We start from the raw sequence: 973,730 nt of genomic DNA, 5'->3' as shown, positions 1-973,730 counted from the left end.
ATGCCAATGCACAAAACACACACACACATATAGCAGAGTTTCAGAAGTGTTATTTTAGTTGCCCAAAAACATTTACTCTATTTTAAAATATATTTGGCTTTAAATCATGCTCTCAAGAGACAAAAATAAGCAGACTTCTTTAAAAGTAATATAGTTGATTTACTCACAAACTTCATGCATTCTGCATACAGGTACTTTGCTTATCAATTCAGTTACAAATAGGATTTGAAGTAGTTTCTCTGTGTAGGTAACACAGAATTAACAATCTTAGAATTAACAGTCCATAATCTAATGCATCTCTGGTCTGAGAGTCTAATAGAGTCTCTGTTTCTAATTGAAAGTTGAATGGCTTCTGTACAGATTCTGTTCCTACTGACTTCTTAAAGCATACATCTGTTTCTACTGAAGTCTCTAAACCAGTGGTTCTCAACCTGTGGGTCCCCAGGTATTTTGGCCTACAACTCTCGGAAAACCCAGCCAGTTTACCAGCTGCTAGGATTTCTGGGAGTTAAAGGCCAAAACATCTGGGGACCCACAAGTTGAGAACCACTGCTCTAAGCATATCTTCTACAGTCTTACAAACTGCATACTGTTTCTACTGACTTCTAAACTGTACTGTTTCTAAAATGGAGTCTGAGTCATGAACAAACCCAGATCTGATCACATGGTGTGCAGCCCCTCCGCAACATAGAGTTAAGGTAAAACACACATGCAATATAGTAAGCAATCTGAAATATATATGTAACAAATAACTAGTGGAGACTTGAAGAAGGTTGCTATTTTCCACAATATCTTCTTTAAGGCTTCAACTACAATGAGAAATGGGTTCACCACTCCATTGATGTGGAATCGCTGCCACTGGACTGAGCAATTACAAGGCCACTGGTTTTCTGAAATGCCCCTTTCCCATACTTGGTTTCATTGATTCATTTTGTTGACTTATCATCCCATTTATGTGTGCATAACTCCCACTGAACTCAGTGGAATTTGCTTCTGTTTAAACATGCATAGTGTTACACTGTTAATTTGAGTCCACCCTCATAGAACATATTTTAAATCTCTATGCATACATTGAATAAAACATTTCTGTCTTTTTCACATCCCCTGCTCCTCCATAAGAAAGAAAGGCAGGCACCATTGCCTCATTCCACAGTGCTTCGGGTTTTAAAATAGGACTTCATGAAATGCTGCACTTTGGTTTTATGTGTTTAATGAGCACACTTTCATCACTGCCCTTTCTTTGAAGAAGCTTTTAACACAACATCTCACAAATTAAATGAGCTGTTAAAGGAAGGCTTCACAAAGTCTTTAAGTGTTTTATTTTTTTAAAAAGATATTGATCTACTATCTACAGTGATGCTGTTCTCCATTCTCGGTGTGTGGCAAAAGAAGTGGCCATTTTTATGTGCATGACATTTTGAAATTCCCACGAGGCATGAAGTGTTCCAGGAAAAAACTAAAAACAGCCTCTTAGTGGACTCCTGATTTATTTCTCTTGCTTCCAAGTCTCATTTTGTTGAAACATTGACAAACTGAAACATTTTGAAATGAGATGTACTACAATACAATATCAGGTGTGACCAATGACCATCAATGTTCTTTCATTCTTATACATTTATTCTGCCAGAATAGAAGGAGAGGGGAGCTCCTTCAGGGAATATGAGCCATTGTCCATGCCTTGTATTTAAAGGGAATCATGTTTCCTGACTAAAGCTGGAAAGGAACTTTGATTTCTAATGAGTTACTTTGATAATTAGTTATTCCTCATAGAAACAAGGTGGAACTTCTTCTTTGTAACACGCAGAGTGCAATTGATTACTTTTTGAAAAATTGTGATAGGTTTTCTGCCTATTATTACTTACTCTGTACATTCTGAGTCATAGGAAAAGGAGGATCAGGAATCGTGCTGCCAGCTACCTTCCCCTCTCTCTCTGTGCAGCTCATAGAAGGCAGAGTAAGCAGTCATGCCTTTGGTGATCCATTTTGACTAGTGGTTTCCAATCTTTTTTTGACCAGGGACCACTTTGACCATGGACCACTCTCCAACATTAGTGCCAAAAAGGTTATGAATAAGTTTTTGTCAACTTTAAATTTGGTATAGTTATTTGGGGTGCTGATTCAGAAAATTGCCTTGGATAGACCACATCAGCTCTAGTTTCTGATACAGAACATATGCCATCCAATAGTCGCTATCTGCTCATCCACAGAAAACCATATTTAATAATCTAGAACTAATATGGGCTTTCCAATGAACTTTTCTGATTTAGCACCTCAGATAACCCCAGGAACAGGCCTAAAAATGAAGACACCAAGGGCCACATAGAATAATAATAATAATAATAATAATAATAATTTTATTCTTATACCCCGCGGCTTACATGGGGCGGCTTACATGGGGCCAAGCCTGGACAGAACAATATAAAAACAAAACAATAAAACAAATCATCAGACAATAAAAGCAAGTCATAAAAACCACATACAAGATAAAGTGATAAAATCATGGATTGGGTTCAAAGGATGGCTCAAAGAATGGCTCCGCTCAGGGGGAGCGAGGAGGAGGAGAAGCAGCAGTCAGGAGGCTTATTGTCTCGCCTTTCGTGGGTTCTCAGCCTCTCCCCTCCTGACATCCCCATTGCTTTGGCACTATAAGAGGGTTTCACGAGACCAGTCACTCTCGTTGCAACGGTGTAGTAACAGTGAGGCCAAGGACCATACTTTAGTTCTTGGAGACCACTGGTGGTCCACAGACCATAGGTTGGGAAACACTCATTTAGACAGTGGACATCCAGCGATATTAAAGGACGAAACTAGAAAAGTCACCTGCAATGCACCCTTTGGTTAGATGGACTTTTTTTTTTAAAAAAAAATTATGAACCTACTGTATATGCTCATGTATAAGTCTACCCCATGTCTAAATCAAGGGGAGATTTTGGAGTCCAAACTATAAATTATGATATGACTAACAAATGCTGTTTTTTATTTCTGTCTAAACTCTGCCAAAGGATCTAAATGGACCACCACAAGCATTACATTTGTTTTTTAATGCTATAAAATTCCTAACCAACAGCAAAAGAATCAAATTGAAACTAAACAGTCAGTTGTTTCACCTATAGTAGTTTAATCTCTAGCTCCATTGGGAAGGTTTCATAGCATTAGAAAGGGATTTCCAATTTTTGCTGATCTACATAGGGAGGGAAATCTCTGAATGTCATCCAGTTTATGTGTACTTCACATGTTGGTTTGGCAAAGACATCCATTCAGATTTGGCTCTGGTCCCCTCTTCTTCTATTCTGGACATCTTTTCTTATTGACACTTTAAACATTCATGCCACCTTAATTTGATCCAATTCATCTCGTGCTTTTTGTTTTTTTCATATGTTCTCTTTGTTCCAGTTGGCCCATTCCGTAAGTATTCATTTCATCTCATACCTCTGCTGCATGCTGGGATGGATGAGGGTTGGCACCCATTGGTCAGTTTTGTGCATGTGATTTTGGGGCTTTTACTTTACAGAAGTCTGTGTCTAGATCAAATCAATTGGTCTTAAGAATTACCAAACAAATCTGATTAGAAAAACAAAAAATTTCTTCTGACTGTCTTTCAGTAAAGCACAATTAAGTAGCAAATCCAGTACTGGAAATGACTTAAATTACAGTTCAGTTCCCTGTATAGTTTCTCAGAAGTTAGTCCCATTAATAGAACCTATTTTCAGGTAAGTGTGTATAATACAGTATAACATTGCATTCTCAGCCCTTTGATATTTTTTTTGCAATTCCAGAATCCTGCTGCATTAAGAACTGGACTGCATTTCACCATTTTATGTTTGTAAAGCCTGCCAATATTTGTATTTAATGGCCCTTGGTCTTGTCTCCTACAATGTTTATAATGCTGTCTTGGCTCTTTGAACTGCTACTTGGTACCTGATACTGAGTTTATATAGTAATGTCTCCTTGATGACACAATTGCCTTACCTTTATTGTATATTGCTCTTTGAAACTAACATTAATGAGTACAGTATATCTCCTAACAGTCTGAAGCAGCTCCCAAACTTTTTCATTTCTGGTTTTTCATTGAGTGATTTCTCCTTTGTGCATTAACCACTTGGAATGGCATGTTCTGCTTTGTCATGAATAATTATTAGAGAAAACGGAATATGTGGACGTCATGGATGAGCAGATCCCTGAAGGTCGAGTACTTTATTTGGCTCTAGTTCGTGCACTATACTGTCACCTAGTGACAGAACACAAGTATTACGCAATATTTCATGGTTAAAATACCGGTTTACAAAGGAGCAATCTTATGCGTCTATCCAAAGAACAAGGGGTCAAAAGAGCTCCAAACATGGTGAAAATGCCCCCCCCCCCCCCGACATAGTTTCTGAGCATTTCAGAGCCAAATTTTATGAACGTTTTCTTCTATGGCCCATATGTGAACGAAAGTTCTCACTTTGCCACTCCTGCCATAAAGCAAATCATTCTCCCCCAAGATGGAATAGTACTTCCCCTCCATGGCATCTATCCTGAAATTCTGCAGATTTCATAACTGGGGCTAAATCTGTGGTATTAATCATGTTCATAATAATTGCTACAAAAGCAGAAGGAGAAGCATATCCTTACAAGATGTTCATTACATTTTTACCTCGACTTTCTTGTCGTTTAACAAGATACTAATAGTAGTTATTTACTAATAGGCCATAAATTGATACATTATAAAAGTGCACTGATATAAAACAACTACAATAGAGTCTCACTTATCCAACATAAAGGGGCCAGCAGAATGTTGGATAAGCGAATATGTTGGATAATAAGGAAAGATTAAGAAAAACCCCATTAAACATCAAAATAGGTTATGATTTTACAAATTAAGCACCAAAACATCATGTTATACAACAAATTTGACAGAAAAAGTAGTTCATTACACATTAATGCTATGTAGTAATTACTTTATTTACGAATTTAGTACCAAAATATCACAATGCATTGAAAACATTAACTACAAAAATGCGTTGGATAATCTAGAATGTTGGATAAATGAGACTCTACTGTACTACTAACAAACAATTAAATGTTGCTTATATTAAAGTAAATCAAAATAATAGGATGCATTTAAAAACATATCGATGCGTGATTTCGAAGCCATCTCTGGATTCCTCACCTGTGTGTTTCCCTTGACATGAATATTTCTGCTCTGAGTGGGAAACTTGGAAGGGTTTCCAAGGACTATCTAATCCAGTCCACAAACCACACAGTCATAACCATTTAAAAGTTCTCTGCTAGGCAAACATTATAGGTAAGGTTTTCCCTGACCTTAGGTCCAGCCGTGACCGACTCTGGGGGTTGGTGCTCATCTCCATTTCTAAGCCGAAGAGCCGGCGTTGTCCGAAGATACCTCCAAGGTCATGTGGCCGGCATGACTGCATGGAGCACCAAACATATCTCTGATAAAATCCATCAATGACACAAATGACACTACCTTCCAGGTTACTGTATCCCACTGTCAAAATATTAGGAAATTATGTCTGCTTCCCATACATTTGTCTGGTTTTCATATCTCCAACAGCCTGAAAAGCTGTGTCCTCTTTTTTCATTGGAGTGCAGTGTTCTTGCCAGATCTCTTTCCCTTTTTGTGTGATGTTTTGCCTCCCTTTGTTTTTGGCTAATAAATCACCCCAGGACAAAGCCATCTCTTTTCTTGTAGCAGGGAAGATAATAGCCCCAGAGGTACATGGGGAGATGATAGGAAATGCTACTTTCTCCTGGTTTTTCATTCTTTTGTGAGCCACTAGCAACAGCAGTTCAATTTCCTGCCTCGGGGAAGATGGGGAGGTATTGCAGTGGCTGTTTCTACCATCATCTCTTATCTGCATGCTGGATTTGTGGGCGGCAGGAACATTTCCTAGGGCGCCCAAGGTCATTCTTGCCATCATTTTATCTTTTTTCCCTTTGAAGTGGGAAAGGCGAAACCAGAGTGAGGCTGTGGTGGAGGGCGGCAGTCATGAATTTCCAGAATCACAATATCCCTTCCATCATCCAGACTCCAGTCTTTGAAGTGATGCCTGGTGTCTGTGCGTCACAGAGAGAAAGAAAGGAAAACTTGGGAAGGGGGCTTTCCCGGCAATCATTAACCAAAGAGGCAAAAATTACTGCCTTCCTTCCTGCCCATTTACATCTTGATTTGATTATGAAGCAGGTGGCAGGACCAAGACAACAAGCTGTTGCTCGGGCAGATCAGAGGTCACTCCGCCTGCATCCAGACGCATGTCTGCATGCATCTCCCCTTTCCCCGCACTCACTACTCTATGCAGAATTGGCCCAAGGCAGCAGATCTCCCATTGCAATGACTATGTAATGGCTCTTCCTATTGCTGCTGGCTTTCCAAGCTTCACAACCACATATGCGCATACAACCTCCCCACCTTCACCAATCACTTAAGCCACAGGGGACAAAGCCTGACCTCTGGCAAAAGAGGGGTGGCCTTTTCTGGACCCCAAGGAAAGCCTGTCAGGTTGCTGTTTTTTTTAATTGCCTCTCTTCTTGAGAATTTATGGCCACCCGAAAAAGCAATTGCTCCTTAACGCTGTGGGGAATGCAACATGACTCAAAGCCTCAAGTTACAAACTCAAACACGCACTTGCCGAAATGATCCTGGCCTCAAGCTTTGATAATTTGTGGACTGTGGAAGGAGGGGGTGGATTTGGTGCCCCATGGGGCTCATGCCACACATATCAGGAAGATAAAATCAAGGAAGGAAATATCCTAAGCACCTGATCATCCCAAGATTCCAATAACAGCTCATGAGACGTTCAAATGTTACTTATATGGGACTATAAGGGTTATATGGGTTAGGATTACAGAAATGTGTGAGTTCTGAGACAATGTGGGGACTTTTCTCCCTAGCGGTTAATTTTTCTGTAATACAAAGAACTGTGTGAGCCTTCATTGTTTATGTTTTTCCCTTGAAGAAGTCCCCAAGCTTTCTAGAACTCTTACTGGAATCCCGAGAAAGGCTAGTTTCACTAAGAAAGGGTAGGAGCATCTAGTAAGATATATTTTCCTTTTTAGTGAGGTTTTTTTTTCATGTCAGAAGCGACTTGAGAAACTGCAAGTCGCTTCTGATGTGAGAGAATTGGCAGTCTGCAAGGATGTTGCCCAGGGGATGCCTGGATGTTTTGATGTTTTTACCATCCTTGTGGGAGGCTTCTCTCATGTCCCATGGAGCTGGAGCTGATAGAGGGAGCTCATCCGCGCTCTCTCTGGGTTGGATTTGAACCGGCAACCTTCAGGTCAGCAACCCAACCTTCAGGTCATCAGTCCTGCTGGCACAAGGGTTTAACCCACTGCGCCACTGGGTTAAGATGCAAGGTCTGGAAGAAAAGAATATATTAAATCAATCTTTAGGGTGGCGGCTGAGAAAAGCGGTATATAAAATAAATAAACAAACAAATAAATACCAAAAATACTGTGGCTAGTGTTGGGAATCACCCTGGACTACTCAAGTCTAAATGTAGTCAGATAAATGATAGAGTTAGATTGAGGGAATCATTTCCCCTTTTCCAAAGCATGCCTATATAGGCTTTACTGTGTTTCACCCTATCCTGTTTACGTCACATCCCTTACTTTGAAGTTAGTAGAAATGTGAATCTTTAGGGACACTAACTTCTCATTGGTCAGAATGTCTTTTATGGCCCCAATAAACTGGACCATGAGGTTGGAACCATTTTGGTTCTCTCTCCCTTTGTTCTTCTAGCTAACAAGCAGCATCTTGCTGTCTCTCCTGGCAAGATGTAACTATGTAGATGTTTGTTATTTTTGCTTTCTTATTTTTCCTTAGAAATCAGTCTAGAGTAGACTAGACAGCTCCCAAGCCTTTCTATCTATAATGGAATTCTTTTTACCTAAATAAATGCTTTTTGAACTTTTACTGAGACTCTGCAATCTATTGCCATCCTAAGCTGAAAGGCTACTCTTTGCTCACCGCGTGTAAGTAACTGCTGCATTTGAAAGTTTTGCTTTTTGCTACTCTGCTACATTTTGGTGGAATCTCCCCCAGAGAGGGTTAAATTGAGTCTAACCGCTCAGAGATTACCACAACAGCTAGAACTCTAAAGACACCACTGAACATGATAAGTAGTGTCTTCCCCACAGCCAACTCCCTGCTTTACTATCCATCAGCCACATGGAGAGAAGCAGGTCCATTCTGCTGGCTATCGAAGCACAGGTGGATGATGCTACCCAACATGGGTCCCCCACCACCTAAAGGGATCCTGATCCTGATTGTTGCAGCTTCACTTGATAGCGGGAAAAGGATGGATATGTCATCCTCCTGTGACCCAGTCCCCAGAAGCATGACCTCCCTTCTTTTCATACCCCTGATGCCTAGTACAATAGTTTGAGGAGGGGCAATTAGGTTACTTGTGTCTGCATGGAGGTCAGGGTGCGTGTTGGGTGGGTTTCTTCAAACTCCATCAATCATCTACTCCAGCACCCTGATGAATTGGTTGCAATCGTCTGCCACACCAATTCCTCTGTTCAATGTTAGACTCAAAGACATCTCTAGTCTAAAGTCCAAACATTTATTTAATATCTACAAACATATTTACAAAGCATAGCAAAAGCCATCGCTATGAGCTGGCATTTCTCTTAAGCCTCTTCGCTTGGCAAGCACCAACTCAACACACTCAGAGATAAGAAAATACATTACTCAGTCTGAAGGAAGTTCCGACCTCCAAAGCCAGAAATCATGCCTGATAGGTCATAGCAGGCTGTCAGTCAAAACTAGCCTGCTGTTAACTGTTTCATTGCTGAAACACACACTCTTGCACAACAGCAGAAAACACTTGATTTACATTTCATATACATACAACCATAATCCAACAACTTGTGCCACACATCCACAGTATGATATTGAATTCCAGCCCATCTCTGAATATCTACCTGTTCCACTGTACTTTTTAATATTAAATTAAGACTTTGAATTGGATTTATTGCTAAACTGTTTTTTTATATAGTAGCCTTTTTGCAAACTTGGCTTTGCACCACACATGTTTTTTGCTATTTTTTAACTTGCATTGCAATATGTGGAGACAGATATTGGTTTTCCAGTAGCAAAACCTTTGTCCATCCCAATTTGGTGGTTTTTTGGTAAATACTGTCAGGCGTAATCACTTTCTGTTCCTGACATCTGGCAGCAGATAGCAGTCTCATAAACTTTTCTACCTTCTATTCTCTGCAGTTCAACAGTTTGACTTTCAGCCAGCCTGAACACTGGAAGGAGAAACCACGTTGGGCCTGGGCAGCTTCCAATTTCAAATCCTACCCCTGTTGATCTCTCCCTGCTCTGTCCCACTGTTGTGCCAATCAATAAATGTTGCACATCAGCAGGCTTTTCTTTTCATTCCGTGGAAATTCGGCAGGGAAAGACAATTTGGGGGACAGGCAGGAGAGCTAAAAAGCAGGCACCCGCTCGCTCACTCCCCTCTCCCAGTTTAACATGCGGGTAACCTGGCAATCTCTAACTTCATTAAAGTGAAGCTTGCAGTGATCAGCATGACAATGGCATACCTGAAGCTCCTTTTTAGAGCAGCCCTGTGACCCATAAATTCTTTGCAGCTCTGCCTATTGTCTCTTTGCTGCTTTAGGTAGCTTGAAGAGCCAAGAAGAGATAAGGCAGATGATTACCATTTTTTATAAACCATCCCCCAATGCCATTTATCTTGCATTGAGTGCAGAGGGAGGGAATCTAAACCAGCCAGAAGTGTTCAGGGAGGAATTTAAATCCAAGACATTATTTTTGGTCAGGTGACTGATTTCGGGAACTTGTTCCTTTCTTGTCTGCCTCATTTTATACATTTGTGTGATAGCGGTCCTTTTCAATGCCGTGTCTTCTCTTTCTTTATTCAAGTTCTGAATCATCCCCTTTTTATCATCTCCCTTGCCAAGTCTTCTGGCTAGTATTGTTTCTAAAACCTTCTGGATTGCAGCAGTGGGAATACATGAAGCAAAAGTAGACATTACTATTATACAATGCCATAGGATATGACTATGTATGAATTTAGACTGTTAGCTTAGTATTTTCTCTGTTTTGTTTTTTTTATCATGTCAGAAGTGACTTGAAAACTTGCTGCAAGTTGCTTTTGGTGTGAGAGAATTGGCCATCTACAGAGATGTTGCCCAGGGGATGCCCAGATTTGTTAGCTGTGAGGCTTCTCTCATGTCACTGCAAGATAGAGCTGACAGACAGGAGCTCACCCCATCTCGCATATTCAAACTGGCAACCTTCAGGTCAGCAACCCAACCTTAACCTATTGCACCATCACAACTCCCACCCTGTCTGATAGTGACAGTTTAGGATTTTGAGAAGGATTTTGGGAAATGTCTTTCCCAGGAGCAGATTGTGGCATAAACCATGTACTACTAAAATCAAAAGTTAGAATAAGGCTAGAGAAAAACACAAAATTGTCCACCGTGCTTAAATACAATCTGAAAATAGAATTTGAAGATAATGTGAAAAAATATATTTCCACTATTAAGCTTAATTGACAGGAAGCCAGAACTCTAGACAAAGCCAGGAACATTGTGAGGGAGAAATGCAAAATAATACTATTTGTAGCCAAAAAGAAAGAGACGCCCTAGCAATGAAACTCTTCAAGCAGGTAAGGACCTGAAAAGCAAAGATTAAAGAGGTCAGAAACAGAATCAATCCCTCAATGTGACTCTTAAATGATTTGAGCACAGGAACAAGGAGAGCTACTGTATACAGAGAAATAGATATTGATAACAGAAAAGGACCTCTTCCACAAAATCTGGGAAATAGAATCTAAATCAAGAGTGGGGATGCTTTATGATCAGCAGGGTTAATCTGTCTTTCTCTTTCTTCCATCTCTTCTTTTCTCTCAGTTCCACCTCAATTAGTGACCCGTCCTCGGGATCAAATTGTAACCCAAGGCCGAACTGTGACGTTTCAGTGTGAGACTAAAGGAAACCCCCCACCAGCTGTGTTTTGGCAAAAGGAAGGGAGTCAAGTAAGTATAGGGTGACTTTTTGGGGGGGGGTTCCTGTATGCATGTAAGTTTGTGTGTGTTGTTGCTGTATTTATATCCCGTTTTATTTCCAAATGGAGATTCAGTGTGGTTTACGACAGTTCAAACAAACATAACTTAAAAATGTATAGCTCACAACAGTTTCAAATGTAATTGAATTGAACTCAAATGCTTATTGAAATGGAAATGGAAAATCAGCTTGGGTCCAGAATGTTTGAATGGCCATGTCTCCCTATATGTGCCCAGTGGATTTCTAAGTCATCTGATGAGACCTTTAATAATAATAATAATAATAATAATAATAATAATAATAATAATAATAATAATAATAATAAGTTTATTTATATCCCGCCTCCATCTCCCCCGACGAGGACTCAGGGTGGCTTACAGCAAAATCAAAATACAAGCAATGATAAAATATGAAACATCAAAGGACAAAAACAAAAACCAGTAATAAAATATACACAATAGACGAAAAGACACAACACAGAATTAACACATCAAATTAAAAACAATGAGGTTGCAATAGTGTATAAGCAAGGTGCACATTATGAGTAACAAATTCATAAATAGATAAAGTGCATTGGAATCATTTAAGGTCACATTAGGTAGGGAAGAGTCCTGAATAATATCAAACAATCAGGAATCAGGGGAAGAGCGACCAGTACAATAGGTCGAGGAGCATAATAATTGTGATGGAAAAAGGCGATCTTAACCAAAGGCCTAGATGAAAAGCCAAGTTTTCAGACTCTTCCGAAATGCCATCAAGGTGGGTTTCTGTCCACCCATTGAATGCTATCACTGGGGAAACGGTGAGCTATGGATGAATCAGATATAATCTAAAGTACATTATGTGAGGTCTGCTTGTGGAGCCAACTCTGAGATCAAGGAATACATTCAGGTATGAGACAAGAATCAGCTGTATTAAAAATGCCGCAGTATCCTGTTTCTTAAGCTCATGAGCTGCTTTCTTTGTCACAGTTCTGGTTTTAGGTTTTAAAACAACTAAAACACAAGAAATAATATGGGAGAAAGTGCTCTTTACTGTAGGTAATTCATCCTGAATCTCAGACTTCAGAGCAAGAACTGAGATTTTATATCAGTAGTATTTCTAAGCCTGAAAAGCCATAGTCTGCCAACTAGAGTGAGTGGGATGCAGGTATGTCCCCAGAGAGACCCACTTCCTTGCAAGGAACAATTGGCATTTTCTAAGATGTCTTTAAATAGCTCTGGGCAATTACTGTGTCAGTTACTCGTATCCTGAGAGAGTAAGTGATGGAAAGACAAGAAAAAAGAGATACAGATATACTGCAGCGCAGATCTTCATGACACACAGCACATGTAGACGCAGAGCTTGGAAGTAACTCATTGTTTCCCAGTGGCATAATTCAGTTCCATTATGATTGGAATGTTTCAAGGGATAACTTCCCTTCCTTTGCAGAGTAACAATAGCTGCATTAGTTACTTTCATAGTTGAAGGTTTGTGAAATTTGCTTTGTACCATATGCCCAGTAGCCGATATCATTCTGATCCTTTGAAAAATAATGGAAAGTGTCTATATTAATTTCCTTTTTATTCAGAGCAAGCAAAGGCCTAACTCCAGGTCCAGGTAGGACAGACAAGTTAGATCCCATTATATTCTCCCCATAATGAATATGGACATTAAAAAATTTAAAAAGCTATTGTGTCCCAGCAAGAGAGGCATTATGGGAAATGATTACTCTGCAAAATGTTGGTAGAAAATTGATTTCCACTGAGGTCAGGAGCCAGTGACGATTAGTGGATAGTTGATTTAAAAACTCAGATTTAATTTTCAAGGAGCTTTCCAAAATGCTGGATGGGAATATAGAGAGTGGGATTCAGCACCTTGGATAGCTCCACGAAAGCTTAGTTTGGCATATCAAGCTTTTTTTATTTCGTGTCAAAAGCATTGCATAATAAATAAGTTTAAAAGTGATAAAATAAAGGAATCGCAAACAGCTAAATAGTTTTGGACCAAAAGCAGGCAACAGCAATCGCATTGTCGGAAAGAGCATCCTCGAAGACTGAGTAAATCCAGTCGGGCGTCCCCTGGGCAACGTCTCTTGTAAACGGCTGATCTTTCCAACCCAAAAGCATTGCATTGCTTTTAAACATTTTTTTAACATTTTAAACGTGTTTTATCTATCCACAAATGGATGAACACCAAAGGTCTTTATCAAGACCATTGCTGACAATTATGTCTATTAATATAGAAGGTTTGTCACTTGCTAAGGAAGAGCTATTAGCCAAAATGTCTGAGGACATCTCGTGTGACATTTTATGTATACAGGAAACACACAGAGACACCACAATGAGAAGACCAAAAATTCTCGGAATACAACTGGCAGTGGAACGACCTCACAGGCAATATGTTAGTGCCATTTTTGTACGATCTGGTATAGCAATATCTGCAACCTCTCTCACAGAAGTGAACAACATATCAAGCTGATTCACTGCCATACTAATATGGAAGCAACTAGTTGCCTTTGGGGGGATTTGCAGTATTCCTCCTGCACACAAAAAAGTTCTTGTATGTTTTCAGTTCGTTGGGGACTCAATATATCTTGTTTTTTCAACTTTCTTTCCTGTAGATCCTTCTGTTTCCCAGCCAGCCCCCTCAAGCTATGGGCCGTTTTTCTGTATCACCAAGTGGTGAGATGACAATCACAGATGCACAGACCTCTGACTCAGGCTACTACATGTGCCAGGCAATCAGTGTGGCAGGAAGCATCTTGGCCAAAGCACTTCTGGAGGTGGAAGATGGTGAGCTATCTGTCCTATGCCAAAGCAGAGTTTCAACACTGCAGGGAAACCTGACTGATAGGTGACAACAATCACATAAGAAGCTATTGGAGAGAGGGAGGTGTCTCTTGTAGTAATAATATTGTGGAGGTTGAGGGTGAGTGGGCATAGATTTCACTGAAAGACCTGTCTGAGGTCATGGAAATGAGGGCAGAGGAAGAAACTTCATGAATCAGACCAAGGATCCATCTAGTTAAGGGGTGGGCAACTACAGAGGGTGTGGGGACCAATATTGTCACCCCTTGGCTTTTCCTTTGGAAATTCCCGCTTCCCCACAAACATTATAGTTACACTTTTCAATCTAGCAACTTTATGCATAATAAATAATAAGAGTTTTCTGTGGGGCCCAACATGGTATACTGGTTTGAGTGTTGGATGGAGATTTTGAGGGACCAGGGTCCTGCTCCATTGTGGAAACGCACTTGGTAACTTTGGGCAGATCACGCTCTCAGCTTCAGAGGAAGGTGAAGACAAGCATCTTCTAAATCTTGCCAAGAAAACCCTGGGATAGAATCACCGTAAGTCAAAAACAACTTGAAGGAACACAACAACAAAAACAACATGGTGGAAATGAGAACTTTTTCCTGCATCCCTCTACCTAATAATAGGACTGTTTGTAAAGGCAGGAGGTACCAAGAGCTGGCCTGGCCTGTGGAGACTCTCAGTTTGACCCAGTGCCCACTTTGTCTCTTTTTATGCCCAATAGGCCGGGTGCCTTGGTGAACTAGTGACCTGGAAATGAAAAGCTTTGTACTGCCTTCTTTCACTGTCCCCTGCCACCCACAGAACTTCTCCCTAGAGACCAGCCCTCTTCCTTTGATAGAGTCCTCCCCCCTCTCTTTTTAATGGCCACACCTGATCCATTGGTGGCAAACAATTGGGAGAGATTAACATCACAAAGAAGGTTGTAACCCTGAAATCCTCATTTAGTCCCAGCATCATCAGCTGGGTTTCTAGGGCAACAAGCACACTTTTCCAAAACTGCCTGGGCGCGCCCCTTCTTCTTTGTCTATGAGTGCATGTCACCAAGTGACACATTTTCTCCCTTTTGGGTTACATTATTGATCACCCGGGTCTACCAAGCAGGTCTTAGCAAGTGGACAAGGGTGTTGTCCACTCACCATGTCAACAAAGAGGTGCTTAGGTGGGCTTCTGGTCTTCAGTGCTCCATGACAACACACAGAAGTAAGGAAGAAGGCAGCTGAGGCTTGCGAATCCTCCTGGCAGTTGCACCCCTGATATGCCATCAAATATGATGTCAAGTGGTTTTCTCTGCCACGTTGGGATGATTTGTCTTCTGCCGAAGTGATGAGCAGGGGGCCCTCATGCTGAAAGCCTGGCAGCTGCGACAGATGATTCCTATCTGAATCCAGCTCCTTTGCTTTGATTGATTTTCTCCCTCCCCTTCCCTGCTTCCCTGTGTGTGTGCTTTTGCTGCTGATTGTTACTGGGAAATTCAATTGTGTGTGAACTCTTGAGCGCCCTTTGTCCGTTTGTGGCTTCCTAGTCGATAGAGAGTAATTAGGGCCGTAAATAACGGGCAGCGCCTGCGAGTTCCCTGGGCTGCTGGACAGGGAGGTGAAGCTTAGCTGCCTCTTGGGTTTAGTTTCAGAGTATTAGAAGGGCACTTCTTTCAGATAGGCGGCACACTAATCCAGCTCTGATGTTCTCTCCCTTTGAGTCCTGCTGCTAAAGAGGGCAGTAGTTCAAGTGAACTGCTTATATATTAGAAGGAGGGACGGGGAGGTCCATCCCGCAGGACATGATGTCACTCTGGGTAGGCTTTAGCCTTAGCCAGCTTACAGGCTTAGTCCCCTCTACAGCCTAAGGATGGGGAAAGTTGTGTTTATTCTGGTTCTTTTTTTAGTGATAGAGGACAAAAGCTAAGTCCCACTCATAAATTTGTGACTTTAATCACATCAGCAACAGTGGGTAATGACTGCTACATCAAAAAAAGCATTTGCTTTTGACTATCTCATTTCTGAAATTACATTCCAACGACACTAGAATGAAAATGGGCCTCAATCAGTATAGATTTATCTATCTGTTTTATCTGTTTAATAAATGGCAGACTAAATTCCAAGGTCAGTACAATACCTATTCCAATTCAGTAGGTAAATGGCCTCAATGATGGGGGTGGGAGTATTAAGAAGAGTGAGACTTGCAACCTTCTGGGGATTTACCAGGGAATAGGTGCTATTGGAGTCTGAGTAGTGCAAGACAGGAGTGTAAAGAAACACTGTTAATATGTGGTTCATCATAGCCCTCTTAAAAACCACCGGCTATATTGTTGATCAGACTGTAGAACTGAAAGGATGTTCTTCATAATTGGATGGTACATATTAAACTGTTTTCAGTGTGGTTAATGCATGGATTTCTAAAAACTCCATATCGTTATTGAGGTCTTGGAAGAGCTATTCCTTCTCGTCTGTGAATGAAGGGCTGCCTCTTCTGAGTCAGAAAACAACTCTAGAAATAACATTTCTTAAGGAAAGGGAATTGAATTAAAACAGCCCAATGGGGCTGAACTTGCTTCAGACAACGGATGAATGAGATGGAATATCTTGGAAAAGGTTTTGGCTGGTTGGGTGAAGTTTGGACCTAAGCCACTTCCCTCTTTATTATAACATATTATGGTAGATTCTGTTTTCTTCTAGCTCTGCATTTTGTGTTCTGCCAACCAATAATCAGGGCCTGCTTCACTGCCAGTACATATGAGTGTCATGTTAGATGACGGTCGGAAGTCAGATGATATTTCAACTTCGATTAATGGCTGTTTCTGTAGCTGTCAGAGCAGGGATGTCCTTTGCCTCTTCCTTGCCCTGCTCATTGGCCTCTCACTCCTCACCCTTCTCCCCCATTTCCCTTTCCTCCAGCTGCCTGCTCCACTTGGTGTGTCTCCATTCAATACGGCTGTTATTTAGTGTCATTTCTCATATTGTCAGAGCATGCTCCCTCCAGCATATCTGATCAATGGCATTGATCCACAATAAAACTGGCACCGCCGTCAAGTGTCCAGAGAAGCACAGGGCAGGCAGACTTGTGGAGAAGCTTAGTTTGCTAACACAGCTGCAAGCTTTCTCAGACAAATGAACTACAGCCACACTAATAATAATTCCTTTGGCTTAGAAGTCTGTATTTGAATTCAGCTATGCAGAACTGGTTTGTTATTAAGAATAGATTTGGTGGCTTCCAGCCTATGTTTGAAAAACAGTAAATCCACATTCTGGGATTATTTTTTTTTGGAAGGGTGGCAGTAGGATGGGATTTTTAACCTCTTCCAAACCTCTATTCACCCAGTCTAACCTCTGAACAGCTTGAAGAACGAGGGAAGAACACACAGGGCAAGAGAAACAAAATGCACTCTGAGGAACAAATTCAGTTTCTGAGAAGTTGATAGGGAGTATTTACATGGTAGGTTAAAATTAGGATTCATTCAGGCTACACAGGGAGTGTTATTGTTCTGCTTTAACTACTGAGAAGCCCTGGCCCTTGAGCACTCTAAACGGAGGTCAGCTGTGACCAGCAGTGCTGTGGAATTTGAAGAGGCACAAATGGAGCGTGAAAGGGAGAAAAGTGGAAGGCACGTCAAGCCAACCACAACTGGGACTGCATTCCACCTGGAAACCGATGCCCTCACTGTGGAAGAGCATGCAGGTCAAGAATGGGACTCCACAGTCAACTACGTATCCACCGCCAAGACATTATCCATCATTCTTGGACAACGAGGGATTGCCTTAGTAAGTGTGGAATCCTGGAATCCTAGAGTTTGCCATGTAGTCTGCAAATCAATATATTTCAAAGGATGAAGCAATGAGAGTTACCAAGAAAGCTGATTTCCATAGATCCCATAATTCAAAATGCTCAGAAAGAAGAGAGATCATGGTGCATGGGCGTTTCTTAAGCAAGCAACACATGTCGAAACGCCCCCTTTGGCATTTTAAAGCATATGGGTTTGCATGTATTTTATTCCTCTGAAAAGTACCAGAAGCATTGCTGATATGCTAATTTCTGAAGCAAGGCACACTTTCTTGCAGTGAGTCTTTGGAGGTGTGAAATGGATACTTTCATTGATAATCTTGTCTCCAGTAAAATCATTTTTATCCCTAATTCAAAACACTGCTTTCACGTTGTTTCTTCATTCTGTGTTTGCCAGTATCTCTAGTGTAAACAAAGCAGCAGGCAAAGTATTTAATAACAGCCTGATTGATTTCTCATTACTAGGTCACTTCTTAACATTCCATTATCACTGAACCGATATTCATTTCTCCCATTGTGTTAAATAATAGGCAAGTCTGTAGGAAATGATTTATCGTGTTCTGCCATGTTAATTCCACATGGGCACCTTGTCTCTGAATAAGAAATCTTTTAACGTATCTCCCACTCTCATAACAAGCAATTTCTGTGTAAATCGCCAGCCAGTAATGGCTTCACTTTGTTTTGCCCTGATAGATGGGGTTGACAAGAGATGAAAAAGAAAGTGAGAATGATACTTTTCAGCATCATTGTAAAAATGAGCAGTGTGTTGCCTTTTTTGCACACATCCTGCTTTTCGGGATCCTCTTTTGTTTAAGGTGCCGTTGGCAGATGCAACTGTATTGCTACTCACCAAGCCTCTCATGTTTAATACCGCAAAAATAACTCATACGTACAAATGTTCCTCCAGATCAAGCAGAAGATCCAGAAACCCTTTAGAGCAGTGGTTCTCAACCTTCCTAATGCCATGACCCTTTAATACAATTCCTCATGTTGTGTTGACCCCCAACCATAAAATTATTTTTGTTGCTACTTCATAATTGTAATTTTGCTACTGTTATGAATCATAAGGTAAATATCTGATATGCTGGATGTATTTTCATTCACTGGACCAAATTTGGCACAAATACTCAATACACCCAAATTTAATACTGATGGGGTTGGGAGAGGATTGATTTTGTCATTTGGGAGTTGTAGTTGCTGGGATTTATAGTTCACCTAAAATCAAAGAGCATACTGAACTCCACCAATGATGGAATTGAGCCAGACTTGGCCCACAGAACTTCCATGACTAACAGAAAATACTGGACGGGTTTGTTGAGCATTGACCTTGAGTTTTGGAGTTGTAGTTCACCTACATCCAGAGAGCACTGGATGTGGATTCCAAACAATGATGGATCTGGACCAAACTTGGCACAAATACTCAATATGCCCAAATTTGAACACTGGTGGAGTTTGGGGAAAATAGACCTTGACATCTGGGAGTTGTAGTTGCTGGGATTTATAGTTCACCTACAATCAGAGAGCCCCTTGAACCCCATCAATGATAGAATTGGGCCAAACTTCCCACACAGAACCCCCCCCCCCCATGACCAACAGAAAATACTGGAGGGAATTGGGTTCCTAAGACCATCAGAAATATGTGTTTTCTGATGGTCTTTGGTGACCCCTCTGAAACCCCCATCACGACCTCCCCAGAGGTCTCAATCCCCAGGTTGAGAAACGCAAATGACTGGATCACTGGTCACTATTGCTCACTATTATATATGTATTTCTGAAAAACTTGATTTTTCCAGTTTATTGTTCTCTGCCATTGCATGGTTAGTGCTGTTTTGGTTAGATAAGCATCAGCTACTCAGAGTAGAAAGAAGCAGCATGTGTAGTGGCTTGAGCATTTGAGTACAACTCTGGAGAGCAGAGTTCAAGCAAGTCGCATCTCCCACAGTCAGTGGCAAAGGAAAAACCCCTCTGAACATGTCTTATCAAGAAAACACCATAGATCAGATATTACTCGAAGAGATATAGTAATTTCTTGAAGAGATAACAGCAGTCACCATAGGTCAGAAATTGCATCTCAGAGCTGAACATCTGCATTAGAGAGAATGGTAACAAGAAGCTGGAGACAAATGGATGTTCCTCTTAAGAGAAAGCCAACCTTGTAAATAAAATCAGGCCTGGTCTGACAAGTCTCTTTGAATGTCCCCTGTGATATGCCAAGTGGTGCTGGGTTGTAACTAGCCTGCTTTTTGTAAGAAACTGCTCTGCCTTTCCCGCATTACATACAGGAAGAAAGCTTCCATCTTTCACTATGTAACTTGGCAAAATTATTTCTCTCCTTTCAGAAGAGGGAAATGCCAACATAGCTAAAAGGTGTGCCTTGACACATTTACTGCTGCCTGTAGTTTTCAGGCAGTACATCTCCAGGTAATCAATTAATGCTCGCCTTTAATTGACTATTTAATTGCGCGTTACTAAACAAGTTGATGGGTATAAGTTCTGCTACCTGTAGCTCTCGTGACAGCAAAGAAGCAATTTGTGTTCCATCATGGAATAAGCTTTTAAGATGCTGCAGAAATCAATTTAATTCCCCAGGAAATGTGGTACCAGAGAGAGGGGGAGAATGAGAACGAATCTTCTTTTAATGTCAGGAGTGACTTGAGAAACTGCAAGTCGCTTCTGATGTGAGAGAATTGGCAGCCTTCAAGGACGTTGCCCTGGGGATGCCCGGATGTTTGATGTTTTACAATCCTTATGGGAGGCTTCTCTCATGTCCCCGCATGGGGAGCTAAAGCTGACAGAGGGAGCTCACCCACTTTCCCTGGATTCAAACTGCAGACCTGTCAGTCAGCAGTCCTGCCGGCACAAGGATTCAACCCATTGTGCCACCGGAGGCTCCAAGAGAATGAATGAACAGTAAGGGAAGCATTTTAGCACAGAAAATAGGGAGGAAATCCATTTGATTGAAATAAAGTTTTAAAGTTCTCAGCTTTCTTTCAAAGTGGACTATTGGAGGAAACAAAAATGATATTAGTCATCTCCAAGGTGCTATTGTTGATATGTTGTTGTTGTTTTGAGAGTGGGGGCATCACAGAGAATGAGATAGTCTCCTTAGGTGGTAGGCAGTGGGACATGGCATCAGGATTTTGTTCCCTCTAGTGCTCTTTTAGCTACAGTAGAGTCTCACTTATCCAACGTTCTGGATTATCCAAGCCATTTTTGTAGTCAATGATTCCAAAACATTGTGCTATTTTGGTGCTAAATTCGTAAATACAGTAATTACTACATAGCATTACTGCATACTGAACTACTTTTTCTGTCAAATTTGTTATCTAACATGATGTTTTGGTGCTTAATTTGTAAAATCATAACCTAATTTGATGTTTAATAGACTTTTCCTTAATCCCTCCTTATTATCCAACATATTCACTTATCCAACGTTCTGGCGGCCCATTTATGTTGGATAAGTGAGACTCTACTGTACTTTCAGGCATAATATTGGACATTGTGCCATTGCTAGTGATGAAGATAGATTCAACTGACACTTAGATTGGCTTTTAAATGGGGCATAGAAGGGGTGACATTTTGGTCTTCAGCTAAAGTAGCCAAATAGTTTGGATGAGCTTTGTTTGTGAACCGCTTTGAGTCTCCTTGTGGAGAGAGAAAGTGGGGTATAAATAAACATCATCATAATAACTCTTTGTATAGTTGACTAGAAGGAGATGACAAAGCCTAGAGGTGATGGTACTCTTGGTCTGTGAGCTTGTTAAGAGAAATGATTTTATTTATTTACTTCATTTTTATCCTACCCTTGTCTCAACCCTGGAGGGGACTCAGAGCAGCTTATGAGGCACCAACATTGAAAAAGATGCAGATGACAGTTAGGGTTGGCACAAGGCCTCTTCATGCAGTCGGTCTTGCTATAGATAAGAATAAGTGAGAGGAAAATGAAAAAAAACTGAAAGCAAGCTGAAGAAAATTCTCATTTAAGAAGGCTGGGAAGGAGTTTTCCTTGGGCTTTGATCAATGTCTGCATGTTCACAACTGTGTTTTGACATGTTCAGAGATTGCCTCATGCAAACACAATACTCATACTTGTGGTGTTTTCGACATGAGCAATGTAATGTGGAAGCAGCAAGCTCCCATGACAAAGAAATAAATAAGGGAATGAGCCCCATTGTTAGTCACTGGGGACTTGTATGGGGGAATTGCAAACCTGCAGTTGTGGTCATGTCATGCTTATAGGCTTCTAAGAGGTGACTGGCTTGCTGCAGTTTTAGCAGACTGCAAAGCCAGAGAACTTTTTAGTTTAAGCCAGTAGTTCTCAACCTGTGGGCCGCAAGAACAAAACTCTGGTCCGCAAACCTCCTTCCTCTTTATTTATTTATTTCTAGCTGTAAACAGAAGGTCAGCTCCTGCCTTCTCCTCCTTTTTGCCTCGTGCTAATTTGTATTGTATTTTGAAATGGTCATATGAATGGTCAAATAAATAAATTATTATTAATTAATTAATTAATTAATTTTATTGTATTTCCGCTCCTTTCCACAGAGCTGACTATTGCATTGGATAGACCACATCAACTCTAGATTATTAAATATGGTTTTCTGTGGGCGAGCAGATGTCGACTACTGGATGGCATATGTTCTGTATCAGAAATTAGAGCTGATGTGGTCTATCCAAGGCAATTTTCTGAATCAGCACCCCAAATAACCAAATTTTTGGAGGAAGAATGGGGGGATAATCAACAATCTATATACATAAAAGGGTAATGAAATTTCAGCCTAGGACAAAACAACAAAACTACACATCCCATAAACACTAAACTTGGCAGCACAACCTCTCATCCATGCATCTACATTCATACAACAAAAATAAAAGAAAAATAAAGTCCTAATTAGAGGACTTGTTTTTATCCAATTGCTGCCAGTTAGAAGGTTAAGCTCCACCCACTTGGTCTCCTAGCAACCCACTCAGCCCAGGGGACAGGCAGAGTTAGGCCTCACAAATGAGAGTAGATGAATAGCTACTGCTCCGGCGGGAAGGTAACGGCACTCCATGCAGTCATGCCACATGACCTTGGAGGAGTCTACGGACAATGCCAGCTCTTCATCTTAGAAATGGAGATGAGCACCAACCCCCAGAGTCAGACACGACTGGATTTAATGTCAGGGGAAAACCTTGACCCTTTACCTTAACTACCACCAGTTCCTCAATACTTTATTTCCCATACCACCATATTTTGCCACAGCAACGCATGGCCGGGCACAGCTAGCAAATAACTATATTTATTCAAGCACCAGTCTAGAACTTTTAGTGAAAACAAATTGTATACCTTAATTCTTATCAAAAAAGGAAGCATCCCCTTTTCTGAGTAGCATAGTCAAAGATTAAAGCTTAGTTGGTCTTAGAAAAATGTTTAAAAAGCACAAACGCATTCTACTCTCACTGTTGCGGCTGTGCTTCTGGACTTCTTGTATGCCTGGGTGGAAAAATGCAATAGATGTCGCTGGCCTCTCTGCAAAATCACCCTCACCTTATATTTGGGTCATATCACCATCTGTTGTTTTGATCCCTAAACCCACCCTTGGCTTTCACATGAGGTCAATTCATACACAAGTATCTACAGTAATTAATAACAAAGCAGATAAGTATTATAACAACCTGACAGATTTTAAAAAATATGTTAATGATCTTTATATGCATTTCCGCACCCTTTAAAAGCTGTTTTAACTTTCTTCTATTATTTATTTATTTATTTATTTATTTATTTATTATTTACAGTATTTATATTCCGCCCTTCTCACCCCGAAGGGGACTCAGGACGGATTACAATGAACACATATATGGCAAACATTCAATGCCAACAGACAAACAATATATATATAGACAGACAAAGAGGCATTTAACATTTTTTTTCCAGCTTCACGATTCCGGCCAAAGGGGGAGGTGTTGCTTCACTGTCCACTAGTGGCTGTACTTCCTCATTCCTTTCCTCGTCTTTTGCTGGCAGTTTTATGATGTTGTAAATTAGTTAAATTAGCCTCCCGCATAAAGCGTACCTAAATTTCCCTACTTGACAGATGCAACTGTCTTTCGGGGCTGCATAGGTCAACAGTAAGCCAGGCTATTTAATGGTCGGGGGCTTAACCCGACCCGGGCTTCGAACTCATGACCTCTCGGTCAGTAGTGATTTATTGCAGCTGGTTACTAGCCAGCTGCGCCACAGCCCGGCCCTATACATCTGAATCCCAATTGACACCTGTGATAATTGCCTGTATTTCTGTATAATTAGTTGTAATTCATTGCAATTATTTATACACCCAATTTATATTGTCTTTTGTCCTGTCTTGCCTAAAGTGACATCTGACCGTATTCCACCAATCATCCGCCGTGGACCAACCAATCAAACACTTGCGGTAGATTCTACAGCCCAGCTCCAATGTCATGTGAATGGGAATCCTCTGCCCAGCATTCAGTGGCTGAAAGATGGCGAACGGATTGTGGGCAGTGACCCAAGAATTAGTCTTTTGGACAATGGAACGCTACAGATTATGAATCTACAGGTACATTGCTCACCCTCCATTACTGTCAGATGAAATATCTCATATTTTGTTAGTTCTTTTAATCTTTTACAGACATGTCCTTTCTGTGTATGTAAAAAAGGCTGAATGGAAGGAATGCTTCTGTATTCTTTGTATTGCATTTCTTACTAAGGGAATCATTTGGCTTAATGATATGTAGTCACATACCTGGCATGGAAATGAATGAAAGAGGCCATCATTCATACACACACAAACACACACACACACACATATATAGATCTGGATCACCAAAACTGAAGCAGTATGGATTGGCTCATGACTTTTTGCTACCTGAAGCAATATATATATATTGCTTTGGGCGGCAAAGTGTCATGAGCCAATCCATACTGCTTCAGTTTTGGCCATCCAGATCTCTTTTTTGTCAACAACTCCTACCATCCCTAGCTAACAGTGAAGGATTATGGAGTAAATAATCCAAGGTGATACTTCTGACAAAACTCCTACAAACATGAGGAGATGAATGGGGTTTTTATGACCTTTTCTTTTATCCTGCTGTCATGATTTTACCTGTATAATTCGTGATTGAATCTGCTTTTATTTGATTGTTATACTGTTATTGTTATTGTTATTGTTTTGCTTTATATTTTAACTTGTTCATACCTTGTTTTCTTCTGGGCTTGGCCCTATGTTAGCCACCCTAAGTCCCTTCGGGGAGATGGTGGCGGGATACAAAAATAAGCAATAAATAATAATAATAATAATAATAATAATAATAATAATAATAATAATAATAATAATACAGTCCTAGACACTTAAGAAGTGTTCGACTTGTGATTTTGTGATATGAAATCCAGCATATCTATCTTGTTTGCTGTGTCATACAATTATTATTATTATTATTATTATTATTATTATTATTATTATTATTATTATTATTGGGAAGAATGGTGTCTGACATTCATGAGCCATTTCTTTTTAACTTGCTCCCTCTGCCTCTAAGATATATCACATTAAGAAAAGAGACCCCAGCAAGAGTTAAATCCATCACCGTGATTTTAGAAGCATCACCATGCATCATTTCATCACAAAATGTCACCGGTGATGCTAAACACATTGTGTGTGGCAGGAGAATGGAGCGTTATCATAGGCAATGGGGAAGGATGGCCTGTGCGGATTCCCCACTGATCCATCCTAAAGCGCATCTCTTGTCATCTTCACAATAGGACAGTTCTCATAACCAACTTTTGCTCAGTTAGACAGACCCCCCTTCATCCCATGGAGTTTAACACGTTGAACCATTTTTATCAATGCTCTAACATATCTGCAGGCTATGACTCAATACATTTTGTTAAATTCAGCCTTTCTAGTGTGCAAGCAGAAAGCAAATGAATTCCACAATGTTGTTAGGAGCTGAATGGCTTGTTTTCGTGATTGCAAAATTGCTAAGTAATGCATTTATTTGATAAAAGGAACGCCTGTAATTGCCTGGTTCAGAACGTGAATAGAAATACTCCTGAAAGCCAAGTCAGAGAGTGGACCCAGAAGCGACTGTGTATTTATTAAGAAATTAATGCTGTTAACAGGCAATATGCAATTTCTTTGGTTCAGTGGCAAAAAGCAGCTGAATGCAATTTTCCTGCTCTTAACAAAGTGACTATCAATAAACAAAAAGCCAAGCCAGCCAAATCAGTCCCTCTGCAACACAGCTGGGTCTGAAAAGCCACTTTGCCGCTCATTCCATTACAGGCAGCGTTATACATACATAACTTGCCGCCGAAAACTCGGTCATAATTAGCTCTCTTTATGGGAAGCTGTCAAAGTCGCAGCTCACTTTGTCGGTTTCTTTACCAATGATCTTTCAGCCTCCTTTCAGAGATGTAGCGATGCATCCATGTCTTATTGTGGTGCCAGTTAAGAAATAAACCTGTTGTTTAATTGCTTGCTGCAGATTAATTGTTTATTTATCTCAGTTCTGTCGTGTCCTCTTCCTACACATGGGGCTCACTATTAAATAGCAAACCGAATTAAAACAAAATGAATAAAAACATAACAGAATGTAAAGGTAGCATTTACACAGATCTATCAATTGATCTCACTCTGTCTATCTATCTATCTATATATACAGTAGAGTCTCATTAATCCAAGCCTCGCTTATCCAAGCCTCTGGATTATCCAAGCCATTTTTGTAGTCAATGTTTTCAATATATCGTGATATTTTGGTGCTAAATTCATAAATACAGTAATTACAGCATAACATTACTGCATACTGAACTACTTTTTCTGTCAAATTTGTTGCATAACATGATGTTTTGGTGCTTAATTTGTAAAACCATAACCTAATTTGATGTTTAATAGGCTTTTCCTTAATCCCTCCTTATTATCCAAGATATTCGCTTATCCAAGCTTCTGCCGGCCCGTTTAGCTTGGATAAGTGAGACTCTACTGTGTGTGTGTGTGTGTGTGTGTATATATATATATATATACACACACACACATACTAGCTGTGCCCGGCCATGCGTTGCTGTGGCAAAGTGGTGGTGGTATTGGTTAAAAATTGTTGTGTAATTTTTATTTGACGTTATTTGTATTTTTTAATTAATTTTATTGTAAGTTATCTTTTTATTTATTATATTTTATTATTTTCTTGTATAATTTTTAGGGTTTTTTTGTTATTATGGTATTTTATTGTATTAATTTTTTAGTGTTTTTAATTGTTTTTTAGTGTTTTTTATTATTTTTATTGGGTTGCTAGGAGACCAAATTGGAGGAGCTTAGCCTTCTAACTGGCAGCAATTGGATAAAAGCAATTATTCCTTTCTCTCTAATTAGGACTTTATTTTTCTTTTCTTTTTGTTGTATCAACCTAGAGGCATGGATGATGGGTTGTGTTGTCAAATTTCAAGGTTGAGGGGGCCTGTAGTTTTGTTGTTTTGTGGGTCGCCGTGATGCCATCACTCTTTTATATACATATATACACACACACACACACACACACACACACACACACACACACATACACATTCATTTTCTTCTGCTATATATATGTATGTGTGCTTTATATCATACCTTTCTTCCAAATGGGACCCAAAGTGGCTCACTCACGAGATAGAACAAGATACATGAATTTCCCACTGTTTCAGTGAACACTTCCTAAACATCTTCGCACAATCTTGCCCACAATAAGGTTATTTATGTATATTTATAATATAGTAGGGAAGGTGGGGTGTTTGTGTGTGTCTTAAAGATGCATGGAGATGTGGTGGTCCTTGTTCCAGTGGGAAATCAGAGCTGTAAGCAACACTGCTGTTATAAAGGCATTGCCGTAGATGTGATACATACATCACCATGTAATTGCTAGATCACCAAGAAAACCATTACGGCGCACGAAAAAGACAAATACGAGACCCATAGAATTGGCCTTCATACTGTTAACACACTGCACTGAAACCTGATTCTGCCACAGAAGCATATGTCAAGGAGCCATTTTTCGCATTGTTTTGTGATTCCTTTAAAAGCAACATTTTATTATGACACTAGCTGTGCCCGGCCACGCGTTGCTGTGGCGTTGTCTGATGGTGTTGGTGAAAAATTGTTGAGGTAGTGGTGGCATTCCTTTTACCATGCAGGAGGATACAATCCAAGCACTCCTGACAGATGGCCATCCAGCCTCTACATAATAATGATGATGAAGATGATGATGATGATGATGATGATGATAATAATAATAATAGAAGCATAGAATCCAAGAGTTTGCAGAGACCCCTAAGGGCCATCCAGCCCAACCCTTTCTACTATGCAGCAGGACACAATCCAAGCATTCACAACACATGGACAACGTATAAAAACTATACACTACTACACGGGGACATAGACCCCCCCTCTACCCTCACTACTTACACAGTACACAAACAACCAAATGCATACTAAACATAAAGACAACCATACAACAGACATTGAATACCATCACTACCTCAACAAGTTCTCACCAACACCACAGACAATGCCACAGCAACGCGTGGCCAGGCACAGCTAGTAAGATTATAAATGTGTAATATAGCTGTGTGGAAGGGCCTTGAGTCTACACTGCCATATAATCTAGTTAAAATCAGATAATCTGTATCTTATAGGCAGTGTGGAAGAGGCCTGAGGCCTAAGTCTGCCTGTCCCCTGGGCTGAGTGGGTTGCTAGGAGACCAAGTGGGCGGAGCTTAGCCATCTAACTGGCAGCAATTGGATAAAAACAATTATTCCTTTCCCTCTAATTAGGACTTTATTTTTCTTTTCTTTTTGTTGTATCAACCTAGAGCTGTGAATGATGGATTGTGTTGTCAAATTTCGAGGTTGGGGGGCTTGTTGTTTTGTCCGGTGCCCTGATTCCATCACTCTTTTATATATATAGATAGGCATTAATAGACTAGAATCCATGACAAAGTTGGCCTTAATCCATGAAAACGAATGCCATAATTAATCTGTTACTGTTTCTGCTATCGTTCAAACTCTTGTTTGTTTTGCTTGAATGCACCTGCTTTGGAATGCAGTCTTCTAAGATAATAACTGGAATGGGGGAAGGCATGGCAGGGAGGACTGTGCATTGCTGCAGATCTCAAAAGAATTGCAAGTTTTCCTAGGAGACGTTGGGTGCATCTACACCAAGCATAGGCAAACTTTGTCCCTCCAGGTGTTTTGGACTCCAACTCCCACAATTCCTAACAGCCGGTAGGCTGTTAGGAATTGTGGGAGTTGAAGTCCAAAACACCTGGAGGGACGAAGTTTGCTCTTGCCTGATCTACACTGTAGAATTAATGCAATTCAACACTATGGTTCAATGCTATGAAATTATGGGAGTTGTAGTTTGAGGAGGCACCAGAGAGACTGAAGGCAATGTAAAACTACATCTCCCCCAATTCCATAGCATTGAGTCATGGTATCAAACTGCACTAATTCTACAGTGTTGATACACTCCTGATAAGTGAATGAACAATAAGGAGACCAGGACATTAATCTTCACCTGCTTGAGTGCATTCATGGTAAATTCCTGCAGATATGTTATAATGGCGTGTATTCAGTTGCTCCCAGATGCGTCTCTGCACTTCCACATGCTCCTCTTTTGACCCTAGGTTTACAACTTGATGTAAAGTCATGGCTCAGGGGGTTCCAGTTGCTTTCTCTGCCCAAAGCCATATTCTTCTACAAAGACATTTCTGTGAACTCTTGGGTCAAACTAGATCTGGTGTTACTGCTTTCAATTAATCTTATCCATACAACACATGTATTGTGTCACTGAGTGATGGTCCTTTCTCAGCTCTGGGAATCTTGCTCATTGCATGGTACAAAATTAAATCCTACTCCAAGGTATACAGAATGCAGAAATCCAGACTTATGGACCTGAGATCCATCACAAGGCAGAATATCTCAGGTGGAGCCTCGAAACTCAGTGTGTGGATATCACAGTCCCAACCTGGATGTGTCCGACTTGCCCTTTTGCTGCACTGGCGTCGCATCCAGCAACGGGGTAACGTGGAGGTTATTCATGAATTACTTATCAAAACACGGGGCTCATGCTAAACATTTGTTTAAAAATTGATGCTAGCAGTCAGCAGGGAGTGAAATATTTCACGTTAGTTTTGTGCCTTCATTGTGTCAGAGTCAGGAGGTTAATGCATCTGCAGGGTCCCAGTGCGCCTAATAGCATCGTTTTATAGCAGTTGTGGCTCTCTGCCCAGGAAAAAATTAGAGCTGTCAGGTGGATTGGAGGACTAACATGAGTTAATGGTCCCTTGGGACTGGCCGCCTCATCAGGCCAGTCTAGATTCATGGGGAAACTGGGCCAGCAGCCCTCCCTGAGTCGCATCTCAGAAGCCCACCTGGTGGGGACATTAAAGCAATCCTCTCACTTCCCTTCTGCCGCCCCATAGCACGACTGTTGCCATAATGAGCCTCATACCATTTTCCAATCCCCTTTCAACACCTTTGCACAAAAGGTTCAAGAGGAACCATTGCTTAATTACGGAAGGTGGTCAACCTAAGACCCCAGAGCTTGGAAAAGTTGCTTTTCTGAACTACAGCTCTATAAATCCTTCTGCCTACTAGTCATACGCAGAGGTTAAGTCCAAAAGGTAGCTTTCCCAAACTTAGCCTCCCTCTTTGGAATCTCTAGAGCAGTGGATCCCAACCTTTGGGCATCCAGGTGTTTTGGACTCCCAGAAGTCCCATCCAGCTTACCAGCTGTTAGGAACCAAAACACCTGGAGGCCCAAATGTTGGGAACCACTGCTCTAGAGGATCAGGTAGTGGGTAGAAGAGGAAGCAGTTCTGGAGAGCTGCTGCCATGGGGCCACATTTGGGACCTGCTATGGGCCAGTGTAGGAGAGATCTTTTTTCAGAAACAGGTGGTAGAATAGTATGTTGCCTCCTGGGCCTAAAAAGACCTAGAGTGGTTTCAAATATATGGCAAAAATGCCACTTCAAAAGCATGGGGGTTAAAGTTGATTAGATGATGATGATGATGATGATGATGATGATGATGATGATGATGATTCAAAGGACAGAAGACTTTGGGATGGGCCTCCAAAGTCGCCCCTGAAGAATAATCCAGATAATGCAGCACAGAATTCTTTAGCAATAGATCCATTACAGAAACATTTCAGGACTAGAGTCTGTGCCATCAAAGATAGGAAAATAATGCTTCGTTACCAGGTATTAGAACTCAAGAAAGGTACTTCTTAGGACTACAAGTCCCAGAATCCCTTCAGCCAAGGTGGTCAGTTATACTTTAAAAATATAGCTTTTCCAATTAGATGATAGGTAAGAACAGCTGAGAAGCTGTAGCCAGTCAATCCTAGGTTAGATGGATTGTATGTCTTCTAGGAGCATTGCAATGAAAACAGTACAGAGATGAATGCAGCCGTTGCCTGTTGACTTGCTTTGAACCACACCACTCATTTTTCCCAGGGATCCAGGAAAAAATTCCCTTAAGCCAGCTGCTCTTTCTTTGTGATTGTCTTTCTTCCTCACAAGAAGATCTGTAGAACATCGAGTTTTAGAGACAAGAATGGGAGAAACTCCCAGAGTTTACTTCGAGAGTTGCAACAAGTCATGGGTGGAGAAGAATAACATGCTCCTTTCTTGAATGTTTCAGATTTCAGACTCTGGCTTGTACGTTTGCATCGCTACAAGTTCCACGGGCGAGACAAGATGGAGTGGATTTCTGGCAGTGCAAGGTTGGTCATGTCAAATGATGGACAGGCATTGAAATGTTGGGAGAGCACTCTTCTTACTCCAAGAGTGTCATTTTATTTGGCCTCGCCTTCTTGGGTGTGCTTGCTTTATTCTTTTGCAGGGTGACTTTTGAAACAGATGCAAAGCAGCTAAATAGAGCTTGTGACGTGTTTGTTTCATTAGTTCTGAAACATATGCATGGAGGACCAAAGTAATATATCTGCGTTCATGGCATGAGCAGTGCCATGGACAACGCCCACTCTCCCATGACTACTAGGATCTGAATCATGTTCAGCTTTCCTTTTCTGAGACTTTTTTCATGGAGAATAAAGGCAAAGATCCTTTTACAAGGTTAACATCTTTTTTGACACTCAGTCTTGTGTTTTGGAGCCAAGAGTTGGCATCGCCCCATTTCAGTGAACATCTCTGCATTCCAGAGGAGAAGGCCGGCTTGCATCCTTATATAAGAATGGCTCATTTTAAAAGCAACAAACTGTCCTCTGAGTTCTTGCCAGCAAATACATTCTTTGCTGCAAAACCAAACCAAGCAATTTTAAAAAATGTAAAAGGGGAAAAAAATACCACAAAGAAAAACTGATGGTGAGCCAGATTTCCTGAAATCTGTGTGGTGGTTTAAGAAGCAAAGGGTTTTTTTCCTACCATATTGGCATTGGAAAAGTCATAGCTAGGGTGTGGAAAAGTAAATTATGGGATCTAAAGCCCTTGTATCCCTGGGCCATTTTGGCTAGAGTTTTCTGGCAGTTTTAATCCAGAAAAGTAAGATGGTAAAAAAGCAAATCTGCTAGGTTCCCTGTTCTTATCCAAAACTTTGGAGCTCTTGCCCATTTATAAACCTGCTAATTGCAAAACCAATGTGAGCAGCTCTTAGGGTTGACTCTGTTCCCAAGACTAATTCCAGAGTCTCGTCTCTTGGCAGGTTAACAGGCCTAGGCAGAAATAAAGGCGCAGACCTTCCTTAACCCTGCCCTGCGGCAGCTGGTTGATTTGGCTTAGCGGAAGGAAGGCTAGCATGAAGGAAGCGCTGCTTGATGAGCTAAGCCTTCCTGCCTTTTCCAGTCAAAGGAAAGGCCAAAAGGGATTAAAAACAAACACAGAAACTCCTCTTGGGCATATTGCTGTTTTTAGCACAATAGCTTGACCTCTTATTAGGAAGTTAGGTCTTTGCAAACGAAATTACAGTTGTGCAAAGTTGAATTGCATCACTGTGCAACGTTTGCATTTTTGAGAGGGGTCAGAAATATAGCTATGCCATTGGGACTACTGCACAAGGAGTACCAGCAGCATGGCTATTAGACATTGGTCCCAATGCATAACACAGTCCCCAACCAAAAAAAGTCTTGGTGTCTTTGTTTTTGGGCCTGTTCCTGGATTATTTGGGGTACTAATTCAGAAAATTGTATTGGCTATTTTATTTATTTATTTACAGTATTTATATTCCACCCTTCTCACCCCGAAGGGGACTCAGGGCAGATCACATTACCCATATAAGGAAAACATTCAATGCCTTAACATAGAACAAAGACAGAGACAAACGCAGGCTCCGAGCTGGCCTCGAACTCATGACCTCTTGGTCAGAGTGATTTTTTGCAGCTGGCTAGACCACTTCAGCTCAAGTTTCTTAGATACAGTTATCTTTATTTTCTGTGGGTGAGCAGGTGGTGACTGGTAGATGGCATATGTTCTGTCAAAAACTAGTACCAATGGGGAAAACTGGTGCCATTTTTGAAATCAGTAGGTCAAATATACCCAGAAACAGGGTTAACATTTGAGGCACCAAAATGTGTGTTGTTCAGTGACTCTATCCCAATGCAGAATGTGTCTCTATGCACAACAGAGCATCTTTCACAGTGTCACTTTGTGCATCCATTGCTTGTAAATGTTTGTTTGTAGATGTAAAGGACATAGGCTAAGGTGGATGACATGTAGGTGCTTCTTAACATTAGTTTTCCCAGGCTATACTGGCTAGAGGTCAGATGAGAGTTTCCTGTCTATAGCATCTGGAGAGCTACACTTCATCCACTCCGATGTAGGCAAAGCACATGGATGTTTATTTTGGGAGAGCAGAGAGGAAACCATGTAAAATCGAGTTCCTCCTTCATCTAGTATAAAGCTTTCCATGACTGATTTGATCCATACTTCTCGAGGTTCACTGTTGTTCTCATGTTCTTGTCCCAAACATTTTTCTCTCTCTAGAAAATGGGGGTGATCTCCAAATACAGCTTCCAGAGTCAAACCTTCTCCCTGGACCCCCCTCTGCACCTTTGGTCACGGATGTCACCAAAAATAGTGTGGCTTTGATATGGAAGCCAAGCCCTGTGAGTGGGGGTGCTCCTGTCAGTTCCTACATAATTGAAGCTTTCAGGTAAGTTGTATTTTCAGAGGTAAATCAAAAAGATGATGGGAAAGAGTTTAATCCAGCTTAATCCAGGTATAGATAATGAACGGCCCTAGGGTATACATGAGGCTAACTCTTCCCTTTTGTTCAGTAGTGTCTCAGCAAAAACAAGGCAGCCTACAGAGAAGTAATATTTTGAGATATATTTGGGGTTTGAAGTTTCAGAGCTATAATTGTGTTGTTAAGACAATGCATTCAATCAACCAAATCAGGAGAAACTGTGTGCCTGTCCACCTCACCTCATAACTGTTGTATTTTATTTATACAGGCAGTCCCCAAGTTATGAAGAAGATTATATCTTCTATCTATATAAAAGGGTAATGAAACTTCGGCCTAGGACAAAACAACAAAACTGCACATCCCAGAAACACTAAACTTGGCACAACCCCTCATCCATGCCTCTACGTTCATACAACAAAAAGAAAAGAAAAATAAAGTCCTAATTAGAGGGAGAGGAATAATTGTTTTTATCCAATTGCTGCCAGTTAGAAGGCTAAGCTCCGCCCACTTGGTCTCCTAGCAACCCACTCAGCCCGGGGGACAGGCAGAGTTAGGCCTCACTTAGGCCTATAAAATACAGATTATCTGATTTTAACTGGGTTATATGGCAGTGTAGACTCAAGGCCCTTCCACACAGATATATAACCCATTTATAAAGCACTTAATGTCAGGGGAAAACCTTTACCCTTTACCTTAACTACCACCAATTCCTCAATATTTTATTTCCTATACTACCATGCTTCGCCACAGCAACGCGTGGCTGGGCACAGCTAGTGTGTGTGTGTGTGTGTGTGTGTGTATGTATATATATATATATATATAATTTAGCTTTGGATAGCATAGGAAAGGGGTTAACACTCTTGTGGTGTTTGCTTTGCTATCTGTGGCCCTGTTGAGAAGATTTCACCTCACTATCTGTTCCTGTGTCAATTGTATTTTGAAAAAACTGGCTTTTTGTGGAAACAAGGATTGGTAAGAAAGCTTCAGTGGACACAACTTTTCACCATGATAAGTCTTGCAGGAGTGAATTTCCCTTCTGAGGGGTAGATTTTTCTCACTTCCTGTTGTCTCACCCCGTTCCTAACTGTGAGTCATTTGTAAGACAGATGTTTGCAACTCAGGGATTGCCTGTACACTCTCATTCCCCGAGGTTGGTAAATATACAGTCTTTCATTCCCATCATCCCTAGCTAATTTAGCCAGTGCTGAGAGATCCTGGGAGTTATAGGTTCCTCGGGTCTGAAAAAGTCAATTTTCCAAGTTCTGATAATAAGGCTGTTTTCATTAGTGAGTGGAGTTTACCAGTCCCTAGAGCAGAGTTGGAGAACATCCATCCCACAACCCAACCCAGTAAGTCTGTCAGCATGACCATATCTGCAGTTGCTCCAAAATTTGCAGAAATAGAAGAGGTATAATATTAGGCTGGACCCCAAAGACTTTAGGCTACAGCCAGTAGTATCTCTGGGCAAGATATGCACTATATGGCACATTTTGAAAGTAACTATCACACGCTACCAGAATGTCTTGATGTTTTCCCTTCTACCTGGTTGGATTTTTGGCCCTTTGAATATTCTTGCCATATGTTAGGGAAGAGGTGGAGAAACCTGTGGCCTTCTCAATATTATTCGATTGCACCTCCCATTATCCATTACTCTTGGCTGTGTTGGCCAGGGCTGGCCGGAGTTAGACTCCAGCATCTGAAGGACCTAGATATTCTTGTTCCTGTCCCAGACAAACACTGTGACCTGTAAACGACCCAGAGATAGTTGGACAGGTGTCTCTGCTCCACAGTCTGGGACTTCAACTTCTAGTTTTGGAGAGAGAAGGAAGGCTTTGGTCTTGAAACAGACTAGATCTCTTTTCTGATTTGTCAGTTCTGCCAAGTCTGTCTGAAACTGGGCTTCCAGGGGTCAAGGGAGCAGACCTGCGCAGCTGTGTAAATGCTTTGCTGTCAGCATGTTCTTTGGCAGTGGATCACCCCAGCTAAGCTTCTGTTTGTGATTCCTGCCTACAGCACGCCACCAAACTCCCCTGGGCTCAGATTTTCCCTTCTTATATCCATGTTGCTAAGATGCCTCTCCGGTGAAGACAAGCCCTTCTTTCTCATGCGGTTTTCAGGCCCCGGCAAAGCTTACCTTGAAGCCATCTGCTTTGGTGATCTGCAGGGAACGCAGGTGGCCTGGCAATTCAGTTAGCAGTGAGAAGTTCTGCAAACAGCCAGACTATGCAGTAAATCACTAGAGAGCAGACTCTGTATTTGTGCATAAGTCTAAGACCGGGGATATGGAGGGGCAGGTTTAAGCAACAATGTGACATCTGCTGCCGAATCACCTTGAACGTGGGTTTGTATGTCTGCATTCAGAATAGCTAAGTCAGTTTGATACCTCAGTTCAAGATCCTGGTGCTTGTCTATAAAACACTCAATCTGGGTTGGCAAATATTTGACATGCCAAATGTCTTTGAAGACAACTCCCCCAATCCCATGCTGGTTGAAACTTCTGTCCAGAAAACCTGGAAGACCAAGACCTCTGCATCCCTAGATGGCTTCAGGCCAGGATCTTATTTATGGTGCATAGAAGAGGTTCTTATATGAACCTCCATAGAACTTAATGACTGGCATCATTTCAATGATATATCTATATATATAAAAGGGTAATGAAATTTCGACCTAGGACAAAACAACAAAACTACACATCCCAGAAACACTAAACTTGGCAGAACCACCCCTCATCCATGCCTCTACGTTCATACAACAAAAAGAAAAGAAAAATTAAGTCCTAATTAGAGGGAGAGGAATAATTGTTTTTATCCAATTGCTGCCAGTTAGAAGGCTAAGCTCCGTCAGGGGAAAATCTTTACCGTTTACCTTAACTACCACCAATACCTCAATACTTTATTTCCCATACCACCATACTTCACCACAGCAACGCGTGGCCGGGCACAGCTAGTCTATATATATAAAAGGGTAATGAAATTTCGGCCCAGGACAAAACAACAAAACTACACATCCCAGAAACACTAAACTTGGCCGCACAACTCCTCATCGATGCTTCTACATTCATACAACAAAAAGCTCCAGCTACTCCAGAAAACTGCCAGGCTTTGAGACTGCAAGGCTATTCACTGCTATTCCACCTGGTCAACAAAGGATTCCCATAAGTCACAGCAACGCGTGGCCAGGCAAAGCTAGTACATTATAAGGGAACATTCCATTTTTTGTTCGGAGGGATTCAGCACTTCCATCTGCAATGGCCTTCCATGCTCTGTACTTGGTGCAGCAGTGTTGCCACCTCCAATGGCCTCCAAGTGGCCATGAGAAGATGTGGGGCAGGCAACATCTGGCTGTGTTCCTTCAGCTGGATGAAGGGAGAAGGATGTGCCCTCCAGGATCTCTTGGGGGGTGACTTTAGAGACTTTCAGGTAGATCTTCAGCAAATGTGAACACTTCCTGGCTCTCTGCATCACTCTCTCCTGGCCCGTAAAAGGTCTCACAGGATGACTAGGCTGCAGAAAATGGGAGCAAAAATTGCAGGGAGGGGAGACAGAATGGAGTTATACCTGGTGAGTCTTTACTCTCTGCCAACAGGATATAGGATCTCAGCCAACGTTTTTCATCTGAAGCCTGGCACAGAGAGGTTGGTGGGGAGCCAGATAGGACCTTCTGTGTAGCAGAATCCCAGTAGTGCTCCCTTCCTGAAACATTATGTCAGATCACTTATTATTAGCCTTTAGATAGTTTCAGGGAGGGGAATAGTATTTTTCCTCTAAGTTTTACTAATTAATACTGTTCTTTGATTTTAGAAGGTCTCATGGTGCCCTTTTGTATTTTTGTTCAAAATATGTGGAGGTCCCCATCCCATCTGTAAGTTATAACCTGATTTTAAATCTTGGCTCAGCCCCTTGCTGACTACAACCCCGCAATGAAGAATAGCTTTCTTCGTTCCTCCCTAGTTATGGGTCACAGGGAGGTGTACATCCCAGAAGGAGCAGCAAAAGCTTCAAGAGGGCATTATTATTTGCATGTACAATTGTAGAGGACACTCCAACCCGTCTATAATAACTTGACAGCCTGATAATGGTTTGTTGAACCCTTTCTGGATGTATGAAACCATGTAGATGTCCAATGTGAAATGGTAGTAATGACCTTGTCTTCAAATGTTATATACTTTCTGGTTGTAAGTCAATCCTTATCGCAGGTCAAACCAGAGCGTTTTCAGTTGCTTCTGTGTTTAACTGGCTAAGTGGCCATCCTGTACTGTACTATGCCTCTGGAACTACATCATGTGGTCTCTCAATGCTCCCTTCTTTCCTTTTCTGGTCTGTTGCAGTCAATCTTCAGGCAGTACTTGGCAGACTGTGGCAGACAATGTCAAGTTGGAGAAACACACAGTCAGCGGCTTAAACCCTAACACCATTTATCTCTTCCTTATACGGGCTGTCAACACCTATGGCCTTAGTGATCCCAGCCCTGTTTCTGAGCCAGTTCGGACACAAGGTGAGATTCCCATATGCTGGTGGGTTGGAGTGCAGTGGTTTGATCTATAAGATAAAAGGAGCTCCCAAGAGTGGTTCTGCCCATAGCTTGAGAATCTACATTTGGGGATTGTAACTCCCTGGTTTCCAGAGCCAGTCTTGCCGCTAGTATATAGTGTGTGGCCTGGTCCTTAGAAATATTAGCAGGGAGACCTAAGTGAGGATGAGTGAGTAAACTTGTGGGTTAAGATATATACCAATCTATTAGATCTCTGTGTGTATAAACTTTGCAGTTTATTATATGGATGAAGGTCTAGTGGCACATAGATTTTGTATAACATTTGTAGATATTACACAGATTCTCCTTCCTACATTAGCAAAGGATTGCTTTTGGAGATCCCTTCCAACTATATAGTTTTATGAATATGCAGACTGTCGTGCAGCAATATTGTCCAAACCAATCACATGCACTTTGCAAACAATTTGAATGCAACTGCTGAATTAAAAAAAAAACAGTGGAGATAGGTTAAAAAGAGCATTTAGTACCATGCTATGATGTCAAGGATTAACTCTGGTTCTAGTGTTGTTGTATGTCTTTCGGGTTCGCAACCTCTGAGGATGCCTGCCATAGATGTGGGCGAAACGTCAGGAGAGAATACTTCTGGAACATGGCCACACAGCCCGAAAGACATATAACAACCCTGTGATCCCGGCCATGAAAGCTTTTGACAACACAACTCTGGTTCTCCTCCATAAGAATGTTATTCTTTTCTTCCCTCGCATTTCATGCTTTTAACAGATGTGAGTCCCACTAGGCAAGGGGTTGATCACCGGCAAGTGCAAAGGGAACTTGGTGAAGTTGTGGTTCAGCTCCAGGATCCCATCGTCCTCACCTCCACCACCATCCAAGTGACCTGGACCGTGAGTATCAACAGGATCACTGGCAGTTCTTGAAACAGCAAGCCAAGAATATAGAAGTAGAATATCTGGAGAACAGGATGTAGGATGAATCAGTTTAAGCCCCAATCAAACTGATATTCTTGCACCATAGAGGGCTCATTATCTATTTTTTGCAGCTATCTGGGATTTCTAGTCCAAAAAGTAATTGGCTCCCAGAAATAAAAGGATGGAATAGATGCTATAGATAGGTGTGATGCAGAAATGAGATGGGGATGAAGAAAGACAGTCAAAGGAATACAAGAAAAGAGCAGAATCAGAAGCAAGAGAAGCAGAGAAAGGAATTAGGAATCAGACAGATAGGCAGTTGTTCCAAGCAGCGTATATCATTCCTAAGAATTTTGTGGTATGTCTTTTCTTGCTCAGGTTGATCGCCAAGCTCAGTTCATCCAAGGCTATCGAGTAATGTACCGAACCAGGGGCAGTGCCTGGCTGGTGCAGGATGTAAAATCGCCTACTGAACGTAGCACTATTCTAGTTGATCTGAGCAAAGGCCAGGAGTATGAAATCAAAATTCGACCTTATTTTGATGAGTTCCAGGGCATGGACAGTGAAGTGCTGCTGGTGCGTACCCCAGAAGAAGGTAAGTGTGAGATGTTCAGGATGTCATGCACATACGTACACCCTGCTTCTTTTCCATATCTCATTACCTCCGCTTTGTTTTGTTTTTTTCTTTTGAAATTTGTGGTTCCTCTGTTTTCAGCCATACTCCATGCTGGCTAACCTAGTCCCGCAAGGAAAGTTCAAGAGCACCATGAAGCCTGCAACTTTCAGTTAAAAGAAAATCTGGACTGCAACTCTGATCGGCCCTATGCAGTGTAGCTAATAATAATAATAATAATAATAATAATACTTTATTTATACCCCACCACCATCTCCCCGTGGGGACTCGGGGTGGCTCACAATGTTACAAAAGTAACAGCGCAAATACATTAACAATATACACACTTTAAAACACAAGAAGATGATAAAACAGAAGTTAAAACAAAGGTTTATACAACAGTAATACTATCAAACAACCACCAATGCAATTCAGTCAACTTCAAAGGTGGGGGGGGGGGGACTATAGCAGCAATATGAGATAAAATCATTAGATTGAAATACCCCGATGAAAGAAACCTAATAACATTCAGAATAGAATTATAATGAGGCTGGTCATCCAATAGCTGTCTCTCCAAAGGCCAGCCCAAACATCCAGGTTTTCAGTTGTTTCTTAAAGGATGGTAAAGGATGGCAAGAGATCATAGGATTTGCAGTCCAGAGGACCTCACAGGTGCCACTCTTGCTGTAGTGTATTCCTAAGGCCAATTAACAGGAGAAATGGTGCAGAAGGAGGCTAACATTTTGTATTCTTGGCACAGCCTCAGAGTCTTTCCAAATCTGAAAATACCTAAGCACCCGATACTACAGAGTCTTTGTCTTTGTGAGAGAGCTCTGAGCAAATACATGCTTTATTTCTTCTTTTTTCCAGTTCCCAGTGCTCCTCCTCAAGCAGTTACCGTGGTCATGTTGGGGACCAGCAACAGTACCAGTATTAGCATATCCTGGGAGCCACCTCCACCTACAGAGCAAAATGGGATCATCCAGGATTACCAGGTAAGTCCTTCTGAAGTCACAAAAGCTGCCATGTGTGCTCTGAAACCAGGGGGGAAAATTCTTTTCTGCACTGGCATTGAGTATTTTCAATCATCTGCTCTCATGTTAGATTTGGTGTCTTGGCAATGAGTCCCGTTATCACATCAATAAGACAGTGGATGGCACAGTGCACTCAACAGTCCTGCTGGGCCTGGTGCCAGGCATGGTCTACCGCACCGAGGTTGCAGCAGCCACCAGGGCAGGCGTGGGAGTGAGGAGTGCCCCAGTCACCATACAAATCAGTGAGTATCCAAGCCTCTTTCAAACAGTGACGTGTGCCAATAAAACCAGTCTTTCTCACCCATTGGTCTCAGCTGGGGAGCCCTTCTTATTTTTTCAACCATTGTTTATTATCAGGCTTGGTTATGGAGCATCTCTCTGGTTGAGAAACATATTCCATTTTAGAAAGGCTCCCAGGAACTGCTTTCCAGTGATCAGCATGGCCAAAGGCAGCAAGGATTTGGGAACTAAAACCATCAGCATAAGCTAGTTTAAAACCCAGATTTGAAATGTGGTACTCAGTTTCATCACCCCTAGTTTAATTATTATTATTATTATTATTATTATTATTATTATTATTATTAAAATAATAAAATAATAATTAAATAATAAAAAACAAAGTATGGATTGTCAATGTTGCAATCCCAGGTGACAGCAGGATTGAATTAAAACAACTAGAAAAGCTGGCACGATATGAGGATTTAAAGATCAAATTGCAAAGACTGTGGCACAAGCCAGTCAAGGTGGTCCCAGTGGTGATCAGCACACTGGGTGCAGTGCCTAAAGACCTTGGCCTGCACTTGAACACAATCAGCGCTGACAAACTTACCAGCTGCCAGCTGCAGAAGGCCACCTGACTGGGCTCTGCACACATTATTTGCTGATACATCACGCAGCCCTAGACACTTGGGAAGTGTCCGACGTGTGATCCAGTACAACAGCTAGCAGAATGTCTGCTGTGGACTCATCTTGTTGTGTTAATAATAATAATAATAATAATAATAATAATAATAATAATAATAATAATAATAATAATAATGGCATTTGGAGTGGCTCACAATAGTTGTTGATGTGATGGGACAGTCCTCCATAAAATTTGCAGAAAAACGAGAAGTTGGGTACTAGAATTCCCCCTACTAGATGTCAGGGAAATTGGTTTTGCTTTAGGATTTGGGACCTGGGGCAGGGAGGTACTTGGATTAGATAGTTTTCACCTTTTTTCTCATCTTGATAGCAATTAGCATCTCTTGTCATATTTATCTCCTCTGACTGGATACTTCTTCCTCCCCTGCATGGCGCAGAGCCTTTGCCAGACCAGGACACTGTGTCTGTGAGCAACGGGGACAGTGTGAGCCTTGCTGAACAGATCACAGACGTGGTGAAACAGCCAGCCTTCATAGCCGGCATTGGAGGAGCCTGCTGGGTCATCCTCATGTGCTTCAGTGTGTGGATCTACTGTCGTCGGAAAAAGAGGAAGGAACTAAGTCACTACACAGGTGAGACAAGACTTCCTATCTCCTCCTTCCTCTTCCTATCAGGAAGGAAAGTGTTGCTTGGCTGCCTAACTGCCCAGCCATGTTCCCAAGTCCAGGGAGAACCTTAGAAGGCAGCACCATGGAGAGCTGCCTGTCCAAAGATAGTGAGAGTGACTGAATGCCTGTATTCCTTGAGGGGCAAACCACTAATGCCATGGTTCACCCATTCTTTGCGGAGTGGAGGACCTTAAAAGGGCAGATCTTCAGTCTGAAACCTTATCTCCTCTGTCCTCCTCTTCCTCCTCCTCCTCTTCAAAGATTCAGTTCAATCTCCTTCATACTGTTGCTGAGAAAATGTGAAACATTGGGCCCTTGATATGAAAGTTTAGTTCCCTGTGTGGTGCAAGGACTTGAAAACCAGATTCTAGAGGTCTTCGATCAAGGCTTCTTGCTTCAAAAGTCAGAATCCTTTAGGCTCGGGTTGGGTCACAACCTGAAGTCTAGCTCTTCCATTGTTACTGACTGAAATGAACATTGTCAGGCATTATTTCTCCAGAATGTAAACCTAGGCTGCTGCTCAGTAGTTTTGACACTGAGTCAGGCTGTTTGTCCATCTAGTACTGGGAATGATCTTCCTGGGCCCCATCATTTGGTCTTTCCAACCAGTAGTGATATGGTTATGATTGCATGGTCTTTTGCATGCCATGCTTGTGCTCTATTGCACAGCTACAATCCCCTCAGCTGCCTTAGGTTCTTCCCCACCGCTGCTGACCACAGGCGTGACTTGTTATGAGCTGCCTCACTCTTTTGCTTGTTTTCTTTCACAGCTTCCTTTGCATACACGCCAGCAGGTAAGGCTTCTTGTCTCCAATTCCATTACATTGCTTTTCCCTCTGCACTCCTCGCCAAACCAATCTGGGTCAGGAAAGTGTCACTGACCTGATGTGGATCTTTTCTTTCAGTGTCTTTCCCCCACATGGATGGGGCCTCACGGAGCAGTGGCAGGTGGGTGCAACAGAGGGAGGGAGGGAGGGAGGAAAAGGGTGGCTCAGTTTTCATTGTGTTGTAGCCTTACAAAATTCACAAGCCATGACTAAAGTAGGCCCATTAAATCAATTGGATCTACCCACAATTCAAGAATTGATTCAATATGTAGTAGCAGACCTTTGAACAAAATCAGATGACAGACCAGAAAAGATATAATCTTGATTTTGCATCTCTCCTCCAGCCGGCCGGGCATGCTTGCCATGGCCACCAGTGCCTCCAGCTATCCATGGCTGGCGGAATCATGGCCAGGCCCAAACCTACTGAGAAATGGGAAAACAAAGGAGCCTGGAGTGACCTGCTGCCCAGGAAACCACAATGCTACCGAAAGATACTACAATGGTAAGGCTCCATCACATTAGGAGTGGTGAGCAGAAGACATATATGTTTGGTTTGTAGATAGGACGTTTGGACATTACAGAGTTTGGGATGAAGAGATTCAAGTAAGAGGTTTAATCTTTTTGTGTACACAAAATAGGAAACTGCTGAGACTACCAAAGCAGGCTTCCAGGTCATGACCTCCCCCTAGTTTAAAGAGGAAGGCAGTGGGACTAATCCTCCTCCCCTTCAAGAATGGATTAGTAGAGGGAATTCTTGAAACCCACAAGTGTGGGAAGTGCTTAAAGTCCAAGCACACAAAATCTGCTCCTGCTGAAGCAGAAGACCTAGGAAAGCACAATTGTGACATTGACTCCTTGTTTGCAGATGCTGGGATTTCCAATTACATTGCTCAGACTGAGAAATTTGGGACAGGTGTGTCCGATGGGCCCATTTACAGCACCATTGACCCTGCCAGTGATGACATGAGGACGTTTAATGGGGGCTTTTCCCAGCATACCACCCCGTATGCCACAACACCTGTGATGCCATATGGTGCTACCCATCTCCACTCACCTGATGAAGAGGAGAGCCAGTGGATCACCCAGCCTGGGATCCCCAGCATCCAGTACGCCCAGCCTGAACGGAGCAGGGCTGAACCTGGTAGGAATTATCAGCAGAAAACACCTCGTTTATGAAGAGGCTAGTGATGAGAGTATAAATCTAGAATTAAATTGTAGGAAGACACACAATTGGCAGGGATTAATGTGAGACATTGCAAACACATATCTTACCAAAGGATCATTATTTCATAGTGAAAGTTTCAGACTGACTCTCTAAATCAGTGGTTCTCAACCTGGGGTCCCCAAATGTTTTTGGCCTACAACTCCCAGAAATCCCAGCCAGATTACCAACTGTTAGGATTTCTGGGAATGGAAGGCCAAAACATTTGGGGACCCCAGGTTGAGAACTACTGCTCTAAATAAACATGTTTCTTTGAGATGCTGCTTATCAGTGTAGACAGCAAAGTGCTAGATAGATCTGATTCACAAGTGTAGTCCAACAGATCTTGATGGTACTTGCTTCTGAATATGGGATTTTCCATAATCAAACAACATCTAGACTAACCTTTCACTGTGCTTGAGAGAGTCTCTTTGACTTCCATCTGTCTTCATAGTTGCTAAACCAATGAAGCAGAAATCAATGGGGAAACCAGTGAAAACGCCATCCCTGAACTGGACAGAAGTGCTTCCTCCACCACCGTCTGCCAGTGAGCTCAGCCAGTATGTGGAGGAAGAGGAGGGAGAGGAAGAGGAAGAAGTTGAAGTCAGGTAAGAGTTAAATGAAAGACAGCAAATAACATTTCTTAGAATGTTAGTCAAGTTGGGAGGGCAATTGTGTAGCATCTCATGGTGTCACGCTATGGACCTTTTCCAGTACAGATTATGTTGCAACATTGGAGTTAAATACCAGAAAGTTTGACAAAATCATTGACTATAGGAAAAAGCAGCATCAGTGGAAACAGCATTGTGTTCTTGTAGAGCATGCAGGCAAAACCAAGCAATATGGGGAAATAGATTCATATATAAAATAGATTCATGCTTTGCTACCAACATTTTTTCTAAATTAAACTAACCCATAACACATGTGATTTTGTGTTTGATGTGCTTTTAGTGAGAAATAGAGAATTCTTGTGCTACAGTATCCTATTCTGGTCAAATTGCTTTTCAAAACATTAGTAGGAAAACATGTAAATTGGGAGAGGGGGTGTCCTACATTTGAAAGAACTTGTGTCAACAGATGTTCTTAGAAATGTTGCCTTAGGACAAGCAATTGATGCATTTTTCACTGAAAGTCTGTCCACCCATACAAGCTGCTACAACTTTTAGGGCAAATCTCCTTACTCTTTGCTCAACAACATACACACACGTACAATTAAAAGATGTCACAAGAAACACCAGTGTAAGGGTTACAACACTCAATACTAGGTCTATGACCTTCTGCTTTGCCCAATTATCTCAAAAGCACTAGATCCTGTCTTATTTTTGAGAGTAAGTAGGGTCAGCACTGGTTTGTCTTTGCATGGGAGACTGTCAAAGAATACCAGGTGCTATAGGCTATATTTCTGAGAAAGCTGTATTTCCCTGTTCTGAGTATCTCTTGTCTAGGAAAACCTTATGAAAGCCATGGGACTATTACTACTGGACAGGTGTCGCCCCCTCGGATGCTGTCACCTGGCAGAGCCCACACCCCATGCACCCCACTGGTGACAACACTGGACAGAGAGCCTAATATGCCCCAGTCAAAGTATCTCAATCATTTTGCAGCTCAGAGGTGGGAGAGTGGTGTCCGCCTCTGCCAGAAAGGACTTACCTGATGGAGAACATCCAGGAAGAAGCGTGTCCTCCACCTCCTCCTCGAGGCGATGCTTCCTCTCCTGCGAATTCATACGGGCAGCAGTCCACAGTTACATTAACGCCCTCACCCCGGGAAGAGATCCGAGCTTCGGAGGATATCCCAAGACTGCATCACTTTGAGATCCCACATCTACCAAGGTATGAACCTTGTTTGGTTACAATGCATGCAGTCTGCCCGTGCAAAACTATCTCACATACTACCCTTAAATTCCTTGCTTTCCTAAGGTCCTATTGGTTTTTTTATGTCACCATTGTGCCAAGTTTTGTTTTGATCAACATCCCCAGATTTTCAGATTTAAATGAAGATGTCTAGTCCCCATGATAGCTATTGGAAATTTAGAAATATTTACACCATCATCTGGATAAGCAAAATCCAGCTTTTAGAACATTGGATCTCTTACAAGACACTGATCCTGACATTTAGAGCTCGAAATGGCCAAGGACCATTATATCTTAGGGGCTGCCTCATTCCTTTCTTCCATCAGTGGTCACCTCGATCCTCCCAGGAAAATCTCCTATACGTACCGGGCCCTAGGGAGGTACACCTGGAAGCTACAAGGCGTAGAGCCTTTTCGACCTATGCTCCAATTCTGTGGAACTCATTGCCTCCATATGTTAGAGCAATATCGGAGTTGCGACCTTTTGGAAAAGCGCTCAAGACTTGGCTGTTTGGTTGTGCATTTAAGTAAATCAGATCTAATTTGCCAAATAGTCACTGTTGAATGTTTTTAGGTTGAATGTTTTTATATTGTGGAATGGTTTTTAAATTGTAAGTCACTCGGAGCACTCTAGTGGAGAGCGACTAATTAAGAAATAAAGTGAAGTGAAGTGAAGTGAAGTGAAGAAGTGAAGTAATGCAAAAATAAGAGCTGATTTGACACTGAATTTTGCTTTGATTTTGAGTGCAAAGGATAAATAGAACCATGCAAAGAGTTGATTTTGCCCCTTTGTCCTCCCTTCCCTCATGACTGCCTTCCTGCTTCTTATTTTCAAGGCGGCAACCCAATGGCTCAGGGCCATTCCCGAGGGCCTCAAGTCCTCCTTTGACTCAGTCAAACCCAAATCTCAACATGCCTGAAGAGGGACCTGAAGGCATTACTTCCCGGCAAGGTCATCGACGTAACCTGAGCCAGACCCCAGGGCACAATGCAGAGAATGTGGACTCCTCAGGAATAGGTGGGTGCATTTTCTCCAACAAGCAATTCCTGGTCATGCACAGCCATCTAATCCTTTTAAGAATGAAGAGTGACAGAGTCTAGCAGGGGTTATTCAGTGTCACATTAGGGTTGTGGAGACCAGAGTTCAAATCCCTGCTTAGCCATGACATTCTCTGGGTTTCTAAGCCTGGTCTGCTTCACATAACAGATTGTTGTCAAGCTCAAGTAGGCAGGGGATGGGATTGTGCACAATTCTCTTAGCTTCTTAAAGGGAAGATGGGGCAAAAACATATTTAACACGTGTCCCTGTCTTTCATTGAGCAAGAAGGGCTTCTAACCTTGGTTAGCTGCCCTAAAGAATCTCCAATATAGTTGTAACTCTTCTTTTTCTCCATCCATCCACCAGAATAACTGCTAGCCTTCACCAGAGCTGAGTTTTGGGTAGAATCAATAGTAATTATGTTGATGTTTTATTATGGCTGTATCTGTATATTTTTGTGTTGGTAATTGAATGTTACCTGTGTTGGAAACCGCCCTGAGTCCCTTTGGGGAGATAGAGCGGTATACAAATAAATTATTATTATTATTATTATTATTATTATTATTATTATTATTATTATTATTATTATTATTATTATTATTATTATTTGATTATGACACAGCAAACCAGATAGATATGCTGGATTTCGTATCACAAAATCACAAGTCGAACACTTCCCAAGTGTCTAGGACTGTGTGATGTATTTTCGGATGATGCGTGCAGATCCCAGTAGGGTGGCCTTTTGCAGTTGGCAGATCGTAATGTTGTCAATGTCTATTGTTTCCAAATGCCGGCTGAGATCTTTTGGCATGGCACCCAATGTGCCGATCACCACCGGGACCACCTGCACTGGTTTCTGCCAGAGTCTTTGAAGTTCAATCTTGAGGTCCTGATAGCGGCTGAGTTTTTCCTGTTGTTTTTCGTCAATGCGACTGTCACCTGGGATGGCAACATCAATGATCCAACCCTTTTTCTTTTCCACAACTGTGATGTCTGGTGTGTTGTGTTCTAGAACTTTGTCAGTCTGGATTCGGAAGTCCCACAGTATCTTTGCGTGCTCATTTTCCAATACTTTTGCAGGTTTGTGATCCCACCAGTTCTTTGCTGCAAGGAGGTGGTACTTGAGGCATACGTTCCAATGAATCATTTGGGTCACATAGTTGTGCCTCTGTTTGTAGTCTGCCCATGCAATTTTCTGACAGCATCTTACTGAAGATATGATCAATGGTTTCGTCGGTTTCCTTGCACAGTCTGCATTTTGGGTCATCAGCTGATTTTTCAATCTTGGCCTTAATTGCATTTGTTCTGATGGCTTGCTCCTGGGCTGTAAGGATTATTATTATTATTATTACTGAATCAACAAAATTGCTGACTGATAGCTTCTGATTCAAATGTTGGATTTTTACTGACAGGGAAACCCCATCCAAACCTAGGGGATATGCCTCTTCCTCCAGGAGAGAAAGGAAAAGGAAAGAAGAAGTCCAAGTCTAGCCACTACCGCCGAGAGAAGAAGCAGGGAGGTAAGCACAAAGCCAGTTGCATTCTTTCTCAGAGCAAATGATGTGGGGACTTCCTGAGGAAGCCCTGTGAGCCTTGTGGAATGAGGCACTGACTGCTCCTCCCTCTCCGTTCTGCTTGCAGACCTTCCACCACCTCCTTTGCCGCCTCCTGAAGAAGACCTTGGCAGTTCTGCTCCCGACAGCACTTCACGATTGGACTGTGACCCTTCTGCCCTGGAGAAGGATCTGAATGGCTCCTTTGCTATGGAGAGGAAAGTTATCCATCGCACAATGGCAGGCCAGCACTACCACCAGCACAAAGAAGGTAATGCTAGCTACAGTGATCACTTTCCCGTGCTGGGGGTTTGTTATACCTGAAACCAATTTATGCAACATTCATTATGGGGTACTTGCTAAGGCATCCCGTTACCTTCTGGAAGTACCAAAATTTTGGGGATTAGGAGTCCTCTGTCATCATGTCAAATCCCCAATGTCCACATAGTCTCAGTGGGAAAGTGCTGTTGACAGGGATAAGCAGTAAACCCTCTGCGCTCAGTTCCTTGTAATGCGTTCTAAGGACTCCCAGCACTCTCAATTGCATTTCTGCCTAGATAAACCCTTATAATTATTCCTCGGTGTGTCTAGATGATGATCGATGATGATAGATGACTTAACCTGCCTGGGCTTCCATCCATTAACACACAGGCAGCTGCTCTGAATACCAAATGACAGCACAGCATGGGTGAAACCACAGCCTGTTTTCGTGTTGTGTATGCTTTTTTCTCTCTCTAGCAGAGGAGGAAATCATCCCCTACAGCAAGCCCAGCTTTCTCTCCAGAAGCCAGATGTCAAGCAATTGCTCCACAACAGGAAGTTCTTCTTCCAGGGGGTCAACGGCATCTCGGGGTCACGGGTCAGGGCGCAGCCGGACAACAGGCGAACGCAGTGAGGTGATGCTGTAGCCCTTCCTATGTTCAGTCTTATTTCTTGCTTTTGGCACAGAGAACAAGAGGGATGTTAGTTCTAGGAGATGCATCAACATGTGCCTGGAAATAGCACATGAAGTGCTCCAGTGCAACAACAGGGAAATCTTGGCCCTTCAGATATTGTGGACTGTAGACCTTTACTATGCTGGGATCCTGGAAGCTGTGGGCCAAAATATCCCTTAGCCCTTCTTTCCCAGCTGCCAAGGCTTTAAGGGCCAACACTGCAGACCTTGATTTGACTCAGGACCAAGGTTCAGGGGGTGAGGAATAAATCCCTTTGGTTGTGCTAGTTCCCTAATCCAATTGCTATCCCATAGTGCCTGTTCACTATGAAGCAAATATTTTCTTAACTGCATGCAGACAAAAACAACATGATTTGCATTACTCATAAAATCTATTGCTATGAAGAGGATATCAGGGAAGCGGGTAATTTTAATTGGGGGGCATTGTGTCAAACATTGTCATGTCACAACAGTGTGCCTCTAAGGGGCAGTAATCAATTCAGGTGGCTTTTTTCGTGTCAGGAGCAACCTGAGTTGCTTCTGGAGTGAGAGAATTGGCCATCTGCAAGGACGTTGCCCAGGGGACACCCGGATGTTTTGATGTTTTACCATCCTTATGGGAGGCTTCTCTCATGTCCCCGCATGGCGCTGGAGCTGATAGAGGGAGCTCATCCGCACTCTCCCCGGGTGGGATTCGAACCTGGCAAAGCTTCAGATCAGCAACCCAACCTTCAAGTCACAAGGCTTTTATCCCCTAGGCCACTAGGAAAAAGATATACAAAGTTAAGCAGAGAAATTGAAGTGGACAGTGAACAAGCGTCGATGCTTATTTATTTATTGGTTGCTAAAAACTGGCAGGAGGATTAAAGGTAGAATGAGGGAAAGGTAGAGTCAGACTTTCTGATGTGTTGTCCCCTTTGTCCTTTCAGGAGAAAAGATGAAACGAAATGGAGTTGGCATGAGAGCTTACGAAATGGCCATCTGTGGACTTTGGGCTGGGGTGGGATAGAAGTCCCATGCTTCTAATTTATGACCTTTCATAAGGAACCATGCAGCCCAGGCCCTTGTATATAAGTTTGTTCCCTGGCTGTCAGCAGTCTCTGGAAGCCATGGATAGCTGTATTTATAAATCAGGACAAAGGGATGCTCCAGTCCAGGGCCACTCAAGGCCTATGGAGGATTGTTGGTTTTGTTTTGTTTTCTTTCTTTGGCATTACTGCAACTGAAGAGCCCGTGCCCAGTGGGAGGAGGGTGGGATTGGAGAAAGTGGTGGGGAAGAGGGTTTGCCTTTGGTCATCTAGCTCAGGATGGGCATTGAGGAGCAGCCTCCAACATACTAAGCACACGCTCAGATATTGCCCAGGTGCTCAGCCCCAAAGCAGGCGACACTGGGGTGTTCTTTGGTTGCTCATGAATCATTTTGTAAAATGACCAATAAAGCTGTTTGTTAACCTGGATCTGGCTGGTTTCCCTTCACTTCCTCCTTGGAACTGGACACAGAGGGAATCATGGAGAGCACAGAAGAGCATACAGGAGAGTCTGTTCAAAACCAGAACTTGGAAAAGATACTTTCCCATGAAGTAAAGTAAAGCATGCTGGCTGGAGGATTTTTGGAGATATAGTACAAAATATATTAACATTTCCAAAATCTATTTGGAGAAGGCACCTTTCCAGCAGCAGCTGCTATTGACATAAAGAGCTGCTTCACAGCAGAGCAGACTGCCTCAGTGGGTGGCAGGCTGAAATAGGTAGAGGAGTTTTTAAAACTCAGGTTGACTAGACATCTGTTAAGGATGTGTGGATTTCCTGCATCAAAAGGAATTGGACTAGATGCCCATTGAGATACCTTCCAACTAGCGTTCCCAAGTGAAATAAGGGACAGGACTCCTGTGGTTTAAATTGTTGGGCATAACAACTTTGAAAGTTGTTAATAAAGCTACAAAAGCCCTGTCCCTTATTTTACTCAGCAGCCCTACATCCAGTTGTATAGATAGATTATATTTTTGTATTGCACCTGGATTTGAAATAATGGACAGTATATCACGAGCCACAGCTCTGCATACAAACGGAATAGTCCAAAATCACAGCAGTACAAACCTGAAAGGAAAGCCAGTTCCTGTCTAATAGCAGGTGCTGACAAACATTGGCAAGCCCGCCATGCAGCCTTGGGTTTCAGCCCAGCACAAACGATGACCGGCTGCCCAGTCAGTCAGGTTATTTGCCCATAAATGGAGGTTAGTTTGGCATGAGCACAGCAAGCCAAATGTCAGTGTGTGTATGTTAGCACTGCGGGGCTTTAGAAACACTTGACAGAGGACACGGATCAGGTGACACAGCTTAACCTGCAATTCCTGTGCCGCTGAGCACACAGAGGTACAACTGTCCCCAGACCTTTAATTAAAATAGCTGCTGCTGAAATAGTGCCATTATTTGGTCCTGCATCTGAGTTGGAGGGGATGGTCATCCTTTAATTCTGATTCTCCATTGTTAACAATCTGTCAGCTGCTTAGCATGTACAGTTTGAGGCACATTTCCTGGTGCAGGGGATACAACGGAGGTGCAAAAGCATCACTAGCTTCATTTTGACAGGTTAGCCTGCTGTTCATTGAACAGATGGGAGCAGGTATAGGAGAGATATTACTACCCTTGCAGCTCTCTTATTTGTTTCCATCAGAGCTGCAAACTGATGAAAGGGGGTCTTATAGTTAAACCCTACATGCTTTTTATGCAAAGTCTCACTGTGCTGCATGTGGCTCAATTCTTGGGAAATAAGTTTAAGACTGCAGAAAACAAAAAAACAGGGGCGGGGAGATGTTGCAAAGCAGCTGCCCAGAATTAAAGACAGGTGAGTGGCTCCATTCCCTTGGTGTATTTTCCTTCTTTCTTTGTATGTTTTTTCCCCATTCATGTCTCCCTGGGTATATATTTACTTGTTATGCTGCCACTGCTCCAGTTTGTAAACTGCTCCAGTTTGTCAGCTGATTTTCCTTATGTTGTAGAAGTGGGCATTTCCTGGCCTTTCTGGCTGTGCAGATCCATCTCTTAGTCCCTAGCCCTCCCAAGAGACATGTCTTGCAACACGAAAGAACTAAGATCCAAGGAGGTCATAATGGATGCAGACCTACGGGCAGTATAGTAATGTAATTCTGTAATAACATATATTGTTATATGCTTTATGTACCGAGAACAACCATATAATAACCATACATGGAGCTTTGCAGCCCCGAGCTCTGTAATCTCACCTTGCATCCTTCAACATAGCATAACAAGGGCAGAGGTGTTTGGAAAGCTGCAGGACGTATGAGTTTAATTATTTCCCTGGCTCCAAAGTTTGCTTTAATGAGCGGCACAACTGTCTGGTTCTGAGTTCAGGGCTCAGGGATGGTCTAAGACATTTGCTGCCTGAGGCCATTTAATCTGCCTTCAAGCTCTCTGGGTGGCCTTGAGCCAGTTGCTGTCTGAGCCACATGTGTCTCCCATTCTCACTGCTTTCCCATTATCTTGCCCAAAGACACATATGCAGTCTATGTATGATTCGTTTCTTAAAAGATCCATACGGGAGTTTTCCCACCATTTCCTAAGATGTTTGTTGCAATTTTATACAAAAATGGCAGATGCTCAGTATATATTACATCCAGAATGCTTTTAAAAATCTTAAACTTCATAGCATTCTCCAGCCAATAAAAATGTAGGAGATTCTGGGTGGGTTTTGTTTTTTTTGTTTTTTTGCCAAAACAGTAGCTTCAGGTCTGCAGTTTCCCATTGCCTAGCTGAATTGGGAGATACCATTGGCCGAATGTTGGCTGTAGCCCAGCTCCAGTTTCTAATCTAACCCTGCTGACTCCAGATTCAACAAAATAATTGACTTCATTCATTGATGACAGATGTCCCAAAAGTTTCAGTCACATTGTCTTAAGATCACAGATGCTAAACTCATCACCACCGCAGACTGCATTAGACTTCTATTCAGAAGATTATGTAATATATATAGTCGGAAACAAGGCCTCAGCCACATTTCAGGGACACAAAAGGGTTGGTTTCCCCAAACTCCCTGCTGAACAGCTGCCTGTGTTTATTTAGCCTCTCTCCAAGAGGAAACCCCTCTGGAGTTCCCTGATTAAACCAGAAGGGGCCACAAAGGCTGCCAAGTGGCTCTGAACACCTGGCAAAGGACGGGCAGGAGGCCACAAGGTCATTTGCCTTGTTCGGCTCTAAGTATTCACTGTACCAGGATGCACACTTTGGATAACGTCCTCCTGGGAAGCCAACTGTCCCATTTCCTCCTGTGATGGCAACTGAGGGTTTTCGGCAAGTAGGGCTGTATGTAAGGATAGGCAGAGGGTAGCCCTGAGGCCAAAGGCAGTCAAAACACTTTTCTTTTCATCGCCAAACTCCTCATAACATATTTCTTCTGCTCCCATCCTCAGAGAAGTTGGTGTCCTTTCAAACAGGTTGTATCTTTTGAATAAAGTTCCCTGTTCCAACATTTCATGGGACACATGTAGCCAAGTGTAAAGAAGTGTGTTTTATTTTGATTTATAGATGTCATGTTTGGTTTCATTTTGAAGGTCATGTTTAACTATGTTTAAAAGGGTAAGTATTAGTTACCAGTGCATGGGGGATTGTAACCAGCTCAGCATCCTGAGGCAGGTTGCCATAGTAATGAGGGCGGAGCCAACCGCCGTTTGAAGGAAAAGGAGGGAATGTTTTAAAAAACAGTTTAGTCTGTGATTTTAGTCACAGGGAAGACACTGGTTCCAGGTTAGGGAAACCAAGGAAACTCAGATCTCTAGTGGTGTTAAATTAAGCAAGTTAGGTGACTTGTTTAGGTTTATTTGTAGAGTCTGAGTAGGAAGGGAAAGCAATCCCAGTTAGATCCAAAGTGATCAGTTAATAACTTTGCAACCATTATCTAAGTGCCTTTAAAGAAGTTACTGTAACCACTAAGCTCTGTGCCTGAATAAACTTTTTAGTGTTCTCCAACATCCAAGCCTCTGTCACCTATATTCAAAACTAAGTAACGCTACCATCTAAAGTGAATAAAGAACAAAGAAGAAATAAAAATTCCCCTCTGCCTGACATCTCCACAATTGGTGGCAGCGGATATATAGTTAAATATATAATAATATAATTAATAAAAAGATTCTTCCCTGCCTCATCTTTACAATTGGTGGCAGCAGTGGGATAAAAAGATTCCCCCCTGCCACATCTCCACACCAAGCAACATCAAATTGGCCAGGATTGCAGAAAGGCTAAGGATTGCAGCAGCGTACAGCGAAGAGTATGTTTTTTGCCCTCTCCTCTTTTCTGAATGCAAATGACTTGCATGTTGAACTCAGCTTGCAGGAGTTGACATTTTGGTGGAGGGGGGTATAGGTCATACTATCTGTGCAAATTAAGCCTGAGCTCTTCTGAGGAGCCAGGATGATGCCATTGAGACTATCATATCTTGGCCATATCAAGATGACAATAGTGCTTAATAAGGCAGAGAGCAGCAGGAAAAAAGGAAGGCTGCTTTACAGATTAATAGTTTCCACTTGTCTTATCTTTGGGTCAATATAAATACTGTACCTTATATTTTTACATGAACTTTTCTTTTAGTAGAGTGGTGGAAAGTGATAATTTAGGGTGGTTCCACACCGGCATTAAATTGCTGTTTTCCACCATAGAGAGAGGAAGTAGCCCTCAATAAGCCAATGAGTTGCTGCAAAGCAGGGGAGACCTGACAGCCAAGCATCTGGTACCAAGTGGTAAGAGATGTATTTAGCTAATTAGGTCAGGCTGCTCACATACAAAGGTGGAAGCCTGTACCTGGCTCAGCCAATGTCCTGAAATGCCAAATCCAATTAGCTCATCTTCAGAAGGCAAAGCTCTGCTCATAAAATTATCATTGCAGTCATAAAATTATCCATCCCTGTTTTCAAACTGAGCAAAAGCACTTAACTCTCTGCCCTTGCCTGGCTCACCGAGTACTCTAAAGCTGACTGGAATACAAAATGCTATAGCCCAACCATTGCTCAGCCTTAACTTTTGGCCAGGGATTCTGAGACTTGTAGGTAAGCCGGATTTCAAACTTGTATCAAGAATGCTAAGAATGAATGATTTGAAGTAAAACCCACAAGCCACTAGGTTAGCATTCTGTAATATGAACCATGTTAGATCAAACCAAAGGTCTAACTGGTTCATCATCTTGTTTCCCACTGTAGACAGCCTTTGAAAAAAGTTTACAATTTTTGGAAAGTCCACAGTTGAGATATGGATACAATAGCACCTGCCTGCTCATGTATTTCAGCATTTGGTGTCGCATGCAGCATCCCACACAGATACAAGAAATGCACATAGGGGATACAGTCATGAGTGCCACTTTTAAAAAGATGACCTCTTTTTGAAGAGATGTTAGAAATCTTTCTTAAATATGAAGGGCTTTCCAATCCAAGACCAGTTTAAGAGAAAGACCCATAAGAGTAGAGATCTCAAACCTTGAAGTTGCTCAAAAGCAACACCAGGACCAGACCTTGGAAAGTTATATTTTGAGAAGAATGAATCCTCTTGTTGACTTAGGTCCGGGTTAAGCAAGGATTTTTTTTTCAGACACCCTGCAAGGAGTTTATCCAGTTATCTTCTTGCACAATGCTTTCCCTTTGGCTCTGCAATGGCACCAGGGTGACACAAGGGTAGAGCTCTAATCCTCACACCAAGGAACAGGACAATGAGTGCCACTCTGGAAAACTTTCCATTTATTTACACAGTAAGGCCATACACACAATGGTTAGTAGCAGTGCCACAATCTGGCAAAATTAGTACAGCAGAAGTCTGAAAGGAAGAAGGCCTTTCCCACAACATGGAAAGTTCACTTGAAGAATGCAAAACAGCAAAAGGGGAAAAAAGTTGACCCAACCATCTTAGAAAAATAATTAGCCAGTCATCCCCTCAGCATATATTTTGGAGATAGTTTCTTCTCTCCATTTTTGAAGAGAAAAGGCTGTTTCCTTGTGTGCAGGACAGATTCCAATCCAACCCCTACGAATTCACAACCTTGCGTAATGGTTAAATATTCGATCAGAAACAGCGAGCTTCTCCTCTGCATCACAGAAATGCCCTTGGAAATTGGCAACCCAGATGGTGGCACAGACTGATGGATCCTGGGAGGGAAGCCAACAATGAAAAACCCAAAGGATTGTTCTTCATTATCCTGACACTGATCTCCACCTCAGAGGCGATTCTGATGATCAGGCCTCTGTAGAGCTGCCAGCCGACGAGAGCAAGAAAAATTAAAACTGGTCTGGCTTGCATTTATAGTGTGTTTAACATGCAAAAACCTAGAGATGATACTCTTCTGGTGCACAGCTACGGAGATCATCCATTTGGTGTTGCAGATCAAATTGTTGTGGGAAAGGCTACAGAAGCCTTAAAAAGGCATCAGCCGAAAGTGATGGAAATGTTAGAGAAAATAGTTGCCATCTCTGATAGTGACTGTCCAGTTCTATGCATATTTATCCAGTCATGAGAACTGAAATTTTTTTTAACTGGGGAATGTGTAATGCTCCAAAACAGAAGACATCAGCTGCTTTGCTGTTCTTTCCTCATTAATTGATTTTTTTTTCCTTCATGGAAGCAGTGTTGGGAAAATATAGGAAGATTATTAAATGAAGATGAAGACATCTGGGCATGGTGATTGCCTGGCAAAACATGATTTGGAAACACCCAACATCCCTCATGTTGAGCAGCTTACTTCTAGGTTCAAGCAGACTGGCTGTGTAATATAGTCTGAATTAGTTGCAAAGCTATCTAGCAGAAAGTGATATAGGCATGTTCCTTTTCTTGTGAGTACTATAAACAAGGTTAGGGAAGAATAGGAGAGAAAAGTTGTTTTTCTTTTTCCCTGCGATAAGGCAGTCACAAGAGAAGAGTCCAGTTGCAGTTCTGAGGAGTTAGTTCACTTTGCTGATGGGCATAGAATCAGTTGGAAAACAAGTCATTCCCCTTCCTGGCCCAGAGCCATCCACAGAAGTCCTTTGTAACTGGAAGAAGGAATGCAATCGAATGAGGCTCCTTGATTGATGGCAGGATAGCAGGAGATGTTAACAGTTTAAATCCTGGTTGGCTCACCCCAGCAAATCCCTTTTGAGGAAATACTGGAAGAAGCCTGCTTAGGGCACAATTGGCTTTGCTTTTTGTACACCATTACTACTTTTTGATCACTGCCATACTTTTCAATGTTTTCTTTCTCTAGCCCTTTATTTTGCACACTGAATCATTCCATTGCTTGGTCCTTGTTTCCATTCACAACGGGAAAGGTTTCTGGCCCACGATCCGGGATATTTGCTGGAGATGGCTGAGTGGCACCAGGTACCGTGGCTGGATAGTTGATCACATTAGACACACAGGTCCCTGAAAAGAACCAAATGGTTGCAATTACTTTGGGAAAGAGATGGGAGTCTTCATCCCACACAGAAAAAGAGCCCTTGTTCCTGCCCACTGATATGCCAGGACCAGGAAGAGAAGCTTCAGGCAAAACCAAAAGCTACCTCCTGACATTTGTAAGAGAGGAAAAATCCTTTGCTTACATACTAAGATCTTTCAACGCCAGATGTCCTTTAGGTCTGCTTCAAGGGCAGGGAATACGGCTTTCCTCTAGTTGAGGGTTTTGCGTTCTATTGGCCAATGGATTAGCCCTCCCAGAAGCATGGATTCCCTCACTCTTCGCAGAATAAAACCTCAAATTCCCAAACAATCACACCTGGTTAGGATCAAACGTTAGCACATCTTTTATTATTAGGGGACTAATAATATAATATATTGTATATGCATATAATATTAATGGGAGTCCCCGGTGGCGAAGTGTGTTAAAGCACTGAGCTGCTGAACTTGCAGACTGAAAGGTCCCAGGTTCAAACCCCAGGAGCAGAGTGAGTGCCCACTGTTAGCTCCAGCTTCTGCCAAGCTAGCAGTTCGAAAACATGCAAATGTGAGTAGATCAATAGGTACCGCTCCGGCGGGAAGGTAACGGCGTTCCATGCAGTCATGACCTTGGAGGTGTCATTTCAGCTTAGAAATGGAGATGAGCACCAACCCAGACATGACTGGACTTAATGACAAGGGAGACCTTGACCTTTACCTTATAATATTAATAATATTATAATGTAATACGATATAATAATAATAATAATAATAATAATAATAATACACTATTATAATGGTATATTTATATTACATGTAATAATATAATATATTGTATGTACATATGACTTGTAAGCCACCCTGAGTCCCCTTCGGGGTGAGAAGGGCGGGATATAAATTTCGCTAATAATAATAATAATAATAATAATAATAATAATAATAATAATAATAATAATAATAATAATAATAATAGATTATATAAAGCAAAGTGAAGAACCTGCTTTGATTGAAGTCAAAAATCAGAAACTCCTCAAAGCACAGCAGACAAAAAACCAGTACAAGAAAACCACACTACAAACTAGAGCTGACAGCTTGCACAACAAAACATTGCATGGAAAGTTCCTTGACAAAATTGAAGGAAAAGCTGATAAGGAGAAGACCTGGCTATGGCTCACGAATGGGACCCTGAAGAAGGAGACAGAAGGCCTGATCCTTGAAGCCCAGGAGCAAGCCATCAGAACAAATGCAATTAAGGCCAAGATCGAAAAATCAGCTGATGACCCAAAATGCAGACTGTGCAAGGAAACCGACGAAACCATTGATCATATCCTCAGCTGCTGTAAGAAAATCGCACAGACAGACTACAAACAGAGGCACAACTATGTGGCCCAAATGATCCATTGGAACTTATGCCTCAAGTACCACCTTCTAGCAGCAAAGAACTGGTGGGATCACAAACCTGCAAAAGTATTGGAAAATGAGCACGCAAAGATACTGTGGGACTTCCGAATCCAGACTGACAAAGTTCTGGAACACCACACACCAGACATCACAGTTGTGTAAAAGAAAAAGGTTTGGATCATTGATGTTGCCATCCCAGGTGACAGTCGCATTGACAAAAAACAACAGGAAAAATTCAGCCGCTATCAGGACCTCAAGATTGAACTTCAAAGACTCTGGCAGAAACCAGTGCAGGTGGTCCCGGTGGGGATCGGCACATTGGGTGCCCTGCCAAAAGATCTCAGCCGGCATTTGGAAACAACAGACATTGACAAAATTACGATCTGCCAACTGCAAAAGGCCACCCTACTGGGATCTGCACGCATCATCCGAAAATACATCACACAGTCCTAGACACTTGGGAAATGTTCGACTTGTGATTTTGTGATACAAAATCCAGCATATCTATCTTGTTTGCTGTGTCATAAAATAATAATAATAATAATAATAATAATAATAATAATAATAATAATAATAATAATAATAATAATAAGGTTGTTGTATGTCTTTCGGGCTGTGTGGCCATGTTCCAGAATACTTCTGGAACATGTCCACACATCCTGAAAGACATACAACAACCCTGTGATCCGGCCATGAAAGCCTTCAAGAACAACAAGAACAACAACAACAACAACAACAACAACATAATAATAATAATAATAATAATAATAATAATAATAATAATAATGATGATGTCCCCAAGTGCCCCTTATTTTAAGGATATCCCTTATTTAATGGTCAGAAACCTGCCCCTTAGAGACAAATGTTCCCTATTTGAGGACTGAAACGTTTTTCTTTTTACATATATATGTAATGTGCAAGTTGACATCATTTATAAGTCATGTGTTGTGGCCCAAATAATAGCTTTTCTTTGACTCACAGACATTGTAAAAGTTAAATGCATATAACAAGGAAATATTTTCGTTCCTTTAAAAAGGGCATAGTGGCCCCTTTAAAAAAAAATATCTATCACGATCTCTCTACAGAGAAACTTATTCAGAAAACCCACTGATGGACTTGCCTTGGTTCATGAAAGGAATCTCTCATCTCTACCTTCAGGTGTGGGAGGCCATCAAGGCCCCCATCAGTCAGTCAGAGCATTGGAAATCAATACCCCCATATGATTTGGAAGCAGCTTGCATATGCTGACTTAAAACCTATTGAGCATTTGGGTGTTCACAGATCTACATAGGCCATTTGTGTAAAAGGAATCCCTTTTGAACAATATCCAAGAAAGCCAAGTGTTGGCTGAAGTGATGACGATCCAAAGCCTTGAAAGCATCCCACTCAGAGGGTCTCCATAAAGCAAACTTTCAAATCTGGGTCAGGGAGGATAAGAAAAGGAGAGGCCACAGGAAAGAAATAAGCCCTCCCTTCAAAAGAAAGATATTTGAAGCAAAATCCCGATGCAGCAAGTGAAGGCGTGAAAATTACCTAGATCTCTATGAGTCCAGATAGGTCAGAGAGCCAGATTTCAGTTCTGGGTCAGACAAGGTAAAAGCTGTTGCAAGAGGCAACAAAGTTCATGGACCGGACCGTTAATTACCAAAGAAAAAGGCTACAGTTGTGTCAGCTTGCCAAGTCCCAGTGCTGTAGGGATTTGGAAAGTGCCACCTGCCACAGTTCTTTTGTTAATACACTTCCCAAATTAATAAAAATCTCTAATCCTGAGCGATTGATTATCCCAGACTACTGAGTGTATCAATGATGTACCAGGTACAAAAGAAGCCAAAGCAAATTATCCCAATGTGAGTAGATCAATAGATACCGCTCTGGCGGGAAGGTAACGGCGCTCCATGCAATCATGCTGGCCACATAACCTAGGAGGTGTCTACGGACAACGCCGGCTCTTCGGCTTAGAAATGGAGATGAGCACCAACCCCTAAAGTTGGACATGACTAGACTTAATGTCAGAGGAAAACCTTTACCTTTACCTATAGTTGAACAAAAGGATTTGTCTCCAAGCTCTATGACCTGTCAACCACAGGTCATTGATTGGTCTCAGGTGAGAAAGACTGGAAAATGTTTTGGATCCAATGAGCTCATCTACCCCAATATTATCCAATGTGAGTTACTAAAACCCACTGTCAGAAAAAAAACAATTATTTACATTGCCAACTATTAAATCATTTAAAAACTGGAGTGGTTCAGCTTCTGAACTATAGCCCTTCCCCAAAGTCAGACTATTTCTCTTTCTTGTCCAACCTCCTCTGCTCCTAGGCTGGATTGCCTATCAATGGGCTGCAACCCAATCCATACTCCATGAGGAAGGCCACTATTAGGAATGATGACAGTTATCAGTGAACCATGCATCCCTTCACCCCACATTAAAGCACACATGAAATGGGCTACTGCTGTGCAGAAGTAGTCAGAATTATTGGATATCTGAAAAAAAAAAACCCTCGCTGTCAAGAGAAGAAACAATACCAAATGACAGATCTCCCTGACCCTGCTGAAACATAGTCTGTTACTTCTGTCTATTTAGTTGCTTCATGTATTGATTTTTAACCCAACTAAGGTAGAACCAGACACATGCTGAAATCCCTTTTTCTACACTGGAGAAAGAACAAAGCAAATTCTCCATGGTGGAGGCGGAAATGCGCATACAAATGTGTAAATTGCGGGACCGTGTGTGCCCAGAAACACATGTGAATGTGCATACATTGTTGTGAGGAATTTTAAAAGCGTGGATATTGTTATAGGATAGGATGAATCTGTTCTTGAAAAAGAAAACAGGTAGATTTCTTCAACTTGGATATAGAGCTTGCAGAAGTCACTATAGTTGTTGGTGGTGTTCCTTCATTCCTTCCCAATCTGCAGTGTGTTCTCTTTCTTTACCAGAGTAACAGCACTTGAGGGCCACTCCCATGGGTCGGGGTGAGCTCCCACTGTAAGCCCCAGCTCCTACCAACCTAGCAATTCAAAAACATGCAATGTGAGTAGATAAATAGGTACCACTTTGATGGGTAAAAGGTAAAGGTTTTCCCCTGATGTTAAGTCCAGTCGTGACTGACTCTGGGGGTTGGTGCTCATCTCCATTTCTAAGCCGAAGAGCCAGCGTTGTCCATAGACACCTCCAAGATCATGTGGCCGACATGACTGCATGGAGTGCCGTTACCTTCCCACCGGAGCAGTACCTATTGATCTACTCACATTTTGCATGTTTTCGAACTGCTAAGTTGGCAGGAGCTGGTGCTAACAGCAGGCACTCATTCCGCTCCCGGGATTCGAACCTGGGACCTTTTGGTCCGCAAGATCAGCAGCTCAGCGCTTTAACACACTGTGCCACCAGGGTCGCCAACTTTGATGGGAAGAAGCAATAAAAATGCTCCAAGCAATCATGACGGGCACACGACCAGGAGGAAACAACACAGGCTCCTCAGCTTGAAAATGGAGAAGAGCAACTCCCAGAGCTAGTGATGAACACTTCCTCCAAAGCCGGAAATGAAAGGAGACGTCTATGCCTTTGTCTGCGTTGTGTGTCTCATTTATATATGTAACTAAGGCATTGAATGTTTGCCCTTGTCTGCTCTTTATGTACGATAATCCACTCTGAGTCCCTTCGGGGAGAAGGGCGGAAGATAAATAAAGTGTATTATTATTATTATTATTATTATTATTATTATTATTATTATTATTATTTATTAATTAATTACTTGCCATTTCCTCCTTGTACGGCAGAAGTGGTGAGGGGCTGGGCCTCTCCCAAGGCTGCCATCCTTCCCTTTACCAGTTTGGGAAGGCTGTTCCAGTTCTCAGCTTCCTGTGAATACTTGCTTTCCATCTCATCCACCCAATCTGTGCTCCACTCCCACACAGAAAGCGCTTGCGAGCCTGGCTTCTGTTGCACTTCCTCTGAGCTTCCTGTGGAAGTGTATGGATGCAGGAGTCCATTGAGAGGAGAGGCAGAAGGCAAAAAGTCTGCAAGAAAAGAAGAAGAGCAAGACTTGTCATTACTGTCACAGTGAAGCACGCCATTCAAATGGCAAAGACAGTCCCTATTAATTTTCTGCCATCCCATTTTTTTACTGCCTTTTTAATGTCCCACTTTCTCCCTTCCTCCCTCTTTTCTTCTGTCCTTGGCTTATTCTCATTGGGGTAAATGGAATTCAAAGTGTAAAAGTACAGTAGAGTCTCACTTATCCAAGCTAAACAGGCCGGCAGAAGCTTGGATAAGCGAATATCTTGGATAATAAGGAGGGGTTAAGGAAAAGCCTATTAAACATCAAATTAGGTTATGATTTTACAAATTAAGCACCAAAACATCATGCTTTACAACAAATTTAACAGAAAAAGCAGATCAATAAGCAATAATGTTATGTTGTAATTACTATATTTACGAATTTAGCACCAAAATATCACAATATATTGAAAACATTGACTACAAAAATGGCTTGGATAATCCAGAAACTTGGATTAGCAAGGCTTGGATAAGTGAGACTCTACTGTAGTTTGCAAACTTTGCATTCAGTTCAGTAAGGCCAAAATCTTGCCCTTGCTTGTATACTTGGACAAAAGCAAACTGCAGCAGCCTCTCCTAGCTTGACTGTTCTTCTTCATTCATTACCTTTGCCATCTTAGCACAGTAGGTTAAACCACTGAGCTGCAGAACTTGCTGATCGGAAGGTTGGTGATTCGAATCCGTGGATGGGGTGAGCTCCTGATGTTAGCCCCAGCTTCTGTCAACCTAGCAGTGAATGTGAGTAGATCAGTAGGTACCACTTCGGCGGGAAGCTAATGGCGTTCCATGCAGTCATGCTGGCTACATGACCTAGGAGGTGTATATGGACAACGCCAGCTCTTCGGCTTAGAAAGGGAGATGAGTGCCACCCCCCAGAGTAAGACACGAATCGACTTATTTCAAGGGGAAACCTTTACCTTTAACCTAATTTTCACATCCAGAATCAATACCGTATGTGGATTAGAATACATTTATCCTTTATATTGCAGAGACCTATCTGGAATATCATGGTGCAATATTTGGCACAAAAACATATGCACATAAAAAATACTGTATATTTGAGAAGAGAGTATTTTCAATTTAAATGTGCTTCCAATTCATGATCTTTTTTCAAAAGAGAAACCTGAAATTCATAGACTGTAGCTGGCACCCTTTACTGTAGTGTATAAATTTGTATCCTAGAACTGCAGCCCTTTAACTGCTTTGTATTTAATAATACTATGCTGGAAATGCACCCTTAATAGCAACTTAAATGCAATAGCCCCATTAAGCACCACCATTGAGCAAAGGAGATCTGTTCAGCTGCCAATGGGAATGCTCTGATCTGCGTCCCCTTGATCTGGTCATATAAGTGTTATTTATTGTTATAATTGTATTATTTTATTTTGCTTAATAATGTGTTATTATGTTGTTATGTAATGTTTGTGTTGTTTTTATGACTGGAAACTGCCCTGATCCCATCCAGGAGATAGGGTGGTATATAAATAAAGTTTTATTATTATTATTATTATCATCATCATCATCATCATCATCATTATTAATGCAAAGAGGAGAAAGTTTCCTATTCTCTCCTACAATTGGAAGAAGGACCCTGCTGCAAATTTTCTTTTGCTCAATATGGCCAATGGCCATTAAGGTTGGTTAGGAAGGCCCAAAGGATGTTACTTAGTTACATATTTATAACTAACTATGTAGCCAATGTAGAGTATCAATCAATATTTTATAAGAACTTCTAAATCAGGGGTCCCCAAACTTTTTCAGTTCACGATCCTTCGGATCATTGGAGGGTCGGACTATAGTTGGCTACCGAGCAATAATAATAATAATAATAATAATAATAATAATAATAATAATAATAAAAAAAAAAAATAATAAGAGGGTTGGAAGAGACCCTTTGGGCTATTGTGTCCAATCCCCCTTTGCCTTTGTGCACCGAAAGCACAAGCAAAGCACCCCTGACAGATGGCCACCCAGAATCAATGTTAATAATAATATTATTATTATTATTAATAATAATAATAATAATAATAGTAAAGAGGGTTGGAAGAGACCTCTTGGGCCATTTAGTCCAACCCCCTTCTGCCTCTGTGCACCATAAGCACAAGCAAAGCATCCCTGATAGATGGCCACCCAGCCTCAATGTTAATAGTAATAATAATAATAATAATAATAATAATAATAATAATAATAATAATAATAATAATTGTGCGGTTTTCTGGCATTGTATATTTTTGCCGCTTCTGTGACTGTTCATTTGGGTTTTGATGATTCCATAGCCCACTTGTCGATGGATGTCCAGAATCAGCAGCATCCACCGCGGTCCTTTTTATCCTGGGTGACGACCGAGCCAGTATAGACTTCGTTTGGGTTTGATTCTCCATAATGCTAATGGGTTAGGTGCTCTTGGTTGTGCTCCTCAGCTGAGGCCTCTCTGGCTTGGTTGGACCTGCCGGTAGTTACACTACTGCCAGCACAGCCCTCAGTCATCATTGGAGCAGCTAAGCCCCCCCCCACCACGTCAAGGTGGCACCTGCGGGGGAGCAGGTGTGCACAAATGCAGACTGTGCAAGGAAACCGACGAAACCATTGATCATATCCTCAGCTGCTCTAAGAAAATCGCACAGACAGACTACAAACAGAGGCACAACTATGTGGCCCAAATGATTCATTGGAACTTATGCCTCAAGTACCACCTCCCAGCAGCAAAGAACTGGTGGGATCACAAACCTGCAAAAGTATTGGAGAATGAGCACGCAAAGATACTGTGGGACTTCCGAATCCAGACTGACAAAGTTCTGGAACACAACACACCAGACATCACAGTTGTGGAAAAGAACAAGGTTTGGATCATTGATGTTGCCATCCCAGGTGACAGTCGCATAGATGAAAAACAACAGGAAAAACTCAGCCGCTATCAGGACCTCAAGATTGAACTTCAAAGACTCTGGCAGAAACCAGTGCAGGTGGTCCCGGTAGTGATGGGCACACTGGGTGCCGTGCCAAAAGATCTCAGCCGGCATTTGGAAACAATAGACATTGACAAAATCACCATCTGCCAACTGCAAAAGGCCACCCTACTGGGATCTGCGCACATCATCCGAAAATACATCACACAGTCCTAGACACTTGGGAAGTGTTCGACTTGTGGTTTTGTGAAACAAAATCCAGCATATCTATCTTGTTTGCTGTGCCATACAACGTTGTTGTGTTGATAATAATAATAATAATAATAATAATAATAATAATAATAATAATAATAATAATGGTTGTAAGAGAAGAAGGGGCCTCTTGGGTCATTTAGCCCAACCCCCTTCTGCCCTTGTGCCGTGGGGGCCGGATAAATGGCTTCGATGGGCCGCATCCGGCCCCCGAGCCTTAGTTGGGATCCCTGTTCTAAATATTTCACATTGTTTTGAGAAGATGAAAATCTCTGCACTTCTCACATTGCTCTTTCCAAAGTAGTTGTGAAAAAATTGGAAATGGTAGAGGGGCCAAAGGTATGTATCCTTGCCCCCTCCCCAAAACCTTCCTCAATGTGCTAATGCCTTGAAGGCCTTAGAAAGAAGTGGAGCCCGAGGTAAAGCAGAGATTTGGCTGAGGGCCAAAGAGGCCCATCTAGGTCAAACACACCAAGCCTTGTCCGACCTCAGTGTAGTGGCCTGTTTGGAGGAAAGGAGAGTCTGCCTCTCAGTCACAGGATTAGTAAGAACTCCAAAGGAATTGGTTGGGGCAAAGGAGGGAGCAAAAATAATATTGCGGTCTGGATGTTTGCTCTGGGATTCTGGGCATGTTTGTGCCTAGAAGATTTCCCTCCTTTCTGCATCTTTTAGCTCGCTCCATCAATTTTGTCATTTACGACTCTCAAAGTTTGCTATACAGGGAGAAAGCTGGAAACAAAAGCTTCATTCTAACGGCAACAGAGAATTACTGCAGTGATAAATCATGTTGCACTCTCCTGGCCCTCTGCCTGATTATGAGGAACAGAGATTGAATGGAAGTGCCCAGAACATGAGCAGCGGATACAAAATAAATCAATTTGTTTGTCGGGTCTGAAGGACAGGGTGCGGATTCTACTTTGGCAACTACTGGATTCCACTGTCCTGGAGACAGCAGTCAACTGGTTACATAAAATGATCTCCTACCATCATTTTTTGCAAGTAGCATACACTTTTGTGTCTTGGTGCGCTAATGTGGCTTCCCAGTCTCTCTAACATAGAACACATGGTTATCCTACTGTTGAACAATGCTGACTCCTTTCCAAAAAGTACATAGGTAAAGGTATAGGTTTTCCCTGACATTAAGTCTAGTCGTATCTGATTCTGGAGGTTGGTGCTCATCTCCATTTCTAAGCCAAACAGCCAGCGTTGTATGTAGACACCTCCAAGGTCATGTGACCGGCATGACTGCATGGAATGCTGTTACCTTCCCACTAGAGTGGTACCTATTGATCTACTCACCTTTGCATGTTTTCAAACTGCTAGCTTAGCAGAAGCTGGGGCTAATAGCGGGAGCTCACTCCGCTCCCCAGATTCAAACCGCCAACTTTTCGGTCAGGAAATTCAGCAGCTTAGGGGAGAGCAGTGGGAGACCTCTCCAGACCTTGTCAAAATACATTTTTGGTCAACAACATCAAGCGTCTTCTAAAAAAAAGGTAAAGGTTTTCCCCTGACGTTAAGTCCAATCGTGATCGACTCTGGGGGTTGGTGCTCATCTCCATTTCTAAGCCAAAGAGCCGGCATTGTCCATAGACACCTCCAAGGTCATGTGGCCGGCATGACTGCATGGAGCGCCGTTACCTTCCCTCTGGAACGGTACCTATTGATCTACTCACATTTTCATGTTTTCGAACTGCTAGGTTGGCAGTGTTTATTCAGCGCTTTAACACACTTCACCACCAGGGGCCCCTGGCGTCTTCTAACCCAGCCAAAAAATATTGTTTCTAAGAAGTGTCCAAAAGCACACTTTTCAATTATGTTATGTTTGGGTCAACTTCAAACATACTTCAATGTTTGCAATGGGCACAGTCCTGTTTTACATCAGGATTAGCTGAGGAAAGCAAAAGGCTGCTGTTACCTGTCAGTGCCTTGTCAACCTCTCTCTGAGTCAGCCCAAAACAGAAACTGTCAACCGCCACAGCCAAAGCCTGGGCAAAACTGGCATCCATGAGAAAGGAGCCATCGGAAGAGCTGATCAGGCTGCAGCGGGTGCTGGTGCCGTTGTCCTCCGAGACAGAGCCCCATCCGTTCAAGAGGGAGCCACCCAGTGAGGCTTCGTCTTCACTCAGGCTGGAAGAAGGCGTTCGGCAGAAACCGCGGAAGAACTTGGTGGCACGGCCTCCACCGCCCTCCATGTTGGGGTCGTCATCATCATTTTCAAGCAGCTCTGAAGCCAGTGGGCTGCAAATATAGCCATAGGTATCAGACGAAGCGAAGGTATGTGGAGTAGCAGGCATGCCGTCGTTGTGCTGCCTTGAGGGAAAAAGGACAATGCTGGCATTAAAAGTGAACAAATACAATTCCATTATTATCGTGATCCTTCCAGATAATTTAGTCTTGAACTCCAAAAGTCCTTGATCACTGGGTATAGTGATATGGAGAGAGCCACATTTGGAAATACCAGATCTAGACAACTTACGAGGCTTCCTCCAAATCTAAGATTCTAAGGCCCCTTCCACACAGCTGAATAAAAATCCCACATTATCTGCTTTGAACTGGAATATATGGCAATGTGGACTCAGATAACACAGTTCAAAGTAGATATTGTGGGATTTTCTGCCTTAAAATTCTGGGATAAAGGGCTGTGTGGAAGGGCCCTAGGACCGGGGCCGGGCTGTGGCGCAGCTGGCTAGTAACCAGTTGCTATAAATCACTACTGACCGAGAGGTCATGAGTTCGAAGCCCGGGTCAGGTTAAGCCTCCGACCATTAAAAAAAAATAGCCCCGGCTTGCTGTTGACCTAGTAGCCCCGAAAGACAGTTGCATCTGTCAAGTAGGGAAAATTTAGGTACGCTTTATGCGGGAGGCTAATTTAACTAATCTACAACACCATAAAACTGCTCACGAGGAAAAGAATGAGGAAGAACAGCCACCAATGGACGGTGAAGCAACAGCTCCCCCTGTGGCTGGAATCGTGAAGCTGGAAAGATGTTAAAATGCCTCTGTGTCTGTCTAAAACTGAATGTTGTTTGTCTGTTGGCATTGAATGTTTGCCATATATGTGTTCATTGTAATCCACCCTGAGTCCTCTTCGGGGTGAGAAGGGCGGAATATAAATACTGTAAATAAATAAATAAAATAGGACTATCTGATTAATCCCCATCTAAAACACTCCAAATGCTTAAAGCTTCTTCTGTTGGAAAGATGCTCCAGTCCCAACTATGTCGCTATTCTGGTTGTAAATGTCTGCATCTTCTCTAGTTTCTGCAGGACCCCCAACTTATGTGGCTCTCATCCAAGAAAGGATCAAGCAGAGGTCTTCTTAGGACTTAGCAAAGCAGCAGTAGCAGCAGGCATCCTCAAAGCATTTCTCTATGCCCATCTGTCTGCCTGGCCATTAAGCCCTTTTACAAAACACACATAAAATCCCTGACAGATGCAAATTTTCCTGTGGTGGAGCTCTGCCATGGATCTTTTTGGTATTTTGGGGCAAAGTGGAATGCTGCCATTTGTCAATGAGTAGTTCAAGAGGGAAGGGCTGCTGAAACCACCGGCTCTGTTGGAGACAGCCAGAAAGGGAAACCAGCAATACAGAGGGTTTCATTTAATTAGCAATTTGTTTGTGATTCTGCATTTCAGGGATATATTGGCCCAGTTAAATTGCTGGATCAACCTCAGCACTCATGTGCACACAAACCTCCAGTTAGCAAGTCTTGCTATGTTTTTTCCTGCTTCACCTTTCTCCCATTTTCCAGTCTCTGGCTGAACTGAATCAATTTAGAGTAGATCCACTGAAGCATGCCTTTCAAACATCTCAATTTAATAGGGACAATCCTTTCTTGACCCACCCTTTTAGGTGCTTTTCAAATGTCCAGTTTCTCTTTCCATATCACATTCCTCCTTTGTACTCAGCTTTCATCATTTGGTGCAAACTGAATTCAAAATGCAAAGTAGTTTGCATTCAATTCTGGGGGGGGGGGGGATAAAAGGAGAGAGTTTTGCCCCTTCTTATAGGCTCAGGAAAAAGAAAACTGCTGCAGCTTCTCCTGGCTTCTGCATTTTTCCTCATTTTGCTATCTTGACCACACTTTGATGTTGCTTGGACACACATATCCTAGCTTACATCTGAGTTGGAGGTTGTGTGGAAGTCAATGACATTCACACTGGTCTTGATAGAGCTGCAGTTGCACAATGGGTTAAATCTGGGCCGGGCTGTGGCGCAAGCTGTTGAGCAGCCTGCTGCAATAAATCACTCTGACCATGAGGTCATGAGTTCGAGGCTAGCCCATGGCGGGGTGAGCACCCGTCAATTAAAAAAATAAAAATAGCCCCTGCTCGTTGCTGACCTAGCAACCGGAAAGATAGTTGCATCTATCAAGTAGGAAATAAGGTACCACTTATAAAAAGTGGGAAGGCAAGTTTAACTAATTTACGATCTGGAATGAGGAAGTGCCATCAGAGTGGATGATGAAGCAGCTGCTCCCCCCTGTGGCCAGAATCGAACATCCCCTCAGAAGAAGGTTAAATTGCCTCTGCATCTGTCTATCTCTGTCTCTGTTTGATGTGTTTATGGGCATTGAATGTTTGCCCTATGTGTGTATAATGTGATCCGCCCTGAGTCACCTTCGGGGTGAGAAAGGTGGAATATAAATACTGTAAATAAATAAATAAAATCCTTGTGCCGGCTGAATTGCTGACCTGAAGGTTAGGTTGCTGACCTGAAGGTTGGCGGTTCAAATCCACGAGATGGGGTGAGCCCCCACCTGTAAGCTCTAGCTTGAGGGGACATGAGAGAAGCCTCCCAGCAGGATGGTAGCACATCCGGGCATCCCCTGGGCAATGTCTCTGTAGATGGCCAATTCACTCAGACCATAAGTAACTTGCAGTATGTTCTCAAGTTTCTTCTGACATGATAAAAAAAACTAGTCTTGATTAACAAAGTTCGTTGGTTTCAACTCCAGTTGGAGGCAAAATGAGTTACAGTTCTTCGCTACTCCACTAACAGTCGCTTACCATATTAGCAATGCCTTCTGCCCACATATTCCCACTCCCAATGCACGGTAATTTTAGATTCTGAACTCAATGGATTAAAACTCTCTCAATGGTAATATGCATTTTGTTACCCAAAATGTGGTAAGCCAGCCTTACTGTGCTTGAGGTCTCTCTTGCTAATTTTGTTGATTGGGACCCTGGACTTTTGCCCACAATCCTTCTCAGCCCTACTATATCCTTCAATTCTGGGCACTCACACCCCCCACACAATTCTGTTCCATTTTAAGCTCTATCAAATCCCACAAAATCCAAGCTGAATGCAGCAGTTTCTGATGGAGGGATTTATTGACAGAAGAGCTGAAGCTGGTGAATGAATCTTGGTGACACTCCAGAAGTATATTCGTGTGGTTTAGAAATTCTATTCCTTATATATCTATAGGGTATAATGTATACATGCATAAGTGCTGGTTCTTTGCCCCTCTTTAACCGCAGCTCATTCCAAATGTTCCCCCAAGGAATTAGAAACATTCTGCAGGCAGCCTAAATGCAATTGGCTCAGGATCAAAAACTGTGGTCAACCCACATCCTGCCCTAAGGCCTCAAGGTTTTGGGGGGGGAAAAGCAGCCTAGAATTAAAAGAGGGAGAGGCAAAATACCCTATGAAAGCCACCTCAGACATGAAATGCATTTATAAAACTTTAGTCGATTGGGGCTCCTCTCCACAGTGCAATGGGCCAGCAAAGCAAAACTTGGAAAGTTCCTTTTCAAAGCTACTTCCAGAAGCAATTTGCTAAAATGTAATAACACGTTTAAAATATGACTCTTGACTTTCCCAATTTCTAAAAGTAACTATATTTTTACTCCTGCTGATGCTAAAAGCTGCTAACACACAGTACAAAACACACTATCCTCTCATCCATTTCATTTGCTGCAACAACACAACAGAGTACAAAGCAACAGTGCAAGTCAATGCCTAGAATACATAATGGATGGCTGTGATGATTGGAGTTGCAGTTCAAAGAGCTTGCTGTTGCTGTGTGCCTTCAAATTGTTCTGTCTATGTTTTTAGTAAGTAAAACTGTTTTCTTCTTATTAATTTTAAACCCTGCCAATTCGCCAAATTCTTCAATTTTCCTAAGCCATTTCTGTATATTATCTCTTGGATTTTCAATTATACATATCACAACATCCACATAGGCTCTGATTTTATACTCTTGTTTATCAATCTTGATTCCTTTTCATTCTTGATCTTCTCTTACATTTCTTAATAGAATTTCTAAAGCAAAAATGAATATTAGAGGTGAAAGGGGACAACCTTGTCTTGTCCCCTTACTAATTACGAATTCTTCAGAAGCATGCTCATTTATTAGTATTCTTGCTGTCTGTCGTTGATATATTGCCAAAATTGCATTTTGAAACTCGAATCCCATATCCATTTCCTGAAAGAGTATTTTTAAAAAATTCCAATTTAAATTATCGAAAGCTTTCTCTGCATCCAGAGAAAGCAAGGCCAGTTCTTTTTGATGATAATTTTCATAATGTCTATGGCAGCTCTAAGGTATACCTATCATGGGATTTTCTTGGCAAGATTGTTCTCAGAAAATTTTCTTTTGCCTTCCTCGGGGTCCGAAAGAGAATGACCTGTTAAGTTGTCACGACCCAGGCTACAGAGCACCAATAACCATACGCAGAGACCAGATTCTATCTAATATCTTTATTAAGGAAATATATAAAGTTAATAAAAGCAAATGTAAAAGTTAGTCCAGAAGCAGACCTTTCAGGAAAGGTCAAAATTAGTCCAAGGAAACAATGTCCAATATGAAATATTAAGGTCCAAAGTTGTAATCCAATAACCGAAACACTCACTTTGCCAGGCAAAGTGAGGGGAGATGACAAGGTCCTTTAGTCCATGAACTTGAGCAAGGCTAGGAAATAACTTGATACTTGAAACAAGGCTTGAATCGTGGAACAAGGTAACGAGGAACAAGAACAAGGTCCGTGGAATAACTTGGTAAAATCCGTGAAACAAGGCAAGGTTTAGTCCTGGGAATCAAGGCAAGGTCCGTAGGTAAACAAAGGCTGGGAAACAGGAGCGAAGGCTGGAAACAAGGACAAGGCTTGAGCAGGAACGAGGCTTGAAACGGAGCGCGCTGTCCAGACACAACTCGCTCCGGAGGCTGACGAATTGACTCCGCGAAGTTACTTCGCGGGTAAAACACCTATATAGAGTCTAACTTTCCCGCCGAAGCAGTTCTCTGGGAACCAGAAACGAAAGCTAAACTCTGAGACCAGATGTTTGACTCCTTAAAGATTCTCACGAAAAGCAGGCTTAATTGGCTACATTCTTAGCTGCTATTCTAGCACTCCTGCGCGAAGCTGCTTCCAAACCCCTCTGTTGTTTACAAAACTCATGGCGAGAGAACACGGGAGATGTAGGCTCAGGATTTGTTTGACATACTTCTGGGACACAACTTTCTTGCAGGTGCAAGGTTCCCAGATCTGCCTGGGAAAGATCTGGCTGAGAAGATTCCAGTTCTGACTGGGAAGGTAAAAAACCCAAGTTTTCTTCTTCATCAGGCATTACAATGTCATGAGCAGGACTACAAGGCCCATGAGTCATCACACTATCCCCCTCCTCAAGGCCCCTCCCAAACTGGGACTCTCTCCCCGAGGCGCGAGGTCGCGGCTTGGCGGGATAGGTTTGATGAAAGCGACGGGTTAGATCAGGAGCATGGACTGTGGAGGCGTCTTCCCAAGAGCGTTCCTCAGGGCCAAAACCCACCCAGTCAATGAGATATTGTAGGCGGCGGCGGTGAAAGCGAGAATCCAAAATGTCCTCAACCTCGAACTCCTCCTCCCCATTCATCAAAACAGGAGGGGGGGCCGGCTGGTCTGTATCAGGACGCACACCATCCGCCGGAAGGAGCAGGGAGCGGTGAAACACTGGGTGAATGCGCATTGAACGCGGAAGTTGGAGTTTGAAAGTCACGGGGTTTAATTGCGCCACCACTGGATAGGGACCAATGAAACGGGCATCTAACTTCCGGCAAGGGCGATGGGAGGGCAAAAAGCGAGTGGACAGAAAAACCCGATCTCCTACCTTGATTTCGGGGCCCGGTTGGCGATGTTTGTCCGCGTGACGTTTATAGTCCTCCTTGGCTTGGTCTAGTTGTTGGAGCAAAAGTTGTTGCACCGCTGTGAGTTCCTGCAGCCAATCCTCTGCTGCGGGAACTTCTGAAGTTTCAATGACAGGGGGAAAGAAACGTGGATGGAAGCCGTAGTTTGCAAAGAACGGCGTTTCTTTTGTAGAAGCTTGAACTCCATTGTTGTAGGCAAACTCTGACAGTGGTAACAGAGAAGCCCAATTGTCCTGTTGGTAGTTTACATAACAGCGAAGATACTGTTCCAAAGTGGCATTGGTGCGCTCCGTTTGCCCATCTGTTTGGGGATGATGAGCTGAAGATAAACGAGAGTCTATGCCCAATAGTTTTTGTAGTGCCTTCCAGAAACGAGAGGTGAATTGAGATCCACGGTCTGTGACCAAACTCTTGGGCAATCCATGTAGTCTGAAAACATGTTGAAGGAATAGATCTGCAGTCTCTTTGGCCGTGGGGAGGCCTTCACAGGGAATGAAATGGGCTAACTTGGTGAAAAGGTCCACCACCACTAGGATCGTGGTGAATCCACAGGAAGGTGGTAGGTCAGTGATGAAATCCGCAGAAATTATTTCCCATGGGCGAGATGGGGTAGGAAGGGGGTGTAGAAGCCCTGAGGGCTTCTCCCTTCTTATCTTGGAGCGCTGGCATACTGGGCAGGTGTTGACATATTTTTCCACATCCTTGCGGATCTTGGGCCACCAGAAATCTCTTAGGATCAGATGCATGGTTTTAAATAGTCCGAAATGCCCTGCTGGTTTGCAGTCATGACACAGACGAAGTGCTTTTTCCCTGCCCGGTCCGGGTGGGATATAAACATGATTTCTATAGCAAAGCAGTCCATCTTTAAGCGAAAAGGGAAAATGCAATCCTTGACGAAGTTGGTCCTGCGCCCAGGCATCTGCTTGCTGACTAGCCCTGATTTCTTGAGCACAGATGGGTCCTGGAGTAGAGGGAGTTGAATCAATGGGAGTGGATTTGGTGTTCCCCACTGTGAGCGTGGCAAAGTTCTCGGGTTGTAGTAGTTGGGATTCAAAGGTCTCCTTGAGTCCTGCAGCGTATTCCGGTTTACGTGACAGGGCGTCTGCTTGCTTGGTTTGGGCTGGGGTCACATAATGAATCTGGAAGTTGAAACGTTCAAAGAATAAAGCCCAACGTTGCTGCCTCTGATTTAGCTTGCGGGCAGTTCTTAGATGTTCTAGATTCCGATGATCAGTGTGGACTTCAATGGGAAATTTGGCCCCTTCTAGCCAATGTCTCCAAGTTTCAAAAGCTGCCTTTATGGCTAATAGTTCCTTTTCCCAAATGGTATAGTTCCTCTCTGGTGCGGTTAGTTGACGAGAATAATAGGCACAAGGATGAAGGTGATCTCCCACCGGTTGTAGGAGCACAGCCCCAATTGCCACATCAGAGGCGTCCGCTTGCACCACAAAAAGGGTTTCAGGATCTGGATGCTGAAGGATTGGCTGGGACGTGAATAATTTCTTTAGTTGCTGAAACCCTTTCTCTGCTTGATCAGTCCAGCGGAAGGGCTGTTTTCCACGGATGCAGCTAGTGATTGGGTCAGACCAGCGGGCAAAATCTGGAATGAACTTGCGGTAATAGTTCGCGAACCCCAAGAATCGCTGCACCTCCTTCTTGTTAGTTGGCGCCCGCCATTCCAATACTGCTGAAACCTTGGCTGGATCCATGGAGAGCCCTAGAGGCGAGATACGGTATCCAAGGAAATCTACCTCTTGTAGATCAAAAGCGCATTTTTCCAGCTTGGCATAAAGTCCATGATCCCGCAATCGTTGTAACACCATTTTGACGTGGTTCTCATGTTCTGATTGTGATCTAGAAAACACCAAAAAATCGTCCAGGTAGATTATCAAGAACCTATCTAGATAGTCCTGAAAAATGTCATTGACAAAATGCTGGAACGTTGCGGGAGCTCCGCATAATCCATAATTCATAACTCGGGACTCGAATAATCCGAATTTAGTCTGGAAGGCGGTCTTCCACTCGTCCCCTTCTCTGATGCGAACTAGATTATAAGCCCCCCGTAGGTCCAGCTTGGTGTAGACCTTGGCTCCTCGAAGTCGGTCTAGTAGATCCGAGATTAAGGGCAGGGGATAGCTGTTCCGCTTAGTGATATTGTTCAATGCTCTGTAGTCCACCACCAAGCGTAATTCCCCTGACTTCTTCTTCACAAACATCACTGGGGAGGCGGCTGGGGATTGAGAGGGTCTGATGAATCCCTTGCGAAGGTTTGTCTCTATGAATTCCCTGAGAGCTTCTTGCTCTGGTTCAGTCAGGGAGTAGAGATGCCCTCGCGGGATCGGGGCCCCCTCCACCAAGTCGGCTTCTTTTTCATTGAATACATCCCAATACTCGGAGTACTTCTTTGGCAAGGTGATAATGGGCTCGGTGTCTGTGGCATGGCAGACCCTGGCTACGAGGCAATGGTTTTGGCAGTACTTTGAAGCAAACTGCAGTTCTCTGTTGGACCAGGAGATACTTGGGTCGTGAAGTGTCAGCCATGGAATCCCCAAAATCACAGGGAAATGGGGAACCTCAGTAACAAAGAAGGAAATCTCTTCCATATGTTCCCTTATCCACATCCTGGTGGGTTCCGACCACTGGCTTACGGGGCCCGTCTTGAGAGGACGGCCATCGATGGCTTGCACCACACGGGCATTCTTGAAGTCATGATATTGTAATCCCAGAGAGTCGGCATACTCTCTATCAATGAAATTGTTGGTAGCTCCTGAGTCTATCATGGCGTGGATCATGACGGGTCCCTTTTTTGCTGACCATAAGGTGACCACTAGAAGGAACAGGACCCCGGTTGGCGGCTCTTGAATGGGTTTCTTGACCGGGTTGGCGAGCCTCTCTACGCCCGGTCGTTGGCTTCCCCCGCCGGCTGTGTGCCAGCCGCCTCAGACGCCTTCGTCTCCGTGGAGGACGCCGCCGCAAGACGGGCGGCGGGCTTCCCTTTGGCTGGGCACTCTCTGGCGAAGTGGCCCCCATTCCCGCAATACCAACAGAGATTTAGGCGTTGGCGGCGGGCCTTCTCGGCGGCGTCTAATCTGGGACGCACATTGCCCAACTGCATCGGCACCTCCTCGCTCCCTCTGGGGTATGGGGATGGTGGTGGGGGTCTCCACACTGGGCGCGGCTGAACGCTGGCGGGAGCGGGGGGTTTTGCCCCAGCTCTACCGCTCTGGCCTCGTACCCACTGTTTCCTGTTGGCAATCATGACTTCAGCCCGTAAACATTGATCGATGAGTGCTTCAAGCGTTTGGGGAGGATCCACCTTGGAGATTTCCTCCAGCATTTCAATGTTGAGACCCTCCCGAAATTGTCCTCTGAGGGCAACATCGTTCCAGCCGGTGTTGTGGGCCAGCACTCGGAACTCGGCTATGTACTGAGACATGGGTCTGTCTCCTTGGAAGAGGCGGCGGAGTTTGTGCCCGGCTGCCTCCAAATTGTCCTCGATTCCCCAGGTCGCCTTAAGGTGGTCCAAGAAATGTTGCGCTGACCTTAGATGTGGGGAGGCTTGGTCGAACAGAGCCGTCGCCCAGTTAGCCGCTGGCCCGTCTAGGAGACTGTAAATCCACGCCACCTTGATGTCTTCCTGGGGAAACTCGGCATCACGGGCCTCTAGATAAGCTTGACATTGGCGACGGAAAACATGAACCTTAGAAGCTTCTCCAGTAAACTTGGTTGGCAACGCCATGGCCGGAAGACGGATTCCGCGTTCCTTCAAACCCTTTATTTCCCCATCCTGTGCATTGAGCTTATCACGGATTCGGTCCACCTCATCCTTGTCGATGGTGTAGGTAATCGGCTGGCCGCCCGGCACGGTTCCGGTAGACATTCTGGCCTTGGTTAATTGGTGCTTATGGGTGGCGGAGTCAAACTGTCACGACCCAGGCTACAGAGCACCAATAACCATACGCAGAGACCAGATTCTATCTAATATCTTTATTAAGGAAATATATAAAGTTAATAAAAGCAAATGTAAAAGTTAGTCCAGAAGCAGACCTTTCAGGAAAGGTCAAAATTAGTCCAAGGAAACAATGTCCAATATGAAATATTAAGGTCCAAAGTTGTAATCCAATAACCGAAACACTCACTTTGCCAGGCAAAGTGAGGGGAGATGACAAGGTCCTTTAGTCCATGAACTTGAGCAAGGCTAGGAAATAACTTGATACTTGAAACAAGGCTTGAATCGTGGAACAAGGTAACGAGGAACAAGAACAAGGTCCGTGGAATAACTTGGTAAAATCCGTGAAACAAGGCAAGGTTTAGTCCTGGGAATCAAGGCAAGGTCCGTAGGTAAACAAAGGCTGGGAAACAGGAGCGAAGGCTGGAAACAAGGACAAGGCTTGAGCAGGAACGAGGCTTGAAACGGAGCGCGCTGTCCAGACACAACTCGCTCCGGAGGCTGACGAATTGACTCCGCGAAGTTACTTCGCGGGTAAAACACCTATATAGAGTCTAACTTTCCCGCCGAAGCAGTTCTCTGGGAACCAGAAACGAAAGCTAAACTCTGAGACCAGATGTTTGACTCCTTAAAGATTCTCACGAAAAGCAGGCTTAATTGGCTACATTCTTAGCTGCTATTCTAGCACTCCTGCGCGAAGCTGCTTCCAAACCCCTCTGTTGTTTACAAAACTCATGGCGAGAGAACACGGGAGATGTAGGCTCAGGATTTGTTTGACATACTTCTGGGACACAACTTTCTTGCAGGTGCAAGGTTCCCAGATCTGCCTGGGAAAGATCTGGCTGAGAAGATTCCAGTTCTGACTGGGAAGGTAAAAAACCCAAGTTTTCTTCTTCATCAGGCATTACAATGTCATGAGCAGGACTACAAGGCCCATGAGTCATCACATAAGTCCACCCAGTGGGGTTGTTGTATGTTTTCCAGGCTGTATGGCCATGTTCCAGAAGTATTCTCTCCTGACTTTTCGCCCATATCTATGGCAGGCATCCTCAGAGGTTGTCAACCTCTGAGGATGCCTGCCATAGATGTGGGCGAAACGTCAGGAGAGAATACTTCTGGAACATGGCCATACAGCCCGGAAAACATACAACAACCCTGTGATCCCAGTCATGAAATCCTTCAACAACATCTCCACCCAGTGGGTTTCTCTGGCTAAGGACAGATTTGAACCCTGGTCTCCAATTGTACCCCAGTGCTCAAATCACTCCACCGCTTTGCCACTACAGGCTGGGAATAGACTATGAGAGGAATAATATGAACTATAAAACAGTAATTAAACCAAAATATAATCCATGTATTACTAACACACATACATACATAGAAAGTAAAACTCTATATTCAGAGTTTGTGAGTCCAATGCCCACCAGAGTTCATGTTCCACATGGAGGACTGTATAAATAACTAATTGTGAGTCCAAATTTAAACGTCCAAGTAAGTGAATCCTTTTATGAAATCCAATGTTTTAAACAAGTCCAAGGTTAGTCACCATCCATGATCGGTTTCGATTGTGTAGTCTTCTTCAGGTGGTGGTTATGCAGGTATGGAGAACCTAAAGTAGTCAATTCCTGCTTCTCCTGTGCTTGCCTAAGGAATCAAACCAGTAGCAGAGCACCTCTGTAGAAGAGTTTATGTAGGAGAGTTATGTCCACTCTGTCATTGATAATGACACATTGAAATTAAATACTTGAAGAATGGAATTGACTACTTTAGGTTCTCCATACCTTCATAACCACCACCTGAGGAAGACTACACAGTCGAAACCAATTGTGGATGGTGACTAACCTTGGATTTGTTTAAAACATTGGATTTCATAAAAGGATTCACTTACTTGGACGTTTAAATTTGGACTCACAATTAGTGATTTATACAGTCCTCCATGTGGAACATGAACTCTGGGAGGCATTGGACTCACAAACTCTGAATATAGAGTTTTATTTTCTATGTATGTATGTGTTGGTAACACATGGATTATATTTTGGTTTAATTACTGTTGTATAGTTCATATTATTGGATTACATTTCTAGCTATAGTGGCCTCTTGCCTGTGCATTTCAGGGAATCCTTTCTTTGTATTATGATAGGAATAAGCCAGTACTCCAGATGTTGCTAAACTACAAATCCCAGTATCCCTCACTGATGACTATGCTGGGATCTGCAGTCTGAAAAAACTTCAAGGCCACATGTTTCAAACCCACCCCTATTTGGGTCTGTGTAGGCAATCAACAGGCTGGCAAGCTATCCTAGGACAAATCAGTTTCTTCTGTGTCTAGTTGAGGTTAAAATTAATCCCAGATGCCGAGTCCCAAAGGAAAAAATAATTATTGTATATATTTTTGTTCGAATGTGGTTTAGGTCAGCTGGCATTGCTGGGCTGGTTGAGCCTTGTTAAACACCATGGGGAACATATTAAGCTGGCAAGCCGTCAGCCCGCCTAGGATCCGAATGGATCTGTAATTATCTTAGTGGGATCAATGTGCTTCCCGTAAAATCAACTACTCAGTGTCCCAGCCCCAATTACAAAAGTGTAAAGAGTCAGCCTTGAGGGGCAAGCCATCTTCAAACTGCAAAGGCAGCAGTTCAGGCACATTAGCTAATTGTGGCCAGCTATGCTTTTGCTGGCAGTGGGACAGACATGGAGCCCTGCGTTAAATATAGCTGAACAAGCATTGGGTGGAACACAAAAGAGGACTCCAGTCCACAGCGATCACTCATCTATCTCTGAGGGAGATGGTAAGAAGAGACAGCTGGGGGGGTTTGTCAGTTTGAACATTAGACTCATATTCCAGAAGTGGATCAAGATCTACCGAACTATGAAATCTACTGGACCGGTTACTCTCTTTCAGCCGGTCTTACACCATCCAACTTTTCACAGCTGAAAACTGGAGCTCATACAGCAAAGCAAAATTAGAGTGTAGTCAAGATGACAAAGGTTTTTAATGAAGGAGAACACAAACTGCAGCAGTTTTCTTTGGCCTGAGCATAACTTTTGTCCCCTTCTCTACCTTCTTGCCGAATTAATTGAGTGCAGACTACTTTTGGACCTTGAATTTGGCTTGCAGCCTCTCCTAAAAGATTGTTTTCCTTCAGTCTCCAGATTTCTAGGACTGGAGATGGTGGTAATGAAAATCGTTCACACCTCGAATGCATATTTACTGCGTTCATATTTCCTGAGTTTGCTCCTTTTCCTTGGATGCTTAAATTCTGTTTCTAAATATGCAGCTGAAGGTTTCAGTAAATGCAATGCAAAAAAAAAAATTGGGAACCAATGGAGAATTTAATGTAGGGAACTAACGTCTTGCAGGAAATGTCACATCCTTCAACTACCTCAATTTATGACAGTTCTGAGTCTGTTTCCCTTTTCTCCCAGTCCACTACTTTTAAAATGTCTCAATTTCTCTCTCTTCCTCCCACTTTTCCCTTACTTCACTCACCAAGTTAAATGTCCAAAAATATGTTGTCGAAGGCTTTCATGGCCAAAATCACTGGGTTGCTGTGAGTTTTTAGAGCTGTATGGCCATGTTCCAGAAGCATTCTCTTCTGAAGTTTCACCCACATCTATAGCAGGCATCCTAAGAGGTTGTGAAGTCAGTTGGAAACTAGGCAAGTGGGGTAACACCTCTCAACAAAGGATTCTCCCAGGCAGGAAGAAGCCAGGCTTTGAAGATGCAAAACTTTTCAATGTTAATCAAGCTTGCTAATTGCAACATTCACACTTGCCTCAAGCAGACAAGAGTTCTTTCTCCCACCCTGGACCTTACACAGACATATAAACCCCGCATGGCTAGTTGCAATTAGCAAGCTTGATTAGAATTAAAAAGACTTGTAGCTTCAAAGCCTGGCTTCCTCCTGCCTGCGGGAATCCTTTGTTGGTAGGTGTTATTTATTTATTTATTTATTTATTTACAGTATTTATATTCCGCCCTTCTCACCCCGAAGGGGACTCAGGGCAGATCACATTACACATATAAGGAAAACATTCAATGCCTTTAACATAAAACAAAGACAAGACAAACATAGGCTCCGAGCTGGCCTCGAACTCATGACCTCTTGGTCAGAGTAATTTGTTGCAGCTGGCTGGCTGCTCACCAACCTGCGCCACAGCCCGGATGTTACCCCACTTGCCTTCTTTCCAACAGACCTCACCTCTGAGGATGCCTGCCATAGATGTGGGTGGAACATCAGGAGCAAAAGCTTCTGGAACATGATTATACATCCCAGAAAACTCACAGCAACCCAGTGTCCAGAAATAGTTTGCACTCAACTGAGCAGAGTGGAGGGAGAGCCTTGCTTTTTCCAAACAGACTTGGATAAAAGCAAGCAACATTTACCTATGATGTTCTGCTTCCTCGCTGAGCTCCAGGTACTCTGCCACGTCTTCTGGGGTGAGGACTGTTTCTCTGTCTTCATTAAGTGATAGAGAGATGGAGGCGGAAGAAAGGTGGCTGTACGGCAGCGTGGGGATGGTCTGGCTTCCTTCCCGGGACTCACTGGCCGCTTTCTGGGAGACTTCGTCCTGGTGCTGGGATGCCCGATCCATGTCAGGATCCAAGTAGCAAGTGCAGGTACATCTGTCAACCACAGAAACATCCCACCAGGCATATTGTGAATGACTCAAGCAACAATGTTTCTCCTATAACTGAATCAGAGGATGGTATATTGTATCTGAAGCTAAATATCATCCAGGAGCAGCCTGTGCTAAAACCCTTGATGCAGGCTGGGTTGTGTTTGATCTTGGGGAAGAAGGTGTTGGGATTCATCCTGGACTACTCAAGTCTAAATGTAGTCAGATAGATGATAGAGTTAGATTAAGGGAATCCTTTCCCCGTTTCCAAAGCATGCCTAGATAGGATTCACCATTGTTTCCTGCTTCCTATCCTATTTAGGTCAGCCCACCCTTTGATGTTCCTAGAAATGTGATCTCTCCTAGGACTTTGACGTAACTTCCCCAATTTGGTCCTTTGGAATGTTTATGGCCCTAGAGAAGAAGCGACCCACGAGGCTGGTCACCATTCCAGCTTCCTGCTTTGTTCCAGAGAGGACGCACCTCTATTAGTCAAGATGTAGTTATCTATAGAGCTGTGTTATTTTAATCCGTCTATGTGTATTAGAACAGGATAGACTAGCTAGATAGGTCCTAACCCTTTCTATCCTTCAATGGATTTCTTTTTACCTCAATAAATGCTTTTGAACTTTAAAGCTAACTTTGCATCCCTTTTGCCTTCCTGATGACGCAGAGGCCTTCCAAACTCACACCCGTAAGTCTCACGCTGCTGCAATTCTTTACTCTGCTATTTTAATGGGAATTTACCTCATAAAGAGTGTAATTAGAGCTTTACGGCTCTTCCATTCCCAACAGAAGGAAGCTGGAAAAGATGGCCCTTGAAAGAGGTAGATGGCCCCTTTCTGGGCTGCCTCATGAAAAAAATATCTTTGCCAATTTGATTTGCATCCTCTCTTCTGTGTTTTCAGCAAAGACCTTCCTTCCTTTTTAAATAGGCCTTCGGTACAGGGGCATACAATGACAAGGGCTGTATGTATTATGTATTCCGTGTGCTTTTAATTGCTAATGTCTTCAAAGCCTTAACTCCATTGATGTATAATGCTTTTTAAAACTTTTGCTGTTCATATTGTTTCAGATGTTCTGTTTTGTACTGATATTGCAAGCTGCTTTGAATTCCATTTGGGAGAAATATGGGATGACAAGCAAACAAACAAATAACAAAAGGCAGTTACTTTATGGGCTTTAGAACTAACTGCAACACATTATTTTTAAACTAACTTTCCAAGTTTTGGTGGCAGACTATCTAGGGCCAACCCAATGTGTATTTCTTAAAAACAATGCAGAAAAACTTCTATCTTCTCCCTTTTGCTATAAAAGTATTTAATTATGCATTAGATTTTTGTATCTAATATTTTCTTAAAGATCTACTTCCACTTCTCCCCATTTTATCATCACACCAACATAATAAGGATGGCCAGGCTATACCTGTGCATCATTGGTTCAAGGTAACACAGTGAATTTCATATTTCAATTGGAATGAAACTCAGGTCCCTCAAATCCCAGGCCAATAAATTAGCCCTGACCACACAAAGGTCTACAGCAGGGGTCCTCAAACTTTTTAAGCCGAGAGCTGGTCCACAATCCTTCAGACTGTTGAGGGGCCGGATTATCATTTGAAAAAGAAATACAAACAAATTCCGATGCACACTGCACATGTCTTACTTGTAGTGCACAAACAACAACAACAACAACAATGAAAGAACAATACAATATTTAAAAATAAAAACAATTTTAACCAACATACATTGATCAGGATTTCAATGGGAAGTGTGCTCCTGCTTCTGGCCAATGAGATAGTCAAGTTAATTAGGGTTGTTGTTGTTGTTGTTGTTGTTGTTGTTATTGCTATTGTTGTTGTTGTTGTGTGCCTTCAAGTCATTTCAGACTTTGGGAGAGCCTAAGTCTAAAATTTATTTATTTATTTATTATTTACTGCATTTATTTACTACATTTGTATCACACCCTTCTCACCCCAAAGGGGACTCAGAGTGGCTTACAAATTATATGTACATACAATATATTATATTATTAGCATAGCACAATATTAGCATTATATATTACTATATTGAACTATACCACAATACTGTAATATTATTAGTAATATTATATGTAATATAGAATATATAATTAATATTATTATATGGTATTATTATTAGTTTTATATTGTATTACATTATAATATTATTATCAATGTTATATGTATATACAATATATTATATTATAAAACTGAGGGCGGGGGCCAGGTAAATGACATTGGAGGGCCGCATCCGGCCCCCTGGGCCTTAGTTTGGGGACCCCATGTCTACAGAATAGCCATGGTAGCTTACAACGTTTCCAGGAAAGTGCCTCTACCCTGCTGTGTCTCCACTTCAAGTGCACTAATGGAGTGCATCCTGGACTGGCAGGACTCCAGTTTCCCAAGTGACTTTCTCCAAGCTATGCTTCCATCTCTTGCACCTCTGCCAAAATGTCCGAGTGATTTCAACAAATGAGCCAAACCCATTGCTGTGCAGGGAGCTCTTTCATCATTTCTTCAGTGCCTTCTCTCATCTCCCGGCTCCCTCTTCCACTCCCAACTTTGGAGAGTTTCTGATAACACTTGACTCTTGCATGTCAATGGATGGTGCCTGCCTGCCACCTACACATTAAACCCATCTTTCTCCTCCAGTGACAAAGTGTGAAACACAAAAGGAGAAAAAAAAAAGTGCCTCCACATCTTTTGATGGCCAAAGGTGACTTTAGCAAGGTTGTAGCTCAGTAGCAGAACACACGCTTGGCTTTTGGCATGCCAAAAGTGTCAAATTCAATCCTTGGCATTTATGATGACAACAATGTACCCAGGAGCAAATATTTCTGGTGCAGATCAGTCAGAAGAAACTATTCTTGCTCAGATGTGGAGAAATAGCCTTGAATGGCCCATGGGAGCTTCATAAACGCCTGATTAATTTGGCACATTATGCACTTCATTTGTTCTTTGGAAGGATGTGATAAAATCACATCAGCATTCCCAATCTGGATCCTTAGTTTTAGATGACAGCTCCCAAAACCATGACTATTGCCCATTCTGACAGGAGTGACAGAAATTGTAGTATCAACATGTAGAAAAGGGTCTTCCTTCCCTTTTTGGGATCTGAAAACCATCCAGATGGTTTCCAGATCCCAACCTCAGCAATTACATTTCAATTTGGAGAGTTGCTGCCAATCACTGCAGCCACTAGTAAGGTATGCCAATTAAAGATCTAACTTTGAGTAAGGCAACTTCCAAATATTTAAAAATAATCCTTTTAGGAATCACTGCAAAGGAATATAGGAAGCTATGATATATCTTAGCAATATCTCCAATTTTTGGAAGTTACTGTCCATCATTAGGAGACAAAAGCTTTTTCCTGTCCTATTTGGATGACAAGGGCTGAACCCAAGACCTTCTATAGATATAGCATGGACTTTGCCACTGAGATTTAGCCCAGTGCTGTCTAATGTACTGTCCTTCAGAGACTGGGCATCACCTGTCATTGGCCTCATCTGGCATGGGCAATGACCAGGTTTCATGGAAGTTGTAATCCAAACATTCACATAGAACCAAATAGGAGAAGGCTAATATTATCTTCCTGAACAAGGGGAAGGCAGTGCTGTGACAAGAACAGTTTGCTGATAATAGTTTTAATTTGCAGATTTCTGGGCCCATCTTATACCCATTCTGATGTTGTGGATGTCCCACCAAAGGAAAGATATCTTTATCCAGGCAAACTGGCATTTAAAATATGAGATAGCAAAGGATATACAGTGTGACAAGTTCTCTTCTGCAACTCCAACCCCAGCCAGTCTTCTCTGCAACAAAATGCATTTTCAATTGAGGGACCAATTATTGTGTAATTGCCCATAAATTCAGAATGACACTGAAATTATTTCATGCACAGATCCAAGGACGTTTCCTCTCTATGAATGTGGAATTCAAGGGACAGCAAAAAGAGGATAGAGTGAGCTGATATTTCGCTAATGGATTGATTTACTTTCCTGGAATGATAATTGTCCATTTACTTAAATAGCTGGGCACTTGTACAGAGGCCTGCCCTATTAAGTGAAAAATGCTCCCTCCCTGCAAGGCACCAGAGTGGCAGCATGATTTGTAGCTTTTTAAGTGCAAAGTAGGTAGAAGGTACAGTTGGAATTCATTTCCCATCCAACCCCACCCCCTTAGAGATGATCCATCATACCACTGCCAGCGGATAATATGCAAAGTAGTAGGTCCTTCTTCTCAGTGCCAGAGGGGGCATTGGGCAATTTATTCTGAGCAGCTGGCACAGCTGGAATATGAGTCAGCATAGAGATAATGTGGTTGCCTAGTGTTTCTCATTGGAAGCTGTGCAAGTACAGGAAAGGATTTCAAACTATGGCAGAATGCCACTGCTGTAGATGAATGTGAACCTCAATCAATCTCATGAGCTCAGAGAAAAAGATCCAAACTCCAGCAAAGCATTACTCTCGCTAGACAGGGCTGAGAGCCTTCTCTACTATGAACAAATGAATATGACTGCACCATTTGACCAACAATACAACCTTGGAGAGTCATTGCCAGTCAGTGAGGGCACTATTAAGCTAGACCTAAGAGCATTCCAACTTAGAATCATAGAATCATAAAGTTTGAAGAGACCTCATGGTCCATCTAGTACAATCCCCTGCCATGCAGGAAAAGCACAACCAAAGTATCCCTGACAGATGGCCATCCAGCCTCTGTTTAAAAGCCTCCAAGGAAGGAATTTCCACCACACTCCGAGGCAGAGAGTTCCACTGCTAAACAGCTTTTCTTATAGTCAGGAAGTTCTTTCTAATGTTTAGGTGGAATCGCCTTTCCTATCGTTTGAACTCATGGCTCCACTGAGTCCTAGTCTACAGGGCAGCAGAAAACAAGCCTGCTCTCTCTTCTTTATGACATTCTTTCACATATTTCTACATGGCTACCATGTCTCCCTCAACCTTCTCTCCTGTAGGTTAAACATGCCCAGCTCTTTAAGATACTCCTCATAGGGATTCATGGTCTCCAGACCTTTGATCATTTTAGTTGCCCTCCTCTGGACTGATATTTAAAAGGTTTTCATAATTTAGTATGCTTTTAGATTCTTACATTATTTCTTATAGTTTTACATTATTTCATATTGTTTTCAGCTTATTTCATCTATATGGCACACTGAGATTCTATTATGTAGGGCTGAGATAAACATTTTGACAAATAAATATGCCAAATGGGGGGCAGGCTGTTTGTGGTTGGACTGCAACTCCCATCAGTTCCCATTACTTCCATGGTGGCTAAGCCAGAGAAAATGCAAGCCACAAGTTACATTCCTCCCTCCGCCCACGTGCATTATTTGCAAAGGAGAAAGAAGGTGAATGAAAGCAAACATTTGAACTGTGATAAAGTTTCTTCAGGTTCCCCCTCTTACTCTTGCAGGATGTTGTGCTCTTGGGGAGCTTGAAAGCCTGGAGGGATGGGTGGCGGTGGTGGCAACAGCAAACCAGCAATGCTCTTTGAAGCACTGTGCTGCAAAAACCTTGGGGAGCTGTGGTTTTTTTTCACTACCTTTTTAGTTTCCCCTAGGAAGAAACAAAGACATGGTTAGCTGCTTCCAATACATGCACAATTTCAATTATCACAATGACCCAGATGTGTCAGAAATCCCACTTCTCTAGTTAGCTGAATATCCCACCAACTCTTAAATACACTTCAATCTATCCATCTCTTACTCAAGACCTCACAACCTGATAGTAAGAGTGCTACTACACTTAGGAAGGAAGCTATACCCAGAAACAGAACACATTATTTTCATGCAGAAGGTCTTAGGTTCAGTCCCACCACCCTCAGATCTCCATGCTCCAATGTGATGTCTACTATAGTTCATTTTCCTCCTCTGCTCTCTTCATTGTCTCTATCCAACATTCAGTGCCATCTTTCCAGATTCTAGCACCTCCTCAAAACACAGCAGTTAGTACCTATGTATACCTGTAACTTTTTGTCTGGAAAGCTCACCTCTCCAGATTTCCACTTAACACTTGGATTGCGACATCTGTGCCACAATGTAATTATAGTGATAGAAGCTAGCACAAAAGACACATGAAATCTGGTGCCAGATTAAACTCTCTCACATATTACTCCGATCAATTTGCACAAAGTTTATGGAGGTGCTCAGATTCTGGTTTTTTGTCCCAATCCCGTGGCTACAGTGGGACTCACGAGACATCTGGTTCACCCAAAGCTTAGCATGACTACTATGTCCATATCCCCCTTACATTAGGTTTCTCTGCTTGACATGCACAAAAAGGGGAGTTGCGCCACCACTCATCTTGGTCTTGATGTGTCTGTTTTCCCTAGACTGGTGTTTGGTGCTTTTAATGGCTTTTAAAGGCAGGCTCTCTTTGTTTCTTGCCAGTTCTCCATCACTCCTCTGGAAGATCTGCATTCAATAGAATCATAGAATAGTAGAGTTGGAAGAGACCTCATGGGCCATCCAGTCCAACCCTCTGCCAAGAAGCAGGAAATCGCATTCAAAGCACCCCCAACAGATGGCCACCCAGCCTCTGCTTAAAAGCCTCCAAAGAAGGAGCCTCCACCACAGCCCGGGGGAGAGAGTTCCACTGCTGAACAGCTCTCACAGTGAGGAAGTTCTTCCTGATGTTCAGGTGGAATCTCCTTTCCTGTAGTTTGAAGCCGTTGTTCCGCGTCCTAGTCTGCAGGGCAGCAGAAAACAAGCTTGCTCCCTCCTCCCTTTGACTTCCCCTCATGCATTTGTACATGGCTATCATGTCTCCTCTCAGCCTTCTCTTCTTCAGGCTAAACATGCCCAGTTCTTTAAGCCGCTCCTCATAGGGCTTGTTCTCCAGACCCTTGATCATTTTAGTTGCCCTCCTCTGGACGCTTTCCAGCTTGTCAACATCTCCCTTCAACTGTGGTGCCCAGAATTGGACACAGTATTACAGGTGTGATCTGACCAAGGTAGAATAGAGGGGGAGCAGGACTTCCCTGGATCTAGACGCTATTCCCCTATTGATGCAGGCCAGAATCCCATTGGCTTTCTTAGCAGCCGTATCACATTGTTGGCTCATGTTTAACTTGTTGTCCACGAGGACTCCAAGATCTTTTTCACACGTACTGCTATCTAGCCAGGCGTCCCCCATTCTGTATCTTTGCATTCCATTTTTTCTGCCGAAATGAAGTATCTTGCATTTATCCCTGTTGAACTTCATTTTGTTAGTTTTGGCCCATCTCTCTAGTCTGTCAAGATCATTTTGAATTCTGCTCCTGTCTTCTGGAGTGTTAGCTATCCCTCCCAGTTTGGTGTCATCTGCAAACTTGATGATCGTGCCTTCTAACCCTTCGTCTAAGTCGTTAATAAAGATGTTGAACAGAACCGGGCCCAGGACGGAACCCTGAGGCACTCCACTCGTGACTTCTTTCCAAGATGAAGAAGACGCATTGGTGAGCACCCTTTGGGTTCATTCGCTTAGCCAATTACAGATACACCGTAGTTTTGTCTAGCCCACATTTTACTAGTTTGTTTGCCAGAAGGTCGTGGGGGACTTTGTCGAAGGCCTTACTGAAATCCAGGTACGCTACATCTATGGCGTTCCCTGTATCGACCCAACTCGTAACTCTATCGAAAAAAGAGATCAGATTAGTCTGACATGACTTGTTTTTGGTAAATCCGTGTTGGCTATTAGCAATGACCGCATTTGTTTCTAAGTGTTTACAGACCACTTCCTTAATGATCTTTTCCAGAATCTTGCCTGGTATCGACGTGAGGCTGACCGGACGGTAATTGTTTGGGTCATTCTTTTTTCCCTTCTTGAAGATAGGGACCACATTTGCCCTCCTCCAATCTGCTGGGACTTCTCCCATTCTCCAAGAACTCTCGAATATGATTGCCAATGGTTCTGAAATAACTTCAGCTAGTTCCTTCAATACTCTTGGATGTAGTTGATCTGGCCCTGGTGACTTGAATTCATTTAGAGCGGCCAGGTGTTCCAGGACAACTTGTTTCCCTATTTGGGGTTGGATTTCTCCTAATCCTTCATCCATTTCATGTTGCTGAGGTAGAAGATGGCTTTCTTTTTGTGAGAAGACCGAGGCAAAGAAGGCATTAAGCAGTTCTGCCTTTTCCTGTCATGTCCCCTGTCGCCATCACCCCATCTTCTCCTCGCAGAGGCCCTATCACCTCCTTGTTCTTCCTTTTTCTACCAACATAAGCAAAAAAGCCTTTTTTGTCATTTTTAATGTCCCTGGCAAGCCTGAACTCATTTTCCGCTTTAGCCTTGCAAACCTTTTCCCAATGGTAGTCACTTTGCCATTGATTTTTTTTTCTTGGCTACTTCTGTCTCTGCTTTGCCAACTTTGTAGACAACCCTTGCTATTGCTTGATGAACATCACCATTTGCTTGACCATTCCATTTCATCCCATTCACCAGCAACTCAAAATATTATTTAAATATTATTTCTCCCCAGGCTTCGCCCCTCTTTCTTCCTGATACTGGATCTTTTGGAGGAATGATCTTAGCAGATCCTGGCTAGGTGTTCATTTCCCATACATCTGAGAATGAAAAACCAATCCCTCTTCCCAGCATCACCAGCTGTATCCCATCACCCAGTGTTACAAAGCACATGCAAAAGCACAATAAGGCAGAATGGCAGGACTGTGACCCCGATAAATCCTGGACTTGATCCTAACTAATATGGAGGAGTTGGCACTTAGAGTATTGAAGTGCTTGATGAAAGCTATAGACTTCATGGTGCTTGCATACCATATGAATTAGAAGACTTTGTGTGTGTGTGTGTGTGTGTGTGTGTGTGTGTGTGTGTGTAATGTGTGTGAGAGGCTGTCAGTGGCATCGGCCTTCTTGTAGGAAGCCAGGAATAATGTTCTCCTTGAAAGTCTCATTAAGTGGCATCTCATGACCCCTGCATATGACAGCTAGATCCAATTCAGATTAGAGTAAAACTTAATGCATGCATCAGAAAAGGCAGGGTGGGGGCGAGGAAGAACCTAGATAAACATTAACTGCCTGACAGAATCTCAATGGACAAATTGATCAGGCACTTAAATTTCTTCAGCTGCGGGGATGTGGAATGGAGATTAGAGCAATAATGCTCCCCGGCATCTATCACAAGTCACAGCAGATAGAGTTGTTCCTTCAGATTTAGTGGCTTTCTGCAGGTCAAAGCACTGAAGAGGGTATTCGGGTCAGCATTTGTTTGTGAGTCCTGATAATGTTATTCATAGACACTTGACGTATGTAGGTGCTCCAGCACCTGCAAGAGTGAGAGCAATGTGTGCTCCATGCTGCAGAGCTGAATGCTGGTCACTGCTTTCTTCCTGCTTGCTCCAGAGTCACTTATTAAATTGACTTCTAAGACCTCTTGCATATTTGTTTTCTGCACCATATGTGACACGGAGCCAACCTTATAGGTGTGTTATGCAGAAGAAGAAGAGGACCCTTCCTTTGTTAAGAGAGTCTTTGTTTAATGCGCAGGGAGTGCCCTCAGCTTTCACAGTGGAAGAATTGGGATGGATAGATCAGTCTATTGCTTTGCCACTCCATGCCAAATGTATATAGTCACCATCAAGCTTGTTCTATCATCTTCCTCAATTCTTCTTCAATCTGCCATTAAAAAAAAAGTCATGCATGTAATGTGTGAATATTTGAAGGGGCCCCAGTGGTGCAGCAGGTTAAACCACTAAGCTGCAGAACTTGCTGACCAGAAAGTCGGCAGTTCGAATCCACAGGATGGGGTGAACTCCCATTGTTAGCCCCAGCTTCTGCCAACCTAGCAGTTTGAAAACATGCAAATGTGAGTAGATCAATAGATACCACTCCGGCTGGAAGGTAACAGTGCACCATGCAGTCATGCTGGTCACATGACCTTGGAGGTGTCTATGGACAATGCTGGCTCTTCAGCTTAGAAATGGAGATGAGCACCACCCCTCAGAGTTGGACTCGACTAGACTTAATGTCAGGCGGAAAGCTTTACCTTTATGTTATGTGAATATTTATTACTGAATACAGTAGAGTCTCACTTATCCAACACTCGCTTATCCAATGTTCTGGATTATCCAATGCATTTTTGTAGTCAATGTTTTCAGTACATCATTATATTTTGGTGCTAGATTCATAAATACAGTAATTTCTACATAGCATTACTGCATAATGAACTACTTTTTCTGTTAAATTTGTTGTATAACATGATGTTTTGGTGCTTAATTTGTAAAATCATAACCTAATTTGATGTTTAATAGGCTTTTCCTTAATCTCTCCTTATTGTCCAACATATTCGCTTATCCAACATTCTGCCGGCCCGTTTATGTTGGATAAGTGAGACTCTACTGTATATGTTATGATAGTCTAATCTTTGCTATTTGTTTTAGTAGGGACTTATACTGTGAAACCTTGACCTCCTGCATGCAGATCAGAATGGAAGTTCTCTAGGAAATGTGCACTTCACTAAATTTTGCAGGTTGAATAAGATCACTTTGAACTACGAATGGGGGGTAGGGAAGCATAAGACTCAAACTTCTCTATGGGAGAGCATTCAAACCAAGCAAGTTCCTTCCTGCAGCCTACTATAATCCAGAAAAGCTTCACTGTTTGCTCCCATCTTAACTTCCAAGCAGTAGAACAACTCATGTAGCAACAGCCACTAACAACCTCCCTGCTTCGTAATCCATATCGAGGCAGAAACCATCCAATTCTCTTTCCCCCCAGAATGTCCAATTTAGCCACACAGCGCCTTCTTTGCAGACACTACCTCATGAATAACTGAGAAGGATTTATGGACATAGGGCACCAGGGAGAGGTGTGGTGGAGGCCGAGGCGTGCATAGTTTACAAGGAGAAACAAGGAGAAACGGTCTCGGCAGCAGCAACACTGCCTCATTAGGCCTTTGAAAGAGCTTCAAAGAATCACTGCCATTCCAGAGCCAGGAATGTAATTCGGCACAATTCAATTCCTTCTCACCGACAATTCAAGAGCCAAGCTTACTATGACAATTCAATATAATGTACATCAGTGTAATTGTTTCTAAAAGGACTGGAAACTAAACCTTATTGAGTGAACTGAACATGTTTACCATGCAGAAGAGAAGACCGAGAGATGATAGTAGAATGATATTTAAGTACATAAAGAGTTTAAATGTGAAAGGGAGAATAAGTTCATTTTCTGTTGCTCTGGAAACAAGTGTTTCTCAACCTGGGGGTCAGGACCCCTGGGGGGGCGGTCCTGAGGTGTTGCCAAAGACCACCAGAAAACACATATTGATTCACAGTGTCCTCCAGAGGTAGGTGAACTACATCTTCCCTAAATCACTGTCAATTCCTCCCAGATCCTTCCAGTATTTTCTGTTGGTCATGATGGTTCTGTGTGGGAAGTTTGGCCCAATTTTATCATTGATGGGGTTCAAGGGGCTCTTTGATTGTAGGTGAACTTCACTTCACTTCACCTCACTTCACTTTATTTCTTAATTAGTCGCTCTCCACCAGAGTGTTCCGAGCGACTTACAATTTAAAATATCATTCCACAATATAAAAAACATTCAACATAAAAACATTCAACATAAAAAACTATACATCGCAGCAACTACAATCTCAAATGTTAAGGCCTATTTTCCGCCAGTGTTCAAATTTAGGCATATTGAGTATTCGTGCAAAGCCTGGTCCAGATTCATCATTATTTGAGTCCACAGTGTGCTCTGGATGTAGGTGCACTACAACTCCAAAACTCAAGGTCAATGCCCACCAAACCCTTCCAATATTTTCTGTTGGTCACTGGGAGTTCTGTGTCCCAAGTTTGGTCCAAATCCATTGTTGGTAGAGTTCAGAATGCTCTTTGATTGCAGGTGAACTATAACTCCCAGCAACTACAACTCCCAAATGACAAAATCAACTCCACTAGCTTTCAAATTTGTGTGTATTGGGTATTTCTGCCAAATTTGGTCCAGTGAATGAAAATATATCCTGAATATCAGATATTTACATTATGGTTCATAACAATAGCAAAATTACAGTTATGAAGTAGCAACTAAAATAATTTTATACTTGGGGGTCACTACAACATGAGGAACTGTATTAAGGGGTCACGGCATTAAGAAGGTTGAGAACCATTGCTCTGGAGGGTGGGGCATGTGTCAATAGATTCAAATTACAGGGAAAGGAAATCCCAGCTAAACATTGCAAGTTTAGCCCTTCCCTCCCTAATCACAGTCATAACAAAGATCCATGTTTTTATTAGTTCTTGTCATTTGTTTTTATTGGCTAATGTTTAAATTTTTATAATTGTGCATGTTTTTTGTCTATTCTTGTGTTTTATATTGCTATTGTTTTTATTCGGGCTTGGCCCCATGTAAGCCGCCCTGAGTCCCCTGTGGGGAGATAGAGGCGGGGTATAAAAAATAAAATAAAAATAAAGTTAACAAAGGCCATCCCCACATAAGCAAATGCACACAATGGCATCACCCATGAGGATCACAGATTGGAGTGACACCGGGGAACATCAAAAGAAGCACCAATGCTGTGAAATGCCTCCTGCTCCCAGGAGGACAGTAAAGGATATGTGGTTACACTACATCCCAATGCCTAGGAAAACCCAAGTCCTTTCAGGATTGCTGAGCATCAAAAATGTTTAAAGGGGAAAAAACCCAGGAATAGTTAGAAATTAACTATTCAGGCAGCAAAACATTCTGTGCTCAAGACTTAACATGATGTTTTGATGCCCTCTAGTGTTAAACAAAGAAATGAAATGCCATTTGAAGTAGAAACAGCAAGAATGTGAAAGAAATATGGAATCTATCAACTTCAAAGTTTTTTTAAAGAAAATAACTCCTACTGAATAGCATTCTGACATTATCATTTGGCCGTAGGCTTGTGAAGAAGCAAGTCCTTCTCCTACCATGGAGTCTTTGTTGCTTTCTTGAGCTGGGACTGCTGCCTTGGATGCCTTGATGGTTCCAGTCTCCTGAGAAGCTGGGCAGTGGCATGGGAGTGCTATGCACTTGCTGCAGCTCTGGAGGAAAGGGAAAAGGACATTCTCAAAGACTCATACAAGTTAGATATGCTCTGCATTTAAACTGAACCATACATATGGGGGGGGGGGGCACAAAAGGACATATCCAAAACTAGGTGATAAACAAGTTGTTGAGGCAAAGGGTCTCTCAGTCCCAAATAACAAGACTTGGATGTCTCTTCCTAGCCAAAAGGAATGGAAACAGCAGTCATGAAAGCAGAAAACAACTAGGACTTGGAAGGATAGCTATTAGGAAATTAGACAAGATCTTGAAGTATCAAGATATTTATTTATTTATTTATTATTTACAGTATTTATATTCCTCCCTTCTCACCCCGAAGGGAACTCAGGGTGGATCACATTATACACATATAGGGCAAACATTCAATGCCCATAAACACATCAAACAGATACAGAGGCAATTTAACCTTCTCCTGAGGGGATGTTCGATTCTGGCCACGGGGGGAGCAGCTGCTTCATCATCCACTCTGATGGCACTTCCTCATTCCAATGTCGTAAATTAGTTAAATTTGCCTCCCCACTTTTATAAGTGGTACCTTATTTCCTACTTGATAGATGCAACTATCTTTTGGGTTGCTAGGTTAGCAACGAGCAGGGGCTATTTTTTTAAAATTTTAATTGACGAGTGCTCACCCCGCCACGGGCTGGCCTCGAACTCATGAGCTCATGGTCAGAGTGATTTATTGCAGCAGGCTGCTCTAATACTAACATTAGAATTGTCCATGCCATCGTATTTCCAATTTCTATGAATGGTTGTAAAAGCTGGACAGGGAAGAAAGCCAATAGGCATAAAATCAATTCATTTGAGATATCCTGAGTTACCATGTCCATTCTCCATTCATTTAGGATATACTGAGTTATCATGCCCATTAATTTGCCTTTTTAGCAGTCCATAGTATTCATAGTATATGGCATGGTAACTCACCCCATAACAGAGAGAATGAATTATTTTTTGTACGAGCAGCTGGAATGTAAACACAGAGACCCATGAAAGTGATTCATTCTAATGGACCTTCTGTGTGTATTTTCAACCTTTCTAGGAACCAGAGAGCGTCTTCCCCTAATTGGCTGCAGAGGCAGGAGCCCTGACCGGAATGCAAAGCGAGGAGGAGCGCGGGGACCGTGGTTGCGAAGGAGGACCCTGCGGACAGCGGGTGATGGCGGGGTGCCCTTCTGAGCTGCCAGCCTTGTTTCCCGGCAACCCAGCCCCTGCCGTGTTTCGACGAGGCAGGCGCCTCACTCTGCATCACTCCCGGCAATTAGCAGCTTTGGCAAGCAAATTAGGTTTTCTATTAGATTCCACAAAAGTCATGGTATTCAATTTGTACCTGAACTTGGAAGTAATTCAATTACGTCCTCCTGTGAACCCCTGCCTCCCTGGTGCGATGGAAAGGGGGAGGCAATGTCGCCAATTGGAGGGGAGGAGGGGAGGCACATGGAGACTGAGCTATGGTTGTTCCCTCTCTTTCTGACTCCGCTTAACTAACTGTTTCTGAATACATAGTTGAACCACATAATTCATTTGTTCCCAATCAAGGTAGGGCTCATCAATGTTATTTTTTTCTGGCAAAGCTCCGACAGCTTCGTGACAAACTGTATCAGGTAAGATGGATCCCCTTCTTGCTGCCTGCACACTTGGATTAGGTCCAGCTACTAAATTTCTTACTGCTATGTAGCTATTAAAATGGAAAAAAGGTCACCAGCCTTACTTTCAGAAACTTATTCAGGCTACATATCATTTTCAATTCCTTATTGAAGCTGTAGAGGCATCTTACCTTTCTTGCTGTATTTATCCCAGGGTCCCTGGATTATGAGATTTGGGGGCAGAAGAGCAGCTGTCTTCCAGGACTCTTTTTGAGCTCTTCCCCTGACATCAGTGTTATTCACCCCCAAGTTCGGGGCACAAAGTGTGGTGAGGCTCTGGCCAGCAGCTTGTGTTGTTTCCATAGTAGGCAGGCTGGAGCTGGAAAGGGGAGGTGGCAGCGAAGTGCCATAGAAGGTTTTGGGGTCTTTTGCTGGAAGGTCCACATACAGGGCTCCATACAAGCTGCTGTTCCTGCTGTCAGGCACCAAAGGGACTGTCTGGCTGTGAGAACCTTGGCTCTGTCTGTCAAAGGATACTGCTGTCAGGGGAAAGGGAAGGTCAACTGTGAAAAGGATGTTGAGAGGAAAGACATCACCTTTCCCCCCAACGCTGCCTTGAGAATCACTTCTCAAGATCTAATTTATACGTGATGCTTCGCAAATGAAGTATTGCTGAGAAGCCCTGAGCTGTTGCCAGGATTTTCTTACCATTAGAAAGTGTGAGACAAATGTTTCAAGTGACGAATGCTAAGAGGGAAACAGTATCAGCTGGCCAAACATTCCTCCTAAGTCCTCTGGCCATTTCCTTTTATTGGAGGATGAATTTGTTCTGCGCCCCTTAAACCAGAGTCAGCTCGTGGTGTCCATATCAATTGGATGAAGAATTAATAGCAGGATTTAGGCCAGTGGTTATCAACCTGTGGGTCCCCATTTTGGCCTAAAACTCCTACAAATCCCAGCCAGTTTGCCAGCTGTTAGGATTTCTGGGAGTTGAAGGCCAAAACATCTGGCGAACCACAAATTGAGACCACTGATTTAGGCTGACACTCAAGGAGCTATCCAAAGTTCTGAAACCATTTTGAGGATAGGAGTGGTACTTGGAGAGGCTTTTTTGAAGTTCAGACTAAAACTGAGCATGCAAAATTGACTTGGATGCCATTGTTTGCAGGGTTCCACACTAATCCACTGTCCTCAGAGGAGACACAGTAAAATCCAATGGGCAGTCTGGTTTGTTTCTGTATGTGGAATGAGGTCTGGTGCAGGAGCAATCCACTTTGTCCATTGCATCGGACAACAAAAAGGTTTGACAGTGTTCCACACGGCTACCATGACTTTGGAAAGGCCATTTACCATATTTATTTATTATTTATTTATTTACAGCATTTATATTCTGCCCTTCTCACGCCAAAGGGGACTCAGGGCGGATCACATTACACATATAGGCAAACATTCAATGTCTTTTAACATAGAACAAAGACAAGACAAACATAGGCTCCGAGCGGGCCTCGAACTCATGACCTCCTGGTCAGAGTGATTCATTGCAGTGATTCATTGCAGCTGCTCTCCAGCCTGCGCCACAGCCCAAGCCCACTTATACACTTTGATGTATTTACACTAGAACACTATAGCAGTTTTATGGCATTTTAACTACAATCACTTCATCTTGTGGAATTCTGGGATTTGTTGTCATTGTTATGCCTTCAAGTCATTTTCTGACACAGGGAGATCCCAAGGTGAACCTAGCACTGGCTGCATAGTGTTTTAATTATTTTAACTCTTTTAATGTATTTTAAGTGATTTTAACTAACCAGCAAGTTTCATTTTTATATGTTGTAGATTTTAAATTGCTTTTAAAATGTTCTGAGATATGTTGTGTCTTAATCAAGAAAGAAAAATGGGGTGTGAATGAATAAATATAATGGGGATGATGATAATAATAGCCAGCATCACCACCATTCTAGTATCCCAAAACCCTAGTCCAACAATCAAACTTTGACACCACACTGGCTCTGGATACTTACTAGATTTGTGCAATTCCTGGCTGTCTTTGGGCTCTGTCCACAGAAGCTGGCTACTCAAGCTGCTGCTGGTGCTGTAATTCTTAGAACCTGATGTTGATTTCCAAGTGTTTGAAAGCCAAGGAGAATCACTGGAATCCACCCTATAGGCAAAGGAGAATAAATATGATTCTACGGGTAGAGATGTAGTGATGGCAACCGGGAGGAAATGCAGAAATGTGTCCAGATCCCTACTAAGAAATGGGCAAGAAGAACCTACATGCAGAAGACAGTAGAGCAGATCATGATCTAAGGCAGAGGTGATCTAAAGTAGAGGTGGCCTTCCCCACAGCAAACCTAAATGCCTCACAACCTCTGAGGATGCCTGCCATAGATGTGGGCGAAACGTCAGGAGAGAATGCTTCTGGAACATGGCCACACAGCCCGAAAGACATACAACAACCCTAAATGCCCCTGTTTTTAATTTGCAGTCTCTTCCAAAATAATTGCATCAGGTGACATCTCTTCATCACTTTGAGAAAAGCAGAGGTATCTGGGAGTAACACAAGGTTCTGGAGAGCCTGTTGTGGGCAAAAATATTTTCATATTTTGAGGAAATTTTCTGCATAGCTTGGGGGCATAAATGCCACTTTGGGTCTCACTCCTAGGAGTAAAGCAGGACGATGATGACAACAACAAAAACAACAACACATGTGCACAGAATAGAGAAATTATGGCTTGTTACTACAGATCAAACCCATCATTATTCCTAGACCCTTGGGAACAGCCCGATGTTCAGAGACAAATCCCAGACACTTTGACCTAATGTGCATGTGTGCTGTGTTGTTATGTACATGTAATCTGACTAAATAATAATAATAATAATACCCCCAAATTCATGCCAAACCATTTTAGATAGAGTGTGGGAAGTTTTTGGTGTCAAGGATTTCAAATCTGAATCCAGCAGCTGCACTTAGGTCCATAAACTGCAGTACATCTAAACCCCAGGACCTAACAAGATTAAATCCAGCATTTAAACTTCTTTTAGAGTGAGAAATGGACTGTGAAATCAAGGAATGGTCTCTAACAGCTCTGTTGCAAGCTTGAACATTCATGTCCAGAATATGTCTTCATTTACACACACAGGATTACTGAGCTGCAGAATTTTATGGCTTGGTGCTACAGTGCGTATCCCCTCTTATTTTGCAATAAAAATAGCACCTGTTTTGATATCAGTGGAAACTTATGGAGTACTTTGATGATTTTATACCAGTATCACATTCCAAAAGTGTGACATAAAGGGTAAAATCAGAACACTACTTTTCTCTAGAAATGGTGATCGATTGCCCTCCACTCACCTATCCAAAGGTAAGTGAAATGGGCACCCGCCCTAAGGTTCTAGGAGACTACAACATACCTGTGTTTGATGATGGTGTCATCACTTGCATTCCTATATAAACCTGAAAGGAGTGAAATGTATATTTACTTTTTAATTGTGCTTTTATATTTAAATTAGTACATACTAGTACTATGATGAAACCAGCAGCAAAACTGTAAAACATGCAGCAATGTCTATTTTGCCTTCCCCATAGTTACACCTCTGACATGCACTTCACTTCATTTTGTGGAAAAACTGGACAAGACCTCAGGGGAAGACCTGACATTCTACATAGAAGAGTAGAGGATGTACTCCATTAGGTAACCTGGACTTAATAGAACACAGTTAGATGTTACTGCAAGATATTATTCCCTTGTGTGTCACAGCAGCCAACAAGATATCTTCATAAGGGAATATAAACATTATATATTGATCCAGTTAAATTTTAAAGGAAACAGGCTGCTTGTATGAGGTGACCACAATGCAAAAAACCAACCAGGATAGGGTATGTTTCTCTACTGTTGTCCTCGTGGACAACAAGTTAAACATGAGCCAACAATGTGATGCGGCAGCGAAAAAGGCCAATGGGATTCTGGCCTGCATAAATAGGGGTATAGAGTCTAGATCCAGGGAAGTTATGCTCCCCCTCTATTCTGCCTTGGTCAGACCACACCTGGAATACTGCGTCCAATTCTGGGCACCACAGTTGAAGGGAGATGTTGACAAGCTGGAAAGTGTCCAAAGGAGGGCGACTAAAATGATCAAGGGTCTGGAGAACAAGCCCTATGAGGAGCGGCATAAAGAGCTGGGCTTGTTTAGCCTGCAAAAGAGAAGGCTGAGAGGAGACATGATAGCCATGTACAAATATGTGAGGGGAAGTCATAGGGAGGAGGGAGCAAGCTTGTTTTCTGCTGCCCTGCAGACTAGGACACGGAACAACGGCTTCAAACTACAGGAAAGGAGATTCCGCCTGAACATCAGGAAGAACTTCCTCACTGTGAGAAGGGCTGTTCGGCAGTGGAACTCTCTGCCCCGGACTGTGGTGGAGGCTCCTTCTTTGGAGGCTTTTACGCAGAGGCTGGATGGCCATCTGTCGGGGGTGCTTTGAATGCGATTTCCTGCTTCTTGGCGGGGGGTTGGACTAGATGGCCAATGAGGTCTCTTCCAACTCTACTATTCTATGATTCTATGATTCAACACAAGGGCCATCCAGTCCAACCCCATTCTGCCATTCAGGAGCACACACTTAAAGCACCCCTGACAGATGACTATAGCTTCTGCTTAAAATGCTCCCAAGAGGGAGACGGCCCCATTTATCAGATACCATGTGTTGCTCTGCCCGTTGGTCATGTGTGCACCCAAGTCTAATGTAACACCATTGAATGTTACCTTTTTTTATCCCTACGTTCAGACTCTGTAGCTGTCTCACCTTCACCAAGGGCATACTGCCGCCTTGCACTGTATTGCCTGGCTTCCTGCTGGCAAACGTAAACAGCCAGCACCATCAGCATGATCCAGAGAGCCGAGCCCATGCTGGCAATGAAGACAGGCTGGCGCACCACTTCCAGGATGTAATTGCTGGCCAAGGTGTCTGAGGTCTTTGCCATCTTCCCCACTGAAGACTCTGGATGGGAGCAAGATGATGGGGCCATGAAAGCTTCATAACAACAATGCACTCTGAATATACTGAGTCAGATTTCCCATTCAGCAGGAAGAAGGACCTTGGCTCAGAGGTAGAACATTGTGCAAAACCCCAACGTGATTTCAGCATAACTTAAAAATCCACTAGTGGAGTTGCAACCCCTATACTGAACACCAATGGACTACGGAATATGTGGATCAGTGTTCGATGAACTTGGCTACTCTATCTTCTTTAATGTCTTGTGCATGTTCCATGTTTCTGAATGTGCAACTCTGCTTACAGCACAATCAGTTAGTTATGACTATTAAGGTAAAGGTAATTTATGTGACTATTACACATTGGATAAAAAGTTCACTCTGCATGTGTAGCACAACTTAGAGCTGTGTAAATCACAAAGATGATGCCCTCGCAGACATGACAGGCCCACTGTATCTTTAATGAATTAATTCATAAAAATAACATGCAATGGATGTTATAAAAATAACATGCAATAGAGCCAGGCTGTGGCGCAGCTGGCTAGTAACCAGCTGCAATAAATCACTACTGACCGAGAGGTCATGAGTTCGAAGCCCGGGTCAGGTTAAGCCCCTGACCATTAAATAGCCCGGCTTGCTGTTGACCTATGCAGCCCCGAAAGATAGTTGCATCTGCCAGTTAGGGAAATTTAGGTACGCTTTATGCGGGAGGCTAATTTAACTAATTTACAACATCATAAAACTGCCAACAAAACACGAGGAATTGAATGAGGAAGTACAGCCACTACTTGACAGTGAAGCAACAGCTCCCCCTGTGAACGGAATCGTGAAGCTGGAAAAAAATGTTAAATGCCTCTGTGTCTGTCTATATATGTTGCTTGTCTGTTGGCACTGAATGTTTGCCATATATGTGTTCATTGTAATCTGCCCTGAGTCCCCTTCGGGGTGAGAAGGGCGGAATATAAATACTGCAAATAAATAAATAAATAAATAAATAATGGATAAGAGGCCTCTGTTTTTACTTGTGATTTATATTGTCCAATAAGGAAGCTGTAAAGGAATTTAGTGTATCTGAATCCTAAGAGATTAAGTACAAAATACCATCTCTGACCTGCTGCACTGCATACTGGATTACTAGCCATGCCAATTCCTGCTCCGTTGACTGCTGCTACTTGGACGCAGTACTTTAGTCTGTTAATCAGTCCCGTTGCTTCCAGGCTATGTGTTCCTGCATCGACTGTCTTATTGAATCCATGATGAGTTTCATTGCCCAAGACCCAGACCTGTAAACAAGGAGCAATAAAAAATCACTAGATTTTAAGCACTCAGAGCAGTGCAAAACAACATTTCAACAAAACAAAGAAAGAAAACCAATATTATTTTTGAGGGCATGCAGCTAAAAATGTTGTAGCACGTAGTAACAAAGCCAGCAATGGCTGGAGGCACCCATAATAATGGGATGGTCAGCCCAGTATTGGTTTAATTCAAGTCTGAAAGAAACTCTCCAAGGTGCTGAATTTATCTGGGGGATGTGAGCTCAACTTGCTCACCTAAAAGTAGACAGGCGTTAAATCCCAGGTTTTCTGTTTTAAACTGGATTATATGAGTCTGAACTGCCAGATAATCTGGGATAAACAGAAAACCTGGGATCACATCCTGGGATATAGGGCCCATCTGGAAGAGCCCTAAAACTCAGAATCAGTTCATTGCTTCACTGACAGTCAGGACTGTATAAAGCTAGTTCAACACTAGAACACTAGAACTTTAATAAATTCAGTCAATCCACTGGATTCATATGTGTAATATAGACATAACAAAACTGAAGGACATTCACTGGCTATCAGTTGAAGTGCTGCAACTTTGGTTTGCTACATTTCTCCCATCAAACTTTCTTTCTCACCTGCCTTTGATTTTGTGCTGTAAATAATCTTCCTAGAGATTCCTTCAGTTCTAGGTGAGGGCCAGAATTCCCCAAAGTGAAGCAGAATAAGCCCTAGTTAGTACTTGGATGGGAGACAGCTAACTAATACTATGTTAGCTGTAGACTGGAAAAAAAACTATAGACACAGTTGCTATAATTTTCCTACTACTTCCAGAGTCCGTACCGTGGTGTTTTTCTTTTTCTTTTTACGTTCTCCCTTATAGTTGTATAGATAACCATACATTTGCATGAACATGAGTCAATGGGAGGAGTTATGGATAAAGAAATTAGGATATGTATATTCAGTAGAGATCAAGGAGAATTGGTATAAAATGTTCTACATGTGGTACTTGACTCAGAAGAAATTGGCATTATATAATAAAGGAAAAACGGATGAGAAGTGTTGGAAATGTGGAAAGAAGACTGGCACTTTCATCCACATGTGGTGGGAGTGCAAAAGGGTAAAAAAAATTGTACGAAGTGTATAAAAAATGATGAACATTCTACAAAAACAATTTGAATTCAAACCTGAAATTTTCTTATTGGGAATTACAGATCACACATAGATAAAAACACAGATAATGTTATATTCTATTTTACGACTGCTGCTAGAATTATATTGGCACAGAGATGGAAACTTGAGGAAACTCCCAATACTGAACAATGGATCTCTAAAATATTGGACATTATGAACATAGACATTCTTACACAAAAATGGCCCAGTACAGAATAGCAAGTAATAGAACGAATTGGAAACCACTGATAGATTACTTACAAAAAGAAAAAATAAATATGTATATAAAGTTGGATTATCGAGAACCCCAGGGCGATTCTAAAAGGCAAATGTATGCTTATGGCAAAAGTGTTTCTTACATTTCAAAACACCCCTATGAAATCCATGGGGGTCATCATAAGTTGATAAGTGACTTGAATGCACATACACACATACAAAGTGCTTTCCAACTTGTGATTTGCACAAATGTCTCTTTACCTGGTAGGCTTTAATGATGCCATTGTGTGTTTCATGTGGAGGAGGTGCCCAGTGAATTATCACCGTCCCATTCCCATCTTGAAATGTAGTGATGCTGATGCTTTGAGGAGCACCACTAGGCACTAAGAAGAAAATAAATGTTCATTTAAAACTTTTCACAGGAAAAAAAACCAATTGCTACATAATTGCTGGAGTTACAGCTGACCCTAATCAATCACTTGTCTTATATTCCAGCTTTTCTCCAAGAATTTGGCTCAGTGCAGCTTACGGGATGAAAACAATATGTGCAAAAGCACATATTGGTAAAAACATACAAAAAGTTAAGATTAAATTTGTTCCTGCACTGTATAACCTTTGCAAGTGTATATTCCATCGGCTTAGTCTTGAGAGACTGCATCCGAACCCAAAAGCTGCCCATATATCCAATAATGGGACCAGATTTGATTGATAACCAAAACTAAAAGAACCTTTGGAAAGACCTGGAGCTACAGAAATCTTCGGGAGATTTTTTAAAGAAAATAGGCTGAAAACAGTGCAAATAAGCAGTATGAAGTGTTCTTTTTTGCTAATCACATACAGTAGAGTCTCACTTATCCAAGCTAAACAGGCCGGCAGAAGCTTGGATAAGCGAATATCTTGGATAATAAAGAGGGATTAAGGAAAAGCCTATTAAACATCAAATTAGGTTATGATTTTACAAATTAAGCACCAAAACATCATGTTTACAACAAATTTGACAGAAAAAGCAGTTCAATACGCAGTAATGTTATGTTGTAATTACTGTATTTATGAATTTAGCACCAAAATATCACGATATATTGAAAACATTGACTACAAAAATGGCTTGGATAATCCAGAAACTTGGATAAGCGAGGCTTGGATAAGTGAGACTCTACTGTACATGGCTTTTAGATTCACTATGCTACTTCAAGATAACTTTAAATGTGACCTACGAAATACAGTAGAGTCTCACTTATCCAACACTTGCTTATCCAACGTTCTGGATTATCCAACACATTTTTGTAGTCAATGTTTTCAATATATCGTGATATTTTGGTGGTAAATTTGTAAATACAGTAATTACTACATAGCATTACTGCTTATTGAACTACTTTTTCTGTCAAATTTGTTGTATAACATGATGTTTTGGTGCTTAATTTGTAAAATCATAAACTAATTTGATGTTTAATAGGCTTTTCCTTAATCTCTCCTTATTATCCAACATATTCGCTTATCCAATGTTCTGCTGGCCCGTTTATGTTGGATAAGTGAGACTCTACTGTACCCTCAAAAGCATTTAAATCAATTCATGAAGGTTACACTCACATATCTAATTGGTCTATCATCCTTGAATTTGTCTCAATCTCCTATTTAAAGTTTCCTGATACAATGACCATTGTGTATCTTGGAGCAGCAAAGTCCACAAAATAAATTACTTGCTGTTTCATGAGTGCTTCTGTGAGCCATGATAAGAGAAAATATAAGCGACAGCAGCTGTGATGGGCACCGAAAGAAAGATTGTCCTTACAGACACTTCACAGTTCTTTTTTGGGTTGGGCACAGACAGCGGAAGATTCATCCTTTTAAGAAGTGAGAGATTAGGGTCTGCATTTGCAGCACAAATTATGGACCTTTTGGCTTTTCCGTCAAGCAAGACCAAAATGGGGGAGTCTTCTGCCGTCCCATTTTGGTCTTGCAAAAAGCAACAGCAGACAGCAATTCCATACAGTGAGATGGGGAAACTTCAGCTTATTGGACAAATATCATAGAATCATAGAGTTGGAAGAGACTACATGGGCCATCTAGTCCAACCTCCTGCCATTAGAAAAGGCACAATCAAAGTATCCTGAGAGATGGTCATCCAACCTCTATTTAAAAGCCTCCAAGGAAGGAATTTCCATCACACTCCGAGGCAGAGAGTTCCACTACTGAACAACTCTTACAGTCAGGACGTTCTTCCTAATGTTCAAGTGGAATCTCCTTTCCTGTAATTTGAACCCATTGCTCCAAGTCCTAGTTTCCAAGGCAGCAGAAAACAAGCCTGCTCCCTCTTCCTTATTATATCCTTTCATATGCATGGTTATCATGTCTCCTCTAAACCTCCTCTTCTGCAGGCTAAACGTGCCCAGCTCTTTAAGCCGCTCCTCATAGGGCTTGTTCTCCAGACCCTTGATTTTTTGAGTGGCCCTCCTTTGGACACATTCCAGCTCTTTAAAAACGCTCATCATAGAGCATAGTCTCTAGACCAGGGGTCCCCAAACTAAGGCCTGTGGGCTGGATGCAGCCCTTCAAGGTAATTTAGTTGGCCCCCGCCCTCAGTTTTATAATATAATATTTTTATATCAGTTTTAATAATATAATATTGTATATACATATAATATTGATGGTAATATTATAATGTAATACGATATAATACTAATAATAATACCATATAATAATATTAATTATATATTATATATTACATGTAATATTAATAATAATATTACAATATAGTGGTATAGTTCAATATAGTAATATATAATGCTAATATTGTTCTATGGTAATAATATAATATATTGTATGTACATATAAATTGTAAGCCGCTCTGAGTCCCCTTCGGGGTGAGAAGGGCAGGATATAAATGTAAATAAATAAATAATAAATAAATAAATTTTTGACTTAGGCTCGCCCAAAATCTGAAATGACTTGAAGACACACAACAACAACAATCCTAATTAACTTGACTATCTCATTGGCCAGAAGCAGGTCCACACTTCCCATTGAAATCCTGATCGGTTTGTGTTGGTTAAAATTGTTTTTATTTTTAAATATTGTATTTTTCTTTCATTGTTGCTGTTGTTGTTGTTTTTGCACTACAAATAAGACATATGCAGTATGCATAGGAATTTGTTCGTTTTTTTTTTTTTCAAATGATAATTCAGCCCCTCAACAGTCTGAAGGATTGTTGACCGGCCCTCTGCTTTAAAAGTTTGAGGACCCCTGCTCTAGACCTTTCATCATTCTACTTTCCATCTTCTGGATATGGCCCTTAATCTTCCATACCTGACCCACAAGCAGTTTCTGCTGTTGTGAATGGACACTATATGACTAAATACGCTCAATCATCTCAGTTTAAGAACTTCCATGGATTCATGTGTGCCTTGTTGCCTAAGAAAAGTAACTGACTGTTCACCATCAAGTCATTGTCTTAAGCATATTGAATTTACTACAGTTAAACAGAGGAGGTATTGGAGTTTTCATACCTTCTTCTGGGATCCAGAGGTGTCTCATGTTGCTGTCCAAGCCATGGCCTTTCTCTGAATATGGTCGCACCTTGAATTCATAGGTATAGCCTCTCTCAAGTCCTGCAACAATAGTACGGTGGTCTCTTGGCACATTCCATTCAGCCCAATCTGTGATCAGAGGCAGCAGAGAGCGGTAGAAGACCACAAAACTTTCTACATTCTTGATCTGGCTGGTAGGGATGAGCTTCAAAGCAATAGATAGGAAATGTGGTTTTATGTCTAAAGTTCGAGTAAGAGAGAATACAGACTACAAGCCACTGAAAGATCTGTTACTCAGCACCATATAATACAATCTGAAACTGCATTACATCTTCAGTATAGATTCATATAATGCAGTCCAATGCAGTTTAACTGCATTATATGAGCCTAAGGTAAAGGTAAAGGTTTCCCCTGACGTTAAGTCCAGTCATGTCTGACTCTGGGGGTTGGTACTCATCTCCATTTCTAAGCCAAAGAGCCGGCATTGTCCGTAAACACCTCCAAGGTCATGTGGCCGGCATGACTGCATGGACCGCCGTTACCTTCCCGCCGGAGTGGTACCTATTGATCTACTCACATTTGCATGTTTTCGAACTGCTAGGTTGGCAGGAGCTGGAGCTAATAGCAGGTGCTCAAGCCGCTCCCGGGATTTGAACCTGGGACCTTTCGTCTGCAAGTTCAGCAGCTCAGCGCTTTAACACACCGCCACTGGGGCTCCGTATGAGCCTACACTGACCATATAATACAGCTTCAGACTGTTAAATGGCAGTAATAATTGGGACCATAGTCTCTTATTTCATTCAGCTTCTCATTTTGCCACTATGAAGGTCTTTCTAAACTTTTCTCTAATAGATTCAGAATAATTATTTGCATTTATTTTCCCTATCCAATATGGTTACTAATCATACTAACTGGGAGAGTCTGAGAAGTTTTGTACAAGCAATAACTTTTATATGCTCTGGTTAGAACTGGGTGCAAGATAATTGCTCGCCTTCAAGATTCATTTTAACTCAGTAAAAATTCAGGATAGTTTAAAAAGCAATTAATAGTTCTTGTTAGATCTAACACACCTTCCAGTGCAGATGGGCTGCTGGAGCAGAAGGGACGGCAGTGACATTAATGAGGTAAACTCTGGCACCCGTTGCTTCCTTTGGGGCATCTTTTGATGCATCCTGCTCCCTCTGACCGGTGTCCAGTGGATCTAGAGACCAAGAAACAAATCGTAAACGTATCCTTGGAGAACCTGATTTTTCTTCTAGTTACATACGCTCCAACATTTCATAGATGTGAACTATGAAGCTGCTTTCAGTCTCTTTTGTGGAGAGAAAAAGCAGAATATAAATAAACATCATTATAACAACAACAGCAACAGCCAGGGCTCCTATGGCTCAACAATTTCAAATTGTGATCAGATGGCAAAAATTATTAAGGAGGAAGACCATACAAGCTGGACGAGGCTAACTGTTAAAGTGGAATCATAATACCGCACTTTTCTATGCTATACTATATTATACTTAGAAGAAGCAGTAGCATAATATTTACAGCCCTCTGCTGGGACACATATTTTGACAGGTGCCAAACAATGCCAAATCTTAGTGCCAACCTTTTCGAGAGTTAATACTGCCTTAGTTAATCCTGTAAATAAAGTTTCTTACCCTCAACTGTTAAAGTTGCTTTGGCAGAGATCATTCCTGCATCATTATGAGCAGTGCAGATGTATTTGCCTGCATCATTTATTGTCAGCTCGTGAATCTGAAGGATGTTTTCTTGGCTTACTTCATACCTGCAGGTAAAGATACAAGATGCTTGGTTGTCACATGTCCACCCAACACTGCAGTGATTGGGGTTGTTGTATGTTTTCCGAGCTGTACGGCCATGTTCTAGAAGTACAGCCTGGAAAATATACAACAACCTTGTGATCCCAGCCATGAAAGCCTTCGACAACAAACTGCAGTGATTACCTAACAGAAATGCATATCTTTACACTTTTGGGGGTAATAGAGCAAGCATAGGTCATATGCCACATCAAATACTAAACTCTGGGTTCAATAAGCTAATACATCATTTTCTAGAGCCCAAAATTCCCATAGTCTCCAACCACTGATGATGCTGACTGGGGCTGAGAACAATGGTTCAAACCATATAGAGCAGTGATGGCCAACCTATGACACACGTGTCAGCGCTGACACACCTAGCCATTTTTGCTGACATGCTGCTGCATGCAGATTGATTGGATTACTATGTCTTTTGTAGCCAAAATTGGTGTGATTTGGTCCAGTGGTTTTGTTGTTTACTCCATGGGAATTATGCACATTACACACACACACACACACACACACACACACACACACACACACACACACACACACATATATATATATATATATATATATATATATATATATATATATATTCTATTATTATTTTATTATTATTGTAGTATATTATCATATTATTACTATTATATTATTATATTATTCATTGCTCATGACTACATTGAAACTAGAATAGAGAGAAATCAGCATGGAAACTGCAAGAGGTACCATAGATTGTTGTAAATGGAAATAATGGTAGTAAATAGTTTTTGATTTATTGAATACAGCTATATATTACAATTATATATTTTTGTTATTTAAACTATACATATTGCGAAATTATGGGTTTTTTCTCGAAGTGACACACCACCCAAGTCATGTTAGGTTTTTTGGTGAATTTTGACACACCAAGTGCAAAAGATTGCCCATCATTGATATAGAGGCTTAGGTTGTCCAACCCTGTTCTGTGCAGAGATTATAGTGAGTGCTCTCCATCTCCTCATCAATATTCCTAATCCATTGTAGAAACCAACTAAGTGAATGCTTTGACCATTCTGTGGCATCTAAAAATTTTATATCCAGTTTCTGCTTTCACAAGTCATGCAAAATTAGTAGCTGCACAGAAAGAGAAAGAAATTAAGAATGCAACAAATTATGCTCACCTTCCTGCAGGCAGGTCTCCATCCTCCTTGTGCCATTGTGCCACTGGGGTTGGGTCTCCATGGATCCCACACATGAACTGCACCGTGCTGCCAGGTTTGGCTTGAACATCATTAGGTCGTCGGCTGAATGTTGGTTTTTCTAGAAAGGGAGATTGTTTCAATTCAAGCAAAACAAATTGTGTCTCATCTTGATGGCAGTTCTCAATAATGTAGGAATTAAATTGAGTCCCTTTTCATGGATCTTAACCAGCAGAAATCAAGATGAATCAACATGGATTGTTGTCGAAGGCTTTCATGGCCAGGATCACAGGGTTGTTCTATGTCTTTCGGGCTGTGTGGCCATGTTCCAGAAGTATTCTCTCCTGACGTTTTGCCCACATCTATGGCAGGCATCCTCAGAGGTTGTGAGGCATGGATAAACTAGGCAAGGAAGGTAAATATATATCTGTGGAGAGTCCAAGGTGTGACAAGAGTCCTTTGTCAGTTGGAAGCCAGTGCTAATGGGTGACTAACTGAAACATTAGCGCTGGCTTCCATCTGACAAAGGACTCTTGTCACACCCTGGACTCTCCACAGATATATATTTACCTTCCTTGCCTAGTATATCCATGCCTCACAACCTCTGAGGATGCCTGCCATAGATGTGGGCGAAACGTCAGGAGAGAATACTTCTGGAACATGGCCACACAGCCCGAAAGACATAGAACAACCCTCAACATGGATTCATTTTCATCCATGTTGCCACCTGGATAGTATCCTCTATTTTTTTGTTTCTGGGTCCACTAAAACAATGGATCCTCTGGAGATGCCAGCCACAGATGCAGGTGAAATGTCATGCTACAACATGGCCATTCAGCCCAGAAACCACACAACACCCCACTGTTGCTGTTGTTATTGACCATCATCAACTGCTCTGGTCAGATTTTGCAATCCCCATTTAGTGCAGTGTTGCTCTTTTCCTACTGCCTCTCATTCTACCAAATATTATAATATTACCCATGCATTGTTTCATCTCATGATAGGTCAAAAGTTTGCAGAAACAGAAGTGAGCTAAGGAGAAAGAGGAAAAGTAGGAGGAGGGAAAAACTAGGACATTTTGGCATCTGAAAAAAATGTGTTGACAGAAAATGAATTGGGGTAACAATTTTTGCCAGTCAGTCCTAGATATCTACTACTGTTTGATAAAGCTACTGTTTTAGATTACAGATCCCATTATGGACTTGTTGGACTCTGGGAACTGTAGGAGTTGGAGTTCATTGCAATCTCTTGTATTCATTTATGGTTCATTTATGGAAAGCGTAGAAGGAAAAGATATGGGAACAATCATTGGACTGCTCACCCCAGACAGAGACCACTGCTTCTCTGCTAGCTCTCTCTCCTGCTTGGTTGCTGGCCATACAAATGTATGTTCCTGAATCACTCCTCAGAGCATGGGACACCAGAAGCCTTCCTTTGGCAACCTATATAAATGGGGAGAAAAGAAAAGTATGGATCTCCAGAGGGGCTACTTTTGTTTCTCTGGACAAGTGTATTTTCTCAGAAGATAATTTAGCTCTGATTTATCTGTATCCTTCCAATATTTTTCAGCAACAGTACCCAATGCAGCTGTTTTGTAAAGAGATAACAGAAGATGTTTGGGTGAAAGAGTACACATGGAACCATTTTAACCAGTGTAAAAAAATTAAAACTGGTTAACAACAATTAAAATAATTTAAAAGCATGTACATGAGAGGGCTTGTGTAAAACCAAGTCTTTCGTGAACAGCCGCATTTTCAACATTGCCATCACATTGCCAGTGTGATGGCAATGTTGGTGCTAAATGGCCTGCAAAGGGAAGGTATTCCACAACTGTGATGCCAAATGTAAAGGCTAGATATAAGTATTGTTATTCATTATTACCTCATAATGACCACTTTCCACATTTATTGGAACTCCATTCTTCTTCCATGAGATGACTGGCTCAGGATGTCCCTTTGGGGGCATGCACTCTAGCAAGAAACGTTCTCCAGTTGTTACCGTCAAGTCACTGGGATGAAGCCGAAACTCTTCCTGAAGTGCTAAAAGGCAAAACAAATACTCTAATCAAACAAAAATTTTGATGGGAGGATTTTCACTTTGCCATCATATTTCTTTGGTGCAGCGGATTGAACCGCTGAGCTACTGAACTTGCTGACCAGAAAGATTGGCGGTTAGAATCTGGGTAGCGGAGTGAGCTCCTGCTATTAGCCCCAGCTTCTGCCAACCTAGCAGTTCGAAAACATGCAAATGTGAGTAGATCAATAGGTACTGCTTCTGCAGGAAGGTAACGGCACTCCATGCAGCCATGCCGGCCACATGGCTTAGACAATGTCTATGGACAATGCTGGCTCTTTGGCTTAAAAATGGAGATGAGCACCAACCAATTTGGGAGAGCTTTGATTTTTAAGCACACTGCCTTTGAACATAGAGGTCTCATATAGACTTCAGAAGTTAGGAATTTTTAATTTTGTTGTTGTCTGCCTCTACGTCACTTCCAATGTATGGCAAACCCTATCATGGGGATTTCTTGAACATTTATCATTGCCTTCCTCTAAATCTGGGAACATGACTTGTCTAAGGCCACCCAATTGATTTCCATGGCCAAGAAGGATTAGAATATTTCAGAGACCTAGTCCAAAATTCAAACCACAACATCTTGACGGCTGTCGAAGGCTTTCATGGCCGGGATCACAGGGTTGTTGTATGTATTCCGGGCTGTATGGCCATGTTCTAGAATACATACAACAACCCCATCTTGATGGCTCTCTGATGTGCACTTTCCCATCCTTTATTAATTGGCCAATTGTGGTTTTCCCAGTGTTGTTGAGCTACAACTCCCATTAGCCCTAGTGAACACAGCCAGTGGCAAAGGATGAAGGGAGGCCAGCAATATCCAGAGGGTATGCCCGATGCGTTCTTGCAAAATGACCTGCCACATACTGCGCCAGTGAAGCAATAACATGTGGCTATATATGGGAAGCTGCTTTAATTATTTCTTCTCCTTTGAACATAACAATTGCCTTGACAGCCTTAAAATGGAAACACAATCAGATAGGAAACCCCGCAGAGAGCAGAGAGGGCCGTCTTTTCCCTTCCTATACAATCCACTGCCTGTTTCCTGCACCTATTCTGCCAGGAGGATGTGGCTCTATTTCTGATACAATCAAAACTCCAGGAGATGAGTCAAGTGCTTACATGTAGCAGCTACAAGATCATAATATAGGATGTTATTGCTAGATATTTTTAGACTTTCTGCTCCTCCATTTTAATGGTTTCCACGGAACTGTATCTATCACATTATAGTCCAGGAGAAACGATTTTGTGATTCTCTTACAAAGCAATACAACTTGCTTTGCCCCCAAGAAAGAAAGGTGCTATAGGATTTTGCTACAGTGATTATCTCTTACTGCAGACCAGATTTCTAAAACTTTGGTTAAAACTTTTGACAGTCCACGGATGTTCCCAGGAGCAGAAAATTGCCCCCAGGTAATGCTGGGAGTTGCCGAGCACCTGGTCTGCAATACAGATGTCTATCACCTCATTTTGCCTATTTGGCTGATCGGCTCTTAGACACATTTATGCTTGAAGCAAAAGGCCAGATCATCAGTTCCCTGCTGACTTTGCTTTTGTGCTCTGTAGAAATGCAATGCATCATGGAAGACTAAACTCAGTTAACCAGGCTGAAGTATTCTATGTACAGTTGTGAAAACGGGATATTGGCGAAAGTTTATAGAGAAAAAGTAGCAACCCATGTCCATACTTTTAAATATTTTAGCACAGCAGGTTAACCACTGCAGTAAATCTTACCAACTGAAAGGTTGAGTTTGAAGCCCGGGTCGGGGTGAACTCCTGGACTTTAGCCCAGCTTCTGCCTACCTAACAGTTCGAAAGCAAAATGTGAGTAGATAAATAGGTACCGCTTAAAAGCGGGGAGGTATCAAGGCACCCATAGGGAAATGCCAGAAAAAATGCTGGCGATTCAATCAAGGAGGAAGTTTACGAACAAAAGCTCTTTGGCAGGGAGATTGAGTGACAGCATCCACTGTGGCATGAACCGAGCACAAGTCTCCAAGATGTCAAAGATGGAAAAAAAGCCGATATATATACCTCTATCTATGTACACACCAGGTTCAAATCCCGGGAGCGGAATGAGTGCCCGCTGTTAGCCCCAGCTCCTGCCAACCTAGCAGTTCGAAAACATGCAAATGTGAGTAGATCAATAGGTACTGCTCTGGTGGGAAGGTAAGGGCGCTCCATGCAGTCATGCCGGCCACATGACCTTGGAGCTGTCTATGGACAACACCAGCTCTTAGGCTTAGAAATGGAGATGAGCACCAACCCCCAGAGTTGGTCACGACTGGACTTAACGTCAAGGGAAAACCTTTACCTTTTTATCTATGTACAATTGTCAGTCTTGTCAATGTATAAACAGCACTGAATGTTTGCCATATATATTTGTATATATATATATTTATATATATATAAATATATATATTTCATCTCGGGGTGAGATGGGAGGAATATAAACACTTTAAATAAATAAATTGACTGCCAAAATGCCAATAAATTGATTCAAGATCAAATCAACCTGGGACTCTCAGAAGTAATTGAAGATAAATAAATTGTGTCTGCCTGATTTTGCATATATCATGAGAGGATATCACTCATTAGAAAAGATAATAATGTTTGGTAAGATAGAGGGTAGTAGGAACAGACTCAATCAAGAAAACCAAAACCTGAAGTTTGGAAGACCTGAACAGAGCTGTTGAGCACAGAGTGACTTGGGGGTTTCTCATTTGTAAGATTGCTGTAAATCAAAGTCAACCTGACATGAATTAACAACAGAGCAATAGAGGTGGGCTAGAAATGGAGAAACCTCTCTGTGCATCCTTCATGGCACTTCATGGCAAGGCCAAGGCAAACAGACTTCCAAGGTAGGAAGGAAACTATTTGTAAGGAAATTCTTGAAATGCAGTGTATGGTATACTTAATTTAGCACTGCCAATAGAAACATTTCCCAAACCCCCTTTTTTCTTTTATGAATATTTATAGCTGCCAAACAACATCACAGGCATTTATGCAAGGCCAAGAGAACTGAGCAGAGCCTGATCATTAATGAAGTGTTAATTGCAGAATCTCTGGGCCTGCATATTAAAAAGGATTTTTAATTGTATCAATAATTAGTGCTGTTCAGCCTTACAAAAACAACACTCTAGATTCAAAGCTGGAGGAGGCAGCGCTGTCTTGGGACACCTCGTGGGACGTGGCATTTTGCATCCCAGCATCCCCCTGGAAACAGAGTGCATGGGGTTTGAGCCAGGCAAGTCGGAAGAGAGCAAAGGTATTCATGATGCAAAACAACAATACAAAAGATACAAACCAGCCTCACAGGTATGATCTTAATGAGCACTCTCAAGCAGCAAATTTGCCATTTTTTCTTGCTATTTTTTAATCTCTGTGTCTAACATTTCATTTATTTATACCATGTGTTATATCTTTGATTTTCAAAACAGGGAGAAGGTAGAGAGAAAGAAGAAGGTGGTTTACACAATGTAATAAGCCTTGCTATGCCTACTTCTGTCCCATCATTTGCCTTTTGGAAAGCCTTCTTGAACAAAATATTCAGCTTGTATTACAGTAGAGTCTCACTTATCCAAGCTAAATGGGCCGGCAGAAGCTTGGATAAGCGAATATCTTGGATAATAAGGAGGGATTAAGGAAAAGCCTATTAAACATCAAATTAGGTTATGATTTTATAAATTAAGCACCAAAACATCATGTTATACAAAAAATTTGATGGAAAAAGTAGTTCAATATGCAGTAATGTTATGTTGTAATTACTGTATTTACAAATTTAGCACCAAAATATCATGATATATTGAAAACATTGACTACAAAAATGGCTTGGATAATCCAGAAGCTTGGATAAGCGAGGCTTGGATAAGTGAGTCTCTACTGTACTTTCTCATAAAAGTGCAAGTATTAAAGTCCGGGTCATTCATTTTTCATGCATTTGATGGAAAGACAACTTTCAAAAACTCAAATGTGGGAGAAAGCTCAAACAGGACACCGTTATAATTCCTTTCCTGTGCTGCAAATGAAGCTACTTTCTAAACATTTGATGAGTTGAGATGATCCCAGAGCCTTACCTTCTACATAAAGTGAAGCATTCTTACTCACAGCTGTACCAAGATGGTTTCTGGCCAGGCAGCTGTATATCCCTTCGTCCGATTTTCCTTTCTTCTGGCTGAGGCGGAGGAAGAAGAGGGATCCATCGAGCAGGAGAGTGCGCTGGGAGGTGGCATCGTCTTTGTTGGTTTTCACATATTCCCCATTGCGATACCACTCAATCGTGGGCACTGGGTTCCCAGCGGCGCGGCAGCGCAGGGTTGCCGGCTGGTCCCAGCGAACCACAAGGTCAGATGGGTGATCGAGGATCTGCGGCAAAAATTCCTCAGAGCGAGACCTTGAACCTGAGAGAGTGGGATAAAACAAGACAAAACAAATTATCTTACTTTTGTCCTTACTTTCCATCTTGCCCAGGCTCAGGTAGAAGCAAACTGTTGCTGCCTCTCCTAGCAAGCACATTCCTCCTTATTAAAAATTGTTTCCACCTTGATATTGTGTAGTGGGAGAAGGCATCAAAGCTTGAAAAGGCCACCTTTTGGAGTACAATTCCCAAAATCACTGTTGTGAATGGGTCTTTTGAGGCTGTGAGTGATAATGGAGGGATCAGGAGAGGAAGGAAGAACCCTCGCAAGGAGGGCTCACTGGAAGATTTACACAAGAAGAGAATCAGGGATATTGATGGGGAGTCTTCCGAGGAGGATTCATGTGGGGACTTGGGAGGGGATCTTGAGGTGGAAATGGATGCTGAGGAACCGGTGGTGAAAGGGGAAGTTGGCATAGATTAGGCACGGACTCCGGAGGATCTGGGGGAGGAATCTGGGTCCATGGATGCTGTGGATGCTGGAGAGGCTTGGGTATCTTCAGAAGCAGATCCCACATGGTCTGCATGGAGGAATAAGGGTAGTTCCACAGGTGCAGACAGAGTTGGGTGTGGGCAAGATGATGTTGATTCTGATGAGGAGCTTGGGACGCCTGATCCTAGGGCGTTGGCTGTTTAGAGCTCAGATTCTGATGAGGAACTTGGGACACCTGACCCTAGCGCGTTGGAAGTTTGGACGCCCAAGGAAACCTAAATAAATTGGGGATTTTGGGCCACTATTCTTTGCATGTGGCAAGGTGTTGCTGGGCGCCATTGGGTTTCCTGTACGTGATTCTGAAGACTGGCTTGGGAATTTGCAACAGATGTAAGTTTGATCCGGGTTATTCTTCAACAGAGGGCTGGAATTGTGTGGGTTTTCCTGGACTGCACTGTTATTGCTATTTTCCATTAGCTGCTGTTCGCCTTTGTTGTCTTGGTTTTTTGTGCCATCCCATGACGTGGACCTTCTTGTGACAACTTCACCCTTTGGACCTTGGACTGAATCTCGACTTGGCTTATCTCTTCGCTCCCAAACTCGGCTTGGCTTCGTCCTCATCTCCATGGTTGTCTACTGTTGCTGACTACTGGCTTCGTTCCTGACCCTGACGCTGTTCCCTTATCCCGGCTTCGGACCGGCTTGACTTCACTACAACACTACGTTCCTTTGGCTCCTGGCCTGGTTTTCAACTCTGCAGCAGCTTGCCGCTAATTCCTCAGCATTTTCCAGTTTCATTTGTTTGTGCTGCATTCGGCGAAGAGCTTTTGGCTCAGTTTGGGTTTTTGCTTCAGTTTGGAATCGCTGCTGGGTTTTGCGGAAGCTTTTGGGGCTTCGTAGTGATTTACCTTTGTTTTGTCATTTTAAGCCCGTTTTGTGCTTTTGGGCTGAGTTTAAGTACTTCATATGTTAAATCCGGATTATATCTCTGGTTAATCTGGATTATATGCCAGTTTATGTTTTTGGCGTTTTTTCTGTTTTAACTGCTTAATAACACTGAAGAATAAGTGTTTTAAGCCTCTGACAATTTACTGAGCTGTTTTTGAGTTATTACTTAAACTATATTTTGCTCTCAGTTGGCGTCTGACCTTTGACAATCACACTGGCCATACTGGGAATAAATGAGGATTGTAGAGCAAATAAAGTAGTGCAAAAAAGCGTTTCCAAACTCTGAAAATAAACCATGTAGTTGCTTTGTTTTTCTGTCCTACTGGAGAAATGATCAACTAGGTCATATAAAGCACATAAATATAAATCTATGCTGATGATCACCACTCAAGCACAGAGCTTTGAAATGGTTGAACAGAAGCTCTTTGAAGCTTTAGGTGCTCTTACTGTCTATTACCAGGAAAACCAGCTGATTCCTAATCCATCTAAAATACAGACAGTATGATGCCAAGTTTTTAGCTTTGTAGTTTTTCTACACATTTTAACTGTATTCTCAATTTCCTTCTGACACAGTAAGTAAATAAATAAATATAAAGCACAAGTATCTAAGTCATCTTTATAGTCTAAATCACAGGGGTAAGTTGTAAAAAAATGTTTTCTGAACACTAGTTAATCTGAGGGTTGTTGTATGTCTTTCGGGCTGTGTGGCCATGTTCCAGAAGTATTCTCCCCTGATGTTTCGCCCACATCTATGGCATGCATCCTTAGAGGTTGTGAGGTTCCTTGCTTAGTTTTTCCATACCTCACAACCTCTGAGGATGCCTGCCATAGATGTGGGCGAAACGTCAGGAAAGAATACTTCTGACGTTTTACACAGCCCGAAAGACATACAACAACCCTGTGATCCCGGCCATGAAAGCCTTCGACAACACTAGGTAATCTTATCACATCTTAGAAGAGTTAATTTGGGCCACATTCCCCTAGACTGCATGGCCAAGGAGGCTTCTGGGCGTTATTATCTATCATCCATTTTTTGTCTTTCAAAGCTTTGCAAGTTATTTGTCTCAGTAAGTGACAGCTTTCCTTTGAAGTCAGAATAAATGGGATAATCTTGTACAGAGCTATTTATGACCATGTCTGTGTGTGGTGACTATTTACTATTCTAAAGTGCTAAACAATGATGGTAATAATTCAGGATCTATTTGCCAATATATGTTAAGGACGGGTATTCATTTTCCTGTCTTCCTGCTCAGTATGAGAATCAGATTTCCCAGACTACAGGCATGTTTTAGGGTTTAATATGGCAAAAGGCCACCACATCCTCTTATTGAAATTTAATATAATGGCTTTCTCCTGATCTACACCTCCGAGAATCCAACTCATTTTTATTGTTGTAATGCAGAGTCATTCTTCCAGAATTTCCTGTGCAAAACTTCCTGACATTGTCTGCTCATATGAGTCAGAATGCCAAAAAGCTTGAACTGCAAGGAATGGAATCTGCAGACCAGTAAGTCCCCAAACAACCCTTTCATATATCATACCCCTATTTCCCAGTGGCAGCCTTGGTTTTCTTGGCTTTCCCCTCTCTGTGACTACTTCTGTCCCTTCATCTGGCCTTTTGGGAATCCTTCTTGAACCAATAGTTACATACGAATTACATACAAGTTACATACAAATAGTTGTATACAAATACATACACAACCTATCGTGGGTTGTTGTGAGTTTTCCAGGCCATATTCCAGAAGCATTTTCTCCTGACATTTTGCCCATCTCTAGGTACCTTACAACCTCTCAGGATGCCTGCCATAGATGTGGGTGACACATCAGGAGAGAATGCTTCTGTAACATGGCTATACAGCCCAGAAAACTCACAGCAACCCAGTGATTTTGGCCATGAAATCCTTCAGCAGCACATAGAACCTATCTTGTTCGTAACTTGGCGACTTCCTGTATACGGCAATCAATTGCAGAAGAAATGAAAAATAGTTGTCAATTTTTTAACCAACCCGTCATTCTGCCTTCACCAGCAGCGTTGAGCACAGACACACAAGAAATGTCAAGGAAGCACCCAACCAGCTAGGAAGGAAACTACATTCAAAAGACCAGGCTTCAGTTTTCAAAAACTTTTCAAAGGCAGTCCCAGGTAGAGTACATTGCAGTAGTCAAACAAGATATAACGAAAACATATAACATTGTGGCTAGGAATGAATGCACTTCAAGTTCAGATTTGAGTCCAGGAAGCCACCCTAACTGCGAATCTGTATCTCTTGGGAGACTAGCCCCATCTAACAAGGGCTGAATCCCTATTCCCTTATTCTGGGAATTAAATCCGGAGAACCAAAGGCTCCTCTACCCTATGAGAATAGTGCTATAACTGTAACTGTGTAGTTTGAAGGGGGCCCTTGAGCCTGGCTGAACTCACAGGGTTGTGGTGACATGAAGTGGTGAGAAAGAAGAGAAGCTTCTATGCTGCAACGAACTCAGAGGAAGAAAGGCAAGATATAAATATAACAAAACAATCAAAGAATTCTATATAAGAAATACCAAAGAGCCAAAGAAAATGACCCCAGAATAAAACCAAACAGGTTAGTTAGCAATTGACTGAAGCAATTCCATTTTGCATCAGACTGAGTAATCTTTGAAGCGTGAGGTCTCAGATGGTTTGTAACTACTTGCACTAAGGGAAATTCTCAAGACTAAATGATGAGGATGAGGATGACAAGGAAGGTTAGTCATTCTTTCAAGGTATCTTACCAACTGACCCCTTCCAGTTTCTAACAGACAAGTTGTATAGAGCTCTAACCTAAATAAAATATTCTTCCAATCCAAACTGTTCACTCACCTTCCATTAACAGAAATGCTGCCCAAATCAAGATCCTCCGGTGCACTAGCTGAATTAATCTTCCTCCTTGCATGCTTATCTTGTTGCTGAAAGTTCTTCTTTCCAAGACTTTGGAACTAAAGAGACTGACCAGACTCCATTTGCTTTTCTCACTGTTCTGTCATTCAGTATCACAAGGGCTTTTCATCTCTCTGCTCCAATGCTTACACGAACTCCAAAGAGTTTCCTCAAGGCAGCCCCAGCCCCCTTTGTGTCTGTGCGTATTTTCCTGGACTGTGCACAGGATACGGGAAGAGGTGGGTGTGAATTTCAGCTGTATCCCCTGATTCCAAAATGAAAACACAGCGGTCTAAAGGTTCACCCCTTTCACACACAGACATGGTCAAAATAGGGGGCTGTGTACAGCATTCTCTAATTTATTCTGGCTTCAAAGGAGAGTTGTCTCTTCCCGAGCAACACAATAACTCCCAGAAACCTCCTTGGCCATACGGAGTAGGGAAATTGTGGTCCAAAATTAAGTTTCCCAAGCTCTGATAAAATTAACAATTTACAACTTTCCCCAATTATTCAGACTACAGAGATGACTTAGATACTTGTGCTTTATATAACCTAGTAGGTTGTGACTGGTTTCATGGGAAGGCTCAGACTAGCTGACATTATTGTGTTTCTGCATACCTTAAGGTCTTCCTAAATTTTTCAACTTGTTCATAGAGGGTTCTGTTTTGGTGACATAAGGATCCATAGTCAAATACAGTAGAGTCTCACTTATCCAACACTCGCTTATCCAACGTTCTGGATTATCCAACGCATTTTTGTAGTCAATGTTTTCAATATATCATGATATTTTGGTGCTAAATTCGTAAATACAGTAATTACAACATAGCATTAATTGGTAATGAAGTACTTTTTATGTCAAATTTGTTGTATAACATGATGTTTTGGTGCTTAATTTGTAAAATCATAACCTAATTTGATGTTTAATAGGTTTTTCCTTAATCTCTCCTTATTATCCAACATATTCGCTTATCCAACATTCTGCCGGCCCATTTATGTTGGATAAGTGAGACTCTACTGTAATGAGTTTGCTCTTGGTCCACAGGACTGCGGAAATGTCAATATGATCATCATGTTATTTTCATAAAACAACATGGCAAGTGGTCTGATTTGTGTGCCAACCTTGCTTTCATAAAACTACATTGCAAGTGATTTGTGTGTCAACCACTGGGTGTTTGGCATGATTGATGGTAGTGGTGGTGAAGGTAATGATGATGGGCAAATACGTAGATATCATTGTCAGGTTAAAACTATGCCAACCCTTGAGATTTCAGTACGCAAACCAGAGACTGATGGATGTAACAGATGTTGGTTTTAGATCAGTGTTTCTCAACCTGGAGGTCGGGACCCCTGGTGGGGTCACAAAGGGGGTTCAGAGGGGTTACCAAAGCCCAGTATGTTCTGTTGGCCATGGGGGTTCCGTGTGGGAAGTTTGGCCCAATTCTATCATTGGTGGGGTTCAAGGGGCTCTTCAATTGTAAGTGAACTATAAATCCCAACAACTACAACTCCCAAATGTCAAGGTCTATTTTTCCCAAACCCCACCATTGTTCAAATTTGGGCATATTGAGTATTTGTGCCAAGTTTTCTCCAGATCCATCAGTGTTTGAGTCCACAGTGCTCTCTGGATGTAGATGAACTTCAACTCCAAAACTCAAGGTCAATGTCCACAAAACTCTTGCAATATTTCCTGTTGGTCATGGGAGTTCTGTCTGCCAAGTTTGGTTCAATTCCATCTTTGGTGGAGTTAAGAATGCTCTTTGATTGTAGGTGGACTATATATCCCAGAAACTACAACTCTCAAATGACAAAACCACCACCACCACCACCACACCAGTATTCAAATTTGGGCATATTGGGTATTTGTGCCAAATTTGATCCAGTGAATGAAAATACATCCAGCATATCAGATGTTCACATGACAATTCATAACAGTAGCAAAATTACAGTTATGAAGTAGCAACTAAAATAATTTTATGGTTGGGGGTCACCACAACATGAGGTCATGGCATTAGGAAGGTTGAGAAACCACTGTTCTAGATGATGTTGCAAGGATGCCATTAGAAAGGTAGCCCAAGCATAGAGTGTGACATGGAAACAAACAAGTTATTTTAGCGTGGGGATATATACTTTTTTTCAAGGCAATGCTCTTACCTTGAGATTCTTCTTCCTTACCCATAGAATCTGAGATGAAGGTCCCAAGATTTGGGATCCCTATAAACTGAAAATGCCCATGTAATGTGCTGGTATATGTAAACCACAGCATTGCTTTTACAATTCTCTTCAGTTGCAAAAGTAGTTTATCATGTACAGTAGAGTCTCACTTATCCAACAAACGGGCCGGCAGAACGTTGGATAAGCAAATATGTTGGATAATAAGGAGATATTAAGAAAAAGCCTATTAAACATCAAATTAGGTTATGATTTTACAAATTAAGCACCCAAACATCATGTTATGCAACAAATTTGACAGAAAGGGTAGTTCATTACACATTAATGCTATGTAGTAATTACTGTATTTATGAATTTAGCACCAAAATATCACAATGCATTGAAAACATTGACTACAAAAATGCATTGGATAATCCAGAATGTTGGATAAGTGAGTGTTGGATAAGTGAGACTCTACTGTACTAAGTATAGTTAATGACTGAGAAACACATGTCCCATTTTCCCCAGCAAGGCAATTTTTTCGTATCTGGAGTTTGTTGGATGAAATTATTTTCTCTAATTCAAGCACTTTGAGCAAAACCATAGTGCATCACGTTGGAATATACAATATTACAGTCTACTTGAGTTTGCCAAAAACATGCAACTGGACAATAACAGGATATTGCGAAAGCAGCAGGATGTGCTGTGAAAAATAAACCTAAACAACAAAGGCAACACACTAAATGAGAATACCATGAAAGGCCAGCATCGCCCAGGCATGCTGAGATGGAGGAAAAAGATTGGAAGTGAGCATGACCATGACCACAGCCAAAATGTGGTCCCTCTCGTACCAGGTGAAGGGCAGACCTCTGGAATTTCAAACACATCTATATATATAAAAGAGTGATGGCATCATGGCGACCCACAAAACAACAAAACTACAGGCCCCCCCAACCTCGAAATTTGACAACACAACCCATCATCCATGCCTCTAGGTTGATACAACAAAAAGAAAAGAAAAATGAAGTCCTAATTAGAGAGAGAGGAATAATTGCTTTTATCCAATTGCTGCCAGTTAGAAGGCTAAGCTCCTCCAACTTGGTCTCCTAGCAACCCAATAAAAAATAATGGAGCCCCCAGATGGCGTAGTGGACTAAGTGACTTGAAGGTTGGGTTGCTGACCTGAAAGCTGCCAGGTTCGAATCCCACCTGGGGAGAGTGTGGATGAGCTCCCTCTATCAGCTCCAGCTCCATGCGGGGACATGAGAGAAGCCTCCCACAAGGATGGTAAAAACATCAAAACATCCGGGCGTCCCCTGGGCAACGTCCTTGCAGATGGCCAATTCTCTCACTCCAGAAGCAACTCCGGTTGCTCCTGACACGAATAAATGAATAAATAAATAAATAAATAAATAAATAAAAAATAATAAAAAACACTAAAATTAATACAATAAATTACTATAATAACAGAAATAACTAAAAATAATACAAGAAAATAATAAAATATAATAAATAAAAATATAACTTACAATAAAATTAATAAAAAATTGCAAATAACGTCAAATAAAAATTACACAACAATTTTTAACCAATACCACCACCACTTTGCCACAGCAACGCGTGGCCGGGCACAGCTAGTATGAAAATAAATGTTGGTCTTGAACACAGCCCAGTATTGTCTACAACTGGCAAATGCTCCACATCGTAGGCAAAAGTCTAGTTAACAGTGTTCCACTAAAGTGGTAATAGCAAAATTTGGCTTTTTTGCAATGTGGAGCAGCTGTTCTGCTATTGAGCACTGGTCCCTTCCTAAACATTAGAGGAATAATTTCTCATGTATTGTTTGTCTCTGCAGGAGTGGAAAATTCATCACCCAGATACCGCTTGTTGGGAAGGTCCCAATTTAAACTTAACTTCCTGCCTTTTGGTTCCAATACAGAATAGTCTCTGGAAAATGAAGAAGAATATTATCCCACAATTGACATAATAAGGTGGGAAGAAATAAAGCTTGTGTCCTGGATCAAACAAGGCATGGTCCCAAATGGCAGTTGGAAGCTCTCATGCCAGTGAAGCAGTGACTCTGCTAGGAGCCGTGGTGGAGCAATGAGTTAAACCCTTGTGAACTGCTGACCTGAAGGTTGGGTTGCTGATCTGAAGGTTGCCTGTTTGAATCCCCTAGATGGGATGAGCTTCCATCTGTCAGCTCTAGCTTGCGGGGACATTATAGAAGCCTCCCAATAACACCTCCGAGCATCCCCATGGCAACGTAGATGGCCAATTCTCTCACGCCAGAAGTGATTTGCAGTCACTTCTAACATGATAAAAAGCAACCCTACTCTGGTTTTTAGTCTGAACTTTAAAGAAGCTATTCAAGGTTTTGAAATCTTTTCCAAAACAGATGAATTATTTGGATAGTGGCTTGAAAATTCAGGCTGAAACTTGGAGTGGATTCGCAGTCACATTAAGTTGGGAGCCACAATCTACCACTGATGGTCACTCTGATCCCTTTTTTTTTAACAAGAAGACTTGTCCTCTGGTTGAAAGAAGACTTTAATCCATTCATTCATGGAGGACGGGAGCCTTGACAGTCACCTTTATGTGCTGTAAGTGTAAAAGAAATCATAAAGTGAAGCGGCAGAGTGGTGGGGACATGGAACATTATCAAAAGTATTAGCTTTTACTTTGGGGGTCCAAATAGTGATAAAGGACATTACCGCACACTTGCTAACTATTTTTCACAGTTCCAGCAATGCAGGTTAGTGGTAACTTATTGTCAGAGTGATGGGTAGATTTGCATGGCCATTGGCATCAAGAGATTACGATGCAATGGGTATCACATGATGTTGTGTGACAGGGATCATCACCAGACGTGACAGTCCTACTATTGCGCTTGTTGGCCACCTCCATGCAAAAAATTCTCCCAAGAGACAGAATGTTCTACACTGCAGTTTGCCTAGGAAGCCACCAGATGGCATTTTGGAGTTGGCGCAGAAACCATAGAATCTCCCTTTGGTTCTCATTTAAACAAATCCACAAGAGGTTTCTTCTTACTTATCAATCACCTGGCTCTATGGATTCAAGAGGTTTTTGCAAAGTCTGCAAAGATTTAGAATATAGGCCAGTTTAAGAATGTAAAATTAACTTACCACATGATTGTTTTAGTTGTTGCAAAATCAAATTTGTTGAGAAATCCTGATGCATCTTGCTACAATTAAACTTATACCAGAATTTTCTCCTTCCCATTTAGTCTCAAAAGGGCCTCGGGGTTCCTTTATGTCTTTTAATGGAAAAGTGCACTGTAAGCATAGCAATGTTCCCATATTCTCCTGATATCGGAATCCACATCTAGACTTGTCAGTGCCAGATAGTAAACATTTGGTGTTGGACTGCACAATCAAACAGCTGCAGAATTGCAATGCCTTGTTCAAAGTCTCTGAATATAACTTTGAAACCAGAACCATGGAGCCCAGCTATTTGATCCTGTAGCATAGAGTAGGTTTGGAAATGGTTACCTGTAGCAAAGCCATAGGTAAAAGATAAAGGTTTCCCCTGACGTTAAGTCCAGTCATGTCCGACTCTGGGGGTTGGTGCTCATCTCCATTTCTAAGCCGAAGAGCCGGCGTTGTCCATAGACACCTCCAAGGTCATGTGGCCAGCATGACTGCATGGAGCGCCGTTACCTTCCCGCCGGAGCAGTACCTATTGATCTACTCACATTGGCATGTTTTCGAACTGCTAGGTTGGCAGGAGCTGGGGCTAACAGCAGGCACTCAAGCCGTTCCTGAGATTTGAACCTGGGACCTTTCGGTCTGCAAATTCAGCAGCTCAGCACTTTAATGCACTTCGCCACTGGGGCTCTAGCAAACCCATGCCTATGTGCAATTGAGTGGAAATAATGACTACAAATTTGGGAAACAGGCTGGCTGTGCATTCAGTTCATCAGTGAGTTGGTCCAGATTTTAGTCCACACTTTAAAGATGTGCAAGATATAGAACCTGTTTTGGGGAAAGAGTTCAGCATTTTAAGCACCTCCTTTCAAAAACCAGTCTGGAATCTGGAGCGGATTGACCACTGATTTAGGAGCCTCCAACTGGTACTGCAATAGACATTATTTTCCAACTTCCTTAAGCCAAGATGAGCAACAGCTAATCCTACAATCTCTCATGCATAGGAATGTCCACTATTTCTATGAATTAGGCTTGCAAATTAAGGCTCTCAGTATCTGGATGCGAGGCCCTGTCTTTGTTGCATTCTGTCATTCAGGCCTGGCTCAATGGCATGCCTTCGGCAGCAAATCTCAACAAGAGGCAGAAGGCAGAGTGTCCAGAGGAGCGGCGCATCCATGGCCTTTGCTCTTTGATGCACGTGACACGACACTGATTTCTGAAGGTTAAATGTGAGAGAATTAGGTTTCTCCCCAGAAAGTCATGAGTACTCTTTCTATGGACATTGCTTTCATCCTGTGTTTCACAAAAGCCGATTCTATACTTGTTTTTCTGTACTGATGATCATTGTGTTGTTGAAAGTTTTCATGGCCGGAATCACTGGGTTGCTGTGAGTTTTCTGGGCTGTATGGCCATGTTCCAGAAGCATTCTCTCCTAACATTTCATGCACTTTATTTACTGTCCTGATTTTAGAGGTTTTTTTTATTACTGGTAGCCAAATTTTGTTCATTTTCACAAATAATAGAATAACACTCAAAAAACAGGGGAATTCCAGGCAGGACGCAATCAGGGCCAGCTAACACCTCCCAACAAAGGATTCCTCCAGGCAGGAAGCAGCCAGGCTTTGAAGCTGCAATGCTAATCAAGGTGGCCAATTGCAACATTCACACTCGCCTCAAACAGATAAGAGTTCTTTCTCCCACCCTGGACCTTCCATAGATATATAAACCTCACTTGTCTAGTTTCCAACAGACCTCTGAAGATGCCTGCCATAGATGTGGGCAAAACGTAAGGAGAGAATACTTCTGGAACATGGCCATACAGCCCAGAAAACTCACAGCAACGCAGTAATCCCAAACATGTTTTAGTAAATGCAACGGCTTACCTAGATGGGATAATTTGCAAAGCAAAACCAAACTGTTAAGTCAGACTCTTATGCTTGAACATGTCTCTCAAAGGACACCCCTTCACATAGCTCTCTCCTTTTCCTTTTCGCCTTCTTTTTCTCTCAGAGAAAGAATGGAAACTAAATTTATTCTGCTCATATTTTCACATGAGACAACAGAATGTGCATTTCCTGAATAAATACATTGGTAATGCATGTCTCTACAGTGAAAAAATGTGGGCAGAAATATGTAAATCAGACACATTTGCATAGAAAAAGTCACCCATTAGAGACAAGTGCTTACCACGAACACATATATTAGGCAAAACCATGTGCAAAACAGCATACACATTTCCGGGCAGATCGGAAATGAGATGGACCAAAAGAGAATGAAAATGTAGTAGAAGGTTTTTTAAAAAACCAGTCTCTGAACAAAGTAACCTGACTTCAGGTAGGATCAATAACTGAATGAACGTAGAGTTTTCAAACATCTGAATGCACATAGCTCAGGAGTGAAGACTCGCTTCTATTTGTTTGCATTCGTTCTTTATGCCTGTTGAATACCTGAAAGTGGCTTATGTTATCCAACGCAGGCTGTCAGTCTCCCTTTGTTGCAGTTTTTAAAAATCCCACAAAGGGCTATGGACCTACAGAATGCAAAGGTCAATTTCAATGACGTTATAAAAAAAGGAAAAGGGGGAAGGAGGGATGTTGCAGCACTTGGCATACGCTTTCATGGACTCCAGTCTAGTTCCTCAGATACAAGCAGTTTGTCACAATAGAAGGAAGCTAAGCCCAAAGGGGGAAAGAGCGAGGAGGAGGAGGAGGAGGAGGAGGAGGAGGAGGAGGAGGAGGAGGAGGAGGAGGGCAAAATTAGAACATCCTCAAAGCAGCTGAAAATGTATTCTTAATCGGAGAAGCATTGCCAAATTGGGGCAGTTGGAGGATAGGCAAGTTGCTGAAGGAATTTATAGATATATCTTCCAATGTAAGAGGCATAAGTTTGGGAGGAGCCATCACAACTCAAATCTCAAGAGAGTCAGGCGAAACTCAATATTCCCTAAGAAAGGAAGAGGAACCCTGCTGGATCACATCCAGCTAGTCCAGACAGTATTGTCTTTCCATACCTGGTTGATCAGGGTACATATCCTATCCTCCAACTAGCAGAAATTATCCTGATACGTACCATGTTTCCCTGAAAATAAGACAGTGTCTTATATTAATTTTTGCTCCCAAAGATGCTCTAGGTCTTATTTTCAGGGGATGTCTTATTTTTCCATGAAGAAGAATTCACATTTATTGTTGAACAAAAAAATGAACATTTATTGCATTGAATTGCATTGGTGGTTGTTTGATATTATTACTGTTGTATAAACCTTTTTTTAACTTCTGTTTTATCATCTTCTTGTGTTTTAAACTGTGTATATTGTTAATGTATTTGCGCTGTTGCTTTTGTAACATTGTGAGCCGCCCGGAGTCCCCACGGGGAGATGGTGGTGGGGTATAAATAAATTATTATTATTATTATTATTATTATTATTATTATTATTATTATTATTATATACTGTACAGTAGTTATCATAAACCAGCATAACCAGACAAACTGTGAATCCTATCAAGAATTTCTTGTTACTACCAATATTTCCATGTACAACACTCTATGGTACGTACATTTACTGATCCTGCATGCTCTGGTGTTCTGTTTGGCAGGCATGCTTCCAAACAAAAACTTTGCTAGGTCTTACTTTCAGGGGAGGCCTTATATTTAGCAATTCAGCAAAACCTCTACTAGGTCTTATTTTCTGGGGATGTCTTATTTTAGGGGAAACAGAGTAGCTCATATGTTGCCCCATTTTCTAAGCAACTTGCCAATTCTAGCCTTCTAAGTTTCACCAATTTCCAAAGGAAATGCGTTCAGCTAACTTAGGATGGATCCATTTCATTTCCCAGTGCTTATGAGATAAGATAAACAATGCTCCACACATACAAAGGAAAGAAACAAATTCAAAGCACTTCAGAATTAGTATTTATTCTAAACAGACATAGGCAGGAAAAAAATAAAAATACACAGCTATTCTCTAGCTGTGTAAATATGTAAATATAGTAAATAGTAAATCCCCACCCTCAACATACTTTTTCGGTTGGCTCTACCTGCCAAATACAGTAGAGTCTCACTTATCCAAGCTAAATGGGCTGGCAGAAGCTTGGATAAGCGAATATATTGGAAAATAAGGAGGGATTAAGGAAAAGCCTATTAAACATCAAATTAGGTTATGATTTTACAAATTAAGCACCAAAACATCATGTTTAACAACAAATTTGACAGAAAAAGCAGTTCAATATGCAGTAATGTTATGTTGTAATTACTGTATTTACAAATTTCACACCAAAATATCATGATATATTGAAAACATTGACTACAAAAATGGCTTGGATTATCTAGAGGCTTGGATAAGCGAGGCTTGGATAAATGAGACTCTACTGTAATGCAGTTTCAAATTGGAAGTTAGCATTAAATTGGATTATATGGTAGTGTAGACTCATATAATCCAATTCAACTGCATTCTGAAACTGCCTTACTTGGCAGTGTAGATCCAGCCTCAGGACAGACAAACAAAATCTACTCCACATCACACAGCTCTCTTTCTGTTGTGAAAATAGTACCTTCCTTACCATGTCCTTTCCTCACCAGTCATTCCTCCCTTAATTATATCACTGAGATACCTTTTTTAAAAATGTGCTTGAGGGAAATGCTGTTTGTTTGCAAAACTGCCCTAAAACAGAAACAACCACAACAGGATTTCTGCCTAGAAAAGTTAAGAAACAGATAAAGGATCTGACTGTTCTCCAGAAAAAAAAAACAGTGATGGCAATGTTCTCAATGAAAACCCCTTGTAAAATCTGCAAGTTGTGAACTGGCCCTATCCTTTGTGTTAATACTGTTCTGTCAGAGGGTACAAATCTTGCATAGTTCTGCACAATATCACTGGGAAGCTTCCCTCCGGAAAAAGAAACACACACAAGAAAATGAAAACCATCCAAGTTGGTCCAAGAGATCTTGCTGCCTGAAGCAGAGGAGCAAAGGAGGGCACTCCTCACCCCATCCCACTTCCCAAGTCAAGGGGCAGAACATGCAGAATCAGGCCAGTTTTTTGGGCACATGCAGGAGAAAATCCAGTGGCCACCTGTAACTGTCTCTAGCAAGGAAAATGCAATGGGAGAGAAGAAATAATAGCCAGTTAGGGTGCCCTTTCATGACATCCAAAATGTGCAGCCTCTTTTCAAAATGAGGGTAGGTCCAAATGTAAGAACTCTCGCAAGCTCATTGAGGGTGCTGCTGAATCAACTCGCTCCTCTACATTTGACTGTTCTAACTGAATATTTCCTTTTTGTTTCTGCCCTGAAGACCTTACAGCCTATTTCAAATCCTGCAGGACAACCAGAGACACATGCAAAAAAATATGCCTCCTCATGCCATTCTTAGTCACTCTCTTGGGGCAACATGTATTTCTATATTTTCCTGATTTTGAGTCAAAGACGCCTCTGCATTAGAGTGCAAGATCAAGGTGCAAAACTCAAGTCCACACACTGAATATCACTCTTCACAGAGCCACAACGTCTCCTTGCATAGAATCATAGAATAGTAGAGTTGGAAGAGACCTCATGGGCCATCCAGTCCAACCCCCTGCCAAGAAGCAGGAAATCGCATTCAATTCCTTGCCACCAAAGCCATCGTTTTTAGAAAGTGCCAACTGAATGAAGGTCAAGTCAGTAATATAGATTCAACCTTGCCTCTTATCTTGGCTTCCAAGCGGAGCAAGATGTGAAGTGAAACGAAACAGGTAGAGATGCCACCGTGGCAAGACACCTCTGGGCTCCCCATCATTATGACATGCATCTTAATAATTATTTTGAAGAGATGTTTGGGGTGTTTCTTACCTCTCAGCCTGTGCCTCTGCCTAGGTGGGTGGCTGTGCCGCAGGTGCCGGCTCTGCCTGCGCGGCGAGACCTGCAGGGCCTTTTCGGCGGGCTCCGGGAGGCAGGTGCAGCGGCATTGGCACCTCGGAGAGCCCCAAACCCACGGGAAGGACGCAAAACCCAGCAGGAGGACCCCAGGCAACATCCTGCGGTGAAAAAGGCGCCAAGGGAGAGGTGGCTGGCTCAAAGGGGGGGAAAGCCCAGCTCCCCTCTGGTAGTATTCAAGGCATCGAAAGAAATTCTTGTCCAGATGCCCAAGAAGCCTTGGGGGCAGGTTTGGCCTCCCCCTGTTTCTTATTCTCTCTCTGTCTCCCTCTGTGCCTGCACAGCTCTCCCTCTCTGCTTAGCTCAAGCCCTTCTGTTTGGGAAATTATTTGGAATTTGTTATTAAGCATGTTTTCCAACTGCTTTTGTACTTTCTCCCTTCTTTTTTAAGGGGGCAAACAATGGGGGAGGCAAGCATATAGGCCCCATGCTGTGAGCAGGCTGCTCCTCTGCACCATCTGTGACATCAGAAGGTGGGGAGGGGGCATCGGTGGGTAGGGTCCCCCTCTTTCCACCCCTCACACGCACATACACAATATTGTGAAAACTAGACTCAGTGATCAATGGAGAAAAGAGAAACTTTCTTTGCAGCTTCATTCTTGAAGGCCAGGCACTTTCTCCGTTCATGCCTTCTTGCCTCATTCTCCTTTCCTTCTTTCTCTCTTACATGTATCTACTTATTTTAAAAAGCTTCTCATGAAAAATACCTTCTCTCACACACTTTATCCCCCCCCCCTTTTTTTTTTTTGAGACCAGGCAAGGAAAAAGTTGAGTTCCAGCCATCCTGGTGAGGGGAGATTGACTGCATAAAAGAAAGCTCGCTGCTTTGCAAGGGGTTCTGGGTGGGGATGGAAGGGGGAGAGAAAAGAGTGTTTTCAAACAAAATTGACCATCCCCTGATAGATTTAACCGCTTGTCGGCTGCTCCTTTGTCAACCTGGCCGAGGGAAACTGCGCGCCTTGAAGGGGGCCTGCGACATTTTCATTTGTCACAAAGGCACAATGTGCTCGGGATGGTTACAATTACATTTATTGCACTTGGTGCCAATTATTTCATCACTTTGGTGCAGAAAATCCCCCTGTCTTTATTGCTGCCCTCCTTGCTGCCGTTTTGCTGTCCTCTTGTCTCCCGCCCCACTGCGCTCCCCACTTTTCTCCTATTTGTTTCCCTGTGCTTTTTTTAATTGACTCAAACAGATTTAACAAACATCATTAGCCCTGAAGAAATGTGTTCCCATTGAACTGGTGAACACACCAGCCATCTATCATTCCTACTCCTTGTTAGTGGTGCTGCCCATTTAGCATCTCCTCCTCATTAAGCACAGCCTCTTTCCCATCCACCAAGCAGCTAACACACATAGCCAGAGCAGAACTGAGAACTCTCCATTTCCAAGAAAGCACCTCCATTTCTTCTTCTCCTTTCTGGCTGGCAAAGAAAGTAAAGACATAAAATCAGTTGTCAAAGAGAAAGTCATTTAAATCTGTTGCAGCAAAACAAAATTGGAGCCCTCAGTGGTGCAGCGGATTAAACCACTCAGCTGCTGAATTTATGGTTCAAATCCGGGGAGTGGGGTGAGCTCCCACTCTTAGCCATGCAGTCATGCCAGCCATATGACCTTGGAGGTGTCTATGGACAATGCTTAAGCGGCTGAGAGGGGAAAAAGAAGGGGCTTGAGGCTGTTAGGAATTGTGGGAGTTGAAGTCCAAAACACCTGGAGGGCCAAAGTTTGCCCATGCCTGGTCTTCCCTCTAAGATCTTCCCTCTTTTCCTTCTGCAAGGACTGACAGAGAGGAGTCAAGTGCACCAAGGTGATCTGCAAGAGAGGACGAGTTGTTCAGTTGTTTTGGCTTAAATATCCTAGACCAATGATGGGCAAGCTTTTGCGCTTGGTGTGTCAAAATTCACCAAAAAATCTAGCATGACTTGGGTGGTGTGTCACTTTGAGAAGAAACCCATAATTTCGCAATATGTATAGTTTAAATAACAAAAATATATAATTGTAATATATAACTATATTTAATAAATCAAAAACTATTTACTACTATTATTTCCATGTACAACAATCTATGGTACCTCTTGCAGTTTCCACGCTGATTTCTCTCTATTCTAGTTTCAATGTAGTCATGAATAATGAATAATATAATAATAATATAATAGTAATAATATGATAATATACTACAATAATAATAGAATAATAATATAATTTATATATGTGTGTGTGTGTGTGTGTGTGCGTTGCTGTGGCTTATGGGAATCCTTTGTTGGCCAGGTGGAATAGCAGAGAATAGCCTTGCAGTCTCAAAGCCTAGCCGTTTTCTAGAGTTGCTGGGGCTTTTTGTTATATGAACGTAGAGGCATGGATGAGGGGTTGTGCTGCCAAGTTTAGTGTTTCTGGGATGTGTAGTTTTGTTGTTTTGTCCTAGGCCGAAATTTCATTACCCTTATATATATATATATATATATATATATACCCACACACACACACACACACACACACACACAATAGAGTCTCACTTATCCAACATAAACAGGCCGGCAGAATGTTGGATAAGCGAATATGTTGGATTAATAAGGAGGGATTAAGGAAAAGCCTATTAAACATCAAATTAGGTTATGATTTTACAAATCAAGCATCAAAACATCATGTTATACAAAAAATTTGACAGAAAAAGTAGTTCATTACGCAGTAATGCTATGTAGTAATTACTGTATTTACAAATTTAGCACCAAAATATCACGATGTATTGAAAACATTGACTACAAAAATGCATTGGATAATCCAGAACCTTGGATAAGCGAGTCTTGGATGAGTGAGACTCTACTGTATGTAATGTGCATAATTCCCCTGGAGTAAACAACAAAAACACTGGACCAAATTACACCAAATTTAGCCACAAAAGTCATAGTCATCCAATCAATCTGCATATGGCAGCGTGGCATCAAAAATGGCTAGGCGTGTCAGTGCTGACACGTGTGTCATAGGTTGGCCATCACTGTCCTAGACATATATCTTAATGTGTAGAGAGGCCCTTTGGAGCAAAAAAAAGGTCAAGCATTATGTCTTCTTCCAAGGAAACTTCTGTAAGCCCATTGTAGCCCTTGTGAGATGATGACCATTTGTTCCTGAAGAGCTTCACCACCAGCCATACCCATCATAAAGAAGCATGGATTCCCATTGGAGGTAAGAGAGTTGCCACAGTGTGTTTTGAAGCCTCCTGACCGGCAGCCCCAGGCCCTGCTTCTTCCTCAGGGACCCTCCCAATTGATAGATGTGGGAACCGAGGCTGCGGTTGTGGACAGGAGGTGACCCCCTCTCTTTCATGCAGCACCTCTCTGTCCAGCTGGGTCGCATAGAGGGAAAAGGTCAACATGAAGGCAGGGTTTCTGCAGCTCCGGGGCGACCCTAGGGGCAGAGGGTCAGGTGACAAAGAGGTGCTCAGAAAACCCAGGAAAGATTAAGGGCTTGAGCCTTTTCTCTTGCTCGGGTTCAGCTGTGGGGTCAATGTTACGGCAGCAAGCATGAGGCAGCAACAGAGATACCAAACTGACGTTCGATTTCAACTTTGGACATTTTCCAGACAAATAATTCTCACATATTTTCCCAATAGTGTTGTTTATGCTAGTTTATACTAAATTTAGGTCTGATCGGGTGTGTCAGGACACAGACCCCTTTGAAAAGGCCACACACAAGAAAGTAGGTTAACAAATGTTTATTACATTATATTCTGAACCTAGGAACACTTAACTTCAGTGTTTCTGGTAAAAGTAAATATCTTTAGCTTCAAGAAAGGTAAAAAATGCAGGAACAGAAAATAATCCAGATTATCTTGCTTGATAATCGGTTTTAACTTCAGCCAAGAGTTACTACAGCTGCGGCTATGCCCAACTGCATTGTGGGAAGCCAAGAGAGAGTCAAAGGCACACCCGTAGCAAGAGCAAGCATCGCCAATGTCCAAAAAGCCAAGCCAAATTCAGGAACCACAAGAACGCCAACCAGGAGTAGCAACGCCACCGTCAGGAGCCAAACCGAATTCAGGAACCAAGAGGAAACTGACCAGGCGTAGCGACGCCACCGTCAGGAGCCAAACTGAATTCAGGAACCAAGAGGAAGCCAACCGGGAGTAGCGTTGCCGTCGTCAGGAGCCAACCGAATTCAGGAACCAAGAGGAAGCCAACCGGGAGTAGCGTTGCCATCGTCAGGAGCCAACCGAATTCAGGAACCAAGAAGAAGCCAACCGGGAGTAACGTTGCCATTGTCAGGAGCCAACCGAATTCAGGAACCAAGAGGAAGCCAACCGGGAGTAGCGTTGCCGTTGTCAGGAGCCAACCGAATTCAGGAACCAAGAAGAAGCCAACCGGGAGTAACGTTGCCGTCGTCAGGAGCCAACCGAATTCAGGAACCAAGAGGAAGCCAACCGGGAGTAACGTTGCCATCGTCAGGAGCCAACCGAATTCAGGAACCAAGAAGAAGCCAACCGGGAGTAACGTTGCCGTCGTCAGGAGCCAACCAAATTCAGGAACCAAGAGGAAGCCAACCGGGAGTAGCGTTGCCGTCGTCAGGAGCCAAACCAGATTCAGGAACACGAAGTTGTACAGCCAGGACCCAAGCTCAACAGAAGAATAGGCAACGACAACCCAATGTCCAAAATGACACCTTGCCTTCTGCAGAGTCTTTGCTTCCAAAACCATTTTATCTTACACATCGTTATCTGATGATGATGATGAGGCCTCCGCCCTGTCATCATTATCCACAGCAGATCTTGATCTCACACGTGAACCTTGCCCATCATCCCTCCAGTCCCTCCATCTTTGTTCAAGACTTAGATCTCTCCATGTCCCTGGTGTATCAGTAGCTTTCCAATCCCTTGATGCATCCCCAGAAACTGACTCTGCATCCACCTTTACTTGAGTCCAATCTGCAACACTTTCCATCTCACTCCCAGACCCATCATTCCCAGAAAAGCCCTCAAATGTTTCATCTTCCATGGGAGCAGTGAGTAGATCCCAGATCTTCTTTCTTTCCCTTTCCTCATCTGACTCTTGCTCCCGAGTTGTCCTTTTAGTACCTCTACTCTCTGTTAACCCATCTTCTTCCATTATTGACTCTTCATCGCTAGGGAACCCTTCAAACGTTTCATCCTCAGAAGGAGCCATAAGTATTTCCCGGAGCCGCTTAGTTTGCTGTTCCTCATCAAACACCTGCTGACCATTAGCTCTTTTCCTCCTACTAGCAACTCTACTACTAGTAGTAGCATTGTTCCTTGGCCCAACTACGACAGGGTGCCAGGGGAAAATAAGGGCTGTAGCTATAATGTAAAGCATGGCTGCTCATGCACCACCTAGAAAAGGAAATACATTACCAAGACGGAGGCCATATTTGCAGAAGATTTCCTTATGTTAATGTGATGTGGTGGAGCTCTCTGTGGCACAATGGGTTAAACCCTTGTGCCAGCAGGACTGCTGACCAGCGGCAGTTCGAATCCAGGGAGAGTGGGTGAGCTCCCTTTGTCAGCTCCAGCTCCCCATGCATAAGAGAAGCCTCCCACAAGGATGGTAAAACATCAAAATCCAGGCATCTCCTGGGCAACATTCTTGCAAACGCCCAATTCTCTCACACCAGAAGCGACTTTCAGTTTCTCTAGTCACTCCTGACACAGAAAAAAAAACATTTGGTTGTGTTCCTTCAAATAATTCCAGCATATGCCTTGGGTTTAAGTATAAGTTGGAATATGCCCAGTGGATAAATATCAAGAGGCTCAAAAGTTTAGAAACAATGCCCTATGAAGAAGAACTTAAAGAGTAGTAGAAAACAGAAACTAAGACATGAAAAAATGGATTCAGATTTCAGGAATAGTAATAATGGATGTTGTTGTTTGACAGTGAAACAACCTGCTTCGCAGGGTGATGGGCTCCCCTTCTTTGGAAGTCTTTGGACACAGGGTGAATGGGTGTCTTTCAGGAGTGTTTTGGTTGTGTGCCTGGCAATGGGGTGAACTTGATAGTCTTTGTGATCCCTTCCAGCCTTATGATTCTGAGATCCACTGGGTTCCTGTACTGCTTCCTAGAGGCAACTAGTTGCATAAACAGAATGCTGAGTTTGATAGATCTTATTATAGTCCATCGGGGCTCTTTTTATGCTGCAAGACAACCATAAGCGCAAGTGCATTTTTAAAGGCTCTCAAAGTGTATTCCGATTGCTATGTGATTCTCATTTGGATGTAGAGCTGTTTTATTCCTTCAAAATTTGTCTGAGTCCGCATTTCTGGGATATAACAAATGTTATTACTGTTGTTGTTGTTTTTTACAGCTGACCTGAAACCCATCAAACCTCTCCCCAACACAGGGCCTCCTTTAATGACACATAATATGGCCATTTTCTATAGCAAACGGAGGTCAGTCCAGTAAAGGATTTACTGCCTTTGTGGGAGTTTTACTGCTTTTTCATGCTATTGACAAAAGCATTTACATTTCTTTGGCCTCCGTTTTAGTATGAGGTGGTTCCCTGGATTTATTTTCCTTTTTTGCAGCCCTTGGCTTCCCCTTCTGCTCATCTCTTACAATGTCACCTGCATTCACAAGCATTTCCCCCACCAGTTGCCATTTGCCCTCAGCATTGTGCAAAATGACTCATCTTCTAGATTCGGTGAACAAGACTTCACCTGATGTTCCAATAGCTGCCCATAAAGCCACTGCTTCTATTTCCTGAAGACTCTGCTAAAACGTTTCTGCAAAGAAAAATAATTTACGTTTCCTTATAAGACAAGTCGGGAAGCACATTTTCACATTTTGAATCTTGTAAATTATTGGCATTATTTTTTGAAATCAGCTAGGTTCATCTCCTTGTTCAGGAATAGTGCATGACACCGACAGTACAACTCTATGAACAGGCAATTCCACACCATACAATTATAGTGCTACTATTGCACTTCAACTGTCATGGTTCTGTCCTATAGAATCCTAGGATTTTCAGTGTATGGAGGGGAATTTAGAATTCTTACGAGCGTCCCACCAATCTACAAACCTTAGGATTCCATAGGATACTGTCATGGAAGCTAAATTGGAATATAGTATTATCACTGTCACAATGATAATACACAATGACACTGTGCAATGTGAGAGCAGCATCTTTATGAATAGGTCAGTTGAAGGGCTATAGCAAGCAGAGTGCCAGGATGGCCAATTGCGGAGGATTAGGGAACTGCATTAACCTGGAAAACCCATTTTGCCCCTGCATTCTGATTTTTTAAAATTCCCCCACAAAATGTTAAATAGTACACTGTGATGGCTCCATAGTATGTTAAGTCACAGTTCCCCAACTGATTGCTTTCTGGATGTTTTGGGTGACTACTCACCCAATTCTTGACTGCTGGCTATGCTGATAATGGTGGGAGTTTGTTACTTTGTTGACTTTGTATCCTTCCTTTCTATTTGCACAAAATGATACTCACAGCATTTAAAAAGTACCATCTACATCAGTGGTTCCCAAACTTATTTGGCCTACCTCCCCGTTTCCAGAAAAAATATTACTCAGTGCCCCTGGAAGGGGGGCATGGCTTAGAGGGGTGGGCATGGCTTCTGCTCAAGAGGGCGGGGCTGAGCCTCTCCCCTAGTCCAATATGAAAGGCTGGGAGGGGGAGGGGGCGGGGCCACAAATGGACGGCCAGGACTGGGATGGGTGGAGTTATGAGCTCTGAGGCAGGGCTGAGCTTCTATCCCTATCCTGCAGCACTTGCCAGGACACAGGGGGTGGGGTTAGAGGAGGGGCGGGGCCTCTTCCCAAGTGCCTGATGGGGCTGAACCTCTACAGAAGCTCAGCCCTGTCTTGCGCTCTTGGGAAGAGGCCCCGCCCACACCCCTAACCCTGGCCTTTAGTCCTAAAAGGCCTCTCAGGAGCGGTATTGAGGCTCAGCCCTGTCTCGGGCTCTTGGAAGGAAGCCCCACCCCCTTCCCTAGCTCTGCCCTCTGTGTCCCAACAAGCGCCTCAGGAGAGGTATAGATTCTCAGCCCTGTCTCAGGCTCTTGGGAAGAAGGCACGCCCACTCCTCTAACTCCACCCCCTGTGTCCTAAAAGGCGCCTCAAGTGCTCAACCCTGTCTCTGGCACTTGGGAAGAGACCCCGCCCCTCCCCTGGCCCCTCCCCTGGCCCCACCCCCGTGTCCTAATAGGTGCCATCACCACCACCCTGGATCGCTGCAGCGCCTACTAGAGGGTGGTAGCGCCCACTTTGGGAATCACTGATCTACATAGATCACTTTCTTCAGGACCAGTCTGGAGTGGCAATACTCAAGATTGCTCCAGGGCTAGCTATACTGCATGCCTCCTTCCTGCTGTGCCCATGGAATAGAGCTATGGATGTCTAGTTAAAATAACAGTGGTTGTTGTAGTTCAGCCCATGATTGTACCTGCTCCTAATGCCAATGATGAAGTGGATCATGGGATTTCTGGGCTTGCTGGGCCTGCGAACCAGCAGGAGATTTTAAGTCCTGAAATTGAGCAGTCTGTGTCTAGCCACATTCCAGAGAGGGGCCCAACTGCTGAGAAGTCTTTCTCTAGGGAAGCAAAGTCAGAGGCTGAAATGAGCTCAAAAAATGAGATCCCAGGTGGAGAGCATAATAAGCGGATAGATAGGAGACTTTCATAAACTCTGGGCCGCGCAGCAAAATCTTTGAAGATCAAAGCGCTTGTTAGAGAAAAAGCCATCAGGTTTTCAGGGAAAACGTCATGATTTCATGTCTGTATTAGTGAGGCCAGAGGGATTTTCCAGCAGTCTGGTCCACGTTGGTTATTGAGGCTACATCTCTGGCCAAGTCTTAATCAAGGCTGCTAAGGGAATATCTATGTTTGTTCATGTTTCATGCTTCCAATCTTGAAGGATGGTTCCTGGATTTTTGTACTGGATATCCTGCCTTGTTCTTTTGTATTCTTGTGTTTTTTAATCTACTCTTGTGCCTTCTCTTGTGGACTATTCCATATATTTAGACTTTGATGTTTTTACTATTTTTGATGAACTCCCTTTTATATATAATCTTCAATAAACTGATTTGCTGATTTACCTTGGACCTTGTGGTGGTGAAGTACAGAGGTATGCAACAGTGCTGGACATTTGAAGGAAACACCTCTTCCTTACAAATGGAAGTAAGGCCTTTCCTTGGCTGATTTTTACTTATACCCTTCTCCTTTCCTCCACAGCTCTGCAATGGCTGTGTCTGCAAACTCTGTGCCTTCCCTTGCTTTTCACCTGTGAACCCCAGCCCAGTGGGAGTTGGGGCGACACACTTCTGCCTAGCAGGCAGGTAGTTGCGGCACAACTGTGAGCAGCGTGGGCCTTTTTTCCTGCCAAAGTGACCTTTAAATTGGTCCCTAATCATCCCAACAGGAGGACGGGGCTTTTAAAATGCCTCCTGAGGAGAAGCCATTTTCTCCTCCCACCACGAAGACCTTTGTTTGAGTCTCCTTTTTCTTCTTCTTTTTTGCATTCCAGGACCCTTTGAAGCCAACAAAGTGGGAAGTGGAGCACAGCAAGGCCTGTAACCTAAAAAAAGGAAAGGAAAGGGGGGGGGGGGAGATCCCCTCTCAACTTCATGTCCCCATCCACCCTCCCCACCTCCTCTGTGCAGGTGAGCCATGGCCTTCTCTGTATTGGGGTCTCTCTCACACACTGACAACTCTTTGCATGACCTCATAGCAACCCTTGTACCCTAACCACCACCACCTCCTTTATCCAGACCCATCTTTTCCTCCCACCTTCCCATTCCCCCTTCAGCACTTTCAACCTCTTGGCTGCCAAGCCAAACTCCCATGAAAGGAAAGATAGAGTCTGCGGATGTTTCCCTGAGTTAGTTAAAGCAGAAAGTACATCTCATTTGCCGGGCTGGCCCAATGAAAGGGAAGCCCATCAAGGTTTGGGGAGTGGGTTTTGTTGTGTCACATTAAAGGGGGAAAGAGAGGGAGGGAGGAAGAAGAAAAGAAGAGGGCTGAGAGACGAGAGCCGGCTTCTGCTTGACTGCAGCTCAATGGAGGGAGCCTGGCTGCAAGGGAAAGGGGGTTTCTCTTTGTAACTCATTCCCAGCTGGCAGTGGACAAAAGCAGAGCTGCCCAGAATCCCCCTCAGTCTAATACTGATCCAGGCCCGCTTTGTTCCAGTTATTTTCCCACTCTGTGAGGAGTGATTCGGGGTGGGGGAGAGATAAAGAGAAGGTGGGAGAAGGGGAGAGGGACTGCTTTTCAACACACTCAGTGGAAGATGGAGGAGACTCTAGGAAGAGCTTAAAACATGCTGTTGTTGTGTGATTTCCTTCACTGACGAGGGTCCTGTCTGTGTCGGAAGCAGAGCACTCTGCCAGCTGTTTCCTTCTGGTTGGGGGATTCTGGGAATTGTAGTTTCCACTCAGACATTGAGTGACCTTGGGCAAATCCCATTCACTCAGGCTCAAAGGAAGACAATAGTAAAACCTCATGTGAACAAAGCTTCCAAGAAAATCCCATAACAGGTAGACATTGTTTGTATATATGTGCCTTCAAGTCGTTCATCGACTTATGGTGACATTATGAATTTCATAGGGTTTTATTAGGCAAGGAATATTCAGAGGTGGTTTGGCCTGTTCCTTTCTCAGAAATATAGTCTATAGCACCTGTACTGATTGGTGGTCTCCTACCAAGTACTTTCAGAACCACTGGCAATAATCTTGGAGAATTCTTGGAGAACAGGAGAAGCCCCAGGAGACTGGAGAAAGACAAATGTTGTACCTATATTCAAGAAAGGGGAAAAAAGGACCCCACCGATTTCCATCCAGTTGGCCTGACATCAATACCAGAAAAGGTTCTGGAGCAGATCGTTTAGAAGGCAGTCTGCAATCACTTAGAAAGGAATGCTGTGATTACTAAAAGTCAACATGGATATCTCAAAAATAAGTCATGCCAGACTTGTCTCTTATCTCTTCTTCCAATAGAATTACAAGCTTGGTAGATTCAGGGAATGTTGTGGATGTAGCATATCTTGATTTCAGTAAGGCCTTCTACAAAGTCCCCCATGATTTTCCTGTAAACAAACTAGTCAAATGTGGGCTACGTAATTCTACTATTAAATGGATCTGTCATTGCTTAAGTAATCAAACCCAAAGGGTGCTCACCAATGGTTCCTCTTCATCCTGGAAAAAAGTGACCAGGGGAGTGCCACAGGGTTCAATCTTGGGCCCAGTTCTGTTCAGCATCTTATTAAGGACTTGGGTCAAGGGTTAGAAGGCATGCTTATGTTTTCAGATGACACCAAGTTAGGAGGGAAAGCTAATACAACAGAAAGCAGGATCAGAATTCAAAATGACCTTAACAGATTAGAGAACTGGGCTCGACAATAGTGCATGTAAAAAAGTTCTTGGAGTCTTTGTGGACAACAAGTTGAACATGAGCCAATAGTGTGATGCAGCAGCTTAGCCAGCAGAATTTTGGGCTTCATCAAAAGGGGTACAGTGTCTTGACTGAGGGAAGTCAGGGTGCCTCTCTATCCTGCTTTGGTTGAACCTCACCTGGAATACTGTGTCCAATTCTGGGCACCACAGTTTAAAAAAGATATAGACTCTACACTGGAAGGTGTCCAGAGGAGGGCAACTACAATGATCAAAGATCTGGAGACCATAAATAATCTCTCTGAGGAGCATCTTAAAGGGTTGGGTCTGTTTAGTCTGCAGAAGAGAAGGTCAAAAGGAGACATGATAGACATGTATAAATCTTTGAAAGGGTGTCATAAGAAGAGGGAGCAGGCTTGTCTATGGACAACACTGACTTTTCGGCTTAGAAATGAAGATGAGCACCAACTCCCAGAGTCAGAGACAACTAGACTTAATGTCAGGGGAAAACCTTTACCTTTACCTACTAATTGATGGGGACCTCCATCATCATAGTTACAAAGAGAGTGCAGGATTTCAACCTCTCATTCAAGTTTTCCTTGAATTCCCCAGGGGGAAAGTGGCATAAAAAGAAGGAATCAACTAAAGTAAACCAAGTATCTGTTTACGTTAGTCCATAAACAACAAGGGTTTGCCCAAACTCTCCGCTTTACTTGAAAGTTCACTTAAGTTTAACATGCATGTTGCTTTTAGCATATCAATCTGCCAAAATCCAGAATAATTTTTGGTCCAATACAGGGATTTTTTTTTGTTTCTTTGGGGCACAACTGGTCTGACAAATACAGAAGCTGAGATCTGTGCCAGGACTGTACTGCCAAGAGACAGACGTGCTTCCCAGCCAGATCCTGGGGGATCCCAGGGGACATATGTCTGTGAAAGCGGACATGCCTGTCTTATCCTATCACCACGGCCATGAAATACAACTCTAGCTAATGTTGCCCCCCTTCGTTAGACCACCCGGCTGCCATTGAATTTGTACTTCATCTTGCAGATGGAAAGCTGCTCAGCAACATCTCAAGGCTCCTCAGGATTTCTCTAAAGCATAATAGCATAAGGACAAATATATTACTCTGTTGAGTTGGATCCAGGTTCCCTTCGTTGAGCTTGGTTCTATTGAAATGAAAGGGGCAAGTCATGGTTTCAATAAGACCTACTCACTTAGAACATACAATTGAAGTCCTGCATTCTGTCGATTTCTGTGAGCAACTGGCTGGATGGTTTTTCAAAATTGCATTGCCATCTTCTGTTACTTAGACTAATAGCTGAGCACTGGTTAAAATTGGTTCTCCATAAGGACGTTCTGATTAAGTAACCTCTCTAGTTGTGAAGGAAGCATGAAATTGTGTATATACATGTATCAGCAGTCAAGCAACCACAGCAGCTCCTGTTGTAGGTTCTTGCAGTTCTTCAACAAACAAAACATCGTGAGAAAGAGTTCAAAGATACCACCATATCAGTATACAAAAGGATCTTGTCACACCTTTGAGACCAACTGAAAGAGAAAAATTGGTATCATAAGCTTTCATAGACTAAAGGCCACAAAACTTGTAACTGTGAATTAGTATCTAGAGCAGGGGTCCCCAAACTAAGGCCCGTGAGCCGGATGCGGCCCTCCAAGGTCATTTACCTGGCCCCTGTCCTAAACTTTAGACTTAGGCTTGAGCTAAGTCTACCTGGTCTTTGGAGGTCTCTTTGCTTACCTATGGTCTTATGAGATCATCTAGATAGTCTTTGAAGGTCTCTTTGCTTAGCTATGGCCTTATGAGACCATCTAGATGGCTTTTGGAGGTCACTTTCCTTACCTATGGTCCTATGAGATCATCTAGATGGCCTTTGAGGGTCCCTTTCCTTATCTATGGTCTTCTGACGGCCTAATGAGATCATCTAGATGGCCTTTGAGGGTCTCTTTGCTTACCTATAGTCTTATGAGATCGTCTAGATCAGGGGTCCCTAAACTAAGGTCCTCCAAGGTCATTTACCTGGCCTGTGTCCTAAACTTTAGACTTGAGGTTGATCTAAGTCTGAAACAACTTGAAGGCACACAACAACAACAATCCTAATTTTGGACTATTTCATCATACTCCGGGCCCCCAACAGTCTGAGGGACTGTCAATTGGCCCTCCACTAAAAAAGTTTGAGGACCCCTGATCTAGAGATTTGGGGCTTTAATCTGACTTTGTCCCACTTTAGACAACACCTGTCCAGATGGAAACCTCTGCCATCATCCTTTCCCAGAAGTGAGCTGAGCAGGAAAGAGGATGGTTTGTTCCCTCTTGCTGCTCCTCCCCATCACCCATGAAGGTCCATTTGAGCACTTTGCTGTCGTATCACATTTGCTGATGTGACAACCAAGTTGTCTGTGCAACCAGAGGAGAGATTGACCCCATCCTAGTTAAATGGACTCCCTATTCTGACTTCAGCACATGTGAAGGCAACAGCCAGGTGCTCAGTCAGAGCTCCATAGCAAGCTGGATTGGCAGCACGGCATGGAAAGGTAGTCTTGACAACAGCCCCAGATTCAACACTGCTCTGGGTCAGGTTTACACTGCTCAGTGTAGATGCAAAATCATAGACTATCAATATCATCAGATGTTGCATATGAAGTAGATTCCCCTATGGAAGTGCATGCTACCAGATTCTTTCAGTTAATCTCAAAACTGCATGATATATTATTCTTCTATATCCCTCTGTTAACCAAATGATGCCATACTGCTTGGAAATCCTGACTATTAGTATTACTACTACTATTATTACTATTATTATAATATATTCCAACTGTTGTACTGGAACAACAATGATTGTTTAGTTTAACTTTAACAGTTTTTGGCAGTTCTTTGTTAGAACATTACCAATGTCAGCTGCTTCTAACCTAGCGATTTTACTCAAAGTGTTTAATGCCAGTGCTAATGCTTTTTTGCTTTTGCTTTTTGGTGTGTTTCTTTGCCAAGTACTTTTGCATTTTTATATATCACCATTTGTTCATATATGTATGTGTGTGTGTGTGTATATATATATATATATATATATATATATATACACACACACATACACAGACACAGACACACACACATATACAGTAGAGTCTCACTTATCCAAGACTCGCTTATCCAACATTCTGGATTATCCAACGCATTTTTGGAATCAATGTTTTCAATATATCATGATATTTTGGTGCTAAATTCATAAATACACTAATTACTACATAGCATTACTGAGTATTGAACTACTTTTTCTGCCAAATTTGTTGTCTAACATGATGTTTTGGTGCTTCATTTGTAAAATCATAACCTAATTTGATGTTTAATAGGCTTTTCCTTAATGCCTCCTTATTATCCAACATATTCGCTTATTCAACATTCTGCCGGCCCGTTTATGTTGGATAAGTGAGACTCTACTGTATATATGTATACTTTATTTTTGTTTTTGGTTTTTGTTTTTTTTTCTCTCTCCCTTTTTGATCCTTTTTAATCGCAGTTTTCCTACTTTCTATACAATCAAATGTTCTCCCTTTTTTGATGTTAATTTACTCTATCTTATAAGGTAAAACTTCAATAAAAAATATATTTTTAAAAAAGTGCTACAAGTTCCCTTTGCATGGTGAGAAAAAAAATATAGAAACTTGAAATTAACTGTTGTGTAAAACTAACATGGAAGTACAGGATGTGCCAGTTGGTTGGCAATACTACCTAACAAAGGTGTGTATATTACTGAAAGTTAAATGACTTACGTAATGCTCCCCAATGACTCAGTGTGAGATGAGCAAAACCAAGGGTGCATCTGCATCTACACTGTAGAAATAAGGTAGTCTGACATCACTTTAACTGCTATCATGGTGATTCTAGTTTGGTGAAGTACCAGCACTATTTAGCAATAGTGAAGGCTAAAGAGCATGTAAAATTACAGCTCCCATGATTCCATTGCACTGAGCCAAGGCAGGTAAAGTGGTGTCAAGCTGCATTAATATTCTACAGTGTAGATGCACCCAAGACCTTACCCACTAGACCATGTTGCTTTTCTGTCCCATAGCATCAGCAAATGGCTCTGCTTTCCCGCATCCCCATCTCATTGCTGCAAATGCCTCCTCCCTTTTTCTGCCTCTACCTCAAAGCCATACAGGCCGGAACTAATAGGATTGACTCTGTTTCATTAATTCCCTTTCATGTGGTCTGGTTGGATTTCCACCACACATAACACCATCTTTCCCAACATTTATCATGGATTAAGAAATGCAATGAGCTAATGTGAATGCCAATACACTCCTCAAACCCAGGCACAGGAAAGGAGGCACTCAAGTTTGCAAAGACATTTTTTTTAAAGGAAAAGATTAAATACTCCACCGCCTCCTCCCCCTCCCACCCTGATACTCCCTTCTCTCCCACACAACAGTCTTTTCATAAGAAGTTTTAAAATCCCCTTGTCATCCATGCTCTCCACAGTGGAGCATTTTGTAAAGCAGGCAGGAAATTTTGAGGAGATGAACAGCAGGTGAGATGTGTCAGCCTCACAGATAAGCAGGGACCCAAAGCAAGCACTTCCTACCCCAGCATCAAGGAAGATCTGAAAACAAATATTGTTTTCTAAAAACCAATAACTTGGTTTTTTTTTGGGTATGTATTTGCATGCATACATACCATAATATCTCAATTCAATTTCAAAGGGACAACACAGTTTGGATGGTTTGGGACCATAATACCCACAATCGCTTACCATGAGCCATGAAGACTGAGACTTCTAGGAGATGAAGGCCACAACATCTGCAGGACTAATTTATCAACAGTTTATTTGCTCTAGTGGTCAATATTTGTTGGATAGTATGCCTCGGTATTTCGTATTTGGCTGTACTGGATGGCTGACATGCAATGCTAATTAGTTTTCGTCCATATGATATATAATGGTGTTTACTGTTTGGGAGATGACACACAACACATCCTTGCATCTGATAATTGTTAAAATATTATGCGCATAATATTCACATAATATTTTAATAATTATTTGAAGGAGCTTTAAGTGTGGTTTTATATAATGTATGCCTAATGTCTTTATGTACGATGAAAGTTAATTGGTAGGCTATGTCATTATTTAATTTTTATAATAATTTTGTTATAGATGTTGCTTCTTTTTTGAGTGGTTTGTTACTGTACTTTGTATTTTTGAATGTATCTGGCATTGACTGTTTGCCATTTATTTGTATTCCACCCTCGGGGGGAGAGGGCAGAATACAAATAAAGTGTTTTTTTTAATTATTATTATTATTATTATTATTATTATTGATGCCAACTAAAATCAAAACATAAAAACTCTGATATTTATTGTCTTCTATGAATCCCTGGGATCTGTAGCTCATGGGAGTTCTAGTTTTACAAGGCCTTTAACCTTCTCTCCAAAAGACTGCTGATGCTTCACCAAACTACAACTCCCAGGATTCCATTTCATGGAACCCTGGAAGTTATAGTTGTATCATACTGTATTAATTCTACAAGGCAGATGCCTCTTAAGAGGCTGAATAACATTGAGCATCACTTTGTACAACATTGCCACCTACTGTCACCAACACTGACTTTGCAAATAGGCCAGAGTATATGTTTGTCTAAATACATTTAGAGCTGGAAAAACAATTGGTTTGGACAACAGCTGCTAAAATCCTCCAGCCAGCATGGAGTTGTAGACCAAAAAAGCAGTTATTTCAAGCTATGGAGAAATTAAATTGAGAATCCTACTTAAGCATCTGTGCAAGAAGCTAGGAGAGACAAAAAGGGCTACATTTGACAAAGAAGGTTCAAAATTCATAAAAACATGTTCCAAAACAGATCTATTAGTCTTTAAGTTGCCCTGTGACTTTTTACAGTGTTGTTTTCCTGTAACAGAAGACTGGATACTGTTGTGTAACTGGCCACTGAGAAACAAAGGTTCCAAATAATGGATTTATTGTGCAATTGTCTTGCCCATTTCACTGAATTTTATCAGGGGTCCAAACAAGTGGTATCTTCCATATGTAACTTTCCCGCATTTTCCTTACCATTAAAGAGCAAAAGACAAAAAGCTCCACAGTGCCTTTGACTTATTTTTAACTTTTTTTAAAAAAAAATGTCATACTGGGTTAAAACAAACTGACCAGGTGGGCTGATTTTAAAACTATCTGGTTGTATTATGAGCTTAAAGAAAATGTTCTATGATAATCTCCAAAATAAAATCAAAAAGTATCAGAACAAAATTTGGGATTTTATGGGCTTTTTAATAAATCTGGATATGCCAGTGGATAAGCCTTTAAAATCAGCCTTTAAAATCTTCAAAGAGATATTGATGTTGAAGACAATCTTGAAGACCACTGTAAGCTTTGGGACAGATGAATTCCCACTGGGTGCATTCTCTCACTCATGATGGACAGAAAATACTGGGCTTGATAGGAATTAGTGGGGCCTCACTCTCAGAAGGAAAGGTTTTAGTAACACCTGTGTGCTACTTCTTGGATGTTACAACAATTGCAGGTTAGTGCCTTTAACAATGTACAGAAGTAGGAGCATTGAATCTATAGTAAACCTTGCAAAGCGGGTCCAACCAGCCAATAGAATGCTGTGTGATGCCCACCTTTATCTACAAGCGGAGCCCAGGAGTCTCCCCTATAACATGCATTTGCATGTGCAAAAATGCCCAGGGCCAACCCAAAGCTACCCCCAGAAACATTCACAGGCACGGCAAGGCTTCCTTGCTATATACACAAATGTACACAGTAGTACAAAGACTGCAGACAGCCTTCATGCATTGATTTCCACTGTGCTTCCCTCCCCTTGCTGTTCCCGGACGATATGAACCCCAGCAGTCCGCACCATACGCGTGGTGTTTGGGGTGCGTCCCGGTGAGTTGGGGGACCGAGTGGGGGATATGTGTGTTCTGGAGCTGGCTGGAGACCGGACTGGGGAGCGGTGGTATCTACGCACAGACCGAACGGGCAGTCCGGGCGACCTCCCAGGAGGAGGCGGAGAGCTTGAGTAGCTGGGAGGAGAGGGTTCGGCTGCCTTTGGGGAATCAGGACGGGGTTCCTCGTCACCTTCTGGAGAGTCCTTTCATGGGAAACAGAGATCAAACAAAGAAGTCAGGTGCTGGGAGCAAAAATCATAGTCCATACCAAGACATTTCAGTGACCACTGAAAAAGCACAAATGGAAAAGTAAATGTTATTGTTTTATGGACTGCGGTCTATTTCAAATTTTCCTTTCAGAGTTTTGACAGGTGCTCTTGTTCTTACAACTGTTGCTTTAAATGATCACTGCATGAACCACTGTTGAGACTATATACTACAGATACAGGGTAGAATGAAAATATTTTAACAAACTGGTCTAGGGATGTGGGGACATCATGCCCTCTTGCGGAGACACTAAGGCAGTGGTTCTCAACCTGTGGGTCCCCAGATGTTTTGGCCTTCAACTCCCAGAAATCCTAACAGCTGGTAAACTGGATGGGATCTCTGGCAGTTGTAGGGGACCCACATGTTGAGAACCATGGCATTAAGGGGTGACTCTGTCTCTGGAGTGCTGCTGCAAGGTTTGGACTCTCTTCTGACAACAAATCAGCTTTGTATCAGAAATGTGGCAGGTCCTACAAGACTACCATGTTTCCCCGAAAATAAGACAGTGTCTTATATTAATTTTTGCTCTCAAAGATGCACTAGGTCTTATTTTCGGGGATGTCTTATTTTTCTATGAAGAAGAATTCACATTTATTGTTGAACAAAAAAAATGAACATTTATTATATACTGTACAGTAGTTGTCATCACAAGCCAGCATAACCAGACAAAATGTGAATCCTATCAAGAATTTCTTGTTACTACCAATATTTCCATGTACAACACTCTATGGTACGTACATTTACCAATCCTGCATGCTCTGGTGTTCTCTTTGGCGGGCATGCTTCCAAACAAAATATAAGGGGGAGGCCTTATATTTAGCAATTCAGCAAAACCTCTACTAGGTCTTATTTTCTGAGGATGTCTTATTTTAGGGGAAACAGGGTAGTATTTTCACAGGAGTTTCATGGCCATAAATACTCTTCTTCAGATGCAGTGATGAAATAAATAACTAAAACTAGTCTGCAGTGACTTGAAGGCACTCAACAACAACAAACATATGAAAAAGGCAGTCCATCAGTTCTCCTGAACCCAAACCATGTAGAGCTTTACAGGTCATGACCAACACTTTGAACTGTATTTGGAAGCAAATTAGAAACCATTATAGTTCTTATAATGCAACTCTCATGTGGTCCTTACAAGGTGCACCTGATACCAAGGTGCCACATCTCTTACAAGTTCAGTACTTGGGACTTACTTTGTCTTTCAGGATGTACAAAGCCACTGGATTTTTGCGCTCGTGTTCTCCACTTCGAGGAACAATGTCAACTGCATCAAAACAAGAAAGGTCAGTGTTCTGCTCGTAATCCAAATAAAAAAAGATCCTGAGCATGGAAGAGACAAGGATGCTGAAAGAGTCTGTCAGGCTCAAGGGCCTAACTAGATTGGGGGGGAATCTTGTTTGCTTTTTCATTTTGTGAATTCTATATTTTTGTAAGAAGAGTTTAAAGCAGTGATTCCCAAACACTAGTCCTCCAGTTTTAGGGCTTCAGTGCCTAGAATCCTGAGTTGTCTTGGCCAATTATAAATAATTCTGGGAGCTAAAGTCCAAAACATCTGGAGGACCAGTTTGGAAGACCCTGTAAGTCAGAAACAGCACTGGGGAAAACACATTCTCCATTCTCTTAGATGAAACCAGCAGTTGGATTTAGCCTGGAATGATAATAGCTTAGGAATGAGGGGTCCAACATTGGCAAGAATGGTTTACCGTCATGTTTTAAATGTTCTTCGTTCTGATCCACATATTCCAAGGAGCTTTGCTTCTCCATTTTCCGCTTGTTCCTAAAATAAAAAGCCCCAAAGGGTGCGTTACTCTACCGAGTTTTGAAAGCCAGTTTGTACAAAACACAATCCTTCCATTTTGGATCAAAAGATATTACTACAAGGGAACATTGTTTTGGGGATTTGTCTTGGTTTGGTTTTGCATGTTTACTTAGAAGTGAGGAGCGGGGCACCGGAATTGACAATGACATCATTCATGCAGAGAGAGAAAACATTTAAATGATGGCATCAAACTGTAAATGTGAAAAGGATGTGATAGAGAATATTAAAAAAAAAAAAAACAGTTACTCTCACAAACCCAGTAAGCCAAGAAAAGTCCATTTTGAAAGGAATAAAATGGCTTAAAAGAGATCAATGACATTTTGACTGAGCCAGGCCACACTAGCCAGGGAAGTTATAAATCCAAAATTAATGTTTTCAAGTTCCAAGCTAACCCTCTTGTCAGAATCATTCGTCCTACCAGGTTTCCAAACATGCTGTGTACATGTTTTGTGTGTTAGATAATGGAGCATGCCGGTCTTTGATAGAACTGGAATTGTTTATTGTATGTTACGAGATTTATAGCCAGGTGTATAGGGAGGAAATGACTGTCATGGCTAGAATCTGCTAAAGCCATTCTGGTGAAAGAAAGCGTATGGAGGAGGAAGAGAGATCATTCCTGTAAAAGCTGAATGTTTTTATTTGCTAACAAATGGGAGTAAAGCTTGCATTTAAATATACTTTATAACTGTATAAACCTTCAGTCCTAACAGCACATGTGTTGTGATTAACTTTATTTTCTAAATTTTTCAGAGCTTTTTATTTGTTTTGAACTGGAGTTGGTTTTTCCATTGCTCCTATAGCGAGAGTAGCAGTGACCAAATAAATACTGATTAATGAGGCCCTGTGCTATCTAAACTGCATCTATGGATGATAATGGGGCACCTCTTTGACTTTGCAGGTACTCAACTTGGGGACAAGAACCACTATGAGTGTGATACCTCAGGCACCTTTGGCCCCTGACCCTGTGGCCATTGCTGACCAGGACGAAGAAGACTTTGGTTTTCTTCCACGTCAGCAAGATTCAACTCCTTTCCAGATGCCTTCTATTGACATTGCTGAGCCAGTGCCAATTAAGGATGCCCTTGAAACAGTGCCGGCTCTCCCAAATTCTCCTGACGGGTTAGTGTTTGATCGCAGGGCTTTTTTGAAAACAGAGAGATCGCAGAGACAAAGCTTGAGGAGAAGCGCCAGATTAGCGGAGCATGGTGACTATGGCTAAGCTTAGTTCTCTTAGGAAGAATTAGGGAGTCAGGTACCTGGCGCGGTGACTATGGCAAGCTCAGTTCTCTTGGGAAGAATTAGGGAGTCAGGCACCTGGTTTGGTGGAGCTTATGGACTTCAATAAAAGTATTGCGCTGGGAACTTTCCTTTGCGGTGTCAACGTTACTTCTCACTGAGAAACATCATCATCTCTAGCTCCTGAATCCCAAGTGGTCTGATGCCGCGCTTACTCCTGAGTAGACTGGGCTCTGGTCTACCTTCTTGCCCAAGTTTGGACTGCGTTTCAGCTCCAGTACATCTAGCTCGTGCCTTGCCTTGAAATCTTGCTTTTGGACATTCACTCCAGAGAACTCATCTGTGCTACCTTGCTCCTTTTCCCCACTTAATCCTCAAATTGAGGTTGAATGTGTTTCGGTTTCTGGACTTTGGACCTTAATATGGGACATAAGACTTTCACTTATTGGACTAATTTTGATCTTTCCTGAAAGGTCAATTGCCTGCTCAACTTTTCTGCTTATTTTCTTTTGGAACTTTATTTGCTTCAATAAAGATATTATATTGTATTGGTCCCTGTGTTGGTTTTCAGTGCTCTCGCTGCCAGGGGTGTAACAATGAGTAAGCTCAATGGCTTAACCCATTGTCGTGGCAGCGCAATGGATTAAACCATTGAGCTGCTGAACTTGCTGACCGGAAGGTTAGTGGTTTGAATCCACAGGATGGGGGTGAGCTCCCACTGTTAGCCCCAGCTCCTGCCAACCTAGCAGTTCAAAAACATGCACGTGTGGCTGGCTATCAATAGATACTCCCTCGGCGGGAAGGTAAACAGCGCTCCATGCAGTCATGCTGGCCACATGACCTTCGAGGTGTCTACAGATACTTTCTTTGCCTCTATCTCTAAATAAATGGGCTGTATTTTTGATAGCAGATTGACACAAAAATATGTTAAAGCTCTTACTTCTTTGATGGCTTCCAACAGGCACAGACAGTCACTAATGTAACTAGAAGGAAAATGCCTCCAGTAGAGAGGATTATGTAGAGGGAACTCCTTCCTAGAGAAAAGAAAGAACAGAGAAGTCTTAGAGGATAGGGAAAACCTGTTAGCGGTGTAAGGTTCTTGCTTAAGTTTGGTCCTGATTTCAGGATTTAATCTTTTCCTTCCCAGTTGGCTTAGGCAAGAGGAAGCTGCTGCATCCTCCCCGAGCTCATCTTTATTTCCTCATTAATAACGTTTGCCATCTTGATTACATTATGACGTTGTCTGACCACAGACGTCCTAGAATCTGTGAAATGTTGAACAGTATGCTTTTTCTAAGTGAAAAGGCTTGGAATATTTTAAGTTCCGAAAATCTTAGCATTACAGAGCTAGTAAGGTTCAACAACTGTGTTTATAATAATAATTTTTTTAAGGGATGCAACACTCAATAACTTTCAGCTAGCAATAGGTCTGCATTGACTTTGCTGGCTGAAGGCTCTTGGTGTCATAGTCCAAACTTTTGTGAGCATTGGTCACAACTACTTCATAATGTTATGAAAAAATTCCTGCAGCAACCAGTAGTTCACAATGTGGGGAATCGAGGGAAAACTACTGCTGAGCACCATCTGAATACATTCTGCACAGACAGATTCAGCCTCAGCCGGCCCGTGATTGATAACTACAGCTTGAGTTTTATAGGCAATATTTCAAGTGATTGTTCTGAAGGATGCCATGGAGATCCTTCTACCTTCCTTGGCATTGCCTGCCCCTTGCCAGTCGGAAGGGCTTGGAGCTTCCAAGTGCAGCTGAGCTGACCCATTTCACATGACCCTGCCCAAGATCAAATTCAAGCTCTTGAGCCAGTGGCAGAAAAGACATTGGTCCTGACATTGGCAGAGTGGGGTGATTCCCTGACTCCAGGAAGTGGAGTGCGAACAAATGAAAGAGGGCTGCAATGAGCTGAACACCCCACTGATTTCAACAACATGTGGGACAGTCTATCATGGGCTCTGTCTCTTTTGGCCAAGGCAACCAGATGGCCATGGGATATGTGCCAAAGGAAGGTGATACAGAAAACAGCATTACATTTGAATAGACATAAGGCTTCAAATGCAGTCAGTGGTGCAGCGGATTAAACCACTGAGCTGCTGAATTTGCTGACTGAAAGGTCAGCGGTTCAAATCCATGGAGCAGGATGAGCTCCCACTGCTAGCCTCAGCTTCTGTGTACACATGCAAATGTGTACTGCTCCGGTAGGAATATATATATATATATATACATACAGTATATATATACAATAATTTATAAATATACAATATATTGTATGTACTTATAATATTCATAATAATATTATAATGTAATACAATAGTATACTAATTAATAATATAATATAATATTAATTATATATTAAATGTAATATTACTAATAATATTACCATAAAATGATATAGTACAATATAGTAATTTAATTGCTTATATTGTGCTATGCTATTAACATATTGTATGTACATTTGATTTGTAAGCCGCTCTGAGTCCCCTTCGGGGTGAGAAGAGCGGCATATAAATGTAGTAAATAAATAAATAAATAAATAGGAAGGTAATGGCGCTCCATGCAGTCATGCCAGTCACATAACCTTGGAGGTGTCTGCAGACAACGTCGGCTCTTCGGCTTAGAAATGGAGATGAGCACCACCCCCCAGAGTTGGACACAATTAGATTTAATGTCAGGAGGAAACCTCTACCTTTACCAAAGGCTTCAAAAAGGCATCTATCACCAGGCAGCAATCATTCTATCCATTGCATCAGCGCCGGTGAAAGACCAGGGGTATCTTCACAGTTGTTAATTTTATTTATACCTTTCCTTTCTTCCAGTGTGCTGTCCACATTGAAGTTACAGTAGAGTCTCGCTTATCCAACATAAACGGACTGGCAGAACGTTGGATAAACAAATATGTTGGATAATAAGGAGAGATTAAGGAAAAGCCTACTAAACATTAAATTAGGTTATGATTTTACAAATTAAGCACCAAAACATCATGTTATACAACAAATTTGACAGAAAAAGTAGTTCAATACTACTTAGTGCCATGTAGTAATTACTGTATTTACGAATTTAGCACCAAAATATCGTGATGTATTGAAAACATAGACTACAAAAATGCGTTGGATAATCCAGAACGTTGGATAAGCGAGTCTTGGATAAGTGAGACTCTACTGTATATCCATATGGTTCCACTTTAACTGCCATGGAAATACCCCAGGGAATGTGGGGATTTGTAGCTTTGTGAAAGATCTTTAGAAATCCCAGTGACTCACGAAGCTACAAACTTTTGATACTCTTCAAATAAATAAAAATAAATGATTGAATAGTGCTATCAGCAATGCCAGATAGGTTTGGGTTTGCAGATTTCAGAACTTTTCACACCACCCAATAGTTAATAAGCAAAGAAACCCCAACTTTCCCACCAATCCTAGTTTCCAACATTGGGCCCCATATCGTCATTGGCTATACTTACTGTATACTGTCAGTTTTACAGGGGTGCTGCGCCCATAACTTATGGGATTCTCCACCAGACAACTGTACGTGTCATCGTCAGCCATGAGGACTCTGGTGAAAGTCAGTACCTTCTGGTCATGCGAAAGGATCAGTCGGGAGTCATTGCTCAGGGGCTTGTTATCCTTCAGCCAGGTGTAGGTGGGCTTGGTGCCGTTCTCATGGGTGCAGTTCAGAGTGAAATATTCACTGAGTTCCAGAACAGTAGAAGACGCCAGGGCAACGTGAGGCCTGGACACTGGAACTGCGAAAATAAAGAAGCCAACTAAATTCCTAGCAAAGGGAACCATAGGATATCATTTGATGCTTTTCTAACAATAGCACCCTATTGGCTTCCAGCTAAAGTCCACAGGTATGGTTTGATTAATGCAATATAACAGTAACACTATGTAACACGATTTTTGTTCCTGGGTTATAAATGTCATTTCCTAATTGGCTCTATCATAAAAACATAAGAAATGTTTCTTAAACTATACATCTTTGTTTTGCAGGACATCCTAAAACACATTTTGCTATAGTTTTTCAATGACTATTTCATAGAGTCTCAACCAATTCAACATAGTTTGTGGCAGCCACAAAAACGAAGTTTCTGGAGTAGAACGTCTGGAGTAGAATGAAGTTTCTGGAGTAGAAGTAAGGACCACACGGTAAACAAGAAATAACACTTTCAAACCAGGAATAATTTTTTTCAAATTTTGTTACCTAGTGTAATTTAGTGAAATTTATTGAGACCATCATGATTGGACTTTAAAAGAAAAAGATTTATCAAGATAAATGGTATTAAAATTTAGAGCAAGGCTGTTCACACAGGCTTTTCAATAAGTACCACCCACTTGAATGTTAAATTCTTGTACAAATTGTTATCCTTGATCGGTTGCATCCACATGGGTAATTTCTCTATATAGCCTCAGCGTTCAACTCACTTTTGGGTTCTCCCCCATGTTCTTATAGCACTTTTAACTTCCTCCATGTTTACAAGTCTCACTTAATGCACTTTGATCAGCCCATCCTTATGTTTTATTGCTGCGTTTTAACTTTGTCTTATTAATGGTTTGATTTTAATCGTATGTTTTAATTTTTCATTTGTGCGTTTTCGGTATTTGATGTTTTTGTATGCATACTCTTTTGCATTTGTAAGCCGCCCTGAGTCCCTGCGGAGAGATAGAGGCGGGGTACAAGAATAAAATTATTATTATTATTATTATTATTATTATTATTATTATTATTATTATTATTATTATTGCATCACAGCCATCTACCAACAGAGGAACCTTTGAGTGGGCCATCATTGCAATTTTTTACATGGCTGTGCCTTGTGTTAGTGACATAGCTTTGTCATTGTGATGTTTTGCCTGCAGGACGATCCCTACCAATGTTTGAGACATTTCCAAAGCCACACTTACCATCCACTGTAAGGTTAATGTTCATCTCCCCTGTAAAAGTGTCATCGGTGATGGAGATCTCCACTTCATACGTCCCCTCATCAGACAACTGCAGCTCATGAATCAACAGGGAGCCATTCTCAAAGACTTTAATCCGATCTTTGTACTCTGGACGGAGGTTACCAATGATCCCAGTGCCGATGGACTGCACCACAGTCACGGCCTTGTCACGTTTCACCTGCCATTTGATCACAGGCTTATCTCTGCTGGTGCTGGTGTATCTGACGGACAACAGGGCAGGCTTGCCAACTGTCCCATGAATTAGCAGCACTGGGCTGGTGATATTGACTCCTTCAAGCATCTCTAGTAAGAAGCAAAATGATGGGGAAATCAGTGGATAAATGCTCCAGATTAAGCAGCAAGGGATGCATCACATGTAGGAACTAGTAGTCATGCTGCCAACTGAGGCATTGTCTGAAACCAACACTAGCCTGATCAAAATGTAGTTGGGCATGTTTTAATCCCATTGTAACCATGTAGAAAGTTCACAATAATGACTAATAGTGGGCCGGGCTGTGGCGCAGGCTGTTGAGCAGCTGCAATAAATCACTCTGACCATGAGGTCATGAGTTCGAAGCCAGCCTGTGGCAGGGTGAGCACCCATCAATTAAAAATAAAAAAAATAGCCCCTGCTCGTTGCTGACCTAGCAACCTGAAAGATAGTTGCATCTATCAAGTAGGAAATAAAGTACCACTTATAAAAGTGGGAGGCAAGTTTAACTAATTTACGACTTGGAATGAGGAAGTGCCATCAGAGTGGATGATGAAGCAGCTGCTCCCCCCTGTGGCCAGAATCGAACATCCCCTCAGAAGAAGGTTAAATTGCCTCTGCGTCTGTCTGTCTCGGTCTCTGTTTGATGTGTTTATGGGCATTGAATGTTTGCCCTGTATGTGTGTATAATGTGATCCGCCCTGAGTCCCCTTCGGGGTGAGAAGGGCGGAATATAAATACTGTAAATAAATAAAAATAAATAATAGTGGAATCCTAACGATCTGATAAATAATATAATAACATGGGAACATGGGAAATTATAATGAAAAAAGACCAAAAGTTAATAAAAATATTATATCAACAACTACTAAAATGGGCAACAGAAGAGGAATACATAAAAGAATGTATGATAAAATGGGCAAAAGATTGGAAAGAGAAACTAAAATATACAGCTGCAACGGATATTAAAGAAAACTGGTACAAGATGCAATACAGATGGCATTACACCCCAGAAAAATTATCAAAACTTAATAAAAAGAAATCTAATATATGTTGGAAATGTGGGAAAAAATTGGGACATTTTATAATCAATGGTGGACTTGTGAGAAATTAAAAGAATTTTGGAAGACAATACATCAAATAACACAGGAAATCATAGGAATCAAATTTAAATTAGAACTTGAAATGTATTTACTAAGCTTTACAAATTCAAATTTTTTTAAAAATGAGAACAGAATATTTTTCTACATAAGCACAGCAGCCAGACTAACAATAGCGAAAGTCTGGAAAGGGAAAAAACGTCCTACTCCTGAGGAATGGTTAATCAAAATCTTGGACATGATACAAATGGATAAGCTAACATAAAAAATAAGAGAGGGTAAAAATAAAACAGACTGCACAAACTTCATAAAATTCATGATAAAAAGAAGAATGGACTTCACAATAGACTAATCTACAATATAAAATGGTTCAAGCAAAAAGAGACAACAGGAAAATACCAATATGTAATCAACGAAAAAGAAAACTCCGAGGTCAAGATGGGAAGTCAACCAATTTTTTTTCTTTTCTTTTTTCTTTCTCCCCCCCCCCTTTTTCCGGTTTTCTCTCTTCACCTATTTTCAGAACCCTTTCACCTCCCTCACTTTCCTATCAATATATTGTTCCACCACTTTCAATGTATTATGTTTCTTTATAAAATAAAAAATAATGACATTAAAATAATATACTTTATTTATATTTCATCTCCCCGAGGGGACTCCAAGCGGATTACAGGTACATATATGGCAAACATTCAGTGCTGTTATACAATTGACAGAGACAGACAGTACATAAACAGAGACAAGGTGCTATCAAGCTGTGCTCGACTCAGCCATGGGGAGGTGCTATTGTTTCATTTCCCACACCAAGGAGCCTGTTGTCCATTGTCGGATTTTTGCCAGCATATCTGTCAGGGTGCCTTTTATCTCCCCGCCAAAGTGGTACCTATTTATCTACTGACATTGTTGTTTTCGAACTGCTAGGTGAGCAGAAGCTGGGTTGATGACAGGAGCTCACCCTGACCTGGGCTTGAACTGCCAACCTTCCAGTCGACATGGATGGCGTTACCATGGATAGTGTTATCATGGGTGGGTCACAATAACACTCTGGGACTGATTTGGTGTGTGGCATGCTTGATCGGACCCAGTATGGGCCATATGGGGAGAACTTCCAACTCCCCACCCCATCCCCATGGAGTTTTCCTGGAAAAGAGTGAGTTTGACATTGCCTTCCTCTGTGGCTGAGAGAATATGACTTGCCTAAGGTTACCCAGTGGGTTTCCGTGACTCAATGGGGATTTTATTTATTTATTTATTTATTTACAGTATTTATATTCCGCCCTTCTCACCCCGAAGGGGACTCCGGGCAGATCACATTATACACACATAGGACAAACATTCAATGCCCATAAACACATCAAACAGAGACCGAGACAGACAGAGGCAATTTAACCTTCTCCTGAGGGGATGTTCAATTCTGGCCACAGGGGGGAGCAGCTGCTTCATCATCCACTCTGATGGCACTTCCTCATTCCAGGTCTTAAATTACAGTAGAGTCTCACTTATCCAACATAAACAGGCCGGCAGAATGTTGGATAAGCGAATATGTTGGATAATTAAGGAGGCATTAAGGAAAAGCCTATTAAACATCAAATTAGGTTATGATTTTACAAATGAAGCACCAAAACATCATGTTAGACAACAAATTTGGCAGAAAAAGTAGTTCTATACGCAGTAATGCTATGTAGTAATTACTGTATTTATGAATTTAGCACCAAAATATCACGATATATTGAAAACATTGACTCCAAAAATGCGTTGGATAATCCAGAATGTTGGATAAGCGAGTGTTGGATAAGTGAGACTCTAGTGTAGTTAAACTTGCCTCCTCACTTTATTTATAAGCGGTACCTTATTTCCTACTTGATAAATGCAACTATTTTTCGGGTTGCTAGGTCAGCAACGAGCAGGGGCTATTTTTTTATTTTTAATTGATGGGTGCTCACCCCGCCATGGGCTGGCCTTGAACTCATGACCTCATGGTCAGAGTGATTTATTGCAGCTACTCAACAGCCTGCGCCACAGCCCGGATTCAAACAGGCCCGGGCTGTGGCGCAGGCGGGAGAGCAAACCAGCTGCAATTAACTGCAATGAATCACTCTGACCAGGAGGTCATGAGTTCGAGGCCCGCTCGGAGCCTATGTTTGTTTGTCTTTGTTCTATGTTAAAAGGCATTGAATGTGTAATGTGATCTGCCCTGAGTCCCCTTTGGGGTGAGAAGGACGGAATATAAATGCTGTAAATAAATAAATAAATAAATAAATAAATAACATGGGTCTCCAAATGTCTTGGTCCAACACTGAAACCACTATGCCACTCTGGCTCTTATATCACACTGGATCAAACACACTGGGGATGATGTTATTACTCCACTTTAACTGTCATGGTTCGATCCTATGAAATTTGGGATTGACAGTTTAGGGAAGGTATCGAGAATTCTCTGCCAGAGTTATACTGCCTCACCAATCTACATCAGAGTTGAATAATGAGCTCAAGGGAACCCATTTGGGGCTGGGACCCACAGTTTAAAAAGCAGTGACCTGGTTCACTGCACCTGAAAACAGCACAGTTCAGCTGGACTGATTAAATTATTCAAACCCTAGTTCTAAATGGCACAGGTTCAAGGAGGATGCAGGCTTTACATTAAAAAGACACAGGCAAAGTGATGGGAGTACAGCTTTCTGACCTTTCCGTTCCTTAGCACCAGAAGACTGAGAATGTGAAGGGCTGCTATAGTATCACACTGTTAATACAGAAACATGTCTCTGCAAAAGAATGAGTTCATTGGCATTTAGATTAACACTCGAACAATGAAAAAACAGGGCAAAATAGGGCAGCAGGATCAGTCTTGGTTAAAAGCAGCAACATTTCAACTCTCAGCATTGAGAGCCCAAAGAGCCTACATACAGTAACCTGAGGTTGGGTTTGCAATAGCAAATTCTAATTAGCCCCAAAGAAACCAGAAAGTGGCACCACACTCTCAGAAGAATGGGCTTTTTTATCTTACAATCCATCATATGCCTAACAATTGTCTACACCCCAAAACAAAGTAGACCGTGTTTATATTTAAATTATAAAAATCACTTTTCATTGTGCCTCTATGCATATAAACTAGTACATGTGCAGTATTTAATGGAGGTCAACATCATCCTTTTTTTTAAAGAAATCACCTCTTTAACCTAAAGCAGTGGTTCTCAACCTGTGGGTCCCCAACTGTTTTGGCCTACAACTCCCAGAAGCCCCAGCCAGTTTACCAGCTGTTAGGATTTCTGGAAGCTGAAGGCCAAAACATCTGGGGACCCACAGGTTGAGAATCACAGACCTAGAGGTAAGATGCTGAGATCTGTCCTGCCTCTCAGGTTAAGAAGTACTCTCTTATGTATAGAGTATAGAGTATAAAGTATTTCCCTATAGGCACCAGACACATACATACAAGCAGTATGATCACCAGCCATGCTGTCAAGGAAATTGTGGGAACTGTAATCCAAAACAGTTGTTTTAAGTGTTTTCGAAGGCTTTCATGACCAGAATCACTGGGTTGCTGTGAGTTTTCCAGGTTGTATGGCCATGTTCCAGAAGCATTCTCTCCTGATGTTTTGCCCACATCTATGGCAGGCATCCTCAGAGATTCTGAGGTCTGTTGGAAACTAGGCAAGTGGGGTTTATATATCTGTGGAAGGGCCAGGGCCAGCTAACATCTCCGAACAAAGGATTTCCCCAGGCAGGAAGCAGTCAGGCTTTGAAGCTGAAAGGCTTTTCAATGCTAATCAAGGTGGCCAGTTGCAACATTTACACTTGCCTCCAACAGACAAGAGTTCTTTCTCCCACCCTGGACATTAGACAAATATATGCCTTGTTTCCCTTGCCTAGTTTCCAACAGACTTCACAACCTCTGAGGATGCCTGCCATAGATGTGGATGAAATGTCAAGAGAGAATGCTTCTGGAATATGGCCACACATCCCGGAAAACTCACAGCAATCCAGATGTTTTAAGCTCTGCTCCTGCAGCCGAATTCTTGTAGATGGGGAGTTCTTGTTATGACTTCGCAATCCGAAGTCAAGAAGGTGGGCTGTGTGAATGCCAAACCAGGTGCAAAATAATAATAATAATAATAATAATAATAATAATAATAATAATAATAATAATAATATAGGATGCGCGCTTTTGGCAGGAAGGTTAAGAGGAGAGAACAAGTCCTCAGTATCACAGAAGCTGCTTCCAAATGACTTTGGCCTACAGCCTGAGTGCTGAGATCTGAACAACACTAGTATTGACATGCTGCAGAGGGGAGCATGAATCAGCTGGGTGATAATTAAATGTTAGATGTGGAGTCGTACACAGAGCCACAAGAAAGAGCTTAAACAAGCCCCAAAGTCATGAGATCTATTAGTATGCAGACCATTCTCTTTCTCCATCCCTCTTGTTCACTTTCCTTCCCTTCTCTTGGGACTGGTGCAAATGGAAGGGAAAACATACCATCAAGAATGACGAGGTAATTTTAATAGAATTTTTAATTTAACTTAACATAATATCTGAGTCAAGATGGATGTAACATTGGATATATGTGGCCTTGTCATTCTATTAAGGTAAAAGCAGCCCTACATGGGGATGAAGGGGTTTTGGGACACAGCTGGCAAACATCAACTTTCGTTTGCAGCCATGAACACTGTCTCTTCACATTCTCCATAATGTAGCTTCCACTCCGACTAATCTCTTCCTCTCAAAGTTCTGATGTTTTGTCTTCTTATCCTTATTAAGGATGCATTGGCACTCACTGTGAAGGAATGGCATCCAGCTTTGTCAATGCCACCATCGCAGAATGCCTGTCATCAAATTTCTGTTACCAAAACAGACATGATAATTAGGGCACCAATTCCATCCTTTCTCCAAAATGGGCTTCAGCCTGGTTCATAACTCTATCAGAGATATTTGGAGTTTTTCCAATTTTGCAGAAGATCTACACACCTAATTCTCATAAAGGGGAGGAACAACTGTAGTTCAAGACACATAGAAAAGATTTTCTTAGCAGAAAAATATTGACATGAGTGGGATATGTGCATTTTTCTATACACACATGCCCACAAACAGGTAGGCAACTTAGAAATGTTACATCTCCCAGAGTTATGTTAGATGGAGAAGTCTGGGAATTGCAATACAAAAAAAAAACTTTTTCAAGTTCTGTACAGTTAACAAAGCCTCTGCTAAAGAAATGCCTTTTTATAAAGTATTTTAATGACCACAGCCTCCTTTCCTCCTTCCCCTGTGTGGCTATGACAACCTGCTCTTCCAAGTAACCACAACACCCTTGTGGCAACAGTGGGGGTCCCGGGCACTGTGGAAAATCCGACATGGCAAGCCCCAGGCAACACTGAAAGGGAAGCTTTGTGGGGATTCAAAATTGCAGCTTACAGACCCAGGGAAAAGCATCAATGCCGGTGAGTCCTGCTGGGGTACCAAAAACCCAGCCATCAGCTGAACAAAGGCCTGCTAGAGTTGCAAGGTCTGTCTGAAATGGCTAAATCTGATGGGGAGGGAAGAGAAGAAAGATGGGTGGTCCCCTCTCACAGCAGGTGGGTTAGACTAGATGTTCTTTTGTAGCCTTTTCCAGAGCTAGGGCACTATGAATAGCATCCCAAAATCTCTTGTTCCTTGCTAAGGGGTGGGTGGGGGAGTAGGCATTGGCAGCTAAAGGTTGAGTTCCTTTTTAAAGTACATTCTGTATCTAGGGTACAGTAATTCCCTGCAGGAAGGGGGTTGGGGGTGAGTGGGAATTGGTCTCCTAGGCACCGGCTCCAGCTCTTGGGGGGCAGAAAGGAGACTGCCAGGAGCCAAGGACAAAGCATCCAGTTGCTGGCCTTAGTTCCTTCCTGGCACAAGTTTAAAAGGCCACGGTGTAAGGAACATCAGTGTTTGTGATTCAGCAGGCTCCATCAAGGGGCTGGCAAAGAGAGGCAGCAGCAGCTGGACAAAAGCAGCAAGAGACAGTGGAGCCTTCCCAGTCTTGGTTAGTGGGGCTTCTGGTTTGGCACAGAATCAGTGGAACCCAGAAGATTTCTTTGGGATGGCCCTCGCCTTGGAAACTCAACCCAGCTATCGTCAGACACCACTGCTGAAAATGTAGCCCAGGGGTCCCCAAACTTTTTAAACAGGGGGCCAGTTCATGATCCTTCGGACCGTTGGAGGGCCGGACTATAGTTGGCCACCGAGCAATAACAACAACAACAACAACAACAACAACAACAACAACAACAACAACAAAGAGGGTTGGAAGAGACCCCTTGGGTCATTGAGTCCAATCCCCTTCTGCCTTTGTGTACCGAAAGCACAAGCAAAGCACCTCTGACAGATGGCCACCCAGCCTCAATGTTAATAATAATAATAATAATAATAATAATAATAATAATAATAATAATAATAATAATAAGTGTTGGAAGAGAAGAAGAGACCCCTTGGGTCATTTAGCCCAACCCCCTTCTTCCCTTGTGCTGTGGGGGCCGGATAAATGGCTTTGATGGGCCACATCTGGCCCCCGGGCCTTAGTTTGGGGACCCCTGATGTAGCCATAGTATTGGAATGTCTAAATCAGGAGGTGTCTGCAATCATTTAACACTTTAATCTACTTTTAGGGATCTTGACAACTCCTTCATACACTGACTGGGACCCTGGTGCAGAAGTCAGGGACCCTGGTGCAGAAAATGATCTTGACAGACTAGAGAGATGGGCCAAAAATAACAAGATGAAGTTCAACAGGGATAAATGCAAGATACTTCACTTCGGCAGAAAAAATGGAATGCAAAGATACAGAATGGGGGACGCCTGGCTCGATAGCAGTACACGTGAAAAAGACCTTGGAATCCTCATGGACAACAAGTTAAACATGAGCCTACAATGTGATGCGGCTGCTAAAAAAGCCAACGGGATCCTGGCCTGCATAAATAAGGGTATAGTGTCTAGATCCAGGGGAGTCATGCCCCCCCCCTCTATTCTGCCTTGGTCAGGCCACACCTGGAATACTGCGTCCAATTCTAGGTACCTCATTTGAAGGGAGATGTTGACAAGCTGGAAAGCGTCCAAAGGAGGGCAACTAAAATGATCAAAGGTCTGGAGAACAAGCCCTATGAGGAGTGGCTTAAAGAACTGGGCATGTTTAGCCTGCAGAAGAGAAGGCTGAGAGGAGACGTGATAGCCATGTACAAATACGTGAAGGGAAGTCATAGGGAGGAAGGAGCAAGCAAGGAAACTACAAGAAAGGAGATTCCACCTGAACATCAGGAAGAACTTCCTCACTGTGAGAGCTGTTCGGCAGTGGAACTCTCTCCCGCAGAGTGTGGTGGAGGCTCCTTCTTTGGAGGCTTTTAAGCAGAGGCTGGATGGCCATCTGTCGGGGGTGCTTTAAACGCGATTTCCTGCTACTTGGTAGGCAGTTGGACTGGATGGCCCATGAGGTCTCTTCCAACTCTACTATTCTATGATTCTATGATTCTATAAGTCTCTGCAGGGTTGAAGCATCAGGGCTTTTTGAGAAGCAGGGATAATAATAATAATAATAATAATAATAATAATAATAATAATAATAATATACTTTATTTATATTCTGCTCTATCTCCCCGAGGGGACTCGGAGTGGATTACAGAATTCATACATGGCAAACATTCAATGCCATTATACAATCAACAACAAAGACAGACAGTACATAGACAGAAGCAAGGCTTCCTTCGTTTTCATCTCCGGCATTTGGAGGCTGTGCTCGACTCGGCCATGGAGAGGTGCTGTTGTTCTATTTTTCCATGCTGAGGAGCCTGTTGTCCATGGACGGCTTCCTGATCAAATTGCCGGCATGTCTTCAGGGCGTCTTTTACCTCCCTGCCAAAGCAGTACCTGTTTTTGAACTGTTAGGTAAGCAGAAGCTGAGGCTGACGGCGGGAGCTCATCCCGACTCGCAGCTTGAACTGCTGACCTTCCGGTCAACAAGATTTTCTGTAGCTAACGGTTTAACCAGCTGTGCTAACCGTGACCCCTAATCGTGATTGGGAGTATCATCGGCCCCTGCCACCCTGTGGGAGATGAACATGAAACATGGATTTTCTTAGCAACTATGAGTTGTATAACACTTGCATAAGCCCCTTCTACACTGCTATATAAAATCCAGATTATCTGCTTGGAACTAGATTATATGGCAGTGTAGACTCATATAAACCAATTCAAAGTTGATAATGTGGATTATCTGCTTTGAAAGTCTGGATTATTATTTTTTTGTATATATTTTTTATTATGAAGTTTATAAGCAACTTGCACATTTCTTGTTACAATAATAATTCTCTTTTTCTCAATATAATAAAATACATACATGAAGTCAGGGTATTGGGGGGGGGGGGAGAAAGAGTAGGTAACTTCGACATAAAGGAATTCATTGACATAAAAAGTGAATGACAATATTGAAGCAACAGAAAGAAAGAAAAAAGACCCACAACAACAGCTTGGGATATACATGTATACAGTTGCTTTAATGTCCTTGTTACTTCTGGATTATACGACAGTGTAGAAGGGGCCCTAGACACATTTTTACATATAGATGCAATTTTTTTGAAATAACGGCTATAATAGTGAAGTATAATATATATGAAAAGAACTGTGACTGAAGGTCGGCATGTGTCCTGCTTCTGTCTCCTAATCGGGCCAACCTCATAAATCAGACTGTTTTCGTGCAGTTTTAGAAAAGTTTCAAAAATGTACATGTAACTTCAAAGTTCAGTTTGCCATATGCATGTAAAAAACTTGTTCCTTCAAACTGTTTTTTACATTTGAACAACAGGATTGTAGTGGTTGTTCTTGTTCAGAGGGTGTGGCTTCCCCATGGTAACTCAATGGGCTTTCATGTCTGAGTGAGAATTCGAATCCTGGTGTCCTGTGTAAATTTCAAAACTACAGTAGAGTCTCACTTATCCAACACTCGCTTATCCAATGTTCTGGATTATCCAACACATTTTTGTAGTCAATGTTTTCAATACATCATGATATTTTGGTGCCACATTCATAAATACAGTAATTACTACATAGTATTACTGCGTATTGAACTACTTTTTCTGGCAAATTTGTTGTATAACATGATGTTTTGGTGCTTAATTTGTAAAATCATAACCTAATTTGATGTTTAATAGGCGTTTCCTTAATCCCTCCTTATTATCCAACATATTCGCTTATCCAACATTCTGCCGGCCCGTTTATGTTGGATAAGTGAGACTCTACTGTATACCGTAAATATTTGCAAATGCGAGTGGCATTGAGTTCTACCTGAACATTTCCCAGCCTCATCACTTCTCTGTAAATATTCCATGGACAATGATGATGGCACACGCTTGTGGCTTTCCCTCCTCTCAAATCTGAGTGCAATGAACTGCCACCCCAAAAGATGAATGGCTCTATTCACCAACAGCGCATTGGCTTGCATGCGTCTTTATGGCAGGGCCCAAGGAGTCTTAATACTGAGTGGCAACCATAACGCATCTGGCCGCACCTATTCATGACTTCATGGGAACGAACAAACAAGGGGAGTACCTTGAATAGCAACAGTGGCCACAGACCAGGCATTACCGAGGCAACAGTAAGCCCTGGAAGGCAGAGGATGTAGTAATGGGGAAACAAAATACTCTAAGGCTAGAGAAGGAATCGGATGGATTGGCAATACAATGTCCATTCCATTGTTCGTTGTTGTTATACTCCCCACTATTACGCTGGCAAGAAAAATTCAAGAGGGTGTTTTGGGATAAATACTTACAGAAGTAAATCTACAAAATACTTGTGAGTGCTCCAGTTACATTGCCTGCCAGTAGAAACGTTGTTATACAATACAACTCCCATATCTGTGGGAGATACATTGCAAGAACCCTATGGACGTTTGAAATTGCATATACAGTAGAGTCTCACTTATCCAAGCTAAATGGGCCGGCAGAAGCTTGGATAAGCGAATATCTTGGATAATAAAGAGGGATTAAGGAAAAGCCTATTAAACATCAAATTAGGTTATGATTTTACAAATTAAGCACTAAAACATCATGTTATACAACAAATTTGACAGAAAAAGTAATTCAGTACACAGTAATGCTATGTAGTAATTACTGTATTTATGAATTTAGCACCAAAATATCATGATGTATTGAAAATACTGACTACAAAAATGCGTTGGATAATCCAGAATGTTGGATAAGTGAGACTCTACTGTAATAGCAAACTCTATATTTTGGGCTATACCAAGCTAGAAGCATACCATAAAATAGTACTGGAGGACCTAGAAAGGCCCACAGACATTCCCAGGAAGGAGAATATTTATGGACCATGGGTAAGTAAAACCTTGGATATCGAGTCTGTGGATAAGGTGATCATACTGCATTGTTTAGGTGTCTAATTTTTTTATCATGTCAGAAGGGACTTGAGAACATACTGCAAGTCACTTCTGGTGTGAGAGAATTGGCCGTCTACAGAGATGTTGCCCAGGTGACACCCAGATGTGTTACCATCCTGCTGGGAGGCGTCTCTCATGTCCTCACAAGCTAGAGCTGACAGACAGGAGCTCATCCCGTCTCGTGGATTTGAACCACCAGCCTTCAGGTCAGCAACTCAACCTTCAGGTCAGCAGTTCAGCTGCCACAAAAGTTTAACCCATTATGCCACTGTGGCTCCTGGGCGTTTAATCAAAGCCATTGAGTGGCATCTCTGAGCTTTTTGCATATTAGATTTGCTGATTTTATAGACTTGGTCAATATGTTCAGCAGGACATTATGGCAGAATAGACTCCAGATTGCAGGAGAGATTAAAAAAGCTACAACATTATCCTATAGATAGAGAAATAATATAGAAAACAGGCCTGAGACAGAGGTTTTCTCCCTAATGTACTATTTTGTTATTTGTGTAGAATTTTGCAGATGGGCTTGTGATGTCTAGATATCTCATGTTACATGGAAGATGACATAACTAGACATCACAAGTCCCTATACAATAATAGGACTTTGATCCCACTTTGGCTGCAAAGTCTCCATAGCTTGGAGAGACACTAAGTCTCTGTAGCATAGAAACAAAAATTAAAAAACTACAAATCTTAGCATCTCAGAGGATAGAGACATAGAAATGAAAGTGCCATTATTATACTCTAACATAGTGCATTCCACACCGCTCTTGATCATACTCTGCTCCTGAGACAGTTGATTTAGTAGCTGTTTTATACATCCCATAATTCAGGTAGAATTCACACCTAAATTAATATAAAGCAGGCAATATGTAGATTAGCATGCATAGGGCAACAACATTATTCATAATGGAGGCAGGGTCATCTCACAGAGTATTTGAAGTCTTGTAAACAAAGGGGAAAGTTCACATAAAGGTTTCCCTCTTCTAACTCTTCTGATGAATTCTAATTAATTCCTGGACAGAAGCACCAACCGGGTAAGAACTGCATTCTCTGCAAAGTAGTTTTTGCGTGAAAGGATTTGTAGAGATAGTTTTGAAATCAAGGAGGCACTAAAGACGTCCTGTTCCACAATGAGAAACATGGCTTCTTTCAGCATCAGGCAGCTGAAACGCCGGGGACAGAGTGTCCCAAGTATGCTCACTGCACAATTGCTGACAAACACGCACAGACTGCTGCCACTGCCCTGTGTTCAGTGGAGAGAAAACACTGGCATGAGCGCAGCACTGTGCCACGGGGAGCCCTCTCAGAGGTAAATCAAACGAGGGACTAGAAAACCCGGCAGCTGAACTTCTCCAAGTCTGTGAACAATGCATAGTAAGGATGGGGAACCTACAGATAGTTCAATGTGTTGTCGAAGGCTTTCATGGCCAGGATCACAGGGTTGTTGTATGTTGCATGAAGTATACTTCTGAAACATGGCCATACAGCCCAGAAAACATACAACAACCCTACAGATAGTTTGTACTACCCTTACCACAGTCTATTACCATTCAACACACTGGATAAGGCTGAGGAAAGCTACACACAAAAACAACTGGCAAGTCACAGGCTCACCATTGTGGTATATAATGACAACATGCTCTCTGAGCCGAACACAATGAATTTCAACAGGGAGAAATGTATGATATTACACTTAGGCAATAAAAATTAAATGCACAGGTATAGGATGAGTGACACCTGGCTTGAAAACAGTCCATGTGAAAGGGATATAGGGGTTTTAGTAGGCCACGAACTGAACATGTGTCCACAGTGTTATGCAGCAGCTAAAAAAAACAATGTGATTCTGGACTGCATCAAGAGGGGTGTCAAGATCAAAGGAAGTTATAGTCCAACTCTATTCTGCTTTGGTCAGAATTCATCTGGAATACTGTGTCTGGTTCTGGGCACCACAATTTCTGACTGATATTAACAAGCCAGATGGTGTCCAGAATGGGGTGACCAAAATGGTACAAGCTTTAGAAACCAAGCCTTTTGAGGAACAGCTGTGGGAGCGGCTGTGGGAGCTTCTTGGAGAAAAGAAGGTTGAGAGAGGATATGACAGCCATTTTTAAGGATTTGAAAGGATGTCACATTGATGAGGGGGCAAGCTGGTCTTCAGTTGCTCTAGAAACCAGGACACAATGGAGCAATGGATTCGAATTGCAGGAAAAGATATTCCACCTAAACATTAGAAAGAACTTCCTGATGGTAAGAGAGCTGTTCATCAGTGGAATAGACTGCCTCGCAGGGTCGTGGAGTTTCCTTCTCTGGATTTCTAAGCAGAGGCTGGATGAGTATCTGTTGGGAGTGCTTTAATTGTGTGTTCCTGCATGGAAGGCGGTTGGACTGGATGGTTCTTGGGGTCTTTTTTCAATTCCATGATTCAATGGCTCCTTCCACACAGCTGAATAAAAACCCACATTTTCTGCTTTGAACTGGAATATATGCAGTGTGGACTCATAAACTCAGTAAAACGCAGATATCGTGGTATTTTCTGCCTTGATATTCTGAGTTATCTGGCTGTGTTGAAGGGTCCTATGAGGTGATGATGAGAACAAGAAAAGGGGCCATGTAGGTCCGTTTCAGACACATACCCACTTTGCAACCTGGGACCTTATAAGATGGAGGTATAGACCCCAAAAATGCTCCATTGTAGTCTTCAAAATTAAGAGAAAAAAGGAGAGCCAATAAAGTATATTCTGCCACTGGAACCTGCAAACCAAGCATGCCAGTGTGCATGAAAAAAATGCGAAAGATGCACCACACACTGCAGGTTGCTTGGTAAATCCCATCATATCTTTGGGAACTGACTCCTCAGGTTCCACTACTAAAAACCTTCAATAGGAAGAGCAAGCCCCTCCTGCTGGACACCATAGATGTCAGTTCTGAGTAATTAAAATAAAACTTTAAGTACAAAATGAGTATTTTATGAGCATCTCTTTACCAAAATACCAAAATCAGAAATCTAACTGATTAACCATTTTGTTTATTTGGGTTTTTTATTTCTAGCATCCAGGCCATTCCATTTTCACTACTGTCAAAACAAAACAAAAAGTTGTGTAATATATTTAAGCAATCAGCTTCACTATAAGGAGCCCCCGGTGGTGCAATGGGTTAAACCCTTGTGCCGGCAGGACTGCTGACTTGAAGGTTGGGTTGCTGACCTGAAAGTTGCCGGTTCGAATCCAGGAAGAGCCCAGATGAGCTCCCTTTGTCAGCTCCAGCTCCCCATGAGGGGACATGAGAGAAGCCTCCCACAAAGATGGTAAAAAATCAAACATCCAGGTATCCCCTGAGCAACATCCTTGCAGACGGCCAATTCTCTCACAACAGAAGCGACTTGCAGTTTCTTAAGTTGCTCCTGACACACAAAAAGCTTTACTATTAGGTACAAACTAAACCCACCCTGATACTTTGTATGCACCAAGGGGCAATCCATATGCAAACAGATATTGTTGGAGAATCCAGTCCATGTGAAATACAGTATAGTCTCACTTATCCAACCCTCGCTTATCCAACGTTCTGGATTATCCAACGCATTTTTGTAGTCAATGTTTTCAATACATCGTGATATTTTGGTGCTAAATATGTAAATACAGTAATTACTACATAGCATTGCTGCATATTGAACTACTTTTTCTGTCAAATTTGTTGTCTAACATGATGTTTTGGTGCTTAATTTGTAAAATCATAACCTAATTTGATGTTTAATAGGCTTTTCCTTAATCCCTCCTTATTATTCAACATATTCGCTTATCCAACATTCTGCCGGCCCATTTATGTTGGATAAGTGAGACTCTACTGTATATGGGAAGTGGTTATATCTAATGGCATAAACCAAGGCACAATGGGAAAAAACTTTTATATTGCAGCATAACATGCTAAATCATAATGGTGGCAATCCGCAACCTGAGAGTAACCTTTTTTCTAACCCAAGTGGAGCTATGCAATAAAAATGAAATAGTGAGAAAAACGCAGCCCTCCTTGCGCCCGAACCCTGAACAAATAACAGAGAATATTAAAATATTCATCCAGTTTTACAGAATTGCAAATCCTCAGATGCAGCAGGATGTTTTCGCTAGGCAGGCTGCAACTGGCACACAATCACTTACAGAATGAATGAGGTACATTACATAACAGGAGCAAGTAAGAAGTAACCATAACTATCTGTACAATCCTATATGTGTCTCCTTAAATGTATGTTCTACTGATGTATGTTCTAAAAACAGGCATGGGCAAACTTCGTTCCTCCAGGTGTTTTGGACTTCAACTCCCACAATTCCTAACAGCCTACCGGCTGTTAGGAATTGTGGGAGTTGAAGTCCAAAACACCTGGAGGGCCGAAGTTTGCCCATGCCTGCTTTAAAGCAATGGTTTAAAATGGCAAGTTTGCTTTCAGATCTGCTTTAGTATGTCAAACCTGAGCCTAAAAATTAGGACCGGCATTCAAAGCACAGGCTCTTTTACTGACATGTTAAGCATTGCAATGCTTTTCTGCAAAGCACCATGGAATGATGCGCCTCTCTCCTCTGGCTCTACTTCTCTTGCCACAAAGATGTTGGATTAACTTGTGCCTTGTTTTAAAAACTTAGCAGAGCAGAACAAGCAAGCACTTAAAAGGCACAAGGTTCAAAGGGCTCCCGGGATTTCGGAGGCACACCGATCAATAACCTGCTCCATAAAGAACGGCTCGGTTAAGTCCTTTCTCGCTACATTGAAATGCAGTGGAAGGCTTTCCTCTCCCAGTGCCAGAGAGACCCTGATATAGAAAGTATTTGAGGTCATTGCTCGAATGAGTCTCACCTCTTTGCCTAGGAAATAGGCAGCTTGCAGATAGGCATTCGGCACCCGAACCAAACCCTCATCCTTTCGCAGAATATCTCTCTGCCAAGCCTCAAATGCTTTGAGGAGTTCACTTTTCCTACCTGTATAGTAGAGTATAAGAAGGCAAGCGACGTGCACAAAACCCGGGATGCTGAGAACTCTGGACAAGACTTCCCTTTCTCTCTTCATTTTGGGTTTAGTTTTAGATCCTTCTCGCACACAATTAGCATGATTTGTCCACCCGGGGCACGTCCCTTCGTGCCGCTTGGAGTGGTTCCGCCACCACCGATCTCTGCCAAGTCCTCTTTCAATAGACAGAGCTCTGTGTGTTGTTGTTGAGAGTTGTTTCGCTTTGTTTTTCTCCTCTCTTTTGCTCAGACCTGATGTTTTCTGGCTTCATGAGCCCTGCGTCCTGTGTCAAAGGATTAGATCACTGCCCTTGGAGATACAGCAATATTTCCAAACTTCCCAAGGCAACCTTGCAGCAAAGGTCTGGTTTGAAGCTCCTTGGACGAGGCGGCTCTCAATTCCAGATGACTTCTTTGTAACTTCTCCCACAGTTCCTAGGGAGATTGACGCCTGCCACATCATACCCACAATTCCCCAAAATGAGTGATCTGCCAGGCAAGTGCTAGGAATTATGGGAGCCTTCCTACATTTCCGGGCCTTGAAAAGAAGTTCTGTCCTTTACAACGGCAATTCTGGCTTCCAATTCGCTTCCTGGGTTTTTACTGCTCAATGGAAACATTGCTTCTGTTACCATAGCATTGGGAGGAAGGGAGATTTCTGGAGAGGATGTAGAATTACAGTGTGTGTGGTTTCATTATAAACATCCCAACAAAGGATGGTTTTCTCCCTATACTTGTGTGTTTTTCCTTCCCTCCAAAGCAGTGATTCCCAAGCTTTTTTTGACCAGGAACCACTTTGATCAGGGACTTCTTGACCAGGAACCACTTTGACCAGGGACTTCTTGACCAGGAACCACTTTGATCAGGGACCCTTTGACTAGGAACCACTTTGATCAGGGACTTCTTGACCAGGAACCACTTTGATCAGGGACCCTTTGACTAGGAACCTCTTTGACCAGGGGCCACTATCCAACATTAGTACCAAAAGGGTTATGAATCAGTTTTTGGCCAACTTTAGATTTGGTTTGGTTATCTGGGGTGCTGATTCAGAAAACTACATTGGATAGACCACATGAGCTTTAGTTTCCGATACACATGCCATCCAGTAGTCGCCATCTGCTCGCCCACAGAAAATCATATTTAATAATCTAGAGCCGATGTGGTCTATTCAATGCAATTTTCTGTATCATCACCCAAAATAACTCCAGGAACAGGCCTAAAAATGAAGACATCAAGTCACCCCCACTTCCAGGCACCACATGGAACGGCTCTGCTCAGGGGGAGAGAAGGAGGAGGAGGAGAAGCAGCAGTCAGGAGGCATGTTGTGCCTTTTTTGAGTAGTCAGCCTCTCTCCTCCCAGCATCCCCAAGATAGATAGATAGATAGATAGATAGAATAGATGGATGGAGAGATAGATAGATAGATAGATAGAGTGCACCTACACTGTTTCTGGGTGCACCTACACTGTAGAACGAATGCAGTTCAGCACTGCTTTAACTGCCATGACTCCATGCTGTGAAATCATGAGAGCTGCAGTATTACATGGTCCATCAGGAGAAGTGAGTAATAAATAAAATTTATTATTATTATTATTATTATTATTATTATTATTATTATTATTATTATTATTTTATGACACAGCAAACAAGATAGATATGCTGGATTTCGTATCACAAAATCACAAGTCGAACACTTCCCAAGTGTCTAGGACTGTGTGATGTATTTTCAGATGATGTGCGCAGATCCCAGTAGGGTGGCCTTTTGCAGTTGGCAGATTGTGATTTTGTCAATGTCTATTGTTTCCAAATGCCGGCTGAGATCTTTTGGCACGGCATCCAATGTGCCCATCACCACCGGGACCACCTGCACTGGTTTCTGCCAGAGTCTTTTCAGTTCAGTCTGGAGGTCCTAAGTTTTTCCTGTTGTTTTTCGTCAATGCGACTGTCACCTGGGATGGCAACATCAATGATCCAAACCTTTTTCTTTTCCACAACTGTGATGTCTGGTGTGTTGTGTTCCAGAACTTTGTCAGTCTCGATTCGGAAGTCCCACAGTATCTTTGCGTGCTCATTTTCCAATACTTTTGCAGGTTTGTGATCCCACCAGTTCTTTACTGCTGGAAGGTGGTACTTGAGGCATAAGTTCCAATGAATCATTTGGGCCACATGGTTGTGCCTCTGTTTGTAGTCAGTCTGTGCAATTTTCTTACAGCAGCTGAGGATATGATCAATGGTTTCGTCGGTTTCCTTGCACAGTCTACATTTTGGGTCATCAGCTGATTTTTCAATCTTGGCTTAATGGCATTTGTTCTGATGGCTTGCTCCTGGGCTGCAAAGATCAGGCCTTCTGTCTCCTTCTTCAGGGTCCCATTTGTGAGCCAGAGCCAGGTCTTCTCCTTATCAGCTTTTCCTTCAATTTTGTCAAGGAACTTTCCATGCAGTGTTTTGTTGTGCCAGCTGTCAGCTCTAGTTTGTAGTGCGGTTTTCTTGTACTGATTTTTTGTCTATTATTATTATTTTTATTATTATCGTCATCGTCGTCATCATCATCATCAGTATTATTAGCCTTCTCAGCAAAAGAGTGGTTGGTGCCTCATTAAACTACAACTCTTACGATTCCGTAGCATTGAGCCATGGCAAATTAATCTACAGTGTAGGTTAGGCATGGGCAAACTTTGGGCTGTCCAGGTGTGTTGGACTTCAACTCCCACCATTCCTAACAGCCTCAGGCCCTTTCCTGAGGGGCCTGAGGCTGTTAGGAATGGTGGGAGTTGGAGTCGAAAACACCTGGAAGGCCAAAGTTTGCCCATGCCTTGTGTAGATACACCCAAAGACCACCATAGCCACAGTCTGCTTGAGATGCTATTATAATTGACTGGGCATTTGCCAACTCCAGATTTAAAGTCTGATGGAACAGCAAACAATCCCAAACTGGTTTCGGCAAATTAGCAGTTCCTTCCGTTGACTCTGCTCCCTTTCCATTTTCGCGGAGCCTTCCTGCATTGGATCCCAGCCCTCCGGCCCTGTCCTGTCCTCTCCCTCCTCCATCCGCCTAACTAGGCCAGCATTCCAGACTTGAAGTGCCAATTAGTTTGCTTTTGTTGTCCTCCTGGACCTTCTGAATAAGACACGGTTTACCAGGCAGAGCCAATAGCTGAAACAAGCTGAGTGCTTTTACATTACAGTTCCAGCTCGGCTGCCATTAATAAAATCCAATATTTACAGTCAAAGTTCCAGTTGTTCTCTAACATGCAATTACAGCAGTGGCAAAGTGCATTGTTGAAATACCCCCTAAATACCCTTAATTTCTTATCAAACGGTCATATTGCCTTTCTTCCAAAAGCTTGACAGTAAAAGCTCTTCTTATTGGATTTTTAGAGCGGGCCAAGGTCTTTGATGCTTCCTTAAAACAATTTTGATGTGTTTTGATCAATCCTTGTGAAGCCTTTGGGAGGCGGCTTGGCAAGCTTTGTTTTCTTCCCTGAGAATTTCCTTTTTCTAAACTTTGCTGCTGCTGAAGATTTTGGCTTTGCTTCCACACAGTGCAGACTCACAAGCAAAAGCTTTGTTTTCCATAAGAGAAGCTGGTGTCTTGTTGAACGCTGGAGGACTTTGATTATTTTAAACAACCATTTTTATTAATTCACTAGCTTGGGTAACCAGCATTGCCCAGGTTATTGTGATAAAGATGTATTGGGAAAATATAATACTTGTATTGGAAACTATATATTGAATGTAATCATATTAAAAATAGGAATAGGAAAAATGTAATCACAAGCAGAATTGTGTGCATATAGCCCCAAAATACACTCTGCTCAGCAAATAACTGTCTTCCCATAAGCAGAAGACCAAAGTTCACCCTAAGTGCCAGAGACATATGTTAAGTGTCAACAAGAATAGATAAGCTAATGGACAAGAGACAAATTAAGGCTTTTTGGGATGTCAAGATAAGACCTGGTGACAAGCTAAGGTAGGGAGGAATTCCTTAATTAATGGATCCCTGAGAGCCTAGATGAGAATTCCAGAGATAAGGCCTAATGGAGGGTCAGAGGTCTTGAAAGTAGTCTATATTTTAGGGAAATGCAAAAGTAGCTTTTAGTAAAGTGCAAAGTAAGACTTTTTGACACTAATTGGTGATGGATAATGCCTAGATGACGTAGGTAGATGGAGGGAAAAGGGTATATAAGAACCTGTGTTTCTTTGTTCCGTACCTTCGCTTTCCTGATTACAGGAGGTTCTTTTTCTTATTGCTTATTCTCTATGACCACTGAAAATAAACGTCTTTTTTTCTACAGCCACCAGAACTCTCTTTGTCTCATTACCTCAAACCTTTGTCTGCCATTTCAATTGAAAAAGTCAATGTTTTAATTGTACAAAATGCATTAGGTTTAACTACAACTCACATCATGCCAGGTTAACCCCCAGAAACTCCATCAGCACTTAAAGTTTGTTATGTTGGGCAAGTTTGCTCTAGATGCATCATCGGTGGGGTTCAGTGTGCTCTCTGGCTGCAGGGTAAACTACAACTCCCACTATGGTGACTCAGTCCCTTCAAATCCCTCCAGTAGGTTGAGTTAGTCATGAGGGTTTGTGTGCCAAGTTTGGTCCAGGTCCATCATCAGTGGAGGTCACAGTTTCTCTGGTTATGGGTGAACTACAACTCCCAGAAAAGAAGGTCATTTCTCACCAAACCCTTCCAGTAATCAAATTTCAGCATATCAGGTCTGTGTGCCAAGTTGGATCCAGATCCATCGATGTTTGGGTTCACAGTGCTCTCTGGATGTAGGTGAACTACAACTCCTGCAAATCAAGGTCAATTTCCTCCAAGGACCTCTAGTATTTTTTGCTGGTCATGGGGACTCTGTGTGCCATGTTTGATCCAATTCCATATTTGGTGGCGTTCAGAGTGCTTATTGATTGCAAGTGAACTATACATCCCAGCAACCCTAAAACGCCCAGGCCAATTCCCCTCAAAACCCACCAGCATTCAAATTTGGGCATATGGGTATGCATGCCAAGTTTGGTCCAGATCCATTGGTGTTTGGGTTCATAGTGTGCTCTAGATGTAGGTGAACTACAACTCCTCTAATCCTTCCAAAGACCTCCAGTATTTTTTTTCTTGCTCGTGGGGGTTCTGTGTGCCAAGTTAGTTTGAGGTCCAACGTTGGTGGAGTTCAGAGTGCTCTTGGATTGCAGGTGAACTATATATCCCAGTACCTAGGTAAAGGTAAAGGTTTCCCCTGATGTTAAGTCCAGTCGTGTCCGACTCTGGGGGTTGGTGCTCATCTCCATTTCTAAGCCAAAGAGCCAGCGTTGTCCGTAGACACCTCCAAAGTCATGTGGCCACTGGCATGACTGCAGGGAGCGCCGTTACCTTCCCGCCAGAGCGGTACCTATTGATCTACTCACATTGGCATGTTTTCAAACTGCTAGGTTGGCAGGAACTGGGGCTAACAGCGGGCGCTCACTCTGCTCCCCGGATTCGAACCTGCGACCTTTTGGTCCGCAAGTTCAGTAGCTCAGCGCTTTAACACACATCGCCACCGGAGGCCCCAATACCTCCAACTCTTATAAATCATGGTGAAATCCCCAAAGCTTTCCAATATGTTCAGTTGCTGATTGATTCCTCTGTTTGCTTTGTGCCATAGAAAATAATAGGAAAGGGTTAAGGGAGAGGCAGTGGGCGGGATCATGCAAATTTCCCAGCAATGGAGAGAGTCGAAACACTGAGATGTCTGTGGTGGAGGAAAAACAGAAGTCTGAGACTTCTGACATTCCTAATACATAAAATGCTTCTCTACTAATCTTTCTTTCCCATTCCTTCTTTTCTTTTCTTTTCTTAGTTTCTTTCTTTCTTTCTTTCTTTCTTTCTTTCTTTCTTTCTTTCTTTCTTTCTTTCTTTCTTTCTTTCTTTCTTTCTTTTCTTCTTCCTTGCTTCCTTCCCCAAAGGGGTATAAAGGGCTGCAGTCTCCCGATTTGGCCTTTAGGTGGCGGCAAAGGACTGTATATTTGGAGCCGCGGAATCCTGGGCTTTAAGGAAGGAGCTGAATTTTAGAGGGTGCGATTTCCGATGTGTCCACAGGGGGGCGGCAAGGGGACCGGCCATAACGAAACGTATGGGAATACAGTATAAGACAAAGACAGAGCCAAATCCCGCCTTCTGTCACATCAAGACGTCCGATTGGCCAGCTGAGGGTTAGAGGGGCGTGGCCATGCGTTAAGGGTAAGAGAAGTACAGTACCAAGCGCGCCTGGGGGAGGGACGTGCTCTGTGACGTCATCGCCTCTTCCTCGCCTGGATTGGCTGCCTGGCCGAGGAGGGGGTGGGGCTACAAGGCGGCGAGGGCGGAAGAAGACAGCCGCGCGGCATTTCAAAAACGGCGGTTGGAGACGAGACAAGGGAGTGGATTGGCTCCTTCGTGTGCTTCCTGGGCCAAACACGGATGAGGCCTGGAAGGGTTGCCATGGCTACGCTGCCCTTCGCGTGCGCTAGGCCTCAGTGAGGCAGGTATCCACGGTTACCATGGCTACAGAGCCAGGCTTCTGGGCCTTTGCTTGAGAAAGCCGGAAGGAAAGAAGGAAGGCAACTAGGACTCGAAGGGCTCCGTTGGCCTCTGAGGAAGGAGCGATTGGAGCCCTTCTCTCCCCCCTTCTCCGGGTAAAGCCCCCAGAGGTGCCATTATTATTATTATTATTATGTATGTTATTAACCCAATTTCGTCCTACTCTTAACTGCCATGGGAACTGTTGGGAACTAGGCAAGTGGGGTTTATATATCGGAGGAATAATGCCTAGGGTGGGAGACCTCACAACCACTGAGAATGCCTGCCATAGATGTGGGCGAAACGTCAGGAGAGAATGCTTCTGGAACATGACTAGACAGCCCGGAAAACTCACAGTAACCCTTCTACACTGCCACACAATGAAGGAGAACTACAACTCCCAGAATCCCATAGCATTTAGCCATGGCAGTTAAGAGTAGGACCAAACTGAGTTAAACAGACACATGGCCAGACAGCCTGGATGAAGGTGGTGTAGTGGGTTAAAGCCTTGTGACTAGAAGGTTGGGTTGCTGACCTGAAGGCTGTCAGGTTCGAATCCAACTCAGGGAGAGAGCAGATGAGCTCCCTCTATCAGCTCCATGCGGGGACATGAGAGAAGCCTCCCACAGGGATGGTAAAAAACATCCGGGCGTCCCCTGGGCAACATCCTTGCAGATGGCCAATTCTCTCACACCAGAAGCAACTTGCAGTTTCTCAAGTCGCTCCTGACACGAAAAAAAGCCTGGATGAAAGCCTTCGACAACACATAGAATTCATCTTGTCTGTAACCCAAAGATTGCCTTTACACACTGATTTCATCTGCAGTTATTTTTTACTACAGTTGTTGATACTATTTACTACATGGACAAATAACTTCTAAATGTTTAGTTTCTGAGTTTGCAAAAGAAGTTGCAATATATACATTGAGAAGGCATATGTCTCAATGATGGCAACAGCAGAATAATAGTAAAGAACTGGATCCACACTGCCATATAATCCAGTTCAAAGCAAATAATGTGGATTCAGAAACTGAATTATATGGCAGTGTGGATGGGGCCATGGTCAGTAAACATCTCCTTGTATTCCTCTGCTAAATGAAGCAGAAACAAAGGGAGGTTGTGCCTGCTGCTTCTTTTCTCTTCCTGTAGTTCAGCAGAGATTCCTTCCAGAGCCTTGTCTGTTGAAGAGATGTTACCACCCAAGAAGGAGCTGCAAGAGCAGCATCTCCAGAGAACAGCTAAAGTGAAAAGGAGACCACAGTCAGTGGTAGTAAACTGGAACGTCTTGGCAGAGAGGAACCAGCAGGTGACTCCTGTCGGAGCTTGGGTGGAGAGTACCCAAGATGATGCCGAGCAGGAGGAGAGCCCGGCTTTTGTAAGTACAGTACTAAGAAGGAAATGTTTCTACTCTCTACAAAACTTTAGTCGTACCTCTGCTTGGTTTTTTTTTTTCCTGCTGAGCCATCAAGTTTACCCAGTCTCATCTACTGGCTGGTGTCTCTGTGCTTTTCAGACATCTGGAATTTTAGATGCTAGTGATTCAGTCTGAAACTTGACATCTGAATGGAAAACATGCTCTCTTCCTAAGCTGTAGATTTTGTAACTTCAGAGTTTGTGCAAATTAAAATTAAAAAATAGAACCCATAACTTATTGCACTATTTATCTGATATTTCATTTAAGAGATTACCATACTAAACTTTACAGAGTAGGTGTAAAGCGTCATAGGCTATTGCTTGTGACTGAGTGCGATTGTCTTCCAAGTGTGGAGTCTTGGTGGTGGGTCCATAAGTGACAGTAGAGACCTATTCTGGATCCGCATGGTTTTTTGCAGTGAAGACATTCATTTCCATATGGAATGCAATCCCAACCAGGGTTTGCATGATACACCTCCCTCTTTGCACGTTTCTCCCCACAAACCCCAGAATTCTGCAGAGGTAGCCACAGGATTTAAAGTGGGATGCACACTCTGTACCAGGCAAACTGAGGCCCGGGGGCCAGATGCTGCCTCCTGGGCACTTACCTCAGGTCCTCCTCATTTTCCCTGTTCTCTCAGCATAAAGACACAGTTGCTCACTGCATCCTTATGCAGAAAGGGCAAGGGAAGAAGGCACACAGCAATTGAGAGCCCTCTGGAGCGCTCTCAGCCACAGTATGTCTCGCCCTCCTCCCAGCATAAGGGTGGTGCATAATTGGGCTATCCTTATGCCAAGAGGATGGCCCGAGGCTAAGAGCCCTCTGAAGCACTCTCAGCTGTCGCTTGTCTCGCTTTCATCCCGGCATAATGCTAGCCCTTTTCGACCTGAAATTGGCCAGTGGTTAACAGATGCATTGTAGTTGATGATCTACTACTTCTACCCTGAACTGTTGGGTCTTTCTTATTTAGTCTATAGCAGCTCAAGTTGAACAAGAATACAAGGAACAACAAAAAGAAAAAGAATGGATGCTAAAACGTTTTCAGGAAGAAGTGAAACACAGGGTGAACCAATGTGTTAAAATGCGGAGAAAGCAGCAGCTGCAAAAGTCCTATGAAGCAGTAAGACAATGTTTTTGAATATTTGGTCTCACTATTTGGAAATGTACAGCTCGCCCTCTCTGCTTGTGTAAACTTTTCAACCTCCAATGCAAAGCTTTCCATTAAAACCTTGTGAGATAATCTTCTCTTTTCACATCTTGTTTTTCTCATCTGCCAGGAAAACAATTTGCTATCAGAATCAGAAATTTATTGTAAATAAGAAATTATTTTGACTAATTGTGCAAACTGCCTCATCTCTTAAAGGAAGTTTTACCTTCAAAGGTTTACTTCATTGTGACCAAAACCATTGTCTTCCGACAAGCTTTCAGTGGATGAAAAACTCGGGGCTATGTCTGTTTTTATTGTGCTTTTATTGTTGTTTTTATTGTTATTTTAAAGCCAAGTGTATTGTTTTAATCTATTTTTGTAAACCGCTCCGAGCCAAACTGGGAGTAGCGGTATATAAGTTTAATAAATAAATAAATAAATAATTTTCTTTATTGTGTTGAGTAAAGCTTGGCTGTATCTATCCCTCTTATTGCCCCTTTCTTCTTCTTTTGCAGGCTCTAAAAGAAGGTTCTGTGATGACAGGATTTTCAGAATCTGCATTACAGTTGACCCCTAAGAAAAACACATGTTTATACAGAAGCAACACCGATTCTACCATCTGCAGGTCTGGTAGTAGAGTCCCCTCTGTGGAAGGAGCTAGATTTATGGTAGAAAGGGGAGAAAACCCACAAGCCAAAACTGTGAGTATTTCTCATGGTAATGTATGATTTTGAATATTTATTCTTAACTGTCAGCAACATCATATTTCCCTCAGTTGGACCTCAGGATCTTATGCTTAGCATCCAAGAAAGAGCAGAGACTTTTACTAATGCTCAACTGTTACATATGCAGTCATACTTATGAAAATATATTGTTATGAAATAGAGGAGGAAATCCAGACAAGGTATAGAAGTGGTGGCATAGGATTTGGCTTTTGTAGTTTTAGGGTAACAATATAAAACATTAACATGAAATGAAAATTCTCTAGGAAATAGGCTGCGCTCATATTGCAGTTGCCCAGCTATTATTTCGCTTTTATATGCGTTAGTCCATTTTGTCCATCCACACGAATTAGTGTGTATATATATTATATGATCAGACTCACACCAAGTATGGCATGTTATCTAATGGGACCTAGACAAATTTGTCAGCTACTCCTGGCATTAGCAAACACTTTTGATTTCTATATATTTTAAAAAAACATTTTTACCTTAATTACTTCACATATATATGCAATCTTCAGCATAAATAGAGGTAATAATGGATCTGTTTCCTGGATACTTATAACTCATCAACAAACCTCTTAGTAGAGTCTTCCTGATGGCAAGTTCATTTATGCCACTTGAAGAAGGCCATATCCCTATGTAAATTTGGCCATTTCATTTTGGCACATCAAGTCAGCAAATAATGCAAGTGGGATATTTTTCCACAGGTTACAAAGACTGTGCAGCAGACTATCCGTCACAAACTTGCTTCACGAAAGGCTGCGCCAGATGCGATTCCTCCAGAACTTCCAGGAGGTCCTTGGGAGAGCTGTCCAGATAAAGAGGTGATGATAAAGACAATTTTCTTCATTTGCCTTTCTTCTGAGCTCAGATGCCTACTATGGTTGGATAGTCTGTTTTGCTTTTTTTCCAATGGTGGTGCTTCTAATCTTCTAGTCTGTTAGTTTTGAATTTGTTTCATGTTTGAGAAGATTGGGCATTATCTACAGAAGGGTTTAGCTCTCCAAGCTTCCTTATGACTTATTTATTTATTTATTTATTTATTTATTTTTCAAACTTATATGCCGCCACTCCCCTAGGGCTCGGAGCAGCTTACAAGAACCAGCTAAAATCAACAATTTAAAAAACATCTTAAAAACATCTTTAAAAACATCTTAAAAACATCCTAAAGCACCTTTTAAAACATCAACAACAGAACTCAAAAGCCTGTCGAAACAGGTGTGTCTTACATGCCCTGCGGAAGGCCAACAAGTCCCGCAAGGCACGAACTTCAGGTGGCAAGGTGTTCCAGAGAGATGGCGCCACTACTGAAAAGTTGCTGTTAGACGCAAGGTCTTAAAACTGGGGACCTCCAACAGGTCTTGGTCCTCAGAACGGAGGGATCTCTGGGGTTTGTAGGGGGTGAGGCGGTCCCTCAGGTACATCAGCCCTGGACCATGTAAGGCCTTGAAGGTAAGCACCATCACTTTGAAAGTGATCCGGTGCTCAATTGGTAACCAGTGCAGCTGCTGTAAGATTGGTGTTATGTGGCATCTTATCAGGACTCCCGCAAGGAGCCGGGCAGCTGCATTTTGCACCAATTTGAGCTTCCGGATCACTGACACAGGAAGGCCAATGTAAAGGGCGTTACAGTAATCCAGTCTTGAGATGACTGTAGCCTGGATCACTGTAGCCAGGTTGTCCCTAGACAGATAGGGGGCTAGCCGTCTAGCCTGCCGAAGATGAAAAAAGGGGGTTTTGCTAACGGCGGAGACCTGGGCCTCCATCGTCAATGAAGGGTCCAAGAGGACTCCCAGACTCTTTACCAGTAAAGACGGGCGTAGCACTTTGCCATCCAGGGTTGGCAACTGGATATCCCCACTGCCCGGTCGGCCCAGCCATAGGATCTCCATCTTTGCTGGATTCACCCTTAACCTACTGGAACGCAACCATCCAATAATGGCCTCGAGGCATTGATGAAAACTTTCGGGTACAGACTCTGGTCGGCCTTCCATCTTTAACACAAGCTGAGTGTCGTCAGCATATTGATAACACTCGAGCCCGAAATCTCGGACCAGCTGAGCAAGTGGTCGCATATAGATGTTAAACAACAGAGGGGGGAGAATGGCCCCCTGAGGAACCCCACAATGTAGAGGGGACCTCTCAGAGACCAGGCTTCCCCTCTCCACTCGCTGTCCACGGTTGTGAAGAAAGGAGGCCAGCCAATTTAAAGCTGTCCCCCTAACTCCAGCAACGGCAAGGCGGTGGGTCAGAAGATTGTGATCAACTGTGTCAAATGCTGCTGTGAGATCCAATAACACAAGCAACACCGACCCGCCCCGGTCAAGCTGGCATCGGAGATGATCCGTGATGGAAACCAATACAGTCTCTGTCCCATGCCCCTCACGGAAGCCAGACTGGAAAGGATCCAGTCCGGCTGTGTCATCTAGGAACTGCTGCAGCTGCACCGCTACTGCCCTCTCAATCACCTTGCCCAGAAATGAAAGATTCGAAACTGGGCGGTAGCTGGAGGGAACCGAACGATCTAAATCTGGTTTTTTCAGCAGAGGAGAGACCACCACCTCTTTTAATCCCTCTGGAAAGACTCCTTGCTCAAGGGAGCTGTTTATTATCTTCAGCAGCGGGTCACGTAATCCCTCCAGGCAGGATTTCACCAACCAAGAGGGTTCACTTCTTTGGGATTTTTTTTAATTTTGGGGGGTGACTTGTTATATGGATCTGTTGTCAATCTACACCCCAAAACAGAGGCAAGATTCAAGTCCTGTCTCCTGTTACCTTGTCTTTGTATTTAGTTTGCATATGTATACATCCTGTTTTGACACATTCTTGAAACCATTTACATACTTTAACATGGCTTACACATGTGTCTCAGGAAAGCAAGCTCCCACAATACACAGACTTTGGAAATAATAGCTGTATCTGTCTTAGTTGCCAGAATCTTGCAAGACAACTTCCGTAAATGCAGAAGATGAAGATTTCCTTCTTACAGGACATCATGACCTCCCTGCAGAACTGCAAGATCAAGAACAGGAGCGGTGGAGAAAGGATGGGGATTATATCATAGAGTTTAAAAAAGTAAGACTTCTCCAACCAAATGGGTCTAGCTGGACAAATATGTTTTTTTTGGATTAGTAGCATTAGTCGTATGTTCCCATCTCATGCATTATTGACAAGCCTTGTTTCTTGGTGTCTTCACCTTGTGTAGGTTAATAGTGAGATACTGAACGGAACCTGCCCAGAGGACTATGCAGCATCTGGCACCAAAACTTGGTCTCCTCAGATACTTTGGCCTGGAAGAGAGAGAGAAGAGTCGAAGAAGCAGGTATGACCCTTTAGGGTAGGCATGGGAAAACTTCAGCCCTCCCTCCAGGGTTTTGGACTTCAACTCCCACAATTCCTAACAGCCATGCCTGCTTTAGGGAATCTGGTGGCTAGATAGGTAATTCTGTTGTATCACATACAGTGTAGAAGACATTTAATGTTTTAATACTGAAAGGCAATTTTACAGCTATACCCTGATATACCTGATTCCTCCAGGACACAACCTGAATTACTAGGCTTGTGGCTCTCTTTAGGTGAGGAGGCATCAGCTTAACTGCACAGCTGGATTTACTGTAATCAGGCTCGGCATGAATTTAGCTCTTTAAAAGTTGTTTATGTACTGTAAAACATATCCAGAGCAAACAATGAGATGGTACTATATAGCATCTCAGTTGTGATATTAAACAGTAGCCATTATAAATTTCATTCAATTGTAAACAAATGCACAGTGATGCATTTCTGAATGTTTGTTTTTCATGAATTGAAGTTGAGCAAAATACATAGTAGCGACTTAATCACTGACTAACAGGGATTTCTGTTCCTTCTTAGTAAAGTGTTACAATGAATTGTAATGTTATTATTCCAATTGCAGCATGCAGAGAAAATGTAACAGTTTTTCCTGTGATGTATAAGTATGTCTTGTAAGGATGGAAGACAGAAAATAACGCGCTCTAGCAAATTCTCAAACTGTGAGATCGTGTGATACAATGTACAGGAGGAATGCAAGAGGACTCTTCCCTCATTGACATAACAGACTGTTTGGAACCCCAGACCATTAACACAATCAAGTGATTTGATTAAAACTTATATCAAGTGATTGTGGATTGGTTAATCTGTTAAGGATTTGAAAAGGGCTTTAGGCATTACAACAGATAAGAAGTTAAAGTTCAGGCCACAGGTGTACAACCTGATAGACATGGATACTTCTCCCCTAAAAATCCCAATGGATAGAGGGAAATGGGGAAATGAGCAGATTTGTCACATATTAATATAGCTGTGTCAGCTCACTACAGCCGCTCCTGAATGAACACACGAGACTCTCTGTGATATCACCAGAAACTTTACTGCAGGAAACATAAACATCAGAAAAGCCAAGAATGGGAGGCTCCGGCCAACCATCCTTTATATACCCTCCCCCTCATTTGAAAAGTCTCTTCCCGCTCAGCAAAACCCCGCGCAGATTCCCCGCCAAGTCCAGCAGCCGTTTCTTCTCCGAGTCCTGAGACGCAGGTGTCTTATCAATGTCAGTGACCCTGAAACTCAGAGCCACATCCAGGCTCTAGTAGCAGGGTTCTGACAGCTGTTTCGTGTGTAGATGAAACAGCCAATTGCAGGTGAGTATTCTGGGAAAGGGAGAGTGAAGTAGTGGCTGGTCTAAGATGAATCAGTGATAAGGGAACTGGAAAGGCATTGCTGTAGTCTGGTGAAGCAGTAGCCAAGAGATCCTGTGTAGCATTTTAACAGTGATACTTTTCAGTGCTAATTCCAAGTTTTACCTAACACTAGTTTAAAACTCCTTTTTTCCTGTAGCGTCAAAGTCAGTACCTAAGATACCGGCGACTATTCATGGATATTGAAAGAGAGCAAGTGAAGGAGCAACAAAGACAGAAGGAATGTCAAAGAAAAATGGATAAGTGTGTATTCTATGTATTGCCATCCTTTCGTCTTTAATTTATTAGAGACAATAATTTAGAAGAATTTGCTGAAACTAAAAAGGTAAAAAAATGAACCTAATTTTTCAGGGTATGTAGTTCAATAGAAACTCTTCGAGCATTTCAGGCAGCCTGGTGAACTATTTATTTATTTACAGCATTTATATTCCGCCCTTCTCACCCCGAAGGGGACTCAGTGCAGATCACATTGCACACATAAAGGCATTCAGTGCCATAACATAGAACAGAGACAGAGACGAGACGCAGGCACATGCTGGCCTCAAACTCATGGCTTCTTGGTCAGAGTGATTTGTTGCAGCTGGCTTGCTATCCAGCCTGCGCCACAGCCTGGCCTATCCACGTTCATACATAACAATGAGTGAGGGAACTGCAGATCATTTCATCTTGCATTCAATCCAGTCTTCAGAGGCAGTTTATTTTCATGTTTTTTTTTTCTTGGAAAAAAATAAATTATAAAAAAATTCCAGACATTTTAGTACAGAAGCTCATTGTACTCATAAACAGCTGTGATTTCAGATTCTTCTCTCATTAGAGATACTTGCTTTCCATAAGTTGTTCGAACTTACTTTGCTGTTGAGTTCTTCACAAACATGGGAGCAAGGCAATCTTCTTCAGGTTGTACTTTAGTATCAACTTGTCCTTGCTCCCACAGACATATCTTAGTGAAACCTTTATGGTGCTGTAGTAAAATCTGGACAAATATTGAATTTCAAGGAGATTGCTGGAGGGGGAGAAGAGAGCTATCAAGTGGATGTCACATTTCTTTGGCACTGTAGTTTGGTTAAGTAAATATGCTTCCCTTTTTAAAAACTCCTGTACTTTTCCTCTCAGTTTGAACAGCTTTTGTCTCAGAAACTAGCAAAGGTTATATGGTAGTATCCTGTATTTCAAAGGAGGCAGTCCTATTGGATCAGACTAAAAGTCCCATCTTATCCTAAAATGCTATCCTACAATGCATGGCTCGAGAGCTATAGCTATCCCTGTGAAACTTGTATTTGGAAGCATATTTCTTTTATATATTGACACCTCATTTAATTCTCAAAGCTAATAGCTTCTATAACACACCCCATAAGCGTATTTAATTTTTTCCTGGAAGCAATTAGAAATCTATTTATATTTGGTGATATATAATACCTGGAACACCCTGATAGGAGGATTTAGATTCACACCCTTGTGAATAGTGTTGTCTGGTTCATTTCTCTTTCTAATAAGCTTCTGTTTTGTACCTTGTAGATGTCTATCTTTCTAATTTTGTGTTACTTTCTTCTTTTCTTGAATGTTTATTTTAAAAATATTGTTTAACATTTGCCATCTATCTTATTTTCTTTTACTGATTTCACACTAAATGTTCGCTTTATGGAGCTGTTTTTCTCATTCTTGAAACAATCAACAAGTTATTTAAATCAGGTTAATAACTTTCGATGGTATTATCTCACTCATTTCTCTTTCCAGGAAGCTTTTGTTTACTATTCTTCTTAATTATATATTTCTCTCCTGGTGGATACCTTTCTTGATAGTTATTCTTTAAGCTTGCTTACTGTTTCATATTTTTATTGCTAAATACTTTAAAATATTTGGTGGTAGAAATCCTACTTGTAAATTAAGTAACATTATGCAGTTTTGAACAAATCATATTCAAACTGTGCTGTTTTTAATAATTGAGAAATATTATCTCAGTCATCTTTAATCCTCTCTTCTAAGGTAATGTTATCTCAAACAGTGGAGAAAGGATGTGTTGTGTATGAAGAGAGGGATGGAATGAGGTATTGCAAGAGTAGCTTGCATAAAGTCTAATTAGAAATTAACTAGCTTCCTAGCTCACGGTGTATTTCCCTAGCTCCCATCTTATAACAGTCTGGATCTGCATTTTTCTTTTGGAGTATAACTGTTAAAAATCTGAAGCTCAGGTGAGACTTTCAACTATGTTTTATTAATAGGTGTTTTGCTGTCCTACTGTAGATTGCTAGCCAGAAAAAATAATAAATTAACAATACATAAAGATGTTATTTTAATGTGCAGTATAGTATTACAGTACAAAATGTTGGGTTTCTATGGTCAGACAGTGACCGGTTCCCAGAATTGGAGCTCGGTGTTCAAATCACCGCCCCACTTTGTTCCCTACCAGGATTACTATGCTGAAACCATAAGAATGCCCTTTGAACCACTGTTTACAATCATCAGTTTATTTCATAGGGTACTTAACAGCAGGATTGAGCCTTTATTGTGGTCAACTTCTAATTCCTTTTAAGTAGTTTAAGCAAGTGGCTTTTTAAAAAAAAGATTGAACAAAATTCCTCTTCTGCCTACAGAATAAAGAGAGAAAAAGAGCAACAACGTCAGAGAGAGGAACAGAAGATCACGGAGAATCAAAAGGCAAAGGAACCAGCAACACAGGAACGGCTCTCCCAGGGGGGTGCTAGTTCCAGGGAAAAGGAACATCTTAAATTGGAACATCTTAAACTAGAAGACACAGAAGAGAGGAAAGGGATCATGGAAAAACAGCAACGGTGTAAGGAATATGCTCGGTAAGCTTGAATGTTCAAAAATATCAGATGTAGGAACTAAGATCACAATTTATACATCCTGTGGGGTCAGATCAATGTACATTTGCCCCAGTCTCTTTTGGGAGATACACCAGGAAGGCAAGAGCCTTCCCTTGTTTGTCCTAGACATTATGTACAGAAATAAGATACACTGCATTGAAACACCACAGCAAAAGCAGCTTAACTGTTTTAAATCATGTTTCTTAACAGGTATTATCCCACCAACACTTAGAAAGAGCCTCCAGTGGCCTAGGGGATAAAAGCCTTGTAACTTGAAGGTTGGGTTGCTGACCTGAAGGCTGCCAGGTTCAAATCCCACCCAGGGAGAGCGCGGATGAGCTCCCTCTATCAGCTCCAGCTCCATGCGGGGACATGAGAGAAGCCTCCCACAAGGATGGCAAAACATCAAAACATCCGGGTGTCCCCTGGGCAACGTCCTTGCAGACGGCCAATTCTCTCACTCCAGAAGCAACTCCGGTTGTTCCTGACACGGAAAAAAACAAAACCAACACTTAGAAAAATAGACTATGTGGAATGAGAGGACCTTATCAGCACTGACAATATAGTTACATATGCCTTCCACTGATAGGTTGAGTATCAATTATTCGGATGTTTTTCCAATTTTTTGAAAACCACTGGTTATTGGCCTGTTGCATTTGTTTGATTTACTTGTTCCTTTGTGGTTTTAATTATGTTGGAGATTCTTTAACTGTGTTACCATGGTTTGCCTGCCCTTAACAGGGACATCGAAGCGAGTTCTTTTTGCCTGTGTTTTGTTTTTCAGATATGCAGAAGCACTACGCGCCCAGATGCGGGAGAAAATCAAAATGTACAATATCAATTTGCCTCCATTGTGCTTCTGTGGGTCAGATTTCTGGGACTCTCATCCAGATAGTTGTGCCAACAACTGTGTGTTCTATAAAAATCACAAAGGTACCCAACTTCCCTCTTGAAGTTCACATTAGTCTCTTCTAAGCTAGGAAGTGCCAATAGTATTCTGCTTATGAATATTAAAGGTACAATTAATTGTGGAGTCTGCAGAAAATGCCACATGAAGAGCTTTAAAAAGTTACTTGTTGCGCCAAATTCCCAGAATCCACCAAAGAGCATAATAAATTCCGAGAGCTAAGATTTTTTAAACATCCTTTTCTAAGCTGCAACTATGAGTGCTTCATTCTCAGACGTACCATTCTAGTGTAATTTTCTATCTTTAGGGATTTCCCACAGATTCTTGACATGACAATTGTTAACCTGGTGTCAATACCTATCTTCAGAAATCTTTTAAGTACAATCCCTGTATCCACAGGGGATACATTTCAATTCATTTTGTGGATATCTGAAACTGTGGATAGTAGCAAACTCTATATGTTAACTACCTGAGCTAGAGACATGCCATAAGTCTGCACTAAAGAGGTCACAGCAGGTGGGGGATATTTTTTGAAGCATGGGTAAATTAAACTGGATATTAAATCTGTGGATGTCACAGACAGAACGCCACCAAATAAGGTTCAACACAGTTTATTAAAGTTACAGAACCAAAAATGCCCGTAAGAAACAAAGGGCTAGGCAAACACTTGCCTTCAATGTGAAAAGATACAAAAAGACTTTGCTGGAACTAAAAACGGTTTAAAAGATAAACCGGATTAAACAGGAGTTTAATCCGGGTTAAATCAAAAATGCTTACTTCAGCCTGGCACTTTAAACAAACAAAAGTTGATAAACAAAGGTTCAATGAAACACAAATAACTGGCAGCAGATTCCTCTCTGCTACTCAAAAGCTACGATTGAGTAACTAAGTTGTTACTCCTCCGTGCAACGAGCGAACTCCGGGTCCAAACACATCAATCAGGGTAGCAGCGGTCAGCAGGGTCCCAATCCGGTCCAAGGTCGAAAGCCAGGTACAGACGTCTTTAGTTCACCAGTTCCACCGATAGCCACAGAAGGGATAGTCCGAGGTCGCAGTCAGTCAGTCAGTCCAGCGTCAATCCAGAGTAGACAATTAATGTCCGTCAAAAAGACGACGGAGGTCCAAGCTATCAAGATTAAACACAGGTTGCACAGCAAAAGCCCACACAGTTCCTCCCGCCGTCTATGCCCAGTGTCCTTGGTAACTTACGTATTCAGCAAACGAATCACACCCGTCTTCAGGAATTTCCCCAACAAGAGCCCAAGCGTTCGTCCAGATTACCTTGCCCAACGCAATTAGCCATTGATTCTAAACCCCATTTTATGCCAGTTCATAACTCCTCATCACTATCAGCTGCTATCCTAATTCCAGGTGCCTCATCATCATCATCCTCATCAGAGCTAAAACACCTTTGACTACGCCCCACAGCATCCCCAGCTGTGGATCCCGTTCCATCCCTCCAGCCCGTCCACGGGTCCGATCCTGCAACCCGCCAGTCGCCTCCCATGCTATCATTGCCGGTGACACCCAAATCCTCCCTCACACGAGTCCATTCCATGTCATCCTCCTCTGAGCTAACCATCTCTTCCTCCATTCCCTCGGTAAAACCCTCAAAGGAGTCTTCGTCTGTTGGTTCTGCAAATAAGTCTCGGAGCTGTTTCCTTTCGCGCTCCTCAAGAGAGTCTGACTCTCGAGGAGTCTTACGACCTCGTCTCCCAGTATCGGAGCCATAAGGCTCAACCATAACAGTGGATAAGGGTGTAGTTTCTTTTAAACTGAAAAGTTCTTAATCTACAGTGGCTGGAGAGCTAAATTTTTTTGAAAAGTAACTGGATATGTTAATATCTTTTAGATTTGTTAAAACGACATAAAGAATGTCTTCAAGCAGCAAGGATTTGGTTTCCTATAATTTCCAGACATTTAACACTCAGTGGCAAATTGTGGCCTATCTATAAGTATTCAAGCTCTGTGAGCAAGAAAGCTTGAAAGTTAACCCTGGCTGGTTGTAAACAACTAAGGAATGTTGCTATTCAGAGAATCTGCAATTGGAACACAAGACTACAAATCCTCAGTCTGCAAACGTTCATTATAGACAAAGATTCTTTTATGAAACTTGTTTGTGGGTATTCTTCATTCAGAGCATGGTAAAGTAGTTACAATACCTGTACTTTAAAAAAAAAAACAGAGGCCAAATTATCATACTGAATCAATGACTTATGTTAATGACAGGCAGAAAAAAAAACGTTTTCCCATTACATCTGTTTTGAAGCCTGTTATTCTATTTCCATCCCTTGTATATCCCCCCCCCCCCTTTTCCCGGCCACCGCAAGTTAATACAGAACCTAACACTGTTTCCTTCTTTTTCTCAGCATATGCCCAGGCGCTGCAATCTGTCATCTCATCTTGTAATGTTCTTGATGGTGGTTCAAACACAAGACTTGCTGTTCATACTTTTGCTACAGTATACGCTCGTTCAAAGAATTCATGAAAAATGACTCTTAAGATTTTTGAAATACTTCCCAGAATCTCCTGGTTGCTGGATTGTATCAAAGGTTTCCCTCCTCAAATGTTGGTCATGCAGGAAAGTTCTTTCAAAGACTTGAAGTGACAGGACAGCATTATTGGTAACAAAGCTGCTGCTAAAATGCAGAATTTGTTGAAATTCTTACGTTTAAGGAACTTATGTGAAATTATGCATCTTAACACATTCCTGGGTGAATCCTAGTAAATACAAAGAAGTCTATATGGGAGAGTTTTTTTTTATTGTACCTGGACAATTGGAAACCTAGAAGTATGCAATCACATCTTGAGAGGGTAACATTTTCTTTCTCATTAATATGAATTCGTATTTTAAGCAGGAATGCTTTTGAGCACCTTCTCTATTAAGAGATAACTCTAAAATGTAGCTGTTGGCAAAGGGTGGTGTTATGAGATACCAGATTCATTTGACACTCAACTTTCCCATATGTAAATGCTAGTATTTATAGTTAAAACCATATTGTTTTGAGTAAGTTGCAGGAAGATTGTTCATTGCAGTTGACCAATTCAATAAAGATGTTTAATTTATATATAGATATAGATATAGATATATATATATATTTGTCAGCTCTGATGGTCCGGGTTACACAAACGTCATCTCATACACAAAATTATTTTTAAAATATTATATAAAATTACCTTCAAGTGATGTATATATGAAACATACATGGTTTTCATGTCTAGACTTAGGTCCCATCTCTATGATTATGAATGTATATGGAAATACAGCTATTCCAAAATCCAAAAAATTCCAAAGCATTTTTCAGCCAAAGCACTTTAGATTAGAGCTACTCAAGCTGGCCCTGAAATGTGAATTCTGTTGTGTCTGTTTTTAATGGATTCATTTTGAAAAGTGTGAAATGCTTTGTGGTATCTTAAGGCTGGGACCAGCCTAAGGGATTGCTGTGGTTGATATATTCAGATACAGAAAGGTGAATGCATAGTGTACAATAAAATTGATGGGAGTGCACAATCCAGTGACCATTAAGCAGCTTGAAACATCTACAATGTCCAGGCCTTATGTTTCCCTGGACATCAACTTTTCTATTTGTTACCTTGTTTGGCTTTAAACAGCATAAAATCTTAAACTGTGTTTGAATATAAGTGTGGGAAAATGTAGGCTCCCCAAGAAGTAACAAGAACTATAATGTTTAAAGAAGACTAGGTTCAAGATATAGAGGAGCTGGAAAAAACTGCTATAGTGCCTGTATAACATAATAGACAACACAAATAACACTGGCAATACTGTGTTTAAGATGGAGATATATGGAAAGTTCATGTTACAGTGTATGGGATTTATGGTTCAAGTACGTTTTCTAAGAAATGGGCCTATCCCCAATCTTAGCTTACCTGAGATAGCCTTACTGGGTGCGGCCAGGACCTGCCTGTTTTTCTTCATCAGCGTAAATGGTCACTTGATTCAGCATGTAGAAACTTTGGCTAAAGTTATATCTTAACCTGCTAATGAAACCGATATGTGCTCGCTCATTAATAGTAGTGTCCAATAAAAATAAGGCTATTTTATTCTTTGAGGGGCAAAGGTGTCTTTTTCATTACATAACCTATAATTTTCTTAGAATTGCCAATCTGCTGTCATATTTCTTTTGTGTTTGGACAGAATAATATGGTCTTTCAAAAACACCTCATCTTATTTCATATAGGGCTCAATAAATCACAGCTGCTTAATCTGTGGGTCTCAACCCCCAAATGGGGTTCCCCTAGCTGAATGTTGGGGTTCCTAAAAGTCGACAACAATAAAAAATTCTGAATGCCCCCTAGTGACTGTTTTGGACATGTACATGAACCTGTTGTGCAGTTTTTGCAGTGGACACTACAGAAGATGTTTCAGCTGTACTTCATCAAAAGGAAAAACAGTCTGTTTAGCAAGCTTTGCAAATGCTAATTAATCATTAGAAAATGTCTGGCTTTTATACCTATTTATATACAGTACCTATATATGCAGGGTCACATAAAAAAATCACCTGGAAAGCAGTTGTGAGCGGAAAGGTTTAAGAAGCCTTGCTATAGATCATCACCAGTGCTTTGAGTTGCATCCAGAAACTCAATAAAACTGTGGTAATTAGTGAAGTTATTTTTATCTTCATTCTGGTTAGTAGTCTGGCATTCTCGCCAAACAAAATCTCTAAATGCTTTGCCAAAGCAGGCCAACCTTACCTGCATCCAAATTGATTGTAAAGCACTTGTCAGCTCAACAAAATATATACTGATTATTGCCATCTAGCTCCAGTACTGAATATATGCTAGTTAAAAAATCTCAGTCTTCAGAGAAAGTGTAACTCCATCCAATACAAGCTGAATTACTCGTCTGTGATCTCCAAACAGATAATCCATCATGCTGCTTTCGACTTGGGTCCAAGCATATAGGCAGGCTCCTTTTATGAGCCTCTCCAGACCCTTTGAGGACAAGGCTTTTAAGAAAAGGGCTGTAAGATGGTGTTCTGTTGTTTTCAATTGTTTTGGAGTTTTTTTATCTTTGAAGTATATGCTATACATTGTTTCAATATGGTTTAATAAAATAGTTTAATGTTGACTTTTCGTAGTCAAACTTTGAATAGTCAATCAAACCTTGAAGTTTTGCAGTAAGCTGTATAAGCCAGTGTTCCGAAAAGTTATTTTTTTTGGACAACTTGGAAGTGGAAAGTTGTTTTAATTCTCAGCCAAACCAGACTCAGAACTGTAAAATATGGGCCATTCCTAACTGATGGCATTTTACATGTTCCCACTTGTATGTTTGGGGCTGTCTGGTTTATGTACTACTCTTCTGACTCTTCCAAGTAATATGTCATATGTTTATATGACAAGCATCAACAGGCAAGATTGGTGAGCCAGCATACTCTTAAGCCAATTTTATGAGTTTTTACTGTAACTATGTTGAATTTGATGCTGTTAACCTCGAGTTTCCTTTGCGGAAATCACAGATGAGGATTAAATTGGATTAAGAAGATGAGTTTCTACTGCAAAATGCTGTTCACATTTGATGTATCTGATTTTAACACTCTACCTTAAATGTTCAGGTTTTCATAGAGAAAAGCTTAATCCACATTTATTATTTGTTGCCGAGCTTGAAGAAATTACTTTGTTAGATTACATCTTCCAGAACCCTTTAGTAAGTATGACTGCTAGAAAAGGTAGCCGTGACATTCTAGGCAATGTAGCCCAAATGCCTTACTTTTCCAAGGTCTGATTTTGCTCTATTTTTACATGAAAGGGAATGAAATGCCTCTCTTTTCTTAAACAGAGTCCAAAGGTAGCTACAGGTATCCTTAATCAAATTGTAATTTTCCTTGTAACCCTTTTTGAAGCTTGATTTCGATTGCTCTGTTCTCGTGTTCAGTCCGACACTAAGAAATCATTTATCTCTCTAATAGGGTTCCTGAGTGCCACTAATTAGCCGATAACTTTGGCGATTTGCGTCAGTAGAAGCAACAAACAGCTAATAAAGTATTTAAGGTACACAGGGACAATCCTTTTCTTATGTAGGGACAATTCTATTAAATCTTGCCTTGTTCAGGTCACACACTTGACAACAAAAAAGGACTTTAGCGCAGCCTGGAACACAGAGACATGCTTTAAAGAATTGTCATGACAAATTGATTGGTATCATAGTTCTAAGAGTTCACATACTTATAATGAGTTTTAGATACAGTATTTTCTGTTTTGTTTTCAACAGACCCTTGATTTATTGAAGTGTCTTCATTCAAACTGATAAGTGCCATAATAAACCAGTCAAGTTGAAAACATTTTTTTTTCAAATATACTCCAGTATATAACTTTTTAATTGTTCATCAAATAGCTTCCAGGAGGCACTGTTTTTTATAAGCCATGTGATAAAATTGGAACGGCTACCCCTTGCAATGAGTTATAGAAGGCTTTGTTATTTAAAATTTGATAGGAAAAGCATTCAATGTATTTTTTTAAAGTCATGGCTCCTGGGATTAAATGAAGCAATTACTCTTATCTGTATAGGTCCGTGTGGAGTTTTAGTAAAATGAATACCCATTAAGGATGGAGAACATGGCAGACTGCCACTTTCCTCATCCAATGTTGACTAGAGCCAATGAATATTGGAGCATCCAGAGAGTAAACAAATCTCTATCCATAATGGGTATTATGTAGTGGCCAGAACTGGTCACACATCTCCTCCGCAAATGGATGCACATTTCATCCATACTGGAGGCACACTTTTCAAATAAAAGGAATAATGGGCACATGCAACCACACCTTGTGTTTCGTACAAAATTGTGATGTCTTAGGTCTGACAGTTACAAACAAAGCCTTCTACAGCTAGGTATAGTCATGTTTCCTAAATTAAGCAATGCCTCACGTGTCTATGTGGAATATAGAAAGATAAGAGGATCTGGGAAGAGGGCATGTAGTGACTTTCAGTAGGGTCACTCAAAACTATATTACTCAAGTTATTGCTGAAGATTATGAGTGTGATTTCATTTGGTCTCTGAGGAACAAAATAATAACTTGGTCACGTTATACAACCAACCTCCTGTCCTCATGAAACCTTATAAATTTAAGAGTTACAGTAGGCTAAAACAAAAGAAGAGCTATAAAGATAATATGCCAGTACTTTACTTTGTAGATAGAATAAACATTGTTACAATGGGAAGTTCCGCAGCCAGCACTTTTTTTTTCAAGTCCTCAACTTCAGGTGGCTATCATCGGGCCAGTGGTTCCCAAACAGTTTCAGTCATGGTACCCTTAAGAAGACATTTGAACCCTATCCCTAATTTGTTTAATCTTTAGGCAGAGTGAGGCAATCCCTGATAATGTCAAATGCAACATGGTAACAAGCCCAGCAATCATTCTTCCTTAGCCCTCTGGTCATTGAGAGAAAGAATGGAAAGTTACTTTTACAATCCACCGTGTTGTAAATTCTAAACCTTTTTACAACACTCTCATTCCCTATTATGATGACTGTGAATCTTGAAGACAGGTATTGAAATCTGATTTGAACATAAAAGTTTGTGGTATTCAGATAATTCAAGGCCAAATTTTCTGCTGCTGCAGTATGATATTAATAGCCCAACAAGGCTGGAGAACATTATAGGCAAAGATGTTTCTGCTAAATAGCCAAAAATGCCACCTGTCACAGAAAGGGTTGTTAGAAAAAGTATATATTTTGGCCAGCTTGGTGAATTTTGTTAAGATTATTGCTTTAAAATTATTATTTTTGGTCAAGATTCATATTGATATTTGGTGTTTGCATTTCTGCATTTCCCTAGGGCTGCTAGAGGGCATTTCCTAACCTTTGCCATGATGTCTACTATTGAGATCCAATCAATTTGTTTCTTTCTTAAGACAATTATCGTCTTGACATTATCGGAATAGTTTCACTGTGCAGCAGGCGTTATTGACTAGAGTTTCACACCATCCATACCCTCTTTCCCCAAAAATAAGACATCCCCTGAAAATAAGACCTAGAAGAGGTTTTGCTGAATTGCTAAATATAAGGCCTCCCCTGAAAGTAAGACGTAGCAAAGTTTTTGTTTGGAAGCATGCCCTACAAACAGAACAACAGAACATGCAGGATCAGTAAATATACGTACCATAGGTTGTTGTACACAGAAATAATGGTAGTAACAAGAAATTTTTGATAGGATTCACAATTTGTCTGGTTATACTGGTTTGTGATGACAACTACTCTACAGTATAAAATGAATGTTCATTTTTTTTTTGTTCAACAATGAATCTGAATTCTTCTTCATGGAAAAATAAGACACCCCTGAAAATAAGACCTAGCATATCTTTGGGAGCAAATAATAATAAAAGACACTGTCTTATTTTTGGGGAAACACGGTATGTTCCCTGTTTCCCTGAAAATAAGGCCTCCTCTGAAAGTAAGATCTAGCAAAGTCTTTGTTTGGAACAGGGTGCAGAAGAGCTATCATAGCACTGCATGCCACAGATTTAGTGCTGCTAGAATAGATGTGCAAGTACCTTGTTGCAATGTGTGTGCTGTGCTGGCAAATTTCTCTTTGTCGTCAGTAATAGCAACTTTAAATCTTACATTTAAAAAAATAAACCCTGCCCATATAACTTTATTGGAGCTTATTAAGAGTACCTGAATGTTCTCAATAGCCTAAGATAACGGAATAAAAGCCTTGCTTATAAAAATCTGACCCCAAGCACACTCCTCATGGGATACCCATGCTCAGTTTTACATGGCCTGATACCTTCTAGATCAGTGGCTCCCAATCTTTGGTCCTCCAGGTGTTTTGGACTTCAACTTCTAGAAACCCCAGCCAGTTCACCAGTTGTCAGAAATTGTGGGAGCTGAAGTCCAAAACACCTGGAGGACCAAAGGTTGGGAACCACCGATCTAGATGCATAGGAGTGCAATTGCTAACATATATGGTTTCATGGAAATGGCCTGTTGCACTCAACTGCTAAAGTGTGTTCACTTGGAATCCGAAGGAAACCCAAGAAGAAAGCCATCATAGGCTCCTTAAGGAAGGAGTCTCAAGTCAGGAGCCACCAAGTGTACCTGGGGATAATGGGCTTTGTTGCTAGACTTGCTCCCTCCTTGTTAGCAGCTACATGGGTTGTGAATACAAAACAATTCCTTCTGCATTTGGCATTGCTGCACACATTGAATTTGGCCTATGCAAATGGATGGTTTTTGCTTTGGTGGTTGTTATTTGGCCTGGTGCAGATTTTTGGAGGTTTTGTTGTTGATAAGAATGCACTAAATTTGACACATTTATTATAAATATGAGGAGCCCCAGTGGCGAAGTGCGTTAAAGAACTGAGCTGGAGACCAAAAGGTCCCAGGTTCAAACCCCGGGAGCGGCGTAAGCGGCCGCTGTTAGCTCCAGCTCCTGCCAACCCAGCAGTTCGAAAACATGCCAATGTGAGTAGATCAAAAGGTACCGCTCCGGTGGGAAGGTAACGGTGCTCCATGCAGTCATGCCGGCCACATGACCTTGGAGGTGTCTACGGACAACGCCCGGTCTTCGGCTTAGAAATGGAAATGAGCACCAACCCCCAGAGTCAGACATGACTGGACTTAACATCAGGGGAAACCTTTACCTATTATAAATATGATTCCAACAACTTCTATATTTTTTAAATGAATGTACAAGAAAGAGAAACAGACACGTTTATTAATCCGTCTCTTCTTCTTCATTCACACAGTCGTTTCCAACTCTTCATGACCTCATGGACCAATACAAAAGGGTTCTCACCCTTTTCTGTATCCATTACAGGCAACTATAGAAAAAATGCATATTTCTTCATGTCTCCAAAATGGAAACACAATTGTATTCCTCTTCTATAAACCCAACAGCAAGGGCTTGAGTTTCTTTTTCAAGCTAGTAACATTGGATGATTTATTTCCAAGGGTGACTGAGATGTAAGAAAATGATACACCAATGCATTAAAGATAAGAAAGTCAAATATTGTTTCTTTTCTTTTTCTCAGGGAAGGGGTGATGGCAGTGGTGTGCATCTGGACAAAGAATGGGGCCAAATGGGATCCAATCTAGCTGTCCACATGGTTACTCACACTCCAAAGTATTCAACAACTTTGCATACTGTGAGGCAAAATCTGGTTAAAGAGGAAAAGGTCTGAAATCTGCCCAGAAGTCACTGTGCATTGTGAAAACTATTAGCAGCTTTGTGGTGAGCATGGTATGTTTATTCACGTAGACTTGCTTTCACATAAATCTCATTGATGCCAGTGGGTATGGCTAAGGATGCATCAACAACGACACGTGATATTATGTTATATAAGATAACATAATTGCACACACATTTTTGATCACATTCACTTATATACAATGACATTTAAAGGATGAGTGACTGAATGAACTGTGCCCTGTTGAGTCTGGCAAATCTGGCAATCTACGCTGGCAATTCATTTGTTCTGATAAGCAGAGAAGAACAGCCTTGAGAATGGGAGAATAACATGGTAGCAAGCTAAAGATTACATGGTAGCAAGCCATTTGATCTCTTTAAAAATGTAATACACAAAAATAAAAAAGTAGCCAGGATTCTTTTACTTTGATTTTCAGTGCTTTTTTCAGTGTGTATAAAAAAAATGCTCGTTCTGACTTTACATCCCAATAAAACATGAATATAAAGCCTTGGAAAAACAATGTAAAATCAAATGAGCCGCAAATAAAAATTGGAGGAAAGACTTTATGTCAAATCAGGTGTGGACCTGGAATCCACTCAGGTGGATATGCTACAGGTAGCACTAATGTTCTTGTTGCTTAACAACAATTTCCTCTGCTACTGAACTATGCCCTTTACCCTTTTGTTACTTAATCATCTTTTATCGGTATTGTTATCACAGTGTTTGGGGAGATTCAGGTGAGCTAGCCTGCCTTTACCCATGGCCTCTTGCCAGTTACTTGTGAGAATAAAAAATGTTTTCTCCAAGATTTATTGTGAGCTGTGTTTACCTTTTTTTTACCAGGGTCTTCCCAAACTCTGGTGTTATCCTTTTCAAGTAAAGTTCAGCCCATGGAAAGGAAAGGCCAGTGTGCAGGAAGGAACCAATTCACCACAACTTCTCTAAGATTATAGTCAGATATATCTGCTGAATTTTTCAATACTTTTGGATGAGGTTCAAACAGGTACTGGAGATCTGAGTTTTCATTTAAAGTAGCAAGCTGTTCCTGTTCTTTGGCCTGCAGCCCCTTCGCTGTGTTCCTTATGCTCATCTCATCAGGCTGATCACTATTTTCCTTTGGCAGGAAGACAAAAGCAAAGCAGTTGCTGGGCAATTCTGCTCCCACCATCACTCATGAGTAATTGCCCTTTTCTTCCTCTTGCAAAAGCTGCCCATTAATTATTTTTAACCTCTCTCAAAAGTCTGGGCTCAATATGAGTTTAACGCATACACTGTCAAATCAATGCAGTTTGACACCACGTCACCTGCCATGGCTGAATGGAATCGTGGGAGTTGTAGTCTAACAAGATCGCCTTTGCCAAGGAGTGCTGGTGCCTTACCAAATTACAACATTTTCTGTGTAAAAATACATTTTTTCCTGTGCAGTCTCATTGCAGAGAATGCTTATTTACTTGTGCACAGACAAATACAGTAGAGTCTCACTTACCCAAGCTAAACGGGCCAGCAGAAGCTTGGATAAGCGAATATCTTGGATAATAAGGAGGGATTATGGAAAAGCCTATTAAACATCAAATTAGGTTATGATTTTACAAATTAAGCACCAAAACATCATGTTATACAACAAATTTGACAGAAGCGATTTCCTGCTTCTTGGCAGGGGGTTGGACTGGATGGCCCATGAGGTCTCTTCCAACTCTACTATTCTATGATTCTAAAGTAGTTCAGTACACAGTAATTGCTGTATTTACGAATTTAGCACCAAAATATCACGATACATTGAAAACATTGACTACAAAAATGGCTTGGATAATCCAGAAGCCTGGATAAGCGAGGCTTGAATAAGTGAGACTTTACTATACTCTCAAAAGAATCTCACTGGCTGCCTGTCTTCTTCCCAACAAGGTTTACGGAGCATCAGGAAACCCCTTTCTTGGTAGAGAAATGAGCAGCCAATAAATATTTTTTCCATTGCTAATCTCAGATCAGTGGGAAGATAGTAGGCTTGATCGATCCACGAAAAATTTGATTCTAAACTCGTTTCAAAACTAGAGGGGGGCAGAATTTCGTTTCTGAAGGTATTTCCGAATTTTGCCCCCCAAAAAATTCGAAATTAACGAAAATTTGTTATTTTCTAAATTAATTCGTTAATGGCGGACGCGCATGCGCAATTCCCAAAAACAGCACAGAGGGAGGGGACTTTACAGGACTCTCCCACCCTCATTTTTTGAGTGATCTTCTTCAAACTTGGTACAGTGGTAGAACACATTTAACACTGCTAGCTCACCAAAATTTGGAACGTTTCCCTTATCCTCTGATTTTTGGCGAATTTTCATAGCTTTTATAATAAACCATTTTTTAATAATTGCAGAAATCTGTTCCTGGTTTGAAAGTCTTATTTCCTGTTAAATTGGGTTGTCTTTACTGTGAAAGTCATTGTTCTACTTCAGAAACTTTGTTTTTGTGGCTGAAACTTTGTTAAATTGGTGTGTGTGTGATATATACTGTGTGTATATATATATATAGTCCCTGCATATGTGTGTGTGTGTGTGTGTGTGTATATATATATATAGGTAAAGGTAAAGGTATCCCTTGACGTTAAGTTCAGTCATGTCTGACTCTGGGGGTTGGTGCTCATCTCCATTTCTAAGCCCAAGAGCCAGTGTTGTCCATAGACACCTCCAAGGTCATGTGGCCGGCATGACTACATGGAGTGCCATTACCTTCCCGCCAGAGCGGTACCTATTGATCTACTCACATTGGCATGTTTTCAAGCTGCTAGGTTGGCAGAAGCTGGAGCTAACAGCGGGCACTCACTCTGCTCCCGGGATTTGAACCTGGGACCTTTCGGTCTGCAAGTTCAGCAGCTCAGTGCTTTAACACACTTCGCCATCGGGGCTCATGTATATATAATATACATACACATACACACAATGTGGAGAATATGTGGAAAGGTAGATAGATAAGTTGGGAGCCACAGCGAAGGCACCTTCCTGGGAGCAAGGTCTAATAATAATAATAATAATAATAATAATAATAATAATAATAATAATAATAATAATAATAAATCCCTTACAATATCCAAGATGGCTCACTGCTACAGAATCTTGGGAGGTTTAGTTTGGTATGGTACCATTATTGGCAGAGAAAGCCAAGCTGTAGGAGTTGAAATCCAATCATTTATCCTCCCTATAGAATCAATTTTATATGCATTTTTAGCTACAGAAAAGCTAAAATCAGGACAGTAAAAGAACAACACCCAGAAAATGGGAATTCCAGACAGGAAACAATCAGGGCCAGCTAATACCTCCCAACAAAGGATTCCCCCAGGTAGGAAGCAGCCAGGCTTTGAAGCTGCAAGGCTATTCAATGCTAATCAAGGTGACCAATTGCAACATTCACACTTGCCTCCCACAGACAAGAGTTCTTTCTCCCACCCTGGACCTTCCACAGATATATAAACCCCACTTGCCTAGCTTCGCACAGACGTCAAAACTTCTGCGTATGTCTGCCACAGATGTGGGTGAAATGTCAGGAGAGAATGCTTCTGGCACATGGCCATAGAGCCCGGAATACATACCACAACAGTGTGATCCCGGCCATGAAAGCTTTCGACAACACAACCACAGTATCCATTCAAGTTCATGTAGCGTGGTATGGAGACCTGTATTGGGGGGAGGGAGGGTGCGAATCTGGGCCCCTGGGAGTCGTAGTCCTCCCTCCCTCCCTCCCCGGGAGCAGCCGAGGACGGGCCTGGCCCACACCCCCTCGCATCCCGGGCCTCTTCCTCCTCACCGCCGGGCCCCTCTCTGTCTCTCTCGGTCTCTCCATTCCCGGCTCCATCCGCCGCCTTCTCGCCTCACAGAGAGACACCAGGCCTGAGCTGAGGCGAGGCGGCGGCGGCCATTTCCCCCCTCCATCTTCCTCCTCCTCCTCGGCCTCCTTCCCCCTCGCCCCCTCCCATTGGCTGAGCCCGTGACGCCCCTTTTGCTGAGGGGCAAAAGGAAAGGGCCTGAATGGTGGGAGTTTGGGTGATTTGCAAAAGCTTTTTTTTCCTAACGAAAAAAACGACGAAATAAGAAAAAACGGCCTCTCGCGATTCGAAACCGCGATATCCAGACGTGTGGACAATCAAGGCCGTATATTGCTTCAAAACTAACGAAAATAACGAATTAATAATGGGTAACGGGGAAATCGAATTATTTGAGCAAGCCTAGAAGATAGCAACCAGGTTGAGCTGTAGATCTTCTGATTGGTTGGTTTTGAACCAAGGTAAAGTAAAGGTAAAGGTTTCCTCTTGACATTAAGTCTAGTCATGTCCAACTCTGGGGGGTGGTGCCCATCTCCATTGCTAAGCCAAAGAGCCGGCGTTGTCCATAAACATCTCCTAGGTCATGTGGCCAGTATGACTGCATGGAGCACTGTTACCTTTCCACTGGAGCAATACCTATTTATCGACTCACATTTGCATGTTTTCAAACGACTAGATTGGCAGAAGCTGGGGCTAACAGCAGGAGCTCACCCCACTCCACAAATTTGAACCGCCGATCTTTCAGTCAGCAAGTTCAGCAGCTCAGCAAGTTCAGGAGCTTGCCACCGGGAGCTCCTTTGAACCAAACAGTCATTCAAATATAGTATCAAGCCTTCAAACAGGGTTATGCAAACACAGTTGGATTGGTTCATCCCCAAATGTTTATAACATTGTAAAGGGGGAAACAAAGCATTCTAGTTCATTTATCCTCTTGCACATAAACCAAGCTGAGGTTCTCCGAAATGGCTGGGGATAAGTTGAAAAACTCTCCTTTATCCTCAACTGTCTACGAATGGAAGAAATATTTGCAAATAGCTTACCAAAGAACAGAATGGAGAGCATTCACTTTATCTCCAGATCTGCACAGAATGCCTATTAATGGATCAGAGGGGATGTTAGGACACTGGAACATGGCAGCATGAGACTTATAAATAAAAGGAAGACGGGAATTAGAATAGCTAAGAAAACAGTTAAGGGAGGGGGAATCGCTCAGTTAGGGATTGCAGTCTTGGTGTCCAAATGTTCACTTCCTTATAAAGTGGAGGGCTCGTATACTTCTCTCTAAAATATATCGGATCAATTTTACGATCTGCAGATACCCATGTTCATGTTCATTCCTTCCTAGCTTTAAACATCAATACTTCCAATCAGATGCTATTTCAGTTCTGTTAGCAGTGCTGATAACACAATTGTTATTTTTGTCCCATAAGATCTTCCATACGGAGTAAAAGAAGAATTAATGGATTTAAGGGAGGTCATGCCATATAATCTCCTTTGACTGAAAGCCTACAAGACATGCTTATTTCTGAGGACACACTTATTGGAGAGGATACACTGATGAATGCTGGAGGTTTAGTCAAAACAGTGGAAAGGGCTATCCAGGGTTCTGACCCTAGTTGGAGCATTGGGTTCAGCATCTTGGATTTAGTTCAAACTAAAACCCAAGGTGGGTTCATTTCCTCAGTGACATTTGGGACACCAGCTGCTACTGCTTCTCAACAAAGGGACATGGTTGTTGTGATGACAATGATTAAAATGGCCACACACCCGGAAAACTCACAGCAACCCGATAATTCCAGCCGCAAAAGCCTTCGACAGCACTATGATTAAAATTATCATGAAAATATTTATCACACCCTCTGTCTACAGATTTCAGGATAATATCAAGTTGATACATTACACAGCCCAACAAAAGCATTCTTATCTTGATGTCTTGGTTTTTAGGCCTGTTCCTGGGATTATTTGGGGTGCTGATTGAGAAAAATCCATTGGATAAATTTATTTATTTATTTATTTATTTATTTACAACATTTATATCCCGCCCTTCTCACCCGAAGGGACTCAGGGCGGCGTACAAATTGGCAACAATTCAATGCCTGCACATAATTAAAACAGCAATGAAAATCCAATAAAACAATTAAACAATAGAAAAATATAAAACATATGATTAAAATCCATTCCTCCAAAATCCTCGTGCTGTAGCCGTAAATCAGTCCAGGGTCGTCTTTTATCATTTAATCTTTGAAAGCCTGGGCACATAGCCATGTTTTCAGGGCTTTTCTAAAACTCAGAAGGGTTGGGGCGTGCCGTATTTCTCTGGGGAGGGTGTTCCACAGCCGGGGAGCCACCACCGAGAAGGCCCTGTCCCTCGTCCCCACCAGCCGTGCCTGTGAGACAGGCGGGACCGAGAGCAGGGCCTCTCCAGATGACCTTAGGGATCTTCCTGGCTCATAGGAGGAGATACGTTCGGACAAGTAGATTGGGCCAGAACCGTTTAGGGCTTTATAGGTCAAGACCAGCACTTTGAATTGGGCTCGGTAGCATATCGGCAGCCAGTGGAGCTGGCTTAACAAGGGGGTGGTATGCTCCCTGTAAGCTGCCCCAGTTATTAATCTGGCTGCCGCCCGTTGTACTAGTTGGAGCTTCCGGGCCGTCTTCAAAGGCAACCCCACGTAGAGAGCGTTGCAGTAGTCCAAACGAGCTGTAACCAGAGTGTGGACCACCGTGGCCAAGTCAGACCTCCCAAGGTATGGGCACAGCTGGCGCACAAGTCTTAGTTGTGCGAAGGCTCCCCTGGCCACCGCCGAGACCTGGGGCTCCAGGCTCAGCGATGAGTCCAGGAGGACCCCCAGACTGCGAACTTGTGTCTTCAGGGGGAGTGCGACCCCGTCCAGCACAGGCTGTAACCCTATTCCCTGTTCGGCCCTACGACTGACCAGGAGGACCTCTGTCTTGTCTGGATTCAGTTTCAATTTGTTCACCCTCATCCAGTCCGACACAGCAGCCAGACACCGGTTCAGGACCTGGACAGCCTCCTTAGTGACAGGTCTAGTTTCTTGTCATGATTTTCTATGGGCCAGCAGATGGTGATTGTTAGATGGCATATGTTCTGTTAGACACCTTTGCTTCTGTCTGCTTTGAGGAACTCTGGGTTTGTGTGGTTTTTATTCCAGGTCTTTTTTTATTCTGTTTGACTTCATGAAGAGAGAGAAGGAGAGAGCAAGAGAAGGAGGGAGGCTAAAATGAGTACAGTATGAATAAGAAAAGGTATGGTTCCATTATATGGGCAGAGGCCACTAGGGGGTGCTAGAGAGAGAAAGATAGTCCGTTTTATGGGGCGGGGTGAGTTGAAAGAGGAAAACCATTTTCCAAGTTTTCACTGGTTATTCTCCTTCCTCCCTTCCCATATTATAAATGAGGGTTGTTCCCACAACAGGGGACATAGGTGAGGGGAATAACAAGAGCAGCCTGCTGCAATAAATCACTCTGACCATGAGGTCATGAGTTCGAGGCCAGCCCGTGGCAGGGTGAGCACCCATCAATTAAAAATAAAAAAATAGCCCCTGCTCATTGCTGACCTAGCAACCCGAAAGATAGTTGCATCTATCAAGTAGGAAATAAGGTACCACTTATAAAAGTGGGGAGGCAAGTTTAACTAATTTATGACTTGGAATGTGGAAGTGCCGTCAGAGTGGATGATGAAGCAGCTGCTCCCCCCTGTGGCCAGAATCAAACATCCCCTCAGGAGAAGGTTAAATTGCCTCTGTGTCTGTCTGTCTCTGTTTGATGTGTTTATGGGCATTGAATGTTTGCCCTATGTGTGTATAATGTGATCCGCCCTGAGTCCCCTTCAGGGTGAGAAGGGCAGAATATAAATACTGTAAATAAATAAAATAAATAAAAACAGGGGGAAGCTGTTTCCTTCAACTCCTCCTGCCCCATAAAATGGACTATCCATCTCTCTCTAGCACCTCCTGGTGGTCTACGCCCGGAATTCAACTTCACACTGTCCAAGTCTGCAATCCTCAATGAGGAGTAGTTATTTAGCTTAGGTAGTAGCATGAGGGTGCCTCTTCCCCCCCCCCCCCAATTTTCTGAATGACAGTTGGTATGGATCTATTTCTTCTCTCTGTTTCTCATTCTGATTGGTTATGTAGAATGGATACTTTGCATATGCTTGCCTTTTGTCTTTGACTTCTACCTTTACATCTTGGTGTGTGCTATGTGTATTGGTGAAGTGATTGGAGATTTTCTCCTCTCTTTTGAACTCTCGAGCAGTGCTTCCCAACTTTTATTTTTTCTAGTGCCCACTTTGACCAGGGCTCACTTTACAACATCAGTACCAAAAGGGTTACGAATCAGTCTATGGTCAACTGTAGATTCGATTTGGTTATTTGGGGTGCTAATTTAGAAAATTGCATTGGATAAATCACATCAGCTCAAGTTTCGGATACAGAACATATGCCATCCAGGAGTCACCATCTGCTCACCCACAGAAAACCATATTTAATCATCTAGAGCTGATGTGGTCTATATTTAATATAGACAGATTTAAAGATGGGCTTAAAGCCAACCTTAAAAACTGTGGCATAGACACTGAGAACTGGGAAGCCCTGGCCCTTGAGTGCTCTAATTGGAGGTCAGCTGTGACTAGCAGTGCTTCGGAGTTTGAAGAGGCACGAATGGAGGGCTTAAGGGAGAAACGTGCCAAGAGGAAGGCCTGACAAGCCAACCCTGATCGGGACCGCCTTCCACCTGGAAACCAATGTCCTCACTGTGGGAGAACATGCAGATCAAGAATAGGTCTCTTCAGCCACCTAAGAACCCACCCTCAGGACCCCACAACTGGAAGACAATCCCTTGAACTACGAGGGATCGCCTAAGTAAGGATGTGGTCTATCCAATGCAGTGATCAGCTCTGCAGAAAGGAGCGGAAATAAAATAAAGGAGGTTCGCAGTCCGAATTTTTATCTGGGCCCTGGCCCACAGGTTGAGAACCACTGCTCTGGAGAGATAGATGGAAGCTCAGACTTAGTTTTTACTATTAAGAAATGTAGACAGGGAGCTCTGGTGGAGACTGGTCCATGAGGTCACGAAGAGTTGGAAACATCTGAACGAATGAAGAAGTTATTATCTATCTATGGACCCACAAAGAAAATCCAAAAAATGCTCTCTCCTCTGCAGGAGTCTACCGGATACCATGCAGCTGTGGACAAGTCTACATAGGGACCACCAAACGCAGCATTGCCCAAACAAGAGTCAAAGAACATGAAAGGCACTGCAGACCAATTCAAACGGAGAAATCAGCCATAGCAGAGCATTTGATGAACCAACCTGGACGGAGCATATTATTTGAGAACACAGAAATGCTTGGCCACTCCAACAATTATCATGTCAGACTACACAGAGAAGCCATTGAAATCCACAAGCATGTGGACAACTTCAACAGAAAGGAGGAAACCATGAAATGAACAAAATCTGGCTACCAGTATTAAAAAACTCAAAAATCAAAACAGTAGATGGGAAGCAACAGAGGAGCCCCAAGGACGGCTAATGACTCTGAACAAAGGATGCCCCCCAGGCAAGAGAAAACCTTTCCAATGCTAATTAGGGTGATTAACGGAAACATTAACACTCTTGTCACACTCTGGACTCTCCATAGACATCCCCAAAAAATAAGTCCTAGTAGAGGTTTTGCTGAATTGCTAAATATAAGGCGTCCCCCGAAAGTAAGACCTAGCAAGGTTTTTGTTTGGAAGCATGCCCAGCGCCCACCAAACAGAACACCAGAGCATGCAGGATTGGTAAATGTACATACCAGTTGCATATGGAAATAATGGTAGTAACAAGAAATTCTTGACGGGAGTCACAGTTTGTCTGGTTTGGTTATGTTGGTTTGTGATGACAACTACTGTACAGTATAGAATAAATGTTCATTTTTTTTGTTCAACAATAAATGTGAATTCTTCTTCATGGAAAAATAAGACATCCCCTGAAAATAAGACCTAGCACATCTTTGGGAGTAAAAAATAATATAAGACACTGTCTTATTTTCGGGGAAACATGTTATATATTCCTTGCCTTGCCTAGTTTATCCATGCCTCACAACCTCTGAGGATGCCTGCCATAGATGTGGGCGAAACGTCAGGAGAGAATACTTCTGGAACATGGCCACACAGCCCGAAAGACATACAACAACCCTGTTATTATTTTTTGTAATTTTAAAGAGGGAACTCCTAAGCTCTAAATTCTTTTCCAACACATGACACTTCACGCGCTGCTTGCTGTGAGCTGAATGCTCAAGGGTGAGTATCCTGTTTTTGGATGCTCTGCTGTGTTTTTTTTTTTGGGGGGGGGGGAGTCTTTCTTAACCAAGTGGCACAGGACCCTGCTTGGTGACAGGCCCCGCCCCCTATGTCCCTCCCCCCTCCCTTTGCGGGGGGGCCCTGATTCAAACAAATGGCACAGGACCCTGCTTGGTGACAGGCCCCGCCCCCTATGTCCCTCCCCCCTCCCTTTGCGGGGGGGCCCTGATTCACGGGCGGCACGTGCCGCATCCCGGGGCATTTAAACGCCGGCCGGCCTCCCGCCCCAGGAAGGGACTAGACCCGCCTCCTTCTTGGCTTTCTCCCTTCTCCTCTCTCTCTCTCTCTCTTTCTCTCTCTGCTGGAAAGGAAGGGCCGGCTCCGCCATGAAAGCCATCCCTGCGCCCGGGATCCGCTTCCTCCGCTCCTTCTCCAGGGACAGCTGGTAAGCAAGGCTTTGGGGCGGGAGGCGGGCATCTCCACCATGGAATTAACGCGCCCTGGCTCCTTGTTATGGGTTCCACGGAAGGCTCAAGCATCGAGTCAGGGCAGGGGAATGGCTAACCAGCCTTAGCCATTGTCAAAACCCGGTGTCACCCGGTCCACTTCGGGAAACAGTCTTTCTCTGCTTCTTCCCTGCAAACCCTCCCTTTTGTTCTCCGCCAAAACAAAGCGCTTCTGTGCGGGGGATGCTGCCGGCGGTGGGAAGCGCCTCCGCCGATCCTCTCTGCGCATGCGCCGCCAGGGCCAAATGTGGGCCATCTCCAGGTTTGGGCATCTCCAGTCTGCAGTGTTTTGGGCTGTTTGATTCTCTAATCGTGATTATTGCTGAACGTCCATTCCAATGGAGACCTAGAATCATAGAATCGTAGAGTTGGAAGAGACCTCATGGGTCATCCAGTCCAACCCTCTGCCAAGAAGCAGGAAATCGCATTCAAAGCACCCCCGACAGATGGCCGTCCAGCCTCTGCTTAAAAGCCTCCAAAGAAGGAGCTTCCACCACAGCCCGGGGCAGAGAGTTCCACTGCTGAACAACTCTCACAGTGAGGAAGTTCTTCCTGATGTTCAGGTGGAATCTCCTTTCCTGTAGTTTGAAGCCTTTGTTCCACATCCTAGTCTGCGGGGCAGCAGAAAACAAGCTTGCTCCCTCCTCCCTATGACTTCTCTTCACATATTTGTACATGGCTATCATGTCTCCTCTTAGCCTTCTCTTCTGCAGGCTAAACATGCCCAGTTCTTTAAGCCGCTCCTTACAGGGCTTGTTTTCCAGACCTTTGATCATTTTAGTTGCCCTCCTCTGAACACATTCCAGCTTGTCAACATCTCCCTTCAACTGCAGTGCCCAGAATTGGACACAGTATTCCAGGTGTGGTCTGACCAAGGCAGAATAGAGGGGAGCAGGACTTCCCTGGATCTAGACGCTATTCCCCTATTGATGCAGGCCAGAATCCCGTTGGGTTTCTTAGCTGCCGCATCACATTGCTGGCTCATGTTTAACTTGTTGTCCACAAGAACTCCAAGATCTTTTTCACACATACTGCTGTCGAGCCAGGCATCGTCCCCCATTCTGTATCTTTGCATTTCATTTTTTCTGCCGAAGTGAAGTATCTTGCATTTGTCCCTGTTGAACTTCATTTTGTTAGTTTTGGCCCATCTCTCTAGTCTGTTAAGATCATTTTGAATTCTGCTCCTGTCTTCTGGAGTGTTAGCTATCCCTCCCAGTTTGGTGTCATCTGCAAACTTGATGATCGTGCCTTCTAACCCTTCGTCTAAGTCGTTAATAAAGATGTTGAACAGAACCGGGCCCAGGACGGAGCCCTGTGGCACTCCACTCGTGACTTCTTTCCAAGATGAAGATGACGCATTGGTGAGCACCCTTTGGGTTCGTTCGCTTAGCCAATTACAGATCCACCTAACCGTAGTTTTGTCTAGCCAACATTTACTAGTTTGTTTGTCAGAAGGTTGTGAGGGACTTTGTCAAAGGCCTTACTGAAATCTAGGTACGCTACATCCACGGCAACCCCTATATCGACCCAACCCGTAACTCTATCAAAAAAAGAGATGGAAGACAATAGAAGAGATGGAAGACAAAAAGACAAGAGGGATCCTCTCTCCTCTGCAGGAGTCTACCGGATACCATGCAGCTGTGGACAAGTCTACATAGGGACCACCAAACGCAACAGCATTGCCCAAACACGAGTCAAAGAACATGAAAGGCACTGCAGACTAACTCAACCAGAGAAATCAGTCATAACAGAGCACTTGATGAACCAACCTGGACACAGTATATTATTTGAGAACACATAAATGCTTGACCACTCCAACAACTATCATATCAGACTACACAGAGAAACCATTGAAATCCATAAGCATGTAGACAACTTCAACAGAGAGGAAGAAACCATGAAAATGAACAAAATCTGGCTACTAGTATTAAAAAAACTCAAAAATCAGAACAGTAGATGGGAAGCAACACTCTGAGGGCAGAGGAGCCCCAAGGACGGCTAATGACTCTGAACAAAGGATGCCCCCCAGGCAAGAGACAAACCTTTCCAATGCTAATTAGGGTGATTAATTGCAACATTAACACTGGCTTCCAACTGACAAAGGACTCTTGTCATACCCTGGAGTCTCCACAGATATATATTTACCTTCCTTGCCTAGTTTATCCATGCCTCACAACCTCTGAGGATGCCTTCCATAGATGTGGGCGAAACGTCAGGAGAGTATACTTCTGGAACATGGCCACACAGCCCAAAAGACATACAACAACCCTGTGATCCCGGCCATGAAAGCCTTCGACAACAGATCTGGGTTTGTCTTCTGGCCTCTTTCATGGTAAATCAGGCTGAGCTGGAAGAGGGGGTTTACCTGCTTTTATAGTGCTGCCCCATGCAAGAAGTTAAGAAGGCAGGCAACCGGGTTGCTGTGAGTTTTCCAGGCTGTATGGCCATGTTCCAGAAGCATTCTTTCCTGTCGTTTCTCCTGCATCTATGGCAGGCATCCTCAGAAGTTGTGAGGTCCGTTGGAAACTAAGCAAATGGGGTTTGTATATCTGTGGAAGGTCCAAGGTAGAAGAAAGAACTCTTGTCTGTTTAAGGCAAGTGTGAATGTTGCCATTGACCACCTTGATTAGCATTGAATAATAGCCTTTCAGCTTCATCAGGACAGTAAATAAAGGATAATACTTAGAAAACGGGAATTCCAGGCATGAAACAATCAGGGCCAGCTAACACCTCTGAACAAAGTATTCCCCCTGGAAGGAAGCAGCCAGGCTTTGAAGGTGCAAGGCCATTCAGTGCTAATCAAGGTGGCCAGTTACAACATTCACACTTGCCTCCAACAGAGAAGAGTTCTTTCTCCCACCCTGGACATTAGGTAATGTAAAGGTTTCCCCTGACATTAAGTCTAGTCATTTCAGACTCTGCGGGTTGGTGCTCATCTCCATTTCTAAGCTGAAGAACTGGCATTGTCCATAGACACCTCCAAGGTCATGTGACCGGCATGACTGCATGGAGCGCCGTTACCTTCCCGCTGGAGCAGTACCTATTGATCTACTCACATTTGCATGTTTCTGAACTGCTGGGTTGGCAGAAGCTGGGGCTAACAGCGGAAGCTCACACCGCTCCCCGGATTCAAACCCCTCACCTTTCGATCAGCAAGTTCAGCAGCTCATCGGTTTAACCCGCTGTGCCATCGGGGGCACCTTTCACACTTTCCTCCAACAGAGAAGAGTTCTTTCTCCCACCCTGGACATTATTCCACAGATACATAAACTCCACTTGTCTAGTCTCCAACCCATAACCTCTGAGGATGCCTGCCATAGATGTGGGCGAAATGTCAGGTGAGTAATGCTTCTGGAACATGGCCACACAGCCCGGAAAACTCACAGCAATCCACTTCATTGGACACTTTTCCCCATGGTAATAACTCTTCCAGGAGTGAATTTCCCTACCTAGAGATAGATTTCTCTCCCTTCTTGTTGTCTCAACCTCGTTCTTAACTATGATTTGGTTGCAAGACAAATGTTTTTAACTCAGGGACTGCTTGTAATAGGAATCTTCTGCCCAAAGGCCAGATGCAGTTGCGAAGCCTCCCTGTCTGGCTTGCCCTCCTTTTTCCAAGACTGTTTTGTGCTCTCAACCCTCACTTCCTCCTTGCTTCTCAGTTTAGCAGCAGGAAAATAGCTGACATATAGAGGGAAAGGACCCACTTTCCTGAACGTTGTGGTTGCTGTCATGTGAGTAGAGCATGAGAAGGATTGCCCAGGGTGTGCTTCTGGATTCAGGGAAGAATTTGACAGCAAAAGGCAGTTCTTTCCTTTACCCAGATCCCTGTTTCTGTTTCTCTAAGGGCCTTTCCAGACAGGCCCTATATCCCAGGATCTGATATCAGGTTTTATGTTTTAAACTGGATTATATGAGTCCACACTGCCAGATAATCTGGGATAAACAGACAACCTGGTGCTGGGATATAGGGCCTGTCTGGAGGGGCCCTTAGAACTGTTTCCAGCACTATTAATTGCAATCCATAATGCATTGATTTAAATGCATTAAATGGAGCCCCCAGATGGCACAGTGGACTAAGTGACTTGAAGGTTGGGTTGCTGACCTGAAAGTTGCCAGGTTCGAATCCCACCTGGGGAGAGTGTGGATGAGCTCCCTCTATCAGCTCCAGCTCCATGCGGGGACATGAGAGAAGCCTCCCACAAGGATGGTAAAAACATAAAAAAAAAAACATCCGGGCATCCCCTGGGCAACGTCAATGCAGACAGCCAATTCTCTCACTCCAGAAGCAACTCCAGTTGCTCCTGACACACACACACACACAAAATGCATTAAATCCTTCATATTTCGATTCACACGAAGGAAATACATATTGCACACATGTTGCTCTGAATCCATCCATCTATCACGTTATTTATATGCCATCTTTCCTCCAAACTAGGAATTTATAAAAGGCAGAAAATGCTAGAAAAACCCATATATGTGAACTGCAAAATTCAGGTTGCAACAACATTAAAAAATGTCAGCATCCAAACCATTTCAAATTTTATATTTAAAACAAAGATTATCAAGACAGCACCATAAAGAGCCATTATATATTTTAACGTCCTTTGATTAATCTCAGCAAAAATCAATTTATTAGGAATAGGGTATTGGAAAATACAGTAGTGTCTCACTTATCCAAGCTAAACGGGCCGGCAGAAGCTTGGATAAGTGAATATCTTGGATAATAAGGAGGGATTATGGAAAAGCCTATTAAACATCAAATTAGGTTATGATTTTACAAATTAAGCACCAAAACATCATGTTATAAAACAAATTTCACAGAAAAAGTAGTTCAATACACAGTAATGTTATGTTGTAATTACTGTATTTACGAATTTAGCACCAAAATATCACGATATATTGAAAACATTGACTACAAAAATGGCTTGGAAAATCCAGAGGCTTGGATAAGCGAGGCTTGGATAAGTGAGACTTTACTGTAGCTCTACAGTTAGAATGGATTGTCAAGATGGCTTATAGAGCAAATTAAAATAACTCAACCAAAAAGCCAAAATGACTCAAAACTGTTTCATGAGAGATATACAACAGAAACACAATCTGACAACCTCTGAGGATACCTGCCATAGATGTGGGTGAAATGCCAGGAGAGAATGCTTCTGGAACATGCCAGACAGCACGGAAAACTCACAGCAACCCAATGATTCCAGCCGTGAAAGCCTTCGACAACACATTGAATTTAATAATGCTTGGTAAAGTATGAAGCAATCAGAAAAAAAGGAAGAATTCATTACAGGCGGATAGACTCAATAAAAGAAACCTGGATATAAGGCTGCTGATGACTGAGTGTCTTGGAAGTTTATGGTTCATAAGTTGCATCTGACATGATGGCAATTAATAACAGAGTAAATGCATTGAATCCTCCTAGGTCTTACTTTCGGGCGATGTCTTATATTTGGCCATTCACCCAAACCTCTACTAGGTCTTATTTTCAGGGGATGTCTTATTTTCGGGGAAACACCGTAGCAGTCTGCTTCCTGCTCTGTCTGAATCTTGCAACTACAGAGGGAAAGTTGTGACACACTAGCATATTTCAGTGTTTACAAGACTGAAACCTTGCACCTCCTGTCTATCATTATATAGTATCCAGGTCATCTCATCACAGCACGGTTCAGTGTAATTAATGAATCAAAGTTCTAATTAATGTATGTGTGTTTACGTGCCTTCAAATTACTTGTCACCTACGACAACCTTGTGGATTTCATCTGATTTTTCTTAGGCAAGGAGTACTTAGAGATGGCTTTGCTATATTTCTTCTGAAATATAACATACAGAACCTGGTATTCCATGGTGGTTTCCCATCCAAGTACTAGCCAAGATGGATCCTGCTTAGCTTCCTAGTTAATAATTCTATGATCTTATATGTGTAAATGAGCACTGTAAAGGAAGCATCACAGAAAGTACTTCCATATCATCTAAGACATTTTCTGGATGGTTAAGTACTTCTGGAGGTTAAGTACTATTTCAATGATGGGCAAGCTTTTGCGCTTGGTGTGTCAAAATTCACCAAAAAACCTAGCATGACTTGGGTGATGTGTCACTTTGAGAAAAAAATATGTAAAAAAATTGCAATATGTATAGTTTAAATAACAAAAATGTATAATTGTAATACATAACTGTATTTAATAAATCAAAAACTATTTACTGCCCTTATTTCCATGTACAACGATCAATGGTACTTTTTGCAGTTTCCACGCTGATTTCTCTCTATTCTAGTTTCAATGTAGTCATGAATAATGAATAATATAATAGTAACATATATATATATATATAATATAATATATAATATACTACAATAATAATAATAGAATTATATATATATAAAAAGAGTGATGGCATCACGGCGACCCACAAAACAACAAAACTACAGGCCCCCCAACCTCGAAATTTGACAACACAACCCATCATCCACGCCTCTAGGTTGATACAACAAAAAGAAAAGAAAAATAAAGTCGTAATTAGAGAGAGAGGAATAATTGTTTTTATCCAATTGCTGCCAGTTCGAAGGCTAAGCTCCTCCAACTTGGTCTCCTAGCAACCCAATAAAAATAATAAAAAACACTAAAATTAATACAATAAAATACTATAATAACAGAAAATAACTAAAAATAATACAAGAAAATAATAAAATATAATAAATAAAAATATAACTTACAATAAAATTAATAAAAAAATGCAAATAACGTCAAATAAAAATTACACAACAATTTTTAACCAATACCACCACCAGTTTGCCACAGCAACGCATGGCCGGGCACAGCTAGTGTGTGTATATATATATATATATATATATATAGATAGATAGAGTAACTAGCTTTGCCCGGCCATGCGTTGCTATGGCTTATGGGAATCCTTTGTTGGCCAAGTGGAATAGCAGTGAATAGCCTTGCAGTCTCAAAGCCTGGCTGTTTTCTGGAGTAGCTGGAGCTGTTTATTGTATGAATGTAGAGGCATGGATGAGGGGTTGTGCTGCCAAGTTTAGTGTTTCTGGGATGTGTAGTTCTGTTGTTTTGTCCTAGGCCGAAATTTCATTACCCTTTTATATATATAGATGTGCATAATTTCCATGGAGTAAACAACAAAACCACTGGACCAAATCACACCAAATTTGGCCACAAAAGACATAGTCATCCAATCAATCTGCAGGCAGCAGCGTGTCAGCAAAAATGGCTAGGCGTGTCAGTGCTGACACGCGTGTCATAGGTTGGCCATCACTGTACTATTTCTTGTATTTGGATGGAACAAAGGCTCAAATTATCCTTTCTTGTTGTTATGTCAGTTCAAGATAGCTACAGCTCATGGTGACCCAAAAGGGAGCCAACCAGGGAGTTTCCTTGGCAAGATTTGTTCAGAGAAGCTTTGCCATTGATCCCTTCTGAGTCTAGGTTTGACTTGCCTCAGGTCACCCAATGGATTTCTATTACACAAGGGTCTGAAGAAGACAGATAGTGTTAAAGGAACCAAAACATGAGCTTCTTGCTTATGTTTACATGTAATCTCCTTTTTTGTAATTTTTACTCTTTTGGTTGAGGTCCTAGTCTTGGGAGGGAGAGAAAAAAATGAATGTGCCAATATTAATCAAGGAAGTGTGTGGCAACCTTTGAGTGATTGAGATATAACTCAGAGTTTGCGGAAGCTGGCCCCATAACAGCAGATGTGCGCTCTCTGCATCGCAGACTGAGCTGCTGAAGCGTTGAGACAGATCTATGACATTTCTGAGTCAAAGAGGGAGTATTATTTGCTATTGTTATGTAGAAAGAAGCTCAGGATCTTTCAAGGTCTGGAGATGTCAAAACCAGAGTGGGGACATCTGTGTTGTCTTTGATCAAGACTGTGACCGTCCTCTTTCCCAGTTAAACACCCAGAGACCTACCATGAATGTCTCTAAAAGCCAGTCTTTCTGGCCTTATCTTTACTGCCTTCTCCCATTAACTTAGACTGTATTTCATTTTGAATTGGGGATTTGCTGCATTGTTTACTCTCCTGTTCATTGTCTTCTGAACCAAGAACCAAATTCTAGGGATCTCTTCTGTCTTATCTACATTTCAATAATGTTTCAGAAAAGATTTCCTAACTCTTGCCTGATACTGACTCTATGATACTTCTCTATGAAAATTCTGGCAAGATTTAGTGCTGCTCTTGCAGTTGATTGCTTGCAGATGCACCTATCTAATCTAACTATAGTATCGTTTATATTTAATCTATTTGAATTGTGTTGAATATTTAGTTATACAAGATCTACATATTCTATGTATTTTGTGTAGTGCTTTGATGCAGCATGGTTCTTAATAGTTTTATAATGCGACAGAATTTCCTGTTCCACATACAGTAGAGTCTCGCTTATCCAACGTAAACGGGCTGGCAGACTGTTGGATAAGTGAATATGTTGGATAATAAGGAGAGATTAAGGAAAGGCCTATTAAACATCAAATTAGGTTATGATTTTACAAATTAAGCACCAAAACATTATGTTATACAACAAATTTGACAGAAAAAGTATTTCAATACATAGTAATGCTATGTAGTAATTTTGTAAGTAGTTTTTAACTTTGTTTGTGGTTTTTCTATAATTGTCTTCACAATTCACTTTTGACATGATAAATATATAAAATAAGAACTATACATGCCCATATCACCGCTCTACTGATTTGTATGTATCTGGTTGTTTAAATATTCAGCAGGTTTTGTTTGATATTATAATGTTGATTGTTGAGCATATAATGTCTCTGTATGATGAATGAGTCAAGTGAATGATAAATAAGACATGGTACTTTTCTTCCTGACATCAAATTCCTGAGTGATGCTTTAACTGGGAATGAACTTGTAATTTCTTTATATATATATATATATATATATATATATATATATATATATGATTTTTATTACGATTTTCTAAACTTATACAGCGGAAGAGTGAGAACATATATTGATAGGAAAGCAGAGAAAAGAACAAGAAAACCCCCAATAACCCTCCCTACCAACCCGCCCCCCCCCCAAAAAAAGGAAGAAAATAAAAAATAAAAAAAATAAAATAAAATAAAAATTGACTTCCGTTCATTTTCCTTTATCTCAAAGTTGTCCCGTTTCTATACATCTCAAAAGAAATATAAATAAAAGAAAAACTTTTCTTCTATCTTCCAAAGAATATTCTTCCTGTCTTCTTTCATTTATTTTGGATTTGTCTTTATATAGCTCTCAAACATTGTCCAGTCCGTCATCTTAATTCCTTTTCCATTACTCTGTCTTAACATATATGTTAATTTGTCCATATCTTTAATTTCCATGATTTTATCTATCCAATGCCTTTTAGCGGGGGTTATGTCTTGTTTCCAAAGCTTGGCAAACACAATTCGGGCAGCCGTTGTAAAAAAAGTAAATAACTTGTCTGTATTCGAATCACCAAAGAAGTCAAAATCAAACATTCCTAAGAGATAAATTTCAGGTTTCATTGGGAAGTCTTTTTTAAATATATTTTTACATTCGGTGTGTATTAATCTCCAGAATTCACCTGTTTTTCCACATGTCCACCACATGTGGTAAAACGTACCTTCATGTAGTTTACATTTCCAACATTTTTGATCTGAATTTTTATACATTATGCCTAATTTTTTTGGTGTAATGTACCAACTTGTAATTTCTAAATGGCCCTGCTCTTTCCAAACTCTTCTGTTTACTGAAAGATAGCACATTTTAAAAAAACAAATGCAAATTTTATCAATAGAGAAGTTTTTATACAAATATAACAATCTCATTTAAAAGCTCTTGGACACTAGCCAGCTGAAGCAAAGGGAAAGGATAATTGGAGATGGCAATGCTAACGAGGCAATAGATAGGACTGTAACATTTTTAAATAAATTACTTGCAGGCAGATAGAATTTCAAAGAAGTGTGTGCATTTTTAATCAGCTTCATAGACTTATTGCCAAAAAACAGACATGACTACCATGGTATTTAAACCTAATGCATATGTGACTCCGAATCCTACATCACCCTTAATAGGCCTTATGCATGGCACAATCAATATAGTGCTCTGCATGTTAACGTATTCTGAAAAGACATAAAATGCAATTGACTGTGAACAATCCCGAAATACAAACATACATGTCTGCTCTTGAAAATCTCACCTTTATTTCTCTCCTAATGATTTTACCCCTCTGAGATGCCTATAGTTCACTGTTGTTTGGAAACATAAGTCACTAGATTGAGATTGTCATCCTGTTAAGCATTTATATCAGCATAAACTGACTTACAAGCACATGAATTAAAAGGGGAATTGTGATAATGTGGCATATGTAATGTATTATTGGGAGAAGAACACTTGCATATCAAGTCATAGACGTAACATCATGACAAAGTTAGAAGTTGTCGCCACTGATGCAGGAACTTGGCTATAGGAAGCAATATAGGAAATGAGATTGTGGAAATAGGGATGTTGATCATGCCCATGATTTGTTATTTGGATAGTTAAGTGTTGTAACAAAATCTTGAATAGTATTATTATGTAGGTTAAGGTAAAGGCTTTCCCCTGACATTAAGTCCTAGTCATGTCCGACTCTGGGGGTTGGTGTCATCTCCATTTCCAAGCCGAAGAGCTGGCGTTGTCTGTAGACACCTCCAAGGTCATGTGGCTGGTATGATTGCATGGAGCACTGTTACCTTCCCACCAGAGGATCTACTCACATTTGCATGTTTTCAAATTGCTAGGTTGGCAGAAGCTGGGGCTAACAGTGGGAACTCACCCCGCTCCCTGGATTTGAACCGCTGACCTTTTGGTCAGCAAATTCAGCAGCTCAGTGGTTTAACCCGCTACACCACCGGGGGCTCCATTATTATGTATACAGGAGAGTCTCACTTATCCAACATAAATGGGCTGGCAGAACATTGGATAAGTGAAAATTTTGGATAATAAGGAGGGATTAAGGAAAAGCCTATTAAACGTCAAATTACGTTATGATTTTACAAATTAAGCACCAAAATATGTTTTACAACAGATTGACAGAAAAAGCTTTCCAAAACATGGTAACAATATGTAGTAATTCCTGTATTTATGAATTTAGCACCAAAACATTGCAATATATTGAAAACATTGACTAAAAAAAATTGGCTGCTAATAAATTGACTACAAATAAAGATAGAATTGTGTAAAATGAATTTACAGTAGCAACACTGTCGGAAATTAAATCCATAAAAAGTTCAATCCTTACTGCCTAGAGAAACAGTGGTGGATCGAGGTGGGATGCAAACTGCGTTGGATAATCCTGAATGTTGGATAAGTGAATGTTGGATAAGTGAACGTTGGATATGTGAGTCTCTACTGTAATTACATTTTTATTATATTTATTTATAACATCTGTTTTCCCCAGTTTGTGTCTCAAAGCAGTTTACAGCTTTTAAAACTCAGATTCTGATTGGGGAACATGTGATCCGAGAACTAACTTTATCCAAGCTTTGTTCCTGGTTTCTGTGCAGATTTGTTTTGGCAGATTCTGATGTAGCTAGTACCCAAGGCATGACCTTGCTAAACTGGAGTGCAGATGGCTTGGCTGTCTCATGTAGTCCTGATAAGCGAGGTCTTGTGAGATACTGAAATCCTTGTTCCCTTTGAGGATGGAAGAAATGAACTACAAAAATCAGAGCAGAATTACTCATATATGATTTAATTTCTATCACTGCTCACATATGACTTGGAAAACGTACTCATTTCTGGGGTGATTCACTTGTTTTGCTGAATGGAAAAAATGTGGTTATGAGAAAAGGGGAAGCAAAGAGAACCAGCTGGCGAATTGATGGCATCTTCTCTTGAGGAGGGAATGTAGAATATTACATGCAGAATATCTCAGATTTGATCATTTGGATCTCCAGATCAGGTTGGGAAAGGATCCTGCTTGAAACCTGTGACAGCTGTGGTTTTAAGTCAGTGTTGATACAAATAAGCTAGAGTAGACCTTTGAAGCTGCAAAGGCAATTCAATGCTGATCAAGGTGGCCCATTGTAACATTCACACTTGCCTCAAACAGAGAAGAGTTCTTTCTCCCAATCTGGCCTTTCCACAGATATATAAACCCCACTTGCCTAGTTTCCAACAGACCTCACAATCTCTGAGGATGCCTGCCATAGATGTGGGCAAAACATCAGGAGAGAATGCTTCTGGAACATGATCACTCACAGCAACCCATTGATTCTGGCCATGAAAGCCTTCGACAACACATTGACCTTTGGAAAGTTAGCCTTTTTGGACTACAATCTCCAGAATTCCAGCATAGGTGGATATCCAAGACTGGATGATTCTAGGAGTAAACATTACCAAGCTCTAAATGAGATGGAGTAACCAACAGTGAAACAGATCCTTCTCTCCTATTCAGCCCTCCTCTTTATTTTTTTATTAAATCATGCAGCCCCGCTCCTCTTTGTGTCTGTGCTTCCACCTGAGCATACACATCTGAGAGTCGCCTGTTCGCTTGTGGTGAACCCATGAATTTTGCAAGATTTTCTTAGGCAAGTAATATTTAGAAGTGGTTTACCATTTCCTCCCTCTGAACTGTAGGCTTTAGTACCCAGTTTTCTTTGGCAGTCCCATCACAACCTGATGCTGCTTAACTTTCATGACGAGACAGGAACCTGTGCCTTTTTTTGGGAAGTTAACTTCACCCTTTTGAGTGGCATTTTCTCCTAGGTCAGTGATGGCCAACCTATGACACGCATGTCAGCACTGACACGCCTAGTCATTTTTGCTGACACGCTGCCGCATGCAGATTGATTGGATGACTAATGTCTTTTGTGGCCAAATTTGGTGTGATTTTGTCCAGTGGTTTTGTTGTTTACTCCATGAGAATTATGCACGTTACACACACACACACACACACACACATACATATATATATATAATATCATTCTATTATTATTCTATTATTATTGTAATATATTATTATATTATTACTATTATATTATTATTATATTATTCATTATTTATTACTACATTGAAACTACAATAGAGAGAAATCAGAGTGGAAACGGCAAGAGGTACCATAGATTGTTGTACATGGAAATAATGGTAGTAAATAGTTTTTGATTTATTAAATACAGTTATATATTACAATTATATATTTTTGTTATTTAAACTATATATATTGTGAAATTATGGGTTTTTTCTCTCTCGAAGTGACACACCACCCAAGTCATGCTAGGTTTTTTGGTGAATTTTGACACACCAAGTGCAAAAGGTTGCCCATCATTGGCCTAGGTGAACATGCATAGGAATGTAATGTTAGTTTCTTCTCTGACCGCTGATATTAGATACTGTAATCCTATCATTTTGAAAACTCGGGGCCAGGCTAACTAATCATACTTTTTTATTGGGGAGAGTCCAGATGACCAGGAATAGTAGACAAACTCCTTTGACAAGTAGCATGCCCACTTATGTATGACTCTCCCTCTAAATGCACAGCCTAAGAGGAACACTGAAAGTCTTTTATAGCAGATGAACAGTAAGATCAATAATCTAGGAAATCTGCAATCTTTCACCATTTTCGGTCAAGGAACATTCAGTACATGAAATAGGCCAAAGGTATGTTGGGTAGATTGCTGGGGGATGACAGTAATCAGACTTTCTGACTCTTGGTTGTTTAAGAATAGGGAAAACAAAAACACTTCTATATCTTAACTATTCCCAGTTACGTAACTGAAATCCCTGTGTTGTAGTAACATGGATATAGATTTATAAGGTAAAGGTTTTCCCCTGATGTTAAGTCCAGTCGTGACCGACTCTGGGGTTGGTGCTCATCTCCATTTCTAGGCCGAAGAGCCGGCGTTGTCCGTAGACACCTCCAAGGTCATGTGGCCGGCATGACTGCATGGATCGCCGTTACCTTCCCTCCGCAGCGGTACCTATTGATCTACTCACATTTGCATTTTTTCGAACTGCTAGGTTGGCAGAAGCTGGGGCTAACAGCGGGTGCTCATTCCGCTCCTGGGATTTGAAACTGGGACCTTTCGGTCTGCAAGTTCAGCAGCTCAGCGCTTTAACAAACTGCTCATCTTTTCCCCAGCTCAAGACTGAAAGAGGCTTACAATAAATTAAAAATCACTTATGACAGTTTTCGCAGGGCAAACGTGTATCTAACCTTTGGGGTTAATCTTCAGTGTTAATGTTAGGTGTTCAGTCTTTCTCTTTTATGGTCTTTCCTAGGTATCGGGGACTGATCCTGGTGTTGACGTTTCTGTGCTATACCACCTTCCATCTCTCACGGAAGCCTATTAGTATTGTAAAGGTAAGGAGCATAAATCCTGGAAAGTCAGGAGTTGTATTCTTGATCCAAAGGAAGCCCAAGCCTGCAATCCAAAGAGTGTGGAGCCTTCTGGTCAACAGACCTCATTGGATTGCAGGTACCATCAGCCCCAGCAAGCATGGGTGATGGGAACTGTAGTCCAGCATTGTCTGAAAAGGCGCAAATCTCTCATGTCTGCTATACAATGAATACTATTGAATACAGGGAGATTTACATCCAAGGAAATGTTCATAGGGATATTCTGAATTCACAAGTGAGCTGGATGCCTATGTTTCTTCTTTGAGTGATTGAAAAAGTTTTACCCTGCCCTGTATCTAGGGATCTCTTGGTGTGAGATACAGATAATAAAACAATTAGAAAACCATTTTAAGCAATCCAACACGAGAAAATTGTTTCTTCTTTTTCCTATTCTTTTCCTTCCTACCTTGGTTGAGGGTTCACTAGAGCAGGGACTTGGTTTCTTATCCATTTCAAAGTTGCCATGTATACAGATAGCATGATATAACCAAAATCATGGTATTATTCCTGATTCTTTCTACTGTCGTTTTTTTTCTCTCTTTTTGCCAGAGCGAACTACATTACAATTGTTCCTCCCGTGGAGGCAATCCAAACAATGAGTCCAATAGCACGACATGGTGCGACTGGAAGCCTTTTGGTAAGACTTGGTTTCCTAGTCTGTTTCACTGAAGGACTCAAAGGTTGTAAAGGTTTGTTTGCCGTACAACTCCTAGAGTTCTCTGTTTTGCTTAAAATATGGAAATACATTAAGTGTACATACTATACTTCAGAGCTGGTGACAGCTGCAGTTGATCAGGGGACAATTGTTTCCCCTTTCTTGTATACAAATACCAGCCTCTTCGTTCTGAAGCCTGTGGTGAATTTGGATATATGTGTTGCTTTGTTGTACTCTGTTGAACCAAAATCTTAACCAGTGCCGTTCATTCTTCCAGACCAAGATAACTATAAGGAACTGTTTGGAGCACTGGACAATGCTTTCCTGGTTGCCTATGCCATAGGCATGTATATCAGGTATGTATCTAACATGCAAGAAGGATGGGGATATAGAGTGATCTCCTTATAATTAGGAATATGCAGAGAAAAGATATGCAACTAGCCTTTTTTTGCAACATTAGTCTCCTACATAACGGGGTCAAAAGGGTGTATTCAAACATCTGCATCATGAAATGATGCACACAAGTAGCAGTTCCAGCATACTATTTTGCTGTTTGTCTGAGCCTGTTCACTGTGACTTCCACACATATACTGAAGTGGTATAGCCTATCAGGTATTGTACCATGCAGTTTTGGTGACTACCTAGATTGATTATCATGTAGCTAAGTTCATAGAAATCAGGATGGGATTTCAGCTGGTAAAATGACTTGACTGATGCATAGCAGAATGAATGGAACCATTTCAGAAGGCAGATGGATGATCTCATCGTATATATAACCCCTATTTCATTGTTATCCACAATTTAACCCTCCAGAATCAGGAATCCATATAGTCCCAAAATCCCAGTTCCTCCATCACTCCTGAAGGCACTGGATTAATTTATAGAATGGAAGACCAGCTGAGTAAGACACTTAAGAGACTCAGGGAGCTTCCAGACAGCATCAAAAAAGTTTAAAAAGTGGGGCAAAAAATCTCGAGATCTGACAGCAAGTCTACACACAGACCTGTCAGTCCTAGGAAATGCTCCCCTGCCATCCCTACGTCTTCTTTTGAAGTGGAGTTTACAAGTACGCAAGATGGAGCAGGGACGGGGGACATCTGGCAGAAATTTTTGTTTAAGTCTCTCCGAGATGCTCTGGACCTCATATGTGTCCATGCAGAGAGCCTAATGTACACAAGCAGATTTCTTATCTCTCTCTCTTCACCCAGTTATAAATTCAGGCTCTGTTTAATATTATAAACATTAGAACAAAGAAATGGTTGCAGAGAATTCTAATTGTCATTGCTTTCCAACTCTGCTTCTGTTTAGCCACCTGTGTGTCAGTGGCTCCATTTTTGACAGCCCAATCAGCTGTTTTGGACTTTTAAAATGTTCAAATGCTCAGGAGCAATTAACACCGGGGTATAGGAAGGAACCCACATGTTTTTTATGACTGCAAGAATATACAGTCATGCGAAGCTGAACATTTTTTTTGGGGTCAAATCAGATTTTAAGTACACCTTTTAAACACGTGCTTTTCTTCTGTTAACTCGATTCCACCCACACTTTCCCCAAATGTCATTTAGCCTCCCCCTTCACACATACCAGTTTCTTCCAGGTTTTTAGGCATGTGTAGAAGAGCCCTCAGAATATATAGCTGAGGGGACTTTTCTCACAGTTCCTGCGGACATTGTCTTGCTCACACTAATAGTGAAGTTTGTTTTGGCTTTTACAAAATGGGCTTTTAGACTACTGGCCTTTCAGTGGCCTTTTGGTGATTCTTATTATCTTATTTTTACCAGTTCCTCTGCCATTAGCAATTTTGATTCGCTCTTGGTTTACCTTCCTTGATAAGGTTTATCTTCATTGTCCGCAATCTTCACCTGATACAATTTGTCACAAAGGATATCAGCAACTTGACAGTTTAACATCCTGGCTTAAAAACACCCACAAGTAATCCAAGAGGTGCTTTTAGGACAAATCTATAGTATTTCATTATCCAGGCACAATGCGTCAAGAGCCAGTCACACCCAGAAAGCAGTCAGCCTGCTTCCCAACTAGGCAGAAAGCCATTCGTAGAGACCAAATTCCCATAACTTATATTCATGATGGCTGGGCGATAAGAAATTGGTTAATGGAGGGCTTGTGTTGTCGATAGAAAGCGTGTTCAAATGATGAATTCTGTTTGTTATGAGCCATAACCAGCTCTTTTGTCACCTAAGTAGCTATTAAAGGGCTTTGTTGGGTTATTTTCAGGACTGCTTCAATGCCAAAAGGACAGGAGCAAAAAGGTCAGCAGCTCCATGATCTTACTCAGTGGAGTACGAATGGGAGTCATATGGCTGGTCTTTCCCTAAAGGGAAAGAATTATATACTGGAGCTAAAAAGGAGTCACTTTTCTTAGATATGCAGTTCTACTCGATGCAAGATGTGCCTCCAATTTTTGGCCAAACATCACACACACACATACAACTTTTTAGCCTTTTCCAGTTGCATTTCAAGGGGCTGATGTAGCCTGTAGCAGGACTTGGAAGTAAAAATATCCTCATGATGATTTTTGAATAGGTGAGTCAATGTCAGTCAGAGCCTGAAGCACTGGGTAAACCAAGAGTGAACTAGTGATGGACTAATCTTTACCCTTCTGTAACATAGCTTCAAATTAAGCAGCAGTGAGGAATACCTGGCATTCCAGATGTTGTTGGACTGCCATCCCCATCACCTTTCATTCGTGACCCTCCTTTCTGGAGCTGATGGTAGTTGCAATCCAACAACACCTGGAGTGCAATCACTTCCGTTCACCTTTCATCTAATTGCACCGGGAACCACCTTCTTTCTCACAATTTGCTAATGAGTCTCACAAATGACATGGCAAACAAAGGTGGATTAGATAAGACAGATTGTTAATCATGTCAGAATAAACTATTAGACCACAAAGTGTTCAGTTTGCGTTATTAAATACAACTTATTTTAGAACTGAAGTATAAGAACCTGATAAACTGTCATCTGCAGTTTCTAAGAAAAAGCATTTAGATACAGTCTATAGTTCCAGAGTTCCCAGAAAATAAGTTGGTCTAAATAATGGCAAGACTTTTCAGTCGCTGTGTGGGCAGTGGTTTGGGGACTGGTAATGGGAAGAGGTCAACGTTTTCACTATCACTGAAATCAACAGTATGGAAAAGTTCCTGTTTGTAATGATCTGTTGAGAAGAGTCATGATCACATCATGCTGTCTTTAATCCTGTCATGGGAGAAAGACAGGACATTAAATAAATCAAAAAACAAAGTCTTATCTGGTGAAATGAGAGACTTGGAGCATGTCTTGGAGCCCTTTGTATAAGCCAGTGACAGCATCATTCAAAGGTAGCCATTCAACATACACTTAAATACTGTCAGAGGAGAAGTCCCAACTTCTTGCAGAAATCATCTCAGCTTCTCTTGCATTTCAAAGGGGAGAACCATATCACAATAGAGGCATTTTTCCTATTCTTTTCGACTTGTTGTGCAAAATCCCAACTAGCTAGTTAGTCCCAACTAGAGTTGGCCCTTTTCTTTAAATGGGGCATGTTCGTCACCACTTATGTAAACTTTGTTGATTCCAATTGTTCTATTGTGATTGTGAGTAAAATTTAATCTGTATGTCATCCATAAATAACATTTATGTATTTACTCTTTAAAATGCAGTTTGACAGTACTTTAACTGCTGTGGTTCAATGCTATGAAATCCTGGGAGTTGTAGTTTCATGAGGCACTAGCACTTTTTGGCAGAGAAGACTAAGGACCTTGCAAAACTACAACAACAACAACAACATTTTATTTGTATTCTGCCCTATCTCCCCAATAGCATTGAGACATGATAGTCAAACTGAATTAATTTTACCATGTAGATGCATGCTCAGACTCAGAAAGGACAAATGAGTAGATTTCCCCACCAGAAAAAATAGACAGCGTATAATTAACTTATGAATCGTTTACAACTAGGCTGATGATATTAGGGATTGAACCTAGGACCTTTTCCATGCAAAACAGTTGTGTCCTGAGTGTTTATTTCTGCTCAGTGATGCCATAATTCCAAGGTGGAGCTTTTTGGGAAGAAAACTCTTGTGTTTCATATGCTGTTTGCTTCTCTCTTTTGCAGTGGCATTTTCGGTGAGCGCCTCCCATTGCGATACTACCTCTCTGGAGGCATGTTGCTGAGTGGCCTGTTCACGTGTTTATTTGGTTTGGGCTACTACTGGAATATCCACCAGCTTTGGTACTTTGTCCTTGTACAGGTATGGAAATCAATTGTGTTTGCCCATGACATTTTTATAGTACGGAGCTTTCTGTGAGACCTAGCATTTGGTCTGTTGAATTTCCCCCAGTGGTCCAGTGCCATATATTTTGGGAAGTTACAATGGTAAACACTACAAGAACTGTGGCCACTGTGGAAGAAAGGAGGCTACCACAAGGGAATTTGCCAAGGAACTCCTCTGCCCACCTCTATTCTTTGACACTTTGTGCAGATATCACATTTTGGTGCCTCAAATCTTAGTCCTGTTTCTGGGTATGTTTGACCTACTGATTCCAAAATGGCACCACTTTCCCCCTATCAGCTCTAGTTTTTTGAGATACAGAACATATGCAATATAAGTAAAGGTAAAGGTTTCCCCTGAGGTTAAGTCCAGTCATGTCTGACTCTGGGGGTTGGTGCTCAGCTCCATTTCTAAGCTGAAGAGCCGGCGTTGTCTGTAGACTCCTCCAAGGTCATGTGGCTGGCATGACTGCATGGATCGCCGTTACCTTCCCTCCGGAGCGGTACCTATTGATCTACTCACATTTGCATGTTTTCGAACTGCTAGGTTGGCAGAAGCTAGAGCTAACAGCAGTTGCTCATGCCGCTCCCAGGATTTGAATCTGTGACCTTTCGGTCTGCAAGTTCAGCAGCTCAGTGCTTTAACACACTTCGCCACCGGGGCTCCTTTATGCAATATAACATGGAGTCAAATGAGTTTCTTATTGGAATTAAGTGGTATGATGCATATGGTTGTAATATTGCATATGGTATATTCCATCTGCTTGCTCTCATTTGTTTGCCCACAGAAAACCATGATAACCATATCTGATGTGTTCTATCCAATTCAATTTTCTGAATCAGCGCCCCAAATAACCCCAGGAACAGACCTAAAAACCAAGACACCACAAATTGCTTTGTGTTGGGCTGTGTAATAGAACTTAAGTATATGATGTTAATTACACGGGGAGGACAGGTAGTCCCCTTTATAGGGTTGACCTAAAATGGCTAGAGATGTGAATTTCTAGTGTCCTACCTGCCTCATTTCCAGGGAGTCAAATGAATTTCTTATTGGACTTAGTTCCACCTCCCGGGGAATAACTCACACTGCAAGGGCCCCAAAGTTCAGAGCCCCACATAAAGGAGAAGGGAAGTTAGTCACTTCTCTCTACCATTACAGATTTCCATTCTTTCTTCCATAAGTGCCACTGCTCAACATTTCAAAGTATAGTTATCACTTGGATATGTCATCCTTGGGCTTGATCTCAGGTTAAAGGATCTTGAAATGACATTTTAATTTGGTTGCTTCAGAAATGAATATGAAGCCCATAGCAAATCAGAATTTCTTTGTAAAATATCGAGTTTAGCGGATACTGATTTGGTTTCTTACATGGTGACCTCTTTATACACCTGGAGTGTCTAGAGAAGGTAAATCTAGACCTCCTTGGCAATAGATAGGCAAGGATAATTGATTTTCTTGTTCTTTTGCAAAAGCAACAAGAAAAAGACCACCACTCTACACCTCAAAGCTATGCTGCTGAATTGTAGAAAACCTGGGGCATTCAGGATATTTTTGCATAGAAGGATTGTGACATCTGTTCATTTGGAATACAGAACAAATCCTGGTCTCGGAGTTATTTTAGTCATTGATTCTGTTTTTTAACATTTAGGATCTAGTTGTTAGATCCAGGAGTTCTGTATCTTTTCTTGCATGCCTCTATAAATCAGCTTTCTCCATTATGGTAACCTCAAGATATACTGGACTACAGCTCCTATCATCCCTGACTGTAGACTATGTAGAGGATCATCTTGAAGAAGGCTACTGTAAAAGGGTGGGAATCCTGATGAAATCCTGTAAATAATAATTATCCAATGTACTTCTGTCAGGGTTCACTTTCTCAGCAGCCCTCTCATAAAGTCTCATTGATGAGATTTCTTTTCCTGAACTTCCCTTGACTTTTGTTTGCCCCATTAAGCATTGTGTGGGTGTTTCCTACTCCTTGCTCCATTTGTCCCGTGATGGGAAAAAACGTTCCATACGTTCAGGCTGGGCAAGCATATTTAGCCACTGGAAAAAATAGAAGAGGATGCAGCCTATTTTTCCATCCTTGTTGTGTCTGTCTGGATGTGTCATTGCTGTCAAATGAGAGATTATTGGGTTTGATGATGCAGGAGTTACTGGGGGAAATGTTACTAGATATAGTCTGAGCAGCCTGGCCTCATGTTTCTGGCTCATAAACAATCTGTGATTCAGTAAGATTCCACCTTAAGACTCTGGAATTTCTGAGAAGGGTTTGGATATATGATTTTATTTTCCTATCTTGTACTGCAAGCATTTGGAATGTGCAAATAAACATTTTTTCACAGAGGGAAAAAATGCAGTTCCAGAGTAAAAAAAGATGCAGTTCCAAAAGGCTATCAATCTGTGTCGGTCTGAAATTCAGCCAGGAAAAAAGTTGTATTATGTTAGTTCCTTTTAAAGTTATAAATAGTAATTTCAAAGGAAAAATGGGCAGTCGATGATACTTTACAACCAGATCCTGGTATATACATTCCTTTCTCCAGATTCCACTGCTATTTTCTGATGTTTTTTTTTTCTGAGATAAAAAAAAGTGACAGGGCAATGAGCCCTGTTTTCAACATCTGAGAGAGAACATTTAGCTTCCCAAAGTAATAGTCTTACAGCAACAAAGAGGCCGAGCCTTCGTCTTCAGTTGCAGAGTGATCTGGATTCTGTTGTGGAGCTTTGTCCAAACCAGATCTTGGAATAGTTACTTTTCAGCCCTCAAAATCCACTGGGTCACACAAACTGAAAGATTCAGCTGCTTCCACAGAAGAATCAGTAACTGGAGCTTTCATGTCAGTGAGACACTGCATCTGTTCTGGACTTTATCCTGAACATTATGAATTGAGTCAACGAAGATGCTTATCACTGTCCCCAAAATAGGTCAAGCACTTTGGATGGCTCATTTAAAGTTCAGATTAAAATGTGGAGCTGATTTGCCACCTCACTGACAGGGGAAGCACCACAATTCCTCCTCTTTTGGGAGGTATTCTACTTCTTTCATCATTTTCTAGGTCAATTACTTTGTATAACTACAAGGAAGTGGACTCTGTGTAAACTGTCAATTGAAGAGCAGGACAGCTAGAGCATCTCCTCTATGTTTGTAGGCTGGAGATCAAGAGTTTCTCACCACGCCCACTGTGTTTCATTGCATGGGACTATTTTTGTAAGCAGTTAGGCAAGTCGTCTGGTTGTATTTTCCACCTACCCACTTCCATCCATTACTTGAAACTGTGACAAATCAGGGATGTGTGCCTTTCCCTCACATCAATGCTTCAAGCTTCCCAACTCGTTTGTGCAGTTGGTTTGGCAAGGTTTGTTCATAGGGAAACTTGGAGCAGGGAGATGGGGTGGAGCAAATAGGCGTTGTGTCCTAGAAACCTCCCTGTTTCAGGTTAGAGATTGCGACACAAGATCTCAAGGTCACTGGATCCAATAACTGACAAGCGAGGAAGAGGACTTTGCAAATCATTTGGGATAGGTACAGTGAGTTCCAAAGGATCCAAAGTCATTGTTGTTCTGCTGCTATATTATCTGCAGGTAACCTGGTCCAAGGTTCATCACCAGCGCTTTGAATTGTGCCTGGAAATGGATCTTTGGAGCATAGCTGGGGCCGGACTGTGGTGCAGGCTGTTGAGCAGCTGCAATAAATCACTCTGACCATGAGGTCATGAGTTCGAGGCCAGCCCGTGGCGGGGTGAGCACCCGTCAATTAAAAATAAAATATAGCCCCTGCTCGTTGCTGACCTAGCAACCCGAAAGATAGTTGCATCTATCAAGTAGAAAATAAGGTACCACTTATAAAGTGGGGAGGCAAATTGAACTAATTTACGACATTGGAATGAGGAAGTGAGGAAGTGCCATCAGAGTGGATGATGAAGCAGCTGCTCCCCCCTGTGGCCAGAATCGAACATCCCCTCAGGAGAAGGTTAAATTGCCTCTGCGTCTGTCTGTCTCGGTCCCTGTTTGATGTGTTTATGGGCATTGAATGTTTGCCCTATGTGTGTATAATGTGATCCGCCCTGAGTCCCCTTCGGGGTGAGAAGGGCGGAATATAAATACTGTAAATAAATAAATAAATAGCTCAGAAATGTTTCTCATTTGGATTACCATAAATTCCAGCCAGGATGGGCCACAACATGCTCCATGCCGGTTACAGGATTCTGAGATTGTAGCCTTTGCAAGTAACTCTTTTGAACTGTTCTAAGAAACCATAAAGAAAATGAAATGTAATAGATGATATCCTGAACAAGAAGCACTTCGTACTGCAGCATTTTGTTGCAGGTCTCAACTTGTGTTCTTCCAAACGCAAAAGAGACAGGCATCTAGCATTTTCTAGGCCAATTTGTTGAAATACAGGGAAGTAGATTGTGTGTCTTAGTAGTTGTGTGGGCTGATTGTTCAATTACTGTTTCTCAGACACCACTCTGAGTGGTTATGAACTTAGAAGTATTGCATTTCCACATCCCTTTGGCCCTTGAATGATTCTGCAAATATGCCCTATAGTTTCCCTTACTCTGCTTCTTTCCTTCTCTTGTCTTTCCTCTAGATATTCAATGGCTTGGTGCAGACAACTGGTTGGCCATCAGTGGTTACATGTGTCGGCAACTGGTTTGGAAAGGGGAAGTGAGTCTGGTTTCTTAACATCTGCATTTTGTAGGTTTTTTTTTTTAAAAAAAATTCCTTTCAAGTAAAGTTCTAATTGCTTAATCTGTGGAGGAAGTATCTGATTTATTCCCTCACTGGAACGGAAAATATAATGTGGGACTGAAAAATGAATTAAATATATAGCGTCTTCATGGAGGTAACTAGTCACTGCTAGTTGAATTCTGCATTATACCATCCCGAATCTCCAATTATCACTGTCATTAAGCATGTTGATTGGGGATTCTGGGAGATGTAGTGCTGAGAGTAATTTTTTTTTCTAATCTCAGAATTTGTGTTTTAACATCAACCTTTGGCTCCATGTCTGAACGTCTAGCATGTTTCTTTCTGGCCCAGAGATTGATCTGCCCCTTTCTGTCGCCTTCTCTTCCCAGGCGGGGCTTCATCATGGGCATCTGGAACTCACACACATCGGTTGGAAACATCTTGGGGTCCCTGATTGCTGGCGCATGGGTCTCCAGCACATGGGGTTTGTCCTTCATCGTGCCCGGTATCATCATAGCTACCATGGGCGTCATCTGCTTCTTGTTCCTCATTGAATGTGAGTATTAGGAGTTGTGTTGGGCCAAAACAGCTGACAGACCCTGCCCCCACAGCATGTTGCAAAGATGGGGAGAAATTGGGTAATCTGGGGTACAAACAGGTGAAAAATGTGGGACAAAATGGATCAAATAGTAATTACACCCAGATAAGGTTTGTGAGACAGTGTGGTGTAGTGGTTTGGCATTGGACTACGTCTTTGAAGACCAGGGTTTGGGTCCCCACTTGGCCATGGAAACTCACTGGGTGATCCTGGGCAAGTCACATTCTCTCAGCCTCAGATATTGGGAAAGGCAAACTTTCTGAGCAAATCTTGCCAAGAAACACTCCATAGGTTTTCCATAAGTCAGTCGGAAATGACTTGAAGACATACAATAACAGCAACAAGATTTGAGAAGTATAACTTTCCCCGTTAATTTACCAGGCATAAGAATAGGAGTGAGGGATATCAGGCCCTTGGCTTTCCAGACTGCCGTGACCCCTTCCCTCCCCATAACAATACTGCTTGGTGGTTTATTGTTAAGATATGTCTTAAGAGTTTCTTTAATGGCAAAAAGTGGTATCTGGTGCTGGGATAATGGCATTTTGGGTACTTTAAAAAATATTAGAAACTACAGTAACAAATGCTTCAACTTCCCAGTCTGTTTGCCTTGTTTGGAGGAGCTTTTTAAAAATGCATTGGCACATTTCTGCAGGAATATCTGTGCAGCATTCCATACACAGATAAACCCATGCTGCCACCTAGTGGCTGAAAACAGTATAATTTATCATATCTCCATGATTTGTTAAGACAGCAGTGTCAGAGATGCCTTCTGTTTTTTAATTCTCAAAGGCAATTTCAGTTGACTTCATGTATCCTTCTTTGGAGGCTTTTAAGCAGAGGCTGGATGGCCATCTATCGGGGGTGCTTTGAATGTTATTTTCCTGCTTCTTGGCAGGGGGTTGAACTGGATTGCCGATGAGATCTCTGATTCTATGAAACCACTTTTTGCAGCTGTTGATGTCCACAAATCCCAAATCAGAACATATTGGCAAAACATCCCTTCTGGCTATAACTCACTCTGAAATCAAGATGTTCTTGCCCAATGCAATTTCTTTCTCTTTCAGATCCAGAAGATGTTGACTGTAGTCCACCTCTCCACCATGTGAGTTTCAAGTATAATTTTCTCTGAGTTTTGGACAACAGTTTATAGAATCTGCAGTCTAAAAAAGTAAATAGCTCCCACATTTGTGTTCCCTGTGGCTTTGTTACCAGAAATTGTAAACAGTACTTTGGGACTATACTTTGCAGTAATCTTCCAGCTAGCCATGACCATTAGACAATGGTCTCATTAGGACTGGGATTATTCAGTGCTGTTTTCTCACCCCATATCCCCAAGTGGTGGTGCAAGGGTGGAATGGGGTATTATTAAAAAGGGTACAGCTAGCCAGGTCAGCTGAGAGAATAAAGTATGCTGGAAATTGATACATTGGCTGGCAGGTACTACTTGTGTAAAATAATTACGGGATAGCACTGTTTATCTTTGGCCTCTGACAAGTTTCTACAGTAAACCAAGAAGTCCTTCACAATATCTCCATCTGAATTCCTGAGATGTTTGATTTTCTCCCAGGTCTCCAATCCGGATGAGAAAGGCCTGGAGGCAGGACATTCCATCAGTGACGGGAGCCTCAATGTCTCCACCCACAGCAGGGAAAACATCATAGATGTAGCAGAAACCGGCAAAGAACCACCAGAGGATCGGGAAGCCATCAGTTTCATAGCTGCTCTCCGAATACCGGTGAGCTTCCCTGCAGGAAACACTGCCAATGTGCTGGTTTTAACACAGAACCATTGAACCTTTGAGTTTTAAGGGCTATAAGGGCCATCCAGGGGTGGTTCACCCTTAAGGCAATCTAGGCACTTGCTTGGAGTGCCATCTTTTGGCAGGCGCCTCCAAGTGCCCTAAAGCCAACTTTTTGTTGGCACGCACCGCCGCTTCCGGCGGAAGGCTGCGGAGGCCATCCCCGGCTCCTTCTCCTTCGGGCTGGCGTGGACCTTCCGCCCAGTGATCTGCCTTCTGCCCTGCGCTAGGCCTTCCGGTGCCCGTGCCGGGCCTTCCGGCTGGCGTGGGTGCGCCCTCGCGCCCTGCGGGCCCACCTTTGGGGTCTTCAGAGATTGTGAGGTCTGTGGGAACTTGGAAGCTAGGTAAGTGGGATTTATATATCTGGGAGGTGTTAGCTGTCCCTGATTGTTTACTGTCTGGATTTCCCCCATTTTCAGAGTGTTGTTCTTTATTTATTGTCCTGATTTTAGAATATTTTTAATACCAGGGGCTAGATTTCCTTTTGGTGGCCTTTTAATTATCTGTCTTGATATTCTAGGTTATATGGCTGTGTGGAAGGACCCTCAGGGCTCTTCCACACAGCCATATAACCCAGAATATCAAGGCAGAATAACCCACAATATCTACTTTGAACTGGGTTATCTAAGTCCACACTGCCCTATATCCCTATTCAATGTTTGGTACTAAATTCGCAAATACAGTAGAGTCTCACTTATCCAACATAAACGGGCCGGCAGAATGTTGGATAAGCGAATATGTTGGATAAGAAGGAGGGATTAAGGAAAAGCCTATTACACATCAAATTAGGTTATGATTTTACAAATCAAGCACCAAATATCGTGTTTTACAACAAATTTGACAGAAAAAGTAGTTCAATACGCAGTAATACTATGTAGTAATTACTGTATTTACGAATTTAGCACCAAAATATCATGATGTATTGAAAACATTGACTACAAAAAGGCATTGGATAATCCAGAACATTGGATAAGCAAGTGTTGGATAAGTGAGACTCTACTGTATAGTAATTCCTACATAACATTACCATGTAATGAACTGCTTTTTCTGTTGATTTGTTGTAAAACATGATGTTTTGGTGCTTAATTTGTAAAAACTTAATGCAATTTGATGTTTAATAGGCGTTTCCTTAATCCCTCTTTATTTTCCAACATTTTTGCTTACCCAACGCTTTTATTTTTCAGTGATTGGTTTGGGGGGGGGGGGGCACCAAAATTCTGTTTGCCTACATTTGAAAATTACCTAGGGCTGGCCCTGGGGCCATCTAGTCCAACCAGCCTCGTCAATGGGCCTTACGCTCTCATCACAATGGCAGTGTCAGCTGATTTGGTGGAAACTGTATCCAATCATCAAGGTCTTTGGGGTTACTTATATTTTGATTAACTTTAAAAGAAAGGGAACTGAAAACAACAACATGGCCTTTTGTCATTGCTTGGTGATACTATGTCATCCAAGAGATCTGAGGAAAAAGTAACAAAACAAGTTACTTTAAAAAAGTAATGTTCCCTGCTCTGGCATATGATCAGGGAAGCTGTAGGAGATATCATCATATCTGTTTTGGCCTTCCAGATAATTTTTCCAAACTGTTGTTGATGGATTCCCTTCCCCTTCCCTCTCCCCTCTTCAGGGTGTGGTGGAGTTCTCCTTGTGCCTCTTGTTTGCCAAACTAGTCAGCTATACTTTCCTCTACTGGCTGCCCCTCTACATCGTGAATGTGGGTAAGTTACGAGAAATTATATGATATCACCAAAAGTTCTTATTACTTTTGCCCTCACCCCATCACCATTCCTGTTTGCTGTCAATAGGATTTTCTTCCAAAGCAAATAGTGAGTGTGAATGGGGACAGATTTCAATTGGTTCCAATTTCAAATGGTGGTGGTTGTTATTATTATTTATTATTCTGCTTTCCTGTCATAAATGAAGCTCAAAACAGTTACTACCAGCCATTCTCTGTTATGTACATACATGTTCAGTTGCTAGTTGCATGAACTGCATTACATCTTACTTTGGCAATCTTTCTACATCTTTTTAATGGTTGAATGTGAAGAGCTGCTCCAGATCATGTCAGGTTACTAACTGATGGATCTAGCTCACTGCTATCGATTCTGGCTTTGCTGACTGTCTTTTTAAATGACTGGCTATGCTGAAAGTTTCAGTCGGAGATCTGTAAAGGATGTTCTCTGCATTTCTCCACATTGCCTTTGGATCCTTTCTGCTCCTAATACCCTTTTCTTGTGTTTTTCTTTTCCACAGCTCATTTATCTTCCAAAGAAGCTGGAGATATGTCCACCCTCTTCGATGTCGGTGGCATAGTTGGTACGTTTGATTGATTTTCATATGTGCTTTTCATGTACGTCTTGGAGGAGAGACATGAACCTGTGGAGATGGATGAAGGAGCTAATCTCCAGTGGAGGAGGCTCTTCAGTGGCTCTTCAGAGCCCACATTTGTGTTATTTAATCTATATTCTACTTTTTTCTAAACATGGGACGAAAAGTAGCTTCCAACATAAGTTAAAACAAAACAGCTAAAACAAAATATGCCACAAAAGTTTAAAATCTATTAAATAACCAATTTACTTTAAAACATTGTGGAAAATGAAATGTGGTTTTGTCATGCAGGAGGCATCTTAGCTGGTCTCATCTCCGACTACACTGGCGGCAGGGCCACCACATGCTGTACGATGTTGGTTTTGGCTGCTCCCATGGTGAGTATCTTCCAGCTGTGTGCTTAGGATTGCCGGGTGACTCTTATGAGGAGAAACACACACACACATACATACACATACACACACATTTGATGGTTGGAAAGTTTTCCTTTAACATAGACTGAACAACATTCTAACTACACTTGCTTTTAGTGGTACATAGATGAACCACTAGAGAGAGCTAGCACTATAGTAGCCAAGTTATTCCAATAGTATCCTCAATCTCTCTTTTTAGAATATATTGGGAATATATTGGGAACTGAGCTATCGAGAAGAGACATCTAAATACCTTCCCAAACTTAACAATTCCAGGATCCTATAGGCTGGAACTATGGCAGTTCTAATAGTATGAAACAGTTATATAAGTATCTAGTGTAAATGTTCAAGGGATGAACTGTGTAGCTACTGATTTTCTATGAGTGAAGAAACATTTTTAGGAAAAGCTTGAATCTCCATAGCTCTTTTGGAGATTAATTGGCATTCACACTATTTGGAATAATCATAACTATTTTGTAAAGTATGACCTTCCTAAGAAGAGTTAAATACTCGTTTGAGTGAATTTTCTCCTTCGTGGTAAATATCCACTAGTATTCATGCAAGGCAAATAGGCTTCTCAGTTGTTAGACTGATATATTTGATTTTCTCTCTAAACTGTTAGGAACAAAGATATGCCAATGCACAAAATATATAGCAGATCTTCAGAAGTGTTATTTCAGTTGCCCAAAAAACATCTACTATCCCATAAAATATATTGTTTTTAAATCATGCTCTCAAGAGATCAAAAATAAGTAGTCTTTGTTAAAAGTAACACACATAGTTGATTTACTTACAAATTTCATGTATTCAGCATACAGGTACATTGCTTATTGGTTCTAAGTTTAAACAGTCTGTTCTCTAAATCATTCTGTTTTAGTCTCTTCTCTGTTGCATACAGACTAACAATCTCTTCAGTCTCATACATTACTGAACATTGACTCAATAAAGACTGACTATTCACTGCAGCATACTAACACTACCAATTGCATACTGTACTAACTGACTTCTAAACTGGAGTCTCAGTCTGAATAATCCCAGATCTGGTCACATGGTCTGCAGTACCTCCCACAACCTCAGACAATATAGAGCTAAGAGAAAACTCGGGCTGTGGTGCAGGCTGGAGAGCAGCTGCAATCAATCACTGCAATGAATCACTCTGACCAGGAGGTCATGAGTTCGAGGCCCGTTCGGAGCCTATGTTTGTTTGTCTTTGTTCTATGTTAAAAGGCATTGAATGTTTGCCTATATGTGATCTGCCCTGAGTCCCCTTCAGGGTGAGAAGGGCGGAATATAAATGCTGTCAATTTATTTATAGTTTATTGTATATCAGTGTAACGGCATCAATTGCCACTTGTAAGCCGCCCTGAGTCCCCTCGGGTGAGAAGGGCGGGGTATAAATAATTGAAATAAATAAATAAATAAATAATACATTAAATCATATACATGCAATATAGTAAGCAATCACAATTATATCCATAACAAATAACTAGTATAGGAGGCAAAAAAAACTTGGAAATTCTTAACTTGCTGCTCTGCTTTCTCTTTTAGCTGTTCTTATACAACTCTATTGGACAGAATGGATTTGCCACATCCATAGGTAAGACAGGCCATTGAACATCCTCATACCCTGCTGCAGGGCTTGCCCTTGGGTGCATAAACACATAGTTTAAATAGTTGTTAATGGGAACACAACTTGCTCAGCTGAATTTTCCTCTCCCCTTTTGCAGTCATGCTGATTATCTGTGGTGGCCTTGTCAATGGGCCTTACGCTCTCATCACAACGGCAGTATCAGCTGATTTGGTAAGAACTGCATCCAAGCATCAAAGCCTTTGAGGTTACTTACATTTTGATTTATTTGAAGATCAAGCAAGGCTTCAGCTTAATCCATATCCTGCTTTTAATTAATTACAAACACTTATCTATAATGCAAGGAGCCCCGGTGGCGAAGTGTGTTAAAGCACTGAGCTGCTGAACTTGCAGACCGAAAGGTCCCAGGTTCAAATCTCGGGAGCGGAATGAGTGCCAGCTTCTGCCAACCTAGCAGTTCAAAAACATGCCAATGTGAGTAGATCAATAGGCCAGTTACCGGGAAGGTAACGACGCTCCATGCAGTCATGCCAGCCACATGACCTTGGAGGTGTCTATGGACAATGCTGGCTCTTCAGCTTAGAAATGGAGATGAGCACCATCCCCCTTAACATCAGGGGAAACCTTTACCTTTACTATAGTGTAGTGGGGGATGAGGCCTTCTTCAGCATGAATGGGATGAATCCTTCCTCCTCTTGTAAGTGTGAGATCCAGTTAGCAGGCTAGCAGAGTATAATACATTGCATCAGTGTATTTACATTAAATATATTGTAGAAATCACTTATTTTTCCTAATTCTTGTCTGGATGGGCAATAGCAGTGAGCATACATCTGTCTTTCAAGCCATGATTAATGGCAGATACGGTGCGAGTCCTCTTTCCTATGCAGGAAAGAACCCACCGCCCCTCAAGGACACCCAGAAAGTACCCAAGTGCTGGCTGAGAGCAGATGGTTCTTGGAGCTGTGGCCCAGAAACCTTAGACTTGTTGTGGTATTCATTGGCAGTCTTCCATCCAAGTCTTGGCTGAGCCTGACCCTACTTAGTTTCAAAGATCAGACAAAATTTGATGCCTTTAGGGCTAGAACTGTGTAAAAACAAACAAAATTTCTGCAATTGTTGTCAAAAAGTATGAAAAGTTTAAAGATAAAAGAACAGAATTTTTCCTCAAGCATTATCAGTACAGGATTTCATTTACACTATATTACTTGGAAATGTGTAAGTGTACTCACCTACGTACACACACACAGAGCATATTAAAATGTGTGTGTATATATATATAAAATTTGCCTGGAACTTTATTAATTTTTTCTTCTGCTCCAATACAGGGCACTCATGAAAGTCTCCAAGGAAATGCAAAGGCCCTTTCCACCGTTACAGCCATTATCGATGGAACTGGATCTGTAGGTCAGTTGCTGGAGAACATGGGAGCTGCATTGGCAGCTGATGTTTTGGAGCCAACTGTTTTAAGAAGCTTTAGGGCAGGCATGGGCAAACTTTGGCCCTCCAGGTGTTTTGGAATTCAACTCCCACAATTCCTAACAGCCTACCTGCTGCTCCTCTCTTGCCTGCTTTCTTGCTGAGTCTTTGCATTGTTCTCTTTTTGTTCTGCAGGTGCTGCCCTTGGACCTTTGTTAGCAGGTGTGATTTCACGTTCCAGCTGGGACAATGTATTCTACATGTTGATATCGGCAGATGTCCTGGCTTGCCTAGTGAGTTCATTTTGCTAAGCTGTCTGTATCAACATATTTTTGCTCCCAGTGATTCCTCTTGTATGTTGCCTCAGGTGCAAAGTACCTCAGGTGCTTATGCCACTGCTGGTCCAGCTTCAGCTTCTATTCATGGCTTCAATGCCCAGGGAGACTGTGAGCCTTTCACAAGAGCAGCCACAGAGACTAATTTTGTGTGTCTTCTGCTTTCAGTTGCTGTCACGTGTGGTGTTCAAAGAAATGCGAGGATGGTGTGGCAGCTACACAAGGAAAAGAGGGTAGGTGTTGACAGAACCACAAAGCCTTGGAGCTCTTCCAGGAGTTGTTTGCAATAGAATAGAATAGAATAGAATAGGATAGAATAGAATAGAATAGACTAGACTAGACTAGACTAGACTAGACTAGACTAGACTAGACTAGACTAGAATCTGTTTTCAAGGCCTAATTAATACATCAGTAATTCAAAACATCCAGTCCAATTTCCCCAGCTTGGCCTTCTCCAACCTAATACACTACATATCTCTGTCCACGCATTGGTTGTGTGTGATGTTATCTGTAATCCAAAACATTTGGCATGGGGAGGCTGCTCCATAAATGTATCCTTCCGTTAACTTATTCTGCCATTGCTGCTGCCACCTTGAATTTTACTAAATGTACTTGGTAGTTTTACTGAGCTGCTTTAGGAGATACTGTATTGGAGTTGGGATGTGGTGGTCTTGGATTTACTTGCCTATGCCAAATGTGACAGCTAACATGCGCAGGAAATTCCAGGGAAAGAATACAGTGTTCCAGAGGAGGTTTTTAAAAATTTGACTGATAAACATATCAGCACATCAACTCGAAGCAATGGAGACTACAACTTACTTTCTGTATTACGTCTAGTTCCTGTACTAAAATGTCTCAGTACAAAAAGTAACTTTTCTAAACGCTGTTGTAGCTACACAATCCCTTGCCATGTTCAAAGCCAGAGCACCAAAGTGAAGATTTGACCAGGATGCTTAAAAAAAGGTTGACATCTCTAAAAAAATAAAGACCACTCTGCCGTGTTTCCTTAACCAATACTAACAGCAAATCTCTCCTGTATGTGCCTTTGTAGCTCTTGTGTGGCCTTAACTCACCCAGTAGTGTTGGATACAAAATAGTTTGCAGTGTGAGTATGTCATCCCTTCTGTGTATGTCCATCCTTCTATTTAACGTAGGGAAAACATCCAAATTTCAGTCTATGATTTTTTGTCTGTCTCTCTCCTGATTTCATCCTCCTTTGTGACATCTGTGAGCTAAGTGGGTTATTTCTATAGCGAGGTATGAGGACCCAACACATAAGAATACAATACAGAATTTCTGTGAAAGGAACAGAAAAGGTCTTCTTTATCTCCAGTCACATCTATACTTACTCGATTAGTACTGTTTGAAGTACTGTTTGGAGCATCCGCAGATCCCTTTGGCCATCCATTTGCCCAGCCAAGAAAGTGCCCATCTACAGCTTCAAAACTTTGGGGTCAATCAGAGCTTCTTGGAGTAAATCCTGTGTTCCTTTGATCTGGATTGATGGCTGGAGGCAGCCATTCTAGACATGCATCATGTAGACTCCCCGCAGCAGCTGAGCTATGAGTCTACTTTGTTTTGGCCATATAGACATGGCCTCATTCATTGCACAGTTAAAATTAAAGATCACCTATCTCTTGGGAAGGAGGAAAGCTTTGAAAACTTCATTTATAATTCCCAAAACCTTGGTGATGTCAACAATTCAAGGCACTCAACACGCTTCAAATAAGCTCAACCATCAGGAGTGTGAGCTAAGTGGCTCTAATCCTAAAAGCATGCCAATAACCATTCGTTTCTTACACAGTAGTTTTGTATAAGAGTTCTTTAGGGGACACTGTGCAAGACAGAGGAAAATCTCCACAAGCAAAAAGAAATAATTCTTTTAAAAGAGCAAAGCACCAGGGCACTGGAATGCTAGATGTCTACACAAAACATTTTGTGGTGCTCAGTCAGGACCACAGTACATATAGTACCCCAGGCAGACATATTTGTAAAGCAACACAAGTCTCTACGTGTTCTTAGGTTGCACCTCCATAACCCATAACTTTGGGCTAAACAGGATTGACTGGAACTGTAGAGCCCAAAACGACAGGTTCCCCCTCTGCTCTGAAGCAGCGAAGAGATTTTGGACATGTTAAAGACATTTTACTTCTCATAAGTGCAGGACGCTAACTGGAGTAGATCCCAAACTTTCAATGCTGTATTTCTCTGTTCCTTATTGTATCCTAGTGCCCACCAATGCTTCACTTCCTGTGCCTTTTAATGATTGGTAAATAATAACAAAAATGATTTCTAAAGGAAGAAATTTCAAGACAATCACATCTTGGAACACAATCAGTCCTGCGGGAGAACTGTTTTGTTCCCATTCCCAGTCTTTCTCTGCATCTCTGTAGTCCTGTATCAAGCTTTGTGGGCTGATGAATCACCTGCCCAATCAAATGGTCATAATTTAAAGTGCTGGTTCTCAAAGATGGCAGTAGATAAAGGTGTGCTGTAACACATACACCCCAAACCCATGTACACTCTTTTGCTTTATCTTAAGAACCTCGGTACCACTACATGTTGGTTGTATTTACAGGTCAAACACCTCTTTTTGAGTACACATGCTCTGGGTCCAAAAGTCACGGTAAGTCCATAACACTACTGCAAACCCATTGATAAGCCTCCTGGTTTCTGGTCTCTTTGGTGCTATTGGTTCAAAACTTCATAATTCTTTTCTTGTCCCTCTGCCATCTTGGATAGATTACACAGGGCTAATGGGCTTTAATCTCTTTTCTTGGTGATGTTTGTCTTCAAGGGATACAAAACGTTCAAGTCTTAAAAGAGAGCACTGTGCAATCATTTAATTTGTACTCTTCTCTTGGCTTCTTGGTTAGTATTTGTATTGACTTCCCTTAGTATGAAATGGGGTAGGGTGAACCGAGAACAGGGAGTGTAGGTGGTAATATAAAGTTATGATCAAGATGTAAAGTCTGAGAGCAACATGCTCTCATTCCTAGGTAAGCAAAATAGCTCAACAGAGGTCTCACACCAGGTCTTTATATTGTGCTTACATTAGGGGCATGCATTGCTGCAAAACCCAATGCTCCTTTTTAGGGTCCCAACCTGCCAGACTCACCCTTTTACAGAATATGCAATTCTCTTCCACCCACCTATTTTCTGTTAGTCTCGACTTCATTTCTAACAGTCAAGAAGCATTTCATGGCCACTGAGTATACACAGTCTCATTGATATGTTGGGACATGTTACCTCCCAACTTATTGAAACCTCTGCAAATCTTGGGAGCCCCCCGAAGTCTTGTGATACCTCTTAATCACTGATGTTGCTATTTCAGCTGCCTAAGGATGATAAATTAAAAAAATGTACACTTTTGGCATGGCTGATTTTTGTTGGGAATCACTGCACTAGATAGATAGATTGATAGATAGATGAGATGAGATACATTTACATATGTAAATAGGTTCATGGTTGCTAATATTATTTCATTTAGAGTCACCTTAAAAGCTTGTAAAGAAGCTTATATAAAATCTATACAACACACAAAACTGTATCATTTTTAATGTGAGATTTTCAGCGTCCTCCTTATTTTTGAAAATGCTCCAAGAGAGTATCCAAACCCCAACATCTGCCATGGAACCATTCTGAATATGTACCTGTGTAGGTCCAGCCTGAGTTCAGAGAAGGCAGTTGCTCCCTCTGTGTAGGGCTGGAGTCTGAGATGATGGTATTTCTAACAGATCTTCTCGGTTCTTTTAGCTTTAAGGAATTTTGACGTGATCCATCTGACCAGAGGAGGAGCCCCTTGGAAGCAACAAGGAAGAGTATGGCTGAGAGGGTTAGTTTCATTTCATCGCTCCCTCTCACAAGTCCACAGGAGGAATTCATGGAGCCAAAATGGATCATGAACCAGAAACAAACTGAACTCTCATTCCAAACATCAACCAAGCTGATTGCCGGCCGCATTTCCTATTTTTTGTTTTTAAATGATGGGCAGAGGGGAGCAGGAAGAATGATGTAGCAAGTTCAGGATGAAAGGAACTGTTGTCTTTTGTTCCCAAGGCCTCGGTTTTAAATCAGTTGCCAGCTGCATCCTTTTTATTACTGTTCTTTTTTATTATTACAAATGGTGCTGAACCAGTTGGTTGTTGGTGTCTGTCTGCTTAGGTGGAAGGAAAGAAACTATGTTTAGGATCCCATGGGAGATTTGGGGATCACTGCTGCAGTTTCTCAGGGTGGAATTCTACATTGTTTGTAACTCCATGACTACATTTTGGGAGAATTTTTAAAACTTGTCTACTAAAATGACACATGGGAGTAGAAAAATCAATGCAGGAGAAAGAAAAGCTTTTTGAACCTCCTCCTTTTGTGCTGCTGTCTTCCCTTGCTGAAAATCACATAAGAAGCCTTTACTGACTGCTGTTACTTAATTCCTTGTTAAATTTCTTGGGAACTTATATATCCTTAGGAATAATGTGGTCCTCCAGCTGTTTTTGGACTGCAGCTACCAGCTAGCCATAGGCTATCCATATAGGTGTTAGTACTTAATAGGCTTATTTAGGAAGACTGTTATTTGGAGTGTTGGATTACAACAGCATTCATCATATCCAAAAGAACAAGAACATTAATGGGTTGAGTGGTTTTTAAATTAGCAATACACAGTTAATCAACATCTGTTTGACCTGGAGCTGGACCCAGAATTTGACAAAATGACTACAAGTCCCAGCTTCCCTTATCTTCTTGCCATTTTAGTCCAAATAATAACATTTCCAGGTTTTGGTAGAACATTGTTGTTGTTGTGTGCCTTCAATTCATTTCCATGTATTGTGACTCAAATGCATACTATCACAGGCTTTTCTTTGCAATTGTGAAATATCTGATTTTTAAAAAAAGGAATTTGAGGGGAAGACTTTATTGTGTGTGTGTTTGGGGGGGGGGGTTGTGGCTTCAATGCACTTGTGGACCGACAACAGGTATCACACCAACATCATGTGATAAGGATTCCGGTGCCTGTTCCCACCTCTGTGCAATAAAGTTCTAAGATTTCTTTAATCAAGTGAGATAGTCCAGAGTAAAAACTTGGTGGCCAGGTCTTTTGGTTTCACTGTCTCTCTCTAGCAAGGAAAGCTTTAGCCTTATGGAAAATTTGTACTCAGACACAGTTGGGCTATAATGTTAGAAGTCCAATGGAGAGCACTAGAAATTTTCCTTGTGTATTAAACTACACCTCACTTTGTTAAGCTAACCTAATCAACATGATGGAGCTTGGATCCAGATAGAAGCCTTGGTCGCCAGAGCTGGCCATTTCCAGGTATCCATCTCTATTGACAGATCCCAGCTAGCTTGCTTTCTGAGACTTTGATTTGTCTCACTCCTTATACACCCATCATGGGAAATCCCCCAACAGGAATCCAGAATTTCCTTGACATACTATCCACATTTTATTTGATTGAGGTTTGGTATACTGAGATCTCTATCCAGCTGGAACAGCTAAAGAGCTTTACTTTTATTGCCTGTAGTCTGTACTGCCATCAGAGTGAACACAGTGCCAAAAACCGCCCTGCTACACAAAACTAAACATAGAATTCCACTGGATCCTGTCTCCACACCAGTTAAGTGTACCAAGACCCATGTGCCCCAAAACTCAAGGAAATCCAACCTTCACAACTAGTTGAAATGGATACCTTGGCAGAGAACCACATTTGATGTTTGGCTATCAGTCAGTCCAGAGCCATGCCTGTTAATTAGTAAATACATTGCAACCAGATGTGCAACAACCAACCTGTTCTCCAGATGTGAGCAACATCCTTGTAAAAAGTTCCATGTGTGTCTGTGGGGAGGGGGGGTTCAAAAATAATATATACTGGAAATAAATTAATCTTTTTAGGGGTTCTTTGGCTGAAGACAGCCCAATCTTTTCTCTAGCAAATAAAAATATGTGCCAAGATTCCTGTTGGCTAAATTGCCCAACAGATCTTTCCATAGGTATTACTAAGTGCAGTGGTGCCAAGTGCAGTGTTTATGTACAGTATAAACTTGCAGTCTAATTGACTTCACCTCCTTGGAACTTAACACACCAAGAAACATCTGTGCCTGATGTTATTTTATGAAGTGCTGATTCCACCAGTAAAGACACAGGAAAGAAAGGTGGCCACAGAAGAGAAAGTGCAGATTCTGTGTATTGCAGAGAGCTTTTAGCTGCAACTCTTTGCACACAGAGTAATCCTTATTGTATAGCCAACATAATTTCTGTATCTCCACGTGTTGCATAACTATGGATATGAAGCAAACCCAAAGAGCTGTAATTGAGTTTTTGATCACAAAAGGATATCTCCTGACCATCTCAAGCCATTTGCTTGCATCAAGAAGCAACCTTCTAGTGATAAACTCCCAGGGAGATATTCCATCTGTCCCTTCCTAACAAAGAGGGGTCACGAAGAGAGCCTTCAGCAGTATCCCATGCCTCTTCAGTCCAAACTCCCAAATCCCCATACCAGGGATAGAAAAAGAAACCTTTACAAATGTATTTACCAACTCGCCCACTAAGTGGCACTGTTGATGTGCAAAAGATCTTGCATCATTGTCAACTGAACTGGAGAGCCTCCAAATACAAAAACACAACCCTATGCTAACGATATGATATAAAAAGAATTATTTTCTTTTGTCTCCCCTGAATCTCTTATGCATTCATTTCCTTGTGTGTTCACAAGCTGAAGTATGACAAGAGAGTAAGCACTGCTGCTTGGTCGTTTAGTCGTCTCTGACTCTTTGTGACCTCATGGACCAGTCCAGGCCAGAGCTCCCTGTTGGCTGTCACCGCCCCCAGTTCCTTCAAGGTCAACCCAGTCACTTCAAGGATACCGTCTATCCATCTTGCCCTTGGTCGGCCTCTCTTCCTTTTTCCTTCCATTTTCCCCAGCATCGTGATCTTTTCCAAGCTTTCCTGTCTCCTCATGATGTGGCCAAAATACTTTAGCTTTGCCTCTAATATCCTTCCCTCCAGTGAGCAGCCACTGGGCATTATTTCCTGGAGGATGGACTGGTTGGATCTTCTTGCTGTCTAAGGCACTCTCAGGATTTTCCTCCAGCACCAGAGTTCAAAAGTGTCTATCTTCCTTCGCTCAGCCTTCCTTATGGTCCAGCTCTCGCATCCATAGGTTACTATGGGGAATACCATTGCTTTGACTATGCAGACCTTCGTTGCCAGTGTGATGTCTCTGCTCTTCACTATTTTGTCAAGGTTGGCCATTGCTCTCTTCCCAAGAAGTAAACATCTTTTGGTTTCCTGGCTGCAGTCTGCATCTGCAGTGATCTTCGTGCCTAGAAATATAAAGTCTGTCACTGCCTCCACGTTTTCTCCTTCTATTTGCCAGTTATCAATAGGTGTAGTTGCCATGATCTTGATTTTCTTGATGTTTAACTGCAACCCAGCTTTTGCACTTTCTTCTTTCTTTCCCCTTGGTGATAAGGCTCCTCAGCTCCTCCTCGCTTTCGGCCATCAGAGTGGTATCATCTGCATACCTAAGGTTGTTAATGTTTCTTCCAGCAATTTTAACTCCAGCCTTGGATTCCTCAAGCCCCGCATGTCGCATGATGTGTTCTGCGTACAAGTTGAATAGGGAGGGTGAAAGTATACAGCCCTGCCGCACTCCTTTCCCAATCTTGAACCGGTCTGTTGTTCCATGATCTGTTCTTACTGTGGCTACTTGGTCTTTATACAGATTTCTCAGGAGACAGACAAGGTGACCTGGTATCCCCATACCACCAAGAACATGCCATAGTTTATTGTGATCCACACAGTCGAAGGCTTTAGAATAGTCAATAAAGCAGAAGTAGATGTTTTTCTGAAACTCCCTGGCTTCCTCCATTATCCAGTGGATATTGGCAATTTGGTCTATCGTTCCTCTGCCTTTTCTGAACCCAGCTTGGACATTTGGCAACTCTCGCTCCATGTATTGCTGGAGTCTACCTTGCAGGATCTTGAGCATTACCTTATTGGCATAGGAAATAAGTGCTACTGTACGGAAGTTTGAGCATTCTTTAGCATTTCCCTTTTTTGGTATGAGGATATAAATTGATTTTTTCCAATCTGATGGCCAATCTTGTGTTTTCCATATTTGCTGGCATATGGCATGCATCACCTTGATAGCATCACCTTCCAAGATTTTAAACAGCTCAGATGGGATCCCGTCGTCTCCTGCTGCCTTGTTGTTAGCAATGCTTCTTAAGGCCCATTCAACCTCACTCCTCCGAGCAAGCACATCATCTCTTTATTGAATTTCAGCATAGAATGCATGAACCTTCCCCAATGTGTAATTTAGATTTTTTTTAGACTGCAACTCCCATCAGCTCCAGTTAAATAGGATGCTGGGGAAGTCCAAATTATTAGGTAAGCATATATAATCCTTTTAAAAGGAAGCAGTGGTTTTGGCTCATAAGAACAAAACAACATACAAAGTCCAATGGTGAGCAATTCCATAATACTATCTCTAGTGAGCTGGACTTCTACCAGGCAGGTGGACTTTTGGGTCCTTTTAGCATCATAACCAAATGTCAATAACTCTTCATTTATATCAATAATCTTGCGGGATATTTTTTTACATCTGCGATTTGAGGCTAGAAAAAGATATAAAGCTTGAGAACAGGTTGGGGGAATGTATTTTTCTGTTGGAATTGATTTCCCATTGATTGGCAACCTGGATGACTAACTTGCCGATGCCTTTGCCCCACCAGGCACATCGGTTGCATGGAAGAATATCTATGTAACTCACCATGTCCTCCTTGGGAGACAGGGAAAAAAGTCTTCTAAACCTCCCACATCCCTCTTGGCCCTTGCTTTCCACCAACTTCATAGCTGTGCCTCTTAATTGAATCTATCCTTTTAATTCAACACCTATAAATGTTAATGGACCTCTTTAAAGCTCCCTTGCTGGAGCTCTCATTGTGTGTAGTAACCAGGGCAATCACATTTTTATTGGTTTGGCCCTTCTGAAGGAATCATGGAAATTTCCAGTGAGGAGCGATGGACCTTTGAGGATTGGCATTAGTGATACTGGGGCAGTGGGGAAAGTAAAATATGTTGAAAGATTCAGGTCCCTCCACCAAATGAATATGTAACATACATTAGTGGGAGAGGTTTAATTCAGAATAGTAGTGGAGTGGAGCATATTTTTTGAATTAATTTTTGAAAACGGAACTTACTGTGGAGCTTTTCATTCCCTAATTCATCTCTCCCCCTGCCCCAATAAGTGTCCCCGGATGGGGAGATAGTTCCCACAGGCATGACTCTATCACTAAAATCAGACCTTTGTGACTATGAATTAAATGATTAGCTAATGAGCTGAACTTTCATTTTGCTAATTCCAAATTAAATGCACAAAGTAGCTCTTCCATCAAATCCTTATTTTCCACATGTCGATCCCTGTATAGACGTAAGAGCACCACTAGCAAAATAGAAGTCTCAGAGTTTTCCAGAAGATTAAATATATGTTTTCACAAAGAACAAAACAAATGCTAAATAATATTAAGTGACGAAATAAAACATAGCCCAACAAGGTCTGAATGTACTTTGTGGGCATGAAATACTAACTGGTAGGAAGATGTTTGGAATGGAATTTCATTTAACAGTGATGTGAGGGAACAGCAAATGATTCTTTGACCCAGCTGGCAAGATCTTTTTGATGGGCCGGCTGGACCTGGTAGGTGGTGGCCTTTTTCGTGTGTGAGATTCCCAAGGCACCCTTCTTGAGATTCTTGGTTGGGCTGTGAAATCACTTTAACCATTTTGATTTACACAACTTCCCAACAAATTTGGACACTCCAAAGCAAACTGAAATGGTTCCATCCCTGGAGAGTCAGGCTTCTCTGACAATCCAAAATGTGGTTGCCTGTTAAAGATATCAAGGCTTGTTCTTTCTGCTGTCCTTTATGGGAAGCTTTATGTCGCTTCTGTACAATCCATTACGCTGTGAACAGCCTCTGGATACACATTTGCACCTCAGTTTTCTTTGCCATTTGGGCCTTCCTCTGAGCTGTTTATTCTGCTCATCTTACTGCAGAGGTGCTTCCTTTGGGTTCCCCGAAGTGGATTTTCAGCTACTTGCAGCACTTTATGGGCATGGGAAGCCTGTATAGCCAGGTATTCTTTCTTGGATGCATGAAATCTCAAAAGTGGATGGAAATGGAACCCAAAAGACCAGATATTTCTTAACTTATTATTACAGATGGGGGCAGAACCAGAATTGATAGCCCTGATTGTTACTTAATTGAAGTTGTGAAGTTTCTTTGTATTTGTATATATATTTTTTTACAATAAATATTTTTCTGGAGATACCATCTCACCAAAGTTTGGGAATAACATGCAACAAGTAACATACTTAACAGCACTTAGTTACTTTTCTTGGTAAAAAAAAGATGAAAGGAAACTGTTATTGTTGTTGCCATTTACAAACAAATTGTTTAGCCCAGGGGTCCCCAAACTAAGGCCCTCCAAGGTCATTTACCTGGCCCCTGCCCTCAGTTTTATAATATAATATTTTATATAATTTTTAATAATATAATATATTGTATATACATATAATATTGATAATAATATTATGTTATACAATATAATACTAATAATAATACCATATAATAGTATTAATTATATGTTATATATTACATATAATATTACAGTATAGTGGTATAGTTCAATGTAGTAATATATAACTACATTGCTAATATTGTGCTATGCTAATAATATAATATATTGTATGTACATAAAGCTGCTCTGAGTCCCCTTCGGGGTGAGAAGGGCAGGATATAAATGTAATAAATAAATGTAGTAAATAAATAAATAAATAATTTTAGACTTAGGCTCGCCCAAAGTCTGAAATGACTTGAAGGCACACAACAACAACAATCCTAATTAACCTGATTATCTCATTGGCCAGAAGCAGGCCCACACTTCCCATTGAAATCCTGATAGGTTTATGTTGGTTACAATTGTTTTCATTTTTAAATATTGTATTGTTTTTTTTTTGTTGTTGTTGTTTTGCACTACAAATAAGACATGTGCAGTGTGCACAGGAATTTGTTCGTTTTTTTTTCTCCAAATGATAATTCGGCCCCTCCACAGTCTGAAAGATTGTAGACCGGCCCTCTGCTTTAAAAGTTTGAGGACCCCTGGTTTAGCCAGTCCATCCCCTCCAGAGTCGAGAGTCAGGGAGATCTGAGAAGTCTCTCACTTTGTCTGCACAACCAAACACAGAAAGACCTCAAGCCAGGGGATCTCAGCATGCCTTCCAACATTTCACAGATAAACATCAGGACCCTTGTGACCAAACAATGTCACCACGTGGTTAAAGGGACAACAATTATTAATGAGAAAGAACACACAAGAAGGAGAATCTGCAAAAGTTTGCTTTTGCCTAAGTCTACTGTGAAAGGCTGAGTGTAAACTACCTTTGCATTTTGAACTCAGTTTGCAGCAACTGGAATAAGCCAAGGAGAATGGAGAAAAGTGGGAAGAGGAGAGAGAGAAAATGGGACATTTCAAAAACAGGTGAGAAAGCAGGATAACAGCTTAATAATGGATCTGTTCCTGCAAAATTTGGAGCCTGGACACTTAGGAGTCTCACTGGCACCTGAAGCAGCCTGGACACAGGAAGAATTTCTCCTGCCACAGTCAAGCCATTTCACTTGGGAAATGTGGGAACAACTCCTGAGCAGTCTAATTTCCTTTCCTGGCCTACTTCGTGGTAGTTTTGAGTCAGTGGCTAACCAGCCAAAAATCTGTAGTCCAAATTCCAAACATTGTGGATAATTATGGTTTTCTTTGAAATTCAACTATTACCATAAATATCAGAGCCACAGTGGTGCAATGGGTTAAACCCTTGAGCCGACTGGACTGCTGACATAAAGGTTGCTAGTTTGAATCCACAAGATGGGGTGAGCTCCTGTCTGTCAGCTCTAGCTTGCGGGGACATGAGAGAAGCCTCCCAGCAGGTTGATAACACATCCGGGCATCCCCTGGGTAACGTCTCTGTAGACAGCCAATTCTTTAATACCAGAAGCAACTTGCAGTATGCTGTTGAGTTGCTTCTGACAAGATAAAAAAAATGTTAATAAAAATAATACTATCAACAAAGACCTATGCAATACAGTTCACTTCTGTACAGCTGCCCTCCCACTCACCCATTTTATTGGCCCTTTTAACACCATTTTCTTCTTGCCTTGTAAGCATCTTAGCTTCTGTTTTCAAAGCTTTCTCTGTGTGCTTGCTTTAAAAATGGCTTTTATTGATTCAGAACTTGCTTCATTTAAAAAAAATAAAGTAAAGCAAAACTTTAATTCCTTTTCCTTAAAAAAGGTGGTAGTGGTAAGGAGAGCACATGAATTCTTCCTCTAATCACTTGTCCCCAGCAGCAGGGGCTTAAACATACCACCAAATATCATGAGACTTGTGATAAAATCTTTAGCATTGCCTCCGTCATGGAGGGGCCCCTCTAGGCTTCCTCCACATAGGAGTCCTGTATCTCCCTTCAAAGCGAGAGGAAGAGAAACCTCTCCACTGTCATTTGCATAAAACCAATTTCTTAAGATCTTTAATTAAAATCTTTGCAGATTAAGGTTGCCAGGTAAATGGAAGTGTGTTGTTTAGCTGCTGGCTGGCAGCTGCTTCTTTCCTTCTGAGTGGACTGTTAAGAAGCCTTTGCTTCCTGACCTTAGCCTTCCCATGCCTTTCTTTTCCTGTCCACTTGACATTTGCCTTTCTTGCTATTTTGTGCTTCTCTCTGCTTTCTTTGTACTTTTATGGGCTTGAGCATCCCTATGTTATCTCATGGAATTTTATGGATAGTCAGGAACCTTGTGTGGCAACAGAGTTCCTTCACCAATGGATTCCCAACTTTTCCTCTTAAACATACAGGAGGAAATGGTCTTATGAAAGTGCCAGTTCTCAAACGTAAGAAGTCGTTTCATTGGTGTAACAGCCAACATCTTCTACTGAGAGTTACCTTTAAGGGACTGTTTAGGCATTTTATATGCCATTTAATAGGATTATATCAATTTGATTCCATTCTTGTAGTGGTTTTGAGAAGAGGAGTAATAAACACAATGAAAAGGCAATACAGCAACATTGAAATGAGTAGGAACAATTTTTTTTCTCAAATGCTAAAACAAGTAAAGGGAACCTTTTAGTTTTAAAAACTCACTATCCAAGCATTTTTGCCATTTTATACTTCTAAATGAACTATTCAGCTCGGCATACTGGGCATCTGTGACACTGGCAGAATGAGTATGATCTGGCTGCAATAAGTGAAAGTGCATGCCAGTTGGGTTAGCCTTCCAGTACAGCCATATTTAATGGAAGGCAGATTAACACCTTGCGACTCATTATGGAGACCTGGCAGATATCAGCACTAATGACTTCGGGCTCTTTGTGCTGGGGATGCAGATGGCCTGTGTGCTACTCTGTTAAGCCAGGGTTTCCTCAACATGTTAATCCCTGCCTTACTCATGAAGCAAGAGATATACACCGAAAATAGAATGAACGCATTCTTTGAACTGAAGCAATGAACGGTGATGGTCGCCAGTGAAAAGTCTGGTTCTGCAGGTGTGTCTCTTCACGTACTTGAAACAAGGCCACTTTTTCCACCAAAGGTAGTTGGTTGGCAGCTCCAGTCTCAGGGGGAAACCAAGGTTCTCCAGTCAAGATGCAACACCCCTTTTCCATATCCTCCAATAACTCACAAAATGGACAAAGTAATTGATCAGGAAGAATGAGGAGAGATCGCAGCAGGGAAGGACAAGGTCCCATTGCTTCCATTCCTTCCCTCCCCATTACGTTGATGGCAAAGTACTTTTGCACATTGAACTCTGTTTGCAGCAACTCAGGTACATTGAAGATAAAGGGGGGAAGGGGGAAGAAGTGAAAGAAACGGGGGACTGGAACAGTCTCTACCAAATTGGAACAGCTGGAGAGCCCACTTTGAACTTGATTGTGCTTCTTTCTTTTTGGCACTAGTAGGGATGTCTAGTGATTGGGAAAGGTACCATTCTCCAGCTTTCTGCAAGCCACACAGCTCCAAAAGCCATAGGAGACCACAGTCAACCTATTCTGAAATCATTAGTGGAAATCCTCAGACACAACTTGAGTGCTAAAATATGCTATTACTGCCAAGGCTAAACTCCAAACATCATTCCTCTCACCTAGATGGGGAAGATGTAGATCTCTGGATACGTACTGATATATTTTCCACTGACCATGCAGGCTAGGACTGATGGAAACTGTCGCCCAGGAGCACTCGAAAGGCCACGATTTCCTTACTTCTAAAAAGGTTACAATATTTGTCCGCCTGAACTCTATCCGTATAGGATTAAGATGATCTTGTTGAGCTTAACTGGATATTTTATCTCCATTAATGTGCATTAAGTCCAAGTTCCAAATCCTCAAAATGTAGGAAGTTGGAAGGTTAAGGAAAATTATGAAAAGTGTCATTTTGAAAATGATGGCAGTGTAATACAAAGGATGAATTATCTTGAAAAAGGCGGAGGAATTAGTAGAGTACAATCTAAAATTTACTACTGTCTTTTATCTCTCTTTTGTGGATTAAAGATTTTGTTGTATTTTGCTGTATGGTCATGTATACATAAACTCTAGTGTTATAGTCATAGAATCACAGAATCGTAGAACCATAGAGTTGGAAGAGACCACATGGGCCATCTAGTCCAACCCACTACCATGCAGGAAAAGCACAAAGTACCCCTGACAGATGGCCCCAACCTCTGTTTAGTAATAAAGTTGTGTATTTCGTCTTGGATATGTCACTAGATGGAGCCAGAGTAAGAACAACCAAAAGCATAAGGCCCTTTTCTGTAGTTTCCCTTATTCCTACCAGATCCAAAATAATTGGATTTTGGCTCCCACTTTCCCTCCCTAAAACATTAAGAGAAATTGCTTTCTATATGAAATGAATATAGAAAAGCGGCATTATTTTAGGAAATACTATTTTCCATGAAACTAGGGTTGGGAAACTTTTGGCTGCTCAGATGACTTGCATATCCAGATTCATAGCTCCTTGCCATTAGCTAGTCGCTGGGGTGAAGTGCAAAATATCTGGAGGGTCACAGATTTCCAACCCATATTGAGAATGAAAGGCTAAAGGCCAGAAACTTGCAGTATTTGAGCTGGAACCATCTGATGTGTAAACTACACATTTCTCAGGTCACACCACCCATCCAATCTCTCTGAAATGACTAAAAAGAATCAGAAGTCAAGCATTGCAACCTACTAATAATGTTTCTCAGAGGCCACGTTGTTCAAGTAGAAGAGGCCATATTCCTGTTGATAACATAGGTAAAGGTAAAGATTTTCCCCTGATGTTAAGTCCAGTTGTGACTGACTCTGGGGGTTGGTGCTCATCTCCATTTCTAAGCTGAAGAGCCAGCGTTGTCCGTAGACACCTCCAAGGTCATGTGGCCAGCATGACTGCATGGAGTGCCGTTACCTTCCCCCGCTGGAGCGGTACCTATTGATCTACTCACATTTGCATGTTTTCGACCTGCTAGGTTGGCAGGAGCTGGGGCTAACAGCAGGCGCTCATTCCGCTCTCGGCATTTGAACCTGGCGCCTTTTGGTCCACAAGTTCAGCAGTTGCACAGGGAAATATAATCACCATCTTCTTGCATAATGTCTCCTTCCCTGTGCAAGGCAGCTTCACGTGCATCACAACCGTTTATGGCTGTGTATGTTCAGGAGATGTTCAAGCAACATCCAGCTACAGTTTTACAGCAAAACTAACAGGAGATTCAAAAGGCAACATCTGAATTGCCATAGGGAAACTGACTCTGAGGGAAGAGAGACAGCCCAGTAGAATTCAGCCAATGCAGGTGTGGAATCTCATCAAATACATGTAAGGCAGAATCTTGATCAGCATGTCCTACTTTAAAGGGAACGGCACTCTGTTTGAAGCTTTGTCAGATGATACTCCTCTATTTGAAGGATCTTCAAGATAGGTACTGTGGGTTTGTTCTTAAGCTGAATTTAAATGTAAGTCAGAACAGGTATATTTTTCAAGTGTAACTCCAGCCATATAGATCTATCTGTTTATCTATCTTAGCTAAGGATAGCATAGCAAAGATGCTTGTTTTTCTGTCTGTGCCCCTGTTCAGAAGATTTAACCTCACTTTCTGTCCCTGTGATATTTGGATTTGACTTGTGGAAACAGGGATTGAAGATAAAGCTTCAGTAGAGACACCTTTTCCCCATGATAACTCTTTCAGGAGTGAATTTCCCTTTCGAGGGGTAGATTTCTCTCACTTTCTGTTGTCTCATGCATGTTCTTAACTATGAGACATTTGTAAGTAAGATGTTTGAACTTTGGGATTGCCTGTACTATTAGGTAACAGTACGTACTCTATAAGAAGAATAGAGAAGGTTGGAGTTGCCCACCAACAGTTGGCATCTGTAATAGACAATTTACCTGCTGATGTTTTTCCTGCTACAGTACACAGTTTTTCTATTTGATTTATGGTATTTATAATTTACACTGACTGTGCCACTGGTAGCATATACCATCCTTTCTCGCCTTCTCTTCCAGGACGACTAATGGAAACAGCCATTAAGTGACCTGCACTTGCTTGGCCCAGTTTGTTGAGGGGTTTATTGATTCCTTAAGAAGCTTCCATGTTTTCCAGCAAAGGTGATATCACATAAATTGCAGTCACCATGATGAGATAGAAAAAGTATGTGTGTGTGTGTAGGAATTTTGGAAGGATGGGAAGCCTAAACCACAATGTTTATGGATCATTTTCTCTGATTTGGGGACAATTTGAGTTTCACAAACACCTCAAATTGACACACATACATGCACAAATAGTAAAAATTGGCTAAGGTTCAGTGGATTTGAAGGGGCCACAGGAGTGTGGTCCTCTCCTGACTCCTGCTCAAGGATCTGGAATCAGATTAACACCAGGAGAGCCACTGGGGAGATGCAATATAAAATGCATTCTGCCCTATATGTTTAAGAATCTCATATACGCTAACACTTTCTCATAATATTCAAAGACATAGATGTGTTAGTCTGTATTGCTATATAAAGGGACCTTTACATACATTCCAGCAAAGCCCAGTAGGACATTTGCAGAGGCCAAGTGGGCCAGTCACTTTGTAAAACATAAAGACAGCAAGATGGAAGCATAAAAATGAAGCACTGGAGCACTTCAGGCTACCTGGATACCCTGGGTCTGACTTTAGGGTCTGCAAGGCTTAAAACAGAACTAGTTGACAAATTACAGCAGGAGGTTGAAGAATTAACACATTTAATTAAATCTCTCTGGGGTGAAAAAGAATTTTATGCAATGTGTACCAATGGGGAAGGAGGAAGGAATGGAATGGACACTTCTGCCTGGGTTATAAGTAGGCCACAACTTAAGAAAACTTATGAGTAGCTGGACAACTTAGAAAGAAGAGGCTTAAGCAACAATAAACTCTGGACTATTTTTCTGTTGATGCCCTGTGACTTGGGACAGAAAAGGTCCAACTATAATATGTGGTCAGGGAATGGCTTTGTGTTTCTCTCTCTGCATCTGCAAAAGGAGCAGAAGTAAAGCCAAGAATGAATTGTGGATCCATATAGATTACAAGTGAATTGTTGCTTTGTGAAATGAGAATGATTTTGACTTATGGCTATGAGATTTGCAAAAAGTCCTATAATTAACAACTTTAATAAGTGATAAAACCCAGAGTCATGGCTTCCTTTATTTAGTAAATCCATTGCCAGTGTGGTTTTCCTCTTTTCTTACGGCTTTTCACTTTTCCAAATATTACTAATACATTTTAATACATCCAAGGTATGACAGCACACTGCGAGGTATCCATATACAAGCAGTACCCAAGTTACAAACATCCGACTTACAAATGACTCATAGTTAAGAATGGGGTGAGACAACAGGAAGTGAGAGAAATCTACTTCCCAGGAAGGGAAATTCACTCCTGGAAGAGTTATTATCATGTGGAAAAGGTGTCTCCACTGAAGAACCTACAGAACCTATCTTGTTCGTAATATGGTGAAATATGGTTTGTAATATGGAGATTGCCTTTATTGAGAAAATGTGCACAGACACATTGGTAGGGAAAAATTGAGGAAAATATTTAAGATAAATGTGTAATAAATTCCATATGAGAAGGAATAATATTTCTCATAATGCAGTATAGAACTCAAACAGAACAAGGACTCTGGCAGGATTAGGGGAAACACCATGGAAATCACATCTGAGATTTTTCTCAACCTCACTCATCTGTGTTGTATTGTGGCAATAATTGCCTAAATTGCTGGATCATCATCAATATTCAAGATGCTGCGTTGTTAAGGATACTTCAATCCATTGGTTTAAATATGCTCAGAGTTCTTACCTTGTTGCTGAATCTTAACTAATGCACTTTTTATTAAATGGCTATTGTGCTACATTACACCTTTTAATTCCCAAGCTAAACTTATATTGTCAACCTTTTCTCCGTAGAAATGAAACGATGACTTTATTACCTTACATCTGTGTCTATATGAATCTTTTTAAAAAATCAAGCACACTCGCAACTTTATATCTTGTACGTTCTTGCCACCTCCCCAGGTTTTTATGGCTTCCTAATGGACTGTTGCCTATTAATATGTGATATGGAAACACTGACAATCTATTTAAGGAAGCTTTACCTGCATGTGCTGGGTTTTTAAGCATTCCTTAGCCAGCCAATTACTATCCTGCTTATTCCTCTTGTTAAAAAGGTTTGGCTTTTTAGAATTTTTGTGGGGTTTTTTTATTCACTTGTAGGGCAAGCAGTTTTAATAAAGTTAGAAAATGTACCTACAATCTTGTTAGAAAGAGCCCTTTGCTATCTCACATATCTCTTTCGTTAGGAGAAAAGGGGGCAGTTCTCCCATTTCAAGTTTAATTTTTTTAGGCCAGATGAAAATTTATCCACAGCAAAATGGAAGATCACAGTCCAGGGGAAATTAGAAATGTCTGCGGAGAGAGGATGACTGAGCTGGAATGAAGATGAAAAGCCAAAGCAAAGCAAAGAATCGATTTAATATCCATAAATTATGGAACCAATGACACCCCTCCTGCATCTAGTGAAGACCTGAGAAAAAGATCTTCTTAGGGGACATTCATCCTAAAAATATGCACAGCTAGAATGGCACACACTATGTATTCTGTGCAAGGGCAGTGAAGCTATTTCCAGTTACTCGGTTCCCTCATTTCCAATAATGAGACATTGTTAGCATTATGGTATTTGCCATTAGACTATGCAAATATGGAATTTGGAATTCAGATCCTTGAGGAAACCAGACTTCCATTTTCTTTTTAAAATTAAGTTTCTAGCCCACATGCCTATGATGATGAATGAAAAAATTGGGGGCAGCTAAATCATACCCCAGTTCATTGATTTCAGTACAATAAGCTGTGCACACAAGTGATCAGGAAGTAATAAAGAGATTGGAAATTATACATATTTTCATATTTTTTATAAGTTATTATTTTTGTGACAATCAAAAGCAATAATAAACTGTATACAATGTAGAAATTTAGAAATAAAGGAAGTTCTCATACTACTGATATAAGACAAGGAAGACCGAGCAAATTCATTGATGGGATACAGCAGAAGTAGTTCATTTCAACAGACCTCACTATTAATCACCGTTTCCTGTTTCCACGGTAAGTTCAGAACATATCCCATGCAGACACATATCCCTTTTCTGAAATGCTGGGCACAGAAGTGTTTAGGATTTTGGAATATCTACACTGCATATGCTCACATAATGAGAGGTCTTGGAGATGGGCCCTCCTAGGTCTAAATATGAAATATACATGTTATATTAATAGTCTGGAGGTAATTTTATGAAATATTTTAAATAATTTTGTGAACCATCAGAATGCAAAGATGCCACTATCTTAGCTGTGGACGATTTTGCAATATTATGGACGAATTTGGAATATTATGGATTTTGGAATTCTGGATAAGAAATCTTCAACTGTATAGGGGCCATATTGTATATACATATATGATGGAACACATGTATACAGTCGGCCCTCCAAATTTGCAGGGATTAGAGGTGCAGGATGCCGGCAAAAATGGATGAATTACAAATATCTTAAGTCCTGCTCCCCGCTTATTTAACACAGAAAAAAGATAGTACACAGTCCTGTGATTTCCAATCATTTAACTTTGTGTTCTTGTCTCTATTATGACAGGGCCAAAGAAAAAAGGCTAGGCTTGCAATGCATGGTAATGTGATTCATGACAGGTCTGTCAAATCCAAAATCCAACCTTGAACTTTAGTCTTCATAAGAATGTGTGTGTACATACATAAACACAGGTTAGAGTTGTGTCTCACACATTTAAACATTACATTCTTCCAAGTGTGTGCATGCAGATATGGGAGTGACTCATAGAAGAAAGAAAGGCAAAGTGGGATTCATTCCAGAGTGAATACTCCCTTGACACTTTTAAAAAGCGGACAACAATATTTTGGTGACTAAGAAAAATGATCTCTGTTACCATTTTGTCCTCTTTAAAAAAACCCAGACAAGTGACTTCTCAGAGGGACTCATTAGCATCTCTCACCTGTGTCAAGAGGAGCAGGAGACAATAAATAAGCCCTCTGGGATCCATTAAATTAAATCTATTAAATACAGAAGGTACTATAAAAACTGCACATGCTAGGTTTCTCTGTAGAAAGCAAACAGGAAAACAGAGGCTGGCCAGAGTCAAATTAATACTTTTGAAAACTTTTGAATTTACTAAATAAACTGCTACAACAAAAGGGGGACCCATAACTACCTACCGTTACAGCTAACATGGTATCAATACACTTTACCTGAGCAAATGTATCTTTGTAGAAAACTGTTTTCCAAGGAAGATGAAGATGAATTCAAAGTGGAAATAAAGTCTTAGAACCAATATTGCCATCTCTTACTAAGCCGATTTTGCAATGTTTTGTATCCTGCAAAAATCAGGATATCACATAACAAAGATTTTATAAATAGTAGCAAATTTTATTGAACCACAGGTACTCTTGTCCCGTTCGTTACAAAGAAGAGTCTGTTTTCAAGGCCAGAGCTTTGCAAAGTGATTTGGGGGACTGTTTATCGTCTCATGAAATGGCCCTCATGGGTTTGGCATAGACAGGTTGCAAAACGTGGTGGATCAAAAGTAAGAACAGACATCCAAGGAAAACCAAAATCAGGATGGCGAGTAGGACAAAACGGCCAAGGAAGAACGTGTCTACAATCTGAACAAAAGATATAGTTTGCAGATTATTCATGCAGTAGAATAACTCCATAATGTCAGTCTTAACAAGCAAACAATTTCAAAAGACCTGAAGTGACGCTTATTTCCGTATCACCCACACTCCACCCGCTGAAGCCACTGGCAGAGGACCTTTCCCAGGTGCCATTGCCAAAGTGATCACTTAGAATCATAGAGTTGGAAGAGACTTCAAGGGCCATCCAGTCCAGCCCCTGCCATGCAGGAACACACAATCAAAGCACTCCTGACAGATGTTCACAACAAGAATTAAAAGACATAATTTGACAATACATCTGCTTGTGTCGCCAAGGTTCTGGTCAATATAGCAAAATTTTAGGCTCTGCCAAGATGATGTATCACCAAATGCAATACATTTTACTCATTCACAACAGTATTTTTCATTCTTAGAAAGTCTATCTCAAAATTGTTTGGAAGTTTCCTGCCATGTTTATTATTGCTTAACTTTTACAAAGGCCTTGGGTCTGCTAGGGACATCAGATGGATGAATGTTGGCTATCCTGCCTTGTAACTGCTCTGTCCACACAGATATCACTGAACTACAGTGGATAGTCTATCCACCAAAGACATGTAGGAATGCATGCCAGGACACATAGGAAGATGTGAGGTTAAAATCTGGATCCCTATGGCTCTGAACAGCTATGATAGCAACAACAGAAAGAATATAGTTGTGAGACATGCAATCTGCTCTTCCCATTCAATCAATAAGACATGGATTCCAAAACTATTTTCCCAGCTCCTGGGACTCTTCAAGACACTCATCTTAAAGCTTCATGAAACAGCATTAGCACAAACTTGACCTTGCCTTTGCTACAGAACAACTCTCCTGTGGGTGCCATGTTTTCTCGTTCGACACGCTTCACTTTTTAATTAGCTAATTAGCAGGCTTTGGGTGCTGAAAGCACAGGGCATGTATTATTGATACCATATTGTGCTGAATTGCTGCTGAGGTTAGTCCTCAAAATCCTCACAATAAACTCTTTTTGTTGCACAGGTCTCTTTCTCTCTGTTTCCATGTAGTTTCTGAAACTGATTCTGCAACACTGATCAACGTAAATCCAAAAGGAATACATATGCAGGATAGAAAGAAATGGAGGGGGGATATTGCTAGGGTTCAGATTTCAGAGATACCTGGACATGAGCTATAGAAGGCATGGGCAAATTTTGTCCCTCAGGTGTTTTGAACTTCAACTCCCACAATTCCCAACAGCTGATAGGCTGTTAGGAATTGTGGGAGTTAACGTCCAAAACACCTGGAGGGCCAAAGTCTGCCCATGCCTGAACTATAGGGTATTGCCACAGCATATTACTGCTGGTGTCAATGTTCTGATTTTAGATTACTGAAGGTCTCAGATAGCACAACATTGAGGGTTTTTTTTTACACATGTGGTTATTTTGAATGCTTTATTTGAGCTTTAATTCGTTGCTTACAATTCTTACTCTATCACCCACCTCGAGCAAGCTTTGCCTTGGAAAGCAAGACAAAAATATTTTTAATGACTACCAGATAAATGTTGTGAGCAAAATGCAACAGGAAATCTACATCTATTGCAGTAAAGGCACATTATTTGTCCTAGAAACTAAAAGACAAGACAGTTCTTTCCAAGAAAGGTACAGCTGTCTTAAGTGGCCAAGACAACTTCCCTTGCTATTCAATGTGCTGACAGCAGGGCTTTGCATGGAGGAATACGTCCAGGAAGGGGCCTAATGTTAGAAGGCTCAAAACATCCCCAGTACTGAGGAGAGGAAAAGGGGGAAGGTTTTGAAATGAATGGGGAGTTTAAATAATTAGGAGTGGGGATCTCTGGGAAGAAGAGGAATTTCCTCTGAAGTATATTTGTGAGGAAACCATACTGTGGGTAATGAACATTCAGATCATTTTGGAAGGTTAAATCTAGCAGCAGAGAAAAGGCCTTGAGGAGGAACGTGTGATTATCAGTGAAATCTGCTGGAGGCAGCAGCTGCAAGGGTGTTTTGGGGGGAAAGGGGAAGGATTACGGTTGCCCCTGGAGAAAGGGCATGGGGTGGGAGAAAATGAAGCACTTTTAATAAGCAGCCAAGTGTCAGCACCAAGAGAGAAAGAAAAACAGCTTCTGGGATCAAGGATGTGATCATTGAAATTAAAATTCACATCTTTACTGCCAGACATTCACATAGCAAGAAACTGACTAAACCTCATGTTACTGGATTTTGGGCAATTAAAAAAAAACCTCCACAGAGTAGGACATCAGAGTCTCAAACTTGTTTGATGATGATGACTGAGGAAGACAATGTGAGAGATTAGGTCATATTCAATATGACTATTTTTTTCTGATTTGCTTTATTGCTTATTTATGCCTCACTGTGCTTTGTAGTTTTGTTAGAAGTTTTCTATAATATCAATTAAGTATGTGTTTGTTTATTTAATATACTGTAGTCAATAAAAATATTTTTAAAGGAATACAAAGTTTCCTATGACTATGCAACAAAATAAGAGTTACAGACTTGGATGCTTATGTGTCTACTTATAAGAAATATACACGTTTGTGTATCTTCTCATGGAAAAGTTATTTCCCTAATGAATGACCCTGTGGGGAAGCAAATTCACTCTGCAAACAAACCTCAGTGTAAAAGCATTTCCCCTCAGAGGGCTGCTTTATGGTACTTAATATAGTAGTGACTTCAGTGGGAAAATTCAACATTCCTTTCAAGGCTCTTTCCAGTTCAAACTCTTTACATTTTTAAACTGGCTTTTTCCATGTGCCTGGCACAGATGTATTTTAACTCTGTGTATCTTGTTATATATTTTCATAGAATTGTGTCTCTTGTTTTAATTATATTGTACCCCTCCTTGAGCTGCAGTGAGAGGTGGGTTGTCGTTATTTCATTTCAAAACCGGAGAACTGTGTGTTCACACAGGACTGGTACTCTGAGGTAAAGCTGAATTATTTTAAAAGTATGGATTCAGACTTAGGCTTCTATCAACTTTTGGAGGCAGAATAACTAACTCCTCATCTCTTTCTCCAACCTCCACCCTTTGTGCAACTCTGGTAAGCACTTGTCTTCATCTGGGAAATGGGCAATTAGTTGACCACTTATAGTGATGTATTTTATGCAACACTCTTCTGGGTAAACTCTGATCACTTGAGCAACATAGCGTTGTCAATTTACAATGCAACCTAGATTAAAAATGCTTAGTAAAAGAAACTATGAACGGAGAGAGCCAGGGACTTAGAACATCTTTACCTTAATTTCTGTACTTGGGGTTGGCAGCTCACTGGCACGAGGAAAAAGCAACAGAGCCAATGTAATTATGACAGCAGCAAAGAAAACCAAAATGACAGAAAACCTGGAAGGGGGTGACGGAGAAAAATACAATAATCATAAATTACTGAAGTCACACTTTCTTCAAATAACTTTTGATTATAACATGAATAAAATCATAAGGTTTCATGATCTAGAAAGTGAACATATCCAGGTGTTCCTAGATAAAATGGATTATCTCAAGATGGCTTCAGGCCTAGTTACACAACAGAGCCATTTTTTATCACTTTGGTAGAACACCAACACTTTGAGCTGAGTGAAGAATGTGTCCTTAACTGGTTTTTCAGGAACATTCTGTGGCTTTGGATACCATCGACCATAATATTCCCTCTCTGGGCCACTTTCTAGGATGGGACTTAGAGGCAATTTTACAACTGTTCCCGTCCCTCTTGGGAGGAAAAAAAACCCTATGATTTCATTTAAAAAACTTTTTTTACCTGAGAGAACATATCTCTAGGAATCTCTAGGTCCTCCAGCATAACTTTATGGTCAACTTCTGCTGGTGGAAGTCAGCCATACAGTTGTGCAGGAGGACAATGAGATTTCTAGAAAGAATATGTTAATCAAATCCACACAAGTGAAAAGCACAATGGGGAGGGCTGACTGCACTTTTTGTAAAAAAAAATTCTGTGTAATTGGAGCATCATTTCCACAAATAAAATTTTTACTAATAAAAACCGCTAGAATTGATTAATCCAACTCATTGATTAAGCAATGCCGCTTCCATTTAACAAAATGCATTAATGACATCTTAACTTCTAAAAATAGGTGCTCTACAATAAAATGCCTGCTGTAAATATATATTCAACAAAGATAGGAATGATTTCAGTCTGTTTTTGCTTGCCACAAAAACTCAGGTTAAGACTCTCTTGTAAGTAATGCCACTGAAGGAAAAGAAATTAATGTAGTGGATTAATGATAAAACCCAGCCACCCCTAAATCTATAAAGGATAGAATCATAGTTGGATGGAGAAGGTCTTGTAGGCTGTCTAATTCCAATTCCTGAGCAGTGCAAACATTCAGAACTAGATCAGACCCAATAGATGACTATCCAGTCTCTACATTATGATCTGCAGTGGGAGAGAGCCCAGCCTCCCTCCAGGCAATTGGTTCCTTTCTTGGGTTGCTCTTAGCAGCAAGAGGTTTCCTCTTAATGTGTGCCTGAGATTCACATGGTTAGCAGTTTCCCCTCCAATTACTTTCTCAGCAGGAGAAATCACCTTACCTAGTGAGTCCAGAAGCTCTGGATAACACCACGCAAAGCAGCAAGGTCAGTACCCAAAGCAGTGCTAAAATGAATACTCCTGGCCCAACGCCAAGCACTGTGCCAGACATCCTGGAAGGCAAGAGAGATCATTCAACCCCCAAAAACCTCTCCCAATCAAGACTAGAGCTTTGATGTCTGTGAAGTTTTGATTGCTTATCATTGAAAATAATTTTTACTAGGACCTACCATTCAGGGAAAGGGGCAGTATTTTTAAAGGATATACAGTAGTCTGGGAAGGGCTGGTACTGGAAGATGGTGTGTTTTCATTGCTACTGTACTTATATATAGGCCACAACACAAACTATGCTAAAACAATTTGTGGCCACTTCACTGCAGGAATTCCAACAGCGACATCTACACAAATACATTGCCAGTAGAAGGAAGAGGAAAAGGATGCAGGAGGAGAAGAATGCAGAAAAAGATGGAGAAGGATGCAACAGAAGAAAAATGAAGGATGCAGAAGGATGAAAAAAGAGAATGATGCAGAAGGAAAAGGATGCTGAAAGAGAAGAAGAAGCAGGATGCAGAAAGATAAGGATGTAGAAGAAGGATACAGAAAGAGAAGGATGCAGAAGGAGATGGAGAAGGATGCAGAAACAGAAGAATGCAGAAGGAGAAATATACAGAAAGAGAAAGACACAGAAAGAAAAGGAAGCTTAAGAGGAAGGATGCAGAACATGAAGGATGAAAAAGGATTCAGAAAGAGATAGAAAGATGCAGAAAGAGATTGAGAAGGACACATATAAACAAGGATGCAGAAGGAGAAGGATACATAAAAAGGATGGAGAAGGAGATGAAGAAGGAAACAGAAACAGAAGTATGCAGAGGAGAAGGATGTAGAAGGAGAAATATACAGAAAGAAATGGATGCAGAAAAAGAAGGAAGCTTAAAAAGAAGGATGCAGAAGAAAGGTTTGGAGAAAGATGCAGAACGAGATGGATGAAGAGGGATTCAGAAAGAGATAGAGAAGGATGCAGGAGAAGGATGCAGAAAGAGATGAAGGATTCAGATAGAGAAGGGTGTAGAAAGAGATAGAACGCTGCAGAAGAAGATTGCAGGAGATGGAGGAGGAGGATGTAGAACGAGAAGATGCAGAAGATGCAGAAAGAGAAGGATGCAGAAAGCAAAGCAGAAGAAGATGCAGAAAGGGAAGGATGTAGGAAAGAAGCCAAAGAAGCACTAGAAGGGGAATGCAGAAGTCCTTCTTTGGCCATTATGGAGATTGCCATTCCCTTCTTCTCTCCAAAGTGCCCAAGGTTCCCCAGCCATGTCATTCTGCAAAGCTCTGAAGCTTCCTCACACATCCATGATGTGCTTTGCAATGAGCAAGATGAGAAATGATCACATCAGAGCTGAAATCCCCCCAGGATCCCAGGAGTCTTCATCACGATGTTATTATACCCCCTATTTGTAAAACAGGAAAGATGTCATCTCCCCAACAGAAGGCTTGCCACTTTCCCCCACCTCTGTGAAGGTCTGCATACTTTTCTAAGCAGCCTAGCAGCCTAGGGCTGGCTCTACACTGGAGAATGAATCCGGTTTGATACCACTTTAAGTGCCATTGCTATGGAACCCAGGGATGTGTGGGTTGGTGAGGCTTCAGAATTCTTTGACACAGAAGGCCAAGGACCTTGTCAAACTACAACTCCTCTGCACAAACACTGCAGGGGCGGGGGGCCTACCTCACAGGCCTGTGGTGGTGTCTGCGCATGCGCGGAGGCGTCGCAGGCTACCTCAGTGTTATGTCAAACTGAACCGCTTTGCAAAGCGAAAGCGCTCTTCAGACTTCCGATATAACGCGGAGGCGAATGGCAAAGCAAGGGAAGTACCTGTGGGAGAAAGAAGATGGGAAAGAGAGCAACTCCCTACCCGCAGCCGGGCCCGAAGCAACCTAAACGCCCACTTCCCTCTCGCCAAAAACTGCAAACAGAGCCCCCTTCCATCCCCGTGGCCTTTTATCCAATCGCAGAAAGGCTTTTATTTATAGTACTCCGATAAACCCAATAAGCGTTTTCCTTTCATTTCTTTCCCTACGTCGTATTGGCGGTTGCCATGGTCAACAAGAAAGTCTTTCAGGAATGGGACCCGGTGATTGGTTCGTTCGGAGGCGGCCCTCCACCAATCCCCTGGGCCCGGCCGCGCGCTGAGGTAGGTGGGCGGGACCTCTCTCTCTCTCTCTCTCTCTAATCAGAGGAAGCGACAGTCAGAGCCAAACACCCATTGATCACATGTAAACGTATGCAGGTCTGGCTAGGTGGAGGATTGGTTGTTGGCAAGCTATTTTACCTCAGCAGATTGAAGGCCAAAACCAAGGTCACAACAACATCTCTTATAGAACTCCAATATCCTGATGATAATGTAGTCCGTACGCATTCAGAAGAAGACCTACAAGCCACTCATTGCAGAAGCATAGGAGAAGCTTGGCCTCTCATTGAACATCGAGAAAACCAAAGTGCTTTTTCAGGAGTCGTCAGCAAATCCAGAAAAACAGCTCAGTGGTGTAACATTAGAAAATGTTGGCCATTTCTGCTCCCTTGGCAGCCACCTCGCCACAGAAGTCAACATTGACACTGAAATACAACACCGCCTGAGCTCTGTGAGTGCAGCGTTTTTCTGAATGAAGCAGAGAGTGTTTAAGGATCAGGACACCCATAGGGACATAAAGGTGCTTGTTTATAAAAGCTATGGTCCTCCCAACTCTGTTATATGACTGCAAAATGTGAACTGCCTACAGACGTCACACCCAACTCCCGGAATGATTCCACCAGTGTTGCCTCCAAAAAATCCTACAAATCTCTTGGGAAGACAAGCGAACAAATGTCAGCGTGCTGGAAGAAGCAAAGACCACCAGCACTGAAGCAATGCTTCTTCGCCATCAACTCCACTGGACTGGCCACGTTGTCCGAATGCCTGATCACCGTCTCCCAAAGCAGTTACTATGCTCCTAACTCAAGAATGGAAAACGGAATGTTGGTGGGCAGGAAACGAGATTTAAAGATGGGCTTAAAGCTAACCCTAAAAACTGTGGCATAGACACTGAGAACTGGGGAACCCTGGCCCTTGAGCGCTCTAACTGGAGGTCAGCTGTGACCAGCAGTGCTGCGGAATTCAAAGAGGCAAAAATGGAGGGCGAAAGGTAGAAACATGTTTTTAAACTTTGTTTTGTACCCTCAGTTTGCTTCTGACACGATAAATAAAATAAATTATGCACCAAGCTGTTTGATTTGGCTGCAGTTCAATGCAGTTAAACTGCATTCTGAAACTATTATATGGCAGTGTAGTTCACTTTTAAATAGGGCTGGATCTACACTGCCATATAATGCAGTTTCAGAATGCAGATGAACTGCATCAAACTGTTTTATAAGAGTCTACACTGCCATATAATCCAGTTCTATGCAGTTAATCCAGCCTGGGTTCCAAGAAGCTCCTGCACGCACCGTATGGTGCCAATCCCTGCAGTACTGATGCTATTTGTCTCCAAATTCCATCAGCATCTGTATTGTTTTAATACACAGTGTGAAGTGCTTTGAATCCTATATGGGAGAAAAGCAAGGGGAAAGGAGAAAAAGAAAGAAAGAAAGAAAGAATAGATCAAGAAGGCTACATCTTTCCATTCCTTCTTTATTGAAATCTGATTCCGGAAGCATTCAGCCTTGTGTTTCTTTCCTTGTTGTAATGTGAGCTCAAGAGGCTCTTTCCTTGATACATAATAAAACATAGTAATCTGAACAGCAACAGCTATTGAACTATACATAGCATTTTATTACTTGCCTTGACATCTAATCTTTTCCTTCACAGAACCCAAGGCAATATTATTTCTGCATCACCTGCCTTCCAAATGCAAACCCAACCCAAGTTGCTGTGCCCAGAGCCTTCAGACAATGCCCTGGGTCTCCCTTCCGCACAGGGCAGCGGAAACAGCCCTCTTCCAGGCCTATGAAATTCATTTTAATCTAAAGCTGCCAAACGCCCATTAGCTGGGAACAATTTATAGCCTCTACTAGGTGGATCTGGCAGAAATTCATAAGAAATGCCCTAAGGTATCTCGTTCCTGCTAAATGCTAATATTTCGACAGCTTCCAGAATAAGGCTTTTCTTTGTGTCAATGAAAGATCATTTTGACCTTTTCCCCCTCAAGTTTACATAAGCAGCGAATTGCCCTATCTGACATAATAGTCCTGCTCACTATTCTTTATGTTTCAAGGCCTGTTCAAAAATGAAAGATTTGTGGATTTCCTGTTGACAGGTCATATTTTCTGGAGTTTTCTCATCCCCTCATTCCTGGAGAAATAGCACTCAATTTACACCTATTAAAAGGGCTCAATATATCCACTCCCTTTTCCAAGCAGTGTATTTTTAAACTAAATCAAAAAAAATCTCTAAAATATGCAGGGTGAGCCCTATGGGATACATGAAGCCCCTGGACCACACTTTTGTGCCCTCTGGTGCTCTCTCAAAGCCCACAATCCTCCACGTTTCTTTTAAAAGATCCTTAAATGAATGAAAATATTGGCCTAGGGATCCCACATTGTTGCCTATCTTAAGCATCAAAATATTGTTCAGTTACATTTCCTGTCATTCTTCATCAGTGGATATGTTGGTTCGAGTGGATGGAACATGAAACCCTATCACATCTGAAAGCAACTGATGCTCCATCTACACTGCTATATAATCCACTTTCTGAATCCATATTTGAACTTGATTATATTGTTAATGTGGGATTTGTGTATTGATAGTGTTTAAATGCAATTTGTGTCTTGCCTGTATTGCATACTGATTGCATCATCCAGAGTGTACTATAGTCTGGAAAGAGTTAATTACTAAGAAGCTGTGATGACCTTATGTGTGGCTGGAACCAGGGAGTGTCCAGACACAAGTGTTTTGTGCATTATTGATTGCATCAGTTCAGTTCAGTTCTGAGTTGAGTTGAGTTCTGTCTGCCTAGAGTGAGAGTCAGTCCTGTGTTCGTCTGCAAGTCTGTTTGTCTTGATTATTACTGCTTATAGTAAAACTTTGTATATAGTTTTACCATTGTCTCTGATGTCACTTCGTTCTGCGCTGCACTGATTCCATCCAACTACTGCTGCGCTGCTAATACTCTGACATATATGGCAGTGTATACTCCTATAATTCAGTTCAAATAAAATCTGGATTTATAAACTAGATTATATGGCAGGGTAGACTCAGCCTGACACATAAAAATCTGTCTTTGTCAATAGCTGTTGAAAATGCATATACATTTACCTTAATTGGCTCTTTTACTCACTGCGTTTCCCCCTCCTACATCCAGGGAAGAAGGCAAGGGGCTTTGATGTTGCAGTCTAATCTTGAAAGTTCCTTCTTTTCTTCCTCTCCCACAGGTAAGACAATTAAAAAACTCCCCAAAACTTGCAAATCTAAGGTGCTGTCAATTGTAAACTCATCCCATCTTTGGAGCTATTGAAACAGGAAAGCATGTGCCTTACAGTCAGTGAAATACAATACAGTAGAGTCTCACTTATCAAAGCTAAATGGGCTGGCAGAACCTTGGATAAGCGAATACCTTGGATAATAAGGAGGGATTAAGGAAAAACCTATTAAACATCAAATTAGGTTATGGTTTTACGAATTAAGCACCAAAACATCATGTTATACAACAAATTTGACAGAAAAAGTAGTTCAATATACAGTAATGTTATGTTGTAATTACTGTGTTTAGAAATTTAGCACCAAAATGTCACGATATATTGAAAACATTGACTACAAAATGCATTGGATAATCTAGAACCTTGGATAAGCAAGTCTTGGATAAGTGAGACTCTACTGTACTTTCATTTTGTATTTAGGTAGAAAGCAAACTTCTAAGGACTTTATCACACGAAGCAGGCAAACCAACTTTGTAACTGGATCCTCACCTATTACACTGTGTGCATCCTACCAGTGGTTTGCTTCCCTCCAGTGATTCTCCTATCAATAACTCCTCATCCTGCTATGTTCCCACTATTCGCCATAGTATAATGCATCCCTTCCACTTTTGTGCCAGCATGCCAGCAGTAACATGATAGTGGACAGAATTGTCAGCTTTTCTCTTCTCCTAAAGTGCTTACTTTGCATTTACTTTATATCTATCTATCTATCTATCTATCTATCTATCTATCTATCTATCTATCTATCTATCTTTTTCATTTTCATAAAAATATTAACAATACTAAAAAATAAATTAACTGCTAGGTACCCTGGGTAGAGTACAGAAGATGGGTTTATGGGAGAAGACTTACTACAGGGCCATGGATTGGTAAAACAATGCAATTGCACTACTGAAGAGAAGAGCTATATTGAATATATTCATCTTGGCATATATCTATTATCTACACTAAGATGACTATTGCGGCATAGTGGATTGGAGTGATAAAGTCCTAAATAGATGCTTCTTGGTTGTCAACCCTGCATGTCTTTCACTGCTATTTGGAAAGCCTGCCAAAATTATGGGTATAGTAAAGATACAGCATAGCCTTACTATGACACAATGCTAGGAGGAAGAGTATGTAGGAAAGGAAAGCATGATGCCGTTTTCCTATGCTGGCCCAACACAGATTTATATATGTATTTTCTTTTCTTATAAATGGAAGGCCAACTCTTGGAGGAATTATTTAGTAGATGTTTGAGGAAGCCCTCAGATGGAGAAGAGTGAATACACACATGTTTCCATTTTGTTCCCGTTCCCACACTGGGAGGCATGCAAACATGCAATCATAATCAGGGCAAGGTGATCTAAGAGCTGGTTTAATACCCTGCGATGGATGCTTTAATTAACAGGAATTGTATAAAAAGAAAGTGAGTTGGACAAAAATAGCAAATTGCATTGTTATCATCTAAGCTGCTTGCATTCAGGGGAACTGCTTTTGATGCCCAACAGGAAGACGGGAGAGAAAGAGATGCCATTGTGTGATGCTGGAAAGCTCCATTCTTGCAACTTTTTTCGTTTAATAAATCGTTTTCTATAGTCAGAAAAGGGAGGCTTTCCCCCCACTCCTTCATAATGTAGGGCTGACAAAAAAATGAGGCAGGAGGGCCGGAAATCAAACCGGCAAACCTTCTCCCAGCTCTCATTGTGTTTAATGAAAGCAATTTTAATACCAGGGCGGGATGGAGGGTGGAGGGATTCATTGTGATAGTTCAAAGTCAAGCAAAAGTTCTCTGCTGTTCCTCCAACGCTTGATTTCTTTGTTCTTGCAAGCTATCAGCAGATTTTGAAGAGTGACAATGCATTAACCATTTATTGTAGAGGAGGGAACTTCATGTGTTTTCTTTAGCAAGGTTAAGGAGGGGAAGCTCCATGTCCTCAACAGTGGAAAAACGTAAGAGGTGTATCATAGGCAGGTCATACATCCCATGCTGGACTATAACAGAAACAAAGATTCCCTGTTAATTTAGTTGGAGATCCCTTTTAGTTCTGTCTTTAGAATGGAAATGCAAGGTCCTACACAGTATGTGGTTATTTATTTATTTATTGTGTCAAAACCAAAAACAATTGGGATAAACAATCCAGGACAGCAACAACAACAACAACAACAACAACAACAACTTTATTTTTATACCCCGCCTCCATCTCCCCAAAGGGACTCGGGGCAGCTTACATGGGGTCTAGCCCAAATAAAAACAATAACAATATAAAAAACATCAAATGAAGAAAAGACATGCACAATTATAAAATTTAAACATATAAAGATAAAATAGTAAAGGTAAAGGTTTTCCCCTGACGTTAAAGTCTAGTCGTGACCGACTCTGGGGGTTGGTGCTCATCTCCATTTCTAAGCCGAAGAGCCGGTGTTGTCCGTAGACACCTCCAAGGTCATGTGGCCGGCATGACTGCATGGAGCACCCTTCCCTTCCTGCTGGAGTGGTACCTATTGATCTACTCACATTTGCATGTTTTCGAACTGCTAGGTTGGCAGGAGCTGGGGCTAACAGCGGGCGCTCATTCCACTCCCGGGATTTGAACCTGGGACCTTTTGGTCTGCAAGTTCAGCAGCTCGGCGCTTTAACACACTGCGCCACCACCAGGGGCAAACTTAATAAAACTTAATAAAACATGATTTAAACATGGAAAGGTTATAAAAACAGACTTCTGTCCTTGCTAATCTTTGCACTGCTGGCTTGGGTTTATAGGAACTGAGCTGGAATAATGTTAGGAGAACACATATCCACCCCCTTCCCAATTTCTTACTTTTAAAGTGTGGGAAAGAAGTGTATAATATCTATGGGAATGGCTTTTCTTCTCTCCCACCAGCCCCGTTTTTTTTAAACCTGGGAGTTTTACAGTTTTAGCCTATTCATTCCAGCTTGAAAATCAAATATTAGAACGAGAAGAAACAAGCACTGATGCAAATAAAGAAATATTATGCTGCCGGTTTAAGGACTAGCGAATTGATAAATATTTTTATTAGCTGCTTGCTGGAACTAATTTCACGGCCTGTAGATAGCGTGGTTAAGTGGGAAGTAGCGTTAAATTATTCTCTTGTAAAAGGCAGGCACAGTCTTTGTTACCATAAGGTAACCGCTAGATGGCATGGGCTTCTTGGAAAGGTAAGAGGTAAAGAAGGCATTTCTCTTAGGTGGCATCTGTCTCTGAATTGGAGAAAAGGTAGAGAGAAAAAGCAGGATTTCTCTTCCTCAAAATGAAGCACTTATTTTAACATGACTATTTCCCCCACATTGTCTTCTACAGTTTTTCTCATCTTCCATGAGTTGTCTCAAGACACACCAAAACCACCAATTTTCTGTGGGTTTTTTTGTTTTGTTTTGCATCACTGTTTCTCCTTCTCTTTCATCTAAGAAGCTCAGGAAAGGTATACAGGGATTTTCATTTCATCCTTGCAGTGGCACAATGGGTGAAATCCTTGTACCAGCTGAACTGCTGACCTGAAGGTTGGGTTGCTGACCTGAAGGTTGCCAGTTTGAATCTGTGAGATGGGGTGAGCTCCTGTCTGTCAGCTCTAGCTTGCGGGGACATGAAAAAAGCCTCCCAGCATGGTGGTAACACATCCGGGCATCCCCTGGGCAATGTCCCTATAGACGGCCAATTCTCTCACACTAGAAGTGACTTGCAGTGTGTTTTCAAGTCGCTTCTGACACTATTAAAAAAAAAAACCCAGCCTTGTGGGGAAAATTATGCCAGGGGAGTGTAATTTCAGGTTGGCATTTTGGTGATGCTTATCAATGAGCCAGAACTGGGGAAAAGTCATTTTGGACAACAATTCCCCAAATACCTTAGACTGGAATTCAGAGTTGTGGTTAAAAAATATAGCATTTGCTATTTCTAAATTAAGCGGAGCTTTGAGTGTAACCAAGACCTCTTTAGCATTTTGCAGGGATTTTAAAAATGTAATTTAAACTCTTTTAACTTTTGCATCCATGACATAAACATTTAGGGTTTTTTTAACTTTGTGTATGTATGTGTGTGTGTATATATATATATATATATTTGCCTTGATTTTTAAAATTCTGTTGTGTTGTGTCATGTTATTGTGAGGCACCTGGAGACTCTTTACTAACTCAGGGTGCAACTGCTACAGCAGTGACAAGGAGACCTCCCTGATGCAGCAGACAGGTGGGGCGGGGGGGGGGGGGGGCTTTGTGTTCCTCCTTCTAAGTCTTGTGACTCTGGAAGTAAGATGGGCATGTCCCCTTTCCCTCCTTCCATTGCCCTTTGTGAATCACAAGACACAGAAGTGATAATCAAGAAACTAAACCCTCAAATTATGGAATATATAATGAAATGTATCAAAGTATGAAATAGAAGTTACTGATCTTCCAGACCAAGTGAGCGTATGCCTGTGCCTCACCTAAAACCTTTGTTATGAATTGCCTTTGGAACGTTGCTTGGTCGCCCCCAAATCCCCTTCCTTTAATTTCCATAATCCCCTGACAATGATACGGGAGGTGGGGATTATTCAATGAATGTACACCAGACTTCTTCGGGTCCATTTCCTGCTCCCTTTGATAAGATTGGAGCTATCTGTGGTAAAGATGTGGCACCTATGTCTCATACTAATAATAATGTACTATAATAATTGTATATTATATATTACATTTAATATTACTAATAATAATTTGCACGTTTTCAAACCTAGCAGTTCGAAAACATGCAAATGTGAGTAGATCAATAGGTACCGCTCCAGCAGGAAGGTAACGGTGCTCCATGTAGTCATGCCGGCCACATGACCTTGGAGGGGTCTATTTACAACGCTGGCTCTCCAGCTTAGAAATGGAGATGAGCACCAACCCCCAGAGTTGGTCACGACTGGACTTAACGTCAGGGGAAAACCTACCTTATTGCAGTATAATGGTATAGTACAATATAGTATTATATACAGTAGAGTCTCACTTATCCAACGTTCTGGATTATCCAACACATTTTTTTTAGTCAATGTTTTCAATCTATCGTGATATTTTGGTGCTAAATTCGTAAATATAGTAATTACTACATAGCATTAATGTGTGATGAACTACTTTTTCTGTCAAATTTCTTGTATAACATGATGTTTTGGTGCTTAATTTGTAAAATCATAACCTATTTTGATGTTTAATAGACTTTTTCTTAATCTCTCCTTATTATCCAACATATTACTTATCCAGCATTCTGCCAGCCCGTTTATGTTGGATAAGTGAGACTCTACTATAACTGTATTGCATCCACTGGAGCCAGACTATTAAACTCATCATGAACCCATTACTTAGTATTGCACCACATTTTGTTCAAATCGCACCCCTCTCAAAAGTAGACCATTAAACAGACTGACATTTCAAATGCTCCAATAACAGTTTATTGGATTTCCCACCACCATTGAGAGCCAACCAGTAAAAACATCTGACAGAATACTGAATCTATCAGGACATAGATCCTAGCCGGACTGTTTTCAACCAATCAGGAGTGGGTTTCTTGAATGGTTGTCAAATTAAATAAAAATGCTCTGAATTCATAATTGTCATAATTGTATGTCAGTACTTTGGAGCACATTCTCTGCTGACATCCTCTTTAGCCATTGAGAATAAACCTCTGTTTTTTGCCTTCTACTCTTATGTGTCTGATTTGGCCTTCTTCATTAGATAGACATGCTGGGCTTTTGAACCCATGGCTGAAATTACTCAACAGAAGGAGGACAATGCCTCCAGCTTAAGGGAGAGAAAGAGAGAGAGAGAGAGAGAGAGAGAGAGAGAGAGAGAGAGAGAGAGAGAGATTACTGTCAAGAAACCTGCAGCCAGTTCTGTGTAGAAACCATCCTCAATTGTCTGGACTGCCATAACTCAAGGGACAACCTGAATCCTGCTGCAGAATTCCCCTGAGCTACTGTATATTATTACTCAGAAGCAGAGAAATAGGTCAAGTGATACTTGCTATATTCCTTCCTCTTGCAGAGAATTAATACCTATGGAATATAAAGATGCCTCTAGTTTACATTTATACCCTTTAACATGATCCATTTTTAAAACGTTGCAGTGTTTTAAGTACCGGTCTATCTCATACTCTTGCTACATCATTTGAGAGACTTTTGCCAGACGAGGCTATAGTTCTAGAAAACTATCAGTTTTTTTTGTTTTTTAAAAAAAACACCTTTAAAATTACTTCTTACCTCCGTTTATTATTTCTGAACCTGCAGGATTTTGTTCTATTTGACGTTTTACATCCTCATTTCCTGTCAGTTCTATTAAAATTGATTTCCGCCATCAGCACAAGAAAGATAATACAAGATGCATGAAGAGTGGTAAAATAGTTATCCCCACAGGAGCCATTATAACCCCTTATATTATTTAAACTTTCTTTTTTGTTGTTGTTCTCCCCAGAAAAAGGACAACGAATCCTTCAGCTAATTATAATGCAAACATGTGTCTCAAAGAAGCTGGTGAGAAACACTTTGCCTTGGTGGTTTCCATTACAAAAACAGTAAACATGATGGTATATTTGACCATTGGCATGATGACGGAGAACTGATTAACAGTTGTCTACATTACACAACCCAACAAAAAAATTCTTGATGTCTTGGTTTTTAGGCCTGTTTCTGGAGTTATTTAGGGTGCTGATTGAGAAAATTGCATTGGATAGACTGCATCAGCTCCAGTTTCTTATAGATGTTTATCATGGTTGTCTATGGGTGAGCAGATGAAGATTGGTATATGGAATATATTGTGTATCTCAAAAAATAGAACTAATAGGGGAAAACTTTCTCATGAAATTGTCCACATGCTTGTGGATTTCAATGGCTTCTCTGTATAGTCTGACATGGTGGTTGTTAGAGTGGTCTACATAAGGTAAAGGTAAAGGTTTTCCCTCATGTTAAGTCCACTTGTGTCCAACTCTGGGGGTTGGTGCTCATCTCCATTTCTAAGCCGAAGAGCCGGCATTGTCCATAGACACCTCCAAGGTCATGTGGCCAGCATGACTGCATGGAGCGCCGTTACCTTCCTGCCGGAGTGGTACCTATTGATCCTGACTGTGAGAGCTGTTCGGCAATGGAACTCTCTCCCCAGACTGTGGTGGAGGCTCCTTTGGAGGCTTTTAAACAGAGGCTGGATGGCCATCTGTCGGGGGTGCTTTGAATGCGATTTCCTGCTTCTTGGCAGGGGGTTGGACTGGATGGCCCATGAGGTCTCTTCCAACTCTACTATTCTATGATTCTATGATTCTATGATCTACTCACATTTGCATGTTTTCTAACTGCTAGGTTGGCAGGAGCTGGGGCTAATAGTGGGCGCTCATTCCACTTCCGGGATTTGGACCTGGGACCTTTTGGTCCGCAAGTTCAGCAGCTCAGTGCTTTAACACACTGTGCCACCAGGGGCCCCATGTGGTCTACATAGGGACCACCAAATGCAGCATCCAAACACGAATCAAGGAACATGAAAGGCGCTGCAGACTAATCCAACCAGAGAAGTCAACCATAGCAGAGCACTTGATGAACCAACCTGGACGCAGCATATTATTGGAGAACACAGAAATACTGGACCACTCTAACAACCACCATGTCAGATTGGTTCCAAGAGATATCACAACCTCTAAGGATGCCTGCCATAGATGTGGGTGAAACATCATGAGAGAATGCTTCTGGAATATGGCCATACAGCCCGAAAAACTCACAGCAACCCAGTACTGGTAGTTGCCACCTCAACCCGGGGCCAATCTTTCGAAAGTGAAAGGCTCTTCATTGCCCATTCAAGACGAAACCTCCCCCAAATACTTTGCTTTTCAACAGGAAAGCTATTTCCCTCCCAGTGACTGTGATGATTGCAGCTCAGCTTGTAGGCAATTGGTGTTGCTCATCTGATCCCTGTCGCTCAGGAGTTGTGCTCTGTGTGATGTTGGCTCTCATCTCAACTGTGATCTACATGATTAACCCTTGTGAGGCCAGCCAGATTGTCCTCCAAGTGAAAAGCTATTTCCTTCCTTCCTTCCTTCCTTCCTTCCTTCCTTCCTTCCTTCCTTCCTTCCTTCCTTCCTTCCTGACATTCCTGTACTGCTTTTCAGTGTAGCCATATGATCCCCCATCTCATTTCATCCTTCCAGCCAATCATGTGAGGTTTGTTAGCAAAACTGAAGAATCATGACTCATCTTGGAACTGCAGACCCAATGCAATTCTGGCCATAAGGTCTAAAGAAGAAATAGGGTGGAAATGCGCATTACTAATCGGAGGGGGAAACAATGAGGTAACATTTGCATAAATTTCTGCTCGTGCAACATGTTAGGCAAAAAAAAAAAAGATAACTGCAAGCTTGTATGTAGAAAATGTTATGGCGAAGGTACATAGTAGGGTGCTGAATCACTGAAGCGGAGCAAGAACATAAACACAGATATCCTAATCAAGTTTAAAGGGTTGAATTTCTACTAGGCAAACAATTCAGTAAAATATTGCCTACACAAATTTACTTACACATTTACCTCTATTCTATTCTGGTCAATTGTTGTATTATTGAATTATGATTTTCAATGTTTTATATACTTTATGTATTAATTTTGGGATGTAATTTTATGCTATGTATCATTGTGTTTTTAGGGCTTGATCCCCATGTAAGCTGCCCCAAGTCCCTTCGGGGAGATGGGGTGGAATATAAGTATAAATTTATTATTATTATTATTATTATTATTATTATTATTATTATTATTATTATTATTATTATTATGACACAGCAAACAAGATAGACATGCTGGATTTCGTATCACAAAATCACAAGTCGAACACTTCCCAAGTGTCTAGGACTGTGTGATGTATGTTCGGATGATGCGTGGAGATCCCAGCAGGGTGGCCTTTTGCAGTTGGCAGATCGTGATTTTGTCAATGTCTATTGTTTCCAAATGCCGGCTGAGATCTTTTGGCACGGCACCCAGTGTGCCTATCACCACCTGCACTGGTTTCTGCCAGAGTCTTTGAAGTTCAATCTTGAGGTCCTGATAGCGGCTGAGTTTTTCCTGTTGTTTTTCGTCAATGCGACTGTCACCTGGGATGGCGACATCAATGATCCAAAGCTTTTTCTTTTCCACAACTGTGATGTCTGGTGTGTTGTGTTCCAGAACTTTGTCAGTCTGGATTCGGAAGTCCCACAGTATCTTTGCGTGCTCATTTTCCACGACCTTTGCAGGTTTGTGATCCCACCAGTTCTTTGCTGCTGGCAGGTGGTACTTTAGGCATAAGTTCCAGTGGATCATTTGAGCCACATAGTTGTGCCTCTGTTTGTAGTCTGTCTGTGCGATTTTCTTACAGCAGCTGAGGATATGATCAATGGTTTCGTTGGTTTCCTTGCACAGTCCGCATTTTGGGTCATCAGCTGATTTTTCGATCTTGGCCTTAATTGCATTTGTTCTGATGGCTTGCTCCTGTGAATAGATTTTATTTGCCTCGTTATGAACAAGCCACCAAAATATTTGTATTATAATATGTTTTAGTTCATCATAATATGAACAATGCAAGTTTCAGATAAACCAAATGAGATTCTTGTTTAAGGAAGGTGGCATTTGACATAATTACCTTGAATATTTGATAGCCTTGAATCCTAGCCCATCACCCCTAATTAACACAGGTGGTAGTCAAGGATAGTGGGAGGTGCAGTCCATCAACACCTGGAAGATCACATGTTCCTTTCCCTGTTATAAATAAACTGGGTTTGTATAACAAGATAGGTACTATACTTTTCACTAATCACAGCTTTCATTTGGCTTTATTTTTATATCCATTTAAAGACATTGCTCTGTCCAGGCTCTTTCCAGGCAAAGCCAGTTAGTTTCAACTCAGCTGGGTTGTGAATGCTCTCTCCCCTCCCTCTCTCTCAGTTCCATGAAATTCAATAAAGGGAGATCTATTTCCTAAACTATGGAGCAAATTCCATGCCCCAAACGCATGGCAAATGCTGTCAGGTGGCAGCATCCAAACTGAGTTCCAAGGGAAGCCATCCAGTCACTAATAATGAAACTCAAATACTTTGCTGTAAAGTGGGTAATCATCATTAGTTCCTTTAGTATTCCTCATAATGACATTAATCATGGCATACTCATTAGATTTTAATAGGCCTGTAATATGTTAATCCATAGTAATTCTGTTACACTTCAGCATTAGCTAATGCCCACTTATTGGAAAGTATTTTGTAAGTCTGTTTGATAATAACGCTTATGAACTGGATCTGGATAAAGAAAAGGGGAAAAATAAGTTTTACTAAATGTGAAGGCCTAGGGAGCAGATGGGAGTACAGCCCAGTCCTGTTGCCGAAGCCAAGGAATGCCGGAGGATATGGTCACATACTTGTTGAGGAGCAGCATAATTTCAAGCTATTTCATGGTTATAATGGCGCACTAGCATGAATGTATTATGCTGGCTCAGTTCCAGTAGTCAATGGCAAAAGCATCGTTACTTAAAACTGAATACTATGTTTACACATTATAGCTGAAGTTTAAAAATGTATAAGAAAATGCCTTTGTCCATCCTGGTGATAGGAGATTAAGTCAATCCTAGCCACCATAAAAAGTAAAGGTTTCCCCTTGGCATTAAGTTTAGTTGAGTCCAACTCTGGGGTTTGGTGCTCATCTCCATTTCTAATGAACCAACATTATCCATAGACGCCTACTAGGTAATGTAGCTGGCATGACCGCATGGAGCGGTTACCTTCCTGCCAAAGCAGTGCCTATTGATCTACTCACATTTGCATGTTTTTGAACTGCTAGGTTGGCAGAAGCTGGGGCTAATAAAAGGAGCTCATCCCATCCCAAGGATTCAAACCACCAACCTTCTGGTCAGCAAGTTCAGCAGCTTAGCAGTTTAACCCGCTGCACCACCACAGCCCCTAGCCACCATAGTAACTGCATTTTGTGTGTGTGTGTGTGTGTGTATGTATGTGTGTGTGTGTGTGTGTATATGTGTATGTATGTATGTATGTATGTATAGATAGATAGATAGATAGATAGATAGATAGATAGATAGATAGATAGATAGATAGATAGATAGATAGTTGGGTCATATAAGTATAGGGCAGCATCCTAGAGACACCATTCTACTAACATAGAGAAGTTGATTCCAGAAACAGGAACGGAATGAATGGCGGAAAGAATTGAATGAATCTATACAAGTAATCAAATGCATTCCTTCCAAGACATATAGTCACACCAGAGGCTCTTTTAAAAAAAGTCAAAATTCAATCAATATAAACTCATATAAGCCGCTCTGAGTCCCCTCGGGGAGAAGGGCGGGGTATCAATGCATGTAATAAATAAATAAATAAATAAATAGATATAATTTAAGCTGTGATAAAAAGTTACTCTAACCTAATATGTAAAGCTACTAAAAATTCAAAGTTTATAGTCCATCTGTCTCTATGCTTCAGGAAGACGGTATTAAATTTATTGCTAAATAAAACAAATAAGCCTAGCAAAAGTCAGTACCGAAATCTGCATACTCATAAGAGAATTAGCAGAATTCTCTTGTTATGATGGCTGATTCTCAATTTGCATCTTTAAAGAGTTGTGACCATGTCTAGGTTTATGCCTTCCTAGTAATATTGGAAGCAGGGTGGTCTGATGGCTTTGGAGCTCCGCACAATTGCTCCCTGAGCAGTTGCTGGGTATGTTTGGGATTCTGCAACAGGGACTGAGAACAAAGATAGAAATGTAAGAATCAATAAATAAAATATCACCCCACTCTGAAACCCTTACCAAGAGGTGGTGATGCTACACAGGACAGGGGAAAGTGTAATTATTGGGTAAATACCAGCATGAGAAAACCACTATAAATACAGGGAAAATAGCTTTATGTCATTGGAATGAAGTGTATGTTTTCTGAACAGAAAATAAGGATGCCGAAAGTCATTTTTAGTGTGACAAACCACCAGTTTAAACATTCCCATAGCATTTTAAATGCCCTGATTGTTTCATTTCCATATTGTATGTTTGTATAGCCTGTAAATGTGCCTCTGTATATCCCTGGAGACATGGGAAGGCCAAAGTTTGCCCATGCAGACAGGTGCTTTGGGTACATCTATTGGAACTGCCTCAACGCTGGTATCTAAGTTGGAGAGGATCTGAGCGACTTTGTCTGCAAAATGATGGGTGAAATACACGGTTGCTTCTTGTTTATATTATTTTTAAATTAAAAATACATTACTATTTAATAAAAATTGATCTGATTTACTTTTGCCCTCTCAATAAATTGTGTTGCTTTTATATGTACATGAGAAGATATATTCTAAAGTAGTTCCATAAATATTTGTGGTTGGATTGATTTTTTGTTGGAGCTTCTAGTGGCGCAGTGGGTTAAACCACTGAGCTGCTAAATTTGCTGACCAAAAGGTTGGTGGTTCAAATCTGGGGAGTAGGGTGAGCTCCCACTGTTAGATTTAGCTTCTGCTAATCTAGCAGTTCAAAAACATGTAAATGTGAGTAGATCAATAGGTACCGTCCTGGTGGAAAGGTAATGGCGCTCCATGCAGTCATGCCGGCCACATGACCTTGGAGGTATCTATGGACAACGCTGGCTCTTCGGCTTAGAAATGGAGATGAGCACCAACTACCAAAGTTGGACACGACTAGACTTAACATCAAGGGAAAATCTTTACCTTTTTAACTGAATTTTTGTTGATGTCTATAGTTATGAAGACAGATATAAAACCTATAGCCCATGAGAAATTATTGAACTGCAACTCCCATGACTCATGGCCAGCATTGCCATCTGTGAGCAGTTGTTATAACAGTAACCTAACAAGCACTGAAGTTGAATAAATCCATGATGTAAAGTATTATTGTGTTTAGATGGGGAAAATGCAAGCTTTTCTTCATTTGAAGAGTGACAATAGACAACTCCATAATAAAAATGCAGCACTGTTTTGAACATATATTGTTAAATAATTTACTTTGCTCCAATCTTATGTATATTTAAAATGATTTTTCCCATGTTCATGTTCACATAAACCTGTGAGCATTAATTTCCCATCGCAACCTGCCATACTTGTCTTGGAGAAATTGCACATCAGCAATAATATAATCTTGTAAACAGAATTTAATTATTGATGCAAAAGTAGTGAAATGACTTTACAATCAAACTGAACGGAGTTTTAGATCATTTGTTTTCTCCCCTAAGCCTGTTATGTAAAAGTGTAAATATTACAAATTATCCAGGCTTCTTCACTTATAGGGTATTTAATATTTAACAAACGTAAGGGGATTTTTTTTTGTTATTGTCATCAACACCATCACGGTTATTAAGCTCTTCTTTTAGTAATGAATGCATAGGGCATGCCAATAACGCTTTCACAATAAATTCCTTTAATATAGTGAGACTGAAGTAAGTTGTGTTTTGGGAGCCAGATATTTGCAGGGCAGAACACAGTGAAAGATATCTATATGGGGATTATAGGATTCCTCCTCTGCCCATTTCCAAATTAATTTTGCACTGATCCCACACTTTTTCCCCCTGGGGAAAAATATTCACATATGCTTTTTTTATGCACACAGGCATACATGTTAACAAATCCTCTGATACAGAAGCTTCTTTTTGAAAAGTCCTTCACATCTCCCAAACTCCCCTTTTCCTCCCCATTTCCTCTCCAGCTGGGAGTTTTGGGATATTGGCACTAGATGGAGAAAGAAGGCTGGAAAACAGTGATGTTCATTGTCAGTTTTGCAGTGGCATTAAATAACCCAATAAAGAAGATTTGGGGAAGAACGGGACTGTAGCCAATCCTATTGTAGTTCTATGGGCCTGTCTAAACAGGTTGGACAAACATTAAGAAGGACATTGGTTAAGCCTGTCTCAGGTTAAAAATTGTATTCTTTATATCTAGAAAGAAAGAAAGAAAGAAAGAAAGAAAGAAAGAAAGAAAGAAAGAGAGAGAGAGAGAGAGAGAGAGAGAGAACAACACTCAGAAAACAGGGGAACTCCAGACAGGGATCAATCAGAGCCAGATAAAACCTCCCAACAAGGGATTTCCCCAAGCAGGAAGCATCCAGGCTTTGAAGCTGCAAGGCCATTCACCGCTAATTGAGGTGGCCAATCACAACATTCACACTTGTCTCCAACAGACAGGAGTACTTTCACCCACCCTGGACATTATTCTACATATATATAAACCCTACTTGCCTAGTTTCCAACACACCTCACAACCTCTGAAGATGCCTGCCACAGATGTGGGTGAAACGTCAGGAGAAAATGCTTCTGGAATATGGCGATATGGCCTGGAAAACCCACAGCAACCCAGTGATTCTGGCCATGAAAGCAATACATATAAAAATTCAACAAAACATATAAAAATGAAATTTATTTATTTTGCTGTGGATTTCTTTTCTTTTGTTTTCTGTTCAGTCTCAGACAATGAGATACAAACTTGTGTTATGGGTAGGAAGGTGGAAGTTTTATGCTTGTCCTTATGTATCTATCCGCTTCCAATTATGATGTCTCCAAAGGCCAGAATTCTTCTTCCCTTTCCTTTTTTCTTTTGTCTGGCACCAAATCCTGCTGAAACAACTTAGCACCAAAGACAGTTTTATAGCTCCTTGTCTTCCATTGCTCTTGCGGAATAATAATGAGTATGGGAGGACCATCCCATTTTTTGATTTACAAGACACTCTAAGGTCTCTACTGTATTCCCAGCCCAGAATAGGAAGGGGGGAATGATCGTAAATCATCGGCTCCCCCAAAAACCTCCAAAGGCGCCCTGATGGAGAGGGAGAAAACGGAGTCGCTCCAAGTCATCCCTCGAATAATGTTTGTCACGCTGACACGCTGTACTGATAGCAATCTGGCTGTGTCTTGCAAAGAAATCTTCTCCATCTGTCTCATTGGCTGAATAATATCCCTTTGATTTACAGTAGAAAGGCTCCGTGCAATATCAAGGAGGCTGTGTCAAAGCTTAGCGGTGCAACTGCGGTGTCAGGACTCACTGACCTGGTTCTTCTCAGCTCTGAGCAAAAGGCAAAGACTAGTCTCCTTGCACGCATCTGTCTGCTGAGCCGGCCTCTCTCCAGCCACTTCTATGTAATATCCATGAACATGGGTCAATTCTTCTGTAACATTGCCTGGAGAGGAATGAGCACTGAGCCTCATATAATGTTTAATCAGGATTTGCTATTCTTAGATACCGTGGGTTACCATATCTTAAACATGTACGACAGGTTACTCCATCTTTACTCATCATCATCATCATTATCATTCTTGAATCAATTGTGCTAACCAAAGGACATGGCAAATACATTTTAAAAAATACTCAATTCTTTCACCATAAAAATGCAAATAGCACAAAGAGCTTTTACAAGCAGTAACAAGAGTTGTTGACAAAGCTAAAGAAGATTGAGAATTCAGAATTAGAGGTAAACTTATAAATGGCCAGCAATTAAAATCAAATGCACGCTTTGCATCTCCATGACAGTTTGAGGCAAATTTATCTCTTGCTTTTCAATCTTTTTTGCACCCAAAGCACAACAGCCATTGACATTGCTCAAAAGAAATGGAAGCAAAACCACAAGAGGCTACTCACTTCCATACCTCAGTAAGGGTTTAAAAAACTCATTTTCTTGGATTGTTATAGAAAGGTCAAGATGATTTTGTTAGATTCCACAAATTTAATCCTATTTTAAATGAAAAGTGATTTGAGGTTATTGGTGGGGAGGATCTAATACAGGTGAAGCCAAAAGTGACATATTTTTGTCCATTCAGACCCAAGATGTTATTTCCCCGCCCGACCCCTCTTTTATTTATTTATTTATTTATTTATTTATTTAATTTATATACCGCTCTTCTCCCCCAGGGGGACCCAGAGCGGTCTTACATAATGGCAAGATTAATGCCACATATAATACAAAATATAGTAAAACAAACGATCGTAAAAACACACTTAAAAACCAATATTATACCAATATCTTTTCTGGTAAATTTGAATCCATTGGTAATGCTGTCCCAACGACATAAGGAAAGGTGAATAATTCCAACCTCAGATAGGAACAAGATTATTTCTGTAAGTACAAAATGCTGGCATTTTCCGTGTTTTTTATGTTATCCTGTTACTGTAACTAATACCATGGTTACAGTAGAGGCAAAATGTTGCACTCTGTGCACCCTTGGGACGAAAATGCTTGAAGAATCAAATATTTGCAGATGTGAACTGGCTCAATTCACTCTTCTAAAGTAAAAAGAAAATCAGAATTCAGTTGTCCTTTGTCCAACTTTTGCACTGTACTTCTCAGTTCCAAAAATGTACCCAAATATGCTTAAAAACCTTTAAGGAAAGTATTTACATCAGTGGTTCCCAACCTTTTTTTTTTTTTGACCAGGGACTACTTTGACCAGGGACCACTCTCCAACACACCAGCTCTACTTTTTGATACAGAACATATGCCATCAAGTAGTCGCCATCTGCTTGCCCACAGAAAACCATATTTAATAATCTAGAACTGATGTGGTCTATCCAATGCATTTTTCTGAATCAGCACCCCAAATAACCCCAGGAACAGGCCTAAAAACAAAGACACTAAGGTGCCCCCACTTCCAGGCTCCACAAGGAACGGCTCTGCTCAGGGGAAGGAGGAGGAGGAGAAGCGGCAGTCAGGAGGCTTGTTTTTGCGCCTTTTGTGGGTAGTCAACTTCTCCCCTCCTGATATCCCCATCGCCTTGGCACTATAAGAGGGTTTTGTGAGACCAGTCACTCTTGTTGCAATGGTGTAGTAATGGTGAGGCTGCAGAAAAATTGTAGTTCTTGGGGATCACTGCTGATCCTTGGGCCACAAGTTGGGAACCAGTGATTTAGAAATATGCATTTTGTGAGACAAATGGGGTTACAATACTCTTTAAGCAGGTCAAGGCTAGGAAGCCTATTGCCTTCAAAGTGTTTTTGATTACATTGAGAAGAAACTAGGTTGCCCACCCATGACCTGTTTAAGTGACTTCCAAATGTTTTTGATTATAGCTTTCATCAAACTGTGTCAGCATGTTCAATAATCATGGATTATGAGAGTTGCAGTCTAAAAGATCTGGTAAGCCCCAGGCTACCTACTCTTAATAAAGGATGTTAAATTGAAATTGTGACGCAGATTTTGTTTTTTAAAAAATACATTCTCAATTTACTATAGAAATAAGACAGAAGAGTCTTACGAAGTAACACATGCAAAAGCATGAAAAGCAGTAGGCCGATCCCTCCATTTCTTCTCAGGAGATAGCATTTTGAACTCAATGGAGCTTATTTCTGGCTGAGAGAGGATAACATTGTAAAACTATTCAGTTTATTAATGATCTCCTGTTGCAAAATGTCCTCCAAAAGAAGTCCCTCTGTTTAATGGTGAGTGTGTTTCTAAACCCATTATATCTTTTATTTGACTGCCTCCAACTGAGACACATTCTGTTATTGTCAGTAATTCTCAAAACTAGACAGATGCCCAGAGGCACTGCCTCTTGAGTTTAAAAAGATTGGTCGATAACTTTATTGCCGTGGCCCAGAAAATGTCATGACACTTTGGCGCAATCATTGTCAATGGGCTCCCATAAAGCTGATGTAGGGCTCAATCCTTTAAGAAACCCCATTCCTGAGACAGCAAAAACACAAAGAACAAAGCAATGCTACAACAAAAAAAGAGATGAAGTTTAGCTTGCACTTTATCAGAGCAGCTCCACAGTTAAGAGTTCCATTTGCTTGCAACAACTTCTTTGAATCAAAGCCTTTTGAATATGTTGTTCACACTAAGATAGATAGATAGATAGATAGATAGATAGATAGATAGATAGATAGATAGATAGATAGTATATGGGGAGAACAGCCTGGATGAAGGTGACTAGTGCCCTGTCTACATGAACAAAAGAAATAGTATTCACTTTGTAGCAGCCACTATCCTGCCATACGATGCTTGTGATGATTCACATGGCGTGCATTTCTTTGATCCTTAAACCATTCTGGTCAAAGATCTATATGAGTTCAAGAGACAGGTTAGGGGTTGGTGGAAACTAGAAGAAGCACCAAAAATAGAAGAATGGACAGTAAAAGTAACTGAAATAGCTGAAATGGACATTTTGACAAGATGTCTTCAGATAAAAGACTCTTCAATAGTCAAGAAATACCAGGAACTCTGCAAAAAAATTCCTTGAAGAAAATAAATTTTCAGCATGGAGATTTTTAAAATGTTAGTCTATTACATTATATTCTATACATTGAGTCAGATGATATGGAAACAACCCACCAATATTCAAATTTGGGTATATCGGGTATGCATGCCTAGTTTGGTCCAGAGTCATCCTTGTTTGGGTTCATAGTCTGCCCTGGATGTAGGTGAACTGCAAATCCTATAAAATCCCTTCAAAAATCACCAGTATTTTTTGCAGGTCATGGGTGTTCTGTGTTCCAAGTTAGTTCCAGGTCCATCGTTGGTGGAGTTCAGAGTGCTCTTAGATTGCAGGTGAACTATATATCCCAGTACCTACAAGTGCTATAAATCAAGGTCAGTTCCCCCCAAACCTTTCTAGTATGTTCAGTTGCTGACCAATTCCTCTGTTTGCTGTGTGCCCTAGAAAAGAACAGGAAAGGGTTAAGGGAGAGGCAGTGGATGGGGTCATGTAAATTCCACACCAATAGCAAGAATCAGAAACACGGGGATGTCCGTGGTGGTAAAAGGTAAAGGTTTCCCCTGACGTTAAGTCCAGTCATGTCTGACTCTGGGGGTTGGTGCTCATCTTCATTTCTAAACCGAAGAGCCAGTGTTGTCCGTAGACACCTCCAAGGTCATGTGGCTGGCATCACTGCATGGAGCGCTGTTACCTTCCCACCGGAACGGTACCTATTGATCTACTCACATTGGCATGTTTTCGAACTGCTAGGTTGGCAGAAGCTGGAGCTAACAGCAGGCACTCACTCCACTCTCGGGATTTGAACCTGAGACCTTTTGGTCGTGGTGGAGGAAACATAAAATCTAGGATGAAATTGTCCCTGTATGAAAGCCCTCACTTGGGTAGTGGGCAGTATGGTGTTAGTGGAGAACATTGGCAGGGCATGTATATGGTGTAGATGTGCCCTGAAATAATTCTCTCTATGCAAGTTTTGTTCAAAGGAGTTTTACCATTACCTTTCTCTGGGGCTGAGAGAGTGTGACCTGCCCATGGCTGAGTAGCAGTTAGATCCCTAATCTTCTGTGGTCTTAGTTCACCACACTTTCTGTACACATTTGTCTTTTTATTTTTTGTTAGCTGGTATCGATCTCATATATTCCTGAAGCTGTAACTCTTCTGGCAGAGTAATCATCAGCAGGCATTGTGCCTCCAGATCCTCTGTGATCCCACAAGGATTGTGCCTCCAGATCCTCTGTGATCCCACATGGGGAGCTTTCCCTGCCCTTCTTACCTTGCAGACTGATAGCAACTTAGATAGCGAAATGCCTGGGACAGTGAGCAAGTCTTCCTTTCATTCCACCAGCCTCCAAAACTTTGCCTGAACCCTCAAAATAGCCCAAGCAGAAACAATTTCTGGCAGGCTTTGCCCACAAATGGCCACTTGTCCTCCCTCCTCCGCTCCTTCTGTTGTCTTTTTTCTTCCTTCCTCTTCTTTCTCCATCACATAAAAGGGTTTTTTAAAAATTGAAAATTGGGCCATATGGTACTCTTGCTATCTAAGCAGGACTATCTTTTTTAAATCCTTTGAGGAAAACCAGTGGCAAAAGAAGCCTTGTTAACACTGATAGTTATTAACAGCATTCAAAAAAGTCCACCCACCCCCAACCTTGTTACACTTGTAAATAGATTTGGTGGGATGCTTTCTGTTGGGAGGGGTAGAAGAGAAACTATTTTAGGCTGCAATCTTAAACCCATTTACCTGGAAGTAAGCCCTGTTAATTTCAGTAGATTTTTCCCAGTAGGATGAGCTTTTTTTTCTTTTGCAGATTTTAATTTGATTTCAAATTAATCTATCTTTTGGAAGGGAAATCCATGGTTGTTTTGGATAGATAGATCGATAGATTGATTTTTCTTTTGCATTTCTGCTTTCATTTTTCCATGACAGCTATTTAAACATCTCTTGATTGACATGTTGCAGTAGGTAGCTTTATCTAGAATGCATTATTGGTTGTTGTTGCTGTTGTTGTTCTTGTTGTTGTGGTGGTGGTGGTGTTAGTGGTCTCCAATGTTGTACTTGACCACAGCACCATGCTGATTTGCCTAGAGTATGTAACAACCACAAAAGTTGGGGCCGGGCTGTGGCGCAGCTGGCTAGTAAGCAGCTACTATAAATCACTACTGACCGAGAGGTCATGAGTTCGAAGCCCGGGTCGGATTAAACCTCCGACCATTAATAGCCCCGGCTTGCTGTTGACCTATGCAGCCCCGAAAGACAGTTGCACCTGTCAATTAGGGAAATTTAGGGACGCTTTATGCGGGAGGCTAATTTACAACACCATAAAACTGCCAGCAAAACACAAGGAAAGGAATGCGGAAGTACAGCCACTACTGGACGGTGAAGCAACAGCTCCCCCTGTGGCCGGAATCGTGAAGCTGGAAAAATGTTAAAAATGCCTCTGAGTTTGTCTAATGTATGTTGTTGTCTGTTGGCATTGAATGTTTGCCATATATGTGTTCATTGTAATCCGCCCTGAGTCCCCTTCGGGGTGAGAAGGGCGGAATATAAATACTGTAAATAAAAATAAATAATAAAAGCATAATCTTCATTGTGATCTCCTTAATAGGAGCCTGAATTGCAGTGATGGTTTTCTCCACCTGTAATCTCCAACTTGCAAAACTTTAAATTGTGTTTCCTCACATTCCACAGATATATAAACCCCACTTGCCTAGTTTCCAACCAACCTCACAACCTTTGAGGATGCCTTCCATAGACGTGGGCAAAACATCAGGAGAGAATGCTTCTGGAACATGTCTATATAGGCCAGAAAACTCACAGCAACCCAGTGATTCCAGCCATGAAAGCCTTCGACAACACATGTATTGCTTCAGTTATAGAATCATAGAGCTGGAAGGGACTGCAAGAATCCCTTAATCCAAACCTCTGCCATATAGAAATACAGTGGGTCTGCATATCTGTGGAGGTTTGCTTCATGTGAGAATATCATGGAGGACCTTGTCATAGCCCTTATTGAAGTCAAGATGTGCTACATCCAGAGCATTCTGTTCATATACCACTATCAAAAAAAAAGAGCTAAGATTCACCTGGCATGGATTGTTTTTGAGGAACCCATATTGCTTTTTAGAGAGCATCGCATTGCTTTCTGAGTGCTTACAGACTGTCTGTTTAATGATCTGCTGTAAAATCTTTCCTGGTATTGATGACTGGGAGGTAATTCTTTGGTCCTTTTCCCCCCTTTATGAATATGGGAACAACACTTGGCCTTCTTCAGTCTTCTGGAATTTCTCCTGTTCTCCAGGACATCTCAAAGATGATTGCCAACAGTTCTGAAATTACTTTTGCCAGTTCTTTCAGTACTCTTGGATGTGATTCATATGGCCCTAAAGACTTGGAATTCATTTGGAATATTCAGGTATTTCTATACTGCATTTTTACCTATTCCCCAACTGCATCATCTGCTGTATTATCTTTAAATTTAGGAATACAGTAGAACCTCGGTAGTCCGAGTTAAATGGGCGGATCTCAGCTCAGTCAACCCGGATTACTCGGATTACCAGGTTTCCTCTCCGTTCGGCAGGTGCTTGGTCCAAGCACCCGCCAAACGGAGAGGAAACTTCTCCCTTCGGCAGGTGTTTGGGCCAGCCATTGAGCAGGTGAAGGAGCAGGGCCGCAAAAGTCCTCCCCTTTTACCCGCCCGTGTCTCGGCTCCTTCATCACACCGGTGGTCAGGAGCACCAGCGCCCGGCGTGGCGAAGGAGCCAGCCATGCGTATTGCTAGGTAGCTTGCTATCTACCTAGCAACACTCACACCTAGCCAGCCAGCAAGCAGGTGAATGGGGAGGGCCGCAAAGGCCCTCCCCATTTACCCGCTTGGATTGCATGGAGACTCGGACGAGCAGGGCTCGGACGAGCGGGGTTTTACTGTATTTACCTTTTGGGAGGAGACTGAGACAAAGAAGGTGTTGAATAATTCTGTTTTTTCCCTGTCCTCTCTCAGCATTTTGCCATCACCTGTATACAGTGGCTTTACCATTCCCTTATTTTTCTTTTTGCTGCAAACATAACCCAAACATAACAAAAGCCATTTATATTATTTTAACCTCTATAGCAAGTCTAAGTTCATTCTGCACTTTGGCTTGTCTAACTTTCTCCCTTCACATGCTGGCTATTGGTTTGAATTCTTTTTTGGTAATTTCTCCTTTTCTTTAAAACAGTGCTGTTGAAGCAATAATAACTAATGAGGTGAGTGTTGTTATCTCTTTGCGTCCAACCACCTCATGGTGATGAAAGGTGTTTAGGTGACCTGAGAAGAAGCCAAGAATGACTAATAGTCTATTAAGGAGCATTTTCAAATTAGGATTATAACCCATCTCAACGTTAAAAAAACAGTAATGTTTCACATTAGCTCATTTCTAAATTGCATCATCTAAAAAAGTTGGCAAGGAATTAATAAGAGAAAATGTTTCTATGTATCTGACCACTTGTCTTAATAGGAACTCTAATGTTTGACAGAGGAAAACCAAGCCAATCTTGGCCAAGCAACATCAGGCTGTGATAGTAATGCGGAAGAACACACAACCTCAAAGAAGCTTCCAATTAATGTAACAGTAATGGCGCCAATATGTGTAGATTCAGACCTAGATCACCACAGAGTGTACATGGCCATTAAAGACCATTCTAGAAAACACATTTTATCTGATGTTACTTTTCATTCCATAGGTTTGCAATGGACAATTTCAACTTGAGGGAGCCTTTCTCTTAATGGCCCTTCAAGCTAGGGAAGCAGCTAGGGTAATAGTTCTCAACCTGTGGGTCTCCAGATGTTTTGGCCTTCAACTCACAGAAATCCTAACAGCAGGTAAACTGGCTGGGATTTCTGGGAGTTGTAGGCCAAACAACTGGGGACTCACAGGTTGAGAACCATTGAGCTAGGGAGAAACAGCTGACTTCAGCACTTGGAAAGGTTTCACTTATTGGACTGTAACTCTTTGTTTTCCCAGCCACCATGACTAGCCCTACCAGCTGCATCTATTGATTTCTTCACTGATACTTCAAGTACAGAATTCCTGATCTCCATTCTCTTGGGAATTGGCCTTCAACTGATGGGGAGTTTTTCCGTGATATCAGATTAGGTCTCCGCATGGAGGAAGTGAAGGCCAGATTAATTAGGCATTCAGAAAGACTCTGTGAGAAGTCCTTGAAACCCATGTGTGTGAGGCATGATCTCATGGCTTCTTGATTGGGCTTGGGCTAAAATTAAGTGATGTTTACGTGGTGTTTCTCAGAGCAGACAATGTTGCTAAAAGGTTCAGGTTCCTGTCTCAGCTCTCGAGTTCACAATTCAAGTTTCCTGTTTTTGCCTATGTTCCTGAAAGTGTTTTGCCTTGGGAAAAGTTCCTGCTTTCATGCTTATGGATTTATGCCTGTGATCTTATTGCACATTTTAATTGCATATTTTATGATGTAAATGTGACTGATTGGGCTTGTCCCCATGTAAGCCACTCCGAGTCCCTTCAGGGAGATGGTGGCGGTATACAAAAATAAAGTAGTTGTTATATTATTTTATTGTATGACACAGCAAACAAGATAGATATGCTGGATTTCGTATCACAAAATCACAAGTCGAACACTTCCCAAGTGTCTAGGACTGTGTGATGTATTTTCGGATGATGCATGCAGATCCCAGTAGGGTGGCCTTTTGCAGTTGGCAGATCGTAATTTTGTCAATGTCTATTGTTTCCAAATTATATTGTTGTTGTTGTTGTTGTTATTATTTATCTTACCTACCTTGATTTCATGTACCTTGCCATTTTTGGACTACTGATCTTTTGTATATGGATTACGACTATTTTCTACTGCTATTTTGGAAAATGCCTTTTCCCCTTTATATATGCTTTTCTTGATAAACTGTTGTAGTTAGTACTACTGGACTCTGGTGTGGTGCTTGGTGAATAGGTGTCTTAAGGCTAGATTGCAACAAGTATGGGCAGTCGTCAGGACAATCTCCGCTAAGGAGACATTAAAAGTGAAGACAGTGGTCTTGCTGATCCATACAAACATATAAATTCTAGCTGCATCCATCTTCACCAGCGAGGCATCTTTGTAAAGCCAAAAGTGTTTGGACGCCTATTTGACAGTAAGCTGCCCCTCAAATACTTCACAAATAATAATACTAACATTTTGTGATGATAGTAACCATTGTAATATATATTTTGACTGGTTCACAACAGTACCTTGATACTAATATCTTTCCCTCTTCCCCCCATTCATGCTGCAACAGTGAGGATTAAAGCTGAGCTCAGGGAAACCTGAGGGGGGCGTCATTAGCAGGACAGATTCATTTGCTAATTTCTGCAGTTCAAGCTGCTTTTGTATATGAAACACAGAAAGAGTTCTGTTCTAACTTCCTATCGTACAAAACCTGGGGTGGCTTAATAAAATAATAAATAAATAAATCACGCCACATTCAAATAATTTAAAACATGACACTAAATCCATGGAAACAGTATGCACAAGCGGCCAAATTGAAACATACCAACAACAACTGCCTTTAAAGTGCTTATCCTATACAAACATATGCAACCTTGAGTCGTGAGTAAGCCCCATGAAACAGCATGAGACTTACTCCTGAGTAAACTTCCATGTGGTTTCTCTGTACGTTGCTTAACAAAGGCACACAAAGGAGCCTGGTAACTTGGCAACCCTATAAAAGAGAAGCCTCGGTGACCTTTTCCTTAATATTTAGGAAAAGAGAAAATAAAATATTTTTGGAAGAAACTAAAGGTCCACATTGAAGAACCTTGAAGCCACAGAAGACTTGTCTTGCATTTATTTATTTATTTTTAAAAGAGCTTCCTGATTTGGAGATAAGAGTTATGGAAATGTTGGGATGGTTTTGGAGTGTTTCACACATGCCGATCCCGAAAGCAAGGGGGAATCTGAACAGACAATTTGTCAGAAGAAGAGGGCACAGGGACAGAGCATTTATGAACGGGATTTTAAGAAATGCATAGCATTCATGAGAGGAACAGCATAAATATGGTTGGCCATGCACCTTAGAATTTATGTGCATGAACAAAACAGTTGGAAGATGTGCATCGCAGCTTCCAAAATGCCTCAGTGTGCAAGGATACAGGTCATACAGATGGAAGGATTCTGTGAATTGTAGTTCAAAGACAGTAACCATTCATTGTAATGTTAAGTGGATGGGGAGGGAAGAACAAAGATGGTCAGGAGTCTTAAATCTAATGCTCTCCCAAACTTTTTCCGAAGGCTGTGCATAATGCAGCATTTTAACAGGGTTGTTTTTCTTCCCATCAGAGTGGAAAGTAAGCTAGTTCTTTGGAAAAGCACCTAATAATACAAAGGAGAAGGATGTGCTTTTGGACTGCAACTCCCATCAGCCTTCATCAGCACATTGCACTGGAGTCACAAGAGCACAAGACGCAAAAAGAATGTACTCTTCCCACCCTTTTTTTTTTTTGCTGACATCTCTAAGCCTATTTCTATTTCTTGAGAATTTTAATAAGAACACTAAAATTTAATAGGGCTGTCACTGATTACAGAGTTTTCCATTGATTGATTTGTCTGCCTTTTGACAGATTAATTGTTAATTAAATTTAAATACATTTGCATATTGCCAAAACTCAGGGTTTTTTTTAATAGGGAGGCATGAGGGGGAGGCAGGATGATTGATAACTGAAGAAAACCTGCAGGTATTAAATTCACACCAAAAGTTCTGGATCACATGCCACAGGTGCAGAGTTACAAATCCCATTATCCTTGACCACTGGGTATGACTGGGGGTGGCAGCCCAAAAAATCCAGGATGAGGAAAAGTGGACCCTGATACGATATGTAGGGTTTCCCTCTTTCCATAACATAGCAACACAAGAGAAGCAGAATAACTTTGTTTACTTGCATTGAAACAACAGCCGAATGGGACATTACAGGACCAAAAACAACCATTACTTGGTAGACTTCATGTCTGCCATGGTTCAAGAAGGACTCAATAGGGGAGGTTTTTCATAAGCTTTGTCCATAATTGTTGTTGCTGTTGTTGTTGTTGTTGTTGTTGTTGTTGTTGTTGTTGTTGTTGTTGTCTGCCTTCAAACCATTTCTATATTATGGTGGCCTTATGGCAGGAGTATCAAACTCATTTCAATTGAGGGCTACAGCAGCCTCCAAAGAGCCATTAAATCAATGGATGGGGAATCTGTGGATAGAGTGGGCCAATGATAGATAGATAGATATATACACACATATATACATATGTACACACATAGTGGCCAGTGCTCTTTAATTTTTAACCCAATTTGGGTCCCAGACATTACTGAACGACAACTCCCATCACGTTCCATTATTATCCACCATATGGACTGTGGATAATAATAATAATAATAATAATAATAATAATAATAATAATAATAATAATAATAATAATTTATTTATGCCCCACCACCATCTCCCCAAGGGGACTCGGGGCGGCTTACATGGGGCAGTGTTCCGTCTCCCAGGGGTTTGATTTGCATTTTCCCATGGTTGTAGGGAATAGCACCCTTTTTTGCATTTTTCCAGGGTTGCTACAGACTCAACAACTCCCTGACAGTTAACCATTAGCAGAGATTTGTAATCATTTTGCAAGGCCTTTGCTGCTGAAAGCTTGCAAAGTATCTTTTTGTTCTTGAGGCCGCCCCTTTTCCTGGGGATGAAATCTCCATTTTGAGAAGCCTCATTTGCTTTTTACAGAAGAGAAAAGAACTCAGATGTGCTTGTGTGGCCAAGCAGGCCAGCTCAGACAAGCCATCGTAAGTACTGACCTCTGGTGCTGAGCTCAGATAGGGAAAGACCTGCTCTTTCTAATATAGCAACTCAGCACTGGGGCAGAGAATATCTCAGGATTTCTCTGCCATTGGAAGAAGCTCCAACTACTTCGTCTCCAAGCTAGCTTTGAGCTTTGATAGGGAAAGACCTGCTCTTTCTCATATAGCAGCTCAGGGATAGGGTAGAGATCATCTCAGGATCTCTTCGCCTTTGGAGGAAGTTAGCCCAGCAGCTAAGGGGAAAAGCAAGAAAGAAACATCTGCATGATTTTATAAGTTGACTGTTTATATTTGTAACCTTAACTACGTGTGCCAAGTCTGTCAAGGACTTTGAGAAAATAAAAATCTTGTTTGATGTTCAACTTGAAGTGGCCTTGGTTACTGGGACTCCTGAGCTTCGAAGTAAGGCCCCGCAGTTCACCCGGGCAAAGAAAACAGCACATCTTAGTTTATCATAGATGCCCGGGTGTGACGGCATAGGCAGAGCCCGAACAACATAATTAAATAAAAACAACATACATACAATTCACAGTATAACAAGATAAAAACAAAATACAATATAAAACAGAGATATTATAATAGTTAATAATAACAGTCAACCACCAAATACAATTCTGTCACCTACATAGGTGGAGGAACTGAAGCATCTATGCAAAAGTACAATGATGAGATAAAATGCATAGATAATAAAATAGGGACCTAATAAATACCGTATGGGGTTTGTTAGCTAATGCTTGTCTCACCAAAGGCCAACCGAAATATCCAAGTATTTAGCTGTTTCCTGAAGGAGGATAATGGGAATTGCAACCCAACAGCACTTGTGGCTTTGAGGTTGGGACAAGGCTGAAGATGGATAAACTGCAACCTTACAGATGTTACTGCATCACAACCCCCATCAGCTCTAGTCATGATGCCTAATGGTACAGGAGTTGCATTCCAGGATCTGGAGGGCTGCATAAAATGACACGGAGGGCCTTCCTTGAATTTTAACACAGATGCCCTTAAAGTCAACCTGTCATGGGTTTTTCTACCGTGTTTCCCCGAAAATAAGACAGTGCCTTATATTAATTTTTGCTCCCAAAGATGCTCTAGGTCTTATTTTCAGGGGATGTCTTATTTTTCCATGAAGAAGAATTCACATTTATTGTTGAACAAAAAAGTGAATATTTATTATATACTGTACATGAGTTGTCATCATAAACCAGAATAACCAGACAAACTGTGAATCCCATCAAGAATTTCTTTTTACTACCAATATTTCCATGTACAACACTCTATGGCACATACATTTACCGATCCTGCATGCTCTGGTGTTCTGTTTGGCGGGCATGCTTCCAAACAAAAACTTTGCTAGGTCTTACTTTCGGGGGAGGCCTTATATTTAGCAATTCAGCAAAACCTCTACTAGGTCCTATTTTCTGGGGATGTCTTATTTTAGGGGAAACAGGGTAAGCAGGGAGCATGTGGTGGAAGCTCCTTCCTTGGAAGCTTTTAAAGAGAGGCCGAATGGCTATCTGTCAGGGGTGCTTTGATTGTGCTTTTTCCTGCATGGCTGGGGATTGGACTAGATGGCCCATGTGGTCTCTTTTAACCAAGCCTGTAGCCAAGGGAGCTGTTTAGGGGTTCAAACCACCCCTGAAAATGTTACGTTAAAAAATATTTATTTATTTACTATACTTTTACCCCACCCTTCTCACCCCGGAGGGGACTCAGGGTAGTTAACAACATGGCCATAATTCAATGTTGTTTAAAACAATTATAAAGAATTACAAAGAATCCCCAAAAAGTCATTTAAAATACACATTAAATTACAATAAAACACAATTAAAACCATTAACATTACGTTAAAAATATCTTTGTATTCATGTGTATTTAACTGGTTAACATGCCAAGTCTATGAGAAGCAAAAATTAGAGTACCTCCAGAACAACAAACAATATCTCAACGAAATGTTGATTATTCAAACAATCATTACCTACCTTTCTTCCAATTTACATTGCAATAGAAACAATAACTGTCATAGTGGAAGCAACCATAGTGGGAGCTGCCAAAATGAAGTAGCTGGCAGGCAAAGCCTAAGGCTCCAGACTGGGGTGGGTGGTGGGTGCGGGGATTTGACCTGTATTGCAGGGGAAAACTGAGGAAACTGGTTAAACTAATCCAGTGTTCCCAAACTTATTTGGCCTACAGCCCCCTTTCCAGAATAAATATTACTCAACGCCCCCTGGAAAGGGGGTGTGGCTTAGAGGGGTGGGAATGGCTTCTGCTCAAGAGGGCGGGGCTGAGCCTCTCCCCTAGTCCAAGATGCAGGGCTGGGAGGGGGAGGGGGAGGTGGGCGGAGCCACAAATGGGTGGCCAGGACTGGGATGGGCGGAGTTATGAGCTCTGTGGCAGGGCTGAGCTTCTATCCCTGTCCTGTGGTGCCTGCCAGAACACAGGGGGCGGGGCTAGAGGAGTGGGCGGGGCCTCTTCCCAAGTGCCTGACGGGGCTGAACCTCTATATCCTGCCCCTGTGTTCTAACAAGCGCCTCAGGGAGGTATATAGAGGCTCAGCCCTGTCTCGGGCTCTTGGGAAGAGGCTCCGCCCCCATCCCTAGCCCCACCCTTTAGTCCTAAAAGACCTCTCAGGAGATGTATAGAGGCTCAGCCCTGTCTCGGGCACTTGGAAGGAGCCCCCCCCTTCCCTAGCTCCACCCTCTGTTTTCCAACAAGCGCCTCAGGAGAGGTATATAGAGGCTCAGCCCTGTCTCGCGCTCTTGGGAGGAGGCTCCGCCCCCATCCCTAGCCCCACCCTTTAGTCCTAAAAGACCTCTCAGGAGAGGTATAGAGGCTCAGCCCTGTCTCGGGCACTTGGAAGGAGGCCCCGCCCCCTTCCCTAGCTCCACCCTCTGTGTCCCAACAAGCGCCTCAGGAGAGGTATAGATTCTCAGCCCTGTCTCGGGCTCTTGGGAAGAAGCCACGCCCACTCCTCTAGCTCCGCCCCCATGTCCTAACAGGCACCTCAGATGCTCAGCCCTGTCTCTGGCACTTAGGAAGAAGCTTCGCCCCCCCTGGCCCCGCCCCCATGTCCTAATAGGTGCCATCACCGCCCCCCTGGATCGCTGCAGCGCCCACCAGGGGGCGGTAGCGCCCACTTTGGGAATCACTGATCTAATCTAAACAATGGAATAGGAGCAAAGAGAAGACGCTGTTTCATTGGTCTTTATATGAACAAGACTGTTTCTGATGACCAAATGAAAGCTCAACTAGTGCAAAATCCACACATTCCATTGCCAGGATCTGTATTTATTTATTGTGTCAGAAGCAAACTGAGGGTACAAGGTGTAATGTATTTGAAAACACAAAGCTTAAAAAACACACAACAACAACAACAACAACAACAACAACAACAACATGGCATTATACTAAATGTCCTTTGACCAGAAGAAGCTGGCCACTTGGAGTGCCTCTGGTATTGTTGTAAGAAGGTCCTCTATTGTGCATGTGGCAGGGCTCAGGCTGCATTCCAACTCTACGATTCTATGACTCTGCCATGGTCTCCCAGTGGGTTTCCGTTTTGCACACATCTGTGGCAGGCATCCTCTGAGGTGGTGAGGTCTGTTGGAAACTAGGAAAAGAAAGTTTATATAAAGAGCAACACTCACAATCTCTGAGGATGCCTGCCATAGATGTGGGTGAAACGTCAGGAGAGAATACTTGTGGAACATGGCCATGCAGCCTGGAAAACACACAACAACACTGTGATCCCGGCCATTAAAGCCTTCGACAACAACACTCAGAAAACTGGGGGATTCCAGTCAGAAAGCAATCAGGGCCAGCTAACACCTCCCAACAAAGGATTCCTCCCAGGCAGGGAACAGGCAGGCTTTGAAACTGTAAGGTTATTCAGTGCTAATCAAGGTGGCCAACTGCAACATTCACACTTGCCTCAAACAGAGAAGAGTTCTTCCCATTCCACAGAGATATAAACCCCACTTGCCTAGTTTCCAACAGACTTCACAACCTCTGCGGGTGCCTGCCATTGATGTGGGAGAAATGTCAGGAGAGAATGCTTTTGGAACATTGGGGCCGGGCTGTGGCGCAGGCTGTTGAGCAGCTGCAATAAATCACTCTGACCATGAGGTCATGAGTTCGAGGCCAGTCCGTGGCGGGGTGAGCACCCGTCAATTAAAAATAAAAAATAGCCCCTGCTTGTTGCTGACCTAGCAACCCGAAAGATAGTTGTATCTATCAAGTAGGAAATAAGGTACCATTTATAAAAGTGGGGAGGCAAGTTTAACTAATTTATGACTTGGAATGAGGAAGTGCCGTCAGAGTGGATGATGAAGCAGCTGCTCCCCCCTGTGGCCAGAATCGAACATCCCCTCAGGAGAAGGTTAAATTGCCTCTGCATCTGTCTGTCTCGGTCTCTGTTTGATGTGTTTATGGGCATTGAATGTTTGCCCTATGTGTGTATAATGTGATCTGCCCTGAGTCCCCTTCGGGGTGAGAAGGGCGGAATATAAATACTGTAAATAAATAATAAATACTTGTCCGAACGTATCTCTTCCTATGAGCCAGGAAGATCCCTAAGGTCATCTGGTGAGGCCCTGCTCTCGGTCCCGCCTGCCTCACAAGCGCGGCTGGTGGGAACGAGGGACAGGGCCTTCTCGGTGGTGGCTCCCCGGCTGTGGAACACCCTCCCCAAAGATATACGGCAAACCCCAACCCTTTTGAGTTTTAGAAAAGCCTTAAAAACATGGCTATGTGCTCAGGCTTTTAACAAATAAAAGACAAAGACGGCCCAGACTGATGTATGGATAAAGCACGAGGATATTGTATGAACGGATTTTAACCATATGTTTTATATTTTATACTGTACTAGCTGTGCCCGGCCACGCGTTGCTGTTGCCTTGTCTGGTGGTGTTGGTGAGAAATTGTTGAGGTAGTGGTGGTATTGAATGTCTGTTGTATGGTTGTCTTTATGTTTAGTATGCACGCTAAAGTGGATTATATGGCAATGTGGAGTCAAGATAATCCAGTTCAATGCAGATAATATAAGATTCTAAATGGGTTATATAGCTGTGTGGAAGGGCCTTGAGTCTACACTGCCATATAATCCAGTTAAAATCTGATAATCTGTGGAAGAGGCCTAAGTGAGGCCTAATTGTGCCTGTCCCCTGGGCTGAATAGGTTGCTAGGAGACCAAGTGGGCGGAGCTTAGCCTTCAAACTGGCAACAATTGGATAAAAACTATTATTCCTCTCCCTGTATCAACCTAGATTGTTGTATCAACCTAGAGCCGTGAATGATGGGTTGTGTTGTCAAATTTCGAGGTTGGGGGGCCTGTAGTTTTGTTGTTTTGTCCGCTGCCCTGATGCCATCACGCTTTTATATATACTGTATTTAACTATTTGTAATATATTTTATATGCTGTTTGTTTTAATGATGTGTCGGCATTGAATTGTTGCCAATTGTATGCCGCCCGGAGTCCCTTGGGGTGAGAAGGGCGGAATATAAATACTGTAAATAAATAATAAATAAATAAACATGGCCATACAGCCCGGAAAACTCACAGCAACCCAAAAAGGATCCCCCTTGTTGAGCAATGCATCTCCAGGAGCTCAGCGTGGAAAGCGTCCGCTAGGGGGAGACACGGAAGGGGAAAAAAGCCGCGAAGGGGGCGTGGCGGCGAGCGGGGAGGGGGCGTGGCCTGCCTGACGCGCGCCGCGGCCAGGCAGTGAGTATAGGCTGCGCTGTCAGGCCGGTGTCAGTCTGATGAAGATTGGCATGCAGGTAAGCTGTCATTCAGGGGAGGCCGAGCGGCGGCGCGTGGCGGGCGGGCGGGCTCGCAGGCAAGGCAAGGCAAGGGAAGGCAAGGCAGGCAGGGGCGGGCAGAGCGGGCTCCTCTCGTCTCTCCGCGCTCGGAGCGGCAACGGCAATAGCAATAGCAATAGCGACGCAGCAGAGGCCATCGCAAGCAAGGCAAAGCAGAGGAAGGACGCTTCGGGTGGGGAGGGGGCGTAGAGCGGCATCTCTTGTTGTGATCCTTCTCTTTTTTAGTCTTTGCACGATTTGCGCTTTGCAGGACGGCCAAAAGGGAAGAGGGCGGAAAAGGGGCGCCTGCCTGGGCGGTTTGTTTTGGGTGGGTGGCTCGGAAAGTTGAGGAAAGGGAGCGTCGGGAAGCGGAGCTCGCCCTTGGTTCTGTTTTCTGTCCTTCCTTCTTTCCTCCGGCCGCGGAGGAGACAAAGGGACGGGGGCGCGGATACGGGGGCGCGGATAGGGGGGCCCGACCCCGCACCGGAGCCCCCTCCCTTTCCCCACGGATTCCCCTTCCTCAGAACCCTTCCTGGTTGGCATTGACAGCACTGGAGGAAACTTTCGCTCCGTGCAAGAGGCGGGCTTGAATCTCCCCCCTTCCCCAAAAGGCGCCTTTTCCGACGCAGAAGAGTTCTTCCTTCCTTCCGTCCTTTTCACATTAGTCGAGCCCTGCGAATGCCTTCCCGCCTTGGACTGACCCCTTCCCATGGGAACCTTGGGGTGTTTACTGTTTATTATGTCTTGATTAGTTGGTAAACACTGCTGGCTTTGCTCTTCTTCTTGTCATCTTGCACCATCCACTCCAACCCCATTCTGCCCTGTAGGAGGAACACAATCAAAGCTCCCCCGACAGAGGGCCATCCAGCCTCTGCTTTAAAAAGCACTCTAGAGAAGAAGACTCACCAGATTTGCAGCATGTTGCATTTTATTGTGTATTTTATTGCATGCTTATTGTGGCTTGGTCCCCGTGTGAGCTGCCCCGAGTCCTTTCGGGGGAGATGGGACAAGATGTAAGAATAAATTATTATTATTTTATTATGACACAGCAAACAAGATAGATATGCTGGATTTCGTTTCACAAAATCACAAGTCGAACACTTCCCAAGTGTCTAAGACTGTGTGATGTATTTTCGGATGATGTGTGCAGATCCCAGTAGGGTGGCCTTTTGCAGTTGGTAAATCGTAATTTTGTCAATGTCTATGGTTTCCAAATGCCGGCTGAGATCTTTTGGCACAGCACCCAGTGTACCCATCACCACTAGGACCACCTGCACTGGTTTCTGCCAGAGTCTTTGAAGTTCAATCTTGAGGTCCTGATAGCGGCTGAGTTTTTCCTGTTGTTTTTCCTCAGTGCGACTGTCACCTGGGACGGCAACATCAATGATCCAAATCTTTTTCCTTTATTATTATTATTATTATTGGAGATCCCGGTGGTGCAGCGTGTTAAAGCGCTGAGCTGCTGAACTTGCGGACCGAAAGGTTGCAAGTTCGAATCCAGGGAGCGGAGTGAGCGCCTGCTGTTAGCTCCAGCTTCTGCCAACCTAGCAGTTCCAAAACATGCAAATATGAGTAGATCAATAGGTACTGCTCCGGCGGGAAGGTAACAGCTCTCCATGCAGTCATACCTGTGGCCACATGATCACAGGTGTCTATGGACAACGCCGGCTCTTCGGCTTCGAAATAGAGATGAGCGCCAACCCCCAGAGTCAGACACGACTGGACTTCATGTCAGGGGAAAACCTTTACCTTTACCTATTATTATTATTGTTATGATTACTCCAGTAGTTCTCAACCTTCCTAATGTCGCAACCCCTTAATACAGTTCCTCATATTGTGGTGATCCCCAACCATAACATTATTTTCGTCACTACTTCGTAACTGTAATTTGGCTACTGTTATGAATCGCAATGTAAATATCTGATATTCAGGATGTGTTTTCATTCACTCGACCAAATACCCGATACGCCCAAATTTGAACACTGTTGGAGTTTGGGGAAAATAGACCTTCACATTTGGGAGTTGTAGTTGCTGAGATTTATAGTTTGCCTACAATCAAAGAGCCCCTTGAACTCCACCAATGATAGAATTGGGCCAAACTTCCCATACAGAACCCCCATGACCAACAAAAAAATACTGGAGGGATTTAAAAGGAATTGACAGTGATTTAGGGGAGATGTAGTTCACTGTTATCCGGAGAGCACTGTGAACCCAAACAATGATGGATCTGGACCAAATTTGGCACAAATGCCTGATATGCCAAAATTTGAAGGCTAGTGAGATTGGGGGGTATTGATTTCGTCATTTGGGAATTGTAGTTGCTGGGATTTATAGTTAACCTACAATCAAGAGCACTGTGAACCCAGCCCACAATGGAGCTACACCAAACTTGGCACACTACCTACATGACCAATGTTGAATACTGGTGGGGTTGGGGGGGGGGGGCTCTTTTTCAATTCTGGGAGTTGTAGTTCACCAATGCTCAGAGAACATTCTGTACCAAACTGGCAATTGAACTAGCAAAGGTGACCCCCTGAAACCCCCCTCACAACCCCCCCCCAGGGGTCCTGACCCACAGGTGCAGGCAAACTTCGGTCCTCCAGGTGTTTGGAGTCCAAAACACCTGAAGGACCAAACATTGCCCAAGCCTGCTTTACCACCAGGAGTTCTAAAAATGTTTTCCTAGAGTTTGAATGCATTGCTCTGAGAATCCTTCCACATTGGACTTTATCCCAGGATCTGATCACAGATTATCCTATCCCAGCTTATCTGGCAGTAAGGAACCATATATTCCAATTTAAAGCAGATAATCTGGGCTGTGTGGAAAGGCCCTGAGTCCTAGTCTCCCTCAGTGGCGCAGTGCTGAGCTTCTGAATTTGCTGTCCGAAAGGTCAGTGGTTAGAATCCGGGGAGCGGGGCGAGCTCCCACTGTTAGCCCCAGCTTATGCCAACCAAGCAGTTCGAAAACATGCAGATGTGAGTAGATCAATAGGTACCGCTCCGGCAGGAAGGCAACGGCGCTCCATGCAGTCATGCCAGCCACATGACCTTGGAGGTGTCTATGGACAACGCTGGCTCTTCGGCTTAGAAATGGAGATGAGCACCAACCCCCAGAGTCGGACACTACTAGACTTAATGTCAGGGGGAAACCTTTACTTTTACTTAGTCTCCAGAAATGCTTTTCCATTTCTCCTCCATGTGACATCCTTTGGATAACTACAACATCTCCAACGTCCCGTTCTCTCTCTCAGCCTCCCCCCTCCCCCCCCCAAGCTAATCAGATCCGGCTCCTCCAGCCCTTGTTCCTCATGAAGGGCTTTCTTTGCAAACCCATCTCTTTGCCTTGCATTCCCTCTCAGTTCCCAGCCCCAGTAGGCCACATTTGGCCAGGATTGAGAAAGTGCTGGTGGCAGAGAGAAACTAGGAAATAATAATTGGAAAAATAGCCTGGATGTTTTCAGAGTGTACAGCCAGCACTCCCAGTCGACGATCATGTTCCTCTTCTGGGTCTGTTTCCTGATCTCAGCGCAGTTTGGACGCACAGTGTCTCCCTCCCCTGTGGCTTTGGCCGCATGCCATCACCATTTAAACTGTGGTTCCCCTTTGCCTCCCCAAAAAGCTGCACTTGATCAACACCAAACCCGCTTGCATCGCACATTCAGGAGCCATAAGAACACATTTGTGGTGAGCAGGTGATGAAAGGAAAGGAAGGGCTTGCGCGTTGCTTTGTCCCTGTGGATTTGAACAGAAGATATGACAAGAAGAAGGGAAAGGGGAGCAATTAAAAACAGCAGTAACAAGGAGACATGACACACTGGCAGATATGATCTGCTTTGGGCTAGATCTCTGAATTTCAGGCTGCATCGAACTGGATTATATGAGTCTACACTGCCGTATAATCCGGTTCCATGTTGTATTATATGACACTGGAGTTGGGGCCTGGCTTGAGGGGCAAAGAAAGGTAAAGTGGATGGAAATGCAAAAGGAAAGCAAGTCAAGACAAAACCAATAGCAGTGTTGTCGAAGGCTTTCATGGCCGGAATCACTGGGTTGCTGTGAGTTTCCCGAGCTGTATAGCCATGTTCCAGAAGCATTCTCTCCTGATGTTTTTTCCCACATCTATGGCAGGTATCCTCAGAGGTTGCGAGATGTTGGAAATTAGGCAAGTGGAGTTGATATATTTTGGAATAATGTTCAGGGTTGGAGAAAGAACGCTTGTTGCCTGGGGCAAGTGTGAATGTTGCAATTGGCCAGCTTGACTAGCATTGAATAGCCTGGCAGCTTCAAAGCCTGGCTGTTTCCTGATTTACATTTACATGATACTTCTGCGCACCTTTAATTTTTTTAAAGGCACAGGCCTCTCTGACATGGAAATCCAAACATGACAGCGAATATATGAACGTGAATATACCTCCTGTGTTGTAATGTTTGTTTTATTACCTTCCCTACGGTGTTTTTGTATTTTGTATTTTGTGCTTTTAATTCGCTTACTATATCTGAGTATTATGTTTGTTACTGTTTTATATTGGTTTTATCTGTCATATTTTGTTTTTGTTTGCCCTTGTCCCATGTTAGCCGCTCTGAGTCCCTTTAGGGAGATGGTGGTGGGATAGAAGAATAAATTATTATTATTATTATTATTATTATTATTATTATTATTAATTCTTTGCATAAGATTATTTCCTTCTTTCCCATCATCTTTCTTCTTGTTACATTTTTAAAAATCCCGTCTTGTCACTAAAGCGGGTCTAGGCTGCCAGATGTTTCTCGACTCCTGTCGTCCTTCACAGCTGGGGATGCTGGCTCAAGCGGATTGGGAGTTGCAACATCTGGAAGGCGACACAATCCGCAGAAGTAAAGGTTTTGTGTGGGTACAAGTTGCATCGTTGACTCACACAAGATGAGCTAGTGAATGGCCAAAAGACTTTCTAACCCAATGGATCTCAAACTCAGCTTCTCCTGGAGGGCTGAAGTTTGCCCATGCCTGGTCTACACTCTAGAATTGCTGCAGTTTGACACCCTTTGAACTGCCTTGGCTCAGTGTCGTGGGAGATGTAATTTTGCAAGGCCCTTAGTATTTTCTGCAAAAAAGTGTTGGCACCACACCAAATTATGAATCTCTGGACTATATAGCATTGAGCCATGGTCGTTAAAGTGATGTCAAACTGCATTAATTCTGCCACGTAAATGCACCCTGAGATATCAGTTGAGATAATCTGGAGGGATTTCAGTGCAGGCATAGGCCACTTCCCTTACTGGCTGTGTGAGAACTAGAAACAAAGAGCAATAAAAGACATAATAAAATGTCAACTCCCATTAGCAACAGAAAAAAAAATAACTTGCCTTGAGAGCCAGATCTCTCTCTAAGGGTGATGGGAGCAAACGTTTGTCATCAGTTCATGGAAAGGAGAGAAATTATGAGTAGTGTTGTTCTTCTTCAGTTGGATGTAGTTTTGGGATATTGGAAAACTGCAAAGGAAGGTAGCATGCTTGTTTGTTTTACTTCACGAACGTAGGCAATGCATAAACATTTATACAGTGGGGCCAGAGTATTTGCTTTGCCCTGAGAAGACGGTCCCAGTTTCAGTTCTTAACATTTGCAGATAGAACTGAGAATGAATCCAACCTGAAACCCACGGAAATTGTTGCCCATCAGTGTCAATTGTACTGGGCTAGAAAGATCAACGATGCAAGGGAGCTTTCTCTGTTTTATACTCACACCAACCCTTTGATGGCTCGAGTTCTGATATCAGTTTGACAGGGCCAGTGTCTTTCTGCTTTTTGTATAGGCAAAGTCTGCACTGAAACTCTAAGAGGGATAATTTGAAACACACTGCTCCGCATGATCTGGATCTCTGCCTTTTCAGGGCTGATGTGTTAATTGGTTTGCCCAGTGTTAGGATGTTTGTGATAATCCACAATAATTGTTTGTGAATGGACAGTGTTCACAATCCTCAGGGCTTGCACCTTCTGTATTTCGTTTCCCCTTTCCTTCACTGTTTACTATTCCCAACCAGCATCATCTTGTAATGCGGGCTAAGACTCTCTGCATTTGATGAAGTGGACTGTAATCAAAGAAAGCTTAGACCTAAATAAATAAGTCTGTGGGGAGCCACATGATTCTGCAGAAAACTTTCACAACTTCTCCTCTGTTGGAAATTATTTGTATTTTGATGCTGTTTTGAGTTTTTAATGTGACATTCATTGGTGTATTTTTAATATATATGGAGCCCCCAATGGCGCAGTGGGTTAAATCGCTGAGCTGCTGAACTTGTTGACCGAAAGGTCGAATCTGGGGAGTGTGGTGAGCTCCCACAGTTAGCCCCAGCTTCTGCCAACCTACCAGTTCGAAAACATGCAAATGTAAGTAGATCAATAGATACTGCTCTGGCGGGAAGGTAACGGCACTCCATGCAGTCATGCCAGCCACATGACCTTGGAGGTGTCTATGGACAACGCCGGCTCTTTGGTTTAGAAGTGAGATGAGCACCAAACCCCAGAGTTGGACGCGACTAGACTTAATGTCAGGGGGAAATCTTTACCTTTACCTATGGTTTAAAAAACGTTTTCTGGTAATTTATTTACTCAATAGTTAGCCTGACTTATAAAGCAGTTTCAGGCTGGATCTACACTGTCATATAATCCAATTTCTGAATCCAGATCATCTGCTTCAAACTGGATTATATGAGCCTACACTGCCCTATAATCCAATTCAAAGCATATAACCTGGATTCAGAAACTGGATTATAGGGCAGTGTAGGTGAGTCTTCAGCGTGATTAAAGAGACTACCTAAACTAACTACCTAAACTACCCCTTGATATAATGTATCCATTAACAGATGCAAAAAGAATCAGGAAAGCTGTAATGGTAACTGTAAATTCAGCTTCCCATGTAGCTATGGACTTATCTTTAAAAGCGAACAGGAAGAATATTTTTTAAAACAGCATTTGTTTCTAACACACATGGATAATGTGGGGAGAGAGTTTATATGGGAAGTCGAAATGTGATGGGGACATTCACAGTTACTAGCACCCCTTTTTTAAAAATCTCCCCATTGCAGTTTCTGCCAAAAATATTAACTGTCCATGTGTATATTTGCACGCACACACACACACACACACACACACTTGTTTTGAATGCACTTGCATTCAAAATAAAGTGTGATATGAGGTGGTGATTGACAGAACAAGTGTAATTGTTGAGTTATTTTGGAAGGTAATTTCTTCACAAGTTTTGTTCACATTGGGAGGGGAAGTGAAGGGTAGTATTCTGGTATATAACATGGAGGGGGGAAACAAGGTTGCCTTGAGTACTTTAGATCTAGTACTTGACTTTGACCTTTCCATCATATTTTTAGAATAAGCATTTAACAGGAAAATTGTCTTTAGTAGACATTAGACAGTGCGGTGTATGTCTTAGTCGGGGTTGCTGCCAGAAACCTTAAGTATCTCTAAGGTTGACTTTATCAGACAGCAGAGATGTATTATGTTACCCTTATCAATTGATCCCGAATATTGGGAAGAAACATTGCCAAACAACTGATCAACTGGTTGGAAAATCTTTGGCCTTCCATTGCTCTGGACAAAAATCCCCTTAATATCTCACCATTGGTCATTCTGGTTGTAGCACATATGAAATGAAGCCCAGAACAGCCCCAGTCCCATGTGCAGCGTCACTCCATAGACTTGGTGAAAAGCCCTGGTAATTTTAATCGTTTCTGCCTAGGGGTTGAAATCATGTGGTCCTCTAGCTGTTCTTGAACTATAACTCCCAGCAGTCCTGTCCAACCAAAACAATGATGAGGTATGGTGGGAGTTCCACTCCAACAACATCATTCCCACAACTATGGAAATGCCTAGGCTTGAACCTTGGACCTTTTCAATGCAATGTGAATCTTTTATTCCAGAGCTATTGCATGGAAGTTCTGTAGAGAAATACATAAACTACTGTTCTGCTCCCCTGCTTTTGTCTCAGAGTCTGATAGAAGTGGCATGTGCTTATGGGCAAACACAGAGCTCTCTTGTGTCCCATATATCTTACTCTTGTGCAGAGCATCAAATGTATCTGTGTGAGTCCATTCCCCTCTTCTTTTGTTTATTCTGCTAGATGGCAAAAAATCCCTGAAACCTTTTGAACCTCATGGAAATTGGAGTGCTACTCAAGGTCAAAGAGCACACTTAGGAGAGATTTAACAAAGTATCTGTGCCTCTTTAAAAATGACAAGATTTTTTTTCTACAGTGGAACATGTAATCAATACATAAAGTGCATGTGTGTGTGTTTAGCTCTATGGTCCTCGGCAGATCTGCTGTGGGAAGTACCTAAAGCCTTCTATGTTTATGTTGTGTTTGTCGATGTACTTTCCTTCCTAATTTCTTGCTGTTGTTGTTGTCGTCTGCCTTCAATTTTTAACCGATGGGAACCTTATCAAGGGCTCTTTTGGGCAAGTTTTGTTCAGAAGGTCATTTGCAAACATTGCCTCCCTCTAAGGATGAGAAAATATGACTTGCCCAGCAACACCCAGTTGGTTTCCACAAGTGAGTAAGGATTTGAATCCAGGACTCTAATAACTATTGCATTATGCTGACTCTTTTCTCACATACACCCAGTAGCGTATTTAAAACATTCTCTGCAGAGCAAAAACTAAACAGTGGAGCCAATGGTTCATGAAAGCCAAGAGTAGCAGTGGACCATGATATCTTCTTTATGAAATCAAAATGTATACAGAATAGCGAAACAGTGGCTCTATTCACAGCAGCTGTCGCCAGAACTATCTTTTTCGCTCTTCTATAGCATGTAGCCACTAGAGGGGGATGAGAAGCACTTTGCTCAAAAGTTGCATACTTGTTTGCACTTTTACAAAAATATGATTTTGGGAAAGAAAACTACACACATAACATTATAGAATTCCTGTGTGATCGATTCAAGGCTGGTGGTGTATTTTAAATGTTTTCTTTACTGGCAACCTTCGTGTTTTTGTACCAGATCTCTCTCATCCCTTTATCACATATCTCTCCCAATTTTGTGGTTTTTTCACCAGATCTTGCATCTGCAGCCTCTGAACCTTTTTTGCATTAATGCCAATCTGAAGGCCAATTCAGTCTTCTGTGTTGGGCCACTATTATGAGGTTTCTTCTTCTGAGAAAGGGAAATCAAAACCATTTTTGCAGCCAACTTCCATGAACAAATGAGGGTCATTCCTGACCTGGGTTACATGAGATAAACATTGCTTTTAGCCACTGTCATCTTGCCAGAACCCTGCTTCGCATACTGTGTCTGGTGCATATTATCTAGCTTCATTTTTTGTGGTTGAAAACATACTTTCATGCTTTGAGAGATCAAATAACTGCTATTATATTTCAAGTGAGGTACTAGATAACAAGAAAGTAGAACGCTACAGAAATACACTTGAGGAATTATGAATCTGAGAACTTGATGGCTGTTTGTTTTCCCCCTACATCCTTCAGTGGGGCATGGGAGATATCAAGTCACCATGGAAGAAGTGTTTAGAAAGTTGTTGTTGTTGTTCTGTATATTCATTTATATGTCACCTTTCTCCTTATCACAGAACTCATGGTGGCTAACAACAACATAGGTGAAAAGCAATACAAAAGTAAAAGCAAATTTATAAAGGATAAGATTTTAAAATAATTTAACAAAGGTGATATTTGTTACACACAAATAATTGTTGTTTTTGGAGATGATGACTATATGCAATTACTGGAGTATGTTTTGATTGATATTATAGGCCCTGTCATTTGTGAAATAACAGGCAGGAAGATAGAATGGATCTTTTTAGGCCGTTTCACCACAGCTGTAGAATGTTTTCTTTTCTACAACAGATGTTGGTCTATCTATCATCTATCTGTTAGAGCAGTGGTTCCCAACCTGTGGTCCATGGACCAGCAGTGGTCCCTAAGAACTAATGGTCTTACCCTTACTACACTGTTGCAACGAGAGCGACTGGTCCTGCAAAAACCTCTTATAATGCTGAGGCAACTGAGATGTTGAGAGGGGAGAGGCTGACTACCCATGAAAGGCGTGAAAACAAGCCTTCTGACTGCTGCTTCTCCTCCTCCCTCCCTCCTCCTGAGCAAAGCTGTTCCATGTGATGCTTGGAAGAAGGGGCGCCTTGATGTCTTCATTTTTAGGCCTGTTCCTGGGGTTGTTTGGGGGTACTGATTCAGAACATTGCATTGGATAGACCACATCAACTCTAGATTACTAAATAAGTGGGTGAGCAGATGGCAACTACTGGATGGCATATGCTCTGTATCAGAAACTAGAGCTGATGTGGTCTATCCAATGCAATTTTCTGAATCGGCACCCCAAATAACCAAACCAGATCTAAAATTGACAAAAAACAAATTCGTAATCCTTTTGGTACTAATGTTAGAGAGTGGTCCCTGGTCAAGTGATCCCTGGTCAAAAAAAAAAAAAAGGTGAGAATCACTGTGTTCGAGTAATTAGAAGATGTGTTTGGTAATTCTGCATGCACTTGTCATCTGTGTTGAATCTGAAGTTCTATTGCATTCTTAGATCCCCTTTTCATCTATTGATATGTGTTATAATCATTATTATTGCTCTAAAGTAGACTAATCCAGGTCTTGGCTTTGTTGTTGTTGCTGCTGCTGTTGTTATTGTTGTGTCCTACACAAAACTAACTTTAGTTTTGTGCCATTCTTCTCCGTTATAAAACTGTGGTAAAATATCTGGCAGAAATTCTCTGGATCTAAGAGAAAATTTTAAACATTTCAGCTCTTAAAAGGTAAAGGTTTTCCCCTGACGTTAAGTCCAGTCGTGACCGACTCTGGGGGTGGGTGCTCATCTCCATTTCTAAGCCGAAGAGCTGGCGTTGTCCGTAGACACCTCCAAGGTCATGTGGCCGGCATGACTGCGTGGAGCACTGTTACCTTCCTGCCGGAGCGGTACCCATTGATCTACTCACATTTGCATGTTTTCAAACTGCTAGGTTGGCAGGAGCTGGGGCTAACAGCGGGCGCTCATTCCGCTCCCGGGATTTGAACCTGGGACCTTTGGGTCTGCAAGTTCAGCAGCTCAGCATTTTAACACACTGCACCACCACCAGGGGCCCATTTCAGCTCTTACAGGACATTTATATTATTAAATGGCATTTTCTCTATCTCTCTATCTCTCTATTTTCTTTCTGCAGTTGAATTCCAAAACTAAGCCCTATCCATACCATCTCAGTGATGTTTTGTCAGGCCAATGAGTCATTCCAGAGGTGATATTCATAAAATGATGCCTTCCAACAAAAATGATCCCCCATTGACCCTGCTGAGTTAAATCAATTTGTTACCCCAAGAACACGCATGAAAACAAATGGCTTTGCCATTTCTTTTGGAAGCCTCCTCCAGGATCCAACACTTCTAGGAATTTGAAACAAAATGTCACAGAAGTTCAGTTCAGTGTTGCATTTAAGACAGAAAGTTTATGTTATGGTAAATTAATAAAGTATAGCAAAGTATACTCCTCGCCCTTTGTGTTTTATAGAGATGGATGCTAATACAGTGTATTTAAAAGCATGTTGTATGTGAGTTTTTTAAAAATGCGACATCTAACATATTGCTTCTAAGCTCTGTCTCTTACAGATGGTTGTTCCATAACAACATTTAATAAAATAAAATAAAAAATGGTGGCTTAAAATGCAAGAGTGTCCATTTTGATTTGTTTTTCAGTTACACAGATATGCAGATGCCTCTATATAAAAGTTTTAGACGTGAAAGCTTATTCTGATAGTGTCAGGGAGAAAGGCACCATCACATGGACTCATTTCACAGGGTTTCTACAGTGATACTCCATTTATAAATACAGTAGAGTCTCACTTATCCAAGACTCGCTTATCCAAGCCTCTGGATAGTCCAAGCCATTTTTGTAGTCAATGTTTTCAATATATCGTGATATTCTGGTGCTAAATTCGTAAATACAGTAATTACAACACGACATTACTGCGTATTGAATTACTTTTTCTGTCAAATTTGTTGTATAACATGATGTTTTGGTGCTTAATTTGTAAAATCATAACCTAATTTGATGTTTAATAGACTTTTCCTTAATCCTTCCTTATTTTCCAAGATATTCACTTATCCAAGCTTCTGCCGGCTCGTTTAGCTTGGATAAGTGAGACTCTACTGTAGTTTTATAAAACTGCAGCGGCATTGACATCATTACTGCTGCCACAGGTGCAACTTCAGCAGACTTTGCAAAGTGTTGCCTTGTAGAGATTGCGTGTCCATCAGTGTGCGTGTGTTTATGTGAGTGTTTGGACTGCAGCAGAGCTGGCTTTCCTTGGTTTCTGGTTACACGAAGCTCCCATGAAAGACCTTTATGCAAAGATCTGTCTCACTAAAAACACATCCCTTCGTGTAACAAGAAACCTTAGACCAAGCAGGATATTTTAAAACCGAATCACTGAAGATTAGATTAACTCTCCTCCAAACCTTCTGTTATTATTTTTGGCTGGAATGTGGAGGAAGGCAGCTGTCTCCAACAAGGGTCAGGAGAGTCAGTTTGGGTTTCAAATATGAGGTGGAACTGCATGTTTCCCCCTTGTTGTTTTTTCTTATTCTTGGAAAATAACCATTATCAATTCTTGGACATGTGATAACAAAACAAAACAAATCTTGAACAGTACTGTTATGGAGAGCAGTTTGGTTATCCAATATTGTCTTTTTGAGAAGGTGTCATGCCTGAGCAGGGCTGAGTGGCATGCGGTTCCATGAATGTTCGGGATATAAAGCTCATCTTTCTATGTTGGCTAGCATTGATGGACATTGTAGCTGCAAAAGCTTTGGATGGCTACAATTTGCCCACCTTGGTGGACTAATAAGTATAAGGAGAACATGAAGGAAATTGACATGTTTGGTCTGTCATTCCCAGTATAGCCAGTGATGAAGTTGCCAGCCTCCAGTAGGTTTCTAGGAAAGAAAAACAAAAGAAACATTTGTAGACATTAGGCACATAGAATGGAACCTCAACTTAAGAGTGTCCCAACTTAAGAGAATTTGAGTTATGAGCTGTCATTTGGCCCAGGTTTTGCTTTGACATAAGAGCAGCATTTTGAGTTAAGAGCTAGCATCAGAGGGAGCGCTACCGCAAGAGTCCAGGGCTTTAGAGCTACAAGGGAGCAGCCTCCTTGCCTCGTGCTTTTGTCTGCTTTTGGAGATTACTGTCTGCTTTGCTCTTGTCCGCTTTGAGTTGTAGTTGATTTTGTGTGGTTTTTATTCCTGGTATGTTTGGCTTCATGAAGAGAGAGGGCCTGTCCAGACAGTACTTTTATCCCAGGAGCTCCCGCATCACAATGGAAGGTGGCCAAATGGTGTCCCCTGAAAACATGGGAGCTATTGCTCCAAACGGCAAAAAACGTGAGATTTTCAGTTGTGGAAATATCCCAGTTCTGGCTGGAACATGCAAATATTCAAATCTCTGTATGTCCCTACACTCAGAAAATACGGGATCAGATAACTTTGGCAGCGGTAGTTTAATTCCCTTTGCCTAATGTATGGGATATTATAGAGCATCCAGCTGACCTCAGTTTCCTCCCCCCCCCCCCCCGCATTTTATTTTCCACTAGTGATTCTCCCATATTTTACCATCCCTCCCCTTTCTTACTATGGAAAATCAGTTATGGAGGGAAAGAAGGAGTACTCGCCTGGTGTCTTTTGATTGTTAATGTTTGGAGCCAACTGTCTGGGAGCATCCATAAGCAGGTGGACTTGCTTGACAAACCTGTGCAAATTGCTTCCCATAAGTTCTATTAAGTTCGCTCATTAGAAACTACTCTTGTGAGATCGTGTTATCTCTACAGTTTCAAAAGCAGTCCTTCTACTCCAATTTATTTAAAAAATTAATATGTGATTCTGAAGTTTTAAAAAAAGCTTTGCTGGGCTTCAGGCAAATACAAATGTTGGTGACGTCACTAGAATTAACATACAGTCATCAAGATTTTGAAGGAAGACAGAGAATTGGCTTTACAATGAGTTAACAAGAGAGATGCTGCTTCCTGACTGTGAAGCCCCATTTCTCAGTAGCTGCACTATTGATAATAGAGGAGCTGCCAGATTCTGCTTTTGAGTGTGAGAAAGAGAACTTCCTACTTAGGCTCCCTTTTACTCATAAGTGCTAAAACCATGACCTATACAGCAAGATGAATTCCGACTTTAGTTTGACAAAATGAAGTGGATTAGCATTAAGAGCCAGACATCTCACTGAATTAAATATTTAACGTAAACTGTTATGGCAGAGTATTAATGCATTATATACTAAAGCCTTTTAAGTGCATGGTTTCGTCCATCTGCTGCTGCAGAAGTTCTCGATAGTTGGCAGAATAATGGTGTGTTGCAGGGCAGATGTCGGGAGGAGGCTCAGCTCAAAACCAAAATGTGATCTGTAGTACAAATAGTGATAATGTCCTGAGTTTGACATATAATGCTTTGGGCAAAAGTTATATTCACTTTTTTAATGTTGTGCTTGAAGGAGTAGCTGTCTGGAATGAGTTCTGTGGGTAACATTTTTAAAACGAAAGGTATATATTGGGGTCCTCCATTTATCTAAACTTCTACAATTACAGTAAAGTCTCACTTATCCAGCCTTCGCTCATCCAATGTTCTGAATTCAGTATGAATTCATTTGTTCTTCACCCCGCAAGTGTGCAGAGAAGGGATCTCCTCGCATTGCAGCAATGCAGGGAAAGTTGCAACACTGCCTTATAGTTTCTGATCTTTTTAATTATATGAGCCGCCCTCACCCTTCATTTAGTCTGACCAAGCAGCAGAGATATTCACAATGAGCGCCTAAGGAAGATTGAATCTCCCCGGAGCAGGAGCAGCCGAGTCTTGACTGTCATGAAGCCTTAGCGCCAAGACAAATCCTAGACATGTTTCCCCAGTTGCCTCCTATCACAGCTCCGTAGAAGTGATAGCGTAATGTTGATGTTTGGGAAATTGTGTGGCAATAAGGGGTGACATTTTCAAAGGGGAGAACCATAGGAGAGAATACAGTATAACAAGTATCATATTTTTCTATTATTATGAATATTCAACTCGTTGCACACTGGTTGCACTTGGAGACATGTTTGTGACGCAAAATCCGAACTGTAGCTGGAAGTAGCTGTAGAGATCCAGCAGATGGCAACCTTCATTCTGAATCAGTAGGAGACCTGTCATGTGCCAGACACATGCACAAACAAATAAACACACAAACACAATTAATTAATAAAGTCCCCAAAACCATCTTACCAATCTTTCATCCCTTTTGGTTTTGCTAATATTTAAGGTGTTAACTTTCCAGGACATAGCTGGAAAGAACACCAGTCCCATGTCCCCTCATAGTTGCTAGCTACTTTTTTTTAAGTTTTGTGAAAGTATAGGGAAATCTTTAGTGTTAGTGTTTCTGCTTCTGTTGCACAAACCCTTTCCTTCTATGTTCTTATTGGGAATTTCCCTTGTTCATGGAATGTGTCTCGCAGTTCTGGCTTTGCTGCTGCTGCTCTCTGGCCCAGACACAGATACATTCCAGACAAGGGAGAGTTGCATTCTGCCACAAGTTAAGTATAAGTGTATATATATCTATGTTTATGAGGAGAACCTGGCAGACATCCTATGGCAACACACATTTTTTTGTCATGGGCATATAAACAATAATTCCTCCCAGGCTGGAATACTTTGCAAAACAGTGTCTTAAATCCCAGCTGCTGGTATACTTCGTAAAGTTGAATTTTCAGGATGTGTTTTGTGATGTTTCTCATAATATGCACCGACGACACCACAGTAAGATGCCTGGTTGAAGAGAGTTGGTCTGCAACAAGACCTGCCTTTGTTTTTGATGATAAAAATATACTGCATTTGTAAAAGGCTTAGAATAATAGAATCAGAGTTGGAAGAGACCTCGTGGGCCACCCAGTCCAACTCCCTGCCAAGAAGCAGGAAAATCGCATTCAAAGCACCCTGACAGATGGCCAACCAACCTCTGTTTAAAAGCCTCCATAGAAGGAGCCTCCATGACCCTGGGGCAGAGAGTTGCACATCTGAACAGCTCTCACAGTTTGGAAGTTATTCCTTATGTTCAGGTGGAATCTTCTTTCCTGTAGTTTGAAGCCATTGTTCTGCGTCCAAGTCTCCAGGGCAGCAGAAAACAAGCTTGCTCCCTCCTCCCTATGACTTCCCCCCATCAACTGATACATGGCCCTCATCAGGTCTCAGCCTTCTCTTCTGCAGGGGAAAACATGCCCAGCTCTTTAAGCCACTCCTCATAGGGCTTGTTTTCCAGACCCTTGATTATTTTAGTTGTCCTCCTCTGGACACATTCCAGCTTGTCAACATCTCCCTTCAACTGCGGTGCCCAGAATTAGACACAGTGTGATTCCAGGTGTGGTCTTACCAAGGCAGAATAGAGGGGGGAGCATGACTTGCCTGAATCTAGACATTAAACTCCTATATATGCAGGCCAAAATCCCATTGGCTTTCCTCCCTACACTTTATTTCCTAAACTTCCTTAGGCAATGTGGCTCCTAACATGCTAGCTGGGGATTTGAATGGGATTTTTGAAACATATCCATGATATTGTTGCAGAAGTGTCCTGATTTGGAAGGGTCACTTCCAATTAATCATCTGCTGTCACATTTTAAGCTGTTTTTAAAATGTACTTGTTTCTCTTGCTGTGATTTTTGTGAACATGTTAAAGAGTATGCTTTGAAGATAATACTTGGAATGCCTGCAATATTTCCTGAGTTGGCAGAAGGGTATCTTATACCTTCTGCTCTTTAGATTCCCCTGAACTTCTAATTTAGTTCAGAGGCAAGCTGAAGTCTTGTTTCTTTCCTTCTATTTACATTTCGAGGATGTTTCCTGAAAGATGAGTTTGTAAGTCTCAGGAATGTAGTTCCCTCCCGTCTTTAAAGCAGGCAGCTCCTCTCTCTCTCTTGAAAATGTCAGGAAACATTAAATCAGCTTAGACTGACATCCCCATGGGCAAGTCCTATTTGTCAATTACTATTTCCTTGGGAAATAGCAGCGAGTGTTGGAGCCTTGCTACTACATGCATTTGTAGATATGGGAATAATTCTCTGTTTTTCAACACTTCTTCCTGCATAACATAGTCCATTGTGTTTACATAGAAAACAGTCCTCCAAATCTGCATGGTTGCAGTCACATTCAGTAGAAGGAGGAAATGGGAAAATATTGTGTTTGGTTTTATTATTATTATTTTTAAAAGTTCTGTAGACTGCTTTTCAAGACAAAAAAAATACCAAGTGGTTTCTAAATATAAAATGGTATTTTAAAAATATTACAAATGCTTAAAAGGTTAAATTAACTCAGAAGTATAAAATAATTTAAAATGTGATGGTGCTTCTAGTCCATAATGATTAATCCACAGTAGTGATGTAAATATATGCTTATTTTGTTAACAACATGAGAGGCATATTGCACATAAGGTAAAGATAAAGTTTTCCCCTTGACATTAAGTCTAGTGGTGTCCAATTTTGGGAGGTGGTGCTCATCTCCATTTCTAAGTTGAAGAGCTGATGTTGTCCGTAGATGCCTCCAAGATCATGTGTCCAGCATGGCTGTATGGAGTGCCATTACCTTCCTGCCAAAGCAGTATTTATTGATCTACTCACATTTGCATGTTTCCCAGAATTACGAGAAATAAAGAAGAAGTCTTCTGCAACTGTCATAAAAAGATTCCTGGTCTGAAATTGAGGAAGATGTTATTTGTATAAGGCTGCTGTTTTTTATTGAAATTTCCTGTGTTGACCTGCAAATTGAATTTGCTGCTGAACTTGCTGACAAAAAGGTCGGCTACTCAAATCCGAGGAGCGGGATGAGCTCCCACTGTTAGCCTTAGCTTCTGCCAACCTAGTAGTTCGAAAACATGCAAGTGTGAGTAGATCAATAGGTTCTGCTCCGGTGGGAAGGTAACGGCACTCCATGCAGTCATGCCAGCTACATGACCTTGGAGGCATCTACGGACAATTCTTGCTCTCTAGCTTATAAATGGAGAAGAGCATCAACCTCCAGAGTCGGACACACTAGACTTAACACCAGGGAAAAACCTTTACCTTTACCTATAGTTTCTTTGCTTTGTTGGTCACTTCAACCATAGATGTTATAGGCAGAATAATCTGTGTATTGAATTCCACATCCTACATAATGTGTTCCTAGTGCAGCATTATGTCTGATATGCTGATGATGGACAAGAAAGTCAAGCTGAAGGATAAGTATTGAGATTGAATTATTATCCACCAGAACATGAACATGTCCTGATTATAGGTTAGTCCTGTTCACCCTGTAAGATGTTGACCCATTGCTGATCCCTGACTGTTCTATTTTTATAATCACTTGGGAAATGATCCTTTTCAGCACTTGATGGCTATGGTTTGCTTGTCACGGAGTGAATTTATTTAGTGCATGGCTTCCTTTGGTTAAGAAGGATCCTTCCAAGGTCTATGTGCTGCTTCATATTTTCAGTGCTTCTGTCTCTTATCTCATTTATATATTGCTTCTAAATCTAAGTAATAGTTATAATCAACATCAGATCTTATTGTGAAACAAAGATTTATTTGGATATATTTATTGTTTATTTAAATATTTATATTTGAATAGGCTAAGCAGCACCTTAAATTGGAAGTGGCAAACCGGGAAATCATTCGTGGTGCCCAAAGGCTACTGGTTTCACAAATCTAGGATCTACCTAGAATTCCTCTGTCATTTTAATTTTTGTTGAATGGAACATGGTTATACTTTTTTACCTTCCAGAGTAACATGTTGCAAAGTAATGCTATTGTTTGTAAGGTGCTACTTTGAAGCACTCCCTGGAAATCATGTTCATATAAATTATTTGGAATTGATCATCAAACTGTATCGCAGTTGTTGGAAAGTGTTCTCATAAAGCTGTAGGTAGATTATATAAATGAAATATTCATATACGTTGTATGGAAGGCTTTACTCCAACAGCAATGGGACCCTCCTTAGAACAAATGCTCTCTAATCTGGGGATATATATATATATATATATATATATATATATATATATATGGTAAAGGTTTCCCCCGACGGTAAGTCCAGTCGTATCCGACTCTGTGGGTTGATGCTCATCTCCATTTCTAAGCTAAAGAGCCGGCGTTGTCCGTAGACACCTCCAAGGTCATGTGGCTGGCATGACTGCATAGAGTGCTGTTACCTTCCCACTGGAGCAGTACCTATTGATCTACTCACATTTGCATGTTTTCGAGATGCTAGGTTGGCAGAAGCTGGAGCTAACAGCGGGTGCTCACTCTGCTCCCCGGATTCAAACCTGTGACCTTTTGGTCTGCAAGTTCAGTAACTCAGTGCTTTAACACACCGTGCCATTGGGGGCTCCATATATATATATATATATATATATATATATATATATATATCACTGCACCATTAGTTTAATTGTCAAGATTTCAACTTTAATAAATATTAGATGTGAAGAAAATAATTGCGAGTCCTGAGAATACATCAAAGCTCATTCCTAAACAGAGAGAACTTGTGTACAAACTATGAAAGCTTCTATATATATATGTCTATGCGCCTTTATCTTTCCAGAGGTACTGCTGTATTAGATCTGGACATAGCTAAAGCAATTAATAATCACATTGACTCTATTTCCATTGAAGCGTGATATGTGCTGATATGTCACAAGGTTACTTATTTGTTCTGCTATATTCTCTTGATCATACTGTTTACCACTTACTAACAGAACTACAGCCCTGTTCTGGATAAAGGCATTATGAGACTGATCGATCTGAATTCCTATCGACATAAAGAGAAAGTTTAGAAAAGCCAAAGCACAGAATGACTCATGGATTTCTTATTCTCATTCATGGGCCATCTCGTCCAATTCACTGCCGTACAGGAAATGCACAAGATCCAAGGAAGGAGCTTCCTTGATGCAGAAGATACTCTGAATGTGATGCTTTTGCAGTTACACAATTGCTTTGGGTGTGAATCTAAAGCCACTTTGAGAGTATGACTTCTTCATCTCTTCCATGAGTGTTATTATTGTTCTGACAGTGGGCGCATGAAATTGCCTCTCGCTGGGAATACTGGCCTGTAAAGAACCAAAGTGCTCTCCTTACGACCACTAGTTTTATTAAAACACAGAGGAAGCGGTTCTAATGGGAAATCTCTGCCTCTCTTTCAAGCCTATCTTAATGACAGCTGCTCTGTGGAGAGGTGTATTTTCTTATAATTTACTCCCAACATTTGGCCACAGGCTAATGGAAGCATATGCACATATGGATGTGCATCTTCTTGGATTTCAGGCACTGCATGAACTCAAAGAAGGGAAAGACCATCACGAAGAACACTTGAGTTTTTGTATGGGAGGTACTGTAATGAAATACAACTTCAGTAGATTAGACAAGTGCCACCAGTAATTTTATACATGTAGCTTTCAACTTTAATAAGGTGTTACAAAACCTATGAAAATGCAAGTAACCAAAACCACATTTTTTCCCAGTTAGCACAGCCTCTGCTCTTATTTTACCTCAGTCACAATGTGGTGCTTTGTACTATTAAAACAGAAAGGGAGGAAGAAGTTGTTAAATCTAATTTTTAAAATTGGTAATTGTACAATCTGTTGGTTCCATAGTAACTTATGGAAACTTTTGACCATTTTTACCAAGTAGGTAGGTCTGTGCCTCATCATAACTATAGAAAGTTTTTTTAAAAAAAATAAATAAATTGAAAAATAAATAAATTGGATAGGCTAACATATTTATTAGCAAATAATCACGGCAAGCCAAAAAAGCAAACAAACTGGGACTCTATCAGGACTACTTAAAGAGTGTGAATGTTAAAATTCTGTTTTAAAATACAAATTTAGAAAACACATACAATGGCGGAGGCTGGGTGTAATGTACAAGACAAATTACTATTTAAGATATAAATCGGTAAGGTCAGCAGGATTAAGATGGAAGTCGATATATATGTACACGGGGGGGGGGGTAAGGTGTATGGCATGACATATATATATATATATATATATATATATACACATATACACACACACACACACACACACACACACATATATATATTCACACATTGTCAATACATGTAGTCTTGTGTTTCCATCCATGGTCTTGCTTTCCCTTATTTTTACTTTTTTTTTTGTCCGAGGTCTGTTTTTTTTTCTGTTTCCTGTTTTGCTTTTTATATTTATATATATACATATATATATACACACACACACAAATATATATATATATATATGTCAGAACCCTGCTACTAGAGCCTGGATGTGGCTCTGAGTTTCAGGGTCACTGACATTGATAAGACACCTGCGTCCCAGGACTCGGAGGAGAAACGGCTGATGGACTTGGCGGGGAATTTGCGCGGGGTTTTACTGAGCGGGAAGAGACTGTTCAAATGAGGGGGAGGGTATATAAAGGAGGGTTGGCCGGAGCCTCCCATTCTTGGCTTTTCTGATGTTCATGTTTCCTACAGTAAAAGTTCCTGGTGATACCACAGAGAGTCTCGTGTGTTCATTCAGGAGCGGCTGTGGTGAGCTGACACTAAGCCAAGAATACGGACACCATCCCGCTGTAGCGGTGAGGTGTAACATGCAAGTGGAGGATGAAGAGCTCTTGGGCGCCGGAGGAGGAAGGTCGGAAAGGGCCACTCCCGAGACGGACGCTGAGTTCCACCAGCTGGCGGCCCTGGCGTCATCCACCGCTTATGCCCAGCCAAATGGGGTAACCCAGAGGCGCGGAGTGGTGCGGGGAGATAGCACCGGAGGAGAGGAAGGTTCACCTTCCCCAGGCCCGCAAAAGATGGTGTTTCTGGAGGAGAGGATGTCGGCGATGGAGACCACCCTGGCAGTGATGTCGAGGGCGATGGAGCGCCTGGCGGTTTTGGCGGAGCCGGAGCGAGGAAGGGAACTCCGGGCTAGCTCAATGTGGGACGTGAGCATGGGAAGCAGCCAGGGCTTTGCAGACCTCCCAGCACCGAAGGGAAGGGAAATGCGAAAGGAGCCCGGTGCCCGGCCCAAGATCCAAACGAGCCTGACGCGGGTGGAGGAGAGTGACGACGAAGGGGAAAAGCCTCCGAGAATCCCGGCTACGCTCCCAACTGAGACCCTGGTGCCCCTGGCGAATGCCGGGCGTGGCACAGGACAAAGGGAAGCAGCAGCGGGGCCCACTGGGCCGCAAGGGGGCTTGCGACGGGCGGAGAATTGGGGATTGCCACCACAGGGACCCCTACCGAGACGAGAGGAACTAAGGATCGAGTTTGGGGGAGAGTCCTCTGAACTGGATTTTTTCCTGACCACGGTGAGGGGCTATATGGAGGACAATGCCCACACTTTTAGAACGGAATCCAGCCGGGTACGGGCCATTGGTGCAGTGTTGAAGAGGGGAGCGGCCAGCTGGTACGTTCAACTACACGCGCGGCGCGACCCATGTCTGGGGTCACTCCGACGCTTTATGGGGGCCCTGGAGACCCGTTTCCGAGATCCACTGGAGCAGATCCGGGCGAGGGAGGAGTTGAAGACCGTCTCCCAGGGGCAGAGGTCGGTATCTGAGTATGCGGAGGAGTTCCAATGCCTCGCTGAAAAGGTGCCGGAATGGTCTGCAGTGACAAAGATAGAACTCTTCAAAGAGGGGCTCAGGCGGGAGATCCTCTCCTGGGCGGTGCATCGTGATGAGCCTGACACACTGCGCGGATGGATTCAGCTGGCGGGGCGCATCGAGACATCGCTGGCCCAGGCGAGGAGGCACCGAGGAGGGCTACAGCAGCGGCCGCAGATGAAAGAGGGGAGCCGGAAGGAGGGATCAACCCCAGCCGGGAGGAGAACGGAGCCGACAGGGAACGTGAGCACCAGCAGGAGGGGCTGCTTCGTGTGCGGCCGTTTGGGCCACAGGGCTGCCGAGTGCTGGCAGAGAAAAGGGGAAGGCGGAGGCCCGCCCAAACCAAGAGCCGTGGCAGGGAAACGCGCCGAGGAAGAACCACCGATGAGGCACCACTCGGGGGGGTTGGTAAGTCAGGACAAAGCCATGATAGTGGTCCCCATTCAGCTGGAAAGTGGCAGCAAACAAGCAACCTGCAAAGCATTTGTGGATTGTGGATGTTCCAGGAACATCATCTCCCCTGAATTAGCCGAGGGATTGGGATGCGAAAGAACGAACCTAGAATCCCCAATAGCTTTTTCGCAGTTGGACGGATCCACAGCATCGGGATCATTAGCTAAGTACAGTGCCGAAGATGTAAAGTGTAAGATAGGGAGTTGGGAAGGAAAGGTGTCATTTGTGATATCACAAATAGCCAGCTATAATGTTATACTAGGCATGCCATGGCTGGGGCAGGCCAACCCGCAAATCAACTGGGAGGATAAGAGCATGATCTTCAGGATGAAGTTGGAAGGAGGGAGCCAGGAAGTGGAAAGGGAGCCGGGGAAAAGGGGGGAGGAAGACTCTATTAGGATAGCAGAACTGGCAGATAAATTACCCCCAGAGTATCGGGATTTTGTGGACGTATTTGATGAGAAGGAAGCAGACAGTTTCCCACCGAAGCGGAGAGTTGAAGTGAAGATAGAGCTAGTCCCAGGAGCAGAGCTTCCTAAGGCAAAAATATACCCAATGTCGGCTAGGGAAAAGGAGGAACTGAGAAAATACATTGATAAAAACCTAGCGAGGGGTTTCATAGAGCCTTCAAATTCCCCTCTAGGGGCGCCTGTGTTGTTCAGGCGCAAAAAGGACCAAACGCTGAGGCTCTGCATTGACTACAGGGGCCTGAATGCAATCAGTTCTGGAAATAAATACCCCCTACCTTTAGTGAAGGACTTGATCGCCCAGTTATCGGAGGGACAGATATTCACTAAATTGGACTTAATTGAAGCGTACCATAAATTGCAGATTAAACCAGAGGACAGGTGGAAGACGGCCTTCTCCTGTGCATTCGGATTATTCAACTATCGTGTGCTCCCTTTCGGTTTGTGCGGCGGAGGCGCCGCGTTCATGCAATTAATCAACGAAGTGTTGCATCCATTGTTGTACAAGGGAGTCTTTGTTTTTTTAGATGACATATTGTTAGTATCTCGGACTAAGGAGCAACACATAGAACTAGTCAGGGAAGTCCTGCAAAAGTTGAGAGAAGCAAAACTGTATGCGAAGCTTGCCAAGTGCGAGTTCAATAAAGACCAGATAGACTTTCTGGGGTATAGGATTTCCTCCCAGGGAGTGGCGATGGACCCTGCGAAGGTAGAAGACGTGAGGGGGTGGGAAGCCCCCAAAACACGGAAGCAGCTGCAATCCTTCCTAGGGTTCGCAAACTTCTATAGAACATTTATCAAGGACTTTGCGCGCCTCACTTTGCCATTAACGGATTTGTTAAAGACTAAAGGTAGGGGAGAAACAGCCAAAGTGAAGGCCCCAGGGGCCAAACTGACCTGGACAATAGAATGCCAGGAAGCTTTCGAAGCCCTTAAAAAGCGTTTTACTGAGGAGCCTGTCCTACAGCACCCTGATATGTCTAAAGCCTTTGTATTACATTGCGATGCGTCAGACCGGGCATATGGGGCAGTTCTGCTACAGAAAGACGAGGGGGGGAACCTGAAGCCATGTGGCTATCTGTCAAAAAAGTTTAGCGATACAGAAAAAAACTGGCCGATTTGGGAGAGAGAAGCCTTAGCGATTCTAAAAGCACTAGAGTGCTGGAGACACTTTCTGGAAGGAAGTGGAACACCGTTTGAGGTGTGGACTGACCATAGAAATTTACAGTATCTAAGATCCCCTCGTAAACTATCAGCGAAGCAAATTAGATGGGCCCAATATTTCAGCCGTTTTGATTTCAGACTCAGATTCTTCCAGGGGAAACATAATATACTCGCTGACGCTCTCTCTCGGATGCCTCAGCACGGGGGAGGAATTCAGGAATCTGAAGGGAGTATTTTTCTTGATAAGCAATGGGGCCTGGCAGTACTAACTCGAGCACAAGCGGCCAAAGAAAACAAACGTACTGCCATTTCCACGGGGGGAGGAGAAATATGGGAGGAAGAGTTGAAGCGAGCGTATGGAATGGACAAATGGTTACAAACAAACAAAGAAAAGGGAGAATTGTGTGGGGATTTGGTGTTTGTAAATAAGAAATTGTATATTCCTGAATGTTTAAGACGAGAAATGTTAAGGAAGTACCATGATAACAAGGGTGCGGGTCATCTAGGCCCCACCAGGACTATTAAACTGTTGGCCAAACAATGCTGGTGGCCCGGAATGAGGAAAGACGCCAGGGGATACGTCACGCAGTGTGAATTATGTGCAGAGGGAAAAACACCACCGGGGAAGCCCCAGGGGCTATTGCAGAAGGTGGTGGAGCCCATGAGGCCATGGGAATGCGTAGCCATGGATTTTGTAGGCGAACTACCCCCCAGCAGAGGCCACAGATACATTTGGACAATATTGGACCTATTCTCAAAACAGGCACACTTTGTGGCTCTGCCAAAACTCCCTTCAGCTGAAAAACTTGCTGATTTGTATGTGAAGCATGTATATCGCCTACATGGGTGTCCCGACAAGATAATTAGTGACCGGGGAGTCCAATTTACTGCAAAATTTTGGGGAAAATTCTTACAGCTGTTAGGAGCAGAAAGGAACCTGAGCTCGGCCTTTCATCCCGCGACCAACGGGGGGGTCGAACGTACCCAACAGACACTGTGCCAATTCTTAAGGATGTACACCAATTATAGACAGGATGATTGGGCGGACCTTCTTCCGTTTGCTGAGATGGCTTTTAACGGGGCCGTACATTCGGCCACAGGTCGTGCCCCATTCGAAATAGTATACGGACAGGAGGTGGCACCTTTCCCCAGGCTACCCGAGTGGAAGGAAGGGGAGGGCCAGACCGACGAGGAATGGCCGGCCAAAATCAAGCAAGGGTGGCAAACCGTGGTAGAGGCATTGCGGGAAACACAAAAGAAGTACAAGCTCTTTGCGGATCGTAGGCGCCGAGAGGGGGACAAATTGGGCGAAGGAGATCTGGTTTGGCTGAGCACAAAAAACCTGAAATTGGGGTTTCCATCCAAGAAATTGGCTCCACGCTATATAGGGCCATTCAGGGTAGCAAAAAGAATAAACGAAGTGACCTATGAGCTGAGGCTACCAAAGGACCTAGGAAAGGTACACCCGGTATTCCATTGCAGCCTGTTAAAAAAGTATAAAGGAACTCTGGACAGCGGAGAACAATAGTTGTGTTTAATCTTTTCCTTCCAGGACGAAGGGGAGGAGGACGCCATGTCAGAACCCTGCTACTAGAGCCTGGATGTGGCTCTGAGTTTCAGGGTCACTGACATTGATAAGACACCTGCGTCCCAGGACTCGGAGGAGAAACGGCTGATGGACTTGGCGGGGAATTTGCGCGGGGTTTTACTGAGCGGGAAGAGACTGTTCAAATGAGGGGGAGGGTATATAAAGGAGGGTTGGCCGGAGCCTCCCATTCTTGGCTTTTCTGATGTTCATGTTTCCTACAGTAAAAGTTCCTGGTGATACCACAGAGAGTCTCGTGTGTTCATTCAGGAGCGGCTGTGGTGAGCTGACATATATATATATATATATATATATATATATATATATATATATATATATATATATAGTTTAAGTCACTGTAGGGAGCACATAGTCTATGTTTGTCACTGTTCTTATATGTACTCTTTTATATTTTCAATTTCATCTGTGTGTCACTTTTCTGGAAAATCACTAATAAAATTTATTTAATAAATTGAAAAATAGTATTTTGGTCTTTTTAAAAAAGCATTATGCAGATTCAGAAAACTGGTCTATAATTATTTCCTGCACAAGTATTAATGTGAGAAGTTAGCTGCATCTTTTGGAATTAAGGATTTTAAATGATTTAGGGCTTAAGTCTTTCTAGGTATCTTCCTGCTGTCAGGAAAATTGGTGGGTGTTTTGGGAAGGAGATGAAACTGGGAAGTTGAAATTTTTTTGGGTGAGGGAAGGGTCTTGTATTCAAAGTTGTGAACAGCAGCAGGGCTGAATGGCATTCTAGGCCAGGAATAAGCAGCCTGGTGTTTTCCAGTTGTTTGGACTAAAATCCCCGTTAGATTTGTTAGATGGATGTGTAATTGGTTAAGTGAAAAAAACCAATGGGTGCTCATCAATGCTTCCTCTTCATCCTGGAAAGAAGTGATGAGTGGAGTGCCATAAGCAGGATTCAGCCCTAGGCCCGGTTCTGTTCAACATCTTTATTAATGACTTAGATGAAGGGTTAGAAGGCATGATCATCAAGTTTGCAGATGACACCAAATTGAGAGGGATAGCCAATACTCCACAGGACAGGAGCAGAATTCAAAACGATCTCTAATCTGAGAGATGATTGGCCAAAACAAACAAAATGAAGTTCAACAATGTGATGCGACAGCTAAAAAAGTCAATGGGATTTTGGCCTGCATCAATAGGAGTCTAGTGTCTAGATCCAGGGAAGTCATGCTACGCCTCTATTCTGCCTTGGTCAGGCCACACCTGGAATCACACTGTGTCCATTTCTGCAAGGTCAGCAGCTCAGTGCTTTAACACACTGCGCCACTACCAGGGGCCCATATTATATATATATATATATATATATATATATATATATATATATATATATATGTGTGTGTGTGTGTGTGTGTGTGTGTGTGTGTGTGTGTGTAATGTGCATAATTCCCAGGTTCAAATCCCAGGAGCGGAATGAGCGCCCGCTGTTAGCCCCAGCTCCTGCCAACCTAGCAGTTCGAAAACATGCAAATGTGAGTAGATCAGTAGGTACCGCTCCGGTGGGAAGGTAACGGTGCTCCATGCAGTCATGCCAGTGGCCACATGACCTTGGAGGTGTCTACGGACAACACCGGCTCTTCGGCTTAGAAATGGAGATGAGCACCAACCCCCAGAGTTGGTCATAACTGGACTTAATGTCAGGGGAAAACTTTTACCTTTACCTGTATTATATATATAATTTCTATTATTATTCTATTATTATTGTTGTAGTATATTACCATATTATTACTATTATATTATTATTATATTATTCATTGCTCATTACTACATTGACACTAGAATAGAGAGAAACTATACATATTGTGAAATTATGGTTTTTTTTTCTCAAAGTGACACACCACCCAAGTCATGCTAGGTTTTTTGGTGAATTTTGACACACCAAGCGCAAAAGGTTGCCCATCATTGGTTTACACCGATGGAAGAAAGGAAGTTGATGAAAAAAGGCGAATGTGGAGGAACAGGAACAAACATTTTTTAAAATGAGGCTGGATTTACACTGCCATATAATCCAAATTGTCAAATCAGATAATCCACATTATCTGCATTGAACTGGAGTATATGAGTCTAATCCAGTTCAAAGCAGATAAGATGGATTTTATATGGCAGTGTAGAAGGGGCTTGAGACAAAGATTTGACCAGGACTGCCCCTATCAAATCAGGATGATTGGTGTGTGTGTGTGTGTGTGTGTGTGTGTGTGTGTGTGTGATGTCTTGTGACAAAGTACATACTCTTTCATTAATGGGCCTAATTTCTGTTTATTTCATGTCCTTAAGAAGTGTGACCATGACAGCCTCCTGAAAGTGAAGTGGATGGCTTCCCAAATCTACCTGTGGGATTACTATACACAGGTTCTGTACGTTTCTGGAAACTAGCACTTAAGAACCCCAACCAGCTGAAATTCATTCCCTTTCTTTCTTTATTTTGGAGATAATTCCCTTAATCCCTTCAAAAATTATGTTTCATTTCAGTAGTATTATTTATGAGCACCTTGCATTATAATGATCAGTAGTGTGTGATTCCCCCGTCTCCAGTTTGTTGGGAGATTAGTCTCTCTTTCTCTTTAAAGATATATTACATTTAGGTTAGTTGGAAGGCACTTTATAGCTTTATAAAATCCTTAAAATGTTTTTAAACACTACTTGAAGCTTATAGGGCTAGTTTTAGAATTGCAATTACAAGCTTCCTTATCCCCAAGCAAATTCCCACTGTGATGGTGTATGTAAACTGTTTTAGAAATTTTAATGCTCCTGAGCAATAAATCTGAAAAGGGAGAAAGCAAATACAGTACCTCCATTTGTGAAAATGAAAACGTTGTGTCCTAATTTATGCAGTATATAAAAACTCTGTGAAGTTGTTTGGTCTCTTTTTGTGGTGAAGTTTATATGTATATATTTTTAATTGTTTCAAGCTGTTATTTTTCCCCCTCATTTGGATGTTGATGTTTCCCGCAAAACTTGTTAGAAGGGAAGATTTCTTTTCTTTCTTTTCTTACCTCTTTCTTCTGGATGTCATTGCACTACACTGCAATCACTTTGGCCATTGACCGTGATATCTCAGGCCAATGGGAGTTATAGTCCAACACAACCCAGAGGACCGTGTTTTCTAGCCCAGATCTACATTGCCTTATGATCCAGTTTCTGATTCCAGATTATCTGCTTTGAACTGGCCCTCCAGGTGTTTTATTTATAGTATTTATATTTCGCTCTTCTCACCCCGAAGGGGACTCAGGGTGGATCACATTATACACACATAGGGCAAACATTCAATGCCCATAAACACATCAAACAGAGACAGAGACAGACAGACGCAGAGGCAGTTTAACCTTCTCCTGAGGGGATGTTCGATTCTGGCCACGGGGGAGCAGCTGCTTCATCATCCACTCTGATGGCACTTCCTCATTCCAAGTCGTAAATTAGTTAAACTTGCCTCCCCACTTTTATTTCCTACTTGATAGATGCAACTATCTTTCGGGTTGCTACGTCAGCAACGAGCCGGGGCTATTTTTTATTTTTAATTGACAGGTGTTCATCCTGCCATGGGCTGGCCTCGAACTCATGACCTCATAGTCAGAGTGATTTATTGCAGCAGGCTGCTCAACAGCCTGCGCCACAGCCCGGCCTCAACTTCAACTCCCACAATTCCTAACACAATTCCTGTTGATTGTTAGGAATTGTGGGAGTTGAAGTCCAAAACACTTGGAGGGCCGAAGTTTTTCCATGTTTGGTCTACACTACCATATAATCCAATTTAAAGCAGATAAGATGGATTCAGAAACTGAATCATATTGCAGTGTAGATAGGGCTACACTTCTCTATTTGAAGGCACCTCCTCCTCCCCCTGAGTGGAGTTGTTCCATGTGGCGCCTGGAAGCTGGAGCGCCTTGGTGTCTTCATTTTTAGGCCTGTTCCTGGGGTTATCTGGGGTGCTAATTCAGAAAATTGCATTCGATAGACCACATCAGTTCTAGATTACTAAATATGGTTTTCTGTGGGCGAGCAGATGGCGATTACTGGATGTCATATGTTCTGTATCAGAAACTAGAGCTGATGTGGTATATTCAAAGCAATTTTCTGAATCAGCACCCCAGATAACCAAACCGAATCTAAAGTTGACCAAAAATTGATTCATAACCCTTTTGGTATTAATGTTGGAGAGTGTTCCCTGGTCAAAAAAGGTTGGGAACCCCTGCTCTAGTCCAAATATTGTTGGAATATAATGATACACAAAAAGGGAAGGAAGGAGTCAACTTGGAGTTGCCTGTGTACAATATGATATTCAGCAGACATACAGCTCATCTGGTCAACCCTATGATGAGATGTGCTATGTTCTAAATTTGCACTTCTATGTGTCTATTACTGTATGCAAATTATATGTAAATTTGGGAGCCTTTTCATATCTGTGTGTGTTTTCATGTGTGATTGAGATATATAGAAAAAGGAAAGAAATTAAAAAACAACAGCATGTTGAAAGTCATGCTCTAACCTAATCTGATTTCTTTTCTTCTTCTTTTTACAGCATTCCAAAACATGGATGCTATTGCTTCTAGGACTAGTCGGAAAAAAGAAGCATAAAGCATTGTCGTTGGTAAGTCAATTCTTGATTTAATCTGCAATTATCATGTCTAATAACATTTTAAATCTCAGTTTAAAGTAGACACTTTAAAAATAATTCACCATGCTTGCAGTTCAAATTGGTTTGGTTGGAGTTCTCTTTGATCTGGTCAAGTCCTTATCTGAACAGATTCACTTTAAAGAAGAGCAAAGTATAACCTTGCCCTTCAACCTCTCCTTCCATCACCTTCTGTCTGTAGGAGGTGACAGGCTGAAGCAGAGAGCATCTGGCGTCTTCTACACTGCCATATAATCCAGTTTCTGATCCCAGATTATCTACTTCGAACTGGATTAGATGGCAGTGTAGATTCAGCCTGCCTTTTTGACCTTTCCTCCAAGCTTGGTAAACGCATTTCATTGAGTATAACTGAATGGAGCTAACGTTGGTCCTGAAATGCTAGGGGACCTTTGAAGAAATCCTACTCCACTTCTGTAATTCAGGGACTTGTTGTCCAAGTACAAGATCCTTGTGTGGCCTCCAAAGGCATGACTGTGTTTGTGGATGCAAGAAGGAACAGTGCCAGTGGAAGGAGCAAAGCCAGATGTAGTGGCAGTGATAAGGAAAGGATGCAAAAGAAGTGTTGGTGATAGCAGTAAACGTGAAAAGAAAAGTTGGATGTCTACCTGTTTCTCAAATGCTTGGCTTAAAGGGAATGATGTTGCATGGAATGGAGGACATATGGGAGGAGTGGCTTAGACAACTACTTAGTTTGTGGCTTCTCTGCAAAAAGCAGTTAAACCACTAGTGGACCTGCTTTGGGAGAAAACAAATATATCTCTGTAGTATGTGAACAACTTGGTGTATTTGTGGTGTATTTATTTATTTCCAATATTTCTATCCCGCCCTTCTCACCCGAAGGGACTCAGGGCGGCATACAATTGGCAACAATTCGATGCCGATACATCATTAAAAACAACAACATATAAAAATATATTACAACCAATTAAATACAGTGTAAAATATAAAACATAAACATATGCTTAAAATCCGTTCGTCCAATATCCTCCAACTTTATCCATATAACAGTCTGGGTCGTCTTTATCATTTATTCGTTAAAAGCCTGGGCACATAGCCATGTTTTTAAGGCTTTTCCAAAACTCAAAAGGGTTGGGGCTTGCCGTATATCTCTGGGAAGGGTGTTCCACAGCCGGGTATTTGGGCAGGGAAGGGCACAAAAGTATTTTTTTTCTGTAAAACCCATCATATATTTCTGCCCTTAATAATTTTTCTGGATCTTTTCAGGACATTTGGTGAAATGTATTGAAGTACTCTTTCTTTTTTTGATGGCATAATGACGTATTCCTATTTGTTCCATTATTTCTACCTTTGGTGCCAGATTTTCTATTAAAGATGTAATGTCTAGGAAATAGGTAAAGGTAAAGGTTTCCCCTGACGTTAAGTCCAGTTGTGACCGACTCTGGGGTTGGTGCTCATCTCCATTTCTAAGCTGAAGAGCCGGCGTTGTCCATAGACACCTCCAAGGTCATGTGGCCGGCATGACTGCATGGAGCGCCGTTACCTTCCCGCTGGAGCGGTACCTATTGATCTACTCACATTTGCATGTTTTTGAACTGCTAGGTTGGCAGGAACTGGGGCTAACAGAGGGCGCACATTTCGCTCCCGGGATTTGAACCTGGGACCTTAACGAAGGTTAATTGCATTCTCAATTTGTCTTTAATGCACTATAATGATTAATTCTTGAGGATCTTGTACTTTGGAGTGAAGATGTAGCCCCGAGGATCACAAAAGCCTCCCTTAAGGCTGGCAGAAGATGCGGTCCCCCAACATCTGTGAGGCCACACACTGCTATCCATGAATTTGGATGCAAGGCAATGTGGCAAAACAAATCATATCCATGAAGCTAATGGAAGCAGAGATAAGCAATGTAAATTAGGTATGGTAGTACTGTATTTACTCAAATTTAATACTCACCTTTTTTGGCTAAATTATCTTCCCAAAATTTGGGTGCACATTAGATTCGTGCAATATGGTAATCTTAGTTCTGAGCCAAAGCATCTATCACTAAATGGCCACGGGTGAATGTCATGCAATGCTGGGATATGTAGTTTGATGAGCCACCAGCATTCTTCAGCAGAGAAAGTTCAAGACATTGTAAAACTACATGATTTCATATGATTGAGCTAGGGCAGTTAAAGTGGATTCATTCTACAGCATAGATGCACCACAAAGTTTTCTTTTCAGTTGCTGGTGTTCTAACACTTTTGTTTTTAAAGAAGGAATTTTAAGCATGCGAAATTACAAAGAGTTCACTTTTTGCTGCTGCGCATTACATTCGCCAGCAAATACTTGTTTTGGTTTCAGGGTTTTGAAAATTGAGGTGCACAATCGATTCGATGGCGCATTAGACTTGAACAAATACAGGTAGATTTGAAAATCTACTAAATATTTCTATACTGATTTTATATGTATTTCTGAAAAAAATATCTAATATATTAATGGGATAAGTCACTTCAGAGCTTCCAGGAAATTGGTAATTGGAACAAGTGTGATTGAAGCATTTTCCTAGTAAGGTTTTAGAAGCCAAGAAGCCCAAATCACCTCTTTTGTGATGAAGACCACCCCTTGGGATAACAGTTCTGAATGTCATAAGAAAAGAATTAACTGCTTTAGCTTTTTTAGACAGGCTCAGAGTGGCCTTTGACCTTCTGCTTCTTCAACTGTTCTGGTTTGGCAGGGATAGTCCTAATGAATCCTCTATTATCATGTCTAGCTGTTTCCCTCTTGGTTCTCAGCTTATTTCAACTGATGAAAACTGAGTCCAAAGTGTAAAAGTGTGCTGGTACGGCTGTACCAGAAGCTCCAACTTTATTTTCTTTCTGCTAATGTTTGCAGTCATAGGGCAAACTGCCTGTCCATCATCATTAAGTTTGGTTCCGCCCCTTGTTCAGGGCTCTGGGAGGGAAGGAGCCATTTTTAAGTCAGTCTCACTTAAGGAAGCTAAGCTATAGGACGTAGACCATCTCGTCCCAAAGAAAAGCTTCATATCTCAAGAACATCCGGAGATATAGAACATCCGAGGAACCATAAACAGAAATTCCAGGGGAAAGGTCCCAAAGGTTCTGGCTAAGAGCTCACAGCCTCTCAGCCTCACAGCTCCTGAGGGATAAAGCCCTAAAGTTTCCAAAGAAACCTCGGAGAGGGAACAGCACCACAGATCCACAGAACCCCAGCTGAAACATTTGCAAGCCTTGGTTGGTAGGTCCACTCGATACCCAGACGCATTTGGAATTGGTAGTGGGTCCCACATCAGCTAGGCCCATATAATAGACAGCCTGGGGGAGGTTATAAGGGGTTTTTCTTCTTATAGAGAAAGCACAGTTATCCAAAGCCAATTGCCTGTCCCCTGGGGACAAGACGGAAAAGACCAACAGTTTATTAAGGAAAGCTTGAAGTGTTATTTGCAATAATAAAGACTTTGTTATCTCATTAAAGACTCAAAGGACTATCCTTTTCAGGAAAATCCTCAAGAACCTCTCTTTGAGGTGCCCTGGCTTCCCGCTGGGCATAAAGTATACATCCTATACAAAGACAATACTTACAGGCCCAGCACATGACAGAACAAAAAGGGAAATAAGACAAGAGGAAGCAGAATCATTCCCTTCTTTCAGGAAAAAGCAAACTGCTGCAGCCATTCTTCACTTCTCTGTTCTTCCCCTTATGTTTTTGCCATCTTGACAAGCCTTGACGTTGCTTGGCCAAATGTGTCCCCGTTTTAATCTCTGTGATGTTGGAGGGTACATTCCAACTTTGGGTGGGTATTTCATCTTGAAGAGGGGATCTCTACATTTGGAAAGACTCTTTGCTACAAGACTTTGCACATAAATACCATTGTTCCTTCAAGACATTCCCCATTACCACCTTCATGCTTACAGAGCCACTTTGCATCATGCTGAATAATCCCTCTCCATCCTCCACTGCTGGTAGCTTCACTTTTTTAAAAAACAGGAAAGCATCCAAACCACTGATTTACCTTTTCTCTCTCTATCCCTATCCCGTCCTCCCCTGGCACTAAAGTCAAACATCTCAAAATTGGAGACTCCTAAGGGAATAATGTATGCTAAAAGCTCCCAATAAAGCCGTTTCACTAGGGGGTATTTAAGTGAACAATCTGGCTTAGTCGCCAAGCTGGCAGAACACCTGGAAAGTAGCCAAGGTTAGCTCAAGGTAGGTCATTGTATTGTTGTCCCGTAACAATTTATGTTTGGATTTTGTTACATAGAGGCAGTATTCTTCTTCTCTCTTTTTTTTTACAGGTTGATATTACTGGGGAAATCTGCTCTTATCTCTGTGTGAATTACAGCAGCCTTTTCACTCAGAATTAATTGTACCCTTAGAGGGGCTTAGTGCATAATCTCTGGTCTATGATCTTCACTTGTCAAGTCGAGGTCCCAGTGTGCCGCGAGGAGTTTGGAAGGCTCAGCTCAAGTGGGAGTTTCCTTCTGCAGAGTCGGTCGGTATTGTTGCAAAATTTGGCACAAGGCAGAGTGCTCTCTCTTCGGAGGGCAGGCCGATTACTGCAAATAGAACAGAGACGAATACTGTACACACGCTGTCTTTGCAGACGGGGGGCCTTTTCATTTTAGGCTTAAGTCAATTGCTAGGATTCTGCCAGGAGGCTGTCTCTGTAGGGGACGGGAGTCACTCTGTGCTATGAGTCAGGGAGGAGGAAAGACTGTCCCAGTTTGATCTCCTTGATAGTCACCAACCCTTTATTTTTAGAAGTGAAAACAAAGTCAGCCTTGTGTGAGCTCTAGAGAAGTTGCACCTACATTGCAGGGTGAGTTCAGGTTTGCTTTTATTTTTTCAGAATGTTTGAAAGGCAATTTCTCCCACTCTCTGATAACTTTTCAGGAAGCAACATCAGAGCCGAAAGGACTGGACTGTTTCTGTACTCATCCCCACCAGTGCCCTATGAATCATCCTCGTAATGTGTTGTTAGGATATAGGATATAAAGATTTGAAAGAAAGAGGAAGGTTTTCTTCATTTTTGTAAGTCAAAAGCTTAGACAAGTGGCTCCCACATCTCTTTGGGTGGTCATATTTTAAGTGCGACAGAGATTTTTTTATTTATCGTGTCAGAAGTGAATTGTGAATACAGTTATAATGTATAGAAAAATTAAAAACAAAATTGAAAAACTTGGCATTATACAAAATTTCATTTGACCAGAAACTGGTCACTTTGAGTGCTTCTGGTGTCACTGTGAGAAGGTCCTCCATTGTGCATGTGGCGGGGCTCAGGCTGCATTGTGGTGAGTGGCGTTCTCCGCACTCGCAAGTCGTGGACTGCTTTGTAGCCCCATTTCTTAAGATTGGCTCTGCATCTTGTAGTCCCAGAGCAAAGTCCATTCAGTGCCTTCCAAGTTGCCCAGTCTTCTGTATGCCCAGGAAGGAGTTTCTTATTCAGAATCAACCACTAATTGAGGTTCCGGTTTTAACCTGCCACTTTTGGACTCTCGCTTGCTGAGGTGTTCCTGAGAGTATCTCTGTAGATCTTAGAAAGCTGTTTCTTGATTTAAGACATTGGCATGCTGGCTGATAGCCATACAGAGGATGGGCCAGAGATATCCATACCTTGGTTCTTTCATTACAGAGATTATTTGACTCCTTCTTTGGTGGTACAGAAAACAACAATCACATTCAATGTTTTGCAGATTTCTAATTTGGGGGTATGCATGTGTGAATGGTCAGGGTTTAACCCTTCCATCCCTAGGCATAGTTTGGATGAATTGCTCTTTGCTTGGGAAAGCTCCAGTTGGCTGGCTTCTGTGCAGTGGAAACCATTTTTGATCCTTCTGGTGAGGATAAAGGCTTCCTCTCTCTCGCCTTGATTCCAAGGAAAATGCAACCCCCATTTTCTGTTATAAATGTCTTGGTTTCTTTAACTCAGTTAGTGCTACACCTCATTTGACCTTTAAATGTGTAGTGTTATGAGGAAAGTGAAAGATTTGTAGTGGACAAGTGTTGAATGCTCGTATTTTTCTAAGGAATACATCTTTCAAAATCCGTTGGTAGGCTTGGCTCGCTCCCTGCTACCACATGATGAGAAGGGAAGCTGTTCTTGCTTTGTTACAAATTTGCTGATGTTTTTCTCAGCTCACAAATGTCGGAGGATATGCCTGCTGCTATCTGCCAGTACCTGCCACTTTGTCCATTTGTAGCAAATCACATTCTTAAATGTGTGGTTTCTGATTTCTGCTAGAACATTGCACAGCAGAGGAATCACGGCTGGTGTTTGCTTGGTGGACTTTTGACAATGCAGACATGGATTGTGTTGTGCCTTAGGTGGCTCTTGGATATGTTTTCCTGCTCAGCCATTTCTCAGAGATCAGTACATCCAGAACTTGGTCCACTGCTCCTCAGGGAAGAGTTTTTCAGTGTGCATTTTGTTTTCCCGCCAGGGATTTCCTCTGCAAAATAATGTGATTACTTTGCCTTTTGATTTAATTGGGGGGTGTGGGTGGGAAGCACCATTTGTTATTTCTCTCCAGGCTGAAGTTGTCTGGGTTTATCCTGTGTTTTCTTGTCTATTCAGCCAGTCCCCACGTTATGAACGAACAAGGTTTGGTATTGAGTTGAATTTGTATGTAAATCCAAACAGGTACATTTTTAAATGTAATTCCAGCCAAATATGTATATTTTTTAGCTTCAGAGAACATAGGGAAGGGTTAACACAACAAAATATAAAATAGAAACTGGGGAATAGTTGTATCCAAAATCAACAAAGCAATAAATCAGTTTGAAATAAATATATTGAGAGGGAAGGATAGATGCTACTAGTGAAAAGGCCCTCCCCTTAGTATACAGTCACTAAACTTGATTCATGTATTAAGTGCAAGCAGAGAAAAGACCCCCAAAATGACTATACCGTAGTCTAGGGAGGAAGGTGTATAGAGGTGGAATCAATTCTTCAGATGAGCTGCAGCACTTCACACCATGGAAGGAAACAGAAACAGTGATATTTATTATTGACTATTGCTTGCTTTTTGAAATCTGCATTCATTTGCACATGAATGAACAGTTCAGGAAAGATATTCTTTCTTGAATATCTGCAAAATGATGTTATTATTTTGTCTGTATTGTTGCTGCAGAAGGGGTTTTAGAAAATGGAGTTGCTATTATGGGAGAGGAAAGTGGGAGTAGGTCCCTTTCTGAGGTCTTTTTTCCCCAATGCACAGTGGCAATATTTTGCTGTCAGTTCAACAACGATGGCTCCATCCTATGGAATCCTAGGAGTCACAGTTTGAGGAATTATTGGTTTTTAGAATCCTTTGCCGGAGACCACTGGTCTAAGCTACAAATCCCAAGGATGAAGTCATAGCAGCAAAAGTGGAATGATATAGATATAATTGTGTGGTGTGAATGTGACCTGAATTAGTTGTATTCAAACAATCCAAACATATTTTAAAATTGGTCAGTCAATGTGGGGGGTGCTGTGTATTTCACATTATACACACACACACACACCACACACACACATATGCGTACATGAGAGAGAGAAGGGGGGGATGGATTGAATTCTCACTCCTGTCTGAAAGCCTGGGTCAGGTGGAGGAGTAAAATGAGGTGTGGGCTGGATGTGTGCCATACAAGAAGTGGCTGGCCTTCCCAAGGTCTCTGTGTTCCCAGCCAAAATGCTGGGTAGAATTAATCTAAACTCTAAAGGAAATATTTATGGCTCTGATGCCATTCCCCAAATAGAGCTCACCTCTCGGAAAGCTCCTTTGAAGCTTGGATTAAAACCCAAAATAGATTCATGGCCCCACTGGCTTGGAGTGGTCCTAAATATCCTTAATACCTGGAATACACCACATCTAATCTTGGAAACTATGTAGGGTTGGCGCTGCTTGGCACTTGGATGGGAAATCACCAATGAATACCAGGTGCTGTCAGCTATTTTTCAGAGGAAGGAATTGGCCAAACCGTATCTGAGTATTCCTTGCCTCAGGAAACCATTGATGGTTCAAACTACATGGATCCATAGTAGAAGGCAGTTTCTTTGTTCAGAATGGTCCTCAGTTGCTACTAGTTCTAATAACCCCTGACTACACACACACACACATCCAGCTTTGTCAAGTGACCTGCATGATGGAAAGATGGACTCAAACTCCAAATAATCTTAACCACAGTATATAGATCAAAATAAACATCCATGCGAACTTTCCATTTTGGGGCCAGAGGGGTAGGAACCAGAGTTGTTTTAAATGAGAGGTCTTCCAGCGAATCCATTGAAGTGGCTTAAGGTTAGGTCCTCCTGGAGCCCTGCAGCCGGTTTTGCTGTGCTGCAGTTTAATAATTGGAGGTGTCGTTTGCAATGTGCTTTGGCTGACTTGATGTGTCATTGTATAAGTGGCTGATACCATTTTGATTTGGGATTAGTGTGTGGTGCAGAACCAGCATTCTTCCTTTCCCAGCACATTGCTTTGCATCTGTTTGTTTGTCTTTCAGTGCTCTCTGATATTTCTCTGCATCTGCTTTGCCAGTTTCCTGCTGTGCTGGTATTTGGAGCTGGTTCACAGGCTGCCTTCCTTCGCTGGCTCATTTGTGTGTGTGTCAGAGTGCGTGAGCCTGCTTGGATATATTTATTCTTTAATTTGTGGGGAGCGGAGGGGGTCTGGCGAACGGCCCCATTGCTGCTGGCCCAAGAAACTGGCTGGGTTCCAGCTCCTGGCCATGACATACAGCACCCTTCATGAAACCAGACAGAATTAAACCCTTTGTTTCCTGTTTGCCTGGCTGGCTTCAGAAAAAAAGCCAGGAGACTGGAGCTCCCAACAAGACAGTCTTTGTATTAATTTAATTAATCCATTTAGTGGAGGATTGGGGAAGAAGATGAGAGTTCATGCAATAAATGCATGTTTTCCCTACGATCTTAAGACAGTTCATAAAGAGCCTCATCTGTGTCTCTCCTTGCTTGCTAACCTCAATAGATTCATAATCTCTTCTTGTGACTCATCCCAGAGTAAATTCCATAAATATTATCTCTCAGTTTGAAGCTGTTGATGACTTGAGGAATTTGTATGTTAAGACTCCAGAGGTGAAGTGCGTTTGTGTAGAGTACTTGAGAAAATAGCCTTCTATTTGAAGGGCTGCTAAAACACAGTCTTCTGTTTGAAGCACTATCTGTTCCAATATAGACTTGAAGATCAAGACTAACAGAAAAGAGAGCAGCAGAGACCTTGAAGTTTGCCATCAACTCTTAAGTCCCAGGAAGACAGGTGGGGCAGGAGATACAGTTGTCTGATTTGAGTCTTTTGCATTATTTGTTATGGTTTGTGCCTTTAAGTCATTTCTAAGGAGATCCTAGGATTTTCATGACAAGATTTGTCCAGAGCAAGTTTGCTGCTGCCTTCTTCTGAGGCTGCAAAGATATGACTTACTGTGTCTAAGGTGACATCCTCTCAGTTGACTTTCGATGGCCAAGTGGGAAGCAATTGCCTAGAAAGATGGTAATGTCTCTTTCTCCAGATATGCAAATATTGTACAAATATGCAAATATTATACAAATGTGTGTTCATTTGGTGATACACTTCCTCTCTTGTTGCAATTTTATTGTGTCATAAATGACTTGAGAACATACTGCAAATCGCTTCTGGTATGAGAGAGCTGGCCGTCTACAGAGATGTTGCCCAAGGGACGCCCAGATGTGTTAGTTGGGAGGCTTCTCTCATGTCCCCGCAAACTTGAACTGACAGAGGGGAGCTCACTCCATCTTGTGGATTCGAACTGGCAGGCTTCAGGTCAGCAACCCAACCTTCAAGCCAGCAGCTCAGCTGGCACAAGGGCTTTATTTATTTATTTACTTACTTCATTTGAATACCGCTTTTCTGCCCCAACAGTGACTCAAAGCGGTTTCCAACATAATAATTGAAAAATTAAATGCCTTACATACAAAGACCTAGCACAATAATAGTAACAGACAAGAATAAAATAAATCATAAAACAACAACAATAATGTTTAACATTAAAATGTAGAATTAAAAACCTATCAATATAACATTAAAATCACATAATCCAGTGCCTATTGTACTGTGTCCAGTACCTTTTTGCAGTGAGTAACTGGCTACTCTAATTGTTGATGGATGTCAATAAACAAACCAGTTGTATCTCGTCAGTGACAGTTGTGATTTGTATCTAATTTGTATTCTAAGGCCACTCAATTCAATTTCAATACCGTTTTGCACCTAGAATGAAGAATTCCCAGAAAAAGGTGCCTTCTATTTTCTTGTGCAGTTTTTCTTAACAAGAACACCTTTATGTGGCAAGCCTTACTATGGATCTTTCCAGCCAAGAATTGCATTGCAAAATTCAGAAAAGTGAGGAATAGTTGTGTCTGTGTTCTAATCTCCTTGTTAGTCTGGAAAGTGTGAGTCAGGTCAATTCACTTAGAATGCAGAAGAGGTGATTTTCCCCCCTGAGTGTATCTAATGGCCCAAGAATTTCTGCTGCCTGAACTAAGGATAACACACACACACACACACAGATCAGTCTGAAAGAAAACAAGAAAATACACATGTTGATTCTTAAAGTTACATAAATGATCTTCCTGAAAATTACTTCTGAAGAGCTGGCAGTTTTTCTAATCCTGCTTTTCTGCAAGAAGTATCCAGAGCAGCTTACAAATAAGAGATAAAATAAATCACGAAGAATGGGAACAAAATTAAAAACAGACCAGTAAATCACATGAAAACAAAATGTGCATTAAAACAAGTTGAACCATTTCAGCAACAGTGATAAAAGCTTAAAAGCTGGCATTTAGCGATGAATTGAAACCTACATCGAATTGTAAAAGCTATCTGGAATAAAACATAAAAATGTCATTGAGCAGTCATCTGAAAATAAACAAAGAAGGAGTACAATGGAACATGGCTTAGCAGGGTTTTAATAATCTTGGGGCCCTGGGCAGGTTTGTCATGGAGCAGGATGAAGCGACTTAGATCTTTGCCTCCTTGCATTAAGACAAACTCCCCGCTCAACATTGAAAAAGATGTAGGAAGGTGGTGGGCTCTTTTACCATTAGAGATGTCAAAACAGGACCCAAATGGCCATCAATCAGGAAGGATGTAAGAGCAATGGACTGGTGGATCCGTTCTTTCAGCACAGTGGATTATATGCTCAATCTCAAAATTACACTTTGGTGTACCCAGCTTAATGTGTATCTTAAGCGTTCCCCTCCCTTCTTAATTCCTATGCAATTTCTCTCTATTCTTAATGTTCTACTCCACTTGGTGTAGGCTCTGACTGTGTGTATATGAGTCACATTCATACAGTGTCCTATGTTTTTTCGATTCCTGAAAGCCTTGTGAAATAATGGATTGCCAGCGATTGCTGATTTGTGCATAGTAAATTGGAAGCAAAACTGATAGATTTACTCATCACTGAAATGGGATCTGTAACAAAATGGAGCAATGAGGTGTGGTCAGTGAAGAAATTGGAAAGTACAAAAAACTAATTTACATGTAACTGGTGTTTTAAAGAGGGTGATTATGATGGAACAGAATGACGTTACATTAGAAGTGTAATAAGTACAGAAGAGTCTCACTTATCCAACACTCGCTTATCCAACGTCCTGGATTATCCAACGCATTTTTGTAGTCAATGTTCTCAATATATCGTGATATTTTGGTGCTAAATTCATAAATACAGTAATTACTACATAGCATTATTGTGTATTGAACTACCTTTTCTGCCAAATTTGTTGTCTAACATGATGTTTTGGTGCTTCATTTGTAAAATCATAACCTAATTTGATGTTTAATAGGCTTTTCCTTAATGCCTCCTTATTATCCAACATATTCGCTTATCCAACATTCTGCCGGCCCGTTTATGTTGGATAAGTGAGACTCTACTGTAATGGCTTATTCTGTTTTGAAATATGAATTTTGATAGGATTGTCAATGTATTGTCGAAGGCTTTCATGGCCGGAATCACAGGGTTGTTGTGTGTTTTCCAGGCTGTATAGCCTTGTTCCAGAAGTATTCTCTCCTGACGTTTCGCCCACATCTATGGCAGGCATCCTCAGAGATTGTGAGGTATCTTCTAAGGATGTCTGCCATAGATGTTGGTGAAACGTCAGCAGAGAGTTCTTCTGGAACATACAGCCTGGAAAACACACAACTACCCTGTGATAGGATTGTTTGTTTGTTGCCATCTCTCCTCCATCACATAAAATAACAGTAGAAGCAATAAGCAATGTAACACACTCCCATTTTCTCACTGCATTTACCAACACAAATAAGATGGGTTGTTGTGAGTTTTCCAGGTGGTATGGCCATGTTCCGGAAGCATTCTCTCTGGACATCTTTCTCTTCAGATTCAACAAGTCATCTGCATGTTCTCCTTCGATGTGTGAAACAAGTAATCAGCATTAGGTGCTTGTAGAACTTGTCCAGTCCTCTTTGAGCAAGTTCTTTAGGGAGAGAGGGAAGTTCTTCTGGATTTTGTAAAAAAAAATAATCTGTGAAACTTGGGGTTCCTCAGAGCATGCTGACACCGCTCACATGTACTTGGGTGGTGCCATTTTTACTTCATGCAGATCCATATTTTGGAGAAAGCATAAGTGGAATGAGAAAGCAAAAGTGCCATTTTAAAAAATTGTGTCAGACGTGATTTGAGAACATATTGCAAGTTGCTTCTGATGTGAGACAATTGGCTGTCTACAGAGACGTTGCCCAGGGGATGTCTGGATGTGTTACTATCCTGCTGGGAGGCTTCTGTCATGTCCCCGCAAGCTAGAGCTGAGAGATAGAAGCTCACCCCATCTCATGGATTCAAACCACCAACCTTCAGGTCAGCAGTTCAGCCTTCACAAGGCTTTAACCATGGAAGACTGCAAAAGCACGGTGCCTTATCACCAAATTTGAATTCCATCTGGGCCATGCTTATTATTTTGTGTGCCCTCACATCTTTGTTTATTCTGATACATGTATCTCTAAAATTGTTTCTATTTGCCAGCTATTTGGATGGAGAGATGGGTATACTCCACTGATTCTCACCCGTATTAGTTCAACGCATGTTCATCCAGAGGCTTGCTGTGTTCTGCTTCCTACATTCATTTATTCATGTTTTTAAAGTTTGTATCTAAATGTAAATTTAAAAACTCGATTAAATACACATTTCCCCTAAAATATGCATATAAGTACATACCTGGTTGCTTTTTTGAGCCAAGAGCTATCATAAAATTGAGATAATGTTATAATTCAGGGATGGGGCTTACGGTTAGGCAGAACCAGAAGACCATGTTAGCCAGATGTTGAGGGAGAATAGTCCTCTGGTCATTTCCCCTTTGTTGTTTTGGCTTGGCTACTGGTTCAGGCAAATATTCAATTAAATTCCAGCTGGTGACCTGTTCCATCTGTGGCGCTGCCCTTTCCCATGCAGAAATGCCAACTTGCTCAAGTGCTAGCGTTCTTACCTAGATATGGGAATCTTTGCCTGGTATTACGAGTAAGTGAACTATCAAAAGACAGAGGTGAAACATTGAGACCAATTATCTCTGCAGGCAGCTGAAGAACGTTGGCCTAGAAATTGATCCAGTTTCTTTTCTTCTTTTTTGGAAGGGTGCACTGTTTCTCATCACCATCCTTTTCTTTTCTTTGTTATGTGTTCTGTCATGACATTTCAAAGATAAATGGGGAGAGAAACTGATTGTAAGCTGTGCATTTACAAGTATTTGTGCAAAGTACTTGTGTTTGGGAGAGAGTTGTTGGACAAGCAGGTGTAAAAGGGTTTGTAGATTATGGGAGAGTCTGTTTCTTTTGGATATTAGAGAAGATTTAGATCAGGAATCAGAATGGAATTCTTTCCTGTTTCTGCTGTTGTATCCGTGAGCAGGTCAGGAACATATGGATCCCTGTTGTCTTAGGTTAGACAGGTGTGCCCTGTCAGTGTGGGGGTCAGGGTGCGTGCTTGGTGGGTTTCTTCAAACTCCATCAATCATCTTCTCCAGCACCCTGATGAATTGGTTGCAATCGTCTGCCACACCAATTCCTCTGTTCTATGTCAGACTCAAACACATCAGTAGTCTGAAGTCCAAACATTTATTTCAATATCTATAATACATAATTTCCAAACATAGCAAAAGCCATCGCTCTGAGCTGGCATTTCTCTTCAGCCTCTTGCCTCGGCAAGCACCAGCTCAACACACTCAGAGATAAGAAAGAAACATTCCTCAGTCCGAAGGAAGTTCCAACCTCCAAAGCAGGAAATCATGCCTGATAGGTCATAGCAATCACAACAGGCTGTCAGTCAAAATAGCCTGTTGTTAACTGTTTCATTGCTGAAACACACACTCTTGCAAAACAGCAGAAACACTTGATTTACATTTCATACACATACAACCATAATCCAACATGCCCCTCCTTCACGATAGTGTTGACTTTAGTTGCCAGAAATTGAGAGAGTGGTGCTTGATTTGCAATCACTGCAATGTGCCCCTATGAAATGTCCTCTCTGCCATTGTCAGTAACCACCCATTCACTGGTTTCTCCACTAATGGTATTACAAATTCCATAACCGATTGCATATGCTACTAGAAATAACTGCACCTGGTCTATGGGCACATATCCTTTTGGCAAATGTGAATCTCCATGAATATGTGGGGACCACCTTTTGAAAACCACTAGTCAAGAAAAGCATGACCTTGTTAGAAGTCAACTCTATGAACAAGAGACATTCATTAATGTAATGGACACAAAGTAACTCAGCTGTTAAACTGAAGAACCATGTCTTTAAACTGCCAAGGATAAAGACATGCCGATACAAACATATATTTGGTTAGCAGAAGATGGTTGTTTTGAGGTTGCCCAAAAGATTTACACTCCCTTGAAACCTCTTAGTTTAAAATATGCACTCATAGATAAAAAAACAAAGTCTTCTTTAAAAAATAACATATCTTATTTACTCATAAACATCTTGTTTTAATTCACCATGCGGGCACATTTCTTATTAAAGTTCAGTTACAAATAGGATATAGCTTATCTGTGTTGAGAAAACAGGGTATCATTCTTAATCAATTGTCCATAGTCTTTGAGTATAGCTGTACTCAAAGTATAGTGAAAAGCAGAGACATCACACTGGCAACGAAGGTCCGCATAGTCAAAGCAATGGTATTCCCCATAGTAACCTATGGATGTGAGAGCTGGACCATAAGGAAGGCTGAGCAAAGGAAGATAGATGCCTTTGAACTTTGGTGCTGGAGGAAAATCCTGAGAGTGCCTTGGACCACAAGAAGATCCAACCAGTCCATCCTCCAGGAAATAATGCCTGGCTGCTCACTGGAGGGAAGGATGTTAGAGGCAAAGTTGAAGTATTTTGGCCACATCAAGAGAAGACAGGAAAGCTTGGAAAAGATCATGATGCTGGGGAAAATGGAAGGAAAAAGGAAGAGAGGCCAGCCAAGGGTGAGATGGATGGACGGTATTCTTGAAGTGACTGGCTTGAACTTGAAGGAATTGGGGGCGGCAATGGTCGACAGGAAGCTCTGGCGTAGACTGGTCCTTGAGGTCACGAAGAGTCAGAAACGACTGAACAAATGAAAAAAAAATAGCTGTACTCACTGAAGTCCATAAGTATACATATCCATTGAAGTCTCTAAACATCAACCTTCTCTACTGAAATCTAAACAGATACTTGCATGGATCCACCTCCTCTGAGGTCTGATGCAAGTCTAAATAGATACTGAATACAAAATAGAGTCTTGAGTCTGCACGTGCTCAGTACAATCACATGTCTATTACTCCTCCCACACCAAAGAGGCAAATCAATATACACCTAGAATACAGGTTAGGAAATACAAATAAATAGTGAGAGGCTTAGGAGGTTGCTATTTCCAACAAATGGCAGGTTACTTCCAAGTCAGTGGAGCAGGCAATCTGAAATTTAAGGCACTGTCCAAGGTGCTGAACCTGTTTGTGGGAATAGGGCTCAGAAACCTGAACAGCTTCTTTGAAGTGTGAGCTAAACTCCACAGCAGGTTTCCCAGTCCCCTAGCAGTTTTTCTCTGCCTGGATGGACCCAAGTCACAGAACTACCCAGAGGAAGGAAAGAAAGAAGGGCAGAGGGCCAAAGAGCTATGGGCCTCAGCCCTCCATGGGACAGGAGCAAATACCTGATGCTGCTGATTGGTGACATTGGTCTTGCTCAGGTCTACTTTTGTGTGGCAGTGTAGCTAAAGTATTCTGGAATTTAGCTTGGAAAACCTGTACAACTTCAGAGAAGGGTTGTCCTTGGATTATAGTTGGATTTCCTGTATTACTTTGATGTCTCAGGTCTGAATAACAGACTGGCTTGGAAGAAATTGCCTCTTTAAAACACCACTCTGCAAATATTAAAGCCAGCTTGGACAATGCAACAGAAATCAGGATCCCTCCAAAAGTAACCTTTCCAAGTCCTGGCAAGAATTGATAGAAGATCAACAAATCTGGTGAGCTGTAAATTGCTCAGCCTTATGCTAACAGTTGCAGCAATAAACTCTGCAGAATGCGACATCTGCAGCTCAGTCTTCCACAGCCTTCTGAGTAGCGACTGAAATAGGAATGCTGAGCCGAATGACCTGTACTTGCAGACCAGTAGGGTTTGGGGACCATTCTTAGGACAGAACTGCATGGTTTTACATCTGCAAGTATTCCCCAAACAAGCAGAAGATCTTGCAAGAGCAGAAAGAACAATTCTCAGTTTAAACAGGCAGTGGAAGGAAGAGAGAAAGATATTTAATTCTGATCAGGTAACAAAGATGCTCTGCCTTTTGTCCTCCTGCAGTCTCACTGAAAGGCCTCTGCTGTGTTGTGTGCAAGAAAAATTGTGGAAATTGCATGCACACACAGGAATTCTAGATCTTCTTACTTGTAGGGTTTTGATAACGGAACAAACATAAAATTGCAAGGAGATGTCTGCTTCGCCCAATAGTATGCTTTGACCTTGCTGCAGTCAAAGCATACAGGAAAAACTTGAATTTCAGTAGATAAACACATAACCCCATTAATTCCCCCAAGCATCTCCATTTCCAACGGGACAATTTGATAATATTCCAGCACATGCTAAATTTAAAAACCATTGTATTAGAAAGGTTCTTCTACCAGTTTGGTATAAACACTAGCCAAGATAATATTAGTCACCACTGAAGGAAGCATTTTTCAGGAAAGAATGGGTTAAAATTTTGGAGATTTTGTGTGTATGTTTGTGTATGTGATGACCTTTTGTACTTTGAACAAGACATCTGGGAATTTTGGTCAAGACAGATGCTTTTTAAGGAAGACAAAGATCTTAATTTGCCAGTAGACAACCTAGAGATCCATCTAATCAAGATAAGAGAGATCTAGTTATAGAAATGTGAGAAAATGAGTTTTATTTGTAGTTGTGTAAACAGGATATCTGTGTAATTTAAAAATGATAACAAATGTCTTTTGAAAATACAGAAGATAAATTTGTAAAAGAGTATAGCATAAGGTAGGCTGCCAGATTTTGGGCAGAGTATTCAAATAGATGTATTAGCAAACGTGGTCAAAAGATATAATTTTCCTTTGTGGAGCATTTTAAAAGAAGCCATGCATAAGATGATGTATAGATGGTATCTAAGCTCCATATAAGCTGTCAAAAATGCCTACGAATGTTTTAAATCAGTGTTGGGGATGTCAAGAGGAGGAGGGATCCTCTTTCTCTATTAAGTGGACTTGTAAGACAACGAAAATTATTGGTCTGAAGATTTATATGTTAATGCAAAAATGTCAAAGGTAGATTTTATAATGTCACCAAAAATATATTTGCTGGGCATTATGTATAAAGTGTTGGATTACATTTTGATATATAACAGCAGCAAGAACATTGTTTGTTCAAACTTGGAAATGGATTGAAGCCCTGATTACAAAAAAGAACAGAGTGTTAAGTTTGCTGAGTTGTTTGCAGATTCTTGCGTGTTGGATGCTCAGGTAAAACTTGCAACTTCCCTTTGTGAACAGGATATTGTTTGGGTCGCAGCTCCCATAATCCCTCTGTATTAACTATGGGGGTTGCAGTCTAGCAGCATCTGGGGTGTTGCACATTCTTTGGGTTTAGTCTCAGCCCTGTCTGATGCCAAGCACTGAATTCTGCAGATCTCACTACTCTCAGCCACCGTCTTTCTTTCTCTGATGCAAGAGTTTCAACCAACTCTCCATCCCCCTCCCTTCTTATGCTGCATTGCCAAGTAAGTTCAGGTTGAAACCTCCAAGAGATGGAACAGGTTTGTGCTTATACCTTAGAGACCACTTAAAATAGCCTTTTCAGGGGCACAAAGATTGTAGAAAACCATGGCTCCAATTGACCTTTTCTGTCACCGATCCATAGAACAGGAGAAAAATGGCACAGCCTCCCATGCCCAGAGGGAATATAATTTGAGCTTCAGAAGTTTTGCAAAGAAGAAGGCTATCGGTCACCAGGCATTGCTTCTTCAAGGCTGGATTAAAATGCATGGTGGATCCATAGAAGGAATAGTATTCTGGGATTCCACACTTCTCTCCCAGAGTTTTCATGGACATTAAGTCTCAGTTTAAAAAGAAAGTTGGGCTTTTGTAATAATAGCAGCAATCCAATAACTAATTGGTAGCAAGTAATTACAAATACTGATTTATTTGTAGTTAGTTTATTTTCCTAGCAATTAACATATATAACTAAATTGTGTATGTGCAGTTTAAGAGGGATAATGTTGTTGTAGATGATAGGAGAGATAACACCAAGAGCGATCCTTTGAGCGGCCAAAAAGTCCGGTTTATTATTTTCAGCTAAAGACTCTGGATGTGGAATTTCTTCCAAAAGCAAACCAGAGCCCCGATCAAGGCGTTGACATTGCCTTTTATACATTTTCAGACAAAGAACATGCTTCTACATACATCTCGTCATTAGTACATCACTTCACATGTTTACATACATGGGCATAAATATGCACGATCGGCATTTTCCTATCTAAGCACTCTAAAAGCCTGTAGCAAGTTACAGATACTAAGAGAGATCCATCAAGAAGCCTACTCTTGACCTGTCAAAAGGGAGGGGGAGAAGTCAACTTTCTCTCCATTCGCATACCTGGCACCATCTCATACTGGAATGTATAGATAACAGGTCCCCCTTTCCCCCCCCCCCTCCTGTCAGCTTGTGCATCCCTAAAATCTAACACAGAGGGAGCCTGATTTTTCTACATTTCAGTGCTTCTAATGTGCAAACAATATATGTCTAAAAATCTATATTTTCCAGTTCCTCATCAATGTCACATATTTTGCCTTATCGTAGTAGGGATTTGTGGCATATGATACTTACTTCAAAGCCGAATACTGTTCCATTATCCGGATGGAGGACATTAGGGGGCGTTAGAGAGAAGGATCGTCCATTTTATGGGGGTGGAAGGTGGGTTGAAGAAGTAAAACCATGGAGAGAGGGAATAATAGGGAGAAGTGTTTTTTCTCCTTTAACTCCCCCCCCCCATAAAATGGGCTATCCTTCTCTCTCTAGCCCCTCCTAGTGGCCTCCGCCCAGATAATGGAACAATACCCAAAGCAGAGACTTGTAGAGTTTGGTCCTTCAAAAAAAAGACTAAGCAGGATCACGTTATTGTCTGCTCTGTATTCCCTTCTCAATTCCACAGCTCTCATGTAGAACACAATAAAAATAATGGCTTGGTTTTTTATTACTGCCAAGCTTGCCATTTCTTACAAAGCCGCCTTGCGTCATGCCCAAATTGCTGGTTCCTTTAGCCAAGAATTCTTGGCTCCAGCTGGTTGTAGCTCTCCAAGTTACCGTGTCAAGGTCTTTGCCAGCTTTGCTATCTGAGATCCTTTTTTAGTTGGAGACAACGGGTTGAACCAAGGGCAGCTCCCATCCAGGGCATGTGCTCTACCAGTGCTCCTTGACCCCTTCCTTAGGGCAACACATTACACAGAGTAGTAGCTTCTATGTGCCTCTTAATGTTGGATGATGTCAATGTCAGTGTGTTAGACAATGTACAGGAAACAGAAATGGTCTGGATCTTTAGACTCTAAACTGAGAAGGTGAATGACCTGGGCTCATAGCAAGTTGCTGGATGAGAAAGACGTTTTACCTTTAGCTTTTGGTGATTTTTTTAAAAAAAATATTGCATGCTCACAAATGTCTGTATTTTCTTTGTAACATGGATTTATTTAAGAGTTACACTGCAATCATATTCATATCTCTTCAGAAATCAGTCCTGTCCATTTGGTCTTATCTCCAGGGAAGTGTGCACGGGATTGCAATCTTAAGTGCACCACAACACTGAAAGCTGATACAAAGTGCATTATCTCACAGTGCTTTCTCTTCCCAGCTGTTCTCCAAGAGTGGGTCCATGTGAGCAGCCATTAAAAAAAATATAAGATAATTTTCTGGAACATTCCCACCTATGGTTTTTGCAACCAGAGAAAATTGAATAATATAATGTAGCACAGTGTGACCTCTATTCCATTCTTAGTCCTGACTACATCAGACTTGCTGAATCAATAGAACTTCCAACATTCCATTTTATTCAACGAGTTTATTCCAGTTGGGCCTACAAATTGAACTAAGGCCTCAATATTTACAAGTTACATTTTTGGACAGTGCCCAGTTTAGGTGGTGAGCAGCAACAGGATCATAAAAAGACAATATAATCGAATATAATAAAGTTTTTAAAATTAACCCTGCAACCAATAATATGTTAAAAATAATGTGGCCAGTATACAAAATTAAGGTAGTAAAATATTAATTAAATGGTAACATATTGAAAACTGGCAACGTTAAAGGTGGTTTGAAACAGATGGAAAGCCTTTTTGAATATTGCTAAGGAATTGGTCAACTATACCTGTTTTGAGTCTGTAATATAAGAGAGGGCCTACTATGGTATAGTATGTAGTATGTAATATGTTGTATGGAATCCCCTGGTGGCGTAGTAGGTTAAACCACTGAGTTGCTGAATTTTCTGACCGGAGAGTAGAGTGAGTACCTGCTGTTAGCCCCAGCTTCTGCCAACCTAGCAGTTCGAAACATGCAAATGTGAGTAGATCAATAGGTACTGCTCTGGTGGGAAGGTAACAGCGCCCCATGCAGTCATGCCAGCCACATGACTTTGGAGGTGTCTACAGACAATGCTGGCTCTTCGGCTTAGAAATGGAGATGAGCACCAACCCCCAGTGTCTGACACAACTAGATTTAATGTCAGGGGAAAATTTTTTGCATTTGCACATTGAATCCAAACCAATGCCCTATTTTGGTGGGTAATGGTCAGTACGCACATGACTAACCTTGCGGTTTCTGGATTGCAACTCTGGCCAATCTCCTAATCCCAGACACATCTCTTCCCCTAATTCTTTGAGAATGAAGAATTTTATATGTTTCTAGTAATGTGAACTCTTTAGTTTTGGAGCTGCTTTTCAAAAATGGCCCAAACCAAGCCTCGTCAGAAGGGAATTAAAAATAGCATGCTGCTAAAACTGTTTTGAGTAGTTTTTGTAGCTACTTAGAGCAGCAATTTCTTACATTGTGGCATTTCTAGAGCTAAATTGTGTTTATTAAACACAGCACAATAGAAGATCTTTCCTTTGTTGCAGTTCTTTGGGTGGTTGCGATAATCTCATTGCTTGTTCAGTTCCTTTTATGTCTATTTAAACTACACAATTACTCATTGATATTTGCCTTCCCCAGTGTTGGAGATAGTAACTTTCTCAAGCTTCCACCAGTTGTTTGTTGTGTATATAGTTCAGATTGCTTACTGTATTGTATATGTGTGTATTGGTTTGCAGTTTTCTTTAACTCCATGCTGCGGGAGGGGCTGCAGACTATGTGATCAGATCTGGGCTTGTCCAGGACTCCATTTTAGAAACAGTTCAGTTTAGATTTTAGTAAGAACTGTATGCTTCAGACTTCAGTGCAGGAACAGTATGCTGTAGAGAAGCCATTAGACTCTATTGGACTATGGACTGTTGATTCTATTGTTTATTTATTTTATTTACCACACTTGTACCCGCCTTTCTCACCTCAAAGGGGAATCGGGATGGTTTTACATAGTCCTTTGCCATTGCCCCTGAAACTATTCATAGCATTTAATGGACTAGTAGGTTTTGGGCATGATAGCTTTTTTTATTATGTCAGAAGTGACACACCACAAGTCGCTTCTGGTGTGAGAGAATGAGCTATCTAAAGAGACGTTGCCCATGGGATGTGTTAGCTGAGAGGCTTCTCTCATGTCCCTGCAAGCTTTAGCTGACAGATGGGAGCTCACCCCATCTCGTGGATTCGAACTGACAACCAACCTTCAGGTCAGCAGTTCAGATGGTACAAGGGTTTAATCCATTGCACCACCGCAGCTCCTATGAGTGGCTGAATGTAGAAAGAAGAAATGCATCAGATCAGCCAAATCAGATACCATACTTCAGGATGACATTTTCCCAACTGTATAGACCAGGGATCCCCAAACTAGGCCCGCGGGCCAGATGCGGCCCTCCAAGGTCATTGACCTGGCCTCTGTCCTAAACTTTAGACTTAGGGTTGACCTAAGTCAACCTGGTCTTTGGAGGTCTCTTTGCTTATCTATGGCCTTATGAAATCATCTAGATGGTCTTTGAAGGTCTCTTTGCTTAGCTACGGCCTTATGAGACCATCTAGATGGCTTTTGGAGGTCACTTTCCTTACCTATGGTCCTATGAGACCGTCTAGATGGCCTTTGGGGGCCCCTTTCCTTACCTATGGTCTAATGAAACCATCTAGATGGTCTTTGAAGGTGCCTTTCCTTATCTATGGTCTTCTGATGGCCTGATGAGATCATCTAGATGGCCTTTGAGGGTCCTTTTCCTTACCTATGGCCTTATGAAACCATCTAGATAGTCTTTGAAGGTCTTTTTGCTTACCTATGGTCTTATGAGATCGTCTAGATGGTCTTTGAAGATCTCTTTGCTTAGCTATGGCCTTATGAGACCATCTAGATGGCTTTTGGAGGTCACTTTCCTTACCTATGGTCTTATGAGACCATCTAAATGGTCTTTGGAGGTCTCATGGTCTTATGAGATCGTCTAGATCAGGGGTCCCCAAACGAAGGCCCTCCAAGGTCATTTACCTGGCCTCAGACCTAAACTTTAGACTTAGGGTTGACCTAAGTCTGAAACAACTTGAAGGCACACAACAACAACAATCCTAATTTTGGACTATTTCATCATAGTCCGGCCCCCCAGCAGTCTGAGGGACTGTGAATCGGCCCTCCACTTAAAAAGTTTGAAGACCCCTGCTATATCATTTCATTCCAAGCTAGTGATTGGATTGGAAGATTTGTATATATCTAGAATGCTGTAGATTGGGGAAAGCACCTTAAACTTCTAAAAAAATACTTAAGAAAGAGCCCTCCAAGAGTTATATACCATTTGATGATTTTTAGTGTTAGTACCAATGATGCACATAATGGAAAATCAACAAACAAACAATACCTGTCTGCTCCCGGATTTGTACAGCTCACCAACTGTTAATAAAAACCTTCTAAGACTTTTCTGTTAACATTCCAGTCTCCAGTTGTATATATAATGTTGTAATGAATCGATGGATTCTCCAACACAGTAACTGAATGGACATTCAGAGTAGTTTTTCACTGAGCTGTCTTTCACAGGACAGAATCATTTGACCTAGATTTATGTTGGCCCTTTTGCAAATGGTTCACATGTGTGTACATGCCCCATTCTTGGTTTTTTTTTTCTTTTTCCAACAAAGATTTTTGTGATGTTCAGGGTTTGTGGGTTGGATACCATGAATACTGGAGAAAAGAGAAAAGCCTATGAGGAACTGCATTGACAAAATTAAGTTTTTTCCTGCCATAGAATATGGTGTGTCATGTAATATGCTTCCTATGTGCTTCCCTGTAGAGCACTTCTTGGCCATTTAGTTAAATGCAGAAAGTCACATACAAAAAATCTTACAGATGATCAAAGCTCCTATATGTTAATATTTGACAGCCTAACTTAGGCATGGGCAAACTTTGACCCTCCGGGTGTTTTGGACTTCAACTCCCACAATTCCTAACAGCCGGTAGGCTGTTAGAAATTGTGGGAGTTGAAGTCCAAAACACCCGGAGGGCCAAAGTTTGCCCATGCCTGGACTAACTGGTGAGCATAAGCATATTTGGTTTAGAAATATTAAAACTGTTTGAAAAACAGCTTTGAAGCATAAGAAATGTGTGCTGTGCAACTCGTGACAGATTTCCATATTCGTCCTGTCAAAACACCAGCTAATAGGACTGGGTTAAGTAAAAATAAAAGATTTCAACAATGAATAAATTAGTACGACAAATTAGAACTCAATAGGGTTGTTGTATGTCTTTCAACTCAATAGTTGGGGGAAGCAGAAAATTAATGACTTTATGGAAGATTTAGGGGCAGGTGTAGGACTCTTCTACACTGCCATATAAAATCCAGATTATCTGATTTGTACCGGATTATCTAGGAGTGTAGCCTCAAATAATCCAGTTCAAAGCAGATAATTTGGATTATCTGATTTGATAATCTGGATTATATGGCAAAGTAGAAGGGGCCGGAGGGCCCATCCACACAGCCATATAACCCAGAATACCATGACAATATCTGCTTTGAACTGGAATATATGACAGATACCCTAGTTCAGATAACCCAGTTCAAAGCAGTTATTGTGAAATTTTTCTGCCTTGATATTCTGGGTTATATGGCTGTGTGGAAGAGCCTTTAGACTGGGGGGCCTTTCATGCTGCCATATAAAATCCAGATTATCCGCTCTGAACTGGATTATATGGCAGTGTAGACTCAGGCTGGATCTGTACTGCCCTTTATCCCAGGATCTGATCTAAGATTTATCTGCTTTAAACTGAATTACAAAAGACAACACTGCCACATAATCTGGGATAAGCATTTCTGGGACCAGAGACTGCCATATAAAATCCAGATTATCTGCTTTGATCTGGATTATCTGGGAGTGTAGAGTCATATAATCTAAAACATTACCCACTTTGATAATCTGATTTGTTTGGCTGTGTAAATCCAGCCTCATATAATCCAGTTCAAAGCAGATAATGTGGATTATCTTCTTTGATGATCTAGACCAGGGGTCCTCAAACTTTTTAAGCCGAGGGCCGGTCCACAATCCTTCAGACTGTTGAGGGGCCGGATTCTCATTTGGAAAAGAAACCCAATTCCGATGCACACTGCACATGTCTTATTTGTAGTGCAAAAACAACAACAACAACAACAACAACAAGAACAATGAAAGAACAATACAATATTTAAAAATAAAAAATTTTTTAACCAACATACATTGATCAGGATTTCAATGGGAAGTGTACTCCTGCTTCTGGCCAATGAGATAATCAAGTTAATTAGGATTGTTGTTGTTGTTGTTGTGTGCCATCAAGTCATTTCAGACTTTGAGTGAGCCTAAGTCTAAAATTTATTCATTTATTATTTATTTATTTACTGCATTTATTTACTACATTTGTATCACACCTTTCTCACCCCAAAGGGGACTCAGAGTGGCTTACAAATTATATGTACATACAATATATTATATTATTAGCATAGCACAATATTAGCATTATATATTACTATATTGAACTATACCACTATACGGTAATATTATTAGTAATATTATATGTACTATAGAACATATAATTAATATCATTATATGGCATTATTATTAGTATTATATTGTATTACATTATAATATTATTATCAATATTATATGTATATACAATATATTATATTATAAAACTGAGGGCAGGGGCCAGGTAAATGACCTCGGAGGGCCGCATCCGGCCCCCGGGCCTTAGTTTGGGGACCCCTGATCTAGACAGTGTAGCTCTACCCTGGATTAACCTGCCCAATGTAAATAAACCCTGTAATGTAGCAATTCTGAAATTACTGTATCCATTTAGTTAGCAGTTCCTCTTTCTCCACTTCTCTCTTGTCCCCACTTTGCAAAAGGATTAGGTTTGTATCCTTGTTTTGCATGAAAGCAAACGACCATGTGGAAACAGAAAAGACGCTCATGGAGAGCCTAGAGGTTACATTCTGCCCTCGGAGCAATCTCAGGAGACACGGCAGTTGCTCTCAGGGCCAGAAATGCAAAGATGGAAGAATGGATTTGACTTTGCGCTACGTTTGGGGGAAGCACAAGTGTCACTTTATTCACACACAAAGGTTCAGTGTTGTAGTGAGACCAACGAACAATGTTGCAGTGTCTTGCAAGGTTGAAACAGCAGCGCGTTTCAGTTGACACGTGCCGTGATTGCATCTACCTCACCCCCAGATTCCTCTCTTCCCACTGAGCTTCACTGCAGCCGTCATGGGACCTGGGGCTGCGATGGAGGGGGGCATAGCTAATTTATTGACTTTGGGTGCAAGTGTTTCTTCCAAGGACAGGGAAAGAAACACCTGGAAAACCTTAAGATGATATGCACATGGATTTGTGTGTGTTCACATGGACAAAAGGAATGAGAGAGAAATGGCAATGGATCAACACAGCTGCCTGGATTTTGTACTCTCTTTGAGGGGGTTCCTATGCCGACTATACAGATGAGCACCTGCACTTTGGCATTCACTACTATACAACGGCAAGGGATTGAGCACCAAACCCTCCCATAGGGATTCAAAGTACAGTACTAGATTCTTTGGGGAAGCTGTATGGCCTATTTTAGTGCTCAGGCTTGTATCCAAGGAGTGGTCAAGAGGAGAGTCCGCTGTTTCTTTTTTTAATATATCTAATTTTTATTGTAAATAATGCAACATAAAATTATACAAACATTCAGAACATTTTCCATTAGTAACACATGTTTACATTCTTCCCCCTTTTTCTCCGTCCCTCCCCTCCCCTTTCCGTATGTATTACGATTGTTCGATCATGAGGATAATCTTGTTTAATTTCTTATATTTGTCTTTCCCCTTTATTCTGTAAATTAAGTCTTTCCATTTTGCCTCCTATGTCTTTCTGATTTGGCCCATTCTATAGTAACTTTTCCTTTCGCTAATGTAGTCTTGGAGGAGGTAGTCTGCTAAATATTTATACCATGTTTTAATGTCCAATTTCTTTTGGTCCTGAGTCCACTATTTCAAGGCATCTTCTATTTGCAGGACTTGGAAAAGTTGCTGTTTGGATTACAAGTCCAGTGTCGTCCAGGCCGAATCTGTTTTAAAGTTGGAAAAACTCAAGGACAACAAGAGCCTTGAAATTCCCATCTACCTTTTATAGCATTTTAGAATGCCATGTATTTGATCACAGTCTTCTCCAACAGGACGAGATATATTTATATTTAACAAAAGCCAACAGCAACCCATTTGCATTGTTTGCAAAATGAAATTCTTCCCAAGGATCATGTTTGAGAAAGAAGGGAGAGTTTGGAAAAATTCAGAAGGAAAGGACACCACTACTAAAAAAATGTGGCAAGCTGGACTTTCCTTCTACCAGGCCAGAAAGCAAAGATTCAAATTTTAATCTAAAATTTTGGATAGTGTCATGTCTTAGGTATATATTCAGGCTCAATGGATTTGGAATAAGTCTTTGATTGTTAATTTATTTGCTTTAATGTTTCATATTATTACTTTAGATGGACTGGTGTGTTTGCAGGTTTCCTTCCTCTCAAGGCACATTTCTCTCTCTCTCTCTCTCTCTCTCTCTTTTTAACACCCCTTTGTCAGCTCTCTTTCTAACTGTGGCATGATTAATGATGAAGTCTACTGATGAGTGAGGTAAACCAGTTCAGTTTTCATTAAGCTGCTGATCTAGGAAGGTGCCATAATATGGAGAAACAGAGGTGCCTTGGATTGTTATTGACCACGTGGGCTCTTTAATAGTCCAGTAAAAGAAACAACTCAGTAATCCTCCCACTTGTTGCATATTTGAAATATGGATTTTGCCATTCCTCCAAATATTATACTGATTATAGCACTTCCAAAAAGTACTGTAGATGTCTATGGAGATTGGGAGCCATTTCTCAGGGATACTGTAGCAGTTGGTTGGATTACGCCCCCTTCTACATTGCTATATAAAATCCATATTGTCCACTTTGAACTGGATTATATGGCAGTGTAGACTCATAATCCTGTTCAAAGCAGATAATGTGGATTATCTGCTTTGATAATCTGGGGCCCCTTCTACACTGCCATATAATCCAGATTATAACATCAGATAATCCACATTATCTGCTTTGAACTGGATTATATGAGTCTATGAGGTTGGGTAAAGTTTTCCCTTGAGATTTAAGTCTATCTAGCTTTGCCCGGCCACGCGTTGCTGTGGCTTATGGGAATTCTTTGTTGGCCAGATGGAATAGCAATGAATAGCCTTGCAGTCTCAAAGCCTGGCCGTTTTCTGGAGTAGCTGGAGCTTTTTGTTGAGGCATGGATGAGGGTTTGTGCTGCCAAGTTTAGTGTTTCTGGGATGTGTAATTTTGTTGTTTTGTCCTAGGCCGAAATTTCATTATCCTTTTATATATATAGATTGTGTCTGTCTCTGGGGGTTGGTGCTCATCTCAATTTCTAAGCCGAAGAGCTGGCATCGTCCATAGGCACCTCCAAGGTCATGTGCCCGGCATGATTGCATGGAGCACCGTTATCTTCCCAAAGCAGTACCTATTGATCTACTTACATTTGCATGTTTTCGAACTGCTAGATTGGCAGAAGCTGAGGTTAACAGCGGATGTTCACCCCACTCCCTGGATTCAAGCCCAGTTCAAAGTAGATAATCTGGATTTTATATAGCAGTGTAGAAGGGGCATAAGTGACCCTTCTGATTTCATGATCCTAGGATTTGGCTTCCAACTCATTGTTTCCAAACAATAGCTGAGATATTAACATTCTGGACTTCCACTCCATAATAAACAGGTAGGGATGTTTTACCGCTGCCCATCCCCTTTCAAATACCAAGGTGCCTGCATGATGGAATTGCCATTTTAATAGAAACTCTGTTTATTTATTTGGGGACAGAGACTCTCTCCTAGCAATTATTCATACTTAAGATTCAGATTTGTTATCACTTTGTCATCAGTGGAGTGAAATCCTTCTGAGCTTTGGGGGGGGGGGCACCAAAGTTCACTTCTTATAATACCATTTTGTAGATAACGTCTGTAATCTGATCCATTCCACAATGCAGTTGCGGATATTGAGGATCGTAGCCTCAAGCGGGCTCATTCTCGGGGAAGCAGGATGCCATTTTAGATTAAGTGTTTACAAATAAGTTGCTTTTTCTTTGTGATAAATACTTTTAAAAACCAATTTAAGGCAGAAGTCTGTGTGCATTTACCTGAGAGTAAAGACTCACTGAACATAATTATTATTATTATACACATTTTTTAAAAAAAATTAGTGTCAAAAACATTGCATAATAAATAGGCTTAAAACTGATAAAATAAAGGGATCACAGGCAGCTAAATAGTTTTAGACCAAAAACGAACAACAAGGACTGCATTGTCTGTAACGTTAAACAGTTCTTTTGCTATGCATGAGGCAGGTCATTGTGGGCAAGCATACAGATGCGGAGCTGTCTCCTCTGCTCCACAGTTGCCCAAGCTGGAGGATTCTTCTAGGAAGTGCCATTTTGCCAGGTTGTCTTTTGATCTGTCCACTCCACTTCTGAGTCTGTTCAGGGACTTCCACGTTGCCCATTCTTGGTTTGTCCCTGGAAGAAGACCCTCGTGGGGGCCATCCAGGTGGAATTGCCTGATCTTGCTGCCCACAGGGATATTCTTGCTGTTCCTGGAGGAACATTTAGAGGAGTTTTTCCTTGATTTCCTTGAAACTTTTCCTTGATTGAAGTCTACTGGGAGGAGGCTGATAGCCATGCAGTGGGTGGCTTTCACAGTGTTCAACCTTATTTCTCTTGCAATTGGCAGCAACTTCCCATCACACATCCGGGGAGGGGGGCAATGCTTAGCTTATAGAGTCTATCAACAGGAGTAGGTTTAAGACATCCTGTAATTATTCTACATGCCTCATTCAGTGCTATATTAACCTGCTTCGTGTGGGCAGATTTATGCCATAATATACTGTAAATATCTGAATTGGCACTTGGGGGAACCAGGGGACATTTTTGCATTTTCCAGCGGTAGTAATCTTGGTGACTTGTGAGTAAAAAGTAACTTAGGCTGGATCTACAGTGCCATATAATCCAGTTTCTGATTCCAGATTATCTGATTTAAACTGAATTATAGGGCAGTATAGACTTACCCTGTTTCCCTGAAAATAAGAAATCCCCTGAAAATAAGACCTAGTAGAGATTTTGCTGAATTGCTAAATATAAGGCCTCCCCTGAAAGTAAGACCTAGCAAAGTTTTTGTTTGGAATTATGCCCACCAAACAGAACACCAGAGCATGCAGGATTGGTAAATGTACATACCATAGATTGCTGTACATGAAAATAATGGTAATAACAAGAAATTCTTGATAGGATTCACAGTTTGTCTGGTTATGCTGGTATGTGATGATATCTACTGTACAGTATATAACAAATGTTCATTTCTTTTGTTCAACAATAAAAGTTAATTCTTCTTCATGGAAAATTAAGACATCCCCTGAAAATAAGACCTAGCACATCTTTGGGAGCAAAAATTAATATAAGACACTGTCTTATTTTTGGGGAAACACGGTATATAATCCAGTTCAAAGCAGATAATCTGGGATCAGATGCAAGTTTATATAGCAGTGTAGATCCAGCCAACTACCCAAAAACAGCAGAGCATCCAACACAAAGGCCATAGAATGCATCAGATGTCATCTCTGACATGTCTCTCTAAACCAGAGGTTCTTAACTTGTGGTCCTTGCAGAGGAGGTCCAACCATAAGGCGAAATAGGCATTTGCCTGTGGCGCCATCGTCCCGGGGGCACCATCGTCCTGGGAGGAGGGCACCACTCTCCACCTCCTTCTCTTTCGGGCCTTCCAGCGGCCGCGCTGGGCCTTCCGGCCAGCGCAGACCCACCTTCACACCACGCAAGCCCACCTTTGGGGCCTTCAGAGATTGTGAGGTCTGTAGGAACTTGGAAGCTAGGTATGTGGGGTTTATATATCTGTAGAAGGTCCAGGGTGGGAGAAAGAACTTTTCTTTGAAGCAGGTGTGAATGTTGTAATTAATCACCTTGATTAGCATTTAATGGCCCTGTGGCTTCAAGGCCTGGCTTCTTCTTGCCTGGGAGAATCTTTTTTTGGGAGGAGTTAGCTGTCCCTGATTGTTTACTGTCTGGATTTCTTCTGTTTTCAGAGTGTTGTTCTTTATTTATTGTCCTGATTTTAGAGGTTTTTTTTTTTAATACTGAGGGCTATCTGGGTTATCTAAGTCCACACTGCCCTATATCCCTGTTCAATGTTTAGTGCTAAATTTGCAAATATAGTAATCCCTACATAACATTACCATGTATTGAACTGCTTTTTCTATTGATTTGTTGTAAAACATGATGTTTTGGTGCTTAATTTTTAAAATCATAATGTAATTTGATGTTTTATAGGCTTTTCCTTTATACTTCCTTATTATCCAACATTTTCGCTTATCCAACGCTTTTATTTTTCAGTGATTGGTTTGGGGGGGGGGGGGCGCCAAAATTCTGTTCGCCTACACTTGAAAAATACCTAGGGCCGGCTCTGGGTCCTTGCCATGGATAAATTTCAAAGATCTGTAGTCACTTTTGACCCCCTCTTGGTTTCCTTTCAATTACTTTGAGTTGTGTGTTTTCTCCAAGTAGGAAGTTTAGATGTCAGTTTTGCAAAGGTTAAGAACCACTGCTTTAAAGAACTTTAGTATGTGAAGCAAGCAGAGCAATCATTCAGTGCAGTCCATAATTGGTGATGCTGCTGTACTCTATCTAGCCTCACTGTTAATGTTCTAATTTGATGTGACCACATGGAAACCCATAGTAGTTAACCATATATTTAGGCTGATTTTCCCTCTTACTACACATCTGCATTTCATAAGTGTCCCAGAGAGGCAGGTTCAGTTATTTTCAGTGCCAAATACTGAAGTAGTGCATCCAAAATAACATGCAGTTGGATCATACTTTGGCCTTGCAAAAAGGCTTTCTTCCCGGCTCTAGCCCACCATTCTCTCTCCAGATTTGCCTGCCAAGGAGTTAGGTTTCCAGGCTACATACCAATGGCTCACTTGCACAATGTTTGTTAAAGGGCCAGAGAAGCTCTGATGAAGATCTCATGCTCTATTCCTGGCTCTTTTTCTCCCCTGTGTTGCCTCTGGACTGGATCTTGCGGGTGTTACTACAGCTGTGCATGTCGGTAATGATCCTTACACTAAATGTTTCCGGTCTGTTGTGTTCCCCGGAGGATCTTGTGAGCTTCAGCTGAACAAGGTCTCCTTTATGAGTGATTTAGCATGGTGTATGCAATCTGCATGGATGGTATGCATGAGGGGGGGGGGGGGGGAGAGGAGCTGCCGTTGGTGTCACGTTATTTTATTAGAATTTCGAAGCCGATATTAAGTGGACATGATTTTTTCCTACGGACCATTAATTTTGTTTTATTGCTGGCCTGATGGCCATTATCCCTTCTTGCCAATACATCCCTCCATTAGGCTTGTACAATTAACAAAATATGAGCTGTTGAAGGCGTTGCTTTAAACAATGGGTCACTGAGAAGTAGGACTGGGAGTGTGTGCGGAAGGGCTTTATAGGGGCACTTTGTGGCCATGGGAGATAGGCATGGGATGTTGTTATGTGGCGATGGGAGGAGAAAAGATTTGTGTCTCTTGCAGATCAAGTGCTGCCTCTCATCAAATGTTTTGTATTTAATAATAATATTTATTATTATTATTATTATTATTATCATTATTATCATTATTATTATTATTATTATTATTATTATTATTATTATTATTATACCCTGCCACCATCTCCCCAGAGGGACTCGGGGTGGCTTAGAGATATAAAACAAGCATACAGTGGTATCAAATACAAAAACACACACATAAAATTAAAAGGCATAAAATAAAATCACACTCATTGTAAGACACATGTTAAAACACAGCTATAAAATCATAAAATGAATTGGGCAAAGTGCACTGAGTGAAACTTGTAAACATGAAGGAAGTTAAGGTGCTATAAGATCATGGGGAGAACCTTAAACTTTTATTTGGGATAGATGGGCAAAAAAAAAAAAAAACCAGAATAAACACCATGCCAGTGCAGTGTTCATAATAACAATCATGTGTAGTACAATTGTCCCAATGTTCCTCTGAAAATCAACCCAAGACCCTTTCTATTCTATGTGTATTTACAAATACTAGCAGCGCTTTCATATGGGTAGGGCTGATAGTCTTGCCTGAGATCTTATTGATACCTGCACACCTTCCATAGGATTAAAATGTGTGCACTTTCTACTGATTTTCAAGAAAAGTGTACATGAAAGATAAGGGGCCCTAACACAGAGGAAGCATTCCATTTTGTGAACCAGAGATGCTTTTGATATTGCATTTTTATTCAGTACTTGTATTTTAAATTTCTCCACTTAATCTGGCAAAAAATTACTTTCCTCTAGCCCAGTAGTCCCCTAGAACTAAAATATGGTCCACAGCCTCACAGTTACTACACCATTGCAATGAAAGATACTGGTCTCGCAAAACTCTCTTATTTTATTTATTTTATTTATTTATTACAACATTTATATCCTGCTCTTCTCACCCAACAGGGGACTCAGGGCGGCTTACAATAAAACACACATATAAAAACTGTACAGTACATTATAAATCAGATTAAAAATTATTAGCTTACATCAACATTCATAGACACATTCTAAAATACAGATGGGCGTGTTCAAGTTCAAAAGACTGGGTGTGGGCAATGGAGATGTTGGGAAGGGGGAGGCTGACTACCCATTAAAGGTGCGACAAGAAGCCTCCTGACTGCTGCTTCTCCTCCTCCCTCCCTCCTCCTGAGCGGAGCTGTTCCATTTAACGCCTGGAAGTAGAGACGCCTTGGTGTCTTTCTTTTTAGGCCTGTTCCTGGGGTTATTTGGGGGTGCTGATTCAGAAAATTGCATTGGATAGACCATATCTGCTCTAGATTATTAAGTATGATTTTCTGCGGGTGAGCAGATGGCGACTATTGGATGGCATATGTTCTGTATAAGCAACTAGAGCTGATGGAATCAGCACCCCAAATAACCAAACCAAATCTAAAATTGACCAAAAACCCATTTGGTATTAATGCTGGAGAGTGGTCCCTGGTCAAAGTGGTCCCTGGTCAAAAAATGGTTGGGAACCACTGGGCTAGCCAAATATATATGCTAGACCAAATATGGGGAAAGTGTAGCCCTGGGCTGTTCTCCAGAAGCCAATTTTTGTTTTTTAAAACATCAACAACAACAACATCAACGACAGGATGATGTTGAATTGTTTCTGGAATTCCCCTACAGTGGCAACATGTTTAAGAGATGGTCAAAAAATGCCATTCCTCTTTATGCCCAAAAGTAAGTGGTGGAAGTCCACATCTAATAATAATAATAATAAAACTTTATTTATACCCCGCCACCATCTCCCCAACGGGGACTCGGGGCGGCTTACATGGGGCCATGCCCAAGACAATACAATAGACCATAACATAATACAATTAAATAATACATTACATAAAATAAAACAGTACAACATAAGATCAAAACAGCAATATAACACGAGCGGGCCGCATGAATACTACATTTAAAAACTAGATTAAAAATTAAAACTCTGGGTGAGAAAGGGATCAGAATAAAACCTCGAGGGACGGGACATCAGATAGTGATCTAGTTTCGAAAAGCAGAATTTTTCAATGTTAAGCAGCCTGTACCTGTTATTCAGAGAGCCAGTGTGATGTAGTTCTGGATGATTAGGGCTCGGCCGTGACAACTCTCTGAGTGCCCTTGGGCAAGTCACACTCTCAGCCTCAGAGGAAGGCAAAGGCTCTCTGAACAAATCTGGACAAGAAAGCCCTATGTTTGCCTTAGGGTTAGCACAACACAGAAATGACTTGAAGCCACACCACAACAATAATCTGTTTTTTGTACCATATTTAGACTTCCAGCTTCTTCTAAGGGATGAAGTGGACATTTTGGCAGTCATTTGACTCCCTGGATCATCACAAAGCAGAATATTACCCCACTTGTCCATCTTGAGATTTCCTGCTTCTTGGCAGGGGGTTGGACTGGATGGCCCATGAGGTCTCTTCCAACTCAACTATTCTATGATTCTGATTCTATGCAGTACGCATGACTCAGTTTTATAGCTTTACAAAATATCTGTCCAGAAAGGACCATGTTGAATCAGTGTTTACATTAATGCTTTAATCATGGGGTAGATTTTCTGCAAACTGAATGCCAAGTATGCAATAAAATTGCAGGAGATGGGGTGAATGGCTGTGCCCAAGGTCTGATTGCCTTGTGCTCAAGGTATTCAACTGATTGATCAATCAACATGGCGCGGTGATTAGCAGCTTAAGAACTTGAAGGTTTCTTCATTCAAGGTGGTGTGATTTGAAGCAAAGCTGGATGTAAAGGCACTATTAATACATTCTTTGGTTTTGCTTCAATGCCTTTTCTATGTGTTTGAATTACCACTTGGCATCCCTGTCTTTTAGACATGTAGGAGCTCTAAGAGGTTCAGTAAACAATTATTTGCACGTCTGCTCATTTATATAACTGTGCCCTTTCTTTAGCCAAGATATAGCATTCCTTTAGTAAAACTCTTTTCAACTGACCAACATATCCTTATGGCCCATTGAGCCCCAGTAGACCTTAGGGTCACCATAAGTCAGAAATGATATGAAGGCCACAACAAAAACAAAGACCCTGTGATTCAAGATCAAGTTCTGATATCTGGGATCCTTTATGTCCACCATAGGGTCCTTTGCCTCAGGCAACAAAATATACAAAACTTATTCCAATTTTCACGTGCATGAAATTTTTGATACAGGCCAAAATTGAATGTACCTCCTTGCCTAAAAATTACATTATTTGTCCATCCTAGAAAACAGAGTTACCTGAATGTCAAGTTTTCACAAAGCTCCGTCTTGGCATTCTGTTCATTCCCTTTTATTGGTTCTTCATTTAATGGTGGAAATCTCCTAATCTGAAGGTATAAATGGTATAAAACCCATCCATGTTAAAGTCAGCCATAAAACAAAATTCCTCTCTAGCAAATGCAGCTGTAAAACTAGTTTAACTTTCAAAGCTATTGGGACATGAAATGAAACATGAAATGTAAGGACCAGATCCACTTTGTTCTTACAATAGCCCCATGTTTCTTTTCACCGGCTGCAATTTCGTGATGAAATTTTCTTTCTTGTAAATTGAGAAAGAGGGTTACAATTGGACTTCAAATTCTCCCTTCACTGTCTTGATTTGACTATTCAAATTGGTGGAATGAAAAGAGCTGGGGAAGTGGATTCACTTTCACCCCCTCACCTTGAGGCAAGCTTCACAAATGGGGAAGAGCAGTTGGTATTTTCTGGATTTGTTCTGGACTTGAAATAGGAAACCCTCAAGCAACAGGCTAACTTAGAGAGTGCAGAGCAGGCTGCATGGCACTGATTCTGTTTTCCAACAGAACACAATGGACACTGGATCTCAGGATGAATTGGAGTGGAAGAACTATTAGGACTCTCCTCCTAGCATTTCCCACATGAGATGATCCCTTCACTCTGCTCTTCAGGGTGCCAGCTCTGTCTGGAATCAGTCTTTTTTCATGTTATTTAATTATCATCAAGTGAGATTCAACCCATAGCTACCTAATGAATAAAAGACCTCTGATACTTCATGTTATTAATAGAGTCCTGTCAAGATTGTGCCAACTCAGGGTTGTGGTTTCCTTTACTGAGTCAGGGCTTCTGTAATGTGTTTTCCTTGGTTCCTACTGCCTTCCATTTAACCATTTTATAGGATGTGTTGTCAAAGGCTTTCATGGCCAGAATCACTGGGTTGCTGTGAGTTTTCCTGGTTGTATGACTAAGTTCCAGAAGCATTCTCTCCTGATGTTTTTCCTGTATCTGTGGCAGGCATCATCAGGTGTGAGTTCTGACCTCACACCTCTGAAGATGTCTGCCATAGATGTGGGCAAAACATCAGGAGAGAATGCTTCTGGAACATGGCCATACAGCTTGGAAAACTCACAGCAACCCAACTTTTATAGAGTTGCTATAAGTTGAAGTCAACTTGACAACAATCAACAACAACAACAACAACAACAACAACAACAACAACAACATGTTGTCTCATTATATGCTCAAATTACAGTAACCTCATTTTAGAGGTTTTGGCTCTAGAAGCAGTTCAGGCGTGATCTGTGCTACCGTGTTTCCCCGAAAATAAGACAGTGTCTTATATTATTTTTTGCTCCCAAAGATGTGCTAGGTCTTATTTTCAGGGGATGTCTTATTTTTCCATGAAGAAGAATTCACATTTATTGTTGAACAAAAAATGAACATTTATTATATACTGTACAGTAGTTGTTATCAAAAACCAACATAACCAAACCAAACAAACTATGACTCCTGTCAAGAATTTCTTGTTACTACCATTATTTTCGTGTACAAGTGGTATGTACATTTACCAATCCTGCATGCTCTGGTGTTTGTTTGGCAGGCGCTGGGCACGCTTCCAAACAAAAACGTTGCTAGGTCTTACTTTCGGGGGAGGCCTTATATTTATCAATTCAGCAAACCCTCTACTAGGTCTTATTTTTTGTGGATGTCTTATTTTCAGGGAAACAGGGTAGGACCCATTCGTTTAGATTTTTTTTTTGGCAGTCCATATGTGCAGAACTATCCTTCAGCACCACATTTTGTGTTTGATTTTCCTCTTGTCAGCTTCCTCACTGTCCAATGTTCACATCCATACTTAGACACTGGAAATACTATGACATGGATACATTCCTTTTCTTACATTGTGTATTTATTATATTACTAGGCACCTTCTGGAATAGGATCTTGAAGTGTCTGCCTTTCAAGCCAAATTGTTCAACAGGAGTTCCATACCGTGAGTAGTTTTGCGGTGGTTTTTACTGTCTTGGACTGTTGCTCGAAATGAAATTTCATGTGCAAATGATGGCTTTGTCTTTTTTGCAACACCCCATATATTTGTGGGGTACTTGACAACAATGGTGTTGGTGTTTCTGAGACTAAGAAAAATGGCTCTCCCTCTGCTCTGACATGGACTAAGGATATGCATCTGTTTTCCATCTCATAACCAAGGCATCTTACTGCCTGAGGCAGAGCAGCAAATATGGCGCCCTTCCTTTCTGAAGTCAAGGATACAGTACCCAAGGCCAGTTATTTTATTTTGACATTGAAGCTGGAAAATCCCATAGGTACTCTGCTTAGCAAAGAAAATAAATGACACCTTGCTGGTGTTTCTTCACCATTAAAATATTCTCCTGAAGCAGCCAAGCTCCAGATGTTGTTGAAACACAACTTCCAAGAACCCTCATTATTCTGGCTAGGGCTTCTCCCAGAGCCTTCATGGGAAAAGTGTTGCAGCTTTTGAAGCTGGCAGGTCTAGAAACGAAGACAGTCGAGCTTGCATACTGATCGGGCCCATCAAGCCAATTTTGCAGGGATTGGGTTTCATTTTAATTATAATTCATCTCCTAACCAATTTATGTGTATATATCATTAACTGTTATCAGAAGATATCATCCCCCTCCTTACAAAAATAGATCGAGATGAGTATTTGAATAAATCATAAGAACAACTAACCTGATACCCCATAACATCATGCAGTTGGCTGAGCAAGGAATGTACTCATCCTTGACCCTGCATAACTCACAGCGTTCAGTGCTTGCTTATAGAACCGGTGCTTCGCACAGGCAACCTGTTTTTTCCTACCGATTCCTCTTTATCTGGCCCACATTGCAGCCATGAGGACCTCTTCGGCCATCTATATTTAACATGCCTTGCTGGATAAAAAAATATAGGAAGTGGCTCCTTACACAGACATCCCTGTCTTCCAGCATCTTGCTGTTCAGAGAGGATTATATACTTGTTTTGCCAACAGATGTTGTGGAATGAACCTCTACATCAGGCATGGGCAAACTTGGGCCCTCCCGGTGTTTTGGACTTCAACTCCCACAATTCCTAAGAGCCTCAGGCCCTTTCCTTTTCCCCCTCAGCCGCTTCTTTTTTTTACAGCTAGATAACATTGAAAGTTTAGGTTTTGACCATGTTTTTCATCCATTAACATGCTTTCCACCCATGTTTTAGGCCATTTTTGAGGGGAATGGAAAATTGGCACTCCTCTGGATGGCATAAACATAGACCTAGTAAAAGTAAAGGTTTCCCGATGACATTGAGTGTAGTCGTGTCCGACTCTGGGTGGTGGTGCTCATCTCCATTTCTAAGTCAAAGAGCCGGCATTGTCCATAGATGCCTCCTAGGTCATGCGGCTGGTATGACTGCATGGAGCACCGTTACCTTCTCACTGAAGCGGTACCTATTGATCTACTCACATTTGCATGTTTTCAAACTGCTAGGTTGGCAGAAACAGGGGCTTACAATGAGAGCTCACCCCGTCCCACGGATTCGAACTGCCAACCTTCCGGTCAGCAAGTTCTGCAGCTTAGTGGTTTAACCCGCTGCACAACCATAGCCCCATAAACATAGACCTATGATTTGTTATTTTCCTTTGTTTTCATGAAGTTCAAAAAAATGAACATTTGGCATTATTCTATATTGTTGCAGGCCACATGAAGTGATTTCGTTGTTGGGATGATAAACTGGAACCTATGGGTCTAGCTTTTCTGTCGCTGGAAAGGATAGCTGGCGCTTCTGTTGTTTACATTAAGACTGCAAGGGCAATATGCATTTACTTTGTATGTGTACGTGTATGTGGTTCTAAAATGAAAAGGAGATGGAAATGAAGCAAGCATCAAAACAGCACTGAAGGCAGTTGACCAATTGCATTTCTGCCTTGCCATAACGTGATGGGGACTGGATGCTTGGCAAAGCCATTCTGTAGTCATCTCCCAAACAGACACCATTGATGCTTGCTGATTAAGCATTGCGGATTCTGTCGCATTTTGCACTCAGAACAGGTGACCATCTAGTGGCCAGTTTTCATTAACCCTGGCACTTCTGAATCTGGGCCAGGGATATATTTAATGCCAGCAGAATGGTAACACTTTCCTGCGCTTCCTGCTCAATTCTGCAGGCAGGTGATTTGTATGACAGAAGACCTAAAGCATCTCTGGAGAAAATCCTTTCTTATTTTTTCTCCCTCCTTGGAGGCATCGATAACCATTCTGTTTGCATGTGTTTTCTCCTGTTCTTTCCCTCCCCCTCCTTCTTGTTATTGATCTGGGAAAAGTGAGCACACATTTCTCTGAAAGCATTGAAAACCAGGCTCCCTTTGAAAAGAGCAACTCCATGAGACCAGCCAGCTGATGGCAGGCGCTCTTCCCCCGGCTTTCTGCAATTGGCTATGACCCTTTGATCATCTCCACAGACCACAGATGCCAAAGGTCAGGGTGGCCTTAAAGATGGCCAGAAAGACTTTTAAGATCGATCAAGTGCAGCATAGGGGGCAAATGTAATGAGAAGAACCTTGCCTAAATTTGAGAGCATTGTGTTAATTGAGTTTTGTATTCCGTTGTCCATGAGAGATTTTTTTTAAAAATCCTTCAGATTTGCATCTGCATTCACCAAACCACTTTGCATTCATTCATATAGTAAAGTTAAAGGTTTCCCCTGACATTAAGTCTAGTCATACCCGACTCTGGGGGTTGGTGCTCATCTCCATTTCTAAGCCAAAGTGTTGTCCGTAGACACATTCTAGGTCATGTGGCCAGCTTACTGCATGGAGTGCCGTTACCTTCCTGCCAGAGCGGTACCTATTTATCGATTCACATTTGCATGTTTCTGAACTGCTAGGTTGGCAGAAGCTGGGGCTAACAGTGGGATCTCACCCTGCTCCCTGGATTCAAACTGCTGACCTTTCGGTCAGCAAGTTCAGTAGCTCAGTGGTTTAACCCGTTGCGCCATCTGAGGCCCCATATTCTCTCTCATATATATATATACATACATACATACACACACACACACACACACACATACATACATACACACACACATACACACACACACACACACCAAGGAATGTCAGCATAGCTATACACTTCTAAATATAGCTGGTAAAGGTGAACAATTTGACTTCTAAGGGAGTTGAAAGGAAAATGGATAATGTATTGAATATCCTATGGAAATTCTGGGCAGGGAGGGAGTCTCTTAGGTTACCTGTTTGTGGTTTCCTTTGTTAAACAAAAGAGGAATAGAAGGTGACAGTGGAACAAGTGGTTTAAAAGTCTACAGTTGTTTCCACTGGTTTCCCAATTCCAGAGGATTCACTTTAAGTGACATCAGGTAAGCAGGTTTCATCCGCTCTTGTGCTGTTACTGCTTTGATAAGGTGATGGCAGGGTCTGCGGGAGTAGAAGTGACAGAATGTCATGTTGGCAAATGGTGCGGCTATCAGTCTGCCTCATGTGCATAATATGATACCTTTCCCTCCCCACCCCTCTGAGTCCCTAAAACCACTAAGACAAAGCCATTCTGGCTGACGTTGAAACGCATGTCGCAGTAGAATCTGTGAACAGCAGGAGAGCCCAAGGGCTACAAAGTGACTGTCTTCATTTTTCTTTCCTTTCTCCTTTTGGTTTTGTCACATGATTGATTCCTCAGTTGCTTTAACACCTCTTAAGCTTCCCAGAGGGTTTCCCTTTTTGATCCTGAAAGCATGCACATCTTTCTTAATGATAAGCCTGTGCTGTCTGGTTTCCCTGGGCCATGCAGAATCCTTTCCTTCAACTCTCCTTTTGAAAGGCAGTTCTCATTGCTCAATGCAAGGAAAGGGGTGGCAGGATGGGGGATCTCACTGTGAGAGCACTGGGCTAAGGGCCCATCTACACTTAATGCATTTAATGCAATGCAAAGTTAGCTTCAAACTAGGCAACAAATTCCTACAAAAGTGTGTTAAAGAATGGCCTTAGTGTGCTTTGTGGTTTGTGTCTTCACCATCCAAGACTCCAACTGGACCCAGGATTTCTTATGTAATCATCTGTACAGTGAAACTACTTTTTTCAATACCATTTTGAAACTGCATTAAATGGTCAGTGTAGATGGGCGGTGTGTGTGTGTGTGGGGGGAGATGGTGTGGCTTTGTCCTCCTTCCACTTCCCTCCTTTATTCTCAGTTTGCATTCAATTAACTCAGAAGGGCGGGAAGTCTTGTTCTTTCTTGTATGCAGAAGCAAACTGCTGCAGCTCTGTTGGCTGTTGTTCCTCATTAACTTCTATGTTGATAGTCCCCATGTGTCTTAACTTTCATCTTTTGTGGGAAGAGAGAACCCACTGTTTTTAATAATAATAATAATAATAATAATAATAATAATAATAATAATAATAATAATAATAAATTGCACAGACTACAAACAGAGGCACAACTACGTGGCCCAAATGATTCATTTGAACTTATGCCTCAAGTACCACCTTCCAGCAGCAAAGAACTGGTAGGATCACAAACCTGCAAAAGTATTGGAAAATGAACATGCAAAGATACTGTGGGACTTCCAAATCCAGACTGACAAAGTTCTGGAACACAACACACCAGACATCACAGTTGTGGAAAAGAAAAAGGTTTGGATCATTGATGTTGCCATCCCAGGTGACAGTCGCATTGAGGAAAAACAACAGGAAAAACTCAGCCGCTATCAGGACCTCAAGATTGAACTTCAAAGACTCTGGCAGAAACCAGTACAGGTGGTCCCGGTGGTGATGGGCACACTGGGTGCTGTGCCAAAAGATCTCAGCCGGCATTTGAAAACAATAGACATTGACAAAATTACGATCTGCCAACTGCAAAAGGCCACCCTACTGGGATCTGCGCGCATCATCCGAAAATACATCACACAGTCCTAGACACTTGGGAAGTGTCCGACTTGTGATTTTGTGATATGAAATCCAGCATATCTATCTTGTTTGCTGTGTCATAAAATAATAATAATAATAATAATAATAATAATAATAATAATAATAATAATAGATTGAACTTCAAAGACTCTGGCAGAAACCAGTACAGGTGGTCCTGGTGGTGATGGGCACACTGGGTACCGTGCCAAAAGATCTCAGTCGGCATTTGGAAACAATAGACATTGACAAAATCACAGTTTGCCAACTGCAAAAGGCCACCTTACTGGGATCTGTGCGCATCATCCGAAAATACATCACACAGTCCTAAACACTTGGGAAGTGTTTGACTTGTGATTTTGTGATACGAAATCCAGCATATCTATCTTGTTTGCTGTGTCATACAACGTCGTTGTGTCAATAATAATAATAATAATAATAATAATAATAATAATAACTTTATTTTTTATGCCGCCACCATCTCCCCAAAGGGACTCGGACCAGCTTACCACCATAGCAGTGCCTGCTGGAGAATGATTTGAGTGATAGCCCATGACCTCATCTCCAGAAATATGTCCTTCCTTGTGGGCAAAATAGCATCACTTATCCTTGCCTGGAGAGATTTTTGTCCGCATAGTGAGCTGCCATACTCACTTATTCACTGGTCCATTTTTTAATTTCGTTTCCCTCTCCTCCTTGAGCTAGCCATAGTTTATTCTTTCCTCCTCTTCTGCCTGAGTTAATAATCTTTGCTGGGTTGTCTGAGTCAATAGGCCAGCCCAATAAAAGACAGGAAACTGAGGGTGGGGGAATCTTTGACATTTAAGGTTTGCCTTCATTTAATGTTACCCATATAGGTTTTCACTTCCCCTCCTGAGATTCTTATGTGAAATTTTTAGTAGACTCAGATTACAAATCAGAAATCATTTCACTTTTGAAGACTTTTTATGACAAGATGAAATACATTTTTATGAATTTAATATTAATTAAATAATCCACTTCCAGATTTAAGATTTAAACAACCCAGAAAGGCATACCTTGAAAGCCTTGGTTGATTTGTTTTCAATTGGTTTATGCTAGAATCTACCTTCTCTCTAATGCATTTTTGCCAGCATGGTGTCTTCCAGATCTGTTGGTCCACTGTTCCCATGACCAGTTGGCCATGGGAAGCTTTTTCTCGGTACTTTGGAGATAAAGTCTGTTCCGAACTGGATGTAAATTTGAATATAGTTTCCATGGATGAATCGGGCACCTGCTTGTCCAGTCTTTTCCGTTTGTTCATCCGGAAGACGTGGACAATATCTTTAGGGATGTGAGGCCTGCCATGTGTGTTCTGGACCCCAGCCCTTCCTGGCAAGCCAGGGGGAGGCGGGGGACGGGTACTGGCAGAGTGGGTGAGGATGATGGTAAATGCCTCATTGAAATTCCAACAAGTCTGAAAGAGACAGTCATGAGGCCATTACTAAAAAAGCCATCACTGGATCCCACCCAAATTAACAATTATCGGCCAATATCAAATCTCCCTTTCCTGGGCAAGGTTCTTCAGCACATGGTGGCCTCACAATTCCAGGGATTCTGGAAAGAAATGAATTATTTAGATCCTTACCAGTCTGGCTTCAGACCTGTCCATAGAACAGAAACAGCTTTGGTCACCTTGGTGGATGACCTCCACAGAGAGCTGGACGGGGGGAGCGTGTCCTTGTTTGTTCTCTTGGATACCTCAGTGGCTTTTGTTGCCATCGATCATGGTATCCTTCTGGGCCAGCTCTCTGGGATGGGACTAGGAGGCATGGCTCTGCAGTGGCTCTGGTCCTTTTTGAAGGGTGAGGCCCCAAAGGTAGTGCTGGGGGGCTCCTGTTTGAACCCCTGGCCTTTGTCCTGTGGGGTTCCTCAGAGGTCTGTTTTATCCCCCATGCTCTTTAGCATCTACATGAAACTGCTGGATGAGATCATTTGGAGTTTTGGTGTGTGGTGCCACCTCTACGCAGATGACACCCAACTCTAGTTTTTTTTTTTACCACCCAATTCCAAGGAAGCCATCCTGATCTTAAACCCATACCTGAAGGGAGTAATGGATTAGATGAGGATGAACAGAATGAAACTCATTCCTGACAAGACACAGGTTCTTCTGATGAGTTGGAAGGCTGATCAGAGTATAGGGTTACAGCCTGTGTTAGATGGGGTTACAGTGCCCCTGAAGACACAGGTCCATAGTTTGAATGTTGCCTTGGATTCATGGCTGACCCTGGAGACCCTGGTGTCAGCAGTGGCCAGGGGAACCTTTGCACAGTTAAAACACATATGCCAACTGCACACATACCATGAGAAGCCTGATCTGTCCATGGTGGTCCAATGTTCTCTATGTAGAGCTGCCTTTGAAGACTGTTTGGAAGCTTCAGCTGGTTCAAAGATCTGCAGCCAGGCTTTTTACTGGAGCGCCGTACAAGGAACGTTCAACCGTACAAGGAGGGGGCCGGGCTGTGGCGCGGGCTGGTAAACAGCTGCTGCAATAAATCACTCTGACCATGAAGTCATGAGTTCGAGGCCAGCCCATGGCGGGGTGAGCACCCGTCAATTAAAAATAAAATATAGCCCCTGCTCGTTGCTGACCTAGCAACCCGAAAGATAGTTGCATCTATCAAGTAGGAAATAAGGTACCACTTATAAAAAGTGAGGAGGCAAGTTTAACTAATTTACAACATTGGAATGAGGAAGTGAGGAAGTGCCGTCACAGTGGATGATGAAGCAGCTGCTCCCCCCTGTGGCCAGAACCAAACATCCCCTCAGGAGAAGGTTAAATTGCCTCTGCGTCTGTCTGTCTGTTGTCTCTGTCTCAGTTCGATGTGTTTATGGGCATTGAATGTTTGCCCTATATGTACATAATGTGATCTGCCCTGAGTCCCCTTCGGGGTGAGATGAGCGGAATATAGATACTGAAAATAAATAAATACCCCCCCCCCCTTGTTGCGGCAGCTCCACTGGTTACCAGTTCGTTACCTGGTGCAATTCAAGGTGCTGGTTTTAAGCTTTAAAACCCTGAACAATTCAGGCCCAACCTATTTGTCCAACCGCATATGAGCCTGCTGAAGCCCTACAATCTGCTGGGGAGGCCCTGCTCTTAGTCCGACCCTCATCTCCAGTATCGTTGGTGAGAATGAGGGACAGGGCTTTCTCAACAGTGGCTCCTCGGCTCTGGAACTCCCTCCCTAAGGATATCAGAATAGCCCCCCCCCCCTGCTTTCCTTCAGAAAGCAAATAAAAACTTTTATCTGGAGGGAAGCTTTTGTGGAAGACAATGAGCAATGAGCAAGCATATATGGCAGTGTGAGGGGTCCAAAGAGAAGAGCAACCAAAATGTTCCACTTTGAATCTCATGCTGGGAATTAAATCAGAACAAATATCTGGCCTCAATATAGAAAAGAAAGTGGAATATTTAGGAATAACATTGTCAAATAAGAATTTAAAGCTATTTGGAAATCACTCTGCTTAAATGTTGGAGTGAAATTAAACAAGATCTAATGAGTTGGGATAAATTTAAATTATCTTGGCTGAGTAGAAGAACGTTCTTCCAAAAAGGTTGCTTTTGTTTCAAGCAGTGCCAATCTTGCTCAATGATATCCCTTTCAAAAGGGAGTGGGGGGGGGGAGATATAACTAAATTTATATGGAATGGGAAAAAAACCCAAGAGTGAGACTAAATATATATCAGTGTTCAGACATGGAGAAGGTCGTGGCTTACCAAACCTAAAAGCATATTTCTCTACATGTGCTCTAGTGTAGTTAAAAGAGTGGATAAAATTAGAAAATGAAAGGTTACTCTGGCTAGAAAAGCACAATTTAAGATTTAGATGGCATGGGTACCTTGATAAAATTAAAACTAATGCAGTTTTTAACAAGCATTACATTAGACATACTGCATTGAGTATCTGGATTGAGAACAAACTCAGATTTATGTCACAGATCACCTTTGCGGATCTTGGCTCAAGAAGCTTTTCCAAAACTGGACAAAATAGAAAACAAAAATGTATAACTTATTATGATCTGCTGGCATTCGAAAATGACCACTATAGATTCAAGGCATTTGAAGAATTACAAGGAGAGGAATGCACTTTAGTTGGTATAGATTAGTGGTTCCCAACCTTTTGTTGACCAAGGACCACTTTGATCAGGGACCACTCTCCAACATTAGTACCAAACGGGTTGTGAATCAGTTTTTGGGCAACTTTAGATTTGTTTTGGTTATTTGGGGTACTGATTTAGAAAATTGGATAGACCACATCAGCTATGGTTTTTGATGCAGAACATATGCCATCCAGTAGTTGCCATCTGCTCACCCACAGAAAACCATATTTAATAATCTAATGCTGATGTGGTCTATCCAATGCAGTTTTCTGAATCAATGCCGCAAAGAACCCCAGGAATAGGCCTAAAAACAAAGACATTAATTAATATTAATAACAATATTTATTTTTTATTATTATTTATTATTATTATTACTAAAAATGAAGACACCAAGGCGCCCGCGGTTCCAGGCACCACATGGAATTGGGTGAGCCAAGTTGAAATGAGAAACTTTCTGTGTGTAATCTATCTTTGTAATGAAAGGCCCCCTAAGTGATTTGTATGCTTGTGAGGATATGGCCATTACAGTTCTGGAATCAGCCTTATATAATGCATGCGGAAGCCTCGTTTGTACAGTTCCTAACCTCACCCCACCCCCAGCTGCAAATCTGCCTGCTAAATGCAGAATTTCTCTGAAGTGGGGCTCTTTTTTCAAAAGTTTAAAAATGGCTTGTTCTCCATCTCTTATCTCCTGCAATAGTAGATTGCAATTTACATTATGCAAATGCACGTTATGCAATCAAGCCACTTTAACCGAAATCTAGCAAGGAGAGCTTGCTTGATGAGATGGTTCATAAACACACACGCCGGAGCCCTGATTTCCCCCCTTCCCCCATCTTCTGAAAGCTTGGAAGGGGAAAACTTTCCATTAAACTGAGAAAAGAGTCTACTCAACTCAACCCTGAAGAGGTAAAAGGAAGCCGGGGCAGAGGATGAATGGAATCACTCAGCTACTGAAGCTACTTTTTCAATTAATGGCTTTGTTTAATCATACCCCCTGTCCAGAGGAGGATTGTCTTACGGATAATTTCGTTCGCCTAACGAGATTTCGCTAATTAAATCTCCTTTTGGTTGGTGTGACTCTCCCTGCAGGGACAGAGAGAAAACACGTTGGTGAATCCTTCTCCACTGCTGGCAAAATAAACCTTTCCACTCCACTGTGGAAGAAGCCAAGGAAAGGGAGTGAAGAAACTCAGAACAGCCCAGAAATTCCTGTCTCCAAACACTGGTTTGGAAATTAATTAGCTTTGGAGAAGCTCCTAAAAGGATGCTTTGTTATATGTAGGTGAGGGTGCCTCCCTAACAACATTGCTTGTCTTACAGCAGACTTTAAAGCCAGACAGCTTTGGAGAGCCGTCCTGCTGTTCCAGCACGTTTGCTGCTAAATCAGGTAGCAGCAGCTGTTTTCTCTGCAAATGTTGTTGTGTTTTTTCCTTCTGTGCAAGCAAATGTCCCTGCAAACACAGGCCCTGCTATAACGATTCACACAGAACACAGCTGCAAGCCAGGACTGGCATCAGTTGCCAAGTGATTTGGCAAGCGGAATCCCAGCATAAACGCTGGAACTAAATCAGGAGCTCCTTCGCTTCCCAGGATGGCTTGTATGATGTTAGAATAGGATACAGGTATACCAGAGTAGGTAAGATCCTGGGCATCCAGTTTTGAACATAAGCTTTATTACTAGAGACATAAATAAAATGAAAAGAATAGGAAAGAGTTCCTACATGATGAAAAAGAGACGTTCAACATATTTCAGCAGACTTTTTAAAATCCAAAATGACCAAAACGACCTTAAAATTAAGCAGCAAGGTTAGGTAAGCCCTGCATAAACAAAGGAAAGCAATGTGAACCTTCTCGAGTCCACATGGAAATTTATTCCAAAATCCAGAAATAATTTTTCCGCATTTACCAACCTCTCCTTTTGTTATGATATCCATTTGGGTGTTCAAATTCACAGAGCTTTCCTTCATTTCGACCTTATTGATGATACTTGCTCACCTGACTTTTCCAACTACAGTAGAGTCTCACTTATCCAACATAAACGGGCCGGCAGAACGTTGGATAAACGAATATGTTGGATAATAAGGAGGGATTAAGGAAAAGCCTATTAAACATCAAATTAGGTTATGATTTTACAAATTAAGCACCAAAGCATCATGTTTAACAACAAAGTAGTTCAATACACAGTAATGCAGTAATTACTGTATTTACGAATTTAGCACCAAAATATCACTATGTATTGAAAACATTGACTACAAAAATGCGTTGGATAATCCAGAATGTTGGATAAGCGAGTGTTGGATAAGTGAGACTCTACTGTATACAGTTAGTGAAAAGAATGAGAAAATGAACGGCAACATCTTCAACTTTCTTTGCTGTCTTCTTTTTGGTGATGGTTCAAATTGGGGGCAGGCAAGTCAGAGATAGCAGATGACTCCTGTAACAAGGAGCCTGTCTACACTGAATCATAGAATCATAGAATCATAGAATAGTAGAGTTGGAAGAGACCTCAAGGGCCATCTAGTCCAACCCCCCGCTAAGAAGCAGGAAATCGCATTCAAAGCACCCCCGACAGATGGCCATCCAGCCTCTGCTTAAAAGCTTAGGGTGGTTCTTAACTGGAATAGCAGAATCTAATTTCATTTCTAATTTCACTGAGCAGTTGATTAGATTTATTTCTGTGGGAGTGGTTCAAGGTCTGTATGATGATTAATTACACAACCACAGAGGGTGGCCTCAAACTGATGCCACAATCTGCAATATCTGTGGCTTAACAGCCGCAGATAATGCATTTTTTTCATTTTCCATTCATTTCCCTATGCATTTCATTTCATTTATTTTAAGTGTGTCAGAAGCAACTGAGAACATACTGCAAGTTGCCTCTGATGTGAGAGAATTGGCCGTCTACAGAGATGTTGCCCAAGGCGCCCGGATGTGTTACCATTCTGCTGGGAGGCTTCTCTCATGTCCCTGCAAGCTAGAGCTGACAGACGGGAGCTCACTCCACCTCACGGATTTGAACCAGCAACCTTCAGGTCAGCAACCCAACCTTTAGGTCAGCAGTCCAGCCAGCACAAGGGTTTAACCCATTGCACCACCACAGCTCTTCTCTCTGCATGAATGTGCATGTATGCATCAGTGGAATGCTTCAGATGTCCACACAGTAATTTTTATTTTGCAGAGTCACTAGAGTATACTGATGCACATTACAAGTTCTGTTTTGGAGTAACCCCCAACTTTGCTTATCTTGGTTTAAAAGGCTTAAAGCACATTGCAGCATTATTTCACTACATGCGTTTAATATCCACTGCACTTTGAAGCTGACTCCTAGTTGCATTAAATGGTCCATGTAGATGAGGACTAAGGAGATAGTGAATCCACATTTGATTTTTGTCTGAACTTTAAAGTAGACATCCAACGTGATGAATCTATTTTTACAGTGAGAGTAGAAATAACGTCATCATCTTGAATAATTTGTTAAAATACGGAACAGATTTACTTCCTCACTGACATAGTAGACACCAGCTGCCTTTGGAGCAAATGAAAGGGGGGTTGTGGCCTGTGTTCAAAACATTACTTTTGGGGATGACCACTCCCAGAATCGTATTACAATTGTCATCCAAAAATAGAATGCTTACAAAGTCTTATAGAGTCAGTGGGTTCCCTGTTAGTGGGGTGGCAAGTCCACTTTTAAAATCTGAATATTAAAGCAGCCATCAAAGATATTGAGCCCATTTCAGAACCTTAGCCAGGTCCTTAATGTTCAGATAAAAATACAGAGTAAAGTTAATGCCCCACTACTATAGAAGCCAAGGCTTGTGTTGCTTATACATAAGGTTTATGCGTTTGGGAGAACCAATTTCAGAAGCTTAAATCTCTGCAGTCTTCGCATAGTTGAGCTGTTCGCAGATCTGTGATGGAAGATGGATCTCTCCCAAAGAGTGATGGTGTTGTGGGCTGTCACCACATTGGGAGGGAAGGGAAAAAATGGTGTGAACCTAACCCGAGTATATATAAACCAAGAGTCCAAAATGCATGCAATGTGTTTACTCTCTAATGTCTTAATGAAGTTGGCCACTTCAGTGGTTAACAATATTTATGCTCACCCACAAGCTCTTGCTGCTGTCAGTGATGAATCCCTGATATGGGCTGCAGTAATTTGTGGCAATGTAAATCATCACTAACAGGTTAATGAACTGTAACTGGACTCTGGATAAAGTTCTGCCGCTCTCCCCTGCCATCCTCCATTTGCCATCCTCCTTTTAAATCAGTTCAGTGATACTTCACTTGAGCGATGAGTAGCAGAAGAATTGGCTAAGCATAAAAGGGATCTTTCATTACTACTGAAATGAATCATATATTCAGCAAAGCATTAGAAGCTTTCCACAGAAGGAGGAAAATAACACCTTGGATTTGTTCCTTTAATGTAGAGCTTGGGAAGTTACATTTAGGATAAATGACTAGCATAATAGGCTGGAGGCATCCATAACTGAGCAGGAATAGGATGAAGCTCTGGCTCCCATTTCTAAGTTATAGGTAGCCTCAACATCTCATTTGTCATTGGAGTGACTTTCCAAGCCATCCACTTCTGCAAATTTGTATTGTCTGCCTAAAAGAATTACAACAAGACCATCCAATAGTATCCATTGCCTTACTGTAGACCCCAAGTATTTATATGAGCCCGATAAGAAGCTGCTTTTAAAAAACATCTTAATTGTCACTGTAGTTCCAAAAGTAGTTACTATTAGATTCCAGAAGTAGTTACGGTTGTAGTTATAATTTTAACGTAACACTTTGCTTTCTTATTTTTGAAAAATAACGTACATTATTTACTTTCGGTTTTTTGAAATTCTGGCACGAATAAAACTTGTTCCCATCCATTTTGCTCTTGCCTTGAAGCTCGGATCAGAAAGCAGAGTAGGAACATAAACAGCATTTGAACCTTGGGGTTGTCCTTCTCCACATTTTAGCCAGGCCAATGTACCTCATAACTATAGAGTTAAGAATGTTGTAGTAGAGGAGGATATACAAATAACAGTTATAAATGTAACTAAATTACGCTTTCCTTATGTGGCAAAATATTTATTTACAAATAACTATATTTGTAATGAAAACCAGTGTGGTGTAGAAGTTTGAATGTTCAAAAGAACGAAAGTCGATTGTGTCTACGGGAGAAAGACACAGGTCCAACTACAGAAGAAAACACATAAAGGAGGATTCTCACATTATAGAAGACAGTCACACGGATGTATGAATGTGTGATGACCCATGGGCCTTGTAGTCCTGCTCAGGACATTGTAATTCCTGATGAGGAGGAAAACTTGGGTTTTTTACCTTTCCAGTCTGAACTGGATTCCTCTCAGCCAGATCTTTCCCAGGCAGATCTGGGAACCTTGCACCTGCAAGAAAGTTGTCTCCCAGAAGTATGTCAAACAAGCCCAGAGCCTACTTCTCCCGTGTTCTTGCGCCGGGAGTTTTGTAAACAACAGAGAAGTTTGGAATCAGCTTCGCGCAGGAGTGCGAGGATAGCAGCTAAGAATGTGGCCAATTAAGACTGTTTCTCGTGAGAATCTTTAAGGAGTTTAACATCTGGCCTCAGAGGTTAGCTTTCGCTTCTGTTTCCCAGAGAACTGCTTCGGTGAGAAAGTTAGACTCTATATAGGTGTTTTGCCCGCGTAGTAACTTCGCGGAGTCAATTCGTCAGCCTACGGAGCGAGTTGTGTCTGGACAGCGCGCTCCGATTCAAGCCTCGCTCCTGCCCAAGCCTTGCCTTGCTATCCAGCCTTCGCCTTGCTTCCCAGCCTTTGTTTATCTACGGACCTTGCCTTGTTTCCCAGGATCAATCCTTGCCTTGTTTCACGGATTTTACCAAGTTATTCCACGGACCTTGTTCTTGTTCTTAGTTACCTTGTTCCACGTTCAAGCCTTGTTTCAAGTATCAAGTTATTTCCTAGCCACGCTCAAGTTTTATGGACTAAAGGACCTTGTCATCTCCCCTCACTTTGCTTGGCAAAGTGAGTGTTTCGGTTATTGGATTACAACTTTGGACCTTAATATTTCTTATTTGACATTGCTTTTTTGGACTAATTCTGGCCTTTCCTGAAAGGTCTAATTCTGGACTATTTTCTACACTTGTTTTTATTAACTTTATATATTCCTTCAATAAAGATATTAGATAGATTCTGGCCTCGGTGTATGGTTATTGGTGCTCTGCAGCCTGGGTCGTGACAGTTTGACTCCGCCACCCTAAGCACCAATTAACCTCGGCCAGAATGTCCACCGGAGCCGTACCTGGGCCGAGCGGCCAGCCGATTACCTACACCATCGACAAGGAAGAGGTGGATCGCATCCGCGACAGACTCAACGCCCAGGATGGAGAAATAAAGGGCTTGCGGGAGCGCGGAGTCCGCCTCCCGGCCATGGCGTTGCCCACCAAGTTTACTGGAGAAGCTTCTAAGGTTCATGTTTTCCGTCGCCAATGTCAAGCTTATCTAGAGGCCCGAGATGCCGAGTTTCCCCAAGAAGACATCAAAGTGGCGTGGGTTTACAGTCTTCTAGACGGGCCAGCGGCCAATTGGGCGACGGCACTGTACGATCAAGCCTCTCCACACCTAAGATCAGCGCAACACTTCTTGGACCACCTCAAGGAGACTTGGGGAATCGAGGACAATTTGGAGGCAGCCGGTCACAAACTCCGTCGCCTTTTCCAAGGAGACAGACCTATGTCTCAGTATATAGCCGAGTTCCGAGTGCTGGCCCACAACACCGGCTGGAACGATGTAGCCCTCAGAGGACAATTCCGGGAGGGTCTCAACATTGAAATGCTGGAAGAAATCTCCAAGGTGGACCCTCCCCAGACCCTCGAGGCACTCATTGATCAATGTTTACGGGCTGAAGTCATGATTGCCAACAGGAAACAGTGGGTTCGAGGCCAGGGCAGTAGAGCCGGGGCAAAACCCCCCGCTCCCGCCAGCGTTCAGCCACGACCAGTGTGGAGACCCCCACCGCCAACCCCATACCCCAGAGGAGGCGAGGAGGTGCCGATGCAGTTGGGCAATGTGCGTCCCAGACTAGATGCCGCCGAGAAGGCCCGTCGTCAACGCTTAAACCTCTGCTGGTACTGCGGGAACGGGGGCCACTTCGCCAGAGAGTGCCCAGCCAAAGGGAAGCCGGCCGCCCGTCTTGCGGCGGCGTCCTCCACGGAGACGAAGGCGTCTGAGCCGACTGGCACACAGCCGGCGGGGGAAGCCAACGACCGGGTGTAGAGAGGCTCGCCAACCCGGTCAAAAAATCCATCCAAGAGCCGCCAACCGGGGTCCTGTTCCTTCTCGTGGTCACTTTATGGTCAGCAAAAAGGGGACCCGTCATGATCCACGCTATGATAGACTCTGGAGCTACCAACAATTTCATCGATAGAGAGTATGCCGACTCTCTGGGATTACAATATCATGATTTCAAGAATGCCCGTGTGGTGCAAGCCATAGACGGCCGCCCCCTCAAGACGGGCCCCGTAAGTCAGTGGTCGGAACCCACCAGGATGTGGATAAGGGAACATATGGAAGAGATTTCCTTCTTTGTTACCGAGGTTCCCCATTTTCCTGTGATTTTGGGAATTCCATGGCTGACTCTCCACGACCCTAACATCTCCTGGTCCAACAGAGAACTGCAGTTTGCTTCACCGTACTGCCAAAACCATTGCCTCGTAGCCAAGGTATGCCATGCCACAGACACCGAGCCCATCATCACCTTGCCAAAGAAGTACTCCGAGTATTGGGATGTATTCAATGAGAAAGAAGCCGAAAAATTACCCCCACATAGACCTTATGACTGTGCCATTGACTTGGTGGAGGGGGCCCCGATTCCGCGAGGGCATCTCTACTCCCTGACTGAACCAGAGCAAGAAGCTCTCAGGGAATTCCTAGAGACAAACCTTCGCAAGGGATTCATCAGACCCTCTCAATCCCCAGCCGCCTCCCCAGTGATGTTTGTGAAGAAGAAGTCAGGGGAACTACGCTTGGTGGTGGACTACAGAGCATTGAACAATATCACCAAGCGGAACAGCTATCCCCTGCCCTTAATCTCGGATCTACTGGATCGGCTTCGAGGAGCCAAGGTTTACACCAAGCTGGATCTTCGGGGGGCTTACAACTTAGTTCGCATCAGGGAAGGGGACGAGTGGAAGACCGCCTTCCAGACCAAATTCGGATTATTCGAGTCCCGAGTTATGAATTTCGGTTTATGCGGAGCTCCCGCAACGTTCCAGCATTTTGTCAATGACATTTTTCAGGACTATCTAGACAGGTTCTTGATAATTTACCTGGACGATTTTTTGGTGTTTTCTAGATCACAATCAGAACATGAGAACCACGTCAAAATGGTGTTACAACGATTGCGGGATCATGGACTTTATGCCAAGCTGGAAAAATGCGCCTTTGATCTACAAGAGGTAGATTTCCTTGGTTACCGCATCTCGCCTCTAGGGCTTTCCATGGATCCAGCCAAGGTTTCAGCAGTATTGGAATGGCGGGCGCCAACTAACAAGAAAGAGGTGCAGCGTTTCTTGGGGTTCGCGAACTATTACCGCAAGTTCATTCCAGATTTTGCCCGCTGGTCCGACCCCATCACTAGCTGCATCCGTGGAAAGCAGCCTTTCCGCTGGACTGATCAAGCAGAGAAAGGGTTCCAGCAACTAAAGAAACTATTCACCTCCCAGCCTATTCTACAGCACCCAAATCCTGGAACCCCTTTTGTTGTGCAAGCGGACGCCTCTGATGTGGCAATTGGGGCTGTACTCTTACAACCGGTGGGAGATCACCTCCATCCCTGTGCCTTTTACTCTCGTCAACTAACCACACCAGAGAGAAATTACACCATTTGGGAAAAAGAACTACTGGCCATAAAGGCAGCCTTTGAAACTTGGAGACATTGGCTAGAAGGGGCCAAATTTCCCATTGAAGTCCACACTGATCATCGTAATCTAGAACATCTAAGAACTGCCCGCAAACTAAATCAGAGGCAGCAACGTTGGGCTTTATTCTTTGAACGTTTCAACTTCCAGATCCATTATGTGACCCCAGCCCAAACCAAGCAAGCAGACGCCCTGTCACGTAAACCGGAATACGCTGCAGGACGCAAGGAGACCTTTGAATCCCAACTGCTACAACCCGAGAACTTTGCCACGCTCACGGTGGGGAACACCAAATCCATTCCCATTGGTTCAACTTCCCCTACTCCAGGACCCATCTGTGCTCAAGAAATCCGGGCTAGTCAGCAAGCAGATGCCTGGGCGCAGGACCAACTTCGCCAAGGTCTGCATTTTCCCTTTTCGCTTAAAGATGGACTGCTATGCTATAGAAATCATGTTTATATCCCACCCGGACCGGGCAGGGAGAAAGCGCTTCGTCTGTGTCATGACTGCAAACCAGCAGGGCATTTCGGACTATTTAAAACCATGCATCTGATCCTAAGGGATTTTTGGTGGCCCAAGATCCGCAAAGATGTGGAAAAATATGTCAACACCTGCCCAGTATGCCAGCGCTCCAAGATAAGAAGGGAGAAGCCCTCAGGGCTTCTGCATCCCCTTCCTACCCCATCTCGGCCATGGGAAATAATTTCTGCGGATTTCATCACTGACCTACCACCTTCCTGTGGATTCACCACGATCCTAGTGGTGGTGGACCTTTTCACCAAGTTAGCCCATTTCATTCCCTGTGAAGGTCTTCCCACGGCCAAAGAGACTGCAGATCTATTCCTTCAACATGTTTTCAGACTACATGGATTGCCCAAGAGTTTAGTCACAGACCGTGGATCTCAATTCACCTCTCGTTTTTGGAAGGCACTACAAAAACTATTGGGCATAGACTCTCGCTTATCTTCAGCTCATCATCCCCAAACAGATGGGCAAACGGAGCGCACCAATGCCACTTTGGAGCAGTATCTTCGCTGTTATGTAAACTATCAACAGGACAATTGGGCTTCTCTGTTACCACTGTCTGAGTTTGCCTACAACAATGGAGTTCAAGCTTCTACAAAAGAAACGCCGTTCTTTGCAAACTACGGCTTCCATCCACGTTTCTTCCCCCCTGTCATTGAAACTTCAGAAGTTCCCGCAGCAGAGGATTGGCTGCAGGAACTCACAGCGGTGCAACAACTTTTGCTCCAGCAACTGGACCAAGCCAAGGAGGACTATAAACGCCACGCTGACAAACATCGCCAGCCGGGCCCCGAAATCAAGGTAGGAGATCGGGTTTTCCTGTCCACTCGCTTTCTGCCCTCCCACCGCCCTTGCCGGAAGTTAGATGCCCGTTTCATTGGCCCCTATCCAGTGGTGGCGCAATTAAACCCCGTGACTTTCAAACTCCAACTTCCGCGTTCAATGCGCATTCACCCAGTGTTTCACCGTTCCCTGCTCCTTCCGGCGGATGGTGTGCGTCCTGATTCAGACCAACCGGCCCCCCCTCCTGTTTTGATGAATGGGGAGGAGGAGTTCGAGGTTGAGGACATTTTGGATTCTCGCTTTCATCGCCGCCGCCTACAATATCTCATTGACTGGGTGGGTTTTGGCCCTGAGGAACGCTCTTGGGAAGACGCCTCCACAGTCCATGCTCCTGATCTAACCCGCCGCTTTCATCAGACCTATCCCGCCAAGCCGCGACCTCGCGCCTCGGGGAGAGGGCCCCAGTTTGGGAGGGGCCTTGAGGAGGGGGATAGTGTGATGACCCATGGGCCTTGTAGTCCTGCTCAGGACATTGTAATTCCTGATGAGGAGGAAAACTTGGGTTTTTTACCTTTCCAGTCTGAACTGGATTCCTCTCAGCCAGATCTTTCCCAGGCAGATCTGGGAACCTTGCACCTGCAAGAAAGTTGTCTCCCAGAAGTATGTCAAACAAGCCCAGAGCCTACTTCTCCCGTGTTCTTGCGCCGGGAGTTTTGTAAACAACAGAGAAGTTTGGAATCAGCTTCGCGCAGGAGTGCGAGGATAGCAGCTAAGAATGTGGCCAATTAAGACTGTTTCTCGTGAGAATCTTTAAGGAGTTTAACATCTGGCCTCAGAGGTTAGCTTTCGCTTCTGTTTCCCAGAGAACTGCTTCGGTGAGAAAGTTAGACTCTATATAGGTGTTTTGCCCGCGTAGTAACTTCGCGGAGTCAATTCGTCAGCCTACGGAGCGAGTTGTGTCTGGACAGCGCGCTCCGATTCAAGCCTCGCTCCTGCCCAAGCCTTGCCTTGCTATCCAGCCTTCGCCTTGCTTCCCAGCCTTTGTTTATCTACGGACCTTGCCTTGTTTCCCAGGATCAATCCTTGCCTTGTTTCACGGATTTTACCAAGTTATTCCACGGACCTTGTTCTTGTTCTTAGTTACCTTGTTCCACGTTCAAGCCTTGTTTCAAGTATCAAGTTATTTCCTAGCCACGCTCAAGTTTTATGGACTAAAGGACCTTGTCATCTCCCCTCACTTTGCTTGGCAAAGTGAGTGTTTCGGTTATTGGATTACAACTTTGGACCTTAATATTTCTTATTTGACATTGCTTTTTTGGACTAATTCTGGCCTTTCCTGAAAGGTCTAATTCTGGACTATTTTCTACACTTGTTTTTATTAACTTTATATATTCCTTCAATAAAGATATTAGATAGATTCTGGCCTCGGTGTATGGTTATTGGTGCTCTGCAGCCTGGGTCGTGACAGAATGGAAAGACTAGTGTACTCTCGAATAAGTGTAATTTAAAGAAATAAGAGTAATAGGGAATCTGAAAAAATTTGTAAAAAGCTTGTTGGATCATTCCTAAGGTGATTAAGTGGACCAATTAGAGAAGTAGCCAGTGCTTTGGCTATCAATTATTTTCAAATTAATCTTAATATTGAGGAGCTTCTGCTATTTTTGAGCTGTTCATGTAATTTTTTTTTTTTAACATCGTAAACCTCTTTTGGTTCCGTAAAGACCTTAATATTGAGGAAAAAGACTTCCCTAGGGGGAAAAAAAAATATGGCGGGAGCAAAACAAAAATTTGATAAAGATATTAGAGACTACAAGGGTCTTGGTAGAAGAGCCTCCCAAACAGAGGAAGTAAATCTTAAAGATATCATGCGGGAGATTCAGAAACTAGCAGAACAACAAATAGAATTTCAGAAAGAATCTCAATTGAAGTTAGACAAGCAAGCTTTACAACAAAGAGAAATGTGTCAAGAGATGTTGGAAATGAAGAGAGAGATTAAGGAGGAGATTGGACTGCTGAAAATGGAAATGACAAAAACTAATAAGGAATTAAATGTGTTGAAATCTGATAACCTAAAAATGTCTAAATTACACTCCAAACTCCAAAAAAGAGTAGAGGGGTTAGAGGACAAAAACACCAAAATTGAAAAATTACAGGAGAAATTAGAGTTAAATGAGAAGGACTTTCAATTGAGATTTCGTAATATACAGGAGGAAGCAGGAGAAAACATAAGGAAAATTGTAATAAAAATGCTAGCTGAATTACTCCAGAGAGAAGAGGACTATGTAGAAAACGAAGTTGATAGAGTATTTAGAATTCAAACAAACTTTTCAAGAAGAAATCGAGCAACACGTGACACTATCATAAATTTTGTAAAAAAAAAGGGTCCGCGATGAGGTCCTGATGAACACTAATAGGAATCCTATAAGTTACAAAGGCAAGAAAATAATTGTACTAAAAGAATTCCCCCAGTCCACTTTGGACAAAAGGAAAAAGTATTTTTTTCTTACGGATGAACTCAAAAGACAGAAAGTAAGATTTAGGTGGGAAAGGAATGAGGGAGTGATGGTAACGTGGTATGGAGAGAAATTTTGGCTTACTAATGTAGAAAAGGCCAAAGACTTCTATCAGAAACTAATAAAAGAGAAAAAAAATAATCCTCCCGAATCCTCGCCGCCCTCGTCCACTAAAAGGAAAGAACCCAAAAGAGCTAGGCTCCTCTCGCCAAAACAGATAGAAGGGAATAAAGATGACACACATAGGGTGACACCAGAACAATCAGATAGAGAAGATGCAGAAGAGGAAGAGGAAGAGGCAGAAAGTGAGGTGGAAAGGGAACCGGTGACTGCGTCGGAGAATGAAGAGATAATGGAAGAAGAAAGAGGTATTCAGGAATTAGACGACGGAGAAGAAGCTTGCCATGGATAGAGGTAATATTTCTAGACAATTAACGTTTTACTCTAACAATGTGAATGGCTTAAATTCACCGAGTAAGAGGAAAGAAATAATGCTACAACTAAGAAAGGGAAAATTTGATGTTGTAGCATTACAAGAAACACACATTTCGCAAAAGCAATGCTCTCATTTGATAAATAGATCTCTTGGTAAAGAATTCTTCTCTTCAGATATTAAAAAAAAAGAGGGGTTGTATTATATATAAAGGACAATATCCCTGCGACTTTACAATTTAAAGATCAAGAAGGAAGAATGCTTGCGGTGCAAATCATTATTGAACAACAAAAGATACTTGTCTGTAACATTTATGCCCCTAATGGCCCACAAACTAAATTTGTGAAGGAACTTAGAGCAAAAATTACAGGGTCAGAATTTGACCATTTAATTATTCTAGGGGACTTCAATGGTATAATGGATATGAAAAAAGACACAAGTAAGGTTACTAAAAACAAAAAAGCGGAAAAGTCAAGACTAATCCCACAAAATTTTAGGAAGTTGAAAGAAGAGTTTGATCTAAAAGATGTTTGGCGGATGAACAATTTGGAAACAAAAGATTTCACTTTTTATTCCCATAGGCATAGAACATGGTCGAGAATAGATATGATCTGGCTTTCTAACTCTTTGTGTACAAAAGTAGAGGAAATCAATATTTTACCCCGTGACAGATCAGACCACAGTCCTTTACTTCTGAGAATTAATCAAAAAACAGGGAGGCATAGATGGAGATTAGATAACAATTCGCTTAAAAAAGAGGAAGACATCATTAGAAATAAAAAATTGACAAGGGAATATTTTGAGTTAAACACATTAGGGGAGACTACAGACCAAGTGGTTTGGGATGCCTATAAGGCGGTAATCAGAGGCCACCTTATCCAGCAAAAAATTGTGAAAAACAAAGTGAAAATGCAAGAATTAAGTAAGATTAATGAAGACCTAAATAACGCTGAGAGAAAATTAAAAGAAAATCCAACAAATACCAAACTAGCCAATCAAATCAGAGGCTTGCAAAACAATAAAAGAAGCTTGGAAATAGAACAAACAGCCAATCAACTGAAATTTATAAAACAATATAACTTCGAGAACGCTAACAAACCGGGAGTGTGGCTAGCACGGAAGATAAGAAAAAAAAAGCAACAACAATTAATTACAAAAATTAAGAAAGAAAAGACGATTTTGACGAAAGACAAGGACATCATGCAGGAATTTGAAGAATTTTATTCTAATTTGTATAAAGAAGAAGATATTAACCCTGAAAAAATTGTGGAATACTTAGGTAACCAAAAGCTCCAAAAAATCTCGGACTACCAGCGAGAGGGATTAAATAAGGAAATAACACAAGAAGAAATTAGGAAGGTGCTGAAAACAATGAAACCGAATAAAGCACCAGGGCCAGATGGCTTTCCTATATATTTCTATAGAATCATGGAAGATGAACTTTTACCTTGGCTAGTGAAGATAATGAATGATGCTCTGAAGGAGAGGAAAATCCCAGAGTCATGGACTAAGGCGGATATAATAACAATACCCAAAGATAAAGGAGATGAACTAGAAGTGCGTAACTACAGACCTATCTCGCTCTTGAACACAGATTATAAAATTTTTACAGCTATATTGGCAAATAGATTTAAATTTTTTTTGAATGAGTGGATTGGAATAGAACAAAATGGCTTTCTACCAGATATAAACTTAAAGGATAACATGAGGTGCATAATCAATGCGATTGAATATTATGAGCTTCACCACCAAAAAGAAGTTGTGATGTTATCTTTAGATGCCGAAAAAGCCTTTGATAAATTAAATTGGAATTTCTTTAAGTTATTGGGTAGAGAATTGGATTTAGGTTATTACTTCATAAACGCGCTAGAGTCAATTTACAACGAACAATCGGCTAGAATACTAATAAATGGACATGAATCGAAGGAAATAAAAATTAGTAAAGGAACGAGACAAGGGTGTCCACTTTCACCCTTAATCTTTATTTTTGCAATTGAAATTCTAATCAGAAATGTCAGGCAAGATGACAGTTTGAAAGGATTGAAAATTAGGAATCAAAACTTTAAAATAAGGGCTTTTGCGGATGATATTATGTGTATAATTGAAGAACCCAGAAGTCAAATACTACAATGGTTACAAAAAATTGAGAATTTTGGTCAACTAGCGGGTTTTTATATAAACAAAGAAAAAACAAAGATGCTTAGCAAGAATATGAGCAAGATCAATCAGCTGAAACTACAAGAGATGACAGATATAAAAATTGTACCAAAATTGAAATACTTGGGTGTTTGGATAACAACAAAAAATGCTAAACTACTGGAGAACAATTATTTGACGAAATGGAATGAAATCAAAAAAGATTTGAACCAGTGGCAATTCTTAAACATTTCTCTATTAGGTCGCATCGCGATCATAAAAATGAATGTGCTACCCAAATTACTTTATCTATTTCAAAATCTACCAATAATTAGAAACATTAAGATTTTCAAGGATTGGAATAAAATGCTAGCTAAATTTATCTGGAAAAATAAAAAGCCAAGAATCAAGTATACTACTTTGACAGATCTGGTGAAAAGAGGAGGTTTCGGTCTACCAAATTTGCAATTGTACTTTGAAGCTAGTGCACTACAATGGATAAAAGATTGGGCAACTTTAGAAAATGTAAATATACTGACCTTAGAGGGTATGGATCTAAGACGTGGATGGCACGCATATATTGGATATGATAAAAGGAAAATTGAAAAAAATTTTGGCAACCACTTTATTAGATTGGCTTTAATAAAAATCTGGGAAAAATATAAATTACGGTTTTATAGCAATAAAATTCCATTATGGATCTCGCCTTTGGAAGCTGAACATAGAAATATATTAGGCTGGACAAAGTGGCCAAAATATAAGGATATACTGAATAAAAATAAAGAGGGTTATAAATTGAAATCCCAAGAAGAAATAAAGGAGAAATTTCCGGGTATATCATGGTTTCAATATGCCCAAATAAAGGAACAATTTAACAAGGATAATAAATTAGGTTTCAGTGTGGCAGACAGTGTATGGGACAAAATTATGACAAATAGGAAGAAAACAGTTTCTAGAATTTATAATATATTATTAGAGTGGGCAACAGAAACGGAAGAAATAAAAAACTGTATGATAAAATGGGCTATAAATATTGGACGACCAATCAAATTAATAGAATGGGAAGAGATTTGGAACAAAAAGTTAAGATATACATATGCTTCTGATTTAAAAGAAAATTGGCTGAAAGTATTTCATAGGTGGTACATGACACCAAAAAAATTAGGCCTAATGTATAAAAACTATGATAATAGGTGTTGGAAATGTAAAACCCAGGAAGGCTCGTATTATCATTTATGGTGGCTATGTGAAAAATCAAAAAAATATTGGTAAATGATCCATCAAATGACACAGTCAATATTACAAATGAAATTTCCATTAAAGCCAGAATATTATCTATTAGGGATTATAGATAATGAATTTAAATTAGATAAGAATGATGATATTTTATTTACATATTGTGCTACAGCTGCTAGGATGGCCTTTGCGAGAATGTGGAAAGCGGAAGAGACTCCAAAAAAAGATCTCTGGTTATCTAAACTAGAAGAAATTCAAAATATGGACAAACTTACGTATCTCTTGAAAGACTTGAATAGGAAGCCAACTAGAAGAACTAACTGGAGCAAACTGGAAGAATTTATTAAGAAATCGGATTTGTAATAGTTTAGTTAAGGATGTGAATTAAGAGTAAGCTAACTTTGAATACAGTGCTATATATTAAGGTAATTGTGGAAGCATGTAGTTCCCTGTAATTATACGTTGGAAATACCTTCGGTATTGTATTGTGTGTCCCCTTTTTCCTTGTCCCTTGTCCCCTTCTCTACACTCCGATTTATTTCCTTTTTTTCTTTTTCTTTTTCTTTCTTTTCTCTTCCCCCCTTCTTTTCTCCCCGTCCTTCATGTTTCCTGCACTTGTCCCCGTTTTTAATTGTGCACTGTATTTGAAAATCAAAAAAAATTAAAAAAAAAAAAAAAGAATGTTGAACTCTGGAGACCAGGATTCAAATCTCCAGTCAGCTATGGAAGACCTTGAGCAAGTCACATTCTCTTAGCCTCAGAGGATTTCAAAGGCAACCCTCTCTTTGAAGAAATCTTGCCAAGATTATCCCATGATAGGTTTGCCTTAGGGCTGCCATAAATCTGAAATGACTTGAAGGCATACAACAATAACATCAACAACATGTTTATAACTAGTTACTTCCAAGCTCTAGGGCATGGTCATATAGAATAAACTCTAGCAGATGGACAGTATGTCTACCATATGTATTCATTCTAAAAGGTATAATATTTATATTTGCCTTAAGGTAAAGGTTTTCCCCTAGTCTAGTCATGTCCGACTCTGAGGGTTGGTGCTCATCTCCATTTCTAAGTCGAAGAGCTGGTGTTGTCCGTAGACACCTCCAAGGTCATTTGGCAGGCATGACTGCATGGAGTGCTGTTACCTTCCCACCAGAGCGGTACCTATTGATCTACTCACATTTGCATGTTTTTGAACTGCTAGGTTGGCAGACGCTGGAGCTAACAGCGGGCGCTCACTCTGCTCCCCTGATTCAAACCTGTGACCTTTTGGTCAGCAAGTTCAACAGCTCAGAGGTTTAACTTGCTGCATCACCAGTTCCATAATACGGCAATGACCTAAAGGCACAGAACAACAACAGCATCAACCATTTGCATGACATACTGGTCCTGTTCAATCACCATAGTGAACTATGGTCTTAGTAGAACATCCACCAGCAGGAGTGAGATGCAGTGGCCCTTGAGCTGGCAAAATTTTGGAAACTTTGGATTTTGTTTGACTATAGTGCTTCTCCCACTACCCAAAGAAACAGGGTAGCTGGGATGCAGGGGCACTAATGTTTGATCCTCAGCCGCACATGAAAAGGTTATGCTCTCTCTGTGTGTGTCTGGCACATAAATACCTGCTCATTTGGTGGGGAAAATATGGACTGCCAAGGTTTTCTAAGCACATGCATACCAATAAATGGGCTATGATGGGAATGTGTGCATGAATGTGTTACTTTTTGGCTGTGATTTTTCTCATTTTTCTCCTCTCATCCAGCATGCATTTCCCTGCCATTTTATTCTTAATCGCAAGCTTGTTGCAAGGGTAGAGACAATGAGCTGCAAAGGGAATTCCCCAAAGCCACCCCAATTATCCCGGGCTTCCATCCTTGCTTCCTGTGGAGCCGGGGTCACGAATGCCATTGCTGGAGGCCAGCGCAGGAAGCCAGTGCCTCCTTCCTCTGATTGGCTCCTGTGTTTGTTTTTTCTGTCTTGCGAGCCCTGAACCGGCCTAAGAGCGCGGCCCCGGCTCCTCCGGCCCCTCCACCTCCAGCAATGGCATTCTGGGCTCCCGGCCAGATGTTTCTCACTAACGCAGATTCAATAAGGCTGGGGACTCTCCAAGTGTTGGGTTTCTGGCCACCTGTTGGGATAGCTTAAGTTGTATTTTTGAAGGTATTTGCTAGAGCTCGGACATGGGTAGGGTTGCTTTTATTAGGCAAGCAAAGAATTCAGTGAGGTTTTGTGTAGCTGCGCGTCTTCTTTCAAACAAAGCATGCTGTGGGAAGTAGAGCGAGGCCCCTGCCATCTCCAGAACAAAGCCAAACATTGATGTTGCTGGTAGCTCAGCTGCGAGCATTTCTCGTCTTCCTCTTCCAAAGGCAAGGGGAGTCTATTTGGCATGAATATGTATGCAGAAAGTGTACATGGTACACCTTCAAGTCACCTGCAGCACCATGAATATTATAGGCTGGTAAATTTTTCACTTCTTTCCTCTGAAATATAGCTGACAGCACCTGGTGTTTCTTGGTTGTCTTCCATCCAAGTCCTAACCAGGATCAGAAAGGATCTGGTGTCTTCAGGAAGCTATTGATTTCATACATTTTGCTTTCATTCCACGGGTATGCAATGGCTCAGCAGACTTTATAGGAAGACACTAAATGTGAAATTCTATCCATTCTGTTTTCATTACATTCTCACAATCTCACTATAATTGTCATCTTGCTCAATTACCATGTTAGGTTTTTGTTTTGTCTTACATAGGCAGGTAGGTAGATCTTTTCACATTAACCGCATTAATTCCGCATATCACGCATCCTCATGTCTGCCTTTGTATCAAGTTCAAAGACACTTCCCCTACTTCTATTTTGGGGCATTTCCTAAAACGCACCTCTTATTGAATTGTTTTTCTACATTCTCTGCACTGATTTGAAGTGTGCCTGCATTTTTCAAATGCACTGTACACATGTTTAGTTAAGGCATATCAGTTGCATTCATATATTTACAATGTAAAGTTTACCATGTTTATACTGGCTAGTTCCCTAATAAGGTTCAGAATTGCAATCATAATGCATATAATTAATTGCATGTATGTGTGTGTGTGTGTGTAGGTAAAAGTCATATTTATTTACAATTTTGATTTCATGAGCCTAGGTGTGTCATTTTCTTTAGAAGAAAAAGAGGAGCAAAATCCCCTTTGAAAATGTTTTGTTACTTTGAATTTTTGAGCATCAGTGATTGTGCCCACCAAAGCTTCTTGAAATATATATTTAGCATTACAGATGTCTCTCCCTAAGCAACCTCATATACAACACATGTCCCAAGGGCTAAACTTAACTCCTGATCTTCTTTCATCAAGAGCCAGGGTTTCTACATTCAAGGAGTTTTTGAAAGGCTGGTCGGTTTTTCATGCTTCGTGCAATGATCCGAACATCCATCTAAAATCCCAATGCAATAAGTAATTCTTCTAATCCCCTGACACTGATTTGCCTGCCTGCTGCCACCGAGATGCTAAGAGGCATCAAACTTCCTCAGCACATTTTGTGCAAATATCAGTTGGACGAAGAATCTGGCACTCTGGCTCTAGAGATCTGTGCCTGTGTGGAAGGGCCCTAGGACACATATGGAATAATAATCCCTGTATTCATGGGTTGGTTATTTTCGTTAAGGTAAAGGTAAAGGTTTCCCCTGACGTTAAGTCCAGTCGTGTCCGACTCTGGGGGTTGGTGCTCATCTCCATTTCTAAACCGAAGAGCCGGCATTGTCTGTAGACACCTCCAAGGTCATGTGGCCGGTATGACTGCATGGAACGCCGTTACCTTCCCGCCGGAGCGGTACCTATTGATCTACTCACATTTGCATGTTTTTGAACTGCTAGGTTGGCAGAAGCTGGAGCTAACAGCAGGCGCTCACTCTGCTCCCCGGATTTGAACCTGGGACCTTTCAGTCTGCAAGTTCAGCAGCTCAGCACTATAACACACTGAGCCACTGGAGGCTCCTTGTTCAGGTAGCAAATGCAAAATATGTTACTCTGACTTCAGAATGGAAACAATTTTAATGAGTGATTCAGTTATATCTATGCATTATCAGTGTAGGAAGGCTGCCCGTGACACAAGTTGGTGATGTTTGGATCCTGACCAAGGATAGCCGCTTGTTTGAAAGCACCCTCTATTCGAAAGAATGATCAGATTGATTTGAAAGCAAAGGAACCCGAGAAAAGTAAACTGGGCTCTTGAAGTTTCTTGTCACCAAATGCATACATTTCATAGATGAAAACTAGGACATGTGACCAAGCAACATCATAGTGTGGGCAAAATAGCAATACAGTAGAGTCTCACTTATCCAACACTCGCTTATCCAACGTTCTGGATTATCCAACGCATTTTTGTAGTCAATGTTTTCAATGCATTGTGATATTTTGGTGCTAAATTCGTAAATACAGTAATTACTACAAGGCATTAATGGGTAATGAACTACTTTTTCTGTCAAATTTGTTGTATAACATGATGTTTTGGTGCTTAATTTGTAAAATCATAGCCTATTTTGATGTTTAATAGGCTTTTTCTTAATCTCTCCTTATTATCCAACATATTCACTTATCCAACGTTTTGCTGGCCCATTTATGTTGGATAAGTGAGACTCTACTGTAATTATAAAGATGGAAGAACATACAAGCTAGGAGAAACTACAGCATTTTTCTTTTGCCTTAGTCTACTACTTAGCCGAACTAAGGACTTCATCCCATGTGTGATAGGGAAAAGAGGGGGAAAGTGGAGGGAACCCTCTTTCTCTGTCCTCTCCCGTCTTTTCCCATCTTCTGGGAGGACCAACCATCCCACATCCTTTCTTTGCTGACAGCCATCTTTGCTTTCTTCTGCTTTCTTCCATTTGGAGTTGGATAACACCCAACTCCTGAAGACAGCTTCTAGACTCCATTAACTGTGGAAATGGAGCTCCACAGAGTCCCATTGGAAGTGCCCTTGTGTCATGTGATGGCCTCTGTGAGACTCCCATGTGGCTATTCTGGGCTATTATGTTTGTATTTGTTATTGTATTGAAGCATTGAATGTTTACCTTTTTTATTTGTTGGGATCCACCCTGATCCGCCCTTATTATATTATTTCCAAAACTCATGGAGCCTTCTAGCCTTGGGATGAAGTCCTAAGACAGTTGGAGGGTATGCACTTAGCCCCTGGATAGTAGACTTAATAGTAAGAATAAGGGTGGCTTGATTTCAATATTCAACTCAATGGAGGCATCACTGCATTCTTATTTAAAGCATACTGATTATGTTTAATTTTGTGCCCATGCATATAAATGAACATTTGCAGATTTTATGCAGATTAGTGTCTTCCTTTGTCCTTATTTTTTTGGTGGTGCATTTTCTCTTCTTTGCCAATACATAAGGGGTCACATTACTAGAAGCTCTGTAGATTGAACTGAAGCCTGAAAATTAACAACACAAACTTTCAATCAACAAATAATACAAAACTTCATACATTCAGGGGGAAATCATATGAAAGGAAATAGAGCTCATTGATTTTTTTAAAAATAGTCAATTTATGTGACTACTGAATGGAAAGGATTTACAAGTGATGATATGTAAAGGAGGTATGGACTAGATATAGAATGTTATCGCATGGCCCTCGATAGTTCTATAAATGGAAGTGCTTACCATCACAGTGGGGTCATCCTATATCCATTCCAAAGCAGTGTTCAACTCATCTGTAAACAGTGCTTTTTTATTATTTTTTTAAAAAGGGGGATTCCTCTTTTTAGGGAACTGGAAATGCTTTAAATTTGTGTTTCATCAGTGAGTTTCGTGTATATGACATGCCATTGTATGTGTTGGAGGCTTCCATGGCCATAGTGCTCGTCATTTTACTTTTGGCACTCAGAATGGGAGGCTGCAAAACTGTGCTGATACGGCTGTACCAGAAGCTCCAACTTTATTTTCTTTCTGCTAATGTTTGAAGTCATAGGGCAGGCTGCCTGTCCATCATCATTAAGTTTGGTTCCGCTCCTTGTTCAGGGCTCTGGGAGGGAAGGAGCCATTTTTAAGTCAGTCTCACTTAAGGAAGCTAAGCTATAGGACGTAGACCAGCTCGTCCCATAGAAAAGCTTCATATCTCAAGAACATCTGGGGATATAGAATATCCAAGGAATCAGAAACGGAAATTCCAGGGGAAAAGGTCCCAAAGGTTCTGGCTACGAGCTCACAGCCTCTCAGCCTCACAGCTCCTGAGGGAAACAACCCTATAGTTTCCAAAGAAACCTCGGAGAGGGAACAGCACCACAGATCCACGGAACCCCAGCTGAAACATCTGCAAGCCTTGGTTGGTAGGTCCACTCGATACCCAGACGCATTTGGAATCGGTAGTGGGTCCCACATCAGCTAGGCCCATATAATAGACAGCCTGGGAGAGGTTATAAGGGGGTTTCTTCTTATAGAGAAAGCACAGTTATCCAAAGCCAATTGTCTGTCCCCTGGGGACAAGACTGAAACAGCCAACAGTTTATTAAGGAAACCTTGAAGTGTTATTTGACTCCTTGAAGATTTATTATTTGTTCAATAATAAAGACATTGTTATCTCATTAAAGACTCAAAGGACTATCCTTTTCAGGAAAATCCTCAAGAACCTCTCTTTGAGGCGCCCTGGCTTCCTGCGGGCATAAAGTATATGTCCTATACAAAGACAATAGTTACAGGCCCAGCGCGTGACAGAACAAAAACCATAAATGTTCTCTTTCACCCTGTTTGTTTCCTTGCTCTCACGAGGAAGTAATTCTTTCTACCGTCCATCCAGCAACATTGAGCATGTCTGGTTGTTTCCCCAAGCCTTATTTTTTAGTAACTCTTCCTCTAGGCACACAAAATTTAGCCCCAAAATTTAGGTTCCATTTTTATCAAAGTTCCAGTTCTGCGAGCCACCTTTCAGATTCACTTTGGCAGAGATACAGAGAAGCCTGCAAATACAACTCATGGAGTGGCAATGGCCCAGACACCACGCCTCATTTTAATGGGTTGCACAACATTCTCATGTGGATTCCACTATAGAAGCTAAGTGTGTGGCTCACAGCATTACAATTTATTGGGTCGCAATTGGTAGGCCCCAGTGCCCACCAAATGTCTGCCAGCCCCAGTGAAATCAGCTCCAAAAAAACGTCCTACTAGTAAGTAGATCTATGTTGTTCCCCCCATTTTGTTCTATGGATGATGGTTGTCTGGGTGAGTAATGGTTGCTCTTCCATACCTTTCAGATGATGCATGCTCCCAGGACCTGGATGAAACACTGATCACTTTGAATCATGTGGTCATCCCCCTGATATACCATTACAGAATGGGGACCAGGGTTACAAGGATGCTTCTGAAGGAAGGAGCATCCCTGCATGTTTGTCCATGACAGGCAATCTCTTTAAATGCTTATTCTGGTCTCAGTGCCAGCAGAGGTGGACATGGCTGATTGCTTGAGAGTGCACTCCACATCTCAAATGATAGCACTGCTTCATCGGTTAGAATGGGAGAGAAAAGAGTCCCTCAAATATAAGTGGAAGGAGGATATGCACAAGAGGATTGAGGATGAACTTGACAGAAAGGATCGGCAAAACCTTACCAGCTGATTGAGGTGCAGACTGCCCTGCTTAGCAGGCTTGTAAACCTCATAGAATAATCTCCCAACAGGAAAAGAGGGATGAAGGCTTTTGACCAACAGTCTAGCATTACAGAATTGCTCATGTACAGGAATCAGAATTGGAAGAGACCAGGCAGAAAAAAAACCTGAAACACCCATCTACCCAGCCAGGAAGGGAGAGAGGTTCTCAGTTCCTTTGATGGGCTCACAACTGGCTCATAGAAGGGCCAGGCAGCTTGGCAGATTTGGTGTCGGTCAGCAGTCCTGCCGGCACAACTGGGGGCTTTACACGGAAAGAGGCCTATGTCTCCTTTTTAAATTGAGGTCCAAGGTGATGCGACCCTGGTAAGTGGCTGCCAGTTTGTGATGGCACGAGTGACGCCATCTATATGTGGATCTGTAAGTTGCAAGATTTGAATTGTTGTATCAGGGCCGGTCGGAGATAAATTTAAATATTAAGCGGGGGCGCTGAAAAGTGCCCCCCGCCGGCCCCGCCTCCTGCGCCCTGGCCCCGCCTCCCAACCAGCGTGCCCTGGCCCCGCCTCCCGCGCTGCATGGGAGGCGGGGCCAGGGCACGCTGGGTGGAAGGCGGGGCCAGGGTTGGCCCCGCCTCCCATGCTATTCGCCCTGGCCCCGCCTCCCACGCAGCGTGGGAGGCGCGGCCAGGGTTGGAAAGAGGGAGGCTTCGCCGCCCGGGGAGGGGAGGAGGGATCGCCTCCTCCCCTCCCCGGGCGGAGAAACAAGCAGGCTTCGCCGCCCGGGGAGGGAAGGACGGATCGCCTCCTCCCCTCCCCGGGCGGAGAAACAAGCAGGCTTCGCCGCCCGGGGAGGGAAGGAGGGATCGCCTCCTCCCCTCCCCGGGCGGAGAAACAAGCAGGCTTCGCCGCCCGGGGAGGGAAGGAGGGATCGCCTCCTCCCCTCCCCGGGCGGAGAAACAAGCAGGCTTCGCCGCCCGGGGAGGGAAGGAGGGATCGCCTCCTCCCCTCCCCGGGCGGAGAAACAAGCAGGCTTCGCCGCCCGGGGAGGGAAGGAGGGATCGCCTCCTCCCCTCCCCGGGCGGCGAAACAAGCAGGCTTCGCCGCCCGGGGAGGGAAGGAGGGATCGCCTCCTCCCCTCCCTGGGCGGCGAAACAAGCAGGCTTCGCCGCCCGGGGAGGGAAGGAGGGATCGCCTCCTCCCCTCCCCGGGCGGCGAAAGAAACAGGCTTCGCCGCCCGGGGAGGGAAGGAGGGATCGCCTCCTCCCCCTTCGCCGCCCGGGGAGGGAAGGAGGCGATCCCTCCTCCCCTCCCCGGGCGGCGAAAGAGGGAGCCACAAGGCCAGGGCGCACTGGTCGGGCGGCGGGGCACCGTCAGAGCGGTGCCCCGCCTCCCTCCCAGCCTGACGGCGCCCCCCGGGACCTGCGCCCGAGGCGGCGGCGTCACTGGCCTTTATGGTGGGGCCGGCCCTGTGTTGTATCATGCCTGATTTTGCCTTTACCCTGTAAATGTAGTTGGATTGGTTATTTATAGCTGTCAATCAATGTTGTTTGCACCAATTATATCGCTCCCTCAGCTCAATTGATTGACTCTACCCTTTCCTGGAGTGGGTCAGTGTTTCCTTTTCATTCCACCATCAAGCGCTCTACCAGATGGACGTGAGAGAGAGACTTGGCTCTAAAAGCCCTTGATTAAGTTACCTCTCAGCACCAATTCTGAGGTTCATACCCTTGAGACTTACGCTTCATGTTCAGGGCCAACCTGAACGACATTGAGGAGTCTCAAGCGCCTTCAAATCAGTCATTTGGCAACAGAGGAAGACTGTGTCTTCAAACATAGGCCATTTGGACTGAGGCTGAGGTTTGCTCCGGCATTCATAGCCATTGAGAAAGAGGGACTTGGAAAAGCTTCTCAGCTACAGAGCTCCTTGGACTTAAAACAACCAAAGACTGTAATGTATATTTTTCTTTACCCCTTTGAAACTTCCAGCTTATTGCCTTAAAAGGATAATCTTTTGTGAACCATAAAACACAGTTTTGAGTTATCAACAGTGTTTTGGTCCTTGGGAGTTCCAGTTTCCCTAAAGGAGGGCAAGAAGCCCTCCTCCTGGAGAAAGATGTCACGTCCATGCCTCTTTCGCTAAGAGTTATAGCCCCAGGCGCAATGGCACACAGTTAGAGTAGACAAAACTGGGCAAAGCCAAGGAAAAGGCAGCTTCTTAGATTGTGGAGAGAGTAATCAAGACAGAAGACTGCATTCCACAGAGAACAATAGAACATTTGCATTATTGGTGGTGTTCAAGTTTAACCATGGTCCTTTAATTATCCAAGTATGTTAGTCTGGCAAAAATTTGCTTTAAAATTGACAGAATTTCTTGGAGTAATTTAGGGGGGGAAAGAGACAAATGCGACCGATCACCTGGCCCTAAGCAGCCACTCAGAGCCTTCCTCTGATATTGCTACAGCTGCGGTGCTGCCTTAGAAGGCTCCCAAATATTTAAGGGTTAAATTCAGGAATGCTGAGTGCAGCAGAAAGGGCCCAGCATGGGGGAAGAGGTTACTTGCTGTGGGTGGAAAGGTGAAGAGGGCTTGATCTTTCCACTGTGCCCTCTGTTTCCTTGGAGTTGTTTGTATTTCTTCCTGGTGGCTGGCATAACTTAGGGAAAATTGAACAAATTTCCATTCAATATAGAAGCTCAGTAGCCATGAGTGCGCTGTTTGTGGGAAGCGGTGTAGAAAGACATGAGGGGCCAGACTTTAGATTCTGTTTGTGTTTCTAGTAATGGAGAGACAAACACACAACCCTGCCCTCTGTGCTGATTCTGGCACACTTGGCTCCAGTGTTGTCTGAAAGATTAGCGTTCACAGACCTGTAGAAAAGCGACAGTAAGGCCAAAACGAAGACATTTTCTGTGCATTTCCTAACCATGGATCGAAACAGATGTCTTGGAAAGACTCCTTAGCATTTAAAATTGCTACCAGTGGTACATATTGAGTCAACATTCTACCCTTATAACTATACATAAGCACATTTCATTTGAAAATGAAATAAAAATAACTGGTTGTAGTGCCAAACTCTAAGGAGTTATGGGAAATAGATAGTAGCATCTTTGCTACTATCTTTGGGTTTCTTTGTTCTCAAACCAAGATTATTTCTCTCCCCAGTCATAGAAAATATTTTTTTCTTGAGCCATGATTCCTATTCTGATCCTCCATCACCCCAATGTCTTACAGAAAATATATTCCTATAGGGCAATGCTCTTTCAAGTATATTTAAAGCCGAATACTGCAGTGGAGAACTTTCCAAACATTCATGTTGGTGTGTTGCTGTGAGTTTTCCAGGCTGCATGGCTATGTTCCAGAAGCATTCTCTCCTGACGTTTCGCCCACATCTATAGCAGGCATCCTCAGATGTTGTGAGGTCTGTTGGAAACTAGGCAAGTAAGGTTTATATATCTGGAAAGTTCAGGGTGGGAGAAGGTACTCAAAACCTGGCTGCTTCCTTCCTGGGGGAATCCTTTGTTGGGAGGTGTTAGCTGGCCTTGATTGTTTCTTGTCTGGAATTCTCCTGTTTTCTGAAAATTGTTCTTTATTTACTGTCCTGATTTTAGAGTTTTTTTTAATACTGGTAGACAGATTTGTTCATTTTCATGATTTCCTCCTTTCTGTTGAAATTGTTCACATGCTTGTGGATTTCAATGGCTTCTCTGTGTAGTCTGACATGATAGTTGTCAGAGTGGCCCAGCATTTCTGTGTTCTCAGATAATATGCTGTGTCCAGGTTGGTTCATCAAGTGTTCTGCTATGGCTGACTCCTCTGGTTGACTTAGTCTGCAGTACCTTTCATGTTCCTTGATTCGTGTTTGGGTGCTGCAGCTTCAAAGCCTGGCTGCTTCCTGCCTGGGGGAGTCCTTTGTTGGGAGGTGTTAGCTGACCCTGATTGTTTCCTGTCTGGAATTCCCCTGTTTTCTGAGTGGTGTTCTTTATTGACTTTATTTACTTCGTTCTTTATTTATGTTACATACTTTTTAAACATGCATCATTTTGCGACACAGTAATTCAGTTTCACTAGCAAACCAGAGGTTAAACCCCTTATAAGAGATATGGACATATACATAAACTGTAATAATAAAATGTACGGGGACACAATGTATTTCATGGAAACCTTTCATTCATATATATTTTTAAATATATGATTTTATTGCTTGTTTCACATAGAGTCGGAGGTTTCTCGTTTCATTTGTGTGACACAGCTACGCACTGTGGCCAACACACTAAAATGTCATGACACACAGTTTAGAAAGAACTGCTAGAATAGGTTTAATAGGTTTCAACAATAAGAGAAATGTATTTTCCTTACAGCGGAAGGAGATGTGATTAAATACAGATAGCAAAATAAGTGAAGGCCAAAGCTGTCTTACTCATCACACTGGGCCTCCAGGGTGTAGGACAATGATGGGCAACCTTTTGCACTTGGTGTGTCAAAATTCACCAAAAAACCTAGCATGACTTGGGTGGTGTGTCACTTTGAGAAAAAAAACATAATTTTGCAATATGTATAGTTTAAACAACAAAAATATATAATTGTAATATATAACTATATTCAATAAATCAAAAACTATTTACTACCATTATTTCCATGTACAACAATCTATGGTACCTCTTGCAGTTTCCACGCTGATTTCTCTCTATTTTAGTTTCAATGTAGTCATGAATAATGAATAATATAATAATATAATAGTAATAATATGATAATATACTATAATAATAATAATAGAGTAATAATAGAATGATATTATACACACACACACACACACATAATTCCCATGGAGTAAACAACAAAACCACTGGACCAAATCACACCAAATTTGGCCACAAAAGACATAGTCATCCAATCAATCTGCATGCTGCAGTGTGTCAGCAAAAATGGCTAGGCATGTCAGTGCTGACACGCGTGTCATAGGTTGGCCATCACTGGTGTAGGATATCCTACTTGACTTCTTTGGTTTTGTTCTGTAAGATGAGTCCTTCTCTAGTTTTGCTTCATCCGTTGATTGTAAACAAAACAACAAAATGAAACACTATGTCCAAAGTAGAGGCAAGAAAATCTCTCCGTTTCATTTCCCCCTGCTGTCAGATTATTTTAAATCCTGGGTTCTTTCTGTCCTCAATAGGAAGGAAGTGTGTAAATCCCAAATAAGAGTGCATTTCTCTTCTTTAAGCTACACGCACAGGCAGCTGCAAGGCAGATTTGTGACCGAGCTTTTAAAGGGAGGTCTTTGTAATCATTTGGGCACCTTGGCTCTTTCCTGGACAGACAGCGTCTCTCTCCTCTTCCTCCTCCTCCTCCTCATCGTGGCAAACTGCTTCTCTAGGGGTCATCCTAGTGCTGAGATCTGAAGATCCAGTAAATAATCGAGTTCATTTCACTTTCCCCCCTCCTCTCCCTCTCCTGCCTGTATGCATTGAACACTTGCCACCCTGCTGTCTGTTTTTCCTTGCCAAGGTTCAGTTCTAATTATGTTGATTTTCTTCAGCCCACCCCCTCCTGGAAGCTTATTAGGGTGAATATTTTTATTTATTATCATTTCGCCCAACTCCTGCCAGCATTTCCAATTACTCTCGCCGCTTCCTTGTAATTGTCTTTCTGTAATGGCTCTGAAACAATTGCGCTAAATGAGGTGTCTCCGGCAAGATGAGAGTTTCACTTCATTAAAGGCTAATGTATTCTCAGCTCCTGCTCTGTGGGGCTGGCTTGCAAAGGAGACATTTAAACAGCTTCTTTCTTTTCTTCCACTCTTCCTCCTCCTTTTTTTTTTTTTTTTTTTAGGGAGCAACTTTGTGGCAGGCAATGCTTTGTTTGTGCATGTGCATGTTTATGCGCATGCATGCACACATTTTCACATGGAAAAATAAAAGAAAGACAGCAGCAGGTTCTTCTTCCTCAAGAGTGTTATGGTTCCTTCTGTTTAAGGATGGCTCACATGCAGGAAAGAGCATATGTCGGCTCCCTATACCTCCAGGCAGAGGTACGGTGCTTGGCATTTGTGTATATGTATTTTAAAAAAAAACAAACAAAACATAAACCAGTCTATGGCTCTTTCAGTTCTCTTGGCAGCTGCCTTGCAGGATTATTTTTACAGAATATGAAGGAGATGACGTGAATGGAACCCCATTACTAAGCATTTTGGGTGCTCACTGCATATGTTTACCCAATGGCAATGGAGTGACTCGAAAGTGGCTCCTGGCTCTGAGCGTGTCCTTTATGAGTTGTGTGCGTGCTTATTGCATGCATTTTATACAAGCAGCCTCTCAAAAGGAGATAATTTTAAAGCATCAATTAGAACGCATGCGATCTTAGTCCTCTCTCATATCCTACCTTTGTTCCATCATAGAATGCAAGGATCCCCAGATGGTCTCCCACTTAGCCACTGATGAGCCCCAGACCTGAATACGAGGAGGGGTTTCATCATTTTGCTCATATTTTATGCAAGCCAAGGTAATATTCACTTCTCAAATTAATATACAGATTAGAATACAGTTGTCCTTTTACTTTTGTCATTTCTATAAATTTATCTGATCTGCCCCCCCCCCCCCCCGCAAAAGGCATTACAATACATACCATGGAGAGAGATTGCATACAAAAACGTATGCTCTAGGGGGGAGTGCTTACAAAACTGCACACAGGTTTTTATGCTCAAACCAAAAAAAAGCATGCATTAAGGTCCAGAAGAGTTATAATGCTTTTGTCAATTTAGTAACATACTGCATCTACAGGGTTATTGCAGAATAACTGAGGACCCATCTACACAAGTCTGAAAATCTAGAAGAAAGTGGAATAAAAGGAGTTGATAATGAGTGCTTTTCCATCACGGAAAAGCATAGAACATAGGTGATGAAAAAGTTCAAATAAAATCTGATATCGGGTAAAAATGTGCTGCCCCAAAAAACAAGAGTTCCTTGTGTACCTTGTGCTGGTGTAGACTGCTTATCCTTATGTAAATGGATGGAGCCATAGACACACAGGTGGCTAAATGGAAGCACAAGATGAAAGCAATTCCCATGAGAACTCTCTACAATCATTCCTTGATTCTCATTTCTGCCAAAGCGTTTGCAGTTCCATTCAGTCCACATTTACCAGACCTTTGTGGATGCTGAGACTAATGGATCCGTGTGTGGACTTTCCTTGAGGTACTGGGATTTATATGTGCACGTTGTTACTCCAGATTGTTGAATATATTGCACAAGATTTATCTAGCCTACAATGATACATTTTAATATATTGGGTTTATGGTTACCGTCCCCTTGATCAGGTTGTGTAAGTGTTATTTATTACCATATAATTGTAATTTTGTTTTACCTTGCTTAATAATGTGTTATTATGTTGTTATGTAAGGAGCCCTGGTGGCGAAGTGTGTTAAAGCGCTGAACTGCTGAACTTGCAGACCGAAAGGTCCCAGGTTCAAACCCCAGGAGCGGCATGAGCGGCCGTTGTTAACTCCAGCTCCTGCCAACCTAGCAGTTCGAAAACATGCCAATGTGAGTAGATACTGGTCCGGCGGGAAGGTCCGGCGCTCCTGGCACATGACCTTGGAGGTGTCTACGGACAATGCCGGCTCTTCGGCTTAGAAATGGAGATGAGCACCAACCCCCAGAGTCAGACATGACTGGACTTAACATCAGGGGAAACCTTTACCTTTACCTATGTTGTTATGTAATGTATATGTGGTTTTTATTATTGGAAACCACCCTGAGTCCCATCCGGGAGATAGGGTGGTATATAAATAAAGATTATTATTATTATTATTATTATTATTATTATTATTATTATTATTATTATTATTATTATTATTATTAAGCAGCTGTCTGAAAGGGCCTTGAATCAGGAAAGTGGCAAGTTCAGCAAAGTGAATTGGGGAAACTGGAACTGACTTTGGTATATTTATTTATCATGTCAGGAGCAAATTGAGAATTCAGTTATAATGTATTTAAAAACACAAACAAAGGTAAAAACTTGGCATTACACTAGATTTCCTTTTACCAGAAGCTGGCCACTTGGCATGCCCCTGGTGTTGTTGTGAGAAGGTCCTCCATTGTGCATGTGGCAGGGCTCAGGTTGCATTGTAGTGAGTGATCTGTAGTTTGCTCTTCTCCACACTCGTATGTCAGGGACTCCACTTTGTAGCCCCATTTCTTAAAATTGGCTCTGCATCTCGTGGTGCCAGAGCAGTCTGTTCAGCACCTTCCAAGTCGCCCAGGCATCTGTGTGCCCAGGAGGGAGTTTCTCATCTGGTATCAGCCATGGATTGAGGTTCCGGGTTTAGCCTGCCATTTTTGGACTCTCACTTGCAGAAATGTTCTTGTGAATATCTCTGTGGATCTTAGGAAGCTGTTTCTTGATTTAAGGTATTGGCATGCTGGCTGATATCTGAACAGTGGATGGGCTGGAGATGTCAATGCCTTGGTACTTTCATTAGAGGCTGCTACTTCCTGACGGATGTCAGGTGGTGCAATGCTGGCTAAACAGTATAATTTGTCCGGCGGTGTAGGGAGTAGATAGACATCCTGTGATAATGCGGCATGTCTCATTAAGGGCCACATCTTTGGTATGAAAATTGAGATATTGCAAGTACTGATTCTCACACTACACAAACACACTTCATCACTGAGAGATGAGCTGATCCACCTGGGCAAATTCACTGTGAGGAACTGTATACAAGTTCACTTCTGCGTTGTGACCCATCCCATATCACAGTACAGAAGCTTAATGTAACGGCTGTATTCCTACTGGATTTATTCAATTACCATTTCAGCAATGTCTACACAGCATGTATCCCTGGTTTTGTTTTGTGCGGCTTGGATATGCAAAGCTTACAGCACGATTACAGCATGTTCATCCTAAGGTTATTTGCTGGCTCAAATGGGCTTCCCCTAGAGGTCTGTGAATGGGTTTCCTGGCTGACTGCTCAGGTGGACCTTTTAGCAAGAGACAAAGCAGTATGTTGTTATGGACTGATTAATTGTATGGCTGCAGAATGCATGAGCAAGGATCTTTGAATTAAATGTGGTGACTTTCAGTAAATAGAGGAAAAGTGCTTATTACCACATTATGATGCACTCTTCAGGCATTGAAGTGAAGCAACGGAGCCCTTTTCCAGCCTGAATGTTAGATTCTTGGAATTTACTCTTCAGTACATTTTAACTTTTGTTTGGCAAATGCAGCTAAAGCCTGGAAGCACTGTGGTGACATTTATTCCTTGTGATGTTTATCCCTTTGCGTCTGTTTACTTTTGAGCCTTAAAAACTGCTCTTGGCAACTTGGCCCCCTCCAGATTGGATTACTAACCATACCTCTAGAAATATCTGGTATACGTAATTCAATAAATTAATTAAATATATGCAATGAATCTCAGAAGGCTGAACTTTGACATCACAACACATGGAGCGCTGTGCTTCTCTTTGTGTCTCTTGTTATGCAGAAGTCTTTGGAGAAAGTTCAAAAATGTTTCTTTTTTAATTGATTGATTTTTATCACTAACAACCTAATATGCAATCAAAATAATGTACATTAAAAGGATACAGAAGGAAGGGAGATTAAAAATCAAGACATCATAAATATAACTAAAACACAGCAAGGCTCTGACTCGTAAATCCTAACTTTGATGATGATGATGATGATGATGATGATGATGATGATAATAATAATAATAATAATACCACCACTACATATCCAAAGGGATAATCCTACTGATTATTAATAATCATAACTACTTCATATTGCTCAAATTGTCAATGAATTATTTTTAGTCTTTCAAAAAATCTTCCTTTATCTTTAAGTCCCATGTTAATTTGGCAACCCATTTTTCCATTCTCAGATCTTGTTTACAAGATCAAGCAAATGTTGATCTTGTTGTTGTTGCTATTGTCATTGATAAAGACGTGATCCATATTTACTGTCCAATTCTTTTTCCATAATGATGAACAGAAACATTACAAAATTTATCTTTAAGAAAATGAAGTAACATATAAATCTTAGGCTGGATCTTAATTTAAATCTGCATTCTATGCTTAGTGTAGATTCATATAATGCAGTTCAGTGCCATTTCAAACTGCATTATATGGTGGTGTAGATGCGGCTGATCATTACCCTCATGCACAGGGCTTGGAAAGTTGAAGAATTATCATATGGCATGATGAAACCATCCAGAACTGACCAGTGGTTGAATAATATACAATGAATTATTTATTTATTTATTTGCAGTATTTATATTCCGCCCTTCTCACCCCGAAGGGGACTTAGGGAGGATCAGAATGTACATATACATGGTAAATATTCAGTACTATTAGACATATGACATACAGACAGAGACACAGAGGCTATTTAACATTCCAGCTTCCGGCTTCATGAGGGTATGCTTGATTCTGTCCACAGGGGAAGCTGCTGTTTCATCATCATCTGTGACACCGAGTCCTTGGTGGAGTACTTCCTTATTCTTCCTCATGCACGCTGCTGAACGTTTTTATGGTGACATAAATTAATTAAATTAGCCTCCCCGCATAAACTTGACAGATTCAACTGTCTTTTGAGTTGCTTGGGTAAACAATAAACTAGGCTATTTAATGGTTGGGCACTCAATCCAACCTGGGCTGGTTTCGAACTCGTCACTCGGTCAGTAGTGATATATTGCAGCTGGCTACTAACCAGCTGCGCTACAGCCCAGCCCTGTATCTATACTGACTATTTAATGCAGTTTGATGGTAGCTAGATTTGCAATAGCTATGCTGCAGCACACTTTAAGGAGTTGAATATGATTTAAACTAAATTGGTGGAAAATCTGAAACAATGCACTACAGCGCACCTGCAATGTAAACATTTCAGGTGAAATCGACTCCATGAAATGCAACGTGCATTGTGGACAATGAAAGCGCTGATGTGCATTGTAAAACCCAGACCACAGCTGATTGATTAAAAATGCCTGCAAGCATGGCTGGGCAGAAAGTCAATTGACCCCCTGGAACATTTTATTGAATATCTTCATCTCTGATCCTCCCTTTCTTGACTGGGAATTGGGATGGGGGTGCCTTCTCTCTGGCTGTCAAGCTGTGGATTCTACAACTAGTTTGAAGCCACCTTCTATGGTTAATGTAATCATCATCTTGGCACCAAACCTGTTCCAGAAATGGCAATCTAATAATTCACACAGTGACACCAGTTTCTGCCAAATTGGTTTCGAACCAACCTAAGTGGTTAGTATAGATGAGCCCTGAGTCTTGAGCCAATAAAACTGATTCAGTTTCCTTTGGGGTCAGTTTGGGGCTGCTAAGTGCTCTTTAAAAAAAAGAAAAAAAAAGAAAAAAAAACGCAATTGGCTGGAGGCCAGGGGATGCCAGAAGCAATCTCCTCTCATACAGTCCCACCCATAATTTGCAAATCTGCACCAAGGATCCCATTTCATGTGCCACCATCACATCACGAAAGATCGTGAGACTTATAAAGTTGGAATTTTTATGAGTTAATCCCCTGACACTGGAAATCTCTCGAAATTGGAAGCAATTGGATCGGAAACCCATTTTGGAGATTTTGTAGGAGAAAACAATTTGAGTATAAATACTGCTTTACAGACCATGTTTTCTCACTTTAGGAACACCAGTTGTATTTTATATAATATGTGTTTGGCATTAAATTGTCATGTTTGTTAAAATAACATGCTCTTTGTGCAGACATTTATTGCAGATTGAATTCACCTTTTTATATTGGTGTCTTTTGTTATAATTGGAGGCACTCTTTTACCTGAACTGTAAAGAACCTCTTGCATTTTTTGAAGCAAGTAAAAATGAAACAGAAGTCACCTTAATTTTACTAAAATGAAAGAAAATTATTTTGTCTTCTCTGATTCACCATAATGTCAAGCAAACGAAACACACCGTCTCTCATGAGAACTATTGAGAGAGAAAACAAGATTGGGATTCTGTACATCGTCTTCCGTAAAATATTACCTTCTACATAGGCTGCATCTACACTATAATACTTTTTTTGTCATGTCAGAAGCATCTTGAGAACATACTGCAAGTTGTTTCTGATATGAGAGAATTGGCCGTCTAAAGAGACGTTGCCCAGGGATACCCTGGAGACTTCTCTCATGTCCACACAAGCTAGAGCTGACAGATGAGAGCTCACCCCCATCTCGTGGATTTGAACCAGCAACCTTCAGGTCAGCAGTCTAGCCGGCACAAGGTTTTAACCCATTGCGCTACCGTGGCTTCACTATAATAGAATATAGTTTCAGAATGCTGATTAACTGCATTGAACTGGATTATATGAATCTACACTGCTATACAGTATAATCTAGTTCAATGCAGTTAATCAGCATTCTGAAATATAGTAGAGTAGATCCAGCCATAGTTTTTAGAAATAATTTTAATGGAGTAAGTATATGAAAATCTTGCTGTCTGTATTTTATTCGTCATTCTAAAATAAAATATTCCATAATCAAAATTTCAGAAATGCTAGAAGAAAGTCCTGCCAAATTTTCCTAATTTCTTTCTAGGCCTCTATGTCTGGTTCTGTTCCATATCCAACACATTTCAAACAGGTAGTAAAAAAAAATTGTGCATTTGTTGTAGACGGATTTTGACATTTTTCTTAGTAGTTGGTTTTCATATGTGATTTTTCTCCTGTTGCTCTGTTGTGTAATCCTGCTCAGTTTGATTAGATCACTGTATTGCTGTTTTAAATTAAATTTAAATTTAAATTGTACATCATTTTGAGTTCTCTGGTAAGTAGAAAAGTATGTATTATAAATGCTTATAATAAATCCATAATCAGTATTTATGTGAGAGTCGTAGATACATATTTCTACAAATGTTTGTATTGAAATAGACTTTTCTCTTGTTCTTTTCCTAAAGCCATTCCCCTGCTTTAAATCTTTAAATTGCCACAACAGGAGTTCTCAAGACAGAGGAATTACTTCTGAAAAGTCCAATGAGGAAACAGCCCTAACTATTCACACCTTTAAAAGTCTTATTTCCAAAAGCAAGCTATAATTTGAAGCATTAATACCGTTGACTGGACCTTGAGTTTTAATGAAAACTGAAAAATGTTTTGGAGCATTTTATAAATTCCGAAAACACAATTTCTGAACCATCCAGTGCAAGGAGACGCTCAGTTGCTCAGTTTCTTTCTCATTTCGCAACTTAGTTTTCCTTCTAAAGGAATTCAAGAACTACTGAAGCACGGGATGTTAAAAGTGAATTTTGGGTGGCGGAAAAGTAATGGTGTTAAATCCAAAAAGTTTAATAATCTACTTCATTGATAGAGACAGCTTATGAAAATAATTCTGACATTTAAGCCTTCCTTTTGAGCTTTTCACTGTGCTGATACAAAAGCAGTTTTACAGCAAGCTGCCATGAATTCGGTTTCTGCATGCTTTCCTGTCAATCCTTTTCCTTAGACAATTGCTGTGCCTGAACTGCAGAGCAGAGTCTTGCAAACTGAGCGCCGTTTTCCCTCTTTCCTTAAACCTGAAAATCCCTTGACCTGCTTAGTGGCGCCGTCTGTGCTCCAGCATTTTCTGGAGTCCCCCAGTTCTCTGAAACCGCACAATTGCTGCAGATATGATCCTTGACAGGTTCCATATAGTTGTATAGATTGGGAAGGGAAGCCTCTCCCTTGGGGGTCTCCCCTGGAATTGCTAAATTCCACAAGGGTAGCCATGCTAGCCTTTTACAGAGTCCCAGGGCACTTTAGAGAATATCAAATTCACTGTGGTAGAAGCTTTTGAGGGGATCAAATGCCCGCAGTGTTAACTGCTGCTGGTATATCTATTTCTGCCAGAGAGCGAGAGAGACAGAGAGAAACGCAAACAAGCCACTATATATTCTATACTTGTCTTTTATCTGTAGGTCATATGCATCTGCACTCCTGCCAGTTGAAGCTAACAGTGCCTGCATCCAACAAAGGTTTGGATTCCAACGTTGATCTGCTTAGAGCAATGATGGGCAACCTTTTGCACTTGGTGTGTCAAAATTCACCAAAAAACCTAGCATGACTTGGGTGGTGTGTCAATTTGAGAAAAAACCCATAATTTCACAATACCGTGTTTCCCCCAAAATAAGACAGTGTCTTATATTATTTTTTACTCCCAAAGATGCGCTAGGTCTTATTTTCAGGGGATGTCTTATTTTTCCATGAAGAACAATTCATATTCATTGTTGAACAAAAAAAATGAACATTTATTCTATACTGTACAGTAGTTGTCATCACAAACCAACATAAATAAACCAGACAAACTGTGACTCCTGTCAAGAATTTCTTGTTACTACCATTATTTCCATATACAACTGGTATGTAAGCCGCCCTGAGTTCCTCTGGAGAGATGGAGGCGGGGTATAAAAATAAAATAAAATAATAATAATAATAATAATAATAATAATTATTATTATTATTATTATTATTATTATTATGTACATTTACCAATCCTGCATGCTATGGTGTTTTGTTTGGCGGGCGCCGGGCATGTTTCCAAACAAAAACTTGGCTAGGTCTTACTTTCGGGGGAGGTCTTATATTTAGCAATTCAGCAAAACTTCTACTAGGTCTTATTTTTTGGGGATGTCTTATTTTCAGGGAAACAGGGTATATATAGTTTAAATAACAAAAATATATAATTGTAATATATTACTGTATTTAATAAATAAAAAACTATTTACTACCATTATTTCCATGTACAACAATCTATGGTACCTCTTGCAGTTTCCACGCTGATTTCTCTCTATTCTAGTTTCAATGTAATCATGAATAATGAATAATATAATAGTAATTCTATAATAAAATACTACAATAATAATAGAATAATTATAGAATTATATATATATAGGTAATGAAATTTCAGCCTAGGACAAAACAACAAAACTACACATTCCAGAAACACTATACTTGGCAGCACAACCCCTCATCCATGCCTCTACGTTCATACAACAGAAAGAAAAGAAAAACAAAGTCCTAATTAGAGGGAGAGGAATAATTGTTTCTATCCAGTTGCTGCCAGTTAGAAGGCTAAGCTCTGCCCATTTGGTCTCCTAGCAACCCACTCAGCCCAGGGGACAGGCAGAGTTAGGCCTCACTTAGGCCTCTTCCACACTCCCTATAAAATACAGATTATCTGATTTTAACTGGATTATATGGCAGTGTAGGCACATCCACACAGCTATATAACCCATTTATAATGGACTTAATGTTATGGGAAAACCTTTACCCTTTACCTTAACTACCACCAATTCCTCAATACTTTATTTCCCATACCACCATACTACGCCACAGCAACGCGTGGCCTGTCACAGCTAGTGTGTGTGTGTGTGTGTGTGTGTGTGTGTGTGTGTGTGTATATATATATATATAAGAGTGATGGCATCACGGCGACTCACAAAACAACAAAAGTACAGGCCCCGCAACCTCAAAATTTGACAACACAACCCATCATCCATGCCTCCGGGTTGATACAACAAAAAGAAAAGAAAAACGAAGTCCTAATTAGAGGGAGAGCAATAATTTTTTTTTATCCAATTGCTGCCAGTTTAGAGGGCTAATCTCTGCCCACTTCGTCTCCTAGTAACCAACTTCTAGCAAGCCAAGGGACAGCCAGGGTTCAGTTAGGGGACAGGCAGACTTAGGCTATCTAATTTGCACTTGATTATATGGCAGTGTAGACTCAAGGCCCTTCCACACAGCTATATAACCCATTTATAACCTTATATTATCTGCTTTGCACTGGATTCTCTTGACTCCACACTACCATATAATCCACTTCAGTGTGCATTTTATACAGCTGTGAAGAAGGGGCCTCATATAATCCAGTTCTAAGCAGATAATATAAGATTATCAATAAACAGTAGACTCTCACTTATCCAACATAAACAGGCCGGCAGGATAAGTGAATATGTTGGATAATAAGAAGGAATTAAGGAAAAGCCTATTAAACATCAAATTAGGTAATCGTTATACAAATTAAGCACCAAAACATCATATTATACAACAAATTTGACAGAAAAAGTCGTTCCATACACAGTAATGCTATGTAGTAATTACAGTAGAGTCTCACTTATCCAACACTCGCTTATCCAATGCATTATCCAATGCATTTTTGTAGTCAATGTTTTCAATATATCATGATATTTTGGTGCTAAATTCATAAATACAGTAATTACTACATAGCATTACTGTGTATTGAACTTTTTGTTCAAATTTGTTGTCTAACATGATATTTTGGTGCTTAATTTGTAAAATCATAACCTAATTTGATGTTTAATAGGCTTTTCCTTAATGCCTCCTTATTATCCAACATATTCGCTTATCCAATATTCTGCCAGCCCGTTTATGTTGGATAAGTGAGACTCTACTGTACTGTATTTACAAATTTACCACTAAAATATCACAATGAATTTAAAACACTGACTACAAAAACGTTGCTTATGAAAAGGCAGACTGCGTTGGATAATCCAGAACATTGTATAAGTGAATGTTGGATAAGTGAGATTCTACTTTAATATGAAATAATTACTGGGATAGAATAATGCAGAACAATATAATCTCTAAAACCAGGACAGTAAATAAACAGGGGAATTCCACACAGGAAACAATCAGGGCCAGCTAACACCTCCCAACAAAGTATTCCCATCATCAAAGTCTGGCAAATCCTCTGTTTTCTCAGGGCCACAGACAGTAGAAGCACATAAAATATTCCAAAGAACACCACTCTGAAAACAAGGGAATTCCAGACAGGAAACAATCAGGGCCAGCTAACACCTCCCAACAAAAAATTCACTCAGGGAGGAAACAGCCAGGCTTTAAAGCTGCAAGGCCATTACATCCTAATCATTTTTCCTAATTGCAGCATTCATACTTGTCTCCAACAGAAAAAAAAACCATTCAGAAATATTGTATATTCACAACCTTTAAGAAATAATATCCCCTGATGGTGCAGCGTGTTAAAGCGCTGAGCTGCTGAACTTCTGGACCGAAAGACCGCATGTTTGAATTGGGGGAGCGGAAAGAGCCCCCACTGTTAGCCCCAGCTTCTGCCAACCCAGAAGTTCAAAAACATGCAAATGTGAGTTCATCAATAGGTACTGCTCTGGCGGGAAGGTAACGCCGCTCCATGCAGTCATCCCACATGACCTTGGAGGAGTCTACGGACAACGCCGGCTCTTCGGCTTAGAAATGGAGATGAGCACCAACCTCCAGAGTCAGACATGACTGCACTTAATGTCAGGGGAAAACCTTTACCCTTTATCTTAACTACCACCAATTCCTCAATACTTTATTTCCCATACCACCAGATTTTGCCACAGCAACGCGTGGCCGGGCACAGCTAGTATATATATATAAATGTAATGTGCATAATTCCCATGGAGTAAACAACAAAACCACTGGACCAAATCACACCAAATTTGTCCACAAAAGACATTAGTCATCCAATCAATCTGCATGCGGCAGTGTGTCAGCAAAAATGGCTAGGCGTGTCAGTGCTGACACACGTGTCATAGGTTGGCCATCACTGGCTTAGAGACCTATAAAAATCAGTCCTCAAATGGGTATTGATTTCAGAGGATCTATGGTGGGAATGTTGCCGGCTTTTTATTGTAAGTTCCTTTGGATCCCATATTGGGGGAAAGGTGAAACATGAATCAAAGAAACAAATAAATAAAACCACACAAAATGAATATGCACTTCCATGCATATTTTTCCATATGTATCCATTTTTATTAATTTATAATTTATTTATTAACTGCATTTCTATACCGCTTTTCTCACCCCTGGGGGAACTCAAGCGGTTTACAACATAATAAATGGCAAAATTCAATGCCACACACACACACACACACACACACACATATATATATATATATATATAAAATTATATCACATATGGACATGTTAACATACTTTTTTTTAATATGGGCATTTTGAAAACAGTTTTCCCCAAACATGTTTTTATTATTTCCAGTAATATGTATGTATTTTCTGTGTGTATTTTCTTTTGGGTGTGCAACTTTGTGTGTGTGTTTTAAAAAAAAACCAAAAAAACTGGAGACCTGTATTACAAACTTTGGAGAAGTTTGAATGTGAAAGGATAACTGTAATTTTGCTTCCTGTATTGGTTCAAAAAGTTCAAAAATAGATCCAAACAAACCTCCTACCCATTTTTGCCAAGGCAAGGAGAAATTCTAAGTTTATATCACCCAAAGGACAGCATTTGATTGAAGCCTTTGACTAACTTCCTTCCCTAAGATATAGAATAGTAGTGTCGAATACCCCTCTGACTCCTTCAAAGGATTGTTTGTGTATTTTGAGTCAAAAAACAATTAAGTTGCATTTCTGTGCATTGTTTGCTCTTTCTAAACTAACTGCCATTCCACAGAGGCTAATCTTGGAGTTGGCATGCCTGTTTGTAATAAATTCTTCATTATACTTCAGTTGCAATTTTAATTTTAGTATTACATCTTCATCGATACTGTGCATTTCTCTGCCTTTGAGTTTAGATTCCTGCAGAAAGAACTGTTGGCTTAGAGACTTGATTGTTCCCTAGAAGAGAATAGATATTAGAATTGCAATTGGTGTCTTTTTCTATAACTCTGTATATGGAACTAGCATTTTTTGGTACTTAGACCTGTGTTTGGATTGCTGTTACAAACACCAAAAAAAAAAAAAAAATACAGATTCATTGAGAATCTTTTCAGATTTTGGGTTTCTCCGGATTTTGGAATACCCATATTTGCATATACATAAAATACAGTACAGGTGATCTCTGGGAAGTCTGAAATTTCCTCCTGTCCACATCTATCCATAAAAAGTTTTCTTTTGACATTGCTTTTAGTCTGTTTCAGACATCAAACATAATGCATAGTGCAGGGAGCATGCTCACACGTTGTATGCCGCCACAATTTATTGCCAGTATTTATTGCTATTATTGTGCTATGCTAATAATATAATATTGTATGTAAATTTAATTTGTAAGCCGCTCTGAGTCCCCTTCGTGGTGAGAAGGGCGGGATATAAATGTATTAAATAAATAAATAAATAAATAATAAATTTCACGGCATCTGAAAGAAATCAGGGTTGAAATTCACAAATCAGTATACTGTTATGTATGTCTTTGGCCCCATTTAAACTGCCATATAAAATCCAAAGTATCTGCTTTGAATTGGATTATATGGCAGTGTACCCGCATATACTTGGTGGTTGATTGATATTATTACTTGGTGGTTGATTGATATTATTAATTCTTGTTTTATTGTCTTACTTTGTTTCATTTTTTGTATATTGTTCAATGTATTTATGCTGTTGTTTTTGTAAATTGTGTTAGTCGGGCCTTGCCCCATGTGAGCCGCCCCGAGTCCCCACGGGGAGATGGTGGCGGGGTATAAATAAAGTTTTATCATCTATATATATAAAAGAGTGATGGCATCAGGGCAGTGGACAAAACAACAAAACTACAGGCCCCCAACCTCGAAAATTGACAGCACAACCCCTCATCCATGCCTCTAGGTTGATACAACAAAAAGAAAAGAAAAATAAAGTCCTAATTAGAGAGAGAGGAATAATTGCTTTTATCCAATTGCTGCCAGTTAGAAGGCTAAGCTCCTCCAACTTGGTCTCCTAGCAACCCAATAAAAATAATAAAAAACACTAAAATAATTTAAAACACTAAAAAATTAATACAATAAAATACCATAATAACAAAAAATAACTTAAAATTATACAAGAAAATAATAAAATATAATAAATAAAAAGATAACTTACAATAAAATTAATTAAAAAATACAAATAACGTCAAATAAAAATTACACAACAATTTTTAACCAATACCACCACCACTTTGCCACAGCAACGCGTGGCCGGGCACAGCTAGTATAGTATAATATAAAGCTTATACTTTTCTACCACCCTTTTCTACCACTGATGCCCCTTCTATACTACCATATAATCCAGATTATCAAGGCAGATAATCCACATTATCTTCTTTGAACTGGATTATATGAGTCTACACTGCCATATAATCCAGTTCAAAGCAGATAATCTGGATTTTATATGGCAGTGTAAATGGGGCCTGTGAGCTTCATAGCTCTGTTGAGAATGTTGGCTCAATACCTCAAAACTATGAAGCAAAGAGAGTTCCGTTGCGGATTGAGCTGAATATTTGTGCATGATGATCTCATGCCGCCAAATCAGAGCATTTGGAAGAGACATTGTCCCTCTCCTAAACAAGCTTTTTATCACAACCCAACAAAAACAAATCTTGGTGTCTTGGTTTTAGACTGGTTTCTGGGTTTATTTGGGATGCTGATTCAGAAAATTGTATTGGATTGACTGTATCAACTCTAGCTTCTTATATATGGTTACGGCTAGCACAGTGAATTAAATTTCCAGCTACAAAAGATCTTGCCAACCGGAAGGTTGACAGTTCAAGCCACGGGTGGGGTTGGCTCCTGCTATCAGCCTAGCTTCTGCCTAGCTAGCGGTTTGAAAACAGCAATGTGAGTAGATAAATAGGTACCACTTTAACGGGGAGGTAAAAGGTGCCCCTGAAAAACATGCCGGCGGTTCAATCAACTGACACTTTGGCATAGAAGAATGGAACAACAGCACCCTCCATGGCCAAGTAGAGCACAGCCTTCAGATGCCAGAAATGAAAGAGGGCAGCCTGCCTCTGTTTATGTATGATCTGTCTTTGTCAATTGTACAATGGCATTGAATGTTTGCCATGTATATGTACCCATACTCCACTCTTGAGTCCCCTCGGGAAGCTAGAGCGGAATGTAAAAAAAGTATGTTGTTGTTGTTGTTGTTATCATGCTTTTTTATGGGTAAGCAAATGGTGACAGATGGCATTTGTTTTGTATCTTAAAGAACTAGAGCTGATGGGGGAAAAGTGGTACCATTTTAGGAATCAGCAGATCAAATATACCCAGAACCAGGGCTAACATTTGAGACACCAGAATGTGTGTAGGCCAATGTATTAGATTTGATTGAATGGATATATGGACTGAATGGCCGGAATCATGAAGCTGGAAAAAAATGTTAAATGCCTCTGTGTCTGTCTATATATGTTGTTTGTCTGTTTGCATTGAATGTTTGCCATATATGTGTTTATTGTAATCCGCCCTGAGTCCCCTTCGGGGTGTGAAGGGCGGAATATAAATACTGTAAATAAATAAACAAAAATAAATATATCAGAAAACAAATTCAGAATAAGGACAATATGACCTGACGTTCAATGAAATGGAGAAGAGCCCTTGCGTAGTTTTGCTGATCCAAACATCGATCAGATGCAATGTTGTGTATGTGTCTGGGAGGAAGGGTAGGTCACAACCTTAATCCCAGCTGTTTTTGTTTCCGCCCTAGTCAATTTGACTGATGACCCCTACATTTTTCTACATATGTAGGGCTTTTTAGGCTTTTATAATAATGCACACATTGGCTCTCCACAAAGGCAGAGCTTTTTGTGTACATTTACACACATTCTGCAACCTCCATTCCCTCTCCCCCCCCCCTTCCCATTATCTCTAACCCATATACTTCAGGAAGTTTAATTTGTTCTTGGTAGTAATCACCATTAAATAGAAATTGTTGTCTTCTGTGTAAACACGTCATTAGTGAAGCCGGCTTCTGCAGCGTCCAGATCTCATTTTTATTAAAATGAAACCCTTTTTAGGCTCCACACTGTGTCCAGGGCGAACAGTATAATTTAACCCATTGGGCCGGCCACAGATAATTGGGCTGGCATTTGATTGGACGATTAGAGAAATATCTCCTCTTCCTCCCCCTCCCGCCACACAGCATAATTTGCATTTTCTACTACTTCTCTGGATCTCTGTCATGGTTTTCTACACAGGCAGCTTTAATGAGCATTATAAATCCTAATGAATATATTTTCCTGTTCATTTTATTGGGTTGTTTTTATTGCTGAAGATTGAAAAAACAAGTCCAGTTAAAACTCTGTGGGTGATATGATTGTACAGTTTAGGCTAATAAAAGCCACCATATTTTTTTACTTCTCCTTTTTCTTTAATGAGGATCATTGCAAAGAGAGAAAACCTTCTGATTTATGCAATAAGGGAATGGTATTTGTCAGCTCTGCACAAAACAAGGAAGCTGTTTGATTTTTCTGAGGCCCAGGGAGAAGAACAGAAAGCGTTCTCTCTTTAATGAGGACATCAAGACTTTCGGGGAGAAAAATAATTCCTGGAAAAGCAGCTTTTTCTGTGTTGTTCACTTCAGAGGTCAATGATCCACATTCTTGGTGTTCCATAGGATTGCCATTGGAACATAGAGCATTTCACTGCCATGATGATGATCCACACCAGGAATCTCAATCTGTTTCTATTTATTGAAACCATTTTCTGATCAAACTGTTAACAGCCTTGGCTTCAGTTTTTGGGGAGGAGCCCCCCATCCCAGAATTTTATGCTGTTTGGTTCATCCACTGTAGTAATGACGCCACTAAGGTAAAAGGTAAAAGTTTTCCACTGACATTAAGTCTAGACTTAATTTCAGGGGAAAACCTTTACCTTTGCTTTAAGTCTAATTGTGTCTGACTCTGGGGGTTGGTGCTCATCTCCATTTCTAAGCTGAAGAGCCGGAATTGTCCGTAGACACCTCCAAGGTCATGTGGTTGGCATGACTGCATGGAGCGCTGTTACCTTCCCATCAGAGCGGTACCTATTGATCTACTCACATTTGCATGTTTTCGAACTGCTAACTTGGCAGAAGCTGGGACTCACAGCGGGAGCTCACCCCACTCCCCAGATTCAAACTGCTGGCCTTTCGGTCAGCAAGTTCAGCGGCTCAGTGGTTTGACCTGTTGCACCATTAAGGGCTCCATAATGATGCCACGACAGCCACCATTCTCTTCCTTGTGCTTTTGAGCTTAGCCTACAATACACTTCTTCTTAGTCTTTGCTGTCCCAGATACGGTGGGCTTCAACCTCTAGAAGCCACAACATATATGGCCAAAAGGCCAGGGAGTTTGGAAGCTCAAGTCCAAAATATCTGAATTTGGAGGCTGAAGTCCAAAGCACTACCAACATGAAGGGGATGGTCATTGGTCAGCAGTTGTTGGCTCCTGCCCACTATCTCCTTGACAAATCAATGTACCAGTTAATCTGGGGAGGAAGAGAGGCTGGGAATTGCAAGAACACCATCAGCATTCAGGCCTTGCTCAAGTCCCTTGTTTGTTTTGGATGGGCTACTGGAGTTATAATGAAACAGTCCTATATATGTTCCTTCTTATGATTAAGACTCCCTTAAGAGCAACGTTGGCAAGATGGAGCTGCCACATGTCTAGTGACAGCTCCATCCCATTTACCTATATAGGGATTGGAGATGGAAGTCTACTTTTCACATGAAATCTGCATGTTTGAAATGACATCCGTCAGCTTTCTCCCTTTTATTTCATATGAACAAGATTTCCAAGAGTGCTTGGAGCTAGATTCAAGAGTTGAGCATGCAAAAATGAAGCCAGATGTTACTCAGCTCCCACAAAATACAAAAAGAGCATCTTCAGTTCATGTTACCAAAGAATTTAGCCTGCTGAGAAAATTGAAATGTGGTCTTGGATATGTGTTGGGGTGATAAGCTAAAAATGTCTTGCTCTTATTTTATTTTAAACACTTTGCCTATGATTTTGATGTCTGAGAAATAGGCTCTGCCAGCTCTCCACTTAAGGTGTTGTCTTGGCTCCTTCTTAACCAAATAGGTCCCTTCACAACATCCTCAGAGTATCGGGAAGATCCTATTTGATCCCATTGCTTAGCACCAAATATATATGACATCATTTTTCCCCACCTGGTTCCAAAGCTCTATCATGGGAATCCTGTCCCTCACCTTGCTCCTGTTCCCCCAGACATCCCCTTTCCATTCCCAACTGGCCACAGAGTTTTGCAGTAGGTCCTGGACCCATGCTGAGGTCAACAAAGGCACCTGCGTAACCAAGAAGGCAGCATGGCTTTGGCCCTTTCTCTCTTTCTGGCCATGTGGGCACCTCTCCTGATGTCAGAATGGTGTGTCCATTATATCCAGGAGCTCATATGAAACTCTGCTGCTGGCTGGAACTGACAATGGGGACACTGAAGGTGAGGAGAGGATTCAGCTGTACTATGTGGACTCCCAACTGGTGCCATAGCAGGTTCAGTGGGGTGGGGTGTGGGGGATGTGTGGCCATCTCAAGGATAGTCCGGAGTATTTTTGCTCTATATCAGCCCCAGATTTACCAGTCAGTGAAGAATCACCCAGAGACTGTTTTAATACAACATCAACAAATGGTTTATTAAATGCAATTGAACAATATATTAACCTAGTTCTCAACCTGTGGGTCCCCAGGTATTTTGGCCTACAACTCCCAAAAATCCCAGCTACCCTGTTACCCTGAAAATAATTCAGTGTCTTATATTAATTTTTGCTCCCAAAGATGCGCTAGGTCTTATCTTCAGGGGATGTCTAATTTTTCCACAAAGATGAATTCACATTTATGGTTGAATTTTTAAAAAATGAACATTTATTATCTACTGTACAGTAGTTGTCATCGTAAACCAGCATAAGCAAACTGTGAATCCTTTCAAGAATGTCTATATCATATTTTATTGCTATACTGTTTTTAAATTACTGTTTTAAATTTCTGTTCGTATGTAAATTTATGTTATTGTGTAAGCTGCCCTGAGTCCCTTCTAGGAGATGGAGGTGGGATACAAGAATAAAGTTATTATTATATTATTATTATTATTTCTTGTTACTACCTTTATTTCCATGTACAACAATCTATGGTATGTACATTTACCGATCCTGCATGCTTCCAAACATTTACTAGGTCTTACTTTTGTGGGAGGCCTTATATTTAGCAATTCAGCAAAACCTCTGCTAGGTCTTATTTTCTGGGGATGTCTTATTTTAGGGGAAACAGGGTAGTTTATCAGCTGTTAAGATTTCTGGGAGTCGAAGGCCAAAACATATGGGGACCCACAGGTTGAGAACCACTGCTATACAAGATACAAGTGGCCACTAGCTTTAAAAAGGGATGTGATAAATTCCTGGATGTGAAAGCAACAATGAGCCATACTAAGTTAGTTATGCAACATCCAAATTCAAAGGTTCTGTGTTTCTGAATAGAGTCTGGGAAGTTCTGAATAGAGTTTGAGCTACAAAGTTGCAGCTGTTTGACATTCTCCTGAATACGTGCAGTACCGGGCCCGGGGATTATAATAGAAGAGAAGAATTATCTTTACTACCAGCTCCTTAAATTTTGTTGGCTCTTGTGGGCCCTTCCACGCTGACCATATAATGCAATTCAAAGCCAACTCAAGGCCGTGACCACAGAATACACACTGGAAATGCATGGAATGAAACTCCCAAACCAGTTCCAAGCGGCACAGTAGTGTCAGTGTAGAAGTGCCCTGCATCCTGGATGAGATTGCCTTGTGGCCAGAGCTTAGAAAGTTACTTTTTAAGGGTAAATTTTCATATAGCTACTGCTAGTTATAAAGCTCCTCCTGGTAATTCATCATCATTACTGGCATGGCATTTTGTAATACACCCATTATGTTAACATTATTTGTTGTTTTTAAGAAAAAAATATTAACAAATCTGAAATTGATTGATTTCTGCATTCTTCATTAGTTAACACCTGCAAGGAGTCTGTTCTGAAGGCTTTAGTCAAGGTTTAACAGACCCGTTTGAAATCTTCCAAATACAGTAGAGTCTCACTTATCCAAGCCTCGCTTATCCAAGCTTCTGGATTATCCAAGCCATTTTTGTAGTCAATGTTTTCAATATATCCTGATATTTTGGTGCTAAATTCGTAAATACAGTAATTACAACATAACATTACTGCGTATTGAACTACTTTTTCTGTCAAATTTGTTGTGTAACATGATGTTTTGGTGCTTAATTTGTAAAATCATAACCTAATGTGATGTTTAATAGGCTTTTCCTTAATTCCTCCTTATTATCCAAGATATTCGCTTATCCAAGCTTCTGCCGGCCCATTTAGCTTGGATAAGTGAGACTCTACTGTACTGTATTGTAAAAACAAACACAAATGTGTTGGCCAGTCTTCTCCATATTTGTGCACCAGGTCCATAATAATAATTCACCAGAAAAGAGACCTGGTTGTCAAGAACTTGGTTATCAAATCCAGCCATGCATTTAGTACAACTCACCTTCTGTTGTTAAAGTGGTTTCGGGAGTGCTTTTCCTTACAATGTTGTTTGCAGACCCTTCTAACAGTCCTGGTTTTATGTTACGGTGCTAAGCCAAAACCTTGTAAATCTGCCCTGCAGAGAGCCTATAAAAAACAACAACTGTTTTTAAATATCAAAAGCCAGTAAAATATAGACTCAATGTAGAGCTCCTGAAATTAAATTGAACAGATTGATTATATCTGTCATCCACCCTTATTTCCACTTTTCTTCACAACTTCTTCTAAGTTCTATCTTCCATAATACCTTAAGTCAAGCAGATGTTTTTACACACAGAACTGATGCAGATCTGTTTTATCTATATATCCATTGATAGGTATTCTCTCACATATAAGTAACTAGGTAGTTCTGGAATGAAATGAAACCAAATTATGTGTTGCAACACATATTGATTGCAGTGTGTAGGTGCATCGCACAAACCTAACAAGAAACCTTTGAGTCTCCAATAGGCAATACCAACTTGCATGCATTTTTTTAATACAGCAGAGATATATTATTATCTTAGGTAAAGGTAAATGTTTCCCCTGACGTTAAGTCCAGTTGTGTCCGACTCTGGGGGTTGGCGCTCATCTCATCTCCATTTCGAAGCCGAAGAGCCAGCATTGTCCGTAGACACCCCCAAGGTCATGTGGCCACTGGCATGACTGCATGGAGCAACATTACCTTCCCACCGGAGTGGTACCTATTAATCTACTCACATTTGCATGTTTTCGAACTGCTAGGTTGGCAGAAGCTGGAGCTAACAGCAGGCGCTCACTCCACTTCCCGGATTCGAACCTGCGACCTTTCGGTCTGCAAGTTCATCAGCTCAGCAGCTCAGCGCTTTAACACACTGTGCCACCGGGGCTCCATTATTATCTTACAAAGCATATATTTTAAAATATGTATAAATTAAAAGTTTTCATATGGCAGTTTGTGTCTTAAATACATTTTGTTATTGCAATTTAGATATGTGTCTGTATCTCTCATAAAACATTTCCAGCCTTCCTACATGGAGTTCTGACTCCTGTGACCCAAGTCTTTCTCCTACTCTTCCTGTATCGCTCATAACAGCTTGGTTTATTCTGTTTTGCTAATAAAACTGAATTACTGTATCACAAAGTGATGCATATCTAAAAAGTGGATTCACAAGCCACTTCCTTGATGTGTGGAGTCAGGAAGCGGGCAGCTGGTCCATGATTTTCCAAAGGTAAAGATTATTTTTTTTGGATTCAGAAGCAATAAACACACTTATCATTAATAAAATGACAAGATTTTATTAAGAAGCAAGAAAAGCAACAAAGACAAAAGCGAGGAATACCCCACGCCAATCTGCAGATGTAAGTCTTCTGTGCAGTGTTAGGTCAAATTGTCAAGGTTTTTATAACCGCCTCAATCAGTTAACCACTTTGTTTTACTCAGGTGTCTTGTCACCCAGGTGTGTAAATAATACACATTTTCTTGCATCATCCAATTAGTGAAATCAAAACATGATAGATAAACCAGCCAAGAGCTGACTGAGTGGACAGCGGCCAAACGTGGGGGTGGTATTCTGCTGCGTTCCAAGACGATACTCTTCTATACTTGGCTCTTGCTTTGAAATATATTCAGCAAAACACTCCTTAAATAAGATTTAATCCTTAAGGCCTTTTAGGGGAATGGATAAAACTGTGGTGACACATCAAACTTATCTCCAAAGTCTTCTACAGTGTTTCTCTTACAGTCCAAAAAAGTTCCTGTTAGTTGTAAATATGCCGGTCTTTTTGTCGTTTTGATGCAATGGAAGGCCACGTGTTGAATTTTGTATTGGGAAGATGAAAGATATTGTGCATTCAAATGAAACTGAGGGAACTTGGTATGATTTCTCTTATGAGGAGGAGCAGGAGACGGACTTGTGTAGCAGCAATCAGCGCTCCAAAGGCTGGAACTGTTTAATGTGTAGGAGTAAAACTGAATAATTGAATGAAAAGGAGGACAAAACTTGTAGAATGGATGACACTCTGCAATCTGTACATATCTGATGACTCTGAAACGGCAGTGTTGTGCAAAAATGTGCATTTCACATATTTATTCAGAATCCGAGTACAGATTAGCCTGATCAGAGCTCAGCTGCTTTCTGTTCCCGCAGAGTGTCCCTTTGACAATGTATTTCGAAGAACACTTGGGGAGAAAAGGATTATGGGATGGCAGAAAATGACTAGGTGAAACCAATTCTCCTCCTTCCCCCCTCCCTCAATGGCTCCATGGTGGTGTCCGATATGGAACAATTTTCTACTTAAGCAGATTGTTTTGATACACAGGCTTTTGAAATCAGAAACATTACATTTAATCAAGCATCTGCCTGGAATAAACTCTAAAGACAGAATTGGTTCTCGTTGATCCCCCTCCCCTGCTATGCTTATGATGTCTTGTTGAGCCGATGCTGCACAGAACAAGGATACAGGTGTGTTTGTCTATGTATAGGATTTCTAAATATATTTTTGTCAACATTTCCCTGTTCACACTTTCCAGACTGTCTGTGGGCCACACACGGTTTGCATTTCAGATTTCACACCATTGTCGAGGTAGGAACAGGATCTTTGGGGCCATCATGCATTCCTACTGCAGAAAACATACTGAAAGGATCTTCTAGATATGCAGTGGAATAGCAAGCGGAGGAGAATCTCTGCTGTGCAGTGAGATATATTGAAAAAGATATACATCTCCGCCCAGGGACATAGGAAATCTCTTGTGGAGATGATGCGTGCCCCTAAATGCAAACCACAGGCACACAAACCAGATCCCTTGGTTGCTGTGAGTTTTCCAGGCTGTATGGCCATGTTCCAGAAGCATTCTTTCCTGACATTTCATCTGCATCTATGGCAGGCATTCTCAGAGAATGTGAGGTCTGTTGGAAACTAGGCAAGTAGGCTTTATATTTCTGTGGACTGTCCAGGGTGGGAGAAAGAACTCTTGTCTGTTTAAGGCAGGTGTGAATGTTGCACACCTTTATTAGCCTTTCAGCTTCGAGGTCTGGCTGCTTACTGCCTGGGGGAATCTTTTGTTGGGAGGTGTTATCTGGCCCTGATTGATTCATATCTTGAATTCCTCTGTTTTCTGAGTGTTGTTCTTTATGTACTGTTTTGATTTTAGAGTTTTTAAAAATACTGGTAGCCAGATTTTGTTCATTTTCATGGTTTCCTCCTTTCTGTTGAAACTATCCACATGCTTGTGGATTTCAATGGCTTCTCTGCGTAGTCTGACAGGAATCAATCAGGGCCAGCTAACACCTCCCAACAAAGGATTCCCCCAGGTAGTAAGCAGCCAGACCTAAAAGCTGAAAGGCTATTCAATGCTAATCAATTGTAATGTTCACACCTGCCTCAAACAGACAAGAGTTCTTTCTCCCACCCTGAACATTCCACAGAGATATATGTCCCACTTACTGTATATACTCGAGTATAAGCCTAGTTTTTCAGCCCTTTTTTAGGGCTGAAAAAGCTCCCCTCAGCTTATACTCGAGTGAGGGTCCTGGTCGACTTCTATTCAGGTCAGCTTGTACTTGAGTATATAGGTATTCAGAGTTGGACAGTCTTATCTTATTAAAGTCTTAAAGATAATTATTATCTTAAATTACAGTTTTGTATAAATATTCAAAAACATTTAACCCAGTGATGCCTCAAATAATGCAATTTTATTAATATCTATTTTATTTTTGAAATTGACCCGTAGCAGCTGCATTTCCCACCCTCGTCTTATATTCGAGTCAATACGTTTTCCCAGTTTTTGTGGTAAAATTAGGTGCCTTGCCTTATATTCGGGTTGGCTTATGCTCAAGTATATACAGTACCTAGTTTCCAACAAATCTCACAACCATTGAGGATGCCTGCCATTGATGCGAGTGAAACGTCAGGAAAGAATGCTTCTGGAACATGGTCATATAGCCTGGAAAACTCACAGCAACCCAGAGATCTGGTTTGTGTGCCTGTGGTTTGCATTTAGGGGCACACATCGTCTCTACAAGAGATTCCCTATGTTCCTGAGCAGAGATGTATATCTCTTTCAATATATTCCACCGCACAAGAGATAACTCACAGAAATCCAGTGATTCCGCCCATGAAAGCCTTTGACAACACATTCAACCAGATCTACCTATCAAGACACGGATGCCCGTGTTTATCTTCAGTTCCTTGTGTTATCTTCAGCTCTAGCTATGAAAGCCCTGTGCAGCCAGTTATCTGTGTAGTGACCACAGAGCTGCTTTGAACAATGCTCTTTGCCTCCTGCATGGCTTTCCTTTTCTGCACTTTTGACAACCGCACAGGCCACAGACAAAGCTCCATTCATCCCCATCCAAGGAGGGTCCTGGGCCGGCAGCAGTGGGATGCGGGTGGAGTTTTCTTCCTGATGCACACTGGTGGGTCTCCCCCCATAACAGCTGCAGTCCAGCTGCTGGCAACCCTGCTGCGGCGAGTGCTAAACCTCTCAAGGGTCAGAACTGTGGTATGTCGGTCTCCATAGCAACCAGCCAATGGGCTACTTTCTCAGAACAATCCCCCTCCTCAGGCCGAGTCGGGGAGAGTTAGCTCAGCCGTTGGGTATGCGTCTTGGGGAGCGCTGGGTTAGCCAGGTCTAAGGGGGCGTAGCTTTCCAATTTCTCCTTAACCCTTAAGGTAAAAGTGGGGGGGGGGGAGATAAACAGTGATGAAAGGAAAGATAAACAGTGAGTGATTGTTGCACACTCTCTCTTTTTTGGCACTTATTTGCTACATTGGATGAAGAGATTTCAATGGAAGGAGACACACACAAGCTGCGCCTATGTGTGTGTGCTCGTGCTCAAAAGGCTAACTGCAATGGCAACTGTGTTTGACCTTTGAGAGGCACCTGGATAGCAGTCGAGCCAGTGACCAGCAGTCAAATATCATGAAAAACCCTAAAATGGATAGCATGATAATTATAATAATAAAACTTTATTTATATACCGCCCTATCTCCCGGATAGGACTCAGGGCGGTTTACAGTCATAAAAGCAACACAAACATTACATAACAACGTAATAACACATTATTAAGCAAAGTAAAATAATAGCAATAAATAACACTTACATGACCTGATCAAGGGGACAGGAACCATAAACCCAATATATTTAAATGTATCATTTTAGGCTAGAGAAATCTTGTGCAATATATTCAGGCCCAGAAATCGGTGGTATTCCAATGTAATTATTCAAAAACCTGCCGACACCACCAAGTTTCCAATTCCTTACAGAAATTGGATAATGTAGGGGATTGCCTGATCTCTTTTGGCAGTGCATTCCAGAGCCGGGGGGCCACTGCCGAGAAGGCTCATCCCCACCAGCTGCACTTGAGACAGTGGTGGGAGCGCGAGAAGAGCCTCCCCGGATGGTCTCAAGGTCTGCACTGGCTCATAGGAGGAGATGCAATCACGGAGATAGGTAGGGCCCAAGCCGTATAGGGCTTTATAGGTCAAAACCTGCACCTTGAATTAGGCCCAGCAGTTTATAGGCAGCCAGTGGAGCTGCTTTAATAGGGGCATTGTGTGCTCCCTATAGCTGGCTCCAGTTAGAAATCTGGCTGCCGATCTTTGAACCAGTTGGAGTTTCTGGGCCATCTTCAGGGGCAGCCTCACGTAGAGAGCATTGCAGTAATCCAGTCTGGATGTAACTAAGACATGGACCACCGTGGTCAAGTCAGACTTCTCGAGGTACGGTCGCAGCTGGCGCACAAGTTTTAAATGTGCAAAGGCCCTCCTGGCCACCACCGACACCTGGGCATCAAGCGCCAGAGATTAATCCAGTAGGACCCCAGACTGCGGACCTGCGCCTTCAGGGGGAGTGCAACCCCGTCAAGCACAGGTTGCCACCCAATACCCCGATTGGTCCCACGACTGACCAGGAGGGCCTCTGTCTTGTCTGGATTAAGCTTCAACTTGTTAGCCCCCATCCAGTTCGATACAGCTGCCAGGCACCTGTTTAGGGTCTGAGTGGCTTCCTTGGAGTTTGGTGGAAAAGAGTAGTAGAGTTGGGTGTCATCTACATAAAGATGAAGTGCAATGCACTTTGGCATCCCTCTCAATTTAGTTTAAATTTGCAACACTCAATATTTCGTTTGAATGTACCACACCACAATTACATACCTTCTGGCTTTTTGGCATGGCCTATAACAGTATGCTGCTGATAAAAGGTTTGGGAAGCCAAAGAAACCAAAATGCTTTTCCAGACTCTGCCAAAAATTGTGCACCTTTCTCTAGGATAAAGGATCGCAGCATGAGCGGTCCCCAGGCCAGCTGCCAAGGCGCATTAGATATTGGGTTCAAATCCCAGGCAGGCCCATAAAGTTTATGTAGTCTCCTTGAGGCAATTACATCTTAGTCTGCTTCACTGTATTGTTGGGTCAATAAAAGCACGTGGTGAGAATGGAATCGTGTATAACACTTTCGGCTTTAGTAAGGTAAGGTAAAGGTTTTCCTCTGACATTAAGTCTAGTCATGTCCGATTCTGGGGGTTGGTGTTCATCTCCATTTCGAAGCTGAAGAGCCAACGTTATCCGTAGACACCTCCAAGGTCATGTGGCTGGCATGACTGCATGGAGCGCCATTACCTTCCTGCCGGTTACCTATTGATCTACTCACATTTGCATGTTTTCGAACTGCTAGCTTGGCAGAAGCTGGGACTAACAGCGGGAGCTTGTTCCACTCCCTGGATTCGATCCATTGACCTTTTGGTCTACAAGTTCATCAGCTCAGTGGTTTAACTTGCTGCGCCATCAGGGGCCTCCTTGGCTTTAGTAGATGAATGCAATTAAATTACAAATACACACACACAGATACATATCTAGTGGCATAGCGAGTTAAACCTCTGAGCTGCTGAACTTGCTGACTGAAAGGTCAGCGGTACAAATTTGGGGAGCAGGGTGAGCTCCCGCTGTTAGCCCCAGTTTCTGCTAACCTAGTGGTTTGAAAACATGCAAATGTGAGTAGATCAGTAGGTACTGCTTCTGCAGGAAGGTAATGGTGCTCCATGCAGTCATGCCTGCCACATGACCTTGGAGGTGTCTACGGACAACACCGGGTCTTCGGCTTAGAAATGGAGATGAGCACCAACCCCCAGACACAAGTCAGACACAACTAGACTTAATGTCAAGAGGGACATGATTTCTTTACAGGGCTGAGTCCCTTCGGGTGAGAAGGGTGGGATAGAAATGAGGGAAATAAATAAATAAATAAATAAAAATAGTGGATAGATCATAACTCCATGTTCTCCTGCACTTGTCAGTGGTGCTCATCACTTATCATACGGCACGCTGTTGCACTATCTCAGTGGGTCTGCCCCTGACATTTCAGTAGAGTATAACCCTGATGAATTCAAAAACAATGGGAAGATTTGAGTGTCTAAATGATGGTGTGTGGGTGTGTTCTTGCCTTTGCAGTTCATACTGTCAAGCTTTTTCACAACCTCACAGTACCAATTTTATAGAATAATTGCAAGATGTCCACTAGCTATAGTGTGTTCATGAAAATGATATCCAAATTATGTTGATTACATGCAGCTAACATATGCAAATGAGCCACATTTTCTATGGCACGTAATGGTAGTTTTCTGATGAGTCTCTCAGGGGTTTAACAAGTTCCTTAAATATAACAATTTGGCATCTACTAAAACTATGGTAGAGGTGGACCTCCGTACTCTAGGGTGAGAGTTGGCAGTTTTCATGAAATTATCCAGAGGTTTAAAAAAAAAAAAAGCTTGAAAAAGCCACTGCATCATAATTCTCAGAATTGGGATTCTAGGAATTGTAATTGAAAACATAATTTCTCCAAACTCAAAAATGATGATGATGATGATGATGTTGATGATGGTGATGATGATGATGATTTGGAACCACTCTTGAGGAAAAAAAGCCAGTCTCCTACAAGGAGATCTTTGGAATATGTGAACTAAACAAAGTCCAGTGGAATGATATGAGTGCTGTTATAGCAGATTCTTAAGGGTGAGCATTTGGAAGAGAAGGAAAATACAGATCGTATATTTAGTCATGGTGATTATCTTCCACAAAAGATCTTAGCTGAAGCTCCTCTTGCAATGCTGTGACAAATGCTGCCGGTTGCAGTCAGACACCATGTAAAGAGGTTAATATCAAGGAGCAGAAGGGAAGTTGTATACATCTGGATTATTGCTTCCACACTGCTGTGTAAGGAAGTTATGATATTAATGTCTTCTTCTCGAATAAGTAGGTTAAACAACGATTAATGTTGAAAACAGTCACCAACTATGGTGATATATTAAAAATGTACTGTGCACTACGGCTCTTGTCCAGAACTTGGAAATGTTACTCCTATAATCCCACAATCAACATGGCCCGTGCATACCCACCAACATTTCAAAGATGGAACAGGGACTTGTGTGGCAAAAAACAAAACACCAAACTGCGGTTGAGATGGCAAAAGCAATTTGCTTTTGTTTGACCCTTCTGACAGGTGCTAGATTCCATCCCTGCCCTTCTTCCCCCCCCCCCCCCCCGCCTTTTCACTTTGAACTCACGTCCCTGCTACACTGCCATATAAAATCCAGATAATCTGCTTTGTACTGGATTATATGTCAGTGTAGACTCAGGCCCCTTCTAAACTCGTCTATATCCCAGGATCTCATCCCAGATTATCTGTTTTTAACTGGATTATATGAGTTACCACTGCCAGATAATCTGAGATAAGGAGATAATCTGGGATCGGATTCTGGGATATAGGGGCAGTGTGGAAAGGGCCATAGATAATCCAATTTAAATAAAATACTCTGGATTATCTGATTTGATAATCTGTATTATATGGCAGTGTTGAAGGGGCCTCAGTTTGTAGCAACTGAAATAAACTGAAGACAATGGGAGGAGAGAGAAATTGGGACATTTTAAAAACAGCTGAAAAAGTGGGAAGACAATGAGCTAATTGTCCCTGTCAAACTGGAACATTTGGAACATATTTCAGTGAAAATTTGGAATTCAGCTTTACGCTGTCTCCAGTGCCCACAAGGTCTCAACCCTGATGCAGTTCAGACATTAGCAGCAAGCATTCAGAGAGTCGCAGTTTGGTAGAGAACCCATCATCCCCACCCAGGAATCTCTTATCTTTCGTTCTCTTTCCCCTCGCTGTTGTTCTTCTCTTTCTATCGTTGAGGGAACAGCTTGGAAACAGAATACATCCCACAGAATCCCTCAGCCTGTGTGTCCATTTGGTGAGGTTCTTCAGGTTATAGGCCAAAAAAACAATGTTTCCAAGCTCAACACAGCGCTGGGCTGTGGCGCAGGCTGTTGAGCAGCCCACTGCAATAAATCACTCAGACCATGAGGTCATGAGTTCGAAGCCAGCCCGCAGCAGGGTGAGCACTCATCAATAAAAAATAAAAAAATAGCCCCTGCTCGTTGCTGACCTAGCAACCCGAAAGATAGTTGCATCTATCAAGTAGGAAATAAGGTACCACTTATAAAAGTGGGGAGGCAAGTTTAACTAATTTACGACTTGAAATGAGGAAGTGCCGTCAGAGTGGATGATGAAGCAGCTGCTCCCCCCTGTGGCCAGAATTGAACATCCCCTCAGGAGAAGGTTAAATTGCCTCTGCGTCTGTCTGTCTCTGTCTCTGTTTGATGTGTTTATGGGCATTGAATGTTTGCCCTGTGTGTGTATAATGTGATCCGTCCTGAGTCCCCTTCGGAGTGAGAAGGGCGGAATATAAATACTGTAAATAAATAAATAACTCTTCCAGTAGAAAAAAAGGAGAACATGGTGGGAAGTAAGGGGATTTTCTGTTGTACCCTGAACACACACAGCCAAGTGTTGCTGTTTGGTAAACCAATCTTCTCCTGATTCCTTCAGTAGCTAAGTGGTTGTGGCAGTGGGGGATGCTTGGTTTACCTTTGTGGCTGCAGGCAAAGCTTACAACCTATTAGTCACAATGTGTAACATTGGTGTGGCTGAGATGTGGTTAGCCTAGATCTCTCTGGAAACTGGGTGTTTTATTTTTCCTAAATAGTGTAGTTAGTTCCTTTGGCAAAATAGTTGCTGCTCCTATTTCTTTTATATTGGGGAAGGAAAGCATTCTAAGAGGTATTTTTCATCATCCCATCCATAACCAAGTGGTACAGTTTTTTCCCCCACCTCATTCTGCCCCATGAAAAAGACCCAACTTTTTATTCTCAATTGCAGGGAAATGGGAAGATAAGAGAGATGAAGTCCTTGCAAACAGGGTGGCTCAATGCAATGAGAGAACTGAACTTACTCCATGGTGTTCAGGGATGACAGCTTGCTCCTGACAAACCTTGAGGCTATTAAGAGTCAGTTATAGGAGTTAAGAGTGTTAATCTGGGACTTGGCAGATCCAACTTTGAGTCCTCCAATGAGCCATGAAACTCACCGAGCCAGGCGTCCCCTGTTTTAACATCTGTCCTTTTCTGCCTGACCCACCTCACAGAGTAGGTCTGAGGATAAAGTGAGAAGGACCTTAAATGTATTGGAGAAAAGGTGGAAGATCGAAAGAAGGAAGGAAGCCTCCTTGTACATATCCCATAAAGCTCCTTTTGCTCTCCAGCTGGAAAAAAAAACAGTAGTGTTATGATATCTGCAAAGTTAAGGCTCAAGTAGCTCAGATCGTGGGATACATTTCCTACTTGCCTGTGTGAAAATTTCTGCTTCCCCAGAGAAGGTGGCAAGTAACACTTTGCATTGAATTACTTATCTGTCTACAAGATCAATTTTCCATCTTTAGTTCTTATACTAACTACAGAAAATATTAGAAACATTCGAGCTGTGCATTAAGTGTTCATAGACACAAGCATTTTGATAAAGTTTGAGGTATGGTGAAGCTGAAATATGGGCTGTGGTGGTGCAGTGGATTAAACCACTAAGCTGCAGAGCTTCCTGATCAGTAGTTCAAATCCATGTGATGTGGTGAGCTCCTGTTGTTAGCCCCAGCTTCTGCCAACCTAGCGGTTCGAAAACATGCAAATGTGAGTAGATCAATGGGCACTGCTTCGAAGGGAAGGTAAAAATGCTCTGGCCACATGACCTAGGAGGATCTATGGACAACGCCAGCTCTTTGGCTTAGAAATGGAGACGAGCACCACCCCCCAAAGTTGGACTCGACTAGACTTAATATCAAGGGGAAGCCTTCACCTTTATTGTGACACTAACATACCATACTAGAAGTCAGTTTTATGCATTTTCAGAATATGTCTCAACACTCACCATTGACTCGTACTCGTACTGTATCTCCTTAACTAGTGTCATAATGAGATCATTGCTTTTGGCTTAGACCAAAGTTCAAAAGGGGCAAGGCCTTTTCTTTTTCAGCTGTTTGCCTTCAGTGTTTCCCAGCTTTTGACTATTTTTGGACATGAATTAGTATGGCTTGTTTTGCATGACATAGCACAATGCTGATCATTGCTGATCTTGAAAGCTAGAAAATGGAATAAGCAACTGTGATGTAGAAGAAATAATGGCATAAAGGAAGTGGAGTATGGAAGAGAGGTGAGAAGAAAAAGGAAAAATGAAGGGTTATCGAAAGGGAGAAAAACAAAGGGCAAGATGATTAAAAACAAATACAAGAAAACCAAAACAATGGGTGGAGGCAGAGGAATCTGGATTTACTTAGAAGATAGGATTCTGCCTCTTTGACAATTCATTTAAGATTCAGACTAAAACCTGGAGTGGATTCACTGTTCCTTGAGCATAGACGTCCCTAGATGCCTGGGCAGATATATTGACACTGTATGCTTGTTTTAGAGTAGTGGTTCCCAAACTGTTGTCTGTGAATTACCAGTGGTCCTCAAGAACTAAAATATGGTCCGCAGCCTCACCATTACTACATCGTTGCAATGAGAGTGACTAGTCTCACAAAACCCTCTTATAGTGCCGAGACAACACGGATGTCAGGACTACCTACAAAAGACTTCACTTCTTCACTTCTTCACTTCTTCACTTCACTTTATTTCTTAATTAGTCGCTCTCCACCAGAGTGCTCCGAGCGACTTACAATTTAAAATATCATTCCACAATATAAAAACATTCTACATAAAAACATTCAACAGTGACTATTTGGCAAATTAGATCTGATTTACTTAAATGCACAACCAAACAGCCAAGTCTTGAGCGCTTTTACAAAAGGTCGCAACTCCGACATTGCTCTAACATATGGAGGCAATGAGTTCCACAGAATTGAAGCATAGGTCGAAAAAGCTCTACACCTTGTAGCTTCCAGGCGTACCTCCCTAGGGCCCAGTACGTATAGGAGATTTTCCTGGGAGGATCGAGGTGACCACTGATGGAAGAAAGGAATGAGGTGGTCCCTAAGATATAATGGTCCTTGGCCATTTCGAGCTCTAAATGTCAGGATCAGTATCTTGTAAGAGATCCAATGTTCTATTGGTAGCCAATGCAGTTGTTTCAGAATCGGTGTAATATGGGATCTTATAGATGATCCCGCTAGCAGCCTGGCCGCCGCATTTTGGACCATTCGGATCTTCTGGGTTTTTGTCTTTGGAAGGCCGGCGTATAAGGCGTTACAATAATCCAACCTAGTGGTGACTGTTGCATAGATTACCGTTGCCAATGCTTCTGTCGAAAGGTAGGATGCCAATTTCCTTGCCTGGCGAAGATGAAAAAAGGCCTGCTTACTTGTGGCAGTGATCTGGGCCTCCATTGTCAGCGATGAGTCCAACACAACCCCAAGGCTTTTAACAATAGCAGACGGAACCAGAACTTCCCCATCAAAATCAGGCAGTGACTGGATTAACTCTGGTGGCTGGCCGGGCCAGAGTATCTCAGTTTTTGCAGGATTCACTTTTAGTCTACTCGCTCACAGCCAACTCATTACTGCTACCAAACACAGCTTAAAGTTCTCAGGAATCGTGGTTGTCCCAGGTTCGAGACGCAAGAGTAGCTGAGTATCATCTGCATACTGGTAGCACTCTAGGCCAAAGCTCTGCACTAGTCCAGAAAGTGGTCGGACGTAGATGTTAAATAACAGGGGCGAAAGGATAGCACCCTGGGGAACTCCACAGCAAAGGCAGGAGCTGTCACAGCTTTGGCCTATCCAATGCAATTTTCTCTTTGTGGAAGTGGGAGCTTGTCTGTGTCAGTGGACACCCCAGCCACACACATACATCAATATTTTTACTTTTATTATGTGTATAGATTATAGAGTAAACATTGTCACTCTACTGTACATATGTTTTGACCTATAGATTAATGGCAGTCCAATTAAAAAGTCACAGAAAGTCTCTAATTGCTTCTTAATTATGAGAAGTATGAAATTGAAATGAGACATTTGTACTGTGAGTCCTTACTTTGTAAAAACAACTTTCCAAGGTAGTTGATGGAGTGTGTTGATAATGAGGGCATCGAAGAACTGGGGATCTCCGATCCTCTCATCTTTTACATTGCTTCCCGATCTGTTAGCAAAGGCACCCCAAACAACCTATTTCCTACTAAAGAGAAATCTGTTCCATATATAACAAATTCCTGAAGTATGGTACTTGAAAACGATGCTGGATTTTGGTAGCCTTTAGCCATGTGAACTATAAAACTTGTATATTTATTACATTCTCTGAAATTGTACCCAGAGAGATGTAGTATCTGAACCAAAGGTTATCCTGAGCCCAATGGTTGGAGCCCGATTTTTTATGATCTCTCTAATGAAACAGATTAGTCCATAATGTAATAATAGTGATCCTCTCTATTAACCAATTGTATTTGTACGCATACATGCTCATACCATAAATTTGAAGGCGATGCCCAGATTGGTCATTGGTTTGGCCGTATCAAACAGACACTAAAGAATATCGGCTTTGCCCTCATTGATATGTTGTCGGTATTAAATGTGTCACCAAATGCCACAAAATTAAGAATTTCCCCTCCCCGGTGCAGTATTTTGTTCCTGACTGAATTGAACAATGCTGTTGCCATAGAAACAGCCTTTCCGGAAAAGGTCACTTGCAAGAAACTGTGTTTTAGGTGCAACTCAAGGAGATTATGAAGGATTAGCTAATTTATATATATATTTCTTTAAAGGAAATATTACGAGCGAATAATATCCAACTGAGCTGGAAGGTTCGCTCAGTAAATTAAAAACTCTGCGATAAAAGCTTTATTTTTTGTCCTTTTTTTGCAGAGAAAAAAAATCTTGGAATGCAGCAGAGTGATATCTGAAATAATGATTGTGTGTGTGTGCGTGCGTGCGTGTTTTAACTTGGTTTTAATTAAACCTCAGTCAAGGCTGAGAAATGTGGTGAGAGGAGATAATTGCCATATTCCCCATGCAGTTTTTAAACTCTGGCTTTTATAGGGATCTCCTGATAGGCTTGAACCTTTTTCCTTCAATGGCTCTGGGGTGAACTTGTGCCGCGTTTCTTCCTCTGTCCTTTGAGAGAGAAGGCCAAGGGAAGGATGGGAGAATGGGGCAGAGAGGGTCTGAGCTGCAGTGAGTTTTCCTGGCTGTATGGCCATATTCCAGAAGCATTCTCCCCTGACGTTTCACCCACATCTATGGCAGGCATCCTCAGAGGTGGATGCAGTGGGTTAAACCCTTATGCCAGCAGGACTGATGACTTGAAGGCTGACCTGAAAGTTGTCAGTTTGAATCCAACCTGGGGAGAGTGAGGATGAGCTCCCTCTATCAGCTCCAGCTCCATGCGGGGACATGAGAGAAGCCTCCCACAAGGATGGTAAAAACATCAAAATAGCCGAGCATCCCCTGGGCAACGTCCTTGCAGATGGCCAATTTTCTCACACCAGAAGTGCCTTAGGTTTCTCAAGTCACTCCTGACACAAAAAAAAATCCTTAGAGGTTGTGAGATCTGTTGGAAACTAGGCAAGTGAGGTTTATATATCTGTGAAATAATGTCCAGGGTGGGAGAAAGAACTCTTGTCTGTTTGAGGCAAGTGTGAATGTTGCAATTGGCCACCTTGATTAGCATTGAATGGCCTTGCAGTTTCAAAACTTGGCTGCTTCCTGCCTGGGGGGATCCTTTGCTGGAAGGTGTTAACTGGCACTGTTTGTTTTTTGTCTGGAATTGCCTAGTTTCCAACACTTGCCTGATTTCCAACAGACGTCACAACATCTGAAGATACTTGCCATAGATGTGGGCAAAACATCAAGAGAGAATGCTTCTGGAACATGGCCATATAGCCCGGAAAACTCACATCAACGCAAATATGTTCCTGTCTTTGTAAAACTGCATAAAGGGAACTTTCTGTATTTCATCACATAACTCTGCCCAACACACATTTTGGTGCCTGTTTTTGGATATATTTGACCTGCTGATTCCAAAAATGCCACAATTTTTCTCCATCAACTCTAATTTTTGAGATACCGAGCATATGCCATATACCAGTTTTCATCTGCTTGCCCATAGAAAACATAACTATATCTAAGAAACTAGAGCTGATGCGATCTATCCAATGCAATTTTCTGAATCAGTGACCCAAATAAATAGGAACAAGCCTAAAATCCAAGACACCAAGAAATTTTCTTGTTGTTAGGCTGAGGCACCTCCTGGACTCCTTGCTTTATATCACATAAACCCTGAATTTCGACCTTGATGTTTTCCAGATCTGTTCTCCCATGGTAAAGAGTGGCTTGAACTCAAATCCTGTCCACCACGTTGTTTCCAGTCCACATCAAGCTGTCCAATTTTTCAGACTTGACAAGCTGCACATCAGTTTTGCATCGTATCCACTGGGCTGCATCTGGGCCACCACTGTGTTCCGAGGGATTGCCATTACTACCTCTTGCCAGCTGAAGAACAATCCATTTAAAAGTACGCTTCAGGTAAGAATCTTCAGCTGAGTCTTCGTTAATGTGCTCAGGAGTGAAAAGTAATAGTATCATCAACCACTTTTATAGAACTAATAATTTAGAAAGATCCTGCTCTTCCTATTTGCACCTGAACTAGAAACTTAACCATTTTATGACCCCAATTAATAATACTCCCAATTAAGCATCAGGAGATCCAGACATAAAAAGACTGATGTGAAGTCCTCTTTTTTTTTCCTTTTTTTCAGACTGGGTTAATGCCTGTTCAGTTTTATAGCTGTGCAGCAGCCTCTGCTTAAGTGTGAGTCTGCGCCTGTGTGTTTTCTTGCCTTTATAGGAGCCTTTTTGTAGGCAAAAATACACTACAAATAATAATAATAATAATAATAATAATAATAATAATAATAATAATAATAATAAACACACCAGACATCACAGTTGTGGAAAGGAAAAAGGTTTGAATTATTGATGTTGCCATTCCAAGTGACAGTTGCATTGACGAAAAACAACAGGAAAAACTCAGCCACTATCAGGACCTCAAGATTGAACTTCAAAGACTCTGGCAGAAACCAGTGCAGGTGGTCCCGGTGGTGATGGGCACACTGGGTGCCGTGCCAAAAGATCTCAGCCGGCATTTGGAAACAATAGACATTGACAAAATCACGATCTGCCAACTGCAAAAGGCCACCCTACTGGGATCTGTGCACATCATCTGAACATACATCACATAGTCCTAGACACTTGGGAAATAAGCTGCCCTGAACAACGTGTGACCCTCCAGATATTTGTTGGACTGCAACTACACCATCTCTGAGCATTTACTGGTCTGCAGAGAACTGATGGGAGTTGTGGTCCAAGAAAATGCTAGACGGCCACAGTTGTAAGTTGTGTTGGTTCTTGTTGGAGTCTGCAAAGCACCCATAATGATATTCAGGTAGATGGTGGAAGAACCAGATGGTGAATTCATTGACTGCATAGTGTTTTGCATTTTGAATTTAGTCTGCAGAAATTGAAGCAAGCTGACGATAAAGAAGGACAGTGGGAGGAGGAAAGAGAAACTAGGGCATTTTAAAAGCAGCTGAAAAAAGAGAACAGCAGAAAACTAATTGGGACTGCCTCTGCCCAAATGCCACATGTTGAAAGATACATGCAGGATCTAAAACCGTTAAGTGAATCTGTCCTGAGGTTACACCAATTCATTTTCCAACTATTCTCCCACCTAAATCTGAGACCAGGGGGCTTCAAAACTATGTGTGAACTGTGAGAACAGCTGGAACCCTGAGTAAGCTGCTGAGAGAGAACTCTTAACTCCCTCCGAAGTGTGCAGCCTGGTGTTCCTTTTGTTTATACTGCTTTGACTCTCAAAGCCATTCTGGCAAGAGGTCATGCTTTTGTTTCCTCGTGTAAGCATCACTGTCAAGTAAACAGGACATGGAGGGAATGCTTCTAGCTGACAAAGGAGCAGAAAACAAAACTCGTGAAGTTGTGAAGTTGTGTATGTGCCGCCTAAGCCTTTAACCCCGTCATAACTATTCGAATTGCAGTTGCTTGAGAACATGAAGAAAAAGGAAGAGGGTGAGGGCCTGGAAGTATCTATATCCATTTCCAAAGAAATGCCCATTAGTGCTTGTATTTGTTGACAGCATGTTTGATTATTTCCTTTGCCCAAAAGAACAGGGGTGCACATTTTCCTAAGAGGGAGGCACCTTCGACACTACCATGTAAAATTCAGATGATTTGTTTTGAATTGGATTACATGGCAATGTGAGCCCCGGGTGGTGCAGCGGATTAAACCGTTGAGTTGCTGAATTTGGCGGTTTGAATCCGGGGAGCAGGATAAGCTCCTGCGTTAGCCCCAGCTTCTGCCAACCTAGCAGTTCGAACACATGCAAATGAGAGTAGATCAATATTTACCACTCTGGCAGGAAGGTAATGGCGCTCCATGTAGTCATGCCGGCTACGTAACCTTGGAGGTGTCTACAGACAATGCCAGCTCTTCGGCTTAGAAATGGAGATGATGGACAAAAATAACAATGCACTTAAGAGGAGAACCTTTAGAGAACTTTGTTAATGAATTGCAACCAATGATCCAACATTTCAGTGTAAAATTAATCTAAAAATGTACATAGAGGAAGCTAATAGACTGAAGGCAAGGAGGAAACGGATATAAATTTGGAACGTATAGTATTTTTATATGTACTATACAAATAGAAGCCTGTGACCTCTTATTGAAAATATATTGTCTGAGAAATGATTATGAAAGACTAATAGATGAAAGTATTACACTGTATGCAACAAACACCTGCAATGTATGTATATTTGAATGAATGAAAATAAATAAACATTATATTAAAAAAAAGAAAAAAAAGAAATAGAGATGACCTCCAGCCTCCAGAGTTAGACACTACTAGACTTAATATCAAGGGAAAACCTTTACCTGTACCTTTTTCATGGCAGTGTAGACTCAAACAATCCAGTTCAAATCAGATAATATGGAATATATAACAAATGACAGCATATCCAGTTTATTTCATATCTTTTGCTTGGTGATGAAGTTGTCAGGTTTGCTTACAGACATTCTGAATTCCTTTCCCAGAACCCTACATTGGCTTATATGGCCACAAATTTTCGAAACTGCCATCCTTCAGTTTGCACTTACAATGTTGGTATAATTTTATGATCAAAATAGCCATTCTATCAAATCCTGTCATTTCGTACTCTCTGATTGTGATCCTGTATTGCCACTCTGTGCTTGCTTAAGGTTTTATTTGAGGAGATTGTGAAGTCATGCTCCCATCTTTCTTAGTTAAACTTTAGCAATTTTATTTCCAGGAAAGCTTTATTTAGTTACATATTAATGTTGGTGCTATCATCACAATTATTTTTTATTTATACCCAGGGTCTCTAAGAGGTTGCATAAAAACACACAGTCAAAACCACAGCTGACCAATATTTAAAATCCCAAATTCTGTGGCTATAAAATTAGGGATGTCATATTGACATTAACTCTGAAAACAGAGAGGCACACTCAAAATATTTAATGCATTTGGAACAAATAGTTTATGATGAAGTAGAGAGAATTCAGAGGAGTAAAATTGCTCATCATTCCAGGGACAACAGGAGATCTGATGCAAAAGAGCACTTTTGCTCACAGGAGTTCTTCTAGAAAGTGAAGAAACCACTTGGGCGAGCGTATATAGAATTGTTCAAAGTTCAGAAAATTACTATTCAAGATAAAATTGAGAGCAAGGAACACAAAGAGACAGAAAACATACAAAGAAAAAGAATAAGTGGATAAAAATGAATGGGAGACTGTCTGCTCAGGATGCTTAAGATTTCATTTGGGGCTGTATTTTATAAATAAACAGATACAATACACATTTTCTGGACATAGGCCAGAATGCTTCATGTGTTTCCATTTTTGCATTTCTCCTAGTTTTGAGATACTACTCTCAACTTTAAAATACACGAGTATAAGCCTAGTTTTTCAGCCCCTTTTTTAGGACTAAAAAAGCCCCCCTCGGCTTATACTCGGGTGAGGATCCTGGTTGGCTTATATTTGGGTCAGCTTATACTCGAGAATATATATGGTACATTTATTATTTTTCTCTATTATTATTGATATTATTACATTTATTATTTTACTCTATTATTATTACATTTATTATTGTACTCTATTATTGTTGCTATTATTACATTTATTTTACTCTATTTTTATTATTATTAATAATACATTTATTATTTTACTCTGATCTTATCATTATTATTACATTTATTATTCTACTCTATTTATTATTACATGTATTATTTTACTTTATTATTATTAAAAGGATACATAAGCACATTTACATTGAAGAAGATGGGAATAATGATTTAATCAGAGGTAGACAGTCTTATCTTAAATTAGAGCTTTACGTAAATATTCAAAAACATTTAACCTATTGATACCTCAATTAATGTAAAAAATTTGGTATCTATTTTTATTTCTGAAATTTCCCACCCTCGGCTTATACTTGTGTCAATGATTTCCCAGTTGTTTTGTGGTAAAATTAGATGCCTCAGCTTATATTCGGGTCGGCTTATATTCGAGTATATACGGTATGTAAAGTATAGTGTTTAGACTAAAATGGGTACAAAGATGTGTCTTTATATATTTTAAAATAATATGAATGTGTGTGAGCATATGGCTTGAAGTGGGTTAAACCGCTGAGCTGCTGAACTTGCTGACCGAAAGGTCAGTGGTTTGAATCCAGGGAACAGGGTGAGCTCCCATTGTTATCCCCAGCTTCTACCACTAGAAGTTTGAAAACATGCAAATGTGAGTAGATCAATAGATATCGCTCTGGTGGAACGGTAATGGCACTTCATGCAGTCATGCCGGCCACATGACCTAGGAGGCATCTACGGATAATGCCAGCTCTCCGGCTTAGAAATGGAGATGTGCACCAACCCTCAGAGTTAGACATGACTAGACTTAATGACAAGGGGAAACCATTCCCTTTACTTATGGCTTGAAGCAATAGAACAAGCATAGGAATGAATAGGTGTAAAATGAGCACAGATGAGATTGATTTCTGAAGTTGGGAGTAGCCCTACCATTTGGCAGAAGGAGGCAATGGCTTCTAAAGCAGGCATGCGCAAACTTCGACCTGACTTCGTACATCACCAACTACTTTACAGTCCACCTCTTGCTAAACTTCATAACAACCAGAAGGGTTGGGGGAAACCACTTAAGTGCTGATTTATTCGTTTTTGAGACAGTAAGAATGATTTGCATGCAGATGATTCTGGCATCTTTTGAACGTCAAAATCCATTATAATTTTTCAAGGCTGTTGTAATCCACCATTGAAAAAGGTGAATGAACATTTATGTTTCTAAACTACCCATACTGAAGTCATCAGGATTTGAAAGCAAAAGCTCTCCAGAGCTGGTTGTAATTTCCCAATCACTGTTATTTGTCACCATACTATCCTGCATGTGCAAGCATGTTGTAACTTAGCGCCACAAGTTGAAGAATATTCTGTTTCAGTTTATTAATTTGGTCAAAAGATTTCACAATAAGGTACATACATCAGGGCAAGCAAAACACATTTTGTTGCATGAGGAGAAGGACAAGATGCCAATCCTCTTCGTTCTACTTAATAGAAACCAACTCTGCTAGTAACTACATTCATCAGTGTAGTACTTCACCTTACCTGAGGCATTTTAAGCTCAATGGCATACACTGATGGGGAAAAGGGTAGAAGGTCAACAGATAGTCCCACAACATTTGTCATTTGAAGACATTATTTCACACTGTCTAATGGCAAGGCTGGCCCTATGTTCAGCACAGCTGGGCAGAGGAGAGTCCCTGATGTGACTCAAGGAGCTCCTTTTGGGCTGCCAGTTAGACTCGATCTAGCATTTGGGTTGCCAGATCGAACCTGCTTCACTTGTCAGTGTAGATTACTGCCCATAGTCATCACATGCTGTTTTGAATTTGTCTAATCTATGTTTCAAGCAGGAACACGTAGGTCTCCAAATACTGTTTGGACTATGGACACGTTCATCTACACTGACTGCAAGTCACTTCTGGTGTGAGAGCATTGGCCGTCTGGAAGGCTGTTGCCCAGGGGACGCCTTGGTGTTTTGACATTTTACCATCCTTGTGGGAATAATAATAATAATAATAATAATAATAATAATAATAATAATAATAATATGGTGCTTGACTACTGATTGGGGTTACTGTCTATGTTTTAAGTTATTTTAACTTTTGTAAGATGTTTTATTATACTGTGATTTTATTGTGTTAATGTTTTTATTGATTTAATACTGTTTTGGGCTTGTCCCAGTGTAAACTGCCCCGAGTCCTTCGGGAGATGGAGCGGAGTATAAATAAAGTATTATTATTATTATTTTATTATGACACAGCGAACAAGATGGACAATGCTGAATTTCGTATCACAAAATCACAAGTCGAACACTTCCCAAGTGTCTAGGACTGTGTGATGTATGTTCGGATGATGTGCGCAGATCCCAGCAGGGTGGCCTTTTGCAGTTGGCAGATCGTAATTTTGTCAATGTCTATTGTTTCCAAATGCCGGCTGAGATCTTTTGGCACGGCACCCAATGTGCCAATCACCACCGGGACCACCTGTACTGGTTTCTGCCAGAGTCTTTGAAGTTCAAACTTGAGGTCCTGATAGCGGTTGAGTTTTTCCTGTTGTTTTTCATCAATGCGACTGTCACCTGGGATGGCAACATCAATTATTATTATTATTATTATTATTATTATTATTTCCAAATGCCGGCTGAGATCTTTTAGATGGAACCTACATCTTCCATTAAGCATAGCCACCTTCTAGGGGAACCCCACATTCCTTGTCCCTGATTGAAAGCCTTTTGTAGTAGCACTTAGTCAATGGTAGTAAGTTTTGTATACAGTATTTAAAATTACCTAAAATTTGCCAAACATCCCTGTGGACAGAATGCCCCCCTCATGTCACCTCTCCAACTCTGGGTTGATTTCTTGGCCTGATTTGGTTTTGTTCTGATCTTTCTTTCTATTTGAATTGATTAAAAAACAAAACTAGACTGAATTGAGAGAGTTAATCACAATAGTTTTTTACACAACTTGCTTTGCCCTTTCTTTTTTCCCTCCTCTTCATTCTTTCCCTTATCTAGCCTTTGTGTATGTGCGTGTTTCTCGGAACTTAGAAATATATTTTTTCTGCCTCCCCTTCCCCATTTTGCCTGAACGAACGTGCGTCTTTGTCTCTTTGCGATGCAGGGTATTAACATGAGAGCAGCGGCATTAATATTGATGTGGACCTCCCTTAGTAGAAGCTTCGTTTCAGAGAGTGCCAGTTAGCGTATAAATAGTATTACTGGGTAATTAGTGAGCATCAAGCTGTGATCTGATTTATCAGGATTTTATGTTTCAGTCCTTTCCCCTCCTCTTGGTTGCCATAACAGATTGTGCCTAAAGAAACATTGGGCAATTCTCCTTTGCGGCTGAATTAGAATGAATGGGGCCAATTCAAGAGCATGCATGCAGCGTCACAGGGCTCCCCTTTATCTCAACAGATCTTGTCAGGGACTTTAAAAAATTAGACTATAAGAAGTAACTGCAGTTACAGTTCCAAAGTCAAAAAAGTAATTAGTTGTCATTATGCATGAACTTTTTAAAAAGTTCACAGTGTACTTGCATTTCTCCAAATACGTCAAATAGATTCTTCTAAGTACTTTTGAAAAACATTCAATGCTCATAGAAATAGAACGCTAATACAAATCATCCTTTTTTCCTGTGTACCTCATTGTCGTCCCAGAATATAAAGCAGCATCATAGGGCAGCTATTTCTTCTCTATTATACCCGCATGAAGATAAAAGCAATTACACATTTATTTGTCATATTAAAATTAAATTTACACTACAAAAGGAGTGAAGTCATCCTTAGTTGGCTATGTTTTAGGCTCCTTCTACACTGCCATATAATCCAGATTATCAAAGCAGATATTCCACATTATCTGAACTGGGTTATATGAGTCTACACGAGTTCAAACCCCGGGAGCAGCGGGAGCAGCCGCTGTTAGCTCCAGCTCCTACCAACCTAGCAGTTCGAAAACATGCCAATGTGAGTAGATCAATAGGTACCGCTCCGGTGGGAAGGTAACGGCGCTCCATGCAGTCATGCTGGCCACATGACCTTGGAGGTGTCTATGGACAACGCCGGCTCGCCGGCTTAGAAATGGAGATGAGCACCAACCCCCAGAGTCAGACATGACTGGACTTAACGTCAGGGGAAACCTTTACCTTTACCTACTGCCATATAATCCAGTTCAGAGTAGATAATCTGGATTTTATATGGCAGTGTAGAAGGGGCCTATGTTACAGTGAAAGAGAATGTATTACAAGTAACTGTTTTAATTAGATACCTTCTAATGCTTACATACAGATTTCAAGTGCTAGAACAGAAATCGGGATGGCAACTCCCATCATTCCTCACTTTTCACCATATTAGTTAGTGTCCAAATGGCAGTTGTGGTCCAATAGCCTCTGGAGGAATGTATAACACGATAGCCATGTTTAAATATCTGCTGCTCCAGACTCCAAGACATGGAGCAATGGATTCAGATGGTTTGACAGTGGAATACATTGCCCGAGAGAGGGGAGGGAGCTCCTTCTTTGGAGGTTTTTAAACAGAGACTGGAGGGACATCTCTCAGGAGTGCTCCCTCCCCAAAGGGCACAACAGCACCGAGATGACAGCCAGGTGCACCCCATGGCCATTAAGTTGAGAGTGCCCTGCTGTCCATTTGCACCCGGAGAAGAAAGCACTACTTTTACCCTCTGGACCAGCAGCATAGGTATTCCGGTGGAGATTTATGCTCTGCTAGCATTCAAAAGAGGATTTTGCTGACATCATCCTAGAATCACCTAGGATGCACCAGGCTGTGGTGCAGGCTGGTAAACAGCTGCTGCAATAAATCACTCTGACCATGAGGTCATGAGTTCGAGGCCAGCCTGTGGCGGGGTGAGCACCCGTCAATTAAAAATAAAATATAGCCCCTGCTCGTTGCTGACCTAGCAACCCGAAAGATAGTTGCATCTATCAAGTAGGAAATAAGGTACCACTTACAAAAAGTGGGGAGGCAAGTTTAACTAATTTACAACATTGGAATGAGGAAGTGAGGAAGTTCCATCAGAGTGGATGATGAAGCAGCTGCTCCCCCCTGTGGCCAGAATGGAACATCCCCTCAGGAGAAGGTTAAATTGCCTCTGCGTCTGTCTGTCTGTTGTCTCTGTCTCGGTTTGATGTGTTTATGGGCATTGAATGTTTGCCCTATATGTACATAATGTGATCCGCCCTGAGTCCCCTTCGGGGTGAGAAGGGCGGAATATAAATACTGTAAATAAATAAATAAATATCATAGAATCATCAAATTGTATGAGATCACAAAGACCATCTCCCTGAGGTTGCTTTACTGTTGGCAAGGCAGCACAGAAGCAGAAGAGACCTATCACACCAAATAAGAATACGGAACATTGTTGGATTTGGAACGATCATGGGGTGGGCCTTTTTGGCTGCCATGCAACACTGTTTACTCATGTTCAGCTTGTGGTCTAATAAGACTCCTAGGTCCCGTCTGATACGATAAAGTGCTCTCATCCTTTCCTTGGGACTTGGGCTGGCAGTTTTCAAGCTTCATCTAAGGATGTTTCTGACATGGAGTAGAAACAGATTGTAGCACTTCATCATGTTTTACAGGAGAAAGTCTGATGTATGGAGAGCCACTGGAAGTATGTGTCAAGCTCCTGGCCTGTGCCCCCAGCTCACTTGATATACAGTTTGCTCGGGCTCTGTCTCAGTAGGAGATCTTAAAGTTTTATCCAGGTGCTCCTGGGGTATTCCAGGAAATTGGGTTAGTACTGTTAATCTGTCAGAGACGTGGCTAGAATGTCCGAGGGATGTGTGGCTATACTGCTATCTAGTGGCGAGGTTGATGAGCTACTGAATGAAATGCTTGTAGGTGAAGTACCTGGGGTTGTCTTTCTAACTATGTCGGGGTGTGTGTAGTACTCTCTATGTGCCCCTTTTTTGTGTCCTCTTTATGTAATCAAATGGGAAATGATTTTCCTTTCAAGTAAAATAAAAGGCAGAACAGAGGTGATAGTCCTTTAATACAAGATGCTCACTTTCTCATAAGTTTGCGGTGGCAGTGGATTCATATTTAAATGCCGTGTGAATAATTTGGAAATATGTGTAGTCGAAGGCTTTCATGGCCGGGATCACAGGGTTGTTGTATGTCTTTCGGGCTGTGTGGCCATGTTCCAGAAGTATTCTCTCCTGACGTTTCGCCCACATCTATGGCAGGCATCCTCAGAGGTTATAAGGTATGGATAAATTAAGTAAGGAAAGGAAAGAATATATATCTGTGTAGAGTCCAGGGTGTGGCAAGAGTCCTTTGTCACTGGGAAGCCAGCATTAATGTTTGGAGATATTTTACATCTTTTAAACACTGGAAATCCCAGGTAACAGAATTTCTCCATAAGACCAGACAGTAAAATAGAGAACTATATATATATATATGTGTGTGTGTGTGTGTGTGTGTGTGTGTGTGTGTGTGTGAGAGAGAGAGAGAGAGAGAGAGAGAGAGAGCTTCAAAAGACAGCACTTTGTGGACATAGTTTTGTTTTTTGGAAAGTGATTAAGGCAATCTTTATTGCTTGTATATAAAATCGATTCCCTCATGATACAGAAGTTATTGTAGCAAGCATACAGTTTGTTCAGAGAGGTAGATTGTAAGAGTTTGACAACAGTAAAAGTATTCCTAGATCTAAATTGGCACAATGATGCAAAGTTTCAGTACGTGTTCCCAGTTGCTTCGCTTTGCTTCGACAGATATCGTGTATATAGTTAGGGAAAGTTGTAAGAAAGTTATGAAAAGTAGCCATATATTTCACAAAGTCAGAGAAATGAGCAGACTTTCTGTGGTCTAAATGGATTTGTACTTGAAGACACCCCTGTTAATAAAGGATCATGATGTACATTCTGCAGACAAAACTGCTTCAAATCAGCTGCAGCTTGTGAAACCTCCTTCCTTTGAGAGAGGACATCGTTTTGATTCTACCGCCTGGCGGTGTGTGGATAATAACTCTTGGAAAACAACTGTGGAGAATCAAGAATGAGAAACCAAAGCAAACTCACTAACAAAGCTGGAATGTGGTTATGCATCACCACTGTAACTTGTAGCATCTGCCAGCATGCCAATGTTTTCACATTAACACTCCCATCTACAGGAGATGGTAGATGCTGTCATGGAGAACTCAACACCATGGGTTGTGTTGACTGGTGGTTGCACACATTAGGATTCTACCAGGGGTAAATTAGTGTGTGGGTTGGAGGGGGGCTCATTCCCAGTGGGTCTCCCCATGATGTTGTTCGCATGTGCTCTGAGCTGTAAAGACAATGACTAGGGAGTAAAGATTTAAAGACAATGACTAGGAAGTAAAGAAGTAAAGTTTTGACTCTGCTAGTAAATATCTTCAACACATTGTGAATGAAGGAACATAGAACTTTATAGACCAGATGGTTACAAAGGACAACAGAACAATTTTCTCACCAGAATTTGATCCAGTCCAGGAATGGTCTTCTTGCATTCTTATAGACATACTTCACATCCTTGACTGATTTCTCATTCATAAAACAAATGAATCTCCAGAAGTTTTTGTTCTTAGCAGCTGCTAAGCCCTTTAATGTATCCGAGTCATTTACAATTTGTGATGGAGCAGCTCATGGCGTGATATAGGCAGTGGAGGCAGCAGGAGAACCTGAAACACTTAAATACTTTTTGTTGTTGTTTCATTTTAATTTGTTTGTGTTTTTTTTAAAAAAAAAATCCTTCCCCAGGGGCAAAAAGCTGTGCTTGGCATTTGTCATTTCTGTGTCCCTAGCCTTTTTATCATGTTGATGGCAGTGTAGGTTGAACGAACTGAACGACCGCCCACCCAGGGGGAATTGCAGGATTGCTACCAGGTTTCAGTTCAAAGTACCTGCCTGCGATATGAAACATGCCATAAAATTAACGCTTTCCAGATGTCCCCAAGAATTCTCCAACATCCATTCCACCTTCGTGAAATGTGATTGAATAGGAAATTTCCCCCCTCCCACCCTTCACCTCATTGTCCTTCTTTGCTAACACCCAGCTCACTGATGGATTTACTCACGACTAAAATGTATAAGCTCATTGGGGTAGTATATTCTTGCCAGCAGCAGTACACGGTTTTCTGTTTGTTTGCTTTTACAAAGCAGCTTTGAATATTGATTTGGTAGCCCTTTCTGCTACTACTGGGTTATTGGGTTGAGTTCCTATTCTTACAATAAGGTGTTTTTCTTATTGTGTCAGAAGCAATTTGAGAACATACTGCGAGTTGCTTCTAGTATGAGAGAATTGGCCATCTACAGAGACGTTGCCCAGGGGACACCCAGATGTGATAGCTGGGAGGCAACATCTCTGTAGATGTCACGACCCAGGCTGCAGAGCACCAATAACCATACACAGAGGCCAGAATCTATCTAATATCTTTATTAAGGAAATATGTAAAGTTAATAAAAGCAAGTGTATGAAATAGTTCAGAAGTAGACCTTTCAGGAAAGGTCAAAATTAGTCCAAAGAAACAATGTCCAATATAAAATATTAAGGTCCAAAGTTGTAATCCAATAACCGAAACACTCACTTTGCCAGGCAAAGTGAGGGGAGATGACAAGGTCCTTTAGTCCTTGAACTTGAGCAAGGCTAGGAAATAACTTGAAACAAGGCTTAATACAAGGCAACAAGGAACGAGGAGCGAGAACAAGATCCGTGGAATTACTTGGCAAAATCCGGAAAACAAGGCAAGGTCCGTGGAGGTAAACAAGGCTGGAAACGGGAACGAAGGCTTGGAAACGGAGCGAAGGCTTGGAATCAGGAACAAGGCTTGAAACAGGAACGAGGCTTGGAAACGGAGCGCGCTGTCCACACACAACTTACTCCAGTAGCTGACGAATTGACTCCGCAAAACCCCTTTGTGGGTAAAACACCTAAATAGGGTCTAGTTTTCCCACCAAAGAGCAGTTCTCTGGGGAACCAGAAACGAAAGCTAATCTCTGAGTCCAGATGCATGACTCCTTAAGGTTTCCCATGGAAAGCAGGCTTAATCAGCTGAATTCTTAGCAGCTATCCTAGCACTCCTACGAGAGGCCGCTTGAACTCCTCTCTGTTGTTTACAAAACTCGTGGCGAGAAAACACAGGAGATTTAGACTCAGGGCTTGTTTGACAGATTTCTGGAAGACAAATCTCTTGCAGGTGCAAGGTTCCCAAATCTGGCTGGGAAGGTTCCAATTCTGACTGAGACGGTGAAAAACCCAAGTTCTCCTCTTCATCTGGGACTACAGTGCCATGAACGGGACTACATGGCCCATGACTCATCACACTATCCCCCTCCTCAAGCCCCCTCTCAAACCGGGACTCTCTCCCCGAGGCGCGAGGCCGCGGCTTGGCGGGATAGGTCTGATGGAAGCGGCGGGTTAGATCAGGAGCATGGACTGTGGAAGCGTCTTCCCAAGAGCGTTCCTCGGGGCCAAAACCCACCCAGTCAATGAGATATTGTAGGCGGCGGCGGTGAAAGCGAGAATCCAAAATGTCCTCAACCTCGAACTCCTCCTCCCCATTCATCAAAACAGGAGGGGGGGCCGGCCGGTCTGTATCAGGGCGCACACCATCCGCCGGAAGGAGCAGGGAGCGGTGGAACACTGGATGAATGCGCATTGAACGCGGAAGTTGGAGTTTGAAAGTCACGGGGTTAAGTTGCGCCACCCCTGGATAGGGGCCAATGAAACGGGCATCTAACTTCCGGCAAGGGCGATGGGAGGGCAAAAAGCGAGTGGACAGAAGAACCCGGTCTCCTACCTTGATTTCGGGGCCCGGCTGGCGATGTTTGTCCGCGTGACGTTTATAGTCCTCCTTGGCTTGGTTTAATTGCTGGAGCAAGAGTTGTTGCACCGCTGTGAGTTCCTGCAGCCAGTCCTCTGCTGCGGGAACTTCTGAGGTTTCAATGACAGGGGGAAAGAAACGTGGATGGAAGCCGTAGTTTGCAAAGAACGGCGTTTCTTTAGTAGAAGCCTGGACCCCATTGTTGTAGGCAAACTCTGACAGCGATAACAGGGAAGCCCAATTGTCTTGCTGGTAGTTCACATAACAGCGAAGGTATTGTTCCAAAGTGGCATTGGTGCGCTCAGTTTGCCCATCTGTTTGGGGATGATGAGCCGAAGATAAACGAGAGTCTATGCCCAATAGTTTTTGTAGTGCTTTCCAGAAACGAGAGGTGAATTGGGACCCACGGTCTGTGACCAAACTCTTGGGCAATCCATGCAATCTGAAAACATGTTGGAGGAATAGATCTGCAGTTTCTTTGGCCGTGGGAAGGCCATCACAGGGAATGAAATGGGCTAACTTGGTGAAAAGGTCCACCACCACTAGGATCGTGGTGAATCCACAGGAAGGTGGTAGATCAGTGATAAAATCCGCAGAGATTATTTCCCATGGGCGGGATGGGGTAGGGAGGGGGTGCAGAAGCCCTGAGGGCTTTTCTCTTCTTGTCTTGGAGCGCTGGCATACTGGGCAGGTGTTGACATATTTTTCCACATCCTTGCGGATCTTGGGCCACCAGAAATCTCTTAGGATCAAATGCATGGTTTTAAATAGCCCGAAATGCCCTGCTGGCTTGCAGTCATGACACAGACGAAGTGTTTTTTCCCTGCCCGGTCCTGGGGGGATGTAAACATGATTTCTATAGCAAAGTAGCCCATCCTTAAGCGAAAAGGGAAAACGTAGTCCTTGGCGAAGTTGGTCCTGTGCCCAGGCGTCTGCTTGCTGACTAGCCCTGATTTCCTGAGCACAAAGGGGTCCTGGAGTAGGGGAAGTTGATTCAATGGGAGTGGATTTGGTGTTTCCCACTGTGAGCGTGGCAAAGTTCTCGGGTTGTAGCAGCTGGGACTCAAAGGTCTCCTTGCGCCCAGCAGCGTATTCCGGTTTCCGTGACAGAGCATCTGCTTGCTTGGTCTGGGCTGGGGTTACATAATGAATTTGAAAGTTAAAACGTTCAAAGAATAAAGCCCAGCGTTGTTGCCTTTGATTTAGCTTGCGGGCAGTTCTTAGATGCTCTAGATTTCGATGATCAGTATGGACTTCAATGGGAAATTTGGCCCCTTCTAGCCAATGTCTCCAAGTTTCAAAGGCTGCCTTTATGGCCAATAGTTCCTTTTCCCAAATGGTGTAATTTCTCTCTGGCGCGGTCAATTGACGGGAATAAAAGGCACAAGGATGAAGATGGTCTCCCACTGGTTGTAGGAGTACAGCCCCAATTGCCACATCGGAGGCGTCCGCCTGCACAACAAAAGGGGTTTCAGGATCTGGATGCTGAAGGATTGGCTGGGACGTGAATAATTTCTTTAGTTGCTGGAACCCTTTCTCTGCTTGATCTGTCCAGCGGAAAGGCTGTTTCCCACGGATGCAGCTGGTGATTGGGTCAGACCAGCGGGCAAAGTCTGGAATGAACTTGCGGTAGTAGTTCGCGAACCCCAAGAATCGTTGCACCTCTTTCTTGTTGGTTGGCGCCCGCCATTCCAATACTGCTGAAACCTTAGCCGGGTCCATGGAGAGCCCTAGTGGTGAGACGCGGTACCCCAGGAAATCTACCTCTTGTAGATCAAAAGCGCATTTTTCCAGCTTGGCATAAAGTCCATGATCCCGCAATCGTTGTAACACCATTCTGACGTGGTTCTCATGCTCTGATTGTGATCTAGAAAACACCAAAAAATCGTCCAGGTAGATGATCAAGAACCGATCTAGATAATCCTGAAAGATGTCATTGACAAAATGCTGGAACGTTGCGGGAGCTCCACATAATCCATAATTCATAACTCGGGACTCGAATAATCCGAATTTAGTCTGGAAGGCGGTCTTCCACTCGTCTCCTTCTCTGATGCGAACTAGATTATAAGCCCCCCGAAGATCCAGCTTGGTGTAGACCTTGGCTCCTCGAAGTCGGTCTAGTAGGTCCGAGATCAAGGGCAGGGGATAGCTGTTCCGCTTAGTGATATTGTTCAATGCTCTATAGTCCACCACCAAGCGTAAGTCCCCTGATTTCTTTTTCACAAACATCACTGGGGAAGCGGCTGGGGATTGAGAGGGTCTGATGAATCCCTTGCGAAGGTTTGACTCTATGAACTCCCTGAGAGCTTCTTGCTCCGGTTCAGTCAGGGAGTAGAGATGTCCTCGCGGGATCGGGGCCCCCTCCACCAAGTCAATGGCACAGTCATAAGGTCTATGTGGGGGTAATCTCTCAGCTTCTTTTTCATTGAATACATCCCAATATTCTGAGTACTTCTTGGGCAAGGTGATAATGGGTTCAGTGTCTGTGGCATGGCAGACCTTGGCTACAAGGCAATGGTTTTGGCAATATTTTGAAGCAAACTGCAGTTCTCTGTTGGACCAGGAGATGCTTGGGTCGTGAAGTGTCAGCCATGGAATTCCCAAAATCACAGGGAAATGGGGAACCTCGGTAACAAAGAAGGAAATCTCTTCCATATGTTCCCTTATCCACATTCTGGTGGGTTCCGACCACTGGCTTACGGGACCCGTCTTGAGGGGGCGGCCATCGATGGCTTGCACCACACGGGCATTCTTGAAGTCATGGTATTGTAATCCCAGAGAGTCGGCATACTCTCTATCAATGAAATTGTTTGTAGCTCCTGAGTCTATCATGGCATGGACCATGACTGGCCCCTTTTTTGCTGACCACAAGGTGACCACTAGAAGAAATAGGACCCCGGTTGGCGGCTCTTGAGTGGGTTTTTTGACCGGGTTGGCGAGCCTCTCTACGCCCGGTCGCTGGCTTCCCCCGCCGGCTGTGCGCCAGCCGCCTCAGACGTCTTCGTCTCCGTGGAGGACGCCGCCGCCAGATGGGCGGGGGGCTTCCCTTTGGCTGGGTACTCTCTGGCGAAGTGGCCCCCGTTTCCGCAGTACCAACAGAGATTTAGGCGTTGGCGGCGGGCCTTCTCGGCGGCATCTAACCTGGGACGCACATTGCCCAACTGCATCGGCACCTCCTCGCTCCCCCTGGGGTATGGGGCTGGTGGCGGGGGTCTCCATACTGGACGCGGCTGGACGCTGGTGGGAGCGGGAGGTTTCACCCCAGCTCTACCGCTCTGGCCTCGGACCCATTGTTTTCTGTTGGCAAGCATGACTTCAGCTCGTAAACATTGATCAATGAGTGCTTCAAGAGAGTGGGGGGGATCCACTTTGGAGATTTCTTCCAACATCTCGATGTTGAGACCCTCCCGAAATTGTCCTCTGAGGGCTATATCATTCCATCCGGTGCTGTGGGCCAGCACTCGGAACTCGGCTATGTACTGGGACAAGGGTCTGTCCCCCTGAGAGAGGCGCCGGAGTTTATGGCCGGCTGCCTCCAAATTGTCTTCGATCCCCCAAGTCGCCTTAATGTGATCCAAGAAGTGTTGCGCTGATCTTAGGTGTGGGGAAACTTGGTCGAACAGTGCCGTCGCCCAGTTGGCCGCTGGCCCGTCTAAAAGGCTGTAGATCCACGCCACTTTGATGTCTTCTTGGGGAAACTCGGCATTGCGGGCCTCTAGATAAGCTTGGCATTGGCGACGGAAAACATGAACCTTAGAAGCTTCTCCAGAAAACTTGGTTGGCAATGCCAGGGCCGGGAGTCGGATTCCGCGTTCCTTCAATCCCTTTATTTCTCCCTCCTGCGCATTGAGCTTATCACGGATGCGGTCCACTTCCTCCTTGTCGATGGTGTAGCTGAGCGGCTGGCCTCCCGGTCCGGCTCCGGTAGACATTCTGGCCTAGGTTAATTGGTGCTTAGGGTGGCGGAGTCAAACTGTCACGACCCAGGCTGCAGAGCACCAATAACCATACACAGAGGCCAGAATCTATCTAATATCTTTATTAAGGAAATATGTAAAGTTAATAAAAGCAAGTGTATGAAATAGTTCAGAAGTAGACCTTTCAGGAAAGGTCAAAATTAGTCCAAAGAAACAATGTCCAATATAAAATATTAAGGTCCAAAGTTGTAATCCAATAACCGAAACACTCACTTTGCCAGGCAAAGTGAGGGGAGATGACAAGGTCCTTTAGTCCTTGAACTTGAGCAAGGCTAGGAAATAACTTGAAACAAGGCTTAATACAAGGCAACAAGGAACGAGGAGCGAGAACAAGATCCGTGGAATTACTTGGCAAAATCCGGAAAACAAGGCAAGGTCCGTGGAGGTAAACAAGGCTGGAAACGGGAACGAAGGCTTGGAAACGGAGCGAAGGCTTGGAATCAGGAACAAGGCTTGAAACAGGAACGAGGCTTGGAAACGGAGCGCGCTGTCCACACACAACTTACTCCAGTAGCTGACGAATTGACTCCGCAAAACCCCTTTGTGGGTAAAACACCTAAATAGGGTCTAGTTTTCCCACCAAAGAGCAGTTCTCTGGGGAACCAGAAACGAAAGCTAATCTCTGAGTCCAGATGCATGACTCCTTAAGGTTTCCCATGGAAAGCAGGCTTAATCAGCTGAATTCTTAGCAGCTATCCTAGCACTCCTACGAGAGGCCGCTTGAACTCCTCTCTGTTGTTTACAAAACTCGTGGCGAGAAAACACAGGAGATTTAGACTCAGGGCTTGTTTGACAGATTTCTGGAAGACAAATCTCTTGCAGGTGCAAGGTTCCCAAATCTGGCTGGGAAGGTTCCAATTCTGACTGAGACGGTGAAAAACCCAAGTTCTCCTCTTCATCTGGGACTACAGTGCCATGAACGGGACTACATGGCCCATGACTCATCACAGTAGACTGCCAATTCTCTCACACCAGAAGCAATTTATAGTATGTTTTTAAGTCGCCTCTGACACGAAAAAAAACTGCATTGAACTAGATTATATCAGGTCTTCTTTTAAAAAATTATTAAAATTCCCACCAAACACAACCCACCAACCATAGCTGTAAAACAGGGCAATCATAAATGTATATCAAACCAATAAGAAAACAAATTGTAACTTTGAGCCAATCAGAACAAAGCCCATTGTTTTTGAAGAGTTATGATAGGCTGATAGTTATGATAGGCTGATAGTTATGATTGGAAAGACATGTCAGATCTGCGATTCTCTTTGATCAACGAAGCAATACAATCGACCTCTGATTCTGCCTCCGTCTCTGTGTGTCCTGATTGGGAACCATTGGAGCCGGCACACCAGAAATGAACCTCAGGATTCAGGACAACAGCCTTATTCTCCCTTAACAGGGAATTGGACAAAACACTTCATATTTAAATCATACAAGGCCCTCTTCCAAGGATTGTAAACTTATATCGGTTCAGTCTTTAATCCCCTGCCATGTACTTTAGGCAAAACTAGAATTTCAGGCTTTCCTAGTTGCTTACCTCCTCAGAGTTTGCGTAATCTATAAACACACACAGGCAATGTTCTGTCACGCGCTGGGCCTGTAACTATTGTCTTTTTGTATAGGACGTATACTTTATGCCCAGTGGGAAGCCAGGGCGCCTAAAGAGAAGTTCTTGAGAATTTCCCTGAAGGATGGCTTTTTGAGTCCTTAATGAAATAACAAAGTCTTTATTGATGAACAAATAATAAATCTTCAAGGAGTCAAATAACACTTCAAGGTTTCCTTAATAGACTGTTGGCCCTTTGAGTCTTGTCCCCAAAGGACAGGCGATTTGCTTTGGATAACTGTGAAAACCCTCTTATAACCTCTCCCAGGCTGTCTATCAATATGGGCTTAGCTGATGTGGGACCCACTATCGATTCCAAATGCATCTGGGTATCGAGTGGACCTACCAACCAAGGCTTGCAGATGGTTCAGCTGGGGTTCCGTGGATCTGTGATGCTGTTCTCTCTTTGAGTCTTTAAAAACTTAGGGCTGTTTCCCTCGGGAGCTGTGAGGCTGAGAGGCTGTAAGCTCTCAGCCAGAGCTTTTGGGACTTTTCCCCTGGAATTTCTGTTTCTGTTTCTTCAGATGTTCTATATCCCCGGATGTTCTTGAAATATGAAGCTTTTCTACGGGACGGGCTGGTCTACGTCGTATAACTTAGCTTCCTTAAGAGAAACAGACTTAAAAATGGCTCCTTCCCTCCCAGAGCCCTGAACAAGAGGCGGAACCAAACTTAATGATGATTGACAGGCTGCCTGTCCTATGATTGCAAACATTTGCAGCAAGAAAACAAAGTTGGAGCTTCTGGTAAAGCTGTACCAGCACAGGCAAATACATTCATTTCAAAGATATATATGTACATGTATGTATGTGTACGTGTGTGTGTGTATTCATATTATTTTATGAAATAGCTTGCACTTTGGTATAGCTGAGAGCCAGCATAGTGGTTTCAGTATTGTGCCAGGTTGCTGGAGGCAACAGGGCTTCTTTCTTTGCCTCCTCTCCCTATTAATTTGTTTGCTGTTGTTTTGTTATCCAGTTACTTGATCAGGACTAATATTACAGTATGGGCAAAGGGGAAATTGTATCAGTTAGATTACAGAAATGATGGACTGTACTTAGTCTTCAAGGCTTTCAAGTTGTAATCAGATCTGCTGGGCCGCTGGATGTCGTTAGCTGCTGCGCAGGTGAACCATTGTGCATCCTCTTCTCAGAGGGATATTGCACGTCTCAAGCGTGCTCGCAAGGTGATTCAGAAGAACAGAAGCAGGTGATTGGGTAGAGGGGATCTCAGAGAAATTACTATTCATTGTAAATATGTTGTTCCATACTGCTAATTAATTTTTAAAGGGGCTCACTAGGGACCTCATTGCTAAAACATGACGATTTATCCTCTGGCACAATAATTGTTAATCCAAAACAAAACAGAAAAAGAACACTCGGCAGGCACAATCTGCTCGGTTTTTACATTAAAAAGTATTAATGGAACTTCAAAAGATTTTAAGGTTTTAGGCAATGAAGCTTCCAAATTTGGAAATGAACCAGCACGCTTGAGAAAAAAAATGATTAGGAGAAAAAAATGGAAAGGATGTATCTTCCCAGAGTACAGAAAAGAAAAAAAGCCAATCTGGATGCAGGCTGGTATTTTAGCAGGTGCCCCTTGCTTATATGGGGAAGAATTAAATCAAAATGCAATGATTCTCAAAAACCTTGGTGTCCTTTTGTTCACATTGGAATGGAGATTTGAACCTTGTGAACAACCCTTCCGAGTCTCTCGAGGCCAGGAGACAGTTTATGTGGATTCAGTATCACCAGATCCTCAATTTATCATTTATTATTTATCCTGCAGAAGCGAATTGAGAATACAGTTATAGTGTGCACGAAAAACCACAATGTTAAAAACCTGTTATGATACTAAATTTCCGTTGACCAGTAGCTGGCCACTTGGAGTGCCTTTGGAGTCGCTGTGAGAAGGTCCTCCATTGTGCATGTGGCAGGGCTCAGACTGCATTGTAGTAAGTGGTCTGTGGTTTGCTCTTCTCTAAACTCGCATGTCACAGATTCCACTTTGCAGCCCCATTTCTTAGGTTTGGGTTTGCATCTCGTGGTGCCAAAGCGCAGTCTGTTCACTGCTTTCCAAGTCAACCAGTCTTCTGTGTCCCCAGAGGGGAGTTGCTCATCTGGTATCTGCCACTGATCGAGGTTCCGGGTTTTAGCCTGCCACTTTTGGACTCTCACTTGCAGAGGTGTTCCTGTGAGTGTATCTGTAGATCTTAGAAAGCTTTTTCTTGATTTAAAGCATTGGCATGCTGGCTGATATCTGAACAGAGGATGGACCGGAGATGTCGGTGCTTTGGTCCTTTCATTACAGGCAGCTACTTCCTAACGGATGTCTGGTGTTGCAATGCCAGCTGAATACTATAATTTCTCCAGTTGCAGAAGTGACTTCAATTTATCATGCCTAGCACTGCTCAGTTGGAGGGGTCACCAAGTCTCCAGAGTCATAGACCCACTTTCAAACTGCTATACCACACTGGCATTCATTTGTGATCTGTAATAGTATCAAAGATACCAGCATTGCACAACCTCAAAATTGCTATTTATACTAGCTTTTCTCTTCCATTTGTCCATTGCAACAACAAAGCAGAACTGAGCAATAAATGTTGTGCCAAGGAAGTATGTTCTAAGCTGTGGCCCATTCATTTCTTCTTCATCATCCCTCTGGACTTCTCCCAGGGCTCTTTTCACCTCGGCTTGCTGTGTGTGCCATGCTTGTTTTATGTTTTCTCTCTGTGCTCCCACAGAAAATCTATTATTAGTCTCCAGGGTGAATGTCACTGACTAGGATTATTTATACATGTAAATCAGAGGACCGGGGGATTGAAGTTATAATGACAGGCTCCTCCAGTCTGATGCAGGTGATTACAGCTTGGCAGATTTGGTTCAGTCTGCCAGAATCCATGTACCAATAGAGGCGATTTACTGTTGGTGCAGATGGGAGCGCTGGGTTGTAAATCTGAATGCTGGATGTGTCCACTTGCTTGTTTCTTAGGTTCATTTTTTCCCCTGGTAGTAAATCAAACACCATGCTCCTTGAAAAAGAAAAAAAAATGAGCTTAATGTGCTTACAGAAAGACTTTGGTATTCACAAAGGAAAGAAATAAGGCAGACTTATTGCTTTCACCTCTTCTTGGCATCCTTGAAAACACATCACAGGAATGATCCACTCTCTTATCGTTTCCACAGATCAGCTTTTGTGTAGAGGTCAGAGTCTCACAAGCCGGCCCAAAAGTAGCACTTATAAGTCCTAGTTACATGCAGAATATGTTTACTGACAGGAACAGAATACAATTATGCTCATCAAAATGTGGGGGAAAGGAGCCTAAATATCCTAAAGAAACCTGACCCTGGAATTTAAGTAGGGTCAGCCTTGGTGAGTACTTGGATGAGAGACTCTCAACAAAGACCAGGTATTGCAGGCTGTATTTCAGAAGGAACGGGCAAACCCACCTCTGAGTATCCCTTGCCAAAGAGGACCCTTTGAGATGCATGGGGTCACTATAAGATAGCAAGTGACTTGAAGGCACATGCACAATTTATTCTGCAACCACTTTGGGATGTAAACTAATTAAATAAATTACAATAAGGGAAAAAAGGTAAAGGTAAAGGTTTCCCCTGACGTTAGGTCCAGTTGTGACCGACTCTGGGGGTTGGTGCTCATCTCCATTTCTAGGCAGAAGAGCCGGCGTTGTCCATAGACACCTCCAAGGTCATGTGGCCGGCATGACTGCATGGAGTGCCGTTACCTTCCCGCCGGAGCGGTACCTATTGATCTACTCACATTTGCATGTTTTTGAACTGCTAGGTTGGCAGGAGCTGGGGCTAACAGCGGGCGCTCATTCCACTCCCCAGATTTGAACCTGGGTCCTTTTGGTCTGCAAATTCAACAGCTCAGTGCTTTAACACACTGTGCCACCAGGGGCCCCACAATAAGGGAAGCTATAATAATAAATAATAATAACTTTATTTTTGTATCCCGCCTCCATCTCCCTGAAGGGACTTGGGGTAGCTCACATGGGGACAAGCCCAATCTAAGTTTGCAAAACCTGAGCAACTGGAAGACAGTGGAGTGATTTCAATATAGGTACAACATACCCAACTCCTAGATGTTCCTATGGCTGCCATGTTTTGAATTATTTGCAGTTTCCAAACTTAGTACGGAAGTAGACCAATGTACAGCGCATTTCAGAAGTCCAACCTTGATGTTACCTTACTTGCCTCAGCAGCCTGTCCACAACAGCAGTGATCCAGTGTAGTCTCATTCACAGAGTTGCTGGACACCCTGTTATCGACTTCTGTTCCAATGATTTCATCAAAGTTGGCTCTTATGTGAGAGTTTTTATCTGCAAAATGGTCCTTAAAGGCACCCCAGTGAGCTACAGAAGGTTCTAGCAGCAGGTTCAGAGGGGAGGGTGTCTGTATTAAAGTAATGAACAGCTTAGTTGGATGTGAATTTTTAGGTGAAATATACAAGAGAAGAAAGGTTTAATATTGCCATCTTATAGGAACAAAGATATCCTCCATATTGTATCCTGTCACATAGAAGCTGGGTTTTCCACCATCTGCACTCTATTCTTAAGAAAAGAGGAATATATGGATAAGTTTATGAGGAAAATTGGTCCCTGGCCCCGATACAGTTGCCCACCCCTGAACCAATAAATGGCTCTGAGACCATGGTAACAAGTCTGGAGTGGAACAATAGGACTTCACCAGAATTTGTATGTGGTTGGCTTGGCATTGGTTAGTATCTGCATCCATACTTGATTAGCAATGTGAAGATGTGGACTGAAAAATAAAAGCCACAAATCATAGTGGTAATCCTAACTGGATTAGACTCATTGAATTAGTTGGCTTTTCATAAGTGTTGACTCATCATTCATCAACTTATTCCATGGGCCACAGTGGCACAATGGATTAAACCCTTGTGCTAGCTGAACTGTTGATCTGAAGGTTGAAGGTTAGAATCTGCAAGATGGGGTGAGCTCCCATCTGTCAGCTCTAGCTTGCGGGGACATGAGAGAAGCCTCCCAGCAGGATGGTAACACATCCGGGCGTCCCCTGGGCAACGTCTTTGTAGACGGCCGATTCTCTCACACCAGAAGTGACTTGCAGTATGTTCTCAATTCACATGTGACACGATATAAAAATAAAATTCCATTGGTCTGCTGTTGTTGGGACTACCAATAGGATTCAAAATCCTGGAGCAAAGGAAGGTCACCAAGATAAACATTTCTAAACATTTGAATCACAGGATGGTCTTGCCCTGTTCCATGATGTGAACAAGGAAATGTTTGTTTGAATTGATGCCCAAAAAGCTATCTGGTGAGATTCAAATGTGGTCCCATGAATGTAGTGTATGGCACGAAGAGGGGAGAAGAAATTGGAAACTCTGTGAATTGAGGGCCAGGGGGATGGAATAATGATTCCTTAGTGTCTTGCTAGGAAAGCAATGGTTCCTTTCAACGCATGACTGTTGCAGCCCCATCAGCTATTATTGAGGTTGACATGCACAACATTAAGACTTACTTATATATTTGCTTTATGGGGTTCAGTGATTTTTTGCATTTGCAAACGGAATATGGCATCTGGTTTCACTTCCAATAGCTGGCAGATTGAAGACTATATTTTGTGTTGTGCAGAGCGAAAATGAAATAGTGTTGAATTATTTGGCATTATCAGGGATTTCTGCACCCCAGGAATCCTGCATAAAGAGATGGAAATTCTAGTCACCAAAGCCAAGAAAGAAGCAAAAATATATGCATTTATTACATTTTATCTCATTCTTCTGCAAGCAGGACTGTAAATATCAAAAGATCATCTATTGTTCCATCATTTATAAAGTTTTCTTGTTTTGTTTTTCAGCTGTAACATTTTTTTTGATGTATTGCTTCTTAGGAAAATGGAGAGAAATTAGAACGGAAGATAGAGACAGGCACTGATGCTGGGTGAACATGTCATTTTTCTGGCTGCAGAATTGCATGCATTTAAATTTCTCCTATTCCAATTCTTAATTTAACAAATGTAATTAAGGCCGGGGTAGGTACTCCGATTATTCATTTACTCCAGATGGAAAAATTAAATTGAATGCAAATTTTTATAATCAGACACGAAGTTCAGAATGTCGGGTGTGATGGGAAAATGGCAGCAACTTAATAGGGACCTACTTTTCCTAAACAGCAGAGCCCAAGTTTAGAGGCTGGAATTATTTGAATAATTGGGGTGGCATTTGTTCAAATAGCTGGTTGCTGGTATCTTTGTTAAAATGAAATCCTTGTAATTCTTCACCAAGAGGGTTAAATCTGGCCACAGGGCATTCCAAGGAGAGAAAGTTCAGTGGGTTCAGGAAACCCCGTATCTTGTCAGACCCTAAAGAAGTTGTACAAATACTTCAGGAAGCAGGATAGTCCTCCAGTTCAGTTCACAAGGATTCTTCTTATGCTGTCATGATCCTTAAGAGAAAAAGATTTAACAACACTGATGAGATTGGGTTGTTGTGAGTTTTCCGAGCTGTGTGGCCATGTTCCGGAAGCATTCTCTCCTGTCGTTTGGCCCACATCTATGGCAAGCATTCTCAGAGGTTGTGAGGTTTGTTGGAAACTAGGCAGGTAGGGTTTATATATCTGTGCAATAATGTCCTAGGTGGGAGAAAAAACTCTTGTCTGTTGGAGGTAAGAGTGAATGTTGCAATTGGCCACCTTGATTAGCATTGAATGGCCTTTCAGGTTCAAAGCCTGGCTGCTTCCTGCCTGGGTGAATCCTTTGTTGGGAAGTGTTAGCTGGCCCCACTTGCCTAGTTTCCAACAGACCTCACAACCTCTGCCATAGATGCGGGCGAAACATCAAGAGAGAATGCTTCTGGAACATGGCCATACAGCCCTGAAAACTCACAGCAACCCAGTGATTCCGGCTATGAAAGACTTTGACAACACACAGATGAGATTGTGAGCTTCTTTTCCCGCCCCATATATATATATATATATATATATATATATATATATATATACACACAGTCGAGTCTCACTTATCCAACACTCGCTTATCCAACATTCTGGATTATCCAACGCATTTTTGTAGTCAATGTTTTCAATACATCGTGATATTTTGGCGCTAAAAATTCATAAATACAGTAATTACTACATAGCATTACTGCGTATTGAACTGCTTTTTCTGTCAAATGTGTTGAATAACATGATGTTTTGGTGCTTAATTTGTAAAATCATAACCTAATTTGATGTTTAATAGGCTTTTCCTTAGTCCCTCCTTATTATCCAAGATATTTGCTTATCCAAGCTTCTGCCAGCCCATTTAGCTTGGATAAGTGAGACTCTACTGTATGTATACACACACACACACACACACACAAATACATATATACACACACATACACACACACATTGGATAATACTGCGTATTGAACTACTTTTTCTGTCAAATTTGTTGTATAACATGATGTTTTGGTGCTTAATTTGTAAAATCATAACCTAATTTGATGTTTAATAGGCTTTTCCTTAATGCCTCCTTATTATCCAACATATTCACTTATCCAACATTCTGCCGGCCCGTTTATGTTGGATAAGTGAGACTCTACTGTATATATATAATATACACATACATACATATACATACACACACACACACACACACATTGGATAATAGCTAAGGCTATGCTTTTTAAAAAATCCAAGCAGTATTTGAGTTCCACCCAAGCAAGAAAAGAAGTTTTCCCCAGGAACGTAAATCACTTTGGATAAGTTGGGTGTTATCTTAAGGTTTGCAAATTGCTTGTTTGCTTTTTCCAGCTGGAGCTGTTAATTCAGAACAATTAACATGCAGTTTAAAACTGAAATGAAGCATATGGAAGTGGTCCCAAAGAAAAGAGTCTCTCTTTTTTTTACGGTGTCTCTTTAGTATCAGGGAGGGAGTCTGGAAAACAGGCTGCTTGCAGCAGGAGGGAGGAGAACAGGTCTGGGGCTGCTAAGGAGCAGGTGCAGCAGGGTTCACTTTCTTCAGGGAAATAGCAAATGCATGGCACAAATGCTCCAGTGCTATATCTTCATTTTAAGTACTTGATTGATCTCAGCTCAGCATAATGGAACATAGAAGTAAATGTCTTCCTATAAACTCAACACAACGTGTTCAGGCTCCCTGTGCCCAATAAAAACTCACTCATGGAAGATCCTGCCAAGGCCATACCAAAAATGCTCAATTTAGCACCAGTGATCAATTTATTCCCACCCTCCTGCTGAAACAAACCATTGATTGATAGGCGTTTCCAGCTTCTATGCTTCTCGTTGCGCCCCCTCCCCTTCTAGACTTTGTGGGGTTTCAATAAATCCCATTTTAAAGAACTTGAGTGGTTTGCAAGTTGGTTCAAAAATATCAAAATTATGTTCGGACTGTGTCTGTATATTATTTTACCACTGTTTATTTCTGTGGCAGAAATAGAAATAAAAATAGGAATAGAAATATTGTGGACTATATGTACATTTAATTCTCTCCCCAAAACCACAGCATAAGTATAGATGTTACTGACAGACAACACCTCATCTTAGGATCATATCATTTCTTATTTCAGTTTTTTAATGATAAAAACCAGTGGTGTTGTGGTACATTTTGAAGGCCTGACCGGCCAAAATGCAGGTAGCTATGTTGATCCAGATCAGCAAACCAGTTATAGCAGTTTTGTAAAACTGGGTGGTCCTAATTGTGCATTCAAGCCACCACCAAATATTTTTATTACGTGATTACTGCAATATATTGTATTATTATTTAATAATAATTAATTATTACATAATAATACAACATATTGCAGTAATCCTGCCTGCTGTGGCGCAGGCGGGAGAGCAAGCCAGCTGCAATTAACTGCAATGAATCACTCTGACCAGGAGGTCATGAGTTCAAGGCCCGCTCGGAGCCTATGTTTGTTTGTCTTTGTTCTATGTTAAAAGGCATTGAATGTTTGCCTATATGTGTAATGTCATCCGCCCTGACTCCCCTTCGGGGTGAGAAGGGCGGAATATAAATGCTGTAAATAAATAAATAAATAATGACATATGTACTTAAAGAAATATCAATAAAAACAACATACCAACATCCAACTAATCATAGCCCAAAGGGAGGTTGAAATCCTTTCACAGAACATAACTTCCAGAAGCCGCTTGACCAGTGGTTCCCAACCTGTGGTCCGTGGACCACCAGTGGTCTCCAAGAATTGAAATATGGTCCGCGGCCCCACTGTTACCACATTGTAACAACAAGAGCAACTAGTCTTGTGAAATCCTCTTATAATGCTGAGGCAACAGGGATGTTAGGGGAGAGTCTGACTACCCACAAAAGGCCCGACAACAAGCCTCCTGACTACTACGTCTCCTCCTCCTTTCTCCTGAGTGGCACCTGCAATTGGGGGTACCTTGGTGTCTTCTTTTTAGGCCTGTTCCTGGGGTTATTTGGAGTGCTGATTCAGAAAATTGCATTGAATAGACTACAACAGCCCTAGATTATTAGATATGGTTTTCTGTGAGCGAGCAGTTGGTGACCACTGGGTGGCATATGTTCAGAAACTAGAGCTGATGTAGTCTATCCAATGCAATTTTCTGAATCAACACCCCAAAGAACTAAACCGAATCTAAAGTTGACCAAAAATTGATTCGTAACTCTTTTGGCAATAATGTTGGGAGTAGTCCCTGGTCAAAGTGGTCCCTGGTTAAAAAAAGGTTGGGAACCACTGCGCCAGACAATGAGGCCTCCACCTATTGTCTTTGTGGAAGTTGCATTCCAAATACAGTAGAGTCTCACTTATCCAACATAAACGGGCCGGCAGAACGTTGGATAAGCGAATATGTTGGATAATAAGGAGGGATTAAGCCTATTAACCATCAAATTAGGTTATGGTTTTACAAATTAAGCTCCAAAACATCATGTTATACAACAAATTTGACAGAAAAAGTAGTTCAATATGCAGTAATGCTATGTAGTAATTACTGTATTTACAAATTTAGCACCAAAATATCATGATGTATTGAAAACATTGACTACAAAAATGCGTTGTATAATCCAGAATGTTGGATAAGTGAGACTCTACTGTACATGCTTTTTCCAATTCTTGGTTGTACCATTCAGCTCAGATATGAAACGCCTGCCTAAATAAAAGGGGTTTTGCCTTCCTGGAGAAGGACAGCAGGGACAGTGGAGTTATAGAGCATAGGAGCAACTTGACATAATTATTTGTAGCCAGATTGTCTATTGTCACTGAATATCCTAAAAGTAATTTTGCCCATGTTAGAGGGAGCGGCTGGGTCATTTTTGCTGCCTTTCCCCTCCACCTCTGGGTGTGTTGTGCTGACACTTGTCAGCCCTAACTACTGTAAACTGATGTTCGGCATCCAGATTTTACTAGCAGTGTCAAGGGTTAAGCAGCACTCTGTCTAGAAGAATAATGAAATGATGTAACCCCCACACGCACGTGCAAGCATGGAGACCCGGCCTGCCTATAATGGAATAGTTATGACACTTAATGGAAGCTAGGGGCAGATAAAGAACAAAGCCATAAATTCAGACTTTCCTTCTTTCTTCTTCTTTTTTTCAAAAAAGAAAAAAGAATTATTCCAGAGGTGAGAGACATAAACCTATTTAAAACGCTTCTGCATGTGGGGAGCAAAGATCCAAGATCATTATTTTTGTGTGAGGATATAAAATACTAAACACCATCTTTATTAAACCTTTTATGAAAGTCTGTATAAAATATGTCTACTTTTAAAGGTTTTTTTCCCTCCTTCCCAGAGTGGAATGAGAAGCACTTTAAATGATTGCACAGACTTCTCTGGAGAGAGACCCCTGAGCTGAACAAAAGAAGCTGCCTGTTTCAGCAATGGGTTTAAGACATTTCGTTGCTTCCTTTTTCCTTGCAGAGTCAGGTTCCTAAAGCAATACAGTATATGGCGTATAAGCACAGAAAACATATACTTAGGAAACTGTCTTCTTTTGACATTCAGCAGTTCAGCAACAAAAGACGGCAAGGGCTGGAAGTGCCTAGAGGCGCTTAATGCAAGACCTGGAGTCTGCTCTGTCTATGGCTCTTTCCAACCTGGCCTGGGAGAATGGGACATTTACGGTTGTCCCTACTAAGGCCACTCCTACCGAAATCACATCATCAGAATGTAAGGCAAGGTTGAGGAACATGTAGTCTTCGAAATGGTTGACTCCAACAACCCTAGCTTAACAGTAACTAAGGCAAAGTTGAGGAACATGTAGCCTTCCAACTGGTCAACTCCATCAATCCTAGCTTACACAGTAACTAAGGCAAGGTTGAGGAACATGTAGCCTTCCAAATGGCCGACTCCATCAACTCTAGCTTAACAGTAACTAAGGCAAGGTTGAGGAACATATAGCTTTCCAAATGGTCGACTCCATCAACCCTAGCTTAACAGTAACTAAGGCAAGGTTGAGGAACATGTAGCCTTCCAAATGGTCGACTCCATCAACCCTAGCTTAACAGTAACTAAGGCAAGGTTGAGGAACATGTAGCCTTCCAAATGGTCGACTCCATCAACCCTAGCTTAACAGTAACTAAGACAAGGTTGAGGAACATATAGCTTTCCAAATGGTCGACTCCATCAACCCAAGCTTAACAGTAACTAAGGCAAGTTTGAGGAACATGTAGCCTTCCAAATGGTCGACTCCATCAACCCTAGCTTAACAGTAACTAAGGCAAGGTTGAGGAACATATAGCTTTCCAAATGGTCGACTCCATCAACCCTAGCTTAACAGTAACTAAGGCAAGGTTGAGGAACATGTAGCCTTCCAAATGGTCGACTCCATCAACCCTAGCTTAACCGTAACTAAGACAAGGTTGAGGAACATATAGCTTTCCAAATGGTCGACTCCATCAACCCAAGCTTAACCGTAACTAAGGCAAGGTTGAGGAACATGTAGTCTTCAAAATGGTCGACTCCAACAACCCTAGCTTAACAGTAACTAAGACAAGGTTGAGGAACATATAGCTTTCCAAATGGTCGACTCCATCAACCCTAGCTTAACCGTAACTAAGACAAGGTTAAGGAACATTTAGCCTTCCAAATGGTTGACTCCATCAACCCTAGCTTAACAGTAACTAAGGACTTCATCCCATTTCTTCTAGATGCCCAGCCATCTCCTGTCCTTACCGTGTCAATACCTGTCTTTCCCCTGCTTTCTCCCACTTTTCTCAGTCCTGAAGATGGATTTAGGGCTCCATTTCCAAGCAATGTAGAAATGGAGCCCCATGGAGTCTCACCAGAAGTGCCCTTACATCATACCATGGCCTCCATGCGACTCCCATGGTGCTCCATTTCCTATGAGCATGGAAATAGAGCCCTAAACCCGTGGGATTAAATCCTTAGAGGAGAAGATAGGACACTCCAATAGTGTCTTGTGTGGGGACATTTTCCCTAGCTAATATATATCATGAGATATACAGATCAATTGTATTTCTGGATTTCTTTCTGCCTTTTTGTATTTCTAATTTGTTTTTATTTCTGTAATATAAATTGTTAGTTGGTTTGGTTATGACTGAAATAGTGCCATGTCTTAGCTGTTTGTTAAATTCATCTTGAAATGATGTGTTTGTATGTGCCTTCACATCAACTTGTGGCAAACCCATAAATTCCATATTTCCTATGTGAGGAATACTCAGTAGTAGTTTTGCCAGTCCTTATATTTTGTTAAATACAGTCTCCTGATATCATGAGAAGTTTTGAGAATGGTTTCCTATGGGAAGGGGCCATATAAGTCAATGGGTGATGGCAACACGTTGGTGATGTCTCTAGCAAGGTGCCCCAAGGCTCTTATGAAGTTTATGCCCAAGCTAATGAACCCATGGTAGGTGCTCTTCTCCATAGTAAATGGTGGTGTTACCTGAGAAAAAGTTCATAAAAATGTTATGTCCACCATAAAAACTGTAATATGGCATTCTGCATGATCCAGGCATTAACATTTCCCAGACAGTTATTGTGAGATAATGGTCCTAGCTATAACTCAGCTCTAATGTTCCTTCAAGCAAATGTTATGGAGGAATAAATGACTTCCCGATTACATTGAAGGGGAAAGCATCAGAAAGTTCTTTGGCTGTAAAATTCATATGGCAGTGCAAAGAGGCTGGAAGAGAGAAAGAGGTGAACATTCATAACAGTCATGTATCCCAGCTGGTCCATATTCCCATTTTTCTGATGCCTGCACCTTGCAAATTGTGGGACTGATTTAGGCCTGCTTAGAATCCAGATTTAGGCCTGCTTAGAATAACAAAAATCAACAAAATCAATGGGGTAAATGAATCCTAATGACTGACTCAAGTCTCATTGATTTCAGTTGGTTCACTCTAAGCATAGTAAATCTATTTTTGCAACCCTCAGGTTAGCAACCCAACCTTCAGGTCAGCAGTCCAGCCGGCACAAGGGTTTAACCCATTGCACCACCACGGCTCTTTTGATATAGATATTGATTGATATAGGGACTGCTTCTTGGGTGGGTGAATGGAAGAAAAGAGAAAGAAAGGGCTGTAAACTTAAAGAAAGCTAGTGTGTGTTGGCGAGATAGACACAGAAGAAAAATCTTCTGTGCCATTTGTGTAGAACCTTCTTTTTTTATCCCATAATTCTAAACTTTGGTTTTCTACACTCTTTCAAATACATTTCACAGTGCTGCTGAATACCCATTGCTTCCAGGGTTTCCCTCACTTATGGTGACCATTGAATCCCATTTGATAGCATGAGACTTATATATTTGTCCAAGTGGTGGGTTAATTTCCAATAAGGAGATTTAGCATACATTGGGGTTTTATGGGCTGTTGTCTAGCAGAAGCCAGGATTTAGAGTGATGTGAATTCACATACTTCATTGTTATTTTTTTAATTGTTACCTCTTATCCTTTGGGGGCAAAGGGGGCGGGGAGAGACAATGGGAAATCATTGCTTGGAGATGCTCTACCTGTTCTCCATAAGGTTTAAATAGTTGAGAGAGGCACCGCGTTGAACCTGAAAGGTATTTCTCTGCTATGTAGGCGCTGGCTTGAAAAACAAGAAGTGGGATGGGAAGGAATATATTTACTGTATTTTTCAAGAACTTCTTTTTACATCCTCCTTCCTCCCCCCTCTAGTAGGATGGATTGAGGCAATGTGAGGAAATCTGAATAACTAATCAGAGTCCTCATTAACCCCCTGCTGAGATGCTCAAACATTCACTTTGCTGTTTATGAACCAGGGAAAAAATCTGCATTAAAATTGATGTGTTATTAATCCCACTGTTCTAGACCTTGTGGGCACTGAATTCCCTTCATTTTGCCTGAGGCTAAACAGTATGGGGGCCAGCTTCTGCGGGGCACGGTGACTTTCTATTATTTATTGGACCAGTGCAATGAGCCATATTTCACATTGAGCAATTGCCTCAAACCTAATCATGGGTCCTTTCATACCGGCTGTACACATGGAGACTATTTTCTCTCCTCCCTCCTTCCTTCTCTCTCACATATACGTACAAAGACACAGGTATTCCTGTTTATTTACACATAATGTTATTAAACTGTCCAAAAATGACTCACAGACTCTCAGATACCCACCATACAAACACACATAAGCATCAACCAACAGCCTTGCTGTCAATTCCAGAATTTCACAAAGCAAGAAGAATGCCTTATAGAGTTGCCAGAGTAAAAAATGGAGAGGGCTCCTTTATGTTTAATAGCTGGATAGAAGAGAACATTTCGGCAAGTGCTGTTTCTGACTTGGTCCCTATTAACAATATATACAATCATGAAATGGCCCAAAGAGGCTTCTCTAGTGCTGAATTTGGAAACTTTAGATACACAGTCTTTGAACTTTTGGGGTATTTGTGATATGGTTTGGATTCAAACTTGCTTAGACTACTTAAGTTATTTGTTAGTAACATAACAGTAGTATCACCATTTTTAAAAATTCCAACAAATTGATTTAATAGCATCCTCTCATATACTTTATATAGATGACATAAGAGAGAGATTGGTCAGTAGTTCCTGGCATTGAAGGCATCTTTACTAGGTTTTAAAATGGCAATGATCTTCATTTTCCTTTATAGTCTGGGAATCTGTTTGTATGCCAAGCATTGATAGTAAAATTTCAAAAGCCAGTTTTCAGCTCTAGGGCCCAAGTGTTTGATTTGCTCCATCATTAAGTCATCTAGGCCAGGTGCTTTACCAGTTTTACATCATTTAATATCTTCTCTGAATTCTTTCAGATTTAGGAGAGATGACAACTGTGGGTTTCAAGGTCTGGCACCCTATTGATTTTCACCTTTACTCCGCTGTAGTTGATATTCCTGTTCTGAATTAGCCGGTGTGCTATCTGGTTTGGTGTTACCTTTGCATGACCACAGTTGACCAGAGGGTCACTGTCCAGGTGTCTCAACAACTGTCAGGCTCTTTGGCTACTCTTGGACATATCAAGATTCTCAAGCACCTCTATCCAGTGGTCTTTCTTAACATTAGCTATGGTTGTAGATAATTTTCGGCCTGCTACTATAGTCTCGTCGCTATATGGATTCTCTTGAAATAGTCTGAGATATTCCTGTAACTGATTCTTCATTTAGTTCTGGTAGGTAGCTTGTGTGACAGCCTCTAGGGATTGAGAACCTCGAGGATCTTTTCATAGCTTCAACAAACAGGTCATAGCCTTCGATAGAAGGTTCTATATCAGAAATAGCTGCTTCCAAGTTCTCTGTAAACTTTGTCCAGTTTGTTGTTGTTTATTTGTTCCGACTCTTTGTGACCTCATGGACCAGAGCTCCTTGTCAGTGGTCACCGTCCCCCAGCTCCTTCAAGGTCAAGCCAATCACTTCAAGGATACCATCCATCCATCTTGCCCTTGGTCGGCCCCTCATCCTTTTTCCTTCCATTTTTCCCAGCATCATTATCTTCTCCAAGCTTTCCTGTCTTCTCATGATGTGGCCAAAGTGCTTCATCTTTGCCTCTAATATCCTTCCCTTCTGTGAGCAGCCGGGCATTATTACCTGGAGTAATAATGTTTGGATCTTCTTGCAGTCCAATTAGCTTTATTGAAATTAGCTTTATTTGTCCAGTTAGCTTTATTGAAATTATATCTTCTGTGGAAAGGGACACTTTTTAGTCCTACAGCTGCATATGCTAGGAAGCATATTGGTCTGTGTTGAGTGTTAGGTATTGGGTTTAATACCCTTTGAATGCATTCGTGGACTATGTTTTCATTTACAAAAATCGGATCAGAGTTATAACCATGCTTCCAATGGTCACTATTAAATGATGGTGGTAATTTACTGTCATGGAGGAGGCTCATTTTACTATTGTTGGCCAACATTAGAACTGCTTCGCCATTTCTAACATCTTCGTCATAGTCCCAGACACAGCTATGACTATTTAAATATGCCACAATTAAATGCCCAAAAGCATTGCTTTACAACATTCCAACAAATAACACTTGATATGTTTAGGTCTGATCCTCAAGTCCTGATGTCTCAGTCCTTGCTGTCTTCTGAATGAGGTGCCGGCACATTCAATCTCTTTGCAAAGTATGCTCAAGCATGTGTTGTGGGCAGCTCTCCTGAGGGATGGATATGTAAAACGGAGGCAGTTTGATAGAGTTTGCACAGAGACCAATTTATTAGTGGATTCAGGCTCCTTCCCTCCGCCCCCGTTTGCCAGTCCGCTTACCTCCCATGGTGTCCTAGTGCAGCCAGGCCTGTCTGTTAATTAGGTGTTTGGGGAGACTCAGCATGAGATCTGCACCACTGACCATTCGCTTGCCTGCAGGCCAATTGACTGGAGGGGGAACAGGTTAATCATAAATCTCTTCAGACTCTTAAGAGACTTTTTACATTGGATTAAATTTGGAAACTATCTCCAGAATTATATATTTTTTTCACAAGAAAGTTATTTCGGCAACAGCAACGCCATAAAAGCAAAAGCAATTGGAAGGTTGAGGATTGGCTCACACCTTATAGTTCAGTCTCACCTAGGGTTCAGATTACTTGCTATGCTTGTATTCCCTCCCAGTGTTGAAGGCTGCACTTTGTATATGTAGGACAAAATGCAAGATGGGAACAAAATTCAGAAAGGAAAAAAATGAGATGAGTAGGGCCACAGTGCCGTGTGGACAGAATAATAATCATCATAATCATCATCATCATCAGCTGATGACCCAAAATGCAGACTGTGCAAGGAAACCAACGAAACCATTGATCATATCCTCAGCTGCTGTAAGAAAATTGCACAGACAGACTACAAACAGAGGCACAACTATGTGGCCCAAATGATTCATTGGAACTTATGCCTCAAGTACCACCTGCCAGCAACAAAGAACTGGTGGGATCACAAACCTGCAAAAGTATTGGAAATGAGCACGCAAAGATACTGTGGGACTTCCGAATCCAGACTGACAAAGTTCTGGAACACAACACATCAGACATCACAGTTGTGGAAAAGAAAAAGGTTTGGATCATTGATGTTGCCATCCCAGGTGACAGTCGCATTGACGAAAAACAACAGGAAAAACTCAGCCGCTATCAGGACCTCAAGATTGAACTTCAAAGACTCTGGCAGAAACCAGTGCAGGTGGTCCCGGTGGTGATCGGCACACTGGGTGCCGTGCCAAAAGATCTCAGCTGGCATTTGGAAAAAATAGACATTGACAAAATTACGATCTGCCAACTGCAAAAGGCCACCCTACTGGGATCTGCACGCATCATCCGAAAATACATCACACAGTCCTAGACACTTGGGAAGTGTTCGACTTGTGATTTTGTGATATGAAATCCAGCATATCTATCTTGCTTGCTGTGTCATACAATAAAATAATGGAACATCTGATCTTATGAATCCCTCAAATGCAGTATGCACCCATGAGACAGGTGATCTTATGACATCTATCAGACCTTGGTCAGTGTTCAACTATTTCCAACTCTGCTCTGTTCTGAAAAAGATTTCACCAGAGTGATCTCGGCTTATTGTAACCCTGTAGATCCTTAAGAAGCAATAGCAGTAGCAATTAGTGATATATTAAAAATTTGTAAACGCCAACTTCTCAAAATTTGTGCTCTCTGGAGAATTCATGCTCAAAATCGGTGCTTACTTGATTTTGGCACAGTTCCCAGTTTCCATCATTAGTAAGTCCCATCGAGTGTTTGCCATGGCCTGTTAAATGTTGAACTCCTACAAATGTTTACATTGGGGAGGAATAGAATATAGGTCTAGGGCAGACGTAACCATGGTTTTCTGTTATGAAAACAAATTAATGTTGAGTTTCGTTGAATTTGAGGGAAGGAAGTATAACATGTTGCTGTGTTGTTTGGAACAAACAACTATTTTTTGTTGCATATTAATATAGGAAAGTGTGTTTTCCATGAACCAGAATTCGTCACTGTAACTGAGGGTCAAATCACACTATTAGACATCACCATAATCCCCAAACCTCCTGCTCATTTGTACCCTGCCTTTCTCCTGATAATGGGACTGACATGACAAACAAATGAATGCACATGTCACTGTTTTGTCTTTATTCTCATTTACCTGGAAGCAGGGATGGGCAAAAAATTGTCATGGGCTACCAGCTGTTAGGAATTGTGGGAGTTGAAGTCCAAAACACATGGTGGGCCGAAGTTTGCCCATGCCTGGTGTATACCAACAAATGGCTCTCCCATTTTTTGTTTTTCACCACCATCTATGAAGAAGGGAAATGGGAGAGGCATTTGTTGTATACCCATCTAAGTATTCTTCTCTTTGCTCTGTGTAAAATAAGTGATGACCCTTTGTTCTCTCTCTGTCAAATGTTGGAGGATACGGCCTGCCATCTAGTACACAGCAGCCCATGAAGCTGCCAGAACAGTGCTGTAAATTCAGGCAGCTTGACACAGACCCCAGTTTCCTCATTCTCTCCTTCCTTTTAGTTTTGCCTCTCTCTTCTTTCCCTGTCATATAAATAGTTGCACTTGCACTTCAAGGTATGGCTTATTGGCGGAGAAAATGAGATTAGGTGGGATATTTCAACCAGAAAGCTTTCTTTGGGCAGTCGTAAGGAAAATGAAAACAAGATGAAGCATTAATTATGGGGAGAAAGTCTGCTTATTTCCCCAGGCTCGAGAACATTGGGGTCTATCCTGTCAACTGAGATGCTCCCTTCTATTTTAGAAGGGGTTTTATTAATCCCTGGTTGCCCAGACTGCATACAGCTGCAGTGTAAATATAGGCTGTCTTTGTGACACAACATGGCACAGCATATTTCTTTAATAGAAGGTTGCATATGGACTTGCAACAGTAAGGGATTTTCACATCTTACCCATCCAAAAAAAAAAAGAGAGAGAGAGAGAGAGAAAGTCTGGCAAGCGGTTTGTTTCTTGAATGCTCCTGCAGGATGTTGGGGTAAATTCTAGCAACCTTCTTCTCATATAGAATTTGGACACTGTAATGTGGTTTATTGTTGCACTTTTCATGCTAAGCCTTTTTTAGGCTAAACTCATGAAATGAGAAAGAAAGAAAAAGGGATGGCATTGTTTGAATCAAATGTTGTCCCTGCTGCAGTTTGCTTCTAATATGTAACATGATGATTTTTACAAAAGGAAACTTTTCCTCCAGTTCCCATTCATCCATGACCAGAAGCGTGTTGATTAGGACTTTTTTATTGTGTCAGAAGCAAGTCGCTTCTGGTGTGAGAGAATTGGCCGTCTACAGAGATATTGCCCAGGGGACGCCCGGATGTGTTACCATCCTCTCATGTCCCTGCAAGCTAGAGCTGACAGATGGGAGCTCACCCTGTCTTGCAGATTTGAACCGCCAACCTTCAGATCAGCAATCCAGCCTGCAGGTCAGCAGTTCATCTGGCACAAAGGTTTAACTCATTGCACCACTGTGGCTCAATTACGACTGATAGGAATTCACATTCTGCAGTATCTGGAGGGCCACAACAACAACAACAATTCTTTATTGATTAGTCACTTTTGACCGTATCAAAACATGTAAAACATACAATATGTACACACTTACGCATACACACAATAAAACCATGTAAAGATACAAAACATCCCGACCTGCTGCCTAATAACCCGTTCCTAGACAAATACAGAGTAAAAAGGTTAAAATTAGTAATTTCCTAAGGTAAGGTTTGAACGAGGACAGGGGTAAGTAAAACTAGTGTCTTGTCCATAGTAAATTTTAAGTTTGGATTTTGTTAATGGCAATAATGTATCAGCTCTCAGCTTCCATCTTCTCACGAATGGCCAGCGCTTTTTGCGTAAAAAGGGCCAGTTTTAAAATAGAGTTTTTATCTGAACCCTGTAGAAGGATATGCAGTTTCTCCTTATTCTCTAAGTGAGTATGGTTCTCCAGCAGAGGGTCTAGAGAGATCGAATCCTGGTGTAGTAGGGGCATTTTAAGAAAAGTGTCCTGAGTCCTCCACTTTTGCATCTACCTCACGACACCCACAGGTTCTCTTCATATAGGGGATATTCTGATGTCTACCTAGCTTGGACTTAATGTCGAGCTGCTCGAATTTAGCCTGGGTAAAAAGTTTTCTAATATATAATGGAAGAGTCAAGAAGAGGTAGGTTTCCATGCCCACGTTGCATTTAAATTTGGCCAGATATGGAGTGGCTCTTGCTTGCGCTATGATCATAAGATCATTTTGTGCAGCAGTGTCGAGGGTATACAATTGAGCACACTTTAGCCCCGAAATTTATTAGCTTGTATGGGGCAAAACCTATCTTACTGACCGTGTGACCGAGTCTGCTTAGCCATGATGACCACTCTTTGTGGTTTTCTTGTTCTAATAGGCATATGGCTGGGAGTCTATGTGGTTGCATTTGTCCTATTTTGTACCACCAATTGATCTGCCTCTTCAGGAGGGCCACAGGTTTCCTCTCTCTGTTCATGCTGGCCAATAATTTAAATTGTGGGAACTCTTGTTCTTGCAAAATAGCATCACCAGCAGTATGTATTAACTAAAGGAAGGAAGGAAAGGCAATTATATTTCAGAGACAAAGGAAGAACTGATGTGTTCTATGACAGTTGTGTGCCCTTATCCTATTTGTCTAGCTCAAGGTGTGTGTATTTGTGTGTTGAATCTCGAAAAAAAAAAATAGATAAACAACATGCACCCCACCTTGTTTCTAGGATTGCAATCAGGGAGCATTTTGAGCCTCCAGCCAGTGGGATTTCTGAAGCGCTGCATGGAAATGTGCAGAGTTTATGGCTTATGTTGCTTTCACAGGCTGCTGTTTCAGGAAGAATTTCTGCTGCAAGGAAGCTTTCCCTTCTCTCCAACTGATGGTTTTATCTGCCTCCTTTCAGGTGGCTCTTCTCTGGCTGGGAAAAGTGGCTTTTGTGTTACCAGCAGAGAAAGGGCAGAGGGGAGAGTTTCAAAAGACAGGCAGCTCCCAGAGCACACTCCTTAGTAAGCAGCACATTTCCACCATCTCCCATACAAAACAGCAGAGCAGGTTGATTTCCATAAATCTCACAGACAAACAAAAACCTACTTTGCCCATGAAGTGATATTGACATTTGATAAGACAGAAGATCAAATATATTATTGAGTGGACAGTGCAATAAGATGGCCTTCAAAAAACTCTGCATTTGGAATATGTGCCGATTCAGGACTATGATTTTAACCTTCGTTGCCTTCCATCTGTGTGCACACATTGTTTGGTCCGGGGGGGGGGGGGGGGGGGGAGGGGTGGATGTTGATTTAGGAAAAACAAAATAAAAGAAATCTATTAGGAATGGAAAATGTTCAAATTCAAAGCAGTTTCCTTCTGTGCTGAAAGAAGTAATTTAAAGACACTTTAAGGGTATTATGGCTCCAGGAAGAAATCTCTTCCTGTGGCTTTTAACAATTTAACTGATTAGTTTTTAAAAAGCATGATACTTTTAAAAAATTGCAAAAGCATTTCTCCCTCCTCCCTTAAAAATCTCTTAACAGAACACACATTGTTTCCAAGGGAGATGTGGGATTCGATTTCCTAATCTCTCTCTTGTCCGCAGGCGGTCCTCCTCCTCCTCCTCCTCCTCCTCCTCCTCCTTCTCCCTCTTTGGGCCCAGAGTTGGCACCAGGCACAGCCATCCCTGGCTAAGTGCTGATGTTAGTATGGATACAGAAAGCAGGCCAGGGCTTCAGATCGGGGGCTGGCATTGGGAGAGCCAATACGGGATGCTTGCCAAGGCCCCCAACTCAGTCGAGATCATACCGTCAGCCGCCCAAACTTGGCATGGACCGTCCCAAGTAATCCTCTCCCATACCACTTCTTCATCTGGCTTAAACATGTCCCAGTTTATCCACACCTCACAACCTCTGAGGATGCCTGCCATAGATGTGGGTGAAACGTCAGGAGAGAATACTTCTGGAACATGGCCACACAGCCCGAAAGACATACAACAACCCCATGTCCCAGTTTCTCTCCTCTCTTTCTCTTCAGTTTACCTCTGCTACTGCAATCTGAAAAGTTCAAAAGTAATTTGCTCTCGGCTCAGGAAGAAGAGGAAAGGGCAGAGCTTTTGCCTTTCCCAGTAGATTCAAGCAAATGCAATATGCTGCAGCTTCACTTCGCTTATGTATTTTGCCTCATTAATAACTTCTGCCATTTTGACCGAACTCTGATGTTATTTGGTCACAGTTTTCATCTGAGAAATGTTGGGGAATATTGTTGATGACACACATTTTAGACATGTATTATTTCACAGCACAGTAATTCAGTTTGACTAGCAAACCAAAAATTAAACCAATCATTTATAAAAGATAATGGCATGGGCATAAACTGTAATCATGAAATATATGGGGATACAATATATCTTATGAAATAAGGAGATTCCATTTGAACATTAGGAAGAACTTCCTCACTGTGAGAGCTGTTCAGCAGTGGAGCTCTCTGCCCTGGAGTGTGGTGGAGGCTCCTTTGGAGGCTTTTAAGCAGAGGCTGGATGGCCATCTGTCGGGGATGCTTTGAATGTGATTTTTCTGCTTATTGACAGGGGTTTGGACTGGATGGCCTATGAGGTCTCTTCCAACTCTATGATTCTATGTGTGTGTGTGTATGAATGATCTATTGGTTATTTCACATAGAAGTACATACCCACACACTGCAACCAACACATTAATGTGTCACCATACACATCTCTGGAGATTTCTGGCTTCACTCCTGTTGCTTCCTTCTCTGAGCACAGGAGGACTTTGGATCTTTCTCTGGGCAGTTTTGCAGGTAAGGCACACGCGGACTGGGCTGGTGAATGGGAAGCAGGACCTTGTTTGTCCTCAGAGCCCAATGCTGGCTAAGTGTTGCCTTTGAGAGCTTAGTAGTGGTCCAGTGAAAGTAAGCTGAGAATTGTTGGCTGCTTGACAACAATCTCATTTATTCCAATTTCCACTTGGCGTGGCTTTCATTAGTGTTCCAAATTATCCCGCAGTACGTTGGATCGAAATGGATATCAGGCTGATAGTGTGTGCTTAAGTTAGGGTGCCCATTTAGAAAACTTAATACACTGTTTCAAGTAGGAGTCTGCCTCAACGATAGAGGCAGGTTCCCAGCAATTCCGTGCTTGTCTTGCGTTGTTTTACTGTTTTACATTTATAACCTTAAATTTTGGTTTAAGGGAATGTGTTCCTATTAGACAAACTATCCCTAGCTAAAGCTGTTTGTGAAAGCATGGAGAAATATATACATTAGAAGACAGCATTCATTTGAATATGTATTCAAATATTAACTTTTTCACATTTTTTAAAGTGATGTTGATTGATTCGTCCATTACTGAAGATACACTGAATAATAGTATGGGCTGTAACATTTCATATTGTTTGCTTTGTAACATTTCTAGATTTAAATAAAATATGATATAAGAACCTGGTCTTCAGACTTACAGTTTGCAGCTTAGTAACACACTGGCCATTATGGGAGCTCTCTTTCCATACATCTGGCGTGTACTAAATAATTGAAGGTGGATATAGTGCCAACTTCTGAACTGGCTCTGCCCACACAAACCTATTCAGACTCAGGGCTATGAAAATCTTCCAATCCAGTGCGGGATGTTTCCTTGCTGTTATTCCGCATGGTCTTTTGTCCTGTCTCCCTAGTTTGACACCTACTAGCTATCCAGGGCTCAGCCATGAAGAAGATGAGCACATTTCAACTAAATTGGCTCCAAGTAATTACTTTTACAAGTTAAACACTGCTTGAATTTGGTCAAAAAATACTTTTTGGACTTTTTATAGTGTCAGAAGCGACTTGAGAACATACTACAAGTCACTTCTGGTGTGAGAGAATTGGCCATCTACAGAGACGTTGTCTGGGGATGCCTGGATGTGTTACCATCCTGCTGGGAGGCTTCTCTCATGTCCTCACAAGCTAGAGCTGACAGACAGGAGCTTATCCCGTCTCACAGATTTGAACCGGCAACCTTCAGGTCAGCAACCCAACCTTCAGGTTAGCAGGCCAGCCAGCACAAGGATTTAACCCATTGTGCCACCGTAGCTCCACTTTTTGGTCTACAACTCACTGAATATTTCAGTTAGCAGAACTGGTGGCAATTGAAACTTGTCAAAATGTCTCTGAACATGATGACTGAGAGTAACTTGTCTAAGCTGTGCTGTAGACAAGATACTAAAAGAGAAAAGACATTCCTTAAGGTCACTAGTCCCCACCGTTAGCTGTGTGGGAAGACAATTTTCCTTTTCACAGCAGCAACATGCTTTTGATATGCAAGGCAACTGGGTGCCAAAAAACATGAAAGTCCACCACAAGGATTGGTGAATGGATTAGAATGGGTTGTGGGTTCTCTTCCACCTTAAATTGTTTTAAAGAGTCGAGCCAGACACTGTGGTACAAGCGCTACAAAAGGTAGTGAATTTTGCCATCAAAATGCAGGAAACCAGGCAGGAAAATAATGAAATATTCAACTGCTATTTACGGAATTGATTTGAAGATCAAGAAGTTACGAGCAGCTAGATGAAAAGGATTAAGTAGGAAGCGTGAATGGAGGGATACTATGGTGCAGAATTAAATTGGCATTTCAGCTGTTCAATACTTTATGTGGATTTTATGAACAAGGAAGAGAAGGGCATGGGTGTGCTGATGTGGTGAAAACAAAGACCATGAGTTTCAAAGGTTGAGGTGATCTTTCTGGCTAGTGGAGACACACAGATTTCTCCCAGCAACTGCAGACTCCTTTACAATATCTCTTTGGGCCTCACTTTTGTTTCTGCGAGGGATTGTTGGTCTAAATTGCCCCTTGACCTTTCCCCACCAAAACAATACACAGAGAAGTGTGGGCTTACTTTAACTGTGCTGTTGGGTGAAGCTTTTAGGTGGCCCGTAGGGTTTTCTGTTCCATCACTCCTTAGTATTTCTGTCCTGGACTGAAGCCATCTTTGTGCTTATTTGAAAAATCCTACCCTTTTTATTGTCATGGATTACAACCCATTTCCTTAGAAACATGGAGTGTAATCTCCACCATGCATCATGTACTGCATTGCATGCATTTGAAGTGGATTGTAATTCACAAAAGCTTGTGCTATATATAATTATAAATCTCTTAGTCTTAAAGGTGCCACATGAAGCATTGTTGTTCTGCACTGGTAGACTCACCATGCCACCCCTTTGAACATTACTTTTATTTCGGACTCTTCTTTGATCAGTTCATTTCTATGTACTCATTCACTCGACACAGAGAGGCTTGGAAACAGAGAAAGGTACCTTATGCCAAACTGATGGTTCGTTTAGCCTAGTGTTATCTACTTTAACTGGAATTGGCTTAAGCAGAGAGGTCTTTTCCATCACCGAATGACCAAGACATTTTGTCATTAGGTGAGGGAGATAATATTCAAAACTTCATGTTGCAAACCTTTGGATGTCTTTTCTTCTTTGGAGAGGATAACTCTGTGGGAAATGAAGAACACTTTCCCCTGCTGACCTAAAACAAGATAACATCTCCACATGAGCCTATATAAAAAGCTGTCTTGTTGGGTGCTGCAGATTTTGCAGGCACCAAGGCTAACACTAAAAGTGCACATGTGCATGCATGTAGATGTGCATGCTTGTGCACATGTGTACAAGTGTGGAGATTCAGAACAGATAAAAGGAAGTAATTATTCATAGACTACATGGAAATGACACCCTCAAAATATATAGCTGCAGAATAGAGCCATCTTGGCTACTAGCCAGGATGCAGGAATAGATATAAAGAGTCATATTATAAATCAGAAGAAATTGTGCCATTAACTGTATGTGTTTATTTCAACATTAACATAGTATTATATTACAGTAGAATCTCACTTACCCAACCTTCACTCATCCAACGTTCTGTATTATCCAGCGCAGTCTGCCTCCCACCCGGATCCACATCTGTTTCTCTAGGCAGCAACGCACAGTGGGCCAACACGTCCAGCAACAATACAAGTGCAGCCACGCTCCCAAACAAATGGCAGACGTTGTAAAACATCATGTTTTGGTGCTTAATTTGTAAAATCATAATGTAATTTGATGTTTAATAGGCTTTTCCTTAATCTCTCCGTATTATCCAACATTTTCACTTATCCAACGTTCTGCCAGCCCGTTTATGTTGGATAAGTGAGACTCTACTTTGTGTGTGTCAGACCATCTACAAGCCCATGGAAACTAGCCTCCTTTTTCTGCTTCTTAGTCAGGAGTGTTGGGATTCATCCTGGACTACTCAAGTCTAAATGTAGTCAGATAGATAATAAAGTTAGATTGAGGGAATCCTTTTCCCGTTTCCAAAACATGCCTAGATAGGATTCACCATTGTTTCTTGCTTCCCATCCTATTTAGGTCAGCCCACCCTTTGATGTTCCTAGAAATGTATTCTCTCCTAGAGCTCTGACGTAACTTCCCCAATTTGGTCCTTTGGAATGTTTATGGCCCTAGAGAAGAAGCGACCCACAAGGCTGACCGCTTTTCCAGCTTCCTGCTTTGTTCCAGAGAGGACGCACCTCTGTCCTCTATTAGTCAAGATGTAGTTATCTATAGAGCTTTGTTATTTTAATCCGTCTATGTGTATTAGAACAGGATAGACTAGTTAGATAGGTCCTAACCTTTTCTATCCATCAATGGATTTCTTTTTACCTCAATAAATGCTTTTAATCTTTAAAGCTAACTTTGCATCCCTTTTGCCTTCCTGATGAAGCAGAGGCCTTCCAAACTCACACCTGCGTAAGTCTCACGCTGCTGCAATTTACTCTGCTATTTTAATGGGAATTTGCCTCATAAAAGAGGGTGATTAGAGCTTAAGGGCTCTTCCATTCCCAACAAGGAGGGCCACGTATTACTTCCAGTTCCAGAGGTAGTGTGTCTTGCTACATCACAGTTGCTGGGGGACACAAGTAGGGGTGTGTCATTGTACTTGCGTCTGCCTTGCAGGCTTTCCATAGGCATCTGATTGGTTGGGACCATTTTACTTCTGGGAATGTGTGTCCTCACTGCAAAAAAACATGTGGATCCAGAGTAGAGTTCTACAGTCACTTAGAGTCCCATTGCCATGACTCTACTTCTGGACAACAATCATATTCGGTCACAAGGGATCCTCTACGTTCTTTTTTGTGTCAGGGTCAACTTGAGAAACTGCAAGTTGTTTCTGGTGTGAGAGAATTGGTCATCTGCAAGGACGTTGCCCAGGGGATGCCTGGATGTTTGATGTTTTACCATCCTTATGGGAGGCTTCTCTCATGTCCCCATATGGGGAGCTGGAGCTGACAGAGGGAGCTCACCCACTCTCCCTGGATTTGGACCGGCCTCCTGTTGGTCAGTAGTCCTGCCGGCACAAGGGTTTAGCCTATGTTGGACTAGATGCACTCCAGTCCAGCAATGCACACCTTGATGTCAATCCTAATAGTCATCCCAATTTGAGAAGACCAATTGAATCAATGGTCTTTACATGTGTGTTGACTCAACATTAACATATCATGGGTCTACTCCAAGTGGGATCCTGGCCCCTGTGTTCTAATGTGTGAGTAGATGAAGGAGTGAGAAAAATACTACAATACATTATCAACTATTCAAGTGGCACGTTTTTCAAAGCAACACCAAAATGTGTTTGCACTCAGCTCTCTTAGCAGCACTTTCCTCTGAATGATTCCACATCTTATGTTCCAGCTGGGTTTTCTTTCTGCCTTTTGGTTTCATGAAGTCATGCCATTAATCAGCAAAAACGAAACACAAAATGGGTCTGAGGATCCTTTCTCTCACTGCTGCCATTTCTGGAAATACGGAGTTCAGAGCATGAAAGGCTCTCTGAGGTCACTTTTTGACTGAATCTCAACAACTATCAGTTAAGAGCTGTGGACTTGGTCAGCCAGATGTATTTAAAAAATTGTTACTTTTCTGGAAATAAATGTTTCCGCCTCGATAGGAAATATTGCTTTTGTTTGTCTCCTCTTGGCTCTTACAGCTTATGTACTGAAAAACTACATTGTGGCTCCAAACCTTCTGGCTTTTCCCATGTGAAAAGAAGGGCAGGTTTGTAATATCCTAGTGATATTATGAAGGATCACTTTCAAATCCCACACTGCAGTGTTACATAAAGATTCTGTATGCACAGACGCTGACTTTCCTCAAATCAATTTCTTTGTCCATCTATTCCATTGCTGACACTTCTGAATAACTGCAGTTCTTCAGACCATTATCCTTTACCTATTTTTTAATATAGCTTGGAAACCCAGTGTTGTCCGGGTTATTTGAAAAAGTCAATTTTTAACTATACAAAATGCATAAGGTTGTGGGTTAACTCCAACTGACATCATGCCAGGTTAACCCCGAGAAACTCCATCAGTAGAAACTTGAGAACATACTATTAGTCGCTTCTGGTGTGAGAGAATTGGCCATCTACAGAGACGTTACCCAGGGGATGTCTGGATGTTTTGATGTTTTACATCCTGTGGGAGGCTTCTTTCATGTCCTCCCATGGGGAGCTGGAGCTGACAGAGGGAGCTCACCCACTTTCCCTGGATTCGAACAGCCAACCTGACATTCAACAGTCCTGCTGGCACAAGGGATGTGTTAGCTGGGAGGCTTCTATCATGTCCCTGCAAGCTAGAGCTGACAAACGGTAGCTCACCCCGTCTCGCAGATTTGAACTGGCAACTTTTAGGTCAGCAACCCAACCTTCAGGTCAGCAGTTCAGCCAGCACAAGGGTTTAACCCATTGCACCACTTAAAGTTTATGTTGGGCAAATTTGCTCTGGATGCATCATTGGTGGGGTTAAGTGTGCTCTCTGGCTGTAGGGTAAATTACAACTCCCACTATGATGAGTAAGTCCCCTCAAACCTCTCCAGTAGATTGAATTAGTCATGGGGGTTCTGTGTGCCAAGTTTGGTCCAGGTCTATAGTTGCTGGAGTTCAGAGCGCTCTTAGATTGCAGGTGTACTACACATCCCAGTACCTACAACTCCTATAAATCATGGTGAATTATCCTCAAACCTCTCCAGTATGCTCAGTTGCTGATCAATTCCTCTGTTTGTTGTGTGCCGTAGAAAGGAATAGGAAAGGGTTATGGGAGAGGCAATGGGAGGGGTCATGCAAATTCCACACCAATTGAGAGAGTAAGAAAGCCTGTGGTGGAGGAAAAACAGAAAATCTAGGATGAAATTGTCCCTGTATGAAAGCCTTCACTTGAGTGGTGGGCAATCTGGTGTTTGTGGAGGACATTGGCAGGGCTCTGGACATGTTTACGATGCTCTCTATAACTTGCAATGTCATTGCAGGGAGGGCTATTGGTGTCTTCTGTGTAGTGGAAGCTGTAGCTCTTTGTGGAAGTGGGAGCTTGTCTGTGTAAGTAGACACTCCAACCACATGCATATATACATATACACACACACACACACACACATACAGTAGAGTCTCACTTATCCAACATTCGCTTATCCAACGTTCTGGATTATCCAACGCATTTTTGTCGTCAATGTTTTCAATACATCATGATATTTTGGTGCTAAATTTGTAAATACAGTAATTACTACATAGCATTACTGCGTATTGAACTACTTTTTCTGTCAAATTTGTTGACAGATGTTTTGGTGCTTAATTTGTAAAATCATAACCTAATTTGTTGTTTAATAGGCTTTTCCTTAATCCCTCCTTATTATCCAGCATATTCGCTTATCCAACATTCTGCCGGCCCGTTTATGTTGGATAAGTGAGACTCTACTGTATATATATATATATATATATATATATATATATATATATTCACTTTTATTATGTGTATGGATAACTGGAGATGCCTTCGACATGCAAAATTTACTATATCATTGAACAATAGTTCCTTCCCATCCTATATTTGTTTCATTTGCAGAAGCCTCACTCACACTGATATGTAGTCAAAAACTGAATTGGGTTATAATGCATAAAAACATATGCAATAATTAATTTGTTTATTCTTCATGATGCTCCAAGATGCTTTGGTGTCATTCTACAACATATTATGCCCAGAGTTGAAAGCATCCTGCAATAGCTGCAGTGGATGTCGTGGATATTGTCTGCTACAAGACCTATTACTATTCACGCCTGTGCAAATATAGCAGAGATTTAACAAGGCATCCATTCCTCACTCTGATTTTCCTATGGCAGCAGAAATAGCCATACTTTGAAGAATGACAATGCTAACAAGACTTCCGGAGCATCTCCCATAAGCAAAAATAGAAAATAAGAACAATAATTTGCTAAGGGAATGGTCCAAAGAGCAGTCTCCCCTGCTTATGTTGTTGTTGTTCGTTGTATTTATATCCTGCTCTTCAGCCACAAAGGCCCTGAAAGCAACTTACAGATAGTTAATTTGTTCCTAGGCTTACAATCTGAAAAAGATGTGACAGAGAAGGAAAAGGGAATGACAGTAAGGAAGGGGATTATGTTGCATAGATACTGATGCCAGAGCAGTAGCTGTTGTGACGAATGGAGAGTCTTTGATTTAATAATTAATACATTAATTAATTAGGAACCATGGATCTTATATGTGATTCTACTAATATCGTTTTAGTTGAGAATGTCACTCCTTTTCTGCAGCCAGTGAATGATCTGGGAGGAGATATCTAAAGCCTTGTTTGGAGAGTCAGCTTTTCCAGATGCAATTTATCAGAAGTAGCTGCAATAGTATCTAGCTGACTGTAGAGTAAATTCCAATGATAAAGATCAGAGATGAATCTTTCAGTTAGGTTCAGAGCTGCTCAAGCCATAATTCTCCCAACATGTGGTTTTCAGTTGCTCTTTCCAAGGTCACAACTCATCCAGTTGTTGCATAACCTAGCCCTTATTTCCAAAACTATGAAATTAGGATTGGGATGGTTTTGTTGCCTAGAAAGAGGGCAGCAATCTTTTGGAACCATGGCCACTGAAAACAGATATGAAAACTGGTGGCTGCATGGAAAGCTGATGCTTTTTGCAGAGTCAGGAAGACACTAACAAGAGAACAAGTAGTTCATAATTACTCCACCAATTCTGAATTGGAGAAAGTCATGTACTCTGTCATGTTGACATACAACAGACATGATCCATCATCATATCAGTGTAGTATAAATATGCAAAGATATAATTTATTCATGTCAGGAATGACTTGGGAAACTGCAAGTTGGTTCTGGTGTGAGAGAATTGGCTGTCAACAAGGATGTTGCCCAGGGTATGCCCGGATGTTTTACCATCCTGTGGGAGGCTTCTCACATGTCCCCGCATGAGAAGCTGGAGCTGACAGACAGGAGCTCACCCCACTCCCCAGATTCAAGCCACCAACCTTTCGGTCAGCAGTCCTAACAGCACGAGGGTTTAATCCATTGTGCCACCCGGAGCTCCGGTGGCGCAATATAAAGATATGCTATGTGAACATTACACAATCCCTATGCTGTACAACACATTTGTGTAATGGATGTCAATGGCTAGGAGACATTGTGCCATGAGCTATACATGATGCACAACTGCAATGCAAAGCATACGATACAAAACCATAATGCAATTTATTTTATTATTCATTAAAATATTTATATCATTGTCCCAAGAGCCCAGACTTTAAAAGGCTAGAAAGATATTAAACAATTTAACTAGTTCAAAAGCTTCAAACACTGGACCAGGCTGATCTCTGCAAACATGAACTCACGCACAAAGATGCACAGTTCTTTTTTCTCCGTAATGGATTTTGCAGGAATGTTTGTGTATTTTTTTCTCCTCTGTATACATCCATAGAGCCACATGAAATCCGTGACAGCTTTACACCATTATTTCAAGATTCATAACTGTAGGTTCCCAGTGAGAGAGCGAAGGAGAGAGAGCAGCCCAAATCTTTTCAACAAACAGAATGTTGTTCCCGGCATATTTATTGCCACTAAATTAATTTGTGTCCCAAAGATAAATATAGTGTTATCAGCAACAGCTGTCTCTCATTTTTAGTTGTTTTTATATTTGACCATAAGTTCAGTTCTCTAAAAGCATCCAGAGTTGTAAATCCTATGACAGGCAGAGCCGGTGATTTAATGGCTGCAATGCTCAGGGGCTGTGATTTAGGGAACACATTTATGATACGCAAGACAATTAAGCAGTATGCCATAGTGCCGCCCTCCAAGATATGCAAAGCCCAAAATGAGGGAAAGGTAGCAAACTATTTAACGGAGACCATTTATTTTATTACTCAGTTAGCTACTCTCAGCATTTATTTTTGTCATCTCCTCAGATCTATAGATTTAATGACTTCTGTCCTATATTAGTGATAAACATATCAAAATTTAAGCACGACATGGTTTTATAACTCTGTAGTTACCGATCTATCATTCCCAACCATAAATGGATAATCTGTTGATTTCACATTCTCTTTCTTTTTATTTCCAATCTTAATTTCACCCAATTTTGAGATTATTTTGTGAGTTGAAGTCTGCACCAGGTGTAAGTATCATGTCTCATTGTTGAACTGCAGCTCCCATCAGTCTTAAAAGAATCCTGGGAACCACAATTCAACAATGTCCACAGGAATGGACACTTCCTGCCCTTGATTTGCATGAAATTCTGTATACACTTTGAGCGCACAAATTTTTGCAAACAATCTCTCATCATTTTTGTACACTTTTAGACATTTTGTGCACATTTTTTCATGGCAAAACTATATTGCAAAATTTGGGACAATAATTTAAGTCTGTATTTGAAAATCTGAATAACTATGAGAATGACATAGGCCCTGGCTGTGGCGCAGGCGGGAGAGCAAGCCAGCTGCAACCAGCTGCAATGAATCACTCTGACCAGGAGGTCATGAGTTCGAGGCCCGCTTGGAGCCTATGTTTGTCTTGTCTTTGTTCTATGTTAAAAGGCATTGAATGTTTGCCTATATGTGTAATGTGATCCGCCCTGAGTCCCCTTTGGGGTGAGAAGGGCGGAATATAAATGCTGCAAATAAATAAATAAATAAATAAATAAATGACATTGGTAGCATAAGCTTTTGTAGACTAAGGCTCTATCTACACCAGTGGTTCCCAACCTGTTGGCCATGGACCACCAGTGGTCCACAGGAACTAAAATAATCACCGTTACTACACCATTGCCTCAAAAAGGGTTATGAATCAGTTTTTGGTCAATTTTAGATTTGGTTTGCTTATTTGAGGTGCTGATTCAGAAAATTGCATTGGATAGACCACAGCCGCTCTAGATTATTAAATATGGTTTTCTGTGGGTGAGCAGATGGCGACTGCTGGGTGGCATATGTTCTGGATCAGAACTAGAGTTGATGTGGTCTATCCAATGCAATTTTCTGAATCAGCACCTCAAATAACGTTTTGGTACTAATGTTGGAGAGTGGTCCCTGGCCAAAGTAGTCCCAGGTAAAAAAGGTTGGGACCCACTGATCTACGCAGAGCAAAAAAAATCCATATTCCCTTCTTATTGGCCACTAGTCTGCTACACAATATTCGTGACAATAAACATGTCAACCATTCTTTGTCTGCTTTGCCTATAAAAAGAGGTGCTTAATGACTGAGGAGGAAAAGGAAGGAGCTTGAGGCTGTTAGGAATTGTGGGAGTTGAAGTCCAAAACGCCCTTACCTGCATCAGACTGACTAGTTTATCTAAAACTAATGCTTTGGTTCTTTTTCACTAGAGTTTATAAACTTAGTACAAACACATTATAAAAGTTCAAAAGATATATTCAGAATATTTTAAAGCAACATTCAAACTGGTAATGGAAAACCATGATGCTACTTGCTGTAAACTAGTAACATCACAGGAAAATAAAATACCGTTAAACCTGATTCCTAAATGCTCAGAGAGATTTTAGACCCCAAAATGGGCATTTTAAGGAAAGGCATCCCAAACTGTATTGGATGAGAAATATGTCTTTGAGCGCCAAGCCAAGAAACATTTTACTTCCATCTGTTTATGTCACTATTCAGAATGCTGGCAACAACATTCACGATAGTAAAACAAAAGGCATTACTCAACATTACCCTGGAAGAGATGTCTACACTGGAGCCCATTCATCGGAAAGCTATATTTTTACTGCAAGACTCTGTTGGGATAAAGAGTACTCCATGCAAAGAAATTGGTTTTTCTCTGTTTTTCACAGTGCTCCAATAAGAAAACCCAAAGGAAAAACAGTTTCTGAAAACTAGAGACATATAGAATACTATCTGTTGTATTAACTTGAAGGAGATTTCTTCTAGTTGAAATATGCTTCAACCCCATTCTCTTTCATTTCATTTGTGTTCATTTTTCAGCCTCACTACATAACGTATTGCCAAGCAGATAAGAAATAAGATTGTCTGACTTCTACCTTTTTCCTTTTAGCATGAAGTGGTGTTTGTTTCTCGCAGTTCTTTTATCCCAGTGGCCTCCTTCCCCTCCACTAAGTAAAAGGCAATGCCAATTTTGCTATTTCTCACTTTGAAAAAACCTTAACGTCTTCCCTGAGATTTGAAGACCAGGGTTTCTGAAAATTCCACTTTGTAATTTAAAGTATCACTTCATGGCCTCCATTCACTTATTATAAAGAAGAGGTATGAATAGGCAAAGTTTATTAGATGCTGTTTGCTGCAACAGGCCGAGCTGTGGCGCAGGCTGGTTAGCAGCCAGCTGCAACAAATCACTCTGACCAAGAGGTCATGAGTTCGAGGCCCGCCCGTGCCTGTGTCTGTCCCTGTCTCTGTTCTATGTTATGGCATTGAAGGTTTGCCTTATATGGGCAATGTGATCTGCCCTAAGTCCCCTTCGGGGTGAGAAGGGCGGAATATAAATACTGTAAATAAAAATAAATAAACAGTTGGCTATCTGTGAATTCTAATTCTCTTCTGTTCGCTTTCCAATCTTAAGTTTATGCTATTCCATTTCCATGTTAGACTAAAATTTTCAAAACTTGACCATTTTTTCATGAAAATTAGTATCTGTGTTTGTGCCACTTTCCTCTTGTAGTGTGCATCTTGCCTAATGTACACATTTCTTTAGCTGGGATGGTCACAGTGAATCCTCTGTCATTCCACTTTTTCAACTGCTTTTAACATCCCAGTTTCTGTCTTCTCACTACCTTCTTAACTTACTTCAATTCCTACGATAGAGTTCAAAATACAAAAGTTGTTTACACTCAATCGACTCAGCAGGAGGAGAGGAAGAAGCCTTGCCCTTCCTTGTATAATCCCTGCGTATTCAAGCAAAAGCAAACTGCTGCAGCCTCTCCAAGTTTGTGTGTTAAATAAATGCACTTTAATTATATTCCGCTTTTCTCCCTGGAGGGGAACAGAGCGGATTACAGTATGCATATAGGCAAACATTCAATGCCTTTTTACATAACGAACAACGACATGCAATACACAGATAAGGTAAAAGCCTTCCCCTTTTCATCTCCGGCATCTGGAGGCGCTGCTCAACTTTCAGCCATGGGTAGGTGCTCTTGTTTCATTTTCCATGCCAAGGAGCCTGCTGTCCGTAGACATCTTTGCTCTTTGTGCCATCATGTCTGCATGTTGTTTAGCATGGGGTGCCCGTTACCCTTCCAACTGAGGCAGTACCTATTGATCTACTTGCATTGCATGCTTTCAAATTGCAAGGTTGGCAGAAGCTAGGGCAAACAGTTGGGAGCTCACCTTGACTGGCGGCTTTGAACTGCTAACCCTCCGGTCAGCAGTTTTTTCCTACAGCTAACAGTTTTATTCTCAAACTTTTGCCATCCTTGTCTCACATTGACCTTGTTTGGTCAAATGTCCTAATTTTCATCTGTGAAATGCTAGAGAACCAGTGATGCTCATTGGACAGTAGTACCGTACATTTCTCCCTGCTGAAATTCATTTTGTTAGTTTTCGCTCAGCTCTCTAGTCTGTTAAGGTCATTTTGGATTCCAATCCTGTCTTCTGGGGCATTAGCTGTCCTTTCTAATTTGGCGTTGCAAAGAACTCAGGCAGGGGGGAATCCTTTTAAATCCCACCACTGCCACCAAATTGCAAAGATGTCAGAAAGGGGGAGAAATCTTTTTAAAAAATACCACCTCTGATACCAATTGCGGAGATGTGGAGATGGAGGTTGTTTTTATTAATTAATTATATTTATATTATTGTTATATATTTTATATCCGCTGCCACCAGGTGTTAAAGATGTTTTTACTTAAAAGCTGCCACCAAATGTCAAGGGGATCATCAACTCTTGCCACCACTATAGGAATACGTAGCCACTAGCTACTTAGAGAAGAGACTTTTAAATCTTGGTTTTTCTTTCTTCTTGTTGTTTATTCTTGATGAATATGTGTATATGACAGAGACTGATATGTTTGAGAGAACAATAACACATTTATTGAGGCACAAGCTTAATGGTTACAATTCTCACTTAGAGGCACTTTGATTGTCAGTTGCAAAGCTAGAATGAGGTGATTCAAACTTCCTAAAATGTCACTTCCGTCTCCACTGCTTTAACCTGCAGTCATCCTGTGAATTTCAGTCACATACTATCTGTTCCTTATCTGGAAACAGGCTACCTTAAAATAAGTCACCAAACTTATTTTAAACTTGACTCAAAATCCAACCTTTGAGCGACCCTGATTCTCCAACTGAGAATTAATCTTAACTGCAATTCCTCCAATTACAGACTACCTTAAAATAAGTCACCAAACTTATTTTATCCCTGATCCCCTAACTTAGGATCAGCCTTCCCTGAGCTTCAACAGAGCACAGACTAAAACCAACCTTCCCTGTGGTTCTCTGACCACACACTGAGTTTCCCTCCAAATTCTACGCTCTCTTCAGCTAAACCAGTTGGCTCCGCCCCCTTCTCCATGGCAACCAACTCATGGTGCAGAGCAACTGAAATATTAACCCTTTTAAAACAGTTAAACATGGCTTCTATAACTTAAAAAACTAGTCCATTTTTTATTCGCCTTTTATTGATAGTATAATTTGTAACCCTGTCAAAGGCCTTACTGAAATCAAGATATACTATATCCACAGCATTCCCTACATCTACCAAGTTTGTAACTTTTTAAAAAGGAATGATACGGTTTGTCTGGCATGACTTGTTTTTGAGATCCCATGTTGATTTTAGTGAGTATGGCATTCCTTTCTAAGTGTGTACAGATTGTCTCTTTAATGATCTGCTCCAGAATCTTTCCTGTCATTGATGTCAGCCTGACTGGATGGTAGTTGCTTGGGTCCTCTTTGGGAAAAGAACAGCTTGTTAATGTAAGAAATCACAATTTCCCATAAACCTGCCACTTTAGCATTTTTCAAAGCCAGATTGACATAGTAGCTAGAGAAGGGGATAGGCCATTTCCTAGCTTGCCCCCTTCTCTAGTTGTGTTGTGGCCTACTACTTCCAAAGTTTTGGGTTTCAAATTTCCATGTAGAAATAAAGGAATCTGGATCATACTAGGCCAGTCCTTCTTACCAAGCCTCACCTACTTCAAAGGATTGTTGTGATAATAAAGTGGAAAACAAATGGGAACAAAGCACCCAACCCCAGGCATGGACAACTTTGGGCCCTCCAGGTGTTTGGGAGTTGAAGTCCAAAACACCAGGAGGGTCAAGTTTGCCCATGCCTGCCCTACCCCTATATCAACAGGGTAAGAATGGAGTCAAACTGTTATAATGTGTATAATTATTTTACTGTGCAATGCTGTTTGAATCAAGAGTGCTTTTTCGCCTCCCCTTGTGTTTTCCTTCCCTTCGTTTCTGAGTTGTCAACCTTTAGCAGAACTTGGCTTTATTTAATTATATACAGGTTCTGTGTCCATGGAAGAGGCTATTTAAAAATAATGAACCTTCAACCATTTTTAACAAAGAAGGACAAAGAGTTGCTCTTGCTAGAAAAAAATTAAAACTTTAAATCAGCAGGAGCAGGTAATTTAAATTTGACTCTTGAGGGAATAATCCTGAAGAGCTTTGGTACCCTAGATATTAATTAAATCAGACCTTGGAAGCCAGGGAGATTTCTCCTTTGTCAATGAAAGACAATGAAGTCCCAATATTTTATTCTACCATCATTCTTGCAAAAAAATTATTAGAATGAATAACTTGTGGGTCTCACAAAATATTGGACTAAATGTTACACTACTCTGTAAATCACATCAGAACTTTGACTACTAAGCGTTCCATGTTAGATGTGATGCCACACAATGTAAATGTTCATTTACCAGTCAGATTACGACGTTCAGGTAAACAATGCTGCACACATTTGCCAAGTTCCTACATGGCTTCAATGAAGTGTAAATATTTGCCAGCAGATTTACGTACATTATACAATTCCCATACTGAATACACTATGTAAGTGGATCAATAGCCAGTGCCTATGGTAGTGCAGAAAGGGAATAAATGCATAGAGGCAATGTGCATCACATGACATTTTATTTATGTATTTATTTATTTACTAGATTTATATCCTGCCCTTCTCACCCCGAAGGGAACTCAGAGAGGCTTACAAATAATATTTACAGTAGAGTCTCACTTATCCAAGCTAAACAGGCTGACAGAAGCTTGGATAAGTGAATATCTTGGATAATAAGGAGGGATTAAGGAAAAGCCTGTTAAACATCAAATTAGGTTATGATATTACAAATTAAGCACCAAAACTTCATGTTATACAACAAATTTGAAAGAAAAAGTAGTTCAATACGCAGTAATGTTATGTTGTAATTACTTTATTTACGAATTTAGCCCCAAAATATCACGACATATTGAAAACATTGACTACAAAAATGGCTTGGATTATCCAGAGGCTTGCATAAGCGAGGCTTGGATAAGTGAGACTCTACTGTACATACCTTGTATTATATCACTAGCACAGCACAACACTAGCATTATATACCAGCATATTGCACCACACCACTATATTGTAATAATACCAGTAATATTACATGTAATAAATTATATAAAATTAATATTATTGTATTATTATTAGTATTATATTGCATTACATTATAATATTATTATCAATATTACATGTACAGTAGAGTCTCACTTATCCAACATAAACGGGCCGGCAGAACGTTGGATAAGCAAATATGTTGGATAATAAGGAGAGATTAAGGAGAAGCCTATTAAATTAGGTTATGATTTTACAAATTAATCACCAAAACATCATGTTATACAACAAATTTGACAGAAAAAGTAGTTCAATATGAAATAATGCTATGTAGTAATTACTGTATTTATGAATTTAGCACCAAAATATCACGATGTACAGTAGAGTCTCACTTATCCAAGACTCACTTATCCAATGTTCTGGATTAGCCAATGCATTTTTGTAGTCAATGTTTTCAATATATCGTGATATTTTGGTGCTAAATTCATGAATACAGTAATTACTACATAGCATTACTGCGTATTGAACTACTTTTTCTGCCAAATTTGTTGTCTAACATGATGTTTTGGTGCTTCATTTGTAAAATCATAACCTAATTTGATGTTTAATAGGCTTTTCCTTAATGCCTCCTTATTATCCAACATATTCGCTTATCCAACATTCTATTGGCCTGTTTATGTTGGATAAGTGAGACTCTACTGTATTGAAAACATTGTTTACAAAAATGCGTTGGATAATCCAGAATGTTGGATAAGCGAATGTTGGATAAGTGAGACTCTACTGTATATACAATATATTAATTATTATATACACTTTAATGTACTAATGCATACGTAAACAACTCCAGTTTGTGTCAATCTGAGCTGGATATGGCTTGTGCCTTGTCTAGTAACAATCACTCTGAATTTGTAAGTTATAGATGTAGGCATATGTTACTTAACAGGTTGCTAGCTATGTTGTGATAGATAGACATGCATGTATTCACTATTATATACATGATGAGCGTGTCACTTCAGGAAAATATCTTTTAAAGAAGTTCCTTAATCCAAGCTGAATTTTTGGTTGCCAACAGGTTCTAGATGTGAATCAACCCCATGATGCAACATGTCTCCCCAGCACCAGCTCTGACAATGATGGCCACACAGACTGTGCCCCCTCCGCCATACCAAGAAACCCAACAGGTGAGTCTGTTATTAAATTCTGTTCCATTCCTCTATATTTGGTGACGGACCTCCCGGATGTTGATATTTGGAAGAACACCTTTGTGTACTGCTCTGCAATAGAAAAGCAGCAAAGAGCGGCCATGTCTCTGACAGTATATACCAGGCATGGGCAAACTTTGGCCCTCCAGGTGTTTTGGACTTCAACTCCCACCATTCCTAACAGCCTCAGGCCCTTTCCTTTCCCCCCTCAGCCGCTTAAGCGGCTGAGGGGGGAAAGGAAGGGGCCTGAGGCTGTTAGGAATGGTGGGAGTTGAAGTCCAAAACACCTGGAGGGCCAAAGTTTGCCCATGCCTGGAATATATGTTCTACTTCTATACTTATTTGCTTCTCTACAGATTTACTTACATCCTATTGCTAGTCCCAGTTAGACTAGATCTATTGAATCAATAGAATTTGCACAGAGGTCAACTCACTATCTTACAATTGATGCCATGGATCATTCTATAGTTGGACTGAACCAATAGGGTTTGGGACACTGAAACATTTTAAAATTTTAATAAGTATTTAATTGGCTTGCTGTGAGTTTTCCAGGCTGCCTGGCATTTTCTCCTGATGTTTTGCCCACATCTGTGGCAGTGGGCCGGGCTGTGGCGCAGCTGGCTAGTAACCAGCTGCAATAAATCACTACTGACCGAGAGGTCATGAGTTTGAAGCCCGGGTCGGGTTAAGCCCCCGACCATTAAATAGCCCGGCTTGCTGTTGACCTATGCAGCCCCGAAAGACAGTTGCATCTGTCAAGTAGGGAAATGTAGGTACGCTTTATGCAGGAGGCTAATTTAACTAATTTACAACATCATAAAACTGCCAGCAAAACACGAGGAGAGGAATGAGGAAGTACAGCCACTAGTGGACAGTGAAGCAACAGCTCCCCCTGTGGCCGGAATCGTTAAGCTGGAAAAAAATGTTAAATGCCTCTGTGTCTGTCTATATATGTTGTTTGTCTGTTGGCATTGAATGTTTGCCATATATGTGTTCATTGTAATCGGCCCTGAGTCCCCTTTGGGGTGAGAAGGGCGGAATATAAATACTGTAAATAATAAATAAATAAATAACCTCAGAGGTTGTGAGGTCTGTTGGAAACTAGGCAAGTGGGGGTTTTATATCTGTGGAAGGTCCAGGTTGGGAGAAAAAACTCTTGTCTGTGTGATGCAAGTGTGAATGTTGCAATTGGCCACCTTGATTAGCATTGAATGACCTTGCAATTGCAAAACCTGACTGCTTCCTGCCTGGGGGCATCCTTTGCTGGGAGGTGTTTGCTGACCCTGGTTGCCATAGATATAGGTGAAACGTCAGGAGAAAATGTTTCTGGAACATGACTATACAGCCTGGAAAACTTACAGCAACCCATCGATTCCGGCCATGAAAGCCTTGGACAACACATTGATATAATTATTTACAAGCCATTCAGGCTGATGAATTGATTAAAGCTCGCCTATTAATTATTTACTCCAGCCAACCTAGCAGTTCGAAAACATGCAAATGTGAGTAGCTCAGTAGCTCCGGCAGGAAGGGAACGGCGTTCCATGCAATCATGCAGGCCACATGACTTTGGAGGTGTCTACGGACAACGCCGGCTCTTTGGCTTAGAAATGGAGATGAGCACCAACCCCCAGAGTCGGTCACAACTGGACTTAATGTCAAGGGAAACCTTTACCTTTTTATTAATTGTTTAAAAGTTGTCTGATTAACTAATTGAAACTTTTCAGAAAAATCATCCCTACGGAAAAATTCTAAGGGGTGTTCATTGATGGCTGTTTGTTACTGGCCCCGCTTGTTCTGATCATTGAACTAAACCTGCTGGATCAGAATATACACTGAGTCTGAAGAAACACTGAATATCTTCTGTGTCCTGTGTCACATTTACACAATTCACACAATGCACATGAGGAGCAGAGAAGAGGTTTAAAGGTGATTCCTTTCTTGTATTCCCCCCACTCTACACATCTCTCCATCCTTATATGAAAAAGCCAGTCATCCGGTTTTGTTCCCATTTTAAAATACAGAACTGGAGCTTCAGAAGCAGTTTCTTTCCAGACATCAGTGTGAATAGAAAAGGCATTCTTTGATTGGCATTTACATTACTTGAGAGAAAACAGCTCAAGAGCAGAGAGGGGGTGGAGGCTGTCCAGCTGAAAGGAGATACTGCTGCATTCCCAAGTTAATGCTCTTCTTGGAGAACTGTAAAAGATACGAGCCTATAAAAGACAGCTGTAGTCTCTCAGAGACTGTGACACATACCTGCAACAAACCAAGAAGATCATGGCAAAGCCCTTTGTGCCACTGACTTTCTAAGGTCTCCGTACTTTTTATTCCCAAGGTTAAGAGCAGATTCTTGTGATAGTTTGGGATCTCTTTGAAGTTCAGAGTCTTATGAACATGATAAAATTTTTGGAAAAGGGAAATCTCCATAAGCTTTTGGAGATATTATGATCTTTGGAAAGGCATGACCATGTTAGAAATCATAGCCTTTTGGGAAAATGATGCCAAACCTTTTGGGAAAATGGCATTCATGCAAGGTGATTAGGTTTCTCAGCTGTTAAACTGGTGTACCTAGATATCTCTTTGAACTGTTAGGGACAAAGATATGCCAATGCACAAAAACACACACACACACATATATATATATAGTGGAGCCTCTGGTGGCATAGAGGATTAAAGCCTTATAACTTGAAGGTTGGGTTGCTGACCTGAAGGCTGCCAGGTTTGAATCCCACCTGGGGAGAGCACGGATGAGCTCCCTCTATCAGCTCCAGCTCCATGCGGGGACATGAGAGAAGCCTCCCACAAGGATGGTAAAAACATCAAAACATCTGGGCGTCCCCTGGGCAACGTCCTTGCAGAAATCTTGGTTTAAATCATGCTCTCAAGAGAGAGACTTTTTAGAAATAACATAGTTGGTTTACTCACAAACTTCATATATTCAATGTACAAGTACTTTGCATATCAATCCAGTTACAGACAGGATTTGAATTATGGTAGTTTCTCTGTGAAGGTAACACGGGGCATCTCTCTTGTCTGAGAGTCTAATAGAGTCTCTGTCTAGTCTGAAAGTTCAAAGGAGTCTATCTCTACTGGCATCTGAAAGCATACATCTCTTTCCACTGAAGTCTCTACGCATACTGTTCCTACAGTCTTCTAAAAGCGTACTGTTTCAAAAATGGAGTCTGAGTCCCGAACAAGCCCAGATCTGATCATATGGTCTGCAGCTTCTCCCACAACAAAGAGTTAAGGAAAACTGTATACCAATGCACACATATACAATATGGAAAGCAATCTGAATTATATACATAACAAACAACTAGTGGAGGCTTGAGATGGTTGCTATTTGCAACAGAAATCAATCTTGCCATGTAGGTTCAATGACTATGACAATCACTGGGAAAATATTATGAAAAAAGATTTGCAGCCATTTTTCGAGAAATTTATTAAAGTTGAATTGGAAGGTTCTGGAAGGGCAATCTAGTCCAGCCCACTGCTATTCTGGAACTCACAACTAAAGCAGTCCTGAAAGATGTCAATCCAGAAGGAGAGTCCACCACTCTCTGAGGCAGTCTGTTCCATTGTAGAACAGCAAGGAACTGACTCAAGCTGCATCTGAAATTAAACAACTTCTTCAGATTGTAAGAAAATAGCCCATGCAAATCTTAGTTATTACAAAACCAATCAGATTAACCAAGGAAGACAACACACCAAAGAAAGAAATGACTACAACAGGACTGGATAGATAAAAAGAAACATGTGGACCTACACAGACAATTTGAGACACCATAATTTAAAAGTATCAATACAGATATGTCTGAAGGTTACAGGCTTGAAAAAAGGGAAAAGGGAAGAGGAAAGGTGGGAGAGGAAAGTCGGTGAGGGCTTGGTTAACTTTGAGTCTAACATTTGTTTTTGATTTGTTTTTTATTGCTGAGTTTTATATTGTTTGTTGCCTGGGCTTGGCCCCATGTAAGCCGCCCCGAGTCCCCTTGGGGAGATGGGGTGGGGTATAAAAATAAAGTTATTATTATTATTATTATTATTATTATTATTATTATTATTAAAGTTATAAAAGCCAGTCTAAAACCCCATCTTTTGGGGGTTTTTTAAAAGGCAAATTTAAACTCAACATTTTTTCTTTCACATTCCTGTTTTTTGTGTTTTTTTGGGGTTTTTTGTGGGTTTTTTTTTTTTTTTGCCATGCCCATGCTTCCAATGTGAATAGGTCCAGATTTATGCAACATTCAGCTTTACAGCTGGCCTTTGCCTGCAGCCAGAGCCTGGTTCAGGCTCAGCCCCAGAAGCTGTTTGAAATGGCACAGGTTCAGGAATGGAATATATGAAGCAATGTCAAGGAGGGAGTGCCCAGCTGTCTCTCACTCTGAAAGTGTAACACTTGATATCCACCAAACATTTAAAAATAGGGCACAGTTTTCCAAACCAGAGGATCTAACTACTGAGCAGGCATGATACTTTTTTAGCGATTCTGGATGGGTCCTAGAAATGACCTACAACAAAGACAGGTAAAACCAAAGTCCATGTCCTAAAACTGGATTGCTAGATAACCTTGGAAGTTTGCTATCATGGTTACCCTTCCTGTTTGATTGAACCCTGTATCTAGTATTCAAAGGTATTGACCTGACTATGGAGACTCAATTTACTATTGAAGCTAATGGTTCGCAAAGTAGCGCTCAGCAGTCAGTTTCACAAGGCCCTCTGTCACTTAGAAAAACACAAGGAGGATGCACACTAGCCTTATTTCTGTCCACCATCACTTATGTCACTGTGCTCACATGAGGAGCATTAACCGTCCCATTTGGCAGGAATAGTCCCGATTAATCTTCCATTGTCCCACTTCGTCAGGTTCTTCCAAAATGTCCCAGTTTCTCTCCTCATTCCCTTTTGGTTCTTACAATAGTCTCCATTTGTGGGGTTATTTTTAAAAGATTTCTTTCTGGCTCAAAATGATTAGTAAAACATGACAATTTATTAAACCATTTCTAACTTTGTCAGAGTAATTCGCAGCGTAGCAGCAGTTTTATGTTGTCAATGGAGCGCAGAAACGAAGAGACATCAGAAACGATGTTAAAAATATATAAAAAGCTTTACTTTACAAGACAAACAGACTTGCAGACGAACACAGGCTTGGCTTTAACTCTAGGCAGACACAAACTCAGAACAGAGCAATATCTCAACTGACGCAATCAGTAATGTACAAACACACTTGAGTCTGGATACTCCCCAGGTTTCAGCTACACATCAAGGTCAACACAGCTTCTCAGTCATTAACTCTTTACAGACTATAGCATACTCTGGATGATGCAACCTGTATGTAATACATGCCAGACACAAATTTCATTTAAACACTACTAATACATAAATCCCACATTAACAAACTTTTTGTGTAATTGTAACATGTTGCCATGGTGAAGTATATTCCTTTGAAGTTGGGTACATCGCTTTGAAACATTCTGTATCATAAAGTTTTGCATGGCTTTAGCCACTTTTAATGGGGTTTTTTAAAAGAGGGGAACCACCTGGAATCCAACTTTGAGGGAAAGGCAAGGTATAAGTAAAGTAATAGATGGGTGATATTCTGTGTAAGAAGATACTTCTGATATCATAGAAGGGGCAAAAAACCCAAGAGCACTAGCCATTTCCAAATCTCTGTGCTTTCCAAGAGGCCAGATGCTGACTGATCATGCTGACTGATCAAAACTACTGTATGTAATTGGTTTGCCCTTCCCAACACAAGACATTATTGCTGATATTTCCAGTAGTGCAGCCTAAAATGTGAATATTATTGTCACCATGGAGAGCACAAGGAAGCTGGAGGCTAAGCAATGGAACATGACTTTCTGGCTAAGCCTTATGCTTCAGCACATAACCTGAATGCCTCCTTTCCTGTTAATTAAGGCTAACAGCTTTCAATTGGCGAGTCTCGTTTTATTTTAGAAGAGCCTAACAGCTTTAGGATTAAGTTTACTGGCCCCAAATTGTTGGAATCCCTCCATAACTGCTACAAGCCAGCAGCTGGGAGAAGTTTAGGGTTGAAGGGGATTAGCTGCTAGCTGCATAGGAAACCTCTGGAGTTACAAAAGAATGCAGATTGAGGGTTAGTTAAGTGTGAAGAGCCTAATTTAATTCACATTATACTATGGATCAACAAATCACAGCTGCTGAAAGGAGCCCCATGGCTAGTCATTGGACCAAACACTTTCATGTCCCAAGAGAAAGTAATCACTGCTTCAAACATTCATTTCTGAATTGGCCAAGGATTTGCCAAATGCACGACCAGCATTTCGGTGAAGGAGCTTTAGAGTCTCGTAACAGATCTATTGCAAATAGCTGTATCACTGGAAAACTATGAAGAAATGCTAGGTTGTTAGGAAGAAATGTGATTCCCTCCCCAGGAGGAATGAGATTCATTTTCCTCGAAAGCTCAACAGCTAATGCACACACTAGTAATGATGGGTCAAGATAAATTGGAAGTGAATTTGGGAATATACCTTGAAGTAAACGTGATGGCTTTGCCAGATGTTGAAGACGTCATTTTGCAAAACAGGCATTTTAGCAAACCTTGGAAAGTTGTCTCGGCTTGCAGTAGTGCTAATAAAAGGGGGGCTATTTGTGTCCGTATTGAGCAAAACTGGAATTTGCCGTGCTCCACAAATCTTTCTCATTGGATTATTATAAGAGCAGTTTATACAATGTGAATGAAGTAGCAGGTCAATCCCAGCAAGTATCACCTTGTAGAGTTGTCATTGGAAGCTTCCTTATACCAAGTTAAGCTTAATATCTATCAGGCTTAATAGTATCTGCACCAGGCATGGGCAAACCTGGGCTTAAGCGGCTGAGAGGGGAAAGGAAGGGGCCTGAGGCTGTTAGGAATTGTGGGAGTTGAAGTCCAAAACACCTGGAGGGCCCAGGTTTGCCCATGCCTGATCTACAGCTCTCCAAGATTTTAGACATTTGAATTCTGTGATGCAGTCCCCTGATGGTAAAAAAAGTCTACCAAAATGTATACAGCTGTTTATGGTGATTGTGTTGATGTGAGTACTAGCTGTGTTGTGTTGATGTGAGTACAAGCTGTTTATGGTGATTGTGTTGATGTGGGCCGGGCTGTGGCGCAGCTGGCTAGTAACCAGCTGCAATAAATCACTACTGACCAAGAGGTCATGAGTTCGAAGCCCGGGTCGGGTTAAGCCCCTGACCATTAACCTATGCAGCCCCGAAAGACAGTTGCATCTGTCAAGTAGGGAAATTTAGGTACGCTTTATGCGGGAGGCTAATTTAACTAATTTACAACATCATAAAACTGCCAGCAAAACACGAGGAAAGGAATGAGGAAGTACAGCCACTAGTGGACAGTGAAGCAACAGCTCCCCCTGTGGCCGGAATCGTGAAGCTGGAAAAAAATGTTAAATGCCTCTGTGTCTGTCTATATATGTTGTTTGTCTGTTGGCATTGAATGTTTGCCATATATGTGTTCATTGTAATCTGCCCTGAGTCCCCTTCGGGGTGAGAAGGACAGAATATAAATATTGTAAATAAATAAATAAATAAATCTGGAAAAGAGCATAGGAAGAATATTTTTTCAAAGAAATACATTTCACCTTAAAATGATATTCAAAAAAATTTTTAGAGCTCAGAAATTCTGATATTTGTAATGCAGACTTTTAAAGAAATTACAAGTTGATAGGGGAACATAGTGGAATAAACTGGAGTGTGCAACAAATGCAAATATTATGGAAAATGAAATAGATTGGTCCATCCCTGCCTTCTGCCCCTACGAAAGCTATTCCTTGTGTTCAGTGTTGCCTGGAGTGTGTTTTCACAAGGACATTTTTCAAACACTTGGCAAAGGAATGCCTGGGGGAAAAAAGCAATAGGCACAAAAAACAGATATATTTACTGACTAATTTGGCCTCGTGATCTGTGTGTATTTCTGCTGGGTGGGCAGCAATAAAAAATTATTGATTACCTCCTTTGTGTACATATATATGGAAGCCTCAGATTGTCTGTCATTGAGCATTTCATTTCTGTGCATTTACTTTAAAAGATCCGCGCTCTGCATAAATTCTGCCCTTTGTATTTGAGCCATGTCCTCTGATGCTCTGCGGATTCAGGCAGAACTATATATTAATAGCCTTGAGTCATTTGAAATCCTCATGGAAGCCTCTAACTGACAGGTCCATTCTAGCAAATGCTCAATTATAACTTAAGTGTTTCCTTAAAGGTTCCCGAAATATGTCTAAATACAAGCCCATTCTCATTTATTTCAGGAAAGTTCATGCCCCACTGACCATTTAATGCTTCTTTTTTAGATTTAACTTTTATTGTTATTATCGGCACTGAAAAAAAGACTGCACTAAGCTGCCAATCTGAATCTACCTAACTAAGCCATTCCCACTTTAACACGTAGATCTTTGTATTATATTATGTGGCTCTGTATAATTATTTTTATGGGAGCCCCCAGTGGCACAGTGTTTTAAAGTGCTGAGCTGCAGAACTTGCGGACCAAAAGGTCACAGGTTCGAATCCAGGGAGCGGAATAAGTGCCAGCTGTTAACCCCAGCGTCTGGCAACCTAGCAGTTCGAAAACATGCAAATGTGAGTAGATCAATAGGTACCGCTCCGGCACTCCATGCAGTCATGCTGGCCGCATGACCTTGGAGGGATCTAAAGACAATGCCGGCTCTTTGGCTTAGAAATGGAGATGAACACCAACCCTCAGAGTTGGACACAACTGGACTTAATGTCAGAGGAGAACCTTTACCTTTACTTATATTTATTTTAGCATAGTTCTTTGGTCTTCACAACTGGTGTGTATATCTAGTTAATCATAGCTATGAAATACTTGCTTTGTGGCAGTAAGGAGTTGAAACAGTTACTATTTGGCTATAATTCACTACTTTTCAATGGCCTGGGAATGAGTTGTTCGGTCATTGTTTTTCATTAGTGAGTCTGCCTTCTGACTTAGTCTAGCAATAAGAGGGAAAGGGCGACAAGGTGGTTGCCTTTTGCTGCTCTTGGAAGGATTGCTTTGCAAAGCCTTCAGATTTTTCTCAGATTTTCCAAGTTTCGGTATCTTAACTGTCCCCTTGTGGGAACCAAATAGTATTTTCCTATATTGCAACAGGAACGGTAACATGTTAGTAACAAGTAACTCAACAAGTTACCTTACCTTTCTGGACTGCAAACTGTGGCAAGTAATACCCTAGTAAAGGTTTTCCCCTGATGTTAAGTCCAGTCGTGACCGACTCTGGGGGTTGGTGCTCATCTCCATTTCTAAGCCGAAGAGCCAGCGTTGTCTGTAGACACCTCCAAGGTCATGTGGCCGGCATGACTGCATGGAGCGCCATTACCTTCCCGCCGGAGAGGTACCTATTAATATACTCACATTTGCATGTTTTCGAACTGCTAGGTGGGCAGGAGCTGGGGCTAACAGTGGGTGCTCATTCCGCTCCCAGGATTTGAACCTGGGACCTTTCGGTCTGCAAGTTCAGCAGCTCAGTGCTTTAACACACTGCGCTACCACCAGGGGCCCCAGTAATACCCTATTTCCCTGAAAATAAGACATCCCCTGAAAATAAGACCTAGTAAAGGTTTTGCTGAATTGCTAAATATAAGGCCTCCCTTGAAAGTAAGACCTAGCAAAGTACATAACATAGATTGATGTACATGGAAATAATGGAAGTAACAAGAAAGTCTTGATAGGATTCACAGTTTGTCTGGTTATGCTGGTTTGTGATGACAACTACAGTATATAATAAATTTTCATTTTTTGTTCAACAATAAATGTGAATTCTTCATGGAAAAATAAGTCATCCCCTGAAAATAAGACCTAGTGCATCTTTGGGAGCAAAATTAATATAAGACACTGTCTTATTTTTGGGGAAACAGGGCACCTGTAATATGGAAAGTAACATTCCAAACTTTGCAATCAACATTATAGCCCCATGTGTGTCTACACAAAAATCTCATTTTTCTTTGAGTTGGAGATTTGCAGTTTCTCAAGTTGCTCCTGACACACACAAAAAATTGAGGAAATGGTTAACTGCACCATTATTGAACTATAATTGATTAATCAGTGAAAGGGAAGGCCATCAACTAAGTTTTTAAAAAAAAAAAATCAGAAGACAACTCCATATCTTGGTAATAATTATCCAAGAAAATTTTAGATGTTCGCCACTTGACAAGTTATCAACCACTTTACCTTTATGGAGAGGGCGTGAAAGACAGTTCTGTCTTTTTTGAATAGCTCCAAATGAAAGTTAATGGGGTCTGTGAACTAAAATCCTGAAATAGAAACAACGGGTCAAGCAGTTTAATGGTTTTTAAAGGAGACAGATTTTCGCTTATACGCCCATACATCTGCTTTCGTATATATAATTACTCTGTAAACATGTTAACAATAACTATTGGGAAGGGATCATAGAAAGTTTTTGGACTGCAGCTAACTGAAAAACTAATTGAAATCAGTGACATTAACTTCCATCAGATTGTGTGACAAGTAATTGGATTGTGCAACGCTGATCAGGAGATGCTGGGCCCAACTATGAGAAAGGAAAGTGTTTCTAATAAGAAATGAGCTAAATTCTCTGGAAGACGAGAGGCTGGTTGCACACAGTTCTGTCACATTCCTATGAGAAATGCCACAACAGCTTTGGAAAGTTACTTTTGGGGTTATAGCTTCCATAATCCGCCCAAGTCAGCATGGTTTCTGATCATACTGACAAGCAGATTCAGAGAACTAGAATCCAAATGCTTACTTTTCTATGTCTTCTCAGTGTCCCGTTCCTTTACTATATATTTTCTGAAAGTTTACCGTGTGCCAATTTTCTCTGAACTGTTGTGATGTTAAAAGAGTTAAAAAAGTACTGGAGCAGAAATCGGGTCCATCTTTTTGAAAACTCTGCTTAATGAAGGAGAAGGAGATAGAGAAAGTGAGAATGAGTACCTAATGGTCTTACTTCTGTCTTTTTGAGTTATGTGGCAAGGTGCTGTTCACTAGAGTGCAAAGGCTACTTTGGCCTCTCATAGGGGAATATCTTGGATAGAATGAAATCTTCCTGTTATGAGCCACTTTCAAAGTCACACGGGCCTCTTTATCTTCATCTCTTAAATGTGTCCCTCTGGTGAGAAAGGTCACTTTGCACAAATGATACCTTGGTGGGGTTTTTTTATGGCTCCTGGAACTTCTGTGTCATCGTTTGTTCGCTTCGCTGCTCCTCCGGGTTCCTTCCTTCACCACTGCCCCTCCACCCCGCTTTAGCTCCAAGGCGCCAAGTGGAATGGATGTGGAGTTTTATAAAAGGCAGCTCCCTTTCCTATTAGATGTTCCTTGAGTGTGACTTCATTCCTGCTTAGGCAGCTGAAACTGGAGCCAGAAGGAGCCAGCAGGGAAATGGAGTTAACTGTTCATTCCTAAGGGAAATTTTAAGATTTTTTTTTTACACTAGAAGAGCTTCATCACTGTCATTCTCTTCCACCAAAAGGTGTTCACATTACTCTGCTAGTCCAAAAAAACATGGTGGAAGAACCCTGGAAAAACCTAAGTAACAAGCAATGGCAGACAAGATGTGCACATTCCTCCCCAGCTCACATCAGTCAGATTGGCTCTGAAATAATACCCAAAAATAGAAAATAGTTCCATAGGCAAAGGTAAAGGTTTCCCCTTGACATCAAGTCCAGTTGTGTTCAACTCTGGGATGTGGTGCTCATCTCCATTGCTGAAAGCGGCATTGTCCACAGACGCCTCCTTGATCACGTGGCCTGCATGACTGCATGGAGCTCTGCTACCTTCCCACCAAAGGGGTACCTATTGATCTACTCACATTTGCATATTTTCGAACTTCTAGGTTGGTAGAAGCTGGGGCTAACAGTGGGAGCTCACCCCGCTCTCCGGATTTGAACCACCAACCCGTTGGACAGCAAGTTCAGCAGCTCAGTGCTTTAAACCACTGCACCACCAGGGGCTCCATAGTTCCATACCTTCCAAAAATCCATACTTTCCAATACTGTATATCATAAGTGAAAATGGGGCCACTTATTGCCAATCAGAGTATGGTCAAGAAGGCGAACATTATTAATGAGAAGACATAAGTTAGGAGGGAATGCAGCTGTTTACTTTTGCCTGAATCTCTTGAGAAGGACAGGATCCCACCCCGTCTCTCCTTTCCCTGCTTAGTTTAGTGCAAATTCATTCTGCAGCAACTGAAATAAGCTAAGAACTAAATGGGAGACTGAGAGAAGAAGAGAACATCTGGGACATTTTCCAGCAGTTGAAAAGTGAGACAACAGAGAATTAACGGGGGCTATCCCTTCTAAGTCAAAAGAGTGGGAAGTTACTTTCTAAGTTAACTATCCAAGTTAGTCACACTCTTCCTTCTACCACCCTGATATCCAAAATGTTCTCACTGGCTGGATCTACACTGCCATACAATGTAGTTTGAAATGGAATTATATGGTCAGTGTAGACTCATATAATGCAATATTTGGGTCTGCTCCAGGTATGGGCAAACGTCGGCCCTCCAGGTGTTTTGGACTTCAACTCCCACAATTCCTAACAGCCTAACGGCTGTTAGAAATTGTTAAAGTTGGAGTCCAAAACACCTGGAGGGCCGAAGTTTGCCCATACCTGGTCTACACTGACCATATAAAGGCATTTCAAAATGCATTAAATGGCAGTATAGATCCAGCCACATTCTACCAGCACTGCCTACCTTGGGGAAGCTACAACTCCTGAAGACCTCTGTGTCATTTTTGTCCTGGAGATTAAAGAAAGAAAGACATTCAACTTCACTTCTTCCAGTGTTTGCGGCATCTCAGCTGAGCTCAGATAAGTGCTTCAAGCTGGTTTATATGACGTAATGTGGGCATCTCTTCGCTAAAATAAAGAAAAGACGAGTTTGGAAAACTAGTAGAAAGGGGATTGGAAGAGAATCACCAAGATTTTTTGGCCACTTTAGAATTTAGCCAACAATCAGGAGCATAAAATAAAATAAAATCTGGAAAGGAATAGTACTCCTCCTTTGCGATAAACCCTGTGAATTCAGGAAGCTGATATCTCAGACTCCTAAACTGAAGAAACGAGTAGGTATGCTAAATTAAAAGAACAGCAGAATCATAAAATATTTGGAGTTTGAAGGGACCACAAGGGCCATCTGTATGGACTGAAACTTTTTTATTCCCCAAGGCCTGGCCATGCTGACTGGGGCTGGTAATTGAAAAGATCTTCTGGGCACCAATTTGTCTTCTTCTTCTAAATTCTCTGTAATCTAGACAAATGTCTGTGAATGGCTAAGGTATCTCAGCACATGAGTTGGACTAAATGACCTTGAACTACCTGTCTCCCCTCATGAACTGCGATTTTGTTCTTCAGAGGCCTATCTATTTGGAGCAGACTGTGCTGAAAAGGTTCCTTTTGCACAGCTTCTCCGGGAGCTTAGCATAAATATGCTTCTTCGCCAACTGAAAGACTCTTTGACAGGGCTTTTCAAAGAGCAACAGAACTGACTGCCATAGAAGAAGAAGAAGAAGAAGAAGAGGGAAAAGGAGGAGGAGGAGGGGGAGGGACGGGATTTATGAAAATAAAGAGGAAGCAATGGGAAAAACATCCTTTGAGAGCAGAGTAACTGCTTTAATAATCTCCTAGTTCTGCTAGGGGCCAGTAGTGTTGAGCATAATCTCTTCAAATGCACAGGAGGGTCGGTCTTTTGAAAATTGTGAATCTGCATAAAAATCCTGCACTTCGTGTGTTACTTTATAAGAAATTAAAGCCTTTCCAAGTGAAGTTCTTTCTCCGCTATTTTGTCCTTGAAGTTCTCGGAATAAAATTCTGAAAAGTGAATGCGAGCATTAAATATGCAACACCTTTTCAAATGTGTCATCAACAAAGGCTAGTGATACTCAGCCTACGCAACTTTTACACTTGTGTAAAACCCAGAACTTGGGAAGCTATTTTTAATAGTTCCATAAACAGAGCTATAACTGTCATTCTTAAAACTCACTTTTTGAAGTAACATCATTCAAAAATTCCTGTTATATTTGCTTTAGACATTCTTCTTATTATTATTGTTATTGTTGTTGTTACTATTTTGTCATGACCCTAAATCTTCAAAGGGCTGTACAAGGTGAGACACGTTATTTAGATCTTTATTGTGATCAGTTAGTGCTGATGTGTGAAAGCAAGAAATCCTTGGATTTAAAATGTTCTTCTTGTTACCTGTATAGTAGCAAAGATCTTACTTTAATGTATAGAAGCCTCCAGTGGCACAGTGGGTTAAATCCTTGTGCTCGCAGGACTGCTGACTTGAAGGTTGGGTTGCCGACCTGAAGGTTGCTGGTTCGAATCCAACCCAGGGAGAGTGCGAATGAGCTCCCTTTATCAGCTCCAGTTCCATGCGGAGACATGAGAGAAGCCTCTCACAAGGATGTTCAAAACATCTTGTCCTCCTGTGAGCTATGTCCTTGCAGATGGCCAATTCTTTCACACCAGAAGTGAATTGCAGTTTCTCAAGTCACTCCTGACACCAAAAAATCCCCATAATGTATGTAGTGTGCCATGAAACCATTGTCTAAATTTGAATTTGAGAATATAATTCAATTCAGCTGTTTCTCTCTTCCTTTGTAATTTCCTTGTTTAATGACTGAAACCTTTAAATCCCATACTATATGTCCCGCAAAGCTGTTCTGCAGCTGGTTTTGGGGCATTGCCATTTCTATTGTCAGATGGGTTTTGAGGTTATGTGAAGATTACAGCTTGGCTTTCTATATAGTCTGCAAAATATTTTGGAGTCATTGCCACGTGGATTCTCCAAAAGATCTATTGCATTGCAAAATTTGGTAATGTGTTATTTTTTTATATGTTGCTCTTTTCAGGTAAGTTACATACTTTGCTATATTTTCAGTCCCAAAATCTAATTTTCTGCCCCATATTTATGGGGCCGCAGTGGTGCAATGGGTTAAAACCTTGTGCTGCTGAACTGCTGACCTGAAGGTCAGCAGTTCGAATCCCCGGGATGGTGTGAGCTCCTGCTGTTATCCCTAACTCCTGCCAACCTAGCTGTTTGAAAACATGTAAATGTGAGTAAATCAATAGTTACAGCTTTGGTGGGAAAAGGCAAAAAGATGTTCCAAGCAGCCCTGCCGGCCACATAACAATGCAGTCTCCTCAATTTGAAAACAGAGAAAAACACCTCCCCAGAGCCAGAGATGGCCACTGCCTCCAGAGCCGGGAATGAAAGGAGAAGCCTTTGCCTTTGTATTTGTATCTCAGTGTATGTCATTGTAACCAGGCACTGAATGTTTTGTTTTCCTGTGTCTGTGCATATGTTGTAATCTGCTCTGAGTCCCCTTAGGGAGAAGGGTGGAATATAAATAAAGTGTTATTATAATATTATTATTAAAATAACTATGGGGATGAGTCCAGATGCATGTAGTCCATGTGCCAAAGTTTGTGATTATTTTAAGCTGCTGCGGCTTTGATCCTAAATTGGACTATTTTGTTTTATGCTTGTAAGTTTTTAACTCATATGTAGCATGCCCCCAGGAATATCACAGTGAAAGGTGATTGTTAAAATTTAATGATGAATACAATATATTCTGGACCCACTGCCAATTCAAGTCACTTGTTATATTTATTATTTTTGGTTGTCCACCCCCTTTTTAAGGGAGGCTTTTGAGCTGGAAAAGGCTTGGAGAGCACCCAGAGAGGAGTGCATTTGCAACCAGCAAGTCTGTGCTTGGTTCAATCATTAGCATCAGCCTTCTGGTTTAATTAAGTTCAAAGACTGTAAAGAAGGGAAACCCATCCTGGATGGTTCACATATAGAGCTGAGTTGTAATGAATTGCTGCTCACTTTACATTCCTCTCATCTTTCGTAAAGGCTTCCAAATCTCTTGCATTACACAGACCTCTGGCCACTTGGCTGTGAAATGCATTTATTCCCTAGCCATGGTGCTAATACAATTGGTCTTAAATCCTATTTAGAATTTCCAAACACCTTTTGGAATCCTTTAGTGATTCATTAGCCTTGTCCACACCAGGCGCAAAAAGGGACAAGACGGAGTTTTACAGTGCTTTCTACTTCTCTTTTCCTCCTCTGAGAGCTTGTCTACAGTCATTAAAAAAATTATACCCACCTTGTAGCTGCCTTGATCTTGACACACGACATATGACCCTTTTAGCAGGGAAGGCACTTCCTATAGGCTTTAATGCAATGGACCAAACTTCACTTCTTGCTCCGCAGTTTCCAAGACAATTTGGTCTGTTGCTTTCTGTAGATCAAAGTGGTTTCTGGAGAAGGGGGCAGGACAGGTTGCTGGGTGGCAAATGTCATCATTTAAAAAAAAAATTCTACTTGTTGGAGTGTGTGCTTTACAGATCCTGATAATTTTTGTGAACACCACAATCCTGGCTCAGAGCAAAGAAGGGATAGTTTACTTAGGAGTAAACAAGTAGAGGATCATCCCCTTGCTTTTTGCCTACTCCCAGTCCTTTTGTTACTCCAGATATAGGCAAATATAGTATTTCAAATAATTTAATCTAGGTATATCTGTTACTTTACTAATACTGTATTTCTAGTATTAGACATTTTAACAATCGTCCTCTAGATCAGAGCTTTCCAAACTGTGTGTCATGACACATTGGTATGTCATGGGAACATAACAAGAAACCTCTGACTTTGTGTAGAAATGTATGCTATTCTCTTACGAACTATATATATTTTAAAATATCAATGACAGGTTTTCATGCATTTTTTTGTCTCCATACATTTGTGTTGATACCATTTATGAACGTGTCCATATCTACACAGTCATACATGCCCAAAAGAGAATGCCTTGTTTGTACACAATCAGCTATCCCATAAAGCTGCATTTTATGCAGGAATATAATTTGCAGAGTTTGGGGGGTATGTTTTTGAATGGGAAGCCCCAGAGCTGGTCTTGTAAGCCTGCTGGAGACAAAAGCAGTTGTTCCATATTGTGCCATTTTGCAAAGTGGCTGGTTGGAAACACTGCTCCGGTTACCAGCTCTTCTTCATCACTTGGAAACAACATACATTTCCCTTTCAACCTCTTGCTTTCTTGTTCTTCCTTTGCTTAACAGATGACTGCCGCCACGCAACAGCCAGCTAAAGCCCAGTCCGTCCACCTCAACCCGCCTTCGGCAGCCGGCAACACTCCTCTCCCCAACACTCCCATCGATCCTCAGGCACAGCTGGAGGCCGACAAGCGAGCCGTCTACAGGTACAGAGGGGTTGTGCTCCCACGCTGCTCTTTAATGTTGTTTCCTCCATCTTTGTAGTGGCATGTTGAGACATTACTGGAATTTGGCCTGGGGCTAACTTGTCAGTGAGGTTGCACAGAGGCTGTTCCTCAGCTGGTCTTCAGCAATAGACCAAAAATGACAGGTTTGAGTGTGTTCAACTAGGTGAGCCTCAAGGCAGAGGCCTTAAAGAGGTTTCCTTTCTTTATTAGAGTTGTGTTACAAGCAATACAGCTTGATGAGTTTTCAGTGAATGTTCTGGTTGGGAAACATCTTCCATCTTATGCAATTTCTTTGACAAGGTGTTTACAACCAGGTTCCATTTGCTCCATGCAACGATTTTATGGACTGAAGATTTGCCAGGCCATCAAAATTTGGGACTACGTCTGTGCTGGATACCTTAGTCAGTTAAGGTCTTCAGCTTTTACTTGCTTAGAAGAGCTTAGGTTAAACCCTTGTGCTGGCAGGACTGCTGACTGAAAGGTTGGCGGTTTGAATCCAGGGAGCAGAGTGAGCTCCCATCTGTCAGTTCCAGCTTCCCATGCGGAGACATGAGAGAAGCCTCCCACAGGATGGTAAAATATCTGGGTGTCCCCTGGGCAACGTCCTTGCAGATGGCCAATTCTCTCACACTAGCGACTTGCATTTCTCAAGTCAGACCTGACACAAAAAAACTTGCCTAAACTTGCATAGGTTTGCATAAACAAATAAATAAACAAATACAACCAATGAACAAACATACTACTTATTTTTTCATGTGAACATAGGGAGCAGAAATTACATTAGAAGCAGGAAACAGCACAGAAGAGATATTTTTCTTTTTTATATGGAAGAACAATTTCTCTTCCAAGATGGTCTCTGAACATTCCAAAGTTCTACCTATTATGCCCTATAATAATTGCTTAATAAATAATCGGCTGTCAATTTTTTGTTTTGTTTTAGGAATTGGCATATCTGTCTATCTTGTTTTTCACAGGGAAGGACAAAATTGTATTATTTCCATCTGTGTATGAAGAAATGCACAAACGTTGACATGTTCTTATCCAAAAATGAATATAATTAGATCCTCACCTGCCCAGGCCAAACTCAGTAAGTTCAGATATTCCCAGTATGGAAAAGTTTTTGCTGTATCCGCCTGCCACACAGATGGCAAAGATGAAGAGTTATCAGTAAAAAGATATGGCAGCAGAATTTAGCATCCCTGACATGGTTTCCTATCTTGATACAAAGACAGAATGAAAGACTGAAATCTCAAAGAATGAACAAATTTCCAGCTTTGCTTTTTGTTCACCTTTTAATAAATAAACCACATTCAGAGGTTTTTAAAGTCAAATTACGTCCGATATTTCTGGGCCCAGTTATGAACAATCAAAGGAAATCTCCTGTGTGAGCACACTATCTTGTGAACCACTTTAATTGCGTAATGTATAGTAAAGGTATTTGGCTTTCTGTACAATATTATATTCTGTATTTTCTTTTAGTTTTTCCAATTCTATAAGACTCTTTGTTAAAAATTGACTTTTCTCTTTGTATACATTTAACCCAGCTAATTCCGCGAAGTTTGTCAGGTGATTGTTTAATTCTTTCGCTTAATCATTGGGGTTTTCTAAGATTAACACAATATCATCAGTGAAATTTTAAAATTAAAATTTTAATTTGAAGTTGTTAAGTGGTGCAGGAATACCAGTGGAGACAAAATGGGGGCATTATTAACAAAAAGGAAGTATCAGCATCAGAAGGGCGAGAAGTTACTTATATGGTTGAGTCTCAGTGCTTTGGCCTTTTTCTCTAATATTAGAGGAGAAGGGGAGGAATCTCAGTACAAGGATGCACGCAAACACATATATCTTACTAATTTGGGTTTTCTTTTAATGTGAATGGCATGTTCTGTTCAAAGGTGGCTGTTGCTTTCAACAAGATGCTTAAAGACATCATGGGGGTGGTTTTTTGTAACATCATCAATAACTTGTAATATTTTCAGAGTTTTCTCCTGTAACATCACAAGGGGTTTTTCTTGGGTATCCTGTTTCTCTAGAAATAAGACCTAGCATGAATTTTCAGGATTTTTGAGGATACTCAAAATATAAGCTCTACTTCAAAATAAGCCCTAGTTACAGTTCATAAAAATCATTTTAAATAATGTCCAATTCATATAAAATTAATATATGATCCTGTATTGTTTTGGTGGAAAGTGTATTGGTGCTGAAATCTCAGGTCTAGATAGTCCTGGCCTGTCATCTCTAATCAGTATCCAAGGAATAATTCATTGGTCCTTGTGCATTCCTTGTTACTGCTGCATCCAGATAGATGGATGGATGGATAGACAAAGGAAATATCTTTCACAGTTATAGGTTTCTTTAGGGGCGGATACTTAATTCTCAGGAAAGGAAACTGATCAATCAATAACCTTGGAGAAGTTGATCAGGAAACATCTTGTGATTTCATAGGTCTCTAATTAACACAAGGCTGACTCATGGGGACATGTTGTTATCGCTACATATCCAGTTACTGCTCTAACATGTAAGCATGTCAGCATTCCTGATGGGAATTTATGAGGCCAGTCTCTAAGTGCTATAAAATTGCTCTGTATATGAGCTGTCTGGGCCTATTTTGATTCCAAACTTTTCATGCAGCACATTAGCAGGTTGATGTTGTGTATACATAAGAAAGGAGCTGAGAGAAAAAGAAGCATAAGCTTTTTTGCTGGATGGAACTGGAGAAGGTATGGGGGAGAAAACAGCCAAGAAGATGAAGAAGAAGAGTGTTTGAATTGCAGCCTTGTATATCACACTGAGTGCCTAGAGGAATTTTTTTTAATTAAAATTTCTTGCCTCTGGGTAGAATGACAGTTCAAGACTGCATTGGGGATTTTTCATTTCATGTCAATAAATTTAACAAGGACCCATTCAATTCAAATTAATGCTTAAGCTGTAGCTTTTATGCTCTTCTCTCAGAGAGCACAGATAAAAAGAAAAATACACATGTGGCATTTAATTTGTTCACACACACACCTGCATTCTGCTGCATCCAAACTGAAAGCGGTATCACTTTTGATGCACATTGCAGTTCAAAACCGACTCGAGGGTGGGCTGTCCACAAAATGTACACCCCCAATGCATGTTGCAATGTGCATCAAGTGTAATACAACATTTTTTAATTCCCAAGAAAATCTGAGTTCCATGAAAAAATACACTGCAGTCACAGGACGAAATTGGCTCTGCAAAACGTGGAGTGCATTGTAGACAACTGAACCTCTGTTGAAGCTCAGTAAAAGATCCCAAATGAGGCTGCCAAAAATGTCCCAAAAACATGGCTGGGCAGCAAGGGCTAATCAAATTGATTACGTCTACTTCTAGTAAGAAGGAGCTGCAGTGGCGCAATGGGTTAAACCCTTGTGACGGCTGGACTGCTGACCTAAAGGTTGGGTTGCTGACCTGAAGATTGATGGTTCAAATCCACAAGATATGGTGAGCTCCCATCTGTCAGCTCTAGCTTGCGGGCACATGAGAGAAGCCTCCCAGCAGGATGGTAAGACATCTGGCCATCCCCTGGGCAACGTCTCTATACACAGCCAATTCTCTCTCACCATCATGTGGATGAAGAAAGAAGCAGGTAGGGTCACCCTCCCAAAAGAAGTCATAGATTACCAAAAAAATAAGACAGCAGAGGACAGAGATATGCATAAAATTTGCTAAGTCATATGAAGAAATGCAAATTTAGATGTTATTTTTGTGGTAGTTGTGTGCTTTCAAATTATTTCAGACTTGTGGTGTCCTTAATATGAACTTATCACAAGGTTTTCTTGGCAAGATTTGTTCTGGGGGTTCATTATTGCCTTCTCCTAAGGCTGAATGTGATTCCCAAGGATTTCCATGGATTACCATGGCCGAATGGGGTTCTTCTTCTTTGTGGTTTCTGTCATTCACATAAATGGTTTTTTGTGCCTGCACAGAGAATCCATGGGAATGTTCTAAAGCTAAATGGCTTCAGAGGAATCCCCTTCCAACATAATGTGCATGTTCTCACTACTATCTCCTTAATTTCTCTCTGTCCATTGAATGAGGCACTTCTGCAAATCATGTATCAATGACTATCTCCAAGTGCTAGGAAAAGCTGAAACCAACATCTTGGGGATCAGTTAGGCACATATCTGTATTGAAGCTGACCATGGCCCAATATGCTGTCCTGGCTTACAGATATACCAGTAGCTAGTGCCTACAGAGTTTTCAGTTTCCTATTGCTCTACCACAAAGTTTGACAAAGTTGCTGAAGATCCATCTGTTTCTACTTCTTCAGCCCACTGTAGCTTGAAGGCAACAGATAATAGGTGTCATATTCTAGACGATAGGAGGAAGGAAGAGAAGACGACAAAGGCAAAGGGAGATGTCAACTTTTGGTTGAATCTTCTATATCTTCCCCTCTGATATTGGCAATTGAGGCAATCACTACTACATCTCTTTCAGTACCACTCCCAGCATTTCTTCTGATATCAATTCTGATTACCGTATATACTTGAGTATAAGCTGACCCAAATATAAGCCGAGTCCTATAATTTTACCACAAAAAAACTGGGAAAACATTGACTCCAGTATAAGCCGAGGGTGGTACATTTCAGAAATAAAAATAAATACCAAGAAAATGACATTAATTGAGGCATCAGTAGGTTAAATGTTTTGGAATATTTACATAAAGCTCAAATTTAAGATAAGACTGTCCAACTCTGATCAAATCATTATTCTCATCTTCTTCAATGTAAATGTGCTTATGTATCCTTCTAATAATAATAGAGTAAAATAATACATGTAATAATAATAATAAATACAGGAAAATAATACATGTGATAATAAATAGAGTAAAATAATAAATGCAATAATAATAATATAAGATCAGAGTGAAATAATAAATGTATTAATAATAATAATACAAAATAGAGTAAAATAAATGTAATAGTAGCAACAATAATAGAGAAAAATAATAAATGTAATAATACCAATAATAATAGAGAGAAATGGAGCCCCGGTGCCGAAGTGCATTAAAGCACTGAGCTGGAGACCGAAAGGTCCCAGGATCAAACCCCGGGAGCGGCATGAGCAGCTGCTGTTAGCTCCAGCTCCTGCCAACCTAGCAGTTCAAAAACATGCACATGTAAGTAGATCAATAGGTACCGCTCTGGCGGGAAGTAACGGCGCTCCATGCAGTCATGCCAGCCACATGACCTTGGAGGTGTCTACAGACAACACCGGCTCTTCGGCTTAGAAATGGAGATGAGCACCAACCCCCAGAGTCAGACATGACTGGACTTAATGTCAGGGGAAACCTTTACCTTTTTAATAGAGAGAAATAATAAATGTACCATATATTCTTGAGTATAAGCTGACACAAATATAAGCCAACCAGGACCCTCACCCAAGTATAAGCCGAGGGGGGCTTTTTCAGTCTTTAAAAAAGGGCTGAAAAGCTAGGCTTATACTGGAGTATATACAGTATATCTTAAGCTGAGCTGTTGTTTCTCAAGAGCAGCAAGTGCCCTCTCCATCAATCCAAGTAATACAATCCTCAGTTGCTTCTCTGTCAAGATATTGTTGTTAGTACTACAGCCATCTCCCAGGCAAGAATGATCTCCATTCTGTCGAGAATGAACCTTTTATCATCTTCTATCCCCCCCCCCACCCTCCACTTTTCAATTTGAAATACATTAGTTGCTATGGAAATCATTTGGGGAGGGCCCAAGCAAAGCAATTTAATAACTGGTGGATTGAGTTGGAAAGTGCTCTGGATTACTTAAAACCATTCCAAGTGCTTGTGTGTCGTCTGTGTACATTCAAAGGTGCATTCTGTAGGTGCATTTGTGAATGCGACTCCAAGATTGTTTAGGATAGGGAGAGAAACGTAGCACTGGAATTCTTACAACCAAGCACAGTTTTACTTTATTAATTTACTTTAAATTTTAATTTATCTGGGCATAATACAACTATAATAAAATGAGCACACACATTATACAGTAATACGATTATAAGGGAGGGGGGACTACTGATCTACTGTACTGATCTACAGTACAGTACAACTAAATATCTACTATAAATGACAACACAAAAAACCCACAGAAAATAAAACAAACTAATTCACAAAACATCCACACTAAAACAGGACTAACAAACAAACAAACAACAAAATTATCTACCGCCCTCTCGCTCTCTTTCTGATGTTTTTTTAATTCTAACACATATCAATCATTGTTCAGGTTCATAGTACACTCTGGATGTAGGTGAACTACAACTTCTATAAATCCCTCCAAAGATCGCCAGTATTTTTTGCTCATCATGGGGGTTCGGTGTGCCAAGTTAGTTCCAGGTCCATCGTTGGTGGAGTTTAGAGTGTTCTTAAATTGCAGGTGAACTATAAATTCCAGTACCTACAACTCCTATAAATTATGGGAAATTCTCTCCAAACCTCTCTAGTATGTTCAGTTTCTGATCAATTCCTTTGTTTTCTGTGTGCCACAGAAAAAAATAGGAAAGGGTTACGGCAGAGGCAGTGGGCGGGGTCATGCAAATTCCACACCAATGGAAAAATTAGGAAACACTGGGATGTCTGTGGTGAAGGAAACACATAAAAACTAGGATGAAATTGTCATTGTATGAAAGCCTTCAGTTGGGTGGTGGGCAGTATGGTGTTTGTGGAGGACCTTGGCGGGGCTCTTGGACATGTTTACGGCGCTCGCTATAACCTGCAATGTCATTGGAGGGAGGGCCATTGGTGTCTCCTGAATGGTGGGAGCTATAGCTATAGCTATAGTGGAGGTGGGAGGCTGTCTGTGTAAGTGGACATCCCAGCAACACACATAAATACATATTTTCACTTTTATTATGTGTATAGATTAATCAATAAATTCCAAATATCTCTTCAGGTTAGGCAAACATTTTACCTCTGTCAGTCTAATCAGGTCCATTTAACCATCAGTATAGATGTGCTCCTAGTTTCTCTTCATTGAAAGGTACATTCTTGGTGATATACGAGATAAAAAAGCTCGGAACCCACAGAAACATTCTAGATCAGGGGTCCCCAAACTTTTAAAACCGGGGGCCAGTTCATGATCCCTCAGACCATTGGAGGGCCAGACTATAGTTGGCCAGGTGGTCACCGAGCAATAATAATAATAATTATTATAATTATAATTATAATTATTATAATCCAGCATATCTATCTTGTTTGCTGTGTCAGACTGTGTCATTGTGTCAATAATAATAATAATAATAATAATAATAATAATAATAATAATTTAGCCCAACCCCTTTTTGCCTTTGTGGACCAAAGCACCCCTGACAGATGGCCTCCCAGCCTCAATGTTATTATTATTATTATTAATAATAATAATAATAATAATAATAATAATAATAATAATAATAATAATAATAATAATAATGTGGGTTGGAAGAGAACCCTTGGGCCATTTAGCCCAACCCCTTCAGCCTTTGTGCCATTGGGGCCGGATAAATGGCTTCAATGGGCCGCATGTTTGGGGACCCCTGTTCTAGATGATAGCATCATCAAATCAAAAGTCAATCCAGAAAGTGAGAAATGTGAGCAAAGATTAGCTAACTGCACCTGTTCCACCTTCAAAAGCTGAGGTTTCGCTTTGGGCACATCGTCTTGGCAGGGAGAACCACGGACAGAGCCACCCTTTCATTTTTCACTTTTCCTGTCACTGCAATTTCACCAGTATCTGAAGTTCTTTAGTGTGTGTTTCAATTCGTGCTAAAATGCCTTTTCAGTTACATTTTAAAAATAAACATTGGCATATTCACACAGTAGGAATTCAATGTAAGGGTGTTATAGCACTAATTAAAACCTGGTCTTTGGAAGGAAAAATGTTGCTGCCTTTGAGTCATTGTTATTTTCACTATTTCTCATTTGTGATCAAATGACATGTAACATTTATAAATGTCATTCTAAAAGAAATCTGGAGTAATTGCCCCAAGCTTTTAGAAAATGTATTTAAAACATTCAAAAATGTACTGTATGCCCAGAAAAATCATCCAATTATTCTTTAATGCGTTTTTAAAAAAAGTTCTGTGGCACTGTTTTAGTTTTTTTTTTAAAGGGTGCTCAGGTGAATTGTACCTTCAACACAAACACAGCTGTTTCACGGCTATTGTGTGAACTTTTGTAAATTGCTTTTTTCCCCCAAAAAAGGAAATTCTGCTTGTAGCTACGAACTGAAATGCACGGTTCAGGAGAAGGAGGCATTTGTTTGGAAAGACTCTGAATATGAAACAAGGAGTTTGTTGTTGTTGTCATTCCACTTTTTGAACTGCTTTAATAATATCCCAGTTTTTCTCTTTTCCTAGCCCCTCCTTTGTTCTTGGCTTCCTTCAGTTGTTGCATACTGAAGCAAAGTGCCAAAGTAGTTTGCATTGAGGCCTCTTTCACACAGCTGTATGAAATTCACATTGAACTGGATTATATGGCAGTGCGGAATCCCATTCAAAGCAGATATTGTGGATTATCTGCCTTGATATTCTGGGTTTTATGGCCGCGTGGAAGAGCCCTTGGTTAACTCAACAGTCTTTAGAAGAGGAGCTGAAAGAATGCCCTTCCCAATAATAATAATAATAATAATAATAATAATAATAATAATAATAATAATAATAATAATATATTATTATTATTATTATTATTATTATTATTATTATTATTATATTAAAAATATTAAAAACTCAGCCGCTATCAGGACCTCAAGATTGAACTTCAAAGACTCTGGCAGAAACCAGTGCAGGTGGTCCCGGTGGTGATGGGCACACTGGGTGCTGTGCCAAAAGATCTCAGCCGGCATTTGGAAACAATAGACATTGACAAAATTACAATCTGTCAACTGCAAAAGGCCACCCTACTGGGATCTGCACGCATCATCCGAAAATACATCACACAGTCCTAAACGCTTGGGAAGTGTTCAACTTGTGATTTTGTGATATGAAATCCAGCATGTCTATCTTGTTTGCTGTGTTATACAATAAAATAACAACAACAACTTTATTTTTATATCCCACTCCCATCGCCCCAGAGGGGACTCAGGGTGGCTCACATGGGGACAAGCCCAGTTTCAACATACAAAAAATACAGCATAATTAAACCAATGTAAAACAGGTAAAATAGTATAAACATACAAACCAGCATAAAACATCAACATCAAAACATTAGAACATTAGAGTCTGACCATTATATACAAACTGTAAGATAAAATTCAGCAGACTCTACAACAGGGAATTAAGGATCTCATTACAGAGTTCAATCAAATAAGAGTGGGGTGTGATAAAGTGCAGTAGTTGTGGCCACTAATAACTAACCGGACTAGACTCAGGCCCCATTTATGGTGCTGCACAATCTAGATTATTTGCTTTGAACTGGATTATATGAGTCTACACTGCCATCTGGGATCAGATACTAGATTGTATGGCAGTGTAGAAGGGGGCCCAGCCTCAGGCAAAATCAAACTGCTGCGGTGTCTCTAGGGTGTGTACTCTTTCTCATTCATCATTTTTGCAATCCTGATCACATTCTGGGATTACATGGCTTTCCTCTGTGAGAAGTTGGAGGGTGCAGTTAAATTCTACTCTGTTCCGTATCAAATCACCCTCTGAGGATGCATAGGATGGGGGTTTCTCAGCAGTGACATTCAACCTCTATTATTCTTCCCAGATCTTGGTGGAAATGGCCTCTCAAAATTCTATGGTAAACGAAAACAGATAGTCCAAAATTCCCAAGGAGGTGGGGAAATTCTTCAACACACTAAGGGCTCACTATTGAAAGTGACACTTGTCCATCTTTCTTACCAACAAAGCTTTCGTTTCATTTTAGTTTTGAAACCGTTTGAATTCTTGGCAATTTCAAATGCGTTTGCAGACTAACCACCATTTTCTGCCCTTTATAATGCCTAAAACTCACTGATTTAATTTACTTTAACGTATGGGCAACTTTTTCCCAACATGGGAGCCAAGACTGTTTACAACACTGTGTGCTTTCATTTCATATTGTTTCTGATTTATGCCAACCCTAAGGCAAAGCTGTCATGGAGTTTTCTTGGCAGGAGTTTACAACAAGAAGATGTTTGCAACCGCCTTTCTCTGAGGTTGAGAGAGTGGGATTTCCTTAGGGTCATCCAGTGCACATCCATCAGTAAACGAAATTAAATAAACAAACGTTGGGCAAGAAAACGGCCCTAGCCTTTATCTGACAGCTTCGCAAAACTTTCTGATTTTCCCTTTTGGCATGTTGCTTGCAAGTAGCTGTCTTTGCAAATAATGCACATGGCATTGATTTACGGTGAAAAAAGGAAGGTGCTCAGAGAATCCTTACCTTTGTGCCAACTGTTTTAAAGTTCCGGCTGCCGCTAGATCAGGGGGAGGGAGCAGGTCAGGAGAGTTATACTTCCAAAGCGACTGGTAGGTAAAAGGCATCTTCTAGCTTTTGAACTAAATTTCAAAGTTAATGCCCTGCTAAATTATTTTTCTCCCCTCTGTGTTAGCGATGGCTGTAAAAACGGAGCTGCGGAAGCTCCTTGCGGTCGGTAGGGGCTTCCAAGGTCGCTCCCGGGGAAGGCGAGAGGTACCTGGCAGTCAGATGGAGGCACAGTTGGTTGGGTCTGTAATTGAGGTCTGCTTTCCCAGCCAAGGTCACTCTGAAGAAAATGGTTGAGTGGCCGTGAAGTTACTGCTCGGGTTTATAGTAGATCAGGAATTTTATCACCCATAAAAAGAACTTTACAAAATTATTTCTTCCCCCTTGCTCTACGACCACAAAACATGTTTCCTGAGCCCTGCAGTTCAGTGAGCTGGCTTTCCGTTTTCTCATGCATAATAACCCCGTTCTGCCTCATACCCTGTTTCGCATTTTAGAAGCTGTGTTTTGGGTTTTTTTCTTGTCAGCTGGAGCAAAGGAGGAGCAAAAATGCTGTAACGGTTTGATAAAAACAGTGTAAACCACAATGTGTCTGTTTCTCTCTAGAAATGCTGCAACACTTTCCCGAAATTATATAAAAACACTCCTACTCTCTTTCCAGACATACATACATACATACATACATACATACATACATACATACATTAGGAAATGCTACTAGTCCATAAGTGGTGGTACTCAAATGCCTGAGGCACCAACATTACATAATAATAGCACAAAAGACATAAAAAGATGTTGACCAAAGGGACACATTATTGTACTTTCCATTAAATATTTCCCAATAGCTCTAACATAAACACGTTATTTAGTATTGCTTCCCTATGGATAGATGTCAGTTAAGGAAACACTATTTTATTTATTGATTGGTTTATATATTTATCCTAGTGCTAGTCCATTGGAACTATATAGCCTGTCATGCACAGACTAAGCTATTTTGCAATTAGTTTCGAACAGAGGGACTATTCAACCAAGGGTCTAAAGCAGTGGTTCCCGACCTGTGGTCCATGGACCACCAGTGGTCCTCAAGAACTAAAATATGGTCCGCATCCTCACCGTTACTACACTGAGTGACTGGTCTTGCAAAGCCCTCTTATGATACACAGGCTTATTAAAATGGTTTTCTGTGGGCAAGCAGATGGCAACTACTGGATGGCATATGTTCTGCATCAAATATTAGAACTGATGTGGTCTATCCAATGCAGTTTTCTGAATCAGCACCCCAAATAATTAAACCGAATCTAAAGTTGACCAAAAACTGATTCGTGGCCCTTTTGGTACTAATGTTGGAGTGTAATCCCTGGTCAAAGTGGTCAAAAAAGGGTTTTGGAATCACTGGTTTAAAGCCAATAAGGGATGAACTTGCCTTGCATTCAGGCCATAGTGTTGGAATGGATTCTGTATAGGGACTGTATTGCTTTTTTGATGTGAACCAAATAGCCAATTTACTAGATTTCTCACAATGCAACCACTATTTTATATTTATTTATTTATTTATTTATTTATTTATTTATTTACAGTATTTATATTCCGCCCTTCTCACCCTGAAGGGGACTCAGGGCAGATCACATTATATATACATATAAGGCAAACATTCAATGCCATATACACATAGAACAAAGACAGACGCAGAGGCAATTTAACCTTCTCCTGAGGGGATGTTTGATTCCGGCCACAGGGGGAGCAGCTGCTTCATCACCCATTGCGACGGCACTTTCTCATTTCAATGGCAGCAGGATGATTTTTTATAGAGTTGTTAGGTCAGCAACGAGCAGGGGCTATTTTTTATTTTTAATTGTCGGGTGCTCACCCTGCCACAGCCTGGCCTCGAACTCATGACCTCTTGGCCAGAGTGATTTATTGTAGCTGACTGCTCACCAGCCTGCGCCACAGCCCGGTCCCTACAATACTACATTAAGAATCCCAGGATATTGTGGGAAATTGAAAATGGCTGCTCATAACTATCTGCCACAGAAGAGACAAAGGTGGGCACCAATGCCCAACCCAATCTAATCCTAATGTTCATAGATGAATTGAAGGCAACCCAGGAATCAACAATATTTGGAGAAAGCTCTTAACTCATCCATCTTCTATGCTCAAATAATAATTTAAAGTCAACATCGATTGATTGGTTCCTACATATTAACCTAATTTGGCTCACAGCGGAAACCTGCAGGTTCAAACATAGGGCTGTTATTTCTAGTGAACGGAGTTCTCATTCCAATTAAATAACAAACAATAAATCAACAAATGTATGTGAAGCTCCAGCAGCCTTGTTCAAACAGGCATTAATTTGTTATGTCAAGATAATGCCCCATTTTGCCTTTAAGAACACCTCCATCCCAACTCTCTGAAAAAAAACATTGCTTATATATCACCAGTCACAATATTTTAGGTTTTTATGGGATGAAGGGCTCCGTGTTGTCTTTATTTTTGCAATCTGGAGAATGTCATGTCCTGTCTGAGGCTCCTTATAGAACATAGGGAATAGAGGTATATGCTGGTATTTCCAACTCCTGAGTCCCAACTCCCTCCATATCGTATACTCGAGTTCCTCCCCTCTCTCCCTCCCCTGACAGCTCTCTCTCTCTCTCTCTCTCTCTTTCCCTCTCGGCAGTTCCCCTCACAGGCAGAACAGTGCTGAATGTGCTAAATTAGGCCATTAGAGGAATTCATTTCTCTTTATTAGCCTGTGTCAAATCCTTTTTATTAGTGGCTGAAAACGACCTCTCTTCTGCAGTAAAATGTCAGGCCAGTTCAGCCCTTTTATTTGTTCTGCATTGACGAGGATCAAACTTTCCCTGAATTAGTGTAGAGAGATTTATTCCTCCGAATTTTGAATGGCTTAAAGGTGAAAAAAGAGAGAAGGAGAGAAGGTGTTGCAGGAGGGAACGAGGAGTGATGGCAGTTGGTGGTCAAGCATAAGCTCTGCTCAACTTTACTATAGGTTTCATCTACTTAGACTCTTTCCTAATGATCTCTTTTTTACATGCATTTATTCATGCCATAGTGAGCTGCAACTATAGTCCCATGCCATGAAGAAAGATGACTTTGATGGAAGAGATAGTTCCTTGGGTGTTTAGAAAACAAAATTGTTGTGAACATTGGAAGACATCCACAGGTGTACACAGTATGGAACTTGAAAGTTTCATGGACTTCAGCAGAAGTGAATAATAATGATGATGATGATGATGATGATGATGATGATGATGATGATGATGAAAAGCTGATAAGGAGAAGACCTGGCTCTGGCTCACGAATGGGACCCTGAAGAAGGAGACAGAAGGCCTGATCCTTGCAGCCCAGGAGCAACATCAGAACAAATGCAATTAAGGCCAAGATCGAAAAATCAACTGATGACCCAAAATGCAGACTGTGCAAGGAAACCAACGAAACCATTGATCATATCCTCAGCTGCTGTAAGAAAATTGCACAGACAGACTACAAACAGAGGCACAACTATGTGGCCCAAATGATTCATTGGAACTTATGCCTCAAGTACCACCTGCCAGCAGCAAAGAACTAGTGGGATCACAAACCTGCAAAAGTATTGGAGAATGAGCACGCAAAGATACTGTGGTACTTCCGGATCCAGACTGACAAAGTTCTGGAACACAACACACCAGATATCACAGTTGTGGAAAAGAAAAAGGTTTGCATCATTGATGTCGCCATCCCAGGTGACAGTCGCATTGACGAAAAACAACAAGAAAAACTCAGCCTCTATCAGGACCTCAAGATTGAACTTCAAAGACTCTGGCAGAAACCAGTGCAGGTGGTCCCAGTGGTGATCGGCACATTGGGTGCCGTGCCAAAAGATCTCAGCCGGTATTTGGAAACAATAGACATTGACAAAATCACGATCTGCCAACTGCAAAAGGCCACCCTACTGGGATCTGCACGCATCATCCGAAAATACATCACACAGTCCTAGATGCTTGGGAAGTGTTCGACTTGTGATTTTGTGATACGAAATCCAGCATGTCTATCTTGTTAGCTGTGTCATAATAAAATAATAATAATACATTATTTATGTTCCTCTCTATCTCCCCAAGATGACTCAGAGTGGATTACAACATACACAGATAGGCAAACATTCAATGCCTTTAATACAGTAGAATAACAATGGCATATGAATGCACATAACAAAGGTAAAGGTTTCCCCTTTCATCTCTGGCTTTCTGGAGGTGGTGCTCAGCTCTGGCCATGGAGGTGCTCTTGTTCCATTTCCAAACCGAGGAGCCTGTTGTCCGTAGACACCTCCTGTTTATGTTGCAGGCATGGCTGCATGGGCACTTTTATTACCTTCCTGCCAAAGTGGTACCTATTGATCTACTCACATTTGCATCTTTTCAAACTGCTAGGTTGGCAGGAGCTAGGGCTAACAGTGGGAGCTCACCCCACCCCGTGGCTGTGAACTGCCGACCTTTAGGTCAGCAAATTCATCCGTTCAATGGTTTAACCCTTTGCGCCACCGCAATCGGTACAGTAGCGGTTGAGCTATAAATCTAAACATCGAGGTCTTGTTTCTGCCTGGAATTTGACATGGAGTAGCCTTAGCTATCATTGTAGGCCTCTACTGCAGATCTCCAAGCCAGAATGATGACTTGGATTATGCCTTCCTAGAACACATGACCACATATTCAGAAAGGGGAGATGAAGTAGCAATAGAAGATTTTAATTATCCAGATATTTGTTAGAATTCAAACTCTGCCAAAAAAATAACAAATTCTTCACCAGTCCAGAAGGTAGAAGAGGCAACCAGGGGATCTGGCATTTCGGATCTGTTCCCAACCAGCAGCAGTGGACTGATTAATATGCTGATCTGTGGGATAAATGAAATTTTTTGAAATAATTAGCATAATGGAAATAAAAATGTAGTCTCCGCATAGTAGCCAAGACTGTGGCCAAGTGATGTGTGGATCTTCTCAGTCTGTTGGAGGTGCTACATGTGGATAGGAAAGTTTGATGTTTTTCCTTTCAATTCTTGTGGTTCTTCATCTTTACTAGTCAGCCATTCAAATGGAGCGCATCTTCTGACATCAGTCTAATGACAGTTCTTCAAGGAGAGGAATGTTCTCTGCAAAATTTCCAACCCCTATAGTAGCAATATGGGCATTTTATCTTTTTTGCTTTGTGAGATTTTGTGTCCCCTTGTGCCAGGGGTCGTCCCCACAAGACATGTCCCTTTGTGCCAGAAGTTTACAAAACCCTGCTTTCCCTCCCTTCCCACCACTACACTTTAATTTGTTCCTAACATTGAAAAGGTATTTGTGCAATGCGCAAAGGTTGGAGGTGCGTTCCTGAACTCGTACCACCTGGCATTACTGCTTAGATTATTAGTTCCTAGTAATTTAGTGCCCTTGCACAGGGTCAATTTGTGCTTTTCATTTCTAATTGATCTAGTGTCTGTTTAAATGGCAGCAGGCATCTGTTGAGAGTATGAAGGTTCATAAGGCGAAATAATTCATAACACCGTCTGGAATTTGCCTTTCATATCCCTCAGCTAAGCCTCAGCAGGGCTGCCTAAATTACAACTAGGGAGGTTTCCCCCCTTGCTTTCTGCTCATGGCTTGGAAAATCTTGCATTAAACTGGGATCAGTATAGATTAGACTGTAATATGCTGCAGTATTAGTGGCTGCAAATGAAGACTTATACTAGAGTTTAACCCCTTCACCTGCCTTTCTCTTTGTCTTCGTCCGGGAAGGCTTGGCTAATCCATTGGTTCCTCTGATTTGTTGATGTGTAAAATAGATCTTTCGGTTCACAGGGCTCCTGAGATAGGCATTAAAGACAATAGGCATTAAAGAAATTTAAGCACACTTGCTTTGATTAAATAAAGAGTGACTTTCATCCCTTAGTGGAATGGGCATATGGTATTTCCAGTTTCTCACATATTTGAAGACAAGAGGAAAATATCATCTCTGATATCATGACAGGTATCCCCATTACCAAGTCATTGTATAGAGGTATGGAGTGCTTAATTTATTTGTAATGCACTTTTGGGTGGGACAGGTGACTTAGTAGAATAGCCAAATAAGACGTACTATTGACTATGTAGCTTATTTATTTTCTCAGCTAAACCTTAAGAAATGACTTTAATTTCTGAGGCAATAGATGTTATTATTATTATTATTTATTCGTTATGAAGAGTAGCAATTCGCTTGAGGTATCTTAACTGGGCAAATCTATTTTTGCTTTTACTCTTGGCCATTTTAGAGCCAGATATCTGATTAAGCTCAAGCCACCGTCCTTAAGAATTGCCTTTACTGAGCTGCGATTCCAAGTAATGCCTACCGCAGTGTTAGATGGTCGCTATCATAATGTGCCATGGGAAAATAGACTATGTATCTGCGGCCAAAGTCAGGTAGAAGACACTGTGCATTACATGTTAGTTTGGCCATTGTATAGTGCCCCAAGAGAAAGACACCTGGAACCCCTGCTAACTCATGGTAAAGGGAATTGCTTAGCAGAAATGGTGTATTTTCTGCTGAGTGACACAAACAACTATGTAACTCACAAAGTAGCCCTGTTTGCTCTATCTGCAAAAAAGATCAGAAAGATAGAATTAGATAAAATTGCCATCAACTGCCGAGGAGACTCAAAGGATTAAGTGGACTCACAATATGCATCTATATGTGAACTCTTTTGCAATATTTTTTTTTAATTACTGTTAACTGTCATTGTTTTAACTCCTTGCGGGAGCACGATTATGGCTTCTGCTCAGTATCATTGGAGTCTATTGCTCCAAGGGTACTATTGTGTGCATGCGTTGCTTTTTGTCATGGCCTTGGGCCCGTACAATAAACTATTTTGATGATGATTATTTATTATTATAATAGCTTGGGTCCCCGGCGATGCCCGGGTTATTTGAAAAGGCCCAGATCCTTCACTGGTGTGGTTCAGAGTGCTCTCTGGATGCTTTCAGAGTGCTTTTTGGATGCAAGGTGAACTATAACTCCCACCCTGGTGAGTGAGTCCCCACCACAAACCTCTATAGTATGTTCTGTTGGTCCTGTGGGTTCTGGTGAACTGTAACTTCCATCCTGTTGAGTCAGTCCCCCAACCCTCTTCAGTCTGTTCAGTTGCTGATCAATTCCTCTGTTTGCTGTGTGCCATAGGAAAGGGTTAAGGGAGAGGAAGTGGGTGGGGTCATGCAAATTTCACACCAATGGAGAGAGAAAGGAACACTGGGATGTGGCACTCGCTGTATCCTGCAATGTCATTGGAGGGGGTGCTTTTGGTGGCTCCTCAGGGACTGTAGGTTGTAGCCATTTGTGGAGGAGGCAGGAGTTTGTGTAAGCCACATACACACATACTCACGTGCACACATACAGATTTTTACTTTTATTATGTGTATAGATGGATAGATAGATTTATTTATTTATATCCCGCTTTATTAATTTTTTTATTGGGGTTGTCCTTTCAAATCATTCTGGGAGCATTGCAAATCCTTCAGCCCTCAAATCAGCCGCAGTCCAAAACTGTTCTATCCATCAAAAAAATAGAACTGCCATTGGTGAATTGCATTTGTCTCTGAACTGCTGTTGCATTTTCCTTTGTCCTTAGGCATCCCCTTTTCCCCCTCCTTACACTGCTGTTTGAGAAGTGTGAGCAGGCTACGCAAGGCTCGGAGTGTATCACTTCTGCCAGCTTTGATGTTGACATTGAAAATTTCGTCCATCAGCAAGAACAAGAGCACAAACCATTCTTCAGTGATGACCCTGAACTGGACAACCTGGTAATGTTTTGGCCTGGACCAGTCAATCCTATCGATTGATACTGTATTTAACACGTCTCTAAGCAAACTCCCTCCTCCCTCTGCGCCATACTTCCAGACTTTACTCCAGAGCAGAGTTTAGAAAAATTATTTGGGGGAATTCAGGGAGTGATCGCACAGAAAGAAACATTTTCCAAGCTCTACAGCTGGAGACATGTCTGTCAAGGTTCACACCAAAGAAATCCAAATTGTTCCGCATGAGTAAGTTAGGACAATTACGGGAAAGCTGCACATGTTCTATTTTGCATAACAGAGCCCACTTCCAAGCATTTTCCACAGCCATTCATGGTGGATTTTTTTTTTACAGCTGTTGACCCAGGAAGATGTGATCATCTGTCACATTAGAGCAGTTTGGGGGGTGCGATTACATTTGGGAAATGACATTTTTTGAGAATGAAATAACCAATATAGGGAGAGAATACTCTTACCTAAGGGGGAAATGCTTCTGACATTAAGGAAGGTTTCAGCTTTAAAATGTATAAAACCATAGTAGTTTTTAATCATATCAGAAGCAACTTGAGAACATTCTGCAAGTCGCTTCTGGTGTGAGAGAATTGGCTATCCACAGAGATGTTGCCCAGGGGATGCCCAGATATGTTACAATCCTGCTGGGAGGCTTCTCTCATGTCCACACAAGCTATTGCTGACAGACAGGAGCTCACCCTGTCTTGCAGATTCAAACTGGCAACCTTCAGGTCAGTAACCCAACCTTCAGGTCAGCAGTTCAGCTGGCACAAGGGTTAACCTTTTTTGCCACTGCGGCTCCAAACTATAGTAGTGACAGATATCCTAGATGCATGCATTGGGCTGGCATTTATTTATTATTATTTATTTACTTACAGTACTTATACCCCACTCTCACCCCCAAAGGGAGACTCAGGGCGGCTTACAAACTATGGCAATAATACAGGGCCAGATTCAGATAATAACAATATCAATAAAACACAATATTGTAAAACTGTAAAAAAATACATATCAATTAAAAAAGTCTTTCAAATGATTAAAACATACTAAAATATATTAAACATATCAAACTGACATTGCATTGAGGCATGATTACAGGCATGGATTGATTGATGGATGGATGGGTCAATAGAATTATGCTATTGTATAACATTCATATGGGGCCTCTGGTGGTGCAGTATGTTAAAGCGCTGAGCTGCTGAACTTGTGGATCGAAGGGTCACAGGTTCGAATCCGGGGAGCGGAGTGAGCGCCCATTTGTTAGCCCCAGCTTCTGCCAACCTAGCAGTTCGAAAACATGCAAATGTGAGTAGATCAATAGGTACCGCTTCGGCGGGACGGTAACAGCGCTCCATGCAGTCATGCCAGCCACATGACCTTGGAGGTGTCTTTGGACAATGCCGGCTCTTCGGCTTAGAAATTGAGATGAGCACCAACGCCCAGAGTCAGACACGACTGGATTTAACGTCTGGTTTGCAGTAGAATCCCAATGGGTATCATTGCAGATCACTAAAAGAATTGTGTATTGTGCCAGGATGTAGCTATATCAGTGTAATGTTATGCTTTATAGCAGGCATGGGCAAACCTTGGCCCTCCAAGTGTTTTGGACTTCAACTTCCAAAATTCCTAACAGCCGATAGGCTGTTAGGAATTGTGGGAGTTGAAGTCCAAAACACCTGGAGGGCCAAAGTTTGCCCATGCCTGCTTTATAGCCTCTGATATAAGGCACAGTTCAAAACAATATATAAGAAAGCTGCCTTGAGTCCCTTTTGGGGTGAGAAAGGCGGGGTATAAATAGGGTAAATAAATAAATAAATACTATATCTGAAATCCCAGAGCATGGTTTTGATATAAGCCTTTTACTGAAGCTAAAACAGGGCCTAAATAGTCCTCAGTGCCAGGATAAGGGGCTGCCTTGGAAACCCACCTATGCCACCTTGTGTTCTCTCATGGATAAAAGGCAGGATAGAAATCTACAATAAATATAGATATTCCGCACCTTTTAACATTTTTCTTAAAATGCTCTTGGTAGTTATGGGTGTTCCCTATACCTTGATAGGTCATGGTTGCGTGGTTTGCATAATTAGTGTGTAGTTATCTCTCTTAGGTGCTTATTATGCAAATCCATGTATTGTGATTGGCCAGCCCCATTATTACCCAAATGGAGCATGTAGCTTTGAATAGTTATAATGTTGTTATAGCTCAGTAACCACACTGTGCCTGTGCTGATATCATTCCTCTAACTGGCCAGTATAATCTTGTCTTCCTGGCTGCTTTGGTGTCTTTTGGATATGACAGCATGTGCTTGCCTTAACTTCTGTGCCCTCACAGAAATGTTAATTTGACTTTGGAGTATAATAAATGCATTTCTAACTCAGGAAAGAAACTTGAAAAATATTAGAACTGACCACATAATGAGTCCAAATATGCAGTGGCCTGAAATAATCTGCGAGTAATCAAATCCATGAAAGTGAAACATGCAAAAGTAGAGGGATGACCGTAGAAACAATTATGTAGTTCATTAAGAAAACATGATTTTGTAGAACATCTTGGAGCCCCTGGTGGTGCAGTAGATTAAACCGCTGAGCTGCTGAACTTGCTGACCAAAAGGTCGGTGGTTCAAATCCGAGGAGAGGGGTGAGCTCCTGCTGTTAGCCCCAGCTTCTATCAACCTCGCAGTTCGATAACATGTGAATGTGAGTAGATCAATAGGGAAGGAAACGGTGCTCCATGCAGTCATGCAGGCCACATAACTTAGGAGGTGTCTACAGACAATGCCAGTTCTTCAGCTTTGAAATGGAGATGAGTACCAACCCCCAGAGTCGGACACGACTAGACTTAATGTCAGAGGAAAACCTTTACCTTTACCTATTTTATGCCTTATCCCTGTTTTGAAGCAAACAGGATCAAGATTTTGGACTTAGCCTTGTTTGCTTCACTTTGCACAAGGGAATTAGTCTCTATTGTGGCCTGAAGAATTAAACAGGAAGAGTTTTGAAAGGAGATCAGAATGTGTTAAATTCCTTTGTTTCGTAAGTTTGTCCGCAGCATTAACCAGCTTGTTACAGCCGCCTCCTACTATTTTTGCACAGATTATATTAAAGTTCACCGCTCTAATATCAGGATCCTGTGTCATTTATCTAAGGGATTCAATGTCAAAGTTAAATTGAAGCCAATGAATTCTGAAGCATGGCAAGGTGCTGGTGTCTTCCCATGAGGCGGAGAAGTGACTTGACCATACTGCCATCCCTCTGTCATTTGAGTGTAATTAAATCCAATAAAAGATGAAATACTTCCTTGCCTAGAAAACAGGAGATTCTATCTTTTCCCCAGCTTCCCAGTTCAGCAATATCAGCAATTGCACCAGGATGCTGAAGACAGGAGTTGGGCACAATGTAAGAGCCCAAATCCTCATGCATGCCTAGACCTACTCAAATGCCCCATCTGGCACTTCATACTTTAAAAAATAACCAACCTACCAAAAACCAATCCAAAAATGTATCCTCCTTAAGCCTTTAATGTTGGAAGCTAGTAGTTCTATGCAGTGACAATTCATCGAATCATCGAGTTGGAAGAGGCATGCAATCCAAGCCCTTGCCATGCAGGAACACCCAATCGAAGCACCCCCAACAGATGGCCACCCAGCCTCCAGAGAAGGAGGTTAATCCACTCCAAAGCAGCATATTCCATAATCAAACTGCTCTTACTGCCAGGATATTTTCCTGATGTTTAGGTGGAATCTCTTTTCCTCATGTTTAAATATTTGAGAGGATGTGTTGATGAAGACTTTCATGGCCGGAATCATTGGGTTGCTGTGTTTTTTCTGGGCTGTTTGGCCATGATCCAGAAGCATTCTCTCCTAACGTTTCACCCACATCTATGACAGGCATCTTCAGAGGTTGTGAGGTCTGTTGGAAACTAAGCAAGTGGGGTTTATATAGTGGCCAATTGCAACATGCCTCCAATAGACACGACCTTCCACAGATATATAAACCTCCCTTGCCTAGTTTCCAACAGACCTCACAACCAATGAGGATCCTGCCATAGATGTGGGTGAAATGTCAGGAGAGAATGCTTCTGAAGCATGGCCATACAGCCCGGAAAACTCACAGCAACCCATTTCAGAGGATGTCACATTGAGAAAGCAGCAAACTTGTTTTCTATTGGCACTACAACATGGAACAATGCATTCAAATTTCAGGAAAAACAATTTTCCTGTTATCTTTCTGTTTTGCTGTACATTCATGTTCACTAGTAAGTAATTCTAGAGACAGTTACTGTTACTTTGCCTGTTGTAGGCAGGCACAGACAGCTAGAGCAGGATGGGCTAAAAAGTATCCCATTCTTTCCCAGCTACAGCTATATTGTGCTTTGTACTGCTTCAGCAATGTGGCAGTTGAATGTCTGTGTTTCTTCAGTCCTTCAACACACACTAAATTTCCAGCTACCTTATCTTTTTGCTTTTTCATCATCTTCAGTAAAATGCAGGCACTCATCATAATAGTGTTGATAATCAGAGCCCTAAAAAAGAATCCAAAAATGCAGACAACTATATCAATCCACACCATGTTGTCGAAGGCTTTCATGGCCAGGATCACAGGGTTGTTGTGTGTCTTTCGGGCTGTGTGGCCATGTTCCAGAAGCATTCTCTCCTGACGTTTCGCCCACATCTATGGCAGGCATCCTCAGAGGTGTGAGGTACCTCACACCTCTGAGGATGCCTGCCATAGATGTGGGCGAAACGTCAGGAGAGAATGCTTCTGGAACATGGCCACACAGCCCGAAAGACACACAACAACCCTGTAATCCACACCATCATCACCAGGAGCAGGTTCTTTTCTAAAGCTTCTGGGGGTTCAGTTTCCTATCAAGAAATGACCCCAAAGCTCTTTGCAAAACAACAGGGATAGGTCATAGCAGAATCTTGTTGCTTGTAAAAATCAACCCCTTGCTGCAGTTACTGTAAAGAGATGCAGCCAGGCCCATGGCCAAAAATGCTGAGCTGGGTTGGCATTAATAATGCTAGCATAATGAGGGTGGCCAACAGAGTTAAATGAAAAGTGATACTTGTAAATGCATTATTAAATAGGTTCTGCATCCTTTACCAGGAAATAAATATGTATGCAAGAAGGGCAAGCATAGCCTGGTGACATCAGTTCCCATTCTGTACTGGATGGGACCCCAGGCATTTTTTTCCCCATGTCAAGAGCGACTTGAGAAACTGCAAATCGCATCCTGTGAGAGAGAATTGGCTGTTGCCAAGGGGACGCCCAGGTGTTTTACCATCCTGTGGGAGGCTTCTCTCATGTCCCCACATGGGAAGCTGGAGCTGACAGACAGGAGCTCACCCCAGTCCAACCTTTTGGTCAGCAGTCCTGCCAGCACAAGGGTTTTTGCTCTACCGGGGTCTCCTACTCCAGTGATTAGAGGATAGCATAACTCAGGAAAACAGAGAAGCCTGACTTGGGTTATGTCATCTAATAACCCTAAGCCTGACAAAGGTCATTGTTCCTGCGAATCAAAGAGTCCTTTAAGCCTGTACCACTCACACAAACCATGACCCCATTGCAGTTCTTTATTTCACCCTTTACCAGATGTTACAGGCTGGAGAAATCCAGATTCCATCCATTAATCTAGGAATCACTTACTTGCCATTGAATATAGTGTCACTTTTTGTAATTGTGATGTTATGATCTTGTCTGTTGTTGTTGTTGTTGTTGTTGTTGTTGTTGTCTCCACTTGTATACCATTTTTCTCACCCCAGATGGGGGACTCAAAGCAGTTTCCAAACATATTATGGCAAAATTCAATGCCTAGACAACAATAATAAAATAAAAGTATCGACTGAGTCATAAAAACGCAGTAACATTAACATTAAAACATAGAGTTAGAAACATATTAATTTAAACATTAAAACATTAAAATATCATTCTATAGCAATATCATTCAGTCTGGACAAAATCCTACATTGATCCATGAGTACATTGCAGTTGCTGCTGCTACCACTACTATATCCTCCAACATTAAATAGATGACAACTTGGACTTACACAACTGAGCCACATCAGAGTGACATTGAGAGGATATGACCAGGCAACAAGAGGGCAAACTTTATTAAGAAAAACACACAAAATTCTGGTATTTATGTTCTGAGTTTAAGAAGGGCAAAACAGAGTCTCTGGGCCCTTCCACACAGCCATATAACCCAGAATATCAAGGCAGAAAATCCCACAATATCTGCTTTGAACTGTGTTATCTGAGTCCATATTGCCATGCATTCCGGCTCAACGCAGAAAATGTGAAATTTTATTTAGCTGTGTGGAAGGGGCCTCTCTTTTCTTTTCTACTGTGTTAATGGAGCACAAACTTTCTTTTACTTTGAATTCAGTTTGCAGCAAGTAAGCTAAAGATGAAGAGGGAAAGTGGGAGGAAGAGAGAGGAGTAGGGACATTTTGAAAGTAGCTAAGAAGATGGGATAGTAGAGGATGAACTAGAGCTGCCTCTGCTAAACTGGGACAGTTGGAGGGTATTATGTTGCTAATACCAGCACCATACCTATTATGATTAAGAAATTATTATGATTGTATTATGCATGATGCCATGCTAAGCCATTGCAACAAAAGCAGGTAAGAATCCCACAAGATCCTTTGTTCTTAATATATGAATTGCACTCACACAGACATATATATGAAAGAATTCCATTCTCTCATTCATATATATATATATATATATATATATATATATATATATATACACACACACACACACACACACACACACACACACACAGTATATGAATATTCATATATATGTGTGTGTGTGTGTGTGTGGAGCCCCGGTGGCAAAGTGTGTTAAAGCGCTGAGCTGCTGAACTAGCAGACCGAAATGTCCCAGGTTCAAATCCCAGGAGTGGAGTGAGCGCCCGCTGTTAGCCCCAGCTCCTGCCAACCTAGCTGTTCGAAAACATGCAAATGTGAGTAGATCAATAGGTACTACTCTGACGGGAAGGTAATGGCACTCCATGCAGTCATGCTGGTTACATGACCTTGGAGGTGTCTATGGACAAAGCCAGCTCTTTGGCTTAGAAATGGAGATGAGCATCAACCCCCAGAGTCAGACATGACTGGACTTAACGTCAGGGGAAACCTTTACATACATATATATATATATATCCTTGATCTTTTTAACCTTTTATGGTCTTTTTTTCTTCTTCCTGACAGTGGTATAGCTTGGTAGGAAACCTAAGAAGAAGCCCTTCAATATCTCCCTCCCAAACCTGCCCAAAGTTTGTTTGTTGTATCTACACAATTTCAGTGCTACTAATCCTATGTAAATTGTCCACCACTGCTGATGGCAAAGAGGAGATGAAAAGGCCAGCGACATTAACCATCATTAGAATAAGAATCATGTATTCCTCACAGGCGAGATGCACATAATTAGAAATTAGAAAAAGGTCAGATCTCGCCATTATCAACTCAATCAGCTGCTGAGTGCCACACAGTCAATTAATTCAGCATCTGTATTTTTTACAACCCTGTGCACGTATTCCGTCGGACTGTAACTCTTTATCTGGACAGATATACTGCTCAGCGAAGCGGGGACATAAAATGAGAGACCCCAAGCAAATGAGCTGAGATAATTGAGAGATTTATTTTACACACACACACACACACACACTCCCTCACACACACACATGTATATGTCAAGTTTCGTGTCTTTGCCCTTGAATGCTGACTTTCAGGGATGCAGCTGTTGGAAGAACATGGTGACCTGGCACAACAGGATCCAAGCATATTTTTTATTATCATCAATGGATATACATACACATATACAGTAGAGTCTCACTTATCCAAGTTTCTGGATTATCCAAGCCATTTTTGTAGTCAATGTTTTCAATATATCGTGATATTTTGGTGCTAAATTCGTAAATACAGTAATTACAACATAACATTACTGCGTATTGAACTGCTTTTTCTGTCAAATTTGTTGTAAAACATGATGTTTTGGTGCTTAATTTGTAAAATCATAACCTAATTTGATGTTTAATAGGCTTTTCCTTCATCCCTCCTTATTATCCAAGATATTCGCTTATCCAACATTCTGCCGGCCCGTTTATGTTGGATAAGTGAGACTCTACTGTACTCGTATGTAAGTCAAACTCATGGCAGGACAGGTTTTAGAACCAAAATTATTGGTTTTGGTGTAACCCATAGATAAATTGAGGGTCATTCCACAGGGAACCAAAGCATTGGTGCTGCTCAAGCGACCAGCTGTCTCTGCTTACTGCCATTCTTTTCCCACCAGATATTTAAAGAGTCCAGAAATTGTGCTGGGATGGAGAGGGTAAAGGGGTTGGTGCTTTCTCTCTCTCTCCTTCCACTTGTTCCCCCTTTTCCTCTTCTTCTTCCCTCCCTATCCTTCCCTCTTCTCACTCTCGCTGACACATACATTTCCTGCCATGGCTCAAAAGGGCTCTTTAGGCTGCTCTGACCCTGCATTCGGTCCCAAACACTTTAATCTTATTCGTTGTCAAAGGTTTTCATGTCCTGAATCACTGGGTTGTTGTGAGCTTGCTGGGCTATATGGCCATGTTCTAGAAGCATTCTGTCCTGATGTTTTGCCACATCTATGGCAGGCATCCTCAGAGATGGTGAGGTGTTGGAAATACGCTGTGTCCAGGTTGGTTCATCTAGTGCTCTGCTATGGCAGACTTCTCTGGTTGAGTTAGTTTGCAGGGCCTTTCATGTTCCTTGTTCCTGAGCAATGCTGCTGCGTTTGGTGGTCCCTATGTAGACTTGTCCACAGCTGCATGGTATACGGTAGACTCCTGCAGAGGCGAGAGGATCCCTCTTATCCTTTACTGAATGTAGCATTTGTTGGATTTCCTTAGTGGGTCTATAGATAGTATGTAGAGTGTGTTTATTTATCAGCTTCCCTATGCGGTCATGTATGGTAAGAACACTTCTCCTCTGGGTAGATCTTTATCTTTACTCTCATGGACACAGCATATTATTTGCGAACACAGAAATGCTGGACCACTGTGTCAGACTACACAAAGAAACCATTGAAATCCACAAGCATGGGAACAATTTCAACAGAAAGGAAGAAACTATGAAAATAAACAAAATCTGGCTAGCAGTATTAAAAACCTCTAAAATCAGGACAGTAAATAAAGAACACCACTCAGAATCATAGAATCATAGAATTGTAGAGTTGGAAGAGACCTCATGGGCCATGCAACCTCTTGCAAGAACAAGGAAAATCTCATTCAACGCAGCCCCAACAGATGGCCATCTAGCCTTTGCTCAAAAGCTTCCAAAGAAAGAGCCTCCATCACACTCCGGGGCAGAGAGTTCCACTGCTAAACAGCCCTCACAGTGAGGAAGTTCTTCCTGATGTTCAGGTGGAATCTCCTTTCCTGTAGTTTGAAGCCATTGTTCCGCGTCCTAGTCTCCAGGGCAGTAGCAAACAAGCTTGCTCCCTCCTCCCTATGACTTCCCCTCACATATTTGTACATGGCTATCATGTCTCCTGTCAGCCTTCTCTTCTGCAGGCTAAACATGCCCAGTTCTTTAAGCCGCTCCTCATAGGGCTTGTTCTCCAGACCTTTAATCATTTTAGTCGCCCTCCTCTGGACGCTTTTCAGCTTGTCAACATCTCTCTTCAACTGCGGTGCCGAGACTTGGACACAGTATTCCAGGTGTGGTCTGACCAAGGCAGAATAGAGGGAGAGCATGACTTCCCTGGATCTAGACATTATACCCCTATTGATGCAGGCCAGAAGACAGGGGAATTCCAGACAAGAAACAACCAGGGCCAGTTAGCAACTCCCATCAAAGGATTCCCCCAGGCAGGAAGCAGCCAGGCTTTGAAGCTGCAAGGCTATTCAATGCTAATCAAGTTGGCCGATTGAAATATCCACACATGCCTCAAACAGACAAGAGTTCTTTCTCCCACCCTGGACATTATTCCACAGATATATAAACCCCACTTGCCTAATTTCTAACAAACCTCGCAACCTCTGAGGATACCTGCCATAGATTGGGTGAAACGTCAGGAGAGAATACTTCTGTAACATGGCCATACAGCCTAGTAAACTCACAGCAACCCACTTTCACTTTACTCCCTCTAGATAACTTCCTCCCTTCCCTCTTCCTTTTGTCCACTGCAATGACTCATAGAAGTGTTTTGCCAGCTCACATGAAGAAAAATTAAAGCCTCACCCTAGCTGCAACTGAAGTAGTCTTTGCAGACTTTTTTTTTTGCGGTGTGCGGGAGGTGGTGGTGGAAGGGGATGCTCAACAATGGCACCGTGACTGTAATCTCACAAATCCTCCTGGGGAGGTGGGGAGGCAGGAGGGATGTGCCCCCTGTTTGCCCCTGGATTGCTGTGCTTCTATTAACCTTTTCCTTGGTGTGTTTATCAACTACCCCCCTCCCCTCCTCTGTGCCCTTTTCTCCTGCTTCCTATGTGATTTGCTTAGGAAAGCTTTCATAGTCCATTAAGAGAAACAAATGCCTCTATAAATGAAATTATCTCAGTAGAGTTTTCCAGAGGTGCTTCTACTACTTTTAAAAATAGACATCCACCAGCAAGCACCAGAAGTGGATCTTTTCCTTTGTATCCAATGTCTAATGCAATGATGGGCAACCTTTTGCGCTTGGTGTGTCAAAATTCACCAAAAAACCTAGTATGACTTGGGTGGTGTGTCACTTTGAGAAAAAAACCATAATTTCGGACTATGTATAGTTTAAATAACAAAAATGTATAATTGTAATATATAACTGTATTTAATAAATCAAAAACTATTTACTACCATTATTTCCATGTACAACAATCTATGGTACCTCTTGCAGTTTCCACGCTAATTTCTCTCTATTCCAGTTTCAATGTAGTCATGAATAATAATATAATAGTAATAATATGATAATATACTACAATAATAATAGAATAATAATAGAATGATATAATGACAATCTCTCTCTATATATATATAAACTAGCTGTGCCCAGCCACGCGTTGCTGTGGCGAAGTATGGTGGTATGGGAAATAAAGTATTGAGGAATTGGTGGTAGTTAAGGTAAAGGGTAAAGCTTTTCCCCTGACATTAAGTCCATTATAAATGGGTTATATAGCTGTGTGGAAGGGCCTTGAGTCTACACTGCCATATAATCCAGTTAAAATCAGATAATCTGTATTTTATAGGCAGTGTGGAAGAGGCCTGAGGCCTAACTCTGCCTGTCCCGTGGGCTGAGTGGGTTGCTAGGAGACCAAGTGGGCGGAGCTTAGCCTTCTAACTGGCAGCAGTTGGATAAAAACAATTATTCCTCTCCCTCTAATTAGGACTTTATTTTTCTTTTCTTTTTGTTGTATGAACATAGAGGCATGGATGAGGGGTTGTGCTGCCAAGTTTAGTGTTTCTGGGATGTGCAGTTTTGTTGTTTTGTCCTAGGCTGAAATTTCATTACCCTTTTATATATATAGACTAGCTGTGCCTGGCCACGCATTGCTGTGGCGAAGTTTGGTGGTATGGGAAATAAAGTATTGAGGAATCGGTGGTAGTTAAGGTAAAGGGTAAAGCTTTTCCCCTGACATTAAGTCCATTATAAATGGGTTATATAGCTGTATGGAAGGGCCTTTAGTCTACACTGCCATATAATCCAGTTAAGATCTGATAATCTTTATTTTATAGGCAGTGTGGAAGAGGCCTAAGTGAGGCCTAACTCTGCCTGTCCCCTGGGCTGAGTGGGTTGTTAGGAGACCAAGTGGGCAGAGCTTAGCCTTCTAACTGGCAGCAATTGGAATAAAAACAATGATTCCTCTCCCTCTAATTAGGACTTTATTTTAATTTTATTTTTATTGTATGAACGTAGAGGCATGGATGAGGGGTTGTGCTGCCAAGTTTAGTGTTTCTGGGAGGTGCAGTTTTGTTGTTTTGTCCTAGGCCGAAATTTCATTACCCAATGAAATTCCAATGAATCTGCATGCGGCAGTGTGTCAGCAAAAATGGCTAGGCGTGTCAATGCTGACACGCGTGTCATAGGTTGGCCATCACTGGTCTAATGGCTTCTCTCCTGACCATATCCCTGTGTGCATCTTGTGTTTGTATAGGCAAGGTTGCCACCCTGGGACTAATAGTTTGTAAAAGTGGCCACTAAAATTAGCAAGTTGAAGAGGTGCTTTGAAATTTAAAGACTCTTTGTGGCATTTCTTAAAAAAAAAAAACCGAATTACTGCCCCGCAGTGTAATAGCTAGGATTTTATATATTATTCAGGATCTTGAGCCAGGGCTGTAAAACATAAGGTCTCAGTTCCATGCATGGAATGTTTTATGTGTAAATTTTTTGAACGTTTATGGGGTATATTTTACTGAGGCCAAGGCTTTGCTCAAGGGAGAGCTTACAGGCATGTTTCCACTCTCCGATCTTGTTAGGAAGAGCGGCCAGATGAGAATAACACTTTTACATAGAACACTTCTCAAAAGCACTTGAGGAATGAAAGGCCAGTATTTTGCAAACGGAGCTTGTGGTGCTTTTTAATCTGCTGATGTAATAGTGGGTTCCAGTGTAGGACATTCACTTTGGATAAGATATCCATGGAAAAGCATGGTAACTGTAAAGCCTTATGCACTCTTCTGCATGCCAAAAGAGGGGGAAAATACTTTTCAATATGTACACTTTCTAGACATAGCTTGATGTTTGCTCTTTATTTAATCATCTCTAGATGGTGAAAGCCATTCAGGTCCTGAGGATTCATCTACTGGAATTAGAGAAGGTGAATGAATTGTGCAAAGACTTTTGTAATCGTTATATCACCTGCCTCAAAACTAAGATGCACAGCGACAACCTACTCAGGAATGACCTTGGAGGGCCTTACTCCCCAAACCAGTCCTCCATCAACCTACACACACAGGTAATGGTCGGAACATCTTCAGTCTAACATAGTTCCTTAGAAGGGAATTAGCTTTTCTTCTAATATTTTCATATTTCCATCTAAAAGGGGGTTATATGACTTCTTTCTTTTTTGTAGTGTGTTCATTTTGTTTATGGATTAGCCAAAACTGTAGAGGAAATGGGGAGTCTCAGGACTGATATCGTATGTGCTTTCTGATGTCTGCTATTTAAACATTTGGGTTTTGATTGCAGAAATGTGTGCATGTACCTATGTGTCTGTGTCAAAATTTAAGAGAGATCAAGAACTCTGTCTGCAATCAGATGGATACATTGCGAATAAATACCGTTGAACATGAGGGGAAACTCAATGAGAATAAGATCCAGCTGCAGCATTTCGATCCTTTTATTTATTCCGAGTATTTTTTTCCACTGGAAGTATTCTTGTGATGTAAGGTCCAAGATCACAGCACAAAGCTCCTTCCATCTCACCCCATGCCAAAAAGATAAACTGATTTTTAACAAATAGCCTCACTGAAAATGCTACACAGCTCTTATAATAAAATCTTCTTTTCTGTGTTGTTTTTTTGTTTTGGTTAAGACCTGCCTTTTATGTGGATTCCAAATAGAAGGGGAAATTGCTTTTTAGCATTATGTTCCTGAGCCCTGGAGACAAAATAAAATAATTCTCTCTTGCACCTTACTGCCAAGAAGAAGATTGTTTTGGAGGGAGCAAGAAACACACACCAAACTTACCACCTCTGTTCCCCTGAAGAAAAGATGGCACATTGAAACAATGGCTTGAAAAGAGGAGGATAATTTCTTTAGCTCCAAGCAGCCACAACAAAAGAACATCTCCATGGAGAGTTTTATGGAATTACAGTAGAGTCTCACTTATCCAACATAAATGGGCTGGCAGAATGTTGGATAAGCGAATATGTTGGATAATAAGGAGGGATTAAGGAAAAGCCTATTAAACATCAAATTAGGCTATGATTTTACAAATTAAGCACCAAAACATCATGTTATACAACAAATTTGACAGAAAAAGTAGTTCAATACGCAGTAATTCTATGTAGTAATTACTGTATTTACAAATTTAGCATCAAAATATCATGATGTATTGAAAACATTGACAACAAAAATGCGTTGGATAATCCAGAACGTTGGATAAGCGAGTGTTGGATAAGTGAGACTCTACTGTATCTGTCCCTCCTTATTTATTTTGTATCAAAAGCATTGCATAAATTGCATAAAAGCATTGCATAAAACTGATAAAAATAGAAGGAGCACAAGCGGTTAAATACCTTTCGACCAAAAACGGAAAACTGTGACTGCATTTTCTGTAGCCTCAAACAATTCTTCCCCGGTGCATGAGGCAGGACATTTCGGACAAGCATTCAGATGTGGAGTTGTCTGTTCTGCTTCACAGTCGCACAAGGTGGAGGGTTCTTCTAGGTAGTGCCATTTTGCCAGGTTGTCTTTTGATGTGCCAGCTCCACTTCTGAGTCCGTTCAGGGACTTCCAAGTTGCCCATTCTTGGTTTGCCCCTGGAAGAAGACCCTCATGGGGGGGGGGGCATCCAATTGGGATTTCCTGGTTTAGTTTCCCAGAGAGATATTCTTGCTGTCGCTGGGAGAACGTTAAAAGGAGTGGTGGTTCTCATTAAGCTTTTCCTTGATTTGAGTCTACTGGGAAGAAGCTGATAGCCATGCAGTGGGTGGCTTTCACAGTGTTCAACCTTATTTCTCTCATAGTTAGCAGCAACTTCCCATCGCACGTCAGGAGGGGCAATGCCAGCTAGCTTGTAGAGTTTATCAACAGGTGTAGGTTTGAGATTATTCTGCATGTTTCATTCATTGCTATGTTCCATCTGCTTTGCATGGGCAGACTTGTGCCAAACAGACTTGAGTAAGACAAGGCCATGGATGATGTTCTGTCTCTCCTGTGCCATTTGGGCACTTCCATTGCAACTAAAAATAGTTGTTGTTGACCTTTTCTTTATTTCATAGACTAAGGACCCATCCACATTACCAAAATTGCAGGGTAGGTGACGCATTAGATTGGGGCATCCAAACAACACACTCAGGCTAATGCATAAAGAGATAAACCTTTTACTGCAGTTTACATCTGGGCTAAAGAAAATACCTGAAAAGATCTGGATCATCCAAAAATCATCCAATGTGTATTACGAATGATAACAACAACAACAAAAACAGTTGTTGCAATCCTAAACCCAATTCCTTGAAAGTATATTCAATTAAACTCAGTAGAGTTTACTTCAGATTAGTCTCAAACTAACTCATTTGTTCCAGTCATGTATTATTGGTAATATGACTTGAGATTTCTGATGCATGTTTTTAATCCATCTACGTTTAAGATATCTAAGGTATTAAGCTAACATCTTTCTTTCTCTGTGGCTGAAACATGCCATGTGAAGGCTATGGTGCCCAAATGCAGAGTTTCCCAACAGGAGAAGGCAAATGATTGTAAAAGTTTATTTCCCATTTAGCTTTACTGGAATATCTAAATCACTTAATCATTGATCTTTCTTCTTTCTATTTTTTAAAGCCAGCCTATGCATGTTTTCAAATATTCTCCAGAAATGGACTTGCTATTCCTTTACTGCTTTATTGTAGTTTCCCTTATGATCAAAATTAGCAAGAAACTTGCATAAAGGAGAACAATAATTGCTCAACGAGCATCGTTTGTAATTTATTAGTTTCTATTATTGGGAGTCGCCATAGCAACGCCTCGCATCCCGGGTGATGAGAGAGATGTTAGATATGAGCCGACGAGGCTCCAAGTCCCAGCAAATGGAGATGCACATTTTTATCAGTAATTTTCATGAAAATAATATGTGGAGGAGTTAATGAGATGGAAAGCCGTCCTGTGGCTATTGTGAATTTTTTTAAAGTGTTGATCTAATTAGAATGCGTCGGTCAGGAAAAGTAATGAGGATTTAGCGCCTCACAAAGATGTGAGGATCATATCAGAAAATTAGCACCAGTCTTTGGAAATAATCAGGCCCTTAGAGAGGCCTGAAACCCCTCCTTCCCTCAACCTGACATTTTGCAAGGAATTCTTCTGCTGGAGAGGAGAGCTCGGCTCTTCTACTTGTGGGGCTGCTCCGATGACACATCTCGCCAACTGTTGGGGAGAAGTTCACACGTTTTGGCTAAAATTAGTGAAACGTGTTGTTGGCTCCTGCAAAGGTGTTGTGCTGGAAGGCTGAGAGGAAGCATCATATTTCATTATAACCAAGAAACAAACAGCTATATGTTGTCGAAGGCTTTCATGGCCGGAATCAGTGGGTTGCTGTGAGTTTTCTGGGAATTCTCTCCTGACGTTTCACCCACATCTATGGCAGGCATCCTCAGAGGTTGTGAGGTCTGTTGGAAACTAAGCAAGTGGGGTTTACATATTTGTGGAAAGTCCAGGATGGGAGAAAGAACTCTTGTCTGTTAATGTAAATGGTACAGTTGGCCACCTTGATTAGCATTGAATGGCCTTGCAGCTTCTTGATGAAACAACCTGGACGCAACATATTCTTTGAGAACACAGGAATGCTGGACCATTCTAACAACCACCATGTTAGACTACACAGAGAAGCCATTGACATCTACAAGCATGTGGAGAATTTCAACAGAAAGGAGGAAACTGTCAGGACCCAGGCTGCAAGGCACCAATAACCATACACAGAGGCCAGAATCTATCTAATATCTTTATTGAAGGAATATATAAAGTTAATAAAAGCAAGTGTATGAAATAGTCCAGGAGTAGACCTTTCAGGAAAGGTCAAAATTAGTCCAAGAAAACAATGTCCAATATGAAATATTAAGGTCCAAAGTTGTAATCCAATAACCGAAACACTCACCTTGCCAGGCAAGGTGAGGGGAGATGACAAGGTCCTTTAGTCCACGAACTTGAGTGTCAGGCTTACTTCAAAGGACCAGTCTGAACGCAGATCAAAGACAGCTGCTCTCAAACACAATCTTTATTGAAGAATACATGACTTTGGAAAAGTCGAGAATGACCTAATGTTTACATACATCTAATTTTATCACTTCTGATGCAACGTAACATCACACGCAAATATCATCATCAAACCCCACCTTCTGGATCACATTTCCACCAAAGTTTCTATCCCCCCCACACTACAGCAATTATAATTGTTTATACTTTCACCCCTGAGTTCCCAGGCTCATTTTATCTTCTCCCGCCAGGTGCTCGCATGTTTATGTTATGAAGTCAGATTCAGGGCTTGGAAATTCAGCCCTGGGATCTGGCTGCATGACATGGCGCCCCCGTTTTCTTCGTCCTCCTCTTCGGTTCTTCTTTCACCATAATCCTGAAACAAATCAAACAATAACTCTATGGGTCCATTTTGTCTAAAGTCCCCATATATTTTTTCAGCAAGCTGCGATGGAAGACTGGGTGTAATTTCCCTAAACTTTTTGGCAATGCCAATTGGAAAGTCACTTCATTGATAACACCCTGTATTCTGAATGGTCCAATATATTTGGGGCCCAGTTTTCTTGAAGGTAACCCCAATTTGATGTTTTGGGTACTTAACCACACTAGATCTCCTTTATCTAATTTATCGCCTTCCACCCTCTTTCTGTCTGCGAACGTTTTATACTTTTTGTGTGCTTCTTTTAACGAAGCAGTCACTTGATTCCAACATTCCATCATTTGCGTTTTCCATTTCCCTGCCTCTGTTCCTTCATTTTCTGTCCACCTCGGCAACTGGGGTAAAGGTTGTATTTCATACCCGTAAACTACTTCAAAGGGGGTTTTGTTTGTTGCTGAATGTATAGTTGAATTAAAGGCTAGTTCCGCAAACGCCAACCACCTAGACCAGTCATTTTGTCTCATGTTAGAGTACATTCGAAGGAACTGCCCAAGCGTTTGCTGAGTACGTTCTACCGCCCCGTTTGTCATGGGGTGAAAAGCAGAACTTAAACTCCTTTCTGCTCCTAGCATTTCCAAGAATTTTTCCCAAAATTTTGCTGTGAATTGTACTCCTCTGTCACTGACTACTCTACTTGGACATCCATGTAATTTGTAAATATGGTTTATGTACAATTCAGCTAGCTTCTCAGCCGATGGTAGCTTCGTCAGTGCTATAAAGTGGGCCTGTTTAGAAAACAGGTCTAATACTGTCCAAATATAACGATGTCCTTTGCTGACTGGCAGTTCTCCCACAAAGTCCATAGCTACACATTCCCAAGGCCTGGTAGGTTCCGCTACTGTCTGTAACAATCCCATAGGCTTCCCTCCTCCCGATTTATTTCTGGCACAATCATCACATTGGACAACATGATTCTTTATGTCCTTCCTCATTCCTGGCCACCAACAATGTTTTGCTATTGCCTTTGTTGTTTTGGTAATTCCTGTATGACCAGCGCTCTGGTTGTTGTGAAAACGATGCAGAATCTTAATCCTTAATATTGCTGGGATATACAGTTTCTTGTTTACAAACCAAAATCCCCCCTTCTGGTCCCCCTTTTCTGCGTTGGACGCGATCCATTGATCTCCTTTATAAGACTGTTTTAGTTCATTTCCCCAGTTATCTTCCCCGCCGAGTTCGACAAAAGCCGTGTCCTCCTTTTGGGTTTGTGCTCTTGTCCTGACAGCTAAGCCCCATTGTTTGTCAGAGAATATTGTCCCCTCCTTTGCTGTGGTTAGGCCTTCGTGTTGAGGCATGCGTGAAAGAGCATCTGCCAAGACATTCTGTTTCCCTTGAAAAAACTTTAATTGGAAATCGAATCTGCTGAAGTATTGCGCCCATCTGATTTGTTTGGGGGACAATTTTCTAGGAGACTTTAAATACTGGAGATTCTTATGGTCAGACCAAATTTCGAATGGGATTCCGCTTCCTTCGAGGAAGTGTCGCCAGCATTCTAAGGCTTTTAATATGGCTAATGCCTCTTTTTCCCATATTGGCCAACTTTTTTCAGTTTCGCTGAACTTCCGTGACAAATATCCACAGGGTTTTAAGTTCCCATTTTGATCCTTTTGCAATAGCACTGCCCCGTACGCACAGTCTGAGGCATCGCAATGGATTATGAAAGGGCTCCTGATATCAGGGTGTTTTAGGATGGGTCCTTCAGTGAAGCATTCTTTTAAGGTCTCGAATGCCTTTTGGCATTCTGGCGTCCAACTCAGTTTGGCGCCGGGAGCTTTCACTTTTGCTGTCTCCCCTTTCCCTTTTGTTTTTAAAAGTTCTGTAAGGGGTGCGGTTATTTGTGCAAAGCCTTTTATGAAGGGTCTGTAAAAATTTGCAAACCCCAGAAATGATTGTAATTGCCTCCTTGTTTGAGGCACTCCCCATTCTTTCACATCTGCTACTTTAGCCGGATCCATAGCTAACCCTTCTGGAGACATCCGATATCCCAGAAAGTCAATTTGAGTTTTATTAAATTCACATTTGGACAGTTTTGCGTACAGCTTTGCTTCTCTTAGTCTCTGCAAAACTTCCCGGACCAATTTTACGTGCTTTTCCTTATCTTCAGAAATGATCAAGATATCATCAAGGAATATGAACACCCCTCTGTACAATAACGGGTGTAGTATTTCATTTATAAGCTGCATAAAGCAGCCGCTTCCATTTTTTAACCCGAAAGGCAAAATTTCGTATTCAAAATGGCCGAATGCGCAGGAAAATGCGGTTTTCCAAGTATCCTCCGGTTTGATCCTTAATTTATGATACGCTTCAATTAAATCCAGTTTAGTAAATATGCTCCCTTTCTTCAATACGGTAATTAAATCCTTGACTAAGGGCATAGGGTATTTATTGTCCTTGGTAATTGCGTTTAAATTTCGATAATCAATGCACAATCTTAGGGAATTGTCTTTCTTTCTCCTAAATAACACTGGAGCCCCGAGAGGAGAATTAGATGGCTTAATGAAGCCTCGAGCCAGGTTTTTATCAATGTATTTTCTCAATTCCTCCTTCTCTTGCACAGACATGGGATACACTTTTGGTTTTGGTAAGTCTGCTCCCGGGGTTATTTCAATCCCTACTTCTATATTTCTTTTGGGAGGCAATTTACTGGCCTCTTTCTGATTGAAAACATCCGCAAAGTCTCTGTATTCAGGTGGCAATAGCTGTGGGTCTATTTCCCCTGCTTCGTCTTCCTCGTCCTCCTCTTCTGCAATTTTGCTTATCTCCCATTGCATCTGCTGTTCTTTAAATGCTAAGCTTTTTCCTCTCCAATCTACTTCAGGATTTGCTTGTTCGAGCCATGGTATCCCCAATATTACATGGTATGTGGCAATAGGGGCTATCACAAAGGATATTCTTCCTCCCCATTTGCCTATTTTGCATGGAACTCCCCGTAATTCCTTTGTAGATACTTCCCCAGCAGCGACTGATCCATCCAGCTGCGAAAATGCAATTGGGGAGTCAAGTGCCATCTGCTGGCATTTCAGCGCTCCTGCTAATTCTGGGGTTATAATGTTCCTAGAACACCCGCAGTCTACAAACGCCTTGCAGGTGGCCCGATTTTCTAGCCCCGAGAGGCAAATTGGTACTACTATCATGCGTTTGTCCCGACTCACCAATCTTTCCGAAGATTCTGGGGCCTGCACCTCTTCCTCCGCACGCCTCCCGGTTGCTGGCTTGGGCTTTGGGGCTTTTGGCGGCTCCCCCTTCCGGGCCCAGCATTCCGCTGCTCGGTGGCCCGTCTTCCCACATACAAAGCATCCCGGTTTAGGTTTGTTGTCGTCTCCTCTGGAGGGAATCCCCGGCCTCCCTCCGGGTCTTTCTTGCTTCCTCGTTTCTCCTCGACCTCTCGCCACCGGTCTTTGCTGGCCGCTGCTGCTCCTGAAGCGCTTTACTTGTGCCAGGGTAGATTCGACGCGCCCCGCTAGTTGAATCCATCCCTGGAGCGTCTCGGGGTCGTCTCTGTGCGCTGCCCAGCTGAAAATCTCGGGGCGTAGTCCCTCTTTAAATAGCTCCACTTTGGTTACTTCAGACCACTCCGGTACCCTTTCCGCGAGGTGGAGGAATTCCTCTGCGTACTCGGGCACCGTTTTGTCCCTCTGTTTTATTCCTTTCAGCTGGTCTCGAGCCCTCAATTGCTCTAGCCGGTCTCTGAACCGGTTCTCCAGTGCGGCGAGGAAGCGGGGCACTGACCTCAGGCATGGGTCGCGTCTGGCATGCAATTGCACATACCAGCTGGCTGCTCCTCGCTTTAGTGTGTTGCCGATGGCTCGAACCCTGCTTGCTTCGGAGGGAAATGTGTGTGCGTTGTCTTCCATGTATCCTCTAATGCTAATTAGAAAAAAGTTCAGTTCCTCTGATTCCCCTCCGTATTCCAGCTTGAGATCTTCCCTTCTAGGCATCCATTCTGCAGCCCTTTGATATTGTCTGGGCGGCATGGGGAAGGGTTGCATCAGGTTTCCTCGGGTGGCTCCTTGGAACACGCCGCGCCCCACTCCGGTGGTCATTCTGCGCGGCTCCTGGAAGTCTGCCGCCGCTGTTGGCTCTTCCGCCCATCCGCATACTGGCCTAGCTGTAGCCCCCTCATCTCGCCTTTCCTCGTCGTACGGCACATCCTCCTCCTCTTCCTGGACCCCCCGCTCCTCTCCGCCTTCGTCTGCGAATCCACTGGACCCGATCCCTGGCCCCAGTGGCCTTTCCACCCCGACGCCCATTCGGGGGGTTGGGAGCTCTGTTGGAGACGGCGGCCTCAGGGTCCCCAGGGCTCGCTGACGCTCCACTTCTCGCGCCATGCTGTCCCGGAACTGCAGCTCCTGCCAGTATTCCTCATCTCCCTCGTCCCTTGCCGCCACGGGGCTCTGCGTTGACGCCCGCTGGCCCCTCTGGCTCCAATCTCCTTCTTTGCTTGGTTCTCTCTCGGCGCCATATCGGCTGGCCTCCTTCTGGAGATTCTCTTCCAGTAATGGCACCAATCTCCCCACGGTTTCCGACAGCCTGGATAAATTAGTTTCCAGGATGGATAACCGCAGGGCCACGGTCTCCGGCATACTTCCTCCAGATCCCCAACTGGTTTCTGCAGCTGCAGAGACGCCTCTTCCGAGCCTGGGAATTCTCTGGGTCACGCCGTTCGGCTTGGGGTACCCCGTAGAGGAAGCTATGGCTTGCAGCGTCTCTTCTCTCTTCGGCCGGGCCCCTTGCAAAGGCCTCTCTGCCTCATTTGGGCTTTGATCTTCTTCCTCGCTCATTATCACTTCACTGCGAATTCCGCAGGAGGGTGAGAAATGGGATTCTCGACTTTAATGTCAGGCTTACTTCAAAGGACCAGTCTGAACGCAGATCAAAGACAGCTGCTCTCAAACACAATCTTTATTGAAGAATACATGACTTTGGAAAAGTCGAGAATGACCTAATGTTTACATACATCTAATTTTATCACTTCTGATGCAACGTAACATCACACGCAAATATCATCATCAAACCCCACCTTCTGGATCACATTTCCACCAAAGTTTCTATCCCCCCCACACTACAGCAATTATAATTGTTTATACTTTCACCCCTGAGTTCCCAGGCTCATTTTATCTTCTCCCGCCAGGTGCTCGCATGTTTATGTTATGAAGTCAGATTCAGGGCTTGGAAATTCAGCCCTGGGATCTGGCTGCATGACACTTGAGCAAGGCTAGGAATTAACTTGATACTTGAAAACAAGGCTTGAATCGTGACACAAGGTAACGTGGAACAGGAACAAGGCCCGTGGAATTACTTGGTAAAATCCGTGAAACAAGGCAAGGTTTAGTCCTGGAAGGCGAGGCAAGGTCCGAAGGTAAACAAGGCTGGGAAGCAGGAGCGAAGGCTTGAGAACAAGGACAAGGCTTGAACAGGAACGAGGCTTGGAACGGAGCGCGCTGTCCAGACACAACTCGCTCCGGAGGCTGACGAATTGACTCCGCGAAGTTACTTCGCGGGTAAAACACCTATATAGAGTCTAACTTTCCCGCCGAGAGCAGTTCTCTGGGAACCAGAAACGAAAGCTAATCTCTGAGACCAGATGTTTGACTCCTTAAAGATTCTCACGGAAAGCAGGCTTAATTGGCTAAATTCTTAGCAGCTATTCTAGCACTCCTGCGCGAGGCCGCTTCCAAACCTCTCTGTTGTTTACAAAACTCATGGCGAGAAAACACAGGAGATGTAGGCTCAGGGTTTGTTTGACATACTTCTGGAACACAACTCTCTTGCAGGTGCAAGGTTCCCAGATCTGGCTGGGAAGAATCTGGCTGGGAAGATTCCAGTTCTGACTGGGAAGGTAAAAAACCCAAGTTTTCTTCTTCATCAGGTATCACCATGTCATGAGCAGGACTACAAGGCCCATGAGTCATCACACTATCCCCCTCCTCAAGCCCCCTCCCAAACTGGGACTCTCTCCCCGGGGCGCGAGGTCGTGGCTTGGCGGGATAGGTCTGATGAAAGCGACGGGTTAGATCAGGAGCATGGACTGTGGAGGCGTCTTCCCAAGAGCGTTCCTCAGGGCCAAAACCCACCCAGTCAATGAGATATTGCAGGCGGCGGCGGTGAAAGCGAGAATCCAAAATGTCCTGAACCTCGAATTCTTCCTCCCCATCCACCAAAACAGGGACGGGGGCCGGCCGGTCAGCATCGGGGCGCACACCATCCGCCGGAAGGAGCAGGGAGCGGTGGAACACTGGATGAATGCGCATTGAACGTGGAAGTTGGAGTTTGAAAGTCACGGGGTTAAGTTGCGCCACCACTGGATAGGGGCCAATGAAACGGGCATCTAACTTCCGGCAAGGGCGATGGGAGGGCAAAAAGCGAGTGGACAGAAAAACCCGATCTCCTACCTTGATTTCGGGGCCCGGCTGGCGATGTTTGTCCGCGTGACGTTTATAGTCCTCCTTGGCTTGGTCCAGTTGTTGGAGCAAAAGTTGTTGCACCGCTGTGAGTTCCTGCAGCCAATCCTCTGCTGCGGGAACTTCTGAAGTTTCAATGACAGGGGGAAAGAAACGTGGATGGAAGCCGTAGTTTGCAAAGAACGGCGTTTCTTTTGTAGAAGCCTGGACTCCATTGTTGTAGGCAAACTCCGACAGTGGTAACAGAGAAGCCCAATTGTCCTGTTGGTAGTTTACATAACAGCGAAGGTACTGTTCCAAAGTGGCATTGGTGCGCTCCGTTTGCCCATCTGTTTGGGGATGATGAGCTGAAGATAAACGAGAGTCTATGCCCAATAGTTTTTGTAGTGCCTTCCAGAAACGAGAGGTGAATTGGGATCCACAGTCTGTGACCAAACTCTTGGGCAATCCATGTAATCTGAAAACATGTTGGAGGAATAGATCTGCAGTCTCTTTGGCCGTGGGAAGGCCTTCACAGGGAATGAAATGGGCTAACTTGGTGAAAAGGTCCACCACCACTAGGATCGTGGTAAATTCACAGGAAGGTGGTAAGTCAGTGATAAAATCCGCAGAAATTATTTCCCATGGGCGAGATGGGGTAGGAAGGGGGTGTAAAAGCCCTGAGGGCTTCTCCCTTCTTGTCTTGGAGCGCTGGCATACTGGGCAGGTGTTGACATATTTTTCCACATCCTTGCGGATCTTGGGCCACCAGAAATCTCTTAGGATCAAATGCATGGTTTTAAATAGTCCGAAATGCCCTGCTGGCTTGCAGTCATGACACAGACGAAGTGTTTTTTCCCTGCCCGGTCCTGGGGGGATATAAACATGATTTCTATAGCAAAGCAGTCCATCCTTAAGCGAAAAGGGAAAATGCAATCCTTGGCGAAGTTGGTCCTGCGCCCAGGCATCTGCTTGCTGACTAGCCCTGATTTCTTGAGCACAGAGGGGCCCTGGAGTAGAGGGAGTTGAATCAATGAGAGTGGATTTGGTGTTCCCCACTGTGAGCGTGGCAAAGTTCTCGGGGTGTAGTAGTTGGGATTCAAAAGTCTCTTTGCGTCCTGCAGCGTATTCCGGTTTACGTGACAGGGCGTCTGCTTGCTTGGTTTGGGCTGGGGTTACATAATGAATCTGGAAGTTAAAACGTTCAAAGAATAAAGCCCAACGTTGTTGCCTCTGATTTAGCTTGCGGGCAGTTCTTAGATGTTCTAGATTCCGATGATCAGTATGGACTTCAATGGGAAATTTGGCCCCTTCTAGCCAATGTCTCCAAGTTTCAAAAGCTGCCTTTATGGCTAATAGTTCTTTTTCCCAGATGGTATAGTTTCTCTCTGGTGCGGTTAGTTGACGAGAATAAAAGGCACAAGGATGAAGGTGATCCCCCACCGGTTGTAGGAGTACAGCTCCAATTGCCACATCAGAGGCGTCCGCTTGCACAACAAAAAGGGTTTCAGGATCTGGATGCTGAAGGATTGGCTGGGACGTGAATAATTTCTTTAGTTGCTGGAACCCTTTCTCTGCTTGATCAGTCCAGCGGAAGGGCTGTTTCCCACGGATGCAGCTGGTGATTGGGTCAGACCAGCGGGCAAAATCTGGAATGAACTTGCGGTAATAGTTCGCGAACCCCAAGAATCGCTGCACCTCTTTCTTGTTGGTTGGCGCTCGCCATTCCAATACTGCTGAAACTTTTGCCGGGTCCATGGAGAGCCCTAGAGGCGAGATGCGGTACCCCAGGAAATCTACCTCTTGTAGATCAAAAGCGCATTTTTCCAGCTTGGCATAAAGCCCATGATCCCGCAATCGTTGTAACACCATTTTAACGTGGTTCTCATGTTCTGATTGTGATCTAGAAAACACCAAAAAATCGTCCAGGTAGATGATCAAGAACCGATCTAGATAGTCCTGAAAAATGTCATTGACAAAATGCTGGAACGTTGCGGGAGCTCCGCATAAACCATAATTCATAACTCGGGACTCGAATAATCCGAATTTAGTCTGGAAGGCGGTCTTCCACTCGTCCCCTTCTCTGATGCGAACTAGGTTATAAGCCCCCCGTAGGTCCAGCTTGGTGTAGACCTTGGCTCCTCGAAGTCGGTCTAGTAGATCCGAGATTAAGGGCAGGGGATAGCTGTTCCGCTTAGTGATATTGTTCAATGCTCTGTAGTCCACCACCAAGCGTAAGTCCCCTGACTTCTTCTTCACAAACATCACTGGGGAGGCGGCTGGGGATTGAGAGGGTCTGATGAATCCCTTGCGAAGGTTTGTCTCTATGAATTCCCTGAGAGCTTCTTGCTCCGGTTCAGTCAGGGAGTAGAGATGCCCTCGCGGGATCGGGGCCCCCTCCACCAAGTCAATGGCACAGTCATAAGGTCTATGTGGGGGTAATTTTTCGGCTTCTTTTTCATTGAATACATCCCAATACTCGGAGTACTTCTTTGGCAAGGTGATAATGGGCTCGGTGTCTGTGGCATGGCAGACCTTGGCTACGAGGCAATGGTTTTGGCAGTACTTTGAAGCAAACTGCAGTTCTCTGTTGGACCAGGAGATGCTTGGGTCGTGAAGTGTCAGCCATGGAATCCCCAAAATCACAGGGAAATGGGGAACCTCAGTAACAAAGAAGGAAATCTCTTCCATATGTTCCCTTATCCACATCCTGGTGGGTTCCGACCACTGGCTTACGGGGCCCGTCTTGAGAGGGCGGCCATCGATGGCTTGCACCACACGGGCATTCTTGAAGTCGTGATATTGTAATCCCAGAGAGTCGGCATACTCTCTATCAATGAAATTGTTGGTGGCTCCTGAGTCTATCATGGCGTGGATCATGACGGGTCCCTTTTTTGCTGACCATAAGGTGACCACTAGAAGGAACAGGACCCCGGTTGGCGGCTCTTGAATGGGTTTTTTGACCGGGTTGGCGAGCCTCTCTACGCCCGGTCGTTGGCTTCCCCCGCCGGCTGTGTGCCAGTCGCCTCAGACGCCTTCGTCTCCGTGGAGGACGCCGCCGCAAGACGGGCGGCGGGCTTCCCTTTGGCTGGGCACTCTCTGGCGAAGTGGCCCCCATTCCCGCAATACCAACAGAGGTTTAGGCGTTGGCGGCGGGCCTTCTCGGCGGCATCTAATCTGGGACGCACATTGCCCAACTGCATCGGCACCTCCTCGCTCCCTCTGGGGTATGGGGATGGTGGTGGGGGTCTCCACACTGGACGCGGCTGAACGCTGGCGGGAGCGGGGGGTTTTGCCCCAGCTCTACCGCTCTGGCCTCGTACCCACTGTTTCCTGTTGGCAATCATGACTTCAGCCCGTAAACATTGATCAATGAGTGCTTCAAGAGTGTGGGGAGGATCCACCTTGGAGATTTCCTCCAGCATTTCAATGTTGAGACCCTCCCGAAATTGTCCTCTGAGGGCTACATCGTTCCAGCCGGTGTTGTGGGCCAGCACTCGGAACTCGGCTATGTACTGAGACATGGGTCTGTCTCCTTGAAAGAGGCGGCGGAGTTTGTGACCGGCTGCCTCCAAATTGTCCTCGATTCCCCAGGTCTCCTTAAGGTGGTCCAAGAAGTGTTGCGCTGATCTTAGGTGTGGAGAGGCTTGGTCGAACAGTGCCGTCGCCCAGTTGGCCGCTGGCCCGTCTAGAAGACTGTAAACCCACGCCACCTTGATGTCTTCTTGGGGAAACTCGGCGGCACGGGCCTCTAGGTAAGCCTGGCACTGGCGGCGGAATACTTGGACCTTGGAGGCTTCTCCAGAAAACTTGGTTGGCAACGCCATGGCCGGGAGGCGGATTCCGCGCTCCCTCAACCCTTTTATTTCTCCATCCTGCGCGTTGAGTCTGTCACGGATGCGGTCCACTTCGTCCTTGCTGATGGTGTAGCTAAGTGGCTGTCCACCCGGCACGGCTCCGGTAGACATTCTGGCCTTGGTTAATTGGTGCTTATGGTGGCGGAGTCAAACTGTCAGGACCCAGGCTGCAAGGCACCAATAACCATACACAGAGGCCAGAATCTATCTAATATCTTTATTGAAGGAATATATAAAGTTAATAAAAGCAAGTGTATGAAATAGTCCAGGAGTAGACCTTTCAGGAAAGGTCAAAATTAGTCCAAGAAAACAATGTCCAATATGAAATATTAAGGTCCAAAGTTGTAATCCAATAACCGAAACACTCACCTTGCCAGGCAAGGTGAGGGGAGATGACAAGGTCCTTTAGTCCACGAACTTGAGCAAGGCTAGGAATTAACTTGATACTTGAAAACAAGGCTTGAATCGTGACACAAGGTAACGTGGAACAGGAACAAGGCCCGTGGAATTACTTGGTAAAATCCGTGAAACAAGGCAAGGTTTAGTCCTGGAAGGCGAGGCAAGGTCCGAAGGTAAACAAGGCTGGGAAGCAGGAGCGAAGGCTTGAGAACAAGGACAAGGCTTGAACAGGAACGAGGCTTGGAACGGAGCGCGCTGTCCAGACACAACTCGCTCCGGAGGCTGACGAATTGACTCCGCGAAGTTACTTCGCGGGTAAAACACCTATATAGAGTCTAACTTTCCCGCCGAGAGCAGTTCTCTGGGAACCAGAAACGAAAGCTAATCTCTGAGACCAGATGTTTGACTCCTTAAAGATTCTCACGGAAAGCAGGCTTAATTGGCTAAATTCTTAGCAGCTATTCTAGCACTCCTGCGCGAGGCCGCTTCCAAACCTCTCTGTTGTTTACAAAACTCATGGCGAGAAAACACAGGAGATGTAGGCTCAGGGTTTGTTTGACATACTTCTGGAACACAACTCTCTTGCAGGTGCAAGGTTCCCAGATCTGGCTGGGAAGAATCTGGCTGGGAAGATTCCAGTTCTGACTGGGAAGGTAAAAAACCCAAGTTTTCTTCTTCATCAGGTATCACCATGTCATGAGCAGGACTACAAGGCCCATGAGTCATCACAGAAACTATAAAAATGAACAAATCTCTGAGGATGCCTACCATAGATGTGGGTGAAACATCAGGAGAGAATACTTCTGGAACATAGCCAGACAGCCCGGAAAACATACAACAACCCAAAATGAACAAAATCTGGCTACAGTATTAAAGAACACTAAAATCAGGACAGTAAATAAAGAACAACACTCAGAAGATAGGAGAATTTCAGACATGACTCAATCAGGGCCAGCTAACATCTCCCAAGAAAGGATTCCCCCAGGCAGGAAGCAGCCAGACTTTGAAGCTGCTAATCAATGCAGACAATTGCACCATTGACATTTGCCTCAAGCAGACAAAAGTTCTTTCTCCTACTCTGGACATTCCACAGATATATAACCCCACTTGCCTAGTTTCCAACATCTCACAACCTCTTAGGATGCCTGGCATAGATGTGGGCAGAACGTCAAGAGAGAATGCTTCTAGAACATGGCCATACAGCCTGGAAAACTCATAGCAACTTAACTACATTTTCTGCTTTTGGTTTGACTAAGGGAGCATTTACAGTGTAGAATTAAGGCAATTTGGTATTAGCATTAGCACTGGCAGAGAAGGCTAAAATCCTTGTAAAACTATAACTTCCATCATTCCATAGCATTGAGCCATAACAATTTAAGTGGTGTCAAATTGCATCAATTCTACCTTGTGTAGATACACCTAGCCTTGAAGATTCCCCCAAAGAGAAAGTGCATAACATATGTTTATAGTAATTTATATTTATTTCTGTAACTGAAATCCAAACGTAGTATATGTTGTCACTGAGAGGGAGACTATGACCTGGGGTTCATTCAAACTACAGTATGTATACTCCTATAGTGCTGTTATTCCACTTCAACTGCCAGGAGTTAGTCCTGTGAATCCTGTTTGGTTACTTATGTGTCAACCCATTGATTCAGCATGGAGGACAACATTGCCCCATAGGTAGGAAATGGGGTTCAGCACTTTGGATAGCTCCTTTAATGTAGAAAACAAAACTTTGGATGGCTTCTGTGCATTTTGTGTGTTGAGAGAGCTCAGACAAGGACTCTTTATACAGTACAACCCCTATATCAGTGTAGGATATGTTCCTGGACTCACGGTGGAAATCCAGAACTCTATCTAGAGTTGGACAGTGGACAAAGCAATTAATGCCAAACCAACCTACCTGTGTTCATTTTCAAGGACTGTGTTGGTTTGAAGGACAGGAACATGACTAGTTGTTAGAACATCATTGAGTACCTTTCTAATAGTCGAAGCTGACTTCCTCAGAGAGAATGAGCTCTTATTCACTGAGAGCATTTAAGTAATAGCAGGATGGCCATCTGTCAGGGATGCTGTAATTGCATATTGCATTGTTGATGCTGCACTGAACATCAGGTGTCCATGCTTACTGAAGATTTTAGGTGTTATAGTCTAGGAAAATAAGTTTTCTACACCCTCGACTATATACCGATTTTGGTTAGAAGTTCATATTGCAATCCCAACACAAGTGCATGCAGTGAATGCGTTGGGAGAGTCTTGCACATTGATGTTCAAATGATGAGACCTTGGGAACACCTGGCAATTTAGTGTCCAAGCTTCATAGGTCAGGCTTTCTTTCTCCTCATCATTCAAAATCCCAGTGCTGAAGAGGTCACTGGGCATTTATTTGATCATTAAAAGTTCAGAAATGTTAATTATTCCCTCTCAAAACCACATGACCTTTCAAAGATACTCCCAGTGATGGGTGCTGAGCAAATGCTTATAATAATGAGGAGCAGTAGTTTCACTCCCAAGAGACCAGCAGCTTAGCACTTCCAGCTGCCTGTTCTGGCCTCCTTATCTCGCTCATTGTTCAGCTCGTATGATAGTATTCTAGAGAGAAAAGTTGATACAAATAAATAGATAAAACATTGCAATAAATCAGCAACAATTTTATACTGTAAACAATACTACAGCCTGTTTTCCCATTCTCAGGAGTAGTCTGAGCATAGTTATAGCTGGACACCTATGGAGAGCTCATGCTCCAGTAGGCCCACTGGAAAGGCCCCTGGCAGACTTCTTGTTCCTCTAGCCTGGACAATGCCTATAGTGAGAAAAAGAAGAACCATTAGATGCTTTCTCATTCTATCAACATTATGCAGTTATAGCAATTTGATACACTTGTCCATCAGATTTCAAACCTGGAATTTGTAATGTGGTGTCACCCTGAGAATTCTCTGCAAGAAGGCTATGTAGTTCACAGTATAAAAGAGAAGTGGTTTTCAAACTTTGACCTTCCAGATGTTTTGGACTTCAAGCAACCTATCTAATGGTCAGGGGTTTAGGAAACTGAAGTCCAAGACTTCTGAGACAGCAAAGATTAAGAACTACTGGGCAATAATCTCCAGTACAGAAAGCTAAATAGTAATAGTAGCAGTAGTAACTCATGCTGCTGCTATTACTTTGCAGTTAAAGTGGTATCAGACTATTACAGATGTGCAGTGAAGATACATTTCAACACTCCGCCTAACAAGGGAGCAAGTTTTATTTATTTTATGTCAAAAGCATTGCATAAGTAAATATAAAACTGATAAAAATAGAGGGAACACAAGCGGTTAAATAGTTGTTGATCAAAAACGAGCAACAGCAACTGCATTATCGGCAGCTTTTCACAATTCTTCCTCTGTGCATGAGGCAGGGTAGTGTGGACAAGCATACATATGCAGAGTTGTTTGCAGTAACATTGCATTCTGACTTCTGTTCATCTCACTTAGCTGGCCGGCCCACCATCATGGCCCCCTTAATCAGAGCCGGCCCTAGGTATTTTTCAAGTGTAGGCGAACAGAATTTTGCCCCCCCCCCCCAAACCAATCACTGAAAAATAAAAATGTTGGATAAGTGAAATTTTTGGGTAATAAGGAAGGATTAAGGAAAAGCCTATTAAACATCAAATTACATTAAGATTTTACAAATTAAGCACCAAAACATCATGTTTTACAACAAATCAACAGAAAAAGCAGTCTCGACTGCGCCCCCGTATGTTTTGCGCCCGAAGCAACTGCTTAATTCGCCTCATTGTTGCACCGGCTTTGCCCTTAATCTAGGCTAGAGCCCTGTCAGCTTGTGAGGAATCATATATATTCCTGTGCAGAATGATTCCCTAAAACACTTTGAGACGTGTGAATAATATCTGAAAAACTAGTATTCTTTATTCTTCTCCCTGACTGGGTTTCCGAGCAATGCCTAGTATTTAATACCATGGATTTGCTGCCAACATTTTACTTCTTGGAAAGTACTGACAACATTGGTTCATTGTGCTTCTTTCAAGCACTGTGGGAATCTTTCTTCTTTTAATTTTCCATCTGTGAAATTGAGATACAATCTTTAAAAGCAGAGTTTTAAAAAACAACATTGAGAGTGATTCAACCTAAATACTCTTGATAAAAGCATGAAGTCATCTCCAGCTGCTTCAGCCATTGAGGACAGAATGCATGAATTTGGCAAAGGTATACTTTGACCCTAGGTTTGCCCCTAAAGTCAGCCAGGGAAGAACGGGGAGCTAATTTCGGCTTCCACATTTTGCAAGCGAGGAAGGGGCTCCAGAAAGGGATGGCCTCTCAAGTGGAGCTGGGAACACAGCAAATGGAAAACTCAGGTCAGGGATCTTTCCGTAGCAACTAGGTATGGAGTACATCTCTTTGGAGGGAAGGAGGGAGACAAGAAAGAGGAAGAGGAGAGAAAGCAAGAGTGTGAAATTCTCCATGGTTCAGAATTAATCCTGGCAGCTTGAAATAGAAGAGGCATCATCTCTACTCATGGTGAGCATGCTCTCTGCTGGAAGATGATACAGCAGGATAAAAATTCCGCTTCGCTGCCAGCTTTGTTGAAGGCAGCTTGCTAATGTTTTTCTCAAGTTATTAATTACTCAGATTCATGTTACAAAGGGAGGGAGGAAGAGAGGAATAAGTTGTCTCAGGGAGAGAGAAAAATGCATATTAAACCCCATGCTCAAGCCTGGCTCCAGGATGTTGGGGGCTCTCATCTTCCCAACTGCGTCAATTGAACTAGGCAGCCTCCATTTCGTAGCATGCAAAGTATCTAGCTAAAAAAGGATTTGGCAAAGAACATTGGAATGAAGGATGTCGGATTCATTTGCACGACTGATTTGGCACTAGGAGTTGGGGGTGCCATATAACATTCTCGTTCCCTTTGAGACGCTATCTAGTATAATCTGTATTGTCGTCAGTACTGTGTTCCTTGCTATTTGAAGAAATACATGCCTTCTTCCCTAAACCAGTACTAGCAATGAGCTTAATTAGAACTCCCTTTAATTAGGTTATTGCTACAAGCACATTTGATCAATGGAGAGCTGACAGGTCCACATACTACAAGGACTTTACTGGTTTCACAGAAGGGAGAACCCCTCTGAATATTTTTTTCTTCTGGTAGGATTTTCCCTCCTGGGAAACTTAGAATGGGGAGTGTAAAAACTGGACTGTGTGAAATCCCAGCGTGGTGAAAAGGCAGGAATCCTTGTGTTAAAGGAAACATTGAAGCAGCCTTCTTCAATCATGGGACATCAGATGTTGCCAGGCTAAATAAAGCTCTAACTATTCCAAGATACTTCACCAATGTTTGGGGTCATAGGCATTGGTAGTTTATCAACATCATTTGAGAGAACTAACCTTTGGATATATTTATTTATCATGTCAGAAGCGAACCAAGGGTACAGTTGTATTTGAAAACAGAAACAAAGTTAAATTCTTGCCATTATACTAAATATCCTTTGACCACTAGCTGGTCACTTGGAGTGGCTCTGGGTGTTGCTATAAGAAGATCCTCCATTGTGCATGTGGCAGGGCTCAGACTGCATTGTAGTAGGTGGTCTGTGGTTTGCTCTTCTCCACACTCGCATGTTGTGGACTCCACTTTGTGGCCCCATTTCTTAAGGTTGACTCTGCATCTCATAGTGCCAGAGTGCAATCTGTTCAGCGCCTTCCAAGTCACCCAGTCTTCTGTGTGCCCAGCAAGGAGTCTCATTCAGTCTGAACCATGGATTAAGGTTCCAAGTTTTAGCCTGCCACTTTTGGACTCTTGCTTGCTGAGGTGTTCCTGCGAGTATCTCTGTAGATCTTAGAAAACTAAGAAAAAAAGAGGTCCATTGGTTTGTTTGCTTGCTTGCTTGCTGCAAGTCACTGATGAATTCACTTATGACGATCTGCAAACCTTTGGATAAAACTTGAGGATAGACCCCACACTTAGCAGCAGTAAAAGAGAAATTAACTCCAATATCTATAAAATGTGGAAGTTCTACTGGCCTCTAAGTCAAAACTGGGTAAAAAAAACTCCTCTTAAGATTTTCCCCATCTATTGTTGCCTTCTGTCTCATCCAACATGCCAAACAGTAAGGAAATGTATGATTTTAGGTCAAAACTTGTGGTCCTAGTCATTCTGACAATATAAAACAATACCTTTATATATGCAATAATCATGTTATCTCCCCTTCTCTCTTTACAGATCAGGAGTTGTTGTTAAAATTAGCCCTTCCATTTAGCTTCACTGTTGCTTCATGAGACCATTTTCAAAGACTCTCTTCTCCCCCAAATCTTATTATGTTTGCGTTCCATTAACATTTGAATAAGCATGTTTGTCTAGTGTGCTCATTCACAGAATATTAAACTCAGCCTCTACATGTATTTACACTTAAATCTAGATATGTCTGCCATCTTCTCTCAAGCAAGTGAACAATATAAAAGAGGAAATGTAGTGTACCGGAGGTCTTAGATTAAGATAGACATACGTGCGCCAGAAATATCAGTCTGGAAATTCTGTATCTCGTTCATCTGTAGTCCTGTTGCATGGAAAATGAATCAGCTAATATAAATTTCAGAGGACTCCAACTGCACATCAGTTATTGCAACAGTATCCATTCCTCACCATAAGTAAAATCCGGGAAGTACTATAGACATATATTTTGCCTCCAGTTGCAGTACCTTTTGGTTTTGCATTTGGTAAACAGCAATTGTGCTGGTACAGCTGTACCAGAAGCTCCGACTTTATTTTCTTGCTGCAAATGTTTGCAATCATAGGACAGGCCGCCTGTCAATCATCATTAAGTTTGGTTCCGCCACTTGTTCAGGGCTTTGGGAGGGAAGGAGCCATTTTTAAGTCTGTTTCTCTTAAAGAAGCTAAGCTATAGGACGTAGACCAGCTCATCCCATAGAAAAGCTTCATATCTCAAGAATTTCTGGGGATATAGAACATCTGGGGATATAGAACATCCGAGGAATCAGAAACAGAAATTCCAGGGGAAAAGGTCCTAAAAGCTCTGGCTGAGAGCTTACAGCCTCTCAGCCTCTCAACTCCTGAGGGAAACAGCCCTAAGTTTTAAAGAAACCTCAAAGAGAGAACAGCACCACAGATCCACAGAACCCCAGCTGAAACATCTGCAAGCCTTGGTTGGTAGGTCCACTCGCTACCCAGACGCATATGGAATCGGTAGTGGGTCCCACATCAGCTAAGCCCATATAATAGACAGCCTGGGAGATGTTATAAGAGGGTTTTTCCTTATAGAGAAAGTACAGTTGTCCAAAGCCAATTGCCTATCCCCTGGGGACATGACTGAAAGGGCCAACAGTTTATTAAGGAATCCTTGAAGTGTTATTTGACTCCTTGAAGATTTATTATTTGTTCATCAATAAAGACTTTGTTATTTCATTAAAGACTCAAAAGGCCATCCTTTTTAAGGGAAATCCTCAAGAACCTCTCTTTCGAGGCACCCTGGCTTCCCGCTGGGCATAAAGTATACATCCTATACAAAAGACAATAGTTACAGGCCCAGCGCGTGACAGAACAGCAATCATTCTGCAAGAATGAAGCTTTGTCATGTAAAAGGTTGAACAAGTTAAGCATATGGGTGATTTGGACCTTTCTGGAGTTATGATACAGGAAATTAGTGCATGAGCGATGATATTGTCAGGTTGAGTTCTCATTGGGTTACTTTGGAGGTGTCCCCCTTTGTAGGATTTGATATCTTTCTGCCTACAGCTCTTGGGGTTCCCTGGACATGCTAACACCTCCCACTTGTACATGGGCAGTGATGATTTGATTGCACAATCAAGCAAAGAAATAAAGGAAATGAACCCTCTTAATATTTATAATATTCATGGGACATGCATGCCCCAAAATATCAATGTGTAGCCAGGATGGCAAAGTTATTAATGAGGATGAAATGCATCAGCAAGGAGAGGCGGCAATCGTTTACTTTGTAACCTTAATGCAGCCTTGCTCTGGATTACACAAAGTTGGGGGAAAGCATTCCCCAGAGGTTTGCCCTGACTTAGGGGCAGTGGAGATGTTTGGGCCAGTTCCCAACCAGAAACAGACACAACTATCCTGACTGCCATCTCATGTTCTGTAAGATCAGGTGAGCTAGGGACATGGAATGGCAATCCGGCAGCTAAAAAAGCCAACGGGATTCTGGCCTGCATCAATAGGGGTATAGCGTCTAGATCCAGGGAAGTCATGCTCCCCCTCTATTCTGCCTTGGTCAGACCACACCTGGAATACTGTGTCCAATTTTGGGCACCGCAGTTGAAGGGAGATGTTGACAAGCTGGAAAGCGTCCAGAGGAGGGCGACTAAAATGATTAAGGGTCTGGAGAACAAGCCCTATGAGGAGCGGCTTAAAGAACTGGGCATGTTTAGCCTGCAGAAGAGAAGGCTGAGAGGAGACATGATAACCATGTACAAATATGTGAGGGAGGAGGGAGCAAGCTTGTTTTCTGCTGCCCTGCAGACTAGGACGCAGAACAATGGCTTCAAAGTACAGGAAAGGCGATTCCACCTGAACATCAGGAAGAACTTCCTCACTGTGAGGGCTGTTCGACAGTGGAACTCTCTTCCCCGGACTGTGGTGGAGGCTCCTTCTTTGGAGGCTTTTAAGCAGAGTCTGGATGGCCATCTGTCGGGGGTGCTTTGAATGCGATTTGCTGCTTCTTAGTGGGGGGTTGGATTGGATGGCCCATGAGGTCTCTTCCAACTCTACTATTCTATGATTCTATGCCCTGTTCCCCATATCCCCATGTTGCGGCACTCCCAAGCCACAATACGGCACCTATTTTTCCCCATCTCTTGATCTGACATCAGGTAGCATGAAGGGGAGTTTGGGGAAGAAAGGAGGAGAGGGGATTTCCTCACCCCCCCCCCACCCTTTTTCAGCACCCCATCGCCTTGACTGACATCAGACTAAGTGCCATGTCATGGTTGGGAACTACTGAAACTAGGGGAGCAGGAGTCATGTAGGCTTCTGCCTGGTGGTATCAAACTGTGTTTGCAGCTGCTGCATGGTGGGGCGTGGGGACTCCTTCTCTTCTCCATGGCAGCTGAGGAGGTCCCTTTGAAGACTCCTGCTGAGCCTGTTCTGGCATCCAGCATGTCACATCAGGCCCAAATTCCAGGTTAGTATAGATAACCCTACTCTCTTCTCTGCTTAGTCCAATGGTTCTCTACCTGTGTGTCCCCAGATGTTTTGGCCTTCAACTCTCAGAAATACTAACTGCTGGTAAACTGGCTGGGATTTATGGGAGTTGTAGGCCAAAACACCTGGGGACCCACACGTTGAGAAGCCGCTGGCTTAGTCACGTAGGCAAACTACTTTTGTGCTCTTAAATCATTTTGCAGCAACTGATCAGAAAGTGGGAATGGGAAAGGCTGAGAGACAAACTGGGACATTTTAATAGTAATTGAAAAAGTGGGTGGCAGATGATTAACTATTTATTTATTTATTTATTTACAGTATGTACATATAGGGCAAACATTCAATGCCCATAACACATCAAACCAAGACAGAGACAGACAGACAGACGCAGAGGCACTTTAACCTTCTCCTGAGGGGATGTTTGATTCTGGCCACAGGGGGGAGCAGCTGCTTCATCATCCACTCTGATGGCACTTCCTCATTTCCTCATTCCAACGTTGTAAATTAGTTAAACTTGCCTCCCCACTTTTTTTTTTATAAGTGATATCTTATTTCCTACATGATAGATGCAACTATCTTTCGGGTTGCTAGGTCAGCAACAAGCAGGGGCTATATTTTATTTTTAATTGACGGGTGCTCACCTTGCCATGGGCTGGCCTCGAACTCATGACCTCATGGTCAGAGTGATTTATTGTAGCAGCTGTTTACCAGCCTGCGCCACAGCCCGGCCCCTAGGACTAGGACTGCCTTTACAAAATTTGGGACAGTGGAAGGGCATGTCACAATTTTAATCTGGAAAATGCCAAGTGAGTCTAAAATGTGACTCGTAAGAAGCAGCCAAGCAACACAACTTATCATCATGGGTAAGCCAGGCTAGATATCTATGGGATCTCATCTCTATAACAAATTCATGGATATTAAAGAGAAGAAAAGAAATTAAAAACCAATCCAAAATGTGTTTGTGCTGGCTTGTTTGCTCAGGCTCTTGCATTTTTCCAGGCACTGTTACGTTGTTTACTATGTGCGAGCGATGATGTTGAGAAAGTAATGTCATGCCGTATGGGTTTACTCAGATAAGACAAATATTTAATCATCTACGAAAAAGTGTTAATTGAATGCTGACCTCTTATCACAAACAATGACAAGAATGTCTTCTTTAATAATTGAATCATTCTATTCTGCATCGTTTGCTTTGGGGCTTTCCCAACACTGCAGAGCTGTAAACTGATAGTGCCACCAGCTCCTGGTAGAGAATTTCTCACTGTATATTTAGTGTGTCTTGGCAAGAGGTGTGTCTTGCCTGCAAGGCCAATGGCAGCCAAGAGGAGCAGATGGCTTTTAATACGTGTGTGCCTTCATGTCACCTGTCGGCTTAGGGTGACCCCATGAATTTTTCAGAGGGTTTTCTTAGTCAAGAAATACTCAGAGGTGGTTTTGCCAGTCCCTTCTTCTGAAATATGCCTACAAAGCACCTGTTCTTCATTGGCTTGTACAATGTACTAAACAAGACTAAAGTCTTAGTCACCAATGCCATATTGTGGGAGCTGAGAAGAAGTCTTTGGAAGCAGAATTTTCTAAGCAAGAGACTCATAATTTCCCAAGCCTGTATCAAGATTACAATGGCATACCATAGGGTTGTCGTGGGGTGGAGTAGAACATGGGGCCTATGCTGGGCAAAAGCTAGAATATACATTAAATAAATACATGCCATTGATGTTATTGTAGGAAATGTGAGATATAAGTGTAATTCATGATTAAAATGTATTATTTTATTATGACATAGCAAACAAGATAGATATGCTGGATTTCGTATCACAAAAATCACAAGTCGAACACTTCCCAAGTGTCTAGGACTGTGTGATGTATTTTCGGATGATGCGTGCAGATCCCAGTAGGGTGGCCTTTTGCAGTTGGCAGATCATGATTTTGTCAATGTCTATTGTTTCCAAATGCCGACTGAGATCTTTTGGCACGGCACCCAATGTGCCGATCACCACCGGGACCACCTACACTGGTTTCTGCCAGTCTTTGAAGTTCAATCTTGAGGTCCTGATAGCAGCTGAGTTTTTCCTGTTGTTTTTCGTCAATGCGACTGTCACCTGGGATGGCAACATCAATGATCCAACCCTTTTTCTTTTCCACAACTGTGATGTCTGGTGTGTTGTGTTCCAGAACTTTGTCAGTCTGGATTCGGAAGTCCCACAGTATCTTTGCGTGCTCATTTTCCAATACTTTTGCAGGTTTGTGATCCCACCAGTTCTTTGCTGCTGGCAGGTGGTACTTGAGGCATAAGTTCCAATGAATCATTTGGGCCACATAGTTGTGTCTCTGTTTGTAGTCTGTCTGTGCGATTTTCTTACAGCAGCTAAGGATATGATCAATGGTTTCGTCGGTTTCCTTGCACAGTCTGCATTTTGGGTCATCAGCTGATTATTATTATTATTATTATTATTATTATTATTATTATTATTATTATTATTATGTGCTGATCTATAGGATTGTGTATTATGTTTGCGTAGCTCAACACAAGAAAATTGCGATGGACAGCCTGTCAAGGTCTTTTTCTGTGTCTGCTCCTTTCTAGGAGATGCTGCAGAATTCTCCTAACTCCATGACTGCAGTATCCAGCAACCCCCAAGGAATTGTGGTACCTGCCTCAGCATTGCAGCAGGGGAATATCTCCATGACAACGGTCAACTCACAAGTTGTGTCAGGTGGGCGGCGTGGAGCATACGTCATTGACCATGTTAGTTGCGTCTTCTGCATGCTTGGTATTTTTAACTCCAATAACAAGATATGAACAATGCATAATTCAGGATGGAAATCTGAAAACTAACTCTGATATTTGTGTGTACATATGTGTCTCTTTTCCATGTCTTTACTTGTTCCTTCTTCTGCATATCCACAGCTCACTTATAACTTGTTCAGACCCCTTTCAGCATTATCAGCCATGTGCAGGTATTTAGTACTCCGTGGTTCTATTAACCAGAGGCTGGATGGTGATCAGTTGTGTTTTTCTGCGTGGCAGGGAGTTGGACTGGATGGCCCTTGTGGTCTCTTTCAACTCTATGATTCCTACCAGAGGGCTAAAAGTGATGGAGCTAAGTGCAGACATAAAGCTCCTGGATAGCTGAATGCCCCTAAAAACAATCGAATGTTCAGTATGAAGGTGCACTTGTGGTTTATAAGCACATTCAGCTGAATGCACTTACCAGCTACTTGAAAAATGAAACTGTTATCTTATCAGGCTTGCTAATTGCAGAAATGTTTCTAGGTATGTGCTGACAAATGTGCTTTCAATTCCCTACAAACCTTCATGTTGAGCCATAACTTAAAGGATCTGGAAAATAATTCATCATACACTGTGGTCAGAAGCCATGCTATCTTTGGGAAATCTGGGAGTCCTAATCTGAAAACATAACCTCTCCAAACACTATACGCTGCAGAGAAAAAATATATACAGTGTTCTCTCACTTATCACAGGGGTTAGGTTCCAGGACCATCTGCAGTAAGTGGAAATCTGCAAAGTAGGGACACTATATTTATTTTAATATTTATACATTATTTTAGTAGTTATACACTATTTTAAGTCTTTGTCAACCAATCATGTGTTGATAAATCTCCTCCTCCTGTTGCCGCTTGGGCTCCTTTTCTCTCCCTTCGGCTTCTCCTTCCTCCCTTCCTCAGGCTGTAAATTATATTTTTTATGATTTATAATATTATTTTAGAGTTTATTGAAAAACTGCAAAACAGCGAACTTGCAAAAAGTGAACCGTGAAGTAGTGAGGAAACACTGTAGATCTTTGCATATGTTTGCTCTAGATGAGTGTGAGCCTACACTTGCCACACTTTTAATCCTCACATGTGCAGCATGAACACCTGAAACAGTTATTGCTGTTATAAGAAATAACTATATAGCCCAACAAAATTCTTGGTGTCTTGGTTTTGAGGCCTGTTCCTAGGGTTATTTGGGGTGATGATTCAGAAAATTGCATTTGATGGACCACATCGGCTCTAGTTTCTTAGATATGGCTATCATGATTTTCCACGGAGGAACAGATTGCACCTGTATCTCAAAAACTAGAGCTGATAGGGGAAAACTGGTTTCATTTTTAGAATCATCAGGTCAAATATACCCAGAAACACGGCTAACTTTTGTGGCACCAAAATGTGCTATCAACCATCTTTTAATAAATGAGTTTTTCATCAGATGGGAATCGTCCGTTTGTTCAACAGTGCCAAAGCCTTATGTAGCACTCAACTGACATATTACTTTTTCATTTATGAACAGGTTCTAAATATGCTGTCAACCATTAACAAAACAGAGTCTGCTGTGTTTGTCCTAACCCAACGATGGGCAACCTTTTGTACTTGGTGTGTCAAAATTCACCAAAAATCCTAGCATGACTTGGGTGGTGTGTCACTTCGAGAAAAAATAATAATTTCACAATACATATAGTTTAAATAGCAAAAATATATAATTGTAATATATAACTGTATTTAATAAATCAAAAACTATTAACTACCATTATTTCCATGTACAAAAATCTATGGTACCTCTTGCAGTTTCCATGCTGATTTCTCTCGGTTTTACAGTAGAGTCTCACTTATCCAACACTCACTCATCCAACGTTCTGGATTATCCAATGCATTTTTGTAGTCAATGTTTTCAGTTCATCGTGATATTTTGATGCTAAATTTGTAAATACAGTAATTACTACATAGCATTACTGCATATTGAACTACTTTTTCTGTCAAATTTGTTGTATAACATGATGTTTTGGTGCTTAATTTGTAAAATCATAAGCATGATGTTTTGGTGCTTAATTTGATGTTTAATAGGCTTTTCCTTAATCCCTCCTTATTATCCAACATATTCACTTATCCAACGTTCTGCCGGCCCATTTATGTTGGATAAGTGAGATTCTACTGTAGTTTCAATGTAATCATGAATAATGAATAATATAATAATAATATAATAGTAATAATATAATAATATACTACAATAATTGTGTGTATATATGTGTGTGTGTGTGTGTGTGTGTGTGTGTGTAATGTGCATAATTCCCATGGAGTAAACAACAAAACCACTGGACCAAATCACACCAAATTTGGCCACAAAAGACATAGTCATCCAATCAATCTGCATGTGGCAGTGTGTCAGCAAAAATGGCTAGGTGTGTCAGTGCTGACACACATGTCATAGGTTGGCCATCACTGTCCTAACCCTTTGAACACTGTGTGTGTATCAGGTAGAACGATCTTTGTTGGAGGCAGACGGATGCTGTTTCTGGCTCATCTATCTAAACACACTGAAGTTAAAGGACAAGACAGTGATGTAGTAGATCCAGCGTTTTCTGGCTGGCCCTTATTTGAAAGACTATTGGGTTGCATATGAGATCATATAGCCACAGATGACAATGTAGTAGTTTTCTTCCAATATATGTTTCTCAGGACCTTAAAGGAAATAGATCCTGACTAAACAAAGTCATCTATGGCTATTATTAAGAGAGGACTTGTTGTGTGCCTTCAAGCCATTTCCAAATGATAGCAACCTGAAGATGAACCTATCTTGGGGTTTTCTTAGATGTGTTCAGAGAGAGTTTGCCTTGCCTTCCTCTGAGGAACGTGTCTTGTCTAAGGTCTCCCACTGGGTTTCCATGGCTGAGTGGGAATTTGAACCCTCATCTCCAGATTTGTAGCTCAGTGTTTAAACTGCTGCAATAGTCTAGCTCTTGGATGAGGGATGGTCAACAAATCCTAGGTGCCATGGGCTCTATTTCAGATGAAGGAACTGGCAATATCTCTTTGGACTATTCCTCGCTTAGCAAAACTCTATGAAATTCATGAGGTCATGACAAGTTGATAGGCAACTGGAAGAAGGTGCATGCGTTTCCTTCTCAGCATACAAAGACTTGAGAATCAATAAAACATGTTTACTATTACGCAATTGATTGCTGTCCATAGATTTCATCCGTCTCCCTAAAATTCTGTTGTAAAATCTTATCTCTTTGCCAGGCGGAGCCCTTTACCAGCCTGTAACGATGGTAACGTCTCAGGGCCAAGTGGTCACCCAAACAATCCCGCAAGGGGCCATTCAGATCCAGAACACACAGGTAAGGCAGGGAGGGGGTTAGGGTCTGGTTTATTTTGACGTGTTCGAAATGAGAGTCCAGTGAACGTTGTGGCTCTCAAGATGGGAAGATCTCAAAGGGAGGAATATGGTGAATTCAGCAAGATATGAAAGGCCAATTCCAAAGCAAGGCTATTTCTCAGCATGGCATGACCTTTTGAAGAATATATGTAGACAGAACTACCTTGGAATGCAAGATGCACATGTGGATTTATCCCCTCCTTTCAAGAAAAAAAATCTTCAAACAAGACTGGATTGGAATTGAGCATCTCACTTGGAGTTCTTTACTGCAGAAGGAGGCATCTGGGATTTGTCATATATGTTCTTCTGCTGCGGTGTTGTTCAGGATTCCCTTGCATATGCATCCTCCACCTGATTCTTCCATACATTCTAACAATAGAAGGTCCACCACTAAGTTGACGTTCTTCAAGTCAGATGTATTTCACAAGACGTTTCCCTGTCTTCTGGTAATCAAGACCCAAATTACAATTTTCCACATATCACATTTTCCACCTTATTCATTAAGAGCCGCGCAATGGGTTAAACACTTATGCTGGCTAGACTGCTGAACTGAAGGTTGGGTTGCTGACCTGAAGGTTGCTGGTTCGAATCCAGGAGATGGGGTGAGCTCCCATCTGTCAGCTCTAGCTTGTGGAGACATGAGAGAAGCCTCCCAGCTGGATTGTAACACATCTGGGCGTCCTCTGGGCAACGTCTCTGTAGACAGCCAAGTCTCTCACCGCAGAAACGACTTGCGGTATATTCTCAAGTCACTTCTGACACGATAAAAAAAAACCTTACTCACTGCTAGTGTAAGAGTAAGATTACAGTATGCCAATGGCTAGCGTGCTCAGGAAATAAGGACTCGTCAGATTCCGTTGGTCTGGAAAAAAGAGGGTTCAGCTGGGAACAAAACTTTGTTGCAAACCATCACAAAGTTTGACGCTGTTCTGTATCCTAGTCTCTGCTGCCATGAAGACAATGGCTTCAAACTACAGGAAAGGAGATTCCACTTGAACATTACGAAGAACTTCTTCACTGTGAGAGCTGTTCAGCAGTGGAACTCTCTGCCCTGTGATGTGGTGGAGGCTCCTTCTTTGGAAGCTTTTAAATAGAGGCTGGATGGCCATCTACACCTCATGTAGATCAGGCATGGGCAAACTTTGGCCCTCTAGGTGTTTTGGACTACAACTCCCACAATTCCTAACAGCCTACCGGCTGTTAGGAATTGTGGGAGTTGTAGTCCAAAACACCTGGAGGGCCAAAGTTTGCCCATGTCTGACGTAGATCCACCCAGAGGTGATGTTGGGATGAATGTGCAAACCAGTAACAAAGTAACCATAGTAGTATTACCATGTTGGTTTTTAAAAAAATAACAACAAATGGTTATCTTTGTTAACATTGGAGAGGTATTGAAGAATTGAGATCTCCTTGTCGCAAGGAATCGCCTCCACTGCTAGTTTCTCCATCAGCATTGTGCATGTGAAAATCCTTGCCTACTTCTTGAAAATGTGTCCCAGATATTCTCCCCTGTCCTATTTGATATTAATGAGAAGCAAATCATATAGTGCTTGCTGCACACACTAAGGGTGTTTTGAAAAGGAGAGCATGCATTGATGTGCCGGCATTTCCGACTGAGTCAGCACTTGTGGGAATGTCATTGCACCCTATCCGTTTCTGTATCCTTTTTGAAATCTCCTTGGCCCTCTCTCTGAATTATATTTATTTTAAAATGAATTTCAATATAGATAGATAGAAAAAAGGCACTGCCAAAATGGTCCTGTCCCTGATTCCTCACCGTCTTCTGAGCAGGGATGAGGAGGCAAAACCCCAAACCCGAATCTCCATTCTTTTTAAGGTGTAAAAGCTGTTGGCAGCTCAGATCTTAGAGTGAAATTGATCAGATCTGTTGAATACAAGTATGCTGGGAATATTTGGGCTCTGGCGAAGCTCTGAACAAGCACTCCTAATGTTATTTCTGTATTGCCTGGGTAATTTATTCAGCCTAGGCCTTGCAATACATCCCAAGCAGCACCTGGGGGAATCATTTATACCTGACACAGGGCTGCCATCCTGATGTTTAATTCATGCAGAAGAAATGTTTTTATGAAGGACCTTAAAAAAGTGTGTGTGCATTAAAAAAAAACCTTGACGTTGAGATTCCAGTTTCCTGCAACCTCATTAAAACTTCTCTCTTTCTGCTTCCCAAGACCTTTGAATCTTCTTTTCTTTTTATCTGCTGCTCTTTTTTCAAGACAACAAGAAGATGTTTCTTTGCTGTCTTGTGAATAATCCTACTGAGAATTGCATATTTTTAAAACCGATTAGCAGGCTGAAGGGTGTTTTAAGGCTATTTATTAGAATGAAACTTCTTCTGAAATCAAAGGGACTAGAAGTTGGTTTGCATTAAGTGAGTGGCGCAGAAGCATCTTTCCTGGGGTTGCCGCTTGGCTTTGGCAACAGCTGGATAGTGATAGCTGGGGCAGAAGGAGGGTCAAGAGATAATTCTTTGTTTGTTTCAATGTGACCTCTAGTTGAAGGGCTGCCCAGTTTTAAGTCCAGGCTTCAGATTCTTGAGAAAGCATTTTCTGCAGAGTCCACTGTAAATGCTGCATGCTGTTGCTAATGGATTTGTGTAAATGGGCGGCAGTCTAAAATCTTTTACTGGTGCCAAATTTTTCGTGATCCCAAGACTGAGGTCAGGGGACCCCATTTGGAGTTGGGACCCACAGTTTACGAAGCAGTGGTCTGAAAAAAAATATATAGAAGTACGTTCAGGGCACCACAATCTAAGGGAGATGTTGACAAGCTGGAATGTGTCCAGAGGAGGGTGACTAAAATGATCAAGGATCTGGAGAACAAGCTCTATGAGGAGCGGCTTAAAGAGCTGGGCATGTTTAGCCTGCAGAAGAGAAGGGTGAAAGGAGACATGATGAGGACCATGTATAAATATGTGAGGGGAAGTCATAGGAAGGATGGAGCAAGCTTGTTTTCTGCTGCTTTGGAGACTAGGACATGGAACAATGACTTCAAACTACAGGAAAGGCAATTCTACCTGAACATTAGGAAGAACTTCCTCAGTGTGAGAGCTGTTCAGCAGTGGAACTCTCTGCCTTGGAGTGTGGTGGAGGCTCCTTCTTTGGAGGCTTTTAAACAGAGGCTGGATGGCCATCCATTTCCCTTAATATTTCTGTTATACAAAACCAATTGATGTTATCAAAAGCTTTCTCTGCATCTAGAAACTGGTTTATCTTCAGATCGTATAAATCTTTCACCCACGAGGTCTCTTCCAACTCTATGATTCTATGATTTCGGCTTTCTGGTCTTAGACCAATAAACCTGGAACTCAGCCTTTGTAAGTAAATGCACCTTTATCCCCCGAGGATCATTTTTCATAGCCATGAGTTTGGGGCAACTATAGGCCTGATGTGGCCCTTGTTGAAAATGAGTTTGACACTCCTGATCTACACTCTGCTTGTGCAGATCTATGATGTCATCTTCCCTCTTTCTGAATGCGTTTTTACTTTAGTTTAGGCACAAGAGAGGGCGGTATTGATCTGTTTTTCTAAAATCTAAGTAAACATCACAGCTGATCATAAGTTAGGATTTCACTTACCTCCAAATTGCACACAATACTTGCCGCGATAACTTCATGGAGCCGCCATGAAATTGGACTGACGTTGTGAACTCAGTCACCATAGCAACTCAGGCTCTTTTTCTTTTCTTCTTCCTTTACCTGCATTGTTGTTTAAGCTTTTCTCAGTATCTCCCTCTCTCTCCCTGCCCTGTAGGTTAACCTGGATCTGACCTCTCTTCTTGACAGCGAAGATAAAAAGTCAAAGAACAAACGGGGAGTCCTGCCGAAACACGCTACGAATATCATGCGCTCCTGGCTTTTTCAGCATCTTATGGTGAGAGAAGTCAACAAGTGTGTCTGAGAGATTAACCCCTTGGGATTATTTTCCATTACAGAGGCGCCAGTCTTGAAGGGTGCTCGCTGTTTGTGTTTATGAAGTGCTTTGCTTATCTGGGATCGTAAGCGCAAAACCTCTCCACAATAGTCAGGAAAGAGGATGCAGGAAGGCTTAAGGCACACGCCGGGTATTCCTTGCGGATTTGAGATTAAATTACGCAGCTCATCCACTCCAATTGTGCGGCAGGACAAAAAATGACTTGCGCTGCCGCAGCACACATAATCCCAGCAAATGGGATAGAGGTGGTTTGCTCTGGGAATTTGTAAGGAACACAATCTCAGTTTGACATTCAGCATTTCTACAAGTCAGGAATCTTCCCATTAATGTCCATCTGCAGGAAACAGGTTCATTTGAAAAATGCTTATGGTTTATTTATTTATCGTGTCAGAAGTGAACTGAGGGTACAAGTTGTAATGCATTTGAAAACACAAAGTTAAAAAACAACAACAACGACAACAACAACAGCTTGGTATTATATTAAATGTCCTTTGACCAGTAACTGGCAACTTCGAGTAACTCTTATGTTGCTATAAGAAGGTCCTCCATACTGTATGTGGCAGGGCTCAGACTGTATTGTAGTAGCTGGTCTGTGGTTTGCTCTTCTCCCCACTTGAATACTGTGGACTCCACTTTGTAGCCCAATTTCTTAATGTTGGCTCCACATCTTGTGGTGCCTTCCAAGTCGCCCAGTCTTCTGTGTGCCCAGGAGGGAGTCTGTCATCCGGTTTCAGCCACTGATTGAGGTTCTGGGTTTTAGCCTGCCACTTTTGAACTCTTGCTTGCTGAGGTGTTCCTGCAAGTATCTCTGTAGATCTTAGAAAACTATTTCTTGATTTAAGGCGTGCTGGCTGATACAGCAAACAGGGGATGGGCCGGAGATGTCAATGCCTTAGTCCTTTCATTGCTGGCTGTTACTTCCCGGCAGATGTCAGGTGGTGCAGTGCCAGCTAAACAGTATAATTTCTCCAGTGTTGTGGGCCGTAGACATCCTGTGATGATGCGGCATGTTTTATTAAGAGCCACATCCACTGTTTTAACGTGGTGAGATGTATTCCACACTGGGCATGCCTATTCAGCAGCAGAGAAGCAAAGCGCAAGGCATGTGTCTTCACTGTGTCTGGTTGTGCCCCCAGGTTGTGCTAGTCAGCTTTCGTATGATGCTATTTCTAGTGCCCACATTTTGCTTGATAGTCAAGCAGTGCTTCTTGTAAGTCAGAGCATGGTCCAGAGTAAATCCCAAGTATTATGCATATGCATATGGTAAGACCCCCCTTATCTAAAGACTCAGAAAAGTCACATCCAGTCTCATACAGTATTTTAGATAATGTTTCACACCAATTTCCATTAAGTCCCTTTTGTTGTTGTTATTTGGGAGTGATTGACAAAGTGCTTTAGCAATATTACACTAGATTGTTGTGAGTTTTCCGGGCTGTATGGCCATGTTCCAGAAGCATTCTCTCCTGTTTCATGTCTGGAGCAGTGGAATTCCAGACACGAAACCATCAGAGCCAGCTAACACCTCCCAACAAAGGATTCCCCCAGGCAGGCATCAGCCAGGCCTTGAAGCTGCAAGGCAATTCAATGCTAATCAAGGTGATTAATACAACATTCACACTTGCCTCCAACAGACAAGAGTTCTTTCTCCCAATATATGTGAATAACAGACTCCAAGGCTGAGACTTCAGAGAACAACACCCTTTAAAAACTCTTCTGCTTTACCTTTTTAAGAATAGTATTACAGAAAGGAAGCCAAGGGAGGTGCTTTAACTCGGGAAAATAGTTGTTGATAAATCTTGTGAATGTGACAGTGAATTATTTTTACATGAGAGTCATAAAGGTGATTGAACACCTAGACACATAGAACTTCTTGGCTTAGAGGCAAAATGTACTGCTGCAATGAGTATTGCAAAGCAACATCCTCATAAGCCAGCAGATCCAGAAAAAGTACGAAGAAATGAGTATTAAGTAGGAAGGAAGCCTCAGTCCCAAGAGAAGCAATTACCTCCACCACTGAAGGGCAATTCAGACAAGATGCATGGAAATAAACCCTCAGACGTTATAAGCAGTAATTCATGCAAAAAAAAAATTGTGCTGCCTTCACTGGGGGTTCATTCACACAACTCATCCCATGTCTACACAGGCAAAATAAAACATATTTCAAACTCACTGTGAGCAACCCACACAATGGTGCAATGGGTTAAACTTTTGTGCCGGCTAAACTGCTGACCTGATGGTTGCCAGTTCGAATCCAGGAGATGGGGTGAGCTCCCGTCTGTCAGCTCTAGCTTGGAGGATATGAGAGTAACACATCCGGGCATCTCCTGGGCAACGTCTCTGTAGATGGCCAACTCTCTCACACCAGAAGCGACTTTCGGTATGTTCTCAAGTCGCTTCTGACACAATAAAAAAAAACTACTTCCAGCCATTGATCTGGCCCAAAAAGAGTCACAGGTGACTCCAGAGCTTTCAGGAAACCCCCATTATTTTTGACAAATGAATTGCTGGATCAGGCCATATCTAAGACAACCCAGTATCTAAATATCAGAAAGATGCCTCCTTTTGTGCTCCTGGAGATTGCTGTTGCCACTGTTTTGCCAGCCAGAAGCAACACAGCTTTTTCTCCCCCTGTGTTTGGACACACCATTGTGGCATCACCACCCAGTCCCTGCCAACAACAGCAATCCCCAGGAGGACAGGAGGACAGTGCCAATACGCATTCAGCCTGGCAGACCATGTGGATGCCCAAAGGGTTTCGAGTAGGTGTGGACTCCCTGTGCTGTGTGCAGGGCAGTTCCAGAGAACACTACTGTGTAGCATTTGTCTATGCAGATGCAGCTTCAGTTATGGTGTTATCATTCCACGTTAACTACTATGGCTACATCCTTTATCATCCTGGGGATTGTGGTTTAGAGCTCTCCACCTGAAAATTCGAATACAATGAAATGAAAATGCAATGAAAATCACCCAAATCCACTGGATGAAACCCTGCACCCTGATTACCAACAGAAAGGGAAAAGCTCCTGTCTGGGAAGTGGGAGGGGATGTGCCCAGATAAGTTACTTATTTATGTATTTTAACTAAGTTGCCATAGGGGGGGGGGGGGGGTGCAGTGGCACAGTTGTTTAAACTGCTAAGCTGCAAAACATGCTGACCAAAAGGTCGGCAGTTCAAAACCATGGGACAGGATGAGCTCCTGTAGTTAGCCCCAGCTTCTGCCAACCTAGCAGTTCGAAAATATGCAAATGTGAGTAGATCAATAGGTACCACTTCAGTGGGAAGGTAACGGCGCTCCATGCAGTCATGCTGGCCATGACCTTGGAGGTGTCTAAGGACAACACCGGCTCTTCGGCTTCGAAATGGAGATGAGCACAAACTCCTAGAATCGAACTCAATTAAAGTACAGTTAAACTCCTGCTTTGTTAGTCCATGGCCAAGATACATACTTGTTTAAAAAGTCCATTGTATCTTTATTTACCAAACTTCGGCCCTCCAGGTGTTTTGGACTTCAACTCTCACAATTCCTAACTGGGGAAACTTTTAGTTTCCTAGGGGAAACTTTTTTCTTAACAAAGTTGCCAACATAGAATAGTGGCCACTGTTTTTAGCAAGACTGTTTTTTAGCAGTTCAGTATTGTCCAATAACAGCCGTGATTGGAAATATTTTTCTTCCTGAGTTTTTAAAAATCAAGTTGGTATAACACCATGACAGATTTCTGCTAACAAGTGTCTGTGCATAAAGTTTCAAGGTCCCCCAAAGGTGAAAGAAAGCGGAGTGGGCCAAGAGATTTCTTTTGGTGTCTTCCAGGCCTTGCTATACTAGAATGCATAATTGTTGTAGACGCCCACCAACAACTGTCTTCCTGGCAAATCCCCAAATTACCAATTCCTCAGCAGTAAGGGAGTGTCAGTAAATCATAACAATATGTTTGCATTATCAGAAATTCCTAGAAATGTGGGGTTTTGAAGCCGTTCCTATTTTTGGAAGGGAATTTGTCCTTACCGTCAAGATGATTTGTTTGGGAGGTTGATGCACAAAATATTGGACTTTTATCTCCTTCAGCCTTCTGTTGCCTAGTCTACTGCCTCGGACTAGTCTAAGAAATAGAACCAGTGGTTGAGAAAACACTTAGTGGATAAGAAAACATCATTACTCCTTATTCTATTGCTGTTATGCAAAAGTTTGTAATTTTTGCACAATCTGGGTTTTACAGTGTATTCCTATAGACAGAAGTTCCCATTTCTTTGGGAAATTAAACTAAGTAGACCTGCATCCATGTAGACAACTCGCATTTTTTTCATGAACTAAGTGAGATAGTTGTTCAAACCATGCACTCCTTTACACCTTGCCCCATTTGCTTCAGTGCAACATATCTGTCCTACTTATTTCTGGGTCAGACAGAGAAAACACCGTTCTTAAGCTGATCCAAAAATTGCAGCGAGGGGGGGGGGAGCTAATCTCTTTTCACTCTTTAGCACCTATTATGTCTATGTTGATAAGACATAAAGCGTGCCCAGATTTTATAACGGCTACCAGACTTTCTGCATTGAGAGTGCTATCTCCCCTTCCACTAAGCCCCCCACTATTACACTGTTTGGGATGAAAATACTTGGATGGAAGGAAACTGAGGAATGTACAGAAGAAATTTGTATCTCTATACCGTATTTTGTACTTTGTCTGCCATCTGGTGCCCAAGAGACGAACTCCTATCAAAATCATTCCATTTTCAGAATAGGCAACCTTACACACATCAAGCTGAAGAGAGCATTCACTCCTGGCCATGTCCCCAAAGCCCCCTGATCTTAAGAGTGACCGTGCTGCCAAAGCAAATCTGGGTTTGGGCTTGTGTGGACAAGCCCTAAGATAAGTAGCAAAAGCTGAGATGTTGTGATGAGAAGGAATTCTACTGTATGTAGAATTCTACTGTATGTAGGGCCGGGCTCTGGCGCAGCTGGCTAGTAACCAGCTGCAATAAATCACTACTGACCGAGAGGTCATGATTTCAAAGCCCGGGTTGGGTTAAGCCCCTGACCATTAAATAGCCCGGCTTGCTATTTAAATTGCTAGCCACAGCTCCCCCTGTGGCCGAAATCGTGAAGCTGGAAAAAAATGTTAAATGCCTCTGTGTCTGTCTATATATGTTGTTTGTCTGTTGGCATTGAATGTTTGCCATATATGTGTTCATTGTAATCCGCCTTGAGTCCCCTTCGGGGTGAGAAGGGCAGAATATAAATACTGTAAATAAATAAATAAATAAATAAATATGTGTTGTTGAAGGCTTTCATGGCCAGAATCACTGGGTTATTGTGCATTTTCCGGGCTGTATGGCCATGTTCCAGAAGCATTCTCTCCTGAGGTTTCACCCACATCTATGACAGGCATCTTCAGAGGTTGTGAAGTCTGTTGGAAACGAGGCAAGTGGGGTTTACCTCTGTTGACCTCACAACCTCCAAGAGAGAATACTTCTGGAACATGGCCATATAGGCCAGAAAATGCACAACAACCCAGAGGGAATTCTGTTTCATTTACGTTTTCCTTAATTGAAATTTCCCTTCTACAGTAGAGGCTCGCTTATCCAACATAAACGGGCGGGCAGAACATTGGATAAGCGAATATGTTGGATAATAAGGAGAGATTAAGGAAAAGCCTATTAAACATCGAATTAGGTTATGATTTTACAAATTAAGCACGAAAACATCATGTTATACAACAAATTTGACAGAAAAAGTAGTTCAATACACAGTAATGCTATGTAATAATTACTGTATTTACGAATTTAGCACCAAAATATCACGATGTATTGAAAATATTGACTACAAAAATGTGTTGGATAATCCAGAACATTGGATAAGTGAGTGTTGGATAAGTGAGACTCTACTGTATCTACAAATTTCTAGCATTGCATAACATAACATTTCAGTTGATTATTTAGAGAGTTGGACATCAGAAGAAAAGGGACAGTAAAGGTCCCTTTACTACAAATAGAAGAGTTCTAGATGTGAATGTTTTCCAGTATCTCTTTGCAATGCCAATAATTTGGATCCTAAAGGGAAAGTTACTTCTTATTTGGAAAGGCAATGCCCGCATATCACACACAACCCTTGGAGCCACATCGGCTAGAAACTGGAGAGGCTGTAAACTGTGATATAGAAAGAAAATGTGCATTAAGCGTGGTGGGGGGTGTATGTGATCTTGCATGGTCTATCCTTCTCAATGACTCATTTCTTTCATTTATAAGTATACCATAGGTTACTATCCTAGATGTAGGATAGATGTTGCCTTGAGGGCTGCATTTCCACATCATTCATTCACAACAGTTGGCTCCAACTTCAAATAGAATTTAAAGGCATTTGGCAGGTTTTTCTGAGTACTATTTTGCACTGCAATTAATAAATATTCATGCAATTAACAGTGTTAAAAGGAGACTCTGGGGTATTCTAAGCTTCTTGTCCCAATTATCCCTGAAGCTGCAGGGCAAGGTAGCGATGGTACAGTTTCCAAATATTTCTCAAATTCGCATTTGAAGAACATATATGTGTGTATGTGCATGTGTCCATTCATTTAACCTGGCCTGTTTCTCATAGTGGCAATATTGTCTCTTTTCCCTATGCCAGACAGATATTCCAAAAGAAAGTATTATTATTATTACTGTTATTATTATTATTTTATTTATACCCCGCTTTATTTTTCTCGGGGGAGATTCAAAGTGCCTTAACATAAACATGAAATGAAAATGCTCCAGATGTTAATCTTGCAGGAAATTTTCACAATTTTTTTTTAAATCCATAAAACTATACACTGTTATTTCTGTATCTAATCAACAATTATGATATTTTAACTCAATAGTGTCCAATTTCTGGCAGTGATGACATTTGAAAAAAGTCCATGGCATATCATTTTCAAACAAAAAATGAATGTATCAAATTTGCCTATCTCTACACGAATGTCATGACAAAAACATAACCTTCATCATTTCATACAAAAACAAAACTGGGACACATGAGGACAAGCAACATCAAAATGTGGTCAAAATGGCAAAAGTTCTTCATAGGGAAGATAAGCCTGGAGAGGTAGCAGCTTGCTTTTGACCAAACCTTCTGGAAAAAGGCCAAATTCTGCTCCTCTTCCCCTGCTGCATTAGTTGAGTCCAGGCATCCCCTGGGTAACGTCCTTGCAGACTTCCAATTCTCTCACACCAGAAGTGACTTGCAGTTCCTCAAGTCACTCTCGACACGGAAAAAACAATTAGTTGAGTGAAAACTACTTTTAGACTTTGAATTCAGTTTGCAGCTTTGCTCATAAGGAGAAAGAGGGAGGAATATAGAGAAACTGAGAGTTTAGATTAGGGCAGGTGGAGAATATGCTGTGAAAGATTGCAAGATCTCTCTTTATTCATTGCAGAACAGGAGTGGGTCTAGTGTGGTCCATGGAATGCTTTTTCATGGGTGCTGCCATAAAATTTTGTAAATGGGGAGGTGCACGGTGGTCATTCCACAAAAGCTCATAAGTCCTTGCCTTATGTATTCTCCGACATCCCACAGGCTGGAATTCTTCCAAAAACATTTCCTTAAAAAGTTATCTCTCCCTATTGATTCTGCCCCCCCCCCCTTCTCTCTCTCCAGCCAGTGATCAGTACATTTTTTTCTCAGTTCCTCGTATGTGACTCACTGCTTAACTGAAATGGTGGTGGGCACATTTCCCAAATTATTTCTGTTGAGCTCTTTACATGGACTACATGTGGCCCCTGGACTCTCCTAGTGTGACTCTTGAAACTTGAAGTCCCACACCGCCATCTGAATTTTTTATTACACATTTCAGATAATTCTCCCAAAACCATGCAGAAACCCCATAGCTGAGCCATGGTGGCACAGTGGGTTAAACCCTCGTGCCGGCTGAACTGCTGACCTGAAGGTCGGTGGTTTGAATCCACAAGACAGGGTGAGCTCCCATCTGTCAGCCCCAGCTTCCCGTGTGGGGACATGAGAAAAGCCTCCACACATCCAGGCATCCCCTGAGCAACATCTTTGTAGACAGCTTATTCTCTCATACCAGAAGCGACTTGCAGTATTCTCAATTTGCTTCTGATATGATAAAAAAAACCCATAGCTATGTGAAAAGATTCTCATGACCTACAAGCACCTCTGAGCCCAGTATGTCCTCCACATACCTTTGTTTTCCTCTGCAATGGCACCAGTTAGAAGCCTGTTTGAAGCCCATTCTTGTTCTCCCTGAACTTGTTTTCCTGGAAGAAGATTTATACTTCCCTTTACAAGGCTATAGCTTGCTGCTTCAGGGTGAAGGGAGAGTACTAGCAATACATCTTTCTGTTCTCAAAGCACTGTGCCTGTTAATTAATTAGATCACGCTGCAGGTAAATAACTATTCTTGTTTTGTTTTGTTTTTTTGTTGAATCAGAGGGAAAAACGGGTTGCCCAAGATCAATGTTTGAGTCACTGTTAGGGTCCGCGGTGTATTTCTCAGAGGGACCTGGGTGTAATGGAGACTAAATATTTTAGCAGTAAACGAAAATATCTTGAAGGCAGACAAGAGCAAGAGTCAGCAGAGGAAGATAGTGTTATTTTTCCGCAGAAGCAAATCTTTGGAGACATTCTTGGTATTGCTTCATTCACACTTCTTTCACATCCTTGAATGCCAACTAATAAGGCCAAGACTGGATTTAATGAGCAACCGTGTATATTTATGTATATGGATATCCGTTTGTGTATAAAGCAGGTTGAAAGTTTATACTTAAATGGAATTTTTAAATGTGGCTAACAAAAAGTGTTAGGAAAAGCTGCCCAGAATAGACTATTTCAGTCCTGTTCTAGGCAGTGAACCTTACTATGAATCTACCAACACATCCCCATAGACAACTTCCTTACAAAAAGAAGGAGGAGGAGGAGGAGGAGGAGGAGGAGGAGGAGGAGAAGAAGAAGAAGAAGAAGAAGAAGAAGAAGAAGAAGAAGAAGAAGAAGAAGAAGAAGAAGAAGAAGAAGAAGAAGAAGAAGAAGGCAGCGAAGCATTCCATTAAGCCCCAAGAGATTTTTGATTTGGCTTTGTGTGCTGTTTCTTAAATTTCTCAGTTCTCAGCTTGCAGCCGAGGAATTTACTTTAATGCAATAATAACTCAAGCTCTCACTGTGGGCAATGGCTTAAAATGCCCAATGAGCACTTTTGTTTTCTGCCTAGACAGAAATAACCCATCAGGAAAGCATCACGGGGAAGCAAAATTGCTCCAATATCACTTGCCATAGATTTTTGCTTATATGCTGTAGCTTCTCTGGAGAGCTATAAATCAAGGGCAGCTTTTATTAAGCGTGAGTCCCTTTAATAAGCTTGCATTGCAGAGGTTGGTTACTAAGGCTGTATCTGCACTGACAAATAATGCAGTGTGGGTATCGCATTAGCCTGGTGTGTCCACACAAGGCATGCAGGATAATGGGATTTAATCCCCGGTAAGCCATTTCCAGGCCCCTGGTGGCGCAGCATGTTAAAGCACTGAGCTGCTGAACTTGCGGACCAAAAGGTCGCAGGTTTAAATCTGGGGAGCGGAGTGAGCACCCGCTGTTAGCCCCAGATTCTCCCAACCTTCTGTTCAAAAACATGCAAATGTGAGAAGATCAATAGGTACCGCTCCGGCGGGAAGGTAACGGTGCTCCATGCAGTCATGCCGGCCACATGACCTTGGAGGTGTCTACGGACAATGCCGGCTCTTTGGCTTAGAAATGGAGATGAGCACCAACCCCCAGAGAATATGGTAGAATTATACCTGTAACTTTCCAAGCACTGCGGCTCAACCTAAACTGGCCAGACTATTCAGTATGGTTGAATGTGCCCTTTAATTGAATGTGGTATCTATATCAGGCATGGGCTAACTTGGGCCCTCCAGGTGTTTTGGACTCCAACTCCCACCATTCCTAACAGCCTCAGGCCCTTTCCTTTGTGCCCTCAGCCGCTTAAGCGGCTGAGGGCACAAAGGAAAGGGCCTGAGGCTGTTAGGAATGGTGGGAGTTGGAGTCCAAAACACCTGGAGGGCCCAAGTTAGCCCATGCCTGATCTATATTAATGCTGAAATTATTCATTTAAAGCTTGACAGAAGAATCTCTGAGATTTTCATGGTGGTGAGTTCTAAATATGATAATCAGCCTCAGTAGGTAGGCATTAACATCAATAGTGTCTTCATCCCAAATCAAGCCAGCTCACTGCTACCCTCTCCTGTTGAAAATGTAGAATCAACTTGCTTGTGGAAAATCGTTCAAAGGGGCTCTTCCAGGCTTGTTTACAGCAGTGCCATTTCTTTTCATATAGACCCTACTAGCTGTGCCCGGTCACGCATTGCTGTGACGAAGTATGGTGGTATATATTACAGTAGAATCTCACTTATCCAACATTCGCTTATCCAATGTTCTGGATTATCCAACGCAGTCTGCCTTTTAGTAGTAAATGTTTTGTAGTCAGTGTTTTAAATTCATTGTGATATTTTGGTGGTAAATTTGTAATACAGTAATTACTACATAGTATTACTGTGCATGGAACTACTTTTTCTGTCAAGTTTGTTGTATAACATGATATTTTGGTGCATAATTTGTATAATGATTATCTAATTTGATATTTAATCGGCTTTTCCTGAATCCCTTCTTATTATCCAACATATTCACTTATCCAACATTCTACCGGCCTGTTTATGTTGGCTAAGTGAGACTGTACTGTAGATTTATAATCTTATATTATCTGCTTAGAACTGGATTATATGAGGCCCCTTGTACACAGCTGTATAAAATGCACACTGAAGTGGATTATATGGCAGTGTGGAGTCAAAATAATCCAGTTCAAAGCAGATAATATAAGGTTATAAATGAGTTATATAGCTGTGTGGAAGCGCCTTGAGTCTACACTGCCATATAATCCAGTTCAAATCAGATAATCTGTATTTTATAGGCAGTGGGGAAGAGGCCTAAGTGAGGCCTAACTCTGCCTGTCCCCTGGGCTGAGTGGGTTGCTAGGAGACCAAGTGGGCGGAGCTTAGCCTTTTAACTGGCTGCAATTGGATAAAAACAATTATTCCTCTCCCTCTAATTAGGACTTTAATTTTCTTTTCTTTTTGTTGTATGAACGTAGAGGCATGGATGAGGGGTTGTGCTGCCAAGTTTAGTGTTTCTGGGATGTGTAGTTTTGTTGTTTTGTCCTAGGCTGAAATTTCATTACCCTTTTATATATATAGATAGCAGTGGTTCCCAACCTTTTTTTTTTTTTTGAAGTATTTTTTTTTGCGAACATTTATAATGTTGTGATTTACAATGACATGACATAAATGTGAAAAAACACCTCACAAAAACAAAACAAAACAACAGAAAAAAATAAGTGTAGTCTTCCCAACACCCATTACATAGTTTCACGATAGAGACACACGTTTATTAAAATTGACTTCCATCTTATATCTGGTGTTCTTTATATTGGTTCCCTTGGTATTTCCAATACCTTCCATTCTCCTATCTTGGTTCTACCTCTATTCATCTTCCTTTAATCTGAGACATGTCTATTGCCCTTCTTACTCGTCTAAGGATAATTTATATTATTACTTTACATTTTTCATTTCTTAAGTAGCTTTTAATCAGTTCCCAATCTGTCTGGTTTTTTTTTGTTTACCCTGTGTGTCAGATAGTAAGTATGTTAGTTTGTCCATATTTATAATTTCAAGAATTTTATTGAACCAGGAATTAATATCTGGTCTATTTTTAGTCCTCCATTCTTTTGCGTATATTATTCTTGCCGCCGTTATTAGGTAATTAAATAAGATTTCTTTATTCTTGTCTTCTAAATCTAACATCCCTAGTAGCAGAAACTTGGGGTCTAAGTTGATCTAAATTAACAGGATCTTTTGTACTCTTTGGTGTATTTCTTTCCAAAACTCCTTAGCTCTCTCACAGGTCCACCAACAATGATAATAGGTGCCTTCATGATCCCCGCATTTCCAACATTTGTTGGAGGGTTTTTTTTGTATGTTCTGGAGAGTTTTTGGAGGGTTAAATGCCACCTTTTTTTGACCAGAGACCACTTTGACCAGGGACCGCTCTCCAACATTAGTACCAAAAGGGTTATGAATCAGTTTTTGGTCAACTTTAGATTTGGGTTGGTTATTTGGGGTACTGATTCAGAAAATTGTTTTGGATAGACCACAATAGCTCTAGTTTCCGATACAGAACATATGCCATCCAATAGTCGCCATATGCTTGCCCACATAAAACCATGTTTAATAAACCTCGGCACTATAAGAGAGTTTCGCGAGACTAGTCACTCTCATTGCACGGTGAGGCCACAGACCACATTTTGGTTCTTTCACTGATGGTCTATGGACCACAGGTTGGGGACCACTGCCCTATAGTAAGGACAGAGAAGTATTAACGAGTATAGCGGAATCCAGCAGCGTCCAGTTAACACCATGTGCAAAAGACTCACACCAGGCAGAGGAATTGAAAGAACAAAAGAACTTTACTCTTACTTGTTGAGTTGAAATATAAAACAGTTCTGCAATCGTACAATGTCCATGTAGTTGCATAAGATCAATAACATCAGCATTCTATTTACAGCATAGCATATTCAAACTGCTACTTGACCGTAGCTAGAGAGCTTCTCCATTTCTGTGCTCTCCCCGCAAGCTCAGATTACCAACTGACAAACCCAGCCATCTGCCAGCAAACCGATACATTGTTTGAGGCGTGGCTTGCCTCTGCAAAAGCTCAGCTCCCTTTTTGCCGAGATCTTTTGCAAGCAACTTTGCAAGGATTTCTTTACACACACACACACATAGCAATTTGGCGCAATAAGAAGGGCTTTGTGCACTGCAGAGAGGGAAGGGGAATATCAACCTTCTCAGCACCCCAAAAAGAATGTGCGGAGGCAAAATGATGCATGTGTGTATGATTGTGCTATGGACAAGATGGCAGCCTTGGTATTATAAGGTGGCTCTATCCAGACATTTATCCTGGGGCCGATCCGGAATGATGAATGCCTGATCGCAACAACCAGAGGCAGGAGAGAGGCCTGACCATCCACCGGCTATTAGTTGTCACAGTGGCCAATGGGTGTAATTGTGTCCATACAGTCCATTATTCATTGCCTAGAGCAGGGGTCCCCAAACTAAGGCCCGGGGGCCGGATGCGGCCCTCTAAGGCCATTTACCTGGCCTCCACCCTCAGTTTTAGACTTAGGCTCACCCAAAGTCTGAAATAACTTGAAGACACAACAACAGCAATCCTACTTGATTATCTCATTGGCCAGAAGCAGGCCCACACTTCCCACTGAAATCCTGATAAGTTTACAGTATGTTGGTTAAAATTATTCTTATTTTTAAATATTGTAATTTTTTTTCATTTACCAATATTTTAAATGAAATATTATAAATGAATGATATGGTAATAATATAATATATTGTGTATACATATAATATTGATAATAAATATTATAATGTAATACAATATACAGTAGAGTCTCACTTATTCAACATAAACGGGCCGGCAGAACGTTGGATAAGCGAATATGTTGGACAATAAGGAGGGATTAAGGAAAAGCCTATTAAACATCAAATTAGGTTATGATTTTACAAATTAAGCACCAAAACATCATGTTATACAACAAATTTGACAGAAAAAGTAGTTCAATACTCAGTAATGCTATGTAGTAATTACTGTATTTATGAATTTAGCACCAAAATATCACAATGTATTGAAAATATTGACTACAAAAATGTGTTGGATAATCCAGAATGTTGGATAAGCAAGTGTTAAATAAGTGAGACTCTACTGTAATATTTATTTATTTATTTATTGCAGTATTTCTACCCCGCCCTTCTCACCCAATAGGGGACTCAGGGCGGCTAATAATAATAAAACAATATAATAATATTGTATAATATAATATTTATTATATATTAAATGTAATATTACTAATAATATTACAGTATAATGGTATAGTACAATATAGTAATATATAATGCTAATATTGTGCTATGCTAATAATATAATATATTGTATGTACATACAACTTGTAAGCCGCTCTGAGTCCCCTTCAGGGTGAGAGAGGGTGGGGTATAAATGTAGCAAATAAATATATAAATAAATGATTGTTGGTTTTTTTTTTTTTGCACTACTAATAAGACATGTGCAGTGAGCATAGGAATTTGTTCATTTTTTTTTCAAATGATAATTTGGCCCCTCAACAATCTGAGGGACCATGAATTGGCCCTCCACTTAAAAAGTTTGAGGGCCTCTGGCCTAGAGTGACATCAGCCTGACCCCAAGGTTGCTGGTTACTCTAGATTCAGAACGACCCATGACTTTAGTTAACATGGTTCATGGCTGTATTAATCCAAACCAGGGTTGTGAGGTTGGCAGGCAACCTCTGAGGATGCCTGCCATAGATGTGGACGAAACGTCACGAGAGAATACTTCTAGAAAACAGCCCGGAAAACATACAACAACCCTGTGATTCTGGCCATGAAAGCCTTCGACAACAAATCCAAAACAGCTTCATGCATTTCAGGATAACAGATCAGTGTAGATGTGCCCATAGTGTAGTAGTGCCATTTCAGTGATGTCCTCTTCTTTTATTTATCTATCTATCATGTCAGAAGCTAGTTGATATAAATACAGTTATAATCTAGACATCCTGTGATGATGCGGCACGTCTCATTAAGAGCCACATCCATTCTTTTAATGTGATGCATGCGTATTCAGCAGCAGAGTAGCAAAGGGCAGATGTATTGACTGTATCCCCAGGTTGAGCCAGTCAGCTTCCATATGATATTATTTCTAGCACTCATTTCTTGCATGATAGTAAAGCAGTGCAACTTGTAAATCAGAGCAAGGTCCAGAATGACTCCCAGGTATTTTGGCGTGCTGCAATGCTCAGTTGGATTCCTTCCCGGGCAATCCTCTGAGCTTGAGATGCTTGTCTGTTCTTAAGATGAAAAGCACACGTCTGTGTTTTAGATGGATTAGGAATCAGCTGGTTTTTCCTGTAATAGGCAGTAAGAGCACCTAAAGCTTCAGAGAGCTTCCATTTAACTATTTCAAAGCTCCTTGCTTGAGCGGTGATCGCATGATCGTCAGCATAGATGAAACTCGCAGTATAGAATCCACAATCAGCATGTAGACACTGCGAACATAAAACTGGAAGCTGAGCCAACAATACAGACATTGAAAACATTGCCGCTTACCAGATGAAGGGTTAACTGAAACTGGAGTAAACCTGGGAACCAGTAGTAAACAGCTTATGTAAACAGCTTACTTCGGCTCACAGCCAGCCACTCTAAAATAACATCTATTTGACTGGGCTTCCTGGCTGGGAACAGCAACATTTGTTACGAACTGAAGCTACGGCTAATTGGCTGCATTTACACTCTGAGGAGTCCTATAGAACTACTCCAAGACTACAGAGACTTTGATTTGTTTTGACTCCAAGCCAGGCTAGAGCCAATTGATTTGTACACTGATGTATTGAGTTTTACAGCATATTACATGCCATTTTGAAGAGACTCAATGTACACATACTGTGCCGCTAACAAACTTTAGTTGGAGTCTGGTTGATATGTCTGATATATGTTTTATACTGAAAACTGCTCTGTGTAGCAATTAAATCTGGATGATTGCAGTCTATAAATTTTATACTCTGTAAGTTGTGACTGTGTGCCACTACAGCTGACAGAATTTGATCATCAGTTGTATTATTATTTGTATTATTGTTAACATTCTTATGTATATGATGCTCTAATATGCATATTGTGTTCTATGTTTTGAACCTTTATTGTGGTGCATATTTTTCAGATAGTGGCTGGCATTAGCTATTTGTGTAACTGTTAAACTAAAGCAACATACGTTTTTCTTTACAAGTCTTTAAAGAGGGAAAGGGGATTTTTTGTGTTGTTCTTATTAACATCAGGACTAAAAATAAACCCACTTCAAGATCGGGATAATATGTTGCAGTGTGAATTGCTAGAAAACCATGTAGGACTAAAATGTGGATACTTTTTTAAAAAGTAAGATCCACATCTACGGAATATATGCAATTTCCAACCACTCTAACATATTTGCTTTATCTGGATGTGCCCAGCAGTTTGCAGACTAATTCAAATAACATTGTTTAGCACTTAAACAGAAGATCTCTAGGTGGCCTTCAGGTTGCCTGAGGTATGATTGTAATGGTCCTTCATTCTCTCTTCAGCATCCTTATCCAACAGAGGATGAGAAAAGGCAAATAGCAGCACAGACCAACCTCACGCTCTTGCAAGTCAACAACTGGTAAGTGACATCTTGATCTCCACCTTTTCAAGCTGAATAGCACTCAAGGTAGAAAAGACTGGTTTATCTACAGAAGAGCAGCTATTCAGATCACATTCCCACTCATATTATTGGATCACATTTCCATCTGTAAATGAACATTTGAATGGAATAAGTTTTGGATGTGGGAGAAATTTGTTTGTCTTGCATTAGCCTAATTGTCTACTTTCAAATATGCCATTTAAACCAGGCGTTGCCAACTATGCAGTTCAAAAGGCAGTTATGCTTTGACATTCAAGCTTTTGTGGCTGTGAAAGGAAATTCTCCAATCATGAACATGTGGGTGTGCAAAGATACGTTGGAATGGAAGATGTACACAAAAATGCACATATTCCTAAAAATCATAAAGGAGGTAACTACTCCGAATATGCCGGCCTTCCAAAGACAAAAACCCAGAAGATCCGAATGGTCCAAAATGCGGCGGCCATGCTGCTAGCGGGATCATCTAGAAGATCCCATATTACACTGATTCTGAAACAACTGCATTGGCTACCAATAGAACATTGGATCTCTTACAAGATACTGATCCTGACATTTAAAGCTCGAAATGGCCAAGGACCATTATATCTTAGGGACCGACTCATTCCTTTTTTCCATCAGTGGTCACCTCGATCCTCCCAGGAAAATCTCCTATACGTACCAGGCCCTAGGGAGGTACACCTGGAAGCCACAAGGCATAGAGCCTTTTCGGCCTATGCTCCAATTCTGTGGAACTCATTGCCTCCATATCTTAGAGCAATGTCGGAGTTGCGACCTTTTGGAAAAACGCTCAAGACTTGGCTGTTTGGTTGTGCATTTAAGTAAATCAAATCTAATTTGCCAAATAGTCACTGTTGAATGTTTTTATGTTGAATGTTTTTATGTTGAATGTTTTTATGTTGAATGTTTTTATGATGAATGTTTTTATATTGTGGAATGATATTTTAAATTGTAAGTCGCTCGGAGCACTCTGGTAGAGAGCAACTAATTAAGAAATAGTGAAGTGAAGTGAATAAATAAAAGATAAAAATAATAATAAGCATTATATTTTGAAAACAGTTCAGAAAGAAATGTGCATGCCATAAAACTGAGTCCAAATATGCAGTTCTTGCAGGAGTGCCAGTTGTGCTGGAGCAATCTACCAGGGAATAGTGCTGACTCCTATGGGCAAGGCAGCCAGATCCAGGTTCAATCTACACTGTGATGTAATCCAGTTCAAAGCAGATAATCTGGATTCAGAAACTGGATTATATGACAGTGTAGATGGAGCCCCAGATAGAGTGAAGAAGCTGAGAAGTCAATTGAGGGTCACAATAATGGCTATAGCACCACCATGATGACTATGGAACTGTTAAGAAACATGGCATAATCCAGAAGGCCAGCCTGTTTTTGCATTGTGACAATGAAACTAGAATTGTTGAATCAAGATTCCAGGAAAAGAGGGTTCCACAACTAGAGAGCCACAGCCAAGAAGCACAGCCGATTGCAAAGTTCTTACAAGCATTCAGGGAAGTTCAATTGACTTGAACCCAACTGTGAGGTCTTCTCCACTGTTTGCTACTGGCCATATGTGTTGAAAGGCCTTGAGAACAATGTCACGTCACGTCACACTTCCAAAGCATTCCAAAAGATGCAGCCGGTAGACATTCACATGACATCACTCCCAAGGCATTCTAGAAAAAGAGATCTCCAGACATTCTGGAAGATGCAGCTACCAGCCATTTGCGAGTGAAGCTTACACCTCTGTGGCTTTCGTGGAGGTTCTTTAGAAAGTTACAAGCCAGGAAAAGAAATTGAAAACAATCATAAAGTTGAGTGTGGCAAGTTGCACACACTCTTTCAAATTGAAATTTGAATTACCACACATACACAAAAATCTGTTTTTTTTTTAATGGCTCCCAAATTCAAAGATGAGAACTATTTTTAGGAAACTTAATTGGAAGAGAATTTTATTCCAGCTGTAGTTATTTCTCGCTATATTATGCCTTGGGGCAAGAGACACAGTTTATGCAGATTTTCAGATTTTCAGTTCTGGATCTAGCCACATGGAGGCATACTTGGAAAAGAAATGCATCTGCACAAAAAAGAGAGGGAAAGGCACCTGTGGAAGTGTAAATAAATTCTGCCACAAATGTAATATGTGTGGCTTTATAAAGTGATGTAGTCAATCAAAAATCTCAGACTAGCAATCTTTCCACCAATGCTTCATTGTTATTGTTCTGCATCTTCAACCCATTTCTGATTTATGGTGACCCTAAGGCAATCCTATCATGGGGTTTTTGTGACTAACTGTGTATCCATGATAGTGCTTCCATTCTTGTAGTGCTCTTCAATTTCCAGTTCCATGTTTTTAATGTGCTGTTTCTGGCTTGATGTATGCTACAAGTCCACGTTGAATGTGTACGTTTTCTGAACACCTGCCCTTCATCCAGCTTTGAACTGTGTTATGTGGTCTGTGTTGATGGTCCTGAGACACCCATAATGATTCAAACCCAAAGCTCAAAACCTTTAGCATGTTGCCTTTCCTTGTGCTTCTAGAAATCTAGAATCATACAGTTGGAAGAAACCACAAGAGCCATCCATGCTTACAAGATCCAAGAGGTCCATGAAAATACCTTTTTTTCTGAGAGACAACTTTTGAAACATTACCACTTTGAGCTGCTTTGAGGACCCTTTTACACTCCCATATAAAATCCAGATTATCTACTTTGAACTGGTTTATATGGCAGTGTAGACTCACATAATCCAGTTCAAAGGAGATGATGAGGATTATCTACAGTGATAATCTGGATTATGTGGCAGTGTAGAAGGGACCTGAGACTCTTTTCAGAGAGAGAAACTGGGATATAACTATATTATTAGATAGATAGAGAGAGAGAGAGAGAGAGAGAGAGATAGATATTACTTATAAATAATTTCCAGACACTGCTGCTTGGTACATATTTTGTGACCGCTCAAAAGTGAACTGTGGCAGAAAGAGGTGTGGATTATTTATTTATTTATTTATTTACAGCATTTATATTCCGCCCTTCTCACCCCGAAGGGGACTCAGGGCACATTACACATATAGGCAAACATTCAATGCCTTTTAACATAGAACAAAGACAAACAAACATAGGCTCCGAGCGGGCCTCGAACTCATGACCTCCTGGTCAGAGTGATTCATTGCAGTTAATTGCAGCTGGCTTGCTCTCCCGCCTGCGCCACAACCCGGGATTACATGAAGTCATAATTTGATATTGTACCTGCATCTATCACAAACAGAATTCTAGCCTGTATCTCTAGTACTGATTAATATTAGCAATTACAAACAGAGAAATAGTATACTTGTTTTTAAAATCAAAATTATAGAAGAACCTACTAAGCGAGTCTGAAGTGAAAAGAGATGCACCCATATCCTTTTCTTCCCTCTCCTTGCAAAGGTTCATCAATGCCCGGAGACGTATCCTGCAGCCGATGCTCGATGCAAGCAATCCAGACCCAACCCCTAAAGCCAAGAAGATCAAATCCCAACACCGACCAACACAGAGGTTCTGGCCCAACTCCATTGCGGCTGGAGTGCTGCAGCAACAAGGAGGCAACCCTGGCACGAACCCTGATGGTAAGAATTGGTCCCTTGAATAGGCTCAATATACACAGATTATCTGAGTTTAGCCACAACTCTCATAAGTAGCCATTTTCCCTCTTTCCCCAAAATCCACTGGAAGAAGAGGAGGTGCATGCCTTTCGCTGCCACTGCAATTTGCTTCCACATATAGAAACATAGTGCTAAATGCAGCAAGGACTGCAAAAACAAAGGCTGCACGTGGGGGAACTCATCCTCAAATATTTCATCTTTGCAAGGTTAAATAATTATAATAATTTTCTACCTTATAGTGGAAAAATAACCATTCCTCAGGATTCTCCCTCTATTCAAATATGAAGGGAATTATTCCAAAGAGGAAAACATATCTGGCAGCCTGTTAGGCGGTTCTGGTGTCATATACTAGGCTTATTTATGATTGTGGCACCCCCAAATCCATGTCTAGCACCCTCCCTCCAGCAAGTGGCAATGTGACAGGATCCTGCAGGAGTCCCTGCTTCTTCTTATTACAGTGTGCCCCTGCAGAACAGTGTACAGAATGAAAGACAGATTGGGAAAAACCGCCCTTCTTTCTATTTTGGAGGAGATTTGGGCAAGCTGTTTTTTCTGGGAAAATCTTTCCTGTCGGGTTTGGAGGGCTCCAGACAATCAAGATTAGCAACCTTGGTTTATCATTGTCAATGATCTCTTAGAAGATTCTAAGGAATCCTAACATCCTTCAAATCACAGTTGGAAAACATCTGACAATAATAATAATAATAATAATAATAATAATAATAATAATAATAATAATGGGGCCAGGCTGTGGCGCAGGCTGTTGAGCAGCTGCAATAAATCACTCTGACCATGAGGTCATGAGTTTGAGGCCAGCCCGTGGCGGGGTGAGCACCCGTCAATTAAAAATTAAAAAAAAGCCCCTGCTCGTTGCTGACCTGGTAACCCAAAAGATAGTTGCATCTATCAAGTAGGAAATAAGGTACCACTTATAAAAAAAAAGTGGGGAGGCAAGTTTAACTAATTTACGACCTGGAATGAGAAAGTGCCGTCAGAGTGGATGATGAAGCAGCTGCTCCCCCCTGTAGCTAGAATTGAACATCCCCTCAGGAGAAGGTTAAATTGCCTCTGCGTCTGTCTGTCTCGGTCTCTGTTTGATGTGTTTATGGGCATTGAATGTTTGCCCTATGTGTGTATAATGTGATCCGCCCTGAGTCCCCTTCGGGGTGAGAAGGGCGGAATATAAATACTGTAAATAAATAAATAAATAAATAAATAATTTATATTCCACCCTTCTCCCTGAGGGGACTCAGGATTACAGCATATATAACGGACACAGGCAAACATTCAGTGCCTTGTTACAATAACATACAGTGAGTCATAAATACGCAGAATAAGGCAAAGGCTTCTCCTTTCATTTCTGGCTCTGGAGGCAGCGGTCATCTCCGTCTATGGGGGAGATGCTGTTCTCCGTTTCCAAGCTGAGGAACCTGTGTTGTCTGTAGACACCTGTAGATGCCTTTTCCTGCCAAAGTGGTACTTATTTATCTACTCACATTTGCCTGTTTTCAAACTGCTAGGTTGGCAGGAACTAGAGCTAAAATCGGGAGCTCACCCCACCCTGCAGATTCGAACTGCCAATTTCCAGGTCAGCAGTTCAGCAGCACAAGGGTTTAAACCATTACACCACCGTACACCATACTAGCTCCAAACTTGAGTCAGATTTGGAGGGGAGCTGCATTATCAGCATAGTTTTGTCCCAATTGCTCATGGATGTGTATATGAGCCCACTACCCAGTTCTGTTCTCACAGCATTCCTTTTCGTATTGAACTCCCTGGTGCCAGTAAGTGGGGTCCTGAGTGAATCACGACACCAGCTGTTTGCTTTCCTTCCTAGGCTCTATAAATATGGACAACCTCCAATCCCTCTCTTCCGATAATGCTACCATTGCTATGCAGCAGGCCATGATGGCAGCTCATGATGACTCACTCGATGGGACAGATGAGGAGGAGGATGAAATGGAAGAAGAGGAGGAGGAAGAGGAGGAGGAGGAAGAGGATCTGGAGGAGGATGCCGAGGAGCTCCAGACAACAAATGTTAGCGACCTTGGCTTGGAGCACAGTGACTCACTGGAGTAGAGTCGATGGCGGAGCAGTTGGATCGGCTTGCCAAAACCATTGGCCTAAGGAATTGTAGAGAGAGCCTGAACTTGAACATACAAGCCCCACGTCCCTTTATATAGAATTAATTCAGCAACAATATCCTTATGGAGTGTCCTGCTTACCTGGTCTCAATTGCAGGAATGGACATAGCTGCACGTTGAGGATCCCTTGCCAAATGTGCAAACCAGTTATTTAAGTGAAGGACACATGTTTACAAGGCACATATTGTGGCCAGTTCTCCCCCCTCCCTCTCCAACCCCTTTGTTTTTGATAATAACAACAACCGAATTGTTTTTAGGGTAAGCTGTTTTCTGTATGACTGAATGTTTTATGGATGTTCTGATGCAATGCCTTTTTTGTGACACGCAGTCGAGAGGCAAGCCTGTTTTCATTTTCACTGCTTTTATGAGAGATTTATAGATGCAAAACAAGAGAGAGAAGAGATCAATGGTTTTTACAACAAAAAACGTAAAAAGACTGCAATGGTTATAAATATTTACATGTAGAAAAAATAAGAGTTTGCAAATTTTGGAGAAAAAAATGGCAATGTGGGAGAGTTTAATGCTGGACCCAAATTGACTCGTAGCTGTTTCTGCAGAACCGGGTTCCAAGTCATCACGGTTTCATGGGTCCAGATCCCAAGAAGTACAGAAAAGTCCCATTTTTCATAGTTAATGTGACAAATACATTCTGCACTGCAACATGAACCATTCTGGGAGGGGAAACTGGGGAAAAGTTTAACCTTCCGAATGGGGTGTCATAACAGTTATGTCTGGTTTAGTTCCCTGCTTCAAGAGGTAGCTTCAGGTAATCCAGTAAGAATACCCCTGAATAATTATGTTAATTGTTTAGAGGATTATACACTAAGAAGAAATGATAAATGGTTTTCTGCATTGGTTGAATATGAACTGGCTCAGGTTTCCAAATGTTTGCACAAGCAAAGTGAAAAATCCTTACAGAGAATTCACAGATTTCCAAGGAAAGGGGGGGAAAATATTCTGAAGCTCCGAGGAATTGCTGTCCAGATGGTGAGATCAATGCCCTTCCCACAATCTGATTTTCTCACCTGCCACCTGTCGCCTCTAAATGAAAAGGCTTCCAAAGAACAAAATTCAGCTCTATGTGTTTTATACATTCAGAACAGAGAACAGAAATCTTCAGCAGCACCCTCTTTCCCCTCCTGACTTCTTTTTATCAAGGGCACGGCTACTGTCACCCATGGAGGTTGCTTTTATGTCCTTCCGTGCCGGATCTTGGGCCAATTGCACCCAACAGCTCATTACTCGGCTTGTGCGATATTTGCCATCCTGCTGTGGCCATGTTTTTTTAAAAACCCAAGTTTAGCCTTGTGCGGGGGAGGCATCCGCCAATCCATGTAGTGAACTGCTGTGCACGAACAGCTTACCTTGTGATGACACTTTAATGCGGCTTCCATGTGTCAGGTGTAATGTTAACACGAGCCTTAAGAATGCATTTTTGTTTCTCAAGGTACACACATATTGACACATTTTATTTTTTTAAAATGCTAGAATGGTAGCCATTGGACAAGATCCAGCAAACACACTGATTTCTTGGACCTCTACCAACATATTTAGACCATCTTCTGTGGCAGGGGGGGTGGGGATGGCTTATAGTTGGGATTTATAGGTGCGTCTCCATCTCTCTGGCAAATGGCAAGCGTTTGATGCAGATCCAGGAATATTCTGGCTCTTCCAAGGAAAGAAAGAGCCATCTGCTCCCTTCCTTCCTTGGGAAATGGTGGCAGAATTTTCAAGCCCCTCACCCCCAAACTGGAACAAATAACATTCTGAAAATCCAAATAGCAATATCCTTTGCTACAATATCATATTATGAAAGGCGGTAGAGAATAGCTCCTTCTGCAATATTCTGATCTGTGACCAGAATTTGTACATTCAGTCTTCTGAAGTGTCATTCATATTCATATATATATATATATATATATATATATATATATATATATATATATATATGCTGGCATAACCAAGGATTTTCCAATTTCTGTTGTTGAGAAGATTCTAAGCATTGCATTCACATAGTCTGGTTAACATGCTTGTGAATACATATGCCTGTTCCCCAGGAATCTAAATGTGTAGACAAGCTCCTTTTCTTCTCTCTTCACTTCAAACAGTCAGTGTGGATTTAAAAATAGCAAAGGAGGTATTGTCGAAGGCTTTCATGGCTGGAATCACTGGGTTGCTGTGGATTTTCCGAGCTGTAGGACCATGTTCTGGAAGCACTCTCTCCTGGCATTTCACCCACATCTGTAGCAGGCATCCTCAGAGGTTGTGAGGTATATCAGAAACTAGGTACATGTGGTTTATACAACTTCACAATCTCTGAGGATGCCTGCCATAGATGTGGGCAAAACATCAGGAGAGAATGGCCATACCACCCAGAAAACTCACAACAACCCAGGAAAGGAGGGTAACCAGATGTGTAAACAGATGCACTTCTCTCGTGCAAAGAAAAGCCACTCCCACATCAGAAAACTCGGTGCTTGGTTTGTTCAGGCTGACATTACATCTCAGGTTGGATCTACCCTGTCATATAATCCAGTTTCAGAATGCAGATTATCTGTATCGAACTGGATTATATGAGTCTACATGGCCACATGCAATCAGAAGCTGGATTATAAAGCAGTATAGATGGGGGCTCGGTCCTTCTGTTGCACCTTCTGGGAGGAGGTGAGGAAGAAATGTGAGCTGATTCTCTCAAAACATTAAAATGCATCCTTTAAACTCGGTTATGAAAGTACAGCCCAGCATTAGAGAGCATTAGAAAGAGCCAAGACTCAGAAATGAAAAAAGGTAGACCATCACACACTGCACAAACACTCCTGTGCCCTCCGGCATCACCCCCAAGATAACTGTTATGGGAATTTACTGCATCCCGTCTGGCCACTAAACAGCCATCGTACTGTCCCAAGGCCAAGCAACTGTTGGGGAGAGAGCAGGGAACGTGCCGGAATCACTGGGCTGTTGTGAGTTTTCCGGGCTGCATGGCCATGTTCCATGTTCCATGTTTAGGAATTGTGAGAGTTGAGGTCCAAAACACCTGGAGGGCCAAAGTTTGCCCATGCCTGCTGTATATGACTGAGTCCACATCTGCCTGCTTCTGTCCAAATGCTTGCTTTTCCTCTGGCCTTCATTTCCGGAGGTGCGGGGAGCAAGAGAACATGACTGATTCTTCCTTTCAAAAAGAAAGGCTTCAGAAAAAGGAGAAAACTCCAAGAAACTGGGCTTTAGCTCTCTATAAGCTGTGCACCCACAGTTCCCCTACTTTCCAGTAAGAGGCAGTTATATCGCAAAGTGTTTGGACCCAAACATCTGAAGCTCTTGTTATGCTTAGGAATGTCCGTTGTCCATTCCTGGGTGGTCCTCGGCACATGCAGTGGTCCTTTTGAAGCCATTCTGGAACTGTCAAGCCAGCAGGGACGAATTCCACGGAAGCGAAATGAACTCTTGTCTGCTGTCCATCCAAATTATTCCTCTTGGTCATTCTTGTCCACTTCCTCCCGCTTGAGAGAGAGAGTGCCACTTTTAAATTGTGATCCATTTCGTTTTGTACATTGTGCTCAGGAAAATGTCTCCAGTGTACAAAAAAAATATTTTGGGTGACCTTGTTTATCAGATTACTATGAACAACGGTTGGGACTGTCTGGATTTACAGGTTGTCTACTTTCTGTGACTTGAATGTATTTCTCCCTGGAAAAAGCAAGTGTTTGGTGTTTCCGTGTGAGGATCCAATAATCTTTGGCTAGAATCCTGTATAGCCATTATGAATGCATACCTTTATAGTATTCAGAATCCCTACACAACCACTAGTTTAGGGCCTATGTTAAGATTGTGACGGTCTCCCAATATGCAATGACTGGGAAGCAGCCACTGCAAGCGATGGGCTTCTGTAATCCTGTCGTTCCTATTCCCTACTCAGCATGAAGGGGAATTGTGAGAGCAGTCCTTTGTCTCTTTTTCCAGACTGGATATTGCTCACAGCAGGAGATGGAAATGGCAATCTGCTGCTTCCAAAGGGGAAAAAAAGGAACAGATCCCCATTGACCGCAGGGACTGCTTCCCGGTAAGTGAGGATTGAGTGGGTTAGGCCTAATTTTACTGCATAGCACCACAACTATATCCATATATAAGGCCTATATATCAGATGTGTCTAACTCAAATCTGGCCTGCCAAATCATTTTATGTGGCCCTCCAGGTGCTGGACTACAACTTCTGTATTCTTCATCATAAGACATCATGACTAGAGCTGATGGGATTTGTGATACATAGCATCTGTAAGACTGCAGTTTGACCTGCTCATACAGGAGAATTGGGTATGAATGCAGATGCAAGGCTTGTGGATATGATGTCCTTTCACCAACCTCAGAACCACAATTGCTGTTGAGTTTCAATTTCCATTATCCACAATCAATATGGTGGATGATTGAAAGTGATGGGAGTTGTCATTCAATAACATCTAGGGACCCAAATTGGGACAAAACTAAAGAGCACCAACTAATTAAAAATATTATAGTTGGCCTTCTATCCACAAATTCTCCATCCATGGATTCAGAGGCCCTTTGAAGGTAACCATAAGATGGATGTGGTCTTGGTGAAAATTAATTTGACACCCCAGCTATACAGAATTCCAGCCAATATTTATAGTATATGCTATTTAGCCAATCTGGATTTCTCTCTTTCCTTTTGATGGTGAAATTACAATGGAATTCACTTTCCTCATGAACTGATGCAGGTGATTTCCTCTGTTCAGTCTTGTCTTCCGAGTTAGCCAAAGGAAACACACAGCTGCAGACCACCAGCCCCTTTCAAATGCTTCACACGCCTTCCTCAGCCCACCAGTCAAACAAATCCTGGACTTCCATGATGAGGGTTTTCTTGCACGTTAAAGCTTTATTTATTTCAAACGATTACTTTCTTCTCGCTCACAAAGCACAGTTTTCAAATTGCTCCTTCTTTTGGAGTCGAGAGGTTTAAAATCGATCACTTTACATTAAGAGTTGAATTGATAATTCCTTGGGAATGTATTGGCGTAACAGCGGGCATTAAAAAAAAGCCCCCCGTTTTGAATACTGATAATGGCATGAATGTAATATGTAATTTCATAGAAAATTCATTGTAATTTAGTATTAATTCATATCCATTTATTATAAAGTGCTACCAGATGAGGTTTTCCAGCTTTATTTCATTGTGTTTATTTAACATTTTGTTATTTCAATATACAGTAGAGTCTCACTTATCCAATACTGGCTTATCCAATGTTTGGATTATCCAACGCATTTTTGTAGTCAATGTTTTTAATAAATCGTGATATTTTGGTGCGAAATTCATAAATACAGTAATTACTACATAGCATTATTTCGTATTGACCTACTTTTTCTGTCAAATTTGTTGTATAACATGATGTTTGGGTGCTCAATTTGTAAAATCATACGGTAATTTGACGTTTAATAGGCTTTTCCTTAATCCCTCCTTATTATCCAACATATTTGCTTATCCAATGTTCTGCTGGCCCGTTTATGTTGGATAAGTGAGACTCTACTGTATATATATAGGAGCCGCAGTGACGCAATGAGTTAAACTCTTGTGCCGGCTGAACTGCTGACCTGAAGGTTGGGTTGCTGACCTGAAGGTTGCCAGTTTGAATCCGTGAGACTGGGTGAGCTCCCGTCTGGCAGCTCTAGCTTGTGGGGACATGAGGGGGACATGAGAGAAGCCTCCCAACAATACATCCGGGCATCCCCTGAGTAATGTCTCTGTAGACAGCCAATTCTCTCACACCAGAAGCAACTTGCAGTATGTTCTCAAGTCACTTCTGACACTATATACACACACACACACACACACACACACACACACATATATATATATATATATATATATATATATATATATATATGTATATATAAAATTAAAGAGGTAATAAAGATCACTGGAGAGACATCAAGTTGCCTCCGTCACAATGTCATGTGCGCAAAGAAGTTGGATTTCCACCTAAGCCACCTAAGCCATATTTCTTGGAAGTAAGCCTACCAGGCTACTCTAAACAGAGATAAAGGGGAAAGTGCTTGAAATTGCAGTATTGAACAATGAATCTGTGAAATGTTTTGCTCCACATTGAATGAAAAAAAAAGGTATAACGCTTCTTGTCTGTAGACTTCCTAATTACCTACTCTGCCACTGCATTTTCCTATTTATAAGTGTGTGTTTGGGTGTAAGTGACTAACAAAACAGAAATTTTAAAAAGTGTTACAGCGCAATATTTTGGCTTCTGCCTTCATCATCTGCTGTGATGCGAAGAATGCTATACACAAATACCATTATAATGCAGTAGGTGAAATAATTCAGAGTGGATCAATGAGGCTAGATCAGTTGTTGTTTCCCAATGGGTGCTACATGGAGATAGGTTTATACATCTAGAGCAGGCATGGGCAAACTTTGGCCCTCCAGATGTTTTGGACTTTAACTCCCACGGAATCAGTGGGTTGCTGTGAGATTTCTGGGCTGTATGGCCATATTCCAAAAGCATTCTCTCCTGACATTTCATCCACATATATGGCAGGAATCCTTAGAGGTTGTGAGGTCTGCTGGAAACTTGGAAAGGTGGAAAGTTGGAAAGAGAAATAACTCTTGTCTGCCTGAAGCAAGTGTGAATGTTGCAATTGGCCAGCTTGATTAGCATTGAATACCCTTGCAGCTTCAATGCTTGGTTGCTTCCTGCCTGGGGGAATCCAGGACTGGTTTTGTTTCTATCAAATAACCAATGAATTAATCCCTGGATAATTACCGAGTCGAGCAACTGGACTCATTATTTTCAAGAAATGAACCAGCTCTTCAAGAAGTGTGACAACTTTTTAATAAACTTTTAAATGAAAGTTTATTTCAGTATTCAAATTAGTTTCAAAGCTACTTGGGGGAAAGATGGGCTGAAAATACATGATGAAGGCTGCTGTACTGCTTCCTCCAAGACAGAGGTGGCAAAGAGAGAGGGAGGGACAAGCAGCCCTTGCATTCAAATATTTACTATGACTAGAAACTGACAGCAAAAGAAGGGGGTTCTGCTCATGTTTAATCCAGGTTAATACTATACATCTTTAAATACACAATTCAAAAGTTTACATTATGTCATGCAGTCCCTGGGATGGAATGACACACTGGCCTTGTTGTCTCCAGTTGGTTTCACGATGCTCAGAGCAGGGAACTTAGGTAGGACAGAGAACTGGAAGGAAAAGGAGGGGGAAAGCAAGACAATTCAAGACATCAGTGTTTATGGTAAACTGGATATTTATTTATTTGTAATAGTAAGAGCAGAGCTTTCATGAAGGCCCCTAGCCGCTGCTGCTCAGCAACCCTTCCCATCTTTCTTTGTTGGAACAACTACCTTTGCAACAATATCTAGTACAGTAGAGTCTCACTTATCCAACATAAACGGGCCGGCAGAATGTTGGATAAGCAAATATGTTGGATAATAAGGAGAGATTAAGAAAAAGCCTATTAAACATCAAAGTAGGTTATGATTTTACAAATTAAGCACCAAAACATCATGTTATACAACAAATTTGACAGAAAAAGTAGTTCAATACGCAGTAATGTTATGTTGTAATTACTGTATTAACAAAATTAGCACCAAAATATCACGTTATATTAAAAACATTGACTACAAAAATGTGTTGGATAATCCAGAACGTTTGATAAGCGAGTGTTGGATAAGTGAGACTCTACTGTATTAACGGACACTGGACAACTGACTTTCCCCGATTCATAATAGCCTGGTGCCTTTCATGAGCTTTGCAGCTGATCATGCTCCAACTAATATGGACAATGGCAAGGGATCAGGGAAATGAATTCTGAAAACACCTGGAAGATACCATCTTGAGTATGATTTCTACTATGTATTGCTCTGCTATACCCTCTACCCAGACGACGGTCCAGCTCTTGACCAAGTAGCACAAAAGGACAAGTAGCCCAAAGCGAAGTCCCAGTCCTAGCTCCAGAATCAGTCCATCTTGGACAGAAGACACTGTTGTGGTGACACCTGATCTAGGACATTTCTGTTGGGCTAAAAAACATGGGACTAATGGTAGCATAGCTAGAGGACACTGTAAGCACCCAATTTCCAGGACCCAGCATTTTTCCCTATGGTCTTCCTAGATCTGGCACAGCCCTCACACAACTGTAATAAACACTGGAAACAAATTAAGAAAGGCAATGTCTTAGTGTGATAAATTAAAAATCCTTTGTAACAAAAATGAATGAAAATAAAAAAGAGACGGATACTTTCCATGGACCAACTGTCAATGGCATGCCAATCTGTATAGCCTATTGGTTCCATCCCTTGTCTAATCATATCTTTGGAAAGGGAATTTCATAAATGAGGCCAGTACTGAAAAGTCCCCCTCCATCATGTTTACCAATTGAGTTGTTGCTGATTAAGGACCAAGAAGCAGGGCCCTGTCCATGACCCTAATGCTTATGTGAGTTTGTATGGTTATAGAAATTTGGCTGTGACCCTGCAGAGCTCCTGCCCGCCAGAGCAGTGGTGCCTGTGGACCAACGGCCTGACTCAACACAAGGCCGATCCCCTTGTTCCTGTTCATAGTTACCTTTTAAAATGTAGTCAGTTAGCAATGTAGGGACCTTCTCGTTGTCTTCCTTCATTGCAAAAAGAACTGAGGATGGAAGTTGAAAGGAATGAATTAGAGGAGACAAGGGCTAACCTACACAGGGAAAATAATCCATTTTTAACTTGATCTCAATTCTGGAAAATCACAAGACATTCTTCCCAATCAAGATCTTATGCATCCCTGAAGGCTTTGAAGCAACTTGAAAACATATTCAGGATTCGTTATGATAACAATGCACCAAGACAAAAGCCTGAAACCTGTCAGTCATCTTCATGGCTTTCTAAGCAAAGTAGTTAAATTCACCACGTCTGAATGGTGTTGTCACTTTTTATCATAATATGGACCAGGCTTTAACAACGACCAGTTGGATGAAAAATCTCATTACAATTTGGGATAGAATCATAGAATAGTAGAGTTGGAAGAGACCTCATGGGCCATCCAGTCCAACCCCCCGCCAAGAAGCAGGAAATTGCATTCAAAGCACCCCCGACAGATGGCCATCCAGCCTCTGTTTAAAAGCCTCCAAAGAAGGAGCCTCCACCACAGTCCGGGGGAGAGAGTTCCACTGCCGAACAGCCCTCACAGGGAGGAAGTTCTTCCAGATGTTCAGGTGGAATCTCCTTTCCTGTAGTTTGAAGCCATTGTTCCCTTTCGTCCTAGTCTCCAGGGCAGCAGAAAACAAGCTTGCTGCCTCCTCCCTATGACTTCCCCTCACGTATTTGTACATGGCTATCATGTCTCCTCTCAGCCTTCTCTTCTGCAGGCTAAACATGCCCAGTTCTTTAAGCCGCTCCTCATAGGGCTTGCTCTCCAGACCTTTGATCATTTTAGTTGCCCTCCCCTGGATAGTTCAATAATCACCTGGAATTCCTACAAATCTTTGTTTTGATATCCTTGGCACATTTAAATGGGTATTTTGAGATTAAAATGTGCATCTAACCACATATTTAAATACAATAACAGTTTTGAAATTTGAAAAATTGTATTGATACTCCAAATTGAAATATATAGAAATGAAACAGACCTTGTAGTAAAGCTCTATGCAGAATGTGGGAAAATAAAACAATTCCGATGTTAAGTCACATGATTTCATGCTCTGTTGGTAAAAACATGGATACTGACGATAGATGGGGTTTTGTGTTTTGAGGGGTTGCTTGGTCTTTGATTCTTATTCAAGGACATTTCTTCCAACTCACTATCTGTCCTGCTTGCATAATAGTCTGATGCAGCTTTGCACACCACTTAATTACGATGGAGAAACCCAAAAAACCAGCCCAAATTTATGACTGGCTCAGTCTTTGCCTCAAGACACAAGTTGTCACGCACAAAACTCGCTCTGTGCACAAAAACAGCCATTCATGGCCTTTCACTCTTTTTCAAGGCGGCATTTGTTCCAGTCAGTTCAAAACACAGTTGCCATAGAGACTCAAAGAGAGACGGATGATTCTCCCCGAATGCATGGAAACCTGTCACAACGTCTCAACCTTTCCTTTTGGGTTCCACAAATTGTTCCGTCAGAGAGTTGGAGGCAAAATCTTCTAGATGACAATCTTGGATGTTTATGAGAATTTTTTTTCCTAACCCATGAAATGTTCTAGAACACGCTGTGGGCTTTTTCAAGGCAGAAGTCCAAACGTCAGGAGTTAAATTTCATTCTTTGCTCCCACTGCAGTCCCAGTACAAATGCCCACCCCGAGGACATTTCCCATTGCAAGTGTCAGAACTACAGGAAATATATGGCGCAGACCGGGTATGTGCCCCCCAGTCACTGCTAAGATGCACCAACCATCAAGGCACATTCCCCAGTACTTAGGAAAAGCTTTTAAATTTTACAAGCCATATACTAATAGTACAAGCCATTCAAGGAGATTAATAGATTCCTTCCTTTTTCACGTCTCTTTTTAAAAAGAGGTCAGTTTTTAAAAACTGAATTTTAAGTAATGTTTTTGGACCCACTCTATTTCTAATCTTTATCTTCACCTTAGGGCCCTTCCAAACAGGCCCAGTATTCCAAGATTTGATCCCAGGTTTTCTGCTACAAAGTGGAGTCCACAACATGTAAGTGTGGAGAAAAACAGACCACTTATTATAATGCAACCTGAGCCCTGCCACATGCACCATGGAGGACCTTCTGACAGCGACACCAGAGCCACTCCAAGTGGCCAGCTTCCGGTCAAAGGAAATCTAGTATAATGTCAAGTTTTTAACTTTGTGTTTTTTTAAATTATAAAATAATCTTTATTAGTTTTAACAGAATAATAAAAAGCAAAATCCCAAATTGGGCAAAAAAGAAAAGGAGAGAAAAGGTTAAGAGAAGAAAGGAAGGAAATGTAAAAAAGAAAAAGAAAAAAAGATAAAAAGAGATTTTAGAAAGTGAATATAAAAATGACTTGGCTGATAAAGGTGCTTGACATACGTAACATGGACAGGCTGACTTTCTTACTAGCAAAAAATAAAGGAGAACCAATCAAAGAAACAAATTGGGACAGAATGATGGAAAACCTAAAACGGATAGATGAGAGAAAGAAGCAAAAATAGATGATAAAGGAAAAGGAAAAATAAAATATAAAGAGAAAGAAAGATAACCTCAACAGAAAGGAGAAGGAAATAAGAAGAAAAGGAGTTAAAATTTAAGGAGAAATTAAGGAAGAAAGAAAAGGCAAAGTACCTTGAAGAAACTGCCAAGTAGTCATTTTTATATTCACTTTTTAAAATCTCTTTTTATCTTTTTTTCTTTTCTTTTTTTTACATTTCCTTCCTTTCTTCTCTTCTCTTTTTTTTATTCAACTTTGTATTTTTAAAAATACATTATAACTGTACTCTCAATCTGCTTCTGACATGAAAAATATATTGAATGCAATGTAGATACAAACTGTTACATCTTTAATTTGTTTATGTATTTCTTCTATAAAAACAAAAAGAAATGAACTGGATTTCCTCCCTAAAAATAAAAAATATGTAACTCTTGGCAATGAAAGCAAGTCACATCAAATCTCTTAACAGCAATTTCGGCCTTTTTCCCCTGTACCCCTGTAAGACTAACTCATCTCAGTGAAACTTAGATCCAAGTAGTCCCTTAAGGAAGAATGCTGTATTTCTTGAAATGGTAATTAATTATATCAGACATCCAAAAAGTAACCGAGTCCCCTCGGGTGAGAAGGGCAGGGTATACATGTTGTAAATAAATAAATAATAAATAAAATATGTTTTGGAAAGAATGGATTGCAATGCACACAACATGTCATGGTTAAGAACTTACTGTTTGTAAGTATTTGTAAGTCTTCAACTGAGAGAGGCACTCCGTTCTTCTCATATGGAATCACTGTGTTCAAATACTGGAAAGAAACACCACCGTCAGTTCTTAATCCAATCCATCCGGAAGAATCCTCTACCACTTCTTTTGTTCCCCAAAGCAAAGGATAAAAATGGTTCAAGAAACTAGTTTTTGGTTTCTTTGGGTGGCTTCCAGTTGGGAAATTATATCATTGTAACCAACTTACAATGTGAAGTTGAAATGCATCATAGCACAATATTCGCATCCTCAAGGGGGGAAATATAGTTATACCATTGGGATCTTTACACAAATGAATCCAGCATTGGGACCATTGGGGCCCATGTCCCATTGCACAAGTGTCCTGATGCACAATGTACTCTGGTGCACATATTACTCCTTGCATCTCTATTGTGTGTTCTTATAACTAACTAGCATGGTTGTGTATCAATTACTGTGTGCCGTCATCATTAAATTATGCATCATAGCCTCTGCTGCAGAATCTTGCCCACTGGGTGTTTTGAATGTGCTAGTGTATACATAAGTTGCTCTCTTCAGTCAATGTGACAAGTTGAACTATGCCTGTAAATATTTTGACATATGTTTAGAGATACATGTCAAACCACGTGATAGATGTTAATCCAAGCAGGAATCACTCAACAGAAGGGATAGGCAGGGTCCCCACCTCTGTTTTCCTTGTATTTGTCATAGATGAGGCACGGTAATCTGCAGTGGGTATCTTCAGGTAGGAGTGTGGGGATGATTGTTCTCCTACATACATATTATCCCCTGAAAAGCCCCTGTTTTCCCTGTCCTGCTCAACATTTTAACTATCCTCTCCATTTACAAACAGCCCTCCAGAGCAAAAACATTCAACTGAGTCGTGCTGTTTAAGATTCTATTTCATACGTATCCTTTGTTCCCCAGTTTTCCATCTCTTCCCTTCATAGGCAGTATAACAAAAAATGTTGAACATACAGTTCTACAGATAAACACATCTCATTAATAATTACACTCACCTGCTTATCTGCTGCTGAGTTCCCAAATGTCTGTCGGATGCCAGTCTGCAGAATGTTTGAGATACCTTCCATACTGAACCGCTGCATGGAAAGGAAAACAGAACGTGATAGAACATCCCCCACAGGCCATGGGATCATTGTCAAGCCCTGTGAACTGGAGAGAAGGGTCTGCTAGCACACCAGGTGTCTGGGACTTCAATTTCCTGACAATCCAGTGAACGTGAGCAATGGTAATGGATTATGGGAGCTGAAGGTGCCGAATGTCTAGGTCAAAATTGCTAATCCATTGTTTAAATCAGATCTGCATAACATACGACCCATGGGACTCATGTGGCCTCCCAAAGGATTTCAGGTGACCTGAAAACCTATAAACGTGGGTCTCATGTGGCCTCTCAAAGGATTTCAGGTGACCTATAAACCAGTGGCTCAGTGTGTTAATGTGCTGAGCTGCTGAACTTGCAGACTGAAAGGTCCCAGTTTCAAACCCAGGGAGCGGAGTGAGCGCCCGCTGTTAGCTCCAGCTTCTGCCAACCTAGCAGTTTGAAAACATGCAAATGTGAGTAGATCAATAGGTACTGCTCCGGCGGGAAGGTAACGGCGCTCCATGCAGTCATGCTGGCCACATGACCTTGGAGGTGTCTACGGACAACTCCGGCTCTTCGGCTTAGAAATGGAGATGAGCACCACCCCGCAGAGTGGACTGAACTTAACGTCAGGGGAAACCTTTACCTTACTTTATAAACTTAAAGATTTCCATCTTTTTTTTAGTATGTTTTTATTGTAAATATCAGTAGAACAACAACAAAATCCATCAACATATACATCCAATCACATATTCTCTGTAACATTACACTTGCTAATTCCACTTTTATCTCCCATTTATGTCAAGTAGTTTTTCACCCCTCCCCCCCTCCCCCTCCCTCTGGGAACAGTACTTTCTTTCGTTCAGATATTATTTTAATTGATCAATTGTAAGTAGAGAATGATTCAGTTCTTTATATTTTCTTTGTCCTTTGACTTTATCTATCAAACTTCCCCATTTCAGATCCCAATTCTTTTTGATTCGGCCTGATATATATTTAGTTCTCCTTTCAAATTTAAACAATATAATTCAATTAAATTATAACCATTTATGGAAAAAAGTAAACAATCAAATTTGTAATTAGAATAATCGGAACTGGGATATGTCAAACAAAATTAAGATAGTCAAAATGATGGTTCTCCCCAAATTTCTATTCCTATTTCAAGTCCTTCCATATAGTGTCCCTAGTAAAATAATTAAGAAATGGGACAATTCAACAAAAACCTGGATAACAGGTAGAAATAAAAATAGAATTCCCAATTCAGTATTCTATTCCTCAGAACAGAACGGAGGATGGGGGGCACCCAATCTACAAGTCTATTATGAAGCCTGCCAATTAACAAGATTGTTAGAATTAGATTTTGATGACTCAAGAAGATGGGTCAGAATAGAAAAAACAATAAAAGATTTCCATCTCAGCCTTCTCGGTCTGCTTCTCCCACCCAACTGCCCAGCTCATAAGGACCTTGCCTACATTTTGCTTCTGCACAGGAAGAGCAACACACAGTACAAAATGACCACCATCAGGTCTTGCAGTGGAAGATCTTTTATGTTTTTTTTACATTTTGCACTTGGGATGAATTGTACCACCGACCCTAGTTATGAGTTCACAAAAAGCAAAAAGCATGGCAAAGACTATACTGCCCAAGAAGCAGTACGAGTGCCATGCTGCAGGTGAAAAAATACCAACCGGACGATCAGCTTGTGGCCATTCATTTGGGGATTTTTGAACAGCATTTTCGAGGTTGCTTTTGCAACACAAATTCAGTACAGTAATGTTACCTTAGAATCAACCCCAGCCCTCTACTTACCAATAGAAAACATATTCTGCAATGTTTCACACACCTTGAGAGGCATTTGGGTTGCCCTTTCTATCCGGCTGCCCTGTAGACTCAGCCCTTTCTCTTTCCGCCTCCTTTTCATCAGCTCTCTGTGCTCTTTCTGCTTGTTCTGGACTTCCATCAACACTGTGATGAAGGAGTTCTTCACCTCCTTCTCAAATTCCAGCTCATCCCGCCGAGCCAGCTGCTGCACCAGTTCCTCTGAGTAGTCCCGGATGGCCCCCTCGACTTGGTCCAGGAGCTCGGAAAGCTCCGAGGAGGACATGTGGCCCAAGCCTTTGGAGAATGGGAAGAGACAGGCACACAGGTCAGTGTCAGTGGGAGCACATGGACAAAGGAGAGCGGGTGGATTTAGGAAGACAGGGCTGACCCTTGATACTTTGCCTTGTGAAACATAGAAGCAAAGGGCTCTCCCTGCCCAGAGAAGGAGACCCCACTACCTCTCTAGGCAATTAGTTCTACTGCTGAACTGCTCTAACTGCAAAGAAGTTTATTCCAATATTTGATTGAAATCTAGTCTCCTGCAACTTAAAATCATTACACCTTGCCCTATCCTCTGGGGCCTTTACACTGCCAATTAATCCAGATTATCAAAGCAGATAACCCACACTATCTGCTTTGAACTGGAATACATGAGTCTACACTGCGATATAATCCAGTTCAAAGCAGGTAATATGGATTTTATATGGCAGTGTAGATGGGACCTCCGTCTTCTTTTCACCAAGTTGAACATGCCCAGTTCCTTCAACCTTTCCTCTTATATTTTGCTCTTCATGCCTCTTCACATCAGTATTCTTCTCTAAACCTGCTTCCATTTGTATCCTTAAAATGAAGCACCAAAAATTGAACACAGTACTCCAGATTAGATTTAGCCATCACAAAACACAACAGAACTATTACTTTTTTAAAACTAAGGTTGGATCTACACTGCACTATATTCCAGGATCCAATCCCAGATTATCTGATAAGGCCCCTTTTGTACTGCCATATAATCCAGATTATCAAAGCAGATAATATACATTATCTGCTTTGAACTGGATTATATGAGTCTACATGGTCATATAATCCAGTTCTAAGAAGATAATCTGGATTTTATTTGACTGTAGAAGGGGCCTTAGTTATAATCAACAGGTGACCTTTTGCCTTGGTTTAGTTTTTCACACCAAGAGCTAAAAGCCTCGTCAATGGGCTAGAAGCAATGACTTGTGATTCTATTGACTTGTATGTTTCACTCAGGCAGACTGTTTGTTGGTTTTAAGAATTGCAACTCACCCCAGGCTCTAGGGATGGGGCAGCCTACAAATAAATAAACCAGTGTTAAAGGACAGTACAAATCAGACTTTTGAATTCACATTATCATTATTTATGAACGTGTTTGAGATTCTACCAGAATGGGACAACTACAAGAACATCTCACATTTCAGAGCACATTAACAAAATCACATCCTATTCAATGATAGGTAAAGGGACAAGACATTTGTGTCCTTCCCAGAAATGAACAGTAACTCCAAGCAACTGTCAGAATTGACTATATGAACTAGGTCTGGCAAGAGATGTGGTTCAGCAAAATCAGAAAAGAGACAATTGCCCATGATCTAGTACTGAGTGGCCCTAGATTGGCGTTAACATCTTCGGTATTCAACATCACGAGGAGAAACTTGAAATGGGATTTCAAGGCTGAACAAAATGAAATGCCGGAGATCTATAATCAAGTCCCACAGTTCCTTTCCAATTGTTGTGTCTATGGAGGGAAGTACCAATATTATAATATTGATAATAATATTATAATGTAATACAATATTATACTACTAATAATATAATATAATAATATTAATTATATATTATATATTAAATGTAATATTACTAATATTACCATATAATGATATAGTACAATATAGTAATTAAATGCTTATATTGTGCTATGCTAATAATATATTGTATGTACATTTGATTTGTAAGCTGCTCTGAGTCCCCTCCAGGGTGAGAAGAGCGGGATATAAATGTAGCAAATAAAATAAAATATAAATAAATAAATATTGGACCTTTTCTTCCTTTTTTTTTTTTTTTTTTTTTGCATTGCCACCATTTCCAGTCCCCTGCACTGTTTATTTCTTTGCATAAGTAGGACAGTAAATAGAGGTGGAAATGCCATGTGGTCCTGTAACAGATGAAAAAATGTGACGGCTGAACCCTTACCGTTACAGCCATCCGGCCAAGCCGAACAAGCAAGATTGGTCGAAGGTAACCAAACACTCCGAATCTATGCACAAGCCTAATGCAGATCAGCAGGACAAAGTTTTCCCATAGGGCCTTGGTATTGAAATTATGGCAACTATTCATAAATTAGTTTTCCAGATCTCTCTGCTTTTTGGTCCTTTTCCTAACTGATACTTTGCATTCATATTTACATCTCTACCTAGAGATTAAAAAAAGCAATTTGGCACAAATTTACCATTTTCACCAGGATATTTGCAATAAGAATCCAACAGTGGACTTTGTTATGATGTGGAGATATTGCATTCAACCTGTCTAATAAACCTCAACCCTAAGGTGTGTGTCTCCCTGCAGTTTGATATCTTCAAACAAAAGAAGGTGGGTCAGCTACCCTACTGCTTTATTAAATGGAGAATACATTGAGATATTCAGTAGACTCAAATGGCAAATGTTTCCTTGAACTGTACCATGTTAAACAGTGATAGAGAATTACATATGTAAATACTCAAGGTGGAGTTACACAAAAAAACACTGCATTCTACACATACAGAGAAGACTGGACACTTCTTCTTAAAATAGTACTGGGAGAGGCTATGCAGACGGACATTGATGGAGAGCACTGATACATTAAAATCCCTCCAAACTTAACATTAGGAAAAACCTAAAGAAACCTGAGGAAATATTGCACTCCAGAAAAGACTGGCAATGGGACAGATAACCGGGCTTTGAAACAGCAACATATTCCTCTTCCATAGACTTCCTGCCCTCTCCAGACAACTTCACCTTCATGGGACCAGTTGTTGTTGAGGGTTTGTGACAAAGCCTGCATCTCCTGCAGAAGGACCGAATCAGCCTGGCTGCTGGTTTCTCCGCCATCGTCTTCCTCCAGAATCTCTTCTTCCTCCACAGGGTCTGGTGAATTTTGCATCATCTCTTCAATTTCTTCAATCACCTGAGTGGAGAAAAATCCAGAAGCACCAAAGTCACTCAAGGATAATGCCTGGGTTTGGCACTTTTGAAAAAACATGTTACTATGGAAACACAGCGTTTGAAGAGCACCCGGGCAAAACTATCTGGCGTATCTCTAAAGATGTACAAATGTTCGTTTTTAAATGCTTCACTCTTGGCTTTGTAAAAAAAAAATATTCAGGAATCTGATATCCAGTTTCAAAAAACCATTAGTGAACATCAAAATAGAGATTTGAAAAAGCCAACATTATGGATCCCTGCGCCTCAAACAGCAAAAGATTAATGTCACGCAAGACAAGGAAGTGTTTGTTATTGTTGCTTTTGACACGCCATCCGCGAGAAGATGGAAGCAGACAGCTGTGATATTAATGCCAATAACAAAATCCAAATTTAACATTTTACTATGGACAAGCCACTAGTTTTACTTACCCTTGTCCCCGCTTAAACCTTACCTTAAGGGAATAATTAATCTTAATTTTAATCTTTTTATTCTGTACTTGCACAACTACCAAGGAGTGGGTTGGTAGGCTAGTAGGCCAGGATGCCTTGTTTTTACATGGTTTTACTGTTTTACATGATTTTACTGTATGTTATGGGTAAGGGTGTACGTTTTGTATGTTTTACATGTTTTGATATGGTCAATACTGACTAATCAATAAAGAGTTGTTGTTGTTGAATTCCAATAAATGATTACTTTTGACACTAAGGTCTGATTGTTGGGCATCACAGTCCACCACGGAGCAATGCCATAAGGATTATATCTGGATTTTGTAGAAAAATCAACAGGCAATCCAAAGGTTCTGTGGCAGCATTAACCACAAGAGTGTTTTCATCTTTCACAGAGAGAATTCAAGGCTTAGTATTAAGATGTTCCCATGAGGAAGAGTAATGGGCTCCTGTGTTTACTCTTAAATGTGTTTTTATCTGGTTTTAATTGTTTGTCAATGACTGTTTTATGTATGTATTTTTTTATTACTGTGATTATCTGGGCTTGGCCCCATGTTAGCCACCCCGAGTTCCTTCGGGGAGATGGAGGGGGGAATATAAAAATAAAGTTGTTGTTATCATTATTATTATTATTATTATTATTATTATTATTATTATTATTATTATTTTATTATGACACAGCAAACAAGATAGATATGCTGGATTTCATATCACAAAATCACAAGTCGAACACTTCCCAAGTGTCTAGGACTGTGTGATGTATTTTCGGATGATGCGTGCAGATCCCAGTATTTATTTATTTATTTATTTATTTATTTCAATTATTTATACCCCGCCCTTCTCACCCGAGGGGACTCAGGGCGGCTTACAAGTGGCAATTGATGCCGTTACACTGATATACGATAAACTAAAACGATTAAAACAGTTTAAAAAGTCATAAAATAGTCATAAAATACAATATACAAGTTTAAAACAATGCAAAGTGCTTATGGGTGGCCTTTTGCAGTTGGCAGATCGTGATTTTGTCAATGTCTATTGTTTCCAAATGCCGGCTGAGATCTTTTGGCACGGCACCCAATGAGCCGATCACCACCGGGACCACCTGAACTGGTTTATTATTGTGTTGTCGAAGGCTTTCATGGCCGGGATCACAGGGTTGTTGTATGTCTTTCGGGCTGTGTGGCCATGTTCCAGAAGTATTCTCTCCTGACGTTTCGCCCACATCTATGGCAGGCATCCTCAGAGGTTGTGAGGTATGGATAAACTAAGTAAGGAAAGGAAAGAATATATATCTGTGGAGAGTCCAAGGTGTGGCAAGAGTTCTTTGTCACTGGGAGCCAGCATTAATGTTTCAGTTAATCACCCTAATTGGCATTGGAAATGTTTTGTCCCTTGCCTGGGGGCATCCTTTGTTCAGTCAAGTCCTCATTGTGTTGGTTCCCATCTACTGTTTTGATTTTGGAGTTTTGTAATACTGGTAGCCAGATTTTGTTCATTTTCATGGTTTCTTCCTTTCTGTTGAAGTTGTCCACATGCTTGTGGATTTCAATGGCTTCTCTGTGTAGTCTGACATGATAGTTGTTAGAATGGTCCAGCATTTTTGTGTTCTCAAATAGTATCCTGTGTCCAGGCTGGTTCATCAAATGCTCTGCTATGGCTGATTTCTCTGGTTGAATTAGTCTGCAGTGCCTTTCATGTTCTTTGACTCTTGTTTGAGCACTGTGTTTGGTGGTCCCTATGTATACTTGTCCACAGCTGCATGATATCTGGTAGACTCCTGCAGAGGAGAGAGGATCCCTCTTGTCCTTCGCTGACCGTAGCATTTGTTGGATTTTCTTTGTTTCCTTTCCTTACTTAGTTTATCCATACCTCACAACCTCTGAGGATGCCTGCCATAGATCTGGGCGAAACGTCAGGAGAGAATACTTCTGGAACATGGTCACACAGCCCGAAAGACATACAACAACCCTGGTTTATTATTATTATTATTATTATTATTATTATTATTATTATTATTATTATTAATAATAATAATGATTTTGTGATAAAGAGAATTTCAGCAGCTAATACTTACATTGGTCAACACACATTTTGTTGCCTCAAATGTTAGTCCTGTTTCTGGGTATATTTGACTGACTGATTCCAAAAATGTCTCCATTTTTCTCTATCGGAGCTAGTATTTCAGATACAGAAGATATGCCATGTACCAGTCACTATCTGCTCACTCATAAAAAACCATTGTAACCATATCCCAGAGACTGGAGCTGATGTGGTCTATTCAGTGTAATTTTCTTAATCAGCGCCCCCAAGGAACCCCAGAAACAGGCCTAAAAACTAAGACACCACAAAAAAATTATTGGGCTGTGTTATATAATAAGTTATATACACTGACATGGCTCCTTCTGCATGACATCATCCCCCCCCCCCCATGTAAGTACCATCGTTTGAACGTTTGACTGTGAAAAATGCCAATGTGGTGATCAACATTGTGGCTGTTCAACGTTGTTGTGTTTTTCAAAATAACTCAATCAATCCGAGCACGCTCACTGCAGAAAACACCGCCTGGAACAGCAGGGCACCGTAGCCACTCAATGAACTGGATATCATTACCATGGAAACCAACAGAAATGCACGGATGCATCAAAAGAGCTGCACAGTATGGAATAAGCTTCCAATATTAATGGCTCGCTCACTCCAAAACCTGAGAGAAAAACAACAGTCCCTCAGAACCATGCACTAAGCATTACATGTGAGCAAAATGATGTGCTATTCTACAGTTTCTGTTATTTGGCCCATTTCTGTCTTAAATCTATCAGGATTCATTGGATAAAAGCCAACACCTGTGCAATATTTTCTCTATCAAAGACTTAAGAAGACTTCTTTTCCTTATACCAGTTCCCATCCTTTGTCCATCTAGTCCAGCACTGCCGAAATTAGGTTGGAAAAGTCACTTTGTTAGACCACAACCTGCCTGGAATGCCACAGCCACAATACTAGATGAAGGACATGGTAAGATGGAGACCAAACAAAATACATTTCCCACAGTGTGGAGTCACTCCAAAGTCTTTCCAAGCATCACATACCCTTGAACCTTCTAAATAAGAGCCCTGGTGGAGCAAACCAAAGGCCTATCTAATCATAGAATCAAGAGTTAACCTTAATAAATGGGACTACAAAGTGGAGTCCACGACATGCGAATGTGGAGAAGAGCAAACCACAGACCACTGACTACAATGCAGTCTGAGCCCTGCCACATGCACAGCGGACCTTCTCACAACGACACCAAAGGCACTCCAAGTGGCCATCTTCTGGTCAAAGGAAATTTCATATAATGCCAAGTTTTTAACTTTGTTTATGGTTTTTCAACATATTATGACTGTATTCTCAACTCACTTCTGACATGATAAATAAATAAATAAATAAATAGAATCGTGAAATCATTGAATCAGAAGACGCTGCTAAGTTTATCTCACCCAACCCCTTGTCATGCAACAATTTACAACCAAAGCATCGCTGAAAGATGTGCATTCGATATCTATTTAAAGACTTCCAAAGAAGGAGAGTCCGCCACTCTGAAGTAGTATATTCTGATGTGGAACAACTCTTACTGTCAGGAAGCTTTTCTTAATACAGTAGAGTCTCACGTATCCAACATAAATGGGCTGGCAGAATGTTGGATAAGCGAATATGTTGGATAATAAGGAGAGATTAAGGAAAAGCCTATTAAACATCAAATTAGGTTATGATTTTACAAATTAAGCACTAAAACATCATGTTATACAACAAATTGGACAGAAAAAGTAGTTCAATACGCAGTAATTACTGTATTTACGAATTCAGTACCAAAATATCATGATGTATTGAAAACATTGACTACAAAAATGTGTTGGATAATCCAGAACGTTGGATAAGTGAGTGTTGGATAAGTGAAACTCTACTGTATTTAGGTTTTAATATGAAGGTTTTTTTTTCTTGTAATTCCAATGTGATGGTTCATGTTCTGGGTTCTGGAGCAGGAAAAAACAAGCTTCTACATGATAATGTTTCAGATACTTAAAATGATTGTCAAAGCACCTCTCCATCTTCTCTTCTCCAAGCTAAGCATATGCAGCTCCATATTCCTTAAAGCTCTTGGTTTCCAGATGTTCAATCTTCTCTAAACATGTTCCAGATTGCTACTATCCTACTTAAACTGCTATCCGCAAAACTGAGTGCTTCAAGTGATTGCAGCAATGGAGTGATGACCTCTCCTACCTAAATGCCCTCAAACCTGATGGAAATATCATCCACCCATGCACCATGACCCATGTCCATAGGATGGAATTTCTTTGTATTTTGAACTCAGTTTGCAGCATTTAACTAAACTGAGGGCAAAGGGATAAAGTGGGCTGAGGGAGAAGTTGGGACATTTTAAAAGCACCTGAAAAAGCTGGGATGATAGAGAATTAATCAGGACTATCTGAGCCCCCAATGGCGTAGTGGATTAAAGCCTTGTGACTTGAAGGTTGGGTTGCTGACCTGAAGGCTGCCAGGTTCGAATCCCACACGGGGAGAGTGCTGATGAGCTCCCTCTGTCAGCTCCAGCTCCATGCGGGGACATGAGAGAAGCCTCCAACAAGGATGGTAAAAACATCAAAACATCTGGGCGTCCCCTGGGCAACGTCCTTGCAGACGGCCAATTCTCTCACACCAGAGGCAATTCAGGTTGCTCCTGACACACACACAAAAGGACTATCTCTGTCAAGACACTTGCGGGGAATAGTAGTCATCTGATAGAAGAATGGAATTTCCAGAGAATTTCCTATTTTCAATCTGGGAAAAGCCATGGGAGAGCAGGTACCTGATCTGCTGTGAGTAGAGGCTCCTCATTGATACCGGAATCATTTTCACTCTTCTCATTGAGCTCATCCTCCTCCTTCTCGCGGATCTGAAGGAGGGAAAACAGCCTAAACTTCATGCTGATTCCCTAGGAAGAGTGGGCTGCATTTGGATTTCTGGTTCATTCTCTTTTTTTACTATGTATATATATACACACACACACATAATAAAAACAACAGTTCACATAAAACAATAAACACATATCACATAAAATCATATATGTACCTATTTTATCTAAACTACAAGTATTCCCATTGGATTGCTGTCAATAACACCTCAAGAGAGAAAACAAATACTAAAAGGGAAAATGGGCAGATCTGTCTTGTTCCCCTTTGTATTTTACACAAATTTGTTAGCTTTCTGTTAATCATAATCTTCTGTTTGAGTCTCAATCTGTGCCAATTTTTTTAAAAAATGTTTCCTATAATGCATTTTCTCTTTTAAAAAAGCAAAAGGGGGAGTTCAAATTATCCAAAGCCTTTTCTACATCTAAAAATGTTAACACTGCTTGCTTCTTGTTGTGCTGTTCCAAATACTCCACAACATCTAAGACAGATCTTATGTTATTTTATAGCAAAACAATTTCGTCAAAATCTGTTTTGCTCTTCATATATAAACTCTGGTAGAACATTCTCAGTCATTTTGGCTAAAACTGAAGTAACTATGTTGTAGTCATTATTCAGCAAAGATAGGTCTATAACCCTTCGTCCTAGTCAGGTCTTGACCTTCTTGGTTATCATTGCTGCTTCTCAAATATCTTTCTGTAAAGTTGGATTAAAATTCTGGTGTAATGGGACTAGAAAATGTCATAATAATAACAAAAACAAGCAACAGTTAAACCATCTAGTCCAGGAGCTTTACCTGTCTTTAGCTTGATGCAAAGGTCTATTGTACTACCATAGCGACTAACTGTGAGAACGAAGATACACTTTTATATACCAAGGTGCAAATACACTGTTTGACATTAGTTTAACTGCCATGGCTCAATGCTATGGATTAATAGAGATTGTAGTTTGGTGAGACACCAGCTATCTTTGGAAAAGAAATAATGATACATTACTAGTTAGTTTAATTAGTTATCTGCAAGTTCTCTGGCCTACTACCCAATACATTGGCCAGGGCTGAGGTCTGAAACAATAACAGGGAACTCTAAAGCAGAACTCATCATATTTATTTCATATTATCATAGAGTCCTAGAGTTGGAAGGGACCACATGGACCATCTGGCCCAATCCTTGCCATGCAGGAACACAAAACTAAAGCACTCCTTAAATGACAGGCTATTCCATTATCAAACAGTTCTTACAGTAATTATGCCCATCTTAATATTTAAGTCAAATATTTCCTTGACATTTAAATCCATTGTTTTTCATACAAGCCACTGGAAAGCAGAGAACAAGCTGGCAACCCCAAATGCCAGGAAGTCTGTCACTCTTATTTCCCTTTTATTTAGAAAGGCAATCAATATTTGTTCGTCTCACTGTTTCACTGACTCCAGAAGATACTGCAACGGGCTGATGTAACTAACATTATCTGTTTCCTGCAGCTGATATTGCATAACTTCACTGGTCACAGAAGAAGAAATCACTGCTGCAATGTTTATAAAAAAAGGATTGTCAAAAAGCCCTTCACGAGAACATCTCACAAATGATGACTCCAAAAACAACCTGACCTACATGACCACTGGCTCTGAAGAACAGTAGCATTCAGAGTTGCAGTCCAAAGAATTAATATTTCCTACTTCTAGGTTCAAATAAGGATCATGAATCTTGGGTGTTTGGACATCCATGTTTTCATTTATTCTGTATATAAATGTCCTGTCTCCTCCCTGCAAAAGGTACTCAATCAAATCAAATACAGATAAAAATCAGAAATGGGGAGAAACAATTACGTACTCTTCAACATTTTGCAGATGAAACCCGAGACACGTACGGCCAACCAATAGAGATGGCAAAAGTTATTCATGAGGGAGCATACAAACCGGGAGAGGTCTTAGCAGTTTTCTTTTGCCAGAATCTACACAGACAGGAAAGATCTGCTCATCCTCTCCTATCCCCTCTCTGCTGAGTTAATTGTATACAAAATACTTTTGTATTTTCAACTCAGTTTGTAACAATTAAAATAAGCTTGGGACAATTTTTGTACACATTTTGTACAGATTTGTGCTTTTGAACAAATTGGAACAAAATGTGGGAAAGACCTATGCTTAGCTGAAACAAACTAGAGACAAATTAATACATTTCTAGGTACCAGCTAATGAAACCAATATCAAGTCCACAATGACGATCAGTACTACAAACAGTTCTGCACCCCAGTTACTAGGGTTGAGACTCAATAACATGACAGGCAGGCATGAAACAGGAAATGAAGACATAATGATGAAATAAAAATATATATGTTGAATGTCTTTCTGATATGGGGAGAGGAGAAGTGTTGTCAAGGAGTATATGGCAGTCCTCAATCTCCCCTTTGCTTTTCAACAACCTGTAAGTAATTGAGGACCACCCTGATGTAATCATTTGAGTGTTAGACCTATTTTTCATCTGATAAAGGCCCAAAACTTTAACCAGAATTTGAATCTCCACTTAGCCATAAAATGCACTTTTTATCATGTCAGAAGCCAATTGAGAACATACTGCAAGTCACTTCTAGTGTGACATTGCCCAGGAGATGCCCAGATGTGTTACCAGCCTGCAAGGGGCTTCTCTTATGTCCCTGCATGGGAAGCTAGAGCTGACAGATGGGAGCTCACCCCGCCTCATGGATTCAAACTGCCAACCTTCAGGTCAGCAGTTCAGCTGACAGAGGGGTTTAACCCTGGGGTCCCCAAACTTTTTAAGCAGAGGGCCGGTCCACAATCCTTCAGACTATTGAGGGGCCGAATTATCATTTGAAAAAAAATACAAACAAATTCCTATGCACGTGTCTTATTTGTAGTGCAACAACAACAACAACGAAAGTATACAATATTTAAAAATGAAAACAATTTTAACCAACATAAACCTATTAGGATTTCAATGGAAAGTGTGGGCCAATGAGATAGTCAAGTTAATTAGGATTGTTGTTGTTGTTGTTGTGTGCCTTCAAGTCATGTCAGACTTTGGCTGAGCTCAAGTCTAAAATTAATTATTTATTTACTGCATTTATTTACTACATTTATATCCCACCCTTCTCACCCCGAAGGGGACTCAGAGCAGCTGTATGTACATACAATATATTATATTATTAGCATAACACAATATTAGCATGATATATTACTATATTGAACTATGTAATATATAACATATAATTAATATTATTATATGGTATTACTATTAGTATTATATTGTATAACATAAGATTATTATCAATATTATATGTATATACAATATATTATATTATTAAAACTGATATAAAAATATTATATTATAAAACTGAGGGCAGGGGGCAGGTAAATGACCTTGGAGGGCCGCATCCGGGCCCCGGGCCTTAGTTTGAGGACCTCTGGTTTAACCTATTGTGCCACCGCGGCTCCATAAAAAATGCACTGAGTGACCCTGGACAACTAACATCCTCTCAGCCTCATTGGAAAACGAGACCCTTCTAAACCAGTGGTTCTCAACCTGTGTGTCTCCAGGTATTTTGGCCTACAACTTCCAGAAATCTCAGCCAGTTTACCAGCTGTTAGGGTTTCTGGGATTTGAAGGCCAAAAAATCTGGAGATCCACAGATTGGGAGCCACTGCTCTAAACAAATCTTGTCAAGGAAACCTCACAAGCCAATTTTGAGTTTGCAATCTTATATTAGGGACAACATTTTTACTATGCCATTATTTATTATCGGATTTGAGCATCCATGGATGTGGATATCCACAAGGGTCTGGGAACTAAATCCCAGCCTATTCCGAAGGTTCATTGTACAAGAAAAGAAATTCACCAAGCACGAAGAAGACTTTCCTGACAGTAAGAGCTGTTCAACAGTGGAATACACTATTTCAGGATATGTCGGAGTCTTCTCTGGACATTTTTCAAGAGAAGCAAGAGTTGCTTTGATTGTTTATTCCTGCATGAAAGAAGATTGGACTGGATGGCCTTTGTGTTTTCTTCCAACTCCATGACTCTGATTCTATGATGTACTCAAGCATTCTGTTCACACAATGGCCAAGCTGTTGCATATACAGGGAGAAAAATACTGACTGCCAAAATCCTACCAAAAATGATATTACATGCTTCTCAGAACTGTAATATTCCATTGGAGGGATTCTGGATTATCAGAAAGTTTCCACTGCCCACTGAAAATAACATCTGTTATCCGTGCTTGATTAAATTAGCTTTTCACTCCAACAAACCCATTAATATTTTAAGACCTAATAAGTTATTGTTGACTGAACAAAACAAAGAAGCCAGTGGTGAACACTGCAATTTTCCATGAGAACACCTACAAAAGTGACACATATATTATTGTAGGGTTTGGAAATATGGAAGGTGAAAAGCGAGAAAGGATCCAATATTTCTTTTCTATTGGGCTCTAACATGGAGTCAAACTGAGTCTTCAGATTCGGATGTTGAATCCTGGAATGATGACAGGAGAGATGGACATTTCTCTATAGTGTAGCCAAAATAATGTATTTGAGAATCCCACATTGGATTCCCTGCACACTCCAGATGTTTTTAGACTATTAATTTCTATCCATCCCAGCGAGAAAGTACAATTACATTGCTATAATATACCATTACTTTTCATTTCAATATATTTTATGAGGTTCCTAAAAACTATGGCACTTTCACATCACATAATTACACATTTTAACTGATAAGGTTCTATCCTTGTTTTTATTGTTCTTCTGATTTTGCGTTGTAATGTATATTATCATTTATTGTATTGTTCAATGTGTTATGATTTGTTGCTCTTTTTATATTATGTCAAATTGTATTGTTCTGGGCATGGCCCCATGTAAGCCACCCCGAGTCCCCGTTGGGGAGATGGTGGCGGGGTATAAATAAAGTTTATTATTATTATTATTATTATTATTATTATTATTATTATTATTATTATCCTGTGTGGTGAGAGCCACGGTGGCACAATGGGTTAAACCCTTGGGCCAGCTGAACTTATGACCTGAAGGTTGGGTTGCTGACTTGAAGGTTGCCGGTTCGAATCTGCAAGAAGGGGTGAGCTTCCATCTGTCAGTTCTAGCTTGTGGGGCAACGTCTCTGTAGACGGCCAATTCTCTCACACCAGAAGCAACTTGCAGTATGTTCTCAAGTTGCTTTTGATACGATTAAAAAAATCCTGTGTGGTCTTGGTAGCTGTACTTTAAGGAGGGGTACTTAGAATTCTCAACCAAATAGGTCCAACGTCTAACCAAACTTCAAATCCCAGGAGTCCACAGGTTGCAACCATGGCTGTCTAAATGGATTCATAACACTACAGTTATGTAGCATGAAAAGTCCCCTGGTCTTTCAACAAATCCTGCAAAAGCACAAGGGCCTGATGGGGTCTCATCCACATTCTGCAATGTGTGTCCTTTGGGCATCAGAGTCACCATTGTTCAGAAGCCCAGCAGTCTCCGCATTGTTCCAAATGTGTCAGGGGAGAAGGCGGTACAAACATCGTCAATGTCAGTCTCAGAGGGAAAAAATGGCCTGGATGACAATGCTTCCTTTTAGATGCACACACACCAGGCTGTTTTACTCTCTCTTTCTCTTTATACAGTTCTCTTTCTTACCAAGAGAAGTTGGCCATAATTCAAGGAGTGCTGGGAAATCTATTCTGCTATCGAGCAGGAACTTCATTCTCCCACTGATATTAGTCCTGCTTTGTGGAATAGCAAATAGCAGCGATTTTGCAGGCATTAATGGGGCTGCTTAATCACTGCCTCCTGTTCAAAGAAACGCTTCTGCATACGTTTGCCAAATATTCACTCTTATGATTCATGGAGGGGAATGGGGAGGAAGGAATCCAGGTAAAGAGTACCTCTGTGTCGGAGATGTTTCCATTTAACACCTCAATGTTTGGATCTCTCCAGTCCTCGGAGATGGATTGGATGTAATTGTCGGTAAGAGCATCCCAAACCCTGGGAGGAGGGAAAAGAAAGCATGAGTATGTTAATGGAGGGAAGCAGCCTTGACAACGGGGGTGCTCCTCTCAGGGCAATTTTCTCAGCAGGCAGGATTAAAAACAGAGCATGAAGCAAACCAGGAATGACAAAGCTGCTGCATCCTCTTCTGCTAAATGACCTGGTTAAAAATAACAAAACCATTTATAACATTTAAGATAAATGTGGCAGTGGAGATAGTAGTTCCACTCTGGAGACCAGGGTTTGAAGGTATATTTCTGAGGAAGACAATTATTAACTACGGTGCTTCTGAGTATTCATTGCTCTCATGCAGTGGTTCCCAACCTGTGGTCCATGGACCACCAGTGGTCCACAAAAACCAAAATATGGTTTGCGGCCTCACCATTACTACTACGGATTATAACACAGCCTGTTCCTGGGGTTATTTAGGGTGCTGATTCAGAAAATTGCATTGGATAAACCACATCAGCTCTAGATTATTAAATATGGTTTTTTGTGGGCGAGCAGATGGCGACTATTGGATAGCATATGTTCTGTATCAGAAATTAGAGCTGATGTGGTCTATACAATGCAATTTTCTGAATCAACACCCCAAATAAACAAACTGAATCTAAAGTTAACCCTTTTGGTACTAATGTTAGAGAGGGTTCCCTGGTCAAAAAAATGCTGGGAACCACTGCTCTAGAGTCTATTTACAGTTTATTTATTTATTTACAGTATTTATATTCCGCCCTTCTCACCCTGAAGGGGACTCAGGGTGGATTACAATGAACACATATATGGCAAACATTCAATGCCAACAGACAAACAACATATATAGACAGACAAGAGGCATTTAACTTTTTTTTTCCAGCTTCACGATTCTGGCCACAGGGGGAGCTGTTGCTTCACTGTCCACTAGTGGCTGTACTTCCTCATTCCTTTCCTCGTGTTTTGCTGGCAGTTTTTATGATGTTGTAAATTAGTTAAATTAGCCTCCCGCATAAAGCGTACCTAAATTTCCCTACTTGACAGATGCAACTGTCTTTAAGGGCTGCATAGGTCAACAGCAAGCCGGGCTATTTAATGGTCGGGGGCTTAACCCGACCCGGGCTTCAAACTCATGACCTCTCGGTCAGTAGTGATTTATTGCAGCTGGTTACTAGCCAGCTGCACCACAGCTCATACTACATGTCCCAAATATCACAGAATGAACCCATGACAGTGAAAGTGGAATTACAGTACTATAATTCTGTAGTGTAAATGGGCCCCTGGTAACAAGTGATTAGAAAGACCTGTATTTCAGTTTTCAAATTAGCATCCCAGTAAAATCCACGAAACTAGCTTTTTATCTCCTATACCACAATCCAGACATAATTATCTCATTCCAACCAGTCAAGATGCAGGCACCTGAACATGCATCAGCGCACACAGTGTTTCTGGTAAGAGCCAATGGGAGCCAGAGAGCATGAAGCAAGATTTGACTCTCTCAGGGCAAGTCCCAAATATTTTGATATCAGTCATGTTGCCTTTTCCAGATTACTTGATGTTTGTTGTTTTCTACCAGAACAAAACTAGCACTATGTTGAAATCTAGTAGAGCAGGATATTTGGCATAAATGGCTTTTGGAAAGGTAAGGCTTTGTGGAGAGACATCTTTAGAATACTAAACAATGTTTCTATTCAGATAAAAACACAAGCCACATTTCTGGGATCAAGCCAAGAAAAGATGGGGAGGGGGAAATCCTACCAGCTGCAGGGGACTAAACATAAACAGGAGTGGAACAGAAACAACAGCAGAAAGAACACAAATCCTGGAAAAATCTGGTCCTTGTAAAGCAAAACAAAGAGAAAGTATTCTTCTGTCCATACAAGAGATGCAGGGTTTCTTTTGCCTGTCAACAAAAGAAGTTTGCTGATATCTGCCCCATAGTTTGCTAATATCTACTGTATTATCACCACCTGACATCCGTCGGGAAGTGGCAGCCAGCAATGAAAGGACCAAGGCATTGACATCTCTGGCCCATCCTCTGTTTGGATATCAGCCAGCAAATCAACATCTTAAATCAAGAAACAGCTTTCTAAGATCCACAGAGATACTCGCAGGAACACCTCAGCAAGTGAGAGTCCAAAAGTGGCAGACTAAGACCCAGAATCTCAACCCATGGCTGAGACCGGATGAGAAACTCCCTCCTGGGCACACAGAAGACTGGGCGACTTGGAAGGCGCTGGCATCATGAGATGCAGAGCCAACCTTAAGAAATGGGGCTACAAATTGGAGTCCGCAACATGCAAGTGTGGAGAAGAGCAAACCACAGACCACTGACTACAATGCAGCCTGAGTCCTGCCACATGCACAGTGGAGGACCTTCTCACAGCGACACCAGAGGCACTCCAACTGGCCAGCTTCTGGTCAAAGAAAATTTAGTATAATGCCAAGTTTTTAACTTAGTTTATGGTTTCTATGGTCCTGGTGAAGGTGGCACAAAATAAGGGGAAGGGAAGAGGGGGGAAAGGCATAACAATAATAAATAAATAAATAAATAAATAAATAAAACCTGTATAAGTAGATAAAAAGGTGTAGTAGAGAGATATGTAGTAAAGTTGTAATGGAAAAGTCTAAAACTGATAAGAAATATGCATAAAGATGTTTTGATTCTGATTTTTCTTTATTATTGGATTGCATACAATGTGATATGTCTGGGATACTGTAAAATGAGGAAAGAATGTATACTTATACATTTTGAATTATAAATTAATAATAATAATATTGAAAATAAAACATGTATAGGTAGATAAAGGGTGTGTAGTGGAGAGATGTATAGTGAAGTTGTAATGGAAAAGTTAAAAGACTGATGGGAAATATGCTTGGGGATGTTCTTGATTTTTTTTGTTGTTGTTGTTGTCGGATTGTATGCAACATGATGTGTTTGAGATATTGTAGAATGAGGAAAGTGTGAGCTTGTACATTTGGATTGATAAATTAATAAAAGCATTTTTTAAAAAATACAATGCAGCCTGATCCCTGCCACATGCACAATGGAAGACCTTCTTACAGAGACACCAGAGGTACTCCAACTGGCCAGCTTCTGGTCAAAGAAAATTTAGTATAATGACAAGTGTTTAACTTTGTCTGTGTTTTTTATATATATATCAAATTAAAACCAAGTTTTAAATTGGTTTTAACGCTTATACATTTTAATTGCCAGAATCCTATTGATGAGGATGGTATGTGGAGACATAATATGAAATTGTACTTGCATATGTCTTTTAATTGTTGTTACAGATGGACATATTCAATGTTCTTTACTGACCAATCCAGTATCTAGAAGAAGCTGTTGTGACAACACATTAGTAAAGAAAGAGGGCAATGAGAAGAGAAAAAACAGAATTACTCCTAGTGGATCTAGTATCCTGGCTAATGTTAACCTTCTATATGTTTTAGCTACACACTACATTTGATTCAATTTGTAATCCTATCTATGACCTCGTTTATAGGGGGAAGTGGGTTATAACTAAAGTTAACAACAAATAGAGGAGGAGGTGAAGGGTAGTCTTCCTCCAGACAGGTTCTCTGTTGTCCAAAGAAAGCATAACTATGGGGAGCTCGCTCGCTTCCTTCCTCCTTTCCTGAAACAATAGCTATAAAGAACTTTGCAACAAGAACCAGTGCCTGTATTTCCTTTTCCCCAATTTCCATTCTCTTTTCTTCTTGTTTTTGAGAACAGTCTTACTACTGACCTCCGTAATCAAATCTGGGCCATTTTCCGATGAAGCGCGGGACACAAATTCTAAGAATAACTACTACTACTCACTCCTCATCTTGTAAATTTTCCTCCTCTTCTTGTATCTGAAGATGGTTTTTCACAGGGGCCAAGTTCTCCGTTTTGGCATTGTAATTCCGAAAGCAAACGTTGAGCTTCTCGTCGAATTCATTCACCAAGTCTTCCATGGACTTGAAGCTGATGATTTCGGAGGAGAAATTCTCAAGCTCAGAAAGCAAGGGGTCTTCCAGGAGAGGAGAGGAGCCATAGAAATAACACGATTTCTCTTCCCTCTCCTCTATGTAGCATGGCCTCAGGTCTTCAAACTCTTCATCCAGGCTCACCAGAGGGGCCTCCATTGTAGCTTGGCTGGTGGAAGAAGGATGACCTCTGAAATTACAAAGAACATCAGTGAGTTGCTGCAGTGCTATATGGTCAATCCATGCACATATCCTGGGTGTGTGTCATTTGTACGATCAGCTCTAGCTCTCATTTATTCTTAGTGCTTAGCTTTCTGGAATCTCCAAATTGCAACCAATTAGGACTTTTCTTTCCTGTTATTGAATGGGTATATAGCCTTTCAGTGCTGAAAATACAGAGGCGGGTAAAGAAACAAAGGCCCGCAAGGGATCCGACAACAAACAAGGAAGGAATATGAATTAGCCACAGACACAAGTCTGACATGGCAACCGGAATTTCAAGACCTTCAAGAGCCAATTAGATAAATCAGGAACAGCAGATATGCCAAAATAAATAGGAAGTGATCCAAATGTCTATACATATCTAAACATAAACCTATTGAATCTTAGAAAAAAGGGTATTGGTGTAAAGGGAACATGGTTAAAAGGCACAGAATCAATGCATGATATGTAGGCCCGGGCTGTGGCGCAGGCGGGAGAGCAAGCCAGTGCAATTAACTGCAATGAATCACTCTGACCAGGAGGTCATGAGTTCGAGCCCCGCTTGGAGCCTATGTTTGTTTGTCTTTGTTCTATGTTAAAAGGCATTGAATGTTTGCCTATATGTGTAATGTGATCCGCCCTGAGTCCCCTTCGGGGTGAGAAGGGCGGAATATAAATGCTGTAAATAAATAAATAATAAATAAATGTACAAGTGAGGTTTCCTGGCTGGATCAACAAATCAGATTGAATTGAATTGGCAATCCATAATTATAATTATTAGTGGTATGGAATACTGGACATTTTTAATTCAGAATCATATGTAGGTAAAGGTAAAGGTTTAAGTCCAGTCATGTCGGACTCTGCGGGTTGGTGCTCATCTCCATTTCTAAGCCGAAGAGCCGGCGTTGTCCGTAGACACCTCCAAGGTCATGTGGCCACCATGACTGCATGGAGCGCTGTTGCCTTCCTGCCGGAGCAGTACCTATTGATCTACTCACATTTGCATGTTTTCGAACTGCTAGGTTGGCAAAAGCTGGAGCAATAGCGGGCACTCATTCCACTCTCCGGTTTCAAACCTGCGACCTTTTGGTCCGCAAGTTCAGCAGCTCAGCGCTTTAACACACTGCGCCCCCAGGGCCCCATCATATGTATGGCTTTGATATACATGCAGGCAGACAGATGTTGTTGGGTTCCAAATCTCATTAACATCAGCCAGCCTGAGAAATATAGCAAACACAGTTGTTCGTCATCATTTGTAGGATCACTGGTTCCTCTTTTAGAGATAATAAAAAAATCTCTTCTAATAACTTCTGTGAGTTATTTATGAGTGAAAAGAATCTGCTTCAGCCAGAATTTCATTATAGAAGAATCTGTCAACATATCTGCCTCCTAAAACAATCTGTTAATGCCCCCACTACTCCCTGTGCTATTCATTCCCCATCCCTACTTGCCATGCTGTTCCAACAATAGCTCTGCTTCACTCTTGACCTTGCTACACCAGGGGGTTTTATTATTCTGGTCCTGAACTCTTTCACACATTTTCTATGGAGAATAACAATAGCACCTTAGTTCTCCATGGTTAAGCACAGAGTCAAGACTTTTAAAAAACATGAAAGCTCCAGGGCTGTCCTCCCCTTCCCTCCCCCTGCCAATCACTATCCTTTCGATCCCTCTGCACTGGATTTTCACTGTTGTCATCTTGAATTCCCTTAAAAGAATGCAGTCTCCTGTAGCAAGAATGACCTCCAATTCCAAGAGGACACCCAGCTTCTGGGCAGACAGCAATGGCTTCTGATAGCTGCTTCATTTAACATGCAGAGTTGGATTCCCTTTGGCCACACACCATGTGACAGAAGCAGATGAAGATGGGAGTCAAAGGAAAATGGGGAATTGGAAATGAATGGCTGAGGAAACCGTCGCCACCATTCAACTCTGCCCTTCGCTTCAACATGCGCACAACTCTGCCACCCCTCTCTTGAAGGTTCCCCAGACTTTTGCTTCAAGAATCCTCATCTCTTTTTAGATTATTATAGCAACCTACCTAGAAAGATGTGGCTCCTTTTTAGAAACTCTGATTGGGATGCTGCTGATCCATAAACAGTGCTGGTAGCAGCCACAAAGGAAGGAAAAACACTGGAAAAAACAGCTGCTCAGATACAGCACATTTGGGCTGCCTTCCCTCACTATCTATGAAATACTACCCTGTTTCCCCAAAAATAAGACAGTGTCTTATATTATTTTTTGCTCCCAAAGATGCACTAGGTCTTATTTTCAGGGGATGTCTTATTTTTCCACAAAGAAGAATTCGCATTTATGGTTGAATTTTTAAAAAATGATCATTTATTATCTACTGTACAGTAGTTGTCATCACAAAACAGCATAACCAAACTGTGAATCCTTTCAAGAATTTCTGTATCATATTTTATTGCTATACTGTTTTTAAATTTCTGTTTTAAGTTTCTGTTCGTATGTAAATGTATGTTGTTGTTGGGCTTGTCCCTGTGTAAGCTGCCCTGAGCCCCTTCTGGGTATACAAGAATAATGTTATTATTATATTATTATTATTTCTTGTTACTACCTTTATTTCCACGTACAACAATCTATGGTATGTACATTTATCAATCCTGCATGCTTCCAAACAAAAACTTTACTAGGTCTTACTTTCGGAGGACGCCTTATATTCAGCAATTCAGCAAAACCTCTACTAAGTCTTATTTTCTGGGGATGTCTTATTTTCAGGGAAACAGGGTAATGGTTATAATGGTTAAAGCCGTATGTGCCTTTTGGGTTCTTTGGTGCCTCCGCACCCATAAAACCTACATGGGAGCATTTTCGGTCCAAAAAATCATCCTTAAAAGGGTTTAAAACAGGCATGGGCAAACTTCGGACTTCAACTCCCACAATTCCTAACAGCCTCAGGCCCTTTCCTGAGGCTGTTAGGAATTGTGGGAGTTGGAGTCCAAAACACCGGGAGGGCCAGTTTGCCCATGCCTGTTTTAAATGCTGCAAAATACAACAGGCTTGCTCCCACTCACCACCAATTTAAAATGTGATCAGAAAACAGCAGGAGGCCAACATGGAAGTGATGTCATGTCACTTCTGCTTAAAGCATGGTGGATGTAATGTGCCTCCCTGAGGTCTTGGCCTGTGAAAAATGGTCTCGCCTCCAGTCCAGCTGCTCACCTTTCGTTTACAGCAGTGGTTCCCAACCTGTGGCCCGTGGACCACCGGTGGTCCCCAAGAACTAAAATATGGCCACCATTACTACACCACTGCGATGAGAGTGACTGGTCTCACAAAACTGTCTTTTTTTTCTTTTTTTAAATATAATTTTTATTCAAATTTTCTTTCGTGTACATACATTAAAAAGAGTGGGATAAGTGAATATTAAAACAACAAAAAACAAAAAAAAGAGAGGGAGAAAGAAAAGAAAAGGGGGGACACATCAATTACATAAATTAAGAACATAAATTAAATAATAAAAGGGGGTTAAACAGGAAAATAAAAAATAAAAAATTATGTTTGTCTTTCCGCTTTTTGTTCTTTGTGGTTTAGTTTTTATTTCTTTTCCTTTCCCCTTTTTTTAATAGTCTGGTCTAGTTCTGTAATATCTTTTCTTCGGGTTCTCCTTTTGCTTATTTTTCCTTTAACTTTTTCTTATATTCTTCATATTTTTCCCAGTCTGTTCATTTTATTACATTTCCTCTATTTGCTTTCATTAAATATGTTAGTTTATCCATATCATATATATCATCCAATTTCTCCAGCCATTGCTGTTTTGTTGGGATATCTTTTTGTTTCCAGTGCTTAGCAAAGGTTATTCTTGCAGCTGTCACTGCATAGGTAAATATTTTGTCCTCATTCTGATTTAAATTTATTGTATTTTCCGTCAGTCTAAGTAAATAAGATTCTGGCTTCATTGGGAATGATTTTTGTAGTATTTTCTGTGTTTCCTCATGTATTCGCAAAACTGTCTTATAGTGCTGAGGCAATGGGGTTTTCAGGAGGGGAGAGGCTGACTACTCACAAAAGGTGCGACAATAAGACTCCTGACTGCTGCTTCTCCTCCTCCTCCCTCCCCCTGAGTGGAGCCGTTCTATATGGCGCCTGGAAATGGGAGCACATCGATGTTTTTGTTTTTAGACCTGTTCCTGGGGTTATTTGGGGTGCTGATTCAGAAAATTGCATTGGATAGACCACATCAGCTCTAGATTATTAAATATGGTTTTTTGTGGGCAAGCAGATGGTGACTATTGGATGCCATATGTTCTGCATCAGAAACTGGAGCTGATGTGGTTTATCCAATACAATTTTCTGAATCAGCACCCCAAATAACCAAACCAAATCTAAAGTTGACCAAAAACTGATTTGTAACCCTTTTGGTACTAATGTTGGAGAGTGGTCCCTGGTCAAGGTGGTCCCTGTTCAAAAAAAGGTTGGGAACCAGTTGTTTACAGAAACCAACCACAGACAGTCTGACTACAAAAAATGCCAAGGCAAGTTGGCATGGCCATATTTACCTATTGATGCAAGGCTCCAGCAAAGAATCCACTAGTATCAGGAACTTCCTGCTTCTCCTCTTTATCCTGCATGCCTCAATGCTATTTCTGGCAAGTGAATGTGTGGCAGAAATGGAGAAGGAGAGAGGAAGGAGGAGGTGGAAGGGAAGCAACACCAAGAATGGTGACCCACTGAAGGTCTCGTGCTCAAATCTCTTCCCGCATATCTGGAGGCTGTTTTATGCCAACTCCTTAACCAGGAACTTGCAATTTTGGCACACTGAAGCACAGTTAGAGAGGGCTATCTGTGATACTGTGAATGAAGAAACAGTTTCAGGTGACTCTCATGGATGAACCAAGTCATTAGGAGAAACAACAAGCCCTCCAACCTCATTTGGACACTCTTGAGTCTGTTTAACAAAGTACGGGAATTCATTTGAAGCACTGTTAAAGGAAATCTTCTTTTCCAAGGGCTGGCCAATTTAAGTCTATGAGCATTTGCAAAAAACAGAATGCATAAAATGCACTTAATTGAAAAATATGCCCAAAGACAGTTAAATTAATCAGAAAAATCCTAACAAACTTATATTAATATGGTAAATAAATGAATAATAATAAATTAAATAAAAAGAAATTTTCATGTGTGAAAATTAAAAATAGAGGGCTTGAAACCAGATATAAACAAGGTTAGGATTAGAGAATGGAAATTATGTTCAGAGTAATGTGTTTGGGACAGAGCACTGTAGAGTTGTGTGTGCACATTTGTGTTTTCAAGACACCTTTTAACTTATGGCAACCCCATGAATGCCATCGGGCTTTCTTAGGTAAAGAATAACTGAGGTGGCTTTACAGGTCATTCCTGTGTCCGCAACTTTAGCATTATAACATATACAAAATACTAACAATAACATCAAATAAAAATAAATAGAAGGACAAAACAGAAAATATTAAGGACAATCTTTCCAGATAAATACAGGCAGTTAACACACATCTGATTTGCATTCTCTCTGTCTTTCTCTTTTATATTCATCAAAGTTGAAAAGCATGGTGAGAGTAAGAACCTCATCATCCTAGAGCTTGGATCCACTAGATCCACCTTAAATCCACCCTAGGGAGGAGGCTTTAAACAGCTCAGCCAAACAGGTCCTGGGCCTCACCAAACTATAAACCCCAGGAGGCAGAAACCATATTTAAAGTAGATTCATGCTCTAGTGCAAAAGGAATATTGAAAAATGATTGAAAAATATGTTGCAAGCAACCCTAGCAAAGAGAATCCAGAATGCAGGAAAATGTGCCTGTTTGGTTCCGAAGATGCATAAAACTCACATGTGGTTGTTTTGAATTGAAAAAGCAGTTTCTGCACAGAAACCTGCACAGAAAAAAAATCTGTTTTCTGCATGAAAAAATCTGTAATAGAGAAATTATTTTGCACAAAAAAGTGTTTAGGAGATTTGTAAAGAACATAGCATTTTCAGCACAGAAACCAACAAGAACTTTATTTTCTATGCAGAAAATACTATTTCCTGTGCAGGGAATGCAATTTTCAAAACCAATCAATCACATACAGATTCTGTGCAGAAGAGTTTGCAAATTGCACATCAGCTTTGAAAACTAACTGGTACTAACTTTCAAGGCCTTACATGGTCTGGGGCCAGCGTACCTGAGGGCCCACTTATCCCCCTACCAACCCCAGAGATTACTTCGGTCCGAAGACCAAAATTTGCTTGAAGTCCCTAACATACGGACTTACCATTTGTCTTCTACTAGGCAGAGAGCCTTCTCGATTGTAGCCCCTCATTTATGGAATGCCTTTCCAGTTGAAACTCGAACCACCCGAGACTTACTTGCCTTTCAGAAAGCCTACAAAACCTTGCTCTTCCGACAAGCTTTCAATGGGTGAAAAACTCGGGGCTATGTCTGTTTTTATTGTTGCTTTTATTGTTGTTTTTATTGTTTTTATTGTTATTTAAAGCCAAGTGTATTGTTTTAATCTATTTTTGTAAACCGCTCCAAGCCAAACTGGGAGTAGCGGTATATAAGTTTAATAAATAAATAAAAATAAATAAATAAATAAATAAAACTAGCTTTAAAATGCTTTCCATGGGATGATAGGATTTGCAGTTTAGAGAGGGGCATTGACAATTCTCAGCCAGGGAGTGGTAGCGCACCACCAGATCACCAACCCCAGGATTCCATAGGATGTTAAAATAGAAGTTAAGGTAGGATCATAATGGCATCATTATGTACATTGTTGGCAGAGTCCACATTTCCTCACTGTGACAATTTGTGAGAGATATTAATATGGAAGCTGTGCTCAGATGTTTCAAAGCTGTTCATGCACATGTTTTGGACTTCAGTTCCCAAAAGCACCAGCCACCATGGCCAATGGACAGGGATTCTGGGAGCTGTAATTCAAACCATACAGACAGTTATAGCCTGACAGCTATTGCCTCTGAACACTGGATGGAAGGAAAATGCAATGAAATGCAAGCATCAGCAGCAGGCCTGCCAGGACAAGGAGCCGTCAATAGCTGTGCAAGGATGCCAGATGCTGACAGGAGCTCAGGCCATTGCCAGGAGGGCTGTGTTTGCACTCTCTCTAGGCCTCCCTGCGGAGTCACTATCAGAGCTACACTGTCACGGTAAGAGTGCATTAGAGGTCACCTTGCTTTGTGAGCCAGTTGGGAAGAATCCTTTCCCCCTCACTTGTCTCCTAACAAAATAAACAAGGAAACAGAAATGCAAAAATTGTGTCCAGAATGACCTCTTCTTGCTTCCTCCCTTCTTTCTAACCTGTCCATAGGAGCAACCTTGTGCTCACACCACAAGCACAATAGCAATGCATTAGACACCCAGCCATCATTCCTTGGAAATCACACAAACCAAGTTCTCTTTCTCTCTCAGCCCTGAATCATGGATACAGAAATGCTTCAGAGGCCAAGCACAGTGGTTTCCTTCTCAGAGTCAAAACAATTGTAGCACATCACCATTTTCCGGTCATGCAGCAGCACACCCCAAAAATATCCATACTCAGTTGTAAACTGCTTGAGCATCAGACATCTTTCCTACTATGAAAAAGCAAACAAGCCACCATCAACGGTCATACTACATGCAGTGTCATGAATAAAAATCTATGCCCCTGATTCCCAGCACGATCCCCTTTGTCTCACCCAAACACACAGTCATATCCTCCATGCTTTGTGTTGATGTTTGCCATCCACCTCTTTGGCAGTGATGCACATGAGCCACCTGTACATACAAAGCTTCTCACAGAGCCTGTCTCAGACACAAAAGAAGCTGTGTGTATGGGAAGTATCTATGACCCAATCCCAAAGAAGAAATTGTGTGTATGTGGTGTGTGTATATCCCCTTCCAAAACAGGCAAACAATCATCAGATACACAGACATACCCACACAAGAGGACTCTCAGATGGCACACTGTGTACAGTGTTCAATGCCAACAAGAGCCACCATAGATATGCAGCTGCACTGCCTCTTCTCTTCACAAATGGCAAAGGGACACAGCAAAGCCATTTCTCATGTTAGAACAGCAAGCAGCTCAAAAAGTGCCATCAGCCAGGCCTTTTGCAACAAACAATAGGAAGGGGATGCTTCTAAGCCCTCGCATGTGAGTGACGGATGCTGCCTTGCCCCGCTAATCCCCCACCACACCACCCGTCCTAGGGATCACAGACACCTACCTGAGTATAGCAGAAACTCTGCTCTTAGCTCAGCATCCCATCCAGTATGTTCCAGTGATGGAAAGAGGGAAGGAAGAACACCAAATCCCGGATCTGTGATGGGAAGCAGCAGCAGCAGCTGCCCGCCTGCCTTTACAGGAGAGGAAACACAGTGCCGTATTCCCAGCCGCTCCACTGCCTCCCCTTTCTCTGCAGAGCACTTGAACAATCTGTGGGCTCAGCCTTCCTCATCAATATGCATTAGCTCCAAGACACTGACACCAACAACAATAACACCATAGTGGCTTTGAATCCAGATGCCAGGCCCTTCCAAAGACACAGGAGCCCCGGCACTCGAACAAGGGGTGCTGCACAAAGGGCTGCCAGTGTGGGAGAAGGCTCTCCCTTTTTTCAGATATGAAACCCACTCCTGATTATAGTCCGTCTACAGCCATCACATCTTCCAGTCCCAGAGAATGGATGGAATCTTTATAATACAAAGGAATATTTTTCACAGCGCCAGAACTGAAACATCTGCTCCAAGTGTGTTCCTTCCAAGGCTCTGGGAATGTGCCATCCACACTGCAGTGTTGTTATGCCATCTGTTAGTCAGCCTCCAATAAATACATTAATAAATAAATACAAAGCCTGGGAGAAGGCTGCAGAGTCAATGGAGGACATCGCAGGTAGCGTGCCACAAGCTCCATTTGGTGATATTTCAGTGACCATCAGATGCTTCCCCTTTCTGCTTTTTGTCCCTTACGGGGAAAAAAACATTTGATTGAGGAGACTGGCTTGGTAGAAGTGTCACATTTTTCTTTTCATTTAGTTTTCTTTTCTTTGCAGATTTTGAGACATGTTTCAGTTCCAGGCATCACATGTTCAGAGAGAGGTTTTGAAAGCTTGACTGCTTGATTGGTTTTCCCGTCATCCCAAGGATGAGACACAAAGGGTCTTCCAAACATATAAAACATCTCAACAAACTTAAATTTTTGCAATGATTTAAAACATCAAACTACTACATTTTAAAACAGGCCCACTTAGTTGAATTAGAAAGGCCTTTGTTGGCCAGTGGAAGGACAACAGAGATAGTGAAAGCCTAATCTCCCTGTGGAAGGCATTCTTGGAGGCCTTCTTCTGAATACCCTAGAGACCGTGGGTCTGAGACAAAGCCCTCTCCCATGGATCTTAAGACTCAGGCAGACTCATATTGAGAAATCTCTTTAGATAACGTTCACTTCAGCAAAATGACATATATCTGTTTGTTGTATCTTTAGAGATGTTGCTGTTCTAATATCAAGAACAACACATGTGCTGTACTTTGGGTTCCATACCTCTGGTGATGTTGGCTAGGGCCTTTGGGTTTGTAATCCAAAACATATAGCCGGCCAAAACTTCACTATGCCTTCAATCAAAAACACAATTTCAAAACATCTGGCTAAAGAGGCAGATAGCTTCTCAGTCTTCCAAGAACCTTCCTAATGATATTAGCACTGTAATATTATGTTGTAATACAAGTAGGTTGTTATTTGTAACTACTTCTGGTTTTTGTAACTAAGTTCTGGTACTGTTGATTTAGAGCAGGGGTCCCCAAACTAAGGCCCGGGGGCCGGATGCAGCCCTCCAAGGTCATTTACCTGGCCCCCGCCCTCAGTTTTACAATATAATATTTTATATCAGTTTTAATAATATATTGTAAAGGTAAAGGTAAAGGTTTCCCCTGACGTTAAGTCCAGTCATGTCTGACTCTGGGGTGTGGTACTCATCTCCATATATTGTATATACATATAATATTGATAAAAATATAATGTTATACAATATACAGTAGAGTCTCACTAATCCAAGCTAAACGGGCCGGCAGAAGCTTGGATAAGCGAATATCTTGGATTATAAGGACTGATCAAGGAAAAGTCTATTAAACATCAAATTAGGTTATGATTTTACAAATTAAGCACCAAAACTTCATGTTATACAACAAATTTGACAGAAAAAGTAGTTCAATACGCAGTAATGTTATGTCGTAATTACTGTATTTACGAATTTAGAACCAAAATATCATGATATATTGGAAACATTGACTACAAAAATGGCTTGGATTATCCAGAGGCTTGGATAAGCGAGGCTTGGATTAGTGAGACTCTACTGTAATTCTAATAATAATACCATATAATAATATTAATTATATGTTATATGTTACAGTAGAGTCTCACTTATCCAACACTCGCTTATCCAACGTTCTGGATTATCCAACGCATTTTTGTAGTCAATGTTTTCAATATATCATGATATTTTGGTACTAAATTCGTAAATACAGTAATTACTATATAGCATTACTGCGTATTGAACTACTTTTTCTGTCAAATTTGTTGTATAACATGATGTTTCTGGTGCTTAATTTGTAAAATCAGAACCTAATTTGATGTTTAATAGGCTTTTCCTTAATGCCTCCTTATTATCCAACATATTCGCTTATCCAACGTTCTGTCGGCCCGTTTACGTTGGATAAGTGAGACTCTACTGTACATATAATATTACAGTATAGTGATATAGTTCAATATTGTAATATAGAATGCTAATATTGTGCTATGCTAATAATATAATATCAATAGCTTTTGATGAGTAAATGACAAATGTGACATGGCCTGATTTAAGGATGAAGCACGAGGACCTCGGATAAATGGAATTAATTATATATACGTTTTTAAGGTTTTTATAATGTGTTTTAACAATGTTATTAATGGATCTGTTTATATTGTTTTGTTTTTATGATTGCATTTTGGGCATTAAATTTTGCCAATTTTTGTAAGCCGCCCTGAGTCCCCTCGGGTGAGAAAGGCAGGATATAAATGTTGAAAATAAATAAATAATAAATATAATATATTGTATGTACATATAGCTGCTCTGAGTCCCCTTCGGGGTGAGAAGGGTGGGATATAAATGTAGTGAATAAATGTAGTGAATAATTAATTAATTAATTAATTTTAGACTTAGGCTCACCCAAAATTTGAAATGACTTGAAGGCACACAACAACAACAACAATCCTAATTCACTTGACTATCTCATTGGCCAGTAGCAGGCCCACACTTTCCATTGAAATCCTGATAGGTTTATGTTGGTTAAAATTGTTTTCATTTTTAAATATTGTATTGTTCTTTCATTGTTGTTGTTGTTTTGCACTGCAAATAAGACAGGAATTTGTTCGAATTTTTTTTCAAATGATAATTTGGCCCCTCAGCAGTCTGAACGATTGTGGACCGGCCCTCTGCTTTAAAAGTTCGAGGACCCCTGATTTAGAGGGTCTCATAATTAACTGAACAGAACTGCTATTTGGGATAGCTTTGCTCCACTAACCCCCACGCATACTAGTTTCTTCCTGTCTCAAAACTGAAAATAGTATTTAGAGAAGTGAGCATTTCCTCCTAATGAAAGAGAGTAAGAACTTCTCTAATGAGTAGAACATATAGCACTAAGAGAAAACTCTTGGAGACAGAGAATATGTTAGCCATATCAGCAGCAAGCATGTCAGTCCAGTGGTTTTAGATCTACTTAATTTTGAACAGAAGTAGACTTCAAAAGTTGAATGGTAGGGACAATTTTGCTGTTGTTTATTCATTCAGTCACTTCCAACTCTTTATAACCTCATGGACCAGTCCACGCCAGAGTTCCCTGTCGGCCTTCAACACCCTCAGCTCCTTCAAGGTCAAGCATACCATCCATCCATCTTGCCCTCTCTTCCTCTCTTCCTTTTTCCTTCCATTTTCCCCAGCATCATGATCTTCTCCAAGCTTTCCTGTCTTCTCATGATGTGGCCAAAGTACTTCAGCTTTGCCTCTAATATCCTTCTCTCCAGTGAGCAGTCAGGCATAATTTCCTGGAATATGGACTGGTTTGATCTTGCGGTCCAAGGCACTCTTAGAATTTTCCTCCAACACCACAGTTCAAAAGCGTCTATCTTCCTTTGCTCAGCCTTCCTTGTGGTCCAGCTCATCCATAGGTTACTACAGGGAATACCATTGCCTTCGTCCGCAATACCAAGATCTATATTATAACTCCAGGTATATTTACTCAGAAGCAAGTTCCACTACATTGGACTTTCTCTGCATGGTTTATGTTAAGTCTTTTTCAACAAGGGACTCTCCAGATGTCTGACCACAGCTTCCACTGTCTTAAAGACAACTGGCTGTGCTGGCTGTGGATGACAGAAATTGTTCTCCAATGTGCATTTGAGAGTCATTATGGGGAAACTTGGTTGAGGCAGAGAAATCTTAAGTCATATCTGTTCATTGAATTATGAAACACACTGCTTATAGACTTAAAAGCAATTACCGGTATTCGCCTTCTCACAAGTCTTATATATATAAAAGGGTAATGAAATTTCGGCCTAGGACAAAACAACAAAACTAAACACCCCACAACCTTGAAAATTGACAGCACAACCCTTCATCCATGCCTCTACGTTCATACAACAAAAAGAAAAGAAAAATAAAGTCCTAATTAGAGGGAGAGGAATAATTGTTTTTATCCAATTGCTGCCAGTTAGAAGGCTAAGCTCTGCCAACTTGGTCTCCTAGCAACCCACTCAGCCCAGGGGACAGGCACAAGTTCGAAAACATGCCAATGTGAGTAGATGAATAGGTACTGCTCCGGCGGGAAGGTAACAACGCTCCATGCAGTCATGCCACATGACCTTGGAGGAGTCTACGGACAACGCCGGCTCTTCGGCTTAGAAATGGAGATGAGCACCAACCCCCAGAGTCAGACACGACTGGACTTAATGTCGGGGAAAACCTTTAGCCTTGACCTTAACTACCACCAATTCCTCAATACTTTATTTCCCATACCACCAGACTTTGCCACAGCAACGCGTGGCCGGGCACAGCTAGTATGATATATTTATGGTGTTGCCAGGAGAGCTGCTCTTCACTTGTAAATGGCGCCTATCCATAAAATGATACACCTGCACATATGGTAAATTTTGAAATGAATTATATCCAGAAATTCATTGTAACTCACATAGTTTGGAACTTGGGTTGGACAAAAGAGACATAGACATCGTGGGGTTGAAGATTATAATATGTTTAATGGGAAAGCCTCTCATCAGCCAATTTTTACATATAGCTGGTATGCCAGAAAGGATGTCCAAATGATATTGTCACAGTAGGAAATGAGTCATTAAGGAAATTACATGACAGTTGCCATTGTGTGGCAGCTTCCACTACACAAGATAGACATTCAAAGCCTTCAGTCACATGGTTAGCCTAGAAGTACCACTTCAACGACCACCAACAGCCACACAAAAATCTGGGATTGTGGTAGAATGGGGCGAGGACAAGACTGGATGTATCATATGGTTGGAGGCTACAGATTGCTTAAGTTCAAAGTTACAACCATGATATGGTAAATGTTTAAATAGTGAGTTTTCACTGCTGGTTTTGTTACCATACTCAACAGCATACATGTTGGATAGTTGCAACATCAAGATATCTAGTGGTTCTTATTGACGACAACTCATTAAAGAAACAAAAACCAGGTTGGTTGATATGTCACAGCAGGTACACATTGACTGAAAACCGATGTTTCCCAGTTGATAGAACATAAGGATTTAACAGCTTTTTGTCTTATATATTTCTACAAAAAATCTAATTGATGGAAATGTAGGCCCATGACAAGCTTTTTGTTGTGCAGCAGCAGTTCAAGGCTCACTATAGCTCAGATTCAGCAATGCGTAAATACAGATTTCTTAGCTCATTCAACTGATGTTGTCTTAAACCCTGGTAACTGGGAGAATATTTTATTTTCAGGGTACAATAGGACTTCAGAGAAATCAGATGTACATTCCTGCTTAAAAAGAGGGCTGGGATGAACGGATCCTGTCCCAACTGCTCCATTCTGGAAACTGGAGTTTGCCCTTGATCCGATTCCATCTCCTGGGGTTCCTTCTGCAACTGTTTAATGACCCTGGCCTCAAAACTGAAGCCTTGCACATCTACTTTAGCAGAATTTCAAGCACTTCAGGATTTCAAGCACTTCAACAGCATAGCCGCAGAGCCCCTGGTAGATGATATCAACTGGCTTTATCGATTAATCATGTACAAAGACTGGAGTGTCCGTTTGGATCCAAATCAGCTCTCTTGTTCTCTCTCAACTGGCAGATCACCTATTCCAGTAAATGTTAACCCTTTATTGTCGGTGATAAGAGAGTTTATGTTGGAACCAAGAACTTCTGAAGCATGGGCTTGGAAACCATCTTCCCCTGCCAAAACAGTACACCCATTCATATACATCTCCAAATGTTTCAGCAATTGCTTTGGGTTCCTTTTGGCAAACATCTCCAAGTCTATAGAGAAAAAAGAAACAAGAGAATATAAAAGCGCTGAGATCTTTATCTAAAGGACCATACTCTCCCATAGGAACCTACCTGCATTTTGAGATCTTCAGATGAGGTCCTTCTCTCTGGACCATACTCAACGCTACATGTTTTTAATGATTATATTTTACATTGCAATTAATATTAATATCTTATTTTTTGTGTGTGATGTGAATTGATCTGGATGTTTTGACTTTTGCAAACTGCCTTGGGTTATCAGGATTAGGAAAAGGTGTACAGTGTTCCCTCACTTATCGCGGGGATTAGGTTCCAGAACCACCCGCAATAAGTGAAAACCATGAAGTAGGGACACTATATTTATTTTAATATTTATACATTATTTTAGTAGTTATAGACTATTTTAAGTCTTTATCAACCAATCGTGTGTTGATAAATCTCCTCCTTCTCCTCCCGTTGCTGCTTGGGCTCCTTTTCTCTCCCTTTGTCTTCTCCTTCCTCCCTTCCTTAGGCTGTAAAATGTATTTTTTTATGATTATGATAGTCTCTTAGAGTTTATTGAAAAACCGCGAAACAATGAATCCGTGAAATGTAAACTGTGAAGTAGTGAGGGAACAATGTATAATCAAATAAAACTTCTAAACCTGGGCTATCAAGAGGATAGCCATGACCTATGGTTTACTTTCCCTTTAGGAAAAACACATCTGGGATATATTTTAAAAAACCAAATGTAATATGAAGGAAAGATGGGAGGATATCAGTCCTTCATAAAATACACACGTTATGGCAAAGGTGCAAATAAAAAATGGTTAAATGGGATCAGGTTGGGATAAGATATGGTGGCGCAATGGGTTCAACTCTTGTACTGCTGAACTGCCGACCTGAAGGTTGGTAGTTCGAATCTGCGAGACGAGCTAAGCTCCTGTCTGTCAGCCCTAGCTCCTGCGAACCAAGCAGTTTGAAAACATGCAAAATGTAAGTAGATAAATCGGTAAAGGCAAAGAGACCCTCCAAGCAATCTTGCCGGCCACATGACCAGGAGGTGACAATGCAGGCTCCTCAGCTTGAAAATGGAGAAAAGCACTTCCCCCAGAGCCAGAGATGAGCCCTGCCTCCAGAAGCTGGAAATGAAAGGAGAAGCCTTGCCTTTGTGTTTGTGTGTCTCATTGTATATGATTGCAAAGGCATTGTATGTTTGCCTGTGTTTGCTGTAAATGCTGCAATCCGCTCTGAGTCCGCTAGGGAAGAAGGATGGAATATAAATAAAGTGTATTATTATTATTATTATTATTAATTTTTAAGAGAGAAAAAGCAAGATATAAATAAAAAAGAATAAATAAAATAATTAATAAATATTTTCCCTTTTTGGAATGGACTGTGAACTTCAGAATCACACAGCGCAATCATTCCACAGGGATCAGGGAACCAATTTTTAAAAGTTGTTCAAGGTTTATAAAAGCTATGAACAGAAGAATATTTTCTAGACCCATGAAGACATTTCACATAGTAGTCATTTCATAATGTGATATATACACAAAGAAAAAGCAAATTATGTCAGCTATTGAGAGGAAGACTAGAAAAGCTCACCTTTAAGAACAAAACCAGAATCGCAAATGGTCTTTTGTTGGGTTTTCCAGATATTGAAGAGGCGTAAAAACACAGCCACATACAAGTCATTTAGCACTGCAATCACTTGCTGTCTTCGATTACATTCTCTGAAAGGGACAAGCATAACATATTCTCTCATTGATGAGAAGGAAGAAGAACTTGAAGGAGGTTGTTTCTGATACTTAAGAAAATTAGGAAGCGGTTTTATTCTAAGATATGCTTTTGGTCCACCTGCTCTAGGAAATCATGTAACTTTTAAGATGCCAATTGACTGCAATGCCCAACATTCCTTATCAGTAACTATCTGTTGGCCAGAGAAGGAAAGATTGTCTCCAGTACCTAAATGGGGAACTGAATTAAGAAGACAGTTCAACTGCCAGACATGTGGCCTATTCCAGCCAAGCAGAGGAATAGGCCCATGCACAAGAGATGCAGAAAAGCAACTCATGAGAAGACTTAGATCCTACAGACAAGAAAAAATCAGGGTCAGCTAACACCTCTCTACCAAAGATTCCCCCATGCAGGAATTAGTCAGGCCTTGAGCTGCAAGGCCATTAAATGCTAATCAAGGTGATTAATTACAACGTTCACACTAGCCTCTAACAGACAAGAGTTCTTTCTACAACCCTGGACTTTCCAGATATATAAACCCCTTTTGCCTAGTTTCCAATAGACCTCACAACCTCTGAGGATGCCTGCCATAGATGTGGGCGAAACGTCAGGAGAGAATGTTTCTGGAACATGGACATTCAGCCCAGAAAACTCACAACAACCCACTGTCTTCTGTGTAAATTTAAAATCTCTACAAACCAAATTTTATCAAAGATGTCTGTTTGAGGATAGCGGGCAAAAGTGTAAATATATATATTGTTAGAGAGAAAGGCCTTCTGAAATAGTCTTTCTATACACATATTGTAGAGACACATACAATCAAAACAATCTCAATAAAAATTTCCTTTTATTTGGAGCCCTCTGTTTAAGGTTCCCCTTCACTGATCAATCTAATTAATATGCCAATTGAACTGTCAATTAAAACGTGCAGCCCTAGATCAGCCACATGTAGAGAATAAAAGGGCATAAAGTCACTTGCCACAAACTCACCTAGAAAGGCGTTCTTCCCTTAGAACTTGGATTACGATGCGAGTAATATTCACAGACATCACACAAAAAGGGAAATTCTTTAAAGGAAGCAGAAGGAATTCAGAGAAGTGTATTTCTCGGGAATTTGCTAATGAGCATATATATTCCACATAGGATACAACTGGTGACTTTTAGAGCAAGATCTAAATATGTCCCTTGAAATCTTTATTGCAGACACCTGCAGACAAGGATTTAGTCTATTTGTAACTAACAGGAAATCAGGTTGCTCGAGTGATTTCTACCACAACCGTGCAATAACAGCATTTTAATATCCAGAGCCAAAACAAAAGAGAGGAAACATGCCTGTGTTTCATGATGGGAAAGTCTGAAAATCTCTCGAGCTATAGGTAATATCCGAGAATCCATTACAAAATATAGTATTTGCATCAATCCTAACAATCCAGTCCCACGGAGATCTGTGCCTGGATCCAACCCTAGGTATAAAAAGACAGAGAAAGCCTGCTGTGCAAAACTAATACAGGCTCTTATGCTGGTTATACTTATACATTACTGCTTGTATAATGTTACATTTGAGGATTGTTAATTGCCAAACTAGACGGCATGCAACCTAATGAAAGAAAGTGTAGTGTTGTCCCTACTGAACAAACAATAAAAGGCATCTTTCTATTCAATAATTATAACAGGCTGCATCCACATTTGAGAAAATAATAATAATCATATGTGAAATTATCTGAAGAATCACCCATTACTATATGAATTTGCTCATTCTATAAAATCCTCTGCAGTGGCCCTCCTCTGAGAGCCCAAACCTCCTGGAGACAAGAAAGATGGCAAATTGTAAATTTTAAAAACCTTGAACAGGATATTTTTGCCATACCTTGAAATCCCAGATTCTCCCAATGGGATCCATATCGGGCACAATCAAATCGTGAGCCTGTTAGTTTCTTGTAGATTGTCTGCAGGATTCGCATGTGCACTTTTTCATTATTGTCCAAGCCACCTGTACACGGAATTGCTGGTTAACATCTTATATGTAACTGGGAACAAGAGCTAGGGCTTTGAGTTTTCTTTTTGAACTACAAAATGGAGTAACTTTTACAAACTGAAAAAGCAGGTCCTTTTAATATGCAGGGCTCAAGTAGGATCTTGGATAATAATAACAACAACATCAACAACAACAACAACAACACTTTATTTATATTCCACCCTATCTCCCCAAGGGAACTCAGGGCAGATCACAATACACAAACACGGCAAACATTCAATGCCATTTGGACAGACAGGATAGATCGGAACAGACAGATAACTAGGTGTGAAGTAGAAAAAAAATTGTTCAAATCCTTTGCAAAATGCTACCAAACTAAAGAGTACCAGGCTAGATCAAACCAAAATCTGATATCACTCTGTGAGTAAATAAAGCTGTCTTAGGGCTTGTCTACACCACCAAAAAAGGTCCTTATTGGTGCTGCATTTTCTCATTCTGTGCAGACTCGCACTGCAATTAGTGCCACACAAAGCACACATCAAGGCGAATTTAGTGGCCACACATGTCCCACGAGTAAACTCACCTCAATGTTAGATGTACACCAATAATCTGCATTATTATCGGTCACATAGCAGTGGGCACTTTGTTTTTTTTCACCTTCCCATCAAACATGTCCACTTAAGTTGCCATTAGCCAATGGCATTCCTTCCCGCCTTGCAAAACAACTTACCAGTCATACAATTTCATAGCCACCGTTGTCATAGACAGTCACCTATTAGTAGTTACTACTTAGTGATTACTTTGGGTAATTAGTGGCATAACGGAGGCCACCTTGAAATTACAGCACTTTTAGACTTGCTGCAAGCCACTATCACTGCAAGCACTTATAATCACAAGGGCAAAACTGAATGACAAAGAGCTGCAGCAGTACACTTCCAGATAAACTATTCAAACATCATTTTGCATCTTTGTAGGGCTCCCTGCATTAGTTCTGGCCATTCTACCCATTGCTACAAAGATTCATCAAGGAGCAGGGCAGATTCATCATTGGTGGGTGGACCAAAGCAGCAAGTTGGTGCCATGTTGGTGTGGTCAAATGAACAGTGGTTCCACTTTCTTCAAAACCATGGAAACATTTCATCTAGAAGTCCAAGAAGCAAGACATCATCATGAACAGGGTCATTCCTGTGGACGAAAGGGTTGCTACTACTATTCCTTGACTCCTGACATTTGACTACTGCATTTGCCATCCGTCAGTTCAAAATTGGCCAGTCTACTTCCATGAGGGGATGATTCTTGCAATTGAGTTGATTCCTCAACCTCACAGTCTTCTTTGGAAATGCTCCGGATGTGGGCATTTAATGGCCGTGATGCAAATTGTGTATCATACAATATTCAGATATGCACATAGTTTGTTATTTTTTTGCTTCCACTCCCATGCTTTTTTTCTTCTTCATATTTAGATATTGTCATTGCAGCCCACTTTTCTTAAATGGAGTGTTTGTGGCATGTATTCAGATATTTCCATTAACGGTCATTTTCCCATTAGGACTAGCTGTGTTGTTTATGGACGTACACTGATTTAATTGGGTTTTTTCTTCCTTCTCCTTGTACACTATAACAAAAATGCTACCATACAACTGCTGTTGGTGTTGTTGTTCTTTATTAAAACTTTACAAGTACTAATTAGAACATGACAGTTCAGGGCAGATGCACACATTTGCCCATTACACACAATAGCAGAAAATAGAATACAGAAAATAAAATCAGACTGTGCCAGCACAAGAAAAATCAATACAAATTAAGTGGGGTGCTCAAAACATAACTGATGCATATAAAATTGTAAAAAAAAGCCCACAAAAGGGATAACTGCAGCAGAGACAGAGCCGCGATGGCGAAATGGGTTAAACCCTAGTGCCGGCTGAACTGCTGACCTGAAGGTTGGGTTGCTGACCTGAAGGTTGCCGGTTTGAAATTGTGAAATGGGGTGAGCTCCTGTTTGTCAGCTGTAGCTTGCGGGGACATGAGAGAAGCATCCCAGCAGGATGGTAACACATTCGGGCGTCCTCTGGGCAACGTGTCTGTAAACGGCCAATTCTCTCACACCATAAGTAACTTGTAGTATGTTCTTAAAGTCGCTTCTGACATGATAAAAAGCGGCAGAGACTATGAGCATGCTATTAATTGATCAGACATGTCCTTGCCCATCTTACATGCTTTCCTTCTCCTGTGTTCAGCAAGGTGAACCATGGGAGGGAGCATCAGCACACGACACAAACAATTACTATTAATGCAACGTTATTGTTAATTGCTTGGCACTTTGGCAGAGGATAGGTGTTTAAATGCATTTCCTGTCATCTCCTATCAAAAGACTAACAAGAATATGTCAAATGTACAAATGTGCATATATGTTATCATTTAAAACAGGGGACCCACCTTGCTCGTCTCCTCCTAACTCCACAGCAACTTACAGCTGGACTCTGCTGCTGCATAGACTGCTTCACTTGAGCATGAAGCATTACTTGCTATGCACGAATATGTAGGGATGCTTCTTCTTCCAGATGAATCTGTGGAATCCTGATGGCGTTTCAGGAGATAGATCCATAGGATACAAGGCGATTACCATTTCCTTGAGGTCCTGGGAGAAGGCATCGCCCCAAAATTATAAAAAACAAACAAACATTAAGGACCGAGGCAATCACCATCCATGCCCTCCTTTATATTTCTTCCTACAAAATGGAGAGGAACACAAGATGGAAGCAAAACATATATCTACCTGATTTGCAATTTCCACGGGGAAAGCATAACTTTCTGGATGCTAGAATCCTTTTCGATTGGGACTTGAATTGTAGTGCTGCGAGCCACTTGCTTTGGGTGTATGGTGATATCCACATGGAAAATGTTGCACGCCTCTTTGCAAAGAGGCATGATGGCTATACCATTGTCACTCCACCAGCTGTGATCACAGATTTCTTTGTATCTCTGCTACAGGACAGATTGATGAAAAACATCCAGCATTCCTCTGCCATCCTTTTGTGGCCCTTTGCCCTCAACTATGCAGCAATATTTTCAAAATTATCAATATTTTTGTGTGGTTCTTTAAGTTGGCCCTCGGCCATCTTGGGAGACGAGGGTCCAGTTTCTTCCCAGCAACATGAGAATCCTCTGCCTTTTTTCCCCACAACTCAGAATGGCTGCAGTTATCCTGTTAAGAGGAAATGTGCTGATATCTGCATATGTACCCTTACGTAGACGGGAGGGAAAGAACTCAGCAAACCACGCCAGCAAATTCAAAATTCAAACCAACAGAGCCACTTCCTGGGAAGAGTGATCACACAACCCAATTCTCCTTCTGCCAATATGATACCACCTCTTGAGGATGTTTGGATTGTTAAGCCAAATTGTAGGGTTTTGTAAGAGCCCATTTTTGGACCACAGAATTGCATGGCATGCAATTTGCCACCAATATTTTATGTCAAGATGACAGCAGCTACAAAGTGAGGATGGTTCTTTTTGTGTGGGTAGACGAGCCCTAAGTCAGATTCCTGACCAGTTAGAAGTTTTCAAGCTTTCACACAAGAGTCTTTCCAAGCCCTACTTAGAGATAGTCAGGGACTGTATCTGCTTGGAAGGCATATAAAAAGCTGTTCAACCAAAGAGTCTCCAAAATCTACTTTTTTGGATTGCAACTCCCAGAATTATCATCTAGGATGCGATGGCCACATTCTTAATGCGGTGGCCCAAACCAGTAATTATTCCAAATTACGGCGATAATTCAAATCTTACCGAATGTTCAAAGTAGGGTGATATCAAGCAAGTTGGAGTTCAAACTGAGTAGGTTGCTTGCCTTTACTATCAGACCAATACTCACACTGGGCTATTGCCAGGGCCAAGTCCCTCTCACTTTGCAGTTGTTGATAGAGGCGGGGAGGACCAAAGAGGAAATGGGCAATAGCAGCCAGTCCTCTTCTTTGAAGTGTTGGTTGAATCTTTTTCTGAAATAAATATAGGTAAAAGGAATAGAGGTGTTTGAGAATAGCCCCTTCTGGCAGCATCCATGAAAAAACAACAGAGCTAACTAACCCCTTATACAACTACAAAGGAAACAAAATAATTATACTGGGTTGTTGTGTGTTTTCCGGGCAGTATGGCCATGTTCCAGAAGCATTCTCCTCTGACGTTTTGCCCAATCTATGGCAGGCATCCTCAGAGGTTGTGAGAATGCTTGCCATAGATGTGGGCAAAATGTCAGGAGAGAATACTTCTGGAACATGGCTATACTGCCCGCAAAACACACAACAACCCTGGGATCCCGGCCATGAAAGCCTTCGACAACACAATAATTATACTACTTATCATACTGACAAACTAGTCCTCAAATCCCACTTTGACAGCTCTTGAAGCCTTAGCCAGTTCCCTCAAAATTCTCTGATTCTCAAAATATATTTTATTTATTTGTTTGGGGGCGGGGGGGGGGTGTCATTGCCATCCTCTGAGGATGAGAGTCTTTAACCTGCCAACGGTCAACCAGCGGGTTTACAGTGCCAACTGTGGATTCAAATTCTGATCTCCAAAGTCATAGTCCAATGCTCAAACCACTATGTTATGCTGGCTCACATGGAAAACTTGGTGGGTCTAAAATTCAGAGTTCAAAGTGAGATATTGTCTGTGGAAAAAGTATTTTCCAAATTGTGAATGAATACATATATACATATACACACACACACACACACACACACACACACACACACACACTCGTTTATCCAACACTCACTTATCCAATGTTCTGGATTATCCAACCCATTTTTGTAGTCAATGTTTTCAATACATCATGATATTTTGGTGCTAAATTCGTAAATACAATAATTACTACATAGCATTACTGCGTACTGAACTACTTTTTCTGTCAAATTTGTTTTATAACATGATGTTTTCGTGCTTAATTTGTAAAATCATAACCTAATTTGATAGGCTTTTCCTTAATCCCTCCTTATTATCCAACATATTCGCTTATCCAACATTCTGCCAGCCCGTTTATGTTGGATAAGTGAAACTCTACTGTATATATAGATTCGATGGGAGAAGCATTTTGAGATGGCTTGCTTCCTACCACTGTTAGGATGGACCAGAATTATCTGTGATAGCATACACTAGAAACTCTGTGTAGAAACTCTGGGATGATGAGGACTTCCCATTAGAGTAAAATCATGGTAATTTCAGCTACTGGCTGAGTAATTCTACCTCTCTCTGCCAAAATGAAATACAAATAAGAGTACTCACGACCAAACAATAATTGTCAGCATTGTCAATACCTAAAATATTTCACTAGTATGACTCTCAAAGCAATCCTGGCTGGCACATACATACCCTGCAGTCTGAGAGATCTGTTGTTTGAAAATACTGCAGTGCTTCATTGAAAGAGATTAAGGGTATGGGGCCAAAAGACTTTTCCAATATTCCTACAAAAAAAGAAAGCATTATTTTTTCTACCTATGAATGCACAAGGCAGTTTGCAATAAAAGAATGAAAAAAAGCTCAATATAACTAGATTTTAAAGCAGGGGTCCTCAAACTTTTTAAGCAGAGGGCCGGTCCACAATCTTTCCGACTGTTGAGGGGCTGAATTATCATTTGAAAAAAAAATACAAACAAATTCCTATGCATACGGTACATGTCTTATTTGTAGTGCAGCAACAACAACAACAACGAAAGAACAATACAATATTTAAAAATGAAAACAATTTTAACCAACATAAACCTATTAGGATTTCAATAGAAAGTGCGGGCCTGCTACTGGTCAATGAGATAGTCAAGTTAATTAGGATTGTTGTTGTTGTTGTGTGCCTTCAAGTCATGTCAGACTTTGGCCGAGCCTAAGTCTAAAATTATTTACTGCATTTAGTTACTACATTTATATCCCACCCTTCTCACCCCGAAGGGGACTCAGAGCAGCTGTATGTAAATACAATATATTATATTATTAGCATAACACAATATTAGCATTATATATTACTATATTGAACTATACCATTATACTATTATATAATATGTAATATATAACATATAATTAATATTATTATATGGTACTAGTATTATATTGTATAACATAAGATTATTATCAATATTATATGTATATACAATATATTATATTATTAAAACTGATATAAAAAATATTATATTATAAAAGTGAGGGCGGGGGCCAGGTAAATGACCTTGGAGGGCCGTATCTGGCCTCCAGGCCTTAGTTTGGGGACCCCTGTTTTAAAGTATGATACTTAAATCTATGTTGTATTTATATCTTTATTGTTCATACATGATCTTAGCTTAGGATGAGCACTGAAATAGGTGTTAGGATTTTTGTGCTAGGGAAAACTCTCAAAAATACAGCAGAGCATCTAAAATACAAAAACGGGATTCTTATGTGGAGCTTTTAGCTCACAGCAAGCAGAGCGTGAAATATTGTGGCTGTAAATAATTTACAGCTTAGGAAGCAAACATGCAGAGTTCAATCTTTAAGATTAGAAAAGGTTTATTTACAAAATAATATATACATTAACTTAATAGTAAATAACTGGGTCTGAGCTACTCTAACTCCATCTCTCTAGGGTTCAAAAGAGAGGGAAACATCTCCAAGCACACATATCTCTTGACACACAAGCAAAGAGATGTCTCAATACATACAGCACACGTTAAGGTAGAAGTCAGAAGTAAAGGCTTGTAGTAGAAAAGTATCCATTCTACATAACCAATCAGAATGAGAGCAGAAACAGAGAGGAGAGAAGAAATAGATGCATTCTGTCATAAAGGAGTCGGGGGGGGGGGGGGAGGCCTATTCTAAGCTAACTAACTTGCTCCTCATTCAGGACTAGAGACTTGGGCAGTGTGGGGTTGAATTCCAACAACAGGTACATTAGGTTGCTGTGAGTTTTCCCAGCTGTATAACCATGTTCAGAAGCATTACAATAATATTAATAACTTTATTTTTATACCCCGCCTCTATCTCCCCAAAGGGGACTCAGGGCGGCTTACATGGGGCCAAGCCCGAATAGAAACAATAGTAATATAAAACACAACAATAGACAAAAAAATGCACAATTATAAAAATGTAAACATTAGCCAGTAAAAACAAACGACAAGAGCTAATAAAAACATGGATTAAAATGGAGAGGTTATAAAAGTAGACAGGGTAAGGTGCACCATATAAATATTGTAAACACGAGGTGACTGATAAAGTGCTACAAATTCTTGGAAGTGCAAATTGGGATAGGAATAGACCCTGTGTCTTTATCAAGTTGACATAGGTAAAAAGTGTAAACCGGTACAAGCATTGTCTCCTTACGTTTCGCCTACATCTAGGGCAGGTACATTACTTTATGAAACCAATGGTGAAGATCTCCAAAATGACTCCATATTGGGTGACTGGGTTCGAAAAGTGTGCCCATTATGCAATGAAATACAGTGTGTTGTGACTGCATGCAAAGTAAGATCCTACACTGAATGGGAATTTTGTAGTATCTATTAGGATTGTTCTGCTCTTATTTCTGAGTAAACATGGATAGAATGAGGTTATATACACACAAAGGGAAAGAAAGAATGCTAGATTCCCTTATTCCCAATTAAACAATATATTTGTTAAGTAATCCACTACTTCCAAGCCATTGTCCTTGCCTAGAAGAGCCAGTGAGATTTCGGATGTTGATCTTTTAATGTACACCATAGTATCTTATGCAGAAAGCCTTGCCTCAATCTCATTAAGGCTGCAGTCCTTAATCTTTCAACTTAATCTTTAATTCTGCATTTAACGAGTAAAGCATATTTAACTCTTCAATCCTTTACTCACAAAAAGCAGAATTCTAGCTGAATACTAATGTTGCTGGATCCCTGCTCTGAAATTCTGGCATCCATGGCAAAAAACAAAAATCCTGCCATCCTTCCAGCAAATTGACCACACTTTCCAAACTGAATTAGAAAAAAGTTGTGGCTTTATTGAATCATATTTAGAACGTTTTGCTAATTAGCTTTCTGTAATCTTTCAAAGCCACATGATATCATTTTTAAAGGAAAAATCCATTTCAAGTTGATTAATTTCAGTGTGATAATCCACTCTTGTTCCATTTGAAATCAGAATATAGGCTTTCTGATCTCAGTAGCATACAGTTTTTATCTTAATTATGAACACTACAAATCCTATGAGACAGAACAACTCCCCAAATGAACGGAGGGACCTCTCTGCAAATCCAAAGATGGGGAAAGACAGCAGGCAAAGCCATTGCATGTCTCCAGTTTAACAACATTTAAAATGAACTTTTTTCACTTGAAGGAAAAAGAAAAGATTTGAGGGAGCATAATTCCAATGCAACTCTTAAGGCTTATCCTCTAAGTAGGGTTCCAACACAAAGACATTTCATGGCTCCCTAAATATGAAGCACATAGTCCACATGTGTGCATACAGACTCACACACCCCTAGTACAAATATGACTACACTGCACACTCCTTTGGTTTCATGACCACTTTTGTTACATTCTCACCATGGTGCTAAACAACATGCTTAAAAATGAAATACTGAACTTATTCAAAAGAAAAATGAAAGCATTAACAACACGCACAAGCATTAATATTAGCATTTGCAGAATTCATGACATCCATGTCTAGACGGAAATCCTTAGGAAATGTTTCTGTGGTACCGTTTCTTGATTATCGTCCATACTAATGAATTTTAATGCTTGATAATAGCTCTCAATCATGATGGAAGATTATCATACCTCCAGGAAGTACATTTGCCACCGTATCCCACTCGTCCCTGGCTTGCAAGACCTCTGCACTAACATCTAACAGGAAAGAGAAAGGGAATGATTGGAAATGAAATACAACAGAGGCAAAATTATAACCCAGGCATGGGCCAACTTTGGCCCTTCCTCCAGGTGTTTTGGACTTCAACTCCCACAATTCCTAACAGCCGGTTTAATATCGCTGAAAGCACCTTAATTTTTTTAAGTTCCTTTACACACAAAAAACAGCTTCCTGCTCTGTGGACTAAGAGTAAAGCGTGGAATACCTGCAGAAGAGAAGGCTGAGAGGAGACATGATAGCCAGGTATAAATATGTGAGGGGAAGTCTTAGGGAGGATGGAGCCAGCTTGTTTTCTGCTGCCCTGGAGACTAGGACGCGGAATAATGGCTTTAAACTAAGGAAAGGAGATTCTACCCGAACATTAGGAAGAATTTCCTCACTGTGAGAGCTGTTCAGCAGTGGAACTCTCTGCCCCAGACTGTGGTGGAGGCTCCTTCTTTGGAGGCTTTTAAGCAGAGACTGGATGGCCATCTGTTGGTGGTGCTTTGAATGTGATTTTCTGCTTCTTGGACAGGATGGCCCACAAGGTCTCTTCCAACTCTATGATTCTATGATTCAGAAGATGGAGCTGGGCCACTAATCTTCAGCATTCACCAGGTCTCAATGCTAACATCTATATGAAGCCACTAGAAATCATCCAAGGATTTTAGGGTCAGGTATCTCCAGGTGACCGAAAGGTCCCAGGTTCACACCCCAGGAGCAGCGTGAGCAGCTGCTGTTAGCTCCAGCTCCTGCCAACCTAGCAGTTCGAAAACATGCAAATGTGAGTAGATCAATAGGTACCGCTCTGGCGGGAAGGTAACTGTGCTCCATGCAGTCATGCTGGCCACATGACCTTGGAGGTGTCTACGGACAACGCTGGCTCTTTGGCTTAGAAATGGAGATGAGCACCAACCCCCAGAGTCAGACATGACTGGACTTAATGTCAGGGGAAACCTTTACCTTTACCTATCACCAGAATACTGAAGCTACCCAGATCCCTCTCTCTGTTTTTTCTCTTTACCAAGGAAGCTATCACTGTCCGGATGCAATAAATGATTGGATGTGGGTGAATAAACTGATATTCTCCCAACTTTGTCCAATCAGAGAGCTGCTTCACATTGGATATAGGTGTAGTAAAGAGAGAGAACAGAAACAAGGTCAGCTTTACTGATTCAGTTGAGAAGCCAGCTCTGTTTGGCTCCTTCTTTCTTTCAACTGCCATCTGTCATTATTCTGATAAGGATCATTAGGGGAATGACAGCAATCTTTTCAGTGGGCTCAAAGGGATATGACTTAGTCACTGATAGTAGTGATGGCTACAGCTCTTCAGCATCCTGTCTCACCAGAAAGAAAGAAAAACACAACAGGATTTAATGTGTTGCATTCAGTTAAATGGTACACTACCTGCTTCTCTGCATCCATTGGGTGTTGCTGACAATGACTGCAGGAGTCCATTCTGCTTCAGAGCAGAGATCTAAAAGAGGGAAAAACTATCAGAGTACAAGACAGGGGCTGGGCTGTGGCGTAGGTTGGTTAGCAGCCAGCTGCAATAAATCACTCTGACCAAGAGGTCATGAGTTCGAAGCCAGCCCCTGCTCGTTGTTGACCTAAGCAACCCGAAAGATAGTTGCATCTATCTAGTAGGAAATTTAGGTGCCACTTATATGTGGGGAGGCTAATTTATAACACCATAAAAATTACCCAGCCGCCGTTGGAATGAGGAAGTGCTGTTGCAGTGCATGATGACGCAGCTGCTCCCCCTGTGGCCGGAATCAAGCATACCCTCAGGAAGCTGGAAGCTGGAGGTTTAAATTGCCTCTGTGTCTGTGTCTGTTTCTGTTCTGTGTTATATGGCATTGAATGTTTGCCTTATATGTATACAATGTGATCCACCCTGAGTCCCTTTCAGGGTGAGAAGGGCAGAATATAAATACTGTAAATAAATAAATAAACCTATTGGCAGCCCTTCTGCAGACTTTCATCAAGGCTAACATATTTTGAAACTTCCAAAATATGTGTGTTTCTGTGTAAACCAAATATGATTTTTCACTCTGAACCAAACCCAATGCCACAATGGCTTGGGGACATCTTGAACGTATGGAATAAGGATGAAGAGAAGGAGGAGAAAATTGCTAGAGACAGGTTTGGAGAAGCAATGGGACCTGCTTATAGGGACTATAGCAGAGGGATGGGCAAATGTATGCCATGAAATTATAAAATCTACCTCCCTTCACAATAAAGGCGAGTTTTAGGAAGAAGGAGAATAAGGACACAGTTTCCTTTCTCCAGTATTTCCTGTCCCTCTCCTGCTATATAACAAAATCTGCTCAATTCTTCTAGCAATGTATAGCAGAGAGAGGAAGCTTATAAACAGGGAGCAAGATATTTTCTTCCTATTCCACAAAGTATGATAAACGGTGTTGTCAAAATGATAAACTACTGTTTACAGAAACTGAGTCAAATATATGGCAACATCTTGTTGCAGATTGCACTTCTGAGAACAGAAATACAAGCCTATCATATAGAGATGTATTAAAGATCATTGAAAAAAAACATGATGATACAGTTATTGAGTCTTAAATGTATTTAAAGCATTTCGACCCTGTAGACAATGTACAGTTGCAACCAGTGAACCAGAGGAATGAAGTAAAATAAGATGGAGTATCCCCCAGTTCTCGAACTTGGCAGATGGAATCCCAATAGGTAAAAGGCCATATACCCACAATCATCCACCATTATGGTATTTTTCTTCTTGGTGGATGATTATGTACTTGCACAAATGGGATTAACATCTGCCAAGTTTGAGAACCGAGGGATACTCTTTAATCCTATTTTGGTGGCTAAAAGTGCAGTTTACTCCATTCCCACTGGTTCAGTGGTTGTACATGATTTGTCTACAAGGTCTAAGGCTCTAATACATTTAAGATTCAATAACTGTAATGCATTCTGCAACTGAAATGGGCCACCCCTGAAGAGGACTCAAAAGCACTAGCCAGCACAAAAGACAGTAGCCAGAACTGTAACTAGTGCATCCAGGTGGAATCATATTGCACCACTTCACTGGCTGCCAACACATTTCCAAGTCTAAGCCAAAGCACTGGCTATTACCTTTAAACCTCTAAGTAGCTTGGGACTAAAACATTTGAAACAGTGCCTCTTCCAGGATAAGCCTGCCTGGCTTTAAGACTATAAGCAGAGGCTCTGTCACAACAAGGAAGTGAGCCTTCTCTGTTGTGGCAGCTTTATTGTGGAACTCCCTCCCCACTGGGATATAATGGCACTTACATATATTATTTCCACTGCAAGATCAAAACTACTTGCTTGCCCAGGTCTTTTAACTCTCATCCAGAAAAGAAGGCCATGTTAACTCCCCCCAAGAGTCATATCGTGTTGCAGAATCCACTCAGAACTGCAAAGATGGACATTTAACCAACTCTGGAATACTTTAATTCACAGAGAATTATGAGTTTAAAAAACAAACAGAAAATGCCCAAACAATTACTTTGCATATATAGATAGATAGATAGATTATATTTTTGGCAAATACAAAAAGCTGGTAACTACACAAAAACACATGTCCCACCTCAGTATTTGGGAACTGGCCCTTGATTCAGCACCACAAATATCCCAGTGGATATGAAACATTTATGTATCCCTCAAATGTGTGGCAGTGAGGAATATATCAGATTAAGGCCCTCAAAACTTTTAATTCATCTGTCTGGATGGGTGTCAAAACAGTTTATCTTTATTTTTTCAGTTCTGTATTTTCGCGGCATGGCCCATTAGGATTTTTGTACTCCTCATAGGTTTCATAAGACAAAGTGCAGTTCAAAAGCATTTCTAATTAAAAATTATAAATGTTGTAGGAAGATAGTTATGAATACTGATTTGAGAACTCGGCAAAATACTTTAAGTTTACAGTATAATGGCTCTATTTTCTTTAAAGTCATAGTTTGCAGTACTCTTTTATCCACATCAGTGGTTTGATTTGATATTATGTATCTTTTGTTCCTATTTTTGTTTGAGGTTTGTGTATTTTAACTGTTGCAAGGTACCTTGAGAGTTTTCTGGAAGTGCAACAACAACAGGCCACTGAGATGTAAGTAAGCAGAATACTCACATGAACAGATTTGTAACCTGGATACGTGACCTGCTGATCTTCATGTTGGCAGTAGTTGTCTGTGCTACATCGGTTCATCCCCTAATGGAAACAATGAAATCACAGTCACTAGTGAGCATATGAGTCTCAAAGTCTCCTAAGTACAAAGGAAGAGAAGACATGTGAGGAATATATATCTCACAACCTCTGAGGATGCCTGCCATAGATGTGGGCGAAACATTCTGGAACATGGCCATACAACAACCCTGATATACAAACTTGAATGTGTTTGGCTTCAAGGAATGCAGTATAATAAAGACCATCATAGGAAGCCTTCGGCACTGCCGTATGGAAGGTGTTCAATATCTACGTTGTGTCCAAATAAATTATTTTATGACAGCATATGCATGTGTCCGTATCTCTTATAGGGGGTGCAAACTGTTGTGGCACGTTTAAAATGTGTGTCACCAACAGGAAATATATGGAAAGCTCTGCCCTGACCAATAAAGACCATCCACTCATACCTCAAGTCCCGAATGCTACAGCTCCTCCCTCTTGATCCCAATCCAGAGCTTGTCAAACTTTTCATGTTGGTGACGTGCTTTATTAGACATGCGTCATTTCGCAACATCGTAATTCAATCGTATTAGCAAACCAGAGGTTTAAACAAACCCCTTATCAGAAATATGGACACAAACAGAAATCGTAGTAAATAAATGTATTGGGACATTGCATATCCCCCTAATCAATAAGGCCCGCCCACCAACATCTCATAACTGGCATGGCTCCGCCCCCTTGATCCCCAAACCAATAAGGCCCACCCACCATTACCTCATCACTGGTATGACTCCACCCCCTTAATCTCCCTTACAAATAAGGCCCGCCCACCAATACCTCATCCCTGACATGACTCCGCCCCCTGATCCCCAATCAATAAGGCCCACCCACCATTACCTCATCACTGGTATGACTCCGCCCCCTTAATCTCCCTTACCAATAAGGCCCACCCACCAATACCTCATCCCTGACATGACTCCGCCCCCTGATCCCCAATCAATAAGGCCCACCCACCATTACCTCATCACTGGTATGACTCCGCCCCCTTAATCTCCCTTACCAATAAGGCCCACCCACCAATACCTCATCCCTGACATGACTCCGCCCCCCGATCCCCAATCAATAAGGCCCACCCACCATTACCTCATCACTGGTATGACTCCGCCCCCTTAATCTCCCTTACCAATAAGGCCCGCCCACCAATATCTCATCCCTGACATGACTCCGCCCCCGATCCCCAATCAATAAGGCCCACCCACCATTACCTCATCACTGGTATGACTCCGCCCCCTTAATCTCCCTTACCAATAAGGCCCGCCCACCAATACCTCATCCCAGACATGACTCCGCCCCCTGATCCCCAATCAATAAGGCCCACCCACCATTACCTCATCACTGGTATGACTCCGCCCCCTTAATCTCCCTTACCAATAAGGCCCGCCCACCAATACCTCATCCCTGACATGACTCCGCCCCCTTGATCCCCAAACCAATAAGGCCCACCCACCAATACCTCATCCTTGACATGACTCCTCCCAGTTGATCCCCCTAACCAATAAGGCCCGCTCACCATTACCTCATCCCTGACATGACTCCGCCCCCGATCCCCAATCAATAAGGCCCACCCACCATTACCTCATCACTGGTATGACTCCGCCCCCTTAATCTCCCTTACCAATAAGGCCCACCCACCAATACCTCATCCCTGACATGACTCCGCCCCCTGATCCCCAATCAATAAGGCCCACCCACCATTACATCACTGGTATGACTCCGCCCCCTTACTCTCCCTTACCAATAAGGCCCACCCACCAATACCTCATCCCTGACATGACTCCGCCCCCGATCCCCAATCAATAAGGCCCACCCACCATTACCTCATCACTGGTATGACTCCGCCCCCTTAATCTCCCTTACCAATAAGGCCTGCCCACCAATACCTCATCCCTGACATGACTCCGCCCCCTTGATCCCCAAACCAATAAGGCCCACCCACCAATACCTCATCCTTGACATGACTCCTCCCAGTTGATCCCCCTAACCAATAAGGCCCGCTCACCATTACCTCATCCCTGACATGACTCCGCCCCCGATCCCCAATCAATAAGGCCCACCCACCATTACCTCATCACTGGTATGACTCCGCCCCCTTAATCTCCCTTACCAATAAGGCCCACCCACCAATACCTCATCCCTGACATGACTCCGCCCCCGATCCCCAATCAATAAGGCCCACCCACCATTACCTCATCACTGGTATGACTCCGCCCCCTTAATCTCCCTTACCAATAAGGCCCGCCCACCAATACCTCATCCCTGACATGACTCCGCCCCCTGATCCCCAATCAATAAGGCCCACCCACCATTACCTCATCACTGGTATGACTCCGCCCCCTTAATCTCCCTTACCAATAAGGCCCACCCACCAATACCTCATCCCTGACATGACTCCGCCCCTTGATCCCCAATCAATAAGGCCTACCCACCATTACCTCATCACTGGTATGACTCCGCCCCCTTAATCTCCCTTACCAATAAGGCCCACCCACCAATACCTCATCCCTGACATGACTCCGCCCCCTGATCCCCAATCAATAAGGCCCACCCACCATTACCTCATCACTGGTATGACTCCGCCCCCTTAATCTCCCTTACCAATAAGGCCCACCCACCAATACCTCATCCCTGACATGACTCCGCCCCCTGATCCCCAATCAATAAGGCCCACCCACCATTACCTCATCACTGGTATGACTCCGCCCCCTTAATCTCCCTTACCAATAAGGCCCACCCACCAATACCTCATCCCTGACATGACTCCGCCCCCTGATCCCCAATCAATAAGGCCCACCCACCATTACCTCATCACTGGTATGACTCCGCCCCCTTAATCTCCCTTACCAATAAGGCCCGCCCACCAATACCTCATCCCTGACATGACTCCGCCCCCTTGATCCCCAAACCAATAAGGCCCACCCACCAATACCTCATCCTTGACATGACTCCTCCCAGTTGATCCCCCTAACCAATAAGGCCCGCTCACCATTACCTCATCCCTGACATGACTCCGCCCCCGATCCCCAATCAATAAGGCCCACCCACCATTACCTCATCACTGGTATGACTCCGCCCCCTTAATCTCCCTTACCAATAAGGCCCACCCACCAATACCTCATCCCTGACATGACTCCGCCCCCTGATCCCCAATCAATAAGGCCCACCCACCATTACCTCATCACTGGTATGACTCCGCCCCCTTAATCTCCCTTACCAATAAGGCCCACCCACCAATACCTCATCCCTGACATGACTCCGCCCCCTGATCCCCAATCAATAAGGCCCACCCACCATTACCTCATCACTGGTATGACTCCGCCCCCTTAATCTCCCTTACCAATAAGGCCCGCCCATCAATACCTCATCCCTGACATGACTCCGCCCCCTGATCCCCAATCAATAAGGCCCACCCACCATTACCTCATCACTGGTATGACTCCGCCCCCTTAATCTCCCTTACCAATAAGGCCCGCCCACCAATACCTCATCCCTGACATGACTCCGCCCCTTGATCCCCAATCAATAAGGCCTACCCACCATTACCTCATCACTGGTATGACTCCGCCCCCTTAATCTCCCTTACCAATAAGGCCCACCCACCAATACCTCATCCCTGACATGACTCCGCCCCCTGATCCCCAATCAATAAGGCCCACCCACCATTACCTCATCACTGGTATGACTCCGCCCCCTTAATCTCCCTTACCAATAAGGCCCGCCCACCAATACCTCATCCCTGACATGACTCCGCCCCCTGATCCCCAATCAATAAGGCCCGCCCACCATTACCTCATCACTGGTATGACTCCGCCCCCTTAATCTCCCTTACCAATAAGGCCCACCCACCAATACCTCATCCCTGACATGACTCCGCCCCCGATCCCCAATCAATAAGGCTCACCCACCATTACCTCATCACTGGTATGACTCCGCCCCCTTAATCTCCCTTACCAATAAGGCCCACCCACCAATACCTCATCCCTGACATGACTCCGCCCCCGATCCCCAATCAATAAGGCCCGCCCACCATTACCTCATCACTGGCATGGCTCCGCCCCCCTTGATCTCCAAGCCAACCAGGCCCGCCCACCAATGCCTCAATTCAACACCATTATAGCCCCGCCCCCTTGGCCCCTAACGGATAAGGCCCCGCCCCCAATGGCCCAATTCCCCAGTTATAGCCCCGCCCTCTGGATCTCTAAGGAATAGGTCCAGCCCACCAATATCTCATCAATGCGATATCGAGGCCAAGACTCGACCCGACCCTCCCTCCGGGGCTCGCCCACCCCGCCGGAATGTACCCAAGGCGGCGTCATCCCCGGGCAGCTCGGCTCCTTCGCCCCTCCGCCGCTCCAGCTCCTCTTCCTTTACTCACCCACCCACTTGCGATACGGCGCATGCGCGGCGCTTGATATGCCGGGAGTTGTAGTCCTAGCCGGGCAGAAAGGCGCATGCGCGTCACCAGTTCATTTCCCTCATTGCAATAAGAATTTGCCTGTCTGTTGAAAAGAACTCCCTTGAATCCCGGGAGAGTGATGACTCTACCGTATCCAATGCAGTTTGTATTGTGTTGTATTCAGTGCATTCTAGGAATCTACACTAACCAAACGATGCGGTTCCAAACTGCATTACAAGGCAGTGTAGATGCGGCTTGTGCCATCACTATCACTGATGATGTGTATGAAGGGACCCTCCGGGGGTCATCTAATCCAACCCCCTTCTACCATGTAGGGAAAGCACAATCAAAGCACTCTCGACAGATGGCCATCCAGCCTCTGTTTACAAGCCTCCAAAGAAGCAGAAATTGTGGATTATCTGCCTTGATATTCTGGGTTATATTGCTGTGTGGAAGGGCCTGAGTTCATACTACCATATAGTTTCATGTGGACGGTGGATTTTCTCCTCTGGACCCCTTCCATCTTAGGGCGCTTCCATGCTCTGGACCCCTTCCATCTTAGGGCGCTTCCATGCAGGCCCTATATCCCAGGATCTACTTAATAATAATAATAATAATAATAATAATAATAATAATAATAATAATAGCTGACACGATACGAGGATTTAAAGATCGAACTGCAAAGACTCTGGCACAAGCCAGTCAAGATGGTCCCAGTGGTGATCGGCACACTGGGTGCAGTGCCTAGTGCTTAAAGACTTTGTCCAGCACTTGAAAACAACCGGCGCTGAAAAAAATGACCATCTGTCAGCTGCAAAAGGCCACCCTACTCGGATCTGCACACATTATTCACTGATACATCATATAGTCCTAGACACTTGGGAAGTGTCTGACGTGTGATCCAATACAACAACCAGCATAGTGATCTTGTTTGCTGTGTACTAATCTTGTTGTGTATCTAATAATAATAATAATAATAATACTAGGATCTGCACACATCATCCAAAAATACATCACACAATCCTAAAGGCTTGGGAAGTGTTCAACTTGTGATTTTGTGATATGAAATCCAGCATATATATCTCATTTGCTGTGTCTTTGTGTCAATAATAATAATAATAACAATAACAACAACAACAACAACAACAACAACAATAATAATAATAATAATAACAACTGACAAAGTTCTGGAACACAACACACCAGACCTCACAGTTGTGGAAAAGAACAAGGTTTGTATCATTGATGTTGCCATCCCAGGTGACAGTCGCATTGACTGATGATGATGATGATGATGGGTTTCCAAGTGTAGTGTCTTGGCGGTGGGTATGTATGTGACTGTGAAGTCCTATTCTTGATCTGCATGTTCTCCCGCAGTGAGGACATCGGTTTCCAGGTGGAAGGCGGTCCGGGTCAGGGTTGGCTTGACGCTCCTTCCTCTTGGCACGTTTCTCCCTTAAGCCCTCCACTCGTGCCTCTTCAAACTCCACAGCACTGCTGTTCACAGCTGACCTCCAGTTAGAGCGCTTAAGGGCCAGGGCTTCCCATTACCTATTGATCTACTTATAATTTGCATGTTTTCGAACTGCTAGGTTGGCAGAAGCTGGAGCTAACAGCGGGTGCTCATTCCGCTCCCCGGATTCGAACCTGTGACCTTTTGGTTTGCAAGTTCAGTAGCTCAGCATTTTGACACACTGCGCCACCGGAGGCCCCTCAAGACAACCACAGACTGTCATATATCCCAGTTCAAAGCAGATAATGTGGGATTAAGGTAAAGGTTTCCCCTGACATTAAGTCCAGTCGTGACCGACTCTGGGGGTTGGTGCTCATCTCCATTTCTAAGCCGAAGAGCCAGCGTTGTCCATAGACACCTCCAAGGTCATGTGGTCAGCATGACTGCATGGAGCGCTGTTACCTTCCCGCCGGAGCAGTACCTATTGATCTACTCACATTGGCATGTTTTCAAACTGCTAGGTTGGCAGGAGCTGGGGCTAACAGCGGGCGCTCATTCCACTCCCCGGATTCGAACCTGCAGCCTTTTGTTTATTTATTTTATTTATTACATCATTTCTACCCCACTCTTCTCACTCCCCAGGGGACTCAGGGCGGCTTACAATATGAGCATATACATCAAAACAGTTTATATCACGTTTAAAAATCCATTTAGATTAAAAATTACATTAAAATTAGAAGCTTACATTAAAAACCTTATATATACATATAAATATACATTCAGGCACATTTCAAGTCCAAGTGGGGGCTATCAGTGAGTCGTATAGTTATCAAATCTCATTTCTGCTGCTACTTCTACTCAAAGGCCTGGTCCCATACCCACGTTTTCATTATGTTGTCGAAGGCTTTCATGGTCAGGATCACAGGTTGTTGTATGTATTCCGGGCTGTATGGCCATGTTCTAGAAGTATTCTCTCCTGACCTTTCGCCCACATCTATGGCAGGCATCCTCAGAGGTTGTGAGGTGTTTTCATTCTTTTTCGGAAAGACAGGAGGGAGGGAGCCTGTCTAATTTTGGTCCGCAAGTTCAGCAGCTCGGCGCTTTAACACACTGTGCCACCGGAGGCCCCTCAGACAACCATAGACTGCCATATATCCCAGTACAAAGCAGATAATGTGGGTTGCTGCTGCTCAGTCGTTTAGTCGTCTCCAACTCTCCGTGACCTCCTGGACCAGTCCACACCAGAGCTCCCTGTCGGCCGTCACCGCCCCCAGTTCCTTCAAGGTCAAGCCAGTCACTTCAAGGATACCGTCCATCCATCTTGTCCTTGGTCAGCCTCTCTTCCTTTTTCCTTCCATTTTCCCCAGCATCGTGATTTTTTCCAAGCTTTCCTGTCTCCTCATGATGTGGCCAAAATACTTCAGTTTTGCCTCTAATATCCTTCCCTCCAGTGAGCAGCCATTGGGCATTATTTCCTGGTTGGATCTTCTTGTGGTCCAAGGCACTCTCAGGATTTTCCTCCAGCACCAGAGTTCAAAAGCGTTTCTCTTCCTTCGCTCAGCCTTCCTTATGGTCCAGCTCTCACATCCATAGGTTACTATGGGGAATACCATTGCTTTGACTATGCGGACCTTCGTTGCCAGTGTGATGTCTCTGCTCTTCACTATTTTGTCAAGGTTGGCCATTGCTCTCCTCCCAAGAACTAAACGTCTTCTGATTTCCTGGCTGCAGTCTGCATCTGCAGTGATCTTCGCACCTAGAAATATAAAGTCTGTCACTGTCTCCACATTTTCTCCCTCTATTTGCCAGGTGTAGTTGCCATGATCTTGGTTTTCTTGACGTTTAACTGCAACCCAGCTTTTGCACTTTCTTCTTTCACCTTTGTGATAAGGCTCCTCAGCTCCTCCTCCCTTTCGGCCATCAGAGAATCATAGAATCATAAAATCATAGAATAGTAGAGTTGGAAGAGACCTCATGGGCCATCCAGTCCAACCCCCCGCTAAGAAGCAGGAAATTGCATTCAAAACACCCCCGACAGATGGCCATCCAGCCTCTGTTTAAAAGCCTCCAAAGAAGGAGCCTCCACCACAGCCCGGGGAAGAGAGTTCCACTGTCGAACAGCTCTCACAGTGAGGAAGTTCTTCCTGATGTTCAGGTGGAATCTCCTTTCCTGTGGTTTGAAGCCATTGTTCCGCGTCCTAGTCTGCGGGGCAGCAGAAAACAAGCTTGCTCCCTCCTCCCTATGACTTCCCCTCACATATTTATTTGTACATGGCTATCATGTCTCCTCTCAGCCTTCTCTTTTGCAGGCTAAACATGCCCAGTTCTTTAAGCCGCTCCTCATAGGGCTTGTTCTCCAGACCTTTGATCATTTTAGTCGCCCTCCTCTGGACGCTTTCCAGTTTGTCAACATCTCCCTTCAACTGCGGTGCCCAGAACTGGACACAGTGTGATTCCAGGTGTGGTCTGACCAAGGCAGAATAGAGGGGGAGCATGACTTCCCTGGATCTAGATGCTATAGCCCTATTAATGCAGACCAAAATCTCATTGGCTTTCTTAGCAGCCGCATCACATTGCTGGCTCATGTTTAACTTGTTGTCCACGAGGACTCCAAGATCTTTTCACATGTACAGCTGTCTAGCCAGGCATCGTCCCCCATTCTGTATCTTTTCATTCCATTTTTTCTGCCGAAGTGAAGTATCTTGCATTTGTCCCTGTTGAACTTCATTTTGTTATTTTCAGCCAATCTCTCTATTCTGTCAAGATCATTTTGAATTCTGCTCCTGTCTTCTGGAGTGTTAGCTATCCCTCCCAGTTTGGTGACGTCTGCAAACTTGATGTTCGTGCCTTCTAACCCTTCGTCTAAGTCGTTAATAAAGATGTTGAACAAAACTGGGCCCAGGACAGAACCCTGGGGCACTCCACCCGTAAACGTCTTCTGATTTCCTGGCTGCAGTCTGCATCTGCAGTGATCTCATGCCTAGAAATATAAAGTCTGTCACTGCCTCCACGTTTTCTCCCTCTGTTTGCCAGGTGTAGTTGCCATGATCTTGGTTTTCTTGATGTTTAACTGCAACCCAGCTTTTGCACTTTCTTCTTTCACCTTGATGATAAGGCTCCTCAGCTCCTCCTCGCTTTCAGCCATCAGAGTGGTATCATCTGCATACCTAAGGTTGTTAATGTTTCTTCCAGCAGTTTTGACTCTGGCCTTGGATTCCTCAAGCCTTGCATGTTGCATGATGTGTTCGCATGACCTTGGCAGCCACCTCTCCACAAAAGTCAACATTGACACTGAAATACAACACCACCTGAGCTCTGCAAGTGCAGCATTTTTCAGAATGAAGCAGAGAGTGTTTGATGATTGGGACATCCGTAGAGAGACCAAGGTGCTTGGTTATAAAGCCATTGTCCTCCCAACCCTGCTCTACACCTGCGAAACGTGGACAGTATACAGACATCACACCAAACTCCTGGAGCATTTCCATCAGCGTTGCCTCAGAAAAATCCTGCAAATCTCTTGGGAAGACAGGTGGACAAATGTCAGCGTGCTGGAAGAAGCAAAGACCACCAGCATTGAAGCGATGCTCCTACACCATCAACTCTGCTGGACTGGCCACGTTGTCCGAATGCCCGATCACCATCTCCCAAAGCAGTTGCTGTACTCCGAACTCAAGAATGGGAAACGTAATGTTGGTGGGCAGGAAAAGAGATTCAAAGATGGGCTTAAAGCCAACCTTAAAAACTGTGGCATAGACACTGAGAACTGGGAAGCCCTGGCCCTTGAGCGCTCTAACTGGAGGTCAGCTGTGACCAGCAGTGCTGTGGAGTTCAAAGAGGCATGAATGGAGGGCCTAAGGGAGAAACGTGCCAAGAGGAAGGCCCGTCAAGCCAACCCTGACTGGGACCGCCTTCCACCTGGAAACCGATGTCCTCATTGCGGGAGAATATGCGGGTCAAGAATAGGTCTCTTCAGCCACCTACGGACACACCCCAAGATCCTGTAATTGGAGGACCATCATCCTCGGCCTACGAGGGATCACCTAAGTAAGTAATCGGCTAAGCAAACGAACCCAAAGGGTGCTCACCAATGCGTCGTCTTCATCTTGGAAAGAAGTCACAAGTGGAGTGCCGCAGGGTTCCGTCCTGTGCCCGGTTCTGTTCAACATCTTTATTAATGACTTAGACGAAGGGTTAGAAGGCACGATCATCAAGTTTGCAGACAACACAAAACTGGGAGGGATAGCTAACACTCCAGAAGACAGGAGCAGAATTCAAAACGATCTTGACAGACTAGAGAGATGGGCCGAAACTAACAAAATGAAGTTCAACGGGGACAAATGCAAGATACTTCACTTTGGCAGAAAAAATGGAAATCAAAGATACAGAATGGGGGGCGTCTGGCTAGACAGCAGTACATGTGAAAAAGATCTTGGAGTCCTCGTAGACAACAAGTTAAACATGAGCCAACAATGTGATGCGGCAGCTAAGAAACCCAACGGGATTCTGGCCTGCATCAATAGGGGTATAGCATCTAGATCCAGGGAAGTCCTGCTCCCCCCCTATTCTGCCTTGGTCAGACCACACCTGGAATACTGTGTCCAATTCTGGGCACCACAGTTGAAGGGAGATGTTGATAAGCTGGAAAGCGTCCAGAGGAGGGCTACTAAAATGATCAAGGGTCTGGAGAACAAGCCCTATGAGGAGTGGCTTAAAGAACTGGGCATGTTTAGCCTGCAGGAAAGAAGGCTGAGAGGAGACATGATAACCATGTACAAATATGTGAGGGGAAGTCATAGGGAGGAGGGAGCAAGCTTGTTTTCTGCTGCCCTGCAGACTAGGACACGGAACAATGGCTTCAAACTACAGGAAAGGAGATTCCACCTGAACATCAGGAAGAACTTCCTCACTGTGAGAGCTGTTCGACAGTGGAACTCTCTGCCCGGAACTGTGGTGGAGGCTCCTTCTTTGGAGGCTTTTAAGCAGAGGCTGGATGGCCATCTGTCGGGGGTGCTTTGAATGCGATTTCCTGCTTATTGGCAGGGGGTTGGACTGGATGGCCCATGAGGTCTCTTCCAACTCTACTATTCTACGATTCTATGATTCTATAAAAGAGAAACGTGCCAAGAGGAAGGAGCGTCAAGCCAACCCTGACCGAGACCGCCTTCCACCTGGAAACCGATGTCCTCATTGCAGGAGAACATGCAGATCAAGAATAGGTCTCTTCAGCCACCTACGGACACACCCCCAAGATCCTGTAACTGGAGGACCATCATTCTCGGCCTACGAGGGATCGCCTAAATAAGTAAGTAAGTCTGCGTACAAGTTGAATAGGGAGGGTGAAAGTATGAAGCCCTGTCGCACTCCTTTCCAAATCTTGAACCAGTCGGTTGCTCTGTGATCTTTTCTTACTGTGGCTACTTGGTCTTTATTATCTTCCTTGATTTTCTGGGTTGTATGGCTGTGTGGAGGGCCCTGGTGGTGGCGCAGCGTGTTAAAGCGCTGAGCTGCTCAACTTGCAGACTGAAAGGTGCCAGGTTCAAATCCCGGGAGTGGAATGAGCGCCCGCTGTTAGCCCCAGCTCCTTCCAACTTAGCAGTTCGAAAACATGCCAATGTGAGTAGATCAACAGGGGAAGGTAATGCCGGCCACATGACCTTGGAGGTGTCTACAGACAACGCTGGCTCTTCGCCTTAGAAATGGAGATGAGCACCAACCCCCCAGAGTCAGACATGACTGGACTTAACGTCCGGGGGAACCTTTACCTTTACCTTATGGCTGTGTGGAAGGGCCCCCAATCTCTCAATGGTAGGACCCAGTATTGAACACAGTGTGAATCCAGGTAAGGTGAGCCAAGCCTGCTACAGCAGCCCTACCATTGGTAAGCCTCATTAGGGAGGAAGTTCCAGAGCCGCGGACCACCACCAAAAAGGCCCTCTTGTTCCCACCAACCACGCCTGCAATGGTGGTGGGACCGAAAGAAGGGCCTCTCCTGCGGATCTCAGGGCTCAAGTGAGTTGGTAGAAGGAGATACAGTCCTTCAAGTAGGCTGGGCCTGAACCATATAGGGCTTTGTAGGCTAAAATCACAGGTGCAGCTGGCGGGGACGAGAGACAGGGCCTTCTCAGTGGTGGCTCCTTGGCTGTGGAACTCCCTCCCTAGTGACATCCGGCAGGCTCCATCCCTTTTGAGTTTTAGAAAGAAAGTGAAGACCTGGCTATGTGAGCAAGCGTTCAAAGAATAAGTTTCGTTGGCTTCGACTCGGTCTGGACTAAGGTTTATGTACCCTGTTTCCCTGAAAATAAGACATTCCCAAAAAATAAGACCTAGTAGAAGTTTTGCTGAATTGCTAAACATAAGGCCTCCCCCGGAAGTAAGACCTAGCAAAGTTTTTGTTTGGAAGCATGCCCAGTACCTGCCAAACAAAACACCATAGCATGCAGGATTGGTAAATGTACATAATAATAATAATAATAATAATAATAATAATAATAATAATAATAATAATAATAATAATAATAAGTGAATAAAAAGTGAAGAACCTGCTTTGATTGAAGTCAAAAATCAGAAACTCCTCAAAACACAGCAGACAAAAAACCAGTACAAGAAAACCGCACTACAAACTAGAGCTGACAGCTGGCACAACAAAACACTGCATGGAAAGTTCCTTGACAAAATTGAAGGAAAAGCTGATAAGGAGAAGACCTGGCTCTGGCTCACGAATGGGACCCTGAAGAAGGAGACAGAAGGCCTGATCCTTGCAGCCCAGGAGCAAGCCATCAGAACAAATGCAATTAAGGCCAAGATTGAAAAATCAGCTGATGACCCAAAATGCAGACTGTGCAAGGAAACCGACGAAACCATTGATCATATCCTCAGCTGCTGTAAGAAAATCGCACAGACAGACTACAAACAGAGGCACAACTATGTGGCCCAAATGATTCATTGGAACTTATGCCTCAAGTACCACCTCCCAGCAGCAAAGAACTGGTGGGATCACAAACCTGCAAAAGTATTGGAAAATGAGCACGCAAAGATACTGTGGGACTTCCAAATCCAGACTGACAAAGTTCTGGAACACAACACACCAGACATCACAGTTGTGGAAAAGAACAAGGTTTGGATCATTGATGTTGCCATCCCAGTGACAGTCGCATAGATGAAAAACAACAGGAAAAACTCAGCCGCTATCAAGACCTCAAGATTGAACTTCAAAGACTCTGGCAGAAACCAGTACAGGTGGTCCCGGTGGTGATGGGCACACTGGGTGCTGTGCCAAAAGATCTCAGCCGGCATTTGGAAACAATAGACATTGACAAAATCACCATCTGCCAACTGCAAAAGGCCACCCTACTGGGATCTGCACGCATCATCAGAACTTACATCACACAGTCCTAGACACTTGGGAAGTGTTCGACTTGTGGTTTTGCGAAACGAAATCCAGCATATCTATCTTGTTTGCTGTGCCATACAACGTCGTTGTGTTGATAATAATAATAATAATAATAATAATTTTATTTTTATACCCCACCTCCATCTCCCCAGAGGGACTTGGGGCGGCTTACATACCGGTTGTATATGGAAATAATGATAGTAACAAGAAATTCTTGACAGGAGTCACAGTTTGTCTGGTTTAGTTATATTGGTTTGTGATGACAACTACTGTACAGTATAAAATCAATGTTCATTTGAATATGAATTCTTCTTAATGGAAAAATAAGACATCCCCTGAAAATAAGACCTAGCGCATCTTTGGGAGTAAAAAATAATATAAGACACTGTCTTATTTTCGGGGAAACACGGTACAAGGTTTTGTGGATGAATGGCTCAAATATTTTGTATTATTATTATATATTCAAGGTGCAGACTATCATCTATAAAGCCCTAAACGGTTTGGGACCCACCTACCTCCATGACCGTATTTCCTTTCATAAACCTGCCCGATCTTTACAATCATCCGGGGAGGCCCTTTTAGCACCACTGTCTTTATCCCAGGCCCGCCTTGTGAGTACAAGGGAGAGGGCCTTTTCTGCTGTGGCCCCCCGATTGTGGAACTCACTACCTACTGAAATTAGGCAAGCTCCCACGCTGTTAGCTTTTAGGAAAGACTTGAAAACATGGCTCTTCCGCTGTGCCTTTGGTGAGTAATTTCTGTTATTTCTGTGTTACTCCCACCCCGAACATCTATCCTCTAGATTACCCCACTTCCATATGTCCCTGCCCGCAGTGGAGTACCCCTATGTCCCTCTCACCCCAGGTTTTATCTTTGTGTTCACGTGGCCTGCCCTTGTTTTACTGTTTTTTGATTTCTTGATGTTGATGCATTTATTGTATTTTTAATGGTGCTATGTTATGTTGTTTTATATTTTGTTATATTGTATTGCTCTGGGCATGGCCCCATGTTAGCCGCCCCGAGTCCCCGTTGGGGAGATGGTGGCGGGGTATAAATAAAGTTTTATTATTATTATTATTATTATTATTATTATTATTATTATTTTAAATCTGCATTTAATTGCTTATGTTTTATTCTTTTGTATTGTTGTTTATTGGCATTGAATTCTGCCAGTTTTGTAAGCCGCCCTGAGTCCCTTCGGGTGAGAAGAGCGGGATAGAAATAATGGAAATAAATAAATAAAATAAAATAAGCGGCTGAAGGGAAGGATGCTGAAGGTGTGCCACCTGGCGATAAGGCAAAGGGCGGGCGTGCCACGGCTCTTGCTCTTTAAGGGGCCGCCCACGAGGGAAAAGCAAGAGGGGGCGGGGGAGACGAGCCTTAGTCGCCGGCGCTCTTCATTCATTAGCTCCTTGGCTCTACCCGGCGGCGGGCGGGCGGGCGCTCATGATGGGGCTGTACCTGTTGCTGGGCGCGTTGCTGCTCCTGCTGCTGCTGCTCCTGGGCGCCGTGCTGGTGGGCTTCCCGGGACGGCCCTCCAGGAGCCCCTTCCAGGAGGATGCCCGGCGGCCCCCGGAGCCCCTTGTGACCGACAAGGAGGCGAGGAAGAGGGTCCTCAAGCAAGGTGAGGCGTGGAAGGAGGCAGGCAGGGAGGGATGCTGCCCAGGTGAGGCGCCTTTTCACCAGTGGCTTCTCTTGGACACAATGACAGCCCGCTAAAGCAGGTCGCCATCCCATAATAGAACCCCCAGCCTGCGACAATTGCCCTAGTACAGAAAGGATGCGACCAACTCACACTCCTTGCCCCATTGCACCTTGTCTTTATCAGGACTTGTTTTTATTCAGGATTGAAGAAAGAAATAAAGTTGGTGGAAAAGAACTCAAGACTATCCCAAAGTGTAGGTGTCAGGGCCGTAGCCAGAAAAAAAAGGGGGGGGGGAGCGGGGTTTGAAACTTTTAAAGCAAATAATAATAATAATAATTTTATTCTTATACCCCGCCCCATCTCCCCGAAGGGACTCTGGGTGGCTTACATGGGGCCAAGCCCAGTCAACAACAATAAAATAACACCATAAAACAGATTAAAAACAATCAAAACCAGTCATAAAAATTCACATATAAAGACAAAAGGTAAAATCTAGATAAAATCAGGAGAAACCTGGGCCAAAGTGCTAATTACAGTAGAGTCTCACTTATCCAAGCTAAACGGGCCGGCAGAAGCTTGGATAAGCAAATAACTTGGATAATAAGGAGGGATTAAGGAAAAGCCTATTAAACATCAAATTAGGTTATGATTTTACAAATTAAGCAGCAAAACATCATGTTAGACAACAAATTTGACAGAAAAAGTAGTTCAGTATGCAGTAACGTTATGTTATAATTACTGTATATACGAATTTAGCACCAAAATATCACTATATATTGAAAACGTTGACTACAAAAATGGCTTGGATAATCCAGAAGCTTGGATAAGCGAGGCTTGGATTAGTGAGTCTCTACTGTATGTCGAAATCATCAGGAGGAGGTGGATTGTCTAAATTATCGTCACCTTCAAGGTGCTGGAATTATGAAGAGTATGTCCATAATGCGAAATAATTTAGAAATCTGGCTCCATCGATAAACTTCCGTCGGCACTCAAGACAGATAAACTTCAAAATAAACTAAAACTAAAGATATATTATTTAATTATTTGGTGACAGCGGCCAGAATTGTTTATGCAAAGAATGGGAAGATCAAAGAATCTCCTACATCAGAAGACTGGATCATGAAAGTATTAGATATAATGAAAATGGATATTCTAACCTATCAATTGAAAGATACACAGGGAATCCAAAAAAAAAAAAAAAAAAGACTGGACTCTAATAAAAGATTATCTCAATGCAAACAAGGAAAAATGAATTCTTAGACTAAACTATAGAAACACTTCTGGAGAAGAACCAGATGTGGAAACGCCGAAAGGGAAACCAGAAGAACTAAATGAAATGGTATTTATAAAACCAAAGTTATATAACTTGAAGACAGAGGAAGGAAGTCAACAGATTTCTCCTTATATCCCCCCCTCCCGGGTTTCCCCTTTCCAATCACCTACCTTACCTTCCCATATCCCACACAAGCCCAGACCCAATCTTTTCACATATCCTTCCCTTCAATTCCCCCCCCCCCTCTCTCAGTCTCTGGAAAATCAATAAAGATAATTTTTTTAAAAAAGACAGATAAACTTCAGTGGACACTCATAGGGATTCAGTTAATCGGTTAAGATTCATGAATAAACCAGGTTTTTTTTAAAAAAAAAACCCTGAAACATTTTTTGGGGGGTTGAAACTCTAACCCCCCCCTTAGCTACAGCCCTGGTAGGTGTTCATACCTGCTGTAATAAACACATCCTAGACACCCAACTACTACGGAAAGGAACTCACACTTGTTGCATTGCTCCTTTTTATTATCATTAGAAGGAGTTGGTTTTAGTCAGCACTAAAAAAAAGGTTAGGAAAAACACCCAAAGACTATACCAAATAGCAGGTGTTCATCATATATAACACTGCTACATCTACAAGAATGCCACTGAACACAAACACACTGATCTAAGGCATATCTGCTCTGATAAACACATCCTAGGCACACAACTACTACGGAAATGAACTCACACTCGTCTCATTGCTTCTTATTATTATTAATATTATTATTAGGATGAGTCATTTTTGTTCAGCACTAAAAAAAAGTTAGGAAAAAGACCCAAAGACTATACCAAAGAGCAAGTATTCGATCTATGCTCCAATTCTGTGGAACTCATTGCCTCTATATGTTTATTTATTTTATTTACAGTATTTATATTCCACCCTCTCACCCCGAAGGGGACTCAGGGCGGATCACATTATACACACACAGGGCAAACATTCAATGCCCATAAACACATCAAACAGAGACTGAGACAGACAGACGCAGAGGCAATTTAACCTCCTTCTGAGGGGATGTTCGATTCTGGCCACAGGGGGGAGCAGCGGCTTCACCATCCACTCTGACGGCACTTCCTCATTCCAGGTCGTAAATTAGTTAAACTTGTCTCCCCACTTTATAAGTGGTACCTTATTTCCTACTTGATAGATGCAACTATCTTTCGGATTGCTAGGTCAGCAACGAGCAGGGGCTATTTTTTATTTTTAATTGACGGGTGCTCACCCCGCCACGGGCTGGCCTCGAACTCATGACCTCATGGTCAGAGTGATTTGTTGCAGCTGCTCAACAGCCTGTGCCACAACCCTATATGTTAGAGCAATATCAGAGTTGCGACCTTTTGGAAAAGCACTCAAGACTTGGCTGTTTGGTTGTGCATTTAAGTAAATCAGATCTAATTTGCCAAATAGTCACTGTTGAATGTTTTTAGGTTGAATGTTTTTATGTTGAATGTTTTTATGTTGAATGCTTTTATGTTGAATGTTTTTATGTTGAATGTTTTTATGTTGAATGTTTTTATGTTGAATGTTTTTATATTGTGGAATGATATTTTAAATTGTAAGTCGCTCGGAGCACTCTGGTGGAGAGCGACTAATTAAGAAATAAAGTGAAGTGAAGTGAAGTGAAGTATTCACCATATAGAACACTGCTACATCTGAGAGAAGGCTATCGAACACAAATACATTTACCCAAGGCATACCTGCTCTGATAAGCACATTGTAGACACACGACTACTACAGAAACGAACTCACAGTCGTCTCATTGCTCCTTTTTATTCAGGATTAAAGGACTGGAGAGTTAGGAAAAGACAATACCAAAGAGCATATGTTCATCATATAGAAAACCGTTACATCTGAGAGAATGCCATCGAACATAAATGCACTGACCTAAGCCATACATAAACATGTACTAGACACACAACCACCACAGAAACTATTCTGTGAACCTCACACTTCTTGTCTCATGGCTCCTTTTTATTATTACCATATTACCATGTATTATTACTCACATTGTAACACACCACTGATCCTAAAACGAACCCTAATTTCAGTACAACCACCACCAACAAAAATAATTAAGACATGCCTGTGATTCTAAGATGCACCTGATTTTGAGAGATGTTTATCTAGGGAAAAAGTGAGTCTTAGAATTGAAGGAATAGAGTATTAGTCGTAATTTTTTATTCAGAACCAAAGGAAAAAGTCATACAGTAGAGTCTCACGTATCCAAGCTAAACGGGCCGGCAGAACCTTGGATAAGCAAATATCTTGAATAATAAGGAGGGATTAAGGAAAAGCCTATTAAACATCAAATTAGGTTACGATTTTACAAATTAAGCACTAAAACATCATGTTATATAACAAATTTGACAGAAAAAGTAGTTCAATACGCAGTAATGTTATGTTGTAATTACTGTATTTACGAATTTAGCACCAAAATATCATGATATATTGAAAACATTGACTACAAAAATGCCTTGGATAGTCCAGAATCTTGGATAAGCGAGTCTTGGATAAGTGACGCTACTGTATATAATATAAGTAATATATAATTAAAAACTGCTACATTTAAGAAAACTCTTTCCTCTGACATGCACACTAAGCTCAGACATACCTGCACTAATGAACACAGACTAGATGCACAACGGCTACAGAAACTATGCTACTATGCTCATTGCTTTACTGCTCCTTTTTCTTAATAGTTGTAGAAGCAATTTTCATACAGAACTAAAAAAAACATTAAATTTATCATATATGACATTGAAATGGTTACATTGAAAAAAACTCCATCTAACACAAACACACTGACCTAAGACGCATTTGCTCTAATAAACTAAATCTAACACAAACACATTAAGCTAAGACGTACTGCTCTCATCAACATATACAGATGGATTTGGTTCCTTTTGGAAACAAACTCCATGTTCAGTATCGATTGTAATCTGCCAGTAAGGCATACAATATATACATACACTTTGATAACTAAAAGTGTACATTTATTTCACAATATTTTTATTTATACCATTTTCCACTTTTATTAAAAATATAAGTCATTTATTTCTTATAAAACCTTATTGTTATGAGTGAGTCCCAGTTGTCTTCCGAAGACCAATTCTGCCACTTGTTGCTCTGTTTAGATCAGGACTCCTTAAACTTTTCCCCTTACAACCCCTTTCAATTTGAGAAATATTTACGCGATCCCAGGTATATAAAAGAGGTATACTGATACTAAATCAGCACTTCAAGTCTTGCTAAAGAAGCTGATTTTCCTTTTTGTGGGGTTCGTCTGAAGCAATTTCTGACAAATCCACTGTAAACACTGCAAATTGTTGCTCACCTATTTGTGTAAATGGGTTGCATTCAGAAACCTTTTACTGTTGTCACATTGGGGACCCCATTTGGGATCAGGATCCATAGTTTAAAATCCAGTGCTTTAGAGAACACTATATAAACACACTTCCACTTTTAATAACATTCCTCTAATTGGTGCAATGATTCCCAATCTATGGTGTAAATCCCACGAAACGTCATAGGTTGGCTTCTGAGCAAGCAAGGGCTCTCCGTTCTACAAGGAGCTTTCTCTCATGTAAACGTGTCCAGGATTTTCATCTCTGTTGCTAGGGAGAACTGGAGATCACTCAGTCTGTGTCTGATAGCTCAAGTTTTGAAAAATCATATACTTAGTAGGGTTGTGCTTTTCGGGTAAACCTTGACACGTTTCGTGTCCCGGCTTTTGGGGCCCCAATCTGTTTTTTGGGAGCCTCCAAAAAACAGATATCTGTTTTTGCTCTGAGGTGCCAAAAGATCCATTTTCTATCAGCACATTATGGGGGGGGGGGGGGGGGGGGGCTTCCCAGGCTCCTCATCCTGTCATTTTAAGCATTGGGGCTGTTTTACTGTACAGTGTTCCCTCACTACTTCGCGATTTGCTTTTCGCGGATTCGCTGTTTTACAGTTTTTCAATAAATTCTAATATATATATATATATAAGAGTGATGGAATCCCGGTGGCCGACAAAACAACAAAAGTAAAGGCCCCCCAACTTCGAAAATTGACAGCACAACCCCTCATCCATGCCTCTAGGTTGATACAAGAAAAAGAAAAGAAAAATAAAGTCCTAATTAGAGGGAGAGGAATAATTGTTTTTTATCCAATTGCTGCCAGTTAGAAGGCTAAGCTTGGTCATGTTATATAACAAAATTGACAGAAAAAGTAGTTCAATACGCAGTAATGCTATGTAGTAATTACTGTATTTACGAATTTAGCACCAAAATATCACAATGTATTGAAAACCTTGACTACAAAAATGTGTTGGATAATCCAGAACCTTGGATAAGTGAGTGTTGGATAAGTGAGACTCTACTGTAGTTGTTATACTCCAGAAACTTCATTTTTTGGCTGATGATAGTACTATTATTTCCTTTAGCCTAGGCACTTGGTTTGTAATTTTCCTTAATGAAAATATGCAATTTTTAACCTGTATAGGTAGGTAGGTAAATGTTTTTCCCTGACATTAAGTCCATTCATGTCCGACTCTAGGGATTGGTGCTCATCTCCATTTCTAAGCTGAAGAGCCAACGTTGTCCATAGATACCTCCAAGGTCATGTGGCCATGGAGCGCTGTTACCTTTTTTCCGGATTGGTACCTATTGATCTACTCACATTTGCATGTTTTTGAACTGCTAGGTTAGCAGAAGCTGGGGCTAACAGTGAGTGCTCACTCCGTATTCGAACCTGCAACCTTTCGGTCCGCAAGTCCAGCAGCTCAGCGCTTTAACACACTGCGCCACCAGCGGTTCCCTTTGTGCAGACCACAAAAACAAATTTTTTGCAGTTTAATAAACTTTCCCCATGCTTTATGAGAGAACCAATTAGGAAATGACATTTATAACCCAGGAACAAAAATCGCGTTACATAGTGTAATGTAATAGGTTGGTTTTGGAGGGTCCACATCGTAGAGTTCGACCCACGTATCTGTGGGGGGATAAGTTCTAAGACCATCCACAATAGATAACTAAAACTGTGGATAATAGCAAACCCTTTTTATTTTTATTTTTATTTACTATTTTGGGGTCAGAAACATACTATAAACTCAGACTGGAGCTGTAGAACAGAGCTTTCCAAACTGTGTGTGGCAACACATTAGTGTGTCAGCTGCAGTGTGCAAGTAAGTATGTTGCCTAAATGTGATGAGAAACTTCTGAGCCTATGTGAAATAAGTAATATCACTAAAATGCTTGATGATGAAATGTGAGTGTCTTCATCTAATATTCCACCAAATATTCAAAAGCTGTTCAAAAGAAATTCACTCCTGAAAGAGTTATTAGCATGGAAAAAGGGGCTTCAACTGAAGCTTTATCTCCAATCCTTGTTTCCACAATAAGCCAATTTTTAGCTATGCAGAGCATGGGACCCAGCATTGTGTAAGTGTTGGACTAGAATTCAGGGAGATCAGGGTTGAAATCCCCACCCAGCTATTGAGACCCATTGCTTCAGCTTTCTGGGTAAATCTTGTCAAGAAAACCCTATGATAGGATGATCATAAGCCAGAGTCAACTTGAAGGCGCATCACAAAAAGGAGCCACATTAGAGATCAAAGACGTCTTGTCAAGTTTAATTTTGTCCAAGTTTTCATGGGGAGGAACCCACTTCATCCACTTCAAGTGTGTAGAAATCCTTATGGCAATCCTGACATAGCCTCAGTGTTCACCCCAGTCTAAGGCTCTTCCCACGACCTTGTAGCACCTTAACTTCCTTCTTGTTTACAAGTTCCACTCAGTGCACTTTGCCCAGCTCATTTTATGTTTTTATTGCTGTGTTTCTCAAGTGTTTTATAATGACTGTGATTTTTAATGCCTTTTAAATTTATTTGTGTGTTTTGTATTTGATATTATTGTATATTGGTTTTATATCTGTAAGCCGCCCCGAGTCCCTCTGGGGAGATGGTGGCGGGGTACAAAAATAAAATTATTATTATTATTATTATTATTATTATTATTATTATTATTATTATTATGGCACAAGATTCTTACATATCATTATTTTAAAATGGTATGGTGAGATACAAATTAACAAATCGGGGTGAATCTAAACAGAGAAGTTACACACAGTCCCCAATCAAAAGGTATTGGGTACCTCTTCCATGTTATCTTCCTTGATAGATTTTTTTCTCCTGCTAAGAAAAAATGTGCGAAAACACAGAAGGTTATCATGAAAATTTGGTAGAGAAAAGATTTCTCTGAAAGCATCCTTGCTCAAACCTGTCTTATAGCACCATAAGTAAAACTGTATAAAGTAACAAGTTTGCAGTGCAGAAACTTCAGATGGAATTTGGAGACAATTCTGGGTGAAAACTCAAAAGAATGCTTTGGTGTATCACAGGAGATTTGTATCAAGAATAATAGCTTTTTATTGTGCTGCATTATGTTAATGGGCTTACCTAATATGAACTTGTTGGAGTTATCTATATCTACGACAGCTGGTGTTCATAAGAGTCATTTCTCATATGGTGCCCTTGGCGGCGCAATGAGTTAAACCCTTGTGCCGGCAGGACTGTTGACCGACGGGTCGGCGGTTCGAATCTGGGGAGAGCAGATGAGCTCCCTCTGTCAGCTCCAGCTCCCCATGCGGAGTCATGAGAAAAGCCTCTCATAAATATGGTAAAACATCAAACATCCGGGCATCCCCTGGGAAAAGTCCTTGGAGAAGGCTAATTCTCTCACACCAGAAGTGACTTGCAGTTTCTCAAGTTGCTCCTGGCACACAAAGAAAAAATCTCATACATTCTGCAATTCAGTTTCTCTATGATCTCTTTATAAACAACTAGCTGTGCCTGGCCACACGTTGCTGTGGCTGATGGGAATCATTTGTTGACCAGTTGGAATAGCAGTGAATAGCCTTGCAGTCTTAAAGTCTGGGTGTTTTCTCCTTACGTGAATCGTTGTTTGGTGAGCTGGAATACAATGGAATAGGTTTCCTGCTTGGAAGGCTGGGTATTTGTGTTGTAGGGAAATGGTTTTTTAGCCAATTTGAATGGCACTGAATAGCCTCGCTGTTTCAAAGACTGCTTTCTACATAGGGGCATCCTTTCTTGGGCAGGCAGAATGAGACGAAGTAGCCTCATGGCTTGAAACCCTGAGGGTGTACTATGAAGGGGAAATCTTGCTTGGTTAGGCTGAACAGCACTGAATAGCCTTGCTGTTTGGTAGCCTGGTTGTTTCCTGCCTGGGGGAATCCTTTGTTGGGAGGTGTTAGCTGGCCCTGTTGGTTTCCTTTCTGGAATGCCCATTTTCAGAGTGTTTTCTTTATGTAATGTCCTGATTTTAGAGATTATATTGTTGCTTCCTGCCTGGGGGAATCCTTTGTTGGGAGGTGTCAGCTGGCCCAGTTGTTTCCTTTCTGGAATTTAGAGGCCTCCATCTAAAAAAAACCTAAACCCAAACATTGGGGCCTGGGGGCCTCCCTCCTTGGGGCCAGGGCGCTTCCCGGCCTTGAGGCGTTTATCTCCCAAAGAAAATAGTTAAAAGAAAAGAAACCTTGGTCCTTGCGGCCTCCCTCCGGCCTGGCGGGAGGCGGAGGTGGATCTTGGGGGGGAAGGTTAGGGCTCCGGCTCTCTCGTGGCCGGGGCCGCCCTGAGGCCTGCGGGGCACGGAGGAGCCTGCGATGGTCTTCATGGGGAGGGGGTGCCTTTCTGGAAGCCCCCCCCCCCCGCCTTCGGCTCTGCAGGCCTCCACATCCCAAAAAAAAAAAAAGAAAGAAAAGAAACCTTGGGGCCTCGCGGCCTTGGGAGGCTGAGGTGAGTCGGGGGGGGGACTCGCTCCGGCCTGTGGCGCATGGAGGAAGGGGCGCTTGGGGGGGGGGGGGTTGTTCCATGCCTGCTGGGGCCCCGCCGCGGCCTGAGAATGTTTCCTCCGCGGCCCAACCGCGTGGAGGCCCCTCCTCCTCCTCCGACCACCATGGGCCTTCCAGCTAGGCTGACAGCTGGGGGTTTAAGGTCCCATGGAGGTTTTGGATGGGATTTTTTATTGTATCAACCTAGAGGCATGGATGATGGGCTGTGTTGTCCAATTTCAAGGTTGGGGGGCCCGTAGTTTAGTTGTTTTGCTCGGTGCCACGATGCCATCACTCTTTTATATATATAGATTCAAACCCAAGCATGCAGGGTGTGTGACTTTTTATCCGAAATCTCAGCATTTCATGCATCTGACAAAATCCATTAAGTGTGTGAAACTTCCTGCTATGCTCAATGGATTAGTGTTTAAGATATCACAGGGCTGCTTATGCTTTTGTAGCAGTTTAAAGACTAATTTAAGTGATGGTGGACATCCTTGATCCCATACTTAATGTATAGGACATATTATACTCCACTGGTAGATACCAAATCTTATTTTTTTTAATTTGTTTATGTTCTATCTTTCTCCCGAAACTGGATTGTAAGACAGCTAAGAAGATCAACAAGATGTACAAATACAGTCATAGTTAAGATTAAACCAACTGAAATATTAAAAAAAAATCAAAATGCCATTTTATAAAAAGGATGTCATTTTAGAACACTGTTGTATATAATGAACACTCGCAGAGTGTGGTATCCACTGGGATGGAACCAAACCCCAACAAATACTGAGACCCCATTGTAATCACAGACTACCTTCTAACATTGTGGCCCTCTATAAAATTAAACTTCTTGTAAGTTCATATTTTATATATTACTAGCTTTGCCCGGCCACGCGTTGCTGTGGCTTATGCTTTCAGAGTGTTCCTCTTTATTTACTGTCCTGATTTTAGAGATTATATTGTTCTGTATTATTATATCACAGTAATTATTATATATTATATTTATAATCTTATATTATCTGCTTAGAACTAGATTATATGAGGCCCCTTCTTCACAGCTGTATAAAATGCACACTGAAGTGGATTATATGGCAGTGTGGACTCAAGATAATCCAGTTCAAAGCAGATAATATAAGATTATAAATGGGTTATATAGCTGTGTGGAAGGGCCTTGAGTCTACACTGCCATATAATCCAGTTCAAATCTGATATCTGTATTTTATAGGCAGTGTGAAAGAGGCCTAAGTGAGGCTTAACTCTGCCTGTCCCCTGGGCTGAGTGCGTTGCTAGGAGACCAAGTGGGCAGAGATTAGCCTTCTAACTGGCAGCAATTGGATAAAAACAATTATTCCTCTTCCTCTAATTAGGACTTTATTTTTCTTTTTTTGTTTTATGAATGTAGAGGCATGTATGAGGGGTTGTGCTGCCAAGTTTAGTGTTTCTGGGGTGTGTAGTTTTGTTGTTTTGTCCTAGGCCGCAATTTCATTACCCTTTTATATATATAGATTTCAATATTTCCCAATTATTTCATTTTGAGCTACATTGGTCTCAGTCCATTGGCCAAGTTAGAACTTTTTGCATCAGTGACTACAAAGCTCTTAACCGGGAAGAGAAGGCACTGAATGCAAGAATGTGTAGGAATCATTCCTCTGGTAATATGGTGGAAATAACATTTTTAAAATACCTTATATAACAGACTTGTTGTGACAGAGGTGCTTTCATACCCTTCACTTGCTTTCAGTTGATCCTCCCAATTAATTGGAAATATTGCTAGTAGGGAAGGTGTGTGTGTATCCACATCAGTGACACCTATTTAAAATCTGAAACTCCAAAGCCGTATTAACCTGAGTTGGCAGTTCTCACTGTGTGGCAGGTGATGCCTAAGGGCTTGTGTCTACCAGTCAAGCCAAAACCAGTGACAAATTATGACCTTCCCATTTGTATCTCTTTCGTTATCTTGCATTTGTAAGGTAGACATTGTCTTCCTCACCGCACGCTAGCTTCCAAGTCTAACATACCTGCAGCTGCACTTTCATATTGTGATACCATCAAAAACCTTGAAAAGACTGATTTAGCATAACTATCTGTCCTCTGTGAAATGACAAATACATGCCTGCTAAATGGTGAGGTGCTTCGTTGTTTCTCTGGTAAGGAAGGCTTTCAAGAAAATTAATTTTGCTAATGGGAGAAGCTTTCCATGAAAACACATTTATGGTTTACACACTAGTATATGTAATGTGCTAATTTATTTATTTTATTTATTTACTATATTTTACTGTTTACTATATTTCTACCCCGCTCTATCTCACCCCAAAAGGGACTCAGAGCAGCTTACAATTTTGGCAATAATTCAATGCCACATTACAGTACAAAGCATACCAATACAATTTATTATTTATTATTATTTGTGGTATTTATATATCGCCCTTCTCAACGCCGAAGGGGACTCAGGATGGTTCACAGTGTTGGCAACAATGCATGTTGTGCATTAAAATGTGCTAAGAGGATATTATCCCTGCTCAAAACATCTATTAGGTGCTTTGAATTTTTCAAAATGATTGTTAGTGAATTCTCTCTAATAATCATAGATTGTTTGTACATGTTTCCAAGTCCATTTTTCCTAACCGTCAATCTCCCATAAAAGGTAGAGCATTGTTCTGCCATCTCTGCACATACAACGGTCTCTCCTAATGAGTGATCATCAATTAGTTCCAAAATAAACATTTCAGGTTTGAGCAGGGCATTAATCTTCCAAATTCTCCGGATCCACATATATACATAGTCTGTTCCAAAGCACTGTTTGCTGCTTTTGTTGGAGACTAGCCCGGAAGAGAAGTAAAGGAGAGAATTCCAGGAGAGCAATAAAACAAGCCTTTTATTGTTTTCACAGCTAATGATAAGGCAAACAGCCGTAGGCACCCATTTTAGTGGGTCCATACTATGCAAATGGCCATCGCAACATGTGTGTAGCAAACAAAGATTATATACCTTTGGCTTATCTAGAATTGACCAATGGCTGAGGGTCTTCCTCACCTTTCACACCTAATTAGCATAAATGATACCTGTGACCTCATCTGTTTACTCTGAGCTTTCTTCTCTCTTTGGAACAGCCCCTTAGAAAGGCACCAGCTCACAGGAAGGGGGGGGGGGGCATATGCAGAGGCAAAGCTACATAGGCAAAAGTTTACTATTTTCTGGCTTATGGTCCCTTCACCTACTACAATAATAAGAATAATAACAATAGTTCTGCCGCTTCTGTGACTGTTCATTTGGGTTTTGATGATTCCGTAGCCCACTTGTCAATGGATGTCCAGAATCAGCAGCATCCACCGCGGTCCTTTTTATCCTGGGCGACGACCGAGCCAGTATAGACTTCGTTTTGGTTTGATTCTCCATAATACTAATGGGCAGCAAAGAACTGGTGGGATCACAAACCTGCAAAAGTATTGGAAAATGAACATGCAAAGATACTGTGGGACTTCCGAATCCAGACTGACAAAGTTCTGGAACACAACACATCAGACATCACAGTTGTGGAAAAGAAAAAGGTTTGGATAATTGATGTTGTGGTGACAGTCGCATTGACGAAAAACAACAGGAAAAACTCAGCCGCTATCAGGACCTCAAGATTGAACTTCAAAGACTCTGGCAGAAACCAGTGCAGGTGGTCCCGGCGGTGATCGGCACACTGGGTGCCGTGCCAAAAGATCTCAGCCGGCATTTGGAAACAATAGACATTGACAAAATCACGATCTGCCAACTGCAAAAGGCCACCCTGCTGGGATCTGCGCGCATCATCTGAAAATACATCACACAGTCCTAGACACTTGGGAAGTGTTCGACTTGTGATTTTGTGATATGAAATCCAGCATATCTATCTTGTTTGCTGTGTCATACAATAAAATAACAATATTAATTTTTGCACAGTGGAGAAAGGTAAAGAAAGGACAGTGGGGGTTGAGAAAGGTGGAGAGGGAAACCCAGGCATGCAATTTGACTTCCCTCGGTTGAGTCTACACCTTTGCAACAGTTGGTGCATCAGCAAAGTGCATAGCAGGCTTTGTGTCTTGTCACCGGCGAAAATGCAAAGGAGTCTGGAGCAGCATCCTTTATCTTCTCGAAGCAAGAATAATGTGCTTCGTATGAAGACTGTTTGGAACATTTCCCCACATGTATTGTCGAATGCTTTCATGGCCGGAATCATTGGGGTGCTGTGAATTTTCCAGACTGTATGGCCATTTCCCCACATGTCCTACAACCCTTATATGACTCCATGCAATTTTCTTTCCTAAAGTTCAAAACCAATCGCAAAGGACATAATTTTGGGACAGTTGAAAATGTCCAGATAGCTGTAATGAGGGCTTTGAACAACATTTCAGGTGAAGACTTCCTCCGCTGCTATGAAGAATGGCAGTAAAGCTGTGATCGGAGTACTTGGTCACAAGGAGCCTAGTTTGAAGGCGATAAACTGCATTGCGTGTATATTCAATAAGGTAAAGGTAAAGGTTTTCCCCTGACGTTAAGTCCAGTCATGTCTGACCCTGGGGGTTGGTGCTCATCTCCATTTCTAAGCCAAAAAGCTGGCGTTGTCCGTAGACACCTCCAAGGTCATGTGGCCAGCATGACTGCATGGAGCGCCATTACCTTCCCGCCGGAGTGGTACCTATTGATCTATTCACATTGGCACGTTTTCGAACTGCTAGGTTGGCAGGAGCTGGGGCTAACAGCGGCCGCTCACGCCGCTCCTGGGGTTTGAACCTGGGACCTTTCGGTCTCCAGCTCAGTGCTTTAACACACTTTGCCACCGGGGCTATATTCAATAAAAGAATTAAAATATGTGCTTGTCACTCATCATCATGCCAACACATGTTGAATTTCTATTACGTAGCACATCCCACTTCCAGTCCATCATATATAAATGGGTGTCTCCTGACACTCCCTTTTATGAATCTGACGAAGTGAGCTGAAATAAATTGGTTAGCCATAAAGGTGCCACAGTTGTCCTTTTTCCCTTCCAGCTTTTCACGCTGAAGCCAAACTAATACGACCATCTCTTTGCAAACCAATAAAATGAAGTTTCTATGTTTTCACAGAAGTAGCCATGATATTTTCTTGCAGCATGAAAAGAATAAAGGAAATGGGAGGAGAAAAGTGGGGGGAAAGAAATGTAGCCACATCCTTGTGATTCACTGGTTTTTATTTTAGCATGAGCTTTTGTGGATATCAATCCACCCCCTTAGATGCAGTAAAGAATAATACTAAAGCCTCAAATTCTAAATCATGTTTATGTAGTTGTGGGAGTGGAATAGAATTATTAAGATCGAGAAAGGTGCAAATCATGGCCCTCACATATATGGTCAAAGGAGTGCATAAGGTGATACAGGTCATACAGTTCTTTACCGTGGTCCATTAGTATTGATGTCTGAAAACAATCAATCTGCTCATCAAAAGTCAACTTCCAAGCACTTTTTTTAAAAAAAAGTTGTATCTCGTAAATGAAATAGAACCAGGACATGGGAGGACTATTTAAATGAACCATGTATTATGGTGTATCTTGTTCCTACCACACAATCTAATTTTGGATGAGATGGAGCAAACAAGGATAGCTAATGGGAAGAGGAGAGTTGAGGATTATAGCAACAGGATTACATTGGGAGGTTGGGGGTCAGGGAGACTGAATGGGAACGGGCAAGGATAACACTTGCTAGGTAACTTGTTTCTTCCGGTTTTCTACTATACTATAGCTTGGCCTATAGTATGTCTGACTGGAGTCATTCATCACTGACTTTGTTCTTCCATTCCAGGCTTCTCCAGAGACAAAGTTCCTGACCATCTGGACGCTATTGTCATTGGGAGTGGATATGGAGGCCTGGCTGTAGCTGTGATGCTTTCCAAAGCGGGGAAGCGGGTTCTGGTCTTGGAGCAACATGGGAAGGCAGGAGGCTGTTGCCATACCTTCAATGAGAAGGGTTATGAGTTTGATGTAGGTAAGGCAGCTTGAATACACTGGAAGCAGGACAATATACTTCTGAGTTTTGCTTAATCGCAAAGAAAGTACTCATTTAAACTATAGCCCCCAGAATTCTCCCAGTCGTGCAGCCATTGTAACAGGAACTTGTAAATAGTAGTTCCCCACAGCCATATAACCCAGAATATCAAGGCAGAAAATCCCACGATATCTGTATTGAACTGGGTTTTCTGAATCCACACTGCCATATATTCCAGTTCAAAGCAGGTAATGTGTGATTTTATTCAGCTGTGTGGAAGGGACCTAAATCTTGTTTATAACCAAAAGGAACTGTCCTAAGAATTTAAAAAATCCATGCCAAATTTTGCTCAAGAAATCATGATTCTGTGAACTGCATAAATTAGAACCAAACTAGATGGAACAGCCATGTGCGAATAATGTATTCATGATTGCTTATATGTATAACCCAACTTTCTTCAAATAACTGAAGGTGATGGTGCAAAGTTCCTCTACATTAAAATCCTCGTAACAACCCTGTTAAATAAATCAGTTGTAGATTGACTTGCTGAAGGTCAACACATGGGTTTCATAGTTCATAGAGCCCGGGTCTCCTATGCCGGATACTCTAACCATGACATAGTACTGACCTCCCCACCTCCATATCCAGGTTACAAGCATATCAATGCAGCATATTTTTATATCTGGATCTGAATAGCCTGGGCAAGGACAAGTAACACCTTCTGCTGTTTTCCTAATCTGAACCCCTTCTAACTATGTAGGGAATTTGTCACTTTTCAACTGAGAGAAAAAAGACAGCAGGAAAAGAGTTAACCTCCTTCTCTTCAGCTCTGTGGCCCCAATCTGAGCAACCTAGCAAGTTTATCTTGCAAGCGCTTGCTATTATGGGTGATACTAAAAGTGCTGATAAATGATTAAAAATGTGGGCCAAGATTCTTAACAATCAAAGACCTCAGTCATTGTAGTTATCTCTGACAATGACACACACACACCGTTTTTGAACTCTGGAAACCCTGACTAAATAATACAAGCAATGGTCAATGATTCCGGGTGTTGTCATTCAACTTACCTGGGCTGGGGTATATCAGATACCTTGAAAATGACTGTCACATCTGAAAAAGGCTAGTTTAACTAGGAGCCATTCCAGAAAAGGGATTCCCATTGTGTAGGAAAGCAAACTCCATTGCTGTAGTGTCCTTTTACTAGGCTTAGCAGCAACCTCATCCCAAAGAGAGCCCTTCCTGGGACCAAACCATGTCCCTTTTACCTCCGTCTTTTTGGGGCACACTGCACACACCCCTCCATTCCTGTGCCGAGCTGGCACAACTGAGGCTATATGCTACCCACCTCCCTTAACTCTCTCTGTGGCTAGAAAAGGAGGCCAGGAAAAGTGAGCAAAATCAAGGTCTCTATCCAATCTCTTTTTTCCCAGGAACGTTTATTCCAATTGCATCTCTAACAATCTAGTGATGGTTCTGAACATTTATATTCTATCTTCCTCTGACTAACTCATGCAAGACATCACATGGTAAAAACAATGGGATATTTTAAACTGATCCTTTATCTATATATATTAGGTATGTCCGATCGATGAAAAAAATGTTTCAATTCTCGTTTCTAAAGTAGGGGGCACTGGCCCTTCGATATAGAAAGTATTTCCGATTTTTCACCCCAAAATTTCGGATATTTCCGAAAATTCGTAATGATTCTAAATGTTTCTAAAATGGTGGACGTGCATGCGCAATCGCCCAAAAAAAAAAAGGAACCCGAGGGGGGGGGACTTTTACAGGGCTCTCCCGCCCTCATTTCTTGAGCTATCCTCACCAAATTTGCAATGCCCTTGCAAGTTGTGCAAAGATACTTTGAAAACTAGAAATTCCCTTGCTATATTTGTAAGCAAGAAGGACACTGGAAATCAATGGTGTCTCTGGCTATGTAATCCCACAAGCCTCAACCCAATACCTTCAATTAGAAATGGACCAAGCAATGCCCTGGCAAGGAATGCAAAGATACTTTGAAAGCTAGAAATTCTCTTGCTAAGAGAACAAACCAGCAACAAAACCCTTTGCATCCATTGTGGAAGCTTCTTATTGGCCGGGGAGTGGCAGCTATATATTTTTTAAAAATTGGGGGGGGGGGGAATTAACGAAACATTAAGAGACAATTAGACAATGGGCCAACAATGGTTCGAATTACATTGCTGGTTGTGCTGTGAGACAATGTCTCGGAATGCGTATCAAAAAGCGAGAACAATCCGAAATAATTCCGATATACGATTCAAAACGATTTTTTGGACATGTCTACTATATATATATATAAATGTAATGAAATTCCTTCCTTGGACAAAACAACAAAACTACATACCCCACAACCTCAAAATTTAGCAGCACAACCCCTCATTCACACCTCTAGGTTCATACAACAAAAATAGACAACAGGAGGCCTAAAAAATCCAAAACACAAGAACGTTCCATGTGCGCCTGCGCTAAAATGAACCCCAGGCATGGACAGAACAACCCCCACCCCACCCCTCCCCTCAACAGGCGCTCCCAAATGCTTCCCTTTTCCAGCCTGAGGCACTGCCCACCAACAAAAACCCAGCGGCCCTCAATGTCGCATCAGAGAGGAGGGAGCAGTGAGGCCTGCACGGAGCCCCCCGCCCTCCGGTGAGGCCTGGCGAGGACCAGGGCCGAGGGGCACGGCAAGGACAGGGCCCGACGGGCAGGCCTCCTCACCGGCCACCCTCCTCCGGGGCCTCCTCATTGTCATGAGGGAAACAGAGGAGGGAGAACGGGAGAGGCCTGGCCCACGTCGCCCCGTCAAACAGACACACCAACGCCATGGAGGTACGCAGAGGCCGGGGCCAGAAGGAGGAGGAGAGGGAGGAAGGAAGAAAGCGTTCTCCCTCAATTACTTTCAATTTCTCCTCCTCTTTCCCTCAATTTACCCCTCAATTATATAAAAAAAACAATCACAATCACAACAATAATAAAAAAAACAACTTCACAGGCAAGAGGCATCCAGGCACTGAAGCTTCAAGGCCATTCAGTGCTAATCAAGCTCGCCAATGACAACATTCACACTTCCCCTCCAAACAGACAATACACTACACTCTCACTTAGCCAACCTTCACTTACCCAAGACAGTCTGCCATTTAGTACTCAATGTTTTTCAACTAAATGTTCCAATGTTTGGGTGCTAAATTCGTAAAAACAGTAATTAATACATAACATTACTGTATATCATATGTAATAATTACTATGATCTAATAAGAAAACAGAACAATAGAATCTCTAAAATCAGGACACAAAATACAAAAAAAAAAAAACACTCAGAAGACAGGGAAATTCCAGACAGGGGAATTCCAGACAAGAAACAATCAGACCCAGCTTACACCTCCCAACAAAAGATTCCCTCAACCAGGAAACACCCAGGCCTCGAACCTCCAAGGCCATTCAATACAAATCAAGATAACTAATTGCAACATTCATACTTCCTGCACTCACACTATTCACTCCTATTCGACCAGACCAACCAACAATTCCACAAGGTAGAAAGTGGCCAGCCTTCAAAGCACCAAGACCATTCACTCCTCTTCAACCTGTCCAACCAATATTTCCCCTACATAAAAAGCCCACACATTTGGAACCCATCAGGCCACTCCGTCCCATTCAACCACCCCAACCAAGCAGGCGCCTATATACAAACCGCCCAAACTTAGGAGCAGCAAAACTATTCAATACAATTCCTATTAGCCACAGCAATGTGTGGCAGGACACAGCTAATACTGAATATGAATAACAGCATCATGAGACCTCATCTTGTAGAAACCATATCAACGATATCTGACATGTTCCTAAAATTGATAATAAGGCATTAATTCATCCACATCTTCACAATTTTAAGGAAAAGCACAAGATATTATACTGGGATACTTCTCTATGAGGCTTCATTATGTAATTGCCCTACCTCAGGGATTATTTTCTCCTTCGTGGTCTCTGTGAAACCTCACATATGTAGTTTGATGCAGCAGACTGCATATGTATGGATTTCATAGATGACCACTCAAAGAAACATGGTTACATGTAAGCAACCATACTTTTTTTCAGATGGTCCTGCCGATATCATTTCTAACTCCAATATTTCCTCACTGCTTCTTCTATCTTTTTTTTTACTTACTATAAAGAGTAAAGGCCAATAATGCTGAAAGGTAGGAAACACAGAGAACCGTAAACAGAATATGATGGCATCTTTTGACGAGTAGCACTGGGAGGTGTTTGCCTGAAATCATTCCTCCATCGTAACACTTTCTGGCTTGACTTCCAGGGATCCATTATGTGGGACAGATGGAGGAGGGCTCCATTCTGCGCATGATGATTGACCAGCTCACAGATGGGCAGCTCCAATGGGCCAAGATGGATTCTCCCTTCGATACATTGATTCTGGGGGACCCTGATGTTGGCAAGCGGTATTACCTACATAGCGGGGAGACAGATTACATCCAAGGACTAAAAAAACAGTTCCCCGGAGAAGAGGCTGCTATCGATAGATTCGTGACACTTGTAAAGGTGGTCCTTCTAACGTTATTGTTTTAGGGTAGAAGAATCTTTCAGTCAAATATTCTGTTACTGGTTTGTTAAACTTGAATATTCATTCAAGCAGTCAATGAGATCTGAATCTAGATTTTTTTAAAAAATATATCTGTTTAAACTTTATAGTTGATGTACGTACATATATCAGCCTGGTGCTTTCCAGATTTGTAAAAATGCAACTCCTGTTGGTCACAGCCAGCTGTTGGACAGTGGTTTGATCTATGTCCTTCTAAATACAAAGCATGTGTTTTATAACAGAGTTATAGCTTCAACTCAATTGTAGTAACCTGATCTTCAACATAGCAGGCACCCAGTGGTCCTCTGTAGAAAGGGGAAGGCCTGAAAAAAAAAAACCAGGGAAAAACGGAAAAATGGGGGGGGGTGGTGGAAAAAATGAAAAAAATCTGGGTTTTCTCCAATTTTTCCAGGTTTTCCCATCTCAAGTCCTCCAGATGTTACTGGATACCAGGTCTTGTCAGTCCCAACCAGCAGAACTAGTGGCCAATTTTTTAATTTAAAAAATAATTTTCCAAAATTAATAATACAATATAACTATTCCAAGTTTTTCCTTTCTTTTTCCTAATGAACTCACTCCATCTTTCAGTTTATCCGCCAAATCATAATACATTACAAAAGTATAGCTCTATCAAATCTCTTCTGGCTTCATTGTTAAATCAGTGGTCAACGATGTTGCACGTTGTAGCATGTATGGGCAGCAGGCCACCACCTCTACATTCAGCATATTGGGTGTTTCTCTAGTCAGAGGAGAATACCTGCCAAAATAAGCAGTTTATTTGCTTGTATCCTGAGATTTGCCAGTGCCTCGTTTAATGCATACTTTGTCTCTTTCTCGTTCTGTCCCGGCTCCTTGCAGAAAGTTTCCAAAGGATGTCCCCTCTTGGCTATACTGAAAATGCTTCCAATCCCCTTGGTTATGTTTTTGCACCGGAGTGGCTTGCTGGCCTTGGTCTGTCCTTTCTTCAGGATGCTGTCCAAAAATGTTTTGAATGTCGTAGCTGAGATTACTTCAAATGCAGACCTGAAAGCAGTGTTCACTTATATCTTCCCTACCTATGGTAGGTGGCTCTAACTCTCAATGCATATATTTTCAAAAAACAATGGTTTCTCCATCATTAAGAGGGATTAAAGAGACCTCTTCTAAATGTGACTCTAATTAGAAGAATTTTCTGGAGGCCAGAGGCATTCTGGATTGTGGAAAGGAATGTGGGCCCCAAAGTCATTCTGGTAAAGGTAAAGGTTTCCCCTTGACATTAAGTCTAGTCGAGTCTGACTCTGGGGGTCGGTGCTCATCTCCATTTCTAAGCCGAAGAGCCGGTGTTGTCCATAGACACCTCCTAGGTCATGACTGCATGGAGCCCATTACCTTTCCACTGGAGCAGTGCCAAATGATCTACACACATTTGCACGTTTTCAGGCTGCTAGGTTGGCAGAAGCTGGGGGTCTGCAGATTAGAACCGCCGACCTTTCGATAAGCAAGTTCCGCAGCTCGGCAGTTTAACTCGCTGCACCATAGCAGCCCCTAAGTCATTCTAAACAACAAAAAGCAAAAAAGAGATGTGGCTAAAATCTAGATCTTTGCTGCTTTGTATCCACTCAAGATTTGAAGACAAAAAATCTGAGGGGAAAAGAAATATTAAATGGAGAGGTGCAGAAAATAATTGAAGAGGTTCCCAGAGGCACTAAGGCACAGATGATCATCAAGTCGATGACTCCTGTGGTAGGCAACGTGGAAAATATATCTGTGATAACAGAATTCCCACATTTTTTTGTCTTTCTTCTTGGACCATCCAGTTAAAGGAATTATAATATGCCATTCCTTGTGTTTGTAAGTAGAAAGTAGTGAAATAGTGGTGGTGGAAAATGTCAACACAACTACATCATGTCATGCGTTTTGAAAGTGACCATATTCAAAAACTTGCCTTTCGGAAAGCCTGTAAAACCTTTCTCTTCTGACAAGCTTTCGATGGGTGAAAAACTTGGGGCTATGAATCATAGAATCATAGAATAGTAGAGTTGGAAGAGACCTCATGGGCCATCTAGTCCAACCCCCTGCCAAGAAGCAGGAAATTCAAAGCACCCGCATTCAAAGCACCCCCGACAGATGGCCATCCAGCCTCTGTTTAAAAGCCTCCAAAGAAGGAGCCTCCACCACAGTTCTGTTCTGTTCTTATTGTTATTTAAAGCCAATTGTATTGTTTTAATCTATTTCTGTAAACCACTCCGAGCCAAATTGGGAGTAGCGGTATAAGTCCAATAAATAAATAAAATAAATAAAAATAAATAAAACGAGGAAGAGAAAGAGAAGAAAGGGCTTCTGCTTTCAGGGCAACTGTGCATTAAGGAGTATAGGAAAGCACTTTTGATTACGTCAGTCCATTGGTCCATCAATATAGTCTCTTTTACCCTTCCATACTTGGTGCTTTCCAGTTCTTTCCAGTTATAACTCCCAGGATCCCCAGCATTCCTGCCAGTGAGCTTCACTGGGATGTACATTCTAAAGGGAGGGTGGTCACAACTGAAAAGTTTTTATCTGCCAAATTTCAGGTAGGGTTCATATGCCACAGCAGAGCCTTAGGGCAAGCAGATGAAAAAAATAACCCTCTAGTCTAGTTGGCGAGAAAAAGAGAAATAGCTATGGTATAATTTCCAGGAGAAAGATTTTCTTCTAGTACATTTTTCCTGTTTGGTGGAAACCAAACAATTCCTCTGCTAAACCTCATACATCATTGCAGCTTCTTGCTCAGGCCCTTGTTCTTCTCTGTGTGTGTCCTAGGAGTGATCCCTTCTAAGGCCAGCTTTTCTTTACATGCAATCCTTGTTGAGCACTTCTTCGGAGGTGGGTGGTATCCTCAAGGCGGTTCCAGTGAAATCGTATTTCAGTCCATCCACATCATTCAGCGAGCGGGAGGGATTGTCCTCACCAAGGCACCTGTTCAGAGCATCTTGGTGGATCCTCAGGGAAAAGCATGTGGTAAGTTAAACTGGGCTAGCAGTCTCTTTTCCCCTGTGAAACCATAGGCTGTAGTATCTAAAATATCTGTGCCTCAAGAAAAGCATATTCTTGATTCACCCTGTTTGGTATTGGACTATAGTTTATCATCTCTAACAACCAACAAACTGTTTGGGCCAATTAACCTTTGGATTTCTAGATTTTAACTCCACCTTTATTTCTTCTGGACATCTCTTAAGATACAAGGGCTATCCAGAAAATAGGTTACGTTTTGGATTTTAAAAAGGGCCAAGTATAGGATAAATCATTTACCATATGCAGCTGAAAGACACATCCCAAAACTACAATCTCATGTAATCCCCATTTAAATTTAGCCATGTTTTTAATAGATAAATGAGTTTGAAAAGTACTGCACCAGTAAATTTGCTGCCTCTCTTCTCCGTTTCAACAATGGCGGCGTGACTGGCAGCGCAGCGTTTTGGCTACGCTGCAGGAAGGGAGAAGGGGGAAGAGCTGATGACACAAGCGGGGAATTTACTGGTGCAGTACTTTTCAAACTCATTTATCTATAAGAAACGTGGCTAAATTTAAATGGGGATTACATGAGATTGTAGTTTTGGGATGTGCCTTTCCGCTGCATATGGTAAATGATTTCTCCTATACTTTGTCCTTTTAAAAATCCAAAACGTAACCTACTTTCTGAATAGCCCTCGTATTATATTGAAACAGAAGCACAACCCTCTTGTTCTCTTACATAAAAAGATTCCTGTGTGAGTTCAGAGCACTTGTCTTTTGTGGTCTAAAGAAATAAGCAACCCTGCCGAAGTGCTTCCCACCTACATGGAACTCTCTTGAAGGTGTTTAAGAGGCTTATCTGCTTAAATCCTCTCTTTAATTACACTGAGCCTCTGTTGCTAATGGAAGCATTGTCTGTCATATCGATCACTGCAGATGCACCAGCTCCATCTGCAGAATGACCTGACATATGTGGTTGCAGATTACTGTCTTGAGGTGTAAATTTTGCCTTGTCTCTATAAAGAGTTTAAAGCAATCTAAACAGTTACATTATGGATTTTTGATATATTTAGGGCTTTTTCTCTTTCTCTCTTGCCAGGTGTAAGTGTAAAGAAAGGTCAGGATGTTGTGAATATCTATGCACCTGTGGTAATATCTGATGCTGGCATCTTTAACACCTATGAGAAGCTGTTGCCAAATGAATTAAAAGTTTTACCAGGTAAAAAAACCCCACAAAACTCTGTGTCTTAATTATAATTATTAATTTATCATTATTATTATTGTTATTATTGACACAACAACATAATCTGACACAGCAAACAAGATAGATATGCTGGATTTCATATCAGAAGTCAAACACTTCCCAAGCGTTTAGAATTGTGTGATGTATTTTTGGATGATACGTGCAGATCCCAGTAATCTGCAGTTGACAGATTGTAATTTTGTCAATGTTTATTGTTTCCAAATGCCGGCTGAGATCTTTTGGCATGGCACTCAGTGTGCCAGTCACCACTGGGACCACCTGTACTGGTTTATGTCAGAGCCTTTGCAGTTCAATCTTGAGATCCTGATAGCAGCTGAGTTTATTATTATTATTATTATTATTATCATTATTATTATTATTATTATTAGCTAGGTACAAGTATGGAGGATTTGCCTGTGTGTACATATGTGTACACATGCACATGCATGCATCCTCCCAAAAGTACTGCATATTATAATCCAATTGACTTTCCTCTTCCTAAAGGAAAGTTAAGGAATGAGTTCAACTTGTGAAAAGTTCTGAGAGGCCATATTCTGGAAACAAATGCAAAAGGCCATATCTTGGAAACAAATGCAAATAAAAAAATACAAGCATATTTTAGCTGAAAGCTCTTATAGGCAGTACTAAGAGATTGGCATATCAATCTCTATCCGTGAGAGGAAATTGAGGAACCGTCATGGGATGTTTCCCATGGAAAAGTCCAGAAGAACAGGCTAGGACACAAAAATTCCATCAGATTTAGCCCAAGGCTAAAGCACATCCTCTTTTATAAAGCAATAAAAATCATTGTGTCAGTTTCTGAGTTCTTGTTTGCCTTCTGCAGCTTGGCAAAGGCAGAATAAAGTGACTAGTGTTTAGGGGCATTTTTACAGAAACAGCCTCTCTCCAACTTTGTGCGTCTACGTGTTTTTTAAAAAATTTTTAGGAATATACTTATAAAAGGGAAATGATTAAATCAGAGCTTTCCGAAGTGTGTGTCACCTATGGTCCCTAGGTGTGTCGTGTTTACTAGTAAAACTGAATTACTGTGTTGCAAAAGGATGCATGTCTAAGAAGTGCTTCAACAACATTAAAAGTTTGGAAAGCTTTGGATGAAAGGAAGAAATAAACGATGCAAAGTACAACGGACAGGAGCATGCATCTGCCAATTGAATCCATTTTCGGCCGTAACTTTAGTGAAATTAAGAATCCATCCATTCTCCCCCATTTTAGAAATATTGAGGTGAACTTCTTCGATGTGAGTTGCAGAAGCTTCCACCCTGTTTCCCCTAAAATAAGACATCCCCAGAAAATAAGACCTAGTACAGGTTTTGCTGAATTGCTAAATATAAGGCCTCCCCCGAAAGTAAGACCTAGTAAAGTTTTTGTTTGGAAGCATGCCCGCCAAACAGAACACTAGAGCATGCAGGCTCGGTACCATAAAGTGTTGTACATGGAAATATTGGTAGTAACAAGAAATTCTTGATAGGATTCACAGTTTATCTGGTTATGCTGGTTTATGATGACAACTACTGTACAGTATATAATAAATGTTCATTTTTTTTGTTCAATAACAAATGTGAATTCTTCTTCATGGAAAAATAAGACATCCCCTGAAAATAAGACCTAGAATATCTTTGGGAGCAAAAATTAATATAAGACACTGTCTTATTTTCGGGGAAACACGGTAAGCTTCCCTACAGTGTGCTGTTTTCTCTATCGAAATGGACCTCACAGTCCAGCCTGGTTTAGACAGAAAAATGTAAGATAGCATCCTATGTTGTGCCACCATTTTTTTGGCAACTAGACAAATAACTCTTGGGGTTGTAGAGAGAGAGGACAAGCATACAATTATAAATATATTCTCCCAGAACACACACAGAGTTGCCTAGCATGAGGCAAAAAGATTGTGTCACAAATCCTTCAAGTCACACCTTTATGTCCAGGTCAGCTGGGGATATTATGCTGCTTTAGACTAAGCAGAAAATGCCCCCTTCAAATGAAGATACATCGCATCTTAGGTCAGTTAGGTTATTTATTTTGACACCAGAGGTAGAAAATCTCACAAGTGCTCTTCTGATCTTCCAGCTGTAAAGTTACGATCAACACCAATTAAATAACTAAAGTGTTCAGTTTGAGACATGTGCCTCATTCTGCCTAATTGCAGTACCAGCCATCTTTCAATGCTCCGGTCATATTATATTTCCCTCTTGGTCTTCCTATACACTACAGTTAAACTGAAGGCCATGCCACTGGCTCCTAATCGCAATTGATATTTCCCTTCCTTACACACCCAGGGTTCTCATTAGCCTTCTTAGCTGCGAGATTGTCATAAGAACTTCTCGGACAATCTGCCATGACACAAGTTCCTTTTCTGTGTCACTGCATTATCTATAGAGGCCCTTGTGCCCTATATACTTCTAGCCTGAATTCTTTTCTTCAAAGTCTTAAGAGCTTGAGTATACTAAAACGCCTGTGCAACTGGCTTAAGTCTGTGTAAATCTTCAGGAATCCAGATTGCGCTTCAGAGCTGACTCTGTCTTAACCAAATGCTTGGCTATTTTTGTGTATAACTCTTCCTTGACCACTTATGAGCATTTTAAATTCAATGCTGCCTTTTCATAACACTGAGAAGAGCATGGCTTTCCTATCCAAGAACACGGCTGTCTACCTTTCCCAAAGGGGTTGGATGCCTCCATCTGTTTTGTGATTTCTCATATAATTTAGATTTCTGTTTGTTCATCTGCCTTTGACGGGTGTTTGCAAACCTCATCTGGTCCAAAGAGCTGCAACCAGATTATGAACTGGGGCTGAGCACCTAATGCCCTTCTTGCAACAATTCCGCCAGCTGCTGGATTGTTTCTAAGCACAATTCTAAGCATGATTCAGGTCCAAGTTATCTGACGTGTGTATCTTTTTGTGAACAACTTTGTGTCACCCTCTGGAAAAATAGCAGCATACAAATGCAATTAAATATCTCCCTCCATAAGTTCGGGTCTGAAATGTTCTGGGTAGACTCTTATCTTTGCCTCATTGTCTATAGGAACATCTGGTGGGAAGGCCACAGCCATTGCCTTCTCAGTGGCTGTTCTCAGGCTCTGGAACTCCCTTCTTGCTATCTTTATGCAGGCAGCAAATACAGCAGAATCTCACTTATCCAACCTTCGCTTATCCAGTGTTCTGTATTATCCAATGCAGTTTGCCTTTTAGTAGTCAATGTTTTTGTAGTCAATGTTTTCAATACATTGTGATGTTTTGGTGCTAAGTTAGTAAATACAGTAATTACTACATAACTTTACTGTATATTGAACTGCTTTTTCTGTCAATTTGTTGTAAAACGTGATGTTTGGGTGCTTAATTTTTGAATTTAACCTGTAATAGGCAGTTCCTTAATCATAGAATCATAGAATCATAGAATAGTAGAGTTGGAAGAGACCTCATGGGCCATCCAGTCCAAACCCCTGCCAAGAAGCAGGAAATCGTATTCAAAGCACCCCCGACAGATGGCCATCCAGCCTCTGCTTAAAAGCCTCCAAAGAAGGAGCCTCCACCACCTCCACCAATAATCCCTCCTTATTATCCAACATTTTCCCTATCCAACATTCTGCCGGCCCGTTTATGTTGGATAAGCGAGACTCTACTGTACCCTTTTCTTCTGGCAGGCCTTTGAAGGATGATTCCTCAGGGAGAAAGGTCTTCTTAAGTGCTGTATTTGTTGTCCCTTTTTAATGCTCTGGTTTTAACTGTTTTCAATTTTGTTGATATTTTAATTATGTTTCAACTTTTCTATAATACAAATGTTTAGCTGTACAATGTATCTTTTAGCAGGATGTAGATAACTAGTACATTATTATTTGACAACATTACAACAACATTATTTGAAATTTTGTTTTAATGCATCCTTCACAGACTGTTGCCCTCCAGATGATTTGGACTACATTTTTCTTCATTTTTTTCCATTGGCCATGCTGTCTGGGGTTGATGACCATTGAAGTTGGAAAGAACTAGAGCAGCATTTCTCAACCTGGGGGTCGGGACAAGGGGGGCGGGGGCGCAAGGGGGTGTTCAGAGAGGTCACCAAAGACCAGTATTTTCTGTAGATCATTGTGGTTCTGTGCAGGAAGTTTGGCCCAATTTTATTGTTGGGGATCAAGGGGCTCTTTGATTGTAGGTGAACTATTATTTATTTATTTATTTATTTGCAGTATTTATATTCCGCCGTTCTCACCCCGAAGGGGACTCAGGGCGGATCACATTACACATATAAGGCAAACATTCAATGCCTTAACATAGAACAAAGACAAGACAAACACGGAACTAGTTGAAGGAACTAGCGGAAGTTATTTCAGAACCACTGGCAATTATCTTCGAGAGTTCTTGGAGAACGGGAGAAGTCCCAGCAGATTGGAGGAGGGCGAATGTGGTCCCTATCTTCAAGAAGGGAAAAAAGAACGACCCAAACAATTACCGTCCGGTCAGCCTCACATCAATACCAGGCAAAATTCTGGAAAAGATCATTAAGGAAGTGGTCTGCGAATACTTAGAAACAAATGCGGTCATTGCTAATAGTCAACACGGGTTTACCAAAAACAAGTCATGCCAGACTAATCTGATCTCTTTTTTCGACAGAGTTACGAGTTGGGTCGATACAGGGAATGCTGTGGATGTAGCGTACCTGGATTTCAGTAAGGCCTTCGACAAAGTCCCCCACGACCTTCTGGCAAACAAACTAGTAAAATATGGGCTAGACAAAACTACGGTTAGGTGGATCTGCAATTGGCTAAGCGAACGAACCCAAAGGGTGCTCACCAATGCGTCGTCTTCATCATGGAAAGAAGTGACAAGTGGAGTGCCGCAGGGCTCCGTCCTGGGCCCGGTTCTGTTCAACATCTTTATTAACGACTTAGACGAAGGGTTAGAAGGCACGATCATCAAGTTTGCAGACGACACAAAACTGGGAGGGATAGCTAACACTCCAGAAGACAGGAGCAGAATTCAAAACGATCTTGACAGACTAGAGAGATGGGCCAAAACTAACAAAATGAAGTTCAACAGGGACAAATGCAAGATACTTCACTTCGGCAGAAAAAATGGAAATCAAAGATACAGAATGGGGGACGCCTGGCTTGACAGCAGTGTGTGCGAAAAAGACCTTGGAGTCCTCGTGGACAAAAAGTTAAACATGAGCCAACAATGTGATGCAGCAGCTAAAAAAGCCAATGGGATTCTGGCCTGCATCAATAGGGGAATAGCGTCTAGATCCAGGGAAGTTATGCTCCCCCTCTATTCTGCCTTGGTCAGACCACACCTGGAATACTGTGTCCAATTTTGGGCACCACAGTTGAAGGGAGATGTTGACAAGCTGGAAAGCGTCCAGAGGAGGGCGACTAAAATGATTAAGGGTCTGGAGAACAAGCCCTATGAGGAGCGGCTTAAAGAGCTGGGCATGTTTAGCCTGCAGAAGAGAAGGCTGAGAGGAGACATGATAGCCATGTACAAATATGTGAAGGGAAGTCATAGGGAGGAGGGAGCAAGCTTGTTTTCTGCTGCCCTGCAGACTAGGACACGGAACAATGGCTTCAAACTACAGGAAAGGAGATTCCACCTGAACATCAGGAAGAACTTCCTCACTGTGAGAGCTGTTCGACAGTGGAACTCTCTCCCCGGGGCCGTGGTGGAGGCTCCTTCCTTGGAGGTTTTTAAGCAGAGGCTGGATGGCCATCTGTCGGGGGTGCTTTGAATGCGATTTCCTGCTTCTTAGCAGGGGGTTGGACTAGATGGCCCATGTGGTCTCTTCCAACTCTACTATTCTATGATTCTATGATTCTATGATTCTACGGGGCTCCGAGCTGGCCTCAAACTCATGACTTCTTGGTCAGAGTGATTTGTTGCAGCTGGTTGCTCAACAGCCTGCGCCACAGCCCGGCCCAACTATAAATTCCAGCAACTAAAACTCCCAAATGTCAAGGTCTCTTTTCCCCAAACTCCACCAGTGTTCAAATTTGGGCATATTGAGTATTCGTGCCAACTTTGGTCCAGATCCATCATTGTTTTGAGTCCACGGTGCTCTCTGAATGTAGGTGAACTACAACTCCAAAACTCAAGGTCAATGCCCACCAAACCATTCCAGTATTTCCTGTTGATTATGGGAGTTCTGTGTGCCAAGTTTGGTCCAGTTGGTAGAGTTCAGAGTACTCTTTGATTGTAGACGAACTATAAATCCCAGCAACTACAACTCCCAAATGACAAAATCACCCCCCCACCCACCCCACCAGCATTCAAATTTGGGCGTGTTGGGCATTTGTGCAAAATTTGGTCCAGTGAATGAAAATACACCCTGCATATCAGATATTTACATTACAATTCATAACAGTAGCAAAATTACAGTTATGAAGTAGCAATGAAAATAATTTTATGGTTGGGGGTCACCATAACATGAGGAACTGTATTAAGGGGTCGCAGCATTAGGAAGGTTGAGAACCACTGAACTAGAGGGTACCAAGTTGGGGAAAGTTGGCACATTGGAACAGGAGATGATTGGGAAAGACTGCCTCCGCCTGTTTTAAAGAAGCCATAATTCTAAATCCAAAAATTCTCATTTCTTGAAAGACGCGGATAGCCCAACGCAAGAGCGCTTGCTTTTCTTTCCTCTCTCAGCAGGATATTTATGATGAGCCAAGGTGAAAAGTTGAACCAAGACGATAGAAGCCTGAATGAACCCATCTGAGTTCATAACCTTAGATGTGCAAACTTTTTTATTGTTTAAATAGAGATTATAGGAAAACCTGACCTCATTTGGCACCCTGACACTGTAATTAACTTTTACAGGAGATTAGGGTGACACTCACGCAAAACCATTTATCCTTGGCTAACTTCCTTTTTCGATTGCCTTCTGTAACTCTTCTTTGATTGTGCATAAGTTTGAACGGAGGTGAATCTCCAACAAATTCTGGTGAATCTCTTCTCCAACGCTTTGTCTCCACCAGCCTTATTGGGGAAAATGCTTCTTTTATGGCATTAGGGCAGGGGCTGTGATAGATTGGTGGATGTTTAGGACTACTTGCTGTGGTGTATGTAGGTCTCGGATGAAAACGTAAAAACGTTTCCTTATCCTCGGGGTTGCTGCTGTTGCCTTCCTGGCCAGTTACCTCCGCAGTACGGTCCTATTAATGAAGTCTTTTGCTCTGGGGTCAGAACAAGGTGCCCAGCCATGCCATCAGTGGCCAAGGGGTCAGTCAGGCTACTACCTCAGCCTTGACCTCATCACTTTCACTGATCTCAGAGCAAATGAGGATGGAGTGGAAAGATCAACCCGAGCAAAGACACAGGCAAAGGAAAGGATGGCAGCCTATCAGAGACTGGTTTTCTTCTTACTGGGCAGGAGATGGGTGTGTGTGTGTTGATAAACAACTTTTCCTGAAGAGGAAGAAGGGATTCCCCTCTCCCTCCCTTTTTACTTGGTCTTTGTTTTCCCCTTTTTCTTTATTTCTCTGCCCCCCACCCCTGCCCCCAGGCATACACCTGGCTTGCCAAGATTATAGTATTCTTAAATGAAAATGGCTCTAACACCTTAGTTACATCCCGTCTGGACTACTGCAACCCTCTCTATGTGGGGCTGCCTTTGAAGATAGTTCAGAAGCTACAATGGGTTCAGAGATCGGCAGCCAGATTTCAGATTTCAGCCATACAGGGAGCGGACAGCTCCACTGGCTGCCGGTCTGCTTCCAGGCTAAATACAAACTGCTGGTTATCTATATATATAAAAGGCTAATGAAATTTCGGCCTAGGACAAAACAACAAAACTACACATCCCAGAAACACTAATCTTGGCAGCACAACCCCTCATCCATGCCTCTACGTTCATACAACAAAAAGAAAAGAAAAATAAAGTCCTAATTAGAGGGAGAGGAATAATTGTTTTTATCCAATTGCTGCCAGTTAAAAGACTAAGCTCTGCCCACTTGGTCTCCAAGCAACCCACTCAGCCCAGGGAACAGGCAGAGTTGGGCCTCACTTAGGCCTCTTCCCCACTGCCTATAAAATACAAATTATCAGATTTGAACTGGATTATATGGCAGTGTAGACTCAAGGCCCTTCCACACAGCTACAAAACCCATTTATAATCTTATATTATCTGCTTTGAATTGGATTATCTTGACTCCACACTGCCAGATAATCCACTTCAGAGTACAGTCGGACACAACTGGACTTAATGTCAGGAGAAAACCTTTACCCTTTACCTTAACTACCACCAATTCCTCAATACTTTATTTCCCATACCACCAGACTTCACCACAGCAACGCGTGGCCGGGCACAGCTAGTTACCTATAAAGTACTAAACAGTTCGGGCCCAGACTATTTGAAAAACAGCATCTCCGTATACGAACCAGCATGAGCATTGCGGTCTACGGAGGAGGCCCTGCTCTCGGTCCCACCCCCATCACAAGTGTGGTTGGTGGGAACGAGAGAGGGGGACTTCGTGATCACTCCCCGCCTCTGGAACTCCCTCCCAAAAGAACTAAAAATGGCCCCCTCTCTCTTTTAAAAAAGCTTTAAAAGCTTACATATGCACATTAGTTTACGGAGAGGAAGAGGAGTAGTACATCTCCATATATCTCCTCACCTAGATATTGGACACCTACCACCGCCCGTTGGATACTGCAAACCATCTCAGTTTTAATGCCATTTTAATCTAACTTTTAAGAGTTTATCATGTGATGTGCTAGGTAAAGATAAAGGTTTTCCCCTGACGTTAAGTCCAGTCGTGACTGACTCTAGGGGTTGGTGCTCATCTCCATTTCTAAGCCGAAGAGCCGGCGTTGTCCGTAGACACCTCCAAGGTCATGTGGCCGGCATGACTGCATGGAGCGCTGTTACCTTCCCGCCGGACTGGTACCTATTGATCTACTCACATTGGCATGTTTTCGAACTGCTAGGTTGGCAGAAGCTGGGGCTAACAGTGAGCGCTCATTCCGCTCCCGGGATTTGAACCTGGGACCTTTCGGTCTGCAAGTTCAACAGCTCAGCACTTTAACACACTGCGCCACCACCAGGGGCCCATGATGTGCTATGTTACCTTTAAGTTTAATTTTTGGTTATTTTTGGTTGGTTCTATAATTTTAGGCACTGTTTCGATTAGTTATTTGTTTGTTTTTGGCATTGAATGTTTACCTCTTTGTTACTTTCCTGGAAACCACCACCCTGAGTCCCCTTGGGGAGACAGGGTGGATTATAAATAAAATATTATTATTATTAAGGGAAGAGGAAGAGTGTCAATAATCAGTGCTTGTACAATTATGTCAATGGTGATCTGAATTTGGGCAAAGGAAATGTAGGGCTATCCATACAATTTCAATTGGTACATTACAAGTAGATGTAGACCTAATGGAGTAAATCCAAGGCAGCTCCAGAGCAATATACAGTCATCCCTTCACTTTTGTGGGTTTTAATTTTGCAGTTTTAATTATTCATGGATATGGTCAATATTTTTTCTCTAGAAATTTCTAGATCTTCCAGTGTGACTCTATGGCCAACCTCTGGAAGACCTAGAGATTATTAGAGAAAATGTTTCTCTAGACATTTGTTGGTCCTCCAATGTGATTCTTTGGTCAGAAATTTGACCATAAGGCCACACCGGGCAACCAAGAAATTCCTAGAGAGGTGTTATCTCAGGGTAATAAATAGTGTTTTCTTATTCATGCTGATAATTTACCTTTTAACTTAGAACTTCATTTTGTCCCAGTTTCACTCTTCAGGTTCATAATTTTATTTCTGTAACTTTTTTTTCTATAGCTGATTCCTCATTCATTCATTCATGTATTCTGTCATCCCTACATTGTCAGAGATACAGAACCAGCTTTCCATGATGCACCATGGCATAGGAGGCTTCTGTGTCTTCATTGGGCTCAAAGGTTCCAAAGAAGAGCTGGGTTTCGAAGCAAAAAATTATTACATCTATCAACACAATGACCTCTGTGAAGCGTAAGCATTTCTACAGCCCTTCTCCCACAGGGAATTTTAAGTAACCTAAGTTACAAATGCCATGATTGTGTGGGATATAGCGATGACAATTAAAGTAGTGTCAAACTGCTGCAATTGGGTAATGCGGGTGCACTTTCAATTGCATTACAATATTATGAAATGAAATTCGTCACTTTTTCACAGCATAACTGAAAATTTTAGTTACACATAATGGTGACTTCACTTGTCTATGGGTTATACTGTAATAGTTGTGTTGTTGTGTTTTCCAGGCTGTATGGCCATGTTCCAGAAGCATTCTCTCCTGATGTTTCACCCACATCTAGGGCAGGCATCCTCAGAGGTTGTGAGGTTGGAAACTAGGCAAGTGGCGTTTATATATCTGTGGAATGTCCAGGGTGGGAGAAAGAACTCTTGTCTGTTTGAGGCAAGTGTGAATGTTGCAATTGGCCACCTTGATTAGCATTGCATAGCCTTGCAGCTATTCCACAGATATATAAACCCCACTTGCCTAGTTTCCAACAGACCTCACAACCTCTGAGGATGCCTGCCATAGATGTGAGTGAAACGTCAGGTGAGAATGCTTTCGGAACATGGCCATACAGCCTGGAAAACTCACAGCAAACCAGTGATTCTGGCCATAAAAGCCTTCAACAACACATGTGCTGTAATAATTTCATGAAAGAAATTATTTCTAATAACTTAATTATTTCTAACCTTTGGCTTTAATATCACATTGAAAATGAAGAGGACAGAAACCTCAGATTATTGCCTTTTCTACAAAAACAGGCCAGAAAGTTATTTTTGTTCTTTACAATATGTTCTGTCTACTTGATCTTTATGAAACAAATTGAATTATTCACAAAAAAATAGTTTTAACTACAGGGGGCTAGTATTGTCAGTACTTCAAAAAAGAAAAAAAGGTTGTTCATTATACCATTTAATAAGAAAGTGACACTTCCAATCTTTGCCAATCACAGAGTGTGATGATGATGATCTTTATTTATATCTCTTTTTTCCCCCAAGACTGTAACTCAAATTAGCCTACACATTAAAAAGCTGATGGGAAGTCTTATTTCTTCCCAGGTTCGTTACTTACCTCAACTGTTCCCGAGAAACGGCTCCAAAGAAAATCCCTTTATTATACATTGGATCATCATCAGCTAAGGATCCACTCTGGGAGAAGAGATATCCAGGTATCGGTGCTCTGTAGAGCCGGAAAGCTAACATTATTTACAGTCAAAGTAATAAAGGCAGAGAGAGAATCGAGAGGAGCCATCCTGGGGACAGTGGAGCTTATAGAAACATGGGGGCAAATGCATGGTGCATTTTCCAAATCATGACATTCCTAGAGACAACATAGGCCAATAATTTGCCCTTGTGTAATGCGACTTAATCGAAACACCAAGATACTGACAACTCTGCTGGTGTGAAAAGTACTTTTACTTAGGCAATCCCTCGTAGTTCGAGGATGATGGTCTTTCATCTGTGGGATCTTGGGGGTGGGTTCTTAGGTGGCTGAAGAGACCTATTCTTGATCTGCATGTTCTCCCGCAGTGAGGACATTGGTTTCCAGGCTGGAAGGCGGTCCCGGTCAGGGTTGGCTTGACGGGCCTTCCTCTTGGCCTGTTTCTCCTTTAAGCCTCCATTCGTGCCTCTTCGAACTCCGCAGCACTGCTGGTCACAGCTGATCTCCAATTAGAGAGCTCAAGGGCCAGGGCTTCCCAGTTCTCAGTGTCTATGACACAGTTTTAAGGGTAGCTTTAAGCCCATCTTTAAATCTCTTTTCCTGCCCACCAACATTACATTTCCCGTTCTTGAGTTCGGAGTAGAGGAGCTGCTTTGGGAGACGGTAATCGGACATTCGGACAACATAGCCAGTCCAGCGGAGTTGATGGCGTAGGAGCATCGCTCCACTGCTGGTGGTCTTTGCTTCCTCAAGCACGCTGACATTTGTCTGCTTGTCTTCCCAAGAGATTTGCAGGATTTTCCTGAGGCAATGCTGATGGAAACGCTCTAGGAGTTGAGTATGACGTCTGTAGACCATCCACGTTTCACAGGAGTATAACAGGGTTGGGAGGACAATGGCTTTATAAACGAGCACCTTGGTCTCTCTACGGATGTCCCGGTCATCAAACAATCTCTGCTTCATTCGGAAAAATGCTGCACTTGCAGAGCTCAGGAGGTGTTGTATTTCAGTGTCAATGTTGACTTTTTTGGAGAGGTGGCTGCCAAGGTAGCGGAAATGGTCAATGTTTTCTAATGTTACACCATTAAGTTGTATTCCTGGCATTGCAGAGGGATTAGCTGGTGCCTGTTGGAAGAGCACTTTGGTTTTCTCGATGTTCAGTGAGAAGCCGAGCTTCTTGTATGCTTCTGCAAAGGTGTTTAGAGTGGCTTGTAGGTCTTCTTCTGAATGTGCACAGACTACATTGTCATCAGCGTATTGGAGTTCTATAATAGATGTTGTGGTGACCTTGGTTTTGGCTTTCAGTCTGCTGAGGTTAAATAGCTTGCCATCTGTCTGATACATGATTTCCACTCCAGTGGGAAGCTTCCCATCAACAAGGTGAGGTATCGTAGCAATGAAGATGGAAATTAAGGTAGGGGCAGTAACACATCCCTGCTTGACACCTGAATCCACCATAAATGGGTCATTTTGGGAGCCATTGCTTTCCAAGGCTGTTGCCATCATGTCATCATGGAGGAGCTGCAGGATTTTCACAAATTTGTCAGGGCATCCAATTTTTTGGAGGATGGTCCAGAGAGCACTGCGAGGTAAGATAACAAAGATAGTGGTGAGGCAAGTGCAGATGTTGGAGAGCAGTTGTGGCAGCTCTTCAACCTTCCTCTTAAGTCTTCTGGCTATTTTCCTCCCTTGTGTGTTCCATACAACCCACCCATCACATCCTAACCAGTCTGCTTAACCAGTCTGCTTAACATTTGTCGAAGTGTTGTTCAGCTTTGGGTCCAGCTTCTCCACCTGGAATTGCATCTTGTCCTTTGACTGAGGCATCAAAATGTCTTAGGACAGCCCTGATTTCTAAAAGATTCTTGTCTGAGACTATCCTACCCTGTTTCCCCTAAAATAAAACATCCCCAGAAAATGAGACCTAGTAGAGGTTTTGCTGAATTGCTAAATATAAGGCCTCCCCCGAAAGTAAGACCTAGCAAAGTTTTTGTTTGGAAGCATGCCCAATGAACAGAACACCAAAGCATGCAGGACTGGTAAATGTACATAGAAGTAGAGTCTCACTTATCCAAGCCTCGCTTATCCAAGGTTCTGGATTATCCAAGCCATTTTTGTAGTCAATGTTTTCAATTTACCGTGATATTTTGGTGCTAAATTCATGATTACAGTAATTAGAACATAACCTCATTGCGTATTGAACTACTTTTTCTGTCAAATTTGTTGTATAACATGATGTTTTGGTGCTTAATTTGTAAAATCATTACCTAATTTGATGTTTAATAGGCTTTTCCTTAATCCCTCCTTATTATCCAAGATATTTCAATCAATCACATTTTATTGATTAGCCCATCGGCCGTATCAAAACATTTAGCACATAGACATACATACAACATACAACCCGCGGTACAAAAGAAGCTAAAATAAACAAGCTGTTAAAAAGATCCCGTGCAGGATTCTGTATCCAAGATATTTGCTTATCCAAGCTTCAACCGGCCCGTTTAGCTTGGATAAGTGAGACTCTACTGTACCATAGATTGTTGAACATGGAAATAATGGTAGTAACAAGAAATTTTTGATAGGATTCACAGTTTGTCTGGTTATGCTGGTTTGTGATGACAACTACTGCACAGTATATAATAAATGTTAAAAAAATGTTCAACAATAAATGTGAATTCTTCTTCATGGAAAAATAAGACATCCCCTGAAAATAAGACCTAGCGCATCTTTGGAAGCAAAAATTAATATAAGACACTGTCTTATTTTCAGGGAAACACGGTACCCGTTCAATGCCTTGGGAACCTTTTCTCATATATAGTAGATTTCGAAATGTCCATCTTAGGCAGCAGTATTGGTGGCGAACCCCTTGTGCCCTTGTTCTTTTAGGCAAGTCCACCCTCATTATCCTGGCGGTCACCAAATATGAATGGTTTGAGGAATGGAAGGAAGAAAAGGTCACAAAGAGAGGACTGGAGTACGAGAGCGTCAAAAACAGTTTTGTGGACAGTATAATGGACACTGTTTTGAAGGTTTACCCTCATATAAAAGATAAGGTAAGAACCTTCCTAGCACACTGTATAAATGCATACAGCCAACTCTTCAACTGTTCTCTAGATTAGCAATCCTGTGAGCTGTAGTCCCAGATCTGGGGCTGTAAAGGGTGTCTGTAAGGGCCTAAAGGCTACCCAACCTACCTCACCCCGCTCCTGCATACATAGCACAACTTACACCACTAACAGGATGCCACTAACAGGATGGAGGCCATTAAGTCCTTAGCTTGACAAACCTTAGTAATAATGCATTCTTATCTCCTTCAAATCCGTTCCTCCTGAGGTCAGCCGAGGAGAGGCTGGACCATGAGTTGCTCTGCCCTCATTAGGTTGCTTTGGGGTTCCCCGTCTTGCTCTAAAGCACAAGTTGGAAAAGTGCCAGCCCATATGTGGTCCCTCAAACTTGTTTCTGTGGTCCTTGGCATCTTCAAGCCTTTTGAGTATCTGTTTATTTTTTGCCCAAAGAATGGATAAATTTCATCTCCTAGACTAGAAGCTTCAAGGAGTGTTCATTTCAGATTTTTTTATGTTTCCAAAATCATTTGGGGATTATAAGGCACTTTCGGGGTTTTGTTTTGGCCAATGTTTTTCGTAGTCCATGCAGCCCTTAAAGCAGTGGTTCCCAACCTTTGGGCCTCTAGGTGTTTTGAACTTCAACTCCCAGAAATCCCAGCCATCTTACCAGCTGTTAGGAACTGTGGGAGCTGAAGTCCAAAACACTGGAGGCTTAAGGTTGGGAACCACTGCCTTAAGGGTCCCAGGAATATAATAATAATAATAATAATAATAATAATAATAATAATAATAATAATAATAATAATAATAATAATAATAATAATAACAATAATCCAGCATATCTATCTTGAAATCCAGCATATCTCTCTTGTTTGCTGTGTAATAATAATAATAATAATAATAATAATAATAATAATAATAATAATAATAATTTATTTGTTTGACCAGGTCATATGACCATTTCAAAGTGCAACATAAATAAAAACAAGGCAAAAAGGATGGGAGGACAGGCAGCTGACCATCTGTTTGCCGACAAAATCTTATTTTCCTGATTCTTCTTTCAGGAAATGTGCTCTTTCCTTGATAGCTTTCAGGATAAAAAGGCTTACTCTAATTATGGTGGATCTTTCTTGTCCTTGCAAGAGGACTGTCAGAAGATCATTTCTGTTGGGGGACCTAAAATTAGATAGTAATGGATGGAAATAACTGTGTCGAAGTTCGGCATATGCTGGGCAGTCAATCAAAAAATGTTCGATATCTTCCACTATTTGATCTCCCCAGACACAAAATCTCTCATTTGTTGGGACCCAGGAATATAGGGCTTCAACTTGGTACAGTTCTCTCATCCCTTTTTTCCAAGGATTTCTTGTACTTCCACAAACCTCGATACTCGAATCTTCTTTGTGGATGGTTCTGATGGTACATACAATTCCTATAACTTTCACCAGTTTCTAGGGCTGATGGGAGTTTTATCCAATAACATCTGGAAAGGGATAGACTCTTCACTGCAGCAAGAGATGAAAAAGTAGATTCTCATGCCATTTGAGATCTCTTTAGAACTCAGAGGCTTCCAGTCTTTTTCAGATCACTTTATCCCTGTCTTCCTTCCAGATCGAGCATGTCTCTGCAGGGACGCCTCTCACCAACTGCCATTACATAGCTTCTCCACGAGGGGAAATGTACGGAGCAGAACACAGCATTTCCCGTCTCCAGGTAGAAGTCACAACAACAATCAGGCCCCAGACCCCTGTCCCAAACCTCTATCTGACAGGTAAATGCATCTTAGACTTTGCACGTGGCTTTCTGCGGACAAAACGGTGTTTTACAAGTAACAGCATTTTCACTTTAAGAATAACAATGTCTGTTATTGATGACATAATTTTTTATTGTGACAGAAGCGACTTGGGAACATACTGCAAGTCGCTTCTGGTGTGAAAGAATTGGCTGTCAACAGAGACGTTGCCCAGGATGTGTTACTATCCTGCTGGGAGACTTCTCTCATGTCTCTGCAAGCTAGAGCTGACAGATGGGAGCTCACCCAGTCTCACACATTCAAACCGGCAACATTCAGGTCAACAACCCAGGCTTCAGGTCAGCAGTCAAACTGGCACAAGGGCTTAACCCATTGCACCACTGCGGCTTCATATTATTATTATTACAGTAGAGTCTCACTTATCCAACATAAACGGGCTGGCAGAACGTTGGATAAGCGAATATGTTGGATAATAAGGAGGGATTAAGGAAAAGTCTATTAAACATCAAATTAGGTTATAATTTTACAAATTAAGCACTTTACAACAAATTTGACAGAAAAATCAGTTCAATACACAACAATGTTATGTAGTAAATTACTGTATTTACAAATTTATCACCAAAATATAACGATGTATTGAAAACATTGACTAAAAAAATGCGTTGGATAATCCAGAACGTTGGATAAGCGAATGTTGGATAAGTGAGAGCCTACTGTATTTTATTTATTTACAGTATTTATATTCCGCCCTTCTCACCCCGAAGGGGACTCAGGGCGGATCACATTATGTACATATAGGGCAAACATTCAGTGCCCGTAAACACATCCAATCGAGACAGAGACAGTCAGACAGACAGACGCAGAGGCAATTTAACCTTCTCCTGAGGGGATGTTCGATTCTGGCCAAAAGGGGGAGCAGCTGCTTCATCATCCACTCTGATGGCACTTCCTCACTTCCTCATTCCAACGTTGTAAATTAGTTAAACTTGCCTCCCCACTTTTATAAGTGGTACCTTATTTCCTACTTGAAAGATGCAACTATCTTTCGGGTTGCTACGTCAGCAACGAGCAGGGGCTATATTTTATTTTTAATTGACGGGTGCTGGCCTCGAACTCATGACCTCATCGTCAGAGTGATTAATTGCAGCAGCTGCTTACCAGCCTGCGCCACAGCCCGGCCTCCACTGTATATACTCGAGTATAAGCTGACCCGAATATAAGCTGAGGCACCTAATTTTACCACAAAAAACTGGGAAAACATTGACTCCAGTATAAGCCGAGATACCAATAAAATTACATTAATTGAGGCATCAGTAGTTTAAATGTTTTTGAATCTTTACATCAAACTGTAATTTAAGATATGACTGTTCAACTCTGATTAAATCATTATTTTTAACTTCTTCAATGTAAATGTACTTATTTATCCTTTTAATAATCATAGAGTGAAATAATAAAGGTAATCATAATAATAATAATTGCAGTAAAATAATAAATTTTCTATTTTTCTACACACACAATATCTTTGCACAGAATTTTCTGCACAGAAAAGCCGCATGCATTTGTTCTTGTGCAAAATAAATCAGTAAAATGTGAAAAGTCTTTAAAACTGCAGTTTTTGAAAACTTTTCTCGCAATGGGAGGAAATTTGCTAAAATGACTCTGCTTCCTTTAACTCATTTAGCAAAAAGTCACATTCCTGAAGATGCATTCCTTTCTACATTTCTGACTAGGTATTTATTCATGCATGAACTTACGTCTTAAAATATTTTTATTTTACCCAACATAATGGGATGTCAAGGTAAGCAAGATCAAAATAAACTGATCAAAACTATTTAAAACAGTAAAAATAATGTAAATACAGGAACATATAAAACAAGTTGACAGGTTAAAAAGAGTCAAACAAATTAAACCGTAAGCATTTGGGGGTAAATCAGGGCTCAAAAGCTTTACTAAATACTAGCCATGCTTTTACTTAATGCTTAAGTAAAGCCCACACTGGCACCAGTCCCTAGGCGTGCCATTCACTACTGAAGTCGTAAGCAGTTGAAAGCTGTAAATGTCATCATAAGCACCTTAAATTCAGAGTTGTATCAACAGCCTATGCAATAATATTTAAACATGTTTTCTTATGGTAAATTTGCTTCATTATAACATTTAATGCATTCATAACAAATTGATTTTGGAGTAAATCAATAACACAATGCGTTTTAATCTGAAAAATGAAATTATTGTAACCGATCCATGCATGAAATGGGTATCTATCAGAGGATTGTTTTTTTAAAGATGTCAGAAGCAACTTGAGAACATTCTGCAAGTCGCTTCTGGTGTGAGCGAATTGGCCGTCTACAGAGACGTTGCCCAGGGAACGCCCAGATCCTGTGGGAGGCTTCTCTCATGTCCCCACATGGGAAGCTAGAGATGACAGACGGGAGCTCACCCCATGTCATGGATTCGAACTGGCAACCTTCAGGTCAGCAACCCAACCTTCAGGTCAGCAGTCCAGCCAGGACAAGAGTTTAACCCATTGCACCACAATGGCTCCCAAAAGGATGGTTGACACTTATCACTTGCATCCCGATGCAAATGATATGGCAATCATTTGAATGAGAGGCCTCCAAAAATTACAGTTGCCCATTAGGTCCAGAAACTAAAGGCTAAAAAGGCCAATTTAAAACAAATGTGGTTTGGTCTGAAAATAATCCAAACTGTGTAACGAATTTGGGAGGTAATTTTTTTTAAAAAAATGCTTGAAAAATCCCTCAACAGATGTAATCTATTATGCTTTACAATTTTACTCTTGATTTCTCTGAGATACCAATCCTTTTGCCACTTATTATTGGTTGGCAGAATTAAGCAGCCTAAAGCTTTCACTGAGAAAAATAGAGATAGTCTAAATAGAATTATGAAGGAACCCTCCAGGTGTCCAGGTTAGAGGTCACAAATGAGGACTGTGCAGGGGAATACGAAATGAGATCAGTAACAGGGAGCAGATTCAGATTAGAGGGAGGAGGAGACGTGCTTTCGAATAATCCTTTGCAAATGAGCTGCGGCTTCTTGCAGGAGTGGGGAGGGCTGCTTGGCAAATTCCCAAGGTGCGCGCTTCAGAGTCATGCAATGCTCTCTACACTTCCCAACAAGCACTAGAGCCGCACTAGATAGGCCAATATCCCTCAGCCAGGTGTTGAATCTGCAAGGCTATTCAATGCTAATCAAGCTGGCCATTTGCAGCATTCACACTTGCCTCCGACAGACAAGAGCTCTTTCTCCCACAGATATCTAAACCCCACTTGCCTCTGAGGATGCCTACCATAGATGTGGGTGAAACGTCAGGAGAGAATGCTTCTGGAACATGGCCATACAGCCCGGAAAATTCACGGCAAGCTAAATACTCCTCTGTTTAACATGCAGAATATCGACTTATGCAAGAACAAACCTCACTGGAATCAACAGGGCTTGCTTGTGAGTGCACACATAGCGGATTGCACTAAAAATCAAATTCAATTGAAAAAGACTTTTGAACTAATCAGGCTTTTGAAAAAGAAAACTAAGAAAAAATAACTAAGAAAAATAATGTAATACATTATAATAAATAAATAAATAAATAAATAATACACTATTATAATGGTATATTTATATTACATGTAATATTACTAATAATATTGCAATATAGTGTTATAGTACAATATAGCAATATATAATGTTTATATTGTAGGAGCCCCGGTGGTGAAGTGTGTTAAAGCACTGAGCTGCTGAACTTGCAGACCGAAAGGTCCCAGGTTCAAATCCCGGGAGCGGAGTGAGTGCCCGCTGTTAGCTCCAGCTTCTGCCAACCTAGCAGTTCGAAAACATGCCAATGTGAGTAGATCAATAGGTACCGCTCCGGCGGGAAGGTAACGGCGCTCCATGCAGTCATGCCAACCACATGACCTTGGAGGAGTCTATGGACAATGCCGGCTCTTCAGCTTAGAAATGGAGATGAGCACCGACCCCCAAAGTCAGACATGACTGGACTTAACGTCAGGGGAAACCTTTACCTTTAATGCTTATATTGTGCTATACAAATAATATAATATATTGGGTTCCCCTGGGGGAGAAGAGCAGTATACAAAATAAATAAATAAATAAATAAAGTATGTACATATGATTTGTAAGCTGCCCTGAGTCCCCTTCGGGGTGAGAAGGGTGGGATATAAATGTCACTAATAAATAAATAATAATAAATTAAAATGTTGATCAGAAGCAGGATCTCAGGCCCCTTCTACACTGCCCCTATATCCCAGGATTTGATCCCAAATTATCTGTCAGTGGAGACTCATATAATACAGTTTATATCACATAATCTGGGACCAGATCCTGGGATATAGAGCAGTGTAGAAGGGGCCACAGAGCAGCCTTTCTCACCTTGGAACCTTCTAAAGGTTTTTGATATTGTCTCCAAAGAAAATGGCTAATTGGCCAAGAATGCAGAGAGTCTTCCTTGGAGACTGAGAAAGTATGACTTGGTAGGTTGTCATGGCAGGACAGATCTGACAGCCCTGGTCTCCCGAATTATTAATCCAGTACTCAGACCACTATACCACACTGGCTCTACAGATCTAAAATCTCTACTAAAAAGAGATCAAAAGAGATCAGGCAATCCCCTACATTATCCAATTTCCGTAAGGAACTGAAGACCTGGTGGTGTTGGCAGGTTTTTGAGTAATTACATTGGACTACCGCCGATTTCTGGGCCTCAATATATTGCATAAGATTTCCCTAGCCTAAAATGATACATTTTAATATATTGGTTTTATGGTTCCCGTCCCCTTGATCTGGTCATGTAAGTGTGATTTATTGTTATAATTGTATTGTTTTACTTTGTTTAATAATGTGTATTATGTTGTTATGTAATGTTTGTGTTTGCTTTTATGACTGTAAACCGCCCTGAGTCCCATCCAGGAGATAGGGCGGTATATAAATAAAGTTTTATTATTATTATTATTATTATTACTACTACTACTACTACTACTACTACTAAAGGTATAGGGGGAGAATCCCAGCTATTGAGAGAGAGATTGGAAAACGCATAGAGACCAAGAAGGAAGAAAAGCAGTTATGTATTTCACAGAATTGTTCGTAAGGGCCATGTAGTCTAACTCCCTTACAGACATGACTGAAGTTCTCTTAAAAGCACTTTGTTTTCCCATTCTCCAGGTCAGGATGTGTTTCTAGGTGGCTTTCCAGGAGCGCTTCATGGAGCCCTTATCTGTGCTTCTGCTGTCCTCCAGCGCAATCTCTATGTCGACCTGGTGCGGCTACGGAGAAAAATGAAAGCCACGAGCAACAAGAAGGAAAACTGAGCCTCCGCCTCCACCTTGTGACAATACCTTGGTCTTCTTCCCTGACACAGAGAATGGTTTTACAGCTTCCTGGGTTCTTCATTTCCCTTAGCAGGGGATGCTCACTGGTGCTGAATCTAGCTTGGTTTGCTACTATGGACAGTTCCAGTTCACTAACACAACTGCGGGAGATGCTTTGTGCAATTATCATATGTAGACAGAAACACTAAGTTACTGAGTTCTATCTAGATACAAAAGCACTTTCCACTTTTAGTACATAGGTGATTATTCCTCCAAAATCTTATTGGTATTGTGCCACTGCAACAGCAGCATCTAGAGCTGTTTCCATGCTAAGTATTAATGCAGCTGCTACTACAATCACTGTTATGTCCCACTTTCCTAAGTAGTTGAGGTGGCTTCTATACAGCAACCTATGGCTGTTGTCCCACTGCTCACACCCATAGTTTAGCAGTGGGAAATATATTTGGAATGCATAAAGCCAAGTCTCAGTCACCGGTGTCTCCATTTACAAGATCCTCAGGTTTTAACTGGTGGGAATAAGCTTATTCCCAAGTCTCTGAATTTGTATTTTTTTATTAATCCCTTTTCTACCCACCTGGACCCTGAAGTGTTGGGACAAGAATATGCATAAAACATTCTTTTAAAAAACACAAAAAACTTTTAAAACAGCGAGTTAAAAAAACCAAATGCCAGACAGAACAGATACAGTATCAACCCCTCATTGGAAGTGCAACAGGTTAACTTCAGAGGTTCTTCATCGAAGTTGGTGATGAAGCGAAAACCCTGTTTTGTGTACTTGCCACCTGGCATCTCAGTGTCATGAGACATGTAAAAGGGCCTCTGTTGACGATCTCAAATTCCAGACAAGCTTATATAGGAGAAAGTGGTGATTCAGAAATCTTGGCCCCAAGCCACGTAGGGCTTTGTAGAGTGTATTACAGTTCTCTAATTGAGAGGTAATTATAGCAAGGATCACTGTGGCCAAATCCATCTTGGAATGTACTCTGAACTCTCTTCTTACTTTAGATGCTTTTTGTAGCCCAGTAATAGAGCAGAAGGACAACAGAGCCCTGCTGAAATAGAGCAAGCCCTAATCCAGAATTATATTTTTTAACACAGTGACCAATTAGTTGACTATGGGAAGTCCAAGAGTAGGGCATACCAAGAGTAGTGCAATAGCACCCTCCCAATCATATCCAACCAACACCTAAAAACTTTCTGTATCACCAGAAGAAACATATAAGCACCCTGAATCATATTAATGGATGGCCTTATACTTTATACATCACATGGATCAGAGGATCCAGTGAGGCAGCTTCCTATGAAGCATTGTTTTTCAAAATGAGAAGTGGATTTCCTGCCACCTCTAGGTTTTTTTGTTACTTGGAGGCTTTCCATGAACCATGGTTTATTTTAGGTCTAAAATTAGGATCAGATTTGAAGCTAATCCAAAAGCCCCAGTTTGCATTAGCTGTTGTTTGTTCTTAAATCTAAATTCCCAGATCATTGACAAACAGCAGCTGAAGTGTGTGGCGCTGTGAAAATAGTTATGAATTGACTGTTAATCCCAAACTTCAAAGCAGACAAGATGGTTAGAACCATGCTTTGTTTGTTGTGTGTCTTGAAATGCAGTCCGTGCTGTGGTTTCTTATCAAGAAAAATATATAGTTTGATATGATCTGAACAAAATTATTGTATGAATTCACAGGCAGAACAACACTAACAGCTGTTTCCTTTTGGTTCTTGGTTCTGGAGAGCCAATTCCAAGCCTGTTAACTGTTGATGTAAACATATTTATTTATTGTGTCAGAAGCAAATTGAGGGTAGAGTTTTCATGTATTTAAAAACACAAACTAACTTAAAAACTTGGCGTTATACTAGATTTCTTTTGACCAGAAGCTGGCCACTTGGAGTGCCTCTGGTGTCATGTGGCAGGATTCAGGTTGCATTGTAGTCGGTGGTCTGTGGTTTGCTCTTCTCCACACTCGCATGTCATGGACTCCACTTTGTAGCCCCATCTCCTAAGTTTGGCTCTGCATCTCGTGGTGCCAGAGCGCAGTCTGTTCAGCGTGTGCCCAGGGAGGAGTCTCTCATCCGGTCTCAGCCATGGATTGAGGTTCCAGGTTTTTGCCTGCCACTTTTGACTCTTGCTGCTGAGGTGTTCCTGCGAGTATCTCTGTAGATCTTAGAAAGCTATTTACTGATTTAAGGTGTTGGCATGCTGACTGATATCTGAACAGAGGATGGGCCAGAGATGTCAATACTTTGGTCCTTTCATTGCAGGCTGCTACTTCCTGACAGATGTCAGGTGATGCAGTACTGGATAAACAGTATAATTTCTCCAGTGGTGTGGGGCATAGACATCCTGTGATAATGCGGCATGTCCCATTAAGAGCCATTAAGAACTGTTTTAATGTGGTGAGATGTATTCCACACTGGGAATGCATATTCAGCAGTAGAGTAGCAAAGTGCAAGGGCAGGTGTCTTCACTGTGTCTGGTTGTGATCCTCAGGTTGTGTCAGTTAACTTTTGTATGATATTATTTCTAGCACCCACTTTTTGCTTGATAGTCAGGTATTTGGGTGTGCTGCAATGCTCCAGTGGGATTCCTTCCCAGGTCACCCTCAGAGCTCGAGATGCTTGTCTGTTCTTAAGATGAAAAGCACATGTCTGCATTTTAGATGGATTAGGAATCTGCTGGTTTTCTCTGTAACAGGCAGTAAGAGCACCTAAAGCAAATCCTAAACCAAGAACCTCTAGTCTATGATGAGCTACTCAGAATTAGAGCATGGAAAGAAAAGTATCTATGAGTTCTTCCATGATTCTATCTACCGTCAAGTAATTGGCTTTGACTGGGAAGTCTCTATAATTGTTTCCGTGCCTAGATCTTTGTGAACATTAAGACGCTTGAATACATTTGGAGCAGCGCAAGATTACTGCTTCTTTCTATATATGGAGATTGTTTTCTTTCTGATAATAGCCACATCACCACAGGAAGCCTTTCTTTTCTTTTTAGAAAAGTAGATTAAAAATTGGAGATTGCTTTATAGTGACCGAGACAACTGGAAATTTAAATCAAGAGCGATGCTTTCTAAGGAAGGCAGAGACCTTAACTGATATGTTTAGATGCATCTTAAGGACAGATTTAATCAATATAAGAGAAATGCAGCCACAGGGGTTGGAGAAAAAGAGAGGGGTTTTTAATAGTGTGTAAAGATGATGAGCATGTAGCTTTAAAAAGTATATGTTACTTTTGAAATTAGAAATAAATGAACCAGTAAGAATACATAATAAGGTGGGCCCAAAACTTCAATATATGGGAAAAATGTTATCCATAGATATAAAATGTACTTTGTGTAATAATTTAAAAGAAAACTTGCATAGGATGATGTTCAGGTGGCATAAGGTAAAGGTAAAGGTTTTCCCCTGACATTAAGTCTAGTTGTGTCCGACTCTGGCGGTTGGTGCAAGACAAAGAACTGGCGTTGCCCATAGACACCTCCAAGGCCATGTGGCATATCACCCCCAAATCAGTTGTTGAAAAAGTCCAGAATGTTTCAAAGCAATGTTGGGAATGGAATACCAAGAATAAGGAGGACTCCTTTTTCATACGCAGTGGACTTCAAAGAAGGCAGAAAGTTACCGGTCTGAGATTTATATGTTAATGCCCAACAATGTAAAGGTAGATTATGTTGTAATATTACCAGGAATATTTCTGTTGGGCATTAAGGGTAAAAGACTGGGCAGTGAACACAGATCATGTCTTTGATACACAACAGCAATGGGAACTGTTTCCTCGAACTTGGAATTGGACAGACAATTGAGGAAGGGATTGCTGAAATCGCTGATTTGGCCCAAATGGCCAAATTAACGTGAGTTCTAAAAGTTATGCTAAACTGAGACTTTCTGAAAGAGCAATAACAATCACAATATAATGATTTTTGATTATGGAAGTAGGATGATTTAAGTGGATCTGCAATGATAGATTCTATTATTATATTTTATTATAATTGAGGAGACTCAAAGCGGCATAACGTAAAAGCATTAGCATACAATTTAAAATATACAAATATGCAAACATTAAAACAGAATTAAATATAAACAATATTAAAATATTCACAGTCAAAAACCATTAAAACATATTCAAAGTTTTTGCCCCCTTTTCTTCTCATGACAGTTAGGATTGAAGGGTCACAGCCTTCCTGCATTTTTAATTATGTCTATCTTCTGTTTCTTTTCCTGCTTTCTTTTGTCTTTCTGGGTTTTTTTTTTTCATTTCTGAATATATTTTACTTTTTTGTAAGTTAGTGTTAAAAGTCAATCAATTAAATAAATAAATAATAAAAAATGCACTGGCAACCAATTCAGACGTTACAGTATCTTTCCAATTTATTCAACGGTGAGTCTCAAGGAGCACTTGGACGGCCGCCTCATTGTATCAGTTACTAAACCACTAATTTGAACTCTTTCAGAAGTCTAACATATTGAAGCTTGTAGCTGTTGTTGTAAGCTGCTTGTTCCCTCTCTCTGTCTCTTGGCTTATGCAGAGGCTTAAAGGCAGCTTCTGCAAACAGGTTGCCATGCTGGCAGAGGATAATGGGGACTGCAGTTGAAAACATCAGGATGGGGAGGGGACTAGTTTGTAAAAGATTGTTTTAGTATGTGATTTCTCTACTTGTCTGTCATTTCTAAATGTGAATGGAGCAAGAAAGATGTCAAAGGAGAAGAGTCAGGACCCAAAATACATCTCCAATATTTCCATATGGTTTGTGAACAGCAAAGGACTGGGTTTGCTTTCAACTCCAATTCATTGGAAGCTACTAAATCCAAAACATCATGGACCAGGTGGCAAAATGTATTAATAAAAATGGGACACAAAGAGAAAGAGAAAGCAGCTAGGGCATTTTAAAAGCCACTGAAGGTTTGGGTTGCTGCAAGTTTTCCGGGTTGTATGGCCATGTTCCAGAAGCATTCTCTCCTGACGTTTTGCCCAAATCTATGGCAGGCATCCTCAGGTTGTGAGGTAGGTTTGTGTGTGAGAGTGAGAAACACACATACATGAAACGTAGGCTGGGAAAAGAAAACCAATATTTATTTCTCCATGGTCTGCATTATTTACTGCTTAATTTTAAGGGTTGTTGTATGTCTTTCGGGCTGTGTGGCCATGTTCCAGAAGTATTCTCTCCTGATGTTTCACCCACATCTATGGCAGGCATCCTCAGAGGTTGTGAGGTATGGAAAAAATTAAGCAAGTAATGTTTATATATATATCTGTGGGAAGTCCAGGGTGAGGGAAGAACTCTTGTCAGTTGGAGGCCAGCTTAAATGTTCCAGTTAATCACCCTAATTTGCATTGAATGGCTACATCTACTAGCTACTTTCTGCCTGGGGGCATTCTTTGTTAACTGCCCCTAGTTCCCATGTCTCAGGGTGTTGCTTCTTATGAACAAAATCTGGCTACATGGGAACTAGGGGCAGTTAACAAAGAATGCCCCCAGGCAGAAAGTAGCTAGTAGATGTAGCCATTCAATGCAAATTAGGGTGATTAACTGGAACATTTAAGCTGGCAAGAGTTCTTCCCTCACCCTGGACTTCCCACAGAGATATATATAAACATTCCTTGCTTAGTCTTTCCATACCTCACAACCTCTGAGGATGCCTGCCATAGATGTGGGCGAAACGTCAGGAGAGAATACTTCTGGAACATGGCCACACAGCCCGAAAGACATACAACAACCCTGTGATCCCAGACATGAAAGCCTTCGACAACACATTGCTTAATTTTCTCTTTGCATATTGATGAATTCATGCTCAAAATGGAAATGCAATGAATGCAACCCGAACCACTGTGTACATTGCCGTGTTCTTCTTTTCTCATGGTATAAACTAAAAGGGAATTATTTCATATATATGTCTCTCTCTCACATACACACACTGTGAATATCTATGTGCACACAGGATCCCTATTCTCTATATTGTACAATGAGAAAATAAAACCAAGCAAAACTAGAGAAAAGACTCACAATGTACGATGCGGAGCTTAGGTGCAGCATGACTGGCAAGCTGTAGGTGGCACTGTGTCCAGCTTGATGCATTTTCCAGTTCTAGTTGGCTTAGAATAATGAGTAGAATAATTTTTGGGTGCTCTTGATATGCACATCCACAATTTGTTTGCCAGTAAGAAAAGTACAAGTGCCAAAAACTTCAAATTGTACTTGGAACACACAAAAGTCTCACAGAACTAGAGAATGATTGCATCGCCTGTTGCATGTAGAAATCAAATGAGAATTACTTGAACATAAATTGAACAATAATAATTGGTGAAAGGTATAATTATGACTTCCAGGATCTGGAAGTAAACAGATATATCTGAGAAGTCTTTTCCTAAAAAATTTAAGATATCAGATAGTAAAGGTAAAGGTTTCCCCTTGACATTAAGTCTAATTGAGTCCGATTCCAGGGGGTGGTGCTCATCTCCATTTCTAAGCCAAAAAGCCAGTGTTGTGCATTGATGCCTCCTAGGTCATGTGGCAAGCATGACTGCATGGAGCGCCATTACCTTCCCACTGAATCAGTATATATTGATCTACTCACATTTGGATATTTTTGAACTTTTTTTTATCATGTCAGGAGCGACTTGAGAATATACGGCAGGTCACTTCTGGTTTGAGAGAATTGGCTGTCTGCAGAGACATTGCTCAGGGGACGTCTGGATGTGTTATGATCCTGCTGGGAGGCTTCTCTCATGTCCTGACAAGCTAGGGCTGACAGACGGGAGCTCACCCCGCCTTGCGGATTCGAACTGGCAACCTTCAGGTGAGCAGTTCAGCCAGCACAAGGGTTTAACCCATTGAGCCATCACAGCTCCTTTTCAAACTGCTAGGTTGGCAGAAGCTGGGGCTAACAACCGGAGCTCACCCCCATCCAGCGGATGTGAACCACCAACCTTCCAGTCAGCAAGTTCTGCAGCTGAACAAACTGCACCACTGCAGCCCCTCAGTTGCATTATATTTTTGGTCTTCAGAGACCGGCGGCAGCAGATACAGGCTAAAGCAGCATCATCCACTCTGTCACTAATATTCCAGTCAGAATATTACACCACGCTTTAAAACTCTATACGTGGAATTGGAGAGATGTACCATCTTGCCTTCCTTTCAGACAGTAAAATACATTGGGTTGGCCCAGCCAGGGAACCAGCCTAAAGTTTGCTTCTCTTGTTTGCTTTTTTAAGCTGCAAAATTACTGAGTCGTGAACCTGCATCACAACCTACGTGGACTTTGTTCAGGGAGAGCAACTGACCATCCACGTGAGGCAGGAGCCGCAGTTCCTGCCCTACCATAACCATCCCTGGCACAGGGCCGCATTTTAATAACTTTATTTCATTTCGCTTTCTCTTCTTCTCCATAGTGATTATGGTGAATTGCTGCAGTAAAATCCAAGATTCCCAGTTGTTCAGCTTGGTTCCTGGTTGTAAAACCAACAGCACTTATTTTTAAAGAATACTGTACATGCAAGCCAGCCAGCCACATATATACTGCAAGTCCTTCAAGTCTCCAATTCCCTTCTCTCAGGTTACAAAGAAGTTGTGTTCAGTTGTTCGGAAGCACAACAGTACAATTGGAATGGAATTTAGACATTTAATGCAACTTTCTACCAATGCAGAAAATGCATCTGTAATCCCTTGTAGGAAACACGGATTCAGACTTGATTCACATCTTCTTGATGCCAATCCTTTGAATCTGGCTCAGGAACAATTGGCTGCCACTGTAGGCACGTGAGGAAAGGACGTTGGCCTTCATACCACTTTATTTCAGTACTTAGCCTTGTTTCTCCTTTCAATCTTAGTTTTACAGTACGTTTCTTCTAATGTGTCATGTATATGGCAGAGTTGTGTGTTCAGCATTATGACCCATCTGTATCCCAAATCAAATAATTACTCTGGGCTAATGACGGCAATTAGTAGGTGGTAAAGGTTATTGTTTGCATATTTATCTAGCTAACTAAACAGGATATGAATTTGCTTTCTTTCCTCCACCCTCCGACTGAGTCATATTAGACCTAGGTAGGTCAGAGATTATATATATATGCCCAGCTATCAATGCATAGGCTCGTAAACGCTGTTTGGTATCAGTTTGTGAGTCGAGCAGTATGTCGAACCAAAGAAAGAACAGAGCTCTAATCATTGTCAATTATGAATTCTACCAAACTAAATCTGATGAGAAACTCCCGTCAAGACCTGGAGCTAAAAAGGAAGCAAACAGGCTTTTTAAAGCACTGTCCAAATGCAATTATGCTGTGAAACTTTACTATGATTTGACAGCTAAGGAAATAGAAGAGCTTTATGAGGAAGGTATGTGAATTGCTTTGCCTTTGAAGTGGGACCAGAAAACGGCAACCGGGTCTAAGACACAATTTAAAGAGCTTGGTGTGTTTAGCTTGGATAAGATAAGATACATGAAGGATTATCGTCCAGAATAGTTCTTAGTTGTTCTGTTGTTCCTGAGGACAGGGTGAATATCAATGGGAAGGGAAGGCTAGTAGATTTCACCTGAACTTTAGAATAAATTTTCTAAAAAGTAATAGCTGTCTGACAGTGGACCTCACTGTCTTGGAAGGTGGTTGACTTTCTTTCACCAGAGGTATTGGAGTAGAAACTAAGCAACCATCTCTTGATGATATCTATAGGGGTATCTTTGGCCACATGAGAAGACAGGAAAGCTTGGAGAAGACAATGATCCTGAGGAGAATGGAAGGAAAAAGGATGACGGCCTGACCAAAGGCAAGATGGATGGATGGTATCCTTGAAGTGACTGGCTTGACCTTGAAGGAGCTGGGCGTGGTGACGGCCAACAGGGAGCTCTGAGGTCACGAAGAGTCGGAAGCCACTGAACGAATAAACAACAATATATTATGTTGTTTATTTGTAATTTTTGATTTTAGATCCTCCATTGAGCAGGTAGATGGACTAGAACAGTGGTTCTCAGCTTTTGGTCTTGCCAGTGGTTTAAAATTCAGCTTCCAGATTCTCCAACCATTGGAGAATACTTGTGTTTTGTAGGTTTTTAAATCATATAGTTTTTTAAAGTTGTGAGCCACTTTGAGTCTTGGGACATAAAGTGCTGGCTTTAGCCTATAAAGCTCTAAACGGTTCCGGGCCACCTTACTTATCCGAACGTGTTTCCCACTATGACCTACCACGCAATTTAAGATCTTCAAGGGAGGCCCTGCTCTCAGTCCCACCAGCCTCACAGGTGCGGCTGACGGGGACGAGAGACAGGGCCTTCTCAGTGGTGGCTCCTCGGCTGTGGAACTCCCTCCCTAGTGACATCTGGCAGGCTCCATCCCTTATGAGTTTTAGAAAGAAAGTGAAGACCTGGCTATGCGAGCAAGCATTCAAAGAATAAGTTTCGTTGGCTTCGACTCGGTCTGGACTAAGGTTTATGTACAAGGTTTTGTGGATGAATGGCTCAAGTATTTTGTATTATTTTAAATCTGTTTTTAATTGCTTATGTTTTATTCTTTTGTATTGTTGTATATTGGCATTGAATTCTGCCAGTTTTGTAAGCCACCCTGAGTCCCTTCAGGTGAGAAGGGTGGGATAGGAATGATGGAAATAAATAAATAAATAAATAAACAGGTATAGTAGTTGTAGCAAAGCTCTAGTAGCACCTTTGAGTGAGAGAAAGACATTTGTAGCATAGTCTTTCGTTGACTTGGTCTACATCAGGGGTCCCAAACTTTTTAAACAGGGCCAGTTCACGGTCCCTCAGACCATTGGAGGGCCGGGCTATGCTGCTGCTCAGTCGTTTAGTCGTCTCCGACTCTTTGTGACCTCATGGACCAGTCCAGGCCAGAGCTCCCTGTCGGCCGTCACCGCCCCCAGTTCCTTCAAGGTCAACTCAGTCACTTCAAGGATACCATCATACATCTTGCCCTTGGTCGGCCTCTCTTCCTTTTTCCTTCCATTTTCCCTAGCATCGTGATCTTTTCCAAGCTTTCCTGTCTCCTCATGATGTGGCCAAAATACTTCATCTTTGCCTCTGATATCCTACCCTCCGGCTGGGTATTATTTCCTGGAGGATGGACTGGTTGGATCTTCTTGCGGTCCAAGGCACTCTCAGGATTTTCCTCCAGCACCAGAGTTCAAAAGCGTCTCTCTTCCTTCGCTCAGCCTTCCTTATGTTCCAGCTTCACATCCATAGGTTACTATGGGGAATACCATTGCTTTCACTATGCGGACCTTCGTTGCCAGTGTGATGTCTCTGCTCTTCACTTTTGTCAAGGTTGACCATTGCTCTCCTCCCAAGAAGAGACTATAGTTTTTTAAACTATCCTATGGAAGTAAGCCCCATAGAATCCAATGAGGCTTACCTTTCAGGACTGGGGTGTTTTATTCCTTTAGTTGAAACAGTTCAGTTGTTCCTTTTGTTCCTTTTTTAGTCATGACAATAAATCAATTTTGTGATGTTATGGAAAGAAACATAATATAAATTGGGATGATAAAATAATATCATAAGTTCTCCTTTCCCCCCTGCAGAATGCCATGCAGATCACGGAGACTGTTTTGTGAGCATCATTTCCAGTCACGGCCAGGAAGGGAGTGTGTTTGATTGTGAAGGACAGCCGGTTCAACTCACGCAGATTTTCAAGGCATTATCACCCAAAAGATGTCACAAGCTAACAGGAAAGCCCAAAATTTTCTTCATACAGGTAAGCTGCCAGTGTAAAATTTCAACGTGTCAAGCAGTGTTTCTCAAACAGATATTTGCTAGATGCATTGCAAGAACTTAGCTGAGGATCCTAAACCAGAATGACCTTTGAGCAGGCCTGTAGCGAGGTGGCGGTTTTAGGGGTTCAACCCCCCCCCCCCGAAATTTTTCAGGTTATAAAAAAAAAACTGGTTTACTCATGAATTTTAACTGGTTAACCAAATCCCCATGCTAAGTCTATGAGACACAAAACATTAAGAGTCCCTCCAGGCACTATCTCAAACAGATATTGACAGGTTTGTAGCGAGGAGGGGTGTGTGCAAGGGGTTAACCCCCCCCTCCCCAAAAATTTTCAAAAAAAAACCCAAATTTTTTTTTCTGGCTACGGCCCTGCCTTTGAGGATTTGGTGAGCTACAGTCCGATACATCTGGAAGGTACCTGGTTGAGGAAAACTACTATAATGGTGTAGTGGTTGATTTACAATCCATAAGTTGATGCAGAGGTCCATAACATGATATCCATTCTGTTTTTAATTTAATACTGACTCCATTAAAGGTAAAGGTTTCCCCTGATGTTAAGTCCAGTCATGTCTGACTATGGGGGTTGGTGCTCATCTCAATTTCTAAGCCGAAGAGCCGGCGTTGTCCGTAAACACCTCCAAGGTCATGTGGCCGGCACGACTGCATGGAGCGCCGTTACCTTCCCGCCGGAGCGGTACCTATTGATCTACTCACATTGACATGTTTTCAAAATGCTAGGTTGGCAGAAGCTGGAGCTAATAGCGGGCGCTCACTCCGCTCCCGGGATTTGAACCTGGGACCTTTCGGTCTGCAAGTTCAGCAGCTCAGTGCTTTAACACACTTCACCACCGGGGCTCCACTGACTCCATTAAAGTTGTGCAAATGCTACTAGAGATGCTGTTTTAGAAGTGCAGTTGTGTTCAGAGGCCACTGACTTGTGAACCTCTGCTCTTGAATCCAGATGGGAAATACTTTACTGTTACAGCGGCATGTACATTCTATACGCAAGGGTCCTAGACAATCTTATATCTGTTCAAAAATATTTTTTCCATAACAGCTTTAAAAAATTAAATTTTCACATCAGGACTCTTGTTTTTTCTAACAGATTACTCTTCTGGAATTTGAACATATTAATTCAGATTGGCATGAACGAATTTAAATGCTTTCATTTGATGTGTCAAAACAGCTTCTGTGAAAATGCATGAAAGGCCAACCTGACCCAACTCAATGAAACACGTTTAGAAAATGCACGGTTAACGCCCAGCAGTGCCTTTGGTTTCACTTCAAGTGTGCATCTGTATATGAGTCACATGTCAAAAGACAGGGAAATGTTTGCTTTTTCCCATTCGTCATCAAGGATTAAATCATTTTCTGTCCAAATTTCCTGGTCTCATGGTATCAGCACTAACACTTAGCACACTGAAGCACATCTGATGTTTGATTTGTGATTCTAAGGAATTTCCCCTTTATGGCAAATACCAGATTCAGTTAAAGGGATTTCCCTCACAACGTAACAGTGGTGGGGAAAGTCCCACGATCCCTGTTTAATGCCTAATATGATCATGACTTCCTGAAAATGCTATTTTAAAATGCATACGTTGCAAAGTTGCATTTAATAGTCAATCTATTCCGAGGTTGGATTGTAGCTTAAAGGAAACTGAAACTCACTAGCAGACCTGGTGTTTAGAGAAAGATGGCTTTAGTCACCTTAGTGGATGACATATTCCTAGAACTAGCCAGGTATAGAACATCCGTGATATCTCTGTTGAACTTCCCAATAGCTTCTGGTGCTATTGCCCATGGTATTCTTCTGAACTTTCTGGGATGGGTCTTGGAGACTATGTTTTATAATGGCTGTGTTATTCCATAGAATCATAAGAGTTGGAAAAGACACAAGAGTCATCCAGTCCAACCCTCTGCCATTCTTGGAAGAATGGATTGAGGGAGTGGTGTTGGCGGATTCCTGTTTGGCACCTTATATTTTTCATTCCAGAATCAGGGTTATGTTATTTAGCAGATAGATGAAATTGTAAGAATTTGCCTGATGTATTGGAGAGCCCAGTTGCGCCAGTATGTTGATGACATCCTTCTCTTCTCCTTCTCTTTTCTACCACAATTCCAGCAAGATGTTTTGGTTCTAAACTACTGTTTGCTATCAAAAATAGTTTGGATGGTCAGACAAGATGGATGTTCTCCCAATCAGCTAATCATGGATGGATTAGATTCCAACAAACACATAAATTCAAATTGATGTCATGGCTTAAAGACCATATATGGTTTGTGTCTAGGCTATCTAAAGGATACCTATTTCCATATTTTTGAAAGAGGCAGCTCGTGTATATGGGGTAGGAGGGAAACACCATTTTGTCCTGGACCTGGACTCACTGAGCATGGCACTGCTGTTAGAAGGCCAAGGAAAAGCCATTTTTATTTAATTGTGTTTTTGTATTTTTAAGGCCTGCCGCGGAGAGGACATCGATCATGGCATATTCCTCCAGACAGATAGTGGTGAACCACAGGTTGACTGTTTCTCACACTATCTCTCCATCCCTGAAAATACTGCAGTCATGTTTTCATGTAGCCCAGGTATGTACATCAATAAACACACTTTGCACATTTATTCCAAAACACATTCCTCCAAGTATGTCCAAGTTAATGTGCATGTGACCGCTGCTTAAAAATTTGAAGAAGGGTGTTTTATTTGCCTTTTGGAATAAGTATTATTGATAAAGAGACAGTAAGAAGGAAAATAAAACTGTACTATTCAGTTGTATTTTACAGAAGCAGTGTTTGCTCCTTTCCTCAGTCTTAGTCTTTGCAAGTACAGGTTAAGCATCCTTTAACCAGAAATTCAAAACTGTCCATATGGGTGACTGAGATAAATGCATATACAGTATATAATTGTGGGAATGCACAACTAGCATTTTCTACAGTTGTTCAGGAGTGTAGTTTGAAGCTTAGTAGTTGCAGAGAACTCAGTATGTAAGGGTGGTCCTATTACACAGAAGGAGCCATCTTAGGCATCTCAGAAAATCTACATATTTTATGCATTTAGTTTTAACAATTATATTTATGTAAATACATGTATGTGTATGTGTGTATATACTGTATGTGTGTATGTATGTATGTGTATATATGGGGGGGGGGGGGAGAGAGAGAGAGAAAGAGTCCCATAGTTTAATTCAAATAATCTGATTTAATTTTACTGACAGGGATGGGGAGAGGTATTTTGGAGATCATACCTTATGTAAAATAACTTGACTGCTTTAGTCTTATTTACAGTTTGATGTGGGTGGGTTGAAATGCTATCATGTCGTAAAATGTCTCAGGTCAGCTTTATGTAACTAGCAAGCACAAGCTGAACAAAGGGCAGTATTAACATAAATGTTTCTCCCATGGCATTTTCAGGCTATGCCTCCTTTATCAACCAATGGGAATCAATGTTCTTCAAAGCCTTACTAGAACTGTTAGAAGGGGAGGAACGCCATCTCAAAATTGCTCGTTTGATGACCCGAATTATCTGGAAAGTGGCCTTCCACTGCGAAGCGAGAGGAACATACGCTGGCAGCAAAGAGATGCCCTGCTTTGTGACCAACATGGTGGAAGACATTTGCCCGTTTTCCTCATCAGGTAGCCATAGGACCCCAGAAAGGACAGAATAACATGGATAAGGATAACCCATACTTCAATGCTATCAGTGATCACAGGATAAGAAGGACCAGCTTAATATTTTTATGGACTGAAATGGCAACCTATTATTTCTCCGCTAGAGCAGAACTTCTTAAACTTTTTTCACTCGCAGCCTCTTTCAAACTGAGACATTTTTTCATAACCTGAGGTATACAGATATATAAAAATAATTAAATAATCAAAATACACAAATAAATCAACAGATTGAGATTCAGAGGAGAAATCCATTTTTACTTCAAGGTCTGTGAGTAGACTCTTTTTCCAGCTATGAAGAGACAGATTTAGTGCATCCATGTATATGCATGAAAAGGTAAGGAATAACCACACAACCCATCCTGTATAACACATGCTCCGTTTATTAATTATTCTTACTCTAAAAGCAGTCAGCATTGTCCACCTGTTTCACATAGTAGCAGATGGCAAGATTTACTTACTAATTGCTAAGTACTGTAACTAATTGATGTGACTTGAGAAAGAATTTCGGGTTCTTTAACTGTGTGTTTTACATATCTTGTGTTTCCTTCTGTATGTTTTTTTTATCTTTGTAATTGCATAAACTTGAACTGAATTAATTTATTAAATTAAGAAAAGCATTGGGATACAGACGAGTAGGCCTCATTCTTGCAAGGATGGTTTCAAAGAAAAGAATTCAGATCCCAGAAAGCCAAATTACACATAGATTTCAGGAATTCTGACCTGAGGAATCTGTTTTGCATTCTACATCTAAATGAAGCTTACAGTCCTTCCACAAAAATAAAATAAAATCCCATGTGGCTTGCTTTGTTCTTGCAGTCCATTTTGCCAAGCAATTGAGAGTTAAAAATCTTTGATATGCTACAAACTGGTTAGAAAGCTATCAGCAGAATCATATCCACCCTGATCAAACAAGGGTTGTCCAACACATAATGAGAGAATAGACTCCAGCAGGATATTCCTTGTGCGAGACACCAGTGTCCATGAACATAGGACTGCGAGACTCAGGTTTCCTTTTGCTACCAGGACAAAGTTCAGAATTTATATGGGAAACATATGCAAATTATTAGCTTCTGTGTCAGCATTAAATCTTTTGGAGATGATTGTAGCCAGAGTGCAATGAATTCAAGACGGAACTACAGTGGCAGCTAGCCCCACTCTTCTAAAATAAAATGTATCCGTTGTTTACAAGCAAAGTTGGTAAAAAATTGTCAGCCCACCACATCTGCAGGTTTGACCTTTGCAAATGTGGTTATTCATGGATTTCATGATTCACATGCAATCTTAGTGACAGGGACCCTAGAAAGAGAAGGAAAAGGTGTGCCCTGTCACCTGGGTTTTTCTTGCCCTGCACTTTACATCCTGACCGCAGCACACTTGACAAAGTCTGTCTGAGCTTTGCTAATCCGTTCCTGCTAATCAGATCAAGCAGCAGGTGGCCTACTTTGCCGTGCCTTAAGCAAACTGATAGAACGTCTTCGTTTAAACGAAAATGTGTCTTTCTAATAGAATGGAAAAGGCCAGGATAACAGCACACAAGTTCCTAGGGTGGAAAGGAGAATGTTTGACCTAGCACTCAAGGACACACTTTTTCTCAGCAAAACTGATTCAGGAAGCACATAACATCAGCTACTTCATTGACTGTGGCTCCTTTCTCCTCTTTCTCTCTCCATCTACTTCCAAGTGCAGTCTGGCCTATTTAATTTTTTATTATTTTCATCAGCCTCAGCCAACATATCCAATGTTGAGGGATGATGAGAGGTAGTCACAAACATCTGGCAACCAACCCAGTCTTAGTGAAAGCTGCACCTTGAGAAGCCTTACTCTCAATTTCAGGCAGATACCCAAGATCTATAACCTTTACTGATGAATCCCGAAGCCAGACGTCTCAGGCCCTTGCCATTTTTGTTCAGTGATGGCTTATCATCACTTGTAAATTTTTAAAATACTCTACAAAATTCTCTGCCTCACCCCTAGACAACCACCGGCAGTGAAAGAAGCCTGGAAAAAATGGGCAAATCGTCTGTCCTGATTTCAGTTCTCTGCTGTAATCTATAGATTGCTTTGCATTAGTGTTCTGTTGCCCATTAGCACTGTGTCGGGCTGCTTCAGTTGGCATGAAAGCAGCAAACAGGCAATGTGATATGCTGACTTCCTGGAGACTATACCATGCCAATATATGAGAGTTGGTCCTAGGTATGAATAACACTGGAACCAGCATGGCATTAAGTGTTTGAGCTTTGGACTACAACTTTGGGAGATTGGCCACTGAAAGTCACTGGGTGGCTTGGGGTAAATTGCACCAGATGCCATGAGAAATCTCCTTAGAATCAACCTTTCTAAGAGAACCCTATGATAGGACCACCATAAAGCAGACTTGCTTGAAGGCACATTAACAACATTTTGAAGACCAAATATCTTGAATATATTATTTGGGACTCACTTCTTATAGAGGAGTTGTTTCATACCTTGGGAGTGCTCAAGAGTCTTGTCACCAGTAACTAATTTGTTCAAGATTGGTTCCTTTCACAAAATATGTTAACAGCAGCTGCACTAACCTAGGGCAACCACCTTCTCATCAAACTATTTTGTAGAAAGATCTATTTTCAGTCTAACATTGGACTTTTTATTAACAATGTCATTTCTATTTAGCCTTTCAGTGATCAAGTGTTGCATAGGGTTGTATGCCATATTTGGTCATTTTGTTGTGTTAGTTTTTATTAATTTGCGAATTATATTATTATAATAAAATAAAAAGGAAGACACCAGATTGTGTCCGATTCTGAAAAGTAAGCAGGATCAGGCATGGCTAGCACCTGGATGGTGGGCCACCAAGGAATACTAGTTACTGCAGATTATATTTGAAAAGAAGGCAATGGCAAACCACCTCCATGTATTTCTTGCCTAAGGAAGTGCTATAAAATGCATGGAGTCATGATGTCAGCAGACTTACCTGAAGGTGCGGGTGCATGTACGGTATATTCACACACATAAATATATGCATTACAACAGTGATGGGACTAAAATTCACCTTACTGCTTCAGTAGACAGATATGTTGGGGCCCAACCTGTTTGACTGCAAATGTCAGCAGCCCTGGTCAACATAAAAAAGCTGAGGAACAATTGGGGCTGCAGCACAACATTTTGAGGGATATCCACTTTCCACCTGATATTATTTTCTATTGGATTTCCTTCCAAACTGTAGGGTTCCCAATATCTTTATCTACCATCATCATATATACTCTAAATAGCACAAATACCATACTTTTCTTTGACTTGCATTTTTGCACATCTGTCTGCTAATAAGAAGAAAAAGAGCCCCAGTCAAAAGCATCTCTCTCTCTCTCTTTCTCTCTCGCAAGTTAACAGTTTGATTTCATATGATTAAACAAGTTAAAGTGATTATTGGAAGGTGCTATGTATTCCTTGTAAGTATGCAATTCCTAACAATAGGTGTTTCCCTCCAGAAAACAACAAACTGGAGCCTCTTCTTGTTATTATGCTTCACACACTTCACATACTTATAATTCCTATGGTGAGATGAAGTAGAGGCACAGAAGGCCCTGCTAACTACTTTGTGAACAAATGCATAATATTGTTTGTAATAAAAATGACAAAAATGCTGTGACGGATTCATAGAACCTTATCCCTAAAACCAGGTCCAAACACACTTCATGAGTTTAAGTAACGAAGTGGGAAATACAATTCAAAGCCTCTCTTTATCCATCTTAAGGGTGGCAATTCAGATAGCAAGTGTGAAAGTCAAGGGAAAGGTTATGCCCTGAATGGGAGAGGGATGAGTTGTTTGATAGAGTAATGGACTTGAAAGACCCAGACTGAAATCCTTGAACACTCATGAAGCTTACTGGGTGAGTCAGGGCCAGTTATTCACTGGCAGCCTAACCTTCCCCTCATCCTAACCAGGTTATTGGGAGGTTAAAGGAGCAGGGACAAGCGAAACTGCGTAAACAAGTGTGAACTACTTGGAGCAAAGGAATTATGAGAAAAATCTGTGATTCCCATTAAGATGCATTTCATTTCATTCTTACGTGTAAGCCATCTTGAGTTGGGAGTTCAGCACAAAACGAAGGCAATTAAAACTCATGAGAAATTTTAAAAAATGGAATATCATGCAGATGCCTGGAAATAAGATTCTGCTACATTTGTTTCCCACATATGTCAGTTCATATAGATAAAATGCATTTCCAGAAACAAAAGAGAATGTGGCATATTCATTTATTTAAATTCACTTCACAGGGGAAAAGGCATACAAAGATTAAAAACAAGTCTAAACTTTAAAGTGTCTCTTTCTTTTAAAGCTGACAGAACCAGAAACACACAGGGATTCAAACAGGGAAGGGAGCTGACCTTAACGGTAAATAAGACACATTTGGCAAGAAAGCTACCCAGCAACAGAACACAATTAATTTCAATTTGAGGTAAAAAAAACAAACAAACAAACAAAAATAAAACAGCAATGTGATGCAGAAAGCACAACACACTTTCAGCAATTTAAAACATTAACCTGTAAATCAAACTCAAAATGACACAAAATTTATGAGAAAGAAATAGAAGGCATTCCAGAAGGTAACTTTCTAAAGAAGTAAAGAAACAACTTAGCCAAGTGCAAAAACCTAATTCACCCACCCCACCCATTCAGCCACCACACATACTAGCTTTCTGTCCATAAGTGTGTTTGTTTTTTTTTAAAAAAATTGAAAACTGACCCATCAGATGTGATATTGTCAACTTATTTGCCTCATTCTGTTTCACTTATGACCAGGCCACAAGCAATTCCTGGCTTTTGTAGATAGCATTGAAACAAATGGCAGAAAAGCTCAATAGCAAGGGCAAGAGTAAAGAGGTCTTATCTCTCATTTAAGAATTTGATTAGAAACACATACAGAAAAATCAAAGGCCACAAACAAGACATTTGTATTGTATCTGATCCACAATTTTCCTCTTCTCTCATCCCAGAAGAAGTAAAGCTAACAGAAAGGCTGCAGCGTGCAAGAGACCACCACACACTTAAATCAACAACCAAACAGGTTGTTTTGCACTGGAATTATAGGGCCCTTTGAGGACACTGGCTCCTGGGTCAGATTTCAGACAAATATTAAATTGTTACTATGCAACACATATACATGTGCACCAACACATACAGTCCAGAACTGTCATTTTCTACAGTGCATTTGTGAACAATGTTCTCTAATACTACTCAAGTGCCCTTCACACTTAAAGAGATGTCCTAAATCAGAATTCTGAAGTGAACAAAGATTAGATGTCTACAGTTGTAATCATATTCTTGGGTTGAAGAGAAAAAGTCTATTTAGTGGTAGAATGGTGAGCTGACAATACAAAGAAGCAAGTGCTCTTAAACAGTTCAAAAAGATGTGAGAGTATATATTTCCATCATAATATTATGACATCAGGTGGTTGAGGAAGCCTCAGCTCCACTGCCATACTCTTGGAGCATCTTTAACAGGACATTACATTATAGTGACCAATACATTTGTTAAGATTCTTTCCAAAGAAGCCTGGCACAGAGTGGAACAGAGAAAAGCAGATAAAAACATTCCCTAATCCCTTCAAACAGTAGAGATCCAATTATTTTATCTTTGGTCTAAATGTCAGAAATGGGCCATAAATTTAACAAAACAGAGTATGGTGATTCCTCCACGTCTGTCCTGATATATCTTGAGATCATTTTTCAATATTACCACCTACAGACAGAAAGACATTTAATAGGTACGCCCAGCAAACCAACCTTCAGCTAGTGCAATGGATCAAAAAGGGAGCTGTTTCAATATAACGGACAATCCACAGCCTTCCTTCATGTCTACTCATACATGCTGCATCAACTATGAAAGAAGTACAGGGCCCCTTAGGAATTAAAGCAAATATGCTTGGTCAACAGACAAGAACCCCCTAAGTACAACTCTCAGGTCTATACAGCCAGTTAAGTTTCACATTACTTGAATGGGTGGACAGAGATACAGTAAGCTTCCTCACTGGCTCTTCCGTCATAATTGGGGAGAAAACAATGCAGGTCTCAAGAACATGAAAGGGGTACAAACAGCTGAGGACTTTACCAAAGTGCATGTGCACAATTAGGAGCATTTCTGTTCTTCCCTCCCGCTCAGCACAGCCGAGAGGCATCAAGGCAGAACACTGCTCAGGTTTCTGCAGGCTCATTTTCAGGACAAGTCCACATTGAACCAGTCAATAGGCTGGAACTTCTGGGTTTGCCTTAGATCTAAACAGAAAAAGAAAGAATTTTAAATTACTCTGTAAGACTGAATTATAAGTGAACTGGTAGCACTTTACATTAGCTTTAGAAAGACAAAAATGCTGGGGCAGTCAGTGGTAGTGATGCATATTAGCACCAATTTCAAAATCTTGAGGTCCTCAAGCTTCTAAATTAAATCCTGGGCAAAAATAAATAGAAGCCAAGAAGTATCTAGTTTGGACTAAATCTACTTCTAACTGACCAAAATACATAAAAAGAGGCAGCACCTCCCAAATAAGGAATCTGGTAAAATAAGATGGAGGGTTAAGAGTACCGAATTTATACAATAATGGAGTCCAGCTGTAATGTAAACCAGAAGCAGGACAGCAATTACTATAAACCATTAAGGACTGCCCCACAAACCAATGTATAGCTATAATTCCCAAAATAGCATTATATTCTACATATATTTCAAATTACAAGCTTCTATAAGAGGCAATTTCAACTGGGATAAACTGGGTTAAAACCAAAACCAATATGGAACTCACATATGCCTTCAGAGAAGCTGCTTAAAACTTACAATGCAAGATCTTACCTTTTGATCTAGTCGCTGATAGTCACTGGATTTTGGTCTTCGGATTACCTTGGATTTTTTCCCTTCTAGTGCAAAGGCAATGATCTTTGAAGGGGGGGAAATAGGCAGATAAATAAAGAGTTTAAATTATGTATACTAGCAATTTATATTAAAATATGCTAATCTGTCTGGTGCATTTCTTTATCCAAAATATGTTGGCAATTTGATAACTAGTGCCTCTTCCCTTCCTAAACCCAGTTTTGACATCTGGCAAATCTGTGTTGTAGAATTCTGAAAAACATTTCACTTGCATGCGAAATCAATGCAATGGTCCGATGGCTACTACAATCTCTAGTGTCCTTTTCTTAGGCACTGGAATTTAGATCAAGCACTTCCAGTGTGGATCATTGTTTTGTTTTCCATATTTGCTGACAGATTTTAATTAGAATTAATTAAGAGTAGATTCTGTCTCTCTGTAATTCAGGCATGGGCAAGCTTCGGTCCTCTAGGTGGCTGGCTGGGATTTCTGGGAGATGAAATCCAAAACACCTGGAGGGCTGGAGTTTGCCCATGCCTGCTGTAAATGGTATGCCATCTAGTCGTAGTGATTTGTTTATTCCAAGTACTCTGAGTGCAGCTTCCACTTCATTTTCTAAAACGGGAAGACTGTCTTTATGTTTCTCCTTTGAATGACACAGTCATCCTTACATCTTGGTATATTGTTTACATCTTTTTATTTCTACTTGTTCATGTAACGTATTCCCATAACATATTTAAAAACATATGCCAAACAAGACGTTCTCTTCCTTCTAACCTATAGCCCTACTGCTCATGCAAAAAACGAGAGATGACTCATCAAATTTATTTTGAATGAAATTCTGAAATGACAAAAAACCTACACATTTCCTTTTCCAAACATATGCAGAGGGGGGAAAAAGTCACTTCTGTCATCACAGCAAAAACTAATACATGTTGGGAACAGGAAACACCAAGTGAATTCAAAACACCTACCTTCCTCTTATTGTGATAAGCAATGTATAGTGCAGCAACAACAATAGCTGTGGTCACCAAGTAGGCAAAGAAATGGCTATTTTCCGATTCATTTTTGGGGGCTGGACCAGCTGGCGAGCTCTTTGCTTCCTCCTTCTCAGACGGAGAAGCTCCTGCAATCTCCTCTCCTACCTTACCATCGCCCATCAATTCATCCTCCTCCATGCCATCATCCTCATCATCCTCATCTTTAGGGACAGAAATATCAGATAGGTTGTTTTCTACAGTAGTTGGCAATTTCCCATTTTGAACTGACTTTTCAGGAGAACCTGATACAGTTTCAGCAGGTTGAGAAGGCTTCAACTTTGTTAGGATCCCATTTTGGTCGGCTTTATTTCCATCTGAAAGTGGTACATTCTGAGTTTCCTTGACTCCTTTAAGATCTGGTTTTTTGGGAAGAGTATTTGAAACAGATACATCAGATGGAACGTCTTTAGGATGTTCCTTGAATTCTTTAGAATCAGATTTTTTGGAAGTAGAATCTGCAACAGTTACAGCAGGTGGAAGGCTTTTGGGAGTTTCCTTTACTTTGGGATCTAATTGTTTGGAAGTAGAATCTGAAACAGGTGCATCAGACAGGTGCTTTTTGGGAGTTTCCTTGACTTTTTCAAGATCTGATTTTTTGGAAAGAGAATTTGAAACTTGTACATCAGGTGGGCTTTCCGGCTTCAGTGGCAAGTCCTCTCCTTTTTCCGCTTCATTAAGATGTGGCTTTAGCGCAGCAGAATCTAATTCAGATGTATGAATTTGGTTGCTATCAGCAGCAGGTGGCAAGGGCTCCAGTTTCTTAGGATCTGGCTTTTCATCTGAAATCTGTGAATCAGCCTTATCCTGCAAAATCCCACTTTCCTGATGTCTACTAAGCTCTGGATTCTGTTCTACATTTTTTAATTTATTTGTTTTCTGACCTTCCTTGGCTTCCGTTTCATCGGTCTTTGGGGGAGAACCTAGTGAAATTTCTTCAGATGGGGACGTTCTGGATTCTGAAGGCTTGATGAGAGTTGAAGAGCCATCATGTGATATGAATACTGCAATGCAGAAATTTAAAATTTAAGATACCCAGTACACCACAAGAGTATGGCCAGCCATTACCACAATGTGTGCTGAACTGTGTATCATTAGCACTTCACGCCACCCCATTTGATACCTCATCTCCATAACTCTAGGAACATATGAAACAACATTTATTAACGTTTTATTGAAATTCCTTTAGGATACAAGCAGGAACTAAATACTATATTTTTAAGGAGAAGGACTGGACTAGTATAATCCAACATTCTGGATGATCCAACACATTTTTGTAGTCAGTGTTTTCAATACATCGCGATATTTTGGTGCTAAATTCGTAAATACAGTAATTACTATATAGCATTATTTTGTATTGAACTACTTTTTCTGTCAAATTTGTTGTATAACATGATGTTTGGGTGCTTAATTTGTAAAATCATAACCTAATTTGATGTTTAATAGGCTTTTCCTTAATCCCTCCTTATTATCCAACATATTTGCTTATCCGACGTCCTGCCAGCCCACTTATGTTGGATAAGTGAGACTCTACTGTATTTGTTTAATCTCTGCCCTTGTATGACCATGGAGGTCAAATGTGGAAATTATTATTATTATTATTTTAATTATACAGCACTTTATCTCCCCTGAAGGATAAAGCTTCCAAGAATAAAGCTTCCGAATTTATGATATTTATTTCTGGTATTTATCTTGAATAATTTTACTGTTAAAGGATACTTGAATGGCTTATATATGAAATCCGCAACCATGTGGACAAATTTTGCCACTTTTTGTTTGGAAACTGCCCTGAGTCCCCTTAGGGAGAAAGGGCGAGTTATAAATAAAGTATTATTATCAAGATTATTATTGGAAATAGAAGGCGGACAGCGGCCTCAACGTCACCCGAGCAGCATCAGGTGTATGTATGTGTGTATATATACAGTAGAGTCTCACTTATCCAACATTCTGGATTATCCAACGCATTTTTGTAGTCAATGTTTTCAAAACATCGTGATATTTTGGTGCTAAATTCGTAAATACAGTAATTACTACATAGCATTACTGCATATTGAACTACTTTTTATGTCAAATTTGTTGTATAACATGATGTTTTGGTGCTTAATTTGTAAAATCATAACCTAATTTGATGTTTAATAGGCTTTTCCTTAATCCCTCCTTATTATCCAACATATTCACTTATCCAACGTTCTGCCAGCCCGTTTATGTTGGATAAGTGAGACTCTAATGTATATATGTTTATGTGTGTGTATATACATATGCGTATGTACATATATTATGTACATATGTATGTACGTATAAATATGTATATACACGTATATAACCATATATTGTGTATATATATGTGTGTGTGTATAAATATGTGTGTATGTACGTACAGTAGAGTCTCACTTATCCAACATAAACGGGCCAGCAGAACATTGGATAAGCAAATATGTTGGATAATAAGGAGGCATTAAGGAAAAGCCTATTAAATATCAAATTGGGTTATGATTTTACAAATTAAGCACCAAAACATCTTGTTATACAACAAATTTGACAGAAAAAGTAGTTCAATACATAGTAATGTTACGTAGTAATTACTGTGTTTATGAATTTAGCACCAAAATATGACGATGTATTGAAAACATTGACTACAAAAATGCATTGGATAATCCAGAACGTTGGATAAGTGAGTCTTGGATATGTGAGACTCTACTGTATATATGTACACACTATGTATATTGTGTATGTGTGTGATATACACACATATACAAATACAGTAGAGTCTCACTTATCCAACGTAAACGGGCCGGCAGAACGTTGGATAAGCGAATATGTTGGATAATAATAAGAGATTAAGGAGAAGCCTATTAAACATTAAATTAGGTTATGATTTTACAAATTACACACCCAAACATCATGTTATACAACAAATTTGACAGAAAAGGTAGTTCAATACACAGTAATGCTATGTAGTAATTATTGTATTTACGAATTTAGCACCAAAATATCACGATGTATTGAAAACATTGACTACAAAAATGCATTGAGTGTTGGATAAGTGAGACTCTACTGTACTAGTATATTAATACAGTAGAGTCTCACTTATCCAACACTCGCTTATCCAACGTTCTGGATTATCCAACGCATTTTTGTAGTCAATGTTTTCAATACATTGTGATATTTTGGTGCTAAATTCGTAAATACAGTAATTACTACGTAGCATTACTGCATATTGAACTAATTTTTCTGTCAAATTTGTTGTGTAACATGATGTTTTGATGCTTAATTTGTAAAATTATAACCTAATTTGATGTTTAATAGGCTTTTCCTTAATCCCTCCTTACTATCCAACATATTCGCTTATCCAACGTTCTGCCGGCCCGTTTATGTTGGATAAGTGAGACTCTACTGTAAGTATGAAATGAGCTTTCATTGCGGACTCATCACCTACAAAAATGAACACAAGCGAATGGGGAAGGGTAAGAAAACATGGGGAAAAGGCCCAAGACTCGTCTCCTCACGCTCTGACCTGAGCCTTCTTTTGGGGTCTCCTCCGTCTTCTCCACCTCCGCGCCGCCAACTGCTCCTCCTTCTCCTTCTCCTTCTTCTCTGCCGGGCTCCAGCGGCGCCGAAGCTCCGAAGGCGGCCATTTGGAAGAGAAAGAAGAACAGAAGGAGACACCGCCGCACGCCCGCCATGCCGGCCCGAGACTCTTTTCCGCTTCCCGCAGTACCTCAGACGAGAAAAGGCAGTCCTTTGCGTCAGTTCCGCTGAGCGTTGGCCGCCGCTCTCGCGAGAACAGAAGCCGGAGGGAAAGAAGAGCTAAAAGCAGGCCTGGGCCAACTTGGGCCTTCCCTTCAGGTGTTTTGGACTCCAACTCCCACCATTCCTCACAGCCTCAGGCTTAAGCTTAAGCGGCTGGGGGGGAAAAGGAAGGGGCTGAGGCTGTTAGGAATGGTGGGAGTTGGAGTCCAAAACACCTGGAGGGAAGGCCCAAGTTGGCCCAGGCCTGGCCTAGAGCTACGAAGTAAGTCTAGAGTGCGCCGAGATGCTTTGATTCTTCACTTGAGCATCCTTCATGGCTATATATATGTAGAGAGAGAGTTGGTGCATCTTATAAAAGCCAATGAGATGCGTATTGAAAGTCCATAAAACAGGACAAGGTTAGCAGCACATTTTCTTCGCAACTGTCTACAACAGGGGTCCCCAAACTAAGGCCCGGGGGCCGGATGCGGCCCTCCGAGGTCATTTACCTGGCCCCCGCCCTCAGTTTTATAATATAATATATTGTATACCTATAATATTGATAATAATATTACAATGTAATACAATATAACACTAATAATAATACCATATAATAATATTAATTATATATTCTATATTACATATAATATTACTAATAATATTATAGTATAGTGGTATAGTTCAATAAAGTAATATATAATGCTAATATTGTGCTATGCTAATAATATAATATATTGTATGTACATATAATTTGTAAGCCACTCTGAGTCCCCTTTGGGGTGAGAAGGGTGTGATACAAATGTAGTAAATAAATGCAGTAAATAAATAAATAAATAATAAATACATTTTAGACTTAGGCTCCCCCAAAGTCTGAAATGACTTGAAGGCACACAACAACAACAACAACAACCCTAATTAACTTGACTATCTCATTGGCCAGAAGCAGAAGCACACTTCCCATTGAAATCCTGCTAAATGTATGTTGGCTAAAATTATTTTTATTTTTAAATATTGTATTGTTCTTTCATTGTTGTTGTTGTTGTTGTTGTTGTTTTTGCACTACAAATAAGACATGTGCTGTGTGCATCAGAATTTGTTTGTATTTTTAAAAAAATGATAATCCAGCCCCTCAACAGTCTGAAGGATTGTGGACCGGCCCTCGGCTTAAAAAGTTTGAGGACCTCTGGTCTACAATACTAGTTTACTGGAAGTAATGTATTAGAGTTGAGATGTACACGTCTGTGCCGCAAAAGCCGTTGCTAGGTGGTCCTCTGCGATGCTGCTGGTGTGGCTGTTGCTAGGTAAAGTGTCCCTCTGCGATGTCACTGGGTGGGATGGCCGTCTGTGATGTCACTTGGCTTGGCCATTGCTGGGTGAAGTGGTCCTCTGCAGTGCCACTGGCTTGACTGCTGCTAGGTGAAGTGGTCCTCTGCGATGTCGCTGGCTTGACTGCTGCTAGGTGAAGTGGTCCTCTGCGATGTCGCTGGCTTGCCTGCTGCTAGGTGAAGTGGTCCTCTGTGATGTCGCTGGCTTGACTGCTGCTAGGTGAAGTGGTCCTCTGCGATGTCGCTGGCATGACTGCTGCTAGGTGAAGTGGTCCTCTGCGATGTCGCTGGCTTGACTGCTGCTAGGTGAAGTGGTCCTCTGCGATGTCGCTGGCTTGACTGCTGCTAGGTGAAGTGGTCCTCTGTGATGTCGCTGGCTTGACTGCTGCTAGGTGAAGTGGTCCTCTGCGATGTCGCTGGCTTGACTGCTGCTAGGTGAAGTGGTCCTCTGCGATGTCGCTGGCTTGACTGCTGCTAGGTGAAGTGGTCCTCTGCGATGTCGCTGGCTTGACTGCTGCTAGGTGAAGTGGTCCTCTGCGATGTCGCTGGCTTGACTGCTGCTAGGTGAAGTGGTCCTCTGCGATGTCGCTGGCTTGACTGCTGCTAGGTGAAGTGGTCCTCTGCGATGTCGCTGGCTTGCCTGCTGCTAGGTGAAGTGGTCCTCTGCGATGTCGCTGGCATGACTGCTGCTAGGTGAAGTGGTCCTCTGCGATGTCGCTGGCTTGACTGCTGCTAGGTGAAGTGGTCCTCTGCGATGTCGCTGGCTTGACTGCTGCTAGGTGAAGTGGTCCTCTGTGATGTCGCTGGCTTGACTGCTGCTAGGTGAAGTGGTCCTCTGTGATGTCGCTGGCTTGACTGCTGCTAGGTGAAGTGGTCCTCTGTGATGTCGCTGGCTTGACTGCTGCTAGGTGAAGTGGTCCTCTGCGATGTCGCTGGCTTGACTGCTGCTAGGTGAAGTGGTCCTCTGCGATGTCGCTGGCTTGACTGCTGCTAGGTGAAGTGGTCCTCTGCGATGTCGCTGGCTTGACTGCTGCTAGGTGAAGTGGTCCTCTGCGATGTCGCTGGCTTGACTGCTGCTAGGTGAAGTGGTCCTCTGCGATGTCGCTGGCTTGACTGCTGCTAGGTGAAGTGGTCCTCTGCGATGTCGCTGGCTTGACTGCTGCTAGGTGAAGTGGTCCTCTGCGATGTCGCTGGCATGACTGCTGCTAGGTGAAGTGGTCCTCTGCGATGTCACTGACTTGACTGCTGCTAGGTGAAGTAGTCCTCTGCGATGTCGCTGGCTTGACTGCTGCTAGGTGAAGTGGTCCTCTGCGATGACACTGGCTTGTCTGCTGCTAGGTGAAGTGGTCCTCTGCAATGTTGCTGGCTTGACTGCTGCTAGGTGAAGTGATCCTCTGCGATGTCGCTGGCTTGGCTATTGCTGGGTGAAATGGCATCTTGTGATGTATTGAGAAGCTATAAAAAGGGACAAAATAATGTAGCAATTCCATAAACAGGTCATTGGCAGGTGGTGATATACAGGTTACCAGATCTACAGGTGTTTCTTAGAAGGCATACCAGCCCTAGTGGAAGATAGTTGTACATGAAGGAAGAGAAATACAACACCTTACATATCTGTGAATTGGGTGGCCTGCAAAACTCCTGTTCGACAGCCATGTAAGGTCCGCCAAGTTTGCAAAAGTTGTATCTTTAATTCTCTAGAAATAGACTGAACTGAACTATTATCACATAGCACCATCTTGTGGTCTCTCATGTGTTTTTCTTCTGAGATCTTGACAATCGCAGACGAAATCTAGATTCAAAAACTGGATTATGTGTCATTGTAGATCCCGTCATAGTTTAAAAGAGAAGTTTGGTAACCAGAGGGAATTCAGTGTTGCCGAGTTCCAGTTTATTCAGCTTTTGCTTATGAAGATAATCTGGTTCACTACGACTAAGGCTCCAACCTTGTCCACGCTTGTCAGGGAGTAAATACAATGAAAAATAATGGATAGTGTCCATTATTATGGATAGCTGTTTTGAGCCCACTTTGGGGAGATAAAGCAGGGCAATAATAATAATAATAATAATAATAATAATAATAATAATAATAATAATAATAATAATAATAATAATATCTGAATAAGCATTTATCTTTTTTATCAATGTCACAACAATGTTTTATTTTGGACTTCTGGGGCTCCCAGAAGTCCCAGTCGGCATGGGCAATAGTCAGAGATTTACAGAGAAGTGAAACATGACAACCCACTGCTGTAAAGGGGAGTATCAACAACAGCTTGCAAATGCTGCATGAATGGCACTGGAAAGCATTTCAACAATCCGCAGATATGCTGCGGCTGTCTTGTTCTTTGCTCCCTGTTGATTTAGGTATCATGCATAGGAATTTCAACTATCCCTCTCTATATGTCTTAACTGCTAAAGATTTTGTAACTGTTATGACTCCCCAAACTAAATAAGCTTTTAAAACAGTTTAAAAAAACTCCCTTAAAAATGGAAACACGTATACTGTTATCTCCACAGGCACCTCAATAACAGTAATGCCTCCCCACCAGATATGCCTCCGGGAAGCAATACAACAATGGTGACAAACAACTTCTTGTCTGAACAGCACAAAAGTCAGCCTGCCAAGCCCCTTTTCACTTGCTATTATATGCCTTCAGGACAACTCTGACACACAGTGACCTTCTCCCAAGGTTTTCTCTACACGATTTCTTCAGAGGAAGTTTCCTGTTGTCTTCCTTTAAGGCTGACAGTGTGTGACTTACCCAAGGTCGCCCAGTGGGTATCCATCCAAGCCTGTGAATGGGGATTCCATATCCTCCAGTGGCCCCATTTGGCAGGCACAGTCCCAATAAATCATTTGTTGTCCTACTTTTAAAGCTGCTTTTAAAATGAGTCAATTTATCTCTCTGTCTTTACCTGCCTTGAACTGTAAGAAAAGGTGGGTAATATTATATATTATTATTATTATTATTATTATTATTATTATTATTATTACTATTACTATTATTATTATTATTATTATTATTATTATTATTTACTGCAAGCTGAGTACATGGTGCAAAAGCACTTTTGTGCTCGGGGGGATAAGAGAACGGAGGAGGGCCTTTTCATGTAAGCTCAGAAGAAAGCCACCTGCTTCAGGCTCTTAGTGTATGCATTCTTTCCCATTAATAATGGTTTCCATTTGTATATTCTGATGTTGTTTGGATACCTGTGTACCAGTTTTCTTCTGTGAAATTTTGGAGGATATGAAGTTTAAACCCTGGTCCACTAGAACAGTGGTTCCCAAACTGTGTTCTGCGGACACAAAAACATCTTTAAGATTTCTGCAAAAAAAAAATTAAAATCTTTTTTAAAAGTCTGTGTTAGAATATAAAGATTTTATTGAAATTCAGTGTGCTTTTGCTTGTAAGACAAAATTTGAATCTGTGCCACTGAATTGATTTTAGGAAGGATTAACAAACATAGCTGGAAAAGCTATCTGAGCAATGCGCCTCTTTGCATCCACCTATTAAAGCAAAGCAGGCTTTTCAGCATATGTTTACACCAGAAACAAAATTAGGACAAAGCTGGATGCCACCCTGGGTTTATGTATGCAACTGCCTGTCAAAAAGCCCAATTTCAAAAACAATTTCAAGTAGGAAAATGCAACAATTTCATTCATTGTGTTAGGTGTGAATCCAGTATTTTCCTGGACCAAAATAAAGGTTGGTGGTTAATAATAATAATAATAATAATAATTTTATTTTTGTATCCCGCCACCATCTCCCCAGAGGGACTCGGGATGGCTTACAGATATAAAACCAACATACAATAATATCAAATACAAAAACACACAAATAAATTTTGCATTTTAAATGTTTTCATTTCCAAACCTACTACATTATACAAAACACTCAGGCAATAGGAGTAGATGTTTTTTCCCCCTTTTGCCGTGCAGTTGTTTGCACGGGATAAGTTCATAGCTGTTATTTTTAGCCACATGGTGAATAAATGCGACTATTTTCTGCATGCATTCCCAATTTCTCTTTTCATTATTGATTTAACAGTAGCCGACTCAAACCCTCTAGCTTCTGCTCAAAACTTTGTGGAATTAAGTTTGCATGCATTCCTTATCAAGACCACTCATCTTCCTTCCTGCTTGCTTTATGAGCTTTATCCGCTGAAGACTGGGAAGCTAATCCAATCTCCTCTTGCGGAGATCTCCCCCCACCGCCAGCCTCATGTCATGTGACTACAAGTGGCTACTCTCTAAGCATTTCTGCCCTGGGGAACTGAATTAATTCATTCTTCCTGCCAGGCCTCTTTGTATCAGGCTTCTAGGACCAAAGTAGTCTAGGAGGCGACAACTGCCGAAAAGTTCATACATTGGTTTATATGACTTTGAAATGTCAGGAATTGAGACAAAGCTCTGTCTAAACTCAGCCTGAGTTAAATACTTGCATTCCAGTGTTGTCCTGTATGCCAGGAGAATGTGTATCTAAAAATAAGACACTTTCTACTGCATCCAGATTTCAAGAATGTGACAATCAGAGCTAGCCTAGGAAGTTTTGCTGTTTGAGAAAGGAAAAAAATCTTCCCACTCCTGCTGTTGCAAGTCAAGTTCCCACAACCAAGGCCACCAAAAGTTGGTCCAGGTCCTCCTTCAAACAGGTGCTTTTGCTGATGTCAAAAATGGGAAGCAAGCGCCTTGCTGATATCGGGAGTTCAGTACTTGCTTTCATGGCAACAGGGACAACAGTCCAAATAAGGGTGATTATCCAGCAGGATTGAAACAGGTTTGATTTTGTTAGCATTGCTCCATTGTCAATCTGGGAGCCCCCTGTGGCACAGCGGATTAAACCACTGAGCTGCTGAACTTGCTGACCGAAAGGTCGGTGGTTTGAATCTGGGGAGCTGGGTGAATTCCTGCTGTCAGCCCCAGCTTCTGCCAACCAAGGATTTTGAAAATATGCAAATGTGAGTAGCTCGATAGGTGGAAAGGTAATGGTGCGCCATGTAGTCATATTGGCCACATGAGCCTAGAGGTGTCTACGGACAACTCCATCTCTTTGGCTTAGAAATGGAGATAAGCACCAACCCTCAGAGTTGGACACGACTAGACTTAATGTCAGGGGAAAACCTTTACCTTTTATCTATTGTCAATCTGACTGGAAGTGGGGTGCCTGACCTGATGACAGCAACAGTAAAAAAAATAAAAGGTTTGGCCACATGGATATTTTGGAATACAACTCTGAGAAACCCTAAACTAATGACCAAATGATTTTGAGAACTGTATATTTGGGAACTTGCTGACTGAGGGGTTAATCTGTGCCATAAAGCTTCAGGGCTTTGCAATGAAGAATCACTTAAATCGGCTTATTCAGTATTTGGAATGTTATCTGTTAAAAGCAATTAGCTGCAATTATAGTTCTGAAGCCTCCCCAAATAAATTACATCACTATTATAAGTAATAGGGGTGTTGGTTTGTTTTTTCAAAAAAAAAACAACACTATTTACATTCCTAACCGCCAAAAGTAACCAAGACTTTTGTTAAAAATGGCTTCAAAATATCTCATTCTAGAGACTTGTGGTACAAAACATTCTTATCCCATGAACTTTGTTGCTGCCTCAACATGCAGAAGAGAGCATGGGGTGGCAGCAAGAGGCACAGCACAAGTCAGCACTTGAATCATGGGATATTCCTCCAGCATTGTTTGGTGGCTCCTAATTCCTGCAACTATATAACTCATGAAAAAGTTAGTTCCTCTATAAAAGAAGCAAACTGATCTCCAAGCTCTTGTCATCTTTGTACCATACTTATTACAGAAGGAATTAATTACGGTTTAGTAGTTTTGTAACCAGTTACTTCTAGACCCTGGGCTTGTCCATAACACTGGTGTTCTTACACTACAGATTTCCAGAATTAGAATCGGTCAAATCCACCTATCAAATTAATCAAAAATAAATTTAATTGGCTATCTCCTGCCACATGTCCCATCCTTAGTTGTGGGTTTCTTTAAGTCCAAGAGGAACATTTAGAAGTCCAAAAGGAGGAGATCACACTTTCACTTACATGCTTAGCACAAGTCACTGTAGTTAGGTGTTATCCAGAGTAAAGTTCTGTTGCATAGAACAACCCAATGAAGACAGCTGGCTCAATTGACTGTTACCCCATTTTTTCTGTGAGTGCCACCTCCCAGATGGAATCATACACCATGGACAGTCCACTCGAAATCTGACACAAAGAGTAGCTGTTGCGTAGTTGCACATACAGTTACTCAGTGTTGCCTATGAGAAATGTAGAACAGATAATGAAGTCTTCACCTGGTTGGAAGCATCTAAGGATGTGCCACACACATATGCACACGCTGCATTTCCTTCCCCTGAGGGTTAATTTGGTCAGAATAGATCAAAAGGAGAAACAATTAGCAAATGGAAGAGTTTAACGATGCTAATTAAAATGTATTAAGTGTAGCCTCTGCCTCTGCACCAGCTGCTTGGGCAGGCAAGCCAAGGGCTGAGGGAAGCGCCTGCCTAACCCCAAAGTGCCGAGCTGGAGAAGAGAGACATCTGGTGTCCCTCCCCCATGGTCTGTTGCAAAAGGTGGGTTCAAGGAAGGCTTCCTTTCTTCTTGCACTGCTGTTCAATGGGTTTGCATCCAGGTCCCTAATTAGCGCTTTCTCCGCAGCCTCCCTTGGGTCCTCATTAGTCATTTCAGTTAGTAGAGAAAAAGTCTGATTTGGAGAAACACACAGGAGAGGAGAGGCATAGGAGGATGCTTCTCCGGCATTGACCGTGATTCATTATGCAAGTGAAGGTGGCAGAAGTAACCCTCTGTTCCAAGAGATGCATAAACAGGGTACCCAGATGTTCCCCATACTCCAAAGGCTTTATAACAAGCTCTTGGAGAGAGGTGGGGAAAAGATTCACCCGCCAGCAGCAGCTCTTAATGAGATGTCCAGTAGATCCCTAAAGAGAAACAAAAAGAGCGTTAGGATCTCACTATGTAAGCTCATTATTAGAGAGAGAGAAGGGGAAAAAACAGAAAAAAATAAACCCTGAGTTTTGGTCAGAGCAAAATAGAAGTAATCATAAGAAATCTAAGTAAAGCTGGTGAAAAGAAAACGTCATCCCTGGATATACTTTGGAAGAAGTGTTTAAGTGGTCTGGAGAAGCTTCAAGAGGCTTTTCTTCACTACATGGTGTAATAGTTTGAAGGTTCGACTTACTTAGGTGATCCCTCGTTGTCTGAGTATTATTGTCTTCCAGGTACAGTGTCCTGGCGGTGGATATGTAAGTGACTGTGGAGCCCTATTCTTGACCCACATGTTCTTCCACAGTGAGGATGTTGGTTTCCAGGTAGAAGGCAGTCCCGGTCAGGGTTGGCATGATGAGCCTTCCTCTTGACAACTTTCTCCCTTTTCATGCCTCTTCAAATTCCACAGCACTGCTGGTCACAGCTGATCTCCAGCTAGAGCACTCAAAGGCCAGGGCTTCCTAGTTCTCAGTGTCTATGCCAGTTTTTAAGGTTAGCTTTAAGCTCATCTTGAAATCTCTTTTCCTGTCCACCAACATTCCAATTTCCATTCTTGAGTTGGGAGAGATTTGGGAGATGGTGATTGGCCATTCAGACAATGTGGCCAGTCCAGCGGAGTTGATGGCATAGGAGCATCACTTCAATGCTGATGGTCTTTGCTTTGTCCAGCACGCTGATATTTGTCCGCCTGTCTTCACAAGAGATTTGTAGGATTTTTCGGAGATAACGGTGATGGAATCATTCCAAAAGTTGAGTGACGTCTGTTGACGGTTCAGGTTTCGCAGGAGTATAACAGGGTTGGGAGGACAATAGCTTTATAAACAAGCACCTTGGTATCCCTACAGATGTCCCAATCCTCAAACACTCTCTGCTTCATTCAGAAAAATGCTGCACCCACAGAGCTCAGGCAGTGTTGTATTTCAGTGTCAATGTTGACTTTTGTGGAGAGGTGGCTGCCAAGGAAGCGGAAATGGTCAAGATTTTATAATGTTACACCATTAAGCTGTTTTTCTGGCATTACAGAGGGATTGTTCAGTGAGTGCTGGAAGAGCACTTTGGTTGGACTACAACTCTGGAGACCAGGCTTCAAGTCTTCACTTGGCCATGAAAACCCATTGGGCAAATAAGCCATTTTCAGCCTCAGATTATGCGAAATAGCAAACCCCTTTGAACAAATCTTGTCAAGAAAACCCCATAACAGAGTTGCCATAATTCAGAAGTGACAATGACAGAACCAAGGCTTACTTGACCTATTTTTTTTCTCGTTCTACACATTGTTAGTTTCAAATACAACATTTGCTGAAGTGCATTGGGGTTGCTTTTCTTTCTTTCTTTGTGGTGTAGAAACCTATCCCTGTTCTTTCCATATCTGTACCCAATTCACCTTTGTTGGAAGGCACCTAACAGCACCAAATGTTCTATTAAATATCTTTCCACTTTGTTAACCGAAGTATACAAAACACCAACAATTTGTACTAAAATAGTTTATTAAAAAAGAACTCTAGAAGAAGAGTCCTAAATAAGGTAAGTGCCGTTGGCACTAAAATATAAACGTTTTGGGCTTTGGAAAATTAAACAACTTCAGAGAGGAGTTTTTTCAAGAGGACATTTGAAAGTGTGGCTGTTACAGCTGCTACTAGTTTTCTGGGGCCCACAGACCTCTCCTTTCCCTCGTTGCGGCTGTTGAGACAGGCTCCTTACTGTGTGCTGGATCTGGCTGGGAAATTACTTCCTGAGCTGTGACATCAGAGCCTGCCTTGGCTTTTTTTTTCTTGTGCAAAAACAATGAAGTGTTGTGCTCGGCAGAATCTCACCTGAGAAATGAATGTATTTGGTTTGTAAATGAAACACAGGCTCCCAAACAGAGAGAGAACCTAAAAGGCTATAAGCACGGGAGTGGCATCCAAATTAAAATATGAGTCATCAATAAAACCTTGATGCTCAGCAATGATTGGGTTTGTGAAACTGCAGAAGGATCACAACCTCTTTGCTCTCCTGCATACTTGCAGAGATATGCATTGTGGGCAAGAAATGTACATTTGAAACAACATCATTTGTGGTCTGCCTATATTCCTATTTCCATGCTTTGTTATTTGACATAAGAAATAATACATGTCAAGCACAGTTATGTGGCCTAAATCCAATTAATCCTAAGCAGTGTAGACCAAATGAATTGATGGGAACTTGTTAAACCAACATTCAGTCCAATGGTTCAAATAACCTGTTGGGATTCATAATTAGATTGCAATTTTTGAGTCCCTAGATGGGAATGTAAGTAAATTTGGGAGAACTCCCAACTTTTTACTGCACTGGTTTCCAAAATTGGGTCCCTGGGTGTTAAATTTCAACTCCCAGACGCCGACTATACTCTCCGGAGTCTCTGGGTAATGAAGTACAACCACATCTGGAGACCCAAATTTGGGAACCCCTTCTGTTGTGGCTTCTAGCAAGTGGGGAGGAGTAATCACAACCAGCCCAGTGAGGACTAAGGAATACCAGGGACCATAAAAAGCAGTCTCCTGTAAAATATGACAAAAATGGTGATGACTATAAACTCAAAGGGAGCCCCCGGTAGGCACAGCGGGTTAAACCGCTGAGCTGCTGAACTTGCTGGCAAAAAGGTCAGCAATTCGAATCCGGGGAGCAGGGTGTGCTCCTGCTATTAGCCCCAGCTTCTGCCAACCTAGCTGTTCAAAACATGCAAATGTGAGTAGATCAATAGGTACAGCTCCGGCAGGAAGGTAATGGCACTCCATGCAGTCATGCCAGCCACATGACCTTGGAGGTGTCTACGGACAACACTGGCTCTTTGGCTTAGATGTGTAGAGTCATCCGAAGCCCTACTGAGTGTACTATGTTGATAGGCATTGGCTTTGGTTGCTTGAGGCAGTGCAACGATCGTGTTTGTTTTGAAATGGGTTGTGTGTTATGTGTCTAACTCATTTTTAACTGATGGTATATATTGTATTTTAATTTGCTGTTCACATAACTCATGAAGAGAGACGGTAAGATGACAGAAGATGATTCTCAAAGACTTTGGTTGCTTGAGGCAATGCAATCAACTGGCTCATGTTGCAAAGTACAATATACCGAACTATTTAGAATCAACAATTTTAGAAACACAGGGCTACACTGACAATTCTGCACCTAATACACCAGCAGGAAACTTCAGAAATGCAAAATTTGGTTCGGGATTTGATGAAACTGCCTAGCTTCAACTACTTAGGTAGCTTCTTATAGATGGCAAACTTCAGCCTCCAGGTGTTTTGGACTTCAACTCCCACAATTCCTAACCGCCGGTAGGCTGTTAGGAATTGTGGGAATTGAAGTCCAAAACACCTGGAGGGTCAAAGTTTTCCCATGCCTGGTCTATAAGCTCCAGCAATATAGGAAGAAGACTGCAATGCCTAGGGCAGAAAACAGGGCATGAGGCCGTTTTGCCAATTGTATCCTTAGTGGGTGAAGAATCCAAATTGAGCAAAAGGGGAGGGGAGGAAGCATCCTAACAGATGTTCTTTTCTGTATGGGAAAATGCAGTGTAAAACAAAGAAATATTCTCCTGCTGAAGCTCAACATCTGTTTGAAGCTGTCTGGCCCTGGGTCAGACTTTAATTATTCTGACAGGTTGTTTCATGCCTTTAATTTTCCATGAAATCTGATTCAAGAGGCTGCTTGTCTGGAGGCTGCTCTTGGGGTTCTCAGAGCACATGACCCAGGTGCTCTTTGCCAACTATCCAATGTTTTCTTGAGACAAGCCTCTCTCTTTTTTAAAATCAACTTTTGGCTTCTCAGGGTGAAAAAGACCATTGTTGAGTTGTTAACAACATGGACCCTTAGAATAAAAACCGAGGCAGCAGGATGGATTTAAACAAGCTAACACCCACTGTGCCATGCTTTTACTGCCAAGAGGTTTCAGTTCTTTGCTGAAGCTGCTTGCAAAGACCTTGGAAAGTTCAGTTGGTTCGTTCCTTTGCCTCTGGACCCAACATGTTTCTTCTTCTTCTTTCACTGGAGATCAAATTACTGATATGAGTTATTCTTCTTCGTGGATTTTTTTTTCTATCAGTACAGTTCTGAGGCAATATATTACGAGCCCTGACACGCAACTCTGAATTTCAAAACTGTCTTCTTTTCAGCCTTTCAAATCCCAGTCTAGATTTCTGCTCTAGGAAACTGAAGAGAAGCCAGGAATTATAGGGAGGCATGTGGTGCAGGATGGTAAAGAACTGGAGAATCTCACAGCTTTCAACATCAATGTTTTTGGCTGAAGACTCCCAAGAAGCAGTTTGGAAAAATATCTGTAACCAAAGAAGCAATAAAAATAGTGGCATGTTTGGAGACACTTCCAATGCTCCAGGCTAGTCAGGTGTTTAGTTAACTGCAATATGGGGGTATGATTCACTTTACATCCCAAGGAATATAAATATCTGTAACAAAATGCATTTGGGTGAAAAATAATATATATTTCAGTCTGTTGGAGGTAGAACCTTCCAACACGCTTGGTGATTTCACCTGCCCTCAACATATTCTCTCTCTATTTCTGCTATCTTTGTGTGGAGGGGAAATACATACTAAGAGTATTAGAAAGAGTTTATTCTTTCAAGAACAATTCCTTTGCACATCGGAAAATTAAATTACAAATGCATAGTCTGAATGTAGCATAAGTAACAGGGCATATAATGGCTGTTATATAATACAGCCAAGGGTAAATGCTGGCCCTTCAGGTTGGCCCTACCGGCTGTTAGGAATTGTGAAAGTTGAAGTCCAAAACACTTGGAGGGCCGAGGTTTGCCCATGCCTGCACTAGTAGAAGAACATAGGGTGGAATTTTTTTGTCATTTTTCTGAATAACAAAGTTAACCCACAGAAAGAAAGTAAGATTGAAATAGAACATACACTTCTGAATTCATTTAACTCCTTCACTGAAGACTCTCACGCAGCAAGTTAAGATGCAAATTTATTTTGCTTCGTTAAAATAACAGGCAATTCCCCCAAGGCCTTTTCCCCCTACTTCTTGCTACATAAAATAATTCTGTTAGGAAATAGGGTGGATTTTCCTGCCATTTTCCTGTACATACACTCCAGATTACAGGAAAAACCAAGGCTGGGCAACTCTGAATGTGACAGTGAGAGGCACTTATACTTCAGTGGCACGGTGTCTTCTAATGAGAAGTCTCTTGCAAGAACAGCGGAACCGCAGGCTGGTCGGAGTAAATTGCATAAAATAAAAACACTGTCTTGCCAAGGAAACGGGGAATAGCAAAAGTTAGCAATATAACAAAACATGCAAACATCATTGAGAGATGATCCTTCTGTACAAGTCTACACACCCAACAGGCGCAAGAGTTGGCTTGCCTTCTTTTGTTTTCATCCTGTTCAGGGTTTTGTAAAAAAAAGGTTGTGGAAATATTTTTTTTGTTTTGAATTTTTTTAAAAAATAACAAAAACGGTCTTTAGACAGACTACTGAAAACAACTCTGAGAGTAGAGCACTTTCTTCCTCAAGAGTCACCTTATGGAAGAGTTCAGAAAGGGTCAAATATTGACCAATAAATGGCTTGTCTGCTTCTGTAATCTCAACTGTGGCATCAGCCGGGAGGGCAGTTTGGAGCGTCTTCCTTATTCGGCCGGTTTGGTCACCAAGGCGAGCGGCTGGGCTTGCAACATGGCCAAGGCAGCCTGCGGAGAAGGAATGGCTGCAAAGGAAGGTGGTGAGCTGAGGAGAGCTGTCGGGGGCATGGAGGTGAAAGGCAGGGGCCTGGAGAGGAGAGTTGACTGGCCAGTCAAGCTGGAGGAAGACGCCTTGCTTGCCAGGAAGGAAGCCGAGTGCAGAGACAGCTGGGCCCGGGCTTCCGGCTTGGTGGTCAGAGAGAGGGGCTGAGCCTGTTCCGAATGAGTGGCAGCCGGAGCGGCCGGAGAGGCCAAGGCAGCGGATGGGGTGGCCGGAGAATCCAACATGCTGCCGTGAGAGGAGGCAGGGCTGTCGCAGGACTTCTCCGCTGGCAAGTATGGCACACATGGCTTCTTACTCTTCAAAGCCACAGAATCTGAGTGAGAAAAGGGGGCAAAATTGTGATTAGTAGGAGAGAGGTTAGGCTGGCATCCTCTATAATAATACGAGGGCTATCCAGAAAGTTCATTACGTTTTGGAATTAAAAATAAACAAAGTATAGGAGAAAACATTTACCATATTCAGTTGAAAGCCACACCCAAATACTAGTTCTCAGTATAGTCCCCATTGAAATCTAGGCAGTTATCATAGCGATAAAAGTGTTTGAAAAGCCCCCCCCCCCCCAACATTTCCACCTGGCTTGCGTCCTGAACCAGGCTGGCTTCCCTTCCCTCAGCTGTCAAGTGCTGCGCTCAGCTTTCGGCACACACGGATCTTCCTGGATCACTCTTTTGTTTTTCAGATGCTTGCAAGGAAGGTGCTCTTCTAAGGTTTTGCAAGAAGCACACCTTTCCTGTCCCAAAAAACCTTCCTTGCAAGCATTTGCAAAACAAAAGAGCGATCAGCGGAAAGCTGAGCACAGCACTTGACAGCTGAGGGAAGGGAAGCCAGCCTGGTTCAGGACGCAAGCCAGGCGGGAATGTTGGGGGGGGGGGGAGGGCTTTCCAAACACTTTTATCGTTATGATAAGTCGATTCTGGTGTGAGAGAATTGGCCGTCTACAGAGACGTTGCCCAGGGGACACCAGGATGTGTTACCATCCTGCTAGGAGGTTTCTCTTATGTCCCCACAAGCTAGAGCTGACAAACGGGAGCTCACTCTGTCTCACAGATTCAAACCGGCAACCTTCAGGTCAGCAACCCAACCTTCAGGTCAGCAGTTCAGCCAGCACATGGGTTTAACCCATTGCGCCACCACAGCTCCTCCTTTTTAATATTGTAAGCTGCTTTGCATCTCAGACTGTGAAAAGACCAAGGTATTTGACATTGTTTCTTTTTTAACCAATATGTTTTTAAATTGCTACGAATTTTATTGATTATTGAAACATACTTTAACTTTTTATTTTTGACTGATGAGAGATTAATCTATATTTGTTTTAGTCTGTGTTTTAGTCCCAGTCTGGGAGAAGCATGGTGAATCAATAAATCATCTACTGCAGCTCCCCTTCAAAGCATCAAATGGAGGCAAAATGGACATCTACTTTCCATTATCAACTAAAAGAAATATAAAAATGTCACACTTCAACTATTTGGGGTTTTGGGGGGAAAGGAAGATGGTGTGTCTGTCCAAAGTCCCATGGAAAGTTAATAAGGCCCCCTAAACTCCTAACTCCAGTTGTCCACCTCTGCATTACAGAATGGAAAAATCAATCAGCCCGGGTTGTGGCGCAGGCTGGAGAGCAAGCCAGCTGCAACCAGCTGCAATGAATCACTCTGACCAGGAGGTCATGAGTTCGAGGCCCGCTCGGAGCCTGTGTTTGTCTTGTCTTTGTTCTATGTTAAAAGGCATTGAATGTTTGCCTATATGTATCATGTGATCCGCCCTGAGTCCCCTTCGGGGTGAGAAGGGCGGAATATAAATGCTATAAATAAATAAATCAATGTGGACTGGGGCAAGATTGTGGAAGGACAATGCATGGCACTTACTTCCTGTTTCTTGGATTTGTTGCTGAGGTTGTTTCTCTCTTTTTCTCTTCTTTTTTTTACCCTGAGAGGGGAAAATTCACCAAAAAAAAGTGGTTGTTGGAAAGAAAGACATCCAGCAATACATTTGCAGATTCAAATTATGATACTAACTGACCAAGTGAGTAAAAGCCAAAGGAGTTTACAATAGGCCAACTGGAGCTGAGCTGAAGCAAAGCTTCTCCCTGCCTAGGAAAAAAACTTTGGGGACTTTCTATATGATGCTCACATCCAGTGAGTGTAGCTCAGGATTAGGAAAATGTTGGCTATGTGTTTTAGACTTCAACTCCTACTGGCTGTTAGGAATTGTGTGAGTTGAAGTCCAAAACTGGAGGGCCAATGTTTGCCCATGCCTGGTTTGGCTTCTTGTAAAGGTCTGCTGATGAGCTTTGGAAAGGGGCAGATTAATCCATTTGCGAATAAAAATGTGCATTTTTAAGAAGGCATTTGGTGACGCAAGCAAACTGATTCCTTACTCTGCCCATTCCCTTTAAATCACATTTTCAGCACTTTGTGGTAAGCAAAATAATGGGAATTCATTGGCAAGTTTTACTGAGCATGCCAATGTCAGGTCACAGCTTCAAGCTACAAATCAATGTATGGTATTAATGTGAAGGTTTGTAAGGGTTTTGTTTTTTTTCAGACAAGGAAAAGGAGTGGTTTGCCATTTCTTTGGCAAATGGGGGAAATGGGCTTTAATGTGTCAGAATGTGGTTCCCAGTGGCCTGCACAATTACCTTTACTTAAGCTACAGCTCAAATCCTAGCTTTCCATATAATAACTGTCATCAACAGAAATATTACCAATAATGTAGAATGTTAATGTGGGATTTGTGTATTGATAGTGTTTAAATGAAATTTGTGTCTTGGTTTGTATTGCATACTGATTGCATCATCCAGAGTGTACTATAGTCTGTAAAGAGTTAATTACTGAGAAGCTGTGATGACCTTGATGTGTGGCTGGAACTGGGGAGTGTCCAGACACAAGTGTTTGTGCATTACTGATTGCATCAGTTCTGTTCTGTTCTGCTGTCTGCTGAGAAGTCAAGTCCTGTGTCTATTGTCTGCAAGTCTGTTTGTCTTATAGTAAAACTTGTATATAGTTTTACCAATGTCTCTGGGTGTCTCTTCATTCTGCGTTCCACTGACTCCATCTACTGCTGCGCTGCAAATTACTCTGACATAGAATGCATTCCGAAGGCAGGAAAAGTGTTCCCAGAGTCAAACATGGCCAACCCCGCCCCAAACACCATTACATACACCATGTATGACTTACATAGTTATCTCTTGCAGACCAGGTGGGGTAGAGCTGAGAATGAAGCTGCCGCTCCTTCCTGGCCAGCTCATAGTACTTGGCTTGCTCTTCGCGGGACAGCGAGTGCCACTGAAGCATTGGAAAAGATAGTTTAGACTGGAATGTCTAGTGAGGTTTGGAGCACAACTCCCACTTGAAAATGTAAGAATAAATCATGTTTCCCAGCTATATAAAACCATCTCCCTTTCCGCTACAAAACTGAAAGTATGAATCAAGGCATATTTACTTGCAGCCACCCTTAACTAGAAGCTTGCAGTTAAAAGGCTTTGTTCCAAATGAATATGTGAAACTGAACTGATACGTAATCTATGTAGTCTTTTGCCCCATCCTTCCCCAAGTCCCTAAAAGACTGGCAGAACACAATATTGCAGCCACATTAGAAGCCACAACTAGGAAATGAAATCTTCTTTGCAATTGTTAAAAGAGCAGGAAAGTCTTAAAAGCAATACCTACTATAGCCACACAACCATTCCTAGTTCACTGTGTTGTTGAAGGATTTCATAGCCAAAATCACTGGCTTGCTGAGAGTTTTTCGGGCTGTATGGCCATGTTCCAGAAGCATTCTCTGCTGACGTTTCGCCCACATCTATGGCAGGCATCATCAGAGGTTGTGAAGTCTGTTGGAAACAGGTTTATATATCTGTGGGAGAAAGAACTCTTGTCTGTGGGAAGCAAGTGTGAATGCTGCAATTAGTTGTGTGTAGGTTTACTGTAGACTGTATGGCCCAATTGTTGATTGGGTTTGTGGATGACTAGGACATCTAGAAATGGCAGTTTTCCTTCATTTTCTTTTTCCATGAGACAAGAGTTCTTTCTCCCACCCTAGACATTCCACAGATATATAAACCTCACTTGACTAGTTTCCAACAGATCTCACAACCTCTGAGAATGCCTACCATAGATGTGGGTGACACGTCAGAGAGAATGCTTCTGGAACATGGCCATACAGCCCGGAAAACTCACAGCAACTCATTCCTAGTCCACTTTTATCTTTCTTGCCAATAAATGTTTCAGGTTTCTAAGTCCTGTGTGAAAACTGCTGCCATTTCTATATTGTCTTTTGATTTTTCCCTTGTGTTATCTTTGGATTCCTGCTTCTGATGCCCTGACTACTTTGCTTCATACTACTTATCCGCCTTGTGTTTTGCCAGTCTCCCTTAGCACTCCTATCTCTTCCAGGTTTGAGTACAGTGATGTTATTTTCCAAGAGTGACTGATGGGGCCTAATTGCTAGTAGCTCTTCAGACTCCCTTGTAACATCAGCCACTTTTTTGACCTTTAAGCCTCCACTTTCTCGGCCAGTATCCCCTCCAGCTTCTTCTCTTGGTCAATTTTTGACCTTAGGGACTTCCTTCTGCTATCTCATTTTGGGTACCCTTTCCTCATTTTTCTACCTCTTCTCAACATCAGTTTACTCCACAAAGCTATTCTTGTTCCAAGGCTTTGTGTGAATTTTTAATCCCACATAAATGGAGCCTCCGGTGGCCTAGGGGATAAAAGCCTTGTGACTTGAAGGTTGGGTTGCTGACCTGAAGGCTGCCAGGTTCGAATCCCACCCGGGGAGAGCACGGATGAGCTCCCTCTATCAGCTCCAGCTCCATGCAGGGACATGAGAGAAGCCTCCCACAAGGATGGTAAAACATCAAAACATCCGGGTGTCCCCTGGGCAACGTCCTTGCAGACGGCCAATTCTCTCACTCCAGAAGCAACTCCAGTTGCTCCTGACATGAAAAAAAAAAATCCCACATAAAGTAAAATGTAGAAACTGGATTTCAAATACAGTAGAGTCTCACTTATCCAAGCTTCACTTATCTACTGTTCTGTATTATCCAAGGCAGTCTGCCTTTTAGTAGTCAATTTTTTGTAGAAAATGTTGCAACGTTATTGTGCTAAATTCGTAAATACAGTAATTACTACATAACATTACTGTGTATTGAACTGCTTTTTCTGTCAGTTTGTTGCAAAACATGATGTTTTGGTGCTTAATTTGTAAAATAATAATGTAATTTTATATTTAATAGGCTTTTTTCTTAATCCCTCCTTATTATCCAAAATTTTCGCTTATCCAATGCTCTGCCAGCCTGTTTATGTTGGATAAGTGAGACTCTCCTGTACTCTGCTTTGCTCCATAAATACCAAGAATGTCTGATACAAATATCCCAAGGTGCCAAAATACTTTGCTACCTCAAAAACACAACTATTGCTATGAATCATTTCTGCACGGAGCCTAGTCTCTTAAATGGAATAGGAATAGGATGAAGAAGTCAGCAATGTGTTTTGTACCCTTCTTCCTAGGATCTGGTTGATGGCGGCACTCTCCTTCAGCGTACACTCTGCCACCACCTTGGCCCGCATCTCCTTCATGTACAACATGAACGCATTCAGGGGTTTTTTAATATGAGGTTTCTTCTCCTCCTCCTTCTTGACAATCACAGGTGTTTTTCTGGAATAGTCATAGCTTTCATTACAGTCCCATATTCCTGGTCATGGAAAAAGGTGACTAAAGAAACCAACACAACAATTACTAAGAAGATTAAGAACTACCCAGAAATGTGCTTATTGGGTTTGTTTCAGGAGAGAATTGGCAAAGATGATGTAGAAATACAGTTATGTATCAGCAAGATTCATTATAGCAAAATCTTGGAAGGGGAAAAAATTACTTATTAAGGAAAGAAGTTGAGTATATCTAAATGGCCAAGATTTCCAATGGCATAAGGCAGGGGTCCCCAAACTAAGACCCCGGGGGCCGGATGTGGCCCTCCAAGGTCATTTACCTGGCCCCTGCCCTCAGTTTTATAATATAATATTTTTATATCAGTTTTAATAATATAATACATATAATATTGATAGTAATATTATAATGTAATACAATGTAATACTAATAATAATATTAATTATATATTATATATTACATATAATATTACTAATAATATTACAGTATAGTGGTATAATCCAATATAGTAATATATAATGCTAATATTGTTCTATGCTAATAATATAATATATTGTAAATACATATAAATTGTAAGCCGCTCTGAGTCCCCTTCAGGGTGAGAAGGACAGGATATAAATGTAGTAAATAAATAAATACATTTTTGACTTAGGCTCGCCCAAAATCTGAAATGACTTGAAGGCACACAACAACAATAATCCTAATTAACTTGTTGGCCAGAAGCAGGTCCACACTTCCCATTGAAATCCTGATCAGTTTGAGTTGGTTAAAATTGTTTTTATTTTTAAATATTGTATTTTTCTTTCATTGTTGTTGTTGCTGCTGTTGTTGTTTTTGCACTACAAATAAGACATATGCAGTGTGCATTGGAATTTGTTCGTTTTTTTTTTTAAATGATAATTCGGCCCCTCAACAGTCTGAAGGATTGTGGACCAGCCCTCTGCTTTAAAAGTTTGAGGACCCCTGGCATAAGGTATAAGCAGTTGGATCACTTTTTAAAGCTGTGATGATTTAGAACAACTACTCTGGGTTGCAACAAACTCCTGAAATGGGGCTTACTTTCAAATTAATCATAAAATGCTTTAAGAAAGAATAATGATATTAGAGTTCCCCACACAAGCAAACCCATCCTGGCTCAGCGAATACTTACGAACTCCCTTCGGGGCTCATACTGGGCTGCGTGGGCTCTTGCTTGACAATGGGCGACACAATGGTGGGGTGTGGGATTCCCGATGGGTGAAGTCCATGAGCAGGAGGAGGAACCATGTGAGGAGAAAACCGGCTAGACATCAAGCTGGAGCACAAGGAAGAGCAAGATGCTAAAAATGAATGTGTCTACACGACTCCTTTCCCTGTTCTAATATTTAACCACACCCTTATTCCACACACCTTGTTTTCCCCCTCGTTTTTTAGCCAAAACCTCCATCGATTGGCCCATGGTCAATCCATGGCAGAGACAGGAGACAAAACAGAAATCTTATATGTATTGCGGACCCACTTCACCATGGCCAGCAAGGAAAACAAATCTCAGCTGTCTACTGCAGCAATTTGAACTAACAGATACATATACAGTAGAGTCTCACTTATCCAACATAAACGGGCCGGCAGAATGTTGGATAAGCGAATATGTTGGATAATAAGGAGGGATTAAGGAAAAGCCTATTAAACATCAAATTAGGTTATGATTTTACAAATTAAGCATGAAAACATAATGTTATACAACAAATTTGGCAAAAAAAAGTAGTTCAATATGCAGTAATCCTATGTAGTAATTACCATATTTACGAATTTAGGACCAAAATATCACGATGTATTGAAAACATTGACTACAAAAATGCATTGGATAATCCAGAACGTTGGATAAGTGAGTGTTGGATAAGTGAGACTCTACTGTAATGAGAAATGTATTTTGACTCGTTACATACATGCATTCATTTTTCTTTTCAGGTCTTTCTGACTTTAGATAATGCTTCCAAAAATCCAACCAATATTCAATATACTATGAGTACTAAATCACCCCTGGTGGGATTTGAACCTGGGGCCCCTGGTAGTGGTGCAGTGTGTTAAAGCGCTGAGCTGCTGAACTTGCAGACCGAAAGGTCCCAGGTTCAAATCCCGGGAGCAGAATGAGCACCCGCTGTTAGCCCCAGCTCCTGCCAACCTAGCAGTTTGAAAACATGCAAATGTGAGTAGATCAATAGGTACCGTTCTGGCGGGAAGGTAACGGCGCTCCATGCAGTCATGCCGGCCACATGACCTTGGAGGTGTCTACGGACAATGCCGGCTCTTCGGCTTAGAAATGGAGATGAGCACCAACCCCCAGAGTCGGTCACGACTGGACTTAACATCAGGGGAAAACCTTTACCTTTACCTTTACTTTATCTACTAAATCACCAGTAAGCATGACTATAGAATCAGCTCTCTCTTTTTCCTAAGACTTAGTTCTGCCTTCACTATACTGTCCTTTCAGGTAAGAACATACTCTCATATAAGTTGTTATCTGTAGTCTTTACATGGTACCGGCCAGAAGTGTCCTCTCAGTGCCAAGAATTAGGGCTTGCTCTCCCACTTGAACCTACCTGGACATTGAAGCATTCATTGCCAAGGCAGGATACGGATGTCTGAAACCACCTGGCGGAATGGAATACACAGGCTGCCCTTGCCTGGAATAAAAAAGAAAGTCCCATATGATTGCCTGAAAGTGAGGCGAAATCTTCTGAACAGGAGCACAGACAGCAAAACAAACACCATGGGGTGGTTACCCCTTTCCCATTCTATCCAAAGCATAGATAGATAGATAGATAGATAGATAGATAGATAGATAGATAGATAGATAGATAGATAGATAGTTGGCTAGAGTTACACTTAAAAAATGTACCTGTTCCAACTTACAGATTCAACCTAAGAACAAACCTACATCACCTATCTTGTTCATAACTTGGAGACTGCATGTAAATAAAATAATAAACTGACAACTACACAGAAATATTGTAGTTTTGACTCTTACTGCTGTCTCTTTGTATAACATCTAATTTATTAAAGATTTTTAAATCTTACAATGTCACATTCCCTTTATTCTGCTTCATCAAGACAATGCAAACATTCAACACAGAAATGCAGAAATATATGTGTATATGAATGTATGCCTTATGCTTATGTTATGATGTCATCCCAAACTCAAATAATTGTAAATTTGACTTCTCTTTGCCTATAGATTCAGATCTCGGTCATCTACCAAGCGTGCTTGATGTGGCCTGAAAACCAGTCTGTTTTACAAGATAGTTAAGACAACGTTGATATAGTGTGTGTATGTATATGTATGTATGTATGTATACATATACTCTCACACACACATAAATATATTATATCTATATTATTGTTGTTTTGTTGTGTGTGCGTGTGTGTGTGTGTATGTGTGTGTGTGTATGTGTGTGTGTATATATATATATATACACATACATACATACATATACAGTAGAGTCTCACTTATTCAACATAAACGGGCCGGCAGAACGTTGGATAAGCGAATATGTTGGATAATAAGGAGGGATCAAGGAAAAGTCTATTAAACATCAAATTAGGTTATGATTTTACAAATTAAGCACTAAAACATGTTACACAACAAATTTGACAGAAAAAGTAGTTCAATACTCAGTAATGCTATGTAGTAATTACTGTGTTTACGAATTTAGCACCAAAATATCATGATGTATTGAAAACATTGACTACAAAAATTTGTTGGATAATCCAGAATGTTGGATAAGTGAATGTTGGATAAGTGAGACTCTACTGTATATATATAGTAAACAACTTTGAACATCTTGACGAAAGGGTGGGATACAAATGAAACAGAAATGTGATACACCATAAAGGAAATTTAGACATTACATACACTGAACTTCATTTACAGCTTACAGCAGCATATGTTTCATCCTGACAAAAACTACAGACATGAAGCTTCTTTATCAAATACATTCTACCATCCCAAAGTGTACAGCACAGTGGCTTCATGGAATTCAGACAGAGCCTTGTTTTACACATAACATGTGTCAAAATCAAAAAATTCTGCTCGGATTATACAGAAAGGTTGAAGCAATCTCCACCTGACAGAGACAAGGAAGGGAGAGAAAAAGGTAATTCTTACTGTGGTACGATCCATCCCAATGGATGAGGAATTTGCCCAATGGCGCCAGGAGACAATGGGTAATAAGGAGACAGTTCTGAAGGATGAGGTGGCCGTGGAATTCCTGAGGGGAAAAACACAGACAATCATTGAAATAGTTGAGTTGGACCTGTAACCCAATGTTCAGTTCTTAACTGGAATTGTATCTTCCCTTCAGTCAGACAAATATGAATGTCCTCACCCTGGAAGGTCGGGAACCCAAGCAATATGAGGAGTAGCTTAGGAAGCTGAGTATGTTTAGCTTGGAGAAGAGAAAGTTGAGAGGGGACACGATAGCCATGTTTACATATTTGAAAGGATGTCATATTGAGGAGAGGGCAAGCTTGCTTTTTGTGGTTCTAGAGAATAGGACATGGAGCAATGGATTCCAATTGCAGGGAAAGATATTCCACCTAAACATTAGGAAGAACTTCCCGAGAGAGCCGTTTGAGCCTGCCTTGGAGCGTGGTGAAGTCTCCTTCTCTGGAGGCTTTAAAGCAGAAGATAGATGGCTATCTGTCTGTTGGACTGGATGGCCCTTGTAGTCTCTTCCAACACTACAGTATTGTTCATTTGTAAGAACTCACCTGTCTTTGGGTCAATCTCTGGGGACAAATGTGAAGGTGGAGAACCTGGAGAGAAGTGGTCATTGCTATAGGTGATAAGTGGCGTCAGCGGGTGCATATGATGTGCATGTTGCACCACAGGAACTTTATTCGACTAAAAGACAAAAGCAAGTGTTTACATTTCAATATGTAATTTATTTGCACGGAGTGGGACAGGTGGGGGGAAAATAAATTTAGAGTTTATACAATTTTTTGCAAATATATTCAAGAATATTTTCCAGGAAAATTGTGCATTACTGATTGACACGGGAGCGCAGTTACAAAAGCCACATGATTTTGCATTTTTTACTTATAATTTATTTAAAACACTTATCTGTTTTTTAAGATAAATTTTCCCAATGCAATTTACAGCAAAATTGGAATCCACAAGATATAATAAAATGATGATAAAAGCAAAAGATACAAGAAGGCTATCATAATAATGGATCAAAATTAACAACTAGAACCAGATAGCATCATATAAACAACATAGGTATGTGTGCTTTCATGTCACTTGTCGATTTAAGGCAGCCCATGAAACTCATAAAATATACTCAGGCTATTATTATTATTATTATTATTATTATTATTATTATTATTATTATTAATGTTTATGTTTATTTATACCCCGATTTATCTATTTCCAAGGAGGCTCAAAGCAGCTTAGAGGTTCCTTCCCCTGGAATTAAGTCTACAGCTGATCTGCCATTGAAGTACTAACCAGAGCTTAGGCTGCATCTACATTATAGAATTAATGCAGTTTGACGTTCCTTTAACTGCCATAGCTTAATTCTATGGAAACATAAGAGCTGTAATTTGGTGAGGCACTAGCACTCTCTTAGTAGAGAAGGCTAAAGACATGGCAAAAACACAACTCCCATGTTTTCATAGCACTGGGCCAAACTGCATTAATTCAACAGTGTAGATCCAACCTTAGTTTCCATGATCACATGAGATCTGATGTCATTGGGAAAATTGGGCAGCTCACATAAACAACAACATCTGATAAAAGTTATAACTGAAAATATTCTTATATGTTCATAGTACGATACAAATTAAACGTGCAATGCTTTAGAATGGCGAGATGCAACTTTATTCAGCTCACGTTTCTATTAGTACTCGTGTAGTGCTTTAATGGCAAAATCAACCAGTCTAAAGAGAGTTCTTGCAGAGTCGGTTGCAATCTGCTTGGATGTCCACCAAGCCAGTCTTCATCTGTCATGTTTCCCTTGCTCAGCCTTGACTTCGGGTTATTTATGAAAAGCTAAATAAGCAACAGTCCCCATCACACATTCGAAAAGTACTCCATTACTTACTTCCCTCCATTGTGAGAGGTATCCATTTACTCTTGTTCCCTATTTCCTGTTTAGCCAGTTACAATCCGTTTCCCTGCGACTCTAAGTATACTCTGGAGCCTTTGGCAAGAGATACCATCAAAAGCTTTCGGACATCCAACACTGTATCTGCCAAATCTCACATCACCTCCACCTACATGTTGTAATCTTAACACCAAAAAGGACAGTAAACAGGTCTTGGTAGTGACCGCGCTGATTCCTCCCCTTCAGTGTTAGTTTCCTTTCTCTTTAAATTGCTTCCTTCCTACTTAAAAATAATAATAATTCTTTCAGCTGAAAAATACCAAAAAAGGAATACCCCTCCCTATCAGTCAGAATCACATCACGCAGTACTGTTTTCATTCTTGTACATCCAAACTGCTCTTCATACAGTTGTGGTCTTTTCAACAAAACCTGTTCATTTTAGAATAAGTAAGCTGAAGTTTTTCTTCTCTCTCATCCCAGAATGAAACAGTTGTGCTAGTTATTGTTCACAATTCAAATAATAGTTCTTACATTTGCTTTTCCTGCATTAACCTGATCAAATAGCCGGGCTTTAGCACAGCAGGTTAACCATCAGCTGCAATAAATCTTGCCAGTCGAAAGGTTGGCAGTTTGAAGCCCAGCTCAGCTCACTGCCCACCCAGCAGATCATAGATATACTGCTTAAGCAGGGAGGTATTTTAATGGCACCTTAAGAAAATACAAGGAAAAAGGCTGGCAAAGAAGGAAGCCTGTGAACAGGGCTCTTCCACATGGAGGATGGAGCAACAGCACCCCCCCCCCCCCCCCACACACACACAATGGCTGGAATTGAGCACAACGTCCAGGACGCCAAAGATGGGAAATTCTTATTTATTTATTTATTACATCACTTCTACCCCGCCCTTCTCACCCATCAGGGGACTCAGGGCGGCTTACAATATAAACATACACATTAAAAACAGTTGTCGTCAAATTTAAAACTCCATCAAGATTAAAAATTACAATAAAATTAAGAATATCCATTAAAATATACATAATTATACATTTGAATATACATTTAAGGCGCTTTCCATGTTCATGTGGGGTCTGTCAGTAGGTCATATATTCTTATCTCATTTTTGCTGCTACTCATGCTCAAATGCCCGGTCCCATAACCACGTTTTTGTCCTCTTTCGGAAAGACAGGAGGGAGGGAACCTGCCTGATTTCAATGGGGAGGGCGTTCCATAGGCGGGGAGCCACCACTGAAAAGGCCCTGTCTCTCGTCCCCGCCAGCCGCACCTGTGAGGCTGACGGAACCGCGAGCAGGGCCTCATCTGACGATCTTAAGCTTCGAGGTGGGTCGTAGCGGGAGACACGTTCGGACAGATAAGCTGGGCCGGAACCGTTTATATGCCTATATACCTATATACCTCTATCTATTCTGTTGTCTGTCCTGTCTGTGTCTAACGGTGTTGAATGTTTGCCGTATATGTGTTTTTCCCTGAATCCTCTTCGGGGTGAGAAAGAATATAAATAAATATTAAAAGGAATATAAATACAGTAGAGTCTCACTTAGCCAAGCCTCGCTTATCCAAGTTTCTGGATTATCCAAGCCATTTTTGTAGGCAATGTTTTCAATATATCGTGATATTTTGGTGCTAAATTTGTAAATATAGTAATTACAGCATAACATTACTGCGTATTGAACTGCTTTTTTTGTCAATTTTTTTTTGTAAAACATGATGTTTTGGTGCTTAATTTGTAAAATCATAACCTAATTTGATGTTTAATAGGCTTTTCCTTAATCCCTCCTTATTATCCAACATATTTGCTTATCCAAGCTTCTGCCGGCCCATTTAGCTTGGATAAGTGAGACTCTACTGTACTATAAATCAATGAAGGTACCATTCAAAAGGATCAGGTTTCTTCACCTTCAGAAGACACAGGGGACTAGAGACAAGATCTTTTCTTTAGGATCACCTTTGAATTTGGCTTGTTTGGAACAATATCCCTCTAGAGCCAAATAACGATCTTTATTTCTAGATAAGTTTACTAGATAATTTATAATTGTCAATTTCCTTTGAGACTTCCTTGAAACTTTTCAAGTTTTGTGGACACTCTTCCTAATTATCTTGCAAAAATAAGGATCCAGGGACTCTTTCAATGCAAGAAGATGCAAAACACTGAGAAGACGTATGCTTCCACCTTTGAGGCAAGATCTTTATCATCTCTCATGCTTCTCCCACGTTATAAATGTATGACCTTTGTGGTTCTAACAACCTTCTTCCAAGTGTCATAGTCCTCTTTTGTTTTTTGTTTTTTTTAAATTTTAGGAACTATGCATGGATTAGTGGCCCAAATCTTCGCAACAACAAAAGCAACCAGTAACATTAAAACCAAACTTTTCGAGATGAATATGCAAAGATATCACTGATCCAGGAAATTAATACAAAACCAAGCCATAGACACTTACTAAGTGTGCAGGAGAGGGGGACCTTGTATCCTTTAGGGTAGCTCCAGCTGGTACATCCAGGAGTGGCCACTTCACCTGCAAATACTAGAATTGCAATAAGAAACATGAAAATATATAACTAAAATAATGTCATAAAAACAAACAAACTAAACTAAACACATTTTACAGGAGCATTCCCAAAACAGTAGCTGACTAATTTTTTTTTTTAGCATAAATCAGATTCTTCTATGCCAAAAACATCCTTCCTTATTATGGTCCGCATTTAATCCAACTCACTTTGTCAGAAAGATGACAGGGCTTAGAACAGCGGGCTAAACGGCTAACTACAGAAAATCCTGCTGATTGAAAAGTCAGAAGTTCCGAGCCTGGGTCGGGGTGAGCACCCGACATTAGCCCCAGCTCTCTGCCCACCTAGCACATCAAAAGCAGAAATGTGAGTAGATAAATAGGTACCACTTTTAGCGAGGAGGTAATAAAGGCACCCTTAAGGACATTGATTAGGAGGACGTCTTAGGACGACAAAGTTCCTCGGCATGGAAGATGGAGCAACAGCTCGACTTGCATGGCTGGAGATGAGCATAGCCTCCAAAATGCCAAAAATAAGATGGGAAATGTGTGTATTATCTGTTCTTGTTAATTGTATAATGGCATTGAATGCTTGCAATATATGTGTTCTGTAATCTGCACCCTGAGTCCCCTCGGGGAGCTAGAGCAGAATATAAATAACGTATATTATTATTATTATTATTATTATTATTATTATTATTAATTAATTATCAGTCACTGGTGAAAAAATAACTAATTCCTTGCTATTGGCTTCCCTATTGTCTTAGTAACATGTGCAATTTGAGATCATAGGGTTTCTTCCCATGCAAGTACAGTAGAGTCTCACTTATCCAATATAAACGGGCCAGCAGAACGTTGGATAAGTGAATACGTTGGATAATAAGGAGGGATTAAGGAAAAGCTTATTAAACATCAAATTAGGTTATGATTTTGCAAATTAAGCACCAAAACATCATGTTATACAACAAATTTCACAGAAAAAGTAGTTCAATACGCAGTAATGTTATGTTGTAATTACTGTATTTATGAATTTAGTACCAAAATATCATGATCTAGTGAAAACATTGTCTAAAAAAATGCGTTGGATAATCCAGAACGTTGGATAAGCGAGTGTTGGATAAGTGGGACTCTACTGTACTGCTTTCCAAGTGTAGCTATTGATACTGGAATAGGAAGGAAAACTATGACATGACTAACCTTCAAATATGTAAATCACATTGAATCCCATCTTAGGAGAAAGGCAGGATATTTATTAAATAAAACCTGACATATAAGAGGTTCCCAATGTTACTTAAGTGCTATGGGAACTAAAATCAGAGAAACCTCTATCTGGATGGCATAAAACTATGATTTTATAATTAATCATTAAGTTACATTATCTGCAAAATTATATCTCAATACTTTAAGTCTGTGTTATCAATCTACATGTTCACATTTAGTAATAATATTGCGGAAACTCAAAAACTAGCTTGCACGGCTAAGGTACTAGCAGAGCAACAAAACAATTTTATGCCGTTATAGCTGAATGCAGTGTATCCTGTGAAACGCTGGCGGGTTGGGAATGTGGCCTGGATGAGTCGCAGCTGTGCAATGGAATTTCCCTAACACACAAATCTTCATGATGTAAAACAGCTGGAAGGAAATCCCAGCATGCTCTGTTTAGAGGCAGAACAACCAATAATTTAAGTGGAAGATTAACCCTTCAACTTAAAACAAACGTTCAGATTTCCTCCAACATATATTCCAACTATCTGCTCCGAGAGTGCTGATCTGTTTCAATAGGTCATTTGGACAGATTTAATCTTGTGAAAGCCCATGCCCTTTTTATTTCTTTTTGGAGTATGGGCAAATGAAAGTGTAGATATCAAATCTGTGGATAAGAGGGTCATGTTGTACTTAGTTTCTACGCAATTTTTAGAAACGTGTGCGCATGTTTTCTGTAATGGCAAAGGAAAAGTCTAACCAGGAAGTGCAAGCACACAAAAAAGTACTGACTTTCATATATATTTTCTCATCATGATGGAAGACCTTTTAGAATTTGGGAGGTGGAGAAAAATAGCAGAAGAGACATATTTGCATGCTATAAAGAAAAGACAGGTCAACCTCTGGCAGAAAGAAGCATTCCAGACAAACATGTCTGGGCTACATGTTCCTCACCCAAACAGAGCAAGCACTTCGAATTGACATCCTTGTTGGGGATTTTCCCTCTACATAAGGCATTTTTTTGAAATATGCAATTGAGGCTATGGTAGGAGGAGAATAACTGCAAACCAAGGTCGACGGCTCCAGGCAAGAGGAATAAACACACAAAACAACCCAAGGTCAACGTATCAGAAGTACAAATAGCAGCCAAAGACAGACTGGAAGCAGTAGGTGTTCTAGAAGTCAGAGATGACAAACTGTGCCAAATATTAAAACCAAGAAGACAAGCAATTGCTATAAAGCAAATATTCTACATTTGCTGATATCGTGGCAGACAAAAGGGAACAGAGGACTTGGCAAGATCTGCTCTTTTTATACCGGCATGGAGAGTGGACACAGAGTATTACGAAAACACTAGAAAGTTTTGAGTGTGCCCACAATTTATTTGTGTGATTCATGGAGATCACATGGAAGTAGAATGTGTGTAAATTTGAAGTAAAATAGGAAAGGAACTTATTGATGCCCATAAAACATACAAACAGTGACAGAACAACCTTGTCCACAATACATAACTGTTTTTCTTCAAACTTTGATTTCATCTCACTTTCTGTCCCCGTGGAAACAAGGACTGGCAAAAAAGCTTCAGTGGAGTTATCTTTTCCCCATGATAACTCTTTCAGGAGTGAATTCCCCTTCTGAGGGGTAGATTTCTCTCCCTTCCTGTTGTCTCAGCCCCGTTTTTAACTATGAGTTGTTTGTAAGTTGGATGTTTATAACTCAGGGATTGCATGTATAGCCAAAACTAACAGCACCAGAGCAAAAATGAATGAAAAGACACGTTTAGCAGCTGCCACGGCCACTATCTATGACTCAAGAAGACCCAGAATTCTGTGGAAAATATTTAAGAAGCAATTCTTGTAAAATCCAATTGATTATGAAAAAAAATCCAAGAGGCCATTGCAATTAATATTCTATATTCACAGAAAACTATCACCTGTAACATTTATAAATATTGGTTTGCAAACAGAATGTCCTAATTCACTTGCTCAATGAAGGAGCCACGGTGGTGCAATGGGTTTAAACCTTTGTGCCAGCTGGACTGCTGACCTGAAGGTTGGGTTGCTGACCTGAAAGTTGCCAGTTTGAATCTACAAGACGGGGTGAGCTCCCATCTGTCAACTCTAGCTTGTGGGACATGAGAGAAACCTCCCAGCAGGATGGTAACACATCCAGGCGTCCCCTGGGCAGCATCTCTGTAGACAGCTGATTCTCTCACACCAGAAGTGCCTTGTATATTCTCAAGTCGCTTCTGACACTATTTTAAAAACTTGCTCAAGGTTCTTTGTGCAATCGCAAAGAGTTGATGCATGTAACCTGACAACTTCCTGGGAAAATCCCACAGCAACATACTTGCTATGTATTAAATACACACTCCCGCTTCTCTTGTCATAAGAAGATGTATATTACGACTGTTAAGGGAGATCTCATTTGAATTTACATGCATATTTCCAGGCATAGCTCTGCCTGGAACAACACACCACCTGTATCAGCAGCCTGGCCTTTTACTTGTTTTCCTTCTTCTTGAACTGAGAATTCAAATACCAGCCCTGCAACAGTTCTTTCTGTATGTAACAAACTAATTGTTGGATATAAGAACAGTATCCCTGCACAAACAACACATAACAAAATGTTCTCTACATGTTGCATTGCAAAACATATGTAACATTTGTACATGCATGGTACAGAGAACCACATGAACCCTGGCTTGTTGTTTACAAGCACCACTGCAACTAGCTCTACAGCCTCTACAGGCACTTTTATTAAAAAGTCTTGTAACTATATATTTTTGCATTTTTGACTTGACCGCCTCCCATTCTATCCATTAGTTGTGATGTTTGTTTTATCATTTTACCATCTTATTTTGTAATTATTGTGTTATATTGTATTACTGTGTTTTAATTTGTTTTATTTTATTTGATCTGTTTTGTTGATAGTGTTTATTTATGTTTTAACTCTGTTCATATTTTGTTTTTGAACCTGGCCCATGTTAGTTGCCCAGAGTCCCTTCGGAGAGATGGAGACGGGATAGAAAAATAAAGTAGTAGTAGTAGTAGTAGTTGTTGTTGTTGTTGTTATTATTATTATTATTATTATTATTATTTGCAGTGGAAAACATTAAGCAAACCACAGATTATCCAGAGAAAGTCAATCCCCAGGTATCTTCACAAAAAAGACAGAAAGCTATGCTTATGTTCAGACAAATTGTTAAACATACTACAAAACAAGCTCCTCTACAGGTAAGACACTAACTGAGCAATTCACCAGCACAGTGTTTACAATTACGGTAGAATCTTCACTTATCCAACATTCTGGATTATCCAACGCAGTCTGCCCTTTAGTAATCAGTGTTTTTGTCGCCAATGTTTTCAATACATTGCGACGTTTTGGCGCTAAATTGTAAATACCACATAACATTACCGTGTATTGAACTGCTTTTTCTGTTGATTTGTTGTAAAACATGATGTTTTGATGCTTAATTTGTAAAATCATAACGTAATTCGATGTTTAATAGGCTTTTCCTTAATCCCTCCTTATTATCCATGATATTCGCTTATCCAACGTTCTGCCAGCCCGTTTATATTGGATAAGCGAGGCTCTACTATAACAAGCCATGTTTCCCAGGCTTCTTTCACTAATCAGATTTGCGTAGAATGAATTTCCTCTTATTCTCACTGATTGTGTATTTCACTAAACATATTTTCTATTCCCAAAGGAATTGCTGAAGTATTTTTGCATTATCATCCTCATCGCCATTGGGAGAGAGGTTAAGGAAAGTGAAAGCAGTAACGCATTTTAGGCCATTGCTTTTAGAAGACCAATGGGAGGAAAGAAGAAGACAATGCTCTTTGCACATTTGAAAAATGCGCTGAGAATAGGTTGCCATGAGATGCCTGCAGCTACGGCAGAAAGGCTGCCCTTTATATAGAGCTGCCTGAGCTGAGGCTCTGTAATCAGATCTTCGCCTTCAAGGCTCCCACAACAGCCAATTGTGGAGAAGGCAGGGAGCCAGGGCCGTCATCTGTACAAGGAGTATGTTTGGTATGCAGCCGGCCCCATGACTCCCAACTCGCGAGCGCAATGACCTACAGTACACTCTGGCCTCTGAATTCAGTAGAAGTAGTTTCCTAAATGACTGCCTTTGATCGACTCTCCAAGCCTTGAGATCAAAGCGGCTGGTTAGACTGGGGAAGTCCCTGGACCTGGCTGCTGTACAGCTACAATCTGTTTCCAAACATTGAGTGGTGATGTGAGCTCACTTGCCATTTACTGCAGAGTGATTTTGACAAGCCTCGTAGCTGCTGGGACGGCAAGCACTGCCCCACTGGGTGAGTCAGCTTTCTAGCAAAGCGCTGGCAAGAGCTGGGAAGCTGTGAAACCCAAAATACCCACAGAGGATAGACAGAGAGTTCTGCCCAATTAAAAGTCCTGCGCGTTATCATTTTCGAGCTGGCTTACTTTACGCCCCACCCTGCTTTTCTATTCAACCATCTTGGTCACAAAAGGGTCTTTCTAATCCATTCTGTAAGCAGAGACGGTGCTGGTGAATGGGGAGGGGGTGCCCCTAAGGAGGTTTTATAAAGGCTCCTTCTCATTTTAAGCAATGTGTGGGGGTTGGGGAGACGCTCTGAAAATATACAAGGAAAGGGACCCAGCAAATGCTTGGAAAACCGAGCACAAGATCACGCCATTTGGAAAGGAGGGAGGAAGGGAGGGGGAGAAAGAGTGTCTGTGTTAATGGCATACTGAAGCTATAAAAGTTTCAAAATGGTTACATTCCAGAGAGATTAGAACAGGCCTTGCTTGCTTGTTACCTTCCCTTCCCACCTCCTCTCTGCAATGAAGAGGATTTTAACTATTTCTCTCCCACATGCTGTTGTGCCACACACACAGTACAATGCACCCTGCTGTCCGCACATTGACCTGCCATTTGCCAAATAGCTTCCCCTCAGCTGGGGATTAACATCCTCCAATTCAAAAAAACCATCCAGTGGCCCTGAAATGCAGGCGCGAACAATGGGGTGCAGACAACAGGCAGGCCTTGCCCATGACTGCTATGCTTTTTCTTGCTGCAAGAAGAAGCCTGCAGCAAACTAGAAGCGGAAAGAAGATGAGAGGACAAACAAGAGTTGCAAAAAGCAATCCGAAATTTTAATGAACGGACTTCCTTCCCTTGTTATATGAAATTATCTTAGCAAAGTTTTTGAAAACAAGGTAACTCAGAGAAGTTATGTCAATCATTTTCAAACTGTGTTTTTCTTTGCAGAGCAAGTTTTCATGGGATTTTTTTATATATAAAAGAATCCCATGAAAACTTGCTCTGCAAAGAAAATATATATCATGTATTGTCTCAACTCCGCTCGACTGGCCACGTTGTCCAAATGCCCGATCACCGTCTCCCAAAGCAGCTACTCTACTCCGAACTCAAGAATGAGAAACGTAATGTTGGTGGGCAGGAAAAGAGATTTAAAGATGGGCTTAAAGCCAACCTTAAAAACTGTGGCATAGATACTGAGAACTGGGAAGCCCTGGCCCTTGAGCGCTCTAATTGGAGGTCAGCTGTGACCAGCAGTGCTGCGGAGTTCGAAGAGGCACGAAAGCAGAAACGTGCCAAGAGGAAGGAGCGTCAAGCCAACCCTGACCGAGACCGCCTTCCACCTGGAAACCGATGTCCTCATTGCGGGAGAACATGCAGATCAAGAATAGGTCTCTTCAGCCACCTACCAACCCACCCCCATGACCCTATAACTGGAGGACCATCATCCTCGGCCTACAAGAGATCACCTAAGTAAGTAAAGTAAGTAAGTAAAAATCATCTGATAGTACCTCAGTGGCACATGGGTTACACCGCTTGACCAAAAGATTGGCAATTCGAATCCGCGGAATAGAGTGAACTCCAGCTGTTAGCCCCAGCTTCTGCCAACCTAACAGTTCGAAAACATGCAAATGTGAGTAGATCAATAGGTACCGCTCCGACGGGAAGGTAACAGCACTCCATGCAGTCATGCCAGTGGCCACATGACCTTGGAGGTGTCTACGGACAACACCGGCGCTTCGGCTTAGAAATGGAGATGAGCACCAACCCCCAGAGTCGGTCACGACTGGACTTAACGTCAGGGAAATCCTTTACTTTATCTGACTTTCTCAAACAATTGCAGCAGAATGTTTGTCAATACCTCTTCTAAGATGGTTAGCTGCTGTAAAGAAGGAACACTTCACATCATATTTCTTGTTGTCTTTACGTTGTTTCCAATATACGGGATTTTCTTAGGAAGATCTGTTCAGAGAGGATTGCCTCTGACATCCTCTGAGGTTATGAGTCTGACTCGTGAAAGGCCATGCTGTAGGTTTCAACAGCTGAGGATTCAAAGCCTGGCTTCCATTGTTATATCCCAATGCAAGAACATCTCAATATCATACCAGCCTACCAATTATCCAAATCCAATTGGTTACCAAGGCATCATTCTAAAAATGTTAAGGTATTGTACACAAGATTTTCGTGGTAGAATTTTCTCCAACAAATCACTTGATGACTGAGGCTGTGCTACCAATCCTTACCGGAAACATGCAGTACATTTTATATTGAAGTCAGTTATTTACTCTCTATCTATGGAGCCCCCAGATGGCGTAGTGGACTAAGTGACTTGAAGGTTGGGTTGCTGACCTGAAAGCTGCCAGGTTCGAATCCCACCTGGGGAGAGTGTGGATGAGCTCCCTCTATCAGCTCCAGCTCCATGCGGGGACATGAGAGAAGCCTCCCACAAGGATGGTAAAAACATCAAACATCCGGGCGTCCCCTGGGCAACGTCCTTGCAGACGGCCAATTCTCTCACTCCAGAAGCAACTCCTGACACGGGGGGGAAAAAAAACTCTCTATCTAACTTTCTCATTCTTTGCAACTATGCCTCAGAAAATGTTAGAAAATTCATTTCTGATACAAGCTCAAAAGGTGAGCAAAATCACATAAAAGGAAGTGGTCTTCCAAGTATCCCAGTTCCCTGCTGCTGTGGGTTCTCAACTTGTTCCCCAAATTGCATTTGGAAACTAAGTTGACAGTAAGTACAGTGGATATAATAAAAGGTCATGTTGCTCCCACCTTTTGTCAGCATATAGTAAAGAAATCACATGATCCCAGTCTTAGCAGTAGTCAATATTTTCTCAGGATCAATATACAGTGATAGAAACTTACGAATGCTTTTCGTGGACAGCTAGATATACATGTAACAATAATCCTGATTCAACTGAAACACTCAACACTATGATGATGATTTTTTAAATACCCCACTTTTTCTCTCTGAAAAAGACTTAAAGCTGCTTACAGTAAAACAAATGCAATACAAAGGCAATCAACATTAGCTACATACCAATAGCATAGCAGAATTAATTTTTGGTATTTATCTGTCATCCTTCTCCAGGATGTGCAGTTATTTCACCCTAACCAGACAGTAAGGCCCACAAAAAACAATGGAACTTACCAAGGATCATGCTAAAAAATGTAGCAACAAGAGTAACTACTGTATAAGCAAACAAACAAAGAGAAGACACATGCTCAAGACTCATAGACAAACACTTTCTGATGCAAAGCCACATCTGAAAGAAGAATCCACTTAAGTTCATATAGAAGTATTCTTTGTGATGTCCTTCTTTGCAATAGTTTCAAGTCAAAGGCATTTGCTTCTGTATACCAACAGCAATGGATATATTACACTCAAAAGCCTTATCAAACAGTGTCAAAAGATAATGATCTGCACAGATGGCATTAAGAATGAAATGTACAGTAGTTAAAAGCATTTTCCAAAATGCATCAGTTTTACAAACTCCAGTGACCCTGCACTGTTTAGAAACTCAATCTATATATATAAAAGGGTAATAAAATTTCGGCCTAGGACAAAACAACAAAACTACACATCCCAGAAACACTAAACTTGGCAGCACAACCCCTTATCCATGCCTCTACGTTCATACAACAAAAAGAAAAGAAAAATAAAGTCCTAATTAGAGGAAGAGGAATAATTGTTTTTATCCAATTGCTGCCAGTTAGAAGGCTACGCTTCGCCCACTTGATCTCCTAGCAACCCACTCAGCCCAGGGGACAGGCAGAGTTAGGCCTCACTTAGGCCTCTTCCACACTGCCTATAAGATACAGATTATCTGATTTTAACTGGATTATATGGCAGTGTAGACTCAAGGCCATTCCACACAGCTATATAACCCATTTATAATCTTATATTATCTGCTTTGAACTGGATTATCTTGAGTCCACACTGCCATATAATCCACTTCAGTGTGCATTTTATACAGCTGTGTAGAAGGGGCCTCATATAATCCAGTTCTAAGCAGATAATATAAGATCATAAATATATAGTAGAGTCTCACTTATCCAACATAAACACCCCGGCAACACGTTGGATACGTGAATATGTTGGATAATAAAAAGGGATTCAGGAAAAGCCTATTAAACATCAAATTAGGTGATGATTTTACAAATTAAGCACTAAAACATCATGTGATACAACAAATTTGACAGAAAAAGTAGTTCAATGGGCAGTAATGCTATGTAGTAATTATACCACCATACTTCGCCACAGCAATGCGTGGCCGGGCACAGCTAGTGGTTTTATAAATTAAGGGGAAAGGTTTAAAATATGTCCCTGGTACCAAACACAAATACTTTTCAAGCCATAAGAGGCACTTCTCTTGCTTGTGTATATAGATATACTATTAACTGACAGGTCACCAGGTTTTACCCGCATCCTTAACAATCAAATAAAATGTTTAGAGAGAATGGTGTCAAGGCAACCTCTCTGATGCAAAACTAATTCAGCAGTGTATATTTGCGGCTTGAAAGTTTAAACATAAATTCCACTTTGTTTGTTGATGTAACGTGACAGCTACACCTAGGTCTGCATCCGAACAGAAACAAGACCTTTAGCAGGACACTCCGTCTCAGGACTATTTAACCCTAGGAACGAACATGTTTGGAAATTTGCGAATGCCAAAACCATAACAACAAAAGGAAAACTTTCCCAAATTGGGTTATGTTTCAGGGAGTGCAAGATGCCAGATCATAAAGCACAGAGTCACTTGTATTCTCCAATAGCCAGAAATGGAGAGAACCCCTGGACTTCTGCAGCTGTTTTTGTTTAGGCTGTCAAGATATGTAAGGATGTGCTCCTGCCACTGGCCAGGGAGTTCGGGAGGATTCCTTTCAGCCTGGAGATTTGTACAGTAGAGTCTCACTTATCCAACACTCGCTTATCCAACGTTCTGGATTATCCAATGCATTTTTGTAGTCAATGTTTTCAATATAACGTGATATTTTGGTGCTAAATTCATAAATACAGTAATTATAACATAACATTACTACGTATTGAACTACTTTTTCTGTCAAATGTGTTGTATAACATGATGTTTTGGTGCTTAATTTGTAAAACCATAACCTAAATCGATGTTTAATAGGCGTCTCCTTAATCTCTCCTTATTATCCAACATATTCGCTTATCCAACGTTCTGCCGGCCCGTTTATGTTGGATAAGTGAGACTCTACTGTATATTTATTTATTTATATCCTGCCCCAAGTCCTTTTGGGGAGATGGGGCGGGATTTATTATTATTATTATTATTATTATTATTATTATTATTATTATTATTATTATTATTATTATTATGACACAGCAAACAAGATAGATATGCTGAATTTCGTATCACAAGATCACAAGTCGAACACTTCCCAAGTGTCTAGGACTGTGTGATGTATTTTCGGATGATGCGTGCAGATCCCAGTAGGGTGGCCTTTTGCAGCTGGCAGATCGTAATTTTGTCAATGTCTATAGTTTCCAAATGCCGTCTGAGATCTTTTGGCACGGCACCCAGTGTGCCCATCACCACTGGGACCACCTGCACTGGTTTCTGCAAGAGTCTTTGAAGTTCAATCTTGAGGTCCTGATAGCGGCTGAGTTTTTCCTGTTGTTTTTCGTCAATGCGACTGTCACCTGGGGTGGCAACATCCATGATCCAAACCTTTTTCTTTTCCACAACTGGGATGTCTGGTGTGTTGTGCTCCAGAACTTTGTCAGTCTGGATTCGGAAGTCCCACAGTATCTTTGCGTGCTCATTTTCCAATACTTTTGCAAGTTTGTGATCCCACCAGTTCTTTGCTGCTGGGAGGTGGTACTTGATGCATAAGTTCCAATGGATCATTTGGGCCACATAGTTGTGCCTCTGTTTGTAGTCTGTCTGTGTGATTTTCTTACACCCGCTGAGAATAAAATCAATGGTTTCGTCAGCTTCCTTGCACAGTCTGCATTTTGGGTCATCAGCTGATTTTTCGATCTTGGCCTTAATTGCATTTGTTCTGATGGCTTGCTCCTGGGCTGCAAGGATCAGGCCTTCTGTCTCCTTCTTCAGGGTCCCATTTGTGAGCCAGAGCCAGGTCTTCTCCTTATCAGCTTTTCTTTCAATTTTGTCAAGGAACTTTCCATGCAAGGTTTTGTTGTGCCAGCTGTCAGCTCTAGTTTGTAGTGCGGTTTTCTTGTACTGATTTTTTGTCTGCTGCTGTTGTTGTTGTTGTTGTTGTTGTTGTTGTTATTATTATTATTATTATTATTACTACACATGAACTAGGGGGCTAGCCTCATTGACACCATGAATGAATATATCACATCCAATATTGCATGCTGGAAATGTGTGCTTTGACCAGAAATCTCTGGAAAGCAGCATGGCCTCTCATCCTCACTAGAAGAGGGGAGAGGCGGAGAACAGAATGGCAAGCCCAGACAGACCAAGGGTCGACCAAGATGGTGGCAACAAGTGGGTCAAAGGCTAGCCAGCCGCCCTGCTATGGATATGTGGCCTATTCATAGAGGGCACAGAGGGCTCTTCACAGCCACTTGCACACAATTCATCTACTACTCCGTGCTCAGCAAGCTTCGTCTTTGGGAGGATGACACATTCGATGAGAAACTTTAATGGAGTCAATTAAAACAGAGCCTTGGCACTAAACAGAAACCACCCAGGAGAATTTAAGGGACGTTGTTACAACTGTCTAATCATTGCAGTAGGACACATGCCAGAAGAGCAGGGATGAGGGGAATAATCCATAGATCTTACTCTTATATAATGCTACTTCCATGGCATCTGTGCTGTTAGCACCAAGTACCATTAAAGGCCAAAACAGCTTGCGGTACAACTTGAGCATCACAGTAAGGAAAGGCAGGTCTTGCAGAAGACTTCATTATTTCCTGGGAAACTTAACTGGATTTATTCTAATATCTATTTGTATTTTTAGACTGTTTTTCTTCTCTTTTACGAGGGTGATCATAGAAGGCTACAGAATATGACCATGATTTTTTGATTGGTGTGATTTTTAACTGTTGTAATGTTTAAATTTTTATGTCTATTTTTTTTTAAATATTTAATATTTTAAGCTTTGGTTTTATATGTGTTTTGGGGCATCAAATTGTGCCATGTGTAAGCCGCCTTGAGTCCCCTTCAGGGTGAGAAAGGCGAGGAATAAATGGGGCAAATAAATACCATAAATTGCTAATTTTCACATCAAAATGCACAATTTCTTTATTGTATCAGAAGCGACTTGAGAACATGCTGCAAGTCGCTTCTGGTGTGAGAGAATTGGCTATCTACAGAGACGTTGCCCAGGGGACATCCAAATGTGTTACCATCCTGCTGGGAAGCTTCTCTCATGTCCCCACAGGCTAGAGCTGACAGATGGGAGCTCACCCGTCTTGTGGATTTGAACTGGCAACCTTCAGGTCAGCAGTTTATAAAGGTTTAAACATTGTGGCTCGAATACTACAAGAGTAATTCATTGACGGGTACAGAAGAAAAGGAAACATGGATGTAATTATGAGCTCATATCAGATCTATATTTCAGGCTGCCTTTCATAAATCGAAGAGCCCAGCATTTTTTTTTCAAGCTCTGCTCCAAATGTTATATCTTCTGCTTCAAATAACAAAAGCTTTCTTCAACATCCACAAAGTCCCATGGGGAGAAAGGCAGGGTATAAATAAAGCTTTGAAAGCTAATAATGATGATGATTACAATAATAATAATAAGTTTGCAGATATCCTCTCTCAGCCTCAGGGACCTCTTGGTAAGCAACCAATTAGGTGTCTTAACTGAAGGAAATAAATGTATGTATATGTACATACTGCAGAATCCTAAAGAAGTTCATTTTTAAGGATCCCTAAGGGACAGAACTGGCTCAGCAGCAGTACATGTCCTCGTGGACAAGTTAAACATGAGCCAACAATGTGATGCGGGAGCTAAAAAAGCCAATGGGATTTTGGCTTGCATCAATAGGAGTCTAGTGTTTAGATCCAGGGAAGTCATGCTACCCCTCTATTCTGCCTTGGTCAGACCACATCTGGAATACTGTGTCCAATTCTGGGCTCCGCAATTTAAGGGAAATGTTGACAAGCTGGAGTGTGTCCAGAGGAGGGCGACTCAAAGGCTCAAGGCTCTGGAGAACAAGCCCTTTGAGGAGCGGCTTAAAGAGCTGGGCATGTTTAGCCTGCAAAAAGAGAAGGCTGAGAGGAGACATGATGGTCATATATAAATATGTGAGGGGAAGTCATGGGGAGGAGGGAGCAAGGTTGTTTTCTGCTGCCCTGGAGACTAGGAAACGGAACAATGGCTTCAAACTACAGGAAAGGAGATTCCGTCTGAACATTAGGAAGAACTTCCTCACTGTGAGAGCTGTTCAGCAGTGGAACTCTCTGCCCCGGAGTGTGGTGGAGGCTCCTTCTTTGGAGGCTTTTCAACAGAGGCTGGATGGCCATCTGTCAGGGGTGCTTTGAATGCAATTTTCCTATTTCTTGGCAAGAGGTTGGACTGGATGGCCCAAGAGGTCTCTTCCAACTCTATGATTCTATGGGAAGAGTCCACAAGGCCATCCAATCCAACCAGCTCCAGTGAAGGAAAGAAACTCCACCACCCTCAGAGAAAACCTATTCCACTGCTAAACAGCTCTTACCATTAGGAAGTTCTTCCAAATGTTTAGGTGGAATCTCTTTTCCTTCAGTTTGAATCCATTGCTCTTGTCATCCTTTTCAATACTTGAATACTATTGTGTCCCCTCTCAACCTTCTCTTCTTCAAGCTAAACATACCCAAATTCCTAAATTGCAACAATTGCAGTAGCTGCTACTCCGTTATCTAAAATTCCAAAAGGATCCAGTGGCTTGTGAGTTTTCAAGGTGTAACTCCTAGCTGAAAGTGGACTGAAAAGGGGGGAAGAAAGGGGATAGAGGGACCAAAATGGGCTAAAACCGTGGGCAAGTCAGATGCTCCCAGCCTCAGGGGAAGGCAAAGGCAAACTTCCTCTGGAAAATGTCTTGTCAAGTAAACCCCGTGATAGATAGGCTTGCCTCAGGGTCACCAGAAGTGGAAACAACAAAAACGTAGTTTGTGCTTCCTGTTCTCCAGAAACTGCAATTTCTATCTGAACTTTGAATCCAAGCCATTTGGAACTATATAGCATGTCAGAGAAACATTTTGGTAAGTAACATGGAAACAATAAGAAATAAAGGTATTTCTATTCACTTCCTTTCCCATTTTTAAAATTGTGTCAGAAACAAATTGACAACATACAGCAAGTCGCTTCTGGTGTGAGAGAATTGGCTGTTTACAGAGACGTTGACCAGGGACGCCTGGATGTGTTACCATCGTGCTGGGAAGCTTCTCTCAAGTCCTGGCAAGTTAGGGCTGACAGATGGGAGCTCACCCCATCTCTTGGAGCCCTCGATGGCGCAGTGGGTTGGCAGGACTGATGGCTTGAAGGTTGGGTTGCTGACCTGAAGATTCCAGTTCGAATCCAACCTGGGGAGAGCACAGATGAGCTCCCTCTGTCAGCTCCAGCCTCATGCGGAGACATGAGAAAAGCCTCCCACAAGGAAAGAAAAACATCAAAACATCCGGGCGTCCCCTGGGCAAAGGCTTGCAGACAACCAATTCTTTCAAACCAGAAGTGACTTGCAGTTTCTCAATTTTAAAAAAATCCATCTCGTGGATTTGAATTGCCAACCTTCAGGTCAGCAGTTCAGCTGGCACAATGGTCTAACCCATAGAGCCACTGTGGCTCTCCTTTCCCATTAAAACTCCAGACAATGTTATAGGGCTTCTTTTCTAGGCTAGCTGCAATCCTGTAGTGGTCTAGCACTACACTGTAAGACCTTTATCATAGGCATCTGTCTATCTTTCTAAATGGAAGCCTGTATGTGATGTTATATTGACTAACATGCTCTATTTCTTTCCTTGGACTTAAGCCTTATAAATCCAAGCTGTGTAGCAGTCTAAAATGAGACAAACTGTCGTATGAAATCTATTTTAAGATCTGCTTCCTTGAACTTGAAGCATGCAGAGAAACATACAGCTCCTGCAGTCCTGCATTTCTAAGTATTTTTAGGACAATTTCAGCATTTGGAAGGAAGGCATGCCAAAGGACATTTCTGGATACACCAGCCATTTTAAAAAGAGAGAAAGGCAATCTTTCCTGGTAAGAAAAGTCTTGAATTATAGCTTCCAGAGCAAGTCAACCAAAATCCTTTCCAGGGGTAGAACAAAATGTCAAGGTTGCCAAAGTCCCCCTCCCTTTACAATAACTGACTTAAGACACAATCATAATGGCACAGAGATATATTTGCTGGTATGTACAGTATATATAATCACATCCACCCACTTTACATTTTTCATTGTTTTCGAGGCCTCAAACCACAACCTGCCCACAAAAACCTGGCCTCTGGTGTTTCTGGATATCAGATTCCTCCAACTGCACTTGGCGGTTTACTGCCTGAACAAATTACATTAACAATGCAGAGAAATGTATACAGAGCCTTAAATACATGATTGAACTGGGACCAAAACAAAGGCAACAGTATCCTAGCAACAAGCCTGGGCTCTGCTCCCCACCGGCAGGATTTCTGGACTGCGCCATGCATCAGGAACCATTGCCTTGTGCTCTTTGCTGCAAACAATTAAGGACCGAGAAGTCCCAATTACAAGTGGGATTTACAGCCAAAGAAACATTCTATAAATCACTCCCCCACTCCTCCCAGCCCTTCCCAAACCAAATAATCTCATCCAGATGTTTAGCTACAGCTGTCTAAATGTGTGGTAGATTGTTAATCAGGAAGACTGATTTTTCTCTGAAAAATGTCAAAGGCTGAGGCACTAGGACTTCATATAAGCAGCAGACATGGATCTCGGAGCCAGAAGTCATCAACTACATGTGGTGTTGATTGAATATTTATCAGGAGGATGGAAAAGAAAACTTGTGTTTTTTTCTCGCTTTCAAGCATCAGTGTTTTATTCTAGTTTCTTTAAAGATTATTTGCTTACCCAGTATCACTGCACTCCTGCCATCAATGGTTATAGCCCTAGATATACACTGGCCAACACGTACTTTGGTGCCTCAAATGTTAGCCCTGTTTTTGAGTGCATTTAACCTGCTGATTCCAAAAATGACACCACTTTCCCTCTATCGGCTCTAGTTTTTGAGATACAGAATATATGCCATCTACCAGTCACCATCTGCTTATCCAAAGAAAAGCATTACACCTAAATAACCCCAGAAACAGGCCTAAATTACCTGTAGTCCCAGCCAACTCTATGACACTTGTCCATACACTTTATTAAAAGCCCTTGAAATTGTGTATTTTCTTATGCCTGACCCCTTTTTATCCATAGTGGTTGATGTTATATATGTGTATACACACACACACATATAAATATATACAATATAATTTACAATAATAGATAATATTATAATATATTATATATGCATATAATATTAATATTATTTTGTAATGCAATATAATACTAATAATACAATATAATAATGTTAATTGTATATTATATTACATGTATTATTACTAATATTACAATATATAGATATACAGTAGAGTCTCACTTATCCAACACTCGCTTATCCAACGTTCTGGATTATCCAACACATTTTTGTAGTCAATGTTTTCAATATAACATGATATTTTGGTGCTAAATTCATAAATACAGTAATTACAACATAACATTACTGCGTATTGAACTACTTTTTCTGTCAAATGTGTTGTATAACATGATGTTTTGGTGCTTAATTTGTAAAACCATAACCTAAATCGATGTTTAATAGGCGTCTCCTTAATCTCTCCTTATTATCCAACATATTCGCTTATCCAACGTTCTGCCAGCCCGTTTATGTTGGATAAGTGAGACTCTACTGTATATGTATATATGTATATATGTGTGTATATACACACACACACACACACACAAACACACACCACACACACATATATAGTAAAGTCTCATTTATCCAACACTCGCTTATCCAACATTCTGGATTATCCAACGCATTTTGTAGACAATGTTTTCAATACAACGTGATATTTTGGTGCTAAATTCTGCAACTACTGATTTTCCATCTGTCATCTACAATCCCCAACAAGTCATCTCCAAAAGTCACATTTCAACATTCCGGTGTCTAATATTTCAATTGGGCCCGGGCTGTGGTGCAGGCTGGTGAGCAGCCAGCTGCAGCTAGCTGCAACAAATCACTCTGACCAAGAGGTCATGAGTTCGAGGCCAGCTCGGAGCCTGCATTTGTCTCTGTCTTTGTTCTATGTTAAGGCATTGAATGTTTGCCTTATATGTGTAATGTGATCTGCCCTGAGTCCCCTTCGAGGTGAGAAGGGCGGAATATAAATACTGCAAATAAATAAATAAATAAATAAATTCGTAAATACAGTAATTACTACATAGCATTACTGCGTATTGAGCTATTTTTTCTGTAAAATTTGTTGTTTAACATGATGTATTGGTGCTTCACTTGTAAAATCATAATCTAACTTGATGTTTAATAGGCTTTTCCTTAATCCCTCCTTATTATCCAACATATTCACTTATCCAACATTCTGCCAGCCCGTTTATGTTGGATAAGTGAGACTCTACTGTATTATGTTTTAACCAATTATTTTATTTGACTGTTGTTTCATTGCTTTTAGTTATTGATATGTGTTTTTAAATTGTTACACTTTGTTTCTGTTTTGAGCCCATGTTAGCTGCCCCGAGTCCCTTCAGAGAGATGGTGGCAGGATAGAAAAATAAAGTAATATTATTATTATTATAAAAAACAAGACATCAAGACTTCTTTGTGTGTTGTTGGGTTGCGTTATGTTTTTAAAATCACAAAAAATAGACGTCTCAATGTAGGCAACCTACTTCTCCACAATAAAAATCTGAAAGGGAGAGGCACGCAGACAAAATCTGCATAATTTAGGTATTATTTAGTAAGATCTATCAGAGGCTGCGATGGTGCAGCGGGTTAAACTGCTAAGCTGCAGAACTTGCAGATCGGAAGGTTGGCGGTTCGAATCCGCAAGATGGGGTGAGCTCCCATTGTTAGCCCCAGCTTCTGCCAACCTAGCAGTTCCAAAACATATACATGTGTTTTAAATAATTCTTATTGACACATTTCCTTTATGGATTAAAAAGAGGGATGGGGTAATATAAGGTAGGTAGTGAAGGGAGGGTTAAGAGGGAGTGGGATATGGAAATAGTGGGGAGATATGAGGGTACGGGGGGGGCACAAAAGGGGGCAAGAGAAAGGAGAAAAAAGGTATTCTTCTTTGGAATAGTGTGTATTTATTATGAAAAAAAGGTTATAACCAGAGAGTTCATGTACATGTGAGTAGATCAATAGGTACTGCTCCGGCGGGAAGGTCATGCCGGCCACATAACCTAGGAGACGTCTCTGGACAATGGCTTCGGCTTAGAAATGGAGATGAACACCACCCCCCAGAGTCATACTCAACTAGACTTAATGTCAAGAGGAAACCTTTACCGATACCCAAACAACAGAAATCTCATTCAGCGGATTCCTCCCATCTCTTGAGATTTTATCAGGCTTTCTTTCTGCTTTGAAAGATATTTTCACATCCATAACAACTACCTTTTCGTAATTGTGGGGAAGGCTATCAGAAAATTCAATTTGGTGTCCATTATCATGTTTTTTTTTCCTTTTCTTATAGAATCACAGTGTGCATAAACCTATACCTATTGTGAAGTAGTTTATGACGGCGTGGGGGTCAGGGTGCATGCTAGGTGGTTTCTTCAAACTCCGTCAATCATCTTCTCCAGCACCCTGATGAATTGGTTGCAATCATCTGCCACACCAACTCCTCTGTTCAATGTCAGACTCAAACACATCTGTAGTCTGAAGTCCAAAAAAAAATTTCAATATCTACAAACATATTTACAAAGCACAGCAAAAGCCATCGCTCTGAGCTGGCATTCTTCTATAGCCTCTTCGCTCGGCAAGCACAAGCTCAACACACAGAGAGATAAGAAAGCACATTCCTCAGTCTGCAGGAAGTTAATGCTTTAATTCAAAATTCCTGAATACTAACCCTCAACAAATTTCAACATTTAGCCATAAAATAGTCGACTTGGCGATCAGGCTAGTCCAGGCACGGGCAAACTTTGTCTCTCCAGGCGTTTTGGACTTTAACTCAGCTTAAGCGGCTGAGGGGGAAAAGGAAGAGGCCTGAGGCTGTTAGGAATGGTGGGAATTAAAGTCCAAAACGCCTGGAGAGACAAAGTTTGCCCGTGCCTGGGGCTACCCAATATTTGATTGGGTTCATATATGTCTTCAATTCTGTAATCATGATCTAAAAAGATGCACATCCAAAGAAAGAGAGAAAAATGCTGGCCCATGTTAAAATATGCTCAACCCCACACTCCTGGAAAATCTTGTTTTTCCTGCTGCTTGTGCAATGCGAGTGCATGACATTGCCTGTTCAAAATCTCAGGACACAAAAGGTAGATTTGCTTTCACAAAGTGACTGGCAATGCATGGCCGATGTCATGGCTGAAGAGCTTTGGGCCAAGGAACCCGGGGAGAATAACAGCTCCGTCACACATGGTACATACAAGAAATGTGATAACTATATGAGAAAATATGTATGCCTCTATATAAATTCACACGTAGCTTTGTTCATGGCATTACCGTACTTCATCTCTACTTCTATTGAGTTAAACCCTTATGCCAGCTGAATTGCTGACCTGAAGGTTGGTTCGCTGACCTGAAGGTTGTTGGATCGAATCTGCGAGATGGGGTGAGCTCCCGTCTGTTAGCTCTAGCTTGTGAAAACATGACAGAAGCTTCCCAGCAACACATCCGGGCATCCCCTGGTCAGCGACTCTGTAGACAGCCAATTCTGTCACACCAGAAGCGACTTGCAGTATGTTCTCAAGTCACATCTGATATGAAAAAAAATCTCTACTTCTACGGAGTATCAGATCTCAAGTTAGGAAAATAGTTCCTACATCTGTGACGGTCTTCAAACCCAGGAAATAGATTTAGGGAGAGCTGCATTGGTCGTAACTGGATCTCAATGGGAGAAACTTTATTGCTGCTAGTGGATATGAAATTTTATTGTCTGTGTTTTACTACCCTTGATCACGGATCACCTCATACTAGTCTCATTCAGTAGTCTCTCTGTTTGCATTGAGTCTCCTCCAGACCACCTTAACTACGAGAGAAGAGAAAACATTTGGGGAGAAAACATATAAAACAATGACTCTAACATCTTTACTTTTCTTCTTCCCTTTCACACAGCTGAATAAAATCTGCCTTGAACTGGAATATATGGCAATGTGGACTCAGATAACCCAGTTCAAAGCAGATATTGTGGGATTTTCTGCCTTAATATTCTGGGTTATATGACTGTGTGGAAGGGCCCAGTGTGGTTTTTAGCATCTTTCACTGTGAGGACTGGAAAGCTCGCATGGTATATTTTGTACATTCTAGTTGGCTAAGGTATCATTGTTTTGTGGATTTGAGGTTATGTTGGATTCGGCTTTGTGTCAATGGAGTCTTGGAAACACAAACACGGACCATTTTGATAGGGAAGATGAGGCACTGAGGTGTCGTAAAGAGCAAGGACAGGAAAAGTAAACTAAGTAAAGCACAGTGCGACCATAATATCTGCAGAACTGATGTACATGGTTTCGTCTATCCATGATGGCACTTACTCAGGAACTCTTCTTGGTGCACCCATCATTTGACCAATTTAAAGTAATAGGGTTCACTGTTATTTGTGGCTTCATGTATCTACACAAAGTTCAGGTATTTATATCCCATGGATATGGGGATCATAGGTAAGGATAAAGGTTTTCCCCTGATCTTAAGTCTAGTCATGTCCGACTCTGGGGTTGGTGCTCATCTCCATTTCTAAGCCGAAGAGCCAGCATTGTCTGTAGGCCAGCATGACTGCATGGAGTGCTGTTACCTTCCTGCTGGAGCGGTACCTATTGATCTAATCACATTTGCATGTTTTCAAACAGCTAGGTTGGCCGAAGCTGAGGCTAACAGCAGGCACTCATTCTGCTCCCTGGTTTTGAACCTGCAACCTTTTGGTCTGCAAGTTCAGCAGCTCAGAGCTTTAACACACTGCACCACCGGAGACCCCGAAAACAAAAATGAATAAAAGCCATAGAATCAGAAAGAGATGACTGAGAGCAACCCTCTTTTCTGTATTGTATGATCCGCGGTGATGCAGCGGGTTGAACCGCTGAGCTGCTGAATTTGCTGACCAAAAGGTCTGTGGTTCGAGTCTGGGGAGTGGGGTGAGCTCCTGCTGTTAGCCCCAGCTTCTGCCAACCTAGCAGTTTCAAATTATGCAAATGTGAGTAGATCAATAGGTACCGCTCTGGTGGGAAGGTAACGGCGCTCCATGCGGTCATGCCAGAGGCCACATGACCTTGGAGGTGTCTACGGACAACGCCGGCTCTTCGGCTTAGAAATGAAGATGAGACCAACCCCCAGAGTCAGACATGACTAGACTTAAGGTCAGGGGAAAACCTTTATCCTTACCTATGATCCCCATATCCATGGGATATAAATACCTGAACTTTGCGTGGATACATGAAGCCACAAATAACAGTGAACCTTATTATTTTCAATGGGGCAAACGATGGGCGCACCAAGAAGAGTTCCTGAGGAAGTGCCATCATGGATAAACAAAACCATGTACATCAGTTCTGCAGATATTGTGGTCGCACTGTGCTATTAGATTTAATGGCAGAGCCAGATTTTGTTTCTGGGCATAGACCAGTTCTTTAACCATTAGGACATTTCTTTTTTATCATGCAAAACAAGCAATGAAGCCCCTCCTTTTGCAACCCAGCCCAGATTATTTCTTCCCAAGTGGTCTGACCAAACCAGATGGGAAAGGCTGAATGCTTTATGAATTTCTTATGTGCCTGATAGCAGCAGTCTAAAAAGGAACAAAAAGCAGAAAGACACCAATGAGAGAGAAATGAAGGAAATCTCTGGGTGGTGTGCAGGGATTCTTTATTTCAAGCCCAATACTTTGTGAACAGTTGCTCTTTCTTAAGGGCACTATGAATACAATCAATATTGAACTGTGAATACAAATATTTGTGTGAGCTAGGCTTATAAAACAAACAAACCTTTAGAAACTTTGATGATTTTGTTAACAAAACACAAGGAAAAATAGTGCACAAAAAACATCAATGCAAACAATGATGCGCAAATACAAAATAAATTATGAAAAATCCATCAAGGTTAACGACAAAACATAATCACATATATTTGAAAAATCATCTCAATTATATGATCTTATATCAAACATCATGTTAATAATTTCCAACAAAAAAACCCCAACTTTTAAATAAAGCCTGCTCTCTTTGCACAAGCTTTTTGCAAACCCGAAAGCCAACTACTTACTACACAGGGACTTTACATTCATCTTTGCATTTGACATTCAGGCAGGGTTTTAAAAAAATGCAAATTGCATCAGCTGAGAATTAACAGGATCAGAGCAGGCAAAGAGATGGAATTTAACTCTGTCCTTCCCAGAGGGTTGTCCTGAGGGAAATCTCTCCTCATATTGGGGCGGGATTACTTAGCAATAGTGGGGGGTTTCCTCTCCATGAAAAAGAAAAGCTTCTGAGGTTGGGGTTTTCCTTAGTATCTCCGCAAGAAAGAAAAGAGTTAAATTCGGTTTCTTAATCCTCTCAACTATCAGTGCTACTTTTGCAATTTTAATTCTTAAAAACCTGAACCAAAGGAGACATTTAAATATATCCTTTCTAATATTGGAAGCTAGCCAGGATCCGCGCAAGTTAGTACTTGGATGGGAAACAACCATATCAGATAGGGATAGATGGTTCCCTACCTGAGAATGTGTTTCTTTGAATGAACATTTGTAAATCACACAAATGGGTTCTCCTGCACCTAGGCTGAGCACCTTTGAAACAATCTCAAATTCTAGAGATCCATTGCTGGCAGTAACCCAACACACTCTCCCAATCCGTATATATAGGTTGGTGCCACCAAAACCCCAATTCCATGGCTGCCTAAGGAGCACTAGGAATGGCAGGACACAAAGTGGGGAGGTTGGGAAGGACTGTGTCACCATAAACCTACAGGGTTTGTTTTTTTTTTTTTGCATCAGGAGCAACTTGAGAAACTGCAAGTCACTTCTGGTGTGAGAGAGTTGGCTGTCTGCATACCCTGTTTCCCCAAAAAATAAGACATCCCCAGAAAATAAGACTTAGTAAAGTTTTTCTGGATTGCTAAATACAAGGCCTCCCCCGAAAGTAAGACCTAGCAAAAGTTTTGTTTGGAAGCATGCCTGCCGAACAGAACACCAGAGCACACAGTATGGGTAAATGTACATACCATTGAGTGTTGTACATGGAAATAATGGTAGTAACAAGACATTTTTGATAGGATTCACAATTCATCTGGTTACGCTGGTTTGTGATGAGAACTACTGTATAGTATATAATAAATGTTATTTTTTTTGGTTCAACAATAAATGTGAATTCTTCTTCATGGAAAAATAAGACATCCCCTGAAAATAAGGCCTAGCGCATCTTTGGGAGCAAAAATTAATATAAGACACTGTCTTATTTTCGGGGAAACACGGTAGGGAGCTGGAGCTGACAGAGGGAGCTCACCTGCTCTCCCCAGTTTCGAATCACCGACTTGTCAAGTCAGCAGTCCTGCCGGCACAAGGGTTTCACCCATTGCACCATCGGGGCTCCTAACCTGCAGGTGACCTGAAGGCATGTATACAAGACCTGGAGATCCAGATAACTTCTTTATTTATTAATGGATTTATAATTTTATTTACATCTGGCATTCCTCCCAGTGTTAAGCAGCCTTCCTCTTTTGCTACTGCCTTTTACCTTACCAAACAGGATTGTGACTCTTTTCTAATGAGGTGTAAATCCTTTAACTGCTTTTGCAACATCTCCCTGCACTATTAATGCCACCCCAACAGCACCGGCATTGGGTTGCTGCATGTTTTTCGGGTTATATGGCCATGTTCCAGAACATGCTCATACAGCCTGGAAAACTCTCAGCAACCCAGTGATTCTGGCCATGAAAGCCTTCGACAACACACAGCACCACCATTCTTTCTCCACCTTCTGCAGAAGGACAGGCACCTGATCAAGTTCAAATGATCTGGAGAAAATGTATTCAGAAAGAGACTCCCCTTTCTCCCAGGATAGGTTGCCTTACTCACTAAGATATGTCTCTGGAAAGCAAGAGGACATCATATCTACAAGTGCAGTGATGGAGATGTGTTTAATTCCCCTCTTCACTTTATAAGGGGTACCAGCCACCCAAGACAACCACTTCCTAACATTCCCTCTCCCCATCTGAGAGGAGACACAAAGATTGAATTCCAGGATTTAGCAGAAACCCTCTTATCTAACAGCAGAGGAACTGCTCCAGTGTGAACATATTCAGATGCAGTCCTTGTCATATCTTTTCACAGAATAATAGAGTTGAAAGAGAAAACATGGGCCATCTAGTCCAGCCTTCTGCCATGCAAGAAAAGCACAATCAAAGTATCCCTGACAGATGGCCATCCAGCCTCTGTTAAAAGTTTCCAAGGAAGGAGCTTCCACCACACCCTGAGGCAGAGTGTTCCTCTGTTGAACAGATCATATGGTCAGGAAGTTCTTCCTGATGTTCAGGTGGGATCTCCTTTCCTGTAACTTGAACCCTTTGCTCCTAGTCCTAGTTTGAAAGGCAGCAGAAAACAAACCTGTTCCCTCTTCCTTATGACACCCTTTCACATATTTATACATGGCTATTATATCTTCTCTCAACCTTCTCTTCTACAGGCTAAATAGACCCAGTTCTTTACGATGCTCCTCAAAAGTGCCGATTCAGAAAATTGCATTGGATAGACCACATCAGCTCTAGTTTCTGATGCAGAACATACGCCATCCAGTAGTCGCCATCCGCTCACCCACAGAAAACCATATTTAATCATCTAGAGTTGATGTGGTTTATCCAATGCAATGGTCAGCTCTGCGGAAAGGAGCAGAAATAAAATAAATAAAGAAGGTGGTTTGTGGATCAGTTTTCCATTCTCACAGCCCACAGGTTGAGAACCACTTAGATAAAGGAACATTAGCTGTAGTGCAGTCTTGTACAACAAGCAACTACAGATATTTGCACATGATGTGTGCACATTTCTTATATTATAGATTTTAAGGAAGTGTTCATACACTCTGAAATATCTACGTGTTATATATTCAGTCTTATGAGGAAAGAACCTTGATTGCCATTGAAACTCCAGGCCAATATCTTTTGTACTACTCTTCTTTCAGTGCTATATTGATCAGCTTGGCTGCTGAACGCTATTAGGAGATTTAAAAATAAAAAGCATCATCAGCCATTTAACAACATGTCAAGTTTTCACACCCAGTTCTTTCCACACACACAACAATTTCAACACCCACAATGTATTACATCATCAGCTACCTGTGATGTTCACTGCCTTTTCTGACTGTAGAAAAACCGTATCAGCTCAAAGCTCTAGTAAAGCTTGCTCACTATTCTTTGTCATTTATCAGGCTTGCCTTGCTGAGGGCAAATGCTGAAGCTGCTAGTTCCACTGACTGCCCAGTGGCTTTTGTGTGCAGCTTTCAACTCTTGTCCATCAACTTGAATGGCTCCATTCATGCCTATTCAGACACTGTCACTATCCAAGCCAACTAGATACAATCAGTTGGAAGAGCCCTTGCCCAGCAAATGAAAATCCCACCAGCCGAGACTGCCTTCAAGTCCGTGATTGTTCTTCTGTCTCCAGTCTCTGTTAGATAAACTAAAAGGATCTGACAGGGAATGAACATGTGGCAATAGGAGCATTTTAATAAAAACATGCAATGGCACTTTAGGAATGTTTAAATGTATTTTTACAGAGTAGAAACTTGTATCTAAATGTAGCCAAAAAGCATGTGAGTGATAAATTGAAATAAACTGAACTGCCATTTAAGTCAGCCACTTCTACTAGACTGTATTAGAGCACTGCTACAGTAGAGTCTCACTTATCCAAGCTAAACGGGCCGGCAGAAGCTTGGATAAACGAATATCTTGGATAATAAGGAGGGATCAAGGAAAAGCCTATTAAACATCAAATTAGTTTTTGATTTTACAAATTATGCACCAAAACATCATGTTATACAACAAATTTGACAGAAAAAGTAGTTCAATACGCAGTAATGTTATGTTGTAATTACTGTATTTAAGAATTTAGCACCAAAATATCATGATATATTGAAAACATTGACTACAAAAATGGCTTGGATTATCCAGAAGCTTGGATAAGCGAGGCTTGGATAAGTGAGACTCTACTGTACTTGTCTTCTTAAAGGTTCTTTCAGAGCCCAAGCCATTGATGCTGGGATATCAACATGTACCATAGAGATATACTCCAAATGGTTCATTTATAAGCAGCAACATTCTACTATAAGACTCTATTTACTCAAATCTAATGCTCAGCTTTTTTGGCTAAACTACCTCTCCAAAATTAGTGTGCGCATTAGATTCGCATAATACAGTAATGTTAATATTGAGCCAAAGCAAAAGGGGAAGCTGCTTCAGAAGCACCTGGAGTTCCTATTTCAGGGATCTCCTCTCTCATTTAATTGCATTGACTCAATGCTATGCCATCCTGGGCTTTATAGTTTGATAAGGCGTCAGCATTCTTTGGCATAGAAGGCTCAAGCCCTTGTAAACTACAGCATAGATGCACCCCAAGATTTTCCTTTCCATTGCTGGAAAGTTTGGTGCTTGTACACATTTGTTTTTAAGGAAGGAATTCTAAGCAGACAACAACTGCTTTGGTTACAAAGAGTGAATGTTTTGTCACTGCGCATTACATTTGCAGCAAATACTTTTTTTGATTTCAGGGTTTTGAAAATTGAGCTGTACAGTAGACTCAAAGAAATACAGTAACTATGAGTCTGTTGGATCTGGGGAGGGTTTTCTCCCTGTCCCACCACCCTCTGAAGTGTATTTGGCAGAATCAAGGGAGAGGTCCTTTTCAGTAGCTGCTCCCAAACACTGGGACTCTCTCGTAGGAAATCCCGTTCCGGCTTGCCTTTTGCAGACAGGTGAACACGTATCTTTGCCATCAGGTGTATATGGAAAGATGGGAGGCAGGATGCTGCGGATGGTGCGAGTGGAGTTCCAGTCTGGGTGTTTTAAAATGTATTTTAATTATGTTTAATGTCCTGCAATATGTTTATGTTTGATGACAGAAAGTGTTTTATTTTTTCATATTTACATTCATATTTTAACACATTTGTTTTGATTTGCACTGTGTCATATTTTAGGTTAGCCATCCTGAAGCTCTATACTGGGAGAAAGGCAACAGAACAGTACATGGCCATACAGCCCGGAAAACATACAACAACCCAGTAATAATAATAGATTTAAAATATTCTGTTTCAGATTAGTAATTTAATAGACTGTTAGTAATAGACTGTTCTAGATTAGTAATTTCCGTGTAAACCAATCCAATGGTATTTGGAGTGGTGGAATCACTCTGTGCACTGAATTTTCTTCTCAGCTGTATACAGTTGGCAAACACTTTTGGGTTTGCCCTCCACAAATCTGATTATTCTTGAATTATTTGCAGTTGCGCCTTCTGTTGCCATTTTTGCAGATGATCAGAGAACTCTAGTTATGGATAAGCAACCTGTTCTTCTTATATATGGGCTCAGATACTCACTGTGCATATTTCCATCATTTATTGGATCTCTAATCAACCTGAGAAGCTGAGTATTAATGTTATTTTGATAAATACACACAAATGTCTATGCTAGACAATGTTGAAGAGATAAACAAACACTATAAAGATTCAAAACATAAAAAGAGATGTGTATATTAGAGCAACTTGCAAAGGCCACAGAAATAGTCAGGCCTCTCTGAGTATAGAGCTATCTTCCTTCTATATAAAAAAGCGAATACTATAAAGTTTCAAAACATAAGTTGCACTATGTAATTCAGAGCACCATATACAACAATATTACCTGAGATAATATTGTACAGTAAATAATAAGTACAGTCAACTGTTATAATCCACAGTAGTATCTTCCAGACTGTAATAGTCTCCACTATTTAAACATCAATTGAATTTGGCAACCAAAATAATATAAACACATTCAACCTTTGCAAAATAATATTGGTTAATATTTCTTTTAAGACTTCACAGGTATTGAAAAGCTTGTTGCAAAAACCTTGACCAAAAGTTCTTTTGATTCTTTGAGATCCTGTGTTGATGACATCACATGTATAGCATATCTCTTGAAATTACAGTCTATTGGAAGTAAGTTCAGTTTCTCAAGAGTAAGATCCCAAGTCTGGGGAACAAACTATGCATGAATGTTGATTCTGAGTGGATAAGCAACCTGTTCTTCTTATATATGGGCTCGGATACTCACTGTGCATATTTCCATCATTTATTGGATCTCTAATCAACCTGAGAAGCTGAGTATTAATGTTATTTGACAGAACAACAGTGTCACTTCTTCCCTTGTCATCAGAAAAATGTGAGAGTTCCCGAAAATACTTTAGACCAGGCATGGACAAACTTCGACCCTCCAGGTGTTTTGGACTTCAACTCCCACAATTCCTAACAGCCAGTAGGCTGTTTAAAATTGTGGGAGTTGAAGTCCAAAACACCTGGAGGGCTGAAGTTTGCCCATGCCTGACAATTAAGGGTTCTTCTGAGTCTCAAGATGCATCGCTGAACTGTCCGGTGACTTTTTCTTTGCTACCAAAGTCACTCCAGGAAACAATAGTTTAGAGTGAAGTAATAAAAAACAGATGCACCGAGGAACACACATACATCACCCCTCTAATGAGGCCCCTTTAAATGAGGTACAAAGAAGGGCAGACTGGAACACTTTTCGGTTTTCAATTGGAATAGAATAACCAAGAAACATCTTGTAGGTCTTATTTAGTCAAAAGCACAGGCAATTATTAGCCGACTACTAGAATGGAAGAGCGAACAAAAGCTAATATGTTAAGAGCAGCAGGGAACCTCTAAAAATATCACTTCACTATTCTCCACAAATATCTGGAATTCCCACCTCCTCCGTCCTTTCAACACACGCATTAGCACAGAGACTAAGCTCTCCATGTAATACATATGCCAAAAGAGATAATCCTACATAAGAGAACATCTCTTATTTGAACATCTCTTTATAAGCAACAATACAATGAAACTTGTTTCCTTACTGTTATGCCTTCATTTCACAACAACACATTTATTTTTATTCCTATTAAATTCTGTTCCCAGAATACTACTTATTTGTGATTTATTTATTATTTATTTACAGTACAGTAGAGTCTCACTTATCAAAGCTAAACAGGCCGGCAGAAGCTTGGATAAGCGAATAACTTGGATAATAAGGAGGGATTAAGGAAAAGCCTATTAAACATCAAATTAGGTTATGATTTTACAAATTAAGCACCAAAACTTCATGTTATACAACAAATTTGACAGAAAAAGTAGTTTAATACATAGTAATGTTATGTTGTAATTACTATATTTACAAATTTAGCAACAAAATATCACGATATATTGAAAACATTGACTACAAAAATGGCTTGGATTATCCAGAGGTTTGAAGAAGCAAGGCTTGGATAAGTGAGACTCTACTGTATTTATATTCCGCTCTTCTCACCCCGAGGGGGACTCAGGGCGGATCACACATTATATACATATAGGGCAAACATTCAATGCCCATATACACATAGAACCGAGACAGAGACAAACGCAGAGGCAATTTAACCTTCTCCTGAGGGGATGTTTGATTCTGGCCACAGGGGGGAGCAACTGCTTCATCATCCACTGTGATGGCACTTCCTCATTCCAACGTCGTAAATTAGTTAAATTTGCCTCCCCACTTTATAAGTGGTACCTTATTTCCTACTTGATAGATGCAACTATCTTTCAGGTTGCTAGGTCAGCAACGAGCAGGGGCTATTTTTTATTTTTTAATTGACGCCACGGGCTGGCCTCAAACTCATGACCTCATGGTCAGAGTGATTTATTGCAGCAGGCTGCTCACCAGCCTGCGCCACTACAACAACCACAAATCCATACATCTTGCGCCTCCAAATGACAAGGTTCTCAGCAGCATTGAGCATTCGATATTTGGGGAGGTGAGACAGTGAATCTCAATAGTCACTACTATATTTAAAGTGGGGTCTGATTCCCGATACAATCTTTTGTTTCCCAAGACCTTTTTATAATTATTAACAATTATAAACAATTATAATTTTTGTAGTTTGCAGAGTGATATAGAGTCATGATTGCTTTGTCTACAAACCTGTGAGATAGATTGTTACTATATTCTCGAAGGCTTTCATGGCTGGAATCACTGGGTTGCTGTGAGTTTTCCGGGCTGTAGGGCCATGTTCCAGAAGCATTCTCTCCTGATATTTCACCCACATTTATGGCAGGCATCCTCAGGGGTTGTGAGGTCTGCTGGAAACTAGGCAAGTGAGGTTTATATATCTGTGGAATAATGTCCAGGGCGGGAGAAAGGATTCTTGTCTGTTTGAGGTGTGAATGTTGCAATTGGCAACATTGTAATTGTCCTCTGCATTCTGCAGTATATACAGCAATTTTTTGGATGTGTCACTTAGGAATTGTGCACTTTGCATGCCCATCATCATGTGGGAAACAAACATTTCATTAATCACAAGTAACATAACTTTGTCATATGATGGTATGTATATGTTTACATGTTGCTTCCCCAAAGAAAGGCAAAATCATGCCTTCAAGGAGATGACAGTTCTGAAGAGGTTTCTGTAAGTGACAGAAAACATCTAATGCGGCTACAAAAAAATTTCATGAACTTAACATGATATTGAAAGAATGCATAACCAGTCAGTGACAGAATAGGAGCTGCGGTGGTGCAGTGGGTTAAACCCTTGTGCCGGCTGGACTGCTGACCTGAAGGTTGGGTTGCTGACCTGAAGGTTGCCAGTTTGATGGGATAAGCTCCCATCTGTGGCGCAGGCTGTGGCGCAGGCTGGAGAGCAAGCCAGCTGCAACCAGCTGCAATGAATCACTCTGACCAGGAGGTCATGAGTTTGAGGCCTGCTCGGAGCCTATGTTTGTCTTGTCTTTGTTCTATGTTAAAAGGCATTGAATGTTTGCCTATGTGTGTATAATGTGATCTGCCCTGAGTCCCCTTCGGGGTGAGAAGGGCGGAATATAAATGCTGTAAATAAATAAATAAATAAGCTCCCATCTGTCAGCTTTAGCTTGCGGGGACATGAGAGAAGCCTCCCAGCAGGATGGTAATACATCCAGGATTCCCCTGGGCAACGTCTTTGTAGATGGCCAATTCTCTCACATCAGAAGCAACTTGCAGTATGTTCTCAAGTCACTTTTGACACAATTTTAAAAAGTGACAGAATGCAAAAACAATATTTTAGACTTCTCAAAACCTGTTGCATAAAAATTGTCCCAACTTTGTTTATATGAACTGTTCTTCCTTTGTCCTCACTGCTTGCCAATTTGAGGAGGTATTTTATGAACTGGTTGTGATGTTCTACTACAATTTAAAATGTATCAATGCCTTCATGGACATGACATTTACCACCAACTCTAGTTGTGACAACTGCAGTCAACGATCCTTAACCAACAAATGCATAAACAACTTTATCTTATCTAGAAGAGAAGCAATGCTCCATTTGAGCGCTAAGAGCAACCTCACTGAAACATGAAAAAGTCAGACAGAAGAAAAGGGTGTGCATCACTCAAAATGCACAGCCTGGATTAGTTACCCCAGCAGCTACTGACTCAAGTCTCAACCTGTTCTCTGGAGAATCAAATCTATATTGTTCTCAACTTAAGATAATAATAAGTGATGCCCGTGTTAATCATCACTTGGCAGAGGCACATTCATACTCAAAGAGAGACTATTCCATTAACTTTACCGCTGCAAGATAAGCAGCCTAATCTGTGTTAGTTGCATGAGAACAAGAGAAAATACTTGAACAGTAGAAAAAGGATTTAAAGAGAATGTAACCTAAAGGTGTGTAACACAATATTTCCATACAGCCAAACACCTGGGCTCCCAAGCACGGCACACTAACCCTTTGTTGGCCAAAAATGCTGCTTTTGTATAGAATCTCAAAAGAAAGCTTTTTCTCTAGACTATATAATCACCATAGTGTTCTCACCTCATGCCATGTGGCCTACAAAGGAAACCAGCTTTGTAAATGGCCAGAGCCTGGAACATTAAGTTTGAAATATAATTCAAGAAATCAGAAGATTAAGACTTGAAAGGGCAGAAATCCTGAAGTTTAAATATATGTCACTGAATACTAAAGTCAGGATGATGTATGTCATCGTATTTCCTATTTATATGCATTGTTGTGAAAGCTGGACTTTAAAAAGCTGGAAGAAACTCAACTCATTTGAGATGTAGTGCCAGAGAAGAGTGCTGTGGATAATGTGGACTGCTGATCCTAGAATAAATCATGCTTGAACTCTCCTTAGAAGCCAAGATGACTAAATTGAAATGACTAAACTGAGGCTACTGTACTTTGGTCATGTATGAGAAGAGATGGCTCACTAGAAAAGGCAATAAAGCTTGGTAATGTAGAGAGCTTGACTATGTCTATGGATAGACTTCATCAAGGAAGTCACTGCCCTGAGTCTGCAAGGCCTGAGCCCTACTGAGGACAGGAGGACTGAGAGGTATCTGAGCTGCTGAACTTGCAGACCGAAAGGTTGCAGGTTCGAATCCGGGGAGCAGAGTGAGCACCCGCTGTTAGCCTCAGCTTTTGCCAACCTAGCAGTTCGAAAACATGCCAATGTGAGTAGATCAATAGGTACCGCTCCGGTGGGAAGGTAACAGAACTCCATGCAGTCATGCCAGCCACATGACCTTGGAGGCGTTTACGGACAACGCCGGCTCTTCGGCTTAGAAATGGAGATGAGCACCAACTCCCAGAGTCAGACAGGATTGGACTTCATGTCAGAGGAAAACGTTTACTTTTACTATAAATCTAGAAATTTAAGTAAAAGAATCAACCCAAAGAACCTGAGTCAACTTATCAATGGGTAGATGTGAGTACTGTACCTTTCTTTAGTTTTTTATTTTTTTAAAAAAACATCCCCTTCTCTGAGTAGAGTGGCAAAAGGCTTTTTCTGCCCCAGGAGAACATAAAGGAAACACCAACACCCTCTACTTTCTCATTTCTGGATTATTTTTTGAAGGCCTGGGAAGGAAAATAGCAGCAGTGGCCGAAGGTGGCTGACCCCAAAAAAGTGGTTGCCCCCCCTCCCCGCACACAAAACGTTCCTTGATTTATCCATGGCTCATATTCACAATTTTTGCCCCCCAAACCTGCCCTTGATTTACACATGAAATCAATTTATACATTTTTTTGTGTGTCAGGAGCAACTTGAGAAACTGCAAGTCGCTTCTAGTGTGAGAGAATTGGCCGTCTACAAGGACATTGCCCAGGGGACACCCGGATGTTTTTGATGTTTTTACCATCCTTGTGGGAGGCTTCTCTCATGTCCCCACATGGAGCTGGAGCTGATAGAGCTCATCCACGCTCTCCCTGGGTTGGACTTGAACCAGCAACCTTCAGGTCAGCAACTCAACCCTTCAAGTAATCAGTCCTGCTGGCACAAGGTTTTAACTCAACCTTCAAGTCACAAGGCTTTTACCCAATACACCACCGGGGGCTCCAATTTATACATGAATATCTATGGAATGTTATATCTTAGAACTGGGAATTTAATTGTCCACCGTAAATTAATTCACTACCATAGAATTAATGGGAACGATTGGGAGTCCCCCATATCCAGGAACCATAAGGTTGGAAAAGATTGTCCTCAACACTCTCCAACCCATCCACCTTTTTTGAGCTAGAGTTAATTCATTCAAAATGAATGAGTGCAAATAACGCTTTATGTCATTAGCATCACTATACACATTCAAGAGTTTTAAATAAAGAAGAGTTGAGTAGACAATAATGGAGTTGTTCGCACTGTGATCTTTTCAACTAGAGATGCCACCAACTGAATCTGGGGTCCCTAGTTCTTGCAGGTAAGATATACACTATAAAACATAAATAATCCCAGAATACAACTGACAGAAGAATGCTGTTGCTGTTGCCCGCTTTTGGTCTAAAACTATTTAGTTGTTTGTGATTTCCTCTAATTTTTTTCCATCATTTTTAAAATGTATTTGTTATGCAATGCTTTTGACACGAAATAAAAACTGACAGAAGAGAAGCTGCGGAAGGAATTCACAATGCCACTTATCCCAGAAAGACCTCAAACACTTTCTCTTCCATACAGGTCTGGAGAGACTGGAAATGGCTGTCGTTCAGATCCTGGGCTGTGGCGCAGGCGGGAGAGCAAGCCAGCTGCAATTAACTGCAATGAATCACTCTGACCAGAAGGTCATGAGTTCGAGGCCTGCTCGGAGCCTATGTTTGTTTGTCTTTGTTCTATGTTAAAAGGCATTGAATATTTGCCTATATGTGTAATGTGATCCGCCCTGAGTCCCCTTTGGGGTGAGAAGGGCGGAATATAAATGCTGTAAATAAATAAATAAAATAAAAAGCATAGATTTCTTTCAATGCATAAACTCTTGGTCTCTTGCTAATCCAGGGGTTCTCAACGTGTGTGTCCCCAGATGTTTTGGCACTCAACTTCCAGAAATCCTAGGTAAAGGTAAAGGTTTTCCTCTGATATTAAATCCAGTCATGTCCGACTCTGGGGGTTGGTGCTCATCTCCATTTCTAAGCCGAAGAGCCGGCATTGTTCGTAGACACCTCCAAGGTCGTGTGGCTGGCATGACTGCATGGAGCGCCCAGAAATCCTAACAGCTGGTAAACCAGCTGGGATTTCTGGGAGTTGTTGGCCAAAACACCTGGGGACCACAGGTTGAGAACCACTTAACAAGTCACTTCCCCAGTACCCCATTCCATGTAAGCCTCCCTTTTTCGTTTCTTTCCATTCTTCTATCTATCTATATATATAAAAGAGTGATGGAATCGCGGCACCGAGCAAAACAACAAAACTAAAGGCCCCCAACCTCAAAATTTGACAACACAACCCATCATCCACGCTTCTAGGTTGATACAACAAAAAATCCCCTCAAGAACCTCCATGGGGCCTTAAAAACCCACCCGTCAGCCTGGCCAGAAAACCCCATGGTGGTCGGAGGAGGGGCCTCCACGTGGCGGGGCCTGTGACACCCGCTGAAGAGGAGGGCCGCCAAGTAAAAACCATTTCCCTACAACGCAACTACCCAGCCTTCCAACCAGCAAACCTATTCCATTGTATTCCAGCTCACCAAACAAGGATTCACGTAACCAAAAACACCCAGACTTTAAGGCTGCAAGGCTATTCACTGCTATTCCACCTGGTCAACAAATGATTCCCATCAGCCACAGCAATGCATGGCCGGGCACAGCTAGTCCTTCATAAACTGAACTGTTTGTTTTTGCTCCACAAATCTAGCTCTTCTGCTCGGGACTTTGGTCTTACCCACTCCTCTTCTTTTCCAAACAATCACACTCATTACCTTATCAATATAGCCAATCAATATGTTGCCTTCAATTATAAGATTTCCGCTGTAGGTGTGAGAGACATAGAAACACCCACTGCAATAACTTCAAATGACTTAATTCACTACAAGTATATTTTCAACTTTAGTTGTAATTGGGGGAACCTAGAAAGTTAGATTAAATCACTAAGAATATTCGCCTAATTGACTTAATGAGTTAATCAACAAGTTAACTCCAAGTTCTGTAAATGGCCAATGGCCAGATAACTTGAGCATGTGAAAACCACTGACAGACAATCGGCTTGGAAGGGGAATTTTTTTTACAGGCATACGATTTTCCATTTTCTTTTTTCCTTAGGGTGTCAGCACACCAAAGGTAATTAAATGAAGTGTGTGTGTGTGTACAGGCAAATGTAAGTCTGTTTGTGGGCTGGTAACCTCTGCAGACGTATTGTGCCAGGCACACACTGGAAAAGTGTCCATGTTATAAATTCAGATCCTGTTGATGCATGTTCAGGACAACAGTACAGAATAGGATTACAAATATCACTCCTCCATGCTCTGTTCTAGCTATAATTATTGTGGAATTCCTAACTATCACAGTCATGATCCCACATAATTAAAGTTTATAGATGTAAGCAGAGAAAGCAAAAAGGAACTGCGAGAAAAAGACACCATTCAACAGTGGGGCATTGTTAGCATTACTTATTCACATCCGCCATCCAATTTATTCTGCATGTTATTGCAGAATAGATACACTTAACTCCTTTAAGAAAATTACACACGCATTCATCACATGGATGTTTTTTTTTTAAAAGCTGCTATTGCTGAGCAACAACTGTGTAGCTTCAGGGCCTGTCTGAACCTTAAAAAAATAATCCTGATTTGCACCATAATTTCCCAATCCATATAAACCATACATTTGCCTTGTTAACACCATACAAAGGCATACTGTGGTGAGTTTGTCTCAAGCAGCCATGTATCCCTTGGGCAAACTCACTTCACTGTGAACCTGCTTTCTGAAAGCCCCTCTCATTTGTACGATTGGCAACCACACAAGAGTGGCCACTTTGCTTTCTGTCTTCCAGACATACATACTAACATATGTACGAGGGTTGAATGAAAAGTAATGCCTCCACCTTCGTTACTTGGGTTTGGATGGGAATATTTTAATAAATCAAACACAGAAATACTCCTTAGAATGGGCTCTTTAGCTACCACTATTCACTTTTCCACATAATCACCAGACAATTGGATACATTTCTGTGAATGATGAAAAATTTTCTGAAGCCGTCACGGAAGAAGTCGACACTCTGTTTCCACAACCAGCATCTCACAGAACCCATTGTGCACAGATCTTCCGATAGCTAAGCAAAGCAATAATGGGACCCATACGTTCTTGTGAAATGCCAATTATGTTTGAAATTTCTCTCTGAGTGATACAACGATCGTCCTGAATCAATCTGTCAACCTTTTGCTTGTGAAACTCGGTGGTTGCTGTCACAGGACATCCAACTCTTTGTCACGCAAGTCATATGTTCCCACCTCAACATCTTTAAACTTACTTGCCCAACGATGCATAGTATTTATTTATTTACAGTATTTATATTCCGCCCTTCTCACCCCAAAGGGGACTCAGGGTGGATTACAATGAACACATATATGGCTAACATTCAATGCCAACAGACAAACAACATATATAGACAGACACAGAGGCATTTAACATTTTTTTCCAGTTTCACGATTCCAGCCACAGGGGGAGCTGTTGCTTCACTGTCCACTAGTGGCTGTATTTCCTCATTCCTTTCCTCGTGTTTTGCTGGCAGTTTTATGATGTTGTAAATTAGTTAAATTAGCCTCCCGCATAAAGCGTACCTAAATTTCCCTACTTGACAGATGCAACTGTCTTTCGGGTCTGTATAGGTCAACAGCAAGCCAGGCTATTTAATGGTCAGGGGCTTAACCCGACCCGGGCTTCAAACTCATGACCTCTTGGTCAGTAGTGATTTATTGCAGCTGGTTACTAGCCAGCTGCGCCACAGCCCGGCCCACATCAACACAATCACCATAAACAGCTAGTACTCACATCAACACAATCACCATAAACAGCTTGCATTCTTTGATGAATCTCCTTTGGGGTAACACCTTCTGCTGTCAAGAATTCAACGACTGCATATTGCTTAAGTCGCATTGACCGACCGTCTGCGCAGGGTTCCATATTTCACACTTTAACAACACAACCGTTCAATGCTAAGGCTTCCTTCCAAATGGAACTGTAGAGAAGAGTCTACTGAACAAGCCAGTACCTGCCGCATACCAGGACTGCCATATGTTGAGGAGTTACGAAGGTGGAAGAATTACTTTTCATTCAACCTTGTATTTCCATCAAAGGCCTTGGTTCCCGATGTGAAACATACTCCCCACAGGGGGGTAATTTGATATTTAAGGGAGGAGATTTGAGAATGAGCCATTGATGGTGATTTTTTTTTGTATTTCTTATGGTTCTAGGTGCCTCATATACAGCATATTAATATATATTATGACACACACATTTTAAAAATTAAAATAAGAATGTACATGATGGTATTAGAGAGGACTGGCGAGACCATGGAGTTCACTAGAGAGTGCAGGAGCCCAGAAAAGGGAGGACACTTTCACCCCAAACACTCATCTCACTGTTCTCTTAACATGACAAGCTCTACAAAATATATAAAAATGACTTTTTGTTCTGCCTATGAATGTAGCAAGAAATTTGCGGAAAAAATCCAAAGCACAATTATTGACTTTCATAAGTGAGTCCTTATTTGATGATTAAATGATTATCAGCCACAAGGAAATTAATGTCAGGTGACAGGATATTCTCACATCTTCTCACCAAATACACGCAGTGAAGTTGGGCACTGAAGTTACCCTGAATTTGATGCATATCCCTCAAATCAATTCGTATGTTTATTTTTTCACTTTCATGGATGTCATGTTCTTTGGAAGCTTGCTGAGAACAAATGAATGGCCTCATAGGCTTCCTCCATGCACATTCTCTTTTTGAATAATAACAGTTATTATTATGTGGTGGGGAAGGGGGTATCAAGATTTTAGAGAGGTTTAGGTGGGGGGACATGGCAAAACAAGGTGTCTTTGGCCATCCTATTAGGCCAGTGGTTCCCAACCTTTTTTTTTAAAACCACTTTTTAAAACCACTTTTTTAAAATAGGAGGAGTTATCATTTGGAGGGAAGTCATAGCCCCACTCTCTTCTGCTTTGTAATAACACAGTGTCCAGAATTTAAAAAGGATACGACAAGATGGAAGGTGTCCAGAGAAAGGCCACCAAAGCAATCTAAAGTCTGGGAGCCTATGAGGTGCATCTGAAGGTCCTGCATCTGTTTAGCTTGGAGAAGAGAAGGCTGGGAGGGGGAATGTTATGTAGCCATGTTTTAATATGGGACAGGATGTCCCATCAAGCTTGTTTTCTGCCTCTCTAGAGCAGTAGTTCCCAACCTTTTTTGACCAGGGACCATTCTCCAACATTATTTATTTATTTATTTATTTTCAACATTTCTACCCCGCCCTTCTCACCCTAGGGGACTCAGGGCAGCTTACAACAACTGGCAAAATTCAATGCCAAACAATCAATATAAACAGCAACACATCTAAAAATCATTTACAAAAATCCATAAAATACAATAATCAAACATAAAACATATAGTTACTTATTACCATTCTTCCAAGGAACCATTGCACATAAACCAATTGTAAGACACCATTGATTTCAGTATCACCACCATCAAAAATACGTAAGATACACCTGTGATTCTAAGACACGCCCCATTTTAGGGATGTTTGTACGGGCAAAAAGTGTGTCTTAGAACTGAAGAAATACAGTACTGTATTCTCAAACCTAGTCTGACAAAATTTTATATAATTGCAATATCATGAGACCATTGCATCTGAAATAACGGCCATTAATCTGCCAGCCCCCCAAACAATATACAGTAGAGTCTCGCTTATCCAAGCTAAACGGGCCCGCAGAAGCTTGGATAAGCGAATATCTTGGATAATAAGGAGGGATTAAGGAAAAGCCTATTAAACATCAAATTAGGTTATGATTTTACAAATTAAGCACCAAAACATCATGTTATACAACAAATTTGACAGAAAAAGTAGTTCAATACGCAGTAATGTTATGTTGTAATTACTGTATTTACAAATTTAGCCCAAAATATCATGATATATTGAAAACATTGACTACAAAAATGGCTTGGATAATCCATTAGTAAAACATTAGTACCAAAAGGGTTACAAATCAGTTTTTGGTCAACTTTAGATTCGGTTTGGTTGTTTGGGGTGCTGATTCAGAAAATTGCATGGGATAGACCACATCAGCTCTAGTTTCTGATACAGAACATATGCCATCCAGTAGTTGCCATCTGCTCACCCACAGAAAACCATATTTAATAATCTAGAGCTGATGTGGTCTATCCAATGCAATTTTCTGAATCAGCACCCCAAATAACCCCAGGAACAGGCCTAAAAACAAAGACACCAAGGTGCCCCCACTTCCAGGCATCACATGGAATGGCTCCGCTCAGAGGGAGGGAGGGAGGAGGAGAAGCAGCAGTCAGGAGACTTTTTGTGAGTAGTCAGCTTCTCCCCTCCTGGCATCCCTGTTGCCTTGGCACTATAAGAGGGATTCACGAGACATTCTCTCGCAACAATGTACTAACAGTGAAGCTGCAGACCATATTTTAATTATCAGGGACCATTGGTGGTCCATAGACCACAGGTTGGGAACCACTGTGTTAGACAAAGGTTCAGTAATAAAACTACCATACTGACCTGTGAGTATACATGTTCCTTTATATAGGTATCATATTTAAAATTCAACCATGACCAAGCAAACTTCCTAAGAGGAAGGATCAAGTGACACGCTGGACCTTGTTACCTCTCAACAACCAGTCTGGCCCTCCTCAAACTCCAATGGGAGACTAGCCATTGGGGATGGCCACACACAGGCTGGATCTACACTGCCCTATAATCCAGTTCAAAGCAGATAACCTGGATCCTGAAACTGGATTATATGCCTGTGTTGATGAGGCCAAGGATACAATCAGACCTTCAACCAGAACGTGGGATAAAAGGCAATTATTTATGTATTTGTTTGTTTGCAGTATTTATATTCCGCCCTTCTCACCCCGAAGGGGACTCAGGGCGGATCACATTATACACACACAGGGCAAACATTCAATGTCCATAAACACATCAAACAGAGACCGAGACAGACAGATGCAGAGGCAATTTAACCTTCTCCTGAGGGGGATGTTCAATTCTGGCCACAGGGGGGAGCAGCTGCTTCATCATCCACTCTGACAGCACTTCCTCATTCCAGGTTGTAAATTAGTTAAACTTGCCTCCCCACTTTTTTTATAAGTGGTACCTTATTTCCTACTTGATAGATGCAACTATCTTTCGGGTTGCTAGGTCAGCAATGAGCAGGGGCTATTTTTTATTTTTAATTGACGGGTGCTCACCCCACCACGGGCTGGCCTCGAACTCATGACCTCATGGTCAGAGTGGTTTATTGCAGCTGCTCAACAGCCTGCGCCACAGCCCGGCCCCTTATTTTTAAAAGGATGCAAATTATCACAAACGTTGTGAGTCAGGCTTGGTTTTGTCTAGCCATAAGACAATCTGTTATCTGGTTTGAGGTGTCTGGTGTATCAAAATATGTATGCAAAGAGACTTTACTGGAATCGATATTAAAGTTCATGTTATACTTGCAAATATTTTTTATGTTGGGAAGTAAAACAAATATTAAATAAGTGTTATGAGCCACACTTGAGACTTACAGCTGTGATAACTTAATTTCAAAATAAACATCAGGTTGATTTCTAGCAAAATAAAACCAAGAATTTATTAGTGAAGACTTTAATGCCATAATGTCAATAAACTGAATGCTAGGATTGTTGAAGTAAGGGAGAGGTGGCAATGATAGAGTTGTTCTTGTTGGGCGCTGTCAATGGGAGGTTTAAGGGCATTAGTTTTAAAGTGATATATTATACGATAATGGCACTAAGGTTGTTATATGCCCAGAATTGAAAAAAAATGTTTTGCCAACAAAAGAATTGACTTTTAATGTTTCTGAAATGTCTAAAATAGACAAATTATTTACAAATACAGACAAAGAGAGAGGTTGTGACATGCTTGAAGGATCCATAAAGGACTTTAAGTTTTAGTAGCACAGAGAAGTTTATCTTACTTTTATTTTATTATTTAGGGTGGGGAGCCATTTTTAAGTGGGAAAGGGGATCAGTAGTTTGGGGTAGTTAGTAGTTTTGACAACTAATTTTAAGTCATGTAGCGTGTTAACTCATATGAGTGGCTTGGACCTCATTTGGGAGAGAGATGGGATATAAATTTTTCAGCTGGATATGATTTAGCACAGATACTTTTAGCATGGATAAATTAACATCTCAGCCATTTGCTAAAGAGTGAATAAGCAGGTCAAAGGCTGCGATCAGAGTATACCATAGAAAACAATGAGAAAATGCAAATGAGACACATCTATCTTTGTACCATGTTGCTATCTGTCTGCCTGGTGCATGTACTTTGGAACTCGGGTGTGATGGATGAACAGCTTTTCTGAAATTGCACAATTAGTTCTATAAAGTCAGTTTTTGAATATAAAGCATTTGCACAATAAAATATGCCATTGTGTTAACACTAGGGCATTGACACTGTTTTTCAAGTGAATGTCTATAGGAAGTGTTTGCCAGAATAATGGGAAAGCCTTGGCTGAAACACCTTGCTTGGCAGAAACAGACATTCCAGCATAATAACTACTAAATAGTCATTTTGGAACTGGTCCTTACTAAATTCCATGGCTGCTTAAAGGAGCCAGACAACACAAAAACTAGCTTACACTTAAAACTACAATTCAGTCACAGTGAGAAAGGAGAGTGATCTTAAGTATGAAGAGGACTGTTTACTATTTAGGAAAAAACAATACAGAGGTTTGTACTAGTCGACCATTAAAAAAAATTAAAACAGTGTTACATTAATCACCAATGTTTCATTGTAACTTAAAGAAAGGGAGAAAGTTACATTACTCATCAATGTTTCATTGTAGCTTAAAATAACAAAACAAACAAACAACTACCAAGCCACAGAGCAGCAAAATAGAAACCAGAGGAGGGCAAACCAGGATTGAATTCCTAAAGGCCAACTTCAGACAAAAAGTATTCAGAAGGCCTGTATGGAGCCAGCTTTGCAACTGCGACAGAAAAGTCCCCAGTGTTTTCACTTGAAATGGAAGATGTAGAACAAGAGTCCCATGAGCAGTGTCAGTCATTGGGGAGAGGGGTCATATTAAAGGAAAGGGGATGCCCAGATGTGTTACTGAGAGGCAAGCTAAAGCTGACAGATGGGGGCTCATCCTGTCTTGCAGATTCGAACCCGCAACCTTCAGGTCAGGAACACAACCTTCAGGTCAGCAGTTCAGCCGGCACAAGGGTTAACCCATTGCACCACTGCGGCTCTACATTCGCACTAAGTTTGACTATGTTGTAAAGGAGGTGTTGAATGCACCTCTGCAGAGAAGTGGGGGTTTTTTTTCAAATTTGAGAGTCTTGTTTATTTGTTTAAGTCAACAGAAACCAGCAGTCCATTTCACTTCCTATTTTCCAGTTGAACTTAAAGCACTGTGCTGCAAAAATGCATTTGTCTCACAAATGCAGTATAGCTACACAATGGTATTGGTAACCAGCCATTTTAACAGAGGATAGTTTAATATCGCTTCCATGTCTGCTGGTGCTAGCCAAAGTGACGAACTTCTCTTACATATACTGACACGCACGCATCCAAATCACAGTCTTTCGTTACAATGAAATAACTTTCCCAGAGTACCCTCATTCTGCATTTATTAGGTAAGAGAGCAGCTGCAACTCATCCCAGGAAGCATATTTTCCAATGCTTGAGGTTTATCTCATGCCTGAAGCAGTTATAGCAAGGATAAGAATGTAACAAAACAATAACTCCAAATAAGAAACAGATTTTTTGCAGGGGGAAAAAGCGGCTTCCCTAGAGACAAAGCACTCAGGCTTCTCCTATCAAACCTTCTGGTACTCTTTTCACTTGAAAACACTTTAAAAAGCTGAATGTATGAAAATAAAACAGCCAACAAAACCAACTCCTCAAAACACAGCAAGCCATTTTAAAAATTGGTTGTAATTCAAAGCTTTTCTACTGTAGTTGCTCAAATAACTCTTTCTCATTTATAAATGACATTCTGGAACTCCTTGACTGAGTCCAGCTATTAAAGACACATCTTAAGGAAGCCATGCACTCCACCTCATCCTAAAGAAATATCTCTGGGTCCTAACAACAACAACAACAACAACAACAACAACAACAACAGCAACCAACTTGCCCCTAACCAAGTATTAGTTCTGTTGAAAAGTAATTATTCATAGGGCCACACAATATGTCTTCAAAGTGTGGCCAAAGTAAACAATAAGTTTAACTGGCTGTGCATTTATTTTTAAGTCAAGTGTTCAAGTGTGGTTAAAAATCAACATCAATGGATAGAAAATATTTTTGTTAAAGACAACCAATGCCACAAAATAATGTTCTGGCTGTCAAAGGGGAAAACTGTTACACAGATTAGTGAATTTTATTATCTGGTGGGACTAACAGATTCAGAAATTCTTACACAGAGATTCAGTCCCTTTCTATACTGCCATACAAAACCCAGATGATTTCCATTGAACTGGATTATATGGCAGTGTAGACTCATATAATCCAGTTCAAAAGGAGCCCCCGATGGCCCAATGGGATGTTGCCCAGGGGACACCCGGATGCTTAATATTTTTACCATACTTGTGGGAGGCTTCTCTCATGTCCTACATGGGGAGCTGGATCTGACAAAGGGAGCTCATCTGCACTCTTGTACCAGCAGGACTTGAAGGTTGGATTGCTGACCCGAAGGTTGCCAGTTCAAATCCGAGGTTGAGCACGGATGAGCTCCCTCTATCAGCTCCAGATCCATGCGGGGACATGAGAGAAACCTCCCACATGGATGGTAAAACATCAAACATCCAGGCGTCCCCTAGGCAACGTCCTTGCAGATGGCCAATTTTCTCACATCAGAAGTGACTTGCAGTTTCTCAAGTCGCTCCTGACACACAAAAAATCTTGTTCAAAGCATATAATGTGGATTATCTGCTTTGCATTGTCGAAGGGGCCTCAGTGAGTTTTACATTGTCTTCTTGTGAAAACAGAAGCAAATGGAAGGTAGATGTTTTCTGAAATGATGTTGCCTGATTCCACCAGTGTTATTCCAAGTCCTTAGACTGCTCAGTACAGAATCTGTAGATGAAGCATTTCTAGCAAGATTTTTTAAAGATGTCCAGGAAGAAGCATCCAAAATATGCTAAAGCAGGATGCGTAAAGTTGAGCATTAAGGTAAACAATAAAACACATCTCATCAAAATATAAACAATCTAAACATATAAGCCATTTTCCCTCTCTTTGAGCCCTAGCAGAGATGGGGTTAGTTTAGTGTAACTAGGATCCAGTTCTTTACTATTAAGAAATGTAGTTATTATTTTTGATGTAAATAATATTTTGTAATCTTACTCTGATTTTGCCTCCAAAGCTCTAAATTCTATACAGCCACATGGCATTTCACGCTCTGCTTGCTGTGAGCTGAATGCTCAACATTAAGTATTCTGCTTTAGCATATTTTGGATGCTCTGCTATTTTGGGGCAGTTTTCCTTATAACACCCAAAAGTATCCTAACACTTTTATTAGAAAACTTATGGAAAATGTTGTTAATATGAAAAGATTTTAATAAAAGCCACAACTATTTGCAAGGGTACTTAATTGGCACAACTCATTCTGAATGAGAATGTGGTTTCTCGGCAATCCAATCTCATAAAATTTCAGAAATTGGAAACTTTGTGGAGTAAAGTATCATTAGGACCAGAGCTACATGATATCCTCAAACCAACATTTGCAGCTTTTGGGGGCTTCAGGCAATCCCCCCAAAGCTTCAAGAGCCTTCCAAAAGACACAGTGGTTTGTCTTCTTCCGAATTTCCCGAGCCTTTTTTGAGGGATACTAATCTACTTACAACTCCATTGACAAGCTAATAAGAAATCCTGATTAGCTCAGCAGATTTGTAAAGCTGTTTTAATACAAACTTATAAACTGTAGATAGGCATCAACTTAAAAGCATTACTGCTTCTCTCTTATGCAAAGGGGCTGTGTAAGATTATGCCTGCTATGACATATGTGCACATCATCTAAATAAAAAGGAAATGCGCTCTTTTTTTTTTCAAAACCACTGCTTTTATCCCCAAGCAATTTATGCAAACATATTCAGTGTATTCAACTAAAACCCATGTTTGAGTTACTGAGATTTCTTTAACTGAGTGACAGCCTTATTAATCATTATTAAAAACTTTCTGGCATTGCACACTTCTTAGTAGTCTTAGGGATTAGCTCAAAGGCAATTTCTTAGTCTTTGGAATAAACTAACAAGACCGGTGAGCCCTGATGAGGGAATCGATGGCAGATAAGACATGCTCATGGTAAACCAGAAGGCGAACAATAGGTTCATGTTTAAGCATGATAAGGATGCAGGCCGAGAATCCCTAATGGCCACAAAACACAATAAGCTCCTGAGGGTTATGGCATCTGCAGAGTTTGGAATTGGTGTTGGGACATTTTGGGGTTGGTGGTGCTCAGGGGGATTCAATGTGCTGTCTACCGCTTGGTCAATTTGCTTAATCACTTCTTTAAATGTCTGTAGGGACACACAATGCCAGCCCATTAACAGCTTTTAAAAGTCTTAAGTCTCCTCCTTAAATGAGAAAAGCAGAGCAAATAGAGGCTGTTAGTAATTTGCCTCTGTGGCGCAATTCTTTTTATTTATTGGTTCATGGGTTAAAATTTACAGCAAAGTGTTAAGTCACTGCAAAGTGGATCCTGACTTATCCCAGGGCAAGAGAAACACAACAAATGAGCAGGCATTTTCTCCTTTAGCCCACTTATTAAACATTGGAGGGTTTCTTTTAGTCTTTAAAGATATACGTTCTTGAGATAATAGAAAATACAGTAGAGTCTCACTTATCCAACATAAACGGGCCAGCAGAACGTTGGATAAGCGAATATGTTGGATAATAAGGAGGGATTAAGGAAAAGCCTATTAAACATCAAATTGGGTTATGATTTTGCAAATTAAGTGCCAAAACATCATGTTATACAACAAATTTGACAGAAAAAGTAGTTCAATATGCAGTAATGCTATGTAGTAATTACTGTATTTACGAATTTAGCACCAAAACATCGCAACATTTACTCCAAAAACATTGACTACTAAAAGGCAGACTGCGATGGATAATCCAGAACATTGGATAAGCAAATGTTGGATAAGTGAGACTGTATTATGTTTCACTATACAATGTAACATTAGTAGAACTCCATATAAGTAGTGTGCAACACAATATATAGCAGTTGGTAAATTTTGTTACTGAAAGACATCCACAATGAGTTTACATCCCACTAAAGAACCATACATATACAATGGACCTATCAATATACCTCACAACCTCTGAGGATGCCTACCATAGATGTGGGTGAAACGTCAGGACAAAATGCTTCTGGAACATGGCCATACAGCCACATCGCGTGTTTTTAGCCCTGTTTTTAACCATTTTATGCCGTGCGCTGACTTTTATAACTGTTTATTGATGTTATGTTTTTATTGATGCGACATTGTTTTATTGCTGATCTTGTTTTATTGTTTTATTGCTGTTATTGTATTGTTGTCGGGCATGGCCCCATGTAAGCCGCTCCGAGTCCCTCTGGGGAGATGGGGTGGGATATAAAAATAAAGTTATTATTATTATATTATTATTTGCTGTAAGCCGTCCCGAGTCCCCTTTGAGGGAGATGGAGGCGGGATATAAATAAACTTATTATTATTATTATTATTATTATTATTATTATTATTAAAACTCACAACAACCCAATATCACTTCACACTTGTATAAATGTTGGACTAGCAACACAAGTGGAGGTGCACATGCAAAACCATTCTCCTTGCTGTAGCACATTAAAATAAACAGGGCAGCATGTGAATGCGCATTGTTTACACTCACTGCCCTCTGCTCACTGCACATTGCAATTGCACAATGAATGGGTTGTCCAGCCCACTGATCCACACAGGTTGCACTACATTGATATTCAGCCTAGGGATCACATAATGTAACTCCAACATAGTTATGCTACACCAAAGCATAAATATAGGACAGAGATATGACAATCTCTGTAACCACATTAACCACAACTTCCTGTGTGTAAACCGTATTCAAGTTCAATCCCTTTTGCTTGCTGTCCGGTTAATTGTGCCGATCAGTCATGACAGCTGGGTCAACATTTCCTTTAAACTATGCACAACAACAATGTAAACTCTTGCCATCAATTCAAGACGTCTTAGACCAGTGGTTCTCAACCTGTGGGTCCCAAGATGTTTTGGCCTTCAACTCCCAGAAATCCTAACAGCTGGTAAACTGGCTGGGATTTCTGGGAAACATCTTGGGATCCACAGGTTGAGAACCATTGCCTTAGACCAAAATATCATTGGCAATTTGCCACAGACCAGACAAACAGCCTCCTTCGACTTTGGGCATCTATGTCACTAGACCAGTGGTTCTCAACCTGGGGTCCCCAGATGTTTTGGCCTTCAACTCCCTGAAATCCTAACAGCTGGTAAACTGGCTGGGATTTCTGGGAAACATCTTGGGATTCACAGGTTGAGATCCATTTCCTTAGACCAAAATATCATTGGCAATTTGCCACAGACCAGACAAACAGCCTCCTTCGACTTTGGACATCTATGTCACTAGACCAGTAGTTCTCAACCTGGGGTCCCCAGATGTTTTGGCCTACAACTCCCAGTAATCCTAACAGCTGGTAAAGTGGTTGGGATTTCTAGGAGTCGTAGGCCAAAAACATCTGGGGATCCCAGATTGAGAACCACTGTAGTAGACAAAGAGTTTCTATTGTCCCCGGCCAGCATAGTCAACTTGGAGTTTCCAAGAAACAGAAGACATTGGAAAACTTTTAGTATAGTAGGAACGACATGTTTGTTTTGATTTCTGACATAACTATAAAAACAAAATCAGACGTAGCCAGGTTGGCCAAACACCAAAATCCAAAAAAGTGGGCTGTTGACCAACTGAATTGAACAAGACACATGTATTGGCTTCTTAATCGAGCAAAGGATGTTTCAAACTCTTTAGAAAAAGAAGGTAGTTCTGTGATTCTTAACACCACAACATTCTCCCACATTTTTCTTTCTACCATAAGTACGATGTTAACATCTTTCGCCTGATTTGAGAAGTCAGCAGAGCTGGATCACCAGGTGTTTTGGACTTCCAACTCCCACCATTCCTAACAGCCTCAGGCCCTTTCCTTTTCCCCCTCGGCCGCTTAAGCGGCCGAGGGGGAAAAGGAGGGGCCTGAGGCTGTTAGGAATGGTGGGAGTTGGAAGTCCAAAACACCTGGAAGGCCAAAGTTTGCCCATGCCTGCTATATATATATATATATATATATATATATATATATATATATATATATATACACACACACACACACACACACACACACACACACACACCATTTCAAACAGTGAATGGAGTGGGAGGGTAGATAGAGCAATCTTCAACACAGATTCCTTTATTGATTAGTCCTCTGATCATATCAACAGTAAAAGACAAGCATACAAACAACACAAATCCCTATCCTAACACTCCTGTAATAGTTAGCTAGCATACATATTGTAGGGAAATCTCTTCAATAGCGTAATTGTTAAGCTCAAGATTGGGCAGAGCCATTATACAAGTGAATGGGTACTGTCTTCAAATCCTCTATCTGGAAAATAGGTACAGTAGAGTCTCACTTATCCAAGCTAAACGGGCCGGCAGAAGCTTGGATAAGCGAATATCTTGGATAATAAGGAGGGATTAAGGAAAAGCCTATTAAACATCAAATTAGATTATGATTTTACAAATTAAGCACCAAAACTTCATGTTATACAACAAATTTGACAGAAAAAGTAGTTCAATATGCAGTAATGTTGTAATTACTGTATTTACGAATTTAGCACCAAAATATCACGATATATTGAAAACATTGACTACAAAAATGGCTTGGATTATCCAGAGGCTTGGATAAGCGAGGCTTGGATAAGTGAGACTCTACTGTATATCTAATACTCAATGTGGAGCCCCTGGTGGTGCAGTGTGTTAAAGCGGACCGAAAGGTTGCAGTTTCGAATCTGGGGAGCGGAATGAGCGCCCGCTGTTAGCTCCAGCTTCTACCAACCTAGCAGTCCCAAAACATGCAAATGTGAGTAGATCAATAGGTACCGCTCCGGCTGGAAGGTAACGGCGCTCCATGCAGTCATGTCAGCCACATGACCTTTGAGGTGTCTATGGACAACACTGGCTCTTCGACTTAGAAATGGAGATAAGCACCCCAGAGTCGGACACGATTGGACTTAACATCAGGGGAAAGCTCTACCTTTACTAATACTCAATGTAGCAGGTTTTCTCCCCAATAATGTTTATTATCTTGTGATATCCACCGTAAAACAGAACTCTACAGTGGAAGGGAAGGACACAAAAGGATTCCGTCCATCTCAATCCCCTTTCATAACTTTAATCAGACCATTATCTCAACAACAACAACAACAACAACAACAACAACAACAATAAAAAGCACTTACTGTGCGGGCACCACCCGGAGACAAGGCCCCACTTTGCAAATAGGGACTTCCCAACTCTGGAATCATCAAGAAAGGATAACTTGGATAAGGAGTTCCTTTAAAAAATCCTCCATCTTGTTGCCTTCTGAGGACTATGAAAGAAAAAGAATGCACTTAGATAAGAGGGCAAAAAACAGACAGTTCAAATTTTAAAAGGCAAAAAGAAAATATATATTTTCTTAAGGTTGTAAGAAATACGCTGCAATTATACATAGGAGTGAAAGTCTCAAACAATTTAAGCTCACGTATGCTACACCCGCCCCCATTGTACAATCAATTTCACACTCCAACCTTGTTTTGAAGAAACAGAATTTACTTCTGAGTTTTTAATCCATATAATGGACGATATGCATGTTTAGTTCAAATTTTAACTAAATAATGGGAAATAATGAATATGGACCAGTTAACATATTTATTAAAAAACAACCAAGGAAAACCAAAAAAACAGACAGATTGGGAAATGGTCAAAAGTTACTTAAAAGAAGAAGAATTCAAAGTAATTATTTAAACTGAGATAGAAGACAAAGTCTGCATAGCAGCAATATATATAAAAATTTAGCAATGTGTAAAATAGAGACACTAGAGTGTGATGATGGAGGAGATGATGGTTAAAACTTCTTTTATGTAAGATGCTGTGTAAAAGATGGAAGTCAATTTTATGTGTTTTTCCTTCCTTTTTTTCTTTTTTCTTTTCTTCTTCTTCTTTCTTCTTTTTTCATTGTTATATCTCCTCCTATTTTAATTGTATGTTGTTGTTGTTGTTATGTTATTAATTTTATGTTGTAAAGCATTAATAAAAAAATATTTAAAGTTTTTTTAACTAAATTCAACGGGACTTCCTTTCAAGTAATGACAGAAGTGTAGATATACCTAGGATCAGTCTTAGCTTTTAAAATCATGTCAGGAGTGACTTGGGAACATACTGCAAGTCACTTGTGGTGTGAGAGAATTGGCCATCTACAGAGACGTTGCCCAGGGGACACCTGGATATGTTACCATCCTTCTGAAAGGACTCTCTCATGTCCACAAGTTAGAGCTGACAAATGGCAGCTCGCCCCGTCTTGCAGATTCGAACCGGCAACCTTCAGGTCAGCAACCCAACTGGCCCCGGTGGCGTAGTGGGTTAAAACCTTGTGCCAGCAGGACTGATTATTTGAAGAGTTGAGTTGCTGACCTGAAGGTTGCCAATTTGAATCCAACCCGGGGAGAGTGCAGATGAGCTCCCTATATCAGCTCCAGCTCCAGCTCCATTTGGGGACATGAGAAAAGCCTCCTACAAGGATGGTAAAAAAAATATCAAAACATCTGAGCGTCCCCTGGCCATTGCAACTTGCAGTTTCTCAAATCGCTCCTGACACAACCCCCCCCCCAACAATCCAACCTTCAGGTCAGCAGTCCAGTTGGCACAAGGGTTTAACCCATTGTTTTAGCTGAAATGCTTTCAGGCAATGACAGGAAGATACAATCCTATAGATTTTGTTAGGCTCTTGAGCCCATCATAAGCTATGAGCCATAGCTGGAAATGCTATGCTAGAGATGGGGAAAATTATAATCCAACATCTGGAGGATTATATCCCTGCTATAGGTCATGATTATAAACACCAATATCACTCCTGGTGACACCTGTGGTCTGGCTTTAAGGTGACCAAAACTTTTAAAAATCCTTTCTTTTTGAAATCCTCACTCACATAGATATCATAGACCTGCACATTAATAAAACATATACCCTCAAAGGATTATCTACATTAATAAATCACAATTTAGTTGCATACATATTCATATAAATATGTTGTGTATGTCTGTACCCATAATTACACTACTGTTTTCTAGGCTCATCTATCAGTAACAACAGCCACGCAGTGATCATAACAGCAACCTTTATCAACAGGCTGGCATTTAAAGGGAGGTAGCATCCCAAAAATGTGGCTGAAATGAAGCGGGGTGTATATCAGCAGACCCTACTAGAGAGAAATTCCGGTTTAACTCTATGTGACTTGGGTTCTGTGTAAACACGCTTGTATTGAACCAGAGCTTTCCAAACATTTGTTGGTCGCACACTTTTCACTCATGCATCATTTTGCAACACAGTGATTCAGTTTTACTAAGGGATATACATAAAGTATCATAACAAAATGGATGAGAACACAACATATCACAAGAAAACCTTTCATTTACGTTTTATAAAATATATTTGTTGCTTATTTCACATAGACTCAGGAATTTCTTGCTACATTTGCACAGCACACCTACACACTGAGCTGGCACATTAACATATCATTACATATACTTTGGAAACAATTAAAAGTATTAAAGGTTATATTTGTTGTCAAAGGCTTTCATGGCTAGAATCACTGGATTGCTATGTATGGGCATGTTCCAGAAGCATGTTCTTCTGACGTTTCACCCACATCTATGGAAGGCATCCTCAGAGGTTTTATTTATTTTTCAAACTTATATGCCGCCACTCCCCTAGGGCTTGGGACGGCTTACAAGAACAGGCTAAAATCATCGATTTAAAAACATCTTTAAAACATCCTAAAAGCACCTTTTAAAACATCAATAACAGAACTCAAAAGCCTGCTGAGGTTGTGAGGTCTGTTGGAAACTAGGCAAGTGGGGTTTATATATCTACGGAATAATGTCCAGGGTGGGAGAAAGAACTCTTGCCTGTTGGAGGCAAGTGTGAATGTTGCCATTTGCCAGCTTGATTAGCATTGACTGGCCTTGCAGCCTCAAGGCCTGGCTGCTTCCTGCCTGGGGGAATCCTTTGTTGGGATTCCTAACAATCTCTGAGGATGTCTGCTATAGATGCGGGCAAAATGTCAGGAGAGAATGCTTCTGGAACATGTCCATACAGCCCGAAAAACTCACAGCAACCCAAAGGTTATATTAGTGAAAACACTTGGAATTAATCCTGGTTGGTTCCACTGAAATGTATTTCTGAATACTAGACTTTAAAATGTGTAGATGTAGGGCATTTGGGGATGTCTCTAAACAACTGAACATTTCTCTGATGCAAAGCATATCAGAGGGCCCAAATACACTTCTTAATTCCAGAGATGATCTACTAAATCAGTGATAACTTGCTAAATGGACATCTATGTGATTTTTACTGAACCAATGGGTCTACTACACATTTATTTAAGCTTTACTTAGAACTTTTCTCCATTTGCTTATCTGAAAGCAGATTTGCTCAGGCAGAAAGATGCTGAATAGGTTGATGCTGCATCTCTCATTCATGTTAAATCAGTTCACTCAGAAGTAGAGAGACAGCTGTGCTCATCTGTTCTAGTCAATACAAAAAGGACTCTTTGTAGGGGCAGCTTCATCCTGGTCTATTTACAGCGGAATGAAATAGTCCAAGTGCCAGGAGATGCCATTCTTGAAAAGTATGGTGAAATAACCCACCGAACTCTGCAACTTCTCAGACCCCATCGTACGCCATACAAGGATGCTGAGCGTATCTCAACAGGATAATCTGGAGTGTCTTGGCTGTAGTGATATGCCCCACATCAGAAGGGAACTGCACTGAATTCTGTGAGATTTACTGCCACTGAGATCAGTGGGAAATAATTTTTGAATGGGTAAATTAGCTCTATTCGAAAAGATACAAGGTCTCTTTGAGACAACTTTTCAAACATGGACACATCAGTGTGTTGGTTGCAGTGTGCAAGTGTGTCACGCCAATGTACAAAAAGACAAAAACCTTGGAAGTGTATGTTATTATCTTACAAAACATTTTTACAAATGTAAATGAAAGGTTTTAATTATCTATGTTGTGTGCCGTACATTTATGTCTGTGTCGGTATCTCTTTCATGGGATTGGTTTAAGAGGACAGGCAGCCCCTGAGTTACAAATATCCAACTTACAAACAACTCTTAGAGCCCTTATTATTACTATATCCCATTCATAGATAGATAGATAGATCAATTTGTTTCTAAGTTGGAACAGGGACATTTTTAAGTGTAACTCTAGCCAAATTCTCTACGTGAGTATGTATGTCTGTGTGTGTATCCCACTAATTTATGTATATAATCCATTCATTCAGTCATATCTATATATATAAAAGGGTAATGAAATTTCGGCCTAGGACAAAACAATAAAACTACACATCCCAGAAACACTAAACTTGGCAGCACAACCCCTCATCCATGCCTCTACGTTCATACAACAAAAAGAGAAGAAAAATAAAGTCCTAATTTGAGGGAGAGGAATAATTGTTTTTATCCAATTGCTGCCAGTTAGAAGGCTAAGCTCTGCCCACTTGGTCTCCTAGCAACCCACTCAGCCCAGGGGAAGGCAGACTTAGGCCTCACTTAAGTCTCTTCCACACTGCCTATAACATACAGATTATCTGAATTTAACTGGATTATATGGCAGTGTAGACGCAAGGCCCTTCCACACAGCTATATTAGCCATTTATAATGGACTTAATGTCAGGGGAAAACCTTTACCCTTTACCCTAACTACCACCAATTCCTCAATACTTTATTTCCCATACCACCATACTTCGCCACAGCAACGTGTGGCCGGGCACAGCTTGTGTGTGTGTGTGTGTGTGTGTGTGTGTGTGTGTGTGTATATATATATATATATATATATATATATATATATATATATATATATGGGGCTGTGGTGGCACAGCTAGTTAAACCGCTGAGCTGCAGAACTTGCTGACTGAAAGTCAGTGGTTCAAAACTGTGAAGTGGGGTGAGATCCCGTCATTAGCCCCAGCTTCTGCCAAACTAGCAGTTAGAAAACATGCAAATGTGAGTAGATCAATAGATATCGCTCTGACGGGAAGATAGCAGCGCTCCATGCAGTCATGCCGGCCACATGACCTTGGAGGTGTCTAAGGACAACGCCAGCTCTTGGGCATAGAAATGGAAATGAGCATCAGACATGACTAGACGTAATGTCAGGGGAAAACCTTTACCTTTACTATCATAGATAGATAGATAGATAGATCAATTTGTTTCAAAGTTGGAGCAGGGGCTTTTTAAAGTGTAACTCTAGACAAAATCCCTACGCTATCCAAAGTGTGTGTGTGTGTATCCCATATATATATATATATATACACCCTATATCCCAGAATATCAATCCCACAATATCTGCTTTGGACTGGAATATATGGCAGTGTGGACTCAGATACCCCAGTTCAAAGCGGATATTGTGGGATTTTCTGCCTTGATATTTTGGGATATAGGGCTGAATGGAAGGGCCTTTAAACATGTCCCATTTTTGAGTTACAAAGAAATTCAACTGAAGAACAGACCCACAGAACCTCCCTTGTTTGCAACTTGGGGGCTGCCCCTCTTGCTGAATGACTGTGTCGCAACAAGACGCAGGCCTACAGAGCGGGCCAGGCACACAAATGGGGCGCCTTTCCACACAGCCATATAACCCAGAATATCAAGGCAGATGATCTGCAATATCTGCTTTGAACTGGGGCCCCTTTTACACAATTGAATAAAATCCCACAATATTTGCTTTGAACTGGGATATATGGCAGTGTGGACTCCGATAACCTAGTTGAGAGCACATATTGCAGGATGTTCTGCCTTGATGTTCTGGGATATAGGGCTGTGTGGAAGGGCCCTGGGTCCACAATGCCATTTCATACAGCTGTGTGGGAGGTGTGCCAGCCAAAGCCAATTACTTGATGGTATAGAATAATGGACGAACTCATAGATATTTTTCTTTCCATGCTCTGGATTCTGAGCAGCTTATCACACAGTAGACTAGAGCTTCTTGGGGCGCTTTTACACAGCCCTATATCCCATCACAGTCCCCAATGGCGCTGAGCTGCTGAACTTGCAGAACGAAAGGTCCCAGGTTCAAATCCCGGTAGCAGAGTGAGCGCCCGCTATTTGCTCCAGCTTGTGGTTTGGACACAAGGATGCAAAAATATGAATGTATAAATATCTGTGTGCCGCCAGTGGTGCAGTGGGTTAAACAGCTCAGCTGTTGAACTTGTGACCAAAAGGTCAGATCAATGGTTCGAATCTGGGGAGCGGGGTGAGTTCTCGCTGTTAACCCCAGCTTCCACCAACCTAGCAATTCGAAAACATGCAAATGTGAGATCAATAGGTACTGCTCCAGCGGGAAGGTAACGGCGCTTCATGCAGTCATGCCGGCCACATGACCTTGGAGGTGTCTACGGACACCGCTGGCTCTTCAGCTTAGAAATGGAGATGAGCACCAACCTCCAGAGTCAGACATGACTGGACTTAACGTCAGGGGAAACCTTTACCTTTACCTATATCCCACAATATCAAGGCAAAAAAACCCCACATTATCTGAGTGTGGACTCAGATAGATAATCCAGTTTAAAGCTGATATTGTGAGATGTTCTGCCTTGATAGTCCGGACTATAGGGCTGTCTGGAAGGGCCTTGGGATTTGGGATTTGCTGCTAACATTGACGGCTAACAGGCTTGGAACTGGCAAATACAGAACCAAAAAGGAAACAGTGCTCGTGTTGTTCTGCCCGTGAATTCATACAAGAGGGCCTGGGTTGCAAAAGTCTTGCTTGGGCCGGGCTGCGTCGACGTGTCAAAAGTTTGCAGGAGCAACAACAACAAACGCGAGTCTGAGAAAAGTTTAGGAAAGTCCCACAAATCCGTCCGGCGGCTGAGATGGCGGCCTTGGTTTGTTCTTTTCCCTCCTCTGAAGGGCCGGATCGGGGCCGGAGAGAGAAGGAAGGCCCGGCCCCTCCCCTCGCTTCCATCCCATTTCCTTTCGGGGTTGTTTTTCGATTGTTTTCCCGGGGAGACAAAGGAACGCGCGGGGGTACACACACTCACACTCCCAGTCGCAATCTCACTCACCTTCGGCGACGGAGGCGGGAGAGTCCCGCGGCTTTTGGAAACTTTCCCGGGGCCGTGGAGGCGGCGGCGGCCTCTCTGCCTGTTGGGAAGGAAGGAAAGAAAGACAAAGAGAGGCGAGGGTGAGCCGGGCTGGAGTCTAGAGAGGGAGAGAGAGACAGAAAGCAAGAATGCGGCTCTTGCGGAAACTTTTCCTCGCTCGCTCACCTCGGACTCGGAGCTGCTCCCTCCGCCTCCTCCCGCTCCTCGGCTCTCCGACTCGTGGACCAGCGAGGACTTGAGCTCGTCGAGGTCCCCGTGGGCCGAGCCGCGTCCCCCGGCGCCCTTGTCCTGCTCGTCGCCCTCGTCCTGGAAGGGGATGAGCTCGTCGGGGGCGCCCAAGTCGTCCCCGCTGCCGCCGCCCCCGCCGTCTCGGCTTCTCTCCGCCGCCCCGGGGTCCGGCTGGAGCTGAGGCATGGTCCGGCGGGGCCCCGGGCCGCCCCCCGCCCGCCGAGAGAGCCCGGCAGCCCGGCAGGGAGCAGAGAAAGTTCTCCGCCGGAGCCAAGCCTCGCTCCCTTCTTTCCTTTCGGCCGACGAGAGAGAAGTTTCCCCCCGCCCTCCCCTTGTTAATCACGGCTGGGTCCCTTCCTTGGCCCACCCGGGGAGGGTCGGAATGTGGGCGAGGGGCTGGAGGAGGAGGAGGAGGAGGAGGAGGAGGAGGGAAAGAAAGAAGGGAGCGCAGCAAGGAAGGAGGAGGAGGAGAGGAGGAGGAGGAGAGGAGGAGGAGGAGCTCCCTCTGCAAGCGGACACCCCTTGGCGCTGGGAAAGGAGGAAAGGAAAGGGGGGATCCCTGCCTGTGGGGGAGGGGCGTGCCCTGCCTCCCCATCATCACTGCCACCCTCCCCTCTTCCTTCCCCGCCCCTCTCTCCCCCCCTCCCCAAGTTTCGTTTCTTTTCCCGACTCTTCCAAAGAGAGTGGAGTCCTTTATTGGGGGGCTCTGCTATATGTCTCTCTTCTGTCGTCATCCAGAAACAGTTTGGCCTACAAACTCGGCCGCAAAAACTCCTTGGGACTCCACCCGCCCCGCCCCACTTTTCTCCCCGAGGAAAGAACTGCAGGGAAGGAGACTTGTGTGTGTTGTTGTTGCGCTGAAGCCTAGCTGTGTGGCTTTAGGGAGGGGGGGAGGGAAGAAGAAATGAAAGGAAGTGTTGTCGAAGGCTTTCATGGCCGGGATCACAGGGTTGTTGTATGTCTTTCGGGCTGTGTGGCCATGTTCCAGAAGTATTCTCTCCTGACGTTTCGCCCACATCTATGGCAGGCATCCTCAGAGGTTGTGAGGTATGGAAAAACTAAGCAAGGACTGTTTATATTATAGACGATCTCATAAGACCATAGGTAAGTAAAGAGACCTCCAAAGACCATCTAGATCAGGGGTCCCCAAACTTTTTAAACAGGGGGCCAGTTCACGATTCTTTGGACCATTGGAGGGCCGGACTATAGTTAGCCACTGAGCAATAATAATAATAATAATAATAATAATAATAATAAAGAGGATTGGAAGAGACCCCTTGGGCCATTGAGTCCAATCCCATTCTGCCTCTGTGCACCAAAATCACAAGCAAAGCACCCCTGACAGATGGCCTCCCAGCCTCAATGTTATTAATAATAATAATACTAATAATAATAATAGATCCTTGGGCCATTGAGTCTAACCCCCTTCTGCCTCTGTGCACCAAAAGCACAAGCAAAGCACCCCTGACAGATGGCCTCCCAGCCTCAATATTAATATTAATATTGATAATAAGGGTTGTAAGAGAAGAAGAGACCCCCTTGGGTCATTTAGCCCAACCCGCTTCTGCCCTTGTGCCATGGGGGCCAGATTAATGGCTTTGATGGGCCGCATCTGGCCCCTGGGCCTTAGTTTGGGGACCCCTGATCTAGATGGTCTCATAAGGTAAGGAAAGGGACACTCAAAGGCCATCTAGATGATCTCATCAGGCCACCAGAAGACCATAGATAAGGAAAGTGACTTCAAAAACCACCTAGGTGGTTTCATAAGACCATCGGTAACGAAAGGGACCCTCAAAGGCCATCTAGACAGTCTCAAGGGACCATAGGTAAGGAAGGTGACCTCCAAAAGCCATCTAGATGGTCTCAAAAGGCCGGAGCTAAGCAAAGAGACCTTCAAAGACTAGACAATCTCATAAGACCATAGGTAAGCAAAGAGAGACTCCCCCTGGGCACACAGAAGACTGGGCGACTTGGAAGGTGCTGAACAGACTGCGCTCTGGCACCACGAGATGCACAAAGTGGAGTCCACGACACGCGAGTGTGGAGAAGAGCAGACTACAGGCCCTGGACTTTTCACAGCTACAGTAGAGTCTCACTTATCCAACATAAACAGGCCGGCAGAACGTTGGATAAGCGAATATGTTGGATAATAAGGAGGGATCAAGGAAAAGTCTATTAAACATCAAATTAGGTTATGATTTTTACAAATGAAGCACCAAAACATCATGTTATACAACAAATTTGACAGAAAAAGTAGTTCAATATGCAGTAATGCTATGTAGTAATTACTGTATTTACGAATTTAGCAACAAAATATCCTGATGTATTGAAAGCATTGACTACAAAAATGTGTTGGATAATCCAGAATGTTGGATAAGCGAATGTTGGATAAGTGAGACTACTGTATATATTAACCTCTTTGCTTAGTTTTCTCCATACCTCACAACCTCTGAGGATGCCTGCCATAGATGTGGGCGAAATGTCAGGAGAGATTACTTCTGGAACATGGCCATACAGCCCGGAAAACATACCACAACCCTGTGATCCTGGCCATGAAAGCCTTTGACAACAGACTACAAACCACTTACTACAAGGCAGCCTGAGCCCTGCCACATGCACAGTGGAGGACCTTCTCACAGCGACACCAGAGGCACTCTAAGTCAAATGAAATCTAGTATAATGCCAAGTTTTTAACTGTTTGTGTTTTTAAATACATTATAACTATATCCTCAATTTGCTTCTGACACAATAAATAAATAGAAATATCGAGTGGGAAGGGACTCCAAGGGCCATCAAGCCCAACCCATTCTGCTTTGCAGGAAGAGGCAATCAAAACAGCCCTGAAAGATGGCCATCCAGCCTCTGCTTCAAAAGAAGGAGACTCCGCCACACTCCACGGCAGCAACACATTCCACTGCCCAGCAGCTCTTACCATCAGGGATTTCTTCCTAATATTTAGCTGTAATCTCTTTTACTGCCATTGAAATCCATGGCTTCAGTGTGTCCTAGTCTCTATAGAAGCAGAAAACAAGCTCCACGGGACATCCTTCCCCATATTTAAACATGGCTCATAACATTCCCCCTCCCAGCCATCTTTTCTCCAAGTTAAACAGACCCAGCTCCTTAGGTCACTCCTCATAGGCTTCCAGACCTTAGATTGCTTTGGTGACCTTTCTCTGGACACGTTCCATCTTGTCCATATCCTTTTGGAATTCTGGACACAGTGTTATTCCAAAGCAGAAGAGAGCGGAGTTATAACTTCCCTCCAAATGATATTCCTATCGATTTGCATTCACTTTTTAAACTGTGACATCATAGAGTTGACTCATGTTCAGCTTGTGGTCTACTAGGAGCGAAGGAACCTTGATTATATACATGTTTTCCCAAAAAGGTAAGTTCCATTGAATTTAAGCTAGAGAGGTGGGCTTAGAAATGCAGCAAATTGTGCCAGGGATCCAGCTGTGCCTCAATTGAGCTCAAATATACTCATCCTCTGTATTTTGAGGGCATTTACATTTGGGTAGGAACTGAGGTCCTCCAGGTTTGTTGGACTGCATCAGCCGAGCCAGTGTTGAGCATGATGGGAGTTGCAGTCTCTTGATCCTTGGCTTGTTTATCTGTCACTTTTATCCCACCTTCACTGGGAAAGTTTGTGACAGTGAAGGTGGTTCTCCTTTCAGTTTTAATCCTCACAACAACTCTGCGTAGGAGGTAAGCACAAGAGATCATGAATCAGATGCTTCGGTCCTTTCCCTACCAACTCTAAAATTTCATGCACAGAGACCTGTGGGAGGAATCTGAAACTGGAAGAACTCTGCTCTTGCGTGTCTTATCTGCTAGCCAGATCTTTCAAGATTGCCCAAAGCATCTATCCCTGCAGGCAAATTCAGACCTGAGGTTTACCAGCGACAGGAAAGCAAGCACAGGGACTCCTCCAGTAGAAACAGCTGATGCACAAGCAAGTAAGAGTACAGTATGTACAAGAGGCCTGCTGACTTCTGATGACCCTGTGAATTTCATAGGGTTTTCTCAGGTAAGGGATACTTGGAGACAATTCGGCCAATTTCTTCCTCTGAAATAGAGCCTTCAGCACCTGCCATTTGTTGGAGGTCTCCCATTTCAGTACTAACCAGGGTTGACCCTTTCTAACATCCAAGATCAGATTGAATCTGGTGCTTTTTTGGACCTTTTCGGGTATAGCACCTCTCCAAATTTCAGTCTATTAACTTTTTCATGAATTTTCTTAGATTACACATGCAGCAAACTTACCTCTTAAAGCAGGGGTCCCCAAACTAAGGCCCGGGGGCCGGATGCGGCCCATCGAAGCCATTTATCCGGCCCCCACGGCACAAGGGCAGAAGGGGGCTGGGCTAAATGACCCAGGGGGTCTCTTCTTCTCTTACAACCATTATTATTATTATTATTATTATTATTATTATTATTATTATTATTATTATTATTATTATTATTATTAACATTGAGGCTGGGTGGCCATCTGTCAGGGATGCTTTGCTTGTGCTTTTGGTGCACAGAGGCAGAAGGGGGTTGGACTAATGGTCTCTTTCAACCCGCTTTTTTTATTATAAGTATGACACAGCAAACAAGATAGATCTGCTGGATTTCGTTTCACAAAATCACAAGTCGAACACTTCCCAAGTGTCGGGCTGTGTGATGTATTTTCGGATGATGCATGCAGATCCCAGCAGGGTGGCCTTCTGCAGTTGGCAGATCGTAATTTTGTCAATGTCTATTGTTTCCAAATGCCAGCTGAGATCTTTTGGCACGGCGCATTTTTTATTATTATTATTGTTATTATTATTATTAACATTGAGTCTGGGTGGCCATCTGTCAGGGATGGTTTGCTTGTGCTTTCAGTGCACAAAGGCAGAAGGGGATTGGACTCAATGGCCCAAAGGGTCTCTTCCAACCCTCTTTTATTATTATTATTATTATTATTATTATTATTATTATTATTATTATTATTATTATTGCTCAGTGGCCAACTATAGTCCAGCCCGCCAACAGTCTGAAGGATCATGAACTGGCCCCCTGTTTAAAAAGTTTGGGGACCCCTGTCTTAAAGGTTTACTTAGTGGGAGTGCCATTCAACTTTATACCCAAAATGGAGGCTTGGTCCATCTAGGCCAGTGATGGACAAGCTTTTGCACTTGGTGTGTCAAAATTCGCCAAAAAACCTAGCATGACTTGGGTGGTGTGTCACTTTGAGAAAAAAACCATAATTTTGCAATATGTATAGTTTAAATAACAAAAATGTATAAGTGTAATATATAACTATTTAATAAATCAAAAACTATTTACTACCGTTATTTCCATGTACAACAATCTATGGTACTTCTTGCAGTTTAAGCTTCACAAAGTTTCCACACTGATTTTTCTCTATTCTAGTTTCAATATAGTCATGAATAATGAATAATAATATAATATAATAGTAATAATATGATAATATACTACAATAATAGAATAACAGAATAAATGATATAATAATAATAGAATATAAAAATATAATATAGGTAAAGGTTTCCCCTAACGTTAAGTCCAGTCATGTCTGACTCTGGGGGTTGGTGCTCATCTCCATTTCTAAGCCAAAGAGCCAGCGTTGTCCGTAGACACCTCCAAGGTCATGTGGCCGGCATGACTGCATGGAACACTGTTACCTTCCTGCCAGAGCAGTACCTATTGATCTACTCACATTTGCATGTTTTCGAACTGCTAGGTTGGCAGGAGCTGGAGCTAACAGTGGGCGCTCAAGCCGCTCCTGGGATTTGAACCTGGGATCTTTCGGTCTGCAAGTTCAGCAGCTCAGCGCTTTAACGCACTTTGCCACCGGGGCTCCAAAAATATAATATAATGATATAAAATATATTAATAGGATAATGTAATAATAGGATATAATAATTATATCTATATAAAAGGGTAATGAAATTTTGGCCTAGGACAAAACAACAAAACTACAAATCCCAGAAACACTAAACTTGGCAGCACAACCCCTCATCCATGCCTCTACGTTCATACAACAAAAAGAAAAGAAAAATAAAGTCCTAATTAGAGGAAGAGCAATAATTGTTTTTATCCAATTGCGCCAGTTAGAAGGCTAAGCTCTGCCCACTTGGTCTCCTAGCAACCCACTCAGCCCAGGGGACAGGCAGAGTTAGGCCTCACTCAGGCCTCTTCCACTGCCTATAAAATACAGATTGACTGATTTTAACTGGATTATATGGCAGTGTAGACTCAAGGCCCTTCCACACAGCTATATAACCCATTTATAATGGACTTAATGTCAGGGGAAAACCTTTACACTTTACCTTAACTACCACCAATTCCTCAATACTTTATTTCCCATACCACCATACTTTGCCACAGCAACGCGTGTCTGGGCACAGCTAGTATATATATAAATGTACTGTTCATTTGTAGGATGGAGTAAACAAAAAAACAACTGGATGAAATGACACCAAGTTTGGCCACAAAACACTTAACAACCCAAGAGGTGACCACCGCGTGTCAGCAAAATTGGCTAGACGTGTCAGTGCTGACACGCGTGTCATAGGTTCACCATCACTGATCTAGGCGATCTTTTAGTACTTTTTAAAGAGCACTGGCTACTTAAAAATTAAGCATTATTTTTGTACATTCAGTACTAGGGGAATTTTCAATTTCTTCGTGTCTATTATTGTTATTGCAACAATGCCTTTGGACAAATAGAGGCTAACTTTCTTAGTGGTTGCTACAGAGATGTACCCTTGGTAGAACTAATGGAAGGGGTGAAGATACTGTTCTCTCAGTTTACTGTCTCAAGAGAGTTCTTTTCCTGTCTGTCAAGGGAACTCTTCTACATCTGGCCGACACTGAAGACACTCTTTGTTCCAAAGGATTTGCTTCACGTGAGGTACTGCCCAGACCCCCTGAACCTTGTTTTTCCCCTGTGTGAATGGAAAACACACACAGGTCGATGGTGAGAGCCATGCTAATTTGTTGCAGCAAAACCAACAGTCTTCAAAGAGGAATGACGTCCACTACATAACTTGCCAAACAAAACTTGATAGTTTGTAAGGTGTTACAACACTTTTCACTGCTTCTAAGGGAAGTAGTTTGATCAGTTTCCTGAAAACAAATGCCATAGGATATCATGATGTTTTAAAACTACTTCCACCATACATTAGAGTTCATGCCTACTATTTAAGAATGAATACTAAAATGTATGTTACTGTTTCCTTTTAATTGATTTCTTATTAATACATTCTATAGGTGCAGCTCTTCAAAAGCAAAATAAAAAACAACCAAAACTATATAATAAATACAATTTATTAAGAACTTAATTTTTTAGGTTTGTGTGTATATAATGTTTTAATTTGTCGTTTCCAAATATTTTTTTCCGGAGTGTATGTTAGGGAAAAGGGAATGGCTAGGATATTAGTGTTAGTAAATTCAATCTTAACAAATATTTATTAAATCGATGAGGTAAAGTGGTATAGAGGGCAAGGGGAAGAACATTATATGACATTTTATTGTGTTACATCCAAACACAAATTACCATACTTGTGATGCTAAAGTTTTGCAAGTTTGATGTCTGGCTCAACAGCAATACATGTGAAAAGGATCTTGGAGTCCTCGTGGACAACAAGTTAAACATGAGCCTACAATGTGCTGCAGCGGCGAAAAAAAGCCAATGGGATTTTGGCCTGCATCAATAGGAGTCTAGTGTCTAGATCCAGGGAAGTCATGCTCTCCTCTATTCTGCCTTGGCCAGACCACACCTGGAATCACACTGTGCCCAATTCTGGGCACCACAATTCAAAGGAGATGTTGACAAGCTGAAATGTGTTCAGAGGAGGGTGACTGAAATGATCAAGGCTCTGGAGAACAAGCTCTATGAGGAGCAGCTTAAAGAGCTGGGCATGTTTAGCCTGCAGAAGAAAAGGCTGAGAGGAGACACTGCCTACTTGGGATAGTTGGAGGGTATACTGTGCAAGTGGAGGTGCAGCAACCGATCTTGAAGCAAACAACTCCCAGCCGCCACCTGCCTTGGAGCCATTCTGGTGGCTGAATCCAAAGCAAGCACATTCCAGCAAGTTCCAGAAAGCCTAGACATACCTACAGTATTACAAAGACTCCAGGAAAGATAGAGACTCAGGGCATCACTGCAACTTTATGAGAAATGCTGCTTAACCAAGGAGCAGCTGAGAAGTTGAACCGGAGCTATAAATCAAGCAGTTACACTAAGCTTCTCTGCTGCAGACAATGATCCATTTTGATCTTGAGCCTGTTATCATTGTTCTACCAAACAGACTTCTTGATTCAATTTCCTTGACCTTGAACTGTTTAGTCCTCAGTTCAGCTCAGGTGTCTTCTATCTTCTGGTGTTCGTTCAGTTTGGACAAGCCCATTGTACTGCCCTTGTGGTTTGGACACAAAGTTGCAAAAATATGAATGTATAAATATCTGGGTGCCGCCGGTGGTGCAGTGGTTTAAACTGCTCAGCTGTTGAACTTGCTGACCAAAAGGTCAGATCAATGGTTCGGACCTGGGGAGCCGGGTGAGCTCCTGCTGTTAACCCCAGCTTCCAACAACCTAGCAATTCGAAAACATGCAAATGTGAGTAGATCAATAGGTACCGCTATGGCGGGAAGGTAACAGCGCTCCATGCAGTCATGCTGGCCATATGACCTTGGAGGTGTCTATGGACAACGCCGGCTCTTCAGCTTAGAAATGGAGATGAGCACCAACCCCCAGAGTTGGACATGACTAGACTTCATGTTGGGAAAACTTTTGCCTTTACTTATAAATATCTGAGCTTGGGATGTATGTTTTGAAATAGTTGGTTACTGTTAATAATTTCAAGGGTCCCCAAGACGTTACCTGATATTACAGCTCAGATTAAATGATGTTAATGTAAGTATTTGCTTTTCCATTCTCAAAAGTAACAAACAATAGTAACTTAAGGGAGAAAAGGCATGAGGCACAGCAGTATCTGGGATTTGATCCATCTCCACCATTTATTAGCACTTGGGACGCTACACACAAGTTATATGTGCATTGCAAAAGGAGTTGTGATATCCCTTAGTTATACCAAATGGAAATAATTACAAGTGACTTGTTATTTTAAAGCCTTGGTAAATCATGTGGAGCAGGATACCTATGTAAGTGGCACTGAATACCTCTATAACATGGGTCCCCAAACTAAGGCCCGGGGGCCGGATGTGGCCCTCCAAGGTCATTTACCCGGCCCCCACCCTCAGTTTTAGACTTAGGCTTGCTCAAAGTCTGAAATGACTAGAAGGCACACAACAACAATCCTACTTAACTTGACTATCTCATTGGGCAGAAGCAGGCCCACACTTCCCATTGAAATCCTGATAGGTTTATGTTGGTTAAAATTGCTTTTATTTTTAAATATTGTATTTTTCATCCATTTATTAATATTGTGCTATGGTAATAATATATTGGGTATACATATAATATTGATAACAATATTATAATGTAATGTAATATAATATTTATTTATTTGTTACAATATTTCTACCCCGCCCTTCTCACCCACTAGGGGACTCAGGGCGGCTAATAATAATACAATGTAATAATATTGTATAATATAATAATATTTATTATATATTATATATTAAATGTAATATTACTAATAATAATATAGTATAGTGGTATAGTACAATATAGTAATATATAATGCTAATATTGTGCCATACTAATAATATAATATTGTATGTACATACAACTTGTAAGTCGGCCTGAGTCCCCTTCGGGGTGAGAGAGGGTGGAGTATATATGTAGCAAATAAATAAATAAATAAATGATTGTTGTTGGGGGTTCTTTTGCACCACAAATAAGACATGTGCAGTGTGCATAGGAATTTGTTCATTTTTTTTTCAAATGATAATTCGGCCCCTCAACAATCTGAGGGACCATGAACCGGCCCTCCACTTTAAAAGTTTGAGGACCCCTGCTCTATAACCTTGTACGGCAACCTACTTGGGGAAGGTGGAATCAATTTCTCCTTTGTACATTTGGGCACGTGTGCCCTCTTGGAGGAACAGAGCATGATACCACAGTATTCATTCATCCCAGGAAAATAATTAAACAGGAGCCTCAAATCACATCTGTACAGAGTGTTATGACTCTAATGACACACAAGGGAGTACCCTTGTAGTCTCAGTGAGTTTTACATTCCTTCAGAGAAAGCAGCTTCCGGGCCCCATGCCGAATGTCACACGTTTGGCTCATTGCAGTGGCTGCTGCATTCCACAACCAGTATTCCTTTCGTAATTTGGTGGGAGCTACAATTTTTCTGTTGTTTATCTCCATCTTTTCCATTTCCATCGGTGCAAGCAAACAAGATGTGCTTGGTGTTGGGGCAAGTGTTAGGAGCAAGACGTGATTAACAAATTGGAGCCCCAAAGGAGCTCATTAAGCCCAGCCTCATTTCTCTCCTGGGAAGCTGAAATACTAGACCATGTTATGCTGTTATTAGAATATTTTGACTCTGCCGTTGATCAATTGAATCCCCCCCCCCAAACAGTATTAATTCAGTTTGGGACTGCACATGTTTTCTCTGCTAATGAAGAACCTCGGCATGAGGTCAGCACGAAAGGTGGGGCAGCCTTTGCAGGAGGACATTGGGCGGACGACACAGCCATCCTTATTCATGCAGATCCCTCCGGCTGCAAATACCCTCCCCGCCTTCCCTATTCAAGGAGGTTCTTGCCACACCCCCGCTTCCTCTCTGTTTTTGCATATTTTTGAACTGAAAAGACACTTACCGAGAAAAAGAAATAAAATATTTTGTTTAAAAAAGAATAAAGAGCAATTAAATGATATTAACATCATGTCCGCTAACATTTGTTTTGGCCCAATACAATCTCAGGGTTTGATATGGACATAAAGGGGTTTGGTTGTGTTTGTACCGATTGGCAAAGACATACTTCAAGTTTCTATAGGTACAGGCAAATTTTCGGAGAGCACGGAAGAGGCCCCTGTTATATCCGGAGGATTCCAATACTGAGTTTTCTAAAATTAACTCGACATGTACTGCTGTGTCTCTCAAACTTTTAGGTCGTCATGCCCTAATGGAGAGGTCAGTGGCAAATCACATACTTTCCATGTTGAAAGCCCCAAGGTCAATCTTTGGCATCTCCACGACAAGTATCCCAAACGGCTAGGGCTGGGAACATCAGCTTGATAGTATGTCAGACTATTTAAACAGATTCTCTGAAGAAAATAGTTCATTGCTTATTGGAGTCGCTCTGGAAGACAACCTGGCTGGAATAAAACTAACTTGTCCATGTGTGCCTTTGAGGCTTCTAATTTAAGGGCTTAACAATCAAGCAGAATGTGCTGCATAAAAAGTCAGGCCATTTATGCTATTAATTTTTTTCCCTCTTGTATTTTTACACTACATGTTGTAAGAAGGGCTGATGAGACTTTCTTGCCTCATGCAACCATCTAACTGGGCATGTTTTGTGTATTTACAGCTCATGTTTCAGGAAAAGGGCTCCATAGCCGCCCTGTTATTCTACCTCAGGTAGCATAGCATACTGGGCTCCTTGTGAGTTCATTATATATCCCCATCAATTTACTAAAACATTAATATATCTTCCAAATACAGTAACAACAGACAAATTCCCCAAAGACAGAAAATTATTATCCAAGACAGAGTGATTTTGCATAAGCCTTGCCATTATTGATATCTAACTATCTATCTATCATCTATCTATCTACACATACACATATACTGGTATTTAAAAATAGTAAGAATTTACATTCAAATACAGTACTTTACAGCATGATGGGAAAGATTCAGATAGGAGTGCAGGGTAGTGACGTTGTGCAGATATTGTGTTTTTTCCATTCTTGACTCTGTCCTAACAGTCGCCTTTTGTCTTGCATACAGGTTATGCATCAGGACAATCAGATTTTGCGGGACACCCATTCCTTTAAGAGCCTTCAATTCCATTTTCTATATTATCTCCTGACAATAACCTCTTCTCCTGTATTGCAGTTATGTGCCAGAACAAGCAAATGTTACGGCATTTCTTTAAGGGTGGTCAATAGGTTTTTTTTTTAAGATTTACACGATCAAAGGTTTTCCTATAATTGATGCAACACCTTTTGAAATTCTGTGGCATGCTCCCTTATCCAAAATATGTTTACAATATGATCCCTGGTGCCTTGTCCTTTCCCGAACCCAGCTAGGCCAACTGACATTTCTTGCTTCATATATAGTGAAACGTCTTTGTTGTAGAATTATGAGCATCACTTTGCTTGCATACCAAATGGTCATACAGTTTCTGAAACCTCTGGTGTCTCATTTTGTTTTTTATCCCTTTTTGGGGGCTTTTGTTTTATATCCCTTTACTGCTTTTGCTGTAATTTCTTCTCATTATGAGTGCAACCCCCATTGTTCCTTAAATTTTAATTTCCTGGGTAAAACATTGTGTAATTATCTGACTCCAAATGCCCCATTCATGTCCACCTTAGCTCACTCACCCCAAATATTGCAATGTTTATAATTCTATTTCTTGTTTTATACACCTAGCTTCCCTCGATTTATGCTCCTCACCGTCAACATTCCTTTGCAGCTTCAACCTTTCGGCATCATTAGCCACAGTGTGCCTCAGCACCTAAAATCAGCCATGTTATTTTGACACATGAGAATGAAAAATCTCCAAAGTAGCTTTCCTTTGCATGCTTTCCCTCCAAAATATTTGGAAATGGTGCTAAAGAAGCAAGTTAACATTTCCACTTTTTTGAGTCTCCAAAAGAAATGTCAAGCTTTATCAAGGGCTCCTAAGGCTATTTGGGTTTTCCTTTTGACAGGTATATTCTCAGACCTTGCCTTCCCTGCAAAGCGCACTCCGAGGGCTCTTGACGGTTCTTGTTAGGAAAGCTGATTGAGTAAATATCCTGCCCTTAGCAGCTGTTTGTGTCTGGTGGCTCAATTGTACCCCAGCTGTGTGAGAAGGCAAAGCATTAGGAATGTTAATCTTTTAAAAACATCTTCTCCGAAAGAAGAATGTGGCTTTTCATGTAGCCATTGCAAGCAAATTTGCTTGGTATTTATGAGGAGCTGGAGATCCTCCTGCCAAAGGGGAAAAATCTGGCCTTTAAGAAACTCAATGAAGCCCTAGATTCTCACACCTTCAGCACCACAACCCTGTGAGTAGTGTGTGTGTATGTGTATGCAAAAAATAGCTGGCTGTGGCAACCATTCTTTTAGTCTTGAATGCTGTACAATTAGCTTTCTTTTGGGGGAGAAAAAGAGGAATAAGGAGCTCAAGGAGGATTTTGTCTTGCAACTTCAATAATGCTTTTTCAAGAAACCATTTTAAATCATTCCTGAATAGAATTCCTCATTGGAGTTTCCAAACTTGCCGTCTACTTTGTGAAAATTGTGGGGAGTTACAGGCAAGGGAGGTACAGAAGACAAAATAGCAGCCCAACAATTCTGGTGACAATATTGGGGGAATAAACCCCACAGGGTTCTTGGAGACTCAGGCCTGCTTGATGTGATGTTGTCAGATGACAATTCCCAGCAATCCCCGATTAGCACAAGTTGAGGATGATGGGAGGTGCAGTCCTGCAATATTTGGAGGGCTACTTGTTAGGAATTGTGGGAGTTGAAGTCCAAAACACCTGGAGGGCTGAAGTTTGCCCATGCCTGAGCTATAGTCTTTCATTATAAAGCAGCTCTCCTAATTTCTAGTTAGGCACCCAAATGCAGGAAATGTCCTTGGGGATAAGTGGGAAGCCTTGCCTTCCAGGGAAATCCCCATTATGGAATCTGTTTCAGAAACACTTCCAACCTCAGTCCTGAGCGTCTCCTGGAAATGTCATTAACCAAACCCTGGACCAAGTTTGCCAAGAAGAGGCAAAGTTTAAAAAAATACACACAGTCACCAACATAAGTACAGAGCTTAGAAATCTCCTTTTTTTAGACTATAGTTTCCAGTATCACTCAGTGTGCATGCTGCCTTGGGTGATGCTAGGAGTTCTGTCCCAAAAAGTAATTTTTCCCAAGCACTGCATTAAGAGGGCAGAAATGGGATACATTTTGATGCCAAGCCAATGGAAAAAAAATTATGCATTTTGGATTTTACTGCAATGATGAGCAACCTGTACCAATTCAGATGTTGTTCAACTCCCATTCTCCCTCTCCACTGGCTAAACTGGCTAAAGTTGATGGAAACTGTGGTCCAAAAGCATCTGGGGGCCACAAATTGTCCAATCCTGTTTTCCTAGCAATGTCCATATTGTTAGTATGAATTCAAAGCAGCCTCAGTTATTCAATAAATCAAAAGTGAGGGAAGCGCTAATTCTCTTTCTTCAGTCATGTACAGGAAGTAGTTCAATGTATTTTACTATATGAGGATAATAATAATAATAATAATAATAATAATAATAATAATAATAATAATAATAATAACAATAATATCACATAGTCCTACACACTTGGGAAGTGTCCAACATGTGATCGACTACAACAGCCAGCATAGTGATCTTGTTTGCTGTGTACTAATCTTGTTGTGCATCAAATAATAATAATAATAATAATAATAATAATAATAATAATAACTGTGACCAGCAAAGAATACACACAAAGGGTCAGAAAAATTCTCAAAAGCAAGCTCAATGGAGGCAACATCATCAAGGCCATAAACACCTGGGCCATACCTGTCATAAGATATACTGCTGGCATCATAAACTGGACACAGGTGAAACTGGACAATTTGGACAGAAAAACAAGAAAACTCATGACCATTCATCACTCACTGCACCCTCGCAGTGATGTTGACCGGCTATATCTGCCTAGAAGATCAGGGGGCAGAGGACTCTTACAAGTAAAACAACCAGTCAAAGAAGAAGGACATGCCCTGGCAGAATATGTAAAGCAAAGTGAAGAACCTGCTTTGATTGAAGTCAAAAATCAGAAACTCCTCAAAGCACAGCAGACAAAAAATCAGTACAAGAAAACCGCACTACAAACTAGAGATGACAGCTGGCACAACAAAACATTGCATGGAAAGTTCCTTGACAAAATTGAAGGAAAAGCTGATAAGGAGAAGACCTGGCTCTGGCTCACGAATGGGACCCTGAAGAAGGAGACAGAAGGCCTGATCCTTGCAGCCCAGGAGCAAGCCATCAGAAGAAATGCAATTAAGGCCAAGATCGAAAAATCAGCTGATGACCCAAAATGCAGACTGTGCAAGGAAGCTGACGAAACCATGGATCATCTCCTCAGCTGCTGTAAGAAAATTGCACAGACAAACTACAAATAGAGGCACCACTATGTGGCCCAAATTTATTTCGTGTCGAAAGCATTGCATAATAAATAAGTTTAAAAGTGATAAAATAAAGGAATCACAAACAGCTAAATAGTTTTGGACCAAAAGCGGGCAACAGCAATCGCATTGTCCGTAGCTTTAAACAACTCCTCCTCCGTGCATGAGGCAGGGCAATGTGGCCCAAATGATTCATTGGAACTTATGCCTCAAGTACCACCTCCTAGCAGTAAAGAACTGGTGGGATCACAAACCTGCAAAAGTATTGGAAAATGAGCACGCAAAGATACTGTGGGACTTCCGAATCCAGACTGACAAAGTTCTGGAACACAACACACCAGACATCACAGTTGTGGAAAAGAAAAAGGTTTGGATCATTGATGTCGCCATCCCAGGTGACAGTCGCATTGACGAAAAACAACAGGAAAAACTCAGCCGCTATCAGGACCTCAAGATTGAACTTCAAAGACTCTGGCAGAAACCAGTACAGGCGGTCCCAGTGGTGATTGGCACACTGGGTGCCGTGCCAAAAGATCTTAGCCGGCGTTTGGAAACAATAGACATTGACAAAATTACGATCTGTCAACTGCAAAAGGCCACCCTACTGGGATCTGCGTGCATCATCTGAAAATACATCACACAGACCTAAACGCTTTGGAAGTGTTCAACTTGTGATTTTGTGATACAAAATCCAGCATATCTATCTTGTTTTCTGTGTCATACAATGTCGTTGTGTCAATAATAATAATAATAATAATGTATTAAATCCAGTTTCCTCCTCCTGCAGAATTCTGGGGTTTGTAGTTTGGTGGGGCTTTTAAACAGGCTGAGCTGTTTAAAGGCTCCTCCCTAAAGTGGATTTAAAGTGGATCCAATAAGCAACAAAAAACCCCCCAGAAAATATTTAGTTAATCTCTGTGTTTAGAGTGGGCATCATCAAGGTTCTCAACTTCGCCATGCTACAATACTTAAAGTCGTTGTTGTTGTTGCTGTTGTTGTTGCATGCATTCAAGAAATTTCAGACCCTCTTGGCAAAGTCTGTTCAGAAGTTATTGCAAGCAGATTAATTTTCTTCTGGGACAAAAAACAGCACCACCACTTTAGAAGCAATTCTGCCACCTTGTGGAAAGTCCAAAAATTCTATTAAAGTACTGTATGTGGGGCTGTTCAAAAATTTATTTCTATCCCATTAAATACATTTCGATAGTACATGAAATCATATTGATACAGCCACTAAGTGGTGAAAATCCCCATCTTTTCCTCTTGTGCTTCATTTAGTGAATGACCAGGAATGCTTCCTTAGGCCCCTTCCACACAGCTGTATAAAAATCCACATTGAACTGTATTATATGGCAGTGTGGATTCAGATTGGCCAGTTCAAAGCAGATATTGTAGATTATCTGCTTTGACATTCTGGATTATATGATTGTGTGGAAGGGGCCTAAGGGCTGTTTAACAGTGGAATAAGCAGTCTTGGGATGTGATGGCCTTCCCTGGAGGTTTTTAAGCTGGATGGCCATTGGTCGGAAGTGCTTTGATGGTGTGTTCCTTGCATGGCAGAATGGGGTTGGACTGGATGGCCTTTAGGGTCTCTTCCAACTTTTTATGATGCTATGAACAAATTTTACAGCAATTGAGAGAAAAACATATTGAGGATATGCATGCACCTTTGTGCCATAAAATCCCATTTCCCAAGACCTGTGTAGTTCCAGGCTGTATGGCCATGTTCCAGAAGCATTATCTCCTGATTTTTTTTTTCTTGTCAGGAGCAACTTGAGTAGCTTCTGGAGTGAGAGAATTGGCCGTCTGCAAGGACGTTGCCCAGGGGACGCCTGGATGTTTTTGATGTTTTTACCATCCTTGTGGGAGGCTTCTTTCATGTCCCCGCATGGAGCTGGAGCTGATAGAGGGAGCTCATCCGCACTCTCCCCGGGTGGGATTCGAACCTGGCAGCTTTCAGGTCAGCAACCCAACCTTCAAGTTACGAGGCTTTAACCCATTGCGCCACCGGAGGCTCCTATTATCTCCTGATGTTTCACCCACATCCATGACAGGCGTCCTCAATAGTCAATAATAGTCAATAATTGTAACGAAGTGTGATTTTTTATTTACAGATGCCATGTTTAACTGTGTTTTAAAAAGGGTTAATATTTTAGTTACTCTGCACCATGAGTTGGTTGCCATGGAGAAGTAGGCGGAGCCAACTGGGTTAGCTGAAGAGAGAGTAGAATTTGGAGGGAAACTAGGAGTCTCTGGTCAGAGAACCATAGGGAAGGTTAGTTTTTAGAGTCGGTGCCCTTATGAGGTACCGGGAGACTGATTCTGGTTGAGGGATCAGGGTGGCTCAAATGTTTGATTTTTGAGTCAATTTTAAAATAAGTTTGGTGACTTATTTTAAAGTAGTCTTCTTTCCAGATAAGGAACAGATGGTCTGTGTTTGTAATTCACAGGGTGAAAGCAGTATAGAAAGAAGTGGAGAAAGAAGTGACATTTTAGGAAGTTTGAATCACCTCATTCTGTTAATGCAACTGTTAAGGAAAGTGCTTCTAAGTGAGAATTGTAACTATTAAGCTTGTGCCTCAATAAACGTGTTATTGTTCTTTTCCTTCAAACATCTCAGTCTCTGTCATATATACACACATTAAGAATAAACAAGAAGAAATTAAAACAAAAATTTAGAAGTCTCCTCTCTTAGTAGCCAGTGGCTAAATCTTCCAATAGTGGTGGCAAGAGTTGATATTCCCCTTACATCTGGTGGCAGCATTTAAACAAGACATCTTTAATAACTGGTGGCAGTGGATATAACAATAATAATATAATATATAATTAAAAACAACCTCCATCTCCACATCTCCGCAAATTGGTGTCAGAGGTGGGATTTAAAAGGTTTTCCCCCCTGCCTGAAAGAACCTCAGTCGTTCTGAGTTCTTTACAATTGGTGGCAGCGGTGGGATTTTTAAAAGGACTCCCCCCTGCCTGACATCTTTGCAATAATAATAATAATAATAATTTTATTTTGATACGCCGCCCCATCTCCCCAAAGGGATTTGGGGCGGCTTACATGGGGCCAAGCCCAGTCAACAACAATAAAACAAAGCAATAAAATAGATCAAATAACAATAAAAACAAGTCTTAAAAATCACATACAAGGACAAAAGATAGAATCTTGGATAAAATCAAGTGGGGTTTGTGTCCAGGAATAATGTCCAGAGTGGGAAAAGGCGCTCTTGTCTGTTTGAGGCAAGTGTGATTAGCATTGAATAGCCTTGCACCTTCAAAGCCTGGCTGATTCCTACCTGGGGGAATTCTTTTTGGAAGGTGTTTGCTGGCCCTGATTATTTCCTGTCTGTAATTCCCTTGTCTTCTTGAGTATTGTTTTTTATTAACTGTCCTGATTTTAGAGTTTTTAAAATATTGGTAGCCAGATTGTGTTCATTTTCATGGTTTCCCCCTTTCTGTTGAAGTTGTCCACATGCTTGTGAATTTCAGTGACTTCTCTGTGTAGTCTGACATGGTGGTTGCGAGAGTGGTCCAGCATTGCTGTATTCTCAAATAATGTGGTCTGTCCAGGTTGGTTCATCAAGTGCTTTGCCATCGCCTTTGTTGGGCAGCTAAGTGGGGCGGGACTCTGGAGAGGCCACGCCCCACTGGGCTCCCATTGGCTGCGGCGGCAGAGGTGGGGGCGTGGCTCTTGCGTCGCCCCGCCCTCCCCGTGCCGGTGCGGCAAGCGGCCCCTCTGCCTCGCGCCAGGCCGGGCGGAACCGGAAGCCGGCCCAGGTTGAGGAGGGAAGGGCGGCGGCGAAGGAGGAGGCGGCTGAGGCTGAGTCTCCCTCATGGCGCTGAACCTGAGCCGGAACGGGCCGGCGCTGCAGGAGGCCTATAGCCGAGTAGTGGCCTCGGGAAGCCCGACCGACTGGTGAGGAAGACAGGGGAAGAAGGCCGGGTTGTGCAAGAGGGAGTCTGGGTCATGGCGGAATGGACTGGAGGGCTGGGTTGCTGTGAGGATTCCAGGCAATATGGCCATGTTCCAGAAGCATTCTCGCCTGACATTTCGCCTACCTCTATGGCAGGCATCCTCAGAGGTTCTGCGATCTGTTGGAAACTAGGCAAGTGGGGTTTATATATCTGTGAAATAATGTCTAAGGTGGGAGAAAGAACTCTTTACTGGAGGAAAGTGTGAATGCTGCAATTGGCCACCTTGATTAGCATTGAATGGCCTTGCAGCTTCAAGGCTTGGCTGCTTCCTACCTTGAGGAATTCTTGGTTGGGAGGAAAACTCACAGCAATTCAATATATCAAAATGTGCTACAGTTTAATAAGCATTTTCTATGTTTTTTGTGAAATAACCAATTAGGAAATGAAAGTTTTGACCCAGGAACAAAAAAAATCATGTTACATATTGTAATATTGTAATACAGTAGAGTCTCACTTATCCAAGCCTCGCTTATCCAAACCTCTGGATTATCCAAGCCATTTTTGTAGTCAATGTTTTCAATATATCGTGACATTTTGGTGCTAAATTTGTAAATACAGTAATTATAACATAACATTACTGCGTATTGAACGGCTTTTTCTGTCAAATTTGTTGTAAAACATGATGTTTTGGTACTTAATTTGTAAAATCATAGCCTAATTTGATGTTTAATATGCTTTTCCTTAATCCCTCCTTATTATCCAAGATATTAGCTTATCCAAGCTTCTGCTGGCCCGTTTAGCTTGGATAAATGAGACTCTACTGTAGTTAATAAGTTTGATTGATTCTGGCTCAAGGTGGGAGTCAACATGGTTAAAACAGACAGGCAAATACAACATCATTAAAATGTATATATCAAAATACACAGAGCAAAGACTGACACCAATACAATACAAGGCATCTTAAAATTCAGAATGTAACCTGTGGTTTTGGAGTGATTCAGGTCCATCACATAACATTTATAGAAATGGGCATTTGTGTTTGAGAGATGTGACACAGCCACACAGCTGTATAAAATCCACATTGAACTGGATTGTATGGCAGTACGGACTCAGATAATCCAGTTCAAAGGAGATATTGTGGATTATCTGCCTTGATATTCTGAGTTATATGACTGTGTGGAAGGGCCCTCAGTGGCTTATGTGTGATGAAGGCTCTCCTGGCACCAGGAGTTGGCATCCTTTGATGCTGCTAAGGCTCAAGTTACACGAGTGGGATAGCCTGCTAAGCCCCAGATTCTTTTGGGCCTCATCTTCCTGAGACCTGATTGCCTCTGGTTTGATTTAGGTTGATTCAGTGTCATTTTAATCATGATTTAACTACATTTATCTCAAGTCATGGTGAATTTATTTTAGTTTAACTCAGAGGATTCAGTTTTAATATTTTAATTCTTTTGTATCAATCCCTGGCAATGAAGACTTTGCTTGAACATCATTCTTTGATTAGTAGAACATTATTTAATGTATTTTCAGAGGTGCAGCTTACTTTAGAAGATAGGAATAGACTAAGGAATTCTTATATCTTTCAGATTCATTAAAAAATGGAAATCACTTAAATTTATATCCATACTCTTCCTCTTTCTTCAGAGCTATTCCATCTAACTAAATTCTTAATTCACTGACCTTCTCTGTCTTTGTAGAGGTCTTGAAAGCATGTGCAATTCATGTGCGCTACCTGCAGCATAGGGTTGGCCAGGTTATCTTCCATCTCTTTAAACTGCTGTTGGTATGTTCACAAAATGTAATTAGAAGTTGCACAATGAATATTCACAATGTCATCTTTGACCTGGGTTCTGTTTTTACAAATATTTTTTAAATGGAGGATGGGCCTTACATTTTAAAAATTGATCTCAGTACAAGTATTATTTTTTAAAAAAAATAGCAAGGAGAAAGAGTATTGTGCACTACTTTTCAACCCAGATTATTTCAACCCATGGTAGGGATTAGCAGAGGGGAGAGTAAGGAAATTAGCCATGGTGATGGCAGTGGCAAGGAAGAAGGGTGCCAAAGATATAGGTTCTAGAGCAGCCCCTGTATCCAAAATACACATTATTCCCAGAGTACATTATGCAGGTGAAGGAACCATGCATGAGCAATACAAGATGATGTTACATCATGTAGATGTATGGGAGGTGGCAGTTGGCTTTCACTGCTTGATGCAGGATGGAGCAATCAGTTTGTGGCTTCCTATGTGATGAACTGCAACTCCCGTCTGCCCCTCATCAGACTGTCCTGACTAGGGCTGAATGGAATTGCAACCCAATAATATCTGGATTATCCTGTTCCACCCACTATCCTGCACCGGAGCGAGGGAAAGGTGCAGATTGTGCGAGCAAAAGTGAAATTCAATACTGTATTGTGAAAGATAGCTAATTTTGAGTGTTAGGTTTCCACCCCTTTCTGGTCTTTCTCAAAGTGGTTTTACTTTTAAAGAATTTGCTGTATGTGTGTTTAAATCCGATTCTTTGCCTTGCTGTTTTCAGGGCTCTATTTACTTATGAAGGTAACAGCAATGACCTGAGAGTGGCTGGGACTGGAGGTAAGTTTTGGAAAGAAAGTATACTGCAGTAGTCATGGCCTGAATAAATTAGTGCTTTACATATGTATTTTTAACTGTGTGGATGTTGCAGTAAACAATTTTGCTGCAACATGAGGAGGCGGAGGGAGAAGAGCAGGAAAAGCAACCTACCTCTATTAGGGACCCAGTGAAAGGGGAAAGACAAAGAGACAGAGGAAAGACGTGCTCCCATCCCATTATCCCTCCCTTCTTGGAATAAAAAGGCAGCCCTCTCATTTCAACTTCTTCCTTGACTTTTTTAAACCATTTAGCAACAAACATTTTGGATACTTGAAGCAGAACAGTGTCTATGGCCAATTGTAGTATGGATTTCCTCTAGTCTCTACAAATCTTGCAATGCCTGCAGAGAGACTGCCAATCTTTATGAGACTTATAAAAGAAACCGCTATTAAAAACAGCAGCCTTCATTCCACTTCTTGCCCAAAATGGCAGGGCGCACAGAGCATTTCCAGCATTGACCTGTGGATAAGTTGACCCAGTTTTGATGCGGTGTGTGTGTGTCAATTTTTTGGTCATTCCCTCCAACTTATTTGGTAATTCTGTATATGCCAGCAGTCTTTTGCCTTGATTTTCTCAAATAAGAGCTCCCTTAATGATACATAGCATGGGAAAGCCACTTTTGAAACTGAGCAGAAGTCCAAAAGATCTACTCAGCAGTTTGTGAGCTGTTTGGAAATCATTGAAAAAAAACCTTTACAATCTGTTTGTACTAATTGACAGCTACATAATTTGTTCATCACGTCAGCTTCCCCTAACCTGGCATCCTCTAGGTGCAGTTCTCATCCCAGCATTATCATTGGGGAAGCTGGAGTTGTAGTTCAAAATATCTTCAGCCCCTAGATTGAAGAAGTCCAATCTAAGAGTGCTATGTATTGGTTTAAATTGACTTCATAGGGTAGTTTTCATTTTGCTTCTCCTCCTTCTTGTCTTTACCTCTTGATTGTATTTAGATGGTGGCCTGGAGGAGATGATAGAAGAACTAAATAGTGGGAAAGTGATGTATGCTTTCTGCAGGGTTACAGCTCCCAATTCTGGCTTGCCCAAATATGTGCTCATCAATTGGGTATGTAGATTGCAATTCCATATGAAAAAAACCTGTATTGTACCTCTTTCTTAGTAATACAACATTTTAGACCAGTGTTTCTCAAACTCTACTCCTCCAGGTGTTTTGGACTTCAGCTCCCACAATTCCTAACAACTGATAAGCTGGTTGGGATTTCTGGGAAGCTGAAGTCCAAAACACTAGGAGGAGCAGAGTTTCAGAAACACTGCTTTAGACAACATGCCAGTTTTTGAATAATCCAAGAAATAGTTATAGATACCTACTTTCCCATTGCATTTTTTTTATCTTTTAACTAGTTGTTCAGAAAAAATGTCTGTCCAGGATCTAGCGTTATTTGAGAGACCATTGAGTTCTTTCCTCAGAACTGCACTATAAGACTATAATTTATCAGAATTTTGATTCTGTGATTCTAGTTGTTGGAGATATTTCTCTGGAAGGTTCCCTAATTGCTGATAATCAATGGATTGGAAAGAACACAAACTCCCAGAATTGATAACAAGCTAGATCAGGTTTAGGAATAGCTGTTGGTAACCTACTGATGCTTCCTTGGAAATAATCAGTATAAGTATTTACCGGATATCATTAATATTTTGCTTTTTAATTTATTTTCATAAGTAAAACATAGTTAAGATTCTGAGCTGTTATGGCATTTGGATTATGAAATAATCCTGAAAAAGCATTTTATATGATTTAAGAACTTAGTATATTTAAAACAACATCTTTTTGCTCTTTAGTCCAGAGAGCTGTGCATTCTTTTCATGCCACGGTTCCTGGTTTTGACTTGAGGAGCTGGATGTTGTAATGATAAATGGGCAACTACATATAGTTAACATAAACAATTAGTGAGGAAATGCCCTTGAATTCTCATTTCTTTATAAACAATGTCTGTGGCATTTCCTTCTCCTATCTTCTCTTTTTTGTGTTCACATAAGCAGCTTTATGTATATAAAGTAGATAAGCTTGACATGTGTTCTTCACCTTCTCATGATTGTTTTGTTTTGTTTTTTCTTGTTTTTTTGTTTTTTTGGGTTTTTTTAACAGTTTGGTGAAGGAGTTAATGATGTGAGAAAGGGAGCCTGTGCCAACCATGTCAGCTCTGTGGCAAACTTCTTGAAGGTATTTAATCATTGTTTTATTCACCATAATACTTTTCTTTTTACTGAATGCTCTTGCATGTATATGATTCTGCAGTCTCTTTGGAAAAGTCGAGTTCTGTAGAAAGCACATTTGGGATGCTCAAAAGGGATTAATTGCAGCTGAAGATTCATTCAGTTACTGCTAATCCCCACCTAAAACTCTCCTTGGTTGTGGTTCAAACTGAAATTGGTAAACACATTTACAAAATGGAGTTATTTGCCGTCTGTACTCAGCAGTGGGATTAAAAAAGTATTCTCTAAGTAGAAAATAATAGCCATACTTACCTGGCATTTGAACATACAGAACATATTGCCAAATTCTAAATGGCAGCCTTTAATCTTGGTTCTCCTATTTAAAGTTTTCATCATTTCACATTCCTTTAAAAAAAATCTTTGGATGAGGGAAGTTCTATTTTTAATTCATATTTTCCTTTTCCTCCGTACGAAAAATTGATGACATTTCTTACACATGGCCACTCTCTATACTATAATTTGTGGGCTGACTGGCAGTCAGTTTAAATTCTAATTATATCTCTCTGGTTGATATCATTTGTGGACAGTCATTTTTGCAGAAAAAGAAAAATGGTAGCAGTTCTTTGCCAGTTCTTTCATTCTCTCCCCACCCGCCCCCATTTCTTGCTGTTTTTCCCCATGTAATGGTTTCTCAATCTGCTGGTCTATAATAATATGTCTGAGTTCTTTCATAGCCATTGTTATTAGTGGGTGCTGTTAAATAGGAGATTCTTAACTGTGGGTGAAGGTGTACTCTTGACCTCTATCTTTAAAAACTATATCCTTTTTGCCCTAGGGTGCTCATGTAACGATCAATGCTCGGGCTGATGAGGATGTGGAGCCAGAAGCCATCATGGAGAAAGTGGCTAAAGCTTCAGGAGCAAACTACAACTTTCACAAAGAAGGCAGCAAATTCCAGGATGCCGGCCCTCAAGCACCAGTAGTGAGTTCCTCTGAGCCCTTGCTAGCTTCATTTTGTGGTATTGAAGATTGAATATCCAATAGGGAAATAACTAGTGGACTTGCTGGAGAATGGATTGCATTTAATAATGTATTTGCAGGTATTGTGTCTTACCTGCTTCTCATGTAACTATCATGGTCTGTCAGGTACAAAGAGGCTGGCTGAATTCCAAGGGTTAACAGCTTGCAGGGAAATAATTTCTGATTGACAATGGTAAAATTTTCAAATACAGTAGAGTCTCACTTATCCAAGCTAAACGGGCCGGCAGAAGCTTGGACAAGCGAATATCTTGGATAATGAGGGATTAAGGAAAAGCCTATTAAACATCAAATTAGGTTATGATTTTACAAATTAAGCACCAAAACATCATGTTTTACAACAAATTTGACAGAAAAAGCAGTTCAATACGAGTAATGTTATGTTGTAATTACTGTATTTACGAATTTAGCACCAAAATATCACGATATATTGAAAACATATCTACAAAAATGGCTTGGATAATCCAGAAACTTGGATAAGCGAGGCTTGGATAAGTGAGACTCTACTGTATATGTAAGACTAATAGCCAACATGACCTATTTATGGTATTTACTGAATTGTGAAAAGTGTTGCATTTTAAGCTACTCTCTGGCATTCACAAAACTTTAGCATGAACACGTGTAGACATCTTGATACAGCAGCGGGTGGCCTTTTCCTGTTTCCTGGAAGAAACTGCTGCAGAAAAAAAGATGGTGAAAGCAATTTTAGAAAGAGTAATGTTAAAATTAGAATTTGGCAGAAAGTGAGCAGAGGAAACTATTTAGTATCTGCATTGCAGAGAGCGAATTCTCTGTAGAGGTTTCACAATGCAGAAGTGGGAAATTCAGTCTTTTGTTTTGACCTTTCTGGTTGGACCCAGTATAAACAAACAATAATTCCTGACTTTGTTTGGAGTCTTTTTCCTCTTTCCACCCCACCACATACCATTGTGGCTGCCTGCATTTTTTTAAAAGGGTTGTGGGCATCCTTTTATGGACACATATGCAGATACGTTTCTGTTATGATGGCATATATGGCTGTCCTTTTTTTATTCTTGAAAGGTCTTCTTGGTACAAATATTCCATTTCTCCTTTTTCTACTACATAAGGTCTTCTGTTCCCTTTTACCGTATGAGATCTTTCTCTGTCCACTCCTTTAGTAACCTTTCCCCCTCATTTCTCAACAGTTCAGTTCTATTTTATTACACATTCACAACTCATTCAGCATTTTGTCAACATAACATCCAAAGTCAGGTTTCGGTTTCATTTCAGTGGTGTACTCAGTTTCTCCCATAGAGCAAGTTAACTATTCTTTCTAAGTGTATAACTTTCCAGGCTCATCCTTTAGGGCACTGCTTCTTAAATTGTGTGTCTTGACCCCAAATGGAGTCCCCTTAGCTCAATGGTGGACTCACGAAAAATTTGGTAGTACTAAAAGGTTTCTGAATGCCATCTAGACATTTACACATATCTCTTGGCAACAATGGGCAGTGTTTACAGTGGAATCTGCAGACATTGCTTCAGCTGTATTTCACAAAAAAGAAAAATTGACCTGTTTGATAAGACTTGCAAATGCCGATTTATTATCAGTAAATGATTTATGTTCTGTTTATTTTATATGCCCATGTAGCGTAAAAATTCTCAGGCAGAAAAGGATCTTGAGTGAAAAAAGCTTAAGAAGCCCTGCATTAGGGCACGATCTGATGCTTAAACATTTGTGCTGATTAGTAAGTTGTCTTGTGCCTTTCAGTGCTAGATTTACCTGCAGATTTACACTGATATGTGGCAGTTTAAAAGTATTTTATTTTATCATGGTGATTCTAAAAGTGTGTAAAGTTTTCTAAGAATTTTGGTCTTTTCCAGCATGCTGGCATTTTATTTAGCTACTGATAGCAATGAACTCATGGATTCTTTTTAAGGTGCGTGCTTCTCTTGACCAACAGGGCTCGGTCTACCAGAAAACGAATGCCATGTCTGAGATCAAAAGAGTCAGCAAAGATAGCTTCTGGGCCAAAGCAGAGGTATGTTCCATGTAATGGGTTTTGCTGCGTGTTATGTTTACAGTTCACTCTTGTATTCCTTTTTTTCTTTGTCTTAAATCATGCAGAGAAAAGAAATAGTATTGTTAAGCCAATAAGAAAGTTAGTTTGTGTTTATGAGTGAGAGGTTTTGTATTTAAAAAAAGTTATATACACAAAGCTTGGGAAGAGAGTTCTTCATTACCTAAAGGAATTGAACCTGAGCATCTTCAACTACCTGCTTATTCTTATGTTTGTCTGTGTTTGCAGTTTCAAGAATTTCAAAACTAAAGGTAGCATAAATTACTTGGTTTCTTCCAGATGTGTGAGATTAGGGCTTCTACAGTCCAGAACCATTGAACACACAGGCTAGAACGGAAGGGATTTATAGGCCATAGCATCCAAATAGCACAGTTTTTTGAATCTGTGATTTTTTATAAATACACATACAGGGATTATTTTGATGATAAGGATATGACTTGTATTTTGAATTCAATATGGAAATAATGAGCACTTATTGTGGCACACCATAGCTTATCCTTCAGAGTTGCATGTTAATACTTCAGAACTGTTGTGGTTGTTCTTTCAGAAAGATGAAGAAAACCGAAGGCTAGAAGAAAAAAGGAAAGCAGAACAGGAACACAAACGTCTGGAAAAAGAACGCCGTGAGCGGGAATTGCAGGAAGCAACTTTACGGGAGCAAAGATTTAAGGCGCGGGCCAGTGAGATTGATGCTCAGAAGTGAGTAGATTTAAAGTTCAGCATTCCCTTTGTTACATAATGACAGCACATCTGTTGGGGACAATCGAGAGTTTATCTGTCTTTTTTCCAGTTGTGATTGTTATTACCAGAGTAGCATGCTATCATTCAAAAAACTTGGGCTACCTTTGGAATGGAGTAGCTCCCATGACGAATAAATATTTTATACTTCAACCAAGACAAGTTCCATACAAGGAAGTGTTCTACTTAGCATGCCTCTCACCAAAAATTAGTTTACAGTAGACCTTGTTGCATATCTCTTGTTGTTCCTCTTATCTGCTGTACGAGTGAGAGATTTTAGTTCCCATGTTACCCAAAGCTGTTCATGATTAGCCATTTGCTTACAGAAATGTCAGCCAGCCACAGGCAGTTCTACATCCTCTTTTTTGTTACAGTGGTTTCTGTTTCTATTGAAATAATTCTATATTTCAGTTATATAAAGTAAGATGATGAATTCTAGGTCAAAACAACATTGACAAAGGAATAGAACTCTGAGCTTGGACACTTGTCCTCGCACTCACAGTAGGATTCAGATGAGAGTTAAAAATAGTACAACCACATATATCTTTGTCTGCAAATGCATATAGTCCATGAAACTCAGGTAAACTTTTAAGTTTCTTCAAACCATTTGGGGTTTTAAATTAAGAGAGGGACTTTTTCTGGGCTATCCAGTGAATGCCATGGTTGGAAGAGAACATGGTTGAAAGAGAATCCTACTGATTGATATCAACTTGCCAGCTAAAACTTTCATATGAAATTTCCAAATAAAATTAGCCAGGGCTTCAGATATTTTGCCATGAATGACTTCTTTGTGTGGCTCTCCCATGAAATTCTCTTTCTCCTTAAAACTTTTAAACCTGCTTCTGGTGCATTCATTTCTTTGCCATTTCTGCCTGATTTTAAGCCCTGAGTTTGGGTTTCACTGTTTTTAGGTACATCTGAGTTAGTTCCCCATTCAGCTTTTCCAAACAGTTATGCATCTCTTTCATACCAGTGAGTTCTAATTTTAAATGAGGGATGTGTTAAAAATATATGCCCGAGCCTTTTGATCACATTGGTTCTGAAAGACCTTACAACTGTTCTTAATAACACAAGAATACAAACAAATATAGAACAGTCAAAATGCTTCAAAATGGCAGCAATAGAGCATCTGCGCAATAAACAAAGAAAATCACACTGTTCAGAAAATGGAGCCCCCAAATAACACACTTTCTCTGCTTTTCTGATAAGTCATGACAAGCTGAGCTTGCTCCACAGCACTACCAAGTATCCTGCTAAGTAACACCAGAAGTAATTGCCTTTAGGTCTGTAGATTATGCCAGACGCCATGGGAGATGGGAGTCATGTTGGGTCTTGTCTGCAACTCTGGTATTTTTGGCAACAAACTGTAGTGAATCCAAGGGAATTTGCCACATATACCTGAAGTATGACACCCACATTAGATTAGATCCACTGCTCTAGATGCTTGTGACACTCTTGCGTCTGTTTCAAAATAACAGGAAGCAGCTCTTTCATGCCTTTTCATTCGAAAAAGTGAGGAAGCTGCATGTTTAAGCTTGCAGTTTTTTGAACTTAATTTCATGCCTTGCATTTGCAATTCCGAAGGACACCTTATGAATTACAACCAGGAAAGAGCAATAAAATACCAGCATTTTAAAAGCATGTATAATACATAAGAAGAGCAATAAATAACTACATGAAGTACACATTGTGACTGGATTTCAAAAATGATACAAATGAATTTTTCAGTTATATTAATCTTTTGATAACAGTTAAGTGTAGAATGGAAATTGTGAAAGTTGATACCCTATGGACATGGTTTCTGTTTAATTGTGGTTATACATTTTAAATCTTCAGGAAATTCCAGCAACAACAGGAAACAGAATCAAGGAACAAAGATAAACAACAATGGGTAAGAGGTCTGAAATTGTCACATTTTTTCTGTTCTTTGTACTCTCTGACTCATTCAAATGGGATTCTTCTGCATCTGCCCAGTGTGTCTTTCAGAACCTTCTAGAGAGTTATACAAGCATTTTGGCAGTAGCTCCCCACCCACCTGTAGCCACCATATATTACAGGTGTCTGTCTAAATTACCCAATTCCTTTTTGTGTACTACTGCAGCATTATAAGTAGAAACTGTTTGGTTTCCCTTTTGTTCTTTGGATTCCTCAGTACCGTATAGGGGTTTGGATGACTCTGTTGAAGGGGTGCTGCCTAGAATAGGCATGGACAAACTTCGGCCCTCCAGGTGATTCTGACTTTAACTCCCACAATTCCTAATAGCCTACCAGCTGTTAGGAAGTGTAGGAGTTGAAGTCCAAAACACTTGGAGGGCTGTAGTTTGCCCATGCCTGACCTAGAAGCTTATGTCACTCTCTAAAAGGGTCCAAATGGGTGAGTTCACAGATTGCCATTGCAGGAATGGAGCATGTCCTTTCCATGAATATCTTTTTAAAAAAATTATTTATTTTTTATTTATTTCCTTCATTTGTACCCTGCTTTTCTCACCCTGAAGGGTGGCCTTACAATAGGCAACAATTTGATGCCAATAAAATTTGGAAGAGAATCTGCCTTGCTTACAGAAATGATGTGAAACTGCCTGAAACTGCATCCTAAGATTTGGGAGGCGTAGTGTCGAAATCAACAGTGAAATTACATTTTTTTACACTGTTCATCTGTATGGATTACAAAGGACCAGGAAAGAAAACTGGATTCTGTCATGTTCATTGGTCATTCTCCTAGGGACACTGAACAAATAGTTCATAGCAAAGGTTCAGGTGTACGTCTCTTCGCTGGATTCTGAATTTTCCTTTCATTCAAGGTTCTCTCTTGCCGTCTGTGGCTTAGACTTACCTGTGCTTTATCTTAACTTGAGGAATGATCTTACGTTACAGAAGGAACAGGAAGAAGAGCACAGCAAGCTGCAGAAGGGTTTCCGTAGGAGTGAGTCTGTGGAGAAAGCGCAGGTACATAATAAAGAGTTCCTTGCCAGTCCCTCATTCTTAGCCAGGGACCAGCTGCCATGACATTAAAACTATAACTTTGGTTGCAATCTGTCTCTGAATTTTTTTAACCTCAGGATAACTAATTATTATGCCCAGGAATTTCTGAAGAATATATGCAGGTTTTTATCATGTTTTAGTGTATATATAGAAAGAGAAGGGGGAAGGAGAGAGAAATTTTCTGTTGCCCATCTATTTCCCCCGTTGAATGGGACAGAGGTGACTTCAAATATTGACAACCAGTGGGAGCACTTCTTGCATGCAAAAATTGGATAACAGCTCTAATCAATACTATTAAGTTTAGTTCTTCTCTCCCCTGATTTTCTATGTGTCCCTAGGAATCATAATTTTCTTTCCATGCAGGAAGCAGCATCACTAATAGCTCAAAGATCAATGAATCCTCGTGATATCTTCAAACAAAAGGAGAGGTCCATGTCTACAGAAGGAGCAGCCATCAGTTCCCAGCCAGGTATCAAGGAGAATAACTCTCTCCTCGCTTGAAAGCATGGCTATAGAGATATGCTGTGCATGCTGGGAGCAGGAAAGTGCCCCTTAGAGCAGCCTCTTCAACCTGTGACCCTCCAGGTGTTTTGGACTTCAGCTTCCAGAATTCCTGACAATTGAACAAGCTGGCTAGGGCTTCTGGGAGTTAGATGGCTGCAGGTTAGAGCATTAAAAATGGCATAAACACAAAGGTTTCCCCTAGTGTTGTTGGCAAAACCATTATACCTGATGAAATGAAACTTGTGTCAATAACAATTTGTACATGTAACATGGGCACTGAAAGAGATGGCGCATCTTTGGTTTTTCAGTGGGTTATGATACTAAGAAATGGGGGGGCGCGCGTTGGAATCTCATAAGTAGAAGAGAAGAAATAGTATATCACTTCTTGCATGGCTCGCAAAAGACAAACTGCAGTATGTTGGATGAAAGAGAATTCCTCCCTGTGACTTCAATCCATGCTACAACCATCTTAAAGCAAGTTCCTACAGCAACAGACGGGAATCAGATATATCTCAGTCATAGCCACTGAGTAGTCTTGCAAGGCAAAAAGTGCTGCTCATAAGTGCTTTGATAGCAGTTACAATGGCTTGGCTATGTCAACACATGCAAGCTGAATGTCATCTCTGTGTGGGGAGAGTCACTCCTGTTGGGAATAAGGAAAGGAGAATATTGGACCACTGTGGTTCAGAAAAAAACATTCAGGAATGGCAGTGTTGTGTTACTCTGTGTGTTCACTCTTCCCTTGTTATGTGTGAGATGCTCTGTCTTGGTATACCCTTTTATCACCATAGAGCTTGGCATCTAAAAACAATGTATGTGCTTACTTTTGAGAAAGAAAGGAGTTTTGTGTTCAGATGTCTATGTGAAACAGGCTGCTTTGACCAAACTTCTCTATTGTATAGTTTGCAAGTTCCCTTTTATTGTTATGATTCCCTTTGCCATGGTGTTGGAATTGAGAAACTAATTTAGGCCAAGGGCAGGAAACATATAACTCTCTAGATGTTGTTGAACTGCAGCTTTCAGCAACACCTACCAGGATAATCATCAATGTAAGATGATGGAGAACTGTAGACAATTAGGAGGCTATAGCTTAGTAACAGGTTGGAGCCCCCGGTGGCCAAGGGGATAAAAGCCTCGTAACTTGAAGGTTGGGTTGCTGACCTGAAAGCTGCCAGGTTCGAATCCCACCCGGGGAGAGCGCGGATGAGCTCCCTCTATCAGCTCCAGCTCCATGCAGGGACATAAGAGAAGCCTCCCACAAGGATGGTAAAACATCAAAACATCCGAGCGTCCCCTGGGCAACGTCCTTGCAGACGGCCAATTCTCTCACTCCTGAAGCAACTCCGGTTGCTCCTGACACGAAAAAAAAAAGTAACAGGTTGAATTGAATCACTTGCCCAGGCCCCACTCAGCACATGCTAGTAGTAAGGACTATGTGTCTTACCAGTTCCTGTTTTTGCATTGACCTCCCCTGCTTTCTTAGGCAAGTTACGAAGCCCCTTTCTGCAGGAGAACAATCACATGGAGACTCCTGCATCCCCTGTCCATCCTGCTGTTCAAGAGGTTCACTCTCCTCCTGTGGTTCACTCATCTGTACATGACACGCCTCCAGTCTCTCCTGCTCCTGAAACTGGTAAAACATTACGAGAGAGCAAGCAATTTTAATTCTTTGCATCAAAATTGTAATAGCTGAAGGTGTTTTTGTGATAGATAGCTCATGATCTCACAAACCACAAAGCAGTAAAGGAGTCCATAACTAATACAGTGATTTGTAGCCACCAGCTATTCTGGTATTACAAGAAAGTACACATTCTGATGTCTCCATGCTGTCTGGCTTATTGGCTCAGTTATCGTTCCTTATCTAACAAGAGAGGTACCATGTTTTTCCTTTGTTATCTTTCCTCTTCACTATAACTGTCTGCAATATGAGACATTTGTTTGTTTGTTTTTTGTGCTGCTTGATGCATGTGTGTCCCAGTCCTGCTGTGTTATATGTGTTTATCTTTTTGCTGGATCAAGATAAACAGCTTTTATCTCAGAAGCTTAAAAATTAGAGCTCATTATTGTTGAAACAATTCATAAAATATCCTGAATTTGTAAATTGGTAGTTGAAGGATGGGAGTAAAACAGCAAGAAAAGAACCATTTGCCAAATGAGAAAGAGAAAGCCAAAGAAGGTCATAACTGCTTGACAGTTGAGACAAAATTTATGAGAAAATTCACATCATCAAATACAGAGCCAAAGTGAGGTATTATTTCCACATTATAAAATACGCAAAATACTCAACTCCATTAATCTGAGTAAATGAAGTTTATGTCTGAGGTATGAGCATAGGGCCAGTCTTCTATTACATAGACCTGTGCAGGTTTTCTGCAGGATCTGTGAGCACTATATGCAATCCCCGGTTCCTTTTGAGGAAAATAGGACAGTTCAGAAAAATATACAATAGTATTTCTATTACTAAAACAATAGTAAATCTGATAAAGTTGAAATAGAAAAGACTGTTTTGCTTCTTTTCAGGTGATTCTGTCAGACAGAATAACTACACACCAGCTGCTCCTGTCTACCAGCCAGAAGTGACACATGATGCGGTGTATGAAGAGCCCCCCAGTGAACGAGTTATTTATGATGAGCCACCTGAGGTCAGTCTCTTTAGGTCTGGTTCTTGCTGAGTGAAAGAAAAATGTTTGTAAGTCATTTGGAGTTGGAGGTGCAAACCAAAATCCCATTGTTCTATAGTATTCCTTATGAGTGAGTTCCACTGTTGAACAGCTCTCCTTATGGGCAGGAGGTTCTTTCTGACATTCAGGTTGAATCTCCTTTCCTATAATTTGAACCTATGGCTTTGAATCCTAGTCTGCAGGGCAGCAGAAAATAAACCTGCTCCCTCTTCCTTATGACATCCTTCAATTATTTAAACGTGGCTATTATGCCCTTGGATGAATTATTAGGAAACTTGCATCTCAGTTGGACGCAGATGTTTTGTTTAATAGGCATTTAAGGAAGATTCATTTAAAAAATACTGTAAATTGTAGTGGAATATATTTTTAGTTTTGTTTCAGGCATGGCCATGAATTTGATGATTCAAATAAGTCCTTTTTGAAGTAGGGACAATTTAGTGTGCTCTGTTACATGGACAAATCTGCCATTTTTGATGAGCTCTCCTCCTCATCTGGCCATATAAGGCTATAAAAGGCAAAGGTAGTTGTAAGAAAGTCAATATTGTAGCAGTAGAATTACTACATGAAGCTTTTGTTTCTGGAAACTACATATATGAGAGACAGGGAACATAAAATTATGAAAAGATAAATGATAAAAATTACTGTTAAAAAATATAAAGCTCTGAAGAGGAAGTGCTCGTCTTTAAAGGTGATCTAGAAAAGAGTTCACTTGCCAGTATCAAAAGAGCTAAAGATGAGATACAATAGGAAGTGCCAAGAGCAACTACAACAGATTTGGGAATGGACAAGACCATGCGATGTTTTAGGACAGTGGACTAAAGGAAGGGTCCTTTAGTCCACTATCCTAAAACATTACATGGTCTTGTCCATTCCCAAATCTGTTGAATCTATTGTTTTCTGAGTGTATAAAAAGATGGGTGTTTGGTAATGAGTTTTAGCTGTGAGATATCGATAGTGTGGCACTGTAACTGTCACTGCCATTTGGCATATTTTACTTCATTCTGTTAACTGTTCTTTTGTAGGAACAGTCTGAAGATAGTAAATATGACTACACTGATGTCTATCAACAAAATGTAAATCTTGAGGGAAAAGGTTTATGTGCTCGAGCTCTATATGACTATCAAGCTGGTAAGTTCTGCCTTCTCTGTTTTCAAATGAATCCTAGGACAGTGGTTCTCAACCTGTGGGTCCCCAGGTGCTTTGGCCTATAACTCCTGGAAATCCCAGTCAGCTTACCAGCTGTTAGGATTTCCGGGAGTTGAAGGCCAAAACATCGGGAGACCCACAGGTTGAGAACCACTGTTTTAGGGTGAGCTGCTATTTTGCCATTGATAAAGGCAAAAGGCTGATGAAGCCAGAAAGTGAGATCACATGTCTCACATTTGCACTTGTCAGATGTTAGCATTATAGGGATATGTTTTTCTTAGCCTCAATGAAGATAGTATTCATTTGAGGACATGCCATGTATGAAGTAGATTAGAAACTCTGGCCTAATTTGGTTGTGAAAAGATGGATGGAACCATAGGATACTGAGGAAATTAGGAAGGAGTTAGAAATTAATAGACGAGCATAACAATTCTTCCTTCTGGCTTGCAAATCCTCCACTCAGTGCCATTTTTCTCATCTAGATACTAACAGGTACTGTCGTTATCTCTTTATTTACCACTATGAGAGCAGGGATCTTCCTCCTTTAAGATCAAAAGTACCCCTGAAATTTTGTAGGTATTTAATTCAAAATATACTAAGAGGTGATGTTAGTTTTTGTCAGCCCCCCTCTCCTGTAAGTAAGATTGCTGGGTAATGCAACACGTAGAGTTCCTTAGCAGTTATTAAACACAACCTCATAGAGGATATGCATTACTTAGTATTTTCTTTATACAGAACATTACCCAGCTAAAACATCCAGTTGAAGATTACTTAGCAAACTGAACAGTTGCTTGGATGTTATTTTACATCTAAAGTTATAGCAGAACTTGGTAGCAAGACCTGAGCCATCCTTCTAAAGGAGACTTCCTTTGATCATAGCTAGGTCAAGAAATGGCAATAAAGTGCCGAAACACATTCTTTACAGGCAGACAATCCTGGGTTTGATCACCAGTTTATCCAATTCTAAAAGAATTGGGTTAAAGATGATACAAAAAGTTCAGATTCTGGAAATGAGTATCTTTCAGCATAGAACATTTTGTTAGATACACAAATAATATGACCAGAGGTTGGGAAGATTACCTTTTTGAAGTGCCATAGCCAGCAAAGTGAGTGGAGTTGTAGCTCTGCGTTTGTTCAAGCCCTGAGTTTTACCTGGCATGAATTAGCCTCCTATCAAGGTTGGGCTGCCTCCATCCTTTGTTATCTGCTCTATTTGAATCCCTATAAATATCAAGTGTGAGTTAATTTCTTAGGAAATTGCATGTATTCACCTCTAGCTGGGTGTATTGCTGCTTCTTCATATTTCCACTCCCTTGAATTGTACTGTATCTGCCTTTCAGCTGACGACACTGAGATCTCTTTTGACCCTGAGAATATTATCACCAATATTGAGATGATTGACGAGGGCTGGTGGCGCGGTTATGGCCCCGACGGCCACTTCGGGATGTTCCCTGCCAACTACGTGGAACTTATTGAGTAGCAGGCCACGCACGGAGGGAGAACACGAGCAATACTTGAAAGAATGACTCTTTATCAGATCCGATTCTTTGAGGTGAAATTGTGTGTGGCTTTTAAAGGGTAACGTGCCATTGCTCTGTGCCCTGTAGCACTATCTCTACCAGCCCAGTGATGCAGAACCATTTCTTTGCCTTCTTTTGATTTTCAGGTGAAAATAGGAAATCAGTCTTGGCAGTAAATAATAGTTTCCTTCTCCTTGGGCTAAAGGCATTGGCCTAAAATATCCTTTCCAGACACAGTGGGACCAAATTATTTTCTGAACATGGAGTATTCAGGAGATAGGAATGGCTTAAGAAAAGCAGAAGGGTTTTCTAACTCAGGCAGATTGCCATTCAAGTAAAATTGCAGCTTTCTGAGATAACATAAGGCATATTTTAAAAAATGCCTGTTTCACTGAGCAACATGTTAATATTTAGCCCTATCGTCCGCAACCCACTTAAACCAGAAGTTTGCCTTGGAGGAAATAGATTGTGAGTTCCAGCTTTTTGAGACCCAGCCTTCTGGCGGCTGCTCAGGGCGAGTCCTGATGGATCTGCGCAAGGTTTCTGCCGTATTTTTGTGCAACTCCCTTCTATTTCAGTGAGTAAATTTTCAATGGAAAAGCGTGCCCTCAAACCCCATCCTTTGTGTGAGAATCAAACTGCTTGGATTTTAAAAGCTTGGATGTTTGAGTGAATTCTCCCCTTGCTTTAGAGCAAAAGCTTTCCGCTCAAATTTCTTGAAACATGGGTCCAGACACAAATACCAGGGAGGCAGGCAATAAACAAATGCCTTGAAACAGTCCTAGCTTTGAAGTGTGGTGGGCAATGCTTTAAATAGAGAAAGCTCGCATGTGTGTGTGTGTTGTGTGGTCTGGTTAGTAAAAGGGGACCTTGATTTCTGTGTTATCTTTTTGGGAACTCTAAAAAGCCTTACTGCCTTTAGATAGGATTTTGATTAATTTCCCCCTCCTTTTTTAAATGAAACAGAATATAAAGACAGTAGCTAAGTCATGCAGTAGCTAAGTCACGCAGGAGTGGTACAACTTTGTGCTGCAATAATTGTGTGGCACTTTGCATTGCTAATCTTCTATTTGTGTTGACGTCAAACATGTTTGGATCACATCTGGATTCAAACACTGCATTTTAAATGACATCTGTCGAGCTCCAATGGCACATTGGCTACAGGAGTAGTTTTGAAAGGGAAAATGAATTGGCCACTTCTATCATGGCTTCTGTTTTATCTTCCTGCAAAGATTCTCAAGCAACTTGAAAAGAGTTTCCTGTTACAGATATGGGGGCTGGGTTTCATAGAGGAGAATTATGCTATTTGCTTGACGGGGCAAAGCTAATACTGTAACAAGGTTGAATCCCACTCTCTCTTCCTTTTATGCATGATGTGATAACAATTATGTGAACAAGGGATCTTAATGCCACTATCTGTTAATCTTCTCCAGCTTCTTTTCCTTTAATGGCAGTTTGTAGGACGACGGTTTTAAAGATAGTTTGTGGACGCTGCTCATTATTTCATTTCCAAATGTTCCTTTTGCTTTAATCTGTGGAAGCTGAACCTGAATTACCTACTTCATTTCTGGAAAAGGTTTCTGTTTTATCCCTTGTCTCCTCTCCTGTGGTTTGAAAATATAGCTGGAGCCTTTTCAAAACATGTCCTGTGATAACTCTCCTTGTAGAACTGAAGACACATTATGGGGCCCTCCTCCTTGTTCCTTTGGGCTTAGCAGCTTTGAGGATTCTCGTGAGTGTACTTTTAAAAAAATCTATTCCCTTCTTTTTGTTATAATAGAGTATGCCCTTGAGGATAGCTATAGCCTCCATCAGTGGCTTTCTAGGGATTCTTGAGAGCTAATTTTTATTAGAAAATCCAAACATCATGCAGGATCATTGCTACTTCAGTTGTTGCTATTCACTGTGCCTCTTGCCTTTGTTCAGATCTCTTTTTCCAACCTCCTGCCATGCATGAAGATTTGGGGTTGGGGGAAAACGCTTGTGACAGGATGGTATGAATAATAATAAAAGTGTGGTGATTAAAACAATTCCCTATGAAATGTGTATCTGTGTTTGTTTCAAGTGAATATGTATTATTACTTATTAACTGTTTCTATCCTGCCTTGAGTCCTCCATGGGGACTCAAGACAGCTTACATGATGCAACCCAATGCATTTAAACATGGTAAATATAAATTTAATATTTGTATCAGGGATACGAGTTAAAATACAGTTAATCATAGAATAGTAGAGTTGGAAGAAACCTCATGGGCCATCCAGTCCAACCCCCTGCCAAGAAGCAGGAAATCGCGTTCAAAGCATCCCCGACAGATGGCCATCCAGCCTCTGCTTAAAAGCCAGCCTCCAAAGAAGGAGCCTCCACCACAGTCCGGAGCAGAGAGTTCCGCTGCCGAACAGCCCTCACAGTGAGGAAGTTCTTCCTAATGTTCAGGCGGAATCTCCTTTCCTGTAGTTTGAAGCCATTGTTCTGCTTCCTAGTCTGCAGGGCAGCAGAAAACAAGCTTGCTCCCTCCTCCCTATGACTTCCCTTTAAGGTACAATAAAAATAGGTGTTCAACTGATATTCATCATAAAGGAAGTGTTTTCACGAAAAGGCAGCCTGGAATCCAAATGCATGATGATGATGATGATATTTTTTTACCCATTTCTTCTTATGGCTCTTAATGCATTGACAGACCTTAGTACAGCCCCCACATCTGTAGTACTAGTCTCTGCAGTTTCATTTATTCACATGAGACAAAATATTCCCCCTCTATGTTATTTTCTAAGTCCTCCAGCATGACTCTGTGGTATAATTGAGCCAGAGGTCATTCATTTAAATAAGAGTTTCTTATCATCCACAGTTGTGTGTGTCCATGCAAAGTCCAGGAATGTGTACCACATGGATATAGGGCTCGTATTGTAACAATGGATTTAGGGAGAACCTTCCATGAGATGTGTCCTGATGCTTATGTTTCTTTCATTATCTGGCCCCATGCATCTGAGTGCCTAGGCTTCTACCTGCTTTTGAAGAGGGACTGCTATTCTTTTGACTTACAGGGAAGATGTTGGTCTATAGGATGCTTATCTGAAAACAAGTAAGATTGTCACATCTTGAGAGAGCAGACTAGTTGCTTACAAATAATCAGGGCGTTTGTGAGGCTGGCAGCAGCTGTGATGCGGGATCGAGTTAACCAGGTCAGGCAGACATGACGGGGACAGTGACCGAGACAGCGATGGATGATAATCAGATTGCAGGCTGGACCTCAGTTTCATTTCCATTCTACCCCATTCCTTCTCCCCACCTCTCCTGGGACTCTCTGTCACTATCCAAGATGTCATTAGACTAAAATCATACAGATGACTTAGGATATGCATCTACACTCACTTTTTCTTGCTTCTAAAGAATATCTAATGCTATTTGAAATGTTTTTCTAGAGGGACTGATAATCTCTGCTTGGATCAGGTTCCTCGGGTATAAGCGTTTTAGAGGCAAGTAGCCATTATGCTGAATATGGCACTGCTTGTTTGTTTGTTTTCTCCCGCCTTCTGTTTTTTAGGCCTATACATTTTAATAATTTAATTGGATGTGTGTCAGTAGGAGTTTGTTCTTGTAGGAAGGGCGGTTTTAGGTTAGATGTGTCTTGTGCAAGAGAGAAGAGGAGTTGCCTCTTTAAATGGTGCTTGTTTCAGCATTTTTCCTTGAACAATCTCAAATATGCTTATTTGGGTCTTAAAGTGCAGGTATAGATAGGCTCCAAACATAAAATTTATTTAATAACTAGAGTCAAACAACATTATTACTAGAGCGGCACCAATTGCCTCTTGCCACCATCTGCACAATGATTGCGCATGTATACACATATACTGTATTAAATATGTCAATATAGAGGCTTCTCAAAGGACTTTCTGTACAGAATGGGGTGTGCCTTCACACAGGAGAGATGCAGGTTGGGTCTCAAAGGAGTTGAGAATGAAGAAATACATTCAATGCCTTGCCTTGCTTTTGTGTCCAAAATGTCTCATGGTCACCTAGGGCTGAGGCCATGGTTGCTGCTGTTGTCGTGTGCCTTCAAGCCATTTCCACCTTATCTCAGCCCAAAGGTGAACCCACACTGAACAAATCGTGCCACGAAAACCCCATGATGGCCTTGGGATCACCAAACACCAGAAATGAAGGCACACAACAACAAATCACTTACCTTTGACCATGGTAGATGAAACTTCTGTGTCTAACAAAATTTGTAGGATCGAAGTTTCTCCAATCCTTGGGAAACTTATGGATGTTAAGAAGTTATTTCATCTGAGGTCAGATGACTTGTTTATCTAAGTAGCAATGTTTAATGCAGGAGCTTTCCAGAGATTCAAGCAGAAGTCTATTACATCACCAGATTCACTTGTTGGGGACTGAAGGTGGAAGGCATATGTGCCACAATAGAGCCTCCACTCCTTTCCTACTTTAAAGGAGCCATAGTAAGAGCAGCAGCAGCAAAACTGATGGGATGCTCCAGTCCTCCCACTCAGTTGGCCTCAAATCAATTGATCTTCCACAGGAGGAAACCGTGAAATCATGCATGTCGCAAGGCTTCCTAACACAGACTCTGAGACAATCCTCTTAAAGGGATGAAATGGCATAATCCTGCGGGGGCCGGGGCCTCCTTTATTCAGGCGCAGGGGCTCAAACATCTGGGATAAAATTGTAATTGCAAGCCACAGAGTCCAAGTTATTTTTGTTATAGAGAGCAAAAGGGGGCACCTTCATCTTGCTTTAAGCCGAGCTGAGCTGTCCAGATGGAGATGTTTCTGTCTCTCTTCTCTGTCAGGCCCCGAGCAAGATATTGGGATGTTTCAAAAGTGATGCATTTAGCTTACCCTCTCGACTCTCTCTGCTGTGGGTCAGTTTTGGCTTTTTGCGCATCTGAGATGGTGGCGGCCAGGGGTGAGCGGTCCTCTGAGGCAGCACTGATGATTTTCTCTCTCTGCAGAATGACCTTCGACTTATCAAGGGTTCACATCAAAATCCCTGATTTGGCCCCAAAACCTGCCTTCAACTTTTGCATGAAATTATTTTCCTCCAAGCTTCTGGGGCCTGAGAACTGACATTTAAATTTTTTGGCTTTTTTGTCTCCACAAAGTAAAAAAAAAAAAAAATGGGGGATGTTTAAACACCTGAAAAGCAAAGCTGTGAGGGACATGGCCACTCTGTGGCCTGCTTTGAATCTTGTGGAATATTTATTTATTTATTTATTTACAGTATTTATATTCCGCCCTACTCACCCCGAAGGGGACTCGGCGGATTACAATGAACACATATATGGCAAGCATTCAATGCCAACAGACAAACAACATTCAGTTTTAGACAGACACAGAGGCATTGTTAACATCTTTCCAGCTTCATGATTCCGGCCACAGGGGGAGCTGTTGCTTCACCGTCCATTGGTGGCTGTTCTTCCTCTTCTTTTCCTCCTGAGCAGTTTTATGGTGTTGTAGATTAGTTAAATTAGCCTCCCGCATAAAGCGTACGTAAATTTTCTCTACTTGACAGATGCAACTGTCTTTTGGGGCTGCTAGGTCAACAGCAAGCCGGGGCTTTTTTTTTTTTATGGTCGGAGGCTTAACCCGACCCGGGCTTCGAACTCATGACCTCTCGGTCAGTAGTGATTTATAGCAGCTGGTTACTAGCCAGCTGCGCCACAGCCCGGCGCAGTCCATTCTCAACGTGTTCTGAAATATGGATGTCCATTCTCAACATGTTCTGAAATTTCTCTGTAGTAGTATACACTTGGATGTCTAATAAAAACACTGCACTCAGCACAAAACTACAAGCAGTCTGTATGAAACCGAGCATTTTTACAGTATGGATTTGCTAGAATGCTGTAATAATAATAATAATAATAATAATAACACTACACTTGATCTTAGCCAAAAGGCCGAGGAACTTTCCATGCAGTGTTTTGTTGTGCCAGCTGTCAGCTCTAGTTTGTAGTGCGGTTTTCTTGTACTGCAGACAAAAAACCAGTACAAGAAAACCGCACTACAAACTAGAGCTGACAGCTGGCACAACAAAACACTGCATGGAAAGTTCCTTGACAAAATTGAAGGAAAAGCTGATAAGGAGAAGACCTGGCTCTGGCTCACGAATGGGACCCTGAAGAAGGAGACAGAAGGCCTGATCCTTGCAGCCCAGGAGCAAGACATCAGAACAAATGCAATCAAGGCCAAGATTGAAAAATCAGCTGATGACCCAAAATGCAGACTGTGCAAGGAAACCGACGAAACCATTGATCATATCCTCAGCTGCTGTAAGAAAATCGCACAGACAGACTACAAATAGAGGCACAACTATGTGGCCCAAATGATTCATTGGAACTTAAGCCTCAAGTACCACCTCCCAGCAGCAAAGAACTGGTGGGATCACAAACCTGCAAAAGTATTGGAAAATGAGCACGCAAAGATACTGTGGGACTTCCGAATCCAGACTGACAAAGTTCTGGAACACAACACACCAGACATCACAGTTGTGGAAAAGAACATGGTTTGGATCATTGATGTTGCCATCCCAGGTGACAGTCGCATAGATGAAAAACAACAGGAAAAACTCAGCCGCTATCAGGACCTCAAGATTGAACTTCAAAGACTCTGGCAGAAACCAGTACAGGTGGTCCCGGTGGTGATGGGCACACTGGGTGCTGTGCCAAAAGATCTCAGCCGGCATTTGGAAACAATAGACATTGACAAAATCACCATCTGCCAACTGCAAAAGGCCACCCTACTGGGATCTGCACACATCATCAGAAAATACATCACACAGTCCTAGACACTTGGGAAGTGTTCGACTTGTGGTTTTGCGAAACGAAATCCAGCATATCTATCTTGTTTGCTGTGTCATACAACGTCGTTGTGTTGATAATAATAATAATAATAATAATTTTATTCTTATACCCCGCCCCATCTCCCCGAAGGGACTCAGGGCGACTTACATGGGGCCAAGCCCGAACAGAACAATAAAAACAAAACAATAAAACCAATCAATCAGACAATAAAAGCAAGTCATAAAAAACCACATCTATATATATAAAAGAGTGATGGCATCACGGCGACCCACAAAACAACAAAACTACAGGCCCCCCAACCTCGAAATTTGACAACACAACCCATCACCCACGCCTCAAGGTTGATACAACAAAAAGAAAAGAAAAATAAAGTCCTAATTAGAGGGAGAGCAATAATTGTTTTTATCCAATTGCTGCCAGTTTAGAGGGCTAACCTCTGCCCACTTGGTCGCCTAGCAACCAATTCAGCCAAAGGACAGCCAGGATGCAGTTAGGGGACAGGCAGATTTAGGCCTCACTTAGGCTTCTTCCACAGATTATCTAATTTGCACTGGATTATATGGCAGTGTAGACTCAAGGCCCTTCTACACAGCTATATAACCCATTTATAATCTTATATTATCTGCTTTGCACTGGATTATCTTGACTCCACACTACCATATAATCCACTTCAGTGGGCATTTTATACAGCTGTGAAGAAGGGACCTCATATAATCCAGTTCTGAGCAGATAATATAAGATTATCAATATACAGTAGAGTAGAGTCTCACTTATCCAACATAAACAGGCCGGCAGGATAAGTGAATATGTTGGATAATAAGAAGGGATTCAGGAAAAGCCGATTAAACATCAAATTAGGTCATCGTTATACAAATTAAGCACCAAAACATCATATTATACAACAAATTTGACAGAAAAGGTAGTTCCACGCGCAGTAATGTTATGTAGTAATTACAGTAGAGTCTCACTTATCCAATGTTCTGGATTATCCAACGCATTTTTGTAGTCAATGTTTTCAATATATCGTGATATTTTGGTGTTAAATTCATAAATACAGTAATTACTACATAGCATTACTGCGTATTGAACTACGTTTTCTGTCAAATTTGTTGTATAACATGATGTTTTGGTATTTCATTTGTAAAATCATAACCTAATTTGATATTTAATAGGCTTTTCCTCAATGCCTCCTTATTATCCAACATATTCGCTTATCCAACATTCTGCCGGCCCGTTTATGTTGGATAAGTGAGACTCTACTGTACTGTATTTACAAATTTACCACTAAAATATCACAGTGAATTTAAAACACCGACTACAAAAACATTGATTATGAAAAGGCAGACTGTGTTGGATAATCCAGAACATTGTATAAGCAAATGTTGGATAAGTGAGATTCTACTTTGATATGAAATAATTTCTGGGATAGAATAATGCAGAACAATATAATCTCTAAAACCAGGACAGTAAATAAAGAAATAAAGAAAGTAAATAAAGCAGTGAAATTAGAAATTCCACAAAGGAAACAATCAGGGCCAGCTAACACCTCCCAAGAAAGGATTCTTCCAGAAAGGAAGCTGAGAAGGCAGTGAAGCACTGTGTATTTCCAAAGTCATTATTATTACTATCATTATTATTATTATTATTATTATTGTGTTGCGGTCAACCGTGAAAATGAATACAATCTGGCTCCAAGTATTCAAAAACACTAAAATCAGAATATATAAAAATTAATGTGGTATAATAAAACAGAACAATACAATCTCTAAAATCAGAACACTAAATAAAGAACAACACTCTGAAAACGGGAATTCCACACAGGAAACAATCAGGGCCAGCTAACACCTCCCAACAAAGTATTCCCATCATCAAAGACTGGCAAATCCTCTGTTTTCTTAGGGCCACAGACATTAGAAGCACATAAAATATCGCAAACAACACCACTCTGAAAACAAGGGAATTCCAGACAGGAAACAATCAGGGCCAGCTAACACCTCCCAACAAAAAAATCACTCAGAGGAAACAGCCAGGCTTTAAAGCTGCAAGGCCATTACATCCTAATCATTTCTCCTAATTGCAGCATTCATACTTGCCTCCAAGAGACAAACAAAAAACAAAAAAAAATCAGAAATATTGTATATTCACAACTTTTAGGAAATAATATCCCCTGATGGCGCAGCGTGTTAAAGCGCTGAGCTGCTGAACTTCTGGACCGAAAGGCCGCAGGTTTGTATTGGGGGAGCGGAGAGAGCCCCCACTGTTAGCTCCAGCTTCTGCCAACCCAGAAGTTCAAAAACATGCAAATGTGAGTGCATCAATAGGCACTGCTCCGGTGGGAAGGTAACGCCGCTCCATGCAGTCATCCCACATGACCTTGGAGGAGTCTACGGACAACGCCAGCTCTTTGGCTTAGAAATGGAGATGAGCACCAACCCCCAGAATCAGACGACTGGACTTAACGTCAGGGGAAAATGTTTACCTTTTACCTTAACTACCACCAATTCCTCAATACTTTATTTCCCATACCACCATACTTCGCCACAGCAACGCATGGCCGGGCACAGCTAGTACAAGATAAAATGTTAAAATCATGGATTGGGTTCAAAGAATCTAGGCCAAAGTGCTAAAAGTGCTAATAATAATAATAATAATAATAATAATAATAATAATAATAATAATAATAATAAGTTTATTTATATCCCGCCTCTATCTCCCCCAAAGGGGACTCGGGGCGGCTCACAGCAAAATCAGATACAACACAATGATAAAATAAAATATGCAAATATATCATGTCATCAGGGGAGGGTGGTTACTCAGCTATGATGGCTATAAAGTGCCATTATAATACTGGGGAAGGCATTCACTGTAATCGACAACAGGTCGATCATACAGAGATCAGTCACCAAAAGCCTCTTGGAAGAGCCAAGTCTTCAGGCTCGTCCAAAAGGAGAGGAGGGGAGGGGCCTGCCTAATCTCCCCGGGGAGCGAGTTCCAGAGCCAGGGGGCCACAATGGAGAAGGCCCTCTCCCTCGTCCCCACCAGCTGTGATTGTGAAGGTGGTGGGAGCAAGAGGAGGGCCTCCCCCAATGAACGAAGAGGTCGTGCAGGTTCATAGGGGGAAATGCGGTCTCAAAGGTAGGTGGGTCCCAAACCGTTTAGGGCTTTGTAGGTGATAACCTGCACCTTGAATTGGGCCTGGAAAATAAACGGCAGCCAATGGATGCATGTTTGACCCATTCCAGATATACTGTACATTGTGATGATCCTTTAACAGTTTCCTAATGGGAAAATGCTCCTGAACTAGAAAAAATGTGGTGGAGTTACCGTCTCTTGAGGTTTTTAAGCAGAGACTGGCTGGCTATCTGTCGGAAGTGCTTTGATTGTGTGTTCCTGCCACACAAGGGGGTTGGACTGGATGGCACTTGGGGTCTCTTCCAACGCGATGACTCTTATGATCCTTTCTTCAGAAAGCCAAGAAGCTCGAACCTTGTCTCAATGAATTGCCTATATGGAGGCAAAACAAAGGCAAAGCTCCTCGTTTCCTTGACAGTCTGGTTTAAGAGCGCCTTGGGAATGGGCTCCTGCCTCTCCCCTCCCAACTGAGACCACTGAGCAATAAGTGTCTCACAGTCTGGGTAACCATGGTGATGACCTCCAATCTTGCAGCCCCCAAGCAGATTAATGGCCACATTGTGTGACATCATTGTTCCCGGCCCTGAGGCCCCGACTGACCCTGCCACCCAAAATAGCACTCCGGGCCCCATCACTTCCCTCAAGTGTTTGCACCCAGAGACGTTTCTCTCTACCAAGGCACCCTAACCGCATGGCTTGTGGCATCTTTGGGGGTGAATGCATCCAAACAAGAAACTGAAGGAGGATTGCCAAAGGAGCAATACCCCTATTCTGATGGTGTGTGTTTGAAAAAGCAAGAATTCAAGATGGCTAAACTAAAAAATATTGTGCTTTGGGCTTATCGTGAAAAGACATGACTCACTAAGAAATATAATAATGTTTGGTAAGCCAGGAAGAGCGCATTTCTCATGGATAGACTCACAGCTCCATGTTGGATGGCACTGAAGGTTTCACATTCATGAGTTTATTATAATTTGAAGTCAACTTGATAAAGTTAACAACACAAAAATATATCCACATCTTCAGAAGGATACTGACTGCTTCCTCGCCATCAGGACAGATTCAAAGTGTTTACCTTAAAGAACCTGAGACCAAAATATAGTGTCTCCTTCCATACCAAGCTGTCTCTTCCTTAAGACCATTGGATGAGACAACCTTAAGCAAGAGAAACATAGTGTTAAGGACACAATAGGAAAAAACTCTTTTATGGTGCCACCCAGACATTTGGAATGTTTTTGCAAAAGCAATACAACTCAGGCCAACGTTTTACAGCAGTTTGATATTTTCATATTTTCCTAGATATTTTAAATCAGTACAGTTTTGTCTGATTCTCTGCTTTTTAGCTAATTGAAAAGAACTATTTTTTATTTCCCTCATTTTTATAATTTATCATATAACTAGTTGTGCCCGGCCACGCGTTGCTGTGGCAAAGTGGTGGTGGTATTGGTTAAAAATTGTTGTGTAATTTTTATTTGACGTTATTTGTATTTTTAAATTATTTTTATTGTAAGTTATCTTTTTATTTATTATATTTTATTATTTTCTTGTATTATTTTTAGTTATTCTCTGTTATTATAGTATTTTATTGTATTAATTTTTTTAGTGTTTTTAATTATTTTTAGTGTTTTTTATTATTTTTTATTGGGTTGCTAGGAGACCAAGTGGGCGGAGCTTAGCCTTCTAAGTGGCAGCAATTGGATAAAAGCAATTATTCCTCTCTCTCTAATTAGGACTTTATTTTTCTTTTCTTTTTGTTGTATCAACCTAGAGGCTTGGATGATGGGTTGTGTTGTCAAATTTCGAGGTTGGGGGGCCTGTAGTTTTGTTGTTTTGTGGGTCGCCGTGATGCCATCACTCTTTTATATATATAGATTGATGTGAAACGCAAAGAAGGCAGTCAGGAAATTTTAAAATACAGAATGAAACAAATGTATTTCCATTTTCAGTTAGTGGGGATATCAAAAAGCCTTGCCTGTGACCACCAACACTGTAGAACTGATTTTCTTGGAAGGCCTATTTGTTTTGCCTATTTGTTTTCATGGTGTTTTGCAAAGTTTTAAAATCTATGCTTTAAAAATAATCTATCCTGTTACTTGTTACAGTATTGAAACGATAAATTGTGTCCATAACCAATTGCCACGATAAAAACAAACAACTTATTAGTTACCTGTTGCACAACCTGTTACCTTTCCATTACTTTCTGCCACTTCAAAGTGGGGGGAAAGCTTGGAAATCATGTGGATGACAAAGTACATGAAATACATGTACTCTGATTCAATATCTATTAAAATTGCCTTTCAAGGTAACTTTGAAAACTAATGAGATTTTGTTACATGTTATGACTGTAAATTATTTTACTCTTGCTCATTTAACTCCTTTTGCAAAGTAGCTTTTGTGGCATGCTTATAAAACCCCAGATGTAACTAGTTACAGGTTCTGGCACTATTTGTAACTTCTTATTTCTAAGCTTACAGTCACAATCCAATGTTTCTGCTGTATCTGTTATCCTGATATTACTTTATTATATTCTTTATTGCTTCCTTTTAAATAAATTTGAATTTTATGTTTAGTTTTAGGGTCATTTAAAGCAGCTACGGGACCCTGGTGGCGCAGTGTGTTAAAGCGCTGAGCTGCTGAACTTGTGGACCAAAAGGTCACAGGTTCAAATCCGGGGAACGGAGTGAGCACCTGCTGTTAGACCCAGCTTCTACCAACCTAACAGTTTGAAAACATGCAAATGTGAGTAGATCAATAGGTACCGCTCCAGCGGGAAGGTAACAGCTCTGCATGCAGTCATGCCGGCCCCATGACCTTGGAGGCATCTATGGACAATGCTGGCTCTTCGGCTTAGAAATGGAGATGAGCACCGACCCCCAGAGTCAGACACGACTGGACTTAATGTCAGGGGAAAACCTTTACCTTAACCTAAAGCGGTTCCAAACTGTTGTGGAATTTCGTTTGGACGCGGGTGAAGAAAGCAGACTGACAGCAGAAGTTGTCTTCAAGATAGTTTACTTTTGGCCAAGAGCAGGTGACAATGTTAGCTAATGCCCAAGAAACGCAATGCCACCCCTTGCCTATAGTGGCTTTCCAATTTATACAATTTTACAGAGCATGCGCAGAAAGCTAACTGACAATGGAATTTGCTGACTATTACAATCCTTTTGGACATGCGTAGTTGCCTTGTAACTTATATAACTCATTACTCATCATATCAGGTGAAGTGTCCATAGTTTGCTCCACGTATGCACTATCCTCAGGTGACATGTTCATAGTTCATCCCACGTTTACATCATCCGGGCAGCCAAATCATTACTGCAGTTTGCATGACCTTATATTGTGAGCAAAGAGCAAATGTCAGGCAGAACATGTCCTGTCAACACTTTCATGGAAAAACAAGATTTTTGAGTAAGGGTCATCTAGGTAAGGGATTTTTAGGGTCTTTAAATAAAATATTCAAGAGCTGCTACATTAAAACCTCCATTGAAAAAAAATGGTTTTGCTGTGTAGGGGATGAGATAGGAAATCCTGGAACCAGTTTGAGGCCTGGATGGTGAGGACACAACCCTCAGAGCACTGATTAAGGGCTTTCCTTTGCACACTTTTGTGCAATTTGTGGTCTGCCTGCCAAAATTTGTAGCTACCTTCGAACTGCATTAAATGTTTCAGTGTATATGGAGCTATAACCAGAGTTGGCCCTGCATCACTTCCAGGATCAGATATGGGAATCTGGTTCCTTTAGGGTATTTAGGCAAGGCGTCTTTGGAGAAGAGAAGGTCGAGAAGGGACATGATCTTTAGGACATCATTAATTACTGATTGAGTACCGGATTACTTTCAAGATACTGGTTCTAACCTTTAAGGCCTTGCATGGTTTGGGGCCGGCGTACCTGAGGGCCCGCTTATCCCCCTACCAACCCCAGAGATTACTTCGGTCCGAAGACCAAAATTTGCTTGAAGTCCCTAACATACGGACTTATCATTTGTCTTCTACTAGGCAGAGAGCCTTCTCGATTGTAGCCCCTCATTTATGGAATGCCTTGCCAGTTGAAACTCGAACTATCCGAGACCTACTTGCCTTTTGGAAAGCCTGCAAAACCTTGCTCTTCCGACAAGCTTTCAATGGGTGAAAAACTCGGGGCTATGTCTGTTTTTATTGTTGTTTTTATTGTTTTTAGTGTTATTTTAAAGCTAAGTGTATTGTTTTAATCTATTTCTGTAAACCGCTCCGAGCCAAACTGGGAGTAGTGGTATACAAGTCTAATAAATAAATAAATAAATAAATTATTTGAAAGTGTTGGGAATCATCCTGGACTACTCAAGTCTAGATGTAGTTAGATAGATGATAGAGTTAGATTGAGGGAATCCTTTCCCTGTTTCCAAAGCATGCCTAGACAGGCTTTATTGTGTTTCACTCTATCCTGTTTACGTCACATCCCTTACTTTGAAGTTAGTAGAAATGTGAATCTCTAGGGACACTAACTTCTCATTGGTTAGAATGTTTTATGTCCCCAATAAACTGGACCATGAGGTTGGAACCATTTTGGTTCTCTCTTCTCCCTTTGTTTTTCTAGCTAACAAGAAGCATCTCGCCATCTCTCCTGGCAAGATATAACTATTTAAATGTTTGTTATTTTTCCTTAGAAACCAGTCTAGAGTAGACTAGACAGCTCCCAAGTCTTTCTATCTACAGTGGAGATCTTTTTACCTGAATAAATACTTTTTTGAACTTTTACTGAGACTCTGCACTCCATTGCCATCCTAAATGGTCAAAGGCTTCTCTTGCTCGCCCGCTTGTAAGTAACTGTTGTATTTGAAAGCTTTTGCTTTTGCTACTCTGCTGATTTTGGTGGAATCTCCCCCAGAGAGGGTTAAATTGAGTCTAACCGCTCAGAGATTACCACAACAGAAAGGTTATCCCATTGAGGAGGAACAAGTTTGTTTTCTCCTGCTCTGGGCCCTCTCCATAGTCCATGGCAGGGAAGGGTGGAGAACCCCTCCTTGGCCTGCCCAGGCCCCCTCCTCCCTTCCTCCGCTGCAGCTCCTCCTTTCTGAAGCCTTCTTCTCCTAAGTCTCCAGGCAATGCTTTTCTTTCCCGCTAAGGAGAAAGCAACCATGAAAAGGCTGAGAGAGCTGCCCTTCTCCGAAGGGGCTCTTCCAGGGGCAGCCGGGATGGCAGCAGGTAAGTCACTCTGAGAGAAAGCAGAAAAACTAGAAAGTGAGAGTTCAGGGAAGTGGAAGTGAATGAGCAAGTTGGCTGAAAGAAAAGACGTTTCAGTAGACGGGCAGTGCCCAGAGTTAATGTGCATCAGTGAGGACAGGAGAGGCCGGGGCTCCATTGACCTTCCAGATCAAAATTGAGTTTAAGGGGGTAAAGCAGGTTGCAATGGTGGAGCTGCATCCACCTGACCAAAATCCCACAACCAAATGTAGTTCATAGAATCATAGTTGGAAGAGATCCCCCCCCCAAAAGGCCATCCAGTCCAACCCCCTTCTGCCATGCAGGGATTCTTAAAGCACTCCTGACAGATGGCCATCCAGACTGCTTAAAAACCTCCAGGGAAGGCAAATCCATTGCACTTCCAAGCAGCATATTCCACTGAGGATTATTATTGTTGTTATTATTCCCACTTTTTCTCTCTTAAAAGAAACTGAAGGTGGCTCACAATGTTTAAAAGTAAAATAAAATGTACACTTGAAGACCAAAATACAGTAGAGTCTCACTTATCCAACGTAAACGGGCCGGCAGAACGTTGGATAAGCGGATATGTTGGATAATAAGGAGAGATTAAGAAAAAGCCTATTAAACATCAAATTAGGTTATGGTTTTACAAATTAAGCACCAAAACATTATGTTATACAACAAATTGGACAGAAAAAGTAGTTCAATACACAGTAATGCTATGTAGTAATTACTGTATTTACGAATTTAGCACCAAAATATCACGGTATATCGAAAACATTGACTACAAAAATGCGTTAGATAATTCAGAACGTTGGATAAGCGAGTGTTGGATAAGTGAGACTCTACTGTTTATATAAACACTAAAATAGAATTAAACGAAAGGAAAGGAGATTCTACCTGAACATTAGGAAGAACTTCCTCACTGTGAGAGCTGTTCGGCAGTGGAACTCTCTGCCCCTGACTGTGGTGGAGGCTCCTTCTTTGGAGACTTTTAAACAGAGGCTGGATGGCCATCTGTCGGGGGTCCTTTGAATGCTATTTCCTGCTTCTTGGCAGGGGGTTGGACTGGATGGCCCATGAGGTGTCTTCCAACTCTACTATTCTATGATTCTATGAAACATCGGAATATCAAAAATGAGGATGCCTGCCATAGATGTGGGTGAGACATTAGGAGATAATGCTTCTGAAACATGACCATATGCCCAGAAAACTCACAAAAACCATTAAAATAACCTAAAAACCTATTAAAATACATAAACACCCACCAGTACCCTTTGACTTGGTCTTACAAATGTTCTTCATTGAAAGTGTTCTTCTTTGAAAGCCTGCCTGAAAAGAAACATTTTAGCCCTCCACCGGAAGGACAGCAGGAAGGGGGCTCCATCAGCAGGGAGTTCCAGAGGTGAGGGGCAACCATTGAGAAAGCCCTCTCTCAAGTCTGTGATGATAGTGAGATTGAAAGCAATGTGTTTCCTCAGGATCTCAGAGAGATACAGTTTGCCAAAGAGCCTGGGCTTTTGTTTTAACTGAAATTGCTGTGTTTTTAATTAATGTGTTGTGTTAAGTTTTATATGACGATTTGCACCTTGGAACCCTGAATCCCTTCGGGGAGATAGAGCGGTATATAAATAAAGTTTTATTATTTATTTATTTATTTATTTATTTAAAGCTAAAAACCCTTGCAGAAGAGCATGTTTGAGAGAGAAGGTGGATAGATATGTAGGTACAGTAGAGTCTCACTTATCCAACACTAACTTATCCAACATTTTTATCCAATGTATTTTTGTAGTCAATGTTTTCAATACATCGTGATATTTTGGTGCTAAATTTGTAAATACAGTAATTACTACATAGCATTACTGCGTATTGAACTACTTTTTCTGTCAAATTTGTTGTTTTGGTGCTTAATGTGTAAAATCATAACCTAATTTGATGTTTAATAGGCTTTTCCTTAATCTCTCCTTATTATCCAACATATTCACTTATCCAATGTTCTGCTGGTCCATTTACGTTGGATAAGCGAGACTCTACCGAATTAGCTATTCTTCAAGCTGGGTTGCTGTGGGTTTTCCAGGCTGTGTGGCCATGTTCCAGAAGCATTCTCTCCTGATGTTTTACCCACATTTATGCCAGGCATCCTCAGAGGTTGTGAAATCTGCTGGAAACTAGGCAAGTGGGGTTTATATATCTGTGGCATGCCCATGTTTGAGGCAGTTGTGAATGTTGGGGCCGGGCTGTGGCGCAGCTCGCTAGTAACCAGCTGCAATAAATCACTACTGACCGAGAGGTCATGAGTTCAAAGCCTGGGTCGGGTTAAGCCCCTGACCATTAAATAGCCCAGCTTGCTGTTGACCTATGCAGCCCCGAAAGACAGTTGCATCTGTCAAGTAGGGAAATTTAGGTACTCTTTATGCGGGAGGCTAATTTAACTAATTTACAACATCATAAAAACTGCCAGCAAAACATGAGGAAAGGAATGAGGAAGTACAGCCACTAGTGGACAGTGAAGCAATAGCTCCCCCTGTGGCCGGAATCGTGAAGCTGGGAAAAAAAAGTTAAATGCCTCTGTGTCTGTCTATATATGTTGGCATTGAATGTTTGCCATATATGTGTTCATTGTAATCCGCCCTGAGTCCCCTTCGGGGTGAGAAGGGCGGAATATAAATACTGTAAATAAATAAATAAATAAATGTTGCAATTGGCCAACTTGATTCGTATTTAATGGGCTTCTTATAGCATTGCACTGCACATCTGCAAAGGCTGTTCTGGATCTCATCAATCTCTTAAAAGCATCTCTGTCCATTTTATTAGAGTGACCAACATGTGCTGAAGGAGATGGGAGACCAAACATTCTGCCACAGCGTTTTCCCAGCCTAACTAATGCATGCAACTCCGTTAAACATACTAACAGTATATCTGCGATGTGTCCCACAAAAACCCCTGCCCGTGCGACTTCGGCGAGCCTTTAGTGTACAAAAGCTGCACATGCACGTCCAGTACGTCCGTCTTTGAAAAACCTTCCTGCCTCGGAACTCTAGGTTATTAAAGACGCCGTTCTGTAAAGCATTGGGAGGGGGCGGCCAGAGGCAATAACAGCTAAGTGCAAAGCCAGGGGATGTTGGCAGTTGCTTATTAAGTTGTACAAAGGAGATTAGAGCCACAGCAGCAACAGCAGCCGCAGCAGCCAGCCTGTCCTCAGTCTCCCAACTGGGCTGGGCTGGGGAGGGGTCTTTGTCTCCTATCCCCCCCCCCCCCACAAGAGATGGTGGATCCAAGCAGAGAGTGTTCTTATTCATGGAGCAGTGGGACCAAGAGACCAGGCAGGGGAGCAGAGGGCTTTTCGGTTTGGCACGCTGGCACATGTGAGTAGGAGTTTGCCTTTTTTGTAATAAGGAGATCACTGTTTTAAATTCCCAGGAACTTCTAGTGTGCTCAGAAATGGGAGAGGGTGGACGGGAGGCTGGAACAAAGGAAAGGAGGGGGAGAGCATCATCCTACGGGAGTGGGCTGGTGACCCCGACTGGTCCCTGGCCTTTGGGAGAAATGACCTCAGGCCCACAATAGAAAGGCTGGCCTTCCAAGGAGGAGACTCTCTCATCCTGGTCTGGTTCAGCTTCTCACACAAGCATCCGTTGGTCTCGTAGAAATCTATAGTTTTTAAATATCTATTTAAATATCCATTTCAAAAATATTCTTTTGCAAAATGTGATCTCTTTCCAAATATTAAATGCCCTTCCAGGGGTGCTTTGGCATGCTTTCTGAGCTAAGCAGAGCACCATTCAGGAAAGTATGCAAGCCATGTATGTCTAGAAAGTGCGGAGCAAGGCATTTCTAATAGCCTTCCTCTTACAAACAGTCTACTTGCCTTGTCTCTCCTTTCTGTTTAGCAGGTTGTGCAGATGGAGGCAGTGGCAGGCAAGAAGGATGGGAATTCGTGGGAGGGAGAATGGGAAATGTCTTGGGAGACTGTGGTGTTGATAGTATTTCTAAAAACATTTTAATGAAGGCATTGGTCCCTTTTAATAATAATTTACCAACATTAATACAATTGGCTGAGACATAATTTAATAGGCAGAAGGGAATGCAGAGAAAAAAATCCACAGAGGGTTTTGCTATAGTGAAGTCCTGGCATTTTATCCTATGTCCGTATTGTTTGCAGCCAGAAATCTGGATATAGGGTAATATGCTAAGAGCTGGGCTGGCAACCCTGAGTAAATTTATTTGCAATTCAGCAGCTTTCTCGTCTCTTGGATTCCTTTTCTTGTAAAACTCTACTTTCTTCCCTTAACCCATTCCAAACTAAACTCCGCATCCTGCCATAATCTCCTTCCAACCATCATGAATCATAGAGTTGGAAGAGACCCCCCCAAGGGCCATCCAGTCTGACCCCCGCCATGCAGGAAAAGCACAAAGTACCCCAACAGATGGCCATCCAGTCTCTGTTTAAAAGTCTCAATTGGACTCCAAGGCAGAGAGTTCCACTGCTGAACAGCTATCTCTTCACATGGTCAGTAAGTTATTCCTAAGGTTCAGCAGTGGAATTTCTTTCCTGTCATTTGAACCCATGGCTCCATTGAGTCCTAGTCTCAAGGGCAGCACAAAACATGCCTGCTCCCTCTGCCTTAAGACTTTATCATCTTAGTAACTCTCTGGGAGAAGACTGGCTGTAAAAATAGTAATTGACCCAGGGTCAAGGAGTGAGCTTCATGCAAAATCTGGAATGATTGGTTTGAAGACTTCCAGAATACCAGAGATGGCAGCTATTGACCATGCTGTTGAAGGAATTTGGGAGTTGCAGTTCATAAGGAAACCTTTTCAAGCTCTGGTCTGTGGCTTAGTGGGGGATTTGAGCCTTGCTCCCACACATTTTGAAAAGAAAAATACCTGTTCTAAAGCCATTGATCTCTCTTTTCTCCTTGAAAAGATTTTCACCATCATAAAATGTGTAACCTATTAATAGTACACCAAGATTTTATTATTGCTACTTAAAACTTCCTGAAGACATTCCAATGCATCTGTGGAAAAGTTCATGGAAACCCCATGCTCTCTGCCTATTTGTTGACCTACAATTCCAGAAAACAATGGCTAGTTGAGGTTCAAAATGCAATTTTCCCCCTTTAAAATGTGTGCAGTCCAGTGGTTAGAATCCGGGACCAGGAGCAAGGAAGCATGGCTCCAAGTACCCACAAATTCACACAAAATAAAGGTTGATATTGGGTCGGTTGCTCCATCTCTCCCTGTCCTGCCTCACAGCATTTTTGTGAGGAAAAAGTTAGAGAATCAGCTATGATGCCTTGTGTTGATAGGATAGAAAGGCAATGCACAAATCTGTATGAGGCAGCAATGTTTAAGAATGTTATTTATTTATTGTGTCATAAGTGAACTGAGGGTGCAGTTGTAATGTATTTAAACGCAAACAAAATTAAAAACTTGGCATTATACTAAATGTCCTTTGACCAGTAGCTGGCCACTTGGAGTAACTCTGGTGTTGCTATAAGATCTCCATTGTGCATGTGGCAGGGCTTAAGCTGCATTGTAATAAGTAGCCTGTGGTTTGCTCTTCTCCACACTCGCATGTCGTGGATTCCACTTTGTGGCCCCATTTCTTAAGGTTGGCTCTGCATCTTGTGGTGCCAGAGCACAGTCTGTTCAGTGCCTTCCAAGTCACCCAGTCTTCGATGTGCCATGGGGATGTTAATAGCTACGGAGAAGAGTATATAGTGGGACTGGCTACTTGTCCAATGGCTCTATGAAGGGTATTGATCTGCTTTTGCCCTTTTCTTCACTTAGGCTCAGACATGGGAGGCAATGCTTTCACCTGGCAAAACCTTAGAGCTCTTGCACCCAAGAACCAACCCAAGAAACACAACAACAGTATGCTTCGATCCCTGGCCTGGAAATGGAGCTGCCTGCAGGGTGTTTCAAATAAATAGACAACATTGGCTGAGTTGCAAATGCTACTTTGGGGATCTTTATCTTAGACTGAAAAGAACCAGTGAGCGGAGGCACCAAACCAACATAGCACGTGCCACCTGGATGGAGACTAGGAAAGCCTTTTTGCCCCTGAAGCATCTCATGACGCAGCACTACCAACCAGAGCTCAGGGAAGAGAAGCCGTCGGCTGCATCTGTGTGCTTGGTTCTGTTTTCACTGCTGTTGTTTCTGGCCTTGCCATCCAATGCAAACCCTGTGCCCACTCCCACAGATGAAAGTGGGGAGATAGTGGTAAGTAGTGATCAAAGCAGTGTTTACCATTATTCATATCTTAGATGAAAAATGGGTTTCCCAACACTTGGGGAAACCCAGTTAGGAAGGATAACTTAAAGGCAAGAATTTTGCATAGTTTCCATAAAGTAATTACATCCTGAAATATTATAGGTAAACGTTTCCCCTGACATTAAGTCTAGTCGTATCCGACTCTATGGATTGGTGCTCATCTTCATTTCTAAGCCGAAGAGCTGGCATTGTCCGTAGACACCTCCAAGGTCATGTGGCTAGCATGATTGCATGGAGCGCCATTACCTTCCCGCTGAAGCTGTATCTATTAATCTACTCACATTTGCATGTTTTCGAACTGCTTGGTTGGCAGTCCGCTCCCCGGATTCAAACCTGGGACCTTTTGGTCTGCAACTCAGCGCTTTAACACACTGCACACTGGGGGCTCCACACAGAAATATACATGGATATAAATGCATTTCCCACACACAAAAATGCAATGACTGAAAGAGAGAGCCATCTGCATATTCTTCAGTACATATTCTTCTTGTAGCTGAACTCATGAAATGGCCTTGTAATGCAAAATTTTCAGAAGAATTGAAGTTCCTGCAAGGAAAGGCATAGCAAAATTGATCAGTGTTCTTTACTTATCATCTCTCCCTAGGAGTGGCTGATGCAATATGGATACCTTCCTCCATCTGACCCAATAACAGGCCAGCTACAGACATGGGAGGCAGTGACAAGTGCCATCCGGGTCATGCAACATTTTGCAGGCATTGCAGAGACTGGGATCCCAGGTGAAGTAACCATCTAAAAATTCAGTTCAATTCAGTTCAGTTCAGTTCAATCAATGTCCATTGCCAGAATGGACATTAGGCTTTAGAAGGCATCTATTATCCAACCCTTTGCTCAGTGTGAGTGCCACACAGTTATAGCCATATGCTTACACTTTAACTACTATGTTTCCATCTCACAGACTCCTGGGATTTGCAATTTAACACTTTATTTAGCCATAAAAATCTAGCATCTAACCAAATAATGCATCCCAAAATGTCACAGGATGTAGTCATGGTTGTTAAAGTGTAGTTTGAAAGGGTCCCAATATGCAAGGTGATTTGGACTGATTTAATTGTTGCTCTCAGACTGTTTTATCATTTAATTTATTTTTCATTGTTGATGATTGTGTTCATTTTCCCTTCATTTCAAGCAGATGATGCCACACTGTCCCTGATCCGGATGCCTCGCTGTTCATTGCCCGATATTATCACTCCCTTCCCAGAAAAGCTTCCTTTGAGGGAAAAGGGGAGGAGGAAAAGGCAGAAAGGAAAGAAGAGTCGCAGCAGAAGGAGTGCAGGCTCTGTTTGGACTAAGAGGAACATCTCTTGGAGGTATTTGCATTTAGACACCTCGGGAAGATACACTTTATCTAGATTTGGGACAGAATTTTGTCTCTGCTTGTATTGTGGGAAGATGGTGCATTTCCATACATGGCTTGGTCTACTGCCTGATTAAACTCAAGATATTTTTCTTGGATCAGAGAGATGCTTAATACCCCAGAAGACATGATCAGAATCCAAAATGAGCCTAACAAATTAGAGAGCTGGACCTAAACTAATAAAATGAATTTCAACTGGGGAAAGCAAGGTCTTAGCGGGCCCTGATTGTTTCTTGTTTGGAATTTCCCCATTTTCTGAATGTTGTTCTTTATTTACTGTCCTGATTTTAGAGTTTTTTAATACTGATATTAAAAACCAGCTAACACCTCCCAACAAAGGATTCCCCCAGGCAGGAAGCAGCCAGGCTTTGAAGCTGCAAGGCTGTTCAATGCTAATCAAGCTGGCCAAGTGCACCATTCACATTTGCCTCCAACAATCAAGAGTTCTTTCTCTCACCCTAGACATTCCACAGATATATAAACCCCACTGGCCTAGCTTCCAACAGACCTCACAACCACTGAGGATACCTGCCATAGATGTGGGTGAAACGTCAGGAGAGAATGCTTCTGGAACATGGCCATACAGCCCGGAAAACTCACACAACCCAACAATTAACCATGTTCTGCACTTTTATGACACCCAAAATCAGCTGTCTCACCTGCTTCATTTTCTCTAACTACTCTCTTTTCTCTAAATATAACACTAATCATGTCTGGAGCTTCTGTTATGCAAACAAAAGTGAAACGAGCTGCTTGGAGTGAGTCCCTGGTTTTTTGCAAAACTGGGATATTTAAATAAGTTAATGAATGGGATGTCATATTAAAAACAGAAAAAAAACCCTTGCATCAGGAGGAATCTTGTGTGATGTATAACAAGTGTGTAACACCAGTATGTCGCTCAGGCACATGCGGAGAAAAAGATTAACCAGGGATTGGCCAAACAAACCAATCCATCCTGCTGAGTTTTAATCCAGCTTTGTCCAAACTCTTGCTTTCACATATTAAAATTAATAAGGGCTTCAAAATGCCGAGCCATGGCAGTACAAATGTTAGTGTGTCTTTGCACAGAAGGAGAGTCTGAGAGAAAGAGAATGCAGACAACAAATAAGTTTGGAGGTTTTGGAATTCTTTGGAAATGTCCAAAAATGTATATGGGGTCTCTTAAAGCTATATGGAAGTATAACCAAATGTTTCACCCCTATAATAAGAGGTTTGGGTCCTGTTAGAGTTGCTCATATATATATATATATGTGTGTGTGTGTGTGTGTGTGTGTGTGTGTGTAACTCTGTGTTATGTGTATATGGTTTCCTTGGGTATATGTAGATCTCCCCCAGCCTCTTATGCCTCATCCAAACCCCTTCTCTCCAGTGGGCTTTTGCTCCAGTTGCCTGATACAGGATCTTGCCAAAGGGTGATAACGTTATTCTTGTCCCTGTTCTAGTCACAGGTGGGAGACAAAATTGAATTAGCTGATTAAATTTTGTTAACCTGAGGCATATTTACGGTACACAGTAAACCAAGGTCCATAAAAATAGAATAAATTGGATGTTTCTGGAAACATAGTGCATGTTATGTAGCCAAATTGTTCAAAATCTGCAAAACTCAGTCAGATTTGGTAATGAATTCCAACTGGACCGGGAATGCTAAAGTACTGTAAGTTAACAATCACTGGTGCATGAAGCATTTTGCTCAGCAGTTGATGGACCACTAAACTCTAACAAACTGCATAACAAAATAGCAGGCAATTACTTTCCATAATGACACAATCCATTACAGCCCACTAGGCTCCATGGAGGGAGAAAGTGTTCAGTCCCTGGAAAATGCAGCCAGATTTGTCAATTGATTCCAATTCTAAGTGTCTTGCTGGCTTGCCATCTGCTTGGATGTGAAAACAGACCCCACTCTGTATTAGAACTATCACATAGTAGCTTTTAAATGGCTTGCACTTCAGAATTGCTTCATTCCACCCAATTTAATTTCTGGATATGTGGCGTGCCACAGTGGGAAGCAATATGCTGACTCCGAGTGGGAATTACATGGCACACCAAACTGTGTAGGACTGCAACTTTCAAATTTCCTCTGCTTCGACTAGAACTTCAATGAATTGCAATCTAATATTCTTTGCAGTGCTGCATGATTGCAGTGCCCCTTATCCTAAACCATATAGAGGTTTTTTAAAATCTTACTCAGATAGGACTTGTGTGTTGTTAAATCCTCATTCTAATGTCTCTTTCATTCCAAACAAGGCAGAGACCTGTTGCTTTCCATTCTAAATCATTTCTTCTTCAGGGTGAAGACCTACCCACGGGAATCCCATCTTAGCCGGGAAACCATGCGGACGTTGATGTATTATGCCCTGAAGGTGTGGAGTGAAGCCACACCCTTGAACTTCCATGAGGTGGGCGGCCACACTGCGGACATCTCGGTGGAGTTCCTCCGGCTGGACCATCACGACGGTTACCCCTTTGATGGCCCTGGCGGGATGGTGGCCCATGCCTTCTTCCCAGGAGACCCCCAGAGGGCTGGCAACGTCCACTTTGACAGCAGTGAGGAATGGACCTTTCGGTCACCTGGTGAGTTGACTTTTGACAAGCCGTGGGTTGAAAAGGTTAAGGAGCATGTTAATCTATGGAAGAGAAATTGGTGAATCCATGACAGCATCACAACCACATTATTATTATTATTATTGTTATTATTATTATTATTATTATTATTATTATTATTATTATTATTATTATTATTATTTCATTTATATTCCTCCCTTCTCCCCGAGGGGACTCAGAGTGGATTACAGCATTAAAACAGACACAGGCAAACATTCAATGTCTTGAAATACAATGAAGTACAATGAGACACAAATACACAGACAAAGGCAAAGGCTTCTTCTGCTCTGGAGGCGGTGCTCATCTCTGGCTCTGGAGGAGGTGTTCTTCTCCAGTTCCAAGATGAGGAGCCTGCGTTGTCTGTAGACACCTTCTGGTCATGTGGCCGGCATGACTGCTTGGAGCATCTTTTTGCCTTTTTCCAACAAAGCGGGTACCACTACCCTTTTTAGAAGCCAACCCAGGTTTTTATCAAAGTGTGCTTATTGTTTATTGGTATATGTGATTTTATTTGTTTATGATTTGTTTTTTATTGCTGAGTTTTATATTGCTTGTTGCCTGGGCTTTGCCCCATGCAAGCCACCCCGAGTCCCCTCAAGGAGATGGGGTGGGGTATAAAAATAAAATTATTATTATTATTATTATTGGGTTGTTGTATGTCTTTCGGGCTGTGTGGCCATGTTCCAGAAGCATTCTCTCCTGACGTTTCGCCCACATCTATGGCAGGCATCCTCAGAGGTTGTGAGGATGCCTGCCATAGATGTGGGCGAAACGTCAGGAGAGAATGCTTCTGGAACATGGCCACACAGCCCGAAAGACATACAACAACCCTGTGATCCCGGCCATGAAAGCCTTCGACAACACATTATTATTATTATTATTATTATTATTATTATTATTATTATTATTATTACCTATTTATCTACTCACATTTGCATGTTTTCGAACTACTAGGTTGGCAGGAGCTAGGGATAACACCTTACCCAGTCTACTTTTACAACCTCTCCGTTTTAATCCTTGTTTTTATTAGTTCTTGTCATTTGTTTTTATTGGCTAAATTTTTACAATTGTGCATATCATTTGTCTATTGTTGTGTTTTATATTGCTATTGCTTTTATTCGGGCTTGGCCCCATGTAAGCCGCCCTGAGTCCCCTTTGGGGAGATAGAGACGGGGTATAAAAATAAAGTTGTTGTTGTTGTTGTTGTTGTTGTTGTTGTTGTTGTTATTATTATTATTATTATTATTATTATTATTATTATTATTATTATTATTATTATAAGAGTGGGAGCTCACCACATCCAGCAGATTTGAACTGCCAACCTTTAGGTCAGTAGTTCAGTAGCACAAGTGTTTAACCCATTGTGCAACCAAGGCCTTATATATCCTCCCTTTTTCAAAATACAGCTTGTTTCATGCTCAAGGTCTGTGGAAGCCTACCAATGGGCAGTGTGAAGCAATTGCCTCAACTGGCAAATGCTTAGTGTCAAGAGAGGCAGTTCTCAGTTCTGACTGTTGGAGAGCAGAATAGTGGATACCAAGCTTCCAACCATGGCCTTAGACTCAAGAGAGGGTGCTATCCTTTTAACCCCAGTCAAGCCTGTTTTTTGTAAATGGAATGAGGAGTTGTGTCATTTTGTCATGCACCTCAGGCAGCAAAATAGCATGGGCTAGCTCAGAGACTCAGAGTTTAAATAATGGTTGAACTAATGGAAATTGTTGCAGGAGGGCCTTTGGCGTGTCTTAGAGTGCATCTACACTGTTTGACACCACTTTAACCAACATGGTTCAATGATACGGAACCATGAGATTTGCAGGTTTACAAGATTTTAACCCTCTTAGCTAAAGAGTACAGATGCCTCACTAAACTACATCTCCCAGAATCCCATAGCATTAGGACAAGGCAATTAAAATAATGTCAGACTGCATAATTTCTGTAGTGTGAATGCATCTTTTGTTTCTTGTTTGGCCATTGGAAGTCATTATTCGGCAGATTCCTTTCTGCACTCAATGTAATTTGAGAATTGTTCCCACTTTGGATTAAATAGATAGGTTAGCTGTATGAGTTGCCTGGGGGAAAGTGATCAGAGTAGAAGACATCTTATCCCTTTGGATTCGGTGACTGATCTGCCTGGAGTCTTGTGTCATCCCTTTCCCCAAGTGATTGTACCCAGCACTTGATCTTTTGACAGATGACTTTGGAACTGACCTTTTCGCAGTGGCTGTCCATGAGTTTGGCCACAGCCTTGGCCTGACACATTCCCCTTCCAAGCACTCCATCATGCGCCCTTATTACCAAGGCCCAGTGGGAGACCCACTGCAATACCAGCTGCATGTGGATGACTGCATGGAGATCCAGAATCTTTATGGTATGTATAGCAGTGGGGTGGCTTAGCATTGCTGATCCTCATTAAAAAGGATCTCACTGACGTATCTTCAATAATTGTCTGTTCTAGACAATCACAGGCCTTTACTTGCCTTTACTGGCCTCCCAATTTCAAACAGTTATTTACCTACAGCAGGGGTCCTCAAACTTTTTAAGTGGAGGGCCGGATCACGGTCCCTCAGACTGTTGGGGGGCCAGACTATGATGAAATAGTCCAAAATTAGTATTGTTTTTGTGTGCCTTCAAGTCATTTCAAACTTAGGTCAACCTAAAAGGCTGGGTAAATGACCTTGGAGGGCTGCATTCAGCCCATGGGCCTTAGTTTGGTGACCTCTGATCTAGATGATCTCATAAGACCATACGTAAGCAAAGATACCTCCAAAAACCATCTAGATGGTCTCATAAGACCATAGGTAAGGGAAGGGGGCCCCAAAGACCATCTAGGCAATCTCATAAAACCATAGGTAAGGAAAGGGACCCTCAAAGGCCATCTAGATGGTCTCATAGGACCCTAGGTAAGAAAAGTGACCTCCAAAAGCCATCTAGATGGTCTCATAAGGCCATAGCTAAGCAAAGAGACATTCAAAGACCATCTAGATGATTTCATAAGACCATAGGTAAGTAAAGAGACCTCCAAAGACCAGGTAGACTTAGGTCAACCCTAAGTCTAAAGTTTAGGACAGGGCCAGGTAAATAACCTTGAAGGGCCACATCCGGCCCCCGGGCCTTAGTTTGGGGACCCCTGACCTACAGCATAGAAGGGGAGACTTATCTCTATCAGTCATTCTGTGCCAAGAAACAATGAAAAAAACCTGCAAGACATCATGCCATGATTCATATAAACCTCCATTTGCACAGGCATAATTTTTACATTTCCCTGGGTCAATGAAGGATATTATAATAATTATGTTCCCTCCCCGCAATGCATTTACTAATATTCTTTCTCCCTTCTTTTTTTCAATGCACATAACTATCAGGGAGCAGAATTCTTCATTCCACGGAGAAACCAGAAGTCACCTCTCTGCTCCCAGATCTTCTCTCTCTGCCTCATGATTTTCCTGCCCTCAGGTTAGAAAAAAAGTATTTTGTATTTGATGGGAAGAAATAAAAGGTTTCCAGCAGACCTCACAGCCTCTGAGGATGCCTGTTATAGATGGGGGTGAAACTGTTGGGAATCATCCTGGACTACTCAAGTCTAGATGTAGTTAGATAAATGATAGAGTTAGATTGAGGGAATCCTTTCCCTGTTTCCAAAGCATGCCTAGACAGGCTTTACTGTGTTCACTCTATCCTGTGTAAGTTACATCCCTTACTTTGAAGTTAGCAAAAATGTGAATCTCCAGGGACACTAACTTCTCATTGGTCAGAATGTCTTTTATGTCCCCAATAAACTGCACCATGAGGTTGGAACCATTTTGGTTCACTCTTCTTCCTTTGTTCTTCTAGCTAACAACACGTCCTGCCATCTCTCCTGGCAAGATATAACTATTTAGATGTTTGTTATTTTTCCTTAGAAACCAGTCTAGTGTAGACTAGACAGCGCCCAAGCCTTTCTATCTACAATAGAGTTCTTTTTACCTGAATAAATTTTTTTGAACTTTTATTGAGACTCTGCAGTCCATTGCAATCCTAAATGGTCAAAGGCTTCTCTTTGCTCGCCCCGTGTAAGTAACTGCTGCATTTGAAAGCTTTGCTTTTGCTACTCTGCTGATTTTTGGTGGAATTTCCCTCAGAGAGGGTTAAATTGAGTCTAACTGCTCAGAGATTACCACAACAGAAATGTCAGGAGAGAATGCTTCTGGAACATGGTCATACAGTCCAGAAAATTCACAGCAACCTACAACATTACTTTATTTCTTTGTTTCAGATCAGGCAGAGAATTTCCTGATCGCTGTGTCTCCAGTGTTGATGCTGTGGCCCAGATCAGAGGGGAAACTTTCTTTTTCAAAGGTCTGTATGTGAGACTAAGGTTGACAAACTGGAGAGGGCCCCTGGAACTTTTAAAGTTTGCATAGAAGGCATTTCCGCAGGTATTGCTTGTCATGCAACCCACTAACAAGCAACCTTGCTGGCATTCACTCCTAGAAAACCATTTGGCTTCCTCATCCACATGATGCCACCATTAGAGACAAAAGACGTTACTATCTGTAGAAATGAGTATTATTGAATAGAGTCTTTCTCAGTGAAGGGAAATAGAACACTAAAATATCTAGTTGGGAGGTTGTAAGATCATGAAAACATCTGCTTAAGGGTTTAGGTTTTAACAAAACCAAATGTAGCTTGTGTGTAGATTTACTTAAAAGTAAATGCTTAAAACAACATCACACCGGGATGCCTATGTGGCATTCCAATCCAAAGTGATTTGAACAAATGCAGATTCATTGAGGTACTCCTACAAATTGGCAAACATGTAACAGCACTACCACATTTACTACAAATTGAAATATAATCCAACTGTTCTGGAGCTACCTTTCCCCAGAGTTCTTTTCAGTTTCTGTTAATGAGAAAGTTAAGTAGAGTCTCACTTATCCAACATAAACGGGCCGGCAGAACGTTGGATAAGCGAATATGTTGGATAATAAGGAGAGATTAAGAAAAAGCCTATTAAACATCAAAATAGGTTATGATTTTACAAATTAAGCACAAAACATCATGTTGTACAACAAATTTGACAGAAAAGGTAGTTCATTACACATTAATGCTATGTAGTAATTACTGTATTTATGAATTTAGCCCTAAAATATCACAATGCATTGAAAACATTGGCTACAAAAATGCGTTGGATAATCCAGAACGTTGGATAAGTGAGCATTGGATAAGTGAGACTCTACTGTATCTTCTATATATATAAAAGAGTGATGGAATCACGGCAGCAGACAAAACAACAAAACTAAACACCGCACAACCTTGAAAATTGACAGCACAACCCCTCATCCATGCCTCTAGGTTGATACAAAAAAAAGAAAAGAAAAATAAAGCCGTAATTAGAGGGAGATGAATCATTGTTTTTATCCAATTGCTGCCAGACTGCATTGGATAATCCAGAACATTAGATAAGCAAATGTTGGATAAGTGAGATTCTACTGTAATATGAAATAATTACTGTGGTAGAATAATAAACAACAATATAATCTCTAAAACCAGAACAGTCAATAAAGAGCAACACTCTGAAAGCAGGGAAATTGAAATTCCACAAAGGAAACAATCAGGGCCAGCTAACACAGACAAAAACCTTTAGCAAATAATATCCCCTGATGGCGCAGTGTGTTAAAGCGCTGAACTGCTGAACTTCTGGACCGAAAGGTCGCAGGTTTGAATTGGAGCGGAGAGAGCCCCCACTGTTAGCCCCAGCTTCTGCCAACCCTAAAGTTCAAAAACATGCAAATGAGAGTAAATCAATAGGTACTGCTCCGGCAGGAAGGTAACGGCGCTCCATGCAGTCATCTCACATGACCTTGGAGGAGTCTACGGGCAACACCGGCTCTTCAGCTTAAAAATGGAGATGAGCACCAACCCCCAGAGTCAGACACGACTGGACAATGTCGGGGGAAACCTTTACCCTTTACCTTAACTACCACCAATTCCTCAATACATTTCCCATACTACCATACTTTGCCACAGCAACGCGTGGCCGGGCATAGCTAGTGATTCTATGATTCTATATATGTCAATGGCATAAGAACCCCTCCATTGTCATGTGGGCTTCTCAAGGTGGCTACTTCTCCAATTTTACCTGCTGCCTATTTCCCTGTCCTACCTTCCGATCCGTGGCAGGTCAGTACTTCTGGCGCTTGACCCAGAGCCGGCATCTCACCTCTCTGCGCCCAGCCTTGATCACGGGCTTCTGGCGAGGCCTCCCTCCCACCCTCCGCAAAGTGGATGCTGCTTACGAGAGGCACACGGACCATCGCATCCTTTTCTTCAGTGGTAAGAAATGCGTGTTTGCATTTGTGTGGGAGAGACTGGAGTTGCCTACCTTGGAATAGGGGAATTGACCCCATACCCCCAATCAGCACAGCTTGTTGAATTTCTTGAGCTGATATCGAAATGTTAGTTTTGGTGAATGGTCTATTGCTATGGTTTCTTATTCAGAGAGTGCTATGATACTCATTCATTTTTAGTTGTCATTTTGTTATCATACACTTTGAAATATCCAATTTGACCCAAAATGTCCCCAAAATGGCTACATTTTAGGATCAACAATTTAAGGTTAAAATGTAATAATAATGTTTATTATTATGTTTGAAAAGTAACAAGGTGGGTAATGTCCAAAGAGCAATGAGCTACATTTGTAACTTGAAACAAATTGTTTTTGAGTGCTAGTTACTACTAGTGTTTGGCAACCTTGACATAGCAAAAATAATCATCTTGCAACAGAGATTCTAAGTGTAATCTTAGAAAGAAGAAAGGGGGTTATTCCTCTCATCACACACACAGTCACATATACATGTTCAATCCGTGCTGTTTTAAAAGATCAATGGACTACTTTTACTAACAAGGGCATATCCCAACAAATATTATGATGGAACTCAATTGATCAGGATATCAGCCTATATTTACAACATAAACTACACTGTGTGATCAAAGGCTTTCATGGCTGGAATCACTGGGTTGCTGTGAGTTTTCCGGGCTTTATGGCCATGTTCCAGAAGCATTTTCTCCTGACATTTCGCCCACATTATGGCAGGCATCCTTAGAGGTTGTGAGGTCTGTTGGAAACTAGGTAAGTGGTGTTTGTATATCTGTGGTATGCCCAAGGTGGAAGAAAGAACTCTTGTCTTTTTGAGGAAAGTGGCAACATTTATGTGAAGAAAATATAGCTATCAGTATTTTTTTTAAAAACTCTAAAATCAGGACAGTAAATAAAGAACAACACAGGAAAATTTCAGACATGGCTCAATCAGGGCCAGCAAACATCTCTCAACAAAGGACTCCCCCCAGGAAGGAAGCAGCCAGGCTTTGAAGCTGCAAGGCCATTCAATGCTAACCAAGGTGGCCAATTGCAATATTCACACTTGCCTCAAACAGACAAGAGTTCTTTCTTTCACCCTGGACATTATTCCACAGATATATAAACCCCACTTGCCTAGTGTCCATTAGATCTCACAACGTCTGAGGATGCCTGCCATAGATGTGGGTGAAATGTCAGGAAATAATGCTCTGGAACATGGCCATACAGCTCAGAAAACTTACAGCAACCCAATAAACTACACTTCTTCACAACTTATCGTTCAGGGTCTTCCCAATGTTTTGGGCTACAAACTCCATTTGTCACATTGGCTAGGGCTTATGAGAGTTTCAGCCCAAAACATTTCATGACCATGAGGTTGAGGAATGCTATTCTAACCACTATACCTGCTAGTCACTCCTATACTGATTAAGCAACTTGTGTGTGCACACATGCCTTCAGGTCACCTGTCGACTTATCTCATATTGAGCAAGTAATTTTTAAATGTTCTATTCTAAAGTTGAAAAGCAACTTCCCCCTTTTGTTGCCGACTCTAAGTTTAGCACTTTTCCAGGAAATGTCTCAACCACAGAGCAGTCACTCCTCACCCCATGAAGAATGGCTATATTCATCGCCCTTCAGTGACTTGTAATGTATTATTTACTTGGTGCAGCTTCCAGCCTAAAGCAAATCTTGATTATAATAAACACTTTGAAGAATTACTTTTTTGAGCCATAGCTCCCAGAATCCTTATGTCAACATGACCATTGGTCATGTTGCCTATGAGTTTCTAGAACAGGGGTCCCCAAACTAAGGCCCGGGGGCCAGATGCGGCCCATCGAAGCTATTTATCCGGCCCCCATGGCACAAGGGCAGGGGGTTGGACTAAATGACCCAAGGGGTCTCTTCTTCTCTTACAACCCTTATTATTATTGTTATTATTATTATATTGTATGACACAGCAAACAAGATAGATATGATGGATTTCATATCACAAAATCACATTATTATTATTATTATTATTATTATTATTATTATTATTATTATTATTAACACTGAGGCTGAGTGGCCAACTGTCAGGGGTGCTTTGCTTGTGCTTTTGGTGCACAAAGGCAGAAGGGGATTGGACTAAATGGCCCAAGGGGTCTCTTCCAACCCTCTTTATTATTATTATTATTATTAATAATAATAATAATAATAATAATAATAAACATTGAGGCTGGATGGCCATCTGTCAGGGGTGCTTTGCTTGTGCTTTTGGTGCACAAAGGCAGAAGGGGATTGGACTAAATGGCCCAAGGAGTCTCTTTCAACCCTCTTTATTATTATTGTTTATTATTATTATTATTATTATTATTATTATTATTATTATTATTATTATTATTATTATTATTTTATTATGACACAGCAAACAAGATAGATATGCTGGATTTCATATCACAAAATCACAAGTCGAACACTTCCCAAGTGTCTAGGACTGTGTGATGTATTTTCGGATGATGCGTGCAGATCCCAGTAGGGTGGCCTTTTGCAGTTGGCAGATCGTGATTTTGTCAATGTCTATTGTTTCCAAATGCCGGCTGAGATCTTTTGGCACGGCACCCAGTGTGCCCATCACCACCGGGACCACCTGCACTGGTTTCTGCCAGAGTCTTTGAAGTTCAATCTTGAGGTCCTTCTTCTTCTTCTTCTTCTTTTTCTTCTTCTTCTTCTTCTTATTATTATTATTATTATTATTATTATTATTATTATTGCTCGGTGGCCAACTATAGTCCGGCCCTCCAACAGTCCAAAGGATCGTGAACTGGCCCCCTGTTTATAAAGTTTGGGGACCCCTGTTCTAGAAGATCCAGTCAAAAGAGTAACTTTTTCAAGCTTCAGTTATAACAGAAACAGTAAGGATAGCAGAGAATATGATAGTTATAGTCCACATCTAATGTGGCTGCTGCTGGTGGATGTTTGCACCTTCTAATAGACCTGAAAGTGGTTTGAGGAAGACTGAAGTAGCCTCGAGTTCGGGAATGCTTATGGCATAATACCTTTTCAAGGCGCCACAGATCTGTGGGGTGTGGTGGCTTGGTTTACTAAGGTGCTTTTAGTAATTCGTTCTCTTTCTTTCTCTCTCCCTTTTCATTTAAGGACCCTTGTACTGGGTTTTTAAGGACAATGGTGTGGAAGAGGCTTACCCGCGCCCTGTCACAGACTTTGGGCTGCCACAAGGTGGTATTGATGGTGCTTTCCCGTGGCCTCCAGACAGAAAAACCTATTTCTTCAAGGGAGATCTTCACTGGAGCTATGATGAAGACACAGGACACATGGAAGAAGGCTTCCCCTTCCAAATAACACCTTGGGAACAGTTCTCCACCTCCATAGATGCTGTGCTCAGTGAAAATGATGGTGTGTTGTGCATCATTGTCCCCCTTGCAATGGCTCTCTTTCAAAGCGCAGATTTATTATTATTATTATTATTATTATTATTATTATTATTATTATTATTATTATTTACAATATTTATATTCCACCCTTCTCACCCCAAAGGAAACTTAGGGCGGATCACATTGCACACATAAGGCAAACATTCAATGCCATATAAACATAGAACAGAGATGGAGACAGATGCTGGGACGGGCGGGCCTCGAACTCATGACTTCTTGGTCAGAGTGATTTGTTGCAGATGGCTGCTAATCAGCCTGCGCCACAGCCCGGCGCAGATTTACATTTTTCACTGTCTGAAGAAGCTTACAGCTCTGTCCAGTGCCTCCCAAACAATGACACACCTTCCCTATCTATCTTACCGTTTATTAAGCCCCATCTACACTGCCATATAATGCAGTTCAATGCAGTTAAACTACATTATGAAACTGCATTATATGGCAGTGTAGATGGGGTCTTAGCATGTGTTGGGGGGACATAATTATCAGGAAGTAACCCTTACTTTTGAACACGCTGTTCCATTAGAGGTGGGTCCCAAATGGTGAGTCGCATGAAAAATAATGCTCTGGTTCACACATAATGATTAGCCAGGATGGGATTTTTTGCATTGTTGTTCAAATAAGTAATATCACTTATTGTTTAATAGCTCTTCTTTAACATTATCATTGGCTATCATAGGAGCCCTCCATGGCACAATGGGTTAAACCCTTGTACAGGCAGGACTGCTGATTGATAGGTTGGTGGTTTGAATCCAGAGAGAGCATGGATGAGCTCCCTCTGTCAGCTCCAGCTCCATGCGGGGACATGAGAGAAGCCTCCCACAGGATGGTAAAACATCAACATCCAGGTGTCTCCTTGGGCAATATCCTTGCAGACAGCCAATTCTCTCACACCAGAAGTGACTTTCAGTTTCTCAAGTTGCTCCTGACTTGAAAAAAAATTGGCTATCATCAATCTGGCCATGCCCTAAGAGTAGCGCAGCTTTAGCCCAGTGGTGCACCACCTTTCCAGATCAAGAGAAATGGGGAAAATGAGGCTTCCATCCATAATAGAAACGTGTTGTCAAAGGCTTTCATGGCCGGAATCACTGGGTTGCTGTGTGTTTTCCGGGCTGTATGGCCACGTTCCAAAAGCATTCTCTCCTGACGTTTCATCCACATCTACGGTGGCATCCTCAGAAGTTGTGGGGTTGTGAAGTATCATACCTCACAACCTCTGAGGATGCCTGCCATAGATGTGGGCAAAATGTCAGGAGAGAATGCTTCTGGAACATGGCCATACAGCCTGGAAAACACACAACAATCCATGATAGAAACGTCTGAATTTCATGTGTCAAGCATTGCAAATTATGCTTTGATATTTCAAACTCTACCCTGATGGTTCTCTTTTTCAGCTTGAAGTAATGCCCATCCTTTTCTATAACTCTTGTTTTAGGAACACTCTATGTCTTTAAAGGCAAGGAGTACTGGAAGTCTGACCAGCACACCCTCCAGCCCCAGCCAGGCTACCCTCGTTCCATAGCCAAGGACTGGCTGGACTGTCGGGGGGAACTGTACCCTTCCAGGACCATGCCCACCAGCCCTGCTTCGAGAGCTGAACTTCACCCAGACTTGCGTGGTCCTCAGCTGGAGGTTGAGCACTGTGCGTGCTTTTGTTCGGCCTTTCAAGCACTCCCTTCAACCTTGCTTCACTGCCTGCCTGTCCTCGTCCTGGCTCTGCATGGATTTGCCTAGGAAAGGCAAGGACCATCTCCTTGCTCTGTGAGCATCAGTCATGGTTGCCGTCAGAACAGCTGTCGCAAACTGAAAGAGGCAAAAAGCAAAACATCCCAGTGACGTGGGATCTGGTGAACAAGTAGGATGTAGTTTCTTCAGGCGGGACTGTTGTGCATGGTGGGAAAGCATTCTTCAATAAGTAGCACTTTGGTACAAATGAAATAGGGAAGGAAGGTGACCTCCTAAATGACCTCCTAAAGGGATCAGAATTGTCTTGTCTTCTGGATATTGTTGAACTGCCACTCCTAACATTCCTCATCACTTGTTTTTCTTGCTGGGGCAGCAACCTTTTCGGGGATATAGGATTCCACTGAGTCCCATTCAGTATGGCAAATGGTAAGGATTTTGGGAAGTTAAAATCCACAAAGATGTAGGAAGCCAAAGGTTAGTGATTATTGCTATATGGAACCTCTACAGCACTTTCTTTGGAAGACAACCCTTCCCAAGACACACTTTTGGAGAGTTCCCTTTGTGTGTCTCTCTTAAAAACTGGTAATTCTGCAGCAGGGCTTTAACCGCTCATCTCTGCTACACAGACAACTGGCATCTGCAGCGGTCCTGCTCTTTTGGAAACCATGAGTCACTCTAAGGAAGAGCACAACGGCAGCTTCTTTCTTGCTGTTGCTCCATCAGTGCAGCTGTGCAATGGTTCAGAATTACTTGCCAGGACCTTCCTGGATGATTGACAAAGGCTTATTATGGCCCAAAGACTGTAGAGACCCTTACTGAAAAAACTGAGGGGCCTAAGGCAGAGTGAAGCATACAAATCCAAGAGAGAGGAAGGGAGGGAGTGTCAATCAGCTCACCACAACTGGGCGGCTTAGATTTCCTGTTGTGAATGGAGATTTTAATGGCAAGTTGATATGTCTGTGACCCCCTTCAAAACAAGAAGACACAAATGCTCTATTTAGTGCACCCAGCATGCCTTTCTTGACTGGATGGGATCCATAACAAGGTTGTGTTTTGACAGAGTGATGAAATGGACCTAAAAGGCTGTGGTAATGTTTGACAGGTATTAAAAATATGCAAAGTTTCTGGTTCATTGTAGTTTTGTGTGATTAAGCAGATTGCCTTGGATGTAGGTGCTAAGCACACCAAATACTGCCACAGAGGGAAGAAGAAAGCAAAGATGGCCAGCTGTTCATAATTAAAAAATAGCAACCGGGGCTTCATCTACACTGCTTATTATAATACAGATTGAACTGGATTATATGAAGTGTAGGCTCATATTGAGGAGCCCCCAATGGCACAATGGATTAAACCACTGAGATGCTGAACTTGCTGACCAAAAGGTTCAAATGCGAGGAACAGGGTGAGCACCCGCTGTTAGCCCCAGCTTCTGCCAACCTAGCAGTTCAAAAACATGCAAATGTGAGTAGATCAATAGGTACCACTCAGACGGGAAGGTAACAGTGCTGCCGGCCACATGACCTTGTAGGTGTCTACGGACAACGCCGGCTCTTCAGCTTAGAAATGGAGATGAGCACCAACCCCCAGAGTTGGGCACGACTAGATTTAATGTCAGGGGAAAACTTTTACCTTTTACCTAAGCTCATATAATACAGTTCAATCTGCATTTTATGAGTCTACACTGAGAATATAATACTCGGTGTAGACTGTGTTATATGACAATGCAGATGGGGCCCAGGTTGTTTTGGATCATTCCAGAAAGGTAGTGAAATGGCAAAGCAATCTTCTACACCAGCTCTGCATTTGTGCTTCAATGGCATTCATTCCCATGTTTGCTTTATTACACTGCAATAAGCACAATGTAAGACACAATGACTGGTTTAATAAGGCAAAATGGTTGAGGCAAGGTAAGGCACATGCGCAGAATATTATTAGGTCAGGTGTGGACTCGAATTTCATTTCCAGTTTATGAAAAATTGCTTGAAGAGAGGACTTTCACGGCCTTGGGGTAAGATTTCCACCTGGAACCAGAATGAAAGCAATTGAGATGAGGACACTAGTGAAGACAGACACAATGCTGTTCTGTTGCTGTAGTCAACTTGTGCTGGCAGGACTGCTGACCTGAAGGTTGCAGGTTCAAATTCACAAAAGGGGTGATCTCCCATCTGTCAGCTCTAGCTTTCAGGGACATGAGAGAAGCCTCCCAGCAGGCTGGTCCCCTGGGCAACGTCTCTGTAGATGGCTAATTCTCTCACACCAGAAGCAACTTGCAGTATGTTCTCAAGTCGCTTCTGACATGATAAAAAAGCATATCTGTTTTCCTAAGCTCTCACCTACTCTTAAGAGAGGTGTCAAGTATTTGGGACACCGAAGACCATATATTCTTCACATATATGAGAGCTGAACTGGTGGTGATCTTTTAGGGAAGACTGTGATGGCATGAGAAAAGGCAAAATTCCATGGGAGGAAATATAAGCAATGACACTGAAAATAAGAGGCCTAGTATCATTATACTGTCCTGAGATTAGATCTGGGCTGTGTTTAAATCCCCCACCCGCACCTCATCAGCATACAAATGCCCGCATTTTACATTTATGGAAGTTTTCGGAAGAATATGCACTGTGTTAGTTTATTTAGGAAGTTAGCACATCAATGATCACCTCCAGCTGTTCCAGATAGCTAAATTGGTATACAAAACAGAGCTTGTAAAGAAGAGTGCCATCATCCTGCATCCAGCAACTGCTCCTGCATCTTATCCTGATTCTTTGACCTTAACACACAGGATTTGTTTCCATTTCAAATTATCTATATTGTGTTCTTCTCAAGCTGTCAGATGTGATGGACTGGCAGGGATCTTCTCACCAGTATGTCAGGGACCAACCCCATATTTTTGTCTATGAGCTACAACTTTTCCTTTGTTTCCTGAAAACACTTTGGCCCAGCAGCAGCTTTGGGATGCGAATTCAAGTAGTACCAGTTAACATCCTTGTTATCATTTGGATTATCCATTTGTGCAACCTCTGTTTCCTACCTGTGTATTCAGAGGATATTTCATCTGGGAGATGAAGTTTTCTGACACCTTCAGAGCCGCTTGCTGTTCTTGTTCATTGGCTCTAAGGCCTGCGAAAAAGGGGGAGGAAATAGAACAGGTTAGAATAGAAATACAATAGAGTCTCACTTATCCAAGCCTCGCTTATCCAAGCCTCTGGATTATCCAAGCCATTTTTGCAGTCAATGTTTTCAATATATTGTAATATTTTGGTGTTAAATTCGTAAATACAGTAATTACAACATAACATTACTGTGTATTGAACTACTTTTTCTGTCAAATTTGTTGTATAACATGATGTTTTGGAGCTTAATTTGTAAAATCATAACCTAATTTGATGTTTAATAGGCTTTTCCTTAATCCCTCCTTATTATCCAAGATATTCGCTTATCCAAGCTTCTGCCGGCCCGTTTAGCTTGGATAAGTGAGACTCTACTGTACCATGAATTCTTGTTTAATGTTGGGCAATCAGAGCTAGTTCCTTCTGGCAAGGAATACAGAAAACATAGCCCAAAAGAAAACAGACTGGAACTTTCTAGATAAGTTTTGCATTTAAGCACATTTCCACAACTTTTATCCAATAGAATTTACCTTTCCAAACATAGATCTTGCCACATTGGCCATTGTCCAAGATGAAACAGTCATCTGTGATGAGTTGATCCTGGCGGAACGGACTGGATTCAGACACCTTTGTCAGGCTCATTTTCCCAGTCATATCGGAGACCTGAGAGTTTAGATGAAAAGAGAAACAAGATGTGCAAGACATACAGCATTCATGTGTTCATTCATTATGGGAAACGGGGAGTGTTTTTCCGAGACTCTTACCAGGACATTTCTCCACTAACCACCTAACTGGGACCAATTTTGTGTCCTAGAGTGTTTCAAAAAGATGGAGCTGATTTGAAATCCCAGCCATGAACCGCTCATGGATGAAACATTTATCACTTGAAAGAGTGGGGCATAGAGTTTTAAGTTATTTTTGCTAAATGCCTCTCCTCTGTACAAACAGCTGTTCCAAAAATGACAACCCTGCAACATAGGCCCAAGACTCAATTTTCAGATTTGTTTGTTCCGTGTGTACCTTGTATAGCACAGCAGCCACTGCATTTTTCTGATCTGCAACAGCATCATCTTCAGGTCTACCCTCTTTCAGAGGTGGTTTAGGGCCCAGCACCTAGGAAAATAAATACCAATTATTACCAATTATTATCTTATAATAGGTTACTTTCCTGCCTTGGTAGCCCAATTCTCAGTGTCTCCTTGATTTTAATCTCCATCCTATTGAAATTGGACGCTAGTAGTGCAGTGCAGTCTGGCACAAAGCATTGTATGACTTGAAACACATAAAATAATAATAATAATAATAATAATAATAATAATAATAATAATAATAATTTTGCAGGTTTGTGATCCCACCAGTTCTTTGCATATGCCTCAAGTACCACCTGCCAGCAGCAAAGAACTGGTGGGATCACAAACCTGCAAAAGTACTGGAAAATGAGCACGCAAAGATACTGTGGGACTTCCGAATCCAGACTGACAAAGTTCTGGAACACAACACACCAGACATCACAGTTGTAGAAAAGAAAAAGGTTTGCATCATTGATGTCACCATCCCAGGTGACAGTCGCATTGACGAAAAACAACAGGAAAAACTCAGGACCTCAAGATTGAACTTCAAAGACTCTGGCAGAAACCAGTGCAGGTGGTCCCGGTGGTGGTCGGCACACTGGGTGCTGTGCCAAAAGATCTCAGCCGGCATTTGGAAACAATGGACATTGACAAAATCACAATCTGCCAACTGCAAAAGGCCACCCTACTGGGATCTGCACGCATCATCCGAAAATACAGCACACAGTCCTAGACACTTTGGAAGTGTTCGACTTGTGATTTTGTGATACAAAATCCAGCATATCTATCTTGTTTGCTGTGTCATCATAAAATAACAATAACAACAACAACAACTGTAGTTGGAAAAAGCAGGGGGGAAAAATATGGCTCTAGCTAGTTGGATCCAAACGACGACAACAACAACAATAATAACAATGTATATTATAATAGTAATACACTTTATTTATATTCCGCTTTATCTCCCCGGAGGGACTCAGAGTGGATTATAGAAACACATAATTGGCAGAAGCTAGGGATGACAGTCGGGAGCTCACCCCGACATGTGGCTTTGAGCTGCCGACCCTCTGGTTGACAGATTTCCTGCAGCTAGCAGTTTAACCTGCTTCACTATCAGGAGAAGGTCTAGTATCTAGTATTTTCTGTGGGCGAGCAGACTGGTAGATGACATATGCTTTGTATTTTTTAGAGCTGATGGGGGAAACTGGTAGAAATTTTGGAATGAACAAGTCAAACATACCTAGAAACAGGCATAAAAATGTGTGTTGGCCATCACTGTCCTCATCATTTAAGTTGTCCTTTTTGCATCCATTCCAATGTTGAGATGTTCAATAATGTCCATGCTCCATCTAGCACCGGATACAGTTCCCCTGTTGCAATGGTCTTACCGTTATCATCTCAGCTGGCTCTTCACCATCTGCAATGATCTCCACTCGGGCTCTCCCCTTCCTCTCACTGTCCCGAATCGTAGTGGCTAAATCACGAGCTTTGTTGCGCTCCAGGATATTGGATTTTGCCCCACACCAAGTAAAGATGGTCTAAAGGAAAGGTTCAAAAGGTAGACACCCAGATGGGATTCATGGCCACATACATATCTGTACAACTGCAAAGTGTTTGCAGAAAAGAATACATCTCCTTCCTAACCTGCACTTTCGTCCCTTCCAGACTCACCTCTCCCAGGTCCATAATGAAGCAATCACCAGTGTTGAAACTGGCCCAGCTCAGTTCCCTTTCAGTGGCCCGGATATTCTTCTTCCCTTTCACTTGGTACAGTTTGTGGATGGGTTGAGGTCCTTGGCTGGCCTGGGCTTTGTTAAAAGCAGATTCCACCCCACCTTCCTATGGAGAAGAGACAACGGGGTTGAGCTCTACCAGTGAAGATCAGGGAGGTGAAAAACTTAATTTTCAATACATTTGTTGAAAATTCTAAGACACTGTTGTCGAAGGCTGTCATGGGTTTCTGTGGGTTTTTTGGGCTGTGTGGCTATGTTCCAGAAGCATTCTCTCCTGATGTTTTGCCCACATCTATGGCAGGCGTCCTCAGAGACTGTGAGATCTGTTGGAAACTAGGCAAGTGGGCTTTATATAACTGGAATGCCCAGGGTGGGAGAAAGAACTTGTGTCTATTTGAGGCAAGTGTGATGCTGCAATATTTATATCCCGCCCTTCTCACCCAACAGGGGACTCAGGGCGGTTTACAATAAAACGCATATATAAAAATTATACAGTGCAATATAAATCAGTTAAAAAATTATTAACTTACATCAGTATTCATAAAACACATTATAAAATACAAGTAGGCATGTTCAGTTAAAAAAAAAACTGGGTCTGTCGATTGAGTTCAGCATACATGATAATAATTAACGCTGCCAATTATTCAAAAGCCTGGCCCCATAACCAAGTTTTAATCTTCCTACGGAAGGATAGGAGGGAGGGTGCCTGCCTGACTTCAATGGGGAGGGCGTTCCATAGGTGGGGAGCCACCACTGAAAAGGCCCTGTCTCTCGTCCCCGCCAGCCGCACTTGTGAGGCTGACGGGACCGCGAGCAGGGCCTCATCTGATGATCTTAAGCTTCGAGGTGGGTCGTAGCGGGAGACACGTTCGGACAGATAAACTGGGCAGGAACTGTTTAGAGCTTTATAGGCTAAAGCCAGCACCTTGATTAGCATTGAATAGCCTTGCAGCTTCAAAGCTTGGCTGCTTCCTGCCTGGGGGAATCCTTTGTTGGGAGGTGTTAGCTGGCCCAGGTGGGCCACTTCAAGAGGATCTGCAACTTGAAAAAAACAGGTCACAATGAACTTCTTTCACCTGATATTTGATGCCATGTGGGAAGTACTCCATAAAAATATCTGACTCGTTGCCCTGTACCTCCCGATATTGGATCGGCTTTTCCTTAAGGAAGGAGTTAAGGTGGGTGGAGAGTAGGGCACATGCGCCCTGTTCGTCTCGGGAGGAATTCTGACCTGAGGAAAGAGGAGAGAGCGGCCATCATACAGTTAAAGCTTCTAAATCTAAATAGCTCAAACTACAATTTCCAGGATTTCATACAGACTTTGGCCCTCCAGGTGTTTTGGACTTCAACTCCCACAATTCCTAACAGCCGGTAGGCTGTTAGGAATTGTGGGAGTTGAAGTCCAAAACAACTGGAGGGCCAAAGTTTGCCCATGCCTGTCCTAAAGGGTCTGACTCAATATCAGCCGCCTTTGTACATTTCAGCCTGTGCTGCTTACCAATCCAGATGTGCACACTGGAGTGATCGTCATCTCTGTTGTGAAGAATCAGATAGGAATCCCCAGTGTAAAAAATGCCTCTCAGTTCTGGTGGAACAGGCACAGGCTTCATCTTCTCCACTCGCCAGATGTGCAGGCCTGGTTCCTTGACCGAAGCATCAAAGGGAGAGCCGCTGCAAGGTAGAAAGGGGAAAAGGTGATGCTTTGAAAGTGGAAAGGGTCAGTAGGAATGATGAAAAGTCAGCAGTTTGATCCTGAGTGTGATGAAGGTGTATTGGGAAAATATAATACTTGTATTGGAAACTATATATCAAATGTAATCATATTAGAAATAGGAATAGGAAAATATGTAATCACCAGCAGATTGTGTGCATATAGCCCTCAAAAATACACTCTACCTAGCAAATAACCGTCTCCCCATAAGCAGAGACCAAAGTTCACCCTAAGTGCCAGAGACATATGTCAAGTGTCAACAAGAATAGATAAGCTAATGGACAAAAGACAAATTAAGGCTTTTAGGATGTCAAGATAAGACCTGGCGCCATGTAGGAGTGCTAATGGCTCCCTGAAAGCTAGGATAAGGGGGAATTCCTCCATTAATGGGATCTCAGAAAGCCTAGATAGAAATTCCTTAGATAAGGCCTAATGGAGGGTCAGAGGTCTTGAAAGTAGCCTATATTTTAGGAAAATGCAAAAGTAACTTTTAGTAAAGTGCAAAGTAAGACTTTTTTTGACACTAATTGGTGATGGATAATGTCTATATGACGTAGGTAGATGGAGGGAAAAAGGGTATATAAGAACCTGTGTTTCTTTGTTCCGTACCTTCGCTTTCCTAATTAAAGGAGAAAGTCTTTTTCCTTATTGCTTATTCTCTCTGGCCACTGAGAATAAACATTTTTTTCTACAGCAACCAGAACTCTCTTTGTCTCATTACCTCAAACCTTTGTCTGCCATTTCAGGTGGAGGTGAACACCCACTGTTAGCCCCAGCCCACCTGTCCACCTATCAGGTCAAAAGCAGAAATGCGAATAGATAAATAGGTACTGCTTTTAGTGGAGAGGTAATAAAAGGTGCCCTTAAGGACATCAATCGATTGGAGGAAGCTCATCAGCATGGAAGATCGAGTGACAGCACCCTCGCCCCCATGGCCAGGGTCAAGCACAGCCTCCAAGATGCCGGAAATAAGAGGGGGAATAACTGCCTTTACTTCTGTTTATGTTTGCCTGTCCTTGTTAAGTATATAATTGGCACTGAATGTTTGCCGTATTTGTGTATTTGGGGTGAGAAGGGTGGGATATAAATTCTGTAAATAAATAAATACCAAAAGCAGTGATGTCAAATTTGCAGCTCTCCAGGTGTTTTGGACTTCAATTCCCATAATTCCTGACCATTGAACAAGCTGGCTAAGGCTCCCAGGAGTTGGAGACCCAAACATGTTTGACATCTCTGACCTACAGCCATTAGTGCCTAAAGGAAAGTGGATTGAGAAACACTTGGCCGTGTCCCTATAGCCAAGCGTTACGTAAACACATCATCTGGTGAGTTCTGCAGAGATCTCAGTGGCCGATATAATCATTTTGCCTCTGGCCTCAGACTGACCTAGTTGCTTCTGCAGGGCCTCCTCTAATGTATATGTATGCGATTATAATTACTAAAATAGTCAATTGTTCAAATTAACACCACACAGTCCACATTATAAACACCAGCATGGGAGAACTTCCATAGGATTTGGTTTAAATGTTGAGGGCACAAAGATGGGCCAAAGTCTCATCCAGTTCTTTAAATTATTCAGTAATCTATCAGACAGCACAGTTATCACTTTCAACACACACAAAAAGGAATATATGCCTTACAATGCTCTGTATTCTATTACTTTGTACTTCTTCAGACTGCCTCTCCTGCCTTCCCGGCACATTTTTCAATTGTCCTTCCCTTTGACTAAAATGAGTTCAACACAACATCCTTATTCTGTTTTTTTAACACAAAACCAAGTATATCTTCAGTAGTTTAAGTGCTCTGTACTAACAAAATAGTAGGTAAAAGTAAAGGTTTTCCCTGATATTAAGTCTGGTCGTGTCTGACTCTGGGGATTGGTGTTCATCTCCATTTCTAAGCCAGAGAGTTGGCTTTGTCCATAGACACCTCCAAGGTAATGTGACCGGCATGACTGCATGGAGCGCCGTTACCTTCCCGTCGGAGCAGTACCTATTGATCTACTCACATTTGCATGATTTCGAACAGCTAGGTTGGCAGAAGCTGGAGCTAACAGCGGGAGCTCACCCCACTCCCCAGATTCGAACCACCAACCTTTTGGTCAGTGTTTTAACCTGCTGTGCCACTGGGATGAGATCAATTGAGTTAATGTGAAATACAAACCCCAGCAAGCAACACTGAATGTTTGAAACGCCAAGGTCCATCAGCTGAAGCCAGATCCAAAGTGATGGCCCAAGTTGGTGGACCGGTCACCTGTTCTAATTTAAGCACTAGATAACAAACCGCATTTTGTAACGAATACATTTTTAAAAAGTGAATTACCTTTTAGGGATTGCTGTGTACATGGTGAAGTTCTGCAGAGAAACAAAAATTCCAGTTAGGTTCATCAGGCATGAAAAAGAACAGCCTTTGACAAAGATCACAACTCTCTTGTATGAATGGAAGAGCTACAGTTCCTCTTGTAATTTTGCTAGTGTGGCAGATGTATACATGGATATCTCTACTTTTCACTTTAAAGCAGGATGCATGTCGCTTTTTGAATGACTCTGTGTAGAATTCTCCATCCAGAGTAAATGCTGGTCATACTGGCTTGGAGATTCTGAGAAAGGTATTTCAGAAACAGTAACTTCCCCAAGCTTTGCCCAGTGTTGCCACACTTTGTGATAGGAATACCTGCCCGTCTGGCACAGTATTACCTTTGTTCTGAATGGCAATACCTCCTCACAATCTCAGTCAGAACTAATGATCCTTTTACTGCAAGATGGGAACAGCTTTCCAAAAATGTCTCACAAACTGAGGATTTGCTGCAACTTTTTATGGCAATAGGTCTCTTTTCTTTTGGCTACAAAAACTCCAAGAATGAAATAAATGAAAACACAGGGGAAGATAATGCCAATGTTGAATCTCTGGAGGCAGGGCAAAGGGGAGAGCCTCTTACTTTTTGGATTGTCCTCCGTTTTCCCCTTTCTAAAGAAGGGCAACACTTGAAAGGTCTTATACATTGCATTACAAGACTGCCCCGGAGTGTGGTGGAGGCTCCTTCTTTGGAGGCTTTTAAGCAGAGGCTGGATGGCCATCTGTCGGGGGTGCTTTGAATGTGATTTTCCTGCTTCTTGGCAGGGGGTTGGACTGAATGGCCCGTGAGGTCTCTTCCAACTCTATGATTCTATGATTCTATTATCCAACTAACAAATTGGGATGGAGGCGTCTATATTAGTGGAGTAGAAAATTTGTCACAGGTTTTAGTTAGGACTTTAAACAAGTTACCAAACACATCACCCAACCAACAACAGCACTCTGGATGGTTCCTTTAAGGTTTGGACCAAAACAGGAATTGACTAATTGATCTGCTGATATGAGAGCTACCAGCTGCTCCTGTCCTTCTACACATTTCCTCGTAAGTGAAGGATGTGAGAGATGCAGGAGGTTCTGGGTTACCTTTTCCAGGTAGGACATAGAAATAATTTTGCTTGAAACTCTGGATGGCTGTTGGTTGTTACTGTCAGCAATATTAAGGTAGGTAAAGGTTTTCCCCTGACATTAAGTCCAGTCGTGTCCGACTCTGGGGGTTGGTGCTCATCTCCGTTTCTAAGCCAAAGAGCCGGCGTTGTCTGTAGACACCTCCAAGGTCATGTGGCCGGCATGACTGCATGGAACACCATTACCTTCCTGCTGGAGCAGTATCTATTGATCTACTCACATTTGAATGTTTTCGTACTGCTAGACTGGCAGAAGATGGAGCTGACAGTGGGAGCTTACTCTGCTCCCCAGATTCGAACTGCCAACCTTTCGTTCAGCAAGTTCAGCAGCTCAGTGGTTTAACCCACTGCGCCCCCAGGGGCTCCCAGCAATACTAGTAAAGGTTTCCCCTGACGTTAAGTCCAGTCACATCTGACTCTGGGGGTTGGTGCTCATCTCCATTTCTAAGCTGAAGCGCCGGCATTGTCCATAGACACCTCCAAGGTCATGTGGCCGGCATGACTGCATGGAGCGCTCTTAACTTCCCACCAGAGGGGTACCTATTGATCTACTCACATTGGCATGTTTTCGAACTGCTAGGTTGGCAGAAGCCGGAGCTAACAGCGGGCGCTCCCAGGATTTGAACTTGGGACCTTTCGGTCTACAAGTTCAGCAGCTCAGTCCTTTAACACACCTCGCCATCGGGGCTCCTCCCAGCAATACTAAATTATTTATTTATTTATTTATTTATTTACAGTATTTATATTCCACCCTTCTCACCCCGAAGGGGACTCAGGGCGGATTACAATGAACACATACAGTAGAGTCTCACTTATCCAACATAAACGGGCCGGCAGAATGTTGGATAAGCAAATATGTTGGATAATAAGGAGGCATTAAGGAAAAACCTATTAAACATCAAATTAGGTTATGATTTTACAAATGAAGCACCAAAACATCATGTTAGACAGCAAATTTGGCAGAAAAAGTAGTTCAATACGCAGTAATTCTATGTAGTAATTACTGTATTTATGAATTTAGCACCAAAATATCATGATATATTGAAAACATTGACTACAAAAATGCGTTGGATAATCCAGAACGTTGGATAAGCGAGTGTTGGATAAGTGAGACTCTACTGTATATGGCAAACATTCAATGCCAACAGACAAACAACATATATAGACAGACACAGAGGCATTAGATTAGCTAAATATCAAACATTTGACTCAGACTAAAGTTGTTTCCACACGAGACAGACATGTTTCAAGTATTCACACACTTAATGAGACATAGCAAGCAAAAGTGCTAAGGACTACATGCAGTGTTTTGTTTTGTTTTGTTTTGTTTTTTTGCCAACTTCTTTGCTTGCTCTTCTCATTCTTATTTATACACAAAGCCAGGGTCTCCACACATTCCTTGTCAAGTTTGTAACATTTGCATCCAATCATAGAAGAAAGTGTTGTATTCACACTCACCAAGGTTGTCTCTGCTTCAAGGGAAACTCTTCACAAGAGGGAAATCCCACCGGCAGCCTCTGTTTCAAGGGAACTCTTCACAAGGCAGAATGCAAAATTAGATTCACTGGGTGGGGCCCTTCCTTGCCTCTCTCTAGTCAATTTTTTTATTGCACCACTTCTTTGTGGCTGAAGGGAGTGAAAGAAAAGAAAACGCAGAAGAAATCATCTGTGGTCAAAGGAAGAATGACTCACTTTACTTCTGATTTGCTGTCACCCAGGAGTTTCCTGTCATGTGTTCAGTGCATTGCTTTGCACATGTTTAGCCTCTGGCCTTCCCGGCATCAGTTTGCTGGAGGGCCCTGCCTAGTGGTGTCAGCGCACCTAAAGCTATGCCCCGTCATGCAGCATCTTGCCTGTTGCTCAACCCATATACTCCACGGAGTTGGTGTCTTATGCAACCTACAGGACGAGGAAAGTTACAAACATCTTGCAATTTTAATCAAGGGAAATGAGAGACTTCAGTAAGAGAGGAAACACAATCGGCTCATGTTCCAGTCCTCCCAGTGACACGCTGTTTCATTCCAGTACATTGTGCACACCTGCATTCAAAGCCAAGCCACTGTGACAGGAAAATATTTACAGAGATGCTGGTCAACAAAACCACCAGTGCTCTTTTGTCTCCTCGTATCAGTGGACTCAACTGAGATTACAGGCGTTCCTGTTCACACAATAACAAAGGAAAAGGTACAATAGCGGAAACTGATTCCGCAGAAGGTATCGCCTCACCTACTTTGCATCTCTTGTTTTACGCAATCACTGCTAGAGGCCCAGTCACGTCACAAAATGTTAGTGCTGTGATTTCACTTTAACTGCCATGATTCAGTTCTAGGAAACCCTTGAAGCAGGGAATTTATAATTCTCCAAATGGGAATAAATGTTCTGAATATGGGTGCATTTGCCTGGGTGTCTTGATAGCAAGCTGGTACTCAATACATCGGGGTGAGCCCTTGGTGGTGCAGCGGATTAAACCGCTGAGCTACTGAACTTGCTGACTGAAAGGTCGGCGGTTCAAATCTGCGAAGCGGGGTGAACTCCCGCTGTTAGCCCTAGTTTCTGCCAACCTAGCCATTCGAAAACATGCAAATGTGAGTAGATTAATAGGTACCGCTCAGGCGGGAAGGCAACGGCACTCCATGCAGTCATGCTGACCACAATACCTTGAAGGTTTGACTTAGAAATGGAGATGAGCACCAATCCTCAGAGTTGGACACGTCTAGACTTAAAGTCAGGGGAAAACCTTTATCTTTACCTACTCAGTGTATGATGCTTAATGGCCTTTCTAGGGGGCTTCTCTAGGTTTTGGGTACTGGCCTAGAAAAAGCAAAGCCAGGGATTGTTCTGAACTGACAAACAAAATGTGTATAAACATAGCAACTATAGGAAACAGGTTTTGAAAGAATACTTTAGTGACATGCTGGCTCTGCAGTTATGGAATGACCACAAGGTGTCAGTCTCCTCTTATGGGAAAAAGTCAGGCAAGCCAAAGGGATTTTTTTTATTGTGTCAGAAGCAACTTGAGAACCTACAGCAAGTCGCTTCTGGTGTGAGAGATTGGGCCGTCTACAGAGATGTTGCCCAGGGGATGCCGGGATGTGTTAGCTGGGAGACTTCTCTCATGTTGCTGCAAGCTAGAGTTGACAGACAGGAGCTCACCCCATATTGTAGGTTTGAACCAGGAACCTTCAGGTCAGCAGCTCAACCTTCAGGCCAGCAATTCAGCCAGCACAAGGATTTAACCCATTGTACCACCACAGCTTTAGCCAAAGGGATGTTGCCCCATAAATTCTTTTTATCATGTCAGAAGTGACTTGAAGCAAGTAGCTTCTGATGTGAGAGAATTGGCTGTCTACAGAAACGTTGCCCAGGAGATGCCCAGATATGTTACCATGCTGTGGGAGGTTTCTCTCATATTTATTTATTTATTTATTGAACTTGTATACCGCTACTCCCAATTTGGCTCGGAGCGGTTTACAGAAATAGTTTAAACAATACAATTGGCTTTAAATAACAATAATAACAGAACATAACCCCAAGTTAGCTTCCCACAAGCTAAAGCTGACAGATGGGAGCTCACCCCATCTTGTAGATTTGAACTAGCAACCTTCAGGTCAGCAACCCAACCTTCAGCTGGCACAAGGGTTTAACTCATTGTGCCACCGTGGGTCTGCCCTGTAGTGTTAGACCTCTCTGTGTGTTGATCACAATAAAAAGCCCCCAGAACCTTCAGTACAGGAAAGCTCCTTCTCTTCACACATCTAGAATAGACTCTCCATATGGTGATCTGGGTGAGTGGGAAAGTGCTCAAAAGATTCACATCTTTGGTAAAACTTCATCTTCTGACTTGTCTCAACAGATATGCAAGAGAGTACATAAATTGAATAAGAATTTGTCAAGCCTTTTGAATTGGGCTTTCTCCTAACTTTATCTTCCTTGCAACTAAAAGCTATAGATGGGTGAGATTTGTTTATAATCACAGCTTTTAAAAATGTACAATCGTTTCTATAAATTTGATGGAAAGGAGTTGAGAAGTGGAAGAGGCGAAAAGACTGAACATAAGAGAAAGCAAAACTGGCAGAAGGGCAAAGACACAATAGGCAAGCTTTCCCGAAACGGAGGATGACATCTGGCAAACTAATGGGAGCCAGATGTGAATGAAGCAACCGACGTTAGGTTTTCAATGGACCCAGGTGCAGACTGGGAGAAACATTTGGGCAAAGGGAAGCAACTGAGACAAGAAAGGCCAGGAAATGAGATGGCAAGTTCTTTGCTCTTGTGGCATCGAGAGGTCTAATTTTCCCAGCATCTGTAGCCCACATCCAGAGACATCCCCAGGCAAGGAGAGAGCGTATTCACCAAAGGGCTGGGAGATACTTCCCCACTCACTTCCTCTCTGGATCATTTCTCTCTACACAATTATAGCATTTTGATATTGATGGGATATGCAAGATTGCATTTCAGATTCCCAACTAGGATAACCCAGAATACCAAGGCAGAGGATCCACAATATCTGCTTTGAACTGAATTACCTGAGTCCACACTGCCATATAACCCAGTTCAATGTGGATTTTATACAGCTGTGTGGAAGGGGTCCTAGTCCAATACTCAAAACATTATGCCATGCTGCCAGTCTTCTACTGCTCACCAAGCTACAAATCCCAGGATTCAATAAGATGAAGCTGTTGCAGTTAAAGTGGTATCAAAATGCTATAACTGTGTGATGTGAACATTCCCTCTGTCCCTCCTTCTCTCTCTCACTCACACACACACACACACATCACTGAGATAGTTCTTTTACCACATCACATGCATCTTGCCTCCCCTTCCACATTAGCATCAACGGGAGGAAAGGAGGCATAAAAGTCCTTCATGTGACTCAAGCAAAACTGCCTTTTAACTTGATTGAAAACAGAAGGGAACTGGGCAAGCATGAAAGCCAACTGGCGGCAAGATTCCAAAGCTTGGGAGCGGAATTGTTTTGGAGAGAGCTTGTGACGGCGCGAGTGGCGCCATTTATATGTCAAACTATAAGTTTCAAGATTTGAATTGCTGTATCATGCCTGATTTTGCCCTTACCCTGTAAATGTAGTTGGATTGGTTATTTATATCTGTCAATCAATGTTGTTTGTACCTGTTACATTGCTCACTCAGCAAAACTGTTTGGCTCCACCTCTTCCTGGAGTAGGACTGTGTTTCCTCCTTTTCATTCCACTCTATTGGATGGACGTGAAAGAGAGGCTTGGCTCTCAAAGCCCTTCAAAAGTTACCTCTCAGCACCAATTCTGAGGTTCTTACCCTTGGGACTCACACTTCATGTTCAGGGCCAACCTGAACAACGTTGAGGAGTCTCAAGCGCCTTCACATCAGTCCTTTGGCAACAGAGGAAGACTCTTGTCTTCAGATATAGGTCATTGGACTGAGGCTGAGTTTGCTCCGGCATTCACAGCCAGAGAAAGAGGGATCTGAACAAGCTTCATGGACTTAAACAATCAAAGACTGTAATGTATATTTTCTTTTATCCCCTTTGTGAAGAATAAACCCAGTTTTTGAGTTAATTACAGTGTTTTGGTCCTTGGGAGTTCCAGTTTCCCTAAAGGAGGGCAAGAAGCAATCCCCTGGGGAAAGATGTCACGTCCATGCCTCTTTCACTAAGAGTTAACAGCCCCAGGCGCGACGGCACAGTGCTGAGAGGACCCTTCTTTTCCAGCAGTGCTGAGAGAAGCCTTCTTTTCCAGAAGTACTGAGAGAGGAGCCTTCTTTTCCAGAACTGCTGAAAGAAGCCTTCCAGAAGTGCTAAGAAGGGAAAAGAAGGAGTGAAAGGGCCTTAAATTTGCCAAGCCCATAGTCTCCTAAAGATAAAGAAGTCAGAAGAAGCCTGCCTTTGCCTCCAGAGGGAAGCCCAGCCTTCACAAAATTGAGTCATTTGCAAGCTTTCCCGCTCTTTTTGCATCTCAAGCCACCAGCAAATTGCTACATTCAGCTCTTGTAGCTGCAGCAAGTTCAAGCCTTCTGCAAAGTGGATACATTTGCTAGAAGCCTAGCCTTTGCAAAATTGAGACATTTACAAGCTTTCCCGCTCTTTTGCATCTCAAGCCACCAGCAAATTGATACATCCAGCTCTTGCAGCTGCAGCAAGTTGAAGCCTTCTGCAAAGTGGATACATTTGCTAGAAGCCTAGCCTTTGCAAAATTGATACATTTGCTAAGTTTCCCGCCTTTTCTGTTTCTCAAGCCAGCAAATCGCTACATTCAGCTCTTGCAACTGCAGCAAAATCCAGGTTTCTGCAAAGTAGATACATTTCTCCAGAAGTCAGCCTTTGCAGACCAACCAAGCCTCTTCCAGAACCCAGTTTGCAAAGCAATAAATTCCAACCTTCTGCAGTTCCTGCCATTTCTTCTGAGCCTGCTGCAAGTTTATGAAAGCCCAAGCTTAACTTCTCAGTTAAGCAGCTGTTTTAATTGTCTTGTTTAAAATATTGCATTGCCCTTTTGTGTGCCTTTAATTGTATAGTTATATAGTATTGCATTTTGTACTGTTTGAAACTTGGGATAAGTTTCCTTTTGAATTTCACAGAATGTCAAGTCATAGCAATGAGATTTTGCAAACAAGGGTCAAATCTCCCCGCCCAGTCAGAGAAAGGCACCCCACAGAGAAAACAATGCTCTGCCTTTTGCAGCAGGAAGGCCAGCTTAGGCAGAGGTTTAACAGAGCTTGGCAAAACCTGCCAACCATAGCTGATGCAATAAAGGCATCCTTTTGCCCAAAGGAAAAGGAAATTCTTAGGCAAGAATTTGTAAAGGCCTTCAATAATGGGAGTGCTATTGCAGAAGAAATAATCTATGTACTGAACAAAATTAACACTCCAGAGTCTTTAGATAGGGCTAAGGAAATTTCTTTTAGCCTACAAGAAGAGAGGAGGCGCTACAGCGCGGTTCTATCTGAACCAGAGCCCAGTTCCTTATTCAAAGGTGCAGAAGAAAGGGTTCAAGGCTCCCCATGTGTAAGCCTTAGATCCAGTCTGCTCAAGATTCCATCTAATGATGCTAGCCATAAATCCAAGCATTCATCTAGGCGTAGCAGTTCCTCCCAATCCACACATTCATTCATCAGTACTTCTTCCAAAGCAGCCCACTACAACAGAGAGGCTGTCCGTTTGAAAATTAGAAAAGAGGTTTTAGAAGCACAGGCATCTGCAGAAATGGCTAAGCAACACCTTGCCTTCAGTGAAGAGGAACTCCTCCTTCAACAGGCTAAAGCCAAGCAGAAACTGCTTCTAGCTCAGGCTAGGGCCCAACAAGAAGCTGACCTAGCACAGGCCAGCGCCCAGAGAGAAATAGAGCTTGCAATGGCTGAAGCCAAGCAAGATGAGCTGCAACGGGATCTAGATCTGCTTCAAGTAAAAAGAGACACAGCACAAAAGATAGTCAGAGCTAATGTTCTAGCCAAAGCCCTATCACAGGAACTAACCCAAGAAAACCTTAGTTTCCTGCCAACACAAGAGCCTACAGCAAAGGTTTCAGCACACCTGCAACTGGCACCACCTGTAGTGCAGAGTCATATCTCCTTTTGCCACCTTGAAGATCGCTCACCTGTTCCAGTGTTCGCGACTTCAAGGCCAGCCCATTCCTCAGAAGTACAGCAAAGCACGGCCGGGAGAGTGCCATCTCTGTCAGAGTCCATCCCTGTACTTAGGCCTCAGAGATACCACTTGTCTACTTGGGAACAAAAAGATGACGTCTTTCAACAACATCCAGATGTCCATTCACATTGGCAAGGCATGGCCGGGAGTGAACCACCACATTCATCCCTGCATACCAAGTCAATTCTCCCATCGCTGAAGATGAAGGCTTCAGAGGTGCTGCCTGCCAGCAATCTGCTGAACCCAGCATCGCCTACCATCGCGAAAAGATGTGTTCAACCGAAGAACATTGACTTCGTCGGGCCACATCACACTCCTCAGATGTACCCTTACACACTGGAGTCTCAATTGGGTTCCCTCTTGAGAAATCCAAGAAGAGACATCAGAGACAAAGGCGTCCAGAAATTCACTGACCGACCGGATGACTACCTTCTGTGGAAAATCACCTTCATGAGGGCCATTCGAGATTTCAAGCTAGAAGCAGATGAAGAACTGTCCCTTCTTATGGCGTGGCTTGGACCCAGCTCAGCCGAGCAAGTAAAAAGACCTTATGCTGCTCATGTAGCAGACCCCCAAAGAGCTTTGTCCACAGCGTGGTCTCGCTTGGACCAGCGCTTCGGTGCGAGCACTGAGATAGAAGCGTCCCTCATGGATCGACTCAACAGGTTCCCATCACTGAAGATGAAAGATTGCAAACAGCTTTGGGACTTTAGTGATCTTTTACTAGAGCTAGCTTCAGCCAAAGGAAATCCAGAGCTGCCAGGTTTAGCATGTCTGGACCAGCACACGTCACAGAGTGCCATTCTCTGCAAACTTCCTTTTCCTCTTCGAGAAGCTTGGGGGAAACAGGTGTTCAAGTACAAAGAGGAGAATGCAAATGTATACCCGCCCTTCACCTTTTTGGTGGATTTCGTCACTAGAGCAGCCCGTGAGAGGAATGACCCTCAAACAGCTCTTCTCGCTTTGTACCAAGACCTAAAGCCTGAAAAGACCTCCAAAGAAGACAAAGCCCAGGGCAAAGATCTTAAAAGGAACCTGAGTGTCAAGATGACAGACGCAACTCCTGCAACTTCTGCTCAACCAGTCAGCAAGAACAGCATATCCTGTCCCATTCATCAAAGGCCACACAGCCTAGCTGAATGCAGAGAGTTCGCAAAGAAGCCTTACAAAGAACGACTCCAAATAGTTCAAAAGGCCAAGGTGTGCTTTAGATGCTGCGGCGCCACTATTCACTTCTCCAAAGACTGCAAAGAAAAGGTTAAATGCCAACACTGCAACAGCATCAAGCATTGCTCTGCAATGCATAACTTCGATTCCCCTCAATTCAAAGCAAAGTCAAATTCTCCTGCCAAAGAAGAAACCAAAGAAGACCAAAAGCCTACAGAACCTCAGGTAGCCCTCAAGGCTCCTGCGGTTGCCTGCACCAAGCTTTGTCAAAATAGCCACAAGCCCAGGATTTGCCACCCAATCTGCCTGGCAGAGGTGTATCCAGACAAGCAGCCGTGGAATAAGAAAAGGGTCTACGTCGCCTTGGATGCCCAAAGTGACGCATCTCTTGCAACCCCAGAGTTCTTCAACATGTTCAACCTTCATACCGAGACAATAGATTACACCATATCCACTTGTTCTGGAAAGAATAAGATGAATGGCAGAGTTGCAACAAAGTTCAAAATCTCACCTGTCGGACAAAAGGCCAGGTACGATCTTCCCGACCTTATAGAATGCAGCCTGATTCCCAGGAACAAAGAACAGATAGCGACGAAGGAGGTGGTACAAACCCATGCTCATCTCAAAGGTATTCAAGATCTAATTCCAGCTTTGGACTTAGAAACAGACATCGTAATGCTTATCGGTGCAAATTGTCCCACACTGTTCCGTGTTAGCAACCAGATTGAAGGTCCTAAGGGATCACCCATGGCCCAGCAGTTGCCTTTAGGATGGACGGTGTTAGGCCCAGTCTGCCTGAACAAGATGTTCCAGCCTGTCACTAAAAGGCCTTCACTAATGCAAGGATGTGCCAGCCACATCTCAGTTTGCTGCCAGGGAGTAATGCCAGATTACTCTCCCATCATCGAAGTCACAGAGAGAGATGAGCAAACAGCCTTCTCTAAAAATGATCAGAAGTTTCTTGAGATGATGAACAACCAAGTCACTCAAGACCCTGAAGGTAATTGGATAGAACCTTTACCTTTCAAGCTGGAAAGACCATCTCTACCCAACAACAGAGATGTTGCCCATCATCGTCTCCTGTCCTTAAGAAGAAGGATGCTAAAGGATCCGAAGGTAAAGACCCAGATCACCCAGTTTGTGGAAGACCTCTTCAGAAGCAACTACGCTGAACCAGCCAGCATGTGTGCGGAGGGAGAAGAGCAGTGGCATTACATATCCACTTCAGAAAATCCGGCAGATGTGACATCCCGAGGAACATCAGCCGCAAAGTTGTCCAAGTCATCCTGGATCACTGGACCCAAATGTCTTCAAAATCCTTCCTTTCCAGAAAGCATTTCCGTGCTCAAAGACACTGAGTTGCCAGAAATTCAGTCCTGCAAATCTACCATCGATGGCCAAGACTTATCAAGGGAAGGTTTAAATCTAGCCAAGTTTGAAAGATTTTCAAAATGGACTAGACTTCAGGCAGCCATTGCCAGGCTCATACATTACATCACTACAAAAAACAGTGGTGCAATTCAGCCCCAAGATCTTTCGAAAGCCTCAACAGTCATCCTGAGATCCACTCAAAGACAGTGTTTTTCAGAAGAAATAGCTTGTTTAGAAAGAAAAGCATCCTTGCCCAAAAATAGTTGTTTAAAGGACTTGAACCCCTTCCTGGACAATGAGGGTCTCCTTAGGGTTGGAGGTAGACTAAAAAGAGCAAAGATTAGATCCTGTGTTAAAAATCCTTTTATTTTGCCACACCATAGCCACATAGCTCTGCTGTTGACACAGCATTTCCACGCAAAGGTCAAACACCAAGGAAGGTCAATTACTCAGTCTGCCCTAAGAAACTATGGGTTTTGGATTGTTAGGTGCCAACGTAAAGGTTGGGGATTTGGTGTTACTTAAACAAAAAGATGCTCCTAGACACCAATGGGCTAAGGGTATTGTGTCAAAATTATATCCTAGTCCTGACAATAGAGTGCGCAAGGCCCAGGTTAAGGTCCTCTCTAACGAAAAGGTTTCTTTGTTTGACAGGCCTATCAGCGACATGGTTGTGTTATTTTCAGAAGACATACAGTCTTAAAGTTATTAGAGTTAAAGGTATTTAACTCCATTTTGTTTAGATTTCCGAAAGTCCGGAAATCTAGGCCGGGAGTGTGACGGCGCGAGTGGCGCCATTTATATGTCAAACTATAAGTTTCAAGATTTGAATTGCTGTATCATGCCTGATTTTGCCCTTACCCTGTAAATGTAGTTGGATTGGTTATTTATATCTGTCAATCAATGTTGTTTGTACCTGTTACATTGCTCACTCAGCAAAACTGTTTGGCTCCACCTCTTCCTGGAGTAGGACTGTGTTTCCTCCTTTTCATTCCACTCTATTGGATGGACGTGAAAGAGAGGCTTGGCTCTCAAAGCCCTTCAAAAGTTACCTCTCAGCACCAATTCTGAGGTTCTTACCCTTGGGACTCACACTTCATGTTCAGGGCCAACCTGAACAACGTTGAGGAGTCTCAAGCGCCTTCACATCAGTCCTTTGGCAACAGAGGAAGACTCTTGTCTTCAGATATAGGTCATTGGACTGAGGCTGAGTTTGCTCCGGCATTCACAGCCAGAGAAAGAGGGATCTGAACAAGCTTCATGGACTTAAACAATCAACGACTGTAATGTATATTTTCTTTTATCCCCTTTGTGAAGAATAAACCCAGTTTTTGAGTTAATTACAGTGTTTTGGACCTTGGGAGTTCCAGTTTCCCTAAAGGAGGGCAAGAAGCAATCCCCTGGGGAAAGATGTCACGTCCATGCCTCTTTCACTAAGAGTTAACAGCCCCAGGCGCGACGGCACAGAGCTCCAGAATCCCACAACTGCATGGCCCCTATCCTTGTTTTGTCATCAAAACAAACCCCAGTGTTGATGGCTGTGGTGCCCAGGCTTCTCCCCCCCCCCCTCCCAAATTGATCCAAGTGAGCCAAGGATTCAAGTGAGCCGGGGATCATGATTAGATTCTGCATACCGTCACTTACCCTGAGAATCTCTTCTTCAGATGTGAGAACAACTGAATTTTTTCTCATTATTGCTTTTTGTTACAGCTTTTTAATTCCCATGACTGCATATTTAGAGAAACATTTCAAACCTTGGTTAGGCACGAGCCTTGAGTCATCCAAAGGTCCTTGTGATTTTGAGCCCATTTTGGAGTTCCAAATTTCACAACTGTTTGCATGAGTCAGACCTTCGAAGAGTACAGTGTTTACTGCTGGCAGTCTTCTGGTGCCCAGATGTTGTTGAACTCTCACACATCCTGACCATTGGCCATGAGGGCTGGGGCTCATAGGATCCAGTGATAGCCGTGGAGAAACAGGTTTCCCACCCCTACTTCAATGGCAGACTATGATTTCAGTTTAAATTCTTGAAAAATAGTTTTTTGGGACACAGTTTGGCTGATTCTAGCAGTCACTATCCCCAAAAGGTAAAATTTTCCATGCCTCCTTTCTTCCCAACATCTTCTTTGAACCTATTATTTATATGTTCCTCCACTGGAACCTCTTCCTCCTTTAAATCAGCACAGATGTTAGATGAGCGAAGCAAATAGGTCACAGCAGTGCAAATGAGCTGTTTATAGACAACTGTTTGCTTATTTATTTTCCGTTTGGGAGAGGCTCCCCTGAGGTGGCTGCAACCCTCCCAAAGAAAGATGTGAAGGATTAGTGTCCCGACACACAATCCTGCAGTGAACAAAAGACATCTTTATATTTTTAGATACTGCATAACATCTGTAAAATGACAACCCCAAAACGGAAATTTCCTTAGGGAATGTGGGGCCCTGAACTAATGAGATACTAGAAAAATGTGGTTACCAGATTAAAAGACCCGGATCTCTTAAGAGAGGGTTCCTCTACCTTTCAAAGCTGTACAGGGAGGATTCACCTTTCCCTGAAATCTCATCAAACATAGGTGGAGTGGGGACTATTCTGTTAATGTGGGATTTGTGTATTAGTAGTGTTTAAATGAAATTTGTGTCTAGCATGTATTGCATCATCCAGGAAATGCTATAGTGTGTAAAGAGTTAATTTGGTAAGAAGCTGTATTGACCTTGGATATGTGGCTGGAGCCAGATAGGAGTGTCCAGATTACAAGTGTGTTTGTATATAGCTGATTGCATCAGATGAGTTCTGTTCTGCCTGCTGAGAAGATCTGTGCTGTTTGCCTAGAGTGAGAGTCCTATGTCTATTGTCTGCAAGTCTGTTTGTCTTGTTCAGTAAACTTTGTAAATACTTTTACATCGTCTCTGATCGTCCCTTCGTTCTGCGCTCAACTGACGTCATTCATCTGCTGCTACGCTGCGCGCATTACTCTGACAATTGGTTATGGGCCCAGATTCCAGACCAGTTTGACCAGACTGACCAGTTCCCAGATGCCAGTACCTAGACTGGACCAGAGTTCTGGAGTTTGGAGTGGAGAGAAAGTTGGAGCTGCGAGTGTGACCAGAGACGAGACCGCTGTTTTGGTGAGCCTGCTTGAGAGTGAATCTTGTGTGTCTTTGGAGGAAGATTGATTCCATGGAAAAGCAGAGTCGCAGTGGGGCGTGCTGAGGCCTGACTGATTGATGGCCAGAGGTGAGAAGAGTGGAGCCATAAATCTCGAAGCTTGAGAAGGAGACTGCCAGACGCTGCTGAAAGTGTGGAACCATCAGCGGCGAAAGTTTCCGGAAGGTGAGAGGATGGCTGCCTTAAACTCATTTACGATGATGGACAAATTAAATGATCACAATTACAAAGAATGGTCGGTTTATATGCAGCATTTGCTGGTGAGAGAAGGGCTGCAGAAGACCATCTTAGGAACAAAAGCAGACAGAGAGAAAAATGAGAGAGGGCTGGCAACTTTGATCCTGAGTGTGATGCCAGATCAATTGGTGCATGTACAAAATCTCCAGACTGCCCAAGAAGTGTGGCTTGCTCTCAAGCGTGTTCACCAGAGAGAGAGTACACTGGGCAAGATGATCTGGGTGAAGAGATTGTACAGAACCAGGCTGTCTGAAGGTGGAGATGCAAGACAGCATGTGAAGAAGATGAAAGAATTGTTTCTAGAAGGAGCAGTGGGGAGACCAAGTTCTGGCTGCATTGCTGTGGTGGCTTTTGGGGAAACAAGTGAGGTGGGGTACTGCAGGACCTCTTCTCTCTCTCTGCACTTTCTTGTCTTGTCTCAGTCTCACCTTCTCTACTGGTGGGAGGTGGCGGAGAGAAAACCAAAGGGTGCTCCTTTGATCTACTTATGTTAAGGTAGTTTTGCTGAAACTATGGTGAGGACCACCAATTGTTTCTGTCTTCCTGTCATCCTTTCTTCCTGGAAGGGAACTCAGTTATTTCCCCTCAAGTCTATCCAGCCGAGGTGTCTGTTCTTCTCTTTTGTGACACTTGTGTACTAAATAGTTAGGCAAGATTAGTGTTTGCAGTTGCATAGTGGCACTTCTTATGCACATAAAGCCTTCCGTCCTGGAAAAGACTGCCAGCTCAGTTGACTCTGCCACCTCTAGTCGTGATACCTTGGTGCCACAGTTTGGAGCTGCAGCCTTCCCTGGAAATCAGTACACGTCCTTTTTGGATCTTCCTGCAGACATTAAATACTGATCTCACACCTAAACAGTTGACTTAACTCAGGAAGTGGAGCTGTCTCCTGGGTGCCAGAACTCAGGATGTGAAAATCGGCCCTTTAAGGCTTGGTCCCCGTGAACCAGCCGAGCCATTTCAACTCAGGGTTGAAAATCCCACCAAAAAGACAGGGATGATTTTGAGGAGTTTGTGGTCAGTTTCCAGATATTTCTGTGCATTATAGTGTTCCTGAGGTTCAGAGCCCTTTCAGACAGTCTCTTAATATGGGACAAAGAAGTGGATTACCCGAAGTAAAGTTCCAACATGGAGCTCTCAGTCCCAATAAATGGTCCTCTGGCATCCTGAAAGGCTTGGTTATAGTGGATTTTGCAAAATGGATGCAAAGGAAGTTTCCTTTTAATTTTGTTCTTATTGACACTGCAAGATGTGCTGGACTTCATAAGTAAAAAGGTAAAGGTTTCCCCTGACGTTAAGTCTAGTCGTGACCAACTCTGGGGGTTGGTGCTCATCTCCATTTCTAAGCCGAAGAGCCGGCGTTGTTCATAGACACCTCCAAGGTCATGTGGCCGGCATGACTGCATGGACCGCCGTTACCTTCCCAACGGAGCGGTACCTATTGATCTACTCACATTTGCATGTTTTTGAACTGCTAGGTTGGCAGGAGCTGGGGCTAACAGCGGGCGCTCATTCCGCTCCCGGGATTTGAACCTGGGACCTTTTGGTCCTCAAGTTCAGCAGCTCAGCGCTTTAACACACTGTGCCACCAGGGGCCCCAAGGACTTCATAAGTACTGGTGTGGATAGAAGAAAGTGTACACAAGCAATTTTTTTCATCATCTCTCCTCACCCTCCTGATGCCTTTAAGTTTGCCCTCTTGAATCCAATTTCCCTTTGGGGTCACTTGCCTGCCATGCTGGTGCCCACTGTGTAATTTCAGAAATATGAGAACAAAGAAATGATTGGAGAGAGTTCTTACAGGAAGTGCTGTCCACCTGTGCTTCCATTTAGCCACCTGTGCTTCTGTTGCTTGATTTGTTTACATCTCTCATCAGCTGTTTCGGGATTATAAAATGAGGATAAGAACAGTTCACATGAGCATATTGCAAACATCTCTCAATAGTTTTTTGGGGTTTTTTACTGCAGGAATAGTCTTCTTTAGCAGCGCATTTTTTGACTGATTGTGAATTTTAAAAGAACCTTTTTAACACGTGTTTTTCATCCTATCCTTCAATCCAGCACACATTTTCAGTGCGTGTTATCTAGCCGCCCCCTCCTAGTTTCTTTCAGATTTTAAGGCCTATGTAGATGGGCATCAGAAAGCTCACACTCAAGAACACTTTCCATGAGAGAATGGATGTCCAGGAGCCATTTCTTGAAGACTACTTTGCACATCTCTTGTAATCTAAACGAATGAAAAAAAGGTTTATTTAACAGAGGACTTCTCGCAGGGAAACTGTTAGAAGGGGGGTTATTAAAATGGATCAATGGAGGCAACTGGGACTCTTTCTGTAGACCTGGATAAGGAGACCATCACAATAACTAGCAACACTTCCAGATTTACCATTAATCCACTGGTTGAGTCATTGTACCACAGAAACCCCCACTTATTCCCACTGGCTTGTCTAGGTCTGCTCAGTGCTCTAACCACAACAACACAACAGTTTAAAGATTTCACCGGAAGTGGTTTGTGGCCAGGCTTGCTGCTCAGTTCTGTTTCTTTTGTTGCCTTCATGTTACAACATGCCAAAGCAAAGTCAAATCTAAGTGTTTGGCCTGCTGGCTTTTTGGAGCTGATTCCTGTAACCAGAACACAATCTGCCTCTGTGGGCATGGTTCCCAACCAGCCTTTTTCAGCAGTTTCGCATTTGAGGAAAGAATAACAAGAACAGGATGGCAACTCTACAAAAAGTAAATGTGTGTTTGTGAGAGAGATAGTCTTCCGTCTACAGGTGTTCAAATCTTATTTTACCCAGCAATGGGACAAAGGGCCAGGTGCCGGTACCCCAGTCAGAACTTGGGGGAAAAACATCTCAGTTACATACATGCCCATCATTGACCATGCAGGATGGCAGGTTCTGGGAAAACTGTGCAAATGAGGCTTAGGCCCCTTCCATACAGCTTTATAAAATCCACATTGAATTAGATTATATAATAATAATAATAATAATAATAATAATTACAAGAAAACCTCACTACAAATTAGAGCTGACAGCTGGCACAACAAAACATTGCATGGAAAGTTCCTTGACAAAATTGAAAGAAAAGCTGATATGGAGAAGACCTGGCTCTGGCTCACAAATGGGACCCTACAAACAGAGGTGATTAAGATTCAGGAAAAGCAAGACAAACAGTACACCCAGATTAGGGACGAGATGAAGGGAATGAAAGAGGAAATAAAAGAGGAAATCCAAACACTAGTTAAAGAGGAAATAAGACTGATAAAAGAGGACATAGAACTTATTAAACTGGACAATAAGGAAAGATCTAAAGAAAATAAAATAATTAAAACTGACCAAGACAAAACAAGAAAAGATCTAGGCGAATTAGAGAAAACGATAAACGCAATCAAAATTCAACAAGAAATACTCGAGACAAAAGAAAAGGAATTCCAGTTAAGATTTCGTAACTTACAAGAGACCGAAGATGAAAATTTAAAAGACCAAGTTGTGGGAATCATAACAAATATTACTCAGAGAACCAGAGAAATGGTGGAAGGGAATTTAGACAGAATGTATAGAATCCATTCTAACCATTCAAGAAAATTTAACACGCCAAGGGATATTGTGATCCACTTCAGTAAGAAAAGCCTCAGAGACGAGGTCCTCAGAGGTAACGCAAATGCTCCATCATACTTTAAGGGAAACAAAATTGCCATTCTTAAAGAACTCCCTATGTCTGTTCTAGAAAAGAGGCGTAAATACTTCTTCCTGACAGATGAGCTGAAGAGAAGAAATATAAGATTCAAATGGGAAAGAAGGGAGGGAGTGATGATTACTTGGGAGGGAAATAAGCATTGGATAACAAGTGAACCCAAAGCACGCGCCTTCTATGAGAAATACCTAAACTCAGGATCACATGAGAACAGCAAGAGGGAACAGCAAGGGAAAGAGAAAGAAGGAGAGGAATTAAAAGAGGACAGGACACAAGGAGAAGATGGAGAATGGTCTAGATTAAAAAAAAGACTCAGAGAAAGATCGCCCGAAGACTTACTGGATCTGATGGATCTGGGAAAATGGGATAAGGTCAGGGGGGAGGAGGCAAATAAGAAGGATGGCGCGGAGGCTTAGGCTGTATTCTAACAATATAAATGGTTTTAACTCGCCAAGTAAAAGAAATAAAGTATGGCAACAAATAAAAAAAGGCAAATACGATGTAGCATGTCTCCAAGAAACTCACATAACACACAAGCATGTGTCACACCTAGAACATGATAGACTGGGAAAGACGTATTACTCATCGGGGGCCGAGAAGAAGAAAGGGGTGGTGACCTACGTAAGCGAGAAGTTGCCATCAAAAATAGCCTTCAAAGACCACGAGGGCAGAATATTAGGCGTCTCGGTGGAAGTGCATAACAGGATACTCCTGATATGTAACATATATGCGCCGAATGGGTGCAAATCAAAATTTGTAGAAAGACTCTATCAAAAAATAATCGAACAGGAATACGAGGACCTCATAATAATGGGGGATTTCAATGGGGTGCTCAACGCAGCCCTAGATAAATCCAACTCAGAAGAGAAATCTAAAAGCATTAAGGGTGGTGTATTACCTAGATATTTCCTTAAACTGAAAGAAGACCTAAATTTGCTGGACATCTGGAGACACTTACACGGGAGTGCAAGGGATTATACATTCCTGTCTAACAGACATCTGACCTGGACCCGAATCGATATGATATGGGGAAACAAATCAATAGTAAACAGAATAACTAAATGTAATATACTTCCAAGACTAAACTCGGACCATGCCCCCCTGGAGATTACATTAGACAAGGAGGATCCGAAAAGTGGAGAATACAGATGGAGACTAAACGAATCATTGTTAAAGGACGAAGGGGATCAGGACAGATATAGGAAATTGCTGACAGAATATTTTAAACTTAATAAGGAGGAGGACACAGCAATAGAATTTATTTGGGACGCCAGCAAAGCTTATATGAGAGGCCAGATAATACAACAAAGTGCTAGGAAGAAAAGGTTATGGCGATTAGAACACCAGAAGATAGAAGGGGAGATAGCAAGACTGGAGAAAACACTCAAAGGAAATCCCAAGGACAAGAAAACTCAGCTTAACCTCGAAATTTATAAAAAACAACTAGAGACGCTACAGGTTGAGGAAATGGGAAAGAAGCTAAGATACGTAAGACAGCATCATTTTGAGAACGCGAATAAGGTTGGGAGGTGGCTTTATCCCCGTCCTTATTCATTCTGACAATAGAGGTCCTTCTGAACGCGATAAGGAATAACAAAGAACTAAAAGGCCTCCAAACAAAGAAATATAGTTACAAAACGCGGGCATACACAGACGACTTGGTATGTCTAATCGAAGACCCAATTGACAAATTCGAAAAATGGTGGAAGGTAATTCAGAACTTCGGAGAAGTAGCAGGACTGAAAATAAACAGAGGGAAAACTAAAATATTAACAAAGAACATGTCACACAAAAAAAAAGACAAACTGCAAAAGGTCACAGGCATAGAAGTTGTCAAGAAAATCAAATACCTAGGGATAAAACTAACCGGAAGCAACGCTCAACTATATAAAAACAACTATGAGAGGAAGTGGAGGGAGATAAAAGAAAAAATGAAGAAATGGAGATTCCTCCAGCTTTCACTTCTTGGGAAGATAGCAATAGTGAAGATGAAGATACTACCTGATGTTAACTTTCTATTCCAAAATTTACCAATTCTAAGAACAAAAAAGACTATAGCAAAATGGCATAGGGACATACAGAAATTTATTTGGGAGGGTAAAAAAGCCAGAATAGGGTTCAAACAGCTAAAGGATCATGTGAAGAGAGGGGGGATGGGCTTACCTGACCTTCAACTATATTATGACGCAGCTGCCTTGACCTGGGTTAAAGACTGGACCACCCTAACTAAAAGGAAAACACTAGCATTAGAAGGTCAGGATTTAAGGAAAGGGTGGCACAGCTATCTGTGCAGAGAGAAATTCAGCAAAGAAAGAAATTTCAGAAACCATTTTTTAAGAGCAGCACTCATAGGAACCTGGGACAAGTACAAAAGAAGATTCTATAAAAAGATACCAATGTGGTGCTCCCCTCTCGAAGCAGAACACATGAGAGAAATGCCAAGGGAGACATGGTTGACATACAGGCAAATATTAAAAGTAGAGAATCAGGAGGTCTGTCTTAAGTCATATGAAGAGATTAAGGGAATGGACCCCACAATGACTTGGCTAAACTATTGGCAAATAAAGGGAATCTTCCAAGAGGATAAGAGATTAGGTTTCGAACTAAAGGAAACATGCTGGGATAGACTACAAAAAATAGAAATTAAAATAACAAAAATATTATACCAACAATTATTAGCTTGGGACACAGAAGATGTGCAGGTAAAAACGGTAATGACTAAATGGGCTAGAGAGATAGGACGTACGATCATGTTTTCAGAGTGGGAGGAGATATGGAGGAAGAACCAAAAACTTATATATGCAATTGAACTGAGGGAGAATTGGTTCAAGGTTTTTTACAGATGGTACCTCACCCCGGAGAGGCTCGCGAAGTTCAGTAAAGGTAAAGGAGATGGGAAATGTTGGAAATGTCAGAAACATAACGGAGACTTTATGCATATGTGGTGGGGATGCAGAAAAATAAAAAAGTATTGGCAGGAAATAAAAAGAGAAATGGAGAAAATACTGCAAATCAAATTATATACAAAACCAGAATATTTCTTACTGGGTATGGTGGATTTTCAAATGGACTCCAATATGGAAAAACTTTTTGTATATATGGTAACAGCCGCCAGGATTTGTATTGCCAAAGTATGGAAAACGCAAGAAATACCCTCAACAGAACAGTGGTTGCTGAAGTTAATTGACATCAAAAATATGGACTTATTGACACAAAAAGTATCACAGAACATTTCGCCAAAACACCGGACCGACTGGAGCAAACTTAGACAATACTTAGCAAGAAGCAACATAGAACTTCTGTGACTTTTGTTTTCAGGAATTCCTAGACTTCTGGGATAAACGGTAGCTTGCTGCAATATATTCAACATTCATAGGAGGATGCATCAAGCAATGTAGAGGAGCTGGAAGTTGACAGGGTATTGGGTTTGTTTTTGTTTCCGTTTCTTTGTTTTTGTTTCTGTTTTTTCTATTTCTGTGATCATCTGTTTGTTTTTTTTCAATTTTGTGTACATGTTAAACTCATAAATAAAATATTAAAAAAAACAAAAAAAAACAAATGGGACCCTGAAGAAGGAGACAGAAGGCCTGATCCTTGCAGCCCAAAAGCAAGCCATCAGGACAAAGGCAATTAAGGCCAAGATCAAAAAATCAGCTGATGACCCAAAATGCAGACTGTGCAAGGAAACGGACGAAACCATGGATCATATCCTCAGCTGCTGTAAGAAAATTGCACAGACAGACTACAAACAGAGGCACAACTATGTGGCCCAAATGATCCCTTGGAACTTATGCCTCAAGTACCACCTCCCAGCAGCAAAGAACTGGTGGGATCACAAACCTGCAAAAGTATTGGAAAATGAGCACGCAAAGATACTGTGGGACTTCTGAATCCAGACTGACAAAGTTCTGGAACACAACACACCAGACATCACAGTTGTGGAAAAGAAATAGGGTTGGATCATTGATGTCGCCATCCCAGGTGACAGTCGCATTGACGAAAAACAACAGGAAAAACTCAGCTGCTATCAGGACCTCAAGATTGAACTTCAAAGACTCTGGAAGAAACCAGTGCAGGTGGTTCCGGTGGTGATTGACACACTGGGTGCCATGCCAAAATATCTCAGCCGGCATTTGGAAACAATAGACATTGACAAAATCACGATCTGCCAACTGCAAAAGGCCACCCTACTGGGATCTGCACTCATCATCTGAAAATACATCACACAGTCCTAGACACTTGGGAAGTGTTCGACTTGTGATTTTGTGATACGAAATCCAGCATATCTATCTTGTTTGCTGTGTCATAATAAAATAATAATAATAATAATAATAATAATAATAATAATAATAATAATACAGTAGAGTCTCACTTATCCAACACTCGCTTATCCAACGTTCTGGATTATCCAACACATTTTTGTAGTCAATGTTTTCAATATATCATGATATTTTGGTGCTAAATTCATAAATACAGTACTTACTATATAGCATTACTGCGTATTGAACTACTTTTTCTGCCAAATTTGTTGTCTAACATGATGTTTTGGTGCTTCATTTGTAAAATCATAACCTAATTTGATGTTTAATAGGCTTTTCCTTAATGCCTCCTTATTATCCAACATATTCGCTTATCCAACATGCTGCCGGCCCGTTTATGTTGGATAAGTGAGACTCTACTGTAATAATAATAATTATAATTTATTTATTTATACCCCACTCCATCTCCCGAAGGACTCGGGGCAACTTACACTGGGACAAGCCCAAAACAGTTTTACATCAATAAAAACAGTAACACAATAAAATCACAATATAATAACGCATCTTACAAAAGTTAAAATAACTTAAAACATAGACCGTAATCCCAATCCGTAGTTATATGGCAGTGTGGACTCAGATAATCCAGTTCAAAGCAGATATTGTGCATTATCTGCCTTGATATTCTGGGTTATATGACAGTGTGGAAGGGCCCTAAGTAACATCAGAGGCTGGTCATTCTCATTGATGAGAATGTATACACAAGCTAGGGAAGGTAACAGCAGGTTCCTTTTGCCCGAGCCCACTGGGAAGGACACGGTTCTGCCTCTCTTCTCCTACAACTTTTGCTTTTTGATATTTGCAGAAATCAAAGTAAATGGAGAACATAGCGGAGATGGAAGGAGATGAGAGAAACGGTGACAGATTTAAAAGCAACTGAAAAAATGGAGGACAAAGGATTCAGCAGGGCTGTCCCTGCTAAGCCAGGGATATTAAAAGGTCTGCCCAATTCGAAGTGGTATCAAGTAGGTCATTTAGCTGGGTAAGTGTACAGTGCCGTTCTCGGTTTGGGAGCAGAGCATGACACCCACAGTGGCTTCCCTTGCTCAGCTTCCTCTCCATCAATCTGCTCCTTCTCCAAAGGGAGCAAGTATTGTAGTGGTGAAGCAATTCCAACTGAACCCTGTGCTGCTGCTTCTAACATGAAGTCAAAGATTAAAACCAGGCTCAGAGCCAAACACATCCCTCTTCCCTTCCCCTGTGCCAAAGTCTCTGTACCTCTCAGCAGCTTGGAGGGGAACAAGAGGGCCTCAATAGACTACCATTCTCACCCAGAGAGCCTGCTGGACTCTTGCTCCGAGTGACTATTGTTCTGTACTTGAACTGCTGCAAGGGCCTTGGGATGGGACCCTAAGTTGAGGCTGCTCCCCCCACCCCCAATAATGGCTTTAACTGATGTTCCAGTTTGGCACCAAATCCCTCTGGGGAAGAGGGTGGAAGTGCTGGAAGTGGCCAGGTTCTGTTGCTATTGCTCTAGTATCTATTGTTTACATTCCAACTCCCTGGAAAAGGGAATTTGAAAGGAATTCTTTCAAATGTAATGAAAGGCCAAACGTTTCTGACTGTTTTTATGCACTGCTGCATAAATGAGTGGGTCTCTCTCCCCACCCATTCCCTGCAACTGCTCTCTCTGTTGACAGCAGGGATCCATCGGCCAATCAACACACCCAGTATGTTTAACTTAATGCATTTATATTTTATTTATTATCTCCCTTGTCACCAAATGCTGTAGATGTCATTGGCATGTTGCCCTGTGGCTTCAAGTTGCTTCTGTCTTAATGGTGACCTGCAAGCAAAGCTGTGTGGGGCTTTCATGGCGAGATTTCTTCAGAAAGGATTTGCCATTACCTCCTTCTGAGAGTGGGACTTATCCAAAGTCACCCAGTGGGTTTCCATAGCTAAACAGAAATTCAGATCCTCCAGAAATTCACAACTTCATCTCCCAAAAGGCTAGGCTAACACTCAGACCAATGCAAAATACTGGCTCCCATGTAGGACCATAGCTCTCATTAAAGTACAAGATTATGGTTTTGATCTTTAAAGTCCTACATGGTTTGGGTCCAGGTTACCTAAAGGATCGTCTTCTCCCATACAATCTGCCCCACACATTTCGGTCTTCTGGAGTGGGTCTGCTCCAACCAGTCAGAACCCGACTGGCAACACACCCAGAGGACCTTTTCATTGGCCACCCGAAAGCTGTGGAATGACCTGCCGGTAGAGCTCCCCAGTAGAACTCTCCAACAGCTAAATCAGCTGTCAGAATTTAAGATGCGAGTGAAGACCCATCTCTTCCAGTAGGCCTACCCCGACAGTCTTTAAACATAAACAAGAATATTACTACATTGTTAATCTCTGTTTTGTCTGTTTTAATATGTATTTCATATTTGGTATGTGTGTTTGTAGTGTATTGCTGTGTTTTGTAACCTGCCTCAAGCCATGAGGAGAGGCGGGTAAGAATTATTATTATTATTATTATTATTATTATTATTATTATTATTATTATTATTTGATACACAACAAGATTAGTACACAGCAAGCAAGATTGCTCTGCTGACTGTTGTATTGGGTCATACGTTAGACACTTCCCAAATGTTTAGTACTACGTGATGTATCGGTGCAGATCTAAGTAGGGTGCCTTTTACAGCTGACCGATGGTAATTTTGTTAGCGCTGATGGTTTTCAAGTGCTGGCCATGATCTTTAGGCACTGAGCCCAGTGTGCCGATCACCACTGGGACCACCTTGACTGTCTTATGCCAGAGTCTTTGCAGTTCGATCTTTAAATCCTCCTATCATGTAAGCTTTTCCAGGTGCTTCTAGTCCACCCTGCTGTCGCCCAGGATTCCAACATCGACAACCTATACTTTGTTTTTTTCCACGATCATGAGGTCAGGAGTATTGTGCTCCAAAACTCTGTCAGTCTGGATGCGGAAGTCCAAGAGTAGTTTGATGTTTTCATTTTCTGTAACTTTATCAGACTTGTGATCCCACCAGTTCTTTGTTACAGGCAGATGGTATTTGTGGCACAAGTTCCAATGGATCATCTGAGTCACTGTATTATGACTCTGCTTGTAGTCAGTCTTTACGATCTCCTTGCAGTAGCTAAGGATGTGATCCATAGTTTTGTCCACTTCCTTGCAGAGTCTACACTTATTAAAATTATTATTATTATTATTATTATTATTATTATTATTATTATTATTCCTCAGTGTTGGCTATGATACATATGTCTGTTTTTTTAAATGTCAGGAGCGACTTGAGAAACTGTGTTGCTTTTGGTGTGAGAGAATTGGCCGTCCGCAAGAATGTTGCCCAGATGTTTTGAGGTCTGATGAAAATTGCAGTCCAATGGCATCACCAGGGCCACATGTTCCCACCTTCGGTTTTAGATAAGGACAGCTCCTGATAGTAGTGACTGTGAAAAGCATTCGGCAGGAGAAGTGCTTCAGAAACCCAGTTCATTTTGGATGACAGCCCAATGTACTTCAATCTCAAAGCTTGTTTGGGTAGCTGCACGCTCTCTTCCAGCTGTTTATTGTTTTTTTTTTTCAACCATGAAAGAAAGAGGGGAAGAAATCAGAAAATCCAGCCTGGGAATCGGGAAGCAGCAGAATATGATGTGTCCCCAAAGGGTAAATGTTACTGAAATTTCATAATCCCTGCCCTGCTAAAAGGGAAGACTTTTGTTCTCTCTTAATTATCTCTCTAATAAAATAAAAGTGTAAGAACATGGTTCTGACAGAGAGCATTTGTTGTCCAGTCATAAAAGTATATTTACGTGCAGGTCTAGACATCCAACAGAGTCAGAAAAAAAAACTGTTTACAGCACTAGCCTAGACATGATTATTTATAAGTAATACCCAGAATATTTAGGAGAAGAAGTGGCTAACCCAGGCATGGGCAAACTTTGGCCTTCCAGGTGTTTTGGACTTCAATGCCCACAATTCCTAACAGCCTCAGGCCCTTTCCTTTCCCCCCTCAGCCAAAGAATTCAAAGAAAGCAAAATATAATGAACTAGCAAGTACAAATTTTTGCCCAGGTAGACAGGCCCCCTCTTGCCCTTTTCTTTGCAGGTGGGGTTAAGGAATAGTTGTGTTACCCAGACATCACAAGGTGGCGCTGTCTTTCCAAAGCCTACAAAATATGCAGTTTCTGTGCCAAGGCTCTGATATGGCTGGCTACTGGGTGTTAGGAATTGTGGGAGCTGCAGTCCAAAACACCTGGAGGGTCCAAGTTTGCCCATTCCTGTTCTATACTATCTCTCAGCACCTGCTTTTAGATATCAGTCACAATAGTCTCTACCGCATAACATTATCAATAAAACTAGCCTTCATGTGTTCTGTTGATAAGCAGTGGACAAGAAAATCCAAAATGATGTGTACATACACGCAAAAACACACATTGATGATTTAATCCTCATCTGTTGTAGCACAAAATGAAGTCAGTTGGAGTTGTTTGGAAAAGTTAGGTTTGTAAGGTAAAGGTTTCGCCGGACATTAAGTCCAGTCGTGTCCAACTCTGTGGGTTGGTGCTTATCTCCATTTCTAAGCCGAAGAGCCGGCGTTGTCCGTAGACACCTCCAAGGTCATGTGACCAGCATGACTGCATGGAGTGCCGATACTTTCCCGCCGGAGCAGTACCTAATGATCTATTCACATTTGGATGTTTTTGAACTGCTAGGTTGGCAGAAGCTGGAGCTAACAGCGGACGCTCACTGTGCTCCCTGGATTCAAACCTGCAAATCCCTAAATCAGGGGTCCCCAAACTAAGGCCCGGGGGCCGGATGCGGCCCTCCGAGGTCATTTATCTGGCCACCGCCCTCAGTTTTATAATATAATATATTGTATATACATATAATATTACTAATAATATTACAGTATAGTGGTATAGTTCAATAAAGTAATATATAATGCTAATATTGTGCTATGCTAATAATATAATATATTGTATGTACATATAATTTGTAAGCCACTCTGAGTCCCCTTTGGGGTGAGAAGGGTGTGATACAAATGTACTAAATAAATGCAGTAAATAAATAAATAATTAATAAATACATTAACTTGACTATCTCACTGGCCAGAAGCAGGAGCATACTTCCCATTGAAATCCTGATAAATGTATGTTGGTTAAAATTATTTTTATTTTTAAATATTGTATTGTTCTTTCATTGTTGTTGTTGTTGTTTTGCACTACAAATAAGACAAATATGCAGTGTGCATAGGAATTTGTTTGTTTGTTTTTTTTCAAATGATAATCCGGCCCCTCAACAGTCTGAAGGATTGTGGACCGGCCCTCGGCTTAAAAAGTTTGAGGACCCCTGCCCTAAATTGTAAACCCAGAGACCATCCTGTTTGTTGTCTGAAAATGAGGCAGACGCATCAGCTGGTTTGTTCACAAATTCCCTTCACTATATGCATGACTACTATATGCAAATATATATGTTAAAATAGGAGCCCCGGTGGCAAAGTGTGTTAAAGCACTGAGCTGCTGAACTTGCAGACCGAAAGGTCCCAGGTTCAAATCCCGGGAGCGGCTTGAGCGCCCGCTGTTAGCTCCAGCTCCTACCAACCTAGCAGTTCGAAAACATGCAAATGTGAATAGATCATTAGGTACCGCTCCGGTGGGAAAGTAACGGCACTCCATGCAGTCATGCTGGTCACATGACCTTGGAGGTGTCTACGGACAACGCCGGCTCTTCGGCTTAGAAATTGAGATGAGCACCAACCCCCAGAGTCAGACACGACTGGACTTAACGTCAGGGGAAACCTTTACCTTACGTTAAAATATGCAAATGTATGCCATATTTTGTGCTGCTTTTGCTGGTGCATTTACTGTCCTTTTTGGCAATGTGATGAGTTTTTAAAAAATACTGTGCCATTCTGTAAGCATTCTCCATGCTCATTCTCTTTGTTTTGACTGTGCTATACTGTACATGAGGCAAGGACAGACTTCTAGGTTAATGTATGAAGTCTGTTTTTAATTTATTAAAAATGATGTTTCTAGCTGTCATGGCTGCAAGAAAAAAACAGCAGAAGTATCCAGAATGTGAGCCTGTCACCCTGCCAGGATGTGCTGGCCGTCTTTATTAATAGTTTTGGAGTCAGCAACAGATGCTAACTTGGTTTTGCATGCCCCTCCACTGTCTCTTAGGTCCAACTTGGCCTCACTGTGCCTTAACCTGGCAAACATGGGGTTTCCTTTGCACACAATCCTTTCGGGCATCGCTTTGCAAATCTGTGACTCAAGCAGGTTTTTCTTGGACCTAAGTATGGCTGCATATGCTCAGAAGAAACCTCAGGTTTTCATTACATATAATTTAATTTCTTTATGTAAAACCATATGTAAAGTTGTGTTGAATCAGGCCAAAGGCCTATTGAATCCAGCAATCTCTTTGCCCAACCAGGTGCCTCTGGAAAGCTCACATGAGGGACGGGAACATGGCAACACCTTTCCACTTGTGTTCTCCAGCACATGATATACAGAGCTACTCCCTTTCTGTCACTGGAAAAATACAGTCATAATGACTAGTAGGCACAGACAGTCTTATTCTCTATGGATTTGCCTTACTTGCCATTCTGAAGCCATCAACTTGGTATGTTCATCTCTGTGAAAGTAAACTCCATAGTTCAATTACATCTGGTATTAAGAAATCCTTCTTTTATCTCCAGAATCTCCTGATACTCAGCTTCATTGAGTGAATTTAATATTAATAAAAAGGAGTACCATGAATAAATCTATACATATTTAATGAAGTAACCTCTCCCGGCCCAACCATCTCAAGCTTGATAAAAACATCATTTGTTTCCATCAAAGAATGGATCCCCTTCTCCCTATGGGGTATGGTCCATAAAACAGGTATAGGAGAAGCAATGAAGGTTCTACCATATGTATGTGTGTACATACATACATATATACGGTAGGTAAAGGTTTCCCCTGACATTAAGTCCAGTTGTGTCCGACTCTGGGGGTTGGCGCTCATCTCCATTTCTAAGCCGAAGAGCCGGCGTTATCCATAGACACCTCCAAGGTCATGTGGCCGGCAAGACTGCATGGACTGCCGTTACCTTCCCGCCGGAGCGGTACCTATTGATCTACTCACATTTGCATGTTTTTGAACTGCTACGTTGGCAGAAGCTGGAGCTTAACAGCGGGTGCTCCCTCCGCTCCCTTGATATATGTGTGTGTGTGTGTGTGTGTGTGTGTGTGTGTGTATACTAGCTGTGCCCGGCCACGCGTTGCTGTGGCGTTGTCTGGTGGTGTTGGTGAGAAATTGTTGAGGTAGTGGTGGCATTGAATGTCTGTTGTATAGTTGTCTTTATGTTTAGTATGTACACTGAAGTGGATTATATGGCAGTGTGGAGTCAAGATAATCCAGTGCAAAGCAGATAATATAAGAAGGAAGGGCTGTGTGGAAGGGCCTTGAGTCTACACTGCCATATAATCCAGTTAAAATCTGATAATCTGTGGAAGAGGCCTAAGTGAGGCCTAACTGTGCCTGTCCCCTGGGCTGAGGAGGTTGCTAGGAGACCAAGTGGGTGGAGCTTAGCCTTCAAACTGGCAGCAATTGGATAAAAACTAGTATTCCTCTCCCTGTAATTAGGACTTTATTTTTCTTTTCTTTTTTGTTGTATCAACCTAGAGCCGTGAATGATGGGTTGTGTTGTCAAATTTCGAGGTTGGGGGGCCTGTAGTTTTGTTGTTTTGTCCGCTGCCCTGATGCCATATATATATCACATACACCATAAGTGAATTCTTTTGTAAATCTAATGGGCCTATGCAAGATCCTCAGGGGAGTGTGCTTGCTCCATCAATGTTTAGCATGTACACATATGACCAGAGCCGGTCCAACAATGAGGCGAATTAAGCGGTCGCTTGGGGCGCAAAACATACAGGGGTGCAATTCAGACTGCTTTTTCTGTTGATTTCTTGTAAAACATGATGTTTTGGTGCTTAATTTGTAAAATCTTAATGTAATTTGATGTTTAATAGGCTTTTCCTTAATCCCTCCTTATTATCCAACATTTTCGCTTATCCGACGCTTTTATTTTTCAGTGATTGGTTTGAGGGTGGGCGCCAAAATTCTGTTCGCCTACACTTGAAAAATACCTAGGGCCAGCTCTGCATATGACCAGCCAATGCCAGAACGGACAGAGAGCAACATCTATGCTGACGATCATGGCATCACCACTCAAGAAGAGAGCTTTTTAAGGTTGAACAGAAGCTCTCCAAAGCTTTAGGTGCTCTTACTTCCTACGACAGGATAAACCCGCTGATTCTTAATCCATCTAAAATGCAGATGTGTGCTTTTCATCTTAAGAACAGACAAGCATCTCAAGCCCTAAGGATGACCTTGTAAGGAATCCCACTGGAGCATTGCAGCACACCAAAATACCTGGAAGTTACCCTGGACTATGCTCTGACTTAAAAGAAGCACTGCTTGAATATCAAACAAAAAGTGGGGCTTTGATCCCTAGTGAGGGTCAGGAGGAGAGAGGAATCAGAAAGCAATTGTTGCTCTGTGCCACTCTTCCTCCCCAAAGTGACTTGAAAAGAGGAGGGATGTAGTTCTAGCTTGGTTCCTGATCTCTATCCAACAGACCATTATTAGCTTTGCTGGAACTTCTTATTTACACAGCTAATTTCCCGCGCTCTCCATGTTCTCCAAACCTTGCCATCAATGTCTATACCAGCAACGAACAGCCACCTCATATGGTAGATTGCCCAACTGTCCAATTAATGATGTAGCGTGCAGGAAAATTATAGCCCGTGGTTTTAATGTGGCCAA

General features: G+C 41.6%; 17 protein-coding genes and 2 long non-coding RNA genes across 45 annotated transcripts in view; 9 read left to right on the top strand and 10 right to left on the bottom strand.

The window, feature by feature from the left end:
- The window catches only part of robo3 (roundabout guidance receptor 3), a 232,753-nt gene extending 181,508 nt beyond the window's left edge, over positions 1 to 51,245 (top strand). For 2 of the 3 annotated variants that reach the window (XM_062961268.1, XM_008119088.3), the window contains exons 7-28: positions 10,894 to 11,018; positions 13,649 to 13,820; positions 23,970 to 24,175; positions 31,291 to 31,372; positions 33,585 to 33,753; positions 38,114 to 38,280; positions 39,058 to 39,179; positions 39,582 to 39,798; positions 40,687 to 40,811; positions 40,921 to 41,092; positions 42,152 to 42,346; positions 43,153 to 43,176; positions 43,288 to 43,330; positions 43,554 to 43,711; positions 44,075 to 44,350; positions 44,865 to 45,018; positions 46,015 to 46,242; positions 47,099 to 47,280; positions 48,714 to 48,821; positions 48,943 to 49,125; positions 49,593 to 49,750; positions 50,718 to 51,245. In XM_062961268.1, the coding sequence (XP_062817338.1) occupies positions 10,894 to 11,018; positions 13,649 to 13,820; positions 23,970 to 24,175; positions 31,291 to 31,372; positions 33,585 to 33,753; positions 38,114 to 38,280; positions 39,058 to 39,179; positions 39,582 to 39,798; positions 40,687 to 40,811; positions 40,921 to 41,092; positions 42,152 to 42,346; positions 43,153 to 43,176; positions 43,288 to 43,330; positions 43,554 to 43,711; positions 44,075 to 44,350; positions 44,865 to 45,018; positions 46,015 to 46,242; positions 47,099 to 47,280; positions 48,714 to 48,821; positions 48,943 to 49,125; positions 49,593 to 49,750; positions 50,718 to 50,729 (3,278 nt within the window). In that variant the 3' untranslated portion in view covers positions 50,730 to 51,245. The remainder of the gene's footprint in view (positions 1 to 10,893; positions 11,019 to 13,648; positions 13,821 to 23,969; positions 24,176 to 31,290; positions 31,373 to 33,584; positions 33,754 to 38,113; positions 38,281 to 39,057; positions 39,180 to 39,581; positions 39,799 to 40,686; positions 40,812 to 40,920; positions 41,093 to 42,151; positions 42,347 to 43,152; positions 43,177 to 43,287; positions 43,331 to 43,553; positions 43,712 to 44,074; positions 44,351 to 44,864; positions 45,019 to 46,014; positions 46,243 to 47,098; positions 47,281 to 48,713; positions 48,822 to 48,942; positions 49,126 to 49,592; positions 49,751 to 50,717) is intronic. The other variant, XM_062961269.1, reaches the window with a different exon arrangement.
- Positions 51,246 to 56,502: 5,257 nt separating this feature from the next.
- Positions 56,503 to 134,628, bottom strand: robo4 (roundabout guidance receptor 4). Of its 3 annotated transcripts, none has more exons than XM_008119090.3 (20): positions 134,215 to 134,628; positions 118,457 to 118,780; positions 114,189 to 114,346; positions 113,629 to 113,749; positions 112,290 to 112,428; positions 110,968 to 111,095; positions 110,383 to 110,513; positions 109,292 to 109,517; positions 106,050 to 106,171; positions 104,249 to 104,420; positions 102,950 to 103,144; positions 101,560 to 101,602; positions 100,167 to 100,306; positions 98,337 to 98,681; positions 96,427 to 96,540; positions 88,941 to 89,091; positions 83,270 to 83,509; positions 68,723 to 69,117; positions 63,349 to 63,609; positions 56,503 to 58,179 (listed from the first exon to the last, which is right to left on the bottom strand). In XM_008119090.3, exons 1-20 carry the CDS (start codon positions 134,396 to 134,398, stop codon positions 58,043 to 58,045), a joined length of 3,726 nt encoding a protein of 1,241 aa, XP_008117297.2. In that variant the 5' UTR covers positions 134,399 to 134,628; the 3' UTR covers positions 56,503 to 58,042. The 3 variants fall into 3 exon arrangements, with proteins under 3 accessions (XP_008117297.2, XP_003226359.3, XP_008117298.2); XM_003226311.4 differs by having other exon boundaries at positions 98,337 to 98,684; positions 134,215 to 134,627; XM_008119091.3 differs by lacking the exon at positions 134,215 to 134,628 and adding an exon at positions 123,021 to 123,402 and having other exon boundaries at positions 98,337 to 98,684.
- Positions 97,296 to 104,145, top strand: LOC134293517 (uncharacterized). Its single transcript, XR_010000454.1, has 2 exons — positions 97,296 to 98,163; positions 102,932 to 104,145. It is a non-coding gene; the product is annotated as an uncharacterized LOC134293517 (long non-coding RNA).
- A 15,835-nt stretch (positions 134,629 to 150,463) lies between the features above and the next one.
- On the bottom strand, positions 150,464 to 178,041 carry hepacam (hepatic and glial cell adhesion molecule). Of its 2 annotated transcripts, none has more exons than XM_003226312.4 (7): positions 177,509 to 178,041; positions 160,795 to 161,136; positions 159,354 to 159,635; positions 156,821 to 156,914; positions 154,529 to 154,602; positions 154,019 to 154,089; positions 150,464 to 152,758 (listed from the first exon to the last, which is right to left on the bottom strand). In XM_003226312.4, exons 1-7 carry the CDS (start codon positions 177,594 to 177,596, stop codon positions 152,453 to 152,455), a joined length of 1,257 nt encoding a protein of 418 aa, XP_003226360.3. In that variant the 5' UTR covers positions 177,597 to 178,041; the 3' UTR covers positions 150,464 to 152,452. The 2 variants fall into 2 exon arrangements, with proteins under 2 accessions (XP_003226360.3, XP_062817337.1); XM_062961267.1 differs by lacking the exon at positions 177,509 to 178,041 and adding an exon at positions 177,387 to 177,409.
- Positions 178,042 to 183,879: 5,838 nt separating this feature from the next.
- ccdc15 (coiled-coil domain containing 15) lies at positions 183,880 to 199,874 on the top strand. Of its 4 annotated transcripts, none has more exons than XM_008119093.3 (11): positions 183,880 to 184,037; positions 185,224 to 185,449; positions 186,459 to 186,608; positions 187,151 to 187,336; positions 188,068 to 188,184; positions 190,289 to 190,435; positions 190,566 to 190,682; positions 192,212 to 192,315; positions 194,664 to 194,879; positions 195,682 to 195,830; positions 198,174 to 199,874. In XM_008119093.3, the coding sequence occupies exons 2-11, from the start codon at positions 185,264 to 185,266 to the stop codon at positions 198,290 to 198,292; spliced, it is 1,491 nt and encodes a 496-aa protein (XP_008117300.2). In that variant the 5' UTR covers positions 183,880 to 184,037; positions 185,224 to 185,263; the 3' UTR covers positions 198,293 to 199,874. The 4 variants fall into 4 exon arrangements, with proteins under 4 accessions (XP_008117300.2, XP_008117302.2, XP_008117299.2 ...); XM_008119095.3 differs by having other exon boundaries at positions 183,882 to 184,041; XM_008119092.3 differs by lacking the exon at positions 183,880 to 184,037 and adding an exon at positions 184,048 to 184,191.
- A 16,402-nt stretch (positions 199,875 to 216,276) lies between these two features.
- slc37a2 (solute carrier family 37 member 2) lies at positions 216,277 to 254,080 on the top strand. 2 transcript variants are annotated; one of them, XM_062961011.1, is made up of 19 exons: positions 216,277 to 216,508; positions 230,817 to 230,898; positions 231,484 to 231,571; positions 231,867 to 231,945; positions 235,703 to 235,838; positions 240,451 to 240,527; positions 240,941 to 241,107; positions 242,214 to 242,251; positions 242,717 to 242,884; positions 244,575 to 244,665; positions 245,201 to 245,263; positions 245,567 to 245,652; positions 247,237 to 247,285; positions 247,416 to 247,489; positions 248,602 to 248,680; positions 248,888 to 248,985; positions 249,196 to 249,260; positions 251,606 to 251,653; positions 252,784 to 254,080. In XM_062961011.1, the coding sequence occupies exons 1-18, from the start codon at positions 216,450 to 216,452 to the stop codon at positions 251,622 to 251,624; spliced, it is 1,518 nt and encodes a 505-aa protein (XP_062817081.1). In that variant the 5' UTR covers positions 216,277 to 216,449; the 3' UTR covers positions 251,625 to 251,653; positions 252,784 to 254,080. The 2 variants fall into 2 exon arrangements, with proteins under 2 accessions (XP_062817081.1, XP_062817082.1); XM_062961012.1 differs by lacking the exon at positions 251,606 to 251,653 and having other exon boundaries at positions 216,278 to 216,508.
- On the bottom strand, positions 245,504 to 248,965 carry LOC134293455 (uncharacterized). The gene is made up of 3 exons (XR_010000408.1): positions 248,824 to 248,965; positions 247,907 to 247,998; positions 245,504 to 245,694 (listed from the first exon to the last, which is right to left on the bottom strand). It is a non-coding gene; the product is annotated as an uncharacterized LOC134293455 (long non-coding RNA).
- A 15,954-nt stretch (positions 254,081 to 270,034) lies between the features above and the next one.
- tmem218 (transmembrane protein 218) lies at positions 270,035 to 276,873 on the bottom strand. Of its 3 annotated transcripts, none has more exons than XM_003226305.3 (4): positions 276,728 to 276,873; positions 274,857 to 274,967; positions 273,554 to 273,656; positions 270,035 to 270,293 (listed from the first exon to the last, which is right to left on the bottom strand). In XM_003226305.3, exons 2-4 carry the CDS (start codon positions 274,964 to 274,966, stop codon positions 270,156 to 270,158), a joined length of 351 nt encoding a protein of 116 aa, XP_003226353.2. In that variant the 5' UTR covers position 274,967; positions 276,728 to 276,873; the 3' UTR covers positions 270,035 to 270,155. The 3 variants fall into 3 exon arrangements, with proteins under 3 accessions (XP_003226353.2, XP_008117303.2, XP_008117304.2); XM_008119096.2 differs by having other exon boundaries at positions 276,768 to 276,863; XM_008119097.2 differs by lacking the exon at positions 276,728 to 276,873 and adding an exon at positions 276,581 to 276,721.
- A 273-nt stretch (positions 276,874 to 277,146) lies between these two features.
- Positions 277,147 to 622,292, top strand: pknox2 (PBX/knotted 1 homeobox 2). 7 transcript variants are annotated; one of them, XM_062961013.1, is made up of 15 exons: positions 277,147 to 278,034; positions 280,189 to 280,258; positions 343,893 to 343,961; positions 381,883 to 381,951; positions 456,930 to 457,148; positions 516,502 to 516,610; positions 533,751 to 533,890; positions 551,932 to 552,103; positions 564,830 to 565,018; positions 591,811 to 591,940; positions 595,245 to 595,342; positions 599,151 to 599,270; positions 615,550 to 615,626; positions 619,067 to 619,245; positions 621,119 to 622,292. In XM_062961013.1, the coding sequence occupies exons 6-15, from the start codon at positions 516,524 to 516,526 to the stop codon at positions 621,358 to 621,360; spliced, it is 1,434 nt and encodes a 477-aa protein (XP_062817083.1). In that variant the 5' UTR covers positions 277,147 to 278,034; positions 280,189 to 280,258; positions 343,893 to 343,961; positions 381,883 to 381,951; positions 456,930 to 457,148; positions 516,502 to 516,523; the 3' UTR covers positions 621,361 to 622,292. The 7 variants fall into 7 exon arrangements, with proteins under 7 accessions (XP_062817083.1, XP_062817084.1, XP_016852271.2 ...); XM_062961014.1 differs by lacking the exons at positions 277,147 to 278,034; positions 280,189 to 280,258 and adding an exon at positions 288,559 to 288,579; XM_016996782.2 differs by lacking the exons at positions 277,147 to 278,034; positions 280,189 to 280,258 and adding an exon at positions 312,943 to 313,042.
- On the bottom strand, positions 467,322 to 467,851 carry LOC107983346 (guanine nucleotide-binding protein G(I)/G(S)/G(O) subunit gamma-5-like). The gene is made up of 2 exons (XM_062961240.1): positions 467,825 to 467,851; positions 467,322 to 467,743 (listed from the first exon to the last, which is right to left on the bottom strand). The coding sequence occupies exons 1-2, from the start codon at positions 467,849 to 467,851 to the stop codon at positions 467,585 to 467,587; spliced, it is 186 nt and encodes a 61-aa protein (XP_062817310.1). The 3' UTR covers positions 467,322 to 467,584.
- Positions 622,293 to 628,255: 5,963 nt separating the features above from the next.
- On the bottom strand, positions 628,256 to 663,681 carry fez1 (fasciculation and elongation protein zeta 1). Of its 4 annotated transcripts, XM_008119099.3 has the most exons (11): positions 663,162 to 663,679; positions 654,612 to 654,950; positions 650,716 to 650,815; positions 644,724 to 644,810; positions 639,251 to 639,419; positions 637,526 to 637,549; positions 636,258 to 636,529; positions 634,331 to 634,411; positions 633,300 to 633,375; positions 630,020 to 630,085; positions 628,256 to 628,635 (listed from the first exon to the last, which is right to left on the bottom strand). In XM_008119099.3, the coding sequence occupies exons 2-11, from the start codon at positions 654,917 to 654,919 to the stop codon at positions 628,619 to 628,621; spliced, it is 1,200 nt and encodes a 399-aa protein (XP_008117306.1). In that variant the 5' UTR covers positions 654,920 to 654,950; positions 663,162 to 663,679; the 3' UTR covers positions 628,256 to 628,618. The 4 variants fall into 4 exon arrangements, with proteins under 4 accessions (XP_008117306.1, XP_008117307.1, XP_003226355.1 ...); XM_008119100.3 differs by lacking the exon at positions 644,724 to 644,810 and having other exon boundaries at positions 663,162 to 663,681; XM_003226307.4 differs by lacking the exon at positions 637,526 to 637,549.
- Positions 663,682 to 668,201: 4,520 nt separating this feature from the next.
- elmod3 (ELMO domain containing 3) lies at positions 668,202 to 690,660 on the bottom strand. Its single transcript, XM_062961016.1, has 11 exons — positions 690,507 to 690,660; positions 686,113 to 686,193; positions 683,397 to 683,466; positions 681,923 to 681,988; positions 678,528 to 678,619; positions 677,032 to 677,155; positions 673,053 to 673,175; positions 672,518 to 672,648; positions 672,176 to 672,252; positions 671,054 to 671,181; positions 668,202 to 669,478 (listed from the first exon to the last, which is right to left on the bottom strand). The coding sequence occupies exons 1-11, from the start codon at positions 690,519 to 690,521 to the stop codon at positions 669,264 to 669,266; spliced, it is 1,122 nt and encodes a 373-aa protein (XP_062817086.1). The 5' UTR covers positions 690,522 to 690,660; the 3' UTR covers positions 668,202 to 669,263.
- A 10,233-nt stretch (positions 690,661 to 700,893) lies between these two features.
- retsat (retinol saturase) lies at positions 700,894 to 750,723 on the top strand. 4 transcript variants are annotated; one of them, XM_062961310.1, is made up of 11 exons: positions 700,894 to 701,068; positions 716,033 to 716,215; positions 720,541 to 720,782; positions 721,681 to 721,882; positions 723,601 to 723,798; positions 724,892 to 725,011; positions 734,879 to 735,017; positions 736,101 to 736,210; positions 739,090 to 739,256; positions 740,880 to 741,039; positions 746,215 to 746,511. In XM_062961310.1, the coding sequence occupies exons 1-11, from the start codon at positions 700,894 to 700,896 to the stop codon at positions 746,358 to 746,360; spliced, it is 1,842 nt and encodes a 613-aa protein (XP_062817380.1). In that variant the 3' UTR covers positions 746,361 to 746,511. The 4 variants fall into 4 exon arrangements, with proteins under 4 accessions (XP_062817380.1, XP_062817383.1, XP_062817381.1 ...); XM_062961314.1 differs by lacking the exon at positions 700,894 to 701,068 and adding an exon at positions 709,265 to 710,190; XM_062961313.1 differs by lacking the exons at positions 734,879 to 735,017; positions 736,101 to 736,210.
- A 3,786-nt stretch (positions 750,724 to 754,509) lies between these two features.
- LOC100552932 (caspase-3) lies at positions 754,510 to 761,140 on the top strand. Its single transcript, XM_003224209.4, has 4 exons — positions 754,510 to 754,711; positions 756,899 to 757,071; positions 759,548 to 759,677; positions 760,500 to 761,140. Exons 1-4 carry the CDS (start codon positions 754,510 to 754,512, stop codon positions 760,751 to 760,753), a joined length of 759 nt encoding a protein of 252 aa, XP_003224257.2. The 3' UTR covers positions 760,754 to 761,140.
- Positions 761,141 to 764,973: 3,833 nt separating this feature from the next.
- On the bottom strand, positions 764,974 to 772,347 carry tgoln2 (trans-golgi network protein 2). The gene is made up of 4 exons (XM_062961309.1): positions 772,146 to 772,347; positions 768,569 to 769,635; positions 767,579 to 767,662; positions 764,974 to 767,010 (listed from the first exon to the last, which is right to left on the bottom strand). Exons 1-4 carry the CDS (start codon positions 772,312 to 772,314, stop codon positions 767,005 to 767,007), a joined length of 1,326 nt encoding a protein of 441 aa, XP_062817379.1. The 5' UTR covers positions 772,315 to 772,347; the 3' UTR covers positions 764,974 to 767,004.
- Positions 772,348 to 785,650: 13,303 nt separating this feature from the next.
- tcf7l1 (transcription factor 7 like 1) lies at positions 785,651 to 859,188 on the bottom strand. Its single transcript, XM_003224210.4, has 12 exons — positions 858,682 to 859,188; positions 858,478 to 858,556; positions 851,609 to 851,739; positions 800,644 to 800,727; positions 796,853 to 796,985; positions 796,248 to 796,350; positions 794,683 to 794,766; positions 793,254 to 793,397; positions 791,935 to 792,094; positions 789,613 to 789,720; positions 788,302 to 788,362; positions 785,651 to 786,752 (listed from the first exon to the last, which is right to left on the bottom strand). Exons 1-12 carry the CDS (start codon positions 858,928 to 858,930, stop codon positions 786,325 to 786,327), a joined length of 1,764 nt encoding a protein of 587 aa, XP_003224258.1. The 5' UTR covers positions 858,931 to 859,188; the 3' UTR covers positions 785,651 to 786,324.
- An 18,581-nt stretch (positions 859,189 to 877,769) lies between these two features.
- On the top strand, positions 877,770 to 897,452 carry dbnl (drebrin like). Of its 3 annotated transcripts, none has more exons than XM_062960889.1 (14): positions 877,770 to 877,968; positions 880,508 to 880,563; positions 881,553 to 881,665; positions 882,707 to 882,781; positions 883,610 to 883,756; positions 885,711 to 885,812; positions 886,399 to 886,550; positions 888,426 to 888,480; positions 889,464 to 889,535; positions 889,935 to 890,040; positions 891,559 to 891,708; positions 892,596 to 892,717; positions 893,779 to 893,884; positions 895,243 to 897,452. In XM_062960889.1, the coding sequence occupies exons 1-14, from the start codon at positions 877,886 to 877,888 to the stop codon at positions 895,380 to 895,382; spliced, it is 1,479 nt and encodes a 492-aa protein (XP_062816959.1). In that variant the 5' UTR covers positions 877,770 to 877,885; the 3' UTR covers positions 895,383 to 897,452. The 3 variants fall into 3 exon arrangements, with proteins under 3 accessions (XP_062816959.1, XP_062816960.1, XP_008114191.1); XM_008115984.3 differs by having other exon boundaries at positions 877,774 to 877,968; positions 885,735 to 885,812; XM_062960890.1 differs by lacking the exon at positions 891,559 to 891,708.
- Positions 897,453 to 910,409: 12,957 nt separating this feature from the next.
- On the top strand, positions 910,410 to 933,388 carry LOC100553522 (matrix metalloproteinase-17). 2 transcript variants are annotated; one of them, XM_062960981.1, is made up of 11 exons: positions 910,410 to 910,549; positions 916,343 to 916,777; positions 917,433 to 917,565; positions 917,979 to 918,156; positions 920,494 to 920,777; positions 922,999 to 923,175; positions 924,170 to 924,260; positions 925,060 to 925,142; positions 926,967 to 927,119; positions 930,280 to 930,537; positions 932,008 to 933,388. In XM_062960981.1, exons 2-11 carry the CDS (start codon positions 916,361 to 916,363, stop codon positions 932,304 to 932,306), a joined length of 2,073 nt encoding a protein of 690 aa, XP_062817051.1. In that variant the 5' UTR covers positions 910,410 to 910,549; positions 916,343 to 916,360; the 3' UTR covers positions 932,307 to 933,388. The 2 variants fall into 2 exon arrangements, with proteins under 2 accessions (XP_062817051.1, XP_008114193.2); XM_008115986.3 differs by lacking the exon at positions 910,410 to 910,549 and adding an exon at positions 913,673 to 913,914.
- Positions 933,389 to 934,120: 732 nt separating this feature from the next.
- On the bottom strand, positions 934,121 to 945,044 carry capg (capping actin protein, gelsolin like). Its single transcript, XM_003224194.4, has 10 exons — positions 944,817 to 945,044; positions 942,202 to 942,233; positions 939,667 to 939,839; positions 939,245 to 939,399; positions 938,107 to 938,274; positions 937,824 to 937,973; positions 936,389 to 936,481; positions 935,899 to 936,031; positions 935,290 to 935,378; positions 934,121 to 934,279 (listed from the first exon to the last, which is right to left on the bottom strand). The coding sequence occupies exons 2-10, from the start codon at positions 942,222 to 942,224 to the stop codon at positions 934,214 to 934,216; spliced, it is 1,050 nt and encodes a 349-aa protein (XP_003224242.1). The 5' UTR covers positions 942,225 to 942,233; positions 944,817 to 945,044; the 3' UTR covers positions 934,121 to 934,213.
- Positions 945,045 to 973,730: the final 28,686 nt, after the last annotated feature.

Source organism: Anolis carolinensis, unplaced genomic scaffold (genome assembly GCF_035594765.1).
Source record: "Anolis carolinensis isolate JA03-04 unplaced genomic scaffold, rAnoCar3.1.pri scaffold_8, whole genome shotgun sequence".
In the NCBI taxonomy this organism is placed as follows: domain Eukaryota; kingdom Metazoa; phylum Chordata; class Lepidosauria; order Squamata; family Dactyloidae; genus Anolis; species Anolis carolinensis.
Note: the sequence above shows the minus strand (reverse complement) of the source record. Positions and strands in the feature narration are given on the sequence as shown.

Coding starts and splice junctions, on each gene's coding strand:
- tcf7l1 (XM_003224210.4), bottom strand. CDS start 858,930: ATGCCTCAGCTCCAGCCGGACCCCGGGGCGGCGGAGAGAAGCCGAGAC. Junction 851,740..858,477: donor TCCCGCCTCCGTCGCCGAAG/GTGAGTGAGATT, acceptor TTTCTTTCATAG/TCCTCAGAAGGCAACAAGAT. Junction 793,398..794,682: donor ATGAATGCTTCAATGTCCAG/GTAGGTTCAAGT, acceptor CTTGTGCTCCAG/CTTGATGTCTAGCCGGTTTT.
- retsat (XM_062961310.1), top strand. CDS start 700,894: ATGGGGCTGTACCTGTTGCTGGGCGCGTTGCTGCTCCTGCTGCTGCTG. Junction 721,883..723,600: donor TTATATCTTCCCTACCTATG/GTAGGTGGCTCT, acceptor TGTGTGTCCTAG/GAGTGATCCCTTCTAAGGCC. Junction 735,018..736,100: donor CACAATGACCTCTGTGAAGC/GTAAGCATTTCT, acceptor ATTTCTTCCCAG/GTTCGTTACTTACCTCAACT.
- LOC107983346 (XM_062961240.1), bottom strand. CDS start 467,851: ATGCATAACCACATTCCAGCTTTGTTA. Junction 467,744..467,824: donor ACCACATTCCAGCTTTGTTA/GTGAGTTTGCTT, acceptor GCCAGGCGGTAG/AATCAAAACGATGTCCTCTC.
- slc37a2 (XM_062961011.1), top strand. CDS start 216,450: ATGAAAGCCATCCCTGCGCCCGGGATCCGCTTCCTCCGCTCCTTCTCC. Junction 245,264..245,566: donor CGATGTCGGTGGCATAGTTG/GTACGTTTGATT, acceptor TTTGTCATGCAG/GAGGCATCTTAGCTGGTCTC. Junction 248,681..248,887: donor CGATGGAACTGGATCTGTAG/GTCAGTTGCTGG, acceptor TTTGTTCTGCAG/GTGCTGCCCTTGGACCTTTG.
- fez1 (XM_008119099.3), bottom strand. CDS start 654,919: ATGGAGGCCCCTCTGGTGAGCCTGGATGAAGAGTTTGAAGACCTGAGG. Junction 650,816..654,611: donor GAAAATTTACAAGATGAGGA/GTGAGTAGTAGT, acceptor CCCTCCTCCCAG/GGTTTGGGATGCTCTTACCG. Junction 637,550..639,250: donor CAACAACTGGTCCCATGAAG/GTGAAGTTGTCT, acceptor ATTTATTTGTAG/GCTGCCCCATCCCTAGAGCC.
- capg (XM_003224194.4), bottom strand. CDS start 942,224: ATGTACACAGCAATCCCTAAAAG. Junction 938,275..939,244: donor CACATGGCATCAAATATCAG/GTGAAAGAAGTT, acceptor TCTTCTCCATAG/GAAGGTGGGGTGGAATCTGC. Junction 935,379..935,898: donor CAAGATCTATGTTTGGAAAG/GTAAATTCTATT, acceptor CCTTTTTCGCAG/GCCTTAGAGCCAATGAACAA.
- LOC100553522 (XM_062960981.1), top strand. CDS start 916,361: ATGCTTTCACCTGGCAAAACCTTAGAGCTCTTGCACCCAAGAACCAAC. Junction 917,566..917,978: donor TGCAGAGACTGGGATCCCAG/GTGAAGTAACCA, acceptor CATTTCAAGCAG/ATGATGCCACACTGTCCCTG. Junction 923,176..924,169: donor GGAGATCCAGAATCTTTATG/GTATGTATAGCA, acceptor CATAACTATCAG/GGAGCAGAATTCTTCATTCC.
- tmem218 (XM_008119096.2), bottom strand. CDS start 276,841: ATGGAAGGGGGCTCTGTTTGCAGTTTTTGGCGAGAGGGAAGTGGGCGT. Junction 274,968..276,767: donor TGCTTCGGGCCCGGCTGCGG/GTAGGGAGTTGC, acceptor CTTGCCTTCCAG/GATGTCTGGCACAGTGCTTG. Junction 270,294..273,553: donor CCCCAAGTACAGAAATTAAG/GTAAAGATGTTC, acceptor TCTTTTGTTCAG/ATTGTAGACACGTTCTTCCT.
- pknox2 (XM_062961013.1), top strand. CDS start 516,524: ATGATGCAACATGTCTCCCCAGCACCAGCTCTGACAATGATGGCCACA. Junction 591,941..595,244: donor CAACTCACAAGTTGTGTCAG/GTGGGCGGCGTG, acceptor TCTCTTTGCCAG/GCGGAGCCCTTTACCAGCCT. Junction 595,343..599,150: donor TTCAGATCCAGAACACACAG/GTAAGGCAGGGA, acceptor CCTGCCCTGTAG/GTTAACCTGGATCTGACCTC.
- ccdc15 (XM_008119093.3), top strand. CDS start 185,264: ATGTTACCACCCAAGAAGGAGCTGCAAGAGCAGCATCTCCAGAGAACA. Junction 185,450..186,458: donor AGGAGGAGAGCCCGGCTTTT/GTAAGTACAGTA, acceptor TTTCTTATTTAG/TCTATAGCAGCTCAAGTTGA. Junction 192,316..194,663: donor TGTCAAAGAAAAATGGATAA/GTGTGTATTCTA, acceptor TTCTGCCTACAG/AATAAAGAGAGAAAAAGAGC.
- LOC100552932 (XM_003224209.4), top strand. CDS start 754,510: ATGTCGAACCAAAGAAAGAACAGAGCTCTAATCATTGTCAATTATGAA. Junction 754,712..756,898: donor AGAAGAGCTTTATGAGGAAG/GTATGTGAATTG, acceptor TCCCCCCTGCAG/AATGCCATGCAGATCACGGA. Junction 757,072..759,547: donor CCAAAATTTTCTTCATACAG/GTAAGCTGCCAG, acceptor TGTATTTTTAAG/GCCTGCCGCGGAGAGGACAT.
- hepacam (XM_003226312.4), bottom strand. CDS start 177,596: ATGAAGAGAGAAAGGGAAGTCTTGTCCAGAGTTCTCAGCATCCCGGGT. Junction 156,915..159,353: donor TGTAAAACTGACAGTATACA/GTAAGTATAGCC, acceptor TCTTTTCTCTAG/GAAGGAGTTCCCTCTACATA. Junction 154,090..154,528: donor AGAACATTTAAAACATGACG/GTAAACCATTCT, acceptor GTTTTGATGCAG/TTGACATTGTTCCTCGAAGT.
- robo4 (XM_003226311.4), bottom strand. CDS start 134,398: ATGTTGCCTGGGGTCCTCCTGCTGGGTTTTGCGTCCTTCCCGTGGGTT. Junction 106,172..109,291: donor CCTCTGGATCCCAGAAGAAG/GTATGAAAACTC, acceptor TTTTCTTCTTAG/TGCCTAGTGGTGCTCCTCAA. Junction 101,603..102,949: donor GCAGTATGCCCTTGGTGAAG/GTGAGACAGCTA, acceptor CACTCCTTTCAG/GTTTATATAGGAATGCAAGT.
- tgoln2 (XM_062961309.1), bottom strand. CDS start 772,314: ATGGCGGGCGTGCGGCGGTGTCTCCTTCTGTTCTTCTTTCTCTTCCAA. Junction 769,636..772,145: donor GACCCCAAAAGAAGGCTCAG/GTCAGAGCGTGA, acceptor TCTGCATTGCAG/TATTCATATCACATGATGGC. Junction 767,663..768,568: donor CTTATCACAATAAGAGGAAG/GTAGGTGTTTTG, acceptor CCCCCTTCAAAG/ATCATTGCCTTTGCACTAGA.
- dbnl (XM_062960889.1), top strand. CDS start 877,886: ATGGCGCTGAACCTGAGCCGGAACGGGCCGGCGCTGCAGGAGGCCTAT. Junction 889,536..889,934: donor AGTCTGTGGAGAAAGCGCAG/GTACATAATAAA, acceptor CTTTCCATGCAG/GAAGCAGCATCACTAATAGC. Junction 890,041..891,558: donor AGCCATCAGTTCCCAGCCAG/GTATCAAGGAGA, acceptor CTGCTTTCTTAG/GCAAGTTACGAAGCCCCTTT.
- elmod3 (XM_062961016.1), bottom strand. Junction 673,176..677,031: donor GGCCCTGGCAATAGCCCAGT/GTGAGTATTGGT, acceptor TTCCGTGTACAG/GTGGCTTGGACAATAATGAA. Junction 672,253..672,517: donor TTTCCCATCATGAAACACAG/GCATGTTTCCTC, acceptor CTTCCTTTAAAG/AATTTCCCTTTTTGTGTGAT.